Source organism: Equus caballus, chromosome 19 (assembly GCF_041296265.1).
Source record: "Equus caballus isolate H_3958 breed thoroughbred chromosome 19, TB-T2T, whole genome shotgun sequence".
Classification (NCBI taxonomy): Eukaryota; Metazoa; Chordata; class Mammalia; order Perissodactyla; family Equidae; genus Equus; species Equus caballus.
The window spans coordinates 35,857,419-36,865,906 of record NC_091702.1 but is presented as its reverse complement, the minus strand read 5'-3'; the positions used below and the strand labels follow the sequence as shown (position 1 = coordinate 36,865,906).

At 40.8% G+C, this 1,008,488-nt stretch overlaps 1 protein-coding gene, 8 long non-coding RNA genes and 1 other non-coding gene across 30 annotated transcripts; 6 read left to right on the top strand and 4 right to left on the bottom strand.

The window, feature by feature from the left end:
• Nucleotides 1-82,276: 82,276 nt before the first annotated feature.
• On the bottom strand, nt 82,277-85,154 carry LOC138919170 (uncharacterized). Of its 2 annotated transcripts, XR_011429145.1 has the most exons (3): nt 84,967-85,154; nt 83,141-83,290; nt 82,277-82,584 (listed from the first exon to the last, which is right to left on the bottom strand). It is a non-coding gene; the product is annotated as an uncharacterized lncRNA (long non-coding RNA). The 2 variants fall into 2 exon arrangements; XR_011429144.1 differs by lacking the exon at nt 83,141-83,290.
• A 23,465-nt stretch (nt 85,155-108,619) lies between these two features.
• Nucleotides 108,620-148,862, top strand: LOC111768975 (uncharacterized). 2 transcript variants are annotated; one of them, XR_011429143.1, is made up of 6 exons: nt 108,620-108,701; nt 109,737-109,797; nt 129,622-129,858; nt 132,416-132,548; nt 143,707-143,796; nt 145,687-148,862. It is a non-coding gene; the product is annotated as an uncharacterized lncRNA (long non-coding RNA). The 2 variants fall into 2 exon arrangements; XR_002801650.2 differs by lacking the exons at nt 108,620-108,701; nt 109,737-109,797 and adding an exon at nt 115,529-115,709.
• Nucleotides 148,863-172,386: 23,524 nt separating this feature from the next.
• LPP (LIM domain containing preferred translocation partner in lipoma) lies at nt 172,387-809,932 on the bottom strand. 16 transcript variants are annotated; one of them, XM_023623168.2, is made up of 13 exons: nt 809,312-809,884; nt 758,624-758,748; nt 737,941-738,063; nt 638,541-638,603; nt 588,944-589,145; nt 521,324-521,436; nt 493,060-493,182; nt 407,055-407,744; nt 319,980-320,106; nt 271,406-271,575; nt 181,317-181,495; nt 175,568-175,688; nt 172,387-172,725 (listed from the first exon to the last, which is right to left on the bottom strand). In XM_023623168.2, exons 5-13 carry the CDS (start codon nt 589,134-589,136, stop codon nt 172,597-172,599), a joined length of 1,845 nt encoding a protein of 614 aa, XP_023478936.1. In that variant the 5' UTR covers nt 589,137-589,145; nt 638,541-638,603; nt 737,941-738,063; nt 758,624-758,748; nt 809,312-809,884; the 3' UTR covers nt 172,387-172,596. The 16 variants fall into 16 exon arrangements, with proteins under 16 accessions (XP_023478936.1, XP_023478937.1, XP_023478938.1 ...); XM_023623169.2 differs by lacking the exon at nt 809,312-809,884 and adding an exon at nt 809,132-809,234; XM_023623170.2 differs by lacking the exon at nt 809,312-809,884 and adding an exon at nt 772,878-773,142.
• LOC138919167 (uncharacterized) lies at nt 174,623-209,228 on the top strand. 2 transcript variants are annotated; one of them, XR_011429141.1, is made up of 5 exons: nt 174,623-174,841; nt 193,266-193,360; nt 199,453-199,513; nt 200,426-200,521; nt 204,599-209,228. It is a non-coding gene; the product is annotated as an uncharacterized lncRNA (long non-coding RNA). The 2 variants fall into 2 exon arrangements; XR_011429140.1 differs by lacking the exon at nt 174,623-174,841 and having other exon boundaries at nt 192,822-193,360.
• LOC138919169 (uncharacterized) lies at nt 309,097-317,498 on the top strand. The gene is made up of 3 exons (XR_011429142.1): nt 309,097-309,156; nt 310,313-310,490; nt 315,898-317,498. It is a non-coding gene; the product is annotated as an uncharacterized lncRNA (long non-coding RNA).
• MIR28 (microRNA mir-28) lies at nt 339,083-339,168 on the bottom strand. The gene has a single exon (NR_032968.1). It is a non-coding gene; the product is annotated as a microRNA mir-28 (primary transcript).
• On the top strand, nt 460,127-467,625 carry LOC138919165 (uncharacterized). Its single transcript, XR_011429138.1, has 2 exons — nt 460,127-460,370; nt 467,352-467,625. It is a non-coding gene; the product is annotated as an uncharacterized lncRNA (long non-coding RNA).
• On the top strand, nt 808,538-846,475 carry LOC138919166 (uncharacterized). The gene is made up of 2 exons (XR_011429139.1): nt 808,538-808,676; nt 846,205-846,475. It is a non-coding gene; the product is annotated as an uncharacterized lncRNA (long non-coding RNA).
• Nucleotides 846,476-950,829: 104,354 nt separating this feature from the next.
• LOC106782004 (uncharacterized) lies at nt 950,830-992,554 on the top strand. 3 transcript variants are annotated; one of them, XR_011428787.1, is made up of 4 exons: nt 950,830-950,946; nt 966,891-967,005; nt 979,600-979,843; nt 982,172-992,554. It is a non-coding gene; the product is annotated as an uncharacterized lncRNA (long non-coding RNA). The 3 variants fall into 3 exon arrangements; XR_001378832.3 differs by having other exon boundaries at nt 950,838-950,946; nt 966,891-966,980; XR_011428788.1 differs by lacking the exon at nt 966,891-967,005 and having other exon boundaries at nt 950,838-950,946.
• Nucleotides 951,896-962,878, bottom strand: LOC138918977 (uncharacterized). The gene is made up of 3 exons (XR_011428789.1): nt 962,679-962,878; nt 955,700-962,024; nt 951,896-952,311 (listed from the first exon to the last, which is right to left on the bottom strand). It is a non-coding gene; the product is annotated as an uncharacterized lncRNA (long non-coding RNA).
• Nucleotides 992,555-1,008,488: the final 15,934 nt, after the last annotated feature.

Sequence of the window (1,008,488 nt, the reverse complement as noted above, 5' to 3'; positions counted from 1 at the left end):
TTGTCGGTACCCAAATCTGCATCTGGCAGACAGCCTCTGCTGGACCAGCAATCAAAAGGTAAATGGTGTCCAGTTGCACTGCAGACAGAGCCTTGTAGGTACCCAGGTCAAATGAGACAGTAGCTACTGTAGATCAAGCCTCCGTTTCACCTTCACACAGCCTTTCTTGCATCTCCCTCTCTCAGTGGGCAGGGCCAAAAGAATTGCATTGGTACCCTAGTCTTGAGCCAAAATCTCTCTAAGAAAGGCTACAATCAATACATATGACACAAGACTGATATGATGTCCCAGAACTGAGGGAGCGTCTGCAAAACTGATGCCAATCATTTCCTAAGGTTGTGCATTTTCTTTCCCCAGGATGGATGAGCCTGCTCCCTGCCTCAACCAGAGCCAGGAGGAAGGCTACTGTGATGGATGGCAGCAAAGGGATTATCACCTCTTAAGAAGGGGTATTACGTTGTTCTATCACCACCCCTATCAGCACTGGCATGCACAGAGATTCAGCTCTACCCATCATTTCTAAAAATGCCCACATTTAAAACACTTCCTCTTGGGGGATTGGCTGCCAATACAAGTGACACCATGAGAAAATTAATTATCCCTGGGAGAACTTTAGTGCCATAACTCACAGAGCTGCATTTGTCAGAACAAATGACGCAAACTTAAGATGCAAGCAGGAGTCAGGGAGGAAGGGGAGGGATTCCAGCAGGATAAATAGCAAGTTGAACTCCAAAATCAAGGCCTCAAAGCAGTCCAGTCAACCCAGGACCGTTAAAGCACCATTTAAAAAGGAATCTCAGAGCATTTGAATAGATATTTTTTGTTCACAAAGCTTTAAAAGTGAGAGATTCAGAGGAGTAGTGGAGTGAGGAGAAGGAGGAGGCGGTTAATGGAGTATTTGAGGAAGTAGAAGAAAGGACTAATTGTGCTGACAATTAGTGCTGACAATATATGTCTTGTGAGATCCAGGTGAAATGTTGCCTGTTCTTGACTTCCACTTGCTCAGGTGGAGTGAGGCCCCATTCTCCACTTACCTCATCCGATACCATTTACATAAGCCTGTTGTAACACCCATAATGGTTTGTGGTGCTCTGTTCCTAAATCTGTCTTCCTATAGGACTCTGATGGCCCATGAACTCAGGGACTTGGTGAAATTGTCTTTGTGTCCCATGACTCGAGCCTCAGACTAAGCCCGTGATAGGAGCTCAGTGTGTTTAGAGGCTAGACTTTGAGTGAGACTCAAGTGACAGACTGAAAAATGAACAATTGAGTAAAAATGGAGATAGACTTAAGCAATGTTCCAAGGGCTGCTCTGACCATGTCAATTCTGTTAGGATGCTTTCTTTACCAAGAATAATGCTGTGTGATCTTGATTAAAGACAATTAGAACAGCTCTTGGAGGTATGGTAAATATCAAAACCTAAAGAAGCAGATTTTGGTAAATATAAAAAATTGAGATTAGGTTTCCTTTGCAAAACAAATACCTTTAAAAACTGAGAAAACAGGGGCTGGCCCCGTGGCCGAGTGGTTAAGTTCGCGCGCTCCGCTGCAGGCGGCCCAGTGTTTCGTTGGTTCGAATCCTGGGCGCGGACATGGCACTGCTCATCAGACCACGCTGAGGCAGCGTCCCACATACCACAACTAGAAGGACCCACAACGAAGAATACACAACTGTGTACCGGGGGGCTTTGGGGAGAAAAAGGAAAAAATAAAATCTTTAAAAAAAAAAAAAAGAAACTGAGAAAACATTTTCAAAAACGTGAGCTTCAGATTTCCAAGAACGTTACATGTTGGAAATTTGTGGCCTGAGCCCAAAACACAGATGGCTTCCCCTGCCTTTCCATTGTCCATCCACATCTTGAAAATTATAAGAAAAATCCTCGAGATGAAAGATGACATTAAGCTGCAAATTCAAATCAGTCAGGTTTGAAGATTTAGATGGCTTCCTCTCTGGCGTCTAAGTAAATATTACCAATAAAGTCCCTGCAAGTCCACAAAATAAAAGACCATTTTATTCATCTCAGAAACAATCCATACAACACAGAACAAGATGTCTCTCCAACGAATTTGTAAAAATCGGCCGTTTTCTAAGCCAAAATTAATATTCCTCCTGTTCTTGTGGGTCATGTCTGTAAGGTCACTACAGCCAGAGCTCTTTCTGAATGTTGAAGGCTACTCAATTAATCTTCCTGTTTACAGAGATTTGGAAGCATTTAAGGAAGGTCAAAAACTAACACCAAGAAAAATGCAGCTATGTTTCCCACTGCTGTGTTCTCCTTACCCCGTTCCTGTCTCTTTATTTGCTCCCTCTCTCCGCTTTCTCTTTTTTCTTTCTTCTTTCTTCTCTTCTGTTCTCTCTCCCCTTCCCATTATACAGGGTTTGGCTTATGAGTATTATTCAATCATCCTGGAATATTTGGGCAATTTCATACAGACAAATGACTGTGTCTTCAACATGCTTCTACTTACTCACAGAACTGAAGAAAGAAAAGAAAATATGGTTAGAATAAAGATAAATGTGTTCTTCAATCTAAGTGAAGTAGAGGGCGCCAGCAAAAAAACAGACAGAAAAGAAGAGTTGATGTGGTTTAGATTTTCAAAATTTGACAAGTTCCGTCCATTAAATGAGTTGACACACGTAGCACCTAGAACAGTGCCTTGCAAGCCGCAAGCACTCAAAAATGTTAATTTCATTGTTTTTATCATCACCATAAGTATTAGCTAAGCTAGTCAGACCTACCCCCAGCTTGCACTAACCAGTTGGTAGCAGTGGGTTTGCCCATAGGCTAAAACAGTGAATGTTAGCTCTGAAGTTTGGGGGACTGTGTGTAGAACCCCTACATCTACTATCCAACCTACTGTGCACTCCTCTGAGCAGTGTGCCTGCTCCTCACCCGCAGTCACAGGAGTAGATAAGCAGCAGCTAATTCAGACAACCAGGAATTTAAAAAGAGAAAGGAAAAAAAAGAAAAGAACAACATTTGAGGAGTACCAACAACAGAAGAGAGAAGCCACAAACTTAACAAATGTAAGTATTAATACTCAAGAAACAGAGTTAATAGAGGATACCAAGGAAGACTTTTAGGATTAATGATGAAAATCTTCAGAATGATTAAAGGGAATGTCACATCCATGAAGAGGCAGCAGCTAGAGCCCTGCTTCCCAAAGTGTGGTCCACATCACCATGTTCTGGGAGCTTGTTAGAAACTCAAGATCTCAGGTCTCTCCCCAGAATGACTAAAGCAGAACCTGTATTTTTACAGGAGCCACAGGTAACGTGCGTACCCATGGACATTAGTGGAGCACTGAGCTGCAGGGCTGGGCATTTGAAATTTTGATTATTGAAAAAAAATGATTAGTGGATGGAAAAGCAGACATAGATTCAGCTGAATTGAAAATCAGTGAGTCAAAAGCCCCAACTGAGGTAGTTTCTTTTAGCACTGCATCTGAGCTCTCATTGGCAAAACTAGACCTTAGGAGAAAATGAAAAGAAAAAAGTAATTTTGTTAGAATCCTATACTTACTATATAAACTACCAGTGAAATAAGAGAGCAAAATAAAGACAGATGTATTTAGGAGTGCAAAGATTCAGGAAAGGTACCACCCTCATGCCTCCTGGGAATGAGTAGGGGTGGGCAGAGAATGAAATTATCTGAAAGACTTGTCTGAAGGACAAAGAAAATAAATCAAAGAATAAATAATACATAAGATTCAAGAAACAGTGGTGAGTAAATGAAGTGGAAAACCCAGATTAAGTTTAAATAATTCTTGATTCATAATTTAAAAATATTTATAACTAAAATCTCAATTAATCTCAAAGTGGCAGGTGGTAGAGGGAAGACAGAGAAGAGGGAAGAGAAAAAATACTTAGGTTCTTGTCTCGTTTAGGGAAGAATAGAGGTTTTGAATAACTCTAGATAATAATCGCAAAATATGCTTAAATGTATATGTCACAAAAGACTGCATGCTGTATGATTCCATTTATATGAAAGTCTAGAAAAGATGAGTCTAATCCATAGTGACAAAATTATCAATGGTTAGTAGAGCTGGACAGGAGGGGGAGTGGGAGAGATATTGTATGGGAGTGGTACAAGATGTTTTGGGAGCGATGAAAATGTTCTATATCTCAATTGTGGTGGTTAAATGAGTACAGAAATTTGTCAAAATTCAGCAAAATATACACTTAAAATAGGTACACGATATTATATGCAAATGATACTTCAACAAAGTTGATTTTTAAAATATATGTCATATATACAAAGGTAACTGTCAAAAGAATAAAAATTACATGTGCCATTTCCAAAACACTAGAAGGAGAAAGAGGGTGAGGGGAAGCTTGATTCACTTAACAAACACAAGTGGGGAGAGAAAAAAACATAATGATAGTAAATATAACTAACATTTCTTCAGTACTCTTTTGCAGGCAAAGTTTTAGATACTTTACATATAATAATTTTCTTGATCCCTATAACAAGTCGGTGAATTAAGCACGATTATAGGCATTCTCATTTTATTAATGAAGAAACTGAGGCACAAAGGATTTATGCAACTTAACCAATGTTAAACACCTAATATGACAGAGCTGGGGTTCCAAGCCAGGTCATATAACATTCTGCTCTCCTACTTTTCATAGTAAATAAAAAACCTAAACTAAAATGGAAGAAACAATTGCAAAAATGTCATTAATCAAAGCAAAAGAGGTTGTAATAACCTTTCCTCTTATAAGTCAGACACTAAGATTTGTTAAAAAAAATGAAGCTTAGCTATAAGTTATTTACAAAAGACAATATCCAAAACAAGATCAAGAGAGGTCAAAAATAATATTTAATGCATTTAAAAGATATACCAGATAAATACCAAAAATGAAAGTAGATATATTAATGTTAACATAAAAGGTAAAATTCAATGGGGGGCGGCCCTGTGGCCAAGTGGTTAAAGTTCCATGTGCTCCACTTTGGCAACCCCAGTTCACGGGTTCGGATCCCAGGTAGGGACTTACTCCACTCATCAGCCATGCTGGGGAGGCATCCCATATACAAAGTAATGGAAGATTGGTGCAGATGTTAGCTCAGGGCTAATCTTCCTCAGTAAAAAAAGAGGAGGATTGGCAATGGATGTTAGCTCAGGGTGAATCTATCTCAAAAAAAAGAAAAAAGATAAAATTCAAGATGAAAATATTTTAAGATACCAATGAGGAATATTTTAAATTGGTAAAAGGTACAATTAACCAAGAAAATAAATCTGTCATTAAAGTTGTATATACCTAATGACACAGATTCAAATTATACAATGCATAAAATATGATGAAGCAAAACCTTAGTGAAAGATTTTAATACATCTTTCTCAATATTTGACATTTTAGGTAAACCAAAAGCATGTAAGGACCTGAATATTTCAACTAACAAAGTATATATATTGTTTCCAAACACTGCATATTCACAAAAAATAACCTTTTATCACGCCACAAAGAAATTTTAGTGAATTTTGTAAAGCAATAATTATATAGATCAAAGTTTCTGACTTTAATGCAACAAAGTAGAAATTAATAACAAAGTGTAGCCATTCTCTTCAAAAAGTGACAATATACTTGGAAATTTTAAAATATTATTTTAAGTAATGCTTCTGATCAAAATTTATTTTGAAATGAATGACAATGAAAGTTTTACATGTCAAAACTTGTAGGATATAGCCAGTGTAGGAAAATAATACTGAGAGGAATCTGTATGTTCTTCAATACATGTAGTAACAAGCAAGAAATATTGAAAATAAATTAGCTAAGAATCCAATTAAAAATGCTATAAGGTAACAATAAAATAAATCCAGACTGTTGAAGAAGTAATTAATGAGTATTAATAATATACAAAATGATAAATTTTAGGGTGGATCAATAACTCCAAAAGCTGTTTATTAAACAACTAATAAAATTGACAAACACCTGGCAAATCTTGCAAAGAAAAAGAAGAGAGCCACAACCATATGAAAAATAAAACAAGGGATTTTATTACCAATATAGAGGAGATTTTGAAATGAGAATACTATTTATAAGTTATATTAGTAAATTTGTAAATCTAGACAAAATGGATAACATAATATCCTAGGAAAGTGTAAATTACCACACGGACTCGAGAAAACTCTTGAAAGACCTGAAGAGCAAGTAATCAGAAGAGAAAACTGAAAGAGAAAAAGAGATATCTTTCCATTAAACCAATCTCAGGTATTTCATGGGTAAATTCTACCAAACCTTTAAGGAAATATTCTGAAGTATTTTTTCAATGAGCAGCTTCTCATTTGATTCTATAAGACTAGCAAATCCTGATTTTAAACCATAGAGAATTAGCCACCAAATCAGTCAACTGGACTTATGAACACAGATGAAGAAACCCGAAATAAAATGTCTTAATTATACCTTTTACAAGAAAGCATTATATATCAGAGAGAGAGAGAGAGAGAGAAAATATCTGTTAGGACTTGAGACACCTCAGTGGTAATTTACTGCAATCACCTCACTTTAATGAAGAGTTTGATGTCTAAAACAGGGGAAATTACTAAAGTCCTAGGAAGTAAGTGACACTAACTTGCCCCCTAATTCAAGTGCAACGCTCTCTTCACTGCCTGAGCTGTTCTCTAAAGTCTTACGTTCCTCTCTTCCCCTTACCTCACACACAAATCACAAATACTCTGTGTACCTAGAGTGAGCATAGGAGATAGCCTGAAAATATCTTGGTATAGATGTTTTATTAATGGGTTAAGTACATTTAGAAATAACTGAAATAAACTTGGGATTTTGGGAATCAACCCTAACATTTGGGGTCGAAGAAGATGACCATGAACTTTCTCTGTTAGAGCCAAAATACTGGAGTCCTTAAACCATAGCTCTGACTTATCATAAGCACTAAAATGTTCTTATGGGTACCTAGAGAAGTCTTCCAAATTTTCTTGGTATATATTACCTGTCTTGATTTCGTTTCCTCTTCCGGTATCCACTGGATAAAAAATGAATTTTCTATATCAAGAGAACTTCAGAGGATGTGATATACTTAAAAACCATAATATTTACAACTTAAAAGCTGTAAATAAATTTCCAGTGTCAGAAAAGCAGAGGGAAATTGAAAATAAACGTTAGGACACAAATTCTATAGAATCAGAAATAATACTTCCTGAGCATTAAGATTAAAAAGACGTGGTTCAACATCATTCCTGTTTTTCTTCACTTATCCACTGAGCAAATATCTAGAGTATGCATTATGTGCTAGGCTCCGTGATAAATGCCACACATGGTAACAATTACAATTAGTTACATCCTTTAAGATCTGTTTTTTTCTGGGTAAAATACAAGAAGCAGAATATGAATGTTTCCCATATAGCAGTGATTTCTCTAAGCACAAGATTTTCCAGCAGCAGAATTAGATCTTACTACAGCAATTGCTGAAGAGAACTTGAATCAGATACAGTCCCCTCTCTAAAGAGGTTACTATTTAGTAAGAAGAAAAGACACAAATAACAACATAAGGAAGAATGAGATTGGCATAATTGAAAGGAATAATCAGAAGAGCAGAGAATATTTTCAGCTGGAGAGATAAGGGATAGCTCCAAGGAAAACTTGGGATTAGAGCTGATCTCAAAGAATGCATAGGATTTGTGTATATGGAGATGAAAGAAAGTGTTTCAAGTTGATGGAACAGCATTAAAAAGAAGTTAGGAATAGAAAAGCACAGGGCACACCTTGGAAAGACCATTTATTCCACTTGAAAGTTACAAGGAGATAAGTGTGTATATAATTTGGATACAACTACAATATACAAACTTAGAGTTTGGAAATAGATCACTGTAGATCCCAAATACCAAGTAGGAGGTGAAAATACTACCATCTAAACCCATCTTTACTTCAACTCAAGCCAAGGAACAAATCACTCATTGATTGAATACTCAATTTCATGATTTCATGATTCTTATTAAGATCAAAATAAATGAAATAAATCCTTATCCTCAGTACAGATGGATTTCTTTTCTTCAATGAGTTTCTTAAAGGTAACAATATTTCTATCTTTAAATTTTTCATTATGGATCAGGTCACTTATTCCTGGGGAGTGAAAATCTTTCAACTGTAAAGCTGTTGTTGCTATTCTTAAACTGGAAAGAAGATTGCAATCTCAGTATAAATGTTTGCTTTTATGGGTCCAATATCTGAAACCCGCTTTTCAGATGCCTTTTGAAGAAGTTGAGGAAGGTAGTCCCTAGCCCTTGTTGGGAGGGGACTGCGCCTTGGGACACTCCCAGAAGACCATGTGTCAGATCATCAACACCATCTCCTGTGAGTGATGCAAAAACCAGTCTGTGCTGAGCTGCATCATCCGGCTACGGAACTCCATGGTGAACACACACGCATACACACTGAAAAGGATCCAAAACGTTAATGTAGACCATGCCTCTATCACCATTAGTCATCTATCTTTTGTTTCCAGATGCTCTGAGACAGGAGTAGCATGTCTTTGGATGGTGGGCATAGCTTATGCTGGAGTAGCTCCTTGATAGACACACCTTCAGGCATTGCCTATCTGCCACACTACCCCATCTATAGGACCATAATTTACATATGCCCCACTTGGTAATAGAGCCTGTTATTTGCTTTTTGTTTTTTTAAGTCTAGGCTGTACTACTTTATGATTTACTGATTGTGGACAAAATCACTCAGTCTGTGTGTCCTCATGTGTTACACAGGACAATTATACTGTCCTCACAAGATTGCTATAAGAATCACATGAGTAAGTGCTTGCACCTGTGCTTGGTAAAGTGCGTACATGTACCGTCTGTTACGGATATTGAACATGTTTAAGCATCTACTATTTATGAGGTCACAGAAAGGACAAAAACATGGTTACCTTCTTTCTGGGGTGTGAAGTCTCTCCTGGAACATTCAGGTAAAGTCAAGTGTTGTAAGTATTTGTAGCCACTGTGTAGGCTTATGTAAGCACCCTGTTCTGCTTGGCATCGGGTAATATGATACATTTAAATAAGACAAAGAAACAACAGCTTTATAAAACTGGCATCAGGTTAGGCCACATCTCAGTGTTCTGACTGTCGACAGCAGGAGTGGGAAGCCAGAGACGAGTGGGAGAGGGCGCAGTTGTGAGGGAGTGGCGCAGCGAGAGACAGAAACCTTAGTTAAGGAATAGCTTTCTCTAGAGGCTGATTAGAAATGAAAGAAGTTATATTTAGCCTAATTAAGCAAAGGCTACTTTAATTAGGTTGAAGAAAATTTGAGTTGCAAAGGTGGAGAAGACCCTTGGACTTTCTTCAGATTCTTGTCAGAGAGAGGGACAACGAGATTTTGCTGAAAGAAGCATGAGGAATGTCAGCCTGAGAGGAAGTCCGAGGCAAACTTGAGTAATGAAACAGCTAAGAAGAGTGAATTTTAAAAGGATGTCTCCTTATTTTTAAGATAGAATATATCTTGAGGAGAAAATTTTTTTGGTTAGCAAGTCCTCTTGACAAGCTCAAATTTATTGGTCATTTTTATTTGTGCACTTTATAAAGTTAACATTTTTATTTCTAGATTGATTGTTGTCCATTATTAGAATATCTAATTAATAATACAATAACAGTCGGCTTCATTTCCTGAGTGCCTACGATGTGTCCAATGCATTATGTTTGTCTTTACTGAACCTGATAGGAGGTGTTACTATCTTCACTATAGAGATGAGGACATTGAGGCTGATAGAGGTGAAGAAACTCTTTCAAAGTCACATAGCCAGTGAAGGATAAAAGAAGGATTTGCAGCTGGACCTGCCCAGCATCATAAGTAATGACATGCTTATAATTCCAAGTCTAGAATTTGTCGATAAAAACTTGACACAGGCACTTGCAAAATATTTGTTTAATTAACTGACAATAGAATAATACATTTAAGAGATGAGTAATGTTAGACCTAGGAGGATCTTTCGGATCAAATCCAAAATCCTCATTTCCCAGACTGCAAACTTAGATCTCGAGAGAGAAAACGACTTGTCCAAGGCAACAGAGTGAGTTTGTACAAGATGATGTTAAACTTTGTCTCCTGACCCTGCTCCGGCTGTTCCTGAGGGTCCTTGGACAGACCACAAAGCAAGTTCTTGGCCCAGTCAGACAGCTACAGTGACCATGAGGCACCTAGCCTGGCCTCAGAACCAAACGTCCAGCCAGAGACATCAAAGTTTCCAGGCCCCTGGCTCCATGGCTGTGCTGGCTTCCAGGCAGCGTCAGTGAGAAGTGCCTCCTCCCCAGCTCAGTGCCACCCTTGGTCACCCGGGCCCCCGTGGTTCTGCTTGTGCCAAGAATCTCACAAAATATTTTTTAAACAGATCTGCCAGCTTCCGCCTGCCCTTTCCCCCCACAGTCCACGCTAATTATAGGCACTCAAATCCAGTCAACGGAAAAATATAAGAAATGAGCCATGTCATCTTCTCACTTTTTCTTGTCATTTTTTTTCCCAGGCTCTGTCCTCACCAAAACTTTATCTCTTTTCCCCCAGTGATGCGTGTGACTGGACACAAATGCAGGTAAATATTTGCTATGTGTGTGTGTGTGTGTGTGTGTGTGTAAATGCAACAGGGATATTGTAAGCAGTCAAATATTCTGCTGTGCTTGGAATTAAGGCGCTGGCCTTTTGAAGTGTCAGTCACACAGTTAATGGCTGCTACAGCTGCATTTATAAAAGTTCTAGCCACTGGAATTTACCGCTCATAGCTCAAGAAATTCAAGATAAATTGTAAAGCTTGAAACAGAATCACTCCAACCAAATCGCAGTGAGTGGCAGGGCACCTGAGAGTTCCTGTCTCTGTTGCTCAAGTGTAAGGTGTCACAAGTCTTGAATTGGACGTGGAATTGGTTGTGGGAACTCCATTAACAGGGATGGGTACAGATAAAGACCAGAAGACTGCCCGCAGCCTCGAGGAGTTAGATGACAGAAGTCACCAACTGTGGTCTGGTCTTCTGATAGGAACCCTAACATGCTTCTAGGTTTTTTTCTTCCTGGATGAAGTATATTAAAGAAAACAAAAATTCAAACAGGTCTACATTGAGCCAAGAATCATGATCCACCATTCGTCTTCCCTTGCTTAGTCTTGTCAAAATCTATGTAAGGTCCAGAGAGGTTAATTAATGAGCTGTCCAAAATCGTGCAGCCAAGGGTGGCAGAGCCAGGCAAAAACCCAGGTCTTCTCATTTCAAATAGCATGGCTTTCCAGCACGCACACTTACTTCCAGACCATCTTTCCACATGTGAGAAGACACATCCTCTCATGTTTTCAACTTGTGTGTCCCCGGTCTCATCACTCACCACTGACAGGCTCCTCCCTGAGAGATAGATACATGGTCTACTGTTGCCCACTGGGATGAGGCCAGGTCAACAGCTTATGATCAAATCTCCTCCAACTCTTTACAAATGACTTTAACACCTTCCTAAATCTCTTTTGATCTCAAAATAGAAATGAGTTGAACCTAGATGACTGCCAAGCAAATTCTAACCTCTATAGACAAATACTGCTACAAAAAGGAAAGTTTCATCAGTATGCAATTACAGTGGAGGAAACCTAAAAAATCTAACACCATTAATGTTCTACGACGTTTTGTAAATTGTGACATACAGTTTTCACAAGGAGAGAAAGAGCGGAAGAGAAGATAGTTATACTGAATGTGTGTGTGGTGAATTTTTTAATGGAAAGAAATGCATCATTACATTTTAACAAAACTTTAGCATACAGAGATAATCTCTGTTATTAAATGATACAGAGTGAACCTAGTGAGGTGTTTCTTGGTCTGTATTTTCATCAACTTTTCTGTGTCATTCAATACTTTAGACCATATTTTTTTTTCTATTCTTTCACTGAAGCACGAATTTTGGATTGCCCGTTATGTCCGTGCACCTTGCCAAACGAACCATATTTCCTGTCCCTACACAATATTGACTCCCTGATCTGCCCCGACTTGTCTTTTCAATCTCCTTCCTGAAATTCTACCTGTCTTCCTACCTTTTTCATTGCATTCTGTTCCCTTCACTGACTTCTCTTCCTTTTGCCTCTTGCCTCTCCCATGACATTTGCCAAGGCTAGTCCTTTGCTCTCACAACAATCCCTCTCCCATGCATTCTTCTTCCCCATTCATTCTCATGGCTGGCTGATGACCTCAGAGCCAACCACATAGCCAACTTCTGTTCTTTCAACCATCTTCCAGCAATCTGTCTTCATTTTATTCCTAGATTTGACTGGTCATGTCTTGCCATTATCTCAAATACAACTCATCTAGAGGAGGATTAACCATCTTCCTCTCACAAGCTCCTCTCAATTACAGCTAGTCTTCCAGTTATCCAGGCTGAAAAATTGGCATCATTTTTAACTTGTTCTTCATCTTCACCTCCTATAATTTGCAAATTTTGCTAAGCACTTAAGTCTCCTTATTCTTCTCTATATCTGCCGCCGTTGCCTTGACAAGACTTGCTAGTCCATATGTGAATAAATGTAAGGGTTTCCTTTGTAGCTTTGCTGTCTCTGGTCTCTCCACACTCCAATCCACCTTGTGTGACCATGCCAGAAATTCTTCCTTCAATACCATTTTCATCATGTCACTTTCCTATTCAAATGTCTTTAATGATTCTCTTTTTGGCTTAACAACTCTGAAGCTCTCTGTCTGGTTTTCAAAGCATACCATGTCATGATCTCACCCTGTTTGAGTAGGTTAATCCTAATCCTACTCAACACGCACTTCCTGATCTACCCAGCGTGGCCCCCCTACGCTGCCATAAATGTGCCTCAGACCTCTTTGTTTTTACTCATATGGGTCCCATTTTCCAAAAGTGCCACACTCTTGTCTCCTCAAGTCTTAAAATTCAACTTATCCTTCAAAACCTAGCCCGTGTTCCTCTTTCTTTAGGATCCTCTGCTGGTCAACTGCTAGTTTGCTCTCAGATCCATCTCTTCCCTTCCTTTGCTCTCTCTCTATCACTATTAGGGAAATAGGCCCTCTTGCCCTCTAACTTTTAGGTAGCTTTGGCCCCCAGAATGCATGGAAAGTGATTCAAGGAGAAGAGGAAGACTAATCAGTGGTTTTCTTTTCGTTTTTCTATGCTTCCTGTAGTGTCTCCAGCAATGGTTAGGCCCCCTCCATGGCTCCAGCTCCTATGGACAAATCCCAGCTTCTGAGCTCTGGAAATAGTACCTCCTCCCTTTGGTCCTTCCAGTCTAGGGTGGTTCCTACTCTCTGGGTTGCTTGAACTATTTAATTTCTCAGCTCTTCTATCACAGGTATGATCAGTTCCCTACATTAAAATTCCCTCTGTTTAGAGATCTAGCACGGTTTCTGTTTCTCTGTCCAGACATAAGGAGGTTGACCTAGACCATTTTAAACATCCTTTCCAGCTCTAACAGCCTTTGTCCACTACCCTACAAAGTACCCCCTTACTATATACTGGCTGGAATTGTGCAATGATTTTTCTCATTTATTTATTCATTCAACAGGTGTCTACTTAGCTATCCAATGTACATTCAATCACATTAGGTGTTGGAGATTGAAGGGAGGGCACAAAAAAATGTCGGGCACAAGGTATTTATAATCTTGGTGGTAGGAAAAGGTATCCCTAAACAAATCAAGCACCAACATAAGGGACTACTTGGTTAAGGACCAGGTGAATGCCACAGAAAATGCTTGCTCTTCTGTGTTTAAACTTTTCTGCCTCAGAGATGAAGTCTTAAATATATGCTTAGAGGACTGAGTTCATGTCCAGAAGGTCAATAAATATGTGCTGATTTATTTTTTCACTGCAGTAATTATTTATGGTAATGCTGGGGCATGGAGAGTATAGAATGTCAATCAAAACCAAGAGAAACAAAAAGAATTTTAAGACCAAGAGTCAAACACCAAAAGTTTTTTCTTAATTATTGTTAATATACATTGATATTGGATTACCACTGAGAAGAGTTTCCTAAAATGAAAACTAAATCATTTACTCGGCCTTTATTGTTGAACTATGCAGAGTGCTGGTGAAAAGAAATATAGGTCGTGGTCTCTGCCCTTGAAAGTGTATAATCTAGTATGGGATGCACACAAAAATAGCACAGCATGATGATGATAATAACAGCTACCTACTATGTACCAAATATTACATTGTTGCTTTACTTAAACTATAGAAACAAAATCTTTTAGGTAGGTATTATTTATCATATATCACATATTATTGTCATACAAAAATAAATAAATAAAAACATAGATTCAGAGATGTTGAAATCTTGTTTAAAGTGACACAGCTAGTGTGTGGTAGAGCCAAGATATTTAAACCCAAGTATTCCTAAATTCAGAGCCATGAATTACTAACTACATAGTGCAGCCTAATAGTTCCATCCCCACCAGATCATTGTCCCCATACATCCCTGAATTTATACAGCAGTAGAGAGATTATAGAACTTAGTAAGACAAGAGTTTAGACAGCAACCTAGCTAGAAGTAAGAGCTTTTCATTTTTTCTCTGATCCCCTCATTCACTAAGAGATATATAATGAATCTAGAATGCATATTCAGGATATTCTAACTACAGAAACACGTATTTTTTTCTGTTTATTGCCTCCTCAAATCCCCCCTGCACATAGTTGTGTATTTTTAGTTGTAGGTCCTCCTAGTTGTAGCATGTGGGACGCCGCCTCAACGTGGCCTGACGAGTGGTGCCATGTCCGCGCCCAGGATTCGACCCAGCAAAACCCTGGGCCGTAGAAGCGAAGTGCGCAAACTTAACCACTCGCCCACGGCGCCGGCCCCCAGAAACACATTTTTAAGGAAAGGGGTTTCAGGAGAAACATAATGAGACCAACAGCACTGATTAGTTGGTGAATGGCAGTGTGACTCTTAATTGGGAAGAGGCAATGGCTTTACTTGAGACACACTACATTAAATTTGAACCACTGTATATTTGGTTCTGTTCAGATGCAAAACTGATAGTGCAATTTCTCAATCCTCCAAATAAAAGAAAATATCTAGTAAATAAGAGATCACTTGCATTTCAATGCAGATTGATAATTATCTAACCCATATTGAATGCTAGAAAACTGTGAGGTGTAAATATTTCCTAGCAATAGATATAATCTCTGAATGGGTTCAGAGCCTGGAATATATCGATTTCTCCATAGTCACTTTTTAATTCACATACTATAAAATGCACAAATCTTAAGGGTTCAGTTCAATGAGTTTTTACAGTTTTACATACCTGTATAATTACTCCCCTAAGCAACATATTGAATATCTTCATCATCCCAGAAAATTCCTTGTATCCTTTTCCAGTCAATCCTTTCTGCGAAGGCAATGACTTTCTGACTGCTATCATCATAGATGAGTTTTTCTCTTCTTGGATTTTGAATAAATTGAATTAGATAGTGTGTATTTTTTTTCTGCATGTAGCTTCTTTCAGTTAACAACATTTTTGAGATCCATCCATGTGTTACGTGTAAGAGTAGTTCATTATTTTTTACTGCTAAGTAGTATTCCATTGAATTAATATACCATGATATTTTTTTTATTATCCTGCAAGGGACATTTGCATTGTCCCTAGATTTTGGCTTTTTAAACAGCATTTACTAGGAACATTGTTGTCTAAATCTTTTGTGGACTTATGTCTTCATACATCTTGAGTAAAGACACAGGGGCAGAACTGCTCAGTCATGGGATACATCCATGTTTAACTTTATAAGAAATCACGGAACACTTCTCCATAGCCATGTAGCATTTTACACTCCCATCAGCAACGTATGAGAATTCCAGTAGCTCCACATCGTCACTGACATTTAGTGTCAGTCTTCTTGATTTTTGCCATTTATAGTTTATCTCATTGTGGTTTTAACTTGCAATAAGCACTTTCTCATGTGCTTGTTGGCTATTCATAAATATTCTTTTGTGAAATGTTTGCTCATTTGTCTACATCGAATAATTTAACTTCTTTTCCAAACTCATCTAATAACTCACAATATTTGATTATTAATTTGTTGGCTCAGGCATTCATCTATCATTTCCTGTTTTGCTTAGTTAGATTACCTTATCACTCCCAGTAATAATCTATGTATTTAAAAACAGGGAAGGAGAGACCATTAAGCCCAGGGCTTAACAGCAAAGTTCCATATGGAACCATTAAACCACTTACTAACCAGCTGCTCATGGTGATGAACCTATTTTGTTTTATTATGGAGTATTTGTGCTTATTTTTCCTAAAAGAAACATTGGAAGATAAACAAGAAAATAATGAAATCGCTTACCTCACAAGGGATGTAAAGGATAGGGGAGAATGTGACACTTCTCTGAGCACACTCTTTTGTAATGTTTTAACAAATGGGATTGTGTTAATTATCTACAAATCCAAATCATAAAATTAAATCAACAAGGATGGAGGAAAAAACACTAAAACCAAGTGCAAACAGAAACAAATGAACATAAGTGTATATCAAATGAATAACACAACCACTTCAAATCAGAGAGAAAAAGAACTATTCAAGTCACTTGTGATGCTGTACTTTGTCTATTTACTTTTCATGTATAGAAAAGAAAAAGAATTACATGCAAATCTTGAGTTCTTTTTAGTTGCTTTGTTTTATAGTGTTATGAGCATAGCAATATTGAAAGATTTTGTGTGTATGTTGCAGAATTGAACAAAAGAGTAAATATATTGATGTTGGAGTTAGCTTCTTATTTGGAAGAAGAGAATACAAATATGAAACGGAGGCAGGCAACGAAGAACTCTGGGAGTGGAATGGAATTGGAGGAATCAGTTTAGACTCATAATTTTATACAAGTACCTATTTCCTAGATCTATCCACTGAAAGGTCTTAAAACAATGACACTCCCACAGCAATGAACATGTCAAGTGCCCATATCTTGATTTCTAAATACCATTCCCACTAAAGAAACCAATGCTCCTTGGGAAAATAACTGATTCAAGAACTGGGGCAGGGAAGGCATAAGATAATTATGGAACATCTTGCTGTGCCAGAAAGTAAAAAAGTGTCTTAAAAAATATGGAGGCATATGCCAATACACAAAAGCCTGCTTGAAAGGTCTCCCACTTTAAAATCTAAGAATATTTGAGTGTCAAAATTAATAAAGACTGTTGTGGATTATAACCAGTTGAATATAATGTGAATCTACGAGTCCATACTAATAATAAATAGGTAAATGGATAGATAGTTACAGATGGATGGATAGATAGTAGAAATACTTCCTTGTAGATGAATGCCAACTAATAAAGATAGAAAAAATGATGAAATTAGAAAAATAACAATTTGCAATCATTATAGTAAAAGTTAAATTTAGGCAAAAACAACAATGAACCTTGGTTAGAGGAAGGTAGTTTCATGAGGAACAAGATATTTACAAAGTCTAGAAGTATATCGTACAAATTGCTTATAAATTACAAAAGGAAAAAACAGGAGAAAGCAAACACTTTAACCAAGTGATTGAAATAAACATCACCAATGAAGGGTAAACAGATATCATGTGGCTCTGGATGTGATGTCCCAAGAAAGACACAGTATCATTTATGGAGTAAACAAGCCAAAAATGAATATCTACATTTTATCACTAGGAATCAGACAAACCCACACCAAGGGATGATCTTTAAAACAGCAGGCCTATAATTTTCAAAATTATCAACGACGTGAAAAACAAAGAATAGCTGAAGATCTGTTTCTGATTAAAGGAAAATAAAGAGACATGACAACCAAATGTAATGCATGACCCTAGATTGGATCCTCAATGGGGGAAAATAGCAGTTATAAAGGACATTACAGGGCAATTGACAATTCTGGAATATGATATGCAGATAAAAGTATTGTATCAATGTTAAATTTCCTCAAGACATTGATGAAAGAAGGGAAATCCTTGAGTGACAGGCCCATTCGTTATGCCTCTTCTTCCATGTATTTTAGAATCCAAGTTCAGTAAGAATATTAAAGTATTTCTATTTCCCCCTTCATTAGTATCCAGTCTGCCTGATACGGCCCAGTATGAACAACATTTCACATTCCCTGATCACTACTCCTCAACTAATTGATGTTTAGCTTCACTTTTCATGAATATGCCAAGGAGGAGAAAGATGATACCGGGCACTAACAGTCTGCAGTCATCCTGAACTCAGCTCCATGGAGATTCCTTCGTAGAAATCCAGGTCCTGATTGTTTTTGTAGGCACCAAAGTTGTATGGAATTGAGCACACAACGTAATTAGCCCATTTTGAACCTTAGAAACCTTCATTAGGTTATAATTCCACATCATCTTTTGAAGCTCAAAAAAAAAAAACTGTAGCCCTGTTCATTAATTTATTGCAATAAGTGCATCAGTTCTGCCTTTGAATACTCTGAGGCTAATGATATGCCCAAAGGTGTGAGGCAGAGGATGACTCATAATAGCTTTTCTTCTAGTGAGATTACTCTGTATGCACACACACATGCCACCGTGAATGAATTTTTCTGTACCTGTGTGCTTCCCTCTTTCAGTAGCGTGCATGTGTGTGTGTGTGTGTGTGTGTGTGTCCAGATGCACATCAGTGCCTGTAGGTATAGGTTTATGCCTCTTTGCAGATGTTTGGATATCCCTGTGTGCACAAATGCCTCTGCATTGCTATACTTCTGTGTGTACATGTATATAGCTTCCACACTACTGAGTATAAGATATATGAACAATATATCTGTTAAGGATCTCTAAATTGCAAGTTACATTTAAATAAATTAAAAACGGCTTAAGCAAAAAGGAAATTAATTGGCTTATTTAACTGAATTGTCCAGGGTTAGCTTTAAATTCCCATCTGGGGAAGGGGGACTTGGGGAACCACTCATAGCGGTGACTGATCCTCAGCACATGTCAAAGCTGCTGAGCAGGAATGCCCAGGATTCCAAGACCTGGAGTCCTTGCTTTGGTCAGTTGATCTGGAAAACTCCACCGAGCTCTCCCCAAGGCACTCTCCTTTTTTGATTTATAGTCTCTTTGCTTCCAGGCAATTCCTGGGACAAATAGAAAGCCAGAAGCCCTATCAAGTCACCATATTTGAACTCAGAAACTGGCCTGGGAATTTGTTTCCTGGCAACAGACCTCTCTTCATCCCCTCCACCCTCAGCTTTGTGTTCTGTATCTTGATCAGATATGAAACAATGGCCTCCTAGGGAATCAAACTTCTCTCAACCCCTAATTCAATCTCCAGCTGTGTTTCTTGGGTCACTGCCTTTGCTCACACTAACTGTAGATCGGGGCAAAAAATCTGTTTTCCAACACTGAAGACTCTGGGATACCTAGGGCTCAGCTGTCTTAGATCTTAGGGTCTAGACAGAAAGGACTTCCTTAGCAAAATTGCATTGTCATTCTCTCTCTTTTTTACTATATGTTTTTATAATTTAAATTTTTATTGAAATTGTTGATTCACATGCAGTGGTAAGAAATAACAAAAGATATCCCTCAGATACTTTTCCCATTTCCCCCAGTGATAACAGTTTGCAAAATTATATCATAATATTACAACCAGGATATTGACATTGATGCAATCTACCAATCTTATTCATATTTTCCCAGTTTTTGTTGTGATTATTTTTGGGGGGAGTGTGTGTGTGGTGTGTATGAAAATATGCTCAACATCATGTATCCTCAAGGAATTGCAAATTAAAACAACAATGAGAAACCACTGTACACCTATTAGAATGGCCAAAATTTAAAACACTAACAACACCAAATGCTGGTGAGGATGTGGAGCAATGGGGACTTTCATTCATTGCTAGTGGAAAAGCAAAATGGTACAGCCACTTTGGAAGACAGTTTGGCAGTTTCTTACAAGCCGAACATACTCTTACTATACAATCTAGCAATCATGCTCCCTAGTACTTAACAAATGAGTTGAAAGCCCTGTCCTCAAAAAACCTGTATACAGATGGTTATAGCAGCTTTATTCATAATTGTCAAAGCTTAGAAACAAGCAAGACGTCTTTCAGTAGATGAATGGGAAAACAAACTGTGGTACATCTATACAAGAGAATATTATTCAGCCCTAAAAAGAAATGACCTTTCAAGCCATGAAAAGACATGGAGGAAACTTAAATGCATATTACTAAGTGAACGAAGCCAATTTGAAGGGCTATATACTTTATGATAGCAACTATAAGATATTATGGAAAAGGATAGGCTAGGGAAACAAAAATATCAGTGGTTGCCAGGGTTTGAGGGGATAGAGACATAAATAGGCAGAGTACCGAGGATTTTTTAAGCAGTGAAACTAATCCATATGATACTATAATAAGGTAGAAGCACATCATTATTCATTTGTCAAAACCCATAGAATGTACAACTCCAAGAGTGAACCCTAATGTAAACTATAGACTTTGGGTGATAACAATGTGTCAATATAGATTCATTTATTATAACAAATGGATCATTCTGATGAAAGATTTTGATAGTGAGAGAGGGTTTTTGTGGGGAGAGGGAGTATGCAGGTGTCCTCTCTTCTTTCTGTTCAATTTTGCCATTACCTAAACTTGCTCTAAAAAATAAAGTCTATTTTTTAAAAATTAGTTAAGCATATTTGTGTGGGTCTATTTCCAGATTCTCAATTCTGTTCCATTGATCTATATGTCTAATCCTCCACCAATACCACACTGTCCTGATTACTATAGCTATACACCTTAATATTAGGTAGAGTGATTCCTCTCACTTTATTCTTCTTTTTAAATTTTTTGTCTATTCTAGAGCCTGTGGCTTTCCATATAATTTTACAGTTAGCTTGTCTATGACTACAAAAGACATTGCTGGGATATTTATAGAAATTATATTAAAACTATAGATCGATTTGGGGAAAACTGACATCTTTAAGATGTTGAGTCATCTAATCCATGAACATAGTATCCCTCTCCGTGTATTTAGGTCTTATTTGATTTCCTTAATGAACATTTTGTAACTTTCAGCATATGTATTCTGTATGTAAAACAAAAATGTGCCACTATGTGAGGTAATAGATGTTAACTAAACTTACTGTGGTAATCATTTAGCAGTATATATGTACATCAAGTCATTATGTTGTACACCTTAAACTTATACAGTGTTATACATCAATATCTCAATAAAACTGGGGAAAACAACCTGTTTTGTTAAATGTGTACATAACCGTTTCATTTTCTTTGGAGTGATTTTAAATGGCAATACCCAATGAGAACCTTAGACTTTTAGCCTCAGGCAAGTTTCCTCAGTAGACAACATTTTACACATGCAGTCACAAGTCATTCCTGGAAGAATTAAGTGTAGCTTGTGTGACTCCACTAGGAGACTCTTGGAAGCTTGTGCCTGGTTGCCTCCAGACTTCGCCCCATACACCTTTTTCACTTTGTTAATTTTGCTTTTTATCCCTTCAGTGTAATAAACAGGAACCATGAATTTAATAACTTCTGAGTTCTATGAGTGCTTTTAATGGATCGTCAAACCTGGTGTGATCTCTGGAACCTCCAAGATACCTCGTTTCTAATGTAAACACTTAGTGCTATGAATTTTACTTTCAGGACTGCTTTAGATGCATCTCACGTATTTTCATAGATTGGATTTTATATAATTTGGTAACTGTATAAATAAATTGTATATTTATATATCCATTATATATAAATTATTTAAATAATTGGATAAATATAATTTGATTCTATGTATTTTTTATTTACTTTGAGATTTCCTTTTGACCAATGAATTATTTAGAAGTGCATTATTTAATTACTTATTTAGAGATTTTCCTATTGCCTTCCTGTTATTTATTTCTAGTTTGATTCCATTATGGTCAAAGAACACGTGCTGTAAGATATCAATTCTTGTCAATTTATTGAGGTCTGTTTTACAGCCCAGGATATCATCTATCTTGGCAAATGTTCCATGGACATTTGAAAAAATGTTTATTCTGCTGCTGTTGGGTGGAGTTGTTTTATATGTCAATTATATACTATTGATTGATAGTGTTATTCACATCTTTTATATATTTTCTAATTTTCTGTCTAGGAGTTCTATCAGTTGCTGAGAGGAGGTATTGGAGTCCTGAAATATAATTCTGGATTTGTCTATTTCTCCTTTCAGCTCCATCAGTTTTTGCTTCATGTATGTTGAAGCTCTGTTGTTTGGTGTGTACACATTTAAAATCATTATGTCTTCCTGGTGGTTTGATCCTTTTAGATGTAACATGACTTTTTTTCTGCTTACCAGATATAAATACACCACTCCTGCTTTTTTTTCCTTAATGTTTGCATAGGATGTCTTTTTCCCTCCTGTTACTTTCAATATACCTATGTCATTGGATTTGAAGTGTATTTCTTATAAACAGTATTTACTTGGGGTTTTTTTTTTTTGTAATCCACTCTGCCAATCTTTGCCTTTGATTGGTGTCTTTAGACCATTTACATTTAAGATAATTATTGATATGTTTGTACCCACGCCTGCCATTTTATTATTTGCCTTCTGTTTGTTTCTTCTGGGTTTTGTTCCTCTGTTTCTCTTTTCTTGCCTTCCTATGGGTTACATGAACGTTCCTTATAATTCCATCTTGATTTACTTATAGCATTTTTTAGAGTATTTATTTTTACAGTTTTCTGGTGGTTTCTTTGGTATTACAACAAACATACATGACATATCACATTCTCCTGGCATCAACATTTTACCACCTCAAGTGAGGTGTAGAAACTTTCCTTCCATTTAAGACTGTTCTCCTTTTTAGCACTTGAAAAACACGCCTTTTCCTTCTGACCTCCATGACTTCATATGAGAAATTTATTGTCATTTAAATTAGTGTTCCCCATAAGTAATGCCTCATTTCTCTCTGGCTGCTTTCAAGATTTTGAAAGCATTTTAAAAACTAAAGATTTTTTCTTTAGTTTTCAGAAGTTTAACTATGATGTATCAGTGTAGATTTTGAGGGATTTATCCCATTTGCACTTGCTCAGTTTCTTGAATATGTATGTTTCTGTATTTTCCAAATTTGGGGAGTTTTTACCCAAAACTTCTTTGTATACTCTTTCAGCCACATTCTCTTTTCCTTGCCTCTGAAATTTGATGATGTGAATGTTGGTTCTTTTGTTTTATATTGTCATACAGAGTCCTGAGCCTTGGTTTCTGTTTTTTCAGTCATCTGTTTTCTGTTGTTCAGATAGGGTGAATTCTATCACTCTGTCCTCAAGTTCACTGATTCTATTCTTCATCTCTTCCCCACTCCTATTGAGCCCATTCAATTTTTTTAATGTCTGATATTGTATTTTTCAGTTCTATAATTTCCATTTGATTCTTTTTTTGTAAATTATATTTTTTGCTGAAGTTTTCTATTTTTTCATTTGCTTCAGATGAATTTTTAATTGATTGTTGAATCATTTTTATGTGGCTGCTTTAAAATCTTTCACAGATAAATCCAATATCAGATTCATCTCAGTGTTGGCATCAGTTGATTGTCTTTTCTCATTGATTCATTGTGATTTTCTTAATTGTAGGTATGTTGAGAGATTTCCTACTGTATTCTGGATATTGTGTCTATTACGTTAGGAGAACCTAGGTCCTATATAAATCCTTTTATTTTATGACTCCATTTAGATTAAGCATGCAGGTAGTTCCTGGATTACTTTTTTGGGGCTGTGATTTCAATAATAGTTTAATTTTCAGAGCATTTTTTAGTGTTATTTTTGTCTGTTTGGTTTATGTGAGGTCACTGGAGCTCCCACTGGTGCCTAGTGGTGCTGCCTGAGGTGGTAGAAGATTCACCAGGCTGGGCTACTGAGTGTCTCCTGGTGGCAGAGGGGAGTCTCAGGCCTGTGGGCACAAAGAGGTTCCCTGGCAAGGCATTGTTGTGGTAGGATCCTCCTACCCATGCTCCCCAGCAACCTCAGTGTCTCTGGGCAGAAAGTGTCTTAGGGTCAAATAAGCTTTTCATTGCAAGCTTCTTCTTTTGGTTAAGTCTTTCTTGCCGGTTCCACCCACCCACCCTGATGTCTCTGGGCAGGAGAGGATAGTCTTAAGTACCACTAGGAAAAACACTTCCCTCGGCTTCTCTGGATTAATCCCCCTTGCTAGTGGTGTGTGGCTTACCTATTGTTGTCAGAGAGACTCCAATTTAATCTGGGAAGGAGTGATCCTATCTGGGCTACCTTCTGTGGTTAAGTTGGGGGTCAGGAAATTCTAGGTCTCCTGTTTCTGTTTGGTGGAGGGATATAAGGTATCTTGCCACTGTGTTTTCCCTCCAGTCCTGGGGTCCTAAACCAGTTTGTCTTTTTCTTATCACCTCTAAGAGCTCTCCTTTTGGTTGCCTCTTACGTTATTCATAAAGCTTATAATCATGCTTTGTGAAGAGGAACAGAATCTATGCCATCTTTTCCAGGTATCATTCTCTTTTCACCAATAGTCCAGCTTTAAGCTTAACTCATCTCTTTCTTATACAGCTTTGCTGAAGGCCACAAGAAATAGCCAGTACAGGGGCCTATTAGTACAGTACAGTACCATGGCTGAATGGCTAAGTTCACATGCTCTGTTTCAGCAACCCAGGGTTTCACCAATTCCGATCCTGGGTGTGGACATGGTACCACTCATCAGGCCATGCTGAGGCGGCATCCCACACATAGCACAACCAGAAGCACTCAGAACTAGAATATACAACTATGTACTTGGGGGGGTTGGGGAAGAGAAGGAGAAGATTGGCAATAGTTGTTAGATCAGGTGCCAATCTTTAAAAAAGAAAAAAAAAAACAAAGACAGAAATAGCTAGTAGACTCTAAATATCAAGAAAAGTATTTCATACCTCCCAAAAGAGTAAAGGAGCTGTCTTTGCCTTTCATCCACTTCAGTCAGTTCTACATTTTTTGGCCCAGTCCCTTGCAATACCTCACTTCCTGGATCAATTTCTATATCCCCTGGGATCATTGACTTTAAGCAAAACAAATTGACTAAATTGCTTTTTACTAACTAAAATTTTTAAAAGATCTTATTGTAAGGAGAGGGATCACCACAGACTTGAAAGGGGGCAGGTGAAAGAATCAGTCTTGATAGGTTATGAACAGGAAACCCCAGAAGCCCCAGGAGGAGAATCATCCTGAGAACCTCATCCATCTCGCCACTAAAATGAATGGACAGGAAACATTTTTTCCATCCTCAGGTTATACTATTAAGACTTAAATTACCAGAATAAAGGGCCTCTTTGCCTACATTTGCCACAGATCCATCCCTTTGCCAAAAGAAGGCAGAGGTCTTTAACAGTCTTTCCAAGACAGTACATGATGGAGGAGAGAGAATTCCCCCAAAGAGTTTCCCAGTGCTCCCTCAGCCCCTTATATTCACTAACTAGTTCTCCAGCTTGTAGTCTTCTCTTGGTCTATACCACCACTGCTCTAAATCCTGCCTTCACATTTTCTTACCTAAAATAATATAGTCTTTGAGTTGATTGTTCTTGTCAAGATTCTTTATATTACAAGTGACAGAAATCCAGCTCAGACTAGCACAGCATACAAAGAAAAGGCATTAACTTACATAACCAGGAAGTTGGAGGAAGACCTCAACCATGGTTGAATCTAGGAGTTCAAATGATGTGAATGGGACCCAGCCTCTCCTCTCCAAATCTCACCTTTCGTTGACTCTTCTTCAATCTATAGGATAAGATTTGGCTCCTATCACAAGATCTCCATGACCTGGTACTTCTCTAGCCTCATCTCTTGCATTCTGTGACTCTGACTTCAGATACTGGCAGCCTAATCTTCCTATCTACCCCAAATACACAGAGCCTGCAACACTGTACTCAACTCAACCCTTCGCTACAAGCTCCTCAGACCCTCTCCTTTTCCTCAATGTAGGTTTGTTACATTATTAGTTACTCTGTATGCAATTTACACAATGTCTTAATCTGTCATTTTGTATTGTTCTGAGAATACAATAACAATAATAGATAATGCATAAGAGCAACATCCCTGGAGCCAGACTATCAAAGTTTGAATCCCAGCTACTTGACTACTTACTGACTGTATAACCTTAGGCAAATCATGTAACCTCTCTGTGCCTCAATTCGCTCATCTGTAAAATTGAAACGTAATATTATCTATCCTACAGAGTTGTTGTCAGTATTTAACTAAGTAAATTCATGTGAAATGCTTAGAACTGTGCCTAGCGCATAGAAAGTGCTTAGGAAGTATTAATCATTCTTATTGCTAGTGTTGAGACCTCCTTATGTGCTAGACACTTGGGACTACATCATGTAATCCTCACAAAAATCCCATGAATTAGATAATGTCATTATCCACATTTTATACATTAAGAAACAGAGGCTTGGAGAGATTAAATAACTTGCCCAGGATAACAGAGCTGGTAAGTGATGGAGCTAAAACTGGTGCGCAACTGCACTGTGGCACCCTGATGACACTTAGAGTATCAAAGCTAGTACTCAGAGGGGCAAAACTAGATACACTCACAGAAAGAATATTGTCTAAATGAGGCTTCCTCAGTCTGAGTTTGCTACTTCTTGCTTGTGAACTGGTCTCTGTGAGTATTGGGCCTTCCTCAATGCCTCTGAGTGTGCCTTCTAATTAATGTATTTTGAGGTCCATTTCACCAATTCAGCCTGAGCAGTAAAAGCATAAACCATCCATCTATCCCCCAGCCTCAGGGATAAAGGCCGAGTGTGTGTTGTGAATACAGCTGTTGTAAGTTAACCACATCCTGGGTAAATCACCTTTACAGACAACCTACTGCTTTCCCAAGGAAGCATCAGCTTTAAGAAACCAGCATTAAGGATTCTTTTTCTTGAAACAGTTTCATGATGCATGACTCTTTGTTGGGGCTCCTTATTTGCAGAGACTATTAATCCTAACAGTGGCTTGACCCTTGTAAATCCATTGATCCAATGGGATGCTTTGCAGGCACCACAAAGGGGTACATACACAGTTATAACTATACAGAATAAAAGATACTCAGTTAGGCTGGGGGTTTGGTGCCATGTTATAATAACCAGCTAAATTTCTCACTTTCTGCTTGGCTGTTACATTATCAATTGAGGCCAAACTACATTGTGGAGATCTTCTGTGTCCCAAGATTGCACTCCTTGATCACACAGAAGGGATCCATTGGTAAACTAGTCAGAGATGGCTTCAAGGAGAGCAGAACACAGGGTAGTGGAAAGATCCCAAGGTGCTAGGTTAAAACCTTGGCTCTAGCAAATATTTAAATTACTTGTCATCTCTGGGGCTCCATTCTTCTTGTATAGGATGTGTAGGTGGAGGTGTAGTAGACAATCTCTAAGGCTTCTTTCTGGCCAAAAGTCTGTAGGTACAGAACTCACTATCCAGGTAATGGAGAGCACAAATCAAGTTGGCTTCAATTAACACACAATGCAAAGGAAGACTTTGGAGGTCCAGAAGAAATTCCTGACGTACATATATTCTTATGTTAACACACGTATGCAGCCATGCACTGCATAATAATGTTTCTGTCAATGATGGACCAAATATATGATAGCGATCCCACAAGATTAGTACTATATAGACTAGGTGTGGAGCAGGCTATACCATCTAGGTTTGTGTAAGTACACTATATGATGTTCACATATTGATGATATCACCTAACAGCGCATTTCCCAGAATGTAGCCTCATTGTTAAGCAATGCATGACTGTAGAAATATGAACTGTGCTTCAAAAATGAGAATAACCCCCACTTGCCTTCTTTCAGTGGGTCATTTTCTTCTGGGCTTTTATGTAATTTTTGTTTGTTTTTTCAGCAAACGGTTTGCCCATAGCTGTTAACACTTTCTTCCTGGGGCCAGGAGTGAAACACATGAGAGTGGTTACAGAATTTTCAGAAAGTGATGGGCTTGTAGAGATGAGGCTGCAGAATATGTCAAAAAACAATCATGACTCTGTAGGAAGTGCATCCTCTTGCATGTGCCATCTTATAAACATCTCTGATAATTTTCCTTGTTTTTACTGCCTTGTGTCTAGACAAAATAAAACTGCTGGAGATTTACAAAATGATTTCCAATCCAAAAACCTTTTTCATGTTACAGCCCAAAGGGAGTATTTTCCACTTTAATGGTTTAGACCTGAAGAAATCTGGTACCCATGCAAACACAAGCAAGCACCTTGTGGCTGAAGCATACATCATGGGCTGGCAACACAAACAGTAATAAGCCCAGGGCCTCAAGAACCACTGCGTATGGAACATTTTTGGATTCACTCACTGATTCCCCAGGAATATTTTCTTACTCAGACTGTACCGTGTTCCCAGCAACTCCCCAATCCTAATGGGCCTTAGAGAACTTAGGGAAAGCATGATAGATGTGATGTCAAGCCATTAATTTAGCAATGCTTCAAGGAGGAAGCAAGAGTGATTAATTCTTAAACTTCAGAAATTATCTCCCTGTGGAAAAAAATAAAATAAAATCTCAGGATGCTGGAGGAAGAGTAAAGAATGAGGGAGGGTAAAAAAAAATCTCAGGCACTTGGGATTGTATGTCTTCTTTGATATTAACATGATGCTTTCTGTGGCACTGATGCTGTCCAAAGGTTCTACTGTCATTTTGACTAGTAGTCCAAGGCAGTGTAGACCCAGAGGAGTAGGTGTGAACAAGAATAAAAACTAAAAATCCTGCCCTGGTCCAGGACTATATATTCAAGCTGTTCATTTGTCAGCACTGAGATAATGTTTCAACCATTCCAATTAGCATTGTCTGGACCCTGACCATGTTCAAAAACCCACAGAGGCTCTGTCATGGGGAATTCAACATGATTTTTGACCTCCAGGAGCTTACAAACCAGTGGGGGATTTAGCACATGTATATAAATAATTATGATCCAATGGAAAATGATGTAATCACAGAGATTTCATAGGAGAGAGAGATTATTTCAACTGGAAGGAACATTGAAGCTCTATTCACTCATGTACTCAGCATTTACTATGGCTTCTTCATTGGGCCCAGCTCTCCCTGAAGGAGTCATGAGGGAGAGAGAGAACAAAGAGCAGGAATCGCTCCAGTAGAGGCAAGCCCAGGGGCACAGTGGGTTAAAATCACATGCTCCACTTCAGTGACCCAGGTTTTGCAGGTTTGGATCTCAGACGAGAACCTACTCACCACTCACCAAGCTAAGCTGTCGCAAAGTCCCACGTACAAAATAGAGGAAGATTGGCACAGATGTTAGCTCAGGAGCAATCTTTCTCACCAAAAAAAAAGAAAGAAAGAAAAAAAAGAATACCTCTGATAATACAATGATGGAAGTAAGCATGAAGTACCCTGGCTGGGCTTCCTCCCCTTTTGGGTCCCACTTCTCTTCCAGGGAACACTTCCTTGAAACTGGCTTCCACATGAGTTCTTTCCTCAGGGTCTGCTTTGGGGATCTCCAACCTAAGTCAGGAACATTAGAAAGATTTTAGAAAAAGAAGAAAGAATGTGAGATGACACCAAAAGTAAGGCAGCCTACTGTGGCAGTGATGCCTTTAGGCTGGGAATTAGGAGATGTTATCCCACAGCTAATTGGTAACCTTGGAAAAGCACCTTCTATTTCCAGCCTAAGTGTCTGTACATAAAACTTAAAATTTGGTCCAGAGGAACCATATAACTGAATATCTAGTAAGATTTCATTTGAAAACACAGTTTAGTTAAGGCAAATATATATTTTAAAAAGGCTACACATACACACATCTTAGGAATACACGTGTTAAATCTTTTACTTTGATCTCAATTTTCATAGCATCTTTCTCCATCTACTTGGCCATGGCAGAAAAAGCCATATCTGTATTTTCAGAAAAAAAATAAAGCTGCCTGCATTCCAAGATCTTTCTGTGTCTTAAACGGGGGACTTGCTTGTTCCAATACTATTCCTCTCCCCCTCTAGGCTCAATGAAGACTCACGGGCTTTTGTATCCGTTTTTCTTGGTGGTAGTGGAGAGGGAGGCAGTTGAGTTGACTAATAGCCATAAAACAAAAATTGCCTTCCCTGGGCCGTCTCCACTGCAGGAAAAGCATAATGGAAAATGTCTTAAATCTTAAGACTTTTTAAAAAAGAAACCAGTAAATCTTTTAGCAAAGCCTTAAGAACCCTGTTGTGATGTTTCTGTTACACAATCTTTCAATTTTCCCTGTTTGTCGGATGAATCATTCCCCTTTCACTGTATTTCCCTGTTGGGTTTTTGACTTAAAGAATTCCCTGCATAACTATTCCCTACAACTCAGGCCAGGAAAGTTTTCCTAGATACTTCCCAGAGAAATAGTAAGCTCTGCCTCACATATTTAATCATTGGATCTTTGCAAGAATCCTCAGAAGCGAACCTGACCATCAGCCTCACTGAATTGCACTGTATTCTCTGAGTCCACGCATGCTGTGAAGTAACTCAGTCCCCAAGACGTGCAGAAGGTTTGCCAATAATCTCTACCTATCCACCAGTGGACCCTGAAATTAAATCTTGCAGTCACTGACCTATAAATTCCACGTGCACAGGATGAACCATTGATCCCCAACCAAGACTCAACTGCACTTTTGCCTTGATTTTCTCAACTCCCTGATCCCCACACCCTGCCTCTTATGAGGCCCCTGAAATCTGCTGAACTCTTGTCAGCTCCATTACCAGGAGCTGTCCCCCTAGCCAGGCCCTGCACTTTGTGGAGCCTGCCCCTCCCCCTGACTTTGGGCAGCATCCTCCTGTTGCTGGATTTTCCCTTATTCTTCCCCACCCTCTTAGACTTCCCTTTCTGGTTCCAGCCCCTCCCAAGCTTAGTGAATATTAGACCCTTGAATGTAGACCACAGCCTGCCCAGATGCCAAGCTCTTGCAGCAGGCAAGTTTCCTCAGCCTCTAACTCATTCAGTCCCAGGCTTGGCCCTTCCACTGCAGTCCACGTTGCTATGATTCAAGTATACCCAGGAACCCAACATTGTTTCAGTAATGCTAAAAATAATTTGTTACTGTGCAGATATGCAATCTGGGGTGAATATATAATATTAACGACAATGATAATAACTAAAATAGCTACAGGTTATCAGATATTTACTCTGTGCCAGCTTCTATTCCATACACTATACAGATGTTTCCCCATTTTACAGATTTAGAACTGAGATTTACAGAGGTCAGGTAACCCATTCCAGTATCACTACTACTACCTGACAGAGTAAAAATTGAATCTGAACATCTAATTCCAATATCTGTCTTCTTTTCCACTTTTATCATACCATAAAATGTGTAAATCCTGGTATTATATAGAAGAACATTTTTGAGACTTAGATTTCTTCTTTGCCCCTAGTGATGAATAGCAATTCCACAAGTCAGTCCCCTATGCAGATGAAATGGGAAATTGGACCTAGACAGAGATGAATCTCCTGTAGCTCTTGCAATAGAGCATTATGCAGTTGGCAATTAGATTGTATTAATGCTGAAAATGAAATTATATTTGTTTGGGAAGTCCTTTAGTGTTCTTAGAACTGAAATCCTATCATGTTTGCCACACAGGATGTTTATTTTTAGTGTAGTGCTTAAAAAAAATATATGAGCACTGATTAAAAATAGACATTGGCCAATGAAGGGCACAGTTAAATAAACTCTCCAAGGGTACATTTCTGCTTATGCTAGATAAATTAGATCTTCCAGGGTAGCAGAGTTTTATTTGGTCATTTTCCAGGAATATTAATGAATACTCTGATCGCCTGAAAGAGTTCATTTTCTTCACCCAGGATGAGCATTATAACTTCAAAGAGCAAATCACACGTTGACGTAAAATATAATACGATGGCCCTTCCACGGTATACTGTTATTATAGGTTTAAATGAATTAACTCTAATCCTTTGCTCTGATCATGTCATGTCCCTTCTCAAAAACATCCAGTGACTTCGCATTTTCTGCAGAAGTTCAGAGATTCTGTCATTCTAGTTTCTTCCCAAGAGGACCAGTAACTGACCTTTCCAAGATCTTCCCTACTTCAAGCATCCTAGACCACTGCTCTTTTCTGCACACAAGATTTCTTCCCTGTCTTTGCTTATGCCCTCCTTAACCTAGGTATCCTCTCTCTACTCATTACCACCCTTACATACTGAAAACACACCTGTGCTTCAAGGCTCAGCTCAAATTCCTTCCATTTCGTGATGTCCATCTAATCTCTCCAGCTCTGAAGACCCTGTGATACTTGACTTATCTATTTCTTATAGCACAGGTTGCAGGCTACCTTGTATTTATTAATTTATGTATATTTGTATTTAATTTGTTAATTTATTAATTCTTTGAGGAGCTGGACTGATTTTAGACAGCAAGATTCATCTATTTATCAAATATTTATCAAATATTTATCAAATATTTCCAGGATATCTGCCTTGTGCCGACTATTTATAGCAAACATAGATACCAGTAAAACATTGATATTGGATCATTAGAAAAATGAGACTTGAAAAAAAAATTAAGTTCGTTGTGCAAGTCCTCACTACTGCGTATAGCTCAAACGCTGCAGATGGCAGTTGTCTTTCACAGACCTCATTATTTTCAGAGAGCCGGCTTTCTCCTCTGGTAATGAAAGTCACTTCTCTTAATGACATCTTTGTGGAAACTTTTGGCTCCAGTCAGTAGCCATCTTTGGATCACAACCCAACTGCTAGTTTTAAAGGGTGATTCAACCACTAGCCCCAAGCAGAAATGCCAATGTCACCATGCCCTTCTCCAATTCAAAAGAGTGGGCGTCATAGGATTCCAGTGCCATTCCAGCGCTGAAATTGAGGTGGTAAATGGCATCCTCTCAATATACACAAGCCCAGTCCCTGGAGGCAGTTGTCGCCCAAAAAATTTCAATGGGCTAAGCAGAGAATTGACTTCGGTGACGGTCTGCTTCTTAGTAAATCAACAAATTGTTCTTTCACCTGGGGTGAAAATATGAAAAATAAAGAGAACACTTAATGTCACAGAAGGTCAAATTCCATAAAAGGCCTGTGTGATATGTGGTCCAACCTTCTCATTTTGGTAGATGGAAAAACTGAGGCTCGGAAAGAAACTGCTTGCACCAGGTCACAAAAAAAGCCAGTGGAAATGTTGGGAGACTTTCTGGAACTCGACACCCCTAATTCCCAGTCTCAGGGTCTTTGCAGTACCACTTTTCTGCCCCTTTTAATCTGTACCCTCTCCATATTTTTCCCTCAAAGCAAGAATCTTATGTTCTTAAAAACTCAGCCACCATTGGGCCCTATATTTAAGCCAGTATTTTGTGCTTCAGACTTACCTTATCACTTGGTGTGGATTTAGCCTGCATGTATTCTTTCTTCTGTTTTCTAAACAGGACCCATTTAATTGTGACCTTAGAAGCCAAGTGAAGTAGAAAGATGCCACAGTATTCTTCTTTGCTTTACTAAATATTTGGAGAATAAACAATGGGTGAACAATAATGGTCAGTGTCTCTAGTCACAAGTGGTGATGGGAACCAGGCCTGCTCTGGCTTGTTTCAGCTCTCCCCTTTCTTGAGGTCTTTGGGCTGAGAACGGGCTTCCAGTTCCAGTCCTACTGGTGAGCCACCATGCATCTCATGCAAGTAACTCTCCAGAACTCTGAATGTGAGTTGCCTCCTCAGTAGAAAAATGTTCCTCCCAGCCTTAGTAGATTACATTTTTGATGTGGTACTTTATCAAATGCCTACAGACACTATTTCATTTTCTATTGTGTTGCACACTTTTTTTTTTTGAGCAAGACTGAGTTCATTTTCACCAGGGATCATCAAGTGTGCCCCAAGCAGCTGAGATACAGTATAAAGAAGCAGTCAGAAATCCTGGACATGACGGCCAGCTCTGACACCTGCTCATCCAGTGATTTAACTAATGTCTCTGGGACTCTGTCTGCTCACCTGCAGACATAAGATAACACCTTCCTCCTTGCTCTTCACTAAAAACCCATTTATCAAAAATCTACAATGGACAAGAGTTGGCATGAGGTTTTTGAGATGTAACAGCTATCTAAGCAACCTATAAATTATGAAACACCTCATAGATGGAAAATATTACCAATATTTTATTCACCTCTAACTTAAAACTTCTTGTATGTCTAGCAGACTCAGATGACCCAAAAGGGGATAAAACACCTGCTAGAACAGTAGAAAAACAAATACAACCAAAAAGCAGTGAATCGGCAAAGAAATTTATTCTTGATGGTTCAAAAAATACATTAAAGTTGTCATCATGGGGAAAAGTTCATCTTCCTTCAACTTTCTGATACTTATTTTATAACTTAAGATTTTTTCCAATTCCTAAAGATGAGAGTATTTTAGTTTTTCAACACTTAGGGGCTCTTAAGCACTTAACCAGCCCTGATATCCAGCAGGTAACTCCATTCACTTCAATATTTGTTTATTGAGCACCTCATCGGTTCAGAAATAGCCCTCTAAAGTTGATATTAATGACCCAGAAGGATCTCAACCTTGGGAGACGAGAGGTTGATTTATACATCAGAATCCAAATTATTAGGCTTGAAATTTGTGTCTGGTTTTATAATTGACATTCAGCATCCTAAAGAAACACAGACTTCCAGAAACAAGAAGAGGACGGTTCAGTGTATGGATCTGAGGGGTCCATGCAGAATCAGCTGGCTTCTTCCCCATTTGAAAACCCATCAGAGTATACTCAGGTTGTCCAAAAGAAATTAAACTCTGCTCTGCCACCAGAGGGCCCCACCACCAGGTCATAGGGCAGAAAATTGTCATCTGAGTGAATGGTTCAGACTAGGAAGCTTCTGCCTTCTCACTTGAAGGTGGCAATTGAAGCCATGAGCACCTCACTCATGCCCTGCATGTGGTTTTGGTTTCCTCCCTAATTAATAACAGTGTTATCTCCCAATAACATATTGTATGCTACATAACACGTATTACTTACTTAATCCTCACAATCGTCCTGTGAAGTAGGTACTGTTTCTGTTCTCATTTTACAGATAAGGTAAGTGAGACTAAGAGTAGTGAAACAATTTATCCAAATTGCTCAGCCAGAAAGGGACGGAGTCAGGATCTGAACCAGAGACTCTCTTATTTCAAAGTTCAAATTCTTAGCCATAATGCTATCTTTTCCCTGTTACTTGGATAACTGGAGCAGCTTTTAGGTCCATCATCTTGGGCCCGGCAGTGAGTTTAGAGAATGGAAGGACCAGGCTAAGTGAGAATCCAGCTTGTGAAATGATCCAATTTCTAGGGGCAAGTGGGATCCTCCTTAATTAAGAGAGAAGGGAGCATAAAAGAGGAGAGAAGGAAGGGAGAGGAAGTCGAGGAGCCCAGTGTTATCCTAAAATAGCTGTAGCTGGTCTACACTTCAAGTAGTCCCCAATTCTGTTTTCTTCCATGGTATCTAGAGCTGTGATATTATCCAGAGAAAGAGCAAAGGGGTCCCAGTGTGAGCTGCAGCTGCTCAAAGCCTAGAATTGAGACAATTCCAGGAAGCCTGGAGGACTTGTAGATGGGGTGCTCAGGACTGAACAGACCTGAGGAGTCTACTGAGAAATAAATCGGTCTAAGAAATAATTGCCAAAGCCCTGGCAGAGATGCCTGAAACTACCTCAGAGCTGGAGAGGAGGAATGATACTGAGGAGCACACAACGTCTTCCCATTAGATTCCACCCCACTCAGTCCCTAGGGACTTGCATCCAAATCCTAGGGAAAGAAGACCTGCAAGTAAGAGCTGAATGGGGTGGTTTCACCCATCGTCTCTTTAAGGCTTTGAGAGTAAGAGATCACACAACTGTGGGACCAGTGTAACAGACAATGGAGCAAAGGTGAAATAAAGAGATTCTCCCCATTTTGCAGACATCAGCAGCAGTAGCACCAGTATCAGCAGTGGTACCAGCTGTAGCAGGCAGGCATGGCAGTGTTCTTAATGGTGGACGAAATGGTATTGTGATTCTATTGGCAGATGCCAAGGATCTTAGCCACAGAAAGAAGAAAAGAAGCTGCCTGAGGTGGGATTAAGAGAGCAAGAGAAGACAGAACCCTTGGTATAACTCTTTTGGCATCATCCTCAGGGCACACCAGAAGCAGAGACAGTGATGAAACTACCAGGGAAACAGGCACTTTGGTAACCAAGACTGAGGAGGCTTATTTGTGCATCCATCAGTGTACCTCTGGGGACCCCTGAAAATAACTGGGGGGATGGTTAGAGAGACATAGAGGTCCAATATTTCATTCTTTTCTTGAATTTCAAGGAGGAGAGAGATGTTTATTTAATTTTTCTTGAAATTAATTCACCTTCATTAAAATTCATTTCATTCATTTACCACAATGAGGACATCCTAAGAAGACAAGATTTATAAGGAACGTGATCTCTCACTTCTGAGTTTCATGGAGGGAGGTAAGATTCAAGAACTCTAACCTGGCCCCAGAGTGGCAGGAAGGCAGCTTTCCACTCATCGCCTCTGTCAGGAAGAGTTTACATAGTTCTCTTGAGGATGAAATGATGCATCTTAAAGTAATGGATCCATGGCCTGGTTGCAGTAGATTCTTGAGGTTAACTTATTAGAGAATGGATACTTTGTAGAGAGAATTCCATAGCGGGCTAGAGTTTAGGAAGCCACTTCCAACTCTAATCTGTGGTTCTTTAAAAAGTCAAGAAATCTGGGATGAGAGGGACATATCTGAGAATGATCTCCTTTCTGAGGTGACATCTGGATCAGGAGAAGCTTTATCTGTTCTCCTGGCTTTCCAGAAATAACAGGAAAACAAATGAACATTCTCTAGTAATACCTTGGTGTTCAAAACTAGAATGCTGCTAAAATTACAAAAAACTTTGTGACTCTTGGTACATGTTTTCACCACCACATTCACTTATGGAGTTGCTTCCTTTTCACTATGTGAAGAGAAAGAGCAGAAGAGGCTTCCAAACTTCCATGGGGCTTCCAACTGTCTGCACTCATGGATGTCATGGATTTCATATTTGGTTGTCACTGAAACCTATATTCTCTCATCCCCTCCCTACCCCCTGCAGGTTAAGAATTGCCCTCATCCTGTGGTAACATCTCCTTTTTAAAATGTTCCACTGAATTCTGAACACATTTCACAACACGACACTGAAATTTTGGAGACTGCCAGGGATAGGGGTGTACCTGGACCTTAACGCTGCACTAGGACTAAGGTGGAATTGGGCAATCATTGCTTCCTACTTAATGAAGATTCAGCCAGGAATACAAGCCTGCAGACACAAAGAGCCAGCTCTAGCTTTACTATGCTCTGTTTCTCTCTGGATGCTTCTATAAAGCAACATCCCTCTACCCAAAATGTAATGCTCTATCCTTGTATATGTCACCCATGGTCCTGTGTAAGTTTCTCTACTGTACAAATCAGGAGAGGAATTCTGGGTCATGGGGTACACATATACTCAATTTCCTGACAGATTGCTCTCCAGGATGGCTCACCCATCTGCACTCCAACCAGCAGTGCGTGAGGATTCTCATTTCCCCACATCTGTACCAAGAATGGTCCCATCTGACTTTTTAGTTTTTATCGATCTGATGGATGTTAAATGAGTCTCATTGTAGTTTCAATTTATAATCTCTCTGATTGCTTGTGATGTTGGGATCTCATCATGAGCATGTAGGTAATTTGGGTTTCCCCTTCTGTGAATTGCCTATTCGTATTCTTTGCCAGTTCCTCTCTTTTTCTTGTTGATTTGCGGGAATTGCTTAATTATTCTAGATATTAATCCCTTGTCAGTTTTAAATGTTGTAATTATCTTCTCCCAGTCTGTCTCCCATCTGTTACCTTTACCTACAGTGTCCTTGACTGAACAGAAATTCTTAATTTTTATGTAATCAGATCCATCCATTTTTCCCATTACGGTTTTGACTTTTTGGGTATGATTCAAGAAGTCGTTCCTCATCCCGAAGTCACCAAAGTGTTTTCCCTCACTTTATTACTAGCATATAATTTATCTGTAAACTTAGGTGTTTAATGCCTTAGAAATTTATCAATTTTCATTTTTCTCCATTTATTAAGCCCCTTTTTATAATACTATATGTTACAAAAATTCATCTTTCTTCCACTGAATTATTATGTCAATCTATTATTTATAAAGACATAAAATTTATAATCCAAACTGGGAGAGATTTGATAGTAACAGGGGACGTTATCTGTAATTTTCCTAGATCAACAGGCATAAAGTAGAACTTTCCCAGGCCAATTGGAATAGACAGTCACCTTAATTTTATACCTTTTTCCATATAGGACAGTTTATGGCTCTTTAATCTGTTCCACCGTTCTATTTGTCTGTTCATGTTACAGGCCACATTGTGGTTTTTTGTTTTGTTTTGTTTTGGGTTTTTTTGTGGTTATATATTAATGTAGGGTAGAGCAAATATTCCAGTTTGCTCTTTTTTGAAAAAATTGTCATTTACTTCTACTTTTCAAAATATATTTTAGACTCAGTGTTTCAGGTTTCTCTGCAGAATTTTTTATTGGAATTCCATGCATTGTTTATTTAACTAGGAAAAATTGGACATTTTAAAAATGTTAAACTGTCCCATCCATGAACATGGTTTATCTCTAGAGTTATTCAGAGCTCCTTGTATGCCTTTTGATAGAGATATTGATTTCTCCAAAATCATCTTGTACACTTTTTATTAGGTTAATATATTTATATCTTTAAAAGTTTTATTGATATATTGTGAATGATGACTATATCTAACTTATTTATTATTGATGAGAAGAATACTGTGTGTTGTTATAGGATCATCTTTTATCCAGAACTAGAGTTCTACAGCAAATAGCGTCAAAGATTGTGTTAGTTTCCATAAATGATTATATCATCTGAAACTCTTTTCCCTTCCAATGTTGATACTTCATTATGCTTTTTGTTTTATTATATTGGTTATATTCTGTAGCACTAGTTTAACTAGTAATGTGACATAAGGCTTTCTTGTCTTACATGAAATATATTTAAAGTTTCTTCTTTAAACAACGTTTGCTGAAAATTTTTCATATAGTCTTTATTAGATAATGAGTTTCTCTTCTATGCTTGGTTTTGTGAAGAATTGTGTTATTAACAGGAATTGAATTTTATAATAATTTTCTATGTCTATTGAAGTAAGCATGTGATTTGTTTCCTTAGTAAATGAATGTGCTATGTTACATTGATAAATTTTCTGATGTGGAAAACTCCTTGTAGTACTGAGATAAACCATACAAAATCATGATATATTGTTTTTAAAAAATAACGTAATTTGTGACCTAATGATTACCTTAGGATTTTTACATCTATGATTATAAGTAAAACTGGCCTATAATTTTCTTTACAGATTATATTTTTATACAGTCAAACACCAATGCTACACTAGCCTCAGAAAATGATTTAGGCACCTCAACCTCTTTTATTATTTCATTGTTTATAATTGTTATTTTTATTGCTTCTTTTCTTGTTGAGATACTTCTTCTAAGAGTGCTTGCAAAGAAGGTCTTTGTGTAATATGTCATATACACTCTCTACCTCCTCACTTCTTACACAAAGGTCATCTGAAATTTCTTCTCTTTGTCACAGCCACTCCTCCACACAGCCAATCATCAATGGTATTATTAAAAAACCCTGTCTTGTACATATTTATATTCCATGGGCCAAAAAACAGCACCAGAACACAGTATTCACTCAGCAAAAGTTTGCTGAATGAAGCATTGAATTGGTCTTTATGTGACAGCCACAGCAAAAAAGAAAAAGCTGACAACATAAGGAATGTGGCAAGAAAGACACTAGAGAAAATGTTCATCTGCCATGCAATCTTGCAGGTCTCGACTTCCAGAGATATCTGCATCTATCTAAACTAGGCTTCATATAAATGTATAAATATATACAACATCAATCATGCATATATCAGGTATATGTGTACTATATATCTTGTAAGGTAGATCAGAACTGTCTTGCTCACTTTTCAACTTTACACCATTTTCAGTGTCTCTTCTAATTTTTTTTAAACATTTTCTCCAGCAATGCGTGATGGAGTGCAGGCTAGGTTCACGTGCTGACTTTGTCTTTTACTAGCTGTGTGATCTTAAACAAACTAGTTAACATTTCTGTGCCTTAGTTTCCTCATCTGTAAAATGAGATGATGATGATAGAAGCTAATTCATAGGATTGATGAGTGGTTTGAGTGATCTAATAAACATAAAGCGCTTAAATAGTTTCCGGCAAACAGTAATATGTGCTGTTATCCAAAAAGATGGCATTTGTGAAGCCTTCAATCAAGATTAAATGAATGAATTAAATCTTCTTTTCTTTATGCTTTCTTGTCAAGTTTGTATGAGCAGCAGCAAAATGAAATCCATTCCATCCTGAGAGAGGTGCTCGTACTTGGTGATCTTCTATAAGCCCTTCATTCTTCCAGGAGAGACGGTCCACTGCACTACCTGGGCTGGAATAGGGTGGGGTGGGGTCGGGGACCAGGACTGGAGTAACACTTCCATTCCTCTCCACCTCTTCCCCTGCAAGGGGATTGCCTGCATTTAATTTTCAGCACATTTAATTGGGATTAATAGTAGGAAGACTGGGAAACTGTATCTGGTTTTAATTCAAATCCAAATTAGCCAATCCAGATTTACTAGAGAAAATAAAAAGCTGACTCCAGTGTATTCCTGAGTCCAGTGACTGTTCAAAACTTATATGAGAAAGGGGTTTGATTGATACCTCAGAGATAGTGTTGCAAGATAAAATACCGGCTGCCCAATTAAATATGAATTTAAATTTAACTGTTTGTTCATTTTGTTTTGTTTCATTTTTGTTTTTGTCTTTTGCTAAATCTGACCACTCTACTCACAAATTCTATAATCATCCCACTCAATTCTCTCATTTTGTGATGGGGAAACTGTGAAATGGGTGACGAAATAGAGTCTCCTACATATAGTGAATGGGACTCAAGAGTCAAACCCAGGTCTTACAACATCTTTTCTTAAGTGAAGCACAAGAACGTCAGGCGTATTTCTAAAAATGCCAGTGAAAGGGGAGGAAATATCTCTGGTTTCTACCCCTGACACAGTTACCAAAAAAATATCTTTCTTAAATTTTGGATCCAGCCTCCAAGTCATTTGTGAAGCCGTGTACTACATTACCTTTTTCTTGTTGTTCCTAAAATCATTAACCCATTCATTAAAATCGCGTGGGCCTGCACTGGAAAAGCTTATTGAATTGCTTTTGTCTCTTCTACAATAAACAACAGCACAGAAGCAGGTTGGCATTAATTACGTTAAAGCCCTATTCATCTCTATTGATGTTAGTTCACATGGAAAGTTTCATAACATCAACATTTTAAACTGTTTATTCCTTGCTCTTTTGATCAGAAGCGGCAGCGTCATAAAACACTGCACTTCTAAATGAACCCCATTTCCACCTGCCTGCTTTCGGCTATGGAAGTCACATCTCACACATAAACTGATTCTCTTTTTTTCCTCCTTGAACAAATTTAAATTTCAATAAAAATGTATTATTTTCTCTGGCTCCCTTAGCACAGGATAGTGGATATTATCATATTAACAATTTCAGGATAGAAAAAAAGGCTCAATTTTCATTGAACCTCTTCCCAAACTGTTCAATTTACCTAAAATAAATTCTCACATGCAACCCACTAAATCACTTTGTTTTTTTCATTGAAAACACTTATTCAATTCTATCTTCTATAGGAAATAGACCATGATTAAGGACAGGGAGAAAGTTAAATTAGTCTCCATTGCTCCTCTATTCCAAGACCCTTGGTGTTTTCATTAAAATGCTTATCATGATCTGTTCTGTAGGCAGATTATTTATGCATGCGTCTGCCTTGTCTGCTGGATTGGGAGCTCCCTGAGGTCAGGGCTATGTTGAACAGTAACACATACTGTGATAATAAATTACTATGTTTGTCAAGCCCTTCACTGTTTTCAGAGACAGATGATCACACTAACTACCATTTATTGAGTTTACCACACTTCAGGCAATGTGCCCAGCATCTTACCTCCAGTGCACCACAACAATACTGAGTAGTAAGAAATGTTAGCACACTTCATTTACAGGTTTAAAAAAAAGATTGAGGAAAGGGGTAATTAAAAACAGCCAGAAAATGCTAGAGTGGGAATTTAAATCTAGATCTCTTTGCACTGGAAGTCCCTTATTTTCTTAGCCGTTAGCTATAACAGGTAAAGATCTCAGATGTGACAGACCATGAGGTGATCCTTCTCCGTCCCCTACTTAGTATGGAGGAATGCATAGCAATGCAAGCTATTCCAAAGGCAGCATTCCATGGCGCTGGAGAAGAGACCATTGAGTGACACCATTGGTTATCTTCCAAAGCTTGATTATCTGTCCTTTCATTGTTTTCCCCACTTTTACACAGTTAGCAATGTGAAGAATGCCTAAGGTCTACGTTAAGCACCAGTGTTATGTGGCAAGTAGGGTACCGGGATAGGTATCAGGGAGCTGGAAGTTTAGTGCTGACACTATGATTTACTAGAGTTTCTCCATCTGTAAAGTCTTGAGGTTGAACTATATAATCAAAGTTTCCCTCTACTGGTATCGGAATTATGCTAAGTGAAATAAGCCAGCTAGAGAAGGATAATCTGTGTATGACTCCACTCATACAAGGAATTTAAAAATGTGGACTAAGAACAGTTTAGTGGCTACCAGGGGAAAGGTGGGGTGGGGGCTGGGCACAAAGGGTGAAGTGGTGTACCTACAACACGAATGACAAACATTAATGTACAACTGAAATTTCACAAGATTGTAACCTATCATTAACTCAATAAGAAAAAAACTACATTGAGATAACACTCCATACCCACTTGACACAGGCTATTTGTATTTTTGAATCAAAAAGTTGAAAATAAGTGTTGACAAGGATGTGGAGACATTGGAACCCTCACTCAATGTTGGTGGGAATATAAAATGGTACAGCTGATTTGGAAAACAGTTTATCAGGCCTGAAAATTGTTCATCACACAGCTGCCGTATGACCGAGCATTCCACTCCTAGGTATACTCCCAAGAAAATTGAAAACATATTCAGAAAAAAACTTGACATTGTTTATGATAGTCAAAAAGTGCAAATAACTGAAATGTTCATCGACTGATAAATGGATAATAAAAATGCGATATATCCATACAATCAAAAAAAAAAAGTTTCCCTCTACTGGTATCTTCTTATAATCCACTGGAATATGAATTTCTTGAGAAATCCAGCACCTGGCACACAGTAAGTTCTCAATAATAAATACTTTCATGAAATAATGAATAAATGAATGAACAACAAAAATACGACCCTGACTTCAGTCCCCAACAATTGTAGATAAGATTTCTCTTTACTTCAAGGCATGAGAGAGGATGCAAGCTCACTGTTCTCAATGTTAGCGCTTTTAAGCTTTCCAACACACTTCCATCTGGCCCTGATTTTCCATTTTCCCAATTTGGAACAACTTTTCCCATTCATTGGAATCACTTCCTTTCTTATGTTTACAAAACAGATGATTTGGGGATTTTACATAATTCATCCTAAACATAGACTAACTCAAACTGAGTCCAAGTACCATTTACCAGCAGCACAGAGCATTGCATTGGATGTAAAAAGCTTGACTCTGTCTGCCTTTGAAAACCTAGAGAGGAATTTCAACCTGACAATATTTTTAATCACAATGATCTTGCCTCTGTGGGCTTGTCCTGCATACACTATGCATGTGTTTATATTCCTAAGCAGAGTTTATAGTGTTTTAGTTCATTATAGTCTGGTTGTTCAAGTGAATGCAGAAAAATGAGGGTTTTTTTTTAGCATAGTTCTATTTACATACCTTACTTAGTCCAGATGTAAACTTTTAGAACAGCTGCATCCCTTAGCTGCAAAGGATCTATTGGTTTCTTATAGGCATTGTGAATCCTGGTGGAGTATGTTTTGGGTTTCTTTTGGCAGGATCAGGGGAGGCAGAGCGGAAATCTACTTGTTTACAAAAGTAGGCTTGAGATATAAATGTAGTAGAAACCACAGGAGTCATTAAGTGAAAAACTTTTATTTTAAGTTTAGTCAAAGAAAAAAAGAAAGTGTTGATTTGGGATTTTTGTCCAGTGCTTTCCCACCTTCAGGATATAAGCAAACAGTTCCACAGCATTGCATGCCAGGTGCTTTTCTGAGCACCTTACATATAGTGACTCATCTAAAACTCATAACACTTTCATCAGCTCCATATTACTTACAAAGAAACAAAAGCCCAGAGAAGTAAAGTCATTTGCCTGAAGTTATTAAAGTGGCATAAATCAGGCTTGAAACCAGACAGGCTGGCTCTTGAGTCAATGCTTTTCACAACGACACCACACCAAGCTGCCTCTGAAGTCATCTGTCCTTGATTATTTCAGTAGCCTCCTAACTGGCCTCCTTGCCTCCCATCTTATACCTCTATCTTCCAACCCATCCTTCACCAGCATGGTCTATCGGCACAGTGTGGCTTTGATTCGTGCCATTCCCAGCTCAAAACTCTTCACTGGCTTACAGCAATCCTCCCAAATCAAGTGACACATTCTCACCTGGCCTCTCCCCAATCTATTTCCTAAATCTCTCCCTCTACAAATCTTACATTCCAGCTAAACTTAAATCCTACTTGCCATTCTTAAAACATGATTTTGCTGTTCCTGTGTCCATAGTCTTGTCCCAAGGGTGTGGAAAACCCTCCTCAATACCAAGACTAATATAAACCTCACCTGCCCTTAATGTCCAAAATCACACGCTCTTTGTTATGGACCAAATTAAGTCCCCCTAAAATTCATGTTTGTTGAAGCCCTAACCCCCAATGTGACTGTATTTGGAGACAGGGCCTTTAAGGAGGTTCTTAAGGCTAAATCAGGTCATAAGGGGGGGTCCTAATTCAATATGACTGGTGTCCTTATAAGAAGAGGAAGAGACGCCAGGGATGCATGCACAGAAGAAAGGCCATTTGAGGACATGGTGAAGAGACAGCTTTTACAAGCCAGGAAGAGAGGTTTCGCCAGATACCAACCCTGTTGGCATCTTGATCATGGACTTCCAACTTCCAGATCTGTAAGAAAATAAATTTCTGCTCTTTAAGCCACCCAATCTGTGGCATTTTATAACAGCAGCCCGAGCTTACTAGCACAATCTCCTGCACTCCCCAGGGTAGGGATTCTCAATGTTGAGTTCAGTGACTGTTTTTGAGCCCTATAAATTTTGGTAATGCACTAATAAGGGACTGAAAAATTGAAAAGGAAACATTGAAAAAATCACTATTAATGACAATACCATCACTTCTAAGGAAGAACAGTGTCTCTCAATTTTAAAAATCACCCACTGTTATTGCATTTTTTTCTGGATCATTGTACAGCACTGTGTTATTATTTTTTATTATAGTCATATCAACTGATTTGATAGTGCTTTCTTAAATATTTGAAAGACAACATTCTTGCATATTCTAGAGAATGCACCAAAGAGCAAGCATGGGCTTGATTATGCCATGTCTCTTCCCTCTCACCGTCATTAAGCTATTCCCCACTCTCCCCCTCATTTTGGGAGAGATGTCAACCATCGTACTGTGTTCACTTAATCATACCACAGTTTAGTTTAACACACTGTTCGCATTTCATCAGCACCCCTGAGAAGACAGATCAGCAAACCAGTTGAGAATTATTGCACTTGGGCACTGACCATCTGAGAGTCATAGGATAACACTGTAGGTAAATATTAGAAATGAACGTTAAATTTATTTCTGTTGGAAAAGGACTTTGCATTAATAAATGGATAGAAACAAAGGACCAGAAAGTGTTAGTAGTTCACAGGAAAGATTGAAGGGTGACTTTAGTTTTTTTTTTTTTTTATGTTTCTCTGCATCTCCAAATTTTCTCTGATGATCAGGTTACTTTTAGAATCAGAAAAAAGGAGCAAAATTCTCACTGAATAGAATTCCTAGCTATCCAATCCCATGGGTCCTTCTTCAATAGAGCTGCCTTCCCCAATTAGCACCATTCTTGCCCTGCTCCTTGATCTAGCATCCACACTTTAGCATCATCTACATTCACCAGGCCGATGTATTTTCCCTCAGGTCAGTCAAATGAATTAACCACATTAATAGAAGCTAATGAGTTAATAGGGTTAAGTGTTCTACAACCCTAATTAATGGATTTGAATTTTGATGATGCCTTGAGAAAACATCCCCCAAATTTGGACCCTTCAGCCTTGGTGCTAGCCAGTGGTCCATGAAAGTGTGGGCAGGGCTGGACCAGCCTTCCAATCACTAATCAGAATGTGGTTGCTGATTCAGTAGCCCTACTCTGTGCTGAAGCAAATAATTAGTCTTGTGGTAGCAAATGGACAGCCACAGTACCACCTCAAATTGCAAAGCCCTTGTTTATTCTCACACCTCTCTCTTAACCACCTTTGCTGACTCCCTCACTCTCAATCTGGAAGAGTCCAGACCCTTGGAGAACTAAGAGAAAGTAAGTATTATGATGCCTATGCCTTACTCTATTGGGAGACAACTTAGTGTAACGCTTAAGGACTCTATTCAAACAGACTTTATTTTGTTTTGCTTTACTTAGCATATCTTAAATTCCAAATGGACTTGCCCCACGATTGTTCTGTTTTCCATACTCAGCTGATGCTTTCAGAGTCCATAAACTCTGCAATTCATTGCGCGTGGAGCAAGAACAATCTCTGACAGCAAAGAGCAAATCCAAAATCAGAATGCCATTACTTTAGAGCCTTCCAGGCATCTTCTCAGTCCAAGGAAGACAGTAAAAATTCTTGCTTTAGAAAGAAGAAAGCACAGAATACCAATTAATTTCTCATTGAGACATTCCACTGTTTAGTTAAAACAAAATAGTGCCAGAACTTGAGTTAGAACTATATTTCAAAAACCCAAGCCAGGGTTATTTCCACTGCCTTAATGATTCTCAACCTTGGCTGCACATTGGAATCACCTATAAAGCTTTAATAATTACTGATGTCCAGTCACACCCCAAGAGATTCTGATTTAATTGGTCTGGAGTATGGCCTGCACATGAAAGAGTTTTTAAAGATCCCCAGGTGACTCTAATATGCAGCTGAGCTTGCAAACCACTGATCACAATGTGCTGCCTCTCCTAATGACTAATGGCCAACCAGCTGTGTCCCATGGACAGCGAACAAAGGAATAGATGGCACCCACATTGTTCACTCCAGCCTCCCCTCCTTGCCCTTTCTCCTTATTGACACACGTACAGATACATACTTAGCATAATGAGTTGTTTATTTAACCAATGGCTGCTGTCACCTTTTGGAGCAGGATTCTTTAAATACTTTCTTAAAGGGCCCAGTAGTAAATATTCAGACTTTGTGAGTCATACGGTCTCTGTATATTTGTATGTATGTATGTAGAAAATACTCAACTCTGCCACTGTAGCAAGAAAGAAGCCATAGGAAACATGTAAATAATGGGCATGACTGTATTTCAATAAAACTCTACTTATAAAAACAGGCAGCCAGTCCACAGGGTATAGTTTACTGACCTCCAGTTTAGAGTCTCTAAGGCAGATAAAGCAATTATTACATATTTTTGTACCTGAAGCTGCAATGATTCTGATGCCAGTGGTCTTTAGAATTCCATTACAGTTGTTGGAGTGTATTTGCCTGCCTAAAGGAAAGATTTGTTGCAGAATCCTTCTACACATATTCCTGTGATTGAATAGAGCCACTTTTTCAGAGCAGATGCCATGGCTGCTCCCCAAGAGCCCATATCCACAAATGTTTAGCACCTCCCTGATATCCCAACAGGGAAGTCTCTCCCTCTGTACACCAGCAGTTCCTTCTCTATACCTACTTTGCATCACTTATCACTTTTCACACTATTATTTTACATGTTCTATTTCTCATTGTAGACCATAAGGAGGATAGATCAACTGGAGGATGGTTACAGTAACACTACTACTAATTATTATTATTGTTTTCATTTGCATATACATGGTGATTTACAGCTCAGAGTCCCTTTCACATCCACTAGGCCTTTAAATTATGACAAGCACCCTGGGAGATGAATGGAGCAATTAAGATCATCACCCAGATGTTAAGATGAGAAAACAAAGACTCAACAAGATTACTGAGCATTAAGAGGCAGAGTCAAAACTTGAATCCAGATCTCATGATTGCAAGAAATTGTGTTTAGTGGAAGTGGGGAAACTGCATATGGATTCAGAGAAATCTATGTTCAAATTCACTGGGTAGACAATGGAAGACAACGTAAGACAACATACTTGCATTCACTGTGAATGTCAAGGCCAATGAGCCCCAGATCCAACAGGCTGTGAAGAAGCTCTATGATCTTGATGTGAGCAAGGTCAACACTCTCCCTGATCAGACCTCATGGAGAGGAAAAGGCATATATTTGACTGGCTCGTGACTATGATGCTTCAGATATTGCCCGCAAAATTGGGATCATCTAAACTGACTCCAGCTGGCAAATTCTAAATGTAAATATTTTTAACTTGTAAAAAGAAATTCAATTGGTAGCTTTGTAATCCTGAGCACATCATTCAGTCTCAGAATTTTTGTTTCTTCAACAATAAAAATATGGATACCAGTGAATACTTACTGTTCTGGGTTATCTTGAGAATTAGAGACAATCTGAATATGTTCCTAGAATTAATAAGTGCTCAATAACGACAGCTACCATTTCTACTACCACTAATATTGTTGTTGCTCCTTATCCAGGGACCTTTCCGTTTTGCACATGCTTCCATTCACTGTTACATGCTTCATTGTATTTGGTACAGTGCCTTTAACTTAATAGGTGTTCAATTAATATTAAATGAATGTAATTAATTAATTAGTTCGTTTACTAATGACTTGGTTATATGGGCATATATTTAAAAGTTTCTTCCACCATAAGCCTTTCAAAAGTAACAAAAATATCCCCAAAGGTAGAGGAAAATTACATAAGTCCTTTTTAAAAAGACAATATATAAAGGGAATTTCCTTCCCAACTCAAAGTGAATCTCCTTAGTCCAGTGTACATGCCCAGAAACACTTCTGTTAGCTACTTAAAATAAGGGAACATAATCCCTCAACTAATTTTCTCTTCCTAATGGAATGGTTAATGCTTATAAGTCAACAAAAGCAAAAGTGTCAGCAGGATTTTCTGTATTACAGGGCTGGACTGGTGGCACAGCAGTTAAGTGCACACGTTCCACTTCGGCGGCCCGGGGTCCACAGGTTCGGATCACGGGTACGGACATGGCACCGCTTGGCACGCCATGCTGTGGTAGGCATCACACATATAAAGTAGAGGAAGATGGGCACAGATGTTAGCTCAGGGCCAGTCTTCCTCACCAAAAAGAGGAGGATTGACAGCAGTTAGCTCAGGGCTAATCTTCCTCAAAAAAAAAAAAAAAAAGGATTTTCTGTATTAGTAGATGCCTCACTCTTGCTGAATCATCAGTAAAAATGATAAATTCCTGTTGACTTAGAATATTTCTTGGAAGATACTCCAAAACACTCCTGGAGAGCTCTGAAGATGGTCAAAATTTCAGCTTCAGAGCTTGGTTTGAAGATACCTCATTCAAGCTCCTCGGTCGCCTCTCATCTGTTCCACTGGGAAAGCAGTGAATCCATTAAGACATACTGAGAACCTACTATGGATCCAACACTTTCCTGGGCACTGAGGTGATGAAAGAAGCAAAGATGAGGTCTATGAGTTCAAGCAGTTTATGATTTGATGAATAAGAATAGATGTACAATTCTGAAACAGACTCTAAAATATGCTATGGGGTGTTCACTTCAAATTCTAGAGAAAAAGAGAGGAGCATGACCAGCATAGGTGGAGAAAGCTTCTGAGGGCAACTTCCCAGCTTCAGACTTCTAGTGGTACATGTATTTGTATTGAGTACTAGCATCTGGGCAGACATTCGAGGAGGTAATGGCTCAAAAGGAGATCTGAAGAGCAAGTTTCTGAAGAGTTCTGCTCTATGCAGTCATTGCGGGTCCGCACTATCTTTTGAGTCTCCCCTCCTCTAAGTCCTTGGAGTACTTACCATTCAGCCAGAAGGTAAGTGCTAAGAGAGAAAGGATCACACGAGGAAGGTATTTATGGGTTAAGCCTGGAAGTGGGCACATCACCTCTGTCCTTATTCCATGGGTCAGAATTCTGTCTGTGATGTGGTCATCCTGAACCACAAGGTATGCTCAGGAAGAAGAGAATAAATCAATATTAAAGAGTACTAGCAGCTTTCGCCACAGTGTGCTGTTCTGGCCATCAAACTTGTCGTTCACTCTTTTTCCAACATATTGAACACACTTACTTCCTCCCCAAAGGACGCAACACAATGTCCCATCCAGTCACCGCCCCAAACTCAAAGTTCAGGATGTCTGAATCTGTCCTGTCTGTCCAGTCTGGATATGTCTCCTTATGGCCCAATAACCTACAAGCTACATGGAATATAAAATTGGGAATAAGGAAGGATTACTAAAACAGAAATGCTCATTCAGAAAAGAATGGGAGACATGCAGAAGGGATCAATCCATATTAATTCTTAATCACTCTGAGAAGGCATTTTGAAGGCCTCCTACTATGGCGGAGAAGGTCAGCTGACTAGTTGTTGATACAGCCTCTTGTCCATTTGTTTCTATGGCCACTGGCTCTCTTTCTGGGAAGTTCTTCTTTTTCCACTGTCCTTCAGCCACATCTGAAGTGAATGTTTGTGCTCTTTTGCGAAAATCCAGATTTCACAGCCAACTTCCTGCTGGTACAAATATAAGGACTTGAAGAAAATAGAATAGCATTTTCAACCCTGTATCATAGTTTCTTTGACATTATAATGCACTAGAAAATTTAGTAGGTTTATGATCAATTTGCTTCTTGTCAGTTCCTCATGCAAATACACACTCAAAGTCTTTCTTAGAGAAGAGCATGAATATTGGTGAGTTTCTGCTATAACTATCCATTGTGTGAAAAAAGGGGGAAATAAGAATGTGCATTTATATTTGCTTCTCATTTTAAAAATAAACAGTAGAATGATAAATACAGTGAGCAAGGGAAAACAGAACGAGTAGAGACAAAATGGGAGCCAGATTTTCAGTTTATATCTGTTAACATTGTTTGAATTTATGAAACACATAACCACCTTATTGCCATTACCAAAAAATGTATGACCATTTCCAAAAAATAGCAACTTTTGAAATGAACATAAAGAAAACCTGGTGCTCACATGCATTCCAAAAGCCTGTCTTCCTTTAGCCTTTCAGCATCAGTTATCTCCGTGGGCTTCACTGATAATGTTTATTTTCACCAAATTTACTTGGACAAAAATGTGAGCAAGCCAAATCAGGGGCAAGAGCCACATGGCAAGATTCACTCCTAAATCCTCAGCCTAATAGTATAATTCTCTTCTACTCCCCAGAGGAGGGATGGCAAGAAGCAGGCATACAGTTTTGGTATCCCTAAAAAGAGATCACAGCAAGGACAACTCTAAGGAAGGAATGAAGATGAATATTGAGCCATGGCATTCTCTGGCATACATGAAGGGTCTTTAAAAAGGGTCACATTTAAGGGTCTGCCTGGTAGTGTAGTGGTTACGTTCACATGCTCTGCTTCAGTGTCGCAGGGTTCATGGGTTCAGATCCCAGGCATGGACCTACACACCGCTCATCAAGTCATGCTGAGGCAGCGTCCCACATACAAACTAGAGGGAGATTGGCATGGATGTTAGCTCAGGGACAATCTTCCTCAAGCAAAAAGAGGAAGATTGGCAACAGATATTAGCTCAGAGCCAATCTTCCTTGCCAAAAAAAGGGGGGAAGGGTCACATTTGGGCAAGTAGAAGGAGTGAGGAAGGACTTCTCAAACCCACCTGCAAGAGAGAACTGTGAAACCAACCAATCCAAGGATCAAACTAAATCTCTAGTTCATAGCTGGCCACCAAAAATTAAGCAGGACACTAAGCAATACAAATTGGCCTTTGAAATCAGTCAACAGACAAGGCTCAGATCTACAACTACATTCTAGAATGATCAGCTGCCATAGGTATCTATAGATTTTTTTTAAAAAATTTTATTTTCCCTTTTTCTCCCCAAAGCCCCCTGGTACATAGTTGTGTATTTTTAGTTGTGGGTCGTTCTAGTTGTGGCATGTGGGATGCCACCTCAGCATGGCCTGATGAGTAGTGCCATGTCTGCGCCCAGGATCTGAACTGGTGAAACCCTGGGCCGCCAAAGCTGGAACACGCGAACTTAACCAATCAGCCACAGGGCCAGCCCCCTGGTCTCTTTAAATTTTGAAGGGAAGTCTTAAAGAAGGGAGAAGAAACTCAGTCTGTATGGTCCCAGAGAACAGAACTAGAAGCCTGGATGAAAGTTCCAAAGTTAAATTTTGTCCCCAATTAAGAAGGATTTTAAACAGTTGTCCAGAAATGGGAAGGACTGCTTTGCCACTTTGAGGAAGGAGTGTCACAGAGGCTTAGGGGTCCACTAGCTTGAGTAACTGTAGGAGCCCTTGGGGCCAGAGGGTCCATTCCAACCCCTGAAGCCTGCAACTCAGTGCCTTATGGGTGGCTTTGGTGCTCTCAGTCTCTCTCATTCTCTCCCTCTCTGTGCCACTGCTTACCCACTATGCATGGGACATGGTGTGGACCAAGTAGTAAGCAGGACTCAAACACAATCATTATCTCTGAAACCACAGCTGCAGGTGACAATGTCATGTGAAAAAAAATACATTTGTTTTGCTTTTTAACACACCTAAGGGGATAAGCTGTAGGGCATACATTACAGAATTTCATTTGGAAGATTCAAAAGCCATTAAAAAGATAATAATAATAGCTAATATTTATTGAATTCTTGCACGTATATGATTAAGTGTTTTTCATGCATTAGGTCATTTAATTCTCTTGGAGGAGGTGGCCTTTGAGCAATTGCTTAAAAAGTAAACAAGACACTGACATGTCAATACAGTGGGCAGGTAGAATATAATGACTGAGCTCAGGTCCTGGGTGAAGCCCATGCTGGTTCAGAGCAAGATCCCAATAATGTCCTCCAATCCTCTATGGTACTGGAAAATTCTTGTTCAGTATTCATCAGAGGAAGGGTGAAGTCTGCAGACATGAAAGATGTAGATTCAGAAAACTCCTTAGGGTAGTCGTCTATTAACATGCAGCTCCAGGGAGAATGGAGTAAGCAGATTTTTTCTAAGTTATGAAGTTTAGAGAGACATTCAGAGAGCTTGGTATTAAGTATTCTGTTCTATAACTGGAGCAGTTAAACATTCAGGGATAGACTTAAGTGTTTTTGTCATGGTGATTGAGCATGAAGATAAAGAGATTGAGCCAACCAGATTGACAAGACTGTCCACAGTTCAATAGCTCATATCTAAGAATCACAAGTAACTCTAAATCACAAACTCCTAAGAAAGAGTCTGGACTCTAACAGCAAAGGAGTTTGGTAAGACAGGGGCTAGAAGCCAGGGAATCCTAATTTCAAGTCCAAGTTTTGCCGCAAGTGTTGATGACACTTGGACACAATCTCCAGTCCTCACATTCAGCAAGTCTCTTGTGGTGGAGGTGGAGAGGCATGGCTTTGATCTCTCTTCAGGGTAGGTCTTCTTGCCCCAGCTGCTTGGATTGCTGTCACAGACAGCCTTCAGCTGTCAGCTCTTCAGGGATTTTCTCAGATGCAGAGTTGCCTTGCCCATGATGACTGCCTTTCTGGTGTGGCACATACATAAGAACTGATGGAGGCTGGACTGTAAAGGCCTGGCCATTGCAGTCAAAGTGGGACAATTCTGATGGAACATCTTAGCTTCCAAGCTCCTTGTGTTGTTAGTTGAAGTGACCAGGTAACTAAGTTCCCCTGTGTCACCTCCACTTCTCCCTCTGCCCACTCCTGCATTCATCCCCTGACAGAGGCTGATCTCAAGGGTACTCCCTAGCAAACATTCTGCATATTCATCAATGTATCAATGTCTGCTTCCCAGAGAACTCAACCTTCCCCAGGTCACTTAATCACTGAGCTAGGCCTTACCTGCATCATCTTTGAATAAAGCAAATGTCAAATTTTCATGGAGTGATCTTGAAAAATTAGTTTACCTCCTTGGGCTTCAGTTTTCAATCTATAAAATGAGGGCACTGAATATAAGAGCTCTTCTATGTCTATGAGTCCATATATTATATGGAATCTGCCCAGTGGCCAGGCAGAACAGGAAAGCCCTACCCATACCATATGAATGCACAAAGTGAAAAATTTATCCTGATTAAAACCTTGCACTTACAATCCAGCTCTCTGGTATCCACAGTGTCACATTTCTGTTCCATGATGTAGACTTCAGATCTGTCAATAGCTGCAATACAAGGAAATACCTGTGAAATTTACAGATATATCAGTTCTTTTCACAAGAATGGGCTTTGGAGGAGGAAAGTAACAAGGAAAAAAGCATAAGAACTCCCACCTCTGTAGAAGAGAAAAGGGTTTAAAATGTGGAAAACAAATTTCCCTGAATCACATATATGCACCAGGGAGGCCTGGGTACATGAGGCAGAGAGCTTCACATTTAATGCTCTTCAATCAAAACCCATCCTATTCTTCATAACCAGAACCCACTAAGCTGAGAAGTATCATAAAGCAAGCGCTAGAATTCAAAATATCTAGTCTTGAGCCAAGGGCTGCATCAACTAGCTGTGTCAGGCAAGGCAATTTGGACTTTCTGAGGTAAATGTCTCTTCTGTAAAATGGACATGTTAGCAATTTCCCTGCCTCCTTTCAAACGATACTGGGAAAATGAAGTGACATGTGGATACAAAGCACTTTGATAGGTAAAATAACAACACATACATGGAATATATTTTTGTCATTTCTGTATTTCCAATCCCCACAGTCAGAAAGGATCCTTAGTCTTTGGGGTCATATTATCTTTAGCATCCTTCAATAAAACAAAGGTCAAATTTCCTCAAGGGAGAGAAGATTCTGGGAAGTTGATGGAGTAGGAAGCACCAGGAGTCTTTTTCCCCCACCAAGACAATTGCACTGGCAGAATCTGTCTGATGTAACTATTTTGGAACTCTGGAGTCTATTGAAGGCTTGCAATTTCCAGAGGAAGTCTTGGAAGGTAAAGCACAGCCAATCTCAATCAATTTAAATCTTAACACAGTAGCAGCCACCCATCTTCCACTCTCAGCTCAGCAGCAGGCGCCATGAATATGTCCCTAGAGCAGCTTGCACACAATTTAAAGAAGCCACGGTGGACCAAAAAGGGCTCTGTCCTCCATATGTCTGGAATCTGTGCTCTGATCACTGATTGCTACTTCTGATCACCATCCTGTAGATAAAGAGGTGAGTGAGCATTGTTGTTGCAATTCCTCTGGCTGAAGTGACTTTCAGAGGATCTAAAGGTCTAGTGTCCTTTTCTCCCTCCCTTCATTTTTCTCTTTTTACCATTTTGGGAGCCAGACATTAAAGACTAGGACATTCAAAAATAATTTCATGTATGGGGAAAATTAAAAAATGACCATGTATGCCCAAGGAAATGCACAGACTCAGAAAAGACATGAGAAGACATTAAGTTTACATCTCATGCTTATCCTTGGCACAGAGATAACCTACAACAATCAAAACAACAGAAACAATAAATAAAAGCAATAACAAAAATCGTCAGACCCAGGAGGAGGGGTAGAATATGATTTCCAAAGTTACCACATTACTAGATTAGAATGTACAGTTTTTGATTTTAAAAAAAAAGCCCAAGGTATATAGAGAAACAGGAAAGTATGGTACATTCAAAGGAAAAAAAGTAAGTAGACAAAAACTGTCCCTGAGAAAGATCTGATGGTAGATATAATAGACAGAGACTTTAAAACAATTATCTTAAAGATGCTCAAAGAAATAAAGGGTGATGTGGAGAAGTCAAGAAAATGATGTATGAATAAAACAGAAATATCAATAAAGAGATAGAAAACCTAAAAAGAAACCAAAAATAAATTCTGGAACTGAAAAGTACAATGACTGAAATAAAAAATTCAATAGAGGGATTCAAATGCAGATCTGAGCAGGAAGAAGAAAGAACCAGCAAACTTGAAGATAGAACAATGGAAATTATTGAGTCTGAGGAACAGCAAGGAAAAATGTTGAAGAAAAGTAAATAGAGCCTAAGAGACATGTGGGACTCCATCAAGTGGACCAACCTACACATTGCAGGAGTTTCAGAATGAGAAAAGGGAAAAGGAATATTTGAAGAAATTATGGTTAAAAACTTCCCAAATTGGATAAACAACATGAATATAAACATTAAAGAAGTTTAGCAAACTCCAAGTAAGATGAACTCAAAGAGATCCACACTGAGACACGTTATAATCAAACTTTTGAAGGACAAAGACAAAGGGAGGATCTTGAAAGCAGTAAGAGAGAAATGACTTGTAACACACAAGAGATCTTCTCATCAGAAACTTTGGAGACCATAACGCTGTGGGCCCATATATTCAAAGTGCTAAAAAAAGAAATCAACCAAAAATCTTATAACTTACAAAATTGTCCTTCAAAAGTGAGGGAGAAATTAATAAATTCTCAAATAATCAAAAGCTTAGGGAGTTCGTCACCACTAGATCTTCCCTGCAAGAAATGTTCATGGGAATCCTGCAAGGTGAAATGAAAGGACACTAGACAGTAACTTTAAGCCATATGAAGAAATATAGACCTCAATAAAGGTAAACATATGGACAATTATAAAAGATAGTATTATTGTAACAATGGTTTGTAACTCCCCTTTTTGTTTTTTACATGATTTAAGAGACTAAAACATTTTTAAAAAAGAGTTATTAGTCTAAAATCTAGTTTTATTGACACTTTGGTGCATAATTCCACATTTTGTTTTCTCCATAATTTAAGGGACTAGACTAGTGAGTTTAAAAGATTATTAGTTTATGTTTTGGGGAATACAATGTGTAAGGATGTAAGTTTGTGACATCAATAACCAAATGGAAGGAGGAAAGAGCTGTCAAAGAGCAGAGTTTTTGTATGTTATTGAAGTTAAACTGGTATAAATTCAAGTAAGAATGTTATAACTTTAGGATGTTAAATGTAATCTCCAAGATAACCTCAAAGAGAATAGCTATAGACTATACACAAAAGGAAACGAGAAAGAAATTTAAACATTTCATTGTGAAAAATAATTAAACACAAAATAAGAGAGAAATGCAGAAAATGAGGGGGGAAAACATATAAGGTATATAAAAAAATAGCAAAATGACAGAAGTAAGTCCTTTCTTATCAGTGATTATTCTAAATGCAAATGGATTAAATTATCCAATCAAAAGACAGAGAGTATCAGAATAAATAAAAACACCTTGTCCAACTATAAGCTGTCTACAACAGACTCACTTTAGATCCAAAGACACAAATAGCTTGAAAGCAAAAGGATGGAAAAAAGATATTCCGTGCACATAGTAACCAAAAGAGAGCAGGGATGGCTATACTATGTAAGACAAAAATAGACTTTAAATCAAGAAAGTTTACAAGAGACAAAGAAGGACATTATAAATTAAAAAATGTTCAATCCAGCAAGAAGATATAACAATTATAAATATTTATGCATCTAATGGTAGATCGTAAAAATATGTGAATCACAAACTGACAGAATTTAGGGGAAAAAATGACAGTTCTATGAGATTTGGAGATTTCATCAATGATGACATAAACCAAATGGAATGATATTCCATGCACATCGGTTGGAAGGATAAATATAGTTAAAATGTCCATACTACCTAAAGCAATCTACAAATTCAATGCAATGTCAATCAGAATCCCAATGACATTCTCCATGAAGATAGAAAAAAGAATCATAAAATTCATATGGGGCAAAATAGCTAAAGCATCCTGAGAAAAGAGAACAAAGCTCGATGTATCACAATCCCTGACTTCAAAGTATACTACAAAACTATTGTAATCAAAACAGCATGATACTGGTACAAAAACAGACACATAGATCAATGGAACAGAATTGAAAGCCCAGAAATAAAACCACACATCTATGGACAGCTAATCTTTGACAAAGGAGCTAAGAACATACAATGGAAAAAGGCAAATCTCTTCAAACAAATGATGTTGGGAAAACTGGACAGCCACAAGCAAAAGAATGAAAGTAGATTATTATTTTTTGCATACACAAAAAATAACTCAAAATAGATTGAAGACTTGAAGGTAAAACCTGAAACCATAAAACTCCCAGAAGAAAATATAGCCTGTATACTCTTGTCATCAGTCTTAGAAGCATCTTTTCTAATATCATGTCTACTCAGGCAAGGGAAACAAAAGAAAAAATAAACAAATGGGATGACATCAGACTAAAGAGCTTCTTCAAGGCAAATGAAACCAGGAACAAAATGAATACAAAACAAACCAACTGGGAGAAAATAGTTGCAAATCATATATCTGACAAGAGGTTAATCTCCAAAATATATAAAGAACTCATACAACTCAACAACAAAAAGACAAAAAAAATTTAAAAATGGGTAGAGGATATGAATAGACATTTTCCCAAAGAAGATATACAGATGGCCACAGGCACATTAAAAGAAGTTCAACATCACCAATATTAGGGAAATGCAAGTTGAAACTACAGTGAAACATCAGCTTATACCTGTTAGAATGTCTATAATTACCAAGACAAAAAAAATAACAAATGTCGGAGAGGTTTGTGGAGAAATGGGAACCCTCATACACTGCTGGTGGGAATGAAAGCTGGTGTAATCACTATGGAAAACAACATGGAGATGTCTCAAAAAATTAAAAATAGAAATATCATATGACCCAGCTATCCCACTACTAGGTATTTATCCAAAGAACTTGAAATCAACATTTCAAAGAGACTTATGCACCCCTATGTTCATTGAAGCATTATTCACAATAGCCAAGACATGGAAGCAGCCCCAGTGCCCATCAACTGATGAATGGATAAAGAAGATGTGTATACACACACACACACACACACACATACACATATACACAATGGAATACTACTCAGCCATAAAAAAGACAAAAATCATCCCATTTGCAACAACATTGATGGACTTTGAGGGTATTATGTTAAGCGAAATAAGCCAGACAAAGACAAACACCACATGATTTCATTCATATGTGAAAGAAACAAACACATGAACAAAGAGAACAGATTAGTGGTTACCAGAGGGAATGGGGTTGGGGGGTGGGCATAAGGGATAAAGGGGCACACATATATGGTGACTGACATAACAATGTACAACTGAAATTTCACAATATTATATAGAACACTCTATCCAACAGCAACAGCAACACCTCTTATCAAGTATACAAGAGACACTTTTCTGGATAAACCCTATGTTAGGCCACAAATTAAGTCTTAATAAATTTTGAAAGATAGATATCACACAAGTATCCACTACAACCACAACAAGATGAAGATGAAGTTAGAAATCAATAACAGAAGTAAAACTGAAAAATTCACAGAGCTGTGGAAAATAAGTAACAGTCTCTTAAACAACCAATGGATCAAAGAAGAAATCACAAGGGAAATTTAAAAATACTTAGAAATGAATGAAAATAAAAACATAACACACCAAAACTTGTGGGACACGGTGAAAGCAGTGCTAAGGAGAAATTTATAGCTGTAAGTACTAACATTAAAAAGTAAGAAAGATTTCAAATCAACCACCCAACTTTACAACTTAAGGAACTAAAAAAATGAGAACAAACTAAACCTAAAGCTAGCAGGAGGAAGGTAATAATAAAGATTAGAATAGAGATGGATGAAATAGACAACAACAACAAAAAAAAAGCAGAAAAGCAATGAAACCAAAAGTTGATTCTTTGAATACTTTAACAAAAGTAACAAACCTTTAGCTAGCTGGACTAAGAAAAAAAGAGACAACAGCCAGCCCTGATTGCCTAGCAGTTAAAGTTCAGGGTTCTCCACTTTGGCAGCCTGGGCACAGAACCACACCACTCATCTGTCTATAGACATGCTGTGGTGGTGGCTCACATAGCAGAACTAGAAGGACTTACAACTAGAATATACAACTGTGTACTGGGGCTTTGAGATGAAGAAAAAGAAGAGAGAGGAAGATTGGCAACAGACGTTACCTCAGAGTGAATCTTTCCTAACAACAACAAAAAAAGACTGTCTTATGATATATGTGTTAAAAAAAAACAAACTCAAATTACTAAAATTAGAAATGAAAGTGGAGACATTACTACTGATTTTATAGAAATAAAAGGGATTATAAAAGAGTACTAGGAACAATTGTATGCTAACAAATTTGATGACCTAGATGAAACAAAAAAACCTCTAGAAACACAAAATCTACCAATACTAAATCACGCAGAAATAGAAAATCTAAGTAGATTTGTAACTACTAAGGAGATTGAATCAGTAATAAGAAATTTCCCAACAAAGAAAATCCCTAGATATGAGGGCTTCATTGGTGAATTCTGCTAAACATTAAAAAAAGTAATATCAATCCTTCTCAAAATTTTCCAAAAAATTGAAGGAATACTTCCTAATTCATTCTTTGAAGCCAGCGTGACCCTGATACCAAAGCCAAACAAAGATACTACAAGAAAAGAAAGCTACAGACTAATGTCCTTTATAAACACTGATGCAAAAAATCCCCAATAAATTACTAGCAAACTGAATTCAGCAGCATATTAAAAGAATTATATACCATAATCAAGCAGTATTTATTCTTGGAGTGTAAGGATGCTTCCATAGATGAAAATCAATCAATATACTATGCCACATTAACAGAATAAAGGGAAAAACACACATGATCATCTCAATTGATGCAGAATAAACATTTGACAAAATTCAACACCCTTTCATGATGAAAACACTCAGCAAACTAGAAATAGAAGGAAATTGTCTCAACATAATAAAACTATCTATGAAAAACTTACAGTACACCTTATAGTCAATGGTGAAGCATTGGAAGCTTTTCCTCTAAAATTAGAAAACAAGGCAAGAATGTCCACTGTCACCACTTCTAACAACATAGTACTGGCAGTCCAACCAGTGCAAGCAGACAAAAAAGGAAGATAAAAGACATCCAAATTGGGAAGCAAGAAATAAAATTATCTCTGTTCTCAGATGATATAATCTTACATGTGTCAAACCCTAAAGATTGCACACACAAAAAAAACTGTTAGAACTGATAAATGAATTCAGCAAAGTAGCAAGATACAAAGTTAACATGCAAAAATGAGTTGTATTTCTATATACTAGCAATGAGCAATCTGAAAAGAAAGTTATAAAGACAAATCCATTTATCATAACATCACAAAGAATAAAATACTTTGGAATTAACTTAACCCAGGAGGTGAAAGTCTTGTACAATGAGAAGTACAAACATTGATGAAAGAAAATAAACAAGACAAATCAATGGAAACACATTCCATGTTCTTGAATTGGAAAACAATATTGTTATCAGTAGTACCCAAAGTGACCTACAGATTCAATGCAATCCCTATCAAAATCCTGATGATTTATTTTGCAGGAATAGAAAAACCCACTTTAAAATTCATATGGAATCTCAGGGGACCCCAAAAAGCCACAAGAATCTTGAAAAAGAAGAACAAAAATGCAACACTCACACTTCCTGATTTCACACTTACTACAAAGCTACAGTAACCAAATAGTATGGTACTGGTATAAAGACAGATACATAAATCAATGGACTAGAATAGACAGCCCAAGAAAGAATTCTCACATACATGGTCAAATGAATTTTGACAAGGCTGCCTAGGCCATTCCATAGGGAAAGGACAGTCTTTTCAACAATTAGTTCTGGGAAAACCAGATATCCACATGCAAAAGAATGAAGTTGGACCCTTATCTAACACTATATACAAAAATTAATTCAAAATTGATCAAAGACCTAAATGTAAGACCTCTTAGAAGAAAGCATAGGGCAAAAGCTTCATGACATTGGATTTGGCAATGAGTTCTTGGATGACACCAAAGGCCCGGGCAACAAAGAAAACAACAGACAAACTGGACTTCATTAAAATTTTAAAATTTTATGCACTAAAAGACAATATCAAGAGAATAGGATAAAGTATTTGTAATTCATACATTTGATAAGGAATTAATATCCAGAATGTATTGATAACTCCTAAGACTCAACAATGACAACAAAAACAACCCAATTCAAAAATGGGCGAAGAACTTGAATAGACATTTCTGCAAGGAAGATACATAAATGACCAATAAGCACATGAAAAGACGCTCAATATCAGTAATCATTAGAGAAATACAAATCAAAACAACAATGAGATACCACCTCATACCCATTAGAGTGGCTACTATCAAAAGAACAAAAATAAGTGTTGACGATGGTGTGGAAAAATTGGTACACTTGTTCCCTTTTGATGGAAAGGTATAACGGTATAGCTGCTATGGAAAATAGTATGGCGGTTCCTCAAAAAGTTAAAAAGAGAATGGACACATGATCCAGCAATTCTACTTCTGGATATATGCCCCAAAGAATTGAAAGCAGGGTTTTGATGAGGTATTTGTATACTCATGTTTATAACAGCATTATTCACTGTAGCTAAAAAGTGGAAGCAACTTGAGTGTCCATCAATAAATGAATGGATAAGCAAAATGGGGTATATGTATACAATGAAATATTATTCAGCTTTAAAAAGGAATGAAAGCTGCCTGCAATATGCTATAATATGGATGAAGCTTGAGGACGTTAGGCTAAGAGAAATAAGCCAGTCACAGAAGGACAAATACTATTTAATTCCACTTATATGAGGTACTTAAAGTAGTCAAAATTATAGCGACACACAGTAGAATGGTGTTTATTAAGGGAACATGGGCAGTTATTGTTTACTGGATATAGAATTTCGATTTTACAAGATGAAAAGGATTATAGAGATTGATGGTGGTAATGGTTGTACAACATCATGAATGTATTTAATACCACTGTGGTGCACACTTAAAAATGGTTAAGGTGATAAATTTTACGTGATATATTTTTTATCTCAATTTAAAAAATTTCCTCAAGGGAAAATATTCTCTTTCTTCTCCTCCTTTTCCTTCTTGTTTCTTTGCTTCATTTTTGTTGTGATTTGGTTGTCTTTCTAGCTTAAATATTGCAAAGATGCTGAAACTGAGGAACACTTGAATGAATCAATACATGGCCCTGGTTGGGAAGATTTGGCGTATTATGTTGTTAACAATCTCCAAAATTCATTTTTATATTTAACATCATTCCAGTCAAAACTCGAATGGCTTTTTGAAATGAGAATTGGGAAGACTTGCATACCCATATATTAAATGGGATTAAAGAGCTACAATTATTTAAATAGTGGTACAGGAACACAGACATGGGTAAATGGAATAGAGTAGAAAACTCAAAACAGAGACAAGCACATACAATAATTTTTACATTAAAAAGTGCATTTGTTCCATTTTTAAAAATGCGTTCATCAGTACACTTATGTATGAATTTCTGTAGGTATATCTCAATAACTTTTAGGGGAAATATTTTAAATTAGAGAGGAAACAAAAAATTTAATAGTTAAGTAAAGTGTATAGAGCAACTTAACTATTTTGAAAAACAAATACCTAGATATTAAAGTTATATCATACAATAAAGTAAATTTCAGTTTAATTTACCCTTGAAAAATATGGTTCTATTTATATGACATCAGTGTGAGGAAGGCAGATGCAACATGGCAAAAGACATATACAGTGAATTCAACAACAACCAACTGATCAACTAAATTAGATTGAAGCATAGGCAGCAAGTAAACAGTTGTCATAAATTGAAATCAAAAAGCCAAATACTCCAATAGAAATATGACCAACAGCTAATTTATATATAAAGCTTTCAGTCTATTCAACAACCTTTTAACATCAATCAATAACATGCTACTTTTTCCTATCAAACTGGTAAAGATGGGTTTTTTTAATGATAATATCCAAATTTGGTTAGTTTATAAGGAAATACACAGCTAGTGAGAGAACAAATTAGTATAACCTTTACCTATGTGCAGCAAAATCCTTAAATCTTGCATCTTTCAGATTATCTGAGCCAGCAAATCCAACAGTAGGACTTTATCCTAAATAAATAATTATAATAATGGACATACATGTGTGTATGTGAAAATTGTTCATTATAGAACTATAGCTAATAGAGCCTGTTGAAAATCTAAATGTCCAACAAAGGAGAAGATCAGCGATATAAACTATAATACATACATATAATGGAATACTTTGCTGCCATTAAAAGTATTTACTTAATATAATAGCTATCATTTTTTGCCATTTTTCTAAGTGATCTACATGTGTTAACTAATTTAATCCTCACAAAATCCTATGAGATATCTGCAATCATGTGCTGCACAATGACTTTCATTCAACAATGGACCACATATACGACAGTGATCCCATAAGATTAGTACCATATAGCCTAGGAGTGTAGTAGGCTATTCCACCCAGGTTTGTGTAAGTACACTCTATGATGTTTGAACAATGATGAAATTGCCTAACGACGCATTTCTCAGAACGTATCTCCATCAAGTGACAAGTGACTGTGTTACTTATTACCTTCCATGAGGAAACTTCCATGAGGAAACAAGGAAGTTAATTTGACCTAGATCCGTAGCGAGTAGGTGGCAGGATGAAATACAAAGTCAAGTAGCATGGCTCCATAGCCACTGCTCCTAAACACTAGGCATAATGCCCCTGTTGTGGTGGAGGAATATTTAATACCATTCAGAAATGCTTTGCTCACTTTAGAATTGTATCTTTTTCTGTAGTTCTTATAATAGGCATGCCATGAGTGCTATGATCAATGAATCCTGTTCGGACACCAACAGCCACTTTTTGCCCACACTAAAAGTCAAAAAAGGAGACATCTCTAATTCTTTTTCCTTCGCCCTCACCCCATCCGGTCCAAAAGCAAGTCCTATTATCTCTACCACCAAAATGTGTCCCCGATACAACTACTTCCTTCTTCCACTGCTCCTACCCTAGAACAAACCAGCTTTCACATTCGTCTGAACAATCTCAATACCTCCCTAATTGGTCTCACTACCTCTACTCTTAAGTCCTACGATCTTTCCCACACAGCAGTCAAAAGGATATATATTTTTAATACAGTTCAGATCACATCACTCTCTTACTCAAAATTATCTAGTGTCTTCACCCAAATTCTTTACACTGGCCTTAAAAGCTCTAGCATGCTCTGGTCCCTTCTAATTTTATAATATCATATAATAACATATTTGTTTCTTAATTTCCAGCCATTTCAGGCTTTTAGATGTTTTTCAAACAAGCCAAACTCCTTCCCACTTGAGAGTCTTTATATACTCACTCTTCCTTTGGCTAAATCTTCTCAAGACTGGCTCCTTCTCATATTTCCAGCCACAGCTCACATTCTATCTCCTCATAAAGGTCTTTCCTTAACACCCAATTTAAAACACACCCCATTAATCTTTACCCCATCATACCATTTTATTTTATTCACATCTAAATTATGTTGCCCCTGTACTTATGTGTTTGTTTATTGTCTATTCCCATAAGAACATAAGTTCCATAGCAGCAAGAATATCTTTTTCTTACCACTAAATCCCCAACACCTAAAATAGTGCCTGGCACATAGTAAAAACTCTGAACATTTTTAATTGAACAAATGAGTGAGTGTACAAATGAATGAATATGGATTTTTTAAATTTTCCCCTGAACTATTTATATTTACAATACTTATGACACCAAATGTGTGATTTTTTTCCTCATGCTAACCAATTCTGACACCAAGTGGGTGTCTTGCAATTCAATCCAATTCTGACACTAACTACTGGAAGTTAGTGTCAAATTCTACAGGTTTAACGGTTCAGTCCCACAAGACTGTCCCCACTTCAGATGCCAGTGATAAGTATTGGATCCTCAGGTTACCCACACCTCTATCTGATGTGGCTACAAGTTTGAGGGTTCCCATAACACCCCCTCCCTTTCACAAGGTTTGATAAGTTGCTAGAACAACTTACAGCACTCAGGATAATTCTTTACTTACTGTTACCAGTTTATTATAAAGGCTGTAACTTAGGAACAGTCAAATGGAAGAGATGTGTTGGACAAAGTGTTGGGGGCAGGAGTGTTACTGAGCCCTAAGGGGCCAGTGACCCGCAAATGGGTCCTTTCGCCTGGAGTTGCTTGCGCCAATAGAACAAGACCAGGTTGGGAATAGCTGAGCAGAAACTTTATTCGTTGATCAATGAATGGAAGAGGCAGAGCGTATGCTCTCAAACACCTTCTCCCTGAAGGAAAGGTGAATAAGTTTTTATGGGATATGAGGGGTAGGTGTCTCTGTGTCATCGCTCAGCGCCGGGGCATTTGGAGCATGTGTACATCTTCCCTTGTACACAGCACCTTTTGCACACATTTCCTTTTGCACATGGCAACCCATCACCATCTTGGGCCTTTCTGGTTTGGAGAGGTTCTACAGTTTGGTCATCTGGCAATGTTCTGCCTTGGTTCCTACAAGCAAGCACAACTTATGAACAAAGCATTAGACATGGAAAATGTTTTAGGGACTTCCCTGGGTGACAGGAGGGCAGAGCTTCCATGTCCTCTCCAGACACATCACTCTGCCAGCACCTTGATGTGTTAACCAACCTGAAAGTCCTCTGAATCTCATTGTTCAAAACTTTTTATAGAATTCAATCTCCAGCAGTCCCCCTTTCTCTGGAAGTTCATGGGTGGAGCTGAAAGTTCCACCCCTCTATTCACTTGGTCTTTCTGGGAACCAGCCCCGTCTTTAAGCCTTCTAGGGACCCCACACTAAATCACTTCATTAGCGTGAACTCGCATATGATCAAAAGGAGCTTGTTAATGAATAGCAAAAGATACTCCTATAGCTTATGAAATTCCAAGGATTTTAGGAGCTCCGTGCCAGGAACTAAGACAAAGACCAAATATATTTTTATATTATATCACAGCCCCTAAGAGTAAAATTAAATCCCAGTGTGTAGAAGAAGGGTCCATCTCTTAGGTAAAGCCAAACTGGGGACGAAGAAGAGCCACATGTCTTGAACCAGAAACAGAAATGGGGGAGAGGGGATAAGGAGGAAGAGTGTGGATGAACTAACTGCAAATGAGGAAGTCTCTCTCCTCGCTGTTGGTGGTATAGGCATCAGGATGCACAGGAGATAACTCCTGGATCGTGGTTGTTCAGATATGCCTTCCCTGGAGATATTTCCAGGAGACAGAAAGATAAGACCTTTTTTCAGGAACCTGAGTGGTTGTGCTAGTTCTTTGATGCTGGAGGGTAGGTATCTTAGACTATGGGCTACTTGGGTAAGATCTAGGGTAATCAGCTCATACTGCTTTACCTGGGACTGTCCTGATCTTAGAACTGAAATTCCTATATCCCAGAAACCTCCTTCTCCCCTGGCAAACTAAGATAGTTGGTCATCCTACAAGATCAGAACTTGGCACTGTACTTAGTAAGCAAAACTATATTTTTCTTATCTTTGACTTTATTTCCCTATAGCTTTCCTCAGAGTTTGATATATTTAAAAATCCTAGGAACAATTTTCTTCACTTACAGAAGGTAAGAGTATTTAAAGGGGACACTTGATGACGTCACTGGGATTACAGTGAGAGAGCCCCAGGGGAAAAGTGACATATAAGGGAACAGAATTGGTGATTCTCAGCCTAGGGACTCTCCTATCTGTGCCAAATCTTGATGACATTTGCCAAAGGAAAAAACGAATAGAGAGAAGGAGAGAGGGAGGAAAACATAAGTGATTTAAATTTTTAAAAAACACATCAAACTGGTACTGATGAACCTCAATCTCTGAGTTGTTTTTCCAGCAGTGATGATGGAATTTAGGCCAATTCATCTGCCCTCTCATACCAAGTCTATCTTGTGGTCATGTTGCTCATAGCTAAGAGATATCAGCAAGACCACCTTTCACAATTTAAGATGCAACTTCAGTAGAAAATGTATTTGATAAATTCTTTCCAGAATAAAAATTATAATAAAATAGGAAGTAGGAATAGATGGACATGCCATTTTGATTTCTGATCTTTTGTACGTGACATTTTCTCTCTTTTAGTAGCTTTTAAAAACTTCTGTTTGTCCGTGTTGTTCTGGGTCTTTTTAAATTCATTATGATAGACACCACATGTATACTTTCAATCTGAAGAGTCATATCATTTGGATTTAGGAAATTTGACAAAATTATTGCTTGGATAATTTCTTCTCCACTTGTTACCGAGCAAGGGAGCCCGCTGCCTGATGCACATAAAAAGCCAATACTATGGCACCAGCTTTTGAGAAAAGAAAAGGTTTTATTGCAAGGTTGACCAGCAAGGAGATGGGAGGCAAGGCTCTCAAATCTGTCTCCCTTATCTGGGGTTTGAGTTAAAATTTAAGGTATCAGGGAAGGCAGGCTGGTATGTGAAAGTGCTAGCAGGACAGGTTTCCATTGGAAGGACTTTGAACATGTATGGTAAAGTGTGAAAAGGAGTTTTAACACTGGATCTTCCTGGACAATGCACCCCTCGCTTCTGAAGAGCATCCAGCTTTCGAGTTCCAGTCATGTCCTGGTCCTTCCATGGACAGAGTAGAGAGAGAATCTTTGGTTCTGGGTGTTATCTCAGGTCAAGATTTTCTCCTCTCTGCATGCTCTAGCTACGTGACTTACAGTTTTGGCTCAATGCCCCTGCAAGACCACTTTGACATCTTGTCATTGATGAGATAGGTCAGTTTAAACTGGTCCTGTGGTTACAAACTGTTCACTCTGGTCTTTCTTTCTGGAGCTCCTAGTAGTTGGATATTGGAGCTTATGTTTTGATCTTTCAAGTTTTTTTTCTTTTCTCTATTATTGACCATCTCTTTGTATTTTTATTCCAATTACTGGGTTACTTCTTTAATTTTATATTCCAACTATTATTCAGATATTTTTATTACCTTATTATCAATTTCCCCAAAAGCTCTCTTGTTCTCCAGTTGTTTTTGTTTGCTTTGTCTTTAAATGTATGAAACATCTTTTCCGTATTTCCAGGATGTTCTATTTTCTCTTCTCTCTCTGAGGAAATTATTTATATTTTAATTGGCTTTATGATGACTGCTTTTTTCAAGTTCCTTTTTATTTATTTGCTTGTTTATCTATTTAGTCTGTTTTGTGAGAAACTTTTCTCAGATGTCTCTTTTTTCTTCCAATTGTTTGTCTGTTTCCTTTGTCAAACTTTCTATTAGTCTGAGAAATTTTTCTTGTTGCTATTGAAGAATTCTTTATATATTAAGAAGACTGGCTCTATAGTTCTGTGTGGCAACTGTTTTTCTACCAATTACTCACATGTCTTATTTGAGCATCTGTCTAGAAAATTTTAATTTTATGTAGTTAAATTTATTGATCATTTTATTTCAGATGTTTTATTGAGGCAAGCCTTTCATAATTCAAAATTGTACTTTATAAAATGCTGCATTTTTCCTAAAACATTTGCATATATATATTTTTTGTATTCTAGCCCATCTGAAACTAATTTTGGTGTAAAAGCTGAGGTAAAGAGTCTATTTAGTTTTTTCTCAAATAGCTAGATACTTGTCCCAACATAATTTATTGAGAAATTTATTGATATTAAATGTCATTGGTATCAATTAGGGTTACATTTGGCTAAATATCTTAGAAACTTGATCAAAGTGATTGAATCAAGTAGATTTTTCCCCCACATTTTACCAGAAATCTGAAGATATAAAGTTAGGCACTTGGTTTTGTAATGTCGTTAACATCCCAGTCTCCTTCTATTCTGCTCCTTATATCTTTTATTCTCATGGTTGCCTCATGTCATATAAAGGCTGCTTTACCCCTCACATAAAACTAGCACATTCAAGAAGTAAGGAAGAGAAAAAGAGAAGTTAAGGAGAATAAAAAGAAAGAGAAGTACCTGTGGGTCTTACGAGTATCTTATGGAGAATATTTGCTGCAAGAGAGGCTAGTAAATGAATTTTTGAAGCTACAGATATTGCTATCCTAAACAAATCCTAAACAAATATCAGGCTTCCATTAATAAAACAGAAAGGGAGAATGATTTTGGATACACAAGTAACAGTGTTGGGTACTAAATTGTTGCATGCGGACTTGATGGATGACCTAGTGCATTTGACTGTGCATAAAATAATAATGCAGAGTATTTTATGAAACTGTTAAAGCATCTGGGGATTAATTAGTAATATGTACTTAAAAATAAAGAAAGTTAACAAACACGGCAATTATTAACTCCAGGAAAAACAAACAATTGTACAGAAACTCAAGCAATCATGATTTACTATTTGTCTCAACTATAGACCTTGCTTTTATAACCGTAATAATGTAAACACTGAAGCCTTTCTGACTTCAGAAGAGAAGAAAATGCATTGCAATTACAGTCTTTAAATTTCCCATTTTTCCATCCTTTCTCAACTCCTGGGCTCCAGGTTATAGTGCACCAAAAACTTCCCTGTGGAGACTAATAACAAGAAAAATATCACAGAATCACTGAGTTTAAGTGGACTTCACATCAATTAGGACAACTCTCCAGTTTAACTTTTCTTTACAATATCCATGGCAAGTGGTTATTTGGCTTCTGCTCAAACATACCCACTGACACAGAGCTCACTACTCCTCCAGACATCCGTTCAATTCCTGGACAGCTCTAATCATTGCCAAATCATTCCCTATGATCAGGTTAAGATCAATCTATTCTAACTCCTTTTCTACTCTCTAAAGTCCTACAGAACATATCAAATTCCTCTTTCACAGGAAAGCAATCAGTTATTTGAATACCGTTGTCAAGCTACCCACTTCCAATCCTCCCCATGTCAAATTCTTCTTCAGGCCTCCCAACTATTTTTTAAATGATATAGTTTCACATTCCAGTAACATTTTGGGCATCTTCTTTGGGCTGAACTTCATCTGGTTAATGTCCTTCTTAAAATGTGGCACCAGAACAGAACACATGACTGCCAGATGGAGTGGGGAAAAATATGAAAACAAGCTTCTAAATTTTACATCATATTAGGAGGCATCTTGTAATATAGGTTTCTTTTTGTTGTCCTTTTGGCAAAATACAAGACTGTCAGTCTTTATAAAAACACTAAAAATTTTGCGTTCCATCCCCCAGTCTTATACCAAACACATCTGTCCCCATTCACAATCCACAGTATCACAAATGTGCCAAAGTCTAGGCATGAAGTAAGAGAGAATGGGGTCTGGGTAAGCCATCCTCTCTTTCAGGAATCAAAGAAGAATTGTAAACTAAGGTTCTTTCAACCATCCTGAATATCAGCTATCTCAGGATGAGATCTTTTTCCAATAACCTATCCTACCCATAAGGAGAACATGTCCCAATTTGCTGGATTCAAACAGCCAGCCTCTGTTCCTGATCTGCAGTCTCTTTCAGTATTCTTTTTTTTCGTTTATATGCATTCCTCTTCTTTATACTCATTTAGAATATACTAATGGAAGTAGCCTGCCACGTGGCTTTCTTTCTTCCCACTTTTTCTCAGGAAATGTGATTAAAGAGCTTGTAGTGCGCTGTTCTACACACAAATATTCAGACAGTCTCTTAGCAATAAATGGCTGTCGCTTCTATTATCTGTCTGGCTCTGTGCTCTATTATCTGTTGTGAATTGGTGCAGGGCTCTGTAAAACAGTTTTCAGGCAGCCTCATTACTCCCTTCCACACCTTCTGCTCCATCTGAGAGTGCTGCTGCTGTGATTGCTGGGTAATGTTTGCCATTAGACAAGGCACATAAAAGAATCAAGCTATGACTAATTCACTTGATGGCTGTGTGCCCTGTGTCATGCTCATTAACACCTCTCAACTCTGTTATTAAAGAGAATCAGAGAGCAGAACTTAGCAGGCTCACATTTAGACTATAGGATGCTTTATTTTTCCATCTGAGCCACATCCTTAGCACTAACTTGTCCTAATCACCCTTACCTTCAACCCCAGGCCTATTCCACCCTGCCACCCTTAACTAGGTCTTTATTGAATAAATACATGCATATGAGAGTCTGTTGCCAAGAAAGACCTTTAGATTGTCTAGAAATGGGGATTTATGCCCTCTGAAGAATCACCAATCAGCTTTCAGCTGAAAAGTCATCCACAGATGCTCCTAGTGAAAGTCCAAAGAGAAAACAATAAAAATGCCTTAAAACATTTGCCAAATATGTTAAAGCATACCCAGCCATTTTGTAAGCATTGTTTCATTTGAGGTTTACAACCCTGTGTGGTGGGCTGCATAAGTGGTATTCAACCATTAGCTTCAACACTAGGTTTCTAACTCAGAAGAGGTATTGTATAAAAGACAAATAGGTTATCTATAATGCTGGGCAAAATATAAAGCAATAGTATTATTTACGTTTGACTCCCCCAAGCTTAGGGATCAAAGTAATGGCAAAAGCGGAGAGAGAGAGAGAATATATTTTCTTTAGAAGTGACCCAGAGTAGTCTGATCTAAGACTACAGGGACATCATACTTAGCTGCCTTAATCATTAATCCAGACTGAATAGTCATAAGTCCATATGGTACCATTACTATTATTCACCAATATCTAGTATCCTCTACTTTTGAGTACATGGAGGATTGCACTAATCTACCTCTTGAAGTGGGGCATAGCCACATGACTTTGATTTGACAATGAAATGTGAGTGGAAGTGATATGTGTAATTTCCATGTGGAACCATTTAATTGCAGATGCTTAAATCTATACCTTGGCTTCTCTTGCTACAGGAATTGCAGAAGCATGTATCCACATGGACATACCATAAGATCTAAGCAGCCTGCAATAAAGAGTTAGCATATGGGGCACAGGTGCCCTGGACAGTTGCTTTTCAATAGAATTTGAATGAGCACTAGTAAAAATTTTGTTACGCTAAATTTTAAGATTTTGGAGGTGTTTATTACCACAGCATATCCTAGTCTATACTGACTGATATGCATTTCATTTGCTCTAGATGTATCATAAAATTAAGCCACTTGTGGAGATGAAAAATAGATGCAGCATGGCTGAATGAAAAAAGAAATAACTGAACTTAAATCAAAAGTTCAAATCCACTCTAAGACATGAACTCTTCCAGGTACCATGTAATGGTTACCAAGGGTTTTCGCTGCACAAGGACAACCATCTGGTAAAGATGAGTGAAGTCTGAAATTAATCCATGTTTTGTTCACCAAGCTGTGCCAAACAGTGGGGTACTTTTTTCTAATTTATATAAAAGTGCCTTATGTGAAAGCTGAGTCCCTGAACTCAGATCTCACTTTTTGGATGACTTATGAGTTATCACTTAACTTCTCTAAATCTTCTCTTTTTTTCATCTTTAAAATATGAACCAAAATCTTTACCGCTTTGGTTGTGAGGAGATTTAAATTGAATGAGATACATAGAAGTACATATACAGTGTCCACAACGTAGAGCAATAGCACTCAAACATGAACTATCAACTTTGATTATTGAAAGACTCCATCAGTAAATGTGCAGGTAATGTTTGTGAGTAGGACAAAAGATCTTTTTCCAAAATAAGTGGTTTGGGAAGCTTCACAAGTGTAAGTTATATTGCACTTGTTCCCGATTATCATAACATGTGTTTCCAAGCGACAGAAATCTGGTGTGAACTAGTTTAGTAAAGAAGAGAAAATAGTAATTGGTTCACATGCAAATAATAAATAAAACATATTTGAGTAAGCAAATCATGAGGAGAGATGAACTTTGTAACAACTAGAATCAGGGACTTGAACATGATCACTTCTCTCTCTCTTTCCATGTCCTTTTCTTTTTTGCTCTTTTTCTCTTTATGTATCATGTTCCTTTCCTTTCACTGCAAACTGGCTTCTTTCAGATAATAGGAAACATAGCTGCCAAGAGTTGCTCAGTTTTCCACCAAAAGACAAAGACTAACTCTTTCTCAATTATATTTCAAGAAGTTCTAGAAATAATTCTGATTGCCTACTCTGATCAAGGACCCACACTTAGACTGAAGGGAAGCAGAATATGCCACCCCAAAATATGCCACTTCGGCATATTGAATATTTGGAATAAAAGGTACTTGAGAAACAGCCAGCACAAAAAGGACACTCAGACCTTCCTTTGTCTCCCTGAAAGCAGGAGATAAATCTCCTATGTGAAAGGTACCCTCCTTGTACCAGGAGGGTAGAAGGTAGAAGGTAGAAAAAGATACTTATCACCAGAGATAGGGAATTTAGGGTTGAGAAGGCTGTATAAACAAACCTTGTTACTTCCTCACTAATTTACTACCCCAAGTCCAAACCCCTTGTCTTGTCAATTCTTCGCAAATTTATCATTTCTTTGTCTAAAAGGTACAAAAGTTTCCTGTTTGGGTCACTTCCTTGAGTCTCATGTTTTTATGGGCTTCTGTGGGACATATGAAATTAAACTTGTTTTTCTACTGTTAATCTGTCTCATGTCAACTTAATCATTAGACCAGCCAAAGAACCTAGAAGGGAAGAAGGGAAGTTTTTTCCACCTCTACAAGACCAATAAACTATTTTCAGAGAACAAAACACTGATTTGTCCAACTTGAGTAATATGCCATCCATAGACCAAATAAACTCTGGCCAAAGATGGGATCAGGGTCATGGAAAATCATGGTAGCCTCAACTGAAAATAATTGGTTGGAATGGGAGAAGAAACAGTTTTCAAAAGAAATGAAGGGTATTGGTTAGACAATACTACAGATGTCCTCTTTAGATAGTAACTTAAGGTGAATGAGTTGGGAAAAGTGATGAAAACAAAAACAAATTCAACATTCTGTTGGGAAAAGGAGAACCAATTATCTCTATCATGGGTCCAGTGGCAGAATTTAGCAATGTATTTCTAACTATTTGAGTAATTTTCCAGAAAGACAGATTGCCTGGGCCAGCTGGATGTTTTCGCGTCCATTACCTCTCCTATTATAGGGCACCATTCACTCACCGGGGAGGTGTAGATAAACCAAAAACCATTTAACTACGTTTTCCAGAAACCCCTTTGTTGTATGATTCTAAATTAGAGTTTGTCAATAAGAGAAACCCACATGACATTTTGGAAGGCAGAAGTAATTTTGGAGGTCAAAGTGGCCCCCCAGGTGGCAAGAGGTGAGTTACATGGCTAACCAAGATAGCTGATTGGGAATTTTCTCTAAGACTCAAGAATTGCAACAGAGTAATTAAGGTACTTTAAAAACAATAGAAATTACCCAATCTAAACATCAGAGAAAAAGTGAGCAAAGCCTCCAGGATTGGTGGGAATGTAACAAAAGATCTAACAGTTGTGTTAGAGAGTGCTGGAAAAAAGAGAGAAAAAGAGTGGGGCTGAAAAAGCACTTGAAGAAATAATGCCTAAAAACTTCCCAAATTTGGCAAAACAAACACAAAATAACACAAAAACCTACAGATTGAAGAAGCTGAGTGAACTCCACAGAGGGAAAATCCAAAGAAATTCATGCCAAGATGTATCATAATCAGGGTTCTGAAAACTAAAGACAAAGAAAAATATTGAAAGCAGCAAAAGTGAAATAAACTATACCTATATGAAAAACACCATTCAAATGACAGTGTTTCTCATCAGAAATCACAGAGGCTAGAAGGAAGTGGCACAACATTTCCAACTTCTTAAATTAAAAAACTGTTGACCCAGAATCCAATTTCCATTGAAAATATCCTTCAGAAGTGAAAGGGAAGCCAGACATTCTCAGAAACAGGAAAATTAAGAGAATTTGTCATCAAAAAACCTAGCATAACAAAATGGCTAAGAAAGCTCTCTAAATAAAAAAGAAATGATAAAAGAAGGACTCTTGTAACATCAGGAAGGAAGTATACGGTAAGCAAAATTATGGATAAATAGACTTTCCTTCTTCTCAAGTTTTCTAAATTATTTTTGACTATTGAAGCAAAAATAATCATGCTATCTGATGTGGATCTAAATGTATGTAGAGAAAATATTTAATAAAATTATCTTTTAAATGAAGGAAGGTTAAGAAATGTAAGGGAGGTGGGCTGGCCCCGTGGCCGAGTGGTTAAGTTCGCGCGCTCCGCTGCAGGCGGCCCAGTGTTTCGTTAGTTCGAATCCTGGGCGCAGACATGGCACTGCTCATCAGACCACGCTGAGGCAGCGTCCCACATACCACAACTAGAAGAACCCACAACGAAGAATATACAAATATGTACCAGGGGGCTTTGGGGAGAAAAAGGAAATAATAAAATCTTTAAAAAAAAAAAAAAAAAAAAAAAAAAAAAAAAAAAAAAAAAAGAAATGTAAGGGAGGTAAAATTTTCATACTTCACTCAAACTGATAAAATGACAGCAGTAAGCAGTGATAAGTTATGAACATATAATGTAAAACCTAGAGCAACAACTAAAATAGCTGTACAAAGAGATAACATTCAAAAAAGCTATAGAAAAATAAAAATGAGATTTTAAAAAATGTTCAAGTAACTTAAAGGATGATAGGAAGAAAGAGAAACAAAATATGGAATAAATATAAAGCAAAAGGTAAAATGGCAACTTAACTCCCTAAAATATCAATAATTATATTAAATGTAAATGATCTAAATACATCAACTAAAAGACAGAGATTGACAAAGGAGAAAAGAAGAAGGTGGTAGGAATCACTCTACCTGATATTAAGGTTTACCATGTACCTATAGCAATCAATACAATTTGGTATTGGCGGAGGAATAGACACATAGCTCAATGTAACAGGATAGAGAACCCAGAAATAAATTCACAAAAATATTGTCAACTGATTTTTGACAAAGACACCAGAACAGGGAGGAAAGAGATCCTTTTCAACAAATGGTGCTAGAGTAAATATCAATCTAATCCTTACATCTTATACAAGAATTATCTCAAATGGATTATAGACTCAAATGTAAAATGCAAACTATAAAACTTTTATTAAAAACATAGGGAAAGTCTTTAGTATCTTGGGCTAGGCAAGAATTTTTATAATTGACACTAAAAGCATGATCCATAAGAGGAAACAAATGATAAAGTGAACTATATAAAAATTACAAACTTCTGCTCCAGGAAAGACCCTATTTAGGAGATGATAGAATAAGCTACAGACTGGGAAAAAATATTTGCAAATCACATATACAATGAGGGACTATTATCTAGAATATGTAAAAGCTCTCACAACTCAACAGTAAAAACAAATGAACATTCAAGCACAGGAAAGATGCCCACTGTCATTTGCCATTAGAGAAATACAAATTGATACTGTAATGAGATAGCACTACACACCTATTAGAGTGACTAAAATGAAATATAGTGACAACACCAAGTGCTGGTGAGGCTACAGAGAAACTGGATCACTCATACATTCCTGGTGGGAATTTAAATGGTACAGATACTCTGCAAAACAGTTTGGCTATTTCTTTAAAAACTAAACATGCAATTGCCATACAAACCAGCAATTGTACTCCCTGGCATTTATCCCAAAGAAATGAAGAGTTTTATTTATTCAGAAACTTATACACAAATGCTTATGGCATTGCGTTAGTTTACTAGTGCTGCTGTAACGAAGTACCAAAACTGAGTGGCTTAAAGAACAGAAATTTATTGTCTCATAGCTTTGGAGGCTAGAAGTCCAAGATCAATGTGTTAGCGGGGTTGTTTCCTTTCGACAGTTGTGAGATAGACTGTTCCATGCTTCTCATCTAGCTTCTGGTGTTTTGCTGGCAATTCTTGGTGCTCCTTGACTTATCAAAGCATCACCCCAGTCCATGATGTCATTTTCACATGGTGGTATCTCTGTGTCTGTGTCCAATTTACCCTCTTAACAAGAACACCAGTCATATTGGATCGGGACCCATCTTTATGACTTCACGTTAACTTGATTACTTGTGTAAAGACCCTATCTCCAAATACAGTCATAGTCCGAGATACTGGGGGTTAGGACTTCAGCATAAGAATTCTGGGGTGGTGGTGGGGGACACAATGCAATTAGTAACAAGCACCTTTATTTGTAAAATCCCACAACTGGAAACAACCCAGATGTCTTTCAATGGGCAAATATTTTTTTAAAAACTGTGGTACATCTGTACCATGAATATTACTCAGCAATAAAAAGGAAAGACTGTTGATACATGCAACAAGCTGGATGACTCCCCAGGAAATTATGCTAAGTGAAAAAAGCCAATCCTAAAAGGTTATATACTGTATGATTCCATTTACACAACATTCTTGAAATGACTAAATTATGGAAATAAAAACAGATTCGTGTCTGCCAGAGGTTAAGGGGGAATAGGGTTAGGGTAGAATGGAAGTGGGTGTGGCTATAAAAGGGCAACAAGAGGGGTCCTTGTCGTGGTGGAATGTTCTGTATCTTGAATGTATGAAAATCAATATCCTGGTCATGATATTGTACTACAGTTTTGCAAGATGTTACTGTGGTAGAAACTGGGTAAAGGGTACATGGGATCTGTCTGTGCTATTTCTTATGACTGCATGTCAATTTAAAATTACCTTAAAGTAAGCTTTTAAAATAGATAAATAAGATGTTAAAAAAAAGTTTGTGCTGGTTTTCCCAGATTACAATAATCATGTAAGATAAAAGCAGAAGACTTAGAGAATAAAGAATAATACATGGAGAAACACTTTAAAATTATTTATAATCTAACATAAAGTTGGACTGTTATTTCTAAAAAGTAATAGTGTTATAATACATATGTAACCTGGATGACATCTGGGATCACTTTGCCCCTTAAAGTATAGGTAAGATTGAATCAAATACGTCTTTACTCTCATCTCCCTTTGAGTGTCCTATAAAATTTGAAATAGTCTTCCGAGATTTCTATTCTTGCCTGGAGGTAGAAGTAAGAAGTGACTACAACTCATAGCTACCTGTGTTTCCGAAATCCTGCTTTGGTTGAATCAATTCCATTTGTGAATCATCTGCCAATTCTGCTCGTGACATATCAATGCCATTGCAGCCCAGTCCCTTCCCTAAAACTCAATTCTCCTGAGCTAGGCATGCATTTAGTATGTTTTAGAGATGAGCAAAGGAAGGTGGCTGAGGAGAGGGCTACCTCACACCAGCAAAAATATATTCAAACTGAACACCAGATTTCTGTGTTCTAGGAAGCCTTTGATTTGTCCACAATCATGTATTGTTACTGTCCACTTTCCTCCCAAGATTTTCAGCCTTGTTTCCTCTCACTTTTCTCCCTACACTCTGAAATTCCTGTTCATGATTCATTCAAAGAAGTTTATTCTTCTCTTTGTTATCTTGGCTCCTGATAAGCCACAGCCTCTGAGTACCGCTTTCCCACCAGGCAGTTTTCAAGAAATTTTCTAAACCAAGACATCTTTTCCTTAAGAGAAAGACTTGTGCCATTTGTTAAGAAAATCCCCTTATTTTCCTTACTTGTGCACTTGTTACTAAAAGAATACGCTGACACTGGGTACAGGCTGGCCATTTGTTAAGGGACATAGCTAGAGACAGATGTGATCGATTACCTTGATCTTTGATTTCTCTGAATCATTTGTAACACTGACCTCTTCAAAACTGGTTATGTTTGGGGAAAAAAGGCATCTCAACAATCATTACATGAAAAAATAATTATGACAATAAGTAAGGATATCTGTGACATTCTTCCTTCTTTCTTATTAACCAAACCCCAATGTTGCCTGAGCAGTAATATGCCAAATCCCACAGCATCAATCATAATTGATACCATGGACTGAATTCTATCCCTCCCACATCTCATATATTGAAGTCCTAACCCCCATTACCTCAGAATTTGACTATATTTGATGATAGGATCTTTAAAGAGATAATCAATTTAAAGTCGCTAGGGTGGGCCTAATCCGTTATGACTGGTGTCCTTATGACCATGTGAAGACACAGGTAGGCACAGTCATCTACAAGCCAAGAACAGAGACTTCAGAAAAAAATTAACCCAACCTTGGACTTCTAGCCTCAGAATTGTGAGAAAATAAATATCTGTTATTTAAGCCACTGAGTCGGTGGTACTTTGTTATGGCAGCCTTATGAAACTAATACAATGGGTCTAAGTTAATCACGGAAATTTTTTACTTTGCATATGGCCAAGTTATGGAAAATCAGACATAATGGAAGTGTTTTAGGTCTTTTGAAAAAGTCTCTTATGTCGTGTTTTAGACATTATTCTATGAAAACATGATGCTTGGAACTGTAACAGCCATCTTGAAAGCATGAAAAAAAGAAAAAGAAAATTCCAGAGACGCTGATCTTACCCTTTGACATCGATGAGTTGCTGATCCAAACCCAGAACTGCTAATCTCTGGACATCTTATTTTGTAAGTTTTATTAATAAATCTGAACTGTTTGAATTAGTTTTGACAAGTACTCTCTTATTTGCAGTTAAAAGCATCAAAACTGTTACACTTCCCAGTATTGCATTAAGTGATTTCATATGAAGTCAGTCCAATTCTTTGTCTGAAATCTGGAAGATTCATTGTCAGAGGTAATATTAGTATAGCAATCACAAGAATGAATTTCATCACAACAGAAAGCGGAGGAAAATGAATAGAGGTACACTGGGAAAATATTATTAAATTGTATCTAAAGTCATTTGGTAGAAAGGACTCCCCCCAGCCTTGGCATATTAATTCCTTCATTCAAGAAACATTTACTGAGCATCATTTGCTTACATTGTGTGTGGTGCCATTTCCACGGAAAGAGATATTGAGCTTATTTATACTTTTGCCTGACTGGTTCAAGATTATTTATTGTGTATATGGAGACTAAATATTTTAGCAAGACCCATTTGGCTCACGAATAGAATCAAATGAATGAAGTAAAACTTGGCCTGTTGCCTTTGGCTCCAAAAGCAGGCAGACACTATCGTTTCCACTCTCTACCCCATATCATGATAGAGAGCCCCCTATAATAGAAAAACCACTGGCCATGTCAGACAATACCTAAGAAAACGAAGTCAAATGGCACAGTCAGTTGTTAGCCACAGGGGGACTGCGTAGCTGTGCCTCTCCTCCAGAAAGCAGCCCACTGGCACAGGCTGCTGTCCAAGAGGGCAGTACAGTTTGTAAAAGCATGCTGAGCCATTAAGACGTGGTCAACTGCCACTCTCCCTGGAGCCTTGCTGCTCCAGAGGTGGGAGAACAGCTGACACAATTGGTGGCAAGTTAAAGCATCCTTCTGAACCAAGCAATTCATAACTGGAGTGAGGAGGGGAAAGCAAAATAAGCCTTGGGTTTTTGTTTTTGTGTGTATGTGTGTGATGACAGCCAAGAAATCATTATTTTCCTTCCAGGTGCCCAATAACTGAAAAGCCACTTTTGAGGGCGCCAACGCTACCATCTCGGTATTGTTGTTGCTCCACTGCAGGGTGGGTAGGGGCTGGCAGTGAGACAGACTGTGTTTTAATTGGCCTCCTCCTGGAAGGGAAAGAGCCAAACATTTGCGGGATGCTTATTCGAGCCAGTTTCAGAGTAATAAAAGTGCATCTTTGATACACAGAGAGTTTATGTTCTTCATAAAAATGCTAATTGCAATCTTTGCAGAAAGGAGTGGCAAGAATGCTTTCCCCCTTAGGCTTTTTAATATGAATATGGTTGCACTATGTGGATGACCTTGTATTCATTAAAGAGGGACAAGGCTTAAGTCCTCTCTACAGCCTTTCAAAACCCACTTTAAGGATTCTGCCACTGCAAATCTGAGAGCATTCAAACTCTTTTCATGGAAAACTGGAAAGCAATCTATTTGTTTCTTTTTTTAAAAATCTCTTAATACAAATACACAGGGGGAGCTTAGAATATTTTTTCCTTCAGTGCGTATGTTTTTCCAAGGTCAATTTGGAGGTTCTTCCTATTTGGCTGAGAAAAACTGGAGCCCCGGTAAGCGCGTTCACAGCCCTCTCTGTGGCTTGGAAACCTTCCCCACCTACAGATGCTACAAGAAGTTGCTGATGTTTTTCCAGGGCCCCCCTGTTTGCTTCTGTCGCTACAGAGAAGGAAGACAGGGTGATGAGTGAGGTTTTATTTGTCCTGCAGAATGACTCATTCAGCAAGAGTTTCCGACCCAGAATTCTCGTCTTTCTTTGCTCTATTCATCCCCACCTCCCCCAGCCTCTTTTATTTTTCTGTCCTTGGGCAGGTTTCCATTCAGCGTCTCCTGTCATCTTCTCCCTCAAATCTCAAAAAAATAATAATGACTTTTTTAAAAAAAACTTCAATTTCCCACAATTGCACTCAATTTACTCTGGGAACTCGTTTAAAGGGCAGGGGTTTTGAAACATGATCAACAAAATCATCAGTTCTGGGTTACATTAAATAGCATCCTTCCAGACTGAGCCAAGCCTTAAGAGGGAAAACAGCTCCCTTCAATCCCTCCCACCATGAATGGGACTCTGTGTCTCAGAAACTTTTTATTGAATATTTCCCGAAATGATGTCTGTCTTTCCAATAGGGAGAGTGTGCAGTCTTTCTCAGAACCCAGTCCCATCTTGAGTCCAGCTGCAGGCAGGTGTTACTCAACAGCCTTGGGCTGCTCTGGTGCTCACAACATCTCCATGGCAGATGCTCTGTGTTCTCAAGAAAGCTAGTCTTCTTTTGAAAAGAAGTGGGGTGAAGGGACACTAAATATAAAGGAATCAAAACATAGTAGACTGACTGGACAAAATGTCATACCATCTAACCAATTTTCATTGCAGCCATGCAAACCTAGGAGAACAAATACAGAAATTTGTGTTCATAAATCTGATTTCTCACATCTCTATCATTTCTTCTAATTTATTATAATACATATAAGATACTGTTCTTTAAACCTTGTCTTTCCCCAGCTGCAAATCAGGCAAAGACAAAGAAGGAACATACAGCAGTAATATTTCGCATGAAGATGCTGCTGCCCAGCTTTATAATGCACTGCCCTTTTATTTTAGGTCACATAATAAATGATCATATGGAAACTGTCTCTTCTGCATATTCTAAATCTGGCATGGCCTGGTACTGACCAAAGAGCCCAGGTTAATAGCAGCTTCTGTGGACTGCAGCTTATAGGAGGCAGGCTCTACCCCAGGCAAGAGTGACCAAGGCCAGGAAGAATCAGCCAAATCAAAGACCGTGTGTTTGGAAAGCAGGGGTTTTAACTCATGGAAGACTTGCTACAAACAGCAAGTTTAGGTCAAGGCTAGTGTCACAGAACCATGAGTTCATAGCCAAATTAATCCGTATCAACTGCAGTGATGTTCTCCTAAAGATATGAAGAGTGAACAGGTACCTAATGGGTGGATGAGGGGATAGAGAAGAAGCTGGTGAGCATCAGGAGTGCAGAGGTCTTCCTAGAAGTGTTAATATCCGCATTAATGGTGGTGTCTCTTCAATTAACCAAGTGAAGAATGGCTGGGTGGGGTGAGGCAAAGATTGGGTACTGCAGGAAGAAAGATTCACATTAGCAAGGACGTGGAGACAATAAACAGCACAGTGTGAGAGAGAAGCACAAGAATACATGAATGATGAATGAATGAATAAATAAGTGGCATGAAATGAGTAGGTAATAGTAAAGAACATTGATGGCATTTGAGAAGGAAAGTGATGTGGTCAGGTAAATGAATATGGCAACAGTATGTTGCAGGATCTTGGGAGAATCAGAGGATACAGAGACCTGTGACATCCCCTGTTTTTCCCCTACTGTCACACTAAACATGCTGCTTAATATTTAAAATTTTTAAATGTGTATCTTCACCCTCAATAGCAGGTACAGATTCTTTTTTGTCTTGTCCACTTCTGTATCCTCAGCAACTGCTAAGTGTCTAGCCTGTAGAATATAGCATATATCCAATCTATATGTGTATTGAATGCATGAGCATATGGATAAATAAATATATAAAATGTAAAGAAGACTAGGGCAATGACTGCTGGCATAGAAACAGAGATACATCCACGCAAGTCTTCATGAGGTGCTAAAATCGACAGCACTTGGTAACTGATTAGATTTGGGGCAAGAGAGAGGGAGGAGTCAAAGGTGACAGATTTAGGAAGTGAGTGTCTGAGAGAACGATGCTGCTTTGGGTGAGGGTGGGAGGCTACAGTCACAGGAGCAACAGTGGGACCAGGTCCAGATGGAGATGAGGCTGGCTTTTGTCCTGTTGAGTTAGGGTACTGATGGCTATCTCGCTGAAAAATCTAAAAAGCTGAAAATACAAAATCGAGGCTCAGAAAAGAGGTCAAAGCTAAAGAGAAAGATTGGATTTTATCTGTAGAGAGGTGTCAGTTAAAGTCATGGACAAGAGTGGACTTGTCAAGGAGGGAGGGCAGAGAAGAGAAAGCAGAGACAGAGCCTTAGGGAGGGTGGCAAGATGAGCTGCTGACTGAAGTCTGGGAACCATATCTTGATCTCATGATTTAGTTGTCTTGTCTCATCCATCCAGCCAACCCAGCAAACACACCAGATCCTTGTCCTGTCTAGGGGGATGAAGCCCTTAAATGCACACTGCATTCCAGCCATTAACTACAATCGCCAGTTCTTGTATTAACCACTAACAGCTATGGAGCAGCTCAGAGATTACCACTGGAGGCTGTACATTGCAAACTTATTTTTCCCTCTGATGCTACTTAGTTTCTGATGACGTTACTGAAATGAAAGGATTTTTTTTTAATGAGCTGAGAGAGAATCCACTTAACCCAATTGTTCGTAAAAGAAATAAAATGCATCAAGACTCTTTGCTTTGCGCCAGTCCACCAATATAGGATCCTGCCATTGGAAGAACCTTCTTATGTAAATATTTACAAGGAGAGTAAAAAAGGAAAGTGGTTTGGGGAGCCACCAGATGGAATAATACAAGAACAAACCTGAATACAGTTAAAACGGGCTTCACCAACAACAGGGCATCCTCTCAGGAATCTACTATTGCCTAGGGGGGTGAAGAAGGAAAAATATAAAGCGAAAAGCAGCTTCTGGCAGAATGTCTCTTGAGCCCCATTTCAGCTCATCTCTGAAAACTGGGTTTTTGTTTTTATAAAAATCTTCAAAAAGTAATTATAATAAGCTCCTTAATAATAATATTTATGAATTAATTCATTATCTATCATTCCTCTATAACCAACCTCTATTGTCTCCCAAAGTCCTTCAGAAGATAGCGTTTGAGTGCTTTGGGGTCCTTAGGCAGGAGTGGAGCTTCCTCCTGGGCTGTCCTCGCCTTTGCATTTTACTTCTGAGGTTCCAGAGTCTGTTCATGTTGTTAGACATGAGCCTATGATGCTTTCTCAGTTTCCATTCCTCCATCTGCCTTGGGCAGCCTGATTACAAAGAAAGGATCATTAAGAGATATATCAATTATATAACCTTTTTGCAACTGCTCTCTTGCCCTCCCCTCACCTCTCAGTGGGCTCCGCTGTGCAACCCTTTTCCAACTCAGAGCACATTGGAAGAAAACTTGGCTCACAATGCATTTTGCAAATAAACCACAAAATAACATGATTGTAAAAACGTTAGCTGCAAAAGTAATAAATAAGGAAATAAATAAGTGCATAACCACAGAGGCTTGTCTGGCTCCTCGGCTCTCTGACCACAGCGGCCCTTTGCTGTCTGTCCTCAGTAGCAGGGAGGCCAGGAAAATGGGAAGACATTTCATCCTTGCCCAGGGGTCTCATGGGTGGAAGTTACACCGAGATGGATTTTTTCCTCATTGTGAGGTAGATAGTTCTATGATAAAGCTATTCAATAATGAAAAACATTATCAGAGAGTGAGAGAGGTAGGCTTCTTGCCACCACTGTTTCAGATTCATGTACCATTTTTGAGCACATAATAGGAGTCAGGCTCTGTGCCTGGATGCGTTCACATGACATCTCTTAGGAAGCCTGGGAAATGGGTATGATTAGTCCCAAAATGCACATGAGCAAACTGAAGCCCCTCAAGAAACAAGCAGCGGTCAAACTACAAGATTTCACAGCTGCTGTGAAATCTCCATAATGATGGGAGCGGGGTGAGGGAGCATAGGAGAGATATGTGTGATTTTTCCCCCCCCCCCACTTTCAAGCCTGGCTGTTCAGATGTCTTCATTTACAAAGATTTGGGGATTAAAACACCAAAGTCGAAACACCAGGCTTGCCAAACTTTTTCACTCACTTTTACTTTGAAATCTTGATAGCTGAAAACTCCTCTTCACCAGAAGTCCGCAGTGGCTGAAGGATCTTGCCAAGTGTATGCCCAGTACAGTCCCATTAAAGGTGAAAGGGAGGCTGAAAGCTGGGCCTGAAATCGAGTGAAAGAGTGCAACGTTTTCAACTCAGAGCCCAGAATCTAGTATTCAACAATATTTTATGCCCCAGGACAGGGCTTAAGTATTGCTAATGGAAAAGAGAGCTCCTGATGATTAATATATACGGAGACAACAGCAGGTTCGGCACTGTGGTCAGGGCCCCTGCATCATACAACCTTTGAGGACCCTACTCACATCATGGTCACATGAATAGGCTCCTCCCCCAGTGTTGTGTAGTGCACATGATCTGTAGAGCCATTTAAGAGAGCCTTTCTTCAAGGAGGTACAAAAAGAAAAAAAAAAAAACTAAAGGAAAGACACAGCCTCAAATAAGTTAATCAAATGAGGGAGATAGATGAATATGCAAATGATAAGTGCAGTGTGTGCACTGCGAATGGAACCGCTAGTCAGTTTACCAATCTCACGTCCATTAACATCTTTGGTTATCACAACTCCATGAATAAAAGTTATTATCCCCATTTTCCAAATGGAGAAACAGAGGTTCAAAGAAGTAAAGTGATTTTTCTAAAAGCTCCCATTCTCATGTTAGAAGCCAAGCCCAGTGCCCCAGTTCCCAGGCGCTGCCTCAGGGCTCCTCCCTGGTGCCCTCACCACCATATTGGAAATGCTATCCAAGAGGGACCAACAGCCACTCAGTGTGCCAGACTCCAGAGGGAACTGTTGAAAGCCACAGTCGGGGAAGAAGGAATGGAAACCTTAGTAATGCGGGAGGCGCAGAGATGATAAGAAGGAGACTGGAAGAGGGGTGTATGGAGTAAAATGACCACAGTACTTTTGGACTCATTAAATGTCAAACCAAATTATTTTTTCTCTAGGACGTAGCATTCCAATGATGAAGATTTATGGTTTTAATACAAATTTTATTGTAACTCAATTGGGATGAAACTCTTTCTAAAATTCATTATGTGTTTATCTATATTCTAATACCAAGCATGAAGAATATAATCTAGTCTTTTGGTGGGGGGGGCTATAGGCTGTCACTTTGTTCATTTGAACTCTAATGTATGATGGCAGTCTGGGGACTCTCTAAATTTAAAGGGCTGCTTGACTTCCACACACAATTCAGATCACTATGATTTTTCATTCTTGAGGATTTGTGGTAGGGCTTTGTTTTGTTTTTCTGTCTTCTCTCTTCTTATGAAGCCATCAACCTCGGACTTCTCTCCGTTTTCAGTAGCCTGCCTGTGGCAGCCCCTGCTCCCACTTCTGATTTGCTGAGTTTGGTCTCATGTATTTGTAGGTAACCAAATGTATTAGCAGTTTGTATAAACTAAAATTAATCAAGCTCTGAGTGAAGTTGTACAGCCCATCAGCAGACTCTGCACTATTGGTGCATTAAGCTTGAGTCCTTCTTGTGGCCGTGCCCCAGTCCTTTGCTTATTTCCCAGGTTTATTTGTGTTTTCTCAATGAGTGGCCTTCAAGACCTAGCTCAAGTAAAACCTCCTTCAGAAAACACCCCGTGAGTTCCCAGCAGAAATGACTTCTGCCTCTGAACTCTCAAACTTTCAGGGGGTAGGTGGGTGGTCACCACTGCCTACCTTGGGTTTGTTGTCAGTGGGTTGCTCCCTCTATTACAATATAAGTTTAAAGACAGAATTTGCATTTTATTTGTCTTAACATCTTCTCCCAACGAGGACTTTGTCCATAAGTAAGACATAAATGTTGTCCTCAAGGGAATTTGATCCTAGTAGAAGGGGCAAATGGGAGGAGGAGAAAGGAGAAAATGTTGGTGGGGAAGGAAGATGAGGAGGGAGGTGGGAAAGGAGAGAAAGAGAAAGGGGAGGTGGAAGACCCTTTAGTCCCTTAGCTTAGTCCACTTTCCCAAACAAAGTATCAGTATCACAAAGTCAGGGGCCACTTCTGGCATTTCCTGAGTCTGTCCAGTAACTGCCAACAGATATGGCCAGCTGCCACCAGATATAGGACTGACGGACTGAACAAGGACACCCAGATGAGTCCTCAACCATGCCCACCAGAAAGGATATCAAAGGCCAGGAGGCCCCACTGCCTGGAGGTTGGTGGGAGGAGGGAGCAGCCCCAGCTGGCAGGAGACAATATACTCCTGTCGCTGTGGGCTCTGCCCTTTCCTGCCTCCCGGCAGCCTGGCTCCATAGCGCTGAGCCTGTCCTGGAGTGAACTCATCAGAGGCCCTCTTGCTTTCAGACAGGTATTCAAATGAGTAAATGTTTTATTTTAAAAGACTTTGTTTGAAAATATGGTTTCAGAACTTTCTCTGTTCCTCTTGCTCTCAGGCTCACCAATGCCAGGATAAGAAAACTGGGCCAGTTTGAAATCAACAAAATCAAAGCAATTAAACATTGGTTGGACTCCCAATATATGCCCTATGAATATCCCTGCTTTGGAACTTTCCACAACCTATCTTCTTTTGGATTTGTTGTTGAATGAACTGATGCACATCAGGTGACTTGGATTCTGATTCATCGCAGTATCGTCCTAATGGGTGCAGCATGGTCTTGCCACAGAATGATTGCCCTTCTAAGCTCTCATGGCTTTGATGGAGAAGCCTGCTGTGGTGGGTACTGCACAGCATCTCTGTTGTTTTGACCTTCCCAGTACCTACTTTCTCCTATTCTGGCAACAGCACTTACCTTTTCCTTTAGAGAACCATCCCTCCACTCTCAGGCCATGTGGCTTATGAGGAACTGACCTTACTCTTCTAGAGTCCCATGGTGGCGTTGACCCAGGCTTAGCCAATCAGCATATCTAACCTCACTGGCCACAGTAACTGAATTAGATATGGACACAAGCCCATGTCAGTCCATTGAGAGCTGATTATGGAATTTTTGCCAAAATTACCTGGGGGAAAAACAGAAAAACTTTCGGTTGGGTTTTTAAACTGATAGGATATAAACATGCAGCTGCTGACAAACACTAAGAAAAAGAGATGCCTGATAAAGAACCCAACACAGAGACAATCATAGTTGATAGAAGAAGAGAAGCATAGTTCTGATTTTCTTACTTGATACCTGTTGCAATTACTCAGTTATGTGCTCAAAATGTGATTTTTCACTTAGTTTACTTTGAGTTGAGTTTCTGTTAGTTGCAACTGAAAGAATCCTGATTAATACAGGGGCAGAGACAAATGTAATATAAAATTCCTATCTTTATAATGTTTTATAGTTTGCAAAGTACTATTATATGCATTATCTCATTTAAATATTATAAAAATTCTGAAAGTTGGCCATTATCATGCTCTCTTTTTAACACATGAGAAAATGGAGGTTAACTAAATTGCCCAAGCTCTGGTAGCCAGTAGGTACCAAAGCCAGCACTGGAATCTTGTGTTTCTGCTCTGAATCTAGTGGTACCCATCCTTATTTCAGGGAGTTCACTATCAAGAATGGAAGACAAGTGGGGTTCATGTATAAAATTAAATAACATAAAACTAGCTAGTCCATGCAATGGTGAAATATACCTAAAAAAGAAGGATTTGTTTGCAGTAAAACTGATGGTCCTTAGAGTAAATGATTTATGTGTTTAGAGGGGAGAGAGTGCTTGGCCAGCATTAGTGGAATGCACAGAGGAGAAGGGACTGAACTGTTGTTAAATTTTTCTATGGGCCAACCCGCTGGCGCAGCAGTTAAGTTCGCATGTTCCGCTTCTCAGTGGCCTGGGGTTCACCGGTTCAGATCCTGGGTGCGGACATGGCACCGCTTGGCACGCCATGCTGTGGTAGGTGTCCCACATATAAAGTGGAGGAAGATGGGCATGGATGTTAGCTCAGGGCCAGGCTTCCTCAGCAAAAAAAAGAGGAGGACTGGCAGTAGTAAGCTCAGGGCTAATCTTCTTCTTCAAAAAAAAAATTTTTCTAGAAGATTTTAAGGCATTTTCAGATGTCAGATCCAGAAAGGCCTTTAAAAATCTTCTAGTCCAATCCCTACTTTTTACCAAAAAAAAAAAAAAAAAAAAAACGGGAAATAGGACTCGTAAGAGAAAGGGGCTTGTTATTATTATTGACCACTCATTGTCTACTAAGTTCCAGGCTCTATTTATGTACATTATCACCAATTCTCACATCAACATTGAAGGTTAAGTATTATTATCCCCATTTTTCAGATTTGGAAAACGAAACTCAGTTTCTTCTCTTGGCTCTTTTGCATAAACTGTGCTCTTATCTCAAGTGCCCTTCCTTTTCGTATCTAAAGGAGAGACACCTCGATATCTTCTTTTTTTTTAAGTAATTTTATTGCGATTATAATGGTTTATAACATTGTATAATTTCAGGTGTACATTATTGTTTATCAATTCCTCAGTACTATCGTGCTCACCCCCAGTAGTGTAATTTTTATCCATCACTATACATATGTGCCCCTTGGTCCCTTTCGCCCACCTCCCAACCCCCTTCCCCTCTGGTAACCACTAATCTGTTCTCTTTATCCACGTATTTGTTATCTTCCACATGTGAGTGAAATCACGCAGTATTTGTCTTTCTCTGTCTGGCTTATTTCGCTTAACATCACACCCTCCAGGTCCATCCATGTTGTTGCAAATAGAACAATTTTGTCTTTTTTATGGCTGAGTAGTATTACATTGTGTGTATATATACGTTTTCTTTATCCATTCACCTGTAGAAGGGCACTTGGGTTGTTTCCACACCCTGACTATTATGAATTTTGCTGCAATGAACATAGGGGTGCATAAATCTCCTTGGATCATATGCTTTCAAATTCTTTGGATAAATACCCAGTAGTGACACAGCCGGATCATATGGTACTTCTATTTTTAATTTTTTGAGAAATCTCCATACTGTTCTCCATAGTGGCTGCACCAGTTTGTGTTCCCACCAGTAGTGTATGAGTGTTCCCTTTTCTCCACATCCTCTCCAACATTTGTTGGTTTTTGTCTTGGTAATTATAGCCACTCTGACCGGTGTAAGGTGATATCTCAGTGTAGTTTTGATTTGCATTTCCCTAATAATTAGTGATGTTGAGCATCTTTTCATGTGTGTGTTGACCATCTGTGTATCTTCCTTGGAAAAATGTCTGTTCATTTCCTCTACCTATTTTTTGATCTAGTTGTTTGTTTCTTTTTGTTGAGTTGTATGAGTTCTTTATATACTTTTGAGATCAACTCCTTGACTGATAAATGATTTGAGAATATTTTCTCCCAGTTGATGGGTCGTCTTTCTGTTTTGTTCACGATTTCCTTTGCTTTGCAGAAGCTTTTTAGTCTGATACAGTCCCATTTTTTAACTTTTTCTTTTGTTTCCCTTTCCCAAGTAGACATGGTATTCGAAAAGATGTTGCTAAGACCAACGTCAAAGAGCGTACTGCCTGTATTTTCTTCTAGGAGTTTTGTGGTTTCAGGTCTTACATCCAAATCTTTAATCCATTTTGAGATAATTTTGGTGTATGGGCACCTCCTTATCTTCTAAGACATCCCTGAAGACCCCTCCCGTAGAGACTTTTTTGCCCTTCACCCGTTGCTGTTCTCTCCCTGCACTTGAGCCCCAACCAGCCCTATCAAAGCACAACACTTCATTAGACTTAGAGGTCTTTGTTCATACATTCATCTCCCCTCTACCAGACTGTGGGGTCCTTGAAGTTAGATACTTTGTTTTACTTGTCTTTGTAGTCCCAGTGCTTAGCTTAAAAGCTGGCACCTGAGCTGATGAGAGGAGTGAGAGAAAGAGAGAAGAGAAAACAGAGGATACAGGCTTAGATTTAGGGAAATGTGCAAAGTTATGAGGCTGTGAAAGAACTGGAGAAGGCCAGGATGGAGGTGTTAGAGAAGAACCAGAGGAATGTGGTGTCTCAGGAAACACTGAAGGAAAGATTGTCAAAAGTATGCAATGCTGTAGAGAGATACAAGAGAATGGGACTGGAGAAAAGTTCAGGCAGTGGATAAGCATCCTGGTTTGGCAACCTGCTGGTAATACCTCAGAGGAAATTATCAGAGATTTCAGATTTAGTGAGAGAAATGCTTTCCTCTGTAGGCAATCCGGAAGATTTATGAAGTTGATCAATGGTGTAATTATACTTTTAGGTCTGGTTTGCTTAAATGACCTAGGTTGAAAGACTTCCAGGGCTTCCAGTTTCCATCCTCAGAGCAGCGACTGATTGTAACAACATAGCTCACAAAGGGGAAAACCCAGCACAATGATGGTGAAGCATATTTCATATGCTAAGGAAATTAGGATTCAAAACCAAAGCACAGCTGAACTGATAATAAGCTTCACAAGGGTTTAATTAAACACATAGGTGAGAGATTCTTAATGGATTACTATAAGAAATCTAGGGGATACTCCTTAATTTTGGTTGTTGCAGTCAGGGAGACAAACCAGGCTCTTCTCCAGAATGCTCTCCCTGGCCACTATCAGAGACCAAGTCATGAGCGGGTGAGCCTTGGGTCTCTTCCCATGGTGGGGGGAGAACAATGAACCAGAAGGCCTAATTTCAGTGCTTCTACTTATCAGATATGTGATGATTGAGCAAGACTTTTCCCGTCTCTGAACCTCAATGTTCTTATCCTTGATGTGGGTAGTATAATGATACCTTCCCCACAGAGTTGGTGTGGGAATCCTATAAGATACTGGCCTTAAAAATTATCTGTGGAGCCATCCCTGATGGCCTAGTGGCTGAAGTTCAGTGCTCACTGCTTCAGTGGTCTGGGGTTCACTTCCTGGGGGCAGAATCACACCATCTCTCTGCCAGTTGCCATGCTGTAGTGGTGGCTCACATAGAAGAACTAGAATGACTTACAACTAGGATATGCAACTTGGTACTGGGGCTTTGGGAGGGAAAAAAAAGAGGAAGATTTTCAACAGTTGTTAGCTCAGGGCAAATCTTTCTCTGAAAAAAAAAAATATTCATATGCTCTAAAGTGCTTTATCAATACTACAAATTTCCAGCATGGTAGAAACGCTCTTGTTACCAGTAGAGATCAAAGGTGGAAATAGCTCTAAATTCCAAACCTCAGCCCACATAATTCAATCCTTTTCCTTTTTTTTTTTTTTTTTTTTTTTTGCTGACCTTTAGGACTTATTAATCTCAGTGTAAGTATCTGCTAGGGTAGGGACTTTCTTTTGTATTCTTTCACTAAACTATTTATTGAAATCCTGTTATATGCTAACCATCGTTCTAATCACTGGAGATATGAATGGAAGAACAGCAGCAATAATAATGCTAATGATAATAAATACCCAGCATTCCTTGAGCACTTTCTATGCTCCAGGTTTTTATATTAAGAATTTGACATGTATTAACTTATTTAAGCTTTGTAATGTCACTGTAAGGTAGGCATATTTATTAACTTCAGATCATAGATGAGAAAACTAAGACTTGAAGAGGTTCAGTAATTTGGCCAAAGTCACACAGTAACTAAGTGGTAAAGTCAGGGCTAGAACTAGCCCTGCCCCAGGTTGCCTGTCTCTAAATCCTGTGCATTAACCACTGTGCTAGACTGCCACAGTGGGCAGGAGCTTTACTCTCACTGAACTTGCAGGCAAATCGAGGATGCAGACAGGTCAACAGGCAGTTACAATAACCCCTCCATGAGGGAGCACCTTGGGAGAACAACTCCTCTTGGAGAATGGGAATACATAAACCTGTCGATCAGTGCCTGGGAGCCAGAATCTGATGCACAAGGCAGTGCTGACGTCCAACATATGCGTTGAGTATTGAATATTTTCCTCTGAAAGATTTTCTTTCAGACCTTTTAGATCTAATTGTAATACTATCTCTCACGTTTCTGTAGGATTTTATGACCTGTTTACAAGATATTTTACACTCATGATTTCATTGGATCCTCCCAACAGTGATGTGAGATGGGTGGGCCTGGGACAATTATTCCCATTCTACACATGAGGAAACTGAGGCCCTGAGAGAGAAGACTACTAGTCAGGAGTCGTACACTTAAAAGTGGCAGACCAAGGACTTCAAATCAGATCATCAGACTCAGATCCAGGCTTCACTAACATCTGGCCTCAAGAAAACATCATCTAGCATCTTGGTCCAGAAGCTTTGACAAACTGAATTACCTCTCTGGTCAACCTGCAGATGTGTCATAAAAGATCTCAAAGTAGGGTTTTGAAGTTCTGCTTTCCATAAACATACAAATTTTTTTAATGAAAGCTATTTTGTATTTATAGAGTGCCTTTTGTCATTTGCTTCTAAACACTCTCAGGCTCAGAGTTTAGAGAATTTTGTACCCCTGGGGGTTACTCAGCCATTGACATTGATACCCCCTGACCCTGTCTAATGTGATCATCTAATGTGATCATTCTGGTCATTTTAAAACATTTCTGGTCACAGTACATAACACTCAGGGAGGCCTGGCACATGCAGAGTATATTGGCATCAGAAATGCACCGCACTTATTTCCTGGGGCAAGGAAAGCCCTCCAAGCAGATTCTTCCACGAGCCTGAGCTTCAGAATAGCATTAGGATACGAAATTGATTTCCAAGCATCATGAAAAAGAGTCTGAAGAGACTTTGAACATATTTTCTACTTGCCATTACAATTTTAAATATCAGAATACGTTTTTTTACTTCCAACTCTCTCTCCCTCTTTCCCTTCTTCACCAACAGGCACCCAGCCATCCATCCAGGGGAAACTCCACACAGGCAAGTACTTTTATAGTGATTGACACTTGGTAAGGGACATAAATTGTTACAACTGACTCTTCTGTGTCTCAGTGGTTATGAAGGATAAGAAGGTTTTGAAAGACTAGGTTCTATGTGGAGGTTTGAAAACTGTTAATTTAAATTTAAGGTCCATTCCCTTCTAAATTTTATCCAGGGTTGTTTGTATAAATAAACAACCCTGAATTTGATTTCTATTGCTCCTGGGTATGTTGGAGAGTTTCTGGGAATAACCAAACTGAACTATGGATTTTTTTTTTTAGGAGGCTCAAGTTGAAATATGTTGTAATCTTCTTTATCAAGCTCAAAATTTGAATATGCGATTTGAAAAGTATGGATATCTTTACAGTGATGACAAAGCAGAAATCCTATGCAACCTATAAATCCCTGGGCATATGATGGTCTCTTGGAAGATAGAGTGTGGAAGAGAAGGGCCAGCCAGACTGCAGCTTGAATGCATATCCTGAGAACTCAAGGACAGCAGGGAAAGCCAGGGACATCATAATTGTGTAAATGATAGCTACTCAAACCCCAACTCTATTCTCCAAAGTTATCCTTTGAAACACCGCTCTGATCATGATACTTAGCCATTTAAAATGCACCCCTTTGCATCTAACTCCTGGGTGGTCCATGTTCTTCTCTGTCCTCAAGCTGTTGCACATGCTATTGCTTCTATCTGGAATATCCCTTTCATACTTTTTCTCCCTGGAAAATTCCTACATCCTGATCTCTGGCAAGCTCAGATGTCACTTCCTCTGAGAAACCTTCCTTGACTACCAGGAGAGTCAGTTGTTCCTTCTTCTGTGTTGCTTTAGCACTTTGCACATACCTCTAGGGTAGAGTTAAATATGCTGCATTGCAATTTTTTACAGGTCTCTCTCCTTCACTATGCTAGACTAGAAACATACCTTATAATATCCTCAGTGTCTCACAAATGACTGGCACATAGCAGGCACTTAAATGTTTGATGAAAGAAAGAAAAGAGAAAAAAGGAAGAGAGAGGGAAGAAAGAACGAAGAAAGGAAAAGAAGGAGAAGGTGGAAGGCAGGCAAAGCAAGAAGAAAGAAGGATGCAGGAGGAAATGGAAGAAGGAATGAAAGGATCTCTGTTTCCCCAACTGATAATCCCATTGTGAAATAAGAATAATCCCTCCTCCCTCTTCACAAATGTGGAGAATTCATATTTATTTCACAGCCTCTCAAGTAAGTTGCTCACTTGGATCTAAGAAGACATTTATTGACTCTGGGTTTTCTATTGATTCTGAAGAGTACCCTAGGAAGATCTGACAAGTATAGAAAAGGTAAATAAGTGTACAAGTACTAAACTCTAGATTACATAAGCAAACATTACTTAATTACATTCCCATTAATACATGGACTCTGTAATGAATTTTTGAGGCATTTAATTATCAATTTGACAAGATAATCTAGGGGTAGTTAATGATTATACCAGTAAATTGTTTTTAAAAATCACTGACAATTATTAAGTCTCGTAACAGACATCAAATTAACTTGCTAGCGCTGTCTGGTTAAATAGACAGCAGTTAATTATGAGGTATTTACACATGCCTCAAATTTTAATATGCAAGCCTTTTTAATTGTGTAATGTCAAAAGAGTTGTGTAAGGGAACAGTTTACCCATGGGGAACACTCATATTCCATGCAATGTGACCACGGGACAAGTAGGGGCATGATCTCTAATGCTTAGCCTGGTTTGTCCCACTTTTCATCTTGGAACAGAGAGATAGATAGAACTCCCTTAAAGAAACAAATGATTGTCTTATGCAGTCGGGGCTGTGGGGCCATTAAAACTCTCTCTCAGTGGGAACTATGGAAAAGTGGTCAGATTACAAAGGTTTAGGTTAGTGATGGTAGTATTTGCCACCTTATGAGCACCAACTATGGGCCAGACACTGCGCCAGGTGCTCTGTATAGACTCTCTCTTTTATACTCAAAAGATAGAAAATTGTACCAATATGCAGGTTTCCCTTGGAATGCTTAGTGGGAGAGGAAGAACAAGAAATCATACACACTAGGCCACTGAGATGACTTCATCTTGGCTTAAAATGGCAGCCAAAGGCTGCTGGCCACTCAGTCTGGAACCAGACAGAGGGCAATGGGCCCAGTGCTGAAGACATAAACCCAGTCAAAGACTATTTACTTTTCAGCTGTCCAAGTACCTATTTTTCAACTCTTCCCCCACCCAGAATCTGTGGTTCCAGGAAACCCTTATCTGCTCTCCTGGCTGGGCCACTTTGTATTCAATGAGCAGTGGAGAGGAGAGATTTTACAAAGCACCTTTATTCTGACCCTCACAGTTCCAGATTTGACATTCTTTCATGCGATTGCCGTATTCATTCTGCATTGTACCATCATTTTTGTACGTGACTTACTCTTCCCCATCAAAACCCGAGTTTCTTGGGTCTTGCTCTTCCGTTAGCCCTCACACTGCTTAGTGCAGTGACTGCTAGCACAAACTAAACATTCAAAAGAGCATTTCTTGCGTTGAATTGAATTAAACTGAATAGGATTGAATGGGATTGCATTGGACTGCATTGCATCAGACTGGACTATATTGAATTGAGTCTTATAAGGAAGGAGAACAGACTCTAGAACCTATGTGTCTTTACTTTCAGGCCAAGGCACTTTCTGTGAGAATAAAGCAGCATGAGATCTGTGCATGGACCCTGTGGCCAGACTACAGAGTCCTAGGTTCAAACCTCAGCACCACCACTTACACGCTCCGTGATGGAGGGTAAATTCCTTAACTTCCATGTGCCTCCCTGAATAAAGCTAGGATAATAGTAGCACCTGCGTTATAGGACTGCTATGTAGAGTCCATTCAATTAACTAATCCTTGCAAAGTCCTTGGAATAGTGCCTGGCACATACAACGCACTATGTAAGTGTTTTTAAAATAAAAATAATTTAAAAAAATAAAATCACCACTTTGAATTGTATTCCACTTTACATTTTACAAAGTCCTTTCACATATGGCAACTCACCTCACATACGCACAGGAAGGATTATCCCCAGCAATCCCCATCTTGCCAATAAGAAAACCGAGGCTCATAAAAGCAGGTGCAGATGAAGACGACGAGCAGGACATAAGTGGTCCTGGGACTGGAGCCCAGTTCTGTCTTATTTAAGGCATATTTTCAGTTCATTAGGTACTGTCTTCTTATGATATCCCTGATAGTTTTCATGTGCGGTCCCGACCACAGTGTATGTGTTGGTCACCTGACAGGCAAGAGTTACGTAAAGTCAGAGTATCCTCAGTATTATTGGAATAGACTTTTTCTTGCCCAGTACTCAGGAAGGCAGAAGATTCTAGCCTGGATTAAGATGAAAAGTCTGCGATGTGGTGTGGTGGAAATAGCCCCAGAGAGGAACTCAGGAAACCTGAATTCTGGCCCTCTTTCAACGATTAATTTTTGTGATATTAATAACTAACAATTTATATCATTTAAACCTCACAACAAACCATGGGCATAGACACTTTTATTATTCCATTTTGCAGATGAGGAAACTGAGGTACAGAGTGGCTAAGTAACTTGTTCAGGTCAAATTGCTGGTAAGTACTATAATAAATCTTATTTGTAGAATGAGGGGATTGGACAAGCATGACCTGAAAGGCACTTTCCAACCCGGTCCATCTAAAATTGAGTGAGCTCTTGCCTAATCCTCACTCCTCTGAGGGGTAATCCTGTGGTTCTGGGCAACTCTACCACAAACCTCAGACATCTCAAGGCCTCCCAGGATACAAGGTTGAAAACCTGGTGAATCGTTTCATAATGTGGGATTTTCTAATCATTGCAAGAATGAAACATAAGTGAAAAATTGACAAAAGATAAATACATCAAACTTCCCCCAGCCCATCTATTTCATATACACATTTATTACACTTGTAATCATGAGGTTCATTCCATTTTTCATTTTTCTTTCTTCACTTAACATGCTATCATGAACATCTTTCCAATAATTATTGCTAAAATTCATAATTATCATTTTCATGACTATAAACAACCAGCAACAACTATGAAAAGATATTTGGTCAAATTATCATAATAAAATGATTACCCTGTTGCTAAATATTTAAGTAACTTTTGGTGTATTTACTATTATATGTAATGATACAAGAAACATCTTTGCACAGTTCATTTTTTTATGTCATATTGTTTCTACAGCATACATTCCCCAGAAGGCAAGGCTGAGGCAAAGGGTGTGTCCATGTGTATGGCTCATACACTCTGAAAAGGGAGCATGTCATATTGATGGTGACCACGAATGGTCCTCCACTGTTGAAACCTCAAGACATTGAACAGTGAATCTGGTTCCAGATTTTGAGTGAATAGGACCAGTTTGCTAAGGTGAATAAACACGAATTTAACAGAGATTTCGAATGCTGAATTCTTGGTACCTGACTCCAACGCAAAGCTTACTTACGATTAAGGGGGAAGGTCCATACGGAATGCCTACAAGAAATAGACTTACAGGAATAGAAGGAGATCTTACGGGAATTTTAAAAGACTAAACCCTCAAGAGATCAGCACTCAGAAGACACAGTACACCAGTTCTCTTGGACCTCACTTTGCTATTTTAATCTTAATACCAAAGAAACACTGTCACCAATGTCAGCTCATCAGAAAAGTTGGTAAAAGCTGGGAATCATACGAATGCATATATTTTAACTTAAGACCTTCTTTTGCCAGTCAGTTGGCCAAGTCTTTTCTTTACACACGCATTTTCCAATTCGAGATCCTTCTTGTTTTTCTTGACTAAACCATTCCCACAATGTATCCTCCATTATTTCCAGTTGCAAGTGTTTTTGTTTTTTATTTCGTCTGCTTTTGTTTTGTCTATCTTAATGGAGGAAAACTTTAAAAACTGGCAGAATTCTAGATTTTAATTTTTTGTCACTCTTTTATGGTTGCCTCACTGACAAACTAATTTTGAGTATGTTTCAGCAACTCATCTCCTTTGAGCCTTTCCAAAGCAATTAATTTAGTTTTCATCAAAACAAGTCTCACACTCATACTTCATCTGTTTGCATAAATTTAAATTATATAATTATATTAACTAATAACAATTGGCATAAACAGGTTTTGGGGGAAAAATCAACTGACCCTTGGTAGGCATACCACTCATCTGGTGGGAGGAGGTGGGTACCAGGACACTAGAGCGTAGACGAACATCTATAGTATTTAGCATGCAGTGGGCCATCTGTCAGAATGCTTTACAAAGGGAATGGAGGGCGTCTGTCAGTTATGTGGGAATTACATCTACTGAATAATCAGTATACCTCAACCCGGAAGAGAAGGAGAGAACGAGAACCCAATCCTTGTACTCTGAATGCAAAAGCAGTGTACGTCTGCTGTCTCTATGTCAACAGTGGGCCGAAGGGACACTAAGTCTAACTCTATGGAATTAGAGCTAAGTGTCAGAGCTTGTGTTCTTCACTTTCTTAGAAACCTCATTCCACTGTCCATTTAACTCAGTGATTTTTATAAATTTTGAGGTGATCCTAGACCCTTCTGGTGAAATCTAGAGTTTTTCTCCAAGAAAACGCACAGATGCATTAACAACTATATGCAACTTCAGAGAGCTCATAGGTTTTCTCATGAAGCCTGATCCTACAGGATTCTGTTGATCCCAGATCAGGGGTCCCTTTTCTAAAAGGGAGGAGTGCTCTTGTAATGGTAACAGGTTCATCATCCACTAGTAATTCTGAGCCAAGACACAGTGTCTGCTTGAAAGCCTTGCACACTTGCACTAGGCAAGCCCTTAGAGACCACGTCATTTCCCCATTGTAATAAATTGAGGCTCAGAGAGGGCAGCAATTTGTTGGAGGGTATGTGTCCATGATACAGTGCTCAGACTGGAATAGATTATTTTTCTATACTCCATTAGCTTAAGAAGATAACTTCTTTTTAATGGCTAGTGAACAGGACCACAGCCATATTTGAAGCCAAAATATCTGGCCAGGTTCCAGCCTCCAGATTCACTGAAGGAGAACCTCTGGAAGATGTAGGAAGTGGATCTTGAACCTGGAGCACCAGCAAAAGGTCCTGGGCGTCACTTCAAGCTTTCCTACAAAGTCACTGACGTTGGAGAATCACTGCTATTCATGTGATCTAAGTCCTCTTGTTTGTGAAATTAGATAATTTGACTAGGAAATTTCTGAGTTTCATTTCCCATTCCAAAAACAAAGTCTGGGTTGTCCTCATTTTCTTGGCTTTTTTTGCTTTCAGTCCAACCCAGTGATGGCGACCACCAGGGGTCAGACTTCCAAGGAGGAACCCAAGTCTTGCATGTTCTTTTGGACGGAAAGGCGAGATCTAGCCTGGCAAGGAGTGCCACATTTAAACTCTTTCAACATGTGAGACTCTACTATATTCTTAAAGGTTTCTTAGAAACAGAAGTTTCACAACCCTGTCTTCCAAGAAAGTCTTCCTTGTATTAAACCTAGATCCCGCAAATGTAATTTCAATGTATTTCTTGTGTGGTGTCTCAGTGCAGACAGGTAATCATTGGCTATTAACCTCTGTGTAAGATATGAGTTCTTCTGAGCAAGCGTCAGTTCATGTCTCAGTGTCCATATCTGTAAAATAGGGGCCCGTGATCAGATTCACTTGGTCAATAAATAGCACCTAAGTACCTGGTACTGTTCACAGAAACACAGACATGGGCCAGGACTCAAGGAGCTTTGACAATCTCTGAGACCCCTGGTGTCAGTTCTAAAGTTCAATTATTAAATGAGATTACACACCATTTTCTTAAGTAGGACCTCATTCTGTACTTTTCAAAATACAGGAATCAATAACTGTCTCTTAAAACAGCTTACACATCTATGGCTGTAGGATTCTATGGCTCCACTTGCTGGGCTAGTCTAGTTCTATTAGCCTTCTGCCAGAATTCTTTCTTTCAACCATTTTAATTATTCTTTATACCTTTTTTCCCATCAAAAATAGCCCATATTTTATCCCTCTGACATATCGTTTCTCTAAGTCTTCTTCTCATCCAGAGCTTGCCATTGCCACTCACTTTCCGAGCTCTGTTTATTCAGTAGCTCTGTCAGACGGGGAGCCAAGAGATGGGCTCCTTGGCTCAGGGCCGCCCTCCTTCCATCCCACAAAGAGCTTAGTTTAGTTGTTGTTTTGTTTTGTTTTGTTTTAAAAATATTTTTCTTTGCTTTCTATATTTTAAAACCTATATATATGTGTAAACAATCCAAACAATATAAAAGTGTGTACATTCAAGAATAAAGTTCCTCATTTCCTCCTGGTGCCCCAATTGCATACCTCTGAGGTGAAGGATAGACATATTTTGGTGATTCTCCTTTCAGATTTTTTCTTTTTGGACACACACACAAGCTTTTTGTTTTTACCCATTCAGTATTCTCAAGGAGGTACGTGCGCCACTCACTAAACTTAGCTTTCTAGTGGGAATGAACAAACTGCCAATATATACAGGAACAAGGATGAGTGTCAAAAACATTATACTGAGTGAAAGAAGACTTATCCAGACAAGTACACACTATATTACTCCGTTTAGATGAAGTTCTAGAACAGGCCAAACCCATCTATGGGGAAAAAAAATCAAGACAGTTTCCCTCTAGTTGGGGAAGACAGGGATTGACTGGGAGGAGACATGAGAGAAACTTCACAGGGTGATGTTAACGGGCTATAGATCCTAATGCAGGTTTGGGACACATAGATGTGCACATTTGTCAAAACTCAGTGAATGTATAATTAAGACTGTGCATTTCATTGTAATAAATGTATATTAAAAGAAGAAACAGTAAATTAATATTGAACTCTAATGATATTCATGCTAAAGCATTTAAGGGGAAGTGTACTCACATCTGCAGATTACTGTGAAATACATAAAAAGGTGGATTGATGAATGGATAAATGGATGGATAAATGAGGAAACGATTTTGGTGAAATGTACATGGTAGAATCTAAGAAGTGGGTATGTGAGTGTTGTAAAATTATTTCATCCTTGCTATAGATTTGAAATTTTTCACAATAAAATAGAAAAAAGAATGCTTTGAAAAATTTTAAATACATATAAGTAGAATAGACTATTATTAATAATAACAATAAGTCATCACATATTTGAGCCCTTAAGAAACATCATAAGGGAAAGAGTTCTAACGTTTTCCCCTAGATCCTCACAAATTAGCAGCTACAACATTTAAATCGGCTCCAGGAAGAAGAAAAAGCCCTTAGGAAATAAGAGGACTAGCTACAGTTTATTAGACACTCCTGCATACTATAAACTCCAAATACAATATTTCACTAAATCCTTTCACTTTGAAAAACGTGTTATTATCCCTATTTTAAGGAAAAGAAAGGATAATAAGGCTCAGAGTTAAGCAACTAACTCAAAATCACATGGCCAGTGAGTGGCTGGGCCAAGATTAAAACTGGGTCTTATATAACTCCAACCCCATGTTCTGCTCACTAGAATAAACTGTTTTTCACATCCCTAGACTACGCTCGCTCACAAGGTGCCCCTCCTGGCCTCTGCCTACTAGCGAGAACCACCAATTCTGCATCAAGGAACACAGCAGATGAAGACAGAGGGCTCCCCAAAGTCATAGTGGAGCAGTAGCTGCCTTGGTCCCCTGGACTACTGTGGTGATAGGCTGAAGTTAGCTCCAGAAACCCTTGGCATCTCTCAGTGTAGGCTTTGACATGAATTGGCAAACTTCAGGCTTTATAGAGGGAGCTAAAGGCAGTAAACCCTAAGCCAACAATAAAAGTCAAATGCGTTCTGATGTGTTGCATCAAAACCTGGGAACTCCGTGGGCTCCACCCTACCTCTCCCCCATAACAGCTGCAAACGTTTGTTTATTTCTCTAACATCTGGCCGGCTCATGTGTAAACAGAATGAAGGGTCAGCACGAGGAAAGGGCTGAATGCCCCGTTTCTCAGCCTCTTGAGGATAGACTCAAATGGGACAGAGTCTGAATTAGGCAACCCTTTATAATCCCATTGGGATTTGGGTGGCAGTTTCCAAAGGCACTTTATGATTTAGTCCTTTTTCACGCCATCATAGGGAGGTAGTGTCGGGGAGTGCTAAGACCTCTGGATTGAGAATGAGATGACCCAGATTCCAGTTCGGGCTCCTCCAGTAACTGTGCGCGAACTTTTGGGAAAGTTTTTCTTTCTAGGTCTCATTTTATCATTTGAGTTATAAGAAGATGGAGTCCTCTCTAAGGATTCATCCAGTTTTACTCTTCAAATTTTCTGCATAATTTTAGTAGTTACCTTATTATTGTCTGTTTATTCCAAAAGTATGTTCCTAGGCACTGCCTTTCCCATTGTCCACGTGGTACTTCAAAGGTTATCAACCCCCCAAATTTTTTAAGTCAAATAAATTTCACCGTTTTTCCCTCCTAAAGAACATGTCAGGACTAACCTCATAGCTAAAGATAGGATGCAATCTATCAATTATACCTCTGTTGAAAAAGCTAATTATTTAAGCAGGGTCTTCTACCTTGTTCAAAATTCTAAGCAGATTAAGTATTTGCTGAGCCTGATTTTTAATGTGAAATGTATGACTTTGATATTTAAATATACTTTTAAAAATTTCGATACACTTTCATTTCCTAAAAACTAGATCAAAGTAAAGTTCTCATTTAAAATAAGCATGCTATTAGCTTCGATAAATGAAATGCAAACAAAATAATGCATTATGAATTTGCAAATACACCTTGAATGCTAAGGTAAAGAATGGTGACTTAATCTAGAAGGCAATGAAAGGCTGATGAAAATTTTTAACTGAAGAAGTAATAAAATCTGAGATTGGAAATTGAGTTATTCCAAGAAACTTCTCTTGGTAACCCAGCCATTAGGCCTCAAGAAGAAGGTAGAATTCATAATTTTATGTCCATTTCACTAAACCCAATTTCTCCTCTTTAAATTCTATTTTTTCATCTCAAGATGATCTTTTAGGTGAATTGCCACAGTGAATTCTTTCCCCAAATACTAATCAGCAAGATGAGACAAAAGAAAGAAGTTGAAACAGAGGGAATGAGAAATGGAGAGGCAAGAGAACTTCATGGGATGGATCCATCCTATTTTGAGCTTGTGTTTAAATAGGGGCAGCTCAAGGCTTCCCTGAGTGGGAACCCAGGTCTCAAGGAAACCCAAATCTTCTTTTTCACCCTTTCAGAGTTCCTGTTGGCCCTCCTTCCAAGATGGTTGAGACCACTGGGTCCTGCTCCAATCCAGCAGAGGGCGCTCTTGGAGCAGAATTGGGGACAGTGGTGGGAAACTCTGGGAGGACAACTTCCACCTCCTCACCAGAGGGCTGGTTTGCCTTTATGAGAGCCTTCTGTGCTGACCTGAAAGACAGATCATTGGCCCTTCTTTCCTTGCCTTATAGAATTCTGCTCATAGTTCAATTAAACTCTGCTGAAGACCCTGTTTTCCAGCTCTACCTCTCTTGCTACTACCAAGAAAAAAATGACTAACTGACCCTCAAGAGATAGGAAGTGAGTGGAAAAATGTGACATCCAAGCAATTGCAAGGAAAGGCTGCTGAGAACTGAGAAATCAGGAAAAAGTTAACCAGGTTAGGTGTATGTCAGAGACAGTCAAATCGGTTTAAGCAAGATCACTTGTCCCCCTCTCTCTACCTCACCATTCACAAGGGAATTAATAAATTTTTTTAAAGTACTGGTAGATATCATGGACAGAGCCCAAATAATGACACAAAATGAACCTTGAACTAGGAACAGGTAACAGGAATCCACAAAAGTTTTTGAGCCCAAGAATGATGTAATCAAAGTTTAGCGGCTAGGTCGCCTAGCAAAAGATTTATCCATTGCAACCCAGAGACAGCTCCAGCTAGTAGCAAAAAATGAGCACCGAGGAGCAGTGCAGATCTGAGCTCTAGCCCTGGCTCTGAGACTTCTTGGCTCTGTGTCTTGGGCCAAGTCCCTTGGGCAATTCTCTTTAAGCCTCAGTTTCCTTGTCTATCAAGTGAGGGAGTTGAACCACACAATAGGTCAGATTCATATTTTATATTCTGAGTCTATGGGTTTCTGGCATCTTAGGATTAAAAGAAGTTTTCTTTAGGGAATCCACATAAGGCAGGTTAAGAATAGCTGTCTGTTTCATTCAGTCATTATTCAGTGAACACATATGTCCTTCAGCAGGGAGAAGAGCTTGTGTCAGAAACCTTCAGCCACATCTCCTCTCCCATCCATATACGTCCTTCAGCCACCTGCAGTGGAGGTGTGGCGTGGGGACTACAGGTAAGGAAGAGGGCATCAGTTTCTTAGCCAGTTATGAACTCCAACGTGAGTTGGTGGAGTTTGATCAGCCTAGCTATGTAGACTCTGACTTTCAGGCAAATAGAACATGAGCACCAGAAGAGACCTCAGATGTCAACTGCACTTCCTTATCATTTAGTAAATGCTGAGACACAGATCTCAAGGCCACACAGTACTTGGTAGAATAAACCCAGATTATGGTGTCCTCATAAGCTAAATTTAACTTCTACCATCTAACCTGCTCACTTGCTAACCCCATAACCATACCAGAACCATTTAGATTTTCTCCTTCTAATTATCACTAGATCCTTGTACTACTTACAGTTCCTTCACCTTCTCACACAAAACTACAACTCAAACATGGAGCACGAAGTCAATAGTTTATGTGAAAGCTGTTTTCACCTGTGATGCTCTGATATCTGGATATTTTGCTTCAGCTAAAGTTGGGAGGTCTTCAGTCAATTCGCTGTTCATAAGTGGGCTCATTTCTCCACTTCGCACATTGATTTGGGTCCAACTGAACCCTTATTTGTTTATTTACTTATTTATGTAAACCCACTTGAGAAAAACACTTGAGGAAGGTTACAATAAAAAGCATAAATACCTCTAAACTCAACTACAAAACAGGAGGATAAATGCAATTATCTCTGAACCTAAGAGAACTATTGCAAACCCCAAAATGATCCCCCAAAGTTTTTTAGTGATATTTTCTTTTTTTCCTATGTGAGTTCACTGAGGGATTTTCTATGGGGGTCTTCACCTAAGACCCATTAAATAACTTAAAAGATTATATCTCAATAGCACCTTCATAATAAAGAAACTTCTACATGCCAGTCTTATAGCTGACCTTGGAAAAGGTCATAGGCATACTGTCAAGTTGTACTCTTAAGGCAGAATTTTGAGGCCCCAAGCCGTGCAGTCCTAGATGGTATAGACTTCCTGGAAAACTGAGACAGAATAGGGAGAGGTCTGACGCATCTTGATGAACAGCTGGTTAACATGAACCTCAATGCAATCTTCTAAAATATCAGCTGTCTCAGCTGGACTAGGAAGTAGATAGCAGACAAGTCTAAACATAGGTTGCTGATCAGGCCCTAAAGTACAGATGTGCTGTGTTGAGACCTTAAGAAAGGCTTTGGGCTCTGGATACACAGGGAGTCCTTCAGACCTGCCTGAGATCTCGAGACTGGTCAGGCCTCCTCCCTGAAGAACAGGGCTGCTGGACTTGGCTTTACGTCTAACAGAGGAATTACCTCATTCCCGCCTCTTTTCCTCACCCAAACACACACACACATGCACATACACACACAAGCTATTTCCTCATGGTTTTTACTATAGAATCACAGAGTGTTAGAGCTATTCAGGGCCATTTTACCCACTTATTTTACAGAGAGGAAAACTGAAGCTCAGACGGAAAGGAGCCGTCATTTGCTTAAGACCAAACTGGGATGTGAGAGATGCCAGCGCTAGAGCCTGCCCTCCATCTAATAAATGCATCTCATTGAAACACACTGCAGGTCCTGCCATGCCCTGCTTGGTCAGCTCCATTGACCTCCCATGGCCCTCAGGAGAGAGTGCCAATATCTCATCCTGACATTGAAGACCTCCACAGAACACTCCTGTTTGCCTGTTATTCTTGTCTTTCTTCTTCAGTGCTCATGTGACTCTTGCTCCCACTCAAACAGACCAGATTCATTCCCACCTCCATCTTGGGGCTGATTCTCCTTCCTGTCCAGTTTCTGAGAGACAGTTTTCAATGAACTGAGGTGTCGCAGAAACTAAAGCAGCATCATAAAATGGCTTCACATACTCTCTATGTGTGCCTCTCCAGAAAGTAAAAAACACACTCACAGCACAGTTTTACTTCTAATAATATTTTTTTGCATAATTACCAAGCCCTTGTAAATCCTCAGCCCCCTCCTGTGTGGTAAGAATGGCAAGTACACCCATTTTATAGTGGAGATGAAGGAAGTGAGACCCAATGCTGAGAAAGGGCATATGATTCATCCTCCAGAAAGCAGTGAGTCAGGGAGAAGGAGAAAGAAGACCCAGGCTTCCTGACGCTGGTGCTCCATTCACAAGGCCAGGCATCTTGCCTGCTGCTACTTCCAAATGCTTGGTATCTTTAAAAATAAGTCAACAAACACTCATTCCTACAGGTTTACTTTCGTGAAAACTTTTCATTATGATGCAAAAAGGCATAGTACTTTGTCTTTCCTAACCTCTGAGCTGTAGGATAACTACATATTTTATAATAAAGCAGCTCTGAGCTTTCCAAATTGTGACCTCCTCCTAAGACAGCCACATAAATGAAGGTAATTCTGAAGAGTGGGACTGTCAAAAAAAATTGGGCAAGCCTGAAAATCCAGTTTGGGTTGGAAATGACGGCTTCATCCCACAGACCAGGTCCTGACCTTCTCTTGTGTTTGATACCCACGTCCAATATCCGATGGCCATCGTATTGTTTAGGGGCCGAGAAGGACGGGAAGACTTGGGCTAAGCAAATTCTTGTTGGGTCAGATGATTTTGAAATCCTGGAAAGGCTTGTCAGAATGAAAGTGTTACGAGGTCCTTCCGCAGGTCTTCTCTAGGGAAGAGGAAGAGGAACAGATGGTAGCATGCCTCCAGGCTCGTGAAAAGGGGAGAGCCGAGAGTCCCAGGGAATCAGGTAAGAAACAGCTCTGACATGTTCTTCAAGGTAGTTCATCACATTTACTGTGTCCCTGCTAATGTGCCAGGTACTCGGATAGAGATCCTCAGTAAGGTGACCATATATTTTATGATCCAGACCAGACACTTCAAGGTGAAAGATTATACCAAGACCACGAGCGTAAACTGGGAAGGCAAACTGGGATATTTGGTTGCCTTAGGCTTCAGGGATGAGACCAACAGCAAAGAGGCCCTTATCCATAGAGATATCTCCGCTCCATCAGAGGATATAATACGCACAAAGATGGCATAATCCAAAGCTGGCTGGTTATACTGAGACATTATCAAGAAATCCCAAGGAAGAGTTGAAGGAGAAAGATATCATATCTAGAGAGGGGAGTTGGCGCTTGAGCTGAGTTTTGAGGGACACAAAGAATTTGAATGTGTGGCAATGGGATTTTTTTTTAAATCCAGGTGATTTTTAAAAAAAAAAAAAAAGGCTCAGCCAAAAAAAGCCTGCCACCCAGTGGCAGGCGAGCATGGGGTCTCTGTGGGGCAGGGTGAGGAGGCAGGAGAGATCTGATGTGGCTGCAGTGGAAGACATGGTGAGAGCAGGGAGGCATGCAGCAGGAAGGGTGCTGATGGGACTTGCTTCTAATCCTGCAGACAGCACCAGGGATGAGCTGTCTTCCTTTCATCAGTGGGTTGCACAGATCAGCTTTCCTGTCTTGGACTTCGGTTAAGACTACCCAGATGTCCAGACTCACATGGCATAGGCTGCTGCCGGTCTCACCAGGCTGGCTGTCCTCTCTGTGACAAGTAAGGGAGTCTCATTATTTGAGGATCTACACGACCTCTTCTGGCTTCAGTACCAAGCACTTTCCCTCTCCATCCGGCCGCTGGAGAAGGGGGTTTGGACATTAGCAGGAAGTGTCTGTTTAGCAATCCAGCAGGGCCAGACAGCTTGAGGGAGGTGGATTTTAGGGGCTATCCCCTTGTGAATATTCAAACCTTCAAGCTTCATGGTGAGACCACTTAGATTCTTATTTTCCAGGAATACACACAAATCCAGCGGAAGTTTGGACCTTGGGGCTTTCAGAGGCGTGGAGGTCAAGGTAACCAGTGAGAATCTCTCCGACACTGAGCAAACCTTTGCCGTTTCTAAGACTTTCACACTTGGGCCTCACGATTTTGTGAGATAGATCAGGAAGGTGTTATTACTGCAAACAATTGACATATAAGGGAATTAAGGAGCAGACAAATGGGTGACTCATCCAAGGTCACACAGCAAGTGACAGAGCTCAAGTCTCCTGGAGCCAGGCCATGTACGCATGCACCAACCCCACAGCCTGCTCTCCAAAAGGAAACGAGAGAGGAAGAGGAGGGGAGGGGGGAAGAGGAGGCAGAGGAGAGGAGGAGAACGGGAGAGGAATGGCAAAACCCTTCACTCTACTTGTGGGGTCTAGGATGGACCTAGAACCTTCTCCCTTAATCCCTTCTCTCCCCGCTCCCCCGTTTCCACCGGACCCCAGAGAATGGGCCCGAGGCCGTGCGGTAGGGAAGGGCTGCCGGGTAACGTCTCTGCAGCGGCGCGAGCGCGGCCCCGCGCGGTTGCTGGGCCTTTCAAAGGCCACTTGTGCCCTGGGACGCGGCGCAGGGGCGGCAGAGGACCCGGGCCAGGAGGAGGGGCCCGGCCTGCCTTTGGTGCCTAGAAATCAAAGCAGCCAACCTTGGGCTTTTTCTTCCCTTCACACTGAGGCACTTTTATTGGCGAGATGAAGGGAGGCAGAGCGGGCCTACAGTCCTCGCTTTGCTTTTGGAGGTTAATGACCCAGTTAGCAGCTCTTGGCTGCGTTTCCGACATTTTGCAGACATCAAGCCCCGCGTCTCTGCCAAGTACATTCTGTTCCCTGGAGCTCATCCAATGCATCTCAGATTACTATGTAATGCGACAAAGCGGGAGAGGCGGCGGGGAGCGGGCGGGGCGAGCGGGCGGGAGGGGAGAGGGCGGGACGCGGGAGCGGCGGGGCGGGGCCAGGGGGATGCCACTCTAAATATAGCTGCCCTCCTGCAATCGCATCCGCCACGGTGCTTATTTACTGCGCGAGAGCGATCTCAAAGTAAGGTTCCGGAGGGCCCTGGCGTCCAGGCAGTAACTGAAGGCATCTTGCGGCAGAGAGCCAAGTCCCTGACCGGGGTTCGGAGGTGGGGGTGGGGACCGCCCGAGAGTCTGGGTGGGGAGGGTTAGGGAGGGGAAGGAGAAGGGGGAGGAGCTAAGGGGTTAGGCCCCGCCTCCAGGCCCTTCCCCGGCAGAGCCGGCTGCCGCCGCAGTCTGCGCGCTAATTATAGACGTGAATGGAAAGCGGCAGCTTTTGAATGATCTTGTTGCTCGCTCTGCCTTTGGAGGCTGAGGCGCAGGTGCTGCCCTGCTAGATACAAAGTGATTCATTTAAAACCCCCTGGCTCGCACGCACAGTCACCGAAGTACACGAATCCTCTCGCTCTCTCCTATCACCTCCCCGAGGTGGATTCCAGAATTGGTTTAAGAGGCCTGGGCCTGGGGACCTGGGGCAGAGAGACTGGAGGGCTTTTCCTATCCCTCTCAAGCCCTCCTTAGAACTCTCCTCGCGGATGAGAACTCCAGGCCTTTCAAGCTCTTGGAAAGCAGTATCTTGTTTTACAGATGGAGAAACAGGCTGGGAGAGAAGCTAGGGCGTGCCTCAGGGCACATGGTGAGTCCACTCAAAGCTGGGTGAGACTGGTCTCCTGACAGCCTCTCCCTTTGCTTTACCAGGTTGGAACCTGAAGCAGGTTTCCCTTCAGTAACATTAATTTACAGGCATGGATCCTGCCCATATGAGCATCCCCGTCTTTCCCTGGTTCAGCTCCTCCCCATCCTCCCCCCTCCCCCCCCACCTCCCACCCCCACCCCACTCCCACACAGATTCTTACTAATGCCACCTGATTTCCATTAGGCCTGGAAACTGGGTAACCTGAAAACTATGCCCCTTTTCCTGTCAGTTATGTGTGAGTCAACCTGATGTGCCCTCCATCCACTTAATCCTGTTAAGAGGAACCACAGAGGAGGCAAAACCTAGACTTTTGTTCCTCCTTAGCATCTCACATGCACCTAGCACTCAAAGTTAGCCAAGTGGTCTCATGAACATCATGACCTAATCCAGGCTTCACAAGCACAGTAAAAAGTCATATGCCCATTTTACGAAGCCCCTGTAGAAATGGAGTCTTGGAAGGGGGAAGTGGCTTGCTCACAATCATCTGCTGGTGAGTGGTCAAGTTGGGAGCCAAACCCAAGACTCCACCCCCATCCTGGGCTGTGGCCAGTACTCATGCTGGGGCCTGCAAGGGGGAGCAGGGATCCACCTAGTCAAAGAGAGGGCTGCTCTAAGTGACCTAGATATTTCCAACCCGGCCACTGGCCTCCTCTCCCCTGGGCCTTGAACCACCACTCCCACGCCCCCACTTCCATCCTAGTCCACGGTATGAAACTGGGCAGGAACAGCTGCTGTCTTCGCTAGGGCCAGAAGTCTCCAAGCCCACTCACTGCTGCTGACTCTATATAACAAGGCCAATCCCACTCACCTCCTGTGCCTGTCTGCATCCCCTCATCTTTGCTGACCACTCAGAACGTCACTCTTTCCACTGTCTCCCCTGGCTATTCCTGTCCCCTCAATATCTCTGCCAGGGCAATTGGATAAAAGCGTCAAGTCCCAGGGAATAGCTATGAAGGATATTCTAATTGATTTTTATTTGCCTCCTGGAAGGAAGGACTATATACTTAGTCTTTGTAAGTCCCCATCCTGCCCAGCATACACAGGGTTCAGCCCCACACACGGAGCATGACAGACACACAGAAATGTTAAAGAATCATGAAACTTTCACGTGGCTGAGGAAATTTGTATATATCTAGGCTGGCAATTGTCACATCTCTCTAAGAACACAGATGAGTGATTCAGAAGACGGGCTTTGCATGTACAAGACCAAGCTGTGACCTGATCAGTTGTACAACATTAGCAAGTTGCTTACTCTCTTTGGGTCTCGGTTTTCTCATCTGTAAAATGGGTATAAGTATACCTCATAGAGGCAGTACTGAGCAGTGCTGGCGGTGCTTGCCCGGAAAGGAGGGGAATGCTCATAGGTGAATGGGTAAGTCTATAATCATGACCTAATTTGAAATCCAAATTTAGCTATGGGACTTAGGTAAGTTTTTTGACCTCCGCATGCTTCAATTTCCTCATGTATAAAATGAAGATAATAAGAATACCTACCTTATAGTGTTGTGGGAATGAAATGAGTTAATAGACGTAAAGGGCTGAAAATAATGCCTGGCACAGTAAGTGCTCAGTATGGATGACTATTGTTTTTATTGGAATTGGATAAGGATTGAATGATGTAATGTGTAGAGTTCCTAGCATAAGGCCTAGCAGAGAGTCAGCACTCGGCAAGTTATTATTATTACCTATCAAATGGGATTATGATAGTTCCTCTCACGCAGAGTTGTTCTGAGGATTAATTTAAATAATACATATGAACACTCTTTGTAAAACTATATAGGACTGTTAGCATGTTTTATTATTAACATTATCATTGGGGCAAAGATTCAACAAACATTGTTGTGTGTTAACTGTGCCTCCTATTTGAGATTCAGAGGTAAATAATATCCATGCCTTCAAGGTGGGAATAAGTAGGTAAAGCCTAGGATGAATGTACAAATAACTGTATATCAACTGGCAGAGGGTCATGAGCACTCTGATTAGCACAATAAACCAAATACCATGAGGCATCAAGGAAGGGCAAGGAGATACTCCGAGGTGGAGAGACGAGTTCAGGAATGGCTGCAAGCAAGGATAAAGAAGCATGAACAGAGCCTGGAAGAATGAGCAGGATTTGAAAAAGTGGAGATAGAAGTGAGCGAAAGACATTCCTGGTAAAAGAATCAGCAAGAGCAAGGGCCCCAAAGCAGGACTGGAAAAGGAGTGTTTGAAGAAGTGCAAGCACACCAGCATTCAGAGAACATGGCCCAGCAGAGAACAGCCCAGAAGGTGAACTAGGAGGCCAGGCCATGGAGTCCCAGGGAGCCAGGGCAAGCCCAGGAGGGCCCTGTGATCCTCACTGATGATATGGAGGGCAGATGTGCTGGGGATAGTCTCTGGATGATGATTCATGGTCAAACTGCAGAACTTCACGTAGAGGAAGTGGAGACAGAGTGGACGAATGTTTCTCCAGGGCCAGAGCTGAAGCGACAGAAACTGGGGTGTTTTCCTAGCTCCTTCACAACACCTCTCACACTTCATAATTGCATATTTACTTTTGTGTTTCATTCTTTACGTTGACATGTATGCTCCGTAAGAGGTGGGAAGGGAGTCTTTCCTTCCTCCCTTATCCCTAGGGCCTGCCACAGTGACTGGAACATAGTGGGAGCTCCATGAAGACTCACTGAGCAAGTGGATGTTTCCTTGATCCCAAGACCAAGAGGACCACCAAAGTGGTCTAGATGTGGTCACCGGAGTCTCCAGGGAGGTTTCTCCTACCTTTAACTTCGGCAAACAGCTGGCCCCAAGTCACAGAGAAGAATTTAAAATTCACTGAACAGGAGTGCAGGACTTGTTTCCTTATCCCTCAAATAGATCTATTTTTAGAAAATAAAATCGGGGAAAAAGGAAGAAGAAGAAACCTGGATCAGAAATAAAATTCCTCCGGTAATTGTCCATCTCTTATTTAGTTACGTTACTTAGCCATCTTCTCTTTTCAGTCCTCTCCTTCTAAAGAAAGGAAAAAGAAAAGAAAAGAAGGAAGGAAGGGAAGAAAAGAAGTTAGCCAAGAAAGCTGTGAGTCTGGGCAACTGGTTGTATTGTCTTCTATAACCCTCTATGGTGTGGATGCCTTCCCAGCTCAAGTTGGGAAGCAGAGAAGAAATCCGACTGGTTTCAATGTTAAGGATTTGGGACAAGCGGCTAGCTGATAGAAGCTTTCCTGCTCTCCTATCCTAGCCTTCTTCAAAATAGCAATGCCATTGTCTTTCTTCATCTCTCTTGGGAAGGCAATTTGGTGCTATGTTTCTGGATCAGAGGCGCAGAATGCCAGAGGTGGAACAAACAGAACATAGAGGTTATCCAGTGCAACCCCTTTATGTTATAAATGAGAAAACCAAGGAAAGAGAGAGGAAATGAGTGCCACAAGGTCACCCAGCTCATCTGTGATGGAGAACAGGACCCAGGACTTCTAATTTCAAGTTTAGTGCTCTTTCCAAACTCCGTGACACATCTTTAATGGAGGAACATTCGTATTATAACATACAACATTCACATTTCCCTGAAAAGAGGGCAGCTTTGAGAGAAGCAGACCTGGGTGTGAATGCCAGTTCCACTGTAGACTAGTGTGTCTCCTTAGGCAAGAAGCCAGATCTTTTACAATAGCGGAGGCCATCGTTGCTGAGCATGTATTTTGAGCCAAGATTAGAAAAGTTAAGAAATTAGTCCAAAGCAGTGTAAGTTAGTTTGAGCCCAAGAGTTTGAACCCAAGCCTGTCTTACTCTAAATCACATAATTTTTCCTTGCAGCATGCTGCTTCTCTATGCCTCAGCTCTTTCATCTATAAAATATGGGATTATTTTAAAGAATAAATGAGATGTAAAGTGTCTGGCACAGTACTTGACATATAGTAGGTGCTCTGTAAACAGCAGCTATTATTATTTTGAACAACACATTTTGAATATTGTTACATCTTAGGTCTTACCGTTTTGATTATATTATCTCAGCTGTTATCAATCATCATTACCATACTCATCAGCCTCCACCCTCCCAGGCTCAGGTTTCCCCTGATGTGTCCTTTCAAGGGGTTGGCTTCCAAACATGGAAGATCTAAGAGAACAGGTAAGGCATGACGGCAACTGAACCTGCCTACTGGTGCTGGAATGCTGAACAGACAGGTCAGGTCTGACAACAGCAGCCACATCCACTCACAGACCAGACGAGCATCAGGCAACAGTGTATCCAGGTACAGGAACCAGGTGGGTTGTCCTCACTAGGGACCAGAGTACAGTGATTTGGGGTGGACAATGCCTAAGGCAGGCAGACCTCAGCTTCAGAAAGGCCAAATCATGGAAGCAAGGTCCAAACTATGCTTTCTGGCAAAGACTTTAGCTAGGAGGAAATAAAGCTGGATAGGAAGATCACCAGAAAAAGAACATAAAAACCATGATTAAAGCAAAATCCAGTTGGAAGGAATAGAGATTCAAATGGACCAAGGGCTTCTGAACATGACGGATGAGTCTTTTTTTCTCTTCTAATTATAAAAACTAATTGTCTTGGCCATAAATTGTTTGTGGACACATTCACTTAGAGTGAAAGTACCAAAACATTCATGAGAATGATACCCACCAAATTCAGAATAGTGTCTTCCTCTGTAGAGAGTGAGAGGGGAAGAAGGAGGGAGGAAGAGGAAATGGAATAGAGGGTGAGGATTTTATGTGTGTTACGTTTAATTTCTTTTAAGAAAAGAGATCTGAAGTGAATATGGCAAAATGTTAGCATCTGTTAATTCTGATGATGAGTACATGACATCTGTTATATCTTTCCTCTATGGTTACATATTTAATAGTTTAAAATATAAAGTAATAAATATATTTGAAATCTAATAAATTGTATTATATTAATATGTGGTCATTTTAGAAAATCTGTGGATTTTATCAATAATAACATAGGAAAATAATGAGTTTTAAATGCTACGATGTTGGCTAGCTGATGTGATATTTCTCAGGAATAACAATGGGTCTTACTCCAGTGAGAACTCTTATAAGATCTTTGTGGTAAGTTTGCATGCTGACGGTCCATGTATGTGTGTTAGGAGGAAGATTTCAAGATTCTTCAAGTCATACCATCTGGCCAACCATTCCAGAAATGCTTAACTATTGCCCTCTAACCTGGCTGCCCAGAAAGTCTCATTTTAAGATAAGAGCCAGGATCTTACACTCTCATATGGGAAGCAAACCTTAAAACACTTCTGAACAATCAAAGCTAATTTACAAATTTCACAAAGTAAAATTCATGGATAGAAACCCAGCAAGGATATGGAAGAACAGAACAATACCATCAACCGCTGAATCTAATTGACATTTATAGAACACTCTGCTCAACAAGAGCAGAATGCACATGCTTTTCAAGTGCACATGGAACATTCACCAAGGTAGACGATATCTTGGGTCATAAACCTTATGGATGTCTCCCATGAAACAAAGACCTTCAGACCCTCACTCAGAAACGAGTCTTATTTTACATAAAATTGATGGACCATCTGGAGTCTCTGACCACAGCATGACAGAAGAGAAAGCAGAATTGCTACATGATAGGCAATGCTCATCAGTAATAGCTGGCTGCCAAGCCATTTGGGAGGAGACAAAAGAGCTATAAAACATGGACACAAGGCCCAGAGCACAGCAGTCTGGGGCCATCTAGTTCAGGGGCAAAGTGTACCAAGCTCAGAACTGCCTGAGGCACTCCTGCACTAGTACCCTCGGTGGTTTAGTAGAAAGAGTATGGGAGACAGCTGAAGAGGGTTTGGTCCTGGCTGTGTCACTAACCCACAAGAGGCTGTGAGCCAGTCCCTCTCACTTCTTCTTTCTCGGAACTAACTTCCTCTTGGGCAAAATGGAGTCACCAGAATCTAGTGACTAGATCTCCAAGATGATTTCCACTTCTACCTGTCTGTGACTATTTTTGTGTTCATTCTAATTGCCCTGGGTCTTCAAGGAAATGATGAATAATTCTCAGTAATTTTTGTATTCAAAAAGCAGGGGACAGTGTGAGAACTCAGAGGGCATATCTGCTTACGTGGACTGGCTCATCTGTGCCCCCCCTCACGCACCAATCCTGGATATGCTCAGAAGTATCTCAAAGGGTTCCACAAGGACATATTTACAAACAGCTTCCAAAAAGCAGCAAAATGGCAAAACAAGCCTTGCAAGAGAAATTCTGTATACCAGACAATTTATTCTGAACAATGGACCACATGAGGGTGTATAAATAACTAATTACGCTGGACAACATGAACAGCTTTTTTGGATGATTGCAAAACTGGGGAGGAAGGAAATGTGATGGGTATTTATATATTTGGGCTTCAGTCAAAGATTTCATATTCACTCTTAAGCAATTTGACTTACAAAATTAGCTCAGACTAGAACACGGTCAAAGGACTGGAAACTGGCAGAAAGTCTCCTACCAGAGGGAGACCGTTTGTGCCCAAGCATCCAAGGAAATGGGATGGAGGGTTGGATGCATGTTCCGGCAATCTCTGAGAGGTGCCTTGGTCTCCACAATGACCTGGAAGAGTAGAGACCATCTGGGGCATTTGTATTAAGGGTTTCAATGGAAAGTCAAGTTCATCTTGTTATCATGCAAGCACATATTCCTGAGCCCTCAAATCCACATTTTTCCTGAGTCTCTGCTGTGTGATTAGTACTATGCCAAGTCCTGGAGATACAGAGACTGGATCTCTCTAAGAGGCATGAGGGTACCTCACTCACCACTGTATATCTGGTGCCTACTTCTGCCTCTGGTACCTACACACTTGGTGTGCAGAAATACTTGTTGGACCAATGAATTGTTGAGTGAAATGAGTAACACACTATCCTCACCCAAACAGAATCCTGGGACTGGTGGTTGACATAAAACTGTACAGTTCTCTCTAATACAGAGCAGTGATCACCAAGGTGCCCAGGGCTCCGTGAGTGCAGAGGAGATAGAGCGGTCAATTCTGATCTTAGGGATTGGCGAGACCCTTCCCATTCTGCTGCAGGGGCCTCACACACCCATTTCCCCATTGCTACTCTGCCTAAATCCTATTTATCTTCCTAACATCACTTCCAGAAGAGCCTTCCCTGGCTTCATAGAGGTAAATCAATACCTCCTCCCCCTCCCCCTTGTATCATTCTGCCTCATGGCACCATGTTATTTTTCTTCAAAACACATAGCACAACTCACTATTAATATTTTTTATATGTTTATTTGTGTAAAGTCTACTGCAATAAACTAAGAGCAACAGCCTGTGTCTTGTTCATGGCTACATCACCAACCCCTAGCACAGAGCCTGATGCCCAAGGGTGTAGAGTTTTAAGCTGTTCGTGGAATACATGAATAAATTTTTACAAAAGAAGTAGGATTTGAGAAGGACCCTGAGAAAGATTCTGACCAAGAGAGATATATGAGAAGAGAATTCCAGGAGGATGGAACAGCATAACCAGAAGCAAAGACACGGAAAAGTGCAGATAGGAGTGGCTGAAATGGTCACGAGGAGCAGACCAGTGTTCACCACAAATGATATGCTAAAGGATAGCAGTGGGGACCATCAGTGGTTTTTGAGGAAGAGAAGTAAAATTACCAGAGCTCAGACTTAGAGAAGTGGCTCAAGAAGATCTATAAAGGGCTGATTGGTAGAAAGAGAAACTGGAGAGAAAGAACTATTAGGAGCCTGCTAAAGTGATCCGTGGAAAAGTGATGGGGGTCTGACGAGGGCAGCTCTAGTAGGAATGAAAAGATCAAAGACATGGCTGCAGAAGGATTGAATGGAATTATATGTGAGGAGAAGGGAGAAGGAGAATTCAGCAATGACCCTTGAGTTTCTACCTGGGAGAGTGAGTGAAGGGAGTGGCGATGTGAGCAGAGATTGCAGACACAGCAAAAGGAGGAGGAGTTGAGAATGAAGTGAGAGAGCCTAACATGGATGTCTGGTGTTTGAGGTGTTGAAGAGCCAGCAGTTGGGACTACCCAGGCAAAAAGAAGGAAATCAGGACTAAGATGTGGATTTAGGCAACATTGGCCCAGAGTGGGTACTGGAGTTGGTGAGCGTTAGATGAGAACACCCCTTTGATTTTTCCTGCACAGCAGCTCAGCCTGAGCCTCAGACAATTACCCTAGAAGAGGGGTTGCAGACTCCTCTAGGCTGCTGGAACCTTGTTTCTGCTGGATTCTGGGCAACAGAGGCACACTTTACATGTCATTCCATTGTTGACACAAATGTAGGCATGGCTCTTGGATCCTGGAAAATTACCTTTCTCCCTTGAAGACCTCCTGACTATCTCTCCTGCTATGTCCTTCCAACCATTGCACATAGCATGAGCTCACCCTACCTTAACTCTCTCCCATCCCACACTCCAAGTGGCCAAAGCTAAATTCTCCCTGGTCAAGTTGAGCCCTGTGTCCTCATCAAGAATATGATGGACTTCAGAGAAAAGAAAACCCACACAGAGCTAGAAAAAAATTTCCCAATAGTAAAAGCTTTAGCTTTGACTGATAGAAAGATTACACACCTAATTGTTTCCAAACCTAAGTAATGAGGAAACCCACCAAGTGTCAGACTGGTATGAAGGAATTTCCCAAGGTGAGGGGTACCACAAAGTGAGTTGGTCATGACAATGGATAGACCATTGTTTCTCACCAGTCCTCCGGGGTCAGGTGTGGAGACGAATGAGGAGAGATTAATGCAGACATGCTCAGCTCTCAAGGAGTTTTTCCTTGAAAGAGAAAAACAAAGGCAGGATGAGAACTCAACAAGCTGCTTCCTTCAGGAGACCTGCTGTAGCAGAAGTAGCCCCTCACAGATCTGCCAAGAATGAAGCTTTTAAATTACTACTGATGAAGACACAGGGTCAGAAGTTCCTAGAATTACTTCCTACCTGAGTCAAAGAAGCACAGGGGCGAGAGGGGATTGCTGTCAGAAATGAGTGATTTTGAGCCCTGGCCCACACTCTGACCCCCTGGAGAACTTGACTACCTCTGGAAGTGAAGGGACATCCTGCCTAGTGGTGACAATCAGTACAAGTCATCTGTTCTTTCAATGCCCCAAAATGTTTAGCTTTAGCCTTTCTATGGGAACAAGTACATTACTGCAAGGCAAACCTGGCCCTAGGACAGGACCACAGACCCCTCCTCCACCTCTCTAAAGGACGCCTATAATTTTCACCTCAATTTCAAAATTATTTATCTAGCCTATGATGTTGATATTCTTTTCCTTATGATGGGAGGCAGCAGATCTGGGTGGGAAAAGCCCAAGTTCGAAACCCTACTCTGCTATTTACAGGCCTCTTGGTTCCCCTGGGCCTCAGTTTCATCAAGTGTCAAAACAAGGGGCCAATCCCTGCCTGAGCATTCTCAGGTTGTTATGAAGAATAGGTAATATGTGTACATGGGAAAGGGTTTCGTGCTCTTTAACTCTCCACACATCAGAGATTGTAATCATGCACTGACTAAACTTGTCAGGTGGATTTTCCTCTACCTCAGTTGCTGCTCCATTTTCCCTGAGGGTCATGAGGTATGGTTAGAGGCTGTCACTTGTCTTCTTGGGCTGCGTTTTCTCTCTCTGTCTACAATGAAAGTGACATGTCTATGGCTACTCAGCACCTCCAGTCTGTGAGAGCTGCTTGCACTGCTTATGTTAGAGCAAGCAAGACAGGAAAAGAAAGCAGACTTCTTCCTACCATTAATAATCCATAACAAAGCATAGCCGAGCTGTTCCGAGAAAACTGGATCAAACAATCTTACTTGGAACATTCTCAAAATAAGGGAGTTCATTCTGACAGATGGGAACTTGAGGCCAGATAGTCCTGGGTTCCGGTCTCAGTGGGCCAATTCCTGGCTGGGTGACCCCAACAAGATCACCTAAATTCACACAATTTCCTTATCAATATAATGTGGCCCAATAACAACAATATATGAAAAGAGTTGTCAATATTAGATTAAATGAGGTAATGATTATGAAAGTGTCTGTCACATGGTAAGTCCCCAGACATATGGGTTTCCTTCCTTCCTCACAGAGGAAAGAAGTAATGGTAATAATAGTAATAAGAGCTAATGTTTATATAGCACTGATGATGTAGAAGGCACTGTTCTAGGAGCTCTGCTTATATTGACTCATTTAGTCTTCACAGCAACTGTTTTCATCCTCATGCCATAGGTGGAAGAGCTGAAGCTCAGGGAGAGGAAGTCCTTCCCTGAGGTCGTGTAGCTCACAGGGGCAAAGCAGAGCTTAAGCAGGCAGTCCCACACTCAAAGCACACCATTTACCCACCATGCTATAGTGCTTCCTGGGATTATGGGTATTAACCCACAAGGGTCCTTTCAGCTTTATTCTGAGATTTGATTCATAGGCTTTTTTCCTCTTATTGATATGGAATGGCTTTCTAGAAAATATATATTCTATCTAGTTTTTTTTCCATGTCACAAATGTGCCTTCCTGTCATTTGTAATGATTCAGCTTCTGACAAGCTTCTTAAGGGAAGGTTATTTTTTTCCCCACCTAAACTACCTTTGCAGAGTTCACAGACATCACGCAGGTATTTATGGTTTGAGGAAGAGCGTCATATATGGAAACTGAAGAATGTTTGTTAAGGTTAGAATTAACCGTGATTGATTTGATTTCACTGATGAGGTAATTGAGGAAATGAACAGGTAGTTGGGTCTTTCCAGAAGAAGGTCAGGTGCAGTTTCTGGGAGGCGCCAGTCAGATCTGTTCCAGAAGCCTTTGCTTGCCTTGCCTTTCGCAAAACCACCCCACTATGGAGCAGGAAAGGAAAGCACTGTGTCTGCATTTGCTGATGGCTGATTCACTTTTCACATGAAAGCTGCACTCTGATCTGATGTACTCTGACACCTCCAAAGATGCTGTTGTCTACAGAATAAAACCAAACCTCAGCTGGGCCTCAAGGGTCCTCCACCCTTGTCTAGCTTCAGATCACTTCTGCAAGGCTCAATTCCACCAGCTTCAGACTCTGTTCTTCCCCAATCATTCTCTGAGCCCTCCCTCCCCTGGGCTTTTGCTCAGGGAGGGGTCCCTCCCCCTTTCACTCTGCCAATGTTCTAGTAAGTTTTCAAAGCTCTTTAAACTGCACCTTCCCCACATGTATGTCCCAGATACCCCCAATTCAGAATTAATCTTTTCTTGCTTGAGTTTTCCCCTACATAGACTTGTACTTCTATTTTAGAATCGATCACTGATCATCTTGTGTTATATTTTGTGTGTATTTCTGCTCCATCCACAGAGTGAGCCCCTAATTGGCAGAGTGAAGGTCACAGTCATCCCTGAACACGCCCACAGTCCTTCATCAATACAATTCCTGGTGAAAGGATGCTTTCAATAAATTTAGGTTCAGTGCTTGAATTCAGCTTCTCACACAGCAGAGTGGAATCACTTTGCAACTATGCATTGAGTTGAGAGCCCACTCCCAAAGGCTAAACCAGCCAATGAACTTTTCCCACAGTGACTGTAATACATCACAGGCCATCAAGCTGAGGGAAAACTCAGCTTTAAGCATCTGTAGATTGACTTAACTAAAGGAGTCATTCTACCAGAAAGCATGGTCATGATTTCTCTTATTATCCAGAGTATGAATAAAAATCATTATAATGATAAATTAGTGGCAGGAGTCATTGATTTTCAGAAAGGAAAATTACTGATGCACAATAAAATTGAATTTATAGACTCTCATTCAGGCATTCTTTGACATACTCTGTAATAATAAGAATTCACTTTATAGTACTTACAATTGGTATGTCAACATATGATTTCATCCTCATATCAACACAGAGAAGCTGGACTCATTGCCAAGTTACAGATAAGAAAACCAAGTTCCAGGCAGGCAAAGAGACAAACAATTATTTAATGCTGTAGTTGGATCTTAAACTCAGGACACCTGACTAGATCCTGAGTTCTCTTCTCCCAGGCATTATGCTGTAGACTGAATGTTTGTATTGCTCCAAAATTCATATGTTGAAACCTAATCCACAATGTGATGGTATTTGGAGGTGTAACTTTGGGAAGTGATTAGGTTATGAGGATGGAGCCCTCGTGAATGGCATTAGTGCCCCTATGAAAGAGACCCCAGAGAGCTCCCTCACCCCTTCTGCCATGGGAGGACACAGAGACAAGACAGCTCTCTGTGAAACAGGAAGTGGGCCCTTGCCAGACAGTGACTCTGCTAGTGCCTTGTTCTTGGCCTTCCCAGCCTCTGGAACTTTGAGAAGTAAATGTTTGTTGTTTAAGCTACCTAGTCTATGGTATGTTTGTTGTAGTAGCTTGAACGGACTAAGACACATTACCAAGGGTCTACGGAACCTCCTGAGGGTAAGGTTTCCAGGTGAGCAGCTTCCTCTCCAGGCATCAGGGGTCCTTGTTGGAGGCTTGTGTGTATGTTTGTGCCACCCCAGCCACACTTGGTGGAGCACACTTTAGGTGTCTCAGTGCAGTGGAACTGCTCACTCCAGGGTGTCAATGGTTCTATGATGACATATCAGAGACTTCCTTTCAATGCTTTCATCTAAGTCTGCTGCCTTCAGGAAAAAACCCATGTCTTAACTCTCTATATGGTGCCTTCTCCCTGTAAGCTTCACCCTGCCCAATAAACCGCCTTACTCGTTCAAATACCTTCTTTCAAAATGAAATTGGTGACATAACTGTACTCAGAGGAGGGGTTGTTCTAAGAGAGCTAAATCTTCATCTATTTTAGTGAAACATTAATTCACAATATAAGCTCCCTGGTTGCCTAGAACAGAGCTTGACACACAGAAGATGCTCAATACCTTTTTATTGTTGAATAAAGTAAATAAAACATGAAATAATAATATTAATAAGCATATTATTTAGAGCTGTGGAGGTAATCACAAGAAAAACTAGAGCAAGGATGGATAGAAGTCATTGCCTCTGAGTAAGATGACTCATGGTGGGAAGGGCCTGAGTCAGGAGACTCTTCATGCCTCCTGGAGTATTTGAGTTGGAGGAGGAGTCAGCCTAATCCAAACTGCAGCCTTTTCTTGGCCTTTCTGCCTGCAAACTACCCTGCCCACCTGAAAACTGAAAACCGGGCCCTGGGGAGCACAAAGGCCCATGTCTGCACCTGTTTTAACCATGAGGCTGTATTACTTTACTAAAACTTCAAACATTTAATATCTTTTACAAATCAGTCCATTCAGACTCTTCGTGACTTCTGGTTTCTGGGTTGTATAAACAAAGGACCCAAAGCCTCTAGCAAGAGACCTTCCTTCCATTCTCCTTCCTGCAGTCAACTGGAAGAAATAAACACCAACAGGGGGTACATAGCCCTTCCATACACTCAAGACTGTTCCTTTCAGAATGCTTTGCCAAGCCCTCTCCCTATCAGTTCTCTCATGAGCCTGTGCCCAGAGTACACCGGAGCCCCAGATCACCCTCTCTCCATCTGCTGCTGCCCATGCTGAGTCTCAGGCAGCCCCACCGTGCAGACAGTAGAGGGGGTGTCCCTCCGGGCTGGTCTAACAGAAAGAGCACAGGACATTTCCATGTGACCGCTGATTAGCCTGACACTGAGGCTGAGTGAGGACGGCGTACCATACTGGATGTGACACAACTTAAGCAAAAGCTCAAAATAAATGTTTAAGCCTGAAATTAAAGAAGAGAGACAGAGAGCAGTGGGTGGAAGGAAGGAAATGTGTGCTCTGGGCCCGCCTCTGCCACCAAGCTGCTGTGGGTCCCTGACCAAGTCACTTCTCTGGACCACAGGCTGCTCTCCCACAAGAAGAGGATAAAATCCTGCCTTGTCAGCATCATCGGGTGGTTGTGACAATGGGAGGAGATCCCTGGTGTTCAAAAGTTTTGGGAGCTAAAAGACTCTGTATATTTTGAAAGATTTTTGTGATCATACATTGGGCTGGCAAGAGAAGGAGAAACTGTTTTTTTTTCCCCTGGTCTGGAACTTTGAGTCACAAAGCAGCTAACTCAGCACTCTGAGGCAGACCTAGGGGAGGAATTCTGGCCTCTTGCCTGCTGTCCTAGTTGTTAAAATCCAGCACATCGCTCTAGAATAGAAGGCATCATCTAGATGTAAGCTTTCAAAGCAAACACAGAGGGACCCACATGCTGGTCTCTAGGCCCTCCCCACAGGACCCCGGAGGACAGTCATGCTGATTCTCTGCAACCTGTCCTTTCTCCCCAGGCTTAACCTTTCAGAGGCAGATTCAGAAAACAGGCATTGAGGGACCACTGTTTCTGGGGAAATTTCATGCATTTCGCTGAATCCCAACAATCCTGTGAGGCAGGTGCTACGTTGCTCCCATTTTCAAGATGGGCACTGAGGAGGGAAAGATGAAGTGAGTTACTTGAGCCTGCACAGATTTGAAGGCCCAGATATACTCAGTCTGAGCTCCTGGCCTTTGTGGTGACCAGATGTGGGGCCAGGTAACCAGCTGGTGGGGTGTCAGAACCTGAGCTCTAGGCTAGGCTGGGCCAGAGGTGGGTGGACACACCCCCCTCCCCCCCATAAAGCACTTACTCTCCAGGGAGGTTCTAGAGGTTTCAAGCAGGGGTGTCTCTAAGCTGGCAATAATAGTGCTGCCAGCCTGGAGGGAGATGTGGAGAAGCTTTGCCTTCTTAGGTCTGTTCCTGGCTTCTCCACTCTAGGAGGCCCTTGACAGGGACTGTCATAGACATGACAAATCGCCGGGGGCTCCCTACGGCAGGGGACCCTCTCCAGGTGGCATGCCCACCTCAATCTCACTCAGGTTGAGTGGGCACAGCTTGCATAGATTTCCAGTCAGCCATGGCCTCATCTAAGAGCATCCTGATTCCATGTAGGCATCTGGGGACACCTACAGAAGGTTCCAGAGGGGTTTCTTGGTCCCTGGTCAAGACAGGACCCAGGATGTTATCCTGAAGGTGGGGCACTGTTTTATTCTCTAAGAATCTTGGGAGGCCTTGTGATCTTTCGTGTGTGTGTGTGAGGAAGATCGGCTCTGAGCTAACATTTGTTGCCAATCTTCCTCTTTTTGCTTGAGGAAGATCATTGCTGAGCCAACATCTGTGCCAATCTTCCTCTATTTTATGTGGGATGCTGCCACAGTGTGGCTTGATGAACAGCGCCAGGTCCATGCCTGGGATATGAACCTGTGAACCCATGGCTGCCAAAACAGAGTGTGCAAATTTAACCACTATGACATCGGGCCGGCCCCAAGAGGCCCTGTGATCTTTGTCTCAGAGTTTGTTCTCTCTACCTCAGCCCTTGATGATACAGGTTCCAGTTCAAGATTAGGGGATACTGGCTCTAGGGTACCCTTAAACCAGGAATTTCACTGAATCTCTGGATCTGGAGGAAGCTCTGGAGCCAAGGCTGTTATCCCAGATGGAATACGCCTCTCTGCTGGTGGTGGGTATGGGTGCTCCCACAGGCCTAACAGGAAGCTGTGTTCCTCTCTTCAGGTAGCTCCACCTCTTACAGCTGTGCTTCAGAATAGTCCCTGGGCCCTCCAGCTCCCACTCTGGGCCACAGTTCTCACTTTGGGGCATAGGGAGAAATGTGGGCCTCAGCGAGCCTCTCTGACCATGGCCTGGGGCCTCCTGGTCTGGGCGTAGGGGAGTCAGGCTCCTTAGCTGCAGAAGCGTTAGGCCCATAGGCCAGCCTGATTCTGGTCCTGAGAGGCAGAAAAGCATGCAGACTTGGACTCATGGCCTGGGGCCAGGCACTGTTGGGAGGGGCTCCAGGAGGGCTGAGGGTATAAGGAGACCAGCTCAGGGCTTCTGTGGAGGAAGACAGGTGGAAGCTACTGCATAGGCCCCTTCGGCCTCTAGGCCTCCAGGGAAGATGCAAGTTGGCTTCTCTGGCCCGTGGCAATGGGCTAGTAGGGATCTATCCTGACACCTGCATTCTGAAAGAGCAGCTGGATGCAGCCAGGGCAGGCAGGGATCCTGACGGGCCTCCATAGGCAGGCCATGAAAGAGATCTCAGGGGCTGGAAATGGGCAGGAACTTAGCGTGGTGAAGGCCATGGGTTTGGGGCAGAAAAAGGGGAAGTCACAGAATTACAGGGCTCAGAGTCCAAGGTGTCTTGAAGGTTCTGGGCACCAACCTTAACTGCAGGTGGTTCAGGAAGAATTTGTGTATCTTCTTGCACCCACCAAAAGGGAAAGCATCTGATAATGCAGGGAATATGATTGGGCTTGGTTGGAGGGCTGCAGGAAGGATGAATTTTCTTCCTGCAGTCTCTGGAATAAGCCTGTGGGTCTCTCCTTCTGGACTTTCTGGGTCAAGTAGGAGAGGTGACTGCTGGGCAGGGTCTAGCCAAATACTTCTGGCACAAATCCAGGAGCTCACAGAGGGGAAGGACTAGGTTGTGAGAGTGTGGTTTAGAGTGGCTGTCCTGGCCAGATTGGGAGAGCCTGGAAGGTTCCAGTTCAGTCACTTCCTACCACCTTCACATCCACTCCCCTAAACCTGGGCTATGGAAAGGCCAGGTTTGTGGCCATAAGAAACTTGATGGGAGAACATAAGTCTAGGCAAAGAGAGAAGGCTTCCAGGCCAGGTGCTAAGTCGGGAAAGTCCTAGGAGGGTCCTGCGTGGCAAGCAGAGCAGGGAAGCGTGGTGGGGGACAAGCAGTGAACAGAGATACAGTAGTGATTAGGGCTGGGGGACCTAGGAGCAGGTACACCCTCCCACACCTGGGCCAGACTCTGGGGCAGGCTGGGTCCTATTAGGGTTGGGAACAGGAGAAGGAAGTCAAGGATGTTAGCAAGAAACTAAGATGCCATTCCAAGAGTGTATAAAGGCAGGGCCTCAGGCAGAGGAAGAGCAAGGTTGGACTCACGTTCTACATGCAGGCAGTGGATTCGCAGCCCAGGGCCAAAGGGGATGAGCAGCCAGACTAACCTGGCATTTATTTCCCAGAGCTCCTGATCCTGGGCTTCTGCAATTCTAACTGATTTTTTCCTTAATAAAGACAAGAACTTCCCACTGCAGAACCTAGGGCCAGGCTGAGCTTTTCCAAAGCCTACATGCAGTCAGGTACAGGTTCCCAGAAGGAGGCTAGAGAGCCAAGAGGGGCCCCCTAGAGCCCAACTCCATTCTGAAATCCTTGTTTGACTTTTAATGAATCCAATCACCTTCTCGGGCGCTAGGACCTCACGTGTGAAATGAGGGTGTTGGATCACAGCAGAAGTTTCCAAACTGCTGTGTGTGTAGCTCAGCCATCTGAGGAGGGACCTCCTGGGCCTCTGCGGGTGTCAAAGAAGAAGCAAGATCAGAAAGGGAGACCGGAAGCCCCACTACCCCCAATCGCCTAGAGCACTTCCATTTTTAATTTTAAAATATTGGGTTTCCATATAAGATTTCAGGTGGAAACCACAACAAGAAAGGGAATGAAAAGGAAAGGAAATGGGGAAAAAGAATAGAAAAAAAAAAAAAGGAAAGATAAAAGAAAAAACAAAGAAAAATGCTGGGCTAGATGCTCTGTGGGCTGTTTCAGGTCCCTTTGTTCTCTGAGTCACCAGGATGCTCTCCTGCCCACATTTTCAAGAACCACTTCTGTTCCTTCCTGCTGTCCTCTCAGGGAAGAATCCATACATACGCCCAGAAAAAGCCACTGGTTAGATCTCATTTCCCAGCTCTGCAGAGTGCTGGCTCACAAAGGAGGAAACGGGGGGTTATGTGGGCTGGGAGGGAGGAGATCTGAGGCCCCGAGCTGTAAATCAAGCTCAGAGGTTTGGATTCCCCGCTGTGTGACCTTCAGATGCCCTTCTCCACTCCAGAAACCAGCGCACTAACACCCAGACTGAGGGAAGCGTGCCCAGCTCCCAGGCTGCCCGTGAAAGCTGGGCCCACTCTCAGGAGTTGTTTTGATTTTTCAGGAAAAACTGCTCAAAGCCAAACCTTCCCTCCCAAGAACAACACAGGCTGGGATTTTCGATGTGCTTGGGAGATGAAGGCTTTGCATGGCTCCATGCCATTGCCTGGCCAGTGAGACCACAGATAACATCCATACCTGAATCAGTATGCAAGGTTCATAATTGCTGTCACTTTTTACTCTAAACACTTCTCACTCTTGCCAAGTCTCTGGGCTTCCTCACATATTTTCAATCGTTTTGCTCTACCATTCCCCAAGCTAACTGTGTTGCTGCACATCTCTTAATACCCAGCCCACAGGTCCAGGAATTCTATACAAGCCTGGAGGTGTGGCAAATCCAGACTGAGTTGAGGATTTCCTTTATGTACATGCACACCATCCAGTGAGAGCAGTCTGCTGCTCTCTCACACAAGAGGAGAACGAGTTGAAACACTCTGCGAGTGCAGGACAGTGGAAAGAGCACTGGATGAGGAGTCAAGAGAGGAATGCCCTAGAGTCAGCACTGACTGACCCTCTCTGTTGAGCTCAGGTGAGTCACTTCTTCTTTCCAGGCTTGTTTCTTGGTCTGTGAAATGAGCGAGATCCTTCTCTCTCTCAACCGACATTTACCACATGCCTGCTCTCTGGTGAAGTGGTTCGCCTTGATCAAGGTCACAGCTCAAGGAATGGCACAAAAGGCACTCCAGACAAATTTAACGCTGGAGATCAGTAGGGTATTCCAAGGCAAAGTCAGTTTTCCCTCCATAAAGGAAATGGATTAGACACATTCTCATTCCCCTGAAAGCTCACAGTGTAGTGAAGGAGAGTGACATGTCCGAGGACAATCACCTAGCAGCGTGATTTTTATCACTTTCATAGCGGTTACCAGGCTTTTGTGAGATACAGAGGGGGTGGTCCTAGAGTGTGTCTCAGAGAGGTGACAGCTAAGTTGAATTTCAAAGGCTGATCACCAGACAAAGAAGGGAAGGGAGGCGAGGGAAGAACAGGCAAAGGAGAGAGTTTGGTGGGTTGAAGAATTTCAAGTAATTCCCCAATGCCATTATGGGGTGAGAAGGGAAGAGGAAGTAAAAGGTTAGGTAAATCTGACCTCCAGGGATCTGTGTACATCAGGCTGTGTGTATGCCAAGGTACGGGGTTCAGTTTTTAAAATTTTTTTCCTGAAGGCACTGGGGGAAAACTGCAATGCAGGGGAATAACATAATCACATTTAAATTTTAGAAATCTCTCTCTGACTGTCTTGTAGGGGGTGGTTGGAGAGAAAAAGAAATGGAAGGCAGGGATATCACTCAGGAAGCAAGAGCAAGAGGTGATGGTGTGGGCACAATGGCAGTGGAAAGAGGGAAGTGAAATCACAGCATCTAGTGAGGGCCAGGACTAGAAGAGCATTTTCCATTTCTAACTTTCTAGGACTCTACAGCTAAAGAAATCTCCCTGCACACATTTCACCTCCCATTTTTATCCACCCCTCCTCCCACCTCCCACACACTCCAAAGTCTGGCTGGCCCCTCCCACTCCCAGGCTTGGATAATAGGTGTGGCAGCCGGCCCAGGCGGTCCCGCCATCTTCTCCACCAGCATGTTCTGCTGCCTGAGCAGTTGGCCGCCGCCATGAGTGTTAATTGGAGAGACATCTGAAGTGACCAGACTGGTTACACCGCCACCATGATAGACACACTCCATCTGCTCTAACAAGGCACGTCTCAGTGCACACATGAGGCCAGCCCAATTCCCTGCACCCAAGATTTGTTAGAAGTGAGACTCAAAGAAGTTAGATTCTTAAGATTTTAAACTGAAACTCGCTCAGAGAACATCGAGTCGACGCACTTTGGTTTGACGGAGAGGAAAAGAAGGCCCAGACATGCCCAGGGTTACACTCAGAGCCCATGGCCAGGTCTCCTGATCTGTCCTCTGCCCTTTGTAGGTGGGTAAGGTGTGAAGCTGGGGACTGAGCCTCTAAAGTCATGAGCTGACCAGTGTGATCCCCTGCACAGATTTGCTCAAACTATCCACTAACTGGAAGTGACATGGCTTAACTGTAGGATGAAATTGTGCATTGAACCTGTCGATTTCATAGAAATTTTTAATTTAAGTTACTCTGTTATCTAGCCGGAAAAAACTTTAGAAATAATCTAGTCCAATGGTGTTTCTCACTAGTATTTGTTTATTTGCTTTTGTTTTGTTTTGTTTTGTTTTAGTAGCAGAGCCTTTTTCAGATGATAAAATTGAGGCTCTGAAAGGGGAGCATTTGGAAAAGATGACATAATGAATAAGTGACGAAATACATTAGGACCAAGCTCTTCTAACCCGAGCACATGTTCTACATCCATTATCTTAAGTTGGTCTTTACAACAAGCCCAGGTGCCTCTCACTGCTGCTGCGCCATTGTAGGGACAGAGAGGAGGAGGGTTCCGTAAGGAATCTGTATCTGTCTTATAGCAAGCCCTAGAATCTTTCAGAACAGACTCTTTTAGTATTACTTAATTGTTGTGTGGCATTTTCTAATTATTTATTCACATTCACATATATAATTCCATTTTCACTGTGAAGAATGTCAGGGATGCCCATTTTACAGAAGATACAGAGAAAAGAGAAGTGACTTGCCACACAGTCAGTAAGTGGGAGGGCTAAGACCCAGCTGTCTCGGTTTTCCAACCCCCATCTAGGGACCCCAGTCCCCCTGAGCTGTGCACAGCTCAACGATGGGAATATCTCCTGAGAGATGCATCATTAGGCGATTTCATTGTTGTGTGAACATCGTAGAATGTGTACTTACACAAACCTAGATGGTATAGCTTACTATACACCTAGGTGATGTGGTACTAATCTTATGGGATCACTGCCATATATGCAGTCTCTCATTGACCAAAACGTCATTATGTGGCACATGACTAGCTCTTGCGCATCCTGAGAGAACCCACACTCTAGTTAGCTGCCTTTTGTGGACTGAGTGCCAGTGGTGAATAACAGAGAGCCCCTGTTGCTAAGCTGCATCATTACAAACAACATTGCAACTTCCTTGATGGTAGTTCATCAACAAGGGAGATGGAAGTCATTAAGGAGACCAATCTGGGACTTGTAATTAACTAGGAGGAGCAAAAGCATCTTGAACCAGCAGCAAGTGGACGTCTCAGTGAAGCAAAGAGAGAAGTCTCCCTTCTGAAAGTCGCACAATACCATGAAGCCCCATCTTTGCCCCACTGCACCCCCAGGTGCTGAGAAGGTAAGTATGTCCAGACCAGCCCTGCCAAAAGGACTAAGGCAATGCTGTCTGACAGGTGCTAAGGTCTGCAAGGCAGGTAAGACTGGACACCAAGGGCCCAAGGAGGTGCTCCTGGAAGACCCTGGTCATCCGTGGGCCCGAGGCACATCCTCTACATGGATGGGAGAGAGAGCACCATGCCTAGGGGATGCTCAAGACTGGGTCATCCCCTCCGTCCATGAACACTGTCATAAAATCTGGCTATAGTGATCCTGAGAGGGAGAAAAAAGCAGTGAAAAATGCAGCTATAAGCGGAGTCACAGCTTTTTATGGAAGGGGGCTTCAAATGCATTCTGATTTAGCTCATTTTTAGTCATATTGAGGCACTTGGCAATGACAGCTGCCTGATTCTTGGAAGAGGCTAACAACTCTCCCACAATAATAACAGTGATAAAAATAATAAGAATAGCAGCAATGATTATTAGTATAAATATTGCATTAAAATAACTGCTATTACTTTAAGGACAGCTAACAGACATAGACAGTTTTTAGTCTAAAACATTGTTTACTGTTTGTTGTTGCGTTTGCTTGTCATAAAACCCATAGAGGGTAGGCAGGGCAGGATGGTGACAACACTCATTTTACAGAAGAAGAAACTGAGGCCCAGAGACAAGGAGTGGGTTACCCAAATCACAGGGTAAATTAGTGGCAGAGCAGTGAGGATTTGGGGGTGGGAGAGTGAAGGAGAAAGTTTAATAATTTGGACTTGCTAGGGCCCAATGAAGAAGGATGCTGACTTCTCTTTGGAAGGGATGCACGTTGTTCATCATTCTGGGCACGGTGACACTGAAGGCTGTACTGTTGGATGAGTCAAGAATCCCAGAGATGCAGCTGTGACTTAAGAGGGTTGCTTTTAAAAGGGAGATTCCGGTCTCTGGGTCTTGAGTGGACAACATTCACAGGTGCCTTGGCCTCATCTACATGGCAGAAGCCACAGAACCAATAGAGGGAAAGAATTAATAAGCAGTTGCATATATTCACACCCTTCTAGCATCACTCTTAAAGGTCATGCTTACATCTCTGCCCTGTCTATCCCTTCCCTCTGCTGATGTGAGCTCCTTGGTGTCCAGGACTTTATCTTTTCTTTTCTCTGTCCTTGGTGCCTATTACATTACCAAGCACAGAAAAATGTTGTGTAATACGTGTTAAATGCATATATGCAAAAAGGAATAGATGAATACATCAAGAGGTAACTGACTTTGGGCCTGGGGATACATTCAATGCAACTCCTAACTGAGATAACCTGCTCCTTAGTGCCGAAAACTTGGTCTCTGTGTGTCTTTCCCTGTTAGACCTCTAATATTTATTCCCTTGGAAAGTTCAGTGAAAACAAACAGAATGTGGAGTCTAAATGACAAAAGGCTAAACAGCAGCACAAGCCCCCAGGCACCGCTGAGACGGGCTGCTTAGTGAGTGCCACACAGATGCCTTCCCCCACATCAGGCCTGGCAGCATCACTAACCTGATAAAAAACCAGCCACCTGAAATGATGCCCGTGTATCAGTTCCAGCCTATCTGGATTCACATACACAACAGTTTTAATCTAGTTCTGGGACTTCACCCGAAAGACCATTTTATTTAAATTCAGATACCCAAAAGAAGGCATTTGGTTTAAATTCATACATATTTGGCATCTACATGTGCAAAGCCCTGTGTTAAGTACCCAGGGGATAAGACAATTAATCTGATTGGTCTTTGCTTTCAAGGAGTTTACAATATTAGGAAAGACAAGATAGTACCAGGCAAAAAAAAAAAAAAAAAAAAAATTGCTCAGTAAATTTATTAGTTTCCTATTGTAGCTTTAACAAATTACAGAAATTTTGTGACTTAAAATGATACAAACTTATTATCACACAGTTCTGGAGGTCAGAAGTTTAAAAGGGGTTCACAGGGATGCATTCCTTCTGAAGGCTTTAGGAGAAAATCTCTTTCTTTACATTTTCCAGCTTCTAGAGGCCACCTGCACTCCTTGGCTCTTGGCCCCCTCCTCCATCTTCAAAGCTAGAAGTATAGCATCTTTTCTCCTCTCCAACCTCCTGCCTTCTTTGTATAAGGACCTTTTTGATGACAGTGGTCCACTTGGATAATCCAGGATAACTCTCCCATTTCAAGATCCTTAAGTTAATTGCATCTGCAAAGTTCCTTTTGCCATGTAAGGTAACAAGGTCATAGGTTCTGGGGATTAGGACATGGGCATCACTGGGGGCCATTATTCTGTTGGCCACATGACAGAAAAATCAGAAGCTTCAGGAGTACAAAGGAAGCTGTGGTGAATCCAGCAAGAAGCATGAGGGTTAGGAAGGGCATCATAAAAGAGACAGCATGTGGATTGATCTTGAAAGATAGATAGGATTTTATAGGACAAGATGGTGGAGAAAATGGTGAAAAATAATCTGGTGAGAGTGGAATATGAGATATATGTGGCAGAGAAGCACTGGAAGAAGAGGCTGATGATATTGTTGAAGCCAAACTGAGGAGGACCGTGAATGCCGTGTAAAACCGTTTGTGTTCCTTATGCAAGTAGAGACCATGAATATTTTTGAGAAATGTTCTATCCTTCTGAAAGATCATTATAGCAACAGCACAGCAGATGTACAAGAGAGGCAGGAGGCTAAAGGCAAGGTGACCAATTTGGAGTTATCGCAGCAGCCAAACCAGTAAATGATGACTTAAACCATTGGTAATGGGGCTCGAAAAGGGGAAAATTCAGACACTGAAGAAGTAAATTTATCAGGATTTGGTTAACTAATTATGCATAGAAGATGAGAAACCTGGAAGAGACCGAGCTATAAATGCAATAACTTGAATTGATACCCTTGTATCGACTGTTAATTAGGTGAACAAGTAGCCAAAATGTGTATGAGAAAAGGAGCAGATTTGGGGAAGAAAGAGGATGAGTTCAGGTTAGGAGTCCAGGGTACCTCTGAGGCTTCCAGATGGAGATGCTGACAAGTAGCCGGAGTTTCAGAAATAGTCTTAACTGAGAGACCAGGACCCCTTACATCTGTCTGCCACCAATTTTTCAGTTATAAAGGTCACAGCTAACGTAAGTTTTTTGTTGGTTTTATTTTTTTTGCGGGGAGGGATTTGCCCTAAGCTAACATCTGTTGCCAATCTTCCTCTTTTTTTTTCTCCCCAAAGCCCCAGCTCACGGTTGTTTATCCTAATTGTAAGTCCTTGTAGTTCTTCTATGTGAGCTGCTGCCATAGCATAGCAACTGACAGACAGGTGGTGTGGTTCCATGACCAGGAAGCGAACTGGGGCCACTGAAGTGGTGAGGGCGCTGAACTTTAACCACTAGACTGTCAGGGCTGTCTCTAACATAAGTTTTTAAAATGAGTTGCTGAGAATTGTCATTGCATGGCAGAAGTTCCAGTTCTTAAGATTGAAGGAAGCATGACAAGAAGACCCGGCACTGTCCCCAGGCTAGTGATTCTCAGATAGGACATTTCCACATGACACAGTGAGGAAGCTGTTGTGGGTGCTGTCTTCAAAGAAAAAAGAACAGTGCCCTATGTACCTGTGATCAAAGACAGCCTGTGTGGGGTTCAAGCTTGTGAGCAGAGGCAGAGAAGAGTGGGTAAGAAGACAGAGTTCTCTAGGGCACGGCCTTACTCTCCACCGTATGTATGTATCCCAGCCAAACCCTCCTTCTACTTTGCTGATTCTGTGACTTATTACCTCTCCTTCTACTTAGATTGCTTTTTCCTCCTTCCCCTCAAGGCTCAGCTCAAATGCCATCTCCTTTGGGAAGCCTTCCATGGTTCACCTCAAAGGAAATAGTGCTCTTTGCCTACCACTGGTTGTATTTCTTTTATGATTCTCTGCCTGTAGTATCTAATACTTGTATTATAATCATATGTGTATCTAAGCTTCTCTTTCTCACCAAACTCAGAATTTCTTGAGAGTGCAGATTCTGCCTGATCTATTTCTGTGAGCATTCTAGCACCTTACATAATGCCTTGCACACTGTCAGTGCTCCATTAACGCAGAATGAATGGATAAAAATAGTTGTTTGAACACTTATGTTATCCTTTCCTCTCTCTCCTACCCTTTATTAAATAGACTTTGTGTGACCTTCTTGTGGGCGGGGGTCAGTTCTTAAGAAACTCCCAAAGTACCTCCCACAAATAGCTTTCAAATGACTGGAATGCAGTCGATCACTGCTGAACTCTGTTGTGTTGATGACTTGTGACTTACAGCAGAGAGACTTGGGATAACAAGGCCTGGGATATGATTATGTTGAATCAATATGCCGTGAGAACTTAAGGACAGTTCAGCCTTGGCCCAGGGGTGGGAGAGGCAAGGCATCTTAGACCCTGGAGAAAAGAGGCTCTGGGCCCAAAACGGGTGGATCTTGGCTGAGTGAGCAAATGTGTAGACTCAGGATTCAGGAGGAAAACCGGCATGGGTCAGTGAGCACAGCAAAGGAAGTCTCGAGCCCTGGATGCTAGGCCTGCCTGGGTCCATTTCTGATTAGCTCTGTGACCTTGAACAAATTTTTCCATGACTACCTCCTTCTTATCATTCAAACTTCCAACTACACATCACCTTCTCATGGCGGCCTTCACCGGCTATTCAAGCCTCTCACCCCCGTCACCTTATTTTTGATTTGTTGTAACACCAATAGAATACATGAAATTATTATGTTTGTTTATGTGCCTACTTCCTGCTTCCCCAGCTAGAACACAAACAGATTGAGGGCAGGAACTCTACCTAGCTGGTTCGTATCAGTAGCCCCATACTTTGAGTTTGCCGTATTCTAGGAGCTCAATATTTGCTCGGGGTTGGCTATCTATAAGATAGAGAAAGTTTGGGGAGTAGGAAGAGATGATTTCTAAGAAAGTTATGCTTCTCCTAACTGTACAGTTGTCCGTTTCGTTCTGTGTACATCTGATGCCCTTGGAAATTCTGAAACGAAATATAAATTTAAGTCTCCACCACTAAAATGGCCTGCTCTTTGATATATGGTTGGCGGTCTAATCCTTTCTCAAAGCTCTTGGAAATTATATCAATAATATCCTTTGTTTTTGTTGAGGATTGTAATTTAAAATGCATTTTCTCACTTGATCTTACAACCACCTGTGGGGGAAGGTATTGTTATCTTATTTTACAAGTGAGAAAACTCAAAGCTGGGAGGGGTGAAGTGATTTGCCCAGGGTCATACAGCATGGCTGTGGGAGAGGCTCCAGGTCTCTTGATCCCAAGCCCTGTGCTTTCCCACTAGACCTCATTGCATCTCAACCACCATTAAGACAAGGCCCTACACTGTATGAAAAATAGTGTTCAGAAGACGAACTCTCCAGTCTGCATTTGCTGACTCTTCCATGCTGGCATAAGCAGGTGGGTTCACTGGGCCATTTAATTCTTCTCTCTGCCAATGCAAGGTCAGTCCACCTGTGCCAAAACACTGAACTGGGAGGCCCAGGGACTCTGGTCACAGAGAGAGTGTGTTGCAGTGGAAAGTTGAAGAATAGCTGGATATCACTTACTTTTAGCTTTTTTGCAAAGAAAAGGAGAAACTGAGGCCTAGAAGGGGAGTGGCTTCCCAGTTCTCCTGAGTGCAGACATTTAAGTCATTGAACCTTACCTACTTAGTGTCTCATGAAGACACAGGGACGATCCAAATTGGATTTTCTACTTTAGAGAGGGATGAGCCTGCTCTGAATTTTCCCTGACATGGTGGGGAAGATTGAATTGATGAGGCAACAAGGAGTAAGAGCCCCTTTCTCAGGGATTGAAGAAGAGTGCAATCCTCGGTCCTCAGAGCAAACCTCACAGCAAGAGGACTTGAAGCCACTGTCTCTTGAAGAGTGAGTGTGACAGCCCGAGGCTCTCTGCCGCTAGCCACATGCTGCCTCTACCTGAACAGGTGGGCTGGAAACAAACCAGGCCCATAGTTGAACCTGAGTGGTGCCCCCTGGGGAGCACCTACCCCAGGGGCCTCCAGGGGACACAGAATGCAGGACTTGAGTTTCCCTAAACACACTGAAAAAGACAAGCTCAAGTCCACCATTTTCTCCTCTGCCGAGCGTGGCAGGACAGCCAGGGGAATTAAAAGTGGATTTCATCTGTAACAGATGCTAGCACATTGGATCATTATCGTTTTATCTTTACTTCTAAAGAAGCAGAACACTTTATCAACAAGCAAGGTAAGAAAAAGGTGTTTTCTGATTTAGGGCTATAACTGTATTTTCTCAGTGCTTAAAGCACTCTATACCTTATCAGCATTTTGCAGTTTATTAAATGTTTTCACATCCATCATATCATTTCACCCTGCTAATGACTCTTTGAGGGAGGCAAACCAGGTACTCATTCATTCACTGGGTAGTTACCAGGCAATTATCAAGACTTTACTCTGTGCCGGGCTCTAGACTAGGTGCTGGGAACAAACGTGCACAATGTGACAGAAGGGGAAACTGAGGCTCAGGAAGACGATGTGATTTTCCCGAAGAGTACAGAGCTATTCATTGGAGGAACTGGAACTCACACCCAGCTCTGCCATGTAGCATGGGGCTCTTCCCTTGTCGACACATACCTCATTGGCCATTTCTGCACAGAAATTCAAAGGATGAGCCCTCTCCTGTCGCTCTCTCCCTCTTCCTTTCTTCTCCTGATTTACATATTGCTAAATGATGAAATTATACAGTACGTAATTCCACAGAAACTCTGATGCTTAAAAAAAATTGGGAACGGAGTAATTAGGCAGAAAGGATTCTCAATTAGGCAGTAGATTCTGTTTCTAAAGCACTAAATGGGGAAGAGATATTTTTTAACTGTCTCTTGAATATATTGCCACGCAATGATTGCTGCCTTGGAGAGCAGCAACGTGGCTCTGAACCGCAACTCTCTGAGCTGGTCTCAAAGGAGTATTTTGTATCTGAGTTTCCTGCCGAGTTCTAGACCTTCAGATTTCAGAGGTAACCTCACACTTGAGGATCTCCAGCACCAAGATAGGCAGTCATAGCCACCATTTAATTTTAGATGTCTTTTCTAATTTTCTTTGTTTGTTTTAAGGTAGGAAATGTGAATAGGAGCATCCAGTGGTCTTGCCAGGATCCATTGTGCTGGAAAGCAGCAGAAAATAATTGAAAGTGCATTGGTTTTCTAGGGCTGGTACTGAATTCCTGATGTGGCACCTTCAAGTTGGGTGGCCCTGTAGAATTCCATCTCTCTGAGCTTTAATGGGCTAATGAACACTGGGTAATTCCCATCCCAATACAATAATAGTGAGGCTGATGGGAGGTAACAGTAGGAGCTAGCATGTGGTGGAGCTAAATGAAAAGTTCGTTCCCTTTCAAAAGAGAGAATGTTCACTATGCTCACATCAAGGAAGGATTGCCATTGGGAGAAGGGGACAGATTTGTTCAACTAACTTCTTTTCTGTGGCACCAGAGGATGTAACTAGAATCAGTGGGGAGAAATTCAAGTCAATGATAGCTCAGCATTAAAAAAAATGACTTTTTATAGAACTGTTCAACAGTAGAGCTCCTCAGAGGGTGAGTTTCTTGTCACTGGAGATAATCAAGCACTGGCTCAACAACTATTTGGAAGAGATAATTTAGAGGGGATTCCAGCTGCCAGTAAAAGTTGAACAACTTGACCTCTTAGGTCTTTTCCAAAGCTGAGATTCCATAATTCTGACTGTGGCCACTTTCCTATTGCAGTATGAAGGAAAGACCAATAGTTCATTCGCAAGGGCTTGTCTCTGCCCCAAGGAGAATGAGCTCAGATGTATTAACTTTTAAGATCCTGGCCTTCCTCCTTTAGCATTACTGCTATGCATTGGGTTAATACAAACAGCATCTCATTCTGTCCCTAGGCTATGATTTCCAGGAGACTGGCACAGAGAATCTTAGGTCAAGTTTAGACTAAAGGCAAAGGAGTGGGCCTCACGGCCTCCTAGGCCTTTTCATGCAAAATACAATCTGAAAGGCCCCCATAACTATTCACAGTGAGATATTGGCTTTACTCATATTTTATTTACTTGGTTGTTCCCTGGAAGATAAGTCATTTCTTGGGTGTGGACATCAATAAGGAAGCTTCTACTCCTTATCCCAAATTCTGCATGCTCTGGGAGAGACTATGCCTTTGCCATAGTAGTCAGTAAAACCTGCCAAGTGTCTTTAATGGGTAAGCCTCATAAAACTAAATGGATTTGATACCCAACTTTGAGTGAAATAGAAAGTTTAACAAACACTCTGAGGTCAAGACATCTTAACATTTGTGGGGAAAGCAGAGCTTTTCCTATGAGTTTCTTGGCAAGATTCAGTCAGGCTGAAATTCATCCTAAGCATATGATGGGAGAACCATTGACAAGAATAATCCTTCACGCAGGTACTTACACAGTCATTGCTTCAAAACTCTGTCAATTAAAAATGTATGAATATTCCTGTTTTAGAGTTGATTACATCACTTTCCCAAGAAAGGATTATAGAATCCACATGTAAGAGCCAAGAGTATCAGAGATCACCTATGGTTTACAAAAAAAGATCTAGTCCAAGTTGTCTAGAGAAATTAGCAATGCATCTTTTTTGTGATGTCTTACATAACACCAAGCTTATGTAAAAAGGGGAAAATGTGGAGCTGCTCTGGTGCATGTAGGTAGAAAGCCAGTTGACCAGCTGAGGAACTGAAGCCATCACGTTAGGAAGTGACTCATTTGGGAACACACAATGGCAGGATCAAAACTGAGACTTTTTCCCACTGAGCCAGGAAAGCATGAAGGAACTGGCAAAAATGAAAAATAAGAGGGAAAGCCCGGTCCTCGGATTCTTGGAAGCACTGGGCTCTCCACCCCTGAGAATGTATCACACACTTCAGAATTCTTGGGCCCAGCTTTAAGACCTCTGCTGTAGGAGAGGGTGTAAGGGATGGCGCCTCAGTCATCAGATTTTAAATGTTGCACTGGTCAGACTGGCAGAGGACCCAGACGACCAGGCAGGAGCTCCTCTCATAGGAGAGAAAGCAGCAAACCCCCATAATCCTAGACAATCAACAAGTGTTTTGGAAGCACCTTCTTTAACAGCAGTAATGATACCTTACATTTGCATGGATCAGTAGCTTTCAAAGGACTTATTTGCATTGATCTATAGTTTTCAAAGGACTTGCACATTCACCATTTAGTTTGATCTTCACAACAATCCTGTAAAGTAGTCAGGGCTGGTGTCATTATTCTCATTTTACAGGAGAAGAAGCTAAAGCTTGGAGAGGCTGAGTGATGGGGCTATGGCCAAAGTTAGTAAAATGTGGTTCTTGAGTGATAACTCAGCCCTTACTTCTTGTGAAGTTCTCTTTCTACACAATGGTCTCCTGCTGTTTTGGGTGATATGTGGGAAACAGAAGGGAAGATGCTAGAAATCTTTCTAAACATGTGCAGAGAACATCTCTGATGTACTGGAAAGGTTTACACCCCCTTCATTCCTCTAAACCAGAGGCAGATGTTGGTTAAAAGGATATCCATACCTCCATATGGTGACAACCACATGGCTGACATGAAAACCATCCTTTCTTGCCCTTCTCCCTAAATATTATTAAAGGGAAAATGGTGGAAAGATGTCAGGCGAAGGCACATGGGAGCTGGGATTCTGTGAGGCTCATCAATTTTTAAAGTTTATGAGCTTCAATCAGTCTTTCAAAAGGGAATACAAGATAACATGCCTGATCTTCCTAGTAGATCATGTGAAAGAGCCCTGATTCTTACTCTAGTTGGAGGACATACAACAGGTATTCCAGAAACAATGAACAGTTAGAGAATATGTATGTGTGAAAAATAATATGCGAAAAAATATATATCTATGAAAATTTTACATGCAGACAACATAAATAATTCCTAAATGAAGGTAGTGTCTTATAGTTGTGGATAATCAATTTATTTTGTTTATGTGTCAGTATTAGAAATTTTTATAGAAGTATGTAACATTTATTGACTATTATAAGCTAGGCAATGTACTGAAGTATTATTACTGAAGCATGTATTAATAACACTAGCAAATCACATGTTTTCCATATGCCACACTAGCCTGGCAGTAAGTGTGGGGGCATGATTTTAGTTCCCAAACAGTCCTTTCCTGGTCCTTATCCACACCTGAACATCAACGGTCCTCTGTAAAGTTCTCTCAAGCTATTTCTGAGCAGCCTGAGGGAGTGACTCATGTGTGCTACCATACACAGCATCATTTGGAATATTTCATTTTGCTCCTTCCAGTTCCTTCTGTTGACTCTGGCCACTGACTGAGGCAAACTCTCCATGCCGCTGTCCCAAATTCAAGTGCATGTAGCCTTCAAAGGTACAGACACCACTCATAGTTTCACCCTCAAAGCATCACAGCTGCTTCCTGCTGCCTCCCTCTATGTTTTGTAAGGTGATATTCCATGGAACTTCCAGCTCCAATTTGGAGCTGCCTGGTGCTCCTAATCTTTACAGGCTTTAATAAAACCATCGTTATGAATTTATTATGAGTACCCATTTTCCTGAGCTCTGGCATGAGTTGAGGAGGCAGACAGACCAGAGTCTAACGGGTACAATACCCTGAGAATGACCCCTCTCCTTTCCCCAAGGCCCATATTCTGTGGACCTTTGTTAGAGGCCTCCACTGGCTCTCGTCCCTTAGAAACGTTCCTTCCTAGCAGGTTTCTTGGTCACCACTGCCAGTAGTCACCTGCTGACCTACCCCATAGATATTTCAGTCCTCTGCAGACAGCTCTCCATCTTAGGAGGAACTCAGCCTAGCTGCACATCAACACTCCCCACATCACAGGTGTCCACATTACATATGTAAATACAATCCACAGAAAATAAATTGTTCAATTGTGCCATACAGGCAACTAGAGAATACAACTTAGTTGGATACAGCTAACTCTGGGGTAGATTTTTAGACTGTGAGGCCAAGGCTGCTTCCTCTCTGACTTTGAAAAGTGCAAGAAGCACAGTCAGTTCCAGGGACATGGAATGGACATCAGGTTGCACTATATTCTTCCAAGTATGAATGCCACCGATGTGAAAACCATTTCCGTAATTCAAGTGCTCAAGCCAAAGGCTAATGGGGCTGCCTGAGCCCCAGCGGTACTCAGACTTCTCGAGGCGAGTTCTGTAGTCTTCTTTTGCTCTCATTTGCAGAAGCACTCAGAGGTGCCTCACCAGACCAACTGCCCAGCAGCACCTGGCGAATGTCGGAAGCATTCTGCTTGGAGGTTTTACACTTAGAAGGTAATGCAGAAACTTCATAAATGAAGAGAACCAAAGAACGATAGATCACTTCCTATGTCCATTTCACAGAGGAAGACAATATTTCAAGGAAGTGGATGTTTTATATCTACACTGTTTTCCACTTAGCCTCTGACCTCTTCTACTGCTGCTGTAAATCTGATGACTGCCCAGCTGTCAGCCTTCCAGACAGCATTTCTCTCCAATGCTCCTTTAGGGGAAGAAAAAGTGCACCAGGGGAGAGAGAGAGAGATTGTCTCAGGCAAGGTCCTTTTCCTTCTTTGTCTCTGTGAACAAGGCAAATGGTTGTAGCGTGACATTAATGAGGCGTTGAAGGAGGATGAGTGTGTCTCTTGAAGCGCTGTCTTTCTGATGATCCCTTCCTCTTCAGACCCCTCTTGGAGTCGAAATTGTTGCTTAGGAGTAGGTTCTGAGGTTGCAGTTATGAAAATAATTCTGTTTTCAAGAACTGTATGATCTTAAAGTTGGATCTCAATCTTATCTCTGGCCACCAACAAATTAAGTGACCTTGTATAATTCATTCAGCCCTTTGAGTCTTGCTCTTTTGCATAGTTAAGAAAAATGTACTCACTCATTCCACAAGCATACATGGAGCATCCAGTCAGTACCAGGCTCTATGCTAATTGTTGTGTGTGTAGGCAAAGGGGGAGAAAGGAGATAAGCAAAGCACAGCCTTTTCTATCAAGTTCTTACCTACTACTTAATTCTTAACGCTCTCCTTTCTTGGCTTGTGTGGCGCCATTTTCCTTCTCTATAATCATGCCCTGCCTGGCCCCCACCCCTAGTCTTATCTTTTCCTGCACATGCATCATCCACTGTACACACTTAGACACTCTCCCTCTCATGCTACTTTCTATATTCTTGCTGTCTTGAACTACAAAGTACACGCATTGATTAGAGTCCCCAAATTTTTCTATTTATACTCCCAAAGAGCCATTTCTCTCACCTTCATAGCATTATCACAGTTATAATTTTATATTTATTTTTCCCCTTTAATTATGGCTGTCTCACCTGCTTGACCAAAACTTCCATATAGACAAGGCTCACATCTGTTCTTCTCCACCATCCTCTCTGCAGAGCCTAGCACACTACCTGATACACAGCAGGAGCAAGAACTTAATATTTGTTAAAAGAATGAATTAATGAACATTTGGTTTCTACTCTGCTCTTCAATATATTCTTCTTTGGGCTTATTTAGCCCAATTGCCTCATTTTACAGATGAGAAGACTGAATTCCTGAGGGAAAGAAATTTGCTCAACTTCACACTATGGCTTAGAGGCTGAGCCAGAACTAAACAACAGATTTCCTGACTCTGGGGAAAGAATCTAGCGTTATTTCCATGCTGTTCTTCTTCTTCTTTTTTTTTTTTTGCTCTTGAGGAAGATTAGCCCTGAGCTAACATCTGCTGCCAATCCTTTTCTTTTTGCTGAGGAAGACTGGCCCTGAGATAATACCACTGCCCATCTTCCTCTACTTTATATGTGGGACACCTGCCACATCATGGCTTTACAAGCTATGCTTAGGTCCGCACCCAGGATCCGAACCGGCGAACCCTGGGCCTCCAAAGTGAAGCACGCAAACTTAACTGCTGCAGCACCAGGCAGGACCCTCTTCTTTTATTTTTGGAGTGTAGTTGAAATGCCTCAGGCATTACCAGTCTGTGACTACCAAAAAAAAGAGCAAAGAAGATTCTTTTCACTGAAACTATGATAATACAAACTCCTACTGGCCTGGTTGCCAGAAATTAGCTTCCGTTAAGATATCTCCCATCTATAGTTGGAAGCCCTCAAAGAGGAGATCCACATGGACCCACAAAGCAGAGTGTCAGCAACAACCACCACTGCCCTAATCTTTCTCCTCTACTTTCACAGGTCCGTATCTGATTCCCGCAGAATGATAGACACCTTACTGCTTCCACCCACCCCTGTGAGAACATCAGGTCTGGTTTCAAGGCTTCTGTCGCCAAGGTTTCTAATCTGCAGGATGCAAGACAGTCACTGGTTTCCTGAAGAAGGCAGGACAGCATCTCCTCCTTCCCCCTGCCTTATGTGCAGTTCTCGGTGTTCAGTCTCACAAAGGCTTGTGCAAATCCTCCAGATCCTATCAGCCTCAAACCCTTCTCTCCATAGGAGTCCCAAACCAGTCTAAGGACCAGTTAGGGACAGCAGGCACCATTGGTACCCTGGATCATCTTCCCTAGCACAAGCCCCCAACAAAGTCTATGAAGGGACACTGGTGGGGACTGGGACTGGGGGAGTGGGAAGTGGCATCTAATGTGATCAAGGTCACATCAAAGAAGATTTAGGGCTATAAATAGGGCCCCAGACTCCACAAATTCTCCCTGTTGTCTGAGGACTCCCAACTTTGCAGAAGACAAGGCACAGAGAGCTCCACTCAGAACTACGGATGTGGTGGGGAAGTGGAAACCGAGCCGACATTTGGTGTGTTGTAGCATTCCCATCTCTGGTTTAACACAAGCGATGTGTTTCGCTCACAAACTGGCACTGAGAGCTCATTTACATTTAAATAAGAGGCTTGTTAATGCCAGCAGGAGGACGCTGTCAATGCCAAGCCTGGCTCAGGATTCCTGCCAAGGAGTTTCTAAGAGCATCGCTCTAGGAAACTCCCCCAGAAGAGAGGCAAGCATGCCTTCTCATTAAGACAACTCCACCACAGTGACATTTGCCTCAGAGCGGCAAGCCTTTGGCTGGGCTGAAAGCAAGTTGGAGTCTTAGAAAGTTATCTGTTGCCAAGACAGTCATTTAGTTTGATTTGGCTCCACACCCACTCAGAGACCACCTGGCACATGTAGGGTGGCCTGGTTGGGAGGGTGGCAGGCTCATTCCTGACCTCTGGCCTCTTCAGTCATATTGGGAGGACTGGGTGTTACTAAGAAGCAATGAAGACCATCTTACAACATAAAAAAGAGAGGGTCTACTCTGTTGTTGAACAGCTCTTAATATTGGAAGGTTCTTCCTGACATTAACATGAAATACATCTGTCTATTGAAAGAAGGGTGTACTCAAATGCCTATAGATGCCAAGCAGGGAACACAGAGGAGTGAGGCAAGCTGCTTAACCCTCAAAAGTGGTTGGGACTCTGGTAACGTGGCATGTAGCTGCCTAGTCTAAAGGGGAATGCACCGCTCAGCAAGAATTGATCTTGGGTTTTATAAACATGGATCTTGTCCAAGTAGCTTAAAGACTAATAAGGAAGTCAGATAATTAGACAGGAATTACAACTCACCTAATAGGTACTATCCCAGGGAAGTAAAAAGTGCTTAGAAGCACATGGGAGTGATAAGGGTGCATACCCCAGAATTTCAAGGTCATGAAGGGACTGATCTTTAGGTTTAATACGAAGGATGGGCAGAAATTAGCCAGGCAAAGATGGGTGGGGAGAGAGGAAAGAGCAGGGGCAGAGGCTCTGAGGCAAGAAAGAAAGCAAAGTACATTTGAGAACTTAAAGAAATTTTGTATGATGAGAGCTTAAAAAATTCAAGGTAATGAAAAGGCAGACAAGTGAATAGGGACTAGATTGTGAAGGGCTTTCCAAGCCACTGAGAGTTTGGACTTTAGCCTAAGAGAAATGAGGTTAAACAGAGGAGTAACAGACTCAGTCCCCCAAAAGTTAAGTACTCCCAGTTCTGATAAAGGAGGCAATGTGGTGGATAAAGCTCAGGACTCGGAGTCAGAAAGCTGTGGGCTCTGGTTCTTGGCTCCACCACTCTATGAACATGGGCAGGCCTCATTTCTCTCTCCTGTAAAATGGGAAGAACATATACCAATGTTGGTGAAATAAAGGGGAAAAGGGAACTGTCATAACCTGTTGGTGGTATAGTTAAATTGTAAATTATTACTAAAACCTTCTCAGGCTCGACAAGTGTTTGACAATATGTACTAGAAACCTTAAGAATGTGCATTCTCTTGGGCCCAGAAATTCCATTTCTAATATTAGCCTAAAGAAAAAAATTAAGTTGTTTGCAAATATTTAACCACAATGGTATTCAATGTAGTGTTGTTTATAAGAGTAAAAAAAAAAAAAGGTGTAATTTAAGTCTTTGCTGATTGGATAGTCTTTAAATCCTTTATCCTGCTGAGGTCAACTTGGCCTTTAACATTTAACCAAGATTGGCTCAGATGCTCATCTCATGTGCTGGGGAAACCCTGCGACCACAATCCCAATATCTCTGGTGATTCTTGTTCTTTGAGTTGCCTATGCCTCCAAAATCTGTTTAATTCTCTGTCCCCATCGTGTATTTTGCACATGTCCCTTTTCTGAATAATACCACTCTGTACAATACAATCCACTCCAAATAGCCTTCACTCCCCCAGATACCTTGGACACAAAGAAGCAGTGTGATCAACTTTCACTAAGGATTTGGACAATGAAGGGGTTGACCTTCAGCAGACAACTACATTTTTTAGCAACCTCCAGTCTCAACCTCTTTCCATCTACTCATCTCTGTTTTCCAGGATCCCTTGTTCTTGGTCTCCTCCTTGCCTATTCATCCCTCAGTTATTTCCCTTCCGTTATATTTTTCAAATTCACCTGGCTCTCTGCTCCTCAATTGCTACCCCATCCTAACCAGAGACTCATGAATGGATTCAACTCAGGATCTTACCCGGTAACAGCACAAAAAAGTCTTAAGGTTTCTCTCCCTTTTTTGCTCCCCCAGTGGCCTCTGTAAGTGGAAGGACACAGTAGGATTTATTTTCCCCTTCATATGCATTATTCCACCCTCTTCCCATTTTCGAAGGCAAAAGAGGCACAATATTTTTGTTTTGTTTTTGTTTTAATACTCTCATTGCTCTTGGAGATACTGTTAATGTCCTACAACCAGAATGAAATAAGTCATGGCACAGCTATGCCATGGAGCATAAAAGAGAGGTTAGGATGAGGTTGTGGAACAGGTATCAACATGGGAAAATGTTCAGGATCTATAGTTCAGTGAAAAATGAAAATACAAAACAATGGATATACTACAACTCCATTTAAAAATATGCATTCACTTGTATGTATACAGGAATAAAGACTAGAAAATGACATTACCAGTAATCTCCAGAGCAGTGGTTCTCAGTGGGAGTGACTTCACTGCTGGGGGCATATGGCAATATATGGTGATATTTTTGCTTCTTCCAAATGTGGGGGACAGCGTACTAATGGCATCTAGTGGGTAGAGGCTAGAGATGCTGCAAAACATCCTACAATGCACCGGACAGCCCTCACAACAAAGGATTACCCAGCTCAAAATGTCAGGGTGCTGAGGTTAAGAAATCCTTCTTTAGATGTGGGTTTATGGAATACTACAACTTTCTTTTTTGCTTGTTCACATTTTCCAATTTTTCTACAATGAGCATGCAACTCATGTGTAGTTCTTTTTTAATGCACATTAAGTGAATACTTCTGAAGAAGATCTGGAGCAAATGCCTATGTTTTTGCCGTAAGATAACTCACTTGGAAGTACTTAGCACAGTGCTCACTCACCACCATGTTTCCTCACCACCATGGTGCCTTTCTCTAAACCCACTCCTTTAAAGTGGAACCAAGGGGCAGGGGACCCAATCCCTCAGAAGTAGCAGATGACTGTCTTCCCAGCTGTGCTTCTAGTCATTCTCCCTGCGATGGCCCAAGCCTTTGGGCACTTGTCGGTGAGCCAGTGAACTTGCTATTCACTGAAACTTCTTTAACTTTGTCACATAAGTAGTCCCCTGAAGCATCTCAACAGAACCAGAGGAGTCTGGTCAGAGGAGACGGGGTGCCCCTGCACACACAGAATTTCAGGCTTCTGATCCTCCATTTACAAAGCTGTATCTTGGGGATGCTGTTGCCTCAGAGAACCTTTGCCAGGGAATGGTTCTTGTGGTAATCAAAGTATGTTCACTTGGAAGTTTAATCACTTAAAGGAGTGGTTTATTGCCCCCACAGACTCCTCTGCTGTGAACATTAGACCTAATTAGTAGCTGAAATAGTGATGATTTAGCAGAGCCTCTGTATTTGATGGCTGTGGTTTCTGGGCCACCAATCACAGTTGAAAAGAAAAAGGCAATCAGCTCTGCCAGGTAATGAACACTTCTTCCTAATTCCCAGGGAGCTGAAAGGCCCTGTCGGGGCTGGCTTTTCATTTGACCCTAAAACTGGTGGAAACTCAATGGTTATAGAAATGACTAACACCCTGAGAAAAGTGAATCCTACATCTGGAAGGGGCTTTGGTTGATTTTTGGAAGGGCACTGTGCCTCTTTGTGAGTGTATCTAGCTTCTTGCAAGGAAAGGAGCAAAATCTCAGAGAGGGGAGATTTTCCTCTTTACCCAGGGATAGCAGACTTTCTCTGGAATGTAGGATGGGACAGTCATTCCCTCTGCCACCGGATTGGTTGGGAAAGAGGAGAAGTTGAGGCTGCTGATTTTCAGAACTAAGACTAAATGTGGAAACTAATAGAGACTGCAGTCAGGAGGAGTTGGGTGAAGCAGGGGCTAGCATCTTCCAAGATTTTGGAAGGAGAGAAGGAGTGGAGGAAATATTTGGACTTCATTTGGTCTGAAGGCTTGGATTAGACAATTTTGGCTGTCTATCATCTGCCACTGATGTGGGAGAAGGAACCCCTCTGATTTTCCAATGGCACATTTAATGACTGTCCTTCTTCTCTGTTTGCTCTCTTTGAAGACATTCCCAGGGCTTCAGTTCTGTTCATTTCTCCATTTTCTCTCTGAGAGAAGTCATTACCAATCTTGTCTCCAGTGGTGTAGTCCACATGGAACAAGGCTCTGAATCTCTTTACTCATTCAAAACACCACTTGTTTCCCAGAAGGCAGAACTAAGAGGAATAGTCTACAGGGAGGCAGAAGAAACTGCTGGCAACCCAAAGGCGTGAGGACTTGTTTTGGAAGGAACAGAGCTCCCGAAGAAAGAGAATGTTTACATTGAGCCTGAAAAGATTAGCGGGGATGTTGTGGTGATGCCACAGATCTCATGATGGGCAGGGAAAGTGTTGGCTCCCCGCTAGATGGCCTGGGCAGGGTCCTTTCCAACTTGGATTTCAATTTTCTTTGTTGCTTTTGTAAATAATACAGGACAACAACAAGAAAACCCCAAAAAATACAAGAACAAAAAGCCATTGCTAAACTTAAGGGACCTCTTGGGAGATTTTTTCCCCCTTCCATTTTTTTTTTCCTCTCAAGTGGTTATGATGTGCAGGAAGTCATTCTGTCCAGACAGCAAAGTATAACAACGGCCTGGAACTTTTCCATTCTATTGAGTCAAAAAAAAAAAAAAAGTGCCAGAGGAAGTAATATTAGTCAGTACTTAGTCACACTTGAAAACAATGGGACAGTTTAGATTGGCTTGACATCACACATTTACATCTGGTTTTGGCCAAGGCGAAGCCTTTTCAGTTGGCAAGTTTTGTCTGCTGTTTGAAGGGATTAGAGTTCTTCCTCACCCCTGTATTACAATAAAGAATATAAAATGGTTCTTCACAGTTCCTATGGGAGAAAGGTTTCACATACAAACTTAGAAAGATTTGCGAAGGAGAAAAGGGAGTGGAAAATCTCTCAGCGGCAAGAAAGGACAAGTCTCTACTGGCTGGTCTTCATCTCCTCCTGGAGAAATGGAATTGCCTTCCCCTTACTCTGCAACCACACTTCTCCATCTGTCTCCACTTCCTTTAAGGACAGCTCTGGAAAGAGAGCACATCTTAACCCTTACCATCCCACAGAGATGCACTCATGCACTTATTCATTCCATCTCCACTCAATATGCGTTTATTCAAAGTCTGTTACATACCTGGCTCAGTGCATATGGAAATGAGTAAAACACAATTTCCAACCTTCAAGGTTTTAGTCTAGCTGGAAGTTTGACTAGAAGAAAAGTAAATTTTAGCTTAATATAGTAAGTATCCTTGTATATGTCTGCTAGAAGTTGTATGGGCTTATATATATAATAGTGACAAACACCATCCTGGGAGTCAAGGAAAGAAAATTTCTGGAGGAGGTAACATTGGGGCCAGGTCTTGGAGTATGAGTAGCATCAAAGTTAAATAAAGCCAGACATTAGTTAAAGTGGAGAAAATGGATTTTTATTCTGTAACTACTGATGGGAGGGGAAAGAATTGAGCTCCATTTCCATTTGCGCAGGGGTTATTGGGCATTTTAAAGGTAGAATGAGGTAGTAGGGCAGGCAGTGGACTGGGGGCTCAAGTAGAGTTAGGGAAGTGAAAAATTACAAAAAGCGAGTCAGAGGGTTGGTTAGTGTAAATGCGACCAGGCCAGCTGTATTGCCAGCTGGCTATCGTGAAGTTAGGATTCTATCCTCCCACAGACTGGGAGACAGAGGCCTATGCTTCCTGATGATTGCATTTCAAAGAAATGGCTTTTAGGTCCTTGAAAGACATTCCTGGGCTGTAGGAGATACATAGGTATTTATCTCAAAGTTACCGAGGAAAGATTCACAACTGTAAGTTTTTTAAAGCAAATGCTCAAAGAAAGGGTGGGGTGGAGGTGGGGGGGTGGTGCCGTCAGGGGCCTATTGTCAGGTCTTGGTCAGAAGAAATGGTAAATTCTTTGATAGCTTTTAGCTTTTTCAGACAGAAACTCAATGTGAGGCTTGGTTGTCCCAGGGATGTGGCCTTAGGCTGCCAGCAGCCATGCTAGGGTTGGTCAAGTCTCTTAGTGCAGGAGTTTGGATGGAGTCCTTATGTGCCAGAGCTCTTTTGTAGTCGTCACTGGGTGCCAGACGGGAAGCGGAAGGGACAGCATATACACAAAGAAGTGAGTACAAAGGCATGGAGAAGCGAGAAGGCGTGATTTGGAAATGTGGCATAGTTTAATGGTGGGTATGTTGGGGGTGGAGTGGGACTAGATAAGTCTGGAAAGATAGCTGAGTCTTCAAGGTCATGCCAAGGAATTTGGGTTGTATCCTAAGGGCAAGGGAGAGTAAGTAAAGGTTAGGATCAAGGGAACAGTGTGGTCTGATTTGTGGCTTGGAAATAGGCTGGGCATCATGGAGAATGGTTTAGAGGTGGAGTGAAGTGCTAAGTTCAGAAAGACTGAGACAAGGAGATAAGTGTGGACTCTGTGGAATGATTTCCTAGAGGAATGAAAACCTGGGTGGACAAAGTAAGGGAGACGGGTGTTAAGGAGAAGGATGGGACAGGATGTGGGGAGCCATTAGATGAGGAAATGGGAGGGATTTGGGACAAAATTGAGGTTTGGGCCTTGGGTGATCCAAAGGACATGGCAGACTATTGACACGACCATCCTGTGTTTATTTCTTCCTTCTTCCTATTTACCCAGCTCATTCCCTTTATAAGAGAGTTGAGAGGGAGGAGTCTCTGACCTGAATTTAGGAATCTTGCTTGTGGTACTTCATGCGGAACTCTCTACCATTGCCAGTTGTACATCATCATATGGAAGTAATGAGTATTTCATTTACTTCCTGAGCATAAGAGTCAAGGCAGAAAAGAGGTAAAATGCTTTGCTTTGGAAATAAATCTGAGGTGAAGTTGAAAGAGGATCAATTTAATTCCATTGGATTTTTTTTAAGGATCTGTGATGGGCCAGGCTATGCTAGATACTTTGGGGACACCTAAGTTAATAAGACCATTCCCTCCCCGGAAAAATCTTAATAATTGTTGTACACAAGTGAGGAATGAGGATATGTTAGTTTGCACTGTAATGGGAACCCGGAAGAGGAAGTAATCAGTTTCAATAAAGTAAGCAATGAAAATTTCATAGAAGAAAAGTCTTTATAGAAGGTGCCAGAAGCAGAGAAGTGTGGGAAGAGAGAGGGGAAATGTCCTATAATTGCATGACCACCAGTGAGAGCTTTGTTCCTCAGTTTCCATTTTCTACTCATCCTCATCTATATTTACTAAAGGAGTTACTTCCAGGATTTTGTTTTAAAAAGTGTTGAGAAATACTGGGGCTTTCCTTAGCAGTCTCCCAAGGCAGCCTTGATCTCAGATGTCCTGGTCATGAAGGATGTATTGTGCACTTGTCTCTACACTGGAATGCAAAGTGGAGTTATCAGGGAGCACTTTTTCCTTCTTTTCTTTTTTAACTATTATATTATGAAACATATGATAGATGTAGATCACATACTATGATGTAAAATAATAAAATAAATGCTTATGAACCTACAATCCTTCTAAAGAAATAGAATATTAATAACACCACTGAAGCTTCCCATAGGCCTTTCACCAATCGCATCTCCCTTCTTTTATCCTATATCCCCAGGATATATATAAGGATATATATAAGGACATATATATATCCTTAGACAACATAATTAGTTTTGCTTGTTTTAAAATTTTATGTAAATGATGTATTTATTCTTTTATGACTGCTTTTTCCTCTAATATTATGTTTCTGATAATTCACCATATTGATTTATTTAACTATAGTTCATTAATTTTCACTGTTATACATTATTCTATTGCAGAAATATACTATTATTTACTTATCAATTTTCCTTGGATGAACATTTGTGTTATTGTCGACTTTTTGCCATTACAAATAATAAAGTTCTGTATCTTGATGAATGCCTCTGGAGCACATAGGCAAGAGCACAATTACTGGTCACAGGATTTGCATGTCTTCCTTGTTATTAGATAATGCTAAATTATTTTCCAAAGTGATTTTAGCAATTTACACTCCCACCACTATTGTATATAAATACCCATTGCTTCATATCATCTCCAATATTTGACATAGACTTTTAGATTTTTGCCGATGTGGTTGGTGTGAAGTGGTAATTCATATTGGTTTTAATTTGCATTTCCCTAATGACTAACTTAAGCATTCTTTCATACGTCAGTTGGCCATGTGCATTTCCTTTTCCATGAAATGCCTGTTCTTGTGCCCATTTTTCTATTGAATTTTCCTTTTGTTAGGAATTTTTTGTGTATTCTGGATAGTAATCCTTTGTCAGTTTTGTGTCTGGCAAATAGCTTTTCCCAGCCTGAAGCTATTGGGAGTCTTTTGATTAACCATATTTCTTAATTTTAATGAAGTCTAAATGATCAATTCTTTTATTTGTAATTTTCATGTTTTTAATTTTGTTCAAGAAATCCTTCATGTCCTAAAGGTCAAAAAGATTTTTTAATAGGTCTTAAAGTTTTGCCTACATGAGGTAGGCATTGGACGTTATTTTTTTCCACATGAAAACCAATGATCTCAGCTGCTACCCTTTCCACAGTGGTCTGCAATATCATTCATGTCATATATTAAGTTGCTATAAATAGATGGTTTTGTTCGAAGATTCTTAACTATGGTCCATCTGTATATTTGACTTTTTTTAATACAAATAATATGTTGCCCTAATTACTATAGCTTTATAGAAAATCTTACCTGGTAAAGAAAATTATCCTTCTTTGTTCTTCAAAAACGTCTTGGGTATTTTTGCATTTGCTTTTCCAAGTAAATTTTAGAGTTAGCTTATCAAAGTCCATAAAAAATTCTGGTGAGATTTAAATTAGAATTTCATTAAAAATATGGACCAATTTAGGGAGAATTTACATTTCTCTGCTATTATTTCCTAGTTTCGCTTTGGTACATCTTTCCACTTATTTTTTTCTGCTTTAATGTCTTTCAGCAAAGTTTTATGATTTTCTTCATTAAGGTCTTTTACCTTTTAAAGAAGATATTCTTAGATACTTTATGTTTTTTGTTACTATTATATAGGTTTATTCAAAAATAAATTATCAAACTCTTTGCGGCTGTTGCACAGAAATAAGATGGATATTTTGATATATCAATGTTATATCTAGTGAACTTGCTTAACTTTTAATGCTAATTTTCATATTATTTTGGGTTTCTATATAAAGTTTTCTATAATTATATCATCTATGATTCATGGCAGTTCGGTTTCTCATATTCCATTTTTTGTATATTTTATTCATATTTCTATAACTGCACTGGCTGGAGTCTTCAGTACAAATTTGAATAGAAGTGGTGATAGTGGGTGTCCTTCTCTTGCTTATGATTGAAAATAATTACTTCTAATGTTTCACCATTTCAGGTGGTTTTTGCATAGATAGCCTTTGTTCAATCAAGGAAGTTTCATTTCTTGTTTGCTAAAGGTTGTTTTTTTAATGAATGTTTTATTGTATTAGACTTTTTCTTCATTTACTGAGATATTTTGATCACAAGACTTTTTTATTTTGTTCTATGAAAGTGGTGAATTACATTAATAGACTTTCTAATGTTCAGCTACTCTTACATTCCTGGGATAAACTCAACTTGTTTGAGATTGAACTATGTGATTGCCATTTTCTTTGCTCACCATCCCTTGTTGCATCACTGATATTCCATCTTAGTTTATTTCCTTTCTTCCTGAAATCTATCTTTGAAAATTCCTTTTAGTTAGGATCTGTGGACATTAAGCCTTCTCAGTTTTTGTTCATTTTTAAATTTGTTTATTTTTCCAAGAAGTGGAAATTATAGATAGAACTTGTTTTCCAGTCTCTTCCACATTATTAAAGTCATCAGTACAATAGCACTCTACAGACAGTTGGGGGCCAGGACTCAAGATCCAGCCTTGTCATTATTCTGTGACCTTGGATAAATCCTTTCATGTTTCTGGGACTTAGTATTCCCTCACAACCTCAGAGTAAATGCTCTCTGTGGGCCCCTCTAGCCCTCAAACTGCATGAATAGGAACACGTGAATGTTAGCAGTGTTAGGGTACAGACAACAAAAGCGGCCAAAGAACAGAGAGTAATTTGAAAAAAACAGGGAAAGACAAAATTCCATGTTAGATGCCCTTGTTTGTCTACAACTTTCTAGCAAGTTATGAATACCCTGAGTTACAGGGGTTTCTCTATCATTTGCTTATTCAAAGATGTCTCTTGTGTCTGGCGCCTTCAAAAATGGTGGCCTCTCAAAGTCCTTGCACCTGTAGTTCTCAGAGCCCTTAGTGTTAGTAGGCTGAGATGTGATGTTGGAGAGATAAAACCCAAGGCCTAAGTGGGAAGGAAGAGGGATGTTCATTTCTGAATTTCGTGGAAGGGGTTTCATGTACTTTGTACATGTCACTTCTGGTCACTCTTAAGGTTTAGTAGACAGATCACCGAACTGGGTATCAGGAGTACTGGGTTCTACAGCAGATATGTTACTTAGAATAACGGAAAAAAAGTGTTTAGCGAATGAATGGTGATCTTGGGTTATTAATTCTTGCATTCTCACCATTTTCATCTATAAAATCATGGTAAAATAATTCCATATCACAGGTCTATTAAAAATGATATAATGAACAGTGAAAGCTTTGAAAACGCTGTTACATTCTGCCCTGCGTCTTGAGTCCTCCTGTCCTTTCTCCAGTTATTTGTATCCATGTCTATCAGCTCTACTAGATGAATGACTCCTTGAGAGCAGGAACTGATTCATGTCTGCAGTCCTCAAGGTGCCTAGTACAGAGCAGATTCTCAACGTTCAAAAAATATGCATAGTACAGATGAATATAAGTGTGAAAAAGTCAGCTCGTTGTTGGTTATGAGAGCGGAGAACCTCCCACTCCCACCCCTAGGGACCCATTTACTTGGATCCAACTTTAAAAAATTCTTTACTTGCGAGGTTAAGACACAGAGTAATCAAGTAATTGTGGAACACAGCCAAGCTTAAGATCTTCTGTGCTAACAGTGGAAGAGAGTGGGTGCCTTCATGCTCTTGTTGCCATCGTATTTGCTTTGAGAGACATTCCCTTCCTCAGAAGACCATATGGAAAGCAAATGATGTAAAAAATGAATCATAGTAAAAGGGGTCAGAAGAAAAGGAAACGGAGATTATCCAACTCAAAAAGAATTCCACACAAAGGCAAGTAAAGGTACTAAGTTTATTGGATTTCTAAATATAATAAAGTAGTTGCAGTTCTTTTACAGAAAAGAATATGATTTTCATATTTATTGGAAAAACATAATTGATAGAAAAAATTGATAGAAGGTAAATAGAAACATGTTTTAATATAGTTGGATAATGCATAAATACAAAAGAAAATATCCAAATCACTTGCTTATAACAGGTTTTATTCTCTTATTTTCATAAGGAGCCACGTGGCCTATTTGGGAATATGTCAGTGATGGTTCATGATGTAGTGGAGAAATGCAATTTGCTAAGAATCAAATAACAAAGGGAAACCTTTATTTTTATGAATATCCTGGATCTGTCAGGATGACATGTATGAAAAAGGGCATATTCCTGCTATGATTTTGTGTGGCTTTCCCTAAATCAGGGAAGGTTATTCAGACTAGCAGCTGATCGTGGCGGGGCTATGACTGTACTTGGTGGGAAGTTCTTGCTCTAAGTAGGCACATTCAGCATAGAAAAACCTGGCTCTTCCCTGTCCCTTCTCCTTGATCTATTCACCTATAAATACTATTTAATATTTATATAAAACTCTCTCTCATAGTCACGATCATCAGATTGAAACCTGGAGCAAAGCCATGTTATCTCTTCCCCAGTCCATCTGGTTTCCAAGGAGGAAATCCTCTGTACCCCAATGTGCCTTCTGACATTGCACAGAGATTTTTGAACTCTTATCCAGCATTAAAATCTGATTGTCTAAATAACAGAAAGTGACTAGTGTTGAAATTGAAGACGGTAAAGCCAGGAAAAGAACATCAGTAGGAAGAGTAGATAATTTTGGTGAAGAGTATCACTCTTTCTCCAAGGAGCCAACTGGTCTCATAAAATGATGACAACTAACGTCGCGTGGTCAACACTCTTGGAATTATGAAATAGTAATCTGTTCCACCTCATCCCTAGTTTATGTAGTTGGGCTCTTTATATGGAAGGCACAGTGGTGGCTGACTGCACTGGTATCTTCTATAGATTATGCCCCTGTACTTCCATTTGGTGAAACTGGCTGGGGTAGGAGACAACTTTGTGACCAAGGGGACATCAAGAGCTTCTTTGGAGAAAGGATAACTGGAGGTATCTTGCTTTCCCAAAGCAGAGGCATTATTCAAGTGAATATGGAGCCAACTGACTTAGAAGGAAAGAGAACGAATTGGCAAGTGTAATTTGCCAGCTGGTTGAGTCAGACGACACATTGAGAAAGATCTTTTTTGGAAGCACGTCCTCCCTTCAACCCTTTTCCTAAAATCATGCACTGTCTACCTTGTCCTTTCTACATGGACCCTCTCCTATTGCCACACTTCAGTAAGAATCCCTCTTTCTAGGCTGTGCTGCTGCTCCATCAACAGTATCTATAGTTACAATGTCAGTGACAGAACTATGATAACAAAAGCCATTAAATAACATGTGCCCCTTTTTAGAAGTCAAACAAAAGATGCTCTAAGGATCTGCCCAGGACATTTGGCCCCCTGAGGCACCAATCGTCATAGCCAAGACTTCTCTTCAGTGTTCACTGATGTTAGCTTGAGAGATAAAAGGAGAAGAAATGTGCTGACATTCGAAACCCACCAATGCTCAGTTTATAAAACATACATATGACATATATCCTAATACAGACTCTGGCTCTATTAATCCTCTTAGACAATCTTTTTCCTGACTAAATGTTCCAATTTCATAAACCATATATTCCTTTGAAGCAGAATACAGGAAACCTCAGCAATATGCCACCATCCGGTAGGATATAAATATAAAGTGGCTGTATCAGCAAGGAATGCTCAGGGAATGTGTTTGCAGCCCGTTTCACGGTGCCACTCGAGAGGGGATATTGGAAATGAGTGACTTTCTTCCATTTGGCAAGGTTTCTTTATCTCTGCACCTACTCTTTTCGATGGTATGTTTTTGAAGGCTGCACAGTGTGACTCTGGGTACCGTGTGTACATACATATGTAGGAATAACGTCTATGTTTCTCAGAATAGGCACTTTTTGAAGGCAGTAAATCTAAAAGTAAAGTTAATAGAGCCTATATTTAGTGCTCATCTTCTCACTTTGCTGATGTGTATGCTGAAGAGAAGATCACAGATTTGAGTCAGTCTCGCAAAGAGGCCGGAGTCGGCAAATGGCTATATTCAGAACGGGGGAAGTCTTGCCAACTCAAGTGTAGCTGCTAAAAAGGCAGACTTGGAGAAGGTGCAATCGTTTTTCTCAAAGGTGACAGCACAGAAGGAGAAAAGCCTGTGACAAAGCCATGAAATGAAAGCTCGTGTGTGCGGCTCTGAGAAAATTACTATCCTCAGCCTCTGCATCTTCGTGTCACGTCTACTTCATGGGACCGATTTGCTACTCAAAGTTCTTTCCCTTCCTTTTTTTGGTGCGTTTCATAATTGCACATATTCCCAGTGGAGAGACAGACCCCCAAATTTGTTAAACTAATGATAAAGGTGAAGTTTAAAAGACAAAACAAAAAACAAAGTAATTCATTGCATAGATCACGTGGAAAAGTTCCATGCAATTGCCAGCTGTGAAAGTTTTGCATCTAAGTTTAAATTTTTGCTTAAGGCACATTAAATCACATGATAATTTTATTCATTCTAAAGAATCAGATAATCAAGTGTCATCTTCAATTCTATTTGATCTTTGATATGTTTCCTGAAAAAGAACGAGGGCATAATTCAGATTTTTAGGGGGAGAATTATTCTGACTTTGTTTAATAAGGAAATAATTTTGGATAATTTGCTCATCAGCTTTCCCAAGAGAATAATGGGTAGTAAAACGAAGAAAGTCATTTAAAAATGATTTTGCAACTACTTCGTGACACAATATTGGTGATTAAGATTTAGTTTCCAGGTCCCTAACTCTTTCATCAAAGATACACCTCAGTTGAGTTAGAAGACTGGAATGGTCTATATCAATTTCAATTTGCTAGTGAGGGAGGTCTAAGGCACTTTAACTCTTTTTGGCAATTTTACCCTGATATGTTGATATACTTAAAAACTAAGCCGGAGGTATATAAGATTAGTAAAAAGCAGACACTGTCCAAATATCATCTTGTCTTTTACTATTTGAAAGTTAAAACATGAGGCCATTCCCACTGTTGGTATTTAAATCATAGAGATCCCTTTTCCTCTCAAAGTCTGTGTTTGAATGAATGGAACACATTGGCAGATGCATCATAACCTGGCTGAGCGATTCTCTTACTTCTGGTTTATCATTAATTACTAAGTGATCATAAGCTGTTACCCAGAGAGAGAAAGATGAAAAGGAACTGAATTTTTTTCCCCTTCACATTTGTCTCCCAAGAAAGAAGGGAGAAACATATCCACGAAAAGCTAGCTCTCCTCATTTCACGTTTTTTAAACTAGTTCAGAAATGAAGTTGAATAATTTGGTGAGGAAAGACATTCAGGTTCAATATTTACTCCCTCACGATGGAGAAATGGAGTTGAGAAAGCAACTGTGATTCCTGTGCCTCAGCATGAAGCAGCAGGCACTGTACAAAGTGGTGAAACAATGCATCAATAATAACGGCTCAACAATAGTTCTTTCCCTTTTCGAAACCCACAGATAGAAATATAAAGAGAGAAGTAAGCAGGAGAGAGAAATACCTTAGTTTCCACCCCCACCTCAAATTGCTTTGGCATATTTTAAGAGATAAATGGATCCATATGAAATTTAAACAGCTTTTTCTTTCCCTCTTTGGCAGCCACAAAAATGGGTCAGGTCTAGGAATTATTTGTTTCCTGGCCTGAAAAAACCCAAGTGTTTTAAAATAAGATTTCTTTTTTGAAGGATCAGCTTTCTTGGAAGATGTTTGTGTGTGTACGTGCGAGCATGTGTGCATGCACGTGCACGGGTGTGTATTTTAAAGACAACACAATTGTATTTTCCTTAAATATGGGGGACTATCTTGTGTAAAATGGAGGAGGAAAATTTTTACTAATAATTTTCTTTACATATGTAAAGATAAATCAGGGTTTGTGGCTCCCATTTTTTGAAAGGGCTTCTTTTTCATATTCACTGTCTTTTATTCCTTCTAATAAGATGTTACAGATTCCACCCAAGTCAGTCTTTACTCAGGTGTACTCACCTAATAATTCTGAAAAGTTCTCAAAATGCTGCTTCTATTAATCCATTCCTCGGTGGTGGTACTCCATCTATTCTACAAAACTGTCTTCTATTCCAACAGCCATAACATTTATCAAACCTCACAGGAAGATAAGGCACCTTTCCAGTCTCTGAAGTAGCTATCTCAGCCAAGATTACTACTCTGCTGGCCCCGTTGGCACTTTTTGTGTTTCCCAGGTGTAAAGATGGGAAAGGGGTGGGAGGCTATTTGTTATTTAACTTGGCCCTCATTAATCCCAGGGAATAAGCAGATGGATGATGAGATGGGCTTGATGGATGGCACACTCTAGGGAGGGAAAATGCTTAGAAAGCTTACTAGTTGAGATAATTTTAAAGGTCTCCTGAAGTAGATTGAACTCAGATGAAGAAAGAATATTTTTCAATCAGTTCACAGATTTTAACTTAAAGCCAACAACCATAATGAGAAATTGGGGGAAATAAAAACCCAAGAGCACACATCAAAAGGCACAGCCTCCTGAAGGATGCAGCTCAAGAGAAAGAATGCCCAGTTGTTGAACTGCCCTGTAGAGCAGCTTCTAGAATATACGAGACTTCCAAGTATCCTGGAAACAACACAGTGATAGGCATACTCCCTGTAATAGGCATACACAAATCACAAAACTACAACAGCCCAGGAAGCCAGTTTAGCCAATGGCAAAGACCAGAATGGCAATCAGTCCCAAAGCATTTGTTCACAGACATTTCAAGGTCATGGACTGGTTGTTGGTTTGGAAAAGCCTGAGGCAGTGACATACACTTAGTGGGCCTCAATAAATGTGAACTGAGAGAGAGAAAATACTATGCATTGTTTACCTATAGCTGTTTCTGCCTCTGTGGGGCATAAATCATAGCCCACAGGAGAGAGTCTTGTCTTAAAGATCAAGTCACCTTGCACTCCACCGCATTCTAAATGATATGATCTCAGTTGATATTCTGAACTTCACAGTTCCAGACTTTTTCAGTTAATGTAAAGTAAATCAAGTGTCTCTGGGGAAATCCGTGGCAGTGTGCTTCAGTGCCACAGTTGTTTGTTCTTAGTGGTGGCCTTTCCTCACCGACTTCATCCCCACCACATTCTGATCAGACAGAATACCTTGTAGTTTTCCACAAGAGGACACAGAAGATGCATGCAGGTTCCAAATGATCTCTGCACCGCAGTGCACACACGGATTTGCCACCTGATTGCTAAATGGTCTATGCGAATTTCCCCGGATACCTTTGGACAGGGGCACTTTATTCTGTGAGAAGCAGACATTGTGCTCTGAGGTATTTTGTGCCCTGACAATGGCCACTGGAGAGAGCACTATACTTGCAAGACCTGGGTGCATCCCCAAATCTGCCACTTACCAGCTGTATCGCTTTTGGCAAGTCACTTAACGATTCTGGGCCTCAGCTTTCTCTTCTAGGATAGGGCTATTAATAACCTTCCTCCCAGGGCTGTTTTATGTGCGAAAGCAGTTTTTAAGCTCTCTTAGGAATTATTATTTTAGAGCTTAGAAAGCTACTCCCAGGTCCTGCCCAGGAGAATGATGACACGTTCTGAGCAGAGTGCTCTCTAATTCAAAGCGGGGGTGGAAGAAGCCACAAGACTTGTCCTCCCAAAGACCAAGGAATAGTATTGGTACTAACTAGTAACCTAGGGCAATAATAAAAGGATCTACACATTTCTACATAAAACCATAACATAACCCTTTCCCTGAAGAATGATTTCCTTTTGCACTGAAAAACTGGCCAGAAGGAATGAGTTTCAACAGAACCACTACCTTTTCCTTTTGACTTTTCCCTTGTTAGCGGGGGAGATCACACACTGACATTTCCCAACATTTTAAGGTCATTATCAGCAAGCCAGATAACTGGAGTGTACTGTTCATGGGTTAGTTACTGGGGGAAGGCATAAAGCTATGTAGCAACTGTCAGAACAGTTCGTCTTTTGAGTAAGAAAGTAAAAACAACTATAAAAAACGCATGAACTCTAAAACGTGCCCCTCAGAAAATCCTTCAATTTTTAAGGATGTTTAAAGATTTTTATAATCTTCAGCTAAAAATCAAAGTTTTCTTTTAAAGAAATGTGTTGTCAAAAATGAAACAAATGTATTTGGAAGGAAAGTGGAGGGAGGAAGCAACATTTTATCATGTTCTAAAGACTGGTTTTGTGTGGCACCAAGGAAAACATAAGGCTCAAAGGCTGGTTCTGTTTCAAAGTCAGGGGAGGCTTAGAACAAAGTGTGATGGAGAAAACGGAAGACGTTAAGAAGTAATGAGCTCCTTGATGCAGGTGATGTTTAAGCAGAGTCTGGATTTTTTTACTTATCAATGAATCTGCAAGAGAATTTTAACACCAAGTGGAATAGATGACGGTGGAGTCCTTTCCAATTGTGGACCTGGAAGTAATAGGAAAATAAGAGTACCGTGCTGGTCTCTTGTAGGGGTTCAAAAGACTAGTGTGTTTATTCCAAGAGTAGAGTATGTAGCTATAAGTCAATAAGAATGTATGTTTTGTATGTTATAAATAAAGTTTCTTGTTCATATTGTATGTGTTGGATTATATTTTGGAAGCTCATCTTATTGTCCAGTTATAAAGAGATGAGAAAGCAAATAATTGAATTAGCCTTTTCCTATGCCTTTTCCTTCCCATTGACTCTGAATATCTGGAAGCCTTTTCTCCTGTTAAGGAAATGCCAGGATCTGTGATACTTAAAGCAGAGAGTCTTCTCTGAATATAGTGTGTTTCCTGTTGTCTTTGGTGCCTTAAATATTTTCCTTCAACTTCAATTAGTCACTTCAAGATTTCTTAGCAAATTTCACTCCTCCATGAAGCCTTTACTGACGCTACTGGAAAGAATTCCTCTTCCCAATGACATATTCCTTTCTATAGAGTACAGATTAAGCCTGTTTAATCTTATTGCAGTTGGCCTGAATCAAGGTTACTTAGAGGCTGATTCTCTTACAGCAATTGTTAAATTGAAGTGATGAGTAAAGGATAAAAATGTTAGAACAACAAAATAGAAAATATGGACTCCTAAGGATAGTTCCTAATTGATCATGTAGGGAAGCTGCTCACTTGGTCTAAAGCGCAAGATCTCTAGGTACAAACATTTGAGCACAGGAAAATGGAAGTGAATCTCAAAACCAATCAGCCAGTAAATATTTATACAGAACCTATAAAGTGCCCAGGCATGACTCTTTTTGCATATTCAGTATGGAAACAGCACAAGAAATGTCTTATTCTTGAGAAGAGAGGGACAAAGGGGAAAGGTTGAAGAGACTTTAAGAACATTTACCAAGAAGTGGGAATCTAATGGATGGTATATGTATTAGCTTGCTTCCTGTTTTCAGAATGACTGATTTTGGCAACATCAAAAACAGCACAGGACACAAGGTAGGAGGACTGTTTTGTACACACAGGAGATCTGTCTTCATCTAACTTTCACCCTTCTGGATGTGAGTCCTCGGGGAAAATTTCTACATTGAACATCAGTTTCCTTTGGGTGATTCCAATTCCATTTACTTTCAGCCCCAAGAATGTGTTTTCACCTAGCCTGACCCAAAGCGATTGCTAAGTTTCAGCAAGTAGATTGAAATAAAATTAGAAAATATTTTTGGGTCCAGCTGTTCAAAGAAGCAGCAGAAGGATGATTGGACTTGAACTACGTCAGTAAGTGAGGAAAAGTTGAAAGAGTTAGAGACAGCTGACCTAGAGGCAAAGATTTAGACATTAGACTAGTTTTATGTAGCTGTAGAGCCAGATTTTTGTTTAACATGAGGAAGAACTTTCATAGAAAGAGCTGCCCAGTGGTAGAACGGACTGCTGTGAACAGTACAACAGATCGGCCAAGTCTAAGATGTGGGATGGTGACTTGTCAGGAAAATAACGGAGGAGATCCAGATCCTTAAAGGGCCTCTGATTCTATGTTTGTCTAGGAAGAGCACCTCTACACTGGTGTAGAACACAAGATGGCATAACAATACCTGTCTCATTCTTGGTACATCATTCTCCTCCTGGGGTTGAGAACTGAATTAGAAGCTACGTTCAGTGCCAAGTTGACTGAATGTATTTGTGAGTTGTTTAGTAAAGCTTTTGTTTGAATAAATTGGTTAAATATCTATCAGAGTTAGATGATTAAGTTTTTCTCTTGCCCTAAGTAGATGGATCTTGGAAAAATTAATGAAGACATACAGTAAGGAAGGATTAAGACAAGCACCTTAAAGTACTACAAAGGAATTAGTTGTAAGGTTTCTTCCTCTTTCTAGTATATAACTCTTTGCTTGCAGAACATTAATTTTGTTTATAACAAAGGCTGGAAATAGAGATATTTATTAGTGTGGTTAGATACTGCTGCTAATTAAATAACAATCAGGAAAAAACAGCAAAGATTTTTAGCAACTTTTTTTAAAACTTCAAGGAGGAAACGTCCATGAGTTTAATACAAACACATCTTTCACAGAACTTTCCACAAAATAAGCCACATGCATGTTGGATAACTAAAGTTAAGTCTACAATTTTTTGTACAAGGACCAGGAAAGGAATATAGAGAAAGGAAAAAATATCATTCCTTTCTATACCGAAGGAAAACTTTTCCATTTCATATTTATTTTTCTTTAAACTTAGTAAGATAAAGTTAGTTTGCTGTGCTTGCAACTAAAAAAGAGAAAACTAGTACAGATCAATTATAGAATAATTATTTAGGCAAGACATTACAGAAAGTGGATGACTGAATTTAAACAAGAGAACTGCAGACCAAAAAATCTCTTCCTTACTGTGCTCACCAGGTAAGTACATTGGAAAGAGAGAAAACACTGGATGTGTGAAAATGAAAACCTCTAACCCTCCGAGATGCTTAGGGTGTAGTGCAGCTTGTGTAAGAATATGTGAGAACATGTATCACTGTCTGTCACAAAGAGAATGAGCTATGCCCCTCTCCCAGAGGGGATGAAAGGACATGCATTAGAAAAGTTCTGGTGTAGTCATGGCCATGCCATGGGGCCCAGCGGCAGCTCTTACTTTACCTCTCAGACAAGGGAAAACTATATCATTATCCACAGTGATTTTTAAACACCTGATAAACTTGGAAATATAAATATTTTACTTGTTTAAACAACTACAATTGCTGATCCCTAAAACCTCTATGAAACTTCTCAGAGTTACACTTTATAAGGACTCCCCTGCAGTTGTTTTCATTGCAGACTGCCCCTTCTCTCAAATTCCTCCTTTCCCTCCGGAAGCCCACTCTTCTTGGAGACAGGTTAAAAAGAAAAACTGTCTGAATACCAAATCCCAAACTCACTGAGACGAGCATTAATTCTTGGCAAATGCATTTCTGTATTGAATTAAGTATATATCAGTAAGGATGTTTTACTCTCCTCATACGTGACCCTCCCAGAAAGGAAAGTCAGTGTCAACCCCGTGAAACTTATAGAAAATGGAAGTGAGAATAGAAACCAAAAATGTAAATATATTCCTAGAATTATAAGTGTTTTTCAGACAAATTTTAAAAAATGGACACAGATGGCATATTTTTATCAGTATTAGCCAGAGTTCAAAAGAATCTCAGACCCAAATTTTAACAAAATGCTTTACTGAGAGACTTGTTTTTCTCAAGTTGCTTTTTATAAACAGACTAGAGGCTTGTAACCAGTTCTCCAGGAAAAACCCTGATGCTAATCTACCCCGTGTAAAATACTGTAATTCAAGCATTAGAATTTAACATTACTGCCGTGGGCAAAATGCTGATATGTGTAAAAATTTTGGAAAGATAATAGTTTTTCTTTGCCATAAGGAAAATTACCAAGTTTCACTGGAATAAAATAAAATGCCACCACTTAAATATATGATTGTTTTGTTGGTCAAAATGCTTTGGATTTAAAAAAAGAATCTTAACCTAGTCTTAGAAAGATCACTTTGCATATAGTGGGGAAAAGTAGGACAGTCATAAATGAATTTGCCAAGAACTCTATAATCTGAGTCCCTGATGAAAACTCATTAAAATGAAACTGAAAAACCCTATTATCTCATCTCACTTTATGAATAAACACAATCTGGAAAATATGCCCTTTTAAAGGAAGGATTTATGGATGCTGCATGTATTTTGCAGTAGCCTTCTTCTGTTATATGATCATAGTTCCATAAGGATCATAATGCATTGATTTAATTTATTTATGAAAAGTACAAGCAGGATCGCACTAATAGGTAGGATGGAAAGAAGGAACAAAGGGAGGGAGGAAAGAGGGTAAGAAAGGAAGGAGGGAGAAAAGGAGGGAAAGAAAGAGAAAGAATTCTCACCTAGTCACGCAGCTTTAATCAGATCATTTTTCAAAGGTTTGAATAACATGCTAACCAAACAACAGCCTCATGAGAAAAGTTATCTGTCAAGGAAATAACTCAACCTGAAATGTTCATGGCTGCACCATAATAAAGACTCAGAACCAGGATTCTCAACTTATTCTGTCCACTATTAGATTAAAAAAAAGACAAACCAAAAAACGATGGCAATTAAAAGAGGTGGATGTGCTGGATGTGTGTTAGAGGCTCAGGTGGAAGTCTCTGTCTTCATTATCTGACTAAAACCAGCGTAAGACCAAACGTAACCACCACCAACATTCAATACGTCATCTTGTGGCATAAGAATGTTTTCCTAATTTAAGAATTAATAAGGTACTTCCAAGAGACCAGGAGAAAAGAAATCCTATTAGAATGCATTAAGATGAAGAGTTCAGACTTCTCTGGATTTTGTTTGACTTTTTGATGATGAGTACATCTTTGAGATCTGGGGATTGATATTTATGTTCTAGACTCTTCAGGGAAGTATTCATAGTAGTGTAAAGATGCTTTCAAGATAAGGCACAAATATACTGCTCTCTGACTGTTTCCTATGAAAGTGCACCAAAAGAGCTATCTCAGGAAACGGACTTGAGACACATTTTGCAGAGGTATATCTTTTTCAGCCTACTGGGTTCCTACAGATGGCTAAAGCAGGGTATGGAACATGCTGTCATATTTCATTCATAACACACATGTACTGTAGCTCTAGGCAACAGATGGACAATCGCTTGTTTAAACTACAAATGTGAAATACTAAGGTAGAATAGCAATATTTCTAGAAATGTATATGGAAAAAACAGCCTTTCCAAGCCAAGAGGAATGGTGAGAGGCTGTGAGGTTACATCAGTGTTTCCCTGATCTCCCTAGCAGCTGCCATAATTTCCCCAACACCTTTCAAAACTTGATAATGGAGGGATCAGAGGGCAGCCGACACAGATTTGACAAGAGAAGACCAAACCATATCAAATAGAAATAACACTGTTATTCCCGGCTGGTTCACATTAATAGGATTTTTACTAACTAGGAAAACTGTTGGAAGTTGTGTCTTCAGAGTCCTGTCTTTATTCCATAAACCCTCTACTACAGCCCCATGATAAAAGTGTTCTCTTTTTTCCTCTGGACCCAAATATAAGATACTTGTTTAAATGTAGTTAGAGTTTTATAGACTTTAAACATCATCATAAACATCTTTGCAGAATCTTTTGTAGTGAGAAAACAATGATAGTGTTGTTAACTCTACTGCATTAACCAGCATATACTCAATGAAGTCATTTCGATCAGAGAAGTTGCTCCTACAGGAACAATTTGTTAACGACAGGAAAAAGAAGCCACATCTTTGAGCTGCAGAGATGTCCAGCATCTCAAAGCCTTAATGCCTTATGCTGGGACACATGACTTATTTTTGAGTTTTAAAGGCGATTTTTTTTTACAGATGAGACTCCACACTTAGCGTGCATGAGCTGGGGATCCAGGTAATAAAGAAATCTGATTTTGAAATGGTCTGCAAAGCCCATGACATAGTGGGTTTTTTTTCCCTTTTCCATGTCTCTCATGTTACACAGAATTACCAAATATATGTGTTCTTGACAATTTTTTTAAAACAGTATATTTTTACAAACTTTCTCTTACACTCTATGATTATTTCTATTATTTATGAGTTTAAATGATAACAATCAAGACAACTTATCAAAAGACAATAGAATTACAATCATTAAGGTAATATGATCTATATATCTCTGTTATAGGCAAAATTTCATGTAACTAAAACAGTAAAGAGTGATTTGGCGTTGTTTAAACCAAATGATTAATAGAAAAGAAAAGAAAGCAATATAAATCATATATTTAAGAAATCCTGGAATAAAATATTGTAGGATCCTTTCCTTATTATACCATGTGAAAGAAAAAAATCTAAATCTAAATATTTCTACATATGTATGTGTGCACATTCATTATTATAAAAGTATAATAAGTCTATATTAAAAAGAGATTTACTTTAAAAATCTTTGGTAGAGATACTCTGAGGTTATGTGATAAAAATGCACTCTAAAGATTGTAAGCAAGCAGTATTCTGGTGATGCCACAGTGACAGCATTTTCTTATAACTCTTTTTTTTTTTGCATGTAAACATTCAGTTACATAAGAGTGTAAATGTAACAAACAAATAGAATGTTATTGCATTTTTATAGTATAAATATTTCATAAATGCTTCCTCTTTTGGGAAAATTTATAATAATATGACTGCACTTCAAGAGAGAAAATCCATCTCTCAATAAATTGGGCTTTTGGCCTAAAGACAATTTCTCCCCGCTATTTCATAGAAAACAAGTTCCTGAAGCAATTCAAGCAGATTATATTATCACCCCAATTGTTTAATAGTCAGTGCGCATTGAGGTCATCAGCATGGTTTGGCCTTTAATTTGGAAGACAGAAATTCAGCAGTACAGTTGCTATTGTATCCTAAAATTCACATGCTGCCCAAAGTGAATTCCATTGTATTTCACATTGTGAGAAATATCAGATCAAGGACGAGAGCAGCAAGGTTAGGGAAGGACAGCCGTCAAAGGACACTTTGAAAACCTGTAACTTTGGTGGTTCTAAAACAAAACTCTTAGGTGGCCAAAGCAACTGAGCCACAAATTAACTTAGATGATCTATAGTGAACACAGGCTTAAGAATTTCTTATTAAAAAAAAATTGAACCACTTTTATGATTATTCCTACTAAAGTAAAACCAGTTGAATTGGAATTCCTGAGGCAGGGGTTGCAATTCAAAACATCCACTAGTAATTTTTCATTTCTGTTCTGAGTGTTAAAATTAAAAATTAGAAAAAAAAAAGTCAGACTAGAAAACCGACTTGATCAGTTTATCATCATACAAAAGGTATTTGTGGCTCAGGGAAAGGTATAGAGGGGAATGTAGCTATATTTGCTATATTTGATTTCTTAAACTGGGTGTTACGTATACAGGCATTCATTATATTATTATTTATACTTTTGTGTATATTTAAAATACTTCATAATTTAAAAAGGTATATATTTGTGGAAGACTTGAAGAAAGGTTTAAGAAATCTCAATCCAATATAATTAATTTACAAAACGGCAACCTGCCGCTACTAAGATCAGTGTCTCCCCTTAAAAGAAACACATTTGAGCCTAATGGAGGATGGTTCTGCAGCTGGAAAGCAAGTGTTTCACTGCCCAATAAGAGTTTGAGTAAAGATTCCAGGCAGAAACTCTGCATATTTTTAGCTCAGAAAGGCAAGTTTTTTCAGTGATTGTCTTTGAAAGTGTGGTGTAAATGTCACATCGATGATATGAAAATGTCTCCTGCAATATGTAATTTGAATTGCAGAAGGATTATGAGAATAATGAAGCTGTGGTTTTACAATCTTTTCAAGTTTTCCTGTCTTTTTAAAGTAAACTAAACAAAACTACACAATTTTATTTTGCGTGCTCTGATTTGTGATTGTCAGGCAAAAGGACCTGGGCCTAAGGAAAAAAAAGGAATTTGAACTGTTCTTTTATAGGTCTTTCCTCTAGAGAAAAGTCAATTTTGGTAGTTGTGTTTGGATATTAGAAAAAACACGGCAACACTTCTGAGATGAAAAGCGGGACAGTATTGGAAATGTTATATTTTAGAGAAAATCAAGTTTGTCTGCACTATTATGTCCAGGTAGTACGGAAAAGGAAAATCTTAAGACAATTTTGTGGGATAATAATGGGCTTTTCAAACATAGCCCCAAAATGCTTTTTCCAGCATGTCTCACCTACAATGTCTTTAGAAAAAGATTGAACTTTGGATCTCTCACCAATATGTGTTTTCACATGAGCCCCGACCACTGGTCACTATGGATTTTTGAATTTGGATGGTTGCAAATTAAATTTGGGCTTGTTTTAACCTTGTAATTTACAGCTTAAATTCTTTATAGCCTAACATATAAATTGTGCATTTTTTTCCCAAGGGACATTCTAATTTAAAACAACAGAAAGATATACTTTTCAATACACAGAAAAAGAATGGCTATTCTTTATGATCACAGGCAACATGGAAGTGATAGGATGGAGCCTTCATGCCTAAAAGCACCTGTGAGTTGGCATACTCACCCAGGAAAAACTGTGTGACAGCAAATACCACGCTAAAAAAAGCCATTGAACCAGATGAAAAGTGAGACAAACATAGGGATTAAAAGTTACAGGAATGCAGAAGTGAATGGGATGGAGCATAATCCGTGCAAAAATGTGGAATTCCTTGGGAACAAAGGCCCATCAAGGTCCTACATGATTAAATGTGAAATGTGTATTTGGTAAGAACTTGAAAAAAAAAATCTCATAATCTATGTGCTTCTAAAGAAAGGTTAATAGTACATGAAGAAGAGAGCCCATCCCGTAGCTTGGCAGCCTTTCCTCTATTTTCCTATTTCTTTTCTTATCTTTTTCTTGTGTTTCATTCTTCGCCGCGCCACCAGTTAACCAGCTACACAGGTGAGTGAATTTAAAGGTCGGTGCTGGCCTTGGCGGTCAGCACCCTGATGCGGGCGGAGTTGCAGGCCTTGCAGAGGATATGCCCATCCAAAGGGTAGCAGCCTTGGTTATCTCCTTCAGACAGGAGACCACCACAATCCTGGAAAAATGAAGACAGATGGAAAGGACGTAAGTGAAAATGTCAAGTACATGCACGAAGACCAAATTCTTTAGCTTTCCATTCAAGGCCTCCCTAATGTGCCCACTTACCACCTTCCCTCTTCATATACCATCAGTCCCCTCCAGTCCTTCCCCAGGATATAACATAGTAGGTGTCAAATTAGATTGAATTAGAGATTGGGGGCATAAATACAAACATGGTGAAATGACCGTGCTAAGGTCACTTCACAGGAAATAGAGGTACAAGGAGATCCCAAGTTTCTAGGCTCCAAGTAGTGTTGCCCCCCTCACTCAGCAACAACAACAACAGCAAGAACAAGAGAAACTAAAACCAGAATGGATCTCTAATCACTAATTCATCTTTACCCTTATCATTAGTTTCAGGATTTCTCAAAAGGAATCTACAAGGGCAGGGATGGAATTTCTTGGTAATTTCTGGGCAAAAGCTAAGCAGAAGGGCCACCAACGGCTCTGCCTACTTACTCCAGCTGTAGTAAGAAAATAAATTGCTAAGGTTCCTGGAGAGTAATGATTTGTACTTTCTAAAGAAGGAAGCATGGTGGAGAGGAATGAGTGCAGGCCTGGGAGACAGGGCCCCTGGAAATCACCCTCAGTTCTGTCACTGCAGGCAAGGCCAGTTGTCACTCTGAAAATAATTCCTGCATTTCCTACCTTACCAAGCTGTTGGGAGGATCAAAGAGGATAATGTGAATGTACTTTGAAAAAAACGCAAAGAGCTACATAACTGTAGAGGATTATCCTTCTGTTGATAGCACCTCTGAGGGGCCAATTTGGAAAGTGTTACATAACAGTAAAATGCTGGCCCTTATCTTGGAGAAAACAGAAGTTTCTTTGGAAAACAAAAATACAGTACTTCCTCTAGTGGCGTGTGCTCTTCTACTTTCAGTAGAAACTCTTCTAAAAGGCCACAACTGCTGCATGCCTCGCCTCCGCTGTCTACCACGACAGCAAGGAGGTCATTGAGTCTCCTGTCTGCATTTGACAAATAATGAAATTTAAGTTCAAAAACGGTGTCGCTCAGAACACCACAGCAGCAGCAACAGCAGCAATAGCAAGGCTTCCCAGGAAAGTCGACTTTACCAAAATGGACAAGCAGATAATTTTGCAGCTATGGAGGCATTTGGGAAACTGAGCAATGGAACTCAATGAAATCTGTTCATCACAATAAAAAGAAAGAAGATAATTTCAGAAATGACAAGGTTTTAAGCATTTAATGAGCTACCATCTACAGTCACCTGGGCACCCTAAAGAGCCCAGAGTCGGTCGCAGTGATGGAACCATCACTGCCTTGAATCTTAGAAGGAAAAGGAGCCATGAGGCATCCAGTACAACTTCCTCCTTTTATAGATGAGCAAGTGAGGGAGGGGAGGGATTTGTCCAGTGTTATGCAGCGTCCGTGGCAGGACTAGTACAATGGTCTGCCCTCTTCCAAATTCAGTGTTCGTATAATATTGCTTCTAAAAAACTTCACAGCATTTTAAAGCCAACTTAATTTGTGCTGCTATGATTTAACCTGGGAGAGGAAAACCACATTTCATGCAACTCTTAGCACAAAAAACAAAACCATTGAAAGTCAAAGTATATCGGTATAAATGGCAAGTGTGTGAGGAATTTTGGGAAGCCTTTCTTCTTTGGTCCTCAGTTTCCCCAACTGCAAAATGATCTCTAAGGTGTCTGTTAGCTCTTTCACCCTTATGATTTAGGGCAATTTTAGGAATGAACATTGTTGCTCCTCTTTAGTCATAAAATCCTTATGTAAAAGCCAGTAATTTTTTTTATTATCTTTTCTCATGTTAAGGCCAAAGAAAGGCATGCAACTTGGCTCTAGGGCAAAACAAAGCACACAGCATAAAACAGGAGGTCAGTCACAGCTAAGGCAGTGACTAGGAGGCACGCAGTCCCAGAGAGCCAGCCTGTGTCTTGGGAACATCTCCTCGTGGGACTAGAGGAGCCGATTTCGTGAGGACGTGATAATAAGGAAGTTCATCTTATCCCACAGGGAGAAGAAGGAGCTGGGAGCGGCTGCATACTGAAGGGCTGGTAAAAACAAGAAAACTTCCAAAGAGGGGTTCTGGGTAAGTTACAGAACCAGGATAAGAAAATGGGTCCACATCATTTTCTGCAAGTGGTGACCTTTTGATCCCAAGATTATAGAGCCCTTTGCTGTATAAATGACTATATTTCCCCTGGGCAAGAAGCCTTCCATGTTGCTTCCAGCCCAGATGGCAGGTCTCTTCTATATATCCCCAAGGCACCTTGTGCCTAGCTCTCCTGTAGCTCAGTACTCATCTGATCTCTTGCCTTAAGTGCTAAGTCAGGGCTCGCTAAATTACCGAATCTCCATGACTTTGAACATGAAGTGCCAACCCTTCCTACAGGAATGAATTCTTATCCTTCTCAATGGCTGACAGTGGCATCTCTGTCCCATAGGAGCATCAGAGCCAAAGTTAAAAATTCCGTATAATGACAATGATGATAATAATAACAATACCATTTCTCACTAGTTTAACACCTTATGATTTACAATGTCCTCTAATATATAATTTTGCATTTTAGTCACACAGCATGTTTGAAAGAGTTAATAAGAATTTGAGTCATTTTTGCTGGTGGGGAAATTGAGACTGAAAGAGGTAAAGTGACTTATCCAACATCACTAGCGTTAAACACTTGTGTCAGATCCAAAACCCAGGTCCTGTGAACACAGGCACTACGGGCTTTCCCAGATTTAATATAGTTGCTATATTTATGGATCTAATGGGCCTGCCATGCACTGGCAGGGTGTAGGGGCGCTGACCACAGACCTCACACCGGTAGCAGTGAACATGGAAATCACGATCCAGAGCCACAATCCGGACAGTCTCCTCCTGGCCTGGGGCTGGCATGATAGGCTCCTTGCACACAGAACATCGGGGGGCAAATTTCCTGAAAAGGGAGAGAGAGTTCTGGTTATATACTGAGCACAGACACTGTCAAACAGGTGAGACTCAGAGGTAGAAAGAAAAGATGTCAGGACATCTGGTTTGTCATCTCTTGTGAACTTGAGCAAGTCACTTTCCTTCTCTGGGTCTGCTTCCTCAATTGGAAAAGAAGGAATTTAGACTAGGTGACTGTTGAGGTCCTTCTAGATTATAAATATTGTGATATGTGTTGAGGTGGGGGGGGTGAGTGTGTGAACTGTTTATGCACGAAGAGCATCTAGGAGCTACTGGCCACTCGGTACGTGGCATGAAATTCACCTGGGGATAGATTGCAAACACAAACCCTGGGCTTGGGCAGGCTAGCCACAGGGGAAAACAAGGTCCTAGTGGCCCCTACTTGTTTCTGACTTTAGCTTCCAGACTTTCGTATATGCTCCCCAGGCCCTACCCAAATATTCTGATGTTGGTAACTTTGCCTCATTCCCACTTATTGGAGCCTCTTTCTTTGAAATGTGTCTTGAATTCTAGGAATTAACACAGGAAACCTTAAAAACATATCTTTTCAAAACAGCAGAGGTTAGCACGTTTAAATACTCTTTATACCAAATTTACGTAATCAAGTCTGCACTTCTTACATTTTGGTTGTGTAAAGAAAAAGTTAAAAAGGTCTCAAGTTCTTTACTTTTTGAAGGGTTTTAGCACTCCCAAAGGGTATGTGTATATGAATACATATATGCATACATATACATACATATATACTTATGTTTTTGAGGTTAACTGTTGGTGAGGAATTTTATTTCCTAATCTCTTAATATTCCTTAATATGACCAATGACTCTAACATTTCTTTCTCATAAAGGATTAACAGGCTACAAATACAGGCCATGCATCCATCTGTATCTTTTGGAAATTAGGGGTGGCATTTGTGAAGGTGTGAAATGACACATGATTTGAAATGGACATGGATCAGAACTGAAAAGATTAATAAGAAAAACAGACTGTGCAACTTAGTTTTTTCACAGCTATGATTTTAAGATTAATGACGTTAAAATTTATCTATTTGTAGTAAGACTTAAAAAGAAATAACGATCGTAATCTAATACTTTGCAGAGCACTTTATGGTTGTCAAAGCATTTTTACATACATTATACTCTATATGTACATATTAATTTCCTGGCAGCACCCAAAAGGCATCTGTATGGCTGCAATCTAAATAAATATGAATTAAGCAGCAGATCAATTGATTGCTATGAAAGAAAAATTAAAAGGATCATGGTACAACTGCAGCAGTAATCAGAGTTGTTATAATTGGTATTTTATGCAAGAAATTTATACTCAGCGGCAAAAAACTTGCTTTGGACTACCTGATTATTTTTGAATCTGGGTCATCAGTAGTGAAACAAGCAGGCTTCTGGAATCAACTGCAAAATTTCCTTTCCCCAAACCCTTTGGGACTACACACTCTGTGAGGTCAGGAGTGTGTCTTGCCTATCACTGTATCTGTGAGCCTTCCCCAATTTCCCCAAGTAGGATCATTTACTCCTCTAGGATAAATAACTTTCATTGAATTTGCCTATTTTAGTAGTAATTATTTGCATATTTTGGGGGATCACTAAACTGTGAGCTTCCAAAGGAAGGATTTGCCCTTTTTCTGTCTGAGTCTCCAGAAACAGCTACTGTGACTGGTGCACAGAGTAGAAATTCAGGCTTCATTGATTGAAACGAAGTATCTGCCATGTTTCTCTATAAAAAGATGTTACTTGGGTCCTCATGTTCAATCTCAAGGTCCTTCCTCTTTGGAAAGGCATAAACTGTATTTTTGCTGAGTAATGTCTCCTCCCTACCAATTGGCCTCATTTCTATGATGGGAAAAAGCAAATTAAAGAGACAGGAAGTGGTTTCCACCGTCCCTGCAGTGTTCTTTGGCCGGCATTTCGAGGATTGTTTGAAATCCCAGGTGGTCTATTTCAAGGCTCAGCTCACTAAGCAGACAATAATAATAATAAAAATAAATTTGATAAAAACACCTTTGATAGTTAAAATAGCCCCATTTATTGTGTGCTTATTATGTGCCAAGCCTTGTTAAGCACTCTGTACACTTGACCTTATTTTTTACCGACAGCAACATTATGAAGAAATATTTTCATCATTTCTACTTTATAGTCATGGGAGCCAAGGCTCAGAGAAGGATGGTCATCATCATCTTGTGTCCTGGCACATTTCTGGCAATCAAAAAATGGATGTTGATTAAACAAATAAACAGATGAGTGTAGTATCCCTGATAAGAAAGCACAGATAGTGGAATAAAGGCTCAACATAATGAAAGGGTCAGTTAAATAAGCCTGCTTTTCTGAGCCCACTGTCCTGGCACTGGAAATAACAGAAATAAACTAGGCTTCCAGCAGTCAGACTGGTGGGAGTTCTACATATTTTTGCATGTGTTCTATTAATTTATATATACATAGCCTATAGTATTGCAAAAATGATTTAAGGTGGTTACTCTAAAATTTTATGTGTGTGTGTCTGTGTGCATGCGTGCGTGTGTATTCTTCATTACTAGTTAGACCGTCTATGCTAAGAGCTGCCTATAGCCGATTTACAAAACTCAATAAAATATAGAGGAGATATGAATTCAAACATGGGGAGAGAGAGGGGCTGAGATCAGAGAAGACTTCTTAGAGGAGATGGTAATTGAGTTGGGCCTTGAAAGACGGCCATTTGGGTGAAATGGGAAAGAGTGCATGTGTGCGCGTTTGTGTGTGCGTGTGTGTGCGTGTTGGGGTGAGATACAGTCAGTTGGCCAGGGAGCTGAGTTTGAGCAGTCATCTGAAATGACACATGGGGAAAAGTTCCTACCTAATAGGCTGGAGGACTTGGACCAACCCTGACTGAAGGTGACTGAAGGGGGCTGGCCCACTATCGAGGCCTCAAAAGCAGTTCTTCAGAACCCTGTTACTCAAAGTGCAGTCCAAGGTCACCTGGGAGCTTGTCAGAAATGCAGAATCTTGGGCCCTACCCCAGACCCACTGAATTAGAGTCTGCAGTTTAAAAGATCCCTAGATGACTTGCAAGCACATTAAAATTTGGGAAGCAGTGGTTTAAAAGATAGGATACTAAGCAGGCAAGATAAATCCCTTCTCATGGGTCTCCTGTAACTTACACTCCCAGGCTGCTCTAGTTACATCAAGCAAATCCTCCTTGAATGTAGAGAAGCCTTTCCTAACTCCGCACCCCTGATTTTTGCCTGAGATTTTGTTCCTTCTGCCAGGAATCTCCTTGTTTCCCACTTAAAACACTCTTCAAATTCTGCTTCCGGAAGCCTACCAAGATCCCAGGGCCAAGCAATCTCTTCTGATTCTACAGCTCAAGGCTTTGCCTGTGCTTATCTCATGGCGTTTATAAACCCCTTTCTGCCTGATATCACAGATTCTGCACCCATTCTCGCCCCTCCTCCTGGAAAGCTCCTTGCTGACAGCAGCTTCTGTGTTTGTATCTGTGCAATTTCTACCTAAGCAAGTTCTCTCCTTGTGTCCCTCTTCTTTAGCACTTAGCACAGTAATTGGCACACAGAAAGCTCTGTGTAGATATGGTTGAACTGAATTGAAGCACGTTTCCTAAAAGCTCACAAAGGGAGACCTAGGCAGAATGACCAAGAACAAGGTCCCCCAAAATTTTCAGCAGAGGGAACCTGTATCCCCCTGTCTACCCTCTCCTTAGCCTCGCAATGCCTGCCTTGGGTTGGATTTCTAGCTAACTGTGTTCTAGTACCTTCCTTGTTCTGAAACATAGTTCTGTAAAATTTTGTCATATTTTCCTTTGGGAAATGAGGAAAAGATCAAAAAGCTTCTCCTTGCCAGTCATGCAGACAACATTATTTTTTAAAAAATAATTTGTTTTAACATGCCATTGAATTATTGGGAGGGAACTGGGGATTGGAAATGATTTTTCCTTTTTAGTTGCTCAAGTCTGCTTTTCTGAAGCGCTCAGACCCACACACTTATGTCACCAGTCTCAAGTCTCTAATTATGCTCCCCACTCTTAGAAATGAAAGATAAATGGCATAGATATAAACTTACATTTGTCAGAATTGATTTCCTGTTTTAATTGAGGGGTGTAATATATCATCAGTCTTTTCTAGCAACAGAAACATGTGTGCTCTGATTCTATCTATCAGCCTCTCTTGGGTTAGGGTAAGTGTAAGAAAGGAGAGAAGCAGTGACAGAAACACACTCCCCATTGGTATTTTTTCACTTCCCTTAAATAGATGCAGGTTTTTTTTCATGTGTAATTACAAGCTAAAAATATCAATAACGTGAAGTGCAATTTATGCTGTGACTGCCCTTTCAAAGTGAGCCCTTCCTTGTCTAATTCAGGTTGAGAATTTCTGCCTCTGGGGTTTTTTAATTCATTCAGCCCCATGTCTTTTGGTGAGGTTTTCACTTTCTTTGCTACTAGGAAAGTGGTCAGGAAATTCATTTTTAAAATATTGAGTCTCAGGTCCCCAGACTGCTTGTGGCAAGTACCTCCTGCTTGTTGACAATCAACAGAGCGGTGAAAATTAACCCACAAGACTGAACATCTGGAGGCTGTAGAATGGATACCCAAACTGGTGAGCCATGTGAACTTCAGCCCTTTGAGAGCCTCAGACTGTCCTCAAAGACACTGCCCAGCCGAAACAAGGCAGAAAACGTTTGTGTCTACCATTTACAAATCACACCCATGGCTTTCACACAGTTCTTAAAAATATGTAACAAATGGGATCTACCAATCTACCAACTAACAAACTGGCCAAATAAAAATAAACAAAACACAAAACTATAGAATTTTCGTGAAAACTCCTGCTATAACAGAGGAAAGAGGGACCTACAAATGAGAGAATTGAGGAAGTATGGACATATTTTTCCAGGTCCACGAGTAAGTGGTCTTAACCTTGAGGCTCTACTTTCTAATCCTCCTCAAAACACTGCATGATGCCGCATTAATTAATTTTATTAGCAAATATCCTGAGGAAGAGAAGACCTGGGTGCTGGAAGAAGTAATGGGAGGGTGTGAATATGTCAATAATGGCATGAAACTGCCTCTAACTGTGAGAGGCTTCCATCAGTAACAGGAACTGAATTGTTCTCTGTGTCCATCTCCCCATAATCTCCTATTTGTAGAGTGACAGGGATGTAGAGGTCAGCTATAGAGAGAATTCTGGGCTGTCAAAGCTGGGAGTTTTAAGACAGGGTCTGGTCTACTGACTACACTGAAGAGCTCAAAGAAATTGAGCAATTTGTCCAATGTCACAAATCTTGTTCATGTTTAGGCCAGGGAGGGCTCCCTAGGATCCTGTCTCTTTCCAATACACATACTTCACAGCTGAGTCAACTTTGTCAAAATTAGAGCCACACAAAGATGCGAGGGACAAATCTCAGGGAAGCCTTGAAGCAGAGGCTAGGATGGAGGACCACATGGATTACCAGATATCAATTCCTGTGTCTGATGAGGGGATAAATAAGCTCTTTTTAAGGTCCCACCAAATCCTGAGATTCTATAGCTCTGAGAGAGAAGAACGTGTGGCCCAGAGGCCAGGCAGTAAGCAAAGACTCCAAGAGGGCCGGCAGACTGGGGAGGGAGAGTAGACTGCCTACTTGTGGAAGTCTTCAATGCAGTGGATGAGGCCGCCAGCATCCACAGTGAACGGGATCCCATCCAGGCTGCGGTGGCACATGACGCAAGTAAAGCAGTGAGGATGATAGGCCTTCCCAGTGGCTCGGAGAATCCGCTCCATGATAGGCTTGGAGCATACGCTGCACTGCTCCAGGGTATTCTGTGGAGGGAAAGAAAAAGGCCAGTGTTAGGCTAGAACTTGAGGAGTTCCATTTATGTAGGAACTTACAGCATGACAAGCACTTTTACAGAACACATTGGCTCATGTGCTTCTCACAGTACTTGGAGGAAGGCAGAGTCTACATCTTTATTGCAGAAAGAAAGAAACACAATTAGATGGATCAAGAGGCTTTTTTAAGGTCACTCAGGTAAGCAACAAATCCAGAATTTAGAGCACATAAATTCTGGCTTCTATCCTTGTTCCTTTCTACTATAGCAGGGACGATGGCAAACTTTTGTGTAAAGGCCTATACAGGAAATAGTTCTGGCTTTCTTGCAACAGTTCAATTTTGCCATTGTAGTGTATAGGGAGCTGTAGACAGTACATAAGCAAATAAGCATGGTTGTGTTCTAATAAAACTTTATTTACAAAGCAGGTAGTGGGCTGGATTTGGCTCGTGGCTGGGGTTTGATGACTCCTGAACTATACTACTCAGGATCTCCACTTGAAGAACACTTCACTACTACTTCTAAAACTTGCTTCATCATCAAAGACCTGGTGGGATCACCTTGGACTCTAACATCTTAGAGCGTGGTCTGTCTGATGACAGACACTCGCAGAGCATGCCAGCTGCAGAACCCAATCAGAACTCAGCATAATGAGTAAGGCTTTTGATCATTTAAAGCCTGATTCAAACATCATCTCCAAGTTTAGTGTTGTAAAATATTTATGGAAATGTTGAACCTAGAGAGGCTCTAGTTTTAAGAAGTGAATTAAAAAAGTTAATTTATCTGGCATTAAAAATATGCTGAGCTTTAAAAATACATACCCCCCCTTGAAAGGGATATCATTTATGGAGTCAGGACTCAGGAAGATTGATAAAATCAGCTGTTAACTTTCCATCCTTTCCTAGAGTCCCATGCTGTCTTACCAAACAACCTTGATTAACATGTAATATGCTATATTCCAACCGAGATGTCTGGGCTGACTCACTGAGTTCACAATCTAGAATAAACCTGGGGTGGGGATCTGATTAGAAAGATGCAAACTGGAAGGGATGTGGAAATTAAGGAGTAATTGCCCTCTTACCATAAGAACCTTTAAATGGCTATGAGGCAAGAAGTGCCTGTGGATAGTTAACTAGTGTGCTGATGTCTTAACTACAGCAATGGCTTCTGACGGGCTTCCTTATTTGCATCTCTCTTCTTCTGTCATACTTCCCCATCCCCAAAGTGACTTCCAGTTTCCTTCCCAAAACACAGATGTGACCAAATAACTTTCCTGCTATCAAAAACTTATATGGCTCCACAATGTGAATGAGCTAGTTCCTTACCTGACATCATTCAACCTCCCTCTCTAGGCTCAGATTCCCCTAAAGACTTCGACTGCTTACTCTTGTTCAAAGCTATGAGAAACTTCCATACTTCTGTGCATTGGCCAATGCCTGGAATGAATTGCAATTTGCCATTCTGACCTTTCAAGGTAGAGGTCAGAAGGCAACTCTACAGTGAAGCATTCCTCGATGCCCTCAGTTGGAATAAATTGTTTCTTTCTCTCTAACATTATTTGTGCATAAGTCTATTTCCTCTACTAGACTGCAATTTCTTTAAGGGCAGGGACTATGTCTTAAGAATGTATTTCTCTGTCCCATACTATATCTGACATACCACCTGGAATAAAAATAAGCCCAGGATGAATGTGTGCAAAAAGAATGAATGAAAGAATATTGTTTACATCCTACCCTGGCAGCACATTGCTGGCCCAACAACCCTGCCTCTGGAACCTATCCCAAGATGAAGTGGTAAATCCATCATCGTGCGCTCCCCAAAGCTGCGGTTGCCGGCGGTTCTGAAATTGCTTAGTACGCCTCTGGTCACAGTCTAAACTCATGGAAACTATTAACCTATTTTTTTCCCCCATTTTGAAGTGGTGAAATTAAAATAGCAGAAGAACATAAGATGAGAGTCTGGTGATGACGATGGTCTGGACAATGAGGGCCCTGCTTCTTTTCTACCCTGGTGATCTGAGCTAATGTGGCTGGAAACTGTCTTCTCAGGGCTTGTGTTTTGCTTCTCTGTGGGTTTTACTTTTTTTTTTTTTTTAAGCCAGCCCTGTAATGGAGTTGAACAAACCAGAAAATGCTTGACCAGAAAATGTTTTTGTTTGCATTGAGGCTTGGCTGCAAGATTCAGCCCATTTACTCAAACCAGCAGCAGCAACATATAAGCTTGAGTCAGTTTCTAAGGAAAGACTTTATGGTCTACAGAAGCATCATGCAAGGACAGGTAATCTGAACATTTCCACTACAAAGGAAAAATAGTGTAAAATATGCTTAAAGTGAGTCTATTGTAAAATGCCCCCAAAAGAGAAAATAAAGTTTCCAAGAATGCAGCTGACTGGAAGCTTAGGCTAGCAAATGGTGGAGGAAGATATATTAACCTTCTCTAGCCAGCTCCCTTTACTGTACTCTTCTCCTTTCAGTTTCCAGTTGGTCCACTAGGACCCTTAGACATATCTTCTCTTAGAAAAAAGACAGACTTACAATGTCAGGAAGGAAGGCCCTGGGATTTTCTCTAGTCCAGGTCTCTGATTTCACAGGTGAGAAAATGGACCTGGAGCACTGATACAGTGCTGAGGACCTGAGTCATGGAGTTCACTAGGGGCAGAGGTGGGACTACCCCAGGTTCCTGACTCACAATAATTCATAGAGGGATCTGACGAATTTATTATGTAACCATAGAGAGGGAAAGTTGGTAGATGAAGAATATGAGCTGTCCTTCTGGCTTTGTCAACATTCACTGGATGACTCTGAGTAAGTAATTTCTTCTGTGTAGACCTCAGTTTTCTCATTGTACAATAACGATAAATTTCAACTCTGCAATTTTATTACTCTGTGATATATCAGTGTAAACAACAGTAGGAAAAGGCCAATGTTTCCATTACTAGAGCTATATTAAAAACAACTGGATAACCCCTCTTCTGAGCCTTGAAAGGAGGGTTCATGTGCCAGAAACCTGGACTACAGAACCTTTACAATGTCTTCTCACTTGCAATTCCAGAAATTGCTAATGGTGGAATTTCAAGCACCAGAGATGATCTTTGTGTCTTCTTACAGCTTATTTTCAAGCTAGATTGAAAGATGCACTCTTCAGATAAACATGAAGCTTTTTTAAAGTAGGTTAAAATGAAATGGTTAATAAATAAAATAGTTTATAAGAAAATAAAAAAGAGAAATAAGTTTTAAAGCAAATAAGTGGAAGAAGGATGTCTCTAAGTATATCTACTCTACTCAAATTACATCTTGTACGTGGAGTAGGGGTGCCCTGTTTGATAGATGGGGAGGCAGGAGGAGGGAAGAGCACACTCCAGCAGAAGAACTTTCAAAACCAGTAGTGTGCTTTGTAACCTCGTTTTCGTCCATGTCTACTGCTCTCACCCTGCCCCACTGAGCTCTCTGCCACATCTTTGATAAACTATGTTCTTTTACAAGGCCAGACTACTCAAATCCTTTTCTGCTTAGAAAATATCTACTCACTCTTCAAAGTTAAGCTAAATGTTCACCTCTTCTGCAAAGTCTTTCCTAATTTTTCCTCTGCTATACTCCAAACAAAATTAGTAATTTCTTCCACTCTCGTAAGATTGTATGATGCTTCTCCTATGACACTAACTAGAAAGTACTTGATTTAATGGTTTATGTCAACCTCCACAACCAAACTGTGACCATCCCTCTTTCCCAACATGGAGCCATAGTCATAGGTTGAGTTTCCTAGGAAACAGATTTGCATGCAGGAAGTTATTGAAGAGTGTCTTTGAGGTCCATACATGTGGGAGAGTGCAGAAAGTTCCTGGGCAGAGGGAGGAGTTGAACTATGATGCAGTTACAACAAAAGCTTTTAATGGTTCCACAAAGTGTGGAGTTGGGATGGCCCTGCAGAGTGGTCCTTCCTTGAAGCTCGGGGAGAGGGCCTTTATCTCCCTGCACATACCAGTCAATGGACACCAGCTGCTCCCAAGAAGGAGGAGTGATCTTGAGTGAAGAGGTTCCCTTCAGTTGAAAGTAATTACCAGAGAGGGACTCAGCTAGGAACTCCTGGCAGCTAGAGGAATGAGAACTTCAGTCCTGAAGGGAGATCTGGGCTGTGCACTGCAGCATCCATGACAGTAACCATCCTTGCCCAGGGCCTACATAGTCCATGAAACACAGTAGGCAAGCGATAACCAGTTGTGAAACCCCTTATAGCTTAAGCTGATTGAAGAGTCTAGATTTTATTCTTTTCTTAAAATTCTAGGTATTGTTTGACGATTTTTTAGGACTTTTAGAAAACATTTTAGGAGTTACTCCAATGAAAGTATGGTTAAAGGAAGATAGAGTGGCAGGAAAAACATGAAATTAGTCACCTGCTAAAAGACACAGCTCATAAACTTTTCTGAAATCATGACAATATAATTGTGATTAAAACCAAAAAGTTAAGTGAAAATAAAAATAAAAGCACAAACAAATCTTGTACACAAAACTTCCAAATGTACCTGTTTTTAAATTAGAGATACAATCTGGTTGTATCCTTTCTATCCTTGGATATTGTATAAATAACTTCTCTAATTCACAGGCAGAAGAGCTGGAAGAATCATCTGAATATAAATGAAGCATATAGGTAACATAAGTTTTAACTACTAGTTAGATGAGAAAGAACATAGTATTTCTAAAATTTATATATTGCATAGGTATATATGTGTTTAAGGTTGAGTATTTTAAATCAAGAGACATAAGTATTTGCAGATTCAGGGAACTATAAAGTGTTGCCATTTAGAAATGTTAAAATTTTCATTTCATAAAATTAAAATGTGATCTTATCTTCAGTCTTCATTGTTTTGTTTTTTAGGTACAAAAGCAATATTGAAACAGGAAAGACTCTTGGAAAGATAAGAGTGACATCTTATGTTTTAGATGCAGTTTTGGTCTTGTTGGGATAAGAATAGAAAGAAAAAATAGGAGAGTTAGAAAGTATTAGACTTCAAAAAGTCTTTAGAGTTTACTCTAGTTCAGGAGTTTTCAGCTCCCTTCACTTGCCTCCCTCTCCCATAATCCTTTTACTGGGGAAACAATTCATCAAGGAAGCACAGCCAAAAGAGCCACAAACCACTTCTGGATGAAGGGCATGAAAGGATGGAGCCTGTGGGGGAATCCACATTGCACAGTTTAAAAACCATGATTCTAATCCAATTACCAGATTCAAGAAACTAAGGTACAGAGAGAGAAAACAGCTCGTGGCAGATGTGGAGTTAGAATTTAGGTTTCCTAATTCTCCATCCAGTGGAGAATTTCTCTGCTATATCATACTATACCTATTCCATATTTCAGTAGACACACTCCATTTGCAAATATAAGCCATTCACGCTGACCACCTGCAAGTTAAACGCATATAAATAGCGAAAACATGTTGAGATCTTAAGACACTTTGTCTACTGTCAATTTCATTGGCTCCCACAGGATAAGACAGAAAACTCACTGTTGGATTCCCAGCATCTCTCTAACAGTGTCCTTGCATAAAATAGGTGCTCCATAAATATTGGTTAGATGATGAATTAATAAACTCTGGATAAGTACTTTACATAAAATAAAATTATTCTATTTAACCATGCAAAACAATTCTCTAATTCAGAGCTTCTCAACTGGCAGGCTAAGACACAGTGTGACTCAAGCGGTTCCCGGTGTACCACATTTGGACGGGCAGGAAGGGGCCAGAGGTTTCCATAGCCCCTGGGTGGTCACCGTGGGCCTGGAGAAGCCTCATCCACTTACTCCACTGTGCTGAATGCATGCCATCAGTTTCCACATGAATCATGATGTAAAAAGGGTTGGGAAGCACAGCTCAAGTGTAGGTGTTCCCCACGGAATAGGAATATGGTACAGTAAAAAGAGAACAAGGCTATGATTCAGCAAACCTTCATTGAAATGCCAGTGCCAAATAATTATATTACCTAGCTTAATTTTAGAAGACAAACTTATTCTTGATTCTGGTAATCAAGAAGGCTTCCCAAATGATGGCAGTACCTTGGGGTTTCCTTTGTAGATGAAGACATCATCTTACCTTGGTAAGTCTCCTAATGAGCCTGCATTACAAAAGGTCCCAACAGCTCTGCCTCCCAGTGAAGCAAGCATTTCTCAGTAAAAGTTTTCTTGCACTTTCCAGGTGTCCTTCCCCTACGTCTGTATCTTTATCTATATCTGTATCTGTCTCTACGTCTATATGTAACATGTGTTTCAAGCAGACTGAAAGTAATAACAGTAAGCCTAGAGTTATCCCATCTCTAAGACTATGATTTTCTCATCCAAATTAAAATTCCTACTTTATGGATGAGAATTCTAATTTTTCAAGATAGGAAAATGTTTGAGTCAATTTATCAGATGGCATCAAACCCTTAAAATATATTTTCTTTTGATGTTATGACCTACAAAAGAAGACAGCTATGAAACACACAACTGAAAAATCAGTAAGAGTACTTTCTTGTTTTTTATTCACTTCTGCTAACATTTTTGAGCACAACCCTTTGCATCCAAGGCCTATATTGCCCTAGTGTTCTTATAAACCCCCTTGAAAGGAACTTTTCATATGCTTTTCTAATGAGCTGAGCTGCCTCCCCACTAGCATTGCAGAAAGTCTAAAGACTAGAACCAAGTGTTCAGCATTTTGGTAGGTACAGAGGACAAGAGAAAAGACAAAGACCCCATCCCTGCCTCAGAGATTCCCAGCGTGGTGAGAGAAGTAGACACTTCTAGAGATAACTGACCAGAGGCAACGGGCACAACAAATTGCTGTTATAGAGGCTTGAATAATGTGTGATGGGAACACGGAGAATTAAGTAATTACTTCTGAAGGTGAGGGAGCAGGCAATGTGATGGTGGCATATGATTCTGGGAACCTATTCTAGGTGGGATTTGAATTAGCTCTTGAAAACAAAACACATTAGAACACTCTTTGGAATTAATGCTATAACAAGGGTCTTCATTATCTAAGTCCCAGATGTGCCTACATTGAAACAAAATTCATTTCTTAGGAAGAATATTGTAACAAAATCAGTGTATCGGGCAGCATTGAAGAAGAATAATTCAACTTTGCCAGAGATGAACATTTATGTGTCATATTAACACAAAACACATGTAGGACTATTAACACAGAATTTAGAAAAAAAATTCTCACAAGATTTTCTGTTTATATTTGCACTAAATAAACTGGAATTAAAATTAAGGAATAGATCCTAAAACCACAAGGAAAAAAGCCAACAGAAAGGATAAAAAGATCAGGACAATTAGGTCACTTTATTCAATTTTGCCATGAGCCACAAATGACACTCTTCACTAAATAAATAATGCCCTGTTGTTTATTCTGAAGCACTTGGGTTGGGATTATGATCTGAGCTTTATTAAATTAAAAAAAAAAACCCATTAAAGGACATTTAGCTTGTCTATACCTTAGGGCCCAGAGAGGTGCTATTTTACCTTAAAATGTGCAGCCTTTGTGGTACCCTAGTTCTTCCAAAACACTTCTCTTGAATGTCTCCTAACCCTTGAGAAATATGATGGTGTTGGGGGGCTGTATGAGCGTGTCAAACCTTCATGCCAGGAGCAAAATGAAAAGATTACAACTCCATTGAGACTATTGCGAGAGGGGAAAAAAAGAATAGAATTCTTTTCCTTCCAAGCCCAGTCAGATCATGGATTTGCCTTTACAACATCTTCAAGGTACAGTCTGTCGGGACTTGTTAACCAGGAACCAGAGCAGAGTCGGTCATATACAGTGAGAGAATTAGTGATAGATACAAGAAACTTGGGTTTGAAAGTCTAGGCAATTTTCTTGACCTCTCTGGCCTTTGGTTTCCTCATCTACTAAACAAGATTGGAAATGTCTACAGTGTGTTGTTGTGAACACTAAATGAGATCACATATATGAACGCAAGTACTCTGGGTCTGGCTGTATAATAAATGTTAGTGTTGGGTAATTCTTACAAATTCTAAGGGGGGTAGGGCAGATATTTAATTAACTTGGCATTCTTTGATCATTTCATTGAATTACTATATTTAAGTACTACATTTTTAATTTTTTCCTTTATCATGGATTTTCCTACATTTTAGAGCTCTACTTTGGTCTTTTAATGGATTATTTAAATGTATGATACTCTGGGACAACTGAATAAAGTCATAACATAAAATGGGCTTCTGGATTCCTAAGAGATTGCCCCCCTTGCTTCTCTGAGAATTTTGTGGGAAAGCTGTTCTTACTTCTAAGTAAGCATTATCATACCTCAAACTCATACATTTCTCAGTTCTTTCTAAAAATAATTTACATTATTTTATACTCTCAAAACAAAAATTGACAGCTTGCCCTGGAGAGTCTTCAGAGTTTACTAAGTGTACACAAATGGGACCTCATTTAATCTCCACAACAATCTGTTAGAGTAAGGAGAAGATAAGAATTCTAATCCCCATTACATGCCACAGGACTACAGATGTGGTCAGGATTTGAATCCATGTCTTCTAAGTCCAAAGACAAAACTGTCTCCTTCACTCTATCCTCCAACTAACAATTTTCTCCATATCTTTCCATCTGGTTCCACATAATGGCAATTATACTGAATGCAGTTATTAATCTTTAGCAGACTGCTGTGCCACAGGCTTTCACAAACATATAGTTTGCTTGAACTTGAAAAAATTACCAAAATCATCTTGTCCTACTCGCTCCTCTTATATACAAGGACACTGCATTCAGGAAAGTCGATTGCCTAATGTTGTAAACTAGTGAAAGAACTGAGTTCAGGATAGAGATGCCCTGGTTTCTATATGGGGATCTTCCCCAAACCCCACAATAGATCCTTTATGGAATACCAAAACTTCTCTTTGGTGTTCTAGTCCTTGTTAACAGTAAGAATGTGACAGCTAATGCTCATTAGTTATTGACATAATTATTTACATCACCAATGAAAAATTATTAGGCTGATTATACTACATTACTTGGGTTTTTGCCACTGTCAAAACAAGGCTGTTGCACACTTATAAATATGAAGGCCCTTTGGCCAAGAACTCTGAGGAGCTGAGTCTTTCCTCAGCCTCATGGTATGATGCCTTAGGTCCCACTTTCATAATTCCTGCTACCAGTAACTTGTAAATAGGGGTCGTTAATAGACACTAAGACCAGTCCACTCAGGCCGTCACTTTTCAGAGTAGCTGGAATTTCACAGCATTTTGAACAAAATTTCATAATCTGAGTGCCAATTGTCTCCTCTGTAGAATGGGATACTAATTATTCTGCCCTGTCTACCTCCCAGAGTTGTGAGAAATAAATGAGATAATAAATGTAAGATGCACTCCTTAAGAATGTAAAGAGATGGAAAGAGGTTGTTAAAAAGTTCTTTTCTCTGGGCAAAATTATTGTTCCATGTGAGGACTGACCCTAACTCTTGGTTCTTCAGTCTTTGACTAATCAACTGAGCCTACTTTCCATTACTCTTATTACTAGAGAAGCAGACAATATGAGATGTACACATAGATACCTACAATCCTATGATATTAAGTTTGGGAAAATGTAGTGGTTTTCTTCTTTTGTTTTTGTTGTTTTCTTTCCAACAGATATTTTTTTCTTACTATATTTTCCTTTAGTTTACATAACTGGGACACCTAATAAGTGATGGAGGAGTTACATAGCACGTATTTAAGTTGCATACAGAGAAGTCTCATGGAACATATAGTTTGCTGCGGATATACTTGGCAGGGTCCCCAACTAAGCCCCTGATGCCGGTGCCTGTGAGGCACCATTTTGACAATTCTCAATCATGTTATTTTCAATATAGAGTGGACAGGAAGCCCCAGTGGGGAAAATGACTTATCTTTGGGCCACAATGCTAATCTTAGCACTATTGGAAACTATAATTGTTGAAACAGATGTTTTTGGAGACCCTGCATGGTACAGTGACAAAGAGGAATGACCCTAAGCCAAGGGCCGTGCTCTAGTCTTGGGAAGGCTGGTCACTGGCATTTGCTTCTTTTGGCCTAAATCCCTTCACCTATAAAATAAGAGACTGAAGTTAATAGACCTCTTGGTCCTTTGAAGCTCTGTGATTGATTTGCAGACTGAACAAAAGTTTCAATAGGGCAGGGCTCTTTGTCTTGTTCACTACTTCATCCTCAGTTCACTGAACAATGCTTGGCACATAAAAGGAACTCAATAAATATTTTATTAAGTAGGTGAATGAATGATTGAGAATGAATACTGCAAAGAGTCATCCAATAGCACCTACTCCCATAGACATACCCAAAATTTCATCACCATCCCAGATGGCCTTCCATCACCAGCCTTTTTAAGCTGTCTCCTCTCCTGAGCCAGATTCTATCTCATTACCCTGTTACTTTCTGCACAGACATTATCATTATCGGATATCACTTCGTGCACTATTTGCTGACGTGCTTGTTACTTATCTCCCCATCAGTCTGTTTGAGACACTGCTGCATTCACAGCCTCTGGAACAGTGCTTAATTTGGCACTTGACAAGTATTTGTTGAATGAAAAAAGTAAATGACATTAAACTAAGTTCTCTTCAAACTCTTGTGTTCTTTGATTCTATCTCAGCAAGAGTATATTTCTCCAAAAAATTAGTGCTACAAATTTTGCTAAGAATATAAATGATCTCAAGTTAATTGCTCCACATAGTAGGTAGGACAATGCTCTTTTTACTTGTAGTATTTGTCTATAAGTAACTGATCCATCCAGGGGCAAAATCTAAAACTGAGTAAGCAATGATGTTTTCACCTTTGTGTATAGATAGGAATGACTGCCTGCCTGTACATTTCAGATCAGAATCAAATCCATTGTGAATCATCCATTAGAATCAAGATCTGCAAGCAGAGACTAGAAATGTTCCCAGTACCATTCTGCTCATGTGTCGGTTCCCTTCAGAGTTGCCTGAAACTCAGCTCTGCCAACGTGTTTATTTTCTACCTGGGTTTATGAATTGCAATTACTTCCTAAATTATGACAAGGCACAAGTGGTCTGAGCCAAACAACTAGGGTCACGGGAGGTCTCCTTGTACTCCTGGGGATGATAGAAAAGCTTGTTTGAACCAAACTTGATCTTCTTTCAGAGGAAAGGGTAAACTTTAAGCCTCTAACTCCTGGGAGTGGCAAAGAGAACAGCCAGAGGGCCATGAGCTAACTTCCATTCTCTGGAGATCAGTGGAACAGATTTGGCAATGATTTGGCTTCTGTGGAAAACAAGCCCTTCTAATTATACTTCTGCCAGTGGAAGACAAAAGACAGCACCACAGCTTAGAAAGACCGTAATGACATGCCAATATCATGGCTGCAACTGTGTAGTTTCCTTCTGAGCAGAGCACTGTTGACACGTACGTCAAACACTCAGCTCTGGAACCCATTCACGAGAATGTGACCTTCTGAGGAGCACAAAGGGAAGTGGGTGAAGTGATTTGCTTCCCTTAAACTGTATCTTGGCTGTACTAGTTTCTGACACTAGAAAGAAGATAATTCCATGTTTTGGTCCTCTCTCCACCCCCACCGTGTCAAACATGGTTAACATTAAGTAGGTATGAAAGGCACAGACGATGAGTACAGGGTTTTCCATTCTGTAACTGTTGAAAGACAAAGGGGACAGAACATACAGATGTTTTCTCTTTGCTGCTGCAAAAGGGTGGCGGACTAACTCTTTCGGTATCTCTGGAATGCAAATTTTCTTTCACAGTTTAGCAGTCTTTTTTGGATTTCAGCACAGTGAACTAACACTTTCCTGGATTCCAAGACCTCCAGAGAACCAGATGGATGAGAGGAATTGGGAAAAAAGAACCCACGCTCCTTGAAAAAGGTATGAATTTCTCACTCAGCATCTAGCCAAAAGCTCTGAAAATTACAAGAGCGAAATCACTCGGTTTGTTCAAATGCATGCCATCCTAGAGTTGTTTGCGGTGGGGGAAAAAAAAAATCTAAAGTGATTTGATGGTTTAGATTCTGCGTTCAGTTTCAGCTAGGAAGCAAACTTTCACAGAGACGATATGTTTACTATCAAAGGCAGGAGAGAATGTAGATGGAAGAGATTACACAAGAGGCTCCTTCTCTATGCTGGTGCTCTAAAGCCAGGGACTGCTCCCCAGTGCTAAACTTTTTAACTTGACACTCAAGGCCCTTCAGGATATTGTCTTACCTCCCCTTTCCAGGCACCACTCCCACCATTCCCCCAATGCACTCTTCACTCCTGTCAACCCAAACTTTTTAAGACTTCCTGCTGCTTGTTCTTGCATGCTTTTACATCTACTCTTGTCTCTGCCTTGGAAATTTTTCTTAACAAGTTAGATGGCTCAACTTTTAGGACATGTGAGTGTTACCTCTTTTATTAAGCATTTCCCCAGCCTTCTCTTCTTTCACAGCACTGTTCATACATTCATTATAGCAAGGACCCCGTGTATCATGTTTGTACGCTATGGGAAATGCTATGACAAAGTGCACTTTCCAAAGCTGACGACACCAACACATATCTCATCCCACACAGTCTTCTTCCAATGTGATCCTGACAGTCCACCTGGAAGAGGTGAGGGCCTGGGAGGACATTCGTAATTGCCTGGACAATGGAATGTTGGTAGAAGTGATGCTATATGACTCCTGGATGCCATTCATAAAATGTGATATGGTTTTCTCTTGAGACACATATCTTTGAAGCCTTGAGTTGCCACGTTAGAGTTGGGCTATCATGAAGGTGCCAAGCTGGAGAGATTGCAGGCAGATTGAGGGAGATGCCTGAAGAATCCCAGTTGTTCCAGAACAGCTGTTCATGTATTCCCAGCCCAGGCACCAGACATGTAGGTGAAGTCTTTGAGAGATCTCAGACCCAGAAATCTCATGAGGGACCCCAACCAGAATTGCTTAGTTGAGATGCTATCAAATTCCTGACCCACCAATCTGATTCTTCTTTTCATAAATCATTCTTTTCAGCCACTAAGTTTTGGAGGGGTTAGGCATGTAGCCCATAGTAACTGAAATATAGGCACAGCTTCCATATTTCACTAGGAGATCTTCAAAGGCAAGGAATTAAAAAATATATATGTTTCTAGCACTGAAGAGTGTGAATGAAATACAGAAGAGATTGTTTGTTGAATAAATCCTTGAATGAATGAATGAATATTAACTTTTGGACATAGCTGCATAAAATTAATGCATTTTAACGTCATGAGGCTAGTTAGCTTTATTTAGCTAGGGTATTTTGAGCAACAATAATGCCCAAATGATATGAATGCAAAATAGACCTTTCTCCTTCATACAGGGGGCAATGTAGCTTTCAAATTCTGCAAGCTATTGTTATTCCAAGTAAAAAACATGAGAATAAATTGATACAGGAATATATGTATAATTCCTTTTCTCCAAAAGTATTCAGTACTATTCTTAACATCATTACAGGTGAAAAGACAAAAGCTTTCTTTCATTGTGGGCATCAGTTAATAAAGGCAAATTGTCTATTTAATTGTACAAAGAAATTAAGGAGTTAGAATTTTACATAGAATTAAAGAGTAACATCAGAGTGAGGATGATCTTAGGGTCATTTGGCCCAGTCAATCTGATCTGTAAATTCCCTCTATGGAATCCCCAGTTAGTCAGTCAGTGCTTGTGCAGCCCCTAGGACTGCCTGCAACATATCCAATCAGAGCAGACTTTCTTGGAAGGTGTGCATTCTACTGGTTGGTCTAATTGTTAAAACATTCTTTATTTTGATTTAAATGCCTTCTACCTCATTAGCCTTACATCTGTCCTCTAAGGACAAATTTCTTGCCTTTTCTATGTAACAGCCCTAAAGAGCACTGAAAATATTGTTCCCTGCTTAGTCTTCTCTTTATTGGGATAAACACTTAGATTCCTTCAACAATTCCTTATGAGACATGACTTCTGTCATCTTATCCTTCTGATCATCCTCCTCTGCAGAAGTTCTAGTTTGTCAGATTCCCTTCAATGTGTGGTGCCCAGAAATGAACACATAATTTTACGAGCTACTGCTGCCTCTGTTCTGCACACTCCTCTTTATGAGAGCATCCAAAGAGTGTATTTACTTTTCTGTGCTCCTAGGTATTACTATTGATCTTGGGGTCAAATTCTCTCCCCTCAAGTCTTTTTTTTTTTTTTTAAATGAACATCTGTCAAATTAAATGACCCTCTCATGGACTTGTATAGTGAATTTTTTAAGCTAAGAAAAGGATTTGACTTTTGTCTCTCTTAGATTTTATCTTGTCGGATTTGGGTCATTCTTCCAGATAATTGAGAATTTTCACAATATTAGTGACCATATTTTGCATATTACAATTCCTCTCATCCTTTACCTCAGATCAGGAAGTTCAGGTCAGATAAATTTCAAGAGCTACAATTTTGCTACTGTTGAAAGATGTTTGCCATCAGAGTCAGCATCAACTCTCCTTTTCCTACATCCCATCAGGCATCAAGACCTATTAATTTTCCCCACTAAATATTTTAATTCCATCCATTATTCTCTATCTCTACTATATTATTCCATCATCTCTCACCTAGGTAATCACAGTAGCCTCCTAACTGGCCTCTTAGCCTCTCCATTTTTCTCTTCTCCAGTCTTCCACCATATTGATCTGCCTACAACACAACAGCACATCAGACTCATCAGGAAATTGTAAAAAGTAAATATTCTTGGGTTACCCCCAGACCTATGTAATCATAATCTCTGGGGTTGGGGCTCAGGAATCCACAACTTTAAGAAAGTTCTGTGGTTGTGCCAGAGCTTCTTCATCCAGATTGGCTAGCATTTGAATTTTTATAAAGCAAAAAAGAGCAAAACTATGCAACCAAATGAATTTACTATAGGTATCTGGAGAATAGTTTTGTCAAGGATTTTGATTCCTTTCAATTACTTTCTGGAAACCTAGGTCATCTTAGGGTTGGAGGAAACCTAAGGAAGGAAGGAGAAAGGAGATGGGAATTGACATTTCCAGCACTAGATACCTATTGGGTACCAAGCACTGTGCTGGGCTCTTTCACACATATTGTCCCATTTAATCCTTAAAATAATGCCAGTATGATAATTTTATTACTATTTTAGAGAAGAAGAAACTGAAGTTTAGATTTTTGATTTATATGCACCCAAAGTCACAAATTGGCACATAGGAATTAAACATGGGTCTGCCTGACTCCTATCTACAAGGTCTAGGGATTAATAAATACAAAAATTTCTTAAGCAAAGGAGAAACACTGCATCTTGTACGGACATATAAAATGATGAATTTGCACATATTCAAAGTGGTCTTATAGGCTTTAATTAAAGATCATACTTCTATGAGAAAAATCTATAGTGTAGTAGAAAGAGCCTTCGACTGGAAGTCAGGAAACAATACTAGTCCTGCCATGCCACTGATTTGCTGTGGGACGCCTTGATGGCTGTTTTCCTATAGCTGCTCTTCCCCTCTTTCTTTAGAACTTCCAAACTTTAGCTGGGTACACAGCTGCCCAGAACAAATATTATATTTTTCAGCCTTCCCTACAGCTAAATTTGGCCATGAGACTGAGTTCTGGCCAAAGGGTTGAAGGTGGAATGGAAACGTCCCCAGAGAGAAAGGGGACAACCTCATCCACTGGAATGCAGGAGCAGCCATCTTGGATCACTCAGTAGAAGCCACAAGCTGAGCATGGCAGAGGAACGCAGCAGGAGACTGGGTCCTTGCCTACCACTTCCTGGAACTCCTACTTTCTTCGGTGATAGAGAAATGAACATTGTCTCATTTCACCGCTATTACTGTTTTCTGTCACTTCACTTGAACTTAATATACTTGCTTTGTGATTCAAGTCCAGTTATTCTCCTTCTCTGTGCCTCAGTTTTCTTATTTATATAACAAAGAGGCTGGACTAGATGACATTAAGGTCCATTTCAGGTCTCACATTCTCCATGATTGAATGACATGCCATTAGGAAAAGATTCTGAATTGAAATCAGGATCTCAAAGAGAGATCCACACTCCCATGTTCACTCCAGCACTATTCACAATAGGCAACATATGGAAAGAACCCAAGTGTCCCTTGACAGATGAATGAAAAAAGAGAACGTGGTATATACAAACAATGGCATATTACATAGCCTTAAAAAAGAAGGAAATCCTGTTGTTCACAACAACATAGATGAACCTGGAGGATATTAAGCTAAGTGAAATAAGTCAGTCACAGAAGGACAAATACTGCGATTCCTCTTACATGAGATATCTAAAATAGTCAAATTCATAGAAGCAGAGAATACAACAGCGGTTGCCAGGAGCTGGGGGGAGAGGGAAATGGGGAGCTATTTTTCAATGGGTATAAAGCTTCAGTTAGGGCACATGAGTAAGTTCTAGAGATCTGCTGTACAACACAGTGCTTATAGTCAACAATACGGTATTGTACACTTTGAAATTTGTTAGGAGGGTAGACCTTATGTTAAGTGTTCTTACCACAAAAAACAAAAACAAAACAAAACAAAAAAACCCAAAGGGACACAAGGAAACTCTGGGAGGTGCTGGATATATCTATTACCTTGATTGTGGTGATGGTGTCCTGGGTGTTTGCATATGTTCAACTCATCAAACTGAACACATTAAACATGTATAGTTCTTTGTATATCAATTACATCTCAGTAAAGCTGTTAAATAAAATTAATAAATAAACCAGAAACTTCCTTCCTCCAGCAGCTTGGCTGACCTGCTAGTAGTGACTGGTCTCAAAATCTGTAAGTATGCTAGATCAGTATCAGTAGAAGCTACAGGAAGAGAGAGGGATCCATCCTGTCCAGATTGCCAGTATGAACAGCTATCAAGGAAGCACCTATCGCTGGATATTCCAGTGATATTCCGGTCAGCTCAGCCCTACCTAGAAGCTCATGAGACAAAGCTTGAGGCTTTGATAGTATCCACAAGTCTCAACTCAAAGCTTGTTCTGCCTATATCACCCCACGGTGGAGACAGGCGTGGGAATTAGATAACATTATAAATCTCAAATGATTAATTGTAATCATGCCCATGGAATTTCTTGGGATGGTGAATAACATTTTATGATCTATGATCACGAACATTTATGACTTGTTTATTTGCAAACACTCCCCATCAGGGCCAGGACTATGATAAAGCAACTAAGGTACTCAGGGAGCAAAATTTAAGGAGGCGCCCACTTTCAGGATCCTGCAAGTTCCTTAGCTTGTCCTTCAGTTTGGTTCCTCAGGAGCCTCATTTCCTAGCCCTGTTTCATCTTTTGTATTAACTATTTTTTTCTCCCAAAGAAATTCTACCTAATGGCTATGACTCATTTTAAATCTGCATTTTAACATTACCCATTTATTTCACATCAACTGAACTAACGACTATTTCTGCTGTTCCCATTGTGAAATATCATTCACAGTTACAAGCCCATTCTAGGCATTTCATACATCCTCATTGCCTTACATGTTTTCCTGGTTTCAAGAACAGATATTTGCTGACAACTTGTTAGAGTTCAAGATAAAGCATATGAAACAGACAATGAAAAGAAAGTATACAATTGCTCAGGTCATAATGATAAGCTTTCATCCTTTAGCACAGTACTTTCTAACCAACTAGGCTACTAACCTACAAGTATATTTTCAACAGTCTTATCATTATTTTCCAAAGCCTTGAACTACAAAGGGCCACACTGAATATACTGCCATCTTTCGAAAGCTTTCTCTTCTAATTTTATGGTAATCCTACCCACTTATCATCTGAAATAAAAACTCAAGAGTCTTCTTTGACTTCTCCATCTCTTTCATCCCTTACACATCTAAGGAATCAACCAATCCATCCTTGCCCGCCTCTCCATCCCCACAGCTTGCACCCTAGTTCAGGTTCTCATCATTCCTGGCAGTACAGCTGCAACATCATTCATCAGCAATCTTTCTGACACCAGATTTGCTTTATTCCAGAAGTCTCATACTCAAATGGAAGATTCTGAAAAACAGCATCAAGGAGTGACATGCTTTGTGTGTAAGTAATAAACAGTGGGAGCACTGTGGCAAACTGCAGAATGTATGCCCCACCCAAAGGTGGAAGGTAATTCTCAGTTCTAGTTGATTGTTGCCAGGCAGAAATTGAGAACTCCACTTTTCAGCAGAAGCCGGAAATCTAGATTCTCCCAAATTTTAAGTTTCAAACTAGTTTAAATAATTTAAGAATCGTTTGAATATCAAACAAAATACATTTGAAGATATCTGGTGTGAAAGCAGCCAGTGTGTGACCTCTGCCCTACTCTAGTTGATCACTCTGTCAGAGCTTATTTCTAAAATAGAGACAGCATCAGATCTCTGCCTTGCCTGGAAGCCATAAAAATATCCCCCTATGCCTATAGGAGAAATCCAACTCCTTGGCAGTCTAGTAAGAATGTTCACAACTCTGTGGATACACAACCATTCCTCTTATGTACCCTATATTCCAGCCAATTCAAATTGCTGGTATTTCCCTGACTACGTCCTATACTTTCTCCCTTGATGTCTCTCTTCACATTACTCTTCCCACTTCATCTTTCACTGGCCAACTCCAGACTCCAGCTATTTTTGGCCTATTCTCTGACACCTGCCCTGAGTGAGTCCCTCTCAGGCAGGACTCATTGCTACCTCTTTCTTCATCCATAAAACTTTTACTGGTGTCCTCTTGCGGCATTTGCTACCCTGTGTTCTGGTTTTGTGTACATGTCTGTCTCTTCCACCCTATTTTGAGCTCCTTGAGAAGGGACCAAGTCTTACTCACCTTTTGCATCCCCTAGCACAGTGTCTGGTACAAAACAGTAGGCATGCAGTAAGTGTTCCTTGACTAGTGGACAATTAAATGAAAGCAAAAATTCCAAAAAGCTTTTAAGTTGATTTTGTTGAGGTTAACATTGTGAATCCTCATCTGGTTTAGGTGAAACTACACTTCTTAGAGGAAAGCTGGGTTTAGAAGACAAAGGAAATAGCCTGGATGTTTGCGCAGCAATTATAACCATTTTCCTTACTCGAGGTAAGCAATAATAATACACATGTAGCATCTTTCTTGGTTGAGTTCTCAGCCCATGGCAGATAGGATTTCCTTCACCTTGTGTGTGTATCAATTTGCTTCAAGTTCACAGAGTCAATGTTTGGCAGAAACAATAGACATGAGAGCTCTCAATTTCCACGTCAGTGCTCTGAGTTCCAGAGCATACTGTCTCCATCATCAGTGTTCTCCTTGTCAAGGGTACACGGCATATACATCAGAGGAAGTTTATGAAAGAAGTTGGCTGCAAGACCCGCTTAAATATGCTTCTCACTCACTCATGTTCCATCAAGGAGAACACATCACAGACACTCCAAACAGTTACCTGGAGAGAGGACCATTCCAAAATTCTAGATAAATAATGTGTTTCTTGCAAGTGAAAATTCACTTCATGGTATGAATTTTTTGGTAACTCACTAATCCTCCCTCAAGCCCACTGAATTTTTTATTTCTCAAGATTTCTGCCATCCTCCCCCACACTTTCTAGTGACAGGGGGATGACTTCCGGGTTCTGAGGCTATCTCAGCCTCACTGTACAATCAGGAGACACATCCCCCCATACAGAGGTCTCATGTCTGCAATGCAACACAGAGTGCGGTCACTTAATAACACTCTGATTATGTCCCTCTGGGTCCTTCACTGGAAAACAGCAGGCACCACGCCTTTAAAATATGATTTTTGGGGTTTAATTACAGTTTGGTAAGATATAAGGCAATAGTGAAAGGCCTCAGACTCAGTGAGTATGAAAATAAAGTTTACGCTTCATTTTGGAAGTTCCAAAGTTAGAGTTTAAAACTTGGGACTTTAATTTTGATGTTACAATGAGAAGCAGCAGAAGTGACAACCCCAAAGTGTTGCATTGCCACCTTTATTGGGTTCATATCCTATGTGACATGGATTTTATATGTATTATCCAAGATCCTCAAAACAACCTTGAAAAATAGACATCATTATTCCCAATTTACAGATAAGAACACTAAGGCTGAAAGAGGTTAAATGATTTTCCCAGTGTTATTAATTGGCATGTAGCTGGGTCAAGATGCAAAAATTAGCCTTTTTGATTCTGAAAGTCCACACTTTTTCCAGCCCACTGTGCTGCAAAGAACATATCCAAGGAGATGGATAATAAAAATGATACATACTTCCCAAATTCATTTTTGCTTAGAGATGGAATTTTGAATTTTCCACTATATATGGATAAATATACTAACCTCTAAACTCCCTTGGTATCCAAAATAATTACCTTATTGACTAAAGAGAAGCTGGAAAAATATCCTCCTTCACTGTTCAACTCCCTGCAGTTTATTTCATACTAGGGACAGATACTATTTCTTAAAGCATAACAGAGTTTGTCTTTAAAATAAAAATTCATAGAAAGCCTTTCCCATAGGGAGTTGGATTGTGTTTTGAACGCCGTTTTTCAATGAATTCTGAAGAGAAGAAGAGGAAATATTAATAAGTTGAGTTTTAAAGTAAAATTGACATTGCCAAATGAATAATATTAGCCAAAGAATAGTTGAAATATAGGCAGGCCAATGCTTTGACCATCTGGTGCCTAAACTCAGATCACGCAACTATTACACATCAGGAGGAATGCACATAAGGCAATAGTTTAGAAGCTACCATCAGAGACAATGGTTAAACACAGGAGGGAGACAGAAAGAACAAATACATAACGTAGTTCTGAAGTATGATAAGAAATATGATATCTCTGATTAGCTTTGCAAATTAATAGTATTCTAAGAAGTTGACAGAGAGGTGAAAATTCTTTTTATTTTTTGTGAGGAAGATTCACCATGAGCTAACATCCACTGCCAATCCTCCTCTTTTTTTGCTTGAGGAAGATTAGCCCTGAGCTGTCATCTGTGCTGATCTTCCTCTATTTTACATGTGGGATGCTGCCACAGCATGGCTGATGAGTGGAGTAGGTCCGCGCCCAGGATCTGAACCTGCAAACCTTGGGGCACCAAAGTGGAGTGCGTGGAGCTTTAACCACGTGGCCATGGGGTCAGCCCAAGAGGTGAAAATTTAAGATCTAACACTTTTTAGGGAAGTCTTTCTTTAGACAATACTTCTTCTCTGTGCTCCAAATCTAGAAAAGGGAAGTGTGGGATGTGGGAGAAGAAGAGGGACCAGAGATATTTTCTCAAATAATCTGATGCTTTGGATACTTCAACATAGAGAGGCAAATGAGTGAGATCCCAGGATTCACTGAGAAGGATGAGATGTTCAGAGCCCAGAGGAGGGATTTACAAAGGACCATAGGATGCCTGAGACGAAAGAGCTGGGGGATTAACCAGTCCAACCAGACCATTTTACTGGTGAGAAATTGCAGCCTGGTGATGAAGTGGCCAGTTACACTGCTGAGTGGAGTCAGAGCTGCTGTTTGAACCCAGGTCTCTTGGCTTTCAGACCAGTGTTCTTCTCACTTCCACAAGACACTAGTGGAAACAATGGGGTAATACACGGCTATCACGAGAAGTCAAGGTGTATGCCTAATAGTTCAGGTTGGTGTCAGGGCCCTTTGTGACAAATACTTGAGGCCCTTGGGACTGAAGAGAAGAGGGATTTGGCCCAAAGACTCAATACTTATTTCTCCATGTTTTCCACTTATATAAATTCAAGACCAAATCAAAAACGAGGAGAATGGATAAACGAGTTTGGGGGTATATTCATACAACAGAATAGTGCTCAATAACAAAAAGGAACAGATCGCTTATACAACAGAGTAGATGAATGGATGAATCCCCCCAAACTGCATGTTGAATGAAAGAAGCCAGATACAAAAATAAATATGGTATGACTCTACTTACCTGAATTCAAAGAACAGACAGAAATAATTTACAGTGACAGGAGTCAGAAAGTAGCTGCCTCCGAGGGTGGCAGGTGGGAACTGGTTAGAAAGAGTCATGAGGAAAATTTGTAGGGTGATATATACAATTGTCAAATCTCCTCAGGAGTTTAGAGGCCTCACCAGAGATGCTCAGGATCTAAGCATTTCATTGCATGTAAATTATGTCTCATTTAAAAATGAGAAAAAAGAAGAAAGCATATTAATAAGTGATATTATAAATAAATATATTACAATATGCTAATATGTAATGGATAAAATATAAATAAAATAAATAAATACAAGGAAAAACATTAACTTTATACCTCATTTAACATAACGAATGTCTTAGCTAGGCAAGGGTTTAACTCTCAAACGCAAAAGAACAATCTAGGGGCCGGTCCAGTGGTGCAGTGGTTAAGTTCGCATGCTCCGCTTCAGTGGCCCGGGGTGCGCCCGTTCGGATCCCTGGTGTGGACATGGCATCGCTTGGCAAGCCATGCTGTGGTAGGCGCCCCACGTATAAAGTAGAGGAAGATGGGTACGGATGTTAGCTCAGGGCCAGTCTTCCTCAGCAAAAAGAGGAGGATTGGCCGTAGTTAGCTCAGGGCTAATCTTCCTCAAAAAAAGAAAAAAACAAAAAATCCAAAATTATGTTTTTTTCTTTTTTAAGGAAGGACATCATTAGAAAGGGATGCTCTATTTCTTTGCTGCCTTAAATAGCTCCTATTCATAACTTAACCTTTTTTTCATAATGAGATCTGTAGCTCTTTCAATCATCTCTTTCAATCAACCCTTTACAGAGAAAAGTTAAACAACAATTTTAGAGGAGGAAGGGATATTTGAAATCATCTGGTTCAAGCATATAACCGGGTAGTTGAGAAATCAGATTCAGAAAGGGCAGGTGACTTTACTGGAAGAGGCAGGACTAGTAGTTAGTTTTCTAAGGTTTCAGGATGAGCAGTTTTCAGTGTACCACACTGTCCCACAGCCTTGGGAGATGCCCTAAAGCTAGCCCACATTTAGACATCCAACTTTATAGAGCACTATCACTGAGAACACTAAAAGCATTAAGGTACAGATTACAGAGATTGTTTTTCTAAAGTGTCTTCATGTGGCTGACAAAAAGAATCCACAAAGATTGTGACTCATGAACACATTTTATCGCTGGGCTGGTCTTAATGAAGGATCATATAACCATAGTCCTGGTGCTCTCCTAAATCCCCTGACAGGTCAGGGACAGTCTGACGACCCCACAGCCCACAGCAACCTCTGCATTGGGACCTGAGAGGAAGAAAAGCAAATCCCCAACAGAGCACCCTGGATGCCTGCCACATCAGAGAGGTACACCTTTGCACAAAATGAGCCTGAGCTTGCTCTGGAGGCCGGAGGGAGCCAGAAACAAGGCTGGACGGGGACAAGAATGGTACTGCATTTCAGAACAGGCCGGGAGAGAAGTATGGCTCATGCCATTTCATATCATGGGCAAGTCACTTCGCTATACTTTCCTCATGTATAAAATGAGGATAATATCTCTTTGTGGGGTTGAGAAAACTCAATGACACAGTGGAAGTCCAAGTCCAGCCCTCTACAAATCCATGGATTCACTGTGGTAAGAGGTGACAGAATGTCTTCCCCTCGCCTTGAGAATAGCAATATGGCTTCCTTCCCCATGGTCAATATCTGGTCCTTTAGGTCTGAGGAAGATGTGGTGGATGCAGTTCAAACTCAGCCTCAAGTGACCCCAACTATCCCCTGAATTTACACATACCGGTTCCCAAACAGATAAGGGGTGCAACTGAACTACCACTCCCTGCCCCCACCAACAGCTGGAAAAAAAAAGAAGGCAACCTTGAGTTTCCGAGAATATGAAGGAATAAGAAAACACAGGGCTGGGAAAAACTACCTCTGTCTAGTGTTAAATCTTTATGTCCTTGGGTATTCTAGGAACTAGGACTGGAACAATACCAATTACCCTAAATTAAGTTGATTGGTTGGTGCATTTTTCTCATATCTTACATGTAAAGGAGACATTTATAATTTACTAGTTGTGGATACTAAAACTCAAGTTCAGAAAAGTACATATCCTCGATGGGCTGTATAACATTGAAGTGGTGAAAGTGGGTTTACACTCAGGCCTATCTGATTCAACCTGATGGCTTCTCCTCCTCTCTCTTGCTGTTTCCTCAAACAAATTACCCTTTTAGCAGATGTGTTCGCCCAGTCTTGGCAATGATTACCACATTTACTGCTCGTCTTAGAAGAGATGTGCAAAATGTTTGCTGGAATCTTGGGGGCTCTAACTATAGAGTAAACATCAGTTATCCTTGTCGACCTCATAAGGGAGTTCTGGGCCTTGAAATCTAACCTAGAGTAACAATCGACACTTGCAGATGGCTCTTAGATATTTAGATAAGACTCTATTAAAAGCACTAATAAATCCATCTCCCTGTTTATACACCAGACTGTCTGCCAGTTTCAGAGTTTAAAGCAGCCTTGTATAGGCCAAATGCCTTTCCCTACTGGTAGGTGCAGTCAGAGGCCTCTTTTTCCTAGAGAATTTTAGGTAAAGGAAGGAATCCTCTTTGGTGATTCTTATCAAGTTGTGAGAAGATAGACGTGTAGGAGATACGACTGCAAATTGTGACTCCTGTCCCCTGGTTTTAACTTCCAAAGTCTTATAAGAAATTGCATTTCAGATTTTCAAATAGGGAATGAAAACTACTCATGTGAAATGAAACTGCTCCTAACCTGAGGCTATCTATTTTCAAGGGGCAAAGTTCTTTCTAGAGTATTTTGAGAGAAAGAGGAGACAGTGAGGGGTGAGGGGCGGGATAAACCCAGCTTTTCTACGTGACCCTGACCATGTCAAATGCTTAGTACCTACAGAGCCTTAGGAAAGAACATGGGTTTAGAGTTTCCAAATGTGGGTTTGAATCTCCCCCATTATTTAGAAGCAAATTTACGTCACTAGAGATAGCGCTTTTTAATAATACGAGTTAACATAGATTAATCTCTGGCCCGAAGCTGTTCCACACTTTCCCATACTAGACAGATAGAGAAACAAGGTTTCCAAGGCTCCTGACTTTCTTAAAGTCATAAAGCTAAAAAGACGCAGTGCTAGGATTCAGACCCAGATCTTATAAAACCAAGGGCAAGGCTCTCCTTATTTCATTACCATTCTGCCTCCCTTTCTTGACTCGAGCAATGACCCCTTTATATTTCCTAACTTATTCTTGTTAAGTTTTTCTTTTACTCTTAAAGTAATGACAATACTTAGACAGACCTCTAAGGTGGAAAAGATTCCAGAAAGCAGGGCTGCAGGCGCAGAAAAAGCAAAAGACGGCTTAAATGCTTAATCACTGGCCATCAAACTTGAAATAGGGGCACTTTCAAGATTTATCACAAACCATGGACAAGGTCAGCAGCTCAGACTGAATTTTTCAGTTGGCTATGAGGGTGACTATTGTTCTCCTTTCCCCTGGCCAAAAGCAACCCCATGTAGCTATGAACACAAAGAACAGATGTCTTAGGCTGGAAATTAGGCAGGGATCCCAGATTATTTCTCAGCTCTTCTCTACCTCTAGAACCCATCAGTCTAGGAACAGTCAGAAAACAGAATAATATTATGTTTTTATTGAAAAAATATCGTGAATATACACATAGTGTCTTGATTAAGGATAGTGCAAATTCCTACTTCATTCATTAACCATAAAGAAGGCAAACATGTCAGCTTCCTCATCTTTAAATCATAAGGATTTAGAAAGTATCTTGAAAAGCCTGTGAAGCTCTGAGAGGTTAGGATTTTATGCCACATAAACACAAAGTTAGGCAACCAAGCTGGCCAAAAAACCCACGAATCGAGTCTCATGAGTCCAAGGCCCTTTTATGGAAAGATATGGAAAAGATTAACTCCGTAACTGGAAATATTTTAATTTCTATTCATTTGGGCTCTACTGCAAGTAATACAAACCATTTATTGAGTATTAACAAGCAATAAGAAATATGCATCAATTAAATGTTTTATGAAAACCTAGGTAGTGCTTCCAATAGAATTAAGCAGCTCATGGAATCAAACTGGAAAATTCATCCATGCATTCATTCGTGCCCTGAGCCCCTATTGTGTACAAGGTATAATTATAAGCCCTTCAGGGATAGATCATGGATGCCGCCCTTGTCAAGTTGCTCACACAGAAACAATAAGAAGAAACTCCATACAGGATTGGAAAGTTGACAAAGCTGAAAAGTCATGGAACACCCAATGCTTATTGTAGAAGGTGAGGGCAAATATGACCACCCTAAGACCAGCGTCAATTATTGCTATAGACATATGAACACACAGGAATGTTTTGTGCATGCCCTCCTCCAAGTCTGTAGACTAAAGAGAATAAGCTTTTATTTTATGCTTAAAGGGACAACATCAAAGAGTTTAAGGCTCAAGATGTGGGGAAGCCAAAGCTCAAACAAAGAGAAATCAAAACAGTAGTTTGGCAGTAGAAGCTTTTGATACATTTTTCTTTATTCTCCCTCTTCTTTAAAGAAAATTAAAATAAACATTTCCCAGAGTTTTGAAAAACCTAACATGACCCTACAGTTCTAGACAGAAGTAATATATGAAATTTATCTGAAATAAAAGGCAAAATTGCCTGAAAGCATTTGTTCTAAATCCTAGCAGACAGGTGTTCACACTATATGTAACAAAGCATTTGTTTCCTTATCAAAAATTCAAAGACATGTACAGGAACAAGATGCAGATGAGACAATTGTAATGGTTTCCCTGAAACAAACTATTGTCCTTGCCTATGAAGACTGGGCAGAAGCCTTGTCCTTGATTCAAGAACTGCTACCTTATTATTATGGACACTCTTCTGTTAGGTAGGAATGAGCATAGTCACCTTGCCCACGCATAAGATACAGCCTTTCCTTACAGTAGTGAATGTCCTTTCTTTCTGCCACTAGTGATGGTTGCTGGAGTTATTTCTCACTTGCCTCATAGCTTATTCTCTAGTAGTGTCAGGACTCTGTGAATAATTATTTTATCTAACACTGAATTAAATGTGCTTCCTTTTGGGTTAAAGGATGCAACTAATTTGTATGTGTCTGTGATACAATGAGGACAGGCAGGAAGGAAAATATACTGAACCAGGTAGGAGTTAGTTCTGCCAACGAACTCTTCCCAGGACTTTCAGTGAGACAATACTCCTTCTCAGGATGGAGTCGCCCCTTCGGTGAAACGAGAAGGCTGAAATGGATTCTGTTAAGCTCTATGAATTGTTATACTCATTCATCTCTGAACTACTGGGACACAATCCATCTGTAATTTGGGAGCTGCCCACATGTATTTTCACTGATCATTCAGCTCTTCTCACTTGGTGTCCCAGATGCTATGGCAAGATCTAGGATTGCATTATCTGGTCCATGGGAAAAACGTAACCTATGAACATTCATCCATTTATGAAATAAACAGTTATGGAACATCAGCTTTCTGTAAGGGCTTGTGCTAGGCACTGTTATAATGAACTAGACAAACAGGTTCTCTGCATTGCAAGAGCTCACCACCTGGTGGGAGAAACTGAGGAAATAAACAGATAAATTAAAATTTCAATGGTGCATTTTATGGTTGGATGGTGAAAAGTTCTTTAGGGTCAAAGATGAGAAAGCAGGTAACTTCCCCGGTGGGGAAGGCTGATGGCATGACATCTGAACTGCTGGGATAATCAGCCAGAGGAACTCCATGGAACCAGGCTCAAATATTTTATACTAGCATTCAAATTAGCACTGGACCTCAGGCCTATATAGGAAAGCAAACAAATAAAAAACCAAAAGAACCCAGACAAACTCAAAACAAACAAGCAAAAGAAATAACCGAAAAACGAAAACTGAAACCATGGACAAAAACTACGTTTGATGAAGGATGAAAATACAAGATGCAGCCTGAGAGAACATTTCTTTATGTTCCAGCCACTTGATACCACAACATGCATCAGCATGCTGACAAGAGAACAGGGTGTGTACAGAGACAGGTGAAACTTCAGACCCAAGGTAGGAAACATTTTTGTGGGACCGAATATACAGGTTATATAGACATTTGATGGACTGACCATTTTTTAATCTAAGTTTTTAAAAGGAGGGGTTTGTGGAGGATTTTGGTTTAATAATGAAATCTCAGTCTTGTTCTTCCTGAAGTGGGCAAAACTAACCTACGATAAAATAGCGATCCTTTTAATAGTAATGTGAACAGTACAATATAAACATATAAACATGGAATATACCCTGAAAAATATATGTCTAAGCATATTTTTCTCTTCCGAATGAGGAGAATCACAATACATCAATAGTCTATACAAAAAGAATTAACAGTGCTTGCTGGGGGTATCCTCGAAAAGACAGGTTAAACATCCTCATAATTTCTTGGGCACCTAGGGATTAATTTACTTCTTTGTGGTTCTTGGTTGTAGGAAAGATTCTAAAGAAAATAAGTGAACTTGGGGCTGGCTGAGAGTGTAAAGTGGCTGGATTTGTAAGTGAAGACATTTTGCTTAGTGAAATCTTTCATCAGATAAACTGCCAAGGCTCCACCAGCCCTTCAAGAACAGACAAACGTGTTCAAACCAGTTTTGCCTGCAGACAGAAGGATGCTAATTGCTTTACCCAGATTCTCTTGAACCTTCTTGCATGCAGAAGCATAAAAATAGCCAAGCTGTATACACTGCCTCTAGGATCCAACTCTCCACCTGTGGAAAGGAATGCAAGTTTCAACTCTGTCTCACTGCCACAGGTTTGCTTTGCAGCCTAATTACCAACTAAGTTTGATGACAGTATAACTGGCTCCAGGGGCTTCTTGTTCTTTCCAAACAAAACAAAAACCAAATTCCTGAAGCAAGACTTGAAATGTGCTGCTGGGAATCCAGAATCAGTGATGCAATTCCAAACTGGGGCTTGTCTCCTCCTTATCTTCACATCATCAGCTTCCCTGGAGAGCCTGTCTCCATAAGTGTAGGCCAGCTTTGACAAATATTTACTGACAAATGACTATTATTTTAATAGTAATAATCATTTGCCATCATTTGCTGATTTACAGCCAACAACACTTTCATAGACGCTATCTCACTTGATGGCTACATGTCTGTGAGGAAAATACGCAGAGTAGGGCTCATTAATTTATTTAACTGGATGAAAGTTTACACTGCTGCCGAGTGGTAAAACTTAGAGCAGGAGATCCAGTGTTATTGATCTGTCACATGCTTTCCCCTCTAGTCCTTCTTTTATGAAGGAGGAAGACTCTGGACTGTTAGCCACTTGAGATAGTTCAGAGGCAAGAGAACCAGGACCCCCTCACCAGCCTACCTAGGAATCCATGGTATAACCTAAGCTATCTCTGCAGTGTATTACCTTCAGAAGAGCTGACTTTGACAACATGCAAACCTATTTAATGCTGAAATGGGCTGCCCTTGAAATGGTAGCTCCCTGCCACTGAAGATGCTTAAGCAGAACGTTGATAATCACCGACCTGGATAACTGTAGAGGGGACTCCTTTATTGAGTGAGGCTTTTCAAAATAATCTCTGTTTAGAAAATTGTGAAGAGTATTAGCTTTTAATTGCTGCCTAACAATCTTAGTGGCTTAAAACAACATACATTTATTATCTCATAGTTTCTGACAGTCCGTGCATAGTTTTGCTGGGTCCTCTGCTCTGAGTCTCATAGGCTGCAATCAAGATGGCTGAGATGCATTCTCATCTGGAGGCTTGACTGGGGAAGAATATGTTCCCAAACTCATTTAGGTTGTTGGCCAAATTCATTTTCTTTTAGTTCTATGACTCAGGGCCCTGGCTTTTTGTTGGCTATTAGCAGGAGGCCACCCTTAGGTCCTAAAGGGTGCCCACAGTTCCTAGAGGCCACTCACAGTTTCTCACTTCATGGGTTTCTCCAACATGATCACTTACTTCCTCAAGCGTACAAGAAGAGTCTCTCACTCCAGTCTGTTAAGATGGGCTTTGATATAATGTACTGTAATCATGGTAGTTATTGCAATACCTTTGCCATCTTCTATTGATCAGAAGCAAGTTACAGACCCCACCTGTACTCAAGGAGAGGGAATTACACAAAGATGTTAATAATGGCTGTCACATTAGAACCTGTCCCCCACAAGTGTCTATGTAGAAAATATAAGATCTTTTGCAACTTTCTTTTCTAATCTCTCAGAATAAATACTGCAACTTTCCATCTACTGGAGCCTCACTGAAATCCAGGAGACACATATTTAACATCATCCTTATGAGACCCTCCTTTATTGTTCTGAGGGGAGCAGGTGGTAATGCATATCCAGAGAGTGGAGTGCTTAGCTCATATGGCCAACAACAGTCATCCTGATGATACATAGTAAGTACATGTAGCTTGATACATTATCATAATGAAGGAGGTACTGCTTTATCATGGAGATCTAGATTGAGAGTCAAAAGACTTGGTTTCTCATCCAGTTTTCCCAAGGACTCGTTGTGATCTTGGACAAGCCACATCCAAAATGTTATGATTCTAACATTATGTTGAGAAAAACCCCATAAATTCTGAGAGATCTCTCTGACCCAGGTCCCCACCCAATCCATACTGTGTACATCTAATACCAAGAGGGACTGGGGGATCAGGCCCACAGGGTTCTCTGCTTGCTGTCCAGGCTCCCTCCTTAGAAAGTGTACCCTGGTCAGATAGTACAGACTGGATATGTGCCCAGCTAGAGACCAAAAATGTCACTTTAAATCCAGGCAAGTGGGACTGGGATGAGGTATGGCTGCTCAAGCCTAAAATAATCAGGAATCTCCAGCAGCTGTTGAGACAACTACTACCAGGAACTCCCCTCTCCCCTGGCTGTCCGGCCTCAAATCCTTGAGCTCTAATCCCTAATTTTGCTCTCCAGACAGATATCTAGATGATCCTATCCATAGTACCCCATGACACTCTCGGTCTTTGCACTATCGCTGCTTTCAAAGCTATAGGGATGTTGCCATGCTGTAGGAATGTGCTGCTCATCTCCCTCCTCTCCATCCCTTGCCAACTCAGATGATCTCAACCAAAGTCCATTAAAATATGGAGCTCTTGCCTGGCCCCATCTCCTAGTAGCCCCTTGTGCATTTTGGGGAGCGTAACAGAATGATGATAAAGAAATCTCAGCATCCTCGCACAGATTACTTTCATAATCCAGGCCACAGACCCTTGCTGCAAATCTTACTTAAATCTATTGCCCATCTATTACAAAATATAAAACACTGTAGGTTTGAGATTTCACAAAAATCTTGACACAACTTCAATATTTCCATGTCCCAAAGGATGGTTGATTTGTGATGCAACAGTCAGTTCAACAATCCAGGATAACCATGGAATTTGAATAGGTTCCCAGACTCTGCAATGATCTTGGCCCATAATGCTGAGCCTCTTACTATATATAACAAGACAGATCAACACGTCACTCAGAATTGTACAGGTACATATAGAGACCTCTGGGGTTTGCTGAGTGCACTGGAAGTTGCCCAGAAAAAATCTCCTTCGCTGTTTCTCAAGTGTGTGTGTTTGTTGGCAGCAGGGCTATTTTTAAACAATATTTAGACTCTGGGGATGGTGCATATTCTATTTTTTCATCATATAAGTTTAAAAAAGCTTTCCTGAGTTCTATATTTTTTACCATCAGTGTCAAAGCTTAGATATGCCTGAAAATGATAAAGAGCTTCTGTTTTTTCTGGTGTGTGTGGAAATTACAAAAAGTGTCCATTTCTTCCCTTTGCATACATCAGTCATTATATTTTTACAGAGCTTATTCATATCCCTGACATTTATACATGGCAATTTATACTTGGTGAAATTTCTTAACATGTCTTTTAATCTTCAAAATATTCTTCTGAGTCAGAGACGGCAAGAGTTAATTTTATTTTACAGAAGTGAAAACTGAGGCTTTACAGCATTTTCCAGGGTCAGATGGTAGGTACACAGCAAAGCTGGGGCGAGAATTAAGGTCATTCTTGTGCCAACCATGAACTTTTTCAACTCAGTGTTATTGCCTCAGATCATAAGAATTCAGGTGTCGACTCTGCCATTTTTAGCCATGTATTCGGATTATTCTCGTCACCTCTCTGAGCTACTGTTTCCTTATTAGGAACATATAGCTGGTAATATCTGAAGTTTGTACCTCACACAGTTGTTCCAAGGATAAAATGAGAAAAGGAATGGAATTGGGTCTTCTACTAGAAAGTGTTAAACAGCTGTAGAAGAGCATTTTACTAGAGGTATAGGGCATGCATGTAGATTTGGGGAGGGGAAGTGGGTAACTCCCAATGGCCAGAAATGGTTGAGGTTGTATCAAGGTGGAACGAGGCTATAGGAACTGGCTGGATCCACAGCACAAAGTAGTCTATGAAAAGCTCCTGGGAAGGAGCAGAGGAGTGTGTGACTCAGCGAGACAAGGACCATGAGTTTGGCATTCTGTAAGAGGTGGGAAGGAATGGTGATTAGAAGGTAGAGAGAGGAGGTGGAGAGAGTGAAGCTCTTGTTCAGATCACACAAGAATGATGAGAACTAGAGAAGGGTTCTAACAACTGGCTTTCACAGAAGATTCTTGTGCCTAGGAAAGGGGTATCCCATTTGTTTTTAATTTAGCAAGGCAATATAGAATCCTCTATGTGCTGGCCACTAGGGGGGATATGGGGACCAACAAGATGTGGTCCTTGCCTTCAAAAGTTCATAGCCCAGTGGGAGAAAGAGACAGAGGAAAATATAGGTATTTTGAGAAAAATGGAATATTACAGGCACAAAGTTAGATCATAATACTATACACATAACATATACATATATACACAATATATATTATATGTAATACATACAATACAATATATGCCATCGTATTAATGATAATACAAGCTAACAGCCATGAAGTGTTATGAGGGGACCGGGCCCTGTTTTGAGCACTTTACATATATCACCTCATTTAATATCCACAACAACCCGAGAAGATGCTGGTGTCCCTTAAGATTCCTGATACACAGACGAGGACACTGAGGCCCAGGGAGGTCTATAAACCTGCCCAGGCCCTGCGACTGGGAAGGAGGGAGCTGAGACTCTAATTCCAGCCCCATCTGTCTGGCTCTGTGCTGAGAACTTTGGTCCCCTCTCCCCAGAACTTTCTTTTCTCTCCCAGCTTATTTCTCCCCCAGCACTTATTACCTTCTAATATTCTACCCAACTTACCAATGATTTTGTTTATTGCCTGCCCATTTGAATGGAAGCTCCACAAGGGCAGGAATTTTGTCTGTTTCTCACTGTCTTGCTTACTGCTGTATCCTCAATAACCAGAACAGTACCTGAGACACAGTATGTGCTCAATAAAATTTGTTGATCAGATAAATGAATAAATGTTAAGAAATCACCTTATCCTATTGTGGGTCTCCTGCCTAGGGAAACGTGGCCAGATGGAAACACCTGGAAGAGAAATGAGATGCACCATGAAAAGGTAGACAGAGAGGAAAATAGAAGAATGGAAAAAGTAATGTAGACACAGAAAGACTGAAACGCAGGTGGTTGGGAAGCAGATGGGAGGAAGAGAGGTTGTTTGCAGGTCGGTGAGGAGAAGGAGTATGAGAGAGATTTACAGTCCACATTCCAGCAGGCACTCAGCTCGGAACACACTCGGAGCTCTGAATTCACTCACGTATTGCTCTTTCACATAGTTGAAGAAAGGAATCTTTCCCCCGCCCTACCATTTGGCTCTTGCCCTCAACCCCTCCTACTGCTGAAGTGCAGGGCTCCCAATATTTTCTTCCTCTCCACTCCTCTGCCCGTTGTGGGAATGTCAGTCAGCTCAACTTCCACTTCCTTTCGTGCTGTCAATGACCCGACAGCCTGAAATGCAGTCATTAAGTCTTTCACCAAGTAGGAAATTGAGTAAGATGTCTTATCTCTTACCCGGGTTTCTGATTCAGCTGTGCAGAACCACCATATGATGGAAGTAGTCATGTTTCCCTCTTAAGTTACTGCTATTTTGTTTGTACTATTTATATCAGCAAGGAAATAAATGTATGGGGTGATGTGCTGCGGGGTGGGAAATTATCTCCCCACAAGCATGCATGTGGGCAGTAGTATGTTTATGTCACTATTATTCTAGCTTTGTTTCAAAAGAATGCCAGATTGGAGCGACAAGCTCTAGTTCTACTATTCCTTTACGTGATATGGAGTGATGTGGACCAGTCACATACAAATCTTGTTTCCTCATTTGAAAATAAAGATGGTATGAGAGGGGAGGTAGTTGTTAGATTGTTTTGAAGTTTCTGCCATTAATATTAAAATTTTATTAATATTAAAATTTCTCAAATCTCCTATATAATCAATCTCTTTTCAATAGCCCTAGTCAATGGAAATGCTTGCATCAGCAGTCTACATATGGTTTCTGCCATTTATTCATTCACCTATTCAGTAAGTATTCTTTGAACAGCTACAGTGTGTGAGGAACTAAACCTGCCCCAAATCTGACTAGGGAAGGGGCAGAAGGAGATAAGATAAGACTCTACCATCATCATGGGATTTCATATCTAGTAGTAGAGCCAAGGTATATTCAACTAAATAGCAAATAACACAAGACCAAAGTGATTGAGGATATCACAGGGGAGAGCTACAGAGACGACAGTGGGAGTTCAGAGGAGAGGACTGTCACTTTCAGCCAGGGTGATTAGGGCACTATCTTTTCAGAGGAAGAGGTAATTGAGTTGGGCCTCACAGGATAGTATACGCACATGCTGGTGGTGGTAACAGTGGTGGTGGTGGTGATAATGGTAGTGGTGGTCGTGGTGATGGCTATGGTGGTGGTCGTGGTGGTGATGGTGATGGTGGTGAAGGAATTCCAGGCAGAGACAGCAATACAAGCAAAGACATGGTGATGAGAAAACCTATGCTAATGTGAGGGAAGAATGAGGAAGTCAGGGGAAATGGAGTTAGAAGTCAGATGACAGAGGACCTGGAACACCAGTCTAAGATATCTAGAGATTATGTGATGGATATTATTTGATACTGCATATTAAGCCACATTCCTGTTTGTAGGAAGTCTTCTGCCTTTTAAAATGTAGAATGTCTATCCTAAGACACACTGACCATACAAGATTAATAGGGCAGAACTTTCCAGATGAGACCTTCACCTAATTACTGGTAAAAGTTAACGGGGCAAGAATGTACACTGAGGATGGCAGGATGTCTCCAATAAGTAAATCTGCAGAAACCAGAGAGTATTTTGTTAGCCCTCTTACCCAAACCAAACATAAACTGGATGTGTTCACAAATGGCAAAAAAAAACACCTCAGTGTATAAGAAAGCATGAGCTGCTGCTCTCTCTCAAGAGGTAACCTGTCCACGGGAGTCTGGAAGTGTTTGCAAGTGTACTCTTCTCTCCAGCCAGTCCTCTGGCAGCTGCTTCTGAACCAAAATAAGTGAGAGGCTATAGAGTACACGCTGTACTCCACGTAGAGCGGCACATAAAGACCTAGGGGAGGAGAGGGTGAGGGGAGAGGCTGAGGGGGTGGAGAGAGGAAAGAAAGGCTCACCGGGTATCCTAGGTAACCAGAAAACATCTTGTACATTCTGCCTGGGAGTTCAGTGGCACATGGAGGAAAAATGTGCCCTACTTCTGTCAACATCAACAGCATGGGAACAGGACATCTCTGTACCTCAGTCAAGGTGGGAGCAGAGATTTCCAAGGCCTTTAAATCTTAAGCATCTGGCAAGAAAAGAAACGCACAGAGTTGGAGTGTGTGTGTGTGTGTAGTGGAGGGTTGTACTGGAGTTTGGTGGTGAAGAAAGCTCTCACAGTGCAGAAGTTTAGAGGGAGGTCTTGTGAAGGCCCCAGAGCATTGGGGTTCACTAGTTCTGAAGGCAGCATCCAATCAACTCAAGGGTTGGGTAGATATCCTGCAAGGGAAGGGCTCAACCCACACTCTCCAAAGACAGAACATGAAGACATCTTGCTATCATCCTCAGTTTGGCAGACCACAGGGTTCTGGGGAGACAGAGTAATGGCCTTTGTATGTCCACAAATTAGCATATCAGTGTCCTAAGAATTATGGCTAATTTATAGCTAATACTTAAGAAGGGCACTTATAATGTGCCAGGAACTGTACTGAGATATATGTATATGCATGTACACATATATATGTATTTACATATGTATGAATATATATGTAAATGGTATACATGTATGAATATATGTATATATTTGTATATAAACACTTACACACATTCTCATTTAATCCCCATACCAAGCCTGTTACAGGAACTCTTACTACCTTCATTTTAGATTTGAAAACTAAAACACAAAGGAGGTAAGAATCTTTGCCAAGATCGACTAACTAGTTTATGGTGGAACTGGGATTTTGAACATAGACAGCCTCAATGTCCATGCTGGAAAAAAAACAGGTGGATCTGCCAAACATAACGAGAAAGTGTACTTTCACACACATGTGAGCTCCAGTGTAAGTATGCACACACACATACACATGCACACACATATGAACACTCAGAGAAAGTCAGATACCACTGCACCTCTACAGAAACGAACTTCAGACTATAAAGGCAACATAGATGATCATCACTCTACGACTTTATCACAAAGTTATAAAAAAAAATCATTGATGATATTAATAATCAGTACTAACTTTGGCATATGGTCTTATACTTCATAAACAACTTCCAAAATCAGACATTAACATAGAATGTGGTGAGGTAGAAAACCATAAACAGAAGAGGCAAATGTTTTCTGCTTATTATGCAGCTGCTTCTGGTCACTTAAGATGAGTTTCTGCCAATCCATAATAGCAACACGATTCTCAGATGTCCCCTCGTCCTCATTCCCAGCACCACTATCCCACTCTATTTCAGCCTTCTAAGCTCAGTATGTCATCATCACCTTGGCCTTTGATGGCTAAATTTATGAAGGGGACTGTGAGGTTTCATTTTGGAACTCAGATGAAGCCAGAGAAATGTGCCAAAGACGACGCTGGACATATGGTACTTAAAAATGATTCTGACAGAATTCAGAATAAGCATGCCCACTGATTCCACATCTGTGGTAATGCAGCTGACGTGCTGTTCAGCACAAAGTAACCACTCCCTCGTGCATGCCGGGTTCACGATCTTGCATGTGGTTCAAGGAGAGACAGAGCTCTTTGAGGACTGCACCATTCCCAGCAGCTCACAGAGCAACTCAAAGAGATACCATGCAAACTCAAACAGTAATTCCCAGAACTTTGGAAGGGGCTGTCATTCTAGATCAGGGCTGTCCAACAGAACTCTCTGTGATGATAAAATAGTTCTTCTGTGCTGTCCAATATGGTAGCCACTAGTTATATGCGATTGTTGAGCTTTTAAAATGTGGCTAGTGCCACCGAGAAGTTGAATTCTTAATTTGAAAAGTTAAAATTTTATTTAACTTTAAATAAGCCACATGTGGCTAGTGGCTACCACATTGGACAGTGCAATTCTGGGTCCCTAGACCAGCATATTCATTTTATTCCTACCATAAGTCATCCCTTTTAAACCTCACACCACCCAAATGAGTGAATGTATGCTTTTCAGAGAATGACACTGGACTGCAGAGGATAAATTACTTGCTCAAAATCACACAGTCATTCCACAGTAGAGCCAGGATTACAATATAAACCTCTTGATTACTCTGGTTCTTCTTCCAGTTAAATACATATTTCTGAGATGAAATTATGATACAAATAAATAGATGGTTGTGAGTCATATCACGACTGCTAATCTCCTATTTTCTCCTTAAAATTAATGACTTTGGTAGTAGAGTATACTTAAGATCTGTTTTTAAGAATTAGCAACCACAACAACAACAACAAAAGAAGTCAGCCTCAGAGACTAGGTAGATACACACAGGGCAGAATATAAAAGTTTATGACTAACAAATAACAGAATTGGCAAGTTGAAGACATAATTTGAAAATCCTATATTAAAAATTATTATTAAAAGCATAATCTTTTTGGACTAATAAAAATATGCTAAAAAAAAACCCATGAGAATCTTTGCTCACCAACTACTATAATTCCACATCTTACCTCTGTTATTCGCTGACTTTATTTCACTTCATTTATCCTTCGTCTTTCTATACTAAAGCAGTTACAGATTGTCATAAAATCCCAAAGTATTTTGGAGTCATGGGAATGCAAAAAAGCCTCATCAAAACAAAACATTTTAATTTGTTTTACTTGTTCTTTTTTTATTAACATTTACAACATAGACATTTTGTTTGTTTTTTTCCTCCCCCCGTGCAAATCTGTACCTAATAAAAAATGTTTCCAAACTGGGATGCCAAGTTTCCATTCAAATACTATTTTATTTTATATCCCTGGGTGAACCCTCTTTAAAGCAAAGATTTACACTGAAGCTTGGATGGATTTACTGTTGCAACAGCGAGATAAGTCATCCTGTGGCCATCTGAGGAGCCCTCCAGGCCTGATGGCACTGGGAGGGGGTTCTTCAAGGGAAAAGGGCCAGCTTCAGCAAGGTCAGTGATGCTACCTTTCTGGGTACTAGGCAAAGTTGCTTATTATCCTGAAGACATTTATGCTCACCCATCTCTTCTAGAAATTTCACACCTCTTTGCCACATTATCTCAATTATTATCCTGGCTTGCTCCTCTTTGGCTCACAGATTAGCTGGAATTCTAAACAGGAATTGTAAAGAAGAAAGTAATTGAATCAGAAAATGTCCAAGTGAGACCTTTACAGAAGCAGATAAGCCGTCTAACCTGGACTCAAGCCTTGGTGCAGGACTGTTCCCTTCCTTAAAAAACTACTCTAGTGTAAGGTTTACAGTTTTCTGTATATCTATATATAAAAAAACAATTATGAAGGGGGATTTACTTTGGAGGGATTTCACATTGACATAAGAAAGAATTTCCTGTACATATGGTCCCCAATTTTAGACACAATGCATTCCTGGAAATTGTATCGTAAAGCAGATCACCAGAAGGGAAAGCTGTGATTGTGCCGGCTTCTTTCATTCAACAAACATCTACTGAATGCCCACTATGTCCCAGGCACAATGACAAGCTCTGTCCCATTTACATGGCCTAAAAATGATCCAAGCATCAGAATGGGTAAGGCAGTAAGAGCAGAAATAAGTGTTTATGAGGCAGTGTCAAATGAGCAGAGCAGTGGAGTGGTGAAGAGTGGGGACCTCGAGGACATCCTTTGGACCACTGAGTTTGGAATTTAATCATATATTACCCCACGCCCTGACACAGATGTTTTATTTCTGCCTTACTTTCCAAGCAGACTATCAGCATCCTGTGAACAGAGGCCGTGTCAGACTTAGGTGACCTAAGTTCCAATGGGATTTCAGTGCTCCCATCAATCTGCTGCTTCCTCTATCACTCTTGACCCATTCCTCCCACAGTTTGTCCCAGAGCTTCCTGATGTCTCAAGCCTCCAAATTTAGGCTCACTTCCCCTAGCCTAAGCAGATGCCCTCAGCTTTCGGTAGCAGAGAAGATAGTGTTCACATGCCACACTCCCCAATATTTTTCCACTCCACCCCAAAGAGTCCTCGTTGTCATTTCATGACATGTCCTTCCTGTCTCAGAGGAGGAAGTGTACCCAATTATTTCCAAGACAATGTTGTCAGTTAGTAGGGACTCCTTCGATGCCAAGATTCAATGCTTCTAAAAGCTAGGGCAGTTCTGCATTAAGTTCTGAGTCTGGAGGAGCAGAAAATAGCCATTCCTTCAAATGCCAGGAAGACATGGGGCACCAGGGATCTCTTAGGGAGCAACTGCTCTCCTTCCCATGAAAGAAACAGCCCATATAGAAAGGAATCAATAGATCATTTAATTTATTCCCAAGGTAAAAATTGCATTAATACTCTAAAAGTTGTTTAAGGGTGTTTCCTGCAATCTTAATGTGTAAGAACAGAGGAATAAGTAAATCACGGTGTAATCATGTAGTATAAATGTTATACAAGTATTAAGAACTAGGTTCTTAGAGACCATTTTTGGAAGTATATAGGAAAATGTGCCTGGATTTGGAATAAGAACACACACACATACTATAATCAACTTACACACAAATATGTAAATAGATGTCAAATATATAAGCATAAATATACAAATTTTATATAATATATAAACATATGATTATATATATGATTGCAATTGTGTTAAAAAATAAAGATTAGCAGCTTAGCTATTACAAAATGTTTATAGTGATTAAATAGCAGATTAAGGGATTACAGGTTATTTGAAATTTCCTTTTCTTTTCTTTTCTCTTTTTTTTTTGGTGAATAAGATTGGCCCTGAGCTAACATCTATTGCCAATCTTCCTCTTTTTGTTTGAGGAAGACTGTCTCTGAGCTAATATTGGTGCCAATCTTCCTCTATTTTGTATGTGGGATGCCGCTTGATGAGCGGTGCGTAGGTGTGCACCTGGAATCCAAACATGCGAACCCTGGGCTGCTGAAGGGGAGAATATGAATCTAAGCACTATGCCACTGGGCCTGCCCTAAATTTCCTTATCTTTTTAAGAATGTGTTTCCGTAAAAATGATGAACACCACAATGAAAAAGATTTAAACCAATAATTCTCAATATTGGAATCATTTAAAGAGCTTTAAAAATACTGATGCCTGGGACCCACGTTCAGATATTCTAAGTGGTGTAGGGTACTGCTTGGGTAGCAGAAGCAATTCTCATGTTTAGTGTAAGTGAGAACCACAGTTTTAAAATTGTTTCTTTTCAATCATATACTTTATTTTAAATATACACATTCAAAACAGAATGACTTGTATTACGATTAAAAGTCACATTCATTAGGATTGTTGCAACTAAATCTGAAAAAAAAAAAAAAATTAGAGACTACAGGGGCCAGCTCCGTGGCCGAGTGGTTAAGTTCCTGTGCTCCGCTGCGGGGGCCCAGGGTTCGGATCCTGGGCATGGACGTGGCACCGCTTGTCAGGCCACGTTGAGGCGGCATCCCACATCCCACAACTAGAAGGACATCCAACTAAGATATACAACTGTGTATGGGGGCGGGGTGGTTTGGGGAGATAAAGCAGAAAAAAAAAAAAATAGATTGGCAACAGTTGTTAGCCCAGGTGCCAATCTTTAAAAAAAAAAAAAAATTAGAATCTACAGGCTTGAGCTTCCTGGCAGTCAGGACAAAGAAGGAAACAAGATGAACCAAAAATAATTCCTGTTAAAGAAGCCTAGAACTAAATTCTAAGAGGAAATCATCTTGTACATTTAAAAAGTGCCATTGACATATTGGAAAATGTCTTTAACAATAGTTTCACAAAAAATACAGAGACATCTTTTCTTAGAGAAGTTTCTTACACTGCCTTCTCATAAAAGCCAAAGGTAAAAATAAAAGCAAAATCTAAGTGTTGGATTTTACCTTTGTGAAAACATGTCAGTGGTGAACTGAAATAAATGATCTGGGTTTACTATAGGTGATACTGTATTTATTTATAATAAAATACAAGAACATTGAAAACTAAAATGTGTATCCTTTTCATTGAACTTCTAGATATCTGTAACACAGAAGTTGATTTCTCAGTTTAGCACTTTCTGATACATAAATTGACCAGATTTAGGAAATTTAATTTGGGGATATGTCGGGGGGTGGGGAGTGTAGAGGGGAGAAGAAAACGCAAACAGAGAATGTAGTAATTCATATCAGCAAATAGGAAAGTAGAGATTTGGGGAAGAATATTTGATGTGAACTTTTGAGAACTGCTTTCCACACCCTTTACCCTAATTAGCCACACATTTTCACACAGACTTAAACAAAGATATGCACACACTTTTGTTTTATAGAGATAACTTCCAAAGTATATTTATAAACATTTGGTGTGAAATAACTTGAAATTTTCAACTTGAATCTCCTCTGATCCTTACTCAATTGTACACACCCCCGTGTGCACACATACACGTGCACACACACACACACACAGGTTTACAGGACTGCAAAACACAGTGGGGAGTAGACTAAAGAAGTTTTAAGGGGGAATTTTTGACCTTTAATACAGAAGCTATGATTTATTGCTAACAGTACTTAACGTGATGACTTTAGAAAATATGCTTACCACACTTCCTTGGGAGAATCTGCTAAAAACAAAACTGACCCGATTACACAACAGTGAAAATAATTCCAGCGTCTTGTGGACAACGCATGTGTAGCTGAAGTCACAGACACGATGTAACCTTTTGAAACTTCCAGTCTGCTTCAAGTTAGGACACAAAGCTTCCTTTTCAGATAAGATGGCCAAAGATAAATATTTATTTTTACAATTTAATCTCTTTAGGCTTTTAAATTGGTGGCTGGCAGAGTTCGTTGCTTAAAATTCAGGTTTGGTCCACCTAAGCCGGTGCTCACAAACCTTTCTGGTGACCACCAGAGGTGAGTACACCATTTAGGACCCTCCTTGAACCAGCCCTAAAGGATCTTTCTACCATTATTTTCTACTCTTACCTTCCGCATTCCCGTCCCACGGGCCAATGACCATCACCCACATGTTGATCTTTTCTACGTCTGGTACTTGGCTCAGGCTCTTCAATCTTTTAAGACCCGGCAATGAATCCCTTTTTCACCCAATTTTATGCCTCTATTATAACGCCCTTCAAATTCAACTTTTTTTTTTTTTTTTTTGCAAACTACTTTTTTCCTTCCTTTTACAAACTCCCAGAGGGCAGAGCCTTGTGGGGTGAGTCTTTGGAACCCCTATAGCGAGGCATTAACATAGGTAGTCATCACATAGTTCTAAAAATGCATTTGGATTTTTAAGACCAGGCCAATCAAATAGTCATACAGGAAAAACAAGGATGGTAAAAACTTCATGAATTATATACATATGCAAATAACATATGTGTTGCAACTCTTTAGAGGTAAGGGAAAACAAATCTTTAAATTATCATCAACTCAATTCTCATGACAATTATCAGACGATTATCTTCATGACAACTCACCTTCTCATTTTCCTACGACCCAAGCTGGAATGAAAACAGATGCTGACCATAGAATGCTGGAAGGAAGTTGGCATGAATTATGTGTTTACAAGGAGTAAGGTACCTCACACGTATAATCCAACAGTAACACTGTAAGGGAAAGACTTACCCCACGTTTTTATTTGAAGAAACTAAGTCTCAGAAAGGTTGAAAATTTGCCCAGGGCCACATTGCTAAAAAATAGTATAAACTCTGGGCTGTAGTACTAAAAAATCTATACGCTTTCCACCCCACCAAGCCTCTCACACATGCATAGTGAAGAATTTACCTGAAGATTAAAAAGACAGTGATTCTCATACCAGCTTATATTTTTGCAGGGCGTTAGAATAACACCTGTCCAACTGACATGGAACTGCAAAACCCTGGCAATTGCTTAGACACTTAAGGGAAGAAATAGCTCAAGACAGAAAATAGCAATAGAAACGAGTATAGCACTCAGAAGAGCTTGAAAATTATTAAAATGAGGATGCATACTTCTATCAGCTATTAAATAGTTGTTAGATTACGCACATTGCGTTAATATTCACAAAAAAGCATCAGAAGATGTACCAGAAAAAGAATACTGATTAGAAGTCACGAAACTTGGATTTCAGTACAGAAAACCATAGACTGGCTGTAGTATCTCGAGCAAGTCACTTCCTTCATTGGGTTGTTGTCTTTGCCTGTTTGCTCAATAAAGGGGCTGATCATATGATTTTCAATGTGCCCTTTACTTTTAACATTCTATAACCTAGAGGTTACTAACCGATAGATCCACAAGATCACACTCACAATGAAGAGAGAGTGTTCGTGCCTGCGCTCTGCACATTATTTGAGGTGCATCAAATTATGATCCACACCACTTTCCTAAAAGTATTTAAAGCTCGTTGAAGATACTAAGCCAAGAATCAGGAGGAAGAAGAGAAATGTAAACTCTTTAGATGGGTGTCTGAAGGCGATTCCCTCGCTGCTTTCCTTTGAAGTCAGCCCAGACATCTCACTGCTGTGTAGCATCTGTTTCCTCACTTTGGGTTAGGATTTGGAATTTCAGTTTTGAGACAAACACAGGTTCTGGTTTTCCATTTTTGTTCTATATACACGGCGACGTTACAACGATTTCAAATTCAAGCAGAACTCCGCTCCATTCCACAGCCCACAAGAATTCTAACAGGGCTGGGTTTTGTTTTGGGGTGGGGAGTGTCAGTCGCAGTGAAAATACTTCTAAGATGGAAGAAGGTGCGATATGCTGCTGAAAAGGGATGAAGCGCCAGGAGCAGCAAGGATGTGAAAACCTGGCATCCTAACTGAAACAGCTGCAGAAGAGGCATCCAGTTTGTTATATTCACGTGTGTATCTCCATACTACAGAGTTAAGCGCTTTAGCAGCCCTTTCAAAATCTGAAAATGGGTTTTCCATTCATTCAGAGCTATACATTGGCTCAAACAAGCTCTTGTTCAGAAAGGTCATCTGGCAGGTCCCTGCCCATTGTACGCTGGAGTCTACATCAAACTTCAATAAAGGTCTGTGAAAACAGGCTTAGTGCTGCTGGGAGGGTCCGGAGAATGCACCCACGTCTACTCCAGCCCCACCACCCTGGTAGCCAGCACCCATGACACAGGCTGTTCTTCCAAATAACTACAAATAATGAAGAGATGACAGGAAATGGACCCATCTGCCCCAAAAACTTTATGTTGGCTTCTAGGTTAGTTCATTTCAAACTTATTTGCACAGTCTTTTCTTTTCAAGGAGCCAAATTTTCCCTTCTCTATTTACGAATGCCTGTTTCCATGCAGCAATCACAGAGGCAAAAGGAGCAGCAAGATGCTGCCTGCTTCTCACTGCTTAGTCTTGAGGGACAAAGGGAAAAGATCAGAAGTAGCTTTTCCACTATTGATGAAGGAGTTGTTACGAATGTCTTATAAGTAATTCAGATTATTGCAATATTTTTAGTACCCCTACTGGGGATTACATATAAGATGTTTACATTATTTAGGAACACAAGATTAGTTATTTCATATAAGTTGGTCTTGGCTTCCCAAGCACATACAGGTTCTGTTCACTCCCCAGCAACCAAATAAAAAACATTAATTTGGGGGCTGGCCTGATGGCCTAGTGGTTATCTTTGTGTGCTCCACTTCTGCGGCCCGAGGTTTGCCAGTTTGGATCCTGGGTGTGGGCCTACAACACCAGTCAAGCCATGCTCTGGTGGCATCCCATATACAAAACAGAGGAAGATTGGCATGGATGTTAGCTCAGTAACAATCTTCCTTAAAAAAAGAAAAAATTGTTTGGCTCTGAATCCAAATGGCATAGGATTTCAGAAAAGGGGGAGGATGCATAAGAGAGAAGAGCACAGGAAAGGTTTCATTAATATTGATTTTAACATATACGGAGGGAGGTATAAGCTCTGACTGATTTAGGAAGTAGAATTGGGAGAGCAAGTCAGAGAAACTTCCCAGCGGATGAGAAGGAGACCTTTGAGTTCTGGCTTAGATAAAGAGAGTAAAAGCGATGAGTATGAGGTACAAAAGTACCTATGGAGCATCTTATAGTTTATCAATTATAGTTTCTGATTTCATATCAATTATCTCATTTGAAGATAAGGTCAAAAGTGGGCAGAAACTTTAGTCAACCAAAAAGAAAAAAACCTCAAAAAAACTAAAAAATCCTATGGGTGAGATATATCTTCTTTTTTTTCTTATGAAACTTACTTTTGGATCTCTCTGAACAGAATGAAAATAACATAAGTGAGCTGTTGATGCGAAGGCCTTTAGTAATGAAATATGCTTCCCCGTGGCCTGTAGGAGCCTGCCTGCAGCCTACCGTTGGCTTGAGGCAGAGAAAGCAGCTAGCCTACCCTGAACAGTTGCCAAGGGAACAGCCAGCATTTTATGACATTATGGTCAGATTAGGGGGAAATAGACTGACCCTGTAACAATGCCAGGAGAGGACCAGCTGCTTGGAAAATCACAATGATTATCCAAAGTCTTCTTTCAAAACACGCGCACAACAACGGAAAAGCCAAACCAACACATACAACCATGAAAACAATTGCTTTTTTCAACAAATCCGTTGTGGAGCCCTGGCCTAAACATAAAAGTCAATTACTGCTTCTTCTTCTTCTTTTTTTTTTAAAGCAGTTAGAATCCCCTGTTATTTTGTCTCATTCAGAGATATAATCTTAAGCCCAGACTTGCATTATTTTAACCAACATCAGCCAGAAAGGAAATGAGTCTATGTCGCAGTGCTTTAATAGCAAACCTATACCTGGCTCTGTAGTCTTGAACATCTTGGCTCTCCTCACAAAATAATCTTGGGAATAGATGCAAAGTCTAATTATGCCTATATCACATCTGTGTGTTTACCAAAATGCCAGAAAAGTTATCCAGGTGGCCTAGGAGCTGGCTTGAATGCAAGGGATAGGGCTGGGTTTGGAACTAAATCCAAGCGGTATGACAAAGCTTTGTTATCCATATGGTAGACATCAGAATGATGTGTTGGGGCACTAAATTCTAGTCCATTGAACAAGTACTTATTTAACGTCTGGATCTTGGTAGATGTTTAATATATGTTGGCTAAGGATAATAATAACTAGTGTGTATTAAGCTCTTACTATATGCAAGGCACTGAGTTGGCTGCTTGGCATGCGTTTTCTCATTTAATCATCACAATTACCCAAAGGGAGGAGGATATACTATCACTGTCCCCCTTTTGCAGATATGAGCACTGAGTCTTGGAGAGGGATAAGGTAACTTGCCCAATGCTCCACAGCTCACAGGCAGGGAAGCCTGTCTCCTTAGGGCCTGCCTCTAACCATTCTACTATACTGCCTCTCAATGCTGAGAGACTGAAGCAATGCAAGGTCCAACTTCCCACAGTGGGTGACAGATGGATTAACAGACATTCTGCCCTGTCTGGAACATCCATAAGACATTTGGTTCACATCAAAAGCTCCTTCATATTTGGTCCTGTCTAAAACGTCCATCAGACATTTGGTCCCCACCAAAAGGTCCTTGATATCTGGTCATACTTGGTCCTGTCCAAACGTCCATGGAGACATTGGGTCCATGCCAAAAGGTCCTTGATATTTGGTCCTGTTGAAAACCATTTGGCATTGACTATGCTCATGGACGTTTTGGATGGGACCAAATGTCAAGGACCTTCTGGCATGAACTAAATGTCTTATGGACATTTTGGACAGGACCTAATGTCCTGCAAGGAACAGATGAATCACACATTGTTTCTATCTTCTAAGCACTTACAAAATGGTCTGCATTTAAGTGCGTATGTGTGTATGTGTGCATGAGAGCAAAAGAGGGGTGGAGAATACACACATGTCCAAACAACTCTCATCCAAGCCAGAATTAATCTGATGCTCAAGAGTGGAAAGAAGAAGTTGGGGAACAACAAAGAGGAATTCTAATCCCACTTGACCTGGAGGAAGCCATTTAATTTACCTGAGAGGAATACATGGGATCCAGGTGAGGGGGCAGTTGAGTGAAATTTCAATGACTAAAAGTCAATAGAAAAGCTTAATCCTCTAATCCAGAGCCATTTCCATGAGAGTGGACTATAATACTGCAAGGGTATAAGAAAGAATGGGGGAGGAGAGATTTTTAAATTTACTGCTGGAGTACTAATGATCTTCACCTCTACTTCTGAACTGAGGCAGTGCCACATAAACGATACTGGCGAAGTGAGGTTGCAAACTTGCTCCCAAACTGACTCCTTATTCTGGCTTGTCTTCTCAGTGACTATCTCAGTGTATATTTTTGGGCAAGCTTCTCATTCTACTCAGTGAGAGAGCTACACCAGATGTGCTCCCAACTAAAGGCCTGTTAACAACTCCTAAGGTGACATTGGGATGCACTGCCTATGACAGACACTAAATGAATGCTTCGTTAACCAAATTCCCTTGGGGAACTAGTTCCTTTAAAATAAGGTAGATTTTGCTCAAGGGGATCCTGAACTCTGCAACAGCATTAACCTTGTGGAGCCTGGCAGTTCCAAAGGGCAGAGTGTAGCCTTTGTGTGGTGTCTAGTCTTTTCTGGCTGGGAGCTTAAGAATACAACTAGAAGAGGGCCTAGAACTCTGGCCTGACACATAGTAGTCGTCAAATGATACATCAAATGAATGAACAAATGAGTACCGATTAAGAATTCACATTATGTAGGCACTGCTTGGAATTAAATTCTATGGCTACCTATCTAGTCTTTTAACTTAATATTAACCTACTTTCCTCTTTAGATATCAAGTAAACAATCATAATAATGGTACTGATTTAATAGATTACTGATATGATTAAATAAGATCAGGGATGCAAAATACTCAGCACAAAAACCAGCACAGAAGAAAGCATACATTAAGTGATATTACAGAAGAATTCAGAGGGACATGCATGAGTGAATAAATGGGTGTTAACGATACTACAGTTAAATAGCCAAGGTATTTGTTAATCTCACTGGAGACTAATAAATTCACGCATATGAGATTATCTGCAGCGTCTAATTTCTATTATTCAAAGACCATTTTCAATCCAGTTCATGAATTCTGTAAATATCTGTGTGGGAAAATTCTGTGAACTCTAAATGGTACATCTATTGCCAGGACTAGCTCTAGAAATTGGGGGCAACAGAAAATTTCACACTGATGAAGCTATGTTTTTTTCATAAACACCCATCAATTCCCCTATTTGTCTGGGTTCATTCTCCTCTCCTTCCCCTACCCTCACTGACTGATACACTATTAAAGAGAGAACATAAAGGACACTAGGAGAAGTGTAGATTTTTCTCTTGAGTCAAACCTGTAACATGAGATGTCTGGAGTAAAGTTTATTAGATACAATACAAAAAAGTAGTAAAATATAATTAGCTCCTAGGGGTGGAGGGAATTCTAAAACATTATCCATGAATAAGGGAAAAAATGTCACTCTGGGGTTAGCCTTTGAATTATTTAATAATTACAACTACAAAGAACACACTAATCTACTCCATCAGTGAACATTTAGGAAACTATTTACTTGGTTTTTAAAATATAATCTTAAAAAATCCTCAATATGCACAAGAGAAGGGGAAAAATAAACACAGATGCGAAAGAAACAAACTGAATTGTGCTTTTTTTGGTTCTCCTAGCCATTTTTGCAAATTCCTTCAAAGTATGCATTTAGACCTTTTTATGTTCTGATTACATTCACCATTAAAAACCTGGGTAAAATCCATCATTGCTACCATTGTGGAATCAGAGCTTTATGCTAGCAGCAAGAAATGAGCTTTCAGAATTCTCTGGTTGGTCAAGAATGCTGTTTGGCCACTCACAAGGCAAGTACCAATAAAAGGAATTGGGAAGTATTAGAATGAAGAATTTTGAAGCTGACACACACAGAGGGAAACAGACTAACCAGGATTCTCCAGATTTTATTTTCTTCCCTATTGCCTACATCATCATCTGTATAAACTACACTTGATTTTGAAAAACAGAAAATATTTACAGAATATCTACAAACTTGCTCACCCTTGCCCTCGAACAGGCCACGAGGAAAGTAAGGGAATAAGAATTCTTTCTTTATTTCCACAGAGTACACTACACAAGGTCTTGTGGAGAATTAGGAGATGAGTAAGACGTCGTTCCACCACGCTGAGCTTTGAGTATAGCCGAGGGATTTAATCAAGTACACATCTTAGCAGAGTGCAACCCTGGCAAACCTTTCCTCTCCCTGAGCCTCAGTTTTAGCATCTGTAATTGAGAGTTTTGGACCCAATGATCTAAGGGTCTGCCATTTCTAATGAATGGTTGTAAGATTATTTATTCCAGGGCAAAAGACCCAGATATCCTCAGCAATTTCTATAAACAAAGCTATATGTTTCTTTCCTGACATAATGACTCTAAGTTCTATGAAACCTCTGAAGAAGATGACTAAGATAAAACTGATGTAGGTTGCTGCTGCTGATGGCAGCTAACATTTCTTGACCATGTAAGATGTGCATGATGGTGCATTACCTAATTTAAGTTGCTATTACTATTATTCACATCTTAGAGAAAGAAGGACTGAGTTTTACCCAGCTAGTATGTGCAGACTAGGATTCAAGCCCAAATCTCCAGATTCTAGTTCTTAGCAGCTCTCTACACTGCTAGACTTGAAGGTCCAAATTCAATGACATCTTCTCCAATGTGCTTTTCCTGATTTTCCCAGTCATGATTTCTCTCTCCTCATTTTTTTTGGTACAGCACTTGATCACATCCTATTCTTTCAAGCTCCTTAACGGTAGTGACTTCATCTTTCATTTCCTAAGTGCCTATTATGCAACAGGTTCTCAGTTAACGTTTGAGTATGTGAATATCCATAGATCTATCCTGTTACAGTTTAAAAGATGTCCTGTGGTCATTTAAGATGGGTGTACTTTTCTATAAGTTATACTTCATTGAAAATCTTTTTAAAAAAACTTACAAAAACTATACATATATACCTTATAACTCACATGTACTCTATGACTCATTAATTCCACTCCTATGTCTATATATGCATTTAACAGCAGGGCTTCAAAATACATTAAAGCAAACAAAAACTATACAACTAAACAGAGAAATAGACAAATTTATAATTACAGGTGGGGGTTTCAGTACTCCTCTCTCAGTTCTTGATAGAACAAGCAGATAGAAAATCAGTAAGGATAGAGAAAACTGAATGATACTATCAGCCAACTTAATGTAATTGACATTTATACAACACTCCACCCAACAATGACAGAATACATATACTTTTGAAATGCTTGGAACATTCACCAAGATAGATTACATAAAACAAATCTTAACAAATTTAAAAGAACTGAAGTTATACAACATACGTTCACAGATCATAAGGAAATGAAGTAGAAGTCAATAACAGAAAGGCATAGAAAAAATTCCAAATATTTGGAAATTAAACAACATACTTCCAAATAACCTTTGGGTCAAAAGGAAATCACGGGGGAAATTAGAAAACATTTTGAATGAAAATCAAAACACAACATATCAAAATTTGTAGGATGTAGCTAAAGCAGTGCTTATTAATTAAATGTTTAAATTAGAAAAGACAAAAGATCTGAAATCAATGAAGCTATAACGTTAAGGAAACAGAGAAGAGCAAATTAAACTCAAGGTGAAAGAAAAAGGAACAGAATAATAGAGCAGAAATCAATGCAACGGAGAGCAGAAGAACAATAGAGGAAATATCGATGGAACCAAAAGATGATTCTTTTGAGAAAAAAAAAAAATAAAGTTGATAAACTCTAACCAGACTGACCAAGGGGAAAAAATAGATAAGAAATAAATTATAAATATCATGAATGAGAGAAGGAGCAACACCACAGTATGTACAGACATTAAAATGATAATAAGAGAATACTGTAAACACCATTGTGCCTATAAATTCAGTCACTTAAATTAACTAGAACAATTTCTTGAGATATGCAAACTGTTAAAGTTCACTTAAGAATAAATTAAATTTGTAGCTAAAAGCCTTCTAACAGAGAAAACTCCAGGTCCAGATGGTTTCACTGGCAAATTCTACCAAACATTTAAGGAGTAACACCAATTCCCACAAATTCTTTCAGAATATAAGAGAGGAGAAAACGCTTGTCAATTCCTTTTATGAGGCTAGTAGTAATCTACAAACAATTATCATTTACGAAAGCAATGAAAACCCTCATTATAAATCTTATAAAATACGTCCAAGATTTCTATGCTGAAAATTGAAAGACACTGATTAAATTAAAAAGCTAAATAAATAGATAGATACACTGTATTCATGTATTCCAAGATTCACTATTAAGATGCTATTTATACTCGTAGTGATCCACAGATTCAAGACAATTCCAATCAAAAACCCAGTAGGATTTTTCTTAAAAATTGACGAACTGTGGGGCCAGCCTGGTGGATCAGCAGTTAAGTGTGCATGTTCCACTTTGGCAGCCCGGGGTTCGCCGGTTCAGATCCTGGGTGTGGACCTACACATTGCTTGTCAAGCCATGCTGTGGCAGGTGTCCCACATGTAGAGTAGAGGAAGACGGGCACAGATGTTAGGTCAGGGCCAATCTTCCTCACCAAAAAAAAGGAAAAGAAAAGAAAAGATTACATTCCACAGGGATAAAAAGCAAGCTTCGGCACTTTGTTAAAAAAAAAGTAGATAGGGGCTGGCCCCGTGGCCGAGTGGTTGGGTTCGCGCGCTCCGCTGCAGGCGGTCCAGTGTTTCGTTGGTTCGAATCCTGGGTGCGGACATGGCACTGCTCATCAGCCCACGCTGAGGCAGCGTCCCACATGCCACAACTAGAAGGACCCACAGCGAAGAATACACAACTATGTACCGGGGGGCTTTGGGGAGAAAAAGGAAAAAAATAAAATCTTTAAAAAAATAAAAAAGTAGATAAAACTAATATGTAGCACTATAAGGTAGAATAGTGGTGATCTTTGAGAAGGAAGGAAGGGCTAGTGTTGGGTTGGCATGAGGGGAGCTTCTGAGGTATGGTGCACTGCAAATGTTCCCCCTCTTCCCCTCTGGCGATAATTCAAACAACTACACACTTGTGAGTTAACTTATCTGTAAGTTACATCAGTACATCAGTAACACTGTTTATTAGTATTTTTTGGAAAGACCCTCATTGGTTGCTCCACGAATGCTGTTTGATAGTCTTTTCCCTTGAGACTCAGATCTTCATATATAAAATAAGGAGTTTCAACTAGACCATCTTGGTTCCTTGTTTTGAACAAAATGGTAGCTTGATCAATGTTTCTTAGGTGAATTTAATACTATATCCTCAGGATTGATGGAAAAAAATAATTTAAATTTCTAGCACTGATTCCACAACCTGAGATGAAGAGTTAAACCTCATATAATATAAGTAATATGGTCCTTAAATGGATCCTTAAAAGAGCCTACAAGGTTCTAAAAGATCAGTGCTCTTTTCCCCATGTTACCCCTCTGATATGATCTCCTACTGCTCCCCAGCTTGCTCATTTCTCCATGGTTACCGTGGATCCTTTGATGTTCCTCGAACACTGAAGGCACACTCTTGACTTAGGGTCTTTAGCACATGGCACCCTCCCTCACCACTTTCAACTGACTGCTCAAAGATCATCTTCTTGAAGAAGTCTACCCTAACCACCCAATTAAAAATTGCAATCCTCACCTGTACTGCACTCTTGATTCTGTTTACCTGCTTATTTGCTTTCCATTGCATATGTCACCTTCAAATATGCTGTTGGATTTACTTTTGTGTTAGGTTTAGTGTTTATGGTATGTCTTCCCCTGCTAGAACGTAAGCACCAGGAAGGCAGAGGTTTCTGCTGTTTTGTTCTCTGATGCATCCAAAGGCCCTGGGATGCTTGCTGAAAGAACTTAATGAGTAATTGTGAAATAACTCCAGATAACTATGTTTTTTTAAAGGAATAATGAAGATTTTTGAGTATGCACAAGTAAATTACCTTGTAATATAAATATCCACTACTTTCTCCTTTTAAAAATCTGTTTTGACAACCCACCAATTGGGAAAAAAATTTGCAAATCATATATCCGACAAAGGGTTAATCTCCATAATATATAAAGAACTCACACAACTCAACAACAAAAAATCAAACAACCTGATGAAAAAATGGGCAGGGGATATGAACAGACATTTCTCCAAGGAAGAATATGGATGGCCAATAGGCACATGAAAAGATGCTCATTATCACTGATCATCAGGGAAATGTGAAACAAAACTACACTAAGATATCACCTTACACCTGTTAGAATGGCTAAAATAACCAACACAAAAAATAACAAATGTTGGAGAGGTTGTGGAGAAAAAGGAACCCTCATATACTGCTGGTGGGAATGCAAACTGGTGCAGCTACTATGGAAAACAGTATGGAGATTTCTCAAAAAACTAAAAATAGAAATACCATATGACTAGCCATCCCACTACTTGGTATCTATCCAAAGAACTTGAAATCAGCAATTCAAAAAGACCCATGCATGCCCATGTTCATTGCAGCATTATTCACAATAGCCAAGACATGGAAGCAACCTAAGTGCCCATCAACTGATGATTGGATAAAGAAGATATGGTATATATATACAATGGAATACTACTCAGCCATAAAAAAAGGATAAAATTGTCCCATTCACAACAACATGGATGAACCTTGAGGGTATTATGTTAAGTGAAATAAGCCAGATAGAGAAAGACAATCTCTGCATGACTCCACTCATATGTGGAAGTTAAACACGTTGACAAAGAGAAGAGATTAGTGGTTACCAGGGGAAAGGGGGTGTGGGGGATGGGCACAAAGGGTGAAGTGGTGCACCTACAATATGACTGACAAATAATAATGTACAACTGAAATTTCACAAGGTTGTAAATTATCATAACCTAAATAAAAAGTAAAAAAGAAAAATCTGTTTTGAATAAATCTGAGTAAATCTGCTCTAAGTCTTATTTAACGATTAAACTGGTATAACAGAGTCCTGGAAGCAACTGCAGAAATTAGGCCTTTTTTAAATGAACGAACACAGAAAGCAGCATTCAAAGCCCTCAGGCTACACCTTGACCATTTAGAGTTATTACTCCATTCTTTTTTCAGAGAGAATGAAAGAATGAGAGCCATAGCCACATTATTTCTTTTTTTCTTTCAAGTCTAAAAATGAAACTTGGAAAAATCAAATCCATTTCAGAAGGGACTAGAGCTAAAATATCAACACTGGTGTACATGATATGGGAATATGCTAAAAACAAAGCACGTTTAATTATTGCAGTTACTGCCAAAACTAGCAATTTAATTTTTAAAACCATAATAAAGGGCAATAGATACCTGGATTATTCCTCACGTTTTTGTAAGGTACTATGCTATTCACAAAAGGTAAGAACATTCATTGTCGCTCCAACTCTATCCTAGAGTATGTGGAATCAGATATTCTTACCCGCCGTTGAGAAGAATAAGCTGAGCCTCCCGTTTTGGAGGGCTATTTCAGTAGGCATCGAAATGGAAATGCATATACACTTTTGACTCAGCAAGCTCATTCTACAAATCTATCCACAGAAAGTCTCAAAATTGCATAAAGATATTTGCACAAAGATAATGGCAAAAAATGGAAACAATGTAAATACCCATCAGTAGAGAGAGGACTAAGTTATGGTTCCTGAATCCTATGGAATACTCTGGCACCATTAAAAAGACAAAGGTACAGCCATATGTACTATCATTTTCAGAAAGATATCAAGCATACATTGTTAGGGGAAAAACAAAAGAGAGAGGCAGAACAATATGTATACTACCGTCTGTGTGTATACATATGTGCATATATGTGTTTATAATGCATAAAAAATTCTAGATGCTGGAAAAAGACACACAGAACTGTTGACAATGGCTTTCTCTAGGAAGAGAAGTTGAGAAGAACTTCACTTATAATTTAAGATGCTTCTACATAATTTGATTTTTTTATTAGAAGATGAAATTACTTTTATAATTAAAAAATAACTGTACTGTATAGCATCCTGCCTCTCTACATATAAATTGCTTGAATGAGGAAACTTAAGGTTAAGTTACACATGAAGTGCAAGACAGTATTCTGACCCCACTTACATACTCTGGCTGGTAAAGCCTTCAAAATGAAGCTGGCATACTTTATGGGGAGTTCAGCACTTACACATTCTGAAGAGAGAAAACATTAGATATTTTTAATGATGGAAAGGAAAAGGATTTCAACAACAATAAAACAGGATTTGGCGGCGTGAATAAAGAACTTCCTTAAAACAGCAAGTCACTGTTAAAATAATTAATAGAGCGAGAGGACATGGAAATGGAAAGCAGAGAATAGTGGAGTCTGGAAGCTCGCACTGACCCCCATGTCAGGCTCCCACAACTCTTGCAAAAAATCTCTCTGAGTAAAAGTGGATCAGCATACAAGGCCCTAAAAAGAGAGGTTTAATTTTTAAGTAGTTTTGATCTGTTGCAAATAGAAAGGTGAAATGGGTATTAAAAGAGCACTAATTCTTTGTGATTAAATTTTTATCCAAAGATAGAGAGTAAAATGTCCAAAATGAGGTAAAGACTTTATTAACAGTTAGAGGAGATGCCGTGAGAGTTAAAGATCTAACTGGCTGAGTGGGAGCTTGTATTTATTTATTTATTTTAAACTAAAGGTGATGTTGTAAAATTGGAACCTTCTCGCTGTGCCAGACTGAAGGAAAACCTGTTAAAAGGCAGTTGACTAATTCTGGATTATTTTCACTATTGAGAAAGACTTGGCTTACATCGAAGGGGAAAGAAGCAAAACAACTACACACATGTAGCTGAACCGGCAATTAAATAATTATTCATCACAAATAGTTAATCACTCTTTTAAGTGTAGAGGGTGGAACCCAACCTGCAGCTGTATTTTACGATCCTGAGCAAGAAAATTCACCAGCAAGTGACAGAGTTCGTAAAATCTAAACATGTAGAGGCTTCACAGAGGGTGAAATCTCCCTTCTCTGAGGCATCATTCCCTTATTTCTATTCAGCATGATCCCAGCTTGGGTTTTCCCAGTTATTACAAGTGCTTGACTCAAGTCAACAAGTGGCTACATTAGGATCTCACTAAAGTGTTCCCTGACACCAGGAACTATATCTTCCATGCATTTATCCTACCTCTCTGAGTAGCATTTCAAAGCAACCATATCTTACACTTTAAGAGGCACCTGAAAGAATTGGGGCCTATCCAAGGCAGAGAGACCAAAATGAACACAGGGAGAGAGCTGAAAATCTGACCTGTGAGGAAAGATAGACTGGACTTGCAAGGTTTACCTTGCAGAGAAAGCAGCTTAGGGGAGAACGGAGATTTATCTTCGAATATCTGGGAGAGTGAACAGACTTCATTATGTCCCTGGACAGGGCTAGATTGATGAGTTGCATTAAGTGATAGTTCAATATGGACAAAGTGTCAAGAAAACAGTGTCAAGAGCACAGGTCCGAAAGTCTGACTGCCTGAATTCAAGTTCCAGATCCTGTAATATCTGTGCCAACCTGGACAAATCACTAAGCTTCTCTAGGTCTCAGTTTTCTCTTCTATAAAATAAGATAGGGGCCGGCCCCATGGCCGAGTGGTGAAGTTCACGTGCTCGGCTTCGGGGGCCCAGGATTTCGCTGGTTTGAATCCTGGGTGCGGACATGGCACCGCTCATCAGGCCATGCTGAGGTGGCATCCCACATGCCACAACTAGAAGGATCCAAACTAAAAATACACAACTATGTACCAGGGGGCTTTGGGAGAAAAAGGAAAAGTAAAAAAAAAAAAAAAAACTTAAAAAAATAAGATAGATTAGAGTACCCGTCTCATGGGATGAAATGCACCACATAAATATTCGCTGAATATTAAAATTATCATTATTACTTGTAAGATATTTTGTATTTCACATAAAAATTAAATACCAACTGCAGATGTAAATGTCAGCAGGCTATAAGCTACTCTTTCTGATTATCAACCATAAGTAAAGCCCCAAATGACGAGTTATAAGTTTTCTCATTTATTCCTTACCAAGGAGATACTCCCATTCTCCTGTTGAAGAATTTAGGAGGTTTAGATAGGTTAAGAAACTTGTCCAAGGTCATAAATAAATGGTTTACTCACAGAGCTCAAATTGAACTTAATTCTTACTGACCTCAAAAGACTTTTTCCCACTAGAAGGAGCTCGAGGAAACACAAATACAAAGATAAGTTACAGGCCCTTCTTTCAAAAGCTGCTCTTATAGAGAACGTAAGACATATACAGAGAGAGATGCATAAGTATATAAATAAAGATAATGTACATCATAAAGTGAGCAGGAGAGGTAACGTTTACTTCCAATCGGTGAGACAAAGGGAAGCTTTAGGGATGAGGTGGCAGTGGAGTTGGCCATGCAAGATTTAGACATAAAAATGTGGGGAAAGGCATTTCAATGCAGGGCACAGAACGAGCAAAAGCAGAGGGTCAGAAAAGGGTGGGACTTTTTGGGGAATACAAAGCAGGTCAGGATGGTTGGTGTGTAGGATATGTGAAATGAGATGAGATCAGATAATTCGGGTCATATGCAAGTCTTCGTTCTCTTCAACTCCTCTATATCTAGAAGTCTAGAAGATTCCATGATTTTAATCTGTAGGCAACATTTAATTTGTAGGAATGAATACTCATTAGGCAGCATAGACAGGATGGACTCGATTAACTGCAAAATGCCTTACCACAATTTTAATCATTACGAATTTCAACCCTCTTGCATGGGAAGTATAACTACATGTGTATCATAATGCATGGGATGTACGAGCCCATGTATTAATAAAAAGAAGAGCACTCAATAACTTGACCATGATTTTCTAGCAAATCCACGACAAAGACAGACTTCGCGTCCTGTTAGTTTCTGCCTGCCCCTGCTTTAAGTCACCAGAGCCCTCACTTAGCAGTCCAGAGCCCGGTGTTGTGTCTCCATGAGAAACAGCTGAAGACAATTCCCTCAAGCAGCCTTTCTATTCTGTGAGAAGGGAGTAAAATCAACAAATTTGTTGTCAGGGCAGATTTTGTGGATATGAGAGTCTTGAACTCTAATTTTAAAGTTAGTTCGAATTTTAAAAGAAAAAGAAAGGTCATCTCAGTGGGGAGAAAAAGGGATGAAGAATAAGTGACCTGGTTTGATCAGAAGGGATGTTTTAGAGTTTATGGATAAGCGAGAACTACAATTGGATCTGTGTGGAAAAGTGCAAAGTATACTGGACTAGGGGTCAGAAGGCGGTAATTTAGACCCATTTCTGAAAATAACTGCTGGAAAGTTGCTGATAAGATGGAATTGGCTAGCAGAGAAATGGCCTGGAAATTTGACTCCAAACCCAATGTGTCTTTCTACTAAATCACGTAGTGGAAAATACGCAACGTGGCTCACATTTGGAACAGGAAAAACCTTTCACTCTTCAGGTTGTGTTCTCAACTAAGCCATGTTTCCTTCAAGCTCATCTTACTTCTAGCTCTAGGAAACAATGAGGAGAGTTGGAGAGATGTGGAACACATGGTGTGTGGCTAAAAACCACAACACTTAGGGAAAAGGTTCCGCCATTCACTTAGTCATGATGTTGCTTCCATACCTCCCCCATTGCCAAAGACCTTTCAGGAAAAGCCTGTGATGGATGGGTGGTGTAAGAAGTAACGAAATGGCTGGGTTTTCCTTTACTTTTGGGAGCAAGGCCAACGTCCTTAGTATGGCCTAAGTCCTTCATGGTCTATCTCTGAAAACTCATCTTGCATCATGCTTCTCCCTCACCCTCTGAGCTCTAACCACACTGACCTTCTTTCAGTTCCTCAAATCAACATGCTCCACTGTCTGAGATGTCTCAACTCCTACTCATTCCTCATAGCTCAGTGAAGCTGCACTTCCTCAGGAATGCTTTCTTGACCCCTATGTCTAGGTTAGCTTCCTTTAATTCTTTTAAGACAGTAGTGTTTTCTTTTAAAACACTCTGTCCATCTCCCTTAATAGAACACAAACTTCCCGAGGGCAGGCCACTTGTCTGTTTCTGCTCACCACTGAATATACAGGCACTGGCATGTGATAGGTTCTCAACTAGTATTTCTTCAATTACTGAATAAACATTTTCCTCCTCAAAAATAAGGTACACCCTCAATGGTGGACATGGAGGAGTTAGAGGTTAAATTATCTAGTTGGGGCAGATTGAATCTATCTGTTAGTCATTATTTTTTTTTTTGAGGAAGATTAGCCCCGAGCTACCTACTGCCAATCCTCTTTTTGCTGAGGAAGACTGGCCCTGAGCTAACATCCATGCCCATCTTCCTCTACTTTATACATGGGACACCTACCACAGCATGGCTTTTGCCAAGCAGTGCCATGTCCGCACCCGGGATCCGAACCAGCAAACCCCAGGCCGCTGAGAAGCGGAACGTGCAAACTTAACCGCTGCACCACCAGGCCGGCCCCTGTTAGTCATTATTTTAAATCAGACCAAGATAGAAAACACATTAAGAATAGAAATAAGTTATATCATGTAGGAAAAGTGTCTTTTACATATTTTATTATGCTAAATAACCCAAACAGTTTGATTTGGAAAACTCCAGGAAAGTACACTGATTCAAATTGGGCTATGATGATGATTAAAGCATGGCAGAGACTAGATAGATGTACACTAAACCACTTCTTCTTTTGGGGCACACAGTGTAGCTACATTTCCAAGCATTCTTTGTGACTATGGCCAAGTAACTGAGTCCCAGCTAATGGAATATGAATAGAAAGAACACTACACCACATTTCCCAATCTGGCTTATAACCATCCCCACCATGACCTCAAGAGATCCTCAGTGCAGATGCAGAGAATCTAGCACAGAACCCCCAGGCTCTAGGGAATGCTGGAGCCAGTGGATGGAATAATCCAGAGCCTTTGATTCCCCAAGTAGAAGCACCTGCCAAATATCCAATTGAATTTTATCAGCAAGAAATAAACTATTGTGTTAAATCACTGAGATTTGGGGTTTGTTTATTGTTTGCTACAACAGCATTATTTGCTTAAATAATACATAAGGTAAGACATTAAGAAAATTATATTTATTTTTTAAGCTCTCTTTCTTGATAATTCTTGAGGTGAAAGCATAAGGGTAGATTAGATGAATCAAATCTACTTCTAACACAGCTTTTCGGCCCAGGTCTACTCCATTTTTTTCAGCAGTTGTAGATTCTCAGGGCTGGGCAGGATCGTGGGGCCATTTTGTCTAGCTTCTGGCCAATGTAGGAAGCAAGACTTGTCAGTGCAGGTCATCAACAGCCTCAGCCTGAGACCTTCGTAGGAGAGAAAGCACGAGGACCCCTTGAGTAGCTCTTCTCAGCCTGTATTAACTGTTATAAAATTATTTCTTGTGTTGAACCCCAAATCTCCTCCATGGCTTTTTCCAATGAATTATTCTTCAAACACTTAAAGAATTGGGTTTAAAAGGTCTCTTGCCTTCTAATATGAATCTAGGTGTATATAAATGGGAGCAAGATAGAGTGGTGGGGGACAACCACAGAGTCACTTAAAACTATAGTTGCAAAATATCCCAGAAAATTTGAGAAAATAAATCTAAATTCACTTGTTATGCAGGTGTTACTTGGGGACTGGGCACTTATCTTCCCTAAAAATGAGCCATTAAAACTCAGACTTTTCTGTGCTATTTGATTATTAAATGGTTTGACGTAATATATTGCCAATGTCCAAGCCTTACTTTTAAAGATTCTGATTTTATTGTTCTAGGGTGGGGATTTGGGCATCAGAGTTTCACAAAAAAATTTTCTGGTGATTCTAACGTGCAGCCAGAGTTGAGAAACAGTGAGATGTACCTGTCTGTAACTATAAACTATCAATATAAATTATCCATATAGGAATACCACAGGGAATGAAACGCAATATTGTTTACAAAGATATCTGTCTAAAATCATCCCTAAAATCAAGCTAAATTCATTGCCTGAAGAAAAGAAAAGTATCTTTTCTTGCCATGATTTTCTCTCGTTATTTGGGCACCCCAGGTTGGAGGCTGCTGAAGAGTTTTGGTGAGAAAGGCCTGGCTGGAGCTCAACTAGGACAAGGACTTATGTCTTGTAAACCACCTCCAGAGGAAATTATGCCAACGAATCACCTTATTTATTACACAGGAGAAACCCAAAGCCCTTTTTTTTTTAAAGATTTTCTTTTTTTTCTTTTTTCTCCCCAAAGCCCCCCAGTACATAGTTGTATATTCTTTGTTGTGGGTCCTTCTAGTTGTGGCATGTGGGACGCTGCCTCAGCGTGGTTTGAGGAGCGGTGCCATGTCCGCACCCAGGATTCGAACCAACGAAACAGTGGGCCGCCTGCAGCGGAGCGCGCGAACTTAACCGCTCAGCCACGGGGCCAGCCCCCCAAAGCCCTTTTTAGACATGAAATGTGAGCACTATTAGGGCGGGGACCAGTGTACCTTGCTCCTGGCTCTATCTAACACCTATAATACTGGCCCCAGCACCTAAGGATGCAAGTTCTCCTTGAATATTCTTTGAATGATATTGAACCCAGTTGGATGGGAGACTGCAAAGCTGCCAGCTCACCCACAGTGGGTAAGGGATGGCTTCCAAGAGGTCCTGGATACCCCTTTGCTAATTAATAAACCTCACATGCCCCTAGATGAGCAGGCTTCACTTAAAGTGCAGGCTGGTGGTTACCCTGGCTTCAGAACATCAGTGAAATGATTGGTTACATCCCTCATCTGGGCCTCAATTTCACCATCAGTACAATGGGAAAGAGAGACTTGATTCCATTAGCTTTATGATCTCTTCCTTATATACTTCTAAAGAAAAAGAAACTTCTCTGTGCCTCTGACACTAACAGCCACCACAGCTGGGCTCCCTGTGATGTGGACCAGTGCCCACCAGAGGGACTAGAGGCACACTCACTCACAATCCACAGCCCTGACTTCTTCCCCTCCACGGAAGCTTCAAGATGCTATTGCTTCTACTTGTATAAAAATCTTCCCTCATGCCAAAAAGTGAGGAAGTTTTAAACTAAATGTAGCATCGTCTTTATGTTACTATCCATACAGCTGAGGCTTGAATGCAGTGCCTCATGTATCCCAAAAGTCTTATTAGCAGGGTGGGGTTACTGAGCAGAGGAATGCACTTAGATTTTACTTCCTTTCTTTCTGATTTCAGCACACATTATGAGGAGTGGGGAAGAGGCGGGACAAATTAATCTTATCCATTCTCTCTTGCTTTTTGCTCTTTCTCCTCTGCCTGAGTTGGCCAGGTAGGTTTATTTACTCCTAGAAGAAATCTGTATACTTTTAGATGGTTTCCACTGCACTGCACTGCGTCAGACAAGTTGGCCCTGCTAGAGGAGCTTAACAGCCCTCTTCAGAAGAAGAAGGAAGGAGCAATTCTAAAATTGTGTCAGTGCAAATTTGAATTCTTAAGACTTCTAATGAGAAGTTTACCGAGACCCTAAACAGAAAGGCAGAAAGCAAGGCTCGTCAGTGCAGGTCATCAACAGCCTCAGCCTGAGACCTTTGTAGGGGAGATAGCACGAGGACCCCTTGAGGCAGCTCTTTTCAGCCTGTATTAATTGTTATAAAATTATTTCTTGTGCTGAGCCCCAAATCTCCTCCATGGCTTTTTCCAATGAATTATTCTTCAAACACTTAAAGAATTGGGTTTAAAAAGGTCTCTTGCCTTCTAATATGAATCTAGGCATATATAAATTGGGAGCAAGGCCCCACTTCTCACCCGTAGCAAAACCGGCAATGCCCGGCACAATCTGAGGTGAGGCAGCGAGCGTGCATGAGGCAGGAGGGGAAGAGTTATTATGATGCTACTCCCCAAAGCAGTCAATGTTGACAGGCACAGGTTGAATCCATTTGACTGGAGCTGAAACTAGGAGAGATGGAAAACAATTCTCAAAGCAAGAATCATTCCAGGTATTCTATCCTTTCCCCGTTAAACAAAATCTTGAAGGACATGAAACTGTTAACTCCTACCCTGTCCTACGAACTCTGAGAAAAGGATATACACGATTGGCCTGCACACAGTGCCCGGCTGAGGGAACAGAGCAAGAGGATGGTGGTGGGAAGAGAGCCTGGTATCAGAGCAAAAGCAGGTGCTTGGGCTCAGAGACATGGGGTCTGTCTTGTCTACAGCTCATTCATTCAGTAAACACTAATACAGCATCTTCTATGTGTCAGGCGCCAGGCTACAGCAAGGGATTAATAGTGTCCTCAGGACAACTGGAGGACAGAAACTTTCCTGTCCTCACAGAGTGGATGCAGACAAACAAGACCCAAATCCATACTAAAAAGTAGCGGGTGCTCTGATGGGAGACCCACAGAGCACTGTGAGCAGCAATTATCACGAGGACAAAACAGCCAGGGAGGCTCCATGGAGGAAGTGAAAACTCAGCTGACACCTGAAGGATGGGAACGTGATGGCCAGGCAGAAGCCCAGGAAAGAGTGTTCTAGGCAGAGAGGGATTCTGCTCAAAGGGCCGTGGGTAGACCAATCATGGTGCAACTGGAAAACTGAAAGTAGCTCAATGTGATCAGAGCAAACGCGGAGGGAAGAGATGAGGTTGCAGGGATACAAAAGGTCTGTCTTATCTCAGCCACTTTGTGGCAGGAGCTCATTCATTCAGTACATTCACCACCAGCTCAAGGCCAGTGAAAAAGGTCACATAAACAAGGGCATATTAAAATACATTAAGAAGCATTGCTTTTATATACAGAAAAACGGGCAATAGGGAGCACTGGGAAGAGGAACCTACTGAAGGGTTTGAAATAGACGAGCAACACAATGAGGTTTGAGTTTCAGAATGATCATTCATTTTTCCTTGAGGAAGATATTTAGACGTAGGAGGCAAGTGCATGAATCTAGGTGACAAAGGGGCCTGAGGGAGCAAAGAGTGTATGGGCACTCATTTCTCTCAGAGGCAGGGCCTTGATCTGCAGAATGGGACTGTTGTTGAGAGCTGATGGGGGGGCCTCTGGGCCCTTCCATTCTGAGGCTGACCTTCCAAGACAGCTAACAGATGACAAGGTGCAGAAAAGGCCAAAGACTCGTCACCTGCTTGCTATTGTTTTGGGGCCAAAGGTGGGAATTCTGACTTACTGAGTGGAATTATTAGGTTTTTGTTTTTAACTTTAAAAGTTAGATAAATCTAACGCTTCCAAAGCGGTTTTTTTTTTCTTTCTCTTTAAGGTTTATTTTAAACCTTCGGTCAATGAAGTTGGGCAAACCAGTGAAAACCACTGTAGCTCACTGGAATAAGAAAGGCTGGATGCCAACTTATGCATACATATGTGTATTCACTTAGAAACTGAACTGGCACAGAAGGATATAAAGTGAAAAGTAACACTCCTTCCCAGAGGTAACCACCAAGAAGTTAACTATTCCTATAATTTTTCTATACCTGTATATGTGTGTGTGTGTGTAAGTGAGATGCACACACACACGTACATGCACACATGAACATGCATTTTCAAAGTTTTTCTTTAAACACAAATGAGATACTTTATGTACTGTTCTGTAACTGTTTTTTTCTTAAACTAGTTTTTCTTGAGTGTCTTTTATAGTACATACAGATTCACCTTATTTTTTTAATAGCCTCCATGTTATTGCATGAATCTGCCATATCCTATGTATTTTGTAATTTTATTTAACTAGTCACTTTACACTATTGCGAACAATGCCACAATTCGTATTCTTGAACAGGTATTGCTGTGCTCTTGAGCAAATCTATCAAACAGCATTTTACTGTTTGAAATTAAATCATAGTGTCAAAATTTTATTCCCAAAAGGTTTTTATTAATTTGTTTTCTAGTCAAAAGTACACGAGAATACATGTCTCCCCACACCTTTCCCAAAACCAAGCATCAAACTTGTAAACCATGGCCATTCTAATAAGGGAAAAATGGTATTTTAAACTACATTCCTTTAAAAAGTAAAGTAGAACAACTTTTCATAGGTTTATTAGCTATTTTTCTTACCTTTTCTATGAATTTCTTGTTGATGTTCTCATTTTTTGTCTAATGGAGGGTGCTTTTTAAATCAATTTTCATGAGATCTTTATAATGAAAATTATTGGCTCCATTGTTTCTTATTTTTATTGAAGTTATTGGCTCCATTGTTTCTTATTTTTGATCAAGTCACTGAGCCTCAGTTTCCAAATGTGTAAGGACTAAATGAGATAACGGATGTGAAAGCACTTTGAGAACTGCCAAGCCCTCAAGACACATAATTTTTCTATTTTATAAAGATTTCTTCACTGGAGTATTTTAAATCAATGCACATACATAATCTGGCCACACAGTGGGACAGAATGAGATAAGCGCCTATGGCTATAAAATAAAAAGACCCTTTAAAGGCATTCTGAATAGTTCTTTGTGAATTAAATGGACAGGCCTGGTCAATTGCTCCAGGGCCGCCCCCTAAGTCAGGTGGGTTCAGCTTTATTGATTTCCAGTTCAATGTACTTTCCCTTAATCCAGCCATGTTAGAATAACTGTTACAAAACAAAAAACGGCTCACTGTGGATCTACCGCCTTAGGTGAAAACAGCCGAGGTCAGAGGGACCACAGACTGGGAGGATCAGCAAGCTCCTACTGCGACGAGCCGGCCAGCAGAGCAGCAGCCACACAACCTTAGAAGGGGCTACAAAGGCTGATGATGCAACACTTACAGTCAGGATTGTTTGGACCCTGAGTCATTCTGGTCTATACAGTGTAGGAGAGAACTTGAAAAAACAATTGAAAAGAGTGCTGGCAAGATTCAGAGGAAATGACTAAACGGTTTGGAAATCGGGGGCTGTGCAGCAGAGTTATAGAAACTACCATCATTTGTCCAGCACATGATCACTTACCCCATAGCCACCCTTTAGTACTTATGCATATGGCTTTGTAGTCAGTGATCTCATCTTTGTTCAATTCAGTACAATCCATCAGTCAAGAAACATTTATTGAGTGCTTACTACAGGATGGAACGAAGGAGAAGATACCATCCCTGCCCTTAGGGAGAGTTTACAGCTAATGGGGTACACGAGAAATACATAGGCAATTTAAATACATCTTCTAAGTGGTATGACAGGAGTGAAGCAGGAGATGCTATCACAGCATGCTGGGAGAATAAGGTACAAGAACCACAATCACTCTTGAGGGAAAAGTGATGTCTAAATTGAGGCTGGAAGGAGGAAAATTCTTGGCTAGACGATGGAGATGGAAGTGAAAAATTTGTGCATTCCAAGAAGGGAAAGCGTTTGTCCCACCCCAGAGGTAAGAGATGATCTCTCTGTTTTGGAAATGTATGTGTATGTATGTGTGTGTATGGGCATGCGCATGTATGTGCATGTGGCTATAGGGTTTTATATGCCAGTCTGAGGAGTCTGAAGTTTACCTTAAAGGGAATGAAAAGTCATTGAAGGATTTTGAAGGAACTTGCCATATAAATGAAGGTAGATATAAAGGAATCCAGAGCATTACATTTGAATTTGGTGAATAAGTGGACAAGAGGAGAGAGTCAAAGAAGGGCAGGAATCCAGGAGAGCATCCCTGTCTTTGGTTAGGGCAACCAGGTGGTGCCCCTCACCAAACAGGAACACAGGGAGGAGCAGGTTATAAAAGGGAAGATTGTGAGTTCTGTTTTGAAAGGGTTGAATCTGTGGGCCTACAAGCCTGTTTATGAAGACTGTCTGGTAAGCTGACAGATACGTAGTCTGGAGCTCAGAGACACATCTTGGCTGCAGATCCTGGCCAGAGAGTTTTCAGCACATAGATAATATCTGTAGTCACGAGAGCAGATGAAATCACTCAGGAGAGTGTAGAGTGAGACCAGAAGAGGGATTAGGGCAGAACTCAGAAAAACACTGAATTTAAGTAATGAAGAGAGGAAGGGAAATCTATTAAAAAGAGTGGGAAGTTGTGAGTAGAAAGGTAGGAGGAAAACCCAGGGTGGATGGTTTCACAGAAGCCAGAGGAAGAAAATGTTTCAAGGAGAGAGTGTCAACAGCTTTAAATGCTGCAGAGGGCTCAAGAAAGATAGGGACTGCAAAGCCCTCAGTGCATTTAGCATCAAAGAGGCCACTGGTGATGTTGAGGAGTAGAGTGTAAGTGGAGAGGTGGAACAAAAGCCAGATTGCAGGGAGCTGACTTGTGAGTAGGAGGTGAGAGAGCAGAGAGAACAAAGCTTAGTAGTGCACGTGTGTGTACTGGAGCACACACATGCGCATACACGTATTTAATTCTAGACAACTTTATTACATGTGAGGATTCATGTATCCACCATCACAGCCAAGATACAGAACAGTTCCCTTACCACAAGGATCCGTCCTGTTGCCCTTTTATAACCACATCCACTCCCCCCATCCTTAACCTCTGGCTCCTCCCCTCGACCCTACCCCTGACAACCACTCATCTGTGGTTTCCATTTCTAGAATGTCATTTCTAGAATAAAAAAAAATCATATAGTATGTATCCTTAGGGAATTGCCTTTTTCCACTAAGCACAATTCTCTTGAGATTCATCCAAGTTGTGTATATCAATAATACATTCCTTTTTATTGCTGAATAGTATTCCAGAGTAAGAATGTACCACAGTTTAATCACTCATCTGTTGAAGAGCATCTGGATTGTTTCCAGTTTGGGGATATTACAAATATAGTTGCTATGAACAGATTTTTGAGTGAACACGTCTTCATTTTTCTGGGATAAATGCCCAAGAGTCAATTGCAGGGTGATATGGTAGCTGCATGTTCAGTTTTTAAAGAAACTCCAAAAATATTTTCCAGCATGGCTATACCATTTTACACTCCTACCAGCAAAGTATGAGCGATCAAGTTTCTCCACATCCTTTCCAGTATTGATGCTCAACATTATTAGCCATTAGGGAAATGGAAATTAGAAATACAATGAGATATTACTACACACCTATCAGAATGGCTAAAATAAAAAATTGTAACAACACTATCAAGATACCTATTTGAAACATGTCAGCATATTGATGGTATTGAAAGCTTTGGAGGAAATGAGAGTGATTGTGAGAGCTTTGTCTCAAATTGACTAAACGGAGAATTGAGGGAGAAAAGTAGCTTAGAAAAACTAGACAATTTAGGAGTCACGGAACAGGGGGCAAGACAGCAAAGGAAACTGAGAAGTAGATAAATAGAACATCAGAAGGCTGGAGATGCCAAGGAAGTTGGGAGCAGAGCTTCTTAAGGATGAAATGACCATCCCCTGCTGAGATATCATGTCAAAGGAAGACTGATATTGGCCTATGGTTTTGGCAATATGGGAGTCAGAAATCACAGATGTCCTCAGCTATGGTAGTTGAGGTAGGAGTGGTGGTGAGAGGGGCCAGGAAGAAGGAAATACAGTGTGTGAGGTAAGGAAATAGAGGGAGTATATGTAATAAACAACTTCTAGAGCCTGGCTGTAAGGAGGAGAGAAAGCTGTGCAGTCAAAGGAGGGAGATATAGGCCATGCTAAAACACAACTGGGTGCTGATGAGAAGAATTCAATCAAGAGGGAAAGGCAGAAGATGCAGGATTAAGAACAGATGACCTATGTGAGTGAGGGCCCTGAAAGGGGGAGGAGGATGGGATCAGCACATATGTGTAGACCAACTGGCATTTGATAATCTGATGGCGCTTCTGCTATTCTAACAGAAGGAACAAAGAGGATGGGCACATATTTGATGGCAGAAGCTGAGGGAGTGTCTTCTGGTGGTTTCCATTTTCACTGCAAAGAATGAGGCAGTCATCACTTGAGGAGGAGGGGTTGGGGATGGGGGCAATCAGAAATCGCGGTAGAGTGGAGAAAGTATGCAACAGTTGAGAGCAGAGTGTAAGAACACAGGCCATGAGCGTGGTCAAGGTTGGTCACAATTTATAATGACATCAACATCCCTGGTTGTGTGTTTTCCTTCAGCAACATTCAGCTGCTTTGGTGAGCAAAAGACAAGTGGTTGGGTTTCATCCAGATTGTAATATTGCCAGGAGAGTGTGATAGGAGAGAAAATCAAAGGATTGAGGGAATACCTTATAATATATATTCTTATGGTGTATTTATAATCTATTTGATAGAAAAGATATGGTAGGGTAAGTCTTCAGGGTGAACCTCAATAATAACAGGCTAGTATTTATTAAACATCTACTGGGAAACAGGCACTGGTTTGGCATTTAACTCACATGAACTTATTGAATCTTCCCGGTAGTCCCACATGGTGAGTACTATAGATAAGAAACCCTTGCTTTAGAGAACCAAAGAACTTTGACCCTTGTCATGAAGTAGAAAGTGGTAGGGTCTGGATTCAAATCAATGTCTCTTTGATTCAAAGGCTGAGTTTTGTGCATTGCCTTGCAGGCTTCAGGCATGTGGAAACTGAGCCAAGTGGCAAGGATGGTCTTGAACGTCATGAAATAACCGAGTTGGGATTTTTGCATCTTGATATTTCTTGATATGATTTTGCAATTGCAGGTGAAGCCAAGAACTCTTTAATTGCAAAAGGAAGTGACTGACATTACCATATTATATCCATCCAGGGCACATGAATAACTATGCTACTCTTTCAAGAAGATAAGATATAACATATGGGCTGTTGGTGAGAGCATGTCAGGGGATTCATGTAGAAACATGTCCTTTTTCTGTGTTCCACTTTCATATTGGAAACCTTGGTATATGTCATTTTCTCCACTCCCCCATCTTTGACAAGAGTCCTGTCCACCACATCTCTGATGAGTGGTCATATAGTCTCTATCCCTTTCCTTCCAGTGGGAGGACACACCTGTTTCATACGGTGTATCCAATTTCTTTGGATATCTCTCAAGTGTCTACGTTCCTTTTCATGCAGTACATATTGCTGAGAGCTGAATATGTCCCACAAACGGCACTAGCCACTGCCCCAAGAAGTTTTATTTGATATTCACAAAACCTTATAAATATTGTTACAGCCATTTTACATAATGAAGAAACTGAAAACCCTGTTTACCTCTCCCAGTGGGTTCTGTCCAATAAACACACACAGGATCAGTCTAACTACCCTTTCACCCAAAAGCTCTCCAGTGCTGTTGTCTGGGTCCAGAAAAGCCTTTCAGCATCCAGATTTATGTTTTAAATACTTGAAAGGAGGATTGCTCAATCTCCTTTGAAAGTGTAACCCATTGCCTAACAGCAGAAAATGTCTCCTCCATTACTGGAATTGGCTTCCCAGTACTGAGATTACTGGAAAGGGCTGTTATGACTGGGACACTTAATCAAATACGCAAATTTTCAGGAGCATTCTGAAAGAGACAGTGGGCTCCATTTGATAAGGACACAGATGTGGAAACAGAATGATGTGAGGAGAAGGCGCAGGAGCAATACTGAGGCAGGTTGGGTGTGGAGAGATGGTGGTGAGGTCAGGGATGCATGAGGAAGAGGTTTTTCACTAGGAGGGAAAAACAAGTAGAAACATTGGATTTTCACTAAAAGTCCAGACTAAGCACAAGCTTGGGCTTCTGTAGGACTGTGTCCAACTGGCTGGAGAAACTGGCTGGAGACTAGGAGCTCCAAACTTGAGCGCTTTCCCTGACTCCATAGCTGAGAGGTTTCATTTTGCTGCCTTAGTTCTGGCCCTCACAGACTACCGCTGCTCACACATTATTGCAGATTCATTTCGGAGAGAGAGATTTCAATGCTCCAAAGAAACGCTGCTCTAATACCTCCTAGAAACCCAAAGGATCGCTTTCAAATTTACCAAAAGTCCTTGAATTTGAATAACGCCTCTGACAAAGGTATAAAAATCTAAACTCCCCCTCCCTCCAAACCATTTACAAATACATCCTATCCAGGCAGAAACCAAGGAAGTGACGGGAAACTGACTTACAGATGTTCTAGTTGACATGACAGGGTTTAGAGCCACAATACCTTGCATTCAAATCCTCTGACCAGCTCTCTGTTCTTGGGCAAGTCCTTTAAGCCCTAGGAGCCTTGATTTCCTTATACTAAAAAAAAAAAGATGCCTGCACACCAAATTTAGGTTGGAAATGTTTTATAAACTGCAAAGCACTAAATGGTTATTATTATTGCTCCTTAATTCAACAGTTAATGAACATCACATATTCTAAGAAACACTGAATGCTACAGGTATAAAGAAATGAGTAAGTTACCTCTGGATGGAGATGAAACATATCCTTTAATATGTTAGAAAATGATAAATGCCATATATCTCATTTGTCATGCTTAAAATAGATTGAAGAGCGATCTTACTTTACTCTACTAGAAGTGGGAAGTGGATTATAAGATTTTCCTTCAATTTAAAAAGTGTGACATAACTCAGAATCTTCCTGTTTCTTTTTGTTGTTGCTATTTGTCTTTTAAATGCAGTTCTACATGTCCTATTAGGTCAATTTCTTTATTTACGGCAATGGAAATTCTAAGCACTACACTAGAAGAATGATATTGACATGCTGGATGAATCCAGATGTGGTCAGGATGGTTAAGAGGCCTTGATATCAGGACAGACAACAAATAGATGGAAGAACTAGAATTTAGCCAGAACAAGAGAAGAGTCAGATGGACTTGAGAACTTTCTTCAAGTGCCTAAAAGGCTTTCAAGTGGAAGCTGTATTAGCAGTCTTCTCTGTGGACTGATGAGTAGATGGTGTAAGGAAATAAACTTCCGTCCAAAATAAGAAGTGACTTTATAACCTTTAGAGAATTCAACAAAGGAAAAAGTTGCTTTGAGAGCTAGTAAATTTCCCATCACTGGAACTACACTTACTTAAAGGAATATAATGATGAATCCATTGCAAAACAACTTTGCAAAATCCATTGCAAAAAGGCTCCTTTTGAGAAGTGAGTAAGCACTTCTCTGTTTCTTTTGTAAGTTGTTCACTTGGCTAACTGGCACCATCTGAAAGTAGACTTCCATATTCCAAGACCCACCCATGGAAAGAGAACCACATGGCACACTTGATGGGTTTAAAGGGGCCTTTTATATAGCAGTCAGTGAGCCTCTGCCATCATCAGATGTCTGTGCTCCAGCCACATGGATCCACATCCCTTCCTGATTTCCTGATGTCAATTGTACTAAATGAAATAATTCATTGTCTATAAAGTCTGCTTTACAATCCAGTTTTACTCATCAACGGAATGTGTCTGCAATATGCACTTTCTCCAACATCCCTACCTTTTGAGTACGTTATCATCAGGTACTTTTTCAGAAGAGGGGTGGCAAATTACTTCAAACTGCATGAATTTCTATAAGTGCAATAACATTTCTCAGTTTTTAAAGGGCATCTTTCCTTTTTTTTTTTAAGTTGTCATTTGAATTCAAACTCTTTGGAAAACATGCATAATAATCTTAATGATCCCATTGAGCAGTTTAAATTCAAATTGTGGAGCATTTGAAATACCATGCTGGCAGCACTTTCCATAAATTACTCTCAAATTCAATACATGCCTGCACACATACACACACACACACACACACACACACACACACAAGTAGTGCACTCAAAAATCTTTAAATTAGTTTCTCCTTTCTCGTCCCATTTAAATTGTTGCTTGGTTAATAAATTAGCGCTATAGTGTCTGCTTATAAATTTCCACATTATTTTTCAAGAAAATAATTTTGTGGCAGGCATAAATTTTTATTTCTCCTAAGAGTAAATGGAGCTTTGTTTTCTTGTAGGGTTCTCGGCTTTTGTGTGAGTTTGTGCTTGTGTTTGTATGCACACATGGTTGTATTCTTGGTGTTTGGTAATGAAGTCTGATTTACTCATTTACCTTGCAATTCACTCCATACACTAGAGTTCTTAGGAAATTTACTCATCTACCTTCCAATTCACTCTGTATACTGGCATTTTTAGGAAATGCTGGGAGACTGAATCAAAAAGGTCACTTCCGCTAGAGAGAATGCTCACCTAGAATCTTTATAACGAGCTCCTATCTATAGCAGAATTGGACTAATTACATCTTGGGAATTTAATGATTAAAGGAAGTTCTTTTAGATATATGAGAGAAAATACCTCATTTTCACTTTATTTCTAGTATCTTTGAAAATTAATATTTGTTCAAAAATCTTGCCAGTAAGATTCAGAAACCAGGAAATGTATATAAATGTGCTGGGAAATATTCTGTTTGTAATATATGGCCAAAATAAAGCAATACAGAAGACAGGCACTGTGCAGCAGAATTCCCAGCTTGTGCAATTCACAAATTTAATCACAGCTTTGCTGCGAGGAAAAATTTTCCCATAATTTTTGAAAATATGGGTGTTCTTCGTCACTGAAATCCACCCTCTTCCTGTGGAAAACAGTTGGAGTGTTTGATACCACTTAAAACTTCAATGTAACAGTAACATTTAGTTCATATACCCATTATACACTTAACATTCTACTTGTTTGTCTGTTTGGATGGCTATCTCTTTCAAATGGTGAGTTGCCCACGGTCTGGGGAGTGTGTGTTTCTCAACTTGGTATCCCCAGTGCCCATTACAATATCTGAAACATAGAGGGTGCTTAATAAATATTCACTGGATGGATAAATGACTGAAGACCATTTAGGCAGGCAACTGAGATGCAGAGGTAAGAAAACAAGACTTGCAGTCAGAAAATGGATGTTAGAGCCCTCAGTTTCTTAGCACTATGGGTACCTTCTCTGAGCCTCAGTTTTCTTATGTTTAATCCAGGAATAACACCTGCCTTGTGGGATTGTTGTGAACATCAAGTGAAAAACAACTATAAAAGTACTTTGGGCACATGCATGTAAGTCTAAGCTATTATTATGCTAAGCAGTTGGTACAGGTGGTTAATGTTAAAAGATATATAATTAACATAGCTGGAAAACAGGTAGACTATTAAGTGAAGTTGTCTAATACCGTCCAGCGGTAACTCAGGGAAGTGGGAATCAAGTTATTCTTTCCTGAAAAAGCCTAATTAATCATTCTCTTCCATGTGAAGCTAACATAAATGTCAAATAACAAACTGCTTGTTATGTGATTTAAGAAACTCACATGGCTCTTTTTTACCTGGAAAAACTGTACTCTTACCAGGTTTCAGTTTATTCATCTGCAAAAGGAGCTTGGGTTAGAGGATCTTCAAGGTCATTTCCAGCTTCAGTGGCATCAACATGGATTTTTCACTCAATTCTACCAGTGAAATGGACTTAAACTGGATAGAAGTACAGTAGAGCTTCTTTCCTAGCTTTTAAGTATCCATCTTTTCAGAAAAGGAAGGATAGCATCAACATGGGTTTTCCCTTGGCTGTTGCTTCTTATGGTCTCAAGACAATGGAATTTGGCCTTTGTAATGAACCCCGTTAAGATGACATCAGAGGAAGGTGATGAGTCCAAGACTATCTGTCACGTACAGAGAAAAACCTATGAACCTGAAGGTATTTTTGACCTTCTCCACTCCCAAATTTTCTGCAGAATAATGCATATATAATGAATGCTCAATAAATCCTTACTTAGCAACAGGCTGATTTCTTTTCCTTTGACCTCAGAAGTTGTAAAGGAGTTCAACATGGAAAATAAATGTTTAGAAATCGGACTTGTCTGGTTCCTTCTTTTCTCCTATCAAATCCTACTCTATTTTCAGGGCCTGGCTCAAATGCTGCATCATCTGGGGGATCTTTCTTGGTGCTGGTCCTCCCCTCGTCCCCTGACCCTTTTCTCTGAGCTCTCACCACTGCCCGGATCACTCTCACAGATAGATTTTGCCTTGTATTATATTTGTGTGCATGTCTGGTGTTTCTCATTTATCTAAGGGTCCCATGAGGGCATGGACTGAGTCTCAGCTTGCTCTGTATCTCCCACGGCACTGAACTCAGCCCGTTGTACACAGAAAATGCTCATTCAATGGCTCTTACAATTAGCAAAGCATTTACTCTTCAGTTAAAAATATTCAAGAGACATACGTTTAAATGCACATTTTTCTCAAGGCAATGAAGACAGCAATCCCCTCCATTTCCTAGATTCTCCTCTATAAGAACTCAGAGGCACCTTTGAGCAAAGTCTGACAGCACAATTTCACAAAAACAACCTTCTTTGTTTTATTTTACTTTGAATTTAATTAATAGTAATGCTTAACCTGCCACATCTTAATTACATTGGCAAGTTGGTGAGGTTTATTGATCCATGCATGAGGAGTTAATTCCAAAAGCGACTTTGACAAAAGGCACTTTATAGGAGAACACATTGTTATTCCAGCAACTTTGCTGGAATGACCTGCAGACACTGCCTAAGCCAGACTCAGGCCAGTCTGGCTTCCTGCCACTTGTGCCAATTTCCTAATGATCTAATAGGAATGTGCAACAACCCTCCAAAGCACCAAGTCTTTCTCTTTTCTCTGGTCTTAAAAATGAGTTAAGATCTAGTGGGTAAAAGAGCATCCTTGAATTAAAATGCAGTGAGGCTACACAATATTTTAAACATGAACAGGGCCCTACTGAGTGTCTAGCAAAATTCTTTAAAGGCAACAGGATGCTCAATAAACACCTGTTAGATACCTAAGTATGTAGCTTCTGTACCTAGAAACACAGGATATTCTAATCGCCACTCCATCAACCAGTGCCAATAATGCATTCACAGACCTGCAGCCAAAAGGTGTACTCATTGCTATGGATTGAACTGTGTGCCTCCAAAAATGATATTTAGAAGCCTTAACTCCCAGTATGAAAGCATGTGTGGATGGGGCCTTTGGAGGGCAATTAGGTTTAACTGAGGTTATGAGGGTGGGGCCCTCAGGATGAGATTAGTGGCCTTATAAAAGGAGATAACAGAAAGCTTGGTCCCTCTCTCCCCCTGCCTTGTGTAGACAGAGTGAGAAGGTGACCTTCTGCAAGCCAGGAAGAGACCTCTCACCAGAAGCCCACTATGCTGGCACCTCCTTCGACTCCCAGCCTTCAGAACTGCGAGAAATAGATTTCTGTCGTTTAAGCCATTCAGTTTATGGTATTTTATTATGGCAGTCTGAGCTGACTAAGACACTCATTTTCTTAAAAAAATGCTAAATACCCCCCAAGGATGAGAGGTATTGCTCTGGGCACTATTTTGGGAGATGTTAAGTAAAGTGTGGGGGGTGAATATGGAAAAGAGAAACAAAGAACAAGAGGAAAAATGAGCCGCTCCTAAGGAGCTCACAGTCTGTATACACGGTCTGCCAATAATGGGTGGGGACAGTAAAGGGTTAAACCAAAAGCAAAAGATGAAAACAAAGGTCCAGATAACCGCTCTGGGGATACAGGAGAGGGAGTGCTTGTCTTCAGCTGGAAGGGCATAGGGAAGGATTCTCAAAGCAGTGGTAACCAAACTGGGACCTGAGGGCTGTAAAAAAGAGCCTTGCTGATTAAAACAAGTCCTATCTGATGGCAGGCCATCTGTTAGCTTGAATTTATCTAAGAGAAAGGTAGAAGCTAAGATTTAGAGCGCAGGAGCTCAAAGTTCTGCTCTAATCCTATCCTAATTCCCCATTTTCCAAAGCTCTTGGTTTTCTAAGCCTTGATTTTGTTAATTTGTAAAAAGGAATAGTAACAGTTTCCACTCATCTTTCATGAGTGGAAAAGGAATAAATATGTGGCATAGGAGAAAATAAGATTTACAGGTACAGGCCCCTCCTCCATGAAGACCTCTTGTTGAATTCCATTTTTGCTCACAAATGTCCCTACTCTTCCCCTAGTTCTTTCCTGAGGTCCCAACACATTTAGTATTATTCATTTTGTGGAAAATTATTTGTATATTTGCTATGCTTTATAATAGAATTTAGAGTCTTTGCCTAAACTAGACTAAAAATATAAATTTTCACTTATTTTTTTTTTTTTGAGGAAGATTAGCCCTGAGCTAACATCTGTCGCCAGTCCTCCTCTTTTAGCTGAGGAAGACTGGCCCTGAGCTAACATCTGTGCCCATCTTCCTCTACTTTATATGTGAGATGGCTACCACAGCATGGCTTGACGAGTGGTGACATGTCCGTACCCGGGATTCAAACCGGCAAACCCCAGGCTGCCAAAGCGGAATGTGCACACTTAACTGCTGTGCCACCAGGCCAGCCCCATAATTTTTCACTTTTTTGTGGATAAGTTTTAGAATGTTCAGTTTTATTTTATTTTATTTTATTAAGGAAGATTAGCCCTGAGCTAACTACTGCCAATCTTCCTCTTTTTGCTGAGGAAGACTGGCCCTGAGCTTAACATCCATGACCATCTTCCTTTACTTTATATGTGGGATGGCTACCACACCATGGCTTTTGCCAACCAGTACCATGTCTGCACCCAGGATCCGAACCGGTGAACCCCGGGCTGCTGAGAAGTGGAACGTGGGAACTTAACTGCTCCGCCACCAGGCCAGCATCCAGTTTTATTTTAACTAGCGTGTCCCAATAGCTTTATTAATCTAAATTACCTCAAATATCTTTTAGCATTATTAAAGAACTCATAAAGTAAAAATAACTTCCGTGGAAGATGTTTACTTTCCTTTCAAAAAAAATTGATATAATTTAAAATCTCATTACAGATGTGCATTTATGATTTTCAGATTGCTTAAAGAGTTCTCAGGGCATCCATTCAATTGTGACACCCCTAACCAAGTCTTTTCCCTTCTCTTGGCATCCTATTTTCCCATATTGTAAACACAGAAACCGAATTATTAAATAATCTGTAAGTTAAAAAAGTAAACAAATATTTTTTGAAGACCCACAATATACCACTAGGCCCTTGTCACTATGAAGTATTCAGAAAGAGAACTCGCTTGTGTAATGATGACGCCAACCTCGGCTGGCATCCTCTGATTCTGCAGGGAGGTGAGTAAAAGAGAGATCCAGGGAGCGGATTTTTTTTTAAGTAAGCCTGGCTGTGAGAGGAATTACCATGTCCCATTCAAAGTCATCAGAACATCAGAGAACTTCCACTCACACTCTCTGGCAGTTTTCATCTGCCAGTCGGGTTTGTGTGTTTGACCTTGAGCACGGCAGCTCTTGTGATAATTCCACGGCTGGAAGCTAGACAGCTGGCTTCACTCGCACATCTTTCCCTTCAATCTTTTATATTTACATTTCAGCGATGACTGCTCCCGGGCTCCCAGAGCCGAGTTCTCCTCTTTGCTTTTTATATACACGTAAGAGTCTCAAATGCAAGGTACACCAAAGGGCAAAGAGGCAAAGACTCTGGGAAGACATTGGGGTCTAGAGTGAAACCTTCCAGCCTCACCTCCTCGTAAATATCAAAGCAGCAACAGGCTCATCTGTTGTGACAAGAACTACAAAAAAAACAAAGAGGAATAAAATGTGACACCCCCCCCACCACAACACATACACACTCTGAGGGTTTCAAATCCTGTAAGAGAATGTGTCAAATGACTATAACACCAGTTGGAGAGGGTTAAATCCTATGAGAGAGGTAGAAACAAAAGCCTTGCAAGTGCAGGAAAGGCTACATCTAATTTGGGGAAGTTCCAGGAAAGCTTTTTAAGGTTGTTGGATGCAGATTTTCTAAAGATGGAGATGGGGAAAGGCACGAGGAGATGGGGAAAGGCACAAGGGCACAGACAGAGAAGCCTAAGATATCAATGTCCAGAAAAGACAGTCCAGTTTGCCTAAGTGCTGTCAAAAGAATGTGTAGGAGAGAGATGCAAAATAAAAGTTAAGTATTTTGGGACTACTTCTTAATGAGCTGGGCTGGAAGTACAGACACAAGGATCTTAAAGCTGAGTGTGCATTAAGAATCCTCCCCAAGAGCCTTGTAAAAGATGCACATTTCCTGGCTCCTTGTGCAGAAATTCTGGGGAGTGGTCCAGAACATTACTTTTTTAATGAGGACTGCAAGGCCATCCCAAAGCAAGTGACCTTTGACACATTTTGGGAAAACCAAGCTTCCAGAGTCTCATGACTTGCTGCTGCCCCTCAGACTCTGCAAGCTCTCAAGCCAGCAATGTGCAGGTAGCATTCCAGACTGAAATGCAGACTAATAGTTGTCCTTTGGTGATTCAAGTTAGTAAAAATCCTTCTTTGCAGATTTTGTATGTACGTCCCTGGGGCTTGGTCTTGTGCAGTTATTTGCTGCTCAAAGCCCCCACAGTTTGATTTTTGCTCAGCCCTGCCAGCCTCTCTGAACCCTCATTTAGCTACAAGGTAAGAAATACTACTTTCGTTCTATTTGTGGGGAAATTTAAAAGAAACGAAATGAATGCAGGATAGTAGCTGGTCAAGCTGGGCGTGGACCAGGTCTGACTTTAAATTCCATATTCATTCTTTAAAATCATTTGCTGCTTCTCATCAGGCCTCCTAAGTAAAAGACTGAATATCTTACCTAGGACTCTTCAACTTATTTTCAGGTTATTTTAAATTATTATTTTATAATAATACATTAATAATAATTATTAAAAATATATAATATAATCGTCATTTTATTACTTTTAAGATCAACTTTAAAGCATAATCACACGCACGCACGCACACACACCCCTATCTCTGCCCTAGTCCTTTCTCTTCTAATTTGAATGTAAGGTTATAGACATTTTTCTCTTCTGAGAGTATGGAGCACTTCAGAAGACCCTACTAACACAGATTCCTTGCTGTAGGAGGGTAATTATCATTCCTTTATCCTTTAAGAGATATCAGATAAATATGAAAGAAAATGAGGAACAGACTCCTTTCCTATTTTCTTTCCATCCTTTTATCTCTAAAGTAGGAAGTTTACTGAATCACTGCCAACAATTCACTCAGCCTAATGAAGTGTATAAGTAATAAGATTAAATAATCTTAAACCATTATTACAGTGGCCTGATGCTGACATTCATCCAAGCTCTGGCAAATACAGAGTGGTGAGTTCATGCTTGACTTAAAAATAAACAAACTAGGGCAGCAGGAACGTTCTAGCATAAAGTTTCAGAGGCACTTAACCTGGAAATCCGAGACTCTCCATCTTGGTTGAGGCTGAAGCAAACGCTGTCCTATTTCTACACTCTCCAGACAAAATTTATGGAATCCAACATTTTCTAGGGATGTTTCTCTGGGGCCTGTAGCCACACATGGGTAAACTTCTTCATGTTAGTCCCAAAGAAAGCACTTCTTTGAAGGCATCATCAAGGCCCATGGTTTCTATTCCTGCCTCTGTCATTAATAAACCATATAACCTCTGGCAAATCAGTCATCTTTCTTGGGCTTTAGGTTTTCTGAGCTATAAAATGATGTTATTGGATTTCTAAGGTTCCTCCTGGCCCTTAAAAAGCATTTTAATTCTATGACAATGGAAATTAACACGGTTTGGGATAGGGACTGGAGGAAAAGGGTCTGTTCAGCTAGGTCTCTTTCTTGCTCTGGGTAGTCTGCTTAAAGTTCTGTGCCTCACATCCCTAGCGAGGGGCCCCTTGGAGCCTGCAGGGATGCGGTGAGCAGTAACCAAGCCCAGCCAAGGGCTGGGGGCTATTTGGGGAAAAGGGCTAAATAAAAACTATTAGCAAAGGACAGTGTGGTAACTATTCTTCCCCCACTGAAAGGCCTGCTGTTGTGTAATTACAGGGTGATAATACGAATGCCTGTTAAAAGTGAGAGGTGCTTTCCAAAGCATATTCAGCCCCCAAATCATTTTGCTCAGGAGTTAATTATCCCCGTAAACTTTATAGCACTCTTCACTTACATCATTTATGCTTTTAAAGGTTTACCTAGCTATTTTATACTTTTTGCTGCTTCTCTATAAAGATTTTTTCCTGTGATATCTTAATAAACCTAAATTTATTATTTTTATTTTGTCAGGTTACTAAACTTTCATTATTCTAACACTTTAAATTTTCTAGAAGAATAATCCTATCATCTAAATATTTATACATCCTAGTCTTATAATTTTGAGTGAAAAAGTCTCAGAAAAAGAGGTATGATACAATGCCATTCATTTAAAATTAAGAAACACTATATGCAAACAACACTATATTTTTTTTAGCAATATGTAGTAAAAATATAAAGAAAGGCATAGATATTAGCATTTAAAAATGCATTTAAGAAGAGGCTGGCCTGGTGGCATAGTGGTTAAGTTTGTGCTCTCTGCTTTGGTGGCCCGGGGTTCGGATCCTGGGTGCAGACCTATACACCACTCATCAAGTCGTGCTGTGGCAACATCCCCTGCACAAAATAGAGGAGGGTTGGCACAGATGTTAGCTCAGGGCTAATCTTCCTCAAGGAAAAAGAGGAAGATTGGTAACAGATGTTAGCTCAGGGCCAATTTAAAACTTAGCATAATGCTTACCTCTGTACAGGAGTTTTGATAATGTAATTAGGGAGAAGAACCTAAGGGATTTCAACTAAATTTCTAATGTTTTTTTCTTTTTTCTTTTTCTCTTTTTTGTTAAGGATTGGCACCTGGGCTAACAACTGTTGCCAATCTTTTTTTTTTTTTTTCTGGTTTATCTCCCCAAACCCCCCAGTACATAGTTGTCTATCTTAGTTGCAGATCCTTCCAGTTGTGAGATGTGGGACGCCGCCTCAACGTGGCCTGACGAGCAGCGCCATGTCCGCGCCCAGGATCCGAACCCCGGGCCATCACAGCGGAGCGCGCGAACTTAACCACTTGGCCACAGAGCCGGCCCCTGTTTTTTTCTTAAATTGAGTAATTGATACACGTAATGTCATCATATTATACTTTATATCTTATCTGTGTTAGAAATATTACATAATAAATTGAAATATTTATATACAGCAAAGAAAAAGTTATATACATGAAATACACATATATCTGACTTTTCCTTTGTTTCCTAATTTTCATTACAAAGGCTAGAATCTTAAGAAAAACGTTAAAAGTGGTGATGCTGTGCATACCTAGGAAGATCCAGGAAGAGGGCTGGCCATTAGTTTATTTTATCCTATTAAACACGTCTCCTTTTTTCTTCTGTTTTACTTAGAGCATGTTTTGTGTTATTGCAATTGTTTTTATCTTCAAACAAGAGTGTGTGATAAATTTCATTAAATGCCCTTTTGGCATCTATGGAGATGACTAGAGTTATACAAGGAATTATGTTAAAAGGTTCCAAATATTGTCCTAACATGGCAGTCATGGAATAACCTGGGATGTTTTACTATGTGGCATTCAATTTGCTAATATTTCATTGAGGATTTCTGCATTTGTGAAAGCTAGATAAGGATAGAGTTTTCTTTTGGGGCAATCTAGGTTAGGTATTATTAATTGGGACCAGGCTAGCTTTATAAATAATTAGGCAGGCTTCTCTTCCTGTGCTAGGCTCTGAAAATTGAAATAGCACAGGAATTAGCTGTTTCTTAAAGATCTGAAAGATCCAGTTAGTGAAATTTCTTGGTTCTTTCTCAGGTAGTAACTCTGCATTTCATCCATGGTTATGAGGTTTTTCAGGTTTTCTTCCCCTGTATTTCAGATTTGCACAGATAACAGCCTCTTTTATACAAAAATTTAAGTGCAATAAGTTTTAAAGGTCTTCCATACCTAGGCTAAAAGCTTCTTTGTCATTCCTAGTTTTCCGCAATTTTTGTTTCTCTCTTTCTCTTTTGACTATCTTCACTAGATATACTCTTCTCAAAGAATCAATTAATTGCAATTAATGACCCTAGCTTTACTTAGAATTCAACTTTGGCTGCATCGCATTTTCGTTGTCATGCAGTCTTATCACTATCACTACTACCCAAGAATTCTTTAACCCAAGAGTGTGTTTATTTGTTTATCCTTTTATAGATTTCTTGTCTTACTGTACTGCCATGGGCAACTCTGCCAGCTAAAGTAGGAATTGTCTACATTTTCCTTTTAGACAAAATCTGAGGCTTTTCTAAGTCTTCCATGGAGATTTGGAAAGAAGAGATAATCTCTTTGGTTGTATGGATTAAATCAATCATATTAATCATATTATTCAACTTCTATAATTGGTCTGTCAAAGACTGCAAGAAATGTGTTAAAGTTTTATAAAGAATATGGTTTCACCGTTTTCATCTCATATTTCATCAATATTTTTGTATTATATATTTCAATGTAATGATATTTAATGAAGAAAGGCTCAGGGCTGTTCTTCAGGAACTGTGACATTTATCAATAAAATAATGCACTTTGGCCTATTTAATAGTTTTATCCTGAATTGTACTTTGCTATTAATATTGCAGTTAGTAGGTAACTAATATTATTTTCTTTTGGTCTGAATTTGCTATTACATCTTTTCCTATCTATTTTTAACTATTTGTTTTAGTGGTTCATTGATTATCACCATTTTATTTGCTCTGGATTTCCAACACACTTTATTTTGATTAATTTATTTGTATGCTGAATATTTCTTTGAGTCATTTTTTTCAGAAAGGGTATGTAGGGGATATACATTCTTTCTGAATGCTCATAGAATATTTAAAAGAAACTACTTTTGTAGAAGGCAAAGTTTGATGTATTGTTATGTAACAAAAGCAAGTTGCTAATTAGAAGGAATGGTATGACCCCATTGTGTGTGTGTGTAAAACACATGTATCACGATGTGTGGTTACATTGATAAACATATATCTATAAGCAAGTATATTGAAATAGAAAAGGTATGTGCTAAAATGTAAACTGTTATAGTATTTAAAGGGGAGGGCTATTACTTTTTAAATATATTTTCTAATTTTTCTCTAGTAAGCATGTAATACTTAAAAACAAAGTTTTTTTTAAAAAAAGAATTACTACCATAAGAAAGAATATTCTGATATTCTAACATGTCTAAAAATAAGGCAAAAGAGTTTGGGATAACTATATTTCTTTTAATTTGACATTATGAAGAAATGGTAATAGAGAGAAAATTAGTTAGGAAAGAGGAAACCCAGTAATAACAAATGAGACGTCCAATAATTTGTCGGATATGAGGAAAAAGCTGGACTTGAGAATCAAAGGTGAAGATCAAGGCTTGGATCTAACACTCATGCTCTATGGACCCCAACAGGCTGACTTTTTTTTTAAAACTCAGTTTCTGACTAGCGAAAATAAAGGCAGTAATAATTGTACCTATTTTCTAGGATAATTAGAGAGTGACATGAGATAAAGGAAAAGTGCTCTGTAAAAGTTAAAGCACTAAACAAATGTTAGTTATTATTATCCTTATTTTTGACCATAAAAAAAGGACTTTTGCCTTAAAACCTGAGGCATTTCAGGGAGAGCCACATGTAAATGCTCAAGAAAAGACAGGGGCTTATGGTTTTTCATTGGTAGAAATTCAGCATTTCAGGTTCTGTAATACTGGAAGTCATGATTCATGTGGTCATCAATTAAAATCATGGTAATAGAAGGCCATAATCACAGGGGGCTGTCAGCATCTGTATGTTCTTAGGAAGCTAAACATTAGTATCAGGGTGGTAGTATGGACCCAGCAATAAAGTGCAAGTTTAGAAGATCTGTTCCTAGTCTTTGTCTTTTACTTCAAAAACATCAAAGCAACTATAAAATAGGACTAATAATCTCCCCTTTGTCTATTTCACAAGGTTCTAATAGGTATGATAATGGGCAATAATAGATGGTCAGGAGCATGGTGAAAAATAAGGGACTGTAGGAATGGAAGAGATAACTATTTGTAGGAGTTAGCATGGGTTAAATCTCTTACGGGAATACTTGACAAACTTTCCTCTTTCCTGAACCATTTTTCTCCTTTTTGGGAGAGTGCTTGTGGGATGATGATGTAACATCAAGAAGAAAGTGTGTGTGTGTGGTGTGAGAAAGACAGACAGACACTCCTTGGAGATGAGAGAGCAGAAGCGGGCAACTAAGAAAAGAGAAAGAGAGAAATTCATGTGGATTTCCCCGGTTTAGTCCAAACTCTCAGTTCCTCTCCCAACACTCACATAAAGCACTGGCCGTAACTGCTTTTAAAACATTTTATTAGGAGCAATTGAGCGTATAAAAGGACAACTTTCCCGCAGCGGTACAAAACCTACCTCTTAATGTAGGTTGAAAAGTTAGAATGTTTTAACTGTAGCCATTTAGCAACATAAGGGAGCAAAAGGCCGCTAGTGTGTTGGGCACTAATGCGTCAAATGCAGGAACCTGACAGTGTTTAGTCTCCTGTGGAGTTGGCCTCCTGTTTCCTGAGACTTTTTAATCACTTGGATTTTAACTCTCATAAAAATGTCTGTCCCAACTTCCACTGCTGGAGAGTTAGGAGTCGGATTTGAGAGCTCTGGTTTAGCGGAAGATCCTTGGCCGCCATTTCATAAACAGACTTGCTGAGAATCTTTGATGCGCTGTGTCTGTAGGCCCAGAGTCCTTGGTGATGCTAAGACACAGCAATTCTTTAGTAAATCTACACTTGTGGGTAAACCTGTCTCATGAAAGGCAGAGGACATGTAAGTGGGAGGCACTGTTGCTGTCTTTCATACTCAGACCAAGATTAAAATCTTCTTAAGTAAAGCATGAATGTCTTCTTCTCATATATGTCCTCATATTCCTTCTATGACATCTATTTATTTCAGTATTTCCATAGCAACCACAGCTATGAAATTGCCCCAAACTTAGAGGATTTCTAAATTGTATCAGATTATGCTAAGAAAGAAAGCAAGGGTAATAATGTTATTAATCAGATTAAGCCCTTCTAATAGTAAACAATTGCATGATTTATAAAATTTCACACTTATTCCTTCCTTCTTTTTAAAGAAAGGGGGGAAGTCAATATCTCCCTTTAATAAATGAGGATACCAACATTCAGAAATTAAATGACTTACCTAAGGTCACACCAGAAAAGCAAGGACTAGAACCAATATATTCTATTTACATCACTTTACTTTCCAAGGAAGCTTAGGACTCTTAATTTTAATCTGTTCATTTACATAAATCCATAAGAATAATCAAAACTGAGATTCCAAAAGATCTATCACCAAAGTAGAAAAGCATCTTGTTGGTTTTGCTAATGATAACACAAACAAATTAAAGTAACTATTATATAAGGCACTTATTAAATTGGTTCAAAATAAATATAAATAAACCTCTTCAATAGTGGATAGGTTATAGTTTTAACATATAGTCTCATTATTGCTGACAGTTCTGTAAATCGGAAAAATATTTCCAAAGAAATCTAGCTAAAGTTCTCCAAAGTGCCATAAAGTAAACTTGGTAATATAAATCAAAGAATTTATGCTCAGGAAGTAATTTAAAACAAAAAAATACAAAAATTTCACTAAGTTATTTATAGGTATGTTATTTATAATACTGAAAGATTGGAAAATACCCAATACTTTTCTAGTGGCAAATGGTTTTAAAATATAGTGTGTAAAAATAATGTAAAACTAAACAGACAAAAAGCTAAAAATGAAGATTATTAACAATGGAAAGCTATATACCTATTTATATTAAGTCAATCAATAAAATACAAAACAAAGCATGCATAAAATGATGAAGAGAACTGCAATGCCTTAGAGAATCAAATTTGTTTAATTACAGCTATGTAGGTGTAAGGATTAAGGATTTAAGAGACTATAGGAAAACAGGAATAATCATTGAAGCAAAGATGAAGACATTATTGGTATATTTTCCCTCAAAATTATGTAAATTTTTAATTTAAATATGATTTAAACTTGATCAATTTAGGTAAGAATAAATTAAATTTATATTAGACTGGTCTCCTTCCTGGTTTCAAGCATCAAACATGGTGGTTGTTACACAGAAATAATTAAACTACCATCTTCAATATCTTATTCCATCAGTTAAAAAAGAGGCACAGACTGAGGCCCAGGGCCTGGGTTTTCTCTGCTTTGTACAGGATGTCCTTCAGACTTCAGTTTCCACCAATGGAACAAGAAGCAACTAGACTGGATGACATCGTAGGTGCTTCCTGTTCTAAGGACTTTGGCTCCAAGAGAGAGACACACATCCCTAGGGTCCTCCTTAATACAAACTCTATCTTCAAAACAAACTGGTTTCATTTTATTCTCCCAGCTTCCCCAGCTTCCCTAAAAGAAAACTCTTTACATTTCTAGTGTGGCAGCTTATTGGACTTACGAAAGTTCAGAAGAAATTAAAATGTGAAAGCATCCATCTGAGGGCGTGAGGGCTGCGCAGAACTCTGAAATCAATATTGAGCAAGGGCCTTTGAATAAAGCTTAGCTGAATTCTGATAAGAATTAAACTACATTTTAGAGTCACCATGGATAGATCTTGTTAAAGAAAAATCTTGATTAAAGGTTCTTATGAAGGAGAGAAGCCAAAAACGATGGTAAGAATTTCCATTATTTGAATTCACCCAGGTCTTCCAAGGATGTAACGGAATATCTCCCATATGGTTTTCCTTGTCATAAGTATAATGTAGTTATCAGTCAACCAAAGCAGAGGAGCTACATCTTAAAGAATCACCGAGCTCTTATGCCTGGAATGGAAATCGAAACTTGAGCCCACACACTGTAGAAACCTGTAATTTAGTCGGATTAGACTCTCTTTGGTCTTATTACACACTGAGGAGAGTAAGCAAAGCATTTAAAAATGGAAGAGGGGCATGTCTGAGAGGTCTAAATAATTTACTAAAATCCAAAAAATCTCACTGTACATGTAAGGTCCTTATCTTCAGAAATACTAAATAGGCCAGAAATCTTATCAAAATTAATCTCAGAGTAACATTCATCCCACTACCATTCCCTGAGCAAGCCAAGTGTGCTTTATATGGATTGCCTCATTTCGTCTTCACAAGCCTTTGGGGAAAATCCTGCTATCATCCCCATTGTATAGATGAGGAAATTGAGGCTTAGACAGATCAAGTAATTCTCCCAAGGAGACAAAGCATTAAGTGATGAAACCAAATTCAAACCTATGATCTTCACACCATGTTATGTTATGTTCCAATATTGTTCATACGATTCCTACACATAAGAGTTAAAAGAAAAACAGAAGGATGCTGCCACAGGAGCATCAAAGTAGCAAGAATCAACAATGCAGTCAAAAAAGTCAAAAAAGGATGAAAAATAGACACAGGAACTACAAAAAATACAGTAGTCTGTGGTCACTTAGTGTAAGGACAAACAGCCATAGGTGCTTCCACAGGCTCTGCTGACATCACTGGCACAGAGCTTCCTGCAATGAGTAATTTCATAGTGATGGTCCTAAGTCATTGTGAATGACCGTCTGCACAGTCTGTTTACAGAGGCAGGGAATTTTATATTTTTCTCTTTTCAACAAAGATTTCAAAGAGTGATATTTGAAATATTCTTATTTATTAAAGAGGTAAGCTTTTGTCCACTAGACTTTTCCTGATATGCAATTGCTCCCCCCATCAACAGGACATTACTGTGTTTGTGTTCATGTTTTGGACAAACTAAAACCATTTGGTGTCGGCAAAGAATGTGAGTCTAGGAATGTGAACAACTGGATGTAGCCCTGGCTGACACTAATAATAGAACATAAGACATTACTTTTCTCCTCTCCATGTCTCTGTATTCTCACTTGTGAGGAGAGGAGTTAGACAAATGATCTTAAGACTTTTTTTTCCCAGCTCCAACATTGTGTGGCACTATAATGCTTTATGCGTTTAAGTTGCTTTTGGGGAGAAAAATGAAATAAAATTGAACCTAAGAGATGCAAAACAATATTTAGTCCTGCCAGATCTTAATCTTTAACTTTCAGATCTGTGCTACAGACCCCAGGGCGGCAATGAGTTAGACCTGTCAGGTTATGGGAAAATACCAATGAGGCCAGAAACTTCCGCAATAAACTTGAACTTGGGGATCTGAAAAGCTATGTATAACTCCCAATACTTTGCACCCAAGCCTTCTTTTATGTTGAAATGCCCGGCCACTGAGGGCCAAATCATGCCTCCACTGAGAGTTTGCAAAAAGGCACTACTTTTTCCACTAACAATTATTAAACAAAGATTTAAAATCATGCAGAAGGATTGCAAAGAAAGTTACTTCAGATTATAAAAAAATTTATGATTGTTCATCAAATTGCTCTATCAGAAGACAGCTTAATATGTAGATTTAAGTAGCCTGGTAAAACGCTAAGATAATGTGACCATAGCATTTTTGAGTCACTCAGCTATGTTATTAAAATACAGTTACGTTCTTAAAAAAAAAAGAAAACCACTTTTAGTTCAGTCAGCATTACCATTCTTTTCCCTTTAAGGTGCTCCATCATAAAGGATTTCTCTGTTTGCATCATTGAAAACCTACTGGGTATGACAGGTAAGAAATCATCTGGGTAGAAAAGAGGTGATTCAAAGGGCCCAGGAATTTGGAAGAGCACTGACACGTCCAGAGGCCCTGCAACATTTCTCTACAAACACAGTGAGACCTAGTAACAAGAGGTGTGACGCTGCTACTTGGGAAACATTCTGATCCTTCGGGATAAAAGATGCTAACTTGCACATACATGCTTACAAGCCACTGGGTGATGATCTTCCCAGCAGACCACTAACTGAATGGCAGCCCCATCCCAACGCACCTTTCTGACTTCCTATGGACATATGGAGAAAATTGAGATACGCCCATTTACACACACACATATTTTGCAGTCTGGCAAGAAGCAAAGATCTCATGGCTACATTCTAGCTGGAGTGATTGGCATTTTGCCAAAGAAGACATGTTTGCAAAGCACCTGAGGGCCAAATCTGAACTTACAATGTAGCAGGGTTCGCAGTAGGCTTTCTTCTCCACTGCATAGAAGGGCTGCCCTCGGAGCTTGTTGCTGCAGATGATGCAGGTAAAACAATCCACGTGGAAGACCTGATCCATGGCGGTGCATCCTGTACCTTCCCCAACTACGTTTTCCCCACAGCGAGCACAGCGGCCTAGAAGAAAAAACGGATTGACTGTTGAGAGCACACCAAGGGACACCTTTAGTACTTCTAAAGAAGCCACTTTGGGGGAGACAGCAGATTTGTAATGTCAGCAGCAGCAATAGGACCACCACTATTGCCATCACCATCACAAGTAGGATCACCAGGATTAGCCACTTCTAGCCCACGTAAGGCAGGAATGATGGGAATTTTACTTGAGTCAGTTGAGGTGCTGACCCCATAGCCAAGGTCACACAAGTGAGAGAGTAGAACTCAGGCCTCCTGATATCGAGGCCAGTACCCTGCCTCTAATCTCACACTCAAGTGTAAGAGCAACACGATTCAGGACGGTAGGAGAAGGCACAGTCTAGGAAAATCTTCTCCTCGGACAGTCTACATGTCCCATTAGACTGTGAAGGAACCGGGTCCAAACTCAAACTTCAACTCCTTTCACAAAAGCCTGGGTTGTAAAACCTCTGCATCCAGCCCTTGGCATCAGGCAGATGAAAAAGTAGTCCCTTTTATTTTCAGACAGCTCTGACTGCTAGAAAGTTCTTTCTCATATTGAGTCGGAACGCTTCCTCATTCTAACGGCTGCCAACAGTTCCAGTTCTGTCTTCTAGGGCCTCGTGAAACAAGTCTCGTCTCTTATACTCGATCCCTTAAGATATTACAATTCAGTAAGCATTGCCTCAAAGTCTGTTCTTAGTTTGAACATCCCTAAACCCTGCAACAGTCCCACAAACTGTAGGGTTTTGAGTCCCTCATGGCTCTGGGTTCTGCAAACTTTTAGCATTCTTAAATTGATCCGTAGGGCATCTGGACCACATACAGACATTAGGTTTAGCTTTAAAAAAATTCACGTTGTTTTAAATGATAACAATAAAACATAATTTAAGAAAAATGCTTATGTTAGTTTGAGGCATTGTGCTGGTTGCAATCTGTATCTGTAACTGGCTCTGTCATGGGAATCCTGAGCCAGAGGTGAGCGCCACATCCAGTTTCCTTTCTTATTCTTTATTTCTACCAAGCTAAAAAAAGTCTTAAGTAATCACGGGTCACTGGGAATGGCAACAGTAATCTGCAGGCTTTTACAGGTAAACTATAGGAAATCTAGTGCTTCATTGCGTCAGGCATTTGCAAGGCAATTTATATACATTAACTCATTGCATATTCACAACCACCCATGTGATAGGTACTGTTATCATCCCTATTTTACAGATGAGGAAACTGAGTCACAAAAATGATTAATTAACTTCACATCCAAGCAGTCTGGCTTCAGGATCTTAAGCACTGTGCTCTCAGCTCTGCCTAGTTCTGGATTGAACACAGAGCTGACATGATGGACAGACTTCTCACTGAACACTGCTTTCAGCACTCCATCACAGTGGATTGACAACCACTTCACACCTAAAAATGGGAGGGCTAAATGTCTCAACTTGGGAGAAAAGAGGCAAATATATTTCTAATCCTCTCTCGTTGCATTGGCCCTAGAAAATATTTCTTTATATTCTCTTGCAGGATTTGAATCTATCTTTAAAATACAGCCCAAAGTATACAGCGTTTTTCCCCTCTAAGGAATAAGAAATATCAAGTGCCAGAAAAAGAGTTAAATTCTTGGAAATTGAGCAGCCTCCACTATAGTTGCTATTATTATGAAGTCTTGATATCATACTCTTGGCATCTGATAAAAACTTTTGTATAATATTTGTAATAAACTTTGACTTGATTTACAAACTTCTATCCAAGAGTTAACTTGTACCTGTTTTTATTATAAGATGTATAATCTTAGAAAGGTGCCTTTAAAATTTTGGACTTTCATTGCCTTTAGGAATAAAATTAGGTTATTTCACATGGTAAAAAAAACTTCATTGGTTTACTAGAAAATTCACTGGACTGTATTTGAAAATGATGCTAAAATTCTGAGAGCTTCATGCCACCATCTGACAACACTTCATTGCCGAACAGATTTTGGGGTTTATAGGCAAATGGATCATCAATCCATAAGGTCTAATTTTTAAAGAGTCGTCATCATATTTAGTATTCAAACCTTTCCTTTTCAACCGCTTGGGCAAATCATCACATTCATCTCAGTATATACAGATTCATTTCCAATATTTATATTGGAATCTTGTTCACTAAAATTTACATTGGTAATATTAATCTGAAGTGGCATTTATGGTATTATCTTTATTACTATTTTTTTCCACCTTCAACGAATCATATTCAAATCACTGATCTATTTTGCTGAACTGAAGAAATAATGCAATACAACAGTAATAATGAAAAATGTAGGTTTAGCAGCAGCAGAAAAAATATACTAATGACATGAAAATAATCTGAGTTGAACAGCACTGTTACTTAACAGTGGTTAAACATCACAAATCAACACAGGTTTTGCGGTACAGGTGCAATCTTTAAGAATGTGATGATTATCTAAGAGCATATTGGGTTCCTGTGAAAACCGTAGTTTTACATTTTAAACTTATTAAATGCAGGTCAACAAAAATATTTTTATTTATTCTTCTTTCCCTTTCTAGATGCCAAATTGTACTCTTTGATGGTCTTTCAGGGACTACCAGTGATCTGTGGACCACACTTGGGGAAAAAATTATTCTGGCCAAATGTTACCGACTATTGGTCATGGTGGTCTATGAGGCAGGCAGAGGTAGCAATTCTGATCCAGACTAGGGCTGCCGAAAGTGTAATATCTGGAATCAAGAGCCTGAGCCTAGATGGTTTATGGAGAGTTTGAAAGCTACCCATGAGGATGCGGGAGAGAATTTCAATCACTGCTTAGAGGGAAAGGTCAGAGCAGAGCCCTAAAGGTCAGGCTGAAAAGATAAGCTTTGGAATTCTCATTGTATTCAACTGACATTCCCCAGGTATTTACTCTTTGCCCAGTACTATATTCTGCTTATGTATGATATACAGAAATGGATCAGACAATGTCAGTGCCCTTTACCGTCATTATGAGGCTCTATATATCCCACAATCACATGACAAAATGTGCAGAGTGTTGTATGAGAAAGTGCTATGGAGAAGAGAGAGGAAAATCATATCTGAGGCGACTCAAGAAAGGTTTTGTGGAGAAATAGGCATTTAAACCCAATCTTAAAGGACAGAATTTTGACAGGTGGGGATGGAAGAGACAAAACCATTCTAGTTTCTCCCAAGAGAAAATGAGTGGCTGGGCTTACTGGGTCTAAAAACTCTGCAGTGACCTGGTACTGGCACAACAAGATTTTGTCTCCTCAGTTACGAAAGCAGATGGACCGTATTCACAAGGAACAATCTTCTCCTTTATGTTTTGGAGAATATTCTTCCAGAGAGGGTCAGGCTAATAGGCTGGACCCAGACATGACCAGCTCTGCTGCCTCCCATATTTTTCCTATTCTTGGGAGAAATTGGGGACACCAGGCTCGAGGGCAGTCAGTCTGGCACCTTGAAAATCACAAGCACAGAAAAAGAGCAAAGAACAAAAATTAAAAATAGTCTTACACATCAGCAGGATAGAAAAGGTGCCCGAATGTTCCCTTTTCAGATTAACAAAAATTTACAAACTGTGCCTTTTAGGGAGGCATTGACAATGGAAAGAAAGTTACTCAAGTGTAGCACATCCTTGCCCCCAAAGGGGCTTACACTGCACATTACTGACAGCACATCACAATCTTAAGCCTATCTTTTAGACACGTATCTCAGCACTTTGAAATGAGAAAAACGAGGGCGGTACAAGACTTGAAGGCACCAGAGCAGGAAGGAAACATAGTTGATTTGGGGACAGTAGGAAGCCCAGGGTCCAGTTCAGACCAGGGCCGGTAAGAGGAGCTTGTTGGCAAAGCTTAGTCCAGTAAGTTAAAAATTCCAATGACAGAGGATCAGACAGCCTGGGGAGAATTTTGTCAGTGACCTGAGATAACTGAACCAAAAACAAAGCTTGTTTATATATCATTATTTATTATATATCTATTGCTTTACATAGACTGTAAAGCTAGTCATGGATTCTTCTCTACCCTGCTTCCCCACCCGCCCCCCCAACTATAGCAACCTCTGCAATGTCTCTGAAACACTTCCTTTCTGCCAGAGCCTACTGCTTAAATAGAACTTCATTATCTTTCATCTTTCATGGGCCATTGCAATGGCTTCTTGATGGTTCTACTATCTCTGATTTACTTCCTCTGACAGATGGAAAGGCTTTAAGGAAGTCTAAGTACTTGAGCTAAGTCTGGAAGGTTACACAGTTTTTGAACAAGCTGTTTTTAGGAATGGCATGGGGGGACGGTGACATTCGAGGTAAATCAACAGGTTGAGAAGGGAGGTGGAGTAGCGAGATATGGGCCCTCGTATTTAATGGTTCCAGCTTTCTCTTTTCATAATGTGAATTTCTTTCCTTTAGAATGTGAAAACATTTCATTAAAAAATATTTTCCTCGTTATCATTACACCATTAATACAACAGGCCATAAAGACTCTTTAGCAAATACTGATTGTTTTTGAGGTGGGACCAAAAACGTCCATAACCACTTTAAGAGTTGGTGACATGCTGATCAGGGGTGACATACTCCCAAACCTGAGTATTATTCAACAACAAAAGTAAAATACGGGGCTTGCCCAGTGGTGCAGCGGTTAAGTTCACACATTCTGCTTCAGAGGCCCCGGGTTCGCCGGTTTGGATCCTTGTCAAAACATGCTGTAGCAGGTGTCCCACACATAAAATAGAGAAATATGGGCACGGATGTTAGCTCACGGCCAGTCTTCCTCAGCAAAAAGAGGAGGATTGGCAGCAGATGTTAGCTCAGGGCTAGTCTTCCTTAAAAAAAAGTAAAATAGTAAATTTATGCAGACACCAAACCAGCTCACATTTGTCTTCAGGTTCTCCTTGCTTTTAAATAGAAATTTTAGGCATAAGCAAAATTAATACTCTATCTTTAAATATGATAACAAATTGAAACTCTATATGCCATTTTTTGATATATCAGCTTTCTCATTAAGCACCTTTTAAAATATATTCTGAACAAAGTCCTGTTCTAAAAGTTGAATCAATAAGGTTATAGCAGGGCAGTGAAATGATGGTAAAATATTCCTAGAATCAAGGCTTGCTCTATTTTATCCTACATATGGCCACTGGAGTTATCTTCCTAGAGCACAGCCTCCATTAAGCTGATTCAGAAATTATCTTCCATTGAAGGTACAAAAAGATAATGGAACAAGTTTGCATTCTTTATCTGACAGGTCCACATGACATTCACTGAGGGTTCTAGGATGATGGCATTTTCTAATCACCAAAGCTTTTATTTTATGGAACCCTGTAGTATTAACGCATGTAATAATAGACATTATTTTTATAAATTGTTCTTTAAATTGCTTAAGTCCTAGGACAGTGATTCTCAACCTTGCCTGTATGTTGGAATCACCTGGAGGAACTTTAAAAAAGTATGATCTCTGGGTCTCAGCTCCAGAGATTCTGATTTCACGGGTTTGAGGTGGGAGGTCTTGGGACTGGAACGTTTAAAAGCTCTCCAGGTAATTTTAACGTTCAGCCAAGTTGAGCCACTGTTCCAAGAGGTGCCTATTTCTGTACCGCTTGTCAGGATAACAGCTGACTAGTATCGCCCAGTTTCATCTGCATGAAAAACAGTTCAGGGAAGACTGTTAACAATGAGTTGGCTGAAAAAAAGAAATTTCTGTGGCATCATAATATACATTGCTTTTCACCAACAAGAGTAATCTTCCTAATGCTGTCCCTTTATGTCTTAGTTTAGAGAGTTTTTGATGGCTTTCCGCCCACTGATAACACATATGAACAGAATCCGTTAAGTTTTCTCATAAAATATTTTGCTGGCATTAAGCCAGAGAAAGCTGTTCACTTATATTAATTAGAAGAGCTCCTATAGAAGAGGCTTCCTTGTGTCATAAATGAATTTATCATATGGTATAGCTGGATGGTCTCAGACAATACAGAACCCACAAAGAATGTCAACTGAGAGCTACGTGAGGTGTGATATCACATATTACATCATACATCAAATTGAGCTTTGTTTTCTTGGACTCTGCCTTTAAATAACGTAGCAATATTCAGTCTCCTGTGGTGACTGCAATTTAGTTCTGTAATCCTTATCCTATCTTAAAAGCTAGATGGTAGGATACATCAGTTCAGTCACTCTGCTTGTGTCTACATAGCTGCATTATACTCCTTCACTATGTTATTGCTTAGACGGTGCTTGCAGATTCAAAGGGCACATGGATGTCAGGGAGAAGGAGGTGGCAGGCAGGTGGCTGTCCCCCGCCTTCTCTTCTCTATACTTTGTCTCTGTCTCACACACACATGTGCACAGACAGACAACAGGAAAACGAGCAATGGCTGCTCCAGTACTAGGACCACTGCTAGACATATGAAGCTTTCTGAAAGAGACAAAGTAAGAAACGTTTTAGTACAAAATAAGAAATTAAGCTAGGGTAACAACAACAACAGAAAGCCAAATAGAACAAACAAATCCCCAAAATTGCCAGCACAGTTCAGGACTGAATGGACAAAGGCCTGGGCAATAACCCTCACGAGGAGGAGGGAAGGCTGAGGTGACTACTGATAAAAGGAAGTCTAACAGGAGGTGATTCATTTATAGATATATATTTGCTTAGGTTGGACCTTCAAGTAAGGAGGTAACCTGGGAGGGGGAGTCCCACATAGGGTTGCAAAGCAAGCATGTTTCACTGATTTAAATATACTGCATTGTGAAGAAGCATAACAAAAACATAAAAGAAAATTATTGAGTTTTCTTCTCTGTGACAGGCACTGACCTAAGCAATCTACATACATTCTCTCCTTTAGTCCCATCAACCCATATCTATTCTTAGACAGATAAGAAACCTGAGATTAAGTCACTCGGCCGGCCAAGGTCTCAAAGGGAGAAAGAGGTAGAGCTGGAATGGGAAACAGGTTAGACTTCTAAAGCCCATCTTCTGATTCAGCATGTGTTTTCCTATGAATACATTTTATCATTCAATCATAGCTCTGATGTTTTCAGCGTTGCTTAGGCGTGGGGCCCATTCTCACTCCCAGGGAAAGGAGGAGAGCCAGCACAGCATCGCCTCTCCAATCCCCCAAGTCTCCCAGCCTCAGGAGCGCTCAGTGAACGTCAGGATCTGCTATAGGTGGGGAAGTCAGTACAGGTGAGCGTCCTTGGGAGAGGATCTGGAAGTGTTGAACCTCAAACCCTGGCTTCCCACCAGGAAATCTTTAAAAAAAAATACTGACACCCATGCTCCACTTCTAGAGATTCTGATCTGTTTGGTCTGGGGTGGGGCCTTGAAATAACAATGCTAACGTGCAAAGGGTTTGAGAACCATGGCTCTAAAATGGAACTGTCTGTTTATGCGTTGCACCGAGTGTAGTTCGTCCTGGAGTGTTCTTAGAAAGCAATGACAGCTAGGACCAAAAGCCCTGGCCCTCCAGAGCTATCTCCTAGGAAAGGGCACTTTGCTGGGCTGACGGAGGCAGTGAGTTGGGCACCGTGTACCCTGGCCCCAGCCTTCACTAAACTAATCAACATACACATGCACAGTAGTCAGGTCAACGACTTTGTGACAACTTCTATTTTGAGGAAAACCAGCACAAATAAAACCAACAATAACAACAACAACAAAAGCAAAATGAAAAACAACATGGCTTTGCCGTTTGGGATATAATACATGGTACCTTTTAAACAAAGTTATATATCACATGGTGCAAAGGCAATCAGACAGAACTGCGAGTCTTGCCTGTGTTACTCCCTAGCTATGGGAGCCTAGACAAGTTTCCTATATTTTTTGAGCCCGAGGTCCTTGTTTTCAAAACAAGCAACTAAGTAGACTCCCTCAAAGGACAGGTGGTCCTAGCTGAGTCATCTATCCTGCCATTCTGTCAACCCCTCAACAAACACACTTACTGAGTGCCTATTGTGTGCCAAGTATTGCATGGTGGTAACCTTTTCTCAGCCTCTGTAGAAAGGAGATGACGATGACTGCCTTAACTCCCTGGCCATGAAATTCAATGAAACTTACAGCTACAAAATGCTTCTTTCTCCCTCCAACCACAGGAGGTATAGGACAACTTCAAAATGAAGCATTACGACGAGGATCAGAGATGCATGCTCTGGACCCTCTAAAGATGATGGTCAGTGTGGGGATGAAAGAGGCAGCTGCAACTGTGAGGCAGTTCTGCAAGATTTATATTTACCAATATGTTTACTAATAGAATTTCGTTAGAAATTCAATCCCAATCCTGAAAAAATTTGTGGACCCCAGGGTGATGATAATTGTCAATATTTTATTCAACACTTATGGTCTGCCAAACATTGTTTGAAGTATTTAAATGTATTATCTCATGTAATCCTTCCACGAATCGGAGGCCATGGCTCATATCATTATCTCCATCATAGTTGAAGGAATGGCACCCTAGAGAGAAGAGACAACTCGCCCAAGGCCACAGTTAAATACTGAAGCTAGAATTGCGGCCCAGGCAGTCCGGCTTAGAGCCCACTTAACTTGCCCTCTAACCTGGCTTTTTTTTTCTTTCACTTTAGAACTCTAAAATTCCTATAAACATCCGGGCTGGCAGGCAGTTTATATAAACCTTACAACATCCCCGACAGGAATATCAGTATCAATTTTGGCTAAAGCAAGAATTCTCTTCAAGTTAATTTTTATACATAGGTATTTTCATATTCCCACTCAATTTTTAATCTATTCTACTATATTTAAAATTCATTTCAGGATTATCTGTTAACAGAAAGAATCAATATTTACTAGTACTGTTACAACTGCTACTGCAACAATTATTTCTGACTTAGGATTCGAATCTGCTCTGTGATAGCTCTCATGGGAATTTGTGTCTCCCTCAAGCTCCACTCAAAGCTGAAGAAGCTTTAAATTTGCCCCGTTACTTTTAGGTTCTTTTGGTGGGAAATCTCCGAATTTATTCTAGTTATTTAAAAGCAAACCTAATGCTGAGGTAATGCAAGAGGGTGTTTCTAACGCTGTTGCAGTTCAACGCCCAACAACAGTCATGAGCTGCTTAGGATGTTAATGAGTACTTCTTACATTTATCCAGCGCTTTATAATATTAAATGTACTTTCTCACCTGATGCTACCAAACAGAGCACAAAATGAAAGTCATAACTAACATTACTTCTTTTACACTTCTGATATATGAAGATTGAGAGTAATCCTGCAAGTTCACAGAAAACTTCATCATTTCCATGTTCTCATTTGAACCTTACAGTAATTAAAAGCTAGATAAGACAATTATACTCATTTAGCAAATGAGTTAACCTAGGAATAACCGTCTGTGTGACTTGGGAGGTAGATAAGCAGCACTCGAACTTAAGCTCAGTTCATCCGGCCCCAAGTCTAGCAGTCTTTGAGCTGGACCACATTACCTGCACATGTGGTGCTGGACCCGGAGATGGATGATATTCTCACCTGACACTACATCCCGGGGAAGCCAATTAGTCTTACTTGGGTTTTCCCTTTTCTACTTAGTGCTGAAATGCCCATAATACATTATTAACAGGATTTAAAAAGTCCTGGAATGTAAGAGCATGTGGAAAACTTAGAAAGCATCCAGTCCAACCTCATTTACAGATGCAAAAGCACAGGCTCAGAGAGAGGCAGTGCCTTAATTAAGATGCAATGGCAAGCCGACAGCATTGATGAGACCTGAATCCAGGCGTTCAGGCTCTTAGTAGAGTGGTCTTCAAGCTACACAGAACTCTCTCCCAAGCGTGCTCCCTCAAATATTCGTTTCTTTCCACTAGTAGGCGCTGCTGCCTGAGCACAAGGAATTTCTCCCTCTATATATGGTAAAATTTCGTTGTAAGTGGGAGTATTGCGTAGGACACTGCAGTCCACAAGGATGACTCCTACACCACTGCAGAACAAGGTTAACTCCATTACCATCTGAACCAGCACAACCATTCCATTTCTATCTGAGACACCCTGGTATGTTCTGGATTTGTACATCTGTGTCTGAAAATCAAAGGAATGGCAGCAGGATGTGGGGGAGTGGGGTTTGCAGAGGTACCTCAGAGCCCAAGAAGGCCAGGCTCTGGTCCCTGTTTGACCTTAGCTGGTCTGAACTGATTTGTTTTGTACAGTGGAGTTATGTTTAATATTTACTGGGTAGAAGGTTTCCAGTTTTATTTTGTTACTTGTTTTTTGTAAGAATAAAAAAACTTGAATGGAATAAGTGGTAGATTTGTGGTTTGAAGAACTGGGTTCTAATCCTAGCTCTACTATATATATGCTCTGTGACTTTAGGCAAACTACTTGATCCATCTGAGACAGTGCTAGGTACCTTGATAGCAATCCCAGCCCTAGGAGACTCAAAGCGTTACTGGGCAGAATACATGTATTGAATTATAAATGACAATAAAATGTAAGGAATTCCTTTAAGACACATCACTACAAGATAAATTTTGTTATGAATATTGATATAAATCACATGCACAATAGAGCAGAAGGTACTATATATCTGGGCCTTCCGTCAGAGATCACAGTCTAAGGAGTTCCTGTGCAAAAGCTACAAGATGGATTGCAGTACTGGATGTGCGTGGATAGATTTTGAGGCTCTAAGCATCTTGGAAATGCTGGTGATGCTGTTTATTTTCTCAGTGGAGTGGGCAGATGGATGCCATGAATGTTTGATACATGATGCTACATCAGAGCTCAGAGGGAGACCCAGGCACAGAGTCTTAGACCTCAGGCCATCTTCGCCCTTGGGTGTCTATAAAATCCTTGTTGCTAAACTGCAATCTGCATCGATTCCATTTCTGGCACTTGCATAGCAACACTGAGCTCTCTGAGCGCTGAAGTGACGTCTTGGGAACAGTTATTAATACACGTATGTATGCACACAGTATGTGAAAATATGCAAGATTGAAAGCGATTAGTGTATTACTTTTAGGTAATACTTCTCCACCGGGACTATGCTCCTGGAAAAATTCCTCTCTCTCTCAAGAAGCTTCCACAGTCGTCTGCTATGACTTACCAGAATGTTTGGGATAAAAATGGTGTCAATTTTAAGGAAACACACTTCTCAATTTTCTTTGTTAACATCTGAATAAAACATGAGAAGGTTCCTACATTTCCCCTCTCCCCTTTCATTCAGAGAATAAGTCCCTTCACAATCTTGCTTTGTGTGAGAGAGGAAATAAATAGCCACCCTTCTTTGCCACCTCCAGATTAGCAGAATCACTGGATTTAAAAGTAGAAGAGTTTAAATTCCATTCTAATAAACTCTACTAGCTTTTATTATTTCTACCACGTAGCACAATGTTTTATAATAAGAAGAGAGCAAGAAATCGCATTTCTACTTGGTAGGAGCTTATAGGGCTATGAGACCAGGAGAGCGCTGCAGAAGAAAGGCATAGAAAGTTCTACAGGAAGGATTTGGTTGGGATTAAAGGAACTCTTTCTGGACCATATGAGAGTTTGGAAAAACGGAACAGTTCCTTTAGAAGCCATGTACCTGGGCTGGGCATATATTTTCTTTCTTCTCTTATAAAAGGAATACACTGAATCAAGCATTTTTCTAAGCACCTTCCCAGTTTTCAACTTTTCCTTCTAAGACAGATTTTATACGATGAGCATGCAATTGAAGTTAGATTATGGCTGCCTGAGGGTAAAGAGAATCTGCCCAATGGTGATCTTTAGACAGCCCTTCAAGATCCCAAATTTGTTGAAACGCTATAAAAGTTAGGAAATAAGAAACAAGAAAACCAGGCAATAGGCATGTTCTATTTATGTCAGCAGAGTATTTCTGGGCAATTCCTCTTGTACCAACGTAGTTTCCATTTTTAGATTATCATATTCGGTAAATACACTTAATTTTTACAGGATGACTAATACCCAAGTGCCTAATAACTAGTTAGATAAGTCAAGGGCTCTCTCTTACTAAGGCTTATAGGGAGCTCCCAGAAACTATGTAAATTCACAGAAACTGCACAAAAACAGATAAGTGCAGTAATGGGTTCTTGCATCAGTTCCTGCTGCATGCTTTTATTTGTAGTTCTGTCTTGGGCAAGAGATACCACATGAGGGGAGTGCAAAGTTGAAGGTCTTTAGCAAAAATTTGGACTGTAAACACAGCTTGGCATTATCAGCATTCTGTTAAGTTCAAAGAAGAGAGAGTTACAACAAATACAGCTTGCTTTATTTCTGAAACAAAACTGTGCACATATTTGTGGCCATACTACTAATTAACCTGTAGATTGTTCCTTTCATCTATTCAGTGTGCTTTTCTCCCCCCTGTTACAACATGTTGGGGTTATTTTTTCCCATCTGGAATATACTCAAACTGTTCTCTTATAGGCACTAGAGAGTAGAACAGTGCAAACAATGAAGGGACTGGAGAGACTGGCTGCTACAGAAAGATTAAAGGAGCTGTATATGCACATAAAACGAGGCTGAAGGATGACTAAGGAGTGCCGTGAGGACGGTCTATAAATACTCGAAAGGTGTAAACACCGAGTGATAATTTAGCTTGGTGCAGGTGGTACAACTGGGAGTGATGGTGCACCTTAAAGAAAAGGGAAGATCTCTATTAAAGAAAACATTTTAAATGTATACAATGTTATGGATGGGATACAGCAAAATTGGAACAGAAGGGTAGTTGAGAAAGCAATGGAATAGGAGTCAGAAGACATGAGCTTATGGGTTGACTTTACCCTATATAGCTGTGTGGCCTTGAAAGGTCATTTAACCACCATGGGCCTCCAATCCCTCCTTTGTAAATTAAAGTGTGAACCAGAATTAGAGATTTTTAAAGTGTGCTCCAAAGAACCCTAAGGGTTCTAAGGATTCAGCTGTACTGGATCCTTGGGATGGGAAGAAGAGAGGAGGGGAGTGTGACTGATGAGAGCCCCTTTATGAGTTTCATCTCTATACCACCAACTCCCTCAAAATAATTTTCCAGGAATTTACCGACAAAAAAAGTTTGCACAAGAAATTTACAAGCTTCAAATTTAAGAAAGATCAGTTTTAGACTCATTCCTGTTCAAAAGACTCTTGAGAAGGCAGAAGACTCATCAATGTTACACTTTCACAAAATGTTAATTGAGTACCTACTATGGGCCAACATAGCAGATACAGAAGAAAGACAGATATGCCCTTGTGGAACGCACATTCCAAACACAACTTTTCTAGAGGATTGCCAAAAATTCATAAATGAATAGAGGAATAACTCCTGTAATTCCCTGTAAGATTGAAAATAATTAATTCAATTTAACATTTATTGAGCAGCTATCAACCCTTATGACTCAAGATCAATAATGTAGAGGGTGAACATTCACATTAAACAGATATTGAGCGCTTACTGCATGTCAGGCACTGTGTGTCAGACTAGGAATCTTCAATTTCTATCCCAGTCGCCCCTCGGTCACGTGTCTTTGTGCACAACCAACTAACACAGCTATAAGCACAGCCTGACTCCTACTCCAAGGTGCTACTAGAGTCAGTTGTATTTGATCCCAAACCTATTCATACCATTTGAACTTACTGTAATTATGCTATTTAATTAACTGTTAGGTAAATTAATAAAAATTTATTAAAATTAGTAAAAATGTTTTAATTTTTAAAAATAATATCTAAGTAGAATGCTTTGGAAAAGTTCCATAAAGACATTTAGGAAAAAAAAAGATAAATTGTTCAATTAAGTATGAATAAGCAACTTAAAAATATTAGGGGAAAATAATCTTAAAAATCTCCAAGCATTCTGCACACACAGTTTTACAAGTGTCTTTAGGTTCTTGCTCTCCTTTGAAGGAACACAAACTGGAAATTGTAGAGGAACCATTATGACATTATGCGCTGTGACTCACACCAGACACAAGGCAGCCTTCACTCAAATACCTTTGGCCATATTACCAAAAAAAAAAAAGGTGATATGTGCTTTTCATTGTTTATTTATTAAAATAAATTTTATTGAGGTATAATTTACATGTAATACATGAACCCATTTTATAATTTTAAGAAATTTTGATAAATTTGATAAATTTTAAGAAATTCACAGGCCCTGTAAATACCACCATGATCAAGTTCAAGAGCATTCCCAAACCTCAAAAAGTTCCCTTGTGCCCCATTAGAGTCAATCCTCTCCCTCAGCCTCAGAAAATCACTGATTGTTTTCTGTCACTGTAGATTAAATTTGCCTTTTCTAGAATTTCATAAAAATGGAATTATATACTATATACTCTTTTTGGGGGGAGGGGGCAGAAAAGGGGTCTGGATGCTTTCACTCAGTGTAATGTTTGTGAGGTTTACCCATGTTGCTATACTTATGGGTAGTTCATGTCCTTATTACTAATGGGTAGCATTCCACTGCAAAAATATAGCACAATTTGTCCTTTCACCTGTTGATTGATATCTGAGTTGTTTCCAGTTTTTGGCTAGGGCAAATAAAGCTCCTATGAACTTTTGTGTACAAGTCTTTGTATGAAAAGAATCTTTTTTTTTTTGTCTGGACTCATTTCTCTTGGGTCAATATATGGGAGAAGAAATTCTGGGTCATATGGCAAATATATGTTTAACTTTTTAAGACACTACCAAATTGTTGTCCAAAGTGGTTGTACCATTTTACATTGTCACAGCAATGTATGAGAATTCCACTTGCTCCATCTTCTAGTTAACACTTAGTAATATCCTTCTTTTAAATCTTAGCCATTCTCATCAACGTGTAGAGGTACTTCATGGAGTTTTAATTTTTACTTCTCCGAAGACTAATTGCTTATTGGTTATTTGTATGTATATATATTATTTTTTTGTTGTTTTTTGAGGAAGATTGGCCCTGAGCTAACTTCTGTGCCCATCTTCCTCTATTTTATATGTAGGACGCCTGCCACAGCATGGCTTAATAAGCAGTGCATAGGTCTGTGCCTGGGATCTGAACCAGCGAACCCTGGGCCACCAAAGCAGAGTGCACGAACTCAGTCACTAAGCCACCGGCCAGCCCCAAGGTTATTTGTATATTTTATTTAGAGAAGCGTCTGTTCAAATATTTTGCCAATTTTTAAATTGAATTGTTTGCCTTCTTTTTGAGTTGTAAGAGTTCTTTCTGTATTCTGGACACAAGTCCTTTGTCAGATACATATAAATTGCACTTATTTTCTCCCAGTGTACGTCATTTTGCTTTTTAAATGGTACCTTTGGGAAGCAGAAGTTTTAAATTTTTATGAAATCCAATTTATCCTTTTTTCCTCTTTTTTGGCTTGTGTCTTTTTCCATCCTCTCTAGGAAATCTTTGCCTCCCCCAACATCATAAGGATTTCCTGTTTTCTTGTAAAAGTTTTGTAATTTAGCTTTTACATTTAGATCGACGATCCAAAATATGTGCAAGACGTTTACAACAAGAACCGCAAAGCATTGCTGAGAGAAATTAAAGAAGATCTGAATACAGGGAGCGATATACCTTGTTCATGGACTGGAAGACGATATTATTAAGGTGTTATTTCTCCCCCGTTTGATTTCTTAAACATAAATCCAGCCATATTTTATTGGTATAAATTGGCAAACTGATTGTAAAATCTATATGGAAACGTAAAGAATGCAGAATAGTACAAACAATTTTGAAAAAGAACAACAAAATTGGAGGACTTATATTACCTAATATCAAGATTTGCTCTAAAGCTACCATAATTAATACAGCGGGGGTACTGACAAGGATAGACATAAAGATATATTACAATTAAGTATTGTAATCTCTCTCTCTCTCTCAATTGGGATTCCCCAATTCGAAGTGCATTTTGAGGAGCTCAGTGGACCCAAATGCACTAAACAAGGTTCTGTTGTATGTTTTTCCCACAAAGTTTTTCCATAAAATTTCCAAGTTTTAGTTTAAATAACATGTTCAAGAAAACACCATGCTTCCTTTACTCGTTTCCTCTAGGAAGACATTAAAAACTAGTGTTTTGATTTTATTTTTAATGGTGCATAGCAGTGGAACATACCAATGCCTTTTTATTTATTTTCTCCTCCAGAAGGGAATTTATATGTATCATATCAAATAAATTAATGTCTGTCTCAAATTTGTTTATTTGCCAAAAACAACAATTGTGCATGGTCATGGAAACTGAGAAGAGGGCGAGGATCCGCAGAGAGATTTTACATTTTGCCAAGAAATAGGAATTAGTCCCCGGTTGTTGATAAACTATCAAACAAAAAAAGCACACACCCTTTTCGTCCTGGTAGGGGAAAGATGATAATCATTTTGCAGCTCACAAGAACCAAATTTAAAAGTGTTTCATTATGATGAAGTCATCTCTCATGGATCGCTACAGAAAAGATATGAATTTTACAACCTGCTGAGCACATCAAATAAGTTTAACTGTACAATCACAATCTGAAGACAAAAGACTTGTAAATGGTCCTTACCCTATGAATTCAGGCTTATTTTTCATTTCTTACCATTTATCGTGCCTGAAATATTTAAAGTAAGTTATGAGGTCGTAAAGTATAAAGCACTCCTTATAAAAGAATGTTCTTCACTAATAAGTGAATGTAATTTCTCTAACTGTGGCATAAAATATTCATAATGGATTAATGTGAAAGGATAGGGACACAATTAAATGTAATTTCTCTTTATGAAAATTGATGTCAGATATTGGGTTTGGATAGGTATGCTCTAACAGAAAATATGAATGTAGCACAGCATAAAACATATTACGTTTTTCTTCCAGACCAATAAAGCAAGTGTATAGTCTGAAGTCCACAGGTAGATCCATTTACTCATTGTTATTATCAGGAGCAAATTAAAGTTCAGAGCCCATTAGGCAACATCGTCCCCATTGCAAAAGCAACATTTAGTGAACTATAGCAACAGAGTAACTGGCTTGATGATGCCTGTGCTAATGTCCACGTTAGTTCTAATATTGACAACCTGGAGGAAACTGTCTTACAGAGTCTGTTAGAATATATGGGGATACATTTTGGCCTTGGGTTGACATGGATACACCATTGCTGATTTCTGTGGACATTCAGTCTGAGAAGCAAAAGGCAAATTTTTTATAACTCTTTAGTATCAACAAACTCAAGCCAACGATGGCCATTGAATGATAGTCATTGATTATTTACTTGCATGAAATGTGAGATACAGAAAACCTAAGAAATAATTTTCAGAGATTATTATAAAATGACACTGTTGTCATGCAATTGTGTTATTATCAAGTAAACGTAAGGGATTACTTCAAATTCTGGCCTTCAGCAGGTGATAAAGACTGCAATTTAAAGGGTTATTGCAAATTCTGGTCTTCAGCAGCCTCATAGATAACACTGCTACATCCACACAGAGGTGGTTTATTAAGGATACTTGTGATCCTGAAGTAACTAACTCCCATCGTTAGTTAGGAGTTAGCTCAGTCTCTTGGATGGGAACCAATTTTCAAGAACTTCTAGATTTATCTTATCACCTCTTTCCTAGTTTCCCCAGAATTTCATCTCCTAAAAAATTATGCAATGACACACTATTTGAAATTTAAGGCCCTCCATTATAGCTCTATAAAATGTGATCCCTACCCATATCCTAAGAACTACCACAGATTCTTTAGTCTTACAGAGAATTTCATGAGTTGCCTTCATAACTTCTGTTTCTCAAGTGCTCCATGTTTTCCAATCTCTATGCCTTTGCTTAAGTTATTCCTACCTTCCTGATGCCCTGAATCCCATTTTCAACAATAATATACATACATTATTATCCAATGCCTATCTCAAATGCTGCCTCCTCCAAGAAGCCAGGCAAGAAATCAGTCCTTTTCTTCTTTCTTTCCTCCTTCCATTTTTCCCTTCCTTCTCTCTTTCTAATGCATACTGCAATGTTTCCTCTTCTGTCAATTGTCTGCTTACATCTTTGGCCCATTTTTCTATTGGGTTGCTCATGAAGCCTTTCTTTAAACCCCCAAAGACACTGTGATGTTTCCCTTTTTCAAATTACTGTAGGGATTTTAAATCTTTTCAGGCAATCATATGAATCCATTTTTGTGCTACAGGCATTTATACAATTGCCTCTCTCCCCTACATTATCTTGAGAAATCTTTATGGCAAAAATGATGCTTATTTGTATATGTGCCCCATGAGGACTCAACCAATGCTGACATCAGAAAGACTTCAAATAAGTATGCGCAAGCCATCACTTTTTGAAAGAATTTTTAAAAACTTAATCAGGACTGAAAGTCTTTTTGCAAGAAAATAGTTTTATATTTATGCCAGCTAATATTCTTATATTAAGAGTTGAAAGGTACATCGCTAATCGGTTTATAGGAATTATGTCTTGCCAATGTTAAATGAAGGAATAAAACAAATGTAACTTTCACAACAAGAGTCAAATACACATAGCACCAGGGATCCAGTTATATGTTCACAGTTAAGAGTTAGGCAACACCGAAAGCTCAGTGTAGCAACTAAGAAACTATTTATAACTGTGATTAAAAACAATCCGCATTTTATCAAGTGACTATGTTTGGAAATGGGGCTCCCTTGCACCTATATAAATATCCCTATGGTGAAATAAAGAACTTTAAATTCACCATTAAGGGAGAATAAAATCCTCCAAACAGTCCAAGTCATATTACTATACTTAAAAAAGAACAATTAGAAATTTCTGAAGTCATTCTCTGCCTTTAAAACTTAACTCTGTCACTTAGTGGTTCAGTGTCCTTGGGTAAGTCACTTAACCTGTCTGAGCTATAAGTTTCCTTATCTGTAAAACATGAATATAATCATACCTACTTAATGAGAATTGCTGTGGGAATTATATAAGTCAATGCACAAAAAGAATGTTGGGTAGCACCTGGCACAAATGTAAATACCACCTTTATTGTTATTATTATTGCCAAAGAAGCCACAGATTACCTACATGACCAACCTTATCATTTGGAAATAACACTGCTGAGGACTTGTTTGCTATAAAATTTTATTTCCTTGTCATAAAACATCAAGGTGGTGGACTAGGAGGGCAATTGCATTCCAAGACTCTCTTGAAATAAAAGCATACAGCTATGAAAAATAATAACAGCAAAAAGAGAGACGGGAGAAAAAGAATTATGTGGAGCAGGGAGGTTACAACGGATAAGATATTTCAATTTACGTCCAGAATAAAAACAAGCAAATGAAAACAGGTTAATTAATTGGAACAAGTCACACCTTAGAATAAGGTAGGTTGGAGTTGAGAAGGAGGTAAAATGAAGGTTGAACTGGAGACCATTCAAGTAAGACAGATTTTTCTCAACTAACGGTTTCCTAGACATAGTGACTACAATTTCAATCTGATCACAGGGTGGGAAAAGATAGACTAAGGCTTCCACAGTCCATACCTAGAGGGCACTGCCACATTTCCTAAGACTACCAAACATTTCAAAATATTCCATAAGGGGCATATTCAGCAAGAAATCATAGCCAAAGTCAGCCCAAAATCGCTCTGGTGTTAAAGTGGTGCCTGGGTGTAAAACTGCCTAAGACTGAAAGCATTGCTGAATATTCGCTTCCCCCATCTCATCGCTGAGGTGAAGAGGGAAGGGGCTAAATGGCATCAGTCATTTCTTAGCTCTCTTCCAGAAGAGTGAAAAAGGGTGATTGATGAGGAGGAGTTCTGAAATTCACCCACGGAAAGTTTAATCTGGGCTGCTTCCCTGTCTACCAGGGTCGTCAGACCCCCGGGTCTACTAGGAAAGGTTCCTCGGTAAAATGTTGGCTTATAGAATCTTTGAGCCGGAAGAGACAAACTCAACGAATCTCTCTGGATTTTAGAATCCAGGTCCCCTGACTCTCAATCTAAGGATCTCTTCACTATCCTACACACAACTTCCCTGACTTGCTTTTCCATGTATTTTTACTTTGCTAGTTAGTTCTATTTATTTCTGCTTTTTAAAAGTCTTGTATGATTACAAAAGTAACACATGTTCACTGTAGATAGCTTAAAAATTAAGGAAAATTACATAGAAAAGAATAATCATATATAATCTGTTTACTGAGAAATAGGCTGCTTACATTTTAATGTATTTCCTTAATGACTTTTGGTATATAATTTTTATATAAGTTTGATCATACTAAAGACACAAGTTTGACCTATTTTCCTCCCTAAAGGAGAGTTTTCCTAAATATATTAAATTCTTCAAATACCTGTATAGTATTTAACAATATCTCATCATTTGGGATCCACAATATTTTATAAAGCAAATCCCCTATTTTTGGTCATTTAGACTTTTAATTTGTCACTACAAATTGTTCCTCAGTGAATATTTTTGTAAATAGATTTTGTTCAAATTTCTATTTCCTTAGGATAGATATATCTTCTTACATGTATGTCTATCTGTCTATCTATCTTTCTATCTGGATTGAGAGATATGAAATATTTAAAGTTCCTGAGGAATATTGCCAAATAATTTTCCAGAAGGATAGGGCAAATTTACACTCCCATCAACTGCAAATGACAGCAGTTTTCCTAAATCTTTGCTAATTTCATAGATGAAAAACTAGACTTCAGGGGTCTTAATTTTCATTACATACCAGTGAGAATGAGATTTCTTTTAACTTACTTATCCATTTTATTTACTCCTTTAAGAATGTCTACATCCTTTGCCTTTCCCTATTGGGACTTTTGCAATTGCATGAAAATTTGCATATGGATATTAACTCTGTATCATATTTATTGCAAATATATTTCCTATTTATTTGTTTATTAATTTTATCTCTGACATTTACATATACTTTTAAATTTTTGTCAAATCTATTGATATTTCTTTTGTGATTGTTCCTTATTACTTTATAAACTTAAAGCATAAAGAAAATCCTGAATACTAGATCAGATCAATATTTATATTTCACACTACGTTTTTGAAACAGTTGTTGTTAGTTTTTAAACATTGAATTCTTTAATCTGTTTGGATTGGGTAGATAGTGTGGGTTAAGGATCTATCTTTCTTTTTCTGAAAGCACTACTTTTCTTTTCTTTTCTTTTTGGTGAGGAAGATTGTCCCTGAGCTAACATCTGTGCCAATCTTCCCCTATTTTGTATGTGGGATGCTGCCACAGCACGGCTTGATGAACAGTGTGGAGGTCCGTGCTGGGATCTGAGTCTGTGAACCCTGGCCCTCCGACGCAGACTGTGCAAAATTAACCACTACGCAACTGGGCCGGCCCCTGAAAGTACTACTTTTTTGATAAGATACAATCTTTATTTTTAAAGAAGTTTAAACTTCAGGAGAGGTTTGTGGCTGGCCCTGTTAACCTCTCCTAATTAGTCTACTCTCCCCATTCTGCTCATCAAAACCACCTCTCCCCTCAGGGCTCCCCTAAATCATAATCCCACTAATCTGCTGGGATGGTCAAATGAATCAGGTGGCTTATTCCATGCCCACCTTTGCTATCTGGCTACTTCGATACCTGTATAGACAACCAATGATTTTCCAACTGTTGGGCTGTAACTCCAATTCTTACCTCTGACACATCATTGTGAAAATATTTGGCGACATTTCTTTTCCTCCATGACTTTAAAATAGATTATTACATACAATGGAAATTTGATCACAATACAGGTGATTTAACTTGGTTAATTCATTTAAGTATTTCATCTTTGTTATTGTTAGTGCTGCTCAGTTGATTCTGATTCCTAGTGACCCTGTGTACAGCAGAGTGGAACTCTGCCCAGTCTTTCTGCACCATCCTCTTCCCTTCTGGCGCTCTATCAGACAATGCTCTGCTGCTATTCATAGGGTTTTCATGGCCGTTTTTTTTGGAAGTGGGTATCCAGGTCCTTATTCCTCGTCTGTCTAGTCTGGAAGCTCCACCGAAACCTGTCCACCATGGGTGACCCTGCTGGTATTTGAAATACTGGTGGCATAGCTTTCAGCATCACAGCAACATGCAGCTGCCACAGTATGACAACCGACAGATGGGTGCTGTGGTTCCCTGACTGGGTAATGAACCCAGGCTGTGGCAGGAGGTACAGTGAATCTTAACCATTAGACTTCATTGCTGGCTCATTTTGTCTTTGTACCTGCAATAAATTTATTGTTGGTATACTTAGGACAGCTCTTCTGAAGGATTAATTGAGCCATTTAATTGCCTGTAACAAACACAGAATCACCTCCGAGGACCAAAGTTAGAAAAGTCGAGACCAGTGGGTCAGTGCATAATGATCTGACTTAACCAAAAGAATCAGACTCAACAGTGTATTTTAATGTCTAGGTAGAGATTGGTTGAGCTTTCTGTGAAAAAAGAATTCTGCTTATGATGAAAGATTTGAACTTCTCCAAGTTTGAACTACATTTTCATATAACTTTCAAGGGTGGAATAACTGATTGCCAGGTTCACACGTAGAGGGTGGCATTCGTAAAGTCAAGGCACAGGGTGACACTAAGTAGCTCCAATTTCAAGAAGGGCTGAATACCCAGGCTCTTGACCATATGCTCCCCAAACCTATCAGTGCTCCTCCTGGACTCTTTTCAAACTCACCAAATGCATCCCTTCCATTGAAGTCACTGGGATGGATGACAATCTTCACAGGTCATCTAATCCGTGCACCTGCCTTTAGGCAGGGCTGCTCTTAAACCACCCTAAACAGATGGTTCTTTGCTGTTCTCAAAATTCCCCAGGGAAGGAGGTTCCACAGGCTGCCATAATAATCCATTCCCATGTCTCCCAGTCACCCCTAGGACACTGAATCCTAAGCATTTAGTTAATAGCAGGTGGCAATGAGACAATTCTTTGTTTCTCCCTGAGGAATTGGAAATTGGCCAAATTAGCCATGGGGCAATTGCCAAAGTGCAAAGGAACCCAATGCTGCTCTGAGCTTTACAAATACCAAGTTAAGTGGGGGTATTTAGTGTTCCCAGCTGACAAAATACCAAGTTCAGCAATGAGCTGGGCAAGCTTTATAATGCTCAGTCAGGAATTTACAGGTCAGTAATAAATTTCAAGGCTTCATTTCTTTGCATTTCAAAAATTAGAGAAATAATAAAAAAAGATAAAAATGACTTGGAAATAAATTTCTAAATAATTCTTAGATGGAAGAACACTGAATTATAAAATATTCATCACAAATTTAAAAAGACACATCAAAACCCATGGGATCCAGACCATGTCAAATGGATATTTATAACTTAAATGCTTTTGTTATTAAACATCAACAAAAAAATGGAGAATGAATGAACTAACATTCAGATCAAGAAGCAACAAAAACGAATAACTAAATAAACTAAAAGTAGGACGTAGAAATTAATAAAGCTGAAGACTAAAGTAATAAGTTAGAAAATACTCAAACTCTACACTCATAAACATATACACACAAGAAAACTCTTAGGAAAGCTTAGCTAAAGGCAAAATAGAAAAAATAAAGGGGCTGGCCTCATGGCTGAGTGGTTAAGTTCGCGCGCTCTGCTGCAGGCGGCCCAGTGTTTCGTTGGTTCGAATCCTGGGCGCGGACATGGCACTGCTCATCAAACCACGCTGAGGCAGCATCCCACATGCCACAACTAGAAGGACCCACAACGAAGAATATACAACTATGTACCAGGGGGCTTTGGGGAGAAAAAGGGAAAAAATAAAATCTTTAAAAAAAAATAGAAAAAATAGACAAAATAAAAAGATATAAACACAAATATATTTTAAAAATTATAAGTAAGTAACATGCCCACATCATGCTAACACAGTTAAAAATCTTGAGGAAATAGATGATTTTGTAGCAAAATTTAAACTACCAAATGGATTCCAATAGAAATTAAAAAAGAAATTTCAGCAGCCCAATAATCACTGAAAAAATTTAAAAGTTTGTTAGAGATCTACTAATAAAGAAGACTGATAGAGCTTTGAAGGTCAGTTCACCCTAATGTTTAAGGAATACATCGTTTCTAAATTACTCAAATTATTCTAGATCATATAAAGAAAATGGGGTGGCTGGCCCGGTGGAGTAGTGGTTAAGTTCAACCACTCTGCTTTGGTGGCCTGGGGATTGCCCGTTTGGATCCCGAGTGCGGAGCTACACACCGCTCATCAAGCCATGCTGTGGCAGTGTCCTACATACAAAATAGAGGAAGACTGGCACAGATGTTAGCCGAGGGCCAATCTTCCTCACCAACGGGGGAAAAAGTGGGACAGTGTCAAACTGATTTTAGAAGATTAGCCTATGCTTAACACCAAACCATGATATTGTGCAAAAAGAAAAATATAGGCCAATTCTAATTTATGAATATAGGTACAAGGATTCTAAATGAATAGCATTAACAACTTGAAGCTACCAGATTATTAAGTAGCACATATTATAAAATAGGATCTATACCACCAATGTAAGGATGGATCAACTGTAGGAAGTCTACTAACAATTCATTTACATGAACAAGTAAAATGAGAAAAAAAACATTGAGTAAACCTGAAAACAATAAAATTTAATGGCTATTTCTAATTTTAAAAATCCAAAAGAGAAGTAGAATAAAATCTCCTATTAAAAAAGTATTTAACTGAAACAATGAACATTCTATCAAAATAAAATACTAAAGGCATTGTTATTAGAATGAGTAATGAGAAGGGATGTCCAATACCATCGCTATCATTCAATAATATTTCCAAAAATTGTAGGAAAGCCATAAGACAAGAAGATGAGATAAGCAATATAAACATGGGTTATTTAACACTGCAAGCTGCAGAATGCAAATAACCTCAACAACAGTTATAGAACTGGTAACAAAATTTAGTAAGGCGTTTGGATAGGTAAGCAAAGTCAAGAGCTTCCTTTTATAGAAGCAATAACCACTTAGAAATGGAAACAAACCAAAAGATTATACAATAGCAACAAAACCTGATTTATCTTGGAATAAAGTTATTGTGAAAAGACATATGACTCAGATGAAGAAAATTATAAAAATATATTGAAGGGCGTGAAATACAACTTAAGTTAAGGGAGAGAATAACACAGTGAAGCCTAGTTTTTTAAAAAATGACCTTAGTACAGATTTACGGGGCAACAAGCAAACAGTAAATTCCATTTCAGAAGTATTACAGAATTCTTCAGTTTTTCTACAGAGGTTTTTGTATCTTAATTGAAGCATACTAGCATGTATATATGTATATATACACACATATACATAGATTTTTTTGGCGAAAGAAAATAAAATTCCTAAGATAGGTTGAGAATTCTTTACTATAGACATAGCCACTCTGCAGCACAGAAATATAAGGATGTTTCCCTTAGATTCCACCTATACATAGTACAATGAGACTTGGATTAGAATTAGGACCGCTGTCAAGGTAACCATCTCTAAAGTAGCAAAGTTCAAACCATCTGTGGGGGACTGTGGCAGCAGGAGGTCAAGGACAACCAGTCCTAGCACTTTTCAGAATTCGCCTTCCTCTTGGGATTCTTCCACTTTGATACCTGCAGCCAAAGCAGTGGCTGATCCAACTTTTCTCTCTGGCCCAAGTAAGAGAAAATAAATTACCTTTAAGATGAGATAAGAGAATGAAGAGGGGCACAAAGAAGAACTTTTACAACTCCAACAGTTTAGAGAGCATTCTCACTGACATTATTCAGCTTGTTTTATATCCCAGTACTGTTGGAAATATATTTTTCACCTTCATTTTATAAAGACGAAATTTGAATCTGACACATTAGAAATTTTTGTCTTTTCTCTCTTTAGTAGGATATCCTTTTATGATCAATATTAATTTAATCATCATAATCAGCATTAATATGGAAATTTACAGTGCACAGTGGCTCTTGGAAGAGGGAACTTTGGAACGTCAATGCAAGTGTATCTTTAGAACTATTAGAACACATTCCTTTATTTGTCCTCCTATCCAGATCTTAGAATAACTTTATTCATTTCTGAATTGGGTCTGACCTGGTTCTCATTGTTGGAAATTAACATTTCCACTCAGGAGTCATGTTTGTTTTCTAATTCAGAAACACCCTATGCTTTGATGAACACAGCCTGTCCCATAGTATCAGTCACAACATTCCTTAATTCCCTTTAGTGTCTTTCATGGAGTTTTCTACTACTCAATTCTGGAACTCCTGTCTTAACTATTTTCGGAAAACAAAACCGTTTTATAAGACTACCTGAGATTGGTAGGGGTTGAGGATAGAACACTTTTCCTCCTGACCTCTTCTCTTTACCCATATACTCTTTAACACATTTATTTTCTCGTCCTTCTTCCCTCACTCCTCTCCTTCATTTCTTCCAGCACTTTTCTGTAAATGTAAAGAAGGAAAGGAAGGGAGATAGGGAGGGAGAGAGGAAGAAAACAATGGATGAAGGAAGGAAAGAAAGAAGGAAAAAAAGAAAGGAAGGAAGGAGCCTAGATGCATTAAGTGAAGGAGTGGACAAGGATGACCAATGTCAAGGGAAACCATAGCTTAGATTCTAATAACCTATGAGCTTAAATGTTCCATTAAAAGGATCAAGCTTACTTGGGCATCAGCAAATTTGTTCTACATGCTCCAGAACCCTCATGTGGTTGTTAAGTCAGAATGACCTTTCCCACAGTGGAGCTATCAGCACCATAAACACTGTAGGCAAATTATAAGCTTTCCTTTAATCCAAGATTAGAATCCACAGGAAGAGTTCGGTTCCTTAAGAGTCAGGCTTTTGGGGGGCACCCCCATGCATGTCCCAAGGACCAGCCTGGCATTGTTATCTCTAGAAGACCATTGGAAATTTACCAGAAGGGCATTGTGGTAGGCAGCATAATGATGTCCCCCAAACGACCAGGTCTTAATCCCCAGAACCAGTGAATATGTTACTGTATATGACAAAAGGGACTTTTCAGATGTGTTTAAGTTAAGGATCTTGAGATAGGGACATTATCAGAGATTATCCAAGTGGGCCCAATCTAATCACATAGGTGGTTAATATCAGAGAACCTTTCCAAGCTGTGGTCAGAGGGAGACATGACTATGGAGAAATGGTCACTGATGCTATGTTGCAGGCTTTGAAGATGGAAGAAGAGGGCCACAAGCTAAGGAATGCAGGCAGCCTCCAGAAGTTGGAAAAGGCAAAGAAATGGGTTCTTTCCAGAAGGAATGCAGATCTGCTAACACCGTGATTTTAGCCCATTGAGACCACGTTGAATTTCTGACCCACAGAAGTGTAAGATAATAAATTTGTATTGTTTTAAGCCACTAAACTTTTGGTAATTTGTCACAGCAGCAACAGAAAACGAATACAACCATCATAAACTAATACTGACACAATCCTTTAAGGTTGGTAAAATACCCTCATATCATATCAAACCACTTCAAGAGTAAAGAATGGACGAGAAAGCCTAAGGTATTCTCGTGTTTTGCCCACCAATGCCCTACCCCTTCCTCTTTTGAAAGATGATTTGAACTAAGGTTACATATGATAAATCCAATCATATTTCCTTACCAAATTCCCCAAACATTCCTTTCTTATTGTTTCTACATTTACAATTGAGTACCAAAATATCTATTACCTTGGGAGAATTCACTCAATTCATAACTACAAAACACTTTGCAAATAAGTAATGCAAAAAGGAAATGAGGTTTCCAGGGATAATGGAAAGAACCAATTTTAACCTTGGCACTGCCAGTTGGTGGCTGGGGCTTAGACAACTGTTTCTCTCTGGCCATTATTTTCTTCATCCAAGAAATGACAGAATTAGGAGATGACTTTAAGGTACTTTTCACTCTAAACACATATAAATTCTTAAGTAGGCACCAAGACCTTGAAACATTTAATACTGGAAGGTGGGACCAGCACTAACCACACACACACACACACACACACACACACATATGCACACACGATGATTTTCTGAGGATCTGCTTATTTTTTGAAAACTGAAAGCAATCTTTAAATCTGTTTGTTCAAATGATGCACTTTTAAAATCTGACAGTCCTCTTTCAATTGAATCTGGTGGATTATTCACATGGTAGTATTCAGCAGTAGTATTGCTGATGTGTGAAAATCAAAATACACACAAAACACACCAAAAACATAGTTGACTTGACTTGCATTTCTGCGTACCTAGGCACTTCCTGTTTTGAACTATGAGAAAAAAGATAGCAACATGTCTTTTCTTACCCCACAAGTCTCTTAAATTTGTTCTCATGAAATTTCCAGCTCCATTATACCCTGTGAAGTGGTTTCATAAAGTTATCCAAGGTATTAGTAGTGTTACATGGGAATAAAAGTAGTTATCCCCTCTATTTTTTCACTAATCTGATGTTACCATCTGTTTAACATCCATTTGCACAGAAAAAGATTCTTTCTGTTATATATCACATCAGATCTTTCATCATTGGGTTCTCTATCCTCCCATGTCCTACTTTTCCTTCAACTCAACTTTGCTTCAGTCCCAGAGAACTTCTGCTATGATGTCTGCAGTGTCTTACTGTTTTGCAATACATCTTGCTTTCCTACCTCTGTTCTTTTGCATGTGCTATTTCTTCTCTATGTAACATCTTTCTCTCCTTTATTTAGAAACATTCTGCTCCTCTTTGAAGATGTGGCTCAGATATCACCCCTTAATAACCCCAGTCACCACAGAGTCTCCAGACATTCTTTCTCACAGCCATATGTACACAACTCCTTTATAACATTCATCCCATGGTAAAGGGATTATTACGTATTTTTGATTCCTTAACCTCTAACAGTCTATGAGTTTCTTGGGAGCAAAGACCTCTGAATTTAATTATTTATAGCACATTTTTTTTCCAGAAAGGATTTACAGCAACTCTAGATTCATCTCACCTAGGTCAGTGATGATATATAGTAGGCTCTCAACAAATGTTTGGTTAACAAACAAACCAAATAACCTTATAATATCCTACGTCATTACTAGACATACTGACTCACTAGAGAAGAGAGATCACAGAAAATCGAGGAGATCATTCTCCTGCTGAGTTTCACCAGCTCTGCTATTTGTTCAGTTATCAAAGGAACAGAAATTGAAAACAGACACAAAAAAGCTATGCAACCCACAAACTTACTATTATGAAAATGTACATTCCATATTGATGAGCTGTTACTTAACTAGAACCAAGTGACTAGTTATAGAACAGCATAATATAATAAGCTTGTCTTCCCTGGACCAACTGATTTATTATAGGATTCCAGGCAAATTAATCACATCCTTCTTTCCGTCTTGCTTTCTTCAAGAACCATCAAGGAGAACACAGTGCATTCCACAAGGGTAGTTCTGAGGAATAAACAAGACAATTGCCCAACACTGAGTTCAGAAGGACCCAGGTTCTACATGTAGATGTCACATATTAGCCACTCTCTGGGGAAGTCATTGCCACTGGCTGGTTCTCAATTTTCACGACCTGAAAATTGATTAGTAACTTTCAAACCTTTTTATTTTTTCTTTTTCATCACACCTGCGGAATATGGTATACTGCATCAGCTAAATTTTCTCAGAGTGACAGCATTTTCTCAGTGGAGGTGGGCCCAGGGTTACGCCAGAATCAGATGTATGTACCGGGTAGGTGTGCATGGCTGTGTAAGTATAGTGATAAAGTTCCCTCAGGTGATTCTTAGTTTTCAAGTTGAGAACCAGGAAACTCCCTCCAGTAAAAAACAATCTATAATTTTATCATTCTCTGAATGAGTAGTAGGAATGACACAGAAAGGACAGTAGCATAAAATGTAGACTAATCGCAGAATATAGTAGACAGTTGAGAAAAGTATCATCATTAAAAACAGACATGCTGAGAAACAGGGATTGGTTTATGAAAATCTAGGCTGTGCCTCTTCCTATCTTATCTGTGTGACCTTGGACAAGGTACTGAACTGCCTCGGACTCAATTTTCTCATCTGTAAAATCCAGATATGAATGCCTCCCTGCAGTGAGGAGTAAGTATGGTCAGCCGTGTAAAGCATTCAGCATGGTGCTTGGCACGTAGTCAGTACTCAATAAATGAGTACTGCCAACAATTATGAGGCCAATCTGTGCTAGAGGTACAGAAACGAGTAAGACGTGTCTCTGTCTTTAAAGGCCAGGGTCTCACTTCTGGTTTAGAATCTCACATAACTCACCTCTAGAATGGATTGTCTAGAACTTCTTTGAATAAAATGCATATCAAAGTTATTTTAATGTGTTTTATATCTACTCAATGACCCAAACGAACTGGCTAATATTTTAATATCTTAACTGGAAATTCCAGAAGATCTTATGTGTGGCTATCATCAGAGACTGGTTTCAAGTTTATGCCCAAACACACAAAGCCCAAGTAATCTACATTATGATGTTCCAACACCCTTGGTATTGCAATAATGTGGTGAACATTTTCTGAACACAAACTACGTGTCAGGCACTGCTGTAAGTAATTTATATGTATTACTGTTAACTTCTTTAAACCTCAAAAACACTACCATAAATACTATTATAAACATCTCTATTTTGCAAATGAGGAAAATGGTTCAAAGAGAGGGGAAATTTGCTCAAGGTCACTGTGGCAAAGTAGAAATTCAAATCCAGGAGGTCAGATCCCAGATCCCAAGCTTCTGGCCTCTTTGGTATGGTGGATAATGGTAGGATCCCCAGATGAGCCATCAGGAAACCTGAATTCTAGACCTACCTGGGTCCCCTTGAATAAGCTACTTCCTCACTAGGCCCAAGTTTCTCTGTCTAAACTAAGGGATGTGGATTAAATCTAAGGTCTCCCAGTACCATGAAAATCAGAATTACTACCCTGGTTCAAATACTGATTCTCTCTCTTCTTTCTGTGACTTTCTAATTCAAACTATCCAGTGATTTGAATGACAAGGATTAGTGTCTGAGGGAATCTCCATTTTGTCCCTTTTTTTATATTTATTGTTTTAGTTGCTGTTTTCTTTTGTTTTTCCTGGCATGTGTTATGTTGGCAACACAAGCACTGTGCATACATCTATGTGTTTATAAATGTTTATGTTGCTATTTGGTGTTTATTTCCTTTGTTTGGGGAAACAATAATTTATAAAATAAACACAAATGGAAAGGAAACAAAATTAGGCAGACCATATTTCACCAAAAAGAGGAACCTTACAATTACATTTGTCCCATTATTTTCTGTGAATTTCCACCACGACCTGCACTGTATCACTCACCATCTCCCTTTTCCGCTTAATTTTTCTCTATAGGACATACCACCATCTGACATACTAGAGATTTGACTCATTTATGTGTTGTCTGTCCTTACTAGAACGGAAGTCCCGTAACAGAGGCTCTTTGTGTGATTTACTCACTGCTGTTGTGCCAATGTCTACAACAGTACCTGCACACAGTAGGTGTTCAATAGGCATTGACAAATGGAACTAAATTGCTTCCCGATAAGAAGGATCTCTGGGGACTGATGGGATGTCACTATTGAGCTTCTGTTTTCTCACTCTGCTTAATGATATCATCATCAACCTAAGACAGAAGCCCTGGAACAAGTCTCATCCTCCTCTTTTACTCTCCCGTGAATGGTCACAACATGGCTGCCTTGGTTCAGGCTCTCATCATTCCCCTTAGACTAATGCAAATGACACCCAGACTGACCTCTGGTCTCCTAAATCCTCCCCTGTTCAACGCCTGGCCCCTCAACAGCACCCGAGTGATCTTTAATCAGTAACTACCAGTCACATCATTCCCCTGTTTAAACCCTTCATGGGTCCTCAGGGCCTTCAGGACAAACTCTAGACTCTTTAGGAAACAAGAAGCCCTTCTGATCTCACTGGTGATCGTCCTTTTAGTCTCATTTCCCCTCCTAGACACTATTCTCTAGTCATACTGTACTTTTTACAATTCTCTGTTTGGTCTCTTTGTACCCACTGAATTGTTCGTCTGAGACACCCTTAAATTCATGGTTTACCTGGAAAATTCCATTCCCATTCAGTCCCAACAAGATCAATGTTAGAAAACCTTTTTCCACTTTTCCAATCATAGTAAGCCACTTTAATTGTCCTCCTCCACAGTACTTTTTACCTAACTCCAGCAATTCATTTATCATATTGTAATGGAGTTATTTGTAAACATGCCTGACTCTATTTTGTAGACTACTGCTTAACGGAAATATCTAGGACAGTGCTTGGCACACAGTAGGCCTTCAATAACAATTAAATAAATAAAGGAAAGAACAAACGAATACCATAAATATCCTATCTAGAAATCTTTAGCATTCTCATTTAAAGCATGTTTATAAATGAAATCAGATCCCAAATCCTTAACAAAAACACATTTAGAATTTTCCTAGTCTTACCTAAACAAATCTTGTGGCCTGTCTAGGGTATGTATCTCTTGAGTTGGAAAGTAACTGCAATGCTGAGGCCATTCCTTCCACAGGTTATCTTCTTACGTGATCTTCAAATGAAAATCCACCTTGAGCCCAATGCATCAGGGAGAATGCTGCTATTACAGACAAATTTGGATGGCAACCGGATGTACACACCTGAGTTGTATTTCCTTGATCTGCCAGAGGAGAACCGGAAGCAGTAGTATCCCCACGCCACCTGTGACCAGAGATGTAGCGCCTGGGAGATTCCAGGATAGTAGGATGTGGGGTAGACTGTTTCCAGAATTGCTTTAGAAGCACAAGAGAAGTTTTCTTGAGAATCAGGGTGTCACAACAGCTGCCTGAAGACACCACATATCCAAAATTAGGAGTGGGAACTAAGTCGAAGAATCAGTTAATCAGTGTCTGGCTTCCTGAACCACCTTAATGAAATAAAATGCCAAAATTCGCAGATACATTGACACTCCTGCTGACAGCCTAAAATAGCATCAACTTCCGACCGAGCGAGCCAATTGCTAGCTATTGCATTGAACTCTTCTGCTTGATGACATGTCAATAGGGTGACCTTATTTTCAAGATGAGTTCCCTTCTCCCTGCTCTCTCTCATTTCCACTTCAGCGGTGAGACTAGATTTGGCTTTTTCTAAGGCTCACTAGACTAGAAGATGCCACTGCAGATGGATTGATAAAAATTTAAAATAACTATTTCCATATAGGAAACAAGGCAGCACTGGATTGGGATGAGCACTGGGGAAAGGGGGTTTCTGGATGTAGGTATTGCTAAAATCACAAGAACCAGGTTTCAAGTGGGAACAGAGGAATAGAGATATACATCTCAAGTGCTGTTAACAGAAATAGAATTACATTCAGCACTTGTCTTATATCATCTGGAGTAAATGGCCCAGCTGGGCACTATTATTCTTGTAGGGGAGCCAAGACAGTGTCCAAGCAGGTATCTGATGTAGCGCGAACAGAGAGATGGTGCACCTGGATTTCTCCCCGCTGCCTGGTCAGTGATGGGACCTTCAATCAGAGGAAATCAAATCACACCAAAAAAATCCCCCGAGAGAAGCAGGGGGAGAAAGAGAATGGGATTTGGCAGGAAAGCCATATGATAAGCAGAAATTTTGTGGGCCCAATCTTCTGCCAAGTCTAGTTAGCTGACCTTCTGCAAGCTATCGTCAGAGGCGTAGTATATGTAGCGGGGTTAAGAGCCAGGCTCTGGGTTCAAATTGCGACTCCAATAAGTACTAGACCCTAGGCAAACTATTTAACTCCTCTTTGCTTCAATTTCTTCATCTGTAAAAGACCAATACCTACCTCATAGGTTTATAGTTCAAAAATGTGAGTAATGTAAATAAAACTGATAGTATATAGTAAGTGCTCAATACGTGTTAGTCTTATTTTAAACAAAACCATTAGTGGGAACATTTAGGATCAAGTCAGACTAGAGAATTTCTATTGCCAGTAAAAGTCTTGGTGGAGCGGCATGCAGAGATTTAAGGACTCATCTGGCTCTCACTACTTACTTTACTCCTTGGGAAAGAGCAACATAAGGAAGATGTGGTCTCTCTCAGCGATCTTACAGTAAAGTAGGAGATATAGACATATAAACATATATATTATGTATAATATATAATATGCATATTAAATAGTATATATAACATATATATGTGTGTGTGTCTATTTGTATATAGATGAAAAATAAAGGCCATCAAAGTTTGAATAAAACACAACAGTGACAAGAATTAGAAAGAAATTAATTCTGACTTAGGAATTGCAGACTAAGTCCCAGGGTGGTTTATAGTATCTCTCTATTTGTATAACCAGACCCCCTTTTTTTTTAAAAAAAAATTAGCTACATTTGCAAGTGAAGTATATTATACATCTGGATCCTGGACCCCAGCAGGATAAAGTCTTCACTTTTCTTTAATCATTCACATCAGTAACACAAGTAAGTTACATTCAAAAGCAGCAATTCCACCCTAGCCTGGTTTCTGTTACTTTGCTGTCTCCCTGATCTCTACTGTCTGACAAGAGGACACTAGGATCAGATATGGTCCAAGCTTGTCCAGCCTCTGACTGGTCTTTCATTGTTCAATAGAGATCACAGGTACATTTCCGAATGGTTTGGGCAACAATTGCTGATGGGTTTCAAACTCTCCTGATTGCAATGCTTTAACCAGGGCAGAAAAAGAAAGATGATTTCAGCAAACCATAGACAAAGGAAAATTAACTGGGTTTTCTACTACCTGCAATTCTCAGTCTAGTAGTAATACAGTCTTTATTCTGCTGAAAAACACTCTATATTGATTATGCTGACACTGACAGTAAGCTGTGTGGTGGCTGGTTTTCTTTAGATTTTTTATTCACATCTCAGACGAGAAAGTGGGTTATGATTCATCCTGCACAATCTGAGTCAAAATTCATTTTTGTGTCTTTTCAATTAGTTCTCCTGCATTCCACATTAAAAAGCAAGAGTAGTTTGCTCAGCAAATGAGAATACTGTGGTATGTCTTTGTGTGTTGCTTTCTCACACACAATGACTGAAAACATTTTTTTGTATTCTCTAATGATATTCCAATAACAAGAGAACACCATAAGAAAACACAACATGTTAATTCAAATAGAGACAAACACTAACATTAAAAATTCAGAGGGGTTGATTATTACACACTAATCATAAACGGCATAAATCAAGTCAGAGGCTACACTGGGAAGTGATACTAACATCTTTGACATTTTTGATCTGTTATCATTTACAATGCATTTTCACATCTGTTTATTTAACTTGATCCTCACAATAAACATATAAAATAGAGATAAAGATCTTTTTAAATAGGTGAAATAACTGAAACTCAGGAAGGTTATGAGATTGTATAAAATTGCTTAAAGTACATGTAATTTAATCCAGAAAACGTAAATCAAGAATTTGGTTCCATCTCTTAACCTGTCCTTAGATAGGTTGGTTTCTCTTGTAAAATGATAACTCTAATCTTAACACTGCTAAAATAGTGTTTTTAAATAATGCATACCAATATGTTCTGAAGCACTTTACAAATGTCCAATGTCACCAATGCCACACAAAGAAGATACAGGAATTACACTTGGATTTCTTGACTCCAAAATCCAGTGCTTGTTTCACTATGACAGGTAATAAAAGATGAATTATTCATTTTTATGGGAGCGCTGTATTATCTACACTGAAGACTACTGTCGCATTAATGGTTACTGATATCAATATCACTTTTGCATGCCAAGTACCATTAGTGAACAACATTATTGACCCAGGAAAATCCTTAAACAATGATGCTAGGGCATCCAACTCAGTACACAGTATTCCTTATATTCTACAATCCTGTTTTATTTTTATTAACTGACACTTAAAGCTACTTTAAACACAGGGAATCTTCTCATAAACCTTAAGAAATGAGCAACAGCACTGGGCAGAATATAAAATAGTCTAGGAAATATAATTCTTGAGTTTCTTTTCCAATTCTTCTGCAGAACTCTGAAGTAAGCAATGTTGTAATTTTACACAGAGCAGCTGTTTTCCTATTCACCTACATTTTAATGGTGTATAGAGCACAATATATGAAAAGTGTTTGAGGCAAAGAAATTAAGAGGCTAAAGGATCCCAATAGACCATGTAGTCCAATCTCCTAATATAAGAGATGAGGCCCATGGAAAAGGGGCTGGCCTAAGATGTCACAGCAAGTCAGCAGGACAATGTTAGGCCTCTGAATGCTTGATGTCTGGCTCTTTACATCACTTCCCGCCCTCTCACAATAACATGAGGACTTTGGGTGTAAAAAAACTGTTTATTTTATAAAACCTAACTCAGTGGGTAAACTTGACATCATTTGTCTATGACATTCCATCAGTTTGTCTTCTCATTGAATTATATCCACATTTCTCAATATTTTAAACATTAGAGAGTTCATGGATAAACATTAGTTTAATGTCTTTTAGGGGAAAAAAGCAACTAGTTCTTCAACCTATAAAATCAAACTATGGATATTACTGACATAGATGAAGATAAAGTAGTTTTAAAAGTTAATTGATTTCGGGGCTGGCCCCGTGGCCGAGTGGTTAAGTTCGCGCACTCCGCTGCAGGCAGCCCAGTGTTTCGTTGGTTCGAATCCTGGGCGCGGACATGGCACTGCTCATCAGACCACGCTGAGGCAGCGTCCCACATGCCACAACTAGAAGAACCCACAACGAAGAATACACAACTATGTACCGGGGGGGCTTTGGGGAGAAAAAGGAAAAAATAAAATCTTTAAAAATAAAAAAAATTAAAAAAAAAAAAAAAAAAGTTAATTGATTTAAACCAAAATATCAGGCAAATAATAGTACAGAGTTTACATATATGGTAAAAAATTATGAGGGTGCCTTCTAATGACCAAAGAATGGAAAGCTCTCAAGATACATGATTTCTAAGTACTACTTTAACTGTGTCATGATCCTAAGGCTGAATAGGGCAGAAAGAGAGGCAGTGGACGTTAATAACTGTTTTCCATTACCTCCTGCCTAATGCATCCTCTTAGGCTTCTTCAAAAAGTCACTCCAGTACAGTGTGTCTGTTCTTGTTGAATTTTAACAAATGATGCTCACTTCCAGGTAGGAGTGGAGCTGGGTTCAGGACCCATATAAATTGAAGGTTTGATGGTCAGAGAATCAAAGGAAGACTGAGATCAGAGCTGTGCAGTGCTGTAATGAATCTGGGATTACTTAATGCAACGTGACTGACGTCAGAGTCAGAGTTAGGAATAGAATTGGGATAAGGTCATTAATTTGGACCTGCTTCTGAGACTTCCTAGTTTATCGGCCTTGGATACTTTCTGCTTGTTTTCCTTTAAAAGCATTCAAATGTCTTTGCTGAGATCTCTGACCACAGAGAGTGTATTGCCAACCAGTCTTTACTCTCCAGCAATGGGTATCTCTTCATGTGAACTCCTTTGGCATTTTACCTGGCACAGGTCAGCTGGTAATAGTGGCAAAAGCCCCTGAACCTGGAAGAAAAATAACGTATTTTCCACTGCCAGGCATAGATTCTGTTCTCCATCAAAGCCCTTGGTGCTAAAGGATTTAATAAATGTTTTCTCTCCTTGCCTATTATGTTACCTCATTTCTGTTATCTCCTATAGTACACACTACTATGACTGGTGTATAGTAGGCACTCAATAAATATTTGTAGATGAATGAATCCACTCAATTAAAAGTACAACAGATGCCTACCAAGTAGAACTCCACAGATGTTCAAACAATGGCTTTGCTGACAGGCAATTAATTATGCCTTGTGACATTCTAAACTGACAATTCTAATGTCACTTCAAAGTCTGGAAGGAGATGATTATCTGTGAGTTTTAGAGAAAGTTGTGGGGAAAGTGCAGGTGGGGGGGAAGAAGGGGTTGTTTGGAAGGGAAAGAGAATTGAGTTCACAGTTATCTGTATTTGTGTGTTTAAGATCAGAAAATGCATAATTAGCACTTGTAGGTTCAGGTCTTAACTCCACCACGTCTCGGTACACAACCATAGGCAACCTACGAACTGAGACGGTTTTTCCACACACAATGTGTGCTCCACCAGCTCTTTCTCTCCCAGAATGTCAAGTTTGCCTCCACAGTTATTAGACAAAGGATGTTTGATAATGAAGTAATAATTTTCTACTTTTCTTTTCATTCTCTGATAAAAGGAATGGTGATCCCAACGCAACTGAATGAGTGGGTGTCTGCTGCTTCTATTAAGACATTATGAAACGCCACCCGTGGGTAGTGTTTCACAGCCTTGAAGGGGCCTAGTTTAAGTGAATGACCTTTCACAACTGGTTGCTATGGAAAACACATGTAAACATAGGAAAAAACGTTGCTTTCAATGTGATACCCTGCCCATCTGACCCAATTAGATTAGAACAGAAGAAAATTGAGGATGTAAGAGATTGTCTTAGGAACCAAGGACTATGAAGGAACCCTGGAGTGAGGGAAAATGTGATCTAGAACCTAAAAAAGGAAATCTGTGTAAACTATCCATTGACCAATTTCAATCCTTAATTATCACAGAAAACATGTGCAAAAGACATCCAAATTCAAGGATGTCAATTTAACTTTTATTTGAAGTTCAATGAACGTAGCAACTATGTTTTACTCTACAGTATACATTCTCCAGTGCCTTTAAGTGATTAAAAAAAAAAGAAATAAGAAAATCTGAGTTATAATCCATGGCTCTGTCACTAACTAGTTTGGAAACCTAGAAAATTCACTCATTTTCATCATCTCTAAAAATGAGGGGATTTTCCTAGATAGTCTCTAAGATTCCTTCTATCTCTAACATTTTACGATTCCATAAGGTGCTAAATAAATATCTGTTAAGTGAATGAGGTATTTTTCCCCAGTATTTGCTGTACACCATGTCCTGCCACAGGGAATATGGAATGTCTGCTTATGATTTTCATGTATAGGTACATTAATTAATTAAACAAATATTACACATCTCCTATGTTCCTGGCATTGTCCTAGGACCGAAGATGGGGACTCAGCAGTGAACTAAACAAGAATTGTCTTCAATCAGACTTCCGTTCTAGTGAGGAAGATAGACAATAAATATTACAAGTGAATAATCTGATGAGGATGAGAGAAAAAGATCCTGGGGATCTCTTCAGTTCTTTTGTATTTGAAAATCAAGGCGCTCAGGATGGTAGGTATACCTAGGCCCTAACAGGTTACTGGTTTTATTTTATTATTTTTAAGAGCAATGCGTTCTTCATCCAAGTTTGAATAAGGAGTCTCCAGGTCTGAGTTGACAAAATTAGCAGGCCCACCTACTTCCTCACATTTGCAAACAGCCCTGACATTCGCCTTCCCGCCAGCACACTAATTTCTACTCTTTACTCAGAAAGGAAATTTTGGCTATAGAGTTCAAAACACTCCCAGCTGTACGACCTTGAATGAGTCATTTGGGCTTCAGTTTTCTGGAAAGTGAAAGGTTGTCCTAGATAGTTTCTAAGATTAAATTCTTCTTTATGATACTATAAGTCTAGGTTTCTAAATCGATGCTTAAAAAACACTATATAGCCAAATTAATTAAAAATTAACGTGTGCTAAGATGGAACACATAAAATGCTTCGGATTATTATTTATTTAGTGCTGTAAACATATCTTGCCCTGAGCAAACTCTTTACCAGAAATCACTACCACAAAAGGAAATATATTTAAGAGGTCTCATTAACTAGAAAACATTCTGTTCCCATGACCCACAATACCTTAAACAAAAAGCTGGAGAGGAACAAAACCAAGAAATCCATTTTTTCCCAAATCGATATACCTTTTCTCTAAACCACTCATTTTCTAATTTTTCTTCCCTTGTGGTTTTGGGGTTTTTAATTAATTAGGTCATTTTTCTGTGAAAATAAGATCCTTAAGGCCTTAGCTTCCACCCGTACTAAAGGCAGCTGCCCACCTAGTGTCATTTCCAAATTTGTAATTGATAGGAACACTTTGGAAAACATTTTCTTGACACAGAATAATAAAAACAATGACATACAAATTACTTAGCACCTCTCAGTTGAGACCCCCTAAGCACTTTTCAAAGCAATCACATTGTTCCTTGTACCGACGAAAAAGCTAAAGCACAGAGCACGTTAACTGATGTATCTTATATTCCATTACCAACATAGCAACGTGGTGCTAAGGGAGCATGATGGGGTGGAAAGAGAATAGGATCTGAGTCAGTAGCCTTGGGTCCCAGGGAATTCCGCTGCTTATGGGATGTATGACTTGTAGGGGTGGTGGTGGCTCTGGAGAGTGGAGAGTCCCATAATCACTCAGATCCTCTGTGTCTTCATATGCCAAATGGAAATAAACATACTGGCTGTTTTGCGGGGCTGCTGTCTAGTTCAAATGATATAAGAAGTATAAAAGTGCTGTCCAAAACATTATATAAATGTTAGTCGTAATCATGTCATAATAATGATAATCTAGGGGTAGAACTAGAAATTGGATGCAAGCAGCTGATTCCCAGACAAGTTTGACGCCTAATTCATTGATGATCAGAGTTGGACAGTACTTTTGAAATTTAATCTCATAGTCCATGAGATGCTTGAATCCTATGACCATTTCCCCAACCAGGGGTTATTGAGCTTTGGCTTGGACTCTTCCAAGAACTTACTTCTGTTTGTTAAAAAATTTAATTCATTATACTGAATGGGAATTTGCCAGCTTCCTCTGACTTGCCTTTGTTGCTAACTTTGGAATCACAAATATTAAGTTTAGCTTCTTTCTCACATGGCAGTCCTCCAATAGCTATCAAAGTTCCAGGTTTTCTTTTCTCCACACCTTCAACCGTACCTCAAATAGTGGTTTCCGGTTTCCTAAGTATCTTAGTCCAAATCCTCTAGACATGCTCACTTATCAATGGTCTTACTAGTATAGAAAAGAAATGGACTACACCCCCACCACTTGGGGCACTTTGCTTCTAATCATGAACATTTGTTGGACCTCCATTTTGCTCTCAAATGAGAAGATACGTAGCACCATGTATGGTGAGCTGGTTCTATTGATAAAGGAATCATAGCACATGCCCATCCATGCCTTTCTTCTCTTGAGGCTTACCATGTGCCAGGTCCCCACTGCCTCACATCTTCCAGTTCTGTCCAACAGTCCTTTAAGCAGTCAAGACTAGCTCCTCCAGAACATACTTCTGGCTTTATGCAACCTTTCTTAATATACCTCACTAACAAGAGATAAACAAAAAATTCTTAGACAAACGTCAAGTTTTGTGAAGAGAATGTATCTACTGCTGCTCTGAAGGCACAGGAATTCTTCAAATAGCTCACTAAACAATTTTAAGACTCACACTTCAGTTTTTTGAAAAGAAAGAATAAGACAACACCATGTAAACAATGCCAAGATAATTACAACTTCATGCTTAAAAATAAGCTGGAAGATATTTTCAGTCCATCCTCAGATATAATACAGTATCCATTTCTAGAGATATTATATTCCAACAGCGTTGTCTTCAGCCGTAGGGTCCACATAGCCAGAACACTCATTTTGGAATCATGCTATGGTCACAGACACAGACATGTGGAATCTCTCACATACAAACATTCTTTCTCTTTCAAAATGAATGAAAGCACAAAACTTAGAGGCTGTGGGTTTATCAACCAAAATGGAAAATTCTTGGATAAAATCAGACATGTTTCAAGGATATCCAGAGGCAAACAACTTTCTTTTCTTCCTCAAAACTATCTGAAAAATGTAAGCTCCAATGCTGGCAACTAGCCCTGTAAGCTCTCCAATTTTCTAGCAAAGATACCTTTCTCCTCAACTCATTTTAATAGCTAATTTTAATATTCTTCCTCTCTTAAGTTCTGAAGTTTACCCTAACTTAGTATAATTTATAGTTCACCAACTCTTTCTTTCTATGCATCTACCCCTGGAACTGAGAGTCTCCTCTAGTATAAACATATTCTCCTACTTGCCCAGAGAAACAGGTTGCTCCAAGATGCAGGCATTTGAACCAGGGCATGCAGCCTTGTTGCAAATGATTTAGGCTAACAACCCACTGCCTGGTTAATTGAATTAGATTAGAATTTTATCCTACCTCCAACTTTCTTCTATGTTTCCTTTGTTCCCCCTACTGGCTAGTGTTTCGAGGCCTAGTGAAGGACCCCATTGCCAATGCAAAGACACTTGGGAATCTGCTATCGTCCAAACTTGAGCCCAAGTAGATGGAAAACGTTCACAAGCAGGAGAGACTTTATCTTCCCTTCGAGATATGGACTTACCCAACTGCTATATTATGGTTCTTTGTGGCATTTACATAATAAAATAATGCAAAAGTCACAATTTTTGATGAAGATGGAAGAAGGAGAGCATGGACACAAACTAGCACCTTTTTAGAAGAAATCATTAAAAAAAATATGCAGCTGGGATTCAGTTGAAGGTTCCTGCTTGCAATCTTTTATCAAGGACTCACTTCAGAAAACAAGATGAGCTGTAGTTATCAGTGATTTGCCTCCCCTCAAGGTCAGCTACCATGGTTGATAGGGAGGTACCAGATGTGCTATCTTCCTAAAGTGAGTATCTGAGCCGTGGGCTGTGCTTAGCGTCACATCAGTTAATTCAGGAATTATAGATAGTTAAAATACATAGCCAGTGACATTGGAGTCCAGGCTACAAAACACATGGCTCTGGGCACAGGTGGTCTCTCTCACTTGAATATCATAACTTCAGGAGGGAAAGGATGACATGAGGCAGGGAGAGCCAACTATTGACAAGCTGGAGGAACAACAGACGCCTTTCTCTAGTAGTTATGAATCAGAATGGACTTCAGGTCAGAAAAATAAATCCAACTCTGAAACTTATTAGCTATGTGACCTTGAACAACACATTGAGCCTCTCTGAATTTCTGTTTCCTCACCTGAAAAATGAAGACATCATCACCAGATCTGTCAGTCAGACCATGGCTGTGAATATAAGTTTTTAAACTTGTAGAGCTTTAGGTAAATATCAGCTTTTATCGTCACCAACATAATGGTTATCATCTCACCAATAATAAAAAGGGTATGTAAAATAAATAAACATACACAAGAAAGGGAAATTTCAAAGATCCACTGTAGTTTTTAAAACAGTCAAGTTTAGAAGGCACAGGAATGTGACTCTCTCTACTTCTGCCATCCAAGAAAGGAGTCAGGATAATTCATTTGCGACAGGCTTCCATACTCTTTTGGGAAGAAGGGTGTTCTGGGTAGCTGTGCAGTGGTAGCATCTCTACCTGCTTTAATCTGAAGTGATTCTGCCCTCCCCACAATATCTATATCGATGTCCATATCTATGTCTATCAATCATTCATCTAGACTGTTTCAAAGTAAGTTGTAGACATCATGCTACTTCACCCTAAATACTTCAACATGTTGCTCCTAAAAATAATACTATTGTTCTATATAATCACAATGCTATTATCTTCCTCAAGAAATTAACATTAATGTATTATCCAATATAAATGTCATATTCAAATTTCTCTAACCTTGCCCCAAATCCTTTATAGTGTTTTATTGGATCTAGAATCCAATCAAGACTGATGCCTTGCATTTGAATAGCATGTCTCTTTTAATTTTCTTTAACCTAGCATAGTCTCTTATAACACTGACATTTTTAAAGAAGTCAGGACAATTGTCTTGAAGAATGTCACATCATCTAGATTTGTCTATTTCCAATGGTTGGATTTAAGTTAAATATTTTAGCAAGACTACTACATAGGTGATGTTCTGTATTTCTTACTTCCTCATATCAGCAGGCACATGTCAATTTGTCCCATTATGGGTGATGCTAAATTTTGTCACTTAGATTAAGAAGGTTTCCTCCAGACCTCTTCACTGTAAAGGTATCTCTTCTCCTTTTTACTTGTCATCCATAAAGTGATCTTTTGATATCCCTCCCAATACTTTTAAGCATACCACAATTATAGATCTTTAATTATAAAACACTAAATGTTAAAAGTGATGAGAAGCTCCATAATGAAAACAAACACACAAAAATGTATTCATGAATCATTCCACTTAAGGAAAAAAAAAGAAAAAGGGGGCTGCATGGAAATAAAGCAATGTGACCACAGGGGAACCGACTCTGTTGACAGAATATACTTACATTTTATTCCCTTTCACTCCCTGTTGCAGCTTGGAATCTAGGAGATCTTTGACATGACAGCACTCAATGACCTTCAGAAAATCACTTATAGCATCAATGAAAATTCCAGCATTAAATAGGCAAAATGATGGAAAAAGAGAATAGGCGATGGGTTGTGGTAGGGCTGGGGACGTTAATTCAAGAGAGTGAAGTTCTTTTAGGGTGGTGCTTGGCAGTGCTATTTCCAGCCAAATGGAACTACAGTAAAAATCTGATGGGCAGCAAGAGAGGACTCATCCATCTTTCTTGGGTCAGACCCTCCTGTTGCAAACACACTGATGTGTAGCCTTTCTTCTGTCCTCTCCAGGCAGACTTATGGACTTCTACACTCACAGAGTGCCTCAGGCAGACCCAACGCAGTGCTGACATCTGCACTGACATCCTTTACATGTCTGCCTCTCTCTTGTTCTTCCCAGGAACTGGTGAATTCGGTGAGGACACAGCCTCTGCATCTGAGTGTCTCTAACACCCAGCACAGCAGCAGGCATGGAGAACGAGCTGGGGAAATGTTTGATGTTTAAAGTGTGGAACAGTGAACAACAGTTCTGTTAACGCATCCTTTGTTTCCTGCTTTTACCTAGCCAGTAAGAGGTAGAGCTGGTATTCAAACCAACACATTCTGGCTTTGGAGCCCAAATTCTTAGATACTGTTCATGAAACAGTTCCCATAGCATTTGATCTCAACATGCAAGGGCTCTCATTACATAAGATAAAGTCCCTAGCCTTTAGTTAGGCATTAAAAGTCCTCTCCACATTGGTCCCAACCTAATTCCCCAACCTCATTTCCCAATATTCATTCCTTCCCACATAGGCGCTTCACTCCAATGACTTTATTCCCTAATGTTAAAAGTCCCCTCATTAGAAATGACATCACTTCTTTACTATTATCCCACTTCCAAATCCCTATTAGCATACTTTTAAAGACGTAACTCAAAGGCTAACTACTCCATAAACACTTTTCCATTCCTGCCTCAGGATGTCCTGTCTCCTTTTTCTGAATTCTCAAAGAACTTTGGCTGAACTTCAATTAAGACACTTCTCATTTTCCGTCTTGTGTTATGATGAAACCCCATAACTCTGCACACATCCCCTTAATTAGACTATAAGTACTTTTAACGGTAAGACCCATGTCTGTCTATCTCCATATGCCTCCAACACCTAGCAGAGTAGCCTGCACGTAAGAGGCACTTGGTGGATGTTTTCACATAAAGTAAATATTCCTTGAATAATCCTGGCCTCAACTCAAGTTTTGTTCATTCTACCTACTTAGAAGAGAATACCCTTCAATTATTTTCCATCTATCCAAAGCTGATCTCCTCTATAAAACCTTTTCTAAATATCCAGTCTAAACTTTTGGAGGTGATGGATATGTTTATTACCTGGATTGTGATGATGGCAATACAAGTGTATACATCTGTCTAAACCTACCAAATTGTATCCATTATAATTATATGCAGTTTTTTGTATACCTCAATAAAGCTTGGGAAAAAGCTTTTAGAAGAAAGAAAAATGCATAGACCTGGAGTCTAGATTCTAATCCAGTCCTAAAATTTATTAGCTGTTGATATTGGGCAGATTACTTAACATTTCTGTGCCTCGATTTCCTAATCTTATTTTTCTTTTTATTTTCGGATGTACATCATATTTCGAATTCTGTGTACATTACATCATGTTCACCACCCGAACACTAATTATAGTCCATCTCCTCACAAGTGAACCTAATCGCCCCTTTTGCCCTCCCCCGCCCCTTCCCCTATGGTAACCACCAGTCCAGTCTCCAATGCTATGTGTTTGTTTGTCATTTTTATCTTCTACTTATGATTGAGATCATATGGCATCTGACTTTCTCCCTCTGACTTATTTCACTCAGCTAGATTTCCTAATCTTAAATAATAATAGCATTTATTTCACAGTGTTATATTTTTTCTGTAAGGATGAAATGAGTTAATTCCTATAAAGCATATAAAATAGTACTTCCATATCATAAACACTCAATAAAAGTTAATCATTATTCCACATTCTCTGGTTCTCTCTCATGGTTTATAATCCTCATTTGGTAATGATTATTTACCAGTTGGTGATATGTTCTATTTTTGCTATATTTAAATTGTCTTATTAGTGGATTTTTAATGGGCATATCTTGTTTTCTTAAACAAAAGATGAGATAACTTTGATTATTGAGCATATTCTACATGCCCAGAACTTGGCTAAGTGCTTTCTATAAATATTTCATTCAATACTCACAATAACAGTATAAGCTAGCTATTATTTCCATATTATAGATGGAGCAAAACAAAAACAGATTTAGAGAGAGGGAGCAATTTGTTCAAGTCGTCTAAGTTAGTAAGTAGTAGAGCTAGGACAATACTTGAAGGCAAAAATAATACTCAATTTGTATCTGTTTCTGAGAATGCCTAATATACATGCATTAACACAATTATTATCTATGTTCAATTTTCTTTATTGCTATGCATTTTGTTGCTATGATATATGAAGTATATATCCTTGGTATGTTAGCTTTTCTTTTGTTTTGCAGGGAAGATTGGCCCCGAGCTAACACCTGTTGCCAATCCTCCTCTTTTTACTTGAGGAAGATTGGCCTTGAGCTAAAATCTGTGCCAATCTTCCTCTATTTTGTATGTAGGTTGCTGCCATAGCATGGCTTGATGAGTGGTATAGGTCCATGCCTGGGATCTGAATCTGCAAACCCCAGGCTGCCGAAGTGGATCATGCTGAACTTAACCACTTATGCCACTGGGCGGGCGCCTAGCTTTTCATTTTTAATTTATTTTAATATGGAGAACTTATTTTTCACTTTTAACATGCTTTTTAAAAAAAGTTTATCTTAGACTCCAACATAAACTCCTCTGCTACGTCAATGACAAGAGCATGATATACTTTTAGAACATTCTAATATTAACTAGGACTTTTTTTTTTTTTTTTTTTTTTTACTATTTTCCATGCTTTGTGCTAATCTCCATCAGCTTATGTTTGGTTTTCAGCTTTGTTATTCTTCTTTGGATTAATGCTGTTCCTACAGTGAACTTACTAGTGTTGAAAGAAAGGCTAGAGAAGACTTGCTCCACACCTTTGATTTACCAAGGTGGGAAATGGGCTCAGGCAGATGGAGAACATGCCAATATTGCTTAGCCAGCAAGGGGCAGAGAAGGGACCAGAACCAGAAGACTTTATTCCAACTATTGTGTTCTTTTAGCTATGCTACACTCCTCCTGCATACAAATAAATGCAATATTTTTCATATCCTAACCCTGTCCATCTATGGTGTGGCTTTGGACCAGTGCCCTCAGTTTACTTGCCATTATATATTCTCCAATAGGAAGCAGGGGGGAAGACATGAAAATAGGAAATATTTGAAGAAGTAAAAGCCCTGTGCAATTTTTCTACCTCTGTGCCTTTGCTCCCACTGCTCCCTAGAGGTAATGTCCTTTCTCTACATGTCCTTAAAGCAGTGCCACTCAAAATATGGTCCACAGATGGGTGTCTGACTAAGGAAGGTTTATCACCTTGTGATGAAACAGCACAGAAACAGAGAGTGAGTACTTAGAAAATATTATAGCAATTTAATAGAGCAATTTATTCCTGCTAAATCTAATAATGGTAAAACTTGGTGTTCCATTTTGTATTCTTTTTATTTCATTTTCTTAGTAAGTAATTTTAATTGTACTCTATAAAAATATTGGTCTCCAACAGATTGGAGAGGAGACAGCCTTTCATCACAGAAAATTTGAGAGGCCCTGCTTTACAGGGTCCAGGTTCAAGCGCCATCAATTCTTCTGTAAAGCATTCCTCATGTTCCTGATGAACAGAGCTGTTAAATTTTATAAAGTTTGACCTCAGCCTCTCGTATGCCTCTTATAACTTTCTACTTAGACTAGTAATTATTTGTGTGTTTTTCTTCTCTCTTCCGAATAATTACAACCTTCCTGAGGACCGGTTATATATCTGTAACACTTCATAATTGGCATATAATTCATAACTCACGTTACACTAATGGATGAGATGGATTAACTGCTCATAATTAGTCACAGGTTTGGAGAGAAGTCCAAAAAAATAGAGAGGACATCTTTTCCTGAACTCGGAGAGGGAAAGAATTGAGAGTACAGAGTTTAGACCTTACCCAATTCCACATTTTGTATACGAATATTTACATTAGTAAGAAACTTGAACATATGCAGACACCATCTTTCTCCCTAATGAGAAGCTAATAAATTGTCAAAAATTAAGTTTTAAAATCAAACTTGTATCTCAAGAAACACAAAAGTACTCCTGAGATTTCAGGACAAGCTAAACAGATTCCACATTTACGACAGTCTCACAAAGCAATTTCCAGAACACTAAGTTACGTGTGCATGCATACCAAACTCCGATGTACCCAGACTCAAATCCTTTACCAGTGGAGCTGACAATACTCCTAATTACTAATTAGGGAAAACAGAACAAGACACTGACTTCAGAAGTCGGCCCTAGACCCACTCACCGAAGTATTCATCAGAAGGTGGATTTTCCATGTCGTACAGCATCTTCTTGGTCAGGTGCTCGAGCTCATCCTCAGGGCGGAATGAGGAGGGAGCAGCCGGAGGCCCCAGTGATCCTGTTTGTCCACCCTGAAAGGCAGAAGATGCATAGTCTTTTAAATGCAATCTAGACATCAACGAAGGCAATCAAGTGGTGTTCACAGTGTAGAGGAAAAAGCACTGGACGTGGGCGGCTATTAGGAATCCCACGTTTTAGAATCAGTTTTATCAGTTATCCAGGGTCTACCTTGGAGCCACCATTTTATTCCCCTGACTTATGTAGATGAGTCATATACCAGGCTTTAGAAATCAATGTTTAGAACAGTAGGACGCCATTTCATTCATCAATTGCTAAGTAGTCACTATACACCAGTTGTATATTTACACAAAAGAAAAATAAATAGAGCCTCCCCCCTTATGGAGCTTGCAGTCAAGTGAGAGATACAGGCACACTAATAATTAAAGATAAAGCAACTGTAGCAAATGCACAATCAACGGGTGCAAATGGGACTTCTCTTGGAGCCTGAGAGGAAGAATTCAACAGGAGAGGCGGCGGCACAGATGAGGCCTTATTCAGCTAAAGGAGAGGAAACATGTACACTGAGGTTTCTCACATTCAGGTGAGGAAAAAGCCAGGTAGTATAAGCCAGGTGGCAGTTGTGTATTTCTGGAGCATGCACATAGTTTGAGATAGGAAATAGGAATCTTATCAGGTACAGGGATCCAGAAAGTGAAGGGCCTTGTGATCCGGTTAAGGAGGCTGAGTAATTTTGTTTCCCCCAGCACTGCAAACAGCCTGATATCATATGGGGGAGGTAAATCAGCAGCATTGACACTGGGTTGGTGTTTAAATAGGTGAGTGACCCAGAAATATTCTGGCAATACAAAGAAACTGAGTGTCAGGTGAAAGAGCACGTGACATGATCAACCAAGAATCCAAAGTACAGAGAGAAAGAAGAAAGGCCAGATGCCAGATGTAAGATAGCATGGCGCTATGTAAATAAAAGGGACTTTATTATATTTTTCTTTGCGTAGACTATAAACTTGACTATTTCCAATATCACACCCCAACATCTATAATTAAAATGTTAAAAATAGAAAGACTGCTACAAAAGTTTTAGAAACAATGATGATGTCGACTATGGCTAATGGGAAGAGATGAGATTCCTTGATCTTTACGTGTTCTTAAAATCGTTGACCAAGAGTTTCTCCTTTCATGAATAGTTTATAAAGAATTGCTTCAACAAAACTTGAAGTTGCATATTCATTCACCTGTTATCTTCACTATACCAAATAAGTTCTTGGGTGTTAAAATGCTATAAAGTACCAATGTCTCATTCTTACTACCAACATTTATTTCAACAACTCCAAGATGGGTATTAATTATTTGTGTGATGTCTATGGCATGAAATGCCTTCTAAACATAAGCAAAATTGTTGACTGGTATCTATTTGGCCTCTTCTCTATAATTATTTTCCATTTTAGAAATGTACGGAAAGTTGGAGGACAGACATGCAAAAGGCTGAAAAGCCCACAAATGTTTTATGTTGATCACTAATCTTACCCCTGGGATTTTATTTCATTGTTGGACAATTTGGATTGGGGACAGGAAAGCAGTGAATAAATCATGGCATGTGGCAGGAGACAGAGACAAAAAATAGAGCTGCATGCTGGGACCTGAAGAATCATTACCTCAATCTGCTCATTGTGAGATGAGGAAATAGACACTCAAAAAGATTAGGGCAGAGCTAGTTATGATAAAGCCAGGACATGAGCCCTTCCTAGAATCACTCCTTTATTCAATAAACATTAAATGTTAAACTTAGGGCCTCCTCTAAACTGCAAATAATGCCTGCCCTATAGGGTTGGTGTGAGGGTTAAAGGAACTCTTGAATCATTCATTTATTCTTTCGCTTATCAGTTTCTCCGCTCATTCTTGCAGTGTCTATTTTGTGTAGCCTCTGCATGCATCAAGGAGGGACACAAAGATGTATTAGACACAGTCTTTGCCTTTGAGAGAATTGGAGTCTGGCTTGGGTGAGAAACATGCATAAATGATTAATTATAAAAAGCACAGGATATTGATGGGAGGGGATGTAGACGTGGACATTGGAGGAGTGATTTGCCAGTATTATTAAAGCTTAAACTGCACATATGCTATCTGCTTCTGGGAAAATTTTACAGAAATACTAATAAAAGTTGCTCTGATGCTGAAAGCTATGCCAGTGGTATTTCAAATACCAGGAGGGTCACCCATGGTGGACAGGTTTCAGCAGAGCTTCCAGACTAGACAGACTAGGAAGAAGGAACTAGTCACTCACTTCTGAAAAAATTGGCCATGAAAACCCTATGAATAGCAGCAGAGCATTGTCTGATACAGCGCTGGAGGGTGAGAGGATGGTGCAAAAAGACCAGGCAGGGTTCCACTCTGCTCTACCCAGGGTCCTAGGAGTAGGAATCAACTCGACAGCCCTAACAACAAACTCATAAAATTATATGACCAAGGCTGGTCAGGTCACAGGAACTATATTTGAGAGAAGGAGGAATGAAAAGGGATAATAAACTATCCATCTGTGGGTAAGGCATCACCTAAATAGACAATGATAGATACCTAAAATGGAATATGAACAGGTCATAAAAGAGTACACGGTAGGGGCCGGCCTGGTGGTGTAGCGGTTAAGTTAGTGTGTTCTGCTTAGGTGGTCTGGGGTTTGCAGATTCGGATCCTGGGTGTGGACCTAGCATCGCTCGTCAAGCCACACTGTGATGGCATCCCACATAAAATAGATAAAGATTGCCACAGATGTTAGCTCAGCGACAGTCTCCCTCAAGCAAAAAGGGGAGGATTGGCAACAGATGTTAGCTCAGGGCCAATCTTCTTCACACACAAAAAAAAGAGTACAGTGTAAATCCATATGTACAAATATGAAAAAGATGACCTAGCCATGTTATCAAATGAACAGATCCAGTTATAGAATGGGAAATCTAAATGATAGTGTCATTTTCGTAAAGTAAATAGTTTAATTATCCTCAGATCTATACATAGATAGGGAAAAAAAGCCTTAAAGGACACATATTCTAGTGTGAAAGGGGATTATCTCTGGGGTTGGAGTCTTGGAGGGCTTTCGCTTTCTAAATTTGTTTCTGTTACAGTTTGTAATTCTACTTCTGTAATCCATGAAGTACAATGTTTTTAATGTGATGAATTCAAGTGATAAAGATACACTGGATACTAACAAAACCCTAGAGGAGGCTTTTGACCCAGGTCAAGCGGGGGACTCAGAGAGGAGCAAAAGGTCAGAGTTGAGAAGCAGTTAGGGGTGAGTGGGGAAAACGGTAGGTGGTTCTGAGTTTAAGACGGGAGAAGTTGGAGATAGGAAGGGTCAACTGATAACTGCCACACCAGACTGAGGTGCTTAGGGCTTCTCTCTGGGCCTGAGGCTCCAGGCCTTGTGTGAGACCGTGGACAACTCTGAAAATCTGATGAGCTAAACTCCCTTTTGGCAGAGAATGGCACTCATAAAAATGCACATAAAATTTACTCACAATTTCAGGAGATTCACAGACCACAGGAAACATATCCAAAGACCCTCAGATAGGAACACCCAGGCAATAGAAACAGCAGGAGGGATTTTCAGCAGGGGAGTGAGCTAATCAGATTTAGAAAGCTGTCTCTGGAATGGAGAGTGGATGGGACAGCCATGAGACTAGAGTGAATGGCGAATTTATTGTAATGTATTTGTGGCCCACGAGAGTGAAGGGATATCCCACGTGGCAGTGACACGATGGCTGGAGACAGGCTTAACTCTGATACTAACCTGGTGTCCTTCGGTGAGCTCGTGAACCTCTCCTAACTTCAGGCTCCCTCTGTGAAATGGGCTTGCCAGGGCCACCTCACAGTCTTTGTGAGAATTAAAATGAAACAGCTTGCATCTCATGCTATGCAGAGCTTAACTACTTTCAAACCATGCTAACAAAGGGACTCTCTTTGGATCTCTCACTTTGCCTCTGAGGGACGGGATCATCCCAGTTCAGGTGACAAAATTGAAGACAAAGATGGAAAAATGACCTACACCTTTTTTTCTAGGTTTGCAATAGAGAGCTTGAGCTTGAGTTCAAGAGCTTGTGTCCAAATTATGGTGTCATGTGACTCCTAATTCCACGCATTTTTTTCCAACCAAACATTGCTTCCCATAGAGAAAGTGGAGAGAATTATGAAATACTACCTCTGATATTAATGGTGCTGGCTGTTTTAATTTAAATCAACAACCACTAAAGCAAAACCTGTTAATTCCTGCGTCTAGTCTTAGGGTGGATCCTCAGGGAATGGACACAATTTATTATTGTTTACACCCAATATCTGCTTCCCTTTTAACATAAACAGAGGCAGGAAGAAGGCCAAGTCTGTCCTCTACAACTTTAAGCCAGCAATTCACATTCTGCTCTCAGCGCTTACATTTCAAGCAGAGGTTTAACTTCAAAGTACTTATTTTGTTAATATTTCACAGATTTTAAAACAAACACATCATTCCTTTTAATCTCCAAATATTCCTTCCTATTTGCTAGCAATACTGTTTTTGAAACAACACATTTGAAAAAGCTACTTTCTTTTCTTTGAGATTCTAATCTCATATAATGCTAATCTTGGATTCCTGGTATTTCTTATGAGGAAAGAGCCCCAGAGATAATTTCTTCCAGTGTTTCTGAACCTTATCCGGCTACAAACTCCCCTACGTTCCCCCCTCCCCACACCCAGGACATAATATTTAACATCTGGGGAATACATATTGGTAAAAACACAGGTTCCTCAGTTTCCAGTTGTCTCTCACACTGAGGAAGATATAGCCCAGGACTTTCTTCGGGGTTCAAGCCCCATAGATGGTAGCTGACTACTTTTCTCACTGGGATGAAGAAACACCTTTTAATTTCTCTCTCTCAGTAGTGCTTAGGACTGAACACATGCCAAGAAAAATTAACAACTGCATCCATTTCTTTTTTTGTTTTGAGGAAGATTAGCCCTGAGCTAACATCTGCTGCCAATTCTCCTCTTTTTACTGAGGAAGACTGGCCCTGAGCTAACATCTGTGCCCATCTTTCTCTACTTTATATGTGGGACGCCTGCCACAGCATGGCTTGACAAGCGGTGCCATGTCCGCACCCGGGATCTGAACTGGCGAACCCTGGGTCGCCGAAGCGGAATGTGCGCACTTAACCTCTGTGCCACTGAGCCGGCCCCTAACTCATTTCTTAATAAACAGCTTCCAGCATTGCATTTGAATAATAGAACATAACAGGAAATTTGTGGAGTGAGGGGTTGGATGGAGATGAGTTGCATTATTTTGTTTTTTATTTCTTCAAAAGTAGACATGTGAATAGCATCAGCAGTATATTCACTGTGACATAATTCTTCATATTTGTATGACCCTTTTCAAAGTGCCTGCTTTCACACACACGCAATCTCAAGTGTTTATACCCTGTACCATCCGTAGTCCCATTTTACCGATGAGGAAATTGAGGTTCAGAAGAGAAGTGAGCAACCTGAGTGAAGTACCTCCCCGAAGACCGCAGAGCCCTGACTGAAACCAAGGGTGCTGAGTTGGGCATGCTCCTGCTACACCTCGATGCCTCTCAGGGTTCCAACATCGTCGTCTCCAAGCCCTTCTAGCTCTAATCACCTGTAGCAATGTGGATTTTAATCTACAGTCTATTATCTAAGCAAAGACTTTTTCAGAGTGGAGGTCTTCTGCTAAATAGTGACACAAAAACACTGCAAAACAAATATAAACAAAGCCTCTAGACTTTTCTAAGAAAGAGACATTCTTACGAGTATCAATATTAATCACTAATATGCGTATTCTTTGAAATGGCTGTACCTCTTAGTAAAGGCAAGTATTATAGGACCTACAGATGACTTAGAAATAGATTTCAGAGGACTCCTTCAAAATTCTCTCAACATATCTTTCCTAAGGAACTGCCAAGTGCCAAGCACTGTTATTATGAAGTAAAATTATTCAGGATTCCTGCCTTTGACAACTCACAGTTTAGGAAGAAAGAGACGTGAAAATAGATAATTATAATAAAGTGTAAGTACTAAGACACAGGTATGCACTCAGAGTTCTGAGATGTGAGAAAGCTGTCAGAAAGGAGATGACCTCTTAGTTTGATCTTGAAGGATAAATCGGATTTCACCAGGAGAGAGAAAGGAAGGAAAGAAGAAAGGGCGGAAGGAATGGAGGAAGGGAAGGAGAGAGGGAGGAAGGGAGAGAGGGAGGGAGGGAGGGAGAGAGGATGAGAGAGAGAGAGGCAGAGAGAGGAAGAGAGAGGGGAAGAGATAAAGAAAGGAAAGAAAAGAAAGGAAGAAAGGAAGGAAGGAAGAAGGAAAGAAAGAAAAGGGAAGGAAGGAAGGGAGGGAGAGAGGGAGGAAGTAAGGACGGAAGGAAGGAAGGAAGAGAGGGGAGGAAAGAAAAAGAGAAAAAAAAAGTCAAGACATTCCAAGAACAGTATGTATAAACGAACATGTATATTAAAAAAAAAAAAAATGTTAAGAAAGAGAAGGAACGGATTAGGATGAGGCTAGAGAAATAGGCTGTGGTCAATGTTACATTTTGTTTTAGGCAACAGGGAATCATTAGGAGATTTAAAAATGGGGATTGATTTTATGAAAGTCATGCTTCCGAAATAAGCATATTGGCAACATCTTCAACCACGGCTCACGATGCCTTAAAAGATGCAACCAGATATCATGGTATTTCTGAGCAATTTAACAGCTGACATACTTAAGAAGGACTCTGATATTTACTAAGTGAGGCAGAGGCAGCTAACTGCTCACCAAAATCTGTCTCCTTCTTTCTGAGCACACAGCTGGACTTCATTTTCCATTCTCCCTTGCAGTTAGATGTGACCATATGAGGCACAAGAAGGAAGGAGCTTACTCTGTGGAGGGCAGCCATCCACTGACTAGGCTGGCCTGTCTCAATCTGCTACAGAAGGGAGACTGGAAAGAAAGAAAAGGTGAATGGTGGAAAGTGATGAGAGAATGGCATATATTCTTGTTTCTTTATACGTCATTTTTTTCCTGACATGAAAGTGTCAGAAGATAGAAAATGTCCAGGTATCTGCAACTGGTTCTTCTCTGCCACGGTTATTTCCTTGCTCTGGGTCCAGCCAAAAATCATTCCAGGAATGGCTAAATATGAATACTGCAGCCAAATTTGGATCTAGGTCCGTGGTAAAGGTTATGAATGAGACTGTGCAAAGATGAGGAATGTTTCTGCAAAGAAAATATATATGGATAGAATCCTTGGTGAGTAAGAAAACTGCCAGATTAAGAATAACACAAATAACAATATCTGCCATGTTTCTATAATACTTCACGGTATTTGAAGTGTTTTATATATTCTTACATAGGAATCCGTAAGTACAGAGACCTATTTATCTCTCTAATCCTAGTTCTGCATTTAACTTGTCCAGGAGTTTTAATTAAATCATTTCTATTCCCTGAGCCCAGTATCTTTATGTATAAAATGGTGTTTTCAAAGATTCCTTTGATTCTATTCTATCATATTTTTGTGCCCATAATATGCAGGGTGCATATCATTACAGATATTTATAGTGAAATCACAGATATTCATATTTATGGATACTTTGTAGTCTATAAAAACAGACACACATTGAGTAAGTGGAAACCTCATTATTACAGAGATTTCCATTTACAGGAGGACTTAAACCACTTGTCAGCATCCCCTGAAACAATCTAGAAGTTCACTCAGCATTCTGAATCTGAGTAAGCAGCTGGCAGGTCACAGGGTTTCTGCAGCCTACTGAACTTTCACTACACATAGGGCATGAAATCAAGAAGACAAAAGGTTAAGCACCCTACCCTACCGCCACCCCTCCCTGGATGGAGAAAGACTTCCACTGTCCCTACTAAAGAGAAAAGGAAGCAGGGTAAATAGCTGCACTAAGGTGCAAAAAGCAAAGAGCCCCCGCAGGAGAACACTCACAACCTTAATCTTTGTTACCACCAATTTAATTATTTAAATATACGTGCTAAGTCTCCACTTGACAAAATGGCTACCCAATACCTGTCATCGTGTCAACCTCTTGAGTTACTCTGATATTGACCTCAGTATGCGTCATTTTTCTCCTGTTAGTCCTCACCTGCTGTTGATCTCCTAGTTCCATAGTGCTGGATAACTTGAACCTAGGGCGCATCTGAACCTTACCAGAAAAGCACCGCCCAGGCACAGGAGAAAGCAGCCAAGATATTCACAGATTACAGGATAATGAATACTCTATCACTCGGCTACCAGAGCTGCTCATTTTTCTTGTCCGTTTGTAATGATGTACAAGAGGTTCCTTCTCTCAGAGGGAAAATAACTTCAATTATGTGTTCTTGAAAAAAGAAACATTGAAATTATCTTCTTTCAAAAGGTAGAATTAGCCCCATTTTGGAGCTGAAAGCCTGCCAGAAAAAATATATTTCTGATATTTTTGTTCTTTTTTTCGCCCCCTATTTAACTGTGTCAAGTTTGCAGTTTGCAATTTCCTGAGGCTGCTTCTACTTTCTGACTCTCACTGAATTATCACACTCTACTTTCAACGTCTCACTGTTGAATGGAGCCAAGGGCAGAAGATTTTTCTGGACATTCACTCTGCTTCCGGTTAAAGCAATGGGCCACACAGAAGGAACGGGCAGGAGAGAACCATTTGTTAACAATGAGAAACCCATAAATGAATGTTCCTCACAGCTTTATGGGGGTAGAAAAGCGGGCTCTTAGTTCTTCTATTCATAAGTTCCATTTCCTTGGAGAATGAATGGTAGAAGACCCAGAAATTTTGACTTTAAAAGTTGGATTCTAACCCATTCCAATTAATCTTCACTTTCAAAAGCCTGATTTTCTTACAACCTCTTTTTCATGCCGTGTATTGCCTCAAAATCAGCTTTCTTAAGACAATTCAGCGCCATGGCGAAGGAGCAATGATTCTGAATTACAGTATGGTGGAGTTGCTGGATGTTATACTGACAGACGAACGTGTTGGGTGTCCACTAAGGGGGCCCATGGTATGCAAACAACAGGGTGTTATGGTGATATAGGCTGAGCTGAGGAAAAGTGGCCTCCCTCCCCACCCACCACTCTTGGTCTCCTCATGTTCCTGTAACCTCCAGGGTGCCCTGGTTTGGAGCATGCTTATTCCTAGGCCTGATGTCTAGGGAACCACTTCAGTTCCCCAAGGGTTTGTTTCTCTATTATTCATTTTCTCATCCATAAAGTGGAAGACAATAATATCTAATTCACATGAAGAAGCTTTGTAAAACCTTAAACATCAAATACATGGCAGTTTTGATTACCAGGAGGGACACTTACAAACTACGAACAAAAATGATTTCTTTCTTTGGAATGTTTGCAGTGGAAGTGGAATGTTTGCAGAGTAATAATGTGTCTCCAGTAGCTCTCTACTTTCCTATTTGCCTATAAATACGTTAGTGTAGGATACCTGAATTTTATATTAATTGTTTTATCAAGAGATGTAATGACTGAGTTCTTTTAACTATAAATCTTGACATACACGACATTTGGTGAATATAAGCTTTGCTGGCTTTCCAAATTGTTAACCTTTCTATGGTGTAGTTTTTGGCACCAGAAGATAAATAATAAAGCAGGGCTCATGTTTGGCTATTCAGAGGAAATTAGCCTTCTTTATGCTTTCCCACCTGATGAACTCCAGGCAGAAAAGGCACAACCATGGATGCTCTCCCACCTGGTGGGCAAGTGGTTGGCAAGAGATCTTTGACCTAGCTTCTCCTGGCCCTGAGATTCTGGGGTTTCTGATGGAAAGATGAGTAACAGAAAATGAGTTGCCTCTGTGGGGTGATAAGATTTCTCTCAATCTTCCCCCCTTTTCTATACCACCTTACCTTGTTCCTAAATGAGACTAAAAGAAGCTGTTTCCACAATACTATAGCCAAAATCTACATGTGCTTCCCCCCTAATCGTTAGCCTTTATGCCTGTTATGCAGAAGGGATCTGACATAACCAAACCAAGATAATTACAAGACATTATTTCCATTGGTAAGTTTCACCTCAACAAGACTCAAGATACAAAAGTTCGATGAATGGAGTGAACTGTTGCTCAAAGTTGTGTTTTTAAACTAAACCAGGTCTTGGTCTTTGCTGTGCCCCACTAGTGCCCAGCAGTGACCTCTGAGAAGAAGTTTCATCTTTCTTTGGTTGCCTGGTGCAATGAAAAGGCTAGTTGCTCCAACATTGGGAAGAAAGGTTTTACAATGCACTGCTTTCTACACATTGTCCCATAGGAAAGCTATCCTCAACCAGAGGCTACACTTTTAATAAAGCTCTATTAAACAGACAGAGAGTTTCTCTTGCCAGGGCTCCAGCTCTGACCATGGTTCTAACTCACTGTGTTCAAAATGGGGTTTTACCAATTCCTTATTGTTAGATACTTAGATTGTCTCATAATTCTTGCCATTATCATGCTAAAAAGAGGGAGGATATTAAAATAGTGCATCTGATTATTATAAATGTATAAAAATATATATGCAAGAGTGCCAATGTGTGTGTCTATGTAGGTATAGAAAACCAGATACTAAGAAGAAACATACCAAAATGTTAATAGCTCATGTTACGATGGTGGGATTATGAGTAATTTAAATTTTTTATGAGTTTTAAATTATCTAAATAAATATGGTAAAAAATGGATAGCCCTTAGGAAATAATAATATACTTTATAAAACAGGGGATTTCAGTCTTCTCTTTGGTATTTTCAGGTATGAAGCCAGGAGAGAATGAAGAACCTAAAGTGGGGACAATTTGTTGAAAAAAATAAAGGCACCTAGATTTTCAGTCTGATATGCACAGAAACACTTTCCTACTGTACAAGCTGTTTCTATCTAGTGGGCTCGACAGATGCCTGAACGTGACACAAGACACTGAAATAACATGCAAATCAGTTTTCGGTTTTAATATGCAAATATGACGCTTGGCACATCACTTTCCATGGCTGAGGTAAATTTCTGTTTTTGAGTTTTTCGTGGGAAATGCACACTAGCCAACAAATAGTTAACTCCTCATATTTCACCTAACACAAGGTGGTTTTCATTTGAGTCAGACAGGTCCTTGCTCAGCGATCCAAGGCACTTCAGATGCAAAGAAAGGGCATGTGTTTTGTTCAGTGACAATGCCACCCGCGGCAAACAAGTCCAGCCTCTGACAGACACACTGATCACTGTGGATTTCTGGGCCTCACTGGGGAGGCAGGCAAAGTGTCTCAGTGAGAATAACAGAGAAAAGGTCTTTTGCTTGACCTGTGAAAATCAAATCACTGTAGTTCAACATGGTGGGGAGATTCGCTCCTGACCAGAGACAAAGAAGAGGAAGAAGTCAAAATTCTCTGCTTCCAGGATATTCGAGAAGTATGGAAAACTGTAGCCTCTGGCGTAATCTACATTAAATGTGCCACAAATACTAGTAATTAGGCATGAAGGCAGTCATCAAAATAAGTGTGATAACATCCTGTTCGAGGAATTTATAATCCAGTCAGGAAATCAAGGCATGTGAGCGAGAAATAGAACGAAGTCAAACATGGACAGATGGATGAGCATGGCTTAGACACCTATGAGCGCAGGCTCTAGGGGTTATCTGTGTAGGTTCAAATCCCACATCCACTCCTTACCAATTGTGTGACCCAGGGCAAGATGCTTCATTTTACTAAATATTTGCTGCCTAAACCATAAAATGGGGTCAATAGGATTTACCTTGTGAGTTAAATGAGATGGTTCATGTAAACCATTTACTGGCTGTACTGATTAAGAAATTATTATTATCCTTAAAAACATGCTTAAAGATAAGCTATGCTGTATAGATAGCATGTGAACATATCAACGGACGATATGGATTCAGAGGTGAGAGAGGTTACAGTGGACTGGAGCATACCAACAACAAGCCAAAGAGATGAGGGGCTCGAATAGGACTTGAAGGAAGGAGAGAAAACTCTTCACTTTTCTGTGCTCCTTCACAGGCAATAAGGATCCTCACTGCTAGATTCACACACGCTAGATATCATTTAATACTTTCCAGTGTGTGTTTTTTGTATAAAGAAATAAACCAAGTTAGTGGTTTGTTAAGTGACAACGTTAAGTTGACTTAGCTAAAATCACACCCATAGTAAGTGGCAGAGCCAGGAGTTAACCATGAGTCTTCTGATCCAAGCACAGTGTTTTTCCACTAATTTACAGCTGCCTCTATATATTCATTTAGAAATATGAAACTTACATGATCTATCATAAAGGTTAATCAAGACAGTCAACCTCACTGATTAAAGCATGGTGCTAATTATACCAGAGGTTGGAGACCAATGTGGCCCCTTTTACTTTCAGAAACACTGATTGTGGTGTAATGGAGAAAGTGTGGGCTTCGGAAGCACAAAACTCTGGTTCAAACACTAAGTTATACTACTTATTTTGGGTAACATTTCACAAGTTTTTTAAAATTTCTCTTAGCATTAGCTTCTTCATCTATATATGGAGTTGGGGGGTAGGCAGGGTAGAAGGAATGCCTCCATTTCAGGGACTCTGTGAGTAATACCTGAGATGATACATGGCATGTGCTAATATTTAATAGGGCTCATGACTTGTATTAAATGCTCACAAACAGTCTGTCAAGTCTGAGCTATGGATGTCTTTCAAGTGTGGCAGGAAGGTGGATGAGGGACTATGAATGACTCAGTGTCATTCATCAGCACTGCAGCAGAGGGGAAAAAAGATCATGCTCTGACGCTGAATCTGAAGACCAGTAGCATTCAAGATTTCTAACTGACCATCAACCATGATTCAGATAATAGTAATTCTATTGAAGGAATAGCTCTTTCCATAAACTCTGAAAGGTAGAAATATGTAAGTTTTTATATATTTATTGATTTGTAATTTACGAGATTGAAAATAACTAGGGTATACTGAGTATTTAGCAGGGGCCGACGTTCAAAATATTTTACACTAGCTCATTTTCTCACTACAGCAATCCCATCAGATATTTACTACTCTGATTTTACAAATGAGAAAGCTGAGGCACTGAGACCACCTTGACAGTAACTGGAAACAGGATTTGAATCCAGTCGTCAACTCCAGAAAGAGCGCACTTAACTCACATACCAACTGCCCCAACCTCTCAACCCCTCTGCATTTTTTCGGTAGGATTTTATGACCTATCTGCTTGTGTTTAGGGGAATTTAATCATATATTACAAAGTCCTGAACTATTAAAGGAAGATTTCTTAGGGACAAATACTACATTTTATGGTATAATATCTCTTTTATGTAGAAAGATGGTAACCAGAAAATAACAAACATTCAGGTAATTTTGATGTAGATGGACTGAGTACAAGAGATCATGGAGAGACATGGCTGTTTTTGATGTCTTCACTCACGATTCAGCAAGAGAAGTAGACTGGCTCTTCAGAAGACTGCTTCCTTTATCAACCTCTGATACAAGCTGGTGGGTTGATGCTAAATCTTAAAACAGTAAAAGGAAATGATAAACAGCACTATACGTAGAGGTGGGCAAAGGGAAAACCATGTAAAAGACACTCTTACTCTTTCTTATGAAAAATTATGATAATGCCATTTCCTAGTAACCAAAGTAATAATTTTTTTCTGCTGGGCTATGGCCTAACCATGAATAAAATGCTATGAAAATATTCTCTTCTACAAGAACTTGGGCCTTTCCAAACGTGCCAAGCAGTAGTCCATTTTGGATGTCCCACTAGATCCTCTGCACTCTGCAAATTTCAGAAACAGAAGACACGCTGGAGATCATTGAGAGGTGGATGAATCCCTTCATTTATAACAAGAACACTAAGAGTCAAGGAGGGAAGTGAGTTGTTCAAGGTCACCTAGAAAATGAGTGCTAGACTCAAGAAGAAGGCTCAAATCAGGAGAGCACGCCTGATTTGAAACTAGTTAGTTCTCTTTCCACCACGAAAGATTCATTCAGAACAGCGATGCGTTCTTGATGCCCTATAAAGTATTCTCGTTCTTGGCAAAAATTTTGAGAGCCTTCATCTACATTTATGCAGCATTCTGAGATCCCGAGATGGAAGTTGCTGCAAAGTGAAAATCAATGCTGTTATTCTCGGCGAGCCTGCACAGACTGACAACAGCTGGCACAAACAGATGTGGTCCCCAGAGGATTCTGTCAGGCTGTGCTGGTGCCATACCTATGCAAGTCTCCTTTTCCTCGACTTAACATAGGACGTTTCTCCTCAGTTTATGCAGACCCTGTGAGCTTCTTGTTGTGACAGGTGAGTCGAGAGTCCTGATCAAGCTGGCCTCAATCTTTCCTCTCTCCTTTTGTCTTAACCACTCTTTCCTAATCACATGCCTTTCACAAAGAAATACTCCTGTTACACGCTGAGCATTTTCTTGATCTAGGGCCTTATACAATGTGTTGGGATTACAATAATAACATTTATGGAGTCAAAACTCTGTATGTGTATTATCTCCTTTAACCTTTGAAAGAATCCAGTGACATAAGTACTTTTGCTGCCTCCCTTTAAAGATGAGGAACCAGGCACAGGGAAGCTAAATAACTTGCTCAAAGTCACAGAGCTGGTATGAGAAGGAGTTAGGGTTTGTACCCAACCACACTGATTCTAGGAACTGCCTCCCAAGTTCTAGTGACTAAAAATTAGGATCCAGAAGAACAAGGTCCAGAGTGTCATTCTAATCAGAATGAAATGGGTTTCATATAATTAAGTGCCATAAACATACAAAGGGCTATTATTATAACACCACTGTGAATATCATCAAATGCTCTACACACTTCACCATCGCTCTCATTCTAACTATCCCGGGTAATAGGTAGGAAGCAAGTTATGACTGATTTTACTCTTTTTCTAATTAAGAAATGTAACACAGTGACCAATCCAGGTCTTTCAGCAGTGCCTCAACCCTCATGACAATGCTTAATGTCATAGACTCAGCCTCCAATGCTTCTTGAAAATAAAGAAAGTCTTTTGGTGAAGAACAGGTTATTAGATGCCACAGTACATTTAGCATGTTAAGGACCTCGTTGTTTCATGTCTGAGATGCAACCTAGCCAAGTGTCTAAAAACACAAAAACTAAACATACCTGAGGAGATGATTATAAATAATATGTTTACTCAATGTACATTTGCTGAGTGTATAGTAAATGCTAGTGCTAAAGAAAGAATTGAAAAATGGGTCCTGCCCTCTAGGAGATACAGTAGGAAATATTAGATGTTTGGAAATATTCCAAAGTAAAATATCCAAAAATAAAATATCCAAAGTAAAATGTTTTAATCATTGCTATCAGGACACAGAGAAAGAGGAGATGGCTCAAGGTGGGGAGATGAAAAGACACAAGAGAAGGTGGCACTTTAATCAGGTTTTGGATGAAGATAGAATTTGGAGATCCAGAGCTACAGAAGAATGACATTCCAGGTGAAGATCCCAAGAGGTATGCATCAGACAGCCAAGTTGACAAGTTACCACCTTTCATTTCAGGTAAAAACACACGTAACTGACCTCCAGCTCTGATGTCCCTCTGTGTTCCTTTTTGTTTGTTTCATTGTCTGTGCTGTGCATGAAGACATCAGTAATATTTTAGTGAAAGTGATGGAACTGTCTGCTGGTACAGTCAGCCCATATATGAAGCTGGATGGGGGAAGATGTCTGCAGATCAGCAGGACCCCAGCACAGCAAGTCAGCTGTTCCAGACTCAGACAAACGCTGCACATTGCAATGTATGCTTTTTGCTGCTGATCTTAAAAAATGATTGCTTTAATGCGATGCTGAAGAAAATGAGCAACAAAGTGGCTGTGATGGCATCTGATGCTAACAACTCAATGCTTAAAGGAAGGCCAGGATGGAGAAACACGGGAGCCCTGGGATTTTGCTGCAAGGGCTATACTGATACATAGGGGGTGAATATCATGATGGAAGCTGTTTCTGTTTCTTTGTTTAATTCTGCAGGTTCCATGGAGTTATGCGCTGTTTTTACATAAAAGCATGGCTGTAAGTTTCCAGGAGTCTTCTCCATTGCTCCTGAGGCATCTACGGTCCAGTGGATATGAAGCACTATCACACAAAGCCAGCATTATCCTAAAAGCCAGAATGAAACAACTCAACGTACTTTACTGTCTCTGTAACTTAAGCTATAATCTCAGATAGTAACTAGGAGTCAAGAATTTCTTTTTCCAACTAAGAAACGTCTATAGAAAATAAGGACAGAGTAGCCTGGTTGTGAGGAGTTTTAGGTCCCTCTTGACCATAGACTTGCTGAGTGCTATCTAGACAATCACTTACTCCCTCCGAGCCTGGTTCCCTCAAATGGGTATAACCTTTAATCTCCTAGTGCACATTTCTTGCGACAAATAAAGGGAGAAAAAAATCACATCATTCAAGTAATTTGTGAACAGGAACATGAATAAAGGGGACACACAACTCCTCCTCCTCATCATCATCCTCATCATCATCAACCTCATCATCATCATAGCTAAAATTTATCAAGCCAGGCCCTATTTTAAATGTCTCAAATGCACCTCATCCTCCCAACCTCCTGCTTAGGTAGTTACCCTTACTGCCCTCACTCAATGATGAAGAAATTGAAGCCTGGAGTTGTAAGCAGAATGCTCAAAGAATTGCAGCTAGAATCCAAAGAGAACTACAGTCCATGGCCTTAACTGCTATACCATATGTGGTATTATAACTGTCACAGTGTGGGTATTGGTTTTCTCTTCTCTACTTTATAAATTTTTGGCTATATTATGTTGCTTTCATAACTAAAAATTAAAATTCATTAATCCAAATCGTATTTACTGAGCAGGCACACAGTGGCGGATACTGCATTAGTCAGCACTTTGATTATAAAGGTAAGGATAAAATTAGAAATGCAAAATACTCCATGACACAGTCACTTAAATTGACATTCAACATAGCTGATGCTATTTCCTCTCTATGGAAAAAAGACATGGATAGAGTATCCTAAAAAGTAAAAGAGAGGGTTTTAGGTGAAGATGAAAGCAGTGGTAAGAGGTAACGATAATTAACAACTAAAAACGTGCTGGCGTTGTACTAAATGAATATTCTACAAATTACAAGTAATATCTTTAAACCTCCTTCTCCAAATGAGGAAGCAGAGGCCCAGGAAAGTTAAATAGGTTGCCTGAAGTCTTGCAGGTAGTACAGGAAGAGCCAGGACTCAAATCTAGGTCTGTATGGCTCTAGCGTTTGTGTTCTTCACCACCAGACTACCTCTAGAAGAGGGAGAATGATATGGAAGGAGAGAAGAATGCCTTGACTATTCTTTTATTCTACCTGGTTCTGACTACAGGGACTTTTGGTGAGTATTTATAGAACCCATCTATATTTCTCACTGCTATTTATCATCCTTTAAAATGTGTTATTGCTTGTGTTTGAAGGGAACATAAAAATTAGGCCAACCTCTCACTTCCAACTTGTAGATTAAAGGAACTTGAAACATTTTTTTGGGACATTAGAAAAATTAGAGGTAAAATTGGGAAATAAATGAAAACTTCTCTTTAAACAAGTGGAGCAGTCGCTTTGAAGCAATGCATTATTTTTCACTTCAAAGGGTATTTTACAATAGCATCACTATAGCAAACTTCGAAGCTTATAGGTTAGGTTTACCAAGCTCTCACTTCCAAAGGGAAAGCGTAACACACAGCAAATAGCAAAGAGGTCAGATTGAGACTGGATGTCACGCACTCTAACAAACACCAGATTCAGAAGCTGGAGGACTAGGATTTAAGCCGTAAATTTGCCAGATCCTAGTCACATGCCCTAGCATATGTCATATCATCTCTCTAGACTTCACTTGCCTATTCTGGACCAGGTGGGTTCTCCCTACACTTTACAAGGTAGGTTTGAAGATGACAACCCTTGGAAGCATTATATAATCTTTTAGAGTTTGTCAAATTAAATACTGACAATATCTTGAACAGAAGACATGGCTTATGCTGGAGAAGGTTCACTTTGCGATTAGTCAGGGGAAGAGACACAGTGATTTCATAGGTCACAGAAGCATATCAGTCTTAGGAATTCCATTCTGAATTTCCTAAGCTTATCCACTGAGCCAAAAAATGAGCTCAGATCTCCTGATATGCCATCATGTGCCAACCAGACAAAAAGGACGAATGTCTTTCTGACAGTTTCTCAGATAACAGCAAAAACTCTTACAAACAGCCAGCACAAGGAGCTATAAGACTCTGGGCAAGTCACTTTACTTCTGTGGGTCTCAAACTCCCCAGGGATTGAATGAATAGAGTGAAGGGTACAAATTCCTACCATGTGGGCTCAGAGAGACTTTATTAGGAGTGAGTGAGATCATGAATTGTGAAAACACTCTGCAAACAATAAAATGTCCAACAAAGGCCAGGGACAGCAAACACCTCCTCTTTAAGCCACTGTGGGAAGGACTCTGTCACTTGCAAATGCAATTGATTACACAAGCACAAGTAAATCAACTTCTCTTGCCAAAAATATTTGTTGCCCTTGGTGAAATAATAGCATTTTGGCCAGAGAGGAAATTTCGTCATTTTCTTTTGACTTTGGTTCTGACTTTTGCAAGATGCATGCCTGGGATTCAGGAACTGAGCATCCAGAACCCAACATTGGTCCAGCCTATAGTTCATAGCCTGGAGTAAGCCATTTGACCACTGACTGAGCTGAGAAGGAGTCTGCTAGCTACAGACCCCAGGGTGAAATCCTCTCAACGCGGAGGCACTAGAGTACACAGGCTCTCCAACCAGCCAGGCAGCAGAAGTACACTGAATGTCTACCATGTGCCAGGCACTGTGATATGGAAAGAAATAGCTCGACAGAGCTCCTGCTGTGTCAAGTGCAACCTATCCTTCTCTCATTTAATCTTTCTACATCCTCAATGACTAATCCTCTATTAGCCCTGATGTACAGATCAGTTAACTTGAGGTGAATATGGTCAAAACAATAGAGCTGGGATTGTAATCCAGGTTGAACTCTGAAACTTGCAATTTTTTTTCAGTTGAACAAAAGTGCCTGCCCTCCAGGAGCTCACAATCTAGTGGGAAAGTCAGAAAGGCAACTCAATAGACTGTGAGCTCCTTGAGGGCAAGGACCATTTTTTATTCTTTCTTGTATCTTCAGAGCCAAGCATGGTGTCTGCCATGCAGAGGGTCCTCAATCAGTGTTTGCTGAATGGGTAAACCATAATCAGATGTTTTCCCTCTTAAAATACAAATCTAATTATATTACTCCTCTATGCTCACAAACTTCTGCTGGCTGCTCTTTGTTATTCTCTGAGAATTACCTTAAAAAGTTCTTTACAGTCTTGTCTTCATAGCCACAACTTCCTCGATTCATTCCCTTCCACATCTCCTGTGCACCACCTCCATATCTTCCAACCACCTTGGCATACGGGGGGGTATTCAACAAATGTTCACTGAATGAACAAACAAATATGAGAAGCGATAGATCTAAGCTATAAATGAGCCATGGATATAATAATGCCTTGTGACCACCAAAGTTTAATTTATCCATTAGGAAGCTTCACAGAAGACAAGACCATTGATTTGGGCCATCTAACTCTAAAATCTCAAAGGCTAGATGACATTGCATAGGAAAAATTCAATCCTTTTTTACTATTAATTATACAAATGACATCAGAACAAAACATTTTTCTTTAAATCAGAATATAAACTGTGCCAAATTCTATCTTCTCCTAAAGGATATGGGTACAGGCCAAAAGCCCATCATACACATTATTGTTTTGCTTCTCCTAAGTACTTAGGGAAAATGAAGTCTTGTTTGGCATGCAGCGGCTCTCAGCAAGGTCATGGTTCTTCTGCAGTGGTGTCTGGGGCAGTTAAGGTAAGAACTATGTTTTCAAAAAGGAGAAACTTTGAAAATAAGACACCTGGTTAGCCAGGATGGGATAGAAATATTCAGGTCAAGAAATCAGAAAGTCAGGATGAAAACCGGAGACACTCCAAAGTTAGTCCTTCCACCTTGAACTCAGTATTGAGTAGAGTATGGTGTACTACACAGGAGGCAGGAGATCTGCCTCTATCATACTGTGACATGTCAGGTATCGCTCAGTTTTCTCATCTGTAAAATGATGCAGCTGGAACTGAACTAGATGATCTCTCATAATTTGGAAACTGGAAATGAGAAAGCATGGAGAAAAGAGAAAAGCTGTAACCAAGCATATAAATCTACAGACTCATAAGAAAGCCACAGAATTCCTTTATTATTTTGACAGCAAGCAAAGCTAAGAAAATCTCTGTCCTTTCAGAGAACCTGACATTGCAGCTCTCATATCAGTACACAGATTTCACCTCAGCACGCATACACCAGGTGCCTTTGCTGTTCCCCAAGCTAACGTCTTAAAGCCCCCGCCTAATATCTATTTGAAGATTAGAAGCAGCCTTCACCTCCTTGATGTTGAGGCCCCCCTCCTTTTCTTCCGTACCGCCTGCAAATGCCACACTGAGATAAGAGATAGAGCAGAAGCAAGGCTTCAGCTAGATGAACACTGGTGAGTTTGTTTTACCTCGATTCTTCTCATGGTTGCCGTCAGAGCATTTCCATTTCCTCCCGCACCTTGCCCATCCTCTATCTCATTTATGGGTTTTAATCCCTGCTGCCCATCAGAATCACTTGGGGAGCTTAAAAAATAATAATGCCCTCCCTCCCACTCCCCACCCAAGAACAATTAAACCAGTATCTCTGGGAGTGAAGCTCAGGAACTGATGTGGTTAGAACACTCCTCAGATAATTCTGATGAGCAAATGGGGACAAGAACAAGTGCTAGTTTAAACATTGGAAGTCATACACTATTTTAACTTCTCGATCTTTTTTACAGTCTGGCATTTCTCTGGGGAGTCGTCCATCTAACCTGCCTCCATCATGCCCATTCCATTTCTCCCCAGAGACAGCGAGAAGAGGGAGACAGCTATCAGAGTAAGAGTTGCAAGAGAGGCTGTGGGGACAAGTTGGAGCCACTCACCCTAGTTTAAAGGACCCTAGAACTTTCTGTACCTTCCCCTTATCATCACTGCCTTTGGTATAAGCCTGTGGCTACACAGAATAAAATCATCCAGGGGAAGAGTCATGCATTTTGACTGGCATGGTTCATCCTCAAAGCTTCATGCTGTTATCAATAAAAATAATGGCTACACTTATTGGCCAATTATTATGTGCAGGGCACCAGGCTAAGTATTTCACATAGATTACTGCCCTCAGTAATCCAAAAATCCCTTTGAGGTAAGTACAGTTAATATACCCATTACACAGATGAGGAAACTGAAGTTCAGTGAGTGTGCAGGACACACTCTGGCCCAGGCTGCCTGATCCCAAAGCCTGTAATCCTACACATTAGGCCATGGTGATACCCTGACTGCATCACTGTCTTCACAAAGATGGAGGGAAAATGAAGTTCTCAGGATGTGAACATTTGACTCCAAGAGTAAGAAGTCATCCTTTGGACCGGTTTATGTGCCTGATAATACCCCTGACATTGGGCTAAATAAAAGCCAAACTAAGTAGGGAAAAAAGGGGTGGTGGAGGCAAGAGACTTTAAAAATCTTTAGAGGAAAAGTAGTTTGCAAATTGAGAAATTTTTTAAGCATAGGTGATAGAGTTGGCAGCTAAACTCAACACAGGCTGTGCGTGATATCAAATGTTTTTCCAAAAGATTCAAATGGCATCTGAAAATGTGAGCTGTGCAGCTCCCAGGCAGCGGGCTTATCTTGCTGGTTGATCAAGCAAGTTCCATGAAGAAAGGAAGAGGAGCTACAGCTGTGTGTGAGTGGTTAGAACTGACACCAGGGAGTGCAAAGATGCTTTCGTCAGCACTGTGTCCTACTAAAGGGCGCCCCCTTCAGTGGGCTCTTTATTTCTGGCTATCCTCTTCTCAGTGGAGATTTATCCCTATCTAGGAAGGGATAAGCCAGAAATTATTTCCTTTGAGAAGAGCAGAGAAGGTTGACCAAGGGAGCAAAAAAATGTATACAACTCAGAATTCTTTGGATCTAATGGGACACAAGGTTGCACTAAAGCAAATGGGTGAATGTGGGAAGTTTCCTTCACCCATAGAGTCAGGAGTACTTCTTAGGAAAATGGTGCAGCTTGCTTAATTGAGTTTATACATCAGAGGGTGTTCTCTCTCAGGACAGCAGGTTTTAGCAGTTAACTTCCGGACCTGATGCAGAGAGCTGCTGCGAACACAAGGCACGCTCTTCTTGCCATGTTGGTATCAGACCTGTAATTGTCTAGTGCCACTTATAGGTACCACTTAGACAAATTAAATGAGGTGAATGGGCTACCTGTTTGACTTTCAAAGCCCCTCATATTCTGGCACTAAGCTTTGTTTTCAATCTTATCTTCTACTTAGCTATAGTCCCCATTGCAGACCAGTCCATTTACTATTCTCTCAACACAACCACAGAGGCCATTTTCCACGGCAAGCCCACTGCTCACATTATGTCCACTGCTATGAATGCCAAGAGCCAGACATTCCTAGACGTCCTCTGTAGGGTCAGTACTATTAGTCTTCAAATCCTGGTTCAGATGCCTCGTTTCTTCATCCACTGAGTCCAAAGCAATTTTTTCGTCCTCTTGCCCCTCAGAACATAGCATAGTGGTTAAGAGCACATACACCAGAGCCTACTGCCTGGACCCACTGCTATTGACTGTGTGACCCTGGGCAGATTACTTACCCTCTCTGTGCCTCAGCTTCCCCAATCCAAATGGAGATAATGATAATACTCACATTTCAAACGGCTGTTTTGAGGATGACATGGGTTAATAAAGTACGTGGAGCAAGTGCTTGACATGTAATAAGTGCAATATAAGTACTTGATAAATACATAAGTACCTCTTCTGAGGCACGAATTACTGTCCAGCCAGTAGTGTAGTTATATGCTTTTACCACATCATGGGGACTCTTAAGTGTTTGTTTCATTAATAGTGTACGTACTTTCCAGAGCATGGGTTTAGCACCTGATCCAGAGAAGGCAAAAAGGAAATGCTCATTGAATTGAATTATGTTGAACTTGAACATCATTACCACATTCCTATGATTCTGCAAACTGAACACCAAAGAAAGAGGCTTTGGCTGAGTTTGAGCACCTTCGTTACCTTATAGCATGTTCCCAATAACACACAGAGAGAACTAGCAAAAAGGAAATTTTGTTTTCCTTTCAGTGTTGTATAATTTTGGTCTCATATTAACATGCCTCAGGGAATAAAATATGTATTTACATAAAAATTTCTGGTAACGGCATCTTGAAAAGTAATTAGATGAAACAACAGATTCTATCTACTGAGGGTTCTGTTCCCAACACTAGGTGTGTGACGATGTCCCGAAGTGAGACCTGGACAGCTGCTCCCCCCAGACAGTGTCTATCCATGAGCCACAGTGAAGGACCTGGCTCACCTATGACTTCTGGAATACAGGAATATTTTAGGAATATGCCTGGACCTAACAGGCATTGGATTCACTCTTACAACTCCATGGGCAAGGTGAACACAGGTGTTTCATACTGTAAGAAAGCATACTTCCTTCTCCTTCTCTGCCAACTTTCTCTCCCCAAAAAAGTTCAAGATAGAATTTAGCAACTGAAAACCTAGAGAAGACTTTAGAAATTGTCTAGGTTAATCGTCGTCCACCTGTTGCCCCTGGAAGCTGGTGTGTCCATGATACTTATATAATGAAGATTCAGGGGTTGATTTCAACTTTAAAGAAACCCTAAAGTATACAAGCATTTACCTGGAATTCGGCTGTTTATTGACAGATTATCAACTCGGTGCCATGATGTTGGTTAGGCAGTTCTGATTGGTCAATGGGTGTATGCCCTGGGGTATAAAAACTGGAAAAAGGAAAGCATATTTATTCAATAAATGCAGTCTGCTGTATAGAATCTTCAGCACAAGGGGTCCAAAATCCAAAAATAAAATGAGACCTTCTTGTTGATGGAAGAGATCCGGCCTGAGGTTTACATGATGCAACAATTCAGGTTTCCTGACATCAAGTCTAGTGTTTCTTTAACAACGTCACAGCTAAGACTTCTGACTGGAAGGTCCTTGCAGGGATGTTACTGTGTCTATGTTCATATTTTACATGTAATGCCTCGGCGTCTATCGGATAAGATCTCTTGACCCTCCCACTGTTCACCTACACTGGCTTTCTTATTATAGTAGGCTATAAACAGACAGATAGCTAGAAACACACAACCACAAATACAAACCACCCTCCCCACTCCCACACACAACTGTGATTTCCTAATTGACCATTCATTTTCATAAACTTATTTTTAACAAATTTCAAGGGGTTTCCCCTCATTTGGGGTCTTGTGCCTTTCTGTGAGATTAGGAAATAACCAGAGTGCACAATCAAAAACCCAGGCAGGCAAGGCAGATGGAAAAAAAGCAGCAGCTTTTACAAACTGTTTCCCTAGGAAACCAGGCAAAAAGCAGGATTTTGACCAAATATAGAACTGGCAGTCAAAATGTGGAAATTGAAACTTTCGAGTCGTGGACTGATGGGAAACCCCAACAGCCCATCTCTGCAAACCACACACAGGAGGTGAAATCAAAGTAGAGGCATGTTTCATTGGGTGAATCCAGTCAGCTTAGAGGACATGCACTTCCACAATGATATTCTGGGAAGAGAAGCACACATGGTTCTGCACGGAGTCTCCTCAGTCATTTATGAGAAAGGAACAGGGAAGGAACTGAGTCCTACCACCACTGAGAAGCCCAAGTGCATGGACTACAGCCTGACTCGTGGTCAAGTGGAGAATCAGATTCATGCATTTGTACAGGCAGCCCTTTTACGTCATCATGCTGTGTCTGAGTGGATATGAAAAGAGGCCTTGCAGAGTTCCCGGACTACTCTGCCATTGCTAGAGTCTGTGACAATGTGTAACTTAAGATCGCCTTTGTACAGTTTTTCACTGACTCATCCCTACTCGAATGGGCTTTAGATAAAAACGAATGCTTGTTTTCTTTTGTACTTTAATGTAGGATCCTATACCACTGTATACCTTACTCCCCTTCATAGTCATCCTGTTCTAAGATAAAAGAAAGCAGAGAGATGCCAGACAATAGAAAGTGACTGTTGCTCCAGCTCAATTTTGCTGCCAAGTACGACATACATGTCCCCAGTCCCTTCCATGCATTAGGGCCTTATGGGGTGCCCTTTCCTGGCTGTTGTGTATGTACCAGATCTGTCTGCAATGACAGAGAGAGACTGCATGTGGTGCCTGGCTTCTGTTTCAGCAAAAAATATTTCATGTGGATTTCAAGGTGATTATTGACATCCTTGGACATTCAACACAACTTAGTAATTTGCATGGGTGTTTTCTCTGTGTGCCAATGTGAGCTACAATTAGGGTGAATATAAACTTTTTACAATAACAACCCAGCCTAGTCCCACTCTTGAAACGCCTGCTGTCCTGCTTCCCTCAAGCCCTTTGCACTTGCCAAAGTAACCATAACAAACCCTGCTGCATGTCACTTGGCCTTGGCCTGACAAAGCAACAGCCCGGACAGGTACCAGGGACAGTGTGGGCAGGGAGAGCCTACAAGAGGAATTAACAAGAGACTGGAAAAGTACAAGCTGAGAGCTGCGTAGCATGCGTGGTGTGCATTGACACATATGCTAATAAAGGCAAGAGGATGGGAAAGAAAGGCTTTTCCTCCTAAAAATCACACAATCTGTGTTACCACTGGATTGAAGAGTCAGTAATTTCTTGTGTACGCATCATGGATTTAAATTTGGAAACAAATTTTCCTGGTGTGACATTTCTTGCTTTGCTATTAATATAGTAGATTCCCAGAAGACAGAAAGAAAAGAATATAGAAATGGAAAAACTAAGTTCAAGTCTTGGTTTGGCCAATAACTAGCTCCGTGACCTTGAGCAGGTCTCAAGGCCTCAGTTTTGGTATTTGCCAAAAAAGAGGATATAGGATGGATACTGTATTAACTTCACAAGTTTATGGTGAAGATCAAATGAGGTAATAGCTTCATTCATTTAGCAAAGATTTATTCAGCTTTCCCTCTTTGCCAGGCACTTTTCAAAGAGCTGGGGATACAGTTCTGAGCATAACAATGTCCCTGCCCTCACAGGCATGTGTACATGTATGTGTGTGTGTTGGTGTATTTGTGTGTGTGTGTGTGTGAGAGAGAGAGAGACAGAGAGAGAGAAGAGAGAAGCAACACACACAATATCAGGATTGTGATATAATGCTACATAAATACATGTGGAAAAAACTCTAAATAGTAAAATAGCATAGAAGTCTAAAGCATTATTTAATATTAAATTAGGGCCCTAGATATAAGATTTCTGTAGTTGTAACTTTCCCTCCCTTCTTCCCTCCATCACTCTCCCCTCCCATCCTTTCTTCCATATATGCTGGTTAAGAGCATACTTTGAAAACTGCATCAGGGTGCAGCTGTGAATCGCATTGGGCTGCAGATCCATAAGGAAAGCAGATAACTTAGAAGCAGAGCCTACCCTCAGGAAGCTTACAGATGGCATAACGATAAGGCATTATAAAAACTACTGTCGTCCTAGGTACATCGTAATAAATGCCATCTCAGAGAAGAGTAGCTGTAATGCCACGGAAATTCCTCCACAGAGAGATCATTTTCCACTTGGGAGGGCGAAATCTCAGGAAGCCCCTGCTGGAGGTGAATGGAATGCCGAGCCTGGGGGCGGCATGGGCTGTCCCAGGCAGAAAGGAAGGAGTAAGCAACAGGAGCGTATCCTAACAGGGACTGGTGACACTGGTTGGCTGCCAGTATACAAAAAGAAAATGAACCTGGGAAGACGGAGGAGGGGATCTGTCAGCTCCCCGCAGAGGAGAATTGGCCCACTTATGTTCTCACTCCATTTACTCCGTAACAGAAAGTCCTCACCTCTGCCGGGAAACTCAGTTTTCCAGCCTCCAAGTTCTGGTCTTAACCAGAATGAAATGAGATCTGTGTTTCATAATGAGATTTTCCCTAATTTCAAAGTTTTTGGTAGCAATTACACAGGGTCCTTTTCAGTAACAGTGACACAAAAATGATCCTTTCAAAGATAACTTCTAAGTAAAACGCTAAGTAAAGGCATCTTCGTCTATTGGGTCTGTAGCTCTTCTTCCTTCCTAACAGACTTTCAGGACAGCGGAGGCCTACCAATTTAAGCAAATGGTTCTTTTTTTCTTTTTGCTGTTTGAGTCGGAATGTATCACTGTCATTTTCCGCTGCTGATTTGGGGATAAGGTTTGATAGTAAGGAAATGTTCTTCCATTATTACAGGCATCCGTAATATGAAGTTAGAGAAGTTTTGCTTTTTTGGCTTTATTTCAGATACCCTTCTTATTATGAAGGGTGTGAACTGGAAATAAAGATGTCTTCTTTCATCTGAAAGATTGTGAGCCTTCTTGCTTGATAGTCCAAATAAATGGATGAAAGCTGCCAACAGTATGTGGCTTCGATTCAGCTTGTTCTTGAAGCCGCAAAGAACTGAGACAATTTGAAATGATCCAATTTAGAAACACTCCTCTAATTGTTAAGATTTAAGAACAAAACCCGAGTAGAGGGTAAGAAAGCATATAGTCATAGCCCCCTTCCTGATTTCCCTAAGAGTTGGAGAAGAAAAGAAAAAGATGAAGATGGAAGGAGAAGGAGGAGCAGCCTCAGCTCCGTGTTTATAAAATAGTGACTTAAGAAAATGCCAGAATACAATGATTCCTTCCTCTGATAGATGCTCCCTTGGGAGCAATAAGCATTTGGTACTTATTGACTCATATTCACCAACAATTCTAATGACCATTTTGCTACTTTTTCCTCATACCAGAGGAGATTAGAACCAATAAAGAAATTGTAAAGTGGTGGGAAAGACTGTGAAAGGCAGCACAGTGACAGCAGAAATGGCAGCTGACAGCCTGAGGGGACAGGAGAGAGAAACTACTGAATTTCAGCAGAGCACAATAATAGATGGTCATGATGACGACCTTGAATCATCAAGCTTTCAAATGCTTAGAATGGCCTCTATGGGAGGAGAGAAATATGAAATGCATTTTAATAAGGTTTTCATCCAAAATCATTAAAATTGTTTTATTATTATTAATTTTGCCTTTGATGGAGGAGAAGCTTAAGCTTTGTGGAAAAGTCAGGCGTAAGGTACAAAGCAACTGTAGAGAGCATCCATATAACACTTTCACGAGTACATGTAAATTCACTAGTTCCCCACGGAGGCCAAATATTTTTAAAACTAATTAAACACATCACACACACACTCACATATACACACACACAGTATTCAAAGTCTTGGCAAGATAAAGCAAGACGACAAAGACTAAAATGCTCCTTTGCTTGACTAGAGTGGACACAGCAATGGAAACAAAACAAAAAAAACCCAGGATTTTTAAAACAGGTGGAAGGATAGAATTTTAAAGAAAGTGGCTGCTATTATATTCTTCACTGTAAAAAACAATAATGGGTGAGTTTTCTCGTATATTTTCGCCATTTACAACCACACCTGTGTTGTTATCTGCATTTTTTCTAACTGCTCTGTGAGGTTTTCCAATAGTCTCCATTTTACACCTGAGGAGTCTGAGGCGTCCATGCAGTTAGTGGTTGGCCCAGAGTCACAAGGTTGCTGGGTGACTGGAGTCCAGGTCCACTGAGTTCCAACCCCACATGCCTTCCTCTGCCCAGCTCTACTCCTCCCCTAGTCAGCGGCTTCTCTACCAAAGACACCCAAAAGCTCACAGTGTTACTCCAGCTATGGACGGCCTGCTAAATGCCAGCCACTTCCCATGTTTTCTCATTCAATCTTCCTGACCAAACTGTAAAGCAGAGGTTGTTAATCCCCATTCTTCACATGAGGAAACGGTTCTCAGAAAGGTCAAGTTACCTCCCTACATCAGCAGATTTATACTCTAATTGCACTCGAGCCTGGCCTTCTTTTCCTTTTCTTTTCTTTTCTTTCTTTTCTTTTTCTTTTTGTGAGGAAGACTGGCAACAGAAGTTAGCGAAGGGCCAATCTTGAGCTAACATCTGTTGCCAATCTTCCTCCACGTTATGTGGGATGCCGCCACAGGGTGGCCTGATGGGCGGCACTAGGTCCACACCCGGGATTTGAACCTGAGAACCCTGGGCCACGGAAGCAGAGTATGTGAACTTAACCACTACACCACTGGGCTGGCCCCGAGTCTGGCCTTCTGCTTTTGCATCTTTTTCTTTCTTCTCACAAAACTCAGGATTTAGCCTATTTAATTATCATTTTCTTCATAAGGGCAAGTTCTAGTCCTTATTCATTTGCATATCCCTCATCATATGTAACATGGTACATAGGACATAGTGGGTGCACAGCAAATGTTAGCTAAACATATGTACATGTATATTGGAAAGAGTATAAAGTTTATAATCAGAAAGATTAGAATTTGTATCGCTTCCCTACTACTTTTGAGCAATGTGTCCTTGGGCAAGTCTTCATAACCTTTAGGAGCTCTCTGCTCACTAGTACGGCAGAACTGTATGACTTATTCTGAGCCTAGGAAATAATCAATACTTCCCCGATTCAGTTACAGCCCAATTGATTTCCCCACATTCTTTTGGGTGATCCATTCAGAAATGTTTTGGGAACAGTTTAACAAAATGCTTAACCTATAAAAATAAATCTGAGCTACAGATAGCTACACCAAAAGTAATGTCCCTCAAGGGAAGAAGAGATTTGTTTGTTATAATACCATTTAAGCATCCTCACCTGCTCATTCATTCACTCATTCACTTATTCATTCAGGACTGAGGGAAACCTGCTGTAAGACAGTACCATGATGGAAACTGAGGCACCCAAGAAGAGGGGCTTTGCTGATACTGCAACAGAAGCTAGAATGATATGATGAGTCATAAAGAAAGCAGTACAAGTGCTATTTCTGGGAATTTTCCAAATAGCTCTTTATCTTCTAGTTGGCTGGGCGAGTAAAGAAATGCTAGAGAGTACAGTCGAGGGTTTGGCAGTTTTCCACGTAAGTCAGAAGTGGCATGACCACACTGGGGCCATGTCTGGGCTACTCCAGGGCTACAACTTGTTTCAGAGTATTAGGATCCTCTGTCATTTCCAAATTGTCAAGCTCCTGTCTTCCAGCAAACTGCACTCAGAGGCAGGGTTGGGGGGGTCACCTAGGCCTGGGGGAGGTGAAAGAGGTAGCATCGATGTAGACACATCCATCATTTGGCCAGTTTGGGTGCCTGCTCCACTTCTCCAACATTCTTTAAGCTGAAGAGTGACCTTGTAAATTAGCTGCTTCACTTTAAGGCTCCTCTTAATGTGATTTCTAACTTAATTTCACTAGTATGCAAATGACAGAGAAGTTCAGAGAAGATCTCCCCACCCCATTTCCCAGCAGGAGAAATTCTGATACACCATCCATGACATAGCCACAGGAAGATTTAAAAATAGCTTTCAGAGAAATTCATTTTCATATAATTCAACTGGATTCAACAAGTATTTATCATTGATTTTCAACCTTACCCATCTTCCTTATAAATTAGAGTCACGGGGCATCTCAGTTGAAGAGATACCAGAAATGGAAGGCCATATTTATGACCTACACAAAGCCACAGATAAATCAACTCTTAAATAAAATACCCTTAACGATCTTGAGGATAGAATAACGAGCCACTTTCACTTAGTAACTACTCTGTATAGAATGAAAAATAAAGAAAATGGTAAATTCTAAAAACAACATGATTGTATTAACTATTGCTGCATAAGAATAAAAATTTAGTGGAGTAAAACAACGTACATTTATTATCTCAGTTTCTGTGCGTCATGAGCACAGTCATGGCTTAGCCGGGTCCTCTGCCTTAGGATCTCACAGACTGTCAGCAAGAAGTCGGCCAGGGTTGTGGTCTCACCATTAGGCTCCACTGGGGAAGCATCTGCTTTCGAGTTTACAAGGTTGTTGGCAACATTTAGTTCCTGCAGACCGCTAGATTGAAGGCTTCAGTTTCTTTCTAGCTACTGGCTGCCCTGAGCTCCTTGCCACATGGCCCTCTCCATATAGTAGCTTACAACATGGCAACCTGTTTCTTCAAAGCCACCAAGGGAGGGAGTCCCTTCACAGGATGGATGTAACAACCTTATGTAACCTAATCCTTTACAAGTCATCACGTACATCCCATCACCTTCGCTTTATTCTATTGGTTAGAAGCAAGTCAGGGCCTGCTCACGCTCAACGGAGGGGCCATACACAAAGGCATTAATCCCAGGAGGTGGCGATAACTGGGAGCCACCTTAAAGTCTGTCTGCCTTCATGCCATTTTCTGCCTTCTGCATCCATACCTGTCTATGAGGCCACATTGGTCTAAAATCCAAGAGAGGAGTTTTCATTTTGTGATTGAGAAGGAACTTTAGGTGTTGATGCAGATTTTACCCTGTTAGGATTTGTTTGAAACAGAGTGCATGTTTTTCTCTGTCAAGCACAAAGTCCTACAAAGAATGGAGAAAACAAGGGGCAGACCCAGTGGTGCAGCACTTAAGTTCACACATTCTGCTTTGGGGGCCCAGGGTTCACCGGTTCGGATCCCAGGTGTGGACCTATACACCGCTTGTCAAGTCATGCTGTGGCAGGCATGACACATATAAAGTAGAGGAAGATGGGCACAGATGTCAGCTCAGGGCCAGACTTCTGCAAAAAAAGAGGAGGATTGGTGGCAGATGCTAGCTCAGGGCTAATCTTTCTCAAAAAAAAGAAAAAAAAAAAAAGAATGGAGAAAACACTTTTGTTGCTGTTGTTTTTAAATCATTTACAATATAAGCCCTGGACAGAGTTAGAAAATTCAGGGGTTTTTGTTGAGATGCATTACTCCTGTTCTGAAGTCTAGCCCTGTACTCAACTTCAATGCTAATGGTCCATCCTATACCTACCTTAAATCACTTAAGAAGTGGGGACACGCAGGGTAGATGATCGAGAACACTTAATTGAGAGCTGGTACAATCTGCCCTTGGGATAAAGTGATCCTGTTTCAATGACTTGTATCCTCTCAAAAAGTATAATGCAGGGGGCCAGCCCGGTGGCCTAGTGGTTAAGTTTGGTGTGCTCTGCTTCAGCGGCCCAGGTTAGGTTCCTGGGTGTGGACCTACACTGCTCATGGGTGGCCATGCTGTGGTGGTGACTCACATACAAAAAAGAGGAAGATTGCTGATGGATCTTAGCTCAGGGCAAATCTTCATCAGCAAGAAAAAAAAGAAAAAAACTATACAGCAGGATTTTATCTAGAGTGATTCACGAATACACAAATATTCAAGGATCAGATTCTGCCAGAACATGGAAGTGACTGCTACCTATTTTTTCTCCAACATGTTCCCTTTTCTAATGCTTTCCTCTTAAAAATATTATCTTTTTTATTCAGTTTATCTCAAAATAAATTCTGAACAAGGGATGAGTAATCTTTTACTCCTAGTACTCTTTCTCTTTAGTAAAAATGGGGATTCCAATCATCAAAACTTAAAACTGGCCTCCAACATAAGACAGAGGAACACAGAAGCAGTGACATTAAAATACAAAGAGAAGAACCTAAAATTAGGAACTCTGAATGTATGATTCCAGAGTGTTTTCTACAACAAGGGGAGCCTTTAGCATTTTTGAGGAGAAAGAACACACCTCTTCTGATGCATACGAAAGGAGTTAATATGTGTCCAAGTAATGCAATGGGCAATCCAAGCACACAAAGAACTTGAGTTTCATTAAATGCTAGAGTCGAAATAGAACTTGATGACCATCCAGCCTAATCCCTACAATTCCAGGAGGACACTGGGGGCCTGAGATGTTAGACGATTAGCCTAAGGCCGTATCATAACTCGATCGTGGAGCCAGAAGTAGAATTACAGTCTACTGGCTTCTAAACTTAGCATGTTTTACCACCACCACTTCTTGACTTGCTGTCTTTGACACACAAACAAGATGCAGAAAATATAAACTTGAAGTTATTTCTCTAGTTTGCTTGAATGATTCATAATTTCTCTCTTTCTTTCTCTCCTTTTTTCCTTCTTTCCTTCTTCCCTCTCTCCCTTCCTGCCTTCCTTCCCCTATCTCTTCCATCCTTCCTTCTTGTGTTTTTTTTTTGTTGACTTTGAATAGGTAAGGAAGGCAAATATGGAAATAGAGATCCAGGCTACCTGCTCAGCTCTTACCATTCCTCAGGACTGGTGAACCCACCCTCTCCTTCTGTGAGGCCTTCTCAGTATACCCCAGCCAACACTGACTTGACACACTGCCTCATCTCTATAAATGAATCTAATAATCAGTGCCACAAGTCTGAACACTTGTTATTTAATTGTTTCAATTATTCCTTCTTTTTATCTACCATCCAGAAGGATTATTCCTCTTCTTTTATATTATACAAATAACTAAGCCTAATGGTGGGCATGTAGAAATTGCTTAAAAATATTTCTGCATTACTCCTATGGCCTTATAATCATAATCATTCTAAACAGCTCAGGATTAGAATGGCATCAAAGGGCATTTTGTCAATGACTCATACAACACAACACTAATATTTCATTCACACACCTCTAGTTGCTAAGGCAGCATGCATGCTATGGGGTTTTAAATGTTGAAGTAATGAATATGTCATAACCTCTGATGGCTCCCTCTCTTGGTTTTCCATATGGTTTCCCATGAGGTGGAAAGAGTGTGGACTTTGAAGTCACAGACCTCTGGGTTCAAAGCTCAGCTTTGCCACCTATCCTCAGGCAAGGCATTTACTATGCCTGAGCTTCAGATTCCACACTGCAAAGTGGAATGGTAATCCACACTTAGAGGGGTTCTCATGAAGATTAAATGAGAAATTGTACAGGAAGAAGTTTCCTAATCTAAATTATATTGTGGTATGCTAAAAGATTTAAATGCATCACTGTGTTTCCAAGGCAGGATGGAGAAGAGGGAGGAAAGCCAAGCCATTTCTGCTGTGATGAAAAGTGAGAAGAGAGAAGGGAAAGAAATCAAGCATAAAACAGTAACAATTTACCCTAAGTGTTCACAGAAAAGAAACTGAGAAACAATGAGTTGAAGAGTAGTAGGAATAAAGATTATTAGAAACTTCAAAGTTGGGAAATCCTTTGCGTCAAAATTAGGGGTTAAACATTGGCCAACTACACTTATGTAAACTGTTGTATTCCTAGGGTCCCAGAATGTACTATATGGACACTTAACTAAGTATGATGGGGGCAATTCAATAAAGAGCACTTTTAAGGCAAATTCAGTAAACCAAGAGTTCAATAATATATTCCAGGAAGCTGCTGTGTTTGTTATGACATGCCCATAGCTATAATGGGTTGAGAATGTTCTTCCCCACATTATACAGGAATGAGATGCAAATGACCCAAGGGGTATATTTCATCAGTCATCTCCTGGAGAGACTGACTCTTACTCAATCTTCTTTGAAGACAAGACAAAGGAAAAAAAAAATAATTACTAAAAAAAAAAGGGCTCTAATTTTCCTCAAGAGATTGGGTGTTGGTCTTGGTCATATTCCAATTTGCTTCTTTTCATTCACTCCACCACTAAAAAACCCTGCTTCAGTTTCAGCAGAGCATGCTAAATTTTCATTTCCTGTCCTCAGCACGGAGAAGCAGCAACCTGGTCCATTTCTTCTTTTCCAAGAGGGGCAGGGAAGATGCACAGAATCCAGAACCATAGCTTCAGAGAGAGGAGAATGGTCAAGATCAGTGAGCTAAATTAACCCTTAGCTGATGAAGTGTACTCTGCCAAATCTTCCCCCATGATGTTTTAAAAGCCTCAGAGAGACAGAAAACATGAATCTAATTATCATCGATATTGTTGATACTAATTTAAAATGGGGACGTGGAGTAGAGAAAGTGCTATGTCCATTAATTATAGAGCCTGTATATTATCATGCCATTTTATAAACATTTAGTAACATATACAAATGTTGATATGGGTGAACACACCTTCTTCTTTCTTTGACATTATTCTGTAGTTGTTTCTTGTTTGTTTGTTTGTTTTCACATGTAGGGCCCTCAGTCATTCAAGAGAAGATGTAAACTGACCAAGGTCACAGGGGCCCTCAGAGTAAAAGTAAGGAAAGACGGCATTCTTTATCACAAATTTGCCAAGGTCAAACTGAACTTTTCTTGGCAAGAAATAAGCTCTTTCTTACTTAAACCTCCAAAGGTTGTTTCATTTGAACCTCCCTAAGCACCTACTCATCACTTGCAGAAAAGTTATTTATATGTTATTACATTTCCTCTACCTGAACAGACAGACCATGTTGCATCCATATTAGTGTCCCAAATGGGACTTAAGACAGCTTGGGGACTTGCAGTAAATGAGTGCTGAATGGAAGCAAAACAAAAACCAAAATTAAAAAAAAAAAAAGGAGACAGTTTTATCCTTGGATACAGAACTTGTAAGTTAAATTTGACGTAATGAAGTATAATGCGATTTTATACTGTATCGACTCAGTTCCTCCAGCTCTTCTCCTTCGAGGGTCCAGACATGTAGAAGAGAAACATGCTATTCCTTTAGCAGTGGCTCAGGGAACAACCCTAAAAGGTGTTGCCAAAGCAGAGAAGAGAATGAACAACGTTTTTATGGAAAGAACGATTCGAGAGCAGTGAAGGTACAAATCTACAAAGGCAGGGGGTAGTGGGGAGGGCATAGACAGCTATTCTGCACCTGCCTGCAGCTCCCAGAGTTAGGGACATGGCTGGCAGCATCAAATAGGAAGAAAATGATGTCTGTAATTCATTCTCTCTTCACACCACACAGGTAAGTACACTAGATGTGAGGAAGGGGCAAAGACAAATAGTGTTTTTACTTGGGTCTTTTAACTATCTCTATACAATGACAACAACAACAAAATTACTAATCAAAAAAAGTTGCACATATTAAAACAAAACAAGAGCCTAGGAGACAATGTACCAAACTCAACGGGGTGAGCCCTGGGGAGTGAAGGGGAATATGGGTGCCCTGACACTTTTTCTTTCATATATTTCTGCACTGAATGATTTTTTAAAAAATAACATCTTTTATAACAATTTAAAGTTAAAGACAAAAAGCTCACTCTAAACAGCATTTGGAAAATGAGCCATCTTTTATTAGGACCATGTAAGATTATAATAAACCTGAGTTCTGCCTTCCAGGAATGCAAATAGCTGCCTCATTTCTGCTCCTCCCAGTTCGTACTTAAATTCTTGTACAGTCAGTTCAGGCTCGTTCAGTCCCTTGATACCTAAAGTGCGAGCAGGAAAGCATTCAAAATGCAAAAATGAAGATTAATGGAGGATTTTTCAAGCACTTCTATTTAAACAATGTTTTGCACAGAATGTGTTCTCACTCTTCTGCGGCAGTGTTGCTAGAGACCACTGAAGACTACTTATTTTTTTCATAATTAGATGTCCCACAAATGCAGTAAATGATGCAAAAAGAACACAATGTTCGGAGCTGTCACTTACAGTTAAATAATTAGTCGATATTACACTCAAATGCTACCTCTGGTATTACAGCCATTCTGGGCCTGAAGGGCTCTGTGCTTCCACTGAATGCAGTAATTTGTCTAAAACAGACTCCTTGCTTTCAGGAGAGAATGGGTCAACCCCTCTACACCAGTTACATTTAAAAATGCAAATAAGGAACAGCAGAGAATTAAGTAGAAGTTTTTTTTCCAAAACATTAACATATGTAACTGCCTCTTGATTGCTTTTCAGTAAATCTTCTTCTTTATTTAAACCCACACACAAACACACATGTGCATACACACACACGTGCACACATATGCTCAATAAAAGTGTTAATTAGGTTATCTTCTCTTCAGAAGGAAAATCATGTTTAGAATGGGGCAGAGCATTAGGCAATTCTTTTGAAAAATCGATGATACATGGGTATTGAAACTAATTCACTCATTCATGAAATAATTTACTGCATGTTGACGTGCAAAAGACATTGTGCTCTATACTGTGTGGAGAATCAAAAGATACAAGTGCCACCAGTCCATGCAGAAGTGTACAAGTACAGGGACAAGACACTCATACAACTTTTAACATTTGTGTGCTACACCTATATTTTAGCTCGAGGGGTTTTCTCAAAACTCAGTTATTACTGGTAATACTAGATGTAAAATGGTAAGTAATCTTAAACATCTATAGAAATACTATAGAAGTTCAGAAAAAGAAGGCACTCTGTCAGTCTCACACAGAAAATGATGACATCTTTGACTCTTCTCTGCTTCTCCTACCCCACACCAAATCCAGTAGCAAATCCCATCAACTCTACCTTTAAAATATATCCACTAACTGAGCATCTCAGCTACCACCTACCTTAGTCCAAGACACCATCAGCTCCTGCCCAATCTATTGTAATAGCCTCTTAACTGCTCTCCTGCTTCTGGCCTTTACCCCTACAGTCTATCTCCACACAGCAGCCAGAGTCATCCCTTTAAAAAGTTGGTCAGTTCATGTCACGCCTCAGCTCAAAATCTGCCTAGGCCTTCTTAATTCATTCAGCATAAAATCCAAGTCCTTAGCATGGCTTATAAGACTGTACAGCATCTAGTTCTTTGCTGCTTCTCTGATCTCATCTCCTGCCACTCACCTCTATCACTGTGCTCCAGGCACCTGAACTTCCCTGTTCCTGAATATTTCAAACATGCTTGTGCCTCAGAGTTTTGTATTTCTGTTCCCTCTGCCTGGCAAGCTCTTCCTCAGATCCTTCACACAACCTACACTTCATTCAAGTCTCAATATAAATGGCACCTAATTGAAAAAGCACTTCCACAATCTACCCAATGGCATCCATACTTGACCTCATTCTTTATTTTGCTTCTTAGCATTTATTATCATCGAACCTAGTGTGTGTATTATATTATTTATTGTCCTTCTATATCCTACAGAATTTAAGCTCCATCAAAGCAGGCAGTTTTTATTTTGTTCACCGATGGGGTGAATACCTCAACACCTAGGACAATGCCTACGACATGGTAGGCACTCAAAAAATTCTAGGTAGGTCCTTAAAGGATAAAAGGATCTAGACACATAAGGTCTAAAATGTTAGCTATCACCTACAAGGGGAATGCTAAGAGCACTTGATTTATTAACTAACAGTGACGTCAATTCCATAACCTCACTATTCTACTTCCTTATGATACTAGAGCTGCATGGAACCTCAGTGACCCTCTTGACCAACCTTTATTTCAGGTGGCATGAAAGCTGTATTTTCAGAACAATCACTTTACTTCCTATACCTAATCAGGCAGTTCTAAGGAGAAGCTGTGAGAGGCAACACTGGATAGAGCTGCCCTGACCCATTTCACTCCAGCGTCACTCAGGTTTGAGGAGTGATCTAGGCCAGATTCTTAGAAATCATGAATTTGCAGGTGAACGGGGGCAATGGGACAACTCAATATTAACAAAAAATTATCTCCTTTGATTACATCAAGATGTAATTCCTCCTACTGCTGTTGTGAAGCGAAAGGCAAGGGGAAGACATTAATCAACTGGATTTGTGCTTTTTGTGGAGAAAATGGCTGAATTTGTTTCAATTTCAATCAAGTAAATATTGAAATGTGATAAACTGAAGGAAATGCTGACAGCTCTGCCAACACATCCAGATGTCAACTTTTATAGTTTTTAACTTGATTGCAAAGGAAGTCATGTGAAATTTTTAAGGATAAGGGATACTATGTCAAAATAATTTATTCCTCATATATTTATTAAGTGAAAGAGGCAATTAGGTCCTATGGGGATAGTAACTACGAATATAAACTATTTCTCTTTTCAAGCGTTCAATATCTAGGGTCAAAATAAGAACTATAATCCAAAGTAGACTTTAATAAATGCCATAAAAGAGGCAGAGGCACGTTTTAGGCTGGGTGGTACTTGATCTGAGACTTAAAAATTGAAAGGATTTTAAAAGGTAGAGAGAGCAATCCAGGAAAAGCTAAATTGCATGAAGAAATATGTGGAGAAAAGACAACTTAGGTGGAATATGTGGAGGAAACTGAAACTGGTCCATCAGGTTAGAAACAAATAAGTGCCAAGAAGTAGCAATGGGAGTCAAGGACAAAAAGGCAGTGACAGACAATTATGGAAGGCTTAGGATGGCATTGGGGACAACATTAATCACAAATTGAAGAAAATAAAAAGCCTGAGGCCAAGAGATGTGACAGTTCAGAATCGCTTGACTTCATTTTGTCCCCCACTCCACCCCTTTCAGCTCTCCAGTTTGGAGGCAATGGAGGCTGTATCCAAAAATAAGTATAATCTTCAAATATGTTTGTGGTCAAAACTTAGCACCAACCACATGTATTAAATCTAATAGCAAAATTATAAAGGAGAAGAGGAAGTGAGGTGTGTGCCAACACAGAGGTGAGTTTAGTTCAACAGGAGATCCCTGTCTCAAAAATGCCCTCATTTGGAATTGGTTCAAACCCCAATGGCCAGCCTGAAGTAGCCTTGGGTAACAGTGAACACAAATACAAAACTAAAAGAGTGGAAAGACTTGAATGATGAGAAAGCTGGATTCTCATCCAGGTTTTTTATTAGTGTTAAATATCTATGTGACCACTGGAAAATCTCTTCTTTACCAAGACCCTTGCTTTTCTCATCTGTAAGCAAGGAGCTTTGACTAGAAGATTTAGAGCATGTCTTTCAGCTTCAATAATCTGACTTCACATGCTGTATACTCTGAGTAGGTAAGACTCTACAACCACCTCAGGCTGGACACAGAATGTGAAATGGCTTCTTCTGTATCATGATCCCATTGTTGCTGCCCAGTATCAAAAGGCTCCCTACTTCCTTTCTCAGCTTTCCTAAAATTATATCTTCATGTGCTCCTTCTCTACTAGTCTATATACCACTTTAACATTCTGCTGGACTCACGTTTGTCTTTGCTAGAGCCCCGAGTCCAGGGTCTTACAAATAATGCTCATTCAATAAATATTTGTGGAGTGAAAGATGAATGAAATGCCAGAGTTTTTGAGTAATGTAGCAGGTTACATTCATCAAAGAGAATTTCCAGAAAAATCTTGGAGGAAGTGTTAACAATAAATATCAAGGAGGATCACACATCGCTGCTCCTGTTATTTTTTACTTTTGGATATTCCTTAGGAAATTGGCACAAAAAGAGGAAGCAATTGTCCCATGGAAAAACAGCGAATGATTTAGCCATCTTGCACTTCTGTGCCAGACTGTGATTCCTAGCTAACGGCTGCACCCACAGATTCACACATTGGTGAGAGAAGTATGAGCCCTGAGGATTTAACTTCCAGTCTTGCCTCTTATGCTCAAATACCTATTAAGGAGGCCGATTACATCATGGTTGTGTCAGTACCACTGGTAATCCTGGAATTAAGATTTGTTCAGAACTGAAAATTACTTGTTTGGAAGTGATTACACATACTGCGCTTCTTAAGTCATCTAACAACTTTTTAATACCTGAACAGTTAATAGTTCACAGAGAAGCCATCCCACTGAAGGTGGCTTCAAACTTAGTTATGGTGTTTGCTATAAACACCTCCCAACACCCACTCTGCATATTGCATGGCGGGTGTAAACTAAATGACTTCCCATTGTACATTGTTCATGTCACAGGCTAAAATTATAAGAGTTTCCATCTTCAGAGTCAAAAAAAAGAGGAAATAGAAAAAAAAAAAACCCTCAATTTAACACATCATCTTTAAGAATAAATGAGGTTACACATCTACATTTGGAAGAACAGAATCTAGTCCATATGTACCAGATACCATTTTTTTTTCAAACTCAAACTCCGGATTCCAAAATGTATACTCTATATACTGAGGTAACAGCTTGTCAGAGAAATGTGGCAAGAAACAGCAGGACTAGCACAGCAGATGGGTAGTATTTTTATACTGGCTTTTAAGTGATAATGTGAGTTTACATAGGGTCATCCTAAATATTGTTTCAGTGCATAAGATGACTGGAGTCACTCTCTAACCTTGAGGAGGCTGTTTTGCTTTCAGTTCTTGTCTAAATTTGCTGTCGTCAAGGCTTCATCGAGAGAAGTCTATCTTTTCTTTCAAACAGGAGCTGCACACAATTTCTCAGAAACTCTCTTTTCAGATTCTTGTACATGTTTCAAATTGACACGGAAAACATGAAAACTTCTCTAGTTAACATAGTGGACGAACTCGATCTCTATCAACAGGCCACAAATGATATGTGTCCCAGGAGAAAAACACAAAGGACTGGATGGTGGTTGAAAGCCCTAGTTTTCATTTCAGCTCCCATACTAATTGGTTCCATAGCATGTCTGAGCCTCAATTTCCAGAACTGGAAGATGTGCCTACCAATCACTACTGTACAGAGCTGCTGGGGTGGGGGGTGTCAAAAGCAAATAAAGCACCTACAATACTTTCAAGGTTCCCAGCCTTTCCTTCTTGTGCCTGAGCCTAGTTCACTCTATGATAAAATGGAGCCAACAGTCTTACTGAACTTCAAGTTCAATTTCAAACTATTTTATGCATTTAAAAAGAATCCTGTGTAATCAGAACAAAATTTTCATATTGTTCGTTCACAAATAATGTACATCAATCTTAAGAAAATCTTAAGAAAGCCTTGAGATGATAACTTGCACCAGTGCTTTTTCTGTGTATACCTCAGGGATATAACACTACAAACAGTGGCATCCTTTAAAGCAAGACTTCTCAAATAGGATGGGTGGGTTGGAAGTGTAGAGCAAAGGTTTTAGGGTTTTTGGCAACGTATTAGGTACCACTTCCTTTGAAAAGCTGGGGCCTTCAATATAATACAGTCGGAATGCAAGCACTCAGGAGGCAGGCATTTTTGATTATTGAGTTCAATACTGTATCCCCAGTGTCTAGCAGGGTGACTGGCACATACTAGGCACTCAAAAACATTTTCTGGCTGACTTGAATAAATGACAGATCCATTCAAGTAAATTGCTTTCCCTCTTCCTTGCTGAAAAATCTTTGTTCTAAAAAGACCTGTAAGGTATGCTGTCTTTCCCAAATAAGAAAAGAACTGTGTTCAGAATTAAGCATCCTACCTAAATTTACATTTCCAGAGAGTGCCTGAAGCAGGATCCCATCCCGACTCACAGTTTCCTATTCTTTCTACTAAGCCATACTGCCTTGATGAACCTTGCAAGTAAAAGGCACCGGGTCAACTCATTTGACCATGGACAAGGTTGTGAATCCTTCTGTCCTTGCAAGTTCCACACCTGTAAGAATGAGTTGATAACAGCATACTTCAGAGAGTCCTTGGAGCAAACGAGATTGCGTCACAAGTGAGTCAATGATGAAAAAAGAATGTATTCTCAAGTCTCTTGGGGATTAATAGGAATGAGTGATTTTGCTTTGTAAGTTATAAAACACTACAGAAATATTAATAGTTACTAACATTATGATTCTTACTTTATAAGCTTGTTGAGTCAGGGCACTTATCTTATTCATCCATTTATGAATGAACTGGCCAGCACTTGATAAATAGTCTCAGGCAAAGTTGGCATTCTGAGATTGAATGACTGGCTAAATGAATAAGAGTGATGAAATCTTACAGGGATAAATGTAAATGGCTGCATTTCTGCAAAAACATTAATTGTAGAATTACCGGATGGGTCACAGCCTGCCTAATAAGGCAGAGGCTAAGATAAAATTATGCACTAAATGCAAAATTCATAGTTCTCCATCTACTTTTTCAACAAAACTGATTCACGTTACAAAGGAAAAGACAAGTTGGCCTCAAGACATGTATTTTTAAAATTGTATTTAGGAACAAAATAATATGTTAGCTATGTTTGGAGAGGAAATTATAATTTTCTAATAAAACAGTAACTACTCAAACATGAGTTGTAGAAACTATGATGAAATAAAATGATTTACCAGAACACTTCTTTCTTTTGTCCTAAAATCCTACTCCTTCCGATAGGCTAGGATCTTTCTGGAATTCTGGAAATTTAACATTTTCTAGAAATTAACAATATTCAGCACAGAAAAGGGGCACATACAATTTACAACAATATTCAACACACTCAATTCCATTAAAATGATAGTTACATAGGTCAAGTAGGGCACATAACAGCAAATTCTGAATTTGAGAGTGGCTGCAGGAAAGATAAAAAGAGCACACGATCCTCAGGCAACAATTAATCACATTCTTAGCGCACAAATCTAGACAATGTTCTCAAAAGACGCGAGAGTGAGAGGATATATTCTTTCAGGGGACTTAAGACACTGGGAGTGTTTTTGGTTGTCACAACGAATGTATGTGTGTGGTGAGGTGCTACTGGCAGTTAGTGGGTAGAGAGCAGGCATGCTAATATCTTGCCATGCATTGGACGTTGCTAAAAATTGAAGAACTTTCTTGCCCTAATTGTGAATAGCAACAGTTGAAAAACACCAGACTCTACCCTAATTTACTCACCAGTTTTCCAAAATTTTGATCCCTGGTAATATTTCTACAGCTATTTTGGTGGTTAATTTTATGTGTCAACTTGACTGGCTAAGGGATACCCAGATAGCTGATGAAACATTACTTCTGGGTATGTCTATGAAGGTGTCTCTGGAATAGATTAGCATTTGAATTAGTAGACCGAGTAAAGAAGATCTGCCCTCACCAATGTGGGTGGGCATCATCCAATCCATTGAGGGCCTGAATAGGACAAGACTGTGCAAGAGGGTGAATGTGCTCTGTGCTTGAGCTGGGACATCCATCTTCTCCTGCCCTCCAGCAACAGTGCTCCTGGTTTCCAGGCCTTGGGACTCAGACAAGGACTTGCACCATCAGTGCCCCACTCCCACCCCTTACCACCACTCTCCACACTAATCCTCAGGCCTTTGTGCTCTGACTGAATTACACTACCAACTTTCCTGTTCTCCAGCTTGCAGGCGGCAGACTGTGGGACTCCTCAGCCTCTGAAATTGCTTGAGCCAATTCCTATTATATATCATCATCAGCAGCAGCATCATCATCATTGGTTCCGTTTCTCTGGAAAACCCGGACTAACACACCTTTCACATAAAAAAAAACAATCTTTGATCAAAAAGATCACTAACACAGAATATGAAACAGAAGACAGTGACAGTTTCAAAATTATTTAATAATTTTTTGTTTCACATACAGAGAGGTCTGAGCCAAGGGGTCAATGGGATTCTCTCACACGCACACATTGTCTCTCTCTCTCTCTCTCGAATGGTAAGGGTAAGTAAAATTTTAAAAATTGTCTTGATCAGCCCACTGAGTATATGAAAATGTTAGAATACACAGTACTTGAACTTCACAGTTGTTTTAATAAAAACAGAAGTCTTTTGATAGTCACAGAAACAGGTCAACTTGAAACACTTTGTGTGTTTTGTTTATTCTTTCAAAAAAAGTTATGGGACTCCTTCTAGGTTTTATGCACTTAGCAGCATACCAAAATGAGTCAGTAAAAGCTCATTTCACAGAGCTTTACATCTAAGAGGGGTGCTAAGATGTACAGACAATAACTCTAATATGAAGCAGAAAATTAAAACTTCCATTAAAGCTTCCATGAAATGGTTAAGGGCAATGGGAATTCAGAGAGGGGACATTCACTCTTAGCTCAAGGATCTGAAAGGCTCACAGGAAAGGTGGCCCCTGAAAACAAAAGATTTCTGCTCTACCCTCCCTGCCACAAGGTCTGAGTATGGCATGTCGCAACAGGTGGCTTGTCATGGATCTAGTGTGTATATAGGTAATATTAACGATATAAGTTTACAGCCAATTTCATTACAGTACTTCACAAAATCATATGTCCCAGTTACATTCTTCAAAAAATCATCCTGCAGACACAAATGGCAATATTTTGTTTTTTCTCATTTACAATAGCTTTTCTTATTGAATCAGAAAACAGTGTCATAGCTTTGTGTTCTGAATATATGGGTAATTACCATGGGAACTCATACCACATACAATAGCCACCCCATTTGCTGCAGTCTTAAGCAGCAACATGCTTGATACTTAATATGACAAAATAAAGTGGAGAAGGGAATAGCAAAAACTTCTTTGAAAGAGTTTAATTTATTGAGCACAAAGAGATTTAGAAGACAAAAAACAGAGCCTCCTGTGGAAACATTTCATTTACGTAACAGCTTGAAATCTGGACTATGGCTGATTTTTTATGAGAGGCTCCCCCACCTCTTTTTGGAGTTTGTATACTGCAACTAAAGGGGATACAAAGCCTAACAGCCAGAGATATCAGGGCTCTTTAAGCATCCAGATCTGAGACGCCTACTCTTGAAACAGGAATGGGACATCCAGGCACATACAGACACTGCTCAGGTTCACGTTCAGGTAGAGACACCCTTCAGGGATTTTCATATTGCCCTCCCCGCTGACACCCTGCCACAGCTTGTCTTCGTTTTTTCCTCCCCTCCTACTTCTTGTTCCTTTGGTTTTTCAGGGACTTGTATGGTTTCCTGTTCTGTTTGATGACACCTTGTCAATTAGATGCATTCCATTCAGTTCAGAAGTTCATTAAATTCAGATAACACACCACTCTTGCAAGCTGACTGATGTTTATTAATGTAACTTGTGAAACGGGTAATTCAGCCAGGAATTTGAGCCTTTCTTTGCATTACTCAGACACCTAGAATAATGCAGTGTGTCTGGAATTCATCAGAGGCTTTATAAGATTATTTACATATTTAAAGAATTCTTGAAAGTCACATGCCTTTGAGAAATTCAGGGATGTGTGCATTGCGCAAAGATACAGGCAATACGTTGATTCATACACCCCTAAATAGCTTTGAGTTTTGTGTATGCACTGTGGGAGATGGAAAACGAGGGGGGCAGAGGAGAGGCAACAAGAAACTTTTTATGTAATTAAGCTTTGGGTTTTTAATAAGATGTTTGAGTTTATTAACAGCTACAATAACATTAACCTTTAAATTTAAATAGTAAGTGCAATTCTGAAAGTTTTTTTCTCTATTTGTTATCTCATCAAGCAGGATTTTTCTGTTATGCTTTTCTGAAGAATAAAAACAAACATGAATGAAACAAATATTAATTGATCCATCAGTTCTGTCACTTACATAGCCTCCCCAGCAGGAAGGATTTCCAAGTACACGCAATGAAAGAACCAAAACTCAGAGACGTGCATAGTGTCTACCACCCAGCTGGCTCCCTCAAACCTTTATAACCTTTTGTGTCAATTGAACACATTGAGATAAGACGGTAAGAAGAAGCCCAATGAGGCCATGCCACTTCAGAATAAATAAGGCTGGCCAGTTTAACTCAAGAAACATTAAATGCTTACTACCTGCTGGGGACTCTTAGATTCTATGAGATAAATCCCTTACTCTTAGGGAGCTCAAGTTTTGGAAGAAACAAGTACCATGTCTATATAACTGAGAGAAATTATGTAAATACTGTTATTGTTTCACATAAGCAGAGAATTGAGCCAATAATTCTTCCTTCTTTTCCTTTCTCTCTCCCCTATCTCTTTCTGGCCACACTAATAGCAGGTGTTGAAATGTCAGCACATGTGTACAAATGCATTGCAACAATAGTCAAAAGTTTTACTTAAGAGTTAAAAAAAAGAGATTAAGCACCCACTGAGCATCATAATATTCTCGTATGCCCCCCACAAAGCTACTTTCTATTACATAAAAGAGAAAAAAAGACCACACAGAGTTCTCTAAGAAAAATCAGCTGCTTTTAAGGTAAATTTTAAACCTATTTCAAGATAGGCTACAGATGAGGGAGGGTACATTGGAGCAAATACAACTCGTCAAAAACATATTTGTGTCAAGAGAATGAGAAGACAAGCCACAGTTGGCAAGAAAATACTTGCAAAGAGATATCTGATAAAGGACTACTATCCAAAAATATATAAAAAACTTGACAATAAGAAAAAGAACAACCTGATTAAAAGATCGGAAAAGACCTGAACAGACACTTCACCAAAGAAGATAGACAGATGGCAAATAAGCATATAAAAAGATGCTAAACATCTAATGTTATTAGGGAATTGCAAATTAAAATATCAAGATACACTACATATCCATTAGAATGGCCAAAATCCAGAACACTGACAACCCCAAATCTGTCCAGGATGTAAAGCAACGGGAATTCTCATTCATTGCTGTGGAAATGCAAAATGGTACAGCCACTGCAGAAGACAGTTTGACAGTTTCTTACAAAAATAAACATACTCTTATCATAAGATCCAACAATCATACTCTTTGGTATCTACCCAAATGATCTGAAAATTTATGTCCACACAAAAACCTGCACATGGATGTTTGTAGCAGCTTTATCCATAATTGCCAAAACTTGGACACAACTAAGATGTCCTTCAGTAGGTGCATGGATAAACTGTGGTACATCCAGCAATGGAATATTATTCAGTGCTAAAAAGAAATGAGCTATCGAGCCATGAAAAGACATGAAAGAAATGTAAATGTCTACTACGAAGTGAAAAAAGCCAGTCTGAAATGGCTACAATACTATACGATTCCAACTATATGACATTCTGGAAAAGGCAAAAACTATAGAGACTGTAAAAAGATGAGTGGTTGCCAGAGCTGAGGGGGAAGAAGGGATGAATAGGCAGAGGAGAGTGGATTTTTAGTGAAGACTTTTAGCAGTAAGACTATTCTGTATGATACTATAATGGTGGAAACATGTCATTATATATTTGTCCAAACCCATAGAGTGTACAACATCAGAGTGAACCTTACATGAATTTGGGTCATGATGCTGTGTCAATGCAGGTTCATTGACTGTAACAAGTGTACCACTCTGGTGTTGAGATGTTGATAGTTGGGGAGACTGTGTGTGTCTGTGGAGGCAGGGGGTGTATGTAGGATCCAATCCATAAGTGGAACTAGTAACAAAATTAAAACTGAATAAACTAATCAAATATTTATCTGCACAAGGCATTCCACGCAAGAAGCCTCACAGTGAAAACTTTTGCCAAGCGGTGAGATGGAGCAAGGATCTGGAACAATCCTTGGGACCCGAGGAGCAAGACTCTGGCTGCACTTCTGAGCTCTAGCACGATCTTACCCCAAGTTCCCAACTCACCTGCTTGCCTGTCAGATGCTTGTTTAGTATAAATTGAACTTTGCGGAACAACTGAGGAAACATTTGTCGAATACATGAATGGCAAAATAATATATTAAAAGCCACCCCAGATTCTCTTGCTAGCAACTTGTGAGCTACGCAGATAACCAAATACACTAGCTTTCTTGACTGTTACACAAAAGTGATTCCAGGGTAAGGATTAGTAATCCTATTTTACAGATGCGAAAACTGAGGCACTGAAAGAAGATGTAACACATGAAGACTGCCTTGCTAGAAAGCAGCTGAACCCAGGTCTCTGGACTTTGATAGTAACGTCCTATCTACTGTATCATATTCCAGTCACCTCTATACAATGGTTGTTAGTCCCTGTGAGGCAGAGAAATAAATCATATATAACCAATCTAATGCTGGAGAAAAAATCATTCCCGATACCTAATAAGTTGTTTTACACCACAAAGAATCCATCAAGACATGCTATGATTTGTTAACACTTACTGTGTCTAGACTCTATCTGTTAACAACAAAGTTGAGATATAGGACAAGCTGTCAGCTCTGTGGTCACTAAGAGCACCCTGTATTTCCTGTAAGGACATTAACAATTTCGAAGTCGTTCTATCATTATTTCTCTAAATCCACTCCTGCAACTTTCAAGCCTAAGTGTTGTGTGGAAATGGGGCCCTAGAGGATCATCAGGTAACTCTTTTGGCTCAAAGGCAACATAATCAACCTAAAACACTGGGTTAGCCATGAAGCTAGCAGCAAGAAAGGATCCGATTATCACAGTTTCCTGGTTTTAGAGGGAGAAAGGCGAATGCCCCCAAAAGTAGGAGGCTCTAAAAAGTTGAACATACACATATGAATGGCATATCATATCTTTTGTATTGTTAACCCACAGATAATGTCTAAAATTCATGAATCCGCAGATAGAAAACATGCCTTTTTTTGAAACATGAAGCAGTATAACCGCCAGAGAGAAGTAGCTAGGAGTGTCTTTTGCGAAGTTGCATTGGGACAATGGACAGGGGTGAGGAAGAAAAAGGATATTGTGTGTTTTACACCTATTGGTCCTATCAAACTTCTTAAGATAGGAGTATGTATTACTTTAATAAAATAATTTTAAAAAGATGAGAAATATGGAACATTTATCCATATGTTTAAATGACAAAAACATTGGTTGCTCATTCATCATCATTGTCACTGTGTTGATTAATAAACACATATATTGGATAACCCTGAGGAGGTCAAGGAGATCAAAGTTTAGCAGGGATATTAAGATTGTACTCATTTAAGCTGCACCATTATATATTTTTATATGCCGCTGCTCAGTTTATAGAACACACTCTCATAGGGCCATAAGAGAGGTTCAATAACATGCTGTGGTTACACAGATGAGGAAATTATTTTTCTGGAGGAATCTGTGAAGGTGTCACAGAGGTGACGTCTTTGAGCCTAGCTAACCTACACTAAAAAAAAAAAAAAAGCATTCTTCACAAAGGAACAATTTCATTAAAAGCAGAGGAATGAACAAAATGGGTTAGTATGCATAGGGACCAGCTCTTTGCTTGGTTTGGGTAAACTGGGGGGATTATGAAGGAATATTGGGAAACAAGACTGGAGAGGTAAAAAAAAAAACGTCCATGGATATCAAGAGTACAGGCTTGATCCCATAGTCATGGGGAGCTGTTCCAAGCTAAATTAATGAGCAGCAAAGTGATGGAAACAAAATGAAAAAGCCTATAAAATATAAGGAAACCAGTAGTAAAGCTAAGTTTATCCCAACCTGTGATCAATGCTTACAGGTTGGCCAAGTATAGCAAATAATCTAAGGACAAAAAGTTCTGAAATTAGGTTGGAGTCATAGTCACAAAATTCTTTGCCTTCTTGGGGCCAGCCTGGTGGCATAGTGGTTAAGTTCACATGTTCCGTTTTGGTGGCCCAGGGTTCGCTCACCCAGATCCCGGGCATAGACCTATGCACCACTCATCAAGCCATGCTGTAGCAGACATCCCACATATAAAATAGAGGAAGATTGCCACAGATGTTAGCTCAGGGCCAATCTTCCTCAGCAAAAAGAGGAGGATTTGTAGCAGCTGTTAGCTCAAGGCTAATCATCCTCAAAAATAAAAAAAAAATTCTTTGCTTTTTTTTTTTCTCCTGAGGAAGATTAGCCCTGAGCTAACTACTGCCAATCCTCCTCTTTTTGCTGAGGAAGACTGGCCCTGAGCTAACATCCATGCCCATCCTCCTCTACTCTTTATGTGGGATGCCTACTACAGCATGGCTTGCCAAGCGGTGCCATGTCTGCACCTGGGATCTGAACCAGTGAACCCCGGGCCACCAAGAACGGAATGTGCGAACTTAACCACTGCACCACCACGCCGGCCACTCTTTGCCTTTTTATATTATTTCTTACCCAGATTAAAGTAAAACAACTCTTATACATGTCTTGTACTCTGTTTTGGGGCATACATTCCTTGTCAGCTCTGGGAAACTGCGTATCACTACAGTATTAGGGAGAATGTGCACATTGGAAGGGAAAGAGGAGAAAATAACTGAATTCAGATATGATGTCCTGGGACAACTTAAACCTCTCAAACAACTAGTCAATTAATAAAATACCTGAAAACTTGCAAAATATGCCATGGAAATGGGCCAATATGTACTCTGTTTGGAAAGCCCTGTGAGAAAGCAAGGATCTGGTATTATCTTCAAAGGAGGTAACAGAATCTCCTCTTCAAGAGCTATTGAATGGGTAGTTAGCTAGAAGCGGGATCAGGTGGTAGAAAGGGCAAGTGATGTGATATTGGAAAGCTGGGGCTTGAATTCTCGCTTCATATTCCACTGGTCCTGTGATGTGGAGCAAGTCTCTTCTCTACTCCCCAGTTTCCTCGCCTATTTCACAGAGCTGTTGTGAACCCCCGGTGGCATACTTCTAGCAAGCGTACAATTCCAATGTTAGTTATTATTCCCCATTATTTCCTCAAGCAGAGAGCTTTCATGGAACCATTACTCTGAATGGACATGATCAGCTTGATTTGCTCAATATCACAACTCTAGCCAGTGAGAAAGTTACATTGAGAGGGAGGGCTCCCAAACCCTTCCAGATTTAATTACTAGAAATGGTTCACCTGTCAAGAGGACATTGTCTGATGTCATTTGCTATAATTTGGCAAAAACAGAAGCTTAGTAGCCACGAGGCCTTGGCAGGTGAGCAAAAAGGTTGTCGCTGTTTTTTTCCAACACTTTGTTTTTAAATGTAATTGTTTGTTTGCTTTTTCTGAGTCTACACAATCTGTTCTTTGATTTGGGATCTCAGACAGTTTGCTATTGCTTCACGGCTTTGAGGATCAGCTTTAAGAAACGAAACCAACGAGCTGTCACAGACTGTGAGCATTAAAAGCAGCCAATATTTGCAGGCATTGCAAGTGGAAGGAGTGCTCAGGTTTGCCTTCAGGACCCTCACTTGGAGGCCTTGGCAGCGCCTGGGTACTCCTTGGCATGGGTCCTCTTCTTAAAATCAAAGTGTTTTCCAAATGTGAGATTTTCACTGCTTGCTATTTGCACAAGGAAACATCAACATCACAGGTTGATGTCTTCGGAAGTCATAGTGAAAAGCTGCATACAGTAGGTTTTGCTTGAAAAGTTCAGAGCAATGTCAGGATTACCTAACTTAAATAAACTTGTAGATTGACCAATTCTCTCTAATCTCTCATAAGTACCTTCCTCTATCCTTTGAGAAGAACTCATTTGAACCACTAGAACTTTAGAATCTTAAGGTTGGAAACAACCTCCCTGGTGATCTATTCAAACCCCAAACTCTGCTTCATTTGATGACTGAATTCCCACTGCAATCTTCCAGCCTCTCCAGGCATGGCAAACGTGGTACTTTAAAAGGCAATGGAGTCTGCTTTCAGACAGACACGTTTTGGTTTTCCTGTCATTGAGAGCTAATCCATGCACCTTCCACTTCTCCCTATTCTATTGTGATGTTTATTAAGCAGTCTCTCTCACTATTCTACTGTGATGCTTATTAAGCAATCTCCCTAAGTCTGTCTGCCAATTTTGTCTTATTCATTTTCTAAAACCCACCTCAAGCTTCATTTCTTCCTTGAAGCCCAGCAGGACTATTCTGCCCTTTCTGCAGTCCCTTCCCTCATGGTGAATCTGATAGCGCTTATTGACTACCAAGTTCTGGGTTCTTTCCTAGGTGCTGCTAGGAACTGGACCTTCTCTTCTGGGCACCTTCCTACTCTGCAGCTAAGAGAGGAACAGGGCCATATTTTAGACCTACACCGACACTGAGTGACTCGATCATGCAGATATGTCAACTAAGGCTAAGGGAATAGTATATTATACCCTTCACTGCAAAACAATACAGGAGCCTAAGAACAGTTCATTTTGCATCTTCTGTTCATAGTTGGCTTCCCAATAATATAAGTGCCTCTATCTCATTAATATCTTCTACCATTTTATTTTATACATATATATGTTTTTTCCATATAAATCATCTGCCTCCCTCCACCCCACCCCAGGACAATTTTCAGGATACCAGCCCAACTCCATGAAACTCCTGGCCTGAAATCATTCTATTGGTCTGTTCTCTGGGTATAATTAGGATTGTTTCCTCCCTGCTGGTGTAACCAAGTGGAAGCTATCTTTCTAATTCCAGACTGACAACAGGTACAGCAGGTTGGTGGGGTCTGGAATTTATATGCCAAGTGCTCCTTGTACTTGCAGATGCAGAATCTCTTATCTTCAACTAATTCAGGAAAAGGACTGGCTAAGGGATTGGAGACCATGTAGAAACTCAGCAGGACGGAGAAGTATTGATGGACGACATCATTTTGCTGAACGCAGTGCTTAAGCACGCAGTTATTTGCAGAAAATTGTGGAAAATTGCTCCATTTGATATTGTCATTGATTTGTGGAAATGTGGAGTTTGTGTGTGGAAATGTGTGCACAGGCAATTCAGAGAGAAAGAGTTTGATTGTCTGCGTTTTAAGGGTTTTGTTGATTTTTCACCCTAAGGTACATAGGAATCTTGAAGTAAAATGTGGCTACATTAATAAGATGTGCCATTTTTAAGGCACACTAACAAACACAAACAGATTTAGTCTCCAGAATTTCCTCTCTCTCCACATTTACTCATATTATTTCCTCTATCAGGAATGTCACTCTCCTAAGACTTCCCACTCTGAGGTCACTGATTGTCCAAGTTCAGTTGGCAAGACCCAATCAACACTACTTTCCACCTGAACCTCCTGTCAACTCCCAAAGGACATTGTCCCTCTTCCTAGTACTTAATATACTCTGCTTTCTATTTGTGTATTGCTAGAAATCAAATTGGATTTATCTTTGCATAAACCATAGTACTTTTCCCAGTTCAGGGCATATGATGGGGTCCTCAGAAAATCTTTTAAGACTTTATTTCCAAAGTATAAAATAGGGGTCATGGACATTTTATAAGGCAAGCAATGGAATACCTTCATTAAGACTGAGCTCACAGAGCACAGGAGATGCTGGTATGGTAATCTGTCACCCCATTCTACTACCAAGCAATGGTGATGGTGGGAAATCACCAACTGAGCTCAGTTCACAAACCTTAGGACAGATATGATAGGACAAGCAATTAAAGATTTGTCAATTTTACATCTAAGACCCATGAGCAGATGCCATTCAACTACTGACTGTCATTTCTTATTTAACGAATGAAGAAACAGACAAGATAAAAATGCAAAGAAGTAAACACCAACAAGGAAAATAAATGTACTTCATAAACAAAATGACTGAGGACTGTGTACATGACCCTGATTGGTCGCACTGGGGCAGGTTCATTAGAAATGCTTACGAATGCAAATTCAAAAGAACTGTACCTTTAGTAAAAACATTTTTGCCAGCTTTCAATTATCTTTCACCATCAAGCTCCTTCTTCAAGTTGGACCATGTCTTATAGATGAGTGCCGTCAGTCCAAAAGTTTCTTTGCAACCCACCTTTTTGAGACTCAAGAATGCATTCTCTCGTAAAAACAGTTCTATAATTGAATGTTAGGTTCCACAGCTAATCCCAAAATTCTATTAAACCTGTGATTATATTCACCATATTTTCTGAACCCAAAACAGAGACATGGTACAAAGAGCTCGAGTACTTTGAAAAATGATAATAACAACTAAAACTTGCTCAGCCAGAAACTGTTCTAAGAACTTAACATGTGCTCATTTAATCCTTACAACAGCCCATTATGGAGCATTCTAGCCCAAAGAGGTTAGGAGAGGTGCTCAAGGTCCAGGGCTACTAAGGGAAGCAGCAAGATCGGAATCCTGGCAGTCTGATTCCAGAGCCCACCTCTTAACCTCTATGCTTTATGGCTTCTGGCTAAGAAAAAGTGTACTGAAAGCTCCAACTTAGTTTTTTCAAGACCATTCTTGTTGGGGTAAAAATTGACAGTAGAACCTGTTCTTCCCCTAGCTGCAGGGGGACAGTGGGAAAAGAAGCATTTCCAACACACATTTCTAGCACAGTGTTACAGGTTTCTGTGGCCCAAGACAGAGAACTAAGGAGAAAACCGAGGTTTGGGGGTGAAGAGCCTGAACATTTAGTGCTAGGGATCTGGAGAGAAGACTGAACGCATACAGGTGGAAGAGGCATCTGGACTAGCATTTAGCAAGTGCAGGGAGAATGAGATGGAGGCCTATGGTTACCAGCACTGCGGATAATGGAACTTGGTGAATGTTGGGACTTGAGGCCCCTCCTTTTCTCTCACATACCAGAGGATGCTGGCATTTAAACAGATTCCCCTCCCTCTGCCCAAGAGTCTGTTAGTGAAGGAGGGAAATCTGTGATGAGGGGGTACAACTGGTGTAGAGTGTCTATGAGCTGGTATGCGCAACAAGGAAGGGGAAAAGGAGAACAGAAAATAGAGAAATTGCCAAGGAAAGTTGAGACTAGAAGAGAGTCCTATCACAATCTAATGAGGGCACTTGTACATATATAAGAGGAAAGCATATGGAGTCCAGACCACTATTACTTCAACTAGCAGCATGTGAAATAATGTCAGGTGCAAAAAAACATTTCTGGGTGATGTCTGAAATAAGGCAGGTTACTCTAGTGCAGGAATAGTCAAAGGCTCTTTTCTCCTATATTTCAGACCAATTAAAAGTTCCAAGGAACATTTGTAGACTTAGGCCAGGGAAGTTTGACTCAGGGGGACACTTCTGTGGCTTTGGAGTCAAAGAAGTAGGGTCAGATCATTTTTACGGTTTACAAGTAGGGGCACTTTGAGAAAGTAACATAACTACCCTGAGCAAGCCTTAGTTTTTAATAAAATGGAGAAGATGATTATAACCAACCTCCTCAGTAAAGGCCAAAGAGATAATAGATGAAACAGTATTTCATAAACTGTGATGCAGTTATTAGAATACCAAACTATTTCAAGGTAGAGGTGAAGCTTCTAGAAATAAAACATTTGTTTCTACCCTTGTTCATCCATCAAGGCTCATCCTTTCTGACATAGGTCAAAATTCAACAACACTATGACATCTTTCCCAGAATTCCAAGAAGGCAGGCCACTCCTATGCCATGCCTCCTCTCTGCTTCTTGATTCTATCTCCTGGATAGCATCTATTGCTGGGAGAAGCATTTGCTGATTTGCATGTCCATCTTTGCTAACAGACTGGGAGCTCAGATTGTGTTGTATTTGCCTGAATATCCAGCATCTGGCAGAAATTCCTAAAACATACAATACCCTCAGAAGGAGTTGGCTAAAGTAGAGGGGGAATTATATTCTATGGTTATCTTCTCCATCATCTCTTAGTCCAGATTTTTTTTTTAACTGTTCTGAGATTTATTGACTGAGAGTTTTAGAACCACATGTTATATAATTTGAAAAATATGATTAGGGACACCAGAATTATTTTTCTTTGTCTGCTCTCCTCCAGAGATTCACAAGTTTTCCTAGTTTGGCAAACTTTTTCTGGAAAGAGCCAGATAGCAAATATTGTAGGGTTTGTGGGCCATTTGGTCTCTCACAACTACTCAATTTCTGCAGAGAGAAATCAGCTATAGACAACACATAAACAAATGCACATGACTGAGTTCTGACAAACTTTATTTACAAACACAGGTAGTGGACTGGATTTCGCCCATGGGTCTTAGTTTGCTGATGACTGTCCTAGATACATAACACAAATCTCTTTTTCTAAATTTCCAACAGTTTCAAGTCACTTAATGTGAAATGCTATGCATCAAATGCCCTATTGCTCTGACAACCAATCCTAAGTTGCAACCAGGTGCTTAACACTTCTGAAAATGCTTGTGTATCCTGAGTTTTAGTCTCTCATCTTCTGACACCACCTGGTATAAGTCCATTGAAACCCAGCCACAAGGACAGAAGATAATAGAAAGGTGAACAGTGGAGCCAATGTGTACATCCTTTGACGGGCAGAAGCAGAGGCCCAATCACAATAAGAAGCATTCAGGGTTAGAAAAAAGGTCTAAAGATATCAGAAGCTCATATGCCCTCACTCTGTGCTAGTATAGTGTCTGACATGGAATGAATGCTCAGTAAACACTCACAGAATAAATGATAAGAAAATGTGATTCCAGCTCACAGGCATCATATTCAGCAAGGACTGCCTGTGTTTACGATTATAATAACATCACCTTCAAGCAACTCTCCACGTGTTTTCTTTAAATCTTTTATGGTTCTATAATATTTTCTCAGCTGTTTTTGTCTCCATTACTAATTTACATGTTACTGCCTAACCATTCTGTATTTTCTTTAGGATATAGCAAAATGTCTGTCATATAGAAGGCATGAGCTTTTGTAGAATGAATAGATGGATAAATGGATAGATGGATGGGTGGATGGAGGCAAAGTACCAGTTAGACTGTGTTATCATGTGAGGAATCTTTCCCAATCTGAAATATACCATTAGGTGGAAATTCAATAGACAGCTAGATAGATAGCTAGATAGGTAAGTGGGTAGATGGATGGATGGATAGATAGATAGATAGATAGATAGGTAAGTGGGTAGATGGATGGATAGATAGATAGATAGATAGAAGATAGAGCAAGCTATAAATATTAAATGGCAATAGAGATATAGAAACTGGACAAGGTAAAAGCCAAATTAATAATTATTACCTATGGCTGAGGCAAATTCCCTCAGGAAGAATTCATCAAAGCCCCCTATGTGTTTTCTTGATATCCTGTTCATGATACTTAGTTTACAAATTTGGAAATCGCTATTTACACATCTGTCTCCATTCTTCAATTACGAGTCCCTTGACAACAGGTATCATAATTGACTCAGGAATCATGGTTCATTCATCTCTCTTTCTCTGCCTCAGACCCCACTTCATCTCTTCTGTGGCTCATTGCAAGGCCTGATATAGTGAAAGCCTCCATAACTATTTAAGGACTGAAAGATTCTGGATGCCTAAGAGACAAATGCAGGGATTTTGCTGTCTCTGCAGTTCTAGAAAGATGGTCTTTATCTAGCTCACAATTCCACCTGTGGTTATCACTTCCCATATAGGAGAGGTTGAGATGAGGCCTGGTTTGGTTGTAACTGCTGAAACTAGAGAAGCATTAAATCAAAGTGTTTCCAGTGTCATCCAAAACCTGGAGGCCGTGCTGGCAAATAGCCTATCCTTCTCCTCCAAGGACACTTTTTTTTGCTTGAGTAATTACAGTGTAACAATAGTCTAGGTTAAGCACCATGTATTACCTGTAAATGGTACTGTCAGAGCATGAGGTACTGGAAACTTAAAGCTATTTTCACCTCAGAGTTTCGAGAAATGTAAAACTAGCTTCTCACTATCAATTTTTTTTTTTTGCATTTGAAATTTCCTTTGTTGAATTTACTTAAAATATGGAATATCCTTGGTACAAATATAACATTCCTGCTATTAAGCTGAAAATGACAATGATAGCACTTTGATAACACAATGATGTAAACATTTTGCAGCAAACACTTCATATACCAGAATCAGAATCAAGCAAACTCTTTCCCCATCCTGAAGCATTATAGGAAAGAGGAAAGACCTTTTCAGAGAGAAAGAAAAAATATTTTTTGACATGTGCATCTTAGCTTGGTTACAAGAGCTAAGAAACCAACACAACCTAGCAACATGCTGGCCCAAACTGGCCAACAATAAAATAGAAAGGGGAAAAAATAAACCTCCAGTGCCAGATCCACCTCAAGTGGAAATTTTCTCGGTGCTTTAGCACCAGAGTCATCAGTAAACTGGAGAAATCTCCCAGCCTCAGGAATACTGGAAACAAATATCCAAAGAAGAGTACCATTTATTTAAAATAAGGGTACCATGCTTAAAATGGTTGAAGAAGTGTGGGGGCTGGAGAGAGCAATAGAAGGAATGAAGGAAGGACTTCAGTATGATAGAAGACAAAGCTTTCACTGCAATAGGCCAAAGGTGATCTTGACGAGAGCTGAGTCAGGCCTATAAACAAACATCTCGTGGTTCCCCACCAATCTTCCCTAGTGAGTATCCATTATCTGAAAGACAGACCCATAGACCAGTCAAGAGCACTAACCAGGATCTAACTTCCCATCCTGATTTGGCATTATGTAAACCACTGTGAGCTCAATGAATTCCCTGAGTTCATTCTCTATAGACTGGAAATTGCGAGCTTATGCTGGTGGTGCAAAGAACTCATCATTCTTCATGCAGCCTGCAAAGCCCACAGAATCACACCAATAGCTCTTTTTCTCCAAGTAACCCTCAGGTAAAATTTAATCTCAAGTCAACTGCATCATGTGCTCAGATCAACTACCACTATAATGCAGAGTGGCAATTTATTGATGGACCATGAGGGGAGTCAAATAAAACTTTCCTATTTACACAATGCTCTATTGTCTATGAAGTTCTTTCTCACTGAGTAACAGTGGAACCTCACAATAGCAGAGTGGAATAGATAGGTCAAATATAATTATCTCAGATTTCCTAAGCAAAACATGGAAGCCCAGTAAGACCAAAAGACTTAACTGAAGTCCTATCTTCTGTCTGCAGAACCTGTGAGCTGGCATCAAACCATGCAGCTCGCTTCACCCGGTGGTGCCTCGTCTATATGAAAGAGGGACATTTTTTGAGAAGGGATAAATATGTTAGGGTAGCCAAGGTAAAGCAGAGAAGGATCAGGTCAGGACAGCAGTGACCCTTTTTTTGAAAGAATGTGCTCGAGGTAAGCTTGGGTGCTCAGATGGTCTCTATTAAATCCCTGTGGACAGAGTGAAGTGCTTGTTCTGAGGTCCCCATGATAACCAGGACCCATCTGAATGCATGCTCTGTCTCCTACCTATACCCCTTTATTGTCTCTTAAAAATGCCCAAGGGGGAACAGGAGGAATGGCAGAGAAAGCTTTCACCTAACCTTGGAAGAACCTTAGCACCAGCTGTGTCCTGAGGTGTAAACACACTAAATTAAACAAAAACTAAGAGAGGGCAAGAGAAAAGGAGCAAGTGAATCAAGTCTTCTCTTCTGTTTACAGTCCTTCCTGGCAAATATTTTGTTACTAGTGAAAGATCCATTCATGAAGGCCTATCTCCTAAGGCGCTTTCAACCACACAGTGCAGCAGAAGCCCCTTAGCCAGATCAGGCCAGGTCCCCTGATACAGTAAGCACTGTATGAGGCCCACTGCGAGCATCCCAAGGTAGGTAGCGTCCTGCACAAGACAGGCCCAGACTTGTCATGGTGGGTGCTGGTGGTGGGGGTGGGGTGCATTGTGCTCATCTACAAGTGAGGTTACACAGGGAAATCCAGAGTAGAAATAAATAGTTCAAAACAGCAGTCCCAATAACATAAGAGGAGGAGTGAGTGGACGAACGGAAGTAAATATTAGTTGAGCATCCATCATGGGCCAAATATTATGCCATGCACTGCCATGTTATCTTGCTTAAAAAATGCCAACAGCCTGCTTGGCACGTATTATTCACAATGAGGCTCAAAGAGGGAAAGTAACGTGGCTAGACAGAAATTCCCAGGAAGTGACAAAGAGATTTCACTGAGGTCACAATGATTCCAGAGACTGCACTTGGTCCTTTTACAGTAAACTGATGATTTCTTGAGTTTATATATCTAACCTTCAGTACAACTTGATATAAAAGAAAGTTGTCTTTTGTTCCCAGCTCAGAAGCTTTTTGGCCTTGTTCTGCCAAATGGGGGCAGTTGAAACGATTTCTAAGGAACATTTTCAGATCTGGTAATGTTCCAATTCTATGGAACTCTAGGGACTTTCTGAACCTAAATGTGGCAAGATACCAGTGGTTTTGAGGTTGAGCTCCACAACATACCAGCTTACCATGAGTAACTCTACTTGGATATCCTTACTTTAATGAGCGACGTTATATCCATGGGCTTCAGTTGCCTCATTAGTAAAATGGAGACAGTAATAATCCTGCCTTAACTAACTTACACATTTTCAGGGAGGGTCAAATGAGTTTCCAGCACTTGGTATACAAAGAATTATTTTGCAAATATTATCAGCATTCCTCCTCCTCCTCCAAGGGTTAGCTTGTAGGCTTCCTGATCATTCACTGACAGCCATCATTGCCTCAATATGCGGAACATTGGGTGTGGTTCTGTCTAAGCAACTGCCCTTCCAGGTGACCACCTGAGGGTCTGACCGCCATTCTTGGCTGCTCCCCTGGGTAAATTCTGAAGGAAGATGGAGGGCAGATCGATAACTAGGATACTAGGGTAAATGACTGAAGCTATTATAGAATATTTCCCCAGTAAAATGCCTTATCATATCAATAATATCATTCCTTCCTGACAGCAACCCTCTGATATAAGGAAAGAACATTTTTTCTACTTTACAGGCGAGGAAAGATATATAATGTCAAAATCAGAAGAAATATTAGAAGTGATTTAGTTTTACTTTGTTTAAATTTAGGAAAACTGAAATCAAAGTTTTGGGAGATGAGGGCAGAAGTACAGGATATAAAGATGTGTTGTATAAGCATAGGATATAAAACATCAACAAACATGTTGATGCTTGTTTTTTATACATCAACAGGTTTTATAACATCAACAAGATATAAACAAGATATATTTCATACATATGTATATATATATATAATTTTATATATTTTAAACAAGATATAAAGTTTGGTACTCAACATTTTCCTAAGGGTTGGAAACATTTCCTCCCCCCGACCCCGCAAATTTTGTTTAGAACCACATTCATTCTTTTTATCTAAAATATCTAAAGATATTTTGAGGGAATTCCTTCCCTATTTTTGTTGTTCAAGGAATGATATTTGGCGTTCCGGGCAAGGTGAACTATATAATCCTCTCAGGGTAAAAGAAGCATACAATACATTTCTACTAAATGTACTATTCCCTCATAAATGTTTTCCTATGAGCAAGCAAAGAAGGGCTCAGTAGATTTCTGTGAAGCTGCCCATGGTTAAAAGGACCACATGGCAAAACTGATGTTAAAGGGAAGGGATCCAGGTTCCCACATAGCAGCTGTTATTGGGCACCTGTCATCTAATAAAAAGAAGGTGACAGTGTACTTCACTGATGAGTCCACACCTCAAGGACGACATCTAATTTTTTTTTTAATTCAGTAACATTGGATTATAACATTATATAACTTTCAGATGTACATTGTAATACGTTTCGAATTCTGTGTAGATTACATCATGTTCACCACCCAAAAACTCATTATAGTCCATCCCCTCACATGTGAGCCTAATCACCCCTTTTGCCCTCCCCCTTCCCCTATGCTAACCACCAATCCAATCTCCATTGCTATGTGTTTGTTTGTCATTGTTTTTATCTTCTACTTATGAGTGAGATCATCTCTTAACAGGAATGACGGCAATAACCTGAATACAGATGGTCCTCAAATCCGTGTTAATGAAGAATTGTTTAGGGACTAGCAATGGACACCCAGAGGGAGAGAATATTGAAGGCATTTGTGAGTATTGTCTTCAATGTACTAAAAGAAAGCCATGTAGACAGGTATGCCCTTCCTCCCTTCCTCCAATATCAGAAAAAAAAGTTCCAGATCTTAGAAGTGGGGCCAGGGTTTAGAAATAACGAGGAAAAAACCTTTAGCTTAATAAAAGTAGAATAGATTATTCAAAGATGGGAAGATTTGCTTTGGAAAGGTAGAAGCAACTCATCACTGGGAATGATTAAGCTTATAGTAATTAACATAACCTTACCTGAGTACATAGTATGTGTCAAACTGGGCTAACTGTCTACAAGTATTTTCTCTTTTTTTTGTTTGAGGAAGATTAGCCCTGAGCTAACTGCTGCCAATCCTCCTGTTTTTGCTGAGGAAGACTGGCCCTGAGCTAACATCCGTGCCCACCTTCCTCTACTTTATACGTGGGACGCCCACCACAGCATGGCTTGCCAAGCAGTGCCATGTCCACACCCGGCATCCGAACCGGTGAACCCCGGGCCGCCGAAGTGGAACGTGTGCACTCAACTGCTGCGCCAGCGGACGGGCCCTGACATGTATTTTCTCATTTACTCTTTACCACAATCCTGTAGGTAAATGCTATTATACCATTTTGCAAATAAAAAAGCTGAAGCTTAGAGATTCAGTAGCACACTTAACCTCACATAGCTAATAGAAGTCAGAGACAAATTTTGAGCCCAATCTTGCCTGATTTCAAAATTTATAATAACCCCTTTCTTCCTGTTCCTTTCCTTCTTTGCATCCCACGCCAGGTCACAGCCACTTAGGAATAAATATTTCCAACAGTTATAAGGTTCAGAAGAACTGGTTGTCCTTTTGTTGAGTTAATGAATCTGCTATAGTCAGTTTGATGCCATCCATCACCCATAAGCACAGCATTTCCTCCCAGTTGTTGATCCCTTGAGTTAAAGACACCATAACACTATATAACAAGCCTCCTAGATGAAGCCAACATGTCCTGAATCCTTAAAACTAAAAGTTAATCTCTTAAAGGGAGACCTTACCAAACAGTGCATGAGGACATTTATTCCATTTCTTAGTCCTGCACTGTGTGTGGCTGCAGGAAAGTTGTTGACTACTAAACGTTAACCAAACATCCTATTTTTAGAAGAATATTTAGCCCCATCTTTATAGTGTCTGGACTTGTAACTACCCATTTCTCTAACATTAAGCTGAGCCACACAAGAAAATTACTACAGTGATAGTATTTCCAGGGCACACTGAGTCACTGTCCAGTGTCTAAAATGGGAAATAAATAATTTGTGAGGATTTGTTGGCACAATGAGAAGGAGGGTATTCCTCTGCTGGTGTTCTGTAGTAAGCCTCAGGGTTAACAAGGGAGAAATGCTCTATTCCCCCCAAAAATGGGAGGTTAATTTCTTTTTTAAATAATACTTCCGGTTTAGGAATAAGAAAGTAAGAGTGAGCAGAGGTCAGTATCACCGATAATTATCAAGTCTAACTACTGTAAAAGCAAGGATGCGGTTTGCTTCTGATGGTAATAGGCCTCCTTGGGAGGATGAATGATCAGGGCCACTCTACCCAGCAACCAGTAAAGAGAGAGGACAAGGACCAAAGGCCTCCAGATTCAAATCCCAGGTCACACAGAAAGAAACACGTTTCTATCAGAACAGGCCAAATGTCACAGCTATTGTGGGAGGCTGCCCGGTCCCCAAGTGAATGAAGAGAAGAGTTGTGTCTGTAATTTGTCCATCTGAAACCTTCTTTTGCTGCCAACTGTACCTCAAAAGAAAAAAACAAGAAGAAAAAGAAAAAGAAAACAGCCCCAAACGATTATAGAGGCAATGGTAATATACCTGCCTTCACTGTGGCCAACGCTATTTTGATCAAACCTAAACTTCTTTTAAGATCGTTCTCCAGCAAATATTTCTCTGCAATTTTGATCTTTTCATAGGTGAAGAGAAAGGAAAGGATAAAAGAAAACAAAACTCAAAATACTATTTACTCTGCCAGCAGAGCAGTGTGGTGTAAACAAAAATAATAGTTACACTCCTGGGTTCTGAACCCTCACAGTGTCGCTGTAGAAAATAATTTTAATGGGGAGCCAGAGTCTTGCAAAACACATAACGAAGCCATAATAAAATGGGATACTTATCCTGCTGCTCCGATTAAACCACTTCCATTCAATAGTTGTAACTAATGACTTGTTTTTCTTTGGGTATTAGGAGCCCTATTACTGAGCTGAACATAACATACCTCATTTTATTTTCCTAGCCATGCTTGTCTCTTTCACTGATGACTGCAATTCGATATTTATGAAATCACATAAAAATAATGTATAATCCTTCTGATTACCCCCTCCCAAATTGTATAAAATTATTCAGAGGACAATAGATTAATGTACACTCCAGTGCATGTGTCCTTTTCTCTAAACACTTCTAACTGACAGTCTCTCGTGCTCGCTCGCTCTCTCTCTCTGGCTAGAGAACACAATGTACTTTGGAGATAATTGACTGTGGAATATGATGATGTTTATTCAAAAACAGGTCACACAGACTGCAATCTGAGAGTCTTCCTTTATCCTCCTTACTTATTCTCATCCAAGGGAAATGCATAATAATGTTTCCTGCAAATCAGAAATGTGGAGTCTTAATTACTTCTTTAGATTTACCCTACTGAGAAAAATCCACTGCAAATGTACCCTCCTCCCTAGAGACTGGTGACATTTAGAAAACTCACTTCAGATTACTCATTTAGAACAAACTGGGATGAGATCGAGTATGCACTCACGTCATTTTAACAGTATGTTCTACTGTTTCTGAAAGAGCACATTATGGCATTAGACTTTGTTTTTTCAGGAATAACATAAATGGACAGTAACTTCTGGGTGGAAAGGTGTGGTTGGAAAAAAATCGCTGGCTATCAATAATCCCTGGCATGGGATAGACATGAAGACATGGGATAGAAATGAAGACATGGGATAGACATGGTCTTTGACCTGAGGTTAGACCTTTTGCTCTTGTCTTCTGCCAGTTACTGTCATTCTGACTGATTGGAGTTGCTCAAAAGAGATACGTGGTAAGGCAATGAGAATCCTGCCACCGGCAGTGTGCTCGGGTAAATCATTTATGCTATAAAAGAGGTAACCACATTGAATGGGTTGGATTTTCACCTTTAAGGTGACTACTATGGGATGTCATTAGGGATCTAGTTTTCAATGAGTGATACCGTTCAACTCTCATTTCAAAGATCTACACCAAACCCTGGGCAGAGAAGGTGACTAGTAGCATATTATCTCAAAAAAAAAAAAAAAAAAAAAAGACTATCACTTTCAAGTAGCTTCTAAACATATAGGCCTGTGTTTAGGAAATAGAAGCAGATCACAATCACAATTATCTCATTCCACGGTCGTCATTTAATAAATGCTTACTGCGCACTGGCTAGGTGCTCAGAAATATGCTAGGTGTTAACTAGAAACACAAAGGGAATGAGATATAAACCTAGAGTTTGGCTAAAAGAAGATAAGGACTATGGACTAACTTGCCATTTGCCATTTTGACATTTTGTAAGGGCCTAAAAAGCCTTACAAAAAAAAAAAAAATGATAGTCCAATTTCCTTATTTTACAAAACAGGAAAAGAAAGATAGAGGACTTGTCTAAAATTACTTATGGATTATTATTAACTAGAACTAGAGACCGGGACTCTTGATCCAGCTTAGGTCTCTTTCCTGTGTCCCACACCCCTTCTTTTTTATCAGCTTGGTCACTGAAACTCCTGTAACACCAAACTCAAATCAGATATTAAAGTTCACTTAAACATTTACTGAGTGCTTACTGTGCCATCTGCGAGATTCTAAGTTAAGGAATAAATGTTCATTATTTCAAGGGACGTACTCATCATTCTCCTACTCTCCAGGAGATCCTCTCATTTCTCATGGCAGCAAATTACAAAAAAGAGAACTTTCAGACTCTGATATATCAGAAATGGTATATGAGACGTTGGTTTATTGAGGCAATGCCCACTTCCTCGATATCTGAAGTGGAGCAGCCTAGAGAATCAAGCAGCACTGCCTGTGTTTCCCTTGTACACAAATGTTCAGCTCTCACACGGTTCAGAACGCCCCGTCTGAGCATGTCAAAATAGTCTGACAAAGCCTGTTCTCACAGTATTTGTGGGGGGTCTAGAACCAAACGTACCGGTAACCTCTTGAGAACAAGCTGTCTTGTGAGATTTATGCTCCACAATTCAAACAAAAGGGCTTGAGAAACACATCCAAACTCTGTGTCTGTCTAGATGCAATGGCAGGCTTTCTAAACTGCCGCTGATGTCCCAAGATGCACTATCCCAAAATGAAAGCTTTCTAACAACCCAGAATGTGAGATCAGAGGCTTCTGAAAGCTTAGAGAAGTCAGAAATCTACCTTTCTCCTTCCAGATAATACTCCAGATAATATTGAGTACAAAATGCATATTTTAAGCATAAAGTTTCAACACAAAGTCCATGAAGTTTGTAACCAGGAACTTTAATTATTTCAATCCAGCTATAAATTCTCTGCTGTGTCCTGAGTTAGGGAGATGGAGTGGTTGAGGATAATCAGAACCAAATAGTGGGCCGGAGATCTTCTTTCTAGCCTCTGTCCTATCTTCCATGCCTACAGGGTCTTCAGCAAATGGCCCCAGGCCTTCGTTCCTCACCTATTTCTTCCTCCACTGAAATGTTTGAGAGCAGGGACTATATTGTCTCCATCTGGGCATAGGCAACACCTAGTATAGGGTCTGGCACACGGTAAGTGCCCAAGAAGTGTTTGTGGACAAATGAGAAGAATAAAGGCTTGAACCAGCAGTTCTATAAATCCCTCTCTAGCGCTCAGGTTTAGTTCAGCCAAGAAAATATCACGGTGGTCACTTGAATGTCTAAGAAAAGGGATAAAAAGGAAGAAAACTTTGATTCCAGAGTCTGAGGCACTAAGTGCTTCCTGGTACTTTCTTTTTATTAAGGTTTATGTAACTACACTTTATATGGAACATTTTCATTCAGCCTTTTGCACAGACCCCCTGAAAATCTATCTTGTGCTGAATCACTGGACTGACTGAAACAGGTAGTGCGGTTCTGGTCTAATCAAGCCCTGTGGTTTATCTGATAGTTCCATGGCAGACAGAACGAGCCATGTCTGGGACACAGTAGAAAATGAGATCGGAACGCTAAAAGCCTTCAAATTAATTCCCACGACCGAAAGCAAAAGAGCAAAAAGGAAGAGCACTCTATAACATTATATAGCATATTGACAAGGGATCAGTCAAGCATAGACCTGTGATAGCTTGAAGAATCACTGTATGAATGCTATACAGATATATTTTTCAGTTATTTCCCTGTCATTTTACTTGTAAATATTGTGACTGTATTATCTGTCATTTGTCACAAGAGTGACTGATTCTTCTTATTGGCATGTTCCCCTCACCCCATCCAATTTTATTTTAATATACTCGTGCCATTGGAATAAGTTATCTGGAAAAAATCACAACAGGGAGCAAAATGATGTGAGATCTAAATGTGTTTGAGACAAGCATATTCATTCACTATAAATGGAAGAGTAGTCTTTGAATGGTCTTTCCTATTATTAGTCCTAAAAACTCGGTATACAGACAGCCATTCCCACCAGAGACTAGTAGTAATAGTACCCACAGGGCTGCTGTCTGCCACCAGTAAACCTTATAATACCAGCTATGTCAGCCACTAATTTATCACTACCTCTATTCCTCAAGTTACAGTAAGAACAGTTAAGAAAGCCATGAAAAAATCAATACAATATTTACTGAACATGTGATCTGTGCAAATAACTGTGTTTCAGCACGAAGAGGGAGGTACCTGGCTGAGTTCTGTTTAGATTGGTTGGTGCCTGTGCACTGTCAGTCATCAAGGTAGTGTGTATTTTACTACGCAGTACCTTCCTCTCAAAAGGCTCACAACCCAGTGTGTCGGAGACAAAATACCTCTTTCACAAAGATTAAAACAACCAATAGATCTAGATGACTTGGCAGAATCATGCAAAGATTGAACATTCAAATGGCCCTACCGGTTCTGTCACAGGTCACACTGGGTGACACTGGGTTAACCACTTGCCCTAGTTTGCATAAGAATAAGACACTTTGCTAGACTCTTCTCTGGGCCAAGGAAAGTTCAGAAAGAAGGTTACGCCTCGACTGTCTTCCTTAGGAGAGAGGAGAGTCACTGGCATAAACAACACAAAGGAGCAAACAGGAAATGGGAAAAAGAGACAGCAAAAGCAAATACCAAATTTGGGAGAGAGTTGAGGACTAGTGAGAGAGAAAAGGAGCAAGTCAAAAGTGTAACATCAATGCTGCTATCAAATATCACTGAAGAACGAATTCCACTCGTCCACAGGGGCTAGTACTGAAGCATGGGGTCTCAGTGAAAGGGTTGCCTGAAATCTATTTCTGGTGAAGCGGCTAAAGCTACTAGCTTAATTCCTTCAGACGTTGTCACAGAAACTACTTACGGCATCCCAGAACAGAGATGTGATCAGATGTCCTGAACCTTGAGCCTTGAAAGAGGCCTTAAACTCTGGAGGACATTGCTCAACAGAACTGAGGTGGCCACGAAAGCAGGGACTTCCTTTAGTTCATTTGTTTTGGCCACGTAAGCAAACAAAACTTTAAATGTTACAGACATAGGTGCAGCCATGTGTAGCATCAGCCCTCTGGAAGGCCCTTCTCTCTTCCCAGTATCACCAATACCAATCCTATCCATCCTTTATGCCAGACCAAATGCCACTTCCTCACTTCTACGGTCCTGGGAGTGGCCCAAGCTGTGTGTCTACTGCTGTCTCTTCCCACTCTGACTGCCCTCTGGCATGAGTAGGGCAGTGTTGGAATGGCCTCAGGAATTGGGAGGTTTGGCCAGGAGAAGCTGAGTCGCGGATACATGTGGTTGAGCATAGTGGGATACATTTATAAAGTTTGCAGTCACTGTGGTGTGTGCTTAAGCCATCACCAGTTATCATTGTCCTGGAATACTTTAAAGGCCACTGGGTCCACTACTCTCCTAGCTCTGTGACTCAGAGATATGGAGCCAGAAATCCTGTGACACGAATGTGTCCTACAACGCCCAGCACATGGATTATGCTGGTGGAGGAGAGAAGCAGGGTGTAAAACGTATGAAGTCCGAAGCTAAGTCAGCCAAACATTCTATCAATTGTCAAATGTATAAAAGAATACACATAGGGAGGATTCCGTACTCAATGATGGAAATGGAGATGCTTTCTCTTATCAGGAATGTGCGCAACAACTGGAAGCAATGATAAATGCACCGCTGATTTGATTTTCTTTTTTGATGTAAATTTCACAAAATAGAATTTATCAGTGTTAAGAACTTTTTTGTAACAGCTTACAAATAAAAACAACAACTTGATAGAAGTTTCCTCAAATTCAACAATCATCTCAAGTTTTAGGATATTACTGATAAAAGGTAGTGCAGATTAAAGGAAGTTTTCCAAACTTATAACAATACTAATAAATTTCTATTGACCATGCTAGAGGAAACACTGAAATTATCTTTCTATTCTCCGTATAGAAAATATTACAAAATTAGGTTGCATGGAGAGGTAACCAGAAAGCATGTAGCCACAAAACTTAAGAAAAAGTCATCGGGCATTTAATTAGTGAACTAACTAAAAGAATATTTTTCTGGATTTTTGTCATATTTCACAGCTTTTTATCAATTTCAAATGTGTTGTATTTGCTTTTCTCATTTGAAATAAATATTCATTTTTAAATATAATTGTTATGGAATGAATTATGTCTCCCCAAAATTCACATGTTAAAGTGCTAACCTCTAGTACCTGAGAGTGTGATTATATTTGGAGAGAAGGCCTTCAAAGAGACAAGTCAGGCAAAATGAGATCATTACGTTGGGCCTAATGCAATATAATCGATGTCCTTATAAGAAGAGAAGATCAGGACAGACACATACACAGAGGAAAGACCAAGTGAAGATAGGAGAAGACCACACATCTGTAAGCCAAAGAGAGAGACCTCAGGAAAAGCCAACTCTGCCAACACCTTAAACTCAGAATTCTAGCCTCCAGAAATGTGAGAAAATAAATCTTTGTGGTAGAAGCCATTCAGTCTGTGGTACATTGTTAGAGCAGCCCTAGCATACTAATACAATAATTTTCTGGTCACAATTTTAAATTTTTTAAAGAAGTCTCCCCAAATTCATAAGCTTCAAAGCTATAGGTCCCACAAAATCTGAATATATCTCAATAAACAAACACATGCAAACGCATGCACATACACACACGCACACAATAATCTCACTATTCACTGTTGGTCATATCAATTATGTAGTAGCTAAGGCCAATGTCATTTTGTCAGAGACCTTTACTTCTTATACATACTGCTTTACAAACGCCTTCCATTTTGAACAGTCATTTCTATTGTACTAATGACCAATTGGTAAATAGAATTCCATCATATAATCAAAGGGTTATTTGGCTTCTGAGGTTTGTGTAACCTTGTCATCTATAAAGTCACTGTCCACAGACTTTTCTCAGATGGAGGACTGAAGAACACCTAGATAGCACTAGATATCAGCCCAAGCTTTTTATTCAGTGTCCTGTTTAATGAATATCCTATTCTTCAATCTAAATGTTAAGGAACTGCAAGAGGCATTCTGTAAACAGAAAAGCTGGTAATTGCAATTTCTTTTAGCTCCACATGTTTCATGCTATAGATTTTATAGACAAGGAACAAGGATTCTATGATTTATGCAGTGTGCAAAATTGGGGAAGTGACTTGATTTCTCTGAAATTGTGTCATTATCTGTAAAAGAGGATGATTATTCATTCTCTGTCCATCTCAAGAAGATTTTTTTTTTTGAGGAGCAAATGAGACAACAGATATGAAAATGTGTTGCATTAAAATGTTCAGTTATTTTATCAAAAGCAATGATAAAGTACTTAACAATGAAGACATACAATAGTCTTCAATGTCCCAAATTTAGAGGTTTCAGAATTGTTTTAAAGTCTGACCTCTGCTGTGAGATCTTGGTCAGTCATTTTCTGAGTTTTAATTTCTTGTGAATGAACAAGATGGCTTCTTAGAGAAGCAAAGGCAACCCCCTTATTCCATCTCTGATGGCTGAAACATTTACAAACTCCTCAGCACTGAGTATATTTGTTGTGCTAATTGTTATGTTCCAGAAGACTATTGGGAAAGTTTGTTTTAATTTCTAGGACTTCTATTTGACTTTGTAATTGGTTAATACTCAAAACAGAAAAAAATCAGACTTCTGTTTTTTAAAATAGAATTCTAACACTGAGCATGGATAAAACATGGAGTAAGTAGATATAAAACGGAAACCAATGACTTCCTCACCTGATAGCCTCTTGCTAAAGGAAAGGGTCCTTTGTAAATATGATCCATGAAGTTAAAAAAAAAGCAAGCAAGCAAGCAAGCAGCAGCACACTTGTGCTTGACTCCCTATTAATAGCCTGGTACCAGAACTCATAGAACTGCCACAGAAGGCTGAACAGGCCTGGACTTTTCACGTGATCAAGTTCACACTTGCATGGTTCTCCAAATAAGGCTTTCCAAACAAACTTGGCCTGGGCTCATTCATTTGGCATTTCTCTAGGAATGCAACTCAATGTTCTACCCAAAGGTTTCAAGAATGACAGTTTTGGATATTTATTTATTTATTTAATCCTCTTCAGGACAGGCTCATTTTGAATCAATCGGAAATGTGAGCAGTAAATAGAACATTTGCTTTGTCTAACTCTAAACTTCAGATAAAAATAGGCTGGATTTTACAGCTTGTTTTAACATTTTCTTTTCCCCCTACCATTTTCCGATCAGCTCTTCAACGACGATGCAAATTATTCATGCAAATGTACAAAACAAAGTTAGTCCTGGCATTTGGCAAGCAGTTTACATGTTTGGAGGAAATTATCCCACTCTTAAAAACTGGTCATTGTTGGTTTTGCCACGAGTCTTTCCTTCTCACTGGGAGACATTGTGCTGATGCAGTACATTAGCTCTGAGGTTGTTTCTGGCTTGTCTTGCATCTCAGAGCTCAGTACCACTTCCCTCTTTAAGGTTCAAGGTTATTGGCTAGATTCTCCTCTAGGACATTCTGCTTAGCTCCATTCCACAGCCCACCAATCACATCCCTCATGCTGCCACTTGCTTCATAGTCTGGTAAGGCAGACTGGTAGATAAAAAATGAAGAGATGAGCTTAAGTCCTCTATTAGAAAAACAATTAGGAAGCTCTCCTGACAGATAACCTCCCAACAGCCTCATGCTAAGAAGAGGGATCTTCAGCAGCTTGGCATATAAGACCTGCTCCAGATCAGAAGAGAAATTGATTTAAGGTTTAAAGCTGGGTTGCTGCACATCAGTGAGGATTTTTGTTAACATCCCTTTACAAAGAGGCAGTGTAGTATAATGGCAAACAGCCTGAGCCACGTGGTCTTGGGCAAATAACCTCATCCCTCTCTATCTCAGTTTCCCACTCCGTAAAAAAAAACAAGATATTAATAATATTTTTTGGGGGGGGGGGGACTAAATGAGTCTATGCACATGAAGGCAGCACAAAGAGAAACAATAACTCATCTTGAGTGATTTCCAGCATTCATACTTGACAGCAGGTTTTAAATTTCAGAACACTTGGACATTTTACCACTATAGTGTTTTAAGCTTGAACTTCCCCAAGTGATTTGAATGTGCTTCCTAAGGGGCCACGGGCTCGCAGTAGTTAAGAATCACTACCGTAGAATATACAACATTGGGTTAGGTGTTACTTACCCACTAACTTTGGCCAGTAACAAAAAGTTACGTTAAGATCTTCACTATACATGCTTATCTTTGTGTTATCAGATGCAAAGATATAAATGGCGAGCCAGCTTGGAAATTGATCTTATTTTTAGAGGTAGATGGCTAGAAACATGAAGAATCACAAAGGCAGTCAAGTAATATCAAAATAAATCTAAGTTGAGAAAGATCTTTTGATCCTCCAGACATTAGAGGCTCTGGACAATTACACAATCTAATCTTGCCTACTTTCCCACGGCTCATCTCCATTGATTCAAGACTACTAGACGGCAAATCCCACACGAAGCCTTGCAAAACTGATCCACTCTCTCTGCCCTCTCTGAATATCACTAGAACTTTCTTAGGGCCTTTCCTTTAGCTTTTATAATTCTTGTTTTTTATGAACTATTTGCTCATATGTATCTGATCATGTGGGGAGACGCTCTGTTCTCTCAAAAAGTGGTGATGTTAGTTCTATTTTCTATAATACTTCACACTGATGAATAAGAAGGTAAGTGGTCAGAGTCAGTGTCACCAGTAATACACATTTGATCTTCCCTATTAGATTTTAAGCTCTCTGAGGATGACCTAAGTTTTAGTTGATTTTTGTATGTTCTTTGGCATCTAGAACAATAGCATCTAGATGGAAGGTGTTACTAATTGAAAGTAAAATTTTCAGAATAGTTCTATGCAGCCATATAGTGTAACATTGGAATTATAACTAAAACTACATATATCGTCAACATTTTTTCCTAAAAATTACTATATAATTCATATATGCTTGGTGATGCTAATGGAATAAACAATGTGGCTAACCTACATATGCCCCTGTCTAGACAGAATTACTTGGTAGCAGTTCATGAGCTGCAGCAAAAGCCCTTAAGATGTCCCAATATTGGTGCTGAGAAAGCAGCCCCCTTTTGATAATACTCTGTGGACCATTTACACAAAGAACTATTATGGCGACTCCAAAGTATTGCAGAAGTCTTTTTAAGGCAAAGAGATAATTTGAAAAGGGAAGAGAGAGGACGGTGAAGGAAAATCAAGCTGATGAGAGGCACATCTCAAGGTGAATGACACTTTTGGTGTGAACAGGAAGTCTCAAAGAACAGATGTCACTATTTGCCTTTTATTGGTTATATTGCCACCAAGGGTAGAGACTGGATGAGCAGACCAGAAAGATTGCTGGCTGCTTAGAAGAATGCTCCCATTAACCTATTGACCTTGTCATAAAAATAGAAGTAGGTGAAACTTTCATCCCTCATCTGTGTCCATGTTCCCTGACTTTAAAGTATTCAATTTTTAACTGCTCAACTGCCATTAAAAAAAAAAAAATGTGGGGCCAGCCCAGTGGTATAGTGGTTAAGTTCACGTGCTCTGCTTCAGCGGCCCGGGGTTTGAGGGTTCTGATCCTGGGCACAGACTTACACACCACTCATTAAGCCATGCTGTGGCAGCATCCCACATACAAAATAGAGGGGGATTAGCACAGATGTTAGCTCAGTGACAATCTTCCTCACCAAAAATAAAATAAAATAAAATAAAATAAAATAAAATAAAATAATGGTGTCACACTACATATTTTTTGGCTAAGCAATTAAAATTTGAAGATTTTTAAAAACAGGCAACTGTAGTTCATCCCCCAAACTCCTAAGTCTCAAACCATTACTGCTTCCATTACTGCCTGTGTCAGGAAAACTTTCCCTGCTACTTGTGAGAGAATAGGTGGTGTGTCTCTTGTATTTTCACTTCTCATTCAACAACCATGTCCCTCCACTGCCCCTGGAGCCAGAGGCTGTGAGTCTGCTTAAGTATACAACTACAGGAATCTGTAGATAGAAATTCTATACCAATAAGGTGTCCCACGCCTTCACATTTCTTAATATAAAAGCTCTTCTATTTATGAATAAGAAAGTGCATAAGCCCATCTTTTCAATAATTTTAAGGGAAAACACAGAAGCACCAGAGCCTAACAAATGTTGCTACATCCACTCTGATCTTACACAGTGGCTGGGATTATCTTACAACAAAAGCAGAGCCTATCACTCCCTTGCTAAAAATGCTCCAGTGGATTTCCATTTTTCTTAGAATAAGGACAAACTCCTTACCAAGGCCCATAAGAACTGGACCCTGCTCTCCCCTCCCACCTCATTTTATTTCATTCTCTTCCACTGACTATGTTCCAGCCACCTTGGCTTTCTTTCTATCCCTGTAAAGGCCAAGCTCAGAGGACTTATCCTTGCTGTTCTCTGCTTGTAATATTCTTCACCCAGAACTTAGAAGACCTGGCTCCTCTACATTATTCAGGTTTTGGCTCAAATGTCATGTATTCAACGACTTTCCTGAGTAGGCTATCTAAATCAGTCACTCTCTATCCCAATATTAAGATCTTTCTTTTATTTTATTTAGAGCAAGTATCACTGTCTAAAATTACGTCTTATTGCTTTTCTTCTGAAAACACAATTAGAATACAAGCTTTAAGAGGAAAGCAATCATCCCGTTTCTGACTCTAACCTCAGTAGTAAAAAATAAATGTGGGATACCTTTTAATGAATGAACAAATGAAGCCATATTTATTGGTATTCATAAAATTGATCTCATTTGCTTTAACATTTAGCTTTGTTTATATTCATGAAAGTTTATAAAAGAGTTTCTGGATTGGGTAAACTACTTAATCTCTTTAAGACTCAATTTTGATCTGCAAAATGAAAATAATAACACTATCTACCCAAAAGTGTTACTGAGAAGATGGCATGAGCCAATCCATGGAAGATGCTTAGCATAGTACCTGCTACAAATGCCCAATCAATACTAGCAGCTATTAATCCATACTGCTTTAAAATATTCAGCAGTCCCGTTTATCACTTAGACTTTTAGTCTCCCTCCTTTAGCTTAAGCCTTTCAAAGTATAGTAACAATCTCTTGCATGGGTGTGCCATTTTACAGTCAAAAAGTACCTCTGCATCTATCATCACACATAACTATCCCTGTAGTTTGGAACTCAAACTCAGATTTGATTTCAAATACTAGGGTCTTTCTACCATGTGGACATTATCAAAATAGACCACACATGTTGGGAAAGGGAGGGCTGAGAAGCTTAGGTAGTGGAAGGTGGGTGGGATGGAGAACACAAAATTTGGGGAAATCATACATAAAGTGGGTGTCACACATGGGAGGACCTCAGGGCTTTGTGCCCTTTCCCACATAATAGTTATTTGGATAAAAAGTTATCAGAGGGAATGACTCTGTGCCCAGCACTTGCTCATTCATTTATTAACACATTTTCGCAGAGGACTTACTACTTGCCAGGTACTGTTCGCTGGATAGTAGTTAACAAAATAGACACAAATCTCTGCTCTTGTGACACATTTCAGGGGGAGAGACACAAAGAATCAATGATTAAAATATATAATATGTTAGATGGTGATAAATATCACAGGAGAAATGAAATAAAGGTGTACAGGGACACTTTGGGGCAGGGGAGGTATTTTAGACAGGGTGGTCAAAGAAGACTTCTCCAACAAAGTAGCATTTGCATAACGTCCTGCAGGAGTCCTGTGGATACCAGTAGAAAGGCATTCCAGGCAGAGGGTACAGCAAAACAAAGGCCCTGAAACCGGAGTGCACCTGGATGTAGTGTGGCTGGAATAGAGTGAAGGAGGGGCGTGGATAGAATGGGTGGACAAAGTTGGGCCTTGTAGGCACGGTTCTGGCTTTTTCTCAGGCTGAGACGGAAAGCTGTTGGAGGGTTTTGAGCAGGGAAGTGAAATAATAGGACTTATATACGATCGCACTGTACAAGGGTGGAAAGAGCAGAGCAGCAGGAGGTGGCTGTGATGACCCAGGCAAGATGCGATGGGGCTTAGACCATGGTACAGGCAGTGGAGACGGTGAGAAGTGATCAGAGTTTAGACATACTTTAAAGGTGGAAATGAAAGCATTTGCTGTGTGAGAGAAAGAGAGGAGTCAAGAACAACTTCAGGTTTTAGGCTCGAACTCCTGGAAGAGCAGAATCATTACTGAAAAGGGTAACAACTGTGTGCGGGAGGAGTGGGCCTGGACAGGGAGGAGATCAAGGTGATGTTTCCCTCAATGAGGAAAAAAGCTTCATTAGCTTTACACATAACACTGTGCTGTATGGGACAGAGACAAGTTGAGGAATATTCAAGTAATTTTCATGAGAATGTAAATTTTGCAAAGTCCTTCCCATATTTTAGATAAGGGGTTAGTAAACTTCTTCTGTAAAGGAACATACAGGAAATGTTTTGGGCTTTGAAGAACACACAGCCTCTGCTGCAAACTTCTTAACTCTATTGTTGAAGTGTGAAAGCAGCCGTAGATAACTCAGGAACAAGTGAACATAGCTGTTATTTCAATAAAACATCATTTATGAAACTAGGTGGTGGGTGAGATCTGGCCCATGGGCTGCAGTTTGCTGGGCCCAGGTCCAGATTCCTCAGCCTGCTTTTCTGAACTCTTCTCCAGTTTTCTGCTGGTCATTAGCAATTTCCCTACCTCTGCAGGGATCACTAGCATCATTTGTCTCCTAAAGAGCCTGCTTAACTAATACTTTGTGTCCTTTGGATGGATTGGATAGCAGGATGAAAAATGGGGTTTCCTCTGGTGAAAATTACGAATATCTTTATAGTAACTCTACACAATTTTTTGTTAAAGATTGCAGGTATGCACCTTGAAAAATAAGCATAATAGCTAACAGTTCCAGAAAGAATACAACTAGCATACCTACACCCTCTTATTCTACCTTTTTCACAGGAATCCCTGAAGGTACCTCAAAAATAAATGAGGTATCTATGGTTGAGGAGATATAAATGTACCAAATATTTATAAACACTGAAGAAAAGGGGGCCGATTATCTTGAACTTAGATTTAGGGTATAGTTTCAACTCCTTGACTCTGGATATAATGTTGACTGAATCTTGGGTTTCAAATAGTGTTAAATATATGCTATGTCCAAGAAACATAACTCTAAAGTTTTATTCTCTAAACTGCTGAGTCCAAGGAATATCTGATGTTTGGAAAACTGTACACTAAGCTAATACATATAAACACAGATAGCTTTGAATGGAGGCAAGTGTCATGGAGAGGGAAAAACACTGGGCTGGCAGTCAGAGACCTAAGTTCTCATCCTCCCTCTGGCATTCAGTATTGGTAGGACACTAGGCAAGTTGTCTATGGACGTTATAGAGTTTTCCCCATATAGGAAAGTGTTTGGAAAATTTTGTAAGGGGTTATAAAAATGTTACATGTTATTATTGTATATTTCAAAATGTTATTGTAAGTAAGTAACTTTCAGAAATAAACCACATTTATTTTCTGAAGAACATTCACTGAATTCCAAGGACGAAATAGAGCAAACTCTATCATTTGCTAAGAGTGTATCTAAAAGATGGGTTTTCTGTATTCCAGAAAATCAAAGAGCTAAAATATCAAGTTAATTTTTACTACTGGGATGATGGAACTTTTGGAAAACCAATTATTTGACTTTCACTATTGGATAATTCCTAATATTTTGTGTGCAGAATCTTTCAAAGTTTTAATATTTACCAGTAATCATTATAGATCAATAATGGTCAAGCTTCTTTGTTTGTTGGGGAAGAAAACAACTATCATCTCTCCTCTGATATAGGATGGTATGAGTATTTGCAGCTGGCCAAGAAGGAAGTGAGATTCCTAGAAGGATGTATCCATCAGTTGGGTATTTGTTTTACAATAGAACTGAAAGAAAACAAAGACAAGACACTGGGAAATTGAAGTGAGTTCTCTCGTTTTATAAAAACAAAAAGAAATACAGAAAGCTAGAATCACTTGTTTAAAATGATTTATTTAATATTCCAAAAAGATTAGGGACCTGTGATATTTTTAAATATCTAAATCTACAAAAAAGATTAGATGAGTAAGATGAATAAATAATATTCACAGACATTTTAGTGTCCATCCTAATAATAACTTTTAAAATCAAGGCAAGGAAAAATATGGACTGAGTCAAAGTCAGATAGACCCGAAGTACAAGTTTTCCACAGGAACAACTGTGAGACAGAACAAGGAGAACTAGAATGATAGCCATTTTCTACCATTAAGAGGCCCTACAAACTGTTGTGGAGGTCTAAAGCTAGGAGATAAGCTCCTTTGGGCTATGGTTATTAAACCTTTTAAAGGTCCTTTATACTTCCCATCTCACCGTTCCTTAACCAATGCAGACAGGAATTGTGGTATAGAAAAAAGCATTCGTTTTCTACTCAAATGTGCCACTTTCTAATTGTATAGCTAACTCTTCAAGTCACTGTAACTCTTCAGTTCTCTCATCCATAAATTTAAGGGGTATGGCCTAATGATTCTGAAGGTGACTTCTATGTCTGACAGTTTCAACAGGCTAGTCTAGAGTAGCAGAGAGTACAGATTTATTTTTTTCCAATTTACATTGTTCAAATTTGTAGGAAACTGCTTCTTCCTCAATCAAGAAGCAAATCTTCCAGACACAGGAAGTTGATGGATAGACTCATATCCATAAAAAAAATAAAAACTGAATCAAGAATTTATTTGCAGATGAAATGGTAAGGTAGAAAAGACTAAGGAGTCTTAAAGAAGGTAGTAAAATTGCTAAATTTAACAAGATCGTGAGATACAAGGTCAACATTCAAAAATCAATTATATTCCATATACTAATGGCAAACAACGACAAACTGAAATTTTTTAAAATACCATTTACAATAGCATCCAGAACATGAAATGCTTAGGGATAATTTAACAAAATATGTGTAAAACTACAATACACTGTTGAGAGAAATTAATGAAAACATAAAGAAAATGAGAGAGATATCATGTTCATGGATTGGAAGGGTCAATATTGTTAAGATAATGAGTTCTTTTTAAGTTGAGCTATAGATTCAACAAAATCTCAATCAAAATCACAGTAGGCTACTGTGTGGGAATTTACAAGCTGATGCTAAAATTTATATGGAAATAGAAAGGACTTGGAATAATCAAAACACGTTTGAAGAAGAATAAAGACATAAAACTTACACTGCCTGATTTCAAGATCTTCTATGAAAGTCACTGGCTTAAAGATAGATATATAAATTAATGGAATAGAATAGAGTCCTAATAGACCCACATATATTTGATTGTTGTCAAAGGTGTTTAGGTATTTCAATGAAAGAAAGGAGTCTTTTTATCAAATCATGCTGGGAAAAACTGGATATCCCAATGGGGGAAAAATGAACTTTGACCCTTATCTCACACAATACATAAAAATTAAATTGAAGTGAATTATACTCCTAAATATACTTGTAAAACATCTAAAAGAAAGCATAGAATAAAATTTTTGTGACTCTGAGGAGGCAAAAATATGTAAGGAAACAGAAAGCATAAACCATAGAAGATCAAAGTGATAAATTGACCTTCATCAAAATTACAAATTCTGCTCTTCAGAAAACAACATTAAGAAAATGAAAAGTAAAGTCACAAACTAGGAAGAAATATTGGCAATGCATACATCTAAGGATTTATTCAGAATATATAATGTACTCTTACCCCTCTCAATAAAAAGAAACAATCCAATTAAAAAATGGGCCAAAAACTTGATGACACTTCCCAAAAGAAGAGATACAAATGGTCAATAGTGCAAGAACAGTAAGTGTTCCACATTGTTAGTCAAAAGGAAAATGTAAATATAAACCACAATCAGATACATCTATGCAGCAGGAAACTGGCTAAAACTAAGATTGACAACATCAAGTGTTGCCGAGATTGGAGAGCAACTGCACCTTTCATATACAGCTGAAGAAAATGTAAAATGGTACATTTATGAAAAAATTTTGGCGGTTTCCTATGAAGTTAAATAGCTACCACATGACCCAGCAATTCCTCTGCTAGGTATTTATCCAAGAAAAATGAAAATTATATCCATACAAAGACTGGTACATAAATGTTCATAGTAGATTTATTCATAATTCAAAATGGAAAAAAAAATAAATGCCCCAAAACAGGTGAATGGATAAACAAATTGTAGCATATCCATAGAATGGAACGCTACTTAGCAATAAAAATGAATGAACTATTGAAACACACAACAACATAAATGAATCTAAAAAAATTATAATGAGTAAAAGAAGCTCGGAGACAAGAGTGCATACTATGTAATCCTATTTATACGGAATTCTAAAAACGGTACAAATAATCTATGTTAGAGCCTAGGGCTGAGGGTAAAGGGGATAGACTGCTACAGGGCATGAGGGATCTCTGTTGAGTATTTGGAATGTTCTCTATCTTGTTTGTGATGGTGGCTACACAGGTGCATACATTTCTGAATGATTCACTGCCTTCTGCATTTAAAATAGGCACATTTTACTGTTTGTAAATTAAACCTCAAAAAGTCAATTAAAGAATATAAATCAATAAATTCCACGGATGACTGGCAAATGAAGAAAGTAAAAAAGATTGTGTACATAACAGCACACACATACACACGCGTGTATCCCAGACAAATGATAGGGCAACAGTGAACATGAGAAATTATCTAGCTACTTTGGATACTGAGTTGCTAACGTGACAATGTTTGCGTTACTCAGGTTTCCTAAACTGATTTGGTGGAGTAGGTTTGGGTTTCAGCATTTTGCTAAACCTCTTAAGTTCCAAAGCAGAGCTTGCTCCTTATTTTAGTAGGATACAAGAAGTTTCCTCAGGATATATTATATACTGTTAGTTACTCTGGAAGAAACAGAGTTGTGCAGATACCATCTCTATCCTCTAAATCTTAGAGCCTAATATATGCTGGGGCACGGCTTAGTGGAAGACAGGTACGTAAATGACTCTAGTACAGTCATGTGTCACTCGACAGAGATACATTCTGAGAAATGTGTCAGTAGGTGATTTCATCGTTGTGTGAACATCATAGAGTGTACTTACACAAACCTAGATGGTATAGCCTACCACGTACCTAGGCTGTATGGTACTAATCTTATGGGACCACACTCATATGTGCTATCTGTTGTTGACTGAAACCTTGCTATAGGGTGCATGACTGTATAGTAAGAGTGAAAACTTCCACAAAAGAGGATGACACTATGTACAACTTGATTTTAGAAAGAGGAGAAGGCTTCTCAAGAGAGAGTAACACTTTAGCTTGGTCTTAATGGGTCACATTAGATGTGCAAATATTTTATTTATTTGGAGGAGATCTGGGAAGGCATTCCAGGAAGAAGGAATCCATGAGAAAAGCTATAGAGATGAGAAGTAACTAGAAAATAACTTCTCGGCTGGCAGCCAGGATGCTTAAAGGGGGAGATAAAACTGGAAATCCAGTTAAAGTTTTAGCTCATTCCATAACTGGCTGGGAACTCCTGAAGGTTTTTAAAAAGGGCAATTAATGACAAGGGGAGAGCTGTATGGTAGAGAGATTACTGTTCATATGTGTAAAATGAACGGGTGTGAAGAGAAACTAGACATGGAGATGCCCATTAAGGGGCTATTGCAATGGCTCAGGTGAGAAACGAGGACACCTAAACTAGGACAGTAGCATGGGGATTTAGACAAGAAAATAGATTTGAGATATTGTGAAGGTAAAAAGAAGGGGAACAAACCGTACACAGATGATGGGGAAGAGGAAGTATAGCCCCATGGCCCCAAGACTGGGTGTCCAGCAGGAATTTAACGGGTGCTTCCCCTCCAACTGTTGATCTCATGACAGTGCACAATGACAGCCGGAGCCCACTTATATATGTGCCTGTGATGTGGGCCATAGTGGAGCCATGTTCAGTGGTTGGTGATGCTGACATGGCTCTCCCACCACTCAAACACCAAAGCATGCCAACATCCATGGTTGACAAGGGAGAAAGCATGAGGACAATCGTCAGAAGACCTGACTTGGAATTGTGGCTCTCCCATGAACCTGACCTAGGTGAGCGACTCTCATTACTGAGCTTTTGAACTCTCATCAGTAAAAGAGAGACAAAAACCTCTATCTGTGCTTAACGCTCACGGATTTTATGAGCTCCACAAAGCACTCTAGAAACAGAAAAACTTCGTACAAAGGGGAATTACTAATATTACTGTCACTGGTCTTCTCAAGTAATTTCTTCCATTCTCATCTTTACACATACTCAGGTTTTAGCACCTGACCGGAGGCTACAACTGCATCCATCTCTCTCCCCACTCTAACCATCTCTTCTCTTTTGTTTCTCTGATTCTGAAATTGAGAGATATTTGGCACAAGGATTACCACAGATAGTTCTCTCCAAAATGCCACCAATTCTCTGCAGTACACCTAATAAATACACCCCTCTCTTTTCCACAATAAAAAATTTAAACATTTTGATATTACTTGAATGTTTGAAATGCTACTATGTCAACATTCTCAAAATTTTTCTTAATCATAACAATTTACAGGTCTTGGGGACCCTTCAACACTGACTCCGGCAGTTCATTACTTTTACTCTCTTCTCTGACCCATTAAATATCCCCCAGATTCAAAAACTAAATGAAAAGCAGTGATCTGTTCTAACTTTGGATAAGAAAAGCTTTGTGTTAGATTTATTGAAAGGTGTTTTGTTGATCTCCAAGGTCTCACCTTCCTGAAGGATTTTCCAAGGAAATTTTAATAACAGATGATTTTAAAATTTAACCTAACCCCTACACTAGGTGGGCCTCTACAGGTTTCTTGAGATCACAGCACCTGTGCTCTTCACACACTACAGAGCAAACACCTGTCTCTTCAATGGAACTGAGGCTGACATAGATTAGGTTCATGACAAAGACATGAGTGCTAAAACTGCCCTGCCATTGTGGACATGAGGGTGAGGACTGGCCTCCAGGTCCTGGCTCTGGGGCTTTCAAGCTAACTCACCTCATCTGAATATTGGAGAAAATACATATCCCACCTCACAGGGATGGGAAGATAACACAAAAGACAAGAGTTCTGTGAACTGCACAGCAACTAGCAGATATTAGCTTTTATATAAATAGCAAAGAGGAAAGATTCTACTGTGTCTTTAAGTGGATTTCCAGTAAGAAGAGAACATTTCTCTCTTATAAAGACTTGCTTTTAACAATATGTTTCAAGGAACTCAGCTCAGATGGTACAGGAAACATATTATGGTCAATTAGCATGCAAATTCCCTGCTCAGCACATCATGGGAGACAAATACAATCACGAGCCCCCCATGATGTGGGAAAATGAAAGCAGCTCATCTCAAATATAGGGGAGATTCATTTGTTTCATTTTTTTAAAACTTTTTCCTTCATGGGTTAAATGCCAAATTCCTTAGAACATCTCAATGTAACAAAAGATAATTGTTTTAAGGCACGAAGGTAAGTTTTCCATCAGTGACTAAAAGATTGGAAATAAATGGAAGCCAGTGAAAAAGCTGAATAGTCCTCACTTGGCAATTACTCAGCCCTTGGAAATTTCCAAGCTCTTTGCAATCATTAATTAATTAGCAAGGATGACATTACACTTTACTGAGGCTAGAAACGTGACAGAAAGAGGTCGAGAGGCTTTCCTCAAGCTGAAAGAGGAATGTCAATGGCGGAACTGGGCTTAGAATTAGGAGCTCATTTCTCAAGCCAGTAGTCACATCATTAAGCCACGCAGAGTCAATATTGGGACAATAAGGTCCTCTGTGCACAGGTGCAGTTGAATACGGCATTGTTCTGCTCAAAGACCAACTGTGGAAGAGCCCACCCCTTCATCCACCAATGCCTCCGCAACACACACACAATCTGTAGCTTCGTCAGCCTCTTTCCCCTTTCCCCAAACACAGACAGATGGCTAAATATCAACCTCTAACCACTCTCCTTAATATCTGCAGTGAAAAGTACATGATTTGATTTTCATTTTTAAAATGCACAATATGATGTTAAAACACATGACGCTGTGGAGAAACAAATATTTCAAAATTTTTAAAAAATGACATGAAATTCACTGATATCCAGAATCCTTAAAAATATAATCGATCATCTTGGATAATTACTCTAATAAAAAGGAAGATAAAGTTTCATGCTTTCTGGTGAGTGGTTAATAAAAGTTCATTCATCACCCTGAGTAGGTTGGTGAAGACAGACCAAATGCTAGAGATGTGGCTGGACCTAACATCTTAGATCTAGGTCTTGCTAATTCTTTTTCCTGCACCACTAGATTGGTTCCAAATGTTGAAGAGAGACCATCCAGAGTGCCCAGTGACTTGATGGGAAAACAAGAAACACAAAGACTGTCTCAGTACTTCTCACCATATTATTCCCTCCACCTAGACGCTCGTTTGCACTGTCCCATGTCTGTTTCCCCAGGTGGGGTGACGGGATCCTTAAAACAACTCAGGGCCCATCTCTTTCCCTTAGGAACATCACTCAGCCATCCTGTCAGTCAGGCTGCTTTGGAAAGGGCAAAACTGCATACCTCTTTGAAGTTGCGTTGATGGCAATTATCCCAAACTAAACTTTTAATCTAATTTAAGTAGGGGAATTTGTTGCGGTTGTAGCAAAGTAAGAAAAAGTTGACTAACTCCATTTTTTCTGAACTGGTTGTTTTTGGGGCCAGGAGGGACTAATGAAAATATACTATAATGTTAACAAACGGCAAAACTGTCCAGCTTAGCTGTTTTGGAGACACTTTATTTAAAAACAAAACAAAACAAAACAAAAAAACCCTTAATAATATTTCTTTTCAGAAAGAGATTTTGGAAAGAAAGGCCTTCTAAGAGTAATGTTTCGAAAACACAACACTTTAACTTGGAATTTCTATGTTGGAAATGATCATGGCGAGCCCACTTTCATGTACTGGGCGTTCATAAGGTTGATGGATGCCTCCACCTACTCATGGGCCCCACTTGCTGGGAAGGGTTCTTTTCCTCTAAGGAACCAAAACTCATTTGGAGTACCATTAACAGAGCAGATGCTTTCATGTGAGAATAGTGGTTTAGTAAACACCTTATTCAGAGAGCAAGGACCTGACAAATTTTTGTTAAAATGCTGAAAATGTGAATGGATATGTCTGTAAACTGACAATTTCAAATGTGTAAAGGATTAAAAAAAAGTGTGTAGCCCAACCTTCTATCCAACCCATCTCCCCAAATTACCCCTCAACTTCTAGCTAATCAAGTGTTCCTCAATCTTTGATTTCTCACAGCTCTAACTAAAAGGGAAGGAGGACTCAGTTCCAAACCAATGGCTGGAAACTAGCTTGGTTTCTCCATCTCACCCTTTGCAAGTAACTCTCCTTGGTTCTTCTTGTCATGGTAGGAGAAAAGATTATCATATTGGTTCTATTACTGTCATGGAAAATCTAAGTCATAAGTGAGTAGGTCTGTGTAGTATTATATCTTACCTATTCATAGGAAGTAACTGAATGTGTTGACTTCAAAGACATACATGCTTGCAATGAAATCAAACAACAAAAAAGATAACTCTCATAAAAGTGTTTTTTAAATTGCCTAATAATTTTAATGATTGCCCCTCCAGGTTAAAGCCTGGAGAATAAGATTCTTCCTGGAGGATCACTAATGTGGATAAACAAGGGGTAATAAACAAGTGCCATCATACTGTGGCCCCTTCACCAAAGAACTAGACAAGGTGCCTGTATTTTCTTAGGTCCCCTTGTTCATGTGTCTCCTGGGCCCTGGCCACTTGTTCTGCCCCAGCAGCCCCTGTGGTACCAACTTTGCTTGGGTTCTGACCACCTTCACACGAGCCGAACCTGACAGCAGCTCACCTCATGTTGCCCTGCACACCTCTCACCTCCAGATTTGCGGATTTCCTGTCCCTGCTGAGGCATGAGATGCTACAGATCTATTTAGCACCAAGTAAATACACTATCTAAGTGTGAGTAAGTTTCTGATCCACAGAGGGAAGCTTTGACCAATAGGAGACAAGAACTGGATGATACTTTATGTTCCCTTCCTCCCCCCGAACAAGACTGTCCTGAGCTGCTACGATTTACATAGTCTTTTGGAAGATGATCCTTCAAGATTGAACAATTAGTTGCACTTGATACTAAAGAGTGGACATATTGGTAACATAGCCCCAGATCCCCAAATAGGATCTCCCCCTTTTCCAGCTTCACTCATGTTTCCACGGGATTACACTTTCTATAAAATAAAAGTAGCACATATGCTTTTGCCTTAGCCTCTGATTTCTGGGGAACACAGGCCAAGACAGGTGTCCCTTTATTTCTAACACTATGTTAATGAGTTTCTTACCTTTGCTTGCAGTGGTGGTGCAGAGGGGGCTGAAACAGGATCTGTAATATAGGTCTTCTTAGGACCAGCAACTGGATACATCCCAGCAGGGTTCTGGTTCCCTGTTCCAGAAGGAGTGTAGCCTTGTTCCCGCTTCCAGGTATTTGGGTGACCTTGTTGACCATAGGCAGGATCAGAGTCATTTTTGCCCCCATAGCCAGGCCCTGCTGGGGAATAGGCTTCATAATAGCGCCCTTGGTTAGGGGCATACCCATACCCAGGCTCAGGCTGAAGTCCTGGTGGTGGAATATATGTATAATCCATGCCTCCCCGGGTTGAAGGAGGTGGGCCCTGCCCAGAGATAGGAACTTGTTGAGTGTTATAGCCCTGGGGCCCTGGCCCTGGACCATAAAATTGTCCTGGTGAAGGGGCAGCCATGTAATGAGAACTGGGCTGGGCAGACTTCACTTGCACATTGAAGGTAGGCCTTGAAGGGGTGGATGCCGTAGTGTAGGAGGCTGGGACTGGCTGAGGCTGGGGTTTTAGGGTTCCAATTGGAGCCACGGGGATGGGCCCAGCCTGGGGTGCAGGCTGTGGTTTCAATGTAGACTTTTTGGTTGCTGTTAGAGGAGGTTGGTTTGGTATGACCATTCTCTTGTGTCCCGTGACAGGGGTGGAGACTGGAGGAGAGGCTGTTGAACTAGTAGAGCCCTAAGGTGGGAGAGAGAGAAAAAAAAGGACAAAGATTACTGCCAATGAAAAATAAAAATACGTAAATGAACAAATATTAGTAAGTGCTATTATTATTTTTGTATTAACTTTGCAAAATACAAATAAGGCACGGTTCCTGCCCTCTAAGAGTTCACAGACTAACACAAAAATCAGTTCTGTTTCTGTGTACTAGCAATGAAAAACCAGGAAAAGAAATTAAGGAAACAAACCAATTTACAATAACATCAAAAAGAAAAAAGAAATACTTAGGAATAAACTTAACCAAAAAAGTGAAAGACTTGTACACTGAAAATTATAAAAGTTTGCATAAATAAAGAAGACACAATAAATGGAAAGACAGCTCACATTCATGGGTTGGAAGACTTACTATTGTAAAGATGTTAACAGTACCCAGAGCAATCTACAGATTTAATGCAATCCCAATCAAAATCCCAATGGCACTTTTTTGCAAAAATAGAAAAATCTAGCCTAAAATTCATATGGAATCTCAAGAGACTCTAAATAGCCAAAACAATCTTGAAAAAGAAGAACAAAATTGCAGGACTCACATTGCAATTTCAAAACTTATTATAAAGCTACAATAATCAAAACGGTGTGGTAGTGGCATAAAGTCAGACACACTGACCAATGGAACAGAACAGAGAACCGAGAAACAAAGCCTCATATCTGTGATCAACTGATTTTTGACAAGGGTGCCACAACCATTTGATGAGAAAAAGACAGTCTTTTCAACAAATGGTCCTAGGAAAATTGGATATCCACATGTTGAAGAATGAAGTTGAACCCTTACTTTATACCATATACAAAAAGTCATCCAAAATTTTAGCTCTAAATATAAGAGCTAAAACTATAACACTCTTAGAAGAAAACATAGTGGAAAAACTTCGTGACATTAGATTTGACAATGATTTTTTTCATATAACACCAAAATCACTAGCAATAAAAGAAAATAGATAAATTGAAAAATTCTATCTCAATCAAACTATCGAAAGACTTACTCACCATACTGCTAAAAGGAGGAACTAGAGAAAGAGAGCTGGAGGACTGAGTAGAAGGAACAAAAAAAGCCAAGTAGGGTGTTGAGAGAAACAAACATCTCTGGCAAAACCAAAGAGAGCTAAGTTTTAGATCAAAGATTCCCATCAGAGAGTGATTTACCAGTGATAACTCAAATGCAGCCTCTTCCTCCTTTTATAGCTTCCTGATTTCTGTTCCATTCATTCCTTCAACTCAGAAATACTTACTGAAAGTCTTAACAAAGTCCTGAGGACACAAAGACGTAAAGACCTTGCTGCCAAACTACGAGGCCTTGGTTAGGCTGGAGATAAGTAAAGGCTTAGGGAAGGCTTGGTGATTCAAATGTTCATCCTCAGGCATTAGTCTATTAGGGATCTGCATATATACCAGTAACAGAATGCTTTAATTTTGCTCTGTGTTACTATGATTATATTTGTTGATACAACAAATGAATGACTACACCCTAATTTTGCTGTTTATTGATTTCCAAGCAAATACTAGTATGTATAGGAAGAAAGGATGCAAGACTTTATATTACTCTAGTCTCATTTATCTACAGCAAGCCACTATAGATGTATACCTGCGGGACGGATGCTGCTGACTGCTTCCTTGTACCCACTCCCCTTCCTCATTACTCAAAGAACTTCAATTTTGTTCAGGCCAGCAGTGCACTCACTTAAAATACTTCCCTAGACTACTTTGTAGGTAGGACTTGCCAGGTGACACTGTTCTGGCCAAGGAGATGTCCACTTAGCATTTCTGGGAAAAGCAGGGCTTTCCTGACACAAGCATCATCCATTCCTACTTTGTCTTTTTCTTCTTTTCTGCCTGGAATGTGGACGGGGGGCTGTAGACAGTGTGTAGCCATCTTGCCCCCACCGCAATATACAAGTCTACTGATTTAAATATATAGCTTTCTAACAGTGATCTAGGTTGATCCAGAGATTAAGATTACAACATTGCCAGGGACATTTGGTTAACATACAGTGGTTCTCAGTTAGAGAGGAAACCAAATACTGACCAGGGGAGTTTGGAAATGAGTACGGATATTTTTTACTGTCAAAGTGACTAGGGGATGCTATTATCATTGAATAGGTAGGGGGCAAAACACATGATTATCAGATCCAAGATGGCACTGATACACTCTTGGGAGACACTGATACACTCTTGGGTCACATTTCTTCTGTCAATCTGATTGTGAAGTTCCCAGCTGTCAGCCTAGGAGGTCACTGGTCCTCTAGGATCAGCGTAGGATCCTACTACTGGATCTCTCCTCTACAACACTCTCTCCTTCCTGGTTCAAAAACCTACTCTCTCCCCTGGTTCCCTGGAGCCTAGAGCTCTGACCCTGCTAGCCTCAGATTATCTCTCAGTCCCTTACGGCTTCTCTGTGCCCAAATGAGCCTGTTTACACAACGCATTTATAAATCAGCTTCTTGGGAGGAAATGGTTTCAGGGTGCTATCATTTCTGTTGGGATCCTGACTGTTACAGCTACTTTTTTCACATATCATTTGTTTCAACTGTAGTCTCCTAGGGATTTTGTAATTCTAGATTTAGTTCTCGGTTAAGTTACAGGAGGCTGTTGAACACAGTTATCTATTTTTCCTTTTTGATACTAGCCTTTCAGGGGGCAAACCTGCCATTTACTTCTGTAATTTAAGCAACCTGAAGATTCTTGTCTTGGTGTAATAGGCTTTCCTTTCAGCATGAAGGTGGCCCCAATAGCACCCACTAGAAAGAAACGTTTCCTCATTAAGCAACTTATTAAAATATATATCCTGAAGAAATTCCTAAATAAATATTCAGTTAAGACCCTGACATTCTGTAGTAGAGAGCATGGCAGAGTCAGCCCAAACTTAGAAAAAAATGTACGGTCAGATTTCTCTAGCCAACCATGTCAGTCTTCAACAATGTCAGCACGGATGAATTGAATACAAGAAGAAATAAAGCTTTGCATTTCCTTGATGACTCAAGATCAGCAGAAACCCAGAGTTCCTATTTTGAACACTTTACAAACCCAACTATAAATGGAGACAGTGACTGGGCAACTGGGCTAATGACAGGCAGACTGTGCAGCTGCAAAGAATTCTGCCCCCAAAACAGATACTTGAAAAGTCACATGTTTTGAAAATGAAAACTAATCACATTCATAGAGCAAACCAAAAAGAATTAATAGAGAACTGACTCCTTAGAAGCAACTCTTTTCAACAAATTTCTCTATTTCTCTTTCTTGGAGAATGAACACACACGTACACTTCAAACATTCTTAAAGTCTTTGAAGAAAGGCATGAGGGCACGATTTGAGAAGCCATCGCTTTCTTCTAGGAAACATCTCACTAGTAGAGCTCTCTTCGGGGGATGCGAGGGTTCTCATAACTTTATTAAGAATTCTGCTGTGTATGTGCCTGCAAGTTTCTGACTATGTGTGTGAAAATAGCACAGTTAGCTATATTTTTTCCCCTGCAATTTTACATCCTCTACCTCACTGGAGGTGGAAGGGGTAAAGAACAGAAACCATTTTAAAGCATATTTATTTATGTTCTTCATGGTTAAAGAAAGCTATGGCAACACTTTCCTGGCCCACATATTCAACTAAATACATAGTGAATCTTTTCTACTTACAGGATTAGTTGGCGCTTCCAAGTATTTATTTTTGGCATTTCATTTCTTTTTGTTTTTGCAGGAATCCTTGAAGCTTTATCATGATTTAACATTTTCATTTTGAAAATCAAGCACATTTAAAAATTACACTCATACAGATATATAAATATATCTTTTTTTTTCTGAGACTTAAATCTCTGTAGCAGTCTTTTTATGTGGTTATTTTTCCATTAGTTATTTTCTAAGCACCTTCAACGTGTAAAGCTCTGTGAGGTTAATCGATGATGTATCCTGGGATGAACAGTGTGTGTCTCTTGTGTCCCAGGGGTTTATGGTCTGGTAGAGGGCCTAATACATAATCAATAACTGTTGAATGGGTGTCTCCATCACCAGGCAGAATTGGCTGTGGCCATGAGACAAGAACAGATAAGGGGCGAGAGCTCCTCTTGTACTCATCTTTGGGAGCAGGCCCTCAACTTTCTTTTGCCCATGTCAGGATAACACCTTTCAGGCCTCTCTCTCTCCCTTTCCCCTGCCTATCTATTCCCTGAACACACCCGCATGTATAAACACACACACACACACACACACACACTCCTAACTTAATCTACTACTGTATCTTTTTTATAATCCTGATTATTTCTCATATCCCGGTCTCACTTTCTCTTCCCTAGTTTTGGTCTGCATCATCACTTCCCCAAGCTATTTATTGCCATCATCTAACCTCACTTCCCTCTCCTCTCTCCTCCTCAATATGGTCAACAGTGATCTCTCTAACATGGACATCTGACCCTGGCTCTTTGCTGATCCAAATCGCCAATGACTCTGCCTTGTATTGAACTCTTTTTATTATGCTGCTCTCTCTTTCTGTGTGTTTCTTTAAAATATACCTTACAAAGTCGTTCCAATCTAGTCCTTGCCTTCCTGCCTAGCCCCCTCCTTTTCTCCTCCGTCACACACAGCATACACTCCAACAATATGAAGCTTATGTAGGGACTGGAATAGACCATACACTTATATCTGTCAGGTAGAACCCCCTTCTACAATCTCTGATCCATTCTATCTGACTCTCTACCATGTTTCCCCCCTGTTGCTCAAACATAGCCACTTCTGCCTTGCAATCGTCTGCATATTCTTCAAGTCTCAGATCAAATGATGCCTCTTCTGCAATGTCTTTCTTCACTGCCTTAGAAGAACCTAGAGGTTCTTTTTATGGTCCTTCAGTTATACTCCTAATTGAGTTTGGACATATCTCCATTAAAACAATTACCTTACAATGTTTTAATAATTGACTTGCATGTTTTATGTCTTGGGAAGAAGTCAGACTGTAAACTACAGAAAAATCAAATTATCATGGTCTTAAACAGAGAGAGATTTGTTTTTTGTCAAATAGACATATCCAGGGATAGGCAGCTAAGAACTAGTATGTCTGCTCAACAGTGAGAGCAGGGACTGAGGATCTTTCCAGCTTTCTGCTAGAAGTACTTTTCTAATCTTTGTATAAAATTGTTACTGATGACATTGGTCAACATATTGCCCAAAGGCCCCAGAATAATGATCCTCTTTATCGGACATAGGACCTCCTTTCTTCTTCCTATTAACTCTCTCTAGAACCACACCCACAACTTGAGATACCTTTTACGTTATGAAGACTCTCTTGAATTTTTAGTCCTAGAATTCATTTGTACTCTGAATGCCAGCCCCAGGTATCGAATTGTCTATTTCATGTGTCTACTCAGATGTCTCATATGCTCTTCAGGCTCAGCACGTTAAAAACTGCTTCATCATTTTCCTTGAATCTGCTTCTCATGCTTTTTGTATGGTTTTCTCACCCACCCAGGTGGATGCTCAAAAGAGAACACTAGGAGTCCTTCTTGAGCCCCTCCATCACATCCCATTCGTGTACTAAATCCTGTTGATCTTATTCCCTAAATAGGGAATTCTATAACTCTCAAATATATCCACATTTCACTATTTACTCTGTCGTAACTCTATTCCAAGATGCCACCACCTCTCATCAAGAATTCTCCAACAGAATCCAAACTGGTCTCCCAGTGTCTACTCTTGTTCCCCCTTCAATGAATCATTCTGTAGACAGAGTGATTTCTCTCAAGTGCAGATCTAATCACATAATTTTTCTGCTTAAAAGTCTTCAATAGCTTAGGGGAATGATTTGGATACAATATATCTCTTCTGCTTCTCCTTGAGAGTTACACGTTCTATGACTCTCTGACATTGACTTACTTTCACATCCAGTGCGCCAGACTCTCTCCCATCTCAGGGATTATACTCATGTGCTTCCTCACCTCTCTCTGAATTCTATGTCTAGCTAATTCCTAAGAACTCTGTAAGTCTCAATCTGAGTGTCAGGTTCCTCAGTGAAACTTTGCCCAAATCCTCTGGAATCCTCACAGTGAGCACGCTTTTTACTCTTCTTCTTCTACACATATCACACTTGTATATATCTGTTTTCATAGGGTTAGAGACTGTCCCTTTCATTTGCTGTTGCTTTCCCATGCCTTTTTCATATCGTAGCGCATGGCAGACATTTAGCAAATATTTGAATGAATGAATAATGGTCTTCCAAGAAAAATGCATTTTTCTTGTCAGATTATAACCAAATGTACAAAATCGAGCTATCTCATTTCTCTTATTACTTGACAATCAAGAAACTCTGCGATATATTTAAAGCAGGCTTAATTACAGTAATCTCATTAGTCTCCCTCTTCCTCTAAATAGTTTAATGACTTTACTTTTTTTTTTTTTTTAAAGATTTTATTTTTTCCCCTTTTTCTCCCCAAAGCCCCCGGCACATAGTTGTATATTCTTTGTTGTGGGTCCTTCTAGTTGTGGCATGTGGGACGCTGCCTCAGCGTGGTCCGATGAGCAGTGCCATGTCCGCGCCCAGGATTTGAACCAACGAAACACTGGGCCGCCTGCAGCGGAGCGCGCGAACTTAACCACTCGGCCACGGGGCCAGCCCCTTAATGACTTTACTTTTTGAATTGATTAATACTACTATCTTTCAAAGAAGCATTTGAGCTGCTTATTTTCATTTTAATGATCATATTGTATATGTTAAGTTCTACTTCATGCTGGCTCGAGTCTCTTACAGAAATAGTCAAGGGATAAATTTTAAATAAACTTACCATGAAAGGAAAGATACTAATGCATTTTAAAATAATCTTTAACAACATGTACTGAAACAAAATACATTTTGAATCAACTATATCCCAAACCCTAGTAATATTTAGTTGATTTAGCTATAACAATACAATGACTAGTAATGTAAAAATTAATCTAAGGAATGTAGGGTGGGTTTGCCAAAATATCAAGCAGAATTTTGTTACTAACGCATATTTAATGTGGATAATCTAAAGAATGCATTATCCTCCCTATATTAAAAACAAGGTAAAACACACAGATTACCAGCTTTCCCATTCTATCTTCATTTACTGTTAGACTTTGGGAAGAGGACGGTTCTCTCTTTTTGGACTAAATTATAGTTGTTATGGTGAGTACGCATTTACCGCAGTCTTGCCTAATCTCAATTACTGCACTTCATCCAAATAAATTTTTCTACAGCCACGTTGAGGAATAGCACTCTGCATTTTTATTCACAAATAATATCCCGACATCTAGACATTTAATTAACCCAAATTATTTATTCCTTAAAAATTTATTGAAATTCTATTGTATGTCAGGCACCAAGCTAGCTGCTAAAGCCACAACAAAACAAATGGAATCAGAGTCACTGTACTCACAGAATTCTTAGCTAATTCAATTTTTTGGACAAAATTTAGTGTGACGAGCAGAAATGATTTCTGCTTAGAAAGGAAACATTGAAGGTAACAGAAGGAGAAAGTATATAAAAACTAAGGCCCTACATATAAACGGCAATATGAAACTCAATGTCCCTTCATCACATTCTGATTTCAGCTATTATAATGACATTGAGAAATACTTATGATGTTAAATGAAAATGTAAATGTTAAATGAAAAACACAGAATGTGAAATCAAGTACATGTGCAACACAACTGAAGCTACATAGAATCATATTTCCATGTGGACAAAGAATAGACAAACTGTGGAAAGGGAGATGGTTGATTTGTTAGAAAGGATTATTGGTATTTCAACTTCAGTTTTACTCTCATGACAATGGTTTAAAGTTATTTGAACAAGACCTGATGAACAGTTTTTCCCTTGCAGTTACCTACTTTGTCTGTAAATCCTTCCTGGCAGGAAAAACAAACTAAAATACTATCGGTATCGAAAAAATGTATAATAATAGAAAACATTCATGTAGGATTTACTTTGTGTAAACATTATGTGGTGAATACAGTTTGTACTTAATCCTCAAAAGCAACCTTGAGACAGAAACTATTATTATCCCTATTTTCCAGATGAAGATACTGAAGCACAGAGGAACTAAGTAATTGCCTAAGGTTACACAGCTAGCAGGTGGCAGATCCAGGATTCAAACCCAGGTAGCCTGGGCCCATAATTTGGGGTTTTAAAAACCATCCTACCTCTCTCAGGTAAAGAAACAGTAAAGTGGACTCATGTAAAAAAAACAAAAAACAAAAAACAAGAAGCCTCCTCAGTCTACCTATAGTTTTCCTATTTTTAAGAGACATGCAATCCAGATGTGGATACAGAAAAATACCTCTCTCCTAGAAGAAAAATAATGGAGTAAATGGGACAAGAGACCGTAAAAGATACTCACTGTCTGTATCTGGGAAACAAAGAGTGACGTGGACTGTGTAAAGCTAAAGAGTTCATACTCTGTCTAAAGGCAGCTGCTATACTGTGCCAGCTGATTACCGCTGTGTGAAATATGGACCCAATGTTCCTCTTCTGACTTTAAAGTTTTGCTTACTTTTTTTGCAAATGCTGGGAAGCCAAACAAAGAATTTCCGTAGGCCAAATGTAATGCATGAGGTGCATTTTGCAACTGCCATTCTAAGTTAAGGATGCTAGCAAAGATAAATATAACCAGGGAGGATGATCAATTCTATTGAAGTGTCTTGCACTAGAACTGAGGGGGAAAAATTGCAGTTTTGCCACTGTTTAGAGTGGAGTGACACTGAAAAAGTCACATTACTTCTCGAGATTGACTCCTCATCTGAATAATGAAGACGACATAGGAATACTGTTATTTTCTCCTTCTCCATTTTAAATGAGTAGTCTATCTTTTTCTTCAAATAAAAGTCTCTCTGTAATCCAGATAAAAGATGAGCTTAGCTGGATGAGGCACAGGGTTGAGGGGAGCCTGTCCACATGTTTGCTGTTCTTTTACTCCTCTATTAAAGAAGACATAATGACATTCAAAATCCAGTGATTCCAAGAGGAAATTCTGAATATTTCCAATGAGTTTTAATGGCCAAGTAGGTCCTTAGTAAATAAAGGCTTGATGGATGAATGGATAGACTTGGTTTCTGAGTTTGTACAACGAGATACAATTCAAACACAGCTTACCTATTTCAGTTAAAATGCCATGCATTCCTTATTTGCTATTTGTTTTTTGTTCAATAAAAAAATTACTTCATCCTTTTCTCCAAGCCCTTAATATACATAGCCAGAAGGATTTATTCTCAAGCTTATAACACTGGTTATTTTAAGGGAGTGATTTTTGGGTGTTCTATATATTTTTCCTATTTTCCAAAGTTTCTAACTATTATTTTAATCAGTGGAAGACTTATATATCTATATATACTTTTTTAATAATGTATTACACATATACATTACTTTAATAGTCAACACATACCAAAAAAATAATACTGTAGTATCCCAACTGGTGTGTGTGTATACACAGAAAAAAAGGAATAGAGTAAAAAATTTTAAATGGTTTAAACATATTTGCAAAAGGTTAAAATTGTATCAGCTGATGCAATCAATAGAAATTTTAATTTTCATCCTCATATTTTTCTGTATTTTCCACATTAAAGAAAAAAGTTACCTCATAAATGATAGCTGAAAAGTGGTAAATGGTTAAAATGATCTCAAAAATTACTTTTGAAATTAAAATCACAGGATTTTAATTGGTGCCACTGAGTTCAAAACATCATTGCCAATACAGGGACACTACTAATACACTAATTTTCAGTCACTGATGGACACTTAAATCACACACACACACACACACACACCTTACAAGTCCCCCAGAGTCTTGTCGGAGAGATGCAGACATAAATGACTTACTTCTGTGCATTGCATCAGCACTTGTTCATTTCACAGCGCAGCGCTCTGTGAACATGTACTGCAGGTAGCAAGGGGCTATTCTTAATAGTGTCAGAGGGAGAGACAGCAAAATCGGTATGGTCTGGTGTGCACTCCGGAGTTTTTGTCTTAGAAGCTGTTCCATTTAATTAATTCTCGCAACACTTCAGAATGGGTATAAGATACTTTGAAGACAAAAAGCTCTCCCTGGACTACTGAAGACACCAATGTCAGTATGTCAGCTTGTTTTTTCGCAAACAAAATCAAGTCATTTGGGAGCACCAAGATGCTACCTTGAAGGTCCTCATTTCTTAATCCCTAACGATTAAACAGAGAAACAAAGATCCAGGTGAGACCCTGCACTCACCTGTTCATAAAACTATCATGTCATCAAATTAAAACCAAGAAAGCCAGCATTTGAAGGAGTGTTTCCCCCCATCAAATAACTGTCCAACAAGATGGTAAGTCATCAGTTTTGAACCTGAGAGGTCTCCAAGGCTCCTATTTATATAAATACCTATATAATACAGTACACTTAGTCTCTAGTATGCATGTGGCTGGCACTGGATAAAATGTCATTGTGATGAGGGTTAAGTCAATCTGAGTGTGTTCTATAATCTAGGAATGTAGTGAGAGAAGAGTCTATTTTCACAGCAAACGACCTCATACACTGAATCATCATCTCAAGGGCCTATGTACTTTCCTTCAATCAGGCTGGTGGTTTAGTGAAAACCATTGGGAGTTGAACCAATTAGCCAAGAAATAATAAAACACAATCTTGGTGAGAATATGATAGCACAGGTGTAGTTTTACATGACTGGTAGTACTGGAAGTTGGAATAATAATTTTTGTGGGTAAACTGGCAATGAAGAGCCATTAAAATGCCTGTAACTTATGCTTTCTTGTTTACTTTTTAAAAATTAGAGGATGGTTGGGGAAATCATGGTACAGTGATCTGATGGAATGCCATGCAGCTGGTAAGCAAGGGAACATGTATTCAAAACAATAGTCTATAAAGAAAAGCAAAATGAGTGCATATGTATACTGACAAAAATTTTTAAACCAGTAATATTTTAAGGTTAGTAGTTATCTCAAAGACTTAGAGCAATGTGATTGAATGTTATAAATATGGCCATCCTATTTTTTCTTCCCTTGGTACTGTAAAGATTGTTGATTCTATCTATCTCCTAATTACCTCCAATCTTTCCAGTTCCCAACGTCAACTTATTGATACCCTAGTTCAGTCCACTATCCTTGATGCCCTAAAGTTTACTGCATTATATATATATTTCATACATATACACTTATGATTATATATATATATATATCTTTTAAAAACTGGCCTCTTATTGACCTCTAGTACAAGCTTTATGCTGCACTCAGAATATTTCTAAAACCCATTCAGATCATTGCTTTTTGTTGTTAAAATCTCCTGAAGGTTCTCATTGCTCTTAGGATGAAGTCCCATTCTTTCCCAATAGAGCCACTGCTTTGCTTTGTAGCCTCCTCTCTACCTCTCTCTCCCTGGAACCCTATACTCCAGCCACCCTATGGTCGCCCGACTTGAACACTTTCCAACCTGCTCCAACTTCCCAATCTCTAAGTAGTGTTCATCCTTCAGTTTCAAATGAAAGACACTTCTTCTGGAGAGCCAGTCTTGAGTCTTCAAGTCTAAGTAAAGTGTCCATCACGGGTGTCTCTCTAACAGACTGTACTTCCCTTATGACAACCCTTGTCCAATGTTTTGTAATTCTTTCATTAACGTTCTCTTCCCCTCTAAGCTTCACATGGGCGAAGACTTTGTCTTTCTCATCCAACATTCCATCCTCAATGACTAGCAAACGTATACTCCACACATATTTATTCAATGAATGAAAGTTATTTCAATAAAGCATTATTGGCAAATGCTATGAGACATGGTTAATAAAATAAAATAATCACAGTAGTTGGCTAAATTATAACTGCTCCACACTCTTCTCCTTTCCCCATCAGTTTTGTTCAGCTAAACCCTTAGTTATCCATCTAAGAAGCATTTGAGTATGATAGAGGGTTCTGTAATTCAATCTAATTTTAAAAAAATATTCTGAGTTAGTTTATGCATTTTAGGTTTCTTAGCTGTAGGTAACAGGAAATGTGGTGAGGAGCATGGTTCAGTAGTTTTTGGTTACCACCAACTACTGTAATAGGCCAACCATTCCAGTCTATCACTGCTACTCAGAAGCCATTAAAAGACAAAAAGATGACTAAAAGAGTGGGATTCCTTCTCTCAGGAAACCCCCAAGTCCTAGGGGGATTCTCATTGCTGAAATTTGCGTGTCAGTGGTAAAAGTTAAAATGTGACACCTTTGACACACAGTCTGAAAAGAGTTATCTGGGGCAGATGTAGGCACAAAGGAATTCTTGTGAAAGAAGAAATAACGTTGACTTATTTGTGCATCATTAAAATACACAATATTCTTTAGAGAATCATAGAGTATTAGAACTGGAAGGAATTAAAAGGTCATAAATTTCTACCTTCTCCTCAAGGAAACAAGGCTGAGGGAAGATTCAGCCAAAGTGATAAGGCCTTGACAGGGTCAGAGTTGAAATTCAGTTTTCCAGACTCTAAGACCAGTGATCCTGCCATCACATCAGAATGTGCAGACTTAGTAATAAGTAAGGAATAATTAATAAGTAATAACTTAGTAATAAGACTTACAAAAAGGCAAGAATTCCAGTTTTGTTTTCCAACAAAGGTGAAATTCAGCATATAGACACCAAACAGCATTGCATGGAAATCACCAACAAGGCTCAATGGGGACAAGTTGGGTTGCTGTGTTTTCATACAGGAGTTTCCAAAATAGTAGTGGAATTCAGTAAGGGAAGCCACCAGTGTGAGCAAGTGGCTATATTTGCCCCAGTGGAAACAAACAGACCTTCGTTCACATATTTCCAAAGGAATTTGGGTGACCGAAAGCAAAGCAAAAAAGGAATAGTTGGTGCGTTATAGTCCTTAGAGAATTCTGTGAGCAAAATTTGCTAAGACCTATCAAATATTTCAAAGAAAATACTGAAAGAACATAATATTTACAGCACATAAAGCTCATAGCAAAGTCACTAGATGTTTGCTCAGTTTTTTTTTTCTTTTTGCAGAAAACATGTTCATTTTTAAACGATCACTGTATTATTATGATTTGAGTGGACATTATCCACATTATATATTGTATGCGGAAAAAAAGTTTCTCATCTCTGCACGTATTTGTTCTCAGAAATGGAGGCTGTTTGTCTACTTACTGTAGACAGATAAAGGGCTGAATCACAGAAGGGTATAATTTCTAAGGAGAGAGCACTTTTGCCAATGAGTAGGAGAAAGGGTAGAAAATGTTTTCATAAAAAGGGACTATTAGGGACAAATAAGAGCTCTATTCACCAAACCTGTACATATCCCTTTATCCTTGTAAAACAGGCTATGAAAGCACATAATGACTAACCGAAGCAAAATTACTCCCATTCTAACTTTGCATAATCGCTAAAATGGTTCTGGTTTTTTAACCCTCCCCCTTCAACAACTCTGCACTCTTAAAAAATTTTTTTTCAACCACAGCACAAATGGTTATAGCAAACGAGTGTACTGGGCACATCTGCTGTTCCAGAAAGAATTCACTCTCCTGTGCCAAATCCACGTCTATCGGAAGAAATAAAAATAAATTGCAAGCAGGTTCAGCAAATGCCCAGATAAATCCTGCACTGACCACATGGGGTAGATTCATTTCTGGTAGTTGGTGTGGTCTGAGAAGGGTGAGGCGATGAAAGAGTCGATCTGGAAGCAAACGTTTCTCTCATGCCTGTCTTTGTCACTCAATCACTGAGAGCACAATTGAGGTAGATTCTTTCTTGCTTTCTCTGGGCAACTATTTAAATAATAGGATGGAGTTTATATCCTCAGAGGTAAAGGGAAATTGGCAATGTTTTGCGAGATATGCATAGGCTTCTTAAAAATAACAATGACAAGAGCAACAACAGTCCTGGTCTGAATGGTCCCTCAAGCTACCCCTTGCTATTTTGTCCATGTATATTATTGAAAGCTTTGCTGCTAGAGTCTCTTTGCTATTTTAGATGATGGAGTGCGGTAAGTATGCTAGAATTTGGAGTAGTAAAGTATTTACGTTTTCCCTTTTCTAGATAGCCACTGTCAGCTGGAAATTTGAGGAAGGCTTGTGGGAGAGATCACCATTATTTTGACCACGGTACCTGGTGACCAAGCTCTATGAGACAGAAAGGGTATGGTGACCAGGCCAAGATCAGGGTATTAATTAGTACCACGACTGAAACTCTTCATCAGCTGAGAAGTACAAAGGGCTGCCAGAGTTCAATTACTTGGGACTTATTCCTCCAGTAGAACTTCCTTCAGAAGGTAAAATGAAGAGTCATTTTATTTATTTTTTTCTTTCTTTTTAGAATTACAACACAGCAGACATTAAAAAATTCAAAGATAAATATTCTTTGGGACACAATTTTAAATCGGGACAACAAGGTCTGAAAGCCCTGGATCAAAACAAATTCACTTATGTTGTTCTTTGGGTCTCAATTTCCTCTTTATATGATAAGGGGATTTGATCAGAAGAATTCAAAGATCTCTGGTAGCCTAAAGTGTCCAAGGAATGCCTTTGATCTTAGATAAATTCTGATACCTGAGGTCCTGTGGAATGACACGTAAGCTGAGACCCTTCTCATTCTGATACTATTTTCAAGATTCATTTTGATAAATCTCAAGATCCATATATGTTACAAAATGCTTACTCCCCTTATGCTACAATGCTATATGAAAATAACAGGATATAAACTTGTATAGATAGTATGATTAAAGTCTAATATCTAATAAGAATTTAAAAAAACCTTGAGTGGTTACTATTAGGAATATAGGTATTTTGCTCTTTTTTTCTTCCTTCACTTTCTTTTATAAAATGAGCAAGTATATTTATATTGAAAACAAAATTGCTTTGTTTACAGAGAAAAACAATCGTATCTCCAAACATCTTTTCCTTTCAGAGAATACATTGCATTTTCTAAAACCACCCAAAAGCAAAGAAATATGATATTAGTTTCCTTCAAATATATGACTTTAGAATTTCTTTTTGAAAAATGGTGTCATTCATACAGTCATCGACCATTAACTGACCACTTTCTAAATACCAGGGATTTCGCCAGCTGCTGGGTAACAAGCTCCAGTTCCTGGCCTCAATGAATTCAACTACAGTCGGGGAAACAGGCAGAAAACCAGGGGAAACTTCTCAGATTCCCAGAAGTCTGACAAACTCTACTTGGAACACAGTGCTCTACTGCAACCCAGGAGTGTTTTAAACATAGAGTTGAGTTCCAGCCCACCAAAGACCAGTGGTTTAAAGGGCCAAGGACCAGAGTCCCTTATTCTAATCTGTAACTATGGATGATATCAGGCAAGTTCCTGTCTTCTCTGTTACTCAACTCCTTCCCTCCAAGGGGCTGGTTAAAAATATTTCTTCATACTTCACACGGGAAGTTGAATTCCAACATCTTCCCCTAGCCTGCTCTTCCTCTGATATCCCATGTATCTCAGATAAATGCCATCATTTAGGTAATTCTTATGCACTCTCAAGTTTGAGAATTGTTATTCTAAATTATAAAACTCAAGAGTAGGGACCATGTTCTAATATTCGCCAGTTCATCCTTTCATGACACTTAGAACATGGTAGCACAAAGATTAAGCTACAGTAGGCTATCAAAAGATGATTGAGGGGCCGGGTCCAATGGCATAGAGGTTAAGTTCACACACTCCACCTTGGCAGCCCGGGGTTCACTGGTTCTGATCCCAGGCACGGACCTATGCACTGCTTATCAAGCCACGCTGTGGCAGGTGTCCCACATATAAAATAGAGGAAGATGGGCACAGATGTTAGCTCAGGGTCACTATTCCTCAGCAAAAAGAGGAGGATTGGTGGTGGATGTTAGCTCAGGGCTAATCTTCCTCAAAAAAAAAAAAAAAAACACCCCATCATTGAGGAATGAATGCATCAATAAATGGATATATTCAAATATGAAGTTATCACTGATTTTCTCACTTTAGTTAGTGTGTGTGTGTGATATCCATTGTGGCTTCCAGGATGATTGGCATTATAGAAGTATAGGAACAAGATAAACAGCATCGGGGCCAGCCTGGTGGCACTGTGGTTAAGTTTACACATTCCGATTCTTGGCAGCCCTGGGTTCACCGGTTTGGATCCAGGGTGCGGACATGGCACTGCCTGGCAAAAGCCATGCTGTGGTAGGCTTCCGACGTATAAAGTAGAGGAAGATGGGCATGGATGCCAGCTCAGGGCCAGTCTTCCTCAGCAAAAAGAGAAGGATTGGCAGCAGTTAGCTCAGGGCTGGTCTTCCTCACAAAAAAAAAAAAAAAAAAAGATAAGCAGCATCAACTATAATATTATTTGGTGAGAAAAGGAGAAATCACAAGAAAAAAAGTAAAAAAAAAAAAAAAAAAAACACAAGTGATCCCAGGCATCAGAGGTATAATCTACAGAGCTATCCATTTATTGATAGATTTCTTCACTCAATTCCACAGCAGGTAAAAAAAAAAACAGCAAAACATACAATTTCCCAGGGATATCATCCATACATGGTAGGCAACAGAATTATTCAAGAAAATATTTTGTTATTATAAAAAAAAGTAGTTTAACATTGACTGCATTTATTTCTTTGTCATTTCATAGATTTTTAACGATGTTTGAACAACATGGTATCACTCACTGTTTCTTAGCCCTGTGAATGAGAGTGCTGGGTGAGTTCTCACGTAAGACATATTACTTCATTAAAACAATAATACTTATTGTAGAAAATACGGGAAATATTAATAAGATTAATAAAGAAGATGGAAAACACCCATAATTCAAAACCTTAGAGATAATAACTGTTAAATTTTGGTATGTTTCCAAGCTTTTTTTCCTTATGCATTTACACATATGTTTGTGTGTGTGTGTGTGTATGTGTACATGCGTGTGATAGGTATGGGTGTTGGTGTTTAAATATGAACCCTGTTTGTATGCAATTTTATATCAATTTTTTCATTTAGTGTATCAAGACAGATTACAAATTTAAAATTTTCAAAAAAGCTGTTTGCAGTGTGGCAACCAAGTGGTCAATGTGCCTTAACAGATACGAAGACTTAAATGCAATAAGCTACCGTTTATCATTCATATTTAACTGCAAAACCAAGACCAGGAAGCAACGCATTAAGATGTCCCCACGGTCCTAAGTTATGCTACACTCTCCTCATAAAGTAATTTGTTTCTGATAACAAGGATTTAAGGAGGCCTGATGGTACATCTAAATACCAGGCACACACATCTAACAAAATGTCAACTCCCCACCTACTTACGTCTCATGTATATCAGATGATCTTCTCTCAATCAGCCACACTGTTCACATGCAATTCAGACCCAGATCCATGCCAAATACCTCAGTGTTCAACTCTGTGGTACTGAATTCTAAAAGCCTTGCTGTCTCAACATTTGATATTGCAGATGGTGCATCTAAGAGCATTTGTTTGTTATCATTTTATTATCATTATTATCACAATCCTTCTCTCTTTGTAACAGGTAGATTGTTAAGAAGCCAAATATAGAAGGACAGGAGCAGGGCTGTGCTGAAGAAATACTAATCTGGAAGCCACATGTTTATGAAGAGCATAAAGGGATCCAGACAACAAGCTACGGCAACAAAAGTCCAGGAAAGAAAAGAAAGATGAGGCCCGAATGAGGGACAGAGAGTTGGAAGGAAAAAGCTCCTAGAACATTAATTAGAGAGCTGATACCTGCATAAGGTCTGTCCCAGCATATTTTTTCTTAGCATCTTTTACTTTATGCAACGACCTTTCTAACCATGAATAGATATGAAGCAAATAAGATCCACGGGTGTGGCTGATTTGACGGAAACCAAGAAAATATGCTTGAAATGATCATTGTTAAGACACATACTAAACTGGGGTGTCAGACCAAAGAGAAACAAAATCATGGAATAAAGCTATGTTAAAACTGAAGGCCTCAATTCTGGCAGTAAAAATTAAGTGACATTATTTCACATTTAGTAGTCTATGGTTCCTTTAAGAGGGACGGTGATTTGTTTCTTTTCGGAAATCCAAGTAGCAGAGCCGTCACACAGAAGTCTTAACAGTGGGGCTAGACAATTTTGTGGGGAAGCACGATGTATGTTTACAAGCGACCTAAATGATTTTACTTCTGGCCAAAATTCAAAGATATAATCTTGCCTCTGATTCTGAAAGTCATCATCTGGCTGTGGAGATTCCTCAGGGGGAGGGGAGAAACAAACAGCAAAATCCCCCAAATTATACTCTATTTATCTCACATACTTATTAAACTTTGTCTAAATGGTTTAACTAAAATTGGGATTTGGGGTTACAAAAGAACTGCCAATTTGGCTTTGTCAAATAAAGCACTAAACTGTTCCCCAGGAGTGCTGAATCTCACAAAGTGAAGTCCTCAGAGGTCATGGGTCACTAAATAGAACTCACTCCCAGGGGTCTAGAAACATGGAGTTTGCATTCCTACATAGAGCCTGGGTTAAAGCCACCACACTCCTCACCACTCCCTAGTGTTCCCCAACCAGAGGCCAAGTATCAATGAATCATTTGTCTCTTTGCTTACCCTATGGTTTGTCCTCTAATGAAGTGTAAAGGGAAATATTTCTTTCGTAATAACTTGTCTATTTAAAAAAATGGAAAGAATATTTGCTTTAGGAAATATGGAAGAAAATGTAGATTATGTTTAGGTATCCTCTACGTAAACAAGAAGCATCTATAAAGAAAGAACATAACCTAAAATATAATTCTAAAGCAAACCATATGTTTGCTTGGTTTCGATCACCTACCTGGATCCACCACTGCAATAACCACCTAGAATAAATGAATTATCAGTCCTCACTGGAGAAGCATAGAGGTTATTTAAGTCTGTAGAAAAGAGTGCTGTGTGATGTTAACAGAAACAAGAATCATACATGCCCACAACACTACAAAAACAAACAAAACAATGACAACAACAGCAAGCAAAAACAAAACAAAATCAAGCAAAAATGTAAACACCAATAGTAAAACTTTCATATTTTTAAATGGAGCTATATAAATGATACATTTCATGTCTTTATTTCAAAATTTATTTTCTTAAATAAATTCTACAGTCTTTAAAAAGTCCAATAATAAAATACCCCCAATACAATTAGTGAAATTATCATGTTTGATGATTTTGTGATTTATTTTTAAAATATGGCCAAGTATGGAGATCCATGTATAAAGATTAAAGCATTTTGAGCCTCACAAGTTTTCAGTGGTGAAGAAATAATGCAACATAACTTGTATTGTGGAATATAGAGTGTTAAAACCTTATTTTTCAGACTATAATATTTTTAAAGACTTAACAGCATTAGAGTTTTCAGAATGGTTTATAACCCATGTAAAAATGACCAAAAAAAATTATACGGGCACTGAGAGTTTCTTGCACAACTGTCATAAATTCAGTATAAATGTGCATAAACCATATGTAGTTAAATAATCTACTTATCTATACATTGATAAAAAGTGTCATTCATATGATAGAAATAAGGGATCTGATTTCATTTTCCTTTAAATAAGGAATTTGTCATTCTTTTGCAAAACTATTGAGAACTACATGAGGGAAGGAAACCCAAGAGGAACTCACATATTGCTTAAATGGACTAAATATATTTACTTTTGTTCCTCCTAATTTTCTGATCTTTGCCAATGCCCAGAAGTGATAGGATTAATGCAAAAATAAGGGAACACAGCATGTGCATTCAAAAGTGTCTCAAATAAGAGATATATTAAGAAAAGTGCTCTTTGCTAATTAAATAAACATAGCAGATCACAAGGTGCTGGGCTCTTTGGAGTAGAGAGAAATTTATCACAGGATTTCCCTGGGTTCAAGGAGTTCACATACCAGCAAAAGAGACAAAACAACACTAGTAAATGCCTGTCACATAACAGTCGAGAATGCTAAGCAACACCAGAGAAGTTATTAAGGTTCCCAATGGGTTATTCCCAAACTGGCAGGAAGAGAGTAGCTCCCTGAGTTCTATCTTGTGGGGTAAATTAGAACACAAAGATGGCTTCGTGTTATGTGCTTGCTCGTGCCTGGATTGCAGGAGGTGGGTGGATTCTGGTTCAAGCAAATGATGTGAGCAGTGGTACAGACAAAAGGATAGGGAACATAGGGAGAACGAGGTGGTAAGAATTTAATAATAGCTGATTCACATTGTGTGCCATCCTTATCTAAGTGCTTTACTTATAACTGAGGAAGCGCTTATTATTGTTCCCAGTTCATAGACAAGGAAACTGAGGTCCAGCGAGCTGAAGTAACTTGTCCAAGGTCACAGAACAATCTAATGCTGGGATCTGAATCTAGACTCTGCGGTTCCAAAGTTGTTCTATTAGCCACTTTTACGCTAAAAGCAACGACCTACAGCAAGCCTGTGAAATTGGATCAGGACAGATTGTGAAGGGTAACATCTGCCTTTAATTTTAGTTGACAACTAATCTGATAGAATTAAGGGACAAATATTAGGGTATAAGAAGGGCAGGAAAGGGACACTGAATGCCCAGAAAAAAAATACATGACAAGGAGAACAATTACTCTCCGAAGAGGGGGACTGTTGTTTCATTAGAGTAAGGACACACACATCTCTGATGCAAATTACTTCTATTCAGCTGAGGGTGACATTTTCAAACAGTCTGGAAAAAGGCAGCTTACAAAATGTTTTTTTTATTAAAGCCCTATTGTCATAGCTTTATACATTAGTCTGTATCCACATATGATCTCAGTTTAAAAGATAACATTTTTAAATATCAAAGTTTTCTCTCCATGTGTGGTGCCATTTAAAATTCTTTCCTCACAGGACAACGAGGGAAATTTAATTATTATGTTAACACATTGTGAAAATTAAAACGACATCAATGATAGTCACAGAACCAGAAGCATGACCTCCCATTCATTAGGAACCATCACAGTCCAATGTACTGTATCCTCGAAATTAACATTTTTTTGTATTGCTTGGGTTTTTAAAACCCAAGGGAGTTAGAGGAAAGAGGCAGCACAAAGCAAATAGGTGAATTATTCCCTAAACCTCTGAAATGGTAAGTCCACCGAAAAGAAAGAAATCTATTTTATTTTAAAGGAAACAAAATAATACTAGACGCTTCAAGAGTCCTTCCTAATTTAAAGTCCTGAGTACATTGCATCAGATAATTTTGGCCATCAATCTCTTAATCTAAATTCAAAATTCAACAGACACAAAGCACATAACCACTTTAGGAAAGGCTGTTTCAAAACACACTGCCTTTTTATTAGCCTGTTATACAGAAATTATGGTAATTTTTTAATAAAGTTATGGAAACAGGCCACATTATTAATTGTATTGCAAATATAATATTTAATTAAAGATATATTATGTTGATAGGATTTAACATCTGGCACTCGGGATTTGCAGACGTGTAGAGTAACAAACATGAAAATAATCACTACAAATGCTCTCCTGAGTTCCAGTCCCCAGCAGAGTCAACTTTAGAACAATATTTAAGGTCTATATTTTGGGGAAACATCTAGGACGAGGGGAGAAACTCATCTACAATTGTCACATATTACATCACCCAGCATTCGGCGGGCCCATTTCTCTTAGGAGATATAAACAGCTTTCCTATAAGCATGTGTTAGTGACATGGCTGCTGCTCGTGGACCCTCACACACAATCCACTGTTTCTAATTTTTAAAATAGACACTCTAATGACTTTTCTTAGTTTAACACCAAGTTTTCTTGTATATATTCCCCCAAAGTTTTCTAGATTTTTTTCTAATGTCAATTAAACATAGTCAACGGTGGACTAATGAGCCTTATTTAGGAGCGATTCATAATTTACTGCACTTGTACTGTTCCCTGCAGGGCATTTTTTCTCCCACTAAACCTCAATCAAACCTCATTACTGTTGCTTCACAACTACTTTCTGGTCTAAATTTTGTCGCTGGCATTTAGTTAAGAAGGAGACTTTTCCATAATATCTATAGAACCTTTTCCTTTTAAAAATGTCAAATCAAAGTATTCCTAACTTTAAAAGACTGCAGTCAAATTAAGACAGCTAATCTCAACAACAACCAGGAAAACAACAACGAAAGAGGGTTATTTTCTTCTGGTTTAAAACTCATTCCATGTTGCTATGAAAATTGAGACAAACCTGCATGTAGACACTTCTGTAGGCAGCAATGAAACTTGCTCTACTTAAAAGCGGAATGTAAAGGATCCCGACACCTCATCCTGGCCCAAGGAGACCCCCTCCAAAAAACCACAATCTTTAATTACAAGATGCAGCCATGGATTGTATGTGATACCACCTTGAAGATGGATGAAGAAATTACACAACAGCGTTGTCTAATATATGCTTTCTATTTGGATATACAGATGTAGATAAATAAAGACGTGTTTATGTGTGTGTTTACATATATTTCATACAGATTTAATGAAGGAACAGGAATAATTTTGGCAATTCAGTTATAAAACAAGTCCATTTACACGCTCCCTAGTTTTTCTCCTATGAAATACCCATATAAGTATACAGTAATAGTTAGCAGGTTTTCAATTGTAAATGGTTTTGACGTTTTTGACTGTAGAATGTTAAAACCTGGATTTGTAGCCCAGGGGCAAAAGCAGTATATATATCTAAACTTTAGGACTGAACGAAGAATGCCAGTCCCCCAGGCTGGTCCATTCAGTTAAAGAAGGGGCCATTTCTCTTTGTCTCTTCCCTTCCTCACTGGGAGGCATTGCAGTCAGACTTGTGAGAGCCCCTTCTCTCTATCATACTCCCATGAATCCATTCAGTTGCCAAGGGAATGGCCCAAACTCAGAGGACAGTCTTCAAAACTAGGGAGAGGAAGAAGAAAAAAAGTAAATTAACCTGACATACCCTAACATAGAATGGTGAGGCTTAGGAGCAGAAAAATGTAAAAAGGAAGAGGGTCAAGCTAGCACATTTCAACAACCCATATGAACTTGTTATAAAAACCAAGCATTAAAATGCTGAAGGCAAGTTTAATAAGCTTCTAACATGTTATTCTACCTTTTGAGGACTCTGAAGCCTCTAAATGAGTCACTGGCTCCCTGCGGAATTATAAAAAAGTTAAGTTATGCCATGTGACTTATTTATTTATCTGTTCCTTTAGGTTGCCAGCTGAAATGTGGGGTCCCTGGAGAAAAGTTCAAATTACATGTATATTTCCCAGAACACAGTGGAAAAGCTTTACTTCTCAGTCATTTTTTACATAAAAAATAAAAACATATTTTCTAAACTCCTCAGGCAATGATGTTTCATTTCATTTGTACCAAATAACTTTTGTTCAAGTTTTTAAAAGTGTTGTAGAATTGTTATCTGAATGGAATTTTTCAGAGGGAGGAATTTATATCACAGAAGGAACTTAGACCATCTTCCTCAGTTTTAATGGTAAAAACTAAATTGAAGAGATCGGGGATTGAGAAGTAAGATGATGTAGAAAGTATCAAAAAATAAGACCCAAATACAGAAATATGAAGAAAAAAACCAAGGAGGGAACAGATATAGAAATGAATAATTTAGATATCAAACATGAGGAATGAACCACCAATAAATAGATCTAACTTAAATAAAAAATGTTCTGTGATTGTTTTAACTCATGACCAAATTCATACACACACAAAAAGACCAAAAGTAAAAGAAAAAAATCCAAATCTATTTTTTTCTAGTCTAAAACTGGCAATGGGAGCTTACTTTTTAAAGAAAAAAATCCCTCATTTAATTCTTGTTCTTATCTGAGGACCTTCTTTGTCAGTTTTAACAGCAGATTAATCACTTTCGCAACCTACGGAAAAAGTTTTCTGGAAAGCATAACAGCCTGCAAGTGTAAATGACAGTATTACTTTTCCTGCAGCTCAGCCGCCTACAAATTCTCTCTCATCCATGACTCAGCATGAGGTAAAAGGAGCTAATGAAAAGGGCCACATTTCCTTTTAAAATTTGTGAACTTTCTTCAGCATGCAGAACTGTTGAAAAAAGAGAAATCCCCCAATAGCTCCATAGAAAAGTAAAGCAGTTCTCCATGAATGCTTGCTGGTTAGTACTTAGAAGGTTCCTTCCAAGTAATGCTAAAAAAAGGTTTGTTGTTTGCCCCCAATCCTAGGCCTAAGGTTATAATCTATTGGGGATTTAGTGTATACACATTTCTATATTGCATTTATATGACAAAAATCCTGCTTTGCTGAAACCAAGATTTCAAGAAGAAAGAAAGAAAACATAGAACTTTGTGGTCAAGAGAAGGGACTTGTCCTGGGGCTTTCCCTCCTAGTAAAATACCACTTGATTTGATTGTGCAAACAGCTCTCTAGAAGCAGCAAGCTTCCAAGGGAGCCATTACAGAGGTAGGAGAACTATATTTTATAACACATTTTTTCCTACAGAAAGAAAGATGTGATCACTTTATTGGAAATGTATATAAACTAGTGAGATGGTCTCATTTATAAACATTCATCAATTATTTACTGAATGCCCCATCTTTGCTAGACAATGTGTTAAGCACTGGGCAGCAGGGGCAGGAAGCTTTACAAGATGGTCAAGGTCAATGATCAATGTCCTCATGGAACTCAAAATGGGTGGAGAGTAGGTGATCATGTAGGAGAAGGAGGCAGTGAGTAAATGAGCTTTTACAGGACAGGGTGGAAAGTGTAGGGATTAGGAAGTTCAAGGAGGAAAATATAGGAGTACATAGCAAGGGCACCTAAATTAAGTAAGATCAGAGGAGGTTGCTGAACATTTCTCAAGGGAAATGGCATCTCTGTTGAGACACGGCAATCAAGGGCTTGGAGTGCTGTCAGTGTTCCAGGCAGAAAGAATAGCATGTGACTGTCCAGTGGCAGCTCAATGCCTCTGGGGATCTCAGAGAAGTCCAGTGTGGCTAGAGCACGGATCATAAAAAGGGCAGTATTAAGAAGCAAAAAGAGGCATAATATATCTAAAAAGAAAAACGCTATTATTATTCCTATTTTAAATATGGGAATGAAGCAAAAATGGTTACTTGTCTGAGATCTAGAACATGTAAGTGAGATTCAAACCCATTTCTATTTGATTTCAGAGCTTGTTTTCTTAATTACTCTGTTATACTACTGGGCTAAGGAGATAAGGTTATTAGACAGGGAGTAGTACAGTGAGATTTGCATTTTAGGAACAATTGAGTGGACAAATTTTGGGGGTAAGTATCTATAAGGAAATCAGTTAGGAGGGCATTACCAATAGTGCATGGGAGATGATGGTGATCTGAAATTGTTTAGAGGCAGTGGAGACGGGGAGAAGTAGAAAGGCTGGTGAAATATTTAGGAGGAAAAATTGACAATAAGGGAGAGAAGAGTGTAGAAATAATACCCATATTTCTGGCTTAGGAAACTGGTTAGATGGTGATACAAATCAATTTAACAACACAGGAGTAGAGAGAATTCCAGGGAGAAGTTGATGAATTTATTTTGGACAAATTGAGGCTATGCTGTCCCCAAAATATTCAAATGTACTTGGGCAATAAGCATTTAGAAAGATCTGGATCTGAAGTACAAGGAAGCTTGCTGAAACAGATTTATACAACCACATTACAACACTGGTAGTTGAGGCCACAGAAATAAGAGTCTCCAAACCAAATATGGAAAGTAGAACAAGACCAAGACTCTAGGAAAGATGCCCCCATCACCGCCACCAAAGAAAACCAAGATCTAAGGGGACACAGAAGAAGAGGAGCTAAGGAGATCCCTGAAAGGGGAATTGGTTAGAAAAGTAGGAAGAAAACCAAGAGAGTACAGTTATAGAAAAACCTAGAGAAGTTGGCAAGATGGACTGAGTGTGCCACAGGCTTAAACAGGGCAGATGCACAAAGTGAAACTCTGGAAAAAGCCTAGTGAAAGAAGGTCAACAGTGGCAAGAGTGGGCTGAAGAATTAAACCATAGAATCTAAGTTAGATAAGAAAGGAAATACAGACAGAAACTGATGGGGAAATAGAATTAAAGGTAATGGATTGCAAAGATGCTGAAGAAGAGGAGAGTAGGAGTTGTCTGAATGAGAGCTGAAAGAACACAGGGTTGTGTTCAGAGGGAGGTTTTTTTTTTTTTTAAATTTCATGATTAATGAACCAAGCAATAACAAGATCCAAGGTGTAACCCTGGGAATGGTGGCTACAGCTGAGAAGAGATAAGTCACAGGAGACAAGAGGTCAAGGGACTGAGAAGCCAGGGAGTTGAACCCTGACATCTTCCCATAAGACCGAAAGCCTGGACACAGAGGAGAGATAGTGACCCATTTGCCAAGTGGTCAGTGAGTAACAGTTGGGACTGGGAGATTTGGGGATGATGGCAATGTGGAGGAAAAAGTATTTTAGTCAAATGCTGTGAACCTTGAATAAGCATATAAACATATTACTAAATTGTAACTCAAATTAAGAATGCAAGAGAAACTACAATCAACTCTGCTGTTTGTAACTTAGAACTAACACAAAGGTGATATTTGACAAACAAGAGTTCTATTCCCAGAGCAGGTGGGTGAAGGCTCTTCAGGTTTCAACATGCCTGAGGTAGAACACTAGTTTGTCTACATTTACTGTCCCCTACGTCTATCATCACTTCCAGCCATCAATCCCGATGATGATGCTACATTCTCACAGTTCCTCCTGCACCTTTTCTGCTTTTCCTGATTCTTGCCTCCAAGTGCCCATGGCTTCTCCACCAGATTGATCTTTTGTAGCAAATGGCTAGCCTTCTGTGATGGTCAGTTTTATGTGTCAATTTTGCTTGGCTACAGTCCTAGTTATTCAGTCAAACACTAATCTAGGCACAGCTGTCGAGGTATTTTGTGGATGTAATTAAAAGCCATAATCAATTGACCTTAAGGGAGATTACTGTAGATAACCAGGGTCAGCCTGACTAAAAGTTGAAAGGCTTTGAGAGCAGAGTTGGGCATCTTTAAAGATTTTATCTTTCCTTTTTCTCCCCAAAACCCCCAGGTACATAGTTGCATATTTCTAGTTGTGGGTCCTTCTAGTTGTGGCATGTGGGACGCCACCTCAGCATGGCCTGATGAGTGGTGCCATGTCCATGCCCAGGATCCGAACTGGTGAAACCCTGGGCCGCCAAAGCAGAGCGCGCAAACTTAACCACTCGCCCACGGGGCTGGTCCCGGGGAATCTTTAAAATAGAAGAAATTCTGCCTGTGGACAGTAGTGTCCGCTCCTGTAGCAAAGCTCCAGCCTGACCTTCCTAACGACCTACCCTGTGGTTGTTGGATTGTCTAGCCAGCCCACACAATCACATAAGCTAATTCTTTGTGATAAATTTCTTAATATTTATATTCTACTGGTTCTGGTAAAACATTGACTAATATACCTTCTATGAGCATCATCAGTCACACCAGCTGATCTTTGACTTTTGGCAGAAAGCAAACCATTCATAAGGCCTGCCAATGTTGCTGCAAGAATCTGGGCAGACCATTCTTGCTGCATTATGAGTTCCAACCTCAACAAAACTGTAAGGTTGCTTCTGAAGAAAGATGCCTTCCTATTATAAGCTGAAAATACTAGGAATATATCTCCCCAAAGGCCTTTCAACAAGATGAGGACTTCCTGGGTCCCCTGGAAAGTTTTAGCTGTCCCACAGGAGAGGGGAAGCAATTATCTGACACAGAAAGCTAAAATCAGAAAGAGAAGAACAAAAGTAGTAATAACCATGGATAAATACATAATGATTAAAGAGGCAGAGGTCCTAGACATTACTGATACATCAATCCTTTATAGGTTATATCTGTCTATAATTATAACTAATATTCAAAGCTTTGGGTCATATTTTTAAAAATTGGAAAAGGAGTGATCTATGGAGAAACATACTTAATTTCAGTAGTATTACTCTCAAGGGAAATATGACAAATGGTTTTACCTTTTGTCAAAACAGCTCTTGGTACCTTGTCAATAAGTATTGCATACAGTATAATAGTTTTCATAAGCCATGGTTTAAACCTGACCTCTTAACTCAATAGGGTCTTTAAAAGTATAGTTAGATTCAGAATTATTAATAAAGTTAGATCATGAATAACTGGAAGTACCATATATTTCTTTTTCCACTTTTTAAAATGTGATTGCTTTTGTTGTTTTTTAGTTTGGTTTAGTTTTATTTTGTTAACACAGAGATGTGATGAACATGCATGATCCTTCTGTGTTGGAATAATTTGAAGCACAGAATACCAATGACGAAAGATCTCAGTCTGAACTCTTTATTTTACACATGATAATTGAAGTTCCAGGGAAGGTAGGCAACTTTTCCAGTGTCACAGAGATTAGGGGCAACCAAGTCTAGAATGTAGGTTTCCCAGCTTTTTGCCTGTGTTCTTTCCACTACACGATGCTGGGTAAGAAAACTTAAAAACATATTCGCATACACACCTCCACATCCCCTGCTTTCCCTACCCTTAGCAAAATCCCACAGGATGCTTTTGGCAGGATTCAGAGATTGCTTTGGCAACTCTAACCACATTCCTGGAATCCATTTGCAAATGCTGGTCAGCAGAGCCTGCTTCACTCCCTTTTTGGTATTACTCACTCCGTAAAGGTTAAGTGTATATGAGTTATCATAAGTTTATTTTTATTCTCCCACCACCCCCTTTTTTTGGTAAGTGATCATTGACTACCAGGCACAGGAAATACATTTCACTGAATGATTTTCTAAAATCAAAACTCCATCTGGGCTGGAACGGAGACAGACTTAGGGATGATCATTTATAACATCAATACCAGCTATACTAAGCCATTCAAAGATGATTGGCATGGAGAAAGGGTCTCCACCTTTTCCTGAAAATACTTCCCAAGCTCAATCTTGGCTACTCCACTATCTAACTTGCTGTGTGCAGAGCAGCACAAGCAGCTGGTGGTCGCATTGTGACTCAGGGCACCATGGGGGGAGAGGGCCAGATGAGGAACCAACTCAGAATTGGAGAACGTAAGTCTCAACTAGCAAGTACTAAATGTGATCTCCTTAGCTGGACAGATCAAATTGAAAAAAGAAAAAAGTGAGAGGATGGACTGCTAAAGTCAGTCTCCTTCAAGTGAAAAATAATATTTCCCCTTAAAAAGTTCAGAGAGACACACAAACACTTGCTCCCATCACTCTGGATTAAATTAGGATCATAATAGGTAAAATTAATGGCATGACATGGACTGATGAGGAAAATATCATACAAAGAAAAAGGTCTAAGTAGAGCAGAAGTGGTCCCATGAAGAGGGACTCAAATACATACCCAGAGCAGACATGTGGAGAGAGAAAATAAAGTACGTAAGGTTTAGTTACTAAGACCCAAACTCCTGGCTGCTACAAAGCTAATCAATGAAGATCTTACACACAACTTGAAAAGAAAAGAAAAGAAATCACAACGGTTGCTGGGAACCATGAAGGTCACTCAACTTCGAAGTGGGTTACTGTAACCAGCAGACATATTTTGGTGCTCTGTTCTCTCTCTCATCAAGGTGGCTGGGAAGGAGGATCACTCTACTCATTAAATATTGAAATTAGTGTTAAAAATCATAGTTATACTTTTGTTTTGAGATAGGTTCAAGTATCACAATGATACAAGGACAAGCCATCTCCTCTTAAAAACTCATTCTATTTTTCTAACACACTATATTTAAGGTCAAGATTGTCTCAGTTTCTATTCTGAAAGATGATGGGCAGTGACAAAAGAAAGAGAGAGAAAGAGAGGTTAGATAGAGAGAGAGAGATGAAAGAGAGAAAGAAGAGAGAGAGAGGGGAAAGAAGAGGAAAGGAGGGAGGAAAACATTTAATAGTTTTAAAATTTGCTCTTGTAGATGTTTATGGCTAAAGGGGTTTTACTTTGCCAAAATACTGTAGCATGCAAATATACAAACACACATACATACAGATGTTTATACAAATTTATAAAAATATACACATTACACCTGTTAGAATGTCAAAAATATCCAAAACCAAGAGTGACAAATGTTGGAGAGGCTGTGGAGAAAAGGGAACCCTCATACACTGTTGGTAGGAATGCAAACTGGTGCAGCCACTATGGAAAACAGTATGGAGATTCCTCAAAAAGTTAAGAATCGAAATACCTTATGACCCAGCCATCCCACTACTGGGTATCTATCCTAAGAACCTGAAATCAGCAATTCCAAAAGTTCCATGCACCCCTATGTTCATCGCAGCATTACTCACAATAGCCAAGTCATGGAACCAACCTAAGTGCCCAGCAACGATGATTGGATAAAGAAGATGTGGTGTGTATATATATACAATGGAATACTACTCAGCCATAAAAAAGGACAAAGTTGCCCCATTCACAACAACATGGATAGACCTTGAGGGTACTATGTTGAGTGAAATAAGCCAGACAGAGAAAGACGAACTCTGTATGACTCCACTCATAGGTGGTAGTTAACATACGGACAAAGAGAACTGATCAGTGGTTGCCAGGGGAAAGGGGGGTGGGGGAAGGGCATTAGGGGTGAAGTGGTGTACCTACAACATGACTAATAATGATGTACAACTGTAATTTCACAAGGATGTTAACTTTCATAACCTTAATAAAAAAAATATACACATTATATTATATATACATTTATAAAAATACATAAATTAAAATATACATGTAAAATAAAAGCAACGCAGGCTCATTATAAAAACTTCAAAAATATGTAGAAAAGTCTAAGAAAGAAGTCTTACCTCTTCTAACCCTAGAAATAACTGTTAGTGTATATATTCTTTTAAATGTTTTAAAATATTCATATGCACTTATGTGTACTGCAAATATATGTCACAATTCATGTAATATATAGATTTATATCTAAGTAAGAGAAAAATTTAGTAGATGTGGAAGTAACCAGGGTGTTATTTCCCATTTCAAATAGAGAAAATTAGATAAGAAGAATTTGCTACTATCAGGGAATTAAAAACAAAATTAGGATTTTTAAATCTAGGACTCTACAATTATACATGAGGAATATCAAAGATATTCCCAGATTAAGTTTTGTACAACCAGAAATTCTTGGGGTAGAGAGAGAGGAGAATGTGAGAGAGAGAGCTGGGTTATCCTAAGAATAACACTACTAACTCACGTGAGATCACCGTTTTGCAGCTGATAAAATGTTTCTCACTCATTTCTTCACAACATTTTTATCCGATATTATTGTTGTTCCATGTTTCTCATGAGGACATGACACTTAAAGATGTCGACTACACTGGTTAAGGTTACCAAGAGTAAATGGTGGAGCCAGGACTTCAATGAATGCCTTAAATTATTTACAAGTAGAAAAGCTAACACAGAATGTCTTATGTTTCACGAAGATGTAGAAGTCTCTTTGCCATTTCGAATTTCTGCTTCCAGAAATCTGCTCCCTGGTGACAGATTGTCATGGAAATATCACCTCTCCAGGGGTACAGAGTAAGATGCAGTCCCTTCTCCTCCTGCTTATTATCATTCTAGATAGATCAGGCCTACAATAATTTTTTTAAGACAAAATAGTTCTGATGCTAGAACTTCAATAATTCAGATTCAGTGTTTGGGTTTTTTTTTTTTTTTTTGAGGAAGATTAGCCCTGAGCTAACATCTGCTGCCAATCCTCCTCTTTTTGCTGAGGAAGACTGGCCCTGAGCTAACATCTGTGCCCATCTTCCTCTACTTTATATGTGGGATGCCTACCACAGCATGGCTTTCCAAGCGGTGCCATGTCCACACCTGGGATCTGAAGCAGCGAACCCCGGACTGTCAAAGCGGAATGTGCGCACTTAACTGCTGTGCCACCAGGCCAGCCCCCAGATTCAGTGTTTTTAATACTTGTTTTGTTTTCTGAGATACAGAAGACTTGAGACATTACAGTAATGAGTAAAGAACACTGGACTGCAAGTTAGGAAGCCATACTCAAAACTCATCCTCACTGAAAAGCCCTGTAAAGGAGCAAGCCATCTCTTCCAGCTTTACCTTTACCTCCTCTACAAAATGGAACTAATAATAGAGCCGATGAAAGTAACTAGGTAATAGGCAACGTGCCTGGTACAGAGCATAATATGTAGAAGGAACTAATGCAACCTTCTACCAGCCTACCAGTCACCATCTCAAGGAGCAAGCTGAAAACTAACTAGCATGAAGAATGCCATTTCCTCCACTAGACTAAGCACTGATTACATTCATCCAATTCTATTTAAAGGAAACTCACCAATCAGCTTGACCAAATCAAATTCTTGGTTTACCAGAAGTCTGTAAAGGGCCAAAGAATATCAAAGAGCTGCAACTTTTCCTGAACTGGATATAAACCAATGGCCAGAAGTGGAAGAACCACTCAAACAGACCATCATGGCCTCAGCCATTCAGATCAGGGCCCTAAATCAACAGACCATTGGGGGTAGGGGTGGCTACTCTAAGGGCAGGCAGGATGCAGTCAGGCTTCTTTGCACGCATCTCCAACCACTGCTGAAAGCCCATAATCCAAAAAGACAATCCCAGCTTATCCCCCAAATCCAATCAGTCACTCAAAGATGCACCTTTTCGTTTTGTTTGGTGGAGAAGGAGAGAATAAACCAAGTGGTCCTGAGAGGCAAGACAACTGGTGAGAACCCATTTCTGGGCATCCTTCAATCGAGACGTCCACGTCATCAGCAACGCTAATTTAATAAAAGCAGAGTGGTGGTGCTATAATTGGATTGCCATTCTAGCTAGTGGGTTTCCAGGGTAACCGTGTTCTGCCACAGACAAAATTCACCTAGTAGCACAAAGATTAAGAGTTTGGGAAGTTTGGCATCAAACAAGAGGTCAAGAATTCAGGCTGAAGAGAGCTACACCAAAAGCAAAATACTTACAGTGGACTGGATTCAAAATCCCAGCCCTGCCACGTACTAGCTGTATGATTTCAGAAAAAAACATTTAACTGGACTAGGCCTTGTTTCCTCATCTGTAAAATGAGCATAACCGTGGTCTGTGTCTCATAGGGTTGTCACAAGGATAAAACAGGGAACTTGAGAACTGATATCGTAATTGGTACATTTTAAACCCTGACAAAATGTGTTTTTTTTTTAAAAGGCTATGATAGATGGCCTTAAATCTAGAGACTCAGAGGTCTGGAAAACTAGAAAATAAGTTTTGTTTCCTTTTTAACTTACCACTTTGGAGGGAAAGCACCCTGAGAGATTCTGAAAGGGGCCTGGAATGGCTTACACAACCACGTTGTCTTACGGTCGTGCTCATGTTATTACTGCCCCCACGGTCCTGACTTCTGGGAACACATTGCCATGTCAGAGGCAATTCGGCAAGTCTTAATTGAGGAGGGACACAGCTTTTCAGGCCACAAATTAAGGATTGGGAAATCCTCCTTGCTTAGGGTGTAACAGTTAACTGGAATGTTTCATAGCCATAAATACAGCAGGCCCATTTAACATGCTTCCCCTCAAGAGAAAGACTCAGCTGCTGCAAAAGTAGCAGTTATGAAGAAAAAGGGGAATTTTCCTTTTGAATGAAAAAAAGACCAGAAAAAATGAGCACTTTCAAAGATTCTACAATGTATGAATTCCAGGAGGCGGGGAAGAACTTTCTTTGTGTCTATTACTATTAGAACAGGTATGTGAAGATGGATACCAACACTTTCATCTATAAATACCTTCACATATAAAACCCATCATGCCGGGTCCTCCCCACAGGAAATTACGCTGGCAAAAGAGAGAGAGAGCTACTAATATATGCCCGTGCTCACACTCGCAAAACTACGTCCAGGCAACCAACAGCAAGGCAGTGAGAGAAATAAAGTTTGAGAGCAAGAACATGCACACACAAAAAAAGTTTCTGTTGTCCTAAGATTAAATGCTGAGGCAGGAAGAGATACTATTCTTGAATCAAGTGAGAAAAGATGGTAAAGTGCGATATTAAAATGCAGCACACTGGAATAAGTTTGCCTCTATAAAAACTGTTATGTTCTGTATGTGATTTAAATTAATGCCTATATTTGTTGGAGATAAAATTAAAATGAAGATAAACGGTGCCAACATATAGCGTGTTTGCTGGAGCAATAAATAAGGCAGTGAAAGGTACTTTACATTTCAGTCACATCCATCTGAACGGGGAGCTCAGAGCATTTGAGGAACATTTGTTAATTAAATGCTATAATAGGTTTGCGAGGCACCCAGACGGTTAGGATACACGTCTTTCAAAAGGAGGCAGGAAGGTTCATTGACCCAGGGCCCTCTGGATGTTACTGACTTGGAAGCCCCAGGTGCTGAAGGCAGTGTGGTTTCCAGTTCAGCCCCTTCTCTGCGTGGTGGTAGGGCCTGGAACACAGAGCTCTCCCGCCACAGTTGGATAACAAACCTCAGATGTCAAGCTCTCTCTGTTTATGAACTACCTCAGTGGCGGGCAAGATTACAGTCTTAGCTAGGGAGAAAGGCAATGATTTTGATACACATTGACAACAAATCTCTCCTTTCACCTTTTACCTTGAAAGAGCATGCCATGAATAATTAAACACTGTCATATCATTTAACCTCAGCCTGAAAACTTGCCTAAAGTGTTGATTAATGATGCTCTCTCTTCAAGCTCAAATTTTTCAGTCCTTTCCTCCACATGTCTCCTCAAACCCTCTTCAGCCCAACACTCATAGCTGGTCACTAGCTCTGTTTTTTGAGTCCTGTTCTCTCAGTCCCACAGACTTGAGGAACTCAAGCTGCAAAAGAAACACAGGAGTCATCTTTTCGGCAGGTCATTTTAGGCTGACCCAGGTGAAATTTTAGGGAGCCTTAGGGATCACTTTAGTCCACTCTCTTGTTTTTCAGAAGAATTCTCAACTATATTTCTATCTTCCTTTTACAGATTAAAAAAATGCATTCAAATCCATTATAGTTTGATACACATATCAATGCAATCGATGCAAAATCGCCTCTCCTATTTGTGCCATGGTTTCCCTGCTGTACGATGGACATGATGAGTGCACCTACTTCAAGAGGGCTAAAGGATTCCACACATGTAAAGCATTTATAACAGTGCCTGGTATACAGGAAGCACTCATTGATTGCTCACCATCATTATTATTACAAACTTGGTGGTAGTCATCAATACTGCTCTCCAAATATTTCCAGCTCTCTGCTTTCTGGCACCCTTAGGGTTAGGTGGAGACATATGAATAGTTTTGACTAATGAGTTGTGAGCAGAAGTCCACATGTGTTACGTACAGACCAAAGCATACAAGTGCCAGGCCAAGACCCTCAAAGCTCTTTCACTCTGGAAAGGGGGCCAGCAAGGTTTGAGATGGTGGTTATTCCATCAGCCTGCAAACAAACCCTTCTGACACACAATGAACAAGTAGCATAAGCAAAAAAATAAATCCTTCTTTTAAGCACTGAGATTTGGAGAATATTTGTTACCACAGCATTGCCTGGATTATCCTGACTGATACTTCTTACTGTGGTTTACAAAGTGCCTTCACGTCTATTATTCAATTTAACTCTCTAATCAAGAGAAAAGGGCAGTGTATATGTATTTAGCAGACGGGGATTCCAGCCCAAGTTAGTGCCATATCCACTGAATAAACTTAGGCAAGTCATGCTGATTTAGCTGCAAATCAAGTTCTCTAGACTTTTGGTAAATCCAAGGTATTCTTTTAACGCTCTCAGATTCAAAGTCCTTAGAACCCTTAACTATGACTATGCACCTACCCACATTAACCCCAACCCAAACACTAATTAGAACTGCTCATATTTACCGAGTGCTTACTACAATATCCCATTTCAAAAGATGTCAAATCTGGGGGCCGGCCCTGTGGCCAAGTGATTAAGGTTCTGTGTGCTCCACTTCAGTGGCCCAGGTTCGTAGGTTCGGATTCCAGGTGTGGACCTACTCTACTCACCAGCCATGCTGTGGCAGCAACCTACATACAAAATAGAAGAAGACTGGCATAGATGTTAACTCAGGGCTAATCTTCCTCAAGCAAAAAGAGGAAGACTGGCAATGGATGTTAGCTCAGAGAGAATCTTCATCAAAATAAGATGCCAAATTATAAAATACACCATCAGATATTGCACTATTAGAAACAAAAAACACTGCCATTTAAATTATGACATAGTATTTTGTTATTATGCAGAATTTTTATTATATGCTTATTGAAAGAAATGTCAAAATTATTTATTTCGGGCTGGCCCCGTGGCCGAGTGGTTAAGTTCGCGCGCTCCGCTGCAGGCGGCCCAGTGTTTCGTCGGTTCGAATCCTGGGCGCGGACATGACACTGCTCGTCGGACCACGCTGAGGCAGCGTCCCACATGCCACAACTAGAGGAACCCACAATGAAGAATACACAACTATGTACCGGGGGGCTTTGGGGAGAAAAAGGAAAAAATAAAATCTTTAAAAAAAAAAAAAAAAATTATTTAGACAGTTTTTTTAATCAGGTCACTCCACTACATACATACAAAAAAAATATATAAATGAAACAAATTGAAGCATTCCTGAAGCTTCTTCATATTTAGAGTTCAACCCGTTGAACCACTTTTCAACTGAAAATCATGGGAATTCTATGTTTTTTCCCATAATCCTTACCTCTGGGCCATTAAGAGCAATGATAAAAGAGGGGTCCATCATGATCTCTAGGATTTTCTTCCAAGCAAGTTTTGATGAGCATTTGCAACAATGACAACTATCTCATGAGTGCCACCTCACTAACAGTAATTAGTCAGAAATAGTCAGGATGTGAATAAATAGGGGTCTTAGACTGACAAAATGTAAGTCTGTGAGAGACACAGTGGCCTTACTGCTGTATGGATAGTACGATTTATTCCTCGTAATAAGTACATGAGGTAGCCATTGTATTATTATAGCCATTTTGAAAACAGAAACTGAGGCATGGAGAGATTACGTTGCCTGCTGAAGGTCACACAGCTAGTGAGCGGAAGATGCAGAGATTTCTCTCTAAGGTAGCTGACATCGTTAGAGTACTCTCTTAGTGACTCTGCAGTATGAATATTCATAATAGCAATTAGATCAGCACTTTTTTGTTCTTTTGTCTTTTGGACAGTGGGGACACAAGAATTACAAACTCCAAGAAAAGTGCTCAAAAACTTATTCCCTTAAAGTTTACTCATTGGGCTGTTTATTTTGTTCAAAGCAAACCAAAGGGAAATTGACCCTTGTGTTACTGCCAACTCCTTTTTGATATAAATGGACAAATCAGTAGACATCCGGGGCTTCTGTTTGGTTATCTTGAAAGAATTGTTGGAAGATCTGCACAGGCCTCTCTTTTGAAAATGGTGGGATGTACATGCAGTGAACACATATACATACGTAACTTCTATACCTACACGTACACACATGTGGTAGATCTTTAAACACTTTTTTTATCACATTTAGTTTCATTGGTGTCTATGTTTCTACATGGACTTTATCTTTGGAAAAGCAAAGAAATCACTGCTGTTAAATATTTGAAGACCAAATGTGTGCTTGATCCTCATGGAGCGTGAAATTAGAGTTAATCTATGCCCAGAAGGGAAAACCTTACTAAACAAGTATAACAATTGTTTTGTGTTTTTTTCCCAGCAGTTCTTTATCTCTTCTCCTTTTTTAAGGACAGTTAGCACAACTGAACAATTACTTAGGAGGTACAATACAAAGCTTTGAGCGTAGCTCTTTATACACTTATCAAGTGAGTATCATAATTTGCTATAATTCTCCCTCCTGATTATATATAGTAGCTATTTCATTTTCTAAATAATATCTCATACTTTTTTTTTTTAGAAGTTGGTTAAATTGCTTAGGAGGAGAACATTAGGCTCAGTTTCTTTGAAGGGTAATACAGTGGGAGTGACTGTATAATTATCTCCCGGGCTCTCACCCACTATACAATGTCGTCTACTCTATCTATTGCTTTCCTGTTGAGAACTCCAGTTAATCCTACTAACTAGCACACAGGAAAATGAGGCAGGCGGATTTTATTTTTAACTTGGGACTGAGAGAACAAGAGAAAGAAATACTAAGATTGATCAAATCTGGTGCATTTGCAATTTTTATTTTAAGCCATTTTGGATATATGCGCTACCAAATAGGTAGAGTAATTCAGGCATTACAGCTACTTGTGTAGTGGTGTCGTATTTGGTACTCTCTGCCTGAGACCAATTGTCCTTTAAGCCACTCCACAGCTGGGCTGTTTTACGCCTGGCAATTACTACTCTATTCTGGATGGAGAGTTTTATTTTATTTAAAATTGATGTGGATTTTATTCTGAAAATGCCGAGCATTCCAAATGCCTCATACATACTAGATTTTTAAAAACAATGCAATGGCTTCTAGCAGAAAGAAGTTTAACACAAGTCCTTCAACAAATACATCAAGATTTCTAGAAGAATTTCATTCTTCAATGTGGTTCAATGTGTCTATTTACATTTCTGCCTCTTTGAAAGACAGAGAACTCAAGGGAGGGGCCTGGGGCAGGCTTACTCATGTGCATATGACCAGTGACTGACACAGGGCCTGGCACTTCTACCCTTCTCTGCCTCACATTATGAATAGAGGACATTAATTGTGTGCAGATGTTAGAAATTAGAAGTTCAAATGATGTTATACTCCTGAATTACTGAGTAAGGCTATCAGATTTCTACTATTCAAAACAAACTATCACTAAACTGAAGTCACATTCATTTAAAGACTGATGAGCACTAAAGTAGATTCGAGGTTACCTAGGGTTGGAGAAGAGAATAGCGAGTGACTACTAACAGATACGATGAGGTTTCTTTTAGGAGTGGAAGAAACGTTCTAAAATTAGATTGGGGTAAAGGTTGCAAAATCACTGAATTATTGAGTTGTAAAAAACAAAACAAAAACCTGTTTCCCCAACATCCCTCTTCATCAACACAATTACCGTTAGTATTTTTTATTGTGCATTCAGTCATCAGTTCACATGTTTAGGCTTAGGCGCTAGACTGTCTTGGCTTCAATGCCAGCTCTGCCACTCACTAGCTCCAAGTCACCTTGCCCTGGGCCACAATCTCCTTATCTGTAAAATGGGAGAAATGACAGACTAACTCTTTGGCTGGCTGTGAGGATCAAGTGAATTAATGCATGGAAATGACTTAGATAGTAAGTTCTCAATGAATGTTGGTTCTCATTCCATATCTTTTATTTAATTATAATTTCCTAATATTGGAAACAATTAACCATTGCTGCGAAGAGTAATGAACAGGTAGAATTTTATATAAATGTTGGCTCTATAAGCACTATCCTAAACAATATAGAAGACATACTCATTTCACCCACAATCCAGGGCTCCTTCAAGTATATCCAGAGTTATCTTTCTAAAGCACACTTCTGATTTCTTCTCTCAAACCTTCAATGCTTCAATCTTGTCCCAAACTGTGCCTTTACACCCCCAGCTGCCTACAGGATGAAGAGCACAATGTAGAAATTCATTGCATTGCACAGAATGATAAGCTGTTCTTCCAACTCTCACCAATGTATTATTTTGGCTATATTCTTTTTCTGTTTCACTTACCTCATCCTCCAAATACTTCAAATTCCTTACCCAGCTGCAAACATTATTCTTTTATGCACATTTTTTTTCTGCAGTTGCAGTCCTTCTGCCTGGACTAACTGTAGTCTGCTTCAAAAATCTCCTAGACAGCCTTTGTGACCTAACTCAAATGTCACATCCTTTAGCTGGCCTCATCCTTCTTTGTGACCTCACAGTAAGACATATGCATTCTCTATGAAAGCACACATTCACAGACTCTCTGCCCTTCAGACTCAGTAGAAACTGGCCTTCCCACACTGTCCCCCATGCTCTAACCTTACCGAGCTACTGTGGTTTACTTACGTCTCACCTCAGTGCCTTGGCACATTTTCTTTCTTCTTCCTGAAAAACTCTCCGCTCTCTGTTTTCTCCATGCCATCAACCTAGCACACTCCCACAGGTTTCTCACACCTCTGTTTAGAGATGACCACCTCTCAGAATCCTCCTCAGGACTCCTAAGTCTGGTTTTTCCTTGTCTCTCTGATGTGTTCCCAGAGTAACCCTGCTGACCCTGAATATTGGTCTCTAACACCACATGGAAAAAGAGTCTGTTGATGGACATTTTTTGAAAGGCTAGGTTTTGTAGAACTATTGTCAATCTCTGAAACCCCAGCATCTAGAAAACCCCTGCCACATGACAAATGATCATAAAATACTTGTTGAGTGAATGTATTAATCATCTCTTTTGAAAATAATGAGTCGGTGAATAGTATGATAAGCGAATTACATCTCAAAAAAATCTGTTATTAAAAAAATCTGAGGGGCCAGCCTGGTGACGCAGTGGTTAAGTGCACAAGTTCCACTTCAGTGGCCCAGGGTTCGCTGGTTCAGATCCCGGGTGCAGACCTACACACCACTTGTCAAGCCATGCAGTGGCAGGTGTCCCACATATAAAGTAGAGGAAGATGAGCACGAATGTTAGCTCAGGACTAGTCGTCCTCAGCAAAAAAGGAGGATTGGCACTGGATGTTAGCTCAGGGCTAATCTTCCTCAAAAGAGAAAAAAAAAGAAAGAAAAAGGAAAAAAAATTTAAAAAACAATCTGAGTCACTAATCTATGTTTTTCATTGTAGTTTAACCCCTCAGTTGCTGGACAGAGGTCTTATATGCTTGCATCCCTATTGTGGAGCCTCGTACCTATAAATGCTCAATTATATTAGCTGTGATTTAATAAAAACGAAATGTTATGACAGAGTCTAAGCCATTGAACCATTTTCTACAAATGATCAATTTATGCGATGCTCCTCAGCAGGTAAATTGATAATGAGATCACAAATCATACAGTTAGAAAATTCATTTATTTCAAAATCCACAAGGAATCAGGCTCAGGAAAAGAAATGAATTACCCAAGATCACGCAGATAGGATCCCAGAAGAATGCCTCCTCCCAAATAAATATTATCAGTGGTATCAGACTTAGAAAGATTCATGTCATTGCTGAAGTCAGATTTAGCATTATAAGTATGGACTATGCAAGCATCGAATACTGGTGCTAAAAGCTATATTTGGAAATAAATATATCATCAGTTTTTTTTTTTTTAATATGATCAGATTAAACAGGTGCTGATAATCATGAAAAGAGGAATAAATAAACTCTTGGTTTGACATGAGTCATTACTTGATGGGCTATTTTAAGACAGAATTGATATTTCTAAACAGCTGATAGCAAGAGAGGCAATACCAAAGAGCCACAGCAGTGGGAAAAAAAAAACAATTCCATAGACTATGAAAAGTTACCACTTATGGATTTGTAGTATTGGAAATTTCCGCTTGGGAGATTTTAAGCTTTTGAAAAACCCTCCAAAACTGACATCTAGGAGTAAGTATGTGACTCAGCTAGATACAATTAGCACTATACGACATTAAAAACTAACTAGGGAAAATCACCTCATATCTTTGTTCTTTAGCATGCTCATCTAGAAAAGAGGATAAAACAATCCATGTGCTCACATCTGTCTGCAGAAGGCAAGAATTTCCCTAAAGCACCCAAAAAACATAAGCTTATAAGGTGTAGTCAAGAATACTCACCTCTTTTGCTCCTGAGACATATAACTCAGCACCTGCTATCTGAAGCCTAAAATCACAGCTATCTACCGCCCTCTCTTAGGACTGTAGGCATCTATTCACCTGGCCCACTCTGGCTCATTCCACTTCCTTACAAGATCTAAACTCATTCCTGCCTTGGGGCACATGCCTTGTTCTGCAAGTACAAGTTCTCACCTTGACACTGAGGTGTCACTTGACAAGTCAAGTCCCCAGAGAAGCACTGCCTGACCTTCTCAGCAAACATCATTCCAGGTACCCCCATCTGCAACTTTTATCCTGTTTCACTATCTGGATTTGTTTACTGGCTTATTGTTTATGTCTTTGCATTCCCTTAACCTCTCTTCAGCATTTAAGGTCAGTCAGAGAAAGAACCTCATCTGCCTTCGTTATCCCTCATCCCTAATACTCAGACTTCATACAATATAGTAGGACTCAATAAAAGTGTGATGAATGAAGCATACGTAAAACAGCCTAGGTCTTTCATTTACCAGTTGCGTGATCTCTGGAAAGTCTTCCAGGCTCTTTTTACTCAAATAAAGATCAGGAATCATTAAGCATTTCTGCCTCATAGTGCAGAAGTCAATGAGATGAGATGCAAATGTCTTACACACCACAAATACAGTATTCAGAGAACGATAACAGTATCACTCTTTCAGATCTATTGCGTGCCAGGCTCTGTTCTAATAAGCACTTTACACATGCAATATGATGCCTTTGATTCTAAGAGTATAATTTATTTTTATGACCAAGAAACAAATAACTGGTGCCAGTTAATCTGTAACACGTTGATTTCTTATCATATAAATTATAGGATGCATTTCAATCTCAAAGAAATTAAAGCATGAAAAAAAGGTGCTTTATAAAATAGAAAAAATACAGTAGTACTATACATTTAATACTTCTAACATTCCTATGATATAGGTCCTGTTACCATCCCCATTTTACAGCTGTGGAAACTGAGGCACAGAGAGGTTAAGTAACTTGTTCAAGGTTACACAACAAGCTTTAATGATGATGAGAAAAGATTAACAGGGACTCATGAAGCTCCATAGCTTCATCTCTCCATAAAATATCAAGAGTTAGTTTTGCTTCTCTAAATGATACAGTTGAACCAGGAAATTTTCCTCACTGAAGTATATGGTGTTCTCAATTCTAACAATTCTCATGGTAAAGTATTATAAAAATAAAAGTAGAAAGATAGCAGTTTTAAACACTGAACTTCAAGTTTTCTTAATTTGCATCTTCTTTGCATTTATATAATTCACTTTTTACCAGACCAATTTGCACTCATTTAGATTTCACTTTTAAGTTTTCTTAATCCTTTCATTTATCTGTCTTCTGTATTCATAAAGATACTGGGAGTTATTCTAGAGATGAGAGTCTATTTGTGTTTAGATCTACTTTCTGTCCTTCTCCACTCTCCACTCTCCTTACTCTTAGCTTAGTAGGCATTAAATAAATGTTGCTGACTAATTAAAAGAAAAAGAGATCTGATTTGGCATCATATCCCACAGTATGATATTAAAAAAAACATAATTCAAGCATATATTATCGTTAGCTTCTGGCATATGAGTAGTGGCAATCTTAGTGTAATTTACATAAAGAGAGGGCATCGCTTTTTGAACTAAGCAGAAAATCCGGGGGTACGGTGTGTATGCTGGCAGGGGATATAGAGGGGGGTGTCAAAAGCAACACATACAACACATTCAGAGATGTGACTATGATATTGCCAAGACCTGATCATTGAATAGAGTGCTTAGACTGATCATAGCTGAGACTAAAATAAAACAAAACAAACTTCTGAGTTATTCAGCCAGGTTATAAGAAATAGCTAATGAAACTAACATATGAAATATGACACAGATTAAAAAGAACAGCGACCTTATCAATGCTCATTTTCAAAACAATATTCCTTTATGTATAAAATACATCAAAGCACAGAAAAGTTGTTTGCAGAATCCTGCTCCCACATATGTAAAGTCAAGACATGTGACATTCAAGATCTGCGAAATTTTAACATACTTATTAAGAAAAGCAATCAAGGGATAAGCTGTATTATAATGTCTTATAATCATGCACAAGAAGATTGAAAAGAAACACAATTGTATACTTTTTCTAATTGCTCCTCATCAAAGATCTTGACTAGTTGAGAAGCTACTGAGAATACAAAGTTAAATCTTATTCATCCATTTTTCTATAATATGAAAGTTTCTATTAACTACACTCTAAAAGCTTCCTTCCTCACATACAGGTTAAGAACTAGAGGCTGTTCCCAAATCTCTTTGTCTCTAAACCCCAAGCGAAAGTACCCAAATTCTCCACCCACACCATCTCGTAGTGGCAGATAGAGATGACTTGCAAATTCTGGCGAACGGCTTTGTCCATATCTGTAAAACTTTGAAAATTTGTGAGTAAAGGAACTTCTATACATTTTCCAACCATACATGCTTATAAAAATAACCTTGAGGCATAGTAAAAGTCCCTTCTGAGTCATTAAATGTTAAACGCTTTCAATTATTTTAATATCAAATATGTTTTATTCTATTTGATTCTTCAAATTCTTTCCCCACAATCCGTAAGACACTATATACACTTAACATATTTATGAACAAATAAAAATCCTTCAGAATTTTAAAAAACTATTGGAAATACTAGCTTTGAATGGAGAGAAATACAAGAAAACCTTTTAAAAGTTATCAAAGCTCAAATAACATCTCACAATTGTTTTTCAACGGGCTCATTGATGTGTTAATTCTGCTTATCAGAAATTTGTAAAGTATGTGTGTGTATTATTAATTTGTCCCTTTTGAGGAATATTGGCACTTTGAAGGAATGTTTACTTGGACAAGAGCTTACCTGCCCTATACTCATAGGTGTGCTTGTATATGAAGGGGCATGCCCTATCTGTGGGGAACTTGGCATTTGACCTGATGGAATAAGCAATGTAGAAGTGTCAAGGGAGTCAGTTTCTCCTGCAAGGATTTTACTCTATAAGCTTCAACTAAACCTCTTTGGCTGTTAGTTTTATCATCTATAAAAAAGGCAAATACAGGGGGGCCAGCCTGGTGGTATAGCGGTTAGGTTCCCACACTCTGCTTTGGTGGCCTGGGGTTCACAGGTTCAAATCCTGGGCGTGGACCTACACACCACTTGTCAAGCCACGCTGTGGCAGCATCCCACATACAGAATAGAGGAGGACTGGCACAGATGTTGGTTTAGTGACAATCTCCCTTAAGAAAAATGAGGAAGACTAGCGACAGATGTTAGCTCAGGGTCAACTATCCTTACAAGAAAAAAAAAAAAGGCAAATACAAAAAGTTGTTTTGGTATACCTTAAAGAGCCATTAAGATGTGAACATTACTTGAAATACAAACTTTTAGTACTGACAGTAATTTTCTGTACTAACCACACTTTTATAAGAAGTTTTCCAATTGAGATGCTAAACAAATTTTACGAAGACTACACATCAGAAAATGAAGCATTCCTTTTAATGTCTGGATCAGCCAAAATGATTATTTTACAAACTCACTGTAAAATCTATCAAAGTAGGCATATCTTGTTGTAGATAAAGGAACAAGGCTGTGCTGTGATACTTCCACTGGAGGAAAGCCCACATGAGCTTTTGTATAAACTTGAACATTAGGAATAATCGTATGGTCTACACTGCCTTTCAGCTAACATAAAACTGGCGAGAGTGCTAACCAACAGTGTTACAGATAAACAGCTTTTGAAACCATAGTAAAAACTAAGTACTAGTGGAACATGGATCTAGAATCCAAGGCAGAGGCAGGTGAAAAATGAGAGGAGCAGATCTCTAAGTTATAGCATTTGTTAACCTGCAAGCATTGGGAGAGAAATCCCACCTCAGATATACAGTTCACCCTCACTTCATAATTCCTCCCTCTTTCCTACCCCACTGACCATTCATGTCCACTCAGCAATACCTGCCATCTAGCTACATTCCAGACCTCACCTCCACATATCACCACACTACATCCGGAATATGTTCCCTTTTTAATCACACTCGCCTTAGCCATCTGGAGTCTCTTTGCCTTCATAAGACATCAAATCACTCTACTTTTATCTAGTCCCTGAAACCCTACTTGGTAACACCAGGCTGGAGGCTAGATCCCATTAGCAACACTTTGAATACTGTTGGCATTAAATGAAGGGGAAAGTTCATTCCCTACTCCTTGAGTTTTCCATTTGGAGGGACCTTCTGTGGAGAAACATTCACAACATCTGTCCGTGCCTCACTGTTCTCCTGAGGAGGAACAGTGATTTAACTGATTGGTGACATTGAGGAAAGAAACAGGGCACGTATGGTTCAGCCTCTTTTGGAGTTCCACTCAGAATCTGCTGCCTGCCAGACCATGCTTTTCTTTTCTCTGCTTTTTCAGACTCTAATTTGTTTGGAAGGGGGCACCTCAGGAGGAGCCTGCATGCTGACCCCTATCAAGAGGGCAAATTTGTCTATTCAGAGGTAAAACAGCAGTAATTTCCCTTGACCTAAAGCTAACGCCAACCACCCAAGGTACTCTTCTCAGTCACAAAGCTGACATTTTGGTCTCCATCTCTCTGACTCCTCTATTTCTCAATGGCTTCTGACATGGGTAAAGAAGGGAGTACTATTTCTTGCATCCCCTGAAGTGAATCACACGTAACTTCCCTTCCTACTTTTGAGAAGAGTAAGGCTATTTAGCGTAAATTGTCTCCTCTAGTTACTCTCTTCTCATCAACCTCTCTCTGTTTCCACTGATGTTCTCTTTCCTCTCTCTGAAGGAAAAGAGGAAGAGATGCCCAACCTTCTTGCAAAGCAAATCTTTCCAATCACGTTCTTGCTTCCAGTCCCTACGGCCTCCTTCAGAAACTTGTTCCCTCATTTACTTCCTTCTCCACACTCAGTATCTTCTGTGGCTCCCACTCTACAAGGGCCTTCCCTTCAGTACCTGAACACAGGTCTCACTTTCACTTGGAGGAGAGTGGGCACTACACTTCAGTCTTCCTCTTCTCTTAAACTACCCTTAGCCTTTTTCACAGCAAACTTTGTGGGAAGATGGAAAAACTGAAGCTAAGAGAGGAGAACTAAACTCAAAGCAAGTTCCACTGCTAGTTAGAGTAATGTCAGAACCAGAATCGAAGTCTTCTGAATATTTCTTGAGCATGTGGTCTTGAATGCTGCATCCGCAAAACCTTCCATTTGGCTGAATTAAAAACTCACTGTGAGACAGGAGTGCATAAAATGTTGAGTCTCTACCACATCCACAGCTCTGTTTAAGGAAAGAGCCTCAAAAAGTCATTTGTTTGTTTTTAATAAATACATCACCACAGCTTTGTAACAGGTAATTCTGAATTCTCGCCACAACTAATTGGATCAGAGATTGAACCAAAACCAGATCCATGAGATGTTTTGGAGGAAGAATTCCTTCCCAATTTGTACTGGAGAAGAACCAGCTAAAATAACGGATCATATTGCTTCGAGCATTTAAGCGCAAGGCATACAGAGAAAGAACAGCTGGTAGCAGAAATAGAATGGAACAAAAGTTAGGGATATACAGAGTAGTATGAAGACGACTGAGGCAGAAGAGGACATTATATAGTAAAACGGTGTCCAGAAGAAGACTAAATAGAATCACCTAAAGCAGGAGCAATAGGCGACAGAAAGAAAAACTGAGAGAAGCGAAGTCATAGGAATGGAGACCCACTGGATGAGGAAACACTGGGTGTTTACTTTCGAGGGGATGACAAAATCAGCTACTGTTGTGTCCTCAATGACCTTCCAAGTTTCCATGAGGCTGGGTTGTCTGGCTGCTGACATGGTTTTTTGGACTTCTTTCCTTCTCTTTGTATCCTTACCATAAATTCTCACCATCTAAAGTCACCCAAGGTAACGTCAAGCACATCTTGGCTTCCTGCAACCTGAAAGGACCTAAGTATAACAGACCTGAGAAACAATTTCTTTATCCTAAAAGAACTTACACAAACAGGATTCTGACCCACACTGACATATTACAGTTTAAAAAATAATTAAGCTTTTTTAACATAATGAAAAAAATTGAAGGATGGAGGGAGAGGGTATTTTGTGTCTCTCTATTTGCAACACATTATCCATGATTTAGAAATCTCCATGAGAATGCTCTTCTGCAATCGAAATATCATACAAGCCATTCAGATTAGCTCTGTTCTATTCCGTACCCGCATTTTCAGATGTTAGCCCCTATTAATTACCTTCGTATAAATACAAAGCAGCTGGGAAATGTGGAAAAAGGCAGGATGGCTTCAGAAGTAGAATTGACTCTTTGGACCTTCATATTATATAATCAGTACAGAAAGTTTAATCATATTTTTTAAAAGGCTGATTATGCAAAACACTTGTTTCTTAACAAAGAATAAGCTAAAGGTATTTTTTAGTGCACTGCATCATTTGCATTTTTAATTATGGTAGATATTTTTATTGCATTGTACCTTATTCTAGCCAAGTGAAGAGTGTGGCTGTTTTAAATAAACAAAACTGTCTCAAGAATACCCTACTCTTCTTCCATGGTGAGTGCCTCTATCCAAACCACAGAGTCATGGAAAATAACCTCCCCAACATTTACTCTCCTGGCCACAGGGTCTGTTTAGAGAAGTGTCTGCATTGGTCTGAACAACACATCCCCAAGCAACTACGGGGAAGCTCAAGTCGATAACATGAGCTAATATGGGGATTCTAATATTTGGGATAGTAGTTGAAACTGACTTTTGATAAACCTTAAAAAACCAAGCAATTCCAATTCTGGACATGTAAGACTGGATCACACAAACACAAAGATACACATACAAGGAAGCACATCTTAACGTTATTTATGATAATGCCCATCAGTGTGGAAGAGGTTACATGATGGTACCCTCATACTACAGAGCACTGACTCATACCATGGAGTACTGGACAAGTATCAAAAGCAAGATGGCAAATCCCTGTTTACTGACATGAAAAGATCTAGAAGGAAAGAGCAAATTGAAGATAACAGATAATATCATCATACCATTCAAGTTTAAAATAAATACCTATCTCTATGAATGTATTGCTAAAAGATTGAAAAAATACACAACAAACAGATGGTGGCAATTACTTTCTGAAAAACAGTGGAGTTGAGGGTGTAGAGGAGAAATCAACAGAGTGGACAGTGAGGGAAAGCTTTTAGGTTTGACTCTATATACTTCTCACTGCTAGAATCTGTTGTGAAGAGAATTTATTTGCATACTCCATGCATATAAGTATTTCAATAAAGTTCAGGAACAGGATACCTCCAACATACTGCACGGTGTTGGTAGCAGCAGTGGTGGTGCTGGTGGTAGTGCTGGTGGTGGTGGTGGTGCTGGTGGTGATGGTGGTGCTGGTGCTGGTGGTGGTGATGATGGTGGTGGTGATGGCGGTGGTGGTGTTGGTGCTGGTGGTGTTGGTGCTGGTGGTGGTGGTGGTGGTGGTGATGATGCTGGTGGTGGTGGTGGTGGTGGTGGTGGTGTTAGTGCTGGTGGTGGTGGTGGTGGGCCGGCACAGAACAATGGAGGACTCACTGGATTCAAATAACAAGATCAAGCATGAGGCCCAGCTCTTCCACTTTAGAAATAGGATTTGGGGCACTTCATTCAAGGTTGTGTGTAATACTGGGGTAATAGTTTCTGGCCAGGCAAAGACACAGACTTCACGTGACAGAGGGACGAGATAATGAACATGAAAGCCACTCTACATAACTCTCAACCACCACTACTACTACTATTGTCTGTAGTATTTGACCTCTCAAATTTCCCTGGAGAGGAATTGTAAGTTTGTGATAATAATTTGGTATAAACTCTCCGTGGGAGCCACACTGATGTATCCTCTCTGCCTCTTTTCACTAAGGTCTGAAATTAAAATAAACATCAAATGAGGCTGTAGGATTTTATTTTATCTGTCACATACTGCTGTCATTAAACACACTTGAGATGAGTGGGTTTAGTTCAAATAAAACTGCTTCTTACCCAAACTCAACAAACACGAAGCAGGGAGAAAATGAAGCCTGCACTTGAATCATGTTCAGAAGCGCTGCACGTTACATTTCAAGGAGAAGCCGCATCTGGCAGGCTGACACAGTAAAAAGTTCTTTTAATTGTCAGGTCAGGCAGATTACAGATCCAGGCTGTCAATTCTTTCATTGTAGTTTTATTTTGTTATTGGTAGCTCATTAAAAAAAAAAATCCCCTAGTTACTCTATGAAAGAGAAACTACCTACTTTCCTTCCTTCCTAGGAATTTAAGCAGACAGAAATTCAGTGCAACAAGCATTTATGACTGAGCACCAGCTATGGTGGAACCATGCCTGGTGTTGGAAATTCAAGAAAGAATATATAAGGAATCCTGTCCTGCAGGAAGTCAGAGCCAAGAGGAGAGAGAAATTCTTACAACTCAAAATGACACTCAAATGGATCAAAGACACTTGATTTTTCCAAGCTTTTTTAAAGAGTTCCTTCTAAAATGGACAAATCTACTTAATCTTGGCAGTTTATCTGCTTGCTAAAGTAAAAAGACCAATAGGCAGTTAGGAGACCCTGAAAAGGGTGTGAGTGTGTGTGTGTGCGCGCACGTGTGCACGTGCATATAGTACATACTGCAGAGATCCTCTAAACTCAGGCCAAACCACTTTTCTTGCAACTATATCTCTAACTGCTCCCCTCCATGTATGATAGATTCTCGGTGATGTCCCATTCTCATTAAAACCTGCACTTTCAAACTGCTACATCTTTACTCACACAGTCTCCTCTTCTGTGTGTCTCCTTCCTCCAAACTTCTATATGCTTTAATAATACTTCACATAGTCAATATTCAATAAATAGCTGTGGAATAAGGAAAGCCTCTTAACTTTATATGCAAGAAGCATTTCTTTGCAAAATGAAAAAAAATAAAAAAAATCCAGGCTGGGGGCCGGCCCGGTGGCGCAGCGGTTAAGTGCGCACATTCCACTTTGGTGGCCGGGGGTTTGAAGGTTCAGATCCCAGATGCAGACATGGCATGGCTTGGCAGGGCACGCTGTGGTAGGCGTCCCACAAATAAAATAGAGGAAGATGGGCACAGATGTTAGCTCAGGGCCAGTCTTCCTAAGCAAAAAGAGGAGGATTGGCAGCAGATGTTAGCTCAGGGGTAATCTTTCTCAAAAAAAAAAAAAAAAAAAAAAAAAAAATCCACGCTAGTATTCCAATAAATTAGGAAGGGGAACAACATGCTGGAGAATTTACCAAACATTAGAGTTGACCTTAGAAATGACGTAGTTCAATACTTTAGCAAAGAAGAACTACATTTTCAGAGAAGTAAAGTGATTTGCCAAACTCAAATAATGAGTGGAAGAGGAGGGTCTGGAATCTGCTCTTCTGACGTTTTAGTCCAGTATTCTTTCTACACCATGCTGGTCCCTTACATTTTTGAGTAATGAGAAGGGCGTGTACTGACAAGCTCCATGGATTAGTAAGTATGGGATGGCATTCCATCAAACAGAGAGGAGAAAAATCAAGGGTGCTTATTAAAACAAGGGTATTTTCTTTTACAGTGACTGCTTCTCGAGGCATACCCAAGACAATGTACACTCAGGTACCGACTGGACCTCTCTTACTGATCACAATGAAGAAATGTGTACGACTAAGCTCTGCAGAATCCAACGGTAACAGTGAATTTCTACACTGGAGTAAAACGTTCTTTGAGCTTAACAAGACATTTAAGGTTAGGAAAATATTAGAAAAAAGGAGAAAAAATGTAGATCCTATAGGCTTAAGAAAATGTTGAAAGTTTCATTTGATTCTCATGCAAGAAAAGGCAGATTTGCTTACGGACTAATGAGCACACAGACATCCTAACTTGGGTTGGGAGTCATATTTGCATTCAGAACAGAGGCCAGGACATTGGTCTGGGAGAACAAGGATGCTGCTTGAAATCTAGGATATGTAGCACTTACTACAGGGCTCCTGAGCAAATCATTTCATCTCTCAGCCTGTTTCCTCATCTCTGAAATGTGGGGAAGAATCCCCATCTTCAGGACCTATTGTGAGATTTCAATAATAATGAATAAATGAAGATACTTTGCAAATCCTAAGATATCAGGTGAAAGAGCTGAATTATCATTATCAAGAAGGAAGACTAGCCCTTGAAGGCCCTCTAGATCAACCAGGTTGAGAAATGTTACCTAGTGACTATTTCCAGGGTACTGATGGGGGCATATAAAGTTTGAATCCTGGGAAAGGAAAGAAACATGGAAGAGGATGGCCCTCAAAACTTGAATATCCAGTAAAGTAAAACATAAATGAATGAACATGAATAATCAAATCAGCAATGGAGAAACCTGAGGGATAGGACTGTCATTCAAATATGCAGAAAGAAATGGCTTGGAATGGGTCACAGTGTAGGTTAATCTGAGAATTAGGACTGGGACCTGGGTCTGCTGGATCCCACACTACATTTTGTAGGAGACTAGCAAACAACAGAAGGCTGAAAACACCTAAGAAAACTGACGTCACAGTGCTGCCGAGATTGCTGGGTAGTGATTTAAGGCCCCATTAAATGGAATGGGATCCTGAAGGATGCCTGCAGGCCATTTTTCCCTCCTTACCTAGGCAGTGAAAGACCCCTTGGGGGTAGCACAACACAGAGAAACACCAGGTGAAGAAATAGGGACCCCAGGCCATCTACAGGAGGGGAACTGAACCTGCACCTACTAGGTGTCAGTCTCTGGGTTGAGTGCTGTCTCTGAATTCTCTCTCATAATTCTAGCCACGTCAAAATGCAAATATAATTATTCCTCCCTAACCGATGAGGAAATTCAAATCTAGAGAAGTTAAATATCCTCCTAACACTCACAGAGCTGCTGAGTGGTAGAAGAAGAATCTAGGGCCCAGATACCAGTGTAAGACCAGGGGCTTTCTGCTTCACCCGATGCACAGCCCCGTACCATGTCCCAGCCCAGCAGGCGGAAGTTGTCTGAGGTGCTGGCAGGCGGAGGGCTGGAGAGCTGCTGTGTGGACAGCTGGCATTTAAAGGAGAAAGTGGTTTGGGGAACAGTGTTACATTCACATTTTCTGAAGTGAGTTTATGTGAGGTAAGTGTTTTCATTTTCTCTGATGAGAAATTAAGGGAATTCTGGGTACCTCTTTCAAACTAAAAATATTTCTCTTTGTGGTACTGGCATGGTAAAAGAATAATAAAATATGCATAAATATAAATATAACTTGTGTGGGTAACGAGTCAGAATGACTTGGACAAAGGGGCTCATAGGAAGCTTTGTTTTCCAGCTTCGAGCAAAATAGTTGATCCTGTGGACACAGAAACACAAGAATGAAAACCACACATTCTCATTAGTTTTCCTTACTTGACACAGTTCTACATACTTCAGCTCCAGGTTTCATATAACTGGAGTTCTTATTATATCATCATCCTTAACTCATAAAAATCAAATTGTATTACCCCCATCATAATGTTCTAAGTCTTTCCCACTCAGTGCATATTTCACATATCATTTTACACCTTAAGGAGATCCTGAATAGGTTACATTACATATACATCTGACAGAATATTTAGGACTCAATTTTCACCATCATTGAACAGCTTTATGCAATGCATATATTCAAAAATGTGTGAATAATCAGGTGATTGTGATCATGTGGGTGGGCCAATTAAGAGCTGACGGTTGGGCCATATGTCAATGGAAGGAATTACTCCTGAATCCCAACCTAGAATTCCAGGCTGGAGGAAGCACTGGCAATTAACTACATCAGTTCCCTCATGTCACATCTGGGGAGACTAAGGCCCAGACGGGGGCAGGGACATGTTGAAGGTCACATAGCTAGACAGGGGCAAAAGCAGAGCACTTACTAGCATCCAGAGATTTTGCTTTCTAATCTCTATAATACTTTCTTGTCTCCTGTTTGAGACAAAAAGTTAAGATCTTTGTTCTATCACTAACTCCTCTTTTCCCCCATGAATCTGGAATACAACAAAGACACTGCTGCTCTGAGAAAAACAGAGTCACATACACATGTCTCTTAGTAGACAGAAAGTTAATAAGTGTAATTAGTATAATCCCCTTGTCCTTTAGATCATTACATTCATTTTTGACCTTTGGGGAACCTGTGGTTTTATTTTGCTTTTATTTAGAACAGCAAGTGGGAGGCAAAATAACTATGGTCTGGCAGTAGAGGTAACTCTAGTCACTGAACTGTTTCGAAGAATATGGATCTTTTTTCTCCATTTGTCTTCATTTGTTCAGCAAGCATCCACTGGGTGCCTAACCCATACCAAGAGCTTAAGTGTTAGATACACTGGAAAACCCAGAAATGGAAGCACAGAAAAATACCATCCCCACACTTAACAAGTTTCCAGTCAGAGAAGTAGAATGTACACAGGTGACCATCAATGTAATACAGCATAGAATGAGACAAGTGCCAGAAGAAATGCGTGCATCGAGTCAAACGGCAAGTCCCAAGGTAAAGGGCAAAGGATGAGAGTGGCAGGTAGATAGTGCTGAGTGGCATTACAGGCAGAAAACACTATAGAGAAAAGACCAAGAGCTGGAAAATTATGGAGCCCATTGGAGAGGTGTGCCACGAGAGACTATGAACGGATTAAATTACATCACAGTGAGGTGGAAGGATAAAGTGTGAAGATAAGGGTTTTTATCGTGGTGTTTTTAGCATGTAATAGTTTACCCCAATTAATTAATTAAGGGAAAAGCTTGTGTTTCTATAGAAGGGCAAAAGAGAGACAAACAAGGAACTCACTGGCCGGGACTGGAGATACTATTTTATCTGAGTGTCGATCTAGGGGTGAACAAGCATGTGTACATACACATTTGCATGTTTTCCGCTCAAGAATATTGATAATATCCATTCTCTGTTGGTTTGTGGTATATTGTACACGTCAGTTCACTTCTCTGAGCCTGTTTGATCTACAACATGAAGTATTAAAATTGGGCCATCTCAACTCTTATGTCCTCTGACGTTTTGCTTATTGTGTAATTACAAGAACAGAAAAAAAGATACCAGAACATTCACAAGCACATTTGAGGGACCTGACAATATCTTGAATAAATTACAGCATTAGCAACAATAGGATTTGACTTTTACAACCTCTAATTTCCCTCAGGTTCCTCTTGACTCTTAACCCTTACTCACAAAAACATGTTAGCCAATGTACTGTGGTTGTGGCACAGGCTAATAGTGTTCTGAGGAAGGACAGGCCAGTGGGAAGTATGGATATAGACTCCTCACTAGAAACTTATTACACTTCATGAAGCAAACTGAGGAGCTGAAGGAATTACCTTTACCACCTAGACTACATCTATGTGAGACAGGCCAGAAATACCTCTTGCCATTTTCTGAACTGGTAAATGAAAGCACAGCAGTTGGTGCAGACATTTGCTCATGAAATCTCATTTGGTCCATAGGCACAGTTCTTAAAATATATCACTCGTTCCTGGAGGTGTTGCTTAATGCACTTCTCCTGGCCCAGTGTTGATGTAGATTTGAAAACCTGCTTTAAGAATCCAATAAAACACAGTTTTGCTATATTTCAGATTTGTAAGAGTTGCCTTTACTCACGTATTTTAAAGAAGAGAAAGAAAACAAATATCAAACCCTTTGTTTTTTCCTAATTAATAAAGACGTTTTCAAAACTGTTAAACATATCAATATTTGAGCTTCTGGAATTATTAATGGGAAGAATTCAAAGGGAGGGCCTATTTTAAGTTCTATGTATTAGAAAGGGCAGTCTCCACAGAATTACCCACCATAGAGTAAGACCACCAACTCCAAAGGTCAAGTGTCCTGAATAACAGCTCAGGAGCCCTTGCAGGGGTTAAGAAAATTACAAGGGTTTATTTCTGAAATAATCTATAGAAGAAAGGAAAGATAGATTTAAAAAGACACTAAAGAATTGTTTTAGGAATTAAAATTCATTTATAAGAAATTACAGTAATTAAGACTCTATCCCCGCATTACTACATTGAGTATTGGAATGACCCTGCAGGTGACACCCTGATCAATCACCAGAACATTCAGAAACCATTTTAATTTCAAGCCTGCAGTGCCCAAAGTGCTGAGCCCTGTGTTAAGGTCTGAGATATGAGCAGGCTATAGCTTCTCAGGGAGCTCACAATCTAGAGGGAAGAACTATGTGGAAGTAACTAGATTACAATGCGGTCAATTCACGTCATAATGAGAAAATGCACCAAAAGCAAAACCAAAAAAAAAAAGACCCAGAGAACGTAAAATAGGACAACCAGTTCAGGCTCCATTCTAGACAGAGGTTATATGATTTCCAAGATAAGAAGAAAATATAAAGTGGGCTTATTTTCGTTCATTTTATGGATTTTTTATTCCTAATCATTAGAGCTAACATTTATTGATCCTTTACTATGTGACAGAGTGTGCTAAGTGTTTACTTCATTCAGTCAGCCCAATAACCTCAGGTGGATAATATAATTCCTTCCCTTTAAAAAGAAGCACAGAGTAAGGTGAGATAAGTTGTGTACGCTTAACTAACTAGTAAATGTGGAACGAGAACTAACTCTGGAGCCATTATTTAGTGTGGGCTCCACCTGGACAAAAGAAAAATAAAGCACGTGTGAGCCAACAGCTCAGAAGAGTGGTGAGAACCATTTTTGTCAAGGCATTCCCCATCAAAGGTCTAAATCCAGGACTCCCATTTTTAATCCTTACACATTTGATCCACCAGTGCAGACAACTAGCTCACTCACTCTTGAAGCACTTTTTTCACTTTATTTCTGGACAGCGTTGTCCCTTGATTTCCCTCCAACTTCAATGTCCCTGCTCACGACATCTTTTAAGGTTCCTCTATTCACGACATCCTTTCATGGTTCCTCTGTGTCTCTCTGAAACATCACAATATTGGCCCCAGGACTTAGCCCATCATCTTAGATGAAGTCACTTAGTCTCAAGGTTTTAAATTTATATCTGCTGACTCCTAAATCTGTATCAAATCAAGACTTTGTCCTTGAACCCCAGAGTTGAACATACACTTGTCTACTCAATCACTACTTGGAAGTCTAACAGATAGCTCAAACTTAACATAACCGAAATCAAATTCTTAATCATCCCTTCTCTTTTCCTCTTGAAGAAACAAAACAAAACTAACTCTTGCTGTCCTCACATTTCACTGAATGGCATGTTCATTCTTTTCATTACTCAGGCTAAAAACCTAACAGCCATTCTTGATTCTTCTTTTGCTCTCATATTCTACATTAATTTGTTCACAAAACTTGTTGATGCTACCATTAAAATATATCCAGAAACCCACTTCTTAGCACTGGCCCCATCCACTTACCAATCATCATTTGTAGTTTGGATTACCACTAAAGCCTACATTCTATTGTCCACAAAGCTGCCAGAGTGATCACATGACTCCAAATGCTCCCCATCTCACTCAGAGTAAGAGCCAAAGCCCTTATGACAGCCCACATGGCCCTATGTGATGGTCAAGGTCCCTGTTACCTAGATGATCTCATCTTTTCTCTCTCCCCTTAAGATCACTCAGCTCCAAATACCCTTGACTACTTTACTCTTTCTTAAATACCCAGTTGCCAGCCAGGTTCCTATCCTAGGGATTTCACATTTGTGCTTTCTTGTCTGGAACATGCTTCCCTCTGTCCCAAATATCTGCGTGGCTCACTCACTCACCTGCTTGATTCCTGCTCAAATCTTGCCTCCTTATAAGGCCTTCTCTAACCACCCTATGTCAAAAAGCAACTATTTCTCCATTCCAACCAAAGCACTCCCTCTCCTCTTTATCGTGCTCTATTTTTTCTCTACGGCACTTAACTCCATCAAACTTAAATGTTTACTTATTTATCTACTTATTATGCCTCTCCCCAGAAGAATATGAACTGTTTAAGGAAATACACTTTGTCTAATTCATAGCTGTACCCTCACCCTCTCGAAGATAGCTTGCCGCCCAACAAGTGTTCAATAAGTATTTGTCATAATAATGAATAAATGGCTCCTCTAGTTACTCTTATTGGAGTTCTAGAAATAAGAATCAATCTGAAAAATCCAATAATGTAAAAAAGTAAAGCAGCAGTGTAAGCACTTCTAAAAGTGGTTTGTTGATTTAGAATCAGAGTAAAATATTATATGTCATCATAGATTTGGACTGTGAGTCATAGACTAATAAAGTCAGGAGGCAGCTGTGCTGGACTAGAAAGTAAGTAAGTGGAAGTCAGGTGATGATGGCTCCAGTCCTGGTAATGCCACTGATCTACTGCACGACCACAGACAAGCAGCTTCATCCATATGGGCTTTCCTACTTCAACTAAATAAAGAACAATTCACTTCAAATCTCCAACATTCTATGGTTTGGTATGAATTCAACCACCACTTATTCAAAAGATACTCTTTCTCAGTTTGTATAGATGAGATGATTTCACTGTTGTCAACTCTACTTGCAAGTTAGGAAAGAAGTCACATTTGAAATTGTGTGCTTTTTCTGAAAAATTATGTCACACCATTAACATCTAAAGTAGGAGATGGAAGGTTCTTCCTCTCCATGCACCCACAATGGGTGTCAGATATTATCAACTATAACACAGAAGGAACAAGTATTCAGGATGTTTAACTCTTCCAGAAAAACATAAAAAAAAACTGAAAGAGAAGAAATTCACACATGAAAAACAACTTGCAGTTTTCCTTCAAATGTTTTCATTTCCCATTCTTGATAGGCAGTCTCACAGATGCATGGGATGTGTTTTCTCATAACTAGCAGAGATGACCTTTAAAAATACACCCCCCTCTTTATTCCCCAGCCTGCGATCCCATGAAGATCAAAGCCAGTGTGCTATTCTGCATTAACATTTCTGTGATCAGATATAATGTGGGCACCTCGATTCTATCTGTGTCAAGATATTTTCACACAAGTGACTCACTTGGTAGAAGCTCAGGCATTGAACACTGCTCTGACACCATCTCCTTTGAGGTTGATTCCACCTTGGTGGTGTTACAAGCCAACATCCTGTTTAGCTGCTTTCCTATGCAACCTAATGGTGTAATTGGAACTGACTGAACAATAAATCTCAATTTCCCTATTCCATCATGAGAATCTTTTAATTTACTAGATTCCTTCTATTCACCAGTTCCTCCTCTGTATTCCGAGTCATTCCTGAACAAGCACACAAATTTACTTCCCACTCTTACATTAAAGTCACAGTGAAGCAGGGCCAATTCTTTCATCAGACTTCCTAGATCTGTTCCTTGGGGACCCCAGAGAAAGCTGGGTGTTGTTCCTGGGTTGAATATATGAAGAGCCCATCCACCTCCTAACTCAGGCTATTGCAGCCCCAGGAAACACAAGTTCAATGTGTTGCTGTTCCAAGGAAAAGGCATCTCTTTGTCCTCTTAAGTATCCTTTGCTGCTGCCAAGTACTAGTTTACAAAATCTGAGACACCTCTGCCCAATGAAAGCCTTCCTGAAGTTTGTACCCAACAAGTCACAGACCATGAATGGACCTCAGGCTCCAGAAAAACCAAGTCAGGGGAGAGGGTAGAAAAGAACACAAAAAAAGGGATGAGAACATTAATGATACACACATAGCACTGAAATGTGTCCCAAGAACACTGAGTCAAAAAGAGACTTAATTTTCCCATAAAATAAATGCAGAGGATTGTTGGGGACCATAGAGCTACTTACTCCAACAGTTGAACTTCATTATAGATTAAATATCCCTGTGCTAAAAAGACTTGAATAGCTCCCTATTGCCATCGGGATAATTTCAAAACTGTACATAAAGCACAAAACATACTTCATGATCTGGCTACTCCATGTCTACTCACTTGCATTCTCACTCTCTATGCATCAACAATATGAAGTTATTTATATTCCTATAAACAGGCTGTGGTAGGCAGGATACTGGCCCCAATAGATGGCCATACTCTAATTTCTGGCACATGTAAGTATGTTACTTTATTCGGTAAAAGGGACTTTGCAGATGTGATTAAGGTTAAAGATCTTGAAATGGAGAGATTATTCTGGATTATCTAGGTGGGCCTAATCTAATCACATGACTTCTTAAAAGCAGAGAACCTTTCCCAGCTGTGGTCAGAGGGAGACATGACTAAAGAAGAATGGTCAGAGAGAGGTAATGTTGCTGGCTTTGAATTCAGAGGAAGAGACCACAAGCCAAGGAATATGGGCGACCTCTACAAGCTGGAAAATGCAAGGAAACTGATTCTTCCCTAGAGCCTCCAGAAAGAATGCAGCTCTGTTAACACCTTCATTTTAGCTGATGAAACTGGTACTGACTTCTGACCTACACAACTGTAAGACAATAAATAAATGTGCTGCATGAAGTCACCGAGTTGGTAGCATTTTGTTACAGCAATAATAGAAAACTAATACATACATCAAGCTCACTCCTACCTTCTGGCTTTTGCTCATGATGCTTCATGAGCAGATAATGGTCCCTACAGTATCCTCACAGAGTTTTCCAGATCATATTTAACTCAGCAACACATGATTGATCTCCCAAACCTATTTCCCACTGGACTTCTCATTCCTTGAGCTTATTCAATGCTGGGTCCCTAGTATTTAGCACATGGTGCTGTAGATCTACTGAAAAACCAACTGCAGTTGTACCACAAATATGTATTGAATAAATAATTTTCAGCGGGAGTTTAAGATATAATAATTCAAAGAATTATGAAACATCAGAGATTAGAGTCACAACTTTAGAGATTAGAAAGTAAACACCCTCATTTGATAGATGGCGAAATTGAAGGTCCCAATGGAAAGATCCCACGGACACAATGTAATTCTCTTTCAGTTGATCAGTGAATATTCAAACTATATTCATGTGCCACTTAACAATGGGGATACGTTCTGAGCATCATGAGGTGAATTTGTCATTGTAGGACATCATAGAGTAAAATTACACAAACCTAAATGGTATAGCCTGCTACACACCTAGGTTATATGGTACTAATTTTATGGGACCACGTTTGTATATGTGGACCAAAACGTCATTATGTGGTGCGTAACTGCATTTTCACAAGCTTTTCCATCTGTCTTTCAAGGACCTCCAAGATGGTATCACATCTTTCTAATTTGGGCCTTTACCATCCCTCCCTTCTCATACTCTACTTCCAAGACAAAACTAAATTGCTCAGGTTCCTGAAAGGGTCTATGCTAGAGATCTCTTCTCCTGGAGCATCACTCCAACCATGCTATCAAACGCCCACAACTGACCAGTTAATAAAGGCCAGGCTCAGACATGACTTTTTTCAATGGAGAACAATCTCCTGGGAAGAAAGTGACTCCTCAACAGCCACCACCATCCCTCCCACTCCCAAACACACACCAAGCCATACAGTCTCCATTCTCTCATAGATCAAAGTTCTTCCTCTATGTTCTCTATTCATGTATACGTTATAGTTTCCTATTAAAAGGTAAGTTCCTGGCGACTAACATAGCATCTGTCCCATATATACCTACTAGTTTGATGAGATGCCAAAATATTTGGAAACATTAGATACTTTATATGCAATTAAGTTTACTAAGTTTAATAATAGATTATTAACTCTCTCCAAGAGCTCATAGTTTGGATGACATTATATAGAAATTTATGCAATTCTTACTGAAAATATCTGATGACCTAGTTCCTTTCTGTAGATACAATAAGCTCCCTGAGGCTCACAAGGGGCCGTTTTGCCAAAAGAGACATGGACACCAACTAATGTTTGGAGACGTAAACAGCACTTTCATTGATATCATCGAATTTAATACATAGCCCCAGGAGTTAGGCAGCACAGCTACCACTGTCTCCACTCAGGAAATAGGGATATCTGTTCATTCAACATTTCTCACCAGGACCTATGTGCCCTACCACCTCTAACCAACAGCCTTTCCAGTCAACTCACTGGTAACCTGAAGCCTGTAAGTGCAACGGACCAGCAAATTTGTGCTTTTCAAAGATCTCAATTACCAAAAATAAATGAGTGCTTAGGGTATGGCCACCATGATTAATATCCAAAGACTTGTTTTATTCACTTTATTTTTCAGAAACTGTTGTGTTGCTAGCTGCTGCTTTATTTGATTTATTATTCTGCTCTCTCTTGAATTACACTTTTTAAGTGTTGCACAAATTGCTATTTATAACACAGGGGTTTTGTTCAATTAAAGTGGAGAGTGTTGAATAGGGGGATTCTGATAAAGTAAGATTGCCTTTGAAGTACCTTGGTCCCATTAACACCAAAACAGAATCCTTTTTCTCTTACCAAAAAAGTATCTTGTCAAAATACTACATCATCTGAGACTTACAGGAAGTTTGGGAAAGCTTCACAACCACTGTGCAAACTGATGTTGTAAATATACTAAGAGAGAACACAAACACTACTTTCCATGAAAGTAAAAATTAACACTTAGCACTAATATGTTAATACACTACAACCTTGAACCTCCCTGTGTCCATCAACTTCCAAGGAGGAATGATGATCTAATGAAAAGAGAACTTAATTTTAAGTCCTATTTTCTAAATTCCCTATCTTCTAAACATTAACTCTATAACTTTAAATCAGTCGTATGTCTCAGTTTTCTCATTTACAATAAGCACAACATATATGTGGCAGTGCTTTGGAAAAGATAACGCTGGGTAGGCCTACAACACTAGTTCTTGCAGTGAATGGAATCGTACACATCAACTAAGAGTCTGTGTCTTGGTTCTGACTGTCCAGGCAATGAGGTAATAGCGAAGTCATTCCAACTGTTTGCTAAAATAAACAAGAGGCCACTGAAGAGACCTGAGATCTCTTCCCCTCCCTAAGCAAACAACCAGGTAAATGTGGCAAGAGTGGAAGATGGCGTAAGAGGTAATAGGACCAGAGTAGTCATACCTCAAACACAGATAGCTCTGCATGTTTTCTAACAGAACTTTTTTGGCATCATCTCAACAGAGCTTAATTATACCTCTATGAGGGTATGAACTAGATTATTTTCTCCATTTATGTACCTGCCCAAAATCACCAGAAAGAGACAGAGAAAGTGATAAGGCCCATAGATGTGATTTCTAGTCCAGACCTATTTCTACCACAATAGGTCACGGCCCTGTGTAGAAAAGTTACAAGTGATGAATCTCAATGTGCAAGAATTCTGATTTATTTTGAAGATTTTTCCTTGGAGGGGGCCAAATCTTTTCGAGTACTATTTCAGAGTACCATTGTGTAGTGGATAGGAGCATGGACTTTGGAATCAGACAGCCACAGCTGTAATTCCCACTTAGTCACAAGCTGTGTGATCTTGGGAAACCTACTTACCTGCCCCATGCCTCAGTTTCCTCATCTGTTCCACGGGGATACTACGAGTATCACTTCTTAAGTGTAAACATTAAATAAAATAATGCATGCAAAACATTTAGCAGAGATCCTGAGAAAAAACAGGAACTTGAGCGATACCAACTATGACTATTACGTCCTCAGACACTAAAGACTGTACCGCCAGCGAATGTTCAGAAAGTATGAGTCTCTGTGTGTGTATATATGTCATATGTGTAGGTGTGTGCACATGTATATATGTATACGTGCATTACACGTGTGCACATGTGTATACATGTGTGTGTACAAGTGTGTGAGTATGCATGTATAAGTGAATGTGTGTGTGTGAGTGTGTGTGTGCGTGTATGCTCATGGGCATGTGGAGTTGGGGAGAGCTAGGTAAGAGGAGAAGGGAAATTTAGAGAACTCAGGAAGCTAGTTTACAAATAAAAATAAAGGTCTTGACAGATAATAGCTTTACAAACACATATCCTGCCAAGCAGAAAGGCAATTAGATATTTCACATCAAAACAGTGACAAATCTTTTGATTAAGTTTCCCATTCTAAGGCCTTCTCTTCCCAAATGGTGCTGAACATGGAACGAGAATGGATGTGTGAGCCTGCGCATGTTTATTGTTTCTTACCCACTTCAAGAAAGGGTGCAAGGTGGTCATAAGAGTGCAAACTCTATTTTTAATGAAAAACCACATTCCCCTGTGCAGAAAGGGAAATGGGTGGTAATGGTGGCCTCTGTGCTACTCAGTCTCAGGCAAGCTGAATTTATATTTATTGGGTTTATCAGTCTTTTCTGCATCTCAGATGCTGCATGCTAGAGATAATGAGATAAAGCACAATGCTACACCTTTCAGCGGTAAAGCCAAAGTATTACTATAAAGTAGAATTTTCTGGTAACCAGGCTCTGAGATATCAAAAATACATGAACTACGTAAAACCATTTTTTAAAAAATCACCTTTTTCAGGTATCTGAGCTATCAGTCAAACCAACGTCCTTTAATCTCCTTAGACAGTGTCCATGGCACCAGAAAAAACATTTGGAGAGGAAAAAGCACCACAATGAGGCTCCCTTTATATCTTTCTTGGATTTTTAAAAAATTATATGGAGCTTTGGGGGCCGGCCCTGTGGCCGAGTGTTTAAGTTCGTGTGCTCTGCTTTGGCGGCTCAGGATTTCACTGGTTCGAATCCTGGGCGCGGACATGGCACTGCTCACTAGGCCATGCTGAGGCAGCATCCCACATGCCACAACTGGAAGGACTCACCACTAAAAATGCACAGCTATGTACCGGGGGGCTTTGGGAAGAAAAAGGAAAAATAAAATCTTAAAAAAAATAATAATAATAATATAGAACTTTAATATGCAAGAGGAGATAATATAGTCCAGTACTGCAATCATATTTTAATATGTTCCAGGCCAAAAAAAGGAATCAATGAGTAAAACAAAACAAAACTGAGAAATAGAGATTTCTCTTAAAAGGTCGGCCAACATCCAGCTTACATGGCGAAATGCTTTGTATTGGAGCATGTTATAATTATTTTCATAAATTCAAGGCCTCTAAACACATCAAGTATATTGCAGGCGTGACAGTGGAGCCTACTGTTATCAAAATACTGTGCCCTTGGTTTCCTTTACCTGTCATTCCAGTAGAAGTCTTGGTTTCTTCTCAACTAGCTCTGACTCCTAGTGCCAGTGACTGTTGGTGACTATTTAGGTGCACCCATAGAGGTCAAACCAGTACTGGGGCATCTTAGGACCACCCCACCCCTGCACCCACTGCTTCCCAAAGGAGTACACTCTCCAGGAACTACCCTATGGAAGGGATGTGCAGAAGCAGTGTGAGCAGGCAAGTCAGTACCCTGCCCAGGCCTCGTTGTCCTCCTCCGTAAGACTGAGGGTCTTGATCCAGAAAATCTCCAATGACCCTTCCCACAGTGCAGTGTTGGAAAGACAAAAATTGAACCATGTAGCCTTTTCAAAGGGCTCTGCCATCAATACCGTCTCTGCCCCTCCTGGTTTCTATGTTTTTCTTCTTCCTACTTTTAGACTTGAATCAAATCTATTCTGATTCTTCTAGGACAAGAGACCCCATGGTTAACAATTTTTACACTCAGAGCCCTCCTCCTTTCCTGCCTTTTCCCTCCCTCTTCTTCACCCCAAGGATTTCCTCATTCATTATCCCCATATTCAAGACAGCAAAATAAAGCAGGGAGTCTAATGAAATGCTGAACCAATTCATGGATAAAAAGTGAGTAAGAACTTGAATTCCTGCATGATGATAACTTGTCCAACTCACCAGGTGAAGTTCCCTCTATCCATGAAATATGACACTTTCAAAACATCTACCACAGGAGGTCATGAAAGGAAGTGTGAAACACCAGGGCTGATCCTCGTTTTGGGGTGCGAAGTGGCAGAAGCTATGTTCTTCCTCAAGGAATGAAGGCCTCATGGAATATTTCTATGAGAACCTGGGGGGACCTGGAGTTGATATCTATAGTTCGTGAACTGAAACACTGGCACAAGAGAAGAGAAGTAGCTTGCCTGACAAAAATCACACAGTAAGTTAGGGGCAGAATTAGGAGGAGAATTCACATGTTCTGTGCACTGTACCAAATTGCTTTCATCATCTTCTGTTTTTTTTATTCTCCCCATTATTCTCTCATGGGCTGGGCCTTGACCCGCAGGAAGTCATAGGAAGATCAGTGGGAGAATGGTGTGGCTGACCCCACATGGACAGTGGCTCACTTCCCACATGAATCCCAACCTGGGCAGCAAAATATCATCATGTCCTTCCTGAGAGTTCCAAGGAAGGACATGAAGAATTAGCACAGTGTAATGGGGCGAGTTTTCACACTAGAGATGGAGATGTCTCAGAGTAGCCTGCAGAGAGAGTAAGATGATGCTCAGCAACGCTCCAGAGCCCCAGCTCCATATTTCAAGCACAGATCTGTTCCACTTTAGCCATTTTATATATCAAGCTTCCAATTAAGAGTTCATTTAAACAGCACTCCCAGCTATAGAGGACCACTGATGTACTACAAATATGTTGGGATTTGGAGACAGAAGATGTGAATTTAAGCACTGGGTTCTCTAGTTTTATTTTTGTGAGAATTAAGGCAAGTCATTTCACATTTCTGGGCTTCGATTTCATCATATATCAGACGGATTAACAACTAATTCATATGTGACAAGTAATACAAGGGACAATGTATTGTAAATGTGCTTTGCGTGCAGTAAAGTTCTTCCTAATGACGTGTCACCATATTACTGCTATGGACAGGCTCAGCAGCTTTACAAAGAGGGGATGCTGGAGGACAGAAGGCTGACCCTAGTATCGCTAGAGACTTATGATTGGTGTGATTTTACCAGGATGGCACACAGGACTTTCTAGACCCCATCCTGACAGTTTTTCAGATGAATTACTGTCATCGAGGTAACTGCACTGAGGACAGATAGGAGGAATTGCAGAGAAATGTAATATTATGTATGTTTGTTGTTTGTTGCCTGAAATTTCTGGTACTGAGTCATCACTGTGTATATAAGGCAGAAAGGAAGACAGAAGGAGGAAATGCATTTGCAGAAACATCTCTACTTACCTTCCTTCCCAGTTTATCTCATAGCGCTTGCCCTACATACCTTGAGCTCCAAGTGGGCTGAACTATTTCCAGTTCCTTAATATATCTACTTAAATGCCACCTTTGAAAATCTTCCTCTGACCTCTCCAGGAGGATACTGGAGCACATTCCATTGTATTTATCATGTACCACTATCATCTGTTTATACATCTGTTTCCTACATTACAACTTCCTTGTGGGATGGGGAAAGGTAGGAACTGTGCTCCTTTGATTTTAATCTGCAGTGCTCTGCATTCAATAGGGGCCTAACAATTGCTGGTTGAACATAAAAGTAAATGATTCAATGAATAAATAAATTTTTTAAAAAATCGACACAAACTAGCCCATAATTGACTGTGGTTTCTCAATATATGGGCTGGACTCTATAAAAACCCCAATATAGAAACTAGTAGGATTTAACTTACCAGATATACCACCAGGTAGACACCAGGTAGCTGAACTTTGGAAGGACAAAAATAGATGTCTCTTCATTTTTCTGGTTTTGAAATATTGGCCCGTTTCCCATTTTCCTTTTTTGATCTATCTCTTCTTACTCAACTGCTCTCCCTGGATTTCCCCAGACTCCCATAAGTCTTATTAAATTAAAGGCAAAATCATCATGGCCACCCCAAACTCTGTACGGAACCAGTGAGATGTTAAGTGGTTTTTCTCCTGAGAACCTCCTAGCATTGGCCCCTGGCGTGCATGGGGACAGGCTCAGACCCATCACTTTCAAAGGTAATACTACTCCTGCATGTGATTCCCCCCTATTCAGTCTGCTTCTCCATCCACACTCTAAAATAGACAGATGGAGATGGGAATGGGAAAGGTGTGGGTAAGAGAATGGTATGGACACGATTTGAGATATAGATAAAAACACAGGAGCAATATGGCAGAGGGGCTAATACTATGGGCTCCAGAATTAGATCACCTGGATTCGAATCTGAACTCTGCCACTTATGAACTGATTTGACCTTAGGTAACTTACTTAACATCTTTGTGCTTCGGTTCTCTGATCTGCTGAAACGATAATAATGACTACCTCACAGGATGGTTGCATGAATTAAGTGAACCCTAAGAGAATTACAGAACTTACAACATGTCTGGCACTTAGTAAGTACTCAACAATGGAAACCAATATAATATAACATAAATGATTATAGTATGATATGATAAACTATGACATGATACAACATGATACAATACAATATAAAATATACACTATAATACAATGGCAGATTGTATTTTCCAAAGATGGTTACGACAGTATCTTTCGCACACATGCTCTTCTAGAACCTTGCCACAACCCCATCAAAAGGTGGAGTCTATGTTCCTTGCCCTTGAACCTGGGCAAGTCTTGGGACTACCTCAACCAACAGTGTACAGTGGAAATGACACCATATGTGACTTTTAAAACTAGGTCACAAAAATGCATGCATTTCCAACGTATTCTCTTGGGATATTTGCTCTTGGAACTAAGGCACAATGTTATAAGGAAGCCCTCATGGCCTGTGGAGAGATCCACATGCAGAGAAACCCTAGTTCCTGATGCACAGCTCTAGCCAAGCTCCCAGCACCAACCTGCCAGCCATAAGCTATTTATGGTGAAAGTGAATCCTCTGCACCCAAGTCAAGCCATCCGAGATGACTGCAGAATAGAGATAAGCCATCCTCACGGAGCACTACCAAAATTGTACATTTGTGAGCAAAAAAAACAGTACTATGTTTGGGGGTAGCTCATCATATACCAATGGATGACTGATACAGATATAGAGATAGATAAAATAATCTATATCTTTATGAACTGATACTCATCCTTTCTGACAAAAGGAGGTGCATGCTTTGCCTCAAATTACACATCATTAATTTCAACAAAGTCATTCTTTATTCTAATTGCTGTTATAGTCTATAAAGAACTAATGTATTCTTCACCCAACATAAATAAATATACAATGACAAATGATAGATAACTCCACGTTATAGACTGAGTAACCATATCTCAAGGAAGTAACTTGATCAAGGTCACACAGCTACTCAGAGACAAATCAAAAGTCACAAAGCCAGATCTTTTTACTTCAAATCCAAAGCTGTTGCCATTATACCAAGTTAACAAACTGGACAAAATCTGATGACTTTGGTCCAACTCTTGGCTCAGCTACAATCACTGTGGCCTGAGTAAGGCCTTTATATACTTTAGATTCCTTGAGAAAATGGGGTGGTTAGATCAAAAGACCTCTAAAACCCCATCCAGCTCTAATCTCAGAGAGTGGAATATCTCCTACATCTGTTAAAGCCTTCCATTACCTCTTGTTCCTTCCAGACCATAATCTTCTCTTGATATCCCACCTGTCTCCTCCACTCCTTGACTTAATACATCCACCAGATTCCACAAGCAAATTCACGTTTTCGCTAAATCTCTGTGACAATAAATCTAACTTCACCCTCTTCTGTGGTAGGCAGGTTTCTAAGATTGCCCCCGATAATCCCCACCTCCTGGTAGTCACAACATTGCACAATTCCCTCACCCCGAGTGTGGTCTGATCTTAGTTCCCCACTTCTAATCAACAGATTATGGTAAATATGATGAGGTGTCACTTCCATGATTAGGTTACAAATGATTATGACTTACATCTGTGGGCAGGGTCAACCTATTGCCTTCTCAGCTTCCATGCTTTGATGTAATGAGCTGCCATGCTGATGACGTCCACATGACAAGGAGCTGAGGGCAGTCCATAGCTGATAGTCAGACAGAAACCAACCCTCAGTCCAACAACCCAGGAGAAACTGAACCCTGACAACAACCACCTGAGCTTGGAAGCAGCTCATTCCCCAGTCAAGCCTTTAGATGAGACTGTAGACTCTGGGCTAATATCCTGATTTCATGCTTGTGAGAAACTGTGAACTGATGGTTCAGATAAGCTGTGCCCGGATTCCTGGCCCACAAAACAATATAATAATGTATTTTCAAGCTGCTAGGTTTTTAAACAATTTGTTACACAGCACTAGAAAACTAAGACTTTTTTTTACCATGAAATAATAAAGTAGATCCTCTGAATATCACTAAAGGGAAAAATTCAATAAAAAACGTGAAAGCCTGCCCCAACCCCCACCACCCAACATCTCTATCCCAGGGAATCAAAAACAGGACAGAGTCTTCTTACATTGTCAATGATACCAACTGAAACACAGCCCTAAAAAACCCAAAGAGGTCCCCACAGGGACTAGCCATATTCTGAAGGAAAGGTATGGAGAAGTTTTCCTCTACTGGGATGAAATGTACAGCAGTTGGGCCTGAGGCAAGAAAGGGAAAATATCTTACTACAATAGATGTAGGTCTGTTCCAAGTGGAGCCTCTGTTCGGAGTTTCTCAAAAAGGTAAGAGATGTCATTTAAAAGCCACCTTATAACTCTAATATGTAGACATTGAGAGTGGAAGGAATAAGTAAAAACCAGCCTCATTTATAAACAGGGACCTGAACTTAGAGAGAGGAACTGACTTATTTTACACAGCCTGTTAATTGCAGAACTGGGAGGAGAATCTATTTCTCTTGGCTCAACCCAGTTCTCTCTCCAATGCAAATGCCAAAAGAAAAGATTAAATTTCAAGCAAAATAACTCACTACTTCATTCTTAATAAATGTGTCTTGTAGGGCATCTTACATAAAAGGATACTAGGAGAAAATTCATAATATGTGCATATATGTGTGACCACATTGCACATATACGTAGGTATTCACATGCATAAATAACCAAATGACAAGTTTTAATTGCTTATTTTTAAAAGCAGCTTGGGAGAGAAATCAATGTAGGAAGGAAATGAAAGGATTCTATGCAAAAGGTGACAAGTTTATAATGCACTACTTCCTCCCGAAAACAGTTAGAAAAGTCAATATTTACCTTAGCTGAGTGGGGAAAGGATGTGCCTAAGGTAAAATGTATCTTGTTTAACATGATATTGCATCTGATAACTGGGATGACTTTGAAAAATATTTGTATAGTGCTTCATAATTGACACAGCACTTAAATGCACAGTATATCATTAACTTCCCCCAAAACCATATATGGTAAGCAGAGGGTGTATTCATATCACGGATGAGGAAAATGAAGTTTGGAAAGACAAAACAGCTGAAATTCACACTTCCAAACATACAGAGCTGGAACTGGAATTCTAATTTTCTAAATCAAAATGCTTAGTCCAACAATTGCAGGTGCAAATCATTCTCAATTAAAAAGAGAAAAAACCAACCTTCCAGATTCTGTCAATTTACCTTATAACCAGGGAAATACACATCTCTAAGTTAGGGCTTCCACTTCTAAAAAATGAAGACATTAGACTAGTGTCTGTCGGTGACACTACAGCAAGCCTTAAGAGTATACAGCTGTGGAGATGAGAGAACGGGGGAAGAGGGTACTGCTTACAAAACATTTGATTGACAAGCACCTTTGAAGGGTTCTCAAAGTGTGGCCCCAACATCAGCACCATTTGAGCATTTCTTAGAAATATAAATTGTTGAGCCCCACTGCAGACGTATGGAATGAGAACCTCAGGGATTGGAGCCCAGCACTCTGTGCTTAACAAGCCCTCCAGGGCATTCTGAAGAACAGTGGCTTGAACCATAGTTTTACATGCTGTAGTTTCTGTGCAGGTGAGAAATAATGAGAATAAATTATACCAATAGTCCAATGTTAGGCTTATTAAACTGTGACAAATTCATAATCTATGAGTCATGATTTTGGTTTTTAAAGCGAACCTTATTCAGTTATCGAAGAGATTACCTTGTAATCCACGGAAATAGATGTTGAAGATTCATGCATACATCAGATGAAAGGACAAGACTGGTTATCATTCTAGCTTTGGCTTTAGAGTCCATGCATTAGAAGCCACTGAAATAACCAAAAGGACTGGACAAAGGCTCAAGGACAGCCAGACCCACAGTCTTCGGAGTATTGAAAGAACGATGCCCAGTTTATATGAGACAGATAATCTGTTTTAGGGAATTGGATGGATATCACAGGCCAAATTTATAAATCAATCTTTTTGCATAAAAGCAGTAATTTAGACAATTTAAGAACAAGCATCTAATTCCCAATAATAAGATCTGCTAACGCAAATAGTGCTAACTATATGCCAAACACTGTTTTAAGTGCTTTATACATGGTAACTCATTTATTCCTCATTATAATCCTATGAGGTAGATACTATAATTATCTTCATTATAGAGATGAAAAAATCTGAGATACAAGATGTTTAAGTGACTGATCCCAGGTCACACAGTTAGAAAGTGGTAGAGCTGGGATTTGAATGCAAGGCAGTCTGGTCCTAGAATCGATTATTTTAATCACTAAAATATGTTGCCTTTCAAACAGTCTTAAATTCTATAAGGTTGGTTCCCAACCATCCTGAGCACCATGAATCTGGGTTCACATTATCTTGAAAAACATGAACTTGGTCCTTCAGTTTGCAGATACTTCACTCTAGTTGCACATAATGACTCCCATGAACTTCAACCCAGTCTTAAAGAAAAATCTTCTCCAGTGAAATCATAAAAGGACAGAAAGGAAAATCAATATAGTTTTTCCTTTATACAAGATAAAAGCTATACCAACTCAAAGCTAGAATCATTATACGAGATCATCTCATTCCTCTAGTTCAATTTGCAGATATTGAAATAGACCAGAGAGAGGTAGAGACTACTCACTAGATATCTTGGCCAATCATCGAAATTCTGGACCTCTTAAGAAATCTTAAATAATTGTTTCCAGTGATCTAATCAAGTTGTTTCAGTTGTTTGTTGTTAAGAGATGTCATGTTCTCTGCAAGGTTGAGGAAGTAATCTCCCTCTACTTGACCCTCATACTGTGTCACTTATAACCTTCTTGGTGTTCACCAGAGTCCTATTGATATTCATAAAGATCATCTTCCAAGGTCATTGGAGGTTCTTGTCAGTAACAATTCTAGTAAATCACACATCTATGCTAGCTATCACAGCAAACAGCGCAAAGCCATTATTGAGGCTGAGTAGTATGCCTTAGGCACAGAAATAGTCAATTTGGGGGCCTGGAATAGAATCAAGGTCTTTTATTTTTCCTTCCAAGTTTTATATCAGGGAACAGAAAACTCTAAGCCCTGTAACCAAGAAGGAGAGTACCATGAAATCCTAGCATCATTTAAATCAATTCTCCCATCTGTTGCCTGAATTCCTATTCCAGCATTATAACCAACATTCATTTGACAATGATGATGCTAGTGAGAGCAACAGTTATAATAGTGTTATTATGTGCAAGTTAGTATATTCACACATTACACACACCATTATTTCATGTGGTCCTCATGTCAACTGTGAGATGTGTTATTAGCTCAGTTTAATAACTGAGGTTTAGAGAGTTTAAATAACTCACTTGGTAGTTGCCAGAGTATCATTTCAAATGCCTCCACTCAAGGCAAACTTGCTATCTTCTAAGGCAGCCTACGTTGAACTTCAACGGCCCCCACTGTTAGAAAGGTGCTGTCCTTATACTGTTGGCTGCCTTTCTTGGCTTCTAAATACTGATCTTTGTTCTGCTCTCTGGAGCTGCATAGAGTCTGATACCATCTGCAGAGATTCCTAACCAAGTAAGGATAGAAGGCAGAGACAGCTTCCATGACATCCACGCTGAGTTCTACCTCTTCTGCTTCAAGCAACATCTTCCTTATGATGTATACTGTGAGCTGTAATTGTCAGTTTGTATTCTCCCCATAGAGCATGAGCTTCTTTAAGTTAACAAAGGGGACCATACACAATTTTATCTGCTTATTCCAGGCACACTGCTCAATAAAGAGCTTTTTAAAAAAATTTTTAATTGCGATATAATTCATATACCATAAAATCACCCTTTATTTTTTTTTTTAGATTTTTTAATTTTTTTCCTTTATCTCCCCAAAGCCCCCCAGTATATAGTTGTATATTCTTCATTGTGGGTCTTTCTAGTTGTGGCATGTGGGACGCTGCCTCAGCATGGTTTGATGAGCAGTGCCATGTCTGCGCCCAGGATTCGAACCAACGAAACACTGGGCTGCCTGCAGCGGAGCATGCAAACTTAACCACTCGGCCACGGGGCTGGCCCCAAAAATCACCCTTTAAAAATGTACAGTCAGAGGCCGGCCCCGTGGCCGAGTGGTTTTTTGTGCTCTCTGCTTCGGCGGCCCGGAGTTTTCGTAGTTCAGATCTCAGGCACAGACACGGCACGGCTCATCAAGCCATGCTGTGGTGGCGTCCCCCATAGCACAACCAGAGGCACTCACAACTACAATATACAACTGTGTACTGCAGGACTTTGGAGAGAAGAAGAAGAAGAAAAAAAAAAGATTGGAAACAGATGTTAGTTCAGGTGCTAATCTTTAAGGAAAAAAGGTACAATCAGTGGTTCTTAGTATATACAAGGAATTGTGCAATCAATATCACTATCTAATTTCAGAGTATTTTAATCATTCCCACAATAACCCTTGTACCCATTAGTATTCACTCTGTAGTCTCTCCTCCTGCCAGCCACTGGTAACCACTAATCTTTCCGTGTCTATCGATTAGCCTATTCGTATAAATGAATTATACAATATAAATTCTTTTGTGTCTAGGTTCTTTCATATAGCATAATTTTGAAGATTCATACATGTTATAGCATGCATCAGTATTTCATTCCATTTTATAGCTAAATGATATACAATTTTATGGATCTATCACATTTTGTTTATTCATTCATCAACTGATGAATATTTAGTTTGTTTTCCCTTTTTGGCTATTATGAATAATGCTGCTATGCACATTCACGTAGAGGTTTCTGAGTGACTATATGTTTTAATTCTCTTGGAGAGATATATATATATATATAGAGAGAGAGAGAGAGAGAGAGAGAGAGAATTGCTTGATCATCTGATAACTTTATGTCTAATCTTTTTGAGGAATCACTAGACTTCTTCCAAAGTGGCTACATCATTTTACCATCAACTAGCAATGTATGGCAATTCCAGTTTCATTACATCCTTGCCAGCACATGTTATTGTCTGTCTTTTGTATTATAATCACCTTAATGTGTATGAAATCGTATCTCACTATAGTTCTGATTTAATCATTTCTCAGATAACTAACGATGTCAAGCATCTTTTCCTATGCGTATTAGCCTCTTGTATATTTTTGAAGAAATGTCTATTCAGATCCTTTGTCAATTTTTTAATTGGATTATTTGTATGTTTCTTATTAAGTCAATATATTTTAGACTCAAATACTTTATCAGATATTTGATATGTAAACATATTCTCTCAGTCCATGAGTTGCTCGTTCACTTTCTTGATGGTGCCATTTGAAGCGCAACATGTTTAATTTTGAAGAATTCCAGTACATCAATTTTTTCTTTAGCTGTTTGTGCTTTTGGTGTCACTGACTAATCCAAGGTTATGAAGACTGCTCCTATGTTTTCATTGAAAAGTTGTATAGGTTTACCTTTTATATTTATGTCTTTGATCCATTTTTAGTTAATTTTTGTATGTGATATGAGGTAGGGGTCCAATTTCATTCTTTTCCATGTGTATATCCAGTTGTCCCAGTATTATTTGTTGAAGAAACTATTGTTTCCTCATTGAGGATCTTGCACCCTTGTTGAAAATCAATTGGCCATAAATGTCATGGTTTATTTTTGGATTTTTGATTCTATTCCATCAATATATATGTATATGTTGTGCTAGTAACATACTGCTAGATTCTTGTAGCTTTGTAATAAGTTTTGAAATTGAGAAGTGTGAGTCTTTGCCACTTTTTTTCAAGATTGTTTTGGCTATTCTGGGTCTCTTGAATTTCCACGTGAATTTTATAATTTGCCTGTCAATTTCTATAAAGAAGGAAGTTAGAATTCTGATAGGGTTTGCTTTGAACCTGCAGATCAGTTTGGGAAGCATGCCATCTTAACAATATTATATCTTCCAAGCAATAAACACAGGATATCTTTCTGCTTATTTAGGTCTTCCTTAATATCTTTAACCAATTCAACACAGATTTTATGTTCAATTATAGTGAGTGAATAACAGAAAAAATGAATAAATGAGTGAACAAACCAACCAATGAATAAGAAAGAGAAATAATCCAACCAGCTCTTGAAACAATATACACAATGGCAAATTTCTTGAATCCCATTTCCCTTCTTGGAGAGCCACCCTTTACTTGTCCCAGTTTTCAAGATATATTTCAATCTTTTTCTCACATTTTCAGCCATAAATTCTAGTGTTTCTTTCTCCCTTGCCCATGCAATATGATGCATAAAAGCAGAGAGGCAATGGCCTAAAGGACATATGTTCATCCATATCCTTCTTCCAGAAAGTACTCTAGTTGTTCTAACACAGCTGCCAACAGACCACCCTGATTCTCTCTCTTCTTTCTCCTCTTCGTTGTGAGGTCTGATCTACAAGTGACTGTAAAAGTAGACTTCCCCATAAACAAAGTTAAACATCATAAGTTTTAGCTATGCTAGGCTGCTGATGAGAAAAGGAGCCCTAAAATTAGTACTACATAGAATATTAAGTCATACAGGATGCTGTTTATAAAACCTGTTCCCCGGCTTTGAATGCCCTGTAAGGATCAATTTAACATAAGTTGGCCATTTGGGAAATAAAACTTTACTTTAGGTTGGGTGGTAAAGAGAGCCAAGAAAATTCCTTATTGCTAAGGAGCTTGGCACCTCTAGCAGTACCTAAAAGAAGCAACATTTTCCAATATTTTCATCTAAGTAGTACAATATCAAGATGGAGTTAGAAAGAGTCCAAGACATTTCACAAATGATTCAAATAATGGGCTCATGCATCTGACTACTGGTACTTCAAGCTTTTTGAAACACATTTCTTAAAGGAATAAATATTCTATCTCTTTAGCCCCCTTTAAGTCTTACATTTTGTTTATACCAGCAGAATATGTTACTTCAGTGGATCCATTGCTTACCATCAATATAAGCAAAGAATTTATTTAGAATTAAATTATTTCTTTAAAAAAAAGTCTGACGGATTTTTAAGGATAGTCACAGCACATATAGATAGAAAATTTATTTCCATTTTAAAAAGCACAAGTTAGATTTAAGCAATTAATTAGTTTTGAAATGGCTTGTAATTGGCATTTACTTATGACGCTTCAAATATCGGGTCAGGAGGTATCAGAAGCAATGTAAAGGAAGGAGGAGATGACGCATAGAAGCTCAAACAAAAGAGTTAGCATAGATAATTCTGTGACTTTTTCCCCTTTTTTTTTGAAAAAGGAAGTATATATCAGTTCATCAGTCAGATAACTTTTTGTCTCGTACCACTGAATCCAAAGAATTTATGACACTGATCTTTGTATTAAGAAACACTGAGTAACAGAATGGTCCTCTATTTTCAGTAGTTCTGTAGAGGATACAGAAAAGAACTTGATGTTTATTTTCATATCATCCCAATAATAAGAGAATGAGTATAGCATTGAATTATAACCCAAGATAACGTCATCTCTCAACCAAGTACATTGCCTTCAAGTGATATAAGGGAATGTAGGGATAAAGAGAAAAATTAGCTGACTCAATGGCTACCATTAAGTTGTCCCTACAAAACTCATTTGCCTCAGCTGTACTTATTTTTCATTGGTGCGAATACATGTTAATTATGGAAAAATCAGAAAGCAGCCATAACTTGGTCATGCACTAACTCAATGTCAATTCCAGATAGGATTCTCTAGCAGATTTCTAGGGTATGGATACTTATACCATTACAGGATTTGAGGAGAACATTTACTTATTTATTCAGCAAAGATGAATTTGTATGCCTTTTGTGTGCCAGGACAAAAAAGATAATCTTACCTCAAGAACTTCACAGTCTGGTATTTATCACAATCATTTCTTTGCTGTTCAAGTTTAAGGCATTATACACATATATTATCTCTACAAGGTTTACTCTGTGAGGCAAAATTACTAGAATTTTTACTTTACATTTGAGTACTTTGTGACTCAGAACAACAAAACACAACCCAACTCCCTTCTGTGGTCCTGAACCCCACTATGACAGCATAGCTAAGGTGCATATTTGGGTAGGGCCCAGGGACCAAAGCAGAGACAAATTTAAAAATTCACAAGTGGCCCTGTCTGAACTTACAAATGAAAACTATATCTGCTGGATCACCAGCAGTATGTGCCCAATTTGTATCTTTTCTTTCAATAAAATTCCAGTTTACAGTTTTATAAGAAAATATGAATGCTCAAATTATGTAACTAACAAATTCAAGTTTCATATTTATAATTAATGTATTCACTGAAAGGTAATGTATGACCTTCCTGGTAGGTTTTCCACAGTGTGAAAAGAACCTTAGCAGTTATATTCCACTGTGATATTTTGTGTGGAGGACAGACCAGTTACTCACCATGATAAATGGTGGTATGTAGGACGGGTTATGAACCACCTCCACCCTTCTGTCTAGGGAGATCACCTTCATCATCATTATGCTTTAGTTTAGCTATAAAGCATATTAAAAAAAAGACGGGTGTCAAAATGGACAAAACAGTGACAATATCTTATCTGAGGTATGGCTTTTCCTCCTAAAACACAACACTCCTATGTATTTGCCATGGTCAAGTCTAATCATCTTGAGCAAAAAATATAGCTGGCTTTGTATTTGGTTGTTTATTTGCTTTTTAAATTAAAAAAAAAGAAAAAAAAAATGGGACCATGGGGTTCCAGACCAAGGCTACTACCAAAATAGATATTTAAACAGTGGGAGAGGAAGAAAGAAAAAGGGAAACCAGTTCTGACAAGAAAGCCCTTTAATTTTGCAAATGTGATGTGTGCTTCTGCATGGACATAGGGCTAATTATTTCCACTAAGATGCTGTTGTAAAATGGAGAAGCTCAACAGGCAGCTTTGTGTGTTTCTTTTTAAAGCAATGCCTGGATTGAGTGATTCAGTGAAATATAACACAATCATCTCTGAGCCAAGGTCTCGCAAACAAATCACAGCTAAAGGTGACCACAGGGACCATGGCCAGGGTACCATAGACGATTCCCCTCACCCCACCCCACGCTTCAGCAGAGCTGGCTTCTCCATGGTACTCTGCAGCAGCTGCCTGCTCAGCTTCCTCCTATATCACTGTTGGGAGCTAACCTATGCCACACACTCGGAGCACTCTCTTACACTGGGACATGTAAAATGGACATTTTTGTACAAAAGTTTTGTAAATGTGCAATCCAAGGAAGATTTTCAGCTTAAATTTCTACTCTGAAAATGTTACATTTTCACGCCACTCAAAACAAAGATCAAAAAGCTAACTTTATTATGCTCATCACATATGACACAAACACAAACATCATCTTCTGAAAAAGAAGGAGGAGGTATAAATGTTATTGAGATGCAATTATACACAATCTAAAAATTAATTGCCCATCATCAAACTCACGGCGTGAAACTCTGAGTCAGCTAACCACCCCTCCACCCTCACCTCATTGTTATTTAACTGTTGAAGTTTTCTGGCAGGTACAGACTAATTCAAAATAACCCAGATCTTCTAAATATGGGCATTGCAAAGAATTAGATCCCTTCTTCTTTGAAAATGGTATTTTTGCACATTTATTTTACTGTACTCCAGTTAGTATCTTATATACGAGGTTTCCACAATGTTTCAACTTTTACCATAGTTCTCAAAGAAAGCTCATAGTAAGCAGACAATACAGATCCATAGACAAATCTTGTCTTCCAGCAAATCACAGTATGCTTCTAGATTTTTCTCGGGAAAATATGGGAGGAAGAAGATGACACCATCCACACCTATTATTATTTTTACAGCAGAAGGCCCAGTTCTGGTCTCAAATCCCAAGAAGCCAAACAAAAACCAGCAAGGCCCAGTTCGGCTAGGAGCGTCCACATCGCATCACACAGTATTAGCCTGCCGCAGCTTTCATCTCCCAGGAGCCTACATGTTTGGGTTGCACTAAATAATATGAAATATTAAAAATTTAATTACTAATTAATCTCCCCTGCAGCTGTTCATGGCTTTTGCAAGCTAGAACACGGAGCACAAGAGAATAGAAGATTCATGGCACCACCAGACTCCACCCTCATTATGCTGCCTGCAAGCCCTCAGGCCACATGAATTCCTAATAAAAAGCCTTCCATACAACACACACACACACCTGAAATAATTCCTCAGGTTGCCTCATAGATTATTGCTCTATGAAAGGAACTCAGTGTGGGAGCGCAGGGATGGTAATTAAAGATGTGTTCATGTGACCAAATAGCATTTATGTGCTCAGTTCCCAAACAGACTAAGAAATTACAATATTTTTTAAATGCTTTAAATGAGAAAGATAAATATATCATTTACAGGGTAACCAGCATTTAGAAAGGATAAGCCCCAAACCTTCAAAGACCCGAAGCTTTAAAGGAAGCTCCAGACACAAACTAACAATCCCAAAACAAAATGGGAGGGATTGAGTGGACTGTTGCTGAAAGCCAACATTTATTTCTTGTAACTCTAGAACAATATGGTTATCTCCGCAAAAGGGGAATAATTGTAGTTACCATGCCCGTGTTAGAAATAAAGAAAAAGAAGCTCAGATTGGTGATGTGGACAGTTCACACAAATGGAGCTGTTTCTGGAGAAGTGATCATATGGAACTGAGAAGACAATATTCTTCCTATTGGCAAACTTGGAGTCTAGACTGTCAAACGATACCCAACTCTATCCTTATCCCCAAAATCTCTCCAAATTTTTTCACACCAGTCTAAATGAGGATAGTGAAATTGCATTTAACCAATTCAAAAGCAACTTGATTCAAAAATTACTAAATCCTCAGTTACCATTAAATATTAATATAAAATATCTGAAAGTTCTTCCAAGTCACCTAGGCACCAGCTCCAACCCTACCAACTCACAGTGAGGAAGAAAAGGCAGCTTTGTACTAGGAATTAGAAGACCAGCATTCTAGCTCTGGCTCTGCCAAGAGAAGGAAAACAAATCATAAAAAGTCCATGATTTATCCTTTGTCTTCTAAGAAATCAAGAGAATTTCCCTCTGACCCCCTGTGTAGCTCTTTCAGAGTCTAAGCTGCACTTCTACTAATAAATGATGCCAGATGGGTGGGGTCCAGACAACCACTAACTCAAAGACGCTACACTGTCATCAATTTCCTATTTACCTTTGAGTTACATTTTTGATTTGTCTACTCCTTTATTATGTTTCCAAGACATATTTTAGAGAAAGTACCACAAAACAGAGATATTTTGGAATAAACTAATTGAAATGCTAAAAGGAACCAAACTGTCCCTTGGTTGTTGTTATTATCCACAGAGAACCATTATGTCATGGTTCAGGAAAAATTGAAAGAATCATTCATCCTGCCTCTAACTGAGCCTCATTGAGCAATATTCTTTCCCTCTCTGGGCAAAAACTTTCCTTCTGTAAAGTAAGAGTTTGGCTACGTGACCTTGAAGGCCCACCTAAACTCTGATAATCTGTGATGATATGAGTCTGTAATTCACCCCACAACCACCTCCAAACTTCCCATATCTGTTCTTCTAAAACTATTCACACATTTTAAAATAATTACAAATCTTAGTTCCAAAAACTAAGGTAGTATAATTGCATAACTCTGTGCAGTGGCACGGATATATATTTTTACATGTTATGTAAAATTTGCTAAAGGAGCTCTCCCCAAACCTACTGTAGCCAGAAGCACTGTTGCTATACCCCCTAAATTCCACCCCTTACTATAAAAGTCCTTGGGCATCCAGAGGGCTTCTCAGACACCGAGTGCATGTGATTGCATCTGCCAGTCCCCTTTGCACTCCACATGTCCTATATTGCAATTGAACTATCTTATTCTTCAAATAAGGCATTCACTTTCAACATTCCTTGACTTTGCCATCCCTTGAATCACATGCCCTTCCCATGACATACACAGCCAAGTGGACTCAAATGCTACCTGCTCTGTGCCGTCCTCCCTGACACGTCCTTAGAAAGGTATAAAGTATAATGCTGATATTCCTAAATTTTTGATTTTTCAACAAGTTCAACATCTGGTTTGTCACATGACAACTTAAAGTAGCACACTGAAGCCTTTCTTCTGTGTCCTCTTAAATTGTTTGTGTGCTTATCTCATCTGTAAGACTAGGAATTACTCTAGGACATGTTGATGCTAATCTTGACATCTCACATGCCTAATCCACAGTGGGATCTCAATAAATGTTAGATGAATGAGTGAAACTGGAAAATTAAGCCATATTTCCCAAATAGAATTATGGATAAATAAGCGAACAGAACTAAAGTTGGAAAATCCGTGAGTGGGAAATGCTCCTTTGGAAAAAGGAGGAAAATGCCCCACAAAATCTATTTTTAAGAGCTAGACGTTTTTCAAAGTTGTATGTGAGTAGGGCTCCTTTGGGCCTCTTACTGTGCGAAAATTCCACATATACGATCATCCCCCCCCCCCCACCCCGATCCATGAGTCAAAGCAGCCTCACTAAGGTGATTCAGAGGTGGGTTCGGGAAGGCACACAATGTGCTTAAACAACGAGAAAGTGCAGACCCACTAGCCTACTCTAAGTCGTCAGGGGACTCAACAAGTGTCGCAATTTGCTTTGGCTCCAAAATGGAAACATCAAAGTTGGGCATTAACAGTCTACATTTCTAAGACTTCTCAAGTACCTTTTAATTACAATACAACACAGTCTACTGCAGACAACATCTTCTCTTGGCACATGTTTTTAATATTTTAAGTGTGTGATTATTGTTCTCACAGCATATAATTATGTTAACCAATAAATACTAACATATCTAATTCAGTTCCATCAGAGGGAAGATAATTCAGAAGACTGAGCTGTATCTCCCAATTAACTCTTGCTTTCCTAAGTTAGAATAAGAAAAGTTAGAATGGGTGCGGGGCCTGTGGCCAAGTGGTTAAGTTTACGTGCTCTGCTTCAGCGGCCCAGGGTTTTACCACTTCAGATGCTGGGTGTATACAGAGCACCGCTGGTCAGGCCATGCTGACGTGGCGTCCCACATAGCACAACCAGAAGGACCTACGACTAGAATATCAACAATGTACTGGGGGGCTTTGGGGAGAAGACGGAGAAAAAAAAAAAGATTGGCAACAGATGTTAGCTCAGGTGCCAATCTTTAAAAAAAATTTTTTAAAAAGTTAGAATGGATCGCTCTTTAATTTCTAAATGGAACAGGCAGATCAGAAGTAGATTTGACCTTAATTCTCAACTTATTCTACTTAAAGGTTATCATTATTGTTTTTTAACCCTCTGAATGTTCTTCTTTTTATGAAAAAGCCATATTCAATGGACACTGTTACTCATATGACTGATTTCATAATTTTTGTCATTGGTAAAAACATCAAAAAAGAAAATCCTGATATTCTCAATCTGGTTCCAGAACTTAAAAATCAAACATAGCCCTGAATTCACAGTCCAGTTGTGCTCGTACTGTAGTCACGTGTCCTAAGACAAGTCACTTATCTGCTCAGTCTTAGTTTCCTCGCCCACAAAATAAGCACACCATCTATACCTCAGAGGTGAGATATTTATATCTCACTCAAGTGAGAATATGTGTGAAAGTGCTTCACAGGCAGTCAAGTACAGTCCAAGTATCAGTGATCATGAGTTTGTGTGCAGAGTAAGATTGCTCAAGCAAAAACATAGCTGCTGAATAAACCCATTAAAATGCAGCGGTTTATGGCAGGCATGTGGAGACACAGCCTTAAAGAATGAAGGCTATATTAAGCAAAAACCTCTAAGCAGAATCTCCCCAACATATATTAGGGTATGAGAATTTAGGAGGCAAAAAAAAGACTAAACAAAAACTCTGTTAATGAAAAAGGGAGGGGGTGCCATAGAGGTATCTGAACGCAAGATGGGTGAGTCCAGGTGCAAAGTCAGCGGCCTTGCTGTCCTGAAAAACTGGGCTTGAGGTAATTGCTTGTATGGAATGGGAAATATGCTTAACATCAAACAATGGTCAGAAACCATGAAGTACACAAAGTTTGCTGGAGAATATTTCTCAGACCTGGGCCCATCCTCCTTCAGCTTTCCAGAGTTGGTCTTCTTTCCTATGTTCCTTTTTCAGAATGAATTTTAGCTTTCCACAGCTTGAAAACCTTCAAGTATTCCCCGATATCTACAAAAGGCAGGCCAAAATCTTACTCTGGCATTTAAACTAGTCCACAGGCTGTCAGTAGGAAACCTCCCGTCCTACAGCCCACTTCAAGCCTGCGATGGCCTCATCTGCAGCCACCTGGCTCTCTGCAGTTCTCCAAAGGCAGCCTGGACCTCCCTGCCCTATGGCTTAGGCTGCTCTCCCCTCTTGCCTGCAACATATTACAATTGCACCCATCCCTCCAGCTGAACATGCAAGTCTTCTGATAAAGCTTCTCAGATTCTGCCACCTTCAAAAGAATGTTTCACTCCCTTTCTTGCACTTCTACAATATCTGACATAGTTTAACTTACAATATTATGGGCTTCTGGGTCTTGGGTCCTATTTTTCCCCCTTTCAACCATCCACTTTCCTTCTCCTAACAGTTCCCCCAAAAGACCAGAGTGTCTGCTACATACCTGCAGCTCAGTGCATGTTTTCAGAAACGAAGTGCATTTTCACCACTGGCAAGTCTGTAGATAGCTAAGGAAGCCCTAAACTCTAGTCTGTTTTGCCTTGTGCCTCCAAGTAGATGACAGTTCCATTATGTGTCTAGGAAAGGTAATGGGAATATGTCTAAAGAGGAAAGCACTGCCACCTTACGTGCAGTTCTGTGTTGAAATGACTGACAGCAGAGAAGCAAGATTGGTTTTTAATTTGTGAAAGGAACATTGTGAATATAGGAACTGCTGTTTAAGAACAGGAGCGAGACTCAGAGTGCCGTGTGCACTGTCACTTAGTCAGTCAGGCATCATGCAAGAGTCAAACAACACAGCGACAACAGTGCCACGGCAATGTTTGCATCTAGAGTTCTGCTGGCTGTCCCTGAGGACTTGGAAGCCCTGAAATCAAGTTGCCATTACCTTCTCAAGACCTGAGCAAGGCAGCGAATGACTACTAGCAGAGGAAAATCGGCTTCTGAAAGGTAGATAACAAACTAAGATGCAGAAAAATAGCCAAGTTCCAAAGTAAGCAAAAAAAAAAAAAAAAAATGCACAGAAAAATGGACAGTGAGTCACTACTTGCACTTGAAAAACACAGATTCATTGCTATCACCAAATTCCGGTGAGGCTGAGGAGAAACTGGTACATTCAAACTGTTGGTGCCAGTATAAGCTATTCACAACCTTTGGAAAGAAAGTAACGAAGGTGGTCATACTCCTCAAGGTAGAAATCCCACTCTGAGGATCTGAGCCAGGGAAAGAGCTCCAAAGAAAATAGACACGAACATGTCCCTCACAGCATTACTTATGAAAAACAGCCCAAAAATGGATGCCACCTTGATATCCAACACATAAGGAATTTCTTTACAAAAGACATAACTTCACCTTAACTTGAACATGGCCATGTTGAACCACATTGGTGAAGACTATACCAACATGGAACAAAACATCCATATGGGCAAAACCAGAAAGAGAGCGGGCCAATGGAATAAGAAGAGATTTAATTTTCATAGCATTTTTGTATAACGCTGTTATGTTATTTTAAAGCAAATACTAATAAAATCATTTAAGAAGTTTCTGTCTGTTAACAAATACATGTTGATATTAAACAAAAAGACAAGGTAGACTGTTGACTCTGAGAAGAACAAAAAAGAATGAAAGTGCTATATGAAGCAGCTTGTTTGTGAAACTTGTAGAGTACCTGTGGCTGGCAATGCAGAGACCATCACGGCCAACTCTTACCTGTGGGGGCCGAGGCTTGTAGGGGGAGCTGCACTCAAGATCAGCCAGGATGCTCGTCAACGAGTCTATCTCAGCATCCAGGCTGGAGCGTCTCTCCTCAAGTGTCTTGCCTCCAGGATTTCCCTGTTGGAAGGAACACAGACGTGTTAAAAAAGGAAATTTCCAGTTTCCATTGATATCAGTCTGAGATCACATTTCTCAAGTTAGACTGTGGCTTCATCCAAGCTTTCCTGCATCTTATTTTTTGGTTTTTTTAGCTTTTATAAAATCTTGGTGAAGTAGTCCAGAGTAGAATTATCCCTTTTAGACAAGTAAGAAAACTGAAAGAGATGAGGTGATTTTCCTTAATGTCACACACTTATTCAGTGGCTTTTTTTTTTTTTTTTGATGAATATACAAGTAAAAGGAAATAAATGCCTCCAGCCTTGTAGTCAAGATTCAGATCCAGCTGGGGAGACATTGCAAGTTCTTTGTGTTCAGGAACCATTGCACAGAATGACGACATCCTACTCGGCGCAGGAAGGGGAAGGGGTAGGAAGCTTACAGTCCAGGAGCGGGATCAGTGGATATTAGGTGTGTCCATGTGAAAGAGAGATGACAAGTCCTAAGTGATATGCCCAAAAGTGAACTAGAATGAGGCTGCTCAGGGTTCTAGCCATGTGGCTGCAGAGGAAGCATGGGGTGGTGACCACTGATTATGAAGCTGGCCATCTATGGATTGCATATGTCAATTCCTAGTGTTATCAGAAGCACTGACCTCCACCTTCACTCAGAATCAATAACGGGCAAGTAGAAGGCAATAACACCGCCACAGGGCATTCCCAAGAACTGTGAGCAGGCTTGGGAAAACCAAGATAAACAGTTTGCCTGAAGTGAAAGGCAAGGAAATATAAAGTGAGGGGATCCTAAGATTTGGAAGCAGGGTGAATTACAATAATATTTTAAGGTAACACAGTAATGATGATCATGGATTGTAATGGGGATGTCTCATAAAACTCCACCAAGAAACAAAACTGTATCTGCAGCAAGACCCTACCCGAATGAAATAATGGAAAGTCAGCGTAATCTAATCAACTCCACTGAACTTGTCTAAGGAAGTTAAATATCAGGATACGGTCTGGAATAGTTTAGAAAAAGCATGAGCCAAGAAACCAGAATATCCTCTGCAACAACAAAAAATAGGGTACTCTGACAAGCCAGCATTAAATCTTACAATTCTCTAGGTAAATTTATCTTTTTAGTGACTATGCAGCATCAGGCAATGATAGCATAATAGAATCGCCCATTAATACCACTTGTTCCTATTCCCCTGGTAGCTTGCTCCCCAAACTACCTTTCTTGAGTCCTAGAACCTATTTAATCTAAAGCAGCCTCCTCTTCGTTTTCTCACTCTGGATATATTTGTATGACCCTGCTTTGGCACTCTAACCCCTCACCCAGTTTTGTTTATTTTTTCTCATAATATCTATCACTGTCCAACATTATCTTTTATGCATATTTGGCTGTCTATCTTCAGTTTCTCCAGGAGAATGTAAGCTTCATGAGGGCAAGGACTTTGTTTCACACCTTGCTGTTTCCCCAGAATCTTGCTCAGGGCCTGATCCACGGAAGTGTTCAATAAATATTTTGAGTAAATAAATGAATAAATAATGACAGACTCTGCAACAGGTCTAGCCAGTAACCTTTTTCATATCAATATCTTTTGGGTAAAAGCACCTGGAGGTACAACAGGAACAGGAGACGCTCTAACATACAAAGTACACAGTGGGAAATAGAGAACCAAAAGGCTCAGTGTGCGTGTGTGCACACGAGTATGTGTCTGTGTATTTCACACTGTAAGGCCCACATTTGAAGGCTGACTTTGCAAAAATTGAGACATTTTCCTCAGTTCCCCAGCCATAGCCAAAAATGGAAAAACTGAAATGACAGGTTGGTTATGTTTTCTCAGAGTCTGAATTTCCCGTTTGACCAAGCCCTATAAGGCCAGTGGGTCTTTGTCCTAGGAACACATGTTTTCAAAGTGCTAATCTCTCTATCAGAGGTGATCTCATCCTTATTCCAATGCATATTAATAACTATAAAATATTGTGGTGTTTTAAAGAAAAAAATCCTGCTAACATTTAAAATTCACCTGAACATTCTGGCAATGGGTCCTAGTACAACAAGGCAAAGCAGGACATTATAGTGTTGGAAGGCAACTGAGAAGTGTATGCACCTGATTCTCTCACATGCAGATATAAAACATTATAATAAACATGAATTTGTAGGCGTTTTTCCATATACCCATAGCTAGCACCACATGTTGGTAGGGATGGGGGATTGGAGTCTGGTTAATTTTTTCCCTGGGCCATGGTTTCCTCATCCATAAAACTAGGAGAACATACCTTGCCCTCCCCAAGCCAGAGGGATGTTACAAGATTCAGATAAGAAAATGGATGGGAAAATACTTTGTAAATTGTAAAGTGCTATAATTATGATGATTTTCATAAATAGCATTAATTATAGCAACCAGTAACTATAAATTAATATGAATAATATAGCTATTGTTAATTATTCTTCTTTTTAAGGGGAGCATCATTCATTAAGTGTTCCCTTGGGGTATGAGTAAAGAGACAGGATTTAATCAGGTCTTCAAAATCTGTACTTTACTCTAGCAGAAAGCACTTCAACGGCCCCTGCCCTAAGTCACTGGGATATCTAACTACAGAGACTCAAAAGTCACAGAATTACCCTGAGCTATGCAGTGAAACACGTAATTATCGTGCGCAACCAGCCTGTGCAGGTAAGACTTCAACTGGTATCCAGCTCCTTATTTACCCTTCCCTCTGAGTTGGAACTATCCCCTATTTTAGTTTCTCTTATTAGGTTGATGCAATTTAGTAAGCTCCAGCCTAATACTGTGGGATTTTGCACGAAGATTCCCTTTGCTGCTCTACTTGACCTTCTGATAAGAGCTTTGTTCCTTCCATTTTTATCTCCATTATGGAATAGAACAGGCCTCTTTCTCACCATGGAGTGTCTATTTTATGTCTCAGTTCAAATAACTGAAGTCGTGCCCAAGTCCCACCACCAATCCTTCTCTCAGTACTCTCATCTATTCTCTCAGCACCTTTAGATTCAGGAACTCTCTTGCTACTCTCCACGCTTTATACTAGATACCAGAAGCCGCAGTCCTGTAACCAGCTGACAGAATCCTACATACATACCTACAAGTCTTCTCCTTAACTCTCTCTCACTGTAGCTTTACCAGTCACCTGATGGCTCAATGACCTGCCTGAGCCCAAATAACAATGAAGAAGATTCTCCTGACTCTTTGCTTAATGCTTTTTCTAGATACCACATGAACAGCTATAAAGCAGTCATAGTAATAATAACAATTCTCATACTTTTCAAACATAACTAGAGAGATTCCACTGTCTTAGTCCAGGTTCTTCCAAAAAGCAAAGCCAGAGACAAAAGCTTAAGTGCAGGTCATTTATTTGGGGAATCAATCCCAAGAAACAGTATTGAAGGACTGGAGAGTATCCATCCCCAGGCTCCAGTTCTCCATTGGCTGGGAATTGCCTATGGGGTTATAAACTCCCTCACATTTGTCCCAAGAAGTAGATGGTGGCAGAGAAGCCCCAGGACAGAAAGTTGGAGAAAGGTATTGCAGCAGAGGCAAGGTGCTGCCAGGTCATATCTATGCAGAAGTGGTTGTTGCAGCAACAGCTAGTGCATGAAAATGGGACGAGAGGATGAGAGGTGGAGAATAAAAGGTGTCCAGTGACTGTGTCCTTCTACTAACAATTACAACACCTGCATGAATAAGCCATTCATAAGATATTGTTTTCTGTAAGAAACTTATTTTCATTCATTCAATAAATATGTAGGTAACAAAAACTATTCAAACCAGAACTGGGGCTTATTATAACTTGGAAAATCATAATTCTTAGCATCACTAGTAGAATTACAGGGTGATGACTCCCCCATTGTAAATATATAGGAATTGACTGTAAAACAGAACCCAGAACCAAAATGTACAGCATATGAGGCCATTTTCAAAAGTCTGACTTTAGATAGGTCGTGCTTGTACTCAAATATTGCTAATCCACTAACTACAGGTGATAGACAAGGAGTACCAGTAGTGAGTTATGAAGAGTATTCATTTGTATTTATTTATTTATTCATTTTTTCTTTATATCTAAATATCTTATTTTAAAAAGTATTTTTATAAAAGTTGAACAAGTAGCGTAATGAACTCCACCCACAAACCCTTCACCCAGATTCATCAACGCCCAACACTTTGCCGTACTTGTGCTCACTCTCTCTCTAATAATAAACAGAATACATAGAGATGTTTGTTATTGCAGTTAAACCATTTGAAAGTAGCAGAAACTTCCCCTCCATATACGTCAGTTTGCATATCCTAAGAATGCCTAATTTTTCAATACCTTTATCACGCCTAAGAAGTTTAACATGGGTGCAGTACTATCTAATATACATGCGTGCTCACGTTTCACCAGCAGTCACAACAATGTCCTTTTATCTGTTGTTGTTGATGTCCATCCAGAATCCAACCAGAGATCACACATGGAAGTGACATGTCTTTTTAGTCTCTTTTAATTTAGAACAGGTCCCTAGCCTATTTTTGTCTTTCATGAAACTGACTTTTTTTTTTTAAGAATTCAGGCCAAGTGTCTTATAAAACGTTCAACAATCTGCCTTTGTCTAATGATTACATTCAGATTAAACAAGTTTCGTGGGGATATCACATGCTTAATACTGTATCTTTCCCACTGCATCACATCAGGAAACTCACAACATCAGTTCGGCCCAGTTTGGTGATGCCAAGTTTGATGACTTGACTAAGGTGGTGTCCACCATATTTCTCCACTGTAAAAGCGCCTCTTCCCTTTTAAATCAATAAACCATCTGTGAGATAATACTTTGAGACTCTGCTAATCTTCTGCTCATCAAGAACCTTTCACCCAATGGTTTTACCATCCAGAGATGACCCTACTTGAATTGATTATTGCATTGGTGGTTGCAAAATGGTGAGAGTCTTCATTATTAATGAATGGAAATAAATGGATCCTGCATAGCATAATAACAATTTATTTATTAAGTATTCATTTCCATTTTGAGGTAGGGGAACAGGACTAATTGCAAAGTCCTCTGCTATTAAAAACATCAGGAACCTGAAGATCAAATCAACATTGTTAAAAGGGAATTCTTGTTCAAGCTGTTAAGAAAAACAAACAATCAAAGGGAATTGTCTAGTTAATTAAGAACCAGTCTTTCCTCTAAGACGTTTACATCCTAGAATTAGAGCCAATACCCAGTGTCAGACTCAAAATATGCATGAGCCTGATCGAATCAGCAACAACCTCCGGAATCTTTGATGTGGCCAAGCAATCTCACTGACACAGCACAGAAGGGGGATCTGAAGAGCCAAGATTTGTATGTGACTGCTCAAAACAGACCTGAGAAAGAAACCAAATAATCAGCGAGAAAACCTGATGGTAGAAATACTAAACCCTTGATTTTTAAATCGTGTTTCACAAGCTCAACAATTTCCTCCAGACTCCAGGTGTAACACCAAGGGACTGCCAGCTCCTACCCAAGCCTGGGCTTTGTTTTGTGATTCATTAGAAAACAAAAGCTTGCCCTGATAGCTTAGGAATATAAAACTATTTCATCTTAAGGAAACCTAGAAGGTTACAACCCAAAACAGTACATTTTTTTGCATACAATTTTGATTTTCTTTTCAATGGTATTACTTAAGCATTAAGAACGCAGCATGAATTTCATTTCATTTTTATTTTCTTTTATGGTCAGTTAAGTTCTTTATTCCTTTATGTCTAATATCAGTAAGAAAAACAACAGTTGGCGATAACAAAAGGGATTAAAAAAAGCTATACTATCTATAAACAACAAAATTAAGGATCTGTTTTTTGTTTATCTATCATCTTTCTATCTTTGATGAGGCTAAGTATATAATCAACGGATTTTTTTGTTTGTGATCATTTAAATTAAATTTTCCTCCCAAAGCTATCCTAACACAAACAGGCTAGTGGTGAAGTCTCTGGAGTGAGACTGTAGGGCTTTGAAATCTGGATCTGCCACTCGCCAGTTCTGTGACCTTAGGCAAATTACCTAAACTCTCTGGGTCTCAGTTCATCTTGCAGTTGTAAAGATTAAACAAGTTCATACATGTCAAGTACTGCTCACATCATAAGTATTCAATAAATGTTAACTACACAATTATTACCTTGACCATAGCCTCAAAATAAATGCTTTGGCTGACATACAATTGACTATATAATTTCTAAAAATATTTTGACTCAAAGTAAAACTCACTGCTGGGGGCTTCAGTTATGAGGCTCTTGTACTTCTTAACACATGTGATGACGCTATGAATTAATTGTGAAGAACATAACTCTAGATCAGAGGTTCTCAAACTTTAGCCTGTATAGAACCACCTGGAGCGCTTGTTAAAACACAGATCACTGGACCCCACCCAGAGTTTCAGATTCCTTAGATCTTGGGTGTGGCCCAAGAACTTATATTTCTAACAAGTTCCCAGGTAATGCTGATGGGGCTGGTCTGAGGATTACACTTAGAGAATCACTGCTCTAAGTAGATTTCTAACACAATGAACATTCAAAAGAGTAAGTGTGTGAATGTGTGTATGTGTGTGTGTGAACAGAAGTGAATTTATAAACTTTTATCTTAAAAGCAATCTACGTCATGTTACATGGTTAATGATGCCACGAAAATACCAACAGACAATCCAAATAATGGGTAAGAGAGATCTGGCTAAAAATAAAGATGGAAACAGTAGCATTGCTGCTTAATATAATCCCCCATGCTATATAATATGAGCACCTGCATCACACTGATTCAGTTAACGTCAGGCTGAGAAAGGCAGCATTCAGTAGTGGGAATTATAGAAAATATGGCCTATTTTGTCTAATAGAAATGTCACTTTATTGAATGAGACCCAATATGTTGGAAGAGAAAAAAAATGCTTTTGTTCATGTTGAGTTGTGCACTCTCCTTCCCATTCATTTAGGTGAAGGACATGCCGTTCCAGTCATCTATCTGACCAAATGCATTCTCCTCCATGAAGACGTTACTGATAACCCAGCTGATCTGATAACTGAGTCTTCTTTGTCTAATTCTCTAGGATAGCAATGCTCAGAGGAGAACTCTCCTGTTGGTTTGTGTGAATGGCTCTTCTCCTACGCTGCTCTGGGAAACAGTTTGTGCCAAGTAGCATGCAGTCTAAAGAAGGCATGAGGTTTACAGTCTACTGTATACATTACCTTCACATCTGCCTAGTGATACAAAATATACCATGTTCTTTGAGATTCTCTGTAAAATCATGACTTAAAAACAAAAACAATTCCCTTCTCTAAGATGCTTATTATCTAATGGCTGAGAGAAATACAACTCAACTTTTCTAATGTGCAAAACCAGGGTAAAACCTGAGTCTCCTTATTATCTTAGAAGATTCATTGACCCCACAGGTCAAGGGCAGTGGAACGGTGCCTCCAAAAGCCACCTTGGGAGCAAACACCGTAGCATTCAAAATTGAGACAATATTTTTACTATTCGAAGTAGAATAGTAGCTTTATTCTAATCTTTATAAAATATAAATAATATTGATAATGTACTCTTAAAGTAGCCCCTTACGATTAAAATAAAAGTCATTTTGAATGAGAATGGCTACACAGTAACATGAAAAAATACATATATTACCCATCTATCCATTGATAAAATAAGAACTATAAGTATAACCACAAGAATATTAATTATTTGACAGTAAAATAGACATCTGGTATGCCTTTTTTGTGTGTGTGCGCTGAGGAAGATTGGTCCTGAGCTAACATTTGTTGCCAATCTTCCTCTATTTTGTATGTGGGTTACCATCACAATACAGCTGATGAGTGGTGTAGGTTTGTGCCCAGGATCTGAACTGACAAACCTGGGCCACTGAAGCGGAGCTCGGGGAACTTAATATACCATGGAGCTGGCCCGTGGTATGTCTTTCTTAAAGCAGCAGAAGCCTCTGGTGAAAAGGAAATCCTACCTGGAACCCCGTTATTTAAAAGAGATAAACACAGAGCTGCTCAGGTTCAAGTACAAGCAGGGGAAGCCTAGGGTTCCACTCACTGGGTCCTCCCCATTGCCTTCAGCAATGTCCCCTGAAGCACTTCTACAAAAGATAGTTTGAAAATTATTGTTGCAGATTTTCTAGGCAAGCGATAGATGGAGAAACAGGAGCCACCTTGTCAGTCAGTCCACATACATAGTTTAGTAAACACTATAGCAAGCTGCCTTTTCTGCACTCTGTGTGTGCCTGTGTGTATGTAAATAGAGGGTACCATCCAAGTGAAATATCTATAAAGATATCCACAAAATCATCTAGGATCATGGAAACTTTCCCAGGAATGCTTTGCACAATACAATTAACACAAAATAATATAAGTACCACAAGTTTTAAAAGGCAGAGAAAAAAATAGTTTGGTCTTCCAGTAAGGAAATATTAATTTGGGGGAAGGGGAGAGAAGAACAATAATTGTTTGAACCTATGAATTAAATAGACTGACTAAAATAATTTTTGGTCCCCACTGTAGCATGCAGTAGAAAATAGACCATGCCAGGTATTTTTGCTATTGATTTTGTTTTAAAATCTCAAGTAAAATAGTTTTCTTATTTTGCGTTATGATAATACAGGGCCGATGAGTCGGGGCCTAATAAATTTCAGAAGCCACTTTCTCACGTTATTCAACAACTCAATAGAAATAAACAGAAACAAAGGTTTGAATACTTAGAAATTCGATGTTAACTTATATATTGGCTTATCATCCTCAAACTTTTTCTCCTTGCATCTTTTCGTGACCTGCTAAAATGTTACCAAAATTGAAAACCTAAGAAAGTGTTCACTTCCCATGTCAAGAATTTCACGTCAGGTAGTCAGAGTTATAAAGCAAAGGGTCATGCCATCGAAGTGGATAAGGGGTGAGAAATTCCTTTAAACATTTGTGGCTCTGATTCTATGTGCTAAGCAGCATCAATCAGGACTTGCAGATAAACGATGTTTCGGAAAGTATGAATAGATTATAGATGGTAAGCATAGCAAAGGTAACTCAGGCTCACGAGTTAGACCTATTAGAGCTGGAAGGGGAATTTAAGCAGCTAATCCAACACTTTCATTTCAAGGTAATAAAATTCCCCCAAAGAGGTTATTTAGCTATCTGGGGTAATAATTCAGGGAGGGGGCTGAAATAGAACTAAAACCTGAACACCTTATACTGTGAAACATCTTCTCCAAAGCAATATCTCATACATCATTTCAACTGTTCTTTTTAAGAACCTATGAAATAAGTGGAAAGTTACTCGTGTCCCACCTTCCAGATGAGGAAACTTTATAGGAAAAAGGAACACAGGCGCTGTCAGAGGATTTCCAGTCTCACTGGTGGGACAAGATCAACAAGTTAGACACGGAGCAGAGTCCATCCTCAAGCCAGCTCAGAATGCTACACGGACACACTGGTGCAAACAAGTGCTACAGTAACGTCAGGACAGGTGGAGACGCTTAGAGTCACAGACACTGGAGACAGGAAGAATCTTTGCTGGCATCTATTACGATCCCATGATTGTACCAAAAGGAAACAAAGGACCAGAAAGCTGAAGTGATTTGCTAATGGTCAAAGAGCCAAGTGATAAGGATGCAACAAGAAGACTTGAATCAATGTTTCGTAGTCCCAGTCCTCCTGTTCAAAACTCACCGTCAAGTAACAGAAGACAGTATTGGCATTTTTCTCCAATAAACCTATAAGTATGTTAATGTCAGAAGAGAACTCTGAAAACTTAGAAAGATTGACCCCAAAAAAGTGATACTTATTACCTATCCAGTGCGACCACAGAATTCTTTTTAGTGAACACGGAGGTGGACGCATAAGTAAGGACAGTAGAGAAACAATAAACTGGGCATTTTGCCCTGGTTCTGCCATAATTCAGTAGCGTGACCGGGGCAAATCCCTTTTTCTTTCTAAGCTTGTTTTTTTCCAACAGCAAAATGAGGGGTTTAGACTTAATCTTTATGTTTTCTTCTAGTTTAAAAGTTCTGTTATTCTAACAAGGTCGCATAAATGTAACCTATGTAACATTATAAGGAGCTTAAAATTTTCTGTTGGTGGTGATGATATTTTTTTCACTTATAGCCACTTACTGGAACCAGATTAACCTGTTTCTATTTAGTGTAAGTGTTTCTTTGATAGTTGAAAATACAGAAGATACAGATCAGATACTAACAAGATATAATTTGAAATACCCGTTTCAAAAAATGGTCACCAATAACAACTTTATAGAGGAAGCTGCATTCGGTTACATTGTTTTGAGAGTCACTAGCTGATTAATGGAAATGGAAAAAGATAAGTGAGAGTGACAACATCCTAGCAAGCAGGCAGGAGGGGAAAAGACAAAACACACGTCATGTCTTATCTCAATGGCTAAGAATGAAAAAGATGAGGGGGAAATTATCTAAAACGGTAGGAATCATATCTTCTAACAATAAAAGATGCATTAGCTCACTAATAATCATCCTAAATCTGTTCATCATTTTCTCTTGGTTGAAACTGTTGTCCCAACACACTCTGGGCAATATGTTATGTGCCAGTAGCATTACTAGTCAGTTACCTAGTCTAGTATACACAGCCTGGGACACAACTCCTTCCGAGAACATGGGAAAAGAAAATCATGGCTCCGTCTGCATGCCACTGTCAACAGAGAAGTGCCTCAGTCTAGAAAAGCACTTTCATAAATATTATCTCACTGGATTCTCCCAGCAATCCTGGAAAGTAGTAGGTAATATTATTCGTATTTTACAAAAGAGGATGCTAAAGTTCAAAGAAAAAGAGACTTTTCCAAGTCACTCAAGTAGTGATGAGAAGAACCGGAATTTGGGACTCAAATGTTTCACTCCAAAGCTCTAGCTCTTGTACTTTCCATGACACTAGGCTGGAAATGTAGAAGGGGAAAGGTCTTGCCTTCAAGCATCAAAGGGAGATTATCTAGACCTATTAGATTACCACAGAATAGGTCATGGCTGTGACTACAGTTAAAAGCTAAGCCCCCATCCTCTCTTTTGCCTTCTCCTTTCTCATTTAGCAGTTTTCATTCACTTTTCCATAAACATTTATCAAATATTTAGGACACATTGATATGAAGGACAGGAATCATTAAAAGAAAGAAAGGATAGGATGGGAGGGAGGAAGGAAGGAAGAAAGGAAGGAAGGAAAGAAGGAAGGAAGGAAGGAAAGGGAAGATGGATGGATGGAAGGAAGGAAAATCAGTGGTTCTCTGCCCTCCAAGTGCTTACAATTGCATTAAAGAGGTTCGGTAATGCAAAAATAACCATATCGTAGGGCTCAAAACAGACAGGTCAATATTAAAGTATATGAAACACAAGATGCTAGAGGACACACACAGACACACAGACACACACACACACACACACACACACATACACGAGAGAGAGAGAGAGAGAGAGAGAGAGAGAGTAGCTAAATAGAAAACTCAGAGAGAGCTGCATGGATGCACTAAGAATTAAGAAGATCTCGGATGGAGAAAAAAAATTTAAGATATTTACCATATGAGCATAAAGATATAGGAGGAATGCTGCAATGTGCACTAACACTTGGCAAATGCAAGTGTTCTTTTAAGTAAAAATAGAGGAAGATCAGACTCAAAGGGTCAGCTGTGGTCAGATTACGCAGGTATGCAAACCCTAGGCAGAGAAGGAGCTTGGCTGGCATCCAGAGTACAGATATCTAAAGGACAAACACGGTCCCCATGACGAAGGAGAGAGTGGGCAGGGTAATTGTATCTTGGGACTTAGTGTTGATGTGGGAACAAACACATGGTGTGAATCACATATATTCTAGGCAGCGCACAATTTACATTAACAACACTCCCAGCAGGAATTCCTATTTTTATGAAAAAGGTTACCATTGATAAAAAGTGAGTACGGGACCATATCAGAAAGCTACTGATCTCACCTTAATTGGGAGTGAATGTGAATCCACAAGATGACAAACATTTCTGCCTTTGACCTCAGAAATACAAACTAACAGACTGCTTTGAAAAGACTGTCATTTCCCTAGGTAGAGGCTGAAGAAAACCTAAAGGAGGCAAGGAATGATCGGTCTCCAGCCTCGCTATTCTTATCACAACTTAAAAATCCTTTCTCCAGCTCAGAATTCTGCTCATACCTCACTTCAGCCTTTCCCGAGAAATGTTTCCTTTTTCATAGAATTTTCAGAGTCAAGCGATAATTAAATGACTACTATTTACCTAGCAATACTACCTCGTCTATATTAAAGAACCAGACAAATAACAGAGGAAGAAAGAAAACCTGAGTCGGTCACTACTCCCTTCCCTTCCTTCCTCTCCCCTGTTCCAGTGTGAACTTTTTTCTTTATGATCTATTCCACTTAAACCAGGTCTAGAGGCTTTGTCCCATCTGTGGCTCAAACTCAAAGTGGAAACCGGGCCCCCATCTGGATTTAAATTGAAAGGATGTAAAGTAGTGAGGTGTTTGACCAAGTCATGGCACCTCTCAGGTTTTAGTGTCCTCCTATGAAATAGAGGAATAATAATAGAAACCACACAGGGACATTTTGAAAACCAGGCGGGATAAGGTTCCAATCTGGGAAACATGTGTCCAGTAGAATGCAAAGTATACAGTAGGTCTTCTATACATGTTGGCTAGTATGCTCTATAAACGAGAGGATTACAGGACGTCCTAGGTGAGTTCTAGGAGACCCTACAACTATGAAATGAAAAGTCTTGGTCTCAGGGTGAGGCTACATCTTGGTGGCCAAAGACAGGTCCCATAAGAAAGAAAAGGCTGGGGTTTTGAAGGGAAGCTGAGCCTCCTCTCAGGACAGAAGCACCTCAGATGGCCATGAAAGGGAAACTTCTGACTTAATCTCGCTCCCAGATTTACCAAATCTGAACCTTTCGGAGCAAGGCTTAGTAATTTGCCTTTAACAAGCCCTTCATCCCTCGCCCAGTTCTTTCGCACACTAAATCTGAAATCTGCTGGTCTAGGATTTGGTTGCCTGGTACTAATGCAAGCGCTAACAATAACTGGAACAATTTAATTAAAATCCCACAACTCTGAATGCATTTAAGGAGAATTCTTTACTAATATATTCTAACCCAATTCCCAGGAACAGGGAAAACACTTTTCTCTTGTTCAACAGTTCTGTGTTCTCACAGAACAAACACAACCTACTTCACTTCTCCTCATTTGTAGAAACGGCAACAATGTTTACCACCTCGAAGGGGTGCTGTGAGTTTCCACTTATTGGTGTTTATAAAGTCTTCTGAGCGATCTGATAAATCAATTATAAGTTGGCATTATTCATAGCACCCTGTTGGAGCTTAATACATATTCAATTAAAAAACAATGACAACAATACAGCAATAACCACAAATTAGCATTAATTATAGCAATGTATTATTCTCACCCTACCGCCACAATGTTATCTAGGCAGAGCTGTTTACGTCTGGAGACTGTACAGTCTCTCTCATTAATGAGGGGGAATCTTTGCTCAGTGATATCAAAATTTCCTCTAGTAAAGTTCACATCACACTTGCCTCAAAGTTCTGATTTTTCAAAGGATCATTCTACTTGTCAAACACTAGGACAGGAAGCAAATACTTCTCCCCTGAAAAAAGTCAGGATCCTGCAAAGCATCCTGGACTCGTCCATTTCCTGTAGCCCTCTTGTTCCAAATTGCTCTGGACCCCAGCTCCCCTTCACCATGGTCATGGCCATAGCTCCAGCTCAAGCCCTTTTCTGCCTCACTAGACTCCTGCAGTCGACCCCAAGCCATTCTACCATCACCAATTCGGACCAGTCAAGTCCTGATCTATGGTAGAAATCCATCTACATAGAGATCAGGTAATTTTATTCTCCTTCATAAAGTTCTTTATTGTTCCCTAATGGTAACTAATACAGCCTCAGATTGAGAAAATCCCAAAACTGACATCAAAACTACTAAAGAGAAGTAATTCATTTACTTGAATTGAGGGAGTGGCTGTAAGTCATTCAGGGGAATTTTTACCAGACACAGACAGCAGAAAGAGAGAAAGATACTCGGGCAGAAGGAACAGCTTAAGCAAAGGGTTATAAGCTGTATGCCTCTCTATCTGCGTAGTCCATGTTCAGTTTTCTCCAGGGGGCAACAATCTGGTAGCTGGGCAAGCTGTCCATCCACTGATCAAGAAAGAGTGCCTCCATTCCCTCCGCCTGCCTTCCTTGCCTTGCCATCTCAGGAACAAGGGCACATCTTACTGTTCTAGGCTTTGCTGACTCCAGTCTCCCACTCTGCAGGAGCCTTTGACATGCATAGTTGAGGTTGAGGAATCTGTGCCTAGTGGGTTTGAGGTTTCATCAAGAGAAAAAGAAGGAACTTATGCGATTTCACTGAGTAACTATTTTCACTACAAAAAATTCCCATATTTATTTTTCCTCTTTTTTGAAATGGCCCTAAGGAAACACATGCCAGACTGCCATGAACAGGGGCTGTACTTTCCAAACAGTAACGAGGACTAAAAATAGAAAAGCTTGATTTGCTCAAGATGTATATAACTTCCTCTCCCATTTCCTTTCCCCACCACCCTGAGTCAGTGCACAGAAGTGGTACATGGTAAACCGTTAGCATGTTTACAACAGCATCAAAAGGGTGATAAGCCTATCCATAGTATGTGCTCCATAGATGTTTCCAGAGAATTCCTACTGCCTAGTCAAAGAATGAATCAATCAATCCACAAATATCAACCAAGTATCCATCAATGAGATAAAGACTATGGGTGATGTAAGAATGTGAGTTGTGATTTAGCCTTCAGATAGTTTCTAAAAGGGGAACAAACAAGAGGAGAATACAAATAATTCAGGCCTATGAGTCCAAAAACCTCCACTTAGGGTTGGGGCCAGCTCTCCACTAAGTGCGTCACTTTGGGAATTCACTTAAAAAATCTGAGTATCTCATTTCCACATCACAAGAAAGATGGGCTGGATTATGATCCATTCAAATCTGAGGCTCTACAACGTGTGATATTAAGTGATTTCTACAGGTATCCCCCATGTCATATTTGATTCTGGCTTTATGATATATAGTTTGGAGGTATATGATATAATTACATCAGTCCACAAAAAGGCATATATTAAGGAGCAGAGAAATAAAACATAATTAACTGATTTACTCATTAACCAATTCATTGTAGCCTTTACTGTGAACCAGACACTACTGCATACTCTATACTCTTTATCTTAATCGTTAAAATAACTATCTAAGTTATCATTCCTATTTTGCATGTGAAGATGGATAATGCAACCAGTAAGAAATAGGGCAGGGCTTCCTGGCACTAAACCCTAGGCTCATGTCACCACAGCACACCACCCAGTCAACAGAGTCAGGATGCAGAGAAGGGAGAGATCGGGATGAGCTGGTGGTATCAGAGGTTATGAGGAAGAAAGTGGGATCTGAGTTAGGCTTTTTAAAATGGGAAGGAGGGGCCAGCCCCATGGCCTAGTTGTTAAGTTTGGTGCACTCCATTTTGGTGGGCCAGGTTTGGTTCCCAGGCATGGACCTACACCACTCATCAGCAGCCATTCTGTGGCAGTGACCCACATATAAAATAGAGGAAGACTAGCACAGATGTTAGCTCAGGGTGAATCTTCCCCAGCAAAATTAATTAATTAACTAATTAAATAAAAATAAAAATGGAAAGGATTTCTGATCAGCTGAGAGAGGAGGATGCTTCAGGCAGTAGGAAAGACACAAGGAAAATTAACTCAGCATGGGAAGCTGCCAATGAGGACATCAGCCTCACAAGAGCAAAGACTGTAAAGAACATAGTGAGAGATAAGGTGTGCTTTAAAGGAAGAGGTAGGTCGTGAAGAACTCTGAAAATCAACCAAGAGAGAAAACCTAATGTGGCAGGCAATAAAAGCCATAGGAAGAAAACAGTATTTTTTGAAGACTAATTGGTTAGGGATATGCAGCTGGAATGGAAAAAAAAAAAAAAAAAAACAGAATCAAAGTAATGAGTCTATTGTGATATGGAGAAAGAATGAGCTAGAACAATGAACGGGAAAATGAAGAGATTAAAACAAACTTGAGAGTCATTTTTAAACCAAAAAATGTCTAATGTTGGTGATAGATATATTTAAAAAGTCATATCAACAATGACCACAGAGTTTAGAATTTGGAAGAATGGAAAATATGGTGGTACCTCTAACAGAATGGAAGCCTTGGGGAGGACGATGAGCAGACTTTGGGACATGTTCAATGCGAAGAGACTGACAGTTTTCCCTGTGGAAAGATCCTATGGCTAAATGGCACAGCAGGTGTCAAAGAAAAGCACAGTGCCAAGAGTCATAACGAGTTCAAAACATTAAATAAATAGAGATGGAAGGCGACTTCTACTGAGAGAAAACAGAAGGTCAAAAGGGAGTATACTGAGTGAACACCTAAATTTAAGTTCAGGAAAAAGGAAGAAGGGGGATCTGGTAAAGAAGAGAGAAAAGGAATACTTGCAGATACAGCAGAGGAACCAAGGAAGTTCTGTGTAGTGAACATTGAAGGAGGAAGCAAGGAAGCTCAAATCATCAAGAGTCTTACCTGCCTGAAAGAGGCAGAAGAAGATGTCGGAAAAACAACAGTCATCGGGGCATCAGAGGAGGTGGCAAACACACACAAGAGCCATTTCAGTAGAGTTGAAATGAGCTAAGTTCATGTTAGGACTGTGGCTTAAATCCCAGTTCACAGAGAGAAACATGGTGGGGCAGGGAGGGGAGGGGAAGGAAAAGAGTCTCGTTCACTGAATCTGTAACTATGAAAATACTTCTCTGTAGTTGCCATGGCCCAAAAGTGGTTTCTATCCCCACTGGGTCAGAAGAGAATTACTAAAGTGACACTGCATGATTCTCAATGAGCTAAAAGGAAATGAAAACCATCTTCTAAGCACATTTCAACTTACAAAATGGCCTGATGTGAAATGGTGATAAAAATGATGAAATCTCCTGAATGTGCACCATGAAATACTCCTCTGGTTGTCATATTTTGTATTCAATTGTTTGACCATCTCTTCATGGAATACCTGAGTCTGAGCCAGCCAGGTACTCTAGGAAGTTCAGAGACAGGTCTTCCAAAGTCAGGACCCTTACTCTGACATGCACATGCTGTAGTAAGCTATGGCTTGAATCCATAAAGCTCTGTTCAAGGGAAAGTTCATCATTCTCTTTCCAATACACACAATACCATCAAATATACCATTTAAAGACCATGTAATTATTTATTGCTCTAAATATGGAGGTGATATAATTTCTAATAGAAAGAAAGCTCAAGGATGTCGAAATAATATTACAAAACAATTATTTTGAAGGTAAATCCTTTACTTACTTACTGATGTAGAATGTGCTACCAAATGGGTAATTTCCATCTGATCGTCACAAAAACCCAGAAGACAGGAGAAATAGGATTATCATACTAGTTCTATCACTGAAGAAACTGAGATTTGGCTCTTCGGGATGATTTGCCCCAATTCACCTATCATCTTGATGTATCATCTACAGTTCAAGACAGAAGGTGGTTACAGGACAGGCACAGACTCCTTTAAGCGCTAAAGGGAATGAGACAAACTTAGGGAAAGAAGAGAATTTCTGAATTCCTCCTATGTCTCTCTCTCTCTTTATCTTTTTTTGGGGGAGTGGGAGGTTCTGATAAACCAAATCCTTTACTTCCACAAATAACAGTAAAATTATATTTCTTATAATGTGACTCTTCTCTGTCTTGTGTTACCCCCAGCCTCCTTTTAAAAAAGTGCCACAGCAACATTTTTCCTACCAGGTACCACCAATTTTACTTGTTTTTGATAGTAATAAAAATTGGCATCTTCACTAAAGTTTATTGGTAAAATAAATATTAAAATAAACAAAAGTTATAGAAAGAATTCCGTTTTAAAGGTCTATAAACAGCTTTCCGCTATTTTAATACCAAAGTACATTCTTCCAATCTGTAAAGATACAGACAATTAAAATAAAAAAAAAAGAAGCCAAAGACAACATTGTAATAGAGAATTCTACAACAGAACTCTCAAGAGCAAGAGTTTCCAAATAATGAGAATACTTGGAGAGAAACATGACAATTGGTGCTTTGTGTCCTTCCTTGAAAAAGAATATAAAGGAAGAATAACAATAAAACAGTGATGACAAAAGAGAGAGAAATGGACAAGCATGACTCAGAAGACTGTAGAGTTTGATCCTTGCCTGGGACACTTCATACCATGAAAACCTGGAATATTACTTAACCTCTCTGAGCCTCAGTCCCTTAGCTAGCACAAGATAGAGAATTATCCCCATCCTTTCGTTTTCATAAGTTATTCAAAGGCTAAAGTGAGATAAAGTAAATGAAAGTCTTCTGTTAAAAAAAAAAAATCTCAATGTCAATTTTGGAATTTACGGGGCAGGAGCCTTGGACAGGTCAAACCCACAAAAGCTAATAATAAAACACTGCCAATAATAGCTTAACCCCTCCAGGGTTGGTATAAGTATTATATGCAATAATATATTTTGTTATCTAGTAGGAAGTTCGTAAATACTTGACTTTTGAATGGATCAAGCACATTCACCCATGTACAGAAAATCTCCCAAAAACATTAGGGTTTCAAAAATAAAAAATGAGTTAATGCCCTGGGTTTTGGTCTTGGCATCCTCTATTCGCTCTTTTACCCCTTCTTTCAGATCAAATTGTTTTGTGCTCATGTTGAGTGGATTATGTAAATTACAAAGGAACTGAAGGATTTGTGAGCCCAACAGGGCTTCCTTCCCAAATCCATGGATAAGAAGAACATGGTACAATCTGTGAGGGGATTGTCAGAGAATATGCCAGAGGCTGCGATGGAAGATGTGCTTATTTCCACTAAAGAATTAGAGACAAAACTATCTCGGTGGCCCCTGGCCACCAGCCATGAACACATATTGTTGATGACTTTGGCTGCTTTTTTAGAATTTAAAATGATCTGCCTTCCCTCATTTGTAAGAGAATTGATACTGAGCCAAGAGGCTTAAAAGTCCCCCAAATACATTTTCGTTTTGTTTTTGTCCATTTAAAAATAAATCACTGCTTCGATGACGCTTGCTGTGAGATCTAAACAAGTTGCCTTGACTCTTTGGGCCTTAATTTTTTTTTTTATTTGTTAAATTATATCTGGGCTGTTCTTATTTGTGAAGATCAAATAAGGTCATATAAAGGATTTTACAATTTGCAAATCACTATGAAGTTATAAAGAGGTGATATTTTATTACCAAGGTCTTGAATTTTACAGCTGTAAGAGATGGAAAAGATTATTTAATTCAATCATTCATTTTGCAAAGGAAGTTTGTGGGAATATTTCTTTAGCAAAAAGACTTAAAATTCCCAACCATATAAGAGCAAGGGATGGGACCATTGGTGAACCTTGGGGAGGTGTGGCACAAACCAAAGGACAGTGATAACTTTGCCAGAACTCAGCACAGAGACTAGCTAAGAAGAGCCCAGCGGTATTAGCATCACCAGTAAAGATTTACTAAACCTTAGCGTATGCCAGGTACATACAATTTTCTCTATGTGCATTATCTCTTTGAAACCTCACAACAACCCAAGGAGGTCAGTAAAATAATTATGACCATTTACAGATGAGCAAACTAGGGCATGGAAAGGTTAAAAGAATATGGCCATAGTCACACAGCTAGTGAGTGGGGAGCCAGGTGTGAACCCAGACAGCCTGGGTCGAGCACCTACAGTGTCAGCCATCACACTACGTTGTCCCTGAAGCTTTACTGGCTTGGATGATGCAACCAGGGAGAGTTTTTCTGTGGTGGAGCCCTCAAAGGCAGGAGAATGACCTTGAGGGAAATAGCAAAAAGTAGCAATACCTGAGCTGACTTTAAGCTGCCACAACACAAAGGGTGAGGGGGTTGGAGAAGCCACTTAGGAAAGGATGGTTGGGGTATAGAATGTCAAAACAGCAGTAAAATCACTAAATGAGTTCATCCTTTCTAATAAAAAGTGTTTTGCTACATTCCCTGACACTCCTGGTGACATGGTCACTCCCGGTCACATAGTTATTAACAGGCATGGATGGGGAAAGAGTGAAGGAAGAAACTGAAAAGGCTGGAGAACCCAACCAGCGAGCATCTCACAGAAGGGCTGGCCACAGCCTGCTGTTGTGCTCCCTTGGTATAAACATGGGGCATGTGAAATGGGGCCTTTGCTACCTGCTTATGGATCCTTACAACTGATATGTAGCCTTGAGGGCTGGGGTAAATCTTGCTAGTCTGCTCTCAGTCTGCATACTAAGGGAAACCCTTAGGCTGGCCTGCCTCCCCTTATTACAAACATAGGCTGAAGGCTGGATGCAGATACTATCCTATAGCTATCCTATAACCTGCTATTTAAAGGACTGTACGTTCCTGATCTAGATAAAAGATAAAATTTGCAGTACAATCTGGGTAGGTCTATCAGAACGGCAGATCCAGAGCCACTCCAACCACATTTCCCCCCCAAATAAAGGGGGATATAAGTCAAGAGCAGACCATCACCAAAAAAATTAAAAATAAAGAAAGTAGGGCCAGCCCTGGTGGCCTAGTGGTTAAGTTCGGCATGCTCTGCTTCAGCGGCCTGGGTCTGCTTTCAGGCACAGGACTACACTGCTCTGTTAGCAGCCATCCTGTGCTGGTGGTCCACATACTGAAAAACAGAGGAAGACTGGCATGGATGTTAGCTCAGGACAAATCTTCCTCAGCAAAAAAATAAAATAAAGGAAGCAAGCAATAGGGATTCTTCTATATGGTAGAATTATTTAAAAATAACACCAATATGAAGGATGGAGCAAAAATCCAAAATCATAAAATAGGAGCTCCACAAGGAAGAAAAGGGCAAATGAAAAATTAAAATGCTTTTTCCCAAAAACACAAAAAAATCCCCCTTAGCTAAATAAAAACTTGATTCCTCATATCACACAGATGCACTGAATGCTGAGTAGAAATATTGGGGTGAGTGTGAGGGGACCTGTATCTAGACATAGACGTAGTGTAAGATTGCTGACTCCCACAAATAAAGCTGAGAGCTCAAACCAGAAAAATCTACTCCATTGGAAAAACAATCAGACTGGCATCAGATTTCTCATCTGCAACACTAAATACTAAATGATACTATGGAAATCTTTGTTGAATATTGAGGTAAAAAGATTTGAGCCCTAGAATTCTACTTGCAGTCAAACTTTTACTTAACTATAAAGGCAAAAATAAGCCATTTTCAGATATATGAGGACTCAGGAAATGCATCATCCACGTAGCCTTTCCAAAAAGAATTACTTGATAAAGTACTGTGTCAGAAAAGAAAAGAATCAGGATGATGAATTCAAGCAAAGAAAAAAATAGCAAACAAGAAGCAGTGCAACAAACAAGTAAAAGTTATAGTTTATTAATAATGTGGTGGTACAATGTAATGTGAGAAATGATTCTTACAAAACAATTGTTAGAAAGCTTAAAATATTACCACACATACTCCGAACTGTTTTAATAACACTTTGATGAAGCAGAGAGGAAAAGAATACTCAAATTTCATATGGGGTGGGGTATATATGCATATCTTAATTTTTCCTTGATAAACATGTTTGAAAATATTTCATCTATATTTTGATTTATTTACATTACTAGAAAAAATATGCACGTTTTAGACATAGAAAAAATAAACATATTTCAGCTTTGAAGAAACCACTAGGATTCTTGACGGGAGACACAAAATGGGATAAAAACTTCCACTGACTCAGAGAGAACCAACTACAGTTTCACTTAACTTTGAGCAAAGGAAATTTTCTGAAATATGCAAATATTGTAAATTACTCCCTATAAAGAAACTCAGGAGCCAAAGCAAACCTAACCTCATTGGTTATCCCAACATAGAGCAGAACTGACCACAACCAATTTCCCATAAGACTTTTCTTGTCCAGCGATTAACTCATCACTCACTGCCGAGAGCATGAGTGTGAGATCATTTCAAGGTGGTGGCGGCCGTGGCAATTGCGTCGATGAGGGTGAACGAGTGTGTGTGCACATGTACTCCACTACTGAGCCCAGGGAAGAGGTTTATCTCTTTCAATAGAAGCTTAAAAACTAAGTGAGAGGAAACTATGACATTCCATGAAAAAGGTTCAAACTGCTAAATGAAACACTGGAATGCTCCCTATCAGCTCTAGGCCTGCTACTTTCAAAGAAGTTTTTGTAAGTCTAGACACCCAAAATATCTCTCTTTTCTCATTTGAATACCTAATCAGGATGATTCAGAGCGAAAGACAAACAGGAAAACTTTGACATTCGCTTCTAGAAAGTCACATTGACCAGAGCCAGCAACATGCCTAAGAAGCCACCAGCCTGCTAAACATGCACTGACCTACATACACAGACCGTAAACGGAGAAGGCAATCGCGAAGCGAGCTGCTGCGGCCGCTGCTGTTGCCAGGCTCATAAACAACCCTACAGATCAACTTGGGCTTGCTAACCCAAGGCCCAACGGAACAAGAAGGACCAGGAAGAAATAAGCATCTCAATCACTCCTTGGGTATATATCCGTGGATGAAGATATTCTTGTATTCTCGCTGCACAGAAACGACAGGCACTTCAGAGTGGATGAAAGCTTTGCTGACCGTTTTGGTTTTCCTCTGGCAACACTGCACATTACTTCTACTCTTTACTTTTAGAGCCCCGATCTCCTCTTTTACCCAGGCTTTTCTTTCCTCACCCACTACCAGGCAGCAGAAGGGATGACCTCGATGAGAGTCTGTGTCCAAACCATATAAAGCAAGTCCTGCTGCCTATTTCTGTGAGTTCACGAGTGGATGTGGCCATGACTGTGGGCCTGAGTCCTGCATGTCTACAAGTAAAATTCTGTCATTCCACCCCTGTAACCATGATGGTACTAGACTAAGGGTCGAAAGACACAGATTCCAGTGCCAGTTCTGCTAAAACTACAGTAGATTTTATAATTATTATTGATAAATAAAATGCACAAAATGGGTAAGTGGATAAATAACTATAATCCACCATTCACCATACACATATATGAGCTTTGAATGTTTTCACAAGAACAGAAATGAGTCAGCCTACAAACTTTTGGAGACTGATTTTAAGACAAGACCATAAATGAGTTTGGAGGTTTCTCTCCTTGTTTCTGTTTTCAGCTAACTCTGGGCATTTCCCCTGAAGTTCAGTGCATACTGTTCAACTGTTCTCGCTCTCTCCTCAGCAACGTCACCTCTTTCTGTAGTTTTACTGATCAACTCATGGTGGTAGACACCACCTCTCTCTCCCGCCCTGACAGTTCCTGTGAATGCGCATCATTTTGTAAGAGGGTAGGAAGAAAATCACTGTGAGGAAATCACAAAGGGACAAATTTCATTTCAATAAGAGAAGGAAGTCTTTAACATCTGGAGTAACCAGTAAAGTACAAAATGGTCTGTTTTCTGAGGTGGAAGGGTTGGAGTTACAGTAGCAAATGAGACCATCCTGCCTGAATGAGTGGAAAAGGAGAGAGGGAAAGTGGCAGCATACAATCACTGGATAGTCGTCAAGTAAAAGCAAGCCACAGGACTGGGGCACAGTGACAGAAGCAGAGTTAGGAGATATCATCGGGCGGTCATGAAGAAAAGGCGAGCAAAGATGGCATGAAAAGAGGAAGCTAAATATCAGGCACCTGAACTCAAAGCCATGAGGAGTGAGCAGATAAGTCTCTGTGGAGCTCAAGGAAGTCTACCAGACAACTCAGAGCTATTTGCATGGGGTTTCCCACAAGTGCAACATATTTTTCCCTTCTGGTGTGTTAACAGCACCACTTGGCATCCCAACAACAAATCTGGAGATGTCACCCTTCTACTTAAAATAATAACAAACACCTGCAACACATTGTCAATGGTTTCAGAATAAAGGGCAAATTCCACAGCCCTTCTGGAAAGGCACGCCTATCACATCTACTTTATGCTTTCCTTTCTCTATTATTACTTTATTGCTGAAAAGTTTATTTCCCCACCTGAAAATTAACGTCCTACCCAGTGATCCAAAGTTCAGTTCTATTGATCTCCAGTCATAGTACATTTATCCCCCCCCCACCCTCCACCACAACATAGAACTTAGACTGCGCTTCAGATTACAGCATGATGACTAAGGCAAAATTTACCATGAAACATCTTCACTTAAAAGCTGAGTATATATGCATCTCCCAAACTTGACTTGGAGGTACTACATCTGATCCATCTCCTTATCCTTCAACATTGCCTCACCTATTATAGTCACTATATTATAAATATTTTGTTATATTGACAAAAATCAGCAGATTCAAACAAAAGAAAGGGACTTGAGTTATGATCTCTAATTTCCTTGCAAACCTGAAATTCTATGAGACATTCTTCCCCTTTGAAACCACGCAATGCTATATATTTTCCCATTAGCTGGAAAAATAGGAAGAAATCACCAACAATAGCATCGGATCAGAACCAAGCTAACAGTCCCCAGGTTGAGACTCAGGGCACTAGACCCAGGATGCCAAATTCTAAGACTATAATCCCTAGCATATGTGCCTGACTTATAGAAAGTATTCAATTTATAATGAAGAACAAAGGAATGAATGAAGTGACTGCTCAGTGGTCACTCCAAACCTCGCAGGCACCGAAGTCAAACTGATCCCGACAGAAAAAAAAAAAAAAAGACAAAGCCCTCATTTGTTTTCGAAGATTCATTTTTTCCCCATAAAAATGAGATTCTCAAAATAAGAATTCCTGACAGTAAGTATTTATCTGCCTTTTGTAAAGAAAAAAAAGTGTATCGCATATATCAAAAATTCAGAAAGCCAAGCAAAACTCCTGGGCTTTCCAAATCAAAGCATGTAACGCCCTTGTCTGAACCACAGCCCTACAAGCTGATACAGAAGTAAAGCAAAGGCACGTGCACAGGCCATTTGGTTCAGTGAGAAGAAGGACAAATCCAGGAGTTGAGATTTCTCATATTCAGTAAGAGTTCTCTCAGCAACTACAGGATCCCTACCTTGTTGGGTCTCATTTTCCCCATTTGCAAAGACCGAAAATTAATTCATTTCGCAACTGCTTGAAAAGGCTATAACTAGATGCCTGGCGCCAGGGCTGGACGGAATAATCTGTAAGGTCCCTTCCAGCCCTGAAAATCTTATAATTCTCATAGTCACACTTAGGAGACGTTCTTTTGGCTATGACCTGAAAGTTTGGCTGGAAACATAAACAGACTTCTCCGTAAAAACACACATTTACCAGCTATAATTTGGACTTGGCAACATGAGGTTTCACCATGGCTGAGAGGAAAAAGTGCAAAATTTTCTCCATGATTGTATTACTTTGGGTTCCTTTATAGCTCATATCTAAAAGTGGTACGAATATGGCCAGAGCGGGGCCAAGCCCCTAGCACATCACATCCCTGCCACCCCAGGGAAAGGCATGCCTGTTTTCTTTTGAACTTGCCAACAATCTTCCATATATTCGAGAATAACATGCCTCTCCTACCAGATTTGTCCTTTTCCATTTGGCAAACTCTATTTCGTTTTTTATCCTTCTGTTTTGCAGAGAACGTAAGCCAACATGGCAACAGACTTTTTGTTTATTTCCTTCCTTTTCAAAAACAAAGCCATGGTTTCAGGAAAGCTATGAGGACAAGGTCCACACAGAAAAAGTCTTTTTGTAATTTTATGAAAGCCCCATGTTTGAATTTTTCTTAATGAAATCCTTTGGCAAAGGCTTATTATTATTCTTGCTGTTGTTATTTTTATATAGTAATAATTATAACATCGAACTATCTGTATAGCTATGATAGTTTAGCAATTTCAAATCCATCTGTATTTCATTGAATTGTGAGAGGTAGATATAGTTGCTTTATTTTTGATTACGAGGAAACTGGGACTTACTGTGACCTGCTCAGGATCACATAACCAGAATTATTCCTCAACTAGTATTCAAACACAAGTCTTCTGTCACAAGATCAAACAAATTTTTTGGAATTAAAGATTTTAAATGCAACAAAACAGTTTCCATAACAAGCCAAGTAAGCAAATAGACCGAGTGAAGGTTTTAATTGTGTAAATTAAATAATATGCAAAGAACCACCCCCCAAAAAATGAGTAAACATATATAAAAGGCAAACTTTAAACTTTTTTTCAGTGTTAAGAAAAAATGACTAAAAATAAGGAAAATCAATCATATTACTTTTATTTGCTAAGGGATCTATCTGTTGCATAAAATAAACTTTGTAAAAGTCCTGTCCACTACCGACACCTGATCTTTGATTTTACAAGCTTACCACAAGATAAAATGTAGGAAATTTGTGACATATACGTCTAAGACATAAAATTTTCAATCACCTTATAAGATCTAGTCTCCAAACTGAATTGGAGCTCACTGGTTATAACTACAACTTACTAATTTCAACTGATCAATTACATAAAACGCTTCTTGTATTCCTTAAGGTCTAGTATATGAAAACATACTCGGTAAGAAATCCACACGGCTGATTCCTTCCTCTCCCGCTCCACTGCTTTTCTTAGGGGTCACCTTCTCTGTGAGGTCTTCTTGACCATGCCAGCCCCATGTAGGCCATATCCCCTTCCCTTTTCCCCGAGCCAGGGCAGTGGTCTCATTCTAAGGTACTTTGTAATGTATATATATATATATATATATATATATATATATATATATATTCTGTTTACTTCCACTAGTTTTACTAACATATAAGTTTCATGAGAGCAGAACCCAGTCTGGCTTTTTGCTACAGAATTCCTAGTGCTATAAGGGTACACACACAGGCACACAGAATAGTGTTGAATGAATGAATGAATGAATGAATCATTTCTTCCTTTGTCTCTGCCAAGCTGAAATTCAGGAGAAAGAAAGCCAGAGACAATGGACTGAACTATTTCAGCAGTTATTTCCTATGGCTATTCCTCTTTACAACGTATTATATAGAGAAATTTTAAACATATATAAACATACACCAAATAAAAGAATAAACCTCCATGCACCGAACAATTATCAACTAATAATCTTTTTTCACCTATTTTCTCACTCAGCAGCTCCCTACGCTTATTATTTTCAAGCAAATACCAGACACCATTCCATTTCATCCACAAATATTTATGATGTTTCTCTAAAAGATAAGGACTATTTTTTTTCTCAACATATCTATAGTAACATTTTCACTCCAATAACAATAATTCTATGACTTTGTTATCTAGTGTTCCTTCCTGACATGAATGGCATTTAGCTGCCTAAATGGTATCAGCTGGTCACCAGCGCCCCAACAGGATCACAGGCTGAGAACTACTTCTTTTTTGTTTTTAGAGGAAGATTAGCCCTAAGCTAACATCTGCCGCTAATCCTCCTCTTTATGCTGAGGAAGACTGGCCCTGAGCTAACATCCGTGCCCATCTTGCTCTACTTTATATGTGGGACGCCTACCACAGCATGGCTTGCCAAGCAGTGCCATGTCTGCACTTGGGATCCAAACCAGCCAACCGCAGACCACCAAAGCGGAACATGGGAACTTAACCGCTGCGCCACCAGGAAGGCCCCTGAGAACTGCTTCTATCATTGCTTCTGACCTCAGCCCTGACCTACTTTGCAGTCAACACTCTCAGGAGCACAATAGTTGTATGTAACCATACACACTATAATATGCTTCCTTGACCTCACCCAGAAGAGCAAACCCTAAGGATGTCTGTTGTTGTTTTTGCTAGAAAGATGTTGGTTACAAATTAGGACCTACAGTGACCAACCAGAGCCTGAAAATATCAACCCTACTAATGTAGAACTCAATGTTTGTGGATAGAGAAAAAAGGCAATAAGAAAGCATGGTTGTGTGTCCCCAGGACAACCAAAAAATGTGGACTTCTCAAATGGTATTCCTAAAAAATGGATTTCAATTTCAAAAAAATTAGTAGGTACAAGGATTTCTAGGGCTTCAGAGTGCAAGCCAGCAGAACTTTGAGAAGCTTGGGTTGGGCATTTTGCATTAAAGAACCTTAGTTCTTTGTGAGTTGTAAAGCTTTCTTTAGGCTCTGGATAAATGTTTATCCACTACAGAAATAACAGCAGAATTCATGAGCTCCCTCTCATGGCTTATAAACATGACTTCAACCACAGGGCTTACCTGTGCCCTGAAAGCACCTTCATCGAGGGGTGGTGGAGGAGGGAAGTTTCCAGAGCCAGATGGAAGAACACCGGGATCTTCTAGAGGTGGAGGTGGGGGTGGGAGAAAATCACCTACAGAGAGGAAATACACACATGCAGTTAATATGGATGCAATGTTACAGCACTCCTAAAAAATACAGATTTCCTGGCATTTTAGTGCTTTGTAATTGGCTTCAACAATTTTTTGTCTAGCACAGCAGTCATTCCCTATCTTAGTTCTGCTCAGTTTAATTAGTCGCATTAACTTTCAGAAAAATGAAGACCAGATTTTATTTAGAAGTGACATAAAATAGTCTAGAGGGATTGGATACATTTAGCTAGACAAGGGAAGTGCCTGGGGTGGTGGATTAAATGAAATATAAAGACTTGGTGCTTGCCTTCAGTAAAGTTGCAATCAACTTGAGGAGGAATAAACTGTGTACACAAGTAAGGATAGTACAAGACACGATTTATTAAGATGGACAAACAAACTCTTCTGAAAGTAAGGATAAAGGAAAGCTCATGTCCAGGTGGAGGAACAAGGAAGGCCTTATTAAAGCACTTAAATGGCCCCCGAACATTATGATGTAGACAGTAAGTCTACTGTAGGCAGAAAAACAGGGGAATAAAAGCATACAGAATAAAGAACAACTTACAATATAGCATAATATAGGAATGTATAATAACACTAATGGGTTATAAAAGTTAGAGCAGTGATGAAAATCACCTTTTAAGTGTGTCGCGTATCTAGCAAAGAGTTTGAATTTTATCATGTGTGCAGTGGGGATCCACCAAGCATTTCTGAGAAGGGAACACTTAGATGCCATATGATTTACTAAAGACTGATCTAAAAGTACATGCAGGACAGATTAGGAGAAACTGGAGTAAGAAACATCTGGTTTGGAAATATATATACAATCCAGGCAGGAAGTAATGAGGGTTTAGGATATCAAGAACCCCAGGCATCGCTGACCATCAAGAGCAGCACCACTGAAGTTAGAGTTGTTGGGAGAGCACACCTCGTCCCTGAGACCTGAGGTGTAGACATTTATCCAAGAGCTCTAAGGGGTATGGTATGGAAACTTTTTCAATACTCTCTGTAAGAAATTCTAGTAGGAAAAGGAAACTCCCATTTTTTTTAAACTTTTCTCTATTTGTCCTTCTCCTTTTAAAAATATTTTAGATACGTTGAGGAAATGTTCTCTATAAATAGAGGATAAGTAAATTTTCCTTGTATTTCAGCTGTTTGACACTTACTGGTAGGGAAAGAGTCTCTGTCACTCAATGAATTGCTTTCGGATAGGACCAAAACATCACAACTTAGGTCTTCAGAAAAAGAAGAGTCTACATTGCACAGTGCAAGGATGCTGAGCTGGACTGGTTGTTCTGATACACCTTTGAGATGGTTCATTGGGCTCCATTTGCCTTACAAATAACAGTCTTAGAACTGGAATCATAGCTAATGGCTGTCAAGTACAGCTCCCAGCCATATTCACACCACCAAGCAAACATTATCTGTAGAGTACTCTGCTTTTGGGACTCTAACAATGCACCAGGCACTGTGCTTAGATCGTTCATAGGCTACCTCTTATTCCTACAACAACTCTCTGTGCTGATGGTTCTCAAACTTTAGAGTTCATCAGGATCTCAGGAAGGTCTTTGCAACACAGATTGCTGGGTCTTACCCCAAAGCTCCCGATTCAGTAGGTCTGGGGGGAGACCGATAATTTGCATTTCCAATAAATTCCCAGGTGATGTTGACACTATTGGTCCTGGCACCACACTTTGAGAACCACTGCATTAAGCAAAGTACTGTATCATACCTATTTTAGACCCCATACGATTAGAAAGGGTCAATTATTTATGTCATATAGAAACATTTGTACTTCTCTTACCCTCTGGGTATGCACATCTGGAGGCATATTTTGTCCATATCCCTATTAGGATTATAAGTCCCATAAACCTTTATCAACTTTACCCAATAGTTCTAAGCATTGTCTACATATTATAATCACCAAGGAAGCTTATCTAAAAATGCTGATGCCAAACTTCATCTCAAACCAATTTAGTCAGGATCTTGGGATGATGGAAAGGGAGTGAGAGGAGGAGTCAGATGCCAGTATTCCTTTAAAACCCAGGTAATTCTAATGCGCAGCCACAATTGAGCAACTCATTTGGCCTTCATTTGGTCAAATACTGCACTAAAAAATATTTAACAACTGTTACTAAAAAAAACTGTCACCCAGTTTCTTTTCTGCCTTTACAAGTCATAGCGTAGGAGAAGAATGCTCACAAGAAGATCTCAAGTGATCAGTAAACGAGGTCCAGGTTGATGGAGACCTAACAAATTCTAGTGCACAGCCTAGTTTTCAGGTTGAAATGTTATATCTGGACCTATGTCATCTTCATACCCAATATAAATGAGGATTTGTGAGCACCTTATACTTCATCAGATTCTGTTATGTCTTAGAGAATTGTCAGGGCATTAAACAGTATCCGAACCGAATGAAATCTTAGACATCATATTATAAAGGCAAAAACAGGAGTCCCCAAAAGCCACAAGAATAGTCCAAATTCTCACAGCAAATTAGTTTTAGACTAAAAAGTACACTGCCTGTCTTTGAGGTCCCTTCCAATGATATTCTTCTTGACTCTATTTGTGTAATAAAAATTAAACATAGTGAGGCACAGGTTGACGACAATCCTAGGAGAGTGAAAAGGAATAGAAAAGGAAAATGGAATGTATTTTTTTAAAGAAATAACTTGAAAACAACATGAATATAAATTCTAGGTAAGATTATATATTCTAGGTAAGATTAGGCAGATTTTTAAATGTTGTAATGATAACCTCATAATAATTATCTGCTTTATTTTCATCAGTTATGAAGTTAGACCAAAGTTTTCCATTTTTCAAGCTCAACCATCATAGGATACCTGCTGCATTCTTTTGAGTGGAGTTCACACTTTAAAATGATGTGGAGGAATGGGTAAATGTCTAAAAAACAGACACACACACGATAAAGGACAGAAAATGGGAACTTTAGAGGAAAGCATAATGACTTAAGATAGTTGGAATGAAAAACTCTTAACAACTGTCGTAAACCAGACTAAGAACTATTGTGAGAACTCACACTATAGCTCACCATTTTAATAGGCAAGAAAAAAAAGAAAAATGTTAATAAGTTGGAGTAAAAATAAGTTCAGCTTAAGAGAGAAGGCAAAACTTCAATTTTTAAGGAAGATGGCAAAATGGAAGGTACAAAATATGCGTGCGTGTGTGGCAGGGGTAGGGGACGTGGGGAGGAGATCCTTTCCATTCTAGAATTTTTAAAACAGTCAAAGAGCATCTGGCTTAGATGGCTAGGTGGTGACCCTCCTTGAGAAAAGCATCTGAGCTTTTCAGCTGCAGTGCCTTCCAACTAGCAAGTCTGAGCTGCAGAGCTTCACATCATGGCATGTCCTGTCCTCTCTGCTCGCCAGGGAAATCCCAACGCAACTCTCAGACCATGTGAATTACAGGGGCATTGAATAAAGCAAGCAGGCAGCCAAAAAAGAACACACCATCAGACAATTGGGGCAGCGCGGTGGTACAGAAAATCTAAGATGGAAACATCTGGTGTTAGAAGAAGGGGAGTGGCCACAGACACATGCCTACAAACCTGGCTCCCACCTTGCCCTTTCCTCACCATCCAAAGCCTACCAACATGTGGAATACATTCATCCCTCAGTCCCCAGGTAACAGGGCTTACTCAAAGTTACACAGGTAATAAAATACAGAGCTGGAAATGGATCCTCACTCTGCCTTGGAGAGAAGCTACGAAGATCTCACTTAATTTGTTCCAAATCATTCAGCTAGGATTCAAAGGCCTTTTGTTTTGCGTCAGAGGTAGCACCATGAGGCAGTTAAAGGGTGAGTGGTCAAATAAAGTATTACATGCCAGATTCCCAAACACTACTTTATGCCAATTTACTTCAGAAAATAGCCTGTTACGTATATTCCTAACTTGAAAAGAGAGTGAAGAAAAACTCCCAAGGAGTTTTCCCAAGGTACCCCCTTCTAGCATAAGGTGGCATTGAGAAGCAGATGTGGCTACCTGGCAGCAGCTGAGTTATCACCACTATACTTATCCTAGCAACATGAGTAGGGAATATATGCACAGCGTCTACCTGAAGGCAGAGCTTGTTTATCCTTTCCTGACATAAGGGCTTCTATGAGAAGGAAAAAATAACAAGAATTTACCAGCAAAGAAGGTGATGTTACTGTTTGTGCATAATTGTAGTGAAAAACATAAGGGAGTAATTAAACTCAGATCATCAATAAAGTCTGGATTCATTTTCTATGGTTAAAAAATAAATAAATAAACTAACTAATTAATTAATTAAAAAACAAAGCATAATTCTCTTTCTTTTTCATCCAAATATCCATGTAAACCTATACCCATTTGAGGGATTTAGATAGTAGCCCTTTGTGCTCTTACACAGTTCTATCATAGCCTCTTTAATACCTGATTGCATTTACTGTTTAGGGTCACTCTCTCCTGGTTAGAACTGAAGCTTCTAAGGAGTGGAGCCCAATCACAATTTATCTTTATATTCCCACCACCTGGCATAAGGTTTGGGCCATGGGTCACTCTCAGTAAATGTAGTTGAATAACTAACTAAATAAAAAGCCATTTAATCACTCAATTGATGTTTTTAAAAAATGACCTGACGCCTCAGATTCTTTTCAAACGTCAGTGGGCAAATCAACAGAGGGATCCAGATAAACTGCAGCCTCTGATTTGCTGCGTCTTGGGGAAGGCCTGAGATCCGGCATTTCTAACACGCTCCCAGGAATGTGACGCAGATCCATGGACTGCACATGGAGTGGCATGGCTCTAGGGTTCTTCTGGCTGACAGTTGCTGCTTCTCCAGCTTCCTTATGTGGAGAATTTTTGGTAGTTTAAGGAAAATCTAAACTTTGAGGTAAGTATAAACAAAATCACTTAGGGGATCCTCAAATTAAGAATTTAAATTATGTAGTCAAAAGAGCTTAGGTTGAAACATACAGATACAGACACACTCACACAAAGGTGAAAACAATTAATCATGATAACTAAATCATAAGCTTCAAGAAAAGACACCACTCATTTGCATTATTAGTAACTAATAGAGAAAGGAAATGTGTTCAAAAGAAAACAGTACAAAATTTCAAACCCAAAAACTACACAAACCCCAGCTCTTCCCTTTACTTCACAAAAGGCAATGCTACCATCTCAGGTTCCGTTTCCCTCACCTATTGAATGAGGATAACAGTATCCACTTCAGTGTCACTCTGCAGATCAAAGCAGCTAAAACAGACTTTGGCTCTTTTCTGACCACAGCCCAGAGTGAAGAAATCACCTTTTCAATCATGATGCTATACTACTATCTGGACATCTATAAGGACATGTATATCTGAAACACGGGATTCATGAACCCATACTTACAAACTCACGTTGACATTTTCTATGTTATATCTATTTATTTTAAAAATGTTGGTTGTGACCCACTAAAGTGATTGCAACCCATAAATGAGGCTCAATCCACAGTTGAACATTACTGAGTTAAACTGTATAAAAGTGATTTGTGTAATGTCTACATGATAGATGACAATTCTTTCTTTTCACTAATGAAAAAGTGGGCAACTGAGTCTAAACCTGACCACTTAGTAGAGGAGACCAAATCTGAGAAGGTGAAGCTCTCTGAAAAAAGTTGAGTAAAAGGAGCAAGCAAGAAGATGAATCAAATATAACAGAAATAACAATCTCCATAAGGTGACTGAGTTATGTCACAGCTATAGCATTCTCCTCATAGATGACAGGCAATTTAAACCAGCTAATGGAACCAAGTACTTAAGTACCAAGTACTTAAACCAAGTAACTGATGACTTTATTTACAATTGCACCCTCAACTTCATCTTCAGTATACATGAAAACACAAGTGCCACCAAGAAAACTGCACCAGAAAGCATGATGGTTGAAATATTTTAAAACTGAAGCACTCAGATTTAGGAAAGCATGTATAATGTTATCATTTGTGTGAAAACATATATACATCTATGCCTATATTATCATGGAGTATCTTTTGAATGGATTCCCAAGAAATTGTTAACAGCAAGTTGCCTCTAAGAAGCAGCTGACTTTTGCAACTGGAGAACAAGAGAGGAAGAGAAACTTACTTTTCATTATACAATTTTTTTACCCATCATATTTTACCCACTTATAATTTTAAAATAACACACATACATAAAACAAAAGAGAAATTTTCAGTACCTAGAAATGGGTCATCTGCAAATGTTAAGCTGAATATGGTTTTAAAAACCACCAGGAAATAGTAGGATATGGAAGAGGTCAAAAAGCCATTGCAGTAAAGCCCCATTCCATGCATCACCTCTCAGTCTTCTCAACCTATTTACTATCTATTTGTTCTTACCAAAAATATGAAAGGGATTGTCCTGATGTACTCAATGTGTTGTTCCTAGTAGAGACAGGACAAAAAGTCTGCTTATTCCTAGAGCTAAAGCCTGGGCAGCATCACTGTGTGACCACAGACTTCTGTCCTGGAGAGAGATTAAACACTCATGCAGCTATTAATAAAGCAGCTCCTGGATTCCCAGTTTGCTCCTATTCCTTGAGTATACAACCCCTTTGAGGACTCTCTGGGAGAACTGATAATTATCAGGGCAAGGCTGGGCAGTCCTGGTTCCCTGTTCTCATTGTCATCAAAATAGCAGCAACACACTCCTGCTTAAAGAACACATCTTCATCTGTAAGTGAGTAGATATGTGACTTTGACCAAGTAACTTCAATTCTTTAGTTCTCACACTAGATATTATTATACATTAGAAAATCAGCCTCTCTATTTTTCTTCCATTTTATTTCCTGCTGCTTAACTAAAAAACAAATTATTGATTCTGATTGTACTTAATTTTCTAAGCAATGCCATTTAAATGGAAGGAATAAGATTAAAAATAGTGACAAAACACAATATTGATGATGATATAGAAAAATCAGCATTCTTGTGTGTTACTCGTATATAAATAGGAGTGTTAAAGATAAAACTTTTCTCAAGGAAATTTGGCAACAGGTATCAAAAGCCTTATAAACATTTATAGTCTTTGATGCAGCAATACCACTTTTAAAAGAAGTAACTGAAGAATATACAGAGAAGCATGTGAAAGAATCTTCATCACAACAAAACATAATGGAAATAATCAGAATGTTCATCAATAACATATTGGTGAAAAAAAATCAGTTGCTGGGGTCAGCCTGGTGGCATAGTGGTTAACTTCACATGCTCTGCTTTGGTGGCCCAGGGTTCACAGGTTCGGATCCCACACGTGGACCTATCCACTGCTTGTCAAGCAATGTTATGGCAGCATCCCACATGCAAAATGGAGGAGGATTGGCACAGATGTTAGCTCAGGGACAATTTTCCTCAAGCTAAAAGAGGAAGATTGACAACAGCTGTTAGGGCCAATCTTTCTCACCACCAACAACAAAAAAATCAGTTGTAGTCAGTAACACACACAAATTGTGTAGTCATCAAAATGATGATGCTGATTTAGATCTGACACCTATTTATTCACTGTTTGAGTGTCTTCTACGTGTCAAGTATTATTCTAGACACCAGGGTAAAAATCAAGCAAACAAATATATAAAACAAACAAAAAGTGTTGGATTCATAGACTTTATCAGGAGGAGAAGAAAACTTGAAAAATTAAATTAGGCCCAGCCCCAGTGGCCTAGTGGTTAAGTTTGGCGACTCTGCTTCGGTGGCCCAGGTTTGGTTCCCTACACCGTTCTGTTAGTGGTCATGCTGTGCTGGCAGCCCACATACTAAAAAATAAGAGGAAGATTGTCATGGATGTTAGCTCAGAGCGAATCTTCCTCAGCAAAAAGTGATAATAATAATAAAAATAAATTAAACATTTAATATCAAATGGTGATAAGAACTATATGGAAATATAGAGTAAGGAAGGGGGAAGGGACTGTTAGGGTGGCAGTGGAATGTAACAATTTTAAACAGAAAGGTTGGGAAATGCCTCACTGATGTGGTATTTGAACAAAGACTTAAATCTAGTGAGGGAGTGAGTCATGGAGTATCTGGGAGAAGAACATGAAAAACTGCTTCTGACATATTATCGTGTGAGGAAAAAAGTGGGCTACTGAATAGGGTTTATAATATGGTCCTATTTTTATATAAACCTATATGTTAACAATGGTTGTCTATAGCTCATGGGATGGCAAGTGTTGGGTTTTTTTAATTCCTTCTCCTTTTGGTTTAATTGTTATACAATAAATGTGAATTACAGGCATGTATTTTTAAAAAATCAAAAGGAAGATATTTTGAAATGAATCGCAGAATCTACTCAAACCCAGTGTTTAATTTTAATGCACCACTATATTTACCCAAGCCAAAATGTAATGTCTCCGTCATCTTTCTAAATAACTTAGCTTGAAATGCTCTTTGAGATTCTCAAATTAAAAGCAAGAAGAATTATTATCCTAAAGCAGATGAAGTCGCCCTGATTTTCAAAGGGACAGTTTCAATCTACATTTAGCTAAAAGAGAATCCCTGGGTCTTCTTTGAGTTCAAAAGTGCTCATGTTTAACTGCACATAAATGGTCTGTATGAAGGTGGAACACCTCACAGCCTCACGTCTAAGCATACTGCATTTCTCCATCACATAGAGGTTTCCATTTGTTGAAAAAGGAATTCAACTTCTTAGTCAAAAACATTGAATGATTTTCAAATAATATGAAATTAGGAAGACAGTCTGGTTCTGCAAATGGACTAGAAACCAAATAGCATTTTTGAATCTACCAAGTGTCATTTGTCTTACAAAAACATAGTAATTGCTACCCAAACAACAAACCACACCATATATTTTGACTTCCAAAGATGGGCCTTCAAAATAAATAGGGCAATGAGTGAAGCCTAAGCATCAATCTTCTAGCAGCTATTCTAATATCTGCAGCCCCAACACCAAAAAGTGAAATTTTCTCAGTTTAAAAATGAAAGAAAAATAAACTATTCATGTTGTGGACAAAGAATGAGGCAACAGTCAAGAGAAACAAAAAATTTTGATTTACCACTGCAAAGGGAAGCTGGCAAACAAATATCAGTGTGCTGAGAGACTATTCCAAAAATACCCCTTTCCTTAGGGATGGGACATCACCCTGTGGTGGCCATTAAGGCCAGAAGCTTACCTTCCCTCCAAAACTGGTGGTGAAGCTGAGGGAGTGTGGTTTCACAATAAAAACACTTTAAATCGCTCTTTTCACTTATTCCATCACTCCTCTGTCTGAAAAGAGTGAACTACCCTCACTTCCAATGACAACACATCGCTCCTTCCTGATTTAGCTCAAATATGGCATATCATGTGCTCTTTGCCTGTTTAATTGCACATCTATTGGTTTCTCCTACAAGACTATAAGTTCCTTGAGGTGAGATTATTTTACTAATCTCTACATAAAGCATATAGGAGATGCTTAATAGTAACAATATTATTATAAATCATTATTACAAATCAACATATTAAATCTATATTAAATACAAACACAAATCTATACTAAACTCTGAAAGAATGAGCATATGTATTTTTACCATGGACAACTTTGCCCCTTTCCAATTATCGACATAACGTCAAGACACTGCAGTACTGGTGGATCATAGATCCTGCATGATGCCACTAGTTGAAGAGTTAAGTTAATAATATCAATCTTAAAGAAGCCACCTCATTTTGCTGTTGTCATTGTTGTTTTTACACAATATATTACTCAGAGCATGTCTTCAAGACACAGGGACTGAGTCCTCATCCCTAAGTCACCACCTGGTAATGGGAGCATCTTACCTCCAGAAACATTGCAACCCTGTGTACTGTACTTGATCTTTCTTCTGCAATAAAAGATCTGTAGACAGGTCTTAAAAGCATCTATACCCCACAATCTATCTAGAAACCCCTTCAAATCCTCCAGGAATTTTGGAGAGGCAAATCTCTTCCCCCAAAAGGAGAGATGGGAATGGAAGAGCATCAGGGAAATGAAGGAAGGGGAAGGAGAGATGTCATATGGACAGAATCTCAAAATGTTAGTGCTTAAGGTGTTGAAACAAATCTGACTTTTAACCAAGGGTGTGCATCAGAATCTCATAGGGCATTTTCTTCTACTACATATATCAGGCCCCACTTTAGAATTCTTAAATTGGAATCTTTGGGGTTGTGGGGCTGGCCCCAAGGCGTAGTGGTTAAGTTCACGCACTCCACTTCAGTGACCCAGGGTTAGTGGGTTTGGATCCCAGGTGCAGACCTGCACATCACTCATCAAGCCATGCTGTGGCAGCATCCCACATATAAAATAGAGGAAGATTGGCAAAGGATGCTAGCTTAGGGCCAATCTTCCTCACCAAACAAAAAATTTAAAAAAAAAGAATCTTTGGGATTGGGAGCCAGACACAAACATCTTGGGAAGTTCCCTGGATAATTCTGACGTGTAGCGCTGGATAAGAGTCATTGACCTCCATGAAAAACAAAGTCAGACTGAGGAACTATCCTGGATTAAAGAAGACTAAAGAGACACAGCAACTAAATCCAAATTGTGATTCCAGATAGGATCATAGACCAGAACAGGGGTATTGAGACAATTGATGAAATCTGGATAAAGTCTATACACTAATAAGTAGTATTGTGTCAGTGTGTAATCACCTGGGTTTGGTAACAGTACTGTGATTATATAAGACATCAACATTGGGGGACACTAGATAAAAGCTAAATCCTTTACACCGTTTTTCAGTGTTTGTGCAAAGTCTGAAATGAGTTCAGAACAAAAAGTAAAACTTTATTTTTAAATTTTAAGGAAAAAAAAAGTCATTGGCCTAGTCCAATAACTGCACTTCATAGATGTAGAAATTTTCAGCCAGTGTGGTAAAGAGAAACACATGGTGTAGAACCATATCAAGAAACCCACTGTGACCCCCATCTCCTACTTCTAGCTGAGGATACATTTACCACAGCACATGGCAAATTCAGTGTGAGAACTGGGACTTCTTAGGAAGGGGGAGGAAACTGGCTTTGCCCCTACAGCTTCAGAAGACTATGAAGCACGGAAGAGGGTCTTACTATTTAGGAGATGGGAAAGTTGATCAGGAACACATGAAACATCTTCAATAAAATCCAGGCTGACGGCAGCATGGATAGGCCAGTAAGCCTAGCTTAAAGATCAGCAGCAATGAAATCCCATAAAGCTTCCTTTCCCCCACTGTTGGAGCCCATTCCCCTAATTCAGGAGACGCCTTGAGGATAAGAATGGCTACAGGAGCCCAGGGGCCTTCTGTGATTTCTCCAGTCTTCCTCTTTCATGCACAAATGACTTCGAATTCTTCGCACTGAGAAATTCTTGTTACTATTTATATAAAATGATGCCAACCATTACTCACTCTCCTTCAACCCTGCCATTTCATCCAGACTGAGGCTTAGGAAACGCATAAATGCTTTAAAAATAATCAAATAGAGACACTCATTTCATTGCAAGGTGGTTGTTTTTTGGCATGATTTTTTTTTTTTTCTTTTCCAAAGGAATACTGGAGCTGACAGGTACTTGCTCTAAAAATTTACTTCACCACCTGCTAGCTGAAATATTGCTTTCATGGATTTATATTGTATTAAAAGGTCACTGGCTGTTTAAGTCTTAAACAGTTTTAATCATACTAAAAGTCTCTTAACAGTAAGAAAAGGAAGCCCAGAACAAACAGCAGCAGGGACTCTAATTAAAAGGGCCAATTCATCTAATTTTATTTGGGGTTAATTATTCAGGATTCACTCTTTGATGTGTAAGGAATAGCAATTAGTAATTTTAGTGATTTGAGAATCATTGGAGGTGTAATCAGTTAAAATGAGTGAGTGTTTACAACACAAGATGGTGAATTAGTCTCTCTCAGCTGGAGAACAGGAACATTTGGCTTCAAGAGATCAAGGCTAAGGATTTCAGACCCTAGTAATAACAGTCACTTCAAAATAAAACACATGTCAGCAGCATCCAGCATTCTATTTACTCTTAGCTAAAACAAGGCACAGAAGCTTCACGTCATTACTTTCAACCAGATCTCCAACTTTTCTCGTCTCCAACCACTTCCCTCCATTTGGCTCTCGCACCATGGTAACCATAAATGCATTACATTAGAAAAGTAATTCTACATAGATATACCATTTATAAGCAACGTAAGACCCAAAATAATCAGAGTACTCATTTATGCCATGTCTGCATCTCTAATTGACGGCTGGGCATCTCCATCTGAATTTCTAGCTCATTGCTCAAAACTAAATTAGGGTACTCTAACCAACAGTTCTACTTACCTCCACTTGTGTCCTCTATTTTTCTACTTACTTCATTACAATTCTCCCAATCACAAAGTCTAAGAGAAAACTCTTTTTCTCTTTTTTTTGTCCCACCCATCCACACTGAATATAGAAAGCTATATTAAATTATTTCGAAATTTTCAAATCCATTTACTGCTCTGCATTTCTACAGCCACTAAAATATTTAATGCCCAGTTACCTCATCTCTAGACTTAAGAAATACTCTAAATGGTTTCCATAATTCCTAATCTAGTCCTTTCCAACTAATCTTATATACTGTTGCCAGATTAAAAACTTACATTGGCCCTCAAATAGCCAAAACAATCTTGAAAAAAGGACCTAGTTGGAGGATTCTCCCTTCCTGATTTCAAAACTCACCACAAAGTTACAGTAATCAAAACATCGTGGTGCTGGCATAAGGACAGACATAAAGAGCAACGACATAGAATAGAGAGCCCAGAAATAAACTCTCATATATATGGCCAATTAATTCCATGGCAACTGTGTTGGAGTTTGAGACAGTGATGGCTTGGGAATACTAGTGCTTGGTAAAGCCCCTGCTCCAGGCTTCCCAAGATCTGACAAGACCTCATCCTGGACAAGGATAATCCTGAAACAGGATGGGCCTCTTATGAGAAAATGGAGAGCAACTTAGAAGCTCAGTTCACCATATACCTCCCTAGCATGCTCTGGTGAGTATGCATTCTCTGAAATTACTGCTGCAAACAGGAGCTCTCGAAGTTTTGCACTTCGGAATATTCACTTTTGCTAAGCCACGTACCCAGTGATCCGCCTAACTAGCTTCCTTGACTCCAAGAATTTGCTCATTCCTTTCTCTCCATCAAGACGTCCCTTGCCACTATTTCTTCATATTGGAACCCAAGCTATTCTTGGAGGCCAAGGTCATCTGCCAACCCTATACATCCTTCCTCGCTGCCCCCAGACAAAGGCACCTTCCCAACGCTCACCCTCTGGAGCACTTCTGGAGCACATTCATGGTGCATCTTGTTGATAATACAGGAGCCATTTCCTTTACTGAACCTCGTGTTCCGTGAGGGCACACAGCATGTACGATTCATCACTCTAGCTCAATAGCATCTTTTCCCATGTTTCACAGAGATGAGATAGAGAAGAGTTAAGAAAGATTTGCCAAGCAGGTATATGCATGAATTGTTGACAACTACAAGTTGCATCCCAGCCAAATCAACTATTATTTAAAGGAAGAACTTGAGTGCCTATCACTCTCAAAATATGTGTATGTATGTGGGATGTGTGCGTGTGTGTGTGTGTGTGTGAGAGAGAGAGACAGTGAGAGAGAATGAAAGAGAGGTTGAAAGACTGAAAGAGACTCAAGTGAACATCCCCATGGGGATGATTTCTACAAACGGAACCTGCTCTTGACTTGATCAGTGACTCAGTTAGGTGACTTAGAGATAGATATATATAAAAATATCACTGTGGTATTAAAATACTTCACTTCCAGTCACATCTGAACCATTTACTAGCTGTGTGAACTTGGGCAAATTATGAAACTTCTGTGTCTCAATTCTTTATTAGTAAAATGAGAGTACCAGCACTTATCTTCTATGCCACCCAGGGTTCTATAGCCCCAGGTAGATAATTTTAAGAACACTTTTAAAACCACAAATGTCCTACACAAATATAAATTATTTTATTGTGATGTGATTATCTATGCAATGTGACCATAAACGTTTTCTTCATATTTAGAAACTCAAATACAAAGTGTAATTATTTACTGAGTATATTCTACACTCTTAACATGGTTCTTCATACAGTAGTTCCAAAGAGCTAAGGGTAAAGGCAGAGAGGGAAAGAAAGTGCAGGGTTGAGGGCATAAGAGTGTAACTAAAACAACAGCAAAATGAAGTCCTAGCAGCCAAATAAACAAATACTGTGCTCTCTCTGGAATGTTTAAAAATCTTGGAAAGGAACCATGGAAGGAGCCCTGAGGTGGCACTAACTTGGCACATCAAAAGCTCCTGCAACCGATTAACTCGGCATTTCCTCGGGTCTGGGAGTATTACTAGGTCAGGTTTTTTTTTGAATGGACAAACTGTTCTTGAACAATTTGCAAGACATAAACAAGCATTGTGACGAATCAATCAAAGAGGTCAGTTTGATCCTGAAAATCCAGTGAAATAGCCAAGTCAAAACAACAACCACCACCACAACCAGGCAGTCAGACAAAAAAGAGCCTCCCCAAATCCCAAAGCTCTTTGCTTAGTTCTGGATAGGTTCTTCTTGGCCCACTTTGATCTATAAACCCACACTCCGACATTAACAACGGGCAAGACCCACATCAGTAGCAAACTTCAAAAGGCCTCCAAAATCTACTAGATGCTTATCATTTACGAACTCATGGTTTTTTTTGAATTAGAATAGAGAATTTTAAAAATAATCACTTGAAAAATCAAGTTTTGTCTCTAGGGAGGCACTCCAAGAAAAACCCCATTCCTTGTATTTCATTCACTCTGCTTTCTTCACTCCCTCAGATTAGGAAGTCATGTGACGGAAGTCCCAAATGCAAAGCTTGGTGACGTGTTCTGGGCAGAAATTCAGGCACCTTGTTAGTTTAGCAGACCTGGTCTGGCTTCCCAAAGACATAATTTAGCTGAGGGAGGAACTCGTCTCCTCCTCCTGCTTCATTTGGCCAGCCGCCTCGGAAGGTCTTTCATTGCGGAGGGCAATGGATTTATTGCTCCCTTTTATTCCTCCAACGGTAGTTCCACTTCTCTGAGCTTCAAGTTCAGTGAGCTCAGCCTTGGCATTCAAAGTTTGCCTATGTCTCATCCTTAAGAGCATTTGTCTCAGGTACGTTTGCCAAGGACATGGTGGCAGTTCCCTTCCTGGCACTTGAGTCTGCAATATTATGTTTCTTCTTACAAACAGACCCATCCCATCACTTGCGTTACCTCTCCAAGTCCTACTGGTGCTTTCATGGTTTAACTGGCATTAATGGTACAACTTTATAAACTCAAAAAGTCATCATATTAGAAGGGAATTAGAATGGAATAAGGAAGTCTGCAAGTCTACAGATCAGCAAACAATGGCAAAATCCAGCCCATCTCCTGTTTTTGTAAATAAAGTTTTACTGGAACACAGCTAAAGTCACTTTTACTTATCATCTTGTGCTGCTTTTGTGTTTTGTGGGTAGAAGTGAGTAGTTGAGACAAAGACCTTATGGCCAGTAACATTTAAAATATTTTCTATCTGGACTTACAGAAAAGTTTGCCATCCTTGGTCTAGTCCTTGAGCTCATTTTACAGATGAGAAGATTATGATTCAGTAAGCTTAAACAATGTTCCAAGGGTGTAAGTAAAATTTTCAAAGCACAATAACTAGGGCAGTGCTGGGCATATGGTGCATGCACACTGAGTAAATACTAGTTCTCTCCAGTGTCTGACAGGAAATTTTATGTTCGTTTAATGTGGAACAGTGCTAAGAGGATTCTTTTTTAAGACAATATTGTTGCCCTTGAGAAATTCATTGTCTAGAGGAGAGAAAAGACATATAAATAGATAATTTCAACATAGCATTGTGTGTATGTTTTCTATTGTTGCTGCAACAAATTATCACAAATAGTTGTTTAAAACAACACAAATTTATTATCTTAAAGTTCTATACACAAGAAGTCTGTCATGGATATTGTGGGGTTAAAATCAAGGTGTCAGCAGGGTTGCATTCCCTACTAGAGTCTCTAAGAAGAGTCCACTCCCTTGGTTTTCCAGCATCTAGAGGTCACCTTCATTCCTAGTCTTGTGGCCCTCTTCCTCCATCTTCAAAACCAGCAAAGGCTATTGAGTGCTTTCTCATATCACATCACTCCACCATCCACTTCTACCATCTTTGTGGTACCAGTGGGCCCACCCAGATAATCTAGGAAAATTTCTCTATCTTAAGGTTACCTGATTAGCAACTTTCTTTAATTCCATCTTCAATCTTAATTCCCCTTTGTCCTGTAACCCAACATATCCACAGGTTCCAGAGATCAGGATGTGGACATTTTTGAGGGCAGAGGGGAACAAATTATTGTGCTAACAACAAGTGCCATAAGAAGGGAAGAGTGCACAAAGTGGACTCAAAACATCAAAACAGGGGCAAAGCCAAGACAAGAGCCAAAGCTCTTTCATGGTACAAATTTTCTGGAGTTTCCCAGTTTTCTGAAAATTTCACCATATTTCAACAAATTTTTATTTTTATTTTTTTTTATTGCAGTAACATTGGATTACAACATTATATAGCTTTCAGATGTACATCATAATATATTTCGAATTCTGTGTAGATTACATCATGTTCACCACCTAAAAACTAATTATAGTCCATCACCTCACATGTGAGCCTAATCACCCCTTTTGCCCTCCTCACCCTTCCCCTCTGGTAACCACCAATCCAATCTCCGTTGCTATGTGTTTGTTTGTCATTTTTATCTTGTACTTATGAGTGAGATCATACAGTATTTGACTTTCTCCCTCTGACTTATTTCACTTAGCATAATATCCTGAAGGTCCATCCATGTTGTCACAAATGGCCGGATTTCATCCTTTCTTATGGCTGAGTGGTATCCCATATAGTATAAATACCACATCTTCTTTATCCATTCCTCCCTTGATAGGCTTCCAAGTCTTGGCTATTTCAACAAATTTTTAAATTCAAATATATTATTTAAATTAGTTCCATTTGGTTCCATACACATTGTTCTTTTCTTTTTGCAACTATCATCTTGATATCACATTTAAGAAAAGAAACACCCTGTTAGATATTACATTGAGGAGTTTTAGGAGCACGTTTGAGCTAGAATTTCAGCAAAACCAGTTACATACTCTCCCTGTGGGATTGCTTGTCTTAGGTCCATTTTGCCGATAAGGAAACTCAGAAAGACTAGGAACCCACCCACACAGACGACAGCTAAGACCTAGAGAAAGTGACTTCACCTCTCTGAACTTCACAAACAGAATAAAAAATGGTAGTGCAGCATTTTTGTGATGAGGTATATGGCAATGCCTTAAAAAGGGGATGATAAAATCTATTACACTGAGAAAAGTGAATGTTATGATTTAGCAAAAAGGTGGAGATATCTACAGCATATACTTGAAATGATGGAAACATTTGTTTTCAAGCATATTTAGCTCTTTAGACAAAAATATAACTGAGACTAAAAGACACACAAAAAAATGTGCCTTTACTGTTATTACGATCTGAAAGAAAAATTACAAGTTTGTTTAGAAAAATATGAAGAGTTTCACAGAAACATTAACAAAGGTATATCAATAGGACGGAGCTGCACTTACAAATGCTGAGGCATAACAGCGAAAACTGAAGAGAAATTGCCTGGTTTGAGAATGTACGAGTGCCAAATAACTAGAAGTATTCAAGTAGAGGCAAGAAGACGACTTGACATGAATATTATAAAGGAGATCCGAGCTTTATAAATCCAAGAAACCCAGTAAATGGCCTTTAAAAGCCCTTTCAACACGGATATGTTTATGATTCCAAGGCTCAAAGTACAAGGGCCAATTAATGGCAAAAAGAGACTCAGGATTCTTTTTAACAGGAATAGTCAGAAAATGTCCCTTGATGCCATGACATGACAGTTACCCTAACTGCAAGTAGGTGCTTACCAGGGAGAGCACATAAAAATAATTCTCTAGGCAAGACCAGGCAAAAAGCAACTTGTAATGTGGACAATACCTATGCCTGGCCTTGATTCCCATGTCTCACTGCCCCATTAAAAATGAAGCTATTTATATTCAGAATTTCCCAAAAAGTTATATTCTACTCAGTCTCAGGCCATAATTCTACGAAGGACAAATGAGTGCTCACGCAGCGGGGTGAAGGGGAGCACCTAGGCTGTTAATCCTTGCAAAGCCTACCCCCCAGGATTCTATCAACTTGCTTCACGGAAATAGCCTATTCCCTTTGACTTAATAGGTATATAAAGATCTGGCAGAAAGGTTTCAAAACATGTGAGAACTTTCTGACCTGGCCCTTGTTAACTGAGATGGAGTTGATGCAACAATATTTCTTAAATTAAGGTGTACACATTTCCACCCTTTACAATAAAAACCAAGGAAAATACCAAATTACCAAGACGGAAAATTCCCACCGAAAACAACTAGAGCTACCCAGAAGAGAAAAACAAGCCATTCAGTCACAGGAACTAAACACCCTCCTCTTAAGAGAAAATATACACACGTTCCCACGCAGAACCCTTTCCTTGTGAATAGAGCTAAAGGTGCAGGAAATAGTTTGATAGAGACATTATATTACTTAGACAAAAATGAACTGGATTATCTGTTTGTTTATTAGATTATGGCTTTAGGCACATTGTTCTTAGCTAAGAGCTCTTGACATGAGCCGACACACACATTCTTTGGAAGGAAGGCTTTTGTGAGAGTATTTTGTGGTACTTAGGCTCTTGAAAAGACTTGTGAAAGCCGTCACACCAGAGGATTAAACCCAATCTTTGGGGTCACCACATAAGAGAGTCCAGTTCACTTCACACAGCCTTAACCAGGACATGTGAGCTTTCTTGGACATAACACCAAATGGTTCCAACTCATTCACTGTGGAATTTCTCATGTTAATCCCCACCCACTCGTCTTAGTCACAAACCAAATACAAGATCCTAACTGCCCATGGATGAAAATGAAAGCAGAGTATTCCAGAAATGGAATTCAACTAGGTTTCATTTCTATCCGTCACTAAAGGGAAAGATATACTCTTGGCCTTATTTTTATTTAAATTTCAGTCAGGAATATTCTTAAAATAATAAATTCTCAGAACATATCACACTACATGTTCTGATTCCATACTTTCTTAACTGGATAAAAGATCATGGCAACTCTCTGGATTCTAGTTTGTTTTTGTTTGTTTGTTTTCATTGTAAGGTTTTCTCAGCCTTGAATTGGGTCTGAAATTAGACCAGGGTGTGGAATTCAAAGTCTCATTTTAAGCTTCCTTAACATTTAAAGGACGCTGAATGGCAGCTCATCCCAAACCAACAGAGGTATAAATGTAAGAAGACCACTTGTGTCTAGAAACAGAAGGACTTCTGACACTTCGTTCAAACACCTGCTGCCTTTGTTTCTCTGATAATTAAGGTGCTGGGCTGTGGCATACCCCTTAATCGCCTCAGTTATAAGATAGTATAATAGTTATTGGTCTATCCCTGTAGTCAGTGATTTATCTGTCTTGCTGCTTTGTTGATTATTGTCTATGAAATCATTTGAAATCATGATACTTCAATGTTTCATCAATCACCAATATTTTAAAGAAAGGATTTTTTGCTCTAAAACGTACAGAAACTGATAAAGTACACCTCGATAGTTGCTCTTCCTTTTTCCTAAATCATCCAGTTGTAGACTTGTGTAGACCAACGTTGTGCAACAGAAATTTCTGCAGTTTTGGAAGTGTTCTATATTGTGCCAATACTTATTATGTGTGGCTGTTGAGAGTTTGAAATGTGTCTAGTGATTGAAAGACTAAATTTTTAAATTTTATTTGTTTAATTAATTTACATTCAAATTCCAATTTGTAGCGACCACATCAGACCTTGCAGATTTAGTCATATTATACTTAAAATGATTCCTTCCACTCCCTATCCCCTCAAAAATATTCTTCTATAAAAGCAAGATATCCAACTTTTCTGTCTGACTCAAGATTTCAATAACAAATAACTTAAACTTTATTAAAGATTTTAGATTAAGAGCTAGAAAGATGAACACACAGCTGCATTTCCACTTATTTAAATAAAGTAATACCTTTGGGAAGAAGAATTATGCCTTGCTTTCTTTCAAAACTCCAATACTGTGTGAAGACCACTTACAAATGAGAGACTGTGAATGGGAACAGTTTTCTTAGTGTGCACCGGAAAATGCAAAGTAAAAAGCAACACAGTGAACGGACCCAGGCGCCAGTGCTGGCTCTTCCATGGGCTTGATGTAAACCTGGGAAAAATCCCTACACAAGACAGTTCTCATGCTTCATAAGGACGGTACAATGACCAAATTACAGAAAGGAGGCAAAAGTTTCTCAGTAAAGTCTAACACAGAATAGGCAATGAGCAAAAGTTGGTTAAAGCTATTCTCCATCTCACCAAAAGGTGGATGAGCAAGACATCTGTACAGCTGGCAACGTTTCTACTCAGATCTTATCCCAGCCATGGCGAGCTAGCATGCTGCTCAAGTCTTCCGACACAGAAGAGAGCATTTCACAAAATTAAGTTAGCCAGAACAGGACTCACGCAAGTCCTCTTTTTAAGGATATTGCAAAGGTGGCTGAGAAAATCTAAAATGAAATTGGCAGGCGGGAGGTGTTTACACAGAATAGATAGACACTATTGGAACAAAACATGCATGCGTACACAATAAATATATAGTAAAAGATAAAATTAATGAGTAAATGTAATCTTATTCATTAACTAGAACTGGAAAAACACATAAGTCATTTAAAAAATTGATTTAGATCCTCACCTTAAACCAAATTTAGTTCCAGTTTGGTTAAAAGCTGAATATTAACAAAAAAAATAATTGAAACTAACTTGTACATGTTTCCACATTGGAACAAAATGGAAAATAAACGCCCAGTAAGGTAATATACACATACACTTTTAGATAAAGCTCATATAAATTTTGTAAAGATGCTAATACAATAATACACAAGTGAGTTAAGAAAAACATTTCAATGAAAAGGAGATCCATGTGAGAGGCAGAAGGGCATTAGGCTGAACACTGGAATTTAGAGTAAACCGCGAACATGCCACTCATTAGCTTCAATACATTAGGCATATTACTTAGTGTCTCCACTAGTTTCCCCATCTGAAAAATGAGAATAATTTTAATAATAATAATAATAATATCTATTTTAAAAGTTAGTTTAAAGAAGTAGAAGAGGTAATGTGTAAAGAGAATTTAGCACAATGGCTGACCAAATGTCCCAAATATAAAACTGGTTTACAAATATGTGGAAAAAGTTGCCATATTAATAATTTAAGAAATGAAAAAGTATTTTCTCATAAAATTGGCATGTTTTTAAAAAATTATCAGCATACGGTTAAACAGGCATTATCATGTATTACTAATGGAAGTATAATTTGATAACTTTAGGATAAAAATTTGGTAAAATAAATCCAGAGCTTTAAAAATCCATCATACCACTTGATCTAATAATTCCGTATATGAGAATCAATCTGATATACTGTTTGGGACGATAGGAGTGGAGAGATGGGGGTGGAGGGGATGGGGAAGCTACATACACAACACTTTAATAGAGAAAAACTGAAAACAACCTAAATTTCCCATGTTAGAATATTGGTGTCATGGACATTAAAATCCTACCTCTAATACATTTGTTATAAGGCTAGGTATATATAAAAATTATCAACAATAAGGGTATAGCTATTTAAATCTGACTCAATAAATGAAAAACATGTATTGTCCCTTTTATATCAATTACAAAAATAGGCAAAACTAATCTATGCTGTTAGAAACCACAATAGTAATTTTCTTGAGGAAGTAGGGTAGTCTGGGATATTGGTAAAACTCTCTTCTTGATCTGGGTGTTTTTTACACAAAAGAGCTCAATTTAGGAAAATCATTGAACTGTACATTTATGATATGTGAACTTTTCTATATGTGTACTATATTTTATAAAATGTAAAAAAAATACTTGAAGGAACCATACCAGTACGTTCATTATTGAGTGATGAGAGTATGGTTTGTAATTTCTTTTATGAAACATCTTGTATCATCTGTATACTTTTATGTTAAGAGGACTATGGGAAGTGAGAAATGCATAGTAGCACCTCAAGAGTCTTCGGGTTGGAGGAGAAGACCAGCTCGTTAAACCACAAACTCATCCTTGGATCTTTAGGTTGGAGCTTAAAAATTCTTCAGTGGGAAGGAGCTCACCCCTTCCTAAGATAGCCCATTCTATCTTTGGATTACTCTGTCAGAAGCTGTTTTGCCCTATATTGAATGGAAATCTGCTCCTCTCCTATTTCTGCCTTCTGGTTTGTCTCTATCCTGTGGAGCCCTCCAAATCTCACTCTGGGACCCCTGACCACTGTCTTCTTGAAGTTACATTGCAACTTCTTTCAACAGTTCCTCATAAGACATAGTGTCAAGCACTCTCTCCATTTTGGCTGATTTTCTTTGGATGGCATTATCTGTTTTAAAACAGAGTGCTCAGAATTGAATACCAAGTCTCCCCGTTGAGGTGTGGCTAGAGGGGAGTAAACTTAGACATGAGGTGAGCGTTACTCCACTAATGGACACTCTTTGCTCTCTATCGTTAATTCACATTAAGTTTATCCAAGGAACACATACCCAATCACACAAGTTCAGAAATCACCAACTGGTTCTTCACCATCTTAATCATGCTCCTTGTTTTCAACACTTTACCAATGTTCTTCACAAATAAAAGTTGAGAAGTGAAATTTACACATATGGTTTTAAAAACTAAGAACATGGTGTCCTGAAATTTTACCATGTTTATAAGTCGTAAATGAAGAAGGTGGAATAGTCTATTTTCCCTCTCCAGGAACAAAATCACTGCTGATAATGAGGCCAATGGATTAAGGAGGATGCTGTTGCAACAGTACCTGGCCCTGGAACAAGTCAAGATTTCTGCAACAAACAAAGCTTGGTTTTCAAGTCCCATTCTCTCAAGGATGAGAAGGTTCACCTGGAGATCAGTCATTTAAAATTTTCAAAGGACAAAGCAGAGAGAATACCTAAGGACCATCTCATTCAATCTCTTTGTATAGAATGGATGAAACTCAGTCTAAAGTAGACTGCCATTCTCAAGGGTATATGGATAATTTGTGAGGAGAGCTCTAAACAGCCTTGAAATCTACACTCCAACCCCAGCCAAAGTCTAAGAACTATGTACCCTTTTTCTATGGATCTTGTTCAGATTCAAAAACAAGAAAGGCACATACCCAAAAAAGTTGGTGTTAGCATTGATGAATAGAAAGATGTCTTAAAATTAATGAAGCAACTGTTTACTTTCTAAAAACTTTCATCATAAGGCAGACAAAACTAAAGCTAGAATTTTTACACATTTGACTAACTTCTCAATGTGCAGGAAATGATTTCATCAAACTGCTGCTGTGAAACTGTCAACCATCTCTCTGGCAATCTTTCCTTGAATGTAGACATTCCAATTTTAAGCAAAAGATTCATGAATACAAGAAAAGTAAAAACTATTGACTAAAACAGAACATGATGTAACTGAGGCATTCTCTTGATCTCAGAGTGAAGGCTCCCAAATGAAAAGTATGCTCTTAATCTGATTCTATTGATAATAATCAGACATTAAAGTTCAGAACTAGGTTTGGTGTGGAATATTATGAAACCCTATCTCTCCCTTGAGGTCACATTAGACTAGACAGGTTCTCGTGAAAATAGATTCCCAGAATTTTCTTTCCCATGGTTTTTATTGTAAAATGTAAAACTATACTTAAGAGAATTATTTTGGAAAATGGAGCTAATAAAGCAGGTTTGCTGGAAAACTCAGTACTGAACAGGAAGGAACACGCTTTGAGCAATGGGAATCAGGAACCAGCACAGACATTCTTCTCCCTTCCTCCTATTAATGGAGTGTTCTGAGGCACACTAGTGCCTGAGGCCTTTGTGAAGATGTGCTGTAAAACCAAGCAATCAGGTGCACCTATTAGGGAGCTGTGGTCGGCTTCGTAACATACCCCTTTATATATGCTTGTCCTCCTTCCAAGTCCCACTCGTCTTTTTCCCTCACTCCTGCTTCCTTGAGTCTGCTTGTTCCAGTCAAGCAACAACCACTTTTGCCTCAGGCTCTGTTTTCTAGGTAATCTGTCTAAGACAAACACTTACTTTGCACTGCACTTGGTACACAAAGACCACTTCCTCCACTTAGGGAATGGGAAAAAATCAGCATAATAAAGGGTTTTTAGAGAGTGTGTTCAACCTGGGCTCATTTCAGTATCTTTACTTACAGTACTTTTTAAAATAAAACCACAACTCTGCTATAAATAGAATACTAAAAGATATTCTACATAATTTAAGAATGCTAGTTGTTTGCTTTCAGTGCAAAATGATGGCACTAGTTTACCTGACTAGGTAACTACAGTAAACTCAGACCAACCTGGGGTCTCGCCCAACCAAATATGCCACTTAGAGTTTAAACGCTTATCCAATAACACTCCCCTATCGTGCCACCAAAGCTAAGCCTACCTCCAGAAACAGAGAAACAGGCAAACCAAAAGAATGCATTTTCTAGTCCCCTCTACTATAACACAGCCACACCTATGCTCATGCAAAAGCCACAAGATCAATAAATACCTTTCAAAAGAGGCCTCCTAACACGTTCTTCATGGTTGATTGAAAGGAATCTTTTAGACACGCTTACTAAAGATGAAAATTTACAATAGCAATTAACTGATATGATATCTGAGATTACCTTCAAAATAATCTTAGGTGGAGGAGAAGGATAGGTATATAGATGGAGCAACAGAGACCTAAGTCAAATCACTGCCCGAGTTGGATAATATATTCATAGAGGTTCACAATAGTATTCTTATTACTTTTGTATATGCTTGAATTTTTCCATAGTAAAATGTTTAAAAGATGAAAAGTCTATGTTTTTTAAAAGTTATGATAGCAAGCCCCACAATCTTAAGGCTAAGAAAGGTAAAGCAGCTTAACTGTGTTCACTTCATTTCTTATTTAAACGCACTGCCCTCATCTTGTTTTATAAAATAAAAAAGTAGACAACTCTTCAGGATCAAGAAAAAGCCCATCTTCAAGCTAGTCTCAGTCACTATATTTAATGTTTCATGTGGGTTGGAAGTGCCTTAAATCTCTGCTGAATCTTTTATACACATCCACAATTTACCCCATATCCGAGTTCCCCTTCAATTATCTCTTCAGAAGCTTAAAAAGGCGCCTAGTGGATGAAAAACTAATAGTACCACTTGGTTCATATTTACTGGAAACTGTTTGCACTGGAAATCTAACTTGTGAACGCCTGAGGTAACTGTGCAAGTACAATATTTGCATTTGCCTAAGGAAATGAACTAAAAATACAAAACCTACTGCTTCATATATCAGCTCATGGCTTAATACCAATATGCTGCACACAACTATCATTAATAATGTCATTATTATTTGGATAGCACCAATCCAGTGACCTCAAAAGATAAGGGGAACACTACCGGATTTTAATTCTCAAATCATTGCCCTGAGGAATACAAGTGTTGGGAGAACTGACACTTAATGTGATTCCAAACATGGGAGCATTTCACATGCTTAGACCCATCACAGCGCAAAGCTAATATTCCACTCTCAGTGGGGAAACTCTATTGAGACAAATTCCAGCAGTTTAACGGCTTTTCCTCTCTTTGAAAAACAAGACATAATTAGAATTAGATTGGCACCCAAATGTCCCAATATCCCAGTACATTTTTCCTATGCACTAGGAACTTTTTAAAATTCCATTATTTAACTGTACAACAAGACGGCAAGTTTAGAAAGGGGAGGTTGTAGACTAGGAAAAGATCTTACTGCCATGGCACGAACCTCCTACCTTACTGAAGTCTCTCCTCTCCCAGATCTCTCAGGAACAGTATTGTCCAGATTCAACTCAAAGACTTCAGTACCTTTTGAGGAAGCCTGCTCCGTTTTTCAATAGGACCAAACTCTGGGGAAGATTCCATCATTCCACATCTACCGCTCGTAGGCATTCTGAATGTTCAGAGAAAACTGAATGCTTCTTTTAATGGTTCTCAAAATGATTCTCTTCCACTGTAAAATTCTACGATTCTTTAGTAAATTTCTGCTTTAGATAGCCAAAGGTAGTGCCAGAGTTTCTGAAGAGTGAAAGCAAATACTAGAGCTGCCTAATTTTCTACACGGACTAACTCCAGCTCTGGCTAGTTACCTCTTGCCCTTTCCTCAAAGGATTCAGGAACTAAGGGACTGCTACATCACTATATAAGCAATCTTAAAAGCAAAGTAATTATGGACTATTATCACGTCACTCCATGCACTTTTCTTCGTTGGACTTAGTTTCTTTTCTCATAAATCAACAGGAATTTCCTAACACCCGAGTTCCATTTTTTTAGCTTATTTATTTGTTCAATGTGCTCAGATTCTTCTTAAACTCGAGAGTCAAGGGTGGCTCTGTTATCAGTGGCCAAAATAGACGCAACGCTTCTTTGAAATATCATGGAATGTCTTCACACCTTTCAGCATATCCACATGCACCAATCCCCAGCCTGACGCCCATCTGCCAAATCCCATTCAAAATTAACCAACAGTTCAAGTCCAGCACAAAAGTCGTCTCCTCCACTAAGCCTTTGCTGATTTCTTCATTCAAATTATTTTCTGTTTTCACTGCATTCTCATAGTAGATTACCTGTGTCTCCCTTATAGCATTATCACTTTCTGTTTTATAATTATATCCATATCTACTCACCTGTAAGCTCCCTGTTGGTGAAAATTATGGTTGATTTCTATGTCCCCCAGAGCGGTTTTTCACATATTTTTGACCATGACCCAGAATAAAAGATGCATTTTGCACCGAGATCCAGCACATACACAGTAAGTACATGCATACACACAGACACACATGCATGCATAACTGAAGTGTTTGTTTTCACTGGTCATTATCACAACCCACTGATTTGATTCATCACTACTAATTGGTGGTGACCCACTTTGATAACACTCTCAGTAGTACTTAGCACACGGTTTCTGACACAGTGTCAATAAATGCTGCATGCATGAATCAGCGAGCCCACAAAAGCAGATTTACTTCTTCATAATCATATTTGTCAACCATAGTTTTCTTTGCTCCTTTAATTAAAAGATCCTTTGCAAAATCCGGGACAAAACTACCATCCTCTTTACAGGTTAGGCACTGAGAACTGGTTTTACCATATCCAAAGCAGGTCCCATTTATTTTAATTTTTTTTCCCCAAAAAATTCACCAACACTGCCCTTCTCATTCTCCAGTCAGTATATTATGATAAAGAGTTCACTTTATGCCTCATTTTTAAATCTAGTACACATATCTACTGTTTCCAGCCATGGCTCATGTCATTCATAGAGCAAATGAATGATAAAATTTCACTGACTTAAATTTCAAATGTGATATCAATTAGTTCACTAATCAAGGAAACCAAAGATTTGAGCACTCTCCCTCTGAGTGTGTTTTATTCATTCCAAACATTAACTGAGCCCTATTACAAGGAATGTATAGAACCTAGTCTTCGGTTTCAAGAAAATCACATTCTTCTGGGAGTCTGTAGAATTCATTTTACATAAACTATTTAAGAATCCTTCTAGGAACAGAAGTCAGTATAGCTGGTCAGTACCTCATTTTCCCTCCTTGTCAGGTTTGTCACGTTAGCACTGCTTGTCAACAAGTGTTACTATTAATAATAGTCTTGAGATTTCATCAGGCTCCCAATTAAAAATTATGTCTATGTAAACTGCCTTGAAACCATACAACTTGACAAAGTAGCACCTATGTCGTTGATTAAATTTTCTTTCACTCTAATTGTCTGGCCCTAGAACTATGATTCCATTCAAGCTCAGCTCTTATGAAGATGAACATAAAAACAGGATATTAACAATGTGTGTCATCCCACTCGTATAAGGGATACTTCTCCAAATGCTCACTACTAAAAGCTGTTCTTCCAATAACATACTGTGAATCCCTTCTAGAACATAACATGAGCAGTTAGCTCATCCTTGTGTATAAAGCATAAAACTAGAGTTATTTTCAAATAATACAAATAAAGATTTTACAGTGGAATTCTTTCCAGGTAAGAAAGTTCTCACAATTAGTTTATCTCAAATTAAAACTCTCAAATATCCACTACTGAGAAATCGTGGATAATATTCAGGTCTTGAAACACACATCAAAGAGATATGCTGGTTTTCCACTGAGAAAATTTACTGAGGAATATCCCAGCCCACAACTCTCAAATATTGTCAACTGAGAATGATGACTTTGGGCTTCTATTTTGAGCTCCTACTCACTATAGCATTGCTGGGCAGTTAGGAGCATAGGTATGGAGCCAGACTGCCTGGGTTCGAATTCTGGCTGTCACCTGCTGGCTGCATAAACTTGGACAAGTTACTCAACCTTTCTGTGGCTCACTTCCTCATACGTAAAGTGGGGATTGCCTCAAATAATTTTTATGACTATTAAATTAAATAAACACAAGATATGCAAAGCAGTGCCTGAAATATACTAAGCACCCAAAAACGGTAGCCATGATGCCAGTAACATGCCCTCAACTATACTACATAAGGCAGAACTATATAGAATGAGAAGATGGTATGGTGGAAAGAATATGGCATTTTTAGTTGAAATGTGAGTTCGAACCTCCCTAATTCTACTTGCTATATTTATGACTTGGAATTATTTAAACTGAGCCCCGTTTCCTCATCTGTAGGATGCTACGAAATGCAAAAGAAGTTCCCATAAAGTGTAACAGAAACTTGAAGGAAATCAAAATAAACTTCAGCTAAGGAATCAGAGGAGGCTTATTACAGAAGGCAGTATTTTAATAAAGATTGTACAATAGATATGCAAAGGTAAAAACATTAAAAAGAGTGTTCTAGACAGAGGTAACAATTCAAGTAAAGACACAAGGAAGGTGTTCATGTGCTGTTTTCAGGCAATAGTGCATGGTGCAATCTTGCCAGAGCAAAGGGCATAAAGGGATGCAACTGGAGTTGAAGTTAAACAAGCAGATTCAATCAGCAATGGATCACAGATTCCTGGCCACACTGGGACTTATTCCCACAGGCACTGTCAATATAGTAAAGGTGGCAATAGGCCAGTAACAGGATCAGGTCAAAATGAAAAGTGTATTCTAGACAGAAGGAATTCAGAAAGAATTAAGAGCAATGTGCAAAGTGGTTGGAGGCCAAGGGCCTGGAGATAAGAAGTTCCAGATTCCTTTAAGGGGCCAAAACTAAGCCAGTTGCCAAAGAGAGGAGGGGCGTGATGTCAAGAGAAGGCAGAGATGATGGGGAAGTAGAACAGGTGGATCTCAATACCTGTGGAAGAAGGAAGAGTCAAAGAGAAATGACAGGACTGTACAGTGTCAGAAACAGACGCCTGAGGAGGAACAGATTTAAAAGAGATGAAACCAAAGAACCCAGAACAGAGGTCCACCTAAGGAAGAATCTTAAGCAACCAACTAAAATCTACGCCCTGCAGGCCACCATGCACAAATGAGAACCATGCTCACGTATGGCTCTCTCAGCTGACAGTGTTAGAGGTGAGTTTGGAGCTAAAAGGTCTAGCATCAAGAAAGGAACAGAATTCAGAGTAGGGGAGTATTTGGAGAAGAGAGATGCATGAAATACAAAGAATGAACAAGATGCGACAAAGCAGGGCTTCTTCATAGGACTCAAACTGACTCCATCAAACAGACAAGGCAAAACCAGTCTGGTGTCTCTATCCCCTGATACGGACCACTTGCATTATGTGATACGTCCACTTGATCCCTTAGAAAATGAAGCAAGGGCCAATAAAAAAAAAAAAACTCTCCCCTCAATATCAGCCATTTTCCTCTCACAGGCTTTGAGCACAGGGGGCAAAAGCGGTAGGTGTAAAGGTTGCAAGGTCAGGGAGTCAGGAATGGGTGGAAATTGTCCAAGGTCTTTTCTTAATTGTTGTTTTCCCTTTTCATCACAAGTCAATTAAAAGAAAAGGAGACTCCATCAACCCCAGACAAAAGCAAAATAAACTCCCAGAACTAAGCATTTTGTCTGACAACACTGAGGAGAAACAGCCTATCTTTGTCATGTAGCAAGTGTAGTCTTTCTGGGAAAAAGAAGAAACAAGAGGTGTGGAGATCAGTCAGTTAAACACCAAGCTCAGAGCCCAAAAGAGATCTATTTTTATAGCAATTTTGCACAGAATGTGTGCCCTTGAACCACACATAATATATTGCTGGGCTTATGGCAAAAGAAGAAAAATAAGGAGTGATATTTGCTGATAACAGCAAGGAAACTTAACTAATGTCAACAATACATCTCTTCTTGACAGTAAGACTTAAAATCTTACACTTAGTTCTACAGGCCCCTGTTGAAGAGCGTCCCAGACAAACTGAACCACATTTTGATGAGGGTAAACAGAAGGTTAAGAGAGCTCTGAAACCAGATCATAAAAAAAGAACTATCATTGGAACGTGGGCTACCTGAATTAGAGAAAACTTGAGGGAGACGAGCGCATGGTAGAGCTCCTTGCCTCCCTTCCCAGCTCCATCTCACTCACCGCCTAGTGCTATGTCTTGTTCACTGCCAGATTCTGGACCCTAGTAAGTGCTCAATAAAAATGTGTTAAATAAGTGAATCCAAACCCTCAAAATAACGCTGGTCTTTCCAGTCCTTGAAGATATCAGATTCCCTCTTGCCTTTGGCTCCCTGCACAGATTAATCTCTTTGTCTGAATATTCTTTGCCTTATGCATAACTTTCCCAGCAGTCAGCATTCCCACATCCTTGAAAAATATCATCATAAATAGATCACCTACCCCTATTATAAACCATAGCTCCTTCTGCTTCCCTTTCATAGCACTTGCTGTGGTTACATGTTTGCATGGGTACCTGATCAACAGCTATCCCCCCAACTAGACTAGAGGTTCCAAAAAACCAAAGGCCGTGTCTCTTTTGCTCAGAATTGTGTCGCAAGTACCTGTACTTAGAAAAATCCCTAGGATGTGGGTGTCACTCAATAAATACTGAAAAAATGAAGGGGAGAAAGAAGGACCCCTCAGTAATATCAGTAGAATGGCCTACCCTGGCAACAACACTTTCTCAGAGAATCTATTCCCACCCACAGAAACCACTGAGTAGGCAACATGACTCTCTATGACTGCAATCCTAGATATATATTTGATCAGAAATGGACACTCTACTATTATGAGACAAGTCACTTTTCTCCCCAGTAATTTTGAGAGACTGAGTCAGCTTATCATGCATGGGACAGAAGCAGAAACCAGGAGTTACCACTCTACATCCATCACACCGGCAAAAATTATAAAGTGTCATGATACCATGTAGCGCGGATGAAAAGGAAAGCTTGGAGAAAAGGAAAACCCTATTGCTTGGCTGGGGGAAATGGACCTTAGTGTAGCCTATATATTAAAAACTGTTGGCAGACCTAGTGAAATTGAGTATGAAAATGCAGTAGGACCAAGCATCCCACTCCTAGCCACAAACCTTGAGCTAACTTCTACCAATCATTGAGAACACTTGTACAAAAATGTTCATCACAGCCAAATTTGTGGGAACAGGGAGTTGGAGACACCTTTGAGGTATATCACTAGGGAAGCGGATCCATGAAACGCAGTGGATACACACTCTGGAATACTCTGCAGTGTCAGAAGCAGTAAACTCCTTGGAGGCCAGCAATGTGAACAGATCTTTAAAAGACCATGCTGATCATATAAACAAATGCAAATTAATATAGTTGTTTAAACCCATTAGCAAGAGTAGAGCAGTAGTTCCCATTCTGTAGGCAAAGTGTGTCTCGGAGATACCATACGTACAGTTATATGTTCACGGAGCATTCTTTGTGTAAATGATTAAACATGTCTCATACATGCTTGACCAGTTTTAAAGTGCTGGCAACTTTTTTCATCTGTGGAAAAAAATTAATACTATTCAAATTAAACAGTCTAATCCATATATTTAATGTCTGATACAATCTAAACCGTCTACAAATGTTATCTATGTCTTATAATTAATAATACTTGTATTATTTAATTTGGGAACCAAAAAAGGCTATGCTGAGCCACAATAAGAGGGAAAAAGATAAGAAACAGGACCAGGTCTACAGCACAGTCCAGTGATCTATAGGCAAAAGAGCCAAGAGTGAGATGTCCAGAGTCAGACTGCTTGGGTTCGAATCTTGGCTCAGCTACTAACTCATCAGCTATGTGACCTCAGGAAAGTGACTTTCTGCACCTCACTTTTCTAATTTATTAAACACGTAAGTTAACAGCCCCTGTGTCATAGAGTTTGTTATGAGAATTATTGGAATTAACACATTTAAAGGACTTGAAACAGAACTTAGCACATGGGAAGTGGATGATAAATGTTAGATATTGTTACAATGTAAATTAAAATATTATATATTTCCAAAGATTCATAGATATATAAAGACTATTCCAAACACATTACAGCAGGAATCTGTTGGGTGGAAGGGAAATTGGAATGAGGTTAAAGGATGAGGCAAAGAAAAATAAAAACAAAAACAAAACAGAAGCTCTGCGAGGACCAGTAACGAAAATTTACCATCCTTGGAGTCATAGAGTCTAATGGATCTTATGTGCACAAGGAGGAAAGAGCAAGGATGTTCATGGACTCATGCGATGGAAGTGCAACAGAGTGAAAGTCTTGAAACTCTTAGTTTCAAGGACCCAAGAGCTACTGTGGTTCCCACCTTCATGGCTTTTGACCTCTCGGATTTTCCAACTTACAGCAAACCAACCTTCACTTGGCCAGTGTGAGTTAGTTTCTGTTTCTTGCAACCAAGAAAAGCCCTCAAGTGGAAAAAAAGATTAGACTTGCTATGTGTTAACTCAGAAGGCAAAAGATTTAAGAAGTCAGAATCCAGTATAAGAAACATGTTTCAAACACTTGGTTTACCCAACAAATAAACAAGCTCCAGTGAGTAATGAATCATTTATCACTTTGGATGTGCAAGCAGAGTCTACACAATCATTTATCCAGGATGCAAGTTCTGGATGGGAGGCTGAACTAGTTAATTTCCAAGGGTTTTCAGGAATGTATGATTCTGGGACTCACTAAGATATTCATGAACATAAAAAGCCTCAGGTATACTAAGAAATAGTACAAAATGCATTTTTGATACTAATGTTGGAGGGGAAGACTAGCATTTTCCCTAGGGGCTCAAACATTTCCTCTCATTGGTACCACAGGCCATGCAAGATTCATGAGGTGAGACTTGTCCACAGTCTGTCACCTACTCCTTCTGAATGTCCTAGGCAAAACTGACAGAAATTACCCTTTTCATTTGTCCACATACTTAGTCCTATCTTATTGCTGTAGCAAATGTTAAATAGACTTGCCTTACTCCAAAACCCACTAACATTTATTGAGTATCTATCATTTGTGAGCTTTCACACACGTCATCTCAAGGAACCCTCCTAAAACGCAGGCAGATGGGAATAATATCTTCATTATAAAGACAAAGGAAAGAAAGCTCAAAAGGAACAGAGTCTCTCCAAGGTCTCAAACCACATAAAGACAGAATCATCACTTGAACCTGAGATATTTGCCAACAAATATGATGCTATACAACATGCCACAAATACCTCTTATGAACACATCCCACATTTTGATGTATTAAGTCCTAAACCTAAATCCTATAACCCTTTCCTTGGAAACCTATCTACATCAGATTAACCAGATACACCGGTTATGCAGATTCCCCTTATATCTTGAGTCAACAGCTTATAAACTCAACACGTTTAAAACATTGAATAGTTTGAGCACTGAACAATCTCTGGTCTACTCTCCTGTGTGGTTCAGACTCAGGAATTCTCCCCACCACTCAGCACCAGAGTAGACAAGCTGACACAACAAATGAGAGTAAATGCTAAGGAATGCGCTGGAAACAGTGCTGACTAGAAATGAGGAGACGTGTTCTTGTCTCTATTCTCCAGCAGTAGCTATGAGAGCCTGGGCAAGTCACTTTTGCTTTGGATCTAATTTTCTTCTTGTAAAATCAGGTGGTGAGATGAAGTCAGTGGTTCATACGGGAAGCTTTCATAAAGTGCTGATGTACAGGCCCACTGCAGAACAACTACATCATAACCTCTGGAGGATGAAGCCCTGACATTTGTATTTTATGAAAGCGCCACTCCTGATTCTTAGGTATAGCCAGGGTACAGTCAGCCCAGATGATCTTTGAGGTTTTTCTCAAGACTTTCTAAGGTTCTCTACCCAAAAGCATCAAAGAGTTAGACAATTCAGGCCACAGCTCCCACTTAGGCTTCCTGAAGCTTCCACGCTTTGGAAAATCTCTTTAATGCCAACAACTGAAGGAGAGATATTATCTCCTCTTGCAATAGTCATGTGGTCACCAGCATCTGCAGTTTAGAAAAGAACGATGAAAACAGCAGTTCCATGGTAAACATAACATTTCTAGAAAGCTTAGAAATGAGAAATAAGGCTGAAAAAGACACACAGAAAAGGTAAACAGAGTAATAAAAGCTGTCTAATTCTACTACAGACAACTTTACTTCATTGATATTTTGAAAACATACATGTTAGCAAGCAAAGTTCTGAGAGCTGGGACTCAGGAAATGGCAAGGAGAGCAATGCACCAAAGGGAGGCTGACGAGTTTTGGAATAAGTACGGTAATTTAATCAGTCAGTGAAAAATTAAGAAAACTCAGGGATATGAGGTTAAAAAAGCAGGGAGGGGCTAGATTATTAAAAATTAAATAAAAATAACCGAGAAAAAGAAAAGCCACAGAAGCTTTCAGATGGCATTATAAAAGCAGTCACTTTAGGAGTTAAAGACAGAGAGGTTAAACGTCATTCACAGTAACCAACAGAAGCCTTCACAAAGAAAGAGCTGGAATGATCTGTAGTCTGTTTCATGAAGTGTTGACCTTGATAGCCCACTGGCACAGAGCCTGGAGAGGGGCAGAAAGAGACAGAGTTAAGAAAAATCAAAAGCCAAACGCCACCTGCTACTTTCACTGGTTCATAAAGGCCATGTGAGATTTGAGTGGCAAAAGGAAGCCGAACCTGTAGACTCACTTCAAATGATGAGACAATTCCAGTGTGCTTACTAAAGAGAGCTGTTTCTAGTCATTTCAGTGGGGCCCCAGAAGCCTTTTTAAGGTAATTGTGGACAGGACTCTCCTGAGATTATTAAGCACAAAACACACGTGTGCAGACACTACCTTCAAGCAGAGGATGAGAAAGTTGTTTTTTCTGAAAAGTAAAAGCGTTAGGTGCAGACAACTCCCACTCCCCACCAGATGGGACGCAGAAGGAGTAAATGAAGTAAAGAATTTATTATAACAACAGAGGTCTTTAAGAGTGATGAACTGATAGCAAATAATTACATCTATTCTATATCACAAATAACCGGGAATTCTGTATCCCGTAACCCTGTCGCGTGAGTGAGTGTGTGTGTGATTTTTGCCATTACATATTTATTTCTTTATAGTGTATTCTCCTCCTTTTTACAACATAAAATCCAGCAGGGCAAAGACTTTGGTCATTGTTTATTCTTAGTGCTAAAACAGTGTCTGACACATCATGGGTTTTCAAACATTGCTTGACTAAATGAATGAATGAACAAATAAACGAATTAGTGTCTCTTTTCCTTTTTCTATAACTAATTTATGCTTGCATCTTTTCTTTCACAAAGTCCTGAGAACAATCTAGTTCAGGTATAAGAGCTATGTTTTCCTAGTTAGTACGCAATCAAAGAAGCAGATGCAATCTTTTGATTTCAAGTTTAGAATTTAGATGCATAGCTAAAGTTGTAAGACTACTTTACCCATGTTTGTCTTTTAACTTCTCCCAATTTATTTCTATACCTCTTATCTTTTCAAAATATACATGCATAGATACAAACATACAGAGATACACATAGACTATTTGTATTATTAGAAGAAGAATACAACTCAACCGTATCAATGCTGTGCAGGCTGAAAAGATATCATCCCTGTAGTTCAAGTGTTGAAATCATTTAGTTGTTCTCTTCGCAAGAAGTGAAAAATGTCTGGATATCCAAAGATGAAATTTCCAGGTTGGAACATTTTAATGAAGGGAAGAAAAACAGAGATTCTGAACAGGTTTGCGGCAGATTTCAAGCCGTATTTGAAAATTATGCACTGTATTTGCAGAGAGAAGACTCTCTGCTTAAAGTACATTCTTTATACACATGCTGACAAAATTAAGGGCATACCATCCTTTGCTGAATGAGAGCTTCTGAGAAGCGCGAGTGTGAGCCCTTTTCTTTTGTTCCCTGGAGAAAAGCTAAGGCACGAAAAATACTTTGTTAATGAATCATCTTAAGCTTGCAAATTTAAAATTTAAGTCAGCAAGATTGATAAATTAAGGTTCTGATGGCAACATGATTCTTTCCTGTCATGCACATGGTAGAGCTATAACAGGCACACTTGTTTCCATCTTAAGGACTGGGGAGGACTGACACAACACGGAGATTCAGCATTGCTGATTAGGAACGTCAGCAAAAGAAGTTCTGAAGTCCTCTGTGCTGCGGGAGTCAAAATAGCAAAGAAAGGTAAAGAAGACTCATGCTACCATTTTCTCCTTAGCCACGGTGTGAAATAATAACAGCCCTTCATATTAGTTCAGCACTTGCAATTTACAATTCCCTTTTGCACACAATTACGATTTGAAGTAGAACTACAGGCCAGTACTGTTTATCCCCTTTTGACAAATGGAGAGACTGAGTTCCACAGGATAAGTGACCTCTCCCATGTCACAGAGCCTGCAAGTGATGAAGCCAAGCCTCGAAAGCAGGCCAGTACTTTGTCACTATACAATACAGCATTAAACCGCAGCTACATAGGCAGGAACTTGCCGTCTGCTCTTTTACTTTGCATTATTTTCAGTAACAGACAGGGATTGCGGGATAGTGGTAAATGAATGAACCATTAAATGGAGCCCAAGTACAGAAATGGCTTCGTCTACCTTCAGTAAATATTCTGTGTTCCTCTGCATAGGTGTGTCGGTCATAAAAGCATGGAAAACGAAGTTCAAGCAGCGAAAATCAAGTTCTGAGAGGACAGACCACAAACATGCCTTAACTGACTTGTCCATCTGCCTCCATCCTGCCTTTGAAATAAAAGAAAAATGTGTATTTCTTACAGTGCTTTTGTCATCCCCTAACTGGTTTTACAAATAGAGACATAAACCCCTTCAGTATGTTCATAAGAGAAGAGCCCTAGGAGCCAATCAGAACTCCACTGGGTCACTCCGATGCTACGCTTCTGTGTAAAACCAGTTGACTTTCTCAGGACAAAACACCTCAGTCTGAGACAGGACAGTAAAAATCACTGGGCACCTTGAAAGAGTAGTTTCCATCAAAAGGGATTTATATAAAACAACCCATACACAGAGCTTGATTCTTAAGTTTAGAAAACTTTCCACAGTGAAAGTATGAACTGAAGCCATGGTCACATAACAATCTGAGCAAGAAAAGCAAAAGAAACCTACTTCAGGAAGTCCCTACTTGGCCTGATGCTACAGATTATAGAAAGTATGTTGTCGCCCAGGTTGCCCATCTGTCCATTAATGTATGAACAATGGAAGTTTTTGCAACCAACTATTCACTATCTAAGTATCAGATTCTGGCAAGAAAAACAGAGAGAGAGGAGTAAAGGAAAATGGTGGCATGGACAGTTGAGAGAGGAGTTAAAGAAACAATAATTGGTGGAAAAGGAGAAAGAATGATGAGCATATTTAACTTTGCATAGTCACTCTGAGCCTGACATCAGTCCTCACTAGGTGAGTGAGTACTCTATGGTGCCCCCATGGAGATTACAGCTGAGTTTGGGAGGAAGGCAGTGATTAAAGAATTACACACATATGCAATTAGAAACTGTGATGAGTACTGCAGGGAATAAGTTTAGGAGGATTTGAGAACATCCATTCAACTCTAAGACTGCACCTTCCAGGGACCAGTTATCAGAACATAGACAGAGGCATTTGTGATAACATGAAGGAGAGGAGTAGGAAGGCTCCTAAATGATGACAAGTGCAGCTTTGCTGTAGTTTTACTTTTATTAGGAACTTAAGCAACATTACAAAAGAAGAAGTGAATGTTCAACTTCAACCCATATCCATGCTTCTAAATTATCTTCGGGTATATTCTGATATATACCATGGTCAAAGATTGTAACTGCCTTAGGACTTTCAAAATCTGGATTCAGTCCTTGCTCTAGAACACACTAGTTGTTGACACTGAACTTCCCCTACTGTAAAATGGAGACCATAAATCTCTGCTGTGACACTAGACAGGGTTGATGTGTAAGGATTCAATGTCGGTAGAATATAAACACATTTTGAAAGGTCCATATTGTTTGTACACAAAAATATGTCAACCCAAATGTCTGATATATATATATAGACATATACACATATATTCATATATATATATATATAGTTGGATTTCTCATTATGTTGTCATTTTTTTATCACAGAAATTTCTCAGTCACTCTGTTGTCCTTCTTTACCCGATGTTTTTCTCTGCCAGTGGAAGATGGAAGAGGGAAGTAAGAAGATATCAGAATCTTTTTGCCTGACTCCTCTGCTCACAGGCAGAATAAACAAAGGACAAAGGACCAAGGACCTGAGTCAAACCCCAAAGGTCAAGCTGCACCACTCAATGATGACACTGATTAACATAACCTCTGGTAAAATTGGTGTCAGCAATAAGTATCAAGAAAAATTCTGAGACCTTAATGATACCATGAGTTGACATTGAGGGGAAACGGTAGCATAAATTTGACTTAATGTTTTGTCAGCAACCATACAAGAATATGAAATGTATACAACTGAAACAGCATATTTACATCTAGTTTCCTATATAAGGAAGGGTAATACGAAATCCTAGACTGCATGTCTCTTCTCTATCAATCATAAAGAACTACAAGAAAATCCTAGAAGGAAACGCTACCCTTCATAAGCAGCAGTAAAATCATTTATTAATGATAGGAAAGTGCTTACTAAGTGCCAGACACCATGAAAAGAACTTTTAATATAATAACTAAATTTCACAACAGCCTGGGAAGTGGGAACTGTTATTATACTCTTTTTTACAGAAGAGCACACTGAGACTCAGAGATATTCACTAACTTGCCTAAGATCACACAGCTAGCATTTATCAAACATACTGAACTGCTACCATTTATCTGGCACTATGCTAGGAGGCCGGGAGAGGTGGGGAGGGGAAAGGTCAAAAAGGAGACATCCCTGATTCAGAAATGAGCCACACCCTGGTTCTACCCAAATAATTTACAGAAAAGTTAAGATATGAACATAAATTACTATAATCTAAGGTAAAAAATTTTAAGTATCACACGAAATACACAGTTCCATTTCAGTGTTTACGTGTACGCGGGTAGAGGAGGGGGATGGGTCACAGATGAGATGAATTCCAGGCAGAAAAAATTATAGAATTAACATGAATAACCATATTCTTCACAACCTTACATATTTCAGTTGGGGCTTGATTCCTTTAGGATAAGCCTATGGGCTAAGTATTCTCTGAATCTGTTTTCCTGGTGGGTAATTCAGCAATACAGTTCACAGTAACTAGATGCTTCCTGAGGGCAGGTACTCTGTACGGTATCCTCGCTGCCTAGGACAGTGTCTGGTACATAGTGGTGTTCAAGAGATATAGACTTAGGCGTTGAATGAAGTAATGTGTTAATTAATTAATTAAAAAGTGAACAAATGAATACAGAAACATAAAGCCAGGTGAACACTATTAAGAAGTGTAGACTATACCAGAGTTCATGAACTCAAGTCCCCTGACTGCTAAAGCCCCCGTCCCCAGGTGTAACTTTGCAAAGATGACTGCCAAGGGACTTTTTTGCTAGACAGCAGGTGGGAGTTCTCTTAATCAAGATACCACACTGGTGACCGAACCGGTCACTGATTTCAAGAATACCAAGAAGCAAAACATGAACTTTTGCTATATTCCCCATCATGGCAGGAAGCACAGAGCGAACCACAAAAGCTGTATTATCTAGAACTTTCTTGAGAGCTATAAAGTAACTCATTTGCAGAAGTCGTTGATTTTGTACACGAGGAGTGTTTGGTGAGATTGAGGAAGCGAATGATGGTTGACTTCCTGGAGTGAGTCACGGCTGTAACCCCCTTTGACAGTATTAATAGAACAGGGGGAAAATTTCCAGGAAACATCAATTACCACAACTATCAAAATAGAAAAGGTGGCTGGTGACTTAATCACTCAACTTTAAGGGAGACTACTCCCTTTCTTTATCAGAAAAAGACAACAATAAATCAAACTAATACATTTTGAAACTAGTTAACAGCATCCTTTCACAGTCTGTACAGTTATCTTTTAATCCTACACTAAGATTTTGCTTTACCAAAATGACCATACATACTCCACTCTAATTATAGTGGAACAAACGTTCTGAGGTCAAGATCAGACCTCCAAGAGATTGACATATGCATTAAGTGACTCAATCATCCATTCATTCTTTCCTTTAAACCTTAAATAAACAGGTATTTAATAGGCACCTATCGCTGTATTTCAGGTTCACACTCCTAAGAAACAACGAACTGGGGCCAGCCTGGGGATGTAGTGGTTAAGTTTGTGCGCTCCACTTCAATGGCCCAGGGTTCGCATCCCGGACACAGACCTACACACCGCTTGTCATGCCATGCTGTGGCAGCATCCCACATACAAAATAGAGGAAGATTGGCACAGAAGTTAGCTCAAGGACAATCTTCGTCAGGCAAAAAGAGGAGGATTGGCAACAGATGTTAGCTCAGGGCCAACCTTCCTCACCAAAAAAAAAGAAACAAAGAAACAAAGAACTAATAAAAGAGGTAACAGCTACAATAAATGTTTTGATCTCTGTTCATTGTTGTGGCTAAATCTCTTCACGTTGTTTGTAGTATATACTGACATTAGGGCTAAGCAATTAATTCTGTTCTGCAGTCTCAAAAAGTGCAAGGAAACTCAGGTCAATCTAATAGATCTAAAAACCTAAGAGATTTTAGTCCTACTCTAAAGGTATGCGAAGTCTGCCTTCATGGCTTCATCTCCTCAAAACCTGACAGCATAGTGTGGCCCCTATGTGTTTAAGTTCTGGGACCAGATTGTCTGGGTTCAAAGTCCAATTCTACTACATAAGAGCTATGTGACTCCTCTGTGCCTCAGTTTCCTCATCCATCAAATGGAAATTAATAATAGCACTATTTCATAAGATTATTATGAGGATTTAAAGAGCATATGTATATTAAATTAGGACATATTTATATAAAAATGTATATATATTATATATCAAGCTATATATTATATATTGCATATACATTATACATAACTACATTAAATTATATATTATATAAATTATATATTATTATGTATAATTTAATATATTTCTATAATAATTATATATATATTAAAAAATGCTTGCAAGAGTATTTGGAACACAGTTAACACTTAAGAAAATTTTACTACTTTTCTCATTATTATTATTACCCCAGTTAGTCCAAGATTAGGGTTTTTCATTATTCTTCACAGGAATAGAATCAGTTCCTCCTACTTGCACAGCTACGACTCTGGTCACGCATGCCAACTGATCTCTGTCTGCTTGCTCACTTATGATCCATCACCGTGCTCGGCTGTCCCAACTGCAATGAAACTATATGATCCAGCTGAAAAGGATCGTACCTCCAGGCAATCCAGTTGGACCACCTCTCCCTCATGGCAGCTGACCTGCCTCCATTGCCTATCTCAATTCAATGGCTGTGGCTAAGGAAATAGCCTGCCCATCCCATCCTCACCCACCTCAAACACATAAAAATCTTCTAACCTAACCAGCTGAAACATCCTTTCTGGCCCCAACCAGTTGAAACATCACCACAGCTGCTGTACTTACTGCAGAACGGAATTTAATTAAAAGGATATTTTGGGAAGTACCAGTAATAAGCTGGTAATAAACATGCTCCTAATGTCTTCAACATGCTATCTCCTCAAAAAGCTATACCCATGAAGACCTTCACTATGTTTTCTAACAAAAAACACTGGAAGCAACACGTATGACCACCAAGATGACAACAGTTACATAAATTCTGGTATATCTACTCCAAGGACTATAATGCCACTGCTAAATGCGATGGAAGAAATTCTTATTCTATAACATTAAACAAAAAACAATGCAAAATTATCTCTCTTCTTGATTGCATATTATAAAAACTATAGATGTGGGGCAGGCCAGGTGGCATAGCAGTTAAGTTTGCACGCTCTGCTTCAGCGGCCTGGGGTTTGCCCAGGGTTCGCCAGATTGGATCCCGGGTATGGACCTACACACCACTTATCAAGCCATGCTGTGGCAGGAGTCCCACATATAAAGTAGAGGAAGATGAGCATGGATGTTAGCTCAGAGCTAATCTTCCTAAAAGAAGTAAAATAAAATAAATTTTAAAAATTAAAAAAAACTATAGATGCATATCGCTGAGGACAGAATCAGTACATAGAAAATGGAGGTGATGTGTTGGGGAGATAGGATTATGGGTATATTTTTTAAATGAATTTGTTTTCTTGTTGCTATAAAACAGCTTGTGTACGTTTTTAGATGTATGGAAAATCTTCAAATTTATCTAAGTTCGCAAAGAAAAACATATCCAAGAAGGATTTATATGATTGAAATATATTAGAAAACTTCAAGTGTATAACAAATTATCCTAATAGCAGGAACTTTTCCTCCTGAAGGATACACAAGTACTCCCCAAATTATATCCAGGTATTACTTAGCACGTCATTCAAAGGCAGGCACTTCGGAACGGAAGCTCTCACATCCTCCCAGACCCATTTAGGCCTGAAGCTCACAGAAGAAGCAATGAGCCTAAGTCTCATTCATCAGCAGCATCAAGTGCTATTTAGGAAGGTTGCTCACATCAAAGAGCATCATCTTAATTTCTAATTATTACCCTGTGTGCAGCTACATAAATGGCTACATGACGTGTGGCCCCTAATTCCAAGGAGTGTACATCCTGAACTCACACTTGATTCTAGGCTCCAGGATGAAAGTCTTTACCCTTCCCTCTCTTTGCTCACCCATTCCACACCTAGGAGACCTAGCACTCCCTGTTGGCCTATGGACCTCATCTCGTACTCCCATCAGAGTCTCATGTCTCTATTCCAGCTGCCCACCTTCCCAACTCTGCCTGCTTGCCACCTACCACCCCTCTCCCTGTCCATCACCCCTAAGTTAATCTGTATTCATCCAACCTTCAGAACCTACCTGCTTTTGACTATCCAGGCCTAAAACTATATACTCTTTCTCAAAATTCCTCCTGAACTTCAAGTCTGGATTATTTTCTAATTGGTTCATTATTTTTAAATCTCCCCTAAAGCACTTTTGAGCCTTTTAAATATAAATCCCCAAGGCAATTAATAGTAAATATTGGGTCCTAAGTAAATATGTGCTTAAAAGAACATAAATTATACATAGAAGATAGCAAAAATAAACAAGAGGTATTTATGAAATGCACACACATTTCTCAAGTGATACTGGCACTGCACATTGCTATGATCAGAAAAGGGGATCTGGGGAGTGTTAACTCTCTGAGGAACTATGTTCAACACTTGAGACAGGGAATAGAAGATCTGCTTCTGCATACTGACCTCCAAAACACTAGTAGCTCCATTTCTCTCAGCCTTAATTTCTTTATCTAAAATGAAAAGTATTCTATCAGATCATGTGAACTGGACATCAGCAATGACCCTCCATGATCCACCTAAACTCCCTTGAGTCAGAAGTCAAGAGCCTTATTATTTTGGTTTTGGCACCATGACTCTATAGGTGATTGATACAGGGTGACATCACCTCTAGATACTTCAGCTTAGTCATCCACAAAATGAGAATAGTAACCCCTGCCATTTACCTATCAAAGGAGAGTTCTGAGGATCAAATAAAATAATGGCTATGAATGTGTGTTTGGAATGTAAAATACCATGTAATATTACGGAATTTTATTTACTCCCATCAGTGCTAATATTAGGTTTGGGAAAGAGGAAGTATTCGGAGTATAATCTGTGACAACATTCTCTAAAAGAAGCCTGTGGAGAGGAAGATGGTCAGTAAATGAACCTTAAGAGACCAATACAACCTTCTGTCTTGTTATGCAGATAGGAAAGCTTTAAAGAATTGGATGGTTGAGGGGCTGGCCCCGTGGCCGAGTGGTTAAGTTCGCGCGCTCCGCTGCAAGCGGCCCAGTGTTTCGTTGGTTCGAATCCTGGGCGTGGACATGGCACTGCTCATCAAGCCAAGCTGAGGCAGTGTCCCACATGCCACAACTAGAAGGACCCACAACGAAGAATATACAACTATGTACTGGGGGGCTTTGGGGAGAAAAAGGAAAAAATAAAATCTTTAAAAAAAAAAAAAAAAAAAGAAAAGAATTGGATGGTTGAGTAAGATATGTGAGTGCCTGGAGCCTCCTCGAGGAAAGGCACAAATGGAAGCAAAATTAGAACCAAAAAGTCCCCAGATTCATTCTGGTTTTTGCACTTATTTCCCTTAATTGACTTAATAACCAAATCAGTCTCGTCAGAAAGTGACATCATTGAGAACATTATTTCCAATATCCCCAATAATGCAGGGTATTTCCATGGTTTATAAACTGCTAAAAGATCAGATCAAACTAAATAAAGTCCTGTCTAAAGGGAAAAAAAAGGAAAAGAAAAACATTCAAGCATTATTTGTTCTGAAAAGATCACATGTATTAATTGGTATTTCCTTATTTATTTTTTCTCCTCCTAGGGGAGAAAGAAATGTGTAATAACACCTTGTATTTATATAAGCGTGTGTCTCCTAGCAGTAGAGAGTACTACACAGACATTATTTAATCACCCTTCACCTTATCACTAGGCAGTGAGCAATCAGTCATTATTAATTAAGGGGTCATGTTAGTTGAGAATTAAAAAAAAAAACTCATAAAATATAGAAAATTTCAGGGGGAAAAACAATCAACTCCGGGGTGTTCAGTGAGGTCAAAAAACATAACTCAGAGGAGGTAATTAAGACTCCATTCTTCCATTACTTACAATGTTTAGTCTACCTGGAATGTCCTACCATCATCAACCTCTCCATGCATGAGTCTTTTCCTTCCCTCCAAGTCCAGCCCAAAAGCTTCTTCCTTCTATATTAGTGTAGCCTTCAGTCTTTATCTTCCCAGTCAGATTAAATTATCCTTTCTTCTAAGTTTTTACATTTTAATTCTACCCTAACTGTAATATTTAACAGATCGTGTCTTTTCTTGAACTTCATTGTGTACATATCTTTACTCCTACACCAAACTGAGATATTTGCAATGAAGAACTAGGATTCATTCTCTCATATACATTTCTTCCTAACACAGAGCCTTAAAGGAAGGAGAGTCTATCACGGGTCTTTTGTAGAACTGAATCTTGCAAATGAAGAGATTTGACTAGATGATTTCTGGGGCCCCTTCCAGCTATAAATTCCAAGATGTTACAGTCAAAAAGAATTTATGACATTAACTAATTCAATCACATCATTTAGCGAGGGGCTGCAGGTGAGAAAAGGATGTGTCCAAGTGGAAGCAAGTGTCCCGGGTCCAGCCCAGTGCTTCTTGGCCACACTACGCCACCTTTCTAAACTCTTGACAGTCCATCGGCCTCAGGTTTATTTCTCTAAATTTCAAGCCAGGATCTTACGATACATCTACTTATCAGACTACAAGAAAATCTTTAGCTTAAACAACTGTTATTCTGAACATCACAATGCTGGCCAAGGGCTTGTCACCATGGCTGAACTTGCTGCTTGGCACCATTTTACAAAATTAAAATGGAAGGCAAATGCTGACCCTAGACTAGTGTTTTTCAAATTGTAGAAAGCAACTCATTAATGGGTCATAAAATCAATGTACTGAATCTCCAAAAGTATTTTTAAAAACTGAGATAGAAAAAAATCAATGCACATCACGTAAAGTAAGAGCACATCCTGCTAAAAGAAATTTTCTTTCATATCTTTATACAAATATATATATGCGTGTGTGTGTGCGTGCATGGAATTATCAATGTACAATTTATTTCTTCTTGCCATTTGTGTCCAAAAAAAAGTTTTAAAGCCACTACCTTGGACCAAAGTCTGTAGTGATAAATATTAATAGCTACAGAGCTCACTACTTCGCAGTTAACAAGCAGGGCGGGCAAGAGCAGGTCTTATAAAACTAATAATACCACATCTAGACTTAAAATTTGTGTTCGTTGGGAGAGCAATCCAGATCTCAATTGGAAATACTCGGCAAATGAAGTGACACCACTTCCCTCCCCCACATCCTCTCATGCTTTGGATGACCAAGTTCCTGTTTTAGGAGGCAAGCATTCTTAGCTCCCTGCTCACCCTTCACCTCTTTCTCCTACTTTCTGAAGTAAGTCAAACAAATAAAAAAATAAATCACCAAAAGAGAGAGGAAGGAAAGCAGAGAAAAGAAAGGCTTCGGTTTTGGAGATTTTTGTTTGTTTGCTTATTTCTGTCATTCTCCTTTCTTTTTTTTTTCTTTTTTACAGGAGACTCAAACCAGCCTATAGGAGCTACCACATAGAGTCACGTCCCTGAGCGCTTTCAGCAGATCTTCAGAATATTTTTTCTTTCTACTTCCCTGGCTGGATGGCTGGGTTTGAGTAATTTTCTCTTTCTCCTGGGGTTGGTTGCTAAGAGACACTCTATTACTTCTCTTTCTCTTATGACCCGATTACTGCGATCAGCAAAGACGGCATACAGACAACATCCTGACACGGCTCATACAAGATCACAGGGCCTGGTTACAAAAGGATGGACTCTCTTAACCCTCTCACAACCATCAGATTTCCAAAGTTCTTTTTCACAAGAGTCTAAGGATTTACCCATCTTCGTTTACATGGTCATGATGCATTAACCGTATTCATCACTATAGTAGCTAATACTCAAAATGAAATACATTTCAATAAAGGCTCCATGTCACCTCTTTATTTTTAATGTTATATTTTTCCCATACATAAATAAATAGACCAAAAAATGTTCTGAGATCATCTCTAGCCTGAGTAAGGACAAGTCTGCAAGGGAACTCTTACATAGCTTCTTAGCCAGAGTCCTCCATCTACCTTCCTTTTTCCAGAGTACACAGCCAAAGTAAAGTTCACACTTGGTTTATCTCTCATCCTACACAGCTCTTGGCAGAACACCTTAAATGTCCTAAGTGCTCAATGGATGTTTGCTGAATGAATAAATGCCTGAGTGTTCAGATTAAGCTCTTCTTCCTATCCTTTGAACAGCTTATCCACTCCCCCAACCCACACATTTCAGTAAAAGGAAAAAGCAATCGTTATAGATACCTTTTTAAAGGTTTTGATGTCCTAAAAACAGACTAGAATTTTTTTTCAAAAGCCAATGTAAGAAAGTAACAAAGATTCTGGATGTTTATCCACTGTATCTTCCTAGTTTGTATTTCCCTTATATTACCTGGAAGATTCAGGTAGCCAGCCAGCCATTCATTCATGTATTTATTTTACTGCTTTCCCCACCATAAGGTTAACTTGGAAGAACTTTTATTATTTTAACACTCATCTTACCACAAGGTCAAGTTCACATATCATCTATAGCACATATCCAAAGACATCATTCCCCCTAGATTCTCCCCCTAATTGAGATCTGAACTTTTCTCATTAGATCTTCATGCTTCACTTAAGCACGCTTCACATGCTTAACTTAAGCTTCACTTCACAGCTTAAGGTTCTGATTTCTATTAAAAATAGAAGTCCTTCTGGCAAGGTGCCACTTTGGCATGCTCTCAAAGACGTAGACCTCTCTCTTTTTGATAGCTAGCTAGCTAGATAAATATGGATATACAGACATAGGTAGACCTAGATATATATCTGTATCTTAAAGTGAGAACTTTTAACAAATATTTCTTATATAGATTTGGGGAGTCAGCATACAAAATATAATAAAAAGATCATGAAATTTGGATTTAGAGATAGCTGGATCCAAATCAAAGGTTCTTTATTTATTAGCCACGAGACATCAGGTAACTAATAAATCTAAGTCTCAATTTGATTATTTGAATATTCGAAACATTAATGAACCAAATTTCAAATAATGCTGTAAAGATGATACATCAGATAGTAGGAACAAATAAAATGTTAGCTCCCTCATGAACTATGTGTAGTTAAGAACATGAATTTATATTCTATTCTGGTGTAGGGAAAAGAACATTTGAGGATATTAGCCGAGAATGGAAGAGTTGAGAGGGCCTTGGGGCGGCAGAGGAACACATTAGGGCATACAAAATGGACAGCCTGTGGCCCACCTCACAGCCTCACTAAATTCGTGATACTCCATGGGAACCATTTTACTCCACGCCTTTCAGGAGTCACCAGTTTTACGTAATCTCTGTAGCTGAATCATACTTTCATACAATTTTAGAGCAGGAAGGAAGTGAAGAGACAATATTGTTCAATCTCATTGTTTTACAATCGGGGAAGCCAACCCAGGGTGGTCTGGAGATGTACACAGGCCACAAGTGCACAGCAGGGAAGCGTCGCTTCCTTTGGACTGCACTTCCCTCTGTTACCTCTCGTCATGTGGACCACGTGATGGTCGCCTTCCTGACTGGCTGCCGCCTCCTTTTCAGTGCAGGGAAGGAAAAATTACCTTTATTCCAGCAGGCCCTTTTGTTCTCCTTTTCAACTGAGTATCCACTCACAGTCCTAAGATTGTGTTCATAACAAAGTCAAACTTTGCAAAAGGTCCTAGCTATTAACTAAGAATCCTGGTTCTTTATACTCCATCTGGGGAAAAAATAACAAGTGCTACTAACATTGGGTTTATTTCTGAAAACAGGATGTTTGAAGGGCACTTCAATCATGGTGCCCAGATTCTAACTACAAGGCTTTTGTGCTGAGATTCCTTCTGTGACTTCAGCTTTGTCCTTCCTCTACTTCCAGCAAAATGCCCAACTAATGCACCAGTCACACAAACAACTGCCCTGGCAGCTGTTCCAGAGGAGGACAATTCCCTGGTAGTCCCCAAAATGGGTACAGATCCTAAGATGTCTCTTTCCTCAGCCTCGGACCGACACTGTTTTCCAGAATAAGAGGTAGGAATTCCCGAGGACAATTTCAGTCTAGAACTGACAATATTTTCATACAGGTTAATTTCTATGTGAGCTATATTCAAGATAGAGTAAACTGCATGAGATAAACTGCATAAGAATGTTATAGATTCATCACTAGCAAAACAGGATGCCTCGAAAAGACCTATCTTTAAAGGGAACTATGGCTGTAACTCTCCGAAACAATAAAACTATGTGGAATCCAAGAAACTTGAAAGAAAATAAAAATTAATTATGACACGGTTCAAGGAATTGAAAGAAAAATATCAGAACAAATAAAATCTATATACGCCAAAAAATATCATTTGTGGTTAGGTGGCGGGTGGGCGTTGAAGGGCTCAAAGTCATCAGTGATGGTGTAAAACTGTTTTCAATTTTATTGAACTTGGCTTTATCTGTTGGGCTTTGAATTACGCCTGTGCCTTCTCAGGTTGCCACAGAAAGGTTTTTAGAAGTTTCAGGGAGGATCTTGCCGGCGCTTCCTCTCCAGATGTCTATGGGTGTTGAATCACCTGCCTCTATTACTTTATGTGTTCTATACATTCCACACAAACGCATGGAATAATAAATCACGAAGGAAGGAATAAGTGTGGAATGACTGTTGCCACATCATCACCTTAATTGTATAGGTTGAGTTTTAAGATTTTTGTTCACCTTTGCAACTAACCTCTGCTTTAGGCACACTACAACCAGGTAGGGGAAGCAGTGAACTGTAGCACCCAAATAACAAATCACTGCCAAAGGCAGAGGGAAAACAACAGATTATTCTTCCTCCTTAAAAGAATAAACAAATAAAGAAAAATGAAATAGCTGTAAAGCAACTTAAACCCACAAACAAGATAAGCCCAAGAAAGTGGTTGCAAAAAACAATCACATAGGTAATTCTGATGATTTTCTTAATGATCTTAGTTTTGCCTTTACTATTACTCATTCTAACTCTAGCTTTTCCAATTTGTTTCCTCAAAATTTAGATTCTCTTGGGTTCCCAGAACACCAGCTTTTTTATTCAACTATAAATCTTATTTGTCCTAATCAAGTCACTGAATCTAATCACAGGAAACGTCTAAATTCACCTGTTGACCTTCCTACCCTCCAAGACCCTGTATTCTTTTCCACTTATAGTGAAGGAAAAAAAGTATTTTCAAAAATATATCCACGATTTTAAAAAAGTCAACTATAATAATACCACATGGAACAGTCCTATAAAGTGAGCCTGACAAACTGGGCAGAAATTGGAAAGGCAACTCCTGGTACTTGCACCTTTTCTTAGGAAAAGGAATTCTCTTAGAGAATTTTGCCATTTTCCATGTGCACTTGATGGCATTATGTTCAGTTCTGGGTCCTGATAAATGAGGATAGGATTTTAGGATAGGATGGATAAAATCACTAAAAGATTTTGAAACCCTGCAATGGAACTGCTCCGCTTGAAAAAGGGGAGGAGAGATGGGTGAAGGACATTCACTGTTTTGCAAGGCTTGAAGGGCTCATACAAGGAAGAGGACCTGTTCTTTGTAATCTGCAAGGGCAGAACTGGGGCCAAAGGTAGATTTGGAGGTCAGTTTCATCTAAATATGGGGAAATACCCTTTAATTCAAAAGGAACATGTGCAACCGTATAAATAAAATTTGCTCCTTCCTCCACCATATATTCAAGCCAAAGCAAACTTAAGATTCCCTAAGAGGACATATGTGCACCAGGGGGATTGCTACTAAGCCGTAAGTCCTCCCAGAGAGCGTGAAGGTTGTTATTTTGATTTTGTTGTTTGGATATACAAGCCTCATATGTCTTATTAAATTTGCACCTAGATATCTTATGCTTTATTCTCTCTGCAAAAGGGACCTTCTCCTCACTATATTTTCTAAAGTATTGTTATATTTAAAACTACCACTTTTTGTATATTTAATTTGAACTGAGCCACCTTAGTAAATTTCGTAATTATTATTTATTCAATAAATATTCATTGAATGCTTCCTCTGTGCCTCAAACATGTTAGGCACTGAGAATTTAATGGTGACCAGCACAGAGTTCCTGCTCCTAAGGCCAAATTGTCTAGTTGACAAGGAAACTCTGATGTCATCTCACTAAACTACCTGTTTTATTTGTTTGTCTGTTGGCTCTTCACCGTTCCTTTGCCAGAGATTAATAACTCAAAAGTAGTGAAGGGAGAGATCCCATTTAATGAGGACTGGATCACAATTAAGGAGATGTTTTCAGATCTTTATAGCTTTTTGTTTTCTTTTCTGGAGGGCAGGTGCTTGAAACTTTAAGTACTAACTAAACTCCATGGCTAGACATTTTAAATTTATAAGACGAAGAGATATGCCTACACTTTACCAAGGCAGCTTTCAAATCAAAATAAAGACAAACCTTCAAAAAAATGAGAGTTGTCCAAAGACAGAAAGGGCAGTTTCAGTTTCCTGCACTAGAAATATTCAAAAGAGGCCGAAAAACACCTTGTCAGAGATGGTAGGAACTCAAATATCAGATGAGAGATTGGACTACCCTAGTACTTCTAAAATTTGGGATGTATTAAAAAAAAAAAAAGGTGCCTATTTCAGACCAAGTATATTACAATATCTGAGGGGGAGATGGAAGTCTTGATATTTTCTGAAGCTCCCAGGTGATTCTCATAATAATAATATAATATAATTAATATAATATAATATTAATTAATATAATATAATAATAATATAATATAATAATATAATATATAATAATATAATAAGGGTGGAGAACCACTGAGAGACGTTTAAAGCACTTCACAGTACAGCATTGGCTGTATTCTAGAAAGTTTGTAGAACCTTAAAGTAAAAGGAAAATATGGTAAGGGCCATTGGCATAACCTTTTCCTCTTTAGCAAGGTCATCAACAAGACAAGCAAATGAGCAACAGCATGGGCTATAATAAAGGAGTTAAAGTTCTAAGAGGTGCTCATGAGGAAGAAAAGCCAGAACTATCAATAATCCATCGAATGCAGACGGAGAAAAGGAGGCACACACAGTTTGAGATTCCAGAGACCGCTGCTCTATCTGGCTCTGCATGGAATAACCGTATTGAGTAAGACGTGAATTTTCGGTTGTTAGGAGCTCCTGTTCCTTTTCTTTCCCTTATTTATTTTTTTTAACCATAAAACTCCTTAGTCACAATCTCACCTCTTCCAAAGCTGCATTTAGGTTAATGAGATGTTTGCAAAATTCACTGGAATTTTGGGTAGACTGGCAGGAGAGACAACTTAGCAAAATTATTATATCAAGGGTAAAGCTGTGGCTTTGGGTATTGAACACAGTTCTACTAAAGGCAGAAAAGCAAAAAGCAGGCCTGAAAAATAAGGTCAAGGCCTCCACTGAATGTCTGCGATTTCCAAGCATCATAATGTGCTAACAGTAGAAAATAGCCTATTTTTAGTCCTTGAGGTTGTTTTTGAAAATCACCATGCCATTGAAACTTGGGTTTTTTTTTCCTACTACATCTTTTCCATTCCTTCACAATTACTGAAAATTATTGACCAAGACACCACACTGGGAAAAGGAACAATGGTAACAAGATTGGCAGGACTTGGGAAGGGAAAGGTCCACTCTACCCTTCAGTGGCTCAGAGGAAGAGAAAGGTAAATGCGGAATAGAGAGGTAAACGCATTGGTCCAGGACAGAGTGAAAGTTGGCATTGGCCCCAAGAGAAAAATGCAGAAGTTCTGACTCTCAGCCCTTATTGCAACCACCAGCCATTCTCACTTCCCCCGCCAACAGAGCTGACTTTTGCCAGGGAGGGAAGAACTAGTTTCACAAACAATTATCACAATAAGAAACAAGGGTGGGGTATGAAGGGATTGGGTTGATTCTGACTATAAGATCACTGTCAGGCTTTAAAAAGAAATTTGACTTGTTCCTTCAACATTTTACTAGACCAGTTTATAACAAAGGCAAGTCAGTAACTGTTGGTTGTATCAATGTAGTCTGCTCAGGAGTCCAAAAAGCTTCAGAGAATGGAGAGAGGCGAACGTGACCCGAACAGTTAACTTGCAAACTATAAAAGCTGCCAGAAGAGCCACAAATGAGCCAGGGCAGAAAAGCAAAAGGGGATTTTCTACAGCCATTAATTGCCATATTACCATTATTATCATTATATAACACAGTAGCATATGGGGAGCATTAAATGGTGTACTTTCCAAAGAGACTCTGGCCAACTGGGTGAAGCAATGGCCTCCTTGAATCAAAACCTATTGCTCCTTGAGGCTTGCATAGCTCCTTGATTAAACACAGCAGCAGGCTCCAGTTGAAGGGACGATTCTTCTTTTTTGAAGGGAGGTAGAATAGAGTAATTGCCAGATGTTAGCAATTTTAGCTATAAAAAGATGGCTGCTTTCCATTCCTGAGTATGTTGAATCTTTTTTTTCTTTCTACCCAAGCTATTGTGGTTCACTAAAATAGGCCACTGCACTGATGAATCACCATTCAAAACTGCAATAATGGAAGCAGAACAAATATGACATTTTAAATTCACATATTAGAGAAATAAGTAAAAATGTATGGGTAATAATTATATGCTAAGCAACAGAAAGTATACTGCCGTGTAAAGAACTTGAGAATCTCCTACTGACTACCTTCTACCTGTAGGACCAGGTACGGAGCAGTCTCATCACTAAGTCTCCAGCTCCTCAACTGGCAAATGGGGATGAGTATCTCAGTGTGGCCTCCGTTTCAGAGCAAAGAACCCACGCCTTGTCCATCTCCCCACCTCATCTTGCACATGCACTGCTCAGAGGAGAGGTGCAAATACATATTAAGGCGTACTGAAACCATATATCATGATATAATTACGTATATATACTATATATTATATTGTATATACATTATATTTTCGAATATAATTGCTAGAACCCCCACCACCATCACTACGAAATACTCAGTGCTCTCTTCTGACGCTGCCTCCTAAATTTGGTGAGAGGAAAATGAAAACCTGGCTTTTATTTAAGCAACATCAATAGAACTGACTTGGGAGACTGGTGACCTCTTAGGCAGGGAATCTTAATCTTTCTTAATGAGTGACTTAGGCATCTCTTTGAGGGTTTGATGACATATGGACCCTTTCCCTGAAAAAGACATACACATGGACCAAGTTTAAATGCAATTGCAGGAGACTGGCTAAATTCCAAGTGCGAATCCCAGTGATAAAGAGAACCCAAGATAAAATTCCCAGCTAAATTAATTAATTATTTTCCTATGATGATATAATTAATAACATCTCTAAAATCTTCCTGCTTCACTGGATATTTTGGAGAACGAAAGATTTTAAAAATTAATAAAAATCACTGGTTTACTTTATATAGTTTGCTTTATACAATGTTTGCTCACATTATTTTCTGTAATAATAGTTCAATAGTAAAAATCTCCTTCTTAAAGAGATATCATAAAAAAATGAATCTTACTTTTCTCCACATTGCGTAGTTCAAGAAAAGTCTCTCTCTGAGAAAGGTGTTATACAAATTCAAAAATGGACATATCAACACATCATAATTCTAGCAGAGAAAAGGGCAAAACAAGCCAATCCTAAAATATCAATTAGCAAAACATTGCCATAGAACAAAAAAGGATAAAACTAAGGTTATTTTAAAAATTGGCCAGCATGAGTTATATTTGGACAATTATGATTAAAAATCTATAGAAGAAAAAACTACAGCTTATGATTCCCAGAGCAAAGGTTCAGACTTTAATTATAATAATAATAATATCTACAATAATAATGGCAGCTTCCATTGGCTTAGCCATTTTTTGTGCCAGATACTGTGCCAATTTATTCACTTAATTTTGAAAACAACTCTGAGATACATATATCTCTGTTTTAACGTAAGAACAAATTGAGAGAGTTTAAGTATCTACTTAACCTAGTTAGCCCAAGTTCCTGGAGAAGTAAGGGGCAAAAATCAAAAGTTGGACCCAGATCTATCTGATGCTGGAGTCTATGTGCTTAGCCACTGCCTCCCCATGAGTCTTCCCTCTTTCATCTGTCCAGCCCTGTACCGCCCCCAAGTCAACTGTTCTTTGTGAGTCCTCTAAGAAGTTAACCATAGGCCACTTTACAAACAGAATTTACAGCTTTATAGTTTTAGTTAACTGGTTATTTTCAGATGTCAAATTTCTAGCGAAAATATAAACTGCTTAAGAACCGGTTAGGATGAGTTTTTACTCTTTTTCCCATCTATGATAGAGCTCTGTTCAATAAAAATGGGATGGGATACATCTGAATTGGGCCCAGTAGAGGAACTGAAATAAATGGAGAGGGTGAGATATGAAAAAGTAAAATCCATCTACTGGGGACCACATTGGGTGGGCATGTATGAAACGTCAAGATGATATTTCTAGATATGCATCATATAACTTGGATATTTTTTTCTCAGTAAATAATCTTTACGAAGGAAGCACTAAATAAAAGCCAAGTCATTATAACATATATGAACAAATCAATAAGAAAAACGTCAGCAAATTTAAATGTCATTTTAATTTCATTCTAATGTCAATAAAATTCTCAATCATATCTAACAAGTTTAAGCAAGATGACACAATTCACCCGAATTAATGGATATTTCAAATGGTTATTTCAAAGGCCTTCTGAAATAATGCCTTCCTGGTAATGACTTCTAGAGATTACGTTGGCTGTTTTATACTTTCATACATCATCTTGTACATATCCATACACAGGTGATTCTAAGTAATTTTACATGTTATTTAGATGAATTCCGTTTTCAAACAGCTCTGAATGGTAATGATAGGGGAAAATAACACTGAAAATGTTTTCTTCTTTTAATAAAAAATAATAATAGCATTAACATGAGAGGCAGTGTGGTGCTGAGGAAAAGGCATGGACTTAGAGTTAGAAGCCAAGGGATCAAGTCCCAGCTTTCCCCTGTGCTGATTGTTTCACTTTGCGTTATATTCTCTTCAGATAGAGACTGATGATATCTACCTTTTACAGTGTAGCTGAAAAGATTAGGTTAACAATAAAGCGAATGGACTTAGATAAAATAAACTAATAAATCCACTAAAAAGCTTTTCACATCCTTATGACAATGTTCTGCTACAGAAATTGTTTTAGCAATAGTAATAATCAATGATTATTATATAGTGGTTATGCTATATTACTGATACTTGACTCAAGGGAAGATACTAAAATTCAGTCAAATGTGGCTTCTACAAACTTCAGCATGGGTCCTCTGAATCTTGGATTTTTCATTTGTCTCTAGGAACCACAATAATGTAAGAACCATAATAATGTTACAGCACATTGTGGTGATTAAACTAGATATTATGTGGGAAAGTGCTTCAAAATCTATTCTCACACTCATACACACACACACACACATCTGTAAAGTTGGAAGTTGTAATAAATATTTCATAATAAAGTCCTCCTTTCATTGCTTCCTGTTTTCTCAGGAGATCCCAAAGTGGAGATAAGTAAGAGAGTAAAACAGAACGACAAAAAAAGTTTCTAGTTGGCTCACATCTCACGTTCTTAAGAGTGTGTGCTTGACTAGGTAAAAAGGCTGCTTAGACCTAGTTTTGGGAGAATTAAGAGTGAGAACTGTTTTTTTCCCCTTCTTTTTTGTCTTAGCACCTGTATATACAGAAACATTTCATTCTCAGGTATGATAGATGCTTTAGATGCTTGGGGAGAAAGGGCATGACTCTTCTGGGCAGCATCACCAGGAAGGTGCTTCTTGCCCATGGTATGATAAGATCCCTATGCTCGTGTTTCTTGGTGCTTCATCCCTGCAACTACCCAACTTCCTGGAGCTATTCCTAGAGGTATGTTTCAGAGCATACTAGATGTTTGAGTCTAGCCATAGTGAAGGTACTCTGCTCATATTGTAAAGCGACTCCCAGGAGCCCAGATACACTGCCTAAGGACATCAGTAAAGAGCCGCCAAAATTACAAGAGTCAGAATGGTTGCCTTTCTCTGCTTTTGCACGTGCTGTTCCCTTTGCTTGGTGTGTTATCCTGCCCACCACCCTCTTCTGCCTGGTTAACAACTAACTCATTTTCCAAGACTCAACTCAGATATCCCCTCCTCTGTGAAGCTTTCCCCAATTCCTCCTTTAACATATCCTTTATATTCTTTTATGGCATTGAATTTACAGAATGCAACTTTGTGGGTATATGGTGGCTATTAAATATCTATCTTGACTAGCAGACTGTCTATTCTGTCTGAAAACAGCAACATATAGAACAATGTAAAGAATGGATAATAAGAGAGAATGCTGGAAGGTCAAAGTGCTAGAAGGCTCAAGGAGTCACTCAGGGACCTGTATCCTCTGTCCCTGGTGCTGTCCTCAGCCGTCCAGTCTCTGGCTACAGAAAATTTAGGGAAGGATGATAAAAATATAGCGCCACGATTTTTTTTTTTTTATTTTACAGCTCCTAGGGTCAATCATTGTCCCAGGGTATGATTTCTTTATATGGTATATTTGCCCAAAGGCTCAGGTGTCGGATCTATTTTTATAATATCCATAATGAATCCATTTATAGATGATTTACATAGGCCTGTCATGACCCAAAATCCTCTGAGATTTCAGGCATTGCAACCTGAAGTTACATAATAGCAAGAGCTCTACAATGCAGAAGCTCGGGCATTGCTGAGGCACTCTAGAAGAATCCGTTTCTTTTCTTTTTTTTTTTTTTGCCTCTTTTTCTGTGTTTGGGACCCAATTAAAATTCCTTAGGACAACATATGCAGGAAACTGGTGTTTATGATAAAAGCGCAGAAGGAAAAGCATAGCAATATGAAGGATGATTTGAGTCCCAGAATCTCTACATTGTTCATTGATAAAAGATGTATTAAGATTTCAAAAGCCACTGTCATTAGCCAAAGAGAGAGTTTGCACTCATAGGGCCTGGAGAAGTTTCAAAGGGCATCAAAACATTGGCCCCTGGAGTTACTAAAATAAATGAATGGTTCCCAAACTCGGATTGAGCATCAGTCAGAATTATCTGGGGAGTTATATTTTATCTTCTTTTGTTTTAATACAGATTCCTGGGGCTCATGACCTGAGATTCTGATTGTGTAGAACTGATATGAGCCCCAGGGACTGTGTTTTTCCTTTTTTTAAAATGTTCCCCAAGTCTTTCTGATGACTGGCCAGCTTTGAAAACCACTGATTTAAACCATACATTCTAACGATGATCTTCAAAGTGTGGGGCAGGCAATTCAGCATGCATGCAAGATGGCACCTTGAAAAAGAGAAGAAAACATTAAGAAATCTATATGCATGTATTTATCTTATTATTACTAAACTTTCTATTTTGAAATATAGACTCACAGAAAGCTATAAAAATACTATAGAGTCCCATGTACCACTCACCCAGCTTCTGGCAATGGTAACATCTAATAAGGAAATAAGACAAAACAAAGCCAAGAAACTGACATTGTTGCATTACTGTTAACTAGCCCTTATTTGGTTTTCATCATTTTATAACCTGCATTCATTTGTGAGGGTATATAGTTCTACACAATTTTATCCCATGTATAGATTCATGTAACCACCACCATAGCGAGATACAGAATTGTTCCACCACCACAAAAAGACTCCCTGTTGCTTTTCCTTGGTATGAACACCGACACCCTGCCCCACTCCATCCCCCATTCCTGTCCCTTAGCAACCACTAATCTGCTCTCCATCTCTAGAGTCTTGTCATCTCAAGAATGTCTTATAATTGGAATCACACAGTATACGCAACCTTTCAAGATTAACTTTTTTCTTTGTTCATTAACCATAATTCCCTTGAAGTCAACCCAGGCTATTGCATGTATCACTAGTTCATTCCTTTTCATTGATGAATAAATTATTCTATTGCATGGATGTACCAGAGGCTGTTTAAACATTTACCCTTCGAAGGACACTTGGGTTCTTTCCAGCATTTTACCATTATGATAAAAGTTGGTAAGGACGTTCATGTATAGGTTTTTGTGTGAACATAACTTTTCATGTCTTGGGATTAAATGCCCAAGGGTACCCTGCTGAATCATGTGGTTAGCACATATTCACTTTGGTGAAAAACTGCCACACAGTTTTCCAGAGTGGTTATACCGTCTTACACACTCCTACCAGCAATGTATGAGAGACTCAGTTTCTCCACATCCTCACCACATATGATATGATTTTTCATTTTAGCTGTTCTAACAGGAGTGTGGTCATACCTTATTGTGGTTTTACATTTAATTTTATTCTCAAAAAACAAATTGAGCTTTGCTCAGATTTAATATATGGAGTGCCACTAGTATTACCCATTTATATAATTTAAAAATAAAGAAGATTAAAGAGCACCTCACCACACAACTTTGTATTATTCACAGTTTTGGAAGTCAGACAAGGATGAGGAATCTACTACCTTCTTAACCTTATTAAGGAATTCATTTCAGCAGTTAATTAAGCTGACAGGTTACAAAATAAAATAAATTTTGTAACAATACATGAACTTCTTTTTGTTCTAAAACACCTAGTCCACTCTATCCATATATATTAATTCTATCACTGTAGCTTCTATGTAAGTCACCCAAAACACATTGGTGACACAGAACTGTGGGAACCACGGAAGGAATCCACAGGATGAAGGCTCAGCTTTACCGCTTACTGTTCTGTAATATTGAACTAGCCACCTGACTTCTCTGAGCCTCTAAACCTGGGATAATAACCCCTGCCGGTATTCAACAATTTTGATTTGTTATTTACAGCGTTCCTAGGGTAAAGGCCCAATACCCCCTAGAAACGTATTAGTAAATTAACTATCCTCATCTAGGAAATGAACGGGTTGTATTAGATAATTTTTAAGATTCACCTTGGTTCTAGAATTTTATAGCTTATGTAATATTGAGGCATTGTGATTGCTATCACTATTAGAATAATGTTCATCAGTATTTATGAATACTTTTATTAGTAATAGTTGTATTCATACTACTACACATTTGTTAGTCTTATAGTACTAGTATAATTTAGAATAAGTATTAGTAACAGTATGTGTTAGAATATGAAATGCATTTACTATTTTATAATTTTAACAATATTATTCACCATTAATAAAAACAATTCGCTATTTTTATTATAGCAAGCAGTACATACATACCACAAGGGCAGGGATTGATTTCTGTTTTGCTCATTGCCATTACTTTAGCCCCTAGCGTTTCTGGGACAAAATCTAAGTATCAAGTAAATAATTGTTGAGAAAGTAAGCGATAGTAATTCCTTAGAGGTGTAAGTTATTTTATGGTTTATAAAACATTTACACACTCACTGTTATATTTGATCCTCAAAACAATCTTATAAGACAATTAATATTACCAGCTAATTTTGTAAATTAAGGAAACATGAAATAGAAGATTGTCATGCCCAAGGTCAAGTGGTGAAACTGAAGCTTGTTCGTAAATGCCCTGACCATCAAAGCAGCACTGAAACTTGGCTCCTGTGAGTGTCAATAAGGCCTACGAATATTTGATAAGATCTGATGCTAGCCAAAGAATTACAAGTTCTTTTCTCTTCAGGAAGATGCAATGTAAAGATCAAATTAATACAATTATTATCTGACCCTTTAATGAATGAACAGCTTGTCCTCTTTTCCCCCTGAGGGTTCTGAAAATTAAAACTCATGTACTGCACTCCACAGTGAAAGATGAGCTCAAGATGCTTACCCTGAACCAGAAAAGGGGCATGCCAGTCAAACCTGAGTCTCCTTAGAGTCCCTGATTTCTCAGTGAATTTGTGACTATCCTCAGGATAGACCATGCATAATTATAACAAACGTCTTGAGAAGTTGCAATTGCTCTTCTGTGATTGCCGGCAACTTCACAGGACTGTCAGGACTACATAATAGAAGATATTTCCCATTTGTACCTCCAAAGTCACAGGCCTGATTTACCTTTCGTGGTCGGGAACAGAGACTACAGGACTCCAGATACAGGAGAGCACACTGCTAGTGTAAATATTTAGATATCATTGTTCAGAGTTCACAATCAGTCCTTATACATTTTCTTTTTTGTTTCTTTTTTGCTTTCTGCTTTTTCTCCCCAAATCTCCCCAGTACATGGTTGTATATTTTAGTTGTGGGTCCTTCTAGTTGTGGCAAGTGGGACGCCGCCTCAGCGTGGTCTGATGAGTGGTGTCATGTCCGCACCCAGGATCCAAACGAGCAAAACCCTGGGCTGCTGAAGCGGAGCGCGTGAACTTAACCACTCGGCCATGGGGCCGGCCCCCGTCATATATTTTCTATCACCAATTATTCCAGGTTAAAAAAAACAAAAAAGTTTTACTAACTGTAAGAAAAGAAGCAGCACCAAACCAGTCTATATACTCAATATTAAAATGGTAGGGAAAATCCATTTTAAATTATTTCTTTAAATATATTTCCATAAGTGGCCATCCATTTCCATCAAATTTTAGCTATATGTTGATAAAACAAATATGCCTTGCCTAACCATATTACATGACCTCACATCACTAAGGCTAGTTCTCCACCAAGTATCAATAACCCAGGACTCAACAATTCCTAGGAACCACGCCCAATCTTGCCTCTTCCAATCCAAGACGGTGGAGATGCAGTGGAATGAGCACAATTAGGAAACCCGGGTTCTGAACCCAGTTCAGCCCAAAACTCTTGATTAACCTCAGGAATCCATTCTCTTCCCTCTCAGACTCAAGTTTTCACATCTGACAAATGAAAGAACTGGACTAGAGAACCTTCAAACTCTTTTCCAGTTCTGCTGCTCAGAGACTTTGTGATAAAGGCATGAAGAATGGCTCTAGCATGCCAGCAGAAAGGAAAGAAGCTTGGCTGTCATCTCCATCATGGGAGACTCCATTGTTTACGATGGTATTTGGTTCTAGTTACTAGGTCTACCCCACATTAGCAATCACCTATAACTAGTCCCTCTCCATGGAATGGATTAATAACCTCAGGGTAGCAGAAAGCACAAAGAGATCTAATAAAAAATTTCCAGGTTTAGGACTGTCACTGAATAGAATTCATTTCACCCATTCTGATATGACTTTACAAGTCAGAGTGAAGCAAGACAGGCAAAGTTTGATAACAGAGGCCTTATTTATATTACATAGAAGTGTATAAGGTAATATATGTAGGAATATTTGTGAAAAGAGTAATCATTTTGAAATTAATTTTAAAGAAGAACCACGAAATAATAAAACAATGGAGTTAGAACAGAAAAGGCTGTTTAGCCCATTCTCCAATAAACAGAACCCTTTAAAATCAGCAAGAGCCCTAGATATGAAGAGCAGAGCCTAGTTCTACTATTTTGCTAGCTACATGATTACTGAATAAGTTATTTCACTTCTGGTAATTTACCATCCAGTAAAATGGCAATAACATCTGTTCTACCTAATTCACACAGCTACAGTAAGAATCCTCTTTCGAGAATTAAATGACAATGAATATGGTAGTGCTGGATAAACTATAAAGGATTGTACAAATATAAAGAGATTCCACCAAAAAGGTCACCTTGAATTTGTACCCTATGGATTCACTTTTTCAAAAATCTTACATAAAAAATGGTTTTAAGAGAAACTTCAGAGATTGGAAAAAGTCAATTCTAAGCCACAAGACAACTCCAACTTTACAAACTTGCAAACTTTACAAATCATTCTGTATGATAATCTCTTGTAATAATGCATTAGAAATATTATTAAATTTCATTCAGCCAAACTATTAAGAGATAGAGAACGTTTCCAATTCCCAGAGTTGTAATAACAGGAAAATTTCAAAACCATCTCAAGAAAATACTGTATTAGTAAAGTAGGAAAGCTCACTTACTTTGGTATCTACCAAGAACAGAAAAAGAAAGATTTATACTCTGTCTGCCATCAAAGTCTAAGGCTTTGTGGTTTTCTGCAAATTTGAAGCAGAGAGGGGACTCAGATTATAGGTTAAAGAACACTACTGGCTAGTACTTTAAAGACCAGAAGAAAAATCACATCATCTTGTTGCCCTCATCAGTCGAGAATAGAAGGTGATGGGACAAAACCAAGTGAACATACAAGAATCATTCCACTAAAAATGATATAGACACTTAACATGGTAAAATTCAAAGACAAAACTTAATAAAAAAATATATACGAGCTCTTAAGCATATAGTACAGGACACAAAAAGCCATTTGGAAATGTAGGGGTATTCCAAGACAGGTGCGGAAACACAAGTTCTTAAAAAAACAATCAGTAAAAAATATAAGAACAATGTTAGCAGAATAAAAGGAGCCTAAGGCCGAAAGAGCTAACTGGGGAAAAAGCACACCTCACTTTTAAGTGTGCCAAAGCCCTTTAGAGAAGGGTTATTAGAAAAATACCTTATAAAAGAAAATTATAACACATGGTATCACATAAACATAAGTTGATGTGGAAAACATGTGAGTACTTTTCCATTTTCACAGTCAGAATTAAAAAATGAGAAAGCACACCCCAGAGAATACAGACATAATACCAAGGTGAGAAATGTAATCAGTAACTTCGAGGGAACAGTGGTTAAACAACTCCTGGGCTTAAAAGCTCAAGGAATGGGTATGGGAGGGTAAAAGAATTCAAACACGTAGGTTGAGTTGCAGAACCATAAAGCGTAATAAGTAGTTGAGAAGCTAGAACCTGCGCCTGGATAAGCAGGTTTATATTGCTGTGGTTTAACTACTACCTCAAATATGACACGGAATATCTATCATGTGTCAGGTATCCTGCTGGCTGCTGTTGGGAGTAAAGGCGTGAGTCAGACAGGCCCTGCTCCAAAAGTTCTGAGTCCATTGAAGGAGATAGGCTCTTATGCAAGTAAATCTAGTCTAAGGCACATTGTGATAAAAATCATACGAGACGCATAAAGAGGTTATGGCACAGTGAAAAAGAGTCCTCAGTAGAATACAATACAAGGTCCTGGACAAACCCTGGACTCAGACAGAGGGTACCTGAGGTCCAGTGCCAACTCGGCCCTCAGCAGGCCACACATATCTAAGCAAATAACTTACACTCTCCACACTACAGTTCTCACATTTATACCAGAAAAAGGTGGACTGTGTGATTTCTATTAGTTCCAACTTTCTGTCTTCGCAGCCAAGGTTCTTGGAGGTCAGGCTCTGAATTAAGTTATGAATGAAAAGACTTTATGGACTAGAAATTGAGGGATAGTGTGGGCTGAAAGCAAAGAAGAGGGTGAGCTGAGGCACAGGACTCTGGCATCACCAACTCATGCTGCAAATAAAAACTGTGTTACCTATTATCTGGGGATTTCACTAATGGTATAGAACATTCTAAATGTACAAAAAGAGAAAAAGGAAATAGATATAAATTTTAAAAATGTATAAAAATTTAAACAAAAAATGACATGAATTATAAAAATGTTTAGAATACCAGAGAATGTACTAACATGTAAATTAAATACAAAGTAAAGCAAATCTTACACTTCTAACAAGTATCGTGTCATAATATATAGCAGATGAAGAGATGCAGCTTCATTTAAACAAGAAGTCTGAATATCCACGAACTTTTCCCCATATTTGTCTTTAAAATGTATGTATGCAAGGGAAATTTCTTCTTTCACATATTCAAAAAAGGTTACATTAAAAAAGAGAGAGAGATTGGCAGAATTGCAAGAAAGAATCAAGACTTCAGAAATTAAATGAGACTGAATTGCTTCAAATGAGGATGCCATATTCCAAACTGTTTATTGCAAGAGAAGAATTACTGAGCAGTGCACTCACCCATCCAGCCATCCGCCATCCATCCAAATATATATATACATAAGAACATACAGACATACATTTGACCATACACAATCATTCCTACTAAAAACACAGTCACGTAATAAGAGCCAAGAGGAACATAAGGACGAGCGAGAAACCATGTCTTGTTGCTTAAATGCGGAAACAAAGCTTACATTCTTACAAGGAAGTAGGGAAGTATCATCATCATATGGGGCCTGAGTGCCACATATGCCATGAATAGAAGGACAGGCAGTAGAGCATGCTGGGTAAGGACAACAGCCTCAGTGTGGAAACCATTGGCCACAAAACCATTGAGAATGTCACCTCTCCTCTCTGAGCTTCCATTTCTTTATGTAAAAAACCACTTGTTTCATAGGGCTATATGAGAAGACAGTAAAATGATAATGAAAAAACATAGTGCCTTATATAGAGTACATGTCCAATACATGACAGAGGAAGAGCAGGAGGAATAACAAAAGACGCAGAAATTTGATAGTCAGAATAAGATGTATGTGGCAACCCAGGGAAGGGAGTGATCACTTCTGATCTAGGCCATGCCTAGATATTCTGGAGAAGGTGATATAAGAAGGATTTTGACAGGTGACAAAAGGGTGTGGGATGGCATGTTGAGAAAGAACAAAGAGTTTGAGCTGCAGAGTAGTAGAGATTATGTCTGTGTCCCTAGAGAACAAGACAGACAGTGGGCAAACATCACACAGTGCAGTGAAGAGAATGGGGCATCTCAACGTAAGGAGAGGCACCCAAGGGGCCAATGCACATAATTCATAGCATTTGAAGTGAAGGGGTCTGAAGAGACCATTACATGCTTCTCTCCTTCCTTTCATACACATCACCTACTAGCCTACTTAACACAGGACCTGCCCCCATGCTAACCCTTGGGTGTGCATCGACTGTCATACTTCCTAAGCCTTCCTCACATGTTTGCCTCCTACTCTAGCAGGGAACCCGTCTTACTCCCTTCATATTGTAGGGGAGTCCGTTTTATCTCTCCCCTAAAGTTAGGAGAGAAAATAACAATCCACCTAGTAAGCAGACAATGGGAAACATCGAGAAAGCCAACACATGATTCCTCCTGTCCTTAGAAAGAGGGATTCTCTTCCAAATCCCATTCCCAAATCCTGCAACCACTAAAGAATGATGAGCCAAGGAAAACCAGTTCCACTAAGTCCTTGATTAACAGCAATGATGTAGTCTCCTTCAAGGCCAATAAAACTCCAGACACTGCCGTGGAGATTAGGAGACCACCAAGGATGTCATTTATTATTTTTCCAGAGCAGCTTTCTAATGGTCTTGCTCTTGCCCTTTCTGGAGAAAGGATACCCAAAGATCCACAGCCACAGCTCAGGTGTGCATGCTGATGCCTGACCTCCCTATCACCTGCCTAAGCAGCCAGCCACCTTACATAAGCTAGACAACTGGTCTAGGCTTCTGACTTCAGAAGTCATTAGATACTAATTAAAGTACCAATAGACCAGTAAAGTGTGTACTGGGGGCAGTGAGAGGACTAGGAGGAAACGAGAAAAACTGAACTGTGTCAGAGAATGTGAAAGAGTCTCATGCAATATTGTCTAAACGAACACACTAATGTCATGCAAGAAGCAATTAGAAATATCGTGGAGAGGGTAACATGATTTTTTTTTAAAAGCAGGATGGGGAGGAGGCAGACATGAGGGAGAAATTAAAAAAAGGGGTGCTGAATCTCCTTTCACTGCCCCTTTTCTCTCAGCTCCCGGAAGCCTAACGTTTTTCTGTTTGCTAGTTATGCATTAGTGTTCATGGATTTGGATGAGCTGCTGACATTGATTGGTAAAAATATAGACTTCTTCAACAAAAAGCACAGTGCTCTTCACGCTGCCTATGGGTTTACTGTGTGAGTGGGCACGTCCTTACACACCTGCGATGCTGAGCTCATGCAGATCTTCAAACTCCACTTGATGTAAACTGAATGGACTGCTATCCAAAATGCCTAACACTAGGCTTCACTCAAATTTGTCTGTGAGCTTCCACAAAAGCAGACCTCACAGAACTCTCTAGACCATTTTACCCTACAGCAGCCTACAGAAGGAAAAATAGCCAGAGAAGGCAAAACGATTCCAAGTGCCTTATTAGGTTCACTTTGTATGGGTTTCCCTTCAGATCACTGCTTGGCAGCATTTTGGGGCACTTGACCAAGGGCAATAGGGAGGGAAAACTGGGTGGTAGACATATCTCTAGAAGACAATGGAAGGAGATGGAGGATGATGCAGTAGAAGGGCACTGAGCTATGAATGAAGGGACGAGGGTTCTAGTTTTGGCTCCACCTCTAACTCACAGTATAAACATAGCCATATAACCCCTAAAAGGTCTCAATCTCTTTATCCCTACGAGAAGGGGTGGCCTAGATGGTTTCTAGGTTTCTTTAATCTTTGATAGTCTATAAACTGTGATAACCACATTATGAATTCTTGAGCTAGCTTTTTCTGACACAACATTGTGCTGTAAGCCACTTTTATTATATTGAACTGTCCCACTTTGGGCACCCAACCCTGATGTCCCCACACTGACCTTCACCTCCAGATTGCTTGTAGGGGTTGTACTTGGGCTTTGGAGCAACCACTGGTGCAAACTTCTTGGGCGGCTGTTGTGTGGACACTGAAATGCTGGGGGTCCCAAAGGAATGGGTGGTCTCCATCCGTGCAGGCACATGGCCAAAGGGCTCACCAGTGCTTTTCGGTGGCAGCCAAGATGGGTGAGACATGGTTGGAATCTGGAATTGAAAAGAAATTAACACAATTGTTTTTACAGAAGCATGAAAATGGAGGCGACATACCTCACTTCATTATTATTTCATCTTAATCCATACTTAATGAAGACTTGATGAAGCTGCCTGAGAAGAAGAAAGAAGAAAGAGAAAAGATGGAAGAAGGCAGAAAGAAGAAGGAGGCAGAGGACAGTGAGGAAAGCTTACCTTAACTGGAGAAGGAGAAAAATTAAACACTCCTTAAACCAATCTTGACTACCTCTTTCAACACTTATCTATTTTAGTGCCCAGCACCATTCAGGAAATAAATATAAATAAGAGATGCTCCCTAACCTGAAGAAGTTCATATGGTAGGAGAATCTTATACCAGCAAAGTTGGAAAAAATCTTCAATTTCATTAATAATTTATTAAAATGATTACCACACCAATTAAACGGTGGTAACTTACCTAAATGAGGTGATATTATCTAACTGAGGTAAAAAAAAAAAGTGTTGCTGGGATGCAGAAAAAGACAAGTTCACCTCTTGCTGGGAGCAGAAGGAAGACCTTGTTAATGAGTTGACCTTCAGACTGGGCCTGGAGTGCTGAGTAGAGGTCAGGCCTTAACAATGTAGCAAAATTGCACAGGCAATTTATGTTTAGCGTGGCTGGAGGGGGAACAAGGAAAAGTAGCTAGCAAAGAACTAAAACGTGGGATGGAACCAAAACCCAAACAGCTTTGCATGCAAGCTTGAGGAGTTTGAATTTAGTCGGTAGGCATCAAGGAACCACCAAAAGTTTACTCTTGAAACCAGGACATTATAAGTGAATGTCAGGACACTTGAAAACCATCCCTCTGGTTGGAGAAGCTATGCCCCCACCAAGGGGCACTTGCAAATTGGGGGAATGGGGACATTTGTTTGCACAATGCGGGACAATTACTGGCACTTAGTAGCCAGGGACTAGAATATTCAACACCTGTAATGCACAGGTCAGCCCCACATGTCAAAGAAATGCAGCATTAGGAGCTATGCTGAACTGATAGGATATTGGACCTTTACGCAAAACTTAACTGGGAGGGGGACAAACCAGCCCAGCCCAGGTGCGGTTCTCATCAGATTACAATACACTATGTGAGGAAAGCAAAAGGATGTCTAGCGTGTCAAGGTAAGCCAATCACCACTCCAGGCAGCCTGCAGGCTGGGGCTGAGCCTCACAGACTGCTGCTGAGGAGGGCTCTCCAAGCCTGATTGCAAGAGCTCTCCAGCACGGGGAGGCCCGGAAGGCACCCTGCACCCGCTCCCAGCCCCAAATCCACCCAGTAATTTATTAATTGAACTGAATTAATTGAGAGAGCTACATGATTATCTCCAGATGTCTTTAGAGACAAAGAAGACTGGAAATGCAGGAAAAAATAAAAACCTTAGCACGTGCCATGACAATGAAGAGTTGGAGGGGAAGGGGTAGGGCCCCGGCACAGTGTTGCCTGAGTATTAGTATCAGGCCACACCAGTATGAGTGACACGACCTTGAGCAGCCCCCTCTCCCCGTCTGGTCCTCAGGTACCTCCAGTCCCTCAAAATTAAGATCAAAGCCCTGTCCTCTTTAACTCACAGAGTTTTTATGACAACCAACGAGACAATAACATTAGAGTGCTTTATATACAGTAAAGCGCTATGCAAAGAGAGAGGAGGAAAATTGTTAGAGGTGTAGTTTTCTCTATAAGAGAGGATGACATGAATCAATGAAGAGGACTCTGAATTGGGAACCATGAGGTTTCTGTCACTGAAGCCAGTAGTGACATTGGCTTTTCACTATGGTTGCAGGCCCCTTCTTTTCCTCTTTCCCCACTATACCTTGTGCACATGCTATGTACATATCCACCTGATAAACTGTGAGTTCCTTGAAAGGGCAGGGAGATATCTACACATCCCTAAACCACCATGATAAGGCCCAGCACAAAACCAATACAGAAAAACAACCATGAATGTCTGGTTTACTCATGGTTCTTAAACTTGGCTGTACATGAGAATCATTTGAGAAGATTTTTTTTTAATACCAAAACCAAGCCCATCTCTCAGGGTTGAGAAACACTAATTTTGGTTTCGTGCTTTTTTTTTTTTTTTTTTAATTGAGTCTCAGTCTTCTACTAAAAGGGGATAAAAGGGTCTGTTCTGCTTTCAACATAACCGAAGCGAGTCTAAGTGGGGAACAAGTAGGATAAAATAAAGGTTTGAAAATTCTAATGCACTGTGCACATTTGTAGTATAAATGTTATTTGTACATTTTAAAAAATGGGTTAATATTATCCTTGCAACTTTTCTGTAAATCAAACGTTATTCCAAAGCAGAAACTTTAAAAAATGAGTTAATGTAGGATGCAGTGATTTCTAAACCAAAGAGCCACATTTCCAGAGCAATCTCACATTGCCAATTAACTGTGGAATCCTGACCTTTTCAGATATGCCATAGATATAAAGGAACAGGCAAGTTCTGGGAGAGTATGAAAAACAAAAACTTAAGCATCGATATGCAAATCATTGACTCCATCATCTTTTCAGTTGTCTTCAGCACCATCTATTACCCTAACACTGCCTTTCCCATGGAGAGACTTCTAGCTCTACTTCCTGAGAGTGCCAGTTTGCAGATGACCTTAACAGCATCCTCTCATACCATTCTTCTGTATGTTAACAGTGGCTCAGTGACACCATTCTCAGGATTTGTAATGAATTTTCATGACCCAAACCCTTGCTCATGCTGTGCCCACAATCTACAATGCCATTTCCCTCCCTTCATTTTCCATCAAGTCCTATTTTTTTTATCTTGACCCAGCTCAAATGTCTCTGATGCTGTGAACATTTCCCTAACTCCCCCAAAAAAAGAGTAGCTTAATTCTGGGCTCTTTTAGTACTTGTTTCATACTTATAACAGTCCACACGGAAGCTATTTATTCACCTGCTTGTCTCCCCCAATAAGCTGGAAGCTCCTGAGTGGTCTCACTATACCAGCACAATGCTTGGCTAGGAACCCTTTGAAAACTGTGTTATGCATGAAGGAGTGAATGAATGAATGCTGATCTCTTTGGCTACTCATCCCTTTCTAGAATCTCTATATCTCCCTCCTTAGCATCCATTGATATAATCATCTCTTTTTCCCTTCCTTAATTTAGCAATGTAATGAATCATGTTGACAGATTTCCAGATATTGAACCATCTTTGCATTTCTAAAAAGAATCCCACTCAGTCACAATTGTAGTGTTTTGTTTGATATATTGATGAATTAAATATGCTATTTTATATAGAATTTTTGTACATGTAATCATAAGACTGATCATTCTGTAATGTTTTTTCCCTACTTGTTTTACTTATCATTATTAGGTTTTGATATGAGGGTTCTGTATCCTTTTCTACTGTTTGGATTAGTTTAATAACGAGATTGGAATTACCTGACCTTTAAAAGTTTATCAGAATTCAGTGTAAAGTCATATAGATATGATACTTTAATAATAGATCCTAATCATATTTCCAATAACTTCTATGATAAATGTAGTAGTTTTATGCTTGTTTTGAGGTTATTTTTCAGCATTTATATTCTGCTGAAATTTCATCCATTTCCTCTAGGTTTTATCTCCGCCCCCTTTCAACCAAGTTACCTCTCAACTAAAAATGATCTCTCATCTACTCTGCATGATTTAGATGCTGACTATCACTTCCTTCTAGCCCTTAAAGACATAATTCGTGTTCTCTATCCTCCAGTTCAAGTTGCATACCCTTTAGTACACTTCCACAGCACCTGGAGTACTGCCATCCTTACACTCATCATGTGTCACTCTGCCTCTCTGCTTGTCTGTATCCCAAACTAAACTCTTGAAGCTTTGAGAGTGGAAGTAATTATTCTCTAATCCCAGGGCCTAATACATAATAGGCACTCAATAAAAATATCTGTTAGTTTAATGAATGAATAAATTGATTTGCCTAGCAGGGGAGCTCCAGATGAATCAGATTCTCATCTTGTACTCAAGGAGCTTGAAACCTACCTGTTGGCAGATATATCTGTATCTGTGAAAAGAGAGAGAGAGCAACACAAAGCATACAAAAAAAACCTGGAGTACATCACAGGAGCTAGCACAGGCTTGGCAGGGGTAGGCCTTAACAAAGACTTTGAAAGCTGGGTGGCTGTGAAGGATAAAGGGAGCAATAAGCATGATGGCTGGAAACACGGTGAGCTCAAGGAAGAAGCAAGAAATTTCTGTGGGACAGGAGCAGACCACTTGTACTGAAATGAGGGACTCAGGGAAAATACTTAGGGAAAAGGTTTCAAAGATAAAGTAAGCTTTGCTTTTTAAAGAACTTATATAGAGAAATAAGGACTAGAACTTTTATCTTTGACCAGTAATCTGACAGGAGTGAAAACTCTATGTAAGAAAAATTAATCCATGCAGGATAGATCCAAGGAAGGCAATAAATACAACACATAGACACAGAGTCCCTGTAGCCCAAGTTCTAGTCTCAACTTTGCCAGTGTGACCTTTAACCAGAGAGAATACTCGTTTGCAGAAGGAATGTCTGTAAAGTCCCAGTCAGCTCTAATACTCTACAGTGCTTTCCTTCTCTGAGATCTTAATTACAGCCCTTCATTTTGATAAACGGGTTTGAGGAAACCTCACAAGTGTAGTGAACAGATGAACTAGAACATGTCAGTTGGGGTTTCTCAGCTTCTCAGAGAGACCAATGTAAACACAAAGATAATCAGTGAAGAGAGTTGGTTTTGCTGGACCAAAACTTACTCTGCTCTTACTTCCTCTGGTTCTAGATCGGTTTCACTCTAAGGTTACAACGATCACGAAAGCAAGAAGTGAAAGGGAAGATCCCCACAGAGGCTCTGAAGATACACAAACACCATCAGAAGAGAGGCAAACAAGAGAAACGGCCCTCGTCTAAGCAAAATGCCTACTAATGAAGGGAATTAGAGAGCTGGGGCTCCCTAAGCACTGGTCTTTCAGGAACTGTCGTCAAATGCAAAGCAATTAAGAACCTAAGAGGTTTCACTTACACCCTCTTTCTTGATCTTCTGTCCTCTTCTTCTAGCTGTTAAGTGGGTACAAGAAAGCCACAGGCTGACAATAAATAGCAAGCGTCTATTAAGGACTTACCATATGCCAAGCTATTTTCTAATGGCTACATATTCTGACTATTATATGAGGTAGGATTATCATTCTCCACATTTAGCAGATCAAGATGGTAAGACTGTAAGAGTTAAATAACTTACTCAAGGATACACAGTTAACAAATAGCAAAGCTGAAGCTTAGACAAAGGTCTTTGACCCCAAATCCATGGTCTTCACCACGGAACCACTTCTCTGGTTGGAGGCAAAAGGAAAATACCACAGTCCAAAGGAAATCATCACTTTGAAACAGCAGATTTTATTCGTATCTCCATTCCTAGCTCCTGGATCTTCTCTATTGTGTTCCATCAGACCTAACCATCATGAGCCGCAGGATCACAAACTGAAGAAGTCAAAAGTCTGACCAAACTAATCAAGGCACAACATAACTCAAATAACTACAAAGTTCCTATGATGACTAAGACCTTCCTCTGCAGGTGGGAAAACAGAGCTACAGGGAAAGTGACATTTAACACTAAAAAAAGCTACTAAGCCTCTCTAAAGAGACCACGTGAATGACAAGTCACTGTCATCCATAAAAACAGAACTAACTAGTGTTTGCTCAAGTTGTTTTTCTATTCTAAAATCAACATTGTACTCTTCTTTAAACATTTACATAGATCACCAAATTTAAAAACAATCAACCAATCATTGCACGGTATTATCTAACACCAAGTGCTGTAAGCTTACAGAATTGGTTTTCAAAACTGTCTGCACACTAGACTCATCTGGGACTCTTTATGTACATATTCTGATTCAAGGGTTGAGAAGAATTGACCAACAGCATTTATAATAATCTTTAAATCACATTGCATTAGTCCCTAATCTCCCTTGGCAATTAACCCAAGGCCTGGCTCTTGGTCAATGTTTGCTGAATAAATGAATGATACTGAAGGAAGAGACAGATTACTAACATCACTATTTTAGTGGTAGAAGAATAAAGACATTGAGGTGCTGTGTAACTTATCAGATGTAGTTGATGGCAAACTAAAGTTTAGGATTCATGTCCCTTAGCCACATTTTCTTCATTTAAACAAGCAATTAAGATTTAAATAACACTTTCCTATAACTTTGGAGGTTTTTCACTATCTTTCCTCTTTATGTAAAAGTCACCACCATCCTAGAATTTCAAAACTGCTTTCTTAATGATCTATTAAAATGGCACAACGTGCTTCACCTTCCAGGCTACTGCTGATCAGCTTTTTCTACATCTTGGTATTCAGCTGGAGGATACTGGATGGATCTCCTGAATTCAGACCCAGTTTCCAGTCTTAGCTATGCCATGAGCTCATAGTGCAACCTTTGCTCTCTCAGGGACCGCAGTGTCCTCCTCTGAAAATGAGGTGATTGGATTAGATGACTGCTAATGACAACTCTTCACAAACTCTTACGATTCTATGCAAGATCCGGACTCTAGAACTAGCCAAAAGCAAACAAAAGTCAGCCATGGAGATTCCGAATCATCTATAATTCTCCTCTTAGCTCATCAGTGAGGAAGCTCAGCTCTCTTTTTTGTTTTCTTCTTTTTCTTATCACCCGTTTCCCTGACTCTTCAATCTTCACCGTTGTGGGAGGGAATCTTAGATTGATCTCACAGATTACCAAGGTATCAATCAAGATTTATTATGCACAAGTAAATAAGTACTTTAGGCAAACCTTTTCCAAACGATGTAGGTAAGTCCCTACCAGTGTAATTACGAAGCAGATATGCTGTGGCATGTGATGGAAGCGTGGGAAGAGAACGTTAAAGAATAAGGCAGGCTGAAAATTACACACAATTGTTAGCTGAACAGCAAATGCAATCACTCTTCCTCTGAAGCATCGGGTCAGATGAGAGCCGGAAGGCCAGAGCAGGATCTACCAGGGGCTGAAAATGTCAATGTATTCACTCAACTTCTCTTTACAGGCAGCTTTGGCCCAGCACTGGCTAAGTGCCCCACTCTCTGCATGGACAGCTGGCATTACTCGGAAGGGGTGACGAGAACACTCTACAGAAATGCCAAACCTTTATATAGGCCATCTGAGAGTCAGTTGGAAATAGTGGAAAAAGCACTGGACTTAGATGTAGTGGACTTGGTATAATTTCTAGCTCAGTCACTAATTGGCTCTATGACTTTAGTCCCTTGACCTCCTTGAACCTCCAAGTCTCTCGCCTCTGTAAACCAAAGATTAGATGTCTGCAACCAGTCCCTCCAACTCTCATGCTCCTGATTCCTCCTCCAAGTCTGCAAATTGAGTAAGCTGAGGTTTCTTACAAAACTGTCTTAATTCCTATGAGTTCCACTGACCAGGGAGTGTAGAGTGAAAGGAGGTAGGCTAGGAATCAACACATTAAATGTCAACCTGCCTTGCACAGAGTTAGTATGAATACAAATCAATGGTAAAGGTGTAATCCTTATTAATGGTGACACTGTTGGTGGCAAGAAAAACTCAAATGCCGTTGTAGATCCCAAGTAGATGAAGAAGCAGCATGGGAGAGAAGCATCAGTCCAGATAAATAAACATTGGTCTCTGATAAAGAAGTGAGGCAGAATAGAGACCTAGCCCCACAATGCACTTTCACTTCAGATTCAGAATGTCACATGAAAAGGGAACAATCCACCCTGATAGGGAAACAACAGCCCTAAGAGACCAGGACTCGCAGGAGAAGGCAAAGGAGAGAATGGAACCAAATCCATTACTAATTGACTGGTCTTTATTTGCCGCAACTCCCATCAGTCATGGGCTGACAACAGCCAGGACAGGCTATTCAGTGGCGAAGAGGTCATCAAGAGTCCCAGCTGGGAGAAATCTTCGGAACTCATCTGTTCCTTCTAATGTGAATATTCAAAAACCAAGATTTAGAGAAGCTGAAGTGACTTCTCCAGGGTAATGCAGCAGCTAGTACATATCAGAGACTGGATTCAAACCCAGTTGTTCTGCTTCCAAAACGCATTTCTGGTGGAAAAGTTTCACAAAACAAGCTAATAATGCTATGGACTGTTGGATGATAACTAGAAAGAGGGGGTAAAAGGCACTGGAATGGACAAAAGAGTAAAGAATTTGTCTTCCAAAAGAGTCAGCACCCACGCCATTGAAAATTAGCACAGAAGTCATGTGACCCCAAACTTGCACTCTAGGTCACGTTTAATAGCAATGTTTCTACTTGGCTAAGTGATCAAGAAAATATTTACCCTCTCTGGACCTCAATTTCTCCAGCTCTAAAATAATAAGCATTAAGAAGATGATCACCAAAATCTCCTCTTGCCACAACGTTTTATGTTCTGTAATGGTATAGCTCGTTTGTGGAGTGTGCTGTGCTTGCATAAAATGTGCTCTGAAGGAGGCTTCTTCTAACTCTCTGATTCTAAGAACAGACTTTTTCTCTACAAGACTGAGAGAAAGGGGCAAATAATACCTTGAGCCCTTTGAGCTCGATAAATCTACTTCTAAAAGTGGAAATCTGGATTTATAAAGACAAGATTCTGAGTGCCCAACTCATAAGAGTTTTAAAAGTCCTGGTTTATATCTTGCCCTTCCACTAGGATGAAAAAGTGATGATGGGAAAAATCACCAATGTAATCTCTAATGAGGCCTAGCAATCTCTTTGGTGGTATCTTCTCATTCCAAACCCACTGCTAAGTGGGTAGGTCCACAAGTTAATTGCTGCTCACTTTTCTGCATTCCAGTGACAGCCTGTTCAAACTTGTACGAAAACACACAAACACAGTGTTTTAGTTATCTGTTTACAAGTCTGTTGTGCCCATTAGTCAGGCCACAGAATTTTACTAGCATTTGAGAGATGTTTTAATTTTTTTAACAATTTTGTTTATTTTTCCTTTATTTCAAATTAACTTTGATATTCCAATAAAAGTAAATAGAATAATAGGAAAACATTCTATTTTAGATATAACTTGAAAAAGTAGAAATATTTAATTTTGTCTTCAGTGAATATGAGTCCACTACTGACAAATCTCAGGCTATATTTACATCTGACAATACCACATGTGACCCTGTGAACTAATGTTTATTCAGGTTATTCATAACCTGCTAAGAGTAATCATAGCAACAAGATATAGAGTTAACTGTTACACTTCAGCCTTCTGAACATTATATTGTTCACAAAACTGTCACCTGTCAACTGTGCTGTTTGTATATTGTCAGAATCGCTGGTTGTAAACTAGCTTAGAGCTTATGCATAGAGTTTGGACACTATAATTTGAATTAATATTATTGAATTTACACAATATTATTATTATAAAGTTTCCAATTTAATCTTTGTTTCTCTAGTATTTAATTTTCATCTTAAATTTCTGTAAAGCAGAAAATTTATTTCATTCTAAGATTAAAATATAAGGAGATTGCTAAATTAAATAAAAATGCTTAGATATTGGAAAAATAAAGGAGGGGGAGGAGAGGTACAAATTGTCAACTTTCAAGAACCATAAGATACAGTTTTAGAAAACTGAAAGACTCTACTTCATGCATTATATGCTCTGAAATAATAATTTTGTTTAACACCAATCCCAAGAGCCTGGAGAAATTTCTCAGCATTTGAAATGGTATGAAAAACAGATAGGCTTCTCATTAGAATGTGTTATAAATTCAAATTATGTAAGAGAGACTAGTTTTGCAATTTCACATTTAATACCAAAACAATTGAAACCATTTTCAACTGGTGACCTTTTCCTAAGTCATGTTGGAAGTTGTTCCACTTTTATTTCAAAATTTTGAAACAGAGACAAAAATCTGTGGAAGCGTTGACCAATGGCAGCAGAGTAAAAATGAGCCAGGCAGTTTCGGATCAGTTTCAGAATGACGTGAGTGGATGTTATTCCCTTTTAAATTTCTCTCGATGAGAGGGTTGGTGTTGTGCCTTCTGCATTTTTATCAATTATTAACCACCACGCAAAAAAAGACAACATAATGCATGAAGAATGTACTAATTTGGCTATTATTCTGGGGAAATAACACACACACACACTCTTTAGATGTTTGTAAAGTAATAGTTAATGACAGAACATTCACCGATATAGAAGTTTAATATCCAAGAAGCATGAAGTTGTTAATGTAGATATTTCTTCTAACGTGGAGCTGAAGTTGAAACATAGCCACCATCTGTGAGCTTGCTTGTACATATCCAATGACTGGGAACTCATTACCTCCCAAGGCAGCCCTTTCCATGGCAGAAAAGTTCCAACTGCTAGAAAGTTACACGTGGCTGAAACCTGTATTCCCAAAGAACCACCTATAGGTCCATCCTTTGCCTTTTGTTTGTCCTTTGCTGTGTAAGCCCTCTTAGACGTGGCAGCCCTCCAGATACTTAAAATAATTTTTTAGTTTCCTATTCTGTTTATTTTTTCCTTGTTTCAAGTTTAAAAAGTCCATTTCTCCCTTTTCCAACTAGCCTTACAGCTTTAGAACAATAATATAAAATTTAAAATCTCAAACTAGTAGTTTTCAAACTTTTCCTTAGCAAAAAATTGCTTCCTCATGCCAAATCTTTAAGAAATACCCAAGAAAGTAGATGAATTGAGATAAAAGAGTTGTTGGGAGGCTGGCCAATGGTCGAGTGGTTAAGTTCACGCGCTCCACTTCAGCGGCCCGGGATTCACCAGATTGGATCCTGGGCGCGGACCTACACTCCGCTCATCAAGCCATGCTGTGGCAGCATCCCACACAGAAGAACTAGAATGACTTACCACTAGGATATACAACTATGTACTGGGGCTTTGGGGAGGAAACAAAAAGAGGAAGATTGGCAACAGATGTTAGCGGAGGACCAATCTATCTCACCAAAGAAAAGCATACCTTTAAAAACAAAAGAGTTCTTTGGACTTTATTTAAATCTTCATCCTCATCCTTGGGAATAATATACTTCAGTGGGGGAGAAGTATAAAATGCATTACTTTCCTAGCCTTCCTATGAGGGCTATGCAGTGAGCCAGGATGAAAATCCACTGCTCTAAATATTACAACAGTGATTGTAAGTAAATAAAGAACAAAGATGGTGTCTTCCTTTATTCTCCGAGTGCCCGTTACAGAGATTGTCTCATCATCAGTGCTCAGCAAGTGATTATTATATAAAAGAGAAGGCAAACTTAAAGATTTGGGAATACAAAGAGTTAAGCTCTGCTTTTGAATCATGTTAGTTCACATTTCAAAAACTGTCTCTGCAGTTCCTTATAATTAAGGTGACCATACATCCAATTTATGCCTGCTGTTTCAGTCTAATTATTAACAGTGCCCCTTTTCACTCTCAAAAGTGTCCCAGTTAAAATGATATCTTACATATATCGTCACTTTACTTATAACATTGTGATAATGGGGTTTTAGTCAGAGTCCAAGAAAATTCTGTATATGACAGGGTCTTCTTCCAAAGGTCCATATGGACAAAGACCTCCCATTCTCTGAGTTTATTACTGAACTTGCTAAGAGGGCAGAGCAATTAGCAGTGGGAAGTAAATGAAGCTTTGGGGGCATCCCTGCTTCAGAAGCAAGTGCTTCTCAGTAAAGAAGGGAAGAATGTACTGGGACGATTCTGCAGGAGTAGATGAATGCAAGATACTGCAGAAATCTAGAAGAAGCTAGTATCAACTACCCCACTCACTCAGCCTCTTTCTCCTGAAGCAAAGAATATCATCTAAGAAAATCAAATTATTTATTTCAGTTATGTCTTCACCATTGCCTACTCCTGTCCCGTACCCTCATCAATAATATTAGCAATTTTGTCATGTCTACTTGGGTTCAAATAGAAGGACGACAGGTTTGTCTGATTCTTAATTTGGAAAAGGAAAAATAAGGGAGTGAACAAAAATAAATAAATAAAATGTGTTATTCACTAGGGTACAAGAGTAAAGGTGGAGGGGATTACTTATAATTGTTTTACATTTCTAAGTAGGAGTTTCATGAGAGTTAAGGGAGACGAAGTCAAAAGAATTCAATGCAGGCCCATAGGCGTCATGTCTATTTAATCTATTTTTTAAAACCATTTTATATTGATTTCCATTGCAAATTCTAAATGTGTATTTCGCAATGGGGGGTGTGGGGTAGGGAAGCCTCAAGATGGAAAGTTGACAACCCTTGCCAAAGATGGAACTTCCCCCAGACATGGTAAGCAATGTTATATCATAATACTGTATGTCTCCTGTAGTACTTTCCAAGATGTTTGAAACCAAAAGTTTAGAATACTCTCTCAGCTCAGGATCTTCCCTCCTTATGGCATTTTTTCTGATAAATAGGAATTCCCCTTAGGGATTTCCTAAAGTAAAACTGTCACATTCCCTTCTGTTGCACAAATAATTACACTGACAAATAGATATAATAGAACATAATCATTATCTATCCTGAATTTAGTATCTACTACACAAAGCGCCTATGGAAGATATGCCCAAAATATGAAAATCATAACCCTTACTCTGTTGGATATGGTGGGTCAGCACTCAAACTTGACATATTGCAGAGGCTGCCTTACAGGTAGGGTTTGATTACAAAAGAGATTCTGCCAAAATATATGTACCGGCTTGAGATTTGGAAGACAAAAGTTAAGACAGAGGCCATTTTTCGCTGCTTTGGCTTGTTCTCTGCTGGAAGCGCAGTCATGGAGACAGGGATTTTTCCGCATCCACATTCCCATATTCCGTTTTCAGTCTTGTGGTTGTCAAGAAGCAGCTGCGGCAGGGTGTGGGGGCTGGACTCCATGTCTGAGGGTCCAATTACCACCTTCCTTATTGCAGCTTCTGAATCTCTGGTTCACAAGTCCTGTGCTGTATTGAACTCAACAGTTCTATGACAGCCTCATGCGTCTCTGCCGTCCCGACTGTGGAAAAGGTAGTGACTTTGCGTGGTTCCGGAATTCGTTAGCGGGACCTCAGCCATGAGCCTGCTCTGTACAATCCTTCCATTTATTTCGAAGCACTTAACACCCTGTATTAAATCTTTTCTGCTTAAAATATCTAGAGAGGTTTGTTTGCCATAGTAAACCCTAACTAAATCCCCCTCGATATCCTTAAAATTTCGTTTGCCAATAACAATAATGACATATTATCAACAAGAGACAGGTTCAAATCATTCATTGTGCAAACAAATCCTGAGTGCTATGCTAAGTGCTCTCATCATCCATGGGGAGCAGAGCCATGCACAGAGCAGACACAGTGATCCCCTCTCAGAGCCCCCGTCTGACGGGAAGAGGCCTGCTACAACAGCGGAAGTACTAAGCGACATGGAGCGAGCCGTTGGGAAACCTAATCTAATCTCAGCATTCTGCCTTGGCTCTATCACTAACTGGCCACGTTTTCTAATCAAGGAGGCTAAGGTGGATGAAAGTCCCTTTAAACTCGAACATTCCACAACTCTATGAGTCTTTGTAATCATGAGGGAATTTACTTGGATTCAAGTCCTAACAAAACTTCCTAAATTTCCAGTTCCCTAAATCTGAAGGTCAGAACACAAAGGTCACATAACACAGAAACCTCATATAGTTAAAATAGGAACAGGAATTGGTGACCCCTAAATGTTATGTGTTGCGGCAGCCTACAGTTGGAAAGCCTCAGGGAGAAAAATCCAAAATCGTGGCTGCAGTGGTTCTTAAGAATACCAGAGAACAAACAGTTTCCTCAGGGTCTCTGTCTTCTTTGAAAATGTCTACCTCACTGTCTGAAGAAAAGGGGAGTATGCACATGTACTGTCTTCTCTGAAAGTACTCAGACCAATAACAAGAGAAAGAAATATTAGGCAAATGCAATAATGCTTACATCTCTCAAGAGAAGTCACTCATTTCTTCATGTCTCAGACAAGAAAATCCCTGAAACTCATAAAACAGAAGCAGTTTCGTGGACAAGAAGAAAAATATCAAGAGAGACAAGGTCATACATCTAATGGCAGTTCTGATACCAGCTCCAAGGGTGACCTCAGGTCAGGGCCTTGCAGACCCTGCTAGGCCTTAATTTCCTCATCTATAAAATGGTGACAACATTTCCCCTTGGCTTACTTCATAGGTAAGTGAGGTTTGCTTATGGGGATCAAGTGATATACTGAACACAAAAGCGTTTCATAAACAGCAGATGATATATATAAGAAGAAGGATTGTTAATAAAGGAATTTCTAAGGAAAACTAAGAATGGTACTTCTCAAGCCCAGGTAACAAAAGGAAATATAAATATAGCAGTAATTTTACAATTTTATATTCTGGGGGAAGAAAGGGTGATCAGAATTGTGAAAAACAACGATGTCCAAAAGAGAAGAGAAACCAGCTCAGCTCTGTCATAATTGTCTCAGTTCCTGTAGCATACACAACAATGGAAAGATCGCAGGGAGGGGCAGGAGCAGCCTTAGTGACTGCAGCACACCAAGATCATGGAGACAGTGGACCAAGAAAATGATATTTCCACCTCAGTAATTAGAATAATCTCATAATACGTGCCCTCGAAGAATTTTGGGTGGCTCTATGAAGTGACCTCACTACTTTCTCAGTCATATCTGTTGGAAAACAGGATTACCATCACTTAGGAGTGAAACGTAATGCTGACAGTTCTTTAAAGTAGTGCGACTGGAGGAAGAGAGGCTCAGCTCTAGGTCTGCTCACCTGGATGGATGGAAATGATAAGGCAGATTCTGCCCACAACTGGGTTTCAGGACCCAAAGGGCATAGGCAGGCTCGGGTAACATTCAGGCGATAGTTAACTCTAAAGGAGCTGGAGGCAGCCTAAGAAGTAGGTCAGCACAGCCAAAACCACTCAAGGCTGAGAGAGGCAGAGTGATCCTAGCGCACAGGTAAGATGTGACCGGAAAATCAATTCCCAGGTCCTTGGGAGCTAAGTCACAGGAAGAGTTATAGTTCATGTAGCACAATGGTACCTCGTTGGTCTGCAATGGGCTGGAGATACCACAGAGGTCTCCAGAGCCTTGGGACATCTGGTGACAAGGAGATCAAATAAGTGAGATAAATTAACCCTACCTACAATTCATGGAAGAGGAGGCCTCAATGGCAAACAAGTATAGCATAACTAACTAACTACATAAATAAATAAATAAATAAAAATAAAATACACACTCACACACACACAACTTCAACAGTAGTCAGGGACACGCAAATTAAAAGAGCAAAGAGACATTACTTTTCACGCAGTTTGGCAAGAAGTTAAAAGATTCATAAAATTCGCTTTGGAAATGGATGTGTGGGGAAAATGAGACAATGTCATGTTTCTTCTTATAAACAGACATATTCTCTACTTATTGATTAGATGTACAGCTTATCTATAGCTGTTTTGGTGCCACAATGGCAGAGTTGAATGGATGTCAGAGAGACCATCTGGCCCTCGAAGTCTAAATATTTACTCCTTGGTCCTTTACTGAAAAATGTTGCAAACCCCAGTTCTAAACTACAAAAAGTTATTGTTTCCAATTACTACAGATATAATAAATCTATTTTTTTTTCTTAGGTCTTCTGCAATTTTTTAACATGATCTCTAATTCATATCAGGGTCTATTTTGATATATGCTCATGATATATGTTTTTCATTAATGCCTACCAATTATCCCAATGCCATTAGAATAATCTTTCCTTTTCAGAATGTTTTGAAGTGGTCCATCTATTACATGTTCAATGCCACATGCAGTTGCTCTGATTCTGAGTGGGTTATGTCACAGTAAAATTCTCCATCTATTCCAGCTCCAACACTTCACCATTTCAATTAGGGTTGCCTATGATGTGCTTTAGCATCTGTCCAGGCTGGTCTCTGTTCTTTATAACTCTTGTTTTTCAAGTTTCTCTCAGCTAATTTGCCTGTTTATTATCAGGGCAATTTAGACATTTTTGTTAAGAATCAAGAATAATTACCTTGAAAGTTGTGCTGAGATTACATGAGATGTAGAAGAAAATAACTACTTAACCTTTATATTTCCATTTAGTAATAAGGTATGCCTTTCAATTTATTCAAAGTCTCCATAATATGACTCAGAAAATTCTAGAACCCCTTTATACAAGCCAAGCACACTTCTCATTAAAATATTTACGCTTTGTTTTGCTGTGAATAGGTTCCCAAAGATCGTAAAGTATTCCTTTACAAATGCCATATATAAAATATAACTGGAAATCAGACATGAGGAGACATGTTGAACCTTGCAATAACCAAAGAAATGCTAACACCAAAAAAACAACGTATCTAATCCTGGCACAACTGGGGAGATACTGACTCACTCACACATTCCTGCTGCAGAGTCCCAGAAACATCTCTCTTAGAACACAAGTCATCAGAGGATTTGAATAACCGTAAAATGTTCCCTTCTGACCCTGATATCTCAAAATTCTGACATCATGTGTAAGATTTTTGAGGGACCAAGCTATATTTCATGCATAAAAATGTTAATCACAGCAATATATAAAAATAATGGAATAATTAATTATGATGTGGTATAACTACTCAATGAAATATTACACAGATATTAAAATTGCAATTATTCAAGAATATGCAGTAATAAAGAAAATGCTTAATGTATGATGCCAAGTGACACCAAGCACTATAGGTAATTTATGGCAACAGCTAAAGATTGGAAGTGAATACACAAAAATGTTAAATTGTACGTGCATTGAGGTGATGAAATTATGGGTGATATTTTTCCCTGTAAGTGTTCTGACTTGATATAATGTTGCAATCTCACTTATATGATTAAAAAAAGAGGGGAACAATTTTTAGGTGCCTTCCAGATCTAAGTTGCGCAATTCCTCCATTATTAAAGGCGGAAAAATGAGGCTCAGGCGTGTGAACCGACGTTTTTAAGGCCCACAGATCAAGCCATAGGTAGAATTAAGACTAGAATCTAGGTCTCCAGACTTGAGAGGTAGTAACCATTCCTATACAACATTTTGTGTCATTGAGGGAAGACCAACTCTGAGGTTATTTTAATATTTTTATATATTATAAATAAGTAAATGAAAATAACAATGTTCAATTTCCTCTCTAAGAGAGCAATCGCTTTAAGAATCCTACAAATGCTTTGATGTGCTGGAGTTTGAATTAAACTTCTTTTCTAAATACAACTATTCAACAGAGTACAGGACATCAAAGTGTGTCTTTGCTTCTGTAGAAATAGTCCTTTCCTCATGAAGTCACAAAATAATTTCAGTGCTATATTAAGCATTAACTTAATACAAAGGTAAACTTTGGCTGTGGACATTTACTTTAGAACCTAAGAAGTTTCAACCTACAGTATTATCACTCTAGGAGAAAAAAAATGCCTTCGAAATTCAAAAGATAATGAGAACTATTATCTTGATATTTCTCACCACAGCCTGACAACAAAGTTGCCAGAAGAGGTGTTTATATACCTGTGCACACCATGGATAACCATGATCAGTTTCTAATATTCTGTAATGCCTAAAGATAACATTTGGAGCACACATGTATTCTAATGTCTGTGAATTTTGAAGTGTTCGAATTAGGTCCTAGTGGTAGTAATATTTAGAAAGGAACAAGGTAAAAGAATTCATCAAACAAAAGACAGTCAAGAATAAATGGTTAATAAGGCAAAGAGACTGCATGTGTATACACGCATATGCTGTGATTCAAGCATTATCTACTGAAGGCATACTTTTCAAGAGTTTGAGCAACCTCCTTCGGCAACTGGTGAGATAGTTTCCTATTTCCTGATATGCTACAGACCTTTCTCCTTAATTCCTATGCTTTTCCAAACCTTGAGATACACATCAATCATCTCTCATACCTCTTTTCTAATTACTCACTTTATTTAAAGCAAAAAAAGTAAAACAAAAACAGTTCACCCATTTCTCCCATCCCCCACCCCCTACCCGTGCCTCTGGCAACCATCAATCTGTTCTTTGTATCTATGAGCCTGTTCATAGCTCACAGATTCCATATATGAGAGATATCATATGGTATTTGACTTTCTTTATCTGACTTATTTCACTTAGCACAATGCCCTGGAGGTCCATCCATGTTGTCACAAATAGCAGGATTTCATTCTTTTCTATGGCTGGATAATATTCCTGTGTGTGTGTGTGTGTGTGTGTGTGTGTGTATCTCAATATTTCTTTACTGATTCACTCATCGATGGACACTTAGGTTGTTTCCATATCTTGGATATTTCAAATAATGCTACAATGAACATGGGGGTGCTTATCTTTTCGAGTTAGTGTTTTTGTTTTCTTCAGATAAATACCCAGAAGTGGGATTGCAGGATCATATGGTAGTTCTATCCTTAATTTTCTGAGGAATCTCCAGACTCTCTTCCATAGTGGCTGCATCAATTTACATTCCCACCAACAGCGAACAAGGGTTCCCTTTTCTCCACATCCTCATCAACATTTGTTATTTCTAGTCTTTTTGAAAATAGCCACAGGTGTGAGGTGATATCTCATTGTGGTTTTGATTTGCATTTCCCTGATGATTAATGATGTAGAGCATCTTTTCAAGCGCCTGTTGGCCATCTGTATGTCTTCTTTGGAAAAATGTCTATTCAGATCTCACCATTTTTTAACCAGATTGTTTTTCTGCTATTGAGTTGTACGAGTTCTTTATATATTTGGCATATTAGCCCTTTAACAGATATATGATTTGCAAATATTTTCTCCCATCCCATAGGATGCCTTTTCATTTTATGGTTTCCTTTGCTGTGCAGAAGCTTTTTAATTTGATGTAGTCCCACACGTTTATTTTTGCTTTTGTTGCTTTCTTTTATTCACCTTCTGAAAAAAAGCCTAAATCTTTCATACCACTTTGATATTGTTCAAATCACGATAAAATAAAAATTGGAGGACTGGGAGTTTGGGTAAGGCAGAAGTCAGGTGAAATTTTATATAATGAAATATTTTATATATGTACATAATTTTATGTTATATATACAGAAGAATCTTCTCAGCAGAGAGAAAGTATTTTGAATTTTGAGGTTAAATATACAATGAAAGAAGAGTATACTGGCAACTTTATGAGAGGCCCCACTCAAGTTCAATCTTTTCTTGTCAGTCTTCTAATACACACCTTTGTGCCTTTAATGTTGGAAGTGTCCTAGCCCAGCTAGGATCAGAGCCTTCTTATTAAAATGTCTGTCTCTTCCACCAAATGTAAAGCTTCTGGAGGGCAGGAACTATACCTTAATTATCTTTTCAAGTCATAAAGCATCTTACACAGTGCCTGGTAAATACATTTTATTAAATAAAGCATATATCTATTTGTGCCAAACAATGTTGAGGAGGAGAGGAGAAAGTAGAGAAAATTGAGAGTGACGTTTAACAAAAAAATCAACTAAAATGGATTATATGTGTTCACAGCGTCCACATTCAACGTGATAACACAAACATACTATACTTTCCATGAATACATGGCAAAATATTTTCTGTGTCTGGTGTCATCCCTGATTATGTTCAGAACAACTGTACCACAACAGGGTGAAAAAGAATGCAATTTGAGCTAGGATAGAAAGGAATGAAATTGGCTTCAAAAATAGAATCCTCATAAAATTTTAATATGTGACAAAAGTCAGTAATTTCATCCTAAAAACCAAAAAAAAAAAAGAAAGAAAGAAAAGAAAAGCAAGAAGCTAAACATCAGTATGCCTCAGTGGAAAGCACAGAATGGGCATCTTCATAAACCTGCCCCCATATTGACTCGAATCAAATACAGAGAAACCCTCTCTAGGCCTTAATGTTCTAGGAAGCAGTTGGACCCTATGTCCCTACAGGGTTTTAAGTGTCAGCAGACACTCTAATGGCATCATTACTGGGGCAGAGGATATCAGGGCACACCCATCTTAGAGGGTGAGAGGATTGCACACAAGCAGAGGGTAAGACACAAGAGAGAGCCAGGAAAATCAAAGAATAAGCTCCTCAAGGAGAAGTTAACATCTCACTAACTTCCAGGAAAAACTGCAAAAACTACTATAACAGTAACAACAACAACCCAAAAAAAAGCAAAAGGAAAGAAATAAGACCTTAATTATCATCGTACATATGAACATCTAATACACATAGCATCGTTTTAGGTACTGAGGAGACTAAAAAAACAGACGGGGTATATAAACCCAAAGGAACTTAGAGTTTACCCAGAGCATGAAAACAACAACATCATCATTATTGTATGTAAATGTGGGAAAAGGTGGCTTCTTTAAAGACTCCTTTTAAAGGGCTTTCATATCCATTATCATAGGCAGAAGTAAACACCAATTCTGAGATTGGCAGGGTAGACATTACTATCAACCTTACTTTATAGACTTGGAATTTGATGTTGAGAGAAAATCAATCAGTCAATCAATCACACAAATTACACACAAAAAACAAAGCCTAGACTTCAAGAACAGGTCTACCGATTTCTAAAGAAACATGAATTCCACTGCATCGTGCCACCTCCCTTCCAGCTTTAGTAGATAGGTAAGTGACCTGGATGAACACGTGATTAAATGACAAAGGAGATTTACAGGAGTTCACAGAATGGTGGACATTGCCTGGGTTAGAATTAGGAAGGGCTATCAGAGCAAACGGGACTTGAGATAGGTGCCACCCTGTGAAGGAAGGGCTTTTTTCTCTCTCTTCAAAAGTTCCTTGACTCACCTCATCTAGTGTGTGCTTTCATAGTATCCTGACAGTTCCCATCTCTAGTCCTGACCTTTCTTCTAAACACCAGCCTTGAACATCCAGCAATTCATTTGCAAAACTCTCAAATCTGAAAAGCGAAAAGAACTCCTATTCTAGCCCATACCCACGTAAAACTGGAGCTTCCTTCAGCTTTGCCTGTGTCAGTGAATGGCACCATTCAGTCCCCGAAATCAGACACCAGAAGCCTACTCTGTATTAGGGTAAGGCATTACTTCAGGTAGTCTGCTTTCCCTCAACATTGTTTCATGTGTGGCAGCTCCACCGAGACCTTCTCGGGTAAAGAGGTGTCGGCCACAAAGGAGTAGGACAGTCCCCAGGTCCCCTGACCATAAAACCATTTTAGAAACATGAAAACACTCAATTGCTAATAATTCTATCTTAGCTCTGAATGAGGTAAGTGCTCAATAATGATTGCTGAAGGAAGAAAAAGAAAAAGGGAGTGAGGAGAGGGAGAGGAAAGAAGAAAAGGAGATAAGAAGAGAGAAAGAAAGGAAAAGAAAACTTAGTCATCCAACTAGGCTCTTCAAATGTTATAAAAATTCATTCTCCCCATCCTGTCAGAGTTAAAATCCTTCAATCGAGCCCCCTCAGTATGTAATTTGTACCTCTGGTTAACGTACTTCATTCTGGATGGCAATATAATTACGTTTAGTTATTCCTATGTCTGCCTCCCCCACCACACCGTGAGTGCTTTCAGAGAAAAGCAAACCTGCGTCAGACATTTCCACACCTAGGCCTCTGCTAACCGCTAGGTTCTTTTGTGCACGTTAGAAAAACGCACTTGTGCTTAGCTTGGCAAACAGAGGGAGGGCAGGATCTGAGTCCCACTTGCCCTCCTGCCCTAGAGCAGGACATAACGTGAAGGGCAGTGAACAGCAGCTCTGCCTATACCCTTCTGCTCTACCCCTCCAACAGTCCAGTAAAATACTTAACCCACGGGAAGCACTCTCTGTAAATAAATAAATAAATACATGAGGAATGAAAATGACAAGTCAAAACCATGTCTTACAACAAGACACTCCCAGATTCCAGCAGAAAGCTCAAAGCATTCATATTTGGGGTTTTTGTTACCAGTTGTTTATTTTTGCATTACTGAACAATGACATAAAACATATTTTTCTTACTAATTGGATTTAAGAACTTTGGGTGTATATATCAAATATAATGAATTATTTTAACACATTTAGGTAGTAAGGAAAAACAGAAAAGTTTTGGGGGTCGGCCCAGTGGCTTAGTGGTTAAGTTCACATGCTCCACTTTGGCAGCCCAGGGTTCGCAGGTTTGGATCCTGGTTGGGGACCTACACATGGCTCATCAAGTCATGCTGTGGCGGCGCCCCACATATAAAATAGAGGAAGACTGGCCTAGATGTAAGCTCAGAGACAATCTTGCTCAAGCAAAAAGAGGAAGATTGGCAACAGGAACATTAGCTCAGAGCCAATCTTCCTCACCCAAAAAAAAAAAAAGAGAGAGAGAGAAAGAGAGAGAAGTTTTTTCCTTAAGTCAATTTATAGTTGCTAAAATAGGTTATGATACTACAAAAGCCCACCATGTTTCAAGGGAATAGCAAAACTATATACCAAAAGCAGTTTTATTATCAACCCTAGTTTGTAAAATGTTCTTCCTCCTCTCAACTTCCACAACACTTGCACTGAGCACTGACCATTTTCTACCTTCTACAAGAGGTGGCTATGTCCAAGCTCCCCTCCTGTGCCCATCTCCACCTGGCTAACTACAGCTTCTTGGAGGAAGCATACCTCACCCCACAAACTAGGCCAGGAAAAAACAAAAAAACTGTTCAATCTTCCCACAAGACCCTGTACCTTTCCTTTGTGCCACCTTCACAACCATAATTACATATTTATCTGCAAAATTATGAATGTGGTGGTTGTCGCTCCTGGACCACAAACCCTGGGAGGAGAGGGCTGGTATCTTCCTGGTGGCCACAGTTCCGGGTAAGGGCCACCAGTCATGGTAGGCCCTCAAGAACTAGTTGTTGATAGAATTAATGAATCTCCTCCATTCAAAGTGTGAGGTCCTGGAAAACAGGGGTTGTGTCTAATTAATTTTGGTATCACTTATTGTACCTGTTTCCATGTCAACAGGTAGATAATACCACATAATTCACATGTAGATAAAAGAATAAATGAATTCCATAGTGGGTCTCTTATGGGGACTGGAGAGGTTATTCACGGTGTGTTAGTAGTAAAATAAGCATGCTGAGTGTATTAGGAGTTAAAGGCAACTCTCCAAGAAAGCTGGTCCCAATAAGAGGTCTTGGAACAGCACCACACAAAGAAGAAAGGCAGAGTCAGAGATGGGATGTCCGCAGTCTAAGATTTATGTCAATTTTCTTGGGCTCTAAGAGTCAATTTTCTCTCAGTTTCAATGGGTGTGACTCTTTCCCAGATGCAACCGGGCTACAAATCTTATGTTGTATGCAAGCATAGCCCCAAAAACAGGCCTTTAGAAAAATAAAATAACAGCCAAGCAAAAACTAAGCGGAAGCAGCCACAGCTCTGGTAGAGTTAAGCAGCCATGAGAAAATTAGAGTGCCCACGCCATGCAGAAAACAAACGGGCCACAACTTGAAACATGTCTCTCCTGTGGAGACTTGTCCAGAGTCACACCACAGCAGCCTCAAGTGGCTTTTGATGGGAAAAGGTCTTTCTGCCCAACACAGTTTTGGTAGATGCCAATGGCAAGCCTCCCTGCAGCATTCAAAGAATCTGAAGGTTAGGCAGAAAACAAACCAGGTGTATACAGGCAGGCACTCCCGTATACCAAACCCTGCATCAGACACTGGAAATATACCTTCTGGTACTGAAAACCTGCAATCAAGACGCTGGGAACCTAATTCTGGAGTTAAATGACAACAGCAACCAAAAGCCTACAGAGCTAAATGATAATCACGAAGCTGATTAGATGAGGAGTCTGACAACATGACACACCTGGGATCTCTGGAGAGTTCTGCAAATCTATCTAGCTGCCATCATGCTGGTGCACTACAGTGGGGTTTGAATCCTGGCTCCACCACTCACTGGCTGTGCAGCCTTGAGAAAGTTACATGAGCTCTCTGTGCTTATGCGTGTCCTCATCTGTGAAATGAAGGTTATGACAGCCCTCACTTAAATGTGAGCTCTGATTAATAATCAGTGACTGATCCTATGAAGGCCAAAAAACTGCCTAACAGAATTACAAATGCCAGAATGGGGCCTGACGTTCACCCAGAGGCCAAGTGCTTCTTTCCTAAGAGTAAAACTCAGGCCCAAGCAAGGGAAGGGGTGTGCCCACGACCCGGAAGTAAATCACCATCTGATCCAGGTAAACAGCCAGGCCTGGCAACTTATGACACCTGGTGCTGTCCACTACCACAAAGAGCTGCTGTCAGAATTGTGAGCTAATAGATGCACAATGGTCAAAATGGTACCTGGCTCAAAGGCAGGATGTGTATGTGTTTGCTATTATTGCTGATAATAATAATGCCTTACGCATATTTATAGGCTGCCTTGTAATTTACAAAGCCTTTTCATATGCATTATCTCATTTAGTCCTCACAACAACTTCAGGAATCACAACCCCCCAAGCCCACATGAAGAGATGGGGTCAAATGAGGCTCAGAGAGGTTTCTTGGTTTTCCCAGGATCTCATAGCTAGTTGGCAGAGAAGGGCAGCCCAGAACCCACATTTTCCATCACTGAGTTTAACGCGCTTCCCTTCGTCACAGATAGAGCTAGCACCAGACTACAGATTCTGGAGAAACTTTTTAATGGGAGTTTCCCACGATCTCTAACCTATCTAATCCTTCTACCTAAAGGAAGAAATTCAAAGGCCTGAGAACTTTGCTTTTGCTACGGCTGGGCTAAATCTAGAAGGAAAATCTTCTCTGGATGTGAGCTTGCTTTCCCGTCTAGGGACGAGATAGCCCTCCTGCTGAAGACATGGGCAATGGAGAAAGCGGGGAGAGGCTGGGATAGGGAGAAGGGGAGGGGAAGAGCAGAGAACTAACCACACCATGATTTATAACTAAGCCATATCCCTCAAGCGCTTGGTGATGAGCCAGTTCTTTTCCTTATGTCGAAAACTTTCAACACCGCCTTGCTGTACTGAATCTCTCAGCCTGAAATAAGACAGAGAGATCAAATGTGGGGCACGACCCCCTCTCTCACACACATCTCTTCTGTCGAAGTGAATCAATTTTTCAAGTGAGCAGTAACAAAGGGCTGGCCTGAGGTGCGTGAAGCCCATCTAAAGAGGAGTCAGCCAAAGACTGGGGAGGGTCGTCTTACCACGAGGGTAAAAGAATTTCTAATCACGGCTTTCTATCTATCACTTCTGTGTGTGTGTATCTCTGTATGGATGGATGTATCTGTCTATCTACGTACTATCTAATCAAGAGAAGCAACTAACTCCTTTCTTTTTAACGGAGCATACAATTGAAGAACAAAGGTACTCAACAGGTAAGTGACTTTACTTCTGGTTTTGTTAGTAACTAGTAGAGGGACTTGGAAATGTTTCGAAAGCCTTCTGGGCCTCTATTTCCTCATCTGTCAAGTGCAGGCTTGGACAACATCGACAAGGACCCTTCCAGCTCAAAAAAAAAAAAAAAAGCTGATATCCTAATAAACAGAAGAAAATGCCATGATGGTCAAGCCAACTGTTTCAGAAAAGTTAAAGAAAGTGTTGTTTCCTCCAGAAGCCGTGGTTTTGAACATAAGAAACATGTCACAGTTTAAAATCATCCATATTCGTGCCTTTGAGGGTGAAAAAGTCCACCACCAAAAGCCAACAAAGTTTTGCTTAAAAACAAGCTATTTTCAGGAACAACTCTCTGAGTTAAAGCCCTAATTCACAAAATTGGGTTTGGCTGGTATAACACTGTCTTCTTTCTGCAATTATTAGGCTCTAAAATGGTTGTTTTTTTTTCTTTTCCTCCTAACAACATTTCATCTGAAAAGTGTTTGATCCTGGAATAAACCTGTAACTTCTCCTATGGAGAAAGGAGGGCACATGGAGGTCTGTAGTTTAGCCCAAATGACTTTATATTTCACACAAGATTATTACAAGATGACAGATGTGAACCTTAAGAATTTCAACAATAAAGTCATGCTATCCAAAGAATGTTCCACAAAACACAAGTCTGGGAAATCGTCCACAAAATGGTTCCATTATAAAATAAATTTGACAAAACCTGAATTTAACATAACAGAAAGGAATGTTGTGGTTATTGTTTTTACCTATAGGATTTCTCAGAGTTAATTTTGCTAAAGATGCATGGAGAATCTCCAAAACGGATGGTTCTAAGAGCAACTGATTCCCAAATGGATTTGACCATTTGTGGAGCTAGTATTCCATGGAGCACATTTTAGGAAATGCTGCCATGAAAATGACCATGGATTATGACAAGGACATAGCTTTATCCCTGACAGCATCCCCGCCCATGAAAGGTAAAGCCTACAATCCAATAAAGAACTTGCATGTTTAACTCTATCTTTATCTACATCAGATTTTAAGTAGATACAAAAACAACCAACTAAAAACTTTGACAGTAAAAGTCATTTCTATTTCTTGAGGCTTTCTTGTAATACAGAAGGAGCCCCATCCCAGGAAGGCTGGGTTTTCCCTATGCTAGATACACTCCGTGATATTAGGCAATGCTAAGGGGAGTACCCCCCCACCACCTCCTCTCTCTTTCTCTCTTTTTCTTTCTAATTATTCAAAGGCTTAACTCAGAATCAATTTTCTTTAAGGCAAAAAGACAATGAGACAATATCAGGCAGAGGGCTAACAAAGTAAGTGAGAACTGATGCTTCCCCTATCTAAATGAAAGACTGCTGTACACATCAGTATTTGTCTGGGGCCTCTGTTTTCTCACATTCAGAATGAGGTACCTGGATTTCATGGTCTCACATCTCATGATTCTAAGACTTTTGGGGGTGGCTCATCATTATCCTGAAGGCAAATCCAAGGATGTTTTGAGCAATGGCAGCAACTTAGGAACAAGTGCTCCCTGTGCCAGAATGACACCCCTACAAAGAGTGCTGCTTGAATAACTCTACTGCTTGCAAGGACACATTCCAGGGTGTTGGCTAAAACTCCACTCTCGGTATTTTGCAACCATGCCCTGCAATGTTGGCCAGCAACAGGCACATCACGGTGCCTCATCAGGTTGCTTGCTAAAAGAAATAGTAAATTTAAAACCACCTTGATGTGGCAGAGAGTTGAGATGGGGTAGCCACCAGGTTGAAACACACTCATCAACCACCACAGGGATGCTGGTGTCATCTTGACTTTTAATGGTTTTCTTCTGAGGAAAAGGTATTTAAACACCCAGATCTACTGCCCAGCATATAATGTGTCCCAGGAAATATTCTCTTGCCTGACCCTACCCAGATTTATTTTTAAGGACAGAGGGCAAGAGTGATTTTAGTACTGGCTCCTAAGAAAAAGAAGAGATAACAAGAAAAAAGTAACACTTTGATACTAAAATGAAAAAAAGCGCAAAAGTACTCCTATCACCCCTACAAGTGATCTGAGAAAGATAAAAAGCACTTAAGATTCTTCCTGATAATCCCTCCACAAACATCCAACATTTCCCACCTTTGTCTCTCCTGTTCTTCCTCTCTCACACCCTACAGAAAAGCAAATCCCCTTTAAAAGACATTTATTCGAATGCACCAGAAGCAGAGGGGGCTGGTTCGTCCACTCATTCTTGTACACAGGACCTGGAGACTCTCACGCACACACTTACTGGCTTTCCACCCAAGGTCCCACCTGCAATAACAGTTCTCCCGGGGCCTGGATGGTGGCCAGAGGGCAGGATGAGGGAAATGTGGAAAAAAAGGGGTGCAACTCACCCCCCTCACTTAGCTTGGGAAGTCCTTTCCCCCTCTCTACTGGATTAAATTCTACCCAGCCCTCGCGTGCCAGAGCAAATCCCTCCTCCTCCAGGAAGACTTCCTTCATTTTCTCTACATTTGTCTCCAGTCCCAAGCAAAACTAATGTCTCTCTCCTCTAAAGACCACAAACCCCTTAACTATACCTCTGACTATTTTGAGATACTATCTAAATATCTTAACTCTTAACGGAGCTCTCTCTAATCTATCTCCGATAAGAGTTATCTGCATTAACTTTCACCAACACCAGTCTCCCCACCCTAAAAATCCCTTAAGAGCAGAGACTGGATCTGGTTGACCTCATCAAATATAAACATAAAATCTGTCTAAAGAAAGAATTAAGGCAAGTATATAAATACTCGTCATACAAAAAAGACTCTATTAAAGACAAGTAGAATAAGTGAAGGATTCCAGGCTGGAAGTTGAGCAAGTCTGTGTCAGATGTGTAATAAGACATTCAGACACAGAACCATACGTTGCCCTAAAAAAATGGAGGCAGCTAACATCAACTGAGCATGCTATGAGTCAGGCAGAGCCTTAAACATTTTCCAGGTATTAACTCTTATAATCCTCAAAGTAACCCTGGAGGTAGGTACTGTTTTTACCTCCATTAAATAAAGGGATGAGGCAAATGAACTGCAAAGAACTCAGGCCACCTGTTCTAAGCAAAGAGAAGAATTGGCTTCAAATTTCAGCAAAGAGACTCCAGCAAATGTGCTTGATCACCACGCTCTACTGCTTCTGCAGAAGATGGCCAACATCCTGCACAATGAAGAGGGATGTGGTACTTTCCATAACCCAGGCAAAGGAGGGATTTTTGCAAAAGGGGCCAAGAAGTGACATCACACAAGTAAAGGAAAAGGTAAGGATTAACATCACATTCTAGACGTCTGCACCTGCATTCACTGAAAGGCAACACTCTTGGAGTTTGAGAGGGAAAGACTAAAGCCACTAATCGGGCTGCAGCCTTTTCTAATTTACCTGACTTCCTCAAACTGGAACTTACTCATTCTTTGCCGAGAGTCGTGAGCCTCAACTTCTAGTTGCACTATTATTTTGTGAGTGATAGAAATGTGGTTACCGCGACTGTTAACATTAGAAATGCTCTGCGATGATGTGGCCAGCATTTTCCTTCCAGAAAAGGTTAAAGCCCTTTTAGCAAAGAACTAGATGTGAAAACTTGAACCTCAATGGTGAAAGAGAGCATCTTGTGGCCAATCTTAATGATACTTAATTCTCAGATGAGGAATTCTGTAGTAAACAACCTCTTGATTCTGTGCAAAACATTTTTAATTTCATGCCCTGCTAATCACACAGCTGTTAAATTTCCCTTCCCATCAGTTGTAAAAAAGTAAATAGATAATAATTGTAATAATAATTTAAGAAACAGTTGGGCCTCAAACAAAACTTGAGCCCTAATGAATTTTCCCATCTGGAATTAATAATGTATTGGATGGTGAAATTGCCTGGATTCAGTAGATGTAAACGTATATTACATTATTCTAAGTATCAAAATGTAAGGCTGTGAACATCAAATGCTTCTGACACGCCAGCCGCAGAATGTAAAGTCTACATCGCGTTCTCAGACAAGCCTGACACCTGAGGTTTCATTCCAACAGATTTTAACAACCTGTTTCCTTTCACTGTGACCTTATCTCCCCTTGGCCACAATACGCACTATACACATATAAGTACTGACTAGACTTGGCATTATGAGCTTCATGATCCAGAGCCTGGAGAAGAGAAAATCAGTGTCTCCCTATCGCAGACACATTGATCTAATCAATATGGGGAAAGAAAAGAGAGGCTATCATTAATGCTGCAAATCGAAACAAGAGCCAAGGAGCAAAGGATGGAGAGGGGGTTTAAAACATTTGGGAACAAGAGAAAGAGGAGGTCCAAAGCAGTACAGCAGCAAGAGTGAGCCAACTTTGCAGAAGAGAAAGGCTAATGACCAGGAAAGAAAACTCAAGGAGCGGCAGAAAGAAATATCCTGTAAAGGAGGGGCCAAATATTCTAAAAGAAATAAAATGAGCATGGTCATATGGACCAGAATATCAGCAGAGGATCTTCAAAGGAGATATTCTCATAGTTCTATGTATCGATACTTTTCCTATAACCTTGGCTGGGAAACACTATAGGAAATGCCTGGAGTACCAACATCCCGTCTCTTCACCTGGCATGTTCTTATCTAAAGTTCATTTGCTGAAATCCCTTCACGGTTCTTAAACGTGTGTTCAAATACCACCTCCTTCGGGGAGTCCCTCCCCATTTGCACACCCACTGAAACCCTCCTCCAGGTTCCCACAAGTACTGTCTGTACCTCTGCTTTGTCTCCTAGGTCATTTTGCTTTGTAAAATGACTAGTTATTTACGTCTGTGTCTCCCATTGGATTCAAAGAAGAAATTACCTTTAACCATATTGTTATTCCTTAGTGCCAGAGCTAGGCTTTGAATAGTAGGCACTTAAGGAATGAATGTGCTTTCTTAAGAAAAACTAGAAGAGGATAATTCCTTTTATAGGTATTCTTGCTATAGGAAACAGAATTTTAAATATTTATAAATTTACCCACTAGCAAACACCCTACAAACCCTTGTAAATGACAACCATTACTAATATTTCATTGCTATACTCAAGTTCACATGAGAAGTTCAGAATATAAACACAATTTCCATAATATAATCATGGTCTACCTGAAGAAAAAGTACAATATAAATGTAACATAGCTTTTCTGACCCAAGCACAGGCTCACAACTGTTGGTGTGAAAATCATTTCCAGGAATCTAAAGGAGCTTTCCTGAACTCTCAGAATCCTTTCAGCCCCACCCTCCACTCCACGTCTCACTGAAAACCAACAGCATTTCTTCCTTTATGCCTCACCATTAATGATAAAGTAAATGAGTCAACTGCACAAAAGAAACAAAACATCAAAAATAATATCCTATACACATCATTGCATTTGTATAGGGCTTTATCTATAACCACTATCGCATTTGATCTTTTCCATGAGCTTCTGCAGCAGGAGGAAATGGAATAATTACTCTTGAGAGGAGGAAACAACCCCACAAGATGTGATTTGCCCCAAAATACACAGCTCGGAAGAGGCTATGACAAGGTGTAAATTCAGAATTCAAGATTCCCCATCCAGACTTGTGTGTGTTTATACAAAGTTGTCTCTCTTATCTAAAGTGTTTAACCAGGCACAAGAAGGCAATAATGGAGCCCCTGAGACTTACATGAATGAAAAGTTATGTAATTCAGATAGGGCATCAGATGAGTCCCATGGGAATATGAATATGGGAGGGAGGGAGGAAAAAGGAAGGAAGAAACCACTTTGGGTTAAGATAGTTAAATTTCCTAGAAAACAAGGGTACTGAACTATATTTTAAAGGCATACGAATCAAAGAAAGGCCACAAACTGACAGTTTCAGAAGCATCTAGGAGTTCGTTAGAAGTACAAATTCTCCCACACTAAGTTCTCAGACCTACTCGAGCATAATCTCTGAGAGCGAGACTCCCTAGGTGATTCCAGGGCATAGTTTAAAAAGTGTGGCTTGGAACTTAAGGTAGGATGTGGGCAAATAACAAGAAGATAACAGGTATGTTCCGGGGGGGGGGGGGGGGGGGCGGGGGGATAACATTAACAATAAGGAGGCCCAGAATCCAGAAAACTCAAAATATCCAAACAAAGAAGGTCTAAAACGATGGGCCGGAGAGGAGGTGTCCTGTGAAGGACTGGGTCTAGAGAGTTATGATGAAATAGTACTATAGAGAATGCTGAACGAAGGTAGAGCAGTGCCCATGAGCACATGGAGCCTGGAGTCACTCAAAGTTTTGAATCTTAAGAAAAGAAAGTGTGCAGACACAAGGAACAAGATCTGGACTGGAGGCCACATGGGGAACAAGATCATCATCATCATGCAATTCAGGACAAGAGGTCACGTGAGGCTCTTCAGGGGACAATCTCTTGTACAACCTGGAGGTACAAGAGGTCACCAGGAAAGGAATGTGGCAAAGTTCTGAGAAGTAAAACATATTCTATTCAGCATCAATGAGGCAGGCTGGAATTCGGCATCCTCACCTATAAAGCAAGAGATTAACAATCAGACTGTTGAGGGGATTAAGCGAGGTAATTTTACATGACAGCTCCTAGCATAGTGTCCAGCCTGGAGCAGACACTCAATACAGCCACTGCCTTTCTTTCCCATCCAGGCCAATGCAGGGTGAAAGACTGATACAGGCTTTGAGCCTCTCTGGGGCTAGCCGGTAAGCGACTGACTTTAAGGATGTTTTCTCATAAAATGTTCACAGGGCAGCCTGCTAGGGGAGTTCCCGTGGTTGGTAACTGGTTCTCAGGCACATTCCATTTCAAGACCGGAGGCTCCTTCACTTCCTGCTTCTCACTCTTACTTTTTCAGAGGGGCTGCAGGTTCTCAAGTTTATCTTGAGCACAGCTTTCTTTCTAAATGACGCATAACAAGTTCTACAGGCAAAAGTGCTCGGTCTAACTTCTTCTTTCAGAATGGTACTTTTGGCTGCCCTGAGAATGATCTAGTTCTACTCTTCGATGGTCTATTGGAAAGTAGACACAAATCAGTCCGACTGGCTGGCTGGAGGAAGATTCCTCAGTAGGCCAGGGGATATTAAGTAGTGTTGCCCGAAGGAAAAAACAAAGTTTCAGAGTCAAGCGAAAGCAAGCTGACTGTTGAAGCCCACAGGACTTCCTAAGAGATTTAGTATGCTAATGTACAATGTCAATACCTAAGAGGGCGCCAGAGTATGCAACATTTTTCAGACTTACATGACCACTCTTTTGAGAGTTGTATCTCCTTGGACTAGTATTCATGGACCATGCATGACAAAATGATGAGTTAAAGCATGATACAGGTTAAGGCGGGGATCATCTATTTGCCTATAATCAACTCCCAGAAAGACTGTGAAGATGGCTAAGTTTTTTTGTTGTGCTTTTTCATCTTCTCATTCAAGACCTACTGACTGTATCCTCCTCTTCCTCCACAAGCCCCTTCTGTTCCCCACTCCTCACTGCACACTGTCTTGGAAAGGATCTGCTAAACTAATCAGTATTCGATGAACTAACACCTTTTTTTTCACCACCCTTCATACTGGTACCTCTATTCCATCATTCATTCCCTTCACTTAGAAAGCATCTTCCTTTACAAAACTCCCACTCATTCAAGACCAACCCAATGTCATTTCTCCCATGAAGACTTCTTGATACCCTGCCCTCCACCCTAATTAGAAGTGATCATTCTTTTCTCTTCTCAGAACTTCGTCTGCAAGTTCCAACTTTCTACTTTAAATTATACTTTGTGTGCTGGGTCACCCTCACCAGTAAGTTCACCTCCTTCCCTAATACTTTCACACCTATCATCTTGTCTTACGCCCCTAACATGCTGGGAGGCAGAACTGGCAGGTATAATTATATTCATAGTATGGAGAACAATGTAGCTTAGTGGTTGAGAGCAGCTGATGGAGCCAGGCTACCTGAGTTCAAGTCCTGGCTTTATCTTTTATGAACTATGTGACCTCGAGCAAGTTGTGTAACTTCTCTGGTTCTCAATTTTTCATCTGTGAAATGGTGGGAACAACAGTACCTTCCTCAGAGGCTGGCTGTGAGGATTAAGTGAGTTAATGATACAAAGTGCTCAGAATAATGCCTAACTCAAAAAGCATTTAGCAAAAGTCCCAGAGAGTTTAGAAGTGGTCAGGTCACAATTTTCCAGATTTATATCATGTTTCTTTCCTCAACAACGCTATCTTTCAGTCTCGCTCATCCATTCAGTAAATATTTATTGAGCTCATTGACGACCCAGGTGTGACTCTAGGCAACCAAGAAATGTACACTCTAACAAAGAGGAAAAGGAAGCAGAAGGGAGTCAATGCAGAAGTAAAAGAACTAAACAGACTAGATAGAAAATATTGTTTTTTGTTTTGGTTTGCCCTCATCTCAACCCCTCCATCCCAACAATCCATTCGAACACTCTACTTTGACCAAACTATACGTGATGCTTCTTGTTTGATTTAAAAATATATTTTCTAGAGTTCAGCATTTGTTTAGAACGTTTTGCCTCATCTCACCAGTTTCTTCAGGGAATGAGCAAGAAATCACTCCTGGGTTTTTCCTAATTATCCTATACATGTATTTTGGGTCATCCCCCCTGTGCCCCACCCCAATAAACCCAAGCGCATCCCCAGTTGCTGATAGGTGACTCAATAAAAGAACATTCTGTCTTGATGCTCAGCTGCTGGTTCTGGCTCACACTGTTTTTATGAGATTTGTTACCAGAGGGCATTTCACTAGAAGAAAGTGTCATGTACAAAACTGTAGACTTGACCAATCTCTCCCTTCAGGATTTCAGCTATTAAAAGAGTTAAATCAAACTAATCCCATAATTTGACTCCTGAGGAACATTTTTTGAAAATGATGCTTCTGCATCTAGACCTTCATCCTCTCTCCCATCATTAGGACATGTTTTTCATCTATGAGAAATATTTTCTCCAATTTGATTTCATTACATTCACACTTAAAGGCTTTTCCGTAGTGTTACTAATTCATGTCCGTTGATCATTTGCCATTCTTACAGTCTCTGCCTTGATTTGTAATTCACAACTTTTTTGTTAATTTTTTTTTATTTGAGGAAGATTAGCCCTGAGCTAACATCTGCCACCAGCCCTCCTCTTTTTGCTGAGGAAGACTGGCCCTGAGCTAACATCCATGCCCATCTTCCTCTACTTTATGTGTGGGACGCCTACCACAGCATGGCGTGCCAAGAGGTGCCATGTCCACACCCGGGATCTGAACAGGTGAAACCCGGGCCGCCAAAGCGGGATGTGCACACTTAACTGCTGCACCACCGGGCCAGCCCCTGTAATTCACAACTTTTTATTTGCCTATCCCACCATTCTGGGGATTATATATGGGGATATGGCCTGCACAGTGGATCGAGGTGGTGGCGGTTGCAAGTGTATGGGATGGAGGGAAAGAGAAAGTGATGGATGAATTAAAGTTTCAAGCTGTGAGTGCCCACCCACCTCCCTAAACTGGCTAAAACTTTCTAACATGAGCAGTAACATTCATATCCTTGACCAGAAGCAGATGAAATACCTGCCAAAGCTTCTACACCTTTCTCTGTCTGTACTTGTTCTAAATAATGGTCTTTGCTGACCTGAAAAATTGGCTAAATTGGAAAGTAAGTTTATTAAGACTAGAAAGATGCAACAATCAAAATCAGACATAGATGTGACCTCAGTTAGTGGCCCTTCCCTCAGATCTCAGTATGGAGAATCCTTTGCCACCGGAAGGACTTCCATGGAGGACTCATGGATGCACAGGCAGAAGATGAGGCCCGATTAGCCAAGATCTGTTGGCATGGTTGCCCACCGAAAACTCTCAGGAAATGAGCCAGAGAGTCAGAGAACACTGAACCTAGATCATCTAGTAGAATGGTTGCCAACAGGTAGGCAAGTTGGTCATTTAAGCAGTAGAACCTTTTATTTAAATAAAATAGCATACAAAATTTAAACCAAATCTAAGAATGGAGCCGCTTGGATAGAAGGACCTAGAATCCTCACCACTTGTTCCACACCTCATCATCCGAGGCTGTACATCTACCCAGAACTCTGGGGCTCCTTAGAGCATAAGTGTAAAAATTCACTGATGGAACCTAATTTCAACCTTAACAATTCCTCAGAGGAAACTGAAGCCCAGAGATTAAGTGTGGCCCGTGTATATACAGAACTAGTAAGTAGCACAGCCATAATTCTCCTGAAAGAAACCATGTCGCCTTTTTCCAAATATATAATATTTATGTCCTATGATTCTGCCCTTTTAGTAGGATGAAGAAGTTGGTGTAATCGATGTGCCAAGCAAAATTCAAAAATGTGCCCAAGGTCAAAGAGCGGACAATAGCAAATAAGAATATGTAAATTACCCCTGGGGAAACCCAACTTAGAGAAACACAAAACATTCATTCTATAAGTTAAAGTTTCATGTGATGGTTCTGCAGTGAAAACAACAAAATTATAGTAGGGAATTTTTTTTTCTAGCTACTATACATAAATATGTCAGACACAAAATCAAACCACTCTCAAATGATGTTAAATCCATTCAGTTTTCAGTACAGCAAACATAGCAGCGTTTGTGTGAGGTGTGGGAGACACGTAACCGAAATGTGCTCCTCGGGTTAGTAACTTGAACCAGGAATTCACTAAAAAAGTGTGAGGAGCCTACAAGAAAGAGCACTGAGCAAAACACATTGTGAGACACATTTGATATAATAGTCATATGATTAACAAACTGTCACATCAAACTTTCCCGCAACGTGGGAACACTTTGACACTTCATATTTTTAAAACTGACATTTTGATTCATTACTGTAAATAGCGCGTTGGTTTAAATATTGTGACAAGGAACAGATCATATATATATATATATGTATATGCACTCTATATATTAGATGTGTATATTTTTCCTAGCTCTCTGACATTTTAGAATATACGAAACCTTTTCTTACAATGACAGTTTGGGCCAGTGTGTAAACAGACTATTGCACTCCTCAACTACCCATTTCTCTTGCAAGTAGGCAGATGGACAATATTTCTTCCTTCCACAGAAAGTCTAAGAAGCAGAGGGATTTCAAAAGTAATAGGATGACTTCTAAAGAGAGTCTGAATAAGCCTACCAACTCCAAGCAAAGGATGTTATAAAAGTTTTAATTCACTGCACCTGAGTTCACAAAATCATTGTCACAAATGTGCATAAACACTTCTCTTGTCTTCAGTGGGCTCCCAATTCACAATCTGTTTTCTGGAGAGGCAGACACGTACACATGCAGTGTTAAAGTAATGCAGACTGCTTCAACCATGGAAGAAAGGTGCAAAGTGCTGCTTTTTTTTTAATTTTTCTTTTTTTCTTGTCTTTATTTGTGTATATGTGCACTGTTTATAGTAAATAACATGTTCCCTAAGCCACTGTTCAGAGTAAACCGATGCAATTCAATTAAAGCATGAGCATCACTGGGGACTGAAGAAATTTAGAAAGCTTGGAAGAACACTCAGATTCCCAAGGCACGCTTTCTTCTCAAAGATAATATAAAGGGGGCCAGCCCCATGGCCTAGCAGTTAAAGTTCTACGCCCTCTGCTTCAGCGGCCAGGGTTCACAGGTTCGGATCCCAGGCGTGGGCCTACCCGACTCATCAGCCATGCTGTGGAGGCATCCCACATACAAAGTAAAGGAAGGTTGGCACAGATGTTAGCTCAGGGCTAATCTTCCTCTCAAGCAAAAGAAGAGGAGGATTGGCAACCGATGTTAGCTCAAGGTGAATCTTCCTCACAAAAGAAAAAAAGAAAAGATAATATAAAGATAGTGTTTGATTTCCATCTAACACCAAACAATACAATTTTCTAACTATTCACTTTACCTACAACTCTAAAACAAAAGATAAAACATTCATTCCCCTTGAACATCCATAGTTCAATACCAATTTTTTCTTTGGTAATTCCAAAGTTATTATGTAATTTCAAAGTACATACACACACAAAATTCAAAAATAGACACACGAGCATATTTGTCTTAGGTATTCAACTTTCTCTGTGGACATTATGCCATTATTATTCAACTCATCCTCCTCCTTAAGAACCTGGAAAGTCAGATACAAAAAGAAAACATGAGATCTATATATACCAAGATATTATACTCACTACAAATCAGCTTTGCCTCTGTTCCGAAATTTAAATTAGGCAACGGTGTTCTTCCTGAGCACATACACAAAAAAAGAATACTGTTCCACATTTATGCTTTTTCAGAAAGAATGCAGAATATTACCAATCAAACTCATCCAAATCTTAGAATAGTTAGAAAAGTATAATGGATATCAACTAAGAAATCAAATATTGAGAAAATCTACAAAACATCAATGTCAACCAAAATCTAGGCTTTAGCTGCAGCATTCAAAAATTCTTGCATCCTTCTTTTGTAAAAACCAAAAGAAGTGGTCTAATTTTGTTCTTAGCTAAATTAGTCAATTCATTTAGGGCAGAAGGCCTTTTTTCCCCATATTCTGGATGTATCCAAATTTATTAAAAGTTAAAAGAGTCTTATACACTATTTCGAGGTTTATTTCAAACTAAGCAAATGAAAAAATACAGAAATGGACTATTTTTCCCTTGGCTTACTGGGGAAAAAAAAAAAAAACAGCAGCTAAAGTGTTATCCAAGGCATTATAATAAACCACCGTTTGAACCTGACCTCAGAACTATCTTCCCAAACTCTTAAGGGTTAGCTTACAACCTAAAGACGGTGGAGACTCCTCAATAGTAGGCTGCATCACTGCCTATGGAACCATGCCCCCTCCGTAAGTACCAGGGAAGACTTAAACTAACATTACAACATTTGGAGACAGAAGATCTAGATGTAAATCAAATCTCCGCCATTTATTACCTGAAGTGAGTTTGAGCAGGTCACTTGACTTTCATTTCTTCATCATAAAATGAGGATAATATTGGGCAACATACTAGGTTTTACAAAAACTAAGAGTATACAAGAAGTCTTACGGGAATCCAAATTGGTGAGAACACTATTCCCCGAAATTATAATCTGCCAACTTTCTCCATCAATTAAAAATATTTTATGAAATCATCGGAATTTAACTAAATTCAACTCGACAAAAATTTACCAGGGCCCAGCCCAGTGGCGTAGTGGTTAAGTTTACAGGCTCCATTTCAGTGGCCTGGGGTTCATGGGTTTGGACTCCAGGAGCAGACCTACACACTGCTCATCAGGCCATGTTGTGGTAGCATCCCAAATACAAAATAGGGGAAGGTTGGTACAGATGTTAGCTCGGGGCCAGTCTTCCTCACCAAAAAAAACAAAACAGAAAAAAAATTTACTGGATGCTTATCACACATGATTTAGGTCTATGCCAGGTGCCATGACTGAAAGGCTGGCAAGGGGCTGGGGCAGGGTCGGTGGCTGGGAGGTCCATCTAAGTCATGATTTCTGTTCCCTAGAACCCTGTACCTTATGGAAGACACACTGTTTCACATATGAACTATCTGAAGGATACTTAACTTTACACAATAAAGTACAAAAGAAAGGTTGGTGCTGACAATGGCTCTTATGGTAGTTTTCTGTGAGGTCCGACATGAGGTCAGAAAAGGGTTCAGAGCAATAGAGAACACGACATGATTTTTCCCCTGCACCTTTAAGCACCTACTTCTCAATGAACCAGTCTGGGGAATACGATTGGAAAGCATCTCTATGGATGGGCATTACTGAGCGGCACCTCGGGCATCTATCACCCCTGCACTATCCATTACCCCCCCTCATTTCCTCATTCCTTCCTCTGCACTGAGCGCCTCCTTTCTCTTTACCTCCTCTGCCCATTCCTAGGGAGAGAGATGCCCCTGGGCCCGACTCATCTCCATCCACAGCCTTCTGGGCTGAAAAGGGCCCTTGGGTAGGGATAAGTGTGGCACAATTGGAACATTACAGGATGGGAATCAGGAGACCTGCATTCCTGTCCCAGCCTTGTCGCAACTTCACTCTGTGACCTTGAGCAAGTCACTTCCACTCAAAGGGCTCCAGTATCCTCACCATCAAAGGAGAGCTGAGGACATGTAAAAGCCTTTCTTGCTCCTAAACATTCCATGTCTGTCCTGACCTACAGTCCCCAACAGCTTGCAAGTGACGACTGGGGGCTCACCAGTCACATAGCTCCTGAAGCAGCATTGACATGACCACATCAACGGTTTCTATTATGGGGAAGGTCAGGGACTCTTTCAGAAAATAGCCGGTCTAAACAGAGCCCAAGGAGTGTCATGGCAACACCGCTTGCAAGCTGCCAGAGGTAGGGAGGAAAAGCAGCCAATATGCGCGTGCAGCTGCCACATTTCAGAACAGCACTCAAACCTCGTTAATATCATCTTGCTTAATACCGAGTCCCATAGATCATAAGCTATTTTTACAGTGTATTTAACAGATTTGTATATCGTCTTCCCTGCCAGCATTTTCACTGTCCAGTACAGAGGACTCTGCCATTGGAGAGCCTTCAGGACCTTAGGCCACCCAGGGTTAACTCAGGAGAAAAAGGGAGGGGGAGAAGAAAAATGAATAGGAGGGAAAGAAATATACTCAGTAGGGTTGAAGGCCAGGGGAGAAGAGGGAGTAAGATGTAATAAGAGCAAGTACAAGCCCACACTACTAACACTCAAGTGCAAAGCACTCAAGTCCCAACTCTCCAAAGATTCAGAGATGTACGTGTGGAGGAGAGAATGCGACAGCTGAGTCCACTCTTATATTCAGATGAACACAGGTCCTCCAACTTCAGTTTCGAACACCAGCTTGCTTAAGTTCACTTGTCTCCACAGTCCGTTCCCTTTGGAGCAGTCACGCATGCCACTCTGCAGAGCACTGTGCCCATGCTCTGGGAGGGAAGCACCTATCCACTGAGGTGAGCTTAGAGGAAGTGGCTTTTGCTAAACGTCTTGTTCACAACCTGTCTCCCACATGTAGGAGTGGGAACTTTAGTTTATGACAATTGACCAAGCTAAACTATGTGAAGGCACCTGTCACAGGGCCTGTCGCATAGTAGATACTGAAGAAATGTCTGTTTCCATCTGTTTCATAAGCAGCAGCACCATGTGTACCACCTCTATCACCAATGGTCTTCAAAGGAGGGAGGAACCCAACCAATGCCTGCTGAGTGTTAGGCAGGAGCTGAGGGCCCAACCATCCCTCTACCACTTGGTCACATGGGGGCGCCATTCTCAGACCTGCCGCTAGCGGATCAGGTAAACTAGGGTAACTCATTTCTCCCATAGGAGGGGGTTCAACTAGACAGAGAGTATTTAACTTTCTTCACAGTTCTGAAATTCTATAAGCCTATAAGTCTCATATCCATCTTAGAAACAAGCAATAAGCAGAAGGAAAAACTGTTGAAGAACATAGTTATGAGCTTCTTTATTGAGTATAATATCTAGGGCACTGTGCCAGGAGCGAAATGGAATTCAGAGAAACAGAAAGTAGTCTTTAGATTCAGAAACCTTATAATGTGTGCGTGCGTGTGTATGTGTGTGTCTGTGTGTGTGCGCGCACATGCGCACAGGCATGCACAGGAAGAGGCGGGGGCCGGGGAAGAGGACCGTGTGAGGAAACATGAAAAGATGGCAATCCAAAATAAAGTTTAATTCTAAAACAAAGTCCCATGCTAAGACTATACTTCAGAGCCAAGGGGTGAGAGGGGAAGTCTTCCCTAGGAGGAGGGATATGTGTCGGTCCTTCAGACAGGGAGGCAAGGCCCACAAAGGCAAAATGGAGGGAGGTGACATTTAAGAGCTGGTCCTCTCCAGCGGAAGGATCATCAGTATCTAAGATATTAAATATCTTATTTGTTTCATGTTTTAGATCATTTTAACATTCCATGCTTCATCCATTAAAAGCTAGAATGACAATGGTCCCCCTACCCACCCATCAATCATCATGAATACTCTGGGTGGGAGCAAGAGCACCGAGACAGGGACAAGACACCTGGGTTCTGGGCCCTGCTCTGTTGCCACGCTCAGCTGCCAGATTTTAGCTAAGCGGCTTATCTGCCTGTGGAATAGGAGATCTTATAGAATTCCAGTCGGAGTTGTCGAGGCTTCTTGAGAACCATCTTGTCCTGAACTCATGTTTTACAGCTGAGGAGACTAAGGCCCACCAAACAATAAGTGATTTCTCTCTGCTATACATTTCTGTCATCTATGCTCAGTTCTCTGGACATGGTTAGTATTCACCTGCTTCTGGGTCTTGCCTCAAGCTGATTCTTGCCGGCCAGAGATTTCCACTCAACTCCCTGTAATATCCCATCAAATTCCATTTAATCATCTTTCAAAGCTTACTCCAGTACCTGGTTCTATAAGAAATCTCCAGGTAGAAAGTGTTCCCCAAATTCTCTCACTCACAAAGTATAATTCCTGAGCCTACACAGCACACTGACTCTTGGCTGGCTTTGAACCAAACTCACCTCCACACACCTGCCAGCAGCCTCCTTCAACTTCCTAGCAAGCAACCTTGCATGGTAGTTGCTAAGTTAATGCTTATTAAGTCAGCTTGGTTTGAACCTCGGTTTTCTGACACTCATCCAAGTACCTTCTCAAACATCTCATACTGCCTCTGATCCTGACAAGCCTAAATGTGTGCAATCCCCAGGACAGCCAGAATCGTTTCAACCACCTCCAAATCCATCAAACTATTTACCAGACTGACTAAATATGTGGCAAGAGGGAAGAGACATAAAGGAAAGGAGACAAGAAGCAAAGGGCATGGACTACAAGTTGGGTAAACAGCCATGCCTATGAGCTGAGGAGCACTAGTATTATCATTCCAGGTTTATGAGGAAGAAATCTGCAGTGCAGAGATTCAACGGCAGACCCAGGTTCTCACATATAGTCCCCTGGAGCAAGCAGGTCCAGTTCTGCAGTCAAAAAGGATACAGATATGACCACGGCGGTAAACTGTCAGATGGACAAAGTCTCAATACCTAACCATCAGCTGGGCAGGCCCATTCAGTCAAATGCAGAGGATGACAGACATTCAGAATGGACAAGCATGGCAGCCATCTATAGCAAAGGTTTTATACGGAAGTAACACTCAACCAGTAATACTGGAGTGAAAGCATGGCAGAAAGATTTATGAGGCAGAGCTGTGTAACTCCAGAGGCAACTCAAGGCACACATCAGATGGGAATTTAAAAAAATCCCTTTAAACACACAAGGACTCAGATGCCAGCACACGCAGGGATGGCCCCAGCCAGACAGCAAAGGCATATTGGCACCACTGTAATTTGTCCATTCACCAATATGCTTCCCGAAAAACACCCATATGCTTTCTTTTAGCTTCCATATGCTTTTTTAGCAAGGAAACTAAAATATTTCATTAGTTTTGAGTAATTAATAATTACTTATTTCACAATAGTCTCCCTCATTAAAAAACGAAAATAACTGATTAAGCGGCAGGATCCTGGCTTTCAACTCAAGTTTTTTCAATTTTTTTTTTTTTTTTTAATTCTTCCCCTCTAGGAATTGAGTAATAGAGTAAAACAGGCAGTGTGGAAATATTCGCACTATGGGGAACGAAGAGTTACCATACACACAGCCCAGCATTCCTCTTGACTGAGACATCATGGTTTAATAAAAAGAACATGGACTTTGGGAGCAGCAGCCTTGGGATCCAATCCCAGTTGGACCCCTGGTGAATAGTACTTCTGAGGGAACGAAGGGCGCTGAAAAGATAAAGTCTGCTGGATTCCTTCAACCCAGCCTTCCATTATTCCCCAGGAGGGACCTCACAGGGCTCCTTCCTGCTATCTCAAGGCAGGGGTAAGGCCTGCCCCAGAATGCTGGCAGTGTGCCAGTCACTGTCAGCAGGCCATGGCCAACAGCCTTGAAATCGGTCTTGGGCCTAAAACAATGCTTCTCAAACTCTAATGAGCAAAAGAACTACCTAGGGATCTTATTAAAATGCAAATTCTGATCCAGGAGTGCTGGAGTGTGGCCTCAGGTCTGCAGTTCTAACAAGCTCCCAGGTGATGCTCATGTTCCTGATCTTCAGACCAAACTTTGAGAAGCAAAGACCTCAAAACTATCAAGACGAAGTTAGGAAGTAGAATCTGTAAAAACAGGGTTAAGTGTGGCCGTCTCATTAGGTTATGATGAGGATTATTAATTCTATTGACAATAACATGTCTGTGTGTTTGTACAGCACAATGGTATTTCACTTATCTGCACAACAGTCCTGTCAAGAGAGTATGGCTTCCATTTTACAGACAACAAAACTGAGACCCAAAGAAATCAAGCAATGGATCCAAAGTCACGCAGCTAGTAGCACCAGGTTTCCGATCCAGATGCATCTACCAGTCAAGTGTGATAAGCGGATGGAAGAGGGAAAATATAAGTAGATGCTACTGTAGAGTGCTGGTATAGAGGCTGGTTCTTGTTCTGCCATCAACCCGCTGCCTGAATTTTGGGAAGCCGCGCCACTTCCCAGAGCCTCTGCTTCCCCATCTGTAAGGTAAATGTGTTGCCCCTGACAATCTCCAAGTCCTCTTCCATCTCTAACACCAGCTTTCCCTCTCATGGCTCCCACGTAGAGTCACAGCGGGTCACCAAGCGCTGAGCACTAACTCCGCACATGTGGCAGTCATTACATCTTGGCACCATCCAAATCCCAGCTGCTCACATCTGCATTTGTGCTGATCTGTGCACGGTCAGAAGTCTCTCTCTTAAAAATCCCACGCTCACTATAACAGGGAGAAAACAACAAAGGGATTCCCCAAAGCATTGAAATTCCAAGTCAGTTGATAACTCACAGTATGATCAGGGTGTGATGACCTTAATCACTGTCTCCTCCTCATCTGACCTACAAAAATGGAGAAACTGAGACCACTAACCTGTTAGAAGTTTGAAAAAAAGAAAAAATATGAATTATTTATAATGCATTTTATACAACTGCCCAACATTTCTTATTCTGCCTTAAGGTACCAAATAAGCATTTAATTAATGACCTTATCACATAAATGATACAGGATATGTGATCTTGTCCCTCTCTGAACTCCCACAGCACACACTCGCTGCACTCCTCGGGCGCAGTGGGCATTTTCTACCAGGGATTTGTACAGTTTACAGAATTGTTTTATTGTCCCTATTCATATTCAGTGTTATTGCTGAGGGAATTCACACATTTTGGGGCAGATCTGGATTTAAATCCAACTTTAGTATTTGCTAGCTGTATGACTTTGGGCATATTACTCAACCTCTCTGAGCTCAGTTTCTGAATGTGAAAAAACAATCTTCTATTGTATGAGATTAAACAAAATAATATATTAAAATGGATAGCATTTAGCATTTTCTGGGTTAAAAGTACATTTCAGTGAGTGAGTGAGTGAATGAATGAATGTAGCGAGCAGAATAAGAGTTTCAATATTAAAACATCACTCGACAGTTTGAGACATAAGTGTCCAGAGTCACACTGGTAAATGAGTCTGACACTCAGAATAGAACAACTGGTGAACTCTGGGAAAAGTCCAATAGCAACAGGAAATGTATGTTACCCAAATGTCATCTCAGACTTGCCAAGCTGAAAACAACTTTTGCTTAGCCTAGAACCTATGTATGGCCTCCAGAAGGTCTACAAACCTCCTGACATTGTAGACAACGTTCCATGCAGACGTGCACTTTCTAACTACTTCATAGATTGATCTGAGTTTCCAAACATTCCATAATCCTCTCCTTTACCCCCAACACACACACATACACACACACACACACACAAATTACGAACTACTGCCTTAGGCAAGTCCCTTGACAGAAAGGGATCTATCAACTGAGAGAGAAAAAAGTTTATTTAATAAAACAAGGCTGAGCTATACAAACATGCTATTTAGAAAGTACAGATAGTAGAAGTTATCCACAATGAGTACTCCAAACCAGAGAAAGGGCTCTGAATTCAAGACTTGGCTTCGCTGCATACTTGCTGTAGGACCTTGGGCAAATCAGAGACCCATGAAAATCAGGGTCAATGGAACCTCTGACATCATCTCCTCTACCCCCCTCCTCCTCTTCCCATGTCATAGATGGAGAAACTGGGGTTCAGAAAGGGTCATGCCTTCACCAAAGTCATAGCAAATTATACAAAGCCAAGATTTGAACCTCAGACTCAGTAAAATGATTTCCACAGTTTGTACCTCAGTATCATGACGTCCAAGATAAGGGTTTAAACTCAGTGGCCTTTAAGTTATCTTCTAACTGATCCATAATTACTACTCTCTTTCCTGGACCTGGAAATCTCATGAAAACATGAGTTTGGTTTTGGCAAAGATTATTCCAGCTGCTTCTCAATCCCAGCCAGTCCCACAAGAATGAGGAAAGAAGTCTGAAAGAGCAAGAGACGCTGCTATTAATCTTGTGTAGCACAGCGACTGGAAACTGCAGGCCTTGAACTACATTTCACTGTGTTGGCTATTACTCTCCTGTCTTCTTGCTTATTAATCCTTCATCTGTCTTCTCTTTATTAATGTTCCCAACTATGAGCAGTACACAGGCAGCTAGGAACTCATCCTTAGTTTCCTATAATTCACTGGATAAGAAAAGGGCAGGAGGCAGGTGGAGGAAACAGTGGTGATGTCAGGGTCAAGTAATCTCTTACAGGAAGGACTGCAGGGGAATCCACAGTCTACTAATAAGCACAGATAGCAGAAGCCAGCCAGAATTCTCTATTCCACTGCCCCATGGAATTAACGAAGAAGGCTGGCATCCATGTATGTCTTAAGGGCATGTCACAACTGCATTGACAGTGAGATTGATTTTGCCTGAAAGACAATGGTCCTTTAACTATTGGGAAAAGAAACAATAGTTTATAGAAAGAAATTTCTCTCCTAAAACAGAGATACAACTATGGAGTCAGAAGAAATTATTCTAGACCAGGATATGCCACTAATACCATAGACAAAGCAAATTCCTTCCCTGATCCCAAAATCTCCATCTCTGAAATGAAAGAATTTGGTTAGATTGGTTCTTAAAGTCCCCTCTGACTTTAAGATTCTGACCTCTCCTTACAGATCAATGACTCATCCTCAAAAGGTCAAACAACAGAACAGGAACCCATCAATGTTGCCAGTGGATAAGTTGACCAGATCCCCTAAAAATGAGACCCAGATGACGGAGTAGAGAAACATGGGGGAAGGTGGATTTTTTTTTCCTTTCTAATCAGAAACTGAGTGTTGCTGGAGGGAGGAGATGACCAATGCCTAAATGGGCCAACTACTGTATATATACAATTCAAATTCCAACTGCTCTTCTGGTATGTGAAAGAATCAGAGCCTAAATAAAAGAATAACCATTTTCCCACCCTGGTTCTGTAGAAGAGTCATAGGACTTTCCTATGACTCTGGAAAAGTGGCAGTATGGGAGGGAGAAAGGACTAGATATGAAATAAAATCACAGCTAATAAGACATTTGACTCAAAGTAATGTTATAATCAACTGGTCGGACTCCACCTGTTGTTAGATGCTGACATGGAGCCTGGAGAAGGAAAGTGACTTGCCCAAGGTGACTCAGCCAGAGCTGGAATTAGAATTAGATTCTTGTGGCTTCTGGTTCACATAACATAAAACAAACTGCTTCACTCCCCAAAACAATGGGATTCTATCCAGGTAACTAAGAAAATAATTTCATTTATAACTACTGCCTCCACCTCCACCTCAAAAAACAATAACTTATTAATTTGATTTAAGGCAGTCTAGGGCTGTTTCCATCAAATTCTAATAAACCATTCACTCTAGCAATATAGACATGTCCATGGGAAGTAGTTGGGTATTATTCAGGCTTGCTAATGAATCACCCTGTGGAAAACAGATAATCAACAGTCTGCAGGAGGTCAGAAGCCTGTTCTTGTTCAAGTACAGATCTTGCCTATTAAAGAACATTGGGTATCAACTCTAAATAGTAAACAGGGTATACCATTTCAGATTCCATGAAGCGCAGCTTTAAATAGATTTGGTTTGGAAACGGGACAGGGAACACACCACAGTCAGTGGATCAACATTGAAAGAAGAGAAAAACAATGATTATACTCATTAAAGGGGTACCTGTTGACATATCTACTGTCAACTCCAATTATTTATTAAAACTGTTATTCTTTCTTCATTTCTGCCACTGATACTAATGATGACTACAAGATTATTTTAAATTTCTACAGCATGACCCCAGAATATTTACTCTTCCACCTTCCAAATGTTATTCGAGAAGTTTTTATCCTTCCCACCCCATCAGCCCCCACCTCCAAAATATAGAGGATGGATAGATAGATAGATAGATAGATAGATAGATAGATAGAAACAGATGAAATACCTTTCCCGAGAACAATTTTTCATAACTTTTCAAGGCTCGCTTAAACTCCTCTTTGTAGTTTCAAGATGGGTTCCAGTGGGGAAGAGGGGCATAGTTAACCACTTTTCAAAGCTTATTCTATTCATATTTAACAATTATGGGGCCGGCCCCATGGCCGAGTGGTTAAGTTCTCGCGCTCTGCTTTGGTGACCCAGGGTTTTGCCAGCTCGGATCCTGGGCATGGACACGGCATTGCTCACCAGGCCATGCTGAGGCAGTGTCCCACACAGCACAACCAGAAGGACCTACAACTAGAATATACAACTATGTACTGGGGGACTTTGGGGAGAAGAAGAAGAAGAAAAAAAAAAGATTGGCAACAGCTGTTAGCTCAGGCGCCAATCTTACAAAAAAAAAGAAAAAGACAATCAGCATTTAGAGAAAAGTTAACAACTGCAGTTTCTAAATGAATAAGTTAGATCTCTGCCTAGCAGAGCTATCAAAAACTATGATACTACACATCTACAGTACATTCTCGTCTGATATATTTATCCACAAAAATACATGAAATATATGAGAAAGAAGTTCTTGCAGGGGCATTTTATGGACTAGAAAATGATGAGCAGGAGCCATTCCTGTATTTTTGGTCACTACTTTTTTGAATAATCCTATCTTTTGTAGGAATGAGAATAAAATCCAACAACACACAACTGGTTGCTATGTCTGATCCAGATATAGATGAGTTTCACAGTCTATACTTCACCCACCTTGTTTGCACATGACGTGTTCTTATTCCATGTGTATGGTGAATATGAGCTTTGAAAACCAAATTAATGGAAGACCATAATCTCTACTTAATTCTAAAATGCTAACTCCTACAAATATGGGGCAGTACCAACAAATTTCAATTCTTTCAGAGGTCTGTATAACTAAAGTCATGTTTATAGTTCAAGATCATGGAAATAACTTACCAAAGGAATTATGAAAATACTCAGTAAGAACAAATGTTTACAGTACTTTCAATGCTGACATCAAATCTTTCACAAAGTTGCTATTCTACAGGGCCTGTAGTCAAGACACCATATGGGCTACTTCACTACTCTTTGCTAAGTCTTCTAAAAGATGACACTGAGCACAGCAAAGCTAAGTGGGAAGTGCAAATATCAGCTGGTGAGCTATAGGAGAAAACTCACATTTTGCAAATTTTACAACTATCATACTTTAATTTTTTTTTATTTACCTCTGTTTTCTTGACAAACTCAAAAAGAATGCGTTCTTCTGCCAAAGATCTATCTCCTTCACACTGGTGCCCCAGGAGAGTAGCATGCAGATACAGTCCTGGGTTTCAAAAAAGTCTAACTCATTTTCCCTATTCTCAGGATTTTTTGTTGTTGTTCAGCCTTGGATTATGTCTTTTTGAGATTTTGGGGGGCAGCTAAGAGACAGTGATGGATGCAACTAGTAAAGTTTACCCCTTCAGAGCCAGGTAACACTGGCAGCATAGTGTGGTGAAAAATGCACTCAACCAAGGGCCAGAAAGCTGGAGAGAAAGCCCTCCTGCCACATACTAGCTGGAAATACAAGAAGGCAATGGACAAGAACATCCTAGTACATGCACATTATGGACTCTTAAAGACTCGTTAAATCTGAATCTTTTGTGTCACCCAGATTTTTGTGTTTTTGGTATCAAACATTAAGGGCTAAGAAGTGAAAGGGAAAATTAAACCAAGAAGACATAAAAGGAGGGCAGTTCTCTGTCTCAGCCATTTTTCAGGTTTTGGTGCTCATGAAATATCTTTGTATTTCTTCTGTTGGGAGTAAAAGCAAACAATCATTATTGGCTAAGACGGCTATTAGCATTTCATAAATATGAAGGTGTCAATCCTCTCTTACCTCAGATAGCTAGCTCTTAGAATGGTCAGTAGACACAAGGTTCAGCCAACTGCAGTGCAAGGTCTGTAAATGAAATAGGGAAAAGTTACCCTTAGGTACTAAGCTATATTTATTCAATCATCATCATAAACTCATGTCTATATAGCAGTTTCTTGTTTTGAAAAATATTTTCACATTCATTATCTCAATTCACCCCACAACAACCTGGTGGAGAAGCAGGAAGAGATTATTCTGCTCACTTCATAGGTGAGGAAACAGAAGCTGGCAGAGGGGCAGGGAGGACAGGACGGGAACTAACATCTCTCTCATGATTAACTTCACAAATACCGCATCATTGTCTTCATTTTACAGATGTGGAAACTGAAGTTCAGAAAAGGCAGATAACTTGCCCAAGACTACACAGTACAGTACATGGCAGGGTGTGCGTCTGGACCCTCTGGGCTCTGCTGTTGGTCCACTGGTCTTTCCTTTATATCTCAGCCCCTCATAGGATATCAGGGTTAGGAAAATACAAAGACAAACAACTCACTGATCCACTAGGCTTAGTAGAGGAGGGAATAATAAAATAAAACCAGCTATTTGACTGATGTGAGGAAGTAGGAAAAACATATGGGATTTAGAGCCAGTCAGACTTGTCTTCCTCTTACCAATGGCCTTAGGCAAGTTACTTAAACTCTCTGACTGTCAATTTCCTTATGTGTAAATGAGGATTATAACACTTAGTTCCTAGCCAAAGCTCAGTTAAACTTTGGAAGATTTTCCTCCATTATTTCATATCCACAGATATGGACAGCAGTGGTATACAAAACAATACCATTTCTTTCTAAGCCACGTTTATATGATCAAAGAATGATGTTATAAGCATCAAGTATGGCTTTTCTTTTTATTGCCATCTCTTGGATTCATGCCCTTCGTTTTAAAATACCACAACATTTATGTAGGTCAATCTCATATGGCCTCACCTAAACAAACAACACAAAGAACTTTTGTTCCAAAAGACAAAGTCGCAAAATTTAAAACTCAAGTGTCCCCTCAACCCCCAAAAGCAAGAGATACTGCTTTGGGTGAAAGAACTGCAGGTGTGTCACATGCTACTTGAAAGTTTGTGCCCATATGGTGCCTTAGGATCCGAGAGATGGAGCTTCGAACGGAACTGCAAGAACAAGGGAATTAGTTTCAATACAATGGCTAGATTGATGAAGAAGTCTAAGAACTCCTGAAAGTTTTATTATAATACACCATTTTCACATAGGACTCAAATCCGATTAAGAAAAGAGCACAGTTCATAGGACACCCTACAAGAAATTCTTGTCACATGCCATCAAAATCAAATAATGAATCATCTCTTAACATTATATGTTATAGTTTGAAAACTATTTCATGACCATCATATTTTAAATTATACTCATTATAACCCCAATGAAACCTTATTACCCCAATTTTACCAATAATGAAACCAAACTTCCAAGATCACACAGTTAATATGGAGCAGATAAAAATTCAACCTTTTATCTGGATACCAAAATCAGTAAGGACCCTCGTACTCATATGCAGCCTCCCATTTGGGAGCACTCTATGTGGAGGGTAAGGGAAAATGAGCATAGATCATATAAAGTCAATTGTCAAGGCACCAAAGCACATTTAATATCAAGTCCCACTTCACTAGCAAGTGAAAAGAGAAAGAGAAGACTTCACATCTGTGGTCTAACCAGAAGGTGACACATTACTATGCTGAGGCAGAAGGAGTGCTCGATGCAGGTTTACCATCAACACTTTCTCAGCTCTCCCCAGTGAAGTTTCAGAGATGCAACATCCTTGGGCAAGCTATCGAAACACAAGCCACAGAAACAACAGAAGTCGGCACCGCTGAATTTTTGTGAAGGGGCCTTCATCAATAAGTCTCACGTTATGCAGGAGAAAAGCTGAAGCCTTCTAGCTAGGAAGTTCACAAGCCCTCTTCACATGGTTTGAGTGCCATGTGTCCTCAGTAATTCGTATTTCCTAATGGAATGGAGTTCTCCACTGGACCTATTAAGACATCTGGGACAACTGACAAATCCCACTCTAGCATCTTGGTAAGGATGCCAGGTATCCTTGGCTAACTCTGTGTGTTATGACTGCTGACCCAGAACCTGGCTGGTCTGCATCCTTTGTCAAACCACCCATCCTCTCCCAAGAAAAATGTTCTCATCTCCAGAAGCAATTTCAACCAAAAATAAAGAAACCTACATAATCAACCTCTAACTTATAAAACCTCAACCTATTAATTAGAATCTATGCAAAAGCAAGACTCACCAAACCTACTTGGGATTAGGACAGAATAATTGATAATTTCTACCGAATTTTGGGAAAAACAGGAGGGAACAAATAAAGTCAAGAAAAAAGAGGAGGGGGGAAGAAAAATGATAGGGAGTAAGGAAAAAAAGCAAAGAAAACTGGAAGGACATGAGAAATGAAGAGAGCAGAGAGACCTGTTTTGACAGGTTTTTCACAAACCATGGTATCTTTTGAATCAACGGCTGTACCCTAGGACAATTTTTTTTTCTTTTGAGGAAGATTAGCCCTGAGCTAACATCTGCCACCAGTACTCCTCTTTTTGCTGAGGAAGACTGGCCCTGGGCTAATATGCATGCTCATCTTCCTCTACTTTACATGTGGAATGCCTGCCACAGCATGGCTTGACAAGTGGTGTGTAGATCCACACGCAGGATCTGAACCAGAGAACCCTGGGCTGTCAAAGTGGAACATGTGAACTTAACCGCCATGCCACCGGGCCAGCATCCTGAGGACAATTTTTATGCAATCATCTAGATGATGATTCTAACATGATGAACAAAAATTCCAACTCACTGGCATCAGAAATGCTAGGACCAATGTAAAGATGTCTCTTAATACTTGATACTTTACAAGTGCAACAGTACAAATGGGCAATATAACTCCCACTAAGGCCATAAATGGGTAACTCTTTAGCCCTGTGATCCCAGATGTTCTTTCTGAACAGGGGGTGTTATCTTGAAAAGAACACCCACATGAGCACTGAGGACCTGGGTTCTGCTGTTAGCACTACAATTCCCAAATCTTTTGAATTAGAAGTTCTATGAAATATACACTTTTGTGTTTCTCTTTTCACAGGTCTTGAGGATGGTTGTCTCTAAACCACTGTGAAAAGGCTAGGAATTATTTTGTCTACACTTTGTGCCCTTTGGTAAGTTTTGTGTGGTGGTGGAAGTAGTGGTGAGAGGATTACCTTTCCTAAGATTTGTTTAAATTAAACAGTGTCATTATCTTAAACATGATTATTAGCAAGTCTGTTCCCAAAAGCAGTTGAAATGTTAGATTAGGGCAAAGGCATTAGATGACAAACATGGAATGTCCTCCACCACCATCATCAAATCCCGTAGGAAGAACATTTTTAAATGCACTCTCTCACCTGCCAAGCTAAGATACCTATCAAGAATACAACATATTCCATGGCTTATGAATGACTTGGTTGTCTCATTAAAGTAATATTTGCCAGTATTTAATTGCTTCCCTCCCTGATTTTAATTTCCTCACCTGTCAGCATTTATCAGAGGCACTGAGATCTTCTGACATCCTGGCTGATTGTGTTGAAATTAATCAGATTTTTAAAAAGTAAATTGCTTTGGCCTAAAGGTAACGCTCAACTTCTTCATGTGATATTTATAAGGTTTCTATCAATGGAACTTATAATCTTGAAATGAAATGAGAGGTTTTAGGAATCCTAAGTAGAAATATAAGTAGTTTGAAAATTTCCAGCACTGGACTTTTAAAAGATCAGGAATTCAAAAAAATGCAACTAACAAGTGCTTACTGAACATATAGCATTTGTGAGCAGTCATTTTGGGTAAACAGAAGAGTAAAATATGAAGCTACCTCAGAAGTTTGGAGAATCAGGTAAAAATTAATTAATTAAGCTGAACTCACCTTGACTAAAGTAGCTGACAATCTGGCCACTCAAAAGGTGCATTTTCTATTTATAATTGTGACCAGTTACATACATTATGCTTTCACACAGTTAATCATTTTACTCTTCACCTCAATCCAGTGAGGTGAAATTGGTGTTATTGTTAATAACAGTAGCAATATTCCCATTTGACAACTGACAAACTGGAGGCAAAGAGTGGTAAAGCGATTCTTCCCTAGACAACTGATTATGAGCAGACCTGGTCTTGTGATCTAAATAAAATCAGAAAATGCAGCATGATTGCTTTGGAATAAAGAGAGAAAAAATTCTTTGCAAATCCTCCATACATAATTATTCAGTGCTAATTCTTGTGCTAATATCTATCAGTAACAGTGCTTAAGACAGTCAGGAAATTCAGAAGCACTAAGCTGTTCTATAAGAAGTGAATGAAATGATGGATAGAGAAATACTTCATAACGTGTCCTACCATCATGAGATTATTTTTTTCATTTATGTAATCATTCCTACTTTGGAATATGGAAATATGTATTCATGCAGTAATTAGGTCCCAAAAGTGAGCCTATAATGATATCATCACGCCTATCTTTCAGTTATTCTGTTGGTTCTAAGGCCCTTAAATTGAACAGAAGAATGAAAAAGGCTGCATGCATGCAAATTGGGGGGCGGGGAAGTCAAGGGTAAAACATAGAATTTAGAGGTTGATTTTCACAAAAATGGCTTTATAACTAGACATAAAAAAACTCTAGTAGGGTCTTATCTTTCCAGTGGACTCTGAGCCCCTACTTAACCCTTAAGTGTCTCTCCTGATGTGAAGTTTTTCCTGACGTAGAAAGTTTGGTGAAACAGCCTTTCTGAAGACCACCATAATGCCGGGTTCCATATCTGGATCATTAAAATTACCACATCGTCGTATCACTTTTTTCGATTGTGTGCCTTGAAGAGAAAAATCTTGCCTAATTCAGTTTCTTGAATCTGAACCCCAAGTCAAGATTCTGGTCCTTGGTTGGTAGCTCAAGAAATATTTATTGAATGAATGCATGAACAAATGAAAAAAGCATCCTATGTAATTCCTGTAGCACCTAGCTCAATGTAAGGCATATGGGCTTAGTAAATGTTGGCTGAATTGAAATTAATTGAACACTTAATTTAAAAAGTAAAATATTCAACTAAATGATTTTAAAAGCTACTGAGTAACTGAGGGGTTCAGTGAGGAGATAAGTAATCTGCAATGACCCAGTCATCAATAATCCACTAAAGGGGTGAAGAAATGTTTTTCACAGGAAGAATAATAAAGGCTGAACACATGAGTAAAAATGTAGGCAGGAGTTGAGAAAATTCATGTAGAGAAAAACAGTATTTGTCAAGAAAATCATGTTAAGTTCTAGATAGAAAATTACAAAATAAAAGGGAAAACAAATCTAAAGATAATAGAATTTTTTTTAGGAATGTAAGTATAAATAAAGTCAAAAAAACAAGGAATGGAGAAGAAAAAGGAGAGGGAGGGAGAAATTCTTGAAATAATGAATTCTAAAAACTAAATCATGTGTTTTAAACAGAAAAAGAAAGAAATCATTGGATAGATCAAGACAAAAGAGTTACTCAAGCTAAAAGTAGTATTTATTAAACACAGTATTTTTCTGTAACTGAGCTAAGCATTTTACATACTTTAATTCTCAAAAATATTCTTAGAAGTCATTATTATATCCATTTTGTAACTAAGTAAACCAAGGTTTAGAAAGATTCAGTAATCTGATCAAGTTCACACAGCTAGTAAATTGTGGCACTAGAATTTATATCCCAGCTTTTAGACCCACAAACTCATACTGTTCCTAGTATCTAACAGACAAAAGAAGTGGGCTTGAAAGAGGACTTTAGAGTTGGATGCATGATGGCAATCTAGAAAGTGATGTGTAAAGAGAGAAAGCATAAAGAACATGAGCATCCACACCTTTTTAAGTCCTGGGAGGTAAGTAGCAAGAAAAAGACTGAAGGAGGAGAGAGGGTGGATGGGGGAATAGAAGCTACCTTTGAGTATCTGAGGACTGTCATGGATGAGCAATGCAAAGGAGAACTTTAAACATGAAGCTGTCCAGCAGTAGAACAAATTGCCTCACAAAGAACTGGAAGTGTTCAAGTAGAGGCTAAATGGCCATCCGTCAGGGAAAGCATGTGTCACATCCTGACAGTGGGAGAGAGTCTGCATTAAAAGATGGGCCAATGCAGTTCTGTGTTTCAGAGATTTAGCTGCCCAATATTGAGAGAGAAACAACAGCTCAGATCTCTAAATACAGTTTTGAAGAGTGCCTTTTGAAGAAGTGACCCCTGAATAAAAATAACATTCATTCAATACATCCATGGAGCGCCGACAATATGCCAAGCACAAGACAGTCTCCATGCTCAGGAAGTTTAGACAAGGAGGCAGAAAACACATTTTAAAGAGTTAAAACAGAACTGCTGTCAGGCAATCTGTGAGCCTAATAAATGGCTGCGAAAAACCATAACTAGAAGTCTAAGGAAGAAAGAAGAAAGACTAAATGGTTTGCAAGTAACTAAAGGCAGGAAACATCAGTTTTGTGGAAAGAAAGGAAGTCACCAAAGGCCTAGATTTAGGGAAGAGCTAATTCACAGGGGTGACCAAAGGTCAAATCAGATCTCACTTTTGGGTAACCGAGAGAGACATGGAGAAAGAATCAGAAGAATGTTAGAAAACAGAGTTTAATTCAAAAAGCTCACAGGTGAGGGAAAGCAGTCAAATGTTGGATGAGAAATAGGAAAAAGTGAGATCTTGCAAAAGAACATGCAATTTATTTGAAAATGAGATAACAATTCATTTGAGAGTCTGAAAGCCTACTTTCAGGATTTGCCAAATTTACTCATTTCCATACACGGCAACCTCTCTCAAGACCCACCACCCCCCCCCCCCCAAAAACAAAGCTACTCTAAAACAGGAAGGAGGTATTCAAGAGAAAACATAATATCTGGGTCTGGTTCTGTAGCCTTTCTCAGCATTCTTCATTACAATTTCACAGCCTGGCCAGTTTTTATTGAAGAAAATAGATCACATAAAATATTAGCATAAGCAAAAGCTAAGTTAAGAGTAATTTTTATTGGACAACCTCCTTCCTGCAGGAAGGAAAAAAGAGAGAGAGAGAGAGAAGGTTTACTAAAGAATAGGCAGGTGGGAGAGCAGGTGCCCAGTGAGATAGTTTGCAGTGATATAAAGATAATAGCTGTGTGTACAATTTCCTTTCCTGTGACTTAACTAATCTAGGTGAAGAAAAGAGTGGTTCCTTCAACTCAGATTCACTGATTCTTTTTTCCCCACAAAGCTGGAATTCTAAACCAGAAAATGAACAAGTAGTCAACTACTCCTTCAAGTTCTCTCTCAGTCTTGGCAAAGACAAACTTCTGTTTAAAGGGGCAGCAGCGGTTACTATTGAAAAGCAGAAGAGCGAGCAGTGGTGAAAATATGCAAATGGCTTAATACGCAAAAGATATAGAAATCTTCCCAAATTCGTTCAATAACTGTACATATATTTGGCATCACTATGTTTATGAAAGAAGTCCAGAAACATCTACCTTAAAACTCCTGAAACCAAAACGGGAAATCAAAAGAAAAAAAAAGAGCAATGCACTAACAGTTGGGTCCTTGTCCTAGCTCCACCACTTACTAGTGCTGTTGTCTTGAGAGGTCTCTTCCAGCTCTCCTCGCCCATAAGGTCAAAGGACTGGATTAGTTCAGCGGCTCTCAATATGCAGTCCACAAACAGGTAGCAGGTCCTCCAGACCTATTCAGGGGTCTGCAAGTTCATAATACTAAGATGTGATGAACCTTTTTCACTGTGTTGACATTTGCACCAAAGGTGCAAAAGCAATGGTGGGTAAAAATGGCTGAAGTTTCAACACAAATCAAGGCAGTGGTACCAAACTAGGCACCCACAGTAAAGGGAGGAAGGGAGACTAGTTTCACTTAAGCCTGTCCTTAATGCATTAAAAATTATTAATTAAAAATTATTAATTTTATTAAAGCTCATCCTTGAGTAAAGACCTTTTAAATATTCCATGTGACGAAATAGGAAGTATGCATGAAGCACTTCTGCTGAATCCCAGGCTACAATGATTGTCCCCAGGAAATATACTTGTTGATTGTTTGAATTGAGAGCTGAACTAGCAGCTCTTTGCATGGGACACCGTTTTTATCGGAAAGAATGATTGACAAGCTGTGGCCATTCCGACTGGGTCATGCCAGACATTTTCTCAAAAATAAACCAAGAGAACCTATCATTCCAAGCAAAACAACTAACCATAATCATTGCTAAGGATAAAACACAAGTTTTAAAGTGAATATTCGAATTCTGAAAATCTCGCATCTACTATTGTACACTTGACATCTTCTTAATATTTAAAATACTTTTTTGATCAAATCAGTGATGATATTAATGAATGTGGTCTTTTTATGTTATAGAATGAAACATGTCAACATTTGGAAGATACACATAACTTGGTGAACCAATATTTTCCAAATGCCCAATGTGTGATGTTACACAATCATAGATGATTATCAACTCAAAGTGAAAATTAGACCAATAGATTTTAATATAACAGAGTATACAAAAGTTTATTGATATGATTTCAGATTACATTTTGTAACTAAACTTTAGGGAACTACTACTTGTCAAGTTTTGGTGTACTATCAAAGAAGAAAAGTCACAATTGCCTCCTTTTTACTTCCTTTTCCCATCCTTCCTATAAATCTTATCTATATTTTCTTCATAAACTTTAGTCAAAACACATATCACAACAAATTAAATGCAGAAGTAAAAATTCAGTTGCCACTTTCCTCACTAGTTTCTTTGTTTAGGAAAATGTACTTATTTTCACACAGATATTTTTCTTTAAAATATCTTTTTTATTCCTGTTTTAATTTCTAATATGATGAATGTTATGAGCTACAACTCACATACACAAAAACTCATGTGGAAGAGTGTAAGGGGGTCCTGACACCACATCCCTGGCCTAGATGGCATTTCTGCATGCTCCCTGCCTGCTCAGTACTCATCTCCTTTGGTTCTCAATCATGAGGGAAGATACAGAGTGGCTCAGCTCGACTTTCAGATCCAGCTATCTGTTCACTTTTATGTAGCTGCCACTTCAGTGAGCAACTGGAAACATTGAAACATCTGTATGACTTCATCACGGAGTAGCCATTCATCAGTAACAAATATTCATTGTGTGCCTTCTATGGGGCACACAGGACACCTGGATCAGAATCCAGACTCTACTATTACTCGAGGTATACTCCTGGTCAAGATACAAAATCTCTCTAAACTTGTCTCTTAAATGTAAAATAAGAATGACAATAGGACCTATTTCACGTGTACCTCCAATGAAATGATCCATTAAAGAGCTTACTATACACAGTGCCTAGCATATAGTAACAACTCAGTAAATCTTACCCATTGTTATTATAACCAGAATGTCTCTTACCAGAACAGACTGTTTGTAACGTACATGAAAGATATAAAGAGTTTAACCGTAGACTATGAGGGGCTCAGAATCCACCCCAGTTGCTGAAGCATTCAGTTCCATGAAAGCAGAGAAGCAAAAGCTTCCAGGAGTCCTTGTTTCTCACCTCAAGAGCAGAGAATCTGTTTTTGGTCAGGAATGAATGAAATCAGGGTTGTAATAGCGACCCAGCCACTGCATAAATTCCTAAACTTTCCGAGGTCAAACGAGCAAGCAGTTCATATTCAACATCACTCTCATCACTGTGTTGACAGGACAGAGACAACAGGGGAGTGAGGAGTCAAACCAAGTTCCTAGTTAGACAAGAGAGAAGACTTTGACTTTTCCTTTCTTCAGGCAAAAAGTCATATTCATTTTATCTCTTTACTCCATTTCATTAGAAACCCAGAAGGAATGAGGTTGGGTAAAAGTAAAGATGCTTGTCAATCTGAGGTCAGACCAAAAGAAAAAAGGATGCCCTCATATTGCTAAGAATAGATTACAAGTAGGAGAGAGCAGGTCCTTGATAAATTTCTTCAAATTAAAAATATCTGGAGGAACGGACACATGCACACTTATCTATAATTTCTTTATATAAAGGAAATAATCATTAAACTAGTTATATTGGTGGGGCCAGGTTCATTTTTAAAGGAGAAAACATGGTGCCACCTTTATTTCACTTTATTTCATCAACTCTAAGTACCACCACTTCAAATATCAATATCTTACTAGCCTGATAAGACTTTAACTGCTGATTTAATAGAATGATGTAAGCTATGCTTCCAGAATAATGTATAGAAATGATCATGCCCCCTTAACAGCACTTGGATCTTCAATCAGGAAATTCAATTTTAGCTGCAAAACTATGTTTTGGCAAAAGTGCAATTGAACTCAGTGTACTTGTCACAATTCTAAATATACTCCGGTCACCATGACAACAAGGGAGACTGATGGATCGCTTAAAAGAGTACGGTATATTTAATTGTCAGCATTTTAAACTGACTCAGAAAAATGCTGTGTGATAGGTCTACTCACCATGGTTACTGCCGACTTGAGTCCATAATAATCAAAGGTTCACATGCGCACATCGAGAACGTGCGCACAAAGAATGTAAAAGTCGGAAGGCCTTGTATTTCCAGCCACGCCAAATGCCAAACTTAATAAGGCTTTAGAAAAAACTTGTTCTCGTTAAGGTACTACTCAAGAACCTCTCTCCTAGAGGTTCTTGCTCCCTGTCTTAGCTAAAGATAAAGATGAACCTAAGGTTAATTTCCTCCTGGAACATATCTGGAATAGAGGGTGAGACAGACTCTCTCTTCTTTTCTTCCACGTGGACTTGTTCTCAAATGACAACCTTCTGGGACTCATTCATTCCCTAACCAACCATTTTCTGAGCACTTCTCCTAGGTCAGGCAACCTTCTACAGGCTGGGAATAGAGTGGCAACCACCAGATTTGGTCCCATTTTTAGGGAACTGACATTCTAAGACAAGAGAAAGAAAAAAATACAAATAAATAATCCATTAAAAAGAATGAAATCATCCAAATGAACTGACCCATCAGAGCTTACTGCCTAGCATACAGTAAGCACTCAGCAAATCTTCATCATTATTATTATTATAACTAAGATATCTTTCACCAAAACAGTTTGCAATGAACATAAAGAAGACAAAGACATACAACCCTATTTTCAGAGAACAATGACTACTGGCTATGTAGAATATAAAACAAGATAATGGGAGAAAGCCGTGGGGAGGGGAAAGGTGTGCTACTTTAGCTAGAGATAAACGAAGATCTCTCTGAGGAGATGACATTGGTACTGAGCCTTGAATGATGGCTCCAAGCCAGCCACATACAGAATCAGAGAAAGGTAGGGTGGGAACAAACTTGGCTTATACACGGGCAAAAGGAAGGCCAGAGTGTCTGTAGCTTACTGAGTGAAGTGGTTGAGAGTGGGAGGTAAAGGAGAAGACAGAGCCCACCTCACAGGGCCTTGCAGGCCACAGAAAGGTTTTTCGAATGTTTCTAGATACTTGGAAACCACTGTATGGTTTAAGGGGAGGCGGGGGGCAGGAGGGGGCGGTTGTAGAGTTGATACGATCCAATTAACAATTCTAGAAGATCTCTCTGTGCGGTATGAAGAGCGACAAAGGGAAAGCATAAAAGCACAGAGACTGTTTCAGAGACTCCATTGCCAAGTCAAGGTAATGGATGATGACTTGGATTGAGTCACTATTCTCCTACTCCAGTGCTTTTCCATGGCTCCATGCTTACCCTCTCAACTTGCAAAAGAGAGAGTGAAAGCAATCAGAATCAGGAAATATTCTGGAGACAGAGCAAACACGCACTAGCCACGCAGGTACTCTGAGCAAGAGTGGTAGCAAAATGAGTTGGATGTAGGCTCTACAAACAGTGAGGAATATGCCCCATGATTCAGTAGCTCTGGGTGGGGCTTGAGATGCTGAATTTCCAGCAAGCTGTGAGGCTTGATGGTGATGCTGCTGCTCCATGAACCACACTTTGAGAACTAGGGCTCGAGGAGAGTCTGGAGACAGGAACACCTGTAGAGCAGGAGGCCATGAGAGCCAGGCAGAGGGTAATAATAGGTGACATAGACAAAAGGGGAAAAATCCAAGAGATGTAGCAAGAAAGAAACTATCTAAGACTTGAGGACAAATAATCCATGAGTAAAAATAAAGAAGAAGATGGTGAAATTGATTCCGAGCTTTCTTTAATGGCATTGTTCAATATATAGATAGTTTTTATCTATTAATGCAAAGCACTTTCACAACTAACATTTCCTATAGCCACAGTCTATCCCTATAAGATAGGGCCAGGGAAAATGATTGTGGTTACAGGTAATAATAATAACAATAACAATCATTTGAGATCGGTATATTTGTTTATTATTATTTATTATTTGTATATTGACAGTTTATTCTGTGCCAGGCACATTATAACATGTACTATCTGCAGTTCTGACAACAACCCTGTTCCTATTTCACAGATGACAAAACTCAACCTGGGAGACATATATAGCTTGTCCAGAATCACTCCTGCTACAGCTGGATTCAAACACAGGAATAGACCCTAAAATCCATGACCTTCACCTCCATTCTGCCCAAGAAGTTGAATCTATAGAAAAATTAGATGCCTACTTGGGACATTCATCCTCAAAGTCAGGGTTTTCCTCTACTCTGACTAAGCTTCAAGAGGGCAAGTGGCAAAACTTAATCCGTGGACCCTAGTAGCATAGAAGTGAAATACCCAAGGTTAAGTGGCCAGCCTGTAGCAGGACTATGACTCACTTCATACCCTCACAAAATAAACATGGACTGAGCGTTTCTGTGCTCATGCTCAGACTCACGTCTCTATACTCCTACTGCAATGCTTTTCCACAGCCCTATGCTCAGCCTCTCAACTTTATTCTGCTTTTGCTTCACAACTTTTTCTGCCCAGAGAGTAACCAGCTCTCTACACAGTGATGCATTTGGAGTGAGGATGTGAGAAAGAGGCCCTCCTTTGTGAAGATGCATGGTGAACGGTAGTGGATATTGACAAGGCATCAGTAGATAAGAAAGATGAGCTTAGACATTTCCCCAGCCCAGGAAGTGGGTAAGAAATGAACCACAAGATCTTCCTTCTAGTCACCCACACTGTGCTTTCCCAGGATGATTCACAGGTATGGCTCCACAGACCTGACAAAGGGGACCGTCTTCAGGAAGATGAAAGGATGTTTTTATGCCTGCTCTCTTTTTTTTTATTTGTTCCTTCTTGAGTAATAACTATTAATTGTGCTATGCGGGCAGTAGAGAGATGAGTCTACCGGGAAGCCAGCACAAATCCATCAAGTGCTTTTAGTCCGAGCTTTTTAGAAGCAATTGCTTACCACATTTTCCCTGCTCTTTTTCTCACAGCTAGAATTAAAGTGGATTTTACCACACAATCACACCAATGCCATCCTCCCCACCTCCAAAATGAAGACACAAGATGACGATTGGTCTATCACCAGCAAAATCATAAGATGTGTGAGAAAACCAATTCATTTAGTGTTTACAAAGCCTAAGTATTGGACCCTAACAGGTACTCCACATACATTAACATATGACAACCTTGTGAAGTAGATATTGTCCAATTTGGACAGATAGAGAAATTAACGCTCAGAGATGATACGTTATTTGTCTAGAGTTCAACAACTAGAAAATGGTAGAGCCAAGAAGTAAACATAGGTCTTCTGACTCCAAAGCCAATACTTTCTCCACTCATTATAGCCGCCCTATACACACTCCCAAGAGAATCCACAATCTTCCATTCTGTTCTGCAGAAGAATCAAAGCTTCAAATATTTCTTAGAAATAAGGCTATACATAACCAAAAGGTCTCTTCCAAGGGGCCTTTTCTAGGAATAGTGAACAACAGAGCCATTGTAGATTCTATAAGGCTTGCCTCTGACCAAGGCAATAAGTTCTTGACTATATCTGGATTCAGGGATCACTCAGAGTCTGCACCATGCCTGCTATGGAATCACTGAGGCTCTTGAATTTCCGAGCACAGGGCTCTGACCAAATAACAACATCACACAAAGCCTCCTTCCTCCCCAGCCCCAGGGCTGTACTGAAGAAGGGAGAATCAGAGGAGTGGACATAATGGAAGACCGAGGGCCTATAAGTCAAGTGTTCACAGAAGCTCTGGCTCATTACGAAGTAGAATAAAATTAAAAAACCAAATGAAAAGTTAATATAGTCCAAGATTAAACTCATCTTTCATTACTATTCCTACTCCTCTATAGTATACATAGATGCTGGAAAGGATCAAACAAAGGCAAAAATAGGAACAATCCAGTCTTCAGGCCCTTAGACATGGTATCTGAACAAGGTGAGGATTAATATGTGTAAGCAGCATCCTTTTCTGTCTCCCATTACCCAGAGGGGTGGTGAGGTCAAGCATTTTGAAAAGATTCTTTATCATAAGCAAAGCTGACAGGGACACCTGATGGGAATAACTAAATCAAGAAGTAAATAAACACTGGGATCAATGTTCTTTACTTTTGGTGGCTGACTTTAAAACAAGGGTTGACTTATAAAGGTGGATATTTATCTCTTCCAACCATAAATATAGGGTAGCTTCACAAGGTTTTCTCTTTTTTAAAAGTGATTTTGTTTCTCAACACATGCCAGTTAACCACCTTCTATGTGTTAGTTAGTGTGTGGTTTTGGGGGGAAAAATGGTAGAAAGAGAAAAGGACACAATCCCTATTTTCAAAGAGCTCAAAGTCTGGTACCTAAGGCCAAGCACAAAATGTTGTGATTTTTTTTAAGTCTGCAAGTTATGTTCTCAATTATGAAAATACCAAATGTCAGATTCTTCTCCAGTCCAAGCAATATTCTAAAATGAGCCAACTCTCCTGAATCAGACTTTTTTTAATGAAAATTATGACTGTTGAAGCTTTTCCCTTTAATGCCAACATTATTAGAACTCAGAGGAGAACACAAGGTCAATTTACTGTGCTTCATATTCTTCTCAGGCTCTAACCACTGACCAATAAAAAAATAAGTTGAGCCACATATGCAATTTTAAATTTTCTAGTCACCACATTTATAAAGAATAGTAAAAAGAAATTTGGTTTACAAATATATGCAAAATATTATCCTTTAGACATGTGGCACTAGCCCTATTTCAAATGTTCAATGGCCACATGTGGCTAGTGGCTATCATATTGGACAGCACATCTCTAATCTCTCCCAAACATTCACTTCTAGTAAGTGAACAGAGTGAAACGTTTGTTGGAGAAAGGCGCTAAGTTTTACAATAGTTGTCAAGATACATGGACACCCAAAGGCTGACCCAACCCACCCAATATTGTAAAATACTTCTCTCAATCCTATACTCAAGACCAAGAGACTGCAGGACACAGTGACAGCAAATGCTGGAGAGGAAAAATGGCTCCGTCCCATATGTGAAGATGAGGAAAATCAAATAGGAGAAGGATTACCACAAACAAAATGGCAACTTAGCCACTCTACCCATTAGGATACTGATATCATCACATACAGGATGTGAGATCTACCCTCATATCTGTTTTGGCTTGAATCAAGGTTCATTTTCCAACTCTAGCCATCAGTGCTTTTGCTTCCCAACCTCACTGTGCATCCTCTGAAAATAACACAGGGTAAGTAAAAATTCAGGAAACCTGCAATGCATTAATGCAAGAAGCTACCCAAAAAAAAGAGGAAAGAAACTCTTCACCTTTCACACCTTCTGGTTTTGCCCATGGATATGGAACATTCTGTTCCCTTGTCAAATAACAAAGAGCTCTCCTTCCATCACTTGGTCCTCCAGGATAGGAGGGGGGATGATAATGGCTGACATCCTTTAAGCCATATTAATCAAGGGGAAGGATCATCTTCAGAATCATCTGGAAGAATGGGCGGAATCCATCTCTCGCTCCCTCCTGCTTTCCTTAATGTCCTCCTTTCTGTTGGAGATTTGGTTTCTGAGGTGGGCCCCAATCCCTGTATGGTTCACTGGGTAGGAATACACAAAACCAGCATGGTCGCTCAACTTTCCCCTCAAGCAGGCCCAGGGTTGGGACTGGAGGAGAAACTGTAGCAAGCCCCAACATGGGCCTCAGGTCCAAACCACATTTTCTAATTGAGCTTTGGAAGCCACCCGCTTTGGGAGTTTTGGCCTTCCATTAGAATGAAGCTAGCAGTTTGAAGACTTGTCAGTGACTGTCACTGCTAATTTGTAAAGGCATCACAGTGTCAATAGTCCCAGACAACTGGTCTTTAGTTAAAACAATAAAACAAAACTGATCGGCAGCAATGTTAACATCCCAATAACAGGTGATGTTGATATCATGTACTCCCTGACAGGAAGCCAAGAGAAAGGCTTCACATCTATGGTGGTCTTCCCAAATATCCACAATCCCAGTCTAATCATGAGAAAATATCAGATAAATTCAAATTGAGGGACATTCTACAAAATATCTGCCTCATACACTTAAAAAGTGTCAAGGTCATGAAAAACGAGGAAAGTCTGAGAAACAGTTACAGACGGGAGGAGACTAAGAAGACATGATGACGAAACGCAGAGTAGTACCTTGAATCGGATTGTGGAAAAGACGAAAAGCATTATTGGAAAAACTGGGGAAACCCAAATAAAATCCGTATTTTAATTACTCATGTTGAATAATGATAATTTCTTAGCTTTGATAAACGTAAAATATGAACATTAGAGGAAGTTAGGTGAACAGTATTACGGAAGCTTCTTCTATTTTTGTAACTCACCAGCAACAACAGCTAAACAGTACTGGGAGATGAAAACCCTCAGTCTGCTTCCAGCCAAACCAAAACTCAATCAGGAAAAGAGCTGACAACACCGAACTACAAGAAAAGACATTACATAAAGTGACTTCTCGCTTTTTGTTGTTCTCATAATAAATTAAAAAGCATTTCCAATGCATTTGATTAGGTAAAAGGCTCACTGGAAGCTAGAAATTAGCTGATTTTTTAAAAATTATAAATAAATGAATAAAGGAGTAGAATGAGAAAGGCCAACTTTGCCAAAAAAGAAATTGGTAATTGAAAAATTCATATTTTTGCTAATTGTTGAAAATTTTTATTTTATATTTGGACTGACATTATAGAGAGAATCACCTTAGGTTTCAAAGATTATACCATCTTTGTTTTACTGAAAAAAAGTCTGTCTCCTTCTACGCTAAGAAGGAAAAAAGCTTAGCCAACACCTTCACAGGGCTTTCAGAGATTCAGTTTGTGCACACTTCTTAGTCCCATCACAAGTGTCTGGGAAATTATATAATCTAGCCTGGAAAAAATGCTTTGCAAAGAATCATGATACCTTTTTTTTTCAAGTTTTTCTTTCAGAAGTCAGTTTTTCTTCAACTCAGTTTACTTGATTAATCAAATCAACCAAAGACTAAAGAATAAGAGAAATCAAATTCTACCATCTTCCATAAATAAGCAGGTAAGCTAGGTGGGCAGAAAGATGGATGGATAGATGGATGGATGGGTGGATGGATGTTTGGAGAGATAGAGATACATACATACATACATACATACATACATACATACATACATACATAAGAATAAAAACTAAAATTATTTGAGCCCAGTGTACAAGCTGAACTCCTCTGCTAAAGGAAAAGGACTTTTGGAAACATTTTACTCCTTCCCGAACCCTAAGCACCATTAACAAAAATATCAACATATTCACTGAGTTTTAGTCCTAGTTTTAGAAAACTGTTTTTCCTTCAACAAAGGTAGTGAGAGTTATAGAAACCAAGTCATGGAGCCCAACACTTTTTGGATGAGGAAACAGTGAATTAAAAAGAGAAATGGAATAAACCAACTCAGCTCTTCCCTATCAGAACCCCTCCCCAACCAGTCCTTCCGATACTCAAACCTTAAATTAAAAAGCAAGGCCCAAAACAACTTTAAAAAAAGGCAAGTACTGTGAACAAAGCACAAATAAAGATAAGACTCTTCCTGACCCCATGGAGCTTTGGAACCACTCCTACCCTCCTTGGAGGGCATTTGGAGGGCTTTCTTGGAGCCGGCTCTTCTCTGAGGATGCTGTTTTCTCTCTGTAGCCTCTCTATTTGTGTCTGCCTGTCCTCCTACACTCCAGATACACAAGGTCCAAAGCCATTGCTGGTGTTTTTCTAATTATCTCTTGTCACCTCTAGACCATTACTCCACTATTACACACCCTGACTTTAGCTTCCTATTCTCTCACCTCTAAGTTTTATTTTTACTTCTCCATTGAGACTTCTAGTTCCTGAGATCCTCTCTATTTTCCCTCTGTGCCATCCGTCATGGCAACATTTTTTCCAAGTTCAAGGCAGAGCCCGTATACTACAACATTTCAGGCATTATTTGGTCCTTTATCTGCCCTGACCCATCCCAATGTTGGATTAATATAACAATCTGCCTACCCAGCCCTCACACCTACACTCTTTGATTGTACTACACTAAATAGAGCCTTAACAGACTAAGATAGCAACAATAACTTCAATAAAAACCCTCTCAAGTTATAGTATAGAATTAATGAAGTATTTCCTTACTCATTAATCATTTGATTCCCACCCCTCTAGTGAATTAAGTACAACAGAATTGGATGTCCATTTAACAGAAAGGAAAGCAACGTTGAAGAGATGGAAAGTAACCTCTACCAAGGGCTCACAGGAAATTTTTGGCACCACTGGAACTTGAACCCAAACTCCTCAGACCTGGCCCTGTGTGCTTTCCATTTACCCCATGCTCCCAAGATTCTAGGATCCCCTGCACAAAAAATGACACACCAGTAATGCTGAGGACAAATCTTTAACCTACACCAGAATTAGACCAGCATTTTCAGTTGACTTAGAAAGGGGGAAAAAAAAACTCAAAGAAAAAAAAAGTTTTCCAACTGATTCTGGTAGAGACGATTAGCAGAAATATCTTGCAAAGAACGTGGGTGTCCTGGAAGACTCATCGTCATCATCATTATAATTTCTAATCATGCTGTGTGGGCAGGTGTCCGTGTAGCAGAAACACCATTGGCACCGAGATTAGCAGTTTCACCAAGAGACTAGAAACTAAGTCTGCAATTCTTAGACCTCAGAGCCTGAATCACAGCTTTCCCCTCAAGGATTAGCAAATATGCAGTCTGTGCCTTAGCAAAGATTGTTGGGCCTGCCGAGGGAGGCGATCAAATATCAGGTCCATCAAAAAATGCACACTAGAGCAAGGTACAGGAGGCTTCCCGGGAGCCTGGAAATACCACTAGATGCAGAGACAGAAGGCCGGAGTTGTATTCCCACGTTAAGCCTCTAATTCACTGAGTAACTTTGAATGAATCATTTGCCTTCTTTGCATTTTTGTTTTCCTTCTCATCCGAACATTGAAAGTTTCTGAACTATCACTCTTGGTTTTCACATGAGACATGGGAGGAGGTCAGGAGGGAAGACAGCCCACAGCAGGGTTTGGGCTTCCCCTGGCTCTGCACCCTCCCCCCACTACAGCAGGCCTGTTTTATCATTTTACACTCTGGACCTGGACCTCTCTGCAAGATTTAGCTGGAACAAAGGGTCCAGGAACACAAAAATCATGGGCATGATCTCTAATAACTCGTCAGCTCTAACATTCTGGTTCTAATCAAATGTGTTTCCTCTGGGCTAATCTTTACAAAAGTCTTTTTAACCAGGTTTACTTGATTTGAGGGAAATTGTATTGGTAGACTTTAAAAATAAATCTATTAATAACATACTCTGAAAACGTAATATGAAGCATGTCTAATATTTTTTTATGCCTCCACATTAGTAGATACCTAGAGAGAATGTCCAAAGATGGCAGAAAGGAACCAGAGTAACAGATGGGAACCTGCCACAAACCCCATAATTATTTCATAGGGCTTTATTTATTCATACAAAAATATTTCTCAAGCACCTGCTATGTGATAAGCACTATGGTAGGCTCAAAATGAATAAACAGATGAGATTTCTATCTCCATGAGGCTTACATTATAACTGGATTTGGCATTTCTAAAAAACTGTACCTAGTCAAATAACTAAATCAAATATACTACTTAACAAAATGCGTGGCGTACAGCTAAAGCAATCCTTACAGGAAAATATATACCTTTATCTGTATTAATAAAAAAGCAGAAATGAAAATATGTGAATTGAGAGTCAAGCTCAAACAACTAGAAAAACAAAATAATTCTAGGGAAAGAAAAAAATGTATTATTGAAGATTTTAATAAGAAAATAAAGAATGGTAGAGCTAAAAAATACATGCAAGAACTGTTTTTTTGAATAAATAATAAATAAAATTTTGATTAATCAAAAGGAGGGATAGATAAAGCACAAAACTTTAAATAATAATCTGGAAATAACCATAAACACAGATTAAATGAATATAATTATAATAAATTATTTAACTTCATGCAGATCAATTTGAAATAGGTGACTTTCCTAAAAGACAATTAACAAAAGTAGCCATAGAAGAGATATAAAAGCAAATTAGTCCAATTAGTATAAAAGAAAGAAAAAATTGTTAAAGAATAAACACTTCCCCCCACCAAAAAGGCACCAAGTCAAGGCAGTTTCACAGGGGAATTCTATCACATTTTTAAGAAATAGATGATATAAATGCTATTCAAACTATTTCAAAAAGAAACAAAGAAAAAGAAAGGCTTCCAAATTATTTTTACAATGATTGAAGCATAACACAGACAATGCTAATACACACACATACATAACTTTCAAATAATCTCACTTGTGAAAATTGATGCAAAAATTGTTAATAAATTACTGGTGTCTAGATCCCAATGACACTAAAAAAATAATGCACAAACTATGACCAAGCGGATATTATTCCAAGAACACTAGCATGATTTCTTGTTTGAATAATGTATTTATATATATCACCAAACTTATAGGACAAAAGAGAAAAACGTAAGATATTTTCTTAGAAAAGAGAAAAGGAGACAATGTACGATTATTTCCATAATTTCTAAAAAGGCATTAGATAAGCATTTAACAACCACCCTCTATTTCAAAAAATAAAAATAAGAAAACACTCTCAGAGTAGGGATGGATAGTTTTTAAGACAATATATTTCTCCAACCAAAACTTAACATCACAATTCACAGGGAACATTATAAGCATCCCCACTGAAGTCAGGAAAAAGAGGAGGATGCTCACTCAGCTATTTAATATTTACTCTTCTGGAGGTAGGAGACAATATAATTAGAAGAAAGCTGTGAGAGTTATAAAAATTAAAAAGAAAAAAGTGATAGTTATTGGCAGATGATATGATTACTTAACTAGAAACTCAAAGAAATCCATCTAAAAATTATTCAAATAATGAGAGAATTGAGTTAAGTGGCTGGGTAGAAAATGAATATACTGAAATCAAGAGGCTACACACACACGTTCAACTAGTTAGATGGTATAATATAAGAAATAATTCCATTAACGAGAGCAAGCAGAAAATACCTAGGAAAATAAACCTCTAAGAAGCACGCACGGTCTACCGGAAGAAAAATTTAAATGCTCCTGCGGACGTAAGAGAAGACTTTAACAAATGGAAAGGCATAGTGTTAAGAAAAAGAAATAACGTCTTTACAATGCATAATGTATAATATTAATGAATAAATTTAGAGTAATCACCTTAAAAATATCAACAGAACATTATTTTTAGAGCTGGACAAGTTCATTCCAAAGTTCATGGAAAAATAAACAAGTGCTAAAAGACAGAAAAATTCAGAAAAAGAGGAACTAATGAGAGTGGAGTAGCCCCATCAGATAATGGAATACATTATACAGCTACAATAATTGAAAGCACGATAATGGTGCATGACGTTGCAGATGAATGGAACAGCAGGTTCCCAAAATGATGTAAATTCCTAAGCATTAAGTACGTAAGTAAATAAGCATTAAGAAATTTAATAGACAATAAAGCTATCTTTTCAAATCAGTGTGGAAAAGGTAGACTATTCAATAAATAGTGTCTGGACAGTTGGTTCTGGAAAAATATCAAAATGGATTCCTACCTCACATCTTTTGCCAAAATATAATTTCAATGGATCAGTGATGTGAGACAGAAACAGAGATAAAGAGAAAGAGAGAGCGAAAGAGAGAGAGAGACCCAGACGAAATAACTAGAAGGAAAATTGGAAGATTTTTTTAAAAAAACATCACAAAGTGGAGAAGGCATTTCTAAGTGTTACACGAAACCCAAAAACCATAAAACCGAAAGATTGAATTGACTACATAAAAATTTTTTTTCTTGATCTGCAAGTTAAAAAGACAAATGCAAAATGATGGGGTATTGCTCCTACTATCACAGACTAAGGGTTAATTTTTTTTAACTGTAGTAAATCAATAAGCAAAAGTCCAAGAATCCAACAGAAAAGGAGGCAGAGGGTAGTCACAAAAAGAAAATACAAATGGATATAGCCTATTTAAATTGATGTCCAAAGTCACTAACAAACGAAATGCAAGTTATAACTACAAGATACCAGACATAAGATGCTGATACAGAAATGATCATCTAGATATATGATTATACGAAAAAAGTAAGATGCAAAATAATGTGTGTAGTATGCTCCCTTTTGTGTAAATACTCTTTATATGCTGGAATATAAAGGAATATAAATACATACATATGCTTGTGTATACCCAGTTTATTTCTAAAAGAGGATATAAGGAACTGATACAAGTTTTTGCCTCTGGGTAGGAAAAGTGGAAAGATGAGACATTGATAGGAGAAAGATTTATTTTTCATTATAAGTCTTTTTGTAACTTTTTAATTTTGTGATATACTTTTGTGCTGCTTCATTCAAATAATTTTTAGTTTTCTCTAAAGGAAGGTTAGACAACAATGCATCAGTGAGACCTTCAAATCCAGAGGAAGGAAGCTGGCTAGAAGGCCTGAAACTTTCCAACTCTGCAATTTAATACGGCATATTGGAATGAGAATGACGAAGATATCAGGTTTGGAAGCCTAATGTAGCTATTTAAATAGCTTTGACTTTTTGGAAGTTTATTCTTGCAGTGTCTCAGTTTCCATTGCTATGAAACAGAAAGCTAAAATTTACATCTCAACAGGTTGCTGTGAAAATTAAATAAGATAGCATATATAAGGCACCTTGCCCAAGGCCTGGCAAGGAACATATGTTCAATAAATGTTAGCTCCTACTACTATAAGGACTGTTCCTGAAATAATAATAATAATAATAATAATAATAATAATACAGTTCTGCTCAACCATATGGGTGCATTCAACACCCACCCCAACTCCTCTGGCCTCAGCTTCCCCTCCCATTGCCACAACACTCCAAGATGCCATGAAGCAAGAGTTGAATAACTAATCACCAATTCCAAATAGGAGTCAGGAGAATGACTGGAAAACATCTATTTCAACTGCCACATTTCACTGAGAAATGAGGAAGGGTCAGCTGTAGTTAAATGGCTAGCCAAAGAGATGAAATCTCAAGTCTATTGTCCTCCATGCCACAGACTTGTCACCACATTTCATGAGTTGGCAAAGAATGGGCCTCTTTCACTCAACTCCACTGGCCCCCTCCTCATTTGTAAAGGTTACTTTAGTTTACTTCCACAGAGCCCCGTTTTTACTCTATAGCATCTACCTAAAGCACCCCTCAATCAGGCACCCTGGCCTCTCTCTCTTGGTGAACACAGATAGTCACAATACATGCAAACTCATCACTTCCAAAGCTCATGCCCATTAGAAGACAAAATTGCTCTTTTTGCAGCAATAAGAGGCCAACTTTGTCAGTCTTCCAGAAATAGTGAAAAAAGAAAAAAGTAAAAAGAAAATTAATGAAGACTATATCCTGATAGAAAGAAATGTGGGCCCCTTTCTCTAGAGCCTGATGACTTAACAATGGATAGTTAGAGGCTATGCATCCTTAGAGCACTGGGTTTTGTTAGTGGTGATGGTGGTGATGAGGTTTTTGTGTTTATTTTGTTTTATTTTTCTTTCTTTCTGTGTTTGGTCTTTGAGAAAGATTCTATTATGGTTGCTATCAATTCTCATTTAAAGAAACAAGGACAATGGTATTAATAACGAAACAAAAGAGCTCCTTTTTACTCTCTGTGGTCTGCAAGGAGTTTCACATATCACTCAGATCAGAACTCCATGTTTTACTGATGTGAAAGTGTGTGGTTTTTGCGATAGCCAAGTTCTTCTAATATTCAACTTTCTGTTGTTTCTTACTTGCAATTTACAGTAAATGAATCCCAATTTTTCCCCTTTGTCAAAATCAGCCCATTTTCAAAACAACCAGGTCACTTCAGACATGGCATTTTTCATGAATATCATAGAGGCATGAACCTATTCAGGCCCAGCTATTGCATTAAGTAATCTAAACTATGAAACAGATTACCCAGATTTTATCTTTGGACTACGCAAAACATAACCATTCTGGAGAAGCACAGAAGAAAGCCAAGTTCTGCCTCTGCTGATCTCTCCTTTCCCCCAAAGTCCTCTCAACCTTCATGTTTGGCTTAATCTGAATAGATAAATCAGGAGTGGTCAGTCTATAACAGGAGAAAAATCATCACTGTCATTGTTCCCTTCATCATCATCCTTACCTTGGTTCCAGTGCTTCATCTTGAAAAGTTCCTTCGGAGATGCCTACTCATCCTATCAAGCCTGGGAAATAGGGGGATGCCAAAATTGCTCTCCCTCAATATGAATTAGAAGAAACTTAGGGTCAAGATCGGCAAGTGAAGTGCTCAGGAGCCCCCAGCAATAAGTGGCGAGAACAGGTCCTCAACCCAGGTGTTATCATTCTAGAGCAAGGGCTCTTTCCACTCTCTGCTCTGCCTAAGGAGAGCGACTTAGAGTTTCCCTGGATCGTCTGTACATCACTGGCTCTTAGCTGCTTCATCACAACACACTAAGACTCCATCAGCCAGACTGCCCATCAGCTTGTACTTGATGGCACAACTGTTTACATCAGGGTCAGTTTTGATTGTTCAGTGCCTGGGCCATACCAGTGGTTAAGTATTGTCACTATCACCAGAGAACACCAGTTGTCAGATATGTCTTAAGCAATCTGTTGCTAGTTATTGGTAAAGTCCGAAAGTTCCAAATGAATTGTTTTTATATAGAAACAAGCGCTCTTTCAAGGTTATCCCTAAGATATTGTCACTCACACGTCCATTTACGTCCTTAAATGGGAGAACAAGAGGCAGAGTTATAGATAGGTCTCCAGTTATTCCACTTAACCTCAGCCTACCTTCTCTTGGTCAGAGCCCATAGTGTCCTGTTATAAGAACATTATCCATCATAAGAATCTGTGATGAATAAAGGCTGAGAAATACTGCTGTATGGGCGGGAGCAGAGTGGCTGACAGAAGTTGGCTTTCCTAGAAAGAGGAGAATATCTGAATTCTCTCTAGGCTGAGTAAACCTCTACCATCAGTACTGAATTTGTTTTATGGCCTGATGTTTGAGAAACAAAACTTAGAATGCCCTGTTTGTAATCCCTAGCTGTCTCACTAAAAGATTGTGCCCAAACAGAGATAACATGCATGTGTCACATATTACTCAGTTTATACATACACACACACACCCCCCAGAGCACAGAATGGATCCAGTCTAGTACTGTAGAAAACTAAAACTGCCCCACAGTCCATTCGGCACACATCAAGACAATTCATCCTAACATTTAAGAGATAAACAACAGTATCCCAAGTTTCAATGAGGTCAGCTTGACCATCACTGTTATCAGCTTATCTCACAGGACCAAGTATATCTGTCTCCCTCACTAGAATGTGAGTTCCCCGCAGTGACGGACCAATTATTCATTCAAATAAATATTTACTAAGCACCTGCTTTGTGTCAGGCACTAATGTAGATGGTGGGGATACAGCAAAGAATGAAAAAAGACTAAATTCCTGCACTCCTGGAGCTTACATCCCAGAAGTCAATGCAGAAAATTCAAAAGGGCAAATAAACACATAATTTTCAGAGAGCAATAAATGCTTTAAGAAAAATAAAATAAGGTACAGGAGATAGGGAGTGCTTGATGTGGAGGGGGAAGTTGGAGTCGTTACCCATATTACTTCTTCTAACCAATGATTCAGCTTTTTAAAAGATACCCATGCCGGGGCTGGCCCCATGGCCGAGTGGTTAAGTTTGCGCGCTCCACTGCAGGCTGCCCAGTGTTTCGTTGGTTCGAATCCTGGGCTCGGACATGGCACTGCTCATCAAACCACACTGAGGCAGCATCCCACATGCCACAACCAGAAGGACCCACAACGAAGAATATACAACTATGTACCGGGGGGCTTTGGGGAGGAAAAGGAAAAAAATAAATAAATAAATATCCATGCCTTGGTCCCACTCCCAGATATTCTAATTTCATTAGTTTGGAGGTGGGCTTGGGCAATAGTATTTTTAAGAGTATTCCAGTGATTCTAACAGATCATCAGGGTTGAGAACCACTGGTACACTTGGTCTTGAAGGTGAACAGGCCTAGGTTTGAAATGCTGCATAGCATCTGTGTGATCTCAGGAAAGATATTTAATCTCTCTGATCCTCAGTGTCCTTGTGTGTAAATTGAGATAATAATATTAATGCGTACCTCTTCAGGTTATTATAAGAATTAAATGATGTATGTAAAGCCCAGAGCAGAGTGCCTAGCACATGGAAAGGACTCAGTAAGTGTTGTCCATCATTTACTATTATCTTTATCAGTTAAAAATATGCACAGAAGGGGCTGGTCTGGTGGCGTAGTGGTTAAATGCACACACTCCACTTTGGCGGCCTGAGGTTTCCCGGTTCAGATCCCAGGCGCGGACCTACTGACTGCTTATGAAGCCATGCTGTGGCAGGAGTCCCACATATAAAGTAGAGGAAGATGGGCACAATGTTAGCTTAGGGCCACTATTCCTCAGCAAAAAGAGGAGGATTGATAGCAGATGTTAGCTCAGGGGTAATCTTCCTAAAAAAAAATATATATGCACAGAAGATGCAAACTGGAGGGCTGCAGATCAAATCTGCTTGTTAGATGAGTTCTGTTTGCCATGTACAGTGTGGACTTTGAAAGCACTTTGTTGTTGTTTTGAGCCAAAGTTGACATTATTGAGTCAGATCATAAATTACATTTTTCTCCTTCCATGAGGAAATATCTCTTACAGTGTTTTTAAAATATTTGAGTGAGTTGCGAACATTTCAAAGCCTAAAGATTTCACATAAAAACCTGACAATGCATTCCCACGTGGCAAAACTGATTAGTGCCAGGCAGCTGCCACCTTCTTCAGAGAAAGCCCTCTCAAGCTCTCCACGTCCTCAACCATGCCCTACAGCTCTGTCCCCAAAGTATGCTCAGACTGTGGCCAGCAACCAGTAGCATTTCATCAGCATACTCGCGCTGTTATCTTCCCTAAAGAGGAAAACAAAATACTTCTTGTACCCAAGACTCTAAAGTGGGTAAGGGGAAGCTAGAGAAAGGGCTTTTTGTGTTTCAAGAAACAAGCCTGGAAGGATTTCTCTGCAGAAGTCAAGAATATCTCTTTATATTAATTGTGCAAAGGCAGTGTGTCTGTGTCAATAGCATAAAACTAATATGTCACCTGCTCACTCTTTTATATAACTTACCTGGCCCTGTAGGCGTATGACCTATCGTGTCCTGGGCACTGAAATAGGATCTTGGCAAACATTAGCTCCTTTAATCCCACAACTCTGTTGGGTATTTTCCATTATCATCATTTTCAAGGATGAGGAAACTGAACCTTGGAAAGGATAAGTAACAGTCTTGGGTCACGTAAATAATAAATGGCAAAGTTCGGTATGGAACCAGAACTGGCTGACGTCAAAGTTGAAACTTCTTCCACCATACTATGCTTCCTCCACCCAGGGAGCAATTTCATGTAATTTAACTATTGAGAAGAGCAACAATTAGATGGGAAAATTCTTGGAAAGAACACCATTAGTTCAGAACAGTATACTATATCTCTCTCTGGCCAATATACTTGCTGTTTATGTCACTGATGACGAAGAACATCCCAATAACTTGAGACGTTGAGAAACCTGCAGATTACACCATGAAACCTGCTCCTCTCTTCCTTTTGTCCCACATAAACATAGTTCTACTCTTAAATCTACAGCCAAACAGATGGCAAAAAGAAAAAACTATGACTTTGTATGTGTGTGTGTTTGTGTGTGTTGTGTTGACAACGATCAAAACCAATAACCAAAATGGAAGAACAAGACACATTCAGGTTCACCTCAAACATTGTTTCTTTGCTGACGCCTCCCTTAATTCAGCTTGTCAGAACAAACCTGCCTCCAGATTCTATACAGCTTATTTGTACCTATCTCAGATTTCTTTATCACATTATATTTATGTGCTATGTGTCAACATCCCCACCAAACTACAGTTTCCTGAAAGAGGCAACTATGTTTTCTTCCCTTTTAAACACCTGCCCCAATCCAGCCCTACCAAGAGTGTTAAACACAAAGCACGGCACAAAGTCAGATGCAAAATAAGAGCGAATTAAGTGAATAACTGAAGATAAGATTGACCACTTTCTAACTACGTTTCTTTAAGTAAATGTATATTTAGTATTAGTACCTACAAAGCTAGGCTTTGTGGAGATGCAGAGATTAATTTGTTTAAGTGCTTTGATTTCAAGATGCTCACCACTGACTGGAAGAGACAAACGTACGTATATAACCAGAACGCAGAAGAGACAAAAATTAAGTCTCCTAAGAGATATAAACAAAAAAAAATTCTGGCAGTTGAGAGAAATGTGCAAGATATGAAATTTCTCAAGATTCTGCTGTAATCTTTATTTTAAGTGGTCAATTAAAATACATCTACCAAATAAATATGCAATTTCTTTCTCTGATAATTTACTGACATTTCTTTTTTGAAGTTGCTGACATTTAACTATCAAAAGAGCTGTTAAGAAAGGTCTTAGCTATAACAGGGAATTCAACTTTGTGTTTTTATTAAGGTAGTTTAAGAGAAAGTATTTTTGTATTTTAGCACTTCTGGAAGAGCTTGACTTTTCTGACAAGATAACTGCAAAGAAACTTGAGTCAAAACACACAAGAAAAGAAAAGATGCTCAAGATATTTCAAGTCTACAATTATTTGCTGAATACATGCTAAGTGCCAGGAAATATGTTAAGCTCTCCAGGGAAACAGAGCTCAGTCTTTATTTGGGATAACAGTGGGATACTGGTCCAGGAGATGACATTAAGATGTAACTTTGTGACAAGCAGCATAGAAGAGGTGTGAGCAAAAGGCTATGAGATTCAAGGGGGAGAGCAATTATGTAAATTAGGAACTTTATTGATAAATATGGCATAGCGCTATGAAAAGAAAACTAAATTGCATAACTTGGCGTTTGCATTATATTTCTGGTTCTGCCAATAATTTGGTGACAGAACTTGAGCAAGAGATTGCCTACGTTTTAGACTTCCAGTTTCCCCTGTCATGAAAAAGGCGACACACAGCCCTCCCAATGGTGACAGTCTACAATTCTGGGTATTAAATTAAACTGCCTTCTGAAGTGGCGTTACAGCAGGATAAAGCAAGTTTTCTCCTGTGTTGTTTGAATCCATTTGCCCTCTTAAACATTTACCAACCAAGAGATTCAAAAGCAATAAATCTAGTAGCTACACAGAACTTGATATTTTCATTGTAATTTACACAACTGACTAAATTACATGCCACTTCATCATAAAGGCTGGAGTATTCCTCCAAGATCAACAGGGGATCTACGAAGGCAGGCAGTTAAGTAGGGTGGATTTCCACCAGGTCCCCCTCTATTCTTCGGCACAGAAGGCACAAGGTAATTCTGGGTCCAGCTGCCATCAGTCAATACTGGTTCTGTTAGTAGGAAAAGTAAGAACTTTATTTCCCATCAGAAATGACCCCAGTATACCTTTCAGTGTCATTTCCCACTACTACTTCCTTTCAAATCTTTATTTTATAAACAAGTATTGGCCAAACTTGCCTGAAAATCAGAATCTCCAGGGAGGGTAAAGGGAATCTGTATTATCAATAAAGAGCAATTTTGATAATCAGGCAAGTAAGGGAAATCCTACTCATTATTCACTACAAATGTGCTGCTTCTTGTCCCTTTTGTGTGTTTCTGCAGTGTCCTTCTCCCATCCCTGGCTGGTGACATATACTTATCTATCATTCAGGATCCAGTTAATAGACCACCTGATTCCACTCTTCTCCACACTCTCATACACATGCTTTTTATCCCCCTACTGAATTATGAATTCTTAAAGATCAGGGAAGAAGTCTCATTCATTCATTCCTTCACTAGTTCACTCATTCGTCAAATAATTATTGAGCATCTACCATATGGCCAGGCACTGCTCTGAGCATTGCAGACATAGCAACAAACAAGACAAAGTTCACTATTGTCATGGATGTTTTAGTACAAGTGTGCAACCTGTGGCCCACAGACCAAATCTGACTCACTCCATGTTATAGCAAAAAATTTTATTGAAACACAGACATACTCAATTGTTTACATATTGTCTATGGCAGAGTTGAATATTTTAGGTATTGTCTAACAGGAGAATGAGTAGCTACAACAGAGACCATATGGACCACAAAGGCTAAAATATTTACCATCTGTCCCTTTACAGAAAAGTTTGCTGACCTCCATTCTAGCATATTCTTCCCACATAGCACAGTGCCTGTTGGGCAGTAGGCAATTAATAAATGTTTAGAGAATAAAATAAAGATAGAAAGTGAGAATAAGTTCATACAAGGCAGGTCCCATGGCAGAACCTCCTTTACCCAGTGTCCATCTTTATTCTTAATTATGCCAAAACTAATTTCCACTCAGGTAGAAGATGATTAGCAATGCTACAGTTTAGCGTGATATAAAGGGCGGGGGGGAGAGGGGGGCTTTCAAATCTATGGAAAAGTTAAGAACTAAATAAATTTGCTGTGTCTTCAAAAGCCATTACTATTTCAGGCTCATTTGTGATTATAATAGCTGGCCTGGCAAAATAGATTACAACAGCTATCTTTTCTGGCTTTCTAGAGCTTACAAACACTTGGGGGGAGTTGTTATTGTATTTCATGCGTTTGTCTGCCTTCATTAGATGCCTCTTGCGGACCGGACCTTTGTGTCTTTTGTATCAAGCTGACTAATGAGACTCGGGTTAAGTCAAACACAAACACACAGCTGCACATGAGGAAAACCCCATTCCATCAAATACCAAAGTCAAGTTTATAGATTCAAGCTTATATCCATATCCTAAGAACTGTCTTCTTTATCACATCTACATGATAACCCGCTCATCTTTCAAGACAAGAAGTGAAAACTGCTATTTGCAGCATCCTTTTCAGAGGCTGAGTTACTGTAAAATTTAAAGTGGCGAGCTGATATACAGCTAAGATCTTACAGGTTTTCTGCACAGTGTCAGTATGGTTTACAGCAAAGAGTAACAGTTTTAGAATCAAGTCTTGATTCCACGAAAGCTATGCTGCTCGTTAACCATGTAAACTTGGGCAAATCATTTAGCCTCTTTGAGTCTCTGCCTTTTATCTACAGAATGGGAATAATACAAATTACATCCCAGGGCCGATGTGAGAATTAAATAAAATAGTAAGCAGAAAGCAGCTTTCTCAGAATCAGAAGAAAATAGGTTTTCAATAACAGTTGGTTCCTCTCCTTCCATTTTGTCCAATAAAAGTACAACACAGGTCCCCACACCTCAAAAATACCTTTGTGTGATATACCTAAACTCTCCGAAAATGTCAAAACATATTTTTTTGAAGTTAATAAATTTGGAGAGATGGCATTTGTACTTCTTTGACTTTCTTAGTCCAAACTCAAGAAAATTCTTTTCCCTTCTGAATTTACTACTCAGAAGCTACATACAAACAATAGTTCTTGTTTATTCTACCTCTGGGTGACTGATTTCTAGCCAAATATTAGTTGAAACAATATTCCCCAAAAGGCATTATATTAAGAACATCCCAATGAGCATCATAGAATGGGTAACCAGGTGGGTTCTGAATATCCCTCCTGACTTTGAAGTGAAACAAAAGTGGTCACGTTCTAGTCATTTTCACTTTCTGCTTCTAAGGCCCTTGGCTGCTGCAATCTCCTTTGTAAAAGGCAACAAAAAAATTCATATGCTCCCATCAAAGTAGTCTCCATTCACTTTACAGATAGATATGGATGGGCAAATAGATGGATATGAGTGACAGAAGAAGATGGAGAGAGATAAATGAGAGAGGTAGTTAAGGAAGGCCAGAGGACAGACTATTGGATGGATGGGTTGGCATACGGACAAATAGAGGGACGGAACTCAGGGGGATGACAAGATGCTAAGCAGACACAAATAAATGCATAAAAAGAGGCAAAGAGGTAAATCCATGACAAAAAGCTCATTCTCAGGACTGAAATACTAGCACAATTCCCTCTCCTAGCCTGTTACTCCTTAAATCTCCATTTAAAAAAATATCCAAAGGTCTCTCTTCATCATTATGTCATCACATCCCAAAATGTGGTAACTATAGTAATATGTATATGCCCAGCAACAGAAAATGAACGCTTTGGGCAAAACAAATTTACTGCATCCTCCTATAAGAGAAAATGAAAAGTCTTTCAGAAGGCATAAGGCAACTTATCTAATGCAGTACATTCATGAGACTAACCGTAATATTTTTCAATATTTCTCTAATTAATGTTATGTTAATTAAGAGAACATGGCCTAACAGACTTTGTTATAGTCAGAATTTTCTCGAAATTAAAAATTCTACAGGTCGAATTTTACCTTGACTCAGATCTTAACTAAAAGATCTCCAGCCTAATATATATTAATTTATGATGAAACAAAACACATTAAATTCCTCTTCTGTAAAAGCAGTGTCAAATGTCCCAGTCTTGTTTTAAAGCAAGTTCCCTTCTCGATAAACAGTCAGCACTTAATAATGGAAACAATGGTCAAATATGTCACAATACATGCAAATACATCATTCACATAATGCATATTATGCAGTGATTAAAATGTATACTTTTGACGAATGTTTAATGCCATGGGAAGTGTTTACAATATAATATTATATAAAGAAAACATATAAAACTAAATATGTAGAACACGACTCCCCCTTTAAAAAAAAGAATGGAGTGGTTATATGTGTAAAATAGAACAGTGGTTATCTCTGGATGATGGGTTGTGGGTGTTTTAATTTTCTTCTTTGTACTTTTGTGCATTTTAACTTTCTAAAATGAGTATATATAACTTTTATAATTGAAAAAGAAAGGTTTATTTTGTTTTAGGAAAAATGCCAGCACCTGTGCTAAGATAACAAATAGGAAGAGTTTATCTGTTTGTTTGTTTTCCGTTTACAGAGTGTTTTCATTGGCATTAACTCATTTGATCCTTTCAACAATTTGGAGAGTTGAGTTCAAGGATCCCCACCTACAGCCAAGCAGTCAACCTCATACAGCAAAATGGGACAGAGCAGACTGACTCATGGTTTCCTGGTGTCCTATTGCCTTGTTTACAGTTTCTATTCATTTATCTCAGGAAAAAAGTTTTGCTTTTTGTTATTTTTTCTAAAGGGGCTCCAAAACTGTTTTGCTTTCCTCTCACCCCAAAGTACCAATATCCTACTTTAAAACAAACAACACTACCCAAATAAGCCTGCCTGGGCCCCTCAACACTTCACCCCACACTGGGAGGGGGAGTCTCTGTTCAGGAACCACAAAACTTCCCACTGCTGCTATTTTCATAAACGTATAAAGCCAATTATCCTAACGGGACCAGTCCAATCTATTAAAGGGGTGTCCAGGTACAATTTTTAAAAAGACAGTCTGACCTAGATAAGGAAATCAGAGACAAAGATTCGAAAGCTGCTTAACACGACAGAACACTGAGGGAGGTTTAGAGTCAGCGTCGCAGAAGGACCACAGCTCAAATCTAGCTGGTCTTGGGATGACTCACGGGTACGGCTGTGACGCCTTCCTGCCCTATTCATCAGACAGGTTTTTCCATTAGAATTTACTGATGATGGGTTCCCCAGTAAGGTGGTAAGATCAATTCTGCAGTTTTAAAATAGGGAAGATATGACAAACACTGATTCCACATAGTACACTCAAAAAGCCCAGGGAGAAGGTGATGCAGGTTGAAGGAACACTGGCCTCCATTACACCTCCACCAGTGAGCAAACCACAGTCTGTCTATTCCACATTTTTTACTAAAGAGTTAACTAATTCTGACAAATCTGGTGCATTAGTAAAGGTATAAGACAGATTAATTACGTAGAGAATATATATAGAAAAAGGCTGGGTCTGCTTAGGGCTTGGGGGCAAGAAGAGAAGTTGAGTCTTTGTGGAAAGGTTGGAACCCAGAGAATGATAGAGTCTCATGATTGGCCTTACCTTTAGCAGGGGTGAGCTAAAAATTCCTGCCCTCAATCCCCCTCCTGTAGAAACTTCTAGAACAGAACCCATAGCATATACATACAGGAACAAGAGTGTGGCTGGGCAGGATAAATACTCATTATGAGAATGAGCCTGAGGTATAAAAGAAGCAGATGGTCAGGACATTGAGCCTTTGTTCCCTTGTGGCACCATCCAGCTTCCTCTCCAGCTGAGACCACACCCTTTGTGAGATCTTCTCACTCTGTTTTCTCGCCCTGAGTGTGTCTTTCTCATCCTGAAACCAATGGATTAAATGTCTTTTAAAAAGCTTTTGCTCTAAGTACTGCACACCATAAGTAAACTGTTAACAGTAGATTTTAAGCAGAGGTGCCCAGAGGAATTACCTGACAAGGTTTTCAAGAAGCAAAGGTCCAGGCCCACACCCAAAGATTTAGGGATGCAGACAGAAAATCTGAGTTCTTGTAAAACTTCCCCAAGCGAAGCTGATCCTCAAACTCAGGTGAGAACTCTCGTTGTACGAAGCAATCATCAACACAGGTATTCAAGCAAACCAAAGGTAAGAAAAGCAATGGAGTACCCAAGCTAGTGTCCCCAGGAAGATCAAGTGACCAGTAAGTAACCTATGTTCATTGTGGACAAATGGAGAAAAGGAGGACCAGAGAGCAACTGGATAACAGAGAAGTGTCCTCAAGGCGACAGAAAGCTGCCCCCAAGAGAAGAGCAGTATGATGTCAAAGTTTTCCAGAAAGGAGAATCCACTTAGGAGCTCCGGAGTAAGGGAAATCGGGAAATTGGGGCAGGTTTGCAGGGATGGGTTTGCAAGAGGTACTCACCTTAGGAAGGCTAATTAATCAAACTACATAATATATTCAGTTTATTACCTTGAAAAAGATGACAGAGGGGAAGTAGATGAGCATATCCTCTACATTTTGCTTTAAATATTGTTGAAGCAACATCAGGCTCCAGAGAAACCTTGAATTAGAAGAACGTGTCACAGGTCCCCAGATCAAGGATGTATAATCCATCATGGCTACTAAATTTCTATGACAAATCTCTTCAGCCAAAACAAGGTAGAGACCTTAGCTAATTATACCTCCTGATTCCTTTGAATGTCAAAACCAAGGCCAATTCAGTTGTCTTGTGAATCTCTATAAACAAATCCTATTATTTCACTTCAATGTGAAATCCCCAATATAAAACAGGATTAAACTGGCTAATAAAACCTAGTCCAAGGGTCCTTGGATAATGACCTTTATATTTGTCTATTGTTTCTTCATCTATAAAATGGGAATAACAGACTTTTCTCAGCAGTATACAAAAAGAAATACTGCCCTGGGTAGTTGTTAAATAATGCAACACCTGGCTGTAATTGCTAAATAAACTGTTGGCTTACATTTTTAAAACGTAATTTACTTTCCTTTGTTTTCTCTAAGCAACATATAGTTCCTGATTTGCATGATCAATCGATTTATTTCCCGATTTGCAAGAATCCCTTCTGCTTTATCCAAAATTCCAAAAATAGAATTTATTTATTCAACTGGATTCTCCCACCTCAGTTATTAATACGGAATTTATGCCTTTACCCTGTGCATTTCTTTATCTTATGACATTCTCTAAAAAGATGTCTGGGAGCGAAGCAGAGTCTTATACTCACATACAATGTCTGAAGTTTAACACTGAGGGGTGGTTGCTATTTCTGAAATAGGGGCTGAGTCTTGCACCACCAACCTTAATAGCCTTACACAAGACCCATGTACGCCAGTTTGAGTTGTCTAAGTGTGTTTGAATTACATCATTCTCTGCTCAAAATACTGTCCCTCGCTTCCACAATTTGGCCCTGTCCTACCTTCCAGCCTCCCATTTTTTCCCTAAAGGTATTACGTTGAGATTTGGGTAAGAGATGGGGGCGAGGAGCCTGGCAGCCACAGAAAATCTCCTTTCTATCTTGCTTTTTTGCCTTCTCACGGTGGCCTCCCTCCACCCTCTTTGTCCACAGGTGATGAGTGGGTGAGTTACTCAGTTATTGAATTTGGAAAAGGAACTGGGCACATGCATCATAGCCCATTCCTCGCTGTCTTGGTATTTACCTGACTGCTGGAAGCATACACTCCCTGTTGCTCAAGGTAAGGAGTTTCACAGGCACAGTTCCCTAAGGGGGAGCTGTCAAATAGAGGAGGTATCTGAGAGGAAGAGAGAAACTTTGATTCAGGTATGCTCTGTTAGCAAGCCCACTGAGCCAACTGACCTAAAGCCAATTCTACAACCTAAGTCTTATCTCCCCAGCTGCCTGTCTGCTGCATTACTTTCAACTGGTTTCTAGATGAGTGCAAAAGAAGAGGAGGCAGAACAGCGAACGGAGCTGGGACTGGGGCGTGGGGCCCAAGGCAGAGGCTAATTTCAGTCTTAATTAGTCCCCTCAAGCTCCGACATATCGTCTACTCTAACCACGCTGAATGGACCCTACCTTGTACCTGGGTACAACAGGGCCTCTGCCTTTGTTTATGCTCTTCGTTCATCCTCAAATCACCTTCCCAAACCCTTACCTTGCCCTACCTTGACCCCCAGGCCAAGATCACCCAGCCTTCTCAGAAGCAGCCAACCTCAAGGATCTCTCCATTCCCTGAATCTTCACTGCTTATTATCTCTCCCAAGCTTTTGGTCTTTTACAATCTGTAATTACAGATGTTTTTAAGTATAAGTCAAATCTCTAGGAGAGTCTAAGTTCCTTCCTTGTCAAGGACTGAGCTCCATTTATCTCCATGTCCTCCTCCCTGGCCCTCGTCCAGTGGCACAAGTTAACTAACATTTCCTTGAGAACTTATTATGCACCTAAGGCATAATGAAACTAAGAGCATTATATTCATGATCTTGTTGAATCTTCCCTAGGAAGTAAGTATAGTTATCATTCTCTAGAAGGAATAGGGTCTGTGATCAAGAAAGCTCACATTCCTAGCACATCTTGCTGTCTCTGGGGTAACTATGGAGAGGCTTGTAGACTCGAGGCAGAACAGCAGACAGGGATGAGAAGTGACTCAGGGGGGCTAAGTTCAGTTCAAAACTGAGGGTTCCACCTTCACTGCCTTGACTTTACCTACACTGCCCCTGGGTTGAAGAAGAAAAAGAATTCTCGCTATAAAAATAAAAAGGAAGATGGAGAAAATAAAAGTCCATATGGTCACTGCTCCATGAAGGGCCTAATTGCTCAATATGAATGTCTCCCCATCACTAATCCTTCCTCTGAAAACAGAGGTCTGGGTAACTGTGGTTATGTCACTAGATGAATAACAAGCCCCAAGGATCGCTAGAATTACAAGGCCCAGACCAGATCCACTCGAATATAGCTGGAAGCTTTCTAGTAACTCTAACCGTGCATGGGGAATGAGCTGCTCAGAGAAGTCACTTACTGGAATCCGTGCTGCCTGCATTACTCAGCTGATATTAATACACCCACTTGTTCATTAAAGTTTAATTGGAGTTCATGTGAATTGGTTTCACCGGATACTTAATCAAAGCGAAGAGTTTGTGTATGAACTATTCACATGTAAAGCTAGAAAGCACAACTTTCCTACCAACTCTACACAATCCACTGGCTGTTCTTCTAACTCTGTTGACATAGTAAGTTAGTCAGAAAGAGTGGAACAATGATCTTGAAGGAGGAAGGGAAAAAGCTGTCCAGATAAACACAAAACAAAAGACATAAAAATCCTTTGTGAGGCACTAGCCACAGTTCCCTAACTGATCAGCTATAACCAGAAATCAGCTAGGACTCCAATGCCAACTCCTAAATAGGAACTTGTTCCTTTCTGGGGTTCATTACCAAAGCAGCAAGGTTCCCTTCTTCTCTGGGCACCTTGTTCCAGTCATACATCTTTATTTTTAAAATAGGTGGATAAGGAAATTAACCATCATTCAATATAATCACACATTTCTCTTGTACTGACAAGCAAACCATGAACACAATCCCAAACGCCTATTTATACAATCAGGGCTGTCAGTACCCTGTTATTTCTTATCGGATATCTCACTAATCAACATTCTGGAAGTATAAAATTTTAAAGCTTCTGAAAAGATAGTGCATGAAGTAGGGAGGAAAGAGATTTCAAGTTTGGTAGCTCTGGTTGCTTAAGGCAAAGGAAAATTGGGTTTCCTTAGGTGTGGTCATCACTGTTAAGTATGCATGACTTCTTGGCCCAAAACAAATCAAGATGAGTTAAAAACTTGGCACTATACACAATTTGATTTGCTGAAATAACCCTCAGAGACTGTAGATTGAAAGGCAATTTTCCTTTTTCTTTTTAAACAGCTTTATTGAGATATAATTCACACACCACACAATTCACCCACTTAAAAGTCTACAATTCAGTTTTTAGTATATTCACAGAGTTATGCAACCATCGCCACAATCTAATTTAAGAACATTTTCAGAGCCCCAAAAAGAAACCCATACCCATTAGCAGTCACTCCTTATCCCCTCTCCCATCCCTGCCAGCAACCACTAAGCTACTTTTTGTCTCTGCAGACTATATGAATTTGCCTATTATGGACTTTTCATATAAATGGAATCATATAATATGAGGTATTTTGTGACTGGCTTCTTTCACTTGCCGTAATGTTTTCAAGATTCATTCATGTTGTAGCATATATCAATGCTTTATTCCTTTTTTATTGCTGAATAATATTCCATTTTTTAGGTACATCACATTCTACTTATCCATTCAGCAATCTACCTTTTTAAAATAAAACAGACCCCCATCTACCAAAGAATAGCAAATTACTTAGCACTCAGTTTGACAGCAAGTTTGCTTATCCCCTCAATGATCCATTCATGATTATCCAGTAACACATATGAAGAAAGTGAGGCTGTGTTAGGGATCTCTCAAATGTGGGAGGAGGTGGCAGAGCCTTGTAGCCTAAGCCATTCTAAACTTAACACTCATCAGGATGACCCATCTGAGATCGTTTCACACTTTACAAAGCACTCTCAATGACATGACATAGCTAGACTGTGATTCGCTAAGAAGGAGCCCTGGTGTCTGCATCTCTGACTTCTCCAAGGTGCCCAGCATAGCTTGGAGTGCACTGAAGGAGCAACACTCGCAACCATCTCTTTGGTTGCGAAAAGGAACCAAAAGGAAAACCATCTTTTTCAGCTTCTTAACATATGACCCAACTACTTAGTAATAAGCACCTATTATGTGTCAGGCATCATCATGGTGATTAATAAGATAGGATTCCTGCCCTCCAGGAGTTCAAACTCTAGCAGAAGAGACCAAACTAACGCACACAGGACAAATCAATGCCAGATTAAATAGAATTAGGGCTTGAGAGGAACTCAGAGACAGGAATCTTCAGGTTGCTACATCTCATCTGTCACACTAGTGATTTCATTTCTAACATTGTTTGTAGAGTTGCAACTAATTATTACATGACAAACATAGATGGTACATAGATTTTCATGGAGATAGAAAATTCAGAGCTAGGTATGTCCTGAAAAACTGCATGCTGGTCTCTATCTGGGGCATAAGTCAGAGCCAGTTTCAGCACCCACATAGGTTACATTACCACATAATGTAGACTTAGGAAAACATCAAAGATGGAAAGTCAAGGGAGTAATCTGTCCAAACTGAAACACTTTTTGTCTCCTTCTAAAGACGGCTTTTCAAGACAATGTCAGGAAGATGGCAATTCGCTCAGAAGTTGCCACCTAAGAAATCATGTAGCGTGAAGGAAAGAAATAAGCTTCCAAAATCCATGCAATCTAACCCATACTCCAGTACACGAGGCTAAAAGTACAGCACTGGGCTTACTTGGTGCCATGTGTCTGAGGGACTCAAAGACGTTTGCCAAAGAGAACTCAGTCCTTCCCACCCCCTAAGCAAGCACAGTGCAGCCTCCTGGTCATTAGGAAGCGCAAGAGCATCTTCCATTCCTCTGTTCTGGATTCTGAGGACACACCTGAGCTTCCAGACAAAGGCAACTGGCAGTCAAAACTAGAAGTCCAGTTCCTGCTTCTGTTTTATGAAGTGTAGAGATGTATACCCCGCTTGGCTCCAACTCCCGGAAAAGATTAAGTTTTCATGCAAACTAAAAACAATTGCTACGCTTAATGAGAACTTCTTCCACTTAAAATTTCCGCCGGCATGAAACCCTCTGTAATATACTCATCCAGTTTGCACATCAGGACAAGTGTTCTCCTTTAAATTCCTATAGCAAGTTTGCACACCCTGTTTCCCAATTACCTCATGCAAAAAAAGGAATTTTCCCTTTACCACTCTTGTTCATTAAAACAAGTTTCAGGAAATACTCGACTCTTAATTTTAGAAAAACACACGCTGGATTAACAGAAAGTCCTAGAAATTCATTGCTGTTTATACTTGGGGAGAAACAAGTTAATATCAAATCATAATTAACTTTTATGATTTGAATAAAGGAAAATAAAGGCAAGCATTTTTTAGATTTATTACAACTCTATATAGCCTGGGTAGCACTTGGTAAGAATGACCTCATTACACCCAAATCAGGGTGTTAAAGCAGAGAACCAGAGTTAAATGGTTTGCATCCAACACCGCTTTAAGAAAACTCGCTTCATCTCTCTGCACCTCAGTTACATCATCTCTAAAAGGGAAATAATAATAAGTTCTGCCTTGCCTGCCTCATAGGATGCTATAAGATGCACATAAGAAAATGTGTATTTAAGTGCTTTGAAAACCACAAAGCCCCATATACAATGTAACGTATTATCTTAATGTCCTTTCCTATAAAGACATTTTTAAATGACATGAACAACACTTTCCCTTTCTGTTTCTATTCTGAATAAGCTAAAGAAACACCCTCAAAATAAACACTACTGATTCCAGGAAGCTTCTCTCTCTCTCTCTCTCACTCACTCACACACACACACACACACACACACAAGCTTTGTAAAGATAATTATTGTTTAGGACAATAAGCCCAAGAAAGCACAAGATCATGAAGAATCTTCCATCTTTGAGCTATCCTCAGCAGCACAACTTTATAATTAAATGTCTTTCAGTGTATTCTTATTTTTTGAATCACCTTTCAAAAGATGGTACGCCACAATTCCCACCCACCTCCCTCTGGTGCCAGAGAAATGGTCAGAGGAAGAGGTGGCCCCAGTATATCATGCCTTCTAGTGAGGAGGAAAATGGGAGCAGCTCTGAGGACAGGAGCCAGGCTCGGGCGGACTGAGGGAAGACAGAACCTGCCTGGATGACATAGAAAAAATACCATCCCACAGGCCATCTTTGACTGGCAAACTGACCCTCAGTGGCCACATGGCAACTCTGCACTAAGCCACTTATCAAGGATGTGGACGCATTCCACTCCCCACACACTCTATCCTCTGAAGTTAACTCTCTCAGCTACCACGTACAGATAAGCAAAGGTCAAGGACAGAGAAGTCAAGAACTTTTCCAAGGTCATGGCTGGCTATACAAATGCAACTCCTGCCTCCAAGGCTAAACTGGTTCAATGTCCTTGAGTGATAGGCCAAGGTCCTGAAACAGTCCTAAACAGTTCACTTTGTACCTGTCCTTCATCACTGAAGTATGACAGAATAATAAAAGCTAAACACATATAGGGTTTGCTGTGCCAGGCACTGTTCTATGTGTTTCACATATTTTACTGAACTCCCACAACAACCCTATGAGGTAAGTCCATTTCATAGATGAGGAAATTGAGGCACAAAAGATGAAGTTGTTTGCCTAAGGTCATACAATGTCATGTGGTGGAACAGATGTTCTAACCAGTACGTAAAACTGCCTGTTCGTGGCACTCCTGACACCAGCTGAACACCCACATTAAACCAGGAACCTGTGGAGACCCTCACATACACTTCCCAGTTTACTCTCACATTAACACTGGAAGAGAGGTTTCATTGTCCCTGATTCAAGGGAAGACACTGAGACTCTAAGACATAATTTAACCGAGGTGTTTACAAACACTAAGAAGCAGACTAGGATTTGAACCTCTGTCTAATTTCAAGTTTAGTGCTCTTTGTAAACATCCAGATTCTACACCAGCTCTGACATCAATAAACTACGCAGTTCTCTACTCCTCATTAGCACTGTCTACCTATCTACATATTCATTCATTTTTTGCCAAGTGGTGCAGTGGAAAGAACATGTGTTTAGGAGACGGGGAGACCAAAGAGGTCCCACCCCTCAGCCCCTCTGTGCCTCAGTTTCTCTGTCTAACCAATGAGAACAATAACAGTACCTGCCACTATGTCAGAGAATTGTTATAAAAATTAAATGAGATGATGCATGTAAAACACTACGACAGTGACCGGTACACAATAAGTACACAATAAAAATTAATTCAATAAATAACTGGGTGAAACATTAAGATTAAATGGCATAATGTAAGAAAAATTCCTATTAGAGTTCCTGTCACAGAATAGCTGCTCAAAAACCAAAACGATATTCATTTATTGTGAATATCCTCTTTCATAGTCTAAACACATCTCGAGTCTCATGGCCCTGTCTGATCTAGTCTGTAAACCCCTCAGTGGCCAGCACAGTATCTTGCATATTAGGGATGTTCAGAGTTAATGATTATATGATCTTTCTCTGAATTTACTGAGGAAAGAAAATTCAAGACACTAAGACAAATTCTCTGAAAGTCTGGCAGCTTCAGTTGTCCATTTTCACCAAAAATTTTATCTTCAATTTGAAAATTATTACCCATAATTGAAGCCTAAAACACACTAAAAAGCCTCCATTTAATGTTCTTATTTATTCCTTGATACATTTCTCAAGAAATAAAGAAGAAAAATGATTTCCCAATCTCTACATTTTTAAATCTTATCTGTCTTCTCTACAAAGGCTGCCACGTTACTCATAAAATCATTTATTTTGCACTGGGTCCTTCACAGATGGTAATCACGAGTCTTTCCTGAGTCAGTCAGTAGCTAGAGAGAGACAGAGAGATTGTAAATGCAAGAAATGGAAGACATTTGATATCAAGAGAAAATTCATATGTCAGAATTGCTTCAACCATGACATCAAGGAAAAAACAGTTGCGAAGAGTAAATCATTAAATTTGAGGGGAAAAAATATACATGTATTTGTGTGCATATAGATGTGTGTGTGCGCGTGCACACACATATATATGGTAAGAGCTAAAATGAAAACCATCCACCATAGGGCAAGAGAAACAGTGCCCACACAAGGATTTCTGGACAAGGAAGTGAAGGGTCCAATTCTTAGATGGGCCTGGGGGCTGGAAGACCAGGTCTTGTAGCTCAGCTCTGCCACTCAACTGCCTCATCCAGAACAAGTCACTTCAACTCACTCTTCTATTCTCAATCCTCACGGGACTGGTTAAGCAACAAAAGAGACGTGAAAGTGTTTGGAAACACCTGTACAAACACAACTGGGCATTACTATCATTTATTCCAATGCCAAGGATGGCGACTTTTTCTGAGCCATGGTGCCTCAAAAGCAGAGTCTGTTCCTCTCACAGGCTGCTCTCGGCAAAGGAAGAAGAGACGCGGACAATTTTCCAGAGAGGCAATGCTTTTTAATTTCTCTATTATTTCCAAAACAAAAGAGCAAAATCTTTTCCCCCCCGTTTTGTTTTTCCAAATAAAAATAAATTATAACCCTAACTTGCTAATAAATGCAGGCTGGAGCTGTCCTTAAGTAAAAGCTTTTGATAACAAATTGCCTGCACTAACTGCTATTTTACTGCTGAATTTTTTATTGTTGCTTAAGCACAGCAATTATGCTAATAAGCCTGGGAGGATGGTACATCGAGTATTGAATCTGACAGATAAAATACTCAATAAAATGCTAATCTCACCTGAAAATTGGAATCAGACAGCCTTATTAGTATTTATGGATATGGCATCTTAAACATGTTTTTTAAGATGAATATATATGAAATCAATGTTGTCTCCTAATACAGCCTGCCATTTCTAGGCCTCTATGTGCTTTGAATTCAAGGTGACGATTACTCTTTGCCTTTAGCTTTGCTTCTTGATGGAGAAACAAGAGCCTGTTGGTCATCTCCGCCACATAAAGAATCAGGCAATAAAATGTTTTTCTTCCTTCATCCACCTCCCTCCCTTTCTGCCCACCCCATTTAATCCCCCAAAAAACGGAAGGTAAGAACTGCCTGTCTGAGCAGAAAGAGAAGGCAGATTTGACAGCAACAAGAACCATTTGTCAAACCATCTGGCTTCTCTCTTCACCTGACAGGAGGCAAGAATGATGTGTCAGAAAGAGCAGAGAATCGAGGATCCAAAGAGCTGGCTTCTCGTCTTCATTTTGCTATTTCTTCAACATGTGGCCTTGCCAGCCCTCAGTTTCCTAAATAGGGACCTTCTGGAGCCCAAGGATCGAGTCTCTATGAGAAGCGAATCTCTGCAGGTTACATAAAAAATGAGGCCAAGGCCCCAGAATTGAATATCATAAGCCAAGGCAGATATAAGCCAAGTGGGAACCAGAGATTCTCGAACTTGTGCTTTGATTTACATGACATGATCCCTTCTTACCCAAATATATATTTGAAATGATCCAGGATTAAAGTCAGAGACCTCAGACACCAAATTTAAAAAGACTAGATTGTTTACCAACTGTCTTCAGGAAATTAACTGGTTTTCCTTTCTGGTATCAATACATTTACTTTGGGAGGGAGCAAAGAAGAGAAGTCAGTCACCTGTTTTAAGCAGCGAAAACTAATGATATCTGCATATTGCAATATTATTTACAAAAAAAATTCTTCTCTTCTTTGATTTCCATATGAACCTCATGAAGCAGTAAGATAGAAAATCCTATCCTCCAGAAGTTGCCGTAGATAGAGCAACTGAAGATCAGAGAGGACTTTCTCATCCATCCACAGTACGTGGGTTCTGGGGTCAGGACAAGCAGTTTTGCCTCCTGACTAATCCTAGCCTGCTGCCAAGCACACCACAAGTCCTCTGGGTCACGGGCCTGTTGACTCACCGAAAACCCAAATACTCAAGTAACTAGTCACTGCTGGACACGGGGAGCAGTGAAGAGGAACTTCAACACCCACAGCAGCAGCCACGCCAGACTTCTCCCACCCTCTTCAAGGCTTCAAAGAACTGATACCCCTTCTAGAAGTTTCTATCTCCCCCTGGGTAGGTCTTAGGTATGAACAAATCAGACTTGCACTGAATGGTGGAATTTGACATGTTGTGACAAAACTGAGCATGGATCCCAAGACTCCAATTCACTCTTAGGCCTTTGGAAGTCACCTTCCTCTATTAGCCCTCATTTCTTCCTCTGAATCAGTTCATCTTTTCAAGACCAAGGATGTTCCTTGGCCATTAGCATAAGGGAGAAGAGAGAGAAAATGGGCTCCAAAAATACGAAGAGTTCACTAGAGCTTACAAAGGGTCTTCATATCCCTTTCTTCAGCTCATCCTCACAATGCAGGCAAAGGTGAGTTGATTATTAGTCCCATTTTGCAGATGAAGAAATGAAGGCCTAGAAGTTCAGAAATTCTCCCAAGACAACACAGGAGCTAGGAGATCCTCAACCCATGGCAGGGCCCGGTAGGGGGTGGGAGGTATGCTGGTACTGGTGGTCTGCCCAGGGCAGGGTAGAACCAAGTAGTCAATAGATTCTACAGTTGTTAATCACAATGTTCCAAGAACCTCCCCTAAAAAAAGAAGATGCTGGTATTACCATAATATTAGAGATCGGCAACACCCACAGCTGCTGACTGATTCACCCCCTCCCCCTACTCCTTCACGCACGTAGAAACAGAACCCAAGTCCAGATACCCCTTTATCTCTATTGTACTATGACCAACACTGCAAAGAACTGACACAAGAAATTATCAAGGAGGAATCCTTATCCCCCAGTTTACAGGAGGAAGAGCAGAGGCGCTAAGAAGTAGTTTCACTTGCCCAGTTCTCATAGGTCTCTCAAAGCAGGGTCAGGACTCAGATCCGGGGCCCCTAACCCTGAATGCCCTGTTCTTTCCACTTGATTACGCCGTCTCTGACTAGCCAGTGCCACCATTTCTTTAGTAAACAACCAGAGCAGAAAGTCAGCTCTGAACTGAGACATCTCCCAACAGAGTAACGATTCGAGTCATACTTCGAGGAATAATTTCTGGGAAAGCAGAGGAGGTGATGCTATCAAACAGTGAAACTTAAAACTCCTACTCACTACCCGCCTGGGAGAGAGCAGGAAACGGGGCCGAGGCCCTTTCCCTACTCGCTCCCCATGCCCATTTCTGTCACTCACAGTCATTACTAAACTCAGCACTTTAAGCAAATGAAAGATGTTTCCTAGCTTTATGGCCTTGGGTAAGTCCCCGACCTCTTTGGTCCTGTTACTAACACACACTCATGCACGCATGCACATGCACATACACAGATGCACACAAAGATATACATACACACCTAGGAGCATCCCTTCATTTACCAGCGGGATGGTGACAACAGAAAGCCCCTATTCTTCTTATCCTGCCAAGCACTGCAGCTATACCCTAGTTGTTCATATAGTGTCTCCAACCTCTGCACCCAATGTTCTGACCGGAACCTTCCACCTCTGCCTTAAGCCTCCTAGTTCCCATCCCCCTTCTTCTGCCCAGCCCCTCCTTCCAGCCACGCGTCTCCATCCTCACCTGCCACTGTCTTAGGTTAGGTCTGCTCACCTCCACTGTGGACAAGCACTAACTATCTCTCCATTATCAATCCCAACCTTCCTCTCCCACCCCAAATCCATCTTTCTCTGGGTAAAATACTGCCAGCTCTTCAATGGCTCTTCATATGAAAGCTCTTACAACATGCTCCACTATACCAGCTGCACTTCTCCATACATGCTATGGTGTGTATCCTTCTAAAATCAGCATCTCCATAACTACTATTCTATGGGTCTGGTTGCTGGAGAGAAAGGTTTTGTGCCCATGATCCAGGAAGGAAATATGGCCATGGAGGGGGACTTCAGTCAACCCCTGTGAGGCACATCACCCCAGAGCATATCACCACTCCAGAGAAGCTGGGGTAGTGTGAGTATCAGTCCTAGGCCAGATGCTGAGAAACACCACTAGGCTAGGCCCTCGACAAACATTCTCTAATATTTACAGTTTAGTGTGCAAGGTATATTTAATCCCAAATAAAATCCATGTAAACAGGGATTCAGACCAGTTTAGTAACTCAGCCTCACTGAAGTTATGTACGTCCTCCCATTCAACCAGCTGTTGGAAGCAGGGCTTATAACCAAGTCCATGCAACTTCATAGGGATACTCTTCGTTGCAAAGTGTCAGGTGTTCTGCCAGATGCAGTACCTAAATAATCTCAGTTACTTTACATAATGACCCTTCCTAATAATTATTAGTGTCCCCATTTTACAGATCTGGAAACAAAGGCCCCATGTCATACAATATATCTCTAGCACATTTAGGACTGAAACCAGGTGTCCTGGGGGTGCCCTTTTTCTCTTTCCTCTGCATTATGCATATCTTCTTTCCACCTAAAATCTCTGTCTGTAGCATGTTAAACATAAAGAGTTTCTGAGGCCAGCCTCGTGGCTCAGTGGTTAAGTTCAGCATGCTCTGCTTCAGTGGCCCAGGTTCACGGGTTTGGATCCCAGGCGCAGACCTGCACCACTTGTCAGCCAAGCTGTGGTGGCAACCCACATAGAAAATAGAATAAGACTGGCACAGATGTTAGCTCAGGGCTAACCTTCCTCAAGCAAAAAAAGAGGAAGATTGGCAGCAGATGTTAGCTCAAGCTGAATCTTCCTCAACAGCAAAAAAAAAAAAAACACCCAAAAAACAAAAATAAAAAAACGTAAAGAGTTTCTCTGTGCACGAGTCACTGGAAGCAACATTCAGCAGTACATATAGAATCTGAACTGCAAGTCAGGAAAAGGTGTTTTGCAGCAGCAATTGAGTTAAGATCCCAAGAGCAATGGTGGAAAGTGGATCTATTGAGCACATTGTGTGAGCACTGCCTGACCCCAGATTGTTCTCAAAGGATGGAATCACAAAATGAGGCTGGAATTTCACTCAGTTTCACAAACGTAGCACCTTGGCAGGTCCACCTCTGTTGTTAGAGGGGCAACGGCAAAGTCTTCTTCAAGAATGTTCATAAAGTCAGAAATTCAGAGGTCATTGTGTAAAGCATTTCCTCATCGTCAAAAGCTAAGCTTTTCCCATAGAAGGAGGGTCGATACTCTAAAACTTGAGAGCCAGGAGAAGAGATGGTGCATTCTGACCTAATCTCACTGGGAACATCACCAGCTTCTTAAACAGACACCACCTTTCCCTCTGCCTCTAGAGAAACAGGATTAAGAACGAGCCTAGGAGGCTGGCCCCACGGCATAGTAGTTAAGTTTAGCATGCTCTGCTTCGGCATCCCAGGTTCATGGGTTCGGATCCCCAGCATGGACCTACGCCACCTGTCAGCCATGCTGTGGCAGCAACCCACATATGAAGTGGAGGAAGACTGGCACAGATGTTAGCTCAGGACTAATCTTCCACAAGCAAAAACAGACGAAAATTGGCAACAGATGTTAGCTCAGGGCAAATCTTCCTCAGCAAAAACAAAAAAAGAAAGAAAGAAAGAAAGAAAGAGCCTAGGAAAAGCTGTTAGCTGCTCCTAAAAGCTATATGCTCCTAAACCAGTCTCCAGGGGCCCTTGGTTTAATTCCTTGGGTTAACTGTAGTTAACCTTCCAACCCCTCAGACCTTCTTAGTAATTCCATTTAACACACATTTACAGAGTGCCTATAAATGCCAGCCACTGAGCTAGGCTCCAAAGGCTCAGGGATGCCTGCCTTCTGGAGATCAGAGATCAGAAATAGATACCACCCACTAAAACACAAGGTGGTCTGTGAAAGTGTTTCTGAAAGTACAAACCACGTAATGGGGAATGTAGGAGTGGGGAGACTGACTCCAAATGGGAAGGCTGACGTTTCTGAGAAGGTAGAATTTGAGCTGGGTATGGAAGGATGCTGCCTGGCAGAGCCAGCCATGCAGGATGGCCCTCTACATGGGACGAAGAGCATGAGTATGTGGTGCACAGGGAGGAGTCAGAGAACAGGAGGAGAAGTGGCCTGAAGTCAGATCAGGTAGGGCCCTGTGCAAGGATATCATTTATGTTAAGGACACTGGGAAGCCAGAAAACACCAGGGCCAGTCTCATGACAGAGGTGCTGAGTTCAGTGCTCTCAGGGGCACCCCACCAAAATGAGACCTAGCCCTCCACAAGCCCAAGGAACATGCATGTGGATGCAAGCAAAGGAGGGAGGGAAGAAGGAGAGGGGACAGATGAGAAGGGAAAGGAAGGGAAGGGAAGGTACAAGGAAGGAAGGTACAAAGGAAGAAACAAAAAAAAGTTTCCCAAGGGCCACGGTGAGAAGAAGGGAAAACAACACAGGTACCACTCGGTCTATGGATATAAGGACAATTACTTATAAGTCAAACATGGTGCTCCAGCTCCAAGTGACTGTTTCAATTTTGATAGTCCTGGTATTTTATGAAGGAATAAAGAATGAAAACTTTGCACAAATAATTTTTGAGTTTTTTTAACTAAAAAATAAATATATATTTATAGGAATGTAAATGTATAAGGAAAAGCTAGACACATACCAAATTGTTAATGACGGTTACTTCTTGGGAGAAAAAAGAATGAGGGAGTAGAAAGAGGTTTGGTAAAGTTGCAAAAATGGTCACAAACTCTCCCCCTCCCTGCATCCTCACCCTTCCAATATAACTTTGAATCCTCTCTCACCAAGAAGTAGACTCTTTCCCCACCCGCTAAGGAGTATGTATTCGTTCATGGACCCATAAACTCACCCACTGGCTATTCCATAATCCAGCCTACATGTCTCTAACTTATCCATAAATATGTAAAATATTGTTAAATGTTTTACGAAACTCCAATGCCTTCCTGCTAAGAGTAATGATAGCAATATTTATTGAATGCTTAATATGTGCAAGGTGTTCTCTTAAGCACTTCACAAATATTATTTCACTTACTCTTCACAGCATCCTTTGTCAGTGCCATCATTAGCCCCATTTCATAGTAGAGGAAGCTGAGTCACAGAAATTACGTAACTTGCCTAAGGTCATGTGGCTACAAGCAGAGGACCTTAGATTTAAACCCAGACAATCTGACTCCAAAGTCTGCACTGTCCACACTGTGTCTGTGATGTCACTCTAATCCACCAGCTGGTTAAACCAAACAAAAAGGGAAATGGCTAAGTGACCCTGTTCCGGCTCCTGGTGAACACAACTTCCTTTCAAAGACTCATAAATCACCTGTCTAATAAGCCGGTCTAGAAATATACCAGGAATCACAATAAAGTCAGCAGATTCTAGACTCCGGATACCTGTTTTTTCGATAACTGATATCTACTTCCTCATCTCTCACTTCTGGCATTTCTGCTGATTTCCAGGTTTCCTCAAAATTACTGGCAGCAGTTCCACGGACACCATCAGAAGTTTTACTCCGTATCCTGAGATGCAGTAGGTGCGGCCCACGAACTTTGCAATTATTTAGTAGAGCGAATTGCTCTCTAACAACCTCCTCATCTGTTGTGAACATCAATTTCTTCTTAATGATGTCAATTCTACCCTCCCTACTTTAAAAATCATCCCCTTTCCCTTGAAAGAGATGACTGACGAAGGGAGAAAACAGCCATGCAGCTCTGTAGTTTCTCTGGCATCTGGGCCATGACATCACAGTCGCCAGGTTACAGAATGCCAGGCATCCCCACAAAAGGACTCCTCTCCTTGAGCCCATTCTAATCCCACCCCTGCCCAGGCAGTAACTGAAAAAGGAAGGCCGTGATTGGCTGCCAATTACATCATTGCTTTACAAGCCTGATTAAACTCTTAATTAATTGAATGCCACTTTACTTGTACACCTGACTCCACGGACAAATAAATAACCACAGAGAGAACAACATAGGGTGAGGGCAGTAATAAAATATAGCTTCTGGCTCAGGTAGAAAAAGAGAAGGATTTGCTGGGGTTACCTGTCATTAAGAACGATTTGGTCACCAGGTGGGGACATACAGTTCTCTATATTAAATTAGAGGAATGATTCAAAGGGGACCAGTTTCAGCTGACAAGAGCAAAAAGAAAATCAATTTCAGGTTGCCAGGACAACTAGACTTTTCCTGAAAGAATAAATTTGATACGGCCCTAAAATCTGACAACTAAATGTTTCCTCGCATTACATCACATCCCTAAAACGTGTGTTAAACCAGTGAGATAATCAAGCCTGCTAATTACTTTCTACAACACCCATAAGAGACAGGATTGATGGTCTTGGCTCCAGTCTGACTTTCCTCTAGCAGCTCCACTCACTATCTCAGTTTTATAGTGAATGAGGCTTATATGCTTCTTGAAAGGAATCTGAAGGCATAACATTGTCAGTTAGTCCTTGCATCCTGGAAAAAAGAAGATGAGCACCTTGTTATGACATATCCCATAATGACTTAGATCTATATCCATGTTCCCTGTCATATAATGCATTGGCTACCCGTTCCAGAGAAGGGGTCCAAAGTCATAGAATTATATTTAACACAATGTTAGATCTAAATGGACTTGAGAGATGATCTTTGTTTTTCCTGAGGGTGAATCTAATACTTAGATACACAAAGCAATTGCTCAAGGTCAATACAGTTGGTCAACAGCAGACTCAGAACTGGAATTCACGTCTTTTGATAATAGCTTCTATGTGATTTCCTTAAATAGCTGCCATCATTCTACCTCTGCCTTAGAGACTCTGGGAGCTGAAGTTAAGTCCACTTGATCTCCTATTAATCCTCATGAGGCAATGACCCCAAACAGCCTCATCCCAGGAGTTCAGAGTCCTGACCCCAGGTCCAATAATATCTGATGAGATGAGTTTTCTCTATGCATTTATGTTCTCAGAAGGCTGAATATCAACTTACCTCCAGGGGCTATTAAAAACAAGAACAGCCAATAAATCACTGGAAAGCACTTTGCAAACGTAAAGTAATACAAAAATGCTAAGCACCAATAACATAAGTGCCCCAGGCTGAGGCAGTTCCCTGGAGAGCATGATGATTTCAAGTGGCTAGGCTGTACCCACCATCATCCACCAGAAGACGTGAAGCCCACCCCTCTCTCCAGACCTCAGTCTCGTTTCTTAGACTGCTCCCAAATCCTCAATATGCCTCTGGATTTTATTGTAACATATTGTATTATGATGGATATGTAGAAACGTACCTGCTGTCAGTTCATACGGTCATGGAGTCTTTGCTAAGCGGGGAGAATCACTGAGAGGAGATCTGAATCCAACACATAGGAAAGCAAATGTCAAGCTGTCCCCAGCTGGTGATAAACCAAGTAAACCATGAAAAACAATGAACCCATTAGAAGGTGCTTGTTGGCGAATTTAGCCTTGAGAGCCAATTTAGAATCTGGTGAGAGGTCGGAAGAGTAGAGCACACACTCAAGGGCTCCGGCTACAGGTGCCAACAGGAGAAAGAGGTGAGGATGGAGGACTCCTTCCAGCCACCTACATGGTCCCAGTTTCTCATATGCGGACAAGAACCCACTCCAAGCAAGGTAAGCAGAGAAGGGCAGAAGAGGAAGCCAGGGATAAGTAGAGTCCTTCAGAAATCAAAAGCTGGTGTCAGAGAGATCTGGCTTGTAACCCTGACCCTGTCATTACAAGTTGTATGACACTGGGCAAGTTATTTAAACCTCTCTAAGCCTCACTTTCCTCATCCATTCAATATGGATAATACTAGTATCTACTACACAGGTCGGCTTTGAGGATTAAATGAAATGAGCATGAAAAGCCATTTACTCAGGGCCTGACATTTAGTACACGTGCAATAACGATAATTATGGTAACCAGGCATGATTTACAGAGAGTCTGGAGGCTGGAGTCCAACACAGAAATAGAAAATGAGAAGTAGAGCATGACGTTAGAGGCATAGGTCATGGGGGCAGAGAGGAAAAGATCTATCCCACAAGTTCTACTTTGTATCTACTAAGGAGTCATCACTGGTCCCATTCCCAAATATTTAGTTTGGGGGAGATGACAATAGCCCAGGAATGGAGGCACCTGCAAACTTCAGGCTTGAGTGGAAATCCAGGGGCACTTGGAAATCCAACCACTTGGTCAATATAGAGGTCAGCTCTCTGCATTTAAGCCACTAAAATCTAGGACTAAATACTGGATGTGGATCCAAGGTCCTCATCCCAGAACAAGGAACTACTTTTCATAGGAGAAAAATGCTCCTCGCACCCCCGGTTCATTTAACGCACTTTAAAACACATGGACATAGTCCATGCCTCCTAGGGAGGTAAGAAATGGGCACAATAACCATGAAATTCAAGAGTTAGTCTCATTAAGTCAAGCCCAGATAAAGAGACATGAGACCTCAGAGAAGAAAACAAACTGAAATTTACTGAGCTCCTACTCTCACATAGATGCATTATAAAACGTAAGAGAAACGAGAGCATCAGGGAAGACCTCCTGAGAGAAGCCCCTTGAAGCTGACAATATGCTGGGGTACCTAGGCTTTTGGGCCACATCCATTTCTTCAGCAGGATCCCGGCAATGTAGTGCTGCTGGATGGGCACCCAAAAGCCCCAGGGCCACTGGCCACCCTCAACTCCAGGTTCTGATTCACAACATGGGTGTCTACCCACCACACCATGCCTGGAGGTGAAGAAGGAGCAAAGGAGCAGCTAGGAATGAATATGAAGCTGGGATCAAGCCCCAACTGCTTCATCCCCACACGCAAAACACGAGCAGAAGCAAAAAGGAGACAAAGAAGGGAATGAGAAGAAAATCCAGGCATGTTGGCAAGGTAGGGTGACAGAATAACACAGGCTGTTGAGTCAGGTTATGAAGAGAAAAAGAAACGGGAGAGAAAAGAAACAGGAGGAGGAAAGGCCAGGAGGAAAGTACTGTTGTGTTTTTCATTTGCTGTGTTTGTATCCTTAAGCATACTTCTGTGAAACCATTTTATTTTTAATCATACCTCAGTTAAATCCTTCAAATGCCAGCTTGAGAGGACTTTGTTTTGTTCACTGACCAGCACCAAGAAGAGTTCCTGGAATATAGTAGGTGCTCGATAAATATTTATTGATTGAGTGAATAATGCCCAGCTATAGGAGGTCACTCTTACTGAGAAGAAAGAGGCTTTTAAAGTCACCAAGAAAAATAGCAAGATTCCGTCTATACTTCAGTCCATGCACTTTCCTAAGATGGGATAATACAGGTGAAAACATAGTTCATGGCTCCTGGTGGGCAGTCGCCATGCAGTCACCAAATTTCAATCAGACGGACCCACACTCCAGGACAAAAGAAAGGCAGGCCAGTCCCTGGATGAAACCCCAAGAGAAAAAGCAGGGCTGATCTGTGAAAACAGAAAGGGTATCTGAAGAAAAATGCAGTCTACACAGGCAAATGATGTTTTACTCTGAAACTGATGGTTTGAAGCCAGGAGGGGGCCTGGCCATTCCACTCTTTCCTTTGGAGAAAGGTGCCAATTTCCACCTCTTGAGAATACCAACACTCTGGAACTAAAATAGAGGTGACCACAGACTCCTTAAAGGAAATAACAGTTGAGGAAGAGGACAGAATCTAGAAAGGACTGGATGTAAGCACTCAATTAAAGGACTGAATTTAAGTCTTGCCTAGAAGACTTGTCTATCAGTTTTCATGGTGTTTGTTCAGTCTCTCTCCTAATGATAGTGAGAAGGATTAATTCCTAAACAGAAAGCAAACTTTGGCCATCATGAGGAATACACAGTGACTTGGAGATAAAAGTACTAATTACGAAATGATGAAAAGAGTCAATGTCAACCAATTCACTCTTCCCCTGGAAGGTCTATCAGAAGTTTCTATATCCCGCAAGTCAGCACTTCTTTCTGTGGCTGTACCTAATCTTGAGAGACTGTTATTATTTATTACACATGAAGCACTTTCCATCTGCAGAGTGCTCTGGAATCACTTTTTATTAGTTACTCAGCATTCTTAAATCTAAACACAGCTAAAGTCCTAGTAGAGGGAGGCAACCCCATGATTTACTTTTCATCACACTCAGCAGGTCCACACACCTCCTCCCAATGACTGGACAAGTTGAGGAAGAGGCAAAGAAAGCACTAAGAATGAGAAATCCAATGCAACCCAACACGCATTTATTGAGGCCACCTGGCACTGGGCTAGGTGTTTGGAGTTGCAGCAAGAGGAGGTACAGAAATAAATCTGACACAGACAGCTCCTGACCTCAAGGAATTTATAGTCTAGAGCTATTTGAGAAGACTTTTATGGTCCCTTCCAACTTGAAAATTTTGTGGTTCTAAGAAAGTATAAATAGGTTTCAAATATCATATGCAGGAACATGTTTCTACATGACTCAAAATCTGAGCAATTATATAGATATAATTCTAGTCCCAAAAATGGAATTGAAATGAAAGAATACAGTATGGGCTTATTTCCCCTATTTTCAGTTTCCAGAATCAAGATAGGCAGCTCCAAATCACATAAAAGGGAATTTTAAGATAAATGAGAGTTAATAATCTCTCTCAAGAACAGAGAGCCAACCAGGAAACTCATTCTTCTAAGAAGAAAACATAAATTTAAGAGAAGGGTTTCATAGAGCCATTTTAATAGATGCATGAATTACCATTGATGGAAGTTACAAATAGTTTGTGTATAATTCTAAACATGAGAGATTACAGCCTTTGGAGCAACTACCCTCTACTATATGACATCACATAAAATGGTCAAGTACAGCTGGACTTAACATCTGGCAAGAATATCAGGGAAGGGACTGAGGATGAGAGGGAAGATGGGGTATTCTACATAAATTTTAAAGTCCTTTCCAACCCTTGCTTTATGATTCATTTCTATGAATCAGCACCTAGCACAAAGCCTGGCACATAGTAAATGTTCAGTAATTGTTAGTTCTTGGTTGCCTTAAATAAATGAAAGTACACATGCAAGAATGAACAGTCGGAAACTAGAAATCCTCGATTCTGTTATCCGTCATGGTGCCCTAGTTAATAATTCAGCTATGAAAGTGAACCGACTGACACATCATCCCAATAATCACCAACACTGATTCACGAAATATTATGGCTCACACAATTCACCAGTAATTAAATACCATCCTCTACCATCCTCTGATGGGGGAATAAGGGGTGCATATGTGTTTATCCTGTTTTACTGGCTCAGCTGAAGCTTTAAAAGTCAGGAAACACGGTACAGGCATAAGAGCACTAGAGAAGTTTGCTATGCCATCTATTTACCACGTGATGCTAAGCAGCCTCTTCACTTTATTCAAGCATCACTTTGCTCTTAAGTAAAAGGAGGGTAATATTCCTTAGGCTGCCACTCTCATGGACCTGTTGTGAGGATCTGATGAGTTAATGGGTTTTGAAAGGGGTGGGTCTACTGTAAAGCCCAGCATAAACCTACATCACATATCATACTCCCCAAAGCATTAGTCATGGTTAATAAATTATTACTGTTTATGATTGGTCTTCCCTGTGGTTTTCTCATAATAGCACCAAGAACTTGTAATCATTAAAATGTATGCTTTTTACCAAAGCAGAAGATACACTGTGTTCAGTTTCCCTAAATCTCCCCTAAATTATTGGTAGAGTCTATCACAGAACCCCAGAATCCTGATTTACTCTTCTCTGATCCACTCCTAATCGAGTAATGCTGCCATGTCATCGTGCACAGTTTCCTCTTTTTATACGCACACCTTCCTCCGTGGTACTAAAGGGGCACAGCGAGCTCAAAGTCAAGATGAAGGCCACACATGGAAGGGAAGGCTTTTGAAGCCCCCACTCCCTAAAACTAGAACCATCAGTTGGAACTCAACTGTGAAGAGAGTTGAACGCTGAGCTAAGCAATTTGGTCGTAATATTGTGGTGAGCAGCAGCGCACAGAGGTGGCATCTTGTTTTGGTTCTGGTTGACGTTAAGGAGGATTATAACATGGTCAGAACTTTGTACAAGTCGACGAGCTCAATATTACTGGGGATACCAAGGAGGAGCAATAGGAGACATGAAGAGACAATTTGGAAATATATTACATTCATCCTTTAGGAGCTAGAAGAGACCTTCAAGGCCCACTAGCATTTCACTTTCCAGATGGAGAAATGAAGGCCCAGAGACTTGAAGCATCTTGATCAAGGACACACACGTCTTAGCTCCCGCTCTCTCTGGAGCAATTGCTCTCTGCTTTCTCCGTGCTCGCTTGCCTCCTTCTCTTCCTCCCAGGACTTGGTGGCTGTGCAATGGCCAGCTCCCAGCAAAGGGTCCAGCGCAGCAAGGCAAGACAGAGTTACACCTGGGTCTTCAGCCTCACGGGGAGGAAGGGGAACTTCTCTGGGTGCCTGCTGAACCACGACGTCTTCCTCAGAGCAATCACTCTCTACAACTGATCGATGTGCCGGTGAGGCACACGGCTACCGTCACGACATTAGAGCTCAAGGACTGAACAAAACATTTCGTCAAGGAACAAAGAAATCTCCCTTTATCTCAGCAGAGAAACTAATGCCCTGCTTTTAGAAAAGAAAGAGAAGAGTTCAACTTTGGCTAGAACCCCTTCCAAAAGGAGCAGAAAATTGCAAACTTCTGCAACATGACTATCTTAGTCTGTTGACAATAGACTACAGACCCAAAAAGACAAAGAGCATTAGAAAGCATGCCTTGCCTCATAAAGTAGAAATGACTGTAGTCCTCTCTATGGCCAGAGTTTTGCATTTCTATTTCTTGTTAACCTTCTTAACATCTGTGACAGCCAAGTGACTCATCCAGTTACTGACTGGAAAGCCAACACTTCAGTTTCACATCCCTAGTTCCATTTCCTAAGGTGTGAGGAAGCTATGGGAACTGCCTCCTGCTGGTCCCACTACTCCCACAGAGAAGGCAGAATTTATAAGAGAAGCAGATAATTAAAAGGGCCATTAAAAGGCTGGATTTGCTAAGTGCATACCTGTTCCTACAATTTTCTATTTGGGATACCCTCATTTCTTCTCCAACGGCAAGAGGGGAAGGCAGAGGGGAAAGACCATGAAGATGCGCTGAATGCATTCCTCTCCACCCTCAGCAAGAAGTTCTCTGCCAAGTGAAGGCTAATAATGTGTCCAAAACATATTTAAGGAAATCAAAAAGAAAAATTCAAGACCAGGGTTTTATTTTGCCTTTTTAAGTTCAAACCACAGAAAGTCTTTGGGAGAATTAGAAACTACTTTCTGCGGGGAATTCCACAGGAACTGGAAAATCTCAGGCAAAATTAGAACCAAAGAAAACAGAAATAGTAGAGATCTTGGAGATCATCAAATCCAGCCCTGCCACTTTGACACTGAAAAAAACAGGCCAGAGAGAGAGTTTCACAGCTGGATGGTGGTCGAATTGGGCTGAGAACCCACATCTGCTGACTCCAAGAATAATTTCTCAGTCTTCATTCCATGCTAGCATTGACTTGAACACTGACTCCAAATTCAACCTACATGTGACCAAAAGGGAAAGGGAAAATAAACTGTACCCAGTGGCAGATGCTTAGAACATTGGCTTCTTTCTCAAAACTTCGCAGTTCATGTTCTGCACAAGATAGAAATCAATGAGGGTCCTGTTTTGTCAGTTGTGAATGCACATTTCTTAGGAATGCATTGTATGTCTGGTACTCTCCCTCAACTCCCTCTCCCAGTCCGGCTTTTGGCCATATATGGAACTGAGCTCCTGTGCCTGGGTCACAGAACTCAGGCCTGGGGTATGAATGCAATCTGCTTTCTGAGCTGTTTGTCTTTACTGGAAATCTGAGGAATCCATCTAGGAAACATTTACTAAAATGCGAACGGCAGGGAGAATTGATTCACACCCTGAACTTGGCACGGAGAAAAAGATTTTTCCTTTGCTCACCCAAAGGTACGCTAACCAGATTCTGAGGAGAAAGCGGCAAGTTTACCAAATGTAGGAGGGTTTCCTTCTCAAGAATTGCATGTTTGTGTGTGTGTTGTGTGCGGACGCATGCTCACGCGTGGGTTGGGGGGAGGGGAGGAGAGCTATCTAACACGAGAGTTAGAAAGTTAAAATTGACATTGAAAAAGCAAGACACGGCCAGCTAGCCAATCAGAACATTCATTAGGCATTCATCTTTCTTGATATGACTTGGGTATCTCTTCATGTGGTGTCTGACTTTCAAACTTTTACAAAGTACATTTCAGAAGCAGAAAATCTCTTTGAAAACAGGGATAATCTCTAATTGTCATTCCCATTTAAAACAAGAATTAAGTATCCATCATTCCAAACAATGTTGTGGAAGGGAATTATACAAAGAGAATTCAACAAACACGTTCCCTAGGTGTGTGAAATTTAGAAGGATAGAATGATCAGAGCAGGAAAGGATAGGTATTTTGATAGAGGGGGAAACCAGGAGAATGGAGGACTCATAATGTCAATGTGGAGCACATAAAATCTAAAAAGAAAGCAGAGGGGAGTGTATAATGATATTATGACCTCCAAGAGCAAGGAGAGAAAACTGCCCCCTGTTAACCCTTAACAGTATACAGCAATCACTATCCCATGTGGTCATCCACAAACTAACTTTGTTATTTTCTTTTTTTTTTTTTTTGAGGAAGATTAGCCCTGAAGCTAACTACTGCCAATCCTCCTCTTTTCGCTGAGGAAGACTGGCCCTGAGCTAACATCCATGCCCATCTTCCTCTACTTTATATGTGGGACGCCTACCACAGCGTGGCTTTTGCCAAGCGGTGCCATGTCCGCACCCGGGATCCAAACCGGCGAACCCCCAGCTGCCGAGAAGCAGAACATGAGAACTTAACCGCTGCACCACCGGGCCGGCCCCTAACTTTGTTATTTTCAAGAGGGCACTTTTTGTCTCCCTAGTGAGGACGAAGGATGGAGACGAAGGATGGGCAGGATCACATCCTATACTCAAAAGGCCTCTGGAGGCCAACAGTCCTGGTTAGAATCTGAGGTCCACCAATTCTGTGAAGAAGAACCGTAAGCAAGTTATTTATCCCTTCAATATCTCTAGTGATACACCTACAAACTGGACATAACCATTTCTACCTTATAGGTAGCTGAAAAGATTAAATGGGCTTTTTACAAAGTGTCAACCTAGCGATGTTTGACCTACGAGTGAGCACTTAATAAATAGTACCTGTTAATAGCTTATTCATTCATAATGCCTGCTACAAGGAGAACGAATGGTTTGGGGCGGTGGTATGAGCCAGGAGCCTAAGGTTCAAATCCCCACACTTCTTCTCAACCTGTGACCTGTGAGCCTTACAGCAATTACAAGTGCATCGTCTTGTTGAGTCTCCTTTGCCCTGGAGTTGTCGTGAAGCTCAAGTGAGATCTTAGCTGGGAAAAGCTCTTTAGAAACTGCCTTGCCATGTGAAACTGTAAAGTATGACCGTAAAGGTCAGGACTTCTTTGGGGAATAGTAGAGTGTCATGTGAATGTAGGTGCTACATAAAGAGTGGTGGAGGAATGGGAGATGGTCCACGCTTTACTTTCCTCATAAAAAGTAAACTCAGCACTTTAAAAGAAAAAGTTTCCTCAAAAATAGCTTGAGCGCCATGTTACACCTCTAACAAATGTTCCTGAGAGAGAGGCTGTAGGCCCAGAGCCCCAGCAACAGTGGCAAGAATTGATACTCAAGTACCACTCAGCACAGTGTAATGAATAATAAGGAAGTGCTGGCCAAGGGATGCCCAGGCGCGCAAGTCCAGGCACAGGTGTAGTGGCCTGAGGAGGCTTGGGGCTTGACAAGCCCCCCGTGAGAAGAATCACCTGAAGAGGACAAACTAAAAGGTCTTTGTCACATGGAATTGCAAAGCCACTGTGAGGAAACCAGCAAGGGTCATGTCTCCCACTGGGCCCATCTTCCTCACCTGTACAGATGCCACTTGAGAGATGTACAGAAAGGCAGAAAGTTTAAAGAAAGCAGAAGCATGGTCATCAGAGCTGCCTGACAGGAGCTTGAAGTACCTTGAAGTTCCAATATAGCGGTTTTCAAAATGGGTTCCACAGAGGCAGAGAGTTCTGGAAAAAGAACTTGGCCTTAGGTGGAAGCCTAGTCAATCTTCTACCACCTAATGACAGCACCTCATATGACTACATTTTGGTTATTTTAGATATTGGGATTCCACATTACATTTCATGAGAGGTTTAAAAAAGAATTCTGTGAAGGGAAAAGATCTGAAAACATCAAGGCCCAAAGAGTCTACTGTCCAAGGTCATAAGCCATTTAATGTCTAGACCACAAAGAGGTTTCTTGGAGGAAGGCCTGGGAATGAGGGGCTAATAAGAAACAAGCAGAGGAGGTTAAGAAAGTTCCAGCGAGCAGGCGCTGCAATTAGAAAGGTCAGCCCAGCTCCCCAAATGGCTGGAAATCTCTCGAAGGATTTGAGAAGGAAGAAGTAAAGGATCACAGTAGCCAGAAGATCATAGGAGCCAGAATGGAACAAAATCATGGGAGCCAGAAGCAGTGATCATCCCAGGTCTGGAACTCCTTTAGCTTCTCTCCAACATGCTTATCTCTGGGTCTTCACACCCAGGTGACCTGCCTCAGAATAAGGTCTTCCTGCTTAGCGGTGGGACCCTGAAGGAGAAGGACAAAGCCAGAAAGAGGTGAGCACAGGCTTTTATTCTTTCTCTGACTCTTCAGATGCTGCTCTGACACCCCAGGTAAAAATCCCTCTTGGGTGACAACGCACTTCAGCTTTTCATTGCTCCATCTTTCCACATGCCAAATAGGGATAAGGGGATCCACATCAACCCGAGAGTAGTCTGGCGAAAGCACACGGAGGACTCTTCAATCTGCTTAGTAACAGCAATAGAAAGTGCTAAATAAGTGAGTCAAGAAATATTTCTGGAAGAGCTATTCAACTGGAATGCTTGGAGAGCCACCCGCATTGCAATAACTCGATCTGTCCTCATCTCTTAGAACACGCATAAGCCCGGGTTTAAAAAAGAACTTCACAGTTCCAGAGGCAGCCAAATAAATAAATAAACACATAGAAATCTCTCAGTGGCTTACTGAAGTTATTAGGGAGAAAGTTCTGTTTGCAATAAGGACACGATTTCATTCTTCTCTCTCTCTCTCCCACTCTCCCTTTCATTTCACATCTTTTCCCCAACCACTTTTGGTAGTGAGCAGTTTGTCATGTATCCAAGGGAAGCGACGCAGTCTCCTGCGTGGCCGATCCATCTAAAAAACATATCATCTGTCTGTGCGGCAGAAAGCCCAGTTGGAATAAGCAAGTTCTGTGCGTTCAAGTAGAAAACACTTCTTGTTCTCGCTGTCAAAATAATTCTGTATTAAACTTCTGGGATATGTGACTAATGTGCTTGGAACCTTTTGGAGCGACCGGTTTATTTATTTTAGGGAGGGAAGTGCTGCTGCTGCTGGTGGGGGTGGTGATGGAGAAAGAGGAGGAGGAAGAGAAAAGGAGGGGGGACGGGCTGGAGAGCAGTGAAGACCAGGCGCAGGGTCTGCTCAGAGACCTCATATCAGCTCCGAGGAGCTGGCACTGCCACACTTCCTTCTCAGAAGCCTGAGAAGGAGCGGAGCCAGGCCGGAAGAGAGGAGAAATGACATATAAAGACAGGCAGTGCACACTTCCCAGAGTTAAGGTTGCCTAACAGTTCCTAAAAAGACTCGGAAAATTAAAAAGTAAAAGCAAAACAACACAGACACACACACACACACAGAGACACCAGAATAATCCTATAACAGCTCTTTCCAAAACCCCTAACAGCTCCCTACTGCTTACAGAAAAAAAGCCCCAACACAACAGGGGGACATTTAAAACTTTTACGATTTGATACAGATGCCTCGCCTCATGTACTTTCCAGACTTGGCCTGCCACTTCCCACTCCTCTACGTAGTCTCATGCCTCGCTGTCCCCTTGTCTTGAAGACTCATCTCTTCCCCTCCTTGCTTATTAAAGTCCTAGCTATCTTTCAAGGCCCAGAACACCAAGCCGCACCTCCACCCCCAGTGAAGCCTTCCCCAGTGGGTGCTCGGAACTCTAACACTGATCACCTTGCAGCCTGCCTCCATGTCCTCATCAGTTGTTGGCACACCTATCTACCTAGTCCCTAGCCCTCCCTTCCTCCCTCCCTCTCCCCAGAAACCAGTCTCCCCATGGCACCCACAGCGTGCACACACAAACACTGAGCACTTTGCAGTCAGAGGGCCTCTATTTCTATCTTGTCATCCCCTGAAGTAGCTGGAGGCCTGCGTCCATCAAGCACTCCGTGAATGCATGTCCATCATTGAACCCTTGTGCCTTCCACAGCACAGTGTCTTTAGCAGTACACTCGAGAGATGTAAAAAAACAGCTGAAAAACCTTCAGAAGAAAAAGGTCAGGAATTTGCTCATGCTAAACTCTTCGAGTCAGCTCTTGAAAGCTGCCCTTCTCCCTTCTCAAATCTGGCTGTGTTGTTCAAGTCTCCTCTCATGCTTTGAGTCAGAAGGTGGGTAAAAGGTTAGGAGACAAAATGAAGAGGGGAAGCAGGAGGGGAGGGTTTCAGTGGAAAACAGATGAGGTGATCAGGTAGATTAAATCTAAAACACAGCATTTTTATAACCTGGCAAATAATTGTAAGTTGAAATCATCTGCTTACTTTGCCTTCTGTTTTGATTTTTTTTCCTCCAGCTTCTTAATTGTAAGAAGGAAGGAAAGAAGGGACGGAGGAAGGGAGGGAGGAAGGGAGGGAGGGAGGAAGGAAGGAAGGAACGAAGGAAGGAAGGAAGGAAGGAAGAAAGTGAAGGAAAAAAAAGAGGTGTTTGGAAGTGGAGAATGGGGATGGGCGAGTGACCAGGATGAGGACAAATGAAATAGTGAGTCGGCCAGCGGACTGCTGGTCCGCTCTGGCAGGCCCGCCCTCTAAACTTTCTCTCCAGAGAGTTATTTGGCAAAGAGAGCTTCAGAAAACAATTTTTACTTTCCTTCTCCAAACCCCACCTCCCTCCCCCACCTCATTTTAAAAATCAGCTCCAACCTCCTAAAGAGGGAAAGAAAAAGTGAGACCCAATTCACTTCACATTTTATACCACTTAAGGAAAACCATTTCTTAGAGCGAACGCTTTACGGTTCAGAGAATAACCTACCGTCTCCTCCCGTTCCTCTCTACCTCCGCACCTCCACTCTCGCCTGTCTTCTTGCCTCGCTTCTACTTGGAAGTGGCTCTTTGCTCTCAGACCCAGCCTCATCCTTCTTGTCATCCAAAGTCTCTCCTCTCTCTCTCACACACACACACACACACACACAGTTTTGTTCCTATTTTCTTCCCTCTATTAGCAAGTAATAAATAACCACAAAGGGTAACTGTTTATTCATTCATTTATTCATTTTAAGTAGAGCTTAATAAGCAGCTACTAATAAGCACCCTACTCTCAAACAGCTAATATGCTAGTAAGGGAGATCAAACGAACCCATCAGAAACTGTAAAGTGACACGGATGGTGATGTCACAAGAGAGGCATACGTGGAAGACCTCTCCTAGCCCGGACACTGTGGGAGCCTCCTAGATACTGGACCTGGCACAGAGCAGACCCTCTCTCAAACTTTGTTGAAGGAATGAAGGATTATGTGAATAAATGGATGGAGACGCATCGAGCCCGGCCTTAAAAGGATGAGGAAGATTTGGACAGGCAGCAAGGGGAGAGCCAACATTTTATAGGTGAGGGTCATAGCTGCACAGAGGCAGGAAAATGAAAGGACCATCTCAAGAATGACCAGAAATCCAGTGCAAAGGGGAATGTTATCAGGGGAGGAGCTGGAAAGATATTCATTTAATAAACTAATATGCACTTTCTATGTGATGGATTATGACATAGTCACTGTTACACCTTTACAAATACTAACTCATTTAATCCTCCTAACAACTATTTCCATTTCACATATGAGGAAACCGAAACAGAGGAGGTTCAGAAACCTGCCAGGAAAAAGTCCTAGTTCATGGTGGAGCAGCCCGGCTGCAAAGTTTGGCTCTTAAGTGCTACATTATTACATCTCCATATTATATCAATGTCTGCTGGACAGATTATAGAGGGCCTTAAATGCCAGAAAGAGGAGTCTATGCTTTGTTCTACATGCCAAAAGAAACAACTTAAGGTTGTGAGAGCTAGACTACAGGGTCACCTTTAGGGAGAATGAGTAATTTGCATTTGTGTATAAGATTTATGGGAGCTTATGAATGGATTACAGACTCAGAGATGAATCAACCCCAACACTACCTCCTCCCCGGGCCAGCCAGTCACATACTCATAAATCACTCTTTCATTGTTATGTACATGGTCCAACAGGATACACAGTAATTTTTTTCTGTGTACGCTCAGACCCTGAAATTTGATTTTTATATTGGAATAGTCTGTTCCCATCTGATTTCCAGGCCAAGGATTCCATGGAGCCTGCCATGGAGGGACAGCATGGCTGCAGTCAGTGTGAATGGCCTCAGTCTAGCCAGAATGCTCCAAGTCACAAAATTCAGTCCATGCACTGAATAGTCACAAAAATAGCTCAGCTAAAGGACACAAGGAAAAAACTGCACTCTTTAGAACTGACGTGGCTTTCCTTTTCTCTCTCTACCACTGCTTCTGTGACCTAGTAAGGCGGTATCACTTGTCAAGAGAAAAAGCACTGGCACAGAATTCAGGAGACCTGGGTTCGAATGTTGATTGCCTCTTTTTTTTTGTACATGATCTTGGACAAGCTCTAGGCCTCAGTTTTTCTAACTGTAAAATGAGAGGTTAGTTGTCAACTACAATGCCGGTTCCCCTTCGTGTGTGTGTGAAGTTCAGGTTCAAGGGGGAATGGGGGCATCAAAACAGACCCAAGTGCATTTTGGTTGAGACAGGATTTTTTTTTTAATCTTGAATCCTTTAAAAGTGGTATATAAAGTAGAGCTGAGAACTAGGTTGTAGAGGGTGAGTTCAGGTAAAAAACCTCGGGTCACACAGTCAGACAAATAAAATGTTATGGAAGTTACCTGTAAAAGGTGAGATCACAGGTGATTTTCACTTTCTTTTTATACTTTCCTGTACATTCTAAATTTATAACATGAGCACATATTACCTTGACTGTTAAAAAAAGAAATACTTTTTAATATTAATTTTATTATTAATTAATTTTCATAATACCCAGAATTGTGCTTGACAGGAAACATCAGGAGAGACAAGTAGCTCCCTAGCAGTGTGAGAAGCAGTCTCCTCATTTTCATAAAGGAAGAACAGAATGGAGACCGTCATCACCACCGCTGTGCTCCCATGCATGGCCCGCAGCACATGAGGCTTCTTGGTGTGCCCGCCTCCCCCCGGCTGAGTCCGCGAGGACACAAGCACATCTTATGCTCCTGTTAATCCCTGCACCTCGCTCAGTGCTGCCCCATTCTCCACGCTTAGTCAATATTTCCTAAATTAACAAACAACCTTGCTAAGAACTACTACAGTTGTAGACGCAGATAATATCCAACTATATCTGAAGAAAAGGTTTTTTATTCATGAAGCCATATACATACATGATTTAAAATATTACCACCAGTCCTTAAGAAAAAAAATATAAATAAATGATTTAAAAGATCACCACCAGTCCTTAAAAAAGATTACACTATATGAGTCTGAGAGATACATATTTATTGATATAAAAATTTTTTCAAGCCATGTTGTTGAGTGAAAAGATACATCATAGAAAAGCCTGCAGTAATACATGTAATTGTAAATGCAGTCATTCCTGTAAATGTCATGTGTGTGCATGTATGTATGTATCTACACACACAGACACACACATATATATAATACGTATTTATCTATAGAGACAGACAGACAGACAGAGTGAGGGAGAGGCTTTAAAAGGTCTTTTCCAGGGTCCGGGCCAGTGGGTTAGCAGTCAAGTTCTCACGCTCTGCTTCAGTGGCCTAGGGTTCACCAGTTCAGATCCTGGGCATGGACCTACACACTGCTTGTCAGGCCATGCTGTGGCAGGCGACATATAAAGTAGATGAAGATGGGCAGGGATATTAGCTCAGGGCCAAACTGCCTCAGCAAAAACAGGAGGATTCGCAGCAGGTGTTAGCTCAGGGCTAATGTTCCTCAAAAAAAAAAAGAAAAGGTGTTCTCTAAAACTTTAACAATGATTTTCACTGAAGAATGGATTTGGCGAAATTTTTACTCTCTTCTTTGTGCTTTTCTGCATTCTTCAAATTCTCTTGAGTGCTTGGAAAATATTTTTTTAATAATAAAACTATTTTAAAATAAAAGGGAACAAGGCTACACCAAAAAGAAGAAAACTTAAAAATAAAAACATACCCACCAGCCCTACGCATTTGCCCAGACATATTTTCTCAACACAAATCTTACTGCCCACCCCAGCCAGATCTCGTATATAAATGATACACTGTGGGAGGGGGTCCCTTATTCTTTAAAATCACCTCTTTTTTCCTAATTAGCTGAAATCCATTGGTCTGTGGTGAAAAGTACTGTGAGGACAGTGGATGCTAAGGTGGAAGCAACTGCAGCAGGCTGGCGGCACCTTCCAGAGAGAAGCAAGAGCCTGGGGGCCTCTCCCAGGAGCCATTTCCCTCCTGGGCCCCTCAGTGCCCTCAGTCAGGCCTCACTTGGATCCCTCCAGGGGCCCAGCCCAGCACACTACCACCCTCCTCCAGAAACAATGCCCATTTCAACAGTGGCTCCACCGATTTCATCTGCGATGTGGCTTCCCTCACACAGCTGTTGTTCAGGCACAGTTGCTAACAAAAGACTATAAGCATTTTGTAAATATAAGGTGCTTAACCATAGCATAGCCCGTGAAGTCCTTCCTGGGGCTGTAGCAATGGTGACAATATCTACTTTGGTTTAGTTTCAGTGATGACAATGATGATGATGATGACGATAATAATAAAAACAGCCCACCCACAATAATAAAAATCAATAATAATAATAAGAGCGCACCCACTGGACACACTGGACTTGCTACCAGTTATTAAAAATACAAAGATGGGGCCGGCCCCATGGCCGAGTGGTTAAGTTCACGGCGCTCTGCTTTGGAGGCCCAGGGTTTCACTGGTTCAGATCCTGGACACGGACATGGCACTGCTCGTGAGGCCACGCTGAGGTGGCATCCCACGTGCCACAACTAGAAGGACCCACAACTAAAAAATATACAACTATGTACTGGGGGGACTTGGGGAGAGAAAGCAGAAAAAAAAAAGAAGAAGATTGGCAACAGTTGTTAGCTCAGGTGCCAATCTTTAAAAAAAAAAAAATATAAAGAAGCAAATTCCCTTCTCCAAGCACAAGAAACCGTACATTATCAGATACTGTTAAAATAGGACGGGTTTTATTAATGTTTTATTAATATTTAAAGACGATTTTTATTTTCTTCTTTAGCCCTCATCTACATTTTCTGAACTCCCTACATGACGATGCATTTTTTTATACTTTGAAAAAAAAAAAAGGGTGGGTCATTTTAAAAGACATGTAAACAACCGCCAACCTAAATAAGCCAGGCTCTCCTTTCAGAGTTTAAACCTGAGCCTTCCTCACAGTGAGCCTGCAGGGATATCCTGTAACTAGGTCACCGGATTTCATCCATCACGGTAGACCTCTCCAAATGTTCACCGAAGCCACCCATCTCTCACGAGGTTAATTTTGGACAACCGCTGAGTTGAACTAAAAGGAACACATTTATTCAAAAAACATTTAGGGAATGCCTCTAATATTCTTGGCACAGCAGGAGACACCAAAATTAAGAGGCTGCCCCATCCTCCAGAAGCGTACAGAAGGAGAGGAATTATACACACGCATAAACAAGAATAGCTCGAGGTACAATGTGATAAGTTCTAAAAGTGCTCGCGCTCTGAGCAGTGTGGAGGTTCTAGGAAAAGAAAGGTTATTTCTAGCTGCCGGGATGAGAGACGGCTCCAGGACAGAGGTAATGTTTCAGCAGGATGAGACGGGAACACAGGGAGGGATGGGACAAACCCTGGTCCAGGGTACAGTTCAGCTTGCTGGAGCCCAGGGACAGTAAAGAGTGGCCTTAATTCTGGAGAGAAAGACTGGCATGAGAGGGCGGAGAGAATGCTGAATGCCAGGCTGGAGAGTGTGGGTGTACTTCCACCGGAGCATAGTGTCTCTGTATGCACACTGTGCGCCATAGTGTTTATTTCAATTGAAGCCACTCTTTTATACGTAGTAGTAAATTAAATTAGTAAACAGAAAGTAAAGAGACTACAACAAATATCCAAGCTATTGCAAATAAGCCATAATATGTTTTGGAGTAAAATCATTGGAAATTATTGTGAATGCCCCAGAAACTAAAGAACACGCCCCTTCAATGTGGAAAATCTGGTGAGGATGAGGAGAATGAATTAAGAGGGAGGATGGCCAAAGTCACGGCTCTGTCTTTTCCTTGTTTCCAGTGATCTAATACAAAGTGGCACTTTCCCCTCCTCTTGGGCCACTAAATTCAGCACCTGTGTCCATTCTTGTAACACCCTCTCCACAGCCGACGCCACCTCAAAAAAGCATGAATGCTCTTGGTGAGTAAATTCTACCTCTCAGTGGAATGATAATATCTTAAAATTAAGAGTTCACTGGGGTCAGAAAAAAAAAAACTATGCCACACTAACAAAAGAGTAAAAGGAGGGCTTTCTGCCCCTAAAGCATTGGTTCTCCTCCCTGGCCGGACAATAGAATCTCCTGGAGTACTTGTTTTTAAAAAATGCGATACCCAGGACTCTACTCCAGCCCATTGGAATCAGAATGTTCTGAGGGGGAACCCAGGCATAATTATTAAAAAGCTCCTGAGGTGATTTTAATGTGTAGACAGGGCTGCGAGTCACTCTTGGAAGTTTAGATAAAATGCTCAAAAGAAAGCAAGATGTCAAATGAGAAGAACGGACAGACTGTTCAGCTCACACATCACAGTAATCGTTAATCACGGACCTATTCCTTTTCAAGGCCTCTTTCCCTCTGGCTGGGGAGTCCAGGGTGAGCTCTTTGTAGGAGGGGTGTCAGGTTGCCCTGGGCCTGTCAACAGATACCAGGAAGGGTCATCAGCATCACGTAATCAATGAAAGTGTGTCCTGGCATCAGAACACAAGTCAAGGACACCGAGGCAGTAGGAGCCAGCCATGGCCCATTCCAAGTCCTGCTCATCACTGTGATAGGACAGGAGGAAGGAGAAGATGGGGATCTCAATTTCTAGCCTCAATGCCATGGCAGTGAGGGGGTGTAAGTAGGACACAGGTTTTGCAGTTAGTTCTGCCACCTTCCAAGTAAACTTAAGCAAGTCCTTTCATCTCTCTGAGCCCAAGTTTCCTTATTTGCAAAGTGGGAATTAGAATATACTCTTTGCATGTTGTTTTTCTTTTCAGATTAGGAATGATGTGTGTACACAGTCTGGCACATACCAGGTGCTCAAAAAATGACAGGAATACATTGTTGTTATTATTATTATTAAGCAAATAAACCAAACTGAAATTGTCTCCAAAATGGCACTCCATGACCAAAGCGTGAACTTAAGACAAAAATGAGAAATACACGCGGTAGACAACCAATTTCATATCTCAGAAACCAGGAAGAAGTATTATTTACCCGTGCAATGTCGACTAAAAACCAGCCTGTTTAAATCTAGATATCAATTCCTTGCCCTCAGTCGTGCCTCTCAGCAAACACAAACTGACTTAGACTTCAAGTCATCAGGTCTTGCCTTTCCTCTATTCAGCCCTTATCACACAAGAGAATGACAAAGACGAAAGGTCTCTGCAGGTGACATGACCATCTCCTCCACTGTGCAGGTAAGAGAAGAAGCCCAGGCTTAATGGGGCCACACGATGCATGGGAAGCACGGCCATCCTCAAGAAGGTGGTCAGTTTTAATTACACCAAGAAGACACTAGCAGTTCAAGGAAACCATAAACACAACCCTCATTAATGAGTTTACCAACACTTCTTCTCATAAGACAGGCAGTATGGAAATGAAATGCCTTACTCTATATGTGTGCCAGGAACAGACAGCTCTAGGGCCAGAACTAAAAGCCAAGTCTGTGGATTCCGAGCCCTGGGATGGAGATGGGGTCAGACGCTCAGGCTCCAGCACTGCCTGGTACCCTCGGACAACTAATGCCCTTCACTTCTCTAAGCCACAGGTTCCCTCTCTCTAGCGAGATAATACTCCTAGACTTCCTTTAAGGATTACTGGAGAATTAGTGGATGGTGACCATGGAAACAATTTGAAAACAAATTAAAAGTAGATAAATGTGAGGGATTTGTTCTAGTCTGAACTGGAGACACCCACCTGTTGCCTCCAGGTACAAAACCATAGAGATCCACTGATAGAAGATTTGCACCCATTACCCATTTTGACCAAATGCCAAATAGCAGAGTGTTGAAATCAATATCAAGCCAAAGCTGAGACTGAAATCACTTACCATCATCACCTGAACTTCCTGGATACAAAAATAAATATGAAATTTCTCTTGTATTGAAGATAATTTATCATTGATGTTGCTGTACATGCCTTTGGATATTTTTCTGATTAGGAAATGTTAAGCGGACAAAGTTGGCATCTTACTTTTAATTATCTTTACAAAATATGAAAAATTCTTAAATAAGTCTTTTCTGGAAAGATTCATGGTCTTAAATAAAATTAAATAACTAAAACTTAAAACAGTTCTTAATGGTCATACTGTTTAATGTCATAAATGCATTCACCAAGCAATCCTATAATAATTAGAATTATGATATAATCTAATCTCACAATAATATCTCTGTTACAATTCACATTTTTATAAACATTTGTTAGCTAAGAATGGATATGATGTTCTTCTCAAAGTTACCTCATGTGCTCTGTTAACTAAGATTTAACTAATCTAATATTGGTATTAACTATCAATTTATTTCCTAATTGTTGAGCTATTCCAACATTCTTAATAATTGTTTTACCCATAAAAGTGATAGCTTTCACAATCATCATCAAATATTTTAGCATTTTACTCTTATAATATATAACTTTATATTTCAGTTGGTTTGTAGAATATCAAGATATAAAGCATTTTGAGAAGACTTTTCTCTCCAACTTACATGCAAAAGGTTCACTTATTTTTGAAAATAAATATCTGGACGTTAACTTAGTTTTTATTACTTTATATTACTTTGCAGCTAATATCTGGATATAAACAACAAATCTGAAATACATGTTTGTTCATGTTACTAACGTCTTTATGCTGATATGACACTAACCTGTGTGATGTTAGCATCATTGATCATGGAATCAATCATTATCCTGCACAAACTCAGAGATGCCCAAAATATTAATGAAGCAGGCGCGTGGCTACCCTACCCTTCCAAAGCCTGAAGCAGAGATCTAAGCCGAAGAGCAGCTTTCGGGCAAATATTAAAGCAAAACAGAAAGTCAGTGCGTCCTTAAAGGGAATTGAGTTGCCTAATTCCAAGACAGCACATCTAGTTTTTCAGTGTCTTAGCATGGAAACACAACATGGGACAAAAACTGGCATGTTCAATACATATACATCAAAAGCCTGCCACGAATCAGACATTATGCTAAGTAAGACCTCTAGAAGAACTCACAGTCCAGCAGTGGAGACAAATAAGTACACAATTAACCATTACAGTGTTCCTAGAGGTCTATATAGGAAGCATGTGTTATGGGAGACAAGGTTCAGGAAAGGCTTCACAAAATAGGACATTCAAGCCCCAAATGGAGGCTGCATGCCCAGAATCCAAGAACAAGATGAGAGAAAGAGTGATGCTCTGGAATCACATGTCAGGTGGCAGGGTGTACAGGAGAGGCCACAATTTCACGGTTTTTCAGAGCTAGTTTTGAGACTCAGTTCTATGACGACTACCTCGGTGACCTGGGAGAGTAACATAAGTTCTTTGAGCCTCAGCTTCCTCCTCTATAAAATGGAGTAGCATCTATGATTTGAGTGGGTGTGGGAAAGACTGTATGAGGCATCCAGCAAAATCACCCAGCACAGTCGTCAGCTGTGGACACGGCATTCCCCATCCTCTTTGCTCCTTCCACATTGAGAATCCACACACAGTAGATGAGCTCAGCCAACTAGAGAAGTACCTTGCCCTACAAAATCATTCAGAACCTTGTTTCTGAAGCAACCACAATGCTTTCCATACCTCCATCAACGCAGAGGATACTTTCCCAAGAATCCATGACAGGAATAATACTTAAGTAAGCCACTCCAACATTTGATAACTTCCCTGGCATGAGGCAGGAGTAAATCAGGACGTGAGAATTTATCTGTGTTTATCCAGCACTGCTCACAGAAGAGTGACACTGTGATGTGACTGGTGAGTATGGCTGAGAAAGACAAGGCCTCACAGGGTCTAAATATTTAGGTATCAGTTTCTATTAGAAGTCTTGTTAGGAGATGACACTGCAGGAAGGTGACAATCCTTCTGTAACAGCTGCCCTGGGTGATTTTTGATTATTCAGCTACACGTGCCACATCTTTCACCTGAGAAGCGTTGAAGGAATTCTATCCACTGCGTCTGGTGGACATGAGGTTGTTGGTGCCCCAAAGAGGAAGATGCCTGTGGAACAGGGAATATTCTCCTTTAGATCCTTCAGACCCTTTGCTCTGATTCTTCCTTCACCAGGCAATGCCTCTGACAACGAGTTCCATTTCCACAGCATCCAAAGCAGAGCACAGACACCGGCAAGCCAATTAATGCAAAGCTCTTGCTCCGAGGCATATAGGAAAGTGGCATTGAGTTGATCCTGGGCTGCCTTATGCATCTGACTAATGCAAGCCAATTTCCTCCCCATCCCACCACTGAAAGCCTGACTAGCTATTTTAAAAAAGGGGGTGGGGAGTTCCAGGTCTAAAATGATGAGGACAAGATGCACACAATCAGGTGAGGCCCTATGTTGTAACTGGCAGACACTTCTAAATCCCCAAGGGTGATACCGAGTGAATTGTAGAATCTTACTGAACTCTTCCTGCCCTTACAAGGGCAGCTCCATTTGTTTTGGCTCTCACCTTCTTTCGTAGTTTTGGAATATATCATTTGTAGAATTGAACTTCATGAGAACAAACGCGCAGATCTAATTTAATGTCTAGTAACTTAAATTCATCAGGCATTTCTTGAGCAAAAACCATGTGCACAGATGGCCCTGAGCAAGACCCTGGAAGTACAAAGGTGAATTAAGATACAATCATTGACTCAGGCAGCACAATGATGTTCCTTGCAGGCACTAAGTAAAGGTTAACTGTTGAATGTTGCAATAGGTAAATATTATAAATATTAATGTTAATGTTAAAAGTAAAGAACCTATTTAACAATAAAGGACTAGTTTAAAAAGCAAGTCCCAGAACAGCAGTCTGCAATGTATACACACACACACACACACACACACACACACACACACACACGATAGAACATTATTCACTAGAATGTATTTTGGAGTAATAGGATCACAGGCAATCTAGATCTTTTTTTCTTATACTTTATGTTTTCCAAATTTTCTACAACAAAAATTAATTACTTGTATATTCAAAAAGAGCACCAATAAAATGTTGGAAATAAAATATAGTAGCATTCTAGAGACAGGAACTGGGAATAAAAGAAAAAGAAACTAATAGACTCAGAATTCTGAGCTCCCAACGAGCTCCTGTATTAAACTTAGACATCTGACACCCAGTCCCTACTCAGAAGATCCGTGTGTGTATGTGTGCGCACGCGCATGTGCATGCCTGAGCACACATGCATGGCTAAGACTAACCTAAAATGTGGGTTCCCGTTGGGATGAGAGTGGGTGCAGGGAAGACTGGACAAGCTCCAGGAGATAGTCAGTGATCTCTCAGAGAGGCTGAAACTGGAGCACAACAGAGTGTCTCCTGATCAGAAAAGCTATTCAAACATAGAAGATGCACGGGATGGAGAAAACCAACAGTGATTTCCAGTGTGACTCCTAAACTGAAAGCAGTAAGGCAGAGCTCCCAACTGCAGGCATGAGCTTCTGAACTAGCTGCTTCCCCCCGGGGTCAATTCTATGTGCCTATTCCTGGGTGACAAGCAGCAACGATTCAATCATTTATTTAATAATCATTCATGATTAAGCTTTACACCTCTAGACAAGCCAGGGAGTTATACACATAATTCTCTGCAAATATGTTTATCTAATTTTTTAGACTGAAAAGGAAGAAACTGCTGTTAAAAACATACATTTGGAAGGGGAACCAAACCAGGAACACTGCAACAAGCTAAGTGAGAGCTGGCAACTTCAAGCTCAGAAACACTTCAGGAGAACCTACCAAATGCCAGGTACTGGGGGAGGTGTTCGTATCACGGTAATGAATAAAACAGGCACAGTTCCTGCCTTCACAGAGCTTAACTTTAGAAGAATTTAGGAGGAAGCTATAAAACCAAAATGTAGATGCAGAATCCTGATACTATATGATATAATGTTGCAACACTAATAAAGTGGACCTTGCAGATCAGAGTACCGAAGCTATCCATGGATGTAGGAGTGGGGAGCGGATTTTTGTTCCTGATCAAATAAATTTGAAAAATTCATACTAAGAGCTCAGAAAAGTCCTACAGCAAAGAAACATGGCTAAATTTGCTTAAGCTGGCATTTCCTAAACATGTTTGACCACAAAAATCCCCCTTTTCATGGGATATCTATCAACAGCTCAGAGAAGACTAAAATTTAGCAAAATACACAGTAACGGTTGTGCCATCAATATTAAATTATCATCAAATGAGTTCCTTTAAAAGAGATGGGAACGTTTATGATGCTTTCTATAAAAACTAATACACTTTTAAGTTTTGAAGGTATGAAAACTTATTTATTTGGAATTCTTCCCAACTTGCCAGAGAATTAAGGACCTGGAAAGCTAGGCACCCCCTAACCCCAAAACCTCCAAAGTCTACTTCTCACACAGTGTAGCTATGACATCACTGAAACCCCAGCAGTTGGCAGAAGAGAGCACAGTGTGTAATCAACATGTGCCCAGGTGCTAGAGACAGCAGAAACAGAGTCACAGGTGCTCACAAAAATGTATACAGACAAGTTCTCATGATCTATTTCAGGGAGGAGGAAGGGTTACAGATATTAAGAGGGAAAGGCCAGATAATGCCTAAATCTCTCTTTTCTTTTAAACACTTTTCCTGCTAAATATGTTCATCAATTTATGGACAGGAGAAATGGATCAGAGAGGTTGACTTGCAAAGAGACAGAGTTCTGGGCTGACAGTCAGGAGATTTAGGTTCAAACTTGGTCTCAGTCATTATCTAGCCAGAACCTCATTTTCCTCTGATCAGCCTGCTCTGCTGTTCACCATCATTCATCCTCCTTCACATCTAGTCACGGTGTAAGTTAAAAAGTAACCACCAACCTCAAATTACAGAAGCAAAGAGTTCTCCTACTAAATGGTACTGGGACACTAGATAGCCATTTGGAAAAAAGATAAAATTAGATCCATTCATCACATCATACACAAGAATAGACTGCAAATGAATCAGAGATCTAAATGTGAAAAATGAAACTACACAGATACTGGAAGATAACGTGAGTGAAGACGGGTGTTATAAAATGCTTTCTAACTAAGATCAAAGTCCAGAAGCAATAAAAGATCATAAAATCTGTCTATATAAACATAAAACATTTTCCACGATAATAAAAAGAAAAAACACTGTAAACAAAGTCAAAAGACAATGAATTAGAAAAAATCTGTAATATATTTCATAGATGAAGGGCTAACATCCAAAGACTTTTTTGAGGAAAACAAGACCAAAAATCCAACAGAAAAAATGGGCAAAACACAGGAAAAGACAATTCACAAAAATGGAATTTATAAAATTAACAAATATAGTCTTTAAACACATAAAAAAATGTTCAGCTTCATTCATAACACGATATACAAATTAAAACTAAACTGAGATATCATTTCTCACCATCAGATTAGCAAAAATTCAAAAGTTTGATAATAACTCTCTGCGTTTGAGAATGCGGACAGGACAGCCCCATAGAGAGGAATTTGGCACTACCTTACAAGACACTGAGCCTTGACCCAGCATTCCCACTTTTAGGAATACAGCCTGCAGATATACCTCCAATGATATGAAAATAAATATGCAGAACAGTATTCACTGCAGAAAACTAGTCAACTGTCCAAGTATAGGAAATCAGTTGGTTAAATAAGAGACAGACAGATAGACAGAGAAAAGGAAGGAAGGGAAGGAAGGAAGGAGGGAAGGAAGGGAAGAGGGAAGACATAAAAAGAAAGAAGAAAAAATTTTTTTAAAAAGGAGAGTGCAAATATATATATATAACACATTACCTTTTGTGTAAGAAAGAAGACGAACTAGGAAAACATACATATATCAGGTTTAAAAAGAAACACAGAGGGGTGGCCCAGTGGTGTAGTGGTCAAGTTCACATGCTCTACTTCAGCTGCCCAGGGTTCGCGAGCTTGGATCCCAGGTGCGGATCTACACACTGCTTACCAAGCCATGCTGTGGTGGCATCCCATATACAAAATAGAGGAAGATTGGCACGGATCTTAGCTTAGGAACAATCTTCCTCACCAAAAAACAAAACAAAGAAACTCAAGAAGGATAACCAAGAAAACAATGAGGTTAGTTACCTACAAGAGATGCAGGGAGTCATGGGGTGGAAGGAATATTGGGGGGAGGGGCACTTCTCTGAGCATAGCTTTTTGTATAGAGTTGACATCTGGAAGCATATGGTAATATTTTACATATTCAAAAAAAATTAAATCAACAAGGTAAGGGTAGGAAGGAGGAAAACTAAAAGCAAACTGAAACAATGGAATCCAGATATATTTAAAATGAACAACGGAATGACACTGGGGGGTTGGGGGAGGGTTCATAAAGAAAAAAAGAACCATCCAGGTAATTCCTGAGCACAGCACTTGACAATATGCTGTCAGTCTTGGACAGAGTTAAAGTTAGAGGAGGGGCATTACAAGCAAATCCCAAACTCTTTATAGCAGGTTTGTTTTGTGTAGCAGCATGGGCAAAAAAATCATGATTATTACTTCTGTACTCATACATGTAGACACATCCATATAGTCACAGGTATGCATATATGCAGGTGTGTTACATATATATGCATGCCATATACTTTCATGTGTAAAATTTCCTGGCTCTGGACATTGAAAGGCTATGAGCAAAGGCACCAGAGCAGCAACAAGCACATTTAGCACTCAAATATTGATCCCTAATACCATTTCCCACTAAAAAGAACCAGGACATATCAAAGAAATGTTGATTTCAGGGCTCCGGCAGCGAAGATACAAGAGGAAACGAGAACATCTTTTTATTCTAGCAGGTAAATAAGTGATAACAACCACAACAAAGATGGGGACATGTTTCTTATTAATTATTTAATTTTTATTGAACATCCATAGTAGGGAATAGTTTTAATTGGGTGAAGGCAACATGGTAAATTGGAATTTGGAGTAGGAAGACTATTACGTATTAGTTGCATAATCTTACCAGTCATTTAATCATTTTTTAAACTGATTTCCATAAGTGAAAAAAAATGGGAGGAATAGTGCCTACCTCACAGATTCCTTTGTGCTCACAAAGCAGTGTAATATTTATAAAGTGCCTACTGAGTGTGGTACTTAGTATGTAGTTGGTGCCCATTAAAGCTGGTTCCCAATCTCCTTAATAGTCTCTAACTCTTTGCTAGAAACCACTCTCAGTTCTTTTCTTTGTCAGGTCATTATCTCATGAACACAAAGAGAGAAGAGAGAAGGCAGGGACTCTGGCCTAGAGTAGAATGCAGAATACTGAATGATAAGCATGAAGGAAGTGCTACAGATGGGAAATCACATTTCACAACCATCATAGTAAAGATTGATGTAGGTAAGAATTTAGGGGAAAATGGTGATGAGGAGAAGGAGTAAAGTATCTCCTCTTGGATTGCTTAATATTTGCAAAGGAAAAGTTAGTAACTATATAGTGGAGAAATTGGACAACACCTTGACCGGGTGATCAAGATCAACAACATGAGCCTCCGGATGTAATACCTGAAGAGGACACAACATCACCGATGCAGTATTCTAACGGAGAACGCATAACTGAATCTAAACATGAAGAAACAATTGACTAAGACAATGAGGAATATTATATATATTTTTATATATATATTTCTTTATTTTATTTTATTTTATTTATATTTATATTTTATTTTATTTTATTTTGCTGAGGAAGATTAGCCCTGAGCTAACATCTGTACCAATCTTCCTCCACTTTATATGTTATGTGGGTCACCACCGCAGCATGGCTGATGAGTGTTATAGGTCTGTGCCCAGGATCTGAACCCATGAACCTGGGCCACCGAAGGAGCACTGTATTCTTTAAAAATGTTAACGCCATGAAAGATAAAGACTCTGTAAATGTTCCAGATTAAAAGAGACTAAAGAGACATGACAACTAAATGTACTACTTGATCCTAGCCTGGATTCTCTACTGAGGGGAAAGACGCTATCAAGAACTGAACTGGGTAAACTGACAAAACAGGAGTACAGAGGGTAGATTAAGTATTGAATCAGTGTTAAGTGTACTAAAGCTGATAACTATATTGTGAATATGAAAAAACTCCCCTTAATCTTAAGAAATCCAGATTCTATTTAGGGGTTAGGGGCCATGATATATCCAACTTATTCTCAAATACTTTAGGAAAAAATATATATCTTATAGAATATTAATATATTATATGTATATATACACACAGGGGGGAGAATGCAAATGGAATAACATATTAGCAATAATTGAATCTGGATAAAAGCATATGGATATTATTTGGACAACTATTCTCATTCTTGAAACTTTTTAATGAATTTGAAATCATTTACAGTAAAAAATTAAAGAAAAAATAACCATTGAGAAAGAGAAGGGGAAAAACATAACTAAGAATCAGCTCTATTTTCTAATAGGATTTAAAAATAATAAATAAATGAAGCCCAAGCTACTTCATTCCCTGTAACATTTATGTGTACATATATTTCACAGATACAAAAAAAAAAAAAAATTTGTATATTTTAATTTCTTAACATAGAAAAAGATTCTATAATTTCTTCTTCTAAAACTCCTAGGGGTGAAAACACCTAAGATGTCCAAGGCCACAGTGGATATGTAACCAAGGCTACAATTACAAGATTTGTAGGTCAATTCAAGCCTCTGAAATTCCAGTTCACCACATATGCCATCCGAGTGCTACATCCCTTCTAGAAAGAGCAAGTTTAGAGCTGGAAGATGAGCTATATCTAAACAGGTAATAGCTAGCATCAATTTTTAAAAATCTATCCACAGTGGCCTTTGAGGTTAAGATTTACCAAATGGATGGGGGTGGCGTGGGACAGAGAGCACTCTTCTGGTCAAAACATGGAACAGGTCACGTGTGCTGCCTTCCACTACACACCTGAACTTCCAGCAGAAGGAAACATTAGTGAATCAGGCCTTGAAGTTTCCTTCCTGGATAAGTTTGGAGAATTAAAAAAAGAAGATATGAAGGTTAGACGTTATGAGGTCAAGAACCATCAACCAAATGGAATTTGATATTTAACAGAAACAGGTAAAATATCTGGGAAGGCAGCAAAACTCTCAGCCCTCTGATTGCAAAACAGGTTCTGCTGACTGACTATATATATATAAAATTAAAAATTATACTGCAGCTGAATACTAGGTATTGTTCCCTTCCAAAAAGCACTAAAATATAAAGGTCAGTTAGCTTGAATGGTATTTTATTGCACATACTTTAAAAAGACCTTGAATAATTAAAGCAATGAAATATATCCCTTGCTATCATTTTTAAACGTTCTTAGAAGCAGAAAAAGAAGGCACGTCTCGATGTGAAAAAATGTTAACTCCTTCTCTCCCTTTACACATTTGCTTCATGGCCCCACAGAACTTATGAGTCTTTTCAGTCGAGTTTGCATTTCTTGTCATCCAGCAGTTGAGTTTGCATTTCTTGTCATCCAGCAGTTTTCGCTTAGGTGTCAGGGAGGACACCAGCCCAGAAGGGCAGCCCACGGAGTAAGATGTTAACCAAGATACCATCAAAGATGCAGATCAAAGATCAGATCAATGGTTCTCCCAGGAGCTTGAAAAAAAGCCTGGAGCTCAGGCCCCACCCACAGACATTGTGACTGAGGTGAGCCACTTAGGGACAGAGCATTTTTTTAAAGCTCCTCTGGAGATTTTTATAGATGGCCAAGTTTGCAAACCACTGGACTAGAAGATTCTATGCTCTTTTGCAGCTCCTCAGCTCTAGGAAAAGCTTCAACCATCTGCTGCTTTAGACTGTCCTTAAGAGTGACACTGATAGCATCATTTTATTCCCACAAAGTGGCAAAAATGACAAACCAATTTCACCAGTCTATAGAAAAAAGTATTAATAAATTTTAAAGTACTTTGCATATGTGAATATCAGTTTTTATCAACTTCCTTAAATAATATATAAAACTATTCCCTCTACTCTTCAAAGATATTATTTTGCTATTGCTCAACTCATCTAGATAGAGTTCAAGGCTCTAAAAATAGCCTCAACCTTTTTATCCTTATCAAAGTACCTGGCAACTAGTACCTTGGGTGTGGATTGTACTCGCTCACAGAATCATAGATCCCAGGGTAGGAAGAGCTTCCTGCCTTCATGCAGAAAAGAGGTCGGTGCCCCATTTCACAGACAGGTCAAGTGAGGCTCAGAAAGCTCAAGGGATTTCAGCTCAGTCACACTCAGGTCTCCACACTGACTCACCTCTCTGACTTCTGAAGGTCAGAGACTTTCCTGTTGAGCCTTTAAATACACACTGAATATAGTTCCCGTTCTAGTTCACCTGGGTGACTTGGGACAACCACGGTCGCCTCTCTGGGCCATGGTTCACTCACCTCTAGCAAAGGAGGTTGTGACCCGATAAGCTCTCATCTGAGGCTGTAAAATGAAAGAAAAGCCTTAGATATCAATAAATTAAGTTGCTCAATGGATTAGTAACGTTCAGCAAGATATTTAGTAGAAGAGGGGAAGAATTCTCTATAAATAAATACCAAAATCTGGGCTTGGGATATGAAAAAGGGCATGGGGTGCTAATCACAAACAAATTCACGCAATGAATTGCAGGTGTCTGCTTTCCAGAGGCTTCTTAAAGTTACTGAGTTGATTGCATGGATTGATGGGTCACCATTCCCACCTCAAGGGCAGAAAATGAAACAGATGCCCGGAAATATCTGTCTGTTGCTGAAGCCCTCATGTTTCACGGATTTAATGTTAATGAAAAAAGAAAGTTGTGGAGATCATCTTGTTCAATAACCTCATTTTAGAGAAAAAGAAATAACAAGGGATAAAAAAAAACTTGCTCAAATGACTAAACAATTAAGAAGCAGATAGAACATCCCAGGGATATTCTAGTCGTTTCTCCACTAGAAAATGCTCACATCATGTCACACTATTTTATAGTACCAGCCAAAAAATAAAATGGAAAACTTTGAATATATATTTCAACAATTTCAGCCAAGAAACGGCAATGATTTTGTTTTCCTAATAAATTAAGATTCCATGGACCAAGAAGAACAGTATGGGTGGCACAATGAATTTACCATTATCAGATTATTTTAAATCAGGGGACACCCAAAAGCAACGTTATTCTGATGTATAAAAAATACAGAGGCTGGAGAAGGAAATGTGCTCTGTTATTTGATTATTAAGTAAACTTTGCAATCTTCATTGTACGGGTAGCATTATTACACAAGCTGGTGGTGGAATGAAATTCAAGTCCGCAAACCTTTACCGAGTATTTCCTCTGTGGACAGCTCTGTGCCAGAACCCGGGGGGAACACAATTATGAGAAAACACCATCCCTGCCCACAACCTGTTTAAAATCAAAAGAGGCAGAATTATGCAAACAATTTACCCTAATTCAAGCCTTGAGTGATGAGCGTAAAAAAGAGGAAAAAAATTAACACCGGCAACAGACCCCGGATGAGAAACCAATAGTTTCAAGGGGGCCCAGCGTGACAGACAGGGAGGAAATCAGGAGGAGCACTGACCCCCACCCCATTGGGCTCAATCAGAGACCCACAAATGCTCTATGACCTCTGTCAGCCCAGTTTTCCAAGATACTGAATGTGATCAAGCTAAACAATTTATACCTAAATGTGCCTTCCCTGCTCCAGATCCATCTCCCCCTCTCCTCACGCAATTCAACAAACAGCAGTTGTTCGCATACTGCATTCAAAGCCCTGGGCTGGACACTCGGTGGAAGAAAGAAACTCATTAGACACGGTCCATGCCCTCAAGGAACTCACGATCTGGTGAGGAAATACAGAAGAATCCATCCACTAGGCATTCATTCAACTGACATTGATTGAAAATTTACTATACATCAGGTATCGAAGGACATGCTGAGGCTTCAGAAATGAGCAGGACACAGCTGAGTTCACAGTCCAGGGCAGAAGACAGCACAATACCAAGTAAGCACCACGCAGTATGCTGAGGGCAAAGGAGAGGTATGTGCACCAGGAGCTTTAGGAGAAGCGGCTCCTGGGAAGGGAGGGGGTTGGTTATCAGGGACGACATGGGAAGGGCACCTCTACAACTAATGATTGTACTTCTGACTCGAATACATGCCACACACCATGAAAGGACCCCTAGGAGTATTCTGAGCAAAGCCTGAGCCTTGAAGGCAGGGCAGAAAGTCTTCTAATTGCTTCGATGACTCACAAACCAGCCAGTGGGTCAGAGCTGGGAGAAACTTTAGAGAAAGTGGCACATGGCGAGCAGCAAAAGTAGGATCAGAATGCAGAACTCCAGACGACCAGATGGTGCTCCTGCCCAAGCCCACCAGCCTCCTCTGGATCTGTGAAAGAGTTGGTCACCCCCAGCTAGGCCACATGGCCATCCCAGGCTAGCAGGGGGTGAGGAACCATTTCAGCAAGAGGCTCAGATTGTGGTTGAGAAGTTCCCACCTCGGCAATGTGGACCTTTTGTTATTGTTGTCTTAAGGAGACATGCTCGTACATAAACAGTCCCAAATGAAAGCCATTCCCAGCATTCCTACAGCTCTATATAAGATATGGACCTGAACTCAGCTTAGTCAGAATGAACATTCTGGTTAACCTCCTTTCTCCACAGTGGGGAAACTGAGACCCGGTGAGACTGAGATCTCTCTGCCCAATCACATCACAGATGAGACAGCACCTGAACTAAGGATCAAGCATGTTTTACTAAATGCTCCCAGCTTGGTGGCCTATGACCTCAGTCACACAGCCCACAAGAGTGATAGGCACCAGGAGGAAAGGATGGTGCCAAGGGATACATTAATAGACAATGCATGGCAGAGACAGATGATAGGAAATTAAGGGATAAAGGAAGAGAGAGAAAGAAACCATCTCACAACTCTTCTCTCACAAGCTTCTCAAAGGTCCTTCCCAGATCCAGCCTTCTGCAACGCTACCCCCGTCCTTTGAGGTGTGCTCTCTATTTAACCTGCCCCGACTCGCACCATTTTTCTATCAGTATCCAACAGCAAAGGTGGCAGAGGACTGCCAATTTCTTGTGAATCCTGAAGATTTCCTTTATGAGTCACGGAAAACTGAAATAACTCGGGAGGCGGGATGACTTTAGAAAGAAACACAGTTTTAAATCCGTTCCCACTAATTTGTTCCGCTGTGTGGTATAACTCCTGAAGACAGAAAAAATTAAGTTTCTAGAGTTGACGTCAAAATAGGAGTTTTTGTAAGGTTGTGTCAATTGTCACCGTGGCATTTTTTATTAGGATTCTTCTTACTGTCATTTTTTTGTTACATTAATTATAGTTTGATCAGTGTAGGAGCTATTTTGAATCCATGGGACTTTCCTAACCAGATTGTTTTGGCATTTTAAAGTCACTCACATCGGGGCCTAAACAATATGGCAAATATCTCTTTTTCTCTCTCCTTTATACTCAAATTCTAAACAAAGGAACCATCTGTTCTCTTTCTAAAAACATCGGCCCTTGTTTTCATTTTTCCCATAATAATACCTCAAACTTATATCAAATCTTTCTCCAACTTGCTTATTAAAGCATTTTTTAGATATTGCCTCATTCATCTTCAACATCACCCCCTACAAACCCGGGAGAAAGGGGAAATGTTGGCCAATTTTCAGTTAGGTAAGTGATTTTTGGATGTTTAACGAATTTTGTACGAATGATTGCATATTGGCATCAGAAGGGACCCTGGCCATCATCTAGCCCAGTTCCACCTCGTACATATGTAAAAGGGAGACCCAGAAAGGAGAAGTCACGTTGTGATCTATTTGCGTAGTTAGCTGTCTACCCCTGACTGTAAGCAGCGAAGGTAAGAACCGTGTCTTCTATACTTTTGTATCTCTGGGACCTCATGTGTAAAAAGGGCTCATTTAAATATTGGTTGAATAAATGAAAATGGTTGCGAATAGTTCCACAGGTGGTTGTGGCAGAGCTGGGGTCGGCTGAGCTCAGCTCTCCTAGCCTCTTATTGAGAGCGTTATTTTTAATAACACCCCAGGGACCTGAATGCAAGAAGAATTAAACAGAGACGCCTCCAAAAAAGTGTTAGGATTGGGCAAGAACGGCTAAGATATAGGGCTGTGTATATAGGCAAGAAATGTATTGAAGAAATCCAGTAGGAATCACCAAGTTTGGCCATTGGCCATGTTAAAACTTAACCCAGGTTCAGTTGACTCTCTAAAAGTTCTGCATTCTTTACATGCTCGACACATTTGGGGATCTGATGGAGCTGGTCCTTCAATATTACCCAACTGGAAGAAATGCTGTGTCTTAGTGCCAAAGGATAGCATGTGTTCATAACACCCCTGAGCCCACTAGGGCAGCAGCCTCCACCGTGCGGCTTACCCCCATCTCTCACTGTAACTCGAGAGCACTCACAATCTCGGGATCATGAAATCCACCGGGCCAGAGTTTTCCAACGAGCAGAGATGTCACTGAAATAAAAACCTTTTTTCCACGTGCCTAGCTGGAAATCAGCAACTCGTTTGGCGTGTTTTTCTTATTTTCAGAATGCCCTATTCACCACTGCTACTTCCTTGAAGCTAAATGAATAATAAATTGTTTCTAGAAAAGCAAGTTAAATGTGGGATTCTGTCATCTGAATTGCTTCCACAGTAGTAGTTCTAACAAAGTCAATAACTCCCTAAAGATTCTTCAAAAATAGATCGTCTGCCTAGACGAGAAAGCTGGAGGTCCGAGGAGACAAGAATAATATTTTCTTTAAGTAAAAGAAAAAAGAAAAGAAATCCTAGAGCTAAAAAGAACTCAAGTATATTATACTGTAGTCTTGCACAAAGTGAATTAATTACAGATATGAACAGGAAACGAATTAGTTACAAAATAGAAACAAATCAACATAAATGAACCTTCAAATACTTCAGATGATTTTTTGGTCAAAGGGGGAGGTGGGTGAGGATGGGAGGGGAGGAGAAAAAAAATCACAGCAAACAAGTACGTAGACACAAACCCCTAACATGCTGTGTCTGACACAGACACAGAGGCTGCCACTGGTGTCTGGGATTGTCCAGCACACCATGGGAAGCATTTATATCAAGCCATGCTGTATCAGCAGGAGAAACGGACAGCATGTACTTTAGGGCAAACAGCGGCAGCGAGGCCCCCTGCACAGAGAGCAGACACAGCAGGTTGAATTCACGCTATAATAATCCTGTCCTCACTCACCACTCTCTGCTCCCCGAGGCATGCAGCATCAAGGCTGTCTCCGGGACCATTTATCATTCTTGCAGCCACTACACAGAATGGTAACCCTCTCCCAATATGTTTCTGACAAAAGTTTGCCCATTTCATACACATGGACCTTCCTGTTCTCAGGCTACCTCCAAAAATAACCCTTGGACTTTGCAAACATCCCCCATAATTCAGCATCTTAATGTTTTACGTTTAAAAGTGAAAGAACATTTAAGAACATATAACAGGGGCCAGCCCGGTGGCTCAGCAACGAAGTTCGAACATTCGGCTTCGGCAGCCCAGGGTTCACCTGTTCGGATCCCGGGTGCGGACATGGCACTGCTTGGCACACCATGCTGTGGTAGGCGTCCCACATATAAAGTAGAGGAAGACGGGCATGGATGTTAGCTCAGGGCCAGTCTTCCTCAGTGAAAAGAGGAGGATTGGCAGTAGTTAGCTCAGGGCTAATCTTCCTCAAAATGAATAAATAAATAAATATTTTGTTTTTAAAGTTTAAAAAAAAAAACATATAACAGATCCACAAAATGTTAACTTAACAGGCCTTGATCTCCAAACCTAACTTTTTCAGAGGATCATTTGTAAGCTAGCATTTGGTGAAGCCAGTTACCTAAGTGTTCATCTCCTGTCTGATTATGTGTCTGTCATGTCTGCTAGGACAGAGAAAGCCTGTGCTCGCAAGCTCTCACAGCCCTTGACGTCTCCCTCTGACAAAACCACGTCTGAGCCAAGAACCCCAAAGAAGGCAGACGCTTCATCTCACATGAGCAACCACATAGGCTGACCAGTAAATACAATTTAATAGTGATGATTTGTACTTTTCCAAATAAGTTTCTATTGAAGGATTTTGCTGGTTTGATATTCTAACTACTCAATTAAAGTTGGACGATTTGGGGAAAGGACTTCAAACACTCTGAACATCAGTTTCCTTTTTTCCAAAATAAAGCAAGCAAATTCAGTTAGCATTAGACTTCCTTCTGGCTCAAATTCTGCACCTAATTATGAAGTCCCTTCTGCCAAGTGGTCTGCCTTCTCCCCCTTTAGTTTGTTCGTCTCCCCTTCACCTTCTCTGTCTCCTGCACACACACACACACTCTCACCCCAAACACTCACTCTAATCCAGTCTACAACCTTGTTACACAAGCAACCAGCAATTCCTACCCATATTCCTCATCATTGCTTCTCTGCTTAAGATTTGACACCAGAAAGACTTTTAAATTCGTTTACGAGAGAAAAATGAGACACACAGACACCACTGACACACAGACCTCACCTTGCGATGAGATCCTCTTTGGTTTCAGCAATGTCTTCATCACCCCAAGCCACAGAGGCAGCCATCTGCCAGGGTTCCAGCTGCTCAAGTCCAATCTCTACCTCTTAATCCCTGAGACCTTGAACAAGTCATTTTACCTTTCTGGGCCTCAGGTTCCCTAACTGTAAAGGGAGGCATTTGAGATAAAATAAATGCCACAGTGTCTACCAATTCTGACATCCTCCTCTAGAGCTCTGAGATGTCATTGGAAACAAAGCAAACACCCACCGAAACCCTCCATCTGGCACTGGTGTTTACCTACGGGCTCCCAGATAAATGGAAGTGACTTTTTGCATGATCTTGCACAATAAATAATAATAGCGTATCAATAGGGGCACATAGTTCTAATTTGTGTTTGTTTATTTGTTTAGTTCCAGGCTAAAGAAGTTGCAGGTACCACCTGCCAAGGCCTTGGAGATTCCATGATGCCCTTTTTTTTCTTTTCTACAATGGGCCAAAAGTTCAGAAACTAAAACGGTGAAAGTGGAAACCACACGGTAAAAATATGGAGCCTGAAATATTGAGAAAATGATTTAAAGAAAATAATACCACATCCTTCTTTAAAACCTTTTTTTTAACCAATAATGATAGTAAGAAGGGGTAATATAAAGTAAAAATAAAATCGAGCGCAGAAAAGACTGATTTGCCTAGGATCCCTCTCAGCCGTGTCATCGGCACGAACAGCAAAGACTGTAATACTCATGTTTCTATTTGTTGCCCTCAACTGACATGGTTGGTCGTTTTGTTTTGTTTTAAATAAAATGGGGAAGCAACAAATATATTAAATCCATCTGCAAAAAACCCATATTTGCATGTGGAAAACAAATAAGTGGGTGCCTGAATGGGTGATTAGGCATGCAATTGCCCATCTGCGCCCAGGGCCCCAGCCGCCCTGCAGGTGTGACTGTCACAGGAGCAGAGCAAGGGCAAGGAGAGTCCTCAGTTATGAAGGGCAACAGATAGGAGAGAAACCAGCACCCTGCGCAACTGGACTTGTTCTGAGCTGCCCACAGCTCCTGTCCCAGCTCCCCATCCACTGCCCCATATCTTAAACCAAAAACCAGAAATACCTTTTGTCATCCTTTTGTTAGATTTCTGTGGATTCTTTAAATCATGAAGGCAATTTTTTTTTTCCTGAGCATCTTCAACGTGTGCTTAACAAATCTTTGTTGTTGCAACTATTTTTATGAGCGTTGAGTGACCTCCTCTCCTACACTCTTCACCTGGGTCACTCAACTCCAGCCACACTGGCCTTGTCACTTTTCTGGAATGTACCAAGCTCGCTTCGGCCTCAGGGCCCTTGCAAATGCTTTCTCAAAGCCTGAAACATTCTTGCCCTTCTTATCTCCAGCTGACTGCCTCACTTCATTCAGGTCCCCACTCACAGGTACTCTTCTCAGTAAGACCTTCTCAGACCAATGAATTTAAATCTGAGTCTTCCGTGACCTCTGTGCCTTTAAGCTGCTTTATTTTTCTTCTGAAAATAGACTACAACCTATATATTATATATTTACTCATTAATTTGTGTTTTGTCTGTCGCCATCAAATAAAAGGTTTGTGTGATTTTGTTCACAGTTCTACTTCTGAGTGTCCAGCACACAGTAGGTGCTCAATAAACAGCTGTTAACTTAATGAGTCATCATTATTTGCAAACCACTACACTAAGCACCATAGGTCCTCTTGTGGAATAAGACAGGATTCATGCTCTTAAGAAGCTTCTACAATCTAGTGGAGAAGGAAGGCTGAAAATCTGGTTATATAGCAGAACAAAGTGACAGGAATGTTCTACTGCATGTATAAACGAAGCACTCTGAGAGTACAGAAAAAGCAAACTGCTGACAATGGGCTGGGGGGATTGAGGGAGGCCAACAGAACAGAATTCTCTGGAACTATCTCGAGAAGCAGCACAGAAATCATCTTCAAAAATACATTCAGTACAAAAATGCACTAAGACATCCTCAGTTAGCCTCCATTCCTTCATCAATAATGCTAAGTAGAACAAAAGATTGCCCAAGATAAGTCAGCAGTTATGTATGCCAAGACCACGGAGAAAGAAAGAATCACTTTCCTCCACAAAGCCTTCATTTTAAAATAGAAATTATTTAAATGCACACAAAACATGTCTTCAGAAAATTCCAGACTCGACAAGGAGGACCTTAAAGGGCATCCAGTCCAACTTCTGATCCCTTCTACAAAGGACCCATCAGTACCAGCCCCTCCCTAATACCTGCAGTGATGGAGAACTCAGAACCCCCCAAAATGGAACATTTCACTTGTGGTCTGCTCTTAATATTAAAAAGTTCTTCCTCATGCTGTCTTCCTCCTGCTTTTACCCCCTGCTCCCAGAACTCCTTCTGAGCTCACAAAGAACAAGTTTGTGTCCCCTTCCACGGCAGAGTCCCACTCTGCTCTCTCCTTCTCCATCCTCTTTCTCTCTTCTCCACACTAACCACTTCCAGTTCCTTCTTTCACCCTTCAAAGGCTCCAGCTTCCAGTGCCATTGAAACTGCCCTCTTTCTTTCCCTTCTCTATCTCTCTCTCTCACTGTTCCAGGATCTTTTTTTTTTTTTGGAGCTGAGCTAGTGCTCAAGCAATTTAGCATTCTGCTGAGAGCTAAGCATTTTGTTTGGGGTCAAGGGGAGGGGTCTAGAGGATAAAAGGATTTATGGGTTAACTCTGTGAGCCCTCACTCAATTAGACCCTTGCAGAGTTGCTTAACTTTCTGACCTTGACCTTGAAATGCCATCTTTGACATAAATTAGAGTAGTGGAGACATTTTAACTCCTTAAAAGCAAAGAAGACAAAGAGGGGTGAGAGACATCACCTGACTCCACGCCACCTCAAGGAGTCTTGTGCCTCCAATAAACCATGGCCCCTCTAGTCCTGTTTGTGGCAGCTTCTCATCTCCCAAAGCAAGCTTGCATGGATAAATGTGACAATTGAATAGGTATTTTTTAACCATCTCTATACCTGAGAATTGGGTTCTAGACACTACTGGCTGTATAACCTTGGGCAAGACACTTAAAGTCAGCAAATCAAAGCATCCCAGAAGGTAAAACAAAAAGAGATCTCTAAATCATCTAGTCCAAAAATAGCCAAGAGACCTCTTGTATACCTCCACCCTCCCTTACCCACCCACGCCCATGGCAGATATGGCTAAATGATCATGGACTCTTTCCTACTCCATCAGGATACAGCTTCAGAATCCTTCTCAACACAGCATCTCAAGGAGCCACTACCAACACAGTACGTGGCCACACTAACTGAAATCCAAGCCACTCATTCTTCAGAGGAGGAAAACTGAAGCTCAAAGATGGGCCATGACCCTCCCATGCCTCAGTGTTAGGAGCAGAACCAGAACTACTAAAGCTCTTTCCCCCATTCTCCTAAGTCACTTCTCCTCTTCTAACTCTGATATTCTATAAATGTTCCTTGGAGTGGGGATGGGGGGCTTGCAATTGTATTAAGTTCTATAAGAAATACAGACAAAGGTTTCTAAGTAGGGGGCAGAAGCTTCAGAGAAGGCCCAGAGGAAGAAGTGCATCTGAGCTGGTCTGAAGAAGCTTGCTATCTGTAGGAACTAGCGAAGGACATTTGTCTTTAGCAGAAGAAAATTCAGGATCAGGAAGCATTTCCAGTAGAAGGAACAGCATAAGCAAAGGAATAGTGAAGGCTGTTGCGTGCTGAGAGGAGGCTGTGGGCTGCCGAGCAGAGCAGTAGCCATAACAGAAGCCAGGGAGCACGGTGGGGGCAGGGCAGACGAAGACGACGACAAGACAAGATTAGAAGAGTAACCCAGAGTCTTTGTGGTGTTTTAAGGGCTGCGTTTTTTTTTTTCTAATTGACTTAAAGGCCTTAGGACTCATAAATGGGAAAAGAAGACAAGAAAGGAGTGGAGAGAAAGTAAAGAATATATCTCCATCCTCAATGAAAAAAAAGCCTTCCTATAAACTGTATTACAGGAACACTTTCATTATGTAAAAGCCTATTTTGTTTTCATGTCATTCTTAGATTACATCATAGAGCGGCTGCAGCCGTCTCGTACCATAGTATAAATAAATCACTAGCTTAATCATAGAATGAGCCAGGGCCCTAGATGTAAAAGGAAAATATTAGATCATTTTTAATAACTGATATAACTCAAGCCAGTCGCCATTGAAGCAGGGTGAGGTGATGTCATCCTAAAGAAGTCCAAAGAGGAACCAAAGGGGGTCAGTGCTGGACACATCCCAGAGAAGCTTCCATTTACAAAGGACGAGGTGGCTGATGGCGCTGAATGAAGCTCACCCTCTGGACTAGACCATCTTGTCATGAAAACCAAAACCGTTCAAGCAGCGATGCCCAAAAGGCCTTCTTCATGAAACACAGTGCGTGACTATTTTGTTCCCAGAACTACTGTATTCCCAAATACCAGACAACGTGAGCATATTATGATGTCTGTATTTATGTCTTGGGAGCCATTGAGCAAAATTATAAATGTTAAGGCTTTTAGTTATTCAGGAAAACATGAAATCTGGATGACAGATACGGAAATATTGCAGGTCTGGTCCCAGCGAATACAAAATGGGGACATTGAGATAATGACCTGACAAAGAAAAGAACTGAGAGTGGTTTCTAGTGAAGAGTTAGAGACTATTAAGGTGATTGGGAACCAGCTTTAATGGGCACCAACTACATACTAAGTACCACACTCAGTAGGCACTTTATAAATATTACACTGCTTTGTGAGCACAAAGGAATCTGTGAGGTGGGCACTATTCCTCCCATTTTTTTTCAGTTATGGAAATCGGTTTAAAAATGATTAAATGACTGGTAAGATTATGCAACTAATACGTAATAGTCTTCCTACTCCAAATTCCAATTTACCATGTTGCCTTCACCCAATTAAAACTATTCCCTACTATGGACATTCAATAAGAATTAAATAATTAATAAGAAAATGCTTTGAAAGCACTAAAAGTACAAAAATATTGAGAGTCAAAGGGGCAATGGAGGGACCGACCCCATGGTCAAGTGGTTAAGTTCGCGCGCTCCGCTTCAGCGGCCCAGGGTTTTGCCGGTTCGGATCCTGGGCGCGGACATAGCACTGCTCATCAGGCCATGGTGAGGCGATGTCCCACATGCCACAACTAGAAGGACCCACAATTAAAATACACAACTATGTACTGGGGGCTTTGGGGAGAAAAAGGAAAAATTTGAAAATTAAATTTAAAAAAAAAGATTATAAAAAAAGGGGCAATGGAGCAGGGGTAGTATTAACATTCTGGCCAGCGACAGTCTGAGTGACCAAAGCTGGCTTTCCTGATTTTGGCTGTAGGGTTAATAAAGAGCTTGACCATAACTATATCTCCCATTTCCATTAATTTTTTAAGAATGTTAAGGTAGACTCTAAGGCAACTTGTCATCTTCTATAAAATGTATTGCAAGCCTGGTTTTATAAAAAGACTATTTTGGTGGGGGGAAGAGACGGATGCTCTGGAAAAGAACTTTCTCCCAGACAGAAGGTACTAACTGAGGTTTTATGTCTGATCCTGTCAGTCTCACAGTAATGTTGTGTATTGGCTCACTGTTCTTAATACAAATGTTATTCATTATTGCAGAGAGACACTGTCTGAGCCAAGTAATACTGATTTATACAACTTTTCAGGACACAGTGTGACCCAACAGGAGATGCAGACCCTGAAATTTAACTAAAGGGACCATATCAAGGTTCAGGACTCCAAATTTTGACCTATTTTCCCCAATCTGTTTTTGGGACAGGATAGAGATTGCAAAAAGCAGAAAAGAAATGCCTAAAAGCTGTGCAGACCGATTCTGAAGCAGAGACTGGGAGAAGAGGTGAAGAGGAAGCACGGGACCAGAGTCAAAGGTGTCCTGGATGGTTCCTCCCAGGGCTCCACGGCCCTGGAAGAGTCTGTCTCCTCTCCAGGTCTCGGTGTCTCACCTGTACAAGCAAAGAACTCAAGCAAGAACATTTAGACATCTCCACCAAAGCACCTCTAACTGCGAAGGAAGGTAAAATGTAGAGTATGGGAACACAGCAGCAGTTGAAAACTTGTGTTTCTCCTCTGAAGGCCATGCCAATTTTGCCTTCTGCACAATTATACATCAATGTTTATATTCAGATTTTAAATGGAGTTTTCCCCCAAAAAAGCCTTCAAGTAAAATTGATCCACAGAGATGTGCTGAGTTTATTCAGTGGCTCTATGTAATTCCTACTCCCACCTTAGCAAATGACACGTAACCTAGGGTATCTGTGATAGGCAGCCCCTAAGATGGCCCCCTTTAACTTCATCTCTTGGTATTCATGCCCTTATGCAATCCCTCCCCTTGAGTGCAGGCTGGATTTAGTGACTTGCTTTTAGCAAACAGAATGAGGCAGAGAGAATGGTGTGTCACTTCCAGATTAGGTTACAAAAAGGCTGTGGCTTGTATCTGGGGGCTCTCTCTTGCTCACTTGCTCTGAGGGAAGCCAGCCGCCATGCTGTGAGCTGCCCCATGCAGAGGCCCACATGGCAAGGAACTGAGCACAGCCTCCAGCCAACAGTCAGCAAGGAACTGAAGCCCTCAGTCCAACACCCACGAGGAACTGAATCCTGCCAACAATCATGTGAGTGAGATTGGTAGTGGATCCTCCCTAGGTCCAGCAGACACCTGGACTACAACCTCAGGAGACACCTTGAGGCACCCATGGAAGCTGCTCCCAGATTCTTGACTCATAGAAACTGTGAGATAATAAACATTTCTTGTTTTAAGGTGCTACAGTTGGGGTAATCTCTTATGCAGCAATAGATAACGAAGACAGCATCCAAGTTTGAGAGGTCCAGTCCCGGATTATTTTAATGACCCCTACCCCACGCCACCATTTTTCACAAGGCCTAGGAAGGAGACTAAAAGAGATTCCCTATCAGGAACTCTTGAAAAGAACACTTGTTTCCCAGGATGCGGAGATGCTTTCCAGCTTGGTCACATATACTCAGGCATGCTCTGGCCACACAGAGATGACCATGGAAATAATGTAGCTCAAAGCAACACAGCGCTTTCAGCGGCAGCATATTGATGGGAAATGAACTGGAGACTGAACCACACATGGAAGGTGAGAGACTCCTTACCTGCCCAGCCGTATTCTGCTAAGAGCTACATCCGCCCTCAGAAGCTGTCCATCCCTAGTGGGCCAAACTATGTCCACAGGCCCACCTTACCAAGCCTAAGGGGTTGGCTCCATGGCTCACTGAGAAGTTAAGATCAAATCCCCTTCCCCAGGAAACCTCCCCCAATGTTCCCAATTCTTTCCATTCTCCAAAACTTTCCTCTAATCCCGGTGAGATAGGGGGCTCTATCTTACCTCAATTTCCCAAGCACTTAGCAGGAGGCCTGAAACATATCTAGTGATTGATAAATGTGTGTTGTAAACAATACCTTTCTAACTAGTAGTTCTCTTGTGTGTGTTTTTCTCTCCAACTAGACTATAGTTTCTCAAGGTCAAAGACTATGCCTAATTCACCATGGTATCTAAAAGATCTTGAGGTTCACTGACTTCCAGATGAATACTGGGATCAGGGCAGAGAACAAGCACACTCTCTGTTAACCAAGGGTCAACGTTTGGCAGCAGTCTACAAAGAACTCATGGGGCTCTCCATCCATCTGACATCAGACCCCTTCTACCACACAGTAATCTAGGAGGGAGACGCTGAAAATTCCTCTGACCTCCTAGAGCCCTCCCCAAGGTAGAGCAGAGGTTTCTGCACTGTGTTGAGGTCAGGAAATAGAAGAATGTGGAATTAGGAGGAAGAAAGCCAAAGAGAGAAAGGGAGATATTTTTACCTTCATGGACAGCATGGATCTCTTACAAGACATCCCTGGGTTACAGAAGAGCCACTGAGCCTCAGGAGACTGGATGGGTCCCTGATCAGACTCAGCAAGTCCTTTTGTAATTTTCAAAGCAATAATATAAATGCAATACAAGCTGGCTAAGCAGATGGTCACAGATGCCCAGAAACCACCTGACCAAGTGATTGTAGGGAGCCAAGATATTCACCTCTGAAAGTGAAGTGGAAGTGACCAATGCTTTTCTTCCGGCCGAGACTAATACCTGATTCTTCTGAGGACCAAAGAGGAAATATTAAAACTGAAAGCCCTTGGCTACCGTCAACAATTGTACACCAGTATCAACTGAGGGAAATAATTTCCTTCCTGACTCCCACTGGGCCAGTCAAGCCTGGAGCAGAAGGTGTGATTATCTAATCAAACAAAGCAAGAGCCAATCGGCTAGACGTAGCTTCTAGGGGATTTTTCAAGCACTGAGACATCCTCAGTCTCCAAATGCACCTCCTTCCACCTCCTGCTGCCTAGAGCAAAAGCAAATGTGAAAAGTAATAATAATACGCAATTTCATTTCAACTTCAACCACCATCGTCAGGCAAATTTCCAGATCTAGCTCCTTTCCAAGATTGAGAACAAATTAGTGTCCATCCAATCCTGGGATGAGGGTGCAGAGTTGGGAGGAAGGACATACTCTGAGCACACACTATGCAAAAGCACGAAGCTGGGGACGGCACCTTACATTGTCTTGTTTTCCTTTATATTCAAGATGAGTCTTTAAAGAAGAAAACAACTGTAATAACCTATCATGCATGGATCATATTTTACAGTTTGAAAAACAAGTGGGCACCTACCAACCCATTTACTCTAAACAAACGTGAGAGTTAGGCAGGGCAGTGATGATAATTCCTAATTATCAGATCAGGGAAATGAGGGCAGAGGGACGTTGTTTTTCTAGGGTTGCACATCTCATAACTGGCAGACCTTCTGATACCCCATCCCACCATACTCACTGCCTTTTTATGCATTCACAAACGTCTTAAGCCATACTGGTCCCTGAAGCCTCTTTCTGTCCAGTCTTTTGTTTTATTCTCATAAAACCATGCAGTCCAGCCTCACCCGTACTAGAATTCCTAAAACTCTCCAACAGAGAATTGGCTAGTGCCTGATGGAACACCCTCAGGGAAAGAGACACTCACCACCTTTGGATTTATTCTTTCTATCCATGAAAATGCACTGTGCACCTCTTGTGTGCCAGAGATCCCACTAGCTTCTGGGGATACCCACATGACAAGAGATGCTGCCCCTCTTCTGACCAGGTTTTATATTCTTGAATGCCATAACCATGTGTGCCCTGCATCCTGCCTTCTCCAGGGTCTCATTCCCATAACAGTTCCTGGTGGGGCATCATTTCCAGTCCTCTCCATTTCCAGCATCCTCATGTGGAGAGCCCAGCTGCCTAAGGTCTCTTTCCAAGGACGAGGCAAGGACTAAAGTCTGACACTCTAGGGGCACTCTGACAGGAGGGGAGCATAGGGTTATGGTCATCCACCTACCTTTAGTCCTTAGTCCCTCTCCTAACAGCACCTAGATATTCTTCTGAGGGCCTACCTCTTCACTGCGTAGCTGCCGTGAGGTTTCGGTGGGATTATTTCCAAATTCAGAAGAGAGCCCCAATTCATACATGCCAATGAGCACAGTCTCCTCCTTGTGGCATCAGTGTCTGGTGCAGGACACTGGTGCTGTAACCTAAGTCTATGGGGATATGGCACACAATGCTCTCTTCCACCAAATGGGAAGGAGGCAGCCTACAGGCCAGGTTGCAGTGGGCAGCCATCTCATAACCACGAGGTGAAACATCCTGAGGATGAAACCAACACACAGAAGAAGGCAGAGCATGGAACACCTCAGAGAAACAGAGCCAGAGTGCTTCTCAAACTGGGCCCGAAGCCCACCTTACCTCAGGACCTGCCTATTTCCAGCAGGATCCCCCACCCAATTTGTTCTAGATAACGTACTTGCTAGGGGCAAAATGTCCAAGCCCATATTTGAAATTTTAATAAACAAAAATCTTCAAGAGTCAAAGCTGTGGTTTCCAGCCTTTTATCTCATGCAGATCCACAGATGCACAGAAAGTCAGTTGTTCTTTTAAGATAACATTGATTAAGAAAAAAAGGGGTGACAAAATGTAACCATAAACTCAGCCATACTTTTAAATGAAATTAGGTTTTATCGATCACAAAAGCACCTGGTCCATTTTGGAAAACTAGCACCACAAACATGGAAGGCATATTGTTTATTCAGTATAAAGCCAGTGCTTGGCGCACATATGGACTGGCCTTCAGGATGAAGACCACAGATCTAGAATTCTAAACGGAAGCCTGTCTCAGAATTCCCCAGCTATTTTCCTCAGATCTCCCCACAGCCCAGGATAGCCCACACCATTGATTCTTTTCATCACCCCCATTTTTGAGGACATAATGTTCTATTGTACCTGCTAAACACAGAGGAATTTCAAAACACAAAGAAAAGCTTATCTCACCTGGTCACCATTCCCCTTTCTGCCTGTGCAATGGGATTCAAACTCAGATCTCAATGGAACTCTAGCAGTCTCCTTAACATACAAGCTCACACCCTTTGCCTAAGCAAATTTAGCCTCCCCTACCTCAAAGGTTGCTGTGAAAATAAAATGAGATCACAGAAGAGGAAGCACCTTGCACAGGGATAAACAAGAGCCACTCAGAAATATTACTTTCTTTCCTCGCAAATACCCATTACGCTGTTCATCGACATTCTCATTTTGGTCTTTCAATTTCAAGAACACTTTGCACCATGCCAAAGGAGAGAGAAGGAAGCGATACATTTATTGGCAACCCGAAATCATTGTTACTCCAAGTTTTCTTCCAATATCTCTTGATGCCACCTTCCAAGAGTTGAGTCCTGCCTTTGCTTTGCCACACGTTTTATTAGCATTATTATATTTTGTCCATTGCCAACAAAGTCTACTCAAGAAAAAAAGGAAGAACATTTCAGTTCTTCTCCAGTTCTTAGTCCATCCCAGTTACTAGTCCCCACACTTGTAAGACATGATTTTTAAAACTCATTAAAACATGCACATTGGTCATAAAAGGGAAAGTCTTCTTTTCTGCATAGGACTCACCAATCGAGGAAAAATATCTTCCCTCCAATGAGCACACAACAGAACAATGAAAAGGGCACTAGACTGCGAATCAGGTGACTGGATTCTGTCTTCAGTTCTGTTTCTGAGTCTCAATGTTCCTACCTGTGGAAAATGGGAGAAGGAGGTTGCTTATGAATCTCTAGAATCTTACCAGCTTTAGAAGTTCCCAGATTTATGAACTCACTGGTTAGGCTATCCCGGGAATAATGCCAGACTTGAAACCCACAAATCTAGTAACTTCCTTCTACACTTCCTAAGCCCTCAGTCAGCTCCTGGCACTTCTATTTTACTAAGTAGCCTCAGAATGATGGGGAAAGAGGATGCTGGTACCCCAGTGTTCATATCTCAGCTCTCCTGGGAAAAAAGCTTCATCATAATAGCAGAGGAGAAAGAGATAAATCAGTTAGTTAAATCTTCACATTTCAGCCAAGAAAAAAATTAACAGCAAAATCTGAGCTACAACATATAAAAAGAGACATGGAATATAAGTTTGCAGACAAATTTCTAACTTCTGTGAACCTCAGTTTTCCCACCTGAAAAATAAGAGCCAGTGAACAGCAGAGTTGGACAATCTTGAGACTTCCTGGTACCCCCTCATTACAGCTTTTATTTCATTAAGAGCTATTACCATCTTGCTAAGGACTATGCAATATATATATATACCAAGAGATAGGAATGCCAAGGCAGTGGGCTGTCATAAAATATGTGTTTTGTGTATACAGGAGAAATCCACATGCCAGAAAAACTACAACACCTATTTTCATTTCGTCATTTTAAACATTATTTAACCAATCATACAATTGCTTGTATATTATCTCATTCAGTCTTCAAATACCCATATAAGCTCCAAGTTGGGAGGGACCTTAAAAATGACCCACCTCAACTCTTCCAACCGACAGGAGGAGAAGCTGGAGCCAGAGCAGGGAGATGGCCACTCCAGGAGTCACCACTGGTGGTAGGCAGTCCAGGGCTCCAGTCTAGGGCTTGCTCCAATGTACCCAGAAACGGCCGCTGACACTCGCTGGGGCAGAGGGACTTGCCCTCGGTCACACAATCAGCTTTGGAGCAAACCAAGACTTACACACTGAGAACTCTGAACACCTGCTTCAAAGCTCTCAAAGTATAGCCAATAGTAGAAAGAAATTCAGTTAGGAAAATGGAGAATAATCAAGATGAATCCAGAAAGCAATGAGTTTCCTGAGAGCTAGTGGGTCTCAAGGACATTCAAACTCTCAAAGCCATTCCACTGAAATGAGCGAAAGGCATAATTTCAAACTTGCTGAGGAATGGAGTATTAGAAGGCCAATACTGGACCTGGGGACAGTGTAATCTCATAGAAAACAAAAAGACAGCCCCCAACCCCAAGCCCAGGAAACCTAAGCTTCTCCTTGCAGAAGGAGATATAAATCAGAATAGTTTCAACAACAGTAGCAAAGCGTATCTGACTTCCCAGATTTCTAAACTTCGTTGAAAGACAAACCCCTCCACCTTTGGCCCTGGGGGAATCTCTCATATACTTGCCAGCTTCCCTCTATGCATAAATCAAAGTGGTCTCCCTTTTCCATAGTCAACTTTTCTTTTAATAGTTTTTTTTCTTCTTTTCCATAAAGAGAACAAGCAGCTTTGCTAAAGAACTGATGTGAAATGATTGAAGTTCCCATGCAAACAAACCATTAGCAGAGTTCAAATGCAATTTAAATTACCAGTTGTTAAAGTGCTCCTCAATTTCATGGTAAGTTTCCAAGGAGAATTACATGCTATATACTATTTAATTGGTTGTTTTCTATTTTTTAACATCCATTTATCCCCCCACCACTCTTATATTTCAGAAGTGTCTATAAAAGCTTCCCTTTAAAAAATTATACATTGTTGAATAGATTAAATCTAAAGATTGAAAACTATCAGAGAAACAGCTGCAGGATTACGCAGCTCAGCAGAAATTGATGGTTTTGACACCACAAAACATGCAAAATTTTAAAATCTTTGGAATCACTTTGTAGTGCTCTCACTCTTTACAGATGAAGACACAGGAGGGGTTGCTTCAAAGTCCCCTCACTGGTCAGTGACAGATTCAGGACGAGAATTATGGCTCCTAACTCCCAGTCCCGTGCTACCCCTTCCCACCACCACATTGTTAGAGGAGATGATGGGAAATTCTCAATGAATTTTATTCTCCACCTTTAATTTTTTAAAAGAAAATATGACGTCCTCTTCAAATACACTCCGGATCTCAAAGCAGAGACGGGCAATGGCAAATATCTCCCCAAAAAAGAGAAAAAGATGTAAAGGCTGATGAATGAGTATAGTCAAAGGGGCTCAAAATGAGCAGACTCTTAGCAGTAAAAGTCAAGACACGCTTCTAGATTCATTAAACAAGTTATGGAACATCTAGAACGTTGACTTTCACTGCTTTATCTGGTCCAGAATGAGTGGAGTCAGATGATAAAGTACCAACAAAGTAAAGGCAGGTGTTGTCACATCTGTAAATGGAAAGAATTTCTAGAAGCCATCATGAGTACGAATGAAGTTCAAGGCTTTGACATTGGACTTGTACAAATTATTTAACCTCCCTGAGCTCAAGCTTCTCTGTCTGTAAAACAGGGTTAATACCACCTACCCATCAGGGTGTATGCAATCATTTCCTGGGATACCATATCCAGCATACGCAGCACAGTCTGCCCACAGTATACATTAATTAATGCTTATCCCCCTATCTTCCAAGGTTTCTATAATTTCTCAAAGCCTGTAGTTCTGCGGTTCTAATTTATCTGGACTGTAACTGAGTCTTTTCTTTTTTTTTAAAGACTTTATTTTTCCTTTTTCTCCCAAAGTCCCCCAGTACATAGTTGTGTATTTTTAGTTGTGAGTCCTTCTAGTTGTGGCATATGGGACACTGCCTCAGCATGGCTTGATGAGCGGTGCCATGTCCACGCCCAGGATTCAAACCGGCGAAACCCCGGGGCGCCGAAGCAGAGTGCGCAAACTTAACCACTCGGCCATGGGGCCGGCCCCTATAACTGACTCTTATAAGCCATGTGTGTTCCCTAAGTTTCTTAGATGCTGTTATGTCCCCTGACTATAAATTCAATTATTTTGTCATTCAAAAAATAAAATGAAATAAAACATGTGCATGAAAACTTACACATCCAAGCATTTTTCTTCAAAAGCAAACATTTGAAACCGCTATTTAAAAATGACCTTCACAAATATATTAGTATAAGTAGCAGATCAACCACTTATAAAGCTCGTATGGAGGTCAAAAGACAAAAGAACTAAAATCACCTATATCTACAATAAGAGGTTAAGGGATACACAAAATTAAAAGAGGTAAAATATGATGTCAAAAACATAAACATGGGGGGAGGGGTAGTAAAAATGTAGGGCTTATAGTATGAGGTCAAACTTAAGTGACCATCAACTTACATAGATTGCCATACACATAGGTTGTTATATATGAACCTCATGGTAACCACAAACCAAAAATCCATAATAAAGAGAAAGGAAACCAAACATAACACTAAAGTCATCAAATCACAAGAGAAAAGAGTAAGAGAAGAAAGAAACACATAAGAACTACAAAAACATCCAGAAAAAAGGCAACAAAATGCCAATAAGTACATACTTATAGTTACTTTAGATGTAAATGGACTAAATGCTCCAATAAAAAGATACAGGATGGGGGCTGGCCCAGTGGCATAGCAGTTAAGTCTGCACACTCCACTTCAGCAGCCCAGATTTTGCTGGTTCGGATCCTAGGCACAAACCTACACACTGCTTATCAAGCTATGCTGTGGCAGGTGTCCCACATATAAAATACAGGAAGACGGGCACAGATGTTAGCTCAGGGCCAATCTTCCTCAAAAAAAAAGACATAGGGTGGCTGAATGGATAAAAAAAACAAAAGACCTATATGTATGCTGCCTACAAGAGACACACTTTAGATCTAAAGACGCTTATGGACTAAAAGTGAACAGATAGAAAAAGATATTCCGTGCAAATGGAAACAAAAAGAAAGCTGGGGGTAGCAATACTTATATCAGACAAAATAGACTTTAAAAGCAAAAACTGTAACAAGAGACAAAGAGGGGCGTTACCTTTGATAAAGAGAACAATCCAACAAGAGGATATAACACTTGTAAATATCTATGCACCCAACATAGGACCACGTAAATATATAAGGCAAGTATTAGCAGACATAAAATGAGATACTAGCAGTAACATGATAATACTAGGGGATTTAAACACCCCATTTACATCAATGGATAGATCATCCAGACAGAAGATCAATAAGGAAATACTGGCACATTAGACCAGATGGACTGAAGAGATATATACAGAGCACTCCAACCAAAAACACCATAATACACATTCTTTTCAAATGCACATGGAACATTCTCCAGGATAAATCACATTAGGTCACAAACAAGTCTCAATAAATTTAAGAAGACTGAAATAATATCAAGCTAGAAACTAGAAATCAACTACAAGATGAAAACTGGAAAGTCATAAATATATGGAGCTTAAACAAAATACTATTGAACAACTATTGAGTCAACAAAGAAATCAAAGGAGAAATCAAAAGTTACCTGGAGACAAACGAAAATGAAAATACAACATACCAAAATCTATGGGTTACAACAAAAGTGGTACTAAGGGAGAAGTTTTAGCAATATAGGCCTACCACAAAAAACAAGAAAAATTTCAAATAAAGAATGTAAGATTACACCTAAAAGGAACTAGAAAAAGAAGAACAAACAAAGCCCAAAATCAGTAGAAGAAAAGAAATAGTAAAAGTCAGAGTCGAAATAAATGAAATAAGAGACTAAAAAGACAATAGAAAAGATCAGTGAAACTAAGAGCTAGTTCTTCGAAAAGATAAACAAAGTTGACAAACCTTTAGCCAGACTCACTAAGAATAAAGAGAGAAGGTTCAAATAAATGAAATCAGAAATGAAAGAGAAATTACAATGGATACCACAGAAATACAAAGGATTACAAGTGAATAATATGAAAAGCTAAATGCCAACACATTGGATAACTTAGAAAAAATGGATAAATTCTTTTTACTCATACAGCCTTCCAAAACTTAATCAAGAAGAAACAGAGTATCTAGACTGATCACTAGTAAGCAGATTGAAACAGTAATCAAAAACCTCCTAAAAAGCAAGAGTCTAGGACCAGATGGCTTCCCTGGTGAATTCTACTAACCATTCAAAGAAGATTTAATACCTATCCTTCTCAAACTCTTCCAAAAAATTGAAGAGGAGGGGAGGTTTCCTAACTCATTCTATGAAGCCAACATTACCCTGATACCAAAACCAGAGAAGAGCAACACAAAAAGGGAAAATTATAGGCCAATACCACTGGTGAAAATAGATGCAAAAATTCTCAACAAAATATTAGAAAATAAAATACAACAATACATTAAAAAGATCATACACCACAATCAAGTGAAATTTATTCCAGGATGCAAGGATGGTTTAACATCTGCAAATCAATCAATGTGAAATACCACATTAAGAATAAAAATCACATGATCATCTCAATAGATGCAGAGAATGCATGTGACAAGATTCAGCATCCATTTACAATAAAAACTCTGAATAAAATGGGTAGAGAAGGAAAGTAATCTCAACATAATAAAGGTCATATATGACAAACCCACAGCCAACATCATACTCAACCATGAAAAACTGAAAGCTATCCCTCTAAGAACAGGAACAAGACAAGGATGCCCACTCTCACCACTCTTATTCAACAGAGCATTGAAAGTCCTAGCCAGAACAATTAGGCAAGAAAAAGAAATAAAATGGATCCAAATTGGAAAGGAAGAAGTAAAACTGTCACTGTTTGCAGAGGACATGATTTTATATATAGAAAACCCTAAAGGATCCACCAAAAAACTATTAGGAATAATAAATGAATACAGCAAAGTTACAAGGTACAAAATCAACATACAAAAATCAGTTGTATTTCTATACACTAACAATGAAATATCAGAAAGAGAAATCAAAACTACAATCACAACAAAAAGAAAATACCGAGGAATACATTTAACCAAGATGGTGAGAGACCTGTACACTGAAAACTATAAACATTACTGAAAGAAATCAAATAAGACACAAAAATGGAAAATTATTTCATCCTCATTATTTAGAAGAATTAAAATAGTAAAAATATCCATACTACCTAAAGCAATCTACAGATTCAATGCAATCTCTATCAAAGTCCCAAGAACATTTCTCATGGAAATAGAACCAAGAATTCTAAAGCTTATATGGAACAACAAAAGACCCCGAATAGCCAAAGCAATCTTGAGAAAAAAGAAGAAAGCTAGAGGCATCACACTCCCTGATTTCAAAGTACACTACAAAGCTATAGTAATCAAAACAGCATGGTACTGGCAGAAAAACAAACACACCGATCAATGGAACAAAACTGAAAGCCCAGAAATAAACCCACATATCTACGGACAGCTAATTTTTGACAAGGGAGCCAAGAACATACAATGGAGAAAGAAAAGTCTCTTCAATAAATAGTGCTGGTAAAACTGGACAGCCACATGAAAAAGAATGAAAGCAGCCTACTATATTACAACCATACACCAAAATTAACTCAAAATGGAATAAGACTTGAATATAAAACCTGAAAGCATAAAATCCGTAGAAGAAAACATAGGCAGTAAGCTCTTTGACACCAGTCTTAGCAGTATCTCTTTGAACACCATGTCTCACCAAGCAAGGGAAACAAGAAAAAATAAACAAATGGGACTACATCAAACTAAAAAGCTTCTACCTGGCAGAATAAAACATCAACAAAACAAAAAGACAGCCTATCACTTGGGAAAAGATATTTGCAAATCATATATCTAATAAGGGTTTAATATCCAAAATATATAAAGAACTCATACAACTCAACAATAAACAAACAACCAACCAGATTAAAAAATAGGCAGAGGATCTGAACAGACATTTTTCCAAAGAAGATATACAGATGGCCAACAGGCACATGAAAAGGTATTCAACATCACTAATTATTAGGGAAATGCAAATCACCTCACACTTGTCAGAATAGCTATTATCAAAAAGACAAGAAATAACAAGTGTTGGAGAGGATGTGGAGAAAAGGGAATCCTCATACACTGCCGGTGGGAATGTAAATTGGTGCAGCCACTATAGGAAACAGTATGGAGATTCCTCAAAATTAAAAACAGAACCACCATGTGATCCAGCTATTCCAATTCTGGATATTTATCCAAAAAACATGAAAACACTAATTCAAAAAGATATATGCATCCCTATGTTCATTGCAGCATTATTCACAATAGCCAAGATTTGGAAGCCACCTAAGTGCCCATCAATAAATGAAAGGATAAAGAAGAGGTGGTACATATATACAATGGAATACCACTCAGTCATAAATCTTACCATTTGTGACAACATGGATGGACCTTGAAGATATTTAGCTAAGTGAAAGAAGTCAGATGGAGAAAGCCAAACATCCTAAGATTTCACTCATGTGTAGAAGATAAAAAAACAACAAACAAACACATAGACACAGAGAACAGATTGGTGGTTACCAGAGAGTAAGGGGGGAGTGTGGGGTGAGGAGAAGGCAAAAGGGGTAAAGAGGCACATGTGTGATGACAGATGACAACTAGACTTTTGGTGATGAACACAATGTAGTCTACACAGAAGTCGAAATAAAATGTTCTATGCCTGGAATTTATATAATGTTATAAACCTACGTTACCTCAATAAAAAAAATTAAATTAAATTAAAATGGACTTCCAATCCAGTTTATGAACCAGATAGTAGTATAAATCCAAATTTAATGTCCAAAACCTCATTTAAACTTTCCATCAATCCTATGAAAAAGATTTCCCAATCGTCCACTGAGGAAACTGATGGTCAAGGAGGTCAAGCAGCTGCTCAAGGTTTTGGGGTTAGTAAATGGTAAAGCCAGGACTTGAACCCAAGTCTTCAAAATCAAGCTCCACAACCCAGGTTATTACTTTTCAGTTTTAACTATACTATGGATAGCTATTCTGCTAGAGGCAAAAATACACCTAAGAAACTCTTCTATTATTTTCACATTTTAAGGAGCTTTAGGATAAAAAAACCAAGCCTAAATTTTCAAACTAAAAAACTGTGCATATTAGAAGCGGGCAGATCCTTCCTGAACTCCACCTTGCTATTATGTTCTTAAGCAAAAGAAAAAGCTCAGAGCCCAGACACTATACAGAAATCTGCTGGGGATGTGGGAAACAGGCCTGAGAAAGGTTAGCAATGAGCTGATATCAGGCCAATTCAAAAACAGAGTTCAAAAGGCTGGGCTCAAGATCAAACGATCGTGGGTAACCCTAGTATGAGCTTCTGAACACTCTTCTGGTGCAACTGTTAGCTGACACGATGTCATGTGCCCTGTATTCAGAGGTGCACAAACAGACATTTGCTAGCACCTCCTGTCCTTAATAAGGCACAGTATATGGACCTAGCAGGTGTAGGCGCCGAGTTAGAAATGCCTTGAGCTCTCAAAGAGCTCATAAGCTTACTGGAGACCCACTCAAATACACAAGACAGAATGAAAAGTGTGCAAAGCACAAGTACATGCAATGTCCTTTTAAGGGTCTGGAAGAGCTCTGCAGATGATGACTTCTAAACTGAGCCTGAATACCCAAGAGGATTTCCATGTATAAAGAGGAGGAAAATAGGCCCAGGGAACACGATGTGCTAAGGCCTTAAGGAGGATGAGTTCAGGGTGTTCCTGGGAAAAGTGACTAATCTGGTGAGGCCAGTGGCAAAGAACATGGAGGGACGCGGTGGGACATGAGGCTGGAAAGGAATGTTGCGGCCAGAACATGGAGGACTTTGTGTGCCAGGCTAAAATACTTGAATCTTGAGACTTGTGGGTATTGCATTTGGGGAAATGACACAAGAGAAAGCTAAATGCTGTCCCTTTAAGAATTGAATCCCCTTTCATGGTCAGCTTCCAAGCCTAGCAGGGATGGGAGTGTCTACAGGAGAGCTCCTCTGCAGGGACCCTTTCTCTGTAGCCCCACCCACGAGAAGTCAGACAGGTAGGTGGCTTTCACACTTGCCCCAAACTCATACCTCCCTTGACCCTTTCCTCTAATCTAGAACTCTCACCCATGGAAAAGCCAGGAAAGAGACCAAATCTCATGCTCCAAGCAGGATTCCCACTCTGCCTCAGGGAAATGCCAGAACTACCCAACTTGACGAATCAGAAGAACAGAGGCTGCACACAGGCTCTACCTTCTTTCCAGTTACTCAAGAAGCAGGAGCAGGAACCCTAACCCTAACCCATACCATGTGTGCCCAAAGCTCCATATCACAGAGCTCCTGGCCAGGCCTGGCACTGCATGACCAGGGCCTTCGACAAGTAATGAGCCTGCACTGGTGTCATCAGTTAGTGTGTATGGAACCCTTTCCTTTAAAGAAGCCTTTGCAGCAGGTCCCATATATCAGAGGCACAGGCAAGATGTGATTCCCTTCCTGCTCTTAAGGAGCTGCCGGTCTAGAAGGAGAGAGAAGACAGAAACGAAGTAGGAGTTGGTAAGTGCCATAGAAGAAGCAGAGATAACAACACAGATCCTCGTAACAACCCTGTGACTTGGTGTGAGTGTTTGAACCCATTTGACAGGTGAGGAAACTTGGGCTCAAGCAGGTTAACTGACCTGACAGATCACACAGCTAGGAAGCATCAAAGCCAAGATTTGAACCCAGATGCCATGCCCATAAGCACCACACACTAATACTCGATTATGGCCCCACAGCCCACTGTCGTGTGAGTTAGCAGAACAGAGAACAAAGAGACCACTTGTAGGGTGGTGGAGCGCAGATGGTGGGGAGCGGATGGTGATCGGAGATTACTTCATTCACAAGATTACTTCATGTGCACAGAAGTTTATAGGAGGAGCAAGAGTTCTACGGATGAAGATGGCAGAGGTCACCTCAGGCTAAAGGAACTAAAGCATGAAGGTGAAAACATGAACTAAAACACGAAGGCGAGAACATGCAGGTGCATGTCGGGGAATGGCAGGGAACGTGGCTGACTCAGGGATGAGCACGCATCAAGGAAGTTCACGGTGGACAGATACTGCTGTCTGGTTGTGATGAGCCCTGGATACCAGGGGCAGGAGTTTTTGCTTAATGCCAAAAATACTAGGAAAATATTATGAATGACAAAATACATGAATTTACAGTCGGGAACATACAGCTGAATATACTGGGAAACTAATAAACGTTTCAAAGCAGAACCGTGCATGTTTCAGCTTTACTGAGAATTCTGTCTTCCAGTGCTAAAGCCGTGCATTAACCTTTCAGGGCCTGGGCCAGGGTCAGGGTCAGGCATAATGGGCCTTCAGGTCCTTTCAGGTCAATGTACAGAGGGACACTGGAACCTGGAGGTTAGGACTTCTAGACCTATTTCGTAGATCCTGACCTATTTGAGAAGAATCCCTACAGCTCACTGAATAAATTGCAGGCCCGAGCTGGAGCATGAGTACCCACAATGGGCGAGCAGAGCATGGAGAACAGGAGAAAAGTCACATTATCAAAAGACCTGCACTTGATTCTTGGATTCTCCATTAATTAACTTTGGAATCCTGAGCAAGTCACTTCCTCTTAACAAAAGCACAGTTTCCTCATTTGTAAAATGGAAACAAAATAATCATTCTTATAACGCGAGGTTCTTGTGAGAATTAACAAAGAATTTGTGAGATTAAGCATAAGGATATGTGTTCCTACATGCAGGCCGACACACGTTTCGAATAGGTGCTCCCCCGGACAGCCACCACTTTGATAGGAATAATATGAAAACTGCCCAACTCTCCTGGTGAAGTCTCTAAATCTGGAGTTGTCAACAATTTCCCCTCCACCCCACTGCTGAAAATTGAGCTGTATTTCCCAGGCAAGTCGTTACATCTTTTTGTGCCAAATTGTTTTCATCTTTTAAATGACCCAGTAATCCCACTTTGGGCAATATACATAAGGGAATAATCCAAAAGGAAAAAAGAAGGCAATTTGTTCGGAGATGTTATTCATAGTGCTATTTCTAGCTTTTTATATATCCCTCTATTATAGCACTTATCTCACTGTGCTGTAATTATCCACTCCCCTTCCATACGCCTCCAAATTATCTTTGAATCAATCCCCAGCGCCTAGCACAATGCCTGGCATACAGTAAGAACTCAATAAATGTTCGCTGACTAAATGAATGGGTAACATGAAAGAAATTTTAAAAGAAATTCGAAATGAACAAAAACAAAACATTGTTTTTAAGAGATGATGTTAAAGAGTTTGAAAAAAAAACTAGTAACTATATAGACTGTAAACTATTGAAGAGAAACATGAGGAAGCCTCAGGAGGGAATTTATGACCTACTTTATGATCTATATTTATGATTTATGATTTAATTTATGATCTCTGAGCATCTCTAGGCTTAGGCCAAGTGTAGTATAAGACAGCCATGAGACATCCAAGAGCATGCGGTCATATGTGAGGTCACTTTGGCCTGGTGGCCAGAGCACAAAGTTCGATCTGGAATCTTGGGTTCCCAACCTGACTCAGCCACCACCTCCCATTGACTAAATCGTCTAACTTCTTTGAGACCTATTTCTTCGCTGAAACAGGGAGCATTTACAAGAAAGCCTAGCCCATTAAAAGGAATTACAGGGGGCAGGCAAGAGCCAGCAAGTATGAATTCAAATGTAAATGAAACAGAAGGGCTGGGAGGTGCCCTGGGACCAGGGTCCTCAAGTCAAGATGGGGCTTTGAAGCCACAGCTCTTCTAGGCTCTCTCTGAGCCTTCTAGACCCATCTCACAGGGTGGTGGAAGGCTCCTCACCAGGGAGTTTACGGGAGGCAGGAAATCTCTGTACAAGAACAGAGGACACATCAAGGAAAAACAATATGTTAAATATGGCCCATAATGTCAACATCACTCTGAATGTTCTGTCTTCTTGGTGGGAAAGAATGCTTCACACAAATACCGAGGGAGAGCAAAGGAAGCAGCACGTTCTGCAGGGCTTATTTTGGGGCGTTCCAGCAGCTCTCAGCCAGGAAGTCAGAGGCAGGAAGCCACTGCCCTCCGTTCCTTGGCCAGAAGCTCAAGGTTAGAAACCAAAGCGGGGAGCACACAGACTCGTTAGTTCAGATCAGCTGCAAGTCTGTGCACCCCCCAATGCATGTGTTTTCACCTCCGTCAGGTCTCCCAGATTCCGGCCCACTGAGCTTGACATTGCTCTGAAGGAAACAGCACTTGACATCCTGTACACAATCCCTCCAAAACATGTCATGAACCCATCTGCTTCTCTCTGGCCTGACTTCTATCGCCCTAATCAAAGGTCCCACCACCTCTCACCCAGATTATTGCCAGAGTCTCCTCCTAACCCTCTTGCCTCTTTTACTCTTGCCCACCTCCTTGCAATCCATTCCCCACCGCAGCAGCCAGCATGATGCAAGCAAAACAGCTCAGATGCTTCCCATCACACCTAGACTCGGGTCCAAGCCCTTTCCTTAGCTCACTAACACCTGCTAGCCCTGCCCTGCTCTCCCTTCATGCTTCTCCCCCTGCAGCCCACAAACTCCTAGCACACTGGGCTCCGGCTGTTCCTCAAACACAAACTCGTTCCCACTCCACAGCCCTGGCATTGACCATACCTTCCGCCTGCAATGCTCTTCCCTCTGACTTGTACATGGCTGGCTCCTTGTCATTCCGATCTCAGCTTCAACATCACCTCCCCAAGCCCTTCCTCCATTTGCTCACCATCTGAGTGCCCTATGTGAATCCTCCTAAGTGTCACTTATCATTGCTTAGGAGTGTCACTTATCATTCTCTCCTATTTACATGTTCATTTACTATCTGCCTCCTCCACACACCACTACCAGAATGCAAGTTCCAAGGGATCACCATTTCCTGTGTCTTTTTCTTTGCTCTAACCCCAGTGCTGGACCAGCGCCCAGAACACGACAAGGCACATAAATGGGAATCCGATAAAGATTTAATAATATCAGGTGAATACATGCCACAAATGGAAGAAACCTTCCAGCCCGCCTAAGGGCCAGTAGCCCAGCACCATGGCTAACATCCTGGGCATTGACTCAGACATGGATCACTACAGCTTGCACTCAGGAGCTGGAGGAGTTTGGGCACATTCTCCCACTTCTCTAGACTTTCCTTTTCTCAAGTAAAATGGGGATAACAGCACGTGCCTTCTGGGAGTGCAAGGAGAACTGAAGGAGTTAAATCACGGAGACGCCTAGTGTAGGGTTCAGCACAGATGAAATGTTCACTGTCATCAACAGCAACCCCATCTTCCAGGTGGAAAAACTGAGACTCAGAAAGGAGTAATGCATCATCACCCACATTAAACAGTGACTTAGCAGCAGAGCCAGGTCAGAAATTCCATCTTCAGCCTCTGCCCACTGCTCTGCAGACCAGCTGTTTCTTAGACATAATAATGAAAATACTTGATATCACACCACTGATTTATATATTTCCTGCCTTGTTCCAGAAAGGATCTAAAGTACCTAACAAAAACAAAATCATGAACTGCGTGCATCTTTTAAGTGAGAAATTTGGGGAGGGAGATGGAAAAATAAAGTGAAAGAAAGGGAGGAAAAAATAAGAGCCATTTGCTAGAGGTGGGCTTCCAATTTAAGCTTTCCAGAGGCCAATACAAAATAGAGGAAAAAACCTGTGTATGGTCCTTTGGAACACACGTTAATGAAATGTCACAGCCACGTGTGAGGAGGTGTCACAATCCAGTTCAGAATCACCCTGGCTTGTCACACTCTTGCCAGCTAAAATCCAATACCTGCTTACTCCTGATCACATGCACACTAAGTCAGACTATCTGGGTTCAAATTCCAGCTCCATTACTGACTGTGTGACTTCGGGCAACTTACTTAACCCCTCGAAGCCTCAGGTTCTTCCTCTATAATGTGAAGGTGAAAAATAGTACCTGGATGGGTAAGTAAAGTATGGTATATACAAACAAGGGAATATTATTCAGCCTTAAAAAGGAATGAAATTCTGACACATGCTACAACATGGATGAACCTTGAGAACGTTATGCTAAGTGAAATACGTGAGTCAGTCACAAAAGGACAGATACTGTATGATTCCACTTATATGAGGTACCTAGAGTAGTCACATTCATACAGACAGAAGGAGAATGGAGGTTGCCATGGCTGGGGGGAGGGGAGCATGGGGAGTTGCTTAAATAGGCACAGTTTCAGTTTCACAAGATGAAAAGAGTTCTTGAGATGGATTGCACATGTGACTGTACTTAGCATTACTGAGTCATACACTTAAAAATGGTTAAGTTGGTAAATGTTATGTATATTTTACCAAAATTTAAAATAAAATTTTTAAAAAAATACTACCTATTCACAGGTAGCTGTAGTAGCAACTCGATGATTTAGGTCACGTGCTTAGCCCATTGCTCGGTGCCCAGGAAACAATCAATTGACGTCAGTTGTCCTTATAAACAGGAGCAGCATTCACATTGGTACTACCAACCCTCACCTCTCAGTACCCGTGTCTGTCAGCACCACAGCAGGAAAACATCCCAAGCCATCATGCTTCCAGGCAGCCTCCTCCCGCCTCGTGGGCAGGGCATACAATCACGGCCCAGCCACAGGTCACGGAGGAGGAGACAGGCTGCATGGAGGTTCCTGGGAGTCCTGAGCAGGTTCCTGCCTCCACACAGCAGCTTAGAAAGCTGCTTCCCTGCCCTGCCACACTGACCAGGAGAAATGCAGGTCTGAGAGCACTTTACTCTATTAAAATCTGCCACCTAATGCCACTGGCATCAAAGTGCTTCCCCAAAACACATCTCCATTGTCTTCCCTGCATTGGCAAAAGGGCCCCCCATGTTGATCGGAAACTGAATTGACAAGAGAGTCACTCGTTATGGTCATATAACATCTGGTGGACTGTAATAAGGTGGAGCCCTCTCAGTCTGTGCTGAATGCTGCCATTGCATCAAAGAAAGCTAAAGGGGTGTGTGTGTGTGTGTAAAATCTATTCAGAATCAGCGCTCACCTTTGAATGAGAGGGCATAATACCCCAGAATTCTTGCAGCTTCAAGAATATCAGTTGAGGCTCAGATGGAAAGCCCTGATCAATTTCTTTCAAAGCCCGTGCATAATTTCTACCGCCATCGATGAAACTGAAATAAAGGTCTCCACTATTCAGTTCTGCCTTTTGGACAAGCTATCATCCATTTCAGGAAAAGAAAAGATACAGGTAGCAAAGCACATCAGAAGGTAGCAGCTCACATTCAAACAACATTCACATAACTGAAAGCAGAAAAAGGTGAGGAGGAACCAAAAGGGGAGAAAAAGTAAAATTTTAAAAACAATGCGTTCAAGCATCTGAGTCCAGGTAACATGACAGAAAAAGGTCTGACCTGGGAGAACTTTGCTCCCGTTCTCGATTTCTCACCAAGCAGATCAGTAAGTGTGGGCAACTGGGGCATCTCTGAGTCTCAATTTCCTCCTCTGCAAAATGGGCATCTTCCCTGCCTGCCTGAAGGGGCAGCTGAAGTGTAGTGGAAGGAGGAATGATTGGGAGGGACAAGATCTGGGTCCTAATGCCTCCTAATTAGCAATGTATCTGCAAGGCAAATTAGTTGCACTCTCTGGCGCCCACTGCCCATTATCACGCTGTAAAATGAGACAGATGAACTGAATAATCTGAGACTCCCTCCAACTCTGACAGTCCATCAGATCTACACAATGTCCCACACACCAGGTATTGATTCCAGCCTGTGGATGCCGTCTAAACGCTATACTGCAACACTTTGCATACTCTTACGTTCAACCATAACTCCGCTTTTTAAGCTAAACCTATCCCTCCCCAGTGTCCACGAACATCCCTTCTGGCTTGTTGCTTTAGCCGGAGGAATCAGACAGATGACAACACTCCCAAACCATCTCTCTGGCCAACTCTAGGCCTCAGGTAGGAGGAAATCTGTCTCATTTTTTTATATACAAATAGAATTTTTCCCCAGGCAGAGCCCCTCTCTAAATCCCACTGGAGAACTCAAGTACTCCCCTGGGAAAGCAGCTGTCCACACCCCAAATTAAAGCGGCCAGTGCTCTCAGCAACGTGTCCCATTACCATGCAGGCAAGCCGGCCCTCAGGGCTGTAAGCCCCGGGTCTGCGAGCAGAAATGCCATTCGCTCCGGCAATAATGATGTACTCACGCGATGTCAGGCCCCACAGGCAGCTGGCCCTCCGCTGGCCCTCACTCCCTCTCATCCACCCTGAGTCCCACTGCAAGGAGGTGGTCCTGAGGCCCGAGGGGAACAGCACTGAGATATTCTACCCTCGGCTTCCAGAACTAGGGGCAAAGGAATGGAGGGGGAGGGGGTGGTGGCGGGGGTGGGGGGGCGACTTTGTTTCTGGAAACAAGAATTCAAATCCTGCTTCTAAACCCTGAGTCACCTCCTTCCCTTCCAATAGATCAGCGTGGTGGGTAAACATTTCCATATATGGAGAGGCAGGCTGGAGGATGTCGGAAAAATCACCCTTCTCTCCTCTGGCCCTTGAAGAACATGCCCCACTTAAGACAGAATTCCTTACTCGGAGTAAATGATTAACCCCAAAAGAAGTGGAGTCTTAACTCTGCCACATGCCCCCCTGTTACAGAGAAAAGTCTCTCCCGCCCAAACAAGGAAGCAACTGGTTTGAAAGGATTTAAATTCACTTTAGGAATGAGGCCACCTAGAATGCAACTACATTTATGAAGTCAGTCTATTAATTTGGGGAAGGTGTTTGGGGGGATGCACCTGAAGAGGTCACCAAGAAGCCAGGCGGCAGTTCTTTGGGTGGCAGACGAGTCCTAAAGCAATCTCCACCCTCGGACTCCAATGCCCGACTCTTTCCCAAGAGTCCTCCTGGGAACTTAGTTTCGGGTGAGTTCTTCATAGGACAGACACGAAGCAGGAAGACCCAGAATAAGAGCAGACTTTCAGGACAGCATTAGAGGGTTCAGGGGTAGGAGGGTGGAATGTCTAATTTAATTTATAAGATTAATTCCAATCCGAAGGTCCTGTGAAGTGAAGGAGGACCAGTGAAGTCAGTCAGGAATGAATCTGGTCTAAAATGACTCCCAGGGCCAGCCTGGTGGTGTCATGGTCAAGTTCACGTGCTCCACTTCAGCAGCCCGGGGTTTGCAGGTTTGGATCCCAGGCGTGGACCTAGCACCACTCGTCAAGCCACGCTGTGGCAGTATCTCACATAAAACAGAGGAAGATTGGCATAGGTCTTAGCTCAATGACAATCTTCCTCAAGCAAAAGGAGGAAGATTGGCAACAGATGTTAGCTCAGGGCCAATCTTCCTCACAAAAAAATTTTAAAAATAGGGGTGGGCCCAGTGGCTCAGCAGTTAAGTTCGCATGTTCTTCTTCGGCAGCCTGGGGTTCACCAGTTCAGAACCCGGGTGCAGACATGGTACTGCTCATCAAGCCATGCTGTGGCAGGTGTCCCACATAGAAAGTAGAGGAAGATGGGCACGAATGTTAGCTCAGGGCAAGTCTTCCTCAGCAAAAAGAGGAGGATTGGCAGCAGATGTTAGCTCAGGGTTAATCTTCCTCAAAATAAAAATAAATAAAAAATAAAATAATAATAATAAAAATAAAAACATAAATGACTCCAGACTGAATTAGAGGATGAGAAAGAAGAGAGATGAGCAGCTGAGGAAAATAGCAAAGTGGGAAGGAGGGATCTGCTCAGAGAAGGGAAAGCACATCTTGGCTTCCCAATGTTCTAATTTCTTAGCGTGATCTTGTTCTACTGTAGGCTATAAAGGCTTCTATAGGTCAGATGAGCCATTTTTCAGAATCATCACCTACTTCCTGACTTTTGGGCTTGCCCCATGAGGCTGCTGGTTCTCATTCTCAGGGAATCTTCAAGCAATCAACAGCACTGGTCAGAGTGTGAGGGGACCCAAGCCCTAAGCCCAGAAGAGGCACTCCTTAAGATTTTGGACAAATCAGTTTTCCTCTTCTAGCTTATATTCTCTCATCTACAAACTGGATAGATATCCCCAAATTGTCCAACTGTGAGCTCTAAAAGCAGCTTCTACTTGGTCTATCCAAATAGTCATAACATTTATTTTGATTACTTGTTTTATATTTTTGCAAGCATGCCACAAGTACTTGAAAAAAAGCAAACAATTATTTACTGCATGTTTAATAAATGGGCACCAATATAAGTGACCATTAAATGACATAAGGAAACAGGATCCAAGAATCTTCCACCATATGCCAGAACCAGAACTCAGTACAGAATTCTTGCCACTGCAGTACTCCCAGGAGATCCTAGAGGTGGGCCAAAAGAAGGTAAAGGGATGCTCCTCATTTGTAACTGAGAAGACTAGCCGGCCATCAGCCTTGGTGGTTCTGTAGAAAGATTGTCATCCTATCAAGGATGGATCCCTTCTAATATCCTAACAGGAGCATTTCAGCATAGGAAAGAGATATTCCATGGAAAATAGCTGCCCAGGATGACCCGAGAAGTCTGAAAGCCAAGGACCAAGGAAGGAGCTACAGGGATAAGTATGAAATCCAGAACTGAAGGGCCCATATCCACCCTCCACTTCGCAAATAGCATTTGAAGACCAGTTTCCATATCCCCAAAGGGCCCTTCATTCCTTAATGTGGATGGGCCTCTCCTCCTCTTGACCATGGAGAACCACTGGCTCTGGGATGCCAAGAAGAGAAAAGATCATAAAGGCCACTGAGGCCCAACGTCCCTCCTGTTTATCAACCGCCCCCGTGATATCTCTGAGGTCTCTAGTGAGGTGGAGATCATCATCTCCTAAAGCTGTAAATTCCGTCTTCCCAACAAAGTTCTTCCTTATCTTGAAACAGAATCTGGCTCCCTAGCCATCAACCTCCTGCTCCCAATTCTGCCTCTTGGAACCATAGAAATAACCTATACCTGTCTCACTGGTTTAGAATTTTTGAAAGTGAATATGGATACAGAAATGAAGCTGTGTGACATCTCATCCCTTGGTCACTTGGGCTGTTTCCTGACCATGCCACATTGCTAAGTCCTAATGCATCTGTTGCCAACTTGAAATCCATCCTTTCTGGGTTTTTCCATAAGCGTTACTGCCAAGCAACCCATTCTGCACATGTACCTCTAGCCTTGTGGATTCACAGGATATACCCTATTAAATCCCAGTCATTGAGAAACAAGAGAAGATAAACCTTTGAGACCAGTTCTCCATCCAACTCTACCCCATCGTCCACGCCAGGTTCCCATTCTTTATGGACAAAGCTCAGGGATGCAGATCCAATTCCCAGCTCCCCACTCCTGCTCTCGGGCCCTGCCAGACCTACAACTGTCTCCAGGATACAAGGCTGTTCCAAGGGACATTAAGAGAGAGCTCTGTAGGAAGAGCGGGCCTTGCCAGGACAAGAGCTCTCAGAACAACAAAGTGACCTGCCGGCAGGACAGCAGGGCCAATTTGCTGATCCCAGGGCTGGGAGCTTGTGATCCCTGACAACTCTAGCACCATTCTGGATCTTTACAAAAAGGGGGAAGAAAATGTTCTTTTCTGCCACAATTCTGATGGCACTATTTAGATTCAAGGTACACAAGGTACTGATGCCTCACATTAGAAGCACGCTTTACTGTTCAGTAAATGCTTTCCCAGACAGTCTCATTTCATCTCTACTGGCCATCACCCCTAGAGGTAGTGTTATACCCAATTTAGTGATAGGGAAACTGAGGCTCAGAGAGGTTATCTTCCCAAGGTCACCCCAACAGTAAGTAGTAAAAAGGACTCTGGTTTAGGATGTAGACCACTGGAGCTCCCAGTTCCAGTTCTGCTGCATACTAACTATATGACCTCTGGCCAACTGTTTCACTTTTCCAAACATCGGCTTCTACACCTGAAAATTAGAGATTAAAATAGCCCCTCTGTCTACCTCTCAGAGCAGTAATGAGGATCAAATGAGATAATGGGAGTGAAAGCCCTCTGGAAAACGGAGAAGGCTTTACAAGCGCGTATGGGATTATTGTGTGATTACTTGTAAATGACTGTGCATTCCATTACAAATACAAAAAGCAGTGAGGTCATTCTCAAGACAAAGAAACATTAAGGCTCTGGGAATTAAAAGGAAACGATTTGAGGTTCTACAGGGTTCTGTCTATATGCTACTCACTCTTGCAGTTGAAGTTCAGCAGCAACTGTCAGATTTTCAACCGCCAAGTCACATATGTCTACAGGACTGCTCCAGACAAAGTCTCCCTTTTCAGCTACAAGCAAATGCCGGGCCAAAAGGAGGTAAGAGAGAAGGACGTTTGCAAGACCCCCTGAGAGCCTCAGTTCTGGAAACGTGACCTGTGATGTTTTCCTTGGAGAAGCTGTTAGAAACACAGGCTCCAGTTTCTCTGCAATTAATCCACGGGGAAATAAACGTACAGTAAAGGAGCTATTTACCAGAGAGCACGAAGGGAGCTACCAAGCATGAATTAATCAAGGGCACAGGATATTTCACGTTGCAGATACCAAAAAGATAGAAATCTCCAACCCGTTAAGCCTCCCAGCCCAGCTCACAGAGGCTCAACCTGGAATTCTGGGCATCCCAGGCAGCAGAGACGACCATTTACATACCAGAGGTCCTGCGGCAGATCACCTGGGAGCCAGAGGTCACCCAAGAAGCTCTGAGAGTGCAGCCGTTGGTCTATCTTCCTTCAGGCCTCTCCCAATACACTGGTCATCAGGATTCTCTTCAATTTCTGCAAAGATCCAAGTCATTGATGTCATTTATGGAGGGGCCGGATCTTCCCCAAAAATCCATTCCCAAGGCTGATGAGCACACAGCTCAAAGATGATTGCTTTCTGGTTTACATTTTATCATCTACTTCCTTGTGCTTAACGCTGAAGAAAGGCACGAAATTAATTTGTTGCATAGATGTTTGGGCACCTAATAAGAGTGTGTGCCAGCACCCCCAGGGATGCCACAGTAAAGGGCTGTGAGATGCAGACAACTTCAAGGAGCTCGCAGGCACAGTAGGAGAGAGAGGCTGATCATAACGCAGGACAAGACGTAGTAGACTCCATGAGTTCAGACTTCAGTAGGGTCTCTCCCTCAATGAGAGGGATGGACTTCTAGGCTAGGTATTAAAAGAGAATGGGACAGGGAGAGGAGGGGGTGAGGGAGCATAGACTTTCCAGGTGAAAGGAAAGATTTGAAGGCAATGAGGAGCTATGTCCAGTGAAGAGCAAGTTTGGAAGATGTGTGAGCCACTAGTGGGAGAAGTGGGCAGATGGCTGGAGACAAAACAGAGGTAACTCAGAAAGGTAACCTGAAGCCAAATAATTGTTGTAGGCTAAGGTGATTAGATTCTATTTCTAGGGGCTGGCCCCGTGGCCGAGTGGTTAAGTTCGCACGCTCCGCTTCCGGCGACCCAGGGTTTGGATCCTGGGTGCAGACGTGGCACTGCTCTTTAGACCATGTTGAGGCAGCGTCCCACATGCCACAACTAGAAGGACTCACAACTAAAATATACAACTATGTACTGGGGGGATTTGGGGAGATTCTATTTCTAAAAGCAGAATGATTTTTCTGAGAAGTAAAGCTCTGATCACACCATTGATCAACTTAAAAAAGTAGTTTCTTTGGCTGCTCACTGCCAAATAATAATAACAACAACAATAACAACTACAATTTAATGAGCGTTTACTCCATTGCGGAGCATCGTACTAAGCAGGTTGCATATATTATCCCATTGAATCCCATCAAGAACCCTGTGAGCTAGGCAGTCCCATCCCCCATTACAGATGAGGAAATGAAGTATTAAAGAAAAAGTAAACCTGGCAAGTCTCAGAGAGAATAACTGGAAGAGAATTAACTGCAGAGTAACTGGAAGTAACTGGATTAACTAACTCACAATGCCAACTCAACCCTTTGCACTTCTAGAACGTGCTCTCCAATTTCTAACCCTCTTTCCCATTGCCCACTCTCCCTGTCCTATTCATATAAGATGAACTCATCCCCACAGAACTATCACACATAATAATCGTATAGAACAAACATAACTATCTCCAAAAACAGTTGGCAAAATTCCTTATTTGTTTGTCTCCCCACCAGACCCTTGGAGTCAGAAACCTTGCCTGTGTTCTCAGCACTGTGCAAACAGTGGACACTCAATAATTACATGTTTTCAGTTGAACAATGTCTCTGAAGGTTGGGCCAGCGAGGTCACACAATACTGGCTGTAATTTCCACTCTCTTCTGCACAGAAATTGAACTAATCTCAAGCAAGGTCTCAAGGTCCAAAGGGACACACAGCTAAGTTGAAAGATACAGGTCAAGGATGGCGCACATGGGGCAGCCTCAGGTTCTGCAGCTACTCAGAGGCTGCATGACCATGAAACTGCAGCTGGCGTTCCAAAAGCCTCAGAGAGAGGTGGGCAGAATGCACATTTCCTAGAAAAAGGGGAGAAGCTCCGGGATCCCTCACAACTGTGACTTGTGCTAAGCCACTCTGTCTCTCAGCCTTGGTAAAAGGCCAGCCTGGGCTAGCACAGTGGTTTTCAAACTTTTTTTCTGCTTTGAACAAAGTGCTTTGCAGATGCTCAGATTGTAAATTAGGTAACAGCAGAGCTGCTCAGGCTGAACTTGAGTTCCTGTCCGCTCGTACTCTTCTCACCACTTGTCATCTCCCACACTCAGCACCCCAACCCCAAGGCCACCCCTGGAGTCTCCCAGGCTCAGGGGAGCACTGCTTGAAAACCACCAGCCCTCTGAGCTCTTCATAGTACCTTCCAGCTCTGATTCCAGTAACCTCTGTCTGAGAAGTACCTCCTTCATAAGCAGCTCTGCACTTTTACCAGTGAAATGGGCAATACATGGTGTAACAGGGAAGAAAGAGTTCTCAAATTAGAAAGCTTGCATTATAATCTATTTAGGCCCTGTGTTCTCACAAGCAAGTTATTTAAATCTTGCTAAGCCTCAGTTTTCTCATCTGTAAAATAGGAAATAATACTGTTATCCACCTAATAAGTTTTCATAAAAGTTAACTAATTTAATATGCATAAGTTACCTTGTACAATGCCCACAATAAACACTGTGTTACGATCACCACATCGCTAAACTTATCTAAGTCCACAGGTAGAGAAGTAGGTAGCATTGTGTTGAAGGCAAAGAAGATACTCGATAAAGGATAGGGGCCCATTTCTTTCCTTCCTTGCTCTCATGGACATTTTCAACCTGAACAAACAATATGATGGCAATAATAAGCTGGAGGGAGGAACATATTTCGTGTCCCAAATTCCCTACAGCTCATCTTTGAAAACTCTTACAGCTTGTCTCTGGAATCTTTGACACTCATGGCCGTTTTAGGCTTCCAAGGATGTCAAGCGTGCAGAAAGTGAGTTTGAGAAAAACAGTGTTCCAGGTCAGTAGCACAGGAGGAAGTGTTAGAGTTGCTATCCCAGCTCCCGGCTTCCACACCCACCAGCTGAGTGGCTGAGAAATGCCATCTGCTCTCTGGGCCTCGATTTCCTTTTCTGTAAAACAGGGATAAGAACAATCCACCTTCTACCTCCCCATGATGCTGAGTAGGACCAAGAAATTAACAACTGCGAAAGCTCTTGAAAACTTCACTGCTCTATACCTCTATAAAATATTATCATTTTTATTATAACCTCAAGCAAAAAGTTGAACCACTGCAAAAAATAACTTAGAATGTGACCAAAACTTGGGAATCCCCCCGTGTTGAGGCCCCTGTTCCAACTTCAAGATTCTCTGTCTCTCATCTGAGCTTTGCCATAGGTTCCCCGGACATCCTGAAGGTGCTGCTGGGTTAACCCCCATTTCATCACCACTCTCCTAGCTGACTCCTCACCAGTGGCCTGAACTGCACAAAAAATACTGCCCAGCTGCCCTCAGGCCAGCACTCAGGGCCTCCAGAATGGGCCCCAACCCATCTTTCCAGCCACATCTCCCATTATATTGCTACGTGAACCCCTGGCTCCAGGCAAGAGCATACCCCCAATTCCTTACAATTCCAAGATTTGGCCATGATCCCCCACCCCCCACCCCATGCTGTGCCTCTGAATCTGAGCACAAAATTTCTTTACTGTGCAGTGGAGAAGCGGACCTGTTAGGAGTCTTCTGTGCTTGGGGTGCGGTCAGCAGTGTCTTCACTGCCCCATCCTTTCTCTAAAGATGGTCCCAACAATTATTGGTCCATAAACAGGCACATCATGATAAATAGACATTTCTGTATTTCTGTGTCATTGATCAATCTTTTCACATGCCCCACCTTTTTAAATGCATAATGTCAGATATGACCATGACATCTATTTTACAAATGAAGAACCTGAGGGTCTATAATATAAGAAGTAGCTGAGCCAGCAGCCAGTGCAGGCTCTTGGCTCCAGAGCCCGTGCACACTACAGTCTCTCCTGCAGCAGCAGAGCGCAACTGAAACCCTGCTATAGAAGGTGCTGGCCTTGCGGCTAGCTTACTGTGACCCTGCCCAAATCACTTTCTTTCTCTGAGCCATAAAATGAGGACTCTGGGGTCATGCCATACATCTACACACCCCTTTCTCTCTCCTCCTGAAAGATTTCAGAAATGAAACCTTAGAGAGGAACAAACAAGGTAATGTCTTACATATGTGTTTGGTCAGTTCCACCCGAACTTTGCTAAAAAAAGGAAGGATCCACCCAAGTGTCAAAAAGCCACCATGCCAACCCAGTGGCATAGTGGTTAAGTTCGCATGCTCTGCTTCACTGGCCCAGGGTTCAGAGGTTTGGATCCCGGTTGTGGACCTACACACCGCTCATGAAGCCTCAAGCAAAAAGAGGAAGACTGGTAACGGATGTTAGCTCAGAGTCAATCTTCCTCACCAACTACAAACAACAAAAGCCACCATGACTCTACAGATGGCACAGGGAACACTATGTGACAGCATCACCATACAGACCAGCAAGCCGTTCCCCAAGAAGCACTGCAGTCATGGCCACAGCCCATGAACCTTGTCAGCAAATTGCTACTTTGATTGGCAATTTTTAATAAGCTCAAAATGCAAGAGCATTAATGCAGACTGCACAGTATGCACCTTACATACCTCAAGGCCTGTGGGCTCCACGAGGGAGGGCAATGGAAGAATCTCTCTTTCCTTCAAGATTCTTAAGACATTCGCTTCTCTCTTTAGTGTAGGCAACTACTAGTGAGCACGCACTTTCACCTGGATTTGGAGACAGTATCTGTGTGGCAGGCTGTCGTGCCCTCTTCGCCTATTCTCCTACAGTCCAAATGCTGACTGCCAGGCTCTGCTAGGACCATAGGATCCTAGATATGGCAAAACTCAGGTACCAACTGGTCCAACTCTTGCAAATGACTTGCCTGGGGCATTCATTCATTCAAAAAACATCACTGATGTCTACTTGATGCACAGTGATAAGACGAGGCTAGGTTTCTACTCTCAAGGACCCTGCGCTGATATCTTAAGTGGCTTCCCAATGGCAAAAGAATAAGGCCAAGTGCTTTATCTAATATCTCAAGTTTCTCAATAACTTGGACTCACCCTTCCATTCTCACCATAAATCCCCTCCCACTGCCACTCAGCACACATTCTTTGCTTTATTCAGACTGAACTCTTAGCTCACATTACTCCCTTTGCTTGTCCTATTTCCTCTCCCATCCCAACATCAAATATGGATATCCTACACATCCTTCAGGGTCTACTGGTAGTTCTCAACAGGAATGAGGTCGCTCTTTGAAGACAGGCATTTATTTCTGCAGTGTCTTATATATGAGAGGATACCTAGCACCTCTGGCCCTGACCACTAAATGACGATGGCGGTCTGGTCTCCAGCATTGAGACAACCAAAAACACTCCACCACATTTGCAAATGCCCCTTAAAGAGATGACGCTGCCCCCAACTGAAAATCACCCGACCACTGTCACCCTACACGACACCTCCCTTGCTTCTCAGTCCGGTTGGAATACCTCTCTTTGAATTTGCTCAGCCTGCTCTCCAGGACATCAATCACCACCTTCCTTATACTATTCTTCCTATATACTTGACTTACTCCCTTTCCAGAGACGACTCCCAGTGGAAGAATTCATGACTTTCCTCAGCCCATAGTGGCAAATCTAGCACAGCGTCAGGCTCATAGTAAGTGTTTAATAAACAGTTGTGAACAAATTATGTAAACAAGACAACTGCCCAGGGCATGACTCCCAGGAGGAGATTAAACTGAACTGGAAAATTGCAAATCAACCACTGTTGTCAAAACTCAGGAGAACCCAATTCAGAATCTGAAATTGGGCAAATGGTCTGCTTTTTGGGGATATTAAGTATATTAACGTTATATATTTTATGTAAATAAACAAATATTAAATAGAATATTATATCTAATTATATTATAAAACTAGAATTAATTATACATATTAACTGCTTTGGGATAATAACTCCTGCACATTTTTAAATGGACATGTTGGTGGTAGACAGATTCTCTTGATGTGGCCCAGGGTTCCTTTCCACCCGCTAAAGTGCCCTCCTGCATGGCAGAAACAGACTGCTAAAGACTACATTTCCCACACTCCCTTGAAGCTAGTAAATTAGGTTCCAGCAATAAGACGCACTTGTGTGAGACTCAGAAGGTAAAAGTGAAGCTACATCCTCCTGCAGCTATCTTTACTGGCAAGCAACACTGTGGGACCCTAGGAGTCAAATGCAGCTCCATTTGGCAATCTAACACCCCACCACCAACCATGAGGATGTTGAGAAAAGTTTTAAAGACCCCAGCAGTGACTTCCTAATGCCATCTTCCTCATCCCTGAAGTGTGGCTCTGGAATAAATTCTTAAACTCAATAGCTCCAGATGTAGCCTCTTGGCTTCGGCTGTTCCAGCCTCTCCAACAATTTTGTTAGCATCTCTTCCCATGAATCAATCTCTTTCCACTTAAATTATGTGGGATGTCTTTCCTGCACTTAAGCCTGATAGACGCAAAAGGGCAAAAACAAAAACAAAAACAATAGATCAATTAAATGACTATTTCTTTATTTCATTTTTTTCTTTTTCTTTTTTTTTTTTTTTTTGCTGAGGAAGACTCGGCCTGAGGTAACATCCACTGCCAATCCTCCTCTTTTATTGCTTGAGGAATATTAGCCCTGAGCTAACATCTGTGCCAATCCTCCACTATTTTTTTGTATGTAGGACACTTGCACAGCATGGGGGGTGAGTGAAGTAGGTCCGTGCCCAGGATCCCAACCTGCAAACCAGGACCACTGAAGCAGAGCACATGAAATTTTAACCACTTGGCCACAGGGCTGGGCTCCATTCCTCTATTTCTTGATCTGCTCAAGACCTATGTGTATCTATACAAAAGACCTTCTCCCTGGCCTCTGCGAAGGGAAGAAAAATATCTCAGACGACTGTCACGAGCCAAACAGACCTAACAGACATAAATACCAGATGTCATAAGCAAATAGAATACACAGACTAGCTTATGGTCTATGTAAACTCCAGTTCACACAAAATGAAGCATGGTTATAGCATCATTACTGACTCTTTCCTGAGACTTCTTGGCTTGACCTCTTCATTTTCCAGATTTGCCACTGAATACTTCAGTGCCTCCAAGCCACGCCAGCTGCACACCTAGCCATCTGCTCTGTGCAGCCCCACAGAGCAGGCCTCCAGAAATGTCTGTTCCTGTCCTTGTTTCCTTATTTGTAAAATAGGGAGAGCAGTAGTACCTTCCTCAGAGGTTCGTTTATAGGATTGGGTGAAGAACTATAAATAAAGCCGCTACAACAGTGACTGGCACACAGTGATTGCTTGCTAAGTGTCACCTTGTGTGTAAACCCAGGAGCAATCTTAGGATCCAGGTATAAGCCCTATTTTACAAATGAGGAAACTGAGCCTCAGAGAGATTATATAACTTGCCCAAGGTCAGACAGGAGGAGGGATCCCAATCCAGCTCCATGGCCTTCCACCAAGTCCGAAGCTCTTTGCACCTCTGCATCCTGCTTGCTGACATGCACACCTAATGGAAAAACGTATTAAACTGAGGAGGAAAAACAACCCAGACATTAACGGGGCTGTACCTTGGGAGCTCTCTGGGCATCAGAGGATGATAAGGCCAATGTCATGAGCCCTGCCCTTCAGCACAGTCAGCTCCTCTGGGTAAAATTAGCTCAGCTCTGCTCCAGTGCTGCCTGGAGCCCTGAGGCAAAACTCACCCCGGGCACAGCACGACCTCACCTGACCCTCACTCCCAGGAAGGGTCCCTCATGCACCTCATTAGGGCCTGAGATGACTCATTTTGCTCTTTCCTGTCTCTGGCTGCTGAGGTCACCTCTCTGCCATCCAGAAAGGCAGCTCCAAAGGAGAAGTAAAGATGAAAATGCAAGCAACTGTTCCGCATCCTTTTCCTCCGGGGCAGCTCACGAGCGAGGATGGGGTGCCTGCCTGCCAGGCCAGCTGTATACTGGGGGAAGGAAGCTCTGCTGAGTTATATAACCCAGCTCAGGACCAAAAACAGACACTGGCCAGATGGACTTCTGAGATTACCCTCCTTATTTTACTCTGGCGATGATGGTATTGACCAGGAGAAGGGCCTATTCTATATTCTTGCGTCCTGTAGAACATAGCACACTGATGATGACACGAGGGTCTCCTCTGCATCCTCCCAACCCAATGCCAGCAGACTTGAAGACAGAGCTCAAACGCCACCTATCCTGGGGCCTTTCCTGCTCCCATCCCTACTTAGCTAGAATTTCCATCACAATTTCCCCCATGCTTTATCTCTACTCTTTATTATTTAGCCTTTATCTCTTGCATACTTATTTTGGACTTGAGGATACAGAAATGAAAGAAATGACCCTCGCTCTCAAGAAAATGCAACTAACTTCAATAAACAGCTGAAAATGAGGGAAGTGGAGATATCAGAAGTCAGAGGTATGTTTCAAGCAGAAGTGATATCAGAGCAAAGTCTTGAAAGGCACATGGGAGCTACTGTGATAAGGTGGGGAGAGGGGCGGTTGCAACAAGGGAGTGTATGTATTAAGTCATGGAGGCTACAGAGAATCCCATCTATGTTCCTGGAGTATAGAATCTGTCTCTGGATTAGTAAAATGAGGATGGAAAGAGGCAGGAGCCAAATTGTCAAGAGTTTTCTAACTTATGCAAAAGATTTTGGATTTTTACCCTGAATGAAGAAATCACTGAAGGATTTTAAAAACAGAGATGTGGCATGAACGGATTTGCATTTTTAGAAAATTGTTCTGGAAGAAGAACAGAGAATAGAATGGAGGAAGTTGAGAATAGAAAACGAAGGCCAGCTGACAATTATTGAAATAGTGCAGAAGAGAGATGCTGAGGGTCTGAATGGAAGCAGGACAGTGAACGTGGGGGAGGGGTGGGGAAGCGGAGCTACCATAGTGACTCGCTAAGAGCTGAGGATGACTAGATAGAAGGTGAGGGAAAAGGAAGAGGTATTCAGAATGAGTCTCGATGTCCAGGCTTGAGTGATTGAGTAGACAGATGGTCGTATCATTGGCCAAGGTGACAATTCTAAGGCACAGTAAGTCTAAGGTAACTTGAAGATTTCTAAATGGAGTGTCCAAAACGCACTTACATATATGGGTCTGGAGCACAAGAGTTCCAAACCAAAAAAAAAAACACCCTAGGCGTCATGAGCACAAAGATATAGAAGGTGCAGACAAAGTTCTACCATCTCGGCACTTACGGGTGGTAAGGAGGAATGAAAGCCAGCCAAGGAACCTTGAGGAGAGGTCAGAAAGGTGGGGGAAGAATGAAGGAAGCCAAGGAAGCAAGAGTGGTCAACAGTTGGAATACCACAGAGGCCAGATCAGAGCAGTGCTAGAAAGCAATGAATTTCGGTCCCCCTGACCTGAGAGAGACCTGAGTCAGACCTTCTTTCTGAATGAAACGGGCTAAGAAGCCAAAAGAGGGCAAGGAAGCAGAGACAAGAGTAAAGGCAGAGAAGGAAAGACGAGGGCTGGCACGTTGTCAGAGAAGCGCGTATGGGTATATCTCTTACTTCCCCTACCAGACAACAAGCTTCAAGCAGTGCTGCCTAACAGACGTATAACGCACAAACGTAATTCCTCATTTTCTAGCAGCCACGTTTTTAAAAAGCAAGAAGAAACACGGAGAAATTAATTTTAATAATACATTTTATCTAACCCAATATATCCAAAATATCCATTTCATAACTAATGGACATAAAACTTATTAATAAGATATTTTACTTTTTTATACTAAGCCTTTGAAATCTAATGAGCAATTTACACTCACAGCACATCTCAATTCAAACTGGCCACACTTTAAGTACTCAACAGCCACATGTCATTCGGATTTAACTTTGAGGAATCAGGCTCAGCTTAGTCACTGGCATACTGCATATTTAAAAAAAATAAATAATGAAATGAATGGAAGGGTGACAGATGGAAGGATGGATGGACTGTCATTCCATTGAGAAAGTTAGTGAACTCTCCATGACTTACTTCCCTGTATCAACCATACTTTAAATTTCCAGTCTTGGGTCACACTGTGACTGGAGCCTTGGTATAGCTTAATACCAACATAAATAGCTTAACTTCCATTCCTTCAAAATTTCCCCTCTTCCTTCAAAAATCACAAATGTTGTCAGTCTCCCTAATTTTCTTAGAGCAAAACAATGCTGTCGAACACTAGTCAGAAGACCTACCACCCACATGGATCTCAAGCAGGCCACTTTACCTCCCTGAGTCTCCATTTTCCCTACCACAAAAATATAACTAACTCTGCATATCTCATAGACTCACTGTAAAACTCAAAATAGTGGAAACATTACAGTATTATACAGACGTAAGGTACCACTCAGAAGTCTCCCTATATTATAAATATATACTATATGAGCTTATAATATTATAAACTTCAAACAAGTCTATATGCACACATGCATAAACAAATAAAATCTTGCGTGGCTACATTAACACTAGTATTTTAATTTGCGACATCACTATTCTTCTGTTCTCCCTTTAAAAACCACAGAAGATGTGGTCACTCTGATTTTCCTAGGGAAAAACAATTAGGTTTTCCCTAAGCCACCACACTCTGAGGTTTGCAAAACTGGATAAAACTTGCCTACAAATTAGAGACTTAGAAGTTCTGTGGCAGGACATGAGCAAGCCTGGAGACGGTATGGTTGAGAGCTCAAACTCCTTTCTATAGATGGGGCACAGAAAATGTCCTGTAGTGGACTGACATCACTTATAGTTTAATAGTTAAAATCATCTCCATTCCACCTAACTTCCAAGAGATGAATAGTAATAACTATTTGGTTTCATTCCGCATTTTGAGTTTGATACACAGAAATATTTTGGGGATTAAAAAAGGTATGAAGCTGTTGGGGCTGGTCCAGTGATGTAATGGTTAAGGTCACACGCTCCACTTCGGTGGCCTGGGGTTCACAGGTTCAAATCCCAGGTGCAGACATACACACTGCTCATCAAGCCATGCCATGGCGGCATCTCACATACAAAAAATAGAGGCAGATTGGCACAGACGTTGGCTCAGTGACAAGCTTCCTCAAGCAAAAAGAGGAAGATTGGCAACCCATGCTAGCTCAAGGCCAATCTTCCTTACCGAAAAAAAAAAAAGAAGCTGAAATGAGGACTTCTAAGGAGCACAATTGTCCAGCGGAGAGAAAAAAATTCAGATGATCAATTTGTTTCTTTTGCTGACCTGGGTCACCATCAACAGACCTGATTTTTCCGTCAACACTCTGCAGCTAACTGACCAAGAATGAGGGCCTCTCCCAGACACCAGAGATGAAGCAGGTCATCTGACCATCAGGTACCTAACTTCAGTGGGGAAGAAACAAGAAGAAGAAGAAGTGGAGCCCCTGAGACAGGTGAGAGGTGAGGGAGGGGGACCCATGGGGTCACAATATGTGAGTGGCAGGGCAGAGCCTTAAACTCTGTTGGTCAGAATCCAAATCATTGCTGTTTCCTTTTATGTGACTCCTGACTTTTTTTTTAAAAGCCAAATTAAAAATCCCCCACTGACAGACCAGCCAGATAAAGCTATTGATACACAGGTTGCAGACTACAACGCCAGGAGAAAATAAAAAATAGATAAACTCAGCTGTTAGGCCATTTAATCCGAACTCCGTTCTACCAGCAAAAGATAAATTATCGTTCCACTTGGTATTTCTCAGCCACACATTTTCCAGACCCAGTACAGTCCTTACGACAAAACAGCCATCACAACTAGTCTCTGTCAGACCACACACAGAAACATGTCACACTTCTGTGCCTGACCTCACACAGCAGAAGTCAGACTTGTGCCCTCAGCAGCCAGGTCTTAAAGAAAAACCAGAAGGCACCAACATACCATGTCATGTAGTATCTTAAATGGCAGGGGAAGGCAGGGCCAGTCTGTGGACATTTGCTGCTATTGATTAACAAACACTTGTTATATGCCAGTGAATATTCTAACCACTTTACAAAGATTAATTCATTTAACCTTCCCAACAGCCCTATGACGTAGGTACCAGTATCATTATTTCCATTTTACAGATGAGGAAACTGAGGCACAGGGAGACAGCTAGACAGTGGCAGAGCTAGGAACTGAATCTAGGCAATCTGGCTCAAGGTCTGCGTTCTTGACAGCCATGCTCTGCTGCCACTCAGTTGGTTTTGTTTGTCATGCTTGTTTGTATTGTTGGGGGAGGGGCGCCAGCACACCAACATGAATGTACAGTAAGAAATATGAAGGGCACACAGACCAACACACCACCCTCAGCACAACGGTCACATTCTCTCCCTAAAGACAAGTTATAGGAGAGGCCAAGTCTTACTCACGAGCCATGCTACTGATTTACTCTGAGAAAGCCCTGTCACAGCACCAGAAATATGCAGTGTCCAGGTGATCAGTGGTTTCTCTCTGTCACAGCAGGAGGTGGTCTTGAGAGAGTGAAAGTAAGTCAAAGGCTCAGGGACAATAGGAGAGACAGACCAAAGCAGCCATGTCCCCACAAGTGGTCTTGCTGAGGGGCCTGGAAGACACCCAAGCCAAGGCTGCTTCTTCCCTGAGCACCGCCAAGGCTTGAAGCAAAGACTCTGGTCCCCATTTTGCAGAAGAGGATACTGACGCCTCCAGTTTCGGTTACAAGTTACACTTCTATGCAAGGAAAGCACCTTGTTCCTCATGGACATCACTACAAATTCTCAGGACACAGAGGCCACACACGCAGGAGTGGAACATTCAGGCTCTGCCGTCAGACAAATCCAAGTTCAGATCCTGCTCCTGCCATTGTGTGAAGTCATGCAAGTCACAGCCTGAGTTGTGATTTCCAACCTGTAAGATTAAGGAAGGATAAAATCCCCACCTCATGGGGTTCCTGGGAGATTAGGGGTTCCTAGGAGATTGGAGACAATGCTGGTAAACTGCCTACGATCTGGCACGTGGCAGTTATTATTTAAAATGAAAGTAAAAATAAAAATTGCCTCTTCCCCTGCTCTGGATCTTTCCCTTCCCTTGTGGGTGAGATAAAACGGATGGGCGGCTCTTGTCCTTTCCTCCTTGCTCTTTCAATGGCTGTCCTCAGAGTCTCCTGAGCACAAAATTCCCTAAGCCCCAACTCCTCAATCGTCAAGTTCTCTGCTCTTCCACACACTGGTGATCCTGCCTGTTGTTCCCCCTTTTTCCTAGATGGTTCTTTACCAAACTCCTATGCATCTTACAAAGACCAACTCAAGCATCGCTGACTCCACCAAGCCTGTCTAATTATTCCCGCCTCTGTGCCTCAAGGGCACATCAATCATTACACTGTTGACAGTAAAAGATAGTTGAATAACCATATGCAAGGATGATACTCCCCAGCACACAGAGATATGGCAACAGAGGTTGCTAAAGTAATTAAGTATTTCCTTGCCCATTGGTAAAGAGCTTCTGTTTCGAGGCCCCCAAGTGTCCTTACACCACCCCATTTTCCCAATCCCTCCTTTAGGACTCCCTGAACCTCCCACAATCTGGCAATGGAAAGGTTCCCCCGGCAGAGCCGGTGCCTGTTCAGTTCAGGGTATTATACACATTTAAACATCATCTCCATCCACATGGACAACTTACCTACTAAACTGAATATTGCTACACAGACTTTTTGGAACAGGAGAGATACTAACTACTGGACAGGATGCTCCTTGGCAGCCAGAAGCACATGGCTCCTCGGCATCCAGAACACCCCGCACAGAGCAAGCTCATAAGAAATGCTGCATTGATTCACAAGGTCTCCTCCACCGCTCGCTCCTCAGCCCTGGCCTGGCACCTAGTAGGCCTTCAAATAAGTATTTGTTGCCCAACAGCCTGACTGTGTGCAAATCTAAAGTCAGACCCAGTTTGACTCCCGCCTCCCCAGGTACACAGACCATCTCCCTGATCCCAGCTGCTGCGACTCCAGTCTACCCTCCCTCCTTCCAGTGACACGAGCTGGAGGCCAGCTCTCTACTCCACCCCTCCACTGGTCCCCTGATGCTGACAAATCCAGTCCAAACTCTCCTGAGGCTGGCACGGGGGTCCTCACTCTTGACCTCACTCTAGGAATAACGAAATGACCCAAGGAAACATGTTTCCTCAAAGCACACAAAAGATGTTAAATAAAGAAAAGAAGTTATCCCAATAAAAGTTAACCAAAGCTGTTAAAAACAGCTCCCTGTATTTTTAGCCTATTGAGGTTTTAAAACCTGTCACACATCAAATTAATTCACTTCCTCCTCCCTCATCATCCAGTGAAGTAGGAGGGACAGAGATTATTTTCCTTGATATTAATGATGGGGAAGTGACCTCTCCAGGTGACACAGTTGGTTCACGTCATGGCCGGGGCTAAATTCCCACCTCAGGCATTGCAATCCAGAGCTGTTTGGTTTCCTCGGGTCAGCTCATCTCATTATCGCACAATCTTACGGACCGGGATGTCAAAACACAACACATAACTCTGGCTCGCTGTCTCCTAATGCTGTGTATTCTCCTGAGCAGCACTTCTCACTCTCTGAAAGTTGGTCTTTGTTTACTTTGTTGTCTGTCTTGATGCGTAGACTGCAAGCAACATGAGGCCAGGGACTCTGCCTGTCTCCTTCATCACTATAATAGTCCCCAGCACCTAGAACAGAGCACAGCAAACTTGGCTGTGAAAAGAAAAGGGAATTTGGAGTCAGACCCAACACTGACCCTTTCCACCATCAGTTACCAGCAGCCTAACCACAGACAAATAAATAAACCTCTCCAAGCCTCAATCTCTTCATTCTTAAAATCCAAATAATGACACCTACTTCCCAGTGTGTTTGGGAGGAGTTAAAAAAACGAATATTCGCCAGGGCTCCACACAAGACAAGCAGTCTATAAATGCCTGCTTCTCGCTTTCGCTATCAGTCCCCAGCTGCGCTTCCTTCATCCCCCACCCACCCCCAAATGGCTCCTTCTCCTTGCCTGCAACACTGGGGCCACAAATATGCCCTTCTCCATCTCTGAGTGTCAGCCCCTCTCAGAGATCCTTTCTGAGACAGGTGTCTGCAAGGGGGACCCAGGCAGAGCTCACAGCTGGAGCCAACCACATTTTCATGTCTGCCAAGCTCTGACCTACTTCCCAGCTAGACCAGAGCAGGTGATACTGGTGGTGATTCAGCAAGGTTTTTTTTTCTTTTTTCAAGGCATAGTGGACATGTGACATAAGGCAGAATCATGGACTTATGGAGCTCAGAGCTCCAGGGTCTACAAAGCCCAGCCCATCAGCTCCAACTCTCCTATTTTTTAGATGTGGAATCTGTGTTCCAGAGAATGGAAGTATCTTAGCCAAGAGAAACCACCAAATTCCCCAAAGATCAGAAAAACACCAGCATGGCTCCAATTATATTCTACGAAAGGGCCCTAGCTTGCCTAACACCTTCCTTCATCTCAGAAATGATTCCTTTATGTCTCAGCTTAAATTCTTTCTGATTCCATTCCACACAAATGTATTCTCTCCATTATTAAATATTCTGCATCTCTCTATATGATGGAAAATTTCTCTAATTTCCAGCCCCATGAAGTACAGTTTACACAGCCAGAAACAAAATTGCAAATGTTTTAAATTATAAGAGATAGCATAAGAAAAGAACAATGGACTAGAAACGAGGAAATGCGGAGTCTAGACTTCGTTCTGCCACTAGCTCCTTATATGACCTTGAGTGAGCCCTTCTTCCCTCCAGGTCCCCTTTCGCTCATATTAAAATGGGACTGTTGGACCAGATCCACTCCAGGCTGTGATATTCTGGACCTATGTGTCTCATCATCACCTTCAATACAATATTATCACCTACTATCCAAAATAATTAGACTATGACTCATTAAGCTCAGAATTTTTCCATAGTGCAACTGGATATATATCCTTTAGCATATAGCGACAAGTATTCATCAATGAATTGTAAAGCGTTTCAAAGACAAGGGACCCATTTTTATGTAATTATGTCACACAGACTTTGTAAATACCACAGAGTAAATATTGCCAGACTGATGAAGTTTTATAGTAATGCAATGCCCTTGGGTGACAAGAAAACAATAAGACAGTCTCTTCACTATCTCAAAATGTACCCTTCTCGTGACTGTGGATTTCTTTTTTTTTTTTAAAGATTGGCACCTGAGCTCACAACTGTTGCCATCTTTTTTTTTTTCTGCTTTTTCTCCCCAAATCCCCCCAGTACATAGTTGTATATTTTTAATTGTGGGTCCTTCTAGTTGTAGTACATGGGATGCCGTCTCAGCGTGGCCTGATGAGCGGTGCCATGTCCACGGCCAGGATCCGAACCTGTGAAACTCTGGGCCACTGAAGCAGAGGGCAGGAACTTAACCACTCGGCCACGGGGTCAGCCCTTGTGTATTTCTTCACAGTGGTCCCTTTGTTCTAATAATCCTGCCATTACTCAAATCCCTTCCTTATAAACTATGTGTAGAAGCAGTTGTATATCTTAGAGAATATTCCTCATAGGAGTACCTCTTTGATTTTTGAGAATGATTTTGATTTTTTCAGCGGTCACTGAGAGAGAATTCTTGTGAATAAAGGAGGTGATCCAGTTGGAGGTGACCATTCTGAGTAATACTTGGCCAAAAAAAAATTACATAAAATTTTTGGGTGATAAAGAGAATCACAGGCATAAGTCACAGAGCCTCGGCTGGCCCCATAGGACTCAGTGAAAGAGGGCGATACTCAGTGGATTCCTAGGCAGTACCACGTTTGCAGAATCTGCAAACCTTCCTAAAACCTTCCTAAAGCTGCCAAGAAAACCCAACATGCTGATTCAGAAGTGGTAACTCTCTCCCACTTCCTACTGCTCCTTTCCAAAATAAAACTTTTTTAATAAGTAATGCCAGATGATCCCTATTAGGGTCTAACACAAGCACAGTCATTGGAATATGTCCTCAAAGATGATGACATGGGCTTCCAAGTTTTCTTTCCCTACTAAGGAGTCATAAAATAAATTAATCAAAAAGGTCTTATACATTAAAATGTTCATAACAGTGTTATTTATAAGAGCAGATAATTGGCAATGATGCATAGGAAAAAATATTTAAATGGATAAATTTTAAAAATAATAATCCACTCAATGGAATATGAGAGTGGCCATTAAAAATATGAGAATTATAAAATAATCTAGAAATGGTGATGAATATTTAATGAAGAAAGAAAAGAGCAAAAAATCTGCCTAATAAGAATATGTATAAGAAAAGATTGGTGGATAATATTTTAATAATATATCTTATTTTGAATAACAATGATGATAACTAACAGCTAATGCCATGACTCAGGACTCCTCCATGATAGCCTGGAAATATCTGAAGCTGTGATAAAGACACAGGGGTTTAAAAAGAAGAAAGCAATCAGAAACTCCAGAAAAAACAAAAGACTGTATACGATATCATGACCCAAATTTGGAGAAACCAATCCAAAATAAAAGAAAAAGTTGATGGAACTTCAAGAAAAGCAGAATATACTCCAAGCAGAGAAGAGAACAATTAGAAAGACAGAAGATACACAGGGTAGAAAATACAAAATACGGTATAAAAGTCTTAATTTAAATACTTAATTTTCTTCTCCCAATCAAAAAAATACAACTTCAAACTCCAAAAATATTTCTTTAAAAAAAACAAGAAGCTAATTGTAGAAATAAAATAAATAAAAGCCTGGGGTGATTTTGAACAACGAGAGGAAAATTAGAAGAATCTATTAGATTTTGATGCTAAGAGAAAGTTCAGTCCCCTGTGAGTGGCTTAAAGGTGGTGACCTCAGAACCCTAGAAAAGGAAATGAAACCACAGCACATGACCAAGGCCTGCATTGAGCAATATTTACCTAGAAATCATAATGTAAATGTTGTTGATTGTTTTCAGCTTTTGAAATCAACCCACTGACACGGCACAGAAAACTCAGTTATGGTTACAAACCATAGACAAGTGCATAGATACATGTTTTCATCATAAATGCTGGGGATGCAAAAGGTAACCTAAAACCTAACTGACAAATTACAAGAGTAGAGGTGAGCGAGGAAAGATAGTGAGAAACTGCAACATCTTCACCTTACAAAATGGTGAGTGAAGAGACACTAACTCAAAACATAAAGGCAGAAGCATGTTATCAGAGACATGACAACAGGAATTAAAAACAAAAAATGGTTACCAGTGGGGGAATGGCACTGGGTTGGGGAGAGATGGGACAAGAAATTCTTGTGTTTTTCATAAATGTTTCTGTAGTATTTGATTTTATTTTTGCTGGGAGCATTTATTTTAACATCTTTTAAATAAAATATTTCAAAGAAAGGAATAGCTACAATAGCATGGCCCAGCAGTCACAGAAGTCAAATGTGAAGGAGCTTTCTTGGGAAGCTCATTACAAAATGCCACTCTTGTGGAGGTCGCTAAATGCATGATGAGGTCCCCTTTTGAAGTCACCTTGCTGCCTTTTAAAAACTCCCCTTTTCCCCGTCTTTCCAAGTTCTTTAACTCTGTCCTAACATGCTCCTATAACATTTTGAACACTCTATGCCCCTCATCTCTCTTCGCTGGCTTCAAAATAAAAACAGTCCCCACTGAAAACTTGAAAATGTACCGAATCCCTGAGGAAACCCCAAAATCAACAGACAGTTCAGGCTGCGCAGTCCTGTGGCCTAGAAGTGCACCCAGGCCTGGAGGTTGGAGCTATAATTAGCTGCTTCTGGGCAGACAACAAGGACTCCTGTTCCCTGGAAAGGAGGTAATTAAAGGAGGCAGATTTAGGCCTGAGGTGGTAAGTCTCAAGGAACTGTGGCTCCGGGCAATCCCAACCTGCACCCTGAATGAGGAAATAGGAACCCGCAGGCCTGACACTCCGTTTCTAAACCATTTATTCTTGTCCTCACCAGTTTCTAAAGCCAGAGGAATGCCAGCCATCAGCCCCATCACTTCTTTTTTTCAGTCACCTAAGACCCTTTACCAGGCACCAACTATGTGCCAGGCATGTGCTCAGTGCTAAGGAGGGGAGAGATGAATCAGACCTGAATCCTGACTCAGGGAGCTGACAGATGAGACAGGCATAAACAGAACTCATAGCACACAGCACTAGACAAAAAATGATCCACATCAGGCCAGTCCAAGTGGCCTAGTGGTTGAGTTTATTTAGCACGCTTCGCTTCCGTGGCCCAGGTTCAGTTCCCAGGCACAGACCTACACCACTCATCTATCAGTGGCTGTGCTGTGGCAGCAACCCACATACAAAAAGAGAAAGACTGGAAGGAGATGTTAGCTCAGGGAGAATATTCCTCACCCAAAGAAAAGAAAAGAAAAAAATGATCCACATCATGAGAGGATGGAAGGAGGCCACTGCCTACTGGGATGCCTGGGGAGGGCATCCTAGAAACCATGCAAAGGCTTGACCTGAACAAATGGAAATAATATAAACATATGAAAGAAAGGTGGCTTTCTAGAAGGCACAAAGTCTGCAAACTGTGCGGCATACAGGACGAGAGAGTTGTCCACTGTGGATGGAACAAGGGCAAGTAAAGAAGATTAATGTTCACAACTCTTATTAATTGGGTGCCTCCCCAGTGCTAGCACAGACCCTTTTTTTTTTTTTTGAGGAAGATTAGCCCTGAGCTAACATCTTCTGCCAATCCTCCTCCTTTTTTTTTCTTGCTGAGGAAGACTGGCCCTGAGCTAACATCCATGCCTATCTTCCTCTACTTTATATGTGGGATGCCTACCACAGCACGGCTTGACAAGCAGTGCCATGTCCACACCCGGGATCTGAACCAGTGAACCCCAGGCCGCCAAAGCAAAACATGCGCACTTAACCCCTGCGCCACCGGGCCAGCCCCTAGCACGGATTCTTGATAGACATTCTTTCCCTGCAACCACACTACACAGTAAGAATATTTTTCCCCCTATCTTACAGATGAAGAATCTAGAGCTCAGGGAGGAGAAACAACTTTCCTGAAGTCACAGAGCTGTAAAGTAACAGCATAAATTCAAAACCAGGCTGCTTTGGCTCTAAAGCCCAAGCCTTTTCTCCCTGTGCCACCAAAAGGAGTAGAAAATGAAGCCATCTCTGCAAACATGGCTGAGGAGATGGGCCAGTGACCACGTACACACGTTTCTCCCAGCTCAGAGCAGCATTCTCATGAATGCTTCTGAAATCTTCTGGTTTTAGGGATTTCCAAAATTCACACTGCACCCATGCCTCTGTTTAATGCCTGCTTCTCATAATGTCCAACACCTTAGCTGTCACCACCTCAGTGTTTGGAGCCTTTCAAAACCTGGGCACTGATGCAGCATTCATCTCCCAGGATTTCACACTCCACAGGATCCTTGCTTTGTTAAGTAGGACGACATCACACAGCACGACCCTTCAAAACCCAGAGGTCTGAGCCTTGTCACCATGAGCCTCAGAAATCAGGAGCTCTGGCTTCACGCCCCTGTCTCATATCTCAGCATCCTGAGACCCTCCAAATACAGCCAGGCCCCTCAGGTGAGTGGCCCAGGAGAGCAGCTCTGCCTGGCACATGTCTCTTAAAACATGGCACAGGGAGGTCTGCCTGTTGCAGTCTGTGTCCGCCTGCTTATTTTCCCTCCATATCCACCAAAAACTTTCCTCATAAAACCAATGGGAATGATGCCAAATTTCCTCTGTTTTGGAAGCAGAAAAGCAGCTTCAAATAGGACTGGATCATGACCTTGTCATGAAACAAACATTTGAGATCCAACTCAGCTACAGGATGGACCAATGTCCCTATTACACACAGCAATGCCACGATTCAGGGACATGGCTTTGATATCCTGTACAAAAAAGAGACCCAAAGGGGCTGGCCCCGTGGCTGAGTGGTTAAGGTCGCACGCTCCGCTGCAGGCGGCCCAGTGTTTCGTTGGTTCGAATCCTGGGCGCGGACATGGCACTGCTCATCAAACCACGCTGAGGCAGCATCCCACATACCACAACTAGAAGGACCCACAACGAAGAATACACAACTATGTACCGAGGGGGCTTTGGGGAGAAAAAGGAAAAAAATAAAATCTTAAAAAAAAAAAAAAAAAAAAGTCTGGAGTTCAACGGAAAAAACAGCCTGAGGGTTGTTCTCCCTCCATTACATCAGTTTCTCTCACCTCAGCCCTTGTATACACATGCACACTCCTGGCTCTTTATTTGGATATCATGAAACCTGAACCAAGGTTGGTGCTGGGATTAGCTACTTAAATATAGCTGTGTACTGCATGCCTCGCCCATGTTTCCAAGTTTGCTACACATTAGCAAGTGTTCACCTGGCTACCAGCTACCCAGATACTCCCATGAGAATTTTCCATGAAATTTCTTCTAACTTTTCCAGCTTATGAACTTAAGGGTACTTTCCAGGCATTCTTTCACCCATCCATAAGGGGCTTATACTGGAACAGAAGGTACGAGGTAACTTACAGTGGGGACGAGTATATGAAGGCAGACAAGGAAAGTCCTCCACTCATACATCTGGCAAAAACGCATTGAGCAATTAGTTGGCGTAGACACTATGCTATGTTAAGTACCTGGATACAGAGCTGAGTGACATGGAAGCCGCCCTCAAAATATACAGCCTATTAGGAAGGCACAGACAAGGAAATTATTAAACAAGGGTTGGCACAGCTAAAACCACGCCATCTACTCACAGTCCCCAGCCTCCTCTCGGCAGCAATGCCTATTTCCCATAAGCCAGCATTCCTGGACTATCCCAACAGAATGTTCAAACCTACTCTTCAGTCGTCCAGCACTTCTCCCGGCTGGAAGCAGTGGGAGGAAGATAAGGCACCTGATAGGTTAGTAATACACAGTGGAATCCATTTCATGCTGAAGGCGGCGGCGGGGGAGGGGGGGGGGTGGCGGGGGAGAAAAAAGATAGAGATAAAAAGGAACTTTTTCCAAGAGCTTCAAGTCACTCTTCTTCCTCGGCTTCCACTTACTAGAAGGTACCAACGAGAAAGAGACCGAAGTCCTGGGAATTTCCCAGCTCTTTCTGGCTCCACACACCAAGGCACTGAATCCAGGTCTGCCAGCATTGTCAAGATCAAGCAGAGCAAAGAGAAGTGCAAAGCTTCTGCACCTCTACCCCACTGAGAGAACCAAGTCTCGCCCACACCTTTCCCTTCACAGCTCCCTCTTCCTGCTGGGCCCCTGCCCTACCCCTCTTTCTGGCTCACTCCTGCTCATCCATCCTTAGGGGGCAGCTCAGCTCGCTCCAGCCACAGTGTCCACACAGCAAAACAAAGGGTTTAACAGATCCCTATTAACTTTAAGAAAAAGCCCGAGAGACTCATTCTTCTACTTCTTACCATCCAAAGCCCTCCACTCTAGAGCCTGCCCTGCCCTCCCAGCGCGCAGCTCAGTGGGCTCCAGCTGAAGGATGCATGCATCCTTCGAGTCCACTATTTTAAAAGCACAGTTCCCTGCTCATAGAACCCACGCTTCTTCTATGCTCCCAAGGCACAACTTGTCCACTTTCCCCACACTGTCTGGTCTCAGATAGTTTATCTTTTCATGGGAGCATGTCCTCCCACCTCTACAAAATGGGGAGCTCCCTGTGGGCAGGCAGGTCCTCACACTCAGGACACTCCCAGACCCCAGCAGTCATGGCACATCGTAGGCACTCAGAAACCACCACCGCACAGCCCTCATAGCTGGAGGTGGGTTGTACAAAATCAAAAACCTCAGCACCTCTCTAGTGCCCAATCTATACATTTTTACCTAATGTACTTTTTACTGTTTAATAACTGGATCCTCCAATTAGATTCACAACATCTTGGCCAGTCGAATCCCCATCTGACAGTCTCCCACCAAGAGACACACAATCTCTCCTTGATCACCTCCAACGACCAGAAATCTTCCACCACTTGATGCAATCCACTCCATGTTTTGACATCTCTTACTATGTGTTCTTAAATATTGAGTTCAATCTGTCTCCCTGGGCTTTTTGGTTAAATCCCTAGGAGCAGCAAGTGACGGGGGACGAGCCCAAGACCAGCTGGGGAAGCGCGTAGCAGGACAACTAAGATTGTAGACTTTGAAATCAAGCAGAACCGGGTTTGCATCCCAGCCTCCCACTTGGGGGAAGGCATCAACTCCCCCTAGGCCTCTCATGGCTATTAAAGCAGTAACGGAAATATAATTCAGGCAGAGTGCCCGGCACAGCGAGCACTCGATAAAAGGCAGCTATCATGGTAATTAGTTCTATTCCTGTTTCCCATTCCGGCCCACCACGTAATCAGAGTGCTAATCACACCCTTGGCCTCTCTATGATGTCTGTACACACTTGCATAGGATGTCTCTGCAAAGCCTCAGCCAACATCCCATTCTGTTGGCGGCTGGTTGGAGTGACTGGAAGCAAGCACTGACCAGGCTTCCCATTAAAAACCCTGGCACTGAGGGGATGTAGCTTCTTTTACTACCACCTTTAAGGGTGCTGTCCACCACTCTGCAAAGGTGCAGGAGGACGTGAGACACCGCAGCAGCTGCCTCAGTCACTTGGAGCTGTCAACATTGCTCAACACTCTCCAATCATAGCCCCAAAACAGGCCCCAGGAAGGAGGGCAAAGGTGGAGAGGGAAAGGGAAGAAGAATGCGTGACTCAGTGTCTGTTCTCTACGCTTAGGCTGACAAGTCACTCGCCGCAGTATGACATGTCTGCCTGGGAGCACCAGGGAGAGTGCAACCTCTTCACCCAGTTCTACTTCCTACTCCTCATCGCAAGATAGCAAGCAGCCCCGCATGCTGAGAAGTGCATCCTCGGGCAAAAGACACAGCATCCGGGCCTGGCTTTGTCCTAAAATTGTATGACCTTGGGTGCCTCAATGACTTCTTTGAGCCTCGCTTTCCCCATATATACAACAGGATACTGGCCTAGACTGCTGGTTCCATAACCAGGGATGCCTGATGGAAATACCTAGGGAATTTTTTCTCAGTATTTGTGACCAGGCCTACCTCTGAGATTCTGATGCAGGATTAGGGGTGGGGGGTCAGGCATGTATGTATTTTTTAAGTTTTCTGGCTGATTCTGAAGGCTAAGAATCACCAGCCTTATAGATCCCTACGTCTCCTTCCGCTGAGACCATCATGCCTCACCCTTGGGAGAAAGTATGTGAGGAGCGTGGCACAAGGCCTAGAACACAATTAAATGTTTGCTCCTTCTGCTATCCCATCTACCCCCAGCCAAAAGCAATGGCAGCCACTAGGCAAGATGGCAGCTGGTACCACACGTCAAACCAATTGTATTGGCCTACCAGGCCAATTCCTCAATTAGTGAATACCCATGGTCCATTCCCAGGAGGTTCTTACCCATGGCAAGAATGAGGAGGGGATGCCTAGAAATAAATATATGCCGCAAAGAGTGGAGGTGAGCTCTAGAGCAATGCTTCCCAAACCTTAATGTGCACACCCATCACTGGAGGAAGTCATAAGGTGTAGATGCTGAAGGAGGGTTAGGATTCTTCATTTTTAACAAGTCTCAAGTAATGTTGATGCTGCTGGCCCATGAGATAAATCATGAACAGCAACGTTCTGAGCACAGGCATTTTGAAGAGGCAAACTTGCACACGAATTAGCTGAACACCTACTAAGTACCACTCAGTACAGTACCACTGTGCTGGGGCTGGAAAGACAGAGACAAAAAGCCATGGAAAAGAAACATCTCAGCAAATAGTCACAATAAAACGTGCTTTGAATTGTCTATCAGAGGCATAGCCAAGGTATCATGGGCATTCCAGCAAGAAGCCATTAATAATATTTGGGTAGCATGAAACAGAAAACCATGAGGAAAATGAGGAGGTAGTTGCCTTGTGGAGGAAAACAATTACAAAATAGTACATACAGGATGCTCCCACTTTAGAGGCTAAAACCAGGTGGGCAAACTATATTTATATGTCCCACTAGCCAGGAATGGGTTTTATATTTTTTAAAGATAGAAAAAAAAAAAAAAGAGTAAGAAATATGTGACAGAGACTGTATGAGGCCTACAAAGCCTAAAATATCTAGTATCTGGTCCTTTACAGAAAACGTTTGCCAGTCTCTGGGCTAGAAAGACTATGAGACACACAGATCCAATTATACACCACGCTTCATATTGGTTATTGCAAGTGGCTACAGGTGGTTTTTATTTTCTTCGCTGTGCTTTTCCATATGTTCCTAATTTTATTCAGTGACCATGAGTTATTTTGAAATTAAGGGTGAAAAAAATTCTTGCTCCTTGTGCAAGCAATTTCATGTCTAGTAATCTGTCTTAGAAAATAATCAGAGGTGCAGATAAAGAATTTTGTGGGGCGGGCCCAGTGGCGCAGTGGTTAAGTTCACACGTTCTGCTTCAGCGGCCCGAGGTTCCCGGGTGCAGACCTATGCACAGCGTGCAGTCAAGCCACGCTGGGGCAGGCATCCCACATATAAAGTAGAGGGAGATGGGCAAGGATGTTAGCTCAGAGCCAGTCTCCCTCAGCAAAAAGAGGAGGACTGGCAGCAGATGTTAGCTCAGGGCTAATCTTCCTCAAAAGAAAAAAAAGAATTTTGTAAAAAGGGTGTTCATCACAGTGCTTTTTAAATGATGAATAATTAGAAACTCAAATGTCAGCTGCCAAATAAAACAATTAAAAAATTATAGTAAAGTCTTAAGATGGAATAATATGCAGTCATCAAAACTTATATGTCTGAAGAATTCCTAATGCCAGGAGAAGGTGCTCATCCTCTACCGTTTGGTGAAATGGCAATATATAAACCTGCATATACAGAAAGATGTCAAGTCAGTAAAATACAAATACACGAAAAGTAATGAAAAGAACTACTCGAGAATATTAAAAACATAAACAGTGCTTGTATCTAACAGATTTATGAGTGATTCTCATTTTCTTCTTTATTTGGTTCTGTATTTTTGAGATATTTAATTAGCAGCATGTATACTCTTAGAACAATACTACGCATAATAAAATTTGGGTTTGTTTTTGCTCTCAATTCTTCCTGAGGGATTGAGAGGAGGTTCAGGGGCAGAAGATAGCCATGCTGCATTTGCGGGATGAGCAGGCGTTCAGCAGATAGAAGCAAAGGGGCCTCACACCAACAGGAAAGCACACATTAAGACACAGTGGTGTGCAAGACAGTGTGACCAGTAACATACTCGGGGTAGCTGAAGCACAGAGTGTGACTGGCAGGAGATAACGCTGGAACCAAGGCTGTCAAGATGATGGCAGGGTGAAGTCACGCACGGGGTAGATTTTACCCACAGGCCATGGGAGATGGTGCGTGAGAAGGCAGGAGGCCAGCTGGGAAGCTGAAGGAGAAACGCTTTCCCTGAAGCAGAGTCAGATGGAGGAAGCCCATGCTGGGCAAAGCAGGAAGAGAACTGGTAAGTGTCTTCCACTCGGTTCCACTCACAAAACGGTTCTCCTTAATCTTCTCCCAACAGGGCGGTGCACATATTTGTCTAGACGTAAGATTCGTTCGTAAATCAAACCAATAGGTTCTTATTGTCCCAGACACTGCTAGAGGGCCATTCTGACTTCCTCCTAAAAGTAGACCCAATCAACCCTCCATGTTGCTTCAGATGTTACTTCTGATCGTCAGGCACAGATGCCACACAAAGCAGAACAAGGCCTGAAGGTGCCATTGTCTGTCCAATGGGCCCAAGGCAGGACAAGGCTGAGTGGAAGAGAAGGAAGAGAAAGAAAGCCTCGCACAAGAGGGACAAGGAGAATGAAGTAAGTCAGGGCCAGGAGGGTCACTTCCCCAGCCGGGGGTCATGATCTCAGAGAAGAGGCTGCAGAGAGGCTGTGCTGAAGTCCCCTTCATGGCTGCATTCCTGGCAGGATGAGAAATGGGGTTCCGGTAAACCAGTAGGAATGCTGCTGGCAAAAGACTCTCCAACCTGCTCAAGAGGGCTTTAAATGGAAATATGAGAGCGAGGGAGGAAACTGTGAGGGCAGAGCATGAGCTGGGCAAACAACCGTGTCCCAGATATGGGCACTTCACAGGGGCAGGGGCTCTGCAAGCACAGGAGAAACCAAGGGAGAGAAACCAGTCAGGCCAGCCCTCCAAGCCCCCATGGCACTGGGACTGAGTCAGGAAGTCAGCTGGAGAGCTGAGGCAGGAGCCTGGGCAGACAGAGGAGCACTCCGATGGAGGGCTGCCCGTCAGAGGTACGGGGATGAGCCAGAGAGGAGGAGGCAGCGCAGAAGGAGGCCACTGTGGGAGGGCCAGCACACCCTTCAGGCATGTCACAGTCAAAAGCCCTGGGGGTTGCATCACATTCAAAAGCCCTGGAGGTCAGCATGCTTCCATGATTAACAAGGAATGGGGAGAAATGTGCCTATGTAGGGCCCACATCAGTCCTTTCAAAATGTCTCCCTCTTTTTCTTTCTTGGTGGACAAACATGTCTGCATGTCCATAGAGTCACTGATGTGCAACCTCATGGGCTCTCTCAACCACCCTGCTGCTGGGACACTTCCTCTGCACATTGTACATACACACCCATCCGACGACACTTCACCCGCTGCCCCAGTTTGGTTTGCATGTCTGTTTCCTGTGTAGACCACAACCTCCTAGCCAGCTGAAATGGTACCTTATTCATCTTATTCACCCACTCCCTGGAATGGCCAACAAGAAACACGGAGTCAACAAACGTCCTTCGCTGCTGCCCAAGTCAGCTATGACCCTCTTTTTGCAAAGAGCAAAAGGTCTGACGAATTCTCACTCTGACTAACCAACGGTGTGAGCCACAGTTAAGGGAACCACAGAGGTAAATGATTACTAGAGGTTTAATTCCAACCAAGGAAGAGGAGTGTGACGCAGTGGACAGAAGACAAACAGTGGAAGAATGATGCTGTATTGTCTTGAGTTAAGATCTGAAGAAAAGGAGAGTCTGAGACCTTGGAAAAACAAATGGGAGCCAGCAACCAGCAAGGTGCTTCACGTCGTCCTTGGGCGACAAAGAAAGGAGACTCGCAAAGGTGGTGGAGAAGGGAAAACATGAGTGATCGGGTACAGCATTGTACTGTAGTAACTGGGGTACAGCACTGGGGGGAACTAGGACCACGAGGGAGAAAGGAGGAGGAGCATGAAGGGAGGGGCTGTGAAGAGGAGGAGGAGTCACTTCCTATGGGCACTTGAGAGAGGACAGACTTCCCAGCATGGCTTGCTCTCCCCATCTGTGAAATAAGCTGAATCCTGAGGTCTCTCCAAGCACAGACTGGCTACGAAACGACAAGAGAGCCTGGACACACTGGGAGCTGCCTCCACTGCCATGACTCCCCTGTCCAAGGGAGACTAAAAGGGCCTCGCTCTTCTCACACTTGTGAATGAGGGTGCTGCAGTGTCCGCCCCGTCAGAGCCCCCGGGCCCACCAGCGCCAAAAGCTGTATGGGTGTGAAAGTTAGGGTGTGAATCAGCCCGGGCTCAGCACCATTTTCGTGGACTCAAACGCTACACAATCATCACACAGTCACATCCTCCCAGCATCCCTGTCCTGCCTGGGGCAGCTGCTCTCACAATCCTCCCCAGGGATGACTTCCCTGAGTCCTGTGGGCAGCTCCATCTCTCCATCCCTCATTCTTCTCCAGCTCTCTGGGACTTCCCTGTAATACATCACTATGCACTTTTCTGGTATTTTGTAATCATAAATTGCCTTCCTACAGACAATGACTTTAATCCTTAATCTGGACAGAATAGATAACATCAGCATAATCACTTTCATCACTCCCATTTTACAGATGAGGAAACTGAGGCTGTGGGAGACCTTATCTTTATGTTTCCCAGGACTACTCCAAATTCTAGCCATGCCTCTCCCAGCTCCTGAACCAATCATGAAAGATACGACAATCATCATTAGTACCTTTCTAATCTAATATCTTTGCTGCTAAATAAATCCAGAAATCAAGACGCCAAGGTCAATCCCAGATTCTAATCACCACACTGTCTTTCACTCTCCCGTGCCGGTCCAGGGTGCAAAACCACGAATGTGTCCCAAGGCCCCAGTGCAAAGCAGATGCCCTCACTCTGGCCAGATTCCCCAGCCATGCTCCAATGGTGGTAACCACCTCACTTCAACCAGTCCTAGTCCTGGAGGTTCTCCACGCGTTGGGACCCTAACATGGGAATGAGGACATCTCTCTTGGATTGCAGGCAAGCCCCTCTCTGAGCTAGCCTGCCCAGTCAACCATCACTGGACCAGTCCCAGGCCTGCTGACCCTTCCAACACTAAGCCTCAGGCCACTCAGCTCCTCCTTCAGTAGGATTCATTCCCAAAGCTTGCACCTGGTAAACAGATTTCTACCTCTTCCCAATTTCCATCCTTCTGCTTGCTCACTATGCTCTCCAATTAGACTGAGTCTGCCAGCTTCCAATTACAGCTTGGAGAGGTCAGGTGACTTACCCAAGTCCACACAGCTAATAAGTGGCAAAGCTGGGACTTGAACTCAGCTCTCCTAATTCTAAGCCTTGTGTCTGTTCCACTAATTCCCAGTTTCTCTCTATTGCAACACGCAGGAAGCCACTTGTGCATGAGAGGGTGGGGGACCACATCTTATCCTCTCCAATAATAATGATGGCAACAAGAGCTAACACTCACAGAGTGTGCACTGAGGGCCAGGCACATGCTCACTGCTTTACGGGCTGCCCTAGGAGGTGTTACTGTCCTCAATTTCAGTTGAGAAAATGAAAAAGTAATTTACTCCAAATCTGACTAGCTGAAGTCCATCCCTTCAAACCACCACAGCACTATACCACCTCCAGTTCAAAGGCAATTCCTAGTGCATAGCAGTGGTCAAAAATACAGGTTAACTGAACAAGAAAATGTAGTTGGAGATAGCCCAGTGAAGGCCCTGGAAAATAAGTTTATGACCAGATCAGTAAAGCTGGTGAAACCTAGCTATCACTCTACAGTAGAACCAAAACTAATATTTCTCTGGGTCAGTCTCTGGTCAAGGTGTGGAACAGACTGTGAGCCAGGATTCCTGGTTTTGACTCTAGCTTTTTTCCTGACAGCTGTGTGACTCTGGACAAGACCTTTCCACCTATGTCAGGGTCTCATTTGTCCATCCATCACAAACCAACAAACCAGCAGTTGGACTAGGTCAGTGGTCCTCATCAGCATTGGCACCACCCATGAGATTGTCAGAAATGCAAATTCATGATCTACTATGTCAGAATCTCTGTGATGGGGACCAGCAAACCTTCCTGGATGACTCTGATGTTTCTTCGAGTTCAAGAACCACCAGACTAGATGATCTCTAAGATCCTTCCAGCTCTACCACTCTGAGAACCTTAAGCTTTCTCAATTTAGCATCATCAAACTTCTCCCAATTTTGCCCATCTGATTTCGATCTGGCATGAACTTAAGTCATCTGGCTCTCTCGTCTGGCCATGCATGACGCTTCCTCCTGTGATTAATCCAGAAGGCCGCAAGAAACACAGTTTACTCCGCTGCACTTCTTTTTTCCATTTACCACCTCAGCGGTATGCATTCTGTCACTGTATTAAAAAATAAAAGTAAAAACATTAGCAAGGAAGCCCAGCCACGAGCACTGTGGCATCCTGGCACCATCCTTTAAAAATTGGAAAAGTTTATCCCAGAGGCAAGTCAGTAAAGAACTGCCATAAAATCTAAGAGACGGGGCCTTTCTAAACCCAGTAATCTCCCTTTTGCACAAAGCCAGCCGAAGGAGTGAGAGAGCATTTGCTTGTACATCAATGACACGTGGAGATGAAACAAACCATTTCTTGATTAGTCCTTATGTGTCAAAAGACAAAAAAATCCAGATAAACCTTACAAGTATGAAAACGAATCCCAAAGAGTACCATTTTCTCTGTGCAGACTATCAACAAATGGACTGTTCATTGCTGCAACCCTGAAATACTGGCTGAAAGTCTAGCGCGGAATGAATGAATAAATGGATGAATGAATGAGAGGGCAACTTCTCAGTGCTGGTAGAGGCGGGGTGTGGAGATGAGCAAGTTAAAATCTTACTCTAAAGGAACTAAGTTTTAGGGTTGTGCAGGCAGTGTCAAACCTGTCCACCCATCCATCCATCCATCCGTTCATCCATTCAACAAGTGTTTGCCACACGTCTGCCAGATTCCAGGCAGGACTAAATGTCTTAAAGAAGTTAAAAGCCCCAAATAAGATGAGCACAAGGATAACTACAATAAGATGTACAAAGTGCTCAGGGCTGGGCAAGCAGTACAGATAAAGCTCCATGGGAGATCATCCAAGAAAGGATTATTTCCTGCTTAGGGAAAATGGTGAAAATCAAGGCCAGCTTCATGGAGGAGGTGCTGGACCTTGAAGATGAATTCAGATGAAACAGGTGATGATGGCAGAGAACAGCAATCCAGACTGAGGAAATGCTGTGACAAAGGCAAGGAGGAGGGAAAGCAAGGGAGATGAGGTTCCAAAAGTCAGCTGATCCCATTCAACAGGACCAAAAATGGCATGATAAAAAGTATATTCATGGGGGCGACCCAGTGGTGTAGTGATTAAGTTCACACACTCCGCTTTGGTGGCCCAGGGTTCAGATCCTGGGTGCAGACCTATGCACTGCTCATCAAGCCATGCTGTGGCAGTGCCCCACATCCAAAATAGAGGAAGACTGGAACAGATGTTAGCTCAGGGACAATCTTCCTCACCAAAAAAAAAAACTATATTCATGGACAACAGTAAAAAGATCAGTGGTTGCAAGTGGTTGAGGTCAGGGGGAGGGAAGAATAGGTTGATGACAGAGTATTTTAGTATGCATGTGCGAGGGCAGGGGAAATATGAGAAATCTCTGTACTTTCCTCTCAATTTTGCTGTGAACCTAAAACTGTTCTTCAAAAACAAAGTCTTTAAGATTTAAAAAACTTTTAAGGATATACAGAGGGTTAACTTCCCTGGGTTCTCCACCGCCTACACTGCCCTCAGCTTCTTCCCTCAGCCTCCCCACTAGAGAGGGCCTCCCTCCGTCTCTCCTGGCACGGAACACGAGGCTACGCACCCGCTCGCCTCATCCAGTTCCCGGATCCCATGCCTTCTCCTACCTCACGCAAGTCTTCCCCCTGGGTCTCGTGTCTGCCACAGGCTTTGCTGTACTCACTATGCCATGTCTTCGCACTACTGTTTTCTGTAATTTATAAAACACATACTGCCCACGAGTTTGTATTTTTAATTCCTGTAACAAGTTTTGGGATTCAATTTGTGTGAAATTCGACTGCAACATAATGTAGTATTGTATGATAAAGGCTCCAAGAATAAAAACAGACAGTATAGGCTGCTTATCACAAACTCCAACACTGGTTCCATTCCTGAATGTCACAGATTTTCTGACGAATGACTGTTTTTTGTTTCGCATCAGTTTGTCCCAGTCTTGTTGAAATAAGTTCTAAAGTTTCTAATTTTCAAAGCTTTTTTTTCCAAGCATTTCTTGAGAACTGACTATGTTTCAGGCTATGCTAAAAGTAAGCACCTTGGAGCCAGGCCTGATGGCCTAGTGATTATAGTTCGGTGCACTCTGCTTTGGCAGCCTGGGTCCAGTTTCTGAGCACAGAACCATACCACCCATCTGTCAGTAGCCAGGCTCACACAGAACCAGAGAACTTACAACTATACACAACTACATACTGGGGCTTTGTGGGGGTCGGGGAGAGAGGGGAAGATTGGCAACAGATGTTAGCTTAGGGCAAATCTTCCCCTACAAAAAAAAAAAAAAGTAAGCACCTTGGTTCACTTAACCTTCACGAGGTAACATGGTAGTACTTTCTGAGCATTAAGTACTGTGAGGCATTGCTGACCGCTGAATCCGCTTGCTGACTGCTGAACCCACTTTACAGAAAAGGAAAACTGAGGAGTAGAGTGGAAGAGCCTGGATCCAAACCCAGATCTTTCAGAGTCCCTGACTGTCACCCACTCATCCATTCAACAACAGCGACAGGACTAGGGCATTTCCACAATGCTTTCTGGACCTTCTCTGGACTTCCAGCTTCGCCCAGCACCGTCACTCCGCATTTGGGGCCTCAGTCTCCTCCCTTGAAAACAAGGAGGCTGCACTGTGGCGACATTTGAGCCCTGCTTTGCCAAAGCCCCTTCATAAAGAAAGAAAAGGGCAGGGCAAGAAAGGTGGGTCCCATGCCACCCCACTTGATCCTTACAGCTGCTCCAGGTTATTCCTTCACCACTACAGGTTGTAACAGGATTTTCTAGAACAAATCCTTCCCCAGCTACTCAAAGAAAAAGGAAAGTTTTAAAGCCATTCTAGGCTAGGAGATAAGACAACTAAATGTAGTGGGTACCCTGGACAGCATCCGGGAAAAGAAAGAGGACGCTAATGGAAAAACGGGTCAAATCCACATTGAGTCTGGAGTTTAGCTAACAGTAATGTACCAAGGTCAGTTTCTCACCAGTACTGTGGTAACTTAAAACGTCAAAAATGAAAGAAACTGGGTGAGCAACGTATGGAAATCGTCTGTACAATCTTTACAAGTTTTCTGTAAACCTAAAACTATCCCAAAATTAAGTTTATTTAAAAAGATGACCAAAAAAAACCCTCATGCATCTCTAATATCTTTTCCAAATGACAACTTTCTGACTCTATAAGGACAACACATAACAGTGGCTAATATTTAATGGGTGCTGAGCGTGTGCCAGGCTCTGTTCTAAGGGCTTCACATGTATTAACTTATTTAATCCTCACAAGAAGGAGATAGGTAATTTTCTTATTACCATTTTATGGATGAGGCAACAGAGGCCTAAAGAAATTGAGCAACATCAGGATTAATGGTAGAGCCAGGACGCAGTCCAGCTCCGAGCCCATGCTCTTAAGCACTACACAGATGAAAACTTTTGAAATGTTTCTGGATTTTTCAAGTTGGGCATATAGAACTGGGAGAATCCAAAGGACAAATCCAAAAGACTGAAAGCTGAGTATTACATTTAATAGAAAGAAGAGGAAGCAAAAGGACTCCCGAGGTAAATTCCTAACTTGAAAATCTTTCCTGGAACAGAACCAAACCTCACCACCATTACCAATGGCCTCTCCACACGTGAACGACATCTCTGGGCTTGTGCCGTATCCTGTGCTTTCTGCCACATCATTCTTGATGATTTGCATCAACAGCCCACGTTAAGCCCTCTGGTCTGCCACTTGCCAGGCTGCCTGCTGACATCCCTAAAGTGTTGTCCAGGTAGATGGTGAAATGAAACAAGCAGGCTGCCTTATCAAAGTCTGCAAAACAAGCTTAAGCTTTCCAGATGAATAGTTTTCCTAGATGCTCAAGAATCCATGCCGAGAACCTAATGCATTGCCCAACTCTAGAAAGCAAAAAGCCTCTCCCATTTATAATGTTCCTCACCAGCTGTGGTTTCCACCAACTGTCAAAGTGAAGTCGGACAGCTTCTTACCTCCACTGTGGGCTCCCTAAGGGCAAGACTTGGTCTCATTCATCGAACAATATCTGTTCAATAAAGAAATGGTTCTGAAGAACAGATGGTCTCCTGGAAAGATCTGCAGCTGCCCGGGACTGCCACTCCCCAGTCTGCCCCACCATTGCAGCCATTTGTCTTTGGAAGTTTCCACAGTGGACATCCTCCATGGGCAGAGACAGAAGGGAAAAAGGAATCCTCAAGAGATGAGGGGAGACAGGGCTATCCAGTTGGGGAATGGAGAGGAAAATTTACAGCAGGGAGAGTGTAGGCAAAGAAGAGAGAAGCTTGAGTGGCAGAGGAGAAGGAACTATGACTAAAAAGCAAGTGACAATATAAAGAAAATGAGTCCAGAAGGAGGCTGGGTATAGAAGAACCAGTTTTCACTGAATGCCTACTGTGTATGGGCATGGAGCTTTGCTCATTGCACATTTCCTCGTATTGCCAGGCTCAAAGATATATGTCTCATCAAACAATCCAGATTGACTTCAGCTTATGTTAACTTAACAAATGTTAACACTCAACATTTTTAGTTGAAAGGACACTACACCTAACATTTCATAGATGGTTAAACTGAGCCTCAGACAGGGAAAAACTCATGCTCAGAAATAGAACCCATCCTTGCCTGTACTCCTTTACATACAGATGTGGATAACAAGGTGGGTAGTGAAAGAACACAGCCTGAGGTCAAATCTCCCATTTGATGGTGGACCAGATTTGTAGACCGTCCTCCATTTCATCTAGCATATTCCATCTGCTGGTTGCTACTGGAGAGGAGAAAATTGGTAGCATCATTTTAAATGAAGTAGATGACTCCTCAAGAAGAAGATAAAAGGGTAGTTTGCCTTAGATGAAAAGGATGATACAGATAGCTAAGAACGAAAAATGAAGACAAAGGGGATTCATCAGAACAAGGGAAGGCAGAGAAGAAGGAAAGGTGGAGAAAGTGGTATGTGATGGGGTAAATGGAAACTAGAGCCGCTAGAATGAAGCTGTCCACAAAGGAGCCAAGACTCACTCTTAAAAGAGATCATGAGTCACCAGATAGAGGCCCTGCCCCAGACAAAGTGTCAGGATGCCTTACAGAAGTGATCACTTCCGCAGATGGGCAGTCGCTCAGTTGGAACAAGGCCTAAAGCAGAGTTCTACACCAAAAAGTCTGCTGCCTCTTACCTCTCCAGATTTAGGCTTTCACGAAAACTGGTCTAAGTTGTATCCATGTGTTAGGGTGTCTCAACCAAAATCAGTCACGTCAGAATTTCACAGTTGTTCTGTTCCCAAGGACTCTCTGGCAATCCTCCAGGGCTCTCCGCTTATATAAAAGTGTCTCTCTCTCACAAGCCTCGCTCTCCTCCATGAGGAAAGCCTGCTCTGATTTCACACCCTCAACCCCAGCCAGAAGTCCCTAGGTCTGAAATCACCCACTCTATCCGCACACCTTTCATACAAATTAGAACTTCCAACCTTGTATCAGTTACTAGGGTGCATGCCTGAGGACCCCTCCTGGGCTGAGATGCTGGGAGACAGAATCCATGGCTCACAGCAGCCCTTCCCAAAGTATATGGGAACCCTAAGCCCAAGAAATGTCCCAGGGGAAAAAAGGAGAGTGGCGATGCAGGGATTCTAGGAGCAAATAACTTTGAGAAACAAATCTCTTGGGAGGTCACCGTGTGTGTTCGTTTACTAAAGGCTCAGAAAAGTCCCATGGTAAAGGTAGCCATTTAATTTTGTTTAACTCAGACTTTTCCAAACTTACTTGGCTACAGGATCTTTTGCTCATAGAACACTCAACACTTTGGGAAACACTGTCTCACAGAATCACAGCATTCTAAGGGACCTCAGTGCTCCTATAACAGCACCTCATCCAATATTTCTACTCCTGCACCTCTCATACTAGACTGTGTGTCTTCCTTAAGAGCAAGGACCTTGTCCGAATCATCAGGGCACCCCTGACACCCAGCAAAGAGCCTTACAAACTGTCGGCCAATAAATATGTGTTAATTGAATGAACTAAACCCAATTCTCTCATTTCTAAGATGAGAAAATAAAACCAAATATGTCAACATGACCTCTTCTGTATTTTGCTTAGTGTTCAAAAGAATATCTTACACAGAGAATGTTCTCAATAATTCTTGAAGAATGGAACAGAATGGAATGAAATGGAAGTTTCTCACCTATGCCCCAAGCCAGAAGTTCCCTTAACAGGATGGACTCCTGTCTCTTCTCCTCCTCCTTCGCCCAAGTTGAATGTCAACCAGGAGAAAATGAAGATGACAAATCCAAAGAGGAAAGCCATGGGAAAACCAAAGGCCCTTTGGGGTGGGAGGTGGGGAAATGGTGTTTGCAAACTTATGGGGATAAACAAGACCTGTCTGTATCGAATTTAGACTTAATAAGATAGTTTGCTGAATGTTAATTAAATACTCAGTGGTTGTTACCAACTGTGGTGATTAACTTAATTTTGAATTAAATACGCAATAAATGCTTAACTGAAGTTCTATTAAATTTTACCCAGCAAGTAAGGAATATGAGGCTCTTAATTGACTTTAAACAAGGTAGTTATGGCAAGTTAGTTTAATTTTTATTACCTGAAGATAACTGCCTTATTAAATCGAAATTGACTATTTTATTTGATAGAGAAATATGTCATCTTTTCTTACCATTTACCAAAAGCATGTCCAAAAATGGTCACAGTTGGCCCAAACTACTTGGGTGGGGGTTATTTTGTTTTCTAATCCTGCTTTAAAAATAAGTTTATTCATTTAAGAATGAAAGTAAATGTGAGAAAGAGTAGCAAGGAGTTATATACAAGGCTGAAGAACCATGTCATCATATTTTCTAAACCAAAAATCAGGATTCTGCTTTCTCAATGTAGATGTCGTTTGGAGATGTTGTTTAGATGTCACAATTCTGAAATTTCCCGATGTCTCCATGGTTTAAAAGGCTACTCATACAAAACATGAAATCACAGTTACTATTCCAATAGACGGCTGGCTCCGCTACCGAACAAGCTATATGACCCCAGGTAATTAACCTCACTCTTCTAGATCTCAGCTACACACATGTTAAATGGGGAGGTTGGAGTGGACCTCATTGACTTTATTCATTTATTTTTTATTTTTTTGGTAGTATGCGTAGCCCCTGGAACAGTGCCTGGCACATAGTAGGTACTCAATAAACACTGACTGAAAGAACAAATGAATGACTATGTAAATAAAGTTTAAGCACATCACAAGAACATTTTTAGCCCTTTCATACCAAGCATCTCCAGCCCTGACCATTTTTAATATTGCCACTTGACAATTCACACAAGGGAAAACAACTCTAAACCACTACTTGAGAAGTTTTCTCAGTAATTAAGGGAACGCAGATTAAAACAATAACGAAATATCATTTCTTATACACTAATTTAGCAAAGACAAATGCAAGTTAAAAAATTAAATCCTGGCGAAGATACGGAGAAACAAGTAGATTCACACTGCTAATGACTCTGCAAATTAGTACGGTCTTTCTGGAGGCTGAATGGCAACTGGTATGAAAAGTGATAAAAATATTCAGTGTTCTGTGCCTATAATTCTCTTTTGAAAGAAATTAAGACTCATCTAACCAGCCAATTAACATTTATTTAAGGTCTACCTACTGTGGGTCATACTCTATGAAGTAATACCACGGAAAAGGTCTTGGTTGTCTTATCATCTGGTCGGTTCACAGAGAGAAAGAGGACAGAGAGGACATTTTTCAGCAGCACCACATGATGGGCTTTGGTGCTCTACTACCGTGACCACAGAACTCCTTCTGCAATCTTGTCATGTGGAAGACACTATTATCCCCCTTTTCCAGATGAGAAATTGGAGGATCAGAGAGGCTAAGTAACCAGTACAAGGTTATATGGCTAACAAATGGGAGAGCCATGATTTGAACCCAAACCAGCCTGACTCTACAACCATCCATGCATTTTCTACCACAGCCCTACGGAGATAAGATACATATTCACAGAACCACGTAATACAAGGGACGAAACGGTAACCACCAAAAGGGAAAGTGGAAGTGCCAAGGAAATAATTGTCTTTAGGAAATAATTTAGAAGGAAGTGAAAGAAATTTGTCCACTGATGTTTACACCGCATTTTTTAACATATTGAAATGCATTTAATTTTCTTTAAAAACTGAAAACTATCCTAGTGCCCACACGGGTAACATTTAAAGGAGGATTTACCAATTTCAACAAACCCTTAGTTATGTAAAAGATACATATAAAACCGAGGCAAAAACAAGAAAGAGTTTTTTGGTAATAATATTAAGTGGACGGAAACATCATTCACATACAGAAAAGTACGTACGTACTTTTGGGGGGTTAAGGTTAAGGTTATGGTCTCGTAAGAGATCAGAGAGAGGTATTCAGGTGAAAGAGTTTTCGTGGGGGATTTTTGGTGTTTTTTTTTAATGAAGTTGAGTAAATGTATTCTAAATGAGTTCTTTTTCATTATCTTTTGGTAACACACTGAATAAGGTTTAAAGGAGCTCAGTTAGGTTTTTTTTTATTACTAAATATATTCTTAAAACTCAAGTTGTCATTTATAACTTTATTTACATTATTCATTCATTCATATGTTCACTCAACAGACATTTATTAAATTCTTACCACCTATCTGGATCCACAATGGATATTAAGAATATGAATGTGAACAAAAGCTAGAGCCTGTCTAGGGGATCCTCACAGTCTTGGAGCAGAAAGAACCTGAAACTGAACCAACAGAAAACCCAAGTTCAAGTCCTGCTTCAATGTCCAATTAGCTTGGGTGCTGGGCAAGTCATTTAATCTTTCTTAGATTCATGTTCTTGATCAGTAAAACTTGGACAATAATAATAACTACTCAGAGGACTACTGTGAGGATTTACCTGTAATTTGTAGGAAAATACACGATTAACTCCAAAACACTATAAAAATGGCGACTGGTTGAAAGTGTCATAACTATACTGATGGGTTCCATGCTGATTAGGATCATGAAGGCTGGCCCAGGCCACAAAGATCTCCCTGGCGAGTGTGTGTTAACTTATTGGCACCAAAATGGTTGTTCCCTTGATACTTGCATGTTCCCTCACTACTCTGCCCTCCATTCTTAGGACATAATCATCCATTTTTAACTGTCTCTGCCTTCTGTCCAATTTGACTAAAATGCTCTTGAGGAGCCAAATGCACAGAAGATCCCTGGGTAAGATCATTATAAGTATCTTTTCCCAGGAAGGAAGGAAGGGAGGAAGGCAGGAAGGAAAGAAGGAAGGGATAAACAAAAAAGAGGCAGGGTTAACAAACCTCAAAGACATTCTAGATCAAGTCTTCAAGCAATGTCTGAGTTTTCACTCTAACATTCCAACCAGCCACCACTTGAATATCTCCAGTGATTAGAGATTCAATAACTCTAGAAAGAGCCAATTTCATTCGGAATTAAGAGATTTCATAGAACTCCTAAAAAGAGATCTTCCTCTTGACAAACAGCTATCTCAACAACCATGTCTCTGTCACCCTTCCAAAGAGACTGGGAAGAGGATGAGATCACCTTGGGGTTATGCTGGGACCGGGGCTGTGGACTTTGCAAGTGTCACCTGCTCAGGGTCTGGATTTCCTCTTGTTTCAATGAGAAGATTGGGTGACCTCTATTCTACCTGTCAAACGTCCCTCACATCCTTTGCCTCAGCCTGTACACAGCTTCCCTTTATCTTTTGCCTGGATGATTGCAGGCAATAGTCCTAGACATTTCACCATCTCTAGTACCCGATCCACCAATCCAGCACACTGTAACCAATTACTTTGCTAAAGCACAGATCCAATCACCTCACTTCCCTGCTTGATGCTCCTTTCACAGTGCAGCCTCAACTCCTTAGTCAGCAATATAAGCCCTAACTCAACTTTTCACCGTGATTCCCATGGCCTCTCTACTATGTAGTCCATCCCCAATGACTCCAGTTTTCCAAGGCACCATGCACTTTCTCACCTCCATATGTCCACCCGTGTTATTTGGATGGGGACAGAGCTACCCTCTCCTCCTCTAGCCCACCAAACAAATTCCCACTTATCCTTCAAGGCCCAATCAAATGACAGTCTTCATCTGTGAAGTTTTCCCCAGGTCCCCAGAGTTAGTCATGGTCCAATCAGAGCCAGCAGATGTTTTTGGCATTCATGTTTTCATCCCCAAAACCGAAGCCAGAGTCACTCATTCATTCACAGTGACACCTGGCATGTGGTGTCAAATGAATGAACACACAAATGTGTCAAATATGTGGTATCTTTACGGTCCTGTCCAGCTGCCATTACTGGAACCCTAATACATATTCTCCAAGTGAAGCTGCTAGGCTGCGGACAAGAAGAGAGATTTCCAGGTTGGAAAAGACCAGACTACTGGAAAGCTGACCTACCTTTCACCTCATTCTAAGAAAAGGTGCTACTTACCCTCCAGGTCACTGCAGAGTTTGCCTTTCCCATGAGTCAGGGCACACCCCGCCCTCTGGGTGGCAGCTCCCTACTGCAGTTCCTGAAAATGATTCTTTTTCATACCAAACAAGACAGAAGCTGCAGGCACCAACTAAATTTTTTTCTTTCTGGGAACTAAACAAGAACCACCTTCAGTGGAAATTCATTAGGAAGAATAAGTACAGGTTACATTGGTGACCTCTGGGCACAGAATTTAGGACTGACTGGGCTTTCATGGTTATAGCCAGAAACCTTTATCAAGATGGGCCAATGGATAGAAAATAATAGATTCAAAAACCCAGCAAAAGTACACACATGGACAGAGAAGCAATCTTATTTCTTTTTTTTTTTTAAAGATTGGCACCTGAGCCAACAACTGTTGCCAATTTTTTTTTTTTTATGCTTTATCTCCCCAAATTCCCCCTGGTACATAGTTGTATATCCTAGTTGCAGGTCCCTCTAGTTGTGGCACGTGGGACACCGCCTCAACGTGGCCTGACGAGCGGTGCCATGTCCGCGCCCAGGATCCGAACCAGCGAAACCCTGGGCCACCGCAGCGGAGCGTGCAAACTTAACCACTGGGCCACGCGGCCGGCTCCCAATCTTATTTCTTAAGTACTAGTACCCAGAGCAATTTTAGCTGCCCCATCATATCTTGGACTAAGCCTTCCTGCCCTTTGATGTCTAACCCAAGGCCCAGCACTTCCAACGGGCTTCTACACATGGGTTAGTAGACTTGCACGCACCAGCAGTGCTCCATCTGTACCACTCTCATGGCACTTTCTTAAATTCTAAACAGGTATTTACATGTTTTTATCAACCCTAATAAACTCTAAGTTTCTACAATCTAGACATCCCCTTCAAACATCCTCAAACCCAACCTTTCTAAAAGTAGTTCATTGAACAAACATTTATTGAGCACCCAACATCTCCTCTAACAAAAACAGCAGATGCTTGTTGAGTGTTTACGTTAGGCCTAGTGGTATACACGTTGCTTGGACTACCTCACTCAATACTCACCAACAAGAAGGGTGGCCAGGCAATTTCTCCTCCGAATCAGAAAACCTCTGAGTGAAAGGGGACACTCTTAATATTACACTGGGACACAGATATAAACCAGGGCTGTGCTGGGCAAAGCAGCAAGTATAGTCCCTCTACCTGTGAAGCAAGATCTGTTGCTACAGCCATTTTTACAGACAAGAAAACTGAGGCTGACATTAAGGATAGGAATCCTTCAATATCCAAAAAGTGGTCTGCTAAAGATGCCGAGAAACCCACACTACATATGTCCACTGCCATCTTCTCTTAAGGGGGATGGGACTTCTACCTCCTGAAGCCATCTCAACATGGCAGCTGATCTGCTGGTTAATGGCCTGAGTGACCAAGGAATGCTGACAATGGTTATGGCAGGAAAACTGCCTATACTGGGGGTGGAATGAGGCCAAAGCACACTTCTTGAAAGTCAGTGAAATAACGCTGCCTTGCCCTGACCCTCCTGCGTACCTGTCCCACGAAAGGTTCCCACACAGGGTTCTCAGGGACGCCTAGCACCACCCTCAGCACCAGCTTTCCATCTGAACTACAGGGGGCTTTGATGTGAGGCCATGACACAAGGAATTACTGCAGTAGAAGCAAACCACGAGGGCTGAAAAACACAAACACAACACAGACAAAGCCCAAGAGAGAGTGAGATGGTCACAAGGGAAGAAGGGACATTGCACAGCCATTCACTGGTGACTAACCATCTCTCTGCACAGCCTGGAAACGGCTGTGAACGTCTGTGGCGTTCATCTCCCTTGGCAGAGCACACTATTCTCAACAGTGGTGCCCTCATTAATAAGAAGCCTAAAAATGAGTAAATCAGTAAACCAAATCAGGCCTGTGGCTACTCCAGGGAGCACCCTCCACTAAGTGGCACAGCTACGGTTTGAACTGGGAGCTACCTAGGTCTGAATCCCATGATCTCCACCAGTAGAGTAGGGCGTCATCACTGTTTGCTAGATACCATGCTGGGCACCAGGACTTTGTACACAACATGGCCACATTACACATTATATCACTGTCCATAAAGCATAAAGTCATGGAAATTTCTCTGGTTCTCATAAATGCATTGTGATATATCACATGATCTCTATTTGAAGGGAATGGACTCAGGGGTGTTCTGGAACTCGCTTTCGATCACAGAGGTAGTGGGTGACTCAAACACAGGTCTTTGTTCTTCCTAAGCCAAAAACTGTTGGTGGATGGTACTGACAAATGGCAGCATGAAGAAGCCCAGACCCTAGGGTTCCTAGGTCTCCAACCTGATTCTCACTGGTCTTCCAAAGTCACAGACACAGGCAGCTAACGCTACTAATTAGCACACAATGGAATAACAAGAACAATGGTTTCTCACCTACAGATAGGGCTGGCTAAGGACTCTCGCATCAATTTCTCATGCTTACCTGTAGAAGTTAAGGGGCAGGACAGGAGTTTTGGAGATGGGAGTCTGATTCTCATGCTGCCACTTAAGGCCGAGCACCTCCATGGGAAGGTTTCTTCACACCTGAATACCTGCCCACACTCTGCAAGACAAGACTGAGCCTGCTGACCCTTCTCATGGATTGCAATTGGGAGCTAAGTAATAAAAACAATTGTACAATGCATTCGCCACATAAAAAGTGCTACGAGGGCTATGAAATCCTATTGGGCTCTGTGACATGGGTTGTGATGGGCAGGTTTAAGAAGGAAGGAAAATCAGGAGGCTCTACCCTGTCATGGATCGAATACTGGCACCCTGAAAACCTTCAGGCAAGCAAAAATCAGTAAAAATAAAAGGGGATGGCCGGGGTGACGATGGGGGCTGTCACAGGCAAGGAATCTGGAAGCTATCTGGAGTCAGAAGTTTGGTTCTCGCAAGTAGGCAACAGGCATGAATGGCAGTAAAATAAATAAATCCCCAACCACAAACACACTCAAACTGAACTGTCTCAATCACTTTGTTTTCAAAGTGCAAAGCACAAGGTTCATGCCCAGTAACAATGATCTCGGAGTTACATCTCCTCCCAAATTCTGCAAAGCAAAGCCCCTGGGGGTGGGGCTGGGGGTGGGGCGGCAGGGTGGAGAAGGAATGTGTCAGGCTAGGCTCAGCAGAAACTGAATCAAAAACACCTCTGAAAGAGGGCTGGCCGAGGAGTAAGGGCTGAGGTCCAACTCCAGCTCTGCTGACAAAAGGGTGACTAAGCAAGTCTGTCCATTTCCCAGGGCCTCGGTTTCCTCACCTATGCAATGAGGGAGCATCAGGTCACTCTGGCCACCAAGGCCCCAGCCCACACTTCTAAGGCAGGAACTGGCTCCAGCTCATTGCTTCTCCTGTTGCCTACAAGCTTTGGTGTCTATAAAACAACTTTTCTCCAGCCAAGGCTGAATGCTGGCAAATAATTAGAAGGACCAGAGTAGGAAGTGAGTTGCCTGATATGACTGTAACAGCAAATAGCTTCTGGAATCCATTTTTCCCTCTCTGCTGACCTGGTACAGGCCCGGCATCTCCTGCCCTGGAACATTTCAGCAGCCTCCTAGGAGGGGTCCCTGGCTCTGGTCTTGACCTGCTATCTCTCTGCCACCAGAGCTCTCTGACACAGCGATCCAACAACACCCTCCTTTGCTCACAAAGTAACAAAAGCCCTCCTGCCCCCCCTCATGAAGATCCTTAATTTTTTTTTTTTTGAGGAAGATTAGCCCTGAGCTATCTGCTGCCAATCCTCCTCTTTTTGCTAACATCCATGCCCATCTTCCTCTACTTTATACATGGGACACCTACCACAGCATGGCTTTTGCCAAACGGTGCCATATCTGTACCCAGGATCCGAACCGGCAAACCCTGGGCTGCCGAGAAGCAGAACTTGCATACTTAACCACTGCGCCACTGGGCCAGCCCCTGGAATGAAGATCCTTGAAGAAAAAGCCTCATATGTCTGAGTACACACGTGCTGAACCGGACACAAGAGATTGAGGTGTGTGATCACACATATGTGAGGTAGAAGGAATGATTTCATGCCACAAGGTGGGTTTTCACCTTGAACTTAAAGGATCAAAGGTTTACAACAGGTTAGAGATGACAGAAAGGCCTGGAACTCCAGATAGAGAAAACAGCAGAAGCAAAGGCATGGATAAGAAAACCGAGGAATGTTCAAAGACAGCACAAGCACTTGGCTGTGTGAGGGAAAAGAGATAAAGCAGTGTCAACTGCATGACTCTTAGGTCTCGTTTCCAGATGCCACTCTAATCTTGACCATGAAGGTGGGACCACCACTGCCACCTGCGGCAGACACTACATAGGTGATTTTCAGTCCAGTCGTGGGACCCCCCAGGCCCAAGCTTCTGGGTCAGCAAAAACAGTCCCCCTCCCCCATCATTGCTATAAATCAAGCCAACCCCTTTCCTCACCTAACAATTATTTCCAGCGTGCCTCCCATGTGCCAGGCACTCCTGTGGCCACCAGGAATATGGCCATTAACAAAGCAGGGATCCTTGCAATCCTCATGAAGCTTCTTTGAAAGTGGAGGGGAAACAGACTAGCAAATATATATGGTCAAGTGGTGATTTGTGCTTATACTGTGTCAGTAAACGTTCATTCATTTAACAAATAGTTACTGAACATTTTCAGGGCACCAGAGACAGAGGGATTCAAAGATGAAAAATCCAAGGTCTTACCACATTGCTGGGTGCCATTCCTAGGATCTGTCTCCTCTCACCAGAAAATACCTTTATCTGTGAGTCATCAAAATGCAAATGACACACCTGAGGCAGGGCAGCAACAGGAAGGACTTGTGTTGATCCCTCAGAGTCCTGAGCCAGAAAGCCTTCTTGGAGGAAGGGGTCTAGGTGGCCCAGCAGACGGCAAGATTCAACAGAAGCTATGTGGCTCAGCTCCAGAGGACATCTAGCATTGTCGCAGCAGCCATACATAGATCAAGGCAATGACTGAGATGAAGACCCTCCAACACTTTACTACTGTGTTATTTTATTGCCCCAACTGCCTCTCTAAAGAGATACATCAAATCCTTATCAGTGCGGCCAGCCAGGCCACCGAGTCATTAAGTTCACCCACTCCGCTTTGGCGGCCCCAGGTTTTACCAGTTTGGATCCCGGGCGTGGACATGGCACCACTCATCAAGCAATGCTGAGGTGGCGTCCCACAGAGCACAACCAGAGGGACCTACGACTAGAGTATACAACTATGTACTGGGGGGCTTTGGGGAGAAGAAGAAGAAAAACAGATTGGCACAACATCTGTTGCCAATCTTTAAAAAAAAAAATCCGTATCACTACAAGAGACTGGGGAGGGACGATGTTAGGAGGGGCAGATGGTTTGCTAGAGAGGTTCCGTCCTCTCCAGTTAGGTTTGGGGAGGGAAGACACCCACAGAACAGAGGGAATGGTAGCATCTTAAGAGAGAAGAGGCTGGGACAGCACTAAGGTGGAATTGAGAAGCCTGAGAGCCCACATGAACACTCGACTGCAAGCCCACTGAGGTCAATGAATTAAATTTCAAGGAAGAACACAGAAAAACAATGTTGAGGTGCACTTTTCATTCTGTGGGCACAGAAGAGACAGGCAAAGGTTCCAAACTCAACCATGTCGTTTAGTAGTTGTGCAACCTTATTTAACCAAACTCATTTTCTCATCTTCAAAATGAGACTGATAAATCAGAAAATCTATTTTAATGAATCAGCATGAGAATTAATAAGCACATAAAATGTTTTCAAAATTATATTATTATTATTACTATTAAGAAGGAATAATAGGGGGGCCAGCCCTGCAGCCTGGTGGTTAAGTTCAGTGCACTCTGCTTCGGCAGCCTGGGGTTCACAGGTTCAGATCCCAGGCACGGAGCTACACAACTTGTCAGCCACGCTGTGGCAGTATCCCACATATAAAGTAGAGGAAGATTGGCACAGATGTTAACTCAGGGTCAATCTTACTCAGGAAAGAAAAAAAGAAGAAGAAAGAAACAATGAAAGGAAGATAAACATTTTCTAGCCTCAATTCTGTGGCTTACCTGCTACTAAGCACAAATGCCATTAACCCTCTGGCCACCCACCCACCCTATTTGTAGAACGTCAAGAGCAGTGCAATCCTCACATATACATCTCTTTTCTGTGACCAGAGTTAGGAATGCATCAGCCATTTCCTCCACGCCTCCAGGCAGTCTAGAGCAGACTCCCACAGCACACTTCCACTCTTTCCTCCCTTCCCCTCACCTCGGCCTGATACACACCTCAAGCCCACGGATTTCCACCCAGACAGTAGCTTCCCACACCACATACAGCACAACTTCACCTCCCCCTTCTTCACCTGGGTTTCTTCTAGCAAGAAGCAGCCTTCCAACGCCGTACTCCAGGAAAACTCCCCACCCACCAAGGTGCGTTCTGAGCTAGGACTCCTAATTATTGCCCAGGGTCAAAGTCTTGGGTTCGCTGAACCAGTTACTAAATGCGTTGCTCTTCTTCCTGCATTACCATCTCAATACCTAATCCCAGAGATGGTTCCAGAGTCCCTGCCCAGGCTTGTCCTCCTGTCAGTCTCTAGAGAACCATTTAATGGGCTCTACAGCCTACAAGATAAATTTAAATCTACTTAGCAAAAAATAAAAGTCCTCTCTTGTCTCCATTTTCCACAGCCCCCTTCATGCCAGCCATTCCAAATACAGCGTCAACAATAAATCTGCTTTCCTGAGTCTGCATATGCCTAACGGGGCCTTCTTCCACTTGGGCAACTCCTACATAGCCCTAAAGATTCTCTTCGGACACCCCTCCTCTGTGGTGGCTTCCCTGAAGTCGACCCTCCTCAGCACAGAGCAGCCAAAACATACCCCTAGAACAGCACCCTCCTCCCCACACACCCCACCACGTGCTCCTCAAGGATAAGGACCATGTCCTTCTTATCTTCGTACTCCCAGGGCCAGCCTGTTCCTGGTTCACAGGAGGTAAGCTCCACACTAATGTGCCTCATGCACTGCTCTTCTCTTTTCTGTGTGAGAACAGCAGTGGGCTCCATCCTCTGGCTTTACCACATGACCTGGCATCTTCTATCTCCCTGTCCATTTTCTATTTAACACAGTAAGTCTCTGGGCTAAGGGGACTTCCCAGTCCTCCTGAGTTACTCTCTGCCCTTGGCCAAAAACCCATCATCGCTCCAAAATCTTAAGCCACAGTTCTGAAATCAAATCCAATCTGACTCTTCCTCACTTCCCAATTAACCCATGTTCGCTCCACAGCAGGGTAAAGCACATATTAAAACCAAGAGTCAAAGTTCTGGCTTGTAATTTTAAGGACATCTCTAATAAGCTGTGTAACCTTGGGTTAAAATGGAGACGACAGTGTCACCAGGCCCAATTCTCAGGGAATTTTTGAGATTCAAATGGAATATTGGATGGTAAAGTGTTGTGTAAAGAAGAAAGCTTGGCACATTCATAAAGGGTTTGATAAACAAATTTTATCAAATCTAAACCATGGACTGTAAGATGTACCATTACCAACTTAGAAAGAAAAACCGCTCAACTATGACACATCTGCGATTACAAGACAACCCAATTTCAGCGATATTAAAATTTGAAAACGTGTGTTTCACAACTGATGAAATACAACTTACTTGTCTCAATAAAATACAAGAAACTGCTATAAAATTATATTTGCCAATGGTGCATAATAGATACTCAGTAATATATGTCAAGTAAATGAGAAAACACCCACTGATAATATTTGTAGGCCAAATGATTGCCTCTCTCACTGGAACTGGGCAGCAGCAGGCTTCCCAACGCCAGTTCCTCCCCTCTTAGTCACGTCTCAGCCTGCTCCAAACCCTCCAAAGGATGCTTGAAGTCAGCGCCAAACTCCCCAGCCTGGCATTTTTAAGGCCCTTCACAATCAACCCTTGTTTCCCACCAACCACTGCCTGAAAATGAGCATCCACCTCCCCCAGAGCAATGACCCCTCCACCAGAATATGCCACCCCAAAAAGGGTCCTACTCAGTCCCAGTGATAGTACAGCTCAGCTACTCCTCCCTCTGCTCACCCGCAAAGCCAATTCTAGATGTGCCCAGTGCTGACAGGGAGCACGACCCGGGGGGAATGCCTAGGTTCCCTCCCACCATTCAGACAGCTAATCTCAACTACTTATCTCTCATCCAGAGTCTACATTCTAGACTAGAAAGGCCTGAGTGTTGGGCTTGGGGGACGGCCTTGCACAGATTAAATGCAAGATACACATTCTTCCTTTCAACTGGCCCCCTGGTGCTGGCAGGAACCCTGGATGGAGGAAGGCTGGTGACTGGGTACAGAGAACCCTATTGGGAGTTCTGGCTCCCCACCGTCCACCATTACTCCTGCAGGTTCTAAGACCAGCACCCACCTTCTCTGGGCCTTTATTTTTGCTTCCCTCTCAGTAAGAGGGAGGGAGGGTGAGGACTGAGGGAGGGAGGGTTAGCTGCTTTCTAGTCCTCCACTTAAAGGATTTCTTAAAATGCACGAGTCTGGCAGAGGTAAGCCACAAAGTCACTAACACTTTAGCAAGAATGAGTTGTCTTGGGAGGCGAACAATTTAGAAAAGGTGGAGGTGGTGGAAAGCAAAGTTAAGTGAGCATGGTACTTGGAAAGTAACTCAGAGATGACCCTACATTTTTGAATTCTGTGTTGAAGGCTGGAAGGCGTGGATCCCTGGGAAGAGATGGGAAGCCAGAGATCTTTCAGTTCCCCTAGCACCCCGGAGTCCCAAAGACACTGCTCTGTCCCAGTACTTAAGCACAATTCTACTGACTATCTCATCCAACATACCCCAGACCCCCAACATCATGTCCCCAACACAGTAACATTTACACTGTCATCTCCACTCTCCGCATTTTATTTAGTCTTCTCTGGCCTGCAGTTCCCGCGTGCAAAGGGCCTTCCTCCATGTCGTCGTCTGGCTTCAGAAAATTCCCCATCCTTCAAAAGCCCTGATGAAGCGGCCCCCAAAAGGGCCAGCTCAGATCCCACCCCAGGGACCAGGAAATCAGACTCCTCTCCCTGAGCCCCTTAAAAACTTTATCCACACCTTTTCCCCAGCACTTGGCATATCCTATCTTGGATCAGGTTTGGCTCCTCGGTTGACTGAGCGCTCCCTGAGAGCAGGAACTGGGCCTCCTCCGCCTCTCTAACCCAACCACCCAGCAGGGAGCCTGGCACACAGTGGGTGCTGGAGAAATGCTGGAAGAAGGGGAACGCGGAGTCGGGAGCCATCTATCTCAATTACGGCTGGGCCTCTGGTGAGTGACTGCGGGGCAGACCTTCCTTCTCTCTGGACCTCAGTTGCTCCAATTGTAAACTGGGGGGACTTGGATGACTGGGTTCCTAGGCCCCTTCCACGGTGACAACTGTGATTCCGCGAAAGCTCCAAGCGTCGGGGTGTGGCCCCGCCCCCTGGGCGCCCAGAAAAGCCCGGGCAGGGGGCGCGCGGCGCAGGTCTCCAACCCCGCCCAGCCCACAGTCGACGCTTCCCGAAAAACTCGGGGGCCCCCTCCCCGCTGGCGTGCACCCCGTGATTGCGCCGCGGCCGGCACTTCCGCCCCGCGGGCCCTGCGGCCCGGGCAGGGCGCACGCTCCGCGCCCTGCGCCCGCGGTCCTGCCCCCTCGGAGGCGCCCGCGCCCGGGGAGGGCTGGGGGTTCCCGCGGCGCCCGCGGGCGGAGGGTGGGGGAAAGGAAGGAGGATTTGCAACAATACCTCGGGGAGGAGGCAGCCGGGGCAGCGGCGGCGGCGGCGGCGGCTGGAGGCGGAGGCAGAGGCGCAGGAGGAGGTGCCGGGCACTCCCCCTCCCATTGTCCCCAGCCCCGGCCAGGCCCGGCCCCGCGCCCCGCACCGCGCCCCGCGCCCCGCGCCCCGGGCCGTGCAGGCAGCCCTTACCTTGCAGCGCCCGGCTCTCCCCCGCTCGCTAAAGCTACTTATCCCGGGAAAGCTCGCGCGGGGCCCGGGAGCGAACCCACAGACAAAAAGTGAAACTTCGGCAGGGCTGGAGCGGCTGCTGGTTGGTGCCTTTCCCCCTCCTTCCTCCCCACCGTCCCCACCCCCTCCCCTCGGTCTCCCGTGCGGTGCCCTGAGAGCTGGAGGCTGACGTCAGGGGCCTGAATTCCTGACTTTGCCTGCACGCATTTGTCCATGTAAGGTATGGGAAGGCGGGTGCCCGCGGGGCTGCCGCGCCGCGCTCGCCCGGCGGGGGAGGGGGTGCCCGCAGCGGGCGGCGGCCTCGCCAAAAGGTGGGCGCACAGAGGGCATTTTATTTCCTGGGAGGAAGAGGAGGAGACGCGGGGTGCAGGGAGCTGGGAAAGAAGGAAGGGAAGGAGGGAGGTGTGGAGGCTCTGGCTGCACTGGAGGAAGAGGAAGGAGACGTAGAAAGAGGAAGCGGCCGAGAGGAGGGGCTGCAGGAGCAAGGGGGAAACCTGCGTCTGCTATGAAGGCACCAAATTAGGGCTCTGAGCCTGAGCTGAAGAGATCCTGCCTTGGAATCCCCTTCCGATCGTGAGCCCCGCCCTGGATTCCCAGCAACACTCAAAACATACTGGCTGTCAGAGCTGGCAAAAACCAGCTTCCAGCCCGTCCACTCACTCTGAGAACACTGAAGCTCTCGGAAGAGAAATGACTTGTCCAGAGTCATACATGCCACACATGGAGGCGCAGGACCCAGATACTCAGCCCCCCAGTGTTCTCGCCGCCAGGCAGGGCCCTGAGTCCCTCCTTCACACTCTAGCTTAGATAGCGGACAAGGCGGACCACCCTGTGAAGAGATTTCAGACTTCCCTTGTCCCGAGAGTCAGTTCCTGGAAGGTTCTGATTGACCGTGACCCTGAATAGCAATGACAATCAGTTCCTTCAGGGCAACTTCCTCTGACCGATACTCAAAGAAACAAACCCCTGGAGTTCATTTACTTCACAGCCCTGTCCGGAAGCCGAGAAAGTGTACTCTGCTTAGAGCTTCAAAAAAGATCTGTGAACTGGGTGAACGAGTTTAAATAAAGGCAAGCCTGTTCTTGGAAAGTTTTAGTCGGATTTTTTTCCTCTGACGTTTGTAAATATGAGCAACCATGAGAACTACTATTTACTATGTCATGGGGTCACCTATAATGCGTATAGCGCGAGGCAGCCATTGCCTGGAAGGGTTCCAGACTGGGGACTTTGTTTCCTTGTATTTCTGTCCTAGGGATATCTGAAATAATCCCTCCCCTCAGCGTATCAGAAAAGCACTTTCTCACCGGTTTCTTAGATCTTCATGATAGGTAGGACGCATCGTAGTCCCTCTTTTACATTTGAGGAAAAAACTCAGGTAAAGTGACTTACCCCACACAGAAGCACCTGAACTCACCTCCCCGCATCCAGGTCACCTGACTAATCCTGTGATATTTCCACCCAACCAGGAGACCCTGACCTCCAGCAGGACCTAATTCCCACTCATGAATGTTAAGAGTGCTCTGAGTTACCTCGTCATGACACTTCCGAAACTTGGTTTTTGGGGGATTTGCCGGGACTTTTTTGATCAAGAATTAAAGAAATAAATGTAGTAATTTGTTTAGATATTATTGCACTTGCCGTTTATTGAGCACCATCTTTGTGCAAGGTCTTTGAATTAAGATATTCCTGGGTTCAAATTTCTTAATCTCTCTTACTCTCAATTTCTCATCTACACAGACAAAAACAGGAAAATAGTAGCGGAGAGAGAGGGTCCGGAGTACCTATTCCGTGCAGTAATGAAATATTTTTCTGTTTGCAACTAATATAGTTTGAAATAGGAAGTATCGGCTCTTAAAGAGATTTTGTTCTGGAGCTTTAGAAACATCAGATCCTGTTACAACACAATTCACTTACTCTGTCTTCAGCATTCCAACAAACTCACATTCTGAGTGTTGCTGTTTAATATGAAAAAATTCTGGTATCACCCAAAGTAAGGACGGCTTTACCCAATCCCCATCAGATATAACGGGACTTGACCAGCATCTCTCTTTTCTTTTCCCCAGTAACCTACTTATAAAGAATAATAGGATTCTAATGAGGATTAATAAGATTTAATAAGGTATAATTAGAGTCATTCATTTCCTCCATCATACACATTATAAGAGTGCTGTGTTGGATCCAGAAATGCTAACTAATTATGTTGAAACTGTCGTATGGGTGTGTTGGAGAAGATCACTGAGTTTCTCCTGAAATATTTATGAATTGCTCAGGTGGGCATAGGGTTAGCAAGGGCATTCCATAAAGTTAATCACACAAGATAATTTCGAGTGACGAGGCACTCACCAGACGGATAAGAGGCAAAGTCATAAATTGGATGCGTGGCAAACCGCAGGCGGTGTTGTCATCAGTGCCAACCCAAACCAAAAGCCTCGCGCTCGTTTGCTGCTCTGGTTTCTTTTGCCTTCTCACTTTTCTCAACATCCCTATTAAAACCTGCTGTGTGCAGGGGCTGGGGAAAGAAGGGAAGGCTGTGTAAATTTGTAGAGTCAGTGCTAGAGAAATGCAGGTTTCCCAATTCAGAGACTAAAAGAAGCATGGAATTTCTGATGGGACGGAGGTCACGTGATCCGAGGATTGCACCCTGGTGGCCTGAAGGCCTATAGAAGCATGCTTTTTGGTCCAGTGACGGCACAGAAGACTTCGAGGAGGGCTGGGCTGTGGTCCACCATTCCCTTGCATTTAGTACCATCCCCTACCCAAAGGCCTTTGTTAGCTTATGTCAGTGCTTTCTTTGTGCTGATGATATGCCAGGCAATGTTCTAAGGATTTTTCATGTGCATTTCATTTAACCCTCCCAAAACCCTCCTGAGGTCACCTGTTATTTGCTCTATTTCGCCCATGAGGAAAGTAAAGTCCAGGGAGGTTAAGTATCTTGCACTTAACACACAGCCAGTACGTGGGTAAGCTGAGACTCCCCCCTGAGCCCAGGCAGCCTGAAGGTTTGCTCACTCACTGCGGAGTGACCATCTGGTTTCAGTCGGAACACTCCAATGTGCAGAACTCATAATCTGCCACAGCTGACCAAAAGGAAAAGATATGAAGAGGCTCCTGGAGAAATAATAAGGACAAGAGGGGAGTGGAAGATGGAAGGTAAATACCAGTCTCATGTTGCCTCTCCCCAGCTTCAAACCCATCAGGCCAAACTCCTTCATGTGGTTTTTACGGCCCTTCAGCCTTCTTTCTGCTGGACTTTCACATGCCCTCACCCTCCAGCCAACTGAAGTTCTAGTGGTTTCCCAAATACCTCTTACCTGTCCATGCTCATCTGCCTTTACACAGGTTCTTCTTTCTCCCGGGAGCCCCATTTCTTCCCCATCTACCTGGCAACCCTTACGTAGCCTATTCAGACTCCTCTTAAATATCACGTCGTCTGAGGTCTTCCCGCCCCCCCCCCCCCCTCCAGGGGATGCATTGCCCCTACAGAGTGTGCCTGTCACTCTGTACTTACCCTCAGTCCATACGACTCTGGATCATGTCTTTGTCACCTTGTCTTTCTCTGCTACTGAACTGAGAGTGTAGTTGCTCTGAGTCGTTAACTTAGTGCCTGCCTTGACCACTGTCAGCATTCAACTGTTTTCGTCTTCATCGTGGTCTTCGTCTTCGTCTCCATCTCCTCCTCCTGGCGCTTCTCCCCTCCTCCCCCTCCCTCCTCCTCCGTCTTCTTCCTGATTGAAGGCAGAGGAAGATGGAGAAGCTATGGGCCTGGGTGTTTAAATACAGTCAGATAACTTGTTCAAGAGATGAGGCTTGGCTCTAAGCAGACCAGTGGGAAAGGAGAGAAAGAATCAGAGGATCTGGCCATTTGGGAGTAGAACCAGGACTGCCATGGGGAGGCAAAGGAGAGGAAGGTAGGTCATCTTTTCCTTGCCCTAAAACTGCTGTGTAACCTCATGGCAAGTCACCTCCTCTCTCCTCTCAGTTTCCTGATCCATACAATTAGGTTCTCAGATTTGATGTTCTCCAACACGCTCCCAGCTCTTCAGTTTGATGCTACTTTCTACCTGTTGACAAATTCATTTTCCCAAAGCATAGCATGCCCCATTATACTCCAAAACTTGTAAAGTTTCCATGATATAAACCGAATTAAGTCCAGGCTTTCCAGCTGCCCCTTTCTTGTTCTATGATCAAGCCCTGATGGGCTTTTCCAACTATAGACTGCGCCTCCAACCTTCCACCATCACCACACACACCGTGCACACACACACACACACACACACACACGCACAGAGCTTCCTGCACTTCCTGACTTTGCTTTTTTTCACTTAGTTTCCTCCTCCTGAAATACTTTCCCAGGCCTTTCTCCACAAATGCAGATGTCCTGCCAGCTCCCTCTCAAGGAATCTCTTTCCTGTTGCTCATCCCCTCCAAACCTCCTCCATTGATGTGAGAATTTCTCTATCTTCTAGGAAAAGTACACACGATTATCTCACTGCATTGTAATTTTTCATAGGTGTATTTGATCTCCTCCTCTCAAACATAAAACCCTTTACAACAGGGCTTCATGTCTTATTCATTTCTTCTCCCCAGCAGCCAAGGCAGTACTAGGGACGTATGACCAAATGTTCTCCAGTGAGTGAGTGAGTGAATCTTTCATCTTAGCTAGAAAAGCAACACAATTAATGCCCTGTCTCTGGAAGATTGGTCATGTCATCTTAGACCATGACTCCGGTCAGGCTCTGGAAGGGGTGAGGGAGAGAAAGAGGATTAGTATTTGTCATCTGTTATAATGTGCCCTGTGTGCATTGTTCTAGGCTTCTCACATTCAGCATATGTAAATTTTATAAATTATCTAAGAGTATAGTTCTGCTATAGTAGACACAGAATTAAAGCAATCATTATTTTGCAACTTTATATGAAATAAATTCTTTTAAAAAATATCTAAGGTCATCTTTTTCCAGGAAGAACTAAGCACAAGTGACGGTTTTAATATTTGATGTCTCCTGCTCTGTAGTTGAGCTTAGTTCTCTTCCCAAGACTATTGTACCAGTGTGTGATACAAACAAGACCTCTGGGTGACAGTGACCCCGGCCCAGTCAGATAAGCATCAGCGTTTCATAAAGAGATGAAAAGTTGATATGGTAAACAGTAGTGGGAGGCCTTCAGTAAATGCGGCACTAAAGATAATGAAGCAGCTTATAAAAGGTCTGTGTACTCTCTGTTCTTCACACATCATTGTACAATTGGAAAAAGTGATCTCAATGTAAAAAAAGAACACATCATCAGACTTCCCAAATGAATATTTCCTCCCTTTTTTGAGTACTAGGTGTTTTCTTACAGGAAAAATGGTGTCACAAGCTACTTTCTTTGTTGTTTTAGATGAATCAAGTCAATAATGATGATGAACAGATGATGACTTGTATCTGCCCATAGATTTCTGCACAATTTTACCCAGTTTTCAGGCCCAGTTTTCAGCCTGTGGCTTGTAGAGTGATCATTATTTGCATTTTCCCAGATCATAGGATCAGATTATCATGTATTTTGGCTTGTCCCAACCCAGTCCCCTGCACAAGTCAGCTGGCTTTGGACCTCAGGTAAGCCCAGGAAGTAGGAGAGCTGTCACCAGGCCTGGAAACCAAAGAGCCTTCAGAGGTCAGGCAGTGCAGTCTGTCTGGGGGGCCAGTCGTGGTAGCAGAAATGTTGAGGGATGGAGCTTTTATCCCTCTTGGGTCCACTAACGATGAACGATTTCAAAGCAGTTCAAACACAAAAGGTATAGACAGTCTGCACCACCTTTTTATTTTAACAAGTATCTACTATGCACCTACTAACTGTATTAGGCCTAGGAATACAGTGTTGAGAAAAATAGACGTAGTCCCTATCCTACTTGCTAACCTGAGAATAAGGCATCATACCAACTCCAAGGGCAAGTGTCCATGAGATAACTTGGCTGAGACCTCCCAATGGACCGCTGGGTGGACTGGACCTGCTCCTTCAGCTGCAAGACTCCTTTGATGGTGATGGAGCAGAGAATGATGAGCCTAGAGACACACCCCAGGGCCTGTTGAGGGAACACAAACATGAAGTGTACGTTTTTGTCTTCACACAATAGCAGCGGGAGTTAGAGGACGATGTCCAAGGGTTCCATGTCTGCAGCCTTGGTCTTGACAGCCTCACTGACTCCTTTACAAAGCTGCGTAGAGTTGCATGACTGCTGAAGAAGATCTGCTAGCTGGCAGCCTGGATATGTGGGGCTAGGCGTTAGGATGTGCTTTGCCTCGTTCATGACTGTCATATACAGCCTCACCCACTCCTGAGGAATCACAGCAGACATCAGGGCAGAAGAGAGCATCTCTGCCTGATGATATGCGTTTGATTAGATTTATAGTTCCAACTGCAGTTTTAGGTGAGTGAAAAGAGGTCCATCATATATATTTTGACTGCTTAATTGACACATAACTTATATACCATAAAATTCTCTCATTTTAAGCATACAAGTGATTTTTAATAAATCTATGGAATTGTATAACTGTCACTGCATTCTAATATTAGAACAGTTCCACCAGCCCAAAAAGAAGCTTTGCACCCTTTTAAAGTCATTCCCTGTTCCTACCTGCAGCCCCAGGCAACCACTAATCTACTTTCTGTCTCTATAGATTTGCCTATTCTGGACATTTTATCTAAGTAGAATCATACAATTTGTGGACTTTTGCATCTGGCTTCTTTCACTTAGTGTAATGTTTTTAAGGTTCGTCTATGTTGTAGCATGTATTAATACTTTGTTCTTTTTATGACTGAATAATATTCCATTGTGTAGATATACCATATTCTACTTATCCATTCTTCAGTTGCTGAATATGTGGGACTATTATGAATGATGCAGCTGTGAGCATTTCACGTACAATTCTGTGTAGTGCTATATTTTTATTTCCCTTGGGTATATGATCTTTTAAATTAGAAAAGAAAGCATAGATGTATAAAAAAGGATTTGAAATGGTATGAATCAAGGTTTTAAAAGAGGTTATCTTAAATGCTAGAATGATTTCTTCTTTTTACTTATCTGAATTTTCTTACAATAACATATACTTTAAATTTTCCTATGTATCTATAATAAGACAAAGACAATAAAGCTCTTCTTTTTTTAAGACAAACCAACAAATATTTGGAAAGCTGCAATCCCTCTCTTGACACTTGAATCTTCTCAGTAATCCATGACAGATGGTTTTTGGTAGGATATTATTTTGAAATATTTAATGAGATTTTTACCTATAGTTCTAACCGTTGACCCTTCACTCACCCAGTTAGCTAAGATATTGTGTGTTAGTACTTCCCCAGAGACAGGGTAGGGTAAACTTCAAATTGAATGAGACTAGGTTCCTCCTACTTTGCAGAGTAAATTTAATTTTAATTAGAAGCTCCCATTTACAGACAATTTTCAAATTTTTATTTCTTGTTTTTGAGTTGTGGACTAAAATTAGTATCCTCTATGGGTTATCCAACCTTTATTTGGGAACCTTGAAACTCAACATTGCTCTAAGTTGAACATGCCTCAGTCCTCCCTTCTCCGCACCTCCCTTTCCAGCCACTCCAATCACAACCTGGGATCATTCTTGACTTCTCTCTCCAGCTCCTCTCTCCAATGAGTTGTCAAGTCTGACCAATTCTGCCCTACAAAGTTCTCTCCCATTTGTCCCCTTCTCTGAGGTTAAGTTCTCATTACAGTGCAGTCCCGTCATTATGCATTAAACATTCCCAAACTCAGCATGTGAGCGGAGAGAGGGAGAGGTAAAAATTTAAATACCGCTCGTGGTCCTCTCCACCAGGGAGGGTTCTTGTGTCCAGGAGATGCAAGATGTGAACCTACTGTCTCCCCATCTCTGCCAGCCTTTCACAGTGCACTCTCTCACCTCTCTTATTTTGCTGTTTAAAGATACTCCTTTTTTATTCAGCATGGCCCCCAGTTAAAAGCCAGCTGCTGCTTCTGGTGCCCAACCAATAAACAGCCGTCAGTCCCAAAGCTGAAAGAAAAATGGGCAGGGTTGGGCTCCGACATGACATCTTCCTAAGTATTTTTCAGGCAAAAATTTCCACTATATGCTTTCATTTCAATCACTAAGCCTAACATGAGATGGGGCTCCACTATATGGTCACCAGGAAAATTCAAATGCATTTTGACTACACAATATTAGCTCAATTCTACCAAAAAGAAAAGCAAAGGAATGAAAAGAGATATCCATATAAGAACAATAGGTCAGTAATTCATGTTTGCATCCGTAAAATGATTTTTTAAACCAAAGGGGCTGATGTTTTCCTGATCCACTTGAACCTTACAAAGTCCCAGTCAGGTACAGGGTATTATTTCATTTGTCAGGTTGACTCATGGAGCACCACACTTCCTTAATATCTCACCTTCAGATCCTGAGCCCCTGTAGTTCCAGATCACTCAGGTGGCTACAATTGTGTAACTTGAGGCTCTGATACCTGCGGGACACTGCGAAAGCTCTGGCTACAATATCTAGCTTCCTTTCAGCAGCCTATTTATTATAAGTTCTCTCTTTGCCCACAACACACGGCATAAGCGACAGGCCAGGAAAGATCCGAAATGCTTCAGGATTTCCTGAGCAGAAATATAAGCAATGCGAATGGTTTTTGTGGTATCTGCAAATTCCAAGTAGGACAGGTTACATTTTTTTTTAGGTCCCCTATACCATGAACACATGAAGCACTTAACCTCTTAACTGAGCAGAAGGAAGGATGCTCGAGATAGGAGTGAAGAGACGTAGGTTCTAGTCTCAACTCCGCTGATAAAGGCATGACCCTGAGCAGGTCGTTTCCTCTCTCAGGGTCTTAGTCATTCATTAAGTCATCTACCAGTTGAGGATCTACTATCTCACCTCCCTGTGTGTCTTTATGGCATGGATCAGATAGAGTAACGAATGTATATGCACACTACAAACAATAAGCACTATACAAATGTGTGAAACTGTTGTTATTGGAGTCCTTGATTCCTAGCACTGCTTTTCCTATCCCCACTCAGCCTTTTCAACACTCCTCTCAAAGTTAGCCTCCAGTGTTCTCTCTTGGTCTTTTGACCCTTAATTTGTTAACCTCTTGATAAAAAGGGATCTACTAAACCACAAACTGACTCAAACACAATATCTATTGAGCCTTCATTTCCCCAAATAGAACGTGGATCAGTAGAGTTTCCATCATCAAGCTCTTGACTGGAGATTACTGCACTGATGTCTAAATGCTTTAATGCTTTTCCTTTAAGGAAAAAAAGTGGTTTCTGCATCTGGATGAAGGCTGAATCTCCAATTAGATTCTTTAGCGCATCGCTTTGACATTTTATTCCTTCCTTTGATTACAATTAAAGGATTATGCTTGATCACCGTGGCAGAGGTAGAAGAAACAGATTTGATTTTGTTTCCTTCTATTTTATAATGATTAATTATTGCAGTTCAAAAATTATCTAAATTGCAATGTCTCCCATTGCATGTGACCCTCTTAATCAAAAAGCAAGTAGTATTCATTGGGGTAAAGATTAAAAAGAGAATCAAGAATCCTGGGTAGTTTATCTGTCCCTGTCACTAACTCACTGCTTACTCTTTGAGTATGAGATGATAATCTTTCATATTCAGTTTGTCCTTTTAGAAAGTGGCTATAATGCCAGAAGCTCTCCCTGACCTAACACCTTCTATCTTAAAGTCTACAGAACAACTATTAGTGATCTGGCAAAGGGATGTCACCATCTAAATAGGCTGATTGTTTGTCCCAGTTCCCTGGACAATCCCAACTTACATCTATTATCTCAGGGCAATTTTTCTTTTTAAATCTGCATTTCTTTTTTTTTTTAAGATATGCTTTTTGGTGAGGGAGATTAGACCTGAGCTAACATCTGTTGCCAATCTTTCTCTTTTTTTCTTTCTCCCCAAAGCCCCAGTGTATAGTTGTATATCCTAGTTGTAAGTCCTTCTAGTTCTTCTGTGTGGGATGCTGCCACAGCATGGCTTGATGAGTGGTACATAGGTCTGTACCCAGGATCTGAACCAGCTAACTCTGGGCCATTGAAGCAGAGCGTGCTAACTTAACCATTATACCACCAGGCCAGCCTCTCAGAGCAATTATTAATAGCACTGCCTTTCACTCTCAATAGTCACCCAACTTGAACAATTGATTTTTTTGGTTACCCTACAGCACAGGGCATCTTCAAATAAATATTTCTTGAGTACCTATTAATGTGGAAGCCCCTGAACACAACATTTACTCTAACCGGTCATGAATTCTACTCCAAAAGAATGAAGTTTAATAAGCTGTATATAAATACTTCACACAAAGAAGGAAATCATTATATTCTAAAGTGCTATGCATGTTCAGAGTTGTGGGGGATGTACTGACAATTATTATTTTATTCTTTCACAAATATTTTCAAGTACATGCTACAAGTATCTGCAGACACTTGACCAAGTATTAGAGATACAACAGGGAATGAGACACAGCCAAGGGGTTTGCTAAAGGCTAGTTAGGGTTCTAAATAAATAAATAAATAAATACACACACGCAATTGCTATAGAGAGTGACTTGGGTTAAGAAAAGGATGAGTCAGAGTGTCATGGGAACCCATAGGAGGGACACCTCAGTCATGCAGAGGAGGAGGACAGAGAAGATTTGCTGAAAGAAACAGCAGGTAAGATGAGACCCAAGAGAAGAGTAAGCATTAGATGAAGAAATGTAAGGCAAGAAGGAGTGTTCCAGGCAAATGATACAGCACAAGCAAAGATTGGGCATTGTGAGATCACAGTAGGATCAGAGAATTAAAAATAGTTCGTATTTCCAAAGAATATGAGAAGAATAAGAAAAGATGAGTTTATGAGGGAGAAGGCAATGAAGCTAGTGAAATTTGGACCAAAGTGAGGAGGGAACACAATTCAGAGAAAGGAACAGGGAAAGCCATTAGCATGTGGCAGAGCAGCAGGCAATCAATCAGGGCCATTGACTTTATCCAAAGTCCATGGAGGACTTTTGAGCAAAGGATGGGCTTCCCAGAACTGTGCTCAGGATGGTTGTTCTAAGCAGAGGGACTGGCAGTGTGGGAGTTCAGTTCCTATCTCTAGTCCCTTTTAGCCTGCCTCATCCCCCGTGGGTCAACCTGCATGTGTATACAAGTATGTAGCCTTTAGAAATCACTGAATCCCATCCTCCAATGTAACAGGTAAGGCAGCTGAGCCTCTGGGCAAGATCTGGACCAGACAGAGTACAGTGTAGCTATCCCTTTCCCCAGTCAGACCTCTATGTCTAATTTCTCAGAGCTAGAAAATCCCATCCCCAACCAATAGACATGCAAAGGATGAAAACCTGAAGACACCAGGAATTGGGCCAGAAATGGAGTATGTCGTCCAGCTCTCTCTGGGAATGGGTTTGACCAACACCCAGGTGAACAGAATGGAATCAAAGGTCTGCCATGTCAGATTAGCAGATGACCATTCATTTGAGGAATGATAAACAGAAAGTAAGACCACTATAGGGTCTATTTAAAAGATATGGATTGTATCAGGCAGAGTTCTTAGTTGTAATAAGTAAAGTGGACTCTGAAAATATAATAAATTTATTGAAATTATGTTGAGGAACTTCCAGAGTCTTCTTTGAGACTAAAGAACAGCTTCAGAGACTATATAACTAGGAATGAAGCTATTTAATTGGTCCAGTGGTGACATTCTTAATGCCACAGCTGGCTATGGACGTTGCTACTTGTACCACTGACATCCCTAACACTGGGTGCTGCCTCTAGGACTGCTGTCATGCTGCCTCTGGAAACTGGAGTTGACTAGTTCTGTTCTTGTGTTAATTCAATGCCTAGAGCAGATATATGGAACTGCTAGAGCCTGCTCCATGTGCCCTAACTGCACGCGAGACCCAGAAATTGAGTTTCAGGCATTTTCAGTTTATATATGGAAGATATGCTTTGCTTCCAACATTGGAAGCAAGACGGAGGAGGTTCAGATGCTGAGACACAAAAAGAATGACAAATTACACTACATTACACTACAGAACAAGGAAAAAGAGAACATTATCCTGGAAATACAATGGGAGAACAACCTTCTGGAAATGATTTGCTGGAGGAACAGAAGCAAATGGTAAAGAAGTTTTTGGCATTCTCTAAAAGTTTAAAGGCAATGCCTTTTTGAAACATGAACCTAAGTAATAAAGAGAGAGTCCAATATGAAAAACAGCAGAATGACTGAAACGCGAAATGGATAAAACGGAAACATTTGTTAGGAAATTTTAAAAGTGTAATAGCAGAATTAACAGCTGTTTTGCAGGGCGAGAACCCAGAGCAGAAATGACCAGGAAAAATCTAGTCAGTAATGTAAAGAATAAGCTTGAGAATCTCTTCTAGATTATAGAGAAAAGCCTAAAGAGATTAAAATAAAAAGAGAAAATGGTCTATAGAAGACAGGGGTCAGAGATCCAACCTGAGAATTATGGAAAGTCCTTAGGAAGAAAGCAGGACCTTGGTCAGAAACAGTCATTGGTCAGAAACAGTGATGGGGCATAATTAGAGGAAGCTTTGTGAGCTGCAGAGAGCTAACCTGACAATGAAAGCCAAAAAGCCCACACCGCTTAAGGCAAAATCAAAGACAAGAGACTCACACTTCGACACATCAGGGTGAAATGTTCATATCACAGAAATAAAGCAAAACAACAACAACAACTAATCCTTTTAACATCCAGGTGGCAAAGAGTTTACCTAGAAAGGGATCAAAATCGCCTTGGCTTCAGCTTTTTCAGCCACAAGAAAACATCAAAAGTAAATAAAACACTATTTATATAGATTTGTGGGGAAAAAGGTTTTGGCCAAGTGAATTTGTTTTACTCTGGTGGAAGCAACAAAAAGATGTCTTGGTATGAAAAAGAAAACACTCTGTTGGGGCCAGCCTGGTGGTGCAGCGGTTAAGTTCGCACGTTTCGCTTCTCGGCGGCCTGGGGTTCGCTGGTTCAGATCCCAGGTGTGGACATGGCACCGCTTGGCAAAAGCCATGCTGTGGTAGGTGTCCCACGTATAAAGTAGAGGAAGACGGGCATGGATGTTAGCTCAGGGCCAGTCTTCCTCAGCAAAAAGAGGAGGATTGGCAGTAGTTAGCTCAGGGCTAATCTTCCTCAAAAAAAGAAAAGAAAACACTCTGTCTTGCTTCTGAAAGTGTGGTCTATGGACAGCAGCATCAGCATCCTCTAGGAGCTTGTTGGAATAGCAGAATCTCCAGCCCACCCTAGACCTCTTGAATCAGAATCTGCATTTTAACCAGGTTCCCAGGTAATTCCCATGCATGTTACTGTCCAAGAAACACTGGTTTAAGACATACCCTACAGACCAAAAATGGAGCCAAAGTTAAGAACTCAGGAATGGTGAGGTGATGGTTTAAATGATTAGCAAACTTTTCTGCGAGCTGTCAACAGAGTCCCCACCCTGCCTGGAGATCCCTGAGGAGCATGGTCAGCATCACCCATGATTGAACAGGGGGCACGATGCCTCTGCAACGGCAGGGAAGGTTGGTGCCCTCTCGCAGCAGCATCTGGATCAGAGTTTCCGTTTAATTCATCGTGGCTTTTTATCTCTTTGAGACTAATGCTGTAACTGGACATAAGAAATTTCTCTCACAGGACCTCTCTCTCACATAAGGTTTAACATTATTGAGAAAACCAATTAAATATGATTAGAACAATATTTTTACAAAATCAAAGCTGCTATGTCTAGTAAAAAAAATACTGGAAGGAAATAGAGCAAATTATTAAATAATAAAAGTTGTTTCTATTTAACTCTCCATATTTTCCAAGTTTTCTTGAATGAGCTGATTATTATAAGAAAAATAAACTTTGAAAATATTTTCTATCATCATGAGAATAATTAATCAAGAAAGGAAATTGTAACTGACATGTGATGTTTTCCTTAAGCCTTTCTGTCCAGCATTCTCTCTCACTGTTCCTCTTCCTGCATTCTGTGCTCTAACAAACCCGTCTCCTTCTTTTCCACCGCAATGTGTTTGCATACTGGGGAATCCACCTCTCCCAGCCTACCAAATACATCTGTGGGTACAAATCCTATAGTCCTTCAATGCCAGTTCAGGTGACACCTTCTTCATGAAGACTTCCCTGATCGTTAGAACCCCTGATCGTTAGAACCAGTGGTATTCTAACCCTTCTTCAACTTCCTGTATGTCTCTTCAGGTCTTTAACACTTTATATCTCATATTATTATATTATTAGTGATAGTAGTAGGTAGTAATGGTCTAATGCTTTTGTTATACTTTGAGCTCTTCAAGGCCTTTTGGAGTTTTGAAAATGCCTTGATTAATAGTAAGCATTCATAAGTGATTTTTAAGTGAAAGATTAACAATTTGTCCTAGCATTTGAGGCAGGTCCAAAAGATTGTGGAAACATCATGCCATTTCTTCTCTTATCTTTTGCCAGCTGTGTAGCACAGCTTTGAATTCTCTCAATATAGCAACCCAGTGGTTTAAGTATCAGTAGCTTTTTAGGCTTGACAAGTGGAAATCCCAAGAAAATACTTATGTGTTTCTTTTTCAAAAACGCCAGTGGAACATATTGTATCTCTCTTTATTTAGAACAACTTACTATCCTACTTTGGTCAACTTGCTTCCTGGGCTCCAGAGGAGCTGTTTGCTCTAAAATTAGAAGAAATGAGTTGGACTAAGGGTTCTCTAAGGTCCCTTCCAAATCTAGCCTTCCCCATAATCCTACAGTGATGAGAAAAACAAGTTTGGCTTTTAGAGACTTCTGTTATTGTGTTCCAAATATCATAATGTCAAAGTACCATAATTATTAATAATGCTTAGTATTTACAAAGTGCTCAATCTGATTCTTTCTTGATTCTCATATCATCTAGTCTCTGCTATAGTATTACTTTTCTTTCTAGAACAATCTAAAGCCAAAGGCTTCCTCTCTGATCTGTTTGCCCTCTCAAGTAGAGACGCGCCTTCTGCAGCCACAGCTGTCCCCAATTAATCTTTCTCCTAGCTGCCAGGCCAGTGCTTGGGCCCCCATTACTCAGCAATCCCAGCCTCTGAAGGAGCCCAGCATCATGACAATCAACAATTAAATCTCCTTGTGCACTAGTTCTTTGTTAGCAAGTACCACTTTCTTCACAATGTATATCTCCAGCTCCAATTAAATAACCAACCTTTAATAGATTCAGTGGAAATGTTACTGATAATCTACTAGATACACAGTTATACCTTGTTAACTGTGGATGATATGTAACACGTGACCTACCAGACAACTAACATTTCTTTTTTTTTTTCAATATTGGCACCTGAGCTAACATCTGTCGCCAATGTTTTTTTTTTTCTTCTTCTTCTTCTCTCCAAAGCCCCCAGTACATAGTTGTGTATTCTAGTTGTGGGTCCTTCTGGCTGTGCTATGTGGGACGCCGCCTCAACATGGCCTGATCAGTGGTGCCATGTCCGCACCCAGGATCCAAACCCACGAAATCCTGGGCCACAAAAGCGGAACTCGCCAACTTAACCACTCGGCCGCAGTGCCGGCCCCGTAACATTTATTTTCAATTTTACAGTTTATGGATGGTTTCTACATGTGTGTGCACCATATTATCTCCTAGAATTCATATCAATGATTGTTGAGTTGGCTTTCGAATGTGTGGTAAGAAGTATCAAGAGAGGCCTGCTCCCCGCTCTTTGTTGTGGCCCACACAGAGCAGAGTCCAGGAGTCAGCACTGCCACACAGAGAGAGGTGGAGACAGTCTATTTTGTTCGTTCAGCCTTAGGTGATCATTCATTCTATCCTTACATCCTCTCAACCACCCAAGTTCAAATCAAATTTTCTTTCTCTGTAAAGCCTTTCTAGATCTCCACCTCTCTATCCAGAAATATCTTCCCTTTTCAGGCTACATAGCACTTTTCCTATACCTCGTTGATTACCTTTTTATTTTTATTATATTTTAAAAAAATTTATTGCATTTTTTTCCTATTCATATTTTATATCCTATACCACTCTGTGAATACCTACCCTAGATCCATTGAATCAGAGTCTAAGGGACATTTGTGATTATAAGGAGCCTCATGATTCACATGTGGAGCCAGGGACATCTGCATTAAGGGCAGGAACCACATGCATAAGTCATATGTCCCCTGAGAGACAGTAGAACATAGTGGTTAAGAGCCCAGGTGCTGGCATGCCCGGGGTTCATGTCCCGGCTCCTCCACTTACAAGTTAGGCCTTCGGCAAGTCACTTAACCACTGTGAACTTACAGTGTAAATGGGGACATAGTAGTACCCATCTCATTAGCTTATTGTAAGCTTAAATGAGTCAACTTGTGTAAGCACTAGGAGTGCCTGGCACTTAGTATATGCTCTGTCTGTCAGCTGTTACTGTCCCCTATGGTGATTCTGCCCAGGAGATGCTGTCTGATTGAATGTATAAAATCCTATACACCCACTCCTGCTGATCTGCAGCACAACTACATGCACATACTTGTATCACATATTTCTCAGGAGACTTAGGGGGACTAATTGATTTAGGTTAATAAATCAGAGCACTCTGTGATCTTTACAAAGCCTATGTACTAGTACAGGCATTATTTTGTTTTTATGTTTTTACAACAACTGACTAATTTCTTCTTTCTGTGGCAAAGTTCCTTCGTGAACCACATAATTTTTTTCTTTAGAAAGCACAAGGCATTTCTCAAGACTTCCTTGACCTAACCATGCCACGAGTTGAGAGTCCTCCAGTAGAGGAACTTTCACGGGTCATTTCCCAGTGACATGTGACAAACTGGAATCCTGACAGAAGCCTCAGTGAGTGAGGCGAGTGAGCACACAGGGCCAGACATGAGGAAGCTGTGGACAGGAGATAAGGCTTCACAGTGGTCCAGACAAATTAAGGACTCAGATTTATTTTCACTTTCTCTGTAATTTGTATATATTTTAGTTCCCAGACTGCACTTTTCATATGCTATACCTCTTTAAATATCAAGGAGCAAGAATATCAAATGTAATATCTTTAAGCAAAAACTGGCATTGGTTGGGGCAGTAGCATGTTTCCAAAGATGGCCACAATACTCTCACCCATCCCTGTATGCACTCGCTTTTGCAATTCCTCTCATAAAGAAGCAGAGTTTACTTATCCATCCTTCAAATCTAGGCTGGCCTTGTAACTTTGATCCATAGAAGAAGACAGCAGAAGTAATATTTTGCAGATTCTGAACCTAGGCCTCTAGAAACCTTGCAGCTTCTGTTCTTCCCCTCTCTTGCTGTGTTTACAACTCAAGTTCATGTGAAAAAGCCTGATCTAGCCTGCTAGATGCTGGAGACACACAGCCTAACTAAACTCCAGCACTAATCAGCTCCAAGCCAACCTGCTCATTGACTGTAGCTGCAGGAGTGTACCCAGATGAGTTCATCAGAACGACCACCTAGCTGAGCCCAGCTCAGATTACTAACCATGAGAATTGTGAGCTAAAAAATGATTATTTTAGACCACTAAGTTTTGGACTGGTTTGTTACACGGCAAAGACGAACTGATACACATAGTGTGTGTCATTGTAACGAAAATCTGCCCTTTAGTTCAGTGAAGATATTTGAACTGTCAAGGACTTCCAACTGTTGAAGACTGTTGTTGGCCTTTTGGGACTTTTAAAGGGGTCTGAAATGAAAGTGGCCACTATAAAAGTATGGGCACAAGCTCACCACAGAGAAAAAAATAAGCAGTGTGTGGTTTTGAGGGACAGGGTTTTTACTGCAGAGGCTCTGGATTTTTGTGGGAATGAGGTAACTACATACTCAGAATTTACAAAGAATTGGCTTTTCGAAATGATTCACAATAAACTTTACATTTAGAGTACAGTTTATAGTTTCCCAAATACTTTCAACTACAATATCTCTTATGGCTTGAAATAAAGAAATTGTTAGAGCTGACCAGGACCATATATTCAGGGGTTTTCAAACTTGGCATCACAGAGTTAGAGACGACCTGGGGGCTGACCCCCCAACTTTCCCTTTTATCAATTTTTAAATGTTAAAGACCCAATTGAGATTTCATTTGAAGAAAGAGTTGAGTGGCTACAAATGTGTACAATGATACTTACATAGCTCAAATGGCTCATTCACAGACAGAAACTAAATTTAACGAACCCCCTCCGACCACCCCCACATGAACGCAGATTTCCAGACTTCTTTACCACACTCTACAGCTCCATTGTAATCTCCATTTTCCACAGATGAGGGCCTGGGCTCAGATACTTACTTGAGATCATCTAGACCGGGTAAGGCTCTAACACAAGTTTGCTGATTCTAAACCCAGATCTTTCACCCTTGCCAATGATGTTTGGGAACTGGTAACTCTGTTGACTTAAAGCTCAACCACAGGAAAATTATACGCCATATATAATAATTGCCCACTTGTCATGGTCCCCAGAAACCAAAATTCGTGATTAATTTTTAGAGAATGAAATAGTCTATGTTTTAACATTCTTGTAGAAACCCTTGTGCCCTAATGTTAGAAGAGCAAAGGCTTTCTTCCTCCAGCAACCTGCAGAAAAGGAACAAACTTATCCTTGTGACCCCAGAGGTATAGAAGAAGAGCCAAAAGTTGGAGGTAACAGGAGGTAGACAATAGCTTACATTTAAAAAAAAAATTTGTTTTGAACCTAATTGCTGTCATAAAATTGGCAGCTCCTGTCCCTGAGGTGTCCAGAATGGTGCAGACAGGACTCCAGGGCCGGTTAGGAGGGTGGATAATCTGACGCCTAAGATTCCTATAAGGAAGCTTATAAAAACTCAGGTCCTTGGTCTTAAGTGAGGATTAGCGCTTTTATTGAATCTCTGAGAAATCTTGTCCCCAAAGAAGAGGGCTGTTGCATATGTTTCCCCAAACCTTAAGGCGTTCTTTATTCAGGACTCATTTAGAACATACAGAACGTTTATTCTGACCGGTTATCCTGGCACCTGAAATTCACCAGCCCTTCATAGGGGCACACTGCTTTACCACAAATATTTATAGCAGGGTCCTCAGGGGTCTCAAACATCCTTGCCCAAATGTCTTCCGTTTGGGAGAGATAGGCTTCTACAAGAGGAAAGGGCTCCTCGTGGCTTTGTCGATTTCAGTTCTCTCACACATGCCAAGGCAGGAAGAAGCCAGGTGGGAAGGGGGCAGGAAAGGAAGGAATTTGTACTGATCCTTGAGGGTATGCCAGGGCCTGGACTAGGGGCTTTGCAAAAGTGATCCTCCTTAATCCTCCAGCCAACAGTAGAGACAGCCAATTTTTTTCTCTCTATTTGCAGACAGGTAAACTGAAGCTCTGAGACATTAACTTGTCCAAGGTCACCTTTCTAGAAGCAATAAGCTTGTTTGAAAGCCCCTACCTTTCACCCCAGCAGCCCCATAGGAAGGTTTTGGTAAAAGGAGCTCAGTTTCTTCAGTGGAATTTAAAAGAATGATGTATTAGTATTCTTTAGCCACTAATTTGTGTCATCCATGCAAACTCTCACCATCTCAGGAAGCCCCCAAGGACGGGAAAACTCTTCTAACTCAGCGGAAAGCCCACTGAACTCACCAAACACCCTTCTGGTCTTAGCTCCAGTTTGTCCACTCGTAAATAAGGGGATTTGGACTACTTGCTTTCTTAGGCCATATTTCTAGCTCTAAAAAATCTCCGTGGAATCAGCCAAAGAAATTATTACCTGAGTCATGTGTACTAAGGAATTTCTTTCAATAGCAGAGAATCCCTACCACTGTGAGTTTTATTTTTAAACTTCTTTTTTCACATGCATACTTGGTACGAGTAGAAGGTGTCAGAGCGGGGACCTTTATTTATTCCCAGGGTGTTTTTGGCATAAGCAGGAACCTCAGTGAGAGCTTCCCCCACACATGAGCATCACAGACACCTCTCCGATGGGGTGCGAGCAGAGCCCTGCTCAGCCTCTGGTGAGAAGATAGCAGCCTGCCAGGCGGGGCTGGAGGTGACAGGGAACGTGGTGGGAGACAGCTGGGAAGAGCACAGTGTTAGGCATCACGAGATACCATTCTAGCATGGACTCCAACTCAGACTGTGATGTCGGGCAAGACACGGTTCTTCCAGGCCTCCAGTTTCTCAACTCTAAGAGTTCTCCAGCCCCTTTGGCTGACAGATGGCTAAGGAACCTAATAAGATGGCCTGTGTATGGTCATATAACTTCATTCATTGGTTCTAGACTTCACTCCTTTAGAGCTGGATTTGAAAATATGCCTTCTGGGCCCTCTCATAGCCTCATAGATCATCTTGGGCTGGTCTAGTCCACCTTACAGATGACATGCCTGTGAATTAACTACCTTGTGGATTATCCACTTCAAGATTCCAACCCCAGGAACAGAATAAGATTTTGCTCTTTATAGAGCAAAAAGGCATTATTAAGATTGTTCAAAGAACCAACTGGGAAGGACCTTGAATTAGACAAAAATGGCTATGGGGAGAGTACACACTCATCACTGAGAATGGGGCTGGCTGCCTCTCACAAAAAATCAAGTAACTGATCTAGATTTAACTCTGTTTCAAGGAGACCAGAGAAAGGTGCTAACCTTAGCCCTTCCCACTGGTGCTCAGCCCAAGTCCCTAGTCTTCCAGCTGGAGAGCCTTTGGTGAGTTACAGCCAGTTGAGAGATGTAGCTGGACAAGGAACATAGGTCTCTAGCATTTGGAAAACATTTTCCAAGACGTTGACTAGATTCTAGTCCATTCTCCTGCCAAATCCAAGAATCCTTTCCAGAGCATCCCTGGCAAATGATTACTTCCTCTTTGTTTCAACTTTTCTAGCAATTGGAAATGTACTGCTTTAATGCAGCGGCTGGTCCCTTTCTTGTAGAGAAATTAGTTAGAAAATTATACTGCAATTGCAGTCTCTCCATAAGTAACTTAAAGGATATCTTTCTATCATTCACTTGTAACAAGCTTTCTAGGGGAGGAATCATCTCCTTTAGAACTAATCAGGATTGTTGACTACAAGCAACAGAAACAGACTCTGGTTGTCTCGTATGAAAAGGTACTACATGGAAGAGATATTAGGGATCACAAAATAAGTGGGAGACTGAAAGAATAAGCGTGGGCAATAGGCAGGATCTACAGTCAACATCAAGGTCATATGTCAGGAACGGTCTGGTCCATGTGTAGGTGCTCTGAACTGCCAGACCTGCAAATGTTTCCTCCATCTGCACCTCATTCACTAAAGATTCAAAATCCTGGGAGCAAGTTTGTGATTGGCCAAACACAAGTCATGTAGGTTAGATTTGGCATTTGGCCTTGGCGTTAATTTAGATGTATAGGTCAGTCCTTCTTCTAACGGGGTGACTGTAAAGCTGTTGTCACTGAACCCTCTGAGTACACACATATGGCTTACTTTTGTGCCCTGCACGGACTAAGTGCCCAGTGCTGTCTCCAGTAGAGACACACAGTTCTCCTCCAAAAGACAGTTTTGAAAAGGTGAAGAAATGAATTCTGTCATCAAGTCAGTTGTACCTTCCAGCTTATTAATGTCGTGTATAACTTTACACTTCTATTACCTGCGCTAAAACACACCAGTATCACTTAATGAACTTTTTAATTGGCTCTTTAAAATGGAAGCGCAATCAGGCTCCTCATTTGATTCATGCACAAAAATTTGCAGACAGGCTGAAAGGAAAAATGTGAATCACAGTTTAAATAGATGCTTTTCAACTGCTCTGTAAGACAAACAGATGTATTAATTAGCACATATTTTAGGGCATGTTTTAGACTTAATGGGAGAAGGGGAACAGAATATCATCTCACCAGAGGCAATAAGAAAGATTTGAGCTCTGACCCCAAAAATAAAATGGCATCTTGTTTTCAGAAATGCCTATTTCTGAGAACAATGAATCAAGGGTTTAGAGTAGGCCTGTGAGGGCCTGAGCAGGCCAGAGAAATGATCTCTGGATTAACGTAACAAGGAGGCTCTTGTCTAGGAGGTATATAAGAAGTAGACCACAGCCTTAGTAATGCAGGCAAAGCCTTTTAACGTAGATACATATGAAGAAATCCAGTAGTCACAGAGCTAAAACATTTTAAAAGGTTTTTAGAAACACAATTGTGCTCTTATATGCCCGGAACTTAAATATAAGAAGATTTAGGCTGAGGGTAGAGGTGAAATTCTGGGTGTACGTGGTAGTGTGTGAAGCGTCATTGAGATAATAAAATGACAGGGTCCCTACCTTGCAGGAGATTTGAAGGGATCACACTGACACAGGCATGAATTTAATATAGTGAGTTTTCTTATTATGATAAATTCATGTTTGTTTGGTTTTTTTAACTGAAAGATGGGAAAAACACTTTTCCTTAGAATGACCACCAAGTGATTCTTTCTTCCCTCGAGCTTCTTTGGCCTCCATCCCCAACCCCCATGGATCTTTATTTGTGTCTAGGTCTTATGTTACTGGACTTCACACAGGAGAGAAAAAACTATATCTTGTTCCTTTCCTTTTCTTCTCCCTACAATGCTTGCCTAACGCCTAGAGGATACTCAGTAAGTGTGCCGAATGAATGAATCATTTAACAGAATGGGGACCACATAGGGTTCCTTGTAGTCCAGGAAGAATTCTTCTAGATCCCTTTAGACAAAGCTGTGTGAACTTGGGAAGTAAATTCATTTCTCTGGGGCTTTCCTGTAAAATGAAGGGGTAAAGTGTTGGCTGGATGGGGGATGGTAAATAGGTTTCAACTTACACGCCTACTCAGATCAATTGGTAGTAGCTGAATTGTGCTCCAGTTTGAGAAGGGTTTGGAGGCTGCCTCTGGGCTTAGCCAGGAAGAGGACTGTGATTGATTAGCCATGTCTGTTACGGGCATTGGAGCAGCAAGTTGCTGCATGTGTTATCTCTCAGCCAGAAGATAAATGCATCTAGGACCTTTCAACTGTTAATCAAACTGAGGGCTTCATTGTGAAATCATGATGCAGAAGGGCCAAAGAGATGGTCAACTGCTCTTGGCTTTTCAGACAGGACAGATTGCACACTTCTGGGATAGGCAGGTAGGTTGCTGCCTGATACAAAAGAAATGGGACATTTTGAAGCTTGTGTGTCTGATAACCCATACGCCCTGCTCACTTATGGGTTGCCGTATCTACATTATTTCACAGAATGAGGAAGTAAATGATTTGTAAAAGAACAACATTAACAGAATGCAAAAGGTAGGGAAGAGTCGCTGCCTGTCCTTCCATGTAGGTATCTTCTTACCCTCTGGGCAGTTCCCTAGAAAAATCAGGTTTATCAAGTGTGAAGGTGAAACTGAGCAGAGGAGGTGGTGGAATACCCTGGATTTCCAAATGGATCCTGATACGCTGACTGATAAACACCTAAGATGCTTGTTTTAGGTATAGCTTCCTGTGTCCTTCTCTAAAACAAATGAATCAGAATCTTGAGAACAGAGCTTAAAAGGGATATTTATTCTCAAAAAATTTCCACGATGATTCTGATAGGATTGGAAAGCACTGTTTTTGATGGCTGAATCATAGTCCAAAAGTATCTGAAAAGGATGAACAAAAGATAAAATGTCAGACAAATGTGAACTCCTCCACATTACAATAACAAGAACTGGGAAAACCTAGCTGACAACAGCATGTGTAATAAATCTGCAGTATTTAGTTTTCTGTAAGCTTAAGGGTGAACTAATTCTGAGGCACAGCCCATCAAGATAGAGATGATGGTGTCAGGCTGACGCAAATGAACGCAATGTCCAGAGCAGGGGAGGACAACCCCCATTCCTATTCTGTACTCTTGGAAGACAAATGGATTATGTTCTTGATTCAATAGTAGTAATTGTCATTTTTAGCAGTAATATATAGTAGCAGCAATAATTTTTTGTTTTTGAGGAAGATTAGCCCTGAGCTAGCTGCTGCCAATCCTCCTCTTTTTGCTGAGGAAGGCTGGCCCTGAGCTAACATCCATGCCCATCTTCCTCTGCTTTATATGTGGGATGCCTGCCACAGCATGGCTTGATGATGGGTGCCATGTCCGCACCCAGGATCTGAGCCGGTGAACTTCAGGCTGCCGAAGCGGAATGTGCGAACTTAACCACTATGCCTCTGGGCTGGCCCCACTAATAATTTTTTATAGAGCACTTCATTGTTTACAAGCTTTCTGTGTCCAACATTTTATTTACCCTAAATAAATAATTCAATTCATCTGTGTTGATGGAATACAGCCCATGGTGGATGTACAGCTCAAACCTAATTCTTTTATCTCCAAAATCCCATGTCATGTTTGACCATGTGGAGAATTTACAGACCAGGAGAGTAAGGTAGCTGAAAACCATGTCATTAGAAGAACCAGAGTCTTATCCTGGAGAAGACTTAATAAGACCCTACCTGCTATCTCCAAAGGTCTGGTGGGTTTCTATGGGAAAAGAGAGGACAGACTGGCCATGGGAGGCCACAGAGGGCAGATCTGGCCAATGGTAGAAGTTCCAGGGAGACCGACCTTGACACACACCTTGACTCAAGATACTTCTTATGGTCAAAGCCCTCTAAGATGGAACAGGCTGCCTTCAGGCAGGGGCTGGAAAACTGTTTACCAGGAATGCAGGGCAAGAAGTTTGGGGTTGGTGAAATCAGAGGTCCTGGAAGAGATACTGACTTATGAAACCCAGGCCCATCCAGTCTTCTGATGCTCAGGATTACTGGAACAGCATATCTGGAGGCAGGAGTTGTGTGGGAGATGGTGACCTCAGACGTGGGAAGCTCCCACTCTGTGCCCAAGTGGTCAAGAGCCTCACCCTTTTGCCCTCTGACCTGTACTGGAGAAGCTCGTGCTTTAGGCTGAGTTAGAACCCTGGGAGCAGCCTGAAATCCCTTTATGCTTTTGGCAACTACAGCCTCCTTTTACATCTGTTTAGTGAGCACTGATTTCATCATAGAACCACCGATGCCCAGAGCTTGAGGGCACTTAGAGGTCATTTGGTCCAACCTGGCCACATTATAGGTGGGGAAACAGTGAAATAAGTGACTTGAATCACTACCATAATTAAATGTTAGAGTTGGAGAAGGATCTAAGGGACCATCTGGCCATGCCCCTTCCTTCTCCTGAGACCTGAGAAGAGAGTGATTGCCTGCCATCACCAAGTGAGTGGTCACGGCCGAGACTGCAGCCCAGGCCCTTGTCTCTCAGCATAGTGTTCTCATTGGTTACACATGTCACCGACTCTTTTTCACTGAGGATCTATTCTTTCCATCTGTCCCACCAAGGACAGTACTCTCTGCCATGGGATGGAGAGAGGCTGCAGCTGAGCTCATAGATGGCCAGCCCTGTCATGCACAGATCCACCTTCACTCTAAGCTGGGCCTTTGGAAGGTGTGCACCGCTGCCATGGCTCCATAAAGAGTTCTGCAAGGATGCAGCAAAATTCAGGTGTTTTATAAACTGCAACTCACATTACTGAGGTTTTCAAATAACAGACTAAACTTTCTTCTGGGTAATTCTACATATTAATCCTTCCCTGGGTTAGTTTTTTGTGTGTATTTGTGTTGGAGACCAGAGTTAGTATTACGGGTGGAAAATAGAATTTAGAATAGAATAGAATTTATCTTTATAATAGATGAGAGTTTTTTAATGGGGTGAGGAGAGAAACAGCATTTAGCTGTTTTCTTCTTCCTTCCTTCTTTCCTTCTTTTCCTCCCTCTCTCCTTCCCTTGCTCCCTCTCTCCATTCCTCTCACGTTCCTTCCTTTCCACTTGAATTTTCTAAGTAAGGGCTGCAGGTGTTCATCAATTGAACAATAAGTGTTCTCACTCTAAGAGCTTGTACATATTGGTCCAATTTAAGGATGCTCTATTCTGCCTTTCAGCTTCTTTGCCCATCTAAGAACACAACTCTAGAGAACTGGGCCATCAGACACTTTTCTTCGGGTAAGTCTACACCTAAAGCCAGTGCAAAATCTCTCTTAAGTCTGACTAACACACTCATTTGTTCTGAAGTTATTATCTCTGCAAGGCTTAGCATTTGCAGCAACAAATATCAGAGGTTACCAAATGCCTCTCCTATCAGTTTCGAAATTCCTCTTTGCAATTGCTCACCACTCTTTGAGAAATTTTCCTCTCTCTACTGGAATTTTCCATCAAATGCTCTACCCTAAAGGTGAATTTTTCTAGTGAGGAAATGCAAATATCCCATGTACAGATTTTTTTTTTTAATCATGACTGTGCTTGACATTTCTAGCGGGAAAAAAATTCCCAAACCAGAAGATCCAACTCTCCCACATCTTAATTGCCCTCGGAAGTGACTCTCTAGGGTAAGAACCAGTTTCCCTAAATGTACTCAAGAAAGAAGAGTTTGGAAACTAGTGATGTCACTTCCTGAGAGAATGGAATGAATGTGAAAGAGCAGGGGCCTCCTTGGGATGGAAGACCTGGGCTCATCTCTTATTTCCACTTTTTATAACCTAGACTGCCAGGTCTACCATTTACAAGCTGTGTGACCTTGAGCAAATAACTTAACCTCTCTGTACTTCACATGGGGATAAGACTGCTACATGTCTCATAAGTTTGTTGTGAGGAATGAATGAACTGCTGGATCTAAGGCACGGTGAGAGGGCTTCCCTGGTAACAGAAGAGCCACAGCAGAGGCCTGGAAGCTGGAGTGAGGTGCATGTGTGGGTGACAGGATAGTGAGAAGAGAGGGTGTCTGATCTGGGCAATGGCAGTGGCAAAGAGCAGTGGGGGGCAGGACTGGCCAGGGCTGGCCAGACCTGCTCACTGAGGGCCTAACATCAGGCCTACTCACATCAGGCTAACTGAGGATGCATCAGAAAGCTGTGATTCCCTCCTCTCAAATGAAGAAATGGAATCCACAGCTGGGAGTAGGAAGTGGGGTCAGCCCATGTTTTAAAAAGTAAACCATATAAGGAATTACCAGAATTGGGAAGATCATTGGTCTGGAAGATAGGAGATCTCAACCTTGTCTCAGCATGCTAGGAGCTTGCTATCTCACGGTGGGCAGGTCACTTACTCTTTCTAAGGCTCAATTTCCTTTTTGCTAAATAACAAGAGGGGGGCTAGATTACTAGATTTTCTCCTCTGACTCTGATATTTGGTGATTTCTGATTTGTGAATATTCTCCTTAGTGCTTAACAAGGAGAGAAAAGATTATGCTGAATTGTAATTAAAAAAAAAAGAAGAAGAAGAAGAGGAAAGAAAGAAAAACAGAAAAGCAAGCTTTAAGATTTAACAGAACTAGTGAACTATACACCATTTCTAGCAATCCCTGGCAAATATTTTATAACAGTAGCAGCTTGCTCACCCCTTATGGAATATTTGTAAAAAAGAAGGTACAGATTGTAAGCAGGAAGACACTCGTGATGTTGAATATCTTTGAATGTCTGATAAGAAAAGGGAAAAGGGGAAATGGCATTTGATGGTAATTTTATTCATTCAATAAACATATGTCAAGTGCACAGTGTGAGCCTGTGCGCTCGGCCCACGTGAATCCCGCTTGATTTGGGTCCTCAAGAAGTCACAGTTTAGTATAGGAGACAGACGTAATAAAAAAGCCATTCTACAAGACTTATTAAAATAAGAACTGGAAAAAGGAGGGATTTATTCCAACCGGGGGGATTAGGCAAGGCTTCCTACAGGGTAACGTTGAACTAGCACTTAAACGATGAGTAAGGTTGTGATGGATGGAGAATGAAGAAAACGGGGCATTCCAGGCTGAGATAATGACATGAATAAAGGACTGCAAGCGGGAAAGTCTGGGTATTTTTAGGGCGTAGTGGTAGGCAACTTTGCTGAAACACAGAAGCATGGGAGATCTCAGAGAAGTGGCTAGAAAGATACGATTTGTTTGTGTATTTTGTTTTTCAGTTGCTTTCATTATAATTGACTTACCCTATGGTTCTTAATAGAGAATTTTACCCAATATTCATTTGAGAGACAAAGAACCATTACTAAGATGCTTGGAAAGATGATGTCGATATTTAATAATCCAATCAAGGTGTGGTTTGCAAGTCTAGAGTGCAGACACTTATGGAAATGGCTGAGATTCTTAAGAAATCGATCTTAATTTTCATTCTTTGGCTTCTTATTAATAGTAAGAAATCTATTGTGCTGAGAGTGACAGATTGGGGACTCAGTGATTGTGGTTAGGGCACTGGGAGAAGTCAATTTATATCTCCAGATCTGTCTAGATGAAAAACCTGGAATGAGTTAAGGGTGATTTTCAAAAATAAAAATCCTGTGGCTACATACTCAGGGCTAATCTGGTTCCATCACAGATTAACTCTGTGACCTTAGGCCCAATCAACTGACCTTTCATTGTCTTAGCTTCTTCCTCAGAAAACTGTGGCGATTCTGCAGTGCTCTGAGTCACTGTGGGAGGCCCATGCTGGGGGCGGGAGCACTGGAGCAGGAGTCAGGAGATGGGGCTTCTAGAGCCATGCTTCAGGTTACTCAGGCTGACATCGCAGTAGCTGTAGCCCCACCTGTGGGCATGCTCTCCTCATTCTAAGAGTAGAAACAGTACTATCTACATCATAGATGTGCATGAGAATTAAACGAGGTCACGAATATGTAATAAAAACTATAACAAGACTACAAAATGTGATTATACAGATTATTTAAAAGTTAGCTGATTCATATATGTGATTATTTTAAAAATTAGTTAATAAATATACACATGGAGTATATTCAATCAAAACACAGTTTACTAGACAAATCATACATATTTGGTACAAAATTCACCTATAGTGCAACAATCAGAAAAATTCAGAACAGAAGATTGGAAGGAATATAAGACTTTTCTTGAGGAATTTTTTTGAGATAAAAAATGTACGATGCAAAAACATCTGTTCAGGTCTAGTTTAAGACCTGGGTTGGAAGATACCTAGAATATTGTCCCTTCCAGGGTCCAGCTTGGTGGTATAGTGGTAATTTCACACATTCCGCTTTGGCAGCCTGAGGTTCACTGGTTTGGATCCCGGGTACAGACCTATGCACCGCTTGGCACGCACTGCTGTGGCAGGCGTCCCACATATAAAGTAGAAGAAGATGGGCATAGATGTTAGTCAGGGCCAGTCTTCCTCAGCACAAAGAGGAGGATTGGCAGCAGATAGCTCAGGGCTAATCTTCCTCAAAAAAAAAAAGTCCCTTCCGTGGGGAGGCTGAGCATTGTTGGCACAGGTCAGTCCTCGGAGGAGATCCAGTCTCCCTTGGGGCAGCTCTCAAGTTTAAAAGATTCCTACTTGTTTGGAGCCACAGTCTGCTCCTTTCGCTTTTAGAATCTTAGAAATTCAGAAATAGAAGCTCCCTTGGAGTTCATCTAAGGCCACCCCCACAGAGTGCAGAAGTACCTTCTACAACCCAGCTCCTCCGGCTGGAGGTCTCCTGGCCTCTACCTGAATATTTTCCCTGATGAGTTTCTCAGCTTGCCAAGGGAAAAGTATGCCGTTATTGAGCAGGTCTAATTGTTAGAAAAGATGTGCCTCTTTCCTGGACGTGGTCCTGGTTCTCTGAGACGGCGACTGACCCTGTGGCCTTAGACCCAGCTAACCGATATTCCGAATAGGAACTTCGCAGAGCAGGTCTTACCCGCCTTTGGTTTGATCATCCTTCAGATACGTGGAAACCCAGAATTCTCTCTTTTTTTGAATGAATTATTTCCAGTTCCTTCAGGCATTCCTCATTTCACCCCTTCCCCCAAACTCTTCCTCCCTCAGGTCTCCTCTCTTAACCTCCGACTCAACTGCTTCTCCCTTAACATCTTCTTGCTTGAGTCCTCCCATTTGGAAGCCTGGGCCCTTTCTCCAAGACACTTTCCTGAGCCCCTCAGAAATGATTGCTCTTTCATTCAGACTCCAGCCATGCTCTACTGTCTACCGTCTTCATTTCTGCCTTGTCTGCATACACGTGACGATATATTAAAAGGAAAAAATCACACTTTCTTCTTTTTGACCTATATTTTGGGGAGTGCTGAAGTTATCATTCACCTTCAACTTGAACGGTACATAGCCTCCTCTATGTATCAGCCTTGGCTAATTATGCTACTTAATATTTATACCCATAGTGGAGATATTGGAAAAGAAATATTATTCCTTGACTTTCTGGTATAAGAAAATTAGGTCGGGGGCCGGCCCCGTGGCCCAGTGGTTAAGTTCGCGCACTCTGCTTCGGCGGCCCAGGGTTTCGCCTGTTCGAATCCCAGGTGCGGACATGGCACCGCTCATCAGGCCATGTTGAAGCGGCATCCCACATGCCACAACTAGAAGGACCTACAACTAAAAAATGCACAACTATGTACCGGGGGGCTTTGGGGAGAAAAAAGGAAAATTACAATCTTTAAAAAAAAAAAAGAAAGAAAGAAAATTAGGTGGGATGGCTGACATTATGTGAGAGGTCACATGCTGTTATGAGCACAAAACAGAGGATGTAGGTCTCAGCAGATGGACGATCCTGGGTCTGCTGCTTAACCTGCCTGTGCCTCATTTTATATCAACTCTAAAATGCAGATAATAATCATCCTCACGATAGGACTTTTCTGAGAATCGAATGAGGTACTATGTGACAGTGTGTGGCTTATAGGAGCTGCTCCATAAATGTTCGGTGAAGCTAGTAAAGTAGAATTGCAATTCAGTATGACCCCTTAAATTAGAGAAGTTGACGTGAATGTGCAGGATTATGCTTAATTGAGAGAAAATGAGTTCTCTGACAGAAGAGGAGTAAACAATTATTATATAAGAAAGGGAGATGACTGCTTATGCTCAAAATAAATATCAGAGTACTGTACAAATATCAGGAGGTATTATGTGAAGAATGCAAAAATTACAATAAGTTAAATATTATTCAGTGTTACATTATTATCAGAATTCCTTAGGCCTTGTTTATAGTTCTTTGTCTCAACACCATAACCATGTAAATTGAAGCAAGACTGTATACATCGAAGTCTCAATTCTCATGTGCAAAATCTAGACGTTTGGAAGAAGTGATCTCTAAGATCCCATCCAGCTCTAAAACTTTCAGAGTTTAGCATTTTTAACTCAATGTAAAAGCTCTTGGATTAAAAAAAGAACCCCAAACCACTGCATTTATGTGCAATGAGCATTGGGAAATGCTACGGAAGAACTATCTCAATACCGGTCAGTAGGCATCAGAAAGGATATGAGTGTAAGGGGAGGGGTTTGGGGGAGTATGAATAGCTTTTTTCCATTCCCATTGAAGACAGAGCCAAAGCAAGCTCACTGAAATTGCATAAGGGAGGTCTTTCCAACTATCCGGGGTGTGTAAACCAGAAACAGTTACTAAAGAGAGCTTGGGAAATCAGATCTTTAGGAACAGCAGAGCAAAAGGTTGTGGCAAATGGCCTTGTGGAGGTCTTCCTAGCCCAGTGGCTTACGGCCGCATCTCTGTGCTAGGCTGGCTGGCAGGCTCCTCCTGACTCTGTATACTGGCCTGGTCCTAGTCCCCCTCACTTTTACTCAGTGTCACTAGGGAGCGTGACTCAGAGCCAAACGGGCAAGCTAGATTCCTAGTTGCTCAATGTTTTATTGTTAGCAGTTCCATGACACTGTATATGGTGCTAATGTGCTTTACAATGAGTTTTATTACTGCTACTTGCAATTATTTTGAAGCACATTTGCTGTTTCCTCATTTTTTAAGATGGAAGTGCTGACACTCAAAGAGACGAGGGCAAAGCAAGAGATGGCTCTGGAGTGTATAACCTCCCTGGCCTGAGCCCTTAAGTTGGTCTTCTCAGGTCCATGTTACCTAGTAAGTGCTATTAAGTCTTGATAGGTCCCCATTTAACAAATATGAGAAATGGAGCATGTCGGTGAGGGGCAGGAAAACAGATAATCTACACACCAGAAAACTTTACTATGCGTATCAAGAGACAGAGAGAATATAGGAAATCCAGCCAAATGCTGTAAACATTTGGTGTCATGAGAATCATTGCGTTAGAGGTAAACATGGTCTTTGGCCTATGCCAAGGTTTGTCACCTGGGTGCCCGGCACTATGGACCTATGCGAGTATGTCCAATGTCTTCCCTTGAAAAAACTAGAGTGGCTTAAAGAAAAGAATGTGATGCAGGAGTGGTATTCAGAGACCTGAATTCTAGTCCTGAAATGCCAAGAACTTGCTGTGGGAACGTGGGCAAGCTTTGGGCCTTAGTTTCCTTCTCTGTGCTGAGGCAAGTCTGCAGATGTTGGGGAGCAGGAGCTGTGGTCAGTCCCCAGATGAACAGACTCTTTCTGCTCCCGTGGCAGGGAGTGACATCAGTGTGGATGTGTGGATGCTTCTGGGGCCAGGTGCAGTTGCAAGGTGGGTCTCACAGCCTTTGGAGGATTTTGAGTATCAGAATTATCCAGGATTATCAGACCACAGCCAGTACCACTACTGCACAGCAGTGCCATGTACAGTGGGTATTCAGCAAGTTCCTGCTACAGGAATGCATTTGGCTCAGCTGTGGGCAATAAAGACCTGAAAAACAGTGGTTTGGGCTAGACAGAAGTTTATTACCCTACCACCATGTAGTAGGCCTCCCAAAGACGTCCATGTTCTATTCTCCAGAACCTGTGAATATGTTAGGTTATGTGGCAAGGGGGAATTAAGGAGGCTGGTGGAATTAAGGTTGCTAATAAACTGACCTTAAAATACAGAGATAATCCTGACTTATCTAGGTGGGCCCAATGTAATCCCAAGGACTCTTAAAAGTGGAAGGGGGATTTGGAAGAGAGAACCAGAGTGATGGTAGCATGAGACGACAGCCTGGCTTTGAAGATAGTTTCTGGCTTTGCAGACAGACGAAGAGGGCCATGATCCATGGAATGTGGGCAGCTTCTAGAATTTGGAAAAGACAAGGAAACAGATTTCTCCCCAAGCCTCTAGAAAGGAATATACTCTGCTGACACATTGATCTTGACCCAGTGAGATCCCTGTCAGACTTCGGATCTACAAAACTGTATGACAGAAAAAGAGAAAAAATTGTTTTGTTTCAAGCCGCTAAATTTGTGGTAATTTGTCAGCACAGCAATCAGACACTAGTATTATCATCTAACAGACATCTGAGTTAGGCAGCCTGAGCTGAGGAGTTACAGTCCCAGGGATCAGGGACCCAGGCTCCTTTTCTCTTCTTGCTCTACTGTATGACTCCCATTTGCAAGACCACCTCAAGGACAAAGATGGCTGCTGAAGCTCCAACCATTACATATGCAGTCTGAAGAGAAGAAAAGATGAGGAGAGAAGTTGTCCCTCTAAGAAGAGTGTCTAGAAGTCACACATACATCTGCTGACTTCTTACTGACTAGGTCTTAGTCATATGGGCACATCAAGCTCTGGGAGAGCCTAGGAAATTCAGCTGACTGATTTTGTGCCCAGTCAGTTACTGAGAAAGGAGGGACTGGATGTTGGGAAGCAATTAGCAGACTCTGGCACAATAATGACAGTCTTTTTTCCCTCTCTCTAAAACAGAATTTAAGGATCTGAGTTCTACTCTCAAAATCTGCTTTGACGCACAGTGAAAAAGCTTGTAGCCTCTCAGTGCATTATTTGCTGGTCTTCCAACCCTTTCTTCTTGGCCTAACACATACTCTCAGCATTCCTTTCCACTTAGCTGCCTTTTAGAGGTCACCACTCTCTGCCTTTATTGCCCCTGTCTTTGCTCAGGCAGAGCCTCGTCACCTCCTGTCTGAATTCTTTCTGAAGCATTGGGCACTCTTTTGAGGTAGACGGAGTAGGTATAATTATGCCCAGTTTCCTCCAGATGAGGAAAATGAAGCATAGGAAGGTGAAGCGACTTGACCAAGGTCCCAGCTGATGGATGGCAGGGGAGCAATGTTGAAAGGTGCTTGGCTGAGCAGTAGCTGCCTAATTGCACCAGAGTCCTTTTGCATTGCTAACCAGGCCCCTGGATGGGAAATGAGTTTAATGATCATATTCTGGAATAAGTTTTCTAACTTATCAAAAATTGTGGCAATTTATAATTTACTACCTGTAATATGGAGTGCTAAGCACAGAGAGTAGGAGTGGCAGAAGAAGAGAGAGAAAACAAGGACAGGGGTAGGCTATAAGGTGGGCTTCCTCATTCTTAGTACCTGTGTTGACATGATGGTATGCCCCAAATGGAATTTCTCCAAAAATCTACTTCCTCACCCCCTACCCCTGTCACGAAAGTCTCTATTTCTATGTTTCCCACGTAGAAATGTTGGGATTGTCTTTTATTCCTCCTTCTCTTACCAGCTCCTTCATCTTATCCCTCATCATCTAGTTATTGCCAAACCCTATGGATTATAAGTCAGCAACACATCTTTTACCCGTTTCTTTCTTGCATTCCCAGGGCCACTGCTTTTCTGTTTTATATTTCAGTAGCTACTCAAGGGTCAACCTTCCTCCTCTCTGTTCCTCCTTCTTCTTTCCTGCAATGCTGTCAAACTAACTTTCTAAAATGTGGCTAATCATCCCATCACTCGGAAAACATCAGTGGCTCTTCCATTACTCCAGAACGTCGTCCAAACCCTGCCCTTTCCTGCTTGGCTGCCCTCGTTCACACTATGACCTTTAAATGGAGTCCCCTTTGCCTACTACCATTCAATAGTCAAATCTCACACAGCCTTCAAAACTGGCACAAATGGCACTTTATCTGTGAAAACTTCTTTGATGCTGCTCCTCCTCATGTACCCAAGGTGGGAGCAATTCCCCCTCCTCTCCTAAGATCCTCCAGAATTTTATTTTTCTATTTGTAATATTATATTTATTTGCATAATTATTGGCTAAGGTCTACTTCTCCAATCCTGGGTAAGTTCCATGAAGACATGGTCCATGTCATTTTTGGTCACTTATTGTATGACCAGGGCACAGTGCCTGGCATATTATAGGTTGTCCATAAAAATTTCTTGAATGAATGAATGAATGCATCAGTTGAGTTAGTTCCCATGGTTGCCTGGTCACATCAGTATCACTTGAACATTTATATAAATAAACATATATATATATATGTGTGTGTGTATAAAGATGTATATAGATATATCCGCCTATATCTATACACAGATGTCTCTCTTTTTTTGCTGAGGAAGATTGGCCCTGAGCTAATGTCTGTTGCTAATTTTCCTCTTTTTGCTTGAGAAAGATTGTCACTGGGCTAACATTTGTGCCATCTCCTCTACTTGGTATGTGGGACACCACCACTGCGTGGCTTGATGAGCAGTGTGTAGGTCCACGTCCAGGATCTGAATCTGCAAACCCCAGGCCGCCAAAGTGGAGTGCGTGAACTTAACCACTATGCCACGAGGCCAGCCCCCAGATATATAGATATCTTAACATACACACACACACAGAGAAACAGAGAGTCTGAGGCTCCTCATACCTACCCATCCACCAACTAACCAAACAACCAACAAAGAAATAGCAAAATCATTCTGAATAAGAAGCTCAAGTGGGGAGGAGTTCAACATATTTTGGAAAAGCTCCTTAAGTGATTCCAATAGGAATGCTTTCTTACCCCCATCTCTTCTGCCCCTGCCCCTGATGAGAGCTACGATGTTCACTTCCTATCCTGTATTAAATTCGCTTGCGTGTGTACCTTTCTCCACTCACATAGACTAAACCCTTAAAATACCGGACTGTGTCTAACTCATCTCTGTATGTCTAACCTCCAGCACCTTGGACGTGTCATGCATTCAGGAAGTGAATGCCAAACGAACGAGAGGCTATGGAGGACTGCATGTTGCAAATTTAGGAAACATCCTTTTACTTCTTTTGTCCAGAGCAAAGGAATATTTAGAAAGCCCAACCTCTTGCCTCTGCCAGAGAGAGCTCTTTTGATAAAGAGAATGCTTGGTTATATTAAAAAAAAGTTTCAAAGCAAAGACCAAACATTTCAAAAGTCGAGCAGATGGCCCCTGCAGGTAGTGTTCACTGACTAACTGGGATGCTTTCAACTGCCTGTGCTAAAATTGGTGCTAGGGGCTAACGTCTTGCTTGTCTTGCCTCATTAGAAAATCTTTCTCTTTCTAAGACGTGTTTCAGGAAAAGAAGAAAGAGAAATGAAGGGGAGAAAAAACGACAGCTGCTAGGTTGCCACGTGAGGGAAACAGAGTCTGAAGATGAAGACTGTAGTTGGAGAACAGACTGATCCATCCCACCTTTCATCTCTTTTTACTACTACTCCACACTCTCATGCCTAGCTTCATTTCCTATTACGATCCTTCCAAAGAAGGGAGCTTGCCCTTCTTCTGCCTCCCTTAAGCTTCCAAAGGCATTTCTGATCTCTTTAGCAAGAACCAGCTGAGCAGAGCCACGACCTTTCTCTTTCTTGCCACTCTGAGGAGGAACGGAAAGCAGAGAAGGTGACGGGCAGGTGACCTACCTTACAGTGGGAGTAGGGAGTGCTTTGCCTAAATTAGCATCACAGGGAGAGTTCCAGGCTCTCCTTCTCAACTCTGGCATCAGAGTCTGGTTCATAGTGGCAGTCTGAAGTGGATGCTGTCGGGGTACAGACAAGAGAGGTAGAAACAGTATTATGGTTAATTCACCATTCTACACACCGAGAGAGGGCAGAGGGAGGGTGGCAAAATGATAACAAGTGACAACAAATAGTGGATAATCCCAGATCCACATATAAACACCTGATGAAGCCATGGTGCAGAGCTGGCTTCGGGTCTGAAAGAAAGTGACTTGGGAAGAAACATTTGTTACTGATTTTGCACAAAGTGGATGAGTGAGAACTTACCCATTCGTTTGGACAAAATATAATTTTATAATTGTAATATTCTTCTTTATACTTTCTACTGTTGAAAGAACACTGAGTTCAGAGTTGCATGGCTACTGGTGCATTGATTGTAAACTTATTATTATTTTTTTTAGGGAATAACACTGGATTAAAAGGCAGTTCAAGGGGCCGGCCCCGTGGCCGAGAGATTAAGTTCACGCACTCCACTTCGGCAGCCCAGAGTTTCGCCGGTTTGGATCCTGGGTGTGGACATGGCACCGCTCATCAAGCCATGCTGAGGGGGCACCCCGCATGCCACAACTACAAGGACCCACAACTAAAAATACACAACTATGTACCGGGGGATTTTGGGAGAAAAATGAAAAATAAAATAAAATAAAATAAAGACAGTTCAAGGCATGCCAAGAGGAATTGTGATTATCTGCTCTAGGAGCATTGTCCACACCATGAATTATTATGCACCCTGGACCTGTCTCTTTCGAGTCACTGACAAGTGGAGGAGACACCTAGTTTAAAACTCTAGCTTAGCCTCTGACCAGTGAAAACATGTAGACCATGTCGAATTAGCAACAAATACCTCCCCCTCTCCACTGGGAGAGGACTGGGTGGCAGAAGCAGAAGTTTCCTTTCAACACACCACAGTTCCCACCCCAGAGAAATGACAACAGCAGACGTTGGGCCAGGGGGATATATATTCAGACACACCGCCCCTCCAGCACAGGTTGTTAGAGAAGAGTTCTGCAGAAACACAGGACTGTCAGCAGAACCTGGGGGAACCCTCTACCCTGTCTAGGGACCTATACCAAGCCTGGAATGACTTCTTCTCATTTGGAGATGAGGGAAGAGAAAGAGCCCCAATGTGGGCTCTTTTAAAAAGTTCTATCATGTAAAAGGAGGAATATTTTGTACTCAAGATACGGAGAGAAGACACACATTTGGAAAGACACTGTTGGGCCCAGGTCTGCAGTCATCCCTGATAAGCAGCCTTCTTGCGCATGGCTGCCAAACCTGAAGCCAGACCCTGTGGAGAGGCAAATGAAATCTTGTGAGTTGGAATGCAGACTACTTTCACTGGATAATAGCCCTGCTCTCAGAGTTCGTGTGCCCTTCATCTGGAGTCTTGCCTCTCTGCCATCCCTGAAACATGGACCTTATACTCATGGTCCAAGATAGTGGCTAGAGTTCTAACCATCTCATTAACATTCCAGGCATCAGGATAACAGAAGCGACAAAAGAGCACACTCATTATCTTTTAAGCAAAGTCACCAGGAGCTGCCATACAACACTTCTGCTTACATTCTATTGGTCAAATTTTGTCGCATGGCCACCCTTAATCGCAGAAGATTTATTTAAAGTACATATCCTTGTCTTATTTAAACAAACGAGATCACTCTACTAGGCAATTTGCATTCTTGCTCAAACTACCTTGCACATGAAGACACTCTAAGTCATTTCTAATAGTTGAGTGGTATTTGTTTGTATGGATGTATAGTTATTGAATAAATTATTTGACATTTAAATGATCTCTTCCCCCTCCTTCTTTTCCCTCCACTACAACCAACCTTGCAGTAAACATCCTTGACTAGCCCTCTACTGTACTTTGTGAGCAGTCATTTTCCTGTTGTTCTTTGTTTTAGCCTGGGTTCCCCAGAAGTCAGAATTGAAGTAGAGGAATTATGTCATTTTAGTTTATTAAAGAATTACATCTCAGGCAACATGAGTGTAAAAGGGAGCAAAGCAGGGAAAGAGGGAGAGTCAGTATAAAAATGGACATCGAGCTGGCCAGTACTAAGTAATAATGATCGCTCAATAAGTGGGACTACACCTCTAAACAGCCTTAGAAACTGCATCTAAAGACTATCCATTAATGAGGGGAGAAAAGAGGAGTTTATCCCCCGGCTTCCGTCTCCCATTGGTCACAGGTGTACTTTACAGGGTGTTAAATCACCTACACTTCCAGCTTTTGCATGTATATTCAGAGATGCTGACCTGATCCTGCAGCAATGTTAATTATAAAGCCCTGGAGTAGGAGATGAGCAGCGTTCAGTGTGAACAACAGACTGTCAGTTTGTACATATACAGTTCACCAGAATTTGCACAAAACTGAAACAGGAAACATCCAAGCAGCTCTGTCCTGGTATAAGGGGTGGACTGTATTAGAGATCTATTATGCACCCCTGCAGATCTGTTCATAGTCCTTATTCTATCTGGTTCTTGTACTGCAATAGGGAATAACCTCTGTGACAACAAGATGTGCTCAATTCTTTTCTATGAGGGGAGATAAAAGTTCAATCAGTCAGAGTCAATTCCAAGATGATCTTGAAACCATAATTGAGATTAGTTCTATCTCTCTTTAACCACTCTTTCTAAATTTCCCTCTCCTTGGGCTGCACTTCAGCTGGTCTGGTTTGCATGCCTGGTGGAGTGACCAGTTACACACTTACTTTAACATCACACTATGCCCTCCAGCTGTCCCCTCAGCCACACTCACACTACCATGACCTTAGCTTCTATCTGCTTCATCTCTTGCCTTGATTACTGCAGTAGGCTTTTAACTGATCTCTCCAGCTTTCATCTCTTCAGCTCTCCATTCCATACTCACAACTACTACAAGATGAAAATTTATAAAAGTATAGCTTGATATGTGTGATTCGTTGCACAAAAAGGGCTTCCCGTCGCACATGCCGTGAAGTCTGAACACTTTAGCCACAAATATAAGGCCCTTGTTAATTATGATCTGATTCCTACTGGATTCCCCAGTGTTATCTCCTCCTTCACACCCTCTCTAGTTTCAGGTACTCTAACCCCAGATAACACCTCTGATTCTATGCTTTCATGTTGTTATGCCTGTCAATGCTAAATAACCAATACCCATTCTATAGACAAGAGAGATAAGGTGAGTTTTACTTGAACCAGAGTGAGGATTATAATCCAGGAAGGCCTTTTCCAGAGAGGAAGAAGGCGTTCTGGAGAAGCATGGTTTTCAGCACAATCTGATATCTTTTTAGGACAAAGAACATAAATTAAACGTGCCCAAGATACATATTCATCAAAGAGGCATTCAGTCACAAATTAGCAGGTAAACATGACCCTGATGTCAGGAAAGTGGCTAATACTGATGTTGCCAATAGGATGTTACCAATAGGGTGCAGGAGGGGAGTGCAAGAGAGTGCATTCTTTAGTGGTTAAAGCAGGTGTAAAGTGTATGTTTGATAGGGCATAACTCATGCTTCTTTAGTTCACACTGAATCAGTTTTGAACCCGAATAGTTAACCCATATACCTCAGTATGTGAAAATCTCTTGTATCTTTTCTCATGCTGTTCCTATCACATGTGTGCATATCTAAACCCTAATTATCTTCCAAGGCCCAACACAATGAAGATACTTACTAAGAGGCATGAGGGATAGAGTCAGTGGGCAATTGAAGAGATGCGGTCAGGAGCTATCCCAAGACTAACAGGGAGGTCAGTCAATAACCCGTTTAGGGACCTCTTGCCCTGTTACAGGGTGCCCTCTCTCTCTAACACCCTACCCGTAGTGTTCTTATTAATGTTTGTTTTTAACACACTTCTCTGGTTTTGATACATCACTCCTTGTTTAGATCAAAGACTTCAGAACCAGGAACAGCTTTAATGCAGAAAATTAATATGTAATATTTTAGATTAAACAGGATAAAAATAATTTCTGTGAATTCTTTGATTTACAAGGGAAACTACACTAATATACTCTCATGTTTAATTGACTGTGTCACCCAAACAACCTTGCTCTATTTTTTTAGATAGACCAACCCAGAAGAGGAATATGAAAGGCTTTACATATGCGTGTGTGCTGAGGAATGCGACTTATGTTTTCTGGAATTTTTCTTGAGAGTATAGTCAACAAATATGGCAACAATTATTTGTAGATTAACTGGTATATTCTGTAGGTTCTGTGCTGGGGTGAATAAGACAGACTTTGTCACTAAAAGGCTTCAACATTAGTCAACAAAGTAGACAAGTGAGTGGGAAGATAAATATAGAAAGAAAATGGTACTATGGGACTATATTGAGAGCTAGCAAGGGGATGGGAATGTGTGACACCTGGATAGAAGAGGAGAAAAAAATGGTAGGTGAGCTGACTCAGTTTAAGAGTAGCTCTCGGCATCAGACATTCATTCATCTGCTTCTTTAGTCATTCTTCAATCATTTACTTTTGTTCCTTCAAGCAAAAGACCTTTATTGGGAGCTGTGGCAGACACTCTTCGTTGATCTAACTTTCACTTCCAATCCTTTTATTTGTTCCTAATCACCTTTCAAACAAGGATGGTCATCTGACCCAATTCTAGGCAATAAGGTAAAAAGGGAAAATTGCTGCAGGGGTCCTAGAAATATTTTGATTCCCCGACATAGATGCCACCCTTTTCCTTTCCTCTTTTTTCTCACTAGACTATATGTACAATGGTCATAGCTGCTGCAGCCAGAATGTAACCATGAGGAAAAAGCCCAGAGAATTTCAACTTAATAGAACTGTGGTGACTGCATTGAGCCTCTAAACTGGCACCAGCAATCATCTACCTCTGGATATTTTATGAGAAAAAGAAACTTTCATTTGTCTAAGTCATGGTAGTTGAGTCCTCTGTACCTTGCAACTGAAAGCATCCCTAACAAAGTTGGGAGTGTGCTTGGGGCCAGGCCTTTGGTTTGGTGAGCTCTTCATCAAGTCTGTTGCAAACAGCTTAAAGAGGAAGAGCCTACTACAAAGGAGTAGGTGATAACATCTCTTCATTTGCTCCTCTTCAGTGAATGAGGCACCAAGATTTATAACAGGGAGACTGGGACAAGAGTTATAGGTGTCTGGCCCCTTGTCTCAGCACCATCGTATATTTCTTTAACGAAGTGTGAGACCAGAACTCCATAAATTCACATAGTAGCAGAAGCGGGCAGCAGCTCGTCAGCAGAGCTATTCAGGGAGCCCAGCATCACTCTTTGCGTATTAGAGAAGTTCACAGCTGGTTAAAAATAGGCTTGGAGAGAAGTCACTTTTAGACCACAGCTCATTTTGGATTTCTCTAGAGCCCCATTCTGGGCCACAATGTATTTCCTTTTTCCTTTCGTTCGAGTAAGAGCACCCAGGAGGTTCAGAGACAATAGATGTATGGTTATCTTTAGGTCTGTTGTGCACTGAAAGCAGAACTAGGGAGAAACAACAGTAACTCGTTGGGCAGAGGGAGTGTTACAGCTTTTTAATAAGTGCCAGCACTGATGGAGCCTTTACTATGGGCCAGGCTTTGCTTTAAATCCTCAAAACAACCCATGAGAAAAATACTGTTAATAGCCTCCTCTCTGTGATGAGGAAGCTGAGGTTCAGAGCAGATAGTGAACTTGTTTAAGGTCACACAGCTAGTAAGTAGCAGCGGTGAGATTTGAAGCAAGATCGGTCGGATTCCATTCAGAGGCTGTGCTCTCAGGCTTTGCCCATGCTAATCATACACGGCTTTCTGCTTCACTTCATTTTGATCCTCAGAGCAGCCTTGTGAAGGAGGCAGGGCGAGGAGACTACCTCAGTTTACAGAGAAGAGGACGGACAACTAGAGAGGGGAAATGATTTGCCAAGGCCAACCAGTCCATGTTCTGTAAACGAGGACTTGAACCACACCTCTGACTTTGCGTCCGTGCTCTTCCAGGAGAAGCTGAGTGCTCAAGCTCCTCCGTTCTGAAAGCAGGACATTCTGAATTTTGGGGGGTTGACTTCTGAGATTCAGCAGCAGAATATTTGATTCAAGGAACCAAATATCCCAGGGCAAGCTTGATTTATTCAGGGTCTCTTATAGATAAGTTCCTACCTAGCACATCTGTTAAATGATGTTTGCTACTGACATTTGAAATCCCCAATATGATATTATTTTCACTTTTAATTTAGCAGGCCTTCAAATAGTGGGAGGAGAATGAGCTGGAAAGGATAGACGTCTTTAATAGGGGACTGCCAATTTAGCTGATAAAGCTAGTATAATATCTCTTTGAACATTTAAATTATCCAGTGACAAGGAAGCTGCGAATTAGCTCATAAGGGGAAGAGGGTAGGTATTGTACATGTGAATATTTCTTTTAAACACCTGAGTTTTGAAAAATAAAAGTGGTCTGCCCACATTTTCAAGCACAGTGGTAATCAAACGAGAGCTCTGTGCAGGTAATAATACCTTGTATTTAAATACTGCTTGTCTCTGAAGCGCTCAAAGCACACTATAATCATTTCCTTATTATGATTCTCAAAACTTCCTGGGTCAAAAAGTTACAAAGTTTATGTTTTAGCAGTCTGGCCTCAGTTTCCTCTCTGGGAATCTGAGGTGAGAAAGCAGCCTGCTGTCTAAGAACTCTGTCAGTGCCAAAATCTTTCCTACTCTGCCCTCCCGCCCCTCCTGTCTCCCCAGGCCTCTGTCCTTGTCACCCTCATGCTCTATTTAGCTTATCTTCTTTTTCTCTAGATCTAACTGGTTACTCTCATGACATAGAGCCCTACACTATTTTAATTAGAAGAGTTTCACTCCAGTGAGCTGGAGGCTGTGCAAATATTTCCAGGTGGGGAGGGGGGAGGGGCCCTTCAGTCAAAGTGGTTCCATTTTTAACTGCTTTTATTCACTGGAGATCTGCATGAGATTTATCTTTAAAGAGGATTTTTACTGCTAAAAAAATTGAAATCTGCTAGTCCAGTCTAACCACTTCATTTTGCTGATGGAGAAACCGAGGCCCCAAGAAGGGGAGTGACTTCTTCAAAGTTCTACTCCAGCGATTGGGCGGCCCATCCGTCCTTGAATCCTGGTCTCTGGGTGCCAGTCTGGGGCTCTTGGCAGGCCAGCAGTTTGCTTTGTCCCCCAGCTGTCACTTTCACTGACATAACCCCAGTCCCAAATGTAGGCCTGCAGCTGTGGGCTTACCCCTAGGGTGACTTGAATGCTCCTGACAGAACAAAATCTATTTCCTTTTTTAGAGTTAAAGGGACTCATTTTACCCGGGAACATTGGACGAGACCGTGCAGGAAGAAACAGGTAGAATTAGTACGTGCCATTTTCACCTAGTCCCAAAATGGTTCTCCACTTCAACTAGGTCATGAAGAAAAAAAGTGTAAGTACAGACATACACATATATTTATATAGCTACTGTCTTCCAGTGAGCTCAAAGCATATATATGCACACATATATATACAAACACACTCACTCACATCTATGCACACACACACACTTGATTAGTTCTCCTGGGGAGAAAGGAAGAGCAGTGATGGTCCTCCTCATTTTGTAGTGGGAAAATTATAGCACAGAATAAACTGATCTTGACTCAAACCATGGCCTGGATTGGTGGTGTTGGCATAAGAATGTCTAAACACTCGTTTTATCACATCATGTTCCAGGAGCAAAGTCTGGGGAGTTGAGGACTCATGCTTTAGACCTGGGATGTGCTGACCTTGGGCTAGTGCTTCACCGTCTGAGCCTCACTTCCCCCATATGGTCAATGGATAGGGGAGGGGTGTTGGCCGTTTTCTCCCTATGGCTCCTTTCTCTGTATTGAAAGTTACGTGTGGAGAGGTTGAAAGGAACAGGGCTGAGCCTGGAGCAGCCCACCTGAGGCGACGTGGCTGCGCCTCGCTTCCCTAACCCTGAGGATTCCAGCCTTTGTGGAGTGTGCCGCATGCATCCTGTGGAATAGATTTGTTGGAACCTTGGACCAGACCACGTCCCAAGGGTTGGGGCTGCCCTATAAAGGGAATCCAAGTCCCAGCTGCTGGTATGTAATCTTTGGGATGAAAATGAGAATGCGGTGTGTTTATGTGTGTGTGTGTGGGAGGGGCTGCGGAGAAGTGTTCACTGGGTTGTGTGTAGTGAGTGGTGCGTAGTGGGCCCAAACTCTGAGGCATGGCGATGCCTGAGTGGTTCTGCTGGGATGGAGCTTGCCACCCTGGCCTCAAGGAGGCAGGCCAGAAGCAAGATGGGAGACTGGCTCTGTTAGATACTCCAGAAGTCCCCTGGGCATTAACAGTAACTTTAAGCTATTCTTAGCTTTCTTCCCTTTCCTTTATGCCTAGAATGTTAGTTATTTCATTAAGTTATCCCTGACATTTCCCTAAAGAAGATATACAAATAGCCAACAAGCACGTGAGAAGATGTTCCATCTTATTAGTCACTAGAGAAATGCAAATCAAAACTACAGTGTGATACCACTTCCCACCCACTAGAATGGCTATACTTTAAAAACAGAAAATAACAAGTGTTGACAAGGATGTGGAGAAGTGGAAACTTTGTATATTGCTGGTGAGAATGTAAAATGGTGCAGCTACTGTGGAAAACAGTTGGGTAGTTCCTCAGTAAGTTAAACACAGAATTATCATACAATCCAGCAATATACCCGAAAGAGTTGAAACCAGGGACTCAAACAGATACTTGTACACCAATATTCATAGCTGCATTATTCACAACAGTCAAAAGGTGCATGCAACCAAATGTGCATCAATGGATAAATGGATAAACAAATTGCAGCATACACCTACAATGGAATATTGCTCAGCCATAAAAAGGAAAGAAGTACTATAGCTTCAGAATCATGCATTAGATGAGATTATATTAGGATTAGAAGTGAGGAAGAGAGAGGGAACCAGGTCTGCCCCTAACACTTGTGAAGTCCAAGGTGAGTGTACAAGACGAGGCCCCTGGCTTGTAGCTTGTCTCTTTCTTTTCCCACCCATGCTTGCTAATGCATTGTAAGCGCCGGACACGTATGCACGTGAGCTCAGCCTCATGACAAAGATACATCCATCCACAACCCAATCCCTACCCCAGCCCATCCCTATACCATGCTTGCAGCTGCCCCTTGGTGTAGGGGTACACACATAAGCTCCAGTTTTGTCTTCCACAGGACATATCTGGGGAAGAAACTTCCTAGCAGTGGATTCAGTGCCATGAGGGCAGGGAGCTCTGGAGTCCTGGGCTCGTGGAGGGTGGTCTAGAAGCTGAATATGACTCTGGGTGGACATGTCTCCTAGGCTCTGTGGACTCCTCACCCACTGGCGAGGAGAATACCTGCAGAAGGGCCAGCCTGGGGCCTCGAAAGTTCAAGGTCCTGCTGGACCAACCAGATCGGGAGCCCGGGTTGCTCTAGTCCAAAGCAAGACTAGAAGGAACTGTGATTCATTGAGCCTGGCCATGGAAAGACCCTTTTTGTTTGTCGTTTGATCCTTATTACAATCTGAGAAAGTACTACTTGTCCCATTTTACAGGTGAGACTCATGAAAGTGAAGTGGCTTATGTAGGGCCACACAGCAAGCAAGTAGCAGTGATTCTAAATTCTGTGTTCTTTTCAAGAGCTGTGTTTTTCCATGGACAACTGGACAAGGCACCAGACAATTCTCAGGATGCTTTCTAGACAGAGGTGGTGTTTTTTTGCTGCCAGAAGTCAGTCAGCCTGCACAGCGTGCTAGGTAGCTCTTGTCCTCGTGTTGGCTTGGTACGAGGGAGTATCTTTTGCAGGCTTCCTCTGCTGCTCTGCTCAGGCCACCCAGAGCATGTTGTATGGCGTTCCCAGCAGTTCAGGTTGACAGTCTGATAGTGAGTGGCGGCACAGCCACATCTGTCCGGGACCACACAGCCTTCTGTCTAAACACTTCCACTCAGCACAGCTGTGCGAAAGGCACCCTTGAGTTCTCCGGTAAACAAGGCAGGGCGGTTGCCTTGGTGTCTTTCCATCCCTCTCAGTCTCTTAGGAGATTACCCACATCACAGTCCAGAAGCTGAGAAGCATCTGAGCAACACAGTAAGATAAATTAAACCAGAACTTTCCTTCCTACTTAAGAAAAAGTGTCCTATTCTCTTATGGTGCCTTGGTTTCCTTGTTTGGAAATGAAGCCTGTAGGTACTAGCTTCATACGGTGAAGGGCTGTCAAATGTGTTCTTATTGTTGCCTTTTAAATAATCAGAGCTGTTCAAGTTTGGAAGGGTAGAATGGACTACCTGGGAGGTAGCGAGTTTCCCCCAAACTGTGGATTTTTAAACAGATGATGAAAGACTTGGCAGTGGTGTGTGGAAGGTTTAAGAACTAGATGATCTCTTAAGTCCCTTTTTAGCCTTATGACTAAATTATAAATATTCTTCATTATAAAAGAAGAGAAATTGTGTTAAGTACCATAAAGAGGCACAGATTGGGCCCTTAGAAAGAGATCACGCGGAGAAGGGGTTGTTTCTGGCTGGGAGAGTTGTAGAAGTCTTCACGGAAGGGATGTCATTTGAGTTTGGCCTGGAGAAGTGGTTGGAATTTGATGGCAGGAACAGCAGGAGTGAAAGTGTGGAGAGCAGGGCAGCAATGCAGGGAACCATTTGGATAGCTAAATGTGAGTGGTCTATTCTTTTTGAAGTGTGATGTGGAAAATGAGAGATATTGCTGATTTAGTAATTTGAGGTTAGATTAGAAGACGGAAGATCTTGAAGCCTAAGACATTTTTACTCTATCCTGAAAAATATGGGAGGTTATCAGTTTGTTTGCTCACTTGCTTTTTAAGCAAAAGAGTAATATAGTAGTCATTAATGCTGTTCACTGAATATTTCTGGGTCCACACCTTCTGGGCACATGATAGGATTGTACTTCCTAGCCACCTGTGGGTGGGGCCATGAGATTAGTTCTGCCCAGTGAGCTGTAAGCAAAAGTAACTTTTGCCTCCTCCAGGCAAACCTTTAATTATCAATGTGAGACCCTCTAGAGCTCGCTCTTCTCTCTTCTACAGCCTCAGCAATGTTTCAGATAGTGGCTGTCATCAGCCTGGGTCTCAGAGAGGGGACAATAATGACATGGAGCTGAATCCCCCACTGCCAAAGATGGATGTGGAGTGAGTGAGAAATAAGCCTTTGCTGTTCTAAGTCACTGCAATGTTGGGTTTGTCTGTTACTGCAGCATAGCCTAACCTATACCGATTGATCCAAGCAGCAGGTCAGGGTTGTACTTCAGGAGTATTAAGCTTGCTGTGGTATGCAAGATAGGCTATCTTTAGGAGAGACTGGAGGCAGGAAGCAGAGTTAGCAGAGAGTGAAAAAAGGCCAAACGAGAGATAATGAACATATGCAGGAGGGCAATAGCCAGGAAGATGGAGTGAAAGATATAGATCTGATGACTTTCAAAGATGACTTTGAAACTGGAGCAGTCACAGGACTTGGCAAACAATTAGATTTATCTGCAGATAGATTTTTGACTGTATTCAGTGTCCGACTCTGGTGCAACAAGCAGGATTGCCTAGAAATGTCCCTGGGAGCTCATTCTGGATTTCCAGGACAATGAATTTTGGGGACCAGGGCCTTCCTCTTCTCCCAGCAAAAGGAGTTGCACTCAATCCAGCCTCCAGTGGGACCTGGCAGGAGGTTTCCTTTCCCAGGTAGAAGGGTGTGCTTCCGTACCCAATTTCCTGTGATCCCCAGGGTTTGCAGGCACTAGTTAGCTTTTTTAGGTAACTCCTGTAAACATCAGAACTCACTGGCATATAAAAACCAGACAGCCTGACTCCCGTGCAATCCACAGTCCACCCCCACTCACCCCTCCAACTTCAGTATGCTCTCAAGTGTGACCTTTAAAAGAGAGCCTGCTGCTCTGGCCGATCTAGCAGTGTGTCCTGGCCCTAGCATGTCTCTCCATGGAAGAGGAAGAGACTGGTTCACATGCCTTCTACTGCTGACCTTTACATTGTAAGTTTTCCTAAGAAGCCCTGTTCTGTAACCCATACCATGCCCTGAGCCCTGTTGCATGTTGCATGACAGGTGTGACAACAAAGAGACTTGCTAAGCACAGCCACCATGGGCGCAGATGTACTGTGCCACTCCTCAGACTAGGGAGATGGGAGAACCGCCGTGCAGAAGGCCTGCTAGAGGTACCCTGGCCCTGGAGTCAAACGGGAAGACTAAGAACACCCCGGATCAGAGTGAAACACAGAGCCTAAAGTGGAAATGTTAACAGTGCCCCAGGATATGTACTTCACCTTGGCAAAAATTGTTTGATTGAATTCAACAAATCAGCCTCTTTTGAAAAGAGGTTCAACATTGTTCAAAATGGTTAGCCTGCACATTTCCATTTTTCAGCTCCATCCCAGGGCTCTCCAGGAATCCTCTAAGGATCACAAAGCATGCACCGCTTACCTGCGAGTCCGTTCTTTGGGGCTCAGGGCGCGCTTACCGGATAATGCTTTAATGGTAAGCGGAGCCCCAGCCCATTTCTCTAAAGGCTCTGGGCCCCATCATATAATTGAAGCATAGTATGTTTGTGTTATAAATAGTAAAAGACACTCTAGTAATTTAAAATATAGGGTAATTTTTTTGTTTGAGCTTTTAGGTGGCACATTGTTCTTGAAGAAAATAGAAGATGAGAGTATTGATAGGGACTTTTGCAGAATTTCTCAAAATATCTTCTGGACATTTTCAAGGACTTTAAGCGGCGGAACAGGTTTTTTGTAAGGCTGATTTCAACTCAAAACGAAAGTCTTCCTTAGCCTTTCACTTGGGGTATTATTAGCACTATCCTTAGGGCTGTCAGTCTGAGAGAGTGGTTTAGTGTCCACACCCAACTTGATGAAGGAGAGAGAAGGAAGAAGAGAGATTTCCTGTGGTCCATGGGAAAGAGCTAAAGAGACAGAGAGACAGGAGGAGAGGGCTGGGGTCTGTGTTTGCATATGTAAAGAAGAAATGGCTTGAGGGCCATCACCTCAGTGGTAAGTGGTGAAAGGAGGGGGGAAGGGAGGAAGATTGGTAAATGCAAAATCCCCTGAGGGGAAAGAAGCCTTGTGGGAAAGACAACCCCCCTGACAGCCATTTTGGTTTCTACTAGCGCTTTGTGTGTGGGGATGTGCCACAGCGGGCGTGCGTGTGGTATTTGACTGACTGCAGTGTGTTTCTTGGTGACCACAGCAGTAGTGTGGTGTCAGAGGCCAAACATGGAGAGATCAAAGATCTTATCCTGACTTTTACTTTAGTTCACTAAATGTGTAATGAGTGCCTGCTGTGTGCCAGGCCTGGTGATAGGTGCTGGAGGATCAAGAGTGATGCTGATATCTTGAGAAGCTTGGGTCAGATGAGGAACCAGCTGTCCCTACCTGCTGTGTTCTGTGGTTGTGTTACTTAACCTCTCTGGAGAGTGTGGCTTGTGTTTCTGAGCAGTGGACTTCCTAATACTGATCCCAGGGTTATGCTGACTTATCCATCCTGCCACCAACAGTGGTGGACCAATAGAGGTCTCCCAGGTGTCCAAGGCCTTGATTGCTACACTTACACTGGGACGAGAGCAATGGAGAGCATATACTCTCTGAGGGCATGCAGGCTCAGGAGAGAAAAGAAGGGGAAGTGGGACAAGCCACAGCCCCACTTCCAAATGGCCCATCAGAGAAATTGCTCTGGTTTTCTCTGCCCAGGCAGGGGTGCAGAGAGACCAGGAGTATCCCAGTTTTGTAGCTCCCTACACTGAAGGAACCATCAGAATGGAGAATAGGGAGGAAGTCTTCCCCTCCTAACAGACACATGATAGGGAGATCGATTCTAGTCCATAACTGTCTTATCAGTTCCAACGGGGATAATAGTCCTCTCAACTGGATAGGAAATGAGAGCAAAGTGGGACTAAGACCAATCAAGAAGAGTGGTGTATGCACCTCAATCTCAACACAGTCTAGTGGGAAAGAAATAATTAAATGCGGATCAAAAGATTGCTCCAGTATCTACCTGGTTTCAGATTATTATAAAAAGATATAAATGATATTTACTAATTTCATTTAAAATGTAATGGCTTAACTGTTTTCATATCCAGTTCTAATTTTTTGGCATATTATAAAACTGAGCAACAAAGTTCTTCTAACCTGAAATAGATTAGAACCTTGACATGATCGATAAAAGAAACTTGACCACAAAGTGTCCTCAAGCTGTTGGAGCATAAACCTGAACTGATATTGTGTGTCGGTTGCAATTTGCTTTTATTTATCCATCAGCGTCCTCTCCAACTAAATATAAGTGTGCGTGAAGAACAGTGGCTGATATAGACAGGCATCGGTGTCTCTAGAATTATTAAGAATCACTGACCTGTGAATTATCAGTGTTCAAAAGTTCTGATTTCTCCCGTGAGGTGCTTTTCATATCTTATTTGGATAACTGAATGCAAATGAGCCTCAGTAAACCCTTCCTCACCTGTGTTCTTTGCATGGTGGTGCAACTGTGTCTGTTTATTACAGACTATTAACAAATGTATGGCCCAGTTTAGATTTATACAAATCAACTACAGTAGAGGAGTTACCAAAAAAATATTTGAAGGTAAAAACAAGCCCATCTTTATTGCAGCTCTGTCAATTTTTGGCTTTCTATAATTATTAGGATTTGTAAGAGTGTGTACGTATGTTCACTGCCGAGAACTCGAAACCAAGAATGGAGAATCTGAGTGCAGCCTCTACTATTTATTAACTCTTGGATCTGTGCAGTCACTTCCTCTATCTGACCCTGGGAATTTTGGGATAAGCATCCTTTCCGTATCTATCTTCCTGCCTTGCTAAGGGGCATACATAACAGGATAGATGTGATAGCTGTTGGTGGGATTATCCACACATGAAAGGAGGAGCATGACTCTGCTTAGAAGAGCCCAAGAGAACAGGGGACACATCTGCCTGTGTCCTAGGAGATGCACAGACATCAAGAGCTCTTAGGAAAAAGTACTTTTGCTGTGTTTGTTTCAATCATTCTTGTCATTTAACAGCCATGACCATACATAATAGTAACCCCACCTCTCCCTATTTGGAGCCTCATACCTCTTGCATATATTTAATTCAACAAGCACTGACTCAGTGCCTACTGTGCACCAGGCACTGTTGCAGGGGATACAGAGTTGGGTAAGAAAGGTTCTTACAGCCCACAAATAATTCTAATGAAAGGCGGAAGTGCGAATGGGCTCTTTGTTGAAGGAGAACTTAATTCCCATGAGGGTGGTTTGCAGGGGCGTTCAGTAGAGAAGGGGGTATTTAAGCAGGTCCTTAAAGGGCCTGACACAAGCATCTGCTAGCTACTTCCTGAAAGATGGACAAAAGAATTACTTTTAGCCACATGGTTGGCTGAATCCAGCCCTGTCCGACAAACTTGCTGTGGTCTTCTTTCTTCTTCTTCATGTCTGAATGCCCAGGGTTTAGCAGAGGACCAGCACACAGCTGACACTCAGCAAATGTCATGGAGGGAATCACTGAGTAAGGTCATCTTGTGTTTGGAGTGTGATTGGGTGGGTCAGATTCTAAAGAGAGGAAGTCCACCTTTCTCTAAGACCTTGGCCAGGTCACTTTCCTTCTTTTCTCATCAGGACACTGGAAAGGCAAATCTGATCTGCCTTACAGGCTTGTGAGCCCTTTGCTGCTTGGGAGGTCTCCGGAATGGACTGCCAATTTTAGCAAGAATAAAGCAACTTCCTGGAAGCATGCTGGGGATGATAATGACTATTATATGAGATTTAGGAGGGGAGAGCATCATGGGGAGCAGCCACCACTGTTCTGTACAAGAGGACTAACCTGAACACTAATACTCCAATGAAAGAAAAAGGTGATTACCAGAGGTAATTGTCTATTGTGTCAAGGAAAGCTTCCCAGGGCACTTTTCTTTAAGGAAGTTAATTATCTTCATAGATAGCTAGAATATTAGGGTTATTAGAGGGGAAAAACTGCTAATGTTTAATCTGTAATTATTGATGGCATGCTAATGAGTTGAGAAAAATAAAGCTGATTGGCCCAAAGGCCTAGCACGGAAAGCTCATTGTGGAATAAGAGTGGGTTGGCCAACCCTTGAGTTATTGCCATTATCAAGTACTTGCCAGTTATCAAGTAGTCAGAGCTTTCTGTTTGAGCAGAGACAGTGTCTGAGAAGTAGGCACGGGCTTGTGGGCACAATGATTGCACTTTTGGGGGAGTCTTTGAAAGGTGCAGACAGCGCTGTCAAGAGTAGCCTGTGCCTACATCCTCTCCCACCTGCAGGACTAATTTTGTCTTTGTTTTGGCTGCTCGTGGAGTCCTTCAGCTGCAAGTCTCCCTTGCATAAAGTGGGATGTTTCATAAGTGTCTAAAACACTGCTGTCTATTTGGGTTAGTTTTGCCCAGTTTATAAGTCAGAGAAATGCTTTTTACCTCAGGAGTGGAGTGTAAGGGGACAACTAAAAGTAAAGCTTCATTGTGGCTATGAGGCTGGCCTCGGGCTATTAGAAAATGTTTGCTGTCATTTTAGAAACAGCTGCCGTGATGTCCGGCCAGCCTCTCATCTGTGGAGGCGCTTTGCTGCTCCTCCATCCCTCTGGCATTGCCAGGCCTCATCTTGTCCTCGCTTTTAGTGCTTCTTCCTACAGTGGCTACTGACCTCTTTGCTCTACTTTTCCCCTAGCTCCTGGCTTCTCCTGTCTGGTGCTTCAGCTCATTCCTAGGTCTCTGAGAGTCTCATTTCTTTTATTGTCTCCACTTGTGCTCATACTTTCCTAAAGAAAGAAACTATGCAACTCAGAGGATCTCTGTTGGCAGGACTGGCTTCAGGGGCGTGCAAACTGTGCACACAGCACCCTGTGCTCAGAAGAGGCCATCACTTGGTTTAGTTTTCTCCATGGGGAAGACTCTCAGCAGTGTGACACCTCTGTAAAAGCAGGCACTACCTTGTAATTGCTTGTTTGTCTGTCTTGTCTAATATACTGTTAGCTTCTTGAGAGCAAGAAACAAGTCTTTGTCATTTCTGTGTCCCTGGCATCTACCACAATGTTCAGCATATGCTAAGTACTCAATAAATATCCGTGGAATGAAAACAAGGGCCCACAGTTGGTTGGTGGCACTGGGACTGTAACCAAAGTCTCCCATCTCTCCATGTTGGGCTTGGACAACTGCACCAAAATAGTCCAATGGATTTTCAATTGACAGCTCTTATGGAGACGTTCCTCTTTTTTGTCTTCTTTGAAGTGGGTTCCTAAACCAACAAAACCTGCTGCTCAACTTTTCCTTGAAAGACAAGTCACATCCGGGTGAGCTCTAGATCTCCAGGGGACAGACACCGCCCACATGGTGATGAGAGCTCAAAAGGACCAAAAGTAGTTTAACATGGACCCCACTGGGGCATTGGCTGCAAGCAACAGAGGTGGCAAAGAAGAAAGCACAAGGAAAATTCCAGGTTTGGAAGGCTGGAAAGGGAAAGGAAGTGGTGGAATACAGACAGGCTATTCTTCTCTTTCTCCAGGTTTCTTGTTATCTGTCATATTTCTGTTATTTAATAATTGTGTGACCTAGAGCAGGTCACTTAACTTTGATAAAATTCATCAATAAAATAAGACAATGACATTTCTTTTGCCTACCTCATGGTATCTTAATGGGCTGAGATCTGAAAGTGTTTATAAGAATGCTTTGTAAAATTTGTAAAGGATGATGCTCACATAATGGTCTGTTATTATTAAATATATTTGTCATACATGTGACTTTCCATGAAGTACCTTCACTGAATTTTGGCCAGGCTTGACTATCCCAACTGAACATTGGTTCCTACGGTAAAAATAGAGATTTTCAGCAGTCATGAAAACCCAGAAGTGCATTTATTCACATGAAAATGTGGATTGTGGGCAAGCCTTGTTGTTGTCTCTGGGCAGGACAAATGTTATCACCTTTGGTCCTTGCAGTTTGTAGAAGTTGTCTGCTGTTCTGACTTCCCCACCAACCCCACTTCAAATAAAATCAAAATATATCTACTTATGACCTTGTACTATGTACCAGGCATAAGGGATAATGTAAGATAGCTTTGTCTGAAGTCTTAAGAGAAAAACCAGACGCTGACACAAATAATTATAACCCAAGGTAGACCATCAAAGAAGTAACAACAATGGTCTTTGACAGCTTTGAAGGGGAGAAATGACATCCCACTGGAAGGCTGAGGAATGACTCATGGAGTCTATCTCCAAGTCTTGTGGTTCTTTGATAGAGAGGGTTGTAAGAACCCTCCAAGGTTCTTATAGAGTTTGTGGAGCAGGAGGGAGAACACATCTTCAGGAATCCTTCTCAGAGCCTGGGAATAGCGTTGTCAGATTGTCTCAGTCTCTCTCTCTCTGTGAGGCCCAGAGCTCTGCAGTGTTGAAGTTTGAAATGCTTGGCCTCCTAGAATCTTGGTTGGGTAGCCTCTAGGCAAGACCCTTAGACTCTCAGCTTTCTCATCTGGAAAATGGACGTAATAATACTTACTTCAAAGGAATGTTGTAACATTTAATTGATGTTTGAAAAACCTTCTGAGATCTACAGATGAAAGACCTTAGAGAAGAACACAACATGATTATTATAGAAGAATTAATACCTTCATCAGCCTTTGGGAGTTCTCTGTTTGTTTAGTCTGTGCCTTCTTTGGGGGTCACTGGACTGCATTTTCAGATGCAAAACATTCTTACAGGAACAAACAAGTGGTTCTTGATTCCTGATCATCCTCTGGGACATTCTCAGTTCAACATCATCCCTAACTACCACTTTCTCTCTTCTTTTTTTCCCCACCCTCGAGGTAAAGGCCTTGCTTCTTCATACCTGGTTAGTGGTCGACATGGTCTCACCCTAGACCATGCTACAAATGAGAAGCACCTGACCCATTAGTAGTAAGTTTATTAAACTCAAAGACTCAGTAGTTTTTGCTTTTTGAGCTACAGAGAAAATGCGACGCTCAATCTTGGATATCAGTGACAGCTTTTAAGCCCCTCAGAAAACAAATCTCCCTTGTCTGGAATCTGATACTCTTCATCTCTTCATTCTGCAAATGAGATGAATATTGTTGGCCTGTGATTCCATAGCGGGAAGAGTGGGACCCCATTGAAGTCTGATAACACCCTTTGATTTTATCATTGATCAGCTTCTCTCAGCCTTTCCTTTCTTTAGATTCCTCAATTACAAAATGAGTATACTTATTATTCTATTAATTTTCTTGAAAATTTGTCCTGAGGAGTTAATGAGATCTTATGATGGGAAACACTTTGTCAACTCTACAGGATGCATAGATATACAGAGCTGAGGTAGAGTATCATTTGATCTGTGAGGCAGGAATCAATGGATACAGCCAATGCTCATAGAAACAGATTTGGAGTAAGAAGTAGAGTTACTAAGATGAGCCCCATTGCTTGCAAGTTTGCTGAAAGAATCTTCTCTACAAACTCCCTGTTTGTTGATCATCTGACCTCTGAACACCTCCAGTCATGGGGAGCTCACTACTTATTGATGCAGTCTATTTCATACTTGGAAGCTTCTCACTGTTAAAAAGTCCTTTCTCTGACTAATATGACATCAGTTGCTCTGTCACTTTCAGCACAGATTTGTAATTCTGGTCCCTGGCTCCAGTTGAAGAAAATCAAACCTTCTTCCCTATAATGGTTCTTCAGATTTGTGAAATCTAGGATCATGTCTCTCCTGGGTTTTTTCATTACCAACTAAAACTCCCCATTTCCTTTAATTTTTTCATGATGCTGTTTCAGGTCTTATACCATTCCAGGGGTAGGATCAGTGATTTGCTCAACAAATCGGGGAAGCAGAGGCCCGGGGCCAGCAGTGGAGCAGGGTGGGAATGGTTGGATCCCTGTGTACTCAAGGTTACAAGGAATAGCATGGAAAAGACATTTTATCACATAGAGCCAGCTAGCTCAGCACCCATCATTGTCAGTGCCTTGCACCCAGTTGGAGCTGAATGAGTAAATACCGTGAATGAATAAATGCAGTGAAAGCTTTCTTGTCCATAATAGGTATTATTTTTATTCTTCCAGAACACTGTGATTTTGGAGTATCTGTTAATAATTTTTCAGCTACTATGTCCTTATGGAGGGACAGGACAGACTTTTGTTTCTTCTCCAACACTGAGATATATTGACTCCCTCCAAAGTTCTGCCTTCGGGTGTCCTGCTTTAGGTGTACACAACAAAATGAGATATGAGAGCAAATTAGAGAGTGGTTCAGATAAGGTGCCATCCAGAGATTTCTTGTACTGCTATTGTAGCTTTTTCTCACACTCAGTCTTATAGTCACAAAACTTTTGGCCTGCAACAGAGATGAGGTCCCAAAGCATTAAAAAAAGGGGTGAAGCCTGAGTACAAATCCAAGGGGAAGAGACATTGGATGTCAGCCAGTCCAGTCCAGCACCTGATGATTGATCTCCTCTATTACCTCGGATTCTGATACTGTTACTATTTACTGAGTAGCTATGATGTGCCAGAAGCTTTTACACACAAATCTCTTACTTAATCCTCCCTTCTGTGTGATGAGAAAGAGTTACCATCTCCCAAAGTGGAGAGAGATTTGACATCAACAACACTGACCTAGAGTTAGTGCATTCCTCATCTTCCAAGGGAGCATGTACCATTAACCAAAAAATGCTTGTGAAGCCCTCAGCAATGGTTCCCAAACTCTGGATTCTTTCACGCCTATGGAGTTAGTGCAAGGGAATCCCTGAATCCATATGTGTGCTCAAGATTGTTTAGATACCACAAAAGACAGGCATATTTTGCTCATATGGACTTGTATTTTTCAAGTGCGTGTGGGTGCTGTTGTGATTAATCAAATATACTTTTAAAACCATGCTACCAAAACCATGGTATTTTTGTCATCACATATTTTATCAATCATTAGAATTTTTAATTAATATACATTATTTTTTGAGCAGAGAGTTACAGAAAAGTTGAGTGGAAAGTACAGCGAATTCCCATACACCCTTGCTCCTTCCCCTCAAGTTTCTCTATTATTAACTTCTTGCATTAATGTGGTATATTTTTATAGTTGATGAGCCGGCATTGATACCTTATTATTAAATAGAGTCCGTAGTTTACATTGGGGTTTACTCTTTGTGCCGTATAGTCTATGGGTTTTGATAAATGTATAATGACGTGTATCCACCAATACAGTATCATATAGAATGATTTCACTGCTCTAAAAATTCCGTGTGCTCCACCAGTTCATCCCTCCTTTCCTCTCTCTGAACCACTGATCTTTTCACTGCTTCTATAGTTTTGCCTTTTCCAGAATGTCATATAGTCAGAATCGCGCAGTATGTAGCCTTTTCAGATTGGCTTCTTTCACTTAGCAATATGCATTTAAGGTTCCTCTGTGTCTTTTCATGGCTTGATAGCTTATTTCTCTTTATCGCTGAAAAATATTTCATTGTGTGCATGTGCCCTCGTTTGTTGATCCATTCTCCTATTGAAGGACATCTTGGTTGCTTCCAAGTTTTAGCAATTGTGAAAAAGGTTGCTATAAACATTCATGTGCAGGTTTTTGTGTGAACATAAGTTTCCAACTCATCTGAGAAAATACCAAGGAATGTGATTGCTGGGTTGTGTGGTAAAAGTACGTTTATTTTTGTAAGAAAATGCCAAACTGTCTTCCACAGTGGCTGTATGATTTTGCATTCCCTGAGCAATGAGTGGGAGTTCCTGTCGCTCTGCATCGTCATCAGCATTTGGTGTTCTCAGAGTTTTGGGTTTTAGCCGTTCTAATAGGTGTATAGTGGTATCTCACTGTTGTATTAATTTGACATTTCCTATTGACGTATGTTGTTGAGCATCTTTTCATATGCTTATTTGCCATATAGATATATCTTCTTTGGTGAGGTGTTTGTTCAGATCTTTTGCTCGTTTTTAAATTTGATTGTTTGTTTTCCAATTGTTGAGTTGAGAGTTCTTCGTATGTTTTGGATGAGTCCTTTATCAGGTATGTGTTTTGCAGATATTTTCTCCCAGTGTCTGGTTATCTTTTAATTCTCTTAACAGTGTCTTTCACAGAGCAGAAGTTTTTAATTTTAATGAAGTCCAACTTACGAATTTTTTCTTTCATGGACTGTGCTTTTGGTGTTGTTTCTAATAGTCATTGCCAAACCCAAAGTCAGCAAGATTTTCTCCTATGTTGTCTTCTGGGAGTTGTATAGTTTTGAGTTATATTTAGGTCTATGACGTATTTTGAGTTAATTTTTGTGAAAAGTGTAAAGTCTGTACCTGGGTTCACTTTTTTGCTTGTGAATATCCAGTTGTACCAGCATTTCTCCATTTGTTGAAAAGACTATTCTTTCTCCATTGAATTGCCTTTGCTCCTTTGTCAAAGATCGGTTGACTATATTTGTGTGAGTGTATTTCTAGGCTCTGTCTTCTGTTCCATTGGTTTATTTGTCTATTCTTTGCCAGTGCCACACCGTCTTGATTACTATAGCTCTATAGTAAGTCCTGCAGTTGGGTAGTGTCAGTTGTCCAAATTTGTTCTTCTTTATTATTGTGTTGGTCATTCTGGGTCTTTTGCCTTTCCATATAAACTTCAGAATCACTTTGTTGACGTCCACAAAATGACTTACTGCGATTAATAATCCCTTGACTGAGATTGCATTGACTTTATAGATCAAGTTGAGAAGAACTGACATCTTGGCAATATTGAGTCTTCCAATCCCTGTACGTGGAGTATCTCTCTATTTATTTAGACCTGCTTTAATTTTTTTCATCAGAGTTCTGTGGTTTTGCTCATACAGATCTTGCATACATTTTGTTAAATTTATCCCTAAATATTTCAGTTTTTTGGGTGCTAATGTAAATGATATTGTGTCATTAAATTTGGAAACTGTAACTAGTATCAAGTGAGAGGTCTGTGATATGTTTCAGGTTCAAATATGGTCTGCATAATCCAAAAGATGAAAAACTGCTGGCTTACATGATGTTGGACATGAAGTAACTAGCAATAGGATCTGAGCTCTTGCTGCCAGAAGGGTGTCTAATGGTGTTACTGTGGCAATGTCACGGTGCACTGGAAGGAGAAATCTCATTTCCAGCTCAGACTCTAAGAGTAAAATAACTTTTCCCATCCAAAAGAGTTTAAAACTCTTCTCCCTTGCCAAGATCTCATAGAGAAATGGGCAAAAAACTGCCTGTGCAGAAGGTACAGGTTAGAGGAATGGAGAGTTGTGGCATCACCCAATGGGTTTTTTTTTTTTTTTTCCCTAGCAGAGTAAATAACTCACATTGCTCATAGGATAAAGGTAAAAATTCTTACCATAGACTGGAATGGTCTGACCTCTATTGATCTCTTAAAATTATGTGCTCTCTCCTCTGCTTAGCCACTCTGGCCTTATATACCCTTTTCTTTGCCACGCTTCTGCCATTGGCCTTTGCATATGCTGTTTCTTCCCCTTTTCAACCTCGTCATGTATCACTTCCTTGGTCCTTGCAGCCCAGGCTTCTGAAAGTACTGTGTATTTCTGAACACTTATTGCATTGTGATTTTACATTTATTTGTGCGATGAGCTGATTATGAGACTGAGTTTCATGAAGGAAGGCACTATGACTGTTTTGCTCACCATTATGGTCCCAGTACCATAACTGTTGAGTGACTGGATGATTGATTGGGTATCCTACAGAATCATGAACTTATTTCTTATTTCAGAGTATGGGGACAACTCATACTCTAAATGGATCACTTTATTGTCGTCGAGGGCTCTTCCAAGTATCACGGTACATATAGATACTTGCTATTGGTGGTTTTCCATGCAAACACTGTATGATCAATATTCGGATTCCTAGAGCAGTGAAAACTGAGTCAATACCTTCCTTTGCAGAAATGGCTTAGTGAGGCATATAGTGATTTGAGTAAGCCTTAATCTGATTTTTTTAAAAAGTTTATTTAGCAAACATTTATTAAATGTCTACTGTCTGCCATACAGTACGTTAAATGAGAACCATGTATGGAACCTCTCAGATGTAGTCTCCATCTTGGAAGACTGGTGTTACGGTGTGGGAGGGATGCTCATCAATTCCAGGCCAAGCTGAATGGTCAGGGGTGGAGTCATAGTAAAGGCTGTAAACTGTTGGCTCTGGGGCCCAGTCTGCAACTTTTGTTGGCTGTACATTCTTTCTGAAACTTTTGGACCTGAATGCCTTAGGTGGGTCCTGCACATTTTGTTCCCTCAGTCTCCTACAACTCCCTACTGTCTCACAACTGGCTTGGAATTTCTTGTGTTTCCATAGCCTGCCTAGGCCCTAAGTGCATCCAGTTTTTGACCTTTAGTTGAGTCCAGCCCTCCTTGGGAGTCAGTGGCTGACCAGAGAGAAGGGCTGCCTTTCACATTCCTATTTTGTACAAGGAATTATGGGAGCCACAGAGCTGGATCACACAGGTCCTGGTGAAGAACTCACAGTCCTGTCAAAGAAGTGACGTGCGTAAATGGCCAGAACACTCAGTCCCAGAGTGTTTACAAAAGCAGCTGTAAGAATGGCAGTGACTTTGTCTTTGTGGGTGCTGTTCACACTGTGGTGGAGGGGCAGGAGAAGGTGAGACACAAGCAGCCATGCCTGCCTTTATCTTGTCTTCAATCAGTAAAATTAACTGTGGTTTTGTTGCTTTGAGACCCTGAACAAGGTACTTCAACTTTACGTCTTTGAGCTTCAGTTTCTATAACTATAAACTGGAGGTGATATTAGTGGACAGTAGGGTTATTGTAAAGTTTGAAAAAAGAATGTATATGAAAATGCTCAGCATAATGCTTCATATAGAAGAGACAACCAACAACTGTTGAATTTGAATCCTGCTTTGTAGGAACCTTTATAGAGACTATTGCAGAATATGTTTTGGCAACTCTTGGGCCCTCCGTTCACAGGAAGCCTCAGTAGGGGATTGGGCAGTCCTCTTCCTTGCCCAGTCATCAGCTGCATAGAACATCCTGTGCCAGCCGCAGGCCTGGTCATGTGACCTCTTCTCCTTCTTGGCTGTTCCCACTGGCAAGCCATGAATAGCGAGAGAGACACCCTCCATGGTGCTGAGAGCTTTTCCCAAGGAGTCCAAGGGAAGAATGTCCTGTGTTTTTCCAAAGCCTGACCCTCTTCTGGAGCCAATTCTGGTGGAGATACAGACAACCTAATTGTTTTATGTTCTTCAGGTCCCCTCCACTGGTGGTCGTTTAACACAAGGAATAAAATACTTCAGTATGTGACAATCTCAGCTTCCGGTGGTCGCACGAGCACCAAGAGTTTCAGGTTTACAGATTCAGAGAGTGGCAGCAGGAAGGTGTCCTGAGCTTATTTGTTCAACTCTCTCACTTTACAGCTGTGGAAATTGAGGCCCAAAGAGACAAAGCCAGTGACAGCCCTGGGTCTCCTGCCTTCCAGGCCTGGCCTCTGCCGTGACACCATGCTGCCTTCCGTGCACAGAAATTAACATTAAGCATGAATGTGTATGTGTGGTTCCAGCAGTGTCAGTTATTACAAATGATAGAACATCAGATTCGGGGGGAAAAAAAGAGTATGTGTGTGTAGGGGAGATTTGTTAGCGTGTGTAACAGGTGTCCAGGAGGACATCTGGCTTTGTCAGTGTTCTCCGGATCTGGTTTCACTGTCTCCATCTCTTAGGTCCTCTTCCTTTATATTACTTCCGTTCTAAGACTCTCTTTTCCTTCAAGAAGGCCATCAGAAGGTTCCAGGGCTAAATCCTTTCAGGATAATGTGCCATGGGAAAATATGAAAGTTCTCTGTCCTAGTTTTCTCTGCAGAAGTCCCAAAGTTCAAGCTGATTGTCTTCTTGTATCACGTGGCCTGCTGTAAGTCAGTCACTGGGGGAGGGGGAGTGCCACATGTTCGTTGATGCGGGCCTGGGCCATGTGCTTCCCCCCAGGGCTTGGGCTGGGCCCCACTCAGATCCTGTGGATTGAGAGTAGGGTGCCATTAGGAAAGGCAAATGACTCAGGGGCCAAAAGATGAAAAATGTCCTCTGTGCCTCCACCATGCTCCCATGTCTGATAATAAGTTTGATTGTGTCTTAGGTTTATCCAATCTTCCATCTCCTCAAATTAGGGAGTGCTTTGCTGTCTAGTAAATAGTGCAGTAGTGACAGTCAAAATGAACTCAAGAGGGACTGGAGCATTTCCCTGGGCGAAGTGGAGGTTTGGGGTTTAGATAACACGATGTCTTACTGTCCACCAGCTAACCCAGGTCTGGTTCTGCATGTGCTTCTATTAAATAAAAAATGAGATAAGCAAAAAAAAAAAAACCCCAATCCAACCAACCAACAAATAAATAAACAAAAACTCGAAAGCCTAATCTTTCAGATTCCCAAGAAAGTGGGACTAAACACGTTCCAACATAAGACAGGGGCTATGGTAGCTACATGAAATTTCTTGATGCTTGGGAATGTGCAACCCACCACACTGAGCATCAGGCTATTCACCTTGTAAAAGCCAGGTAATATCTAATACTTGCACAGACCTGACTATTTAGGAAGCACTTTCATGACAACTATTTCACAACCTGGAAGAAGGTGAAGTACCGCCAATCTCCATTCTGTAGCCAGCAAAGCGAGGCTGAGAGAGGCTGAGCAACTTGCCAGAGGCCACCCAGCTTGTCAGTGGCAGATCTAGGCAGCCAACCCAGGCCTTTTGACCCCAGAGAACTCTATCTTTCAATGTCATGTTTTCTCTGGAGAAGGTTAACACATTTTCAGTGTTAACATTTTTTATTATTTCTCATTTAAAAGGGAAATATATTTGAAATGCAAATTAACATCAACAATGCATGTTCTTTTTACTATCAGATTAGCAAAAAAAAAAAAAAAAATTAAAAGGATTGATGATAGCAAGTTTCAGCAAGGGTGTAAGAAAATGGGTCCTCTCATACCCTATTGATCAGTCTGCAAATCAGTACAATACCTTCTGAGTCAAATTTGGCAATTACCTTTTAGAATGCAATATACAGCATTTTGTGCGTGTGTCTTTCAAAGGTGTGACATATAAAAATGTTCATTGCAGCATTGTTTGTAATAGGGAAAAAAAGCCCATTGAAGATCCATTCACGGGGGAATGGCTTAGCTGAGGCGTGGTGATAATTATGAAATACAAGGGGCTACAGTACATCTATGGCAGCTAAGCTGGTTAGATCTCCACCATGCGTTAAGTTAAAAAAAAATCGTAGGACAATATATACAACGTTAGACCATTTATATAAGAAACTGCAAAACAAATTGAGATATTTCCATGAGTGCATGTAATTAGTTGCTTAGAGTGAAAGACTAAAATGATACTGATAAACACTAACTGAGGGAGTGGGGTGGGGACAAGGAAGAGGTTGGGAGCTGGGAGTTAGCAAGGAGCAGGGATGGGATCCGGAGGGGCAGTCGAAGGGATGCTTGCTCTTAGATATTTGAATTTTTGGCAGTAAAAATATATTTACATTCTATTTGTGTAATTTAAAATATTAAGATATAAAATAACATGGAGTTCTTACTAAAACATAAGTCATTTGCATTAGGAAAAGTTTTATTGGTAGCTAAGTTTAGAGGGAAAAAATCCTGACTCCTTCCACAGTTTCCTGATCATCACAAATTCTCATCAAAAGCCTCCTCCGTACCAGGTAGCCTTCAGTCCTTTGATAAGTTTGTAGATTTATGGAACTTGAATGCTGCAAGGAACTTAGAGATCACTGATGTTCACCTCCAGAGAGGCAGACCACTGGGGACTGGAGTCCAGTTACCCTCCTGGTTCTTTTCCGGATGAGTCAGGTCAGGGCCGCATGCCTGGGACTCCATCTCCCAAAGCCTCAGGTTTTGCCTCTGTAGAGAAGAGATCATCATAATTCTTTCCCTACTTTCCTATAAGAATTAAATTATTCTTTCTTGTAAGAATTATGAAATTATTAGGGAGCTGTCAAACATAACAAAAATGTTAAGAGAGTGATGTCATTGCTCTTATTTCCATTTTCTGAGCCTCAAAGTTGAAACAATTTACCTAAAGACACGTGGCTGCAAGACAACTTTGGCTCAGTCTTTGTCACAGTCCTGGTGGCACTTTGCAATAATGCTTATATCACATTTTCCACAAATTGTGAATGTGTCCATATTCCCTATTAGATGGAGAGTTCTGTGATGTTAAAGACCAGACCCAAGTCATTTTCTTACCCCAGCATCTATCTAATGTCTAGCAGGCCCTCAGGGAATATGAGCTGTGTATGAAACTTGCTGGTCTTAGCTTCTCCTTCTCTAAGGAATGTGGGCTAAACTGCTAATATCCTTTCAGCCATGAGGGTCTGTGATTTTAAGATCTAAGTCTTCACTTCAACAACACTCCTGATCTTTAGCCAGATGGTCAACTCCCCCCGAATCCTCCAAAGCTGGGGAATTTCAGCTGGATGAGAAACTGAAGGACGAACCAGTCCTTTCACGTGAGAGGAGAGAGGAGGTTTCTGCCGGAACCTTAACTGTGATGTCCTTGGCTGATGCAGGCTGGGAAGTAATAACACCTTATATTTATGTAGCCTCTCCTTCGGAGGGGGTCAAAGGACTTCCCAGACATTATCTCACTTTCTCTCATTGTCATTCCCTGCACACCTGGCTCCAATGGGTTAAGTGGTTTTCCCACAACCATCGGGTGGCAGAGTCAGGACCAGGACTCAGGCCGCCGGACTTCTGGCTTTCCAGCCTGCTGATTGCATCATGCAGCTTTCAGGATTGACGACCTGCCTCACGGAGAAGAGACAATTTACCATCACTGTTGTAAAGTTTTGAGACATCTGCTGGATGTCTGGGAGAAAAGACTCCTCTCTCTTATTCCAGGCTCATGAAGTTGATGATGTATGAACTGATATAGAGAAAAATTCGAGCAAGGGGTGACTCATCCTCTGGAGGAATCTGGCAATGGGTCAGGAGAGCTTTCTCAGTGCCAGAGTGGAGTATGTGGGGACATTGGAAGCCTGGTGCAGGGGCCTTACAGGCTCAGTGGGTATTGTGCTTCAGTAATACAACCTCAGCAACCTAAGTTGGACCATTCAATTCACTCCTTAATTATTTCCTAAGTGATAAAATTGACATTATGGAACCCAGGAAAAAGGACTGGTCTTATAGTCAGGAGATCTAGGTTTTCTTCAAATATTATGTGTTCTGGTGCCACGTGCTATTGGGAAAATTACTTAATCTCTCTGTTCTTCAATTTCCCCATTCATAAAAATGGGTAATACTTGACTCATCAGTTTGTTATGAAGAACAAATAAGAGACCATATAAGCCAGCCATGGTTTTCCAAACATTCGGGATCCTTGATAGTACCAGGGAACACTGAAAGCCATAATGGTATCAACTTTAGCAACGATTTGGGGAAAATTAATTTTATATTAAAATAAGCACAAGTTTATTATAAAGTAGCAAGCTAAAATTGAATAGATTTAAAGATAAGTTTCACCTTGCCACAGAGATGGAGGGGAGCATGAGTGATCCTCTACCTCCAAATCCCACAGGGTAGAATTTCACTTTTCTCAGTCATTGGGTGCTATTAAGAATACTGGATGGAGAAGTTTGAGAAGTATTTGTCTAATTGATCCATTCCTTTGATTTTTCTGAGTTGTATTCTTCTGTCAGTTTTGGTCACTTGATGGTATTAGCTCAAAGCAATGACTTTGATACCAAACCTCTTAATCTCAAGTTTGTGAGCCCATGTGCCGTAAGCCAGTCACTGAGACATCGGTTCTTGGAGATGGAGAAAGGTTTATTCAAAATGGCCAAAAGAGAAGGCAGGAGGATAGTTTCTCTCAAATCCACCTTAACAGAAGAAGAAAGCACTGGGTTTTATAGAGCTAAGGGGCTTGGGAGGAGGAGTTTCAGAGAAACAAAGGGGAAATCCATGTTCCTTTCACTCCAGATAAGCTCTTGGGCAATCAGACTTCTGGGCCTCAATGGCAGCTGAGAGCTTTTTATCTGGTGATCATAACTTCCTTGGGGACATTCTTTTTCTTCTGCAAAACAAGCTCATAGATCCTTGGGGCCCTTGAATCACCCCTCAGGTTAAAGGAGAAAACAGCAAATTAACAAGGGTAAATTCTTTTCATCTGTGTCTGTCTTGGGACCAAGGTTGAAGGATAATCATTGAATCAAGAAGGTAATCAAGGGTGATCAAGAAGGGTTCTTATTGAATATTTACAGTAACCCTCAGGTACCCGGTTTCAACTTCACAACTTTTTTTTAATATTGTGTCTTTAGATTTTATCAAGTGTCGGTAAAATAAATGGTTATATGGAGAACGATTCTGCAAAATCACTGTTGAAGATCTGGTCCGTTATGTTCCTTAGTGTCTCCTACGTAAGGGTGCAGGTGATAAAACTCTTCCTCAAATTTTCTTCCCAGTAGAAGATTGTCTCCTCTGAAGAATGGGTATTTGTACTTTTTTATGTGGGGTGGGGGATATTTGTACTTTTGTAATTTTGATCACATAATAAAAGCCACGTAACTCATCCCTTTTCTATTTTTACCTTGGCAGTCAGGAGGCTTAGCACTGTTTTATTCTTGTATTTAGTAAAACTTGTGTCTGAGTTTCCTGGCATGATTATCTCCTTTCTTTCATATAGTGGCAGGTCTGTATATTTAGCCACCTGGTATCTTTACTATGAGCCTTTTCCAGTTTTTTGTTTTTGGTCTTTTAGAAATACATGGGGCATCAATGATAAGGAAAGCAATTCTGAGATAGCTTTATTCTGAAGCAAGTGGAAGAGGTGCTAAGACTCACATATAAAATATAAAATCAGATTCTTCCAGAGGTGAGGCCTGAGGCAAGCTTGGGAAGAAGGCTGGGTTTGCCTGTGGGCCTTTGAAGTGAACAATTACACAGTTCTTGCTTAGGAAGAGCATTGCCTCTTAGTGGCCCATTCTTCTTCCCACCACCTCGCCCAACATGGGTCCTCTGCAGCCTATTGTTCTGTGGCAGCAAGCCCCCCCACCCCAACATTTGCAGGCCAGGTAAGAGAACCAGTGGAGGCTGCCAGTCACACTCCTCCACCCAATGTCTTCCACCCCCAACTCTGCTACACACTGGCATTGATGGATGGTGGCAAGCCAAAGAAAAATGCTTCACAAACTCTGCCCAAGTTTTCCCGAGGGCGGGGAAGAGTGGGACGTGGAGGTAGAGCATCAGTCACACCTCCCGCTCTTGGACCACACCCTAGTCCTAGCAGTGTGCACCCTGGGGCTGTGATCTGCTCTGGGGATGAGGAACCAAGGGAGAGAGATCAAGTAGGGCCTGGAAGCAGACATTGGGCCATTTGCACAGGAAATTTCAGGGTCCCAGGTATTCAGAGTTTGCTCTGGAAGGGGGATGTGGGCTCCAGGTACACACATTCGTGGGCCCAATGCACTTCCCACCATTTGGGGAGGGCCAGAGCTGGACACTCTGAGGCACGGGGCCCAGGGAGGTGTGGTGGGTCGTTGGTTCTTCTGTTATCTGGCAATCCTCCTGCTTATAAAGGCTGCCCTTGTCATCAAAACCGACCTGCTCTCTGTCCTGTTCAGTCATGGGATCTGGAGTACTGAAGCTGGAGGCGATTATGGAGACGAATTGCTAACTCCTCATTTGAAAGACGGCAATATTGAGGACGAGAGAGGCAATTAATTGGTTCAAATCCTTTAAATTGTAATCTAAATATTTGTGTCAAGTCCTCCAAGGATGGAGGTAAAGAGAGAGATTTATAACATTATGTAATGGTATGGCATAGCCAGACCCACTAGGTTCAACATATCTGTGATTAAAAATTCCTAGAGGTTAGTGGACGAACGAGGTGTGAAAAATGAAAGGTGGGAGGAGAAAAAAATTCATATCCAACTTCTATCGTCAGAAAAAGTATTTTTTCCCCCTTGGATATATTGTATTCACTCAGATGTGCAGTTGCACAGTAGAGATAAAAATTAATAGCTTTGTTTCCTGTGATCTCTTTATCAGCCAAAGTACAGGACTATGGCTCTCAGTTATTTTAATGGAAAAACTGAGGTTCTATTATCAGGGGATAAGGCTGTGTCAGGTGTTATTTTATTCTCTTATCTCCCTTGTTCAAGGTGAGGTGTTCTAGCCCTGATGGATGAGCAGGGCCCCTGTGACTGTGATGTTCACTGTGCCTTGATCTAGTCCACCTTTTAAGATATCTGTAGCAGGTGAGAGAGGACTCCGGGGCCAGCTGATTCTGAGCACAGATCTCAGGGAAGGCTGTGATGGCTGGGGTCCCTGTTGCAGGACATGTGGTTTGAGGGCTTTGCAGACTTAGTCACATGGCCCAGGTCACCTGTACTGCAGACTCTTTCCTGACTCCTCCAGGAAAATTTATTCAGCAAGCACTAACTGGTGATCTCGGATGCTCCCAGGGTAATGTCTGATAGGGAGAGAAAGATGAGTCATGCCGGTCCTCGCTACCCCAGGGAAGTGCAAGCCAACAGAGGGTTGCAAGCTTGATCACACGGGAAGGACAGGAAGGACGCTTAGTCACATCCTCCTCCTCTGGGCTTACAGGGAACATCTACCTATCTGCACCCTGGCTTCTGTAACCATGTGTGGTCATTTATTTGTCTCTGTGTCTGTTTCTTCCCCATGAGAATGTGTGTTCCTTTGGGGCAGAGACCAGATCTTAGATGTGGTCTCAGGTCCGTCTTCAGGGCCCAGTTGAAACATAATCAATGTTTGTGTACTAAATTAATGTGTGAGCAAAGTCATTTATTTGTCTGTTCATTCGTTCATTCATCATCCAATGTCTGTTGTTAATTTCTGTTATATAACACTACCTCTAGCCAGGCCTATTACTGACATCAGAGATTTAAGAAAGGAGTAGTTTCACAATGAATGTCAGATGTGGCTCATGAAGAAGGACAAAGGACTCTCCTGCCTCAGCTCCCTTGTCACTCCCACACAGGCCCCTGGCTTCTCATCCTTTGTCAGTCCTAGTGGTGATTCGAAATTGGCTGTGGACAAGAGAGACCCCTTGGATGTTGTAAAATGAGTGTTGGCCACTGGTGGGGCAGGCTGGATTCTGACTGCCACTTCTGAGATAGGTGACAGGGGACAGGTTGCTTTCTCTTTCTGAGTCTCAGTTTCTTCATCTGGGAAATGGTGGTAATATAACTCTTGTTTTGCTTTCTTCACAAAGGTTTTCAAAGACTCTTATGAAAATGGGTGTGAATGGTAAAATTGCCCTGGGGAAAGCAAAGATTATTGGAAAATAAGGCGGCTCCCTCTTCATCCTACCCTAGGACCCTTCATGTGCTTTGGAAAAAAGCCTTCCCATAGCTGTACATCCTGCCTTCATTTTTGTACTTAGAATAATTATTTTTTCCATTTATTATGCTTCAGAGACCCTAGAGGAGTGGCTTGGCAAGCAGTGGGACCAGATCCCCAAACTGCCATCATATGGCGCGTCCACATGTCAGAGGCGCTCACATGGAGTTCAAGGAAAAGTGCATCCCCCGTAGGGGTTTTCTTATGGGAATTTTATAGTTATTGGCTACAAAGCCCGTAAAACAACAGGCATCGGCCAAAGAGCCAGTGAAAGTCCTCCAGGCCTGCATGACTCCACCCCAGAAGAGGTTCATTCCACGTTGAAATAAAGGGATGAGCTGCAGCAAGGTGAGGCACAGGCAGGTATCTGAGACGAAAGACAGCATCTATCAAAATGCAGTTCCAGACTCCTCCTCTCACTCCTGCATGGAATTGAAGTAATGAGATATCTCCTTTCAGCTAGTCAGAGTCCTGGAGCCCTGCGTCTGACTCCCAGGGCTGGGAATGACTCTGCAGGAGTGATCTGGACAAGTCCTTGACCTGTTCAGTTTTCCAGACTCTTATTTGTCAAATGAGCAAGCTGATTCATTCCCAAAGTCCCTGCCAGCTTTGACATTTTGTAATTCTATGATATCCAACTGTTTTATGATTCCTGGATACTCTGAGGTGAATTTATAGGCATGTAGCTTTGCCTTATGATTCCCCCAATGTACCTCTGAGTGGCCTGAGCCCCTGTCTCCACATGAGGCCCCACATATCCACTAGCAAGGCCTGGGGGACCAAGAGCAGCAGCCCTGCTTCTCCAGGGCCTGATCCTGCATTAGCACTGACCCCTGTTGGGTTTAAGCTGAATATTGGACCAGGAGGCAGAACACAGGTTCTGGTCTAGATCAGCTGTGACTCACCTAATCTCTTCAAGGCTCATCTCCAGTGAACGCTCTTTTATGAAGCTTTCCCAGAGTCCCTTCCAGAAGATTCTGTCCCTCCATCCTCCTCTTAGTTCTCTTAGCAGTCTGTAAGTGTGGTGCGGGCCAGCAGAGTCATTTGGCTTCCCGTAGATTCTGGAAGAGTTTTGTACATGGTAGGTGCTCCATAAACACGAATCAGTGACCTGAGGAATTTGAGATTGAGATTTGAATTAGATATGGATTTAGATTGTACAGATGTGACAAGCCCATTTCTATGATCTCCTTGGTGCTTGGTTAATGATTTCCAGCCAGGAATCCCTGGATCCCAGAGATCTGTTTAGATGGTAATGAGGGTGAGGAGGGAGCAAATAGAAGTATTTGGTTGTAGTTGACCAAAGGCCAACTCAGGCTGGCCTAAAGCAAAAAGAAGGGTATTTTAGGGGGCAGAGTTGGCTTCTAGTTTGGCAATCAAGGCCCTTGAGCTCTTGTCAGCTTCTGTTCTCCATCTCTCATCTTTGCTTCCTTCTCTGTTGGTTCTATGCTCAGGCACACACCTCGTGGTGGCAATATAGCGGGTTGCAACCCCAGAAGAAATGAAATCCCATTTCTTCCCTAACTTTTTCAAAAGAGTGCTGGGCTTATTTCTCAAAGGTCATTATCAGTTAACAGTCCTTGTAGCCAAAGGGGAAGTATACTCTTATTGACTTTGGCCTAAACCACCCCTGGAGATGGGGGAGGTGTAGGGACTGAGGTTGGAGAGGGTACCTAAAGGGAAAGGGGGTCAGCACTAGAACTGGAAGAAGGGGAATTGAGGCTCACAGTAAAACCCACAAAATATGTCTTCAAAATATTTTCAGTGTTTCAAAAAGCCTAACAGAAGGAGACCATTTACCAATGTTAAAGCCATAGAGGCTAATGAACATGTCAAGTTTTTTTTGCCTTTGTCTCAAATTATATCATCTTATTTTGGGAACACTGGATATCTCTTGTTGATCAGAAGCTCTTTGCCTTGTAAAGAATGGAAAAGGAAGTGAATTTCTGGCATACCCCATTTAACAATGCTGATTCATTTCAACCCTAATTCCTATGAATTTTTTTTCCTTGAAACATATCATATCATACATATCATATCATAAATAATTCTACCTGAGATTAGAGGGCTAGTGCATGCTCTCAGCCAATAATTGCTGAATAAACTTGATTGTGATCTTTCAACCAGTGATCACCACTGCCCTATACTATAAGGGGCTCTCAGCCAGTGGGCATTCCAATAGCACTTTGAGAATTGAGAGTCTTTGGCAACTTGTGTTTTTTCCCCACTGGGATCCACTCTTTCTGCCGTATATGTTGTGCTCTGGTCAACAGCTTTAGCATCTACACCTGAAGGGGTATAGGAGTATAAGTGTTGCAGGAAGATGAAGAAACAAAGTTGAATAACTTACTGGAGCTTTAAATGCAAGGCTCAAGAGGCCTTCAGAGAAAGGGTCCAGAGTCAAGATGTTGAAGCAGTTAGGCAATAGTGGAAATTCTTTGACCTTAGGGATGGCTTGGTAAGCACATGTGAGCCCAGTGGGGAAGAACTTGTAATTATAGGTAGGAGAAGTCATGGCCAGGGCAAGTCATAGCTTCAGGGCTTTGGAAGGACCCAGAAGATCCACTGCCTAAGGGAGCCAGAAGCTGGTAGTAACCTCTTTCTGGGGCCAAGCTACAACAGTTGGCTCTCCAATTTTGAGAATTTACAAAAGTTAAAGAAAAATTTTGTAATTGCTTTATATAAGCATTAGAATATCTTAAGGAAGAAAAAAAGAACATCTTCTCTGCCTAACATCCGTTATCTTTAAGGAACTCACTCTCTCTTCAGGTTTTGTTTTTTCTGGGTAGTTCAATTTGATTAATCTGGGGCATCATCCTGTGTAGTAGTCTGGAGGGGGTGGATCTGACCAGGAGCAGGGGTCTAGAGAGCCAGGCACTTCCTAGACATTCCTGCCTGAGGATGGGTGGTGGGTTGGGGAGGCTCCATCTGAGGACCTGCAGTCGTGAAGAGGAGAGCAGTCACAGAGTCATGGGAAGCACACTGTGGATGGCGTGCAGTGAGGAGAAACTGGCACAGAACCCCTGAATCTCTCCATGGTTCACACTGACCTCTGTGAGAATGAGTACCTGCATTTGAATTAAATGCTTCTTTGTAATATGGCCTGTTTGGGCTACGGAGGTAACCTAGAGCAAGGTAGGGACCCAGCCTGGTCTTAAGTCACAGGCTCTCTATTGCCTGGATCAGGAAGAGATCTTAGAAATAGTCCTTGTCCAATGTCCTTATTCCACACATGGGGAAATTGAGGCTCAGAGAAAAGAGGAAGATTTGCCTACAGCTGGCAGGGTTTTGGTATGCTTGTTCCACCATCTAGTTGTGTCAAGATAACTAGGTGTGCTGGTTAAAATGCTGATTCTCGGGAGCCATCCCAGACTTATGAGATCAGATGCTCTGGAAGTGGACCCAGGAGTCTGCATTTTATAAAGCACCCCAGGTGATTCCTAGACCCCTGAAGTCTGAGAAGCACTAATCTAAGGTGCCAAAGCTGATTCATGACCAGCTCTGCAGAGAGGTTCCTGACTCCAGACTCGGTGCTCTCTCTTTGACACCAGAGGCCTGTGGGAGCTGGTGACTGTGGACACAGATGGACCCAGGAGGGTGAATTGGGGAACTGTGAAGAGTAAGGTCTTGTTTCTAACTCTTCCTGCAGTCTGAGAAGGCCTGATTGCATCTTTGTAGACTAGATGTGAAGAAATTGAGAAAATGACTCCTGTTTGCCTTCAGGCACCATGATGTTTAAATATATGTGTCTTGAAACACTGTTACTCTCTAAACTCCAGCTGATCATTTGACAGATGAAAACACTCACACAAACTCGTCTTTCTCTCTTTTTAAGTTAATGGTTCCTCTCCAGTCTCCAACACTCCTATGGCTTTCACATCTCAAACAAACTTAAGTTGCTGAAAACCACAGGAGATGATCTCTAAATCTTAACTACAGAATTAAAATGGAAAGAATTGGTTCTCTCTGTTGTTTTTAAAATTATGTAGTTCTTTACTGAAAGTTAAAATAACATTTACCTCTTGTTATAGATTGGTGTGTGTTCTCTTATATTTCGTTATGTAAAGACTTCTTTGAGCATTTTCAGACGGATTCCTTTGGGATGTTGTAGAAACCCAAGGGAACTAGAGGTTAGTGGCTAAAATTTTATTTTTCAGTTATAAAAAGTCAATACATAGTTCACCAAGTTATTAATAAGGATTAAACAAAAGAAAAAATAGGCTTTCTCTTAAAAAATTCAGCTCATATGTATATTTTTCTATGGAACATTTGACTGGGATTCAGGACAGGGTTCTGATGCTGGCTCTGCTCTAAATATGCTGTGTGAACTTGGACAAGGCACCAGCCTTCTCTGGGCCTCAGTTTCCCCCTCCATTGAACAAGAGGGTTGGACAGGTGATTTCTGAAGACCTCTCCAGCCCTGCAAGTTTCAGGGTAAAGTACCAAGGGGTTAGGAAATGTCCCACAGTGTGGGAGGGAACAACTATGTCATGATTTCGTTCCAGTTCAATCTGTTTCACATTTAGTGTAGTCCAACCTATGAGAGGTCCCCTGTGGAACACAGATGACTCACTTCCTGTCCTAAGTGGGTCTTCTCTGCGGTGTGGAACAGATCCTTCCTTCAGATATCAAGCCAACCCAGGGGGTCGAGTCCATGGGCCTCTGGGCAAAATATGCACGTTCTTTGTGTCAAGTTAAACCCAATAATCAGTGCATGTGCACACACACACATGGACATTTAAGGGCACAGCAGTTTAGAAGCTACATTTTCCTCAAAAGTGTGTCTATCAAGTTTTTATAAACACAATCACATCTGAAATGAAGTGGAGTAGTAGTCAGTGGAAATGAAGACCAGAGGGAAACTTTTTGTAAGGTGACAGAGGTCTTTTGTGTAAGTAATTATGAAGGCTGGAAAAGCCTAGTGTATTTACCACTTCCTCCAGGGAGTCACCCCTGACTACTGCTGACTGCTGGTGGCCGCATTCATTTGCCTCCCCATTGGATTCTGCTCTACTTTATGAGCTGGATCCACATCAGAAGGTACAGCATTACTCTCTCAAAGTCACAGACTCCCAAAATGTTAGAGCCAAAAAGGAACTTTGAAATATCAAATCTCCTCACCTCATCTTTATCATTCATTCAGTTGCTTATTCATTCATTTACTTAACAAGTATTTATTTAATGCCTACTATGTGTTAAGCATTGTGCTAGACAGAAGATATAGAGCAAAACAAGGCATAAAATGTTCCTGCTGTCACGGAATTTAAATTTTTGGGGGGCGGGGAGGGACAAGCCATAAATAAGTAAATAAAGTATGTGATAATTGACAGGTTGATGGAATGGAAAATTACTGGTCAGGTAAGGAGAGCTGCTTTAGATAGGATGGGTAGAAAAGATTTCTATGAGGAGGTGACATTTACACAGGTATCTGAAGAATGAGAAGGAGCTAACCATAGTAAGACCTTAGTGGTGATGAGGAAGAGCTGAGAGAGTTTAGAGACCTGGAAGGAGGAGAGGGGTCAAAAAGGGGCTGGATTAGGGTTGTTGCAGTGGGATGCAGGGAAGTGGATGGGTTAGAATATATTTTGGAGGTGGATACACAAGACTTGTTTCTGGATTGGACAAGGAGTTGAGAAATAGGAAGGAATCAGGGATGACTCCTTCTCTTTTGGCTTGAGACCTGGGTGGAAGGTAATTTATTGAGATGGGAAGATTGGGGCAATACAGTACAGCTTTGGGAGGAAATCCAAGAAACCTATTTTGGATATGGTGAGTTTGATATTCTCAGTGGACATTCAAGCAGAGGTGTAGGATAAGGCACTGATTCTTCTTGAAAGGCTCTCTAACTATTTCAAAGGTGTTAGCTTTATCTCCTGAACTAGACAAAAATTCCCCTGAAGGCAGGCATGACTTATATTTCATATGTTTTCTGTGTCCTCCATAGAGTTCAGAGTGAGAGGAAAGTAACAAAATTTTCATATTCCCATGTTCTGGAATTAGAATGGCCTGGTGTGCAGAGTCTTCTTGCACCACTCACAAGACCCACTTGCTAAAATTTCAGAAATGTTGTGAGTCAATTGTTAAACCATCCTTGCATTTAGTTATAGTGGGAGTACCTACACATGGAATTTGGCAAACTCTACAAATCAGGACTTTTTTTTCTTCAGAGAGCCAGGTTCCAGGTATATCACAATCATGCCCAGGGTCACCAACTCAAATGCCCTTTGGGGAAAAGAAGATAATTTATAATTGATTTGCCTAGGTCTAGAAACATTTCTCCCAATGAAACATCAAAGCATGCTGGGCCCTGCCTAGGCTAAACCTAATTCCTAATTAAGTCCAGAAACTTAAATTTTTCAATAAAAAAAAATATATATATATACACACACACTCAGGTTATTACAAAACATTCAGTTCCCTTCTCACCCTACTCCATAATTTTTTTTTTTTTTTTGAGGAAGATTAGCCCTGAGCTAACTGCTGCCAATCCTCCTCTTTTTGCTGAGGAAGGCTGGCCCTGAGCTAACATCTATGCCCACCTTCTTCTACTTTATATGTGGGACGCCTGCCACAGCATGGCGTGCCAAGCGGTGTGATGTCCGCACCCAGGATCTGGGCCAGAGAACCCTGGGCCGCCAGAAGTGAAATGTGTGCACTTAACTGCTGTGCCACGCCACTCCATAAACATTTTTAAATTCACATGGAAGAAAAGCCATGATGGACATTTTCCGTGAATTCATACAGTCTGCCTGAAGACGAAGCCAAACTTTCACCTCTAATTAAGGAGAGACGCACCTTTTGTAAAAGAGTAAAACTCTAACATGTCAGATGTAAAGATTCCAGCCCAGTGTTGTTAGATCTTACGCTTTTGCAAGAGAAGTCAGAAATCTAGGTTTTAATGAGAAACTTCCCAGCTGTTAAAAGTTGATTTAACATTTTTAAGAGCACTGTGGGCCAAAGAAAGAAAACAAAAACAAAGCATTGCACTGACTTCACCGGGCCCAAGGGCTAACAGTGTGCAACTCTATTTGAAGTTCTTGTACATGGTCATCCATCTCGGGGAGTGGAGAGGGCCCCCCAAAATATGCCAGAAGTCAACTTTCCTGTCAAACCTGGCATGTGGAAGCCACATCAAATTCATTTGATTAAGAAACGCAGTTTCAGTGACATATGTCGTACTCCAGCATGGTGGAGTAGGTGCACATCAGTTACACTTGTTTTTCCCACTTGGCTGTGGGCTCCTCTAGGCAAGCACCATGACTGCATCTTTGTATCCTCCAAGCATGTGGTACTGAGGATGGCAAATAGGAGCTCGCTATGGAAAGAGCCTTAGAGGGGCCGGCCTGGTGGTGCAGCGGTTAAGTGTGCACGTTCCGCTTCGGTGGCTCAGGGTTCGCCCGTTTGGATCCCGGGTGCAGACATGGCACCGCTTGGCAATCCATGCTGTGGTAGGTGTCCCACATATAAAGTGGAGGAAGGTGGGCACGGATGTTAGCTCAGGACCAGCCTTCCTCAGCAAAAAGAGGAGGATTGGCAGCAGTTTTCTCCGGGCTAATCTTCCTCAAAGAAAGATCCTCAGAGACATCCTGCTCAGTCTTTTGAAGAAACTGCCTTCCAAAGGGAAGTCACTTGCCCTTGGCCTCAACAGTGAGAATTAGTGAAGAACTGGGACTAGAACCCGGCTGTCTAAATAATATATCTTAGGGCTGGAAAAGACTTATGGTTCTTGGGAAATATTTGCCGAATTAACGAGTACGTGAAATAATGACAGAAGAATCAATGGATGTACGAACAAGTGAACACAATTTGAAATGAGCAACTGATTTATGGAATACAATTTAAAGTAAGAATCACGTGAGTTGGGACTTGGTTTCAGTTGTTGCACTAACTACCAGCTTGCCTTAGGCATGCCCTTTATTGTCTCAGGTCCTTGACTTTCTTGTCCATAAGCTATCTTACCTCTCAGTGTTGTTTCAAAAACCATAAACTAACAGTAACAGTCAAGAGTATTGAGTTCTGTATGCCAGCCTTGGGCTAAATGCTTTGCATGGATTTTGTCAATGCTTACAATAGTTCTATTAGGTGAAAACTATTTTTATCTCCTCCGCTTCATAGATGAAGAAACTGATGCACAAGACTATAACCTACCTGTCCAAGTTCATACAATCTGAGAGTAAACAGTGGATGGGATTTGAAACTAGGCATTTTATTCTGGAATTATAATAGCAATAAAAGTGCTATCAAAAAATAAAAGGATGATGCAAATGTATGATCAGCACACTTTTGGGAGGCTCAGGGATTGGCATTCCTAAGGACTTAAAAAGAATGATGCTTGCTAGGGGCTGGCCCCGTGGCCGAGTGGTTAAGTTCGTGCGCTCCGCTGCAGGCGGCCCAGTGTTTCATTAGTTTGAATCCTGGGCGCGGACGTGGCACTGCTCATCAGACCGCGCTGAGGCAGCGTCCCACATGCCACAACTAGAAGAACCCACAATGAAGAATACACAACTATGTACCGGGGGGCTTTGGGGAGAAAAAGGAAAAAATAAAATCTTCAAAAAAAAAGAATGATGCTTGCTGCTGGAGAGACTTTTTTTCTGTGTTTCACATTGTAGAATTGACATGAGAATCAACTCGAAGATTGGATTAAGTGACCTCTGAGGGACCTTTTAAATTAATACAGAGATCTGGCTCCTAGTCCTGTAACTTCTTTGGGTAATCTTGAGCGGATCCTCTCCGTCTCCCTATATATACAATGGACTTGAACAGGTTAGAAGTCCTTTCAGTTCTGATATGCACAGGTTTTATAGAGGATTTAACAAGAAGCCGAGAGGAGTCAGGATTCTTTTTGGTTGCGAATTACAGGAAATCTAACTCAACCTAGCCCAAACCAAAGAGGGGATTTGTTAGCTCAGTAATAGAAAAACCTAAAAGCACACTTGCTTTAGGTTTGGTTGTATCAGGGGCTCAGATAATATCATCAGGTTTTCTTCTCTCCAGCTCTCTCTATTTATGAATTACCTTCAAGGCTCACATTCTATCCACTAAGGAAACCCAATGGGGAAAAATAATCATCTTCCCTGAAAGCAGAAAAGTCATGGTGAGGACTGGGGTTGACTCATTCTGGTCTCATATTTACCTTCATCATGACCTTCACTTTCATATGGGGATCAGGCCCAGGACATAGGTTTGCCTCTTTGGCTATGTGGGAGGAGTCTGCCTGGTACATAATGTATGGGATGGGTTTTCCACTGAATAAGAACTTTCTGTATGAAAGAAAGAGAGAGGATGCTGGGCAAGTAGAAACACAGAAGTTGACTCCAACCAGCTTCACCTCCCACTTAAAAGGAAGACTGACAGAATGGGCATCATGGGTCTAAACTTTCAGCTCAGAATCACTAGCTGTGTTGTTGGTCTTCAGTATTAGAAACGAGTCATTGCTATATATGTCTTTTGGAAAGTTTTCCTCCATCTTCAGGGACTTTTGGACCCAAACAGTGACATCAATGAATGTCATGGAGTCATTACTTTGCCTTGTAGTTACAGTTCCTTGGAGAAATATATACAGCAATGATCTCAGCACAGGTAATAAATTAGGAAATAAATGATCAGGCTTTGAGCAAAGTTTGCCAGAGCCATATTAATTTATGAGGAATCAGCTAATTAGGCAACTTGGCTAACGCCTCTGATTTAACTCAACACCCAAGGTTTGTACTGAAGAGGGTGACCAGTCCCTTTGCTGCTTTTAGCTGACACAAATAATTACTTGTGCCAATCAGCAGTAGGGAAAAGGGGCAGAGGGCAAAGGGGCAGGAAATATCCACCAGCAAGATATAATGACATAGCTTCCCCTGAGCAGTGACAGCTATGAGGCTGATGGACAGAAAAGAATTGATCAGCCCTCCACTCAAAAACATCTATACTTACAGTTTGGATAGTCATAGCTTGTTAGAGCTGGAAGAATGTTTAGATGTTACCTAGTCCAACTCTTACGTATTACAGGTGAAGAAACTGAGGCCCAGAGAGGGGAAGCAACTTGGTCAAGTGCAAAGGAGTTGCTGAACCAGAGCTCAAACCCAAGGCTCCTTATTATTTTCCAAATGCTCATCCCTGCATGGCAAGTTCCCTTTGGTTCTGCCCACAGGACTCCGGTAACTGCTTTGAATTCTGGAAACTTCGCCCACGAGGAAACTTCCTTGAATTTGATCTTCGCTGGAAGTGCAGGGAAGAGAAATAATTGGCTGTTGCAATGTCTTAGACTTAAATATTCTCAACTCTCACTTCTCCAAGCCAAAGGAAGGAAGTAATAGCCTGAAGCTCCCCAATGTTAGAAAAGCAAAATGTATTTTATGAGTCTTTGAAAGATAATGAGAAGATATAAATTACGTTTATTTTCCTAAGTGTATTTGTGTTTAGTTAATATTAAAAGTGTGCTCAAGGAGGGGTTTGGGGATCAAAATTCTATTTGGATGTGAGTCTTGATGGGTAATCTTGGACAAGGCATCCTCTCTGGGTTTTGGTTCCTCATCTGCAATTTCGCTGATTCTTAAGACTCTGGTCAACTTCAAGCTTTAGGGTGGGGGGTAGCCCAAAAAGCTTTTAGCTTTGAGTGTCATTGTTATGGATAGAGATGGAACTTTTTGTGTGGGAGGTGGCCGGCCTAAAACTAGTGTGTGTTTGCAAATTAAGCGCTCTCCTTCCCAACCCGGCACAATGGAACAGCAGAGGGCTAAGAGTCTAGGACATGGTTATTTTTCCCTTTGCTCCATGACCTTGGGCAAGTCTTTGACTTTCTCTAGGACTTTTAATTAAATCTCTAAAATGGGGTTAACACCTTCACATGCTTCCCCCGCAGGGCTGTTGCATGGAGAAAAAGGATGTAGAAATGTTTTATGATACACAGGCTCTTTTACATAAGTGACATAATACTGAATTTGCCCTTGGTGGCTGAGAACAGCGTAAAAAGACCCTGTAGAACCAATCAATAGTTCAGCGTGGCCAAGATGACACTGAGGGAACTGAAATTTCTTTTTCTCAAGGCCATTTTGGTTTTCTAGTAATAGTGCAAGTTAAAATAGGGCTTAATAAAATGCCCATGCATCCAGTTTGCCTGGGATAGTGCTATTTGCTACTGTCATGCTAGTGTACTTACTAATAATACACTTTTTCATTTTCAGAAGTGCCTCTTTTTTGGCAATAAATTGCATTGTTACCCCTAAACTTAAATATCGTTCTGTTCAACTTCTTCATTTTACATATTGGAAAATGGAGGTTTAGAGAAGAGAAATGACTTCCCAAATTCACCTAGAGTTTGCCCAGAGCCTGGACTTGGCAAGCCCCTTCTCTTTGTACACGGGAAGAAAGGGGAGGGGAATACAGGATGAGAGAATGGCTCTCTTTGTGTGCTCTCCAGCTTCCTGAAGCAGCTCCTTAGCAGGAGCAGCCCCACCTCTCTCTCTCTCTCTCTCTCTCTCTCTCTCTCTCTCTCTCTCTCTCTCTCTCTCTCTCGATTTCCTGGAAAGTGATCAGCAATAGTGAGGCTGCCAGTGGCCATGAGGGAGCTGGGGGATGGAGCAAACATTACAGGATCCTGGAAAGGAAGCTTTTTTCACTTCTGTACCCAGAAGAACATCCTCAAGGGGAGAACCACTGCCTATTAATAACTAGTCCTTATTTAGGCACACAGATTTTTTGCAATCATTCATAAAGCACTTTCATATCCACGATCTTGATTGATCTAATTCTTACTGCCTTTGGAAATGACCTTGGGGGCACCATTATTTCTATTTTGTCGTTGAGAAAACTAAGACCTACAAAGACATTTGACTTGCTTTAGGTTTCACGGTAAGTGTCAGAGTTGAGAGCAGAGCCTGCTCTCCTGTCTCCCGGCTCAATATTCTTTCTACTTCTCTTTGCTTCCTGCAAGGTCTACCCTTAGGCATCTTCTAGGTGAAACTTCATTATAATAAAATCTTTTTGATATTCAAGTAACTAAATCCTTTTGGATGGAGCCCAAGGGAGACTCACCTTATATCCTGAATTTGGCTCTGTGGCAAATGATGTTAGAACATGGTTCATGATCAACTGTGGGCTTCGTCCTACAAACATCATCTCTGAGAAAATGAGTATATGGATGAAGAACAGGGTATTTCATCCCAGCTTAAGATTTTTCTCTTTAAAATTGTTGCTAGGATCACCGGGAATAGAGTCTCACTATGGTACCTGAATGTGCTGTGCTTGCAAATCACTGACCCAATAATTTGCAGAAACCCCATTTTAGAGAGATTTGTTCTGGTGGAGACTAAAATTCTGTATTTGGAACTTGACACATCTCAGACCATAAGAACTCAGCTCTACAAGATACGTGGCTTCATCCATCATCACGCTGCCCCAAGCAGGCAACTATGCAGGGCCAAGAGCTTGGGTGGGCAGGCATCAGGGGCCCCAGGTGCAGTCCCCATTCTGTGCATGACATGTGCCATGTTAAGAAAGCCACTTTTGTTTTAGGGAGCTCAGTTTTTTCAACTGTCAAATGTTGAGATTAGATTAATCAGTATGCATGTAACTTCTAAAGCCACCAGATTCTTTTTTCTGAGACCGCTGTGGGAACCTAGCACAGATAAATGATAAAAGAGGTGGGGCTGAGAAATAGGAGCTCCTTCATTTAATCCACTTGTGTGGCCACGTGACATCTGCATGGAAAGGATTGGATAATTTCCAAAGGCCCTTTTAGCCCCCAACACTGGCATTTTAAGGACAAGTCATGTCTTGGTGGTAGATGTTAAACACCTGAGGGCTTGCAGTGAGCTTGGGATTCAGGAAACAGAAGTGGGCAGACACGGGGAGGGGTTATGATGGTGAAACAAAGAGTAGAATTTGGGGTGGAGGGCAGCGTGATACAGTTGTTATCCTTCACAGGTGCACAGCACTTTATAGTTTACAAAGTATTTGCATATCAGTTGTCTCTTCTCAGCTTGCCCAACACTGTACATTCAGACATTTGCACAACAATCTTTCACAAAGCACCGATGATGTGATTACATGCCTGGTAAAGCTCAGGAATATAAAGAGGAAGAGGAGATCATCTGAGCCTCAAGGAGCTCATCATCTGATAAAGGAAAAGGCATTTAAACAAATTCTTACAATTGCAGAGTAGAGAAGCTCTAAGAAAGGTGTGTATAAATGTTGAGGAGAGAAGAGAAAATGATTCCTTTTTCTTGGGGAGAGGAGGAAGGCATACTCTCGGTGGGTCCGGCAGGTTGAGTCCCCTAGGCATTTAACTGGGGTCATTCCATATGCATGAAGCCCTGGCAGCCTGAGAAAGCAGGGTACACGTAGGGGAGAGGGGAGGAGTTGGGGGAACCGGCCACGGGGTAGCAGATAAAAGTGAAGCTGGGAAGGTAGCCTGACTGGGAAGGGCTTTGAATGCAATGGAAAGAATCTGGACCCGAGGCAATTCCATCTCTGCCTTCCAGATGAGGAAACAGGTTCACAGAAGTCAGGACCTTTGCTGAAGCCACATGCACAGGTAAGGGAACCGCAGGGCCGGGGGAACCCTGTGTCCTGTTGCTCTTTCTGCTACCCTGTGCTGCCTCCAGCAGGCCTGAGCCGAGGCAGGCCCTGCGTGGGAGAGGCCTCTGGGCTGTTTATCCTGCTCAGTGGGGCTGGCTCTGGCAGGGAATGGAAGTGGGTGGGGTGGGGGCCATGGAGGGGAGGCGGAGCCTGACAACAAGGGCTGCATTCAAGGCCTGCACTGGAGCCGGCAGGGAGAATGGAAAGCTACAGTCTGTCGGAGCGTCCAGCCTTGGCAAGGCGGTCGGGGCCTTATAAGGAAATGTTGTTCTCTCCCAGCCAGTGGGGCTGGGATGGAGCCCTGTGCCCACAGGACAGAGCTGCCCTTGTGGTGGTAGGCTGGGGGTGCCATCTGCCCCTCTGCTGTGAGCAGGAGCTCTCAATGGGCCACTTCTGCAGGCTCAGCATTCCCTCTCAGCCCCACTGTGTGTGCAGTCCCCACCCCCTCCATGCCCTCCCACTCCCCAGTGCCCTGGGCTGATTGGAGGAAAGGAAAAAAACAAAACAAAACAAAGGCTTGGCAAGATCCCAGGCCTCATCGCTGTTTGATGCCGAATTATCCAGAAAACAGGCTCAAGTCAAATTCTCTCTCTTTTCCCTGAAGGGTGCATGAGTAAAGGGGTCACTCTTTGCCGTCCTTCCCTACTCCGCACCCTTGTCGTCTCCTCCCTGTGAGCACGGAATGCCCAGCACTGGGCCCTGTCCGGTACCGAAAGGCAGGACCTGAGACAGAGTGAGAAGGAGGCCGCCTCGTGTGGGTGCCCGGGGGGAGGGCAGGGGCCAGGGGAACATTCTTAGGAGATGGGCAACTCTCTTCAGACTCCTTCCCTGTGCTGGGCAGGCCAGAGGGCCCGAGAGTCTCAAGACTGTGGCGCAGAAGAAAAACAGCCTGCCCGGAAAGCAACAGAGAATGCGCCTTGGGAAGGGCCAGTCAGCATTAGTCAGCTCCTGGAAGGAGCGCCTTTCCACGGCGAGGAGCCATGAGGGGTGATTCAAAGCGCTGATCCCTCAGGGAGCTCCCTGAACCTGAGATTGGGGGTAGGAGCTGGAAAGATGCTTAGCGTGGCCTTTTGCTTTGCCTATTCATAGACTCAGAGACTCATGAAACCCTGGAGTTTCAAGGAAACAGGTCAGCCAGCCTAGCTCTCTGCCTAAAGCAGGCTTGGCAGACCTTCAGCCATGTGCTCTCTCATTCGCCGTGAGCTCAGTCCCTCAAGTCAGTCCCTCCAGTATCTACAGGTGACCCCCTGCGTGTCAGCCATATGGATCCACGGTACTGTCCAGAGCAAAGCCACGAGAAGCACGCAATGAACAAAATGTGAAGGAGAAGGTTATGAGCCCTAAGAAAAATACAGAGAGGATGATCTTAGAGTCGAGATGAGAGAGAAATTCCTCTTAACTAGGCGTGCAGAGCAGTGGACAAGTAAAAGTCTTATTGAAGAGATGACATTTGGGGTGAAGAAAAGATATAAGAGTTCAGAAAGGGACGTTTTGAGAGTTTGGAAAGTGGGGAAATGGTTTCCAAGGGGAGGGGCTGGCATGAGCAAGCATGTGGTGGTGGGAAAGCTTGGGGCTTGTTTGGTCCCTGTGGGAGAGATGGGGATGGCTAGGTGGGTACAGCTGGGAGTGGAGGGAGCTATGGTTGGGAAGTGGATTAGCATCAAATTTTAGAGTCCCTGAATGCCAAAGGGAAGAGGAGATTCATGCGAAAGACAGCTGATAGCCACTGAAAACTGAGTGTCAGGGAGATGAGCCCAGTGCTGCGATTTAGGCAGTGTGTTCTGGTAGCACGTGCAGGAAGAATTGCAGAGAGGGGCATCCTTTCCCCATTTCAGTGAAGTCAGAAAAGTGTTCCTTCTCCATGCAGAGCTCTGGATGGGTCATATTCCCTTTCCCAGGGGGTGGAGGCCTAGCTCTCCGGACAGCCACCTCAATCACAGGATTTTAAACGCCACTGGGTCTTAGAGGTGCTTTTTGAACAACCAGGACCCTTCCCCTGGACAGGATTAGGACTGGCCGCTTTGGTTCATTTCTCTTTTTGTGCTGAGGTTTTTCATACACAAGTCATTCTGTTCAGATGGGGTTAAGAACCACAATCTTCAGTCCTTTTTGGCAGGAGGTTATCAAAAAGCACCAGGATGTAAAGGAAAGACACAGTGATGCTGTCTCATCTCAGCCAGCCTGCCCTTCATTAGGCCTCCACTGTTCACACTCTTGTGCTTGTCTTGATGCTGATAACAGACCAGTGGCCTCCTCCCTGTTTTCCCCTCTATTGCTTCCTTCCCTTCTTTTCAGAGCCTGCCCCCTTTGTGGTACCACCACACTGAGGAGCTTGGGGCCTTTGCAGGGTGCCTTGGGCCACGGTGGGAGGAGAGCAGGAGTAACTCCTTGCCTGTGGGGAACACCTGAGGTGCTCTCGTGCGCAGTTCCTCAGTGTTCTGGCCCTGGGTTGTGGCCAGTCAGGCTGACCATGTCCACTGCCCAGCATGGCCTGCTCCACTGCAGGATTGTGAAGGACTTGAACTCGATCCTCACACCTGGCTCCTGCCTCGTGGCCATGAGAGCTGAACCTGAGATGCTGATGCTGTGAATTTCAGTAGCAAATCGTGCTTCTCACCGACTTTTTCTTCCTCCACAATGCAGACACTGAACTTGGGGCCACAGAGCTACAGTTCCAGTCTTGGAGGAACTGGCCGCTGCCTTATCCCTCCAATAGATAGAGTTCATTTTGAATTTGTATTAGATGAAAATGAATTTATTTCTTCCCTTTTAAGGGCATATGTGAGCATTTTACAGTGAGATATTATCTTAACTCTAAAGAGTGAATTTCAGATAACAAACTCAGATGATGGCTAGGGTCCTATTACGTGAAGCAGGAGTTTTCTTGGTATCCTTAATTTTTACCACCACTACTTGAACTGTCCGCTAACCTCAGCCTCCACTTCAGGGAAATGTCATTGGGAAATCTCCTACATAGATTTTCATCTTATTTAATTTTAGCTAATGATTCATTCATTATTCACCCATTTATATGATTTGGTAATGAGTTGTTCAAAAAATTGAGAAGTGTAAGGAGAAGACAGGAAAGTCTTCCTCTCACCCTTTCCCCAAGTACCCTGATATTCTCCCTAAAAGCAGCCCATGTTACCAGTTTCTTGTGTATCCTTCTCCTCTGTGGTGTTTTTTATCAGAGTAATTATGAAGGACTTTCCTCATCCAGTGGACACAACTCATTCAGAAGGAAGCAGTCTGTTCAACAAAATTCTCCAGGGGAAGTTGCTCTCCCAGGTATGCCTGCTTGGGGTGCTGAACCCTGATTCTAGATGTCAGATCGCTTTCCTCTGACCCAGGTGCCTATAGAGTGATCCCTGATGTCCTTTAGCCTGGCCGTTTACAACGATGTGCTGAGGATGCCTGAGCACGCTCTCTGGAGTGAAACTTAAATACCATCCCCTGCATGATCCTATAGAAAAAAAAATTGTACAGAGACTGTACTGTGAGTTCTGGTGCCAAATTATGAAGAGTCTGAGGAGGATCTGGTATCCAGGTGGCTAGTGGAAGAGTCCTTGTGGTGTTAGCATCCTCTTGTTTGGGCCATATTTCTCTGGTTCCTCATGGCCTGATCTGGACTGAAATGCGCATCACTTGTTCTAGATCGCCACTTTCTGATCACAGAGACTTCTTAGTCTGTGCTTGCTTACCCCAGGTTTGGTGGCTCCACTAATGCCACAGCTGCTTACTGATCATGCTGGAGCACTGCCTTCCTCACTGATCACGCTGGAGCAGTGCCTTACTCACCAGTCATGCTGGAACACTGCCTTGTTCACCGATCATGCTGGAGCACTGTCTTGCTCACTGATCATGCTGGAGCACTATCTTTTTCACCAGTGGTGCTGGAGCTGCAATTTTTTCAGTAAGGATCAGGATTCAACCATCCTGGCAACTCTGGTCTCTGCATGCTGGTTGCTGGGAAGGGTTTTAAAGCCTCTTTAGTGGGAAGAGTCTCTTCCTGATCAGAGTCCAAACTGCAAATGGATCCTCCATTTGCAAGCACGATGGCACTTCCAGTGCAGTATTGTTACGCATCTCCCAAGCAACAGCAGTTTGGAACAATATTGTCTAGTCACTTCTTGCCCCGCATCATATAGGTTTCACTTACAGAAGAATCTACATGGCAAGTGAGGTAGGAACAAGTCAGCACAAACAGAAATATAAATGTCTTGATAAAGACAGATGTATGAAATCTACCTGGGGGCAAATCAGATGTAGATAAACAGCTGGATAAGAATACAGGTTGGAGCCTACTGAAATGCTAAGAGGGTGATATAAAAGACAGTATTAAAGAAAAAGTTACCTATGGTTGTTTTCATCTTTTGCAATAATTTTTGTTTTTCATAGTCTGCTTAATCTCCTTGTCCATAAACGATGCACATTTTTATGTAGCTGCAATCATATTGCAAATACTATTCATATTCTATGTTTTCACTTAATATTGTAAACGCTTGCCATATTGCTCCAATATTTATTTTATGGCTGCAGAAATGCCATTGTGGTGATTCACAATACATTTCTTGCTTTTACCTATTGTTGTAATTTTATGTCTCCAGCTGCTTAGTGTTATGGATAATTTTGTATTATGATATTTAACTTTCTGCTTTTGTTGATTTTCTTAGGATCAGATTCAAGGAGGAAGATGACTTGGGCAAAGGGTACAAACCTCCTTATGAGGAGCAGCATTCCCTCTGGTGCAGAGCTAACTGTGTGGGGCAGAGCTCTAAGCCTCGTACTGGTGTTACTGGCTTGGTGCTCTAAGCTAGTAAATAGCATGGCACCTGGCAACTGAGTAGAAGAGCAGAGGTGTACGAGGCCCTGAGGGAGATCTGTTATTGCACAAGTTCTCTGCTTTTGGCAGTGGAACATACAGGGTGCCATTCCAGGGGTCTGCCTGATTTGCAAATGTTGTTCATTTGTGGCTACCATACAAGGGCCTGTCAACCGATAACCGTTTGGGAACAAAAGCAAACCAGTGCTGACTTCCCACTTCTTGTACTGTGGCTGCAGGGGTGAGGGCTGCATGGGGTGCAGGGTGCAAGTCAGTACATTCTTGGCCTGAGGACACCGTGACCCTCATCAGTGGTACTACCCATGGGCACAACCCTCATGGCAGATGTTTAGTTATGTGCAACCCAGAAGTCAACCAAAGCTCTCAGAGATCTGATTAAACTTGACCCAAACCTCAAAGCCAAGCCTTGTGAGAGCCTGGAATCCACGCCCCCATTTCCATGAGTGTCCGTAGTGTATGTTGTCATGCCTCGCTCTGCCATCACGCCCTCTCGTCTGAGTGTGCTGCCTGGTGCTGCCCTGCATCAATTCAAGGAGCAAAGCCCAGTTCCATCCCTGCTCTTCACAAAAGTCCACTCGCACCCGGGCCTTTGTGAGTCTGGTCATTTTACTGCAGATGCAGGGTCTTGAGGAGGAGTCTTATCACAGACTGGGCAGCCTTTTGCTTTCTTTTCATCCGCTCCTGTCTCTCTTTCAGCACTTCATTCCCCTGAGCAACTGATTTCCCCCTGTCTTCCTCAGAAGAGTTCCCCTATATTCAGGCCCCTTTTGTGCCCATCCAGGTATTTTCCCCAAGTAAATACATGTCACTTCCTGAAAGGAACTCTGGTGGATAATATTTCTCCATCCACTATCAATAACCATGCCCTTACAGGAAGGTGGCTAGTGGGGAGTTTTGGTTTTTTAAATGAGGTAAAAGTCTACATGATGAGGAGTGGTTTGCAGGGTACTTTGCAGATATCATCTCAGTCGGGCCTCCCAGTGGCCCTGGCAGGTGACCAGCTGGACAGGGATTATTATCCTGCCTTAGAGATTGGAAACTATGGCTCAGAGAGGCGAAAAACCTGTCTTAGGCTATTCATTTGATTATCTGATGAGCTGGAACCAGAACCCAGATCTCCCCCGGGCTCAGTATATGTCCTTTTCCGTATCACACTGCCAGACAGTTGGGTGCCTCATGGAGCTTCAACCATGGCAGGCATCAATCAATGCCCATTCAGTAAACATTCTCGACACTTGCTCTGTGCCTGCTTTCAAAGAGTGCATAGTGGAGGATGCATGAATATTGAGAGGGACTGCTTATCACCCCAGGGCTCATTCTTATTTAAAGCCAGGCATGATAGACCAAATGTGGTATATACCCACAATGGAATATTACTCAGCCACCAAAAGGAATCAAGTGCTGACACATGCTACAATGGGGATGGAGCTCAAACGTTATGCTAAGTGAAAGAAGCCAGGCACAAAAGGTCACATGTTCTGTAATTCCATTTACATGAAACGTCCAAAAAAGACAAATCTATAGAGACAGAAAGCAGACTGGTGGTTGCTAGTCTTGAGGGAGGAAGAAATGGGAGTGACTGCTTAATGGGTATGGGGTTTTCTGTCGGGGTGATGAAAATGTCTTGAAACTAGCTAGAGGAGATGGTTGCACCACATTGTGAATCTCCTAAATACCATTAAATTGTAGACTTTAAAATGGTTCATTTATGTTATGTGATTTTCCTTCTGTTTTAAAAAAAGGAAAACCAAACCAACACACAGACACAAGGTGTGAAGTTACTCTCCGTGCCTTCTGCTCTATACTTCCTTGCCCGGTTCCGGGTCGTGATGTTCCCTCCCTGGACAGGGAATGAAAATGTGCAGAGTCAATTCTCAATTCTGTCACTTTTTAGCTGTGCGATGGCTAATACTTGAGTTGTTTATACCTCCACTTCCCAATCCGCAAGATGAGGCGATTGTCCCAGATTTTATGCAAAATCCCTCCCAGGTAAGCCTTTGGGGAGCTTGAGGGCCGAAAGGGGGAGGAAATACAGTTGAGGGGAGGGAGGCATTCTCTGAGTTTCTTTTGAACCTTTCTCTTCTTGGCTAGTGGACTGCGGTGATTTTTAATTTCCTCTGTCCCCACGCACCAGGGAAAGAGTCACACAGATAACAGCTTTGGCTCCTGACCCGGCTGGCACGGCTGGGGCTCCCACCACGCTTCATTGAGCAACGCAAGCCCCTTGGTAATCCTGTGAAGCAGCCAGGGCAGTGAGTCATTTCCATATCACTCAAACCCCTTCCTGTGGTGCGCCGGCAAGGAGAGGCGCTCCAGCCAGAACGTTAAGACTTGACCTGCAGCAACATTCTCAACACAAATTGGAGCTTTTAATTGGGTTGTGACTTGGAAACCCATCATGCTTAAATCAGTGCTCAGAAGAGCTCAGACTGTGCTCAGTCGTTCACTTATTACCCTTTTCTGAGCCTCTGTGACATGCGATGCACTGTGCTAAGCTTCAGGAAGACATAGATATAGCGTCTGTCTTCAAGGAATTCAATGTCCCCTGGGAGAAACAGACTTGTAAACAAGAGGGAAACACAGTATTACAAGGGCAATTAAAAAAAGCATAAACACAACAATAAGCCATCTGGAGGAGAGAAGGGTGGAGGTGAGGGGCTGGGGTGGAGGGTCAGGAAGATCTTTACCAATGAAGTGACACCTAGGATGGACTTCGAAGGACAATGGGAGCTTCCACGTTCCTGTGCTGCTCCACGGGAGTGTGATGCTTAAAGTGGTCTACCCAAGTGGGGAGAAGTAGTTTATCACTGCTGATGTTTAGAATTGCCAGTGCAAGGTGACAATAAAAAGAAGACTGACTTTTAGTTACTTTTATTGCTGATTTTAAGTTCCTACAAACAGTGCACCCCTTATTGCTCTACTGGGCTGGATTTCTCCCCCTCCCTCACCCCACTAGTACTAGGCACACAAGATGGGGAATGGCATTTGAAGTAAGGGGAACAGCATGTACGAAAAGCACAGAAGTATGAAACTTTAGAGCATATAAATGGAATGGCAAGCAATTTGGTATGATGGGGCTTGGGCTATTTGGAAAAAGAGAGCTGGAGAAGAACTGAAAATGAAACTGGGCCCGTTCCTTGAAGGCCCAAGACACTGTGTTAAGTCTGGGTTTTATTCTAGAAGGTAATGGGGAGCCATAGAGGGTGTAAGCAGGAGCATGATGTAATCAACTCTGTTGTTGATACGGTGTTTTGACAGCTGGGGATGGATAAGATGGGGAAGAGTGTAGAGGAAAGAGACTGGCAGGGAGGCCATTGCCATCATCTGGGAGAGGAAGGGTGAAAATTACACCAAAGCTGGGTCATGAGGATGGAAAGTAAAGGATGGGCTCGAGGGATGTGTAGAAGTTAAATCACAAAGGCTTAGATTCTGATGGGAGGTATGAGTGAGAGAAGGAAGGTCTGAATGATGACTCCTACTTCTTGTCCCCTGCAAATGTCAGAGTTGGAGGGATGTTTAGGACCACCTGCTCAACTGTCTGTGTGGCCAAGAGAATGCAAGGTGCTTACTGCCCAAGCTTGGGAGTTGGCGGCAGATCAGTGCCGGATCCCACTTCCCTAAGTCCCGGTGGCCAGGGCTCTCTCTTCTACTGTGGTCGCCCTCCTTTTGCTGTGACCTTGCCCTCCACCCACCTCTGCTGACTGAGCATCACGCTGGGCAGAGGAGGCCTGCCTTCTGCACTTACACTGCCCTCAAAACAGCAACCTCCAGGAAGACTCTCCCATCTTTGAGTCTCTGTCTTCTCACCCCCAAATGAAAGGCCTGCAAATGGGGGGCTTCTTCATTATTTTCCCCTCTTGCTTTCTGGCTTTTTACTTTTTATTTTGCTATGTCCCTTGACATTTCTTCTTGCTTTGCATCAGACCCACTTCACTTGTGCATACAGATCTGCCTGGACCTGAGGGCATGGCGTCTCTACATCTCCTCCGAAGGCTCTCCATCTGCTGTCCGAGCAGTCGGGTCTTGTCGGGGTAGAGGAGACCATCTCTTAGAGCTGCCCCCCAGCACTGGGCCACCACCCCCTCTCCGGTCCAGAAAGGCTGCCTCTTTCTCTTCCCTTGCTCTCTTTGGTGAGCAATGTCACCAAATGCGGGCGTTGTGGATCCATTGACGTGTCTGCTGGTCCCAGGCGTGACTCTGGTCATGATCTCTTGGAAGGAAACAGCTTTGGGGCCTGTGATCTGTGAAGACAAGGTCCTCGGCATGGAGGGAGCCCACCTCGCCTGCTCTCTTGGGGCATCACAGTCTCTTGGATCAGGTGCCTTAGGGGCAGATCTCAAGGAGAAAAAGCAGTTTAGGAGTGCTTTCCTCTCAAATCCTCTTCTTCTCCCTTCTCACCTTCCCTGTTCTCACGTGGCAGGAGGTGAGAGACTCAGGATGCAGAGGAGGCGTGAGGAATTCTGAGGCCTCGGGGCCACCTTGGAGCCAGTGCAGAATCCCCCTTCACTTTCCTGTCCTTTAGTCTCTTAACCTTCATTTGATCACTTCATACACGTCACGTGTGACTGTGCAGGGCAGCTTGTCCTGTCCTAGTTCAGAATTGTCTTCCAGATAATGATGAAAACTGCCTTCTTGTAACTCCCAATGATTGGTCCTCTCAGATTATACCAAATCCCTCTCTTGCAAGACAGTCTTTTGAGTGTACGAAGAAAAGATCATATGTTCTACACCCATTGAGCTCTTTTCTCTCCTGCAGGTTATCGTATCTCTTGTGTCATATGGTTCCCGTATTCATAGGATGTGGTGCCTCCGAAACATTCCAGATATGAGTTAACCAGCTTGTGTAGCAAACGAACCAGAAATGCCAGTGGCGTAATACAAAGGAAGCTTATTTCTCTTTTCTCTATCTGGTCCTGGTCTGTGGATGGTCTCTTACATGGGGTGATTCAGGGTCCTGGGTCCCTGCTAACTTGGATCTCCACCATCTCCTGCCAGTGACGGAGGGAGAGGGGCAGAGAAGGCCCAGAGAGCCCTGCTTCAAAGGGACACTTGCCTCTCCACTCTAATGCCACTGGTGAGAACCAGTCCTGTGGCCTCATCTCACTCTGACATGAGCTGGGGAAAACAGTCCCTGGCTGGTCTCCTGCCCCTTGGGGGTGACTTTACGCAGCAGAAGTGGGAGACGGGGGACATCTGGAGGGCAGCGGGCCATCTCTGTCGCATCAAAGTGACTCTCCCTCCTCTCACTTCTGAGTTGCCACCGTGGGGGACATTTGAGAGGCTGAGAATAGGGCCCCCTCTTGTTTCTAATTGGCAAGGTGTGTTTTCCTAAACTTCAGTTCTGCCAACACCACCTATGAGATTTTGGCTAGCTCTTCATAACACCTGTACTATAATTGACTTAATATTCTCTTTAAATCGATTCACTTTTTAATTTAGTTTCACCTGAATAATAATATCTTGGAAATTGTGGTTTTGACATGCTAATTATATTTTTCCTAATATACTCCAAAATAAATTTGCAATTATTCCAATAAAAATATTTGCACATATACCACTGCAAATATGTGCCCACATACTGGTGGCGTGCATTGCATGTTTGGGGAAATACTAAATAGTCTATAAAAAGTCCTCCATGATCTGTCCACTGCCTTTCTCTTCGACCTCATGTTCTGCCCCTCCCCTCTTGCCCACAACCTTCCAGGTTCACAGACCTTTTTGTTCCTCAAACCTGCCAAGCTCATTCCTACCTCAGGGCCTTTGCACTGGCTGCTACCTCTGCCAGGAACACTTCCCCCACATTTTCACATGCCTGGCTCTCTCTAGACATTAAGGTCTTCACTCAGATGTCTTCTCCCTAGGGAACCACCTAGTCTTGCTGTCTCACACCCCACTCCACCCCACCTTGCTCAGTCACTCCTTGTTTCAGCCCTTTCAACGCACTTTTCAAGATCTGACATGGTCTGTTTGCTTGTTTGCTGACTTATTTATTGTTTCTCCATACCCAGTAAAATGTAAACTCTGTAAGAGCAGGGATGTTTTCTCCTGTTTACTCCCCTTTCCCAGCACTTAGCACAGGGCCTGGCACATAAAATTTGCTCCATGAATATTTGTTAAGTGAATAAAAACTGTAGAAAATAGACACATAGGTCACCAGTAAAATCAGGATTAAAATAAAGTTTTTGTCAACTCCTTGGTAATCCCTAATATGCATTTGATCAGCTGCTGGAGAAGGCAGCTTAGAGGTGAAGACGCCGTGGGGCCTCCAGCTCCATCCTTGCAATTCACAGGCGCAGTGGCCAGCTCATTTGCCCACCCAGCCACAGAGAGAGAAGCTGGACAAGGGAGAGCTGGAGGGCCAGACCTGCTTCTAGAGGACACCTGCAGCAAGGAGGCAGGAGGGGAGCAGAGAACAGGCCAAGGGCCAATCTTCTGTTCTTGGAGCCACAAGCATCTATGGTGGCCCAGAGAGCCCACCTACAGGAATCACGTGGTCCTGAGGCTGTCCAGCCTCTCTCAGATTGGCTCCTGCCTCTTCTCCTTGGGTTTGGGGTGGAGTAAAAGATGCTGAAAAACCTGAAAGTGTCCAATCCACACCTTGAAATGGGAACTGGGAAGGGGAGTGAAAGTCTCCTTACTTATGAAGAGAGGGGACATGGTTTTCCTTGCAAAAGGAATCAGTCCACAGAAGAAATCCAAGATGAGGGAGAAGTCCAATGTTCTCCATCTCCCCCTCCCTCCAGAGATGCACTTTGTCATGGATGCTGTAATGCACCTCTCTGACCCCCCTTCAGAGGTGCTCATTCCTACCACTCAGTCCTACTGGGATTACAGCTGAGTCTCTAATTGGAATTGTCTAGGCTGAAGGGAGATGCCTTACCCAAGGTAACACCTCCATCCTGAGGACAGTTCACATTCAACATCTAGCTGTGGGATACACAGGCCTGGCCCTTGCCTCAGTAGAGGACAGCTCTGAGGGGCCATCCCAGCTCTAGACCAAACTTGCCTGCTATCCCATCATACTTCCTTCACGTTCCCAATAAACTCTCTGCTCGCAAAGTTCCATCTTGGAGTCTGTTTCCCAGGGAACCTTAGGACATGTGTAAAACACTAATCGGCTCTGTCCTCCGCAATCAGTTGCCCTATTGCCTAGATGAGAACTAATTTCTCACCAAAGCCTTTTGTTAGGTTTACTTCCTGTACTTGAAGTTGAGACAAGCCATATCCAAATGAATGACGTGTGGGTACACCTGAAAGAATAGAGGCTCATTCCTTTAAAACTACTCAAGACAATAAAGGTTAAAGTTAAAGGAAGGCAGCAAACATAGCTAAAGTAAAGTACTATTTGTGCAGCAGGTGACATTTTCCAAATCTGTTTCACACGAAGCATGGGACCTGTTTATGTGCTGCTCCATTTGCTTGGCCTACCCTGTCCCCCTGGGCCCGCAACAAGCTCAGGGGTGAGCCCCTACATCTCTTCCCACTGCCAGCTTTCTCAGCCACCCCATCTCCCTCATTCCAGGGCTGGGCTGTGGCATGGCCTCCACCACACTCAATGCACGAGACCTGCACTGTAGCAGTTCAGGACCCAGGACTGACCAGACAGGACCACGTGCGTTTTTCCCCTTTCACTCTTTCTAGATTCAGATGAGTCAGGTCTTGGATCCTCAGTGGCTGCCCGGAGGAGCAGGGTGATACCACCCAGAAGTCCAGGAAAGTTCATTCTCCACGGGGTGAAGTTTGACCATTGAGAGACCAGAAGTGGAAGAGAGATGACTGTTACACCCTCACCCTTCCTCCACCCCCTCCCTGCCCCAAGAACAGAGTGTTGCACAGAGCAGAAGGTCCCTCAGGCCTATCTGAAGACATCTAACCAAGGAGCACTGGCTGCATTTTCTGGCGATGCTGGGGCCAGTATGGTGCTCACCTTCTTGAGCTTGTTTCTGCCTCCCTTCTCTTTTCCCCTCGCTCTTGCCACCCTGGGATTACAACCTCTTCAAGAAAGCATCAGCATGGAAACTTTATGTAAGCTTTGCTTCCTCTTTTTCCTAGACACCCCAGTTGAGGACACAGGCGTTAATTTATTTGATTGATTTTCACAAAAGGTCATTCTATGGGTTAGGACTTATTACTGTCAATTTTTTTCAGTTGAATAAACTATAGGTAAAAGGAACTAACCAAGGCCAAAACTGCACTGTAAGTGGTAGATCGGGGCTCAGTCTACCTGTTTTGGCTCCAAATTGGGTGTTTTTCTTGTACTTGAATATAAGTTTTCATCAAGAGTTACAAGAAGAACCAACGAACTGTTGCTTTTCCTGTAAAGGTGGCTTCTAGGGGTGGCGTGGGGGCAGCAGTGACTAGAAAGGAGATTGACAAACCTCCTGAAAGGAGGCAGATGCATTGAGATGATAGACCCATTGACTCTTTTTGAAGAAGAAGATCAGCCCTGAGCTAACATCTGCTGCCAAACCTCCTCTTTTTGCTGAGAAAGACGGGACCTGAGCTAACATCGATGCCCATCTTCCTCTATTTTATATGTGGGATGCCTGCCACAGCATGGCTTGGTGAGCGGCGCCACGCCCACACCAGGGATTTGAACCTGCGGACCCGGGCCACCGAAACGGAATGTGCAAACTTAACTGCTGAGTCACCGACTGGCCTGACCCATTGACTTTTGCAAGCTTTCACTTCCCACAGGTTCAAAATCCGATGTGTGCTGATAGGATTGATGACAGTAAAGACAACAGTTTTGCCAGGTGTTTAGTTTCCTAGGGCTGCCTTAAGAAATTACCACAAACTGAGTGGATTAAAACAACAGAAACGTCTTCTCTCACAGTCCTGAAGGCCAGAAGTCTTGAAACAAGGTGTCGGCAGGACATGCTCCCTCTGAAGGCTCTGAGGGAGCATCGGTTCCTTGCCTCTTCCAGCATCTGGTGTTGTCTGTAATCCTTGACTCGTTGGTCAATCTCTCTCTGCTCAGTCTTCAGAAGCCTTTCCCCTGTGTGGCTGCATTATCTTCCATTGCTTTTCTCTTATAGGGACACTTGTGATGGCATTTAGGGCCCTCCCAGATAATCCAGGGTAATCTCCTCATCTCAGTATGCTTAATTTAATTACATCTGCAAAGATTCTCTTTCCAAAAGGGTGACATTTACAAATTCTAGACATGAGGGCTTCGTCTATTTCGGTGGCTATTCTTCAACCTACTAAACTATGTAAGAGGCCACTTGGCCTGGAGACACTGGTGCGTCCTTAACCATGCTCAAGAACAGTGGAGCGCCCCCTTACACTGCATGATTTGTTTTATCAGCTGGCATGGAGGGGGAGCAGTCTGGGTTGTCGAGGTGGCTGAAGCCAAGCTTTCTGCGTACCCAGCGGTGAGCTAGAAGGGCCACCAGAGTGGACTGTGTCCTGCCCTGCCCTCCCAGCCTTACCCCTATGGGAGAAGCACTCTCAGCCGTTGTCAGGATGGTGACACAATTCCCCTACTGCTGGGACCGCGGAGGATGCTGGGCTGTATGGCCTGCGTTTGACTTCTCAGTTGCTGTCAATCACCCTGCTCTAATGTTTACATTCTGCAGGACTATCTCACAGCAAGTTTTGGAGGAAGACTCCTCCTAATCACAAATATTTGCAGTACTGGACCTTGCTGCACTTAGGCCACCGATGTTGACAGCAGAACCGCATGCAGCCCTGGGGGACCCTACAGACCTGCCTATTGAACAGTTCACTGGCAGTGCCATCTTCTCAGGCCTCTGGTTTTAGAATACGGAGGTGCAAAAGGAAAACAGAACAAGCTGTGCCCGACCCAGGGCCAGATGCCATGCAAAGAACGTCTTAGCAAATGCTAGCTTCCTTCTTTTATTTATTCTTAGGCAGCTTCCTTTCCATTTTCCTCAGGGGCATCATCTACTTTTGTTAATTATCATCTTTTTCTTCAAGTTCCTACCCAATTCACAACTCCTTGTTCCCAGCAGTCCAGATCACTTCCAATTTCTAGAAAATTGAGGCACCTCAATTCCCCCCTCCACCCCCGACACACACCTGCAAACCTACCTTCATACCCATCCTTTCTCCTTTCTCTCAGTCATAGAGCCAGACAAAGTTGCCTCTGCCATTGACAAGGAGATTCAGCCTTTCTATGTCCTCCAGGTCTTCTTTCCATCAATTTGCCCCCCACAGGCTTTTAATAACAGCTTTATTGAGATACAATTCTTACAACAAAAAGATCCTCCTTTTAAAGTATAAAATTCAGTGTTTTTCAATATATTGATAAAGTTTTGCATTAATCACCACTGTCTAATTCTAGAATATCATTAGCCTCACAAAAAGAAACCCTGCACCCATCAGCAGTCAATCCTCATTCCCATTCTCCCCCAACCTCCTTACCCTTGACCCTCCCTCCAGCTCTAGGCAACCACTTATCTATTTTCTGTCTCTGCAGTTTTTCCCGTTCTGGACATTTCATATAAAAGGACTCATACAATAAGTATGAGCAAGTGGCTTCTTTCAGTTAGCGTAATATTTTCAAGTTTTATTTATGCTGTAGCATGTACTGCACTTCATTTCTTTTTATGGATAAATAATATCCCACCACATGTTTTTTTACCCATTTCATGGATATCCACTTCTGCTTCCACTTTTTGGCTCTTATGAATATGATGCTATGAACATTTATGCACAAGTTTTTCTGTGGACATATGTTTTCTGTTCTCTTGGGTATATACCTAGCAGTGGAATTGCTGAATCATGTGGTAACACTATATTTAACAATTTGAGGAACTGCCACACTGTCTCCCAAAGTGTCTACACCATTTTACATTCTCACCAGCAGTGTATAAAGCTTCTAATTTCTCCACATCCTTGCCAGCATTTATTATTATCTGTCTTTTTGAGTATACTCATCCTGGTGGGTGATATCCCATTGTACTTTTTGTCTGTATTTCCCTAGTGACTAATAACATTGAACATCTTTTCACGTGCATATTGGCTATTTGTAAGTCCTTCTCTGGAGAAATGTCTATTCAGATGCTTTGCCTGTTTTAAAATCGAGATTTTTATCTTTTTATTATTGACTTGTAATATATATATATTTTCTGGATACTAGTCCCTTATCAGATGCATGATTTGCAAATATTTCCTCCCGTTCTGCGAATTATCTTTTTACTTTCTTGATTGTTCTTTCACTTCTACTTTCTTTTCACTTTTGCTTTCCTGTGCTTCTAAAAGCACAGAAATTTTAAAAGTTGATGGAGTCCAATTTATATGCTTGTGTTGTTATTACTTATGCTTTTGATATCTTATCTAGGAAACCGTTGCCTAGTCCAATAGCAAGAAGACTGACTCCTGTTTCTTCTAAGAGTTTTATAGCTCTCCTCTTACATTCAGGTCTAGATCTATTTTGAGTTAATCTTTGCATATGGTATAAATTAGGGGTCTCAATTTATTCTTTCACATGTGGATATCCAGTTGTCCCAACACTATTTGTTGAAAAGACTATTCCTTCCCCCATTGCATTGTCCTGACACTCTTGTCAAAAATCACTTGATCATAAATGTCAGGCTTTATCTGTGGATCCTCAGTTTTATTCCACTGGTCTATATGTCTTGTTTATGCCAGTATACACTGTCTTGATTACAGCAACCTTGTAGGAAGTTTTGAAATTGGAACATGAGCGTTCTCCAACTTTGTTCTTTTTTGAGATGTTTTGCATTTTCTGGGGCTCTTGTATTTCCCTGTGAATGTTAGGATCAACTACCAATTTCTGCAAAGGCTGGGATTTTGATAGGTGTTGCACTTAATCTGTAGAGCAGTTTGCGGTGTATTGTCATCTTAATAGTCAGTCTTTTGACCCAAGAACATAGGATGTCTTCCCCTTTAGTTAGATATTCTTTCATTTCTTTTAACAATGTTTTGTTGTTATCAGTAGAGGAGAACAAATCTTCTACTTATTTTGGTAAATTTTTTTTGTTTTTAGTGCCATCGAGTGGATTCCGACTCCTAGAGACCCCGTGTATAGCAGAACGGAACCCTGCCTGTCTTTTCGCTCCATCTCCTCCCCTTCTGGCACCATCTGAGACAATGCCCTGCTGCTGTTCATAGGGGTTTCATGGACAATCTTTTTGGAAGTGGGTTGGGTGGCCAGCCGGAAACTTATCCACCATTGGTGACACTGCTGTTATTTGAAAGACTGGTGGCGTAGCTTTAGCATCATGGACGTCTGCAGCCACCACAGTATGACAACTGACAGATGGATAGCGTGGTTCCCTGACCAGGAAGTGAAACCAGGCCATGGTGGTGAAAGCACTAAATCTTAGCCACTAGACCATCAGGGCTGGTTTGTTTAATTTATTTTCAAGTATTTTATTCCTTTTATTTTTTTAAAGATTGGCATCAGAGCTAACAACTGTTGCCAATCTTCTTTTCTTCTCCTTCTTCTTCCCAAAGCCCCCCAGCACATAGTTGTATATTCTAGTTGTGAGTGCCTCTGGTCGTGCTATGTGGGACGCCACCTCAGCATGGCCTGATGTGTGGTGCCATGTCTGCGCCCAGGATCCGAACCAGCGAAACCCGGGCAGCTGAAGTGGAGCACGTGAACTTAACCACTTGACCACTGGGCCAGCCCCTATTTTATTCTTTTTAATATTACCGTGAATGGACTTGTTTTCTTACTTTGATTAAAAAAATTTTCATTTCTAGTGTATAAAAATATAATTGATTTTTGTATATTGATTTTTGTATCCTGCAACTTTGCTGAACTTGTTGTTAGTGGATTACTTAGGATTCTCTATATACAAGATTATGTCATCTGTGACTAGAGGTCGTTTTATTTTTGCTTCCCAATCTGCGTATATTTCAATTTCTTTTTCTGGCCTAATTGCCTTGGCTAGAACCTCCAGTACAGCACTGAATGAAGGCGGTAGTGGAGTCCTTGTCTTGTTCCTCATTTTACGCAGGAAGCTTTCATTCTTCAACCATTAAGCGTAACGTTAGCTGTGGGTTTTTATAGATGACCTTTATCAGGGTGAAGAAGTTCCCTTCTATTCGTAGCTTTTGAGTGTTTTTATCATGAAATGGTTTGGGATTCTGTCAAATGCCTTTTCTGTGTATATTGAAATGATCATTTGTTTTTCTTTATTCTATTAATATGGTGCACTGATTTTCATATGTCAAACCAACCTTCTGTCTCTGGGATAAGTCACACTTGGCCATGGTGTATAATCCTTTTTATATCTTGCTGGAGTCCCTGTTTCTCCTATAGCTTCCATATTTTTCCTCTATTGATTTCCTTCCTTTAGCCAATAAACATGCTCAAATTTCTCTCATAATAACAGAGAACCAACCAAACTTACCTCATGGGCCCTATGTCCCCAAGCTACTGCTCTATCTCTTTTCTCCCATTTTTATTCAACCTTGGAAAGGGTTGTCCTCTTTTTAGCTTAATACCAGTTCATAACTGAACCATAATGGAAACTGCTTTCATTAAGATCACGAAGGACTTTCCAACTACCAAACTCTGTGATCACATTTCAGACCTTACGTTGTTGGACTTTTTAGCATACTACAGTTTCTCTCTTTCTTCCTCTTTGAAATTTTCAAATCCCTGGTTTTCTTTGTAACTTTTTTTTTTGAGGAAGTTTAGCCCCGAGCTAACATCTGCTCCCAAGCCTCCTCCTTTTGCCAAGGAAGACTGGCCCCAAGCTAACATCTGTGCCCATCTTCCTCTACTTTGTATGTGGGACGCCTACCACAGCATGGCTTGACAAGCAGTGCATAGGTCCAAACCCGCGAACCCTGGGCTGCTGAAGCGGAACATGGGAACTTAACCGCTGTACCACCAGGCCAGGCTCTCTTTGTATCTTTTTGAGTATAGCTTCTTACTTTCCTTTGTGGGCATTTCTTTCCTTGCCTATAAAATGCTGGTGTTCCTTAAGGTTCTATCTTCAGGGTACTTCTCTTCTCTCTTTATTCCTTATCTGAGAAGTTCCATAGACTCTCATCATTTTGACTGTCATCTGTATGCTGATGAATATTAAATTGTTAGCTTTTCTCAGATCCAGCCAGGTATATCCAAACACTCCCAAACATCGGCACTTGAAAGTCCCACAGGCTTGTCAAATACAAGAAGTCAAAACAAAACTTTCAAGCCTTCTCTATAATCACTAAGAGTAAAAATATCAAATGTTGGAGAGGGTGTGGAGAAACGAGAACCCTCGTACATTGCTGGTGGGAGTGCAAACTGGTGCAGCCACTATGGAGATTCCTCAAAAAACTGCAAATAGAACTACCATATGACCCAGCCATCCCACTACTGGGTATCTACCCAAACAACTTGAAATCAACAATCCAAAGGACATATGCATCCCTATGTTCATTGCAGCACTATTCACACTAACCAAGATATGGAAACAACCCAAATGCCCATCGACTGATGATTGGATAAAGAAGATGTGGTATATATATATATATATATATATATATATATATATATATATATATATATGTAATAGAGTACTAGTCAGCCATAAAAAAAGATAAATTCATTCCATTTGCAACAACATGGAAGGACCTGGAGGGAATTATGCTAAACAAAATAAGCCAGACTGAGAAAGACAAACACTGGATGATTTCACTCATATATGGAACATGTCTAAACACGTGGACAAAGAAAACAGTTCAGTGGTTACCAGGGGAAGGGGGATGGGGGGTGGGCACAGGGGGTGAAAGGGAGCACTTATGTGGTGACAGACAAGAAATAATGTACAACTGAAACCTCACATTGATGTAAACTATTATGAACTCAATAAAAAAATGGAAAGAAATACATCAAAATGTTCACACATAAAAAAACAAACAAACAAAACTTTTGAAACCTTCTTATCCTGCCCAACCTGTTCTTCTTCTAGCTTGAAGAAAATCTCTGGAATTTAGGAAAATCTAAACAGGTTCTTAGATGAGGTGAGAATTTCGTCACCTTACTAAGGCAGGTTAGAAGACCTGCCTTTTCCTTGGTGTGAGATGCTATGTGGCAGAAAGAGAGAAGTCTATATTTTACTCTTCCCTCAGAGAGCTTTTAGTCTTTAGCAACAGACAGGAATGAGCACAGCTTGCTGGATTCCAAGGCAGGTTAAGAAAAGTGTAACAGAAAAAAATTGAATGATAATGGAAACTCAAAGGAGAAAGAAGTTGATTTTGCCTGGGAAGGTGGCAGATGGGATGGGGGAGACTTCCCAAAGACGATGAATTCTGAACTGGGGCAGGAAGGTGAGTGGGACTTAGAGAGATGGGGCAAGGTGGTAGAGAATTGGCTGAGCTGTCATGGGGGATAGAGCCAGTATGTGCAGGGAGGAACATATGGCTTGGTATGTCTGGTGGGAGATCGGAGGAAAGTAGCAGGTGCCAAGGTAGAGGCTAGAATTTGAAGTGTCTTGAATGCCACCATGAGGAATTTGAAGTTTTATTCTCTAGATAGGAGATACTCATTGAAGCTGTTAAGCAGAGCAGTAAGAGGGTCCAAGACATATTTTAGGAACGCTCAAGGGGTCCTATGCATCTAGTGTTTACATGCATTTAAAAAAATATATTCCTGGGCACTTCAGAGTCAGAGTAGTGGAAAAGGGTCTTGAGAGGTCACCTGTCTTTGTTCCTTCTCTGGATGGTGTGGTTCTTATATTTAAAAGTAAGAAGGCAATGAAGCAGCATCAAACATTAGCCTGCCAAAGTTTAACTATCTCTGCCCAGGGCTCTTCCTTCCCACACTCTGGCATTGTCCCTTGCCAAAACTGAAATATAGGTCACTGTGTCCTGAAGGCAGGAGGAAAAAATATGCATTAAACAAACAGGAAAAAAAAGGCACAAAGAAAAACCCACCAACAGCCATACATAGCAGGTGTACAGACTCTTCCCCATTCTACAGCCCTCCCCCACCCTGCCGTCCTGTAACACTGGTGAGGTCGAAGTAGAACCTGGGCTTTTCAGAAGTGGAGGAGGGACTTCCTCAGGGTAGAGAACACAAAACTCTTCTTATCATTCGTGACCTCCTCCAGGGCTCCCTCTTCCCTGAAGACTCTCTTCTCTTCCCCATAGGGAAGAAGTCTCTCCCTTCTCTGCTTTTACAAGATGCTCTGATGCTTTTACATGAGCCTCTGTGAGGCTCTCATGGCATTGTTCTTGGACTGCCTGTGAAATCCCAAGGGCAAGGCTGTGTTATCCACTGCTGTATTCTTCATGGTGTCCAACACAGAACCCTGGGTGTCTAGGCATCTTAGGGACGTGATCCGCCAAGTGTGAGCAATCTGGGGGGATATAAAGAACAAGCTTTTGGAGAGTGGGAAGAAGATATTAGAACTTCATTAATGCTTATTTCTAACCTCAAATAAGAAATAAATCAAACTTTATTATTTCTTAATGTATAGATTGACAAGACTATGTACATATAAAATATAAATACGTGCATTGAGATGAATGCTTAAAATCTTTTGGTTTCTGAGGTTGGATTAAAAAATGGTTGGGACCACTGCTCTAGGCGTTGAATTAATGATTGTTGTATGAAGTAACTCTGAAGTATTTGGTGGTAAATAGGAAAATTCATTATGAAAGAAGGAGCTGGTCATTAATTTATTCCTGCCATTAAATAAATACAAATATTAACTAGTGACTTCTATGTGCCAAGCAATGTGCTAGGCTCTGTGGGTTGTTTTGTTGTTTAAAGACGAATATAATACGTGTGGAAGGACTCTGAAGAAATTTTAACTCTATGTAATACGACAGTAGAATGTGAGTGAGGATTTAGAGGAGCATATGGGGACATGGGCACCCTCATTCTTTTCTGGGGGGTGGGGCATTTGGGCACTTTTCTGGAGGACATTTTGACAAATATGTCAAAGGTCTTTAAAAAGTTCATATCTTGACCCAGCAAGTCCACTTCTAGAAATTTATTTAAAGTACAATTAAGGATTTGTGCAAATATTTGCTACAAGAATGATCATTACGGCATCGTTTTCAATATTGAAAAATCAGAAACGACTCAAATTTCCAACACCATGGGATTGTTTATATAATATGTATTGTATCCATTCAATGGAACACAACCCAACCATTAAAAATTGGTATCTACATACATATTTAATTACATTGAAAGCTATTTATAACATTTTAAAATTAAAATGTATTATACAGAACAGAATCAAGAGCCCAAGAATATACAGTCAACTAATATTTGACAAGGGAGCCAAGACTACTCAGTGGAGCAAAGACAGTCTTTTCAATAAATGTTACTTGGAAAATTGAATATTCACTTTTGAAAGAATGAAACTGGACCCATATCTTATACCACTCACAAAAATTAACTCAAAATTGAATTAAAAATTTAAGTGTAAAACCTGAAACCATGAAACTCCTAGATGAAAACATAGGAACAAATCTCTTTGACATGAGTCTTAGTGATAGGACACCTAAAGCACAGGCAACAAAATAAAAAGTAAACAAGTGGGCCTACATCAAACTGAAAAGCTGCTGCCCAGCAACAAAATGAAAAGACAACCTACAGAATGGGAAAAAATATTTGCAAATCATATGTCTGATAAGGGGTTAATATCCAAAATATATTTTAAAAAGCTCATACAATTCAACATAAAAAAATAACCCAATTAAAAATTGGGTAAAGGACCTGAATAGACATTTCTCCAAAGAAATTATACAAAAGGGAACAGGTACATGAAAAGATGCTCAACATCACTAGTCATTAGGGAAATGCAAATTAAAATCACAGTAAGATATCACCTCACACCTGTAAGAATGGTTATTATTAAAAAGACAAGAGATAACAAATGCTGGTGTGGATGTGGAGAAAATGGAACCTTTGTGTACCACTGGAATCGTAAATTGGTACGGCCACTGTGGAAAACAGTATGGCGATCCTCAAAATATTAAAAATAGAACTACTCTATTTTCCAGCAATTCTGCTTCTGGAAATACATCCAAAGGAAACCAAATGCTAACTAGAAAAGATATCTGCACCCGCCATGTTCATAGCAGCATCGTTTGCAATAGCATTGTTGCAATAAACAATCTAAGTGTCTATCAATGGATGAATAGATAAAGAAGTTGTGGTATATATGTGCAATGGAATATTATTCAGCCATAAAAAATTGGGAAATCCTACCATTTGTGACAGCATGGATGGACCTTGAAGGCATTATGCTGAGTGAAATAAATCAGACAGAGAAAGACAAATGCTATATGAACTCACTTATACGGGGAATCTAAAAAACAAACAAACAAAACTCATAGAAAAAGAGATCACACTTGTGGTTACCAGAGGCAGAGGGTGGGGGGAGGGAAAATTGGAGGAAGGTGGTCAAAAAGTACAAACTTCCAGTTATAAGATAAATAAGTAGTAGGGATGTAATGTACAACATGACGACTATAGCTAACGCTGATGTATGATATATGGGGAAATTGCTCAGAGAATAGATCCTGTGAGTTCCTATCACAAGGCGAAATTTTTTCCCTCTTTTTTTCTTTTTGCTTTTGTGTCTATATGAGAAGATGGACACTAGCTGGACCTACTGTTGTAATAATATTACAATATATGTAAATCAAACCATCATGCTGTATGGTTTAAACTTATACAGCAATGTATGTCAATTATTTCTCAGTAAAACTGGAAAAAATGGGTTATACAGTATTATCTAATACAAAATGATTCTATTAATATACATGCATACAGGGAAAGATTCAGGTGGAGTGTGCTAAGACTTTTTTCTGGTTTTTGTTTTGAAATTGACATACTGTAGCATACAGTTCTATGAGTTTTAACTATGCCTGAATTGTATAACCACCACAACAGTAAGGACGGACAGTTCTATTACTTGAAAAAAACCTCATGCTACCCTTTGGAGTTAGACCCAAATCCCTGAAACCACCAATGTGTTCTCTGTTGCTATAGTTTGACCTTTTCCGGGATGTCATATAAATGGGATTATACAGTGTGTAGCTTAAAAACCGACTTCTTTCACTCAGTGTAATGCCTTTGAGACATGGCACTAAAAGTTCCTTTCTTTTTATTGCTGTAGTATTCCACTGAGTGGCTGTACCACAGTTGTTTATTCATTCACATGTTGAAGAACATTGGCCTGTTTCCACTTTGGGGGGTGTCTATGAATAGAGCTGCTATAAGCATTGTGTACAGATTTCTCTGTAAACGTATGTTTTGCTGGGTCATATGGTAAGTGTATGTTTTACTTTATAAAAAACTTTCAGTGATATTTTTCACAGAACTAGAACAAATAATTCTAAAATTTGAATGGAACTGCAAAAGACCCCGAATAAACAAAGCAATCTTGAGAAAGAACAACAAAGCGGGAGGCATCATTCTCCCCATTTCAAACTATATTACAAAGCTATTGTAATCAAAACAGTATAGTATTGGCATTAAAGCAGACACACAGATCAATGGAACAGAAGAGAGAGCTCAGAAATAAATCCACAGATATATGGATGATTAATTTATGACAAAGGAGCCAAGAATATATAATGGGGAAAGGATACTTTCTTCAATAAATGGTGTTGGGAAAACTGGACAGCCATATGCAAAAGAATGAAACTAGACCACTATCTTATGCTATACACAAAAATTAACTCAAAATGGATTAAAGACTTGAATGTAAGACCTGAAACCATAAAATTCCTAGAAGAAAACACAGGCCATAAGCTCCTTGACATCAGTTTTAGCAATGTTTTCTTTTTTTTTATCTGACTGCAAAGGCAAGGGAAATAAAAGCAGAAATAAATAAGTGAGACTACGTCAAACTAAAAAGCTTTTGCACAACAAAGGAAACCATGAACAAAACAAAAGGCAACCTACTGAATGGGAGAAGATATTTCAAATCACATATCTGATAAGGGGTTAATATCCAAAATATATAAAGAAGTCATACAACTCAAGAACAAAAAACCAAACAACTCAATTAAAAATTTGGCAGAAAATCTGAATAGACATTTTTCTAAATAAGACATACAGATGGCCAACAGACACATGAAAAGATGTTCAGCATCAGTAATTATCAGGTAAATGCAAATCAAAACCACAAATGAGATATCACCTCATACCTGTTAAAATGGTTATTATCCAAAACAAAAAATAGCAAGCGTTTGAGAGGATGTGGAGAAAAGGGAACCCTCGTACAATATTGGTGGGAATGTAAATTGATGCAGCCACTAAGGAAAACGTTACGGAGATTTCTCAAAAAATTAAAAATAGAACTACCATACGATCCAGCCATTCCACTTCTGGGTATCTATCCGAAGTATTCAAAAACAGTAATTTGAAAAGATATATACACTCCAATGTTCATTGCAGCATTATTTACAATAACCAAAATACGGAAACAACCCAAGTGTCCGTTGATTGATGAATAGATAAAGAAGGTGTGGTATACATACACGATGGAATACTATTCAGACATAAAAGGAGGGAAATCTTACCATTTACTACAACACAGATGGACCTTGAAGGTAGTGGTATCTTAAGTGAAATAAGTCAGACAGAGAAAGACAAATACCATATGACTTTGCTTTTATGGGGAATCTAATAAACATAACAAATGAACAAACTAAACAAAACAAAAACAAACCTTAGATACAGAGAACAGATTGGTAGTAACCAGAGGAGAAGGAGGTGGAGGGGTGGGCAAAATGGATGAAGGGGATCAATTGTTTGGTGATGGAGAGTAACGAGACTTATGGTGGTGATCACTTTGCAGTGTATACAAATATCGAATTATAATGTTGTACACCTGAAATTTATATTATGTTATATACTAATTTTACTTCAATAAAAACAAAACCTACCAAACTGTTTTACAGAGTGTTTTACCTCTATACTTTCCCACCAGCAATGTGTGAGAGTCCCAGTTGCTCTGCATTCTTGTCACCACTTGTTACTATCTGATTGGTATTTTTTTTCTGTTTTAGCCATTCTCATAAGCATGTACTGGTATCTTGCCATGGTTTTCATTTTCATTTCCTAATGGCTAATGTTGTTGAACATCTACCTATGTGCTTATTTGCCTTCTGCATATCCCCTGTAATGAAGTATCCGTCAAGTCTCTTGTCCATTTTGAAAAATTGGATTGTGTGTTTCCTTATGGTTGAGTTTTGAACTTCTTTGCATATTCTAGACACAAGTCCTTTGTGAGATATGTGATTTGCAACTATATTCTTGCAGTCTTTACTTTGTCTTTTCGTTCTCTGAATAGTATCTTTCATAGAGAAAAAGTTTTTAATTTTTATGAAGTCTGATTAATTTATTATTTTTTTCTTTTATGCCTTTTAGCTTCATAACTAAGAAATCTTTGTCTAACCCCAGGTCATGTAGATTTTCTCCTATTTCACTTCCAAAAGTTTTATAGATTTACATTTTATATTTATTTCTGAGATCCATTTTAAGTTAATGTTTTTTGATAAGATTTGAGGTTGAGGTTGAAATGAGTCATATTTTTGCTTATAGATGTTGAATGGTTCCTTATGATTTTTTGAAAATAAATTAAATTGATCTTGTGTCTCTGTGAAAAATTGATTGGACATACTTGTGTGAGTGTATTTACGGACACTCTATTCTGTCCCAATGATTTCTGTGTCTAGCCTTTTGACAATACCACACTATCTAATTATAGTAGGTCTTAAAATTGGATAAAGTGAATCCTCCAACTTTATTCTTCTTTTTCAAATTTGTTTTGATTATTCTATTTCTTCACCTTTCATATAAACTTTAGAACAGCTTCTTTGTATCTACAAAAAAAAAACTTGCTAGAATTCTTATTGGTATTTTATATGTCAACTTAATTGACATTAACTGTGTTGAATCTTCCAATCCACGAACATGGTATATCTCTCCATTTGCACTAAAATTTTAACAAATCTTTTGCTTAGATTATCATCGTTTTCCTTTTGCTTATTTGCTTACTTTGATAGTGTCTTATTTTTAAAATCAATTTTATCTTTAATTTAAAGATTGGAAGGCTTTCAGTAGGCAATGGACAGGGCAGATCAGGAGAAGACTGAAACTGGAGGTTAGAGATGCCCTTCATGGTGAGCTGGGGGCAGACCCTGTTGCCAGTGGGGTGGGGAATTCCAGTAGATGCTCCAGAAGCATCTGGAGAGTGTAGTGGGGGATGGCTGATGTTCAGAAGCAAGGAGTACCAGAGAGAGGTGGAGGTTTCACCAGAAAATCTGCCATGATGAGACAATGCCACATGCCAATTCAGGCAGGGCCTGAGCATCATAAGAGGTCTAGAAGCAGGGTCCTAGCTATTGTGATTCAGGGGGGAGACATCCAGTCTCTAGTGGGAGTGGAGATAGTTAGCAAGCACCTGGGATGGGTAGGAAGTCCTCCAGATGCTACCCAGGAGTGCACACAGGGGCTATGGGAGAGGACCTAAGCAGTGATCCAAATATGAACTCAACATTACTTTGGGAAGATTGGCCAGGTACACTAAATTCTGAGTCTTTTGAGGATCAGGACTAAGGCTCCTGAAATTCTACTTGACTAAATCCTAAATTGGTCCTAGGAATGGTACAGTGTTGAGCCTGAAGGTGGAATTCAAGTGGCCTCAGTTGTGAGAAGAGGAGGAATGTTGGAGTAGGAAGCCAGGTGGAGCATTGATCATTTGTTCACTTATTTACCCAACATTTACTACATGAAAGGCATTCTTACTGTTACTGCTGCAGTCCACAGTGATGCTGTCTACTTGTGGAATGAGCAGATAGTATGCATACACACGCTTGAACATACCCCCCCCATTCACATACGCATGTGCTCATGTACTCATGCATGGGTGGTTGCACAGGAGGAATGGCAAGCATTGGCCAAATGCCAGCTGGGAAACCCACAGTGATACTAAGCCTCAGGCACTGGGAGCACCATGGGTCAGTTCACAATGTAGCCGCTAACATCAAAGAGCCTGGGGATTGTTCCAGAACTGGGACAAAGTGTAGCCGTAACCCTGAGGTCCTGTGATACCAGAGAATAAGCTGATGCATTTCCTTGGGATTGAAAAAAGTTTTAGGTATCATTTGATCAGCTGAGTCTAAGGACACAATGAACTGGCAAAAGAGAGGAAGGCGATCTATAAAAAAATATATTAAATAGTTCCTAACTTAAGTAGCAACATAAGTGAGGTTGTATTTTTTCCAATAGGAAAGGGGATTAGCAGCTTCTTTTCAGCATCTAAGAGCAAAAAGATAGCCAGCTCTCTTGAACTTGAATTTGCTTATTATAAGCCCTTATCATAAACCATCTCTCTCCGTGTATTGATTTCTAGCCAACAATTAACCAGATGTGACCTTAGAGCCTTGATAATAGCTGGGGAACTCACTAAACAGAGGGAGCCTGCTAATTTATGGGCAAAGAAAGTATTTACAGACCCCCTCAGCCTCAGGTGAGTACTTTTCCATCCAAGTGGCATATGAAGTCACAAGCACAGAGCTCTGATGGGCCCTGTGAGCTTGTGCTGACCACCTGGAAGGATGAGCCGGTCTAGATCTGACTGGAAATGACTCAGTGCCCAAATTGTAAGACCAGCCACCTGCTGCAGAGGGTTGAAATTCAATGCCTATGTCCCCACACAACAGGATTACTGATAATAATTCCATTCACTTGTGTATACATTACATTTTACAAATTTTTTTTACATCCATTATCATGACAATATTTTTTCTGTATGGTTTCGTTTATATAAAGTTCAAAAATAAACTCAGGTAAACCATATTGTTCAGAGATGCATACTTAGGTGGTAAAACGGTACAGCAAGTTGAGGAAATGATCACAATAATGTCAGGAAAGTAGTGATGCTAGGGGGGAAAAAGCAGTGTGGTTGGGAAGGGGAAAGTGCAGGCCTTCTGAGGGGCCGGCCGTGTTCCGTTTCTTCACTTGGGTGGAACTTACACAGTGGTTCACTTTGCAATAATTTGTTAAGCGTACATTTATGACTCATGCACTTTATGCATGAGAGTGTGTTTTGTTTTACACATCAAACAAACAAACAAAAAGCCAAAAAAGAAAAGAAAATCAGTTCCTTCCTTTGTGTCATTCCAACCATGATTGGTTGTTGGTTATTGAGATTCTAGCCTAGAGGTGGCTAAAGCCATGCCATATGTAACGTGTCACCGCCTTGGTGGTATTTTGGATAAACTGACTTTTCAATTCCTTATTTAAAAAATATCAATATCTATATATAGTCCCAGTCTGAAAGCCCCATGGAAGGACTAAGAAACCTGCTCAAGGTCACAAGCTAATGTCAGAGTTAGAACTCAATCCAGGTGTTCTGATTCCCCATCTAATGCTCTTAGATGGTAATACTAATCTTCTATTCTCAGCTTTAAAAATTCCACAGAACTCTTTATTTCAAGTGGAACTGAGTTGGATATCTTGGCTGATTGTGGAATTGTCCATTAGTTTTCAAACTTGCTTTAAAAGAAGAAGAACATTTGGCTCTGTACTAGTCAAATATGCCAAAGAAAGTTTCACTTAGCATTGTGAGTTAAACCAGTAGGAAAGATGCACCTGGTTTCCTGGTAATGATGGCATCTTGAAAAATCAGAAGCTTTTACATATAAGATTCAATCTCATAACATTTTTGTACAAAATTTATTATGTGTTCATTGTAAAACATTTAGAAAAGTTCAGGAGAGATAAGGAAGGAAATAAAAACCACCACAATCCCAACCTTTGGAGATAAGTATTGTTAAATTTTGGTATGTTTTTAATCTACATTTGTTTAAAAAGTCTTTGCAGAATTGATATCCTAAGAACACTATTTTGAAGCCTTTTAATCTTAGCAATGCATTGTGAATATTTTTTTCATATTAATAATTCTGCTATAACAATGTTTAAGGCCTGTGTAATATAACCTTGTATAAATAGATGTATCTTTTTTTGGCGGGGGGGGGGAAATGAAGAAGATTGGCCAGGGGCTAACATCTGCTGCCAATCCTCCCCTTTTTGCTTGAGGAAGATTGTCCCTGAGCAAACATCCATGCCAATCTTCCTCTATTTTGTATGTGGGGCCCCTCCACAGCATGGCTTCATGAGCGGTGCACATGTCTGCAACCAGGATCCGAAGTGATGAACCCCAGGCTGCTGAAGTGGAGCACACGAACTTAATCACTACACCACCAGGTCAGCCCCTGTATCATAGTTTTTAAAAAGCCAATTTCCTTTTGTTGGCTATTTGTTCTTTTCCAATTACTGCAATTTTAAATAGTGTTGCAATAAGCATCTTTGTAAATAAATCTTTGCACACAGCTGCTATTATTTCCTTAGAATAAATTCCTAGAAATGGAAACTTTGGGTCTGGGTCAAACGGTATGCACACTTTAAAGGCTTTTGATATATTTGCCGAATTGCCTTTCAGAATTGTCTCAATTTATGCTCCCACGAGAGAGTATAAAAGTGTTTCCCCTAGCCATGCCAATAGTAGATATTCTAGTTTGGAAAAAAAAATTGTTTACTAGTAAGTTTCCATTTTCAATTTTTTTTTTTAGCTCTCATGTTGATTTGATTCTTTCAGTCATTCAACTAAAATTGTATGTTATCTCCCCAATAGGAGTCCTGATGACGAAACGTGAATTTCAGGTATTCAAAATTTTCCACTTAAAACATGTAGGGAACCCATTATTGAGAAAAAGGAGAGTACGTTTTTGTCTGTGTTAACACTACAGTTCTCAACTGAATCGCTTATTTACCTAGCTAATGCCCCATTAGGCGTTCTAAGCACATTCACATATTGTTAAAATACCTAATGATCATTCATAGAAATGGGAAGACAAACAAGCCCAGTGTATCAATTTGCCAAATTCAACAAACTCCTTGGCAATGTGCTTACAAGACCCTATGGGGGACAGCAGTCATGAATAGATTAGACAGCCCATTAGCTTATGAAAAGAGCTGTCGATGCAATCATAATCTATGTGCCTGCATTTCACTGACATGTTTTCCGAGCTTATGGTGATAGAAAGTTATTTCCCACATTCCTACTCAGGCACTAAGCAGAATGATAGACAGGTTAAATCCTAATAAAACAAATATTGCCATGATGCAAATCTTTCTATAACTGAAAGAATGTGAGGCCCCAGGTGGAATTCCATCTATGTGAAACATTTTTTGATTTCGTAAAATCCTAACACAACAAAATAATTGGGACAATGCTTTGGCCTACATTCTATTGGGATTTGACTTATTAGTGATAGCTTGATTAACAAGGCTTCTGGAAAGAAATCTCCTTTGATTAAAACATCAGCCTGAGGGAGAGGAGTTTGGGAGAAGTATGGACTTATTCTTCATTATTCCAGAACTCTGGAGGGCAGAACTAAGGTTAATGGGTGGAAGTAACAGAGAGGCTGATTATAAATGATCTTAAGGAATATATTTCTAACAATCAAAGTTGTGCTAAGAATGGCTGTCTTTTGAGGTAGGAAATGCCCTTTCTCCTGTAAGCATCCAAATTCCCACTGGAGGAGTAGTCAGGAATGCTGAAGAGGCGTTTCCTTTATTATGGGGCCCAGGGTCTGTATTTTCAGAGAGGACCTCATGGACACAGTTGAGGTGGGTTGCTCTATCAATGGCTGTGTACTAAGCAACAAGAAACATAAAAATTTCCAAGTTAATATTTTTAAAATGGCTTTTTGGTTTTTTTTGATGAGGAAGATTTGCCCTGAGCTAACATCTGTACCAGTCCTCCTCTATTTTTTGTGTTTGGGATGCCTCCACAGCATGGCTGATGTGTGGAGTAGGTCCTCGCCTGGGATCTGAACCCATGAACCCGGGCCACAGAAGTGGAGTGCACGGAACTTTAGCCACTCTGCTATGGGGCCAGCCCCGCAAATGGCTTTTTAAAAAGTAATATACTAATCAAATAGAGATCGCAAGGGTGGAGGCTGACATTAATTGAGTTAGGCCAAGGTGTCATGCTAGACTCTTCTCTCCAAATCTCAAAAATATCTGTTTCTTTGTCACAGAAACTTCATTGAAGGACAGATGGTTCTCCAAGGCAGCTCCCTTTCAATCAGTAAGGATCCAGCCTGCTTTAATTTTGTACCTCCCTATGTCAGTACGTGGCTTCTGTGGGCTCCACGGCAGGGGAAGAGAGCATGGAAGACTCACAGAAATTCTCCTGTGCTTCTACTTGTGTCCCTTCTGCTTATTGTCTACTGGTCAGGACTAGTCATATGGTCCATTCTAGTTGCAAAGGAGAGTGAGAAATCAGTCTTCCTGTGTCCCTAGAAAGGGATAAGCGAACCTATAGCATTATGTTTTGCTGAGGTGCTCATGGATTGTTTATACTTTTTTGGGGGCGTGGAGAAGATTCACCCTGAGCTAACATCTGTGCCAATCTTCTTCTACTTTGTATGTGGGATGCCGCCACAGCGTGGCTGATGAGCGGTATAGGTCTCCACCAGGGATCCAAACCCTCAAACCCTGGGCTGCCAAAGTGGAGCATGCAGACCTTTAACCACTTGGCCACAGGGCTGGCCTCTGGATTTTCTTTACTTTTATATTCTATCTTGAAGAAAAATATGTGAACTTTACCCCATGATAGAACAAACTGTAACATGACTTATCCTTTACCACATAAAAAACTGACTTTATGTAGTTTTAGCAGTTGTTTTACTTTCTCCACAGTTGAGAAAGTTTGTCATGTCTGAGAAGTTGGGCGTGCGTATTCTCCATGGACATCCAGACCCTCTTTCCTGATGCTATATTTATTTGGAGCAGGGTTAACAAAGATGGTTTCGGAGCGTCTAGTATAGTTCTAACGTATTTCTGACTTTCAGCTCTGGATTCCTTACCACTGGGCCTCGTGAATAGCTGATGTTGAGGAAGAGGAGTGTGTTAGTTTGCTAGGGCTGTTGTAACAAAGTACCACAGACTGGTTTGCTTAAAAAACAGTTTATTGTCTCACAGTCCTGGAAGCTAGCAGTCAGAGACCAAGGTGTTCCTTCTGAGGGCCATGAGGGAGAATCTGTCCCCTGCCTCTCTCCTGGCCTCTGGTGATTTGCTGGCAGTCTTTGTCATTCCTTGGCCTAAAGAAGCATCTCCCTGATCTCTCCTTCATCTTTAGCTCATGTTCTGCTTGTTTGTATGTCTTTCTCAGCGTCCAAATCTCTCCTTTTCATAGGGACATCAATTATATTGGATTAGGGGCCACCCTAATGACCTCATTTTAACTTGATGACCTCTGTAAAGACCCTATCTCCAAATAAGGTCACATTCTGAGCTAAGAGACCCAAGTTTAGACCCACTTTCCTTTTTTGAACTTTTGCACTTTCATCTATAAGAATAAGGGGTCGGGCTGGTGAACTTTAAAGTCCTAGCCTGCTCTGAGCCTCTATTATACAGCTGGTGACCCTATAAGATGTAAAACCATCATGATAGAAGACCTCATGACTAGAAGGGTCTCTGTGGCTTTCTGGGTCCCTAATCTCCCATTATGGCTTGGCTTAGGTTCAGGGAAAAGAGTCCACACGTGGCTTATGTGCTGAGGGTCTTACCCTGGCAGGCAGGCTGGAATGCAGGCAATGTCTCTCTCACACACACATATACATATATGCACACAGCTTTGTTTTTGGTTAGGAGAGGAAGATATTTTTAATAGCAGAGGTTTCTGTCTCCTCTTTTTTTTTTTTTCCTGGAAAAAGATGAAATCATCCATTTATTCTGGACCAATTACAAGCACTAGAAAGCACAGGAGAGAGCTTGATTACAAATAAATATACACTGGGGGAGGGGGATATGGAGGAAACTGTTATTGATTGGCCTTGTAAAATCTGCTGCTGAATCGATAGCAATTTCTGGAAATGCCAGACATTTATTTTGTGTGGCTTGAACAGCGGAGATAATAATAAACGTACTTATGAAGTGGGTCTCTTGACACTATTTCCTTGAGCCCTTTATAATAACACACATACATAATGGGTATGATAGTTATACAAGCCAGAGTGAATAGACTTCAGATTTAAACCTCAGGCTGAGTTGCCCACCGTCAACCTCTCCTCTGGGCTGGACACAGCATTCGAATAAGTCTCTATTAAAGAAACACAGACAATTCATGTACACGAAGGGATGAGAGAGGTGTCCTCGTCAGCTGTGGAAAGGCAGGCCTGGACTTGTTCCGATGCTCAGGGAAGAAAATCAGAAGCTGAACCTGCTGGAACTTTCCTGGCTATTCTGAATTTCTGCTTTCTCATCAGGGCTTCACACAGCCCCTCTCAGAGCTCTTTCCATTGTTTCTTTCTAACAGTGAGCAGCTTATCTTACATGGATGCTGCCTCTCCCCCACCATTCCTCTTCAGCTGGTCCTTTCTCCCTACCCCTGTGCAAGGACATTTGATAACCTTCCAGGGCCATTAGGCCTGAGGAAAGACTCAGGGTGTTACAGCAGTAGGGAAATTGCTCAGTGTGCTTCAGCACAGTAAAAATAGTCACCATTTATCGAGCAACTATTATGTGTTATTTACTTTACACTCATGACCTCATTTATTTCTCACAGTAACCTTTTGAGTTATTATTCTTTAAGCAACTTTTTCGGTAAGAAACTGAGGCTCATCAAGGTTAAATAAGTTGCCTAAGATCATGAGGCTGTATGAGACTGAGTAAGATTTGAACTCAGATCCGATTCTGGATTCTATATTCTTTCCATTCTGTTTTTCCCTGCTTAGTATGTAACTGGGATGGTGGGAGGTGAAGTTAGAACATGCAGAGAGGGCCTTGAACGCCTGGTGAAGGCATGTCAACATTATCCCTGTGCAAAAGGGAATGTGTGAAGGTTTCTTCGAAGACATAGGTGGTACAATCAGAGTTAAGTTTTAAGGAGATCATTTTGGTGCTTGTGTTTAGGATGGATTGATACAGGGAAACACACATGCTGGGAAGCTAAATTAAAGAACACAGCAGCAGATATGATGGGAGGCAAAGAGGCCCAGACTAAGAGAGGGACACTGGAATCACCAAGAGGTGGTTCTTGACAGTCACAAGAGTGGAAAATGTTTCCCTTTCTCTCCTCTTTCTCTCATTCCCACCTCTGCCTCCCTTCCTAGCCATTTCACCTTCTCCTATTTTGGGATGGTGGGATGATGCCCTGGAGGATATTCTTTCCCAGCCTGGGCCTCTCAATGCAAAGTCAATCTTAAAGATACCGTTGGATGCAGATGCCCTACTGAGCTAAGAATAGACGGAGATCACTTTCCCATCCTGCTTCCTTAATTCATCTTCATTTAGTATGGTGCAGCTAAGGAGAATTTGAACCACTAATTTGGATGGTGGGCGAAGGTGTTCTTTCTGTAAACTGGTAGATTTCTGGATCCCTGGTTGTGTTCCATCTCTTCATAATGAACCTTTAGTTTTATGAGACAGTCTTTACAGCTCTGAAAGCCACAGTATGTCTTTCCCTTGAGATCTGGTTTGGTGCTGAGAGTGACACTTTCTTTCCAACTGCTCAAGGAATGGGCTGTCTTCAGATGCTAAGTCAATCTCTGTTTCAAGAGCTGGTCCTGGAAAATAGCTCCCTAAATACCTGAAGATGGGCAATTAAGAGACTACTTAGATGGACTATCACGTGAGTTAATTCTTCAGATGTCCTTTGTGGATGTATTTTGCTCCATATGCTTTGCCAGGGCCTATTAGGAAGCCAAGAAGAATCATACAAGATTTCATCCCTCAAAGAGCTCACAGTCTAGTAGGGGACATACGTTCGTGTTCACGAATAACTTCTATACAAGGCAGTATCCAGTCCATAGCACAGAATTGCCACAGGTATTATACGCCAGTAGAGTTCAAAGGGAAATAGGAAAGACAGGTTGCAGTTTTTGAGTGGCCCTTGAATAAGAAGGAAAAATTTTTTGAAATTTTGGGGTATTCCAGGTGTAGCAAGTCAAATAGCAAGGTGAGGCAGAGAGAAAGCATAGAGTATGCAAGGAATCCCGGAGAGGAGTCCAATTTGCAGAGATCCCGATTCACTGAGATTGACTGAGCCCGTGGAAGGCATTGAAGTAGTAAGAGATTGAGGAGGTGAGTTAGAGTTAGAATGAGAAGACTGTAAATGCCAGGCAGACACAGTAACTTTACACACAAGAATCTGGCAACTTGGATGAAATGGACCAATTCCTCCAAAACTACCAGAGTTTACCCAATATGATATAGATAATTTGAATAGCCCCATAATTATTGTGGAAATTGTGTTCATAATTTTAAAAACTCTCAAAAAGGAAATCTCCAGTTTCAGGTGCTTTCACAGAAGAATTCTTCCAAACATTTAAAGCAGAGTTAACACCAATTCAATACATCTGCTAGAAAATAGAAGAGGAGGGAACAACTCCCAATCCATTTTGGGAAGGTAATATTGCTCAGATACTAAAACCAGACAAACATGGTATAAATAAAGAAAACTACAGGCTAACATCCCTAAAGAATATAGAAGCAAAGTCCTAAAAAAAATGGGACAAAATAGAACAGAAAATGAAATAGAATTCAGCAATTATAAAAAGAATTATACACCATGACCAAGTAGGGTTTATTCCAGAGATGCAAGTCCAGTTCAATATTAAAAAATCAATTAATGTTAATCTACCATATTTATTGACTGAAGAAGAAAAACCACACAACCATATCAGTCAAGGCAGAAAAATCATTTAACAAAATTCAACACTCATTTGTGACAAAATATCTAAGAAATCTAGAAGTAGAGGGAAATATCCTCAACTTGATAAATAGTATTTATAAAAACCATACAGCTACTATTCTATTTAATGGTGAAAGACTAAATCCTTTCCTCCTTAGACCAGGAATGAGGCTAGGGTGTCTACTCTCACTTGTCTTATTCATAGTGTTGGAAATTCTAAGTAATGCAATAAGTCAAGGAAAGGAAATAAAAGGAATAAGGATCAGAAAGAAAGAAAATTGCCCCTGTTTATAGATGGCATCATCATCTACATAGAAAATTACAAGAAATCTAAAAAAAAAACCCTCTTAGAACTAATAAATGAGTTCAGCAAAGTTGCAGGATATAAAATAAACATACAAAAATCAATTGTATTTCTATATACTAGCACTGAACACAAAGACATTGAAATTAAAAACAAAATAATACCATTGCTCAAAAAATGAACTACTTAGATGTAAATGTAACAAAACATGTCAGGACTTATACACTGAAAACTATAAAATGCTGAAGAAAGAAATCAAAGGAGATCTAAATAAATGGAGAAACATACTATCTCTATTCATTAACTAGAAGACTCAACATAGTTGTATTAGTTTCCCATTTCTGCTATAACAAATTATCACAAATTTAGCGGCTTAAAACAATGTGAATTTATTTTCTCACAGTTCTGGGTTTCTAAAGTCTGGTATTGAGTCTTAAATCAAAATCAAAGTGGTGAAGGTTGGTTCCTTCTGGAGGCTCAGAGAGCAGAGTCCACTTCTTTGCCTTTTCAGCTTCTAGAAGCCACCTGCACTCCTTGATTTATGGACCTTTTCTCTATGTTTAAAGCCAGCAGCACAGCATCTTCCAATCTCTTTCTGATCTCTGCTTGCATGTCACATCTCTCTTCCTCTGACTGTGACCTTTTTATCTCCCTTGTCTAAGGACCTTGTGATTACTTTGGGCCCACTTGGATCATCCACAACCTTTTCATCTCTGGGTCCTTAACTTAATCATGTTGGCAAAGTCCTTTTTGCCATATAAAGGAACATATTCACAGTTTCCAAGGATTAAGACATAGGAATCTTTAAGGGGCCTTTATTCTGTCTACCATACTAGTAAATATGTCAGTTTTCCCCAAACTGATGTACAGATTTGTCATAATTTCTCTCACAATCACAGTAAGATTTTTGGTAGCTATGAACAAGAGTATTCTAAAATTTATATGCAAAGACAAAGGAACTTGAATATCTAAAATAATTTGAAAAAGAACAAAATAAGAGTAATCTGTCCACCCGATTTCAAGACATATTATACAGCCACTGTAAGCGAGGCTGTGGATTTGCGGAGAGATAGACGCACAGATCAATAGAACAGAACACAGAGCCCTGAAATGCACTCACACGACTCCTCCCATCTATTTTTGACAAAGGTGCAAAAGCAGTTAAATGGGGGAAAGATAGTCTTTTTCAACAAATGGTGCTGGAGTAATTGACATCTGTAGGCAAAAACAAACAAGCAAATAAACAAAAGAACAAGCCTGAAACCAAGTCTCACATCTTAGTAAAAAACTAACTTAAAATGGATCATGGACTTAAATGTAAAACATGAAACTATAAAACTTTTAGGAAAAAAAATATGAGAACATTTTCAGGATCTAGAACTAGGCAAAGAGTTCTTAGACTTGACACCAAAAGCACAATCCTTAAAAGGAAAAACTGATAAATAAGACTTCTTCACAATTAAAGAACATTTTGCTCTGCAAGAGGCGCTGTCACTAGGGTGAAAAGACAAGCTATTAACCGGGAAGAAAATATTTGCAAATCACATGTCTGACAAAGAACTAATACCTAGAATATGTACAGAACTCTCAAAACTCATCAGATGAAAACCAAACAGTCCAGTTTGAAATCAACAAGATACGGGAAGAGACATTCTACCAAAGAGTATGTACAGATGGCAAGTAAACACATGGAAAGATATTCAACATCATTAGCAATGGGGCAAATGCCAATTAAAAACACGTGAGATATCACTATATTCCTATCAGAGTGGCTAAAATAACAAAAAATAGTGACAACACCAAGTGCTAAGAAGTATGCAGAGAAACTGGATCACTCCTACATTGCTGGCAGGAGTGTAAAAAGACATACTCTTTCTGGAAAGTAGTTTGGCAGTGTCTTAAAAAAAAAAGTAAACATGTGACACCATACTTCCAGCAATTGCACTCTTGAGCATTTATTCCAGAGAGATGAAGATTTGTGCTCGAACAAAATCCTGTACAGGAGCATTTATAGCAAACTTATTTAGAGTAGCCCCAAACTGGAAACAACTCAAATGTCTTTCGTTGGGTGAATAAACTGTGGTACATTCATACATGGAATACTACTCAATAATAAGAAGGAACCAACTTGATACACACACAAGCTGGTTGAATCTCCTGATAGGAAAAGCCAATTCCAAAAGGTTACATATGGTATGATTCCGTTTTTGATTGACAAGATTTTAGAAATAGAAAACAGAATGGTGGTTTCCAGGGATTAAGGAGTGAGTCGGGGCAGGAGGCAATTGGATTTGATTATAAAAGGGCAACATGAGAGATCCTTGTGGCGCTGGAAATATTCTCTGTCTTGACTATATTAACACTGCTATATTGATTATGATATTTACTATAGTTTTGCAGGATGTTAACATTGAGGGAAAGTGGGTAAAGGGTACACAGACTTTCTCTGTATTATTTCTTACAACTACATATGAATCTATAAGTACTTACAAATAAAAAGTTAATTAAAAAAATAGTTCTGAGGTGAATCACACTAGGACACAGATGGTGGTAGTGGGACTGGTTTGGGTGGTGGTGGGGGGGGATAGAGAAAGGCATGAATGAGAGAACCAATTTGAAAAACTATTTTAGCTGTTACTCCCCTGCCCTGATCATGACATCTCTGGGTCGACCTGGGTTCATATGTCTCTGGAGTGACAGCATCTCTCTTGTTTGCTCACTTACTTGATAAAAAGAATGGTGAGGGACTTCACCTAATGTCCATTGTTGATTTGGAGTATTGTCCTGTTCCAATTTATGTCAGTGACTTCTGGAGGCAAATCAGAGACATTCACGAAAGGCTTTGAGCAGCCGAATTGCCCTCTCATTGGTCCCAGTGTCAGAGTTTGGAAAAGTCACACAAAGAAATTTTCTAAAACTCTCCAAGCCAGGGGAGTGGTAGTGGAGGCAGGATGGGTATGAATTGAACATGAGCTTGCCTGCTAAGTCCATAGGATTAATAAAGAGAAAGAACAAAAAGTGAGAGAATGTTAGCTTCTAGAGTGAGTTTGAGGTTACTTTCCCCTCTCCTTTCGCATGCCTATGTACGCTCCACCCTCAAGGATGAGTCAAGGTCAAAGCCAGGATACTATGGGCTCCTAAATTAGGGAGGGGGCTTCTGCAGGGCTGAGCTCAGATCTTGGATGCTCTGTTCCTGCTGCTTGGGAGGGGGCTCTACTTGGAAGGTGACTGTCCCTTGGAAGGCCTGGGGGAAGAAGGCTCAGAAGGGTTTTGTTCTGCTTTCAGCCTGTAGCCTGAGCAAGAGGAGGTCTGAGGAGTCCTAGTGGCTCAGCTCAACGGGAGCCTAACTGAAGTCTGGGTCGCCCCTGGGCCCGACCCAAGCGGCTGGTCATAAATTGCTCCTCCACCTGACTTTGCCGCCGAGTGGCTCCCTCGGAAGAGGCCATGGCTGGTTGGCTTGAGGGTTTGGATCTTGGATCAGGATTCCAGATCTGAGAGAGACAGAGACTGAGCACAAGTGAATGGGATATGGCCACTTCTTTCCTGCCTCTTTTCTTCTTCCGCTTCTCATTTTTTCTTTCCCTGTCTTCTTTACCAACCTTAACCTGCCTTACGTGCTTTTGTTGTTGTTGTTGTTTTGTTTTGCATTTTACTCTTTTGTATTGTTTTATTTTAGTTTTGTCTTTGTTTATTTTGGTTTTCAGTAAATTATAGCAAATTTGCTTAGTCAATTCAAAGTTTTTATAATGGTCTACATGTTGTATCCCCAGCCTCCATTCGCTACCTTGCTACCCTTTCCCCTTCTCCCTCCAGCCCAGCCACACCTGACTCCTTACTGTCCCTTGCATGCGTCAGGAAGGTCCTACCTCAGGGGCTTGACACTTTCTGGCTCCTCCCCACCCTGAATGTCCACATGGCATGCTTGCTCACCTCTTCAGATTTTGACTTCAATGTCACATTTCAGGGAGATTGTCACTGAACATCCCATGTAAATTTGTATCACCTGCCTCCCAACACTTGCTACCCTCTTCTCTGCTTTCTTTATTCTTCAAAGCACATAGAACTCTCTAACATACTCTGTATTTCACTTTTATCTGATTCACTGTCTGAGTTCCTCTGTTAGAATGTAAGCGTTATGAAGGCAAGGCTTGGTGTCTGTTTTGTTCACTACTGAATGAGTCTAGAACAGAGCCTGGCAGAGAGCAGGCAGTCAATGAATATATATATATATTGTTTTTCTCAGGAAGATTCGTCCTGAGCTAACATCTGTGTTAATCTTCCTCTATTTTGTGTGGGGGTTGCAGCCACAGCAAGGTTGCAGATGAGTGGTGTAGGTCCATGCCTGGGAACCGAACCCAGGCCACTGAGGCAGAGCACATAGAGCTTAACCACTAGGCCATGGAGTCGGCCCCCAGTCAATAAATATTTGATAGATGAATGAATGGAGTGAGGGAGTGAATGGACTTTTTTCTGGTGCTAGGTAGGACATATGTACTAAAATTTAATATTTTAGATTAAATATATTCATTTTATTAATTTAACAATTATTAAATGTATTTCAAATAAACACCGTGTTTATTTATTTGTTTATTAAAGATCTGTGACTGTGAAAAGAACCTTGACTGGGATTGGAAGAGCTGGGGTCAGTTCCGGCCTCTTTAAAACAGGTCTGGCTGGGAAGAAATATTTCATCTCCCTACCTCGGCATGCACACTTGTGAAATAGGTATAATGTTCCCTGTGTGCCCCACAGGATTATCATGAGAATCAAATAAAATATTGGACACGGAAGTATAAAAACTAAAAGGCAAATCACACATACTCTCAAACCTCTGCAAGAAGAAAACACTGTTGCATTAATGTGTAGTCATCATGCAGTGAAAGAATTCAGAAAACCCTCTTACTTATCCTAATGGTGGTAGAGACACATAATAGGACAAGAGAGCTGAGTGTTCTGTAGGACTTAATCTTCATGAAACACTGTGAGGTTCTCTGAGAAAGTTATCTTATGAAACCTGAGTGTTATTTGGGAGCTTATCAGGAGTGTTTCATGACGGGAAAGGAGAGCAGAGCCCAGCTGTGTCATGGAATATTCCTTCCTTTCTTCCATTCCCCCAAGCCCTGTACTGTTGCATTTCTTGCTGTGTATTATTGACAGAGGAAATGCTGATTCATGGGTCTGAGTTACAGGAAACCTTGTTTCCTGGTGAAGAAACAAGCCTGGTGGTGCTGCCAGCGTGCTCCCCTGCCAGTTTCTGCCACATGCCCTTCTCCCGGGCCTGCACCCAGAGCGACTGAGAAGGGGTAGAGCCAGCTCTAGCTTAGCCAGTGAGGTCACTTTCCCTTGGAACTGAATTAAGCACAGGTCCCTTGCTGTGTCTCTCTAGGTCCTTCGGCTCTGACCCGATGATACCTTTCCAGCTCATCTCCCACCGCTCCCTTCTTGCACCCTGTGCTGTGGCTACACATGACTACTCCCAGATCTTTGTCAACACCTTGTATTTTCCAGTCTGTGTGCTCTGGCTCACGATGTTCCCTGCCTGGAATGGCCCCTGACCCAATGTTGGCTCATTGAAATCCTACCCACGCTTCAATTCTGCTCAGCTGTTACCTGCTATGTGAAGCCTGCTGGGTTTCTTTATTTATTTTTATTTTTAGTAGAGGTGTTTTCAAATACACACAAAGGTAGACAGAGCTGTATGATGAACTTCTATGTACTCATCTCCCAGCTTCAACAATCACCTGCTTCCCCTTAAACAGCACTCGATCTCTCCTTTGAACTCCTCTAGTAGCACTTAAGTTCTGTGCTTAACCCATATATGCTGAATTGCATGGGAAGAAGGTGAATCAGTGGATTTAGAAGACTCTGTTTACTCTTCTCCCATAATGGGGAAACTGAGGCCCAGAGGAGTGAAGTAAGTTGCCCAATGTCATAAGACAAGTGATGGCAAGCTGAGACCAGATTCTTCTTAAGGGCCTCATAGTCTAATTGGAAGGCGTGGATAACATAAGTACGTGCTACTGGAGCTCAAGTACTGTAGTTCAGGTTAAGTGATTAGTAAGTGTGTGTTGAATGAATAAATTAATCTATCCAGTTGATTAATAAGATGACCTCTTAAGCTGGGCACTGAGCAGCCCCCTGGTCCTCTCTGTTCTATAATTTGATGTCAATATGCTGAAGGCATTGCAGATACCTGACTTATATGGAGGAAAAAACAATCTAATTATAAAGGTCAGTAAGAGTTAGTGAAAAGTTTAAATTGATAAATATTTTAAAATAAATTGTGTTATTACTACATAGAGTAAAGAGTAGGTATTCCATACCTGAAGTTCAAACCTAAATGCTCCTGAGTTAGTTTGGACTAGAAAGTAGGATGAGAAATTAAGGGAGTCAAGTTCTATGGTTTGGAGTACTCGTGCATTTGACAATTTGGGAGGAAGGCATGAAGAAAAAGTGTGGAAAGATAAATCAAGAAATAAAAAACAGTAGGGGAATAGTGGCAGTTTTTTCATCTTGATCCAGATCTGGCTCAAACCTAAATTTTGGAAGTATAGCCTGAGGTCATCTGGATGTCCAGTCTGGGGCAGCCTGCCCTTACTACATCAAAACAGAAGGAGGGATCTCGCCATCAGCCAAGAAGCTGTTGCCAGTGGAACGGAAAAGAGAAAGCGTGTGTGGATTTTCCTTGTCAAATGGAGCTAAAACATAATTTGAGATCTTTTCCTTGAAAGAAAAAAAAAACAAAAAAACCCAAAAATCTCTCGAATCAGATTCTTTCTAAGGATCACATATAACCAGTGCGTAATCACTGTATTTCCTTGGTAAGGCATGATAGGTCGGGGGAAGAGAGATGCAGGGGCTCCGATCAGACAAGGCATCTCCCACGCACTCTGTACTGCCTCGCTGGTCTATTAAATAGTGGCAGTCGCACTAGTGACTAGGTCACAAGGAAGTTCTGAGGTTCACCAAAGTAATGGACAGAAAGTGCTTTGTAAGCTGGGAAGTGCCTCATTAAGGTCATGACATCTGCCATTGCTAGAAGTACAATAGTAGTAATCTGGTGACAGGAGACGTTGCCCTGAAGGCCAGAGTGGAGAACAAGGGGGAGGCGAAAAAGGGTGATTAGAATGATGGCTCACATTTCACATTTATTGGGGGCCAGAGACCTGGGTAAGGAGAATGTAGGAGAGAATTCTAGAACTTTTGTCCTTTCTCTACGTTTGTCACTCATTTGGTGTCCCTGTGAAGATTATCATTGAAGGTGTCAAATGAAACCTTGGCCTACGTGCCTATTTTATTTGTTTATTTTTTTTGGTGAGGAAGATTTGCCCTGAGCTAATATCTGTTGACAATCTTCCTCTTTTTTTTTTTTTGCTTGAGGAAGATTAGCCCTGATCTAAATTCTGTGCCAGTCTTCCCCTATTTTGTACGTGGGATGCCTCCACAGCACAGCTGATGAGTGGATCGGTCTGCACGCGGAATCTGAACCCACGAACCTGGGCCACTGAAGCAGAGTGCGTGGAACTTTAACCACTCAATCACAGGGCTGGCCCCTCTACATGCCTATTTTAGAGGCAGCAGGTCGAGGGGTGGGTATATGGGAGGAAGTAGGGTGGTGAGAAATGTTTTGCTTTCTGCAGGTAGTCTGGAATTGGGAGGAGAGGAAAATGCATAGAATTTATGGATCCTGTGGGGAGAACAGAGGATTTAATGTTTAACGGGCTGAAAGATGAGGTGTATTCCCATTTGGGCTGTGGAAGTCCTTCCAAGTACCGGCAGGAACAAAACACTGCTAAAAGGAGACCCACGATAGCCATCATAGATAGTAGGATTCCACTACAGCAGATATCGTTTGCCCTCTAAAATCCATGAGAACACGCTTCCCCACAAGGAAAAACATCCCTCTCTCCACACGACCACGCACATGCTCACCCACCTGTATAGTAGCTTAATGAGTCCTTCTTCAGAGGGATATAAAGGCAAGTGTGGAGCAGCACTAAGCAGCCATTGTAAACCACAAATGTGGTCCTAAGTCCAGCAAATCTGAACTGCACGCCACCGAGGGGCAGGGTAGTTCCTCAGGCTTCAGAGGGACACAAATTGGAACAGGATTTGAGCACTCAAAATACTTCCTTTTGTCCCTGTAAGGGACTCATTTTCTTCCAGGCTCTCCTTGCTATGGGACAGCAGTGTTTCCAAGCCAGAAACATTCAAAGAGTGGCATGAAGGGCACAGTTATTTAGGGTCTGGAAGATTTGCATCAGAGAGCTCAGGTGAAGGCCTTGGCCCCTGGAGCCAGCATCACCAGGAGGGAGCTTGGCAGAAAGAAAATGCTTTGGCTGTGCTGAGCAGATGTCATTAGTGGTGGGGTTAGTCCTGAGATTAATGTATACTTTTAGACTTTTTTGTTTCCTGGTGTTCTGTTTCCATAGCTAAGTTGAGAGTTGTTCTGTAGACTTTGGCATGGATTTAGCTGTATTCTCTCTGAAATGCAAGGCCAGTCTGTGTACATAAGAAAACTTCTGAGGTCTTCCCTTGAAAGGGCTACACTTGAGTCTTCAGGTCAGATGATCAGGCCCAGAGGAGTTGCAGAAAGAATGAAGGGTCCCCACTGCCATGCATGTAAATGTCGAACAAGAGACTCTCCAGAGGCAAGAGCCCTATTGTATTGTTTGCTGATTTCTGTGGTGTAAATAGTCCCAATATGGCTGATTTCAAGTTACCAACATGATGGTCACTGAGCATGGAGTTGGAAAGAGAGGCCAAGGATCAGCTCTCGTGAACAGGTAGGAGCTGCCCAGCACATCACCAGCTAGCAGTCAGAATAGACACAGCAGAACTCACCCAGAGCATCAGAGGAGCTGGAACTCAGAGACCAGACGAGGTGGTTAGATAGGTCTGGGTGTAGGCAGTGCAGCAGCACATGGGGACAGGCAAGAGGTGACAGGCCAGGGGGCAGTCAGCATCAAGCCAGCCACCTATTCGGATAATAGACGGTCAGCTGAAAAAAAACCAGCTGCTGTTCACTGAGCAATACTATGTGTCAAACTGTCTGCGTTGTCGCTAATTCTCACAGCATTTCTGCCAGGGTATTTTTATTTCTATTTTACAAATGAGGAAATGAAGGCCCAGAGAGATAAAATGGCTGGTCGTGTAAGAAGTGGTAGAGTGAGAATTCAAATCTGGAGTCTGATTCCACTATACCGTCAGGCCAGGGGGTGGCTGGGAGCAAGTCCTGTTCCTAAACGTGCCAGACAGGATATGCGGCTGCTGGTGCCCAGCTCTCATTCCTGGGAGGGCCAACAGCTCTGTAGGAATGAGGGCACTGGGTGGATTATGAAATCAGGGATTCAGTATCAGGGATAAGATGAGTCATTGGACCTAGGGTGCAAGGTCAGAAAGGGATGAACTTGACGCTGGGTCACAGGGAAGGCCCTCAGCCCTGGAGTGGAGTTGAACATTATTAAGTAGGGAACTTTCTGAGTACCAGCTTACCGGGGTATCAGTCACCAAGTCCTCGTTGTGGCCGTTGGGACTTCTAAGGCAGGATTGTATGTAGGATGACTATAGATATCTGTATTTTGTATCAATATATCATTTACAGTACTTCAAAACTATAATAGAGTCTGTGGGAACTAGTTTGAAAATACAAATGTGTATTTAATGAATAAATTCCTTATGACACTACATGATTCAAAAGCAGAACTGAGGCTGTTGGGCAACCGTGCACCATGTAAGGCATGAAGGTTGGATGAGAGAGCTGTGTGGTCACTGTGAGTGGGGTATTGGGAGAGGGATGCAACAAAGTGTCCAGAAATTAGATAGAAATGAGAGCCTAAGGAGGAAATCCAGAAGGAGAAAGAGAAGCCTGGAAATTGTGTTAAAGAAAACCAGAGGAAGATCACCGTCCTGGTGGAGGATCGAGCAGGCCCAGGACTGGGAAAAGCCTGAAAGGCATCCAGGGACTTAATGTGGGCTGGTTTGAGAGGGAAGCCTGGGGGGTGAGAAGTTGCTGAGAAGTCCGATTTAACTATGCTGATATTTCTTAACTGTAGACAGTTTATGTTATGACGTTCCTTCCCTGAGTAGGAGAGCTCAATTGAATCTCTTGACCCTCAGTATTTGTGTGTGTTGAATCTCAGTGGCACAAGGTGGGAAATTAGGGTTTTAAAAACCAATGGGAGATAGAAGGTGGGATGCTGTGGTTGTGGATATCCTGTGTGTGAAAGACAAGCCTCCCTTTTCACTCTTGGGTACCAGTAGCCAAAGTCCATGCCATCCCATGGGTGATTTCATTTGCTATAATCACCCTATGAGGTGGGTTCTATTGTTTTCATTTTGTAACACAGAGAGGAAAAGTCACCCTGCTAATGAGTGTCAGAGGGAGGATATTTGTCTCAGACACTCTTCAAAGCCAGAACCTATGTTATTAGGGCAAACCATATGAAATGGGCGTTCTTTTAGATTGAATATCATGCTATTTTGACCCTCTGGGTGCTGAGTGTCCGAGAGGTGAACAGATCTTGCTCTCCCTGTGAGCAGATCTGGTCATCAGTCTCGGCGGCATTGTGTCCCATGAGATGTTAGCAGGGGGAGAACTTTTTCGGGAGCCAAGGTGATGAATGTGCGAGATTTCCAAACCTGCAGAAGTTACATGAATGGCTTCCCTTCAGGTAATGGACACTGGATAGAGACCTAGAAAGGGATTGTCCACATGGGGCGCTGCTAGAGAGAACCAGCATGGTTTAGGCACATAGTGTTGAATCAATGATGAACAAAGAACTGAGGTTTGTGTAAGATCTCACGCTGAGATTACATAATAATAAGCCTCTTCCTAGTGAATACATTCGCCACTCACCAACTCAACCTCTCGGCACAGGGTTGAAATTTTGGACCAGAGCACATTTTGGCAGAGCCAATGGTGCTGAGGTGGAAAAGTCAGCATTTGCCCAAATTGTTCTTCCACTGGCTGAGCCGGATGACTTCAGGAATACTGCTTACACTTCCTAGGGCCTCCGTTAAGAGGACAGGCTTATTCTTTCCAGCTTTCTCTCTAGACAGTTGGGAGACTCTTAATAGCTTAGAGAAAGTAAGTCTTTGTGAGTTTAGAAAGAAAACAAACAAACATTGTTTAAAGTAGGAAGTAAAAGGTTTAATCTTACAGGAAAAAGAGAGAAACAACATGGTGGCTAGTTTGGCAGTCTGCAAAGGCTCACAGTTAGTGGGATGGTGGGTGGGTCAAAGGGGAGAGGGATGAAGCACTCCTGACAGTTTGCCCCCCCCTGGCCCAGTGCCTGATTTTCTGCTGAAGCCACATCCCCGTGCCTCTGCGCTCTTACTCAGTGCCTTCACCTGCTGCAGGGGGCGAGTAGACCAGTGCCCATCAACACAGCTGTGGGCTTCCTGCCCCTGCCTGCCCCAGGGCCTCTCTCAGCCTCATTCATCCCAGCCTCCTCCCTTTCCCCCTTTCTGGAACAACTGTGCATAATCCCCTCTCCCCTTCCTTCCCCACCCCCAGCACTCCCACCTGCCCCTTTTGATTCTGTGCCAGCAGCTGGTGAGTGAGCAGTGCCAAGTCAAACAGATGTGTGTGGTATTGACCAGCACGTGTTACCAGGCCTTGTCCAGCCCTGTGCCGGACCAGGGCTCTCTCTCAACTGGTCGAAGGCTGGGCACCCCCATTCAGGGACACTGCAGAGCTTGGAGCAGAGAGGCCATCACATGCCGTTGCCTTCTGACCCTCTGTCTCCCTCCCCTTCCTCTTGCAATTCTCATTATTTTTTTCAATTCAGCATCTCTTCTACTTGTCTTATTTTTTAAAAATTCTTGCTCATTAATCAAGCTCATGAACCTTTTAAGGATCCCTGAAAAAAGTAGGCAAAACATGATCTTTTAAAACAGATTTTAAAGTTCAAGTTCTCCCAGGTTCATAAAAGACATCACAACAAGGCAGAAACCAGCCAGAAGAAGAGTAACAGCTGGTCTGCTTCACCGCAGTCCGCCCGAGCCCAGGATCTGAAAGATGTCACTTCCTTCCTTCCTTTCTTAGTCAGTGGCATGCAAAATTCATGGTAATTCTCAGAAGTAGGTACCCTTGCAAGCAAGTGTCTTTGATTTTTCTGTGCAATTGGCTAATTCTACTCCCTCCCACCTACCTGTCTAAGTGGGGATGACTTGAGAATAGCAGCAATTAACCCAAGAGAGCCCTGTGACAGATCAAAGCCCTCTGGAGCCCTGAAATCTCATTGAAAATAAAGTTAGCAGGTCTAGCATAATGACAGGAAGATTGCTCAGTGTTTTAAAGTATATACATTTTTTTCCTATAAACATAAGAAGTGAAACAGCTTGCATTCTGCATAGCTGCTAGCTGAGAAACAGTCCCAACAGAAATAAAAAGCAACAAATAGTTTAGTAATTCATATGGATAATTTTCCAAAATATTGGTCAGAAATGTTGATAATGGTTAGGGCCTACCTGAATTTCTCAAAATTCCAAGACCTGCCTGCCTTTTGCATTTGCCAAATGAATAGATAATGCAAGATTACCAGATTAGGCCTTGCCTAGTTTTCTGTATATTGCTTAAGAGAGGATCGACATTCAAGAAATATTAAATTATCATAATGTGTTTCCTATTTTGCCCTGACTTCCAGGAAGCTCTGATGAATCTGATGCTTAATCCAACAATTCTATTAGCCTTTGCCATTGCTTTTTGCTTTAATCTCAATTTCTAGTTCCTTTTATACCTCACTGTATATCTTGTTTTATGTTATAAATCCTCCACAATTCTTTTTTTAAAAAAGGATGGTATACTAAATAAAGGGAACTCCATAAAAATGACTCCTAATAATGATGGTGATAATGATTCATGACGCTTCACTTTCTACCTGTAATTAGTTATTTATGTACTTGTCGTAAGGTCCTCATTAGACTGCAAATTCCCTGAGGGCAGAGCCAGGCCTGCTGTGTCTCTGCCTCTCCCCTGAGCTGGGTGTTTAGTAAGCTTCTGTAGGATAAATACAGCCTTAGGATTAATTTTAGAGGAAATAGAATGAGGTTTTCTTCTCCTTTCTTTTCTATTGCTTCCCTTTCCTTTTTTTCTTTCTTCGGAGAACACTCTATTGATGGAATGTTTTCAGACAGGCAGCTCTGAGCTAATATATGGGGCTGCTTCTACGGTGCTGGGTGAGAAGTTATTTTTTCTTCTTTCCCCTTGGAAGCCCATCATAAATTTTTTCTTTCTCTATGTTGTTCTCTCCCTCTTCCTGCATAATGCTCAGTAATGTTCTCCTACATAAATAATAACCACTTACATTTACGTAAGCACCGGTAACATTGGCACGTTCCTTCCAAAAAGGATTTGAGATGGGCATCTGAGAGGATTTTTAAATTTTACAACGCATTCTCAGACGCTGCTGCTGCAGTTATTAGCCAATATTTATTGCCTTCTTATCATGTGCCAGGCACTAGGCAAGGGCTTTTTGTACACTGTCCCATTCAGTCCTTACAGCAATCTGATGGAGGAGCTCCTGGTATTATCCCCCACTTTCAACAGGAGGAAATGAGGAGGCTCTGGATCTCGCCCAAGGTCGTGCAGGCAGGAGGGAGCTGGACTGGGATTGGAGCCTTGACCTCTGACTATAAAAGCCAGGCTCCCAGCCTCTGAATACATATACCCTCTGAAGTGGGTCTTTAACATAGTGGGGTGAGGAATGCCGCTGCACAGATGGAGGAAAGAGGAAGAACAGCATTGATTGAGATGATGTCCAGGGCATTATCCTTGACTCACAATATCTCATTTGGTCTCCCCAGTCATCCTACGTGGTAGACATCAATATCTGTATCACAAATGAGGGGATGGAAGCTGCAGGTGCTTTTTAACATGTGTCAGCACTCAGACGAGAAGGCAAGATTTGATCCCTGTCCATTTGGCTCTGAAGTCCATCTTTTTTCCGTTGTACACATGGAGAAACAGGCCCAAGTTCACATGGTGGGTTACAAAAAAACAACATCAATTTTGGCTCAACTAGACTTCTTTTAACTGCCGTTTTCAGGTTCTGGTGTCCTGCTGGGGTCAAAAAGTACAGAGTCTGTCTGGCTACCCAGTGTCTTTCCCCATGTGACCTTGGGGGGGGCATCTTATTATGACTTGACAAGGCAAATGCAATTGAATTTCCATTTCATTCAGAGCAGAGAGAGAATAGCTTTGGGAACAAGGCTAGTTTGAAACAAGGACTCCTGAAGCTAATTAAAAGCTAGACTGGAGCTGTGCTTTTCATTCCTTAAGAATGTTCGACCTCATTAAATAGGAAAAAGCAAGTGGAATTTTCTGATTTTTTTTTCAGGTTTTGCAGCGGGTGGGGACTCTGAGCGAGTGAGACACATTTCTACAGCTTCCAGCCTGCACAGGACCGCAATGACATCGCTGTTGTGATGACGACTTACCCTTCTCAAGTGCTTATCACCCTGGGAGGTGCTTAACTTGGCAAAGCCGACACAGAAGGACGTCATGCTCCCTGCTTCAAGCTCCCAGTCCCCGGCATGGCCTCCTCCTGCCATCGCAGGGTGGGGAGAAAGCATTTGCAGGCTCAAGCACGGTGGAGCAAATGGTGGGTCTCCTTGGGGCTCTTTCACAGACACCTGGAGGTAAGCGGCACTCACGGGCACAAGGTTCCAGTTGAAAGAAACAGAAAACGTCACAGACTTTCCATGGGGCCTCTGGATGGAATAGAAGAGCCTAAAGAATTGTTCTAATGTTTGGACTTGGAGCTCACGATGGCCAGCAGTAAGCCAGGAGCCAAGTGCTCAAGCCACGCAGATGCCTGGGACTGTGAAAACAAAAGATCAGGCTGGCAGAGCCTTAGACTGATTAGATTTTGATTTAAAAACCTCCATTTATGGGGCACCTACTGGTTGCCAGGCACTGTGCTAGCAGCTTTGCATATATTACATCTAATCTTTCCAGCCACTGTGCAAAGTGGGTGTTATTCTCCTCACTGAAGAGGTGAGGAAGCAGCGGCACTGGCTATGATCTTCCTCTTCATGGTTCTTGGTCCTTGCTAAGTTAATAGAGCACAATTGGAGGAATCCTAGTTTTGCAAAGTATCAGAACTGGCGGGGATATTAGAGGTCGTGTCTACCTGTGAGGATAATGATGAAAAAAGATCCAAACCCAGAGACATGAATTAATTTGCTCAAGGACACACAGCAGAGCTTGCACCTCTACCCAGGCCTCTGGGCTTGCAGTGTGGACCTGTTTTTCTTTTCCATGTAACAGCAGGAAACACAGAGCTATCATTGCCGTCTGGGATGAATGCAACCAATGTCAAGGCCTGCTCTGGCTCGGCCTCTGAGCGATGCTCACTATAGGCATGGCAGTTCTCAAAGGGCTTCTCATTTGACCTGCTCAATATCCCTTAAAAATGAGGGAAGGGGAAGCTTTGCCGTTCTGGAAGATAAAGTAACTTGCCAATGATGAAAATGGACTTCTATGTCTATAAAATGTTTTAAGCCCCTCAGAAGAAAGGTTCAGGAGGAGAGTAAACTGTACTGGTATTTTCCTACTTTCATCATCTTGTGCTCTTAGGTGTCACCACCCCTAAATCTTCCCTTCAACATAGTGATGAGTTTGCTTCTCTCATTCCTTGGTTTTCTCCAAACAGCTTGGGGTTCCAGCAGAAAGCTCTTCTAGAAATGCCCCTGTCTTGTCTCACAAAGTCTCTAGGGAGTGTGTAGTCTACATTCACAGCCATAACATAAACATCAGTCTCTTTGAGCCACACACAGGCTTGCCCAGAATCTGGCGTCTCCGAACTCGGCAACAGTTTTACGTGCTGGGGTCTGGCTGCCGCCATGTTTGGGATAGTTAAGAAGCGTTAGGGTTGAAAGGGATCTTGGAGGCTATTTCAAACTCCTATTTTCTGAGTCCAGTCCTACCTGTTTTTCATTTCACCAGTGGCCTTCAGAAATTCTCAGATTGTGAACCTGTTGATAGAGCCACAGTCAGCGTCCTTTGTGAGGGCGCAGAATAAGTAGTTTAGATGAGCAGTTCTACTTTTCACCTAGAATATTCTGTATGAGCCAGTTTCATTTATCTGTTAAGTGAATAAAATAATGGATGAACTCACATTTTTACATTGAATGAAATGTACAGTCTGCACACGTTCACAGCTCTCTTCAAGCTAGTCTTAGTCATGTTCTCCATAATTCAGCCACTGGAGGGCTTGCTGGTCCCTGAATACGTCATGGTAATGCCCACCTAGAATAACACTCGTAACTTCTTCAACTTGTTATCAGTGCTTTACACTCTTATCAAAAACGATTGGAAGCTTTGAAGTTGAACTTACACATGTGTTTCCCACTTACGCTTCAAAAGCACCCTGTGAAGTAGGTGGGGTCTTTATTTCCGTTTTTCAGATGAGCAAACTGAGGCACAGGCAGGTGAAATAACGAGCCTAAGGTCGCACAGTATGTTAGAACACAGGAACACTGGGTCTCCTGAGCTCCAATCCAGAATTCTTTCCTCTGTATTGTATGGGCGAAGTGCTTAACTCTCCCACATTTGGAGTATATGTTTGGCCACTAATGCCTTCTCCTAAGATGGGAAAAACACCTGGCTGTTGCTTACTGCACCACAGTAATGACCACATACCACATGTGCACCCAAGCTTCCTTTCCTTGATTCATTCTGTTCCCTCTGCTGGGAATGACCTCCCCTCCCCTCTCTGGATGACCAACACCTCATAATTCAGTTTAAGACCAGCTCAAATCCTACGTACTCTCCACACGTTCTCTGATGCGTTCCTTCCTCTGTATCTCCATGGCGCTCTGCGTGCCTCTGCTGTAGCACGTCAGAGGGCTCTAAGCCGTAGCCAGGTGTTTCTTATGGAGTCACAGCAGAGACAGAACCCAGTGACCAGCTACAGAGCAAGCTTATTGAGATCTGAGATTGGGTCTTTGTTTTTGTATTTTCATCACTTAACATAGTGCCTGGAATACAGTAGATGTTTGATAAAAAGTTTCCCAGGGCCTGAAAATTAGCCTGCACCTTAAAAGAAATGAGGTGGCAGGCAAAGAGTAACATAATAAAAATGGACCCAGGATCCCAGCCTTCAGATTTCTAAGTGGATTTTTTGGGGCTATAAATAACTTCCTTCATGCTGTGCATCTGAGGTGGTTATGAACACTTTGGAGGCTGAGGGCCTCTTGGATCCTCTTGTGAGACAGGTCTCCCAGCAGTTCCTGGTCTGAGTGAGAGCAAGCTGCCTTAACTAACGCCTTGAGAGCTGAATGCTGGTGTCCCATGGGCTGTTGCCTTTGCCCTGATTTTTCCTTCTAAGTGTCAAAACCAACTCTAGATGAAGAAAATGAATTGAGTGGGGTAGGGGGAGGGAATCCATGAGTCCCAGAATAACTTCTAGTTTGGTAATGATTTATCCTGTTTCATTGTTAATTTTGCAATTAAGCAAGAGTACTTTATATGCCTGAATGACCCATGGATTGTATCTTAATCAAATTAATGTGTCTAACATAAGACTGATTCAGTGTTCAACCATTAGAATGACAAATGATGCAAAGCCCAAGTTTTCTCTCTCTTTCCTCTCCCTTCTCCTCACAAAAGTCTCCATCATGAAAGGTCAACTGACTGCAAGCCTGTTGTTTTGATGACCGACATGAAATTCTATTGGTTAAAAATGTGAGAAGCCTGCTACCTCCCCTCACCCCACTCCAAGTCAACTGTATGTGTGTGTGACAGTGTGTGTTTAAGGTTGGTTGAAAAAAATTGTGGTTAATTCTTCTTGTTGTATACTTCCTGCCACTGACATTTGTTGCTGCTGCTGTGTAATGAGGGTCAGGCTGGGTGGGAGAATCAGATGCAAATGACCCATATATTTATTCCCCAATTATGATTGCTCTTCTCAACCTCTGTTCTTGGAAAACCTGGAAAGTAGAAAAGGGTGACTAGGGAAGCCAGCTACACGTGGCATTGCCCTGAAGCAATGCCTTAGGACTTTAGGTCATTTTGGTGGATAAGAAATTTGAAAAAATATGTTTCTGTTTAATAAAATGACTTTTTTTTAGATTATAAATCATAAATAATTTTTTTTTAAACAAAAGGCTTTTTTGGTTTGAGTCAAGGACTAGAATTTTGTTTCCCTGGGCTTTATTTATCGCCTTTTGTAGGGACTTCAGCAATAGTATCTCATTGTCATCCAATCCATTTTCCACAATTAGTGGGGTAATTTTTTTTTAATGTTAATCAGATCATATCTCTTCCCTGTTTAAAACCCTCCAGTGGCTTATCTTTTCACTTAGCACTTAGAACAAAGTTTGAAGTTCTTGCCATAGCTTAGAAGGGCCTACGTAATATGCCCCCCTGCCTTGCCTTCTCACCTTCTCTTTTATCCTGCCCCTGTTGCTACATTGGCAGCTCTCTTTCCAGCCTCAGGACCTTTACACAGGCTGTTCCTGCTGCCCGTTTGCCCCTCTGCTCCTTCTGGGCTCACGGTGTAACGTCATCTCTTTAGGCAGGACTTCCCTAACTCACCAGTGTAAATGACACCTGTTATGCTTTCTCATACCTGCCTATGCTTTCCCTCTCCTTACTGTATCATAATTTGTAATTTTATATTTATTTCTAGCCTTAATTTTTACTTAATGTCTGTTCACTCATGAGTCTGTAAGCTTTATGTCTGTTTTGTTTGCCACTGTATCCATTTTTGGGCATATAGTAAGAGCTTAATTAATATTTGTTGAGAAAAGAATGGGCAACCTATTGACTTTCATCATACCTAAAATTCCTTCACCACAAAGTGGGAATAATCATCTTTATTCTACAGCTAGCCGTGAAATTCGTTTTGATATTTGTTTTACACTGAACTTTGAGATGTTAGGATATTGGTTGGACACGGAAGGAATGTGAGACTGAGAGTTTTGTTTTTTCCCCTTGTTCAAAGTTCACTCGCTCCTGTTGGAGGCATTAGACACAGCCCCTGCTCCTCAACCCATGGCAGGCAAGTGCAGCCACGCCACTGCTGCATCTGCTTTCCTGGAGCCCCCTTCAGTCTTCGTCTCTGCCTTTAACCAGAGAACACGTAACTCAACAGTTCAAGAATCGCTCCTTACCACTCCTGTTTCTTTAGGAGTTTTCTTGTTGTCTAGATAACCTTGGAAACTAAAACAGATGCTCAAAAAGTCTTGGAGAAGATACTAAGTGCAAAATGCCACTGTTCTCCCAATCCCTTCTCAAAAGGCTCCAGGTCCAGTCCCTCTACTTTCTGCTTGGCCTCCCCTTCCCTCATCCCTCCCAGATCTGAGATGCCAGAGCCTAGACTTTTCTCCAGGTGTGTTCCCACAGACTCCATGGCTCTGATTTCTTTCTAGCCCCCAAGTTTCCTTCTGAGAGGATACAGAAACCTGAGAGAAGGTGAGAGTAAGAAGAATCATAAGAGCTACACGTCTCCAGGAAAGCCAGTGAATTGCTCTGATCTTTGATTTACCTATAAAATGAGGTTTAAAGATACCAACCTTACAGGGCATTTAAGACTAGATTAAATCACATATGTAAGAGTATTTTTACAGTGTCTGACACTCAATGCTCAATAAATGTCAACTGTTTATTAACCACTTTCACTTCTCACTACTCTTTTTTGGCCATTCCAGAATCCACGTGATTTCTTCAGCCTGGGATGGGAGGAGAGTTTCATTACAGTAAGTTCACCTGTTTGTCAAGAGAGTGGAAAAGTGGGTTGAGTCTAAAAGATGAATCAGTTAGGAGCATTGACCTCACATTGGATTTTCCATCTCAGCTCTGTATGTGTGCCAGATTGCAGCCTCTAGAATTCCAGTATGCGGAGGGGTTTTAATGGTAAGCAAATTCAGTTTCCCCCACTCATTCATAACTTGCAATCTAGTGAACAAAGCCGTCTTTGGTAGAACCACCCCACTGTCTGATTTTGCAAACATGCTCCATTTCCAGTTCCCAAGGGAGAAAATCCTAGAAAGAATGTGCGATGACCAGAAGAGAAACAAAGAAGATGTAGCTTAACTACTGGCAAATTCCACCATCAAAATAGAACTTCAAGCTTATTTTGCCTGCCTACAGAAAAATGGCTTGGTTCTCAATCAGGGAGGGTTTTTTAAAAAGATCATTTCCCATAAAACAGTAGAGTCCTTGACCTCAAAGAAGCTAAGTGGGTAGAGGGTATGGAAAGATGCTTATGGAAGACCAAGGATCTGCCTTGGACAATATGATGGCTGCCTAGGAGACACGACTAGGCTGCAACATTTGGAAGGAGTGAGAGAACCTCCTGGTTTCCAGGTATTTCTCTCCAATGCTGCGTGCTTTCCAGTAGAACTAGTTTTTTGGCCCTGCTGCTTTTTATTTTTCTTTTTCTCCTCTGTAGGATTCTGCTAAGGTTCTGAGGCTGGGAGACAGCTTCCAGCTCTGTGCTAGATTTCTCTTCCCGGATTTCTACTCCTTGAAACGTACCAGCCTGGAATTGAAAATTTGGCCAATTTAAGTTGGTGGATCTGAGTTCATGTGCCAGTTCTGCCACTTACAGCAGTGTAACCACAGTAGTAACTTTACCTATCTGTGCCACAGTTTCCATGTTGGTAAATGGAGGAAGATGGGGTTTACCTCACAGAGTTGTTATGAGAGATTAAGTATGACACTGAGAGTGCCTGTCACTTGGTCAGCAATCAAGGCTAGTTGGTACCTCTTCCTACCTCCCTACCTCCTCATATTCCACCATATTCTGTGTTGCTGAAGGAACCTGGCAACTATCAGGGACTATGAGGAAGGTAGAGTAGAAAAATTTCAGGTGGAAATGGTCTCACGGGCTTGAAGAGGGAGGTGAGGAGCTCCCTTTATCAGGTTAATTTTGTATGTGAAGGAGTCTTATCTTTGGAACTTGCACCAAAGTTTAGCTGGGCAGGGACTGGAAATGAAATAGAAACTCTAGACAAATTTCCTAGTCTGGATTTATGGTGCTATTTTGAAATACACCGAAAGTCCCAGAGGAAGAATTCTATTTAAAAAAATATATGACTTTCTTTTTTTTTTTTTTTCCTGAAAGTGGGCTTTTCAGCAAAGGAGCAGGAGCATGGAGGTTCATCAGTTAAGGGACTCATGTCATGTTAATATTAGAGCAAATAAGAGAGATGCCCACTTCGTTGCAGCTGACTTTTCAGCAGAGAAAAAAGAATATTGAATAAGTAATAACAATAAGTTGAGCAAGTGCTCTGAGAGGGCTAACACACAGTGCCCTGAGAAGACATAGCAGGGACACCTAACCTAGTTTGGTGGCAGTGGTAGGGGAAGTGGGTGTGGTCAGGGAAGTCTTCCTGGAGGAGTGGCATTTAAATTGAGACCTGAAGTGTGAGTGAAGGAAACCTACATGCAGAGAGTCCGAAGAGTGTTCCAGGTTGAGAAACCAGCACATGCAAAGGCCCCAGGTGAAAGAGCGTGAAGCAAGGTAGAGGACGGAAGGAAGTTTGGTTGGGCTGGAGTAGAGGGTAGTAGCTGGGGATTAGCTCCTGAACATTCTGGGAAGCCAAGCTGAGGGATGCAGATTCTATCCTTGAATCATGGAGTGTTTTGCTCAAAGAGTGATTCTAATCAGCAGTGCTGGCTGCTGGATGGGGCATGTCTAGACACATGTCAAGCAAGATATGAAGGTGGCCTCTCAGGTAGTGACAATGGAGAAGGAGAGAAGAGGAGGGATCAAGAGATGCTCCAGGGGAATATTGACAAGACTTGGCCGTGGGTTGGATGTGGGGTGCTTGGGGAGGACAGAGGTTTTGAGGGTGATACCCAGGGATTCAGTGCTGGATAGAGTTCAGAACCCAGAACAAGAAACAGGTGTTGGCAGAGAAGGGGTGAAGTTCAGTGTGTGAGCTGGGTTGGGGGGTTTAGTACGCAGACAAGAGCTAAGATAGAGACAAAGATTTGGGGGTTATCAGCATGTAGATCATTGTTTCTCAAATTGTATTTTAGGTACCACCTGCAGCAGACCCACCTGTGGTATTTGATAAATAGAGATTACTGGAGAAGGCTGGGATAACAGCTAAAGAGTTGTTAAATATTTTGCCCATGAAATGAGCACAGAGAATATAAATTTGAATATTCTTTCAAAATAAGTGGCACTTAAAATAATGATGTCTGAATATTCCTGGTGTGGAGTGATGGCAAAACTGCTGGAGAAGGGGGAAGGGCTCCTTTCATTTTTTCTTTTCCCGTCTTCTCTTCTTCTTCTTATCCATTCCACATCCCTTGACCCCCAGCATACACTAATTGTGTTTGTTTTGTTTTGGGGGAGGAATGGTACAAATGAGGCCTAGCCTTGTTCTTTTTTTCTTTTCTTCTTTTTTAAATCTAATTCAGGACAAAAAAGCTTTCATTGAAAGAACAGATGTCATCAGCTTTGGTCTTTTGTGGTGGTTTTATTTTATTTTATTAAAAAAAAAAATTCTCCTGCAGATGAGGCTCATTTAAACATAATGAGGAGGCAACAAAAGACCTCGCACAGAGGAGCTTCAGATTCTGTTTGACTCAGGGGAGGGAGAGCAAACAAGGAGATTCCTGTCCATTTGGCTCCCCTCTATAGGGCCCCAGCAGCTGCATTTCAGATGCAAATGGAAGAGGAGGGTGGGGGCCGAGGGAGGGGAGTGGAAATGCCCAGGAAGCTGACGTGCAGGTGTTGAGGATTCCAGACATCGCTGCAGCAACAGGCTCTGAAAACACTGGGCTCAAAGACAGCGGGCTTGAGAGCGCTTGCTTGGGGGGCTCAAGTGGACCCGCAGCTGCACTGGACATTCCTTTTCATAGCCATCAATGGGCCCTGTATTGAAAATATGAGAGCCAGCAAATGGCACGTTCGGAGAAAGGAAATGCTTTGGAAATGGAGCAAACACCAGGCTGATGGGGCTTTCCTTTGGTGAAGCTCATTATTTAAATCCACATACATGCATAAAATAGATATTCGATATACGACCCTGGCATCCTGAGGCTGGAAGGAATCCTCGGAATCATCAGCTCCAACCCTCTCATTCTGTAGATGAGAATGTGCCAGGGCCTGAGTGACTTGCCCCAGGTCACACAGCACGTGAGTGAGTGGAACCGATTAGGACACAGGGGCAGAATTAAGAATGGGGGCAGTGACGTTTATTGAGTCTTCTCTGTGCTAGTCAGTTTTCAATATTTGGTGTGCATGATTTTATTTAATTTGCACAACAGATTGGTGAGAGAGTTTTCATTATTTCCATTTATTTTTAAGATTGGCACCTGGGCTAATATCTGTTGCCAATCTTCTTTTTTTTTTTCCATCTTCTTCTCCCCAAAGCCCCCCAGTACATAGTTGTGTATTCTAGTTGTAGGTCCCTCTGGTTGTGTTATGTGGGACGCCACCTCAGCATGGCCTGATGAGCAGTGCCGTGTCCCCACCCAGGATCTGAACCGATGAAACCCGGGGCTGCCGAAGCGGAGCGTGTGAACTTAACCACTCAGCCATGGGGCCAGCCCCATTACTTCCATTTTTAATATGGGGAAACTGAGGCTTCAAAATTTGTCAAAAATCTAGTCAGTCGCGGTCAGGATTCGAACCTAGGTATGTGTGTCTTACTCCCAAACTCATGTTTTTTTTCGTTACACTTCATTCCTGACTCCTGGACAAGTATTCTTTTCTCTCAAACACACACACATCTGTACATATGCAAATATTGTTTCTATTCCTATATATGTAAAATGCATGGACATGCATATAAATTAAAACCTCGAAACATGAAACATTTGACTTTAGACTTATAAATATTAAGTGAGAGCACTATTGAATTCAGCCACGGAACAATTACAGTTAAGGTTGGTGACAATCTCTTACACTGTGTCTGGCACATAGTAAGTACTCAAACAATATTTGGATTTGAATTGTCCCCTTGTATTTGAAAAGGTGGTTTTGCTCAGAGACAGAACCTGGTGTCTGCCAATATTATTACTTCTATGAATCCTGCACGTTTGCATTGTGCTGTGTTAACGAGGTACATTCACATGTTTTAGTTCATTGCGTCTTGGTAATACCTATGCAAGGAAGGTAAGCAGGGCCACTAGTCCCATTTTATAGATGAGAAAACTGAGGCTCAAGGGGATCAAATAATTTTCCCAGAGAAAGCTGCAAGGTGAACTCAGGTCTGTGTCTGCCAGCATACTGGCAGAAGCTGTTTACCGAGGGGCAGGCTGATGGGAAGTCAGAGGACGAGAGTCATCAGAATGCAGGTGCACCTGTCTACCTGCTGAAAGATGCTGAGGTCTGATGGGTAAAACACCAGGTTTGCAGACAGACAGTCTGACACTCTGTGGGTGTGTGAGTGTGTGGGTGGTGCTGGGAGGTGCGGGGATCACGAAGACAGTGACCCGTGGGAGGTGAGACTGTGTGGGTGGCTTCCTTTGCACAGATGTGTCACCCTCTGTGCCTGCCTGAGCACTGTGACAATAACTGTGTGAGTGCCCACAAACGAGCACCCATGTGGGTGGACAATACCCATGACTATGCTGGGGACATCGCCCAAGTCCCAGTCTGTGGTGGTGTGGGTCCTGGTTTTCTGGGTCCCTATGTAGAGCACTGGCTTTGAGCAGTTCTGTGACTTCAATTGGAGCTTCTGAGACCAGCCATTTTGCAGTGTGGGTAGATCCACAGTCCCACTCCTTCCTTGGGAAAAATAACTCAGCAATATCTCCTACTAATGAGTGGGCCAGAAGTGTGAGCTATATATTTGAATGATAATGCAGTATAGAATCTGAGGCAGGTCAAGTTGTAAGGTATGTGGATCAGATACCTATTTTATGGTTGGAAACACTGAGGATTAGAGGACAAAAGTGTCTTTCTTCATTACCTCATGCCTGCCTTTAATAATTTATTCAAAAAACATTTGTTGAGTAGGCATTCTCTGGAAGGACTTGCCTTTGAAGATCTCCCAGTTTAGTGGAGACAGGCATGGATAAACAAGAAGTCACAGTGCCAACTGGTGCTTCATAATAGTGACCGTGTTTAGAGAGAGTTCAGAGAAGGAGCTGCCGACTCATTTCTGGGTGCCTGGGAGGGCCACACAGTAGATATGACACTTGAACCAAATCTGGAAAGACGAACAATTTTGGCAAAGACAGGGAAGTGCTTCCCTGTGAGAAGGAACGACATGTTCAAAGACCCAGAGGTGGGAAGAGAGCAGTGTGATACCAGCACTCTGTGGGCTGCCTGGAATCTAGGGTGTGTCTCTTTATGTATGAGTTTGTGGGGTGGGGTTAGCAGGCAAAACCAGAAGGTGGGCAGGCTCTGGATCGTGAAGGGCTTCATATGCCAGACTAAGGAGTCTGGACTATTTCCTGTAGGAACTGGGAAAGCATTGAAGGATGCCAAACAGGGTGATAACAAGTTTAGAAATGAGATTTGAACATATCATTCTGAGGACAGTCTGGAAAATGGACTGGAGAGAGAGTGGAGGCAGGGAGACCAGTTAGAAGATGCCAGAAAGAATCATAGTGAATAATGATGAAGGTCTGGTCAGAGTCAGCTGCAGTGGGGAAGGGAAGGAGGAAATGGATGTGAGAAATTCAGGAACTTGAGTTGACATGGATGTTGGAGGGACGGGGAATATGGGTGGAGCAGGGGCCCGGGATATCTCAGGGCCTAGGTTGAGTGATTGGGGAGATGCTGGGACAGCCAACCAGGAGAGGGGCTGAGGGAGGCAGGTGTCGGGAGGGCATTGAGTGTTCAGTTTTAAACTTGTTGAATGTGCAATGTTTGGGGAAGTCAAGGTGGTGGTGTGAGTGGAGAAGACAGTCAGCAGTCCAGGAGAGAAGCTGAGGTTGGAAATCAGGTGGCTGTCAGGATTAGAACCCATGCGCAGTGATTTTGATGATAAGGAATGCTTTTTAAAAACCAGTTCATCAAAGGTGGTATTCAGATGTGTCTCAGTGCCTGGGCTGAAAGGCTCCAGAGGGCAGAAAGATGCCTGGTGTTTGCTCTGGAAGGTGCCCCTGGGCCAGCAGTGAGTTCACCATGAGGGGAGGTAGAAGGAGTCAAGAGAAAGCACTCAGGCTCCTGCTCATGTGCACCATGTCAGAGCCAGGAACCCACCAGGGCCAAATCCCTTTATCTGGGAGCCATCCTTCGTCAGACATAGTGTTCACTCATTTCCTCTCCAGCCCCCATGCCCTTCCCACCACCACCTCCTCCTCACCTTAGTCACTGGAGCTGAGTCATCCTTTGAGCCTATTCTTGTCACCTTCCCCTCCATCAGGACGGAAAAGGGTTGGGCAGGAGCCACAGGGCATAGGTATTGCCATCTGCTGGCCAGATGGGAACAGGAGAAGGGTCCCAGACTCTGGCTTCCAATCCTTTTACCACTGTTTGCGTCCCAAGAGGCAGAGGGAGGAGCGAGGCTGGACAGTCTGTGTGACTCCCGGGAAGGAAGAGGGAAAAAGGAGTGATATGGACTTAGTACCTCCGGAGTGCCAGGCAAATGCCAGATGCCTTAACAATCTCTTTCCATCACATTGGCCTTAGGGCAAAGGTGTTATCCTCAGGTGGGGAACATGAGGCTCATTTGGTTAAGCCCAATGTCGCATAGCAGGTCTATCTAAATGACTGAAAAACTCACACTATTTCCACTATATTGCTCTGCCTCCCTACATCATCTCTAGGGAAGGATGGCATTCAAGTCAACTTGTGGTTAAGTACCTACTATGTACAAAACACTGCCCAGAAGTGGTTAACAGAGGCATCCTGCTCTCAAGAAGCTCAACATCTAATGTTGGAAACCCCTGATCCTTTGATTCACTCTCTCAATATCATCTGAGCACCACCTGCAAGCAAAGCCCACATGGGGGCTATGGAGATAGATAACCCAGGGTCTCAGCCCTGGCACATTGTAACACTGACCATAAGATGCAGGGGTCAGGCAGAGGAAGGCATATTTCATATTCTATGAAGAGTTCAAGGAAGATTTTGTAGTTACTTTTAGACCGACATAAAAGTTGAGGCTTTCATAGACAAAGAACCTGGGGAAGGGAAGCCAGGGCTGTAGGGACCACAAACTCACTGTGGTGAGGAAGTTCAGAAAACATGAGGTGTAAAGGGAGAGTAGTATGGGTTGGTAGATGTTGAGTATTTGTTGGGTTGTTGAGACAAGCTTTTAAAGCCCTACTAACGAGAGATGATTTACTAACAATTTGAGTATTAGTGTTTTCTTCTGTTGACCCATTTTTGGGTCTTTATTGCATGCATTCCCTTGATTGCGTCCTTGCCACCAGATGCTGGGCTGGGGGTTTGGGGCTACAATGGAGAGTAAAGAGCAGGGACAGTCCCTGCCATCAAGGTTAGAGACCTATATCAGATGATCACAATTCAGTGGATGTTTGCAAACTTGCAGAGTGTTCAAAAGGAAAGGAAGACGGTATGAAAGACCATGGGACAGGGGACCTGTTTTGGGGTGTGGGGATGGGAAGGAAGGACCTCTTTGAAGAAACAGCACTTAAGCTGAATCTGAGAAGTGAATAGGAGTAATCAGACTGTGTGTGCATGTGTGTGTTGAGGGGTGGTGGAGATGGGATGGGGGAGGGAATATTGTTCCAGAAAGAGGGCATTAACAAAGAGAAGACAGATGATATAACAAGCATCCCAGCAAAATAACAGTGCACGGTGGTTTGGAAACTGATGGTCCTTTGTTGGGTTATTGAACCCTTGTCCTTGTACACATCCTGAAAAGCAGCAGCTGAGCCCTGGTCTTGGATCTTTCAGTGACTTCCACTCCTGGCTTTTGCTCTGTGACTAGGACCTTTGTGTCTCAGTATCTTCATCTGTAAAGTGGAGTAGAACACACCTATGCACCTTTCAGAATACTGATACCAATAAGAAATGACAAAATATAAGTTTTCTATAGACATTCACTCAAGGACTAACAATTTGGAGTTGAGGTTAAAAGTCAGGAAAAAGCTTTGGAGTGTTAATTAAACACATACACACAGAGGCTAGGACTTAATATTGTCAGCCTCTAGTAGACAGGTGTGGGTTTTCATTTCCATGTCCACCTATCTCTAAATGATGAGATGGGCTTTGAATAGATGCAGGGTACTGACACCACCACTGTTCTTCTTGGGATGCTCCTGAAAAGAGAAAGCTGCCTTCATTTTCCTTAATTTCTAGCACCCTTTTTTCCCCTGGGCTACAAAGAGGCTTCAGTTTGGAGCCAAAGCACATCAGACACAAGGATTAGTGTCTGAGCTGGGAGTAGAATCCAGATTTCCACAGCACTGAACTGCCACTTTCTGAGAGCTGAAGCCCTGGCAGAGTTTTCTGGTTTGTTGTACAAGAGCCTAAGAACACTTAGATTCTGCAATCTTCAGAGACAAGTTAGAAAATGTGTTCATGTTATTCAATAAATTCCCATCTCCGAGAGCTTGAAGGGCAGTGATAGTCCTCAGAATGTCAGTGGGCAGTTTGGCCTCTAGCCTCAGTTCTGCCACATATTGGTTGTGTGACCTTGGACACAGTGATTTCCCCAAGATGAAGCCCTGTTTGCCCATCTCCAAAGCAAGGTGGTTGGTCCAAGAGTTATGAGTCTTTGTAGCCCCTGACATGTTGTGTTTCTAGGACTTGAAGCCATCACTGGAAGACCTTGGGTACTATTTAGATCCTGGGAGATCCTGGTTTTGGACCACCATTGGCCTATGTTTGTTATCTGGAAGGGCCCGCTCTCTTTCTTGCTATTGTCCCATCTCCTAATCCCAAGCTACAAACAAGGTTTCTCCACAACCCTTTCAGTACCAGCATTTCATCGATGACTTCTCTATAATTTCAAGATCTTCTGTTGATGAGGGTACAGTGAGTCTGAACTCATGCCAAATTAAATTAAATTTTTAATACAGGCAGTGCAGTGATCAATCAGAGTAGGCCAAGGGAAAGGTGATGGATAGCACGATCAAGAATAGCCAGGTAGGGATGGGCAGATTGGTTTTCCCCAAACAACCAGTAGTTAAAGTTTTCCCCTTCACCCCCACCATCCAATGCTCTCTGTCCCGACTCCTAACTGAGAATGGATTTCCTTGATAGTTAAGAGTTTGCTTGTACGTACGTGTGTGCATGTATGTGCATGTACATACATACATATTCTATGATTTGATTTCTCTGTATCCCCTGGTTTTGATACATCTTTGATTCCTGGGGTTGGTGCAGACCAGGAAAGGAAAGTGGCAAGAGCCATTATGCTAAAAGAAAGCCAATTACTGAGGAGCTTTCTCGTCTCTCCTATACTAAGGACTTTTAAAAAATAAGAAAGTGGACTTCATTCTCCCAACTTGAATCAGAGCCACCTGCAACTCATATCATTTCCTTTGGATGGTCATGACAACCCTGGGAGGTGGGTAGACCTGGATGAGGAAAGAGAGGTTGAGGAATGTCGCCCAGCTAGCACGCTGCAGCACTAGAACTCAACTGCTACCTTAAAAAAAGTAATGGGAGCCGTACACGTCCCTCATTGTGCACATATTAATCCAGTTTTGTAGATGAGGAGACAGAGGCTCCATAGCTAATCTCCACAGTGTCCTCTGCTTCGTTATTTGGCCTGGCTCTCCTGAGGACTTGGGCACATTCCCATCACATGATGGTGCTTCTTTTAGCTCCATTATGTGTGTTACCACTCTGGTGAGACAGTTTTCATCATGGCTTGCGTGTTTGTCATTCTCTGTCCCTTTGAAAACCCATTTCATGGTCCAGTAGAGCGGAATTTCATCCAATAGCACTTTGACTTGGTGGCTTCAAAGTGTGGTGCCTACCCCCCGGCTGGGTTTGGGGCAGTAAAGCTTAACAGTCTGGTAGTTAAATTAGAAACAACAACACAGCATTCAGGTTTGGTCTGACACCCTAATGATTCCAACCTTCATGCTGTAAGTGGAATAGGTAGAAAGGGATGGATGGGTTTGTGATTCTTCCATAGACTTCCTGCCGTGTCTTCTACAGTCAGACAGACCAAGAAAACCCATTTAGCCATGGACCCAAATACTACCCCATGGCTGGAAAGCCCTGTGCTTTTGTAGACCACCACTCAAGGCTTAGTGCTGACAGGGTGGAAATAAACTAGAATAATTAATTCTAAAATTATCCCAAAGACAAACCTTTTTTTCAAAGGTCTGGGTTGGTTGAACATCTGCGGTGTGTGCTATTTCAGTTTTTCTTCCAAACATGGATGAAATATACATCTAGCTCTGGCCCCCAGAGCTCCAGGGTCCCCAGGAATGGTGTGTCCCAACCTGTGTCTATCTCCTTTCCAGGTTAGCCCTTGCATGAATGCCCCACTGTGATGAGGCAGTGGACTTTCAGAGTCCGGTACCCTCAGATACTCCAACCAGAGCAGCTTGGTTTGCGGTTCACCTCAGGACAATGCAAACTGAGCTATGCATTTACTGTAATTCTAATCAGATGACTCTATAATTGGAAGAACACCAGTGGCATTCTGTCTTTGGAGTCCTCTCCATTAAGTGCCTGAACTAGGGCCAGGGGACCTTTGCTTGTCCCAAGTGCAGGTCCTGATAGAGACTTCGGGATCTGGGTACTATGTTACATTCTGTAATAGGATCAAGTTCTTTCTTCTCTCGGTAACATTCTAAATCGGTCTGGAATTGGCATGTGTATAGCAGTGATCTCAGTAAATTATGGCCAATTGCTCTTCTAACAGTGAAGAATAAATGAAATGAACCAAGTACATGTGCGTTGGGGGTGGGGGGACGTCTGTATATATGCGTGATGACAGTGACTGAATATTTTAGATAAACATTTCCAAGTCTAGATTATAATCATACATGGTAATGGCTGTCTAAAATAAGAATAATAATCTGAATCTTAATCTCTTTGGATACCTCAATTAGACATAGAAATAAACATTAAAGACAAATGTATTGAGGAATCAGTTTGTGGTAGGAACTTTGCAAAGTATCATGTGACTTTGGGAAATATAGAAATGAATCAGACCTAGACCTTGAGCTTGAAGGGCTCATAATTTAGAGAGCGAGATAAATCATGCTCGTAAAAATTATAATCCAAGACAGAAAGTGCAGGGCCTGTGGCCCTGGGATTTAGAGGAAGGAAACATCACTCCCCAGTGGGAAGATTTGGTTTGGCTTCTTGGAGGAGGTGGATTATGAGCCAGACTTCAAAGAATGGGAAGGATTTGGTCCAGGGAAAAAACAGGAGAAGAGGTCATTGCGGAAACAAAGGTGAGAGGGAAAGTGTGAGGATGTGGGGACTGGTGAGTGTTGTCTTCAGGCAGCCAGGATGAGTAAGGACTTCACCACCAGGGTCAGGAATCTGGGTCAGATTCTTTACATCAGTGTTTCTCAACCTTTCTCTGCAAACCCGTGGGGATTTTATTAAAATATAGTTCCTGATACAGTAAGCATGGGGTGGGGCCTGAAATTCTGCATTTCTAATAAGCTCTCAGGTGATGCTGCTGCTGCTGGATGTGGACCACTTCGAGCAACAAGGAATCACTGAGGATTTTAAACAGTAGGGAAGGAGGTCCTGCTATAACCAGCCTTACACATCCCTTTGACACTTGAGGTTGCTCACACACACACACGACTGGTACAGCAAGCGAGATTCGTGTGAGCTTTGCTTTATATCCTCCTTTCTTCAGTTATACTGACTCAAAATAAAAATCCAGTTAGAAGGTGAAAGTGGACAAGGGGCAGAAAGATGCTGAAGACCTGGATTCTAGAAACCAGATACAACACAAACCACAATGTAAATGTTGTTTTGGTTTCAGAAAGGTTTCTCCTCCTTATCTGTTTATTGAAGGGCAGAAGTGAGCTAATGAGTGCCTTTATATTTGAACATGATTTAAATACAGGCCCTCTTGCTCGGTCATTAATATAGTTTTATAATAAGATGACAATACTTTAGTTGTACTACAGAGAAAGAAGTAGAATTAGAGTGAGAAGTTCTGAACTTATGTCCTTCAGCCTCTCTGGGCCTCCCATGAGCTTCCCCATCTAGAACAGGGGAGAATAATCCTTTCTCCGACTAACTCTCAGTTCTTCATACAAGTCAAATGAGCTGATGGATATGAAAGTGCTTTGTAGACTGAGAAGTGCCTTGCAGGTGACATGCCTTACAGGTGTCAGGGCCACCTCTAATCACTACAGATGGAGACATTAATCTTTTCTCTGCTCCTGGGAATTGCTGGTGGAATGACTTAGCAAGGAGGGGGAGGGGCCTGTGACAGCCTTGGGACAAGGCCCCAGGTAACACGGTGTGAGACCCTCCTGTGGATTTTGCTTCCCCTGTCAGAGCAGGATGCACCTGCGGCTGGCGGGTCAGACTTACCCTTGCATCTGGCTGTGTAACTTCCTGTGACCTCTGGGGAAGTATTATCAGCAGTGATATTGCTGTGCAAAGCATCCTCTGGGAGTGGCTTTTGGGGCCAGACTCAGATGCCTGTGAGCTGCTTTATGTCCTATGTTCTCTGCTGCCCAGTGAAGGTCCTTCTGGCCGTATGCCCAGAGCAGGTAACACTGGAAGGTAGGGACATTTGTTAGGGAAGGGTCAAGTCCAGAACCTTAGGGCTGCAAGGGCTAACAGAAAGAAAGGCAAGACACCAAGAAGCAGTCATTCAGCAGATAGTGAGCAAGGCAAACAGGTGGCATTCAGGGTGTGCGGAGACACGAAGAGAAATCCTGAGAGTCAGAACTGTAAAATCAATAACCCAAACCAGAAAGCTCACTTTTAAGGAGGACTCTACTGCATTTCATATTTGATAGAATTGAGTGTTCTTAAAACAGCAAGCATTAGAAGTAACTGTGGGGGTCAAGTTCAATCCCCTTGCTTTGCACGTGAGGAAATCGAAGGATTTGGCATAAAAGGTTTGCCCTGGTGACCCTGAGTTGATGGAAGAACCCAGGGTGGGTGCCGGCTCTCTTGATTCTCTATCTATCGCTGTTGGAGACAGACCATCCTTTTCGTCTCTCCTGTCCTCAGTTTCTTCATTTGGGAAATGAAGAGATTGGAAAAGCTGTTCTCTCCCTTCTAGACTCTTCCAGCTTAATTATTTGATGAATCCCAGGGACCCAGGCTTCAATCTAGGCCTGGGCCAGCTCCCCTTCCAAGTCCTCCTCCCTTATTCTCCCCAGGGAAACTGCAATAAAGTTAATCCCTTCTCCCAGACTCACTTTCACAAGAGGAAATCAATAGATTCTTCAAGCGGTTGGACCACAGAATGATGCCGGGGCCTATTTTGTCAACCAGGTGGCTCTGGTGAGGGAAGTTGTATGAGTCATCGTCGGCCAGAAATGTAAATCTGGCCTGAGGCTTCCCTTGCAGCAAAATTTAGGTCATTAATAATAGTGAACGTCTGTGCAGCACGTTACAGTTACAAAGCACTTTACATACCTCATTTGTTTATCACAACTATTCAGAGATGTTGGTGTTATTGTTGTGCCCATTTTACAGATGAGGAAAAGGTACCCTGGAGGCAGAGTAACTTGCTTAAGGTGGCAGGAAGTGTGAGTGGTGGACCTAAGACTTAGTTCAATCTTTGGACTTTATCGTCCATGCTCTGGCACCACACCTCTTTGTTACAGGCTTCCTATTGCCACTTCAGCCTCCGCGGGTACAAATAAAAGCAAGGAAGGTTGACCCGCTCAGAGTCGTTTACACGGAGATCTGTTTCTGAACAAGGGTTAATTGCAGCATCAGTGTGGGTATGACAGTCATGGTGACGGGCCCCGGAACAGGCCCTTGGAGTGACAGCCTTGCTACCTCTGTCCACCCACCTTGTCTCTCTTGTCTCCCATTCCTCATACCAAAGCCCAAGCCTCCTGATTCCCAAACCAGAGGTTTTTTTTTTTCTGTTTTATAAAATATGAAACATAATTCACACACGTAAAAGAGGATGACAAGTTCTAATAAACAAGTTCTGTAATAAACACTCATTGTGGTAAACTTTCTTGCTGTCAGCCAAATATTTCCAGTTCTTTCCCACTGGGCATATGGTGGGATTACACTTCCTGGCCCCCTTGGGCAAGGTAGGACCATATAACTAGTTCTAGCCAATTCCTTGTGAGAGGAGGCTACCCATGTCGCTTCTAGGAGGGAGCATGTAATTGCTCTTTCGTTCCCTCTGCATGGCCACCGGCAAGGAGGTGTTGACCACTCTGTCAGCCTTTGTCCCAATGTGACAACAATAAGCAGAGCTCCTCTGCCAGTCCAACATGTATCAGCACAAAACAAACCTTCGTTGTCAGAAGCCACTGAGATTCAGGGTTTTTTTACTGCAGCAAAACCTAACCTATCCCAACCTCTACATTCATGGTCCCACCACCCTGACTTTCAGGAATGTTAACACTTCCTTACAGCTCCTTCAGCCTTTTAAAGAAACAAACATCACCAAAAATAACTGAGTTCCTTTGCAGCTCACCTCTTCCCAACCCTTCTCCTTTTCCCCCAGAACAACTACCAACCCAAAGATGGTAAGCTTCTGTCCTGTCCATGTTTGGTACGTTTACTCCATAAGTGTGTGTCCAGGACAATACATAGTGTTGGTTCACTTCTAAAATTTGCGTAAATGATATAATATTGATGTATTCTCCAAATTGCTTTTTTCATTCATTGTTATTGTTTTACCTGCATTGATATGAGTACATCAGTTTTACCTTATTCACTTTAACTTCTATATCATATTCATTTTTTAGGAATGTGTTACAATTTATTAAGCATTTCCCTAATAATGGGCTTTTAAGTTTCTTTTCCCTCTTATCAACAATGATGCAGTGAACATCTTTCTATAAAGTTCTTTGTGTATATATGCAAGAATTTCTCTCAGTTGTATACTTGAGAGTGGAATTGCTGGGCTATAAGGTATATGCCACCTCAAATTTAGTATCACCAAATTTCTCTCTAAAGTGGTTGTACCCATTTGCAGTTCTACCATCAGTGTGTTTGGGCTTTGTTGTTGCTTTGTATCTTCATAGAAACACTTTATATTGCCAGACTTAAAAAATTTTGGCCAATCTGATGGATGTGAAATGACATCTCTTAAGTTTTAAATTTGCAGGTCTTTGATTATTAGTGAAGTTGAGCATCTTTCCATATGCTAAGGATCATTTCCTTTTCTGTGATCTGCATGTTCTCACAGTCTGCCAATTTATTTCTGTTGTTTTTTCCTTCTTCTTGCGGATGTGTAAGATTTCTCTCCCTGTATTCTGGGTATTAATCCTTTGTCAGTTACATAAGTTGTAAATGCATCTGTGACTTGCTTTTAATTTTGTTCATTGTTCAGTTCTCATTCTCTTGCGAGCCAGCCTGCTTCTGCACACACTTGATTTTTCAGATCACAGCCTCTGCATGGCAAAAATGGCTTGGAGGTGTATTTTGAAAAGCCTGTGTGAATGAATGTTCTCTGACTCTAAATATCTGTAGTAGGCTAAGGAATGTGTTCTTAAAAGAGAATTTGTGAAGGATCTATTTTGTTTACTCAAGGATCTCATTTGCTGGGACAATTGTGTAGTGAAAGCAAAAGAACCAGGTGTAAGTGGAAAAACCCTTAGTCACTAAGGGTTGTTTGGGCTTCTCAGTGCTGAAATTCAGGGGTGGCTGGTTTCCTCTGCCACGACGGATCCTGGCCTGATTTGCCTGGCTGTTTTGACATTTTGTAGACCCAACATATAGAAGGACACCCGAGGGGAGTTTCGTACTCAAGTGGTCACTCTTCTCCCCACACGTACCTTGGAGAGTCTTCGCAAGGTGTGAGGTTGGGAAGGCTGGGACACATTCATGGGGATGTAGGAAAAAGCAGTGTGTCAGGAGTGCTTTTAGCTTTCCAATAGGGAGAGTCACTTTAAAGCTTTATTTGTCTCTCATGCCTCAGCTAACCCCAAGAGAAAAGCTTAGCTCAGGACAGGAAGCTCAGAGCACCCAAAAGGATGACAACACAACTCAGGGCTATTTATGTCTGCCTCTTACATGTCCCTCTGTGCCATTACCCCAAGGCTGAGGTGTGCTGGCGCTGTAGGGATCCTGACTATACCATCATTCCCTCGGAAACCAACAGGTATGGAGGAAACTGAGCTCTGGGATCAATTATGCTGGTAAAACTCGAAGGCAAGGGGTGAGCCAGAAGTGTTGTGGCTTAGGAACGACTTGTGGAAAAAAGTCTCAGTGTTTCCAAGTGGAACCCAGTGGCCCAGGGGAAGTGACCCCAGCTGTCTGGTCAACCAGCCAGAGTACTGGGCCTGAGAAGCCAGGACACACCTTCTGTTCCAGTTGACTCACTTGAGTGGCAAATTTTTTTCTCCTGCTCAATCTTTTATCTTCAAAGGGAATTCATTAAGCTCCACAATGCCATCGGCACTTGGCCAGGTGTTGTGCTGGTCCATTAGGTGGATGCAAGCTACGGCCCTAGGGAACATGCCAAATCAGGTGGAGGATGGCAGCTGAGACCTGTTGACATCCCCTGAGATTGTTCTGAAGCACTTTCTATAAACCCTCCAGCCGTTTCAAACTATTTGTGTGTGGCTCTCAGCGCAAGCTGTGTTCTTTCTTTCTCTATCCCTTGCTTTAGCTCACTCTGTTCCCTTTACCTAGAATACTCTTCCACTCTATCTGCTGTAGCCTTCTCTGAGAACCCTAGGCAGAATCAGCCACTCTGCATTCTGTGTGTCCCCATAAAGTTTTCTATCATTGTTAATGTTGCACATACCACTTTATGCCAGAATCATCTGCTTATATGTTTATCTCCCCTAATGGACTCTGAGTTTCTTGAAGATGGATTCTCTGGCTTGTTAAGCTTTGTTTCCACTGCGAGAATTTAGTCGGTTCTCAGTAAATCTGTGTGGGATTCGATGCAGCAGTTACAACTCATGCTTTCATCTGCTTCTGCCTTGTGGTATGACTGTACGCAGGTCACATCTCTCTGAGTCTGAGTTTCCTCTTCTGTTCAATGGGTAGGGGGAGGATAAGGGAGAAAAACGGCCTCTACGAGGTTTTCTGGCTCTCTTGCCTATGATTTTAAAATTCTAGTCTCCTGATAGAACATTAAGAGTTCCTCAGAACTCTTTAAAGACCAGGGAGATGGTTTCATTTGCATGTACTAACAAGCCCTCTGTTTCCTTCCCACTTCTTGTCTGTCACCTTTAAAAAAATGTTTATGATTTAGCATTTTGCAAATTCTCTGACTAAAGTTTCAAGAAATTTGTGGGATAGATTGATTACAAGAAGTATATACATTTTGTCTTCCCCAGGGGATAAAATGATTGAATTAATTGATTCTTTGAAAGGAATTTCTGACTGTATTTCTGATGACATTTGTCAGCCTGGATGTATGTGGATGGGGGGGCGTTGTGTAGCTGTGACATCACCCCATGTTTCTCTTCCCACCGATACAGGCCGTCATGCTGCACAGGCCAGGCCCACTGCAACCCGACCCATGAGACCCATGCTTTTCCCAGGCTACCTCCCTGCCCCTGGAGTTACAGGTTTGGAATATTCTGCATGGACAGGGTTAAGTATCCCTCATATTCCGAGAATACATTTATAAGGTGCTAATAATACACAACTGTGATCTTCATAACCAGCCTATGAAGTGAGGCAGGACAGAGGTTATTATTGACCCATTTTGCAGATGGTACCAAGACGCAGAGAGGTGAAGTGACTTGCAAAAGGCCACATGGCTAAGAAGATCTTCTGTGGGGCCTATTTATTCTCCACTATTCTAAATTTCATTGATTCCTTTGAAAATTCATTAAATGGCTGCTTTATTGACTGGCTACTGCTTAGGCCCATTATCTGGTGAAACCGGAGGGAGGTGAATTCTCTCAGAAGGAAAGACGGGGTCCTAACCCTCTCCTGAATTTGTGGGACAAAGTGACTGCATTCATTAGTGAAGAAGGAAGTCAGATGAGTTAGAACTGCTCATTTGGTGGTTTCTATCATTAGCATCTCACTATGCCAGTAAGTGGGCTGTTGGAGCCTGAAGTGGGGCCTCCCTCTGAAGGTGAGAGCGAACTCCAAGCTTTAGGCACAGCGAGGGCACATCTCGGAGCACAGCGTTTTAGGATTCTCCCTTTAATTCTGCAAACCCAGCTCAGAGGGGGCACAACAAATTTGTGCACCTCTCAGAGACTCAGTTTCTGTGTCCATGAAACGGAGGTGATAAATCCTTCCCAGCTTACCTCAAGGGGTGGTTGTGAGGGTCACATATTATGATGGAAGTGACACTGCTCTGGAAACTGAAAGTGCTAGCCGAAAATCAGGGGGCATCATTTTTACTCTTGTTATTACACTTCCTTAACCATGAACGGTCTTAGAGGAGGGAAGGAAGCCCAGCCCAGCATTCTTTTCCTAAAAGTGCCTCCAAGAACGTTATGCAAGAGGACACATAGCCACAAAGTGTGCATAATCACAGTTCCCACCCTACCTACCTGTCGGAACACTGAAGAGGATTAAGTGAGATGATGACGCGAGGGCATTTTAAAAGTATAACAATCGCTATTATTCTGGCATCTTCTTTTTCCTCAAAGGTTAAAAGCAGCCCTTAATAACCTGAAAGGAATTTACTCAAACCATCTATGATGCTATTTATGTTGTGGCCCTGCCTCAACCTGGGAGGAAAGAGTGCCACTTGGCTGAGAAGGAGGAAAGGGGCTGGGCTGGCCTCGTCTGCTCAGATACTGTTCCTCATTCCTTCTGGATGCTCTCTTTGAATCAGTGGATCTAGCTTTTTATAATGATCTGTAAGTTTCTGGCCCCCTTGGCTCTAACTGGTCCCCACGGACCTTTTCAAAGAGGGCTTTTTTGTTTCCTCTCTTGTACCTGGGGAAAAAAATAGTTACTCTCACAGATTGTAAAGAGAAACTCTTTCTCAGGAGCCTAAAAAATGTTTAAAGTGGATAGGGTCCAGCCTTAACTTAATAATACCGGATAAAAACATACATACTTTTTATTTCCAAAGAGAAGGGGAGGCAACTTATAATATGGGACAAACACTGAGGATATTAAATTGTAAATCAAAAATTAAAGCGATAAAAATGGCAAGAAAGCAACTATGTTAGTTATGAGGCTTATATAAATATTGCAACTGAGTATTAAATATAACTCTGAGCTTCCTGGGAGGCAGGGCAAAAAAAAAAACCCATGATGACTTACGTAATTTTTAATTTTTGTTTTCTGATTGAAGGGAGTGTCCTGATTGTTTAAATTTTTTTTTCTGGTACTAGTCTTGAAAATGAATTTAATACTGAGTAATTCTCAAGGGTAATGAATATGCCTAGAAGAGTTTTACATCTAATGCAGGAAATTTCTTCTTACATTTCCATCTCATTCCCCCTTTTGAACTCCAGACCCATATTAACTACTGACTAAATTTCTTCACCTAGATATTCTAGAGTCCCCTCAAACTGAACACATTCCAAACTGAACTTGTTAACTTCTTTCTGAAATTAGCTCATCCTCCTGTGTTCATTATCTTGGTTAAAACATCATACACACAAGCTGTTCTTGTTAGAAAAATCTCAGGTGTTTAGATGACCCCTTCCCCAGCCTCCAGCCCACACCCAGTCTCTTCTGGAGACTGTCTCCTTGGTTTTGTTTAAATCCCTCCTCTCGTCTTCACCCTCATCATCACCACTTTCGGTCAAGGCCTCACCATCTGTCACCTGGGCTATTGCAATGTCCTCTTAACTTGCCTTCTTATTATTTCAACCTGTTCTCCACTCTGCCTCTCTAGAAACTGGTCTATAAAAAATGCAAATCTAATCCTTCTGGACACCTTCCAAAGGCTGCCCCTTGCCTTCAAGGGAAATCTAAACTCCTGGCTTGGCAGAGAAGTCCTTTCACCTGCTTAGTTTCCAGCCTCGGCCACTGCCACACCTCTGACAAATTTTCTAACAGAGTCTCCTTTTTCCTCAGGACACATCACTGCTCATGCCCCTGTGCTTTGCACATGCTATTCCTTCTGTCCAGAAATCCCTCTTTCTTTGCAAACCTGGTGACCTCCATTCTGGGAAGCTTTTCTGATCCCCTTTCAAAACCCACCAGCATCAGGTTCACCCCTCTGTATCCCCTGGTACCTGGGTGTCTCTTAGCATGTTTACCACATGAAGCTGTAACTGCTTAGTTTCTAAATTGTCCAAGAATATTAACTCCTTGAAGATAGAAATGGAATCCCACCCATCCTAGATTTCCAACTCTACACATGTACCTGACATACGTGGAGGCTGATAAGTATTTGTTGAAAGAATGGGTGGAAGAAAGATAGAGCACTGTTTTACATGGCTCAGTGAGGTCGAGTTTAGGATGTGTTGACTAGTGGTACAGGGATCGACAGAACTTTTTCTTTAAGATATCTAGAGGAGTGAGTGAATAGCCAGAGCTTTAGATAAACCTCTCTGAAATCATCTCTCTGTGCTGGCCTTTGGTAGGAGCTGGTGGCTGACAATGAATGGTTTTGCAGAGGTCTGCAGAGGCCTCAGTGGCTGACTTTCTGTGTGCCCGACCAGGCAAATCTGTATACCTGACCATCCTGCGTGTGTGTGGGGCGAGGGGCAGGGCCAGTAATATTATATTAAGGGAAAGAAGAAGCCCCGCCAGGAAATGAATTCTAAGGGTGTCTCTCTGCATACCCCGGGTTTCCCTCAAGAGATATCACTTTCTATCAAGTACCTAGCATAGCCTGGATGGAGAATTCTTTCCTTGCTCCACTGCATCAAGTTTCACATCATATAGAATTTTTGTCAAGTGCATCTGAATTAACTGGGGCGCTTGTTTCAAACGCAGATTCCCCATCTTCCACCCCCCCCCCCCACACACCCCAGACCTCTGCCTCAAAGATGGTCTTAAAGTTGGCTGGGGAAAATTTTCAAACAGGCCCCATTGCCTACCTCCTCCGTGGTTCTGTTACAGTTCTAGATTGACTAAGCATGGACTCGATCTTGTTTTTAACCTCCACGGGCCATTTGGTGTGAAGGCGTGTAGACACAGTCAGTTTCCACTGCCCCTGAGCCCAGTGCAATAGAGCTAAGTTGCCCCACAGGCCCCGGGGGCTGTTCTCTTCGTGTCACACAGGCCCCACCTGAGCACGGCTATAGTTAGCAGAGACACCGTAGGGGCTTGCACTCTGCATAGAGGATGCTAGCTCCTGTGCAGGGCTTGACCAATGTAGCATAGAGTGATAATTATTATGAATAACAACGTCCAGTAATCAATTTTTGAAGTAAATAATCATCATGCAAAGCCAAATAGGGTTTTGCTTTCTCAAAATTCTTGCACTTGCATTATTTCCCTTGATCTCACGATAGTCCTGTGAGACAGGCAACCCAGAGCTGTTCCCATGCTATAGTTGTAGAAACTGAGACTCAGAGAAGGCAGGTGACTTGTACAAGTTCACACAGATGGGATTGCTAACACCTGATTTTCCGACTCCATTTTCTGACTCCGTTTTCATGCTGTATTCCATTCCACCTTGCTGACTGATCTCTTATGTTATCAGATTTGAAAGCTGAGGAATGTTACTAAGGATGATAGATTTATATCTGAGGCCTCAACAATGTCCATAACGGAATTTGCAATTATGATTTGCTATAAAAATTCCAAGTACAAATTTAAATAAAAATAAGAATTCCTGTTTTTGAATTATTGGAGGATCCGACATTGTAGCTGTACATTAAAATTTGTACCCCGTATATAGAGAAGGATTCCAAAGTTCATTACACCAATGTCAGCCTTCTGCAAAGTTTCTGTGGTGTGCTGGAGCTGGCTTGCACCCACTGGTGGGAGCCAGTTGTGGGCATCTTTTCCTCACTTCACGGTTTTGTGATATCACATTGGTAGCTTGAAATCAGCCATGGCGCAAGAATTTACACCATGGAAATCAGCACGTTACAATTCAGGGCTTTTTTGTCCCGTCGAGCCAGTTGTTAAACATTTACCAGCATATCACTGCTTACAGCTGACAGCGACTGACACAAACTAAGAGTTCAAAAGTTCTCCTCTGTCATCTGCATGGGATCATCTTCAGTGTCAATTTTGCCTCTAACCACAAGTCATACCCCATTCATGGGATCATGCCATTCCTTAAACTGGAGACTCTTTCTGTCTGAGCTTGCAAAATCAGACGGATGGCTTTCTACTTATAGTCCCTCATATTTGTATAGTTTGCAAAGTGTTTTCCCATCCCTCATCACTTCTGAGCTTCGTGTGGTCTGCGGGGCAGATGCTTTCTCCTCTTGGTAGAGAGGAAGGGCCTGAAGATCTGACAAATGATGTGACCACTCCCAGAGTCATAGGCCCAGCAAGTGGCAGACAGGGCCTTGAACTGCATCTTCTGCCTCCTAGTTCTGTGCTCCTTTCCCTTGTCCCAGGCCCCCTCTTTCACTCAGGACACCTGTAATACCTGCAGCTCAGGCTACTGGCTGGGGCATAGAGAATGAACACCTGGCAGCAGTCTGGGAAGAGCATTTGTATTAGCCCTTGACAGAAAGGGACAGACATGCTAGCTTGGGAGTGTCTGCAGACAACTCCTGGCCCCACGTTATTGAGCCCTTGCAAGGAAAGGAGTGTACTTCCACTCCCCCTTCGTCCTTGCTCCTCTCTTTGATTCCTTGAAGAACTTTTATGGGGACCTTGTATCTTTGGGTCCTGCTGTAGGTCTTGCCCTCAGTAGAAGTTTGGAAGCTTCTGAGTGACCCGGCATTAGTGCCCTGCTTCCCCTCTTGCACAACTCACAGCTTCTCTACTGCCCGCGGATGGAATTATTGATTGGTAAGCATTTCACAATAACATTTTCAAAACATGCCACAGGTCAAGAATTAATGACTCACAGGCCGTCACTTTTCTTCCTGCTCTGGCCCCTCTATACGATGTTGGTGGGGCTGGTTAATGGAAATCATTGAAGAGGCTGAGGTAAAAGTTAACTCTGTCCAGCCCTGGCCAGCTGGACTATTCAGTGGCTTGAAAAAAATAATTCTTGATCTTCTATTTAGTGATTGAGCTACTGGATCACTTTGCTTTTTAAGACCAAGTCTCTTGAGGAATATGAGATGGGAATTAAAGGATTTTGGTGCTGATTTTGCCACTAACTTGTCCCAGAGAACCTGAGTATCAGAGACGTACTGAGCTGACGAAAAAACCTTGGCTAATTCCAGGGGGAATCTTGCTGCTCTGATAGCCTGTGATTCCACATCAGCATTTTAGAGGAAAAAGATAGAACCCCTGATCCAGGCTTGTAAATAATTATTTACCTCTCTGCTCAAGGCCAAGAAGAGCTGTTTATGGGACAGTGTGGAAGAACGCCTTAGAGCACAGTAGCAGGGAGAGTTCTGGACCAGGAGGCAAGGAATCTGGGTTAACTCTCACCTTTGCCATTTAAATACACTAATGAGCCTCAGTTTCCTCACCTGTAAAATAGAGACATTGACAACTGCTTTCTTTCCGAAGGCTGTTCCAAAGATCAAGGTGATATTTTTTTCTTCTTGATAGGAAATATTTTTCTCACATTTTCTTTTTCAAAAAATAATCTAATTTGTGGAATTAGAGTTTCTAAATGCCTTATCAGGAACAGTCATGGGACTGGAAGTTTCTTAATAGTTCTGTAGGGTTTTATAGTTTAAATACCCTGAAGGCCCTTTGATTCTAAATATAATATAATCACAGAAACAAATGTGATGAAGTTGAAGTAATTAGTGATACCTCCTTTACTCATCGGCATAGCCCACCTCCCCAGCATATGTACCTGTGTTCACTCTCTCCATGCTGGTGTGGGTAGCTTTGCTCTCCTTGCTCCTCACTAGAGAATGAGCCAGTGAAAAAGGAAGCATATTCAGTTATGTAAAGCACATTCTGGGTGAGGAAAGGCAAACATTTGTTTCGACTTGACTGAAATTGCTTTTTCCCCACCAGTTTGTCCTCTCGTCAGGACACGTCAAAACTTGCAGAGACCCTGGCAGGCACGGCTCCCAACTCTTCATTGGACAAAAGAACAACCTAAGACTCAGAGCTGAGAAGTGATTTTGCCAGGGTCACACAGCCAGCTTGGGGCAGAATCGGGATTCAGGGACCTGTCTCCTACTTCTAATGTGTCCTCTCTCCATTACACCAGACATGGCGAGAACACGGAGAACCTAAAAGAAGAAAGAAAAAAATAGCTTCTTGTTGAATATCTTGAGCTTCTGGTTTTCAAGGACAGCTTTATGATTAATAGCAATGATGCCTCAAAAGCTATGGCAGCTAGCTTGAATGAACTTATGTAATAAACATTTATCACAGAACATGTGTCATCAAACACCTGCTAGATCTGAGCGTTGGCACCAAAGCTGCTTTCATTGTCAAAGAAAAGAGGGGGAAAAGGAACTTGGCTGAACAAAGCTGGCAGACTTTTTACTAGAAAATTCAGAGGTAATTTCTGGAGGAGCAGGAACACATTTCCAAGGCTCTTAAAATGTGTTTAAATGTGATTGGGTGAATTTAGTAGTTAAAAACATGAAGGATGTTGAGGACCATTTGGTGCCTAAGCCCTCTTCCAGATAGGTCCCTTCTGTCTGCCTTGGTCACAGAGTCCTGGAAGCCTCAAGGTGGGCAGGCCCTGCTGTTGCCCAGAGCAATGTCTCAGGTTGCTGGTCTCTATCTAGGCTCCCATACAAACACATCCCAGTGCACTCATGGTTCTCTCTGGAATCTCTTCCCATTAGCAGAACATGACCAAAGTCAAAGAGACATGGACCATTTGTCTCTCAAACTGAGTCCATCCATACAAAGTGGATTCTTTGACCTATTTTGGAGGTCAACCTATATCAACAAAATGGGGCAGTTGCCAAATATGTGACCACTTCCCTTTGGCTCCTCACAAATTTTTGAACTGTAAGATCTGTTCATTTGTTTGCTCAATTAATAGTTATCATTGGGAGAGTATTGGACTCGAGAACCTGTTACATGTGTACCTATTACAAGCTCTCTGAACCTTAGTTTCCTCACCCATAAGATACTATTCATTTTCAGCCTTGCAGACCTCACCTAGTTGTCCTAGTTGTGAGTATCTGATGAATGACACATGGAAGTGCTGTTTAAACTCTAAAGCCTGCCATGACTGCGAAGGATTGTTGCTTCTACTCTGTGCCGAGCAGTGTACTAGGCACCAAGGGGCTTACAAAATAAATGTAAGGAGTGGTCCCTACCCTCCAGGAACTTACAGCTCCATGTTGGGAAACCAAGGTACATGCAAATGAAACAGATATGTAATACCTCAAGGCTGTATTTACTACTTAAATGATGTCTAAAGACTTTGAGCCCTTTAAGAGGGCACAGAAGGGGGAGATCGTTAATGGGCTGGAGAAATTGAGGATACCTCTGGAGGAAGTGTGGCTTGAAGTGGGTAATGTGGTAGACAGAGACGATAAAGAAGGTCTTTATGGGTGCAGCACAACTCAGTCAACAGTGGAGGGTTTTCTTGGTAGACTTTGTGTAGACCAAACTTCTCGGAGTTAGGACTTCCTGTCAACCTGGAGTTACAGATTTAAGAATTTGAAGAGAGTTATAGGTAAGGGAAAGTCAGAGCAGCATTTAGACCAATGATGAGTTATGCTGAAATGAGGATTTGGGAGGACTTGTATATAAACGATGGACTTGTGGTGAGATAGAGGAGGAAAGAGGCTGCTGTAGGAATCCAGACTGGGTCTGATGTGGTTCTGGACTAGACCAATGGGCACGGTAACAGAGAGAAATATGTGTGAGTGAAAGATAGTTCTGTTGTGGCAGGAGGACAAGTCATGTGATTAACCCTCTCTCCTCTCTTGATGTCTAATCTTTGGAGTTTGAGTCAAATTGGAAAAGGAGGGGCAAAAGTAAGGAGCATCTTTATATGTACATTGGAAGGTTCTTGAAAACCCAAATTGATCTCACAGTGTCTATTTGTCTATCTATCAAAAAGACTTTGAAGTTCCAAGCTGATCCATAGAATCATAGATTTACAGAGTGGGACAGGAACATAACAGTCCCCTGGTCACACGTCTGGCCAATTTAAGGATCTCTGCTCCAATATCCTCAGCAAGTGCTCACCCATCCTCTACTTGGATCTCTCTAATGAAAGGAGTTCACTACCACTTGAGGAAGACCTTCCCATGGTTGGATGTGTCTATAGTTTCACGATGTTTTTATTTTGAGCTTTTGTGAATTTTCCTGATTGGCTCTCTTATTGGCCTTCAGGGTCATAGAGAACACTTTAAAATCCTCTTATATCTTCTTGATTAAGCCATTTAATTGAAGTTGCAGGCCCTGTCTTCCTGAGTTTTCCTCATCACCCTTATTTATAAATTACCTTTCACATTAGAAAAGCAAAGTGCCACGAAATCTCCTCACTATTTATCACTTGACCCAGAGACAAGAGAGTTGGATTCTGGACTTTACAGAATAAATAAATACGTAAAAAACAAAGAAAGACTTATGCAATCCTTATCTTTCTTCTTTATTTCAACTGGAGGATTTTTTTGCCCTTGCACAAAATTCAGGTCCCGTGAACCTGCGATATAGGTGTCTTCATCTCTTTCCTTTTTCAACTGATCAGCTGGATATCTTTCCAGGGATTTGCTGTCAGAAATCAAATTCAATGAGTGGGAAGTTTAACTAGATTCAGAACAGTCTTGCCAAATAGCCAAGCAGAGAGGGTGAAGTCAGGTCAGTTAGAGGGGGCAGCAAAACCGAAGATTATGATAGACATACTGTATATTTGGAGCAGGAAAGGGCTTCTAGCAATAGTAGTTGACGTTAATAAGGCACAAAAACAAAAGAAATAACAATAATAATAAACAACCAGGCAAACCCTGAAACTTCTGAACTGATACAGAGGGAAGGAGATCTGTATAAACACGCCATTGCCCTCCAATGGCCTTTATTGTTACATAAGCAAGTTTTATTGCCACCGTCTATTTCAGGCTGTGTTGCAAAAATCTTTAGGGCTCACTTTAAAAGTTTGGGGTAGGAAGGATAATCTTTACCAGAACATAGAAAATGCTCTATCAGATCGAAACAAATAAGCAAGCAAACAGAAGCAGGTCCGTTTTCTCTTTTTGGCACTGGGCAGGACCATATGCTTCCAGAGATGAGAATTTAAAAATAGCCTCTAACACAGCTCACACTGTAGCTCGGGGACATGGTGGGGGTGGGAAGGATTGCTCACATTCAACAATAGTGACACTTCACATTTGTACCAACCGCTTCTCAAAGTAACCAAGAGTACTTTCCAGTGACTTTTCTTTCTCTTAAAAGCATCGAATCTTCCTGTTGTCCCTTAAGTTGAGTAGGAGGTGGTACAGTTCTTCCCACTTTACAGAGAAGGTGACTGAGGTTTTGAAAGGTAAAGTCATTCACTCAGGATTGCAGAGTGACTCAGGCATTAGTTCTGTGCTGTTCAAAACACACGGGACTGCCAACTGCAGCAATATCCTGCACTGTGAGAGCCATGAGTTCAGAGGATGTTGCACAAAAAAGAGAAACTTGCTGCCCATTGCTTCTATTTTGAAATGCACTTGCCTTTCATTTTAAGCATTTCATCATTTTCAAATTTTAAGGCAAATTGCTTATAAGCCATAGTGACCCATATTTGCAGACATTTGAAATCAAAATCCCATACTGGTAATTGCCTTAGATTTGCATTTAGTGCCAGGTACAGACTCATAATACTAACGTAATTTCTCACATCTCCGTAATTTCTTGCACTTGAGATGGTTTTATGTTCACCATCTCGTCAGATCTGTGTAGCACGCTGCAATTTAGGCAGGGCCAGAGTTATGACAAGAGGGAAGAGAGGCTCAGGGTGTGAGGGAACCTTCTCACTTTGTAAGTGTGACAGACACTGACCGAAACCCAGGACTTCTTTCTGCAAATCTGGTGTTTTCCCACCAGCCACACTGTCTCCTAGGTATAAGCGATGTGGTGAGACTCAGCTGCAGAGTCTGTGTTACTAGGAAAAATGTTCCCCTCTGTGCTCAGGAGTGGCTCTTCCTCCCAGTCTGGTGCCCAACACCGAGTCTCTAATTGGACGCATAACTCTGAAGTGGGTATTTTAAATGTGGTGAGAATCAAGAGATGTCAGTAATGAGCTCCCTTTTTGGGGAAAGGAAAACTCTTGGCATTTTGGTGGTCCAGGCAGATAGTTTGGAAATATGTGGAGCCCGGTGATGCGGCATTACCGACTGGCATTAACCCCTATCCCAGCCTTAACCCTCTCTGCTATGTATCATAATCACTCTTTCCAACACCTTAAATTCCTTTGCTGCTTTTCCTTTTATTCTAACTTGGGGTAAAACCCCAGTCCTGATGAATTGTAATCATCCTCTCCCTCCTCCTTTGCTTGCTCCTAAGCAGCAGGATGCTGTGAAGAACATTGCATGCGTTCACTTTAAATTTATGACCACAAACCTCAGATGGACCCTGCCAGACCGCCCTATAACACCTCTAGAAAATTTGATTTTTCAGTCTCTGGATCAGCTCTTTCACACCATCACTTCCGTCCTTAAATCTCCACCAAGCTTTACCCTCTCTATACCCCAGGGTGATGACCTTCCTTCCTTACTATCAGAGAAGAATTATTCCATTTTTCTACCACTAACTTCTTAACTCACCTGCATCCTACCCACATGTACTGCCTCCTCCTATTACAGTGGAGGGACTGTCAGGACTTCTAAGGTCAATCCTTCCATTTGTCTGGATCCTAACCCCTTTCATGTACTTCTCTCCTGCCACATCCTTTTCTCTTGTTCGGTTACATCCATCTTATCCAGACACAAATATGCCTTTATAAAAATCATTAAAAAACAACAGGTCTCCCTTGATCCTACATGTCCCTCCAGCTACCACCCCATTTTTCTGATGTCTTCACAAAAAACATCAAAAAGGAAGATCTATATTTCCTGTCTCCGTTTGTCGGCTCTCCCATTCTCTCCTCAACTCTTCTCCAAGTTTCTTCTGATCCTATCACTCCACTTAAATAGCCCTTATCAAGGTCACCAATGATTTACACGTTTCCAAAGGCAAAATGTACTCAACTAACTGGATTATTAGTAGAAGTCAACATGACTGATCCTTCCTACCTCTTTGAACATTTTCTGCTCTAGACTCCTGCAATTCTATACTCACCTCATTTGCCCTCACCTTCCTGTCTCCTTGTCTGGCTCTCCCTCCTCTGGGTCAAATTTGGAGTGCTGTGTGGTTCTTGTGTCTATTCTGTCTGTATGCTTCCTAGGTGAACTCATTGAGTCCCATGGCTTTAATAGACCATCTATATGCAGATAACTCCAAATCTCTATCTCCGTCTGACTTCTCCCTTGAGCGCCAGACTTGATAACTCGAACTGCCTATTTAGTAGGCATTTCACACAAACCATGACCCGAACCAAGCAATCGATCTACCCTTCCCCCGCCCCCAAGTCTTCGCTGTCACAGTAAGTGGTACTGAACCTCCTAGCCATTTGTTCGGGGTAAATAACTGAGTTGTCCTAGTTTTCTTTATTTCCCTCAAACACCACTTTTAATCCAGCATCAAGTCTTAGTGACCTTACATCTAAAATATATGTCAACTTAAACTATTTTTCATCATCTCTCCTGCTGACCATCTTACTCCAACTATCATCATGTTTTTCCTGTCTGGACTTTTGCCCCCTCTAGTCAGCTTTTCACACAGTAGCCAGAATGATGTTTCTAAAACCATAAATTATAATGTCATCTCTCTGTTAAACCTTCTTAACTTGAGCTATAAAACTCTACAGGACATGGCCCCTGACTAGCTGTCCAGCAGCATCTCCCTCCATTCTCAACCCCGTCCACAGTGTTCACTGGGCTTTTTCTCCCTCAAACCTACCAATACTTTCCAACTTGAGGAACTCTGCACTTGCTTTTTCTTCTGTTTAGATGCTCTTCTTCCAGATCTCCAATGGCGGCTTCCCCTTCCCATTCAGGCCTCAGCACAGATGTCATTCCCCTGACCAGTGTTGCTAAGGTATTCCTCTCCAGGACCACGGAAATAAGTATCCCACTTCCACCCCACCCCCACAGGAAAAGTGCTTTCATTTAGTTGAAGGTAGGTGAATTACACCCTCAACTTTTTTTTTTTAAGGAAGATTAGCCCTGAGCTAACATCTGCTGCCAATCCTCCTCTTTCTGCTGAGGAAGACTGGCCCTGAGCTAACATCCATGCCCATCTTCCTCGACTTTATACGTGGGATGCCTACCACAGCATGGGTGCCAAGCGGTGCCCTGTCTGCGCCTGGGATCCGAACCAGTGACCCCCAGGTCGCTAAAGCGGAACGTGCGAACTTAACAGCTGAGCCACCGGGCCGGCCCCACCCTCAACTTTTACAGTGAGTTAATATAAAACTTGACATTGAAATTTGTGCTTCCTCGTCCCTTGTGATTTCCAAGGACGTTATTTGTTGTGTCACTCGGTGACCTTCTCTGTAAAGCCCCATATGAGGAGTTCTTTTAGGTCTAAGAGCTAGAAAAGCTTTGCTTCTCTTGAGGAACTGGTTGCGGCACAACTAACTTCATGTGGTTTTTTGGCTGTGCTGACACAAAGCTCAGAGGCACAATTTTGGCTGAATTATTGTAAATGTGTGGGACTGTAGGACCTGGTTACCTGTCTAGACAGCACTATCCAGTAGAACTGTCTGCAATCATGAAAATACTCTGTATCTGCAATGTCCAATAAGTAGCCACTAGCCATATGTGGCTACTAAGCACCTGAAATGTGGCTAGTAAACCTGAGGAACTAAATTTTTTACTGTATTTAATTTTAATTAATTTAAATTTAAATAGACAAATGTGCCTGGTGGCTACCACCTCAGACAGCATGGGCCTGGGTATCCTATGGTTTATTTCTATGATATTAGAGTTTATTGTTATGCATGCTTCATTATTCATTATTCTATTTCCTATAAATTGCCTTAATTCCTTGTGGTTGGTAGGAAACAAAGAAAGGAAGAAAACACGTTTAAATTGGTCATTGAGTTTGCAGGGCAAGTCACTTGGGTGACACGGTCAGTATATGCAGACAATGAGTCTTAAATCCCACTTTCTTTGTGAGCTGTGTAGAATGAGCACCCGCAGGAAGTCTGAGATCCAAGCTCTAGTCTTCTTTTTGCTGTTGAATATGATGTGCAGCTCTGAGTGAACCAGAGATGCAAGATGTTCACACGTAAAATGGGGCTTCTGGATTGATGACCGAGTACCTTTGGCATCTGGAACAGTAGATGTGTAGCTGCTGTACCCATTCCCATGCCTTCGGAAGCCGAGGAAGCAGGTCCTTGGCTACCTACTTGTAATACGAGGCAAACTTCCAGGAGGTCATCTCATTCATGCCCGTGCCTAAAGGCAGGGTCACTGGTAAACCAATTTAAAACAAATGTGAACAGTCCTATCTTCCAAACGTCATCAGGGAAGGAGAACCCACCCTAAATACTTAGGAATTTGGAAACTTTTTAATACAGAGTGATATATCATTCCCTTCATTATGTGAAAGCACAAGACTGAACTGAAATTAGAAGACTTGGGCTCTAGTGCCAGCTCAGTTGCTAGCTAGCTGTGTGACTTTGATCAAGTCAAAGTTTCCTCTTCTTTCAGTGACAGGATTGGAGGAGATGACCTTTAGTTTCCTGTCTAGCACTAGCCATAATAACAATAGCTAAAGTTTATTGAGTCCTTAGAATGTGCTGAGGTGCATTACCTTATATAGTCCTATGGAGGTTGAGAATATTGTTTCCCTTTCCAAGACAGAAGAAACTGAGCTTTAGTGTTTCCCGAGGGCACAGAGTTGGCAAATGGTGGATTCTCTATCTGAATCATATGGGTCTGGTTTCAGGACCCACCTTTTTACCTGTTCTACCTTTTCTAGAATTTTGTGGTTTTTCATAGAACAGAATGCCCTTGTTTTCCTGGTTAAACAAGGAGTTGTCTTAATCCTTTCAACAAAGTCTTCCCAAATCTGGACCCCAGTGGACCTGAATATAGTCTTCCCAGTCCTTGGAGGGTCAGAAAGGACCCAGTACAGACTGAATTAACGGTTGATTGCCAGCCATCAAGAGCAGCCTTGTTCATTTGCACCATGTGCTATACTAATAATATCATTTTCTAAGTATGCCGTGATATGAAAAATGTTGGGAAGCATGTGGGTTTAGATATATGTCATGCCTTGTTAGCAGGGTTCGGCATGGACTTTTCATAAGTCATATCACACGTATTTCACAAGAACCTATCACGAAGGGCTGCTTTATCCCACAGATCTCAGCCATCATTCCCAGAGAGTGGGATACCTCAACTATCCCTGTCCCTTTAACCCATGCATCTCAGAACACGGCCCTAAACTGATCCTCAATAAAGAAGTTGTTTTGCTGCTTACTATGTTGATAGAGCAGCATCCCTATGTTGGTTAGAATCCTAGAAAGTTAGAGCCAGAAGGAGCTCTAGAAATTTTAAGTCCAACTCTAAGAGAGTAGAGGATTTTCTCAAGGTCAGTGTCAAAAATGGAACTAAAACTCTGATCTCTCTTATGCTCCGTCCAGGGTCCTTCCCCTAACCTCCCCTCCCCTCCCCTCCCCTCCACCACCCCTCCACCCCTGACTGATTGTCAGAATTACTTCCTTGGGAGATGAGGCAGAGAAAACATAACTGAAATTTCACTCTTGCCTCTGCAGATGTCAGGAGCAATGGAGCACCAGTGTTAGGAGAACCTACCTCCCCTGGCTCCATCAAAGCCACAGACCCATGAGAACCATCCAGCCTAGCCTGAGCCACACGCCCGGAGGCCACAGCCTGTGTGCAGGAAAGTGAGAGGAAGTGGAAACGTGTGAGCAGAGGGCTCAAAGCAACGGGCTCACCACCGGAAAAAAAAATAAAAATAAACACGCTCAGAAATAGTGTAACTGATATGCAAAGAAGATCAAAACAAGGGTTTTAAAATATCTTGGCTGCTTTAGAGGGGGTAGGGATGGTAAATGAAGCGAGGTTGCAAATGTATGTTAGGGGAGGGGGGCGGTTAAGGATGATTGACAGCAGCCTGCCAGGCCATGGAAGCCTGGAACCCAAGGGTACTTCAGACAAAAATGTGGGAATTGTAAATTCCTGAGGGTAGCTCAGAGGCAGGCATCGACTCAGGAGCAAGAACCCTGGAGACCCTCTGCCTCAAATTCCTCCCTCTTTAATGCCCTTGCTCTCCCCTGAGGTTCTGCCCCATTTGGAGTCATGGACATTTATCCCAGGACAGGGCACGGCACCTCAGATAAGCCAGCAGGGGAGGCTCCCAAAAGCCCACCCAACTTGGCTGAACTTCAAGGCTCAAGTAGCAGTTTGGAACTGATGTTCCTGGGTTATGGCCCGGGGCTGAGCAAGCTCACGGAAGACCAATTCCCCAATCTTGCAAAATGCAATTCTCTTTCCTTTCAGTGTTTGAAGAACTGCTGATATGCACTCTCTTTAAAGGAAAGGTTTTATTTTGAAACTGGTTACTGAAATGGGAAACCAAAATGTTAGAGATGGCCATGCTGGCTGTTTATAGCCTCCCTCTGCCAATTTAACCGTCTCTAATAATAGCTCAAGGATCCTGGGACATTTCCAGTATCAGAGGGCCATCAGTCAACTGTATAGGTACAAAAGGGAGTATTCACTCTTGTGGATCCAAACAGTCTCCTGGATGTTAGCAGAGGAAAGACGTTGGGCAGGGGTAGGGAGGAGAGGGTGGTCTGGACTTTGGAAATTAACAGTCCCTCACATAGGTCTAGAGTTTACACTTACAAAACACATTCATATCTGTTATCCAGTGAGATGGGCATGGCAGGGGTAACCCCCCCCCCCCCCCCATTTTCCAGTTAGGAAACCTGAGGCTCCAATGTGAAATGGTATAGGGACACCGCTAGTGACCCACAGTGCTGGGACGCCACTCCTAGTGCTGTCTGTTCATTATGGGGCCCTGAGGAGCCAGAGATGGGAATCAGGCCCTTTTGCTCTGAACTCGGGTACTCTTTCCACCCCTTCTTCCTTCTCCTCCTTGGACAAAGGAGGGCACATTTAATACTTTGGTGACGGAATGAAATTTTTTTACTTTTGATCCAACATTTTTTCTATAGTGTTTCCTGTTTAGTCATGAGAAGGCAATTCCTGCCCCAAACTCTTCTTGAACCTGATATTTAGCAGAGAGTCACCAAGAGATGCACGTGATGACCCTTTCCTGATGTGCAAAGTGCAGGTAGAGTCAACTTTCAATCCCTGCCTGATGCAGGTTTGCTCTCTAGGCCCAGACAGTAGTGTGGTTGACACAGGCTGTGGAATTTCACTGTGGGCTGAGGCTTTCCAGGGGAGACTTCTAGCAGGAGATAGCCCTTAATGAAGCGGCATCTTGCAGGGTAAATCCGAACTGTAGCATGAGGAGGTCTAAGAAAGCAATAGAATAAAGGTCCAAAGGTTTAACAAGTGCATAGGATGTTGCAGGAAATTCAAATAGACCTATCAGGCTGAAGTCCTGGAAATAGTATTAGGGAGACATGTTGGAGTCACACTGAACCATTGGAATTCTATCCTGCAGCTATTTAGGAGTCTCTGAAGCTTTGTGAATGCAAGAGTAGTCTGAAAAGAGTGGTGTTCTAGAAAATTTCTTTTAGCTGGGTATGCAAGACAGATAATCAGGAGAGTAAATAGGAGAAGAAAGATCATAAGGAGCACTGGACTTGGAGTCAGAAGGCTGACTGTCCTGCTTTCTAACTGGGTCAACTTGGTCAGATCAGTCCCAGATACGTAAATAAATATATATGATTATCTCTTCTCTACAGTGAAAATCTGCCCTGTCTATCCTTCAAGGAGGTCCTGGACATCATATGCAATGAGGTTAAAATTCTTTGTAAACTATAAAATGGAAAACAAACATAGAAGATAATGACCCGGGCTGGTGGGATGCAGTGGAAGCCTGAATTGGTTGGTGGCCCTGGGGACGAGTGGTTTGGGCAGAGGTTGAGTGAATGGCAAGTCTCCATGTGGGGGGTATCTTCCCTCTAGAGGGATATCCTGTTTCCTCCCTGGCCCCTCCTGTGTCATCTGGCACAGACAGAGGGCTAGCAGAAGATGGAGGCATGTCGAGTTGGTAGTCAGGAGTCAAAAACCAGAAATCCCTCAGGTGCCTAGTAACTTCCTCAAGGGAAAGAAAAAAACTACAAAGCTAGCTTTTCAATCTTGAACTTGAAATAAAAATAAACAGTTGGGTTACTGTTTTGCAGAGTTGCCGAGTAATTGTGGAGGGCAAGGAAGAGTCAGTTTGCACAAGGTGATTGCTCAATAGAAAGGTCTTGCCAGTAAAGGTGTCCGGGAAGGGGCAAGCAGAAGTGAACTTAGCTGTTCTCAGGGGCTGCTCGGTGGAAGGCAGGCCTTGGCCTCGTGGAGAAGATGGGTAACACCAAAGAGTGGGCTGAAAAGTGCTGAATTGAGACTAGGTTAGGAGGGTTGGGAGAGAACCACTTGGCTGTCAGCCGCCCCCGGGCTTCTAGTGGAAGCGTTTCACAACCTCCTCCTTTCTTCACGGGTTATGTCCTTGCATTGAACAGCCAGCAGGAGCACCTTGAGGGAGTGGAAAGTGCACGGGGCTGAGAGCCTGAGCTCTGTGTTCCAGGTCTGGCTCTATCACTGCCCAGTGGTACAACACTTTCTTTCCGGGCCCAGCTTAGACTAGACTGCATGGTCCCTGGGCTCCCTTCAGATCTTGACTCCTGGGAGGTGTGGGGCAGGCCAGCCTTTCTCTTCAGATTGGAATTCAGAGGAGACAGCTACTGTGATTCAGCTGACCTACAGCCTAGAGCGACTGAGTCCCGTGACCATGCTTTAGCTCTGGCCACAACGGCAGCCTGGAGAATTTCAAATGAGGTCAGCTTAGGGCAGAGGCAGCTGTGCGCCTGCCAACCAAGGCTTGTGGTTCAGGTGAATCAGAGAGCTGGGACCCCTCTGAGGTCACCCTCATCAAGCTGTGGAGCTCCAGGTAACTAGGAGGAGGAGATCCCTAATCAATTCCATGTACATTTGAGCCTGGCAGAGCATAAGCCACAGCTCTTTTCCCTCCCACTCTCATTTTCCTTCCCCCAGTCTCAGAGAATAGGATCTCTTCTCTCCTCTTCTCCCATTTCCCAAGCAGACTGTCAGTGCTAAATGCAGCACTTTCTTGCACTCGCTTCCCCTGTTCTTTCTGGTGACCAAGAACAGCACTGGTCCCAGCTTTGTGAAGTACGGTGTTGGGACGTGAGCGCAAGGTTCACAGAGCTGACCAGTTAGTCCCTCTGGATGCCCAGGCTGTGCTGTGTGTCCTCGCAGGCAGAGTCCCACAGTGAGATGCTCTGCCTCATTTCTGAAGAGGGACCCATTACTCCCGAGCAGTTCAGGATCACCACTGACTTTCTCTTGCCCTCCTTGCAGGGTCTAGAGGGACATCGAAATGAAGAAAACCTTTACTGAGCACCTTCTAAATGCCAGGATCTAGTTTTAGATGAGACAAAGGATCTGAGGTGGGTCAGTCACAGTCCCTGCTTCCAAAGAGGGAGACAGGATAAGTGGGAAAACCACCATAATACCACGTAGAATATGGAATGGGAAAAGGGCAGTCCTCTTAGATAGCATCATTTTGTAGATGAAGAACATGAGGCTCAGAGAGGTTAAGTAATTTTCCCCAGGTCACCCAGTTGGTAAATGATTAGAGCCCACAGTTTCCAAAGAGGAATGGAGGTAAGGTATTCTCAGTGGAGGATGAAGAATGACAGCTTGGCATGGAAAAGCACAGCATCATTTTGGGTGAGTAGGAGAGCTGGGGGTTAAGACCAGTGGGATCTGAGGGCCAGTGAGGAGTTTGACTGTGTCCTGGAAGCTATAGGGAGACCGGGAGTGTGGAGTAGGACAATGGCATTGTAAGAAGCTGGCTCCTGGAGTGGTGATTTACAGGAAATGCAGGCGGATTGCAGGGAGGACTGGAAGCGGAGGGGTGGCTGAGAGATGGGAGTATAAGGTGAGAGTGACGAGAGCTTGAGCCAGGGCTGTTGAGGGGGAAGGAGAGGAGTGCCCTGAGTCTGAACACCTGTGCATCCACTCCCTGCTCTCGACGTCAAAGGGAGAGCAAACGAGGAGGTGTGTAAAGACAGCCTGCACTCTAGGGAGGGTCCACAGGCCTCCGGGGAGCTTTCCTGTCACTCAAGGCTTGTGTCAGGCACCAGTGAGGCTGGCACTCTTTCCTCATCTTCAGTGAGCAGTGCACCTGCTGAATTAGAACTCTTTGTACACATCCAATTTGTATCTTTTCTCCATTGTCACCCTTTTCTCCTCACTCCCAAAAACCCAAAGCAGCAGAATCAAATAAATCATAGAGTTATATTTGTGGACTCAAGGTCTGAAGAAGAATACCTGGGTGGGGCCACGAGAGGATTCTGAGTCCTCAGCCACCTTCAAGAGATCAAACAGGAGGTGGATCAGACAGAGACAGAGAGGGAAGACCAGCGGTGGAAGAGTGCCCGGCGACTGCTCGGTGTGCTGATGTCTGACAGAGGCTCTGTGGAGGTGGCCGTGGGCACACTCTCCGTTTCCAACCTCCCGAGGAGCCTCCTGCAATGGCTTTGGCTAAGGCCAAGGCCAAAGTGAAGGTTGCAGAGGGTTTTGCCTTGGAGACATGAGTTCAGCCTCAGGTGACCATCCTCTTCCTTGGCACTTCCAAAGAGCTGCTTTGACATCTCGGAGAGCAGCACAGGTGGGATTTCCAGCGTAACTGTCCCAGCAAGGAATGCTGTCACCATGATAGTGAAAATCAGGGGCCCCTAGACACTGTTGAATGCAATCTGTGTGTGCCCCGAGTGGGCACGTGACTCACTGAGACTTACCTAGTCTCCCGTCATCTTAGTTTACCTCTTCTACAAACACGTGATGCTTGTTATGTGCCAGAAACTGTTCCAGGCACTTTGTAAGTTATTACCTTATTCAATTTTCATAGTGATCCTGTAAGGTAAGTACCTTTACCCCATTTTGCTGGTGGGGAAACAGAAGCACAGAGACATGAAGTAACTTGGCCAAGGCCTCATGATAATTGGTAGAATCAGGATTGAACCTGGGCAGTTTGGCTACAGGGTCCAAACTTTGAACCCCTACACTCTCTTCCTCTTCATTCTAATTTCCACTCTAAAACTCTAGCACTCCTACAAAAAGGGAGAGCAGAGCCAATCATTTCTAAAGTTGCATGAAGCTGTAACACTTGTGATTCCGTGGAATTGTTAAGTGGTTAGGGCTTAGAATGCAAGTTGTCAGTGGGCTGTTAAATATGCTCTGGTGTGACACAGATCCCTGCGTCTGTTAATTTCACTGAGTTCTGGCAATGGCTCGTCGCCGCCCTGATTGTGAGTTGGGTGGATCTGCTGACCCATTGCAGGACCTCTGATCGTCATGTCAGGGACTCACAGATTCTGCACCTGTTTGCAAACCTCTAGCCAATGGGATTGTGAAAACAGCACTCAATCTAAGCAAAGAAGTGAGATGGGGAAGTAACTGTTAAAGATTTGGGCTGTAGGGGTATAGTGATTCAGCGAGATAAGGCTGGGAGGAAATACTTGGCCCTGAGTGCTGGCCATGGAGTCAGAGGCTTCAGGTTCCTTAGCAAGGAGGGTGAGGCAGATGATTGGCTGTTGGCAATGGGGTTACTTGAGTGGAAGAAATATAATCTTTCCAGTGGCCCAAACAAGAAAGGCTCTATATGATAATACAGTCTCAAATTTCCTAGTTTGTTTAAACATTCAGAATGGGACATGGCTAAATTCACATTGTGGATTCCCTGGTGGGAAGGGAATAAGTTATGCAGAGTGGAAAGAACACTCACCTGGTGTTGGGACATCTAGCTTCCAAACCTAGATCTGCTCCTAACTAGGTGAGAGGCATTAGGTGAGTCATGTCCCCCCTTAGCCTCAGTTTACCTGTAGCAGTGACTATTTATTGAGTACTTGCCATACCGGGAACTATTCTCAGAGCTTGACATGTATTACTGTATCTAATTCCTATAGCAGTTCCATGAGGGAGGCATTATAATTATTGCTGTAACCCAGAGGAGGAATGGGAGCCTCTGAGAGGAGAAAGAATTCACCCAAGGTGGTACACTAAGCAGTGGGGTTGGGAATTGTCCCCAGAGTGTCCGACTACCTCTCATATTCTGGGACACAGCATTAGACTGCCCTTGTCTTTATAGAGGGAGAGTTAGGCTCTCTGGATGTACTACGTACAATCCTGTTTAGGACATTTGTGCTGAAGGTGGCCCTTCCAAGAGCAGCAAATGGCTTTGCTCAGCACTAGGCTCTGGATTGACCCAGTCTTCGCTCATATCTTTGTTTCCCTGCAGTTTGGTGGCTTCCATTAACCTCCTCTGGTTAGTCAGCTCTGTGTGGGCAGGGATTCACCATTGTGTTCCTAGTGATAAGCACTGTACCCAACTTGTAGTAGATGCTCAATGAATGTTTGTTGAATGAACGTGTGGAAGAATGATTGCATCCGGTGGGGCAGAGGAGCAGTTGGATTGGAGTGCTGGGAAATATGAGAGACGCAGAACAGAATTAGCTCATTGGTGTGTGAACTCGTCCAGACAGGCTGAAAGCTGGGGATCTTCGCTAAGAGTTTATATGTTTGCTTTCAGATTAAAAGCTGCAATGTGGGATGTGATCCTCTTGTCACAAACAAACTCTCTGTTGACGTATGGAAATGTCTGCTGAAGGCTATCCCGTAAAGTCTGGCTGCTAAAGAAGGGCCGTGAGAGCAGAGCCCGGTTCTGCCAGCTCTTGGGGAGGCCTTGGCAAAGCCCGCCAGCCTCTCTGGGCTGGGCTTTCCTCCTCTATCCAATTCTTCCTCCAGCCAGATGGGGTCAGGACTAAGCCCCCATCCCCTGTGTCCCCACTGAGCTCTGCTTCCTTCGTTGAGCACATACCAAGCTCCGGTCTTTCCTGCCCAGGCTACCCATCACAACTTACCTGTCCTGTGTCCTGTGCCCTCAGGATCCTGTCCTCTGCTAAGTGACATTTATTCTTAGCTACTCTGATAAACACATCTGCTGGTGTGCTCTGGGGTATTCATGTGCTTTGCTCTGGTAAAATATTCACATTTTACCAAGCCTGTGAAGATGTAGCTAACCGTGGGATTTTTGAGCCCTGGGATAGGTTTGTAGGGGAAAGATTGATATTAACTACAGATATAACAACCACCGGTACAGTTGACAAAACACTTCCTCATCCTTTATCTCATTTGACTGTCACGTTCAAGGGCAGGTAGGAGGGGCACCAAGGGACTGTGAGAATACACCAGTGTGGTCCCAGCTCTGCCACTAACTGTGGGACCTCTTTCTCGTTTCTTCTTTTTATATGAGAGAAAGTTGAGATAATTCTAGGGCTTCTTTGCGTTTGGCCTTCCTCAAATCTAAGTAGTAGGAGCTGTATTTTACAGAGAGCAAATGAGGTTTATATGGTCTAGGCTGTTTGGAATCTACGGCATTCTTACATGGCTTCCTTATGTGGCATTTTTATGGGATTCCTGGTGTGTGAAGTGCTGGCCTGTCCTGAGACAGGCAGCACAGACATGATTATTATTATACTCATTTCACAGACAAGGGCACAGAGGCTCAGAGAGATTAAATGAATTGTCTAGGGTCACACAAGGCAAAATGGAGGAACTGGGAATTAAACCCAGACCCCAGAATGGCCAACGCTGCCTGTGGGGTTAGTAGGGTCTCTTGGGAGCTCTTGGTTTGGTTTTCTTATGCTCCCCTGAGACCCAGGGCCAGATTGGCTCCCAGAGAGCTGCAGCTGGGCTCTATGGTGACTCTACTCTAGGAGGACCCAGGCTATGACCTCCCCTTCAAATTCTGACCCCTCAGACTCTGTACCATCTCCCCTTCCCCTAATTTCTTGGCTATGGTAGCTGCCAGAAGCTGTGTGACCCTCCAAATCCATTCTCCCTCCTTCTTTTCCTGCCTCTCCAGGAGGCTGACCTTTGTGGAAATCGGTACGTCCCCATGTCCTCTGGCTTCTGGTTGGAGTCAGCCCAACACTGATTAGGTAATCTGAGAGTGTGAGAAGGAAGGGTGGATATTTCTTCCCCTAGGCCACTCTCTGCTGGCTGTAGATTGGCAGTGGCTGTGTACCTCTGTCAAAGGTCACAGCTCCTGTTGGGCAGCCCTCTCCTAGCTTACCAGCACTGTTGTCAAATTCTGGTAAGTGCTTCTCCCTTTGCCCTTTCACACCAAGGACTGGTAACAGCTCTCAGTTGTTGTTAGCCTCAGGGTGCATCACCATCTCTTGGTTTTCCTTAACCCCACCCACACCTTTGCAAATTATCTTTTAACTAATCTCTCTTTGGTCACCCTCTTTTGAGTGTGTCCTCTGCTTCCTCCCAGGGCCATGACTGATATAAGCTGCCTCATTCTTCCTTGCCTCTAGTCTTCCACTTCTTAAAAGTATTTGTGACCCCAGGCTTTTAATATAAAGGTCTACAGATATTGCTCCTTGCAATGTTTAACCAGAAAACAAAACCAAGCTAGAGGAAGAAGCAAAAGGTTGGGGTTGCCTGGGGTATGGTAAAGGGCACTGAGTTTGGACCTGGAGGCTGAAGACCCAAGTTTGTCACCTATTAGCTCTGTCATCTTCCCAAGCACTTGGCCCTTCCATTAAATAGAAATAAAAATCATTTTTGCCTTATCTTTCCCATAAGCCTCTTGGGCACATCAAATGAGGCAATGCTGGTGGAAGTACTCTGTAAATGCTGAAGCATTTTCTGAGCATTAGGTATTACTGTTGTTGTTTTTATCATATGTGGCATGTGGACAAAATCCTCAAAAGGCCATGTGCTGCATTTTCCAGTGCACTCAGATTTCCCTGTCGCCTCTGTGCCTCCTGGATTAGAAGACCTGGCATTTGTGGAATCCAAGATTAATGTCCAGGGAGGGTTGGCCAAGCATGAGCCCACATGAGCATAGCTAAAAATATCTTTGACCTCAGTGGGAGCATCTCAGTGCTGAAGTGGGTGGGCCTAAGGGACAAGGGAGGGTGTGAGGGAAATGGCTTCCATCATTTATCAGCTGCAGTTAGGAGAGGGCAGGGAGAAAGTGGCTGTCACAAGTCTGTCCTTTTCAAGAGCCACTGGGAACACTGGCTTGATCTCTCTATCTCTGTCATTCTGTCTCTCCTCTGTGTGTGGGGAGGTGGCGGGTGGGGGTGGAGAAGATTGACCTCAACCTTTTGAACTTTTCTGTTAAAGTGAAGGCTACACCTTAGAGCTCTTCCTCATGGCCAAGCCTCTTAGGAATTTTCTCAGACTGCCTAGTGGAGATGACAAACACCTAGAGCCAGAGGGAGTTAAGAAGGAGACAATGCTAGGATCTTGGTTTGGAGTTGATTGCAGAAGCTGACTTCAAACCAGAGAAGGAGAATCTAACCCAGGAGACTTGGTTTAATATCTTGAGGGATGGGGAGTGGGGAGTCTCATGGTCTCTCTAGCCTAAAGATCAGTGGATTTCAACCTAAAATCCTAGAGCTCTAGACTTTTTAAGTAGCCAAAGTTTGATCCATGGATCACCAGCATTGACATCAACTGTGAGCTTGTTAGAAATGCAGAATTTCAGGTCCCAGCCCAGACCTCTATATCAAAATCTGCATTTTAGCCAGATCCGCTGTGGATTCGCATGCACGTTAAAGTTTGAGAAGCACTGTTCTAGAACGCCTAACTATTTGAGGTGGTCACTAATAGGTGCTCTCGAGTTATATATTTGGAGTCCCATAAAAGATCAGTTTTGCAAAAGGGGTTCTATTTGAATTTGAAAAAAGAGAAAAAAGGTTGAAATCAATGTGGTCTTTCCCTTCCTTTGGTAGAAGAGGAAATTCTGCTGATGTTAGGACCCTGCTCCCTGTCTCTCCTTCGGGGGCCAGGTATGCCCCCCCCCCCACCCCACCACCAACTGCCCGCTTTTCCCATTAGTTCCTTGAATGCCTAGCACAAGTCTGGCACCAGTGGAGGCACCATAAATGAGGGGCTGTGTTAGGAGACGAGTGGGACATTGGCTTGTTTCCCAAGGCCATGCCTTTCCCAGCTCCGAGGGTCTAGCCTTGACAGCGCTGTCTGGTGAGGCACTGATGACGAAACAGAAGTTGGTGATGACCTGGGAGTTTAGGATTCAGCTTGGTTCTTTGAAACGGGAGGGCAGAAGGGTGCGAGCTTCCTCCTCTGTAGGTGGCATTATGCAGGGAGCTTAGTGTTTGTTGTGTGAGGAACAGCCTGGCAGGAGCTGAGAGGAGATAAGTCGGCTTCCAGCTGGGATCTGGGCACAGCCCTGCGGCAGCAGGTTTTCAGGATTTCCAGAGGGAGTGCTTGGCGGGCCTGCAGCAATGTCTTTTCAGTCTCAGTTTGCTGCAATTATAAATATCTGTGATTTGCATTCCCTTCACATCCCACCCTGGAGAAGCTCAATGCACTCTGCTGTTGCTCCCCCTGCCCCACCCTCACACAGGTCCTTTACAGGCGACATTCATGGCTTCCATTTTCCAGAAGGGGAAACTGAGGCTCTAAGAAGCCACACAAGAGCGCCACTTACATCTGGCCTAATCTAGCACTGACAGACTCTGGGAAGAAGTCCTTAGAACACCAGCCCCAGACTTTCTGGCCTGAACTCTCGCTCTTCCTCGTCTTACATCCTACTCTCAGTCCAGACCTTCCACCCCTGTCTTCCTTCCCTGAACACACAGGCCCTCTAGTTGTGTGGACGTGTTCCCTTCTCTATCCGCCTACCTCTATACCTTCAGACACCCATCTGTGCCTCTGTGGTAACATGACTGTCCTCCTTTGATTGACACTTTCTGAAGATATGTCTCCCCCTATGCCCTACCTTCTCCAGCCTTCAAAATCTTGAAGGCAGGGGTGTGTTTGAGCTCCTCAGTCCCAGCACAGTGCCATCCTCAGAAAATACTTGTGTAATAATGATTGAATGGAAAGACAGAAACATTCGAGCCAGTGGATGAAGCAGAGAGTCTGTATCTCATGGTCTTTCGCGGGTGTAAGCAGCACGTCACTGGATGGTTCTGATACTTTGCAGAGGCCCATGGAAAAAACATTTGAAGCTGAAGCTGCAGCTCCCTAATGAAAAATCTCCCTGTGGTTTCAAGAGGTCTTAGGCACACACCCGGCACTGGCTTATGACTCAAGATACTTAAGTTAGCTGAGCCTCAGGGTTCCTTTTTTTTACTTGAAAGTGAGGATACTGGGATTATTTACCACCTTGGGTAGTTATGAAACTGAAATAAGGTGAGGTACGTGTAAAATGTTTATTGGAGGATTGGCACCTCAAAGCCCTTGCTATTTGTCAGCTACCAGCTAGTAGGAAGAACCATCCTTTCTTCTCCTAGCCTGGAGCTCACTCATGTCTGAGGAAGAGGCAAGAAGGTCAATAGGCACTTCCAAATTTGGAACTGGGGTCTTTCTTTTCAAGACATGAATGCTCTGGATCTTAGGAAATGGTTATCCAGGATTCTAAACACAAGGTTTGAAAGAATGGGGCCTGATCTAACCCTCACTAAATTCTTCCTTAGTTCCAATTATTATTATTATTATTATTAACTATTCACCAATAACTCAAGAGTTATGCAAGCCCAGCTTCTGGGCCGGTGGTCTCCATTCTGGCTTCAGTTTGAACAGCCAGGGATGTGGGGTTGAAAGAGGACTGGCCTGCGATCCTCAGGACCTGGGTTTGTCTTCTGACTCACCTTGTGATCATGGACCGTTCATTTCCTCTCTTTGCGCCTCCGTTTTCTCATCTGTCAAATGAGGAGACTGAACTAGATGCTTCACATGGCCAGTCACCTTAGTTCTATTGTGGAAAACAGGGATCCCCTCAGCTTCTTTTCTCTAGGCAACTATACTTCTCTTTCTTCTCTCCATGTCTACCTATCCTAATGAGTGGTCTGAGCCGAATGAGAATAAGCCTACGAAATAGTGTTTTACATATTCAAAGTGGGTCCACACTCACTTACCTTATTCTGGCTTTACAAACAACTCAACAAAAGTCAGATAAGATGGATGTTATAATCCCTATTTTATAGACATCAAAAGTGAAGCTGAGAGAGAGAAAGGGCCCAAGGTCACATTGCCCAGTAGTGGCAAAGCCGTGCCTTTTTATTCCCAGTTCTGATTTTCTCTTCCAGTGACTCTCAGAACTGGTGGTAGTAATACTGCTGGGTTGGTCCCCTGGGCCAAAATGAGCCCCTCTTGGTTCCTCCTGATCTCCCTCCTCTGCTCAAACTCTGTCCTCTTAGTCCTCGCTTGGCCTCCCAGTAAGAGAGGGATGTGGTGGAGTTGAGTCCAGGATGGGTACACCAGATGAAGTCAGCTCCGTTTCACCCCCTCTGCCACTTCCTCCTCCATCCTGTGCTAAAGTCTTTGTCCAGGTTTCACTTTCCAACTGAACCTCCATGTGAGGGCACAAGAGACTTAGAGCTATCGTTCTCCGAGTCCGCAGATGAAGAGTGCTGAGGACAGAGACGGTGCACCGGCGTAACCTAGGCCAAGTGTGACAGTGAGACTTCTGAGCTGCACGGTTGACCTGCTCTGATGGCTTGAAGACAAGTAATTGGGCAGAAAGTCATGCACCTAGAAGATAAAAAGATACTCTTCCAAAAAGGGGGCAGGGAAGGTAGTATGATGCCCTGAAAATGGGTGTGAGTTTTTGAGGAGAGTAGTCAAGGAGATTTGGAAGAATTTATTCGTCTCTTGGGAAACTTCCCTCACACCCATTCCTTCCCTCCATTTTCACTGCCACTACCCTCTCACTTCTCACACATTCAAATGCCTCTCAGTTAGTCTCTCTGCTTCAGTCTCCTCCTGCTCCATTCCACCCCCACATGGATCCCAATCTGCCTGTTGAGCCATATTCCTCAGGGCTCTGCCTGAGCATGCAGTGCTGCAGCCTGGGCGAACTACTCACTCTTCCTGGTCCTGTACTTTTCCATCTCCGGGCTTTGCTGGTGTTTTTTTCTCTCTGGCTCATCTCTCCCTGTGAGTGCAAATCCAACTTCGTTCTTTCAGGCCCACTTCAATGCCACATCCCCTATGCCGTCTTTCCTGGTCCTACCCTCTCCCTTCTCCCAGAGGGGAGTGATCCTTCATGCCTCTGAATGTATATAATACCTGATGGTTCGGTCTCCTCTTTTAAGGCTACTTCTATTGCTATTTACCTGATATTATAATGATTTCTGTGTGTCTTGTCTCTCCTACTAGACTGAGATCTCCTTGCAGTCAAGAAAGGGATCACTTTCAAGTTTGTATCCTTCAGTGTCTTGGCTGCTATTTAGTTATTTGATGAATTAATGAAGACATAAGTGAATGAGTGCTTGTTGGGACAGGAGAGAGAGGAGCTCTAGCATCTAATCTTCAAATAAAGTTAACCATAAAACCAAAATTAAACCGACGATGTCATTTTGAGGCACGTGTTGAGGGAAATGCAAATAAATACATTCAAAGAAAGGTGGATCAGAAAGAAAAGAACCTGGCATGGGAGTGCAACCCAGGGGACCAAAAAAATAGGTAGGAGGGAAACGACAGTGTTTGTTTTATGCCTGGTAACAGGAGAAGTCAACAGAAGCTGGAAGAAACATCTTAGGGTGGGACCAGATGAATCATAAGGCTTCCATTTAACCCTTAATTGGCTCCATGTGTCTTCCTCATGGTAGAAGCCATAGGAAGGAGGATTGCCTGGCACATTAGCAGGCATGGAGTTATTGAAATTATCCACATTTAGTACTTACCTTGAGTCAGGCCAGTGAAGAATATCAACATGGGTAGGACACAACTCTTGTTCCCAAAGAGTTCACAGTGTACTTGGAAAAAGATGACATGGTTCTAAATAATCATGACAAAACACATCGTCAAATGTGTCATAAGAATGTACAAAACATGTGCCATAGGACTATGGAAGAAGCAACAGGTAATCCAAAGTAAGGGAAGGGGGTGTCCCAAGGACAAAGATGAGGCATGATGTTACAGAGTGCATATTTGAGGAGGAGAGGCTTCAGTAATGGGCCAGATTTCCACCGATCTCCAGAAGTTGCCTGTGAAAGGGAGCTATGGTATGAGTTAAAGTTGGGAGGTTGTCCAAGGAAGGCAAACGTGACTGGGTCAGGGCACAGGGGACTATAATGCCCAGTTAGGCAGTAATGCTGGCCTGTCTTTTCCAAGACCAGCAGGTATTGACTGGCCAGTGTTTATGTCTTAGAATGACTAAATAAGCCCACTCTGTTTTGTGTGTATTATGTGTGTGAGTATGTATCTGTGTGGTGAGTAGGAACGCTAAATAAAATACGAAATAGAAAACCCTACTGAAAAATGGAAATCAATTCCTCCTTATCCAAACCTAGTCCTGCTGTGCAGGTGGAATGCAGGAGTCCCTGTGGGAGAGGGTGTTGGAAAGGGAGCCTCATCTTGGCCACTCTAGGCTTAGGGAAAGTGAAAGGCTGAGAAGAGCATGATGAATGAGAGCCTTTTCACTTTTGCAGACTGTGTTTATTCATAGCCTCATCTGCATAGGTAAATCGGAGCGGTCAGCAGTGCAGGATGAGGCAGCTGTCGCTGTGCAGCTGCATGGAGAAGCTTCGGCAGCGGCAGTGGCGGGGAGTCCCCGAAGCCACTCTGGGCCACCAGCACCCACACTGTTTGGGGCTAGGTAGAAGAAATGAGGGAATAATAGATTGAGAAAGTACTAGAGACGAAAGGGGCCTCAGTGTCATTTTAGCTAACTCCTCTTATTTCGCACGTGGCGACCTGAGTCAAGAGGCAATGGGCTTGTCCATGGTCCCATAGTCAATGACTATCAGGAACTTGGCTAGAATCCACATCTTCTGACTTGAGGGCTAGTGCTGCATCCTGTCCCATTGCAAGACTGGGGTGGAAGAGAAGGATGGGCACGGTAGATGACTAGGGGAGAAGAGTTCCTGGTACCCTACGAGATAGGCTGGCCCTCGCTGCTGACCAGCTGTTCTCTGAAGGCCAGCTTCTGTCTTTATCCCACTCACATTCCAAGCCATCATTCTTTCAGGGTCACAGGAAGTTTGGGGGGAATATGCTTCCATAAGAAAGATATTCACAATCTCCATGAAATTTGCAAGCTATTTTTGTTCATTTGCTTTTTTTTTTTTAAGTTTAGTGGAACCTTTTAAATCTCTTGAATGTTGCTTTCGTGGGCAGAGAATTTACAGTCACCAATTATATCTGAAGGATTTGAATGGCAAAAAGATGAGCATTAAGAAATTTATGCTTGTTCCACAAATTTAACTTTATGTTTCGAAGAGATTAACCTCAATTTTATTTTAGGTTTTTAAAGTGATTAAGCTGAGAGGCAGCTATGCTCTACTGAGAAGAGCACGAACCTTGACATCAGGAAACCTGGGCTTGTCAAATGACAGCTTTGCTGTTTCCTAACCTTTTTTATTTTCGTCAAATCAATTTCTCTCTCTGAGCCTTAATTAGGATGAGGATATTAAGAATATCTAACTTATTAGTTAATTTATTTAAATTCATCAAAGAGATGTTTGTTGAGCTCTTGTGACATGCCAGGTGATGTTCTTGAGAGTGAGATAAAATCATGAACAAGACAGCAGAAATCCCTGCCCCCACAGAGTTTATGTAATAATAGAGATTAAGCACGATAACATCTGTTAATGAGTTTAGCACAGTGCCTGGCATGTACTAGCTACTTAATAAACTATAAAGCTGGCGCTCTCACAACGTTGGGTGCTGAGAGAGGTGCTCTAGTCTAGTTATGCCATTAGCCAGCTGGGAGACCTTGGGAATCTCTGGACGCCTCTGTGCTTTCCAGCACTGCCCCCTGGCTAGAGGGACCTTCAGCACAAATGCTTGGAGACCCTCCTGTGCTTTACCGTCTCATAGGGTTTTCACAGACAGGAAACTCCTTTGCTCATGTAACTCCCATTCGTCTAGGGACAAGACCAGGGTTATTGACCCTAAACATGATTATTGAATGATCCTTATCCCATGGATCATGTTCAATGTATGAAACTAAATTTCTAGCAGTTCGTTCTGTTTCTTGCTTGCTTTCTCCTTACTAACTTTTCTCTGGCTATTAGTAAGCAGCTTAGCTGAAAACGAACAAAATCAGATAAAATCTGCTCTATCCTCAGATGAACTTGCTTTCCTAGGGAAAGGGAGTGGGGTCGTTAGTGACCAATAATCACGGTCAATGAAATTTCCACCCAATTGTGCTGGTCCGTCTTAGGGGACTGGTAAAATTCCTTTCCAGTGACCGTATATTGAAGGGAGTTTCAGAAAGGGATTTGGGTCTCAGAACCACCGCTGGTTAACTAAGTCCAAGCCAGAGAATCGTGGACAGAAAGGAAAACAAACTCTAGTTTGTTCAACCTCTTTATCTTACAATTAAAAGACCTGTGGTTCATTACCATATGACATGGAAGTATCCTAAATGTCCAGTAATAGATGAATAGGTAAAGAAGATGCAGAATATATATACAACGGCATATTTTTCAGCCATGAGAACGAAAGAAATCTTGCCATTTGAGACAAAATGGATGGACCTTGAGGGCATTATGCTAAGTGAAATAAGTCAGGCACAGACAGACAAATACTGTATGATCTCACTTATATGTGGACTCTTAAAAAGCCGAGCTCATAGAAACAGAGACTAGAATGGTGGTTGAAAAGGACTGGGGGGTGGGAGAAAGGGGAGATTTTGGTCAAGAAGTACAAACTTCTAGTTATAAGACGAGTAAGTTCTGAGGATCTAAAGTGCAGCATAGTGGTTATAGTTAATAATACTGTATTATATACTTGAAAGTTGCTAAAAGAGTAGATCTTAAATGTTCTCATCATAAAAAAGAAATGGTAATTACGTGACGTGCTACAGGTGTCAGCTTATGCTATAGTGGTCATCATTTTCCAATATATAAATGCATCAGTTCAACACCTTAAACTTATACAATGTTATACGTCAATTATATCTCAATTAAACTGGAAAAAAGGAGTGTATGTAGGGGTGAAAGGCAGTGAATTTGGTGTTGGACATACTAAGTATAAATTGCCCACTGGATATGAAAATAAAGATATTCAAAAGGCAATTGGAAAACGATTCTGAAGGCTAAAGAGAGAGGGATGTGTTAAAAACAAACAAACAAACAAAAAACCCCAAAAACATGAAAAAGAGAGAACTGTGGTCCAGAAATGTGAGGTCCCTGCCATCTAAGATCCATCTGATTACTCGTGGCAGATACAGCAACATGGACTTCATATAAAAAGTCACAGATCCCGACTAGAACCTAAGAGTCCTGATTTCCAGTTTAATACTTACTCCTTTAGCCTTCTCACAGCTGGAAATGCCACATTACATTCTTTTTTAGAATTTTGAAAGTCCCCTTAAACAATTGCTGGCTAAATATGATTTCTGTTCATGACACTGACTTCAATAATTAGGAGTAAGAGCTCCTGAATTTAAATACCTGAAGGGAGGGGCCGGCCCGGTGGTATAGTGGTTAAGTTTAGGCGCTCCACTTCGGTGGCCCGGGGTTCCTGGGTTTGGATCCTGGGTGCAGACCTAGCACTGCTCATCAAGCCACACTGTGGTGGCATCCCACATAAAGTAGAGGAAGATTGGCAACAGATGTTCACTCAGGGCCAATCTCCCTCACACACACACACACACACACACACACACACACGTAAATAAGTAGATAAATACCTGAAGGGATATAAAAAGGAAGAGACTTCAAATTTGTTGTGCAAAATCTTAAAGGCAGAGATAGAGCCAAAATGGATGTGATAGATAGATAAGTTTTGTTTAAACTAAGAAAGAACTTTTTAACATGCAGAGCTGTCAACAGGTGGAAGGATCTGCCTTGAGAGAGGGTAAGCTTTTTGCCACTGGAAGTGACCAAGTGGATGCCCATGTGGTAATAGGTTGGATAAAGTGATCTTGAATGTCTCATACCTCTTTAATAAACCTATGTGGAATTTATGAGTATTTGTGGTATTTAAATAATCCCTTCTTAAACCCATTTGTGCATCTGCACTGCCCATCAGTTACTGCCTATTGGGCTCATTAAGTTTAGTACCTACTATGTAAAGTAGTACTTCCTTTTATTTCCTCTAAATTTAACTCTTGCAAACTTTGGGGTAAAGGGAGGTTGGGATAGTTCTGCTTTTTCTGAGATTTGCTGATTAAAGTATATAGTTCCATTGTATCCAGCCTTGTCATATCCCCCATCGGTCTTCTCTTTTTGATTGAGGAAATCTAATTTTGTTGTTTACCTTTATACCAACCAAGCTCCATCATATTGCTGATTTGAATAATTCTCTGTCCTTCCCTAACCTACCCAGTTCCACTGAATTTTTCTTGAAGGCCCTGAATAGAACTGCCACATTCTTCCTGAGCCCACGCACTGCTTACATTTGACCATGGCCTCATGCCTTTCTACTTGGCTTCCATGCTCTTCCGATGAAATCCCACACTCCCATGAGTGCCTCAGTTTAAGCAGCTACTGGAGTTCAGATTTGTCCGAGCTAATCTCAATTTCTTCCCTGCCATTTATTCCTGTGTGACCCTGGACAAGTGTCTAATTTTCATTTATAAAATGGAGGAAATAGTACTTCAAAAACTTGTTAAAAGACTCAAGAAAGAGAAGATCCAGGCAAGTGGTCTCCGTGGTACATAGTCCAGAGTCTATGCTCCATACCTGGTTGTGGGAGCGAAACGAAATAAACGCATTTATTGACTTGTGATACATTAGAGTTCATCATTTCATAAATAGAGATTGGAGTCTATTTTACCTAAGAGCATTGATTTAGATTTGCCCAAAATGAAGCTCAGTTGTTACATTTATTTTCCCCCATTCTCCTGAGATCTTTATGCCCCGAGATTTAAAGTCAGGGGACTCTGGTTTGAATCCTTTCTGTATGATTTATTAGCTCTACAATTTTGGTTCATCCACATCTCTAAGTCCATTTCCCCAATGTAGCAATGAGATAATAGAAATATTCAACCTGGAAACACAGGCTTTGAACTCAAATAGACTCAAGATTCAAATCCTAGCTCTACCAATTTGTAGCTCTCTGACCATGGACAAGTTGCTTAACCTTGCTCAGTTTCCTAATACACAGATAGAAAAAATAGCACCCATCTCAGAGAGTCACTGTCATAATTCAATGAGACAGCTATGTGCAGCATCTAATGTAGCCCCTGGCCACATACAGCAGGATCTCAACAATTAGTTGTATTCCTTCCTGTTGCAAGTTGTCCACATGCATTGTAACTTCTAAAGAGGTGTGCAGATATTAGAAGCTATTGTTTGTTGTATTTCTTTACCTGGAAACAACATTGTGTAGTGGAAAGAGCACTAGATTTGGAGTCCAACTTGAATGGAAGTGATGAAAGCTTTGGAAAGAAGTTCTGCTCCCTGAGGCTTGGGTTTCTTCTCTCAAATGGGGATGATAAGCCTGTCTTTGCTTACCTCATGGGGCACCTTGAGCATCTGATGAGATAGTGATCGCAAAACCATCAAGCTAGTCTGAAAATGAGGCATCGTGGTGACTGGAAACGTTCAGTGACATGTACAAAAGTGGAGGTTTCACTGTTTTGTATTCCTTTTTCCCTGTCTTTTATTAAAAGGGGAAGTAAAACCCAATTCAGGGTGATTTAGGATTTCTGGAGGTCTTTGTGTTAATATACTCTATTCAGGGAGGTTGCAACAATATTACCATATTATTTCCAGGATCCTTGTCAAAGATGACATAGTACCATGCCAGCAAATTCTGGAATCAAGCTGCTCTTTGATGTAAAAATGCAGCTACAGATATCTTAAATCTATGAAAATTGAAAGGATTGTACGTCGATAGTCCCCCACTTAGAACCTTGCCCTAGTCTTTTAGAGAACATTGGTTTATTAAAGTCCTTCTAGTTTTTTTTTGCATAATAGCTTGTGTTTTTCACATTTCTGTGATCCCACTCTTTATTGTGGATTCCAGACATGGCAGTGAGATTCAGTGGCTTATACTTTCCAGGTAGCCCTTCATTTGGATGGAATCCCATTGGCAGTGTGATATCCCCCCTGGTTCAATGGCCATTTACAAAGAGAGGATGTGCCTTCTGGAAAATCAGCTCCACAATTCTACCCATGACTTACTTCAGAATCCTGCGGTAAACGCCATCTGGCCCAGGTGACTTATTTATTTAGTTTGTCCATTCCATTTAGTTGGAGGGGAGCAGAACTACTACAGCATGGAACCCTGACTTGAGAGGCAAGAGATCTGAACTCTTGCCCCAAATATGATACTAACTTGTTGGATAAACCTGAGCAAGTCATTTCTCTCTATGGTTCAGCGTCTCCATTGGAGATGTGAACAGGTTGGATGAGATGATCTCTAACATACCTTCCAGTTTTATCATTTTGTGATTTTAAAATATGCTGTCATTCTTAGTTCTTCCTGGCATGGCTGGGATGCCTGAAACATCTGATAACATACGTCCCTTCCCTTGCCTTCAAATAAACCCTGGGTGGACATCCCTAATGAAGCACACTAGTCTGCGGAACTCAGCAGTTAGGATGGCCACTTAGACCAGATAAGAGCTCAAAGGAGATGAGGGAAAATCATTTATATTAATTTTCTATTAGTCAAGGAAATTGCAAAAAGACTCATAAATGAAATTTAGAGTAAAAATAAAAAGGGGAAAGAGATTGTTCTGTTTGTTTCACAGCATTGGCATTGGAACTATATCCTCATTAGGGCCTCCTGCAGAGGAAAGGGACTTGAACCAGACAGCCCACTAAGTTCCATCTTGCTGGCATTCTCTTGCTGTGTGACCTTGGGCAGGTCTAGCTCGCTCTTTGAGCGCTTATTTCCTCCACCTGCTGAGCGTCTGGGGCTAAGGCTGTGCTTCTCAAAGTGTAACGTGCATATGAATCATCTAGAGATCTTGGTAAAATGCAGATTCTGATTCCGTAATTCTGGAGTGGGGCCTCAGATTCTGAAGTTCTAACAAGCTCCTTAATGTTGCTGCTGCTGCCACTGCTGGTCCTTCACTGGTGGAGAAGCAAGGGGCTAGACGATTTTTAAGGTGCTTTTGGGCTGTGAACACTCCCTGATTCAAATAGTCCCCAATACTAAGATGGGAAGCAGAATAAGAAGGCCTCTCTAGATCGTACACCATCTATATAAAATACTCTTTCGTTGTAAGGAGGGAAGGATAGAATTCCTAAGCCTAGGTTTAAGCAAGGGAGAAGATGGGCACTGATGGGGATATTTGCTCTGAAGCCTGAGACAGTCTGAAAAGATATCAATACTTGCAAGGAATGGAGACGAGCAAGACAGAAAGTTTGCTTGAGGCAGGTAGAAAAGTCAGGGAACAACCATCCACTGAAACCACAGGTGATGGTGTTGGAAATGGTCATAGAAAAGCAACAAAGAGTTTAATGCTAGTTCTGCAGAGATGCATGAGTGGCCTGCATTTTATAGATATTATCTCAGGTACCCTTCCAGCATTCCTTCAAAGCTGCCGGGGAACAGTAGCACTCTCCCCATCATGGAGGGGAACCAGGTGGAGAGAAAGAAGGGGCCGAGGCAGAGAGCCTTCAGTAGGGAGCCTGGACTCTGCTGCGTCTCTGCACACACTTGGGCATAACCTGCTGAGGCTCTCCCCATGTCAACCCTTTGGATGTGCCCGTGGGCAGTGGTGTGGGGGAAGGAAAGTGTCTCAGCAGAACCTTGGTTTCACTTCCTGCCTCAAACACAGAGAGTCATTATATAAATATCAACCTCAGCAGCTGCTCCTCTCACCCCTCTTCTCACTATTACTCCCAAGGCCCAGCTCACAGGCAGGGCGCCTGCAGCCTCTCACTTTCCCCTGGTCCCACAGCCTTTGCACTAGGCCAGCCAGGTGGATGCCTGGGGCAGAAATGAATCACAACCTCTCTCTGGCCCACCAGCCAGCCATGCCCCGGTGGCCCTCGCCTCACTGAGCAGGGGAGGTTGTCCTGACCAGTGGCCCACGTTAATCAAATTAAACCTCGTTGACAGACGTGACAGGCAGTCAGCCCATCTGTAGAGGCCACAGAATGCACTGTCAGCACTCGTGCTGATAGAGGTGGGGCACGTTCATATATGGACCTTCTATTCTATGAAATGAACTATAAAATTGCCAAAACTTTCAAACGTGTTTTGAGTCAGGAAGGCAGTGTAGCATGATATAAAGAGTAGTCTGGAAGGAAAGATCAAAAATGGGTTCAAGTCTCCAATCCACTACCAACGAATTAAACCTTCTATTAACCTTCAAACATAAGAAACTCGCCTTTGAACATCGGCTCAATTTTATTTCTGAAGAGACTGTTTAAAAAACAAAATCCCAGGTATATATTTGTAATCTCCCTGATCCTCAATTTCTCCTCTTTAAAATGATGATGTGAACCGTGCTTCTCTTCCAGGTTGTTACAAGGAGCGTATGAGATATGTGATGTCTCTCTCTGTCTACTGAGCACACTGATTGACATGTAATAGTGGGGGCATGTGTGTGCGTGTGTGTGTGTATACATGTGTAAAAGAGGTTAGCAAATTGAAAGCTGTTATTCCAAGCTATTATAATTACTCATGTCCTAACAATGTTACAGCCGTGGCCGTCTTAGAGACTTTAAGAAAAGTTCAGGCATAGCCTGGTAAAATGGCTTCGTTGGGCCCTTGAAACAGTCAACGGAAAGCAGTGTTTGGGAAGCTCCACATCTATGTGTTACTCAACAGATCAAATGTTGTCTAAATATTATGCTCATTCTCTCATTTGATCCACTTATGACCTGACTAAATATTTTGAATTTATTATTAAACGACAAAAACAGATTACTAAGCAGTTTGTTTAGTATGAACACACTACACAATTATATTTAGGCTCTGATAAAAAGACTGAAAAAGGATGGATGTTCACCAAAATGTTAACTACTGGCAATCCCTGGATGATGACATTGGGATGGATTAAATTTCTTTCTCCGTGCTTTTCTGGAATCATCCAAATTATACAGAATAAGCATCAGAAAAATTGGCCCCTTAAAGAACAGGGAGACTCAGTGTTGTTAGCTTTTCCTATTCCTGTAAACACACCTGTGAGGTGTCAAGCGAAGAGAAACCAGAGATGAGAGAGCTGAAGCAGGTCACCATGGGTCCAAGTAGAGTGAGCATCTGGAATTACTTATTTTTTTAAATCTGTTTCTAAAGAGTAATTCCTTGAGTCCTACACTGGTCAGCCTTTTAATCATTCATTCATCCCATCAACATTCATTCACTTGGTCATCAAATAGTTGTTGGATTGGACATGCAGTGTAGAGGAAGGGCATGGACTACTTGTCAGAAGACAGAGGTTCAAGTCCTGCTACCATTTTTCCCAGGCCATGAACCCTTTGCCCCTTTGGGCCACCTGCGGCTCCCTGATCTATGATGAACAAGAAAGTGCTTTGAGAGCTCCACAGTGTTGAGCAGGGAAGGAGTATCTGTGAATGCAAAACCCTATGGCAGCACTGCAAGAGAGAAAGGAAGGCAAGTCACACAGAACCTATGCTCTGGAGAAGCTCACCCTCGGGTACTCTGCTGACTGAATTCCAAGTCCAGCAGTAAGGAGCATGAAAAGAATCTCTTAATTGGAATCTAGGAAGCCTGGGTTCCAGGTTAGTCTGAGCTGCTGACACACTGTGTGACTATGAGCCACTCAATTTTCCCCTCCGATTTCTGATTTTTCACCTGTCTCATAAAGGGATTACTATTAAGCCCGATTATCTCCAAGGCACCCTCCAGCTTGGACATTCTATGAAGTGAATGAAATCAGGAAACATTTGAAATGTGTTAAATTATTCATCATGAACCAACATGCATCACGCGTTGGTTTCTGTCAGTACTACAAAGACACGGGAACATTTTAGACAGCACTGGCAGGTCCCGGGGCTGTCACTGTTGGTCTTTTGCTGGATCTCTGCTTCCCTGTTTAGCTTCTGTCACTTTAGGAGACAGACAGAATGCAAACTCTTCTACAGATGCCTGGGAATCCACTTGAGGGTCATGAATAAACTTGATGGGTACTGACTATTTGCAATACCTTTTGGTCAAGTTTATGAGCTGTTTCTCAAGCCTTACTATGAAGTGCATCTGAATGAGAGAGGCAGAAAGTACAAGCAGTGGGGAGTCCCAGCTTGGTAATCTGGAGCCCAGGGTCTAGCACCAGCTCAGCCAGTGACTGACCAGTGACATTCATTTATTCATTCTTTTGTTTAATCAGGAAGCATTTATGGAGCACCTTCTATGTGTGTAAGACACTGCGTTAGGCACTGGTGATAAAAAGTTGAATAGGACATAGTTTACTAGACTATGTATTTCCTAAAAGCAAGCGTCTTGTCCTTATTCCTCCGGTGCCTGAACATGAGGAATGGTATCAGCAATGATACCAGGAACACCTGGTATCCTGCAGTGAGCAAGGTTTGCATACAGAGATGGAGCAAAGGTCACAGAATCACCTTCAGCAGAGGTGAAATGAAACCACACAGCCTCCGGGGAGTGCGTGAAACAAGTAGACCCCGCTCCCCGAGAAGACTGTGAGATAAAGGCTGGTCCAGAAACGCACACAGGTGTGCTTAGGCACTGCAGGAAGTGGTTCTGGGTCTCTGGCCTCTTCCTCTAGAGCAAGGATGAGGCTTATCTGGCACCATGCTGGACAAGGACACAGCCGGCCCACTGGTGAAGACTGGAGCGACATGTAGCTGAACACACTCAGGACAGAGAACCAGAATCTCTGAGTTCCTGTCACAAACCCCCTCCCTCTGCTTTTACCTGTGCCACCAAAAGTCTCCGGGGATGGCAACACCCACCTCACACATTACTGCGATGATTAAATGTGAAACACATATGAAAGGTCTTCGTAAACTCTGAAGTGCTTTATACATGGAAAATAGAATTAATATTTGTGAGGGAGGGAGAAATAAAAGGGCACCTTAAAGAATGAATAGACACCACCTAAGTGGATAGCTGTCTGGCAGACACTGAAGTAAACACTGCACACAAATCAATTCATTTAAACTTCAGGACATGAGGCAGGGGCTATTATTTTCCCCGTTCTACAGATGAGGAAACTGAGGTGCTGGGAGTTTACGTAACTTGACCAGGGTCACCCCAACCAGTAACTGGTAAAGCAAAGACTCACACCACAGAGGCTGGCTGCAGAATCTATGCTCTTAAGCAACGTGTCCTTCTGCCTCCTTGCATGGAAAAATGTTTTCTAATCTGAGTTAATTTCAGTCAAGAAACGTAACCTGAGAGCCGGACTGGGCACTGACACATGATGATGAAGACACAGGAGCATAAGCAAACAAGGAAACACTCCAAGGAATAAGGAAATAGATCCTGCAAATATGATTGGTATTGAAATAATGTAAAGAAAAATGTAGAGATGGAAAAGATGAAGAGTGTTCTGGATGCTCTTCATTTAACAGACTAGGGAACTAGGGTGGTGGATAAAGAATCATTCAAGGTGAGGCTGAAACAGCAAGGTGTTGGAGCCTGCTGGTGAAGGATCTTGAATGCCAGGCTAATGTGACTGGGGTTTGGCCTGGACTTGCTAGGAAACTATGAAAGGTTTCAGAGCAGATGAGAATGTAGTGCACCAAAAGTGGAATTTAAGAGAGTTAAATTAATAAAATAGGAGAAAACCCTTCATTTTGGACCTGCATTGTTACCATACTCTGTGGACTGGTAAAGATAAAGTTAGATGAAAATTAATTTTTCAAGTTGGACTCATCAGGGAAAAAAGGAGTTGAAATTTCAGGGATTTAGTACATCATTGATACTCAAAATGGTGAAGCATGGAGAGGTAGTCCCAGAAGACAGGGTCAAAGGGATCTCAGGAGTGACGTGTCCCCATCCTATGCTTGACTTTCCCCACTTCACTGTTGGAGT

What these genes read in the sequence shown, in the direction of transcription:
- LPP (XM_023623171.2), bottom strand. Translation starts at nt 589,136, where the DNA reads ATGTCTCACCCATCTTGGCTGCCACCGAAAAGCACTGGTGAGCCCTTT. An exon ending in ACTGCGAACCCTGCTACATT is followed by an intron (nt 181,496 to 271,405) that starts GTAAGTTCAGAT and finishes TTCCCTCCACAG; the next exon opens with AATACCCTGGAGCAGTGCAG. An exon ending in TGCATTGAAGACTTCCACAA is followed by an intron (nt 175,689 to 181,316) that starts GTAGGCAGTCTA and finishes CTCCCTTTTCAG; the next exon opens with GAAATTTGCCCCCCGATGTT.